Source organism: Acomys russatus, chromosome 4 (genome assembly GCF_903995435.1).
Source record: "Acomys russatus chromosome 4, mAcoRus1.1, whole genome shotgun sequence".
In the NCBI taxonomy this organism is placed as follows: domain Eukaryota; kingdom Metazoa; phylum Chordata; class Mammalia; order Rodentia; family Muridae; genus Acomys; species Acomys russatus.
This window is the reverse complement of record NC_067140.1, coordinates 33,701,732-34,753,301: the sequence shown is the minus strand read 5'-3', so window position 1 is coordinate 34,753,301 and position 1,051,570 is coordinate 33,701,732. Positions and strand designations below refer to the sequence as shown.

At 36.9% G+C, this 1,051,570-nt stretch overlaps 1 long non-coding RNA gene, 1 other non-coding gene and 2 pseudogenes across 2 annotated transcripts; 2 read left to right on the top strand and 2 right to left on the bottom strand.

Annotated features, from left to right (window-relative positions):
- Nucleotides 1–11,987: 11,987 nt before the first annotated feature.
- Nucleotides 11,988–12,119, top strand: LOC127188713 (small nucleolar RNA SNORA17). Its single transcript, XR_007830568.1, has one exon. It is a non-coding gene; the product is annotated as a small nucleolar RNA SNORA17 (small nucleolar RNA).
- Nucleotides 12,120–86,326: 74,207 nt separating this feature from the next.
- LOC127187924 (uncharacterized) lies at nucleotides 86,327–595,948 on the bottom strand. Its single transcript, XR_007830514.1, has 3 exons — nucleotides 594,965–595,948; nucleotides 371,661–371,847; nucleotides 86,327–86,383 (listed from the first exon to the last, which is right to left on the bottom strand). It is a non-coding gene; the product is annotated as an uncharacterized LOC127187924 (long non-coding RNA).
- Nucleotides 595,949–683,180: 87,232 nt separating this feature from the next.
- On the bottom strand, nucleotides 683,181–684,162 carry LOC127188566 (glyceraldehyde-3-phosphate dehydrogenase-like; annotated as a pseudogene).
- Nucleotides 684,163–885,507: 201,345 nt separating this feature from the next.
- LOC127188398 (ubiquitin-conjugating enzyme E2 variant 1-like) lies at nucleotides 885,508–886,096 on the top strand (annotated as a pseudogene).
- The last annotated feature ends 165,474 nt before the right edge of the window (nucleotides 886,097–1,051,570 follow it).

Sequence of the window (1,051,570 nt, the reverse complement as noted above, 5' to 3'; positions counted from 1 at the left end):
GGTATGTTACCACAGTGCAATTGTAGTCTCCAGTAGGATCCCATTCATATAGAGCTTAAAACATGACAATGGAAATCATCCTTCCCAACCATTTTTTCAAACCTTCATGACATTTTATTTACCACAGTTAAAACTGACATTTAAATTTATCTTGTTACTTCATGTTCAGTTGATATCCCTGGAAGAGCTGCTGTTTTCTTTTTGGTAAATATTTTAAAAATTTTTTTATGTCTACATTTATATTATTACTGGAAAAGGAGGGGATCTGGGGAGAAGAGGAGGTCAAAGTGGAGCGAGGGGAAGAGCAGGGTGAGATGTTTTCTTTTTTCTTCTTAATTTTTTAATATATTAAAATTTATTTTACACATTATTATTTTCAAAATTGGGGAGAAACCACACACCAAAATTAGCCAGACTTCCAAGCTATATATCTTAATGAACTTCTATACAGTAAAAGTCGCTGTTTGGAAGGGAATCTATAGAGCTTCATATTGTGTTTTCAATTATCTGTGTCTGATATATTTATGCACTTATCCACCACCCAAAATGAAAATTCTATGACACCATTAGAACTAGAAAAATGGTTAACTTTATATTCTCTTTCATAACTCGTATTTTTGCCCACATTTAGTCTCTCTTCATCCCCAAATATTTTATCTTTTTTTTAAACATACTATACTGCACCCACATGTACATATGTTTGTGCACACACTATCTTATTGGCTAAATTCTGCATAAGAGGAGGACATGATTCTTCTGAGATTCTGGGACCCTGCTTGATATTATACATTCTCAATCCATTCATTTTCCTAGAAATGTTGTGTTTTTATTTTTCTTTTTGTATTTCTTTTTCTATAGAGATAGATAAACATTCGCGCGCGCGCGCATGTGTGTGTGTGTGTGTGTGTGTGTGTACATACATACATACCAGATTTTCTTTTTGAAGGTTTATTTTATGTGTATGAGTGTTTTGCTTACAGGAATGTCTGTGTCCCCTGCAAGTGCTTTGTACCCACAGAGGTCAGAAGACTGCGTGGGATCCCCCTGAAACTAGAGTTGTGTATGGTTGGGAGCCTTCATCTGGTGCTGGGCATTGAATCAAGGTCTTCCACAGGAAGAACAAGGCTCTTAACTTCTGAGCCAGCTCTGTAGCTGTGTATACCAAAGTTTGACCAACCACCCCTGTGTTGATAGACAACTTGGTTGATTCGGGCTCTTTGCTGTATTGAGTAAAACATCAATAAACATGGTGTGTAAATATCTCGATAGTAGTATATAGAGTTCTCTGAATATATGCCCAGGAGTAAAACAGATTGGTCATACGGCAGTTCTATTTTTAATTTTTGAGAAATCTTAAAACTGTTTCTGCAATGGCTATATTTCCAACCCACCAACAGTGAATAAGGGTTTTATTCTTTTCACATCCTATTTGTGGCCAAAACTCTGCCAAGACAGGGTAAGCAAGTCCTCAATACTTCCTGCCTCACAAATTTGTCTGTCAGATATATTGGGCCAGAAGGCTGAAGAAGATGCTCCAACATTATAGAGAATTTTGGGTGACTGTTCAGGCAGCAAACTGTCTCTGTCATCTTCTCATTTGGGAAGCTGCTAACCTGCAGTCCCTGTATATTCAGGTAACTAATTTTATTCCTATGAAGTCTCTGATGGGGTTGGAGAGATGAAATGATCAGTGACTGTAAAACATAAAGACACATGCACAGACATACAACTATTCTTCTGAAGTTTTAGAGAGTATGAATCTTAGATTTGCAAATGAGCAAAACAGCTGTCTCACACAACACATTTAATTATATATACCCATTAATGGCAATATAGCCCCAGCTTTAGCTGCTGCTGTGTCTTTTCTTTGATAAAGACACTGAAGTGGAACCAGAACCTGGATCTGCTCTTCTGAATGTTTTCAGGTCTCCAGATGTACTTGAAACTCTACTTTCACTTGCCACTTGAATCATTCTTACTTATTAGTTGCTGTCATAGAGTTCCAAAGCAAGATAGAGAAATACAACACTTGTATTTTGGTTGCAAAGAGATTCTCAGATGATGTTGGTTAATTGAAACAACTGTTGAAAATGTACTTAGCACTTTTAATTCTTTCTCAATATTTTCAACCCTGATAAAAATGTTTTCTTTCTTCAAATATCTCCTCCTGGGATCTGGCCACTCAGCTCATGAAAAATGTGAATTGATTAAACAACATAAAAATTTAAGGTACTATATCTAAAAAGTATACTTCATTCTAGAAGTAAACAAAAATTATTCACCAATCTAAATGCTTTGTTAAATGAGACACTCAGGCTGTATATACTTTTATCAAAATATGGAGGAGGCTGCCGAGGGAGCAAAGTCTCCCTACTTTGGAGACTTGCCATGGTAGTCTGCACATGCCCAGGAGCAGAACACTTGCCCCTGTGCATACAGCAGCACTTACGGCTACTCATGTTAAAAAGAAGACTTTCTGTTTGGGAAGAAGATGGGCTTTGGTACACTAAGGGGCGTTGGATGGGAGTTGGATAGATATAATTGGTACACATTGTACAAATGTAAGAAACTCACAGAATAAAATTATCTTGTAAAATTAAAAAAAAAAAAAAAAGAAAAAGAAAAATGTGAATTGTCTACCTTATTCATCTAAGCAGTCACCACCTGGAAGCTGCTGTTGTAAACACTCTCAGGGTCATTTACCTCACCGTGTTAGGTAAGAAATATGAATTGCTTTCTGTAGGATGGTTGTTTACTTGGAGGATATTCAATTAGTTCAAAATATCTGTTTCTTTGTGTCTTTAAAAACATAGTTGGAAATATATGGGTGAGAGTACAAAGCACACATACAGTAAAACAGAGAGAGAGAGAGACAGACAGACAGACAGACAGACAGACAGACAGAGACAGTGCCATGCTTATGTATCTAAGTTTCATATTTAGAACTTTTTATTTGAAAATAAATCATTACAATTGCAGATCAGTGCCTCTCACTCATAGAGGAGAGAAGCTGCTTTTTGAAGTTGATGTGAAGGGACCCAGAGAACAACAACTAGACACTGGAGAGTGAGAGACTTTGGAGTGCTCAGTTCTGAATGGGATGTGTTCATCACACCTCTCCTCTTAGGGAGTTATGTGGAATGTGAATCAGAGAGATTGTAATGGCCTGAGGTGGATGAATCCAAGGGAACAGTTTCTTCCAGCACAATAAAAAGGATCCACAAATGAACTCACAAAGATTGACAGAACAGAGGTAGAAAAGCAGACTCAAGCCACATGGAGTGTCAACATTATCTGACTCTCACACGAACTCTGGTGCCCCTTTTCTGACCAGGTGCCCTGGATGGGGAAGCCTGGCGGCACTCAGAGGAAGGATAGCAAGTTACCAAGAAAAAACTCGATATTCTAAGAGCATAGATAGGGGGAGGAGGTCTCCCTCAATCACAGACATAGGGGAGGGGAGAAGGGGGGAAGTGGGAAGGAGGGAAGAATGGGAGGAAACAGGGGAAGGGCTAACAATTGAGATGTAATATGAATAAATTAATAAAATTTTAAAAAATAAAAAATAAATTAAAAAAGGAGAGAATTGGATATGGGATCCTACCCTAACCAAAACACTATCTGCAGTTGGTACCTGCTGATAAAGTAAAATCTGTTTTCTCCAATTAGGGTCACCGGATATTTCCAGGACCACTGGCCAGACACCATGCCCTGTCATAGTTGTCTAACCCAAAAGGAAATCAACAGTATTTTTGGATTTTTTTCATTGTCATTGTGTGTTGGTTTACTTTACTATTATTACTGTTGTTGTCTTATTGCTTCTTTGCCATTCTGTTTTGAATTTCATTTTGTGAGGTTTGTAGGAGTTTCTTTGTGTATGTGTGTATGCATGTTTCTTATTTACTTGTTTTCTTGAAATAGAAAACGAAAAATTATAAAGCTTGGTAGAAAGAGTGTTGGGGAAGAATTGGAGGAGTTGAAAAAAGGGGAAACATGATTAAAATATATTGTATAAATTTTTTTTTCAATAAAAATATTATTTGAAAATCACTTTACAATCTGCTGCATTGAAACTCTGAAAAAGTAACATATCTATGCTGCATATGAGTATTATATAAACATCTCTCTCTCTCTCTCTCTCATACACACACACACACACACACACACACACACACAAACACACATACACATGGGATTTCTAAACATCCTACAAGATGTGGTCGAGGTAGTTGGATGATGGCTGTCTTATAAAAAAAGGCCAAATCTGGGAGCTGTTCAGCCCAAATAACTAGATGTCTCTGCAGTTATTTTGGTGCTAGCATCCTGGAGGATTCCTGGAGAACTGCTGGTCTTAAGTCTGCATTGTAATCACGAAGAAGTTGGATTTACCACTGGCTGCAGCAATAGGATAGATGGTCATTCCACCAAGAGTAAGGGAGAACAAGCAAAAAGCAACATTCCCCTCTTCTGTTTCCTTTTATGTGGCTGTCACCAGAACTCAGGCTCAGATTTAGGGTGGCTCTTCCTATTTTAAATAATCTGATTAAGAAAATTCCTCACAGGTGTGCCCTAGCATTGTGGATCCAGTGAATTTCACATTGAGTCAAGCTGACAAACAAGATTAGTCATCAGCTGACATAGTGAATATTTTAACTGACTTAATTAATACTTATTTGTTTTGCCTTTATGCTTTTTTCTTCACAGCCACCTTGATTTTGTAACTTTAGCATTTCCTCATGTTTTTTGGGTTTTTATATAATTTCTCTTAAACTTCATTTCCTGTTTTACTTAAGACGGAAGAGACCATCTTCCATAAAGATGCTTTACATATTTCAAACTTCACATGATAGTTAAGATATGCCTGGCTGCCTAAGATGAAAAAAGTGGCTAAGTTCCAATAGAAGAGAACTCAGTGCTTTGGATTTTCCTACGATCAATAGTGGGAGACAGGAAGCCTCTTGTTAATAGATCTTCAAACATGTCAAATGCCAAAGCCAGACTCCTGTATTTATGAAGAATAGTGAAAGGAAGGTAATATGCCCACCTCTGAAGCATTTAGAAAACTCAAAATAAGTTCTGAAATGTTTGTTGAAGTAGACATAAATATTCTACAAAATTCTGAAAAAGAAGTATAGGATGCGTCAATTTTCATTGCTAAACTGAGAACCCACATTTCTGTAGAGGGAAAATTTAGTTTTTAAAAAGTAGCTTAGATAGCTATTATCAAAAATATCATTTTTACTTATTGTACAATGCAAATAAAATCATTCAGTAAGTCTTTAGTCTTCAGTATGTAAAGGATATCGAGAGACAGATGCATGACCCTAGAATATTAAATCTTACTATATAAGCCACAGATAAACAATAATGATATAAAGGTATTAGTAAGTAATGATGGCATTCATAAAAATTTGAGTATTTTCCTGGCCAACACAATTCCCTCTCTCATTGTAAATCTTATCCTTATGTCCACAGAGAAGTACAGCTGACAGTGCAATTAATGGAGACCATCACAGAAAATCACAACTGGACAAAATAAAGAGACCAAAAGATCTTGTGGAGTCCAACACCAATAGACATATTTACAGCTCCTGACTGTGTCTGTGACTCAGGGAACATCCTGGAAGAAGGGACAGAAAGATTGTAAAAACCAGAATAACGGGAATTATGTGTGCAATTGTCTTTCAAAGAAATGGCAGAATAAAGAGACTGGAATAATAACAATGTCAATCGACAGGCTCATATGGAAAGGGAAATATTTGCAGGATTCCACTACAAGACAAAGAACTATAAGAAACCGATAATTACTGGGCAGAGGAGAACAATTCCTCTGAAGGACAAGCTCCCTTGTTGTTTATTCGCTGCAGAGTGGTCATCTCTGAAACCATATACACACAAGCAACACACACACACACACACATGTGTTTGTGTACATAAAAATATGTAATAATAATTAAAGAAAAAGAAACTATCAATGAGAATGGGAAGGAACATGTGGTATTCAACAAAATCTAGCTTGGAGGATTTGGAGACAAGAAAAGTAGTGGGAAAGTAATATAATTTTATTTCTATTAAAATAAACAAGAACTAAAAGCAGTTAACTACAATAAAGAATCTATGAGAACAACATACACACACACACACACACACACACACACACACACACACACACACACACCCAAGCATCTTGAAAGAACAGAAACAGAATGGTTCTCAATGAATTCATCTTTCTATTTAACATTCAGAGAATCTCACGAACTCCACCCTTCATCCAATAAAAATTATTTCTATTTCTTCTTTTACTACCATGAGCTTAATTGTATAATTTACTCCAACATGCTCTCCTTTAATTACAATACTGATTTTCCATTCATCTTGAAAAGTCAACATTGAAACACTGAATAAAAAAAAGCACACTGTAGAGTTGTACCTAGTAGGGTTTTTGTAATAAATGAAATAGCTGGGAAGCCAAATAACATAAAATTCACAAAGATCATTCAGTTGAAAAATAGTAAATCTCATTAGAGGTAACACTAATCTATTTAACATCTGGTGATAGATCACTGTTCTCTTTCTCTGAGCTGGTAAATAAATTTTGATTGGTTGCCATTTCTCTTCCTAGTCAAATCAAATTTCTATTCTCTCGAGCTGTAAAAGTTTGACATTAGAAAAAGAAAAGGGTTTATAAAAGAAGTAATTTTCATGTTCCAAGGGCTTATAAATAAAGAGCAGAGAAAGTAAAGGGAGGAAATCAGAAAGTCTATCTTGCTGAGATTTCTTAATGTCTCCTAGTTTTATTTGATTAACATTCCATGCTTTGCAAACCAAATGAACTATTTAGTCTCTTCTTTTTATTTTCCCTATGTCATTCAAATGTTTTCCTTAATTGCTAGACATGGTGGGTAAGGAAAGGTCTTCAAGTGGCATTCCAACTTTCACAGGAACATTGTGATTTCACTTATAGAAAGTGAAGTTAATTGAGTTTGTAAAATATAACATGATAAAGAAATGAACAACACAAATTCTAAATAAATTGCTATTGTACTTATATCACTTTACACATTTAAGTAGTATTACTAATTTAAAAATACATCACTTGAGTCATATAATTATTTTGGATCATTTAGTATTAAGGAGTGGAATATAGCAATTATCACTAATTCAGCATCTGCATAACTCATTGCAAAGGCACATTGTTTATCATTATTTGTTAAATAATTTCTTAGCCTTCATCTTCCACTAAGCTTCACAGACTTCTCTTGTGTCTTCACTAGGCCTTTATTATTTACTGTTAGTATTCTCCCAAATTTATATAATACAGCCACAGACAAAGACATTTGTGTATTGGGGCAGTGGTCCTCACAAAAGCACTATAATTAAGGTCAGTTGAAGTAAAAAATCATGGGCCATAATGTCTTTAGAGAAAAAATAAGCACCACAGTCCCAGCTCATTTTTCTTGTTCCAGGCTGTATAAATGTAAAGGCCATAGAAGGCAGTCGTAGAAGAGTTAGAAAGAAAATCCTTCCAAGAAATTAAATCCATAAGCAGTCTGATTATGAACTGCTCTCCAGAACTCTGAGAAAAAAGTTTCTGCTTAAGTTGCCCAGTGTCTCCCATTTTCTCACTGTAGCCCAAATAGAGTAGTCTGGGAGGTAATAAAAACACTGGAGATAATTAAGTTATGAAAAAAAAATGCTTTTCTTTTTTGGTCTATGTCTAAGCCAACTAAGATTTCTAAACAAGAGCATATGCATAACAAACATGATGCAACATAACAGAAGAAAACTGCTGAGAATGAATTTAGCCTCTAGCAGCCACATTTGAACCTCTCACTGCTGAACAGTGCAGAAGACACCTGCACCTCTTCTCCTTGGCATATGCTTGTTCCAGCTCCCCTTCTCTGGCAACCCACATATGCCGTGGTCAAGAGAGCAGCCAAGTGTCTCTTGTACCTGTTTAGGCTTGCACTATAAATCACTCTGACTTCTGACTCCCTGTGCTTCGCAGTGTGCAGGGTCACTGTGTAATTGAAGTACAATGCTTGTTCATATTACTTCATTGCCAAGCCTTTGGGAAAGCCAAAAACCCTTTGCAAAAATACTCATCTTTGAATACTACAACTCTAACCGGATTAGTTCAGATACCTTGCATCTCAGGTATTCTAATATGGAAGTCGAACACACCAGAATCTGCACGAAATATCTCACAGAGTGAATGCCTTTCACACAGCAGTGAAATTCTTCTGAGATTTAGCTTCAGTGTTATATTGAGGATCAGTTTAAACTTTTTATTTACTTTTGGTCGGACAAGTAAGAAAAATGCATATACATTCACGACTGTCAACATCCTGTTTTGAAATATACATAAATTATGGACAGGCAAAATGAGCTAATTAATTTCATACTATATATTTAGTGTTGTGCACATTTAAAATATTCTACTAGTAATTTTCAACTATAAAATGAATTATTGTTACCTATCCTTAGCAACTCATGCAACAGAACTGTTGAAATTTTCTGCCAAAGGGAAATTGTTTTTTCCTTTTGTGATAATTTCTCCAGCTCCTGTCCAGTGAGAATCAAAATGGTCACTGTATTCCTGTATGGATGGGGTGACAGTGGTCTCTAAGATCTTAAAGATCAGAAGCATTCAGAGATTCATTAGGCATCTGAATTCATGGACCCTATCTAGATTTCCCAATTCCATCCTGCTATGTGGAGCCTGACACCTTGTTGTTGTTGTTGTTTTTTTTTTTTTCTGTTATCTATTCTTTTTTTATTTTAATTTTATTAATTTATTCATACTACATCTCGATTGTTAGCCCTTCCCCTGTTTCCTCCCATTCTTCCCTCCCTCCCACTTCCCCTCTTCTCCCCTCCCCTATGTCTGTGATTGAGGGAGACCTCCTCCCCCTATCTATGCTCTTAGAATATCGAGTCTCTTCTTGGTAACTTGCTATCCTTCCTCTGAGTGCCGCCAGGTCTCCCCATGCCGGGGACATGGCCAAAAAAGGGGCACCAGAGTTTGTGTGAGAGTCAGATCTCACTCTCCACTCAACGGTGGAGAATATCCTGCTTGTCAGCTAGGTCTTGGTAGGGGTTCGAAGCTTACTGCCTATATTCTCCTTGACTGGTTGACACCTTGTTTCAACCATGGCTTTGGCCAATGTGAATCCACAGTGGATGCTGAAAACTACTTAGACAGTGTAGCAACACTAGATGATGCCTTCCTCTTCTTAATCCAAACAAGGATACTTACAGTTAATCTGCATTTTCAAATTGAATGGACACATTTTAGCCTAAAAAACATACCTGTCATGTTGTACATGTGTGTGTGAGAGTCTCTCCATATAAATTCCAAGGAGGCAACACACAATCCGTATGAGGTTAACCTTATCCCACAGAGTTCTCAAATAGAATACAAATAAGAAACAGAGGGGAGTATCAACATTAATCTCTGCTGCCTGTCTACAGATGCAATATGACCAACAACCTCATCCTCCTGCCAACCAAATTTTCAGAGTATTAAAAAATGAACATAAAATTGTGAGTGCAGATAGGTTGCTTTTGTGAGGTTTCCATCTCATTAATGAATAGTGTAACCAGTATTTTAAAAAAGTGGTGTTGAGAGGAGAGCTCTAGTGATATTATTGCCTATCTGGTTAAAAGTCTTTGGGATTTTTGGAAAAGAAAGTGGACAAATTTAGAGTTAAGAGCTAGAGAGCCTCTAAAGGGCATTTAACCTAGATGAATAGACTATTCAGGTAGGAGTTTGAAAAGTGAGAATGCTGACAGAAGTGCGGAGAGTAGAGACCTCACTCGTGAGGTTTCAGAGGAGAACAAGGACTCTATTGTTTGCTAGAGAAATTTATTGCTAGAGCAATAAATGGTAAATTTATGATAAATTCCAGGGGGCAGAAGATCTAACTTCATTGTACCTATGTCTCCTGAACTTGAGTGAAGCTGAATTTAAAAGTAATCAAATCATTTGTTTGGTAGAAGAAATGGTCAATAAGACAGTCTGTAGAGTGTTTTGTAGCTGCTGCTCACTGCTCTGATCCAGGTATATAGCAAGAGCAGCAAGTAGAGCAGATAGGTATGAAAAATGAGCAAATTAGCAAAACAGCAGTGGGCAACATTATGGTTGTGGATAAAGAGGTGTAAATTCATCTGGATTAGTTACAGCAGCACTGTTAGAAAGAAACAGCATTTTCCCCTGTGTTATCATATTTAGGATGATTGCAGCAATTTTATAATTTTATAGAGACTTGGTTCAAGAGACAGCCCATGTCATAGAAGAGACTTTAGACGTTTCAAAACCTTTGAGGTTCTTTTTTCTTTTTTTACATTTTTTTGGAAGAGGTTTATTTTTTTAATTTTTTTATTAATTAAACTTTTTTACTTTTTACATATACATTTATATTATTATACACATATACAATAAACTACCTATAACAAGAAGAACCAAGACACAATCAGGAATTATATAAACATTACATTCTTAGTATTTTAGATATTTGTATTTGACAGCCTTGAATAAAATATCGTTCCTATCTTGGTGCATCTAAATTTCTGAATGTAAATCAATCTCCATCACATCTTGTCATTATCAACTTGAAACCTCTATCTAGACCTAAAAACATCTTAGCTCCTAAATAAATAAGCTTCATTGTAAAACTAAAATGTTGAAATTTGCAGAGGAATACAAAATAAAATTTTGGGTCATGAGAAAAACAAGAGGTTATTTTTAGGGCCAGGTATAGAATGTTCAATATAAAACCATGTGTTGGGGCATATAGCAAAATAGTTCAGCAGATAAGGGTATTTGTCACCAGGTCTGACATCATGAGGTTAATCCCTGTGGTTGTTTGAAGAGAAAACTCTATATTCTGTTGTGTGTTCAAACTCATTTGAATGCTTGGCCAATATCAACTGTCAAGGCTAGGAGGTGTGGCCTGTTGGAGGAGGTGTAGCTTTGTTGGACGAAGTGTGTGATTATGAGGCAGTCTTTGAAATCCCATATGCTCAAACTATATCCAGTGTGGGCACCAGGCTTTACTCCATCATGCCCAGTGTGAGGTGACAGTGTGGGACACAGTCTCTTTCTGCTGACTGTGGATCAAGATGTAGAAACCTTAGGGCCTTCTCTAGCCCCACATCTGCCTGCATGCTGCCATGTCACCATGCCAATAGTGGAAGAAAAAAAAAAAAAAAAAACCCTGAAACTGCAAAGCACTTCCAATTAACTGTCTTCCCTTATAAGAGTTTCCATGGTCATAGTATCTCTTTGCAGCATCAGAAGCTCTAAGACAATACCTTAAGCCTATTTTATACTAGAAATGGAGAACTGGCTCCTACAAACACTTCTATAGCTTATACAAACACATGCAAGCATGCGTGCATGCGCACAAACATACACACACACACACACACACACACACACACACACACACACTAATAATAGGAAGACAAATAATACAATTAAATAAGTATAACAGACTCAAATCAACACTTTAAAAAAAAAGAATTTTTAAAAATGGGTATGAAAAAGTCAGTGTCCCTGTTTATCAGGGAAATGGAAATAAAAATCACACAATAGTGGATATTAATATCATCAAGACTAACTATTTTCAAAAAAAATCTGACAAAAGTTCAAAAGTTCTTGTGGGCACAGGAAAAAAATGCATCTTTACGTAATATTGGTAAAGCTATAAATTTGAATGTTCATTTTGAAAAAATAGTGTACAGTTTCCTCGAAGTTAACAATAAAATTACACAGTGATGCAGGAATCTCACTGGAAAGTGTATATCCAAAGACAACAAAATTGTTTTGTCAAATATATATCCATCTTCTCATGTTTAGTGCAGCTGTCTTCAAAATTCATAATACAAATAATTACTCACCAACTAACCAAAGAATGAATAAGGAAGCCATGCAGCTTTTAAACACAATAGGAAATCTATTTAGCCTTAAAAAAGAAGATATGCCTTACCTGAGAAACATTGCAGATGTAGCGTTTGTGTCATATGTGCACCAGAGAGTGAAAGGGAGGAGGGAGGCTATGTCTATGCTCAGGGTTCTGATCTATGGACAACTGAATGATTAGTAGTCTAACATTCTCTGAAAAAAGTAGAGCTCGAACATGGTTGAGCAAATGTTCTTGTGTGCTGCAAACAGTCCAAGCGTTCCTCAGTAGAAGAATGGATAAAGAAACTGTGGTACATTTGCACTATGAAATACTACTCAGCTATTAAAAACAAGGAATTCCCGAAATTTGTGGACAAATGTATTGAACTAGAAATGATCATAATGAGTGAGTTAACCCAGAAGCAGAAAGAGTCAAATGGTATATACTCACTTATATCTAGACACTAGCCCAAGGGATATGTCGCGTGAAACTCTTCACTCACCAGGAAAGTGGGACAGAGGGGAGGACATCCTACCTCTAGGTAAGGGAAGCATGGGAGAATGGGGAAATAGAAGGATCCAGAAGGTCCTAGAAACCTACAAGAAGAATATTATGATGGGCAGATCTGGGCCCAGGGATCCTGCTTAACCTATGGCACCAGCCAAGGACAATAAATGCAATAAACTTTGAACCCCTACCCAGATCTAGCCATTTTCCATAGTTGAGTGGAGAGTAGGGTCTGACTTTCACATCTGGTGCACCATATCTGACCACGTCTCCTGGATGGGAAGGCCTGGTGGTACTCAGAGGAAGGATAGAAGGCTACCAAGAAGAGACTTGATACCCTTTGAGCATGTACAGGGGGAGGAGGTCCCCCTCAGTCACAGTGATAGTGGAGGAGAGTAAAGGGAAAATGGGAGGGAGGGAGGAATGGGAGGATACAAAGAATAGGATAACAATTGAGATGTAATATGAATAAATTAATAAAATATATTTTGAAAAAATAGAGCCTGAAACAGTAAGGAGGCAGAACTGGAGTCTCAAAGGTAGTAAGGAACAGCCTGATGTGAGTAGACAGTGATGCCACATGAGACCCATGGTGGGGTTGTGGTCTGTGTTGCCACTGAGGTCCATGTGTGGGTCTGTGGCCCTGTAGCAGCAAGGATCATGCAGGAGGACATCTCGGATCTGTGCTGCTGCCCAGGGAAATGTTGATGTCTGGAAGATGTGTAGAAGTGGCCCCACTCTGGGCATCTTGGGAGAGCTGGCCCTTGAGGCCTAAGAGCAGGAGAGCTAACCACACCCCTCACTCCTACACTACTCATTTGGGAGTTTTGGATGAGCTGGCTCCAATGATACAATGAGGGAAAGCTGACCCTATCCTGCTAGGGCATAGACAAGGGAGAAATACTTTTCTTCCCACTCGCCCCTCACCACCTATATCAGACAGAAGATCTCACCATGGGATCATGAGAGCAGGAGAATTGGCCCTGCCCCTCACCAGCTTCAGCACTCATGAGTTTGGGGCCTATACGTCATCTGGGAAGCAGAGTAGAGATGATCCTGGTGGTGGGGGTATCAGTGAGCCAGCCCTGAGGTCCTGAGAGCGGAAGAGCTATACTCACCATTTGTCTGCTTTGTGGTGACATAGAAAAGGAAGAAATGTGCCTCTCACTCCTTGCCACCAGTGCTAGGCAGGCAGAATAGCTGCCTCCAAGGTTATCAGAGCTAGAGAGCTGGTCTGACCTTCACCTGCTAAAACCCTCAGGAGAGCAGGCCCTGCACTTTACATGGGCAGCATAGTAGAGCAGGCCCTGGATGTGAGGTTGCAGCTGAACCAGCTCTGAAAATGTGGGAACAGAAGACGATGTGACAAGTGAGAGATGCCCTCCTTTTCTTCCTTACCCCTTGACATTTATGGGAGGTAGAGAGCTGGCCCTGGGATGGTGAGAGTGGGAGAATTGGCCATGTCCCTCATCAGCTGAAGACTTGGGAGAGTGGATCCTGCACTTCACCTGGGCAGTAGTGTAGAGCTGGTCCTGGCTGCAGGGGTTTCTGATGAATGGCCTAGGGACATGAGGGTGGGAGAGTCTGCAGGTTGACCAATTCAGGCATTACTCAGGTCCAGATCCAGGGCTCTGGATTGTCCCAGTCCAACATCATCCCCATCAATAATCTGCTGGAGGACATGAAGGGCCAGTCCTACAGATCCCAAAACTACAGCATCTCATGACACAGGGCAGCAGGAGGATCTTCAAGAGGAGTCTTAGTTAGGTTCCAGTATTGATAGAGTAGCAGAACCCAGAGGACTGTTCCAGACCAAGGAGTCATTGGAATAAACATTTGCAAGCAAAGAAGTATGCACAAAGTGTATACTGTGGGACACGCTGTGACATACTACAGCTTCCACAATGAATGTTTTTCTCTGTTTAGATGGTTGTTGCAAGTGGGGAGGGTGGGTATGAGGGAATGTTGTGAAATTCAAAGAGAGCCAGTGTAAAGTTACAAAAAAGAAAACATGAATTGATTTGGAGATCAATATGTAAAAGAAAATGAGCCAGGCACAGAGAGATATTACCACCTGACCTATCCCATAATGTAGTTACTTTCTTAAAAGTTAAGAATAATAGTTATATTCTCCACAGTTAAGTGGAGATTGGGGACTGACTTTCATACTAACTCTGGTGCCCCATATTTGGCCATGTCTGCTTGATGGAGAGGCCTGATGGCACTCGGAGGAAGGATAGCAGACCACCAAGAAGAGACTTGATACCCTATCATCATATTCAAGGGGAGGAGGCCCCCCTCAGTCACAGTCATAGGGAAAGAGAATGCGGTAAAAGCTGGAGGGAGGGAGGAATGGGAGGATGCATGGGATGGGATAGCAAATGAGATGTAATATGAATGATTTTATTTTTCAATAAAAAAAGAATAATGATTTTAAGAGGCTCAGGGAGTGGACAGAAGGGAAAGATGGTGGGACTTTCATCAATGGACACTTCACTCTAGTTACATAGGATAAGAATTTGTGGTGTGGAATTCAGTAAAAATACTATGGGTAATGATACTGTAGTGTAAATGTTAAAGAAAAATGGTGGGAGATTTGGAATGTTTTTTATGAAGAAATGATAAATACTTGAGATATTATATGTATACCCACATTTAAACTTTAAAATGTACAGACATATCTAAAAATCACATGGTACAGCATGAATACACATAAATTTTCATGGTTTCTATATTATCAATTTAATTTTAATTTTAAAAAGGCAAAAAAGGAAATCAAATTTTTCTATTATAAATAAAGAGACAAATGCTTGAGGGCACAGATATATTTAATCTGATTTAATACCATTGTATGTGTAGATCTTTTCAAATACATGTTATTGGTAATATGATCAAATTTATATTCATGAATACTATAAGTAAAATGTTTATTAAAAAAACTAACCCTGGCAAAGGCTATACCAGATGTAGGAAGATTGTGCTTTTGGAAATGTGGTTGTCAATATTGTGACATTTATGCCTGTGAACTCTCACACTTTTCTCTAAGCCTAACTAATCTATCCTAGTCATTATCAGTAATCACTGGAATGTTAACTTGACTGGCAAAGGACAAGAGATGAACTCAGCTGGTGCTTTTTCTGTATTTGAAGGTCTGAAGACCAGATATCATCTCTTTGATGTACTCTAAAGTTCCAGAGAGTGGTCCTATTTGATCCTTGAAGGAAATCAAATCTCAATTCAGGACTAGTCCTTTCATATACCTGCTTTGTGGCCTTGGATAAATAACTGCAAACTTTTCTGTGACATCAATTATTTAAAAGGGAATTATTTTAATCATGTGGTTTCATAGTAATTCTTAAACGATTTTAGCAAGTTTCTCTTTGTATTGTATGTTATAGTTTTCTGATTTGTCTTGTTTCAATTTTGTTTTGTTTGTGTTTTGTGTTTTTCATTTTTAGATTATATTAGATCTGTATAGAAGACTGAGAACAGTGGGGCAAGGCATTTAACTTAAAAAGAAGAGGAGGAGGTCTCCCTCAGCCATAGTCATAGGGGAGGGGAGTAAGGGGAATATAGAGGGGAGGGAGGAATGGGAGGATACAAGGGATGGGATAGCAACTGAGATGTAATATGAATAAATTAATTAAATATATTTTAAAAAGAATAAAAAAGAAAAGCACCTCATTTATCTTTATAGAAAATGGATAGATTCAAATATTCACATGAACGTTCAACATCATCATTGATATGATGTTGGCAACATGGACAAAAATCTAAGGGCTGTGTCATTATCAGTTTTAGTTTGGACTCTTCAGACAAAATTAGTGAAGTCACACTCTGGAAACTCTGGAAACTATTCAGGGATGGCAGTTGGAAATCTTTATGAAAAATATGTTTAATGTACTTCTATTATATAGAGTTCAAGGACTCACTATAGGGGTTTTAAATATGATGATGAATTTTGAACAAGAGTTGTCATAAGTGAGAACATCAATGAGAGCAATATACTATGTGCCTTTGTGATGACAACTGAAGGCAGAAGTGAGCAGTTCATTCAAGTACCTTTTCATAAAGTTTGATGCTGCCTCAGTCATGGATCAGGATGAGAACTGTCCTAGGAAATAGTTTCCGGAAATTCAAATCATATTGGTCAACTAGTTTCATTTTTTTTATATCAATTTCTTGATAGAGCCAGTAGAACTGACAATGTAGTTGAAGGTATGTTTAATCTTAATGGCAAAAGAGAGCGTGCATGCTTGGATGCATTTATTGTCCTCAACACCCCCACACACAAAAAAAGTCAAAAATATATCTATGGCAACCTATGATGCTCCATTGATGATTGCTTAAAAGCCTGAGGTGAGAAGAATTCTTAACACTGTGCTTGCATGCAATTACTTAGTGTTGGGATGAACTAGTGATGTCTGATCTGAGTGTGAAAATACAAGAGCTGTTTGTGTGTCAGGATTTTCTATCATTGCTTTTGACACAAACTGAACAATTACCATATTTTCTTGACTACAAAAAATAGAAGCAAAAGGGAAACCTAGTTTAGCTATCTCTTCACTAGGGATTCACTTCTCTTCTGTTATAATCAAGGCACTCCAAATATCAAAGGAAGAAAAGACAAATGAAAGGATCTGTTGGGTTCCCTTGTGAAATGTGAATTGTTTTAAATCATGAACAGCCTAAGGGCCATGAATGAATTAAACAGTGAATATCATTCAAAAACCATGTAGATTTGGTTCATTATATCAGCTTGTACTCTTAACAGTGATCAGAAGAATAAATATTGATTGGAAATATAGAGGAAAGAAAAAAAATGTTAGAACATAGATATGAGTGAGCTGCCATTGTAAAAAAATAATGATAATACATTACAGTTTAAAACACATGAGACAGATAATTGGAATTGAATAAAAGGTAAATGGTAGGTAGCTAAAATAGCCAAAAAGCATAGCCAGAGGGAAGGGCTTTGGGATGTAGTCTAGTAGAGACATATGAGAGAGATACACAAACATGTAAGTACCACCTGTTCAGACCACTTTTTTGTTTATGTTGATATGATTTTAGAGTTACCAATTATGTAGCTCATTTTTGGGAGGGGTTAATTCTCCCTCTGTCATGAGTAATTAGTTGCCTCTCATTTATTTTTCTAGGGGTGGGACCCTGTGAGATTGTTTTCTCTTCTGAGTTAGCTCAGGAAATATTGCAGAAGACAGACTGGAAAGATTGTATTAACCAGAGGATGAGGTATTCTGCTGTGAGACACTGTTTCCTAGAAATGGCCGTCCGAACAATATATGAGTAACACCAAAGAGACAAATTAATGTTGTTCAAAGGAAAAGTTCACCATGAAGATATTACAATTCTCTTTGTTTGTTTGTTTTTGTTTGTTTATTTGTTTTCATTTGTTTTTTATTTGTTTCTGAGACAGGATTTTTCTGTTCAGCCTTGGATGTCTTAGGCTGACTTTATAGACCAGGCTGGCCTCAAACTCACAGTGATCTGCCTGCTGCTGCCTCCCAAGTATAGGAATTAAAGGAATGTGCCACCACGCCAGGTTGACATTACAATTCTTAAAATGTGTACCAAGGTCAAGAGCATCTAAGTTCATAGAAGAAAATATATGACAACTAAAAGTAATCTTATGTTTGTTTGTTTATTTATTTATTTATTGGTTTTTCAAGGCAGTTTCTCTGTGTAGTCTTGGCCATCCTGGACATGCATTATAGACCAGTCTGGCTTCGAACTCACAGAGGTCCGTCTACCTCTACCTCCCTGAATGCTGGGATTACATGTGTGCACCACCATACACAGTTTCACCTTATGTTCTTCATATGATGTCTTCCACTGAACCTAGAGTTCACCATTTCAATGAGACTGGCTGGTCACTCATCATAGGGACCCACCTGTTCTTTCTGCCCCTCACACCTTGCCACATCTGCTTTTACATGGCTCTGGAGACAGGAACCTGCTGAACTGTGTGCCAAGTTTGAAAACCACAAGAATACTTTGTCTTGTTTCTGTTTTGTTATTCGTATGGATTCAAGAAACCTAAGTATTTTGAAATTATTTCTATATTTAGCTTCAGTTTCCTAAGAAAATTTTATCAGTTTGAACACAGTAATAAACTCTGACTCACCGAGATGCACTGGTGTCTTGCAAAATCAAGGTCCTTCCCCTTGGTGTCAATTAATTAAAAATGAGACTAAAATTGAATTCTGCTTCCCTCTCCCTGTGTCTTCTCTCTTCTCTTTGGATGTTGAATGTGTGTGAATATGTGTCTGCCTGAAGGCTGTCTTGTTAATCTGTCCCTGTTTCTGTGTCTCGGTTCATCTGTGTGTGACTGTCTCTAACAAAGGGTTTTTCTCTTTATTGAACAGCATAGAAAGGATCACCTTGTGGAAGGAAGGAGGAATACCTTGAAGAAATCTCTAACAATTTAAAAAGGGATTAAATCACTGACTCCAGATATCCCCAACTGACCCAGATAATGAACAGTACTATAAACATTACTGTTTATCAACCAATATTCACATGTTGTGCTACATTTTTAAGGTGGATATTATTTTATTAGACTGTTTTGTTTCCATCAAATGATTAGTATAACGCAGGCATCTTCTGGATTACGGCTCTGGAAGAGTATATAATTTAAACTGCAGCAATGTATTAGATTAGGTTTAACAACTGATTGGGAAATCCGAGGCAAGAAGTTTCATTGTTACTCTATTCTTTTAAAGGCAGCTTTAAATAATATACTGAGTACGCAGCAGGCTAGCAGTCTTAAGTCCTTAGTGTATATTATTAACTTTGCCTGTGAGGTCTACTCTTATAATGTAAGAGGTTAAGAGGAGAGAGGGCCTGCGGTCCAGATGTAAGGTGAATAAATAAATAAATTAATGGGAACAAGAATGTAAGCTATATTTTAATCATAAGCTTGGCCACAGGGAAGGGCTTTGTGATACAGTCTAGTGGGGATATGCAAGAGTTTCCTGACAGTTTAGAGCTTTAACATATTTTTCCAACCATAGATGTCTCCTGGTAAGAAGGAGGTACTCTCCTATGTGAAAAGTAAAGGAGTGAATGTCTAAAATTAAATTCTCTTTAATCTCAAGTGGAGACCCACTATGGCTTTTTCTCATCATGAAGCTGATCTTGATGAGCAGCTTATTTGATCAACATAGATTGCACTAATGAATAGCCCAACCACAGAGATGAACTTTATATGGTGTCTGTGTATTTCTCTTAGCTGGAAAAACCTCTATGGCTTTATTAGTCTGATAACATTTACAGGTCAGTTTCACAATTGAAGACAAGAGCTGAATTGGCTGAATACAAAGAGATGCATTTAGACAAATATTTAGAATGCCATTTCCCCTGTAGATATACTAGCTAAAGTTAATGTTGTCATTGTAATTTGGGAGTTAATGTTTTTTTAATAGCTGACACTTCCATTTCTCTGTTCAAAGTGATTGTCAGAATGAAGCTCATAATACACAATGTCTGGAAATAAAGTTCATTTTCCATGTCCTCCAACTATATTACGAAAGAAGTATTTCTTTTTTTTTCTTGTGCTCAGATATCAAAAAAAGAGATTAGTACAAAATGAATTATAAAGTATCCAGACTTCCAACAATCACATATCCATTCTGGCAAATATAGTAAATGTGCTTTTATCTCTCCACTGAGATCTTTTTTCTAGAATGAAAAAATGCAATGAAATGTTTCCGTATTAGGTTTACTATTCATCCTTTTTGCTTTCCCTACCCAAAAGGGCACAGCAAAGATCCTAAGACTGTCTAACATGATAACACCTCCTCAATTACCTCAGCATCCACAAGCAGTGGCCTCAGTTATTCAGGCATGCCACACTGAGGATGCAGTCCTGAGGAGGGCCTTTTTTTGCTGTGTGTTTTATGATTCTTCTACATCACACCAGTCTTAGGTAGGTTTTGTGTGCTGAAGATGTTAAATGTTGGACAGATGTATAAGTTTCCTGCAATCTGTGGTTTTTGGCAAAAGGGACAGCTGAGTATGCTTCCTTTTATCTACAGGAAAGTGAGTAACACCCCTATAAGACTAGGGAACATTGCACAATAGGGGGCAGAAAGAATGCAGAAGACCAGGCCAGGGAGAGAGGGAGTCAAAAGACATCTTCTGGACCTGACATAGCCATTGTTCTCATGAACTCTCTTTAGCTGTGATATCTACACAAAACCTCCACAAGATGGTACTGACAAACCTTTCACTGTGGATGGAGAAAATGACAGTGAGACCTTACTTTTCTCACTGTTGGAAGAGAGAGAGAGTCATTTTTCCCAGTGGTATATTAACAGATAAACTATCTTTACTTGGCTAGGCAGAGGGGTAATTACAGTTGAGGAGGCAGAGGCGGGCAGATATGTGTGAGTTTGAGGCCATCCTGCTCTACAAAGGAAGTCCAAGACAGCCAAGACTATAAAGAGAAACCATGTCTCAACCAACCCCCCAAAATAAATAAAAATAAATAAATAAATAGAAAAACTACCCTTACTTCAAAAAATATAATTTTTCCCATACAAAGAAAAAGGCAAGAAACTCTTAATAAGTTCAGTACACTAAACACAAAAAATTAAATGGAAGTAGGTGGAAGACCGACCAGAAAGAAATATTTTAGTGGGAAGATAAGAGTGAGTGACTGAGGTGCTATATAGTTTATATATATATATACAATTTTTAAATCATATATTTTAAAGTTTGGTGAAAAATAAAATGCTTTACTACATCTTAATCTATGGTTTTATTATTGACATACATTGCTTAATACATCCCTATATTTTTATATTTAATTTTCTTTATAGATAATTTTCCACCTTATGCTTTGCTTCAACATGTATTTCATGAGGAAATTAAAATGCAGAAAATGAAGTATTCTTGGCAATAACATTTGAGAAAAAAATTGCTTTTGCTTGTGAGAGTAAACAAAATAAAGCATAAATAGTCCTTAGTAGTAGATATTTCTAATAAAGTCACTTCATCTTAAAACGGTCAGGAAGGTTGATGATCAAGATAACCCTGCCTCCATTTCTCCAGCACAGATAGAGTCCAGAGAACAGCTTCCAAATTAGTTATAGCTGAGACCACCCATTTAGAATTCATTTTGTCCCAAAACATCAGTAAATGAAGCCGGGCATGGTGGCACACGCCTTTAATCCCAGCACTCGGGAGGCAGAGGCAGGCGGATCGCTGTGAGTTCGAGGCCAGCCTGGTCTACAAAGTGAGTCCAGGATGGCCAAGGCTACACAGAAAAACCCTGTCTCGAAAAACAAACAAAACAACAACAACAACAAAAAAATTCAGGGAGTGGTAATTTTCTAGAATGAATACTGACGTTTTAGATCACAGAATAATTTATTATGTTCTCTGTTGTTTTAATGAAATACACTGTTGAGAGTAACCCAAGACAGAAAGGATTTGTTTTGGATCACAGTTCAAGTGTATATTCTATTATGGCAAGAACCTTGAAATTCAAATGAGGATATTATTTTAAGAGGATACAGCACTAATTAATTTGTAACCAGTTTAGGGAAACAACTAAGTCATATTAGGGTCAAGAAAAATATCATACTGTCTTTTTCAGTGTTTTCTTTTCTGCTTGGATGTGCTTATTTAATTGAAATTGAATTAATCTAAAATTAAATAAGATAAAGTGTAAATTTCTCAGGTAAAATAGCTACATTTCAATGTCCCTCTGTGCTTAGCAAATATTTTCTGGCTATCACTTAATGACACATTATCAGTAACAGTAGATACATATGCAAAACATGGTACTGGAGAAGCCAACATACAACAGGCAAATAGGAGAAACGCAGACATAGATTATTATCAGAAATGATATAATTTTGTCTTAGCCCCTCAAGTAATTCAGTTCTTTTTATTAGAATAATTTACATCCAGTAGTTGGGTGGGCCATATATCCTGTCCTGTAATGTGGAAGTGTTTTAAGAGATGAAAATTACAGCCTCATTAGTGACCAACAAAAACTCCTATTCTGAGACGTGGATAATGGTGTCAGGCATGATTCATGGTTTGGATCCATTTCCACTGAAAAGTTATTTTAAACTTTGGGAGTAATAGACCAGATGCCTATGAATTATGAATTTATGTGATCAAGTAGTTTCACTCTTTATAATTTATCAAAAGTGGCTAAGAGACATGGAACAAAAAATTGCGTGACAAAGAGGCCCCTGTCTACACAGCAAATGCAATGCTATCTGCAACAATCTTAGAATCATTCTTGAATTTATTGTATCAAATAGTAGAGACGTGGAGAGTAAAGAACGGGAGGCAAAAGAGACCGCACCTGTACTGTAAGGTGAAACTACTGCGTCAGATGTGCCACTGAGGAGCTAAGAACCTTGTGCTGCTGAAACTTTATTGTCTAAGCTCAGTCCCCTTATCTGAAAATGCCTGAGCCAAAGAGCCCTGGTAAGGAAACATGAAACCAGTGTCTGAAAATCTTGTTGCTTTGCTGATTCTGTGTCTTGCATAGAGCATTAGTAACTGTTGGCCACTTTGCTATTTTATGGCCATTTGGTAAAATTACACTCATGAAGATAATGTAAGTGAATTATGAGAACCATTTACAAAATAAAGTTGAACCCAAATTATAAACGAAATTCTGTGCATCTCCAGAAATATATGTGTATATTTACCTTTTTAATAGTAATTATTATCGTAGATATATACTCCAGGATTTACAATTTAAAAATAAATATAAATAGGAAGATGTGAGATACAGGTAAAGGGAGAGAGAAAAAGAGGAAGGAAAATATTTATATGAAGTTTTAAGCAGAAACAGCTCTAATGTTTTTAGCAGATATATGAACAATTGTGAGATATGCAAATTATAAGATTTTTTTGAGAAATTACCCCAGAAGTTATGGTATATGGTACAGTATGCAAACTTTCAAAGCACTCAAAGCACTGTGATCCATTCAAGAAATTGGACTGAATGACCACAGATAACTTAAAAACCTTTCATCATGTTAAGAACAGGAATGCAGTGTATAAAATTTATACTTGGGTTTCATAGTATATGAAATTCAGATTTTTCTCCCATTACAAAACAAAAACAAAAACCTGCACTAAATATAAGGCTCATGGACCACCTGGAACTAGGAGTAGGAACACACAGAGGAACTAGGAGCTTGGTCAAGAGTTCAGCATGATATTTGAACAAGAGAACAAGTGATATGAAGCTCTGTATGGGGATGACATTGAACTTCCAGCAGGACTTGGAGAGATAAGGCTGTGGTATTCACTGATACAAGCATCCATGTACTGTTCAGGGATGCTACTAAGTAATACTAAAAAAGTTAAATGTCTTTGTACATCATAATATTTAAAGTTATTACTACATTAACCTTAGTATAATAATGAAAAAAAAAAAACCCAAAAACCCAAAAGCATAGGAAGCAGTTTTGAAATACTCTTCTCACCTTGAGTTCATTTTTTCCTTGATTAAAAACATATAAATGTTTAAGAAATCAAGATAGTTCAGTAGGTAAGGCTAATGGTTGCCCAGCAAGGCAATTTGAGTTTGACCCCTGAGAACATACATGGTGGAAGGAGAGATTGACTCTTATAAGTTAATTTCTGACCTCCAGTGGTATGCTCTTGCACAGACATGTCCATACACATAAACACACATACAAATACAGCCACCACATACACAGAGAGAGAAACACAGGCACATACATGTGTGCATACACACCAATAAAAATGTAAAGACTGATATGCCTCAGAAGGTTAGGTTCCTATTTTTAAAAGTAGATTTTACAAAGGCAAGAAGTATTAATGATATATGACCCTTCTAATTGTATGAGGTAGAGTCATTTGTGTAACATAGTATCTTAAATATAGAAATAGTTGAGTTACTTTTCATAACAAGTTCAAATGACATATTGTTGGGTGTTTTCATTTTCAAATAAGCTTTTTTATTAAAAATAAAATCTGAATGTCAGCAATTTCAAAATCTAATGAATTTATATTTACACACACACACACACACACACATATATATAAGTATGGCGAATCAGGTATTAATTCATATATATATGTATGGAGAATCAGGTATTAATTCATATGTGTGTGTGTGTGTGTGTGTGTGTGTGTGTGTTTATGTGAGAAGGTCATGTGCATTTATACATATATATATTCCTAACTGCTAATGCTCTGTGCTTTTCTCAATTAAACATTTTTTATATTTTACATATACATTTATATTATTACCCATATATACTACCTATAGCAAGAAAACCATAACACAATCAGGAATTATATAAATGTTACACTCTTAGTGTTTTGGCTATTTGTATTTGACAGCCTTGAAGAAAACATCTTTATATCTAGGTGTGTCTAAATTCCTGAATGTAAATCAATCTCCATCACATCTTGTCATTTTCAACTAGAAACCTCTATCTAGACCTAAAAACATCATAACCCCTAAGCAACTAAGCATCATTGTAAAACTAAACTACCTGGTCTTTAGCCCCATCAGAGACTTGAGAAGGAATAAACTTGATGACCTGAGTATGCCGTGCATGCAGGTTAGTAGCTTTCTACATGAGATGACAGACTGTTTGCTACCTAAATCATCACCCAAAACTCTCTATAACATTGGGGCATCTTTTCAGCCTTCTGGCCCAATATATTCTGCCTGAAAAAAAAAAAGCAAGCTTGGATGCAGGCAGAGTCAATAGGCAAACTCTACCAAGACCAGGAAAGCAAGTCCTCAATAGTTCCTGCCTCACAAATATGTCTGTCATATTGCTGTTTTTTAAATAATATATGACTACTGTAAATATTAACCTTTATATTATAGCATCAAACCTCAGTAACTGGCTTTCAAGATACATGGCAATGAAATGAAAAGTATGAAACTGCTTCCTTCTCCACGCACTGGAACTATTTCTCAGTGGTATCTCCTGCTGAGAGAATTCTCTGACTGGGAATACAAAGACCTCCCAGGAGACAGGTGAAGGACTTGAGTGTTAACCCAGTGGTTCAGTCACCTAAAATCCAGGCTCATGTCTTCTGAATGTCAAAAGCAGTATAATAGGAGGAAGATTCAAACCTTTGGCGGTTTCATAAAGTACAAACATTCTTCAGGAAGTTAACTAGTGTTCATTAAATAGCAGTTCAGATTCACACCGAGAGGAAAACTTTTAACTTGGCGATGAAACAGAGTTTCTTCTGCAATTGGGTGCATTCCAGTTTTTCTGTCTTTCAGCAGGAAGCATATTAATTTGATAATCATTTGCTGATTTCAGTAGATTCTGAGAGGGAAGCAATGAGGGTTATCACTACAGCACAAGGAAGCAGAAGACATTGTCATGGAGTTTAAATAGAGCACAAAAAGACAAGTAAGGCAAATTGTTTCCTTCAACTTCAGTTCCACTGTCCTCTCTTGAGTAACGCTTTTTGCCCAAGGCTCATCAGCCCAATAACAAAGCACAGACTAACTCACTTCTACAAGTGCTCAGCTTGGCAAGGATGCCATTCAGTGTTTTTTCAAACACTCAGACAGAGACAGCTCCTAAGGTGGACAACTGTCATGACATTTTTCAAAACTCACAGCAGCTAATACAGCTTTAGAAGTTGATGACAAGAAGCTCCCTTATTTCTCTGTGCCAAGACAAACATGTTTAATGGTACAGCGGTATCTTCTCAATTAAGCACACACATATGGCTGCAGCTCGAAAATAATATACGAAAAAATAAATTAAATGCTTACCACTGGAAAATGAGATAAAGAATCTCTGCTGTGAGTGAACTAACAGTATTCATAGATTCTTTTTATTAGCTTCCCATTCTTTCAACTCTTTTATAATCACCATTAATTAATTAATTCACTTTATGCTCTAATCACAGTACCCGCTCCTCTCCTCCCAGTGTCTTCCCTTACAAGCCCCTCCCCCATTCCCTCAGCTCCTTCTCCTCAGAGGACTGGGAAGTCCCCTTGGGAACCAACTCTCTCTGGCACATTAAGTTGCTGCAAGGCTAGGCTCACCCTCTCCCACTGAGGCCTATTAAGGGACCAGGATCCAAAGAGAGGTATGAAAGTCAGAGAGGGCCCCTGTTCCAGTTGTTGGGGGACCCACATGAAGAGCAAGCTGCGCATCTCTGATTTATGTTCACAAGGCCTAGGACATGTCTTTGGTCAAATTTCTATTTTCCTCACATAGCTTTTTTTTTTTCACATATGTATGTAAAACAATTTCAACAGAAAATGCCACACAAAGAAAACAATGAAATACCAGTGTGTAAATCACCATCTGGTGTAAGTAAATTTTGAACCTGAAAAAATAATTAAACAATAACGAAACATTGCTAACAATCTTAAAAGTGGGATTTGGTGATAATAGCACCCAGTGTCTTTCTTAGGTCAAATTAATGAAGCTAAATGACACTAGTAATATGAAAACACCTCTTCAACTTGTGATGAAGGTAGATATTTGTATACATGAAAATAAAGATTGATTTACAGTGTAGTGAAAAGAAAAATTAAGAGACTAACTCACAGACTTAATATAAAACACATCATTGAGGAAATAATCCATATTTTTTCTGAAAAGTAAAAGCAAATCAGTTGAAAGCTAAGTATAGCATCTTATATGTGGATTTGAAAAAGGCTTTTTCTCCAAATATTGGAAGCAATAAAGATATTTTATTCTATTAAGTTACTTGTGCTATAGCAGTAACCAACAAACACAATCATACAAGTCAAACATTACTAATTAATGCTTGCCAAATTGCGTGGTTACATATGGTCTGAGAGTTTTATAGAATGAACTGATCAGTAATAAAGCAGTCCAAAATTTCTACAGCCAAGGATAATTCTGTTTTTAAAAACAGTAATGAAGGAAGAAAGGAAGGAAGGAGGGAATGAGGGAAGGAAGGAAGGGAAGAAGAAAGGATTACCTCGCTCAGGGTAGATCTTTTCTATTTCCATCCATTTGCCTGCAAATTTCAAGATTTCCTTGTTTATATAGCTGGGTAGTATGCCATCATATAAATGTACTACTTTGCTTGAGGGATATCTGGGTTATTTCCCATTTCTGGCTATTATGAATAAAGCTGCTATGAAGATAGTTGAACAAGTCCTTGTTGTGTGGTGGAGCATCTTTTGGGTATATACTGAAGAGTGGTATAACTGGATATAGAGGTAGCCCTATTTCTAATTTTCTGAGAAAGCCTCAGACTTATTTCCAAAGTTGTTGAGACTCAGAAAGACACACATGGTATGTACTCACTTATAAATGGATGTTAGTCATATATTATAGGATAACCAATCTACAATTCACTCCCCAAGAAGCTAAATAACAAGAAGGGCCTACAGGAGGGTGCTTGAATCTCACTCTAAAGCAGAAATAGAATAGAAAGCAGAAGTGGATGAAGAGAGGCAACAGGGTATGAGAGGGAGTGTAGGGAAATAAGGGTTGGGATCCGATGTTGGGAGAGCAAGGGTGAGAGGATAGAGGGCTTGGAGAGGGAAGAAAAACCAAAGGCGGAGGCATCACTGAGACAAGCTGGTGACCTACAACAGGGTAGGCTTCTGAGAGGATTTGGTGGTGACTCTAGTTAAGACTTCTAGTAGTTAGCTGCGATGGTCGTGGAGACTGATAAGGCCACCTGCTAGCTAGATAGTACTTTTAGTGGAGGGAGGAGAACACCAAGCTACTCAGGAAAACTTTGATACAAAATATACCTGCGTACAAGATGTGCAGGGATAAAGTTAGAGCAGAGATTGAGGGAATGTCCAACCAATGTCTGGCCCAACTTAGACCCACCCCATGGGAAAGAGCCAACCCTTGACACTATTAACAATATTCTGCTAAGCTTGAACACAGGAGTCTAGCATAACTGCCCTCGGAGAGGCTCCACCCAGCATAGGATTGAAACAGATGCAGAGACTTATATCTATACATTAGACAGGGCATGGAGAGCCTTGAGAAAGAGTCAGAGAAAGGATTGAAAGAACAGGAGGGGACATGAACTCCACAAGAAGACCAACAGAGTCAACTAACCTGGCCTCAAAGGGGCATACGGAAACTGAAGCACCAAACAAGGACCATGCATGGCCTGGACCTAGAACCTCTCTATATACGTACCCAATGAGCAGTTAAGTCCTCATGTGGGTCTCTTAGAATAAGGGCAACAGGAGCTGACTCTTACATGGACTCTGTTGCCTGTATTTTGGTCACTTCCCTCTCGTGCTACTGCCTTGCTCAGCTCAGGGGAAAAAGATTTGCTCAGTCCTGAAGAAACCTGATGTACCCATGTAAGTTGGGGGGGGGGCTCATCTTTTCTGAGGAGTAGGAAAGAATGGATAGGGGGAAGAGAGGGAAGGTGGGACCAGGGGGATAAGAGGGACGGGTTTATGATTGGGATGTAAAGTGAAAAATTTTTTTAAAAAAGGAAATAATAAAATCATCTTTATCTTTTCTGTTTTTAGTATTTTCTTTAAATAATAATCCAATTGGCTTTCTTTTCTTTTAAGAGAGAATAAGCAATACAGAAAAGAAATGTTTCTTTTTTACAATCCCAAAAGGTCGGGGAAGTGAAAATGTCATATCTACAAAGTTGGATAATAGTGGGTAAAATAGGGAATGTTAATGATGTCTTTGGGTATAGACTTTCATTAAAATCATATACGATTTCAATCATGCTGTTATGAAGAGTCTGTGATCCTACTTATCATCACAAAATGAGTCTGCTGCATATGTTGCTATGATCATCTTCAACATTTGCAGGGAAATCTAGACTAGAAGATAACTATTCATTGCCTTGGTCAATTGGTGTAGCAAAGTGAAAAGGTAGAACGAGCTACGAGGATCGTCAGGATCATCAGCTCTGGAATCAATTTGGTTAGGTTTTGTTATCTCAGCTCTGAAAACCCTACTTCTCCTTGATTCCTGTCTTGAATGAGTCAGAATAATTAAGATAATTATTTCCTGAAACACAGATACAATGACAACCACATAAGGAGTTCATCAATTGCAGCTCCATTCCCTTCCTAACTTCACATTCCATATACCTCCTTACCATGTTCTTTTTTCTTTGCGTCCCATCCCTCACATCACCCCTCTCTATGCTCACATGAAAAAATTCTACTACTAGAATTGTAACTCTGGCTGTGGCTATTGTCTCACAGAATAGACTAGTTTCTTTATCTGTGTAGTATTATCTCCTTTTCTTCCCAGAGCATAAATTTCTGTTTAAAAAAACTTTTGCATTTTTAGCAGTTAGACTGTAAGAATGCTGAACTTGAGGACCCTATAACCTGTTTGAGGATCCACACAATCCTGTGGTGGGTTTGCTATAAGTATAGAATTAAGAACTGCAATCTCAATCACAACATTTTATGGGTACTTAATGTAAGAAACACATTGGTTGGGAGTTGGGGGTTAGAAACTAGAGAATGAAGTCCCTAATATAGTTCTAATTGCCTCTGAAACTTTGCCTAATAAATCTAGCCCTTGCAGAAATTAATTCCCAAATCTGTTTTGTTTTGTTTTGTCTTTCAAGACAGAGTTTCTCTGTGTAGCCTTGGTTGTCCTGGACAGCTGGCCTCGAACTCACAGATTCACCTGCCTCTGCCTCCCTAAATGCTGGAATTACAGGCATAACAGGACTTCAAATCTAGACTTTTAATAATGGTACCTTTGGTGGTTTGAATGGGAGTGGCCTGCATGGGTTCATAGATTTGAATGGGTGGTCATCACCTGGCTGATGATTCAGATATAGAAATATCAGATCAATTGCTGTAGGGCCACCCATACTGCCATTCTGATAATGGATTAAACCTTTAAATTGCAAGCCAGCACCTATTAAATATTCTTCTTTATACGAGTTGCTGTGGTCATGGTATCTCTTCACAGAAAAGAAATCACTGACTAAGACAGAAGTTGGTACTAGGGTATTGCTTGAAAGACCTGACCATGTTTTTGTCTGGCAGACTATGGACAGTTTGGAAATTTGGACTAGGAAAGTGATGGATACTTTAAGTGAAACTTAATGGAATGTCCTAATAGAAGCATGGAAGATAGTGGTACTGAGTGTAATTTAGGTTATGACAACTCAGCTCAAGAAATTTCAGAGGAGAATATTAGTAAGTGGCCAGAGATTGTTCCTGTGATAATATGATGGATAACATGGTTGCTTTTGACCTTAGCCAAAAATTCTGCCTGAGGCAAAATTGAAGAGCTTAAATCAATATCTTTTTTAAATTTTATTAATTTATTCATATTACATCTCAATTGTTATCCTATCACTTGTATCCTCCCATTCCTCCCTCCCACTTTCCCCTACTCTCCTCCCCTATGACTGTGACTGAGAAGGACCTCCTCCCCCTGTATATGCTCATAGGGTATCAAGTCTCTTTTTGGTAGCCTGCTATCATTCCTCTGAGTGCTACCAGGCCTCCCCATCCAGGGGACATGGTCAAATATGGGGCACCAGAGTTCATGTCAAAGTTAGTCCCCACTCTCTACTCAACTGTGGAGAATGTCCTGTCCATTGGCTAGATCTGGGTAGGGGTTCGAAGTTTACTGCATGTATTGTCCTTGCCTGGTGCCATAGTTTGAGCAGGACCCCTGGGCCAAGATCTGCCAATTATAATGTTCTTCTTGTAGATTTCTAGGACCCTCTGGATCCTTCTATTTCCCATTTCTCCCATACTTCTCTCACCTACAGTCTCAATAGGATGTCCTCCCCTTTGTCCCACTTTCCTGGTAAGTGAAGACTTTCATGGGACATGTCCCTTGGGCTAATGTACAGATATAAGTGAGTATGAATACTCCTTCATTGCTGGTGGGAATGCAAACTAGTATAGCCACCTTGGAAATCTATCTGGCACTATCTCAGAAAACTGGGAATAAGGCTTCCTCAAGACCCAGACATTCCACTCCTTGGAATATACCCAGAAGATGCTCCAGCACACAAGGAAATATGATCAAATATGTTCATAGCAGCCTTATTCGTAATAGCCAGAACATGGAAACAGCCTAAATGTCCCTCAGTAGAAAAATGGATAAAGAAAATGTGGTACATTTGCACTGTGGAATACTACTCAGCTATTAAAAGCAAGGAATTTCTGAAATTTGTGGAGAAATGGATTGAACTAGAAATGATCATAATGAGTGAGTTAACCCAGAAGCAGATTAACAGCTTTGGCAGAGGACATATCCAAACAATCTAGCACTTAATGTGTTGTGTAGCTATTGGTGGTGACTTTTATTTAGATCTAAAGTGAAAAGGAGCAATATGAGCAAGGAAAAGTGTAAAATGGAGAGTTGGAGGAGAAAAAGAGCACCGGGAAATGTGATGGAGCTAAATCCAGTGATCAAAGAGGAAAGAAGTTTAAAGAAAAAGCCTGATAATGGAATACTATTCAGCTAGTAAAAACAAGGAATTCCCGAAATTTGTGGATAAATGCATTGAGCTAGAAATGATCATAATGAGTGAGTTAACCCAGAAGCAGAAAGAATCAAATGGTATATACTCACTTATATCTGCATACTAGCCCAAGGGGCATGCCCCACGAAAGCCTTCACTTACCAGGAAACTGGGACAGAGGGGAAGGCATCCTATTGGGACTCTAAATGAGAGACGCATGGGAGAATAGCAAAAGAAAAGGATACAGAGGGTCCTAGAAATCTACAAGTAGAACAATATGATAGGCAGATTTGGGCCCATGGGTCCCGCTCAAACTAAGGCACCAGCCAAGGACAATACAGGTGGTAAACTTTAAACTCCTTCCCAGATCTAGCCAATGGTCAGAACATTCTCCACAGTTGAGTGGAGAGTGTGATATGACTTTCTCACGTACTATGGTGCCTCACATTTGACCATGTCCCCTGGAGGGGGAGACCTGGTGGCACTCAGAGGAAGGACAGCAGGTAGCCAAGAAGAGACTTGATACCCTATGAGAATATATAGGGGGAGGTAATCCCCCTCAGGAACAGTCATAGGGGAGGGGAATAATGGGAAAATGGGGGGGGGAATGGGAGGATACAGGGATGGGATAAACATTGAGATGTAACAAGAATAAATTAATAAAAAAAAAAGATAAAAAAAAAAAAGCCTGATAGTAAGTGGAATAAAAGGAGTGGTGACTTCAAATCAAGACCCCCAACCTGCTAAATTTTCAACTTTTGAAAAGAAAGTAAAGAAAATCTTAGGTCTGGTGATATAGGCCTTTAATCTCAGCAATCAGCAGGTAGAGGCAGGCAGGTGGATCTCTGAGGTTAAAGCCTGCCTGGTCCTCAGTACGAGGTCAAGGACAACCATAGCTTATTCTGTGAAAGAAACTACTAAAAAACAGAAACCTGTGGAAAATGTATTTGAATGAGGGGGACATGCTTCAGCCCCAACAAACAGAACTGGGTAGATTTGGCCACATGCTTGTGAGTCAAGGAGTCAAGTCACGGTGGCCAGGCTTCTATCAGAAGTATCCTTACACGGAGGCCCAGCTATTGTGTGAAACCATGAAAGTGAAACCCAGATTGTGTTGGAAACCCAATATGTTGGCGATGGCAGAACCATGGGATACCTGCCAAGGAAAGCTAGAGACTAGATATAGAGCCAAGCCAAGAGAGGGAAGTGTGTTGCAGTTAACAAGGTTGCAAGGAGTAGTAGATCTGAAGAGATCTTTTATATCAGAGATAGAGACCCAGTGTTTGGAGTTTGGTCAGCTGGTCTTTGTTCTTGCTTTGTTCCAATATTTTCTCCATTTCCTCCATTTTGAATTGTAATGTATGTTCTGTACCACTGTATGTCAAATTCTGTGATCTGCTTTTTTTTTTTTTTTTTTTTTTTTTTTTTTTTTTTTTCATTTTTCTTTTTTTTTTTTTTATTTTTTTTTTATTTTTTATTATTATTATTTTTTTATTATTTTATTCTTGTTACATCTCAATGTTTATCCCATCCCTTGTATCCTCCCATTCCCCCCCCCCATTTTCCCATTATTCCCCTCCCCTATGACTGTTCCTGAGGGGGATTATGTCCCCCTATATATTCTCATAGGGTATCAAGTCTCTTCTTGGCTACTTGCTGTCCTTCCTCTGAGTGCCACCAGGTCTCCCCCTCCAGGGGACATGGTCAAATGTGAGGCACCAGAGTATGTGAGAAAGTCGTATCACACTCTCCACTCAACTGTGGAGAATATTCTGACCATTGGCTAGTATTACATGAGATTATTCTTATGGGATTACCAAGAGTTAGCAAAGAGACTTTGAACTTTGCTTTTTTTCAAACAATGTTGAGGCTGTGATAGACTATGGACTGAATGTATTTCTTAAATTAAAATATAGCTACAATTATATGGAGGCCTTGAAGTAGAATTTGGATGTATTTTTTAACAGAAATGGCTCCCATAGGCTCACAAATTTTAATGGCTGTTCAGTAGGGTGTGGTGTTACTTAGGAATTTCCATAGATACTGTGTTTCTTCACAACAACCGAACATTGATTAAGGTAGTCCTCTGATGATGAGTGCTAAAATGAGAATTAAATATGTGTGGGAGTCTCTGTCTCTTCCCTCCCCCTCTGTGAGTGTGTACATGATGTAGATGTGTACGTACACATTTCAATATGTACACGAGACTCTCGCTCACTCTGTGTGTGTGTGTGGATGTGTGTGTGTGTGTGTGTCTGTGTGTGTGTGTGTGTCTGTGTGTATTAGAAGTCAACCTTGGTTACTTTTCACTACCTTATTTTTCTTTAGACAAATTCTCTCACTAAACTTAACTCTCTATTTCTGCTGTGTTACCTGGCCATTAAGCCCCAGGACTTCTGTCACTCCCTCCCTAGTGGAGTGTTATATGTGCCTACTGCCATATCTAGGTGTTTAGATGGGTGCTAGGGGACTGAACTCAGTTCCTTATGCTTGGACAACAAGCCCTTTATCCACTGAATGAGCTTTTTAACACATTTTTTCATAAGTTAATATTATAAGTATCATGATTACTGTCCTATAGCTTAAAAGCAATGGTCAATATTCTCGTAGTAGCTAAGATGATGGATATTGACCTAGAGTGGTAAAAAGGAGGACTGTTCCATAGCAATAGGATGCATTTAGTGTATAGTTTGCTTTACCCCACTCAAGGTGCTCTATAGCATTGCATTTAGCCAGAGAATTTTTGGTGGCTAAGGTTTATGCAGATCTTTCTTAGAATGAATATAATGGCAAAATGGAAAGGACAATAGCAAGATTTAAATTAGTTCTTAGTCCAAAGCCCTGGGCATATCTGATGTGCGTATTTGAAGGTAAGGTTGAAAGTCAGTCTTTCAGATGTCTACACCTGCCTCTCTCCTCTGTTGCTGGCACCATATCTAGCACGGTCATTAGAAGATGGCTACTTTAACCATTCACAAGGAAACCAGTTTTGAGAAACCCACATGGGCTTCTGTATTGTCTAAGAAAGTTCTGGTTGCTTGTGAAGTGCACATTAGTTTTTCAACTTTTCAAGGATGATACAGCAAGTGCTTCGAAAATTTGGTATAGTTGGTCCATGATAATAGCTCGCTAGGCTCGCCTCATGCTGGGCTAACATTTATTTTTGATTAAAGCCTGATTGTGTACAGAGATGCTCAAGAAGCTCTGAACTGTGGCAAGAGAGGGAATAAAGGTTAGCTCAGCTTAGGCTCAGCCCATGAGAACTCAAGACACACTGTCTATGTGCCCAGGAGAAACTGTGCATAGACATCTCCTTCTGGCTTCATCATACTTCTTAAATTGAGAGAATCACAACAGTTTAAAACAGTGGCTTCTTCTTCATATTAAAACAAAATTTCTAAACCGTAACGTTAAATAAAAGTTGTTAACTGGCTACAGTATTTGCTGTAATAATTTATATAGCTGATGTAGACGAAGTGAGAAACACCGTATTACAAGTCTCAGGACAAGGCTGTACTAAGAAGCAAATGGTAGTGTAGCAACAATCTTTAGAAATTCTGATGTGTAGTCTCAGGAAGTCACAGGCTTGATATTACTACTATTATTAGCATGTCCTTAGGAAGTTGTTTTCTCAGTTTTCAAATCAACTACATGAAAAAGAAAAGTAATAACAATAACATAACTTTGTGAACATGCTGTGTTAATTAATATGTTTCTACCTCTGTAGCTCTGACTACAAATGAGAAGGCTTCATATGAATTCTAATACATAGGACAGTAATGGTGATATGAATAATATTAACATAATAAAAATTCTTGAGAGACTGAGAATGATCAGTAACCTGGCAATTGCTACAAGAAAGAGGTTTCCAGCAACTTTAAGACAAAACAGATTCATAGGGTAATATTTCTTCCTCAAATATAATGAAAAAATAAGTTTAAAATAGATTTAAATTTATTTTTAGAAACTAAATGGGTATTTTAAATGGACATTGCATTTTACCTGCAATTGTGAGATATATCTCTTTCTATGGAGATATTGGCTTAACATCAGTCAGATATACAACACAGACTAGAGAATTAATTTGACTATTTTGGTGAACATTTCCAGTTAATTTTTTTCCTTCCATTTGTTTCTGCCTTGTGTTCATTCCCTAGTGGCCACAGGTATAATGAAGATGCTAACTCTAAAGCTGAATTTTCTGACACTTTTTCATCCGTTGAAGTCTCTTCTAGAACTACAGACATTTAATAAATGTATCCCAGGCTGCATTTTTCTTGTAGTAAGAATCCGGACTGTTGTCATGAGCCATGCCATCATGACCATGGATGGACTTACCTCTAAACCTGTATAGAATCGGGTCCCATCTGGGGTGCCAAAGGAAAAAAAAACAGTATAGAAGCCCCCAATAAATGTTTTCAAAGTACTCTTATTCATGGTGCTTTGTCACAGCAGTAGAATAGTAACTAATAAATTATTACTTTACTTAATAATTAATTCATCCAGGGGACCAATGAGAGCTATTGCCCAAGCCAAATGGCTATTATTAGATATAAGATCAGAAAGTAAGTAAGTAAATATGTGGAGAAAATACACACAGTGTGAACACAAGGTTTTCCAGAGAGACCATTTGATGTCTGTCACAGAGAACAACTTGATAAAAGTTAAATTATTTCTTGTACTTTTCTTTTTCTTTTTCAGGGAACAGATAGATCAGAATTGGGTTTCTTGTTTTCACTGTATAACTACTGTGTGATTTTAAGCCAAAGGCCTATATGTTTCTGAGGTATTTGGTCAGCGTCTCTCCTGATGACAGCACTCATTGGCCCAGTGAAGAAAAGAGTAGTCTCTGGTGAGAGGGCCCAGGATTGCATCCCAGAACTTACCTGTTCAAATGAGCATTAAAAAGCAAAAACAAATCAGACAAACCAAAACAATAAACAAACAAACAAAAACAAGAGATCCCACATTTTCAACTATGAAAAGAATTGAGCTAAGAGATTATTTTCTGGGATTCAAGACACAACATACCTTTCAGAGTTTAAAAACAGCTGTAATCCACAGTTTCTTGATCTGAGGAGTATCCACTCATTCAAAATAAAACAATTGTGGGGCCAGTACTAAAATTGAGAAATAAGGAGCCCACATATGCTTTTCAGGGTGGTTTGACCTTGCCTCACAGTACTTGGAGAGTCGTTGGAAAGTATAAATGTACCTATACTATCTCTGAAGATTCACTCTGGGCTTGCTTAGAGTTACTCCTGGGGAAGGGTGTTCATTTCTAACTTTCTGCACAACAACAGAAGACTGATAACATGACAAGGAATAAACTGCCCCGTTCCTCTCAGAAGAGATTCTGAGAAGATAACTATGGCTTTTAAGAGGGGGTCAGGTTCTTCTTACAGTTACACCGTTCACTAAATATGTATTGAGTAATTTCATTCATTATTTCTATAAAGGTTACTAGTTTATAATCCCCTTCTGACACTACATACTAATGCAGCACAGATTTTTTATTACAGATAAGCAGAATTTAGGTAAATTCGTATTTTAGTTCACAAAATGCAAATAAATAATGAAGAAATATACTTAAAAACTATTGAAAGCAGGAAAATATTTATTCAAAAGATGTATATTTGATTAAAAAAAAAAACCTTTATTTAAGCTATTTTTAAATTTCCTAGTCTAATTAAAGAGAGTAGAAACAACATTCTTTATTTAATTAGCACTTATAATTATGGTCATTTTTGATCTAAAATTCTGAGTCAAGATGCTGAAATAAAAAAAAATATAAAGTAAAATAGATCGACACAAGCACACATGTATACCATGCATGTGGAGACACAAGAGCAATTTTCTAGGGGTCAGTTCTCTCCTCACCATATAAATCCTGGGATCAGACTGAGGTCCCTGTCAGGCTTGGAAACAAGTGCCTTTACCTGCTGAGCCATCTTGCCAGCAGCCCCTCTTTCAGTTACTTTAAATAGCACGATCTGCTATTGGCGGATGCAATTGGCATTGTCTCTTGGGGAATAGTGAAGCATATGTACATGTCATGGACAATCTGTAAAGCACTTATGGTGAGTTTGAGTCAAATATATCTTTGCAAACACAATCTATGTCTAGTTTGTGAAAATGCCTCTCTCACTAGGAAGGAGCATGACGGTTCCTTTATCACTATGGAGGCGTGCTGCCAATCAACCTCTTAGCAGTAGAACTTGTTAAAAATAAAATACAATGAATTAAAATAGCAAGGCCAGCCTTTGCTCCATAAGACTGTCAGAAACAATGACAGAAGCACAAGATTTAAACAAAAGTAGAAAAAATGTACTTGCAAAATTGCTTAAAACTATAGGAATTTTCCTGTGACAAATGTTCCTCTTTGGTTCTTGCTAAGATGCCAAATAAGTCCTATTAGCTCATTAATTCTACGGAAATTTTTATCATTCTCAGTCAGCCAGCTGACCTGAGTTTTAGAATAAAAGTCATATATAAATTGATCAAATTGACAGTTTCTAATTTCAGATGAGTCCCAGAAACTCAGATCTGATTCTACTGCAAGAAACAGATTTCATTCTTTTCAAGGGTAATTCTTGAAGCATTGTAAAACATTTGAAATGCAAGTACTGTGAACTCTGTGGTCTCTTTTAGTGTGTCACTTGGCACCACATCATAAAACCGTGCAATATGAGCTCTTGCATTTTTAAAACAATCTCACATATTTGATCCGTTAACCCATAGCTCAATATTTCATTTACTTTGCCAAAGCCCCTTGAGGGTCTGGAGAAGTCATGTTCTCAGCTGTTCCTCAGCTTCTTGCGTTTCATCTGCCCTTGATTCTGAGGCAAGAATGATGTTATTCATGTAAAGGCTTGTAGGAATCATTTGCATACATTGAACTAGACTGCCTCCTCGGGCTCATGTTTCATTTATGGAAGGAAAGAAGCAGTAAATGGAGTTGTTGCACTGCCATTGCCTGCTGTGAGTTTCACACCATTCATCATAGTGAATATTGACTCTCATGAAGGGTTCTTAATGCCATGACTGTGGATAACCCATAAGACACACCTTTAGAAGTGTAGCATCCATGATGACACTATCATTTTAGTTGCTCTCAATACTATTTTTGTATACTGCCTTGGAAAATCTTATCCTCTGCACTTATGCTCCGTGAGGATACTGTCATGATCACTGGAAAATCATCTTCCAACTGAAAAGGTATTTTGACAAATGCAAAAATGTCAGCCATTAGAAAATTTGAATTTGCAATTTGACAGAAGATAAGGATCTCATAAGTAGCTATAAAACTGTCTCACTTGCTGAGACCTCAATCTGCCAATGCAATTATGTAACCTATTTCTTTTCTTTTTAAAATTTCTGTTATCTTCTTTTTTGGCAGCGGCCATTTTTCTACTACAGTTTCCCAACTCTGCCAGTCCACTTAATTAGCTATATAGATAACCAGGTCACTGTGTTTGGAATATTTTTTAAAGTGTGTCATAGCACATAACAAACAGCAATGATACTGATCCATTTAATTTATAGAAAGAGGGTAGCTCACTTGGACAGAGAGCAGAAAAAATGAATTTGAAAGAACAACCCTTCATAAATATTAGTTGAGCATTAATGTGTGACTAGGCCTGTGAAGTAAACAGGAGAAATTGTTAAGTGTGTCCTTGCAGAGCTCACAGGAACATAAATAAAGAGGCTCATACATAAATGAATGCAAAAAGTAAATAAACCCACAAATAGGGTAGAAGATAAATAGAAGCATACACAAACTCTTTACAATGAGAAAATAAATGTGACACTAGTGATCAGGGGAAGATTGAGAGAATCCTGTGTAAGGTCTTCCAGGAAGTAGCTGGGGTGATAACAGGTAGAGACTGAGAGCGAATGACCTCTTCCTGTAGCAAAATCTAGTTAAACAGTTGGTTTTACAAGTGCTACTTTTTTTCTGAATAAAATCATGAGTGTGATACTATACAAAAAAAAAAAAAAAAAAAAAGACAAGAAAATACAAGGCAGAACATGAGTTCCATAGGAAATATTATAAATTTATTGTATAATTTCTTACCAAAGATGGCTACCCAAATACATTCTATCCAGTATGTTGTTATAATTTGACATTGCATTTCCTCTCATGCATAGTTGAGATCATCTTCTCTTGAATTTGGGCAAGCCAGCAACTCTGACAAAAATGATGTCATATCACTTCTGAAGTAGATTCTAAAAAGCATTGTGCTTTTGTATAGATTTCAGAATATTCACTCTTGGGAGCTATGTATGCTGTAAGAAAGCTAAGGAAAGAGTGTAGGTGTAAATGAGAGCACACCCAGCTGAATTCTAACCAGAGGATGGAAAAGACGCTGACACTACATTTCCTCTACATTACCACTGGAATGCAGCAGCACACCTGGTGCCATGTAAGTACCACCTAGCTGAGCCTGATCAAATACTACAACCATAGTTAGAAATAGGAAAGTAGTTGATATCATCTTTAGCCACTAAATTTAAATGTGAATGATTACCTAACAATATTTAACTGGGTAAGTATTTTTGATGTAGTAGATGATTATTCTCTCTCTCTCTCTCTCTCTCTCTCTCTCTCTCTCTCTGTGTGTGTGTGTGTGTGTGTACGTGTGTGTGTGCATATGTGTTATGGGGAGGACATTGCTGGTGATTTAATCTACAGTTTATGTATGGTAAGCACATGTTCTGCTACCAAGCCATACATCAGCATTATTTGTAAATTTTTTATAACATTACTCCCTTTAGAAACTATATGGCCCCTGTTAATCTGTCCTGAAATAAAATTTAAACTAAAAGAATATATAAAAATATATAAAATATAAAAGATATTACTAAAACTATGGAAATGTTATATTTATAACACATTGTTACTAATATATTAAATATCAGGGATAATTTCAAAAAAGTTAAAAATAATTCATAATTTTTCGGTATTGATAAAAGTCTAATGTGACATGAAAACAAATTTCCTTTATATGGAAAAAGTCATTGGTATTGTCTATAACACTCTTGGTTCATTGCCTACATTTAAAATTGTCAAAAAGGTAAGTTTCACTTAGACATTAGTAGAAATGAAACATATACTCAAATGTTTAATTATGTGTGCAATTTATTTCCAGTTTCCTGGTCAAGGAATTGAATTATGTCACATATTATAAAGTAAAGAAGTTGTATTACCATAATCAGAAAAAAAAAGCTACATCCTTATTAGGGAAGCTTGCATTCATATAATTGCACCCTTTTAGTAGCCTTTAAAAATTATGTCATCAACTTGAGACTCACTCTTCTTACTTACAGCTGTTATTATTATCACTTCTTTTAAAAAAATTTTTACATATACATTTATATTATTGCACATATATACAATAAACTATGTACAGAAAGAAGAACCATGACCCATCAGGAATTATGTAAATGTTACATTCATAGTCCTTTGGCTATTTGTATTTGGCAGCCTTGAAGAAAACATCGTTCCTATCTTGATGCATCTAAAATTCTGAATGTAAGTTAAAATCTATCATATCTCATTATTATCAACTTAAAACATCTATCTAGACCTAGAACATCTTAATCCATAAACAACTAAGCTTAATTGTAAAACTAAACTCTCTTGTCTTCAACCCCATCAACTACTCGAAAAGGAATAAAATTACCATATACAGAATATGGAATATACTTGCCATATGGTACTACCCCTCTTCCAGTGCACACACTGTGCAGCAGACTCAGGCTGCACACTCTATATTTTACCTGGAAAAGTTAAAGTTGAAGTGGGGGGGGTCAACCTATACTTTGGAAAATAAGGAATTATCTGAGTATACAGGGAGTAAAGGTTAGCAGCTTCCCAAATGAGGAGATGACAGAGGCAGTTTGCTTCCTGAACAGTCACCCAAAACTCTTTATAACATTGGAGCATTATCTTCAGCCTTCTGGCCCAATATATCGGACAGACATACTTGTGAGGCAGGAACTATTGAGGACTTTCTTACCCTGTCCTGGCAGAGTTTGGCCTTTGATTCTGCCTGCATCCAAGCTTGCCCATTATCACTTCCTGATCCAAACATTTTAAACAAGTAAGTACTGTCTCTTGTCATATGGTGGAAGAGTCAGCCCCAAGCTCTGTTTTCTCACTTAATATTCACATAGGTCTTAAGAGAATATGTATACACTGTATAATACAAATCTTTTCTACCAAGACCGATCGCTTATTCCATTCTGATTATTTGCTTCCTCCTTTCCTCTGATAAGATGATACTGGGTTTAAAATGAATGTACAATGAGACCAGGAAAATGGAGGCAGAAGCCTTTTAGTTCAAAGCCTTTCCTAATTTGTTTCTGTATTTCAGAGGATTGGTGCAAATCTACTAAAAACCTGTACTAGGAAAAATATTTTATAAAAGCAAATTCAAATTGTACTTCATTTATACTTTATAATTTAATTCACATTTAATATATACAAAGAGCAAAGAAAATAATTTTTGGTTTACATATAATAGAAATCTACTAAGACTTGCTTTAACACACAAGTTTATGTTATATTAGATAAATTTCCTGAAGCATTTTATACTCCCTAGATTCTAGGCTAAACTTCAAGCTAATACAAACATTATAGACTTTATAGCCGGGCGTGGTGGCGCACGCCTTTAATCCCAGCACTCGGGAGGCAGAGGCAGGCGGATCGCTGTGAGTTCGAGGCCAGCCTGGTCTACAAAGTGAGTCCAGGATGGCCAAGGCTAGCAAAAAAAAAAAAAAAAAAAAAAAAAAAAAGACTTTATAAAAAATCTTATTGTGGCGATTGTGTTAGCAATAATTACCGTGTACTTGCTTGTAACACCACTGAGCATGCTAAGTTCTAAATGGCTATTATGTAGATTTTTTTGCCTATGAAAAGTTGATACTGATATCATGTATTCAGAAGTTGTGTATGATAAAATAGTGTCATGAAACTTCTATAGATATTGACAAAGTTACTATAAAAATTTTTAGTTTAAAAATCTCATTAAAATACATAAACATAATTCAAAAAGCATTCTACTTGTTTTCCAATTTTCAGTTCTCTTGCACCACACCTAATAAATCATCTTAAAACAAATATACAAATAAATGAATACATAAATAAAATATAACTCTTATATTTTGTCTTCTCTCTTACTTTTAGAGATCAAATGAAATAATTTCTTGAGTCAACTGCAAATGTACAAATGAACTGTCAAATGGCAAACGGCCAACACACTACTTTTAAAAGTAGAGCTCAGCCTTTACTTAAGCTAAAATATGAACACTAATGTTAAGGAATTGCTAATGTCTTTCCAAGGAAAGCAAATCTGGATTTGACAGAAAGCAAGATACAAGACTTAATTCAAAAGATGCAGATGACAGATAGAGGCAGTTACAACAGGCCATATTAAGTTAGCCACTTCTAATTTTTTTTGCTTTTAAAAAAGGTTTATTTATTTTTATGTGAATTTGTGTTCTGCTTGCGTGTATGTATGTGGGGCCAGATACAATGAAAATGGTGTTACAAACAGTTGTGAGTTGCCATGTGGGTGCCAGGAATTGAACTCAGTTAGGAGACAATTCTCTTAATGGCTGAGCCATCTCTCCAGCCCACAACGTCCAATTTTCAGTGACTGGATATCAAGGATCCTGTGGGTTATATTTAAGACAAACCCAAATGGATTTTGTCTATTTGATTCTGCATCTTGTGAGTTCTGTTGTGATTTTAAAGTCATATTTAAATGCCAAACACAAGTTCTGACAGACCTGCAGCATCTTTCACAATCTCCCCATCCTCTCTAAAATTATGTGGAGGCTAAGAGAAAAAGAATGAGAAATGATTGAAGAGCACTTCTTAAAATACAAGGGGTCCAAGAAAAAATCCCACTATGTTAGAAGTCTGCATCTACTTGGGCAGATGCCATCCAACCACACATTCATTCAGCAAATATTTTAGCCTCTATATTGTACCTGGTATCATGTTAAGTGTTTATTCTCAAAAGCCCCTATCGATTTTTCTTTAAATTGAAATTCTTCAAAAATACTCCTGTACGCAGAATGAACCTGTTTTTTTGCATAGCTGCATGATGTGGTTTGGCTTTGGGTAAGACAAAAGAGACAGACCTCTCCCATTCTCCTTAATGAAAAACTGATGACAGCTAGATAGAGTTTCGCTGTATAAATTAGCAGAGTATGGAAAAAGTTGCAAAAACTGCCTTGTGTAAACATGGAGCCAGTCGCAGTAAGCTTAGTTAAAAAACAAGTACACATAACCAATACTCTTACATTTATTTATCTATATTATATTAATTATTTAGTTATCAAATGAATACAATAATGATTTTACTTCACCTGAATTCCAATCTACCATGAGAGGCTTTATAGGAGAATCCCTATGCTAATTCATTGTTGTCCTAGATTACCTCGGAGTGTGGTGCTACCTAAAGGAATCTTCGTATCTACTTCTTGACCAGATGAAACTAAAGCCAAGTGGGAATTACTTTTCTCAAATTAGTGAAAGTGCAATTTTATTCCTAAATCTTGTTTTAAATGTGACAAATTCATGTGTACAGATCCACCTCTTTCCTGTCTCGACTTCCTTTTTTAATTAGTATTTTCATTTAGCACACAGAGTAAATGTGGTCATTTCTCCATAGAAATATCATTGTCAATTCGTTTGACCACCCATTGCCTTTCTCATCATGCTGCCACCCTTCTCCCATGCAAGTGGCTCCAATTCTTCATACATATGTAATATTCTTGGATAGATAAGAGAACACAAAGCACTTTTTTTCCCTCTTCCCCAGTTTTACTCTCTTGTTCATCCCACTCTCTTAACCATTAGAGAGGTGCGAATCAAATCTGTACGTTGAGATTCCTTCTCACCCTAGTGAGAATGGCTACTATTGAATAAAAAACAAATATTGACCAGTATGCAAGGAGGAAAAGAAACATTATTCATTCCCAGTAGGAATGTCCACTAGTGTAATAAAAAGTGTCCACCAAAACTAGGAATAGAATAATCAAAAAAAAAAAAAAAAAGAATAATCATAGGGCCCTTGTATATCATTCTTGAGTAAATAGCTGAAGAGATCAAAGACAGAGCACATATCATTTCTTTTTTTCCAACTTTTATTTATTCTGTGGTAATATCATACATGACTAAAATGTATTTAGCCCATACTCCACATTCTGTTCCATCTTTAAATCCTCTTTATTTTATAGCACATTGTATCTAATTACTATTGCCTGTATGTTCATGGGTGTAAAGCACCATCCACTATAGCATGGGCCATGCCACTAAAGATAATGAGTCTTCCTCCTCAAGGAGTAGTCAGTGGTCCATACCTCCTTAACTTTGTGTGGTACCCCATGAGCTCCTTCCTTCTCCATGCTTGAATGCCAAGTGGTTTAATCAGGCACAGGTTTGGTGCTGCCAAATATAGCTGCTTTGAGTTTATAAATTCATGGTCCTCTCATGTCTAGAAGTCTATATCACAGTAATCTTGCCTGATCCCTGGCTCTGAGCAGCTTCCCACCAGAATGTTCCCTGAGCTTTGAGGATTGTGGGAGTTGGGGTGATTTATAGAATGGATACCACCCTAACTATTTAGTCTCTACCTTTTGACCAGATAAGCGTCTCAGTATTAGCTACCATCTCTGATAAAGAAGCTTCCCTGATAATGGGTAGGAATTGTGCCAGTCTACAAAAACAAGAATAAATATTCAGAAGTTAGTTTGGTTCTGTGTTGTTTAGGGAAATCCTAATAGCAAAGCCTACCATTGTCCCAGCCATCTGTTCTTACCCAAGTATACAGCAAAGAGCATGATTTCTTTCTGGTGGAGTATGCTTGTTCTAGTTTCCATTCTGTTTATTTGATACACACTCTGGTCAAAAGCTTCTTAGGGGAAGAAATGAAATTTTTGTCTTATACTTCCATTTCAGAGTTTAATATTGGTGAAATTCAAACCAGAAGCCTTAAGCAGAAACTACTGAGAAATTCTGCTTGCTTGCTTGTTTGCGTACTTGCCATGTCCTGCTTAGCTAACTTTCCTTTAGTCTAGAACGGTCTGCCTAGGGATGGTGTCACTTGTAGACTGAATAATAATTAGACTTACAACTCGTAGACTTACAATAATTAATAATCAAGAGTACCCCCATAGACATGTCGATAGGACATTCTACTCAGGGAAATGTCTCAATGGAGAACCTCCTTAAGGTTTGATTCCAGATAATATCAGAGTGACAAATAAAACTAACAATGAAAGGTCTTATGTCCAATTAGAAAGCTGTTGATTATTCCTATAAAACTCAAGCCACTATTGCATCAATGAGAATATGAGTTCAGGCTATGTTTCACTGTCAGTCATAGGAGTTACATCTGTGTAAGACTTTGGGTGGTCTTTCTCCCAAAAAAGATGCAAAACTTATTCCAGCATTGTGAAAGCTAGCCAGCAGGGAGAAAACCTCTACATTATAATCAGTTTGATGTTCTCATGTCCTGTGATCAAAGTCTGTGCTGTCTTGTGCAATATCTTCCACCACTAAATTCTAGTAAGCATTCAGAGCAATGTCTGTAAGCTGTGTTATCTTGGGGAGTCACTGAGAACCCCTGGCTGATACCTTATAACACAGGATAGTTCATATGTAGCTCTGAGGTTCTTCCTTGATAACATAAGCTATTTAGAAACATCTGCAATTTTCTACATTCATTCATATTCAAAATCCTTTTAGTATCAGGAAAACAGTATCTGAAATGAAAAGAAAAGAGCAGGTGGCTGTGTTTTGTGGTTTGCAGTGGTTGTTTCAGTTTGCTGGTAGTTTAAACTAAGATATTTGAGCTACAAATGCTGACATTTTTAGGTGTCATGATTCAAATAACAAAGGTCAGCAGTAGCTTATTATTCAAATTTTATTTTATTGTTTATAGTTCTGTCATTAGAGGTCTTTTAGATGAAGAAATTTCTAAAAATGAAATAGAAATCAATAATTTTGAACAATCCAAATACTATAATAAATTAAAAATGACTGTCAATATTTCAAATACACATAGACCTTTTAGCATTTCTTTTTTTCCTATTCTCTGACCCTCAACATATTAATAAATAGGCACACGTATACAGATTAACTTTCACATGCATTACAGCAAGGCCAGGATATTCCCTCTCTGCTCTAAACACTATATTAAAATTTTAAAATAGAATTCAAGATTCCTTATTGAATCTACTGAATTTTATTCCTGAAGTTATTAAGGCATGCAAGATAGTCAGAATTTTCTTTTAAATAGTATTCATCCAGTGGATATAGAACAGTGGAATTTGAAAAATCACCATCTTCCAAGCTACAGTATAGTTATTGATTCAGTCAACAATATCAATGGGTCCTAAAACTGCTTAAAACAATGAATAAGTAAGGATTTCTCCTCACACCACATTGATGAATTTAACACCACCTATATTATTTTCTGATATGCTAACATTGTTTATTAAACATATTTTTCTATGGAGCATAAAAGCTGACTATATATATATATATATATATATATAATGAAATTCCCAGTGTATGAAGATTACTGAATACATAAATTAGGTATAGAACTTAAATTTATAAGATGATCCATTTAAGTACATAGTAGGATGGGAAAAAATAAACTGGATTTTATCATAAATCACTGATAAAATCAACTGTTGCCCACTGCATAACTCAGTCTATGTTTATGAAATACATGGAAAACATTTTAAAGTTTGGGAATTACTTGGAGAAGAAATTGAAATTGTCTCACAAAGGTGTGTATTAACATACATCTATTTTATAGTTACAAATCATTATACGTGCAAAGATTACCTTATCATTGGCAACATCACAAATTCTCTAGGAATACTAATGATGTTGTGTACATTTTCTCAGCTTTATTATTATTTATGGAGGTCCTACCTAGCATACTGATTGTAAAAAAATTACTTATTGTCATTACCTTCTCATGGTTCAGCTTCATTTTACATTTTAATATAAAATACATGATGATTTGGATGCTATTTGAAGAGGATATATGTAATTTTAGAAAAAAAATACTACTGAACTCTGTGTAATTTTTAAACCACCAGAGATAATGTTTAACATTTACTTTCTGTTATTGCAGTAACTTAAAGGGACGGTGATCTCATTTGTTTTCTATTTCTATGGTAAAAACCATTAGCAAACATAGCTTGAGATAAAAGTTATATTTCATCTTACACTTTCAGGTAACAGTTCATCCTTGAAGGATGTCAGGGCAGAAACTCAAGCAAGGCAGGAATCCTAGTGCAGGAACTGAAACAGCAGCCAAGAAAAAGTGTTACTTACTGCCTTTTACTCCATAGTGTTCTCAGCCTGCTTTCAGTATAACCCAGGACCACAAGCCAGAGATGACACCAGCACCAGTGAGCTATACTTTCAATATCAATCATTATTCATCAAAGGGCCTCACAGTTTTAGCCGCAGTCCAATCTGATGGAGGCATTTTTCTCAGTTGTGATTCCCTCTTCCAGGTTTTCTCAGCTTTTATCAAGATAACAAAAACACTAACCATCACAGATGGGGATCTTGGGAAAAGTCTATGGCTCTGCACCATAACAAATACCTGTATTCTCCTCTCTGAAAATAAATGGCATCATGAGTTATAAGATTTGTGGTTATTGTCTCAGAAAAGTGCATTTGTGAGTTAGATTTTTATATATTATCTATGTTAGATATTATGTTTTTTCTGGATTTCTAGTAAAATTTGTGTTCCTATTAGATAAAAATTGTATTTTTATCTATATAAAATTCACAGTGATATGATAGTATCCAATTTACTGCAGGTTTATATGCTAAATATATTCATGTAATGTGTGTTTTTACTTGCATTTAATATATTATTCAGGAAGAAGGGTGAATTAGTTTAAACCAACATAGAAATGATTATTTTGTGAAAAACCATTCCATATATAAGATCGTATTGTCCCATCAAGAAAACTAAATAGCACATTCAACATATGAGCTCTTTCATAAACATAGTTTGAAGGATGTATTTAACTTATGGTAATAGAATTTTATACTAATTTCTTCAAAATAATATAAAAAATTACTCCTGATTAGCCAAACCTCAAATTTATGACGTACTTACAATAAAACCTTGTATTTAAATATCTGTGTACATTTATGATTTTAAAAAGAAATTTTTGTATAGTGACAATGACGCTAAATCACAAATGAAATATTTAAACCAGAGTTCAGATCTCTTTTATTATGATGATAATGCCCTTAAGGGATCTTTGGTGATACTAGCACAGAAAAATTACCTCATTTAAGGCAATTAGCTATTATTAATAAAAATGAAAATTGTCTGTTACAAAAAGAGTTTTAATTTCCAAGAAGGCAATTTGGCAATACTTTTTAAATTCCTTAAAATTTAGTGCATCATATCAATATGGTGTGTCACTGTATAGACTCATGCTACCAAAATAATTTAAAATGTGTACATAGTAGCATCTTCACTTATTCATTACAGTATATATAAAGCTCAAGAAATAGGAAAGATATGTTTTTGAATATCTTTGTACATTCCACACAGTCCTGAAATTTAGATGTCACCTTTGCTAACGTAAATTTTTCTTATAGAAAAGATGCTCCGGTGTATTGTTTAGTATTAGTAGAATGTTGAAAATCTGCATGATGCTAAGCCTCTGTCTTTTTGAATGTCTTTATAAACACATCAATCTATGTATCCTTTACAGTGTATAGGTACGTATGAGTACAGATAGAAAAATACATGTTGAGGAATAAAATTTTGTGATCTTCCTTGCATATTAAATATATCCTTATGCAAATTAATCAAGAATTTAAAAAGCAAAACACCTTAGTATTATTTGAAAATAAAACATATCTTTATGAAAAATTGGGACTAGGATACTTCAATTGCAGAATACTTGCCTGTAGTGTGAAAGGCCTAGGTTTCTTCCTTAGCAATACAAAACAAATAGATATAAAGAGGAATATACCTACCCGAACCAGAAAGAATATACCATAATCTATAGGATATATATTAATTATTTATGATTATGTTGAATAAATGCAAGCACTTCTACAAAAAATTATCTAGAGGAAACACTTATGTTTTTTCATCTCATTTGTAATTGTGACATAACTACATATTATTTACATTGAAATAAGTTAATCAAAATCCTTTTTTAAAATTTTTTATTAATTTATTCTTGTTACATCTCAATGGTTATCCCATCTCTTGTATTCTCCCATTCTTCCCTCCGTCCCATTTTCCCCTTACTCCCCTCCCCTATGACTGTTCCTGATGGGGATTTCCTCCCCCTGTATATGCTCATAGGGTATCAAGTCTCTTCTTGGTAACCTGCTATCCTTCCTCTGAGTGACACCAGGTCTCCCCCTCCAGGGGACATGTCAAATATGAGGCACCAGAGCACGTGCCTCAATTGTGGAGAATGTTCTGTCCATTGGCTAGATCTAAATCTTTGGATGTTACAATGTTGTTCAGTTGAAAAATAATAGTGATAATAGGATGTCCTCACCTCTATCCCACTTTCCTAGGTGAGAGAAGTATGGGAGAATGGGGAAATAGAAGGATCCAGAGGGTCCTAGGAACCTACAAGAAGAACACTATGACAGGCAGATCTGGGCCCAGGGGTTCTGCTCAAACCATGGTACCGGCCAAGGACAATACGTCCACTGAGAATCAGACCCTTACCCAGATCCAGCCAATGGACAGGACATTCTCCACAGTTAAGTGAAGACCAGGGAATGACTTTCACACCAACTCTGGTGCCCCATATTTGACCACGTCCCCTGTATGGGGAGGCCTGGTGGCACTGAAAGGAAGGATAGCAGACTCCCAGGAAGAGACTTGAGACCCTAGGATCATATTCAGGGGGAGGAGGCCCCTCTCAATCACAGTCATTGGGGAGGGGAATAGGGTGAAAGTGGGAGGGGGGAGGAATGGGATGATACGTGGGATGGAATAACAATTGAGATGTAGTATGAATGAACTAATAAAAACTTATAATGCAAAAAAAGAAAAATTATAGTGATAACATCTAATTTATAGAATAGTGTGAGGTAAATGAGAAGATAAATCCAGCATTTACCTTGGTTCTGGATCATAGTAGTGAATACTGAAATCTCCATCAAACCAGACACTGTGTACACAATTTCTCATTTTAAAACAAAAGGGAAATTCAAATATTTAGTCTCTCATTCTAAAGTTAAAATTATAAGCAATCTCTAGACTGGTACATAGTTTCATCACAGCTTTCATAATTATTCATATTTTAGAGAAGACTCTAAAAATGTTCTGAATTGAGACTTTTGTCATTATGAGATTTAAACTTAGCATGTGGAGTCAACAACTAATTTTTCTTATGGCCTGAAGCAACACTGTAGCACTAGTAAGAACAACAGGGACTCAGTGAGGTCTATGCTTACAGAACCAAGTTAGACATTCAGAATAGTTCTACTCGCAAATCAACTTCTAACTGGTGAAGGAGTGGAAACAACATTTTGCATCTTAACCCCCAAAATAGGTCTAAAGGTAAATATAATATTTCTTTCTTTCTTTCTTTCTTTCTTTCTTTCTTTCTTTCTTTCTTTCTTTGTTTCATTCATTCATTCATTTTTATGCTTAACGCCAATTGTATCTTTTTAAGGGAAAACATAATAGTGCACTGTACACTCAAATCCTGGTAGCGTTCAAAGGAGATAGCAAAAGTCTCACCTTTCAGATGAAGCATATAATGGAAAGAACAGTTTATTAAGAAGGGGGAAAACTAATAACGGAAGTAGGCTAGTGAGCCGAGGAAAGTGCTCCCAAGGTCACCTCAGATCTTAGTCATAGAAACTTGAAACAATCCAATGTCAAAGTTAAATAACTAAATAAGAGAGAAAAGAGTTAATCAAATGTTAATTCCGATTTCTTCTCAGTGTCTTAATCCACTTCATCAATTCAAACCAGAGTGGGAGCAGACTTCAGAGAACTTCAGAATCATCTTAGAAGTTTTGCCAGTGTTCTTTAAAGTGTTATTTCTCAGGATTTATCGAGGTTAATGAATTTTTCAGTCACATATGAAGAGTTTACAATTGGTTTCATATAATCATTTATCTAAGCTTATATAACTTGTCAATAAATTAAGAGCAAGAAATAATTTTGTGGTGGCTAATAATTATGATGTGGAATGGCCTGCTATGTCCTGGGAGCCCTGCCCAAGTGGTCCAGGGTATCTCAGAGCTGGGTATTTTTGGAGTCTGTGAGACCAGGAACCACACTTGTGAAGATGAACAAGCATGTGGGACATCTGCTTCAAACCAAAGCCATTGAACATGCAAATGGAGGTGAGGCAGCAGGCGTGGCAGTCCTGGACAACCCCTACCCTGTGTAAGGGCACATTCTGGACTTCACTTAAGAACCTTCTATTCCCTGTATTTGGCATTCCTCTCCTAAATCTCTTGAGGGGCTGTTCCTACCCCTACATTAGGGGAGTTTGTCTCTTCCATAGTCCTCCAGGGTCTTCAGGGAAGGGAAAATCCTAGGTACCTTCTTATAGTCTTCCATCTGAGGACCAGAAAAACTGTGATTCTAATAGATGCATTCCGGAGGTCCCAGATCTTTGGAGTATTGGAATAGAAGTTGATTTTAGGCAAAGGCTCATAAACGCTACAAAATCATCACTTTCTCACCAGCCTTTCTAGCAAGTTCTAGTGCTTTGACTTGGGATAGCAACAAGTGACAGGAGGAAGCAGGTAGAAAAGCATAGAGTTCCTTGGATCTCTCCTAAATAAAATAACAATGCTGAAAAACAATTATGATATGTATGAATTTTGAAGGAATGATCAAACAGCTTTTTCTGTAATATGTTGTAACACACATAGGAGCACATGTGTCTTTATCTCATTTATCTGTGTGTCTAAAGTTGAAACTTAAGTTGGCCTAATCCTTGTTAATGACTTCAAACTATGCACAGTGAATGTAATGTAATTTACAATTAACCCAAAAATTACAAACATAAACATTTTTGACATATTTACACCCACAAGGCCATTTGCCTTTGGTAGGTACAATCCATTGATTAATTTTGTAAATGCATGAGAAAATAGACTTTTTCTTGATGAATTTCTCTAGCACTAAGCTTCTTTCTATTAAACATCTAATAAGTTGATTTTAACTTTATTTTATACAATTTTAATCCCAAAGTTCAAACATCTTGAGAAAAAGACCACATAATATTTCCATAGTTAGAGAATTATTCATTCAAAATATAACTACTTCTACAATATGGCACAATAGATTACGGATAAATAAACTAGGAGGGAGGGGGAGAGAAAGAGGGAGAGAGAGAAAGAGAGACAGACAGACAGACAGACAGAGACAGAGACAGAGAGACAGAGAGCAGCACAGCTACAAAAGATTTTTATTCTCCTATCTCTGTTTCTGAAGGATATCCTGCTTAAGGACATTTAGTAATCCTATTAGACTATGGGCAGTCTATATACTGGATAAATCTATTACAAGTACATTTTGACCATTTTATATAGATAGTGATATTATATTTTCTTCTTCTGAATGGAGAAATAATTTATAAAATGTTAAAAAGTAACTTGATCATGAGATTTTGTCCGAAACTGTAATGTCTGGCTTAGATCCAGTCATTTCCTGAATCTCAGTTTGCTAGGATTTCCCAACAACAGAATTATTCATAATCCCCTTAGGCTGCTTACCTTGCTGAATATTCAAGAACTTCAGCTAACAGCAGCAACAGCAAAATGTACTTGAATACAATAACTACTTTTGCATTATTTTACAAATGGCTCTTTCTTGAAACGTCAACCCGTCTCTAGTCACAGGCAACTCATACTTTTACGCAGCTCTGTGACCATTTCTGTGTCCTTCTATAGAGATGAGAACTAATCCTCTTGGTTCTTTTTCCTCTATGCTGCATTATACATGCTAATGTACCATATTATGTATATTACTTGACTAGTCTCTAGAAAGGAAATTAGGTACTGTCTCCAAATTGTACACCACCAACTCCTTAATTCTTACCAGTTTTTGTTTTGTTTTGTTTTTGTTTTTTCAAAATAAAACGCCTATGAACCTCAGGAATGATCAGCATGACACGGTAACCCAAAAGGTGCAGTGGTGTCAGGCATACCTCAGTTGTAACTAGCAGTTCTCTGGTTGTCCTCTAATGTACAGTTAGCATCCACTTATATGTGAGTACATACCAGTTGTGTCTTCTGGGTCTGGGTTACCTTGCTCAGAATGATCATTTCATGTTCCGTCTATTTGCTTGCAAATTTCTTGATTGCCTTGTTTTTGATAGTTGAGTTATCAAGAACCTAGACCCATGGGGGCTTACGGAGATGGAAGCATCAACCAAAGGGAATGCATGGGATGGACATAGGTCCCTTACACACATATGTAACCGATGGGCAGTTTGATCTTTATGTATCCCCTAGTAAGCTGAGCAGGTGCTGCCTAAGACATGGAATGGAGTCTGTTGCCTGCTGTTGATCACTGCACCCTAACTGGGCTACCTTGCTTGGCCTCAGTGGATGAGGAGGAGCTCAGTCCTGGTGTGACTTGATGGGCTGGACTGGGTTGGTGAAGGGACTCCCCTTTTTTGAGGACAAGGAAGAGAGTGAGAAGGTGGGACTGGGAAGAGAGAAGGGAGTGGGCTGCTATTGGGATTTTAAATGAATATGTAAATTAAAAACAAATTAATAGGCAAAAAGCCACAACCAATCAAAATGAATAATTGTGCTGCCTGGCCCCAATGCGTACATCTACAAAAGACTTCTGCACATAAGGCTCAGAAAACATTGACAAAGAGGGCAGAATGACTGCCAAGAGCTAGAAGATAAAGGAATTATTGTGAGGTTATTTCCCCCAGTAATATTAGAAGCTACACCCATAAAGTCTCATCAATTTACCATCTAAACATGAGCTAAATAAGCACAATAAAAAATGGATGGAGAACAGTCCACAAGATTTCAATCCTATACCAAAAGACTATAGGCAACTGAGGCAGCTAGGAGCCTCAGGGAAGAGCACACCAACTGGCTTCCCAGTGCCACTTAGTCAGTCCTGAAAACATGAAGACATACATAAAAATAACATTATATGGGCTTAACAGGTGATATTTCAGATGGATATATATATATATTATATAATATATATAATATTATAATATATATATATATATATATATATATGCCATAACAATTAATGACAAGAAGAAGCCATGGGATTAAAGAAGAGCAGGAATATTTATATGAAAGGATTTGGAGGAAGGGAGGAGGGAAGATCATTGTATTTTAATCTTTAAAAAATGAAAAAAAAAAAAAAACCACTACAATGTTTTGTGTATTTACTGATAAGTAGACCCAGGTCCTTGTCCAGGGTCTGCAACTGAGCTACATTCACATCGATTGCAAAGTACATCAAAAAATTTTGCCGGATTCTTCCATTTACTAGCTTTTAAAGTTCATTGTTAATGGTATATGTTTTGTTCTCTCTTAAAATCTCCTAAGCACACAACTGACTTTTTGGTAGATATAGTCAAGAACAGAATGTGAATTGAGGACTAGACCTTTACAAACAGTAAAACTGAAGAATACATACAATAAATTTAAGTACAGGATTAAATAAACTTTAGAAATATATGTGTAAAATATCCAATCTGACCAGATTTGATATTGAAGGGCACACAATTTTAAATTGCTTTTTCATTGTAATGGCTTCAATATAAACTAATATACATGTGTGTGTGTGTGTGTGTGTGTGTGTGTGTGTGTGAAAACCCACTTTTCCTACATTATATAAAGTGTTTGGTGTATTGTAATCAAAGCAATATTAATTTCAGTTTATCATCACAATGATAGTATGATCCAGTAACTGCTAAATCTATCCATCTTACAAATATGAACATTTTCATTCATATGTTCTCAAAAGGTAAAAGATGGTTGTAGAAGTGTCAGGTTTAGTTATTTACAGGGAAAAGATAGTGTGTGTGTGTTGAATTAGAAGTCTTCCATTCAAAAAGTAAACAGAAACATAAATGCATAAAGCACAAACATTTGTACGTGGATTTTTAAACCAGGTTAACAAAAATTATTTTTAATTTTTAGTTTTGTCATATCTATATTTGTCTTTCTAACGAAGATGAAAGTGAAATCCCTACAGACACTAGCTACTTATGGAGACTTATCTGTTGTAATTATTATAACAAATTGTATTTTTTACAATATTATTTCTATATATACTACTTTCTCATAATTAGGTCTGAATAGACTGAAGGTACCCTGTCTTCTCAGACCTACTTGTCATTTCTCAGATTTGTGCCTGAAATTCTCATCATATTTCTCTTAGTGCTTTTTGAAATAGTAAACTGCTTCTTTGGTGCTTCTGACCTTATTAGAAATAAAAAAAGCCATAAAATATTCCAATAAGGTCTTTCCTATCAAAATTTCATAGCTAAGTCCAGCCACCAAGGAGGTTACAATGAGCCTCAGATACACAGTTCATTCCTATGCCGCTTTCATCCAATTCCAACTTGGGAACCCTTTGTGATTCTTTCCCTTCTATTCACTTCACAGCATTGGACCCATCACTAATCGTAATATAGGATTTTGTTTAGAGTTTGATCAGCTTTAAAGTTTGTTCCAGCTCAGCATAGACCATACCCTTAGCTTTATAAGATGACAGGATAAAGGGATTCTTTGCCCTGCACACTCTAGGAATTAATTGATCCAACTATAAATAGCATTCTAAGAAGAAACTATACATTTTCACATTACCTTGAAGTTTGATTTAAGCTCTCTCTCTGTGGTGGGGAAAATTATTTCTTTTTAGTTGTGAATTTTGCCTGTCATTTGTATCAGTGTACCTAAATATGTAAGATCATTAACATTTGATTTTAAATGATTTTAATAAGAATAAAGCAAACTGTATAAAGGTGTGTATCAACAGATAAGTAGAAGTGATTGATATTTAAGTACAGTGCTATTGTTTTAAAACACACTGGATATAAAGAAAGCAGAAGGCTAGAAATTATCACTGTATTTTACTTATTATATATACAAGTAAATACATGGATATCTAGATTATATATACTAGATATAAGTAGAATTAGTCAATAAACCATGAGATAAAATGTCATTTTAAGTTGTGAAGGAAAGAAGAAATAGAATGTTTAAAGTGATGCATTCACCACATACTGTCCCAGGGTATGGTGTTTCCTTAAATGAGGGTGATGTGTGCTTGACATGACATCAGAAGTGACATAAAGACAACTAAATCAAAAGAGATGTTATACAGAGGAGAGAGAATGAATGATCAGAAAATCTATAAATACCGTAGGGAGTTTGTATGGAAGAGAAACCATTATTAACAATCTAGAAGTTGAGAGTATATTTTTAATACTGAGCATTTCTAACACTGATGTTCACATATCTATTATGACAGTAAAATCTGTTGAAATAGTGTGAGATCCAGATGAGAAAATGTATATGCCACTTTATTTTAGAGTTTTGACTTTTCCTATTTCCAAAGAGGTACTTAAATACATTTACACTTGAAATTTATAATAGAAAGACAAGGTAGATTGTGCTCCATTCTGAGAAAGTGATGTCCTGCCTAAAAATCTGGAACAAACATAATTTGTGGGTTTTTATTCCTTTATATGTTAAAATATGGAGAAAGCAAGAACTTAGGAAGTGGTGGTGTTTTTTTGTTTGTTTGTTTGTTTTGTTTTTTTAGAACTCAGAAACACATAAAAATATTAACAGATGTTAATAGAATGAGGGCTGAAAGAAAGTAAGGGATTAAAATTCTATGAACAGGTTAGTAATATAATAAAATAATCAGAAATGAGAGCAAATCAGAACAAAATAAAAATGGTGATTCAGGGATTAAACAGTAAATATCCAAATCTCTCATTAGAAAGAAATAAATTATATACAGTGTATAAAAATGTTCAAACAAAAACATTGCTTCCATATTTATAAAGTAAATATTTTTTCTTTTGCAAAATGAATTAGAATTTTCTACTGTGTTTCAGGTTATATGATATAAATGACATTCAGAAAACCACAATGATTTATAGAACTGAAAATATTATAATATATAATTATATTGTATGTATATGTGTATATGAGTCAATAGACAAAAATCATAAAGCTGTAAATTTAAACCTAAGTTTTCTTAATAGCTCTACCTTTAAATAACTGGCCAGATTAGTAATAGTGCTAAGTCTTTCCAAAGACATATTTTAATGGGTGCACTTTTTTTTTTAATCAAACTTGGCTGACAGGCTACTCTTTGAGATAAGGTGGCATATTTTGCTGTTGAGTTGTATATATGGTCATCAAGAATCTAATAAAATTTTATAAAATTTTCCCTTATTGTTTAATATAAGTTTTATTAATTAATTCATAAACATGTGATGTATACATGTGCACAGAACTTGTTATTTCTATGAAATATATCAAAACTTTTGAACATTCATGGAGTGATATTTTTATTGAATATTTTTATGTGAGATGGGTAAATACTGAAAATTGTGAATATCAATGGACTCTGATATCATACTAAATCATAAAAGTATGTGAATTCAAGCATATCAAAGACAGACAGAGGTGATGGGGAGGAAAAAAAGGAAGGAATGAGGGATAAAGAAAGATGGATGAAATAGAAGAAGGAAGAGAAGGGGAACAGATTAAGGCTAGAAACTGTAGATAGACACTATCTGGTAATGGTTGATGAATGATAGACATCATTGTTACATTACATAGACCTGCCCTGCACTGGAAAAAAAAATGCCAATGTACAATTTTAATGGGTTTCAAGTAGGCATAAATATTTAAACGTGAATTTATTATTTTAGGAGTTTCCTTTGTTATTTGATTTAAAATGTGCAACTGACTTATATGATTCCAATTTCAATGGATATTGTTTAGTAAAAATAATTGTCTCCATGTAGGTGATAAATATCTGAACCACAGGCCTGTTATTGCTAAAAGTAGCTACATCGCACTACTCCAGAATAGCCAGTACATTCCACTCCTTTAAGGACAGTGACGGACAGCAAGGATATTTTTGTAAAAAAAAATTCTGAGGAGGGGTATTATGGTGTTCTTATTAAGAATGTTGAGGTGATTGATTTTAAAAATTTTATGAAGATGTTATTGTGATTATGTTCCTTCTGGAGTTTGAGAAGACTATCTGGGACTGCAAGATGCACAATCAACTTTCTCTTTCATTGGCTTCATTTTGGCTTCACATTTACCAGACTTGCTCTAAGTATGGCCTGCATTGGAGAGAGAGTTGAATTTCTGCCTGACTCATGAAACCTTCATGGGCCTCTTCATAACAACATCGGAAAGCAAAGGAAAACATGTCCCTAGAAGTTATAGCATGGAGATGTAGGACTAACTATTGCTTGAGAAGGAAACTTTGGTCTTGTTTAGTCATGAAATTTTGATCTATTTTTTAAAACAGCTACCATGACTCTAATTCAAGCCCCTTATGATTATCATAGACAAAATTGTTCTCTTCCTAACATAGACTTGTGCTCTTTTTAAAACTGACTTAATGAAGCATATTTCTGAGTAAGAGAGCTATATGTGATAAAGGCAAAAGAAGCCTGTGTGGTGATTGCACACATAGCAGATTTCTAGAGAGGCTCAAGTGATTAATTAGTCAAGTCCTATTCTTAGTCACATGCTACTTAAAATGGAAGCATCATTTAAGAATGGGATCCATTAGTGCATCAAAGACTGACATCTGCTTGTCACAGTACTAATATTTGGTCTAATATTGTTTCTTGACTTTTCCATATCAAAGAGATGCCCTTCATTTTGTAATTAAGAACTAACTTGTATATGTGAGAATGTGTAAAAATGTGTGAATATCCAATATGAGCAAAATATATTTCCATACTTTGGCATCTATTAATACTTTATACCATAATCATTTATGAGGATTATAGGGCTTGGAGTTTAATTTAGTAGTAGAGTGCTTGCTTAACATGAGACACGCTCTAAGTCTGACCCATAATGAGATAAAAGAGGAGGTGAAGAGGAGAGAAGAAGAGAGGGGAAGGATAAAATGTGAGTCATGAATGTTTCTGACACTTAAAAAATCCTGTTTAAAATATCTATATATAACTGTGGGTGGCATGACATTTGAAGGATTTATAGAATTCTCCTAAGAAACCATGTGGGTCTATTGCTATGTGCAGGATAGATTTTGATCTTTCTTTCTTTCTTTCTTTCTTTCTTTCTTTCTTTCTTTCTGTCTGTCTTTCTTTTTTTCCTTCCTCCTTTCTATTTTTGAATATACCGTCTCTAAACAAAACTTATTCTCAAAGAATTGAAATATAATTGACATCTCAAAAACTGTTTAATCTTTGTTCATAGACAAAATCTTTCAGGATACACAAAAATTTGCTAAACTTGGGAAAAATGCACTAATGACAAGACACACTGCCATGATCTTCAATATGTTTAATTGTGATGTGAAATAGACATTAGTGTATATCCTATGACATACTGAAATTACAGAGTAAAGTATAACCATGAGGCCAGAGGGAAATGCAAGTGCATGCATACTATATGTTGACAAAAGTAAACATGTACTCTCATCCTCCTTAGGAAACAGACATTCAAATATCATACTTCTAATCATCCTCGAAAGCCAACCAAAAATGGTCCAAAACACTGAAAGTAAAACTAGTCTATCACTTAATATAGCATGTTCAGAATATTTTGTTAGAGGCAAACTCTTCTTTATAAGTATTCTTTTTTGTTTATTTTTATTTTAATTAATTTATTCAGATTACAACTCAATTGTTACCCTATCATTTGTATCCTCCCATTCCCACCTCCCTCCTGCTTTCACCCTATACCCCTCTCCTAGGTCTAAGACCAAGGGGGACCTCCTCCAGCACTATATGGTCATAGGCTATCAAGTCTTATCTTGGTAGCCTGCTTATTCTTTCTTTGAGTGCCATCAGGCCTCACCACCAAGGGGAGGTGGTCAAATATGGGGCACCAGAGTTAATGTCAGAGTAAGTCCCTGGTCTCCACATAACTGTGGAGAATGTCCTGTCCATGGGTAGATCAGAATAGGTAGAAGTATTCTTGAACTTGAAATTTGACAACCTGATTTTACAAAGTGAGCCTTCTATGTTACTCCTCAGTATAGTAAATATAAATGTAAAGAGAATCTTATGTATTGTGACAATAGGATTGTTTATATAGGTATAAAAACTCACAGGAACCAAAACAAGTCTGAGTTCAAAAATTTGCTGAAGAGATGTGTTTCTTGTAAGCAGCACACTGTTGGGTGCTTTTTACACATCCATTCTGTTAGTCTGTCTCTTTATTGGGGAGTTGAGACCATTTATGTTGAGAGAAATTAATGGCCAGAGACTGTTAGGTACTTTTATTTTGATGTTTCTTGTGGTAGTGTGTTTGTGTGCTTGTCTAATTTTTGTTTTGCTAAGAAGAACTTAGCTTCTGCAGCTTGGTATTTTCCTTCTAGTATGTTCCATAGGGCTGGATTTGTGGATAGGTACAACTTAAACTTGTTTTTGTACTGGAATATCTTTTTTTCTCAATCTATGGTTATTGAAAGTTTTGCTGAGTATAGCAGTCTGGATGGCATCTGTGGTCTCTTAGGGTTTGCAATACATCTGTCCAGATACTTCTGGCTTTGATGGTCTCTGCTGACACTGTCAACAGAGCAAAGCAACAGCAAGCAGACTGGGAAACTATCTTTTCCAACCCTACATCTGACAAAGGACTAATATCCAAAATTAAATGCCATCAAACCTAATTATCCAGTTAAAAAATGAGATAGAGAACTAAAAGGAGAATTCTCAACAGAGGAACACCAAATGATTGTGAAACACTGAAAGAAATGCTCAACATCCTTAGTTATCAGGGAAGTGGAGAACAAAACAACTCTGAGATTCCATATTACACCTGCCAGAATGCCTAAGATCAAAAAATTCAAGTGACAGCACATGCTGGTGAGGCTGTGGAGAAAGATGAACTCTTCTCCATTGCTAGTGGGAGTGCAAACTTGTATAATCACTTTGAAAATCAATTTGGCACTTTCTCAGAAAATTGGGAATAGTGCTACCATGACACCCAGATATACCACTCCTGGGCACATACCCAAAAGATGCTCAACCATACATCTAGGACATTTGCTCAACTATGTTTATATCAGCTTTATTCATAATATCCAGATTCTGGAAGCAACCTACATGTCCCTCAATTGCAGAATGGGTAAAGAATCTGTGGTACATTTACACAACAGAATACATCAAAAACAAGGAAATCTTGAAATTTGCAGGGAAATGGATGGAAGTAGAAAAGATACCGAGTGAGGTAACCCAGATCCAGAAAGACACACAGTACCTACAAACTTATTAAGTGGACATTAGCCCAACATAGATGTCCTCTGAGAGACTCCACCCAGTGAAGAATTGGGACAGATGATGGGACATGCTGTTGGACTCTGGGCAGAGTACTGAGAGTGGTGTGGAAGAATGGGGGCATTGAAAGAACCCAGAAAGTGCAGGAAACCCACAAGGAGACCATAAAGACTAGCAGATCTGGACAAGGATGGGTTGCACAAACTGTTGCATCAACCAAGGACAATGTATACAGAGAATCTAGACCTCCTGTTCAGATACAGCCAATGGACAGCTCATTCTCCACTGTTGTCCAGGGAGTGGGGACTGCCTCTTACGTGAACTCTGGTGTTCCTGATTTGATCACCTCCCCTTGGAGGGGAGATTGCGTTGGCACAGGGATGAAGGCGATATAGGCTAAACAGATGAGAAATGATAGGCTGTGGTAAGACTCTGGGGGAAGCGGAATACCCTCTCAGAAGTCTGGGGAGGGGAACAGGGCATAAAGGGGAAGGAGAGTGGGAACTGGAAGATACAAGCTACGGGATAACAATCAGCATGTGATATGAATAAATTATAATAGATTTAAAAGTTTGCTTCAGAGAGAATACTTCACAGTAGTGAGGATTGCTAAAATAGGCTACCAACTGTTCAATCGATTTCTGTTCTCAGCTCAGGTAGTTATTTGCTTAAATATATTTTTAAATTTGTGTGAGACCCATTGTGAAGATTGTGAGTTCTAAGTTCTAATTGAGTGCAAGGGAAAACATTTCTGACTGTAGGATGTACAATCAATTCTCCTATCTTTGCCTGCATCCTGACATCTAACTGGTCAGACTCACTAGCACTAACCCTGGCCAAGTAACTAAGTTTTCTATAATGGAGTAAGAGACGGAGAGGTGGCTGGCTCATGGAGAACTTGGCATGCTACTTTATGACTGCATCAAAAAAACAAATGAAATAATGTCCCAGAGGTCAAAGTACAAAAGCCTTGCCTAGACTATTTATCCAAAGAGAGATTTTTTATTTAATTATAATATAATTTGCAAAATATAATTTATAATATAATATAACATTTCCAAGGATTAGAACAATAAATAACAAAATACTGCTCTCTCTTTTTAATCTCTGTGCATGCATATACATGCATGTATATATGCATATTGAAATTAATACACACCTATTATATTACCAAATATATATGTAATATTTACATTCAACACATGTGTTGCATGAACATTATATTTATGTTTGTGCTCTCTCTCTATATATGTAAATATGTATATATTATTTGCATAAAGAAAAAAAGCTATGGTATAAAAACCAGTAATGATTGTTTTCATGAAGCTTATAGTCTGCCACACATAACATGGAGACAAATAAAGTTGAAAAGATATATTATGAAAACAGTAGCTAAAGGAAGACACCGATTTATGGTGGAAAATTATCTCTTTTGCCTGATTTTGGGATTCTTGCTTTCAACTGAGTCAATATAACTGGAGGTGCTTAGCCTTATTGCAACTTGATATGCTAGAGTAGGTTGATATCCATGAGAAGCCTGCCTTTTTCAGAAGAGAAATGGAGGTGTCTATGGTGGTGGGCTGCGAGGAGTTGTGAGTGGCAGACAGGATGGACAGGACAGGAAATATGGGAAACTGATCAGGATGTAAAAATGAAAGAAATAAAATGTTTGTATTTATATATAAAATAAAGACAATAAATAAAGCAAAAACAACAACAAAACAACAAAAGGAAAATAACTTCTAAGAACAATTTGACTCTTAATTGAAATAAGTAAGAAATAATACATAAATATTTAGAATAGACTGATGGTAGTAGTGTGTGCGTGTGTGCGTGTGTGCATGTGTGTGTGTGTGTGTGTGTGTGTGTGTGTGTGTGTGTGTGTGCGTGCGCATAGTAGTAGTAGTAGTAACAGAAAGAGAATAATTTGTTACCAGTGTAAGAAATAATCAATTTTAACCTACTCAACTTATTATTTTTCAAGATTTTTGTGAAACCTGAAAAGAATGATGAACATCTTTCCCTAAAACTGCAGCTCCAAATCTTTCTTTCTTTCTTTCTTTCTTTTCTTTCTTTCTTTCTTTCTTTCTTTTCTTTCTTTCTTTCCTTTTGTTCTTTTCTTCTTTCTTTCTTTCTTTCTTTCTTTCTTTCTTTCTTTCTTGCTTAGGGGCAGAGCTACACATAGCTATTCTTCCAACCAATGGGTTGGATATGGAGTAGTAGGTAGAATCCTCTTTTATCTAATCTGCCATAAGAAAGTGGTGCAGAGAAGATGCTGTCAGGATGTTTCTTTTTAAAAAAACAACCTTTTTAAATTCAAGAAAGGAAAATAGGGCAACAACTCTTCAAGAGACTGTCAAAATCATTTAGAAATCAAAGGAAGCTACTGAGGTTTGTATTTTCTTTAATATGTGCAGCTACTCTCTTCCTCTTAGCTTAATAAGGGGTTGCGTATACTTACAATTAAAAATAATTGCCTACAGTAAAACCTGCATTGTTATTATAGAAACACAGGGCAGATCTATTGAAGACAAGACAAAAACATCATCCACTGAACACGCTGGAACTCTGCAGCCTGTAAAACATAATTGTACCTTCCTAAGGTTTTGTTCTTACTCTTAGTCTCCTTTCATATTCCCAGTAAAGTTATACTTATGTCTTGATGGATTTGGAAAGGTGCCATGATTTTCCTTTAAATGTGTTTAAATTAATAAATATCAATGTTGTTCGTTCTGAGTCACTTAGAAGATGAAAGTGTTTTCATTGCCTTAAAAAAAAAAAAACCCAACCTTAAAAAAAAGCTTAAAAAACCTTGTTGTCTATGTTCTTGCTAAGCAATTTCCATTCATTAGGTGAAGATACTTGTGGTGGTAGTTGCAGCTGGCATAGATGGGCTATATGATATCAGATATAGTTTATGCTTTTTATTTCATCAAATACATATCGTCAGCTAAAAGGCACAGCTCCAGAATGAGCAAGGCATTATTTTGTGCTGTCATTATTAAGGTTTAGCTAGTACGTTGGGTGTTCTTTCTGGGGCTTTAGGTGGATGTTTATAAATTTTAAGTTTTTAATAAAACAATGAGAATGAATGTAAGATACGCCAGGCTATGCACTTAAATTTAACAAAACAAAGCAGGTAACTGAACACAAATGTTCACAAACTTCTAAAAGCAAAGGTATTCAGAGGTACAATGTCATGAGCCAAAACTTACATGGCTGAAAATGACTATTCAGTAAACTAGAGCTTTACCCTGGGGGAGAGCATGAATGGTTTTTAGTACCTTGCCTGCCATTCACCACAAGACCTGATCAACTTTATTTGTTGTAAAAGCATCGAAGATGTTTGCAAAACTCAATTATTTATATATTTTTTTAAACATAGAAGGAGAGTGAATGAGTAATAGCCAGATTTTCTGAAGAATTTTCATTTGGAAATAAGTAATAGGTAATAAATTTTGTGGGCATTCTTAAGGAAACAATTAATTCCCATATGAGAATTGCTTGGGGACCTATCAAACTCGCTGGACACTAGTAGCACTTTAAACCCTCAAATGAGTTTGTGGAAGTGCATATAAATGAGATGCTGATTTGGGCTTAATTTATTCATTTTCTAAATAATATGCAAATTTGAGTAAACCTAGATTTTAAAATAAGATTTACAAGCTGTAAACTCTGCAATCTGACAATTTACATGTTAATGTGACAATTCAATTCAGCAAACATTTACTGAACTTCTAGCAAAATACTCTGCAGGGTATTTTGGAAGCATTCTCCATGCCATTTAGGGAGCATGCAATGAGGAGATGAGATAGGCAGAATAAAGAACACTTTGGTCCCTGATATTATATCTGTCTTAACAGTGACATAACATACGGGGCCATAAACATTTCAAAGGTGTCTTTTCTTTGTATAGATTATACATTTAGCATGACATTCCTATAACATCTAATAAATATTCCTAAAGCTTTGTGGGAAGGATCTGAAAACCAAAATCTTATTTTCTGAACTCCTTAAATGAGTACATGTTATGTACTCTGGATTCAGGATCTATTTGTATATCAATCATTTACATAATATTAAATTGCTTCATGCTTTAGGATGTGGTTTTAATTACCAAGCTGGCAAGCTGGAGCTTTATACTACTAACTTTAACTTAAGAGTCTTCAGAAGATAATATATGAAGTCAACATATGAAGATATCCATTCATAGGAAGAACATACAGTACATGAAAGGGTTAGGAAAATCGTGTTCATTACGGTTACTATTGCTATGTTCAAACATGGTGACACAAAATAATAGTCTTGCCTACAGCCTAGTCTTATTGAGGGTTTTCTCAATGTGCCTCTCTCCTCTCTAATGACTCTGGTTTATCTTAAAATGATATAAACACAGCCAGCACAGGAACAGTGAAAAGGGAACATTTACTTAAAACAAACAACATCGCTTACCAGGAAAGTGGGTCAGAGGGGAGGACATCCTATTGGGACTTTAGGTGAGATAAGCATGAGAGAATGGAGAAATAGAAGGATCCAGAGGGTCCTAGAAACCTACAAGAAGAACATTATGACACACGGGTCTGGGTCTAAGGGATCCTGCTCAAACTATGGCACCAGCCAAGCACACTATAGGCAGTAAACTTCAAACCCCTACCCAGACCTAGCCAATGGACAGGACATTCTCTACCACTGAGTGAAGAGTGGGGTCTGACTTTCATGCAAACTCTGGTGTCCCATTTTTGACCACATCTCCTTGATGGGGCGGCCTGGTGGCACTCAGAGGAAGGATATCAAGTTACCAAGAGGAGACTTGATACCCTATGAACATATACAGGGGGATGAGGTTCCCTTCAGTCACAGACATAGGGGAAGGGAGTAGAGGGAAAGCGGGAGGGAGGGAGGAATTGGAGGATACAAGGGATGGGCTAACAATTGAGATGTAATATGAATAAATTAATAAAATATTTTTTAAAAAACATTGAACTAAACCTAGCCGCTAAACAGTATGCAATTCATCCATTTAGGAGGTATAGCGATGAAAATAGTAAATCTAGCGCAGAACTTTTTAAATTAATGATGTGTACAGCCCCGAAAAGCCATTTTGTATGAGTTACTCTTTTGTACATTGTTTCTACTTGTAATAGTGGCAGACGAAGAGAGAACATAGAATCACATCTTCCAACTTGCTTCACACATTTCTTGCAGTCCCCTTATATAGGATTAGTTTACTCAATTCTCAGAACCATATTCTGTACCAAGTTATTCTGTCTCTCTGAAATATATCTGGAATTACCTCAGAAGTTGTGGCTGAGGAATTTTTGCAAGGGACTGTTACTGTCTATACCATATGGAGCCTTGGTGTCCTAAGGAAAGAATTTATTGACAGGCAGGGTGATTGATCCAAAGACCATAGTAGGGGATATACACACACCCAACTTCAAGGACCCTATGGAAAGACATCCACTTGGTCCGATATCAGGAAGCTGTATTTACTTCTCTCAGACTTGCAGTGTACTCAATGTGCTTAACAACACGTATGATTTGTGTATGCATGTGGCAGGCAACACACAAATAACATTTACCAGTGACACAGATTATTCAAGACCTTAAGTGGGGCTCAACCTATATGATAAAAGATTTAACTGGTAGGAATACAGAACTATTAGGGCATGACAAATAAACTTTCAAAAAGGGCCAACTGATGCCAAGGAAGGTCAGTGCTTTGATAACTCATGAAGGTGTGAAAGATGAGTGTGTGCATTACAGAGCATGCCTTTAATTTTAGAACAGCCTTCTCCAACTGTTCCCTACTGATTCGCTTAAGATAAGAAAACAGTTAACTGAGAAGCTCTCATTTTACTACAAAACTTTCTTATCTTATTTTCTCCCTCAAAATTTGACTATAAAACTTGAAAATTAAATGAATTTACAATTCACATACATTAAAAAAATCATGTGTGCATGGGAGCAGTGCAGACACACACAATGGCACACATGTGGACTTCAGAGGACATCCTGTGTGGATTGGTTCCCACCTTCCACCAAGTGGGTTCCAGGCACCCAACTCATGACACCAAACTTTATAAAAACACCCTTGCCCTCCAAGCCATATCACCAGCCCTCAGCTTCCTTCTCAGTCATACAATATTAAAAACAAAGTCACTCCCATTTTATTTTAAACTGTCCTATGAAATCCTATTGGAATATCCATGCAATTCTGTAACCCTTCTGGAAGAAATGAAGATTTTGTAAACCAATTGGTTCTCACAAGATGACTATCAGACTACTGAAAAAATGGACTACAAAGAAATAGAACCTAATGCTAACACAAGGAAATGGGTGCCAGCCAGAGGAGTAATTTGTTTCCAAGAAAGAGATTTCAACGATGTTGTTCTACTGTTAGACCAATTTACAGGGTAATAGAGAAACCCAGATAATGGAGCCACACATTGATTAGGACTGCTTAGATTCAAATGTACTTGGCCTTCTATTTATACTCTTATTTCACTTTCAGGGCCCAAGAGGATACCTCAAGAATTTTGTCCCTCTTCCCACTATGGTCATATTGGAAACATTTCCTTTTTCTGCTTTCCACTTTTAATTTGGCTTTTTACCTTGGCTTATTGAGGGTTGGTGGGCAGACTCAACTTGGAGCACAAAGTTGAAGCAAAAAGTAATATAGTAAGTCTGCCTAGAAAAAGGTTAATATATAAGGGTTTAGTACATATATATATATATATATATATATATATATATATATATATATATATATATAATTTACTGGTAAGGATTTATTATGCTTGTTTTATGAAATCTAGACTGCCTTAGAATTCTCAGAGAGAGAAGCAAATAAATATTCAACATTTATTTTATTTTATTTGTTACTGATGACACATGATAAAATTATCTATGAAAATGTCAGTGGAGCAAAAAATAGGAAGGAAAAATAACCAAGTTTTTTTCTCAAATTATGATTTTATTATGGGAGCATATAATGCAGCAAAATATTGCTTTGATGATATTTGTTAGTATAATCTAACAAAACAAACTTATACTGTGTTAACCAAAAATTCAGAATATATATATATATATATATATATACATATATATATATATGTATATATATATATGATACCTCTAATTAGTATTAAAATGGATAAATTGACTGAAGGTTTTATTAGTGGAATGGTATTTGTGCTATTTAAATAGGAACGTGATATACATATACCAAATATCTATTAAGCGACCTTATAAAATTTCATTAGTCAAGATTCAGTTATGCCATTTTATATAAGGAAAACAAATAGAGCATCACATTTTCCAATAAGAAACCACATAGCACAAGGAGTAATTCATAGACTTGGGAAAATAAAACTGTGCACATTTAATTAGAAAACCACTAACTCAGCATGATACAGGTTTTGAGCTGTTTTCTTCGGGATGTGGTAATGAACTTGTCCAACCCATTTGCTCAAAGCAGAGTATTTGCAAGGATCTAGGTTAAAGAATGAAGAATGTAGGAAAAGAGGCAGAAGGAAGACTAACGGATCTTTGTCAAACACAGTAACGCTGTTAAGTCACAAAGGGCCTCTGCAGCAGACAAACTGGTGTTCTGCTCTGTAATAAAGAACTACACTGACATCCTTTTTAATTTTCCTTGCAGAATTTTTATCCACACAAAACATGTTTTGGACACAGAACAACTTCAGTAAAATATAAACCATTAAAAAGAATTGACAGGTCAAATGTGAGGCACCAGAGTAGGGGGAGACCTGGTGGCACTCAGAGGAAGGACAGCAAGTAGCCAAGAAGAGACTTGATACCCTATGAGAATATATAGGGGGACGTAATCCCCCTCAGGAACAGTCATAGGGGAGGGGAATAATGGGAAAATGGGGGGGGGGGAGGAATGGGAGGATACAAGGGATGGGATAAACATTGAGATGTAACAAGAATAAATTAATAAAAAAAAAAATTTAAAAAAAAAAAAAAAAAAGAATTGACAGTAATAAACTTTAGTATTTTCAAAGGCATCAGTTGTATGTATGGGTGAGAAAATCTACAGGTACTATATAGCCAAATTTATTCTTTAAATTCTAACTCCAATTCTGTAACATACTAATTATGATTCATGACATCCAATATATTTCCTTATATGTTCCATATGTCTTAATTCTTTTAACCTCTGCGTTTCCATTCTGCTGAGGCATGTCATAACTAAATATATAGTTGTATAAAATCTAACTGTGGCCATACACAACACACTTCACTGCTGAGTGAAGAGGCGGTGAGTAGGAGTAGAAAAACAGTGAGCATGAGAATTGATGAATATATTGATTGATATCTTATTGATTCATTTATTTGAATTTTATATATCAACATTAACATATGTGTGTCTTCTGTTAAAATGGAGATTGAACTTTCTCTTTTACATCACAAAATATCTGAGTGACACCTTTAATTCAGTCATCTTTGTCTTCAAAATGTAACTGGAAATGGAATAGAAATTTAAATTTTAACTTTGATACGCTGTTCCTGAGTTGCTTCTTAGGTACGTCTCTCTCAAGGAAGATGTTTTAAAGATCTTCTAGACTGTTTATTGGTGAGCACTTACCTTTAATCAATCGCTATCCAGCTTTTCACAAATAACTGAGGCCGAAACTGATTACAAAACACAATTTTTCTTTTACATTAAATCATGCCAATATCCTGTAATACATGAGCTCCAGTCCTTAGAGAACTTTGGGTCATTAATGGTGAATCCTTTGTCTTTTGATAATTCCAGCCGACTACACAAGGAAGCAGAATGGTTACAGCTTCTCATCTTCCAAATCCTGACCTCCTGTTCCATATGGAAGGGAATTTAATGTTGTTGAGATTAATTTTTCTCACTTTAGAGAAAAGGATTTAAAACACACATTACCTTCCTTAATTTTGGGGGTCAATTAACAAGAGAAAGGAAAAACACAGGTTTCTACATCTCAGCATTGCGAAATATTGTAGGCTCTAATAATATGAGCAAAGTCTTTATGTGGAAGTCATATTCATACAGATGCTCAGTCTTTGCATTAGTCAAAACCACTGTAAAACAAACAAACAAACAAACAACAAAACCAGTGCAGGAGTGACATCGCGCTGACATTGGGTTTATATTTCTTTAGCCAAGCAGTAAGATCTCATGCCTGTTGTGAACTTGTGTGCGTTCATAGAAAGAACTCAGGTGGGCTGAATGTATGAAAACCAGTGGAATCAAATCTCTTTGATAGGTATATTAGGATTTCACTGAAAGGCTTTGTTCTTTACTAAAAATTTTCCACAATCCTATATGTTGTATTTGTTTGGCTTCGAAAAAGTATAATATCTAGCTATTTTCACACACACACACACACACACACACACACACACACACACACACACACACACATGCACGCACATGAACACACATAGGCACATGAGCGCATACATTGAAGCTGTCTCTGATAAACATCCATTTTTTATATTTTATTATAATTTATTCAGATTACATCCAGAATGTTATCCCTTCACTCTTATCTTCCCATTCCCACGTTCTCTCCCTCTTCTGCCCTATTCCCCTTCCCTTGATCTCTGACAGAAGGGGCCCTCCTCCCCCAGCATATGACAACAGCCTATCAGGTCTCATCCAGATAGCCTGCTTCCCCTTCCTCTGTGTATCACAGGTCTCCCTACCAAGTGGAAGTGATCAAAATGAAGGCACCAGAGTTCATGTCAGAGGTAATCCCCGCACCCTGCACAACCATGGAGAATGAGCCATCCATTGGCTAGATCTGAATAGGGAATCTAGGTTTACTGCATGCATTGTCCTTCGTTGGTGCAACAGTTTGTGCAGGTCTTCCTGGATCCAGATATGCTGGCCTTGATGGTCTCCTTGCAGAGCTTCTGAACCCTCTGGGTCCTTTCATTACCCCCATTCTTGAGTATCACTCTTAGCACTCCACCCACAGTCCATTAGTGAGTTTTAGCATCTGTCCCAATCACCCACCAGATGGAGTCTCTCAGAGGACATCTATGTTGGACTAATATCCACTTATAAATGAGTATATAGCCTGCTTATCTTTCTGGATCTGGGTTTCCTCACTCAGGATGATCTTTCCTAGTTCCATCCACTTGCCTGCAAATTTCAAGATTTCCTTGTCTTTAGAGGCTGAGTAGTATTCCACTGAGTAAATGTATCACAGGTTCTTTATTATTCTTCAGTTGAAGGACATCTAGGTTGTTTCCAGATTCGAGCCACTATGAGTAAAACTTCTATGAGCATAGTTGAGCAAATGTCCTTGTTGTATGGTAGAGCATCTTTTGGATATTCCACAGAAGTGGTATGGCTGGCTCTTGTGGTAACACTATTCTCAATTTTCTGAGAAAGTTCCAGATTGATTTCCAAAGTGGTTGTACAAGCCTGTGCTCCCACCAGAAATGGGGCAGTATTCTCCTTTCTTCACATCCTTGTCAGTATATGTTGTCACTTGAGTTTTGATCTTAGCACTCTGCTTGGTGTAAGATGGAAACTCAGAGTCATTTTGATTTGTGTTTCCCTGAGCGTGTGTGTGTGTGTGTGTGTGTGTGTGTGTGTGTTTCTCGGCCATTTGCAGTTCCTTTGTTGAGAATTCGGTTTAGCTATATACTCCATTTTTTAATTTGATAATTTGTTTTGGTTGTGTTTAACTTCCTGAGGTCTTTATGTATTTAGAATATTAGCCCTTAGTAGGATTAGAAATTCATTCTTAAGGATCGAACTATGTATATATTTTCACTCACTAAATCACATATTTGTCCTTTCATTAAATTTGCAATTTGAAGATGTGCTCAGATTTAACAAATTAGCACATCAAATTATGCATAGGAACCTGAGTGTCACAGGAAGAAATTATCTTCCCAAACTGTCAGTCAGCAGCATAGCTATCTGTGTCTACTGCACACTCCTCATTTTACCCTATTTTTTCTCCTCTGATCACTCTACTTTTACTGATAAACTAAGTACAAGAGAAGGAGCTACTTCTCTTTTAAAATCTATTTCCCTAAATACAAATTTAAGCTTGACCATTCCAAGCTATTAAACCATCTGTAGTAGTGAAGTAGAGAAATTACTAACCTTTATCATAATAAAGCATGTAATGTAAAGGTAATAAATAGCTCCATGTACTCATTTCTGATTCACGGCATTAATATCTTCCTTAATATTTAGTAGTGTTGAAGTTAGCAATTAACTCATTAGTCCATAGGAGGAATTTGCTTGTCTCAGGTATCTGTTCTCTTGATGCTGTTACTTTTCAATTCAAGGAGAAGATTTGGGAAATTATTTAAATACTTTTAATGAATAGGTAATATTAGTCAGTGGGAAAATGAGCAATGATAATGACAATTAATAGATATGAATATTTGATGTAAATGGCACACTTCTTAGTGATCATTGGTTTGATTCAAATAACTATCGTCATGCTTATTTGAAACAGATAAGTATAATTATTCCATTTCCTAATTTATATTGACTCTGAGAAGCCTGTACATTGTTAGTTCACTGGGTTCTTCCTGTTTGGGAGAATAATGTGCTCCTAAACTCAAAATGTATAAACAAATTCCTAGAAAATGTAAATACTTTATAGTGTATACATGATCTTAGACCCTCCTAAGGTATGATTACAACTGAGGCCCTTAGGATGGCCAGATAATGTTGGTCTATCCCAGAGGACCAAATTTTAAAGATTCAATCAACAATAGGAGAGAAAATATTACAAATGGAAGAAGCTAAGAATTGAAGCATGGGAGAGTTGACCGTTTACTACTAGTGTTTAATGACAAGTCAAAAAAAGTAACTTAACCCAGAAAGTGGAATGGCAGATATCTAACAAATATGAAAGGAAAACTGACCTCAGTCTCACACTACAAGGAAACTAAATGTTATCAGCACTCAAGGATTTCCAAGGAAAATAATTACACATGACTGAGATTCTCAGAGGCTCTAAAATTTAATGCAGACTTCCCCATTTCAGTCCCGTGAGAGTTCTGTTATGCATACAATACAAGTAGAACAAGACTGGTCCAAAGCTATTAAATTTAAGAAATTTCATGGCAGTGAAGAAAAATTAATATGAAATATATTCTTATCAACTTGAGTCAGTTTTGAGGATAACAGTTAGTATGTTGCAGATTTTAAACTGCCTAACTTTGCTATTTTAAATTTCTTTTATCTTTTGAGATGATAGCATAATTACAACTATTACTCTTCCATTTCCTTACTTAACCCACTCTGTGTACTACTGTATTCAATATGAGCAAAGTCATCTTTTATGTGTTCTGGAGATCAATGTTTCAAACTCACATAGGAATCATTCAATTTAAAATGTGATGGTATTCTTAGTTATTAGTCTCTTTGCAACTATTTTTTCATACTAAGTAAAAAAATAGTCATTCATGATTTAGCACTCAGAAAACCCAGCAATGATTTATTTCCTCTTCCATCTTCTTTCTTCTTCCACTTCCAAAATGTTACATCATTCCAAAGAATATTTTAAAATCTTCAAGTACATGTACAGTAGAATTTTCCGATGATGTGTGGCAATGTCTAATAAGTATGGTTTGCCCAGAAAAAAAATTTTTCATTTCTTTCACCCTATTTCTGGAGAGAAATATTGTTGCTTTAACAACTTATTGCCATTTTTGAATAGTGTAGTGAATGTTTACTCCCCTTGAAGAGATATTATCAACTGAGAATGAAGAAGAAAGTTGTTTCAAGCATAATCGTTAATTTTTTATATTTAATTTATATCATTGTATGTGTGCATTTCTCTCTCTCTCTCTTTGTGTGTGTGTGTGTGTGTGTGTGCATCTGTGTGTGTGTGTGTGTGTGTGTGTGTGTGGGTGGGTGGGTGTGTGTGTATGTTGGGTTGTCTCTATATGGAGGAAAGTGCACTCAAATGTGAGAGAAGGTGTCTTATCCCCTAGACCTATAGTTACAGGTGAATGTGGCCTGGCCAATGTGGGTACAGTGAACTGAAGTCTGGTCCTCTGCAAAAGCTGCAAATACTCTTAACTGTTACAATCAGCTCTCTAGCCTGTGTCAATCTTTCATTTTTTCAGACACTAAATTTTGAATTTTAAAAAAATATATTCTAACCAATCTACTTAGAATGATATCTAAAAAAGAATCATGTCATTGCAATATTTACACTAAGTGACCGTGGGCTTGAATTATAGTAAACATGTCTTATGCGATGGTATCACTATCTCTTATGAGTTGACACACATTCCATAGAACTAAAGAACTTTCCTTTTGAGGGCAATTTATAAAATAGAATGTTAGTTCTCAACTTGTTTCTATTTAGTAGTGCACTGGGGATAATAGGAGATAAGTTTAGAAGGAAATTATCCCATTTATAATTACCTTAAAAGAATAAAGAATTTCATTGCTCCACAGGATTTCAGCACAAATTGAAATACAATATAATTCTCAATGTCCCCAGCAAAACATATTCACAAGGAATGTTGAGAACTAAGATCTATATACCCAGGTTAACAGGTTTGAAAAGATTCAAGTGTTGCAGAATAGGATCTACCAGTGTATGTTACTGCGTATCAATTAATATTTCATTTAGAACACAATGAAGTGTTTCTATTACTGAGATGACAGGATCTAGAATCCTATATTTCAATTGAAAAAGAATAAGCACTAAAAAGAAACAAAATAAATATTTCAAAAACTAAGAAAAATGCCTTAAAAACACTTGTAGAAGGGCTACCAGTCTGTAGGAGCAAATTGAGAAGAAGTCATTTCAGTTTGTGAGGAAAATAGTCTGTCTCATATTTAAAGAAGGGTATTGGATCAGGAAGCATGTTCCAAAATCCATTCTGCTTTACCTGGACATTCTACAAGATGTACTTAGAGAGTAAAAAGACTATGTAAGGGAATATTAAAAATCAATAGCAAAATAACTACATTCATAACAGACAATTGAACTACAAATGGCCAACAAAGTGAGAAAGAAAATGCTTGATATTACTCATTAGCAAAATATAAATAAATGTTATAATGAAACATCTTTTCACAAATGTTACCGGCTACTTTCTAATGTACTAAAGATAACAACTACTGGGAAAAATGTGAAGGAAAAGGACAGTAAGTTATCATTTTATAGTAGAAAATAGTTATGATACATTTGGTAATATGTAGTAAAGTTTCTGTAATTAAACTTATTTAAAATAATTCAAAATGCTAGAAGAAATCATTTAAAAAAACAAATATTTGGTGAGGTATAGTCAACTTGCATTCTTATTCTACAGTAAATACATGTACTTAAATTACATTACTTAAATTACAATAGTAACTCTAGAAATTACTATAGCAGTGGTGAAACACCACGAGGGAAACTTGAGGGAAAATTGATTTATTTAGCTTACATATTATGAGTCACAGTTCACTGAGGGAAGCTAAGTCATGAATTCAAACCGGGAAGGTAACCGGAGGAATGAGCTGATGGAGAAGCTATGAAATCACGTTACTTACTGGTTTGTTCAGCCTGGTTTATTATAAAACTCAGTACTATCAGTCCAAGAATGTCACCACCCACAATAAGAAAATGCCCCATAGACTTATCTGACTATAGCATGATCATATGGAGGCATTTTCTTAACTGAAGTTCCCATTATCAGTGACTTGAGCTGTGCCAAGCTGACAAAACACTAGCTAGGACAGTAAATATTAGAATATCTCATTAATATTTACAAGTTCATCATTTTATGTACTTGTTAAAATGAGTCAGGATGAAAGAAAGAATAGAAATACTTTTACAAAGGTTGTGATGGCTCTTCTTGGTTGTCAGCTTGACTTAATCTAGAATGAACTACAATCCAGAAATGGAGAGAAAAGCTGCTTGGTTTGAAGCAGGTGACTTCATTGCTAGTCTGGATCTTTGAAGGAGGAGGGACACCTTTGGATATGGGCCATACTGAGATACGTGGAGTGTATTTTAAACATGGAAAGATTTTATCCTACTAGATGCAGTGTGAAATGAAGGGTGTTAGAAGATGAAGTATAACAGAAAACTCAGGGTACAGAGTTTGATTTAGATGAATTTATGTTGAACCCCAAGACTGTCATTTTCTAGCTGGATAAGCATAATGGAAATTATTACATCACTGTTACTAGTTCTTCTCTTACCTATAAAGTAAAGGTAGTTTTGCATAAGCATAACTTTCGCTATATATAAATGTTGGATAATATTTGAGGAAAATAATGACTAAAGATGTTAGAAAACAAAATTCGAAATTAATTTTAAATCAAGGTCTATGGTACAATCTTAGTCCACCAACAAAAATATGAAACATACTGATGTTCAATGATACTTCCATAAGTGCAGGATCTTTTGATCATAATTTCCTCTTAAAATAAACAACGAATTCTCAGCAGAGGAATCTCAAGTGGCCAAAAAGCACTTAAAGAAATGCTCAAGCCCCTTAATCATTAGGGAAATTAAATCAAAACGATTCTGAGACTCCGTCTTACCCCTGTCAGAATGGCTAAGATAAAAAAAAGATTAAGTGACAGCACATGCTGGTGAGGATGTGGAGAAAGGGGAACACTCCTTCATTGTTGGTTGGAGTGCAAACTTGTACAACCACATTGGAAATTAATCTGGCACTTTCTGAGAAAACTGGGAATATTGCTACCTCAAAACCCAGCTATACCATTCCTGAGGCACATACCCAAAAAAGGTTCTACCATATATCAAGGACACAAACTCAACTATGTTTATAGCAGCTATACCACTCCTGGGCCATATACCTAAGTAATGCTCTACCATACAAGCACACAGGCTCAACCATTTTCATAACAGCTTTATTCATAGAAGCCAGAATCTGGAAACAACACAGATATCCCTCAACTGAACAATGGATAAACAAATTGTGGTACATTTACACAATGGAATACTACTTAGCTATTAAAAACAAGAAAATCACAATTTTTTTCAGGCAAATGGGTGGTACTAGAAAAGATCGTCATGAGTGAGGTAACTAACCCAAATCCAGAAAGACACACATTGTATGTAGTCACTTATAAACAGATTTTAGCCACATAGTACAGGATAAGCATATATAATCCACAGGCACAAAGAAGATAATAACAAAAAGAATCTAAGGGAGGATGCTTAAATCTCACTCAGAGGAAGAAATCGAGTAGACTGTGGAAGTAGTTGAAGTGAGGGAACCATATAGGAGGAATGTGGGGGAGAAATAAGGACGGAGATCAAACCTGGGGAGAGCAGGAGGATAAAGGGTCAGCAGAGAGAAAAGAAACTGTTGGCAGAGGTATCTCTGAAAAGTTGGAGAGAAACAGTAGACTTCTAAGAGGATATGAAGGTGAAACTAGCTGAGACCCCTAATAGCAAGGGTCATGGAAATTGAAGAAGACACCCCCTAGCTAGACAGGACTCCTAGTAAAGTGGGGGCAGAAATCAACCTACACACAAAAAAATTTATCCTGCCACAAGATGTGCAAGCATAAAGATAGAGCAAGTGGCTCCCCTAGAAAGAGGAGCATGGCCTGTCTCCAACATGGACATGGACTTTGATTGCTTTTTGATCAGCGCCCCCCCCCGACCCCCACCCATTGGCCCGGCTGCCTTGCCAGGCCACAGGAGAAGGAGACGCACTCATTTCTGATAATAGTTGCTATGCTGGGAAGGGTTGCTCCCCTTTCCTGAGGAGTAGGGGAGGAAGAAAGGGAGAAGAGGGATGAAGGTGATACTGGGAGGAGAAGAAGGAGGGAGCTACAATTGGGATATAAAGTGAATAAATAAATTAATTAAAATATTGTTAGCCGTCTCCATGACAGGTAACTAAGCCCTTAAATTCAGCAAAATATACATAGACAGATACACATATAAAACACACTGAGTAGACTCAGTAGCTTGTATTTATATGTGTGTGCCTATTTATATATAATTATGTAACAGTAATAATTTAAAAAGAGGTCATAAATTTGTGAAGAACTTGACGCGACATGAGAAGAGTTGTAGTAGAAAAAGCAAGGGAAATGATATATATACAGTCCTCATTGTAAAATTCTCAAAAAATCAATTAAATGTAGGGGGGAAGTATCAATACCACATGCTAACAAGTATAATAATAATAATAATAATAATAATAATAATAATAATGATGATGATGATGATGATGATGATGATGATAATAATAATAATAATAATAATAATAATAATAATAATAATACCAGAAAGTAAAAATCTAATTTGTTTTCCTTTAATCAACATAAATGCCAAGTAACAGCCAGACTTGACTTTGACTAAATTGCATGTTTGCTTTGGCATTCAGTCCAAATGCCAAGTTCATCACATGCCTCCAGCGGGGAGAGATTGCTATCCAGCAAGCAGGAGTACACATGACAGCAAAAATGCCTTAATCTCTTCCTCTCTGACCTCCATACTGTACATCAGTCAAGCCACCTACCAGGATTCAACCAAGGACAAAAACCGACAGACTTTTAAAAGGCAAAATTAGGATAGTCAATAAATGAATGAATAATTGGGTATTCATTATGAATGAAAGGATAAAGCAAACTGATGGTAGATCAACATTTGTCACCTATCTGCTTTGTAACTATATAGCAATGTATAGAAGCATTCTCCTACAAGCTAGATAAGCAGAGGTGGATTTACGTAGGATGTTAAAGGAATTATGTAAACCTATTATGATTATATTTTACCATGATAGACTGAGTGTACCAACATAGTGATTGTCGTGCACAGAATGATAGCCGTGCCCCCATCCTGACTTGAGTTCTCATGTTTTATATCTGTGCTTGTTTTACTGTAGAGTGTTAGTTAAATAAGCCAGTATACAGTTTACAAAGAAAATCATATAAATCTTAAGGAACATTCTTGTTTTACAAAGAAGTACAATCAGCTGTTAAATTTAAATTGAGATAACACGAGTGTGATGACATCTAAACACATGTTCATGTTCATGTTTGTAGGGATAGCTATACTTATTAAATTCTTAAGGACATTAAGTGTGTTTTCTTATGTCATAAAAATGAGTAGGATACTACATAAAATAAAATTATTCAATAATGAAGTCTCATTTAGAAAAAGGGGAAGTATATATGCTTGCTGGAGGTAAGGAAAGGTGCAGAGCCAACAAGAGGGCATAGTAGATAAAAGCAGTTGCCAAAAGCCTGATTATCTGAGTTCAAGACCTGTGGTCTGTGTGATGAAGTGATAACTTAACGCAGCAAGCTGTCTTTCTACATCCACGTATATACTGGTCCACACACATATATATATTTGCACAGTAAGATAAATAAATTATTGTAATAAAAAGAAGAAATGTATTTATTGATTGTTGGTAAAATGTGTAGTACCATTAAAATAAAAAAACAACTTAAAATGCCAAAAACCCAATCACATCATAGTTGGTGTTGTGAAGCTGGCTTCACACGGAGTATACAATCCGTGTCAATTCTGTAGCTGGTGAATTGGAATGAAGCAAATCCAGCACTTTATTTTAGATTTATTCTTCAGAGGGATGAATTTCCCCCATAACATATTATTAAAGCTTTTTCTAGAGTCACAAATGGATTCAAACCAAAGAGCATATTGATTAAATGTAATGTAATTTCTATTATTACAATAAATAGTATTTTTTTTCCTGCAAGTGTTAAGTAACTAGAGGCATGTGATTGACATATTATAGTTGACTTCAGTGTTACACATGTTACTTGGATTTAGTGGAACTACTCAAGGATAATTTGCTAGTGTGTGTGTCCACATGCATACTCACATATCTATTAAGGTGTGTGACTATGTGTGTGTGCACATATGGGTGTCTGTGTATGAGTGTGTGTACTTGGGCATGTGTGTGTAAATTTGTGTGTGTCTGTGTGTTACTACTAGATTTTCATTTCTAAAAAATATATCTCAGAGGGAAAGAAAAAAAAAGTGTTATTTACTTTTAATGCTGCTTCCTAAGGAATCAATGTAAGTTTCCTTTTATTAAGTAAACTTGTAATATTCCTTCCTTTAAACAATGCACATAGAAGGTTAAAAGAGATATAAACCATATGCATATATTGAATAAGCTTAATGGTGAAGGGAATAGAATAGTTTTCTTTTGTGTTTCACTATGTAAATTTATACTGTTTTGTTGAATTTTCATAGGTAAAACAGAAATGACTTCCATATGTCATGTAAACGGTAAAGTTTATTTTTTTCCTTGAGATCTCACTGCTATGTGTACACACTAACACTCATCGGCACAAAGATACACAGAAATAATCAGACATACACACATATGCACTTTCATACACATTTATACAAATACACACATGTAGACATAAAAATATATATAGAAATAAGCATGTACACATAAATGCATATAAATAGATGCACACATACAAACATATACCTACAAACAAATATACACACATACATATACTAAACCTGCACACGTTCATTTAAGCATATATTCATACATATTTACATATATGCACAAGCACATGTACATATCAGGTCACCAATGTTTAGGGAACTAATCTCAGCAGTTAAAATATTAACAAATAAGACAACATTCCATTTTATATATTATGCAAAAGAATTTCCTGATGAAAACAAAGTAATTTAGCAATGTTATAAAACATGCCACAATTTTAGAATGGAATTTTTTTTGGACAAAATGTGCATTGAAGAATTAATGAGATTTGCTTAATTCACTACCTGGAAGTAGGTGCATTGAAAGATGTCACTGTTAAGGATGCAATTTATAGATTTAATCCTTTTGTAGAATATATGCACTATTGTATAATAATAGCTAAATGCTTCCTCTGTAGCTCACAGTCTTCACAAAGACATTTAAGATGAATTATACAATATAGAAATATTATTTGTGTACTAGATGAAAAATAAGAACTTCAAGGTGATGTGTTATTTTTAATGTTTTTTTTGCTAGGATTATAAAGTAAATAAATAAATTACTGATAAATTATCCCGCTTCCCACTGTAGGCTAATTTCTCCCACAATTCCATTGGAACAGCTAGATTTAAAAGCTTAAAATGCTGTCAGTGGGTGGTTATATAATCTCCTCCAGTGTTAAGTTTAATATCAAGAATCGCCTCTTCCAACACAAACAATAAAAATTGTTCAAAGGCTAATTCTGTAATTTAATAACCAAGCACGTTTCTCATTTGAGTTCTCTACAGATGGAAGATGTCTAATTCAATAGCTTTTAAAAATGGAAAACATCAGCAAATTGGTAAAATAATGAATCTTTTGACTCATTGAAAACCACCACCACTACTACCACCACCACCACCACACACAGTCTTCTTTATGGTAATTGTGGATACGTATCACACTAATTCCCAATATTTGAATGGGTTTATCTTGTGGCCATATTAATCTACTAAATTCAAACACTTTTGAAGAATATGAATTAAATGGTTGAAAATTGAAGTTGCTCTCCTAGAAGATGCATAGTAATACACTGCTGTTCATTTATAGAAACTAAAGAGAAAAGTTTGCCTACTGAAAACCTTTTCAGAATTCAGTTCTCCAGTGTGTTTAGTGACCAATTTATGCATGTAGAGAAAAACAATATATCATCCAATGAACTACTTATTTCATAATGTCCCAAAATTTCTATCAGTTTTAAGAGATAAATTCTTGCTTTTTATTTTAAATTATTACACTTAATTTGATAATCACTACTAGTAATTATAATTTTACAGAATTCTAACCAATATCATGCCAGTTAAAGAACTGTGAAGAGAGGTAATGTATGTGTTCCTAATTTGTGAGGACTAGAAAAATAAGATAATCTGATGAAGAAGTCCTTTTAGAAAAGCTATTTAAACCACTGTGTTTCCATATTAGTTTTCAAATTATTATGAAGATGTTTTTAAATCAGAAACTTAAAATAAAATATTTTACTATTTGGTTTAAGTTACAGGGCTAGGTTGTGTTCCTTGAGTTTGTAAAAGTATGGTCCATGATACTTGCAGAGCAATGACATTTCCTAACCATACTGCTAGGATCCTACCTTTGCTCTTAAGAAATTGTGTCTATACTTTTGGATTTAATTCATCTTTTCAAATGTCAATCTTGGAAAGAGTGACCTATGTGAATGAACATCATTTAAACCAAATATTAGGTATAAAGACAGTTTTCATTCTAAAATTTTGTTGTTGAAAAATGTAAATTAATTCCAGCATAACTTCCTTAACAATTTGTTTATATATAAATGTACAACTAAGGAAAAACTAAATAGTTAATTTTAAAAAATAATTTGGACCCAAAGCCACCAAAGAATCATTATTGACTTGTTTGATATTTTCTAGGAGAAGGCCTTGCAGACATATGAGGTGGAGAAACGTTAATTCATGGTTCTTAGATCATGGTTACAGGTAATCCTTAAACACAGAGTCCCAGCTGAGTTTTAGAATATCAAACCCGGGGCAAATTAACTCAATTCAGGTAAGCAGATACATATGAGTTTGAGAACTAAGAGAATCAAAAACCAAAAACTGATGTTTTTTTTTTAGCCTTAGGTGGGGTTACAAATATAAAATCCAGAGGGTCAGCACAGCTGCTGTGAGCTAGTGTCTTCAAGATATAAAGGCAGTGATGGAGAATGCCTTTAATTCCTTTAATACCACCACTCAGGAGGCAAAGGCAGGAAGATATCTTTTGATAGAACAACCAAGGATTAACACAGAGAAACTCTGTCTTGCAAAGCATGTCCCCCAATATATAACAAGGATGTTGTGTCCCTAAAATCTCAGGAAAAGACGGCCATGGGTTTATGAAACAACCTCTGCATAATGACACCAGCAGATGGTATCCCAATGTAGATGGGAGCTAGATGAAGAGCTACAGATAACCAATGGGTAATTAAAAGAAAAGAATAGATTTTCTTAAGGGAAAATACCCTATATAAGTTTTCTAGTGCCTAGTAGTCAGATATGCATACATACATACATACATGTCTGTGTGTATATATATAGAGAGAGAGAAGGAAAAGAAGAGGAAGGGGAGGAGAAGGAGGAAGAGGAGCAAGAAGAGGGTGAAGGTAAGGAGAAGGAAGAAGAGGAAGAGGAGGAGGAGGAGGAGGAGGAACAAAGAAGACCTATATTGGACTGGCAAAGCAGGAAAGTAGAGAAGCTGTATATAAAGACAGGCCTAACTACCCAGATTCTTGTAGCTCTTTGTAGCAGCATTATTTTATGTATTGCTATTTGCATTTATTAGAAACATAAAGAGTCTACAAGAGAATTTTATTTCCTTCACAATGCTTAATCAATAGCCACTCATTTTAAGTGACTGCAACTAAATTTTTAGACTTCTGTGTCCAGTTGATTGCTTATATTTCTATCTTCACCATATCCTTAGATTCACCATGATTCTGGTGTTTCTTTACTACCTGATGATGCTGACTTACAAGCCGTTTAATTAATTTATTTTATTTACATTGTATTTGACTAAAGTTGCATGTATACACAAGATGTGTATATTCAGAACTCATATTAATAAGTATTGAAAAATATGATATATTATGTGATGAGAGCACATTAAATTAACAAGGATTAAATGTGTGTAAAGTTGTGCACATTATTTGAATTCACAGATAATTATTAGAATAAATATATCACAAGTAATTATACAGTGATATACAGAGTAATACAATTCCTTCAACATAGGACTTTTAACATTTTTGGTTTCATAATTTCAAGATTGCTTACAGTAAGCTATCCCACCAAATTTCCATTTCAGGAACAGACTATTTTATCAAAGATAGTACTGATATGGTTGGAAATCTGCCAAAGGCCCCTTGCATACCTAAAGATAACATTTAAAGTCCTTAATAATTTTTGAAGAGTAAGCTCTTATCCAAGGGTTAGCTAGACTAGCAAAATAACAAAATTAATTGCCCTGACCTCAAAGGACTGTGATGTAGATGAAGTGATTAGGATAAATTATGATAAAAGACTAAAAGAAAATTTGAAATCTTGCTCTATGTTAAATACCACAGGGAAAAAAATTTATGGATGATTACATTGTCAAGTAGAATTTCAGCAGTACTTCAAGGTAAATTTCAACACTAAGGTAGAAAGTAAAAATGAGTTGAAATCCAAAAACCATCAAAATAATAATTGGGATGTTATTTATATATTTATGCACTTATTTATTCATATTAGAATTTTTATGAGGGAAAATGGTCTCACACTGTAGCCTCAGAACTCAGGATGTAACCCACGCTGGCCTTAATTTTGCTGTATTCCTTCTGTTTCAGCTTCTTCAATACCTGGATTACAATTATATGGCAATACCCTGGCTTGTCTCTTTCAATTTACATAATGTGTTAAGTACTTGAAATACACACAAAACAAAGTGAACTTATTCTTTCTCATGAACTTCACTTTATATTGACAAATTATTGTCAACTCTTTAGAGAAATGTAAACACACAAAAGACATTAATAGAAAGATGATGATTATAGTTGATAGATTGATGATAGACAGATAGAGATGATAGATTATAGATAGATAGATAGATAGATAGATAGATAGATAGATAGATAGATAGATAGATGATAGATAGATAGACTCTAGAGGATATTGATGTGAATGAAGTTGCTTTGTTTGTTGAGGCGTGCAAGTTTGTCTATGAGCGACAACTAAATTCCTAGCTGTTAGAGAGATTCTGCTTTCAAATTCTCTTCATAGGAGTGTGCAATCTCACCCAATTCACCAGCAACAAGATGGCCCATGCCCAGTATTCAGCAAATAACCATATTGATTCTCAAAGATCTACCTTTCTAAGGCTTTGTGAAAATCACATGAGACATATTTTTAACTGTGCTCTTAATGTCACACTCACATGAGTTCAGAGTGTCAGCAGAAGCTCCAAGGTGCTCAGCCCCGCTCTTCCTGAGTGAGCATGCAGCCTTGCGATCAAGTGCAGCATTTCTAGGAGAAACATGGGGAACATTAAAACATGGCATTATTTTAAAAGAAGTTAGAAAGCAACTTCAGCAAAATTACTTGAAATTAAAACCTAATTGAGTAAACTAGAGGGATAAATTTATCTCTTTCTCATTCTGAAACGAGGCTCAAGTGTCACTCATAATGCCACTTGTTCTGCTCTTTGGCCTGAATTTTTGGTTTCTCATTTTTTTTCTCATTTGCTATACATCAAACTCTGTCTTCCTCCCACTATCCTTCCCTTCTCCTTCTCATCCTGAATCTGCCTACAAATGTTAATATCAATCTCATATACCTTTCTAAAACATTTTCTTATCTACATATACAGTACAGTGGAAAACAGAAGAGTTATGGCTGGAAATTAAGTAAATGCTGTTCTCATTGTTTGAGTATGAATTTAGTAGTATATAAATTATCTTGTTATTTATATTGTATACAATTAAAATTGTGACAACTAAAATTAGGAAATCTGCCATTTAGTTAATAATGATAGATTTACATATCAGAGATTGGAAAGTCCTTCTCAAATAAAACTTTTTCCTTTGTATGTAGAATAAAATTCTCTCCAGTTTTCTTCTCCCAATTGGCCTTGTTTTGAGTCATCTCAGGTTGTCTTTCCTTTCCTGTTATAGTGAACTGTACAGTACCTCTTATCCTGACCATAGATTTTTTTCTTGTTGGAACTATGCCCTTCTTAAGCTAATACTGGATTAAAGTTCTAAGGAATGTCTATATGGTGCACAAAATATATTTCATCTCAGATCTCATTAGTAGCCATACTATGAGTAGATGGTTTTCTTGATACACTGACCTGAAGCTTTATGAGAACCTTAGAGTTAGAATACACACATGAGCCCCCTGAAAATAGTCTATGTATCAATACCTAATTCTTAAATATCGCATTAGAATTTAGACCCTATTCATTATCTCCAGATAATGAACTGAAAGACTAGGAATTAAGAGAATTACACAGGAAGTGAAAAGTGCAATGAGTATGTGATAAACCATTACCTCCATCTTGGGTTTCAAAGACATATTATAGTAAAAGCAATCTAGATCCGTTCTTATTCATGATAGCATCCACTTCAGAAGGATTGGGGTATGCCCACCAGCAATCTTAGCTATAAATTGTTCTGTACCACCTGTTCCAGGAAATGAAAACCATGCCTTTGCTTCAAAAAGTTTATGTGACCTCCTTATTATAACTAGTTTCTTGTGGACACCTTGCAACTGTTTATTTCCCAAGATGTTGTTATGACTAACTTGAGACATTTCCGTTCTGCTTCTGTATTTGCCTGCCAAATCCTGTATTTGTAAATGCTCTACCCATGATCTATAAAAACCCTTATATTCCCCATGGCTAATGCTGATCTCTTTAACTCTCCCTTATGGAGAGACAGCCATGTACATAAATTAAAAGGCTTTCTATAATTAATTTGGCCTTGATTTGGGTCAATAGACTTTCTATTCTAAATAGTGAGATTAACATATACTATGCTAGATAGCTCTGTATCACAAAAGCAAATGTTAATTCAACATATATATATATATATATATATATATATATATATATATATATAATCTGAAAACAACAAGCATTAAAAAGTCAAACATGTTAGATCTCATAGAAAATTGCCAGAATATTTAGAAGCCTAATAATAACTTCCAAAGAAAGTATCTGAAACCATTATATGACCTTTGCAAAGTCAGTTTCTTTACTATAAATATTAGTTGTAGACCACTAGGTCTCCTCAGTAACTCATTTGTTTGTAATCACTTTGGTGAACTGAGACCTTGAAATGTTGAAGATTAACTGCAGCAATTCATTATAATAAAATACCAATGGCAAGGATCAATATCAACTGAGGATTCTCTGCCAGATGCTACTTAAAAAGGATCACTTCAGATTGTTAGTTGCCATCGAACATTGGCATAAACCAATAAAGAAAAACTAATTTCCTCAGTGTCGACAGTTCGTTTTCCCATGATCCACAACCAGTCTAGGGAGAAGAAAACCTAATCTTTCTGTGGCCATTCTCCATTTGTGTGAGAGCCCCAAAGATTCTAAACTGGTACATTAAAGATGTCTGAAAGAAGAGTGAGGGGATCCTGTAGATATTTCACCCGGCTTGACCACAAATTCAGGATCAATTTAAGAGCATGGTCATCATAGAGATTTGGTTATATACCATCAACCTTAGTTTGAAGATCATATTAGTAGATACCATTTTCTGGACACACACTGTACTTCAGGGTTAATTATTGGAAATAACACTGTATTATTCACGTCCCTGTGTTGCCTAGATTAGTTTGGGAAAGTCACAGGTTAGTTTCAGAAACCAATTTTTTTTAAAGGTAGGTAAACATGGAATTGCTAAAATGTCAAGGGCATAAGACAGATTGGTACTAACAGAAATCACTTCTAAAATGTCTACCTCAAATCCACTGTTACTCTTACTAAGTAGCTCTGATTCTCATGACTGCCCTAGTTTCCTTAAACAGAGGAATTCTTTAAATGTATGCATTTCAACATCTCTGGATTATTAAATACTCCAGTGCAATGAATCTATCTTGCAAAGGCATGCTTTTATTTAACGACCAGGAACTAGCTAAATTATACAACTCTACTGAAATGGAAAGGTTAGGTGGTCATGCAGGACTGTGGCAAATCAACAAATTATCATCAAATATGAAAATTATGTTTGCATACTTGATTACAATTATAGAACAATAAAAAAAGTTCAAAAATGGTAATCTGATGATTGTGTGTGTGCTTTTGTATGTATAAGAATTAGCTAAAAGAATTAGAAAAAAGATCTCATGATACATAAGGTTATGGCATAAAGCTTAATGATGGCATTGCATTGAACATTAATGCCCTTTACAAAAGTGCTAATGATATGAATCAATAATGAGATTCAAATTTAAAAGTAGGTGCTATAATGACACTTCTGAAATTCAAAGATATTCTTTAGTGTTGCTGGTTAGGTAAATAGGGACAGAAATCATCTCCTCAATGCTTGTTATAAATAACTTCCAAAAATCACTTTCAAATCATTACTTCTCTTTCACATAACTAAGATCCTGGCCATGTATCTGTTTGCAATTCACTCTTATGTACTTAATTTGTCCTTCAGAAATGAACTTACTATAATGGATGACTAGCTTAAAAATGAGTAAATGCTTTTATTTTTTCCCTCACTCATCCATTTTCACACATTAATGAATCACTATAATTAGGGCTCTAAATTAGTAGCTGGGGGAAATAAAAAAAAAAAATTAAGACAGTGTATCGCCCTGATATGTTTGAGTTAAATAAACTTAACTCAATGAAAGGGAAAAAGTTGAAATTAATATAAGAAGACAATTTGGTATTTTTCAGACCTCACAGAGTATGCAAGGAAGTAAAGAAAGGCTATAGATACCTCCTTCTGTAAGACTTTTTGGAGTAAATAAATTGAAAAGAAAATGTTTTACTACAGGTATTTATAAATACCTTTCCAATTCAGTTCTTTTCATTCACATACGTTGTCAGCATGTTATCTATTTTAGCAGAGGGAAACTATTATGGAGTTAGAGGCTTGCTTACTTTACTTTTGAATGCCCATTTCAAAGAAATATGCCTGTGCCATGTCCATGAGCATTCAATCAGTTGGTTCCATTCATAAGAACAAAAGCCATAGTATAGGTGAGAAAAATTAGATACTTAGTACAATCTTTCAATACCATTAATTTTTGATATTGTTCATGGTTATTTAGAAAGTCCCTACTCTATATCAAGTATAATTTCATCCTGAATTTACCACAGAATAACTGTTCATTTTACCTCATTGTGCCTCAGTTTTCCCAGCCCTAAAAGTGACAGTGTTTGTATGTAATTTTGGGGGCTGTTGTTGGATACAAGATCAGTGATTCTGACAATAGCCTACAGAAACAGAGTCTACTAGAGTGTATTATTAACTGAAGCTCTAACAGCTTGAAGCAGTTTTTCACTGCTTCTCCACAGAGGAGGAAAAAGTATATAAGGCTGAAAACTTAAGCAAAGGGACACAGTGATAAAATGTTGAGTTTAAAATGCTGCATAAGCCTTCTTTTCCTGTTCCTTATCTACACTGTCAGGCTTTAACCATGTCCTACAAAGCCTCCAGCGAATGTCCTCTAGATGGTCCCTTTGTTAGTTCCACCTACTACCATCCTATACGTTTTCACAATTATTACTTCTGACATGTATCTCTTTCTGTTGCCTTAAAATTTGAGTGACTCTCATTTGCACCTAGAGGTAATACAAGGACTGTTAGCAGAGAATTCTTGTTGTTTTTTTTTTCCACAGGAAACTGGCTTCTTGTAGCATTTTCAGGTCATTCCAAGCTCTGAGCAACTGAATTCCAAGATATTATCTTACAAGTTAAGGTGCATCTGAGTTTAAATCTTGGATGACCCAGTCGCCCGCCGTATATTCACATCCAACTTATTTAACATGTTAATTTTAGGGTGCAAAATAGGAAATGGGTATATATTATTTATGTTATTGTCACTATAATTACAGTAAGAAGAAAATATTAACCTTTATAGTTCAGTAACTTGGGGGACATTTAACGAAGTAAATGCAGAAAGGTGATTAAGAACTGTATTTTTCAAAATTATTTTGTAGTGTGATACCTTTTTTTTTTAATTTTTTTATTAATTTATTCTTGTTACATCTCAATGTTTATCCCATCCCTTGTATCCTCCCATCCCTCCCTCCCCCCCCCATTTTCCCCTTATTCCCTTCCCCTATGACTGTTCCTGAGGGGGATTACCTCCCCCTGTATATTCTCATAGGGTATCAAGTCTCTTCTTGGCTACTTGCTGTCCTTCCTCTGAGTGCCACCAGGTCTCCCCCTCCAGGGGACATGGTCAAATGTGAGGCACCAGAGTACATGAAAACGTCATATCCCACTCTCCACTCAACTGCAGAGAATGTTCTGACCGTTGGCTAGATCTGAGTAGAGGCTTAAAGTTTACGGCCTGTATCCTGCTTAAACTAAGGCACCAGCCAAGGACAATACAGGTGTGATACCTTTATAATGGTACAAAAGAAAACATTTTTAAGCTTAATTTGTTCATTATAATATGACTAGATTTGATCCGACAAAAATAATGATAATAGTCAATCTTGCTATATCTATCCATCTATCTATTTATCTATCTATCCATCTCAAACTGAGCTTATACTTTCATAGTAATAAATAGGAACATTCTAAACCTGGCTCTTTATTTGAAGGATTAAGAATTGTGACTTGATTTTATAGCTCTCCAAGAATATGCTTTCCTTCCAATGCATGGTCTCATATAAGTTTTATGTTAAATATAGGTTAACTGGCAGATTCTTTTGAAATGCTCAAAGTGATTAATCAACGCTGTTTCTTTTAGTGATGAGAGGGATTCAGTGTTATTTCAGGACTTTAAAGTTTGGATAAATTAAGACCATGCGCATGAAAACTCACTTGAACTCAGGAAAATATTTTGGGAAGGGGAAGCTCAACAGCCATGTCTGCAAATACAGGCCTGGAGCCCATGTTCTTAAGCCAGCTCAAAGCTGTCTTTGATAAGACAGGCAGCATTACCTGAAAAGTGATCAGACTGCCTTATTTTGGCCTAAATATATTCATATTCGATAATATTATATTTTATTCTGCATTTATTCAAAGGTTCATAACAAAACCAGATGTTTTTCTTCCACAGGTAACTAATGCCACTGGCTTCACATATACTCTTCTAATCTGTCTGCATATACTCATACATAAATGAAATTGATTAATTTTGTGTTCCATGAAAGAAAATCACCACCAATTTTCTTTCCCAACTTTATATGAATCCTGAACATTCCATCTTGTCAGTACATATACATATGCCCCATTCTTCTAGATGACTTGTATAAAATTTTCGATGAATAAATTCATGAATCAGTTAAGGCTGAGACAATGTAAGCTCCTAGTATCCAATATCCTTCCTGCAACTTGAAATATTAGAGGCAAGATAGAGAATGTAATGGAAATAATGCAGCCTCATTTTTCATAGAAATAAGGTCATTTTGATATATAATAAAATTGGAGAGCAAAGACAAGAAGGTAAACTGTTCATTGATTTTTCCAGAATCGTTGATGGTGAATTGTTTTGTGTTATTTCTACTAAGCTTTCAAATAAAAAGCTACATACAAAAAAGAGCTAGTTTTCCAAAACCCTTTCCCAGGTAAAGAACAGATATTATATAGCCACATTGTCTGAATAAGCCAAACAGTTCAAAATTGAAGTAGTGTGTGTCATGAACTGCATGGTATTGTGCTTGTTAGCTTAGTCTACAAGAAAGTAACATTCCAGAGAGAAAGTAAATCACTAACTTACTTTTCTGATGCAAGAACATAGTGCAGACTTTAGAAGTAGGTCAGGCTTGATAAATAGCAGGACAATAGCACGTGTCTACACAGATAGCATTATCTATGTAAAGTGTGCATAGCATACATCCTTCACCTTTTCTAAAGCTATAAAAAACTTACTGTGTATTTGAAGTTAAATCTTGAAACTTCAGATAATTTAGACATGAGCCTCCTATGATTACGAGAGGTCCTGTCACTTTAAAGGATTTTTCCTTTTTTCCAATATGGTGGGATGGTAATCAGCTTAATGTGTACTGTATTTAGTGATTGTAAGAAGAAGATGTTTGGGCTCTTTATTTTTATATAAAGACTACCTTAGAATAAATTTTGGCTTTCTTATTACTGACTCAATAAGCCTGGCAAAATTATCTCTACACAATACAGTTTTCTGATCTACAAAATCTATATAACAATAAGTAGTTCAATATTTATGTAAGTCTTAAATTATTTCTTATCTGTAAAATATTACTTTATTACATTTTCATTTGTATTATTTAGTGATTGTCTGATTTCTATGAAATCCAAGATATCTTATATGATATACATTGTAAATTTGTTTTTTTTTTTAAAGAATAGTTGGCCAAGCACCCTCTTCTGAGCTTTGTAGAAGGCGTGTTTTCTCACAGTATAAAATTCAGATGCCAGACACTATGAAAAGACAAAACATAAGAATCATAAGGATAGTAAAAAAAGAAGACTCTCAACTGCAAGGCTAGAAAACATTTTCAACAATATCATAGAAGAAAACTTCCCTAACCTAAAGAAAGGAATGTCCATAAATATATAAGAAGCCTTCAGAACTCCAAATAGACTGGAACAGAAAAAAAATTATCTTCCCTTCACAAAATAATCAAAACACTAAATGTACAGAACAAAGAAAGAATATTAAAAGCTGAAAGATAAAAAGACCAAGTCACATAAAAAGACAAACCTATCAGAATTACACCTGACTTCATAACAGAAACTATGAAAGCCAGAAAGGCCTGGACAGATGTCATGCAGACACTAAGATACCACAGATGCCAACCCAGATTACTATACCAAGCAAAACTTTTAACCACCATAGATGGAGAAAACAAGATATTCTATAAATAAAAAACCTAGTTCAAACAGTACCTAACCACAAATCCAGCCTTACAGACAATATTATAAGAAAAATTCCAACCTTACAAAGAGGGTAATTTTACCCTGGAAAACAAAGGAAATAAATAACCCCACATCCACAAAAACAAAAGAAAGGAAGCTCACACATACACTCTACACTACTAACACACAAAAAAAATAGGTACCAATAACCATTGGTCATTAATATCTTTCAACATCAAAGGTCTCAACTCCCCAATGAAGAGACACATACTACCAAAATGGACATAAGAGAACAGGACCAATCATTGTGCTGCATGCAGAAAACCTACCTCATCAATAGAAGACATACATTACTTTATAGTAAAGGGCTGGAAAAATGCATTCCAAGCAAAGGGACAAAAGAAACAACCTGGAGTAGCTATCGCAATACGTAATAAAATAGACTTTCAAACAACACTAATGAAAAGAGATGGAGAAGGGTACTTAATACTCATTAAAGGAAAAATAAACAAAGATGATGTCTCGATCTATACCCAAATGCAGGAGCAACCACATTTGTAAAAGCAACGTTCCTAAAGCTTAAATCACACATTAAACCCCAGACATTAATAGTGGGAGACTTCAGTGACCCACTCTCACTAATAAATAGATCATTGAGGCAGAAATTAAATGGAGAAATTATGAAACTAATAGACGTTGTGAATCAGATGGACCTAACTGACATATACAAAACTTTTCACCCAAACATGAAAGAATTCACCTTCTTCTCAGCACCTCATGGAACCTGCCCCAAAATCTACCAGATACTAGGTCATAAAGCAAAATTCAACAGATACAAAAACGTGGAAATAATCCTTTGCATCTTATCAGACCATCATGGATTAAAGCTGGAACTCAACAAAAACAGAAAGCCTACAAACTCATGGAAACTGAACAACTACTACTCAATGATTTATGTGTAAGAAACAAAATAAAAAATAATAAATTAAAAGCTTCCTAGAATTCAATGAAACTGATGGTACGACATACTAAAACTTATGGGACACAATGAAAGGTGTGCTAAGAGGAGAGTTCATAGCTAAAGAAATTGGAGAGATCCCATACTGGCAACTTAACAACACACCTTAAAGCTCTAGAACAAAATATAAGCAGACTCACCAAAGAAGAGTAGATGGCTGGAAATCATCAAACTCAGGGCTAAAATCAATAAATTATAAACAAAGAGAAGAATTCAAAGAATCAACAAAACCAACATCTGGTTCTTAACAGAAATGTGTATGTAAAAAATTAAGTTAATCCAAAAAAGTTAAGATGCCACTTTATTTTAAAGATTTATTTTTAATATTTATTTATTTATATGTATATGGTGTTTTACCTGCATGCATGTATGTACACATATGCATGGTGCCTGCTGAATCTGGAAGAGGGTGTTAGATTCCCTGGAACTAAGCTCCATGTACTTGTGGGAATCCATCTGGGTTCAGGGAACAGAGCCCTCGTTATCTAGAAGAGCTACTAGTGCTCTGCTAAGGCAAAAGATTTGTTCATATTTCTAATTGTATGTATATATGATCCTATATTTGTCTGTGCATGTATCCAACATATATATTGGTATTTGAAGAGGCCACAAAATGGCATCAATTGCTTTTAATGCACTGGCTTATGTAAAGCATCTTTGAATAATTCCCCCGTCTTTCATCCACCTATGAGTTTCTACCTTTAAATACACTTGTGCATATGCATGCTTACACACGCATAACATACAGAGTCATATACATATTATACACATATGCATGTATACACACATAACACAGACACATATATACACATATACAAACATGTACCTAAACAAAAAGAGACAGAGACAGACTCCCAGACAGACAGACACACAGAGAACACAGACTCACCCGGAGTAAGTTTTTACATTAAACCTTTCTACCAAAGTCAGCCCCTTAAATGAAAGGTCAACAAATCTCTGTCTATACTAGTTCTAAGAAATTCCCAAAGGTAGTAATTAAAGGTCCTTATGGAATAAAATTGCTTGGAGATGTTTCTTCTTTAAAATCTAATGGTTTTTGTTTTACAATGAGATGTAAGATTTACTTTCATGAAATGGCTCATTTACAAAGCTCCCCTGAGAGGACTCTTGTCAAAACCATAACCTTTTATAGAAGTAAGCAAGGAGGCAGGGTGCTAGAGAACAAATTGTTTGGCCCACATATCTCAAAGGCCTCAACACTGCAGTTGTACTATTACAATTTTTCATCCAAGTTATTCCATGTCAGACTTTTAGAAAATAGATGGACAGCAACAAAGCAACAGAGACTGAGTGGTAAAGAGAGAGAGACAGTGGTGTAGGGAGCCTATGTTCTCAACACAGGCTGATATGATTCTTCTAATTGAATAGACATTCCTGTTTCTCTGAACTTCAGAATAAGCCCAATCTGATGGGTTTTCTCACCTAGTAAAAATGCAAACCTTCATGTGATTTGGGAGAGCCTTTTTCCTGATTATATCATCCCACTGAATGCTGCACCTATTTCCAGGACTGTTGCACTAAAACCTGCTACTGAGTCCTGTGCATACTTACCTGTTACCCATTAGACAGGAAAAAAAGCATCCACTAAGCCACAAGAACTTTGTCTTCCTTCTAGGTTTGGAATTGTCATAACAAGCAACGAGAAAGGGCAGCAAGAAAATTGACCAGAAAAAGACGCAAATGCAGCCAGTGTGCTCTATGGGTCCTTTTCCCTTTCAATACCGTTCATTCCTGTTCTGAAAATACAGTCAAAGCTCTCTAATAACCTAAACACACTTTTTGTTTTCTAACTTATTTCTTTGCTACAGGGGAAGACTCTGTGCTAGTTACTTCAGTCTACATTTGTCTTCTAAAAGTTTGTATACCACTATATCGTATCTTAATGGCATTCAGAGGGAGACTCTCCAGATTCACTTAGTACTAGAGGAGATAATGAGACTGGGATTTCTATCAAAATACTACTGGGTTTATCTGACAGAGACTCCAGATTCCACATTAGCTGTCTCTGCTTCTATCTTCTGTGAAGAAAAGGTACAGCAAGACAACCATGACTCTATGCCAGGACTATGTTCTTCAACTTCTTGGTAACTTTTCAACATTAAGTATACTAAGATACTAGTACGTCTATGACTAAACTAACTGAAGGCCTTTAGCAGGACTCAGACATTTACACAAATATAATTACCATTGGTTATGCTAAAGATTAATTGTATATATGAAAAAATATCTCCATCTACACAATATCAAAGCCATAAGGCAGAGAAATACACCATGCATTTGTTTATCTATTTATTTATTTATTTTGCTAATTTTTACTTTTGTTTTAACTGTTTTGTAAGAAAATTTATAATCTTCATAGTACTATCAGTATTAACTATATAAATATGGAAATAAAATTAAATATTTTATCTTGAAAATTCAGGAAACAACTTTGTCATACAAGTTATGACCCAGATGGCATTCATTACAATTAATTTTGTTACATAGTTTCAGAAAATGGATATAGAAAAACTTAGAAAATTAAATTGTGTTTTGTAACTATTGTATTTCAGAATCTCCTGTGTACCTGGTTTGAGGGTGAAACATAAGTATAGTCACAGAGGTCAACATGTGCTTCTTTTATTCCTATAAGTACTAGGGGTGGGGGGGTGTCTCATTCCAGCAGGTCCTAGTCTCACTTTATTGGTGTCGCAAAGATGTAAATGCTATGATATTAGTTTTTTAAATTCAATTTCAGGTTAAATTAAGAATATATAATTTATACACCAAAATTTACACTTCCTACAAGATGTGCATGAATAAAGATAGAACAGAGATTGAGAAAATGTCCAACCAATGTCTGGCCCAACCTATGAGGAGCCAAGCAAGAGGGAGCCTAGCACAGCTGTCCTCTGAGAGGCTTCATCCAGCAGCAAATCAAAACAGACGCTGAATCTCACAGCCATACATTAGGTAGAGTTCAGAGATCCTTGTGGAAGGTGGAAAGGAGATACATAGAAGGACCAGGATGGGACAAGAACTCCATAAGAAGACCAGCAGATTCAAATAGCTTAGAGGGCCTAGCAGAGATTAAAGCACCAACCAAGGCCCATGCATGAACTGGACCTATGCCCCCTATGCAAATGTAGCTAGTGGGCAGCTTAGTATTCATGTGGGTTACCTACAAAGAGGAGCAGAGACTGTTACCGACATGGACTGTGATGTCTGCTTTTCAATCACTGAATACAACTCCTTTCAGGGCTGCCTTGAGCTGCCTGCCTCAGTGGAAAAGGATGCCCTGAGTCCTGATGCCACTTGTTGTTCTGGTGAGGGTTGTTAGGGATCTCCCCTTTTCTGAGGAATAGGGAAGGGAGGGTAGGGGGAAGAGGGAGAGAGGATGGGAGCACAAGGAGAGGAGGAAGGTGCATTTGATCTAACAAGATGTAAAGTGAGCAAATATTTGTAAATGAAAAAAATACTTTACAAAGTGTTCAGCAGACCAGTTCATCTAACAACAGTCACAAGAGTACTGAGAAGTGATTTTTCAAAAAGAATATATAAAGTATAAGAAAATTAAACTAATGGAAATAGTTTAAATAAGTCCACTATACTAAACTCAAAGCCTTGTTGCTCATTAGTCAACAGAATAAATATAATTTTAGCATGTAGCCAGAAGAGCTCTGCAGTTCCCTGACTAGGCTCCATTTGGGATGCCTGGGACTACCATTGCCTTCTCTGCTTTAAATATCATTGATGCCTTCACTGTCTTTTTGGACGACAACAACAACAACAGAACATAGCTTGACCTTAAAAATTGCACCTGGGGGACTCTGGGACCACAGGCCTAACTTAGACCTTCTTATTGCCCAATTTTCAAATACATTGTTATTTAAGTTTCATGGCGGCTGTTAACCCTAAACTCTGAGAAGTTTAGCTGATTCCTTTCGCATTACAAACGTTACATAGAATTTATAGACCAATTGCTAGTAAAGCCATATTACAAAGTGTGTCATCATAAGGCCTTAATTTATGTTACATCATTACTAAATACTAACATGAATTCATGAATTTAAAAATTATTCAGTAGACAATAATTGGACTTGAGATTGAATTTTTGAAAGGAGAGAAATTCACAATACACTATTATGTATTATGAATAATTATGAAGAACTAGAATGAAAAAATAAACAAAATACTTAAAACTTAGTGCCTTGACTAATGAAATAGCTTAGTTGGTACAGGGCTTCATAAGTATGCAAGAATTCTGAATTTGATCCATAGTAATACAAAAACAGGATGTAGTTCACAAATACTTCTAAGCCTAACACTTAAAAGTAAAAGCAGGAAGATCAGAAGTTCACAGGCATTCTAGAACACATGAGACTCAATCTCAAAATAAATAAGTAAATAAATAAACAGTAAAAACTCTCACACATCTCAAGAAACAGTAAACTTTTTAATGTGTTTTTTGAGAATATGAATTAGTATAGAAATAGTATAAAACACTATGGGGGTTTTTCAAATAACTAAAAATTGCTATCCTTTATGATCCAACAATCTCATTTTTGGGAGTATAAATATATCAAAGAAATGTAGCTAGATATCAAATAAATATACATAATGTAATACTCATTATGTTATTCATGACAATCAAGACAAGTTATCAACAGTTTTACATTAACATCAAATGGCTAGATATAATATGGTACACACATACAGTGGAATGTCATTGAGCCAAATAAGACAAAAGGGGATATTCTGACATTAGTAGCAAAATAGATGTACTTTAAGGTTGGTATATTAAGCAATATAAGCCAAGCAAGGGTTTTCATTTATTTGTTCAACTTTAAAATGTCAATCTCATGAGTGAAGTAGCATAAAGATTACCACAGACTATGAAGAGTAAGAGGCAGAAAGGTAAAGCAAAACACAGATGAGGAAGATCATTCAATGTTCTATAGCCACAGTAATGTGATTTGTATGTGTTTTGTGTACACCAAGCATTAGGAAATGATAAATATTTAAGTAGATTGCAATGATAAATAAAACCCCAGATTAGATCATGTATAACAATGTATGCAATCAACCAATTTTATTCTATAAATATACATAATTATATGACCATTTAAATGAACTATAAGAATAAAATTGCATACTTAATTCTTAGGATAAAATATGGGATTTTTTCTTTACAGTTGACTTTCTTTAAAGTATTCTCAATGATGTATTGCTTTCTTAGAGAAAAGACAGAAAAATAAGTAACCCTTGATTTTAGATATGAACTGCTAAATAAATCACTCTCCTCTATTTTTTTTTTGACTTTTTTCTTTTTACTATGATTACAGCCTTAAGTCATGACTTAGAGCCAATATTCTGAAATGATGGACTGACGCTCTGATCCCAGATATTTAAAGAAGTCTCTTATTTATGGAACATAGGAGACAGCCCAGTCAATACACTGCTTGTCTTTCAAGAATATGGCACTGAGTTCAACCCCCAGAATCCATTTGTAAAATTCTAGGCATAGTGGTTCACACTGGAGATAGAGTCAAATCCCTAGATATTGCTAGTCAGCCAAACTAAGCCTACCTGTTGAGTACAAATGAGAGACTCTATTTTAAAAGAAAAATACATGAAGAGTGTATGAGGAACCACAGTAGAGGCTGTCCTTTAGGCTCTTTGTGTACCACAGGTGTGAACATGCACCTGTAGATTCATAAACACTCATACATATACAAGCAAATATGGCCATACATTAACACAAGCTATGACATGTTCCCTGTTTCCAAAGAGCTATATAAAGCACTTTGGCAAGCATACTGCATAAAATGGCTTAATGTATCAATACTATTGTAATTCACCAAAGATTCTCTTTTGTACTGTACATTCCACACATTCATTCACAGTTGCAAGGAAGGTCTCAGGATCTCAGGACAGAATCTCAGGACACTCTATCTTATTTTAACTCTACTTATGGAACGTTGACTAACACTTCTGCTGCGCTATTGACAAACCCACACATTCCTCACACAGAAGACAAAGTGCTTGGTTTAGTAAATCGGTGTTCACAAGAGGACTGTACAGATCTCACGCACATGACCTGAAGGACTCAGTCTTCTCAGAATTAGAGTTTGACGTTATATTAACTGAAGTCTAATGAAGACAACTGGCTCTTTTTTATTTCTAACATATTTCCATACACTTCACTTACAAAGGACTAGCTTTCAGATGAGAAAGCCAGGCCTCTCTCAGCCTCTTGAACAGACAGTAAAAGACTATGAGCTATGTGAGGTAGCATATTAGTGTGGATGCACAAAACAAATGGCAGAAAGCTGATGCCAGTAAAAATTCAGCACATTCAATAGCCTTCTACATTTTTCATTTTATTCCTGGACAATAAAATAGGTTCCTGTACTTATTTGCTGACTAATACTCCATCCAGAGTCTTTTAAGAAAAACATTATTATTATCAGCCAGCATTCTCCCTAGGTGTCTCTGCATTAGAGAGTTAGCATTGCATTTACTGGTGGACTCTCACTGCAAATGAAAATATTAACTCCTGGAAGTCTCTGTGTAATATTAATAATTCTTGACATAACTTAATACAAAATTGGCTAGTATTTACAAAGGAACTTTAGATTAGATGGCCTGCAAATAGAGACAAATTCCTAATGTATATAACAGAGGTAATATTGGCTTTCTAAGTCTGTCTCCTTCAGTTTTATTGTGAAAAGCAAGGAAATTGGAATAACTAGAGATGAGGAAACAATATAATATTATGTCAGAGTCACTTCTATAAAAATCCATATGTTTTTACCTAAAAATAATTCAGTAAAATTTCTGAATTATAGTTTTTCTAGGTTACGACTTCTATTCTCTTATCATAAGCCATTTGAAGCTTTACTCTGGCTCTTCTAGGATTGTAAGCTGCCACACAATTCCTGCACCAGTTCATTCTTTATCTCATGGGTATATTTTTAAAACAATCCTTTCATATTCATAGGAAATTGTGTTATATTACCTGGGGTTGGGAAGAGAAAGATGAGGGAGGAGAATGGCTAGGGTGGGAATCAACCAAATATAAATATGTGTGGGAATTCCACCAGGAAATATGCCACCTTATAAATGAACTAAAAATAAAAAATAAATGGTGGCCTTTTTACGGAGGTAGGAAGAGTTTCATAGAAAAAAAATGGTCTGGCTATCTGCCAAACAACGTGGTATTATATAACATATTTTATTTAATCATTCCTGAAACAGAAAGGGAACTTTAAACAGAAAAGCAATTCTGAGTAAAGATATAAAAATTGGGGGCACATGTAAAACCCACTCCATCCGTGGAGGAAATATGTATCACAGAAGCAAGAGGAACCTCCACATTTTTTATACTATTTACACTCAGGCCATTTTTGCCATAGCTTGAGGCATAAAGCATATGAAACATCATTAGCTAATTTTTGTTGGTGTTTTTGAAGCAATTAGTGGAGGCAGAATTATTTTTTTGAGTGCTGAAATAAAAGTTTTCAGAATTAGAAAGTTCTTTTTTGTATTTCAAGTGAAGGAGGCAGGAAGATATCCCTACAGGGAAAATAGCCCTCTTTATCCTGTACATTTCTGTGGATTTCTGTGCTAGCATCCAAACTCATCCAAATGCATCTTTCAGGAAACTTTAGGTCACCTCTGTTATCGCTGTATCTCTGTATTAGTCTTCTTCTACTCCTTTTTCTTTTATTCTGTATTCATGTGGTTTACAATAATGATCTGCGGTTTTTTATCAGCTTTTTACTCACTTTATTTTTTTTTTTTGAGTTCTGCACCAGAAATTTTTATTAGTATTTCACATACACACATATAGATTAGCTAGATAGTATATACATAGATAGATATGTAGATATATCTCATAAACGAGACATTAAAAATCTTTTGAGAACTTTGTACATGAATTAAATTTATTTATTCAGATTACAACTCAATTGTTATCCCATCAGTTGTATCCTCCCATTCTTCCCTCCCTCCCACTTTCACCCTATTCCCCTCCCCTAGGTCTATGACTGAAGGGGACCTCCTCCCCCACTGTATGGTCATAGGCTATCAAATCTTATCTTGGTAGCCTGCTTATTCTCACTTTAAATCTAGTCTTCCCATCTGAAAAATGATGAATGGGGGTGATATCATACACAATAATCCTTTGAATTCACTAAATTAATTTCTTAATATACTAAAAGAAAAAGTGTTGAAAAAATTACAATGTAAGTTACTAACATAGGGTTTATACTTCTTGTCCTATTTGCAAGGAGGTTGGGCTTATTAGTTCTCTCTCTCTCTCTCTCTCTCTCTCTCTCTCTCTCTCTCTCTCTCTCTCTCTCTCTCTCTCTCTCTTGTTTATTTTTTGGAACAAGGTCTGATATAATCCAGGTGGCCTCGAACAAACAAAATAGTACAGAATGACCCTGAACTCCTGACTCTCCTACTTCCACCTCTAAAGCACTGGAATTACTGGTGTGACTACCAAGTCGGGCCCATGTTAACCATTAAGCAGTCTCCTACTCTAGCAGGATATGTCTTCTGAGATGTTGAATCAAGGTAGATTCCATCCTTCCTTTTGTATGTCATTGGGCATATTTCAGTCTAGATTTCTCAGAGTTTCTATTCTGATAGTTGATAGTGTAAAGGGTTAAGTTTGAAGGACATGAACCACAGAGCAAGGCTGCCTACTGTGTGTCTCTTGTTCCCTGGGGCGGGGGGGGGGGGGGGGGGGGCTGTTGGCCATTAGGCTAAAAAGGCTGTGAGAGTGGGAGCGAGGAGCAGAAGACTAGGCACAGGTCTCAGAATGCCCTGATTTTAACAAAGAATGACCTCTGCAAAACACATCAGGGAGATAGCTCAAATGATATACTGACCTTGGGGACTGGAGGTGGGGCTCCCAGAATAGGTGTACATAATTGGTTGGAACTAGGCATTTCAAGGATGATTTATTTGCGTTTGGCAGCATGCTCCTATCATATGGACAGGAATACAGTACCTAATTATTCTATAGGCACAGGGAAGGGAAAGATAGCTGGGAACTGTGTCAAAGGCCATATATCAAATGTGGTTAGTTGCATCCATGTCTAAAAATGCTCTCCAAACTAGGTTACGCAGAGACTAGGAGCCTCTCCACCTACTTATCTGGACTAGGAGGACTACAGCTTCAAACTGCAAGGTCCTTCTAATAACATTCTCATTTAATAGACTTGTATCGTTTGTGTTCTGCAACACATCTTTAATTCTTTTGTTGAAACTCTAACAATATAGTGATAATATAAGGACCTAAGGTATTTAGGAGTGATTAATTCCAGAGAACGAAGCCATCAGAATTCATATTTGTGCTGATATAAAATACACTTCACAGAAACATCTATCATGTAAAACACACATGGAAAAGATAGGGAACAGATATAAGAATAAGACCAAATCTTCTGCAGATGCACATATTTCTAAGCCTCTTGAACTAGGCTTGAACTAGGCTCCTCAGTCTCCAGACCTGTGAGATATAAATGTGTATGTATCTGTATCTATATCTATCTCTCTATATCTATAACCTCACAGAGTCCATACATGAATGTTTATCAGTTGGCAAAAACCATGCCCCCACAAGAGGCAATTCCTCTTCTAATGAACACTCTCACCAATCTGTTTCCAGTGGAAAAATACCATACACCTTCACATAAATCTATTTCATATCTCACACTTGGAATAAAAAGAAACATTTACATTCATTATATTTAATCTACATAAAAATTAGTAATATTCTAAAGGATGCAAATAACTTTTTAAAGAAACTGTCATTTAAAAATCATCTTCTTATTTTTAATATTACCCAATAAGTATGTGCTTCAAATGAATGTAGGGCCAAATAAAAGGTAACAATTAATGTTTGCTTAACAATGATTTATCCTATTTGCCTGAGGACCTTTATTGTTTTGGTAAAAGAAAAGGCTAAATGGCCATATTTTATCACTCAAAATACAATTCAGATGTATGAACGGCAACAAGAACTACAGAATAAAACAAAATATAATCTCTTCTCTAAAAGAATTTAGCTCTAGATGAGAGAAGCATGGGAGAATAGCAAAGTAGAAGGATCCAGAGGGTCCTAGAGACCTACAAGAAGAACATTATGATAGACAGATTTGGGCTCAGGTGTCCTGTTCAAACTATGGCACCAGCCGAGGACAATACAGGTTGTAAACTTCAAACCCCTACCCAGATCTAGCCAATGGACAGGGCATTCTCCACAGTTGAGTGGAGAGTGGGGTATGACTTTCACATGAACTCTGGTGCCTCATATTTGACCACGTCCCCTGGAGGGGGAGACTTGGTGTCATTCAGAGGAATGATAGCAGACTACCAAGAAGAGACTTGATACCTATGAGCATATATAGGGGGAGAAGCTCCCCCTAAGTCACAGTCATAGGGGAGGAGAGTAAGGGAAAAATAGGAAGGAGGGAGGAATGGGAGGATACAAGGGAGGGGATAACCATTGAGATGTAATATGAATAAATTAATAAAAAAGAAGGAAAAAATAAAAATAAAAGCATTTAGCTAAAATCTTAAACATTGATATGCTAAATTCTTAGTTTTTAGAAGAGTTTGCAGAATTTAGATATAATTTAGAGACATAATACTACAACATGTAAAATCGTAAAGAGAACAAAGATAGTGTTTACAGAAAGAGCCAGTGATTATCCCACTTGCCCTGTGACAGTTTGGATAGTTCATACAGACAGCACAGAGGATTGGATAGCATCATTCCTGACCAGATGTTATCTCCTTTCTCCCTGATAATGTGAGTCAGGTCAAGACTGGCTAACTGTGTGAGTCTGCACCATGCCCTCTGTTTAGTTTTAGTATGGGATTCCTGAGGGTGTGAGTGAGTGGGTCTATAATTATTGTGTCTTCTTCTAGGCTCTCTTTCTGGCATTTTTGTTTTGTACAATTTTAATATGATAGTTTTTGCTTTATCGTATTATGTCTTTTTTTATATTTTGTTATTATCCCTTAGAAGCTCTTTTATTTCATGAGAGACAGAAAGGCAGTTAATCGAAATGGAAAGGGAGATGAGGAGGAACTGAGAGGAGAAACTGTAGTCTAAATATATTAGAGAAAATAATTTATTATCAATAAAAGGAAATAATTAAAATCATTTTAAAAAGAATTAAGTGGACATTTTGAACTGAGCATCAGTATTATCAAAACTTTTTTGAAGTAGTCATAATATATATTCAGAATTGGAACATCTCTGAATATATGCTATGATTTAGATATGCAATATCTTCTCAAGGTCTCACGTAATGAAAACGTAGTGATCAAGTAATGGACCAAATTGTGGGAAGTGACTGTGCCATGCGGGATCTTTTTTCACTCATAGGTTAATTTCTTCTGAGTGATGATAAACTTTATGTCACTATTGCAAAGAGACTGGCTCAAGGATGTAGGTCCCTAGAGACATGTTCTGGGAAGCTTTATTCTACCCTGGTCCCCCGTATGTGATTGTTTTGTTCTATGTGCTTCTTGAGGTTATATGCTTTGTTATTTCATAACCTCTGTTGATGTTCTTCATTGTGTCACAGAAAAAATAATAATGGGTCCAGAAAGCTACACACAAAGAAGTATTTCAAACAGCCAACATTTATCATTTCACTATTAAGTTGTTTCTGTCAGCAATTCAAGGTCTGAATTGTACAGAAAGTGACTTGTTACATTTAATTATAGCCTTAGTAAGGACACACAACTCAGCATAGTGTTTTTGTTTTTAATTATGACTCAGGGAAATACATAATTTAGAGGTGTAACTAGGGCAACAATTTATAAAAATATTCCCAGAAAATTCAATGTATTTCTGAAAGTCCCATGCCTCTGTAACATGGAGACAATTACCCCTAGAACCTGATAACAACTTTTGTCTTAATGCTTATTGTAAAATGCATGTCAAATAAAATGGGCACTGTTAAGAATATATAATCTCTTAAATTGTAATACAATGGATAAAGACAATGCATTGATTTAATGTACATTTTAATTGTGTTTGAGCATATGTATCAGATTTTACAATAAAATTACTTCTCCAATTTTATATCTATTTTTAAAAATTTATAAGATGATTTTACTTTGCTATATCAGTGCCTTGTGCTATTTTTTATTTTTAGATTAATTCCTGAATGAGTCTCTTCACATGATAAGACACAAGGAAGAGCAGTACTCCTGTAAAAATGAGCCTAAGTAAGTGCTAGTCAATCAAACACAGAGTTTGATTTAGGTTGAAACACATCTCAGCAACATTCCAATTAATGTCAACCTAGAGTTTTGCAAGAACAAGTTAATGCACAGCAGCCAATGGCAGGTATGTAAGTATAGCATAAATATCTAGAATTTCATTTTAGTTTTTCGGTGAATTTGTCTGTTTCTATATGTGTGCACATGTGAAACATGATATTTACATGAGAGAGTGACGTGATTCAAAAGTGCTCCAATGAGATAATAGGCAAGTATTATTGCTGTATGAAGTATAATTCAGGGAGGGGTACAGGAAATGGTAAAGAGTATCATTTATTTATTATACAGGGCTAATTTCTTATATAGACAAATAGCAAACCTCAGACTTCAAGAATAAGTAATATTTCTTTTACCATTTTAGAAAAGTTATTGGAAGTTGATAAAAGACTCTTTACTGAATACAGTAAAGTAGAGGAAACAAGAAAATATTAAAACTGTTAATGCTCTATATGTGTGCCACTTTGAATTATTACATATGGTTGCAAAGAGCAGACAATATCACATTCAAGCAGTCATTAACTGAATGTGAGTAAAGTACAAGAAAAAAGGCACATAAAATGTAAGGTGCTATAAGAGTAAGGATAAAGAAGAGAGAGAGAAGATGGAATAAGATGTGTGAGAAGAAAAAAGCCAAGAGTCATGGAAAAGATTTTTTTAACTTTCTGTAGGACTTGTGAGTTTCTCTGTTATAGTATTTTGTTAAATACGGTTTTAAAATTACACTATAAATTGTGGGGTGTTTTTTGTTTGTTTGTTTGTTTATTTTTCAGACACTGTCTCACTGTGTAGCTCAGGCTAACTGTGAATTCCTACCAATGCTCCTGCTTTAGACACCTAAGTGTTGTGGTTATAGATGGGAAGAAACTGACCCTGCTGTGAAGAATGTTTTTAAGTATTTTAAACCCTTATTCTGAATGATTTTAATGTTGATGCATGACTAACCCAAAAAATATTGTAACAATGGCTGCATTATATTTAAGAAATATAGACTTTTATTTACATATGCTTATACAATGATTCTTGCATTTATAGAAATTTCCTAGTTTCTTATATTTTTGAAAATATTCTTCAGCTATAGCAACAATAAATTATGCAAAGTCTAGCAGAAAGTTTCCATGGATATACTTTAATCCTACAGGAGTATTTCTTGGGAGAATCTATTTTATGGACAGCACAATCTGAACTCTACAAAAATGAAAAGATTGACACTATCTCAGATTTTCTGGAAATTAAGCTTCGTAGTTTGCATATCATAGTTTACCTAATTGAGACATATTTAACAAAGGGGAATGCTGAAAATGCTGACCATCCAAATGATAGAATGTTTACATACCCAGTGAGACAAGACAAGTCTTAATTGCCTAAACTTTGTTGAGATAATAAGTGCTTCTCAAGTTACATTTTAAGACTTGCAGTTAATCTTAACCCAAAGGCAGCTCAGACTTTAAAAGAAATTAGACACGTGCTTATAAACCTCAGAGAACACTTCTGGCATCCATGATTCGAGGAGAAGGTATATAACAGTCTTTCCCACTGAGGGAGTTCATAAAGGGGATGAAATTGTATCCATGGCTTTGTTTATTGCTTCCTGTTTCCCCATCTCATTGTCACTGAAGCTGTCAGTGTCTGATGTATATAAGATCTTGTGTCTATTCACATTAAACACTAACACATGGTGTGCTAGGTGAAAGTTTGTTGAATAGGGCCAGCCTTTTCACAAAGCCACCCCACGTACCAAGATGGAAGGGTGGAAAGGTTAAGATGAACAGGAAATTTGGAAAAGGTTCAGCTGTAAAAGTTAGTACAAATCTTCTGATAATAGAGCAGGTATTAAATTCATGAGAGACTGAAATTGAATTGCTGAGACAAGAGCCATTGTGACTAGAATAGCAAATGTCAGATCACGAATCTATTCACATGGCAAGGATCAAAAGATGATTAGTGCAGATGACACTGCCTGAAACACTGGGGTTCTGTTTTCTTTTGAGGAGACGAAGAAAGCTACAAACATTTCTTACATGGTGTTGATGTTCAGTGTTCCAAACTACTTTAAGTTGTAAAGTTTGGGAGGTTAAAGTACAGCAAACTTGTCAATTACAATTCCATAATTTCTACCTATTAGTATCTTTGTTGACTCTTGAAAAATGCATAACTTGTTTTACAGTAACTGACATAAAGATGCTCATGGTTCTGCAAGGTCTCATGTACAGGAATATACCAATATAAGTTCTTTAGAAAGATGAAAGTCTTTCAGAATGATGGTTAGTCCTGGGTTGAAATCTAATGCCAGGACTTGAGAGTTGAACAAAAACATATTGTATCCTAGAAGTTTCTCTCTAGAATATCAAATCCAAAAAACAACTGCAAGGCCTTTCTTTCAAACATTGCTAACTTCATTCATTCATACATGGATCAATTTACTTTAAGAACTATTTTAAGATATCCCCACCAGTGGTTGTATAGTCAATATGGGAAAGGGTTGTTGGACCACAGCTCATGGACCTAATATTAAAATACATTTTGTTTTAGAATCCATATTTACTGTAGAACACCCATATCCAATATTTATAAAATGCTTATTGCCAAATTCAATAACTTTCATAGATACCATCTGACTTCAAAGTCCTAAAAGGTTCATTCTCTGGTCTTCAGGAGGTAGGTGGTGATTCCTAGTGGACTTCACTGCCCCACATGTAAATCAATATCTATGACCACAATCCAAAAAAAGACTCTATTAGGTTTGTAGTTAAAAATACAATAATGAATATATACCTTGTGAGTCCTACTGTTTCTGGGTTAACTCACTCAGTATGATCATTTCTAATTTCCTCCATTTGCTCACAAATTTCTGGATTTCCTTTTTTTTTTTTTTATAGCTGAGCAGTATTCCATAGTGTAAATGTACCACAATTTCTATATCTATTGATCTACTTAGGAACATTTAGGCTGTTTCCACATTTTGGCTATTATTAATAAGGCTGCTAGGAACATGGTTGCACATATGTTCCTGTTGTGTAGTGGAGCATCTTCTGGGTATATTCCAAGGAGTAGAATAGCTGGGTCTTGAGGAAGCCCTATTCCCATTTTTCTGAGATAGCACCAAATAGATTTCCAAAGTGGTTGTGCTAGTTTGCGTTCCCACCAGCAATGAAGGAGTGTTCCTCTCTCTCCACATCCTCGCCAGCATGTGATGTCACTTGAATTTTTGATCTTAGCCATTCTGATGGGTGTAAGATGGAATCTCAGAGTTGTTTTGATTTGCATTTCTTTGATGACTAAGGACGTTGAGCATTTTTTTAAGTGTTTCTCAGCCATTTGATATTCCTCTGTTGAGAATTCTCTGTTTAGTTCTGAATCCCATTTCTCAATTGGGTTATTTTGTTTGGTGGTATTTAATTTCTTGAGTTCTTTATATATTTTGGAAATTAGACCTTTGTCAGATGTAGAGTTGGTGAAGATCTTTTTCCAGTCTGTAGGCTGTCACTTATAATTGGACTCTAGCCCAAAAGGCATGTCCCATGAAAGTCTTCACTTGCCAGGAGATTGGCACAGATGTGAGGACATCCTGCTGGGACTCTTGTTAAAAGATATATAGGATATGGGGAAATAGAAGGATCAAGAGAATCTTAGACTCCTACAAGAAGAACATTGTAGCAGGTGGATCAGGACCCACGAGTGTCTGCTCAAACTATTGCACTAACCAAGGACAATAAAAGTAGTAAACACCAAACCCCTACTCTGATCTAACCAATGGACAGGACATCCTCCACAGTTATGTGGAGAGCAGGGACCAACTCTGGCATGAGCTCGGATGCCTCAAATTTGATGACCTCCCCTTGGTGGGGAGCCCTGGTGGCACTCAAAGAAAGAATAGGCAGACTGCCAGATAAAACTTGTGAGCCTGTGACCATAAAGTGGGGAAGGGGATCCCCCTCGGACATGGACCTAAGGGAGGGTATTAGGGTGGGGGTGGTAGGGTAGGAGGAATTGAAGGATATGAGTGATGGGAGAACAATTGAGTGGTAATATGAATAGATTAATAAAAATGATTACATATTGATCTGAATTTGAGGGGGTATACGATTGACAATAATGTAAACAGAAATCAATTGGAAACAGAAGTCACCTCTAGGAAAGGAGAATGGGTCCATCAGCTCTAAACATTGTTTTTTCTTTAAGGCGTCAAGAAATAATAGAAACAAAAACAAAAGCAAAAACCATAGGTTTGTTTGCACCTTGACTTAATGAAATTGATTTCAGATTCTGAAATGAACTGTTGGTATTTTAAGGAGTTAAGTTTATGGTTTATCATGGCACTAAAGAACTAATACACACTTTGCAAAAAAAAAAAAAAAAAAAAAAAAAGTAATTCTGTCTTCTAGTCTCCTAGTCGCAGAGTCACTGCATGCAGAATAGTAATAGATTGTTATAATCAAATACCATTAACAAGAACTGAAAATTCAAACACAGTAACATCATTAATTACTGTGAAGAAAGTCTTGACTAAATGATTTTCATGAGTAAATTACTTTGTAAAACATAATAGAGAAACCAACCTGACCATATAGGTGAAGGATCTTTAGTGTTGATAGAACTGTATATGGGAATACATAAGGTATTATTATTATTATTATTAAAGGTAGAATGATCTGAATATGATCTTATCTGGTCCAAGAGGAAACAACTTCCATAGCTATGTTTTAAGAAGTGGTTATAGTCAGAATGGCAATTTCATCTTCTTTGATATTAATTAAGTCATCATTTCTGACATAACCTCCAGAAATAGCTTCACAGTCCTTTGAACAATTTGCTTAAGGTAAAGAGCCAGGAAGCAAGAATAATTCCTCACTAACAGAAAAAAAAAACAAAAAACAAAAACAAAAACAAAAACAAAAAAACATCAAATTGAGCTTACTAAGGAAGTTCTGAATGTGAGTTATATGGACTTCAGCAAGGCTCCAAAATATCTGTGATAAATAGTTTAATTCTGAAAAAAATCATAAATGAAAAATGTAAATACCTCAGTCATTTTTATAGATAGGGCTGCATTCTTTGGTATTAATGAAAAGTTAAAATTTCAAGCTTACACACTATTTTTATTGCAAAAAATTAATTGCACAAATATAAAATTCCTTTTGATGCTGGTACAGGTGCAACATTAACCTTAATTTCCTAAAGTAATGCACTGATAACTTCATAATCTCCTCTTTAATTACCATTATGTCTATACGTGTATGCACATGTATATACATATAAAGCATAATGTGTCCATTTAGTATTGCTTTTATGTATATGTGTCTAGAGATGACCACTTGGGATTAGGGAAATTATGCAGGATCTCATTACTGGAGAAAACTGATTCTCCCTGTGTTAGCAGCCATTGAGAAAAGTCACTCCTCCCCATTTTTAAATCTAGGATGGAACATTAAGGAATTTTCCCTGTCTGCATTGGCATATCAACTGGTATTGTCATTATGCCAGTTTTGCTCAGGTAATTTTTTTTTCAGATTTAATAGGTATATTTTTCCTGTCATGTCTAGGGAACACTTTCTAGCAGCAGGTATTCCTAGCTTCTGCCTTTTACAATCTTTCTATTTTCTCTTCTTTGATTTTCCCTAAGCCTTGGGGAAGTCCCTGGGTCTCTGCAGGCTTTCTCAGTCTTCAGTGTCTAGCCACTTGCCTTCCAGTGGCAGAATACACCTGTGCTCTGTGACTCAGACTGATCTGTGGACTACAGAACACCAGTGTCTGGGACTCCCTGCAACTGAAGGGCACTATGGTATGGAGAGCTGGTAGGTTTGACCTCAGATCGACCAAATGGTCTGTGGAAAGTTCCCAGTTCTGACCACAGGTTATCAGCTTGAACCACCAGAAGGTTTTCCTGATCCCCACAGGTGAGGGTTCTCAACCTATAGCCACTCACCTAGGAGCTGCTCTCAATGTCCGGTAAAGGACACTAGAAAGTATCATGAGGCACCAGATACAAATAGATGGCTAAAGGCCAGCTTAAAAAAACAAACAACAAAAGCCAAAATAATATGGCCTCTCCAGAAATTAGTTAGCCCAATACAATCAGACCTGGGAACTCAAACACCAATGAAACACAAGAAAATGACCTCAAATCTTTCCTTATGAAGATAATAATGAAGGAAATGAATAAAATTCATAAAGAAAATACAAGAAGATAAGGCAAATACATTGAGGCCCTTAAAGAGGCTATGGAAGATGCCTATAGAGAGGAAATGAATGACTCACTGGATGAAAATCAGGAAAATTCAAAGAATTGGGTGAAGGAAATCAATAAAATGATCCAAGACCTGAAGATGAAAAGGGGAACAATAACAAAAGCACATATTGAGGAAAGTCTGGAAAGAGAGAACTTAGAGAAGAAAGCAGGAACTGTAGAGTTAAGTACTATCAACAGAATGCAAGAGATACAGGAATGAATCTCAAGTGTAGAAGATACAATAGAAGAATATGATGCAACCATTAAAGAAAATGTTGAATCTAAAAAACTTCTAGAAACAAAACATACAAGAAATCAAGGACACAATAAAAAGACAAAACCTAAGAATAATAGGAATTGAGGAAAGACAAGATGCCCAGCAACAAGGTGCAGAAAATATTTTCAACAAAATTATAGGAGAAAAGTCCCTCAATTTAAAGAAAGATGCCTATAAACATACAAGAGGCTTGCATAACACCAAATAGAGTAGACCAGAAAAGTAAATCATCCCTCCACATAATAATTAAAACACTAAATGTATAGAACAATTAAAAAATACTAAAAGCAGCAAGGAAAAAAGCCAAGTAACATAAAATGCAAACCTATAAGAATCACACCTGACTTTTCAGCAGAGACCATAAAAGCAAGAATGGCCTGGGCAGATGTCTTGCCAACCCTAACAAACTACAGATGGTAATACAGACTACTATAACAAGCAAAACTTTCAATAACTATAGATGGAGAAAACAAGATATTCTATGATAAAACAAATTTAAACAGTACCTAGGCACAAACCCAGCCCTCCAGAAGATACTAGAAGTAAAATTCCAACCCAAGGAGGATATCTATACCAAGGGATGCAAGGAAATAGATAACTTCACTTGGGCAAAAGAAAATTAGACAATCACACATACACACTACTACAACCAACATCAAAATAAAAGAACCTAACAGTCATTGGTCATTAATCTCTCTCAACATAAATGGTCTCAACTCTACAATAAAAAGACACAGACTAACAGAGTAGATGGGTAAACAGGACCCAACATTCTGTTGCACACAAGAAACACATTTCAGCCACAAAGATAGATATTACCTGAGAGTAAAGGATTGGAAAAAGGCCTTCCACACTAATAAACACAAGAAACAAGCTGGATTAGGCATTCTAATATCTAATAATATAGAATTTCAACTAAAATTAATCAAAAGAGATGAGGAAGGATGCTTCATACTCATCAAAGGAAAACTCAACCAAGATGACATCACAATTTTGAATTTCTATGTCCGAAATACATGGGTACCCGCATGTGTAAAAGATATATTACTAAAGATTAAACCACACATTAATAGTCGCAGTCTTCAACACCTGCCTCTCACCAAAGGATAGGTCAACAAAACAGAAGCTAAACTGAGACACAATGAGAATAAATGATGTCATGAATCAAATGGACCTGACATATATCTTATCTACAGAACTTTTCACCCAAACACAAGAGATTATACTTTCTTCTCAGCACTTCACAGAACTTTCTCCTAAATTGACCATATAATAGTCCACAAAGTAAGCCTCAACAGATATAAGAATATTGAAATAATACTTTATATCTTATCAAACCTCCATGGACTAAAGCTGGGCCTCAATAACAACAGAAATAATAAGAAGCCTGCACACACATGGAAAGTGAAAACTTCTCTACACAATAACAACTAGGTCAGGGAAGAAATAAAGAAAGATATTCTAGAGGAATCTCCATCCTGGATTTCAAGCTGTGCTATAGAGCAAAAGTAATAAAAATGGCATGGTACTAGCAGAGAGATAGGCTGGTTGATCAATGGAATCTAATTGAAGACCCCGAAATAAACCCACACAATAATGGACACCTGATTTTTGGAAAAGAAGGCAAAACCATGCAATGGAAAAAAGAGCATCTTCAACAAATAGTGCTGGTCTAACTGGATGTCTACATTTAGAAAAATGAAAATAGATTTATATTCATCACTGTACACAACACTAAAGTCCAAGTGGATTAAAGACCTCAACATGAAACACCTTAAAATGTTAATAGAAAAAGTGGAGATGAGCCTTGAACTCATTGGCACAGGAGACAACTTCATGAATGGAACATCAATGACTCAGGCTCTAAGATCAACAATTAATAAATGGGACCTCATGAAACTGAAAAGCTTCTATGAGGCAAAGGACACTGTCAACAGTGCAAAATGACAGCCTACAGACTAGAAAAGATCTTCACCAACCCTATATCTAACAAAGGGCTTATATCCAAAATATGTAAAGAACTCAAGAAATTAAACACCACCAAAGCAAATTATCCAATTAAAAAATGGAGTAAAGTATACGTCCCAATACCCTACTAGGTGGAGTCTATCAGAGGACTTCTATGTTGAGCTAATATCCACTTATAAATGAGTATATACCATTCATGAAAGGTAGTGAGGGGTGCTGTCAGAAGCTCCAAAAAGACACTATCAAAGCTGGCAGATCTGGACTCAGAGGGCCTACACAAACTGATGCATCAACCAAGGACGTTGCAAGCAGAGGACCTAGACCTCCTGTTCATTGGTAGCTGATAGACAGCTCATTCTTCACCTAGAGAATTGGAGGGGACAGCAGTCACGGGGCACTGCCTCTGACACAAGCTCTGGTGACCTCAATTTGATCACTGCCCCTTGGCAGAGAGGACCTAAGGTAACACAGAGGAAGCAAATGCAGGATATCTAGGTGAGACCTGGTAAACTGTGGTCAGAAGGTGGGAAGGAGGTCCCCACCAGTCAAAGGTCTAAGGGAAGGGAATAGGACAGAAAATGGAGGGAGGGTAGGACCAGAAAAATAAGAGGAAGGGAATTACAATCTACATGTAATGTAAATAAATTATGATTAAAATATCTATAAAAATGGGGTAAAGAGCTAAACAGAGCACTCTCAACAAGGGAACATCAAATGGCAAAGAAACACCAAAAGAAATGCTCAAGGCACTTAGCTATCAAAGAAATACAAATCAAAACAACTCTGAGATTCCATCTTATACGTACAAGAATGGCTAAGATAAAAAGTCCAGTGACAGCACATGCTGGCAAGGATGTACAGAAAGAGGAACACTCCTTCATTACTGGTTGGAGTTTAAACTTATACAACCACTTTGGAAATCAATTTTGTATTTTCTCAGAAAAATTGACCTTAGCGCTATTGCAAGACTCGGCTATATCACTCCTCGGCATATATCCAAAAGATGTTCCACAATACAAGGGCATTTGCTCCATTATGTTCATAGTAGCTTTATTTGTAATAACCAGAATCTGTAAATAACCTAGAGGTCCATTAACTAAGGAATGGATAAAGAAACTGTGGTATATACATAAACAATGGAATACTGCTCAGCTATTAAAAAAAAGGAAATCTTAAAATTTGCAGGCAAATGGATGATGGAACTAGAAACAACCATCCTGAGTGAGGTGACCCAGACCCAGAAAGACATGCATAGTATATACTCACATATAAGTAGATATTAGCCCAAAATATAAGTCCTCTGAGAGACTCCACCCAGCAGAGAATAGGGACTGATACTGGAGCACACAGCTGGACTCTGGGTAGAGTACTGATAGTGGTATGGAAGAGTGAGTGGATAAAAGGACTGAGAGGGTTCAACAGCCCCACTGGAAGACCATAAGGCCAGCGGATCTTGACCCGGGATCCTGCACAAACTGATACACCGACCAAAGGCAATGCAGGCAGAGAACCTTATACCCCATGTTCAGATATAGCAAATGTACATCATCCTCCAAGGCTTCGGGAAGAGCAGGTACTGCCTATGACATGAATTCTGGTATCTATAATTTGAACTCCCCTTAGTGGGGAGGCCCTGCTGGCATACAGAGGAAGAGGAAGCAGGCTATCTGAATAAGACCTGATAGGCTGCAGTCAGATGGTAGGGGAGGAGGATCCATCCCAGTCAGAGGTCTAGCAGAGGGGAATAAGGCATAAGAAGGAAGGAGGGTGGGAATTGGAAGATAAGAGCAAGGAGATGTAAAATGAATAATTTATAATATAAAAGTGAAGATGCCCTCAATGAGTGGTTGGCCAAAGTGTCCAGGAGTTACCATAATATAATACAGTCTCTTGCCATTAGTGTTGGTTGTCCAACAAAACTCAAGACTATTTCTGAAGAGATCACGTTCTCTGTTGCTGGGACATAAATTAATTTTGTACTATCTTGCAAGCTTCCTGCCTGGTTTCTAGCTTTCATAGCCTAGGAAGGTGTTATGCAGATTTCAAGGGGTGGGGTGGGGGAGTCATCAATAATCCTATCCAGGCATGAAGTCTGTTTAGCACAGTAATGATCTGCATGGCATGAGATGTCCATAAGAGCACCAGAAATCACATTTTATGGAGATATGCATTAGCTACTGCTTTCTTGCTAGATTTAAGTTCCACTATAAGTAGGAAGTAAAGTCTTTCTTCTATAAATCTACCTTAAAAGCCATTGCTGCAAAACTCATAAGCCCCAGGGGTAAACTCTCTCAAATATTTTGATAAAAATGTACATACTATCACACCACTCTCTGAATTTGTATCTGAATAGTCATAGACTAATATAGCTCTCAGTCTATAACACAGGAGATTCTTAGTATAGTTGATGGTATATAGTTCATAACTATTTAAAGTTCAGAGAGTGTCTGCAGAATGCTCAGAAATAAGCAAGACATTTATATCATAACTTTTTGTCTATAATGTTCAGAGAATATTTCAGAAGACGGAGAAGAAAGAATTGATAAAAGCCAGAAATCAGGAAATACCAAGGAAAATATTATCTCTTAAGTTTAACATAGCCTCAGCTTTCATGTACTCAAACAAAATGTGGTTTTTGCTTTAGACCTGAACCAGATCAAACTGGTCAACATTTCTGCATGGTAGATTCAGGAGAAGCTGTAGAGTCCTATATCGAGCTGAGTAGCTATTGAGAGTTGACAGCTGTGAGGAAAGGGAAATTTTTTTTCTTTAAAAATGTAGTCACTTGTAAGTTGACCATCCTCTGATGAAGGATCACATCAATGTATATGGGATAGGACAAATTAGACTCAGTGGGATATATATAGATATAGATATAGATATATAGATATACATATATAGAAGTAGAGTTGGAGAAATTCAAATGTGAATCTGAGAGGACTTAGAGAAAGAAGTCACAGGGAAATCAGACCAAATACATTATATACAGGTATAAAGTTTGCTAAGAATGTTATATATATATATATATATATATATATATATATATATATATATATATATATGTGTGTGTGTGTGTGTGTGTGTGTGTGTGTGTGTGTGTGTGTGTGTGTGTGTGTGTATGTATATATATATATATATATATGTGTGTGTGTGTGTGTATACACACACACACACACACACACACACATGTAGGTTTGCATTAAAGAAAGGAAAGAGAACATAGGTGGACCAAGCTTACTGGATTCATGGATAAATGGACAAAGAATGAGTTTTGACCCCTTATTTAGAGTTAGTCAAGGCCCATGGCTACTATTCCCTTATTGCTCTGTTTCTGCCTCAAGTAGTATTTACCAACTCTAGAATGATAACATCCCAATTTTCACATTTGAGTAGTCACAGTTCCCTTCTGCCCTTTTTCTTCTTCACCTTACCCATCCTAGAATAGGTAGTCACGTGACCTTCATATGACCAATAATTTTTTACACAGTGCACTGGAATAGCTAGTGCCTTAGCAATTGATGCTTATTATTAAAAAATTCTATTTAGCCCATCATGGAACAAAACTAAGTGAGGACATTTCTAATAAGCATCTTTGTGTGATACATGGCCTACAGAATTAGACCAAATTTGTTTCAAACTCTTTCTAGGTTTCAGGAACATGACTGTTTCTTGTGTAAGACTATTAGAACAAAACATTCTTGTTTTAAATATTTTTCTCCACTAAGAAATATCCAACAATAATTAAAATGAAAAATACCACAGTACAAGAATATAAGGCTACTGTACTCATGCTGGTTGTTCTCCAAAAGCATACATATAATGGTTCCATTCATTTTAGTTTACTGGTTCTTATTAAATTTGTTTTTTTGCCTTCAGCTAATGTCCCCTTGTTCACCACAAATACAATAGCCTATAGGTGGGTTGTGGTTTTGTGCCTATGCTGTAAGAGACTCTGAGAACTATATTCAGAATCTTTGATCCAAGCCTTATGGAAGCCTAATAAGGAATTAAATCATGGGTGGATGACATTAGATAAATTTGGCTTACCATCTTAGCCTTTCTCTCATCCTGTACATAATTCACTTGTTTTCTTCTGTCTTGTTGTTTTCCATAGTCCTACATTCATTTGTTAACACAAAATCTCATAGCAGAGTCTCTTTCATTATCATCCCATTAATTTAGGATTCTGAGCATGCCTTGTTTGCTGATAATCAAGTAGTGTAGGTAAATTTACTTTTTCAGTTCATTTTTTCTACTTGTAAAATGATGATATGTGATGATAGGAGGAAAGAATGTACTAAACATAGCCTATGGGACTGTGTGATTTAATATTGGTTTGTTGTGGTTTTACACTTAGCAGTCCTACAAACTGTTGTAGTAAATAAAAGGCCAATTAGAGCTTGGGATTCTGTAGTATTATGAAAAGAACAATTGATTAATTGATTTCACTTTTTTTTTTGTAGTGAACTAAATCAGGCTTCCCCACTGTGTCTAGTGTCACTAGTATTGAGATTTGGTTAAAATCTAATAGTATTCAAGATTGCAACATCTGCAGCACTCCTTTGTGACACTTTTCATATACCAATTACTTATATTCTTACTAGATGTCTGTCGTTTTCTTTTAATATGCAGGTCTTCAACTCATGCTGCTCAAGGAGGGTGCTTTGCAATATTCCCCTCCGGTTTTCTACCTCTCATCTGTCTGTCATTTCTCTTTCTGGTTTACCTTGAGCAGGCTCACTGTTACATATTTATGCCCATGGATACTCTATATGCCCTTTGCATTTGTCCTTCACCTCATTGTCTATAGTTCCTTCAGAAAACAAAAAAATCTATCTTTTGTTCTATCTTCCCTCTATATTTCTATATCCCCACGATCACCTCCTTAGATACCAAAGAAGCATTTGACAAAATCCAACACCCATTATTATTTAAAATCTTGGAGAGAGCAGGGATACAAGGCACATATCTCAACATAATAAAGGCAATACACAGCAATCCTATAGCCAAAACAAACAAAAAACCATCCTCTAGAATTTTTCATTCAAGGTTTGATGTCACCTCTGTATCCAGTACCTCTGTTGATAATACAATCTATAGATACAAGCTTGATCAGCATCTGACAATGTTAAAAGTACTTGTCATATATTAATATTGTTGATACTCTATTATTTGTATTTATTTATTGTCTATATAAAGGATGCAACATATAACATAAATGGTTTTTAAGGAAAATAAATCACATTTCTAATTTGACAAAGTTTATAAAGATATGAATGAATTTTTAAAATTAGAGGTAAAGTCATTGTCAGTAATTTAAGATGTTCTACTCTGAATTACCCTCTATTTAGGAAATACTGTCATTCATATTTTATAATTGTTATATTTATTTTCATAAAATTTATATGCATCTTTCTAGTCATATGTGGTGGTATGATTAGGTATGGCTGCTATAGACTTACATGTTTGAAGGCTTGGCCATAGAGAGTGGGACTATTAGCAAGAGTAGCCTTATTGGAGTAAGTGTGGCCTTCTTGGAAGAAGTATGTCACTATAGAGGCAGGTTTTGAGGTCTCCTATGTTCAAGCTATGCCCAGCCTTCACAAAGTCTCCTTGCTGTCTATGAATCAAGATACAGAACTCTCAGCTCCATCTCCAGCATCATCTGCTTGCATGCCTCCCTGCTTTTAGCTATAATGGAAATGGACTAAACCTCTGAACTGTAAGCCAGCCCCAATTAATTAAATGTTTTCTGTTATAAGAGTTGCCATGGATGTTGAGCCTTTCTTTGTTTCTCTGTCATTCTATATTCTCTGTATAAGCTCTGTACCCTATTTTTTAATTGGGATATTTGGTTTGGTGGTATTTAATTTCTTGAGTGCTTTAAATATTTCGGATATAAGCTCTTTGCCAGATGTAGGGTTGGTGAAGGTCTTTCGCAGTCTGTAGGCTGGTATTTTGTTTTGTTGACAGTGTCCATTGCCTTACAGAAGCGTTTCAGTTTTCTGAGGTCCCATTTATTAATTGTTGATCTTAGAGCCTGTGCTTTTGGCATTCTGATCAGGAAGTTGACACATATGCCAATGAGTTCAAGGCTCTTCCCCACTTTTTATTCTGACAGATATTGGGTATATTTAATCCATTTGAACTTAAGTTTTGTGCACAGTAATAAATATGTGTCTATTTTCATTTTTCTACATGTAACCATCCAGTTTAGGTCTGCACCATTTGTTGAAGATGTTATCTTTTTGCCATTGTGTGGATTGGATTCGTTGTAAAAAATCAAATTCCCATAGGTGTGTGAGTTTACTTCTGGGTGTTCTATTCACTTCCAATGGTCAACCAGGCTATTTACATGCCAGTATCATGCTATTTTTATTACTGTTGCTCTATAGGATGGAGATTCCTCCAGAAGATCTTTTATTGCCCAGGATTGTTTCAGCTATTCTGTTTTTGTTTGTTTATTTATTTGCTTTGCGATAGGAAGTTGAAAATTGGTCTTCTAAGGAGCATAAACAATTGTCTTGGAATTTTGATAGGACTTGCATTGAATCTATAAATTACCTTTGGTAAGATGGACATATTTACTATGTTGATTCTCCCAATCTACAAACATGAGAGGTCTTTCCATCTTCTGATATTTTATTCTATTTTTCTTTAAATACTTGAAATTTTTTATATAATTCTTTCATTTGCTTGATTATAATTACACCAAGACACTTTATACCAGCTGTGGCCATTGTGAAAGGTGTAGTTTCCCTAATTTCTTTCTCATCCCATTTATCATTTGTATAGAGCAGAGCTATTGACTTTTTTAGTTGATTTTGTATTCAGCCACTTTTCTGAAGGCCGAATTTTTAGGATCACTTATATATACTATCATGTCATCCACATATAGTGATAGTTGTGATAGTTTAACTTCTTCCTTTCCTATTCGTATCCCCTTGATCTCCTTTAGTTGCCTTATTACTCTAGTTAAAACTTCAAGTACTATATTGAAGAGATAAGGAGACAGTGGACACCCTAGTCTTGTCCTTAATTTCATTGGAATTGATTTATATTTCTCTCTATTTAGTTTAATGTTGGCTACAGCATTGCTGTGTATTGCCTTTATTATGTTGAGGTATGTGCTTTGTATACCTGCTCTCTCCAAGACTTTAAACAAGAATGGGTGTTGGATTTTGTCAAATGCTTCTTTGGTATCTAAGGAGGTGATCATGGGGATATAGAAATATAAAGAGAAGATAAAACAAAAGGTAGATTATTGAATCTACTCCTCAGTTTAAGGCCTTAATTATTACTAATAAGATTATTTTTAATCCAATGGTTTAGAATTTTGTATATTGATGCAAAATAAGGTAATTTTGATACATTGGTATCACATACATTGGTATAGAATTCAAACCTAAGATTATTCTTCACATTATATATATGTATATACATATATATATATATGTATGTATGTGTATATATATATTAGCTGAACAAATAAAGTACTAGTCTAATTTTATTACAAGAATATATATCCTAGGTCTAACAGATAGATATGATTCTATAGATATATAAGGTAAAATTGTTAAATAAGATCTTCAGAAGCCTCAGAGACCTACAGAATATGGCATTTACGAATGTTTATATTATTCTAAAGATACTTTGATAACAAGACAAGTTAACTCCTGGCGATACCTAGCCTACCTCAAAGAAGATGAAGCACATCAATGAACCTCCTTATGAAGCTGGCTTCAAATGTGGCAAACAAGCCAATGGGCAAAATGTCCTTATTTCTGCCACAGACAAAATTCTGCCTAAAAATTAGCAAGCTTGAGTCCAAGCAGAATCTACGGCCAAACTCTGCCAAGAAATAGTAAGCAAGTCCTCAAGAGATCCTCTCTCATAAATATGCCTGTCACATATATTGGGCTAAAAGGCTGAAGATGATGCTCCAACATTACAGAGAGTATTGGGTGATTGTTCAGGCAGTAAACTGTCTGTCAATTTTTCATTTTGGAAGCTTCTAACCTGCACTTCTGGTTCACTCAGGTAATTAAGTTTTATCCTTTTCAAGTTTCTGATGGGGTTGAAGACCAGATAGTTTAGTCTTACAACTAAGCTTAGTTGTTTAGGGGTTAAGATGTTTTTAGGTCTAGATAGATGTTTCTTGTTTTTTGGTTATTTGGGGGGGGTCTTGTTTTATTAATTTATTCAGATTACAACTCAATTGTTATTCCATCACTTGTATTCCCCCATTCCTTTCTCCCTCCCACCCTCACCCTACTCCCCTCTTCTAGGTCCACGACTGAAGGGGATCTCCTCCTACACTTTATGGTCACAGGCTATTAAATCTCACTAGATAGATGTATTAAGTTGATAGAGATGTGATATGATAGATAATTGTTTTTGTTCAGAATTTTAGCCCCAACAAGACAGGAAAGAAGTTTTTTTCTAGTAAATAGCCAAAACACCATGAATGTAACATTTATATAATTCCTGATTGTCTTGTGGTTCTGCCTGCTGTATGTAGTTTTTTATTTGTGTGTAATAATATAAATATATGGTAAAAAGAAACAATAAATAATGGATAAAAGAGTTGCCATAGTTATGGTGTCTCTTCACAACAATAATACTCAAACAAAGACAACATTATATATTTTGTCTCTTCTTTATGATATAGCACAAAATTCTCCAAATTAAAGTATCTTAGCCACTTCAGAGTCCAATAGTCCAAGTAATAAAGTAGTTACAGTACCTCCTAAATGTGATTAAAACAGTGTGGCTTGCTAGCTCTCTTAACCTCATGTGATATTGGAGTTGGGGGTTGATTGAGTATGAGCTTGAGTATGAGTTGTAGTTTCTGCTCTGAAAATCCTAAGGAATTAGCAATTTACTAATTGTTCAATAGTCTTTTAGTTATTGCACGTATAGAAGTGAGATATCAAGTTATTTATGATGACATCAATACATGACAGACTTGTATATGAAAGGTTAAGTGAAAGAAGCAAGTAACCTGAGTTCCACTCTAATGTCAAGACTGAATAAAAGAAATTAGATCTTCTATATTCTTCTGAAACTATCCCACAGATAAACACCTTTACATATTTCTGTTAACCTTGAGCAAACCAAATACCTCTGTGTATGAGTTTAGAGTACATAGCAGAAAGAAACCTGTGTCTTTGTCTCTTCCTCATTTTTTGTCATAACTATCTTACTTTGTGATGGGTGCTTTATGCATGCTCTAACTAGGCATGGCTTTGTAATTTCCTTTGACTTAGATATTAAGAAAAAGAGAACGTGTTTCCAGATTTGAGGCTATGCTTCAAGTATAGTCCTCTTCTTCTGATGCTATAAGATTATGCTTAGTGTGTTGGTGGACAACAGGGGCAAGAGTTATATGCTGGGTTTCGTTTTGTTTTGTTGCTGTTCATACATCTGAGGCAAACCAATATCATCTGATAGTCACTAGACTCCAAACATGCAGGTAACACCATTAAAACCAGAAAAGCCTCCCAACTGATTCCATGTCAATGGATGGCAGTTATTGTAGACCTCTATTGGGTGATTATACATGCATGCATATTGACCAAGAAATAATGGTTTAAGGTTAATTTAATTGAAATCATAATTAATTAGAATACAGAATTCTGCTGATGTTCAGGAACAAACTGTACACAAAAAATCCACAAAAGATAAACAGAGAAAATATTACTGATAGAAAAAGCAGCAGTGATTTGTCTAGAGCTATAAGAATTTTTCTTGAAGAAGTCCTTAGAATGGGAGGACTCAGAAATAGTTTTAGGAGATAATATTGAACAGGAAATAAAGAAATTTATTCAAGTCAGCCAAGGAGTGAAAAATTTTGGTTTACATTTTGGAAGTCTAAGTGTAAATTCTAATTAGAATAAGCAACCAGAAGTTAAGGTAATGGCATATATTGGAGGCGACATCCAGCTAATGGACCCAGAGTAAAAACAAACAAACAAATGAAACCTAGAACTTAAAATTTAAATTTAGAAGAGATGTTGGAAAAGAATTTACTTGCATTAAAATATTTTGCTTTCTTGAAGCAACAAATTATATAGAATTATCTTATCTAACAGTAAAAGAGGCACAATAGAATATGAAATGAACTAAGGACAATGCTGTAGAGATAAATTTGATTTCTTTACAAACACACTATGTTATAGGAATATTGTTTTAATCTTAAATGTGGGATATGGGGCTGCTTCCAATTTTTTTTTACAACAGCAAACTACAATTTGCCTTGTGTTCTGGCAGAGGCATAATTTTGCTTGCTATAGATAGTTTCTGCAAGGGTATGATGCTTGGAATTCTGGGAACACCCGAGAGGGTATATAAATGCTAGAGTCTTGAGAGGGGCAGTAGTAGTGGCTCATGCTGCTGCTTGTGCTTCTGCTTCTGGTGGTAGTGGTGATGGTCATACTTGCTGGCTGCTTTTATTGCAGTTGGTTGCTGTTTTTCAAGCCTGCTCTAAGAAGCTTGAAGGCCCTCATCAGCAGGAAGTGGTCTAATGATATCCATACCCCCTTTCCTTTTTTACCTTTCCTTCTCTCTCCCACAGAATGGTGGGATGTTAGAAGGGTGATAGATAAAGAACTTAATAAAGCAGCCAAAAGTCTAACTACAAGTGGTATCCAAGATTGGGGTAAGCCGAATTAGAAATATGATTACAAATGTTATAGAAGAAAAGACAGGAGAAAATAAATGCATCTCTAGGGGGTGGTATTCAAGCCAGGGTTTCTCTGTGTAATAGCTCTGGCTGACCTGGAACTTGCTCTGTGGACCAGGCTGCTAGCCTCGAACTCACAGAGATCCACCTGCCTCTGTCTCCCAAGTACTGGGATTAAAGGTGTGCACCACCACCACCTGGCTAGAACTAATGTTTTGTTTTAAGGTGTCAGCAAAAGGTTTATTGCAGCTGCTACTACTGGGCTATATCCTGCTTTGCTCACAGAGGGGATTTTCTGTTTCTTTTTTTTTTTTTTCCTTTTCATATATTCTGACTCAAAAAACATGTGGGAGAATAGTGAAGTAATTGGAAAAGTTGCAAGTGGAAATAAAAGAATCTGATAGACATAAAATGGCAGAAATGGGTAAGCCAACGGAGTCACCCTACTCTCGGTTCTGAAGTTTTCTTTTTTATTTCAGCCAGTATCTACATTTTTAATTCCATAGACCTCCTTTATATGTAAGTACAATGTTAATCGTAAATGTGGCATTGCCTCTTCTGAGAATAACTTAGGCAATCATTCTTTCATTACTAATATTTTTTTAATTTTCATGTACTGTACTTTGATCATGGTTTCTTAACCTCCAACTGCTTTGGATACTTCCTACCTCACCATCCACCCAACTCTATACCATTCCTTTATCATCTCTTATTATCTTCTACCTCATTTACAATGCAATTAACCTTTTTAGAGAATATTTTCTGCATTTTCATACTAAACGTAATACATTTTAAAAACCAGTATCTGTTATAGAACTCAGAAACCTTCCTCTTAACTATACCTATATTAGCAGTTTTCTACAAAGTGGTGTGCATTGTCTGAGAATGTGCCATTTCTTTCTTAATAAACTTGAACTCAGGGGCTTATTATGATAATGTGACAGTAATAGTTTTTCAATATACTGTTTAAAAATAATCAGCATGTAAATTACTGTATAAATATAGAAAGTGAAGTAGAATGCTTATCATCAAGACTAAATGATTTAATATTTAATTTTGAAAGTCTGATTTCACATGTCCTCAATATAAAAATGGGACTTGAGTTTAGATCTCTTTTGATAACCATTTAATAAGGATAGACTCAAGATCACCAGAACCAATCTTGTGGTAAAATCAATGAGGAAAAATATGTCCTAAAGTTCATTTAGTTGGATTAAGACTTTAAAGTAAGAATCAAATTTCATTTGCTACTCACATTAATTTGGATTTTATATGTATGTTCTTACCATTATCTCTTTTAATGTGGGTGGGTTGCGATATGCATTTTCTTTGATATAAGGATTTTAGTCAGGTATACACATCTTCCTCTACTGGAAGAAACATAACACATCTTTACATAGAAAGCATGAAGATTTGTGTAGGGACTCCCCTGTTCTCATAAAGAATTAGCTTCCTCAAACTTTAAAGTCTAGAACATGATGCATTTAAATATATTTGTCCAAAAAAAAAAAAATAGAATCCTGTATGTTTAAAATGAACAGGTATCTGTCCTACAGACTTTGTAGCCATCATTCATCCCATAAAGCCATCCATTTAATGATACAATGTTACATTTTATACATGTCTTGTTCAACAATCCGTGCTCATCTTCACAAATTGGAGTGTGCCAGTTTCTGTCATTAAGCAAATTTAAAAATGTTTATTATCTATGTGCATGCTACAGCACATGTGTAAAGATCAGAGAAAAACTTGTGAGAGTCTACAGATTCAATGCAGTCCCCATCAAAATCCCAACATAATTCATCACAGAACACGAAAGGACAATTTTCATCTTCACATAGAAACATAAAAAAACCAAGAGAGCTAAAAAGACAATTTGAATAATAAAAGAACTGCTGGTGGTATCATTTTCTCTGATCTCAAATTATACTACAAACATGTAGTAATAAAAATAGCATGGGATTGGTACAAAAGGACACACTAAAGGAAGAAATTTAAATGAAGACCTAGATGAAGTCCACACACATACAGACAAATGATTTTTCATAAAGAAGACAGAAATAGACACTGAAAAGATACAGCAGCATGATTGTGCTATTTAAACTGGATGGCTGCATAAAAAAGAATCCTAGTAAATACATATTTACCACATTATAAAAACCCAACTCTAAGACCCCAATATAAGAAAGAATACACTGAATATGATAGAAGGGAAAGTGTGGAGTAGCCTTGAATGAATTAGAATAAGAAGACATTCTGAATAGAATGCCAGTAGCACAGGTATTAAGAACACTTAATAAATGGGGCATCATAATACTCTGAAGCTTTTGTATAGTAAATGGTGCCATTATTCAGATGAAGGGGCAGGTTTTGAAAGAAAATTTACCTATTACACATCTGAGAGAGAAATAATATCTAAAATATATGAAGAACTAATAAAAATCCACCAGCTGGACATATAAAATAATTACCTAGTTAAAATTGGATACAAATTTAATAAGAGAATTCTCTAAAGAGAAAACACAAATGATCAAGAATCACTTAAACATAAAACATCCTCCAGATATCAGGGAAATGGAAATCAAACTACTTTGAAAGCTTATCTCACAGTGATATGAATGTCCAACATCACTATTAAATGATATCTTAGGCTGGCAAGGATGTTGGGTAAAGAGAACACTTCTTTGTTGCTGATGGGCCTGCAAACTTGTACAGCCACTCTGGAAATCAGTGTGGTAGTTCTTCAGGAATCTGGGAAGAGATCTACCTCAAGATCTAATCATATCATTCTTGGACATATACCCTAAAGACGCTTTATCCTACTATAGAGACATTTGCTCAGCCATGTATATTGCAGCTTCGTTTAGTATAGTAAACATTGGAAACAGTATAGATTTCTATCAACAGATTAATGAATAAAAAAGCTGTTCAATGGGATTTTACTCAGTCATAAAAAAATGAAATCATGAATTTCATAGTTAAACCAATGGGGCTAGAAAGAAATTACTCAGATTAAGATAACTCAGGCTCAGAAAAATAAATATAACAGATATTTACTTATATGTGGATTTTAGCTGTAAAGTCATTAATAAGAAAGATATAATTCATATAACCACAGACACTAGGCATAGAGTATAGGACTATATGGAGGAAAGGATTTCTCTAGGAAAAGAAATATAATAGTTATGGATGGACAAAGCGAGGTGGGCTTGGAGTTGGAGGATCGAATTGGGAGAAGGAGTGGAGAGGGTGTTGAGAGAGGGAATAAGGTAGAACTAACAGCCATTTGAGAGGCCACATAAAAACTTAATACAGTAAAAGCATTATAAAATATACACCTATAATGTAGATTCTATATGAAGGCTATCATATGGAAATTGCCAAATACAGGTTAGACAGAGCCCAAACTGAATATCTCTTGTCACCAAGTGAAGCTTCCAGTACCAGCAATGGTTTATATCTAATCAAGTTGTTGGTCCAAGAAGCCTCATGGGACACCCCAACAACCCAGGCTATTACTAAGGCTATTTGTTCCTCTCCACAAAATGATAAGGTCCAGTTGCTGAAGCAATAGCTACACAACTCATTAAACACAGGGATGTGTTACTGGTAACTAGTTCGATCTTTTAACCTCACACATTAGGATTCGTGGTACTGGAAAGAACTCTGTATGCTACCAAAAGAAAAAGGCAAACATCAACCTAGCTACAGTCCTTTCAACCTACAGTGATCACCTGCTTGCAAACTGTGCTTTGGCAATAATGGCAAAAATCTGGTGGGAATAAACCAACCAATATCTGATTAGATTTAAGGCCACTCTATGAGATCAAACACATCCTTGACAGTGTTGGTTGTCTAGGAACCTGAGACTAGACTGACCAGGGACCTAGAGGAAAACAAAATATAACTGTTCTGCTAAAGCAGTAGCTCTCAACCTGTGAGTACTCCCCCCAAAAGGGTTGCATATCAGACATTCCGAATATCGTTATAATTCACAACAGTAGAAAAATTACAGTTAAAAAGTAGCAGTGGCAAAATTTTACTATTGGAAGTTACCACACATGAGCTACTGTATTAAAGGCTCACAGTATTAGGAAGGTTAAGAAACACTGTGCTAAAGGGATGTAGAAATACAGCAGTTTTCTGTCCTCAGAGATGAGTGTCTTGCTCAGCCATTGTAAAAGAAGTTGCCTCCTGCAGTAGATGGCAACAAATACAGACTCAGCCAGAAAATGTAAGGAGAGCAAAAGGTTTCGCAACATCCTGTCCTGAATGGGATGTCTATCTCAAATCCCTCCCCTCTGGGCTCAGAGAACTCTGAAGAAGAGGGGTGGGGGTGGAAAGAAGCCAGAATAGATGAAGGACATCGAAGAAACAAGACCTTCTAAAGACACCAGGATTAGTGCACATGTTAACTCGTAGTGATTGTGGCAGCAATCACAGGGCTGCAGAGGTCTGCACCAGATGGAGTCCTAGCACTCAGAGAAATAAACACAAGGTCTCCTCCCTAACTCAGAATATTTTCCAATTAATAACTACTCACAAATGAAAATTAATTTTCTCCAGCGGAGTCGCAACTGGGATACAAGCCACTCTTAAGGGAAGGCTCCATACTCAGCAAAAGAAATTCCAAGGAAGTCATTTAGTTAGCTTTCTGGTTTTTTGTTTAATGTGTTTTTCAGGGCAATCTTTTCCCTGACTTTCTTCATTTTTCATTTTTTGTTGTTGTTTTGTTTTGTTTTGTTTTGTTTTTTCATTTTGGTTTTCATTATGGGTCTAAGTATGTATATTATGGCTGCTGTTTTGTGTTCTTATATGATTTCAATGCTACAAATGTGTGTTTCTGTATCTTTATGTGTTTTGTGTGCTTTTGCTTCTAGTTTTCTCTTTCTATTTTGTTATATTTTGAGGTATTCATTTTGATTTGTCTTATTATTTACATGTTTGCTTCCTTTATAATAAGTAAAAAGGGGTGTGAATCTGAATGGGGTGATCCTACAGGAATTGAGGGAGAGAAAACCATTATCAGAATATGTAGTATGAAAAAAATCTATTTCAATAGAAGAAAAATAGAAATATAAATACAAAATAGAAATTAAGTTGCACCATGCATAATATTATGGATCAATATCCAGAATTGCACACAGTCATAGACACACACAGACAGACAGACAGACACAGACACATACAAACAGAGAAAAACACATTCTCATGTACACAGTTGTACACACAGACATATAGACAGAGAGAGAGAGAGAGAGAGAGAGAGAGAGAGAGAGAGAGAGAGAGAGAGAGAGAGAGAGAGAGAGAGAGAGAGAGAGAGAATATGCAAAGACAGATGAAGAGTAGGGAGTTTCTTTCCTAAGAATAGTTACATAGGTAAAACTGCTGTTAGGATACATGGAGTGATTATTGTTGAATTGAAAAATGATAAAAATATGTCAGGAACATTCAACATGTATTTAATTATTTAATTTTACAAGGGAACTAAGAAAAGGGTAAATTATGTTATTTTATGCCTGAGAAAACATAATGCTGCAGGCCAAATAGTGTCACACAGATGGTGAGTGAAGATCTGTGCTTCAATCTCACATACATTTTATTTAATAATCTACACTATTAACAAGAACCTCTGAATCTTTTTGCCTTCTGTAGAACATTGGTATTGATGGTAACCTCATACACAATCTCACCTCTATTAGAAGTTTCTCACTTTTTCACCTCAGCCTATAGCAAGTATAATAGGCAGATAGAAGTTTCCTTAAGAATATACTGAATTCAGGTCAGAGGCAGTCCCTGCTCTACCCACAACCATGGTGAATGAATTGTCCATTGGCAAGATCGGAACAGGGGATCTAGGTTTACAGCATGCATTTTCCTTGGTTGGTACAGCAGTTTGTGAACTCTGGTGTCCCCAATTTGATCATTTCCCCTCAGTGGGTAGGCCCTGTGGAACACAGAGGAAGAGGAAGCAGGCTATCTGTATGAGACCTGATCAGTTGTGGTCATATGGTGGGGGAGGAGGTCTCCTGTCAGAGGTCTAGGGGAGTAGAATAGTTTGTGAGAGGAAAGGGAGGGAGGAACTGGAAGATACAAGTTGGAGTGGGGAGGGGATATTAATCAGGATGTAATCTGAATAAATTATAGTACAAAATAAAATTTTTAAAAAATGTCTGCAGAAATGGGTCTTTGTTCAAGAACATTTGCTGCTCCTCCAGAGGACCCAAGTTCAGTTGCAAGAACTCATGTCAAGTAGGTCACAATTACAGCTACAGGAGACTCGAAACCCTCTCTTGACTCTTCCTACATCTATTTGTACCACTTCATACCCTGACACAGATGCATAATGCACATAATTAAAACAAAAAAGTCTTCTTAAGATGGGATAAAAGTCATACACATGTACACACAAACTCAGGCAGAGAAATGTACATAGGAACATATACACACGCTTACATTCACATTCAAAAGACACGTTTAATACTGTAATAAATATAAAAGACATGTGACCTTCAACCCCCAATAATGACCCAGATAAATCTAGTATGCTCCACCATGATGAAAAAGATAGATAAAGTAATAGGAAAATTTACAAAAAAAAAAAAAAAATCAATTCTTTAAAGTAGCTACAACATTCCATTAGCCGGAGTGATAATATCAACACAGATAAGTATCAATGATTTTCCTCCTCGGCAATCCTCATTTCAAGACAAGCCCTTCAACCTAGCCAACCTACACCCAAAGCATTAAAGATTAATATCTATAATAGCTTTTGTGAAAAGACAGAATTTGCCCCAGCTTGTCTTTTTCTCCCTCAAGGTCTAAATAGAGGAGAAAATGATATATTCTGCCAATATGCATCCAATAAAATATAAATTCCTCATGACTAAATTTACACTAATATTTACAGATAAATCAAGTGGTGTTTTCTCTTGAGATGTCTAGGGACATCATTGTGACTATCACTCCTAGAACCAGCAGCTAAGAAATGGGAAATACAGATTATGGACAGGCTAATATATTTCGATGAGCAGGGAAGATGGAAACAGTGGCTGGAAAATGTAAAATACTTCATCCAGCCATAAATCACACTCATATTTTACATAACCTAATCCTTCATCTATTCTCCTAAAATATAGCCATTTTGCAAAAGTAAGATCCTAGCAGATGTTGTGATGTATATAAAGTGGAGAAACTTGAATCTGAAGACTTTCTTTTACTCACATGTAAACCAAATGAGAACCATTTCATCCACTTGTTTATCCACTCAGCAAACACTTCTACTCTAATATGATGAGCAATACCAGAGATGTACATATTTTAATGTGCCTTTATGTCACCTGTCATACCAAAATATGGAGATAAGATCTGGGGCTCAAGATTCTGAATTTCTATGAGATTAAGAAACCTCAAGTAATGGGTTAACCGTTGTATAGATCACATTTGACCATGTCCCCTGGAGGGGGAGACCTGGTGGCACTCAGAGGAAGGACAGCAGGTAGCCAAGAAGAGACTTGATACCCTATGAGAATATACAGGGGGAGGTAATCCCCCTCAGGAACAGTCATAGGGGAGGGGAATAATGGGAAAATGGGGGAGGGGAGGAATGGGAGGATACAAGGGATGGGATAAACATTGAGATGTAACAAGAATAAATTAATAAAAAAAAAAGGGAAAAAATATTCATCTGAAATTTCTATATCAATGAAGATGTTATCATTTCTATCTGTATCAGTTCTATCCAACACAGAAGCCATTACCCACTTATCACTATTTGAATAATGTGTAATATGGATGTAGGATATTGAAGAAGTTTTAATGCTTTTGCATTTTAATACTTTAAATTGTAATACATTCAACCGTATTATTTAAGTTTAAATATTGCTGTGATCATGCATAATTTTCGTGGTGGTTTGAATGAAAACAGCCCTCATAGGTTCACAGGAAGTAGCACTATTAGGATGCTTGGCCCTACTAAGAAGTGTGTCACTGGACGTTGAGTTTTCAGGAGCTCACCCTAGGCCCAGTAGCTCATCCTTTCTTCTTGGCTGTCTTCAGGTATGGACTCAACTGCACTCTAGCACCATGTCTGCCAGCCTGCTGCCATGCTTCCTCCTATGGTGACAATGGACATAAACTCTGAACTCTAAGCCAACGTCCAATAAAATTGGACATTGTCAAGGTCATAGTGTATTTTCACATCAAAAGAGTCCCTAACAAAGTCATGTATCTCCTGCATTTGGGAGGTAAAAGCAGGAGGGTTAAGAGTCCAAGTCATCCTAGGCTACATAGCAGGCTTCAAGCTAGCCTAGCCCAAAGAATCTGTTTTAAGAACAAAAGTCAAATTTAAATAATTAGTTGTGGCCTGTGACTCTTCTATTAGCAAATACCTTTCCATAACAATGCACAAAGTTACCACATGGTAGAAAGGACAATGCTTAACTGTGTGATTGTGATTTCATATATTGTATATTGAGGCTTACAATCAGTATGAAAAAAATGACCCTAAAGTCTAAGAGAGAAAGGCATAGGAAAGCACGATCTCAGAGTAGGTGGTATGTGCATGTTTTGTCTGGATTCTCTTTATAAGCCTAAACAGAATAGGATGGAAGTCATATACAAACATACACACATATGCAATTAAAGAAAAGGGTCATTGGAGAGGAGCGTATCATTTTGAATTTTTTCTTTTTTTTTTTCTTTTTTGTTTTTTAATTTTAAGTTTTTTCTTTTTTACATACACATTTATATTGTTACACATATTTACAATAAACTACCTACAGCAAGAGGAACCATGAAACAATCAGGAATTATACAAATGCTAGACTCATAGTATTTTGGCTATTTGTATTTGGCAACCATGAAGAGAGCATCTTTCCTATCTTGGTGTGTCTAAAATTCTGAATGTAAATCAGTATCTATCAAACCTCTTCATTATCAACTTAAAACATCTATCAAGACCTAAAAACATCTTAACTCCTAAACAACTAAGCTTAACTGTAAAACTAAACTAGCTGGTCTTTAATTCCATCAGAGACTTGAGAAGGGATAAAATTAATATCTGAATAGACAGGAAGTACAGGTAAGCAGCTCCACAATGAGAAAATGACAGGGACATTTTGATGCCTGAACAGTCACATAAATCTCTATAATGTTGGAGCATTATCTTCAGCCTTCTGGCCCAATATATCTGATGAACATATTTATGTGGCAGGAACTACTGAGGAACTGCTTACCTTATCCTGGCAGAGTTTTGCTATTGACTCTGCCTGCATCCATGCTTGTCCATTTTTAGTCAGAATATTGTCTATGGTACAAATGAGGACATTTTGCCTAAGGGCTGATTTGCCACATTTGAAGCCATCTCCATAAGGAGGCTCATTGATGATCATAATCTTCTTTGAGGTAGGCTTGATGTTGCCAGGAGTTAACCTGTCTTGTTGTCAAAGAATCTTTAAACTAATAAAAAACATCTTTAAAAGCCATATTCTGTGGACTGATGGATATCTCTCTTTTCTTTTATCTTTCTTTCCTAGATTTGGACATAGGCGTTGAAAATAAAGAAGGGGGAATATAGAAATAATTGAGGTGATAGTACAAAGAGCAGATTATTGAATCTACTCCTCAAATTAATGCCTTAATTGTTACTCATGAGGTTATTTTTAATTAACCAGTGTAGTACTTTGTATATTGATGGAAAATAAGTTTAATGTTGATACATTGGTATAGAGTTTAAATTTAAGATTATTCTTCACACCCAGATATGTATTTCTACACTAATATGAAGTATTGTACCCATACAACTCAACTATAATACAAGGCTTACTCCTAATACTTTGAAAGTTCTATTGCAGACTGCTTAGGATAATTAAGTAATACTAGTTAATTGTTAGTTGGCCAAATCATGATGATGTTGATTGATAGTCTGTTTCTATCACAAGAATATACATCCTAGGTTTAACAGATAAGTAGGATTCCATAGATAGGTAAGGTAAAATTGTTAGATAAGGTTTTCAAAAACTGCAGAGGCCATTTTGAATTTTTTATTGTCAAGGCTTAGATTATCTATACTTTCCTACAAATAATGCAAAGGATGTTGTGTGAGATGTTGTATTGCAGCAACTTTTCATAAATGGCCTATTTAACTACTGAACTATGACAAAAATTGGCAGGGAAACAGAACCAGAAATACTCCTGGGCAAAGCTATAGCATTCCTCTACTGTGACCATATTCAATTGCTATCAATTCTAATGGGATATAGTGAGGGAAAGAACTATATAATCTCCTTGATGCTCGTTAATGGAACCCCAGGTACGTTCTGCTTCTGAAGACAAAGAATCAAACTGAGAAGGATCAGTGTAAGAAGGGTGTGTAGCTTGTTCCTCTCTCTCAAGATTCTTTCCTCCTGGCTTAGTTTGACCTGAAAACAATAAAATCTCATGCCATCCCTATTGTTTTTGGAATTACATTTTTCCTCCATATACACATTTTAGAAAGAATAAACAAGTCATTAAAATATGTGCAGTTCAGAGTCTATAGCTTTTATTTCCTCTAAGTTATTGCTGACTAGACAAAGGTAAATTTATCTTTTTGTTTTTCTTATTTTGCTTCTGATGGCAGAAGAGAATAGCAACTGTATCTGTAGGGAAAATGCTATGATTACCTTTTTTCTTTTTTTCTATTTTAAAAACTTTCTCCTTTTGCAGCTTTACAAATATTCAGAGTTACGATGAGAAATATCAAAGGTCTTGAGCAATATATAAAATCTTGTGTTTCCTTAAATTCTCATTACAATATCTATAAGGAGAATATTATGTTAATTTATCCTACCTGCAGAATAGTCATGTAATATATTCGGAATAGTAATAAAACATTTTAGGTGGCTCACATTGTCTGTGAACTACATACAGAAGCCATTCATTCTGGAATCTAGACCCACTTCCACTGAATCGTTACATCAAACAGAAAGCTACTCAGAAGCTTCTTGCTGCTCATCAATCCATGCTCAAAATGCTGTCTTCTCTTCACATGCATGAACCCAGAACTCTACTATGAATGCTCAGTTCTCTTATCTTTCACTACCTGCCCTATAAATGTATATATTTCTGTTGTTTTCCTAATTAGAGCTTGTATTATTTTCCTCCCAGTGTTCTCCCTCTTTCCCTTCTTTCCTTCTCCATTCTCCCTTCTTACCTCTCTTCTCTTTCAAACTATCTCAAATATCATTTCCTGTCCTTTAGTACTCCTTAAATGTCCTACATTTAGCATTCTCATTGCTTTCACAAATATACTTTGGAAATTTCTTATTTATTTTTAACTTTCTTCTCTAATTAGATTTATAAAATAGGCTTGTAACATAAAAACTTATAGAATTTGTAACTATGAACTTTATAATTTACTCCAAGGCCTATGGCAGAAAAAATAACAAATTGTTTTTATATTATAAGACAACCATGAGTATTTTGTTAGTAATTAATCAACACCTAGATTTCTCCTCTCCATGTATGTTGGTTCACTCATTTTACTATCTTTATACCTACATTTAGTGAGAGATGATCAAGAAAAGCTGTCATTATTCAAAATTGTCCTTGGAAAAGCTGTTGTAGAACCATAAATGCCTTCTTCAGAATAGAATTTGAAAATATTTTTATTTTGCAGCATAAATTAGAATTTTTTCAGTAATAGGGTTTTTCCCCAACTTTATCTGAATAGATTTACTTGGTTTATATGTGCAATCACAGAAAGTCAAGCAAGAGTACAGTAAGAATTTGTGGAGAAAAAGATGCTTGCTGGCTTGCACTCTATGCCTTGTCCAGATTGCTTTCTTATACTGTTCAGGACCATCTGAATAAGCGCAAAATCACACACAGAAAGCTTTGTCCTTCCACATCAAATATCAAACATCTATTAAGAAAATGCCCCATAGATGCCTTCCCACAGAATATTCTGAATGTTTTTCCTTTGCTGAGGTTCTATCTTCCTAGATTATATCTATGTTTGTGTCAAGTTTGCAAAACCTCACAGCACATAAAAATCTTGTAAATTAAAATTTAACAGATTTATTATCAATTGTGAATATCACACATCTTAAAAATATACAAATGTGACAAGTTTTGAACTGTGTATACATCTGTGAAAACATTAATGTTGCATAAATAACCAGCCGACTTGTCAGCCCATGTACTTTTCTCCCAGATGCCTATGACATCTTCTCAGATAGCTTTATGTTCTATCTTTGTGTTACTTCATTTAGCTTGTTCATTACTATTTTCATTCATGATAAACACATAGTAAGTGTAATTTATATGTTAAATGGGAGAGTAACACTAGAAATTACAATGTAATTTCTGTCTTAAAAGGACAAGATGTTCTCATGATCCTGTAAAAATATGCATGCTTGATTTAATACTGAAAAGTAGATGAACTATAAAGGATGTTTAGAGTAATTCTTAAGCATAGGGATTAGATGACATTACCATGTCACTATTAAATATCCTCATCTTGATAACTACACTGTGCATAGGTATCAGGAAATAAAAGAACATGATTAAAATAATGTTCTTTGTAATGATAATAAAATAAGCCATGCCATATATACTTGTATGCCAGTTACCTTAGTTTTTGTTTGTTTGTTTGTTTGTTTTTTCAGAGTGAGGACTGAACCCAGGGCCTTGCGCTTGACCGGCAAATGTTCTACCACTGAGATAAATTCTCAACCCTCCATATGTACTAGTTACAGTTCTTACTATATATATTTGTGTAAATTTACAGTTAGATGATAAAACACTTGTAGTGAAATAAGTAAAACAGATTAATCTGGTTAATGTTTCTAAATGGTTTGATACTTTTTATATGCCTGAAATTATTTCAAAATATAAATCCAGCCAATGTTAACATTGTTCAGAAAAAAAATCCGACACAAAGGATTTTGAACACGAGGATAATGAAAAATACAGTTATGTTTAGTGGTGTGGATGAATAAAAAAATTGGTAAAATATGCCTGCTCATTATTTCTTTTTTTTTTTTGTTTGTTTGTTTTTTCTTTTAGCCTTTTTTTTTTACCACCTAAGACAAAATTTTGATGTAAGAAAAAAGATGGCCTCATAGCCACAAGTTACATATTCTCCAAAAAAAGATCACAACAAAAACATATTCTTCAAAAACAGATGAAAATCATTCCATAAAAGAAAATTATAGCATATTCATAAAGAAAATGCAAGTCATTTGTAGTTTAAAAAACTAAGTAACACAAATTAAGAATACAATTGAAGAACTTATTCTGACTGATTTTGCAGCTTGCTATAAAGCTAACATAAGTAAGGTGGTATACTTTCGATGAAATAATAGGAAGGCAGAGCTATGGAACCAAATAGAGGTATCAGAAAACAAAAATAAAGCTGTGCAGGTCTGCTCATTATTTCAATAGATCACAATCTACAAATAGAGAAATGGAATTAGGATTGCAGAAATGTGATAAAATTATAGAAAAGGGATTGTTTTTATAATTCATTAATCTAAGAAATGTGTACCTCTCCATTTATTGACCTGAAATCAATAAGACAATGACATAAATTCAATTTAGGTAAGTCTTTTTCATTTGTCTTAGGACAAGGATACTTTGTAATACAAAATACTATCTATCTATAAGTGATAACACACACTTAAAATAATATGCATTGCTAAATAAAATAAAATAAAATAGAGCCTGGATGAAAATATACTTTTTAAAAGTCTGTCATAATGCAAATATTACAAAATATACTTGCATAGACATAGATAACATTACCAAATACATATCCAAATGGTACATCACAAATGTCAGAAAGCCTATAGTCTATAGTTATTATGAACAAAACAGTATGGGACTAAGTCAAGACATAAGAAAATGGTGCGATCAAAAGATTTTATAAACACAAGTTGCTGAGGGTATAAATAGCACAGTTTTAACATAAGCAAATTTAATAATGCAAATGTAGTATACACTGAAACAAATAAAATTCTAGTACAGGAAATGAATAAACTAATAGCATAAGTATTATCATAATCAAACATCATATACTATGTGTAATTATATGTTATATAATTCATGTAATTTGGTTTAAGTCTATAACAGTATCACCATGATACATAATAAAATGTTATGTGTTAGGATGTCCCTGTGGAATAGAAAATGTTCAGCTATGTTACAATCTTATGAAATTACCATCCATCATCTTTTTAGCCTGCCACAGACCAACACACTGTACTGTAGTACATGGCTGAGCATATGTGTGTATTTGCAGGCAAATGTCTCCATAAAGTATGTAAAGAATTTGTTGTTTAATCTGAATCATCCTAAACATGAAACACAAGATTGAGTATAATGAGAAAGTTGCCAAGTTATCAAAAATATTCATGATGCAAAGAAAAGACTAATAGCTGCCTTCAGCTGAGTGAGTGATTAAGAATGAGACTGGCTGGCCTGAAAGACTTCTAGTTCTCTGAGGATCCATACAAGTATTTTTGTACGGTGCTCTCACATCTCACGATGTTCTTCTTAATAAAAAAAAATCTTACCATGTTGACACTGTAATATAATAAGTAGATTGGGAAAAGTGCAGCAACCCTGCCCCCAGACCACACATATAATACATGGCAGAAGTGGATTTTCTGTTCCACAGCTGGTGACAAAAACAACTACACTTAACCACGATCATGTACAGAATGAGGTACTCAGCCTCAGGGGCAACCATGACTTTGTAAGACTCTTGCTAGAAACCAAATATTTAAATATTAAACACCTGTGAAGAAGATGTATCACTTTAAATAGGTAAGAGGATTAGAACAGAGTTTATCATTTTACCTAACACAAAATTGTCAAATTGTATTTAATCTTCTATGTTTGGTTTGGAAGCTTATTGAGATTTTTGGTGTACTTTTCCTTTCTGTTTTTGTTGTTTTTTTCATAAATCCTTACTCTTCAATTGGTATCCTGAACTCAGCATTCTGATATCACCTGTGGGATTTCAAATTCAGTCTGACTTCAGAATGATCATATTATTTTTTAAATATATTTTATTGATTTATTCATATTACATCTCAGTTGTTATCCCACCCTTTGTATCCTCCCATTCCTCCCTCCTTCTCATTTTCCCCTTACTCCCCTCCTCTATGACAGTGACTGAGGGGGATCTCTTCCCCCTGTATATGCTCATAGGGTATCAAGTCTCTTCTTGGTAGTCTGCTATCCTTCCTCTGAGTGCCACCAGGCCTCCCCATCCTGAGGACATGGTCAAATATGAGGCACCAGAGTTCCTATGAAAGTCAGACCCCACTCTCCACTCAACTGTGAAGAATATCCTGTCCATTGGGTAGATCTGGGTAGGTGTTCGAAGTTTACTGCATGTATTGTCCTTGGCTGGTGCCATAGTTTAAGCAGGACCCCTGGGCCCAGATCTTCCCCTCATAATGTTCTTCTTGTAAGTTTCTAGGACCCTCTGGATCCTTCTATTTCCCCATTCTCCCATGCTTCTCTTGGGACTCTAGGTGAGAGAAGCATGATCATATTATTTTAATTGGTCATCTGCTGCTGCAAAGGCTCAGGGTGTGTAGGTAGGCAATCAGTGTCTTCTTACACATATTTCTTTTCTTTGTTTCTGTTAAAAACAAATGTAAACTCTTGTGCTGATCTTTGTTCAAAAGCAAATATATATATATATATATATATATTTGGATATATATATATCCAATACCAGCCCTTGAAATGTATGAGTGCTCAAGGACAGCTGAAAAATGGTGCCATGCTGCTCTCTTTTAAATTATGTCCCAGTTAAATTTCCTAAGGAAGAAAATTAAAAGAGTATTTGCTAAGCAATGCCACTTATTCCTGTGGAATTAAAAAAAAATAAATAAAATAGAATAAAACCATCCGAGCTCTTCTTCCTTCCTCTGTGAGGATCAATGCTTAAGAGATTTTACTAACGTAGCTGACCTGCAAATCTTTTGAAACACTGAAGGACAAGATCAAGCCTAGCTGGTTCACTATAGATATATATCGTCACCTGAAACAGTGTCTGACAAGAGTAACACTTTTTTTATTTTTATTTTTTAAATAATTTATTCAGATTACATTCCAATTGTTATCCCTCACTTGTCTCTTCCTGTTCCTACCTCCCTCCCTCTTTCACCTTATTCCCCTCTCTTAGACCTGTTACAGAAGGGGACCTCCTCCCCCCACCATATGATCACAGCCTATCAGGTCTCATCCAGATAGCCTACTTCCCCTCCTCTGAGTATCACCTGACCTCTCTACCAAGGGGAAGTGGTCAAACAGGGGCATGAGAGTTCATGTCAGAGGCAGTCCCCACTCTCCCCACAACTGTGGAGAATGTGCTGTCCATTGGCTAGATTTGAATAGGGGCTCTAGGTTTACCGCATGCATTGTCCTTGGTTGGTACAGTTTAAACAACCAAAACCAATGTCAGCAGTGGTGACTCAAGGCTCTCCAGCAACAAATATGCTGTGTAAGACAGTGCTGTATTTTCATCAATATTTTTAATCACAGCCCTTCCCACGCATCATCACATAGCCAGCTCCACAATGAACTCTGAGTGGGAGTTGGAATGGTGACTTGCAGGGAGAGAGTGCTCTTTGCCACCTGTGCTAATACAGCCAGTTTCTTCAAGTTATTTATATTACCAAGTTGCTATGAAACAAATATAAATGCTGTACTATTTCTTGCTGTCTATACTTAAATTTTTTTCAGGTTGGCTTTGTGAACGGGAGAATTTTACCCTACGTCACTTGCTAAAACTGTATTGTAATTTTTATTGTGCCAGTAATTTTCCAAGTTAAAAATAATGGGAATATCAGATAATTTATTATAATTTTTATTTAATTAATTTATACAGAGTACATCTTAATTGTTATCCCATCCCTTGTATCCTCCCATTGCTCCCTCCCTCCTGCTTTCATCCTATTCCCCTCCCCTATGTCTGTGAATGAGGGGGACTCCCTCCCCAAGTATAAGGTCACAGCCTTTCAAGTTTCATCTTCGTAGCCTGCTTATCCTTTCTCTGAGTGCCACCAGGTCTCCCCACCAAGGGGAAGTGGTCAAATATGGAGCACCAGAGTTTATGTCAGAAGCAATCCCTGCTCTCCACTCAACTGTGGAGAATGTCCTGTCCATTGGCAAAATCTGAGTAGTGGTTCGATATTTACTGCATGTATTGTCCTCGGTTGGTGTCATAGTTTGAGCAGAACCCCTGGGCCCAGATCTGCCCATCATGATGTTCTTCTTGTAGGTTTCTAGAACCCTCTGAATCCTTCTATTTCTCCATTCTCCCCTACTTCTCTCTCCTAGAGTCCCAATAGGACTCACATCTATCCCAATCTCCTAGTAAGTGAAGACTTTCTAGGACATGCCTCTTGGGCTAGTATCCAATTATAAGTGAGTATATACCATGTGAATCTTTCTGCTTCTAGGTTAATTCACTCATTATGATAATTTCTAGTTCCATCCATTTGTCCACAAATTTTTGGATTACCTTGGTTTTTATAGCTGAGTAGTATTCCATAGTGTAAATGTACAATAATTTCTTTATCCATTCTTCGACTGAGGGACACTTAGGCTGTTTCCAGGTTCTGGCTATTATGAATAAGGTCACTATGAACATGGTTGAGCATATGTCATTGTTGTGTGGTGAAGCTAGGCCAAATCATACAGTTTAATTCCTTTCTACAAGTCATGAATACTAGATTTATGTAACTATCAATGAGAAATATGTCAACATAACTTGATTAAAGATGAATGAGATGCATTTTTTTCATATATTCAAGGCTATAGAATGTGATACACTCCATGTTTGACTGCTTTGTAGACAGCAAAATAAGCTTTGGTGCATTGCATAACTCACCCAAGCTCTTGCTATGTGCATGTACTAGACCTAGAATAGCAGCTCAGGTTGCTCAAGCTCAAACTCTTAACCACTAGATCTATGGCATGTGAACTGCCAGATATGGCCTAGACACTTTCAATGACTCTATAACATGTTTTCTTCCTCAAAATACTGAGAAAGTCTTTGGTTTTTTTTTATCATGTTACCCTTCTCAATGATGCTTTAATGTTTTTATGTAAATGTGAAGGTATGTTCCTGGGACTCAAAGCAGTAGTAAGAGTTAAATTACCATTCATAGTATTCCAAGCCCATGCATTAGTACCATAAGAAATTCAGTTTCAGGAAAGATCAGCCTTGGAGACAGTATACAAATTATAATTTTTTCCCTTTTAGTACATATGTTTTTGTGTTTTTATGATGAAATGTGGGGTGTGAAGGAATCGACAATGAAACAAACTATTTTCTTTACTCACAAAGAATTATCTTTATGTGACAAAATGACTGATGTGTAAATTACAGTCTTTTAGATATAGCTGCTTGACAAACATTTCTAAACGAGAAAAATAAATTTGAAAGTTTGTCACGTGAAGGGGGAAATCCCTTACACTATTTGAGGCCAATGATAAAATTTGTTTAAAGTCATCAGGGAAATGCAAGTCAAAATGACTCTGTCAAATGGCTAAGATCAAAAACTCAAGTGACAGCACATGCTGGGGAAGAGGTAGAGAAAGGAGAACATTGCTCCATGGCTGCTAGATGTGGAAACTTGTACAATCACATTGGAAATCAATCTGGCACTTTCTTAGGAAACTGGGAATACCTCTACCTCAAGACTCAGCTAACTACTGCTGGGCATAAATCAAAAGATGCTGCACAAAACAACAAGGATATTTGCTCAACAACGTTCATACAAGCTTTTTTCATAAAAGCCAGAATCTAAGAACAACCTAGATGTCCCTCATCTGAAGAATGGATAAAGAAACTGTTGTACATTTACACAGTGGAGTACTACTCAGACAAGGAAATCAAGAAAATCATGCAATCTGTAGACAAATGCATGGAACTAGAAAAGATCATCCTGAATGAGGTTAACCACACCCACATAGTATATACTTATAAGTGGATTTTGGCCATAGAATATAGGATAAACATATTACAATGCACAGACCGAACAAAGATAAGTAACAAGGAGGAACAAAGGGGGAATGCTTAAATCTCACTCAGAATGGAAAGTAGAATAAACATAGGGTTTTTTTAGAGAGAGAACAAGGAAAGAGAGGGAGCCCAGAGGACCTAAGGCCTGCAGAGAAAAGAGAAATTGTGAGTGGGGGTATCTCTAGGACAAGCTGGAGAACTCAGTAAGAATAGGCCTCTGGGAGGAAATGATAGGGAATCTAGCAGAGTCTCCTAGTAGCAGGGGCCACGAAGACTGAAGAGGCCACCCTCTAACTAGACAGGAATCCTAGTGGAGGGCAGAAGGATAAATGTCCTAGAAGTGACAAGATTTCTACAAGAAAACCAATAGAGCCAACTAACCAGGACCCAGAGAGGCCTATGGAATCTGAAGCACCAACCAAGGACCATGCATGGGCTGAAACTAAGTTCTCTACATACATGTTACAGATGGGCAGTTCAGGCTTCACGTGGGGCCATTAGTGAGGGGAGCAGGAATTATCTCTGACATGGACTCTGTTGTCTGGTTATTTTTACCACTTCTTCCTGGCGGGACTGCCTTGCCAGGCCATAGAGGAAAAGGACGAACTCATTCCTGAGGCTACTTGATGAGCTGGGGTGGGTGGGTGTGGGGGCTCCTCTTTTCCGAGGAATAGGAGAGGGGCAGACAGAAGGGAGGTTGAGACTGGGAGGAGAGGAGGGAGGCAGCTGTAACTGGGATGTAAAGTAAATAAATAAAGTTTTAAAAAAGATGTTTCAAACAAATAGACTTTGAAGAGATGTGTATACAGCAGAATGAAGTTGAAAGCTTTCGAACACTTTGTGAGGGTTGTCATTCCAGGAAGAATGGCACTCGTTAGTAGAACTTTGCAGTGAAAAATGTTGATATTTGTTGATCTGCAGAGCTGATTGTACTAATAAATTACAATTTTTTAATGTATGGAATCACTACAGATTGATACAGCAGCAAAAGATGAGAGTGCGGAGCGGGCCACTACCTTATGTTATAACAATGTGATACGCCCACTGGTACACTTTCAGATTCTGTATTTCAATTAACTTTCAAGAAATGTTCACTTAGTTTTTCACATATGTAAAAATAACTAAAAGGCTATATTGATATTGTGTATCTGAGACTGGTAGAATTATCTATTACCTCAAATAAAATGATGTAGGCAGCCAGATTGAACAAAATCGCAGAAAAATAGTTCTCATATAAAATGACACTCCTCTCCTCACTACATTTTATTAAAATTATATATTTTCATGAATCTATATAATATATAATATAACAGGTTTATTAATGCTATTTTTCCCACTCAAAGTATGGCACCAGCCAAGGACAATACAGGCCATAAACTTCAAACCCCTACTCAGATCTACCCAATGGACAGGACATTCTCCACAGTTGAGTGGAGAGTGGGGGTTGACTTTCACAAGTACTCTGGTGCTTCATATTTGACCAAGTCCTCTGAATGGGGAGACATGGTGGCACTCAGAGGAAGGATAGCAGACTACCAAGAAGAGACTTGATACCCTATGAGCATATACAGGGGAAGGAGGTCCCCCTCAGTCACAGTCATAGGGGAGGGGAGTAAGGGGAAATGGGAGGGAGGGAGGAATGGGAGGATACAAGGGATGGGATAACCATTGAGATGTAATATGAATAAAATAATAATAATTTTTTAAAAATTAACACCAAAAAACTTTTAAATTTTTCTTACTGATTTTTCCAATAAACAATGTCTAAAATAGAAGATTTTAATTTTTAAATTGAATCATATACTTTCTTACCTGTATTCTTTTATTTGCTATTTTGCTAAAAATAGTTTGTTTTTTAAATACAATATATTCAGATTACACTTTCTTTTTTCCCAACTCCTCTCAGTTTCTCTTTCCAAATCTGGATTGACACCCTTTATGCCTCAGGGGAAAAAAAGGTTTTAAGGAATAATAACAAGATTAAAACAAAACAAACAAGTTGGAATAAGACAAACAAATAAACAGAAGAAGAGGAGCCAAAGACAAAACTAAGGAAATATTTATAGATGCAGAGACACCAAATTTCAGGAATACAGGAATCCCATAAAACAAACAAACAAACAAAAACCATCCAAGCCTGTGGTAGTACACACCTTTAATTCCAGCACTCTAGAGGCAGAGGCAGGAGGATCTCTGAGTTCGTGGTCTGCTTGGTCTACAGAGTGAAGTGCAGGACAACCAGGCCTACACAGAGAAATCCTGCCTTGAAAAAGCAAAGCCAAAACAAAACAACTCAGAAATCAAATATATACACAAAGGACATGCAAAGATAAAAAACCAAAGAAAATTTAAAAGACAAAAAAAAAAAAAAAAAACTATAACAACCCAAAAGCCAAATATATGCACAAATGACCTGTAAACATATAAAGCAAAACAAAACAATGACAATAACAAAATGCAGAGACACAATGGTATGAGACATAGGACATGGGGGACAGAGGAGAGGGAGGGAGGGTGGGACCAAGAGTAGAGGAGGGTTATGATCTGGATACAAAGTGAATAAATGAATTAATTAATTTTAAATATTAAATAACAAAGCCCCATTGACATAAACTTAAGTGAAAAGAACAGAAAACAGAAATGAGACCAGAAAATAATGATGGCAGAGTTCTCTCTTATTTGCATATTGGTCATTGGGATTGGAAATTCCTATGTAGTAGCTCACAAGTGACTAGCTCCACAGCTTGAGTGAGATCTAGTAGACATATGACAGGATTAGGGGAATGGAAACAGCTCTGTTGAAGCATATCAAGTATTTGTACACTCATTTATCAGTTCGTGTACTAATTTATGAAATATTTGTGTATGGCATGTCTATCTCAGATTATGCGGCTGGGGAAAATACTGGTTGGGGTAAGTCACTCCTCCTTTCTCTTCGCTGTGCACATATTTTGGATATTTTCTCCATGGTTTTAAGTTGGCTGGATCACAAACAAAACAACAACAACAACAACAACCATACTGTTGTACAAATCCCTGGAGACGAAAAGGCAGGAAAAAATAACTTTATATTTTGTTTCATTGAACTGTGAAAGAACATTAAGAATGCACAGGAAGAACTTAGAGAGCAGAAGTATGACAACACAATAGCCTTAGATGACAAGACAATCTGATGGTGACAGTGCCAGGAAGCCTGTGACCAATACAGAGGATAAAGCACAAAATTATCTCAAGAGTAGGAAGCACTGGCCCCTCAGCATTTATAGAAGCTATTATTGTTCCTTTATTGTAGCTAACAGGATGTGGATAGAGGCTAGAGCATATCACTGTCAAGTTTTGCTCCTTTTTGCTCTGAATACCATTGAAATGCATTGCTTTTTCAAGTTCAGTGGATAGTAGCGTGTTATTCCGTTTTCCTGGAATACCCTCGATTTGCCACTCACATGGCTTTGGAATAGGTTTTGAACTTCAGAATAATGAGATTGTACCAATATCTTAGTGAGGGTCAGCTATCAAATTCCTGAATGCGATACACAGTGTTACTCCTTCCCAAAGAGCGAACTCTCCCCTTCGTGGACTCATCAAGGACAATACATGCAGTAAACTTCGAACCCTACCCAGATCTAGCCAATGAACAAAACATTCTCCACAGTTCAGTGGAGGGGGGGGACTGACTTTCAAATGAAATCTGGTGCCCCATATTTGACCACGTCCCCTTGATGGGGAGGCGTGGTATCACTCAGAGGAAGGATAGCAGGCTACCGAGAAGAGACTTGATACCCTATGAGCATACACAGGGAGAGGAGGTCCCCCTCAGTCACAGCCATAGGGGAGGGGAGTAAAGGGAAATGAGAGGGAGAGAGGAATGAGAGGATACAAGGGATGGGATAACAATTGAGATGTAATATGAATAAACTAATAAAATATATTTTAAAAAGTAACAGTGAAGTGCTGAGAGCAATGGCTGTTTCTCTAGCAACTAAGACAAGGACAGGCTGGAATGGCATAGTTTTACACAAGCAGAGTCAGTGGCTGTGCCCTAGGAATGATGTTGAGAAAACAAGGTTTCCCTCTGCTAGAGATACGTTAATTAATTAGCATTTACAATAGAGTGAGAGTGATCCTCTCTGAATTTGTAGCTTGTAGCTCCCTAATTTAGACTTGGATGCTATTCGTACCCACATTTCAAAACTTTGGCAATATACGGTACAAAGCCTTTGTTTGCTGCCAAAGGTTTATCCAAAATGTGTTTTTCCCACTTCTGCAGCTTTCCAAATCCTTACCCTCCCCACACACACACAGAAAGTAATGATTAAGCTCCACAGAAATTGAATTTCCTGGCCCCTAGTTTCAAAGATCCCTTAGAGTCTAAAGTCTTCAACCTTTCTGAGAATTCTTCCTTACTCTTTGAGAGTTCTGACCCAGCTTTCTTCACAATTCCATAATTCATACTTCCCCAGTAACCTCTAACATTTAAGCCTCTTGTCCGGCTGACTTTCCTCTCTTCTTCCTCTAAGACTCCTAGCATACCAACAGGACTGGAAAGCAGACTCTGTCTTCTTCACTGAAGGTAGCAGCACAAAATGGCCAGGATCTAAATTCAGAGGAGAGACTGAACATCCTGTGATTTGAGAACCAATTGATCCCTTCCTAACATGGCAAAACAATATCTTAGTATAAACCCCCAATAATAGATTACTTTCTTTTCTTCCAGTTGATTGTCCAGGTGGAGTTAGACTAAAGGAAGCCAGCTCAGACTTCCCCATATGTGTTCAGAAAAAAACCCTCCTGAACTATAACTCATGATACAATACTGGGTTTTGGAGACTGTGTCTTAAAGTACAAGTCAGTTCAGAACACGTGTGGCATAGTAAAGTTATAAGTTTAACTATACTGATATTTCAGCCATGGGTGAGCTCCTGTTGATTCTATTATTTCACTGGTTCACTCTCATTTAATATAACTAAATCAGAACTCACAATCCTTTTCAAACTGTTTCTTTCCCACTGTTTCTTATTTCTGGTAAATAATATTATGACTCACTTACCCGTATAAGCAAAGAAACTAAAAATAATCTTTGATTCTCTTTGGTTTCCTTTATCCATGACATTAAGTCCATCAAAAAGCAGGTAATTGTAACCCTCCAAATATATTTCCAACTATATGTCTTTTCACCCCTTGTAATTGGGAAATAATAGTATGTGGGACTTTTTCCTTTTTAAAACTTACAAGTAATAAGCCAGGTGTGGTGGCATATGCCTTTAATCCTAGCATTTGGGAAGCAGAGGCAGGCAGATCTCTGTGAGTTCAAGGCCAGCCTGGTCTACAAAGCGAGTCTAGGACACCCAAGGCTAGAGAAAGAAAAAAAGAAAGAAAGGAAAACTTACAAGTAAATTTATTTCACATATTAGGTAAAAATACATTCTATGTACATTCACACACACACACATGTGTTGAGAGAGAGAGACAAAGAGACAGAGAGGGACAGAGAGCGAAAGAGAGAGAGAGAGAGAGAGAGAGAGAGAGAGAGAGAAAGACAGACAGACAGACAGACAGACAGAGACAGAGATCCTGTTAGCCTAGAACTTGCTATGTAGACCAGGCTGCCCTTGAACTCTAGAAATATGCCTGTCTCTACTTCACAAATACTCATATTTAAGAAATGAGTCACCTGGTCCTACTTTATCAATTCCAGTCTGAGAATTTCTAGGTATGATTGTGTTGTTTGCCAAATTTGAAAACCTCATGCATAAAATAAAAAATTACCCTGAAGAGCTTAGAAGGAGACAACTGAGTATATTATAGCTAAGAATTATAATTTTTGTAGGTATGTAAGGAAGGAAGATAGCACTTAGAATAAAAGTAAGTTGTTAAGGAGAGTCTCAAAACTCTCAAACTAAAAAAGAAAAAAGCTCTGATGCTTCACTGGTCTGGATGGCAAGAGGCTAGCCCTGTAGTTTGGGTCTCTCACAGCCAGTAATCCCCAGCTCCCCTGTACTGTGGGTCAATGTCCCCTAGATAAGGAGGCCTGGTGTCACTCAGAGGAAGGATAGCAGGCTACCAAGAAGAGACTTGATACCCTATGAGCATATGCAGGGGGAAAAGGTCCCCCTGAGTCACAGTCATAGGGGAAGGGAGTAAGGGGAAGATGGGAGGGAGGGAGGAATGGGAGGATACAAGGGATGGGCTAACAATTGAGATGTAATATGAATAAATCAATAAAATATATTTTAATAAAGAAAAGAAAAAGAAAAAGAAAGAAAAAAGCCAGGTATTTAGAAGTAATAATACTTTCTAAATGTGGGTTAGTAACAAGAGGCTAAATCAACAGGTGTGTGATACACTTCCTAAAAGTCAGGAAATGGTGACACAAAGGACAGCTGATATTGTCAATTTCTGGATTTATAGGACACATAGGACAAAGATGGACCAAAGTGAGATGGAAAGCTGGTTATTTGTGGGTTGAGCAGAAAAGACTCAGAATATGTGTAAGCAAAGTTATGCATAGTATGCAGTCAGTGCTAGAATTTTAGTTCTGTAAAGATATCTGTATAAATAGTAGTGTCAGCAATCAGGCACCTCCGTGGCCAGATCTGAAGACTCAGCAACAGCAGGACATATTATCGCTAACCCCCTGAGATGCGGCACATTCTCACTGTTGCCGTGACTACACGTTCTCCCGCTACACATGCTCTACCTCCCCTCATCAATGGACCCGCTCCCCTGCCCCCAGTCTTTCCCTCCACCCTCACACAAAGGTCACCTCTGTATCCCCTCCCTCAATAAACCTCCCATGTATGATCTCGCAGGTATGACTTTATGGCCTCCTCTGCGTAGTTCCCTATGTAGATCTTAGCAAGTAGTGATTGGAGATTTCTAGAATGCTAACGATGCTGGAAGAATTAAAAGTCTAACAGATCAATGAATAAGAGAAAACCCGTAAGAAGGAAATATGAGACTATGAATTGAGGATAAAAATGAAACTCTAAGTCTGTAAGTACACCTTAGAATTAAACAGTGCTTTGAACACCCTGGATTTGAAAACCTTCTGACTAATTTCTTTAAAATAATTCAACAAATGCCTTATAAGTCATATAAATATATAAAAGGTAAATTGCAAAGATAGCAGAGTAATGTTGAGTAAGGCCATTTAGAGAGGTGTTTCAGGATGTAATGTCTTCCCAGGAGTTTAGAATACCATAGAATTCCCAAAGCTAAGGATGCAAAAAGTCCCCCAGTCCAGCTTTTTTTAAATTTTAATATATTTCACTCAGCCTATTGAGATAGTATTATTATAACATATAATTGATGTAAAAATATGAATGACAGAAATATGAATGATATATTCCTTTTTCTTGTTTTAATTATTATTTAGATTTTTCATATTCTTTTCCATTCCTCAACTCTTCCCAGAATCTCTTCCTTTCCAACATACTCAATTTTATATTCTTCCTCTCTCTTAGGTAAAAAGAAAAGGAAAAGAAAAAAGTCACCATTAAATATGAAGTTCTATTTGTGTTGATCATCTACTCCTATGCATGAGGCCAGCCCTGGAGTGTCATTTGTTGTTGATTTGACACCATATTGATACTAACTTTTCATCTCCCAGAATATATATTTTTTATTTTTTATGAGTAGTATTATGGCTAGTGGTATAACTTTTTGCCTGGTTTCTGTCTGGTATGAGCTTGCACAGGTCTTGTGCATGCTGTCGCAGTCTCCACACTTCCTATGTGCACCTGCCCTGCGATGACTGGGAAATGCAGTCTCCTAAAATTGTTCACTATCTCTGTCTCATAACATTTATGGACACTGATCCACATAGGTCCATGAGTCTTGAGCAGGATGGTACAATAAAGACATTCACTTTAGATCTGAGCACTCCAGTCTCCCACTTTCTGTACATTGTCCATTTGTAGGTATCTATGCTCATCAGACACATCATCATAAAGATCACAGAAGGCTCTCTGCTTAGGTCTGAGTGATGGATGGATCTCTGAGTATAGACATCATTTTTATTGCCCTGTTTATTTAGCAAAATGATACTAATAGGTTTTTCAAGTGTCAATGACCTGTCTAGTCTGTTTGTTTGCTTGTTTGTTTATATTGCTTGTTTTGCTTTTTTTTTTTTTTTTTTTTTTTGCCTAATTAACATGTTTAGCTATGACTTCGGTCTCATGAGGTGAGCTTTACATCCAATCAAAAAGTGCTTAGTTTCTCACATATTATCCATGTCACTATTGCAGGAAGGTTGTTATTATAGCTCACAGTGTTCTAATAGGAACTATTGCAGTGTTATATTGAGAGAAGAGCTAATTTCAATTGGTTAAGGAGTGTGAGAAAAGTATTTATTCTAGAAAACTCTTAGTAACAAAAATGTATTTCATAGGTTGTATCTAGAGAAAGAATTATACATATAATGTTGTCTTGTTTTGTTTTCTGATGTAGGCATTAGGAAAGGAATTCGGGAGCTTTGCAAGAGCAATGCTTGTTTTTATCCAGGGAACATATTCAGCTTATATAGCTCCGACTTCTTCCTTATTATTACTTGTGTGCTGATGTTTATATTTTGGCATTTAAAAATTTTACATTCTAATTACAACAGTGCTTCCTCCCTTTCCTTTCTCCAAACACTCCCACATAAATAGCCCCATTCTCCTTCAAAATCATAGTATTCTTTTACATTAATTGCTATTGTATACATATATATGTACATATGTGTATATTTATGTTACATTCATAAATATAACATTTAAATAAATGTTACATATGTGTATATGTACATAAATATATATTCCTACATATAACCTATTTGATCCATATAATGATATTTGTAGGTATATGTTTGTTTGTTTAAAGCTAAGAGTATATCTTCATAGTCACTTTCAAAAAATCTTTACTGAAGCATTCTATATTCTCACTAACTCTAAGCAAGCCTTGACCTCCTTTCAGCTCCTTAGGTACTCTGAGTAAGTATGTCCTTGCTTTGAGAATAATAGTTATGATATATTGTTTATTAAAAGCTTATAATTTAAATTGCTATTTTCATTAATTAATTTACTTAATCTACATCTCCAATGGAGTTGTTCCTCCCTTCTCTTCTCCTAATCCTTCTCTCTCACCACCCTCCTACTTTTCACCTTCCTTTCTCCTCACAGAAGGGGGATCTCCCATGGATATCAACCTGCCTTGGCATATCAAGGACTAGGTGCATCTTCCATTGAGGCTAGACAAGGCTGCCAGTTAGAGGAACAGGATCTAAAGCCAGGCAACAGAGTTAAAGACAGCACCTGTTCTTGATGTTAGGAGTCAGACATGAAGAACAGTCAATACATCTGTTACATATGTGTATGGGCCTAGGTCCATTCCATCCATGCTCTCTGGTTTGTGGCTCAGTCTCTGTGGGCCCTATGGGACCAGGCTAGCTGATTCTATACGTTTTCTTGTAGTGTCATTGACCTCTTCAATCCTTCTTTCCTCTCTTCCATAAGTTTCCCCAAGCTCCTCTTAATGTTTGGTTGTGGGACTCTACATCTATTTCCATCAGCTGCTGGGGGAAGATGCTAGTATGCCATCATGCTAGCCTCCTGTCTGAAAGTATATCAGAGTATCATTAATAGAATCAAGGTGGGCTATTTCTCATGGTATGGTACTCAAGCTGGGCAAGTCATTGGTTGGCCATTCCTTCACTTTCTGTTATTTCTTTATCCCTGAATATCTTATGGACAGGAAAATTTTATTGCATGTATGGAGCAAAACTTCAACTACTCATTGTGAAAATGAAAAAAAGTTGCATCTCAGAAAGAAGAAATCTACATAACATTTGATCACTACATCATGAGAAATTGGTTATTTTATTTATAATTTGAAATTGCAATCATAATGTACAGTACTTTTGTTTAGAATTCTCAACAGTACATTATAATACATAATATAATGGGTTAAATGCTAAAAAAATAAATATGTAATAGATACTTTAGTTAAAAAGAAATTGTGGTTAGTACTATTCTCTCAGTTTTAAACTATTACTTTCAGTGCTTGTTAATAAACTTATCATATTGTAAACTGATCTTAATATAGAACAGTGAAGCCAGAAACTAGATTCAGAAAGTTAGTACTTTTGGAATTATGGTTTTCATGAGAAATAAATTATGAACCTAACATTATTTTAATAAATACTATGAACAAATATTTTTCACATTTAAATTAATATTCAAACTAACTGCCCCACAGTTCTAAAGCTCACTGTGGATTTTTCCTTCCTATAACATGAGATTTTCCTACCTGTAGGCAGGAAAGCCAACTCTATAGCCTTTTCTAGCTCCCTTTACGCCTGTCATCCATGAGCTACTGGCCTAGCCTGGCTTGACTTCTCTGTGAATATATCCAATCTCTAACTAGACATGTAGTAGAGCTCTGCCTGCTTTGTGTAGCAGGGCTTGCTTGACATTTTTGTTCCACTGACTAGTTCCCTGGGTCACAATTCATCACCAGAAGCAGGAAAGGATTTCAGTAACAGAGACAATCAGGGCCATCGTTACAGCAGGCAAGCAGAATGCGCAAAGGGTGGCTTTTCTAATATTCCTGTTGGGTTTCTGGGGTTTTGTCATTTTTCTTAGAAACCCACCTCATGTGATTTGATAAGATACTCAATAGCCCTCCCTTTCCACACAATCTATGTAAGTATTAAATTCTTAAGAGAGACTGCCAATAGAGCATGAAAAATAAATGTGGTGAGTCCAATTCCCCTCTCATCTGGCAGGCACTGCATCAACAAAACCACTCAAGACATTCAGAAATATGTGGAGTTTTCCATGGGAGACTGCAGATCGATGAACACACAGAACTTGTCCTTGTCACCCCTCCTGCGGAGCCTTCTCCTCTCAGCCTGATGACACATCAATAACAGTGTCTGGATCTCTGGTTACTGGTACAGACTATAAATGTCTCCTGGTATTAATAATCAGAACAGGATTTCTCATTTACCTCCTTGACTCCTGGTCTAGCCTCTCATTCCTTGATGCAATTTATTAGTTCCTATGCACAAGGAAATCCACATTAAAAATAAGAACCAAATAAAACAAACACCAGAGACATATACAGTGAGCTCAGTGCAATTCAAAGCATTTCCAAAATTGTGCTTTTAAATTAATGGCAACATTTTGAAAAATTGTTTATAAAATAAATAATCCACTTTTGCCTTACCTTAAATATTAGAGTGAAAAATCATAATTTCAAAACAGAAATGAATGGTTCTTTTCTGGTTTATTCCTCCTCCTTTACAGAACATCATGCCCAACCCCCCAATGGCTGATACAATGAGAACAAATCAAATTTGACAGATTTCCTACTCTTTATTCAGGTGAGGAGTTGTAGTTTTTTCATACACATTCCTGAAATGTGTCATATGACGGATTTTTTGCAAAAGCACACATAATGAGTAATGAGAATTTTATCCTAATGCAGGGAAGTCAAAGGGTTTTCAAACTTCATACTAAAGACACACCGAGTTTTCATAGCTTTGAACTTTGAACTTGGAGCTTGAGACATGAAGATTTGTGTGAGAGAAGACAAGGAACAAGAAAGACTTACAATAGGGGCCCTAAGCATAAGAATATGTAAAGTTCATTACTGTTTAGCAGTTAGCTTTGACAGAGTGAGGCTGAAAACCAGGAAACAATGATAGAGAGAAAAGAAATCTGTGAAAACTCTTGTATACTGTTAACAATCCCTAACTTCTAAGACCAGTGGTCGCTATGTCTGAATTATCATCAGAGTCCCTGAGAAAGAATTTTAAGAATACAGATCCATCTAGAGATTCTAACTAGATTGTAAGGAACAGGATCCATTGATGGATGATTATCAAATTTGATCGTGTCAAGGACAAAACAAACAAACAAAACAAACAAACAAACAAAAATACCCTGAAGAGGATTGGAATCAATCGGATACATTCATGTCATCATAATAATCTTTAAATTTGCAGGAATATAAACGAATATAATATCACTTAGCAAAGAGGTCAGAACATATGAGTAATAGACAAGGTTTACTGATTATGTACAAACTCCAAAATCAGTTTCTCTCTTTCCTCCCCTGCATATTTTTGTGTCTCTCTATCAGTCTGGTGTGTGTGTGTGTGTAAATTTGTATATTTTGGCTTGTTCATTAATTAGTTGCTTTTACTTCACAATGTAAATATTTAATGTAACAAATTTGGTTTTCTAGTTTCTTTGGACATATAGGGCATATGGCAATACTGGGCCAAGATTTAACTTCACAGCAATTGGATGCAGGTCCCTTTAGGCTGCACTTGCATCCTCCATGATATACAGGTCTCACCTGCCACTACTTTTCTTTTCTTTTTGCTTTAGTTTGATCTGTCGTTATCTCTCTAGTTATGCAGGTTATGCCTATAATTTTGATACGTTATTCAGTTTGGAAAGAAAGGTGTAAATCTGATTGTAATTTTAATGCTATCAGTGACAAAGTAAAAATAAATATGTGCTGAAGAACCACTACGTTTCTTTATGGTGTTAATGTATAAATTTTGAGAACAATCAAAATGTACATGATAGTTTAAAGAAATAGAAAAAATAACATTTTTGAAGATATAATACAAAGGTTATGCTGAGGGTTTAATTGCATTTTTATAATTATTTAATCAGTTTAATGGCACTAAAAGGGTCAGAAGAAAAACTCTGTAGGAGCATGCATCTTTATTGATTGATTTATAGCAGTTGGAATTATGCTGAGAACAAAGGGGATGTCCAGGGAAAGTTATAAACAGTTAAATAACAGGCAAAGTACAGTGAGTAAAACTGACATTCCGAGGTGCCAACCAAGATCATACAGGTCTTAAGTGTTTTAACTAGAATTGAGTCACTATATTGGCTTTAAACGTTAGGAGTCTACCTAATATGTACTTCTGCATTTCAGTGAAGCGAGTCCTCAGACATATGTGTCATTTCTTGCCTGAGAGAAGAAGGGAGTCTCTTGCCATATGTCAATTCAAATGGTGCCAAAAATCTTTCTGTACACTGCCTTCCTCTTGCTTTATTCCCTTCACTTAGACAAACATCTTACACTATTTAGATGTGCAAATAACTGTGTTGGTGACAGTGAGTTTAACAGAGACCAGGATACAGTTTCAGACTTTCTGGAGCCTCCTAGGACCATACTTAAAACCACCACTGCAGCATGCCCTTCTCAGCTCGCCTTAAATCTGGTTTAATGTCTTGTCTGACAAGCTACAAAGACTCTACATAATTCCAAATTGCACCCACAATGCAAATATCTGCTGAATTTTAATGCAACCCTTACTTGACCCAAGATATTAATCAAATGAAATTAGATTTGTGGAATGTTTTATCGATGAGATGACTTAGCATAGCTTAGCTTGGCTCCTTTCTGCCGTCAACGTGTATTAGGCAAGGCCCTATTTGAATCTTATCCTGACCTTTCCAACATCACATCTTTGTGCTGATCGATAGTCCCAGCTCATTTCTGATGCTTTGACATTCTTCTGATCATTGGGAATTCATAAAGAGACTATCGATATTTATGATCCTGAAATAAATTGTGTTTTATTAAGTATATGCTTATATGAACAAGAAGAATGGGACAACTACTTAAATATATTAGATTTCTCTTTTCTTCATTATATTGTGTTTTTCCATACTGCAGCAGCTTGCTAGTAATGTTATGAATTTCTCAAAGAACAACAGGAAATCATTTTAATTATTTGTCAAACCACTTTCTTTTGTACATTTGTGAGTTAACATTACTGATGAGTAAATTTGCTGATATTTTCTAATACAATTTTCAATTCAAGTAGAAGACCTTGATCGTCACAGTCCCATGGTGCAGCAAGGAACATGGACATAAATGATGCTTCTCAAACACATAGATGTGACTGGATGGTCAGGCTACCTTGATAACACAGACTAATCTCTTTGGTGTAAGGACTGTTTTAAGATAAGGCTGCCAACGTTCTCCTCAAGTGTTATTCTCAGATTGTGCATCATCTATCTCACTGCATTTGCTGAACAGCAGGTATTAAAATTAGAACAACTCTCAAGGGAAGCCAGGTTCCAAACGAGGCTGTGAGTCTGGCCAGTCACTAGACAGCATCATGGATCCCAGATTCGTGGCTCTTTTCTGCTGCCAACTTGCTCAAGAGCTTCTCATTACACAGTAGACAGTGAGAAAAACTGCAAAACAGCAAATTAAGGCCAGAACTTCAAGTGATATCATTTTATTTATTCAGACTGGAGACCTACTTGTTTGGAATAATAGTGTATCTTTGTATTTTAGGGTATAGGTCAGAAGACATGGTTATTTATGCAGAAAATAAATCTCATAAACATATACTATTTCACTGAGGAGTAAGGAATCTTCTCAATGCTTATGTAAGTACAAAATAGTATGAAGAAATAATCTAGATATGAATAAAGCAAAAAACAATATGCCTTTAGTGATTACTACTTTTAGATTATGCAAAAATTATTAAAAAGCACATTAAAATATTATTTGATATATTACATTATTTTTATAGACTTGAGTAATTCACTTTTGTAAATGATTGTACATATATTATTTTGATACTAAAAAATTGAAAAGTGACAAAAATAAAACAATGTACTACACAAAATATGATCATTTTGTCAACAGAATAATCCAGTTTTTGAGATAGGTGATTTACTCAAATTAGTAAAAATACTCTTACAGCAGTTTGAAAAAATGGCCTAGTTTTACTTCTATTTTCTCCAATAATTTTTAAAGATTGGTATTTCAAATGTAGAGATTACAATTGAATATGATGAAAGAACATAAGTTTAGGTAATAATTAAGGGAAAAATTCATTGGAGGAAGCCAAAAAATTTTAGGAGAAGCTTGTAAGAGATATGATTATATTTTAAGTAGAAGGCTAAACGCTAACAATAGAGTAATTCTATAAAGATAAAGGCAAAAGACATTCATGTTCTGTCTCATTTGAAAACACTATCACAGACACCTTGGGGAATCAAACATTGGGGCAACAAGAAGGTTATTTGAGATCTATTTGAGATTATGTCAACAAACAAAGCTGAGGGACTGGCAAGATAAAGACACATTTTTTTTTTTGTTCCTATCCAGTGCTTCTGATATGCTCCATTAAATGAATAAAAAGAGAGACAAAACAAAACAGGAAACTGTTGATACATTTCAAGGTTTCTTGATAGTTTCAAGGGAATTATGGGGCATCGTGATGACATCTGCTATGCCTCCTGGAATTATTTGCAATGTTATTCATTGTGAAAAGTTTGCAGTACCCTTCACAATCAAAATGTGCTTTCTTCTCCTGCTTACCACGTAGGTCTGCCTGGTTGTAAGGGACATGTTTTATTGAGGTATTTTGTGTATGTTTCCTAATTTGAAAACACCAACGGAAACAGCAAACTCCAAGGCAATGGTGTTGCAAGCTTATTACACACAGAACTGTACTGATGAAATTATTTATTTATTTATTTATTTATTTATTTATTTATTCACTTTACATCAGATTGTAGGCCCTCTCTCTTCTCTTCCCAGTCCCACCTTTCCTCCCTCCTCCCTCATGTTCCCTCCCGTACTCCTCCAATAAAGAGAATTTCCCCCTTACCAACTCACTCCAGCACATCAAGTCCCATCAGCACTTAATGCACCTTCTTCCTCTGTGGCTTGATGAGGCAGACACATCAGGGGAAAGTGATCAAAAAGTTGGCAACAGAGTCCATGTTAGAGACAGTCTCCTTTCCCCTTTATAGGGACCCACATGCTGGCCAACCTAGCTATAGTCTATTTATGAGTAAGGGTCCTATGAAAAGCCCGTGCATGGTACTTGGTTGGTGCTCCATAAGCCCCCCTTGGGCAAAAGTTGGTCCATTCTGTTGGTCTTCTTGTGGAGCCCCTTTCCACTCTGGGTTTTCTATTCTTCCCCTCATTTTTCCACAAGACTCCCTGTCCTCTCCCCAATGTTTAGTTGTGAGTCCTAGTATCTATTTCAATGGGTGGAGCCTCTCAGAGGACAGCTCTGCTAGTTATCTGTCTGTAAGCATAACAGAGTATTGTTAATAGTGTCAGGGGTTGGCTCTTTCCCACATAATGGGTCTCAGATTGCATTAGACATTGGTTGGACATTCCCTCAATCTCTGCTATATCTTTACCCTGCACATCTTGAAGGTTGGGTAAATTTTGGGTAGAACTTTTTGTGAGTGGGTTAGTGCTCTCCCGACTCCCCTAGGAGTCCAATCTAGTTAGATGGTGGTCTTTTTGGTCTCCATGACCCCTCTACTAAAATTTTTCAAATAGAGTCACCCCTATATCCTCCCAAGAACCTGACCTTGTCGGTAGGGCTCCAGCTTGTTTCACAAATGTCCTTTCTTCTCTCTGCAAACCATCTGTCCTCCCACCTCATCTCCCCAATCTGAGCTAGACCTTCATTTCTGTTTGTGATTGTTCTCCAAGTCTGTTCCCTCTCTAAAATGAGGTCATGAGTCAGGAGGACAAGAAGAACTTGTTATAGGTGGGTAGCAGCTAAGAGGTTGTGTGGGAACATCTGTGGTTATAAACTTTTATAGAAATTGCATTGCTCATTTCTATTGTCAATAACCATATGACAAAGTGACACATTAGACCAAGAAATACCCTGGTCAGGAAGACTTCAAATTTAGAATGTCTTCCTTTTAATATCCTCAGGATTTACTCTCAATCTTGAGGATATAAAATAAAAAAGCAAATATAATACGTAGTAGTATCTACTGGATTATCTTGTGTTTTTTTCCAGCTACCACACAAGCTATCTAGCATACTCCTGACAATGTGCATAGCAAGTATCTTTTTTGTGTGTAATGGGATCTCACTATTTATTGTTGGCTAGCCTGGAGCAGGGTATGTGGATCAGGTTGGTCTAGCACTCTTAAAGACCTACCTGACTCTGATTCTTTGTCTAGAGCACTGGAATTAAGACATGCATCATGGTCAGAATATTCTCCACAGTTGAGTGGAGAGTGTGATATGACTTTCTCACGTACTCTGGTGCCTCACATTTGACCATGTCCCCTGGAGGGGGAGACCTGTTGGCACTCAGAGGAAGAACAGTAGGTAGCCAAGAAGAGACTTGATACCCTATGAGAATATACAGGGGGAGGTAATCCCCCTCAGGAACAGTCATAGGGGAGGGGAATAATGGGAAAATGGGAGGGAGGGAAGAATGGGAGGATACAAGGGATGGGATAACCATTGAGATGTAACGAGAATAAATTAATAATAATAATAAAAAAAACATGCATCACTATTCCAAGTTTCAATGTTTTTTAGTTCAGTAAGAATTACCTGAACTTTTTGGCAATCTGTCCTTTATCTTCTGTTCAGTGACCTCACAATAACAATTATATCAAGATTAAGATTCCTATTAAACATAATAGTTTCCTGAAAATGCCTAACGCAATAGAAATGTTTTTATTAGCCTATACAGCAAGACAACAAGCTAAAATCCAAAAAAAAAAAAAATACATATATATCTATATCTTAAAATTTTTGTAAGCAAGACATGGCCTTAGAGAATGGACTTGTTCGGTTCTACTGTACATCACGGAGATGTCTTAGTTAAAACAGGAAAATAAGTGAATTAAAAAATACGGAATTTCACTACTCATTCATATAATTACATGGACTTCCTGCCACATGCATTCAGTGACTCCAATATTTGAATTTGAAGGCCCTGGGGTTGTTTACGACAAGGAACTATATACTTTGTGAAGCCATGTGCTGTTTAACTTTGCCACCCTTAGGATCCTTAGGATGCTAAAATGTGTTTAGATTCCAAGAAAAACACTAAAACAACTTGACCATAATATCATTTTGGTATAAACAATAGGGCATTAAAGGAGAAATCGGAAAATAAAAGGATTAAAATAAGGTTTACTGCGTCGGTTTTAAATGGCGCAGTAAATATTGTAGTATGTTCTAATGTTTTTGTGAATCCTACCAAGCGTCTATGTTTATACTTTTATAACCTCAATGAGAGATATTTTATAACTCATAAATTTATTCTCCAATATATTATTGTAGGTAAGATAGTGATTGTGATCCTCCTCTTAAAAGAGGGCAAGTAAAGCATTTGATTTGGCCACTTCCCCCACGTTACTAAACAGAACTGCAATAGAAAGAGAAGAGTATTACACTAATATGACTGCTTTTCTACCTTCACTGCCAAGCTTGTCATTCTGAATATATGACCAGGAATACAATTTTGTTAAAAAAAAAAAAAAAGTCCTGTTGTCAAAATAACAATACACCACACCAAAGACCAAAGAATATCAACACTAAAAATGTAGAAAGTGTTTCTATTATTTCTAAAACACAGGGGAAATGTTACAGACAAGAGCTCAATGGAAAAAAGCAGAAGAAGTAAGCAGTTTAATTCACAAAAAGAGGAAGATTGATGTAGCTTAAAACCATATGGATAGATGCTCAACCTAATTAGTCTGTAAAATGCAAATTAAATAACAAAAAAAAATGCATCTGTTTTTTAAAAACTATCAAGTTTGCCAAAGATTATAAAAGTTGGCAAGGGTGTAAGGAAACAGACATTTTTATATATTGTTGTTGAGAATGCTTGGCAGTATGCAGCAAAATTTAAATCCACATATGCTTGATTGCAGGAATCTCACTTCTAGGAATATCCCTAGTACTTGGATACCTACATGTACAAAACTAATCATTGCAGATAATCAGATATCCATCAGTGGCATGCAATATCAAGTCATCATTTCATTAAGCACATGAGCCTAATGGAGATGTGGTTACAAAAAGGTTTCCAAATACTTTCTTAAAAACAAAATGAAGAACATGGCTTCACTATAGTCTCCTTTTCTGTGTGTGTATGAAAATAACTCAGTGACTGCTGTGAGACTAGAACTAGCAGCAGTCATAACTTTTTTATGGCTTCCCTCATCATTACCAAATGCTCTTCCCAGAACTTCAGTGAATTCTGGATACTGATAACATTTTTAAACATAATATGAATCATGAGGTAAGGCTATTAGTTATATTACATTTTAACAGTAAATTTAAACCAAAAGGACAAGTTTTAAAAAATTGTAACATAAATATATAAGTAACATAGAAATTATATACTAAAATGACACATAAAAGAAATAAAAAATATTCTGTTTGATACGCAAAAAAATGCTATTTTTCAACATACACATGAACGTTTCTGTTGTATGTAATAATACCTATCATACTTGAAAACTCTGTACATTTGAAAAGTACTGTTAAATACTGAGTTTTAAAATCTGAAATAATAAAGGAAACTAAGGAAAGATTTCTCTTTTAAAAAGGTAGAACAAAATAGTATGTGAATGCTGAAAGAAAGATGCTAAAACAGTGATGCTTTGTCTTAGAAAAACATAATTAGGAACTCTGCACCCGCAGGTGACCCAAAAAACACATTGACGTCCTAGATCTTACACATAAGCAGGGAGACTTAGAAGACAAGAGAAAAATGAGCATGTGGAGACGAGTCAAGTGGACCACGAATTATGCTTAGTTTAGATATCATAAAACTAAGTGAATGCATAACTTTCACATAAAGCACTTAAAAACTCTGGACACCTAACATAAGCCTCAGGATTAGTATCACAGACCAGAGTTGAATGACTGACACCCTTTTTGAGATGGTGATTCGCTTTTAATTCATCTCGATATTGAGTGAATTAGGTCCCTAAAGGATGTGTGGGTGTTCTAATTCCTAAGATCTCAGATACCAACTATTTTTGGATGCAGGAATAAATGTTTTAAAGGCAATCAAAGAAAAACAAGTTCATAAGGGTTACATCTGAACCACACACGCTGCTATGTTCCAAAATTGTAGTGGTTACCCCGAGAAACAACTTCAAAATAAGAAGGGCAACATGAAAGTAGAATTGTCATGTGACTGAAAGGAAGAGATGAAAAATTCAGACAGGGAACTTACTTCATAGGTGTAACAGGCCCTGGCCTTACTCAACCTCCAACTGGCATTTTGAGACAAATTTGCATATTTTAAGTCATGTCCAGTTTGATGTTCTTCTATAGCGACAGGAAGAAATTTATGCAATCCTCTAAAATGATTGGTTTTGCTTGGCACTGCTGTTGCCTTGCAAGCCCAGTAACCTTTTAAATACTTTAACCTTTAGATTACACAAAAGTTATGGTCTCTTTTTGCTCTTACAATATATATTTTCCTCGAATTTAGGTTAGAAAAATCAGTTTGAAATACATTTTAAAATAAGTAATAAAACATACCAGGCATCTAGATACTCAAATAGAAGGGTTTTTTTTTTCTCCCAAAGAAGCAGCCTGGGGATACATTTGTGCAACTGGAGCAGGAACTCAAGGCGGCTTGGCAATGAAGGGTATACCAGAAGGATTAACTTGGTAGCAAACAATGCTTTGCTACAGAAGTTCCAAAAAGAGACCTGACTATTGTTTTTGTAAGGTACCATTTTGGTCTTGTTCCTGTGAAATCTACACTAAGCCTGTGAAGTTGTGTTTGGGGGGAAGAACCAGAAGACAGAGAAGCTGGGACAGGACACGTCACTGTTTATTCTTTCTCTAGAAGGATAATCTCCTTTTTTCTTTGTTCCTCTTGCTGTCAGCATATTGCTAAGGCTGGGACTGCTTCTTATGCAGAGAGGAATAAGTGGTAAAGTCGGTAACAGGTGACTCTTGGGAATGAATGGTGAAAATGTCTAACAAGTCTCAGATGTTCCCACTTTACTTGATGGAGGGTTGAAAACCATTAAAGTGAGAAATTAGTCTTGGCCTCATAGACATACCATGAGACAAAAGGGTCATGGGCATAGTGTCCCAGTCACCTCTTTGGTTGATCACGAATTGAATAAATTACTTGTTCTCTAGGAAAATCTGATCTTTGCCTTCATAAGCTATACACAGAATTATATTTCATAGGTCTCAAACCAGAGGGAGTGCTTGAAGATGATTTGTAATGATAGATACATAGGTAGATAGAAATTAAATAGATATATTAGTATAGGCATATTTATTGGTTCGGCTGTTTTCTTGTCATTATGATTATCACTGACGTTCTACTACAATATTTCTTATGGTGTTATGTACTTACTCACTGGAATGCTAGTTGTTAGATACTCCCAAACTATTGTTTTTATTCTTTTAAACAGCTAAGAACAAAAAAAAAAATGATTAAGGACAAAGCACATATTTTTTTAATTTTATTTTATTAATTTATTCATATTACATCTCAATGGTTATCCTCTCCCTTGTATCCTCCCATTCCTCCCTCCCTCCCATTTTCCCCTTATTCCCCTCCCCTATGACTGTGACTGAGGGGGATTACCTCCCCCTGTATATGCTCATAGGGTATCAAGTCTCATTACTAGCTGTGCTCGTGAGTTTTATGTCAACTTGACACAAGCAAGGGTCATCTAAAAGGAAAGAAACCACTTGAGAATGCCTCCATAAGTAAGCCTATAGGCCTATTTCTTATACAGTGATTTTAAGAAAAGGCCTAACACATTGTGTGTGGGGATATCCCTGATCTGGTAGTCCTGGGTCTGTGAGAAAGCAGACTAAACCAACCCTGAGGAGCAAGCCAGCATCCAGTACTTCTCCATGACATCTGCATCAGCTTCTTCCCCAAAGTCCATGCTCAAGGTGAGTCCCTGGATTTGCTTTCCTCAGCGGACTGTGTTTTAAGATAGAAGCCAAACAACCCTGTTCCAAGATGCTGCTGGTAATGTTATTATATCACAGCAATACTAACAATGAGTTAGACACCCGTTAATATGAATGGCTTACTATTGCATAGCTTGTTGAGTCAGTCGGTCATTAAAATTATTAAGTTGGTTTTGTGGCTTCTTTTTCCTTTGTTTCCTTTATATGTTCTGTTTTGAGCAGTGAAATGCACAGACTATGTTATATTAAGAAAGTGTTCTTAACCTGCTGTCCAATGGTAAGAGTCTTATGGAGTATGATTATATCTACAGTATCAAACAGCAAGTGTGCAGTAAGGGTCTCACTACAATGGAAGAAGCAATGAGGAGGTGAGTTACAGTGTTACAGATCCTAGGTTTCCATATCAGCACCACAATTTGCAAAAGGTGTCACCTTAAAGGGTCATTAATCTCTGAGAGTTTTTGTTTGCACTTCAGAGTAATGCATAATTCACAGGATTAGGTTGAGATCAAGTAAGACAACGCAGGTGAAAATATTTTGCAAGTTCGGACTCATGTTGTTCCTTTGGGAAACAAAATCCCTGTAAGATTGCCCTGTGGAATTCAGCTGAGATAGTAGGCAAACTCTTCAGAATCTAGCCATGAACTGTCAAACACAGCTCAATTTCTGGACTCATTTTCAACATGTAGTTATTCACTGTTTGCAGTAGACTTTCAAGTCACTTTATAATGGTTTTTAATCTATGCTTATTTTCAATATTAATATTTGTATTATTTTATCTCTGACTTAACTCTCCTGGGCTGCAATTTGGTCTGTTAAACTACTATGAATGTCACAAAAAATACTTACTGCTTTCAAAATAATTAACAACTATTATGGTAAGCATTTTTTAATAAAAATAACCTGTGAGAAGTGGGTTTGCTAACTACATAATTGGCATAGTCTTTAAAGTATTAAAATAAGTATGAATTTTATAAATATGTTATCTTAATTTATTCTGGAGGTACTACAACAGCAAAGTATCATCATGTTGACGGTTGTAACACTACAATTATCCATTATTTTTCTGAAAACTGAGAAGTCCAGTATCAAGGTGATGGTATATTCAGGGTCTGGAAGGATTTGATCCTTCCCTGACATCTTCTCACTATGTCCATTTGGTGGACAGTTCAAGATAGCTCTCTGTGTCATCTAGCCACAGTGTGTGTTCTAGCCCTCTCGTAAAGTCCGCATGTTTCTGTGTCATCACATAGGTGATGAGAATGTCAATATATGAAATCGGAAGTGTGAACACAGATTCAGAACAAAACCTACAGATAAGAGGGTTTATAACATTTAAGAAAATGTCTGCTCCTAGCCCCATCTCCCTCTACAGTCTCAGAGGCAGGCAGCCATTGGTGAATAACAGGTGAGAATGCTGCCTCAACTTCTAGCCTACGAGAGCCTGTGCACTGTCTGCCCCAGGTCTTTGAGCTCCATTCTGGTATGGAGCACCGCCCTCAAACACCCAGGTGTGTTCCATCTCCTGGAACCCCACACCTACCTGCAATCACAGAGATCAACAGCAGAGCCTGCCATAGGAGGCATGGTTTGCCCCAGACCATCTGCAGCAGATCTTCCCCAAGTGTGGTCCAGTCTCTATCTCCTGGACACGCTCAACTTCCTGAACCCCACCCTCCATCTGTAGTCCAGGAGGCAAGCAGCCATGGGGAACAACAATCCCAGAGACAGGTAACCATTCAGGAACAACAGTGCTGGAGACCAGCAGCCTTCAGGGAACAGCACCAACCGTCAGGGAACAGGAGAGACAGGCAATCATCACGGTCTAACAGCTCCCCACTCACACCATTTCCTGGATCCCATCTCTACCTGCAATCCCAGAGATCAGCAGGCCTCAGAGACTACCAGTTCTTTGTGTATCTCCTGAGACTTACCAGCACCCAGGAAAACCAGAGGTCTGCTACCACCGGGGACTAGTTGCTCTACCTATAATCCTAGAGGCCTATTACCATCAGGCACCAACAGATTTACTATCACCAGGTTCAACCAGATGGCTAGAAATCAGAGTAGAAACACAAGCAACAAAACCCAGGCCATATGGTACCTCCAGAACCCAACCATCCTACTGCAGTAAGTCCTGGATACCCTAAAACACATGAAGAACAAGAAAATTATCTTAAACCTGAGGTTATGAAGGGGATAGAGGTACTGAAAGACCAAATTAAATCCCTCAAAGAAATACAGGAAATACATTCAAACAGATGAGACAGTCCTAGGGTAGATAAAGTAATTATGAAATCTAAAAGAAGTGCTGGAAGTGTCACTACCCTGGATTTAATTTTTTATTTTTATTTCCATAAAGAGCTATAGTATTAGAAATACCATGGTATTTGTGTGAAACAGACACACTGATCATGATCACTGGATCACAATGAAGACCCAGACAAAAGTCCATACAACTATGGGAACCTGATTTTGACACAGAAATAGCAATTATACACTGGGGGAAAAATCAGCATCTTCAACAAATGGTGGTAATAAAAGTGGATGGCAACCCATAGTATAATGAAAATATACTTATATCTGTAATTCAGCATAAAACACAACTCCAGGTGGTTCAAGGACCTCAACATAAAACTAGATACCGTGAATCTGATAGAAGAGAAAGCAAAGAATGGACTTAAGCTTTTTGGCACAGAAATACTTTCTGAACAGGATACCAATAGCACAAGCAAGGACCAGCAATTAATAAATGCAACGTCATGAATCTTGAAAGCTTCTGTAAGGTAAAGGAAAACATCATTCTAGTAAAGCAGCAGCCTACAGAATGTGAAATGACCTTTACCAGTTATATATGTGATAGACAGTTGCTATCTAAAATACATTTACAAAATTAATTAAAATCGTGAACACCAAAGGGGGGAAAACAAATTAAAAAATGCTTTCCACCTGAACCTAGAGTCATTGCAGGAGTGGATGCTATGACACATGTGAGTCAGTAAATAGCTGAGGGGCCAGAAGCCAGGGGACATTCAGTGTTCTGAACTACCAACATCTGAAAAATGAGAGCCTGGGAGAACTACCAGTCCAGGGCCCTGGACAGGGACCTAGCCTAAGATGACTACGAGTCTAGTGCTGCCCAGGCATACCATGCCCTAGAAAACACCTATCAAGTACCATAAGGCAGGAAGAGAGGGTCATAGCACTCCTGAACACTTCTGAGACCACTGCAGACACTCAGAGCCCGCGGGAACCACTAAGAGGACCAAGTAATTGGTTAAGAAATGGGAGAGAAGGAGAAACTGATGGATATTGGCACAATGAAGAGAGGCAGAATTGGAGACTGGAGTGTAATGAGGAACAGCCTGATGTGAGTAGCCTGTGATGCTAGGGTCCTGGCCTGTGCTGCCATGGGATGTGGCCCTGCAGCAGCATGTGTCTGTTACCAAGAGGTCAGGCAGACATCCCTGGTCTGGGCCGCTGCACAGGGACATGTTTATGTCTGAGGGCTGTGCAGACCTGGCCCCACCCCTCACCTGGGCATTTTAAGAGAGCTGGCCGGGGGGAGGGGCGGTAATAAAAGCAGAAAAGTTGACCTTGCCCCTAGCCCGCTCCAGTACTTGGACTTGGGAGAACACCCCCTACCGCACCCCCAACCCCGTGTATGCGCACATCGCTGGAGTTATGGGTGAATCAACCGGGCCCTGAGAATACATGCACGGGGTAGCCGGCCCTACCACTTATCTCCTGTGTGGTGGCTTGGACAAGGGAAAAAAAACCTCTTTTCCACTTGCCCCTCACCAGGGCAGGAGAACTGGCCCTGGGGTCATGAGAGCAGAAGAGCTGGTCCTGCTCCTCACCAGCTGCAGGAACTGGGAGAACCGACTCTGCCCCTTGCCAGAGAAGCGCAGTAGAGCTGAGGCTAGTGGTGGGGGTGCAAGTGATTTGGCGCCGAGGGTGGGAGCTTGGGAAGATGGCCCCACAACTTATCTGCTGTGCAGCAGCATAGGAAAGGAGAGATGCCCTTCCCCACATATGCTCCTTGACACTTATAGCCGGTCCTAGGGTCATGAAGGAGAGCTGTCCCTCATCGTCACCTGCTGCAGCACTGAGTAAAGCAGGCCCTGCACCTCACCTGGGTAGCCGGGTAGAGCTGGCCCTGGTTGCAGGGGTTTCTGATGAGTGGCCTGAGGGCATGTGAGCAGGTGAGTGGGCAGACTGACCAACTCAGAAAACTCTCAGGACCAGAACCAGGGTTTTAAATTGGCCTACACCAACGGCTACCCCATCAATGAACAGCAGGTATGCATAAAGTGCTGGACTGCAATTCCAGCCCACAGACCCAAAACTACAGGTTTTCCATGACAAGCATAACAACGGGATATCTCAGAAGAGTTCTAATGAGGTTCCAATATTGATCAAGTAGCAGAAGCCAGAGGTGTCATATAAATTAAGGAGTCACTGCCATGGACATTTGTAAGCAAAGAAGTGTGGTATACTGTGGGACACATTGTGACACACTGCAGCTTCCACAAAGAGATCTTTTTGTCTCTGTTGGGCAAGAGGTTGCAAGAGTGAGATTGTCAAAAATTCACAAAGAACCAATCAAAAGTTTTTAAAACAATATTTTAAAGAAAATTCTTCTCAATAGACACAAATGGCTGAGAACAAAAGTAATATTCAATACATTTAGTTAACAAAGAAATGAATATCAAAATTACTTTGAGATTTTTTATCTTACATTAGTAAGAAAACCAAGATCAATAAAACAAATGTCACTTCATGGATCCAGGATGTGGGAAAAGGAAAATACTCACTCCTTCACTAATGACATAAGTATAAATGTGTAAATAGGTGTGGGGGTTCATCAGAAAGTTGACAATTGATTGACCACAAGATCCAGGTATAATATGCTTGGGCATACACCCAAAGTGCTAGATATCCTAGTGTGAAAACACTGCTCATCCATGTCCATTTCTGCCCTACTATAATATTCAGATAGCAGCCTACATGCCCATCATGGTACATTTTTGTTATAAAACTGTTAAGAAAAATCAATAGTGAAATTATTGGGTAAATTGATGGATCAAGAAAAAATAATTACATGTGGGGTAACCCAGTACAAGAAGCACAAATATTGTATATTTTGTATTGTATATGGATGTTAGGTGTTAAGTATTTTAAAAACAAGCTACAATCCCTATATCTACAGAGGTAAGTATAGGGTAAAGGATTGGTGAGGATGGAGGTATCAGATCTCTGTATGTATGAAGAATAGAACATAGAGTTATAGATAGTCAAAGAGAAAACTGGAACAAGCAAATAAAATAAAAGGGAGATGGAAGAAAAAGACTAGGAATGAAATAGGGAGAGCATCATTTGAAAATCCTATGGAAACTTACTACTGTAGAGGCTTCCTAAAATATGTACGTATACATGAAAGAAATCTAACTGGAGTTACCAAACATTGTCCCTACCCCTCCAATACCACCAAGTAACACCTCCATTGCCAGGAATAGGTTGCATCTTGCTGAGTCATTATCCAAACATCTCATGATATTGTCAAGGCTATTGATTGTTCTCTACAGCCTGATGGTAAGGTCCTTTTGCTGAAGACAACTCATAACTGTGCCATCAAACACAAAGAAGTCAAGCTGGACTAACTAGAAGCTTCACTCCTATGAGTATTCATGGTAATGAGCATGCTACCAGAGGACAAAAGTAACCATCAATACCACCTACCTATATATGCTGTAACCTACAAGAGTGAACTGCTCATAAGATGTACTGGTGGAAGAGTGGCGCATCTGTTAGAGTAACCAAACACTCTATGATTGGATTTAAGGTCCACTGCATGAGATGGAACCCATGCTAAAAGGGTCAATAACCTGGGACTAGATTTGTCACATGCCTAAGGGAAAAATCTACTACTATTATTCTGCTAAAGGGACGTAGCATTAAAATGTCCTCTAATGATGAGCTATACTATAACAATCGCTCACTTAACCCAAAACAGAGAAGTTTCTTCTCTCAGCAGATGTGAAGACATAGACCCATAACTGGACCATATGCTGAGAGTGAGACGCTTAGGTGCACTTAGACCTAAATGGGAATTTTTTAAAAATCAAACTCCTCCCCTTAAGACTTAAGGAATCTCTGCAGAAGAGGAAATGAAAAGACTAAGAGCCAGAGGTAATGAATTACTCAAAAGAAATAATGTCTTCCAAACAAAATAGGAAGTGTATACCTATAAACTCATAAAGGCTGTCTCACTATTCACAAGACCTGTACAGATTCAAGTAACACAGGGACACAGCTTGAGATAAAGAGGTTTTTCCAAGGTCACAAACCTAAGCAAGAAGCTAACTGCAATGGTACTTAGCAGAAAAGAGAAAATCAGTTTTCTTCAACAGAGTGACACTGGGTATATCAGGCACACTTCAGGGCAGGCCTTTTGTCCAGAGGTAGTTGGCCAAAATAAAATGAACTCAGTGTAACTCTCCGGGAATTTTTCTTTATTTTCGCAATGTTTGTCCTGTTGGTCTTTTGCTTGTTTGTTTTGGATTTTATTGTGTTTTTATGTGCATTTTTATATTTGCTGATTTTGGGTTTTTGTTTGTCCTTTGCTTGTTTGTTGAATGACAGAAAAAACAAAACAAAACAAAACATAGGTGGGTTAGGAGATAGGAAAGATCTAGAGAAGTTGGGAGAGGGAAAGTTTGATCAAAATATACTACATGACAATTTTTCAACAAAAATTAAGAATGAGTATTAGGAATTGGATTGCTATATATTCAAGCAAAAATGAAAGTTGCTCATATCCAGGCTAGTGATCTCAGAATTCAAAACCAAAAGAGTCTTTCACTCTGCCTTATACAAAAACCACTTCTTTCCAATTAAAAAGAATAAAAATAGTTTTCTCACAACTCATTTCATTATTTATAAATATCGCTATATCCAGGAAGGTCAGATAATATCCAAGGTAACTAAACAAACATCTGGATCAGTGTGTTCTGGGAGCCTGTGCTCTCTCTTACCTGTTACAAGTAGCCTGGATTTCTGTTATTTTTTACCTCATTGAGCTGGTATACTCATTTTCACCCAATGTAAGGTTGTGAAGCCTTTATCTTCACTTCTACCTAAGGCAAAGCCTTTGACTGTATACATGAAAGAGCTAAAAAGCCTTGAAGCAGAAAAATTCTCCTTTTTAACCTACATATTGTTGCTTGAAGAGAGAGGGTGATGTTATCACTATACATCATTGCTCATTAATTGAGAAATAATTATTAAATTCTTTGCCAGGCACAAAGTCAGCATTGACATACAGCAGTAAACAGAACCACCCTTTTATACTTTCTACAAGTTTTGCAAGAAGACAAGCAGCTATAATTTTTGCCACATGTAACTATAATAGGGAACAGCGATGAGAAGTGTTAATCAAGTAAAAAGAATTGTCAGACATTATTAAGAAATCTACAAAGAATAATTTCAATATTCAAATCATTAATACATTTACATAAGTCATTTAAGTTATCCTGACTTGTAGAGTATTATTTAATCACTCATTCGCAATGCTAGATTATACTGGGTTTTTATTATATTAAACTTGAGGGTTAGTCTGTATTTATCATATATCTTCAACATTCCTTTTTTTTTTCATAAGAGGAATGAACCAAAATTATTTTTTCACCTTTTTTTTATTTATTAACTCATTCATATTACATCTCAATTGTTATCCCATCCCTTGTATCCTCCCATTCCTCCCTTCCTCCCACTTTCACCCTAATCCCCTCCCCTATGACTGTGACTGAGGGGGACCTCCTCCCCTGTATATGATCATAGGATACAAAGTCTCTTCTTGCTAGCCTGCTATCCTTCCCCTGAGTGCCACCAGGCCTCCCCATCAAGGGGACATGGTCAAATATGGGGCACCAGAGTTCATGTGAAAGTCAGTCCCCACTCTTCACTCAACTGTGGAGAATGTACTTTCCATTGGCTAGATCTGGGTAGGGGTTTGAAGTTTACTGCATGTATTGTCCTTGATTGGTGCCATAGTTTGAGCAGAACACCTGGGCCTAGATCTGCCCATCAAAATGTTCTCCTTGTAGGTTTCTAGGACTCTCTGGATCCCTCTCCCAATTCTCCCATACTTCTCTCACCTACAGTCCCAATATGATATCTGCACTTCCATCCCACTTTCTTGGTAGGTGAAGACTTTCATGGGACATGCCCCTTGGGCAAGTGTCCAGTTGTAAGTGAGTATATACAATTTGAGTCTTTGTGCTTCTGGGTTAACTCACTCATTATGATCATTTGTAGTTCAATCCATTTGTCCACAAATTTAGAGAATTCCTTGTTTTTAATAGCTGAGTAGTATTCCGTAGTGTAAATGTACCACAGTTTCTTTATCCATTCTTCTACTGAGGGACACTTAGGCTGTGTCCATGTTCTGGCTATTATGAATAAGGCCACAATGAACATGATTGGGCATATGTACTTTTGTGTGCTGGTGCATCTTCTGGGTATATTCCAAGAAGTGGAATAGCTGGGTCTTGAGAAAGCCTTATTTCCAGTTTTCTCAGATAGTGCCAGATAGATTTCCAAAGTGGTTGCATTAGTTTGCATTCCCACCAGCAATGAAGGAGTGTTCCTCTTTCTCCACATCCTCGCCATCATGTGGTGTCACTTGAGGTTTTGATCTTAGCCATTCTGATGGATGTAAGATGGAATCTCAGAGTCATTTTGATTTACATTTCTCTGGTGACTAGACGTTGAGTGTTTCTTTAAGTGTTTCTCAGCCATTCAATATTCCTTTGTTGAGAATTCTCTGTTTAGTTCTGAGCCCCATTTTCAATTAGGTTATTTGGTTTGGTGGTGTTTAATTTCTTGATTTCTTTAAATAGTTTGGATATTAGACCTTTGTCAGATGTAGGGTTGGTGACAATCTTTTCCCAGTCTGTAGGCTGTCACTTTGTTCTGTTGACATTGTCTCTTGCCTTACAGAAGCTTCTCAGCCTCATGAGGTCCCATTTGTTAATTGTTGACCTCAAGGCCTGGGCTGTTGGTGTTCTGTTCAGGAAGTTTTCTCCTGTGCCTATGTATCCAGGCTCTTCCCCACTTTTTCTTCTACCCGAATTAGTGTCTCTAGTTTTATGTTGAGGTCTTAAATCCACTTGGACTTGAGTTTTGTGCATGGTGGCAAATAGAGGTCCAATTGTATTTTTCTACATGTAGACATCCAGTTAGACCAGCACCATTTGCTGAATAAGCTATCCTCTTTCATTGAATAGATTTGGCTTCTTTGTCAAAAATCAAGTGCCCATATGTGTGTGTGGATTCATTTCTCGGTCTTCAATTTGATTCCACTTATCCACCCGCCTATTGCTGTGCCAGTACCATGCTGTCTTAATTACTGTTGTTCTATAGTACAGCATGAGATCAGTTATGGAGATTCCTCCGGATGATCTTTTATTGTATAGGATTGTTTTTGCTATTCTGGGGTTTTTTGTTTGTTTCTTTGTTTGTTTGTTTCTCCATATGAAGTGGAGATTTGATCTTTCAGTGTCTTCCAAATATTATGTAGGTATTTTGATAGAGATTGTGCTGAATCTAAATTGCTTTTGGTAAGATGGCCATTTTTACTATGTTAATTCCTCTGATCAACAAGCAAGGAATCTCCCTCCATCTTCGGATGTCATCTTCAATCTCTTTCTTCAGAGATTTAAACTTTTTTCAAACAAGTTCTTTACTTGCTTGGTTATAGTTAATCCACGATACTTTAAATTGTTGTGGCTATTTTGAAGGGTGTAGTTTTTCTAAACTCTACCCATTGAGTTCAATCTTGTCATTATTATGATTTATCAAAACTTAGCCTTATTTGTAAACCAATGGACAAAACCAGAATTGAATATACATTGTTTATTTCTTCTTCTAAGATTTTAAGCAGAAAAAGAAAGTACAGCTTTTTTTTAATTAAAAAAAACAAAAAACCTTAGAGACCTATTTGACACTTAAATGTTCTACATCACATGAGGAATCTTGACTTTCACAGCTTAGGTTAACCCATGTAACCAGGAAACCATGATTCAGGTACTGGCTATGGATTCCTCCAGCAGGATTATCTATAGACTGCAAGATTTCTGGTTCTGGATTCTGGGGGCACACATAGCCACCTACAGAAGATAACAGATCCTCTTTTCTCTGGCTTAGGACTAACTTTGTTGTACAGAGAGCTCTTCTCCCATCAGTCCAACCAGCATGGCCTCCTGTATCCCACTTCTCTTGCTTAGGCCCACCTATACTGCTCAAGGACTGCATTCTAGAAACTGAAGCAAATCTCATACACCATGCTAACCTACAGTTCCCAGGATTGTTTTTCTAGCAATCTGGTTCACAAAGCTTCCTGCAACAAATAAAAAGCCCCTGTTTGTCTTGCTTAGGCCAACCTATGTTGCTCCAGAATGGCCACTACTAGTCCCTAGGGAAAAACAGATGTCTTAACCCCACTAAGACTTATGCTAATTTTGAACATTGTAAACACCTCCACAGAAATAAGAAAACGAACTTGCATCAAAAGTAAAGAAAAAAGGAGAGAAAACATGAGAGGAAGGAATAAGGAAAGGGAGAGAGAGAGATAAGGAAGGGATAAAGATTGAAAATAAAATATAAACAAAATAATTCAGCAACAAACTGCTCTAGATGTTCAAGTTTGACACAGAAACTGAAACAATATCAACAAGCAATATAATATATCTCCTACACAAATTATTAAACCCATTTAGTGATATCTAATGCAAATGTTTGGAAGAACTTCCAGATAAAATGTTCAAAATAATTATGTTCAAAACACTCAAAGAAGATATAAGCAGACTCCAAGATAACTAATACAAGGAGATAAATAAAATAAAGGAGATAATCCAATATATTAAAATAGAATTCAACAAAGTTATAAAATTGCTGAAGAAAAGCTAAACGGAATAGATATTTGAATGACAACTATTAAGCCAAATAAAAAAGATTAGTGCAAATACTCTGATTACAGAGTCTCAAGGATGTAAGACAAGGCAGGTAAATCACACTACTCAGCAATAGTCAGTAACAAGGTTTTAAAAAATACATGAACACTGCACAAGAAAACCCAGAATCAACTACCCTGGATCCATGGGAGCTCACAGAGACTGAACCATCAACCATGGAGACTACAGAGGGACAGACGTAGGCCCTCCACACACATGTTACAGTATGTAGCTTTATCCTCTTGTGGACGCCTAATAGTGGGAGCAGGGGCTGTTTCCGACTCTGTTGCCTGTGTTTGGAACCCTTTCCTCTTACTGAATGGCCTTGTCTAGCCTTAATAGAAGAGAATGCTCCTAGTCCTACTGCAGCTTAACATGCCAGGGCTAGTTGGTATCTATGGGAGGCCTGCCTTTTTCTGAAGTGAAACAAAAGAGGAGTGAATGGAGGAGAAGTGAAGATAGGAGGTTGGGGAGGACTGGGAGGAGAGGAAGGAGGGGAAACTGTAATTGGGATGAAAATAAAAAATAAATAAATAAGTTAGGTTTTTTAAAAAAGGAAAAAATACATGAACAGAGTATGAGAGAGATCCCAGACATTATGAGTAATCTAACATTTGTAATATGAACATAAAAGAATAATATCATGAAGAAGTCATGAAGAATAATTTCAAAAAACTATATGAGAACATTACCAGACCATCCACATACAAGAGGCTTACAAAAACTAAACAAACATGGCCAGAAGAAGAAAGAAAAAACTATCCACTATGTATTTTATTTGTAACAGTGTGAAAAAATAAGGAAAGAGTATTAAAAACTGTAAGAGAGAAAACTCAAGTTACTTATAAAAGCAGCATAATTTGCATACCTGGCCAGAAGGACCTGAAAGAACGGACTTCCAGTTCCAAAAAACACAACAGTCATCCCAGGGTACTATACCTCTCAAAAATATCTATTAAACATAAAATTGGTGAATTAATTAATTAATTAGTTGAGAGGAAAATAAAAATAAAAATATGCATGATACCACTTTAAAGGAATTTATAATCATTAATCCAGCTCTGCACAGGATGCTGCGAGCAACATTTGGATCTGATGAGAAAGATAAATCCATCTAAGATAGAATTGGGCATCAGTAATAAGCTCCAGAAGAGCTCTAAGAAACCACAAAGCAGTATGACAGATATTAATGCACTTCTTTCAATGATAACTTTTAATATCAATAGTCTCTATTTTACAATTAAGAAGTACAGGTTAGCATAATGGCTTAAAAAAAATGAGATCCTTCAAAAAACATACCTCAATATCAATGACAAACATTGCTTTGAGTAAAAGGCTAATAAAAGTTATTACAAATAAATGTAACTATGAGGTAAGTGACTGCAGCTATTCTAATACCTTAAAATTGACTTCAAATAAAGCTGGTCACAAGATCTAAGGGAGGTTACTTTCAGGGAGAAGTAGTTGTAAATACATAGATGGGAATGCGAAAGCCAGCTCCCTTGACATGGCTGCTTTTTTTTCCCTAGAAGATTCTAGAAAATGGCAGAAAGGCCCAAGGGGTTAACTAAATAATATCACTGTGTGAAACAGGTGCACTCAGAGACCCAAGAAAACACCCCACCGAGAGTCCTTTTAGTGAAACCCAGACCCAGCGCCCTTCTCACTCTAACGTTATAAAGCTATTACTTTTACATTGTCTTTGGCTTGGTTTTCTGTCTTTTCTGGGCATACAATTTGTTATGTGTCCTGGGGTGGGAGCTTAGAGTTCCCCGAGATGAACTTTAACATCTCTAATACAAGTTTGCAGAATATTAGAATTCAAAACATGTACATACCAAGAATCTAGAAATAAATTATTTTACCAATTACCTAAAATGAAAATTAGCGTGAGACAGTACCAATGAAGTGGCTTAATCTAAAATACATAGTGTTCTTTTATATTACTGGAAAAGAGTCATAGACAGAGAGTGAGTAAGGAACATTTGAAGACAAATATTTGGGGCGGAGAGGCAAAGAATGAAGTGCTCAATCTGCAAATCTGGATATTAACACGCCATCAATAAGAGGAGAGATAAAAGGGAGAAGGAACTGCTCACGCACCACAGCCCTACTAATGACGTGTTCTCATCCTCGGCATGCAGAAACGTCCAACAAATTTCTGTTCTGAGCAACCCATAAAATCCTGTGTTGTCAATGAAATTGGAATGTGACTTCCCCACCTATCAGACCATTCTTTCCTTCCTGCAGACTTGTAACTGTTGGGTCTTTTCAAAGAACTGCACGAATACTTCATGGGAGTTTCTCCCTGTTCCAAGAACATTCTTTCTTTGTTTTATGATTAAAATCCCACGCACATCTCCATGTTCAAATGAAATGTCTGGTTTTTGTTTTTGTTTTTGTTTTCTTTAGAGACTTAAGAAACTATGCTTGTTTGCAGGGCTCCTTGAACTTTGCCTTCACAGCATTCCTTTTAAATTAAACACCTCTCGTCTTTATTTACTGCCTGTGCCTCTAAGAAAAATAAACTATGATGACTAGGTAAACTTATATTTCTTCCCTATTGCTTGTTTGTCAGTGTCCGTATGTTTAACCGTGTGTGAGAACGTATGTTTAAGAAATTTTTATTTGGATTCCCTAACTTTTATTTCTGAAAAGAATATCTAGAAGAAACAGAAAAGGTTAACCATTCAAATTCTCGACTCTGACTCTAGAGCAGTTTTAATTCCATCTGTAGCTCTAAGTACACACAAACGAAAACAAACAAAAACATTATACAAACACTGGCAATATTGCTGAGGCTAAATACAATGATTTAAACAAACTCCAAGATAATATAAGCATGGGTTTTAGGTCATTGATAGAGGCAAGCGTTAAAGGGATTTTTTTTTCTATATAAATATCTATATATTCCATGATTCTCAAATGCGTCTTATAACCACTTTACAAGGTGTATTATTTTATGATATGCAACACCCACAGTGAGTCCTTGTAAAGAGGATGGTGATATTACGATACAAAGGCAGAATCAAATGTTCCCACACAGTATCTGCCAGAGCCAATTCTTTAAAGTCCTTGTTTCCTGCCCCCAAAACCAGATTTTGTTCTTAGATGAGTCATGTCAAGCATAAAGAGCCCTTCACCAAAATGTTCTCTGTACTCTTCTCGATGCCAAAGTTTCTATCCTGTATATACAATGAATTAGGAGTCATAACCGCATGAGAAACACAGAGTCTTTGAAACAAAAGTTCTATTTGCTCACTCATAAATGGCTTTTATTGTATCAATACTTTCTATTAGAAATTCTGAAATAAAATCAAATATTTCTTTTTTTATTAATTTATTCTTGTTATTTCATTTTTATGTCTCCGTGGTGCTGCTATAAGGCTCAGTGCACAGCATATGCCTAGATAATCCATGCTGACTTGAATCAATAGTCACCTTATGCTATCTCAGTTCTCCATAGGCATGCTTTCCTCAGCATATAGCTCTTCATTTTAAATTTTACACACTTAGAATTTTATAATGTATGGTGTCCTGGTCTGATAGCAATTTACCCTTATAGATATACATGGATGCAGATAAGTGAAGATACGTAGAAGGAATGATTGAGAGAGAAATTGGTTGATAATACTTTGCCACTATCTTAAGTTTTGATTATTAAGGAAAATAAGCTGTTCTGAGGAAATCTACCAGTGTGCTCGAGTTACTTGTGTTACATGCAGCATGAACAATGATTCTTTCTGTAGAACTTTAGCTGACTGGGCAAATGTGTCCCTTGGGCTGTGATTTTTCCATGTGCTCTTAATCTATCTAATCACTAAGTGGGATGTGGCTGCTGAGGTACTAAGGCCTGCATCTGGTCGTTAGTGATGTGTGACCAGCTAGGCGGAAGAGGGACAGATAAAATTCTGCAAGTTTTCTTTCTGACAGAGATCAAAATGGTTTTAGTTCATGTATATAACCTGTCAATGGTGACACTAAGCCGGTATTTTTCAACCTTCCATATGTGACACATTAATACAGTTCTTCACGTGCTGGCATCAGTTTCGTAGTAGTAAGATGAATGCCACTCTGCAAGAACTTTACAAGCGATGGTATGAATTACATCTAAATCGCTCTTGGTGAAGCAGTCAATGTTTGTACAATAGATGGCTAAGGTATTGGGTGCTTCATTTTAACTTCACATTGATGGCCAGAAACAGAGAGCTGTCCGTTTGCGCTCTGCTTTTCACTGAATAAACATTAATTACTACTGTTCTTGTTTTTTTTTAATGATAATCCAAATACTCAATAAATAGAAGGGAGTGCAAATTTCCCCCTTGTCAAACATGGTATTCCATCATTTCCGTTTCATGTGTCTGGATGCTAAGCGATGAGAACAGTAAGTGCTTCTTATACTTCAGGAGGCATTGGCCTTGGGAAAACATGGTCCTGATAGGCTCCAAAGGGATTATCAAATACTCCCTTTTCTGCCTCTCGGCAATTACCCTGACAAGCAATTAAAATGCTAATTAAAAAACAATCCAAAACTTAGTCGTCAGAAGGTTATGAAACAATGCACTCATATGTCTTATTATACAGTTAAAAAGGTCAGCAAACAAAGTGTTTAGCAAGAAGAATTAAATTATCACAATAATTTACTGTTAAGATTTTATAATAAATGGTGTCAATGGCCATAATTCCTCATGAATAAACATAAGTTTCTATTTATTATTATGAATTCATCTTAAGACACTTATTTTCAAAAATATTATTCAATTGTGGGAAGATTCTAAGCAATTTATTAACTATTGGGTAAAATTTATGTCTTCTAAGCCCAGTGTGTTTAATTGAAATATTGAAAACTCAATTAACATACTGTTGTGGACTGTAGGGTTTTCACATTTGTTATTCTAACATCCTCACATTCAGTTCTAAATCATCGGTCCAATTATGCTCATGAATGTCTTGAAAGTTTTCAGATAACTTAGTTTGATGTCATCTTTTGCAATATTAAGTAGCATGATATTCTTTGTTTACAGTGCATAGAATTTAAATTATTTGATTTAAACCTAAGATAGCTGTCTTCAAATATTTAAAACAAAACTAAGAACCAATGTCTGAAGATAAGCTGTGTGAGGGAAGGGATGTTTTGTTCAGTAGTGGTAAGCTTCCATCCAGATCCAGAAAAAAATGCCATTTGTCTGATAAATTTCCATTAAAAATAAATCTTAAATAATTACTTTTAGAATCAGCAAGATTTGTAATGGAGTGATCATTATTTTCTTAGTATCTTGTGTTTCATACTTGAAATATAAATATTTAAATATTTTCTAAATAACATGGTAATTAACTCCAGCAAATATCAAGTGAATATTTTTATTCTACAAACATTGACAAGCAAACAGTGCCAAGCTGCTTAAAAGTTTTCTTTCACAATAAACTTCTGAAAAGAATTTTGTGTAGTCTTTTTCTTGTTTTATCAGTGAAGAAATTGTCTCTCAAATTCTTTTTGTTCGCTTCCTACTGCCAATGTTTGGGTTTGCCCTCTAGCAATGTCACTACTTCCTCTTCACTTGTCTGTTTTACTTGTGATCCCTTTCTTTTTTTTTCTCTCTCTCTCTCTATAGTGTTAATCTTTCATTTTCAAAGACAAGAATCCAGGTTTTGAGACAAATATACAAAAAATTTGAAAATAGCATAATAAAAACTACTACAGCAGAGTACATATATACATAAATACATCAAAAGAATTAAAATTGAGTAACACTACAACAGGGCAACATTGCCACAACTTGACATCATGGCTAAATCATAAAATGCCCAGTGACAACAATGAGTTAATTCTTTTGGACTTGCTGACCAGTGATAACCCTTTATCTCCCAAATAATACAGGTTATTCCTAATGCTCTTGCTAACACTTCAAACTTTGTAAGACTCTACTACTGAAGACAGCACATACTGTGTCATACAACACAAGTATGGACCTGGAAGTTTCATCAATAGTGGTGAGATTCTATACTACTGAAAGTGCTATGTAAGCTACCAGAGGGTATACCTAGCTATTAACCCTTTGCGTTACAATAATGACAGGCCTGATAAGCCACGCCCACTTGTACAATAGTAGCATGAACATGATAGGAGATACCAGCCGATATCTAATTAGACATGAAATTCATACCTGGCATCATAATCGGGCTAATAATATATGGCTAGACAGGCTATAAGCCATACAGGAAACCCATTACTAATAAGCTTGTAAGTGAATAGAGTATTAACTTCATTCCTAATGATTTATTATTACACCATAGATCAATGCATCTCCCACATCTTATCTGAGACTCTTATTTGCAGTACATGGTTATTAATTGTATGACCAACAACTGGCTAAAGTGTAGAGAATAAAAACCCCTAGAACACTCTGCCCATAAGCATACATATGTATTGGATACCTACTCCCAAGGCTCAAGGAACATGAAAGATAGGTGGAAAGATCATTAAAATCTAGAGGACTACCAGAGAATATATATAATCTGGACACATCAAGATAGCTGCATATGTAAAATCACAGTAGTTGCAGCAGCATGTAAAAAAGCCTAGGCAGGTTGGACCAAATCAAAATAAGGAGAGAGAATCTGGGTTCACAGCCCCACCTGCAGCCATGAAGGAGTAGAGAAGTGGTAGCTTCTGGAAGAGGAAGAGAATATTTTCTCTGAGAATGTAGCCCCTGGTTACATTGACAACACTCCACTGGAAGACCACATATTCAATAATATTTAGGCAATATAAGTTGTCTATTCTTAAATTTTTAATCATTGAATGATTAAAAAGATGAGGAGAATGTTGGAAAGAGTCCGGAGTAGATGTAGGGTGAACATGATCAAAACGCTTTGGATAGAACTGTCAAATAACTCATACAAAAGGACACACACAGAGGGGAGAGTGTGAGAGAGAAAAGTAGAGAATGAGAGACAGAGACTGAGACACAGACAATGATGGAGAGATTACCATACAGTAAGACCAATTCCAAACATCACTATATCATTCAGTCAATCTAAAAAAACACCTTGGCTAGACCAGCTCATTCAATAACCGATATACTATTTGCTAAATAAAGAAAATGTTTTACACATTTATAGAGAGGTGTAAAATTCCCTTGTGTTTGGATTTTTTTTCTTTTTCTATATGTTCACATATATCATATTATCTTTTGAACTGTATCCAGAAACTATTTTTGTATAAACTGATATATTTTGTAGCTTTTATACAAAAATAGATACGGCATAGAACTAAGGTTATGAAAGAAACAGTTATCAGATTCAGGACTGCACAACTATATATACATGTGAATCCATACATACATTTCTGCATTTATGTATATTCATAGAACACCATAAATAAATATTTTTAATATTGGACATTTCCATCCTCTCATGTCTCATGTTTTGCAAAATATGTTTCTAATTGAAATAGAATTACATCACTTTCCCCTTCCTTTCCTCTTTTGAACCCTTCCCATATTCTCCTCACTCTCAAATCCATAACCAAATTCCCTTTTGTTTTTGATTATCATTGTTACATTCCTGGTGTGTGTGTGTGTGTGTGTGTGTGTGTGTGTGTGTGTGTGTTGCATAATTAAGAAATCTTATTTAGGAGATCTAAATCAGATATTACCCAAGGCTGTCAGTCAGTCATACCACAATTTAGTTGACAAACCGACAATGGAGTTAGAGATAAATGTGTGTGTGTGTGTGTGTGTGTGTGTGTGTGTGTGTGTGTGTGTGTGTGTGTATCATCTACTTTTTCAAACAATATAGTTAGTTGAGGCTCTTTCCATCCTAGCTGAGCATAAGCTCACAGTCTCTACAACCACGGTAAGCAGTTTTCATGCTCCTATAGTTTCCATGGCCTTTAAAATATTGGGTTATGATTTAAACAATGTATTAAAACAGTTTAGGCAAAATGTATTGTTCAACTACTGCTGAGTTAAGTACTCTGACTTTAGGCCTTTAACTTATGTGGGTTATAGTTTTAACACCCTTTCTATGGTAACAATGCTTCTAATTGAAAAACAACACAGAAGGTAATTTTGAATGAACCTGCATTTGTTAATTCTGCCAACCAGATGACCTAAGAGGAACACAGAGAACATTGTCTCATTTACCCCTGTAATTAGATTTGCATTGGGAAGACTGTCCCATAGCATCCATTAGTGAACCATGGCAACAAATATTTAGATATCTATTATTTCTAGAACACTGCCAGTACCTGGGAAATGGAAGACAAGGCAGAGCTGGTCACTGTGTTTAAGATGGTTATAAAGTGAGTCAGAATACCACTGCACAAAAGTCATTGTAATATAGTATACTGTAGTACCTTGTAAGTCTTCAGTATGTGTTTGGAGAAGAAAACTGTGAATGAATAAACAATATATGCATGAATAAGGCAATCAAATATCCCTAGATAAATAGTAGAACAAGGATAAAAGTGCTCCTAAAGGTATAAGTATGAGAAGAATGTGAGGAGAGGTGAGAGTTTGCAGGCTAGTGCAAGCTGGAACTACAAGGGAAAGTTCAAAATATGCAATCTGTCATGATGATTTTGCCATACTCAGAATTCTTTTAACATTGTGCTATATAGACTGTAATATATTTATAATTAAATTTGTAAATAAATGTTGAGTATTAATTAAAAATACAGAAAGGTTCAGAAAAAAACACAGAGCTGTGAAGAAAACAATAGGGCATACTTTCTATATATTTTCACTTCATTATTTTCACATGCTGAGCTGTGCAAGGTGTGTAGCTATTTCTCAGGAGATTTAAGTTAAAATATTGAACCTGAGGGAGAAAATGGGAGAGTCATTCACTGCAAGAAGCCTCAAGAGAAAACCACAAGCCTTCTGCAATGTTGTGTTAGATCATGCCCAGGCCCGTATCGTAACCCTAAATGACACCCTGTAGGACCAGCTTTCTCCCAATGTATCAAAGGCATAGGAAGAATTCCAGGGGGGCATTCCCTGACACTGGAGACTTTGCCACAGATCTCTCAAGCAAAATCATAGAACATGCTAAACTGACAATCTTAACTCCTTTCATACCATCAAACACCTCCACAAACCCAGAGATGACATGTATTCAGTAGCTAAACCACTCATCCCTTAAGGAGGCATTTCAAATAGGAGTTTGTTTTCTAGTAACTCATGTGATTATAAGATAAATTTCTTTCATAAATTATGCCTTGAGAATATGTATAAAAAGGTGAATATCAGAGTGTAAGAGAATAAAGTATATTTGTTCATATGGATATGTCTTTAGAGTGCTGTTTGTCATACACGTACATATAGTTACATGCATTTATACACTCTAAAACTCTTATTAAACATTTAAACCAGCATAAAGTGCTTTTTCATTATTAAAAATCTTTTCTAGCTTTGAAAACCCTCTGCCTTTTTGTTGCCTTTCTTTTTTCTCATATAACTTAAATTAGGCCTGCTAGAGAAAACCTAAAAAAAGCATTGATATAAATTACCATAGCAGAACTTTGCCCAAGATATTGCTTATACTGAGCATCATTTTAGATAAATCATGTTACTACTCTCCCTGAGCTTCTTTAAGGGAGAAAGCCTCTCTACCTGGACTGATTATTACAGAAGATTAGTAGCTGTTTGCACAAGGTTAAAAAAAAAAGGTTAAGGTTAAGCAATACTCCAAGTTACTACAAGAGCTATCACCTGGGGCTTTTGATAAAGCAGCCAACACGCTTCCCGTTGGACTGCAGCCTCGCAGACTGAGATTGTATCATTTCACTCCTGTACTGCAAGTGGTACAGAGGATAAATAGCTTCAGAAATACATTCACCTAATATAGTGTCTATCTAACATGACAAGTCGGGCCCTCTGAATATAGTGCTTTACCCTCCACACAGCTTGCCCAATATGAAAGAATTATAGATCCATCTTGATGTATGTGAATCATGCTGGGGATAATGCTCAGAAACAGAACTTAAGCCTAGCATTGCCCAGAGCCCTGGGTTAACACCACATCAGTACTCTGACATGGGTAAATAAACAATACATCAGTGGGAATCTTTGTGAACTCAAGAATGATCCATTGGGTAGTCACTAGGTACATTGAGCATGGCAGGAAAAGTTAAATTAATGAAAATTTGGCATTGAAATATCAAATGGCTTGTAGTATGGACTTCAATTTAGAGAACAAGCACCCCAAGAAGCCAGGATCTAGTAATGGTACTACAAGGTTTGCTTTTCAGGGACTCTGAGGACACTGCTTTGGCTATGGGAGTATAGGACATTCTATATTTGGGCAGAGGTGACACTAGTCAATTGAACTATCATTATAAAGTATGTTTTCTCATAATAATTTATAGTTCTTATAGAAACCAATATGAAGCTTACCAAAAACTTAAAGGTAGAATCACTTCCATACCATCCAGTGATAACTCCGTGTCATACACCTAAAGAACTGAGAGCCAGGCAACCGGATCATTCATGTCCACTGTGGTGCTGTATGCTTCCATGTCTTCTGAAAAAGCTGCCAGGCATGGAGCCAGAAGCACACACTTCCCTGCTGGAAGAGCTCAATGCCGTCAGTGTCTCCAGTTGGAAAAAGTTGGAGCGAGTTGTCTGGAGTTCACTTCTCTCAGGAGTGTCAGGCTCTGGACTGGTAAGGGTAGAGCACAGAATGAGGTCTGTGCCACAAGATTTCTCATCCAGCCGGGTGCAGGAGACAAAGATTTCATGGTGATTCGTTTAGGCAAACATCTGCTTCAGAGGCAGTCGGTGAGGATGAACGCTCCTGAATGGGTTACAGCTGGAATGCAGGTTCTGGAAATGAGCCAAACTACAGTGGCAGCTCAGGGCTCAGAGTTCTCAAGGTTTCAGTGGCATCTGCCTGGCTTGCAGTTATGCCTGGTGGTCCAACAATGACTTCTTTAGGGAGAAGGGCACTCCTTTTTTACCCAGTTCTGCAGCTCAGAATAAATAGCCAGTCTCAGATGATCTTCAGTGTATAGCCGGCGCGCTCGTGCGTGTGTGTTTTATTTCATGTGAAACAGGGACTTATAACTCTTGGGCAGTGTGCTGGGTTTTGAGAATGTATCATTGGCTGGTATTAGGATGCTTGACAATGTTCTAATTCCTGGGGTAAAGACAGCATATGACAAGGTCATGTGACCTCAGGGTTGTGTCAGATGCTCCTGGAGCAGGCACGGAAACAAGGAGAGAGCTTTGTCCTACACTTTAGATTTTCTGGATGAGATTTTAAATCTCAAATTTGAGATTTCAAGAATTTGAGCATGCTCCATCTTTGCAGTTCTGTGCCACTTTCCCTGGAGAAATGGTCCTCAAGCCCCACCATGCTGAATAGTAGCTAAGTATGGAAATTTGCCTAAGTGTCCAACATCAAGTTACTTAAGAAACCCTGACCTATATACAAGATAGAGTATTAGTGAGCTGTAAAGAAGAACAGTCTTTAACATTTATAGGAGAAAAGGTGGCAGTAGAGATTGCCATATTACATGTAATAAGCTAAACTCAGAAGCACAAGTATTGCATGTTTTCTCTTCTATTTAGGAACATAGATATTTTAAGAAAGATCAAAAAGTAAAAATGGAATTATTTCGAGAGAGGCAAGTCCTCAGAGGAGTAACAAGAACAAATTGGGTAAAAGGAACTGAATATGATCAATGTGCTTTGCACATATATGAAAACATCATAATGAAACATATAGCTTTGTGTAATCATTAAAACTATGCCTTGTTAGAAACAGTTGAAGGGGACAAGTTAATTTCAGAAAAAGAAATATCATTTTGTACAAAGTGATTAGGTAGGCTGTCTAATCATTCATTGAGAAGGATTTCAAGGAGACAGCAAGGACATCCACAGTTTTTAAAAATGAAAATATTTGAAATACACAATGGTAACTTTAGGGGGGATCAGTTGTTGTATGCACCTATCAGAATCTAGAAGCTTACATCATACTTAGTACCAAGCTTTTTACTGCAGATTGATTCCAGACTCTGGAGTAGCACAGATCAATTCTGTGCTTAGTCAGGACCCTTCACTGCTGACCTGTAAGGTTGAAGATTCAGCCACCCATCAGAGAATGTAAAGAGGGAAAATCAGCAAGGCTGACTTTCTGGTATATGTAACTCATCCCCATCTAACTGTATGCATGATTCACAATGGACGTGAAAATGTAGCTTCAAAATGAAAAAAAAACCTCACGCGGTATAAGAGAGAAGTGTTTAATTGAAATTAATTATGGGTATTTTGGCAATTGTTTTAATGTGTACTTTATAGTAGATATTGTCATTATATTTGCAATATTAGCTACTTTTCATAGAATTCTTGAGACAATTTCTGATATTCTCCCAAGGTCTGACTAACACAATGCCTCTTTTCAGGGCTCACATAAAAGTGTAAAGATGTCTAATGGTTTTCATTCAATAAATATAATAGATGTCATTAACTATTTAGTATTTGTGTAAAAGTAATTATATGTAGCATTATACTGGTATAAGTTTTAACAGCTTGAATTCAAGATAAGTTAGTTATGCTTAATGCAGTTTTTGCCTATTTTAGGTTAGAATTTATCAAGTTAATTATCTTTTGCTCATCAAAACAAACTATTAATTTATTTACTCACTTGGTCATAATTCACAGGTAAACATTATTTTCCAGAAAAACCTGTCATTTTTTAGAACCCATTGCCTGCAATTGCCACTAAAAATAACCTATTTATTTGATAATGTGGAGTGCTCCTAACATAGTGCACTGCACAGAAGCATTTATTTTTCATATATTTGCTGTTCTCCATCCCCAAGCAAAGCTTTGGTCTTAAAAGTATCTAGTCAACCCAGGGTAAAACGGTGTTGCAACATAAGACGTAGCTTGCTTGCCGTAATACTTAGGTTCATCATAGAGAAAATTGAGGGGGGAAAAGAATCTTGGGGTCATTTCAGAGGTCAGTCACACTGAAATTGGTTCTGAAAAACTCAAAGGGAGGCAGAAGAGAAATGCCGCACCTGATGATGAGATGGCTAGCTATATTAAGCAGAGTCTCAGGGAGATGTGAGCACAGAGCAGAAAGATAACATGATGCAAAAATGATGAGTGAAGAAAAGATATTATAGAGGCAAAAGGCAAAGAAACACAGGCTTATGGACAGGAAAAGGACAGTGGGAGAGTTAGAAGACGTGACTCCTTGTCTCTCAGCATTCACCACTGTCACTGTGCTTCCAGACATGCATTATGCGTGGTGACAGCTCCATCACAGCCCACTAGTGGCCTACTCCTATTAGCACTAGAGATTCCATATGGTGAAAAACACTCTGAGTTTCAGAGGAGTCCAGCAGCTGGTCAGCCTTCATTTGTATTCCCTGTCCAACCTGAAGGAATTTCACTGATAGGCAATGCCCAGGCCAGTCTGGAAGACTGTGAAAAGCTTGTGACACTGTTGGGTCATCCGTGTCATATCATACACATCGAAATCATCAACACCCCACACTAAAGATAAACTGCTATAGCATTAGAAGTAAAAAGTTGTAAGAATTTATTAGAACCTTTCATGAAAATATTGTCAAAAGACAATAGCTGTGAATCTGGAGACTAACATCATGGCAGCTTCTTTGAACATGAGAAAATGTGAATGTTGTGAGTTTTTAAATCCTTGGTTTGTGAAAATGAAGAATATTCAGGCCATAAATATCATGTTAGTATTAAAAATGAAAGATATCAACTGAATAGAATTAATGTAATGGAGTTTCTGGATTTTATTTCTGCTGTCATGATCATTGTTTTATAAAGTTTTTTACTTTTAATGGTTTAACAAGATAATCCAACAGACTTGCATATGCATAGGTGTCTTTGTGTTATTACTTTTGTTTTTGTTTGTTTTTTGTTTTGTTTTTTTCTCTTCAGCCAATCACATATAACGGATGCTATAAAACTTAATCAAGGTCAAAGTTGGTAGTGTCCCAGATTAGTTCCTGGTTTTCACATTAGAAAATAAAAACCAACAACATTGTAAATGAGACCACATTGTTGAAAAATTAGCATCATCTGAACTCTACCTTACGTCTTATTTAATTGGATATACATCTTGTTTTCATTTCCTATCATATGTTTGACAATTATGTTTTTATTACTGTTTTATTTTCTTTTTCTTTCCTTTACTTCTTTCGGGGGGGAGCAGGCTGGCATTTGTTTCACATTTAAGGAAAAAATTACTGTGGTAGAAAATATGTACAAACACCTACACTCTTGCATGTAGATAAAACCTTGACCAATTTTTCAAATAATTGAAATATGATAATTAAAAATAAATGTAAACACATACTACTCACTGTAGTTTAGAAATGAAGTGCTGGGGTTGTAAAGATGACTCAGTGGTTAAGAGCAATTGTGACTTGCAGAGAACCATGCTCTGTTCCCAACATCCATATGGCAACTTAAAATAGTCTGAAAACTCAGCTGCAAGGGGTCTAATGCCTTCTTATGACTTCCAACAGCACTGCATGCCCATGGTGTGTGTATATATATATATGCACAAAACCAAAATATACAAATAAAACAAAACTTTAAAAGAAAAAAAGACATATTAAAGGTGGTGTACTATACTCCAGTATTAGAAGCTAGTTGGACTCATAAGAGGTGGGGCACAGGGCACGCTGTTATGTGAGTGTGACAGGGCCTGTGAAGGGGAAAGTAACATCTGGAACTCTTCCTTCCCTCTTTCTCTCCCTAGCAAAGAGGGAGTAGTTTGCTCTGCCACAGGATGACACCATAAAGAACTGTCAGAGGCTTAAACGCATTGTGTCTGTTTTACCCGAACCTATAAAGCTGATAAGGCTATTGTACTCGAAATTTAACAATTACAAGTTTATGCTATAATAATGCAAAGCTCGTTACTGCATACACTCTCATATATTTTATTCATCTATGAATAAAGAGACTGATGCCAAAATGTCATGTTTCCTTTTTTCTTTTCCTTGCAATACATATGTGACATGGAATCAGAATCAAAAGAAATAAAATAAAACAAAAACGAATATAATCAAATAAAGTAAAATTGTGGGATGGAGTCTTACAGACTTTCAGAAGGTTTATTGCAACACATTTTATTCTATCTATACCCAAAAGCATAAAATATTTTACTATTGATTAGATTGACAAAAATTTGATATTGTTTCAGATATTTGATATTGCATTCTTTAAGATGATCAGACAGAAAAGTGTTTTTTTTTTCCCCAAGGAGGAAAGGGTTTATTTTGCTTGTTCTCTCTCTCTCTCTCCCTTTCTCTCTCTCTTTCTCTCTCCCCTCCCTCCTCTCTTTCCCTATCTCTCTCTCTGTCCTCTCCCCTCTCTTTCTTTTAGACAGGGTTTCTCTGTATAGCTCTAGCTGTCCTGAAACTTGCTCTGTAGACCAGGCTGGCCTTGAACTCATAGAGATCTACCTGTCTCTGCCTCACGAGTGCTGGGATTAAAGGTATACACCACCACTGCCCTGCTCAGTCCTCTTTCCAGACAAGTGTTTGTAAAACACAATAGCAGATAATTTAACCCAGAATATTGAGTGAGATCACATAATACTATTATTATTATTTTAATTACTACATCTCATTAGTTGAGCTTAAAATTCACCACAATTCATTAAATGTACCTTTTGAGCCCATGAAACCACGCCCTGGGAGGAAATTTGTTCAAGCACACAGACACTAGAAAAAGAGGCCATCTTAATATCTAACTGCACTTGAATTCATAATGTTTAATGTTATATGACTGTTCAGATGTGTGAATTCATGTTTGGGGGTTACATGTGAAGGTGTGCACATGCATGAATGTGCAGGTACATATTTGGTATATGTGTACATGTGCATGTGAAGATGTATTATGGAAGCTGGAACTTAAGGTACAATGCTATTCTTCGGAAGCTGTACAAAATATCTCATTCTTAAATAATGTATCATTTAGTTATTTCCTTCATGAATGAAATGTTCTTAGATTATATCCACCTTACAGTTCCTCTTAGATACTCCACCATCATCATTCACCTTCCTACTTCACAGCTCTTTTGTTACTTTGTATAATGGATTGACTTTAATTGTTATTGGTTACGTTTCTACAGATATAGGAAATTTTTTGGTGGAACATGTGAAACCTTCAATGGACTACACTATTTAAGACAATTAAATCATTTTCCTGACATAGTCATCAACAGCCAATGGCATCTCGACTACACTCCATGAGATCCTACCCTGTACATTCTGAAATGTTGGCTGGTTTGATCTTGTACTGGTCTTGTGTGGGCAGGCATAGGTTCTGTGAATTCCTTGTGCAATGGCCCTATCATGTCTGGAAAACATTATCTTGCAGTGTCTTCTCTGACTGAGAGATATCACAATCTTCTGCTCCCTTGCCCACAATGTTCCCTGAACCTTAGGCAGAAGAGATATGAAGTAGATGCCTCATCCAAGGTTAACAACTATGGTCAGTTAAGTCTATTAATTAACTGCTATTGACTACATAAACAGAGGGATGAGAGCTGACCCAATCTATAGGTATAAAGGATAAATCTTTTGAAGGTGGCGTGATACTATGTCCCCCTAGTAAAATGATAGGAATAGAGCCTATGATCTCTCAGGCTCACCATACCAGGCTTGAATTCTCTCCTAGACAGTAGGTCTTCAGCACAATTTGAAAGTTGTTGGTTACTCTCCTGATATTTATCACACTATTGTACTAGTAGATATATCTTAACAGACTATTCACTATTGATTTCCACAAAGTTCTCATGTTGATAAGACACTTGGTGACTTCTCTTGACCAGTAGCCTTCATAGCACCTACTGACCCACGTAAACTTTCCAGGAGTGATGAGGCTGCCAGCTCAGTTCCAGCTTGCTTTTTTTTTCAGGTCCTGTGATCAAAGCATGTGGTATATCAGAAATGGGGTCTTACCATCTAATTTCAGAGGACAACAGTTGAAATGCACTATAATGTTTTGGGATCTCTGAGATTCCCCTTTCATTTCATTTATTTTTGAAGCTATGGTTCCCACTCATTGGAGACAACCATGGAGTATAGTTTTCTACTCCATCTACACAGTTTGGTTCTTTGGCTCTTTGAGACACCTAGTAAATGCTGAATGGAGTCAGTCTCAAAGAACGTGCTAATATTCACCTAGGGTTTTGTTCATGCTTAGTTTTCTTCTCCATTGATAACTTGCATTTTTGCCCTTAACACTAAATTATTGTTTTGCCTTCCCACTGCCAGCCCCATATAAAAGTCTGTCAAAAGCAGATGAGGGATACATAAAAATTCCTGTCTTACATCTCATCTCTAGCTACCAGAAAAGAAAAGATGAAAATTGAACTCTAGCTCTTCACCATCAATAGCCATAACCATACAAGTCACAAAAGAATAACCATACAAGCAAACTTCCTCTACTGTTAGCCTCTTTCCTTAGATGGCACACAGAGCTTCAGTACTAAATCAACCCTGACTGCCTTTCAGAATACCCACAAAAATGCTTTCAAATAGAAAGTGACAAAAGAACACCAGCAGAGTGTGTATACACACACACACACACACACACACACACACACACACACACACACACACACACACACACACGGGCGAGCGCATGCCCACACAAATCTAGAACCAAACCAGCTTTAATTCTATTGAGGGGGAGCAAATCTCAAAGGCTTTTAGTGATCTTCTCTTTATTTTTGTTTAAACCCCTGTAAGCCAGCTAATCCTCTTAATTTCCCTAACCTCATTTACATATTCAATGCTAATTTCCCACCAGGTTCTAAATTCCCTGGGTGAAGTATTTCCTTTGCCTTGTTCTCACTTTATTTGCCTCCTACAATCCATTTAATTTTCGAGAACTCTTTTCTATTGTATATTCCTATGTTTGACATCACTGTGTGCATTATATGAAAAGCAACGGGCTGTTTTATTAGTTGTTGTTGAATTTTGCTATTTTTGTTTGTTTTCCAATGAGAAGGAAACACACACACACATACACACACACACACATACACACACACACACAGAAGAGAGAGATGAAATATTTGTGAAAACACAGACAAATGGATTCTGCAAAGTCCATTCATATAAGCCAGAGGAAGTGTTTATTTTTCCCTATAAACTAGAAGTACTGAGGAACCATGCACACTCCTATATACACTGAGACTATAAAAATGGTTCAATCAAAGATGATTATTTTTATTGCAATGTTTGTGGACTAGGTGCATGTGGTTCCCAGAGTATAGCACTGTAGGATTAGAGAACAGGTCAGAAGTGAGGTCACTGTTACCTTCCTCTCATCTTGTTTCCTTCGGAAGAAAATACAAAGGCTATGTAAGCTTTCCCAAGAGCAGGTCACAGAGTTCTCATTCTGTAAGTTTCCTCACTGTATCTGGAGCAAAGGAGGTACTTCATCTCTTGATCACACAAAGACAAGCTCAGAACAAAGAGAACTTGCAAACCCCCACCACCACCACCACTTGTTTATATTAGACTATGTCTAACATAGTCCATTCTTTTCAGAACTGCTTTCAACTCAGAGAACCCAAGACTAAATATTTACAAGCTCTCTTGAAAATTTAGGTTCTCATTTCTTCATAAAGCTACCTCTATCCGGAAAACTTATACTAAATAAATGAAGATGCCATTCTTTTGTTATATGCCAGTTATGACAGGTGCCTTTGCCAGGAAACTCATGATGGATGATTAGAGAAATTTTAACTAATGTCTCTAACATATGTTGAGAAAAAGATAGAGTAGTATTTAAGACCATGCTGCACATTTTGGACATACTAGTTGCTTTCATACATAGGGTGAATTGTATGTGGACCACTATTACTGTGAAGATTGTACCTGGAAGGCAACCTCTTTCTGAACTGCTATACAGCTATTCTATGCTATATTATAAAATACTATACTATACTATACCATACCAGCATATTAATGGAAAATTAGTAGATGCATTGCTGTCAAATCTCACTCTCTTTCAGACAAAGCTTTGTTCAAGCACTTCTGATCCTCATTTTAATTAGATTTCAAACTTTCAATTTTCATGTTCATTTTTCCTTGGCTAATGCATGATCAAATTCCTTGCTAGCCCATCTCCCAAGTGGTGATCAGCTTGCCCCCGACTACCCTCAACAATGATCCTGTCAAATCAGTCACAATCCCTGCATTTCCCTTCTCCTAATTTATCCCTTCTCTGCTTTTACCACCCAATGCAACCCCTGCCCTGTTCCTAAGCTGTCAATCATCTCTTGTATCTGGATTGATTTCTGTATTGAAGAGAATTCCACATTGCAGTGGTTTCAGATTTTCTTTGACAGTCTCCTGGTGATCCCTAGTGTGGAATGTCTGCAGGATAACCCTCCCTAAAGTCAAAACCAAATACTAATACTAGAGTTCGGAGCAGCTATAGAGAAAACAATTGTGGATGCCACAGGAGGCAGAATGCATTGCATGCCAGGTCAGGTTGGTTAATACAGTAGAATTGAGCTAAGCTTCGGAAAACTCAGAAGAGTGTTGTTTTTTTTTTTTTTTTTTTTTTTTTTTTTTATTGTTTTGATTTGATTTGTTTCCCTATTACTAATGCTTTTTCCATAAACATTTTTATGTGTATTATATTTTTAAAGCCTTTCTTTAATTCAGGGCTGTCAAACATCTTTGCCCTTACCTGTATGCATTTTAGAGAGTTTGGCCTAGGGTTTTGAATGTGCCGTGCTTAGAAAATATTTGTGATATTTAGGGTACCACCAGAACTGTATGAAACATGTTAGAAAAATCAACAGAAAACTCACTGTACAATAAAAAATGGACAACTACTACAGTTTTCCTGGCCGGCCCAGTATTTGTAAATAATTGAAATCATTTTGTCACTACTTAAAATTAAAGACAATGAACATTTTATACTCCTCTTGACATACCAAGAAATAAGAAGCCCTGGGCTTTCTTTCTCACCTGTCATCACTTGATTCAAGCAAAGTGGATGGCTTATGGGCTTTTCAATTTGCTACACAGCTCAGTAGGAACTATTATTTCTCCTCAGGCATCTATGACTCATTTGATGTCTTGGACTCAGTTTCTGCTTGTGTGAATGAGGTTTTGAGATGCCTGGAGGGAGTATTCAAAGGGTCTGGAGCCTCTGTATAGCCATACTTGTGCTGTCCTGAGAAGTTCGCTTATTTCTTGCGTATTCTATATAAAACCACAGGTCTGCTGATACGTGTTTCTTTCTCTGAAATGAAGTTATCAATTTTAATAACATTGATCAACTTGTCAAGTTTGATCTCGGAAATTTTCTTATATGCATAAAGTGCATTCTGATTACCAAAGCACCCTTACACTCTCTAATGCCCTTCCCATCCCTATTGTTAGCCTCAACCCTCCTCACTAGTCCCTTTCCCACATTCATGTTTTGTTTTGGCTTTGGTTATGTTTGATGTTTTTCTTTTTTTTCTTTTCAAAATCCATGAAATACATCTCTGTTTATAACAAATGTGAACATCCAGATTAGGTATGCTTAAAGGGATGAGAGTTAGTGATGACTAAGTGTTCCCTTCCTTTCATTCCCTCCCAAACTGCCCATATACCCATGCATGCTCTCTTTCAAATTCATAGTCTCATTTTTCATTGTTGTTGCATTGTATTTACACACACACACACACACACACACTCCTAAATATAACCTGTTTAACCTGTAAAATGTTATATTTTGTATGTTTCCAAAGATGACTATTTGGCACTAGATGACTAATTAGTGTGCTGTTTGCTGCTGCAGAGGAAGAGCTCTTTTACTCCCAGCCTTCCTCAGGAGCCTACAGTTCTTTGTGTGCAGGTGAGGCCTCATGGGCTCCCCGGCTCACATCCAGTTTGGCTTGTATTTTGCTGTTGGCCTTGTTAAGTCACATTTGCTTGGTTTTTCAGAACATGACTTGGGGACTGTAGAGATGCCTCAAAGGTTAAGAGCTCTTAACTGCTCTTCAAGAGATCCTGAGTTCAATTCCCAGCAACCATATAGTGCCTCACAATCATCTGTAATAGGATTCCAATTACCTCTTCTGGTGTGCATAAAAACAGAACACAAGCAGAAAAACCCCTGTGTGCTCTGTAAAACTGTAGCTTATATCAGCTTTGTTTAAAAAACAAAACAAAACAAAAACCCTGTTAACATAGATATAAGTTTTAATCTCACAAAGAGAATGGCTGTTGAAAAAAAAACTTGTTTTAAAATTCAACAAGACCTGTACAATAAAACAAAACAAAACAAAACAAATAAACAAACAAATAGATGTGCGTCTATGGATTATTTTATAGAACATATTCGTTTTAAGAACTAAAAATCTTCACAGTTGAAACATATTATCTTAAGTCAAGTTTTATTCAATGAAAAACATACATGTTTTATGTATGCTAATGAGATTAGAGAGTAGAGATATTCTAACAGTGGTGGGAAAGGAGACTTAGGAACTGGGACTATCAGAAAGAAAACAAAGCTATCTATCACACTGCATCAACAGTTTCAAATGAATACACTGATATATATTCAGAGAATTTAAAGATGGCTTTAGAGTACTACTATAAGATTGTTTCATAATGAAATAAAATTAAATGTCACTCTAGATTTTATAAGGCATCATTATTTTATTATGCCATATGGAAATCACAAAGTCATAGCAAATAGCACAATTATAATCCCAAATCGAATGCATATGTGCATCCATACACATGCACACAAACTTGTACACTCCCCTATGCGTACACTTCTAAATTCATTTATATACTCATACACTCAAATACTTTCATATTCACACTTCCACATTCACACGCAGCATCTCTGTGTGATAAGAAGCACACCCTCAGACTCGGATACACTTCCACACCCTTACATATAAATATACACATTCACACAGTTATGAGAATGTTTATGGTAAAAAAAAACCATCAGCACACGGTATACTATCACATATGCAGACTACCAACTTTCTATGTGTTTGATTTGTTAGTCTACAATTACATCATGTTGATGAAGAATTGAATAAATCAAAATACAATAAAAAAAATTATAGGGGAGGGGAAAAGGGGAAAATGGGAGGGAGGGAAGAATGGGAGGATACAAGGATGGGATAACCATTAAGATGTAACAAGAATAAATTAATAAAAAAATTTTTTTTTAATTAGCACAGATGAGATGTTTCAGAAGGTGAAGGTACTTGTCACAAAAGCCCAAAGTCCACAGGGCTGTCCTCTTACCTCCAGATGCATTTTGTTGTACAGATCCTCAGCAGAACATAATAAATAAATAAAATTAAAGATAGAAAAATAATAAAGAAAACAGTTTACTTAGATTGCCTAACACAATTGCCCAGATGAAAGAGAATTAGGAGCTATGCTCCCTCCACTGAAGGTGTTGTGACGGGAAGGAAGGTTTATCTCTTTGCTTTGTCTTGAGTTTTGTCTGTTTGATAGAGCATGGGGTCCTTGCTCCAGCATGAAAGCACATCTGCTGTGTCTCTGAAATACCAAGATTCTGAACTGTAGTTATGACATGCTTCTGAACAGCTGCGAAGGCATTTTATGAGCACAGGAAGCAGGTGTGGCACCCCTGGAGCTAGAATTTACTCAAAGGTTCGTTTGTCATATACTCTGGAAATTCAGGGAGACTTCATCTCTGTACCTCTTAAGTCTAACTATGCTCCACCACAAAACAAGACTTTCCCTAATTTACAATTTTAAGTTGTTTCACTTAAAAGTCAGAGCAAAAATGAGCCACATGGAGAGACCATAAGGAGTGTAGGTGGGAAGATTAAAATTGAAACATAATTCACTGTCTAATGCACATTTCCTTGCCACAGTGCTGGTCTCCACCTCCCCAAAGCTCCGTTTTATACCACTTTCTCTCTAATATTTTTCTGTAGCTCACCCACATTATTTTTTCTCTTAGATCTTTAGGGAGCTCTGTAATAAAATACCCAGTTTGCTAATGGGCAATAGAATCTTAGTTGGAGTAGCATGCTGACCCATATTTCCCATTTTAATTTGTATCTCTCACAGACAGACTTGCCTTACTTTAGTTAAATGTTTCAACCCTGGGTAAAGAAATGGATTTAAAAAAAAAAAAGCCATCCAACAATCACAGACACAGGAAGATGAGTAGAAAATGAACAGTTGTCTTTCAGTTCTTCACAAATGGTAAGACATTGTCCTGGTCCTAATAGGCAACACATGGTAATTGTGAACTAGGAGACAATTAGGAAATGAAAGGATGTCCTATCTTATCCCTTTTAGTGCTCCCATAACAGCAGACACTTGATTTTTACTTCTTGACTCTATAATCATAGAAACCTTACAAAATTGTGTACAGTTGATCTTTTTTTTGTGTGTGTGTGTGCGTGTGTAATAAGCACAAGTACTCAGAATATTCAACCTGATGAGGTGGCTGCTTTCTTTCTCCTGTTCCATAAGTGCCTGGAATTGCTTTAGAACAACTCAGCTCAGTCAGGTTGTTCCATAGCATCTGCCAAGAGCATAGGAGGACATACTCAAATCTTCTTAGTTCAATGTTTCTCTGCAGACCAGATCATTATGTATAGGAAGAGGATGAGAAGTCCTCTGCTCATAGGAGGTGCTACGGTTAGTGTAGTTTGTACAGATAGATTTTAAATATTATGTCAAGTCCTCAGACTTACTGGGTGAGAAAGATTTTTTTCCTTCCATAGAGCTTTACAAGTGAACAGTAATATAGTATCTTGCATTTCCATCCTTCGTCTGGATCAGACTAGGTGATTTGGTTGCACTATCTACTAAAGGTTGAGGAAACACTCCCATTCTTAATGTCCTTTGCACTAATGAAGTGACTAAAAATAAAGACAATAATGCTTCTGCATTACTGAGATCACATGGGATTACTGCTTGTTAAGACAGTACCTCTGAGTACATACCACCTTTCTCTCCACCCTCTTCCTACCCCTCCTTACCAGACAGGAGCTTAGAAAGTCCTTCAGACTAACCTAGAATGCACACTGTAATATAAGAAACCTCTTGAATTCACGACTCCTCTGCATCTACCTCCCAAATAGCTGGGATTACAAGCCTATAGCATCAGACAATGTAAAGTATAGTGTGTAAATATTTGTTTATCACTAAGACACGAGTCAAAAATCAGACAGGCATTCAATATGGATTTTTATAAATAAATGAAAATATCGGTGAGTATCATTCTGAGTTAAGAAGAAACAATGTCACTTTAGTTCATTTGTCACTGAAAACAACCACCACTGAGAGGAAAAGGTATTAAATCACCACTCAATTGAGGTATCTTGATCAAGAGGGCAGAGCCAATATTTTCTGTTAACATAGACATTATATGCAGACAATCTTGTTTAGTCACAAGAAAATGCCTGTGTTTTGATAACTATAACTGGGTCTTAACCCTGTGAGTGAGATATTACAAACTGAATCATGATTTCAGTTTGTCCTCGGGAAATTTTGAGATGGCTTTTATGACTACATAGGTAATTTACTTTACATAATTATAAGGTCTGTGCTCATTATCACATCACACAAAGAATTGGAAAACTGAACTATTGCATAGAGGTGGAAGAAACAATACTTTAGTGAGAAAATATTTATCAAATATTTCTTCAATGATGCCAGCGCATGATTTGGCATAGCGGTAAATTTCAGAACATTACATAAGCATAGTCTTTCTGGAATGTCTGTTGTTTGCTTTGACTTGTTTCTTATTTCCATATTTGTAAGTGATAGGTATGTCTTCTCAGTTAGACCTGATCTATGACTTCCTGAGGGTACCAAAGCCCAAACCAATTTGTTAACTGTCAGCAAGGTCAGAGAACTTCAAAAGAAAGTGGTGAGAACTCATAAACAAGCTGTATGAAATACATACATAAAACTGTTACTGGTTCTTGTACTGGCCATAGAACTTGAAAAAGAGATTTAAAAAATATTTATTACTGTCACAAAACGTACTTAGAATGCACTGATATAATAGTCTGAGAGAAAAGAGGCAGATATTTTAGTCACCTATAATTTTCACATTATGTAGCATGGGAATGTGGACACATCATCACAGATTTCTTACAGTATCCTTACCACTGCTTAATCAGAAAATAATACAGTATTTTACTGCCAGCAGTAAGGAATTTACAAGGCTATAGCCCTGCCATTCTTGTTGGTCTTCTGAATAAATAAGGCTGAGCCTCTCTGTGGCTCATTAACATTGACTTTTCTTGAGCTTCAGTTTAAAGGATCCTCTTATACATTTCAAGAACTATTTCCTGAAAATTACTACTCATTTGATATTTTTCCCAGTGGTGCTTAGTTTTTTGGTCAGGACTGTATACTGAAGTCATTTTTTTTCTCACTACTCTTATCATAAGACAAAGGATGATTCCCTTTGTTACTTATGGAGAGAATTTAGCATTTTAAGAGATCTTATATGTTTTACTCTCAACTGCCTTCATTCTGTTGCAGGAGGGAACCAAGACGCCCTGAGTGGTTAAATGAAAAGCCTGTGTCCTGTAATTCAAGTTTGGCAGCACAGACAGTCACCCACCCTTTCCTTTCACTTCCTGTTTTATGTCTCCAAGCTGTTTCATTCCTATGGGAATATTTATAACCTCCTGGCATTTGAAAGCGAGCTAGTGGAAAGATAATGACTTCTCAGCATTTGCTAGTGAACAGGAAGAGTCATCCAGACCATGGAGACAGAAGGATGAGCTGACGCTGGTGCCTTTCATCTGCCACGTCCAAATGTTCCTCTTTTTCTAGGCGCTCCCGCCGACTTCAAGTAGAGATGTGTGCTAGCTCAGAGTTGAGGAGATGAGAGAGGCTAGTGAGAAGTTCACCTTACTCTGGTGGGAACAATCAACACTGTAGTGCTGTGAGGGGCCTGAGAACTCCCCATCCAGCATGGATTAGCTTTCTCTCTGTAACACAAAGAGGGTCCACCTGCTGAAGGTGTTGACTTCCATCTGGAAATATTTTCCTCACTCAGTGGGCAGTGTGCCTTTGAAAGGGTGACTCAAAGAGTGCCCTGTGGGTGTCTTTTACCCCAGAGAGAAATGTAACCTTCCAGATGGTAAATTTCAAATAGACACTGAATCCACGGTACTCATCTCAATTTTTAGCCACTGTTCCTTGGACAGAAGAAATAAAAACAAGATTAAAGAACTGCATGTGACTTTTGTTTTTCCTTCTAAGAACTAAGGACCAGAAAGCTACTCAATCAGATGAATAATCAGCAGGTGCATTGTATCTACTTTGATAGAATGTATATATGGTCTAGCCACGTTTTGTGTTAGCCTCTTTATATGGGGGAGGGGGGCGGAGGGAAACCATCAATAGTTGATTTGTGCTTAAAAGTGCCCAAATCATTAACTCTCAGTAACATTGTTAATGTAAGCTGCATTATTCCATGTGCTGTGTATTGGGATACTTGCTATTCGCTGTGGCTTATCTCCTGGCTTGATAGCCAGGCTGGAGGTAAGCTTCATTGCCTCTGTTTTCAGACAGAAAGAGAGGCTTGGCGAGACTAAGTAACTTAAAATGCAGAGCTAATAACTAGAAGGATCATACATTTATTTCATGACTCTAATTCTTGAGGCCTGGAGTGAGAGTGAAATAGAATACTCCCTGGAGACCTTGTTCTATGTCAACAATTCTACTGATATTGGTGTATGACTTGAGGGGCTGAGAAGAGAGAGGATTAAAGAAATTACTCTTGTTAAATTGGGATGCCAGGAGACAGAGAGATGGCTTAGTGGTTAAGAGCACACTGGCTGCTATTTTAGAGGAACTGGATTCAATTCCCATCCCCTACATCATGGCCAACAACTACTGGTAACTGCAATTACAGACAATCTTATGCCCTATTATGGCCTCAAAGACACCAGATGTGAGTGTAGTTTAAAAAACATACATGCAAGGAAAATACCCATACACATACAAAATAAATAAAAATAATATTTTAGTAAAAGACAACGGCAGTAAGAGACAGAATACCTTAGAGGTTAGAGTATTACTTTTAGGATTTTCTGTTTTATACCAACTCTATACATCTTAGGCTTACTGTTACCTATAATTTTATTTTAAATAAAATTTAAGTTGTGTGCATGTTAAGGCTTACCTTGGTACATTTGTGAATGAAACATTGAATCTGGAGTGAACCTAACCACGCAATTCGCAGCAGTGAGCTGCTGCCCTGTGATGGTAACCACTGCGATCTGTACTGCTTATGAAATGAAGAACATGAAACAGCTTCATCATGGAAAGTAGCTTTCAAAACAAAGTCATTTAGTTATCCCTACTAATGAACTCTAGAAGAAGCATAATCATCTTGCAAGGTGACAATTACTAGCTATAAAGGCAAACAAAATAAACCATTTTAATAAATTGTTTTTATTTGAAAGATACTAAGGAGAGTATAAATCATAGTGATTGTAGATTATGTAGTGTTTCTTTGTATATGATATGAAACAGAAAAATAAATTTAGAGGTAGGATTTTGTGGCTGCTCAGATGGCTCAGCAGGTAAAGGCACTTGTTGCTAACTCTAGTGACCTGAGTTTCAGGCCTGGAACTTACATGGTGAAAGAAAATAACTGACGGGGACTTCCTCCCCCTGTATATGCTCATAGGGTATCAAGTCTCTTCTTAGTAGCCTGCTATCAATCCTCTGAGTGCCACCATGCCTTCCCATCCAGGGGACTTGGTCAAATATGAGGCACCAGAGTTCATGTGAAAGTCAGTCCCCACTCTCCACTCAACAGGAGAATGTCCTGTCCATTGGCTAGATCTGGGTAGGAGTTTGAAGTTTACAGCATGTATTGGGGAGTAAGAGGAAAATGGGAGGGAGGGAGGAATGGGAGGATACAAGAGAGGGGATAACCATTGAGATGTAATATGAATAAATTAAGAAAATTTAAAAAAAAAAGTGCTACAATGAAAAAAAAAAAAAAAAGAAAATAACTGACTCTAGCAGGTCACTTTCTGCCCTCCAGATACACATGGGTTTAGTGTATGCAGGCACATGCATACACACACACACACACACACACACACACACACACACACACTAAATGTATGCAAACAAAAACAATTGAAAAGGATTTTACCAAAAGTAAAAGATTTTTTCTTTAAAGATGCCGTCATGAAAGTGAAGAGGCAATATGGACACTGGGCAAGATCATACTCCAATCAAATAACATTAGTCTTATATTCAGAATATACAAAGACCATTTATAGGCCAACAATAGCAAATGAATAACAGAAGTAAAACTTTAGAGAAAATATGAACATTTGTTTGTCTGAGGAAGGTAGGCATTGCCCAGTGAATGAATCAGTTGTTTAATATAATTCATTATCAGCAAAATTCATATTCACATAATTACACCAATCAATCATCTAACCAACTAGTTATCAATAGGAAGTGTTGGCAAGGAGGCAGAACATTACAATCAGTTTGAAACTGAGGTTTCTAGTTTCACAAAAAGCTGACAACAGAATTGCATATCCAAGAGCAACATCAATGTCTAGTGAGCCTGGCATTATTTAAAACAAATGCTTGCTGATATTTTAATTCTCATTCCAACCCTACACTTTGCCCTCTTCCTCTGTGCCTAACAGTTGTAGAAACTGAAGAGGAAAGACCCTTCCCTTTGGTCCAGTTAAGACAACCAAGCATTCCTTTGCTCGCCTTAATGTGGCAGTAACTGCCCTGTGTCCACCTACCGGCCCTAGTAAGAATCCCATGGGTTTCCTTTTCCATCTCTCTAAAGATGTTTAGACTGCTTATGAGAGAGACTCTTGATGAAATAACTGTGGCACTGTCAGCTTTGAAATGCAAAAGAAATCTTGACTTGGAGCCCATCTGTTTTTAATGGTACATACCTGGATATGAGACAAAGAGAAATGTTTTTGAAACATTCATCGAAGGCAGATGTTCACTCATGAGTGTTTACACATGTATACATGAATGTTCATGTCTCCTTATTTATCACAGCCAAAAACAGTGTGTGTGGTGGGGAGGTGATTATCAACTGATGAACAAAGTGTAATGCAGGTATATGGTAGATGTTGGTCATTGTGCATCGTCATAATAAGCAGTGAATATCTGTCATTCTTTAAACTCTTATACCAAATAGAAGAAACCAAACTAGCTGCGTACTATAATGTACAATTTGTAGGAAACGTCCGGAAGAGTGAAATCCATAAAGACACAAATCAAGTCAATGTTCTCAAGGTACAGAAAGATGCAGGGAAATGACTGCATAACAAATGTGTGGTGTTTGTGGGGACTGGTGAAAGAAATACCTGAGAATTAAAATCTTTCAATTACATACATACAAGTGTGGATTTTATTCTAAATGTAGCACATACGTATGACAAATAATATAGAGTGAGATAAAATAAATTTAAAGATTACCCAAATTTAACATTTTTGAGCAATGTTTTGACAACTTTATGGCTGCTTCAAAAATTGTGGTATTTTTTGTGCCCCAAATTAGGATTCAAGTCCTTGCAATGCTTATCTGGAATGACTATGAGTAAGCTGAATCCTTATCTATTTATACTTTTTAGTGTTCCCATCGAAATGTCCTATATTCCAGGAAAACCAGCCCACTTCCCACATACACTCTTGCTTAAACTCCTTTGTTTAAATTTCACATATGTATATGTATATTCCATTTTCTTTTGCATTTTTCAGATAAAATTATAAATGTTCTGTCCAACACAAAAAATTTTACTTTGAGCTCTGTGCTAAAATGAATTTTGTTCTGATGTCACTCTACAATTTCATGATGAAAGCTTCGGCGGTAAAACCTGCAAACCTTTTTTCTTCTCAATATCTATTTACAAAAAGCAAATATGCTTGTCAAAAGACAAAGAAATGAACAAGTAAATGAATTATAATCGGAGCAAATGAGCAAAATGTGTTGGGAGGTACAAAAATGAAGAATATTGGAAGTAATGTTTTCAGTTTAATTTTCTTTCATTTTTTATTTATTACTTTTAGCCCAGTAAAAATAAATTTTACTTCCTTGTAGTATTTCTTGTAAAATGATTATTGCTCCCAGTGAAAACTAAGAACATGTTGCATGAGCAGTCTAGCTTTCTATCAGCTGGACATAAGCCAGAATCATTTTGGAAGAGAGAACTTCAACTACAAAAGTGCTGCCAGTATGTTGGGCTGTGGAAAAATTTGTAGTGATTTTTCTTGACTGGTGATTGATGTAGGAAGACTCAGACTATTGTGGGTATTGTCAGCCCTGGGCAGGTTTTGTGGGTATAGAAAAAAGTAGGCTGACCAGCTTGAAGAACCAGTCACTACACAATATTCCCATGACCCTGTGTCCATGTTCCTTCTCTGATGCTCAGCATTGGAGTTTAATGTGAAAGTTATAAGAGGAAAAAAGACATTCCTTCCATATGTTGCTTTGGTCATGATGAATCACACTTTTTGATCACACAGAATCCTAGCAATGGAAATCCTAACCAAGCTACTGAATTTTCTAAAATATCTCTAATATCATTATATCTCAGAGACAAATTCAGAACAAGAATTTAAAATAAAAGTTTTACTCCTTCATACTGAATACATTATTATAGCTCCTCCACTGTGCCTGATGTTGTAATAAACACATCGGATCCAGCAGTAAGACCCAGTGGGTTTTGCCTCTGTTAGAGGCAGAGAGAGCTCCTTGGACCGAAGAAACACATACAAAGCATAAGAATAAAAAAGGGCAATGATTGGTGAATTGCAGAAGAAGAAACACAAAGGGATGGATAATTGTGTTCAAGAGAAAACTAATTAGTAATGAGTTTGAAGCTAATGACAAGTTCTAGAATGTGTAGCACTTGTAAGAAGTATAATTTGTACATCAAAAGCTAAGAGATCCATTGTAGTAATAACACACATAGAGTTAACTTAAATTTGAGCAGGTAATTCTACTACTACAAGAGGTCGTTGTCTGCTATTTTGAAAATATGAAATGTCTCCCATAAGGTGTGTTGAATGCTGGATACCCATGCTATGGTGTGGTTTACTGATGGTGTGGACACTTGAGGAGATGTGGCCTAGTTAGAGGAAGTGGCTGCTAAGGATATCTCCTGCAGCTATGTCTTTTCAGGCATCTTTTCATACTCCTTTTCTCTGATTTCCACATGCCTTGATAATGTAGACTGTCCTGCCACACTGTGACACGGACACGATGTCCTGTCTCATCCCTGGCCCAGAATCAAAGAAACAAATGACTGTGGATTATAATATCTGAAACAGTGAGACACAATAAATACTTTTTTCCTAAGGTTGTACATGTTACAAAGATGCAAAAGTGGGTGAGTATTACTCTATGCAAGTAGTAGATTGTGTAGAAACAAAACTGATGGGATGCTGTTACTTGTAAAAGGCCAGGTGAAATGTAAGAAGGAATGATGGCTTGGTCGGTCTGGGAGTGAAACCAAGAAGTAGAGACTTCAGGTACATGCTTAGATGTCATGAGACTTCTGCGTCTGTTATGAAAACAAGCAACTGCTCCCATCTGGGCATTTGTGGAATGTTTACATGATTCTGAGTAGTAGCCCAGAAATCAGGGCTCCAAAGCAAATGATCTAGATGGTGACTTTCAAAGACAGACTATGTACAAATACATTAACAGAATCTTCCAGAAAATAGAAGTTTTAAAATTTCCCTCTATACATAACTATGCCTGGAATGCAGGTGACACCTAAATACCAGTAATAGTGTGACAGAATTATCTCTTCAAAGAAGATGCAACTATTTTAAGTCTTCCCTTGAAAATGTGATACACAAAATTTGGGAAATAATGATACTATCAACTAATTCAGAACTGCAACTCTGAGTAAGTTCAACTTGTCATGAGTCAGTGGAAGGGTCTTTTAGAGGAGTCACACATACTTTTTAAGAAATCCATTATCTATACTATCTACATAAGGCCAATTACCTGAATTTCTCCTGACCTTGCTTTTACCCATCTGGCAAGTGAGAGCAGACCATTTCTTTCGAAGGAGTATTATTAAGAATAGGTGTTGAGATACCACTTCTATGATAATATTACAAAACACTAAAAATCCTTCTCCATGGGAAGATTCTCCCATGTTACCTAAACTGAAGTTGGCAAGCAAGAGGCCCATGTGCTAATGGGCTAAAGGCAACAATGACTGAGCGCAGGAAGATAAGCTTTTATCCTTACATGTGGCAAAAGGCTGAGTTCTGTTTGTAGCTTTTTGTTCATGAAAAAGAATCCTTTCCACACAGCCAAACAACCTCCTTTATGGCTGCCTCTTGAGTCTGTCCTTCTGAGACTCTGAACCACAACCCAAGTGAACCTGGAATCTTACCCAAAGATTTGAGAGAAGATAAGTGCACCTTGCATAAACCTTTACATTTGTTTGATGGTGCTGTTGCGTAGAAGTAGTTAAATAACATATTTTCAGTCCATATATCCAACATTATCTCCAAGGAATATCTCTAGAAATTCTGTACTGGAAGGTATTATGTATGGAAACTGAAATCCTTGTGGGGTTTTTGTTACTGTGACTTCAAGTCATTGTTAAAATGATTTTTAACACACTTATTACCACTTCAAATATATTTTCTCCTTAAATATTAAAAGCTTTGCGATCTTCAATGTCTCAGAAGGATATTTAGTGTGTTTTAGATGAAATGGGTTTAGCACAAGAGTTTCCATTTGTCTTCTGTGACAGCAGAAACTTTAATAATCCCAGTGTAAGGCTGTTAGAGAGCTTAATTGTCATGCCAAGTTATTTGCATTGTTCCCTGCATCCTCCATTAGCATAGCTAGAGCTATTCATTAGTTCCGATCAGAACATTCATCAGGTAAAAATGTGTGATGACAAATGTGTGATCTGAATCCAGTTTTGAATCATAGGTCTGAATCCAAATCTGTCCTATGCAATTTCTGATCCTGTTTTGAGTTTGAACCCATGTGCATACAACAGATCAGTCATTGTCATTACTCATTTCTTCATTCTGACTTTGATTAGAATAGAAAGGAAATGAAATATGTCACATATTTATGAGGTGGATAATATGTCATTTCTCCACAGAGAAAACATTCACTTCTAATTGATAGCCCTCATTGGATAACTCACAAACTTCACAGGCGAAGAACGTTGTTTCCCATCAGAATCCCTTATTATCTTCACATTAGCAAATTCTCATTAAATACAGTTTCTTACTGATTCCTTAGGAAAGAAGTCAAAAGCTTTAGAACCTTTAAATCTCTAGTAACATAAGCAGGAGTTGTTCAAATAAAATGATTTCCCTAAGTTTGATATTAACATAAGTAATCAAGAATGCTGACTCTTACATAACACAGTAAGATCCAAAAACAAAAACCGTGACCTCTTTAGTCTAAGCTTTGCAATGGTCTGTTGTTCCCCTCATAGCAAGCCACCTCCTGCTAAATCATCAGTAACACCTGATCACTGCGCACTGAGTTGCAGGTAGATAGGAACAGATACTTCCTGTTGTGTAGTGCACAGCAGGGTGAATACAGTGATTTCCACTGTGCAACTAAAATATCTGGAAATAAGGAGGAAAATAGTGAACATTTGTCATAGATAAACTGACTGAAACTGTACAATATGTAGCAGCTTCAAGGCATCAGATAACAACATGTTAATGTATATAGTGCACATGCTTTGGGCACTAGTTTGAAAATGAATTTATTTACAAGCCAAATAGTAAGTTCCATGGGAAACTCTTTTCCACTTTTATTTTTTAGAGATCATCAAATATTTTAGAGAAGAACACAAATGACATTTTAAATGAATTCTGCCACAAATTTTTATTTTTACCTAAAGCTCTTAACTACTGAGCTACCTCTCCAGCTCCTCCACAGATTCTCTTTTAAATTTTTCCTTTATTTATAAAGTTATCTAGAGCTCTTTCTTTCTTCCCTCCAAAAACTCTCACAAATGTTCATTTTCTCTTTCAAATTCATACCCTTTTTCCATTGTGTTATACTCACATATACTCATTTATGGGCTCACACATATGCACATGTGCACATAACACACACACACAATTGCTGTGCTCTTCCCTGAGGAAGACAATTTCTCCCACTCTAAGCATCGTTAGTTATATGTAGAGTGGTTATTGTATAGCTAGCTGCCTTTGTGTTGTGTTGTGGCCTCGTGAGGCCCAGTCTATTTCAACATATCTATTGGTGTCTTTCTTCTTCAGCTTATATTTTAGGTAGTCACATTGATGAAAGCTTATGGGTGTGGATTTTGACATAATTAGAAAATATGGTTTCACAACAAACTCCCTGATCATGTAGCTCTTTCAATATTTCTGGCCCCTCATTTGATTGGTTTTGGTTGTCTCAAATAATCTCCATCTATTGGAGAATAAGTATCTTTATAGAGATGAGGATTATAAATATCTGTGGGCATAAAGAGAATTACACATAGTTAAGGATTATTCTGTCTTAGTATAGTGGTAGTTATAGGTTCTCCAAAATCCACAAGCCTTCCACTATCCCCGATCTGTTGCTTAGGTTTTCAGAACCAGGCAAGGATTTTCCTGTTGTTTAAAGGTTCTTAAGTTCAATTAGAAAGCTGTTGATTATGCCCAACCTATGTATAACATTACTATAATTTCCATTTCTTTTTTACGATTTACTTTTACTTTTGTATATTTTTCCATATATCCTTTTGAGTGTGTGCCATGTGTGTGTGGCGAAAAGAGGGAGCCATATCACTAGAACTGTTTTTGCAGTAAATTGTAAACCACCTCATGGAGGTTCTGGGAAATTAACTTAGGTCCTCCAGAAGAACAACAGGAAGTGCCCTTAGCTACTGAGATATATCTACAGATCCTCCACTAACTTTCAAGTATAAAAATGTGATCCTTTATCTTTTATTCTTTTTTTTTTTTTTTTTTTTTTTTTTTGCTTTAATCAAGCCATGTGCTATTCAATAAAATGAGAGCTAGACAAAAAAGCTTCCTTTAGACTGGAGACACATAACACATAGTGACCTGTTATATTCCCTCAGGGTGAAAATAATTGTCATAAAGAAGACATAGAAGAAAACTACAAACAAACAAAAAAAGCCAATCTGAAGAATCAATTTTACTGAATTTATCATGATTCTCTACTTTTATCACCATAAAAGTGACTTGGCTTTTTCATTGACTGGGTTATTTGGGAGATAAAGAGTTGTTTACTGGTTCAAAACTATGACACACTTAAACTTATAACATGCTAGAGAGCAAGGCTCTGCTATAGCCAGGTAGGTGTACTTTTTCCTACAGCATGTTTAGTTAAGAAGGTAGACAGATATTTATTGTACAGAAGGTGTAGCTGGTGGACAGTTCACTTGTCTAGCACATGCACAATCCTTGGTTTAATAGCCAGCTCCAATGTATATTAAATTCGTTCATTTAGTATATAGAATTATAATCATTTCTGCATAATATATATCATAGACTTAAGCATATTATCAAGATCAGTTATCTTCTGCTATTATATTTGAGGGAAACATTCAGATGGAAATTGAATATTTTATTCATTTCTAAAACTAAAGTCAACATGGATAGTCTCAAAAAGAAGGCTACCAATATTCATCAGAAGACTTTCTATGTACCAAAGCAGAGCTGGTGAAAAATTACCCCAGCAAATACCTGGTACCCAGCCTAGGAACTTCACCTTTCCTAAAATTTACTATCACATCCAATGGTGGCAGGAACACTACTATTAATACTCTCCTGAGAGTCAGCCATGGCATTTAATCCCATAATCAGGAGGCAGAGGAAGGAGAATCTCTATGAGACAGAGTCCAGCCAGGTCTACATAGTAAACTCCAAAGCATCAAGATTTATATAACACAACTCTGTCTCAAACAACAACAACAACAGGAACAAAAACAAAACTAAACAGTGAAACAAAAAGACAAAACAAACAAACAAACAAAACCCAAGATAACAAGCAAAATTATTCTATGATGCATTCTTGGATGAGAAATTTGTAGATAAAACTGAAGTGTCAAGAATGAATTCCAAACATTCCAAAAAGAGTATTCCCAATGGCTTTGCTCAGCTTTGATGTCTTAATGATTTCCTATTAGGACACTGTCACTGCTGGCATTCCTCAAATGGCTTTACCCTCTCTTCTTTCCTTCCTACCTTTGCTTCTGTTAACTCTCCTAGTCACCTAACTAATGAATGTCTATTACAGGTGGATTATTTACTCTAATTTCAGCCTTGTAATTTAAATATTATATTACAATGTTATCTTTATCTTCTTTGTAATTTAAATTTGGAGCATTTAAAAAATCTTGAAGATTTTTTGTTTATCTAATTATCTTATTTTTTTATCTTGCAGTCTTCTTGTCCTTTAACTTTTTTTTGTATGCTTCCTTTATTGATCCATGACAAATACAGAAAACATATTATTATTTGTACATATATACTATGTGAAACTATTTTTCTATGCAATCCATCCTTGTTGATCCTTAGTTCTAGATCCTGTTGTTTCTATGTTTTAGTGAATTTTTTAAATACAGCGTATTTTACTTACTCATGCTCCTCTTTAGGCCATTCTGAGTTTGGGGGCATGAATGAACACAAAAAACATGTATATTTAATATCAGTGGATTCTGTAAGCAAGATAACACAATGTCTACCCTTATCAGCTATAGATAAAAAAGCTATTTTATAAATAATATTAACACACTCAGGAAGAAAGTAAAATTAAAATACTTATTAGGTATTAGTACCTATTAATTAAAATTAAAATTCTTATCAATAGTGGTACTCGGTATCAAATTTAATTTCTCTCTTGCAGATCACTACTGAGATTGAATTATGACAATCATGTTTCTTTCATCCTAGGCATTTATTATTATAGTGTGAATCTGGAATGCTGCATTTGTCATTTAGTCACCCAGCCTTTGCCACTGTTTTGTGATATTGTAAAATAAGAAAATTTCTATCAATAGATTTGCACAGATATACTTTTATTCTTCTCCGTTTGCCTATCAAACTTATGCCAATATTATAAACAGCATTAAAAGCAGCATATCACTCTGTGACTCACAATAGTCCTCCAAGGATGAGAATAAATACATAGCCACACCTCAAAAGGGAAAACACCATACAGCTATGAAGAGTGTTTTCCAAAATGTCATGCAACATCTAATCTTTCAGAGTGCCACTGTTTAGAAATGTCACCTTTATGACTATATTTAATTAGGATGATCGTAATGAAATCATAACTATAGTAGGAGTCACTATCTATATGCTATAGAAAGTAAAGTTAAATATACAGGGGACACAGTCTTGTGAGCTAGAGTAATCTGACCACAAACCACAAAACCCTAGAGTTTCTGCATAACAATCTAGAATGAGGAGAAGGAGTCTCTTTCTGCAGAGCCTACTGAGGAAATTCTATTACCTTAATGATGTTTTTATTTTAGAATTTCAGCTTCTAAAATGCTGTTTCAAGAAATTTCTGTTCTACAGATCCAGCTATTTGATTTTGTGACAATGTATAGGATATCCTACAAAGTTAATACACAAAATACAATCATTCATGTATAGATTAGAGAATGAAAAAAATCCTAGGTAAACAACAGCAATATGATGATAAAAATTCCTCTTAGAGTCCTAAATTAAACCGGGCCTGGTGGCACACACCTTTAATCCCAGCACTCGGGAGACAGAGGCAGATGGATCACTGTGGGTTCAAGGCCATCGTGGTCTACGAAGCAAGTCCAGGACAGCCAAGGCTACACAGAAAAACACTGTCTCAAAAAACCAAAAACCAAACAAACAAAAAACAGAAGTCCTAAATTACTACCCAATATTTCTATTTGCTTATCAGAAACCATCCTTTTATGTATTTAAGAAGTGTTATTGCTAGGAATTTTTCTATGTCATAGAGATGTGACTGTAAAGAAGAGACATAAAATCAGTGCTAAGAAGCAAATGCAGAAACAGAGTTGTGATGGGTGAATGACATGGCTCAAATCCTCAGAATGTGAGAAAGGGCCGTGCATGAGAAAGGGGAATTCCATCTTGAAAAGCGAGGTATGAGTGTTCAAACTCCATGATCTAGTAAGTAAAAATGTCCAGTCAGTTCAGAAACCAAACAATCAAAATATAGTAGCAGTGACACTGGAGAGTAAATTTAAAAAGCGTACTATCCACTTGAGTCACAGAATTCTGTAAGGGATGGCTTTAGATATCAAATTTGAAAGCTACAGTAAGGAGCTTGCTTCACATTTTATTTTTGTTGTAGCTCTGTCTGTTTGCTTGTTTTTGTTCTTAGCACTGTTGATGACCATGGAAAGAATTTTGGAAGAATAAGGCATGATCAGAATGTCACTTTGAAGGTGCATTCTAGCTGACAGTGAAGGGATATGCCATTTGATTGGTAGCAAATGTTGAAGATATGAAGCTGTCCTGGACTAATGTGAAGGCTGAGGAGAGTGAGTGTGGTTTAGAAACAAGAACTGGCAGGCCTTAGGATGGGATTGATCATGAGTACTAGTCATGAGTCAGAGCAACAGGAGTTAAAAAAGAGGACACTTATGATATATGTCAAGTTGAGTTTGATTTTACTCTTAAGGCATGTTCTGTGGGGGTAAATTTTTTCCAGTTCTCTGCAGCTCACTTCAACAAATACTTGTATTTCTTAGTCAGGTCTCTCTAGTAACTACCGAACATTTTGTAAATAATTTCTAATGATGTAAAATGACAATGCCACATTTTAGAGTTGAGTACTCTCATTAATGCTTGTTATGTGAGGTTAGCCTCTGCCATTTATTCAAATTCTATTCTTGCTTAGTTCATAATTCCCTTTCCCCACTACAGTCTCTGAATTCCTAAATACCATTTGTTCTGGCATAACATGAGACTGTGAAATTTAAGGTAGAACATTTGTTTTTGTTAAATAAATAATAATATAATGAAACATATTATAGATTCATGTGGTTTTTCTGTGGCATGCTTATATTTTCTGGGATAGCTGAAAAATCCAGCTAGGGAGAGATGTCATGGATTTGAGATATCTGTGGTTCCCTCCTCTTTGTCCACTCAGTCTGACTCTCTGCTGAGACCAGGAAGGGCTCACTGAGAATTCTGTATCTCCATCACTCCACAGGATCTGATGCTACCTTGGCCTATTCTTGGAAGCAGCCACCACCTTCTGAGCAGAACAGAATATTCTACATGTATTGGAGTGTTTGTTGTACAAACAAATGATGTTATTTAACTTAGAGATCATTTTAGGATTACTGTTTCCGTCATTAACTGCAGTGATCACAGACTTAAGTACATTTTGAGTATTATGCCCAACGTCAATTTCCCCCAGTAACTCTGTTGTTTAGGTGAACAATCTTGGAGCAATGGAGGTTTCCATCATCCAGATGGCCACTCAAGACCATCTGTAAATGCAATTCCAGAGGATATAGAGCCCTCTTCTAGCTTCTGCAGACACCAGACATGTAGGAGATATACATACATACATGTAGGCAAAAGTTATATAAATAAAATAAAAATAAATATTTTGAAAAAGAGATTCAAGTGGACTTAAGTCCTATTAATTAATATTTGTATCTATCATTGTGCTAAGATAGTTGAAGGCCAATAATTATGGACCAGGAAATTTGAGAAGAATAAATAGAAACATATTGCTTCTCCTTCCAATGAACAATGCAACTTAAAGCAGGGGTGGTGGTGCATGCCTTTAATCTCAGCACTCAGGCAGGCAGAAGTAAGAGGATCCCTTTGAGTTTGAGGTAGCCTGGTCTATAAAATGAGTCCAGGACAGAGAAACCCTGTCTCAAACAAACAAACAATAAACAAAAACAAAAAGAGAAAGAAAGAAAGAGAATAAAAGAAACAAATACAAGTTAGATCACCACTAATTCCCAAATACATTTTCATCATTTGGATCTTTAGTAAAAAAATGGATTATAAATGCATTATATCACATTAATCTTATAATTCTTGTATCTTCCACCTTTGTGACCATATAAAGGGAATGTAATTAAATATATGATATAAGGATTAAGAATAATTACTAAATAAAACTACTTTTTTCTACTCCAAAATTGTATGCTTATAGTGCATAAGACACATGACATCTCATATAGCTTTACTAAGTAAAATTTTTCTAGGATTGAGCTATATCTTTAAAATAAATTCAAATGTCTCATAGATCTATAAAAATGGCTATTAAAAGTAAGTTGTCAGCAGTTTTTAAAAATTGTTTATTAATTTATTCTTGTTACATCTCAATGGTTAACCCATCCCTTGTATCCTCCCATTCTTCCCTCCCTCCCATTTTCCCCTTATTCCCCTCCCCTATGACTGTTCCTGAGGGGGATTTCCTCCCCCTGTATATGCTCATAGGGTATCTAGTCTCTTCTTGGTAACCTGCTATCCTTCCTCTGAGTGCCACTAGGTCTTTGTGTGCCTTCAATCCAACAAAAAATATTTTCTATAGATGGTAAAAAGAAATTCTAAATGATTAAGAACTAAGGTATACTGAGTAGACACTCCTTTCATTAAGAGCTAACACTATTCCTAATCCCTCAGGCATACACACTGGTAAATTTGTACTTTTATGTGGCTGTTACTCACAGTCCTGAAGAGAAAACAAGGATCTCTTCATTTTCTGAATCCTTTCTTACCTCTAATGAAATCATGTGGCTTATTACTATGATTCATCAATATAGGCAGTATTTACACTTAATATTTTGCAATAAACTGACACTTTCCATTGTTGCCTGTTAGTATTTACTCAGTCTTCTTCAAACCAAGGAAACCCTGCTTCACTGCTAACTCTTCCCTGAAGTAAGCCAGGCATTTCTTTCCAAACCTTACTCTTCTAACCACAGCCCATCAAAGGCTGCAGATATTATAGTCAGTGTTCTGAGCTCAAAAGTCTTGACAAAATAATCAACACTTATAGCAAATTGCCAGAGAGAATGGGGGGAAATAGACCATTTTAAGTCTTTCTGACTTACTGAAATACCAGCCTGGAATTACAGCTGGAGTTCATGGAAAGTCCTTGAAAACTCTGCAATTTAACAGCCACCTCAACGAATGTCCCTCAGCAATGACCTTCATTATAGAGGAGCAGAGTTTCAAGTTCACTCCCCAGCAGGTTAAGCTTATTTCAAGTATGGTTGTCTACGAATTAAACCAACAAACAGAAAGACTTCTAATGGGGTCCAATTTCTGAAATAGGTTTCAATGGTCCTGGAAATCCAAATCTGGTCTTGGAGAGGAGAGCTCGGCTGATTGTCCCTGAAGCTGAACTTCCTCCTCCCTCCCAACATCATCAGTTTTCAATAAGACCATGGAGAAGCTCCTTTGCAGTGGGAGTTTAGACTCAAAAGTCACTTTGCCCCAGGCTGTTCTCTCCTCCTGTCTTCCTGGAGAGAATCAATACCAGCAGTGAAGCTGGGAGTGACAATTGCCATTGGCTCACATAGGTGTCTTAGACATATTTCAACAACTTCAATTTTCAATAAGAAAATATCACTGTGATAAGTTTACCACAGTGCTACTGCCCTAGTAAACTTGACACAATGAAATTTAAACAGCATGCAAGTTGCTATACAATTATAAATCAGTCTTTGCTAAGTCTGTAATAGCCAACTCATCCATCTTCTTTTTTCCTTCCTTCCTTCTTTCCTTCCTTCCTTCTGTCCTTCTTTCCTTTCTTTCCTTCCTTCCATTCTTCCTTCCTTTCTTTTTTCTTTCTTTCTTTCTTTGTTTCTCATCTATATCTATCTATCTATCTATCTATCTATCTATCTATCATCTGCAGGCTTAGGTTTTTTAAAATGTACTTTATTTGGGGTTCTTAAACACTTCTAACCCACTGACCAGAGGAAAGGGAAAAGGAATGTTAATAGGAAAAGAGGTTGTGAGCCTGTTGGGCTAATTCAACTCTGTGTTGTCAAGATACCAGAAATCCAGTCCCATAGCAAACACCAAATCACAACACAAGTCCGTAGAGATAATACAATCTAGCAAAAACAGAACCAACCAGAGAACCCTTTGAAGTTCTCTGGAACATATCTCTCTCCCAAGTGAAGACTAGGGAAGCATTGTACTGTGTAAAAATACAAAAAGTCTCATTCAACTGTATGTGGGGCTCTGTTTATATTCTTCTAAAATATCATGTGCCTGCTCATGTGTCTGCTTTCATCAAAATATCCCATGCTCTTTCACAATAAAATTTTCAGCAAAATATCAGACAATCATAAGATAGTTTCCAGAAAAATATCACATGACACAAATGAGTTTCTAAAGAAACTATAGAAATTCCACTTAAGTCATCTCTCTCTCTCTCTCTCTCTCTCTCTCTCTCTCTCTCTCTCTCTCTCTCTCTCTTTCTCTCTCTCTCTCTCTGTCTCTCTCTCTCTCTCTCTCTCTCTCTCTCTTTCTCTCTCTCTCTGTCTGTCTCTCTACCTATCTTTATTAAAACATCATTGCAAGCTAAATACCTACCTACAAAGGTTTTTCCCATTGTCATAAACCATACCTGATTCTCATACTGTAAAATGACAGGAATGAATATACTGGGAAACATTTTTTTTCTTTTACTCTGTGTTATAATTCTAGAAGTTGTTATCAGTAATGAAGAAAGATACTTTGTTTTTAATAGAAAACTATTAGGAAAAGAAAAACCATATCAATTAGCATCATCAACATATATCTATCTCCAAATTAATTAGCACACTAAAACAACAAATAAAATAATTATATGTCTCAATATCTTATATCTAGGCTCCATTTATCACATTTCTTTTCTTTATTTCAGGAAACATCTTCACAATTATCTCCATGCAATGTCTGTCTTCAGTTACTTTCCATTTTCTCTTTTAAGCATTCTAACCATTTTAAAATAATTTACTATTTGATGTTATAATAAAATTGCGTAATTTCACACATTCCATCTTCCCTCTAGACATTTTCATACACCTCTTCCTGCTCTCTTTCAAACTCATGGTATCATTTATCATCAATTGTTGTTATGGACACACATACGCACACAGACACTCCTAAATACATAGCTAAAAATTGTTCAGTGTGTATAATGTCACATATGCATTTTGTAAATTTATATCTTGGCTGGCTATTGGCATGGTGAAACTTAACTGGTGCGCTCTTATTTAAGGAAAAATGTTTCTCTAGCTCTCAGAATTCTCTTAGTTGCCTCTCTATTTTTGTGTAGGGTTCAGTTGTAATTAGCTTCCCTATGCCCATGTGTGCATGTCTGCTGTAGCTGTGGTTCCTGTTCACGTTTTGGCTCTTCACAACTTTCAGTCCTGTTTCTCCAGGTCATTAGCTTAACTCCATCACCAGATCTTGGTTTAGTGTCTTACAACAGCCTCTGGTTCAGTAATTTATTCTTGTCTGTTTAGAAATTGCATTTTGTTTAGCATAAACGATTGGGTGTGTGTGTGTGCATGCATGTGTGTATGTGTATGTGTGAGTCTGTGTATGTGTCAGTGTGTGTCTCTCTGTATGTGTGTGTATATATATATATATATATATATATATGCATGAATGCATATGAATGCTACAGTACAGATGGGAAGGTCAGAAGACAAATTTTCAAGTTAGTCCTCTCTCTGCTATGTGGCTTCTGAGTGAAACTCAGAACATGATTTGGTGGCAGTTGTCTTCCTCCATTGTACCATGCCACTAACCTATCTTTTTGTTTGTTTTCCTTTCCTCTCTTCAGGAACCATTGCTGTCATTTTTTTCTATATATTTGCTACTCCATGTCAAATCTGAACTTCTTGTCCTCTTTGGAGAAGTCTTTTGTTCCTTGGATTAGTTTGAAGGTTCTATGTGTAGACAAAATTTCATCCACATTTCATGTTTTATAGAATATCTATAGTTTGACAAATCACACACTTTGTTTGTTTCTTGAGACAGAGTCTTCTTTCTATGTAGCACTCACTGGCCAGGGTCTCACTGTGCAAACCAGGCTATCTTTGAACTCTGCTTCCTGAGAACTGATACTAAAGTCACACATGCACTACCATGCTCAGTAAAATCTGACTCTTAATCTCTAACGTAAATGTATTTTCTGAAACTCATCTTACTATATGAATACACTTCTAAAATTCAATTAATCTCCTATAGCTTAGATACTGCTTTGGCGCAACATCTAAAGTTTCATTTGTTAAGTTGGACACCTTGGCTTATGCTGTAATTCCAAAATTTAATAGAGTGTAGCAGGAAGATCAGGAATTCCAAGTTCAGCCTCAGCTATTTAGCAAACTGAAGTCAGCCTAGGCTATATGAGACCCTATCTAAAACAAAATAAAATCAAAAAGTCAGGTGCTAAAACTTAATTCCCATTTTAATATATTAAGAGGTTGGAAACTTAGTTGATTTGTGGTGTTAAGGAGGGAAGAATGGGAGGATACAAGGGATGGGATAACCATTGAGATGTAACAAGAATAAATTAATTAAAAAAAAAAGACTAATAAAAAAAGAAAAGAAATAGGGTCTTGGAGGCTGAAGAGATGGCTCAGCAGTTAAGAGCACTGTCTGTTCTTCCAGAGGTTCTGAGTTCAGTTCCCAGAGAACCCATGGTGGTGCACAACCATCTGTAATGGTATCTGATTACCTCTTCCGATGTGCATGAAAACAGAGCACTCATATAGATAAAAAATTAATTAATTCAAAAAAAAAAAGAAGTAGGTCATTTGGGTTATGTAACTCACCTGAGGGAGCCTGCAAGGATTGAGCCTCAATGATTGGTAAGAAAGAGAAGGGAGATAATGAGATATAAATATGCAAGTGTCTGTTGTATCACACTATGAGATGTACTGAAACCCTTCAACAGTAATTCTGACGGCACAAATATTATGTTGCAGGGAATGGACTCTTGAATTTCTAAAATTCTATGATAAATAAATATGCTAAAATATTATTATTTTTCTGTGTACGTGTGTACTTCCTACAATAGTGCCTATACACCAAATGAATGCAGTACCCAATGAGGACATAAGAAGGAGTCAGATCCTGGGGATTGGGGTGACAGCCAGTTGTCAGCTACTGTGTGCAGGTTTGGAATCAAATTGGAATCTCTGGAAGAGCAGCCAGTGCTGCTAACCACTGAGCCATCTCTCCAGCTCTTAAATACACCTTCTTAGCTGGACAGAGTGTTCTGCACATTCCGGGCTGGTCTTAATCTCTTCGTTCTCCTGCTTCAACCTCCTAAGTGCTTAGATTACAGGTTTCTGCCATCACTCCTAATTTAATTTTTTTTTAAATATAAGATTATCTCACCTATGAAAGGAAGAATATTTATTGTCCTAACATGAAATGAACTGATTTGCAAACTTTTAAGCCAAGCTTTTTATATAGCCAAAATATCTGGAAAAACAACACAAAACACACACCTATTGAAATGTTAGAGTGAAATCCATTAATTTATGTAATTAATCTGGTGCATTTAAATGATAGACTAGCTATAATTAAAAAGTTATCATTGTTTGCTGACTATAGAAAAATAAAAGCTCATTGTTCACCTGCTATATAGAATCACTATTAATAAATTTGTTCTTACATGAAACAAGATAATAGAGCTTAAGCTGTTATTCCTCCGAAAGTTAGAACTCTGCCTCTATACAAAGCTTTAGTGACATTAAGAGGTCATTGTGTTCCCACTATTCACAAATGGGGTTGAAATTCTATCCTATCCCAGATACTGACCTTGTCATAAGCACACCACCATCATCATCACCATCATCATCATCACTATTATTATTACCATCATCAGAACCATCACTACCATACAATGAAAACCTTAGTGAGGGTCAGGGTGACTTTTTAATTCCCAAACTTGTGACTGATATTTCTATTTTTTGTTGTTGTTGTTCTACATTTAAAAGGGAGGAAAAAGTTAGTTTTAAGGTGAATTCCTCTCTATAAACACCATTCTGCAGCAGCTTTAAACAGTACTTTCAAAATACTTCCTATGAGGTATTGCAATTATCACTCCATAGAAGAATAAAAGAAGATGTATATGAAATGACTAGTCACAGGCCACAAAGCTGTTAGGGAATAGACACGTGATGTCACTAGGTGTTCTTTCCTTTGTAAAACCTTACTTTGAATTTTTATTTAAAGAAAAAAAAAAAACCAAAATATGGCTATCTATAATTAAGGGACCGAAACCACTTACTTCACTGGCCTTTGAGCTTGGCTCTCAGACAGAACTTCACATGTAGAGGCACACTTACCTTTTTAGAAATTCTTACTCATTTTATTTTTCTCTTTTATTTTCAGGCCAAATTCTCCTAGAATTTATAATTTAATTGCCTGTCTGGGCAGAAATGGGATACTTTTCATAACCTTGCATTGTTCTGTTCTAACAGTATAATATTTAAAATGTCTATGAGGCAAATATAAGTGAAAATTATTTTAGACACTTTAAAACCAGTGGCGTTTTCAAAAAGAATTTGTGAATGTAGTAATTATCTTCTTAAATGAAAATAATGGTCATAAATAGGCTCTGAGTTTATATAGAGAACCATAAGATAGCTGTATATTACATTTGAGTTACTGTATCCATCAATCACGTTTTCTTAGTGAAAATTGCAATTAAGCCCTAGATGGATTACTAATTCAAAGGTGTCACAAAACCAAACAAGCACATGGCCTTTACGACAATCTTTTGGAATCTCAGATGAACAGATGTCACTCTATACTGTAATTTCATTGGAACAGATAGAATATCAATACAAATATAAAAGATAATAGATAATTATTTATTTTTAAAACTTTACATAGAAACAGAAAAACTGAATAAGAATGACTTTCAAAGATGTAGGAGAGAATCCATACCCTGCAGTCTATAACTCAGACACCCATCCAAATTCTATGGTGGCTTGCTGGCTCCAGTGCATTCTCATATTTTTAATTTTTCATAAGTATGTGTGTATTTGTCCATGAGTATGAATGTGCATATGTAGTGGAGTGCGCATAAAAGCTGGAGGTTCGCATTGGGCATCTTCCAATGCCACAGTCCATCATATTTTTGAGACAGGATATCTAATCATAACTGAGTCATCAAGATCTTCTTAAGACTAGTTGCAGCAGCTCACCTACCTCTCCCATCCCAGACCTACAATTACAGGCACTGCCACTCCTGGCTTCTTTCCTGGTACTGGATATGTGATCACAAATCTTCATGTTTATCCTTCAAGCATGTTACCATCTCAAGCAACTCCTCAGCCCCTCAACTTGTATTTTCATTTGAAGAGTCATTTTTATCAGTTCGGCTTCTTTTCAACTTCACCAAATCTTACAGGACAAGGAATACAACCTTGGGGCCAGATCATTTTATTCTCTAGTTACTGAGACTTTGGATTAAAATAACCAGAGGCAAGGATTTTGAACCATTATATGTCAGTGATTTTTTTCTTATAAAGTGATATCCAATATCCTTGTGCATAAGAAAATAAAGCAAAATTCAAAATGTGAGTTTTATTTGCCCCTTCCCTTCCTAAAACATGTTTGCATACTATAACATGTTGTCTGATAAATTTAAACTATTTTACTATAAACTTACCACAGATGAGAGTAGTTTTAGTCATTATATTCTGTGAAACAACTGTTACTACTACTCAGTATTAATTATACATAAAAGCCAGAGGTTGTTATTTATGGCTTCTCTGGGACAGATGTATTTATACTGTACAGTCAGGATGGCCCACAGGGTTTGGCTTCATCAGTCCTCATTGAATTTAAAAAGCAATCTCCAGATTTATTTCAGGTGGGGGTCTCTGATCTTGAGGGCCACCTTGATTGAACTGATCTCAATGGCTGCTCAATGGTCTCATCTCCTGAAAGGCCACTGGCTTTTGAGCATGGTTAGGTTCTGATTGATGTGTGCACCTTAAATCATCTTCCTGGAAGCCCATGAAGAATGAAATGTCACAAAACGGCATGAGCTCAGATAAATACATCAGTCAAATGAGCTTGAGTGCATGTGGATGCTGACCAGGAGGTCAGCCCATTCTTCTGCCTCACTTCTAAATATGCAATTGGAAAAGCATTATCTCAACATTTGAGACTGGCGTAGAGGTCAGTGGCATTCACATGTTCCTGGCTTGTAGAATATGGCTATGAGAGACAGCAGCAGCCTGCAATATATGCACAAATACACAAGAGACGGAGCACACACATAAACACACATGTGCATGCACACAGAATGTCACTGCAACTTTATAGTCCTCTCTCATTGTTCCCCATTTTGTTACAGAATTTTAAATTAAGTAATTGGTGGATAGTCCTATAGATACGTAATATACCTAGCCTGAGATGTAAGTTAGACGGCTCCAAAGCTTTTGATCCACCATCTGTTAGATCCACCTCTCTCTTCATTGCTTGTGAATCACTTTTCTCCTTGCTTTTAATATTCTGGTAGACTCTCTCCTTGTTTCTGCTTCTCTCTTTGACCTATTTCTGATTTCTCCTCCCTCTTTTTCCCATTAAGTCTTGTCCTTGAACCAGAGGGCTCAAAAATAGCTAGGTTAGATGTTTATTATAGTGATAATGTGTTTGGACAATGATAAAATCCCTTTTCAACAATGAGTGGTTTGGCTACTAAATTACATGTTTTCCTTCTGGAATATGAAATGTCCATACCTCGTGTCTCACAGCAACAAAAAGGATGCCAGTACGAGACAGAAGCCAGGCTATATTGCTGATGTTCCTCTCTAGGTTGTGCAAAATAAAAAGAAAAGAAAGCTATTTCTATGTAAATTCAGAACATGTTAGCTGTTTGGAAGTCCATAAAAATACTAAAGATTTAACAAAATTTGATAGTGAGTTCTAAGTAATCCCAAGACATTTCTATCTTATTCTACTACTAACTTACTTTTCAACCTACATTTGAAAGCATCTTAGGAAGAAAACTATTTTCATGAAAGTCATTAAAGTTATTGAAGTAATTTACCTCTCTTCTCACATGTAGGAAGAGAATTTCGTGTTGAAATAATTGGGATTGGAACCCCACACTGATTTTGTAGATTCAATATGATTAGGACTCTGCCATAAAATGCACACATTCTCTGTCTTTCCTTATTTCAGCAGTATGTCCAGAATTGACCCGTCCATTCACACAGTGCATCTTGGGTCACTGGGTTGCGTTTTTGATCACATTGAATGGCACATTTGTGGAGGAAATACCACATTTTAATCACATTTATGAATAAAGCAAGGTTATGGTATCAACTTAAATTTCTCTTAGTAAATACTATAGTCTACTTTAGAAAAAAAACTAACCTAAGTGTTAGCTAGGACCAGCAGTATGTACTCCTGCCAAGATCTTGAGGGATACATCCTTGTAGAAGCCACATTAAATCAGAAGTGATACATGTGTTCTTCTTACTTGCTTGTTGTTACATGCAGGTTCATGCAAATTTGTTGACTTGTGCTATTGTAAATGGAGAAATATAAGAAACAAAGATGTGCTTCTGCTTGGTGCATCTGTAGTTGGTGCAAAGTAGAGAGGCATTTTGTTCTCCTGTGATTTTGACAATTACAAAAGTAAATCCCTTTAACACATGTCTCTATCATCTTTGAGTAAACCTCTTAAGTATGCAATACAATTTCTCATATGTCAATTTATAGTTGCCAAGTAACATTTCCAAGAGGATATTCAGATATTCAGGCATTTCTGGAAATGACTTTGTAGGTGGCCACAGAAACAACATGATCAAATGATCTTCTATAGAAAGGAATGGATGCAGTCAATAGTGACAAATATGGACGAAACCTCTACTTGTAAAATATGAGATATCCTCTGAGAGATTCCACCCAGCATTGGAACAGGACAGATGCTGAGACTTGCAGCCCTACTGAGAGTGGTCTAGAAGAGTGAAGGGCTGGAAGACCCCAGAGATTTCAAGAGCCCACAAGGAGACCAACAAGGCTGGTAGATCTGGACCAGACCCAGGGGAGGGGGGTCTTTTCCAACTGTTGCACCAACCAAGGACAGTGCATGCAGTGAACTTAGATCCCCTGTTCAGATCTAGCCAATGGACTGCTCATTCTCCAAAGTTGCGGGGTGAGAGGGACTTTCTCTGACATGAACTCTGGTGCCCTCAATTTGATTACTTCCTCTTGGTAAGGAGGCCCTGGGGGCACACAGAGGTAATGGGTGCAGGCTATCAGGATGATACCTGATAGGCTATGGTCAGATGGTAGGGGAGGAGAATCTCCTTAGTCAGAGGTCTAGGGGAAGGAGTAAGGCAGAAGAGGACGGGAGGGTGGGAATGGGAAGATACCAGCAAGGGGAAAACAATCAGGATGTAATCTGAATAAATTTTAATACATTTTAAAATATTTGAAAAAATATGAGCTAAAAACATAGGCAATCCATTTTAAACAGTAAGGAAAATAACTTTGGGGTCAGAGACAAGTAGTATGAAAGTAGGATTTAATTTTGATTACGTGTGCAATCCTGGAAAAGTTACTTAATGCCTGTGAATTGTGGGAATTAAAAATGCATTATATCAGCATTAAAGATCTGAATAGCTAACACATATCTATAAATGCCCATGTGTTTCTACCATTTATACTATTACTTTCATATCTTTTCCATCTAAATTTTCTGCAACCCAAGATAAAATCTCCTTCTAATTCAATTCTAGCTTAATAACAAAACTGATTTATTTTCAGTCTTCTTCCTAATTTAAGAAGTGTGAAAGCCAAATCTCCTAAAAGATTAGCATTACATATGAAAGTTCTTAGGATAGATAAAAGATAATGTTACGATATTAACCATAATCGATTCAGACATTGTTTGCATGTGCAGAACCTCAGAATTTACTTTACTGGGGAGAATGAAGCTTTTCCTATCAGTTTTGAAACAACTGCATTTTTTCACTTGGTTGATTTCATGTTTAAAGAAGTAAACAATAGCCTTCTTCTAGTATTCAGAAAGGAGAATGAGAAATTCCTTCTCAATTTTAAACTCTTCTTGAACATTGTTGTATATTTGGAATAGGAAAAAAATAAGTTCACACAGTCTTCTTTCTTGGAATAAGAATCTTGTCCAAGTGAATTGCTATTTCCCTTTAAAGCACACACACGCACACGCACACACACACATACAAGCAATCACTGTCTTTTTCATACAAAAGTAAAAGCAATTTTGTTTAAAGTGGCAATGGTTGAAGTCAGTCTTCAAAATAGCACAATGTACATTGACTGAGTGCTGCTTTCCATTTATACCTCTCAGAGCCTTGTATATATTTGCTCATAAAATTTTTATCACACTGTTTTGAGACCCGTTTATCATGAGCAGGAAGGTAAGTCCGGCCAGGCTATACAGTGCAAGGTTGCCCAGGGGTTGAATGCTTTTCAGCAAGATTGACTATGGTTTATAGTGTGAGGGAAAAGTACACACAGAGTATTTTTATTTTATCAAAAACAAAAAAATCATGCTTATTTAAGTTGTGTGGATGGTCCAGGATAGTCAAGTTTTAATCTCAGAGTCCACATTTGCAAAGAAAACTGTAGCTGGGCAAGTGCAAGCTTATAATCCTAGTACTGTGGGGGGATACAGAGAAGGGGATACCTGGAGCTCATTGGTACGCCATTGTAGCCTAAAAGGTGAGCTCCAGTGAAAGTATTACTCAAACATAATTTTCAATATACTATGACCAAATTACCGAAGAACTGTAGCCTGAGTATAATATATAGTATATCTCAAATAAATATTAAACAGAATTAATGAAAGCATGCCGTAATGGACCCAGACACCAATGACTATGAAGTTGTTATAACATTTTTGTTTCTATTCTATTATATTTTCTCTTCGAAATGGTTACTATGATTTTGTGTGTGTGTGTGTGTGTGTGTGTGTGTGTGTGTGTTTTTTGGCCACCAATGATACCTAAAAAATACCATCAATGTTAATAATCTCATGGGAAATTAGAAATCATTTCTTTTGTCAGCACAGTGGTATTCAGTAAATTGTTTCTGCTGGAAAATTATACCATATATATATATATATATATATATATATATATATATATATATTAAGGCACAAGTACTGGCAACAAGATTTATTGTAGAAGTCTACTATTTCCATCATTTATGTCATATCTCCATGAAAATTTTCTGAATATGGAGTGAATAACACCAACATCTAATTAGTGTTCAAGAGAAGATTCTGTGTTAAGGTTTGGTATAGTTAGCTCCTTTCTCTAATATTAATTTAATTATCAAGATAATCTCCTGCAAACTCAGAGCAATTTTCCATCTGTGTCCACCCAAGTATCACCTCCTGCACTAAAGCCATGCCCATTTCAATTTTATTAGTGCCATATATCAAACTAGCTAGTATAGGGGCTTTTTAAAGTATCAGTGCTCAATTATTGGACTTTGTAGATAGTTTGGAAAGCATTTTATCTCCATTCATGTCAGTGATCAGAGAAAGTTTCAGGCTTGTTAAAGAGCCACACTCTGATCCACAGGATTCATTTGGAAAGAATAGAGTCCACATTGGCTAGTGGAAAAAAAAGAACATTTATAGATGCTATGACTTATGGAATTATTGGAAAGGCAGAAGTAATTGACCAACATGCTTTAAAAATGGTTTCAAAACTAGAACACAGAATCTGGACTCCACAGAAACTTATGAATTTTTAATAATAAGAAATTGAATCTCAGGAAAGTAATTTCCTAGCTTATCCATCATGTAAACATCAGACTAAGGAGCTGGTCTAAGTCAAAATAAATAAACAATTAAATGATTTGACCTTGATTTCTTCATCCCAAAAATAAAGTGGTGATTTCTGTGTCCTACATCAGATTTTGTTGTGGTTTTAGAAAAAGTTAAAGTTCATTGAATGTAATGTCTGGTGTGATGTGTTAGCATATATGACATACTAGCAGAACTTTTTCCTCATTTCCATAGTAACCTAAGGTATCTACTTACTTATATCAATTTTCTTGTGCATTGTCATCAAGGAAAATAATTTCCTAGATGTTAAAACCATAATTTATATTTAAAGACTATTTCAAAGTAATAGGTTGAGAACAAACACTTTTGTTTGTTTTGAAAGTTTAAATAGTGACTTTGACATATATATATATATATATTTCTCCCAAATTTAAAGTGATGAATTTAATAAACATTAAAGAAGAAATTAAATATAAGGGAGGAAAGACTGGGAACATGGCTTATTATGTAAAGCACTTGCTGCTGAGCCTTACTACTTGAATTTGATCCACAGGAGCATGTGAGGAAATGACCCCTATGAGTTGTACTTTGACCTCCATCAGCATGACTTGTCAAATGTGTACCCATACAGAAAATGATAGAGATAGAGAGAGACATGCAGAGATGAAAGAGAAAGAAATAAAAAAAAAAAAAAAAAAAAAAAAGAAAGAGACAGAAAGAGAAAAGATAACTCTTCTATTTTTCAAAAAATTTTAAAAACTTTTAGTGAATGTCCGTGGTTTACATGTCATGCACCAAAATCCCTTTTCTCCCTACCCCAATGAAATTAAACAAACAGAAAAATTAAAAAGTCTTGTCATAGAGCTGTAATATATCACGCGCTATAGCCATTTGTCCACATATGTTTACTTTCAAATGTTCATTGCTATGAGTCATGGATCTAGCTGGAGGCCTACACTACTGTTACCGGGTCCTCACTGGGACTTGGTTGATATCCCGTTGTTGCTGTGTGTCAAGGAGATTCCCAATCTTTGAATCTGCTAGTCCAGCCCCTTCATGTGTTCCAGTAGGTCACACATGGGGTAGACCCTGGGGTGAGGTTCACTCAGAGGCCTGGATCAGGGCCCACTCCCCTGTCCTCAGGGCAGGGCAGGCCCACCTACTCCCCCTCTCCTCATCACTTTAACCAGGGTACCTCTTATTTCTGTTGTGTGTGAGTACTCCAGGCAAGGTGATCCACAAGCTTCCTGGTTATTATTCTTATACCTACTATTGTTTTTATCATTGCTTTACTTACTAATATTATTTATGCCTTAACTAAGAGATTAGTGACTTGAGATGATTGAACAAGTTACAATGTCATGCTAGACTTCCCTAGACTCTTTATGAGTAGGATGCAGTTAGATTCACATTCAATATAATATCTTTGGAATTAATAGTATTCTACAACATGGATCAATTATCCTTAGTGGGGGTGACAGGGCTCAAAATTATAGCCTGTGCCTTCCTTTTTTGTCTAACACAGCTCACATCTCAGCAACTGCAGCCAATACAAGCACAAGTGCATGGCATAGAGCTCATAGACACTGCCCTTCTTCATGTGTTGATATAAAAGCAAGCCAGAGACTGATAAGAGTGAGTCTAAGCCTTATCTAACCTTATCCAGGGCATAAATTCATGTTCCAATGATGGGTAAAGATAAGAATTCAACTCACCGACTTAAGACAGGCTCTTTATAATTTTATTTTAGAAGGGGCATATGTGGGGAGCCATGCTAAATTCAGCCACGTTAGAAATCCGCATGCTTACGCTGCAGGCTGTGACCTTCGAGTTGTTGATCCTTGCTGAAGAAGGTCTTGTGTTCTAGGCTATCTTTGGATTATTTGCCTTTGAAAGAAATAGGGAAGTCCTTATAGGGAACTACCCAGAGGATTAAGGAAGTTCTTACAGGGAGCTATTTAGGTGATTATATTCTTGCATGAGGGCTAGGGAAAGTGAAATTAGAATAGATCCTGTTGATATTGCTGTATAAAATCTTACTCATCTGCATTAAAGAGATTCTTGATCAGAAATTTCCAGACTTCTCACATCTCTGTCCCCCACTTTCAATCCCCACTCCCTCTTTCAGGTGAACCCTGTGGGCAGGGACATATGGCACCTGAACAGGGACCTAAAAATGAGAAATTTTGACAGATGTTACATGGAGGGACCTCTGTAAAAAGACAAGTGAAAAGACAAGTGAAACGTTTCCCCCAAAGTCCCCCACCTTGCAGAGAAATGGCAAGGTGAGCAGTGTAAACATGGGACAGAGCAATGACAAAGATTTATTCAGGCAGACATTGAAATATAAGACTCAACCATGAGGAATAAGGATAAATAATAAAAATTGGATAAGTTTTTAGATTTTGTCAATGAAGTATGTCCATGGTTTCTTGAGGAAAAGTGGATAATTTAAAAATGTGAGATAGGGTTGGTAAAAAATTACTGAAACACTATATTATGCTTTTAGACCTAAAAGGTGTGTGTTTGTGTATATATATATATTTGACTGCAGTTAAAGATAGTTTAGACCTTAGATATGCCATTTTTATCAAGGTTTTGAAACTGCTTTTTGTCTTGCCTATTACACTTTTTGTTTGCTTTATGATTGTCATTCAAGTTTTATGTCTAGGTATGTATGTAAATTTGTTTAATTGTTTAAATATTGTTTCATTTGTCTATATTTTGAGAGAGGGCCAAGCTTTACTTGCTGTCCAATTTTCTAAGGCAGTGCAACCTAACATGGTATGCACAATACATGAGGTGGTAAGAGTCCTGCCTCCATTCTGCACTGGCCAATAGCTGGCCCGCCCTATGTGGGGCCTGGACTCAGACACAGCAGCCACCCATGGAGACCAAGCACAGAACTGGAGTGTCCATGGGCCAAAACGTTTTACAGAACAAAGATGGCTACAAACATGTGACTGGTCAGAAAAATACAGTCTAATAGAGTTTATGGCCTAAACAAATTTTTCTTGCTTAATTTTTACTTGTAAGAGACTAACAGTTTTCCAAACTGGTCTAGGAAATGGAGTTAATTCCAAACTCCTTAGCTACAAGGTATTTATAATTTTCTTGTTTTTCTGTTTTGTTTTGGTTTTTTGTTTTGTTTTGTTTTTTTTTTGTTTTGTTTTTTTGCTTAATTTTTACTTGAGATATTTCTAAAAATATTTAGATTCTCAAAAAAAAAAAAAAAAAAGGATATAAACAAGCTTTGTCCTTAAAACCAAATATTTACAGCTTGGAGTGTCCAGTTTAAATGAAACTAGCTAAACAAGCCAAGGGCAAAAACGTCCTTGGGCCAGATAATTTTACAGACACTGCTCCTAGCTATCTGTAGGCTTGACTCTTACAAACAGAGATGGCTACAGACACTCAGGGCCCACTCTCCCACCCCCATGTCATCAGGGTAGGGCTGGCTGACCCGCTTCCATGTCATCAGGGCTGTGCCCACTCTCCTGCTCCTGTGTCCTCAGGTTAGGGCTAGTTGTCCCACTTCTGTGTCATCAGGGCAGATGTCCAGCTCCTGTGTCCTCAAAGCAGGGCCAGCTCTCAGATTCCTATGTCCCCAGGGCTGGTTCACCTGCTCCTGCCTCCTAAGGGAAGGGCCAGCTCCTTTGTTCTTGTGTCTTCAGCGTCAGCTCTCCTGCTTCCATGTCCTCAGGGCCAGCTTTCCTGCTCCTGTTCAATTTGCTAGATTGTTGCTGGCATTCAAGGCCTAGGTGGCCTCCTACTCTTGTGGGTACTGGATGTTGCTGGCCGTCAAGCAATTGGCAAGTGGAGGCCCCTCAAAGTCTTCATGGAGTAGCTCACAGAAAACATTGATGTTGGCCCAGCTCAGCTTCTTGTCTCAGGAAACTTGTGGCTCTGTTGATTCATGCCTCTTGAGTCTCTGGTTCCATCAGGTGCTCTATCCACCATGGCCTCCCCCCTCAGTGTTGCCCATAGTATCCACCTCCATCTGCACAATTCAGCTCTCAACACTGAGCATGGCCCCAGCCCATGAAAGTAGGTCCATGAGGCCTGTAGTATTGGTGGTGCAGTCCTTGCTTGGGCTTAACTCAAACAGCACCCCTTCCTCAAACACCATCTCCTTGGCCTGCATTGTGCTGGGCTGCAACCCTAAAATTGGTGGCAGAGGTGGCCCGGGGTCCCAGGGAGCTCACTTGAGTGTGAGCCCATGGTCCTGCGGTGGGAGGGCGTGGATGACAGACAGAATTTCTTTTTTTCTGGGAAACACCAGCACTGTGTTTTGGAGCTTTCAGTCTGGTCCTTTGGTGGCTGTGCAGTCACTGCTGTTCCACAGAGCAATGTGTATGATTGATGCCATCTTGGATGATCTTGGTTTGGGTATTTCTAATACATTGAGCTAAGTGCTTCCTCCCAATCAGGCTGCTATCAGGGGTGAACATTTCTGTGTAGCTCTGGAACATAATCATCATCCTCAGAATGCATTGAGGACCTCATCTTTCAAATCCCCTGCTCCACATCTGCCCACGTGGCCCCTGCACCCTACTCTTCCTTTTCTGACCAGTCAACATTTAGGTCCATCAAAATGTTTGCTTTAAGCCAGGCATTATGGCTCATAGTTTTAACCCAGCACTTGTGGGGTGGAGCAGGTGGCTCTCTGTAAATTTGAGGCCAGCCTGGTCTACACGGTAAGTTTCAGGACAGTGAGAGCTTCATAGTGAGACCCTGTCTCAAAACAATGAACAAAAAATACTTGCTTTAACTATTAAAACAAAAATTTTAAGGCACACACTCTTTGGCCCAGCACCCTCATCCTCAAGAGTTCTGAAGAAATACCCACAGATGCTCTCAAGAACAAAAACAGTGAGTTCCATTGCTGTGTCCTTTAGAAATAATGGAAGAAACCCAAGCATCTTAAAGATAATTGGCTGAATAAATTCCTAAATAACAGACATGTGATAATAGATACACAGGTGAACATATTGATAGAAAATAGATAAAAATAGATGATAGTAGTAGATGATAGGTGATTGATGGAGATATGATAGATAGGTATAAGGAAGAGAAGACAGATAAGGAGTGGTAAGTAGGTAGAAAGATGATAGATATATGGACGACAGATGGGTGTTACATAATAAGTACATAGACCATGGAGAAATACATATATGATGGATGATTGTCTTAGTATGCTTTCTATTGCTGTGATAAACACCATAACTAAAATCTCCTTGGTAAAGAAAGGGTTATTTCACCTCTCAGGTCAGAATCTCATGAGGAGAAGCCAAGGCAAGAACTGAATAGGAGACTGTGGAGAAACTCTGCTTCCCAGCTTGCTTCCTTTGCTTTGCTCTGCTTTCTTTCTTTCTCTTTCTTCTTTTTCTTTTCTCTTTCTCTTTATCGTTCTTTCTTCTTCTTTCTTTCTTTCTTTTCTTTCTTTCTTTCTTTCTTTCTTTCTTGCTTGCTTGCTTGCTTGCTTTCTTTCTTTCTACAGCTTTTAATTTTAAAAGCTATTTACTGGGTTCTATGGGAATTTCCCATCATGCACCCATATCCCACTCATCTTCCCATCCATTGTTATCCATTGTTATCTGCCCTGTGCCCTTGCAACACCTCCAGGAAAGAGGAAAAAAAAAAAAAAAAAAAAAACAAAAACAAACCAACAAAACAAAGAGATCCATCTTTTTGAAGCTATGGTGTGTTACAATGTGTCCCATAGTACATCCTTTTGTCCACACATCTTTACCTCCAAATGTTAATTGCAATGAGTCATTGGTCTAGTTGGAGGTCTCTGGCCTCTGCTACACTATCAATACTGGATCCTCACAGGGAGTTCTCTCAGATATCTTCTTTTTGCTTTGTGTCATGGTCACCTGGCTGCAACACTCCAGAAAGCAGGCCTCCCACCTCACCCGGGCAGCACAATTAAGCAAGTCCTGGTGGTGAAGGAGTGGGTGAGCCAGCTGACAGCATAAGAGCTGGAGAGCTGACCCTGTTGGTGTAGGTACAGATGAGCTTGCAGGCCAAGATCCAGGGCTTTGAATTTGCTCATCCCAACATCTACCCCATCTATGAACTGCTAGAATGCATGAAAGGGCCAGTTCTGCAAATCTAAAGATGATTATTCCTAAAGTAAAATCTTAAAGAGGCTATCAACAAAAGGGGGTTGTTACCATAGTAATGAATGGTTTTTTCAGAGCTTAAATATCAGAAGACAAAAACTTTTTTTTTTTTAATTCACATCTTACAAAACAAAACTTAGGAATGTATTTAAAGGATTTGTGTTATTCTCTAGCTGCGTGTTACAATCTGGCATCTTACACAACCAGCCTCACACACACACACACACATGCATCCTTGAAAGCAGTTGCGTAACCAGCTCACACACATATGCACATGCTGGATACAGAATCCTGAAATTATACTAGAATCTAACACTATCTCAGAAAATGTGTTTTGAATCCACATAGATAGAAATTTATTACATCTCTTACCTAATCAACACAGATTCTATGGATGTTCTTTTTCCTATCATTGTTGAAGAACTTAAAAATGTGTGCTTGCATGTTTATATCCTTATAAGTGATATTTCATAATTATAAATCAAGAAACAAAAAAGTCTTCCCAGTATCCTCTTGATCAGCAGTGTTAAATAAGTAAACAATCAATAAGTAAATCGGCAAGCAGGACAGCTTATAGGTCCCAATTATTATCACAGCAGCAATGGTGTTTTCACAGAATCCATCATTACTCTAGCTACTGACTAGTGACTACAATGCAGATAATTTCTGTCTTGGTCCAAAGAACTCCAGACATTAAGGTAAGATAAAACCGTTAATTCCAGATGATGCAAAGGCAACTTTTCATGGGATAACTACTCAAGCAATCTTTTATTCAAATTAAGAGAACTTATGATTCTAAATATGTGTTGATTTTTAAAAATATTGTTGCAGGTAATTTTGGTTTTGTTTTTACAAAAGAGATTGGTTTAAAGGGAGTAGATCCAGTGTTCCTTTGTGTAAGATGCTGACAATTTATACACTTGTTTAGGTCAGAGACATGTACTCTGTTTCTTGTAAACTGCAAATGGTTCAGCAATTCACTGAATAAATTCATTGTAAATTATGTTCAAATGACAGATATGCTGCCAAAGTTATTAACATAAGTTTTTAGAAACATGAATCACAATCATAATATTATAATATGACCTTGTGTACTTAGAAATCATCACTGGAAAAAGAAGTGCATTCTTTTTATTTTAATTAGCATTTATAATTATAAAACATAATGGGCTTCATAATCACACACACACACACACACACACACACACACACACACATTTTTTAATGATATTCTCCTAAGAAAAACACTATTCTACTCTTTAAAAATAATTGCAAATAATTGTGTAACTGAAAACAAATTTTAGTAATAAAAATGGAGTACTTATGCCCCAAATGAAAAGTTTTTATGAATAAGTCAAAGATTCTAAAATAGGTACTTTTTCTACTGGTTTTTGAAGGCTCAGTATCTGTCTACTGAAAATGATGCTGCAAAAAAATAGGCTTAGGGAAATCTTTATAATTTATCATTAAGGAAACTGATATTAACAGAGAATGAATAACTGAATAAATCTCTCTCTCTCTCTCTCTCTCTCTCTCTCTCTCTGTGTGTGTGTGTGTGTGTGTGTGTGTGTGTGTGTGTGTGTGTGATTGCAGGGATGGGGAAGTAAAAGAGAGAGAGTTAAGAGAGGGAGGGGAGAAGGGAGAGAAGGAGGAAGGAAGGAGAAATCTGGGGAAGTATATACTAAAGTATCCATCTACCCCCTTGTTTATTTTAGAGTAAGAAAATTATAGATCATGTTTGATGTTTTTCTTGTGTGACTGCTTTTCAATTTTCCAATAGTGAAGGTGTACTACTTCTTTATAAAATTAAAGTGTAACTTAACTTATAGCCTCATAAAGATTGACATACTTTTACTGACCATAGTAAGACAACATCATTGAGCTTCTCTGTTGATGCCAATTGCAATGACTTTACCACTGGTATGAAACACTTAATAGTATGGCATTAGCCAACATAATGCAGTGTACAAATTCATAGGGGATGAATTTTCACTGCTTCTGGGGAGCATGATGTGATAATAAGACCTGAGAGAAAACACTGGTCATCATTGAATAATGAGGCCTTGGTAGTACTATGTAAGCTATATAGATTTCTTTGTTGTGTTTTTCTTGTCTTTTCTTAAAAGTTAAATTGAAGAGACCAGAGAGATGGCTCAGAGATTAAGAGCAGTGACTACTCTTCCAGAGGTCCTCTGTTCAATTTCCAGCAACCACATGGTGGCTCACTATCATCTATAATGTGATCTGATGCTCCCTTCTGGCCTGCAGGTGTACGTGCAAATAGAATACTGTATACACAATAAATATAGATCTTTTTTAATAAAAAAGTTAAATTGAAGATGGTGCCTGTGAAAATTTCCTTCAAACTGGATCATGTTTATGGGCAATGCTCAACAGTGTTCATGTTATCTTCAGTGCATGAGAAATGTAATTTAGTGATTTAAAAATAGAGTCTTTTTTTTTTTTTTTCAAAACGGCTTTTTTTCTGTGTAATCTTGGCTTTTCTGGACTCATGTGTAGGCCAAGCTGCCTTCAAACTTAGAGTGATCTGCCTGCCTCTGCCTCCCTGAGTGTGGGATTAAAAGTGTGCACCACCACACCCAACTTGTGAATTTTGCAAAATTTAAGAAGAAATTCTAAATGCTTCATTAGTATCTTACAAGCTTCACTCTCCAATTATTCTTGTTTTGCAGACAGTCCTAGTAAGTACTTAAGTTTCTACAGTGGGAAATATCCCACTTTTTAGTGCAGAAAGGCATAAATGAATGATATACAATACTGTCTAGGAAGACTATCACAACTCCTCTATGAAACTGCAAACAGAGCTACAATAGAAACATCTTCCTGGTGAGGTTATAAACATTACTTCCATCTTCAGTTCATTAAAGTATTTTCCTTTTATCCACAGTGACAGTTTTCTGATCAAGTTCAATCACATATTTATTGTCATCTACTCTATGAAAACCTTCAATATTCTCATAGTTTTGGATGATCATAACTTAATTATAAAAGGTATTTTATTTAACTTTCCATGCCATAAGTGATAGTGAGTGCCCAAAATTCCAGCATTTGAGAGCACGAGACAGGAAGAATGCACATTTGAGGCAGCCAAGGTTACATCTAAGACATTGTCTTTAGAACAAAGGAATAAACATACAGTAACAATTCGTAAGTTCCGAGCATCCCTGGATCTCTGTCCTGTGCTATCTGGGGAGCATGAAGGAATTGTGACGAATATCCTAAGAAGCAGTCTACAAGGTGCAAGCTTTCCGTTCCGTTTCTATTTTTGTATCCCTAGATTGTTCATGGTATCTAGTTCAGTCTAGGCTGGGACACTCAAGCAGCAGCTGGTATCTCAAACAGAAATCAGCAGTCCCACTACCGGTTACAACAGAATCTCAAATAGTCCTGGTAGAGTTAACTCCCATGTCTTGTCCAAACTAATTGTGTCAAGTGGCTATGGTGTGCCCTTTGTTCCTCCAGGTAGAGTCATCCTGGATAGTCTCTTGAGCTACTGAAAAAACATGGCAAGAATACTACCAGATGATGTAAGACTGTTTTCTAATCCACCCACTTGCTTGTTTAGAATAAATCATTCAAGTTCATAAACAATTATATCGAACCATTTGCCTTTGATTCATAACCCAGTCCTATACCCTGCCATTGAGACTCACCACATAATTACTTCACAGCCAGAGCTGTCTTTACTACAGTAGTGGGACAAACATTACTGTCAAAATACTGTGTATGGTAATGCCTTGCAGCACATACTTGCCATAACAAAATAATTGCTAATGATCAGGAAAATTACTTGAAAAATGGTCTTCTAATGATGAATATATAGAAATATAACTGTCAGAATCACTACAGTTTTCTGTACATTGTCTGACATGTGTAAAGTGTACTAATATATGGGAAATACTTCACCCAAGCTAGTAGTATACTTTATGTCAGAATGCACTGCTGTTGGTAGTATAAATGTTATAAAAGATTCACATATCTTTAGAGCTAATGTTGATAATAGTGATTATAATTTATTTATATGTAGGCACTTGTGAAATATGTAATCAGCTTTTCAAAACTACTTTATCCCAATCAGACACCCAGCATCTCTATTCTTCAATCATTTTTCAGCCGTCTTTGGCAGAAATGAGCATGATTAAGAGATTCATTCAAAATTCACAAGTACTAGAGACACATCCAGTACTAAAGAGTGAGCGTTCATCAGCAGCTCATGTCGGAATAGCACTGCTGAGGCTGACTGCTCCTTAGCTCCAGGAGCAGCACCTTGGGAGCTGATTGGAGTCCTTCACAATGCTCTCTCTGCTTTCTGCTTGCTTTAAGATGCGAGGCCTCAGAGGTCACTGGAAGCTCTACCTACTAGGTCTGCCAACTGCTGGAACAATGTCCCAACCATTCTGGACCCTAGTCTCCTGTAACTGTAAGCCTAAATAAACCCTTCATTTTGGAGAAAGGGAGGGAGGAAGGAAAGAAAGGAGGGAAGAAGAAAGGAAGGAAGGAAGGGAGAGAAAGAAGGAGGGAGGGAAGGAGGAATGGAGGGAGGGAGAGAGAGGGAAGATAGAAGGAGGAAGAAGAGAGAGGGAAGGGAAGAAGGGAAGGAAAGGGAGAAGGTAGAAGAACAAAAGAAAGGAAGGAAGGAAGAAAGAAAGAAAGAATGAATGAATGAATGAAGAAAGAAATCACAGATATAGTTGAAGTATACATACATATTGCTGAATCGCCTTGACTCTTAGTAAACATTGACTCTAAAACATTCTTCACAATTCCTCTCTCTTTATCTTCACCTCTCCTCTCTTCCAAATATACAAAGAATGCATCCTGCCTGATCTGTATACCTTATTGCTTATTAATTTTCTTTATCCTCTCTTGAAAACACCATAGCTCTTTGAGCCAAGTGATAGACACCCACAATGCTCTTTGTGGTTCTCTGATGCAACTGTCATCTCTCATAAGAGGCTCATTGATTCCATTCTGGATGTTTCACTATATCCTGGGAGATCTCGCCCCTCCCTACACTAGATGATAATTTGTGTTGGACAATCCTTGTTCAAACAAAAATTAAATTAAATACATGATATCAGATTTCATTGAACCTCTCTTCTTTGAGATTGGAAAATATCCTGTCATTAATAACTAAGTATCAGTGCCACGCTCCTCACAGGCCGATTGCTTCCTTGTCACCGTACAGTTGTTTTCAGTGGAGGCTGGAATGTTCTATCCTGGAATTTCTGGCTTCTTAGCTTTCTGCATCATCCTATGTCCTGCTCTAACATCACAAACCCAGAGTACTTTGTCTCTAATGATAAAATGTCACAAGCTGTTAGGCTTCTGTAATTCCTTAACTTTGTTGTAGAATGAGATACCCTGTGCAAAACAGCCGTGCTTCACATCAGATAAGCTGTGTGTGCTTACAGAAGTTTTGCCAGGACTTATTGACTATTGACATTCTCCCATAGAAGAAGGTGATTTGGTGTGCATGGATAGGGTCACTAATACATAACTTGAGTGCCAGTCCTCCCAGCCATGTATACGCAGTGTTGCCCTGACTGCATGTAGCTTCAGAAGTGCTAGAGGATATTGGCTGGGAATCTTAGCAAAAAGGGCATCCACTTTCTTTAATTAAAAAAAATATATATGTATATGTATAAATGTATGTATGTATGTATCTTTGTCCACTTTATTTTTTTCAATATAAATAATTTATTCAGATTATATCTCAATTATGATCCCTCACTTGTATCTTCCCATTCCCTCCTCCCTCCCTCTTTTACCTTACTCCCTTCCCCTAGGTCTGTGACAGAAGGGGAACTCCTACCCCACCATATGATTCCAGCCTATTAGGTCTCATCATTGCAGCCTGCTTACCCATCCTCTGAGTACCACCAGGCCTCTCCACCAAAGGGAAGTGGTCAAATGGGGGCACCAGACTTCATGTCAGAGTCAGTCACAGCTCTCCACAAAATTGTGGGGAATGTGGGGAATGTGCTGTTCAAAACAAGGAAATTCTGAAATGTGAAGGCGAATGGATGGAACTAGAAATGATCATCCTGAGTGAGATAACCCAAACCCAGAGAGATATGCATGGTATATAGTCACTTATAACTGGACACTAGTCCAACAGGGATGTCCCCAGGTGAGAGAAGTATGGGAGAATGGGAAAATAGAAGGCCTTCCACTTTCTATCATCCATGTTAGGTAAAAGCATTCCAGTGCAACTGCTTAGGGATTCTCCCATGTACCTGTGAGCATGTTCTCTATGTCCAATAGCCTCTTGAATGTTGATAGAATCCTCCTTTGGTTTATCATTGTGATCTTAGTTGATTGGAAGGTGTAAACATCTTTCTGTGGACACCAACTTTTAATATACTTTTTATTTGTTTGTTTCTTTATAAATCCTAAGCTTATTGATCACTATTTAAGTTATGTTATTTATTGTGTTGTCCTAGTTGTCTTCGTTTTTCTCTTTTGCACATTTAATTAAATACTTGATAAAGAACAATTACTCTGCTTCTTTATTTAAAAGTCCATCCCTCTTAACAGGTGTGATGACTAGCCACTGCGGGTGTTCAGTATGTACTCATTGCATTGGCAGGGTTAAAAAACAAGGTTTGAGTCTGGGGAAATGGCTGCACATTTAAGAGCTTTTGTGCTTGCAATGGAACAAAGTTTAGTATCGAATATAAACATAGTGACTCACAAACACTTTTAACTCTAGGGGATCCAGTACCCTCTTCTGGCCTCCATAGGCACCAAATATGCACATAGTACATATAAATGCGTGCAAGCAAATACTCCTACACATAAAATGTAAAATAAAAATAAATACATATTTTAAAACTGGTTGAAAAATTTAGATGTTGTTATAAGTAATTACTTAGATTCTTTCTCTTTTAGAACATAAATATGTCCTCACATTTTCAAAGGAAACTGCAAATCTTTAGTATGTCCTTCTTTTAGTTTATTAGGAAATGTTAGGTTTCCTTTTCATGCCAATTTTGAAGAGAAAAATTGAAGTGTATTTCATTCTTACTCACTGCACTTTATAAAAATGACTTCAGCAATAAGAAAGAAGTGATGAGGGTGCTTCTCTGCAGAGGAAAGGTGACCTTACCTAATGAAAACATTGAGATTCAGGATGCAGAGCTCTCTGTTTAGTTCACTGGCTACTTTTATGGAGACTTTCTTACTCAAAATAATCTTCCAAATAGTATTTTGTCTACAGAGGCATAGCCTTTCCCTGGCTTGTCATACAGAGTAGTCATCAGATTGAAGGACAGGAAGGCATAATAATAACTCGGAATGAATTAATTATTTTATAAGTCAACAGTGATAGGCTTTATAGCAGCAGATACAAATCAATGCATATTAAAAGCCTAGACCTTTTATTTCTAAATCATAAGACCATATATATATATATATATATATATATATATATATATATATATATATATATATATATACACATATTATATGTGTATATGTACACACACACACACACACGTATGGTGCTATGAAAGTCAGATGACCAAACTGTGGTACATATACACTATGGAATACTACTCAGCTATTAAAAACAAGGAATTCCCGAAATGTGTGGATAAATGGATTGAGCTAGAAATGATCATAATGAGTGAGTTAACCCAGAAGCAGAAAGAATCAAATGGCATATACTCACTTATATCTGCATACTAGCCCAAGGGGCATGTCCCACGAAAGCCTTCACTTACCAGGAAACTGGGACAGAGGGGAAGGCATCCTATTGGGACTCTAAATGAGAGACGCATGGGAGAATAGCAAAATAAAAGGATATAGAGGGTTCTAGAAATCTACAAGTAGAACAATATGATAGGCAGATTTGGGTCCAGGGGTCCCGCTCAAACTAAGGCACCAGCCAAGGACAATACAGGAAGTAAACTTTAAACCCCTTCCCAGATCTATCCAATGGTCAGAATATTCTCCACAGTTGAGTGGAGAGTGTGATATGACTTTCTCACGTACTCTGGTGCCTCACATTTGACCATGTCCCCTGGAGGGGGAGGCCTGGTGGCACTCAGAGGAAGGACAGCAGGTAGCCAAGAAGAGACTTGATACCCTATGAGAATATATAGGGGGAGGTAATCCCCCTTAGGAACAGTCATAGGGGAGGGGAATAATGGGAAAATGGGGGGGGGGAATGGGAGGATACAAGGGATGGGATAAACATTGAGATGTAACAAGAATAAATTAATAAAAAAAATCTTTTTGAAAAAAAAAAAAAGAAAGTCAGATGACCATTGTACATGTAGTAGAGTGTATTGGAAGGTAAGAATGGAAATTATTATTCAAAAGGGTCTGCAATGCACAGCTCAAGGAATGTTTTCTAAGTTAAATTAAAAGATTTTTTTTTACTATGAAAAAATAACATAGGAGGTAGGGACAGATTTTTGTTTATAGAATTAGCATTCTTTAGTGTTGTTTAAAGACTGCTTTGGCTGTAGCAGAGGACACATCAGATAAAAGTGCAATGAACTGTATTAGTTTCCAGAATTGTTTTACTCTAACAGCATACAATGTTGTCCTTCCAGGTGTGGACAGTGCTCATGTACAAAAAAAAAAAAAAAAAAGAAAGAAAGAAAGAAAGAAAATGAGAAAGAAATAGAGAAATCAGCTTGTAACAAAGCCCTAAGGTCCTTCCTGATTGTGTTCGTAGCTGGTTTTGTCCCAAAGAAAGTATAAGCATTTGTGTCGCCAGATTAGAAATGCTTCATAAAGGCATAGGAAATTTAGAGAATTTGGAGAGCATTCGTTCATGTGACCTATGGCTTCACCTTACGGCTGGTATTAAATGTATCAAGAAGTATTCAAGACATTGGGAACCAATGAACAAAATGGCACCGCATTGCACAGGGCACAGGGCACACACAGGACAGAAATTATTTTTTTTCACACAATTTGCACATATTTACAGCTGAGTTTTAATATATGATCTCATATTACATGAACACTTTTCTTACTAAGCAATGAGCTTGGCCTCTGGAATGCCTGTGCAACAAACTAGTGCATGACATATACAAATTAAGATGGGTTCTCGGAAATATTGCTGTGGTGTTCTGTGAGTCTCTTGACTGAAGACAGCTATTTGAATATCACTATGGCATAAACAGCTGCCCACTGTACTCCAAGATATGAAGTGTGAGTTGCCCTCCCGAGGCCCTACACAATCAAAATCATCGGCATATAGACTCTGAAATCGCACCTAGAAAAATAGAACAGATCTGGGAATCGTTCATGCCTTCATTTGAAAAGATAACTAAGTTTATTTTCATTGATTCTCTTAAAGTATATTATTTTCTTCAAATAATATGTATACATTTATTATGGGTTAATATAATTACTGTGCCACATTTTTAGCAGTCAACAATACAGATAATTTTACTACCTATTAAAATCGTGGGACTGGAGTAAGCATTCATTTCATAAATAACAGTAAGATGCATATGACCATGATTTATTCAATAGGATCAATGTGGAATCTCAAAATCTAGTGCTTTTTTTTTTCTTTTCCTCTACTCAAACTCTCAGTTCATTCTTGTGTTCATGACACTATATTTTTACTCTTTCCAATATTCCCTTCCTACCCTGAGCAACTGAAGTATTTTGAATGCCTAAAAATTGCCAAGGACAGAAAACTTGCTCAAGACAAAGAATAAGCAAAACTGAATACGTTTTGACACAAGTACACAAGGTCCAAGAAAGATACTGCTGCTGTCTGTCATTCTCTTCCTCTGAACCTGAGTTTAACTATGGAAGGCATGGAGTTAACTATGGCAGTGGTAGCATCAGTGTTCTTTATTTTGTCTTTAAGGGTTCTATAAAAATCAATGTGGCCAACCGGCATGCAATTGGTTTAGTTATTTCTCAGTTATTTCATTGGACAGTGGTCCAGTAGCCCTGTAGTTTCCTCCAAATTTAGGACTATCATAGTCCAGATTTCTTTGATTGCTTTTATAAGTAAAACTAATGTAAAAATAACACCGCATTATTGGCTCTTTTTATTCTGGGAACATGGATTGAGTGTTGGCAAAATTATGAATGTGGATAAGACAGTGAATCCAATTGCTATACCTCTAGTACTATGTAAGTCTTGAAAAACCATTATTTCTTTTTTTTATGTCCCAACAGAGCTTTAATCAGAGTCATGAAAATTCGAGTTTTATATACCTTTCACATATCACAGTATTTTACTCTTCTTCCAATTTTATTTCATTTTAGAAACAAAAGAAAAAAACTATTGCTAATTTGGGGTTCATACAAGACAGTCAGCATCAGCTCTTGGTTTCACACTTGACTTGACACTTAGGATGTTTTCATTCCTGCTGCTCTTCCTTTACCATTCACTTTTCTAAATTGTAAAAACAAACAAAAAGCTGACAACAACAATAAACATTGCTCCCTAGATGGAGAGTAATCTATTTATAGCATCACTCCTACAGAGGTTTTTTTTTTAATCTCATTAAAAATACCTATTGATATGACCCTTCAAGTACTATGGACACATATTCTTTCTAACCCAAACTCTATAGTCTTTCATCAGATTTATCACTTTTAAACCTATTGAAAAATTATAATGAAGATTATGAAATGTTAGGTGCCTACTGAGGACATTTGAGACATAGTTGTATTAAATGCCTTATGGTAAATGGTTTCTGAGATAATCTACCATGTTGTGTTATGTAATTTCTCTCTCTCTAACATGTTTAGGGTACATATAGCACTGCTGTGCAAAGGGTGGCAGCATGTTCACTGTGCTTAACAAACTTTGTGTTCATTTTAAAATTCCCACATAGTCTATGTGAACTAACTGTGTTGGAGTAGAGTTAAGGCATAGGGAACAAAGAATGCTAATGTACCTAAATCCCCATGCTCAAAACATAAAGCTTCAGTAATAAGAAAACATGAAGTATTTTCAAAGATATTGATGAATTGCAAAATATTATTGGAACACTGGAGAAATAAATTCAATATGTGAATATCAGTAGTGAAGGGAGTACACATGCCAAAGGGAAATCAGAAAAAAAAAATATGATGTGGTACTCTAAAATAATGAAATCAAATCTAAGGGAAAAGAACAATATTTTAAGTACACAAATTCTAACTGGATCTGGATTCAAAGTTTTTTTCATAAAAGCCTATGCTTTTATATATATCTTACCTAAATAATAATTTGTATCACTTGCTCAAAAATATTTCCCATATATAAGTTATAATGATTTCTGTTTTACATGTTTTATAATATATAGTAGATAAATCAATGGTAAATATATAAATACATAGATATACATAGATAGCATAAATTGACTTAGAAAACAGCCTTTCCTTTCTATATATAGAAACTGTGGCTCAAGATGGTTAGTCTCTTTTTTTTTCACGCTGTTCATAGATCACGACGTAAAATTAGGTTTCTCATCTCTCAGTCTAGTGCGGTTTCTAATGCAATCTATGAGATAATCATCAAGTTATATGGAATTATTATATTAGTTAGTCATAACCTCATCTTGCATAACATGAACATTATGATTTCAGCAACCATATTTTGAGGTTTTTCAATTTGCCAACTGCTGTAGATACAGGAATGAGTAATGTGAACTTCCCTAGCTGAAGAAGCTCGTACTCATGCACGGATGATAAACACATAAGCAGTGTTTTTCTATTTCTTAAAGCGTAATGCAATCCTCCCTAAATAACAGAAAAAGAATGTAGCAAAGTTAATACCTTTAAAAATGTTGAAGGACCGAGTCTTTCTAGATTAAAAATTAATAGCAAATGAATTTGAAATAGAAAATCTGTATTCACAACGATAGTGATTACTGACAAATAGGAGTTAAAGTTAAGCCTTAATATATTAACATATGTGTTTATTGATTTTAAGGATGGTACCAAAGCTCTGTAGTAGTAAACAGTAGTTATTACTACAAGTGATACTGGTACTATTTACACCAATATTTAAAAATGTGAGTACATTGTAACAAATAACTAAATCCCAAATCACTTAAAAGAAACAAGTCAAGACTGTCTAAATAGAATGCTGTGAGCACAAGTGGTATAAAAATTTTTTCAACCATTTGATTGCCACAAAAATTGGGAGCTTGAATTGGGAAGATGGCTCAGTAGATAAATCGCTTGCTTGGTAAGCAGGAAGACATAAATGTAAAAGCCCAGTATTCCTGTAGAAAATATTTTAACTTTCATAGCCAATTGACATGCTCCAAGATCCAGGTTCAGTGATCTAATGTATCTCAAAAATACACACACACACACACACACACACACACACACACACACACACACTGAAATAGAAGAAAACATGCAATGCTATCCTCTGGCCACCTCACATTCACAGATACATACCTTCACACATTGTGTGAACTAGAAGGAAAAATCATTATTGTCCTTTACAAGCTCAAAGTAAGGGTGATAAAATATAAAGATTGGGATTGAATACATGCACATTTAAATTCGATAGGTGTCTTGCATACAGAACATGTAAAGAAGTCTTATTGTGGAATAGAAATAAGGATCCTGCATTCTGTGATTCTCACTGTGCAAATATATGAATTTACACTTTCTCTGATCACATCAATCTATCTATCTACCTACTCTTTCCTTCCTTCCTTTCTTCCTTTCTTTCAATTTTGAGAATGTCTCTCTGTGTAGTTCTGGCTGTCTTGGAACTCACTACATAGACCAAGGTGGACTCAAACTCATATTATCCAGCCTCTGCCTCCTGAGTGCTGGAAGTAAATGTGTAAGTCACCCTACCAGGCATGAAACTTCATTTCTCTATGGTAAGACAGCTTATAAAATACTTCCCCTAATTTCCTTGTTGAATATCTTAAATTTACAATTCCAAACTCCATTCAAACAAATTTCATGTAGATGTTATAATTTCTTACCTCTAAAATCTCTTATTATATGATATACATGTATAAATTGTATTTACATTATATATGTGTGTGTATATATATATATATATATATCCAAGTATACCATGTGTTTTGTTTAAGTTTTTAACATTCTACCTGATCACTAAACTATAAGCAATGTTCCCCTTGAGCAAATACACACACACACACACACACACACACACACACACACACACAGCCTTTGGCTCTCATTAGAGCTTTATACATTTCACTTTATTTTTAGTGTTAACAAAGCTTTAAAAGTATGCTAAATCCAAGAATTGCAGTAAAAACAATATGTGGCTACTTCATAGTCTGAAAAGCTTTTCTGATATCAAGAAGATATAAACAGAAGTCATGTAGGCACTTGGTGCAGCATCTACAGGGTATGTTTAGCTTTATCTCTGGAACTTGAAATGGGTAACCGGAAAGTTCATGCTGGAGAACTGCCTAATATATTTGCAAGAAAGAAATATAAAGAAACATCAAGCTTCTTATTTCTTATAGAAGCCTATAATTTTATGTTGTGCCACATTCATAGATGTCCTTAGCTACATGCTAAGGTGTGACTATAGGTTGTATGTGCCTCTGGAAAGATTGTACTGAAATTTCATACACACAAAAGTAGCCTCCTATTACAAAGAACTTTCCCCAGGAAGACATTTGTCTCATTTCAAACAATAATAAGATGATTGTTTCGAAGATATGAAATAGGTAAGTAACGCATAACCCATAATAAATCACTAAAGACAGAGTAGGAAATCAGAATTTAAAGAAATTACACAAGAGAGATCCAAGATGGCAGCGAGCAGCATGGACTGTGTTTAGAAGCTCCAGTAAATGATTCAGGGAATTGCAGAGAATGCTGAACCAAGAACACCAAGCTCCCCACCCCACTACAACGGGAGTACTCCACAGTTTGAAAGGACCAAAATACAGAAAACCCATGTACCCTTGCACACTGGAGGAGTGCGGATTTCCTTGGACCAGAGCAGCAGTGGCGTTGGCTGAGGTTTACAGCTGGGAACTCTCTGGCAGAGGTGGTTGGCATGGTACCCAGAGGAAATTGCTGTGAGAGACAGGACTCAGTGCACGATTTGGGCTCTGAGACCCTAGCTGAACTCCGTACATGGTTTGGGCCCCGTGATCTAAGCTCAACTCAATGCACGGCTCGTGCCCTGAGACACAAACTGGACTCGAAGTGTGGTTTGGCCCCTGAAACCTTAGCTGAGCTCAGTGTGCAGTTTGTGCCCAGAGTCCCTAGATGAGCTCAGCATGCGGTTTGGGCCCAGAGAACCTAGCTGGACATGGCGTGCAATTTGGGCCCAGATACTGTAGCCAATCTTGGCGCATGGTCCCAGCGCTGAGACTTTGGCTGGACTCGGCGTGCAGATTGGGCCCAGAGTCCTTAGCTGAGTTCTGTGTGCAGTTTGGGCCCAGACTCTCTAGCTGAGCTTGGTGCGTGGCTTGGGTCCAGAGTCCCTAGCTGAGCTAGGTGTGTGGTTTGGGTCCAGAGTCCCTAGCTAAGCTTGGCACACACTTTGGCCCCTGAGACTCCAGCTGAGCTCGGCGTGTGGTTTGAGCCTAGAGTCTCTGGCTGTACTGGGCAGATGGTGAAGGCCCTGAGACTCTGGCTGAGCTCAGCACGCAGTTTGGGCCCAGAGTCCCTAGCTGAGTTGGCGGCAGTTTGGTCCCAGAGATTCTAGCTGAGTTCGGTGTGCGGTACAGGCCCTGAGACTCTAGCTGAATTCAGTAAGCTCAGTATGTGGTTTGGGCCTGAGACCCTGGTTGGACTCAGCGTTAATTGGACTAAGTGTGTGAATTAGGCCCAGAGACCTGTTTAGGTCCAGAGACACATTTGAATCCAGAGACATGAACGGGACTCAGTGTGTGTATGCAGTTTGGGCCCCGTGACACTAACCTGGATTCTGCGAGTGGACTGGGTCCCGAAATGTTAACGGGAACCACAGATCAGTGGAGCATCAAAGCTCCAGGACTGAGGAAATCTCAGGGAGGCAGGGAGTAGAGTGGCCATTAGAACCCAACTGCCCAACCTACTTTCGTCCCTGGAGAGCTCCAGTGCTACAAGGGGAACCAGAAGGCTCTGCACCCTTTGGGGCTGACTGAACACACATTCAGAGGCCAAGGATAATTACAGGACCCACTGTAGAGGGGAGCTAGGGAATCACTGTGAGAGAGCCAAAATACAGGGCTAGCTTCCTGCCATCCAGACCAGTGAAGCATCAGAGCTTCCAGCCTAAAGAATCATGAGAAAATGGGTGAATCTATCTCCAGACTCCCTTCATCCAACTCTGGAACTACATGTCAAAAATAGAGAGGGCAAGATGACTAAAGGACAGCATAAAATCATATGCAAAAAAAAAAAAAAAAAAAAAAAAAACCAAAAAAAAAAAAAAAAAAAAAAACAAAAACAATATAGCATCTCCAGATCCCAGCTATCCCAAAGAAAACAACCCAGAGAACACAACGGAAATACAAGAAAATGACCTCAAATTCTTAATAATGAGGATGAGAATGGAGGAAACAAATAAAATTTATAATCAAATGCAGGAAGATGCAGCCAAACAGGTGGAAGACAGAAAAGAAGCCTATAGAGATCCACTAGAAAAAATTGAGGAAAATACAAGCAACCAGATGAAAGAAATCAATAAAACTCTTCAAGCTCTGAAGGCCTATAAAGAGGCAATGGAAAAAACTCAGGAATATACAAACAATCAGATGAAAGAAATAAATGGAACAGTTCAAGATATGAATATGAAAATATGGATACAATGTTAAACACGCAGACAGAAGAAAAACGAGAACGTGAGAGCTCAGAGAGGAAGGCGAACAACACAGAGGCGAGCCTTTCTAACAGAATCCAAGAGATGGAGGAACAAATCTCAGGTCTAGATGATACAATTGTAGATCTTGAAGCAACCATTAAAGAAAATGCTAAATCTGGAAAAATCCTGACACAAAACATCCAAGAAATCAAGGACACCATGAAAAGAAGTAATCTGAGGATGATAGGCATTGAAGAAAGAGAAGATGCCAGACTCTAAAGGCCAGAAAATATTCTCAACAAAATCATAGAAGAAAGCTTCCCCAATCTAAAGAAAGAGATGCTGCTAAACATACAGGAGGCCTACAGAACGCCAATTAGAATAGACCAGAAAAGAAAAACATCCTGTCACATAATAATCAAAACAGAAAATATACAAAATAAAGAGAAAATATTAAAAGCTGCAAGAGAAAAGGGTCAAATAATATTTAATGGCAAACCTATCAGAATTACACCTGATTTCCCAGCAGAGACCATAACAGCGAGAAGGGCCTGGAAAGAGATTGTACAAAGCCTAAGACACCACAGATTCCAGGCCACACTACTTTACCCAGCAAAACTATCAATAACCATTGATGGAGAAAACAAAATATTGCATAACAAAAACAAATTCAAACAGTACCTATCCACAAATCCAGCTTTACAGAAGGTAATAGAAAGAAAACTCCACCCCAAAGGGACAAGCTACAACCAAAACTACACAGGAAATAGATAATTACACCATCACAAAAACAAAAACACAAATGCTCTACTGGAACCAACATCAAAATTAAGACTCTTAACAGTCACTGGTCATTAATATCTCTCAACATCAATGGTCTCAATTCTCCAATAAAAAGACAGAGACTAACTGAATGGATGCATAAATAAGATCCAACATTCTTCTGCATTGAAGAAACACATCTCACCCATAAAGATAGACATTACCTATGGGTAAAAGGCTGGAAAAAATATTCCAAGCAAATGGTCACAAGAAGCAAGCAGGCATAGCCATTTTAATATCCAACAAAATAAACTTTCAACCAAAGTAATCAAAAGGGATGAGGAAGGACACTTCATACTCATCAAAGGTAAAGTCAACCAAGATGACATCACAATTCTGAACATCTATGCTCCCAATACAAGGGCACCCACATTTGTAAAAGATCTGCTAAAAAAGCTTAAACCACACATCGATCCTCACACAATAATAGTGGGAGATTTCAACACCCCACTCTCATTGAAACAGAAACTAAGCCGAGAAATATCATCATTAACCAATGCCATGATTCAAATGGATCTAACAGATATCTATACAACCTTTCACGCAAACAAAAAGTAAACCTTCTTCTCTGCACCCCATGGAATCTTCTCCAAAATTGATCACATAGTAGGACACAAAGCAAGCGTCAACAGATACAAGATGATTGAGATAATATCTTGTATATTATCAGATCACCATTGTCTTAGGCTGCACTTCAACAACAGAAATAACAGAAAACCTACACACACATGGCAACTAAACAACTCTCTGCTAAATGACACCTGGGTCAGGGAAGAAATAAAGAAAGAAATTAAGGACTTCCTGAAACTCAATGAAAATGAAAAACAACATATCCAAATTTGTGGGATACATTGAAAGCAGTGGTAAGAGGAAAATTCATAGCACTAAGTGACTTTAAAAGAAATTGGAAACATCCCACATAAGCAACTTAATGACACAGCTGGAAGCCCTAGAAAAAAAAGAAGCAGAAACACCCAAGAGGAGTAGACGTCTGGAAATAATCAAACTCAGGGCTGAAATTAATAATTTAGAAACTAAGAAAACAGTCCAAAGAATCAACAAAACCAAGAGCTTGTTCCTTGAGAAACCAACAAGATAGACAAACTTTTAGCCAAACTAACTAAAAGGCAGAGAGACAGTATTGAAATCAACAAAATCAGAAATGAAAAGAGAGACATAACAACAGACACTGAAGAAATACAAAAAATCATAAGATCCTTCTTTGAAGGCATATATGCCACAAATTTGAAAATCTAACAGAAATGGATGATTTTCTTGATCAATATCACTTGCCAAAATTGAGTGAAGAACAGATAAATAAGGTAAGTAGTCTCACTTCCCCTATAGAAATAGAAGCAACCTTGACAGTCTCCCAAACAAAAAAATGCCCAGGGTCAGATGGTTTCAGTGCAGAATTCTACCAGATCTTCAAGGATGTGCTAATGGTGATACTCTACAAGCTACTCCAAAAGATAGAAATGGATGGAACATTACCAAATTCATTCAATGAGGCTATAGTCACATTGATACCTAAACCTCACAAAGACCCAACAAAGAAAGAGAATTTCAGGCCAATTTCTCTTATGAACACTGATGCAAAAATACTCAATAAAATACTTGCGAAAGGAATACAAGAATATATCAAAGATATCATTTACCATGACCAGGTAGGCTACATTCCAGGCATTCAGGGATGGGTTAATATACAGAAATCCATCGATGCAATCGACCATATAAAAAAACTGAAAATAAAAAACCACATTATCATCTCCTTAGATGCAGAGAAAGCATTTGATAAAATCCAACACCCATTCATGTTTAAAGTTTTGGAGAAATTAGGGATACAAGACACATAACTCAACATAATAAAAGCTATATGCAACAAGCCAATAGCTAAAATCAAATTAAATGGTGAGATACTCAAGAAAATTCCTCTAAAATCGAGAACAAGGCCCACTCTCTCCATATCTCTTCAATATAGTACTGGAAGTTCTAGCCAGAGCAATAAGACAACAAAAGGAGATCAAGGGGATCCAAATGGGAAAGGAGAAAGTCAAATTATCCCTATTTGCAAGTGATATGATAGTGTTTATAAGTGACCCCCAAAATTCCACCAGAGAACTACTACAGCTGATAAACACCTTCAGCAAATTGGCTGGATACAAAATTAACTCAAAAAGTCAGTAGCTTTCCTATATACAAATGACAATCATGCAGAGGAAGATATTAGGAAAACTACATTTTCATGTTAGCCACAAGCAATATAAAATATTTAAGAGTTACTCTAACCAAGCAAGTGAAGGATTTGTTTGAAAAAATTTCAAAACTCTGAAGAAAGAGATTGAAGATGACATGAGAAGATGGAATGATCTTCCTTTCTCGTGGGTTGGGAGAATTAACATAGTAAAAATGACCATCTTACCAAAAGCAATTTACAGATTCAATGCATTCCCTATCAAAATTCCTGCCCAATATTTTAAAGACATTGAAAGTTCAATTCTGAAATTCATATGGAAAACAAACAAACAAACAAACAAAAAACCCAGAATAGCTAAAACAATCTTGTACAATAAAAGATCCTTCAGAGGAATCTCCATACCTGATCTCAAGCTGTACTATAAAACAACAGTAATTAAGACAGCATGGTACTGGCACAGTAATAGGCTGGTGGATAAGTGGAATTGAATCAAAGACCCAGAAATGAATCTACACACATATGGTCACTTGATTTTTGACAAAGAAGCCAAATATATTCAATGGAAAAAGGATAGCATCTTCAACAAATGGTGCTGGTCTAACTGGATGTCTACATGTAAAAAAAAATGCAATTAGACCCATATTTGTTACCATGCACAAAACTCTAGTCGAAGTGGAGCAAAGACCTCAACATAAAACCAGAGACATTAAACTGGTTAGAAGAAAAAGTGGGGAAGAGCCTGGAACACATTGGCATACAAGAGACAACTTTCTGAACAGAATACCAACAGCCCATGTCTTAAGGTCAACAATTAATAAATGGGACCTCATGAGGATGAAAAGCTTCTGTAAGGCAAGAGACACTCTCAACAGAACAAAGCGACAGACTACAGACTGGGAAAAGATCTTCACCAACCCTACATCTGATGAAGGTCTAATATCCAAAACATATAAAGAATTCAAGAAATTAAATACCACCAGACCAAATAACCCAATTGAGAAATGGGGCTTGGAACTAAACAGAATTCTCAACACAGGAATATCAAATGGCTGAGAAACACTTAAAGAAATGCTCAACCTCATTATTCATCAGGGAAATTTAAATCAAAACAACTGTGAGATTCCATCTTACACCCATGAGAATGACTAAGATCAAAAATTCAAGTGACACCACATCCTGGTGAGGATGTGGAGAGATAGGAACACTCCATTGCTGGTGGGAATGCAAACTAGTATAGCCACTTTTGAAATCTATCTGGTGCTACCTCAGAAACCTGGGAATAGGGCTTCCTCAAGATCCAGCTATTCCACTCCTTGGAATATACCCAGAAGATGCTCCAGCACACAACAAGAACATTTACTCAACCATGTTCATAGTAGCCTTATCCATAATAGTCAGAACACGAAAACAGACTAAGTGTCCTTCAGTAGAAGAATGGATAAAGAAACCATGGTAGACTTACACGATGGATTATTACTCAGCTATTAAAAACAAGGAATTCCCAAAATTTGTGGACAAATGGATTGAACTAGAAATGATCATAATGAGTGAGTTAAGCCAGAAGGAGAAAGAGTAAAATGGGATATACTCACTTATATCTGGACACTAGCCCAAGGTATATATCCCATGAAATCTTCACTAACCATGAAAGTGGAATAAAGGGAGACATCCTATTGGGACTATAGGTGAGAGAAGCATGGGAAAATGGGGAAATAGAAGGATCCAGAGGATCCTAGCAACCTACAAGAAGAACATTATGATGGGCAGATCTGGGCTCAGGAGTCCTGCTCAAACTATGGCACCAGCCAAGGACAATACATGCAGTAATTTGAGTGGAGAGTGGGGTCTGACTTTCACATGAACTCTGGTGCCCCATATATGACCACATCACCTGGATGGGAAGGCCTGGTGGCACTCAGAGGAAGGAAAGCAGGCTACCAAGAAGAGACTTCATACCCTATGAGCCTATACACGGGGAGGAGGTCCCCCTTAGTCACAGTCATAGGGGAGGGGAGTAAGGGGAAAATGGGAGGGATTTAGGGAGGAATGGAAGGATACAAGGGATGGGATAACAACTGAGATGTAATATGAATAAATTAATAAAATATATTAAAAAATAGAAAAGAAAGAAATTACACAATAATTAAAATAAGACTAAACTTTATTTTTGAGTTTTATAAAGGTTTAAATTAAATGACTACTTTTTCAAGTTAAAAAATTGACTACTTGAGTATGTTATGTATCATTCCTTTTTTAATTCATCAAGTCAACAAAGATATCTAGCCTAAAGGTTTCATGTTTACATCAAAGAAACTAAGAACTGGAGTAATAAAATTGTATTAAATGCAATAGAACCATCAGTCAACTTCTTGGTATAGAACTTTTCTTCTTCTTCTTCTTCTTCTTCTTCTTCTTCTTCTTCTTCTTCTTCTTCTTCTTCTTCTTCTTTCTTCTTCTTCTTCCTCTTCTTTTTTATTTATGTTTTTCTTTTCTTTTTCTTTTTTTTTCTTTTGTCTATTCTTCTTCTTTTGGTTTTTTAAGACAGGGTTTTTTTTCCTTTTCTTTTTCTCTTTTATATCACTTTTTATTTAATTAATTTATTCAGATTACAACTCAATTGTTATCTTATCACTTGTATCCTCCTATTACTCTCTACCCCGATTTTCACCCTAATCCTGTCCCCTAGTTCTATGACTGATTGGGACCTCGTCTCCCACTATATGGTCATAGGCTGTCAAGTCTTATCTTGGTAGCCTGCTTATTCTTTCTTTGAGTGCCACTAGACCTCCCCACCAAGAAGAGGTGGTCAAATATGGGGCATCAGAGTTCATGTCAGAGTCAGTCCCTGGAGAGAGGGTGTTTCTGTGTAGCCTGTGCTGGACTCACTTTGTAAACCAGGCTGGCCTCAAACTCATACCTGCCCTTGCCTCCCAAGTGCTGGGATTAAAGGTGTGTACCACCACTGCTGGCATAGAACTTTTCTCCTTATTGTAATAAAACACTGTCAATTAAGATATCTTTTCATACCTTGCCGTGTGTGTGTGTGTGTGTGTGTGTGTGTGTGTGTGTGTTGTATAGCAAGCACAATAATTTTACAAATAAAACTTTGCTCACTAATATTGTTAAAGATTGTGACTAGGGGGACCTCTTCCCCCTCTATATAATCATAGGGTATCAAGTCTCTTGTTGATAGCCTGTTATTCTTCCTCTGAGTGCCTCCGGGCCTCCCCATCAAGGTGACATGGTCAAATATGTGGCACCAGAGTATGTTTGAAAGTCAGTCACCACTCTCCACTCAACTGTGGAGAAAGTCCTGTCCATTGCCTAGATCTGGGTAGGGGTTTGATGTTTAGTGCATGTATTGTCCTTAGTTGGTGCCATAGTTTGAGCAGAACACCTGGGCCCAGATCAGCCCATCATAATTTTTTTCTTATAGGTTTCTAGGACCCTTTGGATCCTTCTATTTCCCCATTCTCCCATAATTCTCTCACATAGAGTCCTCACTTCTATCTCAGTTTCCTGGTAAGTGATGAAAGCAGGTGGGAGGGAGGAATGGGAGGAACAAGGGATGGGCTAACAATTGAGATGTGATATGAATAAGTTAATAATAAAAAACAAAAAATAAGATCACATTGATTTTTGTGTATTATTGGGCACAAGCATTGTGCTAATTATTTCATATCCAACTATCTTCGTTGATTATCCTAGTCTCTGAAGAGTTTACTTATAGCAAGGAAAAGATGAGGCATATAGATGTGTTAAAGGTTGTTTAACTTTACCTGAAAAGTTTGAGATAGTGCTTAGGGGTAGATGGCACAGAAGTCCATCCTGTATATGTCATGAATTATGATCCATTAACCTCTACCTGCTGTAGAGAATCTGATACTTATGAGTCTCAGAGACATTAGATTTATGAGTTTATTTTTGTTTCATTTTTCTCATGTCTTCAAAGCAAAACTGAGGGAGTATCCTGAAAACAATATTAGTAAAAATAATGTTGCCACTTAATTTGTAGAGAAAAATGGAATACAGATTCTTCAATTGTCTAATTATATGGATTTTGTATCATATAAACATATACTTTTTTATTTTAGAGACATTTTTCTGTCACCTCTAGCTGTCCTGTAACTCACAATATAGACCAGGATGCCCTCAAACATGGAGATCTACCTGTCTCTCTCTCCCAAGTGCTCAGATTAAAGGCATGTGGGATGTCTGTAGGCTGTCCTGCCATTGGGGTCCATATTGATCATTTTTATCATTTGCAGCCACCTGATGTCAGAATGATGTCCCTTGTCTATGCTGTCACCTGATGCTGTGTTGATGTTCATGGGCCAGACTGCCATATTGGTGTCTGTGGCCTGTGCCCTGGAGGTCATGTTTATGTTCATGGCTTGTGAGCTGCCAAGGGCCATGATGGAGTACAAAAGCTATGCTGCAGCATAGTGCAATATTGCTTTCTGTGGTCTCTACTGACACCACAGCCTACGCTGAGATTCATGGCAATGTTGATGCCAGAGTCCATGTGAATATCCATGGCCCATGCTGTCTCCAGAAACCATGTAGAAGTCCATCATCTGTGCTCCTACTGACTGTGAAGGGTCCCTCAACCAAGAATGGATAAAGAAACATAGTGGAATACTACTCAGCTATTAAAGACAAGGATATCTTGGAATTTGCAGAACAATGGATGGAACTAGAAAAGATCATCCCGAGGGCAGTAAACCAGACACAGAAAGACAGGAATGATATATACTCACTTATAAGTAGATATTAGCACAATATAGGTGCCCCATGAAAAAGTCCACCCAGCAGTGATCAGAACTCACAGCTAGACACTGGACAGAGCTCTGAGTATGGTAGGGAAGAGTGAGGGTATGAAAGGACTCAGAGGCTCAGAAGCCCCAAAAGAAACCATCAAGGCTGGAGGATCAACTAAGGACCATGCATGCAGAGATTCTGCTCAGATCTATCCATTCTTCAGGGCTGTGGAAAGAGCTGGAACTGCCTCTGACATGAAAGCCTTATGTGGAAATGTGCTCTGACATAACTAGGTCTTTTTAAGAAAGTCAAAATCTCACTACACGTTTGTTTTATGGTTCTTTTTCTTTTGATTGGGGGCAGGTCAGAGAGCGGAGGTATAGGGTTTTGGGGAAGGCATACCTGGGAAGACTTAGTAGTGAGTGTGATTGGGTGCATTATATGAAATTCCCAAGTAAGAAAAAGCTATGTTAATATACTATTGTAATATAAAGTTTGACAGAATGAAATAATTTGTCTATAACATTATATATGGATCTTAGTTCATACCAAATAAAATGTTTATCATTGATAGCCTTTAGTAAATGTTTATGTAATTTTAAAACAGAAAAAGGAAACAGAACAAGTAAGCAGAATATACCAAGCTTATTCATCTGAAATCTACTTAAATAACCTATAATTAGATTTGTTGGATAAATAAAGAAAAGTGGTCTTGAAGCCAATGAAGAGTATATACATAATTTAGCCATACATTTTAATATAACACTTGAGAATGAGCCATTTCCTAGTATGTGTCAATGATATGGTTACATATAATCCTTATGAAAGAAAATAAATGCTGATTACTAATGATGTATTGGGATTTCCATTATTTAGCCTTCATTCCCACCTTTAGTCTTTAGCAATAAAACCATCACACCTCCATGCATAGGTATACATGTTCATTTCTTCTTTAGTCAAGTACTAAGCAAATAGTACTATGTCTATAGTCTGAGACTATCCTATATTATAGCACTTTTCCATGCTTTCTTGTATTCTCTGCAGCACTCTATTTATACAATACAATCTTACTGTAATTGGAATTTGGCAAAGCCTACCAATACTCTTTAATCTATGAACCAGATCTTCCCGATCAACTGTGAGTCTGAATTTGTCCCTAAGGATATACTCATTGCTATTCACTCTTCTATATTTGGGTAGAACTTGATAAGATTAATATTTACTCATTAAGAATGACCTAGAGAACAAGTACATCAAAATCCGTTCTTGTCAAACATATTATTCCCACTGATGTGTGTATTTTAAGTAGCTGGAGGTGATAAAATAGCATGTTTATGAAGCCATTAGTATCCTACTAATTGAGAAAGTTTTATGTTTTATTTAAATCACTGATCCTTGACTAATTCTCTTCACTTCAAGTGATTTTGATCCTTTCTCTAAGAAACATATTTTAAATGATGACTTAGATCTTTATCTTGGCTTACATCTATAAAATTTAACACTCTACCCAGAAAGTTCACCTGCTAGGTGTACAGGGATCATAGTGAGTAGGAGTTCCTAAGGGAATGCAGCTCATCCACACTCACCGAGTAAATACAAACTCCAAAAACAAGTGAAGCTGCCAGTGACCATTTCACACAAGAACACGGACTTGAGTTTACCTATCAACTATGTTAACTTTGGCAACACAAATGTTCTTTTTAGCCTGACATAGTATCATACACATATATTCCAATATCAGGCAGACAGGGGCAGAAAGATCAGGGCGCAGGCAGAGTCAACCACCAAATTCAGCCAGACAGGGTAAGCAAGTCCTCAATAGTTCCTGCTTCACAAATATGTCTGTCAGATATATTGGACCAGAAGACTCAAGATGATGCTCCAACATTAGAGAGAATTTTGGGTGACTATTCAGGCAGAAAACTGTCTCTGTCATCTTCTCATTTGGTAATTAATTTTATTCCTTCTCAAGTCTCTGATGAGGTTGAAGACTAGATAGTTTAGTTTTACAATTAAGCTTAGTTGTTTAGGCATACGATGTTTTTAGGTGTAGATAGAATTTTTAAGTTGATAATGATGAGAAATGGTAGATACTGATTTACATTCAGAATTTTAGATTCACCAAGATGGGAAAGTTGTTTTCTTGAACATTGCCAAATACAAATAGCCAAAACACTATTACTGTAACATATATACAGTTCCTGATTGTTTCATGGTTCTTCTTGCTGTAGGTGGTTTACTTTATTTATGTATAATAAAAATGTAAATATAAAAAATATTTTTAAGAATGCAGAAAAATAAAATAAAATAAAAGAGTACAATGTCATACTCCCTGGGTTACATAACTAGGTATTCAGCCTGCTATACATGAGAATAAGGCTCTTGTCAAAGCAAAGTAATTGCCTTCTATTTATTTTAATAATGATAGTGAAAATCAGTTAGTGTTTTCAACTTAGTACCATGTTTCCTAGCTCTTTCTCAACTTCACTGCCTCCTCAACACAGAAGAGTAATGGTACCTTGAGAATTTTTTGTTATGTTTCTTTTTAATATATACATCTATATGATTTCACAGATATAAAATAAACTACATGCAGCAGAAAGAATCATGAGACAATTAGGAATTATATAAATGTTATATTCATAGTTATTTGGCTATTTGTACTTGGCAAATTTGAAGTAAACATCTTTCTTATCTTGTTGGGTCTAAATTTCTTAATGAAGATCAATATCTATCATATCTCTTCTCTATTAACTTAAAACATCTATCTTGATCTAAAAACATCCTAATCCTTAACTTACTAAGCTTAACTGTAAGACTATACTATCTGGTCTTCAACTCCATCAAAGATTTGAGAAGGAATAAAACTAAATTACCTGAATAAACCTAGAGTGCAGTTTAGCAGCTTCCAAAATGAAACAATGACTGAGACAGTTTACTGCCAGAACAGTCACTCAACACTCTCTATAACATTGGAGTGTCATCTTTAGCCTTCTAGCCCAATATATCTGACAGACATATTTGTGAGGCAGTAATTATTGAGGACTTGCTAACCCTGTTTTGGCAGAGTTCGGCCATTGACTCTGCCTGCATCTAAGTTTGCCCATTTGTAGGCAGAATTTTGTCTGTGACAGAATTTTGCCCAGTAGCTGGTTTGCCACATTTGAAGCTGACTCAGCCCCTTTTCATTTTCCTATGAAGAAATTGGGGGGAAAGTGGATTTCTATTTAGAGTAAAAGTAATATCCAATGGATTTTGATTCCTAAAAACCTGTTCTCATGTCCTTACCTTTTCTGTTCTTTTCAATGAATCCCAAACAATCATGAACAGGTAAACTTCTACAATTATGAGTTATAAGACATTATCCTAATAACTACAGTCACTGAGCAAGGTTATAGAAAGACATCAGAGATTTCACACACCAGCAGAAACAAAGCCAGATCGAAAAGTTGGTGAAAATCCACATTGCTTTGGTCCTCCATGCCTCTAGGATTTTGAACTATGCAATCAATCAAATCACCAATCTAAAACTCACAGATCTTTTCTTAACAATATCAATATCAACCTTTTTATATTACCCTATATTTTTCAGATGAAAACACTTGTCTTAAGGGTGTACAGTGGGTTTCAGGACAGCCTGGTCTACAGAGGGGATTCCAGAACAGCCAGAGTTATACAGTGAAATCCTGTCTCAAAAACAAATAAAAACACAAAAACAAAATGAAATATCTTTAATAACCACCAAATTATCAAACATCCTACAGACAAGGGAATTGAAGGCAAGAAAAGAGATTTGACAAATGAAAATAAATTTTAAAAAATGTTCAAGTTTCACCCTTCATAGTTTCTAACTGTTGAAGTTTTCATCCTAGCCCCAAGTCAATACCCTCCTCAATCAATTTTTTAGGACAAGAAAGACAAATTATTTTACTTTTTTAGAGCTGGTTCTTTTTCTTTTCCAATATTGCTTATTCCTTCAACCAAATTTTTTTGAGATAGTCTCTAATTCCTTCTCAACCACAGTAGGATATAACAAAAAATAATAAGAAAAGTACTACTGGGCTTTTAGAGAAAAATTTGGACAGATAGCACAATTAATCTCTCTAAATTTTATTCTAGATTTCCTTTTTTGGTTGCTGCACAATAGGCAGCCATAACTTCTACTGACTGCCACAAAAAGCTTTATTGAATCCTTTTTTTTTAATCTTGTTTTGAAACAGGGTCACCCATATAGACCCAGGTAGGCCTGAACTTGCAGCTATCCTCTTGCCTCTAACTAGCACTGAGATTTCAGACCAGCACTAATATACAGTTTTCATATCTTATTTAAATAGCAAGTGAGGAGTGTGAGTCTCTGTTTTTCTTCCTTACTTAGTTACAACATACTTTAGTACCTCATGTCTTATTACTTAATTTCTCTGATGTTAAGATATCTGACATTTTAATACCAAGTCAATTATATGTTTAGTTCAGGGAAGCCCCACTCTCAAACTATGAAAAAGACATAATTTTTATGAGTCACATAAAATTAAGAGATTGAAGATGTAAATTACTTTTCCAACATTGGAAAGATACTAAAAATGGTGTCACCATTTTAATAGAGACATTACACTTTCTCAGTCATTTGTACTTGCATGGTTGTATGTAATGTGTGATTATTGTGAGAGCTCTGTGAAACACTATTGTCAGATTTTTTTGGTTTCTTTAAAAAAAACACAGAAATGTTATGGCAATATATTTTTGTTTTATGTCCAGATGTGGAATATGGGGGCTGCTTCAGATGGTCCACAGCACCTGACCGTGATTTGCTCCCTGATCTATCAGGGGTGTGATTTTGGCAGTTGGAGATAGCTTCTGCAAATGTATGATATTTGGAATTCTGGGGACTCTTGAGAGCGTATATAAATGTGAACGCTCTGATAGTGGCTGCAGTGGTTGCTGCTTCTCCTGCTGTTGCTGCTAGTTGCTGCTGTTGCTGATTGCTATCGTTGCTGTTTGTTGTGCTTTGTCAACTGGTAGTGTGCAAAGAGAAAAGAAAAAGAATTGAATATCCTAAAGGTGAAAATCACTCTTGGCCCTAGGAACTCGACACCTGTAATCAGCAGGAAGAGGTAGTAACCATATATTTTCTGGGACACAGATAAATCCTGAGTATAGAAACACATTCATCATCATCATCATCATCATCATCCTCCTCATCATCATCATCATCATCATCATCATCATCACACTCATGATTATCATCATCATTATAATGATTGTCATCATCATTGATATTGTCATCTTTTTTGATGTATAAAATCTGGATTGGGACAAACGTTGCTTATCAGGACACTTTTATATGTCTTTTAGTATAATTTTCTCGCTAAAGACTCGACCCACAATACATTCAAGAGAAATAAGAGAATTTATTGTCATCTCACCAGTCCTCAACTACGCTATTTCTGGTAGAAAGCCATGGCTAGTGCAGTTTCCCTAAAAGAAAGTTGACAGATGAGAACAACGTATGTTAGAATAGTAATTCTTTGTTTACCTTACTCATTTGTTTCTGATGACCCTTTAAAAGGAAAGCAGAAGTTCATCAGACAAGGTTAATTTGGTGAATTAACCATTTGGGAAGGAAATGAACTCATGATGCCAACAACCAAAAGTTGTCAATATTTTGACAAAATAATGCGTCAAGATGACAACTGCATCCAGTGAGGTGAGTTACTTACGTCCTGAACCCCATTGTGTGATGGCAGAAAAAATGTTGAATCTTTCTGGACAGTTTCTAACCTAGCATCTCCTGGAGAGCTAGCACTCTGACAGGAGGCAGCATCTTTTTGACAGTATGAAACAGGAAGACTACGAGCTGAAAGAGCTGGGCAATGTTTTTCCCTGGCTGTCAGATGGGCAGGGATATCTGGGCCTACGATAAGAAGGCTACAAGTGTTTAACTTTTTTCTCTGTCAATCTTTGCAGCATCCTATAATTAAATCAGGAGAGTTGGAGTAATGGCTTTGAGCAAACAAAAAAATACATCCAGATATTTGTATCCTTGAAGTTTCACCAACACTCTTCTGGGTCTCTTAGGAATGATAGCCCATTGTCATCTTAGTTTCACCCTGTTCCCACACTATCTGGCTGTATGTATTTTGTTTAATAAGAACATCTAGAAAGTAGTGCATTCTAGGTCTAGGATTATTTTTAATTGAAATAAAAATTAAAGCTAGGACACATCCAAGAATTGGGTGATTTTTATTTCTCATTGAATACTATTATTTCCTCTAAGATATGTGAAAACACAAATACTGCTCTGTGCAACAATGCATGTTTGCACATGTACACATATATATTATTGTTACATATGACAGTAGAATTAGTGTATGTTCAGATAAAGTATATACAGACTTAAATTAAGTATGTAACAACTAAACATTCTGAAATGCCAGCTTCCTTTTTGATTCAGGCATATTCTAATATTAATTTTCCAAACAATATAAAACCAAAATCAAAATTTAAATTAATGATACATATTTTTGGCAACACACAATAAAGGACATCATTTTATTGACAGTATTTCTGTAGACTGTAAATTAATTAATTTAAATTAGTCTTCAACTCATAGTCCAAAAACACAAACAAAAATGTCAATTACATAAGAGCACCAGAGCCACTGCAAAGACCTATAATAAATACGATGATGTTACTTTTGCATTCTCCTCCTGCTGCTGCTGCAGGGGAAGATGACAGCCTAATCATGCCTGCTCAGCACTGGGCTGTGAGTTTACATTACACGGCATGTGTTCTGTCATTACTGCACGGTTTGGGGGGATAATGGTTTTGTCTAAACGGTACCACAGGCAGAGAGCATTCCTGAAAGTCACTCAGCAACTCACAAAGGAGATTTTCTGCATGTTTTAAAATGTGCTAGGGGTTTAAATGTGAAATGATTAGTTGCTAGAGGGCAAAAAGGAGACATAAAAAATCTTGTCCTCTTTAACAATAGCACAACAAATGCTGACATCTATATTCGTGTCTATTTACATAACAATGAACTAATCTATTTTCAGTGAATGAAGAGTGATCAGTGGATGCCCCTAAGACAGAGACAGAGACATTAAAATTCATATAATTGTAGAAAGGCAGGTGGAGAGAATTAACTGTGGTAATAACAATCACATTTTGCCAAACATTAGAAAGAGAGAGCCAAAATTTAAGATCTCCATCAGACTCCTCCATGTAGAGTTTGAGAAATACCAGCCAAAGAAGGAGAGGAAGAATTGTAGGAGCCAGAAAGGTGGAGGACACCAGAAGAAAAGCACCCCTAGAATCAACAAGCAGTGCTTTTTGGTGCTCACAAATACTGAAGTGGCAATTACAGAGCCTACATGGGTCTGCGCTTGGTCCTATGCATATAAGTTATCTTTGTGTTTTTGTGGGGCTCATAACAATGGCAGTGAGATTGTCTCTTACTCTTTTGTCTACTCTTGGGACCCTTTTCCTCCAACTGAGTTTCTCAGCCAGCCTTGATATCAGAGCTTATGCCTAGTTTTATTGTAGTTTATATGCCTCATTTGTTTGATATTCCTGGTAGGAGTGCTCTTTCTTGAAGGGAAATGGAAGAGAAATGGTTCTGAGGAAGAGGGGAGGGAGACTGGGATAGGGACTGGGGTGGGGAACTGAAGGAGTGGAAGGAGGAGAAACTGTGCTTTTGGTGTATTATATTAGACAAGAATTTTTAAAAAGTAAACAAGAGCACATGAAATTGATAAAAGTCGTGGTAGGGTAGATATGGACTTGTAGGAGAGGGATCAGATGGTAAATTAATCAAAACACATCACATGTATATATAAGATTCTTAAACAATAAAAAAATGTTAAAGAAGATTTTTTTTAAATTCACTAAATTCCAAAAGCTATAGTATGTTCACCTTAGAGAACTATCACAATGTGAAGAAAACTAAAATTTACCTAAACAATAAAAGTCATTGGTGATAGCCTTATGTGGAAAAATAGTCCTGAAATGTTAAGGGTGACTGATCTAGACAGAGATGTTGGGGTCTGGTAGGTAGCTAAGACACTATGTTTTTAATTTCTTTATTTTTAATTTGTTCATTTTACATCCTCGTGGTAGCCCCTTCCTTTGTCTTCTCCTAGTACTTCCCTCCATCCCTCATCCCCCTCTCCCTCTCCAAGTCCTCAGAGAGGGGGTCCTTATCATCTGACCCCAGTATATTAAGTTTCATCAAGCCTGCATCCTTTTCTGTAGCCTGGTAAGGCAGCCCCACTAGCTGAAAGTGATCAATGAGTGAACACGGGATTCCATGTCAAAGGTAGCCCCTACTTCTCATATTATGGGATCTAAAAGGAGACTGTGCTGCCTATCTACTATATCTGAACTGGGGGGGTCTAGGTCTTTACCATGCATGGTCCTTAGTTGGTCTATCAGTTTCTGCAGTACCCCGACCATGCATATTTATTGTTTCTCCATTGGTCTTTCTGTGGAGTTCCTAGCCCTTACAGGCCCTTCTATGTCCCAACTCTTCCATAAGACTACCTGTCATCCACCCCAATGTTTGGCTGTGAGTCTGACCATCTGGAGTCTTTCAGAGGATCTCCATGGTACGTTCCAGTCCTTTTCCTTTTCTTCAACTGATTCTGTCATCTATTCCATTTGCCTTTCGGAATGAGACTTAAGTATTCTCCCTATGGTCCTCCTTGTAATTTAGGTCTGTATATTCTTGGGCAGTTATCCTGTATTATGTGGCTAATATCTGCTTATAAGTGAGTATATACCATATGTGCTCAGACACTATTTTTAAAAATGACTACCACTAACATATCTAATTCCTTTACTAAACATGAATATTCACATCATAAAACCTTTCCCTTGGGACAGGAAACTGACTTACTTGAAAAATTATAGAACCACATAAGGATCTCATATTCCTGTCCTTGGATATTCACCTTTGACCAATATCTCCCCCATGCAGAAGGCTGCTGAGGCTCAGTTGCTGCATTTGAGCTGACTGCACACATTTCCTCCCAGCATGGGAAAGAATGCAGAGTTTGACTCTCTTGCCTTATGAGGGCAATTTATTTTGACAGCTTCCTCACCTCCCTCCCACCCCCAAGTTGTCAGCCTTCCAAGATGCTACAGATTGAACTCTAATCATCCAAAAACCCCATAGCCTGAAAATGAAAGCAGAGACTTGGGAACAAGAGTCAAAGACAGCATTGCAGTTATTGTCTTTGTGCTTTCCTAAAAAAGCCAAATGCTCAAAACCAACTTTGTTCTTTATTTAGATTTTTGTCACTGTCCACCCCCTTCTCCATTTGCTACTTTAAATATGTGCCTTTAAGCTCTATATTTTCTATTGTGGGACACAGTTCATTCATTCTCTAACTTGTATAATAAGTTATCCATGCAGTGTTTCTTTTTGCAGTTGTTGAGTAATTCTTCCATCCTCTGTGAAAGCAAGGAAACTTCCCTATTTCCAATTCTCTCTCTCCTCCATGTCCTAAACCTCTCCACCTGTGACATCCCAGGAAAGCAAAAGGCATTGTGCTGCCACTGACCTAGTTTGAAGTTTGTTAAAAAACAAACAAACAGTGTGTAGTGGTGTTATCAAAGGTGTTGCTTATTGCATCACACAGTTCTGTTTGCACAGTCTTCAGAAAGAAATCCATCTCATCTATTTCAACCAATGGACTTCATTCCTGAGAATAGTTTGTGTTTATTTCTTTTTCTGGTTGTTTGTATTTAAGAGGATTGAAAAAGGTATAGCCAATACAAGAGCTGACTACCTTGAGGAAAGTACTAAAGTTAGCAAACATGGTGGAACATTTTATTTGTCCCTTTGGTTCTTCTTTGCTTTCTATTTCATTTTCCATCTTATTTCAAAGAATTTTCTTTATTGTTCTAGTACTACTCCTTTTACTAATATTTATTATTATCATAATTATTATTTAGCTACTTGTTGATTGTACTGATTTATCTTTGAACCAGGTATTTTTCAAGTATTCTTTAAATGTCAAACATAGTTTAGGTTGTACAGCATATCAAATCATTTAAATCTGCCTTTCTAGAGCATCCTCTACACAGAGAGCTACATAGCTACCTTTCTATATAGTTATCTCTGTCCTGTAGAAAAAATAAATAAAACGTAGGGCTTGGGTAACTATCTTAAGCCTCTATTGCAAATGAATGGAGAAGCCACTTTAAGGTAAATTAAAAGGCTTCTGGAAGAAGACACAAAGTACTTCATATTGTATCTGAGCAAGATGTAGTAATGATTTATCATCCCATTGGTTATGTCAATTCATCCCATAAACTTAGTTGACACAAAACATTTGGTGTTCCTTATTGTTTTGTTATTGTAAAAAATGTGTGTGTGTGTGTGTGTGTGTGTGTGTGTGTATGTGTGTGTGTGTGTGTGTGTGTGCATGAACTTGTCTATGTGTGTGTGCAGGTGCCCTCTGAGGCCAGAGAAGGGTATAAATCCCCTAGAGCTGGAATTATAAAGCTTGTGAGCCACTAGGGGGTCGCTGGGAATTGAACTCAGGTCTTTAGGAAGAGCACTAAGTGCTATTAACCACTGAGATATCTCACCAGTCCTCCTTTTAAGTTTTATAATGGTCTAAAGATTCCCCAGATGTCATGCCATTAAAAGCCTATTCTACATTTTCAAGCTAATATGCCAGTATCTACTGTTCCATGTTCAATATCAGCTGTATGGTATGGTGTAGGCCTGTTATTTTAGCAGAGATAGAGGCAAGATATTGAGTTTAAGCACGAGTTTAATGTCAACCTGGGCTGCAAATGAAGACAATGCTAAAAACAAGCAAACAAAAGTTTAAGGAAATTTTTGTTTGCTATAAGTAAGACTCAGCATTGTTCTGGATTATGACTGATATTGTTCCAGATAGCTTTCTTAGTGGACCCCTGATGGAAGGTAAAACCTGATCTCACTCATGCTATACACAAGCATATTTAACAAACTTCAGCTATTGAAAACATGATGGTTTAGTAAATGGATTAAAGATATTACTTTAATTTTTAATGTTGGATTTTGGACTTTGACTATGAAAAAATGACAAGTATCAGATTATACAGAATCACCATCTTCAAACTGGCATTAGTATCCTTTGATACAGGTTTAAAAGATAAAAAAACCTCAGTCTTTGGGACAAACATAGAAAGTGTTTTTTCCTTTATGCAAACAATGAAAATGGATGGAGCTAACTGAAGCAGAAAATGACTTTATTGAAAGGATATAAATAAATTAACAGAAAGAACAGGAGATTGATAGAGTCCAAATCACAAAATCACCAGAAACTAAGGAACTGTCCATTTTGGGTGGATCCTGGCCACTGGGCCTGATGACACTGTCTTCACCTTGAATAATACAGCAATGAGTAGAATAAATGGTGCAATTTATTCTCTGGTTTATACTTTTGAGACTATCACATAATATATAGAACTTATCTAGCAAATATCTGCTCTCAAAGCCTTTATATTTGAAGAAAAGTCCCCAATGAGCTCTATACAATCATAATTTTTAAAGTTGGGAGTGGTGGGAGAAACCTAACTGCCAGAAATAAACAATAAATGTTTACTTAACATGAAAAAAAAAAAAAACACATGACAGTTTTCTTTCCAATTGTTTATCAATCAATCCATACTGTTATCCAGTGAACATTTAATGCATTCCAGACACAGTGGTAAAGTGCTTAGAATTCTGCTGGCCATTTTTGCTCCTCGTTTCCACCCAATTCTATACTGCAGAAGGCAGAACAGTAAATATGGTTTTATATGGACTCCATGGCCTTGGTTGAAAGACGGAAGTAAGGAAACAAACTTAGGTATTTAGTTGTCAGTGTTTCGAAGTTCCCACATCACTGCAGAAAAGTCCAGCACCTGCTGAGAAGCTGTTGGTATTTGATAAGGGGTAGGAGATAGGGAGTTAGTTTGCTTTAAGTGATGTGACCCCTGGTAGGGAAAACACATGCTGGGGGCAGGCCCAAATTTAGAACTAGCTGGAAAACACACATTGAAGTCAACGGGGGAAAGAAAACAAATAAGAAGGTGAGAAAGACAGTACTGAGGGCAAGAATGAAGAGGAGGAAGGTGGAAAGAGTGCTTAGAGAAGGAGCTGCATGACTTTCTCAAAGAATTAATCAAAATAGTGTAATCAAAATAGGTGTAGACAATTTTTTAAAGACATTGAAAGTTCAATTCTGAACTTCATATGGAAAAACAAAAAACCCAGAATAGCTAAAACAATCTTGTACAATAAAAGGTGCTCTGGAGGAATCTCCATACCTGATCTCAAACTGTACTATAAAGCAATAGTAATTAAAACAGCATGGTACTGGCACAGCAACAGGCTGGTTGATCAGTGGAATCGAATCGAAGACCCAGATATGAATCCACACACATATGGTCACTTGATTTTTGACAAAGAAGCCAAATCCATTCAATGGAAAAAGGATAGTATCTTCAACAAATGGTGCTGGTCTAACTGGAGGTCTATGTGTAAAAAAATGAAACTGGACCCATATTTGTCACCTTGCACAAAACTCAAATCCAAGTGGATTAAAGACCTCAACATAAAACCAGAGACACTAAGCCACTTAGAAGAAAAAGTGGGAAAGAGCCTGGAACATATTGGCACAGGAGACAACTTCCTGAACAGAACACCAACGGCCCAGGCCTTAATGTCAACCATTAATAAATGGGACCTCATGAGGCTGAGAAGCTTCTGTAAGGCAGGAGACACTGTCAATAGAACAAAGCGACAGCCTACAGACTGGGAAAAATCTTCACCAACCCTACATCTGACAAAGGTCTAATATCCAAAATATATAAAGAACTCAAGAAATTAAACACCACCAAACCGAATAACCCAATTGAGAAATGGGGCTTGGAACTAAACAGAGAATTCTCAACAGAGGAGTATGAAATGGCTGAGAAACACTTAAAGAAATGCTCAACCTCCTTAGTCATCAGGGAAATGCAAATCAAAACAACTCTGAGATTCCATCTTACACCCATCAGAATGGCTAAGATCAAAAACTCAAGCGACACCACATGCTGGCGAGGATGTGGGGAGAGAGGAACACTCCTTCATTGCTGGTGGGAATGCAAACTAGTACAGCCACTTTGGAAATCTATCTGGTGCTATCTCAGAAAACTGGGAAGAGGGCTCCCTCAAGACCCAGCTATTCCACTCCTTGGAATATACCCAGAAGACGCTCCAGCACACAACAAGAAAATTTGCTCAACCATGTTCATAGCAGCCTTATTCATAATCGCCAGAACATGGAAACAGCCTAAGTGTCCCTCAGTAGAAGAATGGATAAAGAAACTGTGGTACATATACACTATGGAATACTACTCAGCTATTAAAAACAAGAAATTCCCGAAATTTGTGGATAAATGGATTGAGCTAGAAATGATCATAATGAGTGAGTTAACCCAGAAGCAGAAAGAATCAAACGGTATATACTCACTTATATCTGCATACTAGCCCAAGGGGCATGTCCCACAAAAGCCTTCACTTACCAGGAAACTGGGACAGAGGGGAAGGCATCCTATTGGGACTCTAAATGAGAGACGCACGGGAGAACAGCAAAATAAAAGGATCCAGAGGGTCCTAGAAATCTACAAGTAGAACAATATGATAGGCAGATTTGGGCCCAGGGGTCCCGCTCAAACTAAGGCACCAGCCAAGGACAATACAGGAGGTAAACTTTAAACCCCTTCCCAGATCTAGCCAATGGTCAAAATATTCTCCACAGTTGAGTGGAGAGTGTGATACGACTTTCTCACGTACTCTGGTGCCTCACATTTGACCATGTCCCCTGGAGGGGGAGACCTGGTGGCACTCAGAGGAAGGACAGCAAGTAGCCAAGAAGAGACTTGATACCCTATGAGAATATATAGGGGGACGTAATCCCCCTCAGGAACAGTCATAGGGGAGGGGAATAATGGGAAAATGGGGCGGGGGAGGAATGGGAGGATACAAGGGATGGGATAAACATTGAGATGTAACAAGAATAAATTAATTTTAAAAAAAAAGGAAAAAAACAAATAAATAAAGTTTCAGGGAAAAAAAAATGATCACAAGTCCTGAGTACATATTTCTCAAAAGAAGACAAGCAAATGGCTAAAGGTGCATGAAAAACAAATCAAGTTTCAAAACGTGAGGGAGAAGTGAATCAAAACTATGTGTCTCTTTAGTTAAAGGAAATGGGAGGTGTTCGAAGATTAAGGGAAGAGGAAGTTAAATAATAATATTTTATTAAAGTGAAATATTTATAGCAGAGGGCGTGGAGAGGTGGCTCAGCGGTAAAGATTACTTATTGCTCTTGCAAAGGACATGAGTTTGAGTTCTAGCACCTACATGATACTCACAACTATCTATATTCCCAGTTCATTGGATCTGATAATTTTACCTTTTCTGGTCTTCATGAATACTACGTATGGACATGCTGCACAAATGAACATGCAGACAAAAAAAATCACATACACAGAAAATTTTTTAATAAATAAAAGCTAATGAGGAAAAAAGTGTAAAATGAAAGTTAAAAATGAATATTTGGAAGATAGATCTCTACCCTGATTGAAATTATGCAGTCTATACTAGGTGTCTGGCAATGGACAACCTTTATAGGCCCATTAAAATGGGTTAATATGCTTTGAATTGTACTAAATATTCCAGGTGCGAATGGATAAATGCAAAAACAAAAGACTAACAATTTCTATATAGTTTAAATTATTCTTATTCATGCTAGAGACATCACAGTGGATTTTTACTAAATTGAGACAAACATACACCCGACAATATTTCCACATGAGCGGCAGCCTCTGCATGACAACCCTAATTTGTCCTTAAGCTATTGATGCCGGAATCCAACAACTACCCATGGGTTTTTGACAGTTTTACACACATCCTCTTAGCTTTGAAGGCCTTTATCTACACAACTTGAAGAATTCAAGTTCAGATTGATTTTTCTAAAACTGCTGACTTAAATTAGCCTCTTCAAGCTTACAAAGTACTTTAGCATGCTGTTTCACTTTAAATCTATAATATAGAGAGAATGAAGAAATTGGGAAATCAGAGATTTTCTCCTACAACATATTCTTCTCTGATAGAAAACTCTTTCTCCTATACCAATATAAAATTCCATTCTATTACAAGTAGTTTATAGAGGAACATATAAGCAAAATTTCTAAACCTAACAATTACATTAAACTATCTAGGCGGGCCAAGGAATTATCTTTCTTTAACCTTCAACACTTACTAACAAAGCCATTATCTTAACAAGAGTTGTGCCCTTAAGTTCAGAAATGAAATTTGTTAAACTCTTACCAGATCCTCCTGTGTTTTCTTTGTAAGTTTCAAAAGCAACTATTTCCTCTCTACACACACAGACATTTAGTCATTAAAATGAATGATAGTTATTCTGTTTTATCAGTGACTATTTATGAGTTAAATATTTTTGTGTTAAGTATTCAATTAAAACTTGATCTATTCATTAATCTTTTCATTTAGCTGAATATTTTTTGAAATAGAAATAAATACTGGAAAATATCTATTTTGTCTTATCAGTTACTATTTAGGGGGGATCAGAATGCATTTTTGCTTCTATAGATTTTTAATAATAAATACATACAGATAAATGATATGAAATAATAAGCAAAGAAGGACAACAGACTGGCGTCAAAGGGCCCCAAGGCTTTGATGAGGAGGGGTATGGTACATACACATGTAAGAAGACAATATTTTCTGGATATTAGTTCTTGGGTTGATAACGGAGAAGTTGTAGGAGTATATTATGATGGAATATTTGAACCACTTGAATATTTTCACATGATTCTCAATAAAAATGGAAAATACTACTTTACATCCCTACCTAGAATTACTTCAATGAATGTAAAGCTTTACGGTGAGTTGTGGCTAAAACAGAAACTCATAACTGTTTAAAATTCTGAGAGCAACTAAGTGTGAGTGTTCAGCTACAGATAACATTTAGTCAATCTGTGCTTTGTGACCTAAGGCTCTGTGAGCATTAAATAAAGTAGAAGAGAAAGAATGTGAGAGCTAAATGATGGGGGGAGCGCTGTGAAAGAAAAGCAGCAGTGGTTATGCAGGACCCTCACAAGATTGAGTCACTTAAAAATTCCAGCATTGGTTTGGATATACTGGTCTACACTATTAATCTCAGGACTCAGAAAGCAAAGCCAGGGGAATTGTTATAAGTTGAATATCAACAGAATGAATTCCAAGACACCCAGTGCTACACAGTGAGACCCTTACTCAAATGAAATTTTGGCAAGGGGCCACTAGTAGGTTGATCGTGCCTTGATGTATGGCTTCATATTTACAAGCACACAGGTAATATTAATGTAATTCAATGAGTTTTAAAAATACAACATCATGTTGGGAGAGAGGTATGTTGGGTATCTCTGCTTAGAGTTGGAAAGGATATGGTAGTGGATGTGATACATTTTATACATGTGTATAATAGTCAAAGAATAAGAAAAAATATTATAAATGTCAGTGGCCTATTGTGAGCTGTGTATGTAAAAACTCAAAAGTTAAACGGTAAAGCTGTACATCTAAAAGGAAAATTTAAATTAAAATTCATGAGTTGAAATGAATCAAAAATTACTTACACAGTTTAAATTATTCACTTCTTAGACCCTCTTCACCCCAAAAATAGAATGTCAACCTCACTAATGGTTCTGGGTAAAAGCAAAATGAGGAATGACTTTGTAAAACTGAAGCAACAGCTAAGGTAGAAAGTAACAAATATTTTGGATAGTTTATAAGACCTTGGATCAGAAAGACTTTCAAAAGAGAAGCATCCTCTACATCTGAACCTGAAGGTGATCACAAGGTTACAGACATCAAACTGGATGTTGTGATAGGATTAGACTTGTGAAATCTAAAAGTCAACATATTCTCCATGTGGGAGAGGGAGAATCGATAGGGGCCAAGGGCAGTCAATAGCAGATGGCTGTGCTGAGATTCCCAAAGAACCACATGCTCAGACACCTACATCTTGTGTAGTTAGTTCTCTCTACACTGTCTAGATTTCTGAGTGTTAGTGGCCTTTTGCCTAGTGATATTCAACAAAGCAGAAACAAGCAGAAGATTACTTGTTACAGGAGTGCTGACAGTGGCTACTATCAGCAGATTGCTTTCCGTAAAGGCAGCATAATCTTGGGATGGAAAACTGAGGGCAGAGAGCTATGCTAGTCATCTCAGCCAATCAGCCATTCCTATGACCTAGGCTCTCTTACGTCAGGAGAAAAACCTAAATTCAAAATCATGCACCCATTCACTACACTGAAATTTTAACAAAAAAAAAACATTTTTTGCGTGTGTGTCAGTGAGCAATAGATGACTAAGTCACTCAGCAATAGATGACTAAGGGATGTGGTGAACAGAAGATATTACTTTGGGATTCCTCTTATGAACTTAAGACCTGTGAAGTGAAACTAAGCTGTTAACACAAAGAAGGCACAGATTTTAATTATCATTTCATCAGGTTATTTTTACTTAAGTATTTTTTTAGTACTAGACATCACATTATATTAATAATTTCTATTATTCACTTGAGACCATGTTTCAAATTTTTCTTTCACCTGGACAGTTCTTCCTTTTTTAAATGACCAGATATCTGTTTAAAACGTTAGAGTGAGAATGTGGATGTTTATCTTCAAATGCTTAGGCCTAACTCAAGCATTTTTGTTTTCCTCCTTTGCTTACTACTGCATAAGCTCTAAAGGGATTAACTTGCAATTAAAGAATGCATGATGAAGGTACTTAAAATAATTCAATAATTAAGCTCCAGTTTGTTTGTTTGTTTTGGTGTTTTTGTTTGTTTGTTTTTTGGTGTTGATGATTGATAAATCAAATAAATTCAATTTATTATATTCTATCTATTCATGATAGTATATTTCTTCAGTATGCATAAGCAGCTGAAAAGAAAGACTTCATATGCATACTTTATCTTTTTATTATTTATTTTGCATGTAGAGGGTGGATGTATTTGTATGGATGAATGCATGTATGCATCAGGGTATGCATGTGGTAGTCAGAGGACAACTTCTGGCAGTTGCTTCTCTCTTTCTGATCAGTGAATCCCTGGAATAGAGATTGAATACTCAGACTTGGGGGTAAGAGCTCTTACCAACTGAGCCATCTCACAAGCCCTACCATGCATACTATCAGTGGTCCTAATCCTAATTATCAGGCATCAAAGAAAAAAGAAGTGCAACATAGTAACTTGATGTCAAGATACACAAGTCAATGCTATTTTAGTGTCTGGTGCTGCTTCCTCTCACTATGACAATGACATTATCATTATTATTATTATTATTATTATTATTATTATTATTATTATTATTATATTGTATGTCTTGATGTTAAATGAGAAAGCTTCTATCAACTTGGGGCAAAGGCAAAGACATCATACAATACAATCTTATTTTTTTTTATTAATTTATTCTTGTTACATCTCAATGGTTATCCCATGCCTTGTATCCTCCCATTCTTCCCTCCCTCCCATTTTCCCATTATTCCCCTCCCCTATGACTGTTCCTGAGGGGGATTACCTCCCCCTGTATATGCTCATAGGGTATCAAGTCTCTTCTTGATAACCTGCTGTCCTTCCTCTGAGTGCCACCAGGTCTCCCCCTCCAGGGGACATGGTCAAATGTTAGGCACCAGAGTACATGAGAAAGTCATATGCCACTCTCCACTCAACTGTCGAGAATGTTCTGATAACAACATAGAAAATACAAATCACATAAATAAAAAAGCAACATTTGGTTTGGATTTTTTTTGTTTTGTTTTGCTTTGTTTGTTTGTTTGTTGTTGCTGTTATTGTGTTGTTGTTGATTTTCTTCTTTCTTGGCCGTGCTCAGACTTAAACCTCATTTTAGTAAACTTTCATAGTTTTAACACGTTTTTTGAGACCCACGGAAAACTTGAGCTGTGATTTTTGACTCAAACAAAAATTTACACTTTTTCAGTGTATACTGTCAGGGCAAAAGAAGCCCAATATCACAGGGACATAAGAGGAATGTGGCCCCAGATCTTGAGTAGCCTGCCTGCTGTGGTCATTTGTTTGAGTTGTAGTTTTTTGAGTTTGTTTTATTCTGTATCCCCTATTTTATGGTAGAGACCTCCCAGAGAATGAGCAGTTGTTCCTTGGCTAAAACTTCCTCCTTTCCCTCTCCTCCTTGCAGTTACCAAGGTTTATGCTCTCTGGTCCTATTTTCCCCCAAACATTAATTGAATGGTCCTCAAGCCTCCCTTTAAGTCCATTTATAAATTCTTTCTTTAATGAGACTAAGACTTCAAAAACGAACTTCAATTTCCCAGGGATCCAATTCAGCATGCCCCAGATCATCATAGTCCAAGGGCATAACAGTACTCGGTGGATCTTATCATGGTGGCCAGTAAACAGAGTTAGTAAACTTATTTTTGTATGAAATAAAGTTTGTCAGTACAGATGACCTCAACTATTCCCTGGTATGTAAGCTGAAAAGAATTAAAGAGATATTATACCGACAAATACCTTTTATTCTGTAGTTTTAAATATGTGTATTAGCCAAATTGAAATGATTGAACCCAGTTCTGCCATAAATATGCATAAGCGCAATTGTGTAAATTGGAATACCTTAATAACACATTCTGTAAACTAATGACACACAGAAAAAAGCATTTAAAAAATAGTCAAAGTGTGTGTGCTTAGTAGGTGCTCAAGAAAGTTGCCAAAGCAATAGAAATTACTTTTTTTTTAAATGTATGATTTAAAAAAAAAAGAATTAACTTATTTTATTTTGTTCATGTGGTTATTTAGTCTGCTTTTATGTATGTGCATATGTGTACTCTATCCCTAAGAAAACCAGAAGAGACCTTCTGATCCTACTAGAATTGGATTTATGATTGGTTGTGAGCTACAATGTGGTGCTGGAACTGAGGGAGAATGACTAGTGCTCTTCATGGCCGATCATCTTCCCACCCACCTCTCAGATATTATTTCTTATAAAAGACTTTCACTTGACAGACTCAAGTTTCATGGTGTGACAGGTAGAAACACTGACTAATATGATGTAACTTAGAATCCCAACACTGCATATTGCACAGTTGGCTTAACAAAATACACATAATCATGTTATATACTTTCAAATATCCACATTAAATTTTCACCTAGGCCTCCGTCTCCTAAATATCCCAATTATAGATGTGTTTCCACTACTGAGATATAGAATATGTATATTCTACTATTTACTATCTATTTGATTACCTCACTTATTTAACTTAAACTTGCTTTAAATGAGAATATGTCACTACATTGATTAGGAAATTAATATAATTTTTCTGTAAATGAGAAGAACTATAAAATTTATGCAATGCAATTATTTTCAAATTTCTTTGCCTGCCAAATGTTCTGCTTGAATGTAGTTATGTGATAATTGAGAAAGGTTGTGGCCCATTATCTTTTAACATGCGAAATTTTTAGCAAATCAAATAAGGCATATCAGCACCAAACTGTGATTTGTTCTTGAAAATTAAATAAAATAAAATAGAATATATAGCTAAAATGGATTTTCTTCACAATGATGTATCCCTACATTATTATACCATTTAAAACATCTATTGTCAGTACTGAGTGTATAGCACTAATATGTACTTTGCGCTGAGAAATCTTGCCTCATATACAATGTGTCTTCCAACACAATAACATATGTTATTTCTTCTCCTATTATTATTTTATTATACTTTTGTACAAAATATCGATATATAGATATTTATTGATCTATGTATCTCAATCTCTCTATTTTAGAAAACTGTCTGTCCTAGTGCACATCTTTCCAATGCCCTCAGAAATTTATCTTAATCTTAGAGTTAGTGCATAGAGGTGTATTATTGTAATTCATAAATTATATATTATTTAAAGTCAAAATTCAGGTAAGTTTTCCAGTTGTGGCTTTATTTTCTTTTATTCACCATTTTGTTCATCTGTTTCTTCTTATAACACAAGTTTCTGAAAAAACAACTGTTTCTATGTTTAACGTATTCTTAATTCTGAAGGCATATTTCTTACATGTGACCATTCACTGAATTCATTTTGAGATTCTTTCATATGCAATTTTTCAACATCCTGAATGGCCTACATGTTGTAGTAACCTGGTTCACCTAGGTCACAAATGGCATCTCAGTTATCATAGATTATAAGCCCTTTTCTTTCCACTTAACATGCAACTATGACCAACTTTTAGTTACGATCACATGGCTCAGAGTGCATGTGATTGCATCATCTCCAATAACTTCATCTAGGTCTTCTCTGCAAACAAGGTCCAGGTTCCAAGTTCTAAAAGACCAAGCTGCTTTGAGGGCTGAAGTGATAGCTTAGTTTTTTAGGTGATTGCCTTGTAAGCCTGGGAACTGTCTTTTACCTTTGGAATACCCTAACAAGGAGAAAAATTGGACAGTGTGGCATATACCTCTAATATCAGGCTTGGGGAATCAAATCCTTGGAGCTCACTCATTGGCCAACTTAAGACTTGGTGAATCTCAGGCCAGAGTGGATTAGTAGGAAATGTTGTGTGGTTGCTCTTGAGGTACAGTGGCTCTTCCAGGGATGCTTATTTCTGTCCCAGCTTACTGATTGTCTTTTAAATACCTCCCCAAGTTACAAAAAAAATCTTTAAGGAATTTCAATTCTTTCATCATATTCAGTTCTTTTACAAAACCTGATTATAGAATGTTTTGACTTCTCATTTTTTATTATCAATTAATATTATGTTTATTAAAATGATACATACTATTAATAATGGTGACCCAAGATAGCAAATAGTAATCTTTAAATGTGTTACACATCCTAAATCATATTCAGCTATGGATTGATACTTTCTCCAATGTGAGTTAGCTCACAGTAAACTAAGAAATTCCACTAGAAATCATCTGCACAATGAAGACTCACTGCTTTCCATTTGCACATTTACAATTCACTTCCTTATTCACCAGTTATGCCCTAAATTTTACGTGGTCCAACCTTGTTATGGTTTAACATCCTTTTTTAGAAGTTGTTGGAAACAAGAGTCTTTCTTTGGGCTCTTCATTTCTTTGCTTATGTGCTGTTATTATTGCATGTTTGAAAGGCCAAGGATCATTAACATGTACAGTCTCAGGAAAAAGATTATAGCACGGCATAAGTAGTGTAGGGGAGCAGACATGGACACAAGAAACCCAGTGAGGAGCACATGCCCAGCAACTCAGCATATCAGGAGCAACTGAAATGGTACCTTATTCAGCTACTCCAAGGTGGCAAAAGAAGATATGCTGAACTAGCTATTTTTTATTTCAAGTTATAGTTTTGATCTTCATTTCAAAAGGCGTTCTCTCCATTATTGTGGACAGGTATTTTAATTGTATCAATGTTAAGTTGAACTCAAAGTCTATATTTTCCAGTATATTATATATTATACTGTCCGTTGATAACCCTTACCAAAATATATGACTATTTGAAAGTACAATAGCAATAGCATTGTATATGTATGTGTTTGCATGATAATTTATTTCTTTGGATAAAGTTTTTACTTTTTATGATGATTTCGTATCATTGTTTGGAATAAAGGCACTGTTTCTGACTCAACTTGGTATTCTCTGCAGAGCCTAACATGACAAAGACAGAAATGATGGTATTATAATTCTATGTCTACATAAGTTTTTTATAGATGTTGAAGCTCCAGGAAGTAAAGAATAAAATCCCACTTAAATCAAATAATATCAATAGCTGGGAAAGCTTAAATATCAGCTACCTTATCATATAGTTAAACACATTGCCACTAACATTTCTGGAGTTTCTAAAAACATTTGTTCCAAGTCATTAAAAAGGAAGTGTTGATAAAGGGTAAAAAGTATGTTACTATATGTCATAATAAAGGAATACTGTGCAGTCATAAAACATGGAGCTTGGAAGCATATTCTCTTTAATATGAAAAATTGTTATAGTGGCAAGAAGAAACAGGACGCTAACAAATTACAGTTATTGTTTAATCACAACTATTAAAACTTAATGGAAAAATAATAGAAATTAAAATATAAATATGGAACAACTGTGGGTGTTTTATTTCCTTTATTGTTTATCTGATTCAAATTTTCAACTAAGACTGTGCTTTAATTTCATGATTGCAGAGAAATAAAATGTATTCTGATATTTTTAAACAAAGTTGCTCAATTTACATAAATTGAATTAATCTCCCTTTATTAAGTAATTACTCTATTAATCACTGCTGAATAGGACAATGTGATAGAAGCATGGTGCAAATCACTGCACTATTGTTAGTTTCTGGAATAGTAATGAGGATACAGATAATTTATTTTAATGTAAAAGGTGCTTGACTTTCTGCTTCTAATCCAAAGAGCATATCAATTAGAAGAGAGCTAAATGTATGAGCTCAACTCAACAAGACCTGGCTCTATTAGGTCTTTGGGACTTAAAATGTTTTTAGGTATTTACTATTTAACCTATAAGAGATTGGGGGGGGGTAAGGGAGGGAGAGGGAGAGAAAGGGAGAGAGAGAGAGAGACTAAACACATATAAAGGCAATGGCCATTTGTGTTAATCTCTTAAATGTGGCCTGAGACAAATAATGTGAAGGACTCTGGAGATTAAAGCCATCTCAGTGACACTGGACAAATACATCCTAAACTGTAGCTCTGGCATCCACCAAAACACCACTCTTTCAAAGTGCATCGATAACTATGAGGAATGCATAGCCAGAAGGAACAGATTTCACCAGAGGGAGAGAAACAGTTAAGGGGCCAATAAAAGCATCTTCAGTGTTTAGCTATGAATCTCAGCTTCTGTTTTGAAACTTCTGCTAGTTGGAGCCTCTCAGAAAACAACTCTGATAAGCTCCTGTCTGCCAGAATAGCAGATTATCATTTATAGTGTCAGGGGTTGGTTCTCTTCCATGAGGTAGGACTTTGGTTGGGAGAAGCATAGGAAGACTAGTAGAAAAGTGGGCACGAGGATAAAAATACCTAGAGGTATCAAGAGTTCCACAAGAATGCCAACAAGCCCAAAGGGATCTGTGGAGTCTGAAGCACCAACCAACGACCATGCATGGACTGTGCCTAAGTCCTCTACATAGGTGTAGCCAATGGCCAGTTCAGCTTCATGTGGGTCCACTAGTAAGGGGAGCTGTGTCTGTGTCTGGACATGGACTCTGTTGCCTACTTTAAAAAAATTTTTTTTAGTACAACTTATTCACATTATATCCTGATTATTAACCCCTCTGTCTTATCTCCCAGTTCTTGCCCTTCCTCTTCCTCCCTATTCTCCTTTTGTAGATCTCTGGTGGGGGGAGAGACTCCTCCCTCACCATTTGATCACAGTCTATCAGGTTTCACCAGGGTAGCCTGTATCCCCTTGCTCTGTGTGCCCCCAACACCCCAAGGCTGCCCCATCACAGGGCAGTGATCAAATCTCAGGCACTGGAGTTCATGTCAGAGGCAGTCCCCTCTCTCTCCCCTTCCCATAGACATGGAGAATGAGCTATCCACCAGCCACATCTGAAAAGGTGGTCTAGGTACTCTGCATACATTGTCCTTAGTTGATTCATCAGTTTGTATAGGCCCCACAGGTCTAGATCTGCTGGCCTTGGTGGTCTCTCTGTGGAGCTCCTGACCCCTGGGTCCTTCCATCTTCTCTTCTCCTCCTCACTCTTCCATACAACTCTCAGCTCTCCTCCCAAGTTCCTGCTACAAGTCCCAGTACCTGTCCTGGGTACTCCACTGGGTGGAGTTTTCAGAGGACATCTATGTTGAGCTAACATCCATGTATAAGTGAGTATATACCATACGTGTCTTTCTGGGTCTCAGTTACCTCACTCAGGATAATCATTTCTAGTCCTTATAATTGCCTGCAAATTTCAAGATTTTCTTGTTTTTTTGATAGCTGAATAGTATTCCATTGTATAAATGCACCCAGTTTCTTTATCCATTGTTTGGTTGATGGACATCTAGGTTTTTCTTAGATTCTGGTTAAGACAAAAAAATTCAAGTGACAGCACATGCTGGCAAGGACGTGGCGAAAAGAACACTTTTTTGTTGCTGATGGGAGTGCAAACTTGTACAACCACTTTGGAAATCCATCTGGCGCTTTCTCAGAAAACTGGGAATAGTGCTACCTCAAGACCCAGCTATACCACTCCTGGGCATATACCTGAAAGATGCTCCACCAAACAACCAGGACATATGCTCAACCATGTTCATAGCAGCTTTATTCATAAGAGCCAGGATTGTGGCCTATTTTTGATAACTTCCCCCTGGCGGCCTGTCTTGCTAAGCTATGGGGTGGGGGAGGAACTCAGTCCTGTTGGGACTTGATGAGATGGGGTGGGTGGGTTAAGGGTAGCCCCCCTTTTCAGAGGACTAGAGGAGGGGGCAGGGAGAAGGGAAGGTGGGACTTGGAGAAAAGATAAGAGTGAGCTAGGACAAGGATGTAAAGTGAATAAATAAATAAATTTATAAAAAAATATCTTCAGTGTCACTAAAACTTCCTTGATTTCTAATTGTCTATGTCATCTAATTCAATCTAAGGTAGTTTGTCTTAAAAGAAGTACACTCTTCTCACTATTTTTCTACAAGGATGGTGTCAAGACCTCTTAGAAAAACTTACATCCACAGGCAGTACTCAGTCCCATATTCATTGTGTTTTACTAAATCCATCCAAATTGATAATAAATTATGTTTGTAAATCAGGTGACATAAAACATAAACAGCAACATTTGATAACAAATAAAACACTTATACCAATTACCCACAATAGTGGCTATGTGACTGCAATCTCTCCTTTTTGAAATATCACATTACAAAAAGGAAATCACCCTCTTTCTTGTGGTAATGTGAAATGATACAATGACTACATAATGAATTCAGAGAAATGAGATGGGAGTTGTGGGGGAGCAGTTAGTGTCTGCATGAGGACCACTTCAGCTGCTAAAGTTTAACTTTGAACTAAATCATGTAGGCTGCTAGACAACTTAAAGGCACTTTGAGCATGGATGACTCAAGTCCTATGCAGTGCAGAGCGAGGCAGTGTGCACTTTCAATGAACTGTTTTACAGAAATGAATGACATGGAATTTAATACTCATGAAATGCTCATTTCTGGAGCTTTTATATTTAACATTGTAGAACCTCAGTTGACCATAGGTCATTGAACGTGCAAGTAATAAAATATGGATAAGGGGATGATTACATTACATTTCTGGAGGTATTGAAATAGAGTATCAAAAACTAGCTGATTTAAACATAGACTTCTCATAATTTGAGAGGTTAAAATTTAAAGTCAAAGTGATGGTATCCCTTTATGAAGCCTCTGAAGTTCAGATCTTCCCTTATCATATTCCTCATGTAACGTTTTTCTCCCTTCTTTATTCTCTCTTTCCTCCTCCTCTCCTCTGTCTCTTCAATCTGCTCTCTCCCTCTCCTATCCTTCCTTTCCTGCTATGTATTCCAGACTCACATAAAACTCACAAAATTCCTATCTCTATTTTCAGAGAAATTAGCTTCTGGGCACTCTGGTCTCTTCTAATAAAGACACTAGTCCCTGCATTCAATGCCAATTCTCATCCTCAGGAAGAATTTGATGCAAAATAAGAAAATATTCTGAGGAAGTAGGAGTTAAGATTAATATCTTTTCACCAGTTACAATGCAAAAAACCAACAGTTGGATAATGAAAAAAGGCCTGTATGCAAAGAATAAAAGTGAAATTTAAATGCAGAAAATAATAATAACTTTGTTCAATTCTTTTTATTAATGCAGGGATTATTATTGGAGAACTGATAAGTTAAAAATAAAATTATCTCATTTGAAAATCTATGACCTAATGACTCATTTAGAGATACATTGGATAATTTGTCTCAAACACCAATACCAACACACACACATATACATACACACACACACACACGCACATACATACATACACACACATATATACACACACACATACACATACACACACACATACACACACACACACACATATATACACATACACCTGACTCTAATATCATGTCTGCTTCACTGAGACTAACCTGGCTATAAAGATTATATCTCTTTTTTTTATTCTTTTTGGACATTGAAAAACTGGTTTTCTTCTAACATGCTAAAACTCTTTCTGATTTTGAAAATTACTAGTGTATTCTAATTCTTCATAAGGTACCAGTTCCTTTTTCATCTCAGTGTCACGTTAGTATTAGAAAAAGGAAACTAAAATTATAGCTTAAAGAGATGTGGAAGACAGTACAAAGAAAATAGCAGCCAGGCATTTAGGGACAATAGAAACATGATTAAAAAAAAAAAAAAAAAAAAAAAAAAAAGAAAAAAGAAAAAAGAAAAAGAAGCAACTTATTTATCAATTTAATCTGTTTAATGAGTTTAAGTAACACAAGTTGAGATCTCGAGCATTTTTGTTTCACATACATTTTCCGGATCATATTTTCAATCTTATTGCCACTGCAATATTCATCTAGTAGGCTACATGTAGTTGAGTGTCACACATAAAATTAGCAGAGCAACACAATGCTATATAATGATAAGGAATAGATTAGATTATCAAATCTCCTAGGCAGAACTTGTTGTGTGGTAGTCAACTTGACACAAGCTAGAGTGATATGAAAAGAGGGAACTCCAACTGAGAAAATCAGTTGATTTTCTCACCACCAGAGTGGCCCATAGGGCAACCCTGTGGTACATTTTCTTGATTGATGTTGAAGGTGGAAGGATCTATACTACTGTAGGTGGAGCCAAGCCTGGGTATGTGGTACTAGGATGTATAAGACAGCAAACCCAGAAATCCAGGAAAAGCCAGCCACTAAGAATTATTCCAGCATGGCCTCTGTTTCAGTTACTGTCCTGACTTTGCTTGATAAAGGATTGTAACCTGTAAGCTTAAGTAAATTCTTTGCCCCTAAAGTTGCTTTTAGTCATGGCCTTTGTCACAGCAATAGAAACCTAAGACATAATATAATCAACAAAAATGAGTGAGCTTTTCTTTTATCTATTGTTTTTTGCTGTTGTATTAATATGCAATGGTACGGTAGCTAGATTTGGTTTTTAACAAAGAGATATGCATCTGGTTGAGACTCTAAGGCTTAATTTTTGGTAGGATTGAGTGGGAGAAAAGGGTTTGTCACGGGGATGGCAAGTTCAGGCTGTGGTCTTGAAATAAAGAAATTTAATGAAAAAATTATTGCCTTTAGCTGTTCACCCTTGCCTCTTGCTTGGAAGTACATCAACTCTACTGCTGTCGTCATTGCTGCTGTCTTCTGCTGACATATGAAGCCCGATTATCTGGACTTCCACACTTCCTGAAGAATTACAACATACCAGGTATCCTACAAGCTTTCATTACCACACTGTGACTTCTGAGTCACCCAGATTTTTGTGTTAAGCAACTGCCAGGTTCTTAGCTTTTTCTCTAGTACTGACAATCATTATTTGGTTTCTCAGCATGTATTATGTAAGCCAATCTAATAAATCCTCTTTGAAATATTATTCTATCTGTTATGTTCCTCTAAAGAAAACTAATACACTTATATATGTTCAGTGCCTCTTAGAACTCTAGGGATTAAACATTTTTGTGTAAAAGCTTGGAAGCACTGTAGCTAAAAATAACAAGTTTTTCATAAGAAATTAATCCAGTCCTATGTGCCTTTTTGTAGGGTTTACAATTGCTAACATTAAATGAAAGCTAGACAGCCACTACTTGTTGGTATAGACTGTCCATCCAGAGATGAGGTAGTGCTTAAAGGCGCTGACAATGATAGATTGGTAATACATATGAAGTGCCCAACACAATATCAAGCCATATATTGAAAAATAGAAATTTGCCTAAGATAAAAGATATTAAATTGAAACAAGTACATTTCCAGCTTCATATTGAAGTGTTTCGGACAGCAGTCATTCAAACTTGGATGTTTAGAGAAATGACAAGGAATGTAAGGAATTAGGTTTGGGTTCTTTTTCTACATGGATTTTTAGGCTTGGTATACTGTTCTAGCTCTTAGTTTTTAATATCTTCTCTTTCCCTCACTTCCTAACTTACTGGCTGTCAACTTAGTTCAATTTCTAGAGTCACAGATTTTCTACTATCTATTACATTTACCAGTTTCTTGCAAGTAAACATGGGTGGAATTTTATATTTGACATATAGTGGGGAGTGGATAGAATTATTCTCCCTAAATAAGCTTCTGTTGGTGTGACTCACAAATATTGTGTTTTCTGGCTATGAAAAAAGTGTATTCTTAATTGTCAATTGATAAAAGTAATGACCAGGGTAGGGAGGTCTGCGGGAGGGAGGGAGGGAGAGAGAGAGAGAGAGAGAGAGAGAGAGAGAGAGAGAGAGAGAGAGAGAGAGAGAGAGAGAGAGAGAGAGACAGACAGACAGACAGACAGACAGACAGACCTTGGAACCAAAATGTCTGGTTTATATAGTGAATATCTGGGAAAGGGGAAGGCCCTCCCCTAGGTAGAGGGCAGGTCATGCCAGCCATGCCCTGCAGCAGGACCTAACATTCCAACCGTTTGTTGATAATATATGCATAAAGGGTACAGAACTCTAGCCTTTTGACAGCTTCAGGCTTCAGCATGATGGTGACAGGGGGCCAAAAAAGCTGAAAGGTTGGTCTAGTCTGGAACAAGCAGGCTATTGTATTTGTTATCAGGATCTGTGAGACTATCCATGGCAAATATACTTTAGGTCTAGGTGATTCAGTCTGGGAGGTTTAAGCTGGAGCACCTGTGTTCTGGATACAGGACCCTTCCCCTCACCAATGTGACCAGCTGAGGAGGTTGAGGAAGTCTTCATGAATGCCAGAAATGCATAGGCTTCCCTTGGAGGGGTGCGGGTGGGAGGTTGGAGAGAGAGAGTGAGTGTTACTGGACCAAATGGGGGAGGGGAAGGGTGACAACATGTTTTAAAAAACAAAACAAAACAACACCAAAAGCCTGGACAGACGCAGCTTGCGTAAAAAATTCATGTAGAAACTCAGTGGCAATCCTGTCGCCTAGCCTTTGCCAAATCAAGGAATATGAAAATGGAGTCCAAATACAATTATCATATTATTGCTTAAGTTTGGTGAGGTAAATCCATGAGCAGACTTCTCTGGAACTTGAGATTACCTTGAAATAAAGGCCAGACTTTGTTCTGGAGGACTTGCTCTCCTGTGGCCAAGTCTTTTTTTTTTTAAATATTTTATTAATTTATTCATATTACATCTAAATTGTTAGCCCATCCCTTGTATCCTCCCATTCCTCCCTCCCTCTTGCTTTCCCCATACTCCCCTATGTCTGTGACTGAGGGGCCTGTTCATAGCGGCTTTATTCATAATAGCCAGAACATGGAAACAGCCTAAGTGTCCCTCAGTAGAAGATTGGATAAAGAAACTGTGGTACATTTATACTATGGAATACTACTCAGCTATTAAAAATAAAGAATTCCAGAAACTTGTGGAGAAATGGATTGAACTAGAAATTATCAAAATGAGTGAGTTCACCCAGAAGCAGAAAGAGTCAAATAGTATTACTCACTTATATCTGGACACTAGCCCAAGGGGCATGTCCCATGAAAGTCTTCACTTACCAGGAAAGTGGGTCAGAGGGGAGGACATTCTATTGGGACTTAGGTGAGAGAAGCATGGGAGAATGGGGAAATAGAAGGATCCAGAGGGTCCTAGAAACCTACAAGAAGAACATTATGATGGGCAGATCTGGGACCAGGGCTCCTGCTTAAACTATGGCACCAGCCAAGGACAATATGGGCAATAAACTTTGAACCCTTACCCAGATCTAGCCAACTGATAGGACATTCTCCACAGTTGAGTGGAGAGTGGGGACTGACTTTCATACAAACTCTGGTGCCCCATATTTGACCATGTCTCCTGGATGGGGAGGCCTGGTGGCACTAAGAGGAAGGATAGCAGGCTACCAAGAAGAGACTTGATACCCTATGGGAACATATAGGGGGAGTATGACCCCTGTGGCTAAGTCTTAGCAGAGTCATGTCCAGTGGAGTCCTGGACACCCCAAATAGGTACCCAGTGCTTCTTGGCAGCAGCTAGGGTAGAGGATAACTTACTAAGTGCAAAGTTGCCTCACTCAGAGAGGGAGGCGGAAGAAAAGCCACACCCACGTGCCCCTGAGTCACCAGGCTGGGTACTCTGCTTTTCCTGGCTTTAAAGATGGTGGAATCAGAGCAGGCAGAGAATGATGACGTACAGAGAGTGTCCCCAGGAGTCCAGCCATCCAAGCTGGATCGGGCTCAACTCTTCCCACCCCACCCCAAGTCAAGGGCACCAGATGAATGATTAAACAAACAGAACGAGCTGATTGGCGACAAAGCTATAATATATATATGCAGGTTTGTTAGCAGGGGCAGGGGAGGGGGAAGGTAAAGTGAAAACTGGGGATGGGGTAGGAGAAGGGAAAGAGAGAGGGTAGGGAAGGGTGGGGAAAAACAGAGGGAGAGAGAAAGGGAGGGGAGTCGGGGAAGGGGGAGAGAGGGAGAGAGGGAGAGAGAGGGAGAGGGGAAAGGGAGACCCAGGAACCAAAATGTCTGGTTTATATAGTAAGTCTCTGGGAGAAGGGAAGTCCCGCCTCTAAGTAGAAGGCAGGCCATGCTAGCCACACCCTGCAGCAGGACCTAACAACCAAGTCTGTAAAGAGTCTACTATTCAAGCAAGAATTTCTGAGTTTGAGCCACGATCTCACATTATAAAAATGGGAGTGGTGGCTTCCAATGTTAAGAAGACAGATAGGACATTAACTTGGATTCACTGGTCAGTCTCCCTGTCCCAGTGAGAAATCTTGACTCAACAAATAATGTGATGGGTCTTCACAAATGAGAAAAAAGCTTGTTTTCCACTCCAGACAAAAGTTCACATACCTGTACACACACACACACACACACACACACACACACACACACAGACAGACACAAACACACACATTTTAAAACTAAAAATACATAAATAAACAAAATCATACTATGATCATTTGAGCTATTTAAATGTTTTATATTATATAGAGAGCAATTTTACTAAGAAGTATGACACCCACATACTTTCACATGATTTATATGCTTACTAACTGGTTTTGTCCATTTCTCTAGAATGTTTTGAGTTCACTTGGGCTGGAAAACAACTATAGAAGAAGACATATCCACCACCACCAGTGAGGATAATGGGAAGATATTAGTGAAAATGCACTTTGAAAATAAAATTCTCTCCAACCAAAAGGTACATCTTGAGACGAAAATTGATTCATGAAAACATATGGAAGCAACAAGATAAATACAGCAGTGTGTATCTACCAGCTCCTTCATTTGTCATTTTTGTCAGCCTTCAAACATTTTTCCCAATGTGTGAAATACAATTTAGGGGAAAAAATTAAGAATGTGTCACAAGACCAGCTTTAATTTGAAAGATTCATCCATCAGTCTGAGGCCAAAACTCTGACAAATTTGATTTTAGAATTTAGAGTATTTACCACTGATTTGGGTTCCCAGGTAGTAATGACAAGAGACTGCTATCTCATGCCTAAGTTGTTCTTTCCTATCAGGTGCATTGGATTTACCTCTTGGGTGATGTTGTAAGTCTCATAAAGTGGAATAGCTAACTGGATAAAACCACAGCATAATTTTAGAATCTTACAGCATATGCTGGTGATAAAGGCACACCTTCAGAGGACCAGCTATGCCTCTATCTCTAGGGGGGGATGAAATATAGGTGCTGCAGTGTAGTATGTCAGCTGTGATTGTGGATGCTACAGGAAAACACAGAATTACTTAGGACAACAGAGAAGCAAAGGGGGAAGGGACTGTTCAGATATACCCCTTCAATAGAAACCACACTTGGACTGGAATGTGGACTTCCAAAGCTGTGGATAAGGCATGCTACATTATTTGACATAAACATTGAAATAGAGGTTATTTAAACAAGATACGAAGGTGAAAATACTAACTGCATTATGAAAGACAAAATATGTACAAAACAATTCCTAGAAGTCATTTTGAAAAGATGTCTGTGGAGGCAGTTGTACCAGATGTCAGCCGTTAAGACTGTATTTCTCATCTTCTCTAAGAAGATACTCAGAAATCCCACTGGGGACAGATGCATTTCAGTTAAATTCCAGTGGGCTCCAACCACAAGTGTTCTTTATGTATAAAAGTTTACCACTGGAAAAGGTTGTTGTCATTATAAAAAGCACTCTTGGGTGCTGGTGCACTGACTCAAGCTTTTCTTTATTTAAACTTCCTCCTTTAAAAAGAAAGCAAAAGACATATGTAAAGAGAACTCCTACATCTTAAGAATACTTTACTATAACTTATCACTCTACATTTTTACGTTTTTCTTTTATTTTTAAGAAAGAAAACACATACATGCGTCTTCCTTGGGAAAAAAGGAACATATGTTGAAAAGCCACAGCTAAAGAAATTCACTCTTTTTTTGGGTGAATAATACACTGTTCTAAAGTGAGGAGAAAACATTTGCTTAAACATTGTCTTATTAGGCATTTTTCTGTTAAAATCACTTATAATTTGAAATTGCTCACTCTGAAAATTACAACCTACAGCCTACACAGGTTATTTAGCATAGCCCTTATTGGTTGTGCATCCTGGTGTTGGTTAAGACGTCATGATATGGCCCCTGACAGCATCTGGAATCAATTCTCTATTTCAATTAAGAACAACAAATCCTGAGGATCTGGTCACAATCATTTCATAGCAAGGGTCTTAAGTGCAGTGTGAATTTTAACAATTATGTTGTGTTATTCTTTATGATTTCAGACCTGTAGTCTAAATATTGTATTAATTTCCTCAGACACAATAGTATAGACTCTCTTAACTTGAGTTGCAAAGTCTACACAAGCATGTATGAACAAAATGAAAATATATTCATACATTTATAACAATACTATGAAAGAGCCCTTACAAAATAGACAATTTGAAGTTGGGAGAGAAAGACAAAAATGAAAGCATGAGATACTGATGAGAACTTAAAAAAAAAAAAAAAAGAACATACTAAACAAACAAACAAACAAAACCCACCACAAACCTGGGTTTTTGATCAATAGGTTATCCAATCACAAAAAAACCCAAACAAAACAAAACAAACAAACAAACAAACAAACAAAACCCCATTAAATTAGAATGTAGGAATTTAGCCAGCAGATCCTCAAATTAATCCAGGGCGTGCTCCAGGTTCAACAAAGTCTCAAGTTACTACCTTTATTTTTAAGTGGATGCAATCCTTCTTTTGAATGAAATTCAGGTTGGAAACTTTAAGTGTTAAACCATAAATTATCTTCTTTTATGATACTTACTGTAAAGCAGATTGTGCTGTAGCCTTTGCTGCCCTATGATGTATTTGCTAAAGGAGGTACTGATTTACCTTGTTCTAGGGACACATCTGATATCTCATGTAATTCCAAGCACCCATTATAGCGAATGGTCTTCATCTTCCTAATCTTTCTAGTTTTGCCAACAAAGTAAAACTGGGGCCAGTTTAAGATAAAACGCCTTGGATCAGAATGTTCCTAGTGTAATCATAGGCACACATTCTCAACATTTCTGATTTCGCTTCTTCAACTGTAAATGAACAGAGACTCCCTCCCATTTAAGAAGTATCACCAATTATCAAAAAGCTGCATGGAACAGATGCCACTGTTGAAAACTGACTTCAGGCTTGTGACCATCAGAAGCACTGATCATTTGAAATGACCCTAAAATACTACAATACTACCACCCTCTTTTGGTGCAAAGCAGCTGCCTTCCTCATATGACAGCAATAAGATTATAGATGAACCCTCATTTGCCTGTGTCTGAGACACAGGTCTAGACTCCCGTTTTCCACTTGTCATCTCGCTTTCTAGTGACCTCATGGTACCATATGCTTGCTATTTTTAATAGTCTCCTTCACTTAGACTCCTGAACTTCTGAATACCTTCTCCTAGAGTGAGCGCAGAATAGAGAACAGAGAATAGACACATTTTGGTGTGAAAACTCTTCAGTCTTCTTCCTGTTCATATCACCTTCTTTACTTCATCTCATTTGTGGATTCACTTGCTCCATGGGATGTCTTTAATCTTATAACCATTTACTATAAAAGAAAATATCCTTCCTGACTAGTCTATAAAGTTGAACATTTCATGTTCAGAAAGTTTCTTACATTTCAAGGACTCTTCTTCATTCAGTTCTCATATCTTCTCTGCTACAAATTACTATCTCTATTACTACTACTACATATAGCAAAAATGATCATGAAACAATCAGGAATCATGTAGATGTTACAATCCTAATGTTTTGGCTATTTGTATTTGGCAATCTTGAAGAAAATATCTTTCCTATGTTGGTGAGTCTAAAATTCTGGATGTCAATTACTATCTATCATATCTCATCTTTATCAACTTAAAATGTCAATCTAGATCTAAAAACATCTTAACCCATAAACAACTAAGTCTGTAAATAACTCAACTGTAAACAACAAAATTGTAAAACTAAACTACCTGGTCTTCAGCATCATCAGAGACTTGAGAAGGAATAAAATAATTACCCGAGTAAACAGGATACATAGGTTAGCAGCTTCCAAAGTGAAAAAACAAAAACAAACAACAACACAAAGACAGTTTGCTGCCTGAACTGTCACCCAAAATTCTCTACAATATTGGAGCATCATCTTCAGCCTTCTGGCCCAGTATATCAGACATATTTATGAAGCAGGAACTATTGAGGAGTTTAACAGATAGGTATTATTCCATAGATGGATAAGGTACAATAGGTAGATAAGGTCTTCTGAAACCTGAGAGATCTACAGAATATGACATTTAAAGATATTTCTATCGTTTTAAGGATTCTTTGACAATAAGATAGATTAACTCCTGGCAACACTCAGCTTATCTCAAAGAAGATGATGAGCATCAAAGAACCTCCTTATGGAGATGGCTTCAAATATGGGAAACCAGCCACTGGGCAAAATATCCTCATTTCGGCTATGAACAAAGCATTTTAAGTCATGCTTCCTTAAGCCTCAGCTAAAATCTTTCCTCTAAACAACCTATGAGGCTGACAGTACCATCTTTGCAGAACTTAAAGCAAATATGTTCTGTCTTCATTATACCACATAAGCAGCATTGGCTAAAATTTATTTAAGAATAGGAGCTAGCTTCCTTAAAAAGTTAAAGAGGTTCCCCCAGAGTTTATTTTTAATCACTTACTTACATGGCATCAGATTTTCTTGGATTCCACATGATCACATATGCTTTTAGAAAGTTAGCTGAGTCACCTGTCATCATTTTGTTCACTGTCACATCAAATTGTACTTCTTAAATATTAGTTCTCATTTATTAATAGCAATATGTGCCATTCCTAGTATGATATGATTCAAAACAAGACTCACAAAAGATGAGAGCATCTGATAAGCAATTATAGATCACAAATTATTCATTTGGGCACATACAGGAATAATGAGCTGAATTTTTATTACAATGATGAAAGAGTCAATTAGCCTCTCATGTTTTGCAGGTTATTAGTTGGCTTTACCTTCTGTGACATAATATGTATATAATTCTTGCTGTGCTTCAGGAGGATGCAACATCTAATAATGAATCTCTTCCTTCTACTGAATAGGAGGGCTCCAGGATTCCCTCTACCTTCAAGAATCTTTGGATGCAGGGACAGCATGCTCAAATGTTACTACATGGTAGCAGAAGAACAAAGCCCTGTTTTAAAAACTATAATGGAAGCTGGGGAGTGGCTCAGTGTTGAGAGCACTTGCTGCTCACACAGATAATCAGGGCTCTATTCTCCAGCATCTACAATAGCAGCTCTCAACCACCTGGAACTTCAGTTCTATGGAATCCACATTCTTTTGGCTTCCAAAGAAAGGGAATATGTAGTACACCTACATATATTTAGGCAAAGCATTCATACACATAAAGTGAAAAATAATTGCATCACCCCTTTTCTTAAAAAATTAAAAGTAATCAGATACAGACTTGACAAAGTATTTTCCCAGTCTGTAGGCTGTTGGGGAAGCAGGTTATCCAGATGAGCCCTCATAGACTGTGGTCACATGGTGGGGAGGAGGTCCCTTCTGTTAGAGGTCTAGGTGAGGGGAATTGGGTGGAAGAGGGAAGGAGGATGGGAACTAGAAGATACAAGCAAGGGGATAACAATTGTGGTGCAATCTGAATAAATTATAAAAATTATTGTTAAAAATTAAAAGCAAGTAAAGACTAGAATTCTGGACTCTGAGGATTGTGTTTCCCTGGATCAAGGAAGCGACTCACATATCTGAATTTCTTTTTTAAAAAACTATCTGTTTTTTAAGATTGGCTTTATTTTATATGTGTAGTTATTTTACCTGCATGTATGTTCATGTACCACATCTATCCATTGTCCACAGAGGTCAGAAGAGAAAGTTAAGAACCCTGGAACTGGAGTTATAGATTGTTAACCTCCATATACATGTTGAGAATCAAACCTGGGCCTTCTAGAAGAGCCCGCTGAATTCTGAGCCATCTTTCCAGCTTCATCTTTGAATTTTTGACAAGCTCAAAAGAGACACTGCTACCGGCATCTGAGTACATTAGAAACCATGTGGTCACCATGAGCACTGTGGTCATGTTAACTTTCTGCTTGAGACTTTGTTGGCATTGGATCAAAGTTTTCTACTGTCTGGCATAACGATTAAACTGTGTTCTTAAGTTTTAGAAATAGAGATTAGAGCCTAACGACAGAAGGGATGATAGTATTGAATGGACAGTCATGTTAAACTCTAGATTACCTCCAATAGCAGCAAAAAGCTTACAAATTTATATCAATCAATGTGCTCTGTTTTGATATGAAAGAGATACATTAACGTTCAACTTGAACATGGAAACAGCCTAAGTGTCCCTCAGTAGAAGAGTGGATAAAGAAACTGTGGTACATATACACTATGGAATACTACTCAGCTATTAAAAACAAGGAATTCCCGAAATTTGTGGATAAATGGATTGAGCTAGAAATGATCATAATGAGTGAGTTAACCCAGAAGCAGAAAGAATCAAATGGTATATACTCACTTATATCTGCATACTAGCCCAAGGGGCATGTCCCACAAAAGCCTTCACTTACCAGGAAACTGGGACAGAGGGGAAGGCATCCTATTGGGACTCTAAATAAGAGACGCATGGGAGAACAGCAAAATAAAAGAATACAGAGGGTTCTAGAAATCTACAAGTAGAACAATATGATAGGCAGATTTGGGCCCAGGGGTCCCACTCAAACTAAGGCATCAGCCAAGGACAATACAGGAGGTAAACTTTAAACCCCTTCCCAGATCTAGCCAATGGTCAGAATATTCTCCACAGTTGAGTGGAGAGTGTGATATGACTTTCTCACGTACTCTGGTGCCTCACATTTGACCATGTCCCCTGGAGGGGGAGACCTGGTGGCACTCAGAGGAAGGACAGCAAGTAGCCAAGAAGAGACTTGATACCCTATGAGAATATATAGGGGGACGTAATCCCCCTCAGGAACAGTCATAGGGGAGGGGAATAATGGGAAAATGGGGGGGGGGGAATGGGAGGATACAAGGGATGGGATAAACATTGAGATGTAACAAGAATAAATTAATAAAAAAAAATAAAAATTAAAAAAAAAAAGAAAAATTTAAATTGTTTCTGTATAAAAAAAGCACAAACAAATGCTTGTCAAAGTGCCATGCTACCTTGCATGGTAGTGGCTTCTACAAATACATGTAACAACAGGAAGCACTTCCCACTTTACTGGAGAGAAGCAGTGTGCATGTCATTCCTTTCAGAAGCCCAGATATGTGCCCTGATTATTGATAGAATAATAAAGCTATATTCCTTTCATATGAACTACAGGTCTTTTTTTGTTACAGAAAATTTAAGTGTAATCCTTTCTTATGTTACATCTATCTTAAGCATTTTATTTTGGTATCCGAGGGGAGGAGACAATGGACAGCTCCATTACAAAGAAAGAAGATTTTTATTTCTTAGAAAATGTCACTATATCTCTAAAACCAAATAAGAGTAAAATAAATTTATATGACACAGATTTTGGATCAAAAAATGTGATAAAATTCAAGCAAAACTGGAAATAATATAATTCACAATGCCTTTGAAAATCTTGATAACTTTGAGTCTCTTCCCTCCCAGTCCCTTCTCTTGCCTCCTTTTTCCTCTCCTCCACTCTTCTCCCTTCTTTTTCTTTTTCTTTCCTGTTCTCTCCTATCCTTCTGCCTCTAGTCTCCCTCTCCAGCTTCTCCTTTTATGGCCAGGTTAATCCTGACATCCTAACCTAAAGCAGTTATCTGCACTCAGTTTCTAGGATTAGAGGTGTTATACCTCTGCCCCGGCTCCTGGTTATTCAATGTAAATTACAACTTTCCAGAATTAAGAAGACTTGCCTAGAGAGGCCAATAACCCTAATATATGAGAAACAAGGAAATCAAGATTTCAAGGTCAGCCTTAGATGCATAAAAAGGTTCGAGCTGCCCTAGGCTTCCTGAGCCAATTTCAAAATATCAAAAAGTGAAACAAAACATTTTCTTTTCTAAAATCAATGATTAAGAAGTTTAATTCAAGGATCAAAAAATGCTCTTAATTATATTTTTATTAATGTATATGTCATTACAACCTTAAATGTTTATTCATATAAAACATGATTAGATTAATATATCAATATTTAAAATAAGGGGAGAAAGGCTGCTGGTATATTACAGATGAAAACTAATAAAATGGACTTAGGTTAAAAATGCTATTAACTCAACAGCTTCAGTGAAATTTCCTAAGCTGAGGAAGGGAGAAGAGTTTATCAGAAGAATAGGAAATATTTCTTTAAAATATCTCATCCAAAATCAACCCCCAAAATAAAGTATTCAAAATGGTAGGCAGCACTCCTAGCTACAATTGTCTAAAAATGATGAAGTCCTTTATCCATCAGCCATGATGTGGATTCATGTCTAGATTAACAAAACTATGTTCTGTGGGTATGGAGCCAACTGAGCTCAGTAAAAAGTTTCCCAGATATTTCAAAGGTGCAGATGAAGTTGAGAAAAGTGAACTGAAAAGCAAGATAACTCCTGACGCCTCCTCAGTAGTCCATCCTTCTCCATTTACTCTGTCACATCCCTGGTGAAAACCAGTGTCTACACATCATTTAGTGTCATTTAGCACTGTTGAAGGAAATATCAGCTGCCTTTAAAACTATTTTGCATTCAGTAAGCATGCTTTCTGGAGTCTACAAGAATTAGAAAACTGAAAAGAAGCCACTTGCTCAGTGCCACTTATAATAATCCCTATTTCTGAACACCATACTAGCCAGAGACGTCTCAGTACAATCACCTCACCCATTATCCTGCAGAAGCACAAGGGGTGATGTAAATGATGTTGGATGAAGCAAATGAAACCATAAACCAGAGCTGCTCAAGATGGAATGGAATGTTCACTCTGCTCTGCTGTGGCTCCCGGCTGGGAATGGAATGGCTGTAAGCAAGGGTACACGATGATTGCTTTCCAAGGTAGCCTCAAAGCAGCAAATGGCCACTGAAATGGGATATGACAGGACTAAACACTCCAGACACCACTTCAAAGTCCAAGGACACAAGGCATGATAGAAAAGGAAGAACATATTCACAACCTTCTTTTCTCTTAATGGCACAATGTTAAAGTAGCAGGCACATTATTCACACTTCTTTCCCTAAGGTATACAGACACATAATTATGCCTGAATAGAATGGATAGCAAGAGATATAAATGCTTTACTTAGCTCCCATTACTTTTTAGAGTATACAACACTTAACTTGCTGCATGCATAGATTCTGTATATGTAGAATCAATCAACACACAAATTTAAAATAAAATGGAAAAGAAAAATTCCAGAAGACTCAAAAACAGAAACCTTAGAGCTCAGCCTTTCACAGGAGGCCTAGCACCAGAACAAAATGCAGATTAGGAAATCAATATATAAATGCTGAAAAAATAAAATGTTACACAGATGATGCTATGTGCTGTTTAGTTGGACAGGTAATGGTATGAATACAATAAAAATTTACTGATTAAATACAATTCAGTGTACAGTAACTATTTTATAGCATTTATGCTGTACTATTTATCATAAGAGCTTGAAAAGTGATTTGGTGTTTCTTGGAGGATATGCCCATATTATATATGAACAGGATAGCATCTTTAACAAATGGTGTTGGTCTTACTGGATGCCAAATGTAAAAGAATGCAGTTAGACCCATATTTGTCACCATGCACAAAACTAAAATCCAAGTGGATTAAAGACCTCAACATAAAATCAGAGACACTAAATCGGGTAGAAGAAAAAGTGGGGAAGAACCTGGAACACATTGGCACAGGAGAAAACTTCCTGAACAGAACACTAACACCCCAGCCTTAATGTCAACCATTAGTAAATGGGACCTCATGAGGCTGAGAAGCTTCTGGAAGGCCCGAGACACTGTCAACAGAACAAAGTGACAGCCTACAGACTAGGAAAAGATTTTCACCAACGCTACATCTGACAAAGGTCTAATATCCAAAATATATAAAGAATTCAAGAAATTAACCACCACCAAACCAAATAACCCAATTGAGAAATGGGGCTCAGAACTAAACAGAGAATTCTAAACAGGAATATCAAATGGCTGAGAAACACTTAAAGAAATGTTCAACATCCTTAATCATCAGGGAAATGCAAATCAAAACAACTCTGAGATTCCATCTTACACCCATCAGAGGGCTAAGATAAAAAACTAAGTGACACCACATGCTGGCAAGGATGTGGAGAGAGAGAGGAACACTCCTTCATTGCTGGTGGGAATGCAAACTAGTACAACCACGTTGGACATCTTTATTGATTTTATCAGGAAGTCATTGCAATTCTTTTTCAGAGACTTCCATGCGGCAGCATGAATCCCAAATTATGCTGGCTACTTGTTTTGGTAGTATTGCTAGTAAATGCAGTATTACTCAAGTAAAGACAGACCTGTGTAATTACATAACTATCTGTCTGTTGCATGCTAAATGTTCAGAGCAGAGTCATCACCATAGAGACATTATGGTTCATACAGATTAAAATCTTTATTGTCCAGTCTTTTATAGGAAAAAAAAACCCAATCTTTATTCAAATTCAGCTCTCACAACCTGTTTTGTGAGGCTTACAAATTTCACCCTCCAGATTTCACTCTCTTTTAGCCTCTGCTGGCAACCTGCACATATATGGCATATAAATATCCAGATACATACATAAATATAGAATGAATGTTTTTAGTAATGTGTTCAAATATAGGATTAGAGAAATGGCTCACTGGGCACAGTGTACAATGCACATGCCTAGGATCAGAGTTTGAATTCTAGTTTACACATAAAAGTTAAGCATGGAAATGCAAGCTGTAATCACAGCATTGCACAGGTGGAGATGGGCAGAAACTTCTGGCTTTAGGTTACCTAATGAGACCCTACCTCAATGGATAAAAATAAGAAAGGAAAAGCAAGATACCTGAATTCAATCTTTGGCCTCCACATGTAGGTAAAGTGATAAGTGTGCCTATACACACACACACACACACACACATTCATGTTAGAAACCTAGCAAAGATGAGTAAGTTGAACAGTTTCCATTTATACTGATAACTCAGGTGCATAACAGTGAGTGCATGCTTATATCAATAACTAGATCATTCACCATGTAAAAATATCCTAAAAATTTGCCCTTGAAATTGATGTGTGAGTTTCTGCTTTAACGCCGTGTCTACTAATGAACCGTGGCTTCACTGAGCATATATGGAATCCCCTCGAAGTGCAATAAAGGCTCTTAACCACTTCCCCAGCCCACACTCCACATAGCTGAACTTTTAGTTAGTGTTGTCCTATTTTTAGTACACTTGTAATGCAATTAGTTCCATTATCAACCCAAAGAAAAGAACTTTAGCATTCTAAGGGCATACAAAGTATTCAATGCCATTTTTTTCTCTTTATTACTTCAGTTTTTCAGCTGAAAAACGTTTGAATAAATTTTCTATAAAATACAAGTTATCACATTTCCTCTGGTAAAACAAATACAATATATATTAATATTTATGAGGGTATTTTTCTTTCACTTAGAAAATTAAAACTGTGTGCTGTATCATTATTTTCATTAAATCAAAAAGAAAAGGGAAAAGAAAAAGAAAAAGAAAGAAAGAAAGAAAGAAACCCCAAAACTCAACAACCAAAAACTGTTTATAGACCTTGATCCACTGTAATTCTACATGTCCATGACTGCCACAACTGTGGACTGCTGGTCATGACTGCCAGGATTGTGGGTTATTGGTACCAGGATGGCCGCTGTCGTGAGTGTGTTCTTTCCCTTTCACGGCCCTCAACATGGAACTAGTGCTTGCTAAAGATTCCAGTACAACTCCAGTTTCATTTCTGATTAGAAATTTAAGCAAATGAGGTGCAACCAAACGTTTAATTTTGTTTCTACCATATGGTTAAAAGATTCTCATTACTTTTTTTTGTTGGGAAAATTCTAGTCACTGTCCAAGGTCAAATTCATACTGTGTGTCATTTGAGAACATTCTATAAACCTATAGAATGATCAAACAAGCAAGCCTAAATAATTATCTTTCACGAACTATAGAATGTTGAGGGAAACAGGGAAAGATATGTTTTCATATTGTAATTGAAGGTGTTGGAATTTGTTCTTTTTATAATTACATTTTTTAAGATTAGTAACTATATTTTGTATTTTTTCTATGTAGTCAGCATCCAGAAAATAGTGCTCTTATATTAAATATTCATTATATGAATGAATAAAAAATGTCCTTTTTGTTAGTTTTAGCTTGGGCCATTTAACTTTCCTGCATATTAATTTAACCACCACATATAATATTTTGCTATTATCTCTCAAGGTTAGGAGCAACTCAACCCACCCTGTAACCAGGAGCTTTACTGCCCAGTGTGCTTCAATCTCTTCTCAGGGTATAGAGCACATTGTTGTAAGAATAGTCCATTTTTCTTAGTGTAGATGTAGAATTATTTTAGAGCAAAGTGTCTGAGAAACAGAAGTCATCTCCCACCTTTGATCTGTTATATTATTTACTGGAATAAAAGAAGCTATGCTTAAGACATTGCTGCCGTATTTCCTCAGTTTATTCATCCAAAACACATTAATTAGGGATTGCTCTGGTACAAGTCATGTGGAAGGACTTAGAATAACATTCTTTAAAAAATGAATATATGAATGAATGAACAAAATATCCTTCCAAAGCAGAGTAGCAAGGCATATAAGTATATATTCATTCTTTCAAATGATACATTTAAAATTGTGCTCTTTTAAGTATAACATGAAAACAAAAAAGGATAGCCACACATTACATGCCAATCTCACTTATGCCTTGTCAAAACTATATAGCAAGCTGATTTCTCAAGGGAGAAGTGTCTCATTGAGTATAAAACTCCATGAAAAAGCTTCAATGTCTCTTTATAAAAAATTCTGTGACCAGATGAATTTATGAAAAATTATGATTTTATAATTCAAGTGTATTCCTCAAACTGAAGATTGTGTTGTGCTGTCCAAACTCTCCAACACTTCCTTCTGCTTTATAGTTTCAGAATGACATCAATTAACTTAAACATTGCCTAATGACTTACTTGATGAGAATAACCTTGTAATTATAGATATTAATAAGGCAATTAACCCTTTCTGTTTTCCTCCTCAACTTTTAGTTACATGCACATTTTTTAGGAAACTAAAAGAACTTATATCTTAATAATGATTGACACTATAGATTTGTACGATAATGTTAACCCTAACTTCTAAAGCACTCAGATTGTTCAAAGTGCTCTGCATGAACAAATACTCTCTTAAGATTCACAAATGCTTGTAATTGCATAAAAGTTTGTAGGGTATGCAGATGTGTTCATCATGGTCCCACTTACCTTATAAAATCAACAAAATATTCCATTCCTGAGTTATCAACTTATTTCATTCTTGTGATGATAACAAAGAAAAGCATGAAGTACTCAAGGTATGCTTTCTACATCAAGATTGTTTAAATTGATAAATTATAGTGACATAAATTCATAAATTAAATTACCATGTTTTAAAATATGTATGCAGTGGAAGAGATATAGCATGTGTAGTACATCTTTCATTAATTAAATATTCAAACATACTGGCTTCGGGATATTGCAACTTCAAACACAACAAATATTTGGACACTAAAAAGCATTAATTAGGTACATTGCCAAGAAAAGACATACAGATGGCATATCAACACAGGAAATTTTCTCAGTATTGTTTATCATTCAAGAAATTCAAATTGAAATAAAAATTCAACTTAATTTTGAGCATGAGTTATATTTGTTACACCTTAATAGCCAGTTGTACTAATTGAGTTTTGTCAACTTGATACAAGCTAGAGTTACTTGGAAAGAGGAACTTCCATTGAGAAAATTCCCCAGGCATATTTCCTGTAGAAAGGCAGTAGGACATGTTCTTGACTAATGATTGATGTGGGAGAGCCAACACCAGAGTGTCGGCATACCACTCCTGGCCAGGCAAACTTGAATTATATAAGAAAGCAAGACAATAAGCAGCATGTCACCCTGACCCCCTAGGCTTCTGCATCAGTTCTTGATATTAGGTTCCTGCTCTGACATTCCTACATGATAAATTTTGTTTGGAACATGTGAGATGAAATACACTTCCCTCCCCAAGTTGTTTTTGGTCATGGTGTCTTATCACATTAATTAATTAAGATATCAGTAGTGTTCCTAATATTTCCTTCTGAAAAGTTGGGAGCATATTCAAAGACAAAAATAACCCTTACATTTGCAGTGTCCTTGTAATCCTGCATCGTTATCAAGTTACCCCAAAATTATCAATAGCACTCAATCCTGAACTGGCACTGTATTACCAGAATAGCACGCCACTGAAAAGTGACTCAAGATGGTGTTTGAAATCAAACACTGCCCCTTTCTAACGAAATACTTTGGTTGAGACATTCATCATCTTCAAAATGGGAATATGAGCATCTAGCCTGTTGGACTATCATTAGCGAAAGTAGTTGCATACTACAGAACACACTTGGCATATTGCCTGGCATACAATCAGTATACTAGTTCTTCTTCTTATCCCCACATTTACTGGATCACTCACTCTATCATCTTCCTATACATCCCTCCCTGACATGGCTATCTCTGTTTTCCAACCTCTACTGAAGGAATTTGCAGCCAACACTCTGAATTTGCCATGAAAACTTTCATCACTGGACACAACACAACTGATTCAAATGAAACTTTACCCTCTTAAGACAATGAGTGTAATAAGAATAAGAGGTCTCCCATTCCTTTGTTTGTATAACATGTAGATAATTTTTTAGTCTTTAGTCAGTTTAAATTAGTGATAATGTTGAGTGGTTGTGATAAGATCTGCTAAAGACACAGATTGTGTAGAATAAGTATATGTATGTATTTATGTGTATGCATGTCTGTTTGTATGTATATGTACATACACACACACACACACACTGAATTTTTATAGGCTGTGTTCCAGCTAGTTCAACAATGGCTGTCTACCAATGGAAGGCCCAGGAATCCAGTAGTTGCTCAATTCACAGGGCTGGATATCTTAGCTCATCTTCAGTACCAGCCAGAATCTTGAAGAACTACACTCTAATGACACTGAATGAATGGGCTTGTTAGCAAGAGCAAGCAAGCAAAAAGAGAGAACAACTTTCCCTCTTCCATGTCTTTTATATAGGCCACCAGCAGAATGTATGGCCCTGATTAAAGGTGCATTTTCCAACCTCAAAAGATCTGGAATAAAGGTGTATCTTCCCACTACAAAGATTCATACTAAAGGTGTATCTTCCTACTACAAATGGTTTAATTAAAAAACAAGACTGCTTCACAGGTGTGCCCAAGCATGTGGATTTGTGTTAATTCCAGATGTAGCCAAGTCAGAGGTATAGAATGGAAGTAAGTGAGTGCACAGTAAATGATTCTTGCATGTGTATCTAGGGATGATAAAGGGATTCTGATGGAAACCTTGCATGTGTATCTAGGGATGATAAAGGGATTCTGATGGAAGCCAAAAGACACACATTGCCTTCATAAGCATAAGTGTGGTGATAGGAAGAGGTCTTTTAACTTATTCAGCCAAAGCAAATTCCCACAAGAAACTAAAGTTCAATAGTCTTGAGTCCTTGATGAAAGAAGGTCGAGGGGCCTAACATGGAGGATCAACAAACAAGTCATAGGCAGTGAGGGAAGCAGCATGGCCTCTTACAAATTCTTCTGAACAGAGGTCATAGGAAAAGATCCTGTAGCTTACTGTGTCACTCTGACCTCTGCTCAACAGAGAAAGTGCCCATTTTTGTGTTGCTTTTGTATAAGGCTACAATCAATCGATCTTTGAGAAATAAATCCATGTCAAGATTTCCACGTTTCATAACTAGGGAAACATTCTTTCATGAACCACAATCCTTTGGACGTAACCATTGCTTTTACTGACCACTTTCCTTACCAAAGTGTTCTACATTACTCTGGCTATTGCCATCAGGTCTTTCTTCAGATTTCCTCTAAAATGCCATTTTTTCATTAGGCACCAGGTAAAAAAATCAATGGTTGTTTTCTCTCTCATCTCATTCCATTTAGCTCAAGAAACTGCTAGTGCACTTCAAATATTCCCCCTACTGTCTAGATCTAGTTCGTTAAGGTTGAGTTGTACCAGCAAATTTATAGTGTATTATTAAGAAAATATTATTAGAAAATATTGTTACCTTCTGTTTTGATTACAGTGTTTGACCATTTCCCCCCAATTGATAATTTGAGAAATGAAAGCATGTCAAGACTTCTGTGTTTCATAACTGGTGAAATATTCTCCCCAGAAAAACAAGAGATTTTTGCTTTTAATTTAAAGCAAATATCTTCTAGTGTTTCTTTTTATTTTATTTTTGTTACATTTTATTTATATTTCTCTATCACTCTGTGTGTGTGTGTGTGTGTGTGTGTGTGTGTGTGTGTGTGTATTCATGTATGTGTTTGTGTATATATCAGTGTGTGTGTAGACCAGACAACACTAAGGCACAGTATACATGAAGAAGTCTAAAGGCAGTTGGTAGCTGTCACTGTCACAAAGGTTGCTTTATTTTTATTTTACATGTATAAGTGTTTTGTCTGAATGTATGTACGTATACTATGTATATGCCCGTAGTCCACTGAGGCCCAAGGACAATATGGAATCCCCTATAACTGGAATTTCACACAATTACAAGCTGCTTTGAGTGGATGCTGATTGCTTTTCCTGTTTGCTGGATTGCTGGTTCCTGGTTGGAGATATCTTGACAACAAAGATTGGACTTGCCCCAAGGACCTTCTAATTAGCCGGAAGTAATCTAATGCCCCTTTCCCCCATTTATCTTTCTTTCTCTCCTACCTAGTTTTGGGGGTTTGGCATGAGTTGGGGTGGAGACCAGTGGTAGGAAATAAAATAGCCAAAATCCCAGCCACAGTTGACGTCGTTGAGAGATACCTGCTGATCTAGTAAGTTCTTCTTCCTATTAACTCCACAGTAACTCTTCCTGATAAGAGAGAGAGGCTACTTTGTCCCCTCTGAGGAAATCATCAGCTGAATTCCAACTGGTAATGCTTATAGTGGCTTGCAATGTAAAAGGCTGATAAAACATAACAGGTGATTGGATTTTAGATGGAGCCCACATTACTGCAGGTATTTGAGAAGTATCTCGTTTCTTAATTACCACAGTCTGGGAAACAGCTATGGCATGATGTCTGCATGGAAGAAGAAAGGGACAGACTAGTGAGAACTTAGGCTTCGCTTGTGGGTGTTTTACGAAAATAGCCTCACAAGGGACTAAATGAGGAACTCCAGGCTGCATTATGTCTTTGCAGCTGAGTAATGTGACTGAAGGAAGTGAGTCTATTCATAATGTGTTCACAGGACAGTTGTATTTCAATCCTGAACATTCTGACTCTTCAGTCTATATTCTGTACTTTTCTAATCATTGCACGTATTTGGCACAAGAATAACATAGTGCAGCATGTGATAAAAACTTCTGACCCTTTTAACACACTGCAAATAAATTTTTAGATAGATACAGGTAAATAACTTTTACCTTTTAAAAAAAATTATTAATTTATTCAGATTACAACTCAATTGTTATCCATCACTTATATCCTCCCATTCCTCACTAACTCCCACTTTCACCCTATTTCCCACCCCTAGGTCTAAGACTGAGGGGGAGCTCCTCCCCCATTGTATGGTCATAGGCTATCAAGTCTCATCTTGGTAGCTGCTTATACTTTGTTTGAGTGACATCAGGCCTCCTCACCAAGAGGAGGTGGTCAAATATGGGGCACCAGAGTTCATGTAAGAGTCAGTCCCTGCTCTTCACATAACTGTAGAGACTGTCCTGTCCATTGTCTAGATCAAAGTAGGGGTTCGATGTTTACTATTGTATTGTCCTTAGATAGTGCAAGAGCTTGAGCAGAATCCCCTGGGGCCATATCCACCCATCATGATATGATTCTTATAGGTTTCTAGCACCCTCTGGGTTCTTCGATTTCCCTATCTCCTATATTTGTCTTACCTAGAGTCACAGTGCGATGTCCTCACATATATACCAATCTTCTGGTAAGTGAAGACTTTCATGGGACATGCATTTTGAGCTAGTGTCCAATTATAAGTGAGTATATACCATGTGAGTCTGCTTCTGGGTTAACTCACTCAGTATGACCATTTATAGTTCCATCCATTTGTCCACAAATTTCTGGATTTCCTTGTTTTTAATAGCTGAGTAGTATTCCATGGTGTAAATGTACCACAGTTTCTTTATCCATTCTTCAACTGAGGGACATTTGGGCTGTTTGCAGGTTCTGGCTGTTATGAATAAGGTTGCTATGAGCATGGTCGAGCATATGTCCTTGTTGTGCAGAGGAGCATCTTCCAATATATTTCCAAGGAGTGGGATAGCTGGGTCTTGAGGAAGCCCTATTCCAAGTTTTCTGAGATAATGCCAGATAGATTTCCAAAACGGTTGTATAAGTATCATTCCCACCAGCAATGAAGGAGTGTTCCTCTTTCTCCACATCCTCGGAAGCATGTGGTGTCCCTTCAGTTTTTGATCTTAGCCATTCTGATGGGTGTAAGAGGGAATCTCAAATGCAATCAGACCCATATATCTCACCATGCACAAAACTAAAGTCCAAGTGAATTAAAGACCTCAACATAAAACCAGAGACACTAAAGCGGGTAGAAGAAAAAGTGGGGAAGAGCCTGGAACACATTGGCACAGGAGACAACTTCCTGAACAGAACATCAAAGCCCAGGCCTTAAAGGTCAACAATTAATAAATGGGACCTCATGAGGCTGAGAAGCTTCTGGAAGGCAGGAGACACTGTCAGGAAAACAAAGCGACAGCCTACAGACTGGGAAAAGATCTTCACCAACCCTGCATCTGACAAAGGTCTAATATCCAAAACATATAAAGAACTCAAGAAATCAAACATCATCAAACCAAATAACCCAATTGAGAAATGGGGCTCAGAAATAAACAGAGAATTCTAAACAGAGGAATATCAAATGGCTGAGAAACACTGAAAGAAATGCTCAACATCTTTAGTCATCAGAGAAATGCAAATCAAAACATGTGAACATTTTATGGTCTGATTTATTCTAACAGGCTATCTTCAAAAGGAAAAACAAACACTATTATAATTTTGACTTCTATCTCATGATAGCCCAGTTCAAAATGCTTTACATGAATTAATTCATTGCTTTCTCTGTGGGTCCTTGGCATGTAAAGTCTGTATGAGAGACAGATTTCATTGAATCCAAAACATATTCTGTATATCCTTGCCCTTCCTTCTTATGTGTTGATTTGCTTGCACCTTGAAAAGCCCCTGCCAATACATCCCCATGAGTACATTTCTCTGTGACTTCAGATTCATATAGTCATCTACTCTCCCTTGCTCATTGTCTACTGACACTAAGAAAGTACTGTGTGCAATAACTCCCAGCACTACACAGGCCCATATAGATATCTTGTGCTTTGTGTGCCTGTGTGAATGGTACCTAAAAGTACTTACTGAATTCTGATTTCAACTTACAGGAAAGGAGCAGATGTTTGAAGAGATCAGCTGAACACTGCCAAGTCAAAAAGAATAAAGGTAGCAAGTACCAGAATCCAGACTTAAATCTTCTTTTATCAAGTCATATCCCACATCATTCTGTTGCTTTTAAAATTGTTCTCATTTCCCAGTCTATCAAATCCTAATTTCAAACAACATTTTCTCTGAAATCCTTGATAGTCCAACTGCCTATAGGGAAGAAAGAAATTCAGCTCCTAGATCAGTGGGAAGCATTCATAATATCTTCATTCACTGCAGGAAGAAGTACAATTTTATGAAGCAAGTTCTAATCAGAACAGAAAAGAAGCTATTAAAATAATCTATTAAACGTACACATGGCAATTTACCTCCAAGACGCACCCATTTGTGCCACTAAATGTTTTCAAATATGGGAGAAGATCCTTCAAGAAAGATCCATAATTTTATTTTGTAACACCAGTCTAATGAATGACTCATGAATAGATAATTCAGTACAGAATGAGAGTAGTGGCCAGAGCCTAAAGATAACTAGGTAGAGTATGCAGCATTTTAAGAACTCTGACCCTAGATAGAAGTTGGTCTTCTTTCTGGAGGAAAACGTGGTCAATTCTGTTTCCAGTTATCTCACAAAACTAGCTAACCAATATAGTAATATAGAGCCATGTACATGATAGTCTTATATCCAACATCCATTTCATCTCAAAGAAAACTTTGGGTTTTTTTTTTTTTTTTAAACTTTTCCCACATTATTCCTGTGTGTCTCTCTCTCCATCTTTAACTCCCACCAAGAGCCAGGGAACTCAAAGTTCTTATACATTTCTGAGGCCATACTATAAATATATATATAGAATTTGGCCATATGACTTCAAAAAACGTGTAATCCTCCTCCACTCTGTCCTTCCATGTGAACACACTACTCTTTTAAAGTGAGAAACACTGCCATCTTTGTACTCTTTGAGTGCACGAATTGCCTTTTACTCTTGATTTCTCATTCATATCTTTTTCCATAGAAGGCAGCGCATGACTCACTGAATTCAACAAATACACGGAGAATACATTTATAAATTGGGATTGATTGAAAGCCTGAAGCAAAGAACAGAGGGATTCCTTTGCTTAATTGAAAAAGAAATGAAGTAACCTCAAACAAATATTAAAAGATATTGAATCTATATAAGTCTTGGAGTAAACACAGAATGCATCTAGGAAGCAAAGATTTACACAATTTCCCTAAGCCAGGAAGAATTTAATGTTTAACTACATCACTGATATATCACCAAACAAATGGAATATAGGTGTTATGACATTGTTCATGATTTCTTTTCTCTCACTATCAGCATGGTTGCCCAAGTGGTTGGCTGTTAAATCTAGTTTACTGTAGTTTTCTTCTTTGTTCATCATAGTAGATTGAATGGTAGTACCAGATAGTCTTATTTCTAAACACTTGCGATTACAAATGTAACAGAGGATGTAGTTAAATTGATCATGTTGATATGAAAACATTTTGGGTTAGCCACATGGGCCTTGAGTGCTGCTATCACAAGCGCCTGTACAAAAGAGATGAAGGAAGATGGGCACAAAGACAAGGTGTTTACAAAATGGCCATATGCAGATGTTAAAGCAATGGATCTAGAAGTTGAGATACCAAGAGTCATCAAAAGACAGAAAATGTGAGGAATCTGCAGCTGCAGGCATCTCTTTGGATAGCATCACCCTGCAACCATTTTGGCTTGGGATTAATTCTTAAACTTCTGGCATCTAGAATTATGACAAAATATATTCTTGCGGTTTTATGCTACCAAGGATGTGGTAATTATCTACAACAGCTACAAAAATATTATACCCATAGCATGAACTCTTCCTTGTGTTCAAATAAATTTGTTATTGATCAGGCATTTTGTATGAATAAATAACTCATACCCTCCTTTTTTTAGAATAGTTTGTCTCTTTCTTGTACTTCATTTCATTATGATACTTCTCATATGATGCTCGTAATTTGTTTTGAAGTCTGGCATTCCTAAAGAAATAAGACCACTTTGGGTTTATATTTCTTCCCCTAGTACACTATATAATGTCTGGGTGTGAATATGTGCTTAGAAAATATTTGGTGCAGTAAATTAAATTGAATTACAAAGATAAAAGTAAAACCTTTCAAAACGATAAAGGTTTTGTGTGATTTTGCATAAAGTGATTTAAAAATTTATACTTCTTTTCCTTTTGGAAAGTAGTAATTTTAATGCCATCCTGATAAACATTCAAAGTTAAATGGTATGATTGACAATACAAAGCAGATTGTGTTCACCCTAAAATCTGTAGACTCATAAAACTGAATGGTGACATACTTCTAGTTGTTTCATGAGGCATGCGTATGCGATAAAGAGGTGATTCAAAATCAGGAAGGAAAACATATTCTAAAGCATTAGATATAAATTACTTTTTATAATTTTCCCATAGAAAGACAATTGGTTGAGTGACATAGTCGGTATCAAGCTATTAAGACTCTAATCTATAGTTAATATAGACAAAGTGTATGGATCTGTATTTTAGGGTGAGGATGAGGCAGTTCATTTATAAAACACTGGCTACAGTTATTTGATTTGTGTCTATTTTGAATTCTATTAGGAGATCCAATGGGGTTTTTTAATGTAATGACTCAGATGCAAACCCTCAGCTCTGCTGTTTTTCTGAGCTTTGATGTAGGACAGCATACTTTCTAGAAACAGCTCCTATACCTTTGCCAAAAGCAACTTATGCAAAATGTTTGCAGGATTCCTATCAATATGCTTGTAGTATGTACCTCAAAGGGTAAATCCCAGCCCCAAAGTTTCTACTCACTCTGAAGCTATGAGCTACAGCCTTCCATCACTTCCAATGTATTTTGGAGACTGGAGAGAAGGATCTGAGGTTAAGAGCACTTGCTGCTTTCCCAGAGGAACTGAGCTCAGTTTGCAACAACTGAATCAGGTGTCCCATGTTTGTAACTCAGGCTTCAGAGGACCTGAAATTAGGTATGTGTACCTACACACAAACATACAAACTGACACGTAATTAAAAATAATCCTAAAACAAAAGAACATATTTTGCACATGCCCTGTGTTTATGTGATCCGTTTCTCTTAAAATATGTTTATATCCAAGAATATTAATTTAGATAAGTGAAAGTGTTGAGACATTAGAGGAAGCTGATGAGGAAAAAATGGGTGGGCCTCAGTAGATGAGTCTGTAGCTAACTGTGTCAAAATTACAAAGACCTCTCTGTGTTTAGATTCCCAGCACTCAAGAAAATGCTGAGTGTGCAGGGCACATTTGTAACCACAGTGGTAGGAGTTGGAGAAAGGCCAATCCCATGGTTTTAGGAACCAGCAAACCTATCTTAAACTGAGAGACTCGATTTTAGTAAGAAACACTGTCAAAACAAGTGACTGGAGACACTGATGTCAGCTTTGAACTTCCATACCTAAGTGTATGGATAAATACACATGAATTTACCACACACAAGATGCTTAGGGGGAGAAGAGAGGAGAGGAGAGGAGGGGAGAGGAGACGGGAGGCAGAACGGAAAGATGAGGGAGAGGATAGGATAGGAGATTTAAGAAGTTACTTGGATATACTGGGAGAAATGGATTAACCCCCACCCTGCCATGGTGTTCTAATACAGAAAGCAGTCTTGTGTTTTCCCACCTCAAATTACAGGCTCTGGTAGAAGATAAATTATTTTAAAACTGAAAACATAACTAGTTCTTTGGATAAAGCAGACCATCATAAAATGATTTGTGCCCTTCCTACTTTAGACTCTCTTTAATTTTCAAAAGCTCACAGTGGAGATAAAGTAAAGCAGAATATCCAACACTGATTTGATTGGTTACACTGATTTTCAAACTTAAACCATCTCACATCACCTAGGAATCAAACTTCTGGTCATGTCTGTGAGGGATCATCTAGATTTGGTTAATTAAAGTAGAAAGATCCACCTTGAATGATAGTGCCACCATTCCAAGGACTGATACCATGTACTGAATTCAAAGAAGGGAATAAGTGAGGAGATCTCTCTCTCTCTCTCTCTCTCTCTCTCTCTCTCTCTCTCTCTCTCTCTCTCTCTCTCTCTCTCTCTCTCTCTCTCTCTCTCCTCATATGGTTACAATGTTACCAGCTCCCTCAAAACTGCCAGGATGGAATGTAACTGATGCAAGATAATTGCTATCTTCTTTAAATTGCTTTTGTCAGCTATTTTCTCATAACAGGTCACAGCTATAGGTAATATTCTTTCTCTTCAATGTCTTTCTGTGTCTCTCATGGGCTCTTGCTTTTGCTCTGTTTTCTTTCCTTCTTGGTATATCTCTTTCTCTCCCACCTCACTATCTGCTCCTCTCTCTCCTTCCCCCTCTTCTCTTAAATTGAGGCAATGGTTTAAACTTTTTATGGTTTTACCAATTAAAATATGATCATTCTCACTAAACAAATGCTTCCTCCTTGCACACATCCATTTTGGGAATACTGAGCCATAAATCTAGAATCAAACAAACAAAGCCCTCTTCCACAGGATGACTCAAAGACTGAGAAAAGAGAAGTTCTGAGTCAGAGGAAGGGTTTTAGCATTTTGTCGACAGATTTCTGTGCTTTGTTATTCAGCCTTGTGTAGGATTTAATGATCTGAATCAACTCTTTGTAAAAACCCACGGACCCATCTACGCAAAGCAAAAATAAACAGACGTGTTAGAAAAGATCAAAGCAATGGAAGGAACAGTAACATGTGTATTTGTGCAAACATCATTGCAGTCACATGAAGCAAAACCCAATAAGCCGAGTGAGGGGCACAATTACATGGATTGCCCCCAAATTGACTGTAAGCAGCCACCACTAATAAGCTTACATTCAGTCTTTCAAAAATGCTTGCCTAGATACTGAAAAATATCTTAATTATAAGAAGCAGATAGAAATGAATTTATCCCTAATTATCTCACAATGAAAACAAAGTATTAGTAACTCGGTGGACAGTGTTTTCTACAAAGATGTTAAATTTTTTTCCACATGGTAGTGATAAATTTCCCTTTACTTTGTATGACAGACAAAGTATTTACAACTATCCGAAGGCAGGCATTGTTTAAAGCTTTGGAGTTGTTTCAATGAACAAAACAGAGACAATGCCCTGACTTTATTAAGTTGATATGCCTACATTAAATAAATATATTTTTTCATCCAAGATGGAAGAAGCTATGGGAACCAGAAAAGGGTATTATAAGAAAGGGGTTTGAGAGTCAGGGGAGGAGGACACAATATTAACTATGATAATAGTGTTAGAAGAATTGAGATGTGAGAGTTGAGCCTGGGTTTTGCTATGTTGAGGTAATTACAGACTGCAGTCCCTTTGGATACCATGAATTTATGATTTGATGGCAGTCAAAGCAAATTGAAGCTCCTCAATGCAACAATGTTGGATGATGAAACACAGTGTTATATATCTTGGTCGTGATGGCTTAGTGTTGCTAGGAAAAAGAAAAAGGAAGAGTGAGATTTCATCTTTTTGTAAAAAACAGGTTGCTTGCTTCAGGAGGTGAAAAGATTTGAGCTGCCATCTAAGAAGCAGAGAACAGAGTAGCCCACAAACCTGCTTGTGCTTTAATCTTGGACTTCTAAATTTCCAAAACTGTAAAGAGTAACTTTCTTTCGAAAGCAATTCATTCACTCTCAAGTATGGTACCCAGGAAGGAGTAAGATAAGTGGGGGAACTTGATCAGGCAAGAGAAGAGCAGTAGCTTTTAAGAGGAAACTAAGGCATGTAATGGATCATCTAACAGGTCTCATAGACTGGGCTGGAGATTGACTACAGGATTTATAACAAGAAAATTCTAGAGAGGTGAGGTATGCCAAAGCAGTAAGGCTGTTTAGTTCACCTAAAGGCCTTTCTAATAGGTGCAAGAAAGAAGGCCAATAGCAAGTGCGCTGGACTCAGCGTTACTACTGTACCTAATTATTTTTGTTTTTGTTTTGTTGTTGGTTGTTGTGGGTTATTAGTAATGTGTAGCCTATGTATGTATAGAAACATGAATGCATTTTGGGAGTATTTGCTCATGTGTTTACATGTGAGTAGAGGTCTGAGATTGATGCCAAAAAATTCTTCCAAGTTATTATTTGTGTTATGAAGCTTCTGATCAAACCTCATCCAATTCCACTTAGGAGATACACTGTCTACTCTCCTGAAGCTGGAACTGCAGCTGGGCCATGCCACCATATCCACCTGACATTTGGATAGGGGCTTGGATTCCAAGTCTGGTCCTCTTGTTTGAGTTGTTAGTGCTTCAACTAATGAGCTATCTCTGTATCCCCTTAGGCATGCATTTGTGTTCTAAATGTATTTATATTTTTCAAACATAATATTGGCAGAAATAACAAATAATATCGTTGAGTGTCTATGATCTTCAATAAAAAGTCTTTGTATCTTGTAAAACTTTGCTAAGTGACAGCCCCAGAAAATAAAAAAGAACCCCTTACATTGAACAGTCTTCAAAAGAAACTAGCTGATTAGAATTTTAATCATTATGAAAATCTTTTAATGTTGTTGGTCTACAGCCAAAAGCTCTTGAGTTATTAAAACCTAAATAGTTATTATATTTCTCACCTCTTTGTGTGACCTAACATCCTTGTGACTAATAGGTAAATCCTTTTTGGAACATATGAACAGATTCCATCAAGGCAAACGCTAAGTCTGTCATCAAACAGCATCTGAGGGCAGGACTCTCTCTACTTGCATGTAATTTGCCTAATGCACCCAGCAATATATTTGAAAAGTGTTTTGACATATGATTTTCTTTGCTCTGTTATTAGAAAAACATCATGACACTTACATACTGGGACACTGTATTGAGAGCAATCTGAAACTCTGTCCATTGGCTATATTTGATACCAGAATAAACTATCTCTCATCCCCTTTGTGATGGAAGCCACATTTTGTGCCTTGTCAGCTTTCTATGAATGATATACATCTGTGTCACAGGACAGATGAAATCCTGAAATTGGAAAAGAGAAACAAGTCACTGTTTCATATATGAATCTGAGCTTATATCTTTGTTTGCTTGTTTTAATGTGTATACCATAGTCCGCAAATAGAAATGAAAATGTTGATGAGAGTTGCCTGAAGAGGACAAACTGAGCCCAGACAACTAGGTTGAATTCTCAAATATCCTTAAATAAATAGACCATAATACCCTTATCTGAACAATAATAGAACATTGCTTATTTTATATCACATACTATGTTCCTGTTTAAACGCATCTGTTCAATGTATAACCTGTGGGGAGAGTACAGAGCCAAATTCATCTGTTAGACTCTCATTAAACATCAGTTCCACATTTCTGCCTCTGCTCTTTAAGCACTTATTTTTAGCCATGATGTTATGTGTACTATTTTGAAAACATGAATTTTTTTCATGGATTTGGAGAAATTGATGAAGTAATCATTAGATAGGGCCTGCTGAAAAGACACTTCAGAGTAACTCAAGACAAATTCAAGGAAGGTGGGTGACTCTCATGTCCACCATGATGAATGCTGTTGTTCACAGGCAGAGGTGGCCACAGAGAATTTACTGTGCATCTGGTCAAGCAAATGCTGTTAGGTCAACTGAGCTATTCAGCCACATTTTGTCTTCTTTTTATTTGGAAAAAGGTGGCAAGTGCTTACTCTGTTGAAATTCTATGTCCCAATAGATTTTGCTTTGTGTTGATTCAAGTGTCAAATTCCCAATTTGCATTTACTTTAATTTTAGTTTACCTTTCATGCATATAAGATAAATGAACTCGTTTTTCTTGATTCTAATGGTGTGACTTCATCATTTAACTTAGACCAGTAAAGGTGTATAACTTTTAAGGTCAAATGTCTTGTCCAAAAGTCAGAGAAAACATTACTAGCAAGTGTGGATAGCCTCACCAAGAGGCTATTAATCCAGAACAAATCAGGCTCACAGCAACTACGGATCTAAGGATAAATGGAATGATTTTATTTACTTCTAATATTTTATACTATTGAAAAGAAAGTAGGCTAAGAATATGCTAGCCTTCTCTTGTTCCCATTATTCATTAATTTGCTTCCCATATGAAGGATTTTTACACTGGGTATAATAATCATGCACATTCTTCTTACCAAGATATCTGGTTCACCAGCATTCCTCAATGATATAAACATTCCCCCAGCACCACCATTGGCTGTACAGTGAGCTTTGCCAGTGAGAGGCACCTATAAAGTGTCACTATAAATCCCAGATTATGCTTTGTTATAAGAGCTTTCCATCATCACCACGGAAGGTGATGTATTATTCCTCCCAAATGCTTCTCTGTTTCCTCCTCTTGCTGTTTTTTTTTTTTTTAACTTACATAGAATCTAATTAGGAATTATGAGTTTCATTTATTGAAACATCTCAGTGATCTCGATTTTACTAATAATTCAGAGATATTACTCTGTTACAGATCACAGATTTTTCTCTGAGAAAAAGGAAATGGTTTAGTAGATATGAAAAGGGACATTTATTCTCTTCCAAGTACTACACTTAGTGTCTTGGGCAGACTCCCTTATTTTATGCTCTACCTGCAGGTGAGAGAAGCATTATTAACATCGCTACTTTTAGAGAACGTGGGGCTCGGAGAGCTGCAGTTTCTTCTGCTAAGCCATGTAGTGTCTAAATTTTCATCTCCACTGCCCAGACTGCTTGCTATTATTTACCTAGGATCTCCATGGGAACTAAAAGATTCACCAGCATTTTCGACAATATTTAGCTTCACAGGATTCAATTCAAACCTCTGTAGACCACCAGATGTCTTGTAGTTGCTAATAATTTAAACAGAGTTCCCGAAAAGTTTTGATTTGCATCCAGTTCTAACACTGCCACTTTAAATTAATGATATATGGACTTTAAATTTTCATTTATTTGGCTTTAAAAAGTCATAAAAATGGATTTTATCTCATGCAGCAAAATGCAGTATTGCATATAAAGTATTTAATATTGAGCATTGCATAAAAAGGTATTAAAAGTGTTTGGTCCTTCAAACATGATATAGTTATACATATTCCACTGCCGTCCCACTAGTTTCTAGGTAGTGAGCATCACTGTAATAAACAAAGAGCAAAGCAGAGTGGAAATTTTTATTTTAATACAATATCAATGCCTAATTTAATGTAAATTTCTTGGACTCAGAAATAGTCAAAGATTAAAATTGAATGAATTAATATCTATCTGAAAGCACATAGAACTGTAATTGGTAGATAGATATGTAAAAGAAATAGAGGATGTCAGGGCCAGATAAAGAGTTAGAAAGACAATGCTAGTACTGATGTCTGGAATAACTCAGCTAAGGGGAGAGCTACTGGATGAGTAGGGACCCTATCTCAGTAATAAATATACTTTTTGTTTAACTGTTATATAGGCGCTTCTGACAATATGTCACTTTTGTGTGATTTTATATAAATTTCCTTGAGACCACTGTCTGCAACTTTGCCCAGAGTGAATGAAGGATGCTGCATCTTTCTGAAGTGTCACTGCATCCTTTCTAGTTTCCTGGACCCCTATATCTCTCTTTACCAAGGCAGAGAGTACCTCAGAACTGTCCAAATTTAGGAAAGAGGATTTTTATTTTTATATTCTCTTATCCAGAAATTCTTATAGACTACCTTTGCTAGCAATAGTTTTTTTTTTTATACTCCCCCTCTTTCTCCTGGTTAATTTTCTACCCTAGATCTATAACCCACATGAAAAATACTGGGTAAGAGATAAAAGTACAGCCAGGTAGAACTAACTAAATGCAACAATACAAGGACTCATAACTGCCACTGTTTTTCTAGGATCAAGCATAGCTCTGGGGAAGCAATCAATATTTGTCTAACTGAATTGATTGAACCTGGTCCAAATCAAGCCAGGGAGAAAGGCAAGCCAGCATGAGTGTGAGGCTTACTTCTGGTGACCATTTCACAGATATCACAACAATCTATCCATAGGTATTGTGTGACAGATATTTGTAACACTATCTCTGGCTCTCCAGAACACTAAAGATTAGAAGAGTTAAATGTCAGAGCTAAGTTTATTGATAGCTTATTATCAGCTGGGCTTGGATTCAGATGTGAATTCATGCTATTGCAATACTCTTAACTTTCATGACTTCATAGTAACAAAAATAGTAATGTATACTTCCTTTTCATACACATGTAGGTAGACAAATACGTTTGTTTGTATGTGTGTATGCAATATATTTTGTGTCAGAACCAGAACTCTTTAATAACAATATTATTCTCAACACTTACTAGATCAATCAAATATCTAAATGTAAAAGGTTGCTACCACACTTGAACAGAACACAAAGTCTTTCATAGTACAATATTCCAACACAAATATTTTATCTTCCTACTGACTTCTCAGGTGAACTGTAGATGATTATAGTCCTTCCCTGTTGGAGAAGGAATGTGATGATCTCTCTGAGATCCTTGTTTTCAGAGACAGACAGAGAGAGAGAGAGAGAGAGAGAGAGAGAGAGAGAGAGAGAGAGAGAGAGAGAATATGAACTTCTTCCAGTACCAGCAGATCAGCACACACCTTTCATTATCAAATAATAAAAATGATAATTAAAATACTGTACAGATAAGTCACAGCATTCCTTAGTGCAGAACATTGACCCCAAAGCTTCATCCCTACCTACCTGAAATAAATCAAATTGTAAGGAACCATTTCACTTAATCAACTCTACAATTTGAATCAATTTTCTGATACCTAGATCTAATTAACACTAATAATAAAACTAACATGATGATACAGTTTCTTTGGCTGAAATACAAAACAGTGTTGTTTAATTAAACTAAGCAGAAGCTGCCCACTGTCTGTCAGTTTTTCATCTCAATAACCACCAATTAAAAAAACCAAAACATCATGAGCCATACCCTCATCAGTGATGCTCATTGGTGACAGAATTTCACAATGAATAGCAAAGTTGAAATAAACACTAATTAAGTGCTGAGTATTATTTAAGAGGGTATTTTTAGTAATCTGAAGGTAAAAGCAACAAAAGACTATTTCATAGAGTTTGTGTTACTACCAGCTATTTGCACGCTGTTATGAAAGAGTGTCAAGGCATAGGAATGGCTAGAGTGACATCAAAGGACATAGACCTAAGGATTCTATCAGCCTGTGTGGGTTTTTGATAATTTGTGACTCACATGTTTGTGTTTTAGCTCTACCTGACATTTATTGGCCACCTACTTGTCAAAGATTGACATCTTATTTGCATAATCATTAACCAATTTAACATTATAGAACTAACTTATAAAATATTATAAAAAAGTTAAAGCCAGAGGCTTTAATAATTTTGATGACACATCTGATGCCCGTTGAAATACAGAGTGGACCCAAAAAGTACGTTTGCAAAATGCAAGTTCTCCATCAACAAATTAAATTACTTTGTTTCACTCAAAGTCATATCTGCATATTTGCTGTGAACATTCTTGAATTGTTGCAAGGGACAAAAACGTCTCCTCTAAAACAATCTTAGTTACTAATGGCTGTAGGGATACACCAACTCAAGAGACCAATGATAGCTGATGTTAAGATAAGCCCTTGGGATAGCTTCTTATTTGACCCAGATGTAACTGTTTTCAGGTCTTTGGGAGGCTGAAGAAATACTGAGTGGTATTTTCAGTTACTTATTTTCATAACTGACATGACTAAGATTGCTACTTCACTCATTTCATGTAACTGTTGAAGAGACACAAGACAGATATCTGTCCTTTACAATTAATGCCCTATGACAAATGCTCACATGATTATCATCCTCCTCGTGGAGATATTGGGGAACTGTATTACTCCTTTTTTTTCTTTTACAAATTAACATAAAATGCACATCAGGTTCAAATTAACTTTCTTAGTATTATACAGAGTGTTATGTGGAATATCAAATGTTTACAATTAAAATTTTGTTATCAGGTGAGATGTTGTCTGATCATAAAACCATCACTTGGGAGGTAAAGGCAAAGGAGTTCTATAAGTTCAAGGACAGCCTGGTGTCACAGTCAGTTCTAGTCTGGTGTGTGTGTGTGACAGAGAGAGAGAGAGAGAGAGAGAGAGAGAGAGAGAGAGAGAGAGAGAGAGAGAGAGAGAGAGAGAGAGAAGTAGGAGGATGAGGAAGAGAAAAAAAGACAAATTTAAGTTAACTGCTTCCAAAGTTTGTAAACTTTCCTCAAATTATTTCTAATGTCAATTTATAAATATTCTAAGTCCCAAGGTTAAGAGAAAATAAAGCAATCCCATGCATTCCTAATGATCCTTCTTTGAATATTTTGTATAATTTTGAACACAGATGGAAATTAAATAAAATGAAAATGTATCCTACAAGATGGCTAATTACTGGTGTCTAGACCATCTCAGCTATATTTAATGGCTACAGCAGTTTCTTTGAATATTTTCACAGTTTTGTTCAATTAATAGAGGACTAAGAACACTAACCCACTGGGAGGTTGTTCTATGTCCGGGTTACACTCTGCCATCACCAATAAAACCACTACTGGGGCAAAGACAGAGAAATTCTGCAAGTTCAAGGATAGCCTGGTATCATAGTCAGTATTAGTCTACCAAACATAGGTGTGTAGCTACATATTATGCCTTTATATAGGAAGAAAATCAGAAATAAACTATTTAATTGAAATATTTGTTCAGCCAAATTTTTCTTCCTATGATTTGACTTAGTCTTTTGTATATCATAATGAAAAGTCTCTTTGTATGATTTTTTAAAATTAAAGATTGCTTCAATGTGGAACTATAATCACAACTTGTCCAAGAATATGTCTACAAAAAGAACACAGGTAGCAATGAAAATGTATAAAACTTCCTATTTTATGTTACAAAACAAGCAACTGTTTTAATGTTGTCCTTTAATTTTCACTGTATACAAAGAAGAAATGATTGGGTATTTAGTGGAAGATAAATTTCTATGTGGTATCAGAGATCTTGCTGTACATATCCCAAACGGTTTTAATAGGAGGAAATTTGGTTTAAAGTAGGAAGGCTTGCTTTCAAGTGATGTGATTTCTGAAATAAATGTGAAAAAGATGAATATATCACCTGAGGGAACATACCTATCTTGTGAAGTATGACTCTTTAATTAAAAGCGAACATCAGCTTTTTTTGATAATTAATTAATTTACTTCACATGACAGTAAGTCATTCCTCTCCTTCCTCACCTCCAAGTCTCTATCTCTTATCTACCTTACCCTCCCTTTTTTGCCCCCTCCCTTTCTTCTCAGAGAAAGGGAAACTTCCCATGGGTATCAACAAGCCTTGGCATATCAAGTAGGCTTGTGATCATCTTCTTCTATTGAGGCTAGACAAGGCTGTCCAGTTAGGGGGAAAAGATATACAGAGTCGGCGACAGCCCCTGGTCCTTCTGTTAAAGTTCCAAAGCGAGGATCAAGCTTTACATCTGTTATGTATGTGTGGGAGGTCTAGAACCATGCCATGGATGCTCTCTGGTTGGTGGTTCAGGCTCTATGGCCCGCGATGGGTCCAGGTTAGTAGACTTTGTAAGTGTTCTTGTGGTGTCCTTGATGTCTCTGGCTCTTTCAATCCTTTCCCATCCTCTTCCATAAGGTTCCCTGAGCTCCTCCTAATGTTTGACTTTGTATCAAATGTAACCATAGATTACATGTTTTTATTTTTCTCACCTGAAAATAGATCAAACTCCACACAACAAAAATTGTAACTGAAAAACACAGTACTATTTCTCATGAAAATATGTTTGTGGACTTACTTAACAAAAATTGGCTTGTGAGCCAGTCGAGGTGCTTGTGGTCTTGATTGTCACAGGACACAGAAGTACTAAATGCTGAGTGTGCAGTGCATTTTTATTCCTATTTGCTTCCTCATGAAGACCACTGATGTCTCTCATAGGCAGTTACTGAAGAACATAGTCACAGTATCAGCTTCATTATTTAATAAACTACCTCTTGCTACCTAAAATGTATTCAGGCTTCACCATACTAAGAGGAAAAGGTAGGTCATAAGGCAGCAACATGAGTAAAATGTCAGTATCTGCAGTGTCTCTGAGATGAAGCAATTTATTCTGAAATTAACAAATGGATGGGAGACAGGTTTATAGTGTTATGTGTTGTCCTGAAATTTAAGAATAGAAGTTCCATGAAATGCATGTGTGCACACATGTTTCTGTTGCTGGGCCATCCTGTTTCAGATGTTTCCCCATGTTGCTACATCTACCTCAAAGGATTATTTACCTACATACTAGGTAGGTAACAAATAATCTTAATAATCTCCTCCTCAAAGACCCCTCCAATTGTTTATCTATACAAATGGTCATTACCAAAATCAAAAGCATATATACATATATGTCACTTTATTAGGACTAAACAGGTTTTTTCTTCTCTCTCTCTCTCTCTCTCTCTCTCTCTCTCTCTCTCTCTCTCTCTCACTCTCTCTCTCTCTCTCTCACACACACACACACACACACACACACAAACATATCTATCTCTATCTATGTATCTAGCTAATTTATCTCTTCCCTTTCTCTCTCTCTCTCTCTCTCTCTCTCTCTCTCTCTATATATATATATATATATATATATATATATATATATATCAACAATTAAAGAAATGAAGGTCATGAATTTGAGAAAGAGTAAGAGCATGAAAAGAGCATGAATGAGAAGGCTTAGAGGGAGAAAGGGGAAGGGAATAAACAAAGTAGTAAAACGTCACTCTGGAGCAGAGTCTTCTACGTTTCTGAGACAGAGTTAGTATCTCTTTGCACTAAGGTTATAATCTACACTCTGCCTTTGTTCAAAAACTGCATTTTAACTAAGTATGTCACTCTTATATTGATGCAGCCTACACATAGTAATCTATAAACATGAAGCCTTGCCCTATTCAGTCCTAAATTCTATGGTTGTTTCAGTTTATCCATACATAAAGAACAACATGAAATTAAGGAATTCTGAGATGGGGAGAAATAGTCATCCTTAGGGAAGTGCCAACTAATTGGTTATCCATTACTAAAAGATGGACTCTGAGAGCATACTACAAGTAACATTATGCTGAATGAGAAATTTATTAATGAATTTATGAATGCATGTGTATATACATATATGTATATAGCAAAATTAATGAAAATGGAGCTATGAATTTGAAAGAGAAGAAGGAGGAATATGTGGTAGTGTTTGAAGGAAAAAAGGAATCAGCAAAATTATGAAATTATAATTTCAGTAACTAAGATTAAAAAATTCTACTGTTTTCAGATATCTTAGATATTCTAGTATTTTACAAAGGTATTCAGCTGCTCTATTCAAAATACATCCCAATGGCCTCTTATTAATATACCAATGTAGGATACCTGAGTATTGTAAAGTAGCATTACTCCACAGCAGATGACAATTAAATCAAAGTGCCCCTTTGCTGTTTTAATGTTAGACATACAAAACATAACTTTGAATAAACAAGAAAGTGAACTTATTACTTTATAACAGGACCATCATATCTGAACCCATCTGTGGTCTGAACTTATCAAGTTATTCATGAAAAACTAGGTAATATGAATGCACTTATCATTTAAAGGCCTTTCAAAACAATTGAGTGGGAAGAAGTGCTGTCTCTAGTTTAATGTCTAGGCTTTGTTTCTGGATACTCATTCAAATAGTAAGGATAAGATAAAATACAAAAGTGTACAGTTATAGAACTGTAGAACTTTAAGTAGTTTAATATTAAGCTATTAAATTTTTGGTGCTTGCAGTATAAGTACATAATTTATGTTATAAGTGGTCCAGTCTTTAGCGTAGGAAATTGATAAGGAAAACTACTCATGCATTGTTGAGTGCTCATTATTGTGTCATCTTTGTATACTTCTCGGTTTTGATTTCCAAGGTTAGCCCCCATTGCAGTCCCTTCATATACATCATTGCCAGTTAAACAGGGTCTTTCCTGGGGTATGCTTAGTTGATTTTTGTTTGTTTGTTTGTTTGTTTCTGTTTTTGTTTTTGAAATAGGGTTTCTCTGTGTAGTCTTGGCTGTCATGGAACTCATTCTGTAGACCAGGCTGGCCTCGAATTCAGGTATCTGCCAGCCTCTGTCTCCTGAGTGCTGAGATTAAAGGCATGTGCCACCACCATTCAGGCAGGCTTAACTGAACTTTAAACAAACACTCCCAAGTTGATTTTATCTAATGTATAATGATCTTATCTACAAATATAGCTGAAATGATTGTGCCTTTAAATTATGTACAAACCTACTCCTTTTACTTTCCAGAGGTAGGTTTTTCATTGTTGTGTCATTGTAGTTGTTTTTGCTTTTTTACATTGTCTAATAAGTTCAGCCCACAAATGGGTGCAGTTATGATAGTTATGTTGTGATTAGGTTGGTTTCCTAATTATTTAAAGTTATATTTTGTATGTCTACCATAAAAACGGCAAATTCATACATTGATTTAAATTGCCATTTGTTTTAGAGTAATACTACTTTGATAATGCTTGGGTATACAACATTGACAAGTCCATGGTCAGTTAACATAACATGCCACTGAGATGTATTTTTGAATAGAGAGACCTATGACCTCTTTGAAATACTAAAATATCTAAGATATCTGAAAACAGTATGGTTTTAAATGTTAATTCTTTCTTGGGATTATAATTGCATAAATTACCTCTTCCATTTCTTCCCACCAAAACAAATAAACTCTCTGTTTTTAGTTTTGTTTTTACAAATTCATTGCCCTCTTTATCATTAATTTTTGTTTTATATATATATAAATATATATGCGTGTGTGTGTGTGTGTGTGTGTGTGTACTTGGATGTTGGACAGGGAATCATATGCCAAAGTGAATTGTCTCTCTTCATTCTAAAGACTATATTTTAAAATACATTTTTTGTTCTATATTCTATTATATCCATGCAAAAATCCAGAAACATTATATATTTTACAAATCTTTTTCTTCTTTCTTGTGCTTATGTCTTATAAACCAGTCCCCTCAGCTCTACTGCCCAAATGCATTTTGAATCTGCCCATCTTTCTCTATTCCAAAATAGCATGCTACAGCCCTGCTTCCAGTTCTTAATCTTACAATATTTGTAAAACATATGTGTTTCCTGTACTCTGATCCCTTACACCATTGCAACATCTTCCAAACTCCTATCTGTGCATCTGGCATCTGTTGTTGTTGTTAGTGGTGGTGGTTTTTTCTTTTGTTATGGTGTTGTAGTTTTTATTTGTTTGATTTCTTTTTTGTGATCTGTTTCAGATACCAGCATTTTATTTACATATGTAAAGAATTTTTTTTCCAAATAAGGTCACGTTCACTGTTTATACAAGGGGAGAGGATCAGTACTCAATCCACTGAAATGCTATTAATGTTTTGTTTTCTTATTCCACATCATTTTCCTAATCGCAGCCAAAGGTATTTTTATGTCACACCCTTGTTACTATAGCAGGCACTTTTGAGGTCCTATAAGGATAAGTAATTTCTAATCTCAATGGCAATGACAAATAAAGCAGAATTTGCATACAACATGTGGTGTGGATGTAGAAGAGTTCCACAGTGAGTTCTGCATGTCACCAGCCCTCCATGATCCGGATTGGGAGGGCTTTGTGGTGAGAGCCTGGATCACTACAGCACCTCAGGGCGTGAATCGTGGCTTAGAAGGGCTGATTCTCCCTGGACTCTGAAATAGATTTATTCTACTTCCATGTAATTGACTAATGTTATCAATGATCACCATTAACTCAGAAGGTGGACAAATATGTACTAAGAAATTACTACATCTTGAAGAGAAAGGCAGTGTATCTATAAAGGGCCTTGGGAGGTAGGTCAGCTCAAACTGCCATATCAACAAAGGACAGTACATGCAGTAAACATAGAACCCCTATCCAGATGTAGTAAATGGACACCACATTCTCCACAGTTCTGTGGAAAGTAGGGACTGATGCTGACATGAACTCCTGTGCCCCCTATTTGACCTGGAAGGGACATGATAGGCTGTGATCTTATAGTGGGGGACAATGTCCCCTTCTATCACACACCTATGGGAAAGGACTGGGATGAAAGAGAGAGGGAGAGGGAACGGGAAGAAACAAGTGAGAAGATAACAATTAAGATGTAATCTGAATAAATTACTTAAATAAAAATTTCAAAAAGGGTTCTGGGAGCTATAACAGCTGTGTATTGCTGCTGGGGTGAAATGTAAGCATTTCAATGTATTTTGAAAGGGACAAACACCTTCTGAAGATTCTTTGTTTGCTACTTTGTGGTCTTATCTAAAGTCACCAATTTTCACTTCTTCCTTTGAATATACAACCTTCATTATTCCAACTGCTTTTAAACTTAGATACCTTTTTTCCTCTCACTCTAAAGAGTTTCACACTCTGGTTCCAATTATAGTATAAGAATCACTTGTACCCAGAAAGACACCCATGGTTTATACTCATTTATAACTGGATATTTGCCCAACATAGGTGTCCTTGAGAAACTCCACCCAGCCAGGGATCAGATCAGATACAGAGATTAAAAGCCAGACACATGGTCAATAGCCTTGATTTGTACAGAAAAGATGGGAGATGGAAGGACAGGGGTTGTAGGGGTGGCGAGTTGTCAGAAGCTCCCCAAGGAGACTATCAAAATGGGTGGATCTGTACCCAGGGGGATGCACAAACTACTGCACCAACCAAAGTCACTACAAACAGAGAACCTAGGCCCCTTGTTCAGATGTAGCTGATGGACAGCTCATTCTACACATGGAGAAGTGGAGAGGAGAGCAGGTTTGCCTCTGACACAAACTCCGGTGCCTGCAATTTGATTGCTGCCCCTTGGTGGAGAGGCCCTGTGGGAACACAGAGGAAGGGGATGCAGGCTATCTAGATGACACCTGGTAAGATGTGGTCATATGGTGAGGGAGGAGGGACCCCTCTGATCAGAGGTCTTGGGGGGGGCGGATAATTGGGCAGAAGCACGAGGGTCACAGTAACATCAAGATAAGAGCAAGTGGATTACAATCGAGATGTAATGTAAATAAATTATTTAAAAATTGAGTGAATAATGATCATAAGAGCATAACAGGAAGCATGTTTCAGTTGCTTACTAAATTTAGAACTTGAAAAGAAACTAAAAACATAGATATTAGAAGTAATTTTTTTTTAATTTTTATTTTATTAATTTATTCTTGTTACATCTCAATGTTTATCCCATCCCTTGTATTCTCCCATTCCTCCCCCTCCCCCATTTTCCCATTATTCCCCTCCCCTATGACTGTTCCTGAGGGGGATTACGTCCCCCTATATATTCTCATAGGGTATCAAGTCTCTTCTTGGCTACTTGCTGTCCTTCCTCTGAGTGCCACCAGGTCTCCCCCTCCAGGGGACATGGTCAAATGTGAGGCACCAGAGTACGTGAGAAAGTCGTATCACACTCTCCACTCAACTGTGGAGAATATTCTGACCATTGGCTAGATCTGGGAAGGGGTTTAAAGTTTACCTCCTGTATTGTCCTTGGCTGGTGCCTTAGTTTGAGCGGGACCCCTGGGCCCAAATCTGCCTATCATATTGTTCTACTTGTAGATTTCTAGGACCCTCTGGATCCTTTTATTTTGCTGTTCTCCCATGCGTCTCTCATTTAGAGTCCCAATAGGATGCCTTCCCCTCTGTCCCAGTTTCCTGGTAAGTGAAGGCTTTCGTGGGACATGCCCCTTGGGCTAGTATGCAGATATAAGTGAGTATATACCATTTGATTCTTTCTGCTTCTGGGTTAACTCACTCATTATGATCATTTCTAGCTCAATCCATTTATTCACAAATTTCGGGAATTCCTTGTTTTTAATAGCTGAGTAGTATTCCATAGTGTATATGTACCACAGTTTCTTTATCCACTCTTCTACTGAGGGACACTTAGGCTGTTTCCATGTTCTGGCTATTATGAATAAGGCTGCTATGAACATGGTTGAGCAAATTTTCTTGTTGTGTGCTGGAGCATCTTCTGGGGCTGAGAAGCTTCTGTAAGGCAGGAGACACTGTCAAGAGAACAAAGCGACAGCCTACAGACTGGGAAAAAATCTTCACCAACCCTACATCTGACAAAGGTCTAATATCCAAAATATATAAAGAACTCAAGAAATTAAACACCACCAAACCGAATAACCCAATTGAGAAATGGGGCTTGGAACTAAACAGAGAATTCTCAACAGAGGAGTATCAAATGGCTGAGAAACACTTAAAGAAATGCTCAACCTCCTTAGTCATCAGGGAAATGCAAATCAAAACAACTCTGAGATTCCATCTTACACCCATCAGAATGGCTAAGATCAAAAATTCAAGTGACACCACATGCTGGCGAGGATGTGGGGAGAGAGGAACACTCCTTCATTGCTGGTGGGAATGCAAACTAGTACAGCCACTTTGGAAATCTATCTGGTGCTATCTCAGAAAAATGGGAATAGGGCTTCCTCAAGAAGTAATTATTTTTTAAGACACACTTTCTCACTGGTGTGAAGTTCACCAATTTGGCCAGGCTGGCTGTTGAGGAAGCACTGAGATCTTCCTGCTTTTTTCCTCGCAGTACTGGTTTTCATATGCACATCCCATTAGGTCTGGCCTTTTCACATAGCTCCTAGGGAGTGGAACTTAGGTACTCCGGGTTGCAAGACAAGCATTTTACTAATGGGGCCATTTACACAGTGGTTTTTAAAATAATTTAACTAATACAATTCACACTGTAAACACAGTATTAAAAGTTTCCATCCTGCAGAGAATATAACTTTTATTTTACATTTGGTGAACTCTTAAAAACAGAACCACAGCCTGGGGATGGTAGCATAAACGTATAATCTCAACATTCATACAGCTGAGGCAGGAAAATTGGAAACTGAAGACTATCCTGGACAACATAGAAAGACTTTCTCAAACAAACTGCAATACCCAAAACATTAGTGGACAGAAATAAAAGTTGAAATAGTTGTGAAAAGAAAAAAAAAAAAAGAATCACTTGTACAAGCTGGCCATTTGATACTCTTTTTAGCTTGGTACTCCCACCATACGTGCCTCAGTTGAATACATTTTCTTCTGATACACTATTGCTTTGTTAACCTTCCACATCACCTAACTAAAATATAAAGGCATTGTAATAAGACTGTATATGTATTCCTAGATTCTGTTGCACTCTCATTGCATACCCAAATACACATGCAAAGAAGGAGATCAAACATATTTTTCTATTTTAATTAATTCTTTGATAATTCCATGCATAAATAAAAGCATTTATATTTTCCCTCAATTGTTGCCTTTGCCAAATTATTTCCCATATCAAGCTTTAAGTCTTTCTCTTAACTTTATATTTTCTTCCTTCCTGACTCCTCCTCCTCTTTTTCCTTTTTTTAAACTTTAAGCCCCTACCCAGATCTAGCCAATGGTCAGAACATTCTCCACAGTTGAGTGGAGAGTGGGATATGTCTTTCTCACGTACTCTGGTGCCTCACATTTGACCATGTCCCCTGGAGGGGGAGACCTGGTGGCACTCAGAGGAAGGACAGCAGGTTACCAAGAAGAGATTTGATACCCTATGAGCATATACAAGGGGAGATAATCCCCCTCAGGAACAGTCATAGGGGAGGGGAATAATGGGAAAATGGGAGGGAGGGAAGAATGGGAGGATACAAGGGATGGGATAACCATTGAGATGTAACAAGAATAAATTAATTAAAAAATTAAAAAAAATAAATTGATATGTAAAAATAAATAAATAAATAACTCAGTGATTTCAACCAATGCTGCTGTTATTCACATGGCTGTAGGGCATCATCTACTAGGTCATGAACAATAAATATATCAGAAAAGGAAACTGGTTGTTCCTCCCTTTGATGCTATCAACTACCAGTAGTTCCTCAGCTAGAGATGGAGCCTCTTGAGTCTTTTCCATTGGATGCTTGATCTTATATAGTTCTTGTGTTAGTAGTCACAGTGGATGGCAATTGATACAGAGACTCACAACTTATCAAAGTGCAGAGAATGAGTAACTGTGGAATGTTTAGCCCAAAACGGCACATCTGTATCATATACTCATATACACAAGGCTCACAGAACAGTACAGACAAGGGAAGAAGGCTTAGAGTCTGGATAGTGAAGATTAGGGTGGGAGAAAGTCTTCTGGACATGATGGGACCATTGCACTCATAATCACACAAAAAATCCCAAACATTTTTTACTAAATGTCTTATATTTACTCCACAGTAGTTACTATTTTTAACCTGAGCACTTCAATAGATGTATTGATGAGGCAAGTTATGACTTGGGGTCAAGATATAGAGTATACCTGGAACAAAATGGATTTGTCTTGGTCTTCACAAAAAGATATAAAAGAGCACCATGCAGAGATAAATATTTTCACATTTAAATTTTAATTTATTAAAAGTTTGAATTTATTAACCTGGTTCTTTCTCCTATGTTTTGTGATAAATCTGTTAGTGAGTATGAATGTAATATAGAGTATCATATTATTAATCTTTCAGTTGTGGGTCCACTCATTTAGAAAACTTACTGAGTGGCTGTCAAGTGTCAGGCATGGCTTAGACATTAAAGATATAATCATGAATTAAAATTAACTAAATTGCTGCACTTATTCTTAGAGACCATGAAAATAAATCAACACATAAGTAGAGTTCATAGTGTATCTGCTACTAGTACATGCTATGGAGATGAGGTAACAGGATAATTCACATAGCAATTGAGAGCATAGAGAAAATGTGCTCTTGTAAATATGGTATGGTCATCTGTCCAGTGACATATGCAACTGAATTGGGCCTGAGGGAGAGCTATAGAGAATTACAATAGGAAGGTTATTTTATGTGAAGGGAAGAGCATGATGGAGTCCCTGAGCAGTAGGTGTGACTTCCATTTTTTATTTACAGCCAGGCAGGTGGCATATGCAGTTAGTACAATAGTAAAAGAAGAATGAGGAGCCATTTGAGAGGGCTAACCCACCACAAAGTGTCAACAGTAGTTATGGAGGAAGACGTTTGGTTTGTTTGTCCATATTTTGCTTTGAGTAAACAAGGATACTATCACAATAAGCTCTTTGAGAACCAGTTAATGTTGTTTTCACTATTTATAAATCCTTAGCAGTGCAGAAAATTATTCAGAGGAAGCACCTCTGGGGAGAGATGACAATAAAATATATAATTCTAACTGGCCTGCTGAGGACTCTGTACAACCAAAACTGGCATTGCAAAAAGCACAATACATCAATGTATATCTTCTTATCTCTCTGCTTACATGCTTTTCTCTCCATGCCTTCACCACCACATATGTCAGTACTTAAATGAACAATGTTCAGTACCAGGACCTTAGTTTAGTTGAATCAATTCATCAACAATATAAAACTGTTGATTGCCCTGTAATCAGAAGTAGGTTGCCTCTAAAACCCTCAAACTTCAAAGAGAAATTCAAGTTTAAGTACAATAATAGCTTCCATTTATAGAGACACACCTCCCCAAAAGCTTTCTAAATTGCTTTAGCAATTCTATACAGACAATTAGATCATCCACCACAAAACATAGTGACAACAAGTAACTGTTTAATAACAAATAGGAACATAACAAGACATGAATGAAAACACTAATATGCTGCAGACAACCTTGAGGGGTGGGAAAGGAGAGAAATTAAATGCTAGGCATTCCTCTCATTGCTAAAAGGACAGAAATTTCCATCTTTAAACATAAAGGGTTGTTTGATGGTGTATTTAGACCTAATTGCTTTCAGTCCTTCCATTCACTCATGAGCACTTACATTGTTTTTATACATCTGTGCTGAGAATGATGTTTCAGTAAGCATGGTTGTACAGACATCTGTCTGACATACTGATTTCTATTCCTTTGGGATTTTTTTCTAGTTGTGGGTTTCTGGTTCATACAGGGAATAAGTAAATTGTAAGTCTTAAGAGAATCTAAAGGCTGTCATATTAGGTAGAATTAGGTAGGTACAGAAAGACAAATATTGATCACAATTAGCTTTAGAATATGAAAACCTTGATCACTTTGATTTAGAGAGTAGAATGGTGGTTTCTAGAAGTGGGAGGAAAAAAATTTGACACAGCAAGATGAGATGAAATATTAAGCTTTTTAATAAATGCAATGTTTATTAGATAAGGAGAGTAAGTCATTTTTACCATGTGTGCATGCTTAAATATCACACTGGAATTTTTCTGCTCTCTGATGGGGTTTGAAGCTCACTCCATAGAAGGAAGTTTGTAGCTGATACTGTCAACCTGTTCAAACACCCGTGATAGGGAAGTAAGTGGCCTTCTCAGGGAACTTAACTCTGTTTGCTATATTGAGATAAGCTCAAATTGTCTTCTCTCTATAAAAATTTACACCCATAAACAATGATATCTCTTAGCCTTAATCAGAGAAGCTTCTCTTTCTAATAACTATAGTGAATGAAGAGTTTCAAAAATGCACAAGGTGCTGAGAATAAGAAATGATTAAATGCTCATCACTAAAAAAGACATTAGAGCATCTCTCAAAGGCTCAGGAGATACAGCAGAAAAAAGGACAGAAAGGATAGAAGAGCTGGAACATGGAGAACAGAGCTGAGAAAAGTCTGGACAAGGCATAGACCATAAACTCACAGCAGCTGAAGATGCCTACAGCGAGTCTGTGTTAGCACAGGTATTTTAGCAGTCAGGCAAAAAAGGAGGAGTTTCTGAGTAGGCCCTACCACTTACTGTTAAACTGTTTGCTACTGATATAAGTTAGAACGAGGAAAACCGATTGCATTTATTTGTGTTTTCATTGCTGTTCCCACTCAGCCCCAACAGAGAGTCCCAATTCAAACTCAAACCAAAAATAATGTAAAGGGGAAAAGGACAGTTGAAAGGAAAAGGTAAGGGAGTTTGGTAAAGAGAGAGGAGAGGTAGCAGAAGGCCAATATAACTAGTAACCAGTATGTGCTATACAAATGTATGAAACTACCAAAGAACTAACTTAATTAATAAGGGGAAGCAGGCTATCAAGATGAGACCTGATAAGCTGTGATTATATGGTGGGGGAAGTGGTCTCCTTCTGTCAGAAGTCTAGAGGCAGGGAATAGGATGAAAGAGGGAAGGGGAATAACTGGAAGATATAAGTGAGGGGATAACAATTGGGATACAATCTGAATAAATTATTTAAAAATTAAAGATAGTTAAAAATATGTGCAAATATGCCTACCACAGGACCCAGGATTTAGCAAGTACTCAATACATGTCATCAGTAATTAATAAAAATAACCACACTATAGAGCATAAACATTTATTATTATTATTACTATTACTATTATTATTGTTTATCACTATCCTTTGTGAATTGAGATAAAGGAAACTTAACAAAAGTAACCAGAAGTTGTACTGTGATTATTACCATTATATAGTAGCTTGCCTAAAGTCTCTTTCTGTGAAGCATGTGGTGTCACAGTTAGTGCATGGCAATGATTATTCAATACACTGTCCTTGGTGTAAGGCAGCACCAATGACTCTGCAGCAGGATGATAGAAAATACTTAACGTATGTCAATCAGTGAATGGAAACACTTGCTAGAAGTGTCTAACATATTTTTACTGCTTGTTCAGTCCTTTTGTTGTTCATTAAGAATTAATATAAGCCACATATTCTTCTAGAGCTCAGAACAGTTGCAGAATCAAGCCAGTGTTTGTTTTTGTTTTTTTGGAATCTCAGCAGTAAAATATCTAGTTTGGGTTTACCAGAAGAATTGAATAAATTCTCAGTCCATGGTGCCCATGCAGGAACTTCTAAGTCACTTTATTCAAAGCAGAGGTCAAGCCTGCTTTCTCACATGCTATCTGTTTTACTCATACAGGTAGGAACGGAACAGTTTGGTAGAGCTGAGATTAAAAAATGATTTCACAGGGATGGAAGATGGAAAGATAGAAGCAGCAGGGTTCATAAAAATGTGATCATTCAGGAAAGCTGCGACTCAAGGTTCTTTCTTCTTGCACAGCTTCAATCAGGTCTTTGATATCCAGTTCTCTGTGCACAGAAAACGACTTGGGCAGCAAATACAGAGTTCAGAAATAGAGGGAATCTCATAGATTGTAAAATGTAACAGCTACAAAATTGAAAACCAAGGAAGGATAGATCAGGAGACTTGGCCAAATGAAGATATAGATATAAATGTTCTAAGAGCCTGATCAATAAATGCCATTTTTGACAATCATGCTCTTAGAACTTTCTTTTCTTTCCTTTGTTTTCAATGTTAACAATAACAATAGATTTATACTTAATTATTTTCTTCTGCCTCTTACTTTTCCTTGAGTGATAGCTAGTGCACACTATGGCCAGCTCATCTTGCATTGTTTTCACCAGGAACCAGAAGCTTTTTCTTTTACATAATGAGTATAAAATTGTGCTCTGAATTGCTGAGGATGACCTGTAAAGTCTAAACCTTAAGATCTACTCATAGTTTTAAATTTTAATTAAGTTTTAATTTTAGCTTTGTGACATAGATATCGTTCAGACACTGAACTTTCTAAAGAATGGTTCCTGAGTTTCCTGGCATCAACTGTTAGTTAGATATTGAGGAGCTGGAGAGAAGGCTCAATGGTGAAGAGTACCAGCTGCTGTTCCAGAGGGCCCATGTTCAATTCTCAGGCTAAGAATAGTCTCTAACTCCAGTACCAGGGGATCTAAGACTCTCTTCTGGCTTGGTGAACACCTCATGCACATGATATACTAATATATAAGCCAGTAAAACACTCAGACACATAATATAGACAATAATTTGTTAATTAAGAAACCATATATATATGTATGTATATATAAACAGTAAACATGTATAAAATCTTGCTTCATGAAATTCTCTTAAAGTGGTGTTCAAAGAGAGTTGAGTTAAGGAAAAAAGTCTCTCTCTCTCTCTCTCTCTCTCTCTCTCTCTCTCTCTCTCTCTCTCTCATGTATTCTCTTTCTCTCATGTGTGTATGTCTGTATATATGTGCATGCATGCATGTGTGTATGTATATAGATTTATGTGTGTGTGCATGTGTGTATTTATTTGTATGAATATGTTTGTATATATTTGTGTGTATGTATGTATGTTTCTGTGTCTAAGTGCATGTGTATGTGTGAGCATCTGTTTTTGTTCTATTTATTGTGCCATTTGTCCAATGGGCAGAATGGCACCTAATACAGTGGATGCCGTATTGATGATCCAATTAAAGTTACTCAAGGGATAAGTTTGTGTTTTCCATTATTGTATCATATTTTTCCATGTAACTCAGAGAAATCATTCAGATACAAATCAGTTCTCTGATTACTAATGGTCATGATTATTACTAGACAATTTTTGTGGTTTGGTGGCAGAAAATCCCTACGGGAAAAAAAAATAGTGCAAAAGCGTGGAATCATCACCATACATTTTGAGAAGCTATGAGAAGATGAGAATTGATAATGGTTGTTCCTCCTTTGATGTTCTTATGTTTCTCCATAAGGTTTACATAAGAGGGCATGTACTCTTTTAGACAGAATCATAGATCAGTCATCAGGTTTAGATTAAGCATCTATAAGCCTACTGATTATTGATATGCTAATAGCACAGAGAAAAACTATTTCTCCATTCAAATGGCTTTTTGTATTAACAATTTTTTTTTTCTGTTTGGATTAGCAGAATTCCAGGAGAAGACTTAGTATTGTATGGCACTATGCTATGATACTTAGCACTTTCTTTACCTTCCTTATAAATGCATATACAAAAACCTTATCAAAATGGCATCAAAAGCTTTTTTTTCGGCATTCTTTCATAAAAACTGAATTTTGATAAGGGAGTCAGATGCATACTGAAAGAATGATTCCTAATAGAAAACAGATTGCCTTGACTAGAAATGCCAACTGCTCGAACCACTGTCTTTTTAATGATCTGCCTTGAACCACTGCTGGTAGCAGTAAGTCATACTCAGAGAATGAATCCCACTGCAATCTCTCAAAACTGCTATCATTGTGTGAAGTCCCTGACTTCTGTTGCACTCCTTCAGGAAAATATTTTGCTTATTAACATAATGAGTAAAAAGGCCTTTAGGTCATCAGTTTAATGCTGAGGGTGATTCTCTAGATTTAGGCATGTCTTCAAAGTTTAAAGTTAATTAGTAAGAAAACAAAAAAGCCATTTTTCTTTCTTAATAATAAATTGTTTTCTCATACATAACATCCTAGCCAGTTTCCCCTCTCTCTACTCGTCCTAGCCACCAATACCCCTTCCATTTCCTCTTCATAAAAAAAGCAGGCCTCCAAGAGATGACAGCCAAATAGAACAAGACAAGATACAAAAAGACAAGGTGAATCCTAAAACCCACTGCTGGTCTCTGGGTGCCAGGGCTATACTTGAGCAATCTCATCACCTTTGTCCACCTCCAAGGTCATTTTCCTAAAATGAACTAATACATGATGCTATGCAGTTGCGATCAATTGGCTGCTTCGCTCATATTCAAAACCATGCTTGGCTTTACTGGATTTCTACTGACATACTTAATCATATTCATTCTTCCCAATACTTTACAGTAAGAAGACTTGAATTTAGTAGGTCCTATGGGAGAGATTACTTGATAATTTCAGGTGATAAAAACTATCTTATCATGTGTGCTATAGATAAAAGTGAGTCATCATCTATAAGCCTCAGTGCAAGGTCATATTTGATAGAAGGGAAGGGTCTGAGGTGGGCAAAGACCTTCCAGATTCAGGATCCAAGAGAAGGTATTTCTTTAAAGCAGAACTTTTTTATTTGACACAATGTGTCACTTCTTTACTTCCCAAAGCTGCGTGTCCCCACACAAACATGCATTTTCTCAGATTCGGTCTGCTATTATATAAGTTATACTTCCTCATTTACTGGGTTTCTTCTTGGCAAGATTCTTAGTACCATAGGTAGTTAACTTCCATGTCCATTGTCCTATAAATAGATTGCAGACAATTGAAAGGAAGTGGTGGTCAAAGTATTGCATATGCAGATATATTACACAAACCTATAAACAGACATTTATAATTATGAGTGTGGTGTGATAGAGTGGTGCCCACACATAGTAACTGGCACTACCTTTTCATTAAAGTGGAAGGGTCTATTTACTCTATTACACTGCCCACTTGTCCTTTTACCTAAGTGTGAACTCCAAGGCAAAGAATGATAGTTTCAGTGCGTGAGTTGTGAGATTTAAACATCCTTGTTGTATGGAAACAGTTTTGTCTGTTAATGGCCTTGAAAGCCTTATAATTAAGGCAAACTAACAAAGTTAAACACACAATTAGCTTGTCCATTAAGGGTATAAACAAGGTGGAGATTGTAAACATTTGCGAGAAGAACTCAGCCATTAGGAAATCTTCTTGCCTGGAGTTTAATTCATCTTCATTACTGTTGTAATATCACAATAGCAGATGATCAAGATATTTAGTTGGGGGAGGCAAACCAAGGAAGGCAGAGGTAAATGAAAAGCTCTCTGTACAGCATTTGGAATGGTCTGAGAACTGTATGCATGGTTCATTCAGTCTGTGGCAATGCAAATGCTTTGGCTGAATAACTTGAAAATGATGTATGCTTGGCTGAGTACATTTGGAGTTCTAGCAAACACAAAAATACATCAGGAAACCAGAAGCTCGATGACGTGACACTATCTTGGCCATAGTTTATTTTCAAACATGCTGCCTCTGCAAAATGTTAGGTAATGATGATGAAAGCCCTTTCAGAATAATTACAGTCCAATCATTTGGCTCCCAGCCCCTCTTGAATTTCACTGCCACTTATTTGGTTCCTTAGACATTAACATCTCTTGCTACAGTGAAGAAAGCACTGCTGCAGACACTGTTGCATATTCTAATAATGAGAATGTGAATAATGAAGTATCACAGCATTAGCTCCCCTGGCTCATCTGTATTGATAATTGATAGTTGTAATCTTTATTCAGTCTACCCTGGCCTCTTTATCACCAGTTATTTTCTCCTTAAGAGCAAAATATTTTTAGTTTGTGTCTGTAGAAATCTGCCTAATAGTTCCTTACTCATTTCAAGAATATTGGTTTGAACTCAGTCTCACACATTCATTTAATTAGGGTACATAGAGCTAAGACACAGTTTCTGGAGCCTACACTTTGCCTAAAATATTTTTTCGCATTTAGTATATTATTTTCATGGAGTCAATAAGTTTTGTATGGGGGCTCTGCCTTATTTATGTCATTAAGCTTCCCTCTGCCTCTTCACTAGTCTTACATTTAATGTAGGATAGAATAATTCTCAATGTCTCCCAAAGGTGTTCATTCACACCCTGAACTCAACTAGATTCATTTGCTCTTTGGTTTGTTATACACTCATGAATGACAGGGAATAACAAAAATCAGCACTAGCTCCTATCACAACAACCAAGCTTTGTAGTGACTCTGTTAGACTGTGAATGAGACAGACATAGAAAGAGACCATTGCAAAGTTATTAGGTCATGCTGAGCAAAAGGTGATCCCAGAGAGAATCGATCAGAAGATTTATAAATGGTGATCTACAGTCTTAACCTTAAGGACGATCTGAAACTGGAGAGATGCGGAGCTTTGAAATGAACAATACACAAGATGAATCCTAGATATCTTCACTTTCTACTGGAAGCAGGAGAACTCCATTCATGTCCATTTTACTTGCAAAAGCATAAGATATCTTTGAAATATGTACTGCTGCTTTAAAGAGTAACCCTTGTCTGGAACAGAACTCAAGACTTCAAGGATTCTAAGCTGATGCAGAAATTCCTTGCTGCATGCCTTGAAAATTGCATCTCGTTTCCGAGTGACAGGGAAGCATTGACTTGGATAGCATTCTGTTTACTATGTGTACTTGACTCATTAGGGTGTTAGTCTTTGAGAATAGATGTTCCCACTGCATTTCACATAAGTCACTTAAGTTTCTGCTTCAGTGTCAGCATATTAGAGAACTCTTCCATGAGTCTATCCATCTGAACTACCACACACTCCAAACTCTCCAGCAATGTATGTAAATTTATTTTGACACATGCAACATTAGCACGCTGTACATTTTTTATTAGTTCATTATTGTCTCATGCTTATGTAAGTTTCACAAAAGCAGGGAGTTGTTTAATTTATGGATTTGTTACAGCGCTGGAATAATGTACTATGTATCTATACACATATACACATATGCTGTACTATATATGTTCACATTTGTTATTTTATGGATTTGTTACAGCACTGGAATAATGTACTATGTATCTATACACATATACACATATGCTCTACTATATATGTTCACATTTGTTATATTCATGAGTAAGTTTCTTTTATTTAAGCATATTTTATGAAATAATAATCACCAAAGAAAAATTTAAAAGTGTTCCAGTTAACTACAGGAGTTTGCAGATTCCAGTCCTCTTGTTATTACAGATGCTTTGGGTTGCAAATGGCTACTCAATTCATCTCCTTAGACACAAGGGAGCTGAGATTTTATTTAAATAAATATAAACCCCAGAAACACCTTATTTCCTGGTACCCATACCTTCATGTCTCCTCAAGTGTGAATACAGTCTTAGAGTTTCTGTTTATGTGATGAAACACCCTGACCAAAGCAACTTATGGAGCTTATGTTTCCACATCATGGTTCATCATCAAAGGAAGTCAGGACAGGAATGAAAGCAGCAGGAACCTGGAGGCAGGAGCTGATGCAGAGGTCATGGAGGAATGCTCACATAGCTTGCTCAGCCTGCTTTCTTATAGAACCCAGGAACACTAGGCTGGGCATGGCATCAGCCATAATGAATTGGGTCCTAGATCATTAATTCAGAAAATGCCCTACAAGCTTGCCAACAACCCAATCATGGAGGCAGTTCCTCAATTGAGGTTATCTCTTTTCTGATTACTCTAGCTTGTGTCAAGTAGACATAAAACTAGCCAGTTCAAATACAAAGTAAGACTTCCTTCTATACCATAATCCCTACACATGGGATTATAATGTCAATCTTATTAGACTTCCTTATTCTCTGATTTGATGAAAACATATGGCTGTGTTAAAAAAAAATTCTTATGATTAGGAATAGGGAGCCTTCCTCAAACCTACAGCTTGTAAGAAACTAAGCTACTTCGTCATAAAACCCATCAAAATTCACAAGTAAGCCAGGATGTTCTTCCTTCCCAATCAAGCCTGATAGGCTATTTCAGCCTTAAATAAGGGCTTAATTGCAGTCATGTATTGATCTTGAATGAAGCAAGACTATGAAAATCATACTAGATTCCCCTATAAAAACTGTGATATCATAATGCATAGTGTTTCAACATATTGTGTACAGTAACACTGCTATGTGATAATAGACTATTTATTTTGTTGTAGTGGAATGTACTTAGCACAGTAGTTATGGAGGGGAATCAGCTGACCATGAAGTTAACTACGGAGACTCTGCAGCTGGAATATCTACTTTTACAGAGCTTATGAAGTATACAAAGTAGTAAGCTTCATTAAAACACACACACACACACACACACACACACACACATGAAATCTTCATTTGGATTCATATTTTATTTATCTTACTGTAGAGTGGATGAATATGTGCTTCAGAAAAACTTTCTAGTTTTAAGTTGAGGTCTTTAATCCACTTGGACTTGAGTTTTGTGCATGGTGACAAATAAGGGTCTAATTGCATTTTTCTACATGTAGACATCCAGTTAGACCAGCACCATTTGTTGAAGATGCTATCCTTTTTCCATTGAATAGATTTGGCTTCTTTGTCAAAAATCAAGTGAGCAAATGTGTGTGGATTCATCTTTGGGTCTTTGATTCGATTCCATTTATCCACCAGTCTATTGCTTTGCCAGTACCATGCTGTTTTAATTACTGTTGCTCTGTAGTACAGCTTGAGATCAGGTATGGAGATTCCTCCAGAGGATCTTTTGTTGTATAGGATTGTTTTTGCTATTCTGGGTTTTTTATTTCTCCATATGAATTTGAGAATTGATCTTTCAATATCTTCAAAGTATTTAGTAGGTATTTTGATAGGGATTGCGTTGAATCTGTAAATTGCTTTTGGTAAGATGGCCATTTTTACTATGTTGATTCTCCCGATCCACGAACAAGGTAAATCCCTCCATCTTCTCGTGTCATCTTCAATCTCTTTCTTCAGAGGTTTGAAGTTTTTTCGAATAAGTCCTTCACTTGCTTGGTTAGAGTTACTCCTAGATATTTTATATTGTTTGTGGCTATCGTGAAGGAAATAGTTTTCCTAATTTCTTCCTCTGCTTGTTTGTCATTTGTATACAGAAAAGCTACTGACTTTTTGAGTTTATTTTGTATCCTGCCAATTTGCTGAAGGTGTTTATCAGCTGTAGGAGTTCTCTGGTGGAATTTTTGCGGTCACTTATATACACTATCGTATCATCTGCAAATAAGGATAATTTGACTTCTTCCTTTCCCATTTGGATCCCCTTGATCTCCTTTTGCTGTCTTATTGCTCTGGCTAGAACTTCATTCAGTTAGAGGAAAAAGTGGGGAAGAGCCTGTGACACATAAGCACAGGAAACAACTTCCTGAACAGTACACCAACAGCCAAGGCCTTAATGTCGACAATTAATAAATGGGACCTCATGAGGCTGAGAAGCTTCTGGAAGGCAGGAGACACTGTCAAGAGAACAAAGCGACAGCCTACAGAATGGGAAAAGATCTTTCACCAACCCTTCAATCTGACAAAGGTGTTAATATCCAAAATATATAAAGAACTCAAGAAATTAAACACCACAAAACCAAACAACCCAGTTGCGAAATGGGGCTTGGAACTTAACAGAGAATTCTCAACAGAGGAATATCAAATGTCCGAGAAACACTTAAAGAAATGCTCGTCCTCGTTAGTCATCAGAGAAATGCAAATCAAAACGACACTGAGATTCCATCTTACACCCATCAGAATGGCTAAGATCAAAAACTCAAATGATACCACATGTTGGCGAGGATATGGAGAGAGAGGAACACTCCTTCATTGCTAGTGGGAATGCAAACTAGTACAACCACTTTGGAAAGCTATCTGGCGCTTTCTCAGAAAAATGGGAATAGGGCTTCTTCAAGACCCAGCTATTCCACTCCTTGGAATATACCCAGAAAATGCCCTACCACACAACAGGGACATATGCTCAACCATGTTCATAGCTGCTCTATACATAATAGCCAGAACATGGAAACAGCCTAAGTGTCCCTCAGTAGAAGAATGGACTAAGAAACTGTGGTATATTTACACAATGGAATACTACTCAGTTATTAAAAACGAGGAATTTCCGAAATTTGTGGACAAATGGATTGATCTAGAAATTATCATAATGAGTGAGTTCACCCAGAAGCAAAAAGAGACAAACGGTATATACTCACTTATATCAAAACACTAGTCCAAGGGATACATACCATGAAAATCTTTACTTACCAAGAAAGTGGGTCAGAGGAGAGGATATCCGATTGAGACTTTAGGCAAGAGTAGCATGGAAGAAAGAGGAAATAGTAGGACCCACAGGGTCCCGGAAACCTACAAGGAGAACTTTATGACAGGCAGATCTGGATCCTGGGGTCCTCCTCAAACTAAGGCACCAGCCAAGGAGAATATAGGCAGTAAGCTTCGAACCCCTACCAAGACCTAGCTGACAAACATGATACTCTCCACCGTTGAGTGGAGAGTGAGATCTGACTCTCACACGAACTCTGGTGCCCCTTTTCTGATCATGTCCCCCAGATGGGGAGACCTGGTGGCACTCAGAGGAAGGATAGCTAGTCACCAAGAAGAGACTTGATATTCTGAGAGCATATATAGGGGGAGGAGGTCTCCCTCGGTCACGGACATAGGGGAGGGGAGAAGGGGAGAAATGGGAGGGAGGAAAGAATGGGAGGAAACAGGGGAAGGGCTAACAATCGAGATGTAATATGAATAAATTAATAAAAAAAGATGGAAAAAATATCAACAATAAAAAAAAAAAAAGAAAAACTTTCTACTTTATTCTTATGCATTTACTTTTTTTTTTGCTACAGGCCCCTCAATATTCCTTTTCCCAATTTTATCCCTTCAGGTATTAGCATGACAGGCATTTTTTCTTCTCTTTTGGTTAACAAAGCACATCATACTGTGGGAAAGTGCCCTTTGTAAATTGCTCATCACGTTAAATATTATTTAAATGAGCTTCCTCAGGACCTGACTCTTCCTTTCACAAATTCGAACTACACAAAACACAACCAGCAGATAATCACAATTCGGGCTCTGCTAAAAAAGCATTATTAATCAGTATACCTAGATAAAGTCAGTTGATTATACAGAATTATTAACACTGTGAAAATGTCATTTTTCTCCTCAGCTTTCAAACATGGCAGGTTTTAGAGATAGAAAGCACACTGGAAAACACCCAGCATGAATATATGCAGATTTTATTCTGCCTTTGCTTTTTATAAACTTCTTAGGAATGTGTGTTTGAGGGCAGGCAGGCAAAATAAATAAATCACATGAAAGAAACTGATATTGAAGTATGAACTGGGTAATAGGCTGCATACTCCTTTGATATTCCCACAAAGCAGATGCAGAATAACTAAAGGATACCGTCAGAACATGAAGCTTCCTTTAAGTGGAATAGAGAAGAGTCTGAATTTGATAATGGTGTGAGCAAGCATTCAGAAATGTGAAAACAGCACTTTTAAGAGCTTCAGTAGATATCTTGGATTATTGGCACATTAGAATAAAAGAAATATTAAAACACATTTTATGCATTATTAAGGTATGTGTATGTGTGTGTGTAATGTACATGTAAGTTGTGCATGTACCCGGCCATATGTGTAGAGGTCATAGAAAAACACTGTGGTGTTGTCTCCTTCCATATTTGCATAAATGTGGAATTACCTCAGGCCTTCAGGCTTAACCATCAAAGTGCCTATACCTTCTCAGTCTCCAAGATTCATACAATACAAGTACATGACCACATGGCAGAAGATGCAGAAGAGATGTCTTTTCTAAAGATATGCTGCCCACTAAAGATATGTTATAGAGGAAATACAGGAAATTCAAATACCTTACCTAAAGACACTCATAAGTATCAGCTATGTGATGGCAAATATTTGACTCATAATTTAAATAATCACAACTATTTATCAAAGTAAATTCTTTAGCTGTAGATGTGGGATGAAAGAGTAAGACCTCACATCATTGAATAAATTAACTGATTATCAGTATCCATCATGATACTAACCCATCACTTGCCTGTAGGTCTCACTTTGGGCAGATTTACAAGAAAAAAAAAAAAAGGTGGATTTCTACATGAAAACAAAGACAGATAGATGGATTAATGGACAGAAGCAGAGATTGATGGATAAACACACATATACGCTCATGGTATTTTTATGATTTCTCAAGTTTTCCTTTTCAGTTATAAATCATGTTTTATCCGGTTTGGATGTAAAGGGCATTAATGCTTATATATCAAATCATATATTTTTGAAGAAAGAAAACTAAATGTCTGATGAAGAGATTAATTCTTTTTGTAATACCATATATCAAAAAGAAGATATCTTTACACTGTTGAATTATAATTTTGCTTTCAACTTGATATTCCTTCTGTGACTTCCAGGACTCAGCTGTAAGAAGTGGACTCTTGGTCAAAACCAAGGAAAGTCTTACGTGAAGGTCTCACTTTTCAGGGACAGCAACAAGTCACTGTTGCGCCTTCATCAAATCCTAGTGCTGCCATAAAGGAAAGGCTTTTGCTGCTGTCAGTGGAGTCATCTGCAGATGTCTACACACAGCAGCACTCTTCATGGGCACAACATTAAACAACACTATTTTAGAAAATAAGCTCTTTAGGAGATAAAGTTTAGATTCAGATCTTTCTATTTCTAAAAGGCCCTTGAGGGGTTGGATTTTGATACCTTTCCTGACATTTAGTAGGGCAGCCTTATCGTTTTATTGCGTTTTGCAACCTGACTGGCGCTGTGCAAAATTAAAAAAAAAAAAAAAACTGTCAGGAAATAAGAAGAAAGGAAATCTATCCTTGTCCTATGTGTCATTGTGCTCCATTCTTGAGAAAACTTGCAGGTGTTAAATTATTCTCCAGAATGTAGCTGAGCACTGAATAGCACCTGTTTTAAGGAGACCTGAAGGGCCTCCTCAAAGTCTTTCCAGCAAAACTGAAACTGAGATAGAGATTGTTTCATGTAGATGAAGACGGATGCCTTGTTCTGAATCATACACCCTAGGACCTGCTGCGTTCTAACCAGTTGCTCATTGGTTTCTTGATGTCTTTCAAGACACTTCTCCTCGAGGCTTATGCAATGTTCTTTAAGTCAATGGGAACTCTCAGCAGCTTTAGATGCATATTTTCATGTGTAGATGAAAGTCAGCATTGGCATTCTATGTTAATAGGTAAGTAGGGCAAATAAACAGCTCATCACAGTGTCTAATGACCAGGAAGCACTCAGCACCCAGAAACTGACATCAATGGCCATAAAATCCATCCTGCACTACCATCACTTGCCACCATCACATTCATCTTGACCTCAAGACCATACAATATCATATCATCTCATGAAGATAGAAATAAAAACTTTCTATGTATAAAACAGACATATGGCATTTAGGGTACTCCTCATTTTAAAGATTATCATAATTTGGTCATAGGGTTTTGGATGGGAACATCAAAATAGTAACAGGCAATTTTGGGGGAAAAAAACAATTCCACATATTTTTGGGCTAATAAAGTAATAATATTTTTAAGTGTTATTAGCTATTTTCTGAAATTAACCTTCAAATATATGTGCGTTCTACATGTATAAAATTGTTTTATAACTCTTGGCAATAGTATGTAACAACCTATTTTTGTATGTATACACATGCCAGTTACCAAGTCTACAAATATATTTCTGGGTATAATAGCAATTTTTTTCAGGAAATGATAAGTCAGAAAGTATTTAAGTATTTATCATCATTTCTGTTGTTATAATCAAGACATTTCAGGGCTCCGGAAAATGTCAATAAACTAGAGTTGATTATAACATGAAGCAGTTATTTCAAGAAGGTGGCAAAACATGAACTTGAGATTCTAAAGAAAACTTCAAATCCATAAAAAGGAAGAACAACACCCAGGTTCCATGTGTAAGATAACACTTCCAAAAAGAGTGCGCTAAAGAGAAGGTGTACATGAGTATCCTGCAAAGCAAAAGCAATACCTAGGGAAGTTCTGTGAAAAGGAGAATTTCCGTGGGAGCATTTCCCTAAATACATGAGCTGCATGAGTATTGGCTAGAAGCATGCTTTTATTCATATACCAGAGGACTCAGAAATAACTCAGAGACTAACATGGAGCTCAGATGTTACAAGATTATAAAGAGAAAGTTGGTCTCCTGGAAGTAATACATTTACCGAAAAGTTGATATGACTGAGGGAAAAAAAAAAAATCTAGAACTTGGTTGCAGCTCGTGTTTTAGTTATTTCATCTTCAGTAATCCTTTTCTTTTTCTACAAGCAAGATAGTAGTGAGCATGTGTAATGAAGAAAGTAGCTTTAATAAATTCTACATGACAAACAATTGTTGCGTGAATGTGGGTCTTATGCCATTTTATGTCTATAATTATATTACTTTATATTAATTTGTGAATGTGTTTTTAATTCTTTGTGTGTGGGTATACATATATGTATGTGAGTCAACGGCACTCAACAATGTCAGAAGTGTCATATCCCAAGGGAGCCGTATTGTAAGTGATTATGAGCCACCTGATCTTGGTACTTGAACTCAGGTCCTCTGGAACAGCAGTATATGGTCTTACTGTCTGAGCTATCTCTACCTCCCCTATTTTATATTATGGATTTTTACAGTAATATAAAAGATGACTATTTGCCATCTATTCTATAAACGAATGATTTCTTCCTAACAGTGGGGCAAAAGATGGTTGTACCTGGATTTGTACAGTGGTTAAATTTCATCTGCAAAGGCCACAGGTTTTTCCGTAGTCTCCACATGATCAGCTTTTCACAACTCTTGTGCTAACAGTCAGAACATGTGTGTCCTATCCCAGCATTCCCATTGCAATGCCTCAAACCAGGAATGATCTGGACATTTACGTGTTTCTTTCTCAGACTGTAAACATATAGCTTTATCTTCTCTCAGTGTCCAGAACTGCACTCCATACCAGTTCATGGTGATGAATGGACTGAATACAGAACTGGCGATTGTAATCACACACACACACAGAGGTGTACTGTACTAACATGATCAAACAGGCCTGAGAAAGGCTCACAGTAACTAATAGTGTGGGTCATAGTATGATTCCACTTCTAGATTAATTTGCAAGGCAATTAAGTGTACAAACTTCTCATAATGTAAAGGTTGACATGAAGATACAATGTTTGGAAGACTGTGTAGGCTACAATAATGAGTACAGATTTTATCATATACTTTGGGGGGGAGGTTGTTCATCATGCCATTTTGGTTTTGGCCTGTGCTAGAATAATTCACTCAGATTATTTAATATACCTTTACATATTATTTTTTATACACCTTCTTTCCTACACAGGTCCATGCTTTGCCTACAACATTCTAGCTAAGGAAGTCCTCCTAAAAGGAATTGTTCCTGTGATATTCTAAAAAGGTCCAAGTACTGAAGTTTTTTCACTAGTTGTATCTGTTCCATGTAAATGAGGGCACAAAGCTTGTAGTTAGCTCTGTCTTAGAATCCAAATGTTAACTATAAAGTTACTTCTTAATTCATGTTTTCTAGAGAGATTTCACAAAATATAGACTTTCTTTGTCCTTCAGCAAAGTGCCCATTTTAAAGATGAATTAATCAAACCTTTGCTACATACTCAAGATGACAAAGACAGTGCGCCTCCCCCTTCTTGCTCACCTCCATTGTCTATTTGCTTCTTCAAAAGCTTGAGTGAGAAACTGTGGTGTCTCCTGGTATTCTTTGGCCTTCAGTCCTTCCCTAATCTCATTATACTGCATAGACTTATCACCTTTTCATTTTGGTGTCTGCTTTCCCAGTTAGAATATAAGGTTCACAGAAATTAGGCCACTGTCCACCTGATTCCCATGCATTGTTTTCTTTTTAGTAACCTGCTGCCTAAATTAAAGAGTATGTTTATTAACTAGTCTGAGTGCGCTGACAATCAGAAAATGCCTTGGAAGTGAAATAAACACTGTTGCATACAGGGAGTCCTTCCACAATTTACTCTGTATTCTGATCCTAGGATTTTGTGCATACAAAAGTACACCTGAGCAATGGCATTATGTGTTCTCATCTCAGGCAGAGTTTTTCTCTGTAAATTACATGCTTCTCTTGTCCAATTCTTCTCATTGCTTTACTTTTCTTTGGTTAGATTAACTCCAAACTTTCAAAAAGAGCAAAGCAAAACACAGCAAAAGCTTGGACTTGCTATCCACAGCTGTAGTTAAACATCTTTATACGCCTAGAAGCAGAAGTTCACCTATGACTTATTTCTAAAACAGAGGCCACCTGCCTACCTTCGGGCTTCCAGCTCTTTCTGTTGTTTCCGCCTTTATCTAGTTTAGAGGGTAGTAAATTGTCATCCTCTGTGTTTAAAATTTTGCCCTCCTACACCAACTCCATGCAAAACACAGTATATCGGAAGTGAGAACACATTATATGTATTTCATTAACTAGAAAAACTGAGAAAGAACTCACTAGAAACTCATTGGCATGATGAGCACTTACAGCTGTTTCAGAATTTCCTGATAGTGAATTTTATTTCTATTGATAGTTAAACAGCCAAAGCAAAATGAGTTGTGAGCTTGCGTGTAAACTCCAAGTGTTCTATGATGGAGAATAAAGAAGATTATGGGGATACTGACAAAAAGAATTCTCCCCACAAACCTTGACCCCATTAAATCACACCTCTCATTCCCAAATGTCCCTCCTGTGAGGTTCAGGCTGGGATTATAAGGTTAAACGCTTGTAAACACGTGTGAGACAAAAAGGAAAGGTTCCAAAGATTTGACATATGCAGAGTTAAATCTCTATTTAAGGAAGCAGCACCATAGCTGAAACTAACAGAGACTGTGTCTGTTCTCATTTAAGCAAGTCAGTTAGAGCCAACAAGTTCCCAAAACCAGTCCCACCCTGCCACCTAGTGGCGACCGGAGGATTAACCCTTTAGATCCTGATGGACTTATTGAATTCCAAGGCCTTTCTTTCTTTCTTTCTTTCTTTCTTTCTTTCTTTCTTTCTTTCTTTCTTTTTCTTTCTTTCTTTCTTTTCCTTCCTTTACTTTTCTTTCTTTTTTTCTTTCTTTCTCCCTTCCTTCCTTCCTTTATTTTTTTCTCTCTCTCTCTCTCTCTCTCTCTCTCTCTCTCTCTCTCTCTCTCCCTCCCTCCCTCCCTCCCTCCCTCTATCCCTTCTCCTGATGACTGCAGTTGTTTCTGTAGGAGGGAAGGAATTCATTTTTCACAGAAAAAAATCACTTACACAAAGCGATCCATAAAGGAAAGTGCTAACGCTGTAGTTTTGAAGGAGGTGCCCAACCTCATTTCCACAGGCCCCATGTGTAAATATTTTCTTCCTCACCTAACATCTGCCTTTGACAAATTCAATGATCAGAAGCCTTTCCTTTATTCTTCAAATAATAATTTTTCATCTTTAATAAGTGTGATAACCATCTCAGATTTTATATCATACTCTTTGAAAGACTTCAGCACTTGCAAATTTCAAGCAAAAAGTTAATTATTTAAAAGTGCTTATACAAAAAGGAGTCAGGTTGATTTCTTTAGCCTTTGTGTATTAGGTGGGTTTTCTTTTCTTTTTCTATTTTTTCATTATTGCTTAGATTTCTTCCAACATCACAAAAACACACACATAAACACATGCATATAAACATTTTCATATATAAATATATGTATAGACATATACACATATGCATACACATAGATAAATACACAAATATTTATATGCATATACGCACATATGCTCAGGCACAGACATGCACACATAGACATGAACACACACACACACACACACACACACACACACACACACACACACCTGAAAAGTGTGATCACATTTTGGTACTCAGTCCTCCTAGAAGACTTTCCATACAAGTTGTAGCAATTGATTTTTATTTCTTTCCTGGAAACAGTTCTTGTCCAATTTGACACAATAACTCTTTCCTGAGTAATGACTATTTTAATACTTTATCTGTTTCTCCTTTCTTATCTGGTAGTCATCAGAAATAGGTTGATGAAACCATGAAAAGCTTCAAAATCCTCTTTTTAATAATGGAGTAGCATTGTCCAAAAGTGATTATTCTGATATTGGCTCTGATATCTGTCTACCAAAATATTTTTTTTTAAAGTCAGGAATGGTTTGACTTTCCAACTCCAAATTTTCATTCTATAACACTAGTTCCATTCATCAGTTAATTAGGAAATGAATTCAGTTGCCTTCTCGCAAGTTTACCTATGCACTCTAGACAAAGTTGTAGTCTCTGTTTAATTAACCCTACCCTTTCTCCAATTTCACTTTAATAAGGAGCTTCTAAAGTTCCTATTTTATGGAGAAGGCAGCTGAGGTCCAGTGAGTTGTTAATCCTCTAGTGGAGAACCCTGAAGCCACGGTGCTGTGTTTCAGCTTTGGTGACCTTTGCAGGAACATCTCTGAATATTTAGAAAGATGAAATGGCAATTCCAATAATGATCTACTTAACATTAAACTGATTGTCTAGGAAACCCAAGTGCATTTAAATACACACACAGATGTATAAATATGCCCATTCAGACCGCTGATAAGATACTAAAGGAACATTTGTACAGTACACAATCAGTAGAGAGCCGTGCTTTGAAACTATATTCCTTCCCATTTCCTGGGATGTAGCCATCATGGAGAATTTGACTATTTCAAGGAACACTTAAACTCCCTGCACTTTCCATGCTCCATTACTCATTTTTCTTGTTTTCTCGAAGGTAGAATCTACATAGAAATGTGGAACATGACAATAGGTGGTGCATGACTTAGCTTTCATTCTAAAGATGACATATATTTCACTCCTCATTACCAAAAATCTACCATAATATACAACATAAGCCTTATAGATTTTGAAAATCTTACCTCAGGGGCTAAAGGAAAAGCAGTTGCTTTGGTCATAACCTTCACATACTGGGCAAATTTAGATGTATAATTATAAGTTTAAGCATGAAATATTGCTTAGAGGTACACAAAAAGTCCCTTTGAAGATGCTGGCTTTCGATAAGTATCATTAAAAGTTAAAAAAGAAGTCTTTACTTCTGCAATAGAGCATCTGAAGCCAGGTTGCCTCATGACATTATTGGATAGCTTTAGATGCCATATTAAACCTCTCTTGTCTCAGCTTTTCCATCTGTTGAATATGAACACTTAAAGAACTAATGTTTATGATGGCTAATATTTATTAGAAGGGTGCCTATAATAAAGCTAGCCATCAAAGTGTCAGTGTCAATATGGTTGAAGATATATCTGCATGCACAATATTCACAGTTGAAAATGTCTGCCCCTTCAAGAAAGCTTGTGGGAGGATGTCATGTGGAGCAGTCACTGACAGGAAGAAGGTATTTGCTAGGCATGCCATTCTCTCTGTGCATGTGAAACAGCCATGCACAATTTTTAGATCAGGAGGAGGCTTCACATTTCTCTCAAATGATAGGATGACAAAACTAAATAGGTCCGCTTCAGATTGTGTTTTTGAGTGTCCAGCTGGTGGAGGCAGAAAAAGCAATTTCAGTGAGACAAGAGCCTCTGAGAACAGATTTGGAAGAAAGTATGATCTAGGCCTTCTGGAAATAGATATGCTATGATACAGACTGTCAGGAATTAAGATTACCCTCTTATCTATTTTACTGTTGAATGGAAGAAGAAATGATACAATACAGAGGTGTTACTGGCAAATACCAGCCTGGCTATCCAGCTTGCCAGAACAAGTGTTGGTCCAGAGGAGGTAAAAATCTCATGCTTTCAACACTTAACCTGGGGAAACAGGATGACTGTGGCAGAATAAATGTGGTGTCATAGTCCTTACCTATGCCCATCTTCCAGTAGCCTCACATTGACTGAACTGACAAACTCAAAGTTGGCAGTCAGAACCATGACCTGAGAAGACACATCCTTCCTCCTCTGAGCAGGTGACAAGTCTCAGATTCCTAGCTTCAGAAGACTAACGGTGATTTTTTCCTTCCTTCTGGAATCCAGACTACATGTTGAATGGCATTCACTGATTGTCAGTGAAACATGTCTACACAGAGCTTAATCTTCTGTCTCAACTTCTTTTAGTAGTGCAAAAAGGACATTAGGGACATTTTATGTGATAACATCTCCTCTCTTTTTGTCCCAATTTATTTTTTCTGATTATATTCATTGAACACCAACTGTGGGTGACCCATGAGCAAATGTAATATAAACAATTCAGGTAATATCTAGTCCTCTAATTGTCAGAGAAGAGAAAACAAACATAAATAAAGATACTAATGAATATGGTGTTTTTAAAATCTGACAAAGGATGCTAAAGTTATGAGAAACTGTGGATTAACCTGAACAATTGTCTCCTTTAGATGGAATCATAAGAAATGACATTTCTAAAGTGATACACTTGAGGAGAGGCATAAAAGGAGTACCAAATCATTCTGGATTTTAGATAAGTTATTATTGAATGTGAACATATGCAAATGACCCAATCACTTTCAAAGATTCAAAGTGAAAAAAAGGAAGCATGCATATTTGCAGTGCAGTAAACAAAGGAAGAACTTGTAATAAGGAGGGTGATTTTGGTATGGAGATATTGTGTAGGACCAAATAGACTACGTATATAATCGTGACATTCATTTTTAACATTGTAGAAAATCAATGTGCAAGTTATGCAAGGAAGTTTCCTACTTCATTGTGCAGTTTATTCATACTGTTGTGTGGCAAATGAGTTATTAAGTGATAAGACTGGCAACCAAGGGATCATTTGGGAAGTTATTAATGTCTTCAAGGTGAGAGATGCTGTTGACAAATGATTTCATTCAATTTAAGCCAAGTTGAAAAAGGAGATATTATATTTTACTAATTTAAAATACAAAATAACAAAGATGTCAATCATTGCTACCTAAGTTTATATACCTTCTAAGTAATAGCCAGGATCAAAATTCAGACCAATGAAGATCAAAATCGAATCTCATACCCCACTGCTTACTGTTTTTTCAGCTGGTTTGGTGGCAAGACTTCAAGCTTCAAGAATCCTTATCTTGTGTGTGTGTGTGTGTGTGTGTGTGTGTGTGTGTGTGTGTGTGTGATTCTAGTTTTGAATTCAGCAATATTGTTTATTATGTACTAGCAAATCTCATATTCATGACAGATCTATGAAATAGATGCTATTATTATGCTCACATAACAAGAAATGATCTGAGTTCTGGAGAAGTTAAACTCCTGGAGAAATGACAAAGGCAGAACTTTAAACCATTCAGGATAGCTTGAGGCCCTGAGTTTTATCACTTAAGAAGCAGCTTTCATAGCTGACTATTGTTTCTACCCTGAAGAGAGGTACAGTCCACACACTCCAGAGGACAGTTACCAAGCTACCAGTAATCACCATAAACTTCCAAATAAGGATTTATACGAAACACAACAGCTTTTTATGGTGAGTTCATCAAAATACTAAATATTCAGCAGGCACAGCCTCCCACACACTTTGGAGAGGAAAGAACAGATGGAGAGAGGGAGAGAGAGAGAGAGAAAGAAAGAGAGAGAAAGAGAGAGAGAGAAAGAGAGAGAGAGAGAGAGAGAGAGAGAGAGAGAGAGAGAGAGAGAGAGAGAGAATTTATATTTTAACCATTCTTACATCTTCAAATCAACACTTGCACTGGGTGGCTTGTATTTAATACCAATAAAAGAAGACACAGATGAAATTGCCCAGCTGCACTGCCAGGTGTTTCTGACAAAACCATTTCTCAGGCAGCCCCAACTCAAAACACATGTGTAGGCTAGCGTCTGACAAATTGCAGCAAGTCAGGTCTGTAGAGACCTCAAATCAATCACAGGAAGCCCGAAGTTATCAAGAAACAGAGATGATGGAAAAACAAAACCAAACAAATAACAACAACAAAGAAGAGACCTCCTTCAACTCCTCCAGGCCTAGAAGCATCGTAGTCCAACCAGCAACTTCAAGAGCTTTAATTTTTCTCGCAGCTTCCCTGAGATAAGTCTCTCTCTCCCCTGCACCCATTGTGACCTGAACCAGTTTCATCAGAACTACACTGTCCTTTCCATATGCCATTTTGTCTTTCCTAGGACTCTCCATTAGTAAATAGAATTTACCTAATTTCAGCTTTCCAAGGACAGGATTGTGAATCCCTTTGTCACAGCTAGAGTCTTTTAATATCACAAAGAGAAACTATGGGGAAGTAGACAACTTAGACTTTCCAATCTGACTTCTTTAACTTTTTAAACTTTATCTTTAGAAAAGTATTAATAGATTTTTACTTATTCCCAAAACAAAGAAAATTAATGTGATCTCTAGTTTTCTTAGGAATGATATTAACTTAATTAGAATTAAGATCTACCTGTCAGAATCCAGGACTCTATTTATTATTTCATACCCAGAACCAATTTGTGATAATAGTGTTTTATACTGCTAAAATATATAGACTGAAATAAAGTATAATATGAAGTATACGTTCTTGCCTGTACTAACTCTTCTTTTTCTTTCCCCGTAAGGATTAAAAACATTTTATACATGATGGTTGAGCTACTGAATCCTTAAAAAACTTAGACATGTGATTTTTAATCCTACATGAAAATTTATAATCACTCAAGGAGTTTTATAAAAATCAAAGAACCTTGGTTTTGCTGGAAGATTCCAATTTAATTGCAATGTGGTAGGTTTTAGAAAATATTTATTTAGAAAGCCCTCTCTCCTAGTCTTTCTGTGGACTATTATGATGCAAGGGGTAGAAAGTAACTTCTGTTAGGAAACCAACACAATTTTATACAATATCAACTAAGTGGTGAACTTCCTACATAGTCACATGTAGAAGCCACAACCTACAGTGTGACTACATTCAATTCTACGGCCTTTATAAGGAATAGTACAGTCAAACAAGTTAAAAGAGCAGGGCTCTATTCCCATAGGACTCATGTGTTTATGTCATAATTCTTTTTGTCAATATTTTTATTTTTGAGATTATAATTATAACATCTAGCCCTTCCCTTTTCTCCACTTAAACCTTCCCATCAACCTTTTCTTGTTCTTTTTCAAATTCATGGCTATTTTTCCTAATTGTGCTCATTTTGTATAATGCTATTTGCGTATATGTTTTCACGGATGATCATTTGGTATTGGAAAACACAAATAGGCATTCCAAATTGGGACCCACTAGGCCTCAACAGTACACAGAGACATATAGAGAACTAAGAATACTGAGACTGCAAGAAATGGTGCCCCAGGGAAGAGTACACTGATTGGACCAATGTGTTCATATATGAGGAAATGTCGTCAGATTGTGTGAAATAGCTATGTAACACCGAGTGAGCTCTCTATTCCCTGTGTAATCTATGTATCACCTCTGTTCTCATCAGAAGAAAGGGCAGGAAAGAACACAGCAAAGAAGCAGGAGCACCTCACATAAACAGCACTCCTAGTGCCTTGATACTAGAAAGTCAGCCTCCAGGGCTGCTTTCAAGGTAGACTCTTCACAAGCCCTCCAGTCTGATGTGTTTTCCTTAGGCAGTTTAAGGAAGATTTATGAAATCTTGGTTCTGTGAGATAGGGTGTTGCTCTAAGAAATACACATTAACCTGGAGGTCAGCAATGGGGGGAAGTTGGAAGAATTTTGAAGTGTGTACTATTTAAGCACAGAACGTTTTTATGGTCACCCTGTGAGGCTGAGGGACTAGGACCATTTGTGAAAGATGAGGAAATATAGGTTTAAAAGGCAACATTGCCACCTTAATAAACTTATAATGCAGAATGTCTAGGCAGAGAGGGTTACTCTCAATCTTTCAAATCAAGTGAAATTGCCTTGATGGATTTTGAACGTTTTTGGGAATTTTTGTACTTGATATTTTCTGATTCCTGGATTTTAGAATGTAACAATCTAAATTACACTTCTCCAAAACTTGAGTAAGTGAAGCTTTCTTGTTTCTCACAGCTGGGAAGAAAGTTTTCCTCATTACACATCTTTTCCTCTTCATTTGTCTCCAATACAGCTGAAACTGACTATTAGGTTGATCCTAAGATGCACTTAAGACTTTTGAAATCTTCTTCGATAGAGTGAGTGTATCCTCTGTGTTACTAGGCACGAACCTTGGCCACTTTTGGATGATTATGGACAGAGCTGTGTCCTGGAATGCTTGGGTCAAACCTTTAAACCCAAGCATAACTCAACTTGGAGACTGGATTCACAAGTGGTAAAGTTAAATATAAACATAGAAAAAAAAGACTGAGGAGATTTTAGTCACAGAAAAATATTTCTATTAGATAAAAAAAGGACATCAGTTCCACCCTCTTCTTCTTAATCATGTCCCTACCCTTCTCTAGAATATCCAAACCCCTGATATGTGAGATTATACATTTTTAATTCTGTTGTCTGAACCACAATGCCAGGGCCATTTGGTTATAGAAGTTCAAGAATACGTGAGAAAATCATATCCCATTCTCCACTCAACTGTGGAGAATGTGCTGACCATTGGCTAGATCTGGGTAGGGGCTTAAAGTTTACCGCCTGTACTGTCCTTGGCTGGTGCCTTAGTTTGAGCGGGACCCCTGGGCCCAAATCTACCTATCATAATGTTCTACTTGTAGGTTTCTAGGACCCTCTGGATCCTTCTACTTTGCTATTCTCCCATGCTTCTCTCATTTAGAGTCCCAATAGGATGTCCTCCCCTCTGTCCCAGTTTCCTGGTAAGTGAAGGCTTTCGTGGGACATGCCCCTTGGGCTAGTATGCAGATAGAAGTGAGTATATACCATTTGATTCTTTCTGCTTCTGGGTTAACTCACTCATTATGATCATTTCTAGCTCAATCCATTTATCCACAAATTTCGGGAATTATTTGTTTTTAATAGCTGAGTAGTATTCCATAGTGTATATGTACCACAGTTTCTTTATCCATTCTTCTACTGAGGGACACTTAGGCTGTTTCCATGTTCTGGCTATTACGAATAAGGCTGCTATGAACATGGCTGAGCAAATTTTCTTGTGTGCTGGGAGCTTTCTCACGTACTCTGGTGCCTCACATTTGACCATGTCCCCTGGAGGGGAAGACCTGGTGGCACTCAGAGGAAGGACAGCAGGTTGCCAAGAAGAGACTTGATACCCTATGAGCATATACAGGGGGAGGTAAGCCCCCTCAGGAACAGTCATAGGAGAGGGGAATAATGGGAAAATGGGGGGGGAGGGAAGAATGGGAGGATACAAGGGATGGGATAACCATTGAGATGTAACAAGAATAAATTAATAAAAAAAATTTTTAAAAAAGTAAACATGGTGGAGGAAGTCCCCCTCAGGCAGTCATAGGGGATGGGAGTAAGGAGAAAATGGGAGGGAGGGAAAAATGGGATGTTACAAGGGATGGGATAACCATTGAGATGTAACAAGAATAAATTAATAATAGAAAATTAAAAAAATAAATAAAATAAAATCTGTCAACAACAACAACAACAAAAAAAGAAGTTCAAGAAGATAATGTTATTTACTGTGAGCAATGGGTTGGTGAAAATGTCTATTATCTAAGTGTTTAAAATGTGAAGGCCCAAGAATTACTAGTGTTTTAGCTTCTACCCTTTGGCAAACTAGGCTAAGAGCAGAGCAAAAAGTGAACACAGATGAGAGACCTAGAAACTTCATTGTTTTCTCTTGCATATCATTGGAGAACAGAACGTAGCTCTGTGTCAAGGGTATCACATTAAAGAGTGTTTAAAGCTCTCATGAACTGTGCCATTGCAAGTTAAGAAGGGTCTCACGGTCCTTCTACCATATTCTAATGGACCTACAGAGCCCATAGCATCAAGTTACTTCGATCAAATCAACTAATCCTTTTCCTTCTGTTTGTTTGACATCATGTGAGATCAAGCAGTGTTTGACAGGAAGCTGATGTGAACAGGGTAAAGGTTATGCTTTTCTCGCTACAGGGAATACATAGGCTCCTTTTCCACAAGATATTCTTTTTCAAATCACAATCACATTTGGTATTTAGTATTTCCATTGATCTATAACTTCCATGAAAATGAACGTGGATAAAGTAAAATATGGGAAAGACAACTACACTAGAAAACAGATCAAGAGCTTCAGGAGGAGTGATTCACTTTCTATCAAAGACGGAGCTGAAAACCCCCTTAACAACTGGTGCATCTGGCCTCAGGTACTGTATTGTACTGAGTTCTGAAATCTTGTCCCATGAAGAGCTAGGCTTATGACCTGAGACCTTCAGGTTCCTCTTCTGTGAAATGGCAATAAATAAAGTCTACCTCCTATGACTTATGCATAATTAAAGGTGCTAACACTTTTGAACTTTATGAGTTGTAATAGAATGATATAAAACTTCAGGAATGATTTGTGAGAATTCAAATGCTATTAAAATCTTAACTTCACTTTCTATATATTATTACACACACAGGATAAAATTCATTATTATGAGGTATAAAGTAATTGATCTATAAAGTGGTTTGATAGCCCAGTAAGTCCAAAGATAATGTTTATTTTATTTGATGTTATGTAAGGAGAACACAGGCGTTAGTTCTCACTTGGGGCTTTTTCTCATACAAGCCTCTTTCTTTTGTAAGTAACTGTGGGGCTGATAGAACGAAAATTGACATAGAAGGTGTTATCCCACTCATTTTAACGTAGTTTAAGCATCAATCATGAAGCAACAGGTCATGTAACCTTACAACTAAGTGTATTTCTTGAGTCTATTCCTTGAGTCTTTGCTATCACATCTTAGATGTGCCACAGGCAAAAAAAAAAAAAAAATCTGAAGTGATTGTGATACTTGAGTTGCATGGCTACTCAAAGTTATATAACATTAAATTGGAACAGACGCCAGTTAATAGATCTACGCATGGTCTAACAGTGAACTGCATGATAAACGTGAGCTTCAGGGAGCACACTCAGTACACTTCACATCTCTCTTCTCCTTGAATTACTTCCATGATCCCACAGCAGTCTTAATGAAACCGGACATAGACTGAATTACATTCTTTTAAAACTGAAACAATCACAATCAACTTGCATTAAGTTCTTTTCCCAAAGATCTAACAGATGCAACAAAGAATTCCGAAAGCACATTTTGACCTCAGTTTGTTATTCTCGTTTGTTCATTCTGCCGTAAATCTGATTTGAACTCATTAAAATGTTCTTAAGTATACTAAATCTTCCATTAGCAAGAAGACACATGAAGCTTTAGATAGGCTTGTTTTCTTCTTCTACATGCTCAGCATCAGAATTGGTGGCCTAAAGTTCCTTGAATGATCTACTTGCTACACACGAGTAGGTAAAACACTGAAATATGTTTTCAGTGAGAAAAATCAAATCATGTACGTAGTACTCTGGATAAGAAAAATAAGAAGGGCATTTTATTTTATTTTATTTTATTTTCTCACAATTCCTCCTCAGCAGTCTGGATGGGGAGATGAATACATTTTTTTGGTGTATCTTTTTTTGAATTTTTTATTAATTTATTCATATTACATCTCAATGGTTATCCCATCCCTTGTATCCTTCCAATCCTCCATCCCTCCCATTTTCCCCTTATTCCCCTCCCCTATGACTGTGCCTGAGGGGGATTTCCTCCCCCTGTATATGCTCATAGGGTATCAAGTCTCTTCTTGGCAGCCTGCTATCTAAAACGGCATTTTAAAACATAACCATTGCCTCCTCCTTCCTTTATTGATCCCTTCTCCCTTCTGGTGATCTTTTCCATAGTGTGCTTATAGTTGTCAGAGACAACTTACAAGATCCCTCCCTCCCTCCCTCTCTTCCTCCCTTCCTACCCTTTTCAATGTTTTTTCCCCCGACAGTGCTTTCTCTGTGTAGGCTGGAACTCACTCTATAGACAAGGACAGACTGGAACTCAGAGACTTGCCTGCCTCTGCCTCTTAAATGCAGGGTTTATACCCTGCTTGCTTATCTATCTATCTATCTATCTATCTATCTATCTATCTATCTATCTATCTACCTATCTATCTATCTATCTATCTATCTATCTATTTACCTTGCCTGTGGTTTATTCTTGCAAAGAGGTAACATCAATAGTAATCCACATAAGACAAAAACAAAACAAACAAACAAACACACACACACAAAAATCTCCAGTGTCTCCAGTGTCCTCATCATTACTTAATTTCTGAACATATCCAGGTCTCAAAGGATGAGGCATGCATGTATCAGTGACCACAAGAACCTCTTCTTGTTTCTTATTAACAACACTTAACAGTCAATCGTAAAACATTGAAGAATGAACATCTACCTGAACTTAAAAAGATGTAACTATATTACAGTTTACTAATTTGAAAGATACTCTAAAGGTATCACTATATAAACATTGATCAGGTGTGTGTAAGATGAGGAATTTTATCCATAATTTCCTCCTACGTTTACTTTGTCCTCACTTTCTATTGATATTTAAGTGTATATATATATAATAACTTTACTGAGATATAAGTTGACAATAAAATACCAACTTGCCTGAGAGCATAATTTAGCAGTTTTAATGTCATTAGAGACCTGTATTATGATCATCAATCATTGATTTTAGAGCATTTTATCATTTCCATCCCCCTTTCTCAAAGACCTGGAACCATGAGTTCCCTCTCTCTCTCTCTCTCTCTCTCTCTGTCTCCTCTCTCTCCTCTCTCTCTCTCTCTCTCTCTCTCTCTCTCTCTCTCTCTCTCTCTCTCTCTCTCTCTCTCTCTCTCTCTCTCCCCTCTCTCTCCCAGTACAGATGTCATTTTAGTGTGATACTAAAAACTAAGTCAGCCGCCCTCTCTATGCTTCTTATTTCTCCTTTTTTGTCAGTCATATGGATAGTTTCCTTGGATTTGTTTTGTTTTCTTTTAATCACAATCATTTGTTTGTGAGGAGGGCTGATGATGCCTCTTTACCACAGTGCACAGGTAGAAGTGAAAGACAACTTGTAGGATGTGCTTCTTTTCTTCCACCACATGGGTCCCAGGAGTTGAATTCAGGGAGTCAGGCTCAGCAAAAAGCAACTTTACCGTTTGAAAACATCTTGTGAGTCCAGTTAGCTTAGTTCTATGGAATTTCTTATTTTTACCACTTAATGTAAATTTTATTTGATTTCATTATAATGCTCCTAAATAAACTATATTATATTTTGTGACTACCTTCACAAAGGACAATGTTTAAATAGTCAATCTATGTTACAGCATACATAAGGATTTTATTCTATTTTTAATTTCTGAGTTACTTCATTTGTATGAATATTTACCATTTTGCTTATCCATTTGTAAGTGGACATTTGAGTTGTTTTCACCTCTGTGGTACTGTAAATAGCAGTAAAGATTATTGTAAAAATTATTCTATGGGTCTGTGTTCTCAGTTTGAAAGAGTTGTACATACTTAATAGTAAAATCTTTGGGCTGTATGAAAAATATTTTAGACATCACAAATGTCACAATGATTTTAAATTGCCTGTATCATCTCAATATACCACTATGCATGCCCTTAAAACTTAAAACAACATCACTTTATATAACAAAATTACATAATATTATTTTATACTGCAGAAATTGACTACAGGAGATCTTCACTGTTAAAGAGCTGTGCTTTATTACTGCTCATTTGCTAAATCAAGACTTAGTTATTACTATCTTTAATTTCCAAAAGCATTAATTACCTGTAGCTATTATAAATTTCAACAAAATGGTAGGACAGAACGCTATGAATAATTACATGGAATATAGAACACCAAAATTTTAAAGAAAACATAGTAAATGTAGATAAGTAAAATAACCCCTAGTAAATCAGCATTAACTACTCATTTTTATGTCAAGGATATAAAATGACATTGAGATAAACACTGTTGAGGTCAGCAAATATATCAGATTTTAACTTAAAAATAGATTGGAATTAAAGTGTCATTTCAAGACACATTCTTCAAGCAAAAATTAGGTGGGTGGAAGCTCCAATGTATCACACCCAAAGCCATTCCTCCTAACAGCCCAGTGTGGAACCATCCAGCTGTTCTTTTCTGCTTAGTACATTAGCAGCAGTAATGGCAAAGAGGACTTTCTTATTTGCTGACAGTTTTGTTGATGATGCAGAAGGCAAAATAGCATTTCTCTTCTGGGCAATGTTAATTATGGAGTGCTGACAGGAGTTCAAAAATAAATCCAAGTCCTTCAAGTCAATGCCCCACATCAATATAATATGGAAAGCAAAACACATAGACAATTGTGGGGGAAGTGCGTGCTTCCACAGTATTCCTTCAGTAAGTAATAGCATTCATGTTGTGCAGCACGAATATGGTGTCTGTCTAACCAGGACATAATTTAGATGACTCATTTAGCTATCTAAAGAAGAAAGGACATACAGCCTTATCCTCCTTTTTATATACCTGACTAAAGTTCTTACAGTTTGACAAGAGCATTAAGTTGCAGAATAAAATACCATATCATACGTTCTGTCTGCTCATTTATTCCTGCAGCAGTTCTATACTACAGTCATAGTTTCTGAGCACAGACTAGTAGGTAGTTAACATAAAGTTAGTTATGTGAACTGGTAGTTAGGAATGGGATTAGAGCCACATGATGAATGTAATGTAAAACTCCACCTCCCACTCTGTAAGCACTGCTTGCTTCTTGTTAGAAAGTCATTAAAGATGCTAAATAACATATTTGGAACACTACAGTTATCATGTCAGAGTTTAGCAGTTTATCTTAGCCCTATGTTCAAAAATATGGGAAGCAATAAGTATTAATTATTATCTAATTACTGAAGCATAATTTTGATGTCACTATCATTGTCTGTATACTTAAAAATTACATTTACTATATTTATAAATGTGAATACATACACACATGCATATATATATATATAATAGCAATTAAAGGAAAAGCACCTATAGATTTTAAAAGCAGCAAGGGACAAAGGGAAATGGGAAATGATGTAATTATATTAAAATCTCAAAGAAAATTAAAAGTTCCTGTCTACCTCAATTTAAAACAAAGAAACAGACAAAGAGTAATGGAATTTAAGCAATTTGTCCGAAGTCAAACAAAAAATTATTATTATTATTATTATTATTATTATTATTATTATTATTATTATTATTATTATTATTTTGGATTTTCAAGACAGCATTTCTCTTGTAGTCTTGGCTTTCCTGGACTTACTTTGTAGACCAGGCTGGCCTGGAACTCACAGAGATCAGCCTATCTCTGCCTCCTGAGTGCTGGGATTAAGGGCAGTTCACCAATTCCACAAGAAGACTATCAAGGCTGATGAATCTGGACCCAGGGGGCCTGCATGGACTGATATACCAACCAAGGACAGTGCAAACAGAGGACCTGAACTCCCTCCCTATTCAGGTGTAACCAATGGACAGTTCATTGTCCACGTGGTGCAGGGGTTGGGGGGCAGAGCAGAGGACTGTCTCTGAAAAGATCTCTGGGATTTGATTACTCCTCCTCAGCGTAGACGTCCTGTGGGAACACAAAGGAAGGGGAACGGAGACTGTCCAGATGAGACCTGTTGGCTGTGGTTAGATGATGGGGGAGGAGGACCCCACCTGTCAGAGGTCTAGGGGAACAGGAAGATAAGAGCAAGGGGATTACAGTATGGATGTAATGTGAATAAATTTTAATCATTATGAAATAAAATAAAATAACTAACTAAATAAAGATATGTGTATTTACTACCCAAGTTTGGCCTAAAAGAAAGCTGTGCATTTTTAATAATATTAGCTTGAGAAAATACATTAAAGCAAGGTGGTTCATTTTGTCACATATGTGACAAAGAATTTAATCAATCACATGCACTATATGAATATGCATAGGATTTTCTTTGTTGTTTCCTTCTAACATCTAGAATCATCCTAATGACTATAAAGAGAAACAGAATAAATAAGTCTTTGTTATATGCATAGGGTAAGGTAGTAGGTAACTCATCTGAAAATAATGTTAAAATACATTATGTTCCTGGTTAAGTTCATTTAACATACAAAATTTAGTAAACTATTTTTTTCTTTGATGATATAGATGCTTACTCTGTGTCTCTTTCCATGCAAACTTGGGCCCATCCTGCTTCCATAGGTCTAACAAACAACATAGGATATGCATTAGGGATGACTCCCTTCCCTAATAGGGTATGGCTTCTACAAGAACAGAAAACAAACTTTAATTCACTTATTACTCAACTTGTATCTTATACAGAAGAGCTGGCAAGTATTTAGTAAACATCCACTGAAGAATTAATACATTGCAGAGTGAAGTTTTTAACATGATATTCATTTACTTTAAGAGTGCACTAAATGCAATAAGCTTCCTGTTACTTAGTTATCCTGACTCATGGAGAACGGGAGCAAACTTTAACATCTTAGCTACTCTTGGCTACCAGGATGTGCTAAACAAGAAAGAGCCTGAAATTTTGACATTAAAAAATTTAGCCTCTGCACAGCATAATCTTGGCTGTTGTGTCTTTTGAGTCTGGCAATGATCTGACTTAATATAGAGGTTATAATTTGAGATATATTAACTTCCATGTTATATATAAATTGGCTTTATTAAATATGTTACTTAAAATAAGTTTACATTTGATTATCTTATGTGGATAATCTTTTAATTTTTTTTTTAACCTGAGAAGATGTTGGATTTTAAAGGTTTAAGTACAACAATAAATCTTCTGTATTTTTTCACCATTTTATAAGGGCCAAAAGCACTCTCAATTTTTAAAAGTGTGCTTAATAAATTTGGTTCAGTATTCTAGTTCTGTTTTTATTTTGAAACTCAAGTAGCTGATTAAGTTATTAAGTAAGTAGAATTGTTCACTTTCATTTCTATATGAACTTAATGAACATAAATTAAATATTTCCTAAAAGACTGCAAAGCTCCACACTGGGAATGAGAAAAGAGACTGGCTCCATGCAATTCAGTAAGGAAGAAGAGTCCTTTCACCTTTGGCATCTGCACAGTTAGTATTTTCCCATTATCTAAAGCAAGTCAAGGAATGGGTCATCAGGAAGAAAGTCAAATGGAAAAGGGCCAGCAGGAAAGAAAGCACATCAGAGTAAGTTGGCAGAAGCCAAAATAGAAAGGCAGCTTTCAAATGACATTCCGTCAGTTGCTGTGTTGTCTTGAAATGCAGTCCGATGTATATATGTGCTTCTAGATAAAAGTGTAGCTATGCTTAGTTAGGGCTTTGGAACCTGGGATAGCCTAAAAAAATTCCTACCTATTTACCAAGGTTCTTTTTCCCCCTAGAAGAAAGCTAACACTCTGCGGTTAACCCTGTGCTTGCCATGTAAAAATAGGGATTTTTTTTTTTAATTGGGAATGATCAGAGTTGTTTGGCTAATTCTGTTCAACATGCATGCAGACACTAAGCTATCTAGGTTCTCAGAGGGGCAGGTTGATGATGCTCTCTGTCAGCTCCTCTTGCCAAGCACTAGGTTGTCTGAGTTGTTTAAAACATCATGAAAGAATCAAGATGTATTCAGAAATTGAAGGCATATCAAGGAGAGGACTGGAGGGAGGCATCTGCATTTCAGTTTCAATAATACAGTAAAGGCACCTTAAAGAACCCTAAATACATAGTCAGATTCAACCTTGATATCCATTAAGAGACTTCTTTAGAATCAACAAATATTGAAACCCAAATCAAGGTTGATACCATTTCTGACTGGCATACATCTTCTGAGTAATAGGATACTTTATACATTATGAAATAAAAACAACTGTGATAATATTTGATGAGTGATTTCTTTATTCTAGATGCAGTTCTTCATTCTTCATACGCCCAGCTTTAATGTTTTGATAATAAACTTATGAGGTCAGTGCTGTTATTGTTGTCCTCTGACAACAATGAAAACATTGCAGAAGATGAAGTAATTTTTCAAGGTCATCCACCTAGCAAATAAGTGTTCATGCTCTTAAGCTGAATTACTGTCTGCAAAGTAGGTCTATAAAAAAGCATTTCTCTGCTTTTCACCAATTAACCCACTCTTTCTGTCTTTCCCCTCCAGATATATAGGCAACACAGTGGATGCTTTGTAAAAAAAGATCATATTTTTCAAATGATTATGAGTCTGCATAATACATATATACACGTCTGTCTATACATTTAAGAATGTGTATAGCACAAGAGGTCATCACACAATTATAAACAATATTCTTTTGAGAAATACTGCTCTTTTGTACTAAGAACAATAAGATTTGGTGAGGTAACACAAAAGATAATTATTTTTGCCAATTTGCATTTATCTCATTTAAAACATAAACAGTATGCCATAATAACTATAATAATCATCTTGCTATCTTAAGAAAATTAAAAGAATCTAATGAGTTTCACGCTAGAAGAATCATGCCATGTTTTGTGACTACAGTTGCCTTTGAAATAACAGCTATTCTTTGAGTAACAGGCTTATTCTGCCCAGGGATGTAAAAAAATATATCATGTTTATGACACATGACTCTCTTTGACTTGCAAAGATAGTCCTACTGCTAAACTATAAATAACTTCTATTAGTTCAAGACATTTTATATTTATAAAGTATATGAATATATTAATTTCAATTGGGAGGTTTAGAAAGAATCAAATTATATTTGTGGTATTTACAAATAGAGTTCAAGATAACAAACCATACCAACAGCATTGGAGTCCACCTGGCACAGAGATAAGTTCTCAAACATGCTGACATATACAAGAGAAGTCACAAATTGTGAATATCAGCTCATTTCTTTTGGGTCACCCTAGTTTCCTTCTCCGTACTTCTGATTGTCAATCCAGAGAAAAAACTCATTAATCTACCAGTCAACAACACAGTGACTGAGAATTCCTGCAACCAAGTTAAATATTAAATTTTGTTGGAGCATAGAATACTAGAGGAGAGCAATAAAAGGTGAAAGATGAGAGAATGGTCCATGTGCACTGAAAATGGCCAACTGAGAACAAACAATGAAAGTACACATCAGGAAAGCTATTTACCACTGTGATGTTGCTAACATGAGCATACCCCAAGTCATTACAAGTACATATTGCAGCCAAGCGGTGGTGGTGCACACCTTTAATACCAGCACTTGGGAGGAATAGGCAGGTAGATCACTATGAGTTCGAACCCAACCTGGTCTACAAAGCGAGCCAAAGACAGTCAAGGCTACACAGAGAAACCCTGTCTCGAAACAAACAAACAAACAAAAAAGTACATATTTGCAAATATCGTGTGACTGACAGTTCCAGATCACAATACTCCAATGACAGTGAAAGACAAAGTTATTTGTGGGTCTAGAAACGCCAATGGACTTGCCTTCCTGAGAGACAGTTACATCCTGCCCCACAAAGTAAATATAAATTGGTTGTGGAAACTGTCTACAAAGATGAGTATTTAAGTCGGGCATTCTGAAATGTTCATGTGACAAACAAAAGCTCAAGACTATCAGTCTCTGATACCACACCACTAAAAATACACATAGGGACTTGAAGTTCTTATCATATTGAGGAATTAGTTACAAATGTTAAGGCAATCCATTTTTCTATATATCATAAATGGAACTCCAAAATTTGGAACTCAACCCCTGATCTTTCAGAAGGCTAATGATCCTCTCAATGAGATAAGCCCATGGCTTAGTTCTTGGGCTCCTCTTGGCATTATGTTTAGGTGTCCAGTTCAATTAATATTGAGAAAACTGCTCACCTGCTGTTTCTTCCCTGTGGGTTATCCTCTCAAAAACATGCTGGTCCAGGCTGGTCTTTGTACATGCATAGTAAACACTCTTGATTATTCGGCATTAGATGATCTTGGATGAGTTATTAATTCTCTTTGAGCCTCAGTATCCTCTTCATCAAATAGAGATAATGACAGTAAACACTTCATTTGGTTTCTGTGGGGATTAAATGAAATAATCTATGTCAAGTGTTTATCATAGCATCCACACATGCAGGCATTTGAAACTGCTAACTGTTGTTACAATTCAGGATTTAATACCAGGGGATCATTTTAGTACCATAAAAGAGATTTTTTTTTCCTTCCTCAAAGAACACTAAGCCAAACAAATTTATGGCTTGTACAAGAATCACAGAGAGGCATTATCCTACAGGCTACAACTTCATTGTTGATAAGGTGTGCTATATTTGATGATGAAATTATCCTGGTTTTTCAGATCAGAGACCAGAAAATCATAAGAGAGTTAGATTTTGCTAAAGAGGCAGACTCACCCTTATTTTGTTTCTATGCATCTGTTTGCATGATTTAGAAAAGAAAAACAATACAGGGGACTGTAGAAGGAAAATTTTTACACTAATACTGATTCTAATTCTCTATGTATTCATTTATACATGAATCCATAAAATAGTGCCGGTTCAAGAATTCTACATTTCACAAAATGGTACCGTTTGGTACTATTTTGACCATGCCATGGAAAGTGAGATAAGTTACCACCTGCACATGTTCATAGGAAGAGGATTTAAACTTTAGACTACTATAGACATATACCTAGTAGGTTACCTTTCTAAATCATGCCAGAGGAACTGTAATTTTTCAAAGTAACCTCTACAAGCTTCCTGAAGTCCAAATATGACATAGCTAGGACTCCATGTGTCTCACCCAAGTACAGTAGGAGACTTGTACTATGTATGTAGCACATTGAATACTTCTAATACAGTACTTTCTTATTGATACTGGTGTGTGTATCCTCCATGAGTCAATGTGCTGATCACTCAAGATCATGGAAGCAGACTCAAAACAGCTAAATGTGTTAAATACAGTTGGAAGGGTTTATTTATTTATAGAAAATGCATGTGCAATGTTTAGAGAGAATAGCCTCTTGTTTCTACTGGCAAAGCTTTGGCTTTGTTAGAGATTTTTGGTGGAAGTAAATGTCACCATCATTTCTCTGCTCATGGGAAGTGAAGTTTCTCTTAATTAGGGTCTATTAATTATGACGTTTTGCCACTGAGCCTTTTTTGGAATTTTTGAGAATTTCATATATGTACACTATGACATGTGATCATATAGATAACTTATTTCCGCTTCCAACTCTTGCATTCCATAATAATGTATCCTCTTAATTTTATTAAGTTTAATCTTTCTTTAAAAATTTTAAGAACTTTATACATAAGTGCTTCCATTACATTACTCTTATCCCTTCCTCCTTCAATATCTTCCACACCCATGTACTTTTCTAAATTTATATGGTCTTATTTAATTATTGTTGGTACACATAAGCACACACCACATATGTACAACTTATTAAATTCATTAAGCATTGCTTATATGTACATGTGTCCATGGCAGACCAAATGGGAATGGACAATCTGTGAATAATGTAATCCTTAGAGAAAACCGAATCTACCTCTCTTAGCAGCCATCGACTACCTGTGGATACTTAGCCATGAGTATTACCTAATAGAATTTCCTCCATCATTTTACTGTTCTTTATAGGGAACCTTAATATTGATATTTAATGGGCTCATATTGCTTTTTGTGTCCAGGTGACACTATATAGTAGTAGATGCACTGAATTTCTTGTGTATTCTTTCTGCTCTTTCTCTCTCTCCTTGGTTTTTCTCTGAGCCTTAGTTGTAGGAACGTACTGCAGATATATCAGCTGGGTTAGGCAGCCTTTACTGGTCACCTATTCCTGAATTATGGCTAGTTGTGCATACCTGTAAGAGTCTACAGCTTTTGTAAAAGGAAGCTTCATGGAGGAGAATTATGAGTCACACTTATTTGTGAGTATAACAATAAATATTTTGAATACAATTATAAATCACATTAGTTTAGGAAAATGGATGTCTAGTTTGTGTTTCTCATATGAGGATTAGGGTCAACTAGAACAAGGAAAAACTACCAGTGACCACAGAGAGTGACTCTTTCTCCTTAGCAGCTTCAAATGCAATATCTCCTCAGTAAGGGATGTACTTGGAGGCCGTCTCCCATTATTTTCTGGGGTTTGGGCAACATTGATCTTGTGCTCCTGATTCTTGTAAAGGGTGAGGCACATCTTTATCCATGAGGTTTACTGTCTTCATAAGTATGATTCCCACCCTAGAGACTAATTTGAGTATAGTAACTTTGGTCTGGTGTGAAGTAGATTTATAATTTCACCCATGTAGCTTTACTGGATGACAAAGCTGATATTTGAATATTGAAGTAAATCAGCATTTCCTTCTCTATCCAAAACATAGACATAACAATTGATTTAATATCCTCCTCAAACCATAATGGTTCAATTCAGACATCATTTGAATCCAGTTGATCTTGAGATAATTAACTAAATCTAGATGCATCCTCATACTCAGCATTTTATGCCAAAGGATCCATCGCATTGCCTACTGTGAGGATTAATTGGAGTAACTGTGATGAATAAGAGGTAGTCAAAAGTGAGGCATGGTTGATATGACATAAAGCATAGAACAATAAAAATAATAATGTAAAGAGATTAAGGTACAGATATGAAGTCCTCATATCAGAATTTTTACTCTGTTTTTTCAGCTACCTAAGATATCTGAAATACAGTAAAACAATTCATGGAGGATGTCCACAACTTTGAAAGTGTCTTATGACCTGTGCTCATAAAATACCAGTCAACTTGACACCTCTATTTAGAACAGGAGCATGGGGGTTACAGAAAAATATCACCGAAGGGCATTTAATAAATCACAGGAGAAGTCCAACCTCAGCCCATGCCACTCAACATCAGGTGATACTGCTCTCCATGTGTCAGATAAAGTGATTCTCTTGAAGGAGCATACAGAGTTCTAGTACTAGGCATGACTGCTTGAAGTTCTAGCAGTGTTTTAATAATTTTGCGTCTTTGTATTGGAAGAAATGTGTCCAATTGGGACTACAATCTATATGTGCATATTTTTGTAAAGTGAAAATATTGGTTTATTTCCCAAAACCCTTTCCAAGTAACTACTACACATTTTCTTCCTCTGTTGACTTGTCATGGCTCTCTGAAATCTGAAATGTGCTAGTTTGGAGCCCCAAGGAAAGGTTGCCCATACACCGCAAGCCAGAAAACACACACTGTGCTGAAAACCAGGGTTTCCATTAGAAGAAAGGTTTAACATAGCTCTCCAATTCCTCTGTCTAGACTCTTGATAAAGAAAAGGCAGACAATGATATGAGGATATCAAAGCCTATACATTTTTTTTTCCTTTTAAAGGAGAACACTGTTTCATATTTTCCACAGACAAATTTTAAGCTGAGAGGTATAAACTTCAATGTCCTGTCCCCACATGCAGACTCTTATCACAGTCAGTACTGAGAATTCAATTTCCTTCTTCAAATGTCAAAGCAACAAATTTTCTCTTGCATTGGACTAGCTCTATGTTCTTGATTTAACCTCTCTTGTCTTTGCTAGTGCCTTCATCTGTCAGGGTTACATCATTATTTTTGTACTCTCCTTGACCACTTTGCTACCAGCTTATTCTGTTAGAAAATGCTCAGATCCCTTTCACACACACACACACACACACACACACACACACACACACACACACACACACACCATGAACTCATGTGTGTATGCATGTCCCAACATATAGGTACAACCTTCCATTTATCTATAGACACTTCTCTTTTTTCCTCTATATCCCGGCTACACAAAAGAGTTTATTTTTTATGTCTTCCGATTTAAAAAGTCTTTACTGTTTCTAAAAATGAGTGTGTGATGTTTTTCTTTGTCTCCTTAGTTAGACAATATACTGTAGGCATTTTCTTAATTGTCTTTTCCCTCTTCCACGAATACACATCCTTCCCACCTTTCTAGCTAGCGGTCAATGATAGTTTCGCAATTACCTCCTAACATTACACACTGGGAGCCAGGAACCAGTATTCATATGCTGTGTGCGTGCGTGCGTGCGTGCGTGCGTGCGTGTGTGTGTATTTATATGTCATTGAATATGTATATAAGACTTTTTCTGTTACATAAATATTGTGGGTTTATGTCTGTGTCTGTGTAAACACACACACACACACAGATAGAGAGAGGGAGGGAGGGAGGCAGGGAATCTTCTGATTGTTATCCATTCAACTCATTGATTTAGGATCTCTGAATTAAATCCTGAGTTCTCAAATTTGCCTAGTCTGTACAGCCATCTTGCTACAGGGATGCCTCATCTTTATTTTCTAAGTAGTAGAAACTTATCAGGGCTGCTGTACCCTCCTGGCATTTATGTACATCCTGGCAATCTGAATTCTAGTACTCAAGCTTAGGCAGCAGCTGTATTAACCAATAAGTCATTTCCCTAAGCCCCCTATAATCCAGGTGATAAAATCTTTCTCATTTAAAACCTTTCTTCTCCTTCAGTATCATCTTGTGGTCCTTTTTCCCTTCATCTGGCTAGTGTAGATCACATACTTATTTTTTCCAGGATCGATGGTACACACTTTGGAATTTCAATATATCCATCCCCAGAAGGTAGGGTATATTGCTATATTGAGCATATTTTTAAAACTGTGTAAGTAGAGCATAAGAAATAGTATAATCTAAATTACATATTAAGTAAAAGGTATAAGATGCCAAACTTGTTTGGCATATATATATATATATATATATTTTTTTTTTTAACTGGTTGCTATAATTAGATTCTTGTTACTTATACATCTAAATCACAATTACAACCAACAAGACCTCTATAGTGAGAGATTTAACAAATATTTACATTTTGTTCCGTTTGCCTCATCTTCTTTCTCAAAAGAAATATGTCGGAAGGAATTAAAACAGATTTTTTCCTTTCATTGTTTTTATGCCTCAGCTCTTAAAATAAAGCATTTCGCCCCTAGTTGATATCCATATAGCTTACTCATTCATTTACCCAACTGCTATAAATCACCTTCCTTATTTTTATTTTCCTCTTTTTAGTGTAAAAAAATTCATATTTGTTTTTATTTATGTTTGAATTTTCCCTACAATTTTTAAAATAAATACATGTTTATTTGATCCTTGTCTAATATTTTTCCTAAACAAACATGACATTAGAGAATAGTTAAAAAAACACTTCTGATCTCAATGTTCTTCTCCATGTTAATGTATTATGTAAAATTTCTAGTCTATACCCACCAAGAACATAAGAGTATTTCTTATCGACCTGTGCTAATTTTAAGGACCATAAATACATAGTGTTACTCACATGTTTGTGGGAATATCTTCAGCACCCACATCTTTTTCAGATGGAGAGGATAGCATCCTTCTTTCGCTAAAGTCGATTTTCTGCTAAAATGTTTTCTTTCTCTCCCAGAATAAGGACCTCAACTTAATGTTCGTCAGTCTATACACATTTTTTTCCAACTGAATTCACTCTTAAGTAATTTTTGCCTCATAAATAACCCCAAATTGACTATCATTTTCAAGATAACTTTTATTGTTATGTTGTTACTGGGTTCTGTTCCCACAGTGGCTCTAAAACATTTAGAATACCAATGTTCTCACTTTTAATTGTTAAGATCTTCTATAAGTCATTGCTTTCAAGTTGTTTTATTTTGCTTGGGCTCTGGCATTTCATTTCAGTGTTGTTTACATTGTTAGTGGGCGATATGATTCACCTATGTCATTCTGAACACTAATGTTCCCTTTCCCACACCATGGGACTTGCTAATCTCCCCATTTCCATTCCTAAAATGAGTGTTCATATTTTCCATAACATATTAATTCATTTTATATAAAGCTTGGCTGAAAGTCTGCTTAGTTTAAACTTGGGTTTAAAGCTTAAAATACAGATCTAGATCCTACCTTGTATATCTAAGACCACATCCTGTATTCCCAAAATACTCATTGGTCAAATGAATGTTAATAAATAATAACATTCTAGTTACAAACTCTTAGTATTGTACATGTAAACGTTATCTTCACTTGATTCCTCTTACTTGAAATCACACTATAAAGAAATCAGGCTGGGCGGTGGTGGCACACGCCTTTAATCCCAGCACTCGGGAGGCAGAGGCAGGTGGATCTCTGTGAGTTCGAGGCCAGCCTGGTCTACAAAAGGAGTCCAGGACAGCCAAGGCTACACAGAGAAACCCTATCTCAAAACACCAAAAAAAAAAAAAAAAAAAAAAAAAAAAAAAGAAATCAGCACCTTCTCTTTGCTTTAAGAAAAAGATGAGATTGACTATGAATGTTAATAGCATACTAAGAGAACAAATGCCAAGTAAGAGTAAAAGTCAAACAGGAACAGTCAACAATCTTGTGAATTACCTGCCTATTCAAATTTATTTTGTCAGTGTTAATGCTTATTTCAGTGATTACTTCTGTCAATTGTAATACTCTTCACTGGAAAAGCTTATATCTGCACTTCCTCAACTCTGCATATCAGAATATACAATCCTTTGGACTGATGTCAAAATAAGTAATTATGTTGACAATGAACCTTGAAAATAACTATTAAAATGAAATAAATCGAATGCCCTTTCTTCAGACATTTATTTAACAAATGGTTTTAAAATACATAGGAATTACTAGAAAAGATATGTCATATGTTATAATAAACTTGAGGGGGTTTCAGAGCAGCCATTACTCAGATCAGAAAGATCAAAGAAAGTGTCATAGGAAAAACAGCATGGAATTTTTGGACTTTCTAAGGAACTATCAATTCAAAAATAAGATAATTATGTACCTGCATTTGAAAGTGGTAGAATAGAAAATATTATGATGATATGAAACACTCTATTTTCTATATTGTGAAATTAGACCAATGAAACAGAGTTTTGCACTCACATTAAGTCTAAGCATATTTATGTTCAAAATGCATTATGTAAAGATCATTATGTTTGAAAGACAATATATGTTGTTAATTATTTCTGAATCACACGCAAGCAGGAGTGATACAAGCTCTTGTTTAGTTGTCACAGAGCTAAAAGTCTTTCATATATGTACATATATATGCAAACATGAGACACTAAGCATGGGTTTTATTCATTGAAGCTATTTAGATTTGACAATATTGGGGTGTTCACTTAATCTTTTTTGACATATTTATCTAATTCTGATAACAGTTTCAGATACTCTTTGGGTAAAGATCCATGAAAATTTAATTATAAACAAGAATTAATCCAATTACTGATTAATTTATGAGCTCATGTCTTTGAGTTAAATAATAATCAAAAATTCAAAAAGTATGGGTATTCACAATTTGTACCTCTATCTTTCCTTGTAGGAGGATAAGAAGAATACAGATTAACCACTCTATAACACACAGATCTAAAGAAACTAAAAGGAGGACCCTAGGCAGAATGCTTAATTCACATTCAGAATGACAAATAGCATAGTCATCAGAAGATGTCGAAGAGAAAGAGCAGGAAGCGAATCTACCATAGAGGTCCTCTGAAAGACTCCATCCAGCAGGAAATCCAAGTAGATGCTGAGACACACAGCCTATCTCTGGGGTGGGGCACAGTGAGTCTTATGGAAGAGTTGGAGAATAGAGGGACCTGGAGGGGTCAGAAGCTCCACAAGGAGACCAATAGAGCCAACAAACCTGGGCAAAGGAGGGGGTGCTGCCAAGACTGACAGACCAAAGAAGGACCATACATCTGCTCAGATGTAGTCGATAGGCAGCACAGTCTCCTTGTGGGTACCATAATATAGGGAGGAGGGACTACCTCTCACATGGACTCTGGTCTGCATGCGTTAATCATTTCCCCTGACAAAGTGGCTTTGCCAGACCGCAGAGGAAGAGAATACAACCAGTCCAAAAGAAACTTGATAGACTGAGGTGTGATATTAAGGGAGGAGGGCTCTCCTTTCTTCTGAGCACTAGGGGAAAGAAGAAAAATGTATGAGGGAGGGTAGGACAGGAGTTTGTGAGGGAGGGGCCTACAATTAGGATGTATAGTGAGCAAATTTAAAAAAGAAAGAAAGAAAAATGAATAATTAAAAAGAGAATAGCAGAGCAAGGTGTACTTGCCTGGGCAGCATAGTATTACTAGCCCAGGTCTAGGAATATTGGTGAGCCAGCCCTGAAAGCAAAGCAAGAGAGATCAGGCCCCATCACTCTCCTGCTGTGAGCTGGCATGGGTGCTGCAGTGATGTCTCATGTCTACCCCTTTCCATCCAGGAGGGCTGGCCCACCCCATCCCTCTTCCCCATCATCACCTGCAGTAGCCAGGAGAGATTACCCTGGGGTCAGGAGAGCAGGAAAACTAGCCCTGTCCCTTGACTGGCTGTAGGACTTGAGAGAGCAGGCCTTGCACCCAACCTGAGCAATACAGTTGAGCTGGCCCTGTGGGCAAAGGTATGTGTGAGACAGCTATGAAGGTGTGAGAGCATGAGAGCTGCCCCAGACCCTCACAAGCTGCAGCACTTGGGAGAGTAGTCCCTTAACTTTGAGCTAGGTCTTGAGGTGCAGATGTGGATGATCCACCCTGAGTGCTAAAGAGCAAAAGAGCTGACCCTATATCCTGACAGGGGTGTGAATGGGTGGCCTACTTGGAGCAATGCTTCAGAGCTCACTCTAGTTCTGTGAATACAGGAGAGCGGGCAGGTGGACCAGCTCAACTGCCACCCAGGTCCAAATACGGGGCTCTGAATTGGTCCCTCCAAAAATCTGTATTGTCTGTGAATGGTTGGGACATGTGAAAAGTCCAGTCTTGCTGTTCCAAAGCTTCAGGAACTCCATAAGACAGGATAAGCAAGAAGAGTACAGATGAGAATGTAATACTCATGTTGTTACAGAAGCCATAGATCTCGAACCAGACCATTGACTCATTGCAATGAACATTTGCAAGTGAAGATCTGTAGAAAAAGAGATACACTGTGCTGCACACTGTGATATACTGCAGCTTCCATGATGAGATTTCTTCTATGCTTTTTGTTTTGTTTGTTTGCTTGCTTGGTTGTGTGTGTATTTTTTCTTTTTCTTTTTTTTCTTTCTTTCTTTCTTTTTTTTTTTTTTTTTTTTTTGTGTGTGTGTGTGTGTGTGTGTGTGTGGTGGTTACAAGGGCAAAACACAGACATGAGGGTCTTGTAGATGAGAAGGGCTGGGGTATACGATGTGAAATTCACAAAGTATCAATAAAAAGGTTTTTTAAAAAAGGAAGCCAAGGTTTAGGTGCAACACAATCACAGAAAGTTTTGTACTGTGTCTCACCTCTAGTATAGCCTGTGATCGTAGGCTTTTTAGCATCACACATGATAAGCTAATTAAGAATCTGCCTCACATCAGAGGTATTACACTTTTGATCTATCTGTCAAATATGAAAGTTATTTTGTATAGTTAACAGTTTACATTTTAAACATATGTCATTTAATAAATACATTTTATGTATTCATATAATATATGTTTTGAAACATGCATATAATAACAGTTAATCAAAAGATAGAGTATGAATTTGAAAGAGAGCAAGGAAGGTTCTATGGGAGGGTTTGGAGGGGAGAAAGGGAAGAAAAAAATATCATGAAATGATGTTAAAACTTAAAAAAAAGAAGATAAATAGAAATCAACTACATTTATGAACTAGGGAGATGGCTCAGCAGCTAAAGCACTTGCCATCCAAAATATATAAAGAACTCAAGAAATTAAACAATACCAAACCAAATATCCCAATTGAGAAATGGGGTTCAGAACTAAAGAGAGAATTCTCAACAAGGGAATATCGAATGGTTGAGAAACACTTAAAGAAATGCTCAACATCTTTAGTCATCAGAGAAATGCAAATCAAAATGACTCTGAGATTCCATCTTACACCCATTAGAATGGCTAAGATCAAAAATTCAGTTGACAACATATGCTGACGAGGATGTGGAAAAAGAGGAACACTCCTTCATAGCTAGTGAGTATGTAAATTTGTACAACCATTTTGGAAATCTATCTGGCACTTTCTCAGAAAAATGGGGATAGGGCTTCCTCAAGACCCAGCTATCCCACTCCTTGGATTTTACCCAGAAAATGCTCCATCACACAACAAGGACATATGCTCAACCATGTTCATAGCACACTTATTCATAATAGCCAGAACTTGGAAACAGCCTAAATGTCCCTCAGTTGAAAAATAGATAAAGAAACTGTGGTACATTTACACTATGGAATACTACTCAGCTATTAAAAACAAGAAAATCCCAAAACTTGTAGACAAATGGATACAACTACAGGAGGTAAACTTTAAACCCCTTCCCAGATCTAGCCAATGGTCAGAATATTCTCCACAGTTGAGTGGAGAGTGTGATATGACTTTCTCACGTACTATGGTGCCTCACATTTGACCATGTCCCCTGGAGGGGGAGACCTGGTGGCACTCAGAGGAAGGACAGCAGGTAGCCAAGAAGAGACTTGATACCCTATGAGAATATATAGGGGGAGGTAATCCCCCTCAGGAACAGTCATAGGGGAGGGGAATAATGGGAAAATGGGGTGGGGGGGAAGGAATGGGAGGATACAAGGGATGGGATAAACATTGAGATGTAACAAGAATAAATTAATAAAAAAAAAAGGCTAAAAAAAAAAAAAAAAAAAGAAATGATCAAAACGAATTAACCTAGAAGCAAAAGGACTCCCATGGTATATAATCACTTATAATTGGGTACTAGCCCAAAAGGCACATCCCATGAAAGTCTTCACTTACTAGGAGATTGGGATAGAAGAGAAGACATTCTACTGAGACTCTAGGTAAGAGAAATATAGGAGAAGGGGAAATAGAAGGACGCAGAGGGTTTGAGCAACCTACAAGAAGAACATCGTGATGGATGGATAAGGGCCCAGGGGGGATCTGCTCCAACTATCGAAATAACGAAGGACAATACAATATTAAACATCAAACCCCTACTCTGATCTACCCAATAGACAGGACATTCTGTACAGTTATGTGGAGAGCAGGGACTGACTTTGACATGAACTCTGGTGCTCCATATTTGACCACCTCCCCTTGGTGGGGAGGCCTGGTGGCATGCAAAGAAAGAATAAGCAGGCTACCAAGATGAGACTTGATAGCCTGTGACCATATAGTGGGGAGAAGGTCCTCCTCAGTCATAGACCTAGGGGAGGGGAATAGGGTGAAAGCAGAAGGGAGGAAGGAATGGGAGGATATAAGTGATGTGATAACAATTGAGTTGTAATCTGAATAAATTAATAAAAAATTTTTTAAATTAAAAAAAAAAAAACACCACATCAGAACTCACATGAGAATAGCCATGCTCATCATAAAGTATGTAAAGTCAGCTCATTAATATATACTGCTTGGAGTTGTTGCTGTTCATGTTTTTCTACTGTCAAGACAGTAATTGGAGAGGGTAGGTCAACATCATTCAAAAGACCATGAAATAGATACAATTTGCATGTGCATAAAATTGGCAAAACAGAATTATGTCACTGATGGGGAAGATGTAGAACAAACTAAAAAAAAAAAAAAAAATGCCTCCTCTAGAGATTCCATTAGCCTAATTCTAAAATTGGTCTGTTCTCTTTGTTCATTTATTTACTTATTTTACCAATGCCCATTTGCATAGTTATTTTGATCTACACTTTACCCTGGTCATTGGTCACCTCACCCTGCTCACCTGGATGATGCGTTCAACTCTCCTGTTTTACACAGTCACATAAATGATTGCAGATGATCATGCAACAACCACTACTATCTGGAGAATTTATTACAAGATTTGTTAAAAAATGAAAGGGTGAGGGGGGCGGAAAGGATCAAATATATAAACTTCCATGTTTCTCCTTTACCAAGAAACATTGGCCTCATTGGATTCTAAACTGGATCATCCTTGTTAGAAAGATTCATATATTTCGTGTCCTGCATGGTAGCTTATATAAGTTGTGCTTTCCAGTAGTATTTCTTAAATATTCAGAAAACACAATGTACCCATTCATTTATATTTCCTTGAGAGGGAGAGCATGCTTATATGCCCCTTAAGTATAGACATAGATGCATATATAAATAGCCAGCACCTAGAAAGTTGTAGGTGATTAATATATAAAAGGATGTATTTAAAGAGAAATTTCATAACAGAAATAAACTTAATAAGAGCTGGTTAAGAAAAACAAACAAAAAGAAATTCTTGCAGCCTTAGACTGATTTGACATTAAAACAACAGTAATGTTTTGTAAATCTGGATTTACTTTTCCTCATGAGGTAGACACCCTGCACTGCCCCTCCCACAGCCAAAGCTATTAATTAAATAGAAAGTACATATAAATGTCTTTATATGGAGATATACATATATATACACAGATGATACAGTGAAGAATGTGTGCTGGATAATCTGATCCTCTATTTTCTAAGCAAATCATAATGCATCTATAGCCCTACCTACGTAAGCACTGTTCTCTAACTGAAGTTTCCCCTATAACCAATAGCTAGCCGCGACATTTTTTTTTTTTTTATATTTTGTTTTTTTTTTTTTTTTTTTTTTTTATTAATTTATTCTTGTTACATCTCAATGTTTATCCCATCCCTTGTATCCTCCCATTCCCCCCCCCCCATTTTCCCATTATTCCCCTCCCCTATGACTGTTCCTGAGGGGGATTACCTCCCCCTATATATTCTCATAGGGTATCAAGTCTCTTCTTGGCTACCTGCTGTCCTTCCTCTGAGTGCCACCAGGTCTCCCCCTCCAGGGGACATGGTCAAATGTGAGGCACCAGAGTACGTAAGAAAGTCGTATCACACTCTCCACTCAACTGTGGAGAATATTCTGACCATTGGCTAGATCTGGGAAGGGGTTTAAAGTTTACCTCCTGTATTGTCCTTGGCTGGTGCCTTAGTTTGAGCAGGACCTCTGGGCCCAAATCTGCCTATCATATTGTTCTACTTGTAGATTTCTAGGACCCTCTGGATCCTTTTATTTTGCTGTTCTCCCATGCGTCTCTCATCCGGCCTCTGCTAAAGAGTCTTATAAAGGGATAGTAGAGTATCTCTGATTATTTCAATTCCTTCAAATACAAACCGGTGCCTAAAATAGCTACATCTATAAGCATTTGTGACTGGCTCTTTTCCTAAATACATGTTCTGTAAAGACAGAGACCTAATTGGTTTTAGGAAGCGTGTATCTTCAGCTCTTCACTGCCTGATGCACAATAGCTGGGTCACATACAGTTGATAAGTGATGACTGAAGGAATGATCAACAATTGTACGATGGCTCATTTTAAATCCTAAAGTAAAGTTTTTTGAGTGCTTCATTTGGGCCCCAATATTGATAACTTTGTTTTATACACATTTCTGTGATGGTTTAGCTTTCTATGTCTACAACAAACAACAACAAAAAGAATCTAGATTTTAATATAATTAAATAATTATGTTTAATCTTCAATGAACTTTTAAATTTTATATTTTCTTGTGACCTTGAAAAACAGTGTATCTAGAATTATCTATAAAACAGAGGGGCCAATGCCTACTTCACAGATTTCCTTAAAAGATTTATTGAAGTAATGATTTCATGGAAAGTAGCTAAAGAATTTATTCTCACCTGCTATGGCATAATTGTCTAGAAATGCATCTTTCACTGTGGAAAAGAGCAGTTACTTATGCAGGCAAAGGTGTTGATTACCAAAGGACATGAGACTGCAAGGTATATTTAGAAACAAGCATTTCTTTCCATTTGATTTCAGCTTTTTGCCTCATTTACATTATTTCTGAGATAAAATTTGGAGTCTGTGTAAAGGGGTAGGTTATAAATAATAAACCCAGGAGTGAAATTTCTTACAAATCCTTAAAGCTCTATACTTGAAATTTCTTTTTACCTAAACGTAGTTAGTAACATTTTATATCTCTGTAGCTCCTTTAATACCCTTGTAGCCTCTTGTCAAGGAACACAGCACTTAGTGAATCTTCTCTGGTTCTCTGCATTTCCAACGCCTTGGGTCAAACCCTAGGGTTTCTGCACGCTAGGAAAATACACATCACTGCTCCCGCTGAATAACACCACTACTCCCCCATTCACAAATTATTCCCAGATACCTACATATCTCATTCATTAATGGGGCGACTATTCATTTAACACCAACTGGAAGAGTTAGGAATGATATGACTTTAAAGGAAACTTAGCTTAAAGAGAACTTTTTTTTTTTTTTAAAAATCCACTCCAACTCTCTTCCATCCTCCCAGCTTCGCAACATGCATTTGGTTGCTATAATCATCTGAAACACTATATATGCCCTTCAATTTTATATTTGTATCCGTGAGTTCATTGCTCCTGCCCCCTTGTCAGTAAGTCGCCAACAGATGAAATTATAGACAGCAGACAGACATACAGTTCTCCAGACTTTCTAATCCTCCCTGCAATTTGCATCCTTTAAATGTCAACTACCTTACCTCTAGAACATTTACAGGCTGAATCTGGTGAGTGGAGACAAAAACCTCAAATATGGAATCTAGGATGAAGAATGTCAGGGGGAAACAGTAGGAGGTGGCCAGGTCACCATCAAGACAATCTAAACTAGCACTTCCCGGTTCTCCTCTATGAGATCTTTGTTCATTTTCTGTCTATGTCCTTGAATTTCAATTTCTCAAAGTCACATGTGTATGAGCAATAACTAAAAATATACAAAAATCGGTTATGCTTATATAGCACTAATCTATAAACTTCTCAATATCTACCTAAATTGATAAATCTATGATAATATCTATAATATATATAACGGTAATAATAAAATAAGAGACTGGATTTGAAAGGCAGTATGGATCGGGTATGGAAGGGAATGGAAGGAGGAGCGGGGGAACATGGCATGGGTTGGAGAAGGCAAAAGAAGTGGGGAATGATGTAATTATACTTATAATTAAAATTTAAATGGATCAAGAAAATACAAAAAAAAAAGCTTGTGTGATTCTTTCATTCTTTCAAAGTAAATATTCCAGTCTAGATGCATGTTAAAGCTGCGTACTAACAAATTTGAAAATGTTGTAGTGTGATGCCTGCATTGTAGGGATCGTGTTTGATAATTAAAAAGCATCTTTCAAGGATGACGGTGATAAAAATCTAAATTACTTGATCGCGAAGAGAGCCACATCTGTGCACCTTGAGAAAAATGTAGGCTGTTTCTTGAAATAAACAGAGACATATTTTAACCAGCAGCTCAGCATACTATAACAAACATTAAAATAGAAGCCATGGAGAACAGCACCAGAAAGTGAACAGAAAGAAGTTTGGACTATAAATTCTAAGAGCAGGTTCTACCATTTGCTTTCTTGATGCCTCCTCACACTGAGAAAAATGCAACGCTATTGGCTGATGTATACCAACATAATGTCTGTTATTGTAATCTCAGAGCAGTATGAAAGAATTAATGTTGCAGTATGGAATACCAAAATATAAAACAGTAGAATGTCAACTGTGGATTCTAACAATGTTCTGTTGGTTAAGAAGGGAATATTTTTGCCAGGGAAAGGAGTTTTCTATTAAATATGGAAAGCAAGGGAATTCAGAATAGAAAAACTGACAGAGACAGGGCAGCCTTAATTTACATGTCAGCTATAATATCCATTTTATGAGATTATTTACTTGGTAACTCAATGACTTGCCTCAAAGTAGTTACCGTAGCAACCATCACATGACACATGTGTCTCCGAGACACGGATTCTCTTCCTGCAGAAAACCAGAGCTCCATCAACATCTCAGAACACCAGTACCCTGTGGTATAATGCTGGTGGTGTAAAGAAAAGGCATTCACCCTGATTCACAGTATTTTTTTCTCATTAATATTCACATTCTGTGAGAGTGTGAAACGTCTCTTCAATACTTTTACTTCTATTTATCACTTCACTATCTTTTAAAATGTTAATTACTCGAATATTAGATCTCAATTAAACCTGTATGAAATATCCTAAAAATAAAACCTAACTAATCTTCACAAATGTAATTTAAAAAAAAAATAACTTTTTGATGGTCTTTAGACCCTAGTTTAATGTTTACAGGATAGAACCTACCGTACCACTGGTACCCACCTTTTAATATTTTGTTAAAAATGTTAGTTTCTCAGTCCTAAAACACATCAACTAAGTTTGCATATTTGAAATGAGACATGAACATTTACACCTTTAATAAGCTCATTTTGGAACTTAAATTATTGATGCATCCTTATCAGATTCTTATTTTTAAAGAATTTTTAGGCTAATGGATTTTGTCACTTTAACTATTCCTCCTGCCCATTCAGTACATAGAAAAATCACTAGCCTCTGAGATCATAGTTCAACTGTGACTCTATCTCAAAAATAAAACCATATTCTTACCCATAATTAAGATATACTAATTCTCCAATTATCTAATTAGCATGACCTAGGATTTATTTTTAAGCATCCTGTCCTGGGGTCTCTTCTTCATCCTCACAGTTGTTGAATTTAATGTAGCTCTTAATCACAATTAAGCTATTGTGTTATATTAGGCTATGGTTTCTATTGTCTTTATTAGTCTCTTCTGAAAGTAGAAACAGTTGTGTATCTATCCAGGTATCTAAATATGACAATACTTGTTCATGTGGTTGGCATGTGTATAGTCATGATTTAAATTGCACATAAAAATTTTGGAACATTGTTGAGGACTGAAGTACTACATTTTTACAAGACGTATAAATAAGAGTTTCCATTAATAACTCTATTTTATAGATGGGGATTCTCAACTTGTGGTAAGATTACTTCCTCCACATACACCTTAGACACAAGACAAAGGAATAGATGAACACTTAAGGATTACACTGCAATTAGAATCTAAGGGCTAGCCTCTATGAAGAGTGTCTCATTTGCTATCACAATAATAAATCTGGAATAGTGAATTTAACTCCTTTGGATAAGAGTTAAAGCATGCATATAAACAAATTTATATTGACATCCAGCTTCAGCTGGAATAAATATAATCAACATTCACAACTTTTCTCTTTGTTTCTCTTTCTCGACACCTGACTATAGTCAGCACATAAAAGATCCACTGTGCTGAAAACAAGCACTCTCTCTCTCTCTCTCTCTCTCTCTCTCTCTCTCTCTCTCACCCACCCCCCCACAGTTTATTGTAATAATGATGGAGAGAGAGTATTATAAATATCAATATTATCATAATATCATTATGTTTTGGCAATAGGAATATTTGATGGCACGTATTTGAGGAAAAACCTAGGAAACATAACAAGATTACATTAAAAAAAAAACCTCCTTAACAATATATAGTAAAAACAAGCAAATCATAATATTCAACTGTACAATCATAAACACATCTCTTTCTTCTCGCCACATGTCTTTACTGATACAACAGCATTCTTGTTTGCATGATTTTATAGGTGGTTTACTGACATTTCTGTATCTCATCCCCATGTTCTCTATCTTTAGGGCTAAGGCGGCTGTTCAGTTTTCACCTGATGGACAGTATTAGGAAATATCCCTTACTCAAAATTCTGCAAATCATTTTCTCATTGCATTGAACTATTACCAAAATAATATTAATAACAAGTAAGATTAACTCTACTTTATAACGATGTTTATTCCATTTGTAGTTATTGATAATAAATATGAGAGCCATGTAATTGCTTTTCAATTTAGGACAAATGCTCCACACACCATTCTACTCTTATTCTACCTAAAATCTGCCACTGTTTCACAGGTAGACACATAACTCTTTTTTACTTGAAACGACACACAGCATCTTACTGAGGCCTGTTCTGGGTGCATCTTATTTGCAGTATTACATACATACTCCATATTGCTCATTCTAATGAAAATTATCTATTAACTTCGAGCTATGATATTTATAATATTTTAATATATGTGTTTTATATAGAACATTACTTTGTGGTTTTCTTTTACTCCACCAGCATGCAAGTATCATGGGAAGGAATTAATTCTGGTATATTTTACAGCATAAGATGTCTACTCTTAGCCCCTAGAACTGTTAACTTCTACATAATGACCCCTTCATACCAATTGGTTGGATGGATGAAGCATAATATATATGTTACTCTATTCATTCAAAGGTATATTGCTAAGTGCCAGGTAGATTCTCTATGTCTTAGATTATCTAATGATTCCTAAAAAAACCACAGAACCTCTAAGAATTCTTCCTTTCTGGCCAACTTGTTCATGCCACTATGAAAAATTAGACTCTTTTAAGTTAATGAAGGGCGGGTCCTTCTCAAAACAAAAATCAAATGTCGAAGCTTAAACTAAGCATACTTACTCTGGCTTCAAAAGTGTACCCTTAAAATTAATCTTGCATTGGTCCACACAAAAAGGGAAAAGATGGGCAGAACTTTAGCTTTCTGTAGGTCACAAGATTTGCAGGCTATTAGGTTAAATTGTCTCTGGTTGCCTGAAGGATGTCTGAAGGAACTGCAGCCATCCCCAAGCATCAGTGCTCCTAATTCTCAGTGCCATGCTTTGGGGAAATAAAAAGAAATCAGAGAAATGCAAAGAGCTACCAGAGTGATAAAATGCAAAAGTAGACCAGACTGTGTGACAGATCAATTGAACTAGAAACACACTGCCTTAAAAGGCAAATTACTAGGAGGCAGTTCCTTTGTGAAAATTAGAAGAAAAAAATAGGCTATTATATTAATTGTACATTGTAATACTATCTTTAAAAGCAATTTGGTTTTTCCCATGAGAATCTACACTTGGAAAAAAAACTGTATCTCATTTCTTCTAGGGAAACAATATCTGAAGCCAGCATAAGCATTCTGAACTCACTGTTTTGGTTAAGTAGATTCCTAATTGATTCTAGTAGACTTCATGATCTCTCTTTCTTTCTCTCTCTCTCTCTCTCTCTCTCTCTCTCTCTCTCTCTCTCTTTCTCTCTCTCTCTCTCTCTCTCAGAACTCAGGATGTATAATTTTAACATTCTGCTTTCATGAAAGAAAACATAACATATTCACAGATGGTCACAGTGTGATTGTTGTAGGTGAACACATTTATGAAATAGGGAGGTGGAACACAGGAAATATGTAAAGTCTTGATACAACAGAGTAGAATAATTGAGCTTCATTCTGTTTAAGTGGAAACACAGATGCTTAGACAGTTATATTTTAATGCCACTCCCCAAGACCAGCTTCAGGAACGGTGAGGAGGAGAAAGGTGGATCTGGGGTAGGGAGAACTGAGCAGGCGGTGAAGAACTGGCTACAGGAAAGCAACCTTTGCCTGAACAACTTAGCTATAAGAACCAGTTGTTGAAGAGAGGCTGAGGAATGTAGGAAAAAGAAATACACGGAGACTCTGGCAAATCGCGGTACAAACTAAAAGTTTCTGGTTTTGTTTTGTTTTTTTTTTTTTTATGTAAGAATGTATTTGATTATTTTTAATATTTTATTAATTTATTCAGATTACATCTCAATTGTTAGCCCATTCCTTGTATCCTCCCATTCCTCTCCTCCTCCTGCTTTCCCTCTATTCCCCTCCCCTATGTCTGTGACTGAGGGGGACCTCCTCCCCCTGTATATGCTCATAGGGTATCAAGTCTCTTCTTGGTAGCCTGATATCCTTCCTCTGAGTGCCACCAGGCCTCCCCATCCAGGAGACGTGGTCAAAAACTAGGGCACCAGAGTTCATGTGAAAGTCAGACCCCACGCTCTACTCAGTGGTGGAGAATGTCCTGTCCTTTGGCTAGATCTGGGTAGGGGTTCGAAGTTTACTTCCTGTATTGTCCTTGGCTGGTGTCATAGTTTGAGCATGACCCCTGGGCCCAGATCCGCCCATCATAATGTTCTTCTTGTAGGTTTCTAGGATCCTCTGGATCCTTCTATTTCCCCATTCTCCCATGCTTCTCTCACCTAAAGTCCCAATAGGTTGTCGTCCCCTCTGACCCTCTTTCCTGGTAAGAGAAGACTTTCATGGGACATGCCCCTTGGGCTAGTGTCTAGATATAAGTGAGTATATACCATTTGACTCTTTCTGCTTCTGGGTGAACTCACTGATCATGATCATTTCTAGTTCAATCCATTTGTCCAGAAATTTCAGAAATTCCTTGTTTTTAATAGCTGAGCAGTATTCCACAGTGTAAATGTACCACAGATCAAAACAACTCTGAGATTCCACCTTACACCCATCAGAATGATTACAATCAAAAATTCAATCGACACCACATGCTGGTGCATGGATGTGGAGAAAGAGGAACACTCCTTCATTGCTGGTGGGAATGCAAACTGGTACTACCACTTTGGAAATCTATCTGGCACTCTCTCAGAAAAATGGGAATAGGTCTTCCTCAAGACCCAGCTATTTCACTCCTTGGAATATACCCAGAAAACGCTCCACCACACAACAGGGACATATGCTCAACCATGTTCATAGCAGCCTTATTCATAACAGGCAGAACACGGAAACAACCTAAGTGTCCCTCAGTAGAAGATTGGACAAGCGAAAGGTTTCAAAGCCCAGGAGAACTTTTCTTCTAGCTCTCTGGCTCTATCTCTGTCTCGCTTGCTATCTGTCTGGATCCTTGCTCCTTTTTGGCTTACTTGATTGCTGCTTTCTATCTAAGTATATTATTGCTTGCTGTTACCCGTCCTTCTATCTCCATACTTGTCATTTCCCATCTTTCTAGCTTCTTGCTTTTTGTTGTCCGCCTTTTCTAATTTTCTTGCTTACTGTTACCCATCCACCTATCCCCCTTACCATTCCCCATCTACCCATTTCTCTTGCTAACTCTCTCATGTCTGTTACTTGCTGGCCTTCTCATTGGCCCAACCCCAGTATTTTATTGAAATGAAGTTCAATTTTTTTCATTACATATTACATCATGGTTTCTAAAATAATCACTAGGGCAATTAAAAATCAACATAGTAGTAACAAGGAAATACAAAAAGTTCTGTAACCTACAACAAAGCATACAACAAAAATCAATCAATTTTCAGGCAATGGCCAGCATGACCTCATCATTATTTTTTTATACAATATATGGGAAAGTTTAATCATAAATTTTCCTTGCGCTAAAGCCAATGTGTTTACAAGATGGTCATACCAACATAGTTTGAGCTAAATGGTCTCTAAAGAATAAAACTTGACCAATTTCCAATCCCAGAACAACAGGTGTGTTATCCAAGCCTAGGCTAACTGCCAAGGAATCCTCTATTGTAAAATATATGTAAAGCATGGTGTTCCAAGCCCAGCTTCTAACACTCTCAAAGCAATTCTAAGGAAATGTTTCTATAGGTAACAACATCTAGCCAGGTACCTTTATGTCCAGGTCTTAACTTTCCTTCATGCAGTTTCTGCTTCAGTTCTCACAGTCAGAACAACAACAAAACAAAACAAAACAAACAAACAAACAAAACCTCTATCATTATCTCAAGCCTTTGGCCAGATGCCCTCTTTCAATATTCTCTGTAGGAAAATTTTTTCCCTGTACGATTTTGTTTAGGGCTGAGAAATAGAGAAAAAAAAAAAAAAAAAAAAAAAAAAAACAGTTTAAGGAGAAATAGCATATTTCTAAACAACATTACACCTAGACCATGCATAGTATTTAGGGGCAATGGGGATCAGCCTGAGATCTTTGGAACTTTGTCAAGCAAAGCCTCAACAGCTGCTCTGGATGTATAATGATCATGCTGGACAGTTGGTGGTCTCTGGAGTCAGAGGTCTCTGGAACTTAGTCAAGTAAAGCCTCTAAGATTTAACGTCATGTCTGTGACATCTTGAGTTCTAGCATATTTGTTCCATAATGGTAGACAAAGAGGTTTAAAGGAATCATTTCATTTGTGTGAAATTTTATGGATGAGAAATCACAAAATGTGAACCTTTAAACTCTGCCATTCCTTTTTCTTTTTTTTTCTATTACTTTTTTCTTTTTAAAAAAAATAATGGCAGCATCTAAATAACTCATTTTCCTAAGCCATTAGGCTATGTATATGTTTAGATCTAGCACTTTATATTATTGAGTACTATCTCCTTTTAAAGGTGAAGAAATCACCAGAGTATATTTCTTTCCCTAGACGTTTGAGTACTTCAATTTTCTATTCATTATAGATTCCTCCAGGTATCCAAAAACATATTATTTTGAGGAACCTATGATGTTTAAGATTTCAAGTCTTCTCAGAGATCTTCCGTAGAATGACCAAGAGTTTTGAGGCATTAACCCTTTCCAGCAAGTATTGCAATTTTGTGACTTTGTGAGTATTAGGAATACAAAGTCATTTGGTTTGGAGTGTGGCCATGTCAAAAGTTGATGAATATGGGAACATAGAAGGAACTTAGGAAAGGCATGTTACACAGTGACTCTCACCAAGATGATGGGTTCTTGAATATTTAAAATGAAGAAAATATGACAGAATCATAGGCTATGAGGAAATGAAAATTAAAGCTGAAAATTGCAGGGTATCTCAGAGAAATTTTATTGAAATATCTTCTTTAACACAGAAATGAGAAGATGGATACAATAGGTATGATCAATGGTTAGAGTTTTCAGGTAAGCTTTAGAGGCATCATTTTCGAGAGAACTCATATAGGTACAATTACATTTTTATTATTTTCATTTACATGTCCACTTTTATCTGGTCTATGTAGATGAGTCTCTGTAGATTGAAATGCTTCTGTATTATGATTAGCTGTTACAGTCAGTCTCCTATAGATTCGATACCATCTGTGCTAGAAAGAGTTCCCAAAATTTCCACATGCATTCTTCTTTAAGTCTTTATTCTGGAAACAAATTGATGATATTTAATGTGCCTTATCAGTCTATCTGGCTAAGTTCCTAGTAAATGGTATCGTCCAAAATATAGTATGCTCTCCTTAGAGAATCACTCTAGGAAATCACTGACTGGGGATATAGTATTTCTACATTTTATTTCAAGTCACTCCACTCAACATTTTAGGCTGCTACAGTGTGAGTATTGAAATAAGGATGCTACTTTGATATTCCAACTTTGATTCCCATCCCCAGCCATACATAAAATATCAGGAATTGAATTATATTTTTATACATATTAGAGTCATTTTTAGGCCAAGTCTACTTTTTATATCTCTTCCAGTTCTGCTATTTTTATATATTTTGCTTTTTATTTTGGAATTTCCCTTATAAATCATTTACCACTATTTCATAGTAAGTAGCAGGTCATCTGGGCCACATGTTCACAAAAGCTAGATGACATTGAGGCATAGATGACACCTACAACATGCAGAAAAATCTGGATGTCTAAGCAACGTGCGTGTGTGTGTGTGTGTGTGTGTGTGTGTGTGTGTGTGTGTGTGTGTGTGTGTAGTGTGTGGATGTATGCTAGTACAAGTGAATATTTTTCTGGATGTACCTATGAAAGCCCAGTGAGGGTAGGGGAAACCCTGGGTGTCTGTCCTCACTATCCACCTTTCTGAGACAGTTTCTTGGCTAGCACTATGAATGTCAAGTCAGCTGGACTATTGATTTCCAAGAATTTTTCTGACTTCACACCCCATATTTCTATAGGGACACTGGGATTACAGGTGGCAGTCAGCATAGCCAGGTTCATGTGGGTTCTGAAGGTCTGAACTCAGGTTCTCACATTTGCCGAGAAAATGTTTTACCACTGAGCGTGCTCCCCAGTCCCACCATTTATATTTTATGAACTAAAACAACTCAAGAACTTGCTGGTGAAGCACAGACTAAGAACAAAATGATAGATAGAATTGTCATTTGACAACCATAACATAAACAATTCAACTACTAATGTTATAAGTCTTTCAGTGTATCTATATTTTATATCTGTGTATCTGATAAAAAAATTTTTTCCTTAGCCTATCATATTTAACCCTTGGTCCATTATTTTAGATCAAGGGTCATTTGCACCTCCCTCATATCATTTGCCCACACTCAATACTAGAACATAATGTGCTTGTATATCACATGGCACACATTTTATTTAATAACTATTATCTTTTATTAAACAACTTTCTCATTATATGTCTAACTATATGTATGAACAAAAAGTTTTATTTGATTTTTATCATTAGTGATATTGAGTAAGTTCAATGACCAGGACACATAAGGAACAAAATGGATTTCTATATGCTATCAGAAAATAAAAGCATGTTATGTCAAAAATTCTGACCCCCTTCTAGCCTCTGTTAAGTCTGTTTTCAGTCATCAAAGTTGGTATGGACTCTCTTTCCGTTCTGTTAAACTTAATTTTATGTACATATTCCATCTCTATGTGAAATTATACTTTGTTTCATAAGTCAATTATTCTTTAATATTCTGTTAGGCAGGCCCTGACAAAATAACCCTAAAATGAGGCAATAAATAATTTTTTACAATTATTTAGTCATCATCCTCTTCATAACTATTTGCACACTCATTATTGTGTTTAAATTAAAAGAAAATAAAAGCCCAGAACGGACACAGAACTTGGCAAATATTCTAACTCTAAAATTGAAGAACTGAAAATTGGACACCGTTATTACATGTTGCAGATACTTCTTCCTCAGTAATAAGAAGCCCAAATCATAGCTTAATACTTTACTGATAGAATAAGTAATATTACCCTGATCTTCTCAGCTATGTGTGGCCATATGATTGGGCACTAGATATGATTCTATCAAATTGTTTTCACGGCAATGAAAATTGCTCCTTCTTAATATTTTTGAATTTTGTTGCCTTGAAGAATATGATGGCTGGAGTTGCAGCAACCATCTTGAGTCACAAGGATTAGACACACAGCCTAGAGATGATTCAGTAATTTGCTAGAAGATGTCAGAGTTTTTAAAACCTACTACGTCAAGTTGGTTACCAACTAGTTTACTTTGTTGCTTTGAGAATGGGTCTGACTGTGTGTCCCAAGTTAGACATCAACTCATTATGTACCTGTCTTAGATTTCTGAGTGATAAAAGGTGTAAACTACTAAGCCTGACATCTGATGAAGTCTTGACAGGTGCTTTGTCAATGCTCAACTGCTTGCTTTGGCCCAACACACGTTCAATGCACCAGTGTCACTGCAGTATTGTGCAGGAGGTTTAATGTCCCTGTTTAACAAATGGAAATATTAAGCCCCCATAGCCTCAGTAAACACTACTGCCGTATAACTTCAAAGCCACATTCCAGAGAACTCCAGGAGGAAACAGTGTCTCCTATGAATGCATACATTTATCATGGAAAACCAGCTCCCATACAACTAGACACACTCTTTTGTAGTCCAGTCATGAGAAGAGAATCATTATTACTAGACAAAAGGAAAAATAAAACAGCAATGCTGGGTGTCTAGGGACCTTTTATATCTTGCTGGCATGTTAGTGGCAAAATACCTTTCCATTATAAGGAAAGTAGAAAAGGAGGGAGTAAGACTGGGAGGAAGAGTAAGGGAAAGAAGGTGAGAAGAGGAGAGGAAACAATGAAGAGAAGAAAAATAAAAGAGGGACAAAGAAACACATCTGTGAAATACAACATCAAAATGCCAAATGGCTGATGTCCTTAATTACCTGGAAATATATAAATTTGAATGTACACAAGACCAAAAATGACAGCACACTCTGGTTCAAAATTAATGAAGTGGAGTTTCATTTTGTTGGTTGGAAGAAAGTAGCTTTTTAAAAGTTTTGCGAGTGACAGCCATTTCAGACCAAGTCAGAGAAAGTGAGAAAGAGTAGATTGGAGGCAGCTCCAGGGTTGACATGGCCACTGATGCTGAAATAAGAGTGAAGGTTTCCAATACAGTCACAGAGCCAAAGGGCAGAGACAAGGAAGGAGGACAGCGATTTCACCAAGGGCTACACAATGGCTCGGAAGACATTTCATGCTTTGAGCACAAGAGTTTCTTCCTACCTGAACTTGGCCTTTTAGCTTCAACTCTTAGGTAATTGCCTCAGTGCTCTTTATTTTTCTTTCTAGATAATGAAAAGTCCTATTTGTCACTGTACTGTCTGACCAACTTCTGGCTGAAGATACAAGGGTATCATCCCAGGAATAAGTGTGCATCTATAACAAAGCAGGTATGGACCCAGACTTTCAAGGACAGGGATACTGAGTCCCAAGACTTCCTCTCCATTAGCTATAATATTTTGCAGTTTTCACCTTGCACAGGGAGGTCTGGATGTTTACCCATTCTATTTCTGATACTCCCTACATGGATCTCAGTGTAAATATATTTAGAAGAATGTAATGCTGACTCCTCCGTAACCTGGCATCAAGTATAACCTATGCCCTTACTCACTCAGAGACCCTATGTAGGCAATTTATTATACCTACTATAATTTTTTCTTAACATATAAAGTTCAATTAAAGTAATTTTCTACCTGCATTGTTGAGTATATTAGCAAATTCATACAAAGCACATTAAATAGTGCTGACTTCAGTGCCTATACTTTGGTTCTTTGTGTCCTCATCTCCACTTTACTGATTTACACCACCAAACTCAGACAGTATTCTCAACTATGCAATTAAAAAGACTATGATAGATTAAGTGCCCCTTATCTGTAACATTTGGGTCCTGAAGTGTTTTGAGGTTGGAGCTTTTAGAAATTTTTAATGGTTCTTTACTCTTTACCATGTAAGTATCACTGATTTGAATAATACAAAGCCAGTTCTCTGGAATCTTTCAGAGTTCTTGAAACATGTGGGGAGATATAGTAAAAGCAAAAGATCTTAATTGAGCCATAAAGTGTCGACTTCTAATTGTACCATTTTTTTTGGTATCCTTTCATTTCTCAGTCCAGTAGTGATAGTGGTCATCAGACACAGGTTTCAGCATGCTCTCATAAAAATATCACATCCACGAAAATGACACTCCTTAAAGGTTTGAGCTTTAGTCCTATCAAAGCACATTACTAATGTTCTTCCTAGTTTTACCATTGTAGAGTTCATTACAATTGAAGTGCAGTAGACAATTAGCTTCTAGGGGAATGCCTGAATACTCAAAGGGCTTTCTATACAATGGGAAACTATATTAGAGACATCATAGGCACTGAAATATGAAATGATCAATTTCTCATCTCTGCAAAGTGAATCCCTTTGAAAACAGTGGAGACAATTCCTTAACCTTATATTCAATGTTCTTCTCCATTTAAAAAAATCCTTCTTATGTATGTACTCACTTACTAGTGGATATTAGCCATATACAGGCACAGGATAACCATCTTATAATCCACATACCCAAAGACGCTAACAAGGAGGGTCCAAGGGAAGATGTTTGAATCTCCCTCAGAACCGGAAATTAAATAGACATAAGAAGTGGATGAAGTGAAAGACCTGGTTGAGAGAGAGGGATGGATGAGGAAAAGGAGAGAATCAGGTTATGGGGTGAAAGATGGGATGGCTCAAAGAGAGAAAGGAAACCATTGCAGTGCCATTTCTGAGACAAGCTGGAGACACACCAGGTGGTAAGCTACTGGGAATATGTGGGGTGACCCTAGCTGAGACTCTTAGAAGAGTTGGGTGTGAAGACTGAAGTGACCATCTCCTATAGCCAGACAGAAATTCCAGGGAAGGGAGGGAGGTGTCAACACATCCACAAAACCTTCAACCCAAAATTTGCCCTGCCTACAATGTATGCAGGGATAAAAGTATAGCAGAGATTGAGGACTGGGCCAAACAATGACTGGCCCAGACACTACTAATAATACTCTGCTATGCTTGCATTCAGGAGACTAGCGTAGCTGGCCTCTGAGAAGCTCCAACCAGCAGCAGATGAAAACAGATACCAAGACCCACAGTCAAATATTGTGCAGAACACAGGAAGCCTTTTGGAAGAGTAGGGAGAAGAATAGAGGGACCAGGAGGGGAAATCATGTGGGTAGTTAGAGTAAAATAACTCCACAAGAAGATCAAAAAAGTCAACTGAGGACAACAGAGGGTCACAGAGACTGAACCACTGACCAAAATGTATGCATGGAGTGGACCCACCTCCCATACACATATGTAGCTGATGGGCACCTTGGTCTTCATAAGGGTATCCTAGAAGTTGGAGTGGGGGCTGTTTCTGACATAGACCCTGTTGCCTACATTTGGATCACTTTCCCTTAGCTGGGCTGCCTTGTTGGGTCTCAGTGAAAAAGGATGTGCTTAGTCTTCAAGCGCCTTGATGTGCCAGAGTTCATTGGTAGGGGAAGGGGTCCCATTTTCTAAGTCGAAGGGGAGGCAGGAAAAGAAGATGGTGGGGCTGGGAAGAGAGAAGGAAGGGTGCTGTAATAGGGATATAAGGTGAATAAATAAATAAAAATTTAAAAACCCTTCCTATGCCAATAACGAACCTTCTGTCCAATTCCAAACAGGGTTTTCAAGGAAACAGAAAGATGTTTGAAACATCATTTTGAGGGGAATTTTAATAAATTTATTTTCTGTCCTTCTGCTTTTCAGTATGTTCTTAAGAACAAATACAAACTCCAACACTCTCTCTCATTGAAGTCCGATAAAGAGATTAAAATTCCAATAAGGAATAATGCCTTTTACTGCATTTTAGTGCTTTTAAAAAGTGGTTGTAAGGATGCTGTGGCTGTTAGTATTTAAATGGCTGAATTATCTAAATTGCCTCAGAAGTGGTGCTAAAGTTTGAAAAAGCAAGAGTGCATGTGTGAGAAGAAGTGAAAATGCCATCATTATGCTCAATTTCTGTAAAAGAACATTTGTTTGCATTGCAGTCAAAAGCCGTCCACTTTCTAGTAAATCAAAACCCAAAAGAGGCTCATGTGGTGAAGTTATATAGCATGTGCTACCCATGGCCGAGTTGCAGTAAATCCAACTGTGCTGTACAGAAAGTGGCTGTACACAATTATGAGCCCATCTGATTCCAATTTAGTCAACTTGAAGCTCCAAGATAGCCTATTTGCAGGTGGATGCATGTCTAAATAAACTATATGAGACATATTCTTCTGGTTGGCAGAAGGTGCAGTGGACTGTGGATGCCCAACTTAATCTCAAAAGAGGTCTGAAACACATGATACGAGAAGATAGGGTAGATTCAAGCTGGAAGTGTCATAATTAGAAAAACTTCCAACGCAAGAGCTAGGGAAATAGAATAAAACATACAAATGTTTCTAGTGTTTTCACACTGTCATCATTTAATTGATTTTCATAAACCTATGTGGGCTCTCTTGCCTCACTCCCTCACTAATATCTGTGGTATTTCATGTTCCTTCTTAATAAAAGTTCCTGTAAAATTTTTTTTTTAATCTCAGCATGTCACCATGGCCTTTTTACTATTCTCTTGGACCCAGAGGATTTTATCACTGAGTTGACAAACCAAGGACTGTGTCCCTTAGCACACATCCAGGGTCCTGTCTAATGATCTAATTCTTATGCCAACATTATCTTTTCCTCCGTAGCACTCTTAGTTGGAATTTCCCCATTGCTCACATTTGTATTTAGTGGAGCATCACAACATCTACCTATATATTTCTATTCTTTCTTTGTAGGCTGTCTGTCTTCTGTTGCTTCCATTTTGCTGTACAACTTCAAATTTTCCAGTCATTTGCTCATAAAGGAATTTCCTACGACAGTCTCTCTTTCTCCCCTGAACATATTCAATATCAAGAAGTAATACTCTAATAATGATCTTAAAAGAAAAACTTCTAACCCTCCCTCCCTCTTCCACCCTACTCTCCTCCCCCTAGACCTCTGATTGGGGGGCTTCTTCTCCACAATTTTATCACAGTCTATCAGGTCTCATCAGGGTAGCCTGCATCCCCTTCCCCTGTCTGCCCCAAAGGCCACCCCACCAAGGGAAAATGATCAAATCGCAGGCATCAGAATTCATGTCAAAGGCAGTCCCCTCACTCTCTGCTACCCATTAACTAGGAGCTTGAGCTGTCCATCAACTGCATCTGAACAGAGAGTCTAGGTACTCTGTATGCATTGTCCATCAGTTTGTGCAGGGTCCCTGGGTCCAGATCCACCAGCCTTGGTGGTCTCCCTGTGGAGCTCCTGACCCCTCCAGGTCCTTCCACCACCCCCTGTCTTCCATACAACTTTCAACCTTCCTACCAAGGTCTGGCTATCCTTTCCATAAGCTCTGTCCAATCCACTAACAAATATTATTTGTTTGACATTGAAAATATGTTTGGACACTACTCATGGTTTCCTATTACCACTTCTAACTTCATGGTTCAAACTGTCTTCTCTTTCTTTTTGGAATCTTGCAAGAGATTTGTGATCATTCTCTTACTTTTCTCCCAGGATTTATATGACCTGAAGTTATCTAAGTAATGCCTCTAATAAATAAACCAGATTATCTAGGTCATGTATTAAAAAGCAATCTGACTTTCCTAATATAGTTAAGAGTGAAATGTCAGTACCATATGATGCCATAGCATCCTTCTGCATCTTTACTTGCCTTCGCTTCTAAAAGTTTTCCAGATTACCCAGTAAATCCACAGGCTTATCCTTAAACAGCTGTTGTACGTTCTCTCCCCTGGACCTGTGTGTATTTACTATGCCAGTTGTGTTAAATACTTGGTTTTCAGGTTAGTCCATTTGTTTTCATTAGGCTTCTTTTAAAGTATCTCTTCCCAGGGAAAGCTGTCAATTGTCCACAAAAAATAGCATTCCCATCCCCATCAGAAATTATTTTTTATGATGTTTTATTCTTATGACATTTTAATATGAATTTACATATGTAACAAATACTTAGCATGAGTTTCCTTGCATAGGTACATATGAACATCATGTGGAAATTATCATGAGAACAGGTATCTTGAGTTGAAAGAACAGCATCTAGCACAGTAGGTTTTTTGGATTTTATTTTGTTGTTTTTTGTTTGTTTTTTACAATTTCAAGTATTATCTAAATACTTAGTCTAAACAATAGTGAATATGTAAAATACACACACACACACACCTCCTTTAACGGAATGGTTAAGAAAGCTGTAAGAGTAATAAAGTTTGGGGGCCTATTGACTTTTTAACTATGTAAAATCTGCAAGGCAATTTCATCAACATGAAAGGGATCATAGCAGTCCAAAACCAACACTGACCTTTTGACACTAACTCCTGTCACTTTGTAAAGGTCATGTATATATGAAATTAAATTTTCCTTGACATAATAAAAAGTGAGTCCAGGTAAAATCAGTAGGAAATATTGATTTAGACAAATCTGATAGTTCAGGCTTTGTGAGGCAAAAAGATAGACAGCCAAGAAATACTGACTGGTTCCTAATGAGTTGCCAGGTGTTTCTGATATTATTGTTTGTTTTATTTTGTTTATTATTATTATTTTTTTTTACCACAAATAAGTTCCATAAAGTATGAACCTACAGGGCATATGCTGCACATGTCTGGGTGAATGTTCCAAAGTTACTCTGTAACATTTAGCATTAACCCTTCATGTTAATATCTCTTTTAAATTAAATCAGACATGATTTAAAACTCAAGCTAATCTGCTTTCAATTTTATGATCATTCATCACTCTTATACTGTTCATTATTCTTGAGACAGACAAAGCTTAAGTGCATTAAATTTGTTAAACAAAATCAGATTTTATGAGCCAAGTGTCTGTCTTTATAGCAGACCAAATTTTTTCAAACATGCTGCCTTGTTTCATATATTACCATTTAGAACATTTATAGATAATTCTTTGATCTTTTTTAAGAGAATATTATTTAAGTTTTTCAAGTTATTACTCATCTTTCACAAGTCAATCAATCTTTATTTTCTTCTTAGTCAGCCAAAATAAACCGTAACCACAGAAAAAAACTATTTAAAATTCTTAAAACTGTTTAGTGTTTTCCAAAAGCATGCTATTACCTTTGCCCAGAGAGTTAGAAGATTATATATTAGCACTGGACAGGTCATGGTGGAGTCATTCAGCTCTATCAAGGAGGAAGCTTCCTTTCATGAGCTAAACAACTAAGAACAGAAGCAAAATATGCTACAACACAAAACTTTTTCTAAGTCCCCCTACCAATGGCAAACTCCATTTTGTCCTTCACAGTCCTGCCTCTACAACCCATTAAACCATGAATATCCTGCTTATCTTTCTCCCAAGTTCCCATGCTCTGCCTTCCTATGTACATTGCTCTAATATATCTTTGTACAAAGTTGGCTCATTCTCATTGAAACGTGTATTGTTTCTTATTGGTTATCGTTTACTTCTCCTTTTGTATTATTCGAATCCATTTAGCACTCACAGACTAATAAAAGTATTTTTGGAAACAATATCTCCAATAATATATGACCAAATGTGCATGACTGCCTTTTGTAGAGAGCAATTAAGGATTGTGAAACAGCCTGGATTAATTTGGAGCCAAACTACCAAAATTGACTGACAAAAATGAGTATTAATTACCATACCATGCCTCCTTACTACAGCTGAGTTTAATTTTCATAGCTTTAATATTACCAAAATAACTCAAAAATAAATACACCAATGTGGCCTTTTCATATGATGACAAAGGCCAGCATTTGAACATGGTAATTTTGTGCTATACTGTTTATATATATAATAGTTGTCTCCAGAAAAAAATAAAAGAAGACACAGCAAGCATTTTACTTACATAGACGTCATGTGGCAATTGTGATCATTGTCACAGAGATGAAAATGCTTATGTGTGTGTATATATATATATATATATACACACATATATTTTTTATGTTCACATATACCTATATAATATATACATATATAAATATCTACAAACATACACAACATCATGGGCAAAAATAAAATTAAAAGAATTAATTTTTAAATGTTTTGAAGTAAATGCACTAAAGGAAAGAAGACTAGATGGGCATGGTGGCACACACCTTTAATCCCAGCACTCCGGTGGCAGGGGCAGAGGCAGGCGTATCACTGTGAGTTCTAGGCCAGCCTTGTCTACTAAGCGAATCCACGACAGACAAGGCTAACACAGAGGGACCCTGTCTCAAAAAAAAAAAAAAAAAAAAAAAAAAAAAAAAAAAGTAAAAGAAAAGGGAAAAAAGAAAGTAAAAGAAAAGGGAGACTATGAATCCTGACAAAATCTTTTATCTGTTCATGAAAGTAAGGTGATCATTGGTATCTCCTTGGTTCACAATTATGCCCACATTTGACTATCTCATTTAAAAAGCATTCTTTGTATAATTAAACATAAAGTGCAACAAATAATAATTTATTGTACAAGTTATAAGCACAATGTAATGCTATTTGTTCAAAATCAGTCATGATTTTTACTCATATGGCTTTGTCATTTATTTAGTTTTATCATATTTTTTATTTAAAATACAAAATATGCACAAACAAATCAAAGAATTGTCACAAAATGAACACATATTTCTAATTTAGCTAAACTCTTTTAGAAACAGATTATTAGCACAGGCCCACTCTTCAGACAACCAATGCAGCTTTAGTCCCTATCAGTATTGCCTTTATTACCACAATCCTTAGAGACCTCACCTAGTACAACAAACATCCCTGGAGTAGGTCCCAGCAATTGTGGATGTGCGTACTTAGTGTGTGACACCATGATCTTGGCCTCATAGTTCAAAGGTCAATCACTTCAGCTTTTCAATTTCATATGCACAGAATAATAATTGTGTGTTTGTGTGTGTGATTCACCATTTTTAACAACATTTTAAGATTCCTGCCAAATTTTACCCATAGTTGCAATTTATTGTTGCTATACAGTAGACTACATTCACAGATTGTTTTATACTGAATTACTTACACAATCAAGCTACCATAAGCGTTGTTATTGTATAATTTTTGTATTGTGATTTAGAATTTCATTGTTGTAACTACTAGTGACAGTGGGTAGGTATTATACCAGCTCCAAGTCCAGAAGCAACAAGGAACTTTTGGCTCCATACTTGTGGACTTGACCACACTGGCCAGTCTGGTCTTCTAACTTCACCTATACTAAGTAGTGGCTTGCTCATTTTGTACAACGATGTCTTTCTTTTTAACTGAATTTTAATAACACTTATTTAATATATATACAGGCTCTTTTTCCTAGTTTATCTTGAAGCTATTTTTTTTCACTGTATGGCTTGTAGGCCAATCATTTCCTTTATTAGTACTGTTTTTATTTTAATAAATGTGTCAAAACATGAATATATTCTACCTTATCCCTTAAAAGCATGTTTTTTCTTTTACAAAAATTTCTTATAGATACTTAAAATTATTTTTACGATGGATTTTCTGTATCATCTATCTATCTATCTATCTATCTATCTATCTATCTATCTCTCTATCTCTCTATCTATCTTTACAAACATTCCCAATTAACCAAGCACTATATACTGAAACAAAACAAAACAAAACAAAACAAAAATCACACAAAACAAAAAAACAAAAAACCAAACCCATCATATTGATCCATCATGAAACAAGCATCCCATTTTCAGAGGGTTATATTTTTCTAAACTCTAGTCTATCTCTTTGATCTCTACATCTACGCTATGAGACTATTCTAGATAGTTTAAAATATTCTTCCTTTGAAAGTTTTAATGCCAACTGTAGTATGATTTTCCTCTTATTGTTTTAAAAGTAATTGGCTTCTTCTTTGCCTTTGTATTTCTCATAAAGAGTACAGATTATTTTATTAATTTCCAAACACATGTGACTAGAAATCTCCTGAAATAGTAAATGGTATAGCACTGAATATGTAGATCAATTTGGGTTACAATAATATTTGTAAGCCAAATTTCATCCATTGGATAAGTGATCAGCACTTTGGTATCTAACTTCAACAAATACATTTCAGTTCTACTCACCTAAAACTAAATTCATCTTTTATGATTGGGACAATATTTGGAACCATGAAGTGACATAAATTACCTATTTAATTTATGATCTTAGATGGTTACTTATAGACACAATAAAACTTCCATGTCAGAGTTTAGGTAAGAAACTCTCTTTATTCTAAGATGATCACCTTCTGAGGAACTATTAATGAATATCCAGTATGTGGCCATTGCAAACAGGCCCTAATAAAGACAGCACTGACCATTTCCACGCTCAACAGCACAGAATTCACCAGAGGGCATATTCTTTGAGAAACACTTCTTCTCTACCTAACATTGATTTTTATATCTTTCTAGTTTTGCTCTAGGGAGCTGCTGATTTTGGAAGAAGCTATTGTCATCACATATTTCTGTAGGTGTAAGTTACCGTGTCATTTAAATTCTGATCTCCTATCTAAATGTTGTATAAACTCTGCTCCCCACTTGTCCCCCTGATATGACAATAAAGGAGCTTACAACCAATCGATGAGCAAGAGAGAGACTAGGGATGGACTTGCTGCAAGTGAGGGCAGGTGAAGTTAGAATAAGAATTAGGGCATTCAGTCAGATGACCAGCCATGAGAGAGCTCCAAGGAGGAAGGAGCTGGAGCCAAGGAAAGCTACAAAGTACAAGCATCACTAGACTGTTTGCTGGGAATAAGGTAAAATATAGATGGCTAAGAATAGATATAAACTACTCAAGATTGTATTGTAAAGCTTAATTTTAAACAAATATAAGACTCTCAATTATTTGTATTAAGAAATAAACTAAGAGAAATAAATACAGTTTTATAAAAATAACACCAAGAGATTTCCAAATAGATTATACCAAGGAAATGATGCTATCTCAACCACATTCTCCAAAGTGTATTCCAAAGCCCCATGACATTCAAGATTGGGAAGGTGTCAGAAAGCGAAAGAATTTGGATTAAAACTTCATTGTGTTTAACAGAAAAAAAATGCTTATTTTCCTTAGTTTCAATGCAAGAAAAAAATTAACCCATTTCAAACTTGATTGGAAATAGGTTAAGACATTCCTGATCTTACAAATGCTCAACTAATTTTGGCACACAGGCCCCAGTGACCATACACACAGTATTTCAAAGAAGAGGTTATTTGGATACCTGCCACAAGAAGGAAGCAAAACACAATAGATAATCTTTCCTTGTTGGCTGAATTACATTGTTTTAGTGATTTGCCATTGACCTTCAGAAAGCCCTGTGCCCTTTTCATCTAAAATGATACAAACTGCATGGTGCTGAAAAGTAATTTTAGAATACTGTCAACTCATAAAAAGGAACACAGCAGTAACATGGAATTTAAAGAACAAGCTGTGGTGGTATCTTTAACAGAATGGCCCCCCAAGGAAAATGAACAGATCTTGGTCTCTTTATTCCAGGCAATAAATCATGACCTAGTCAAATTAAGGCATATTGAATCATGCTTGCTTTATCAGTAATCCATCAATCTTTCAGTCCTTGTTCATCCTTTTTAGTATTCATATCTATATACCAGGAAGCATGTCACATGTCAGGCAAAATTTGTATTCTAGACAGAAGTGAGTTGGTAAAAAAGAACATTAGGAATGTGATAGCTAAATTTTTCAAATTGGTGTTTATTCACTCCTTCTAACACCCTCGGAAAACTGAGAGGAAATCACAAGGGAATAACTCACTCGTATCTCCTGAAAAATACCTCTCCTTTTGCTAGTCTCATATTAAAGGAAGGATTTGATAGCTTTGCTGAGTCCCAGTGTGCAGCACATTAGGTGCCTGAGTCAGGTGGGAATGTTTCAATTGGCAACACTAAGCCATTCCAAAAAGTCAGCCTGCATTAGCAGATGAATTTACATAGCCAGAACAATTTTGCTTCTCATATAAAGAAGCAAAGCTGAGTGATATTATCAAAGATATCATACTGTAGGCCAATTGTCAGAAAGAAAAAGAATTGTGTCTTTGGATTTCTTCTGGTAAGAAGCAAAGAAAAGGAATTAAATTATAAATCTCTGATGTGATAGTTATACCTTAATGTAAAGTGATTCTAAACTGTAGTATAACCGAAAGCACCTTGAGTTTCAAGAGGCTAGTTCTGAATCTTTGCTTTTTGTTTTTTTTTTTCATCAAAAATATTCTTACCTTCCACAGGAATGAAGAACACCTGCCAATGTGGCTCCATGGTTCAGACACCATGATGAAGAATATAACCAATTACCATGCACAGATCAACCAATCAATCAACCCAATAACCAACTACAATGCACAGACCAATTAACCAATTCAGGGAAATTAATAACGCCACTCAATAGGTTCTACCTCAGGGTAAGTAATACACAATTGTTTACCCTATCCTGAACACTTATCTAAATCAGTAAACAAATCAGTAAAGGTGCATGAGAGGATGAAAGCACTTGCTGCTCAAGCTTCATAACCTCTGTTTTATTCCCCAGACCTGTGGTAGAATGAGAAAACAGGCTATCTAGAGTTGTATTCTGACGTTCAGAAGTTGACTAAATTCATATAGACACACACAACACACACACACACACATACACAAATAATAGATAAAAGTGTAAAATTAAGATTAGAAAATAAAACAAATTCCTTTGTCCCCTTGTACACAATAGACAATTGTGTTACTAACACAGAGCTGACAGCCCTTCCTATGGTATGTGTTGCTTTATATGAAGGAGACTTTGAGAAAGCCTTTTTAGATTTCTCCGAAAAGTTAATACAGTTTAATTCTGCAGATCATAAAATCTTATGTAACAGAAATTCTCTTGATGTAATAAAAAAGGCATAGGAAGGGAATTTCAGCTTCACAATAGAAGATTATAGGTTGTATATCATATAATGAAGTCTTTAATTCAAATTATTCTTCATTATACCAAAAATTCAAGATAATTGAGTTGTTAGTTCCTTAACATTTTTCCTTAATATTTTGATACAGATTTCAGAATATGTGATAGAGAGGAATAGCAGTCTTAAACAGCATTCACTGGCTATCAAACACCCAAGTACTTGTGAGCATTATAGTGTGCAGAACTCACTTTTATATTGACATTGTGACAGACAAAACCATATCATATACTCTCCCTATATTCTCATCTAGTTCAAACAACCACCACCAACAAAAAAATCTCTAGTACATTGCATGATACTATATGGCATAATAATATACCATGCAAATAAGTAAGATACAATAGACTGTAAACACATAAAGATCAACAATTACATGTTGAGGCAATGTTTAGAAAAAAAATGAAGATGGACGCACCACCAGCCTTAGACACAAGCATATCCACAAGAGGAAAGGGAAGGCACACATAGCTTTGTTAATTTAGGAGAGTTAGCTATAGGCACTGTATTTAATTGCGTTACATATGGGAGCTGCAAAGTTGTTCAAAATCTAGGCTAGTATTAACAAAGGGATATGATGTCATTTCTAGTTCCGAAGGGGTTTGTCAGAAAACAGGGAAGAATAATTCAGAGTTTTGGCGGAATTGGGCTCAGATTTGCCCTTCCTTTTTCCTGCTAGTCCATTTCCTGCTAGTGAGACACATACCTGGGAAATCTACAGGAGCACAAGTGAGCTGGGAATAGGACAATGTGTTTGGAAGATTGTAGAAGAATTTGAATTTCTTTTCTTTTTTATTTCAGTTTTATTTCATTTAATTTTTGACATTTAACTATTTTTATTTTTCTATAAATATTTTATATTCTGCATATATATTTATATTATGACACATAAACACAATAAACTACCTACAGCAAGGGAAGAACCATAACACAATCAGGAACTATATAAATGTTACATTCTTAATGTTTTGGCTATCTCTATTTGGCAGCCTTGAAGAAAACATCATTCCTAGCTTGGTGAGTGAGTCTAAAATTCTAAATGTAAATCAACATATATTATATCTCATAATTATCAACTTTTTCCATTCTTAGGTTTGGAGATAGGGGTTGAAAAGAAAGAAGGGAGAATATATAGGGAAGAAATACAGAGGGAAGACAACAAAAACTAGATTAGTGAAGTTACTCCTCAACTTAATGTCTTAATTGTCACTCACAAGGTTATTTTTAATACACTGGAATAGAATTTTGTATATAGATGCAAAATAAGTTTAATTTTACATACAGTGGTATAGAATTCAAATGTAAGATTATTCTTCACTCACATTATACATATTTCTAATCTAGTATGAGGTATTGTACCCATATAACTCAATTATAACACAAGGTTTACTTCCAATACTTTGAAAGTACAATTGCAAGCTGTTTAGGATAAATAAATTATACAATTTCATTGTTAGTTGATCAAATCACGCTCATGTCAATTAGTAGTCTATTTTTATCACAAGAATATACATCTTAAGAGCAACAGATAGATATGATTCTATAGAAAGATAAGGTAAAATAGATAAGGTTTTTAAAAACCTCAGGGACATACAGAATATGTCATTTAAAATGTTTTTTATTATTTTAAAGATTCACTGACATTGTGACAGGTTAACTCATGGCAACACCCAGCTTACCTCAAAGAGGATGGTGAGCATCAAAGAACTTCCTTATGGAGATGGCTTCAAATATGGTAAATGCACTAATTTCTACTACAAACAGAGTTCTGTTTTAAAATGGCAAGTTTGGATGCAGGCAGAGTCTAAGGCCAAACTCTTCCAAGACAGAGTAAGCAAATTCTCAATATTTCCTGCCTCACAAATATGTCAGGCAGATATTTTGGGCCATAAGGCTGAAGAAGATGGTCCAACGTTTAGAGTTTTGAGTGATTATTCAGGTAGCAAACTGTCTGTCATCTTATTTGGAATGCTACTAACCTGCACTCCTGGTATACTCGGGTAATCAATCTTGTTCCTTCTGAAATCTCTGATGGGGTTGAAAACCAGATAGCTTAGTTTTACCATTAAGCTTATTTGTTTAGCAGCTTCTTTTCTTAAACTGTTTCCAAACATGTCTTGCTGCTGTTGCGTCTATGACAAACTGATGTTTTTATTTTTCTCATTAACCTTCACATCATTTCCACTTTCACTCTCTACAGAATTAACGCTGCCTGCTGTCCCCCGGGTGAGATCTCGGAAAAAAATGGGTTTCTTTGGGGGATAGAATGCACAGGTTGAATCATTTGAAGGGCAGGTGTCTGCAATGCTCCACACACCTGTCTTGACGGGCCCAGAGCTGACTCTGGGGCCGTTTCGCTGCAATGGCCTCCCTTGCCTATTTGTCTTAGAGCAGCGCTTATTTCCCCAATGATCCCTCGTTGGCAACAAGGACACAAACCTGGCTTAGTATGATCAACTCTATCTCGAGCTTGTCCAGTCTCCCTTTGAGTACATTCTCTCTTAAGGTGTCCTATCTGGCCACATATGAAACATGTTTTTGGCCGGACTCCCCCAGAAGGTGACCGTCCCTGAACAGCAGAAGCTATTACTTGTCCCATTCTGTGAGTAGGATCTATACTTCGGCAAATTTTCAGATAGTCATTCACATTTTTATATTTATAAAGCCGAGGGGCCTCCTGACAGTACTTATTAGCATTTTCAAAGGCCAATTGTTTAATAATAGGCATGGCTCCTTCCACATCTCCAAAAATCCTTCCTGCCAATTGCATAAGGTGATCATCAAATTCCTGAAAGGGTTCCGAGGGTCCCTGGACCACTTTAGATAGCTGCTCTCCTGCCCCCTTATTAGGCAAGGACTTCCAAGCCCTCCTGGCGCAAGTTGCAATCTGCGCATACACAGCTGGGTCATATTGTAACTCGGCACTAAGTTCAGTATATAAACCCATGCCTGCTAGCATATCCACGTTTCTCTGTGGAACCCCAGCTGCTGCATTACGTGCTGAGGTCTGAATACACTGTTCTTGATAATCACTGAGCCAAAGCAAATAATCACTCCCACTGAGGACTGCTCTACACATTTGTTGCCAATCACTAGGTGTTAAGAATTGTCCTGTATAGGATTCAAAAATGGCAATCGTAAAAGGGGCATGTGGACCATAGGCCATAACTGCCTCCTTAAGCTGTTTTATGTCTTTAAACTGGAGAGCTTCATGCTGTCTCTGCGTTTGCCCCGGGTTAGTTGGGTGAGGCACTTCGACTACTGGAAAGACTACTCCCCGAGGGGGAGCAGAAGGCTTTGCCAAAGATAATTGACTTTGATAATCTGGGTTATACACTGGGGAGGGGGGTACTCTCCTCTACTTTCTTTTCCTTCAATCTTACACTCCTTCAACTTCTTCTTTAGGGCCCGTATCTCAGAGGTTAAAGTTGTCTCTTCCTCCTCAGAATTAGAAGATATATCAGAGGCAATCTCAGACAGGGCCAAAGATTTTACAGATTGCTCCTCCTGCACTTCATTTAGGGCAAGTTCCAAACTTCCTACCTGCTCTCTTATTTTCTTGTCCTAGCTCCTAAGCACATCTCTAACAAGAGAGAGGAACACTGTTGGACCCTTCCTTTCGTAAAATCCTCTGGAGATCAGACTTCACCTGATCCCAATCTTGGATATTTAGCTCTCCCGATACCATAAACCAAGGACTACTCAATTCTATTGTTTTTATAAAATTTTTAACACTCTCATGCTTAATCCCGGTGCCTTAATCACTAGTCCACCAGAACCGTGGACGAACCTGCAGCACCCATTTCCAATAAACCCGTTTCCTACCTCCCTGAGGCGCTGACCAGCTTCCCCAAGCGATCTGTCAGCTTCTTCACTTCCTTCCCTGGTCTCGATGGGACCTCCACTTGTGACGCCGGGGCCACCGCGGTACTGAGTCAGTCGAGGGCTAGGGACTGCGGATTTAACTCATACACACACACTAACACAGCGGGTCCTTCGTGCTAAGAGAGCAGCAGCTGTAGCAGCAGCCACGGCAGCGGTTTATCATTCTCCTCCCCTTCAGAGTTCCAAAGAGCCTTCTTATAGGCAGCAAAACAGGAATCCTCCTCCCAGGTGAAATCCCTCAAGAGGTGATTGCACACAGGAGGACAAGTCTCGAGGAAGGGAGGGGTGCGTTCTCAGAGCAGCAAACATGACTAGCTAACCAAGATAAATACAGACATGGAAGCTGCTAGAAGCAGGACATGAAACAGCAACACAGGTAGGCAGCCCAGTCGGGCCTGGTTCCTACAGCCTAGGCTTCATGTGACATTGATATTTTAACATAGATATTGTCTAGAAACTTGTAAAACAAGAAGAGAACACCTTGGTATATTTTTATAGTTTTAGTTAATATTTTATCCTTTCTTTTTCTTCTTACAGTCATTGACATGATTTAATCTGATAAAATATGTATTTGTGGTTTTTTTTCTACTTTCTTTTTTTTTATTAATTTATTCTTGTTACATCTCAATGGTTATTCCATCCCTTGTATCCTCCCATTCCTCCCCCCCTCCATTTTCCCATTATTCCGCTCCCCTATGACTGTTCCTGAGAGGGATTTCCTCCCCCTGTATATGCTCATAGGGTATCAAGTCTCTTCTTGGCTATTTGTGTGTTTTATAGGAGGCAAGAGTTTAGAAAATGTTCTCTGACTCAAAGTAAAGTAAAATGGAAATTTATAAAAGTCAAGTAATATATCCATGACCAAGTAAGATGGGCACATTGCAAGAGTAGAGAGCAACACTGAAATTTGACTTTGCCTGAAATAGAGTGCCTGGACTGTGACTTCGGCTGCTCGCACAACTGTATTATACTAGGACCAGATATATGCAAAATGCCATTTTGTGCTACCGATAGTGTATAATTATAAGATCATCCATATTTTCTGGGAGTTATGAATAAAGCAACGTACCTCCAGAATTAAAAAAAGCTAGCCCCTTATAGAAAGAAGCGACACTTTCCATAAGGTATCCACAGCAGCATTCTAGAGTTCTCTAAACATCATCAATATACACAGAGCATAATATGTATCATTAAAAGCTGATCGAGTTAGGGAAAGTTAAAAGTTATGTGAAAGAAATATTGAAACTCTGGTAATTTTGTTCCTTTGTTTGTTTGCTTTGTTTTTGAGGCTGGGTTTCTCTGGGTATCCTTGCCTGTCCTGGACTTGCTTTATAGACCAGGTTAGCCTCAAACTCACCAAGTTCCACCTGCCTCTGCTTCCTTCAGTGCTGGGATTACAGATGTGCACTATTGAGCCCAGCTTGATAATTCTTAAGCATATAATTGTAAATTGATTACAAATTTACTGGTCAGAAACTAATTGTGTCACTCCTACATGAAGTACATTTCTAAGCATCCCTTCTCATATTTGTTATGTGTCACTTTATTTTTCTTAATATGTTATTTTATTTTCCCTATACATAGACACCTGACTATGTTGCTTAGCATAGTTGTTCCCTGAGGATGTCAAGATGTTGTTTCATTGTTTTTGCAAACACTTTGCTCTAATAGAGCTTGCATTTCCTATAGAGTTTAGAAATGTGTAATTTATTCTTGTCTCTATGAAATTTTGAAAACTTTTTTTCTATAAACTTGACTCTAAGAAAAATTTGGATTATTTTTTTTTTAAATTTTGAACCTCTGTATATTAGGCTTAACCATTTGGGACAAAGAAAAAGAAAAGCCTTGCTCATCTGTGAATACTCAAGTGATGCAAAAAATTTTAACATAAATCATACTCTATCTCAGGCCATGTTGGGGATCAGCATGTTTAATTTATGAGCCCTAGCCTTTCGTGACATTGGTAGAACATTCTCAGAGATCCAGTTAAACAACCTGGGTTTCACCTAGTTTCTAAATCTTATTGTGTAGACCTGAGTTCCTTATTGGTCCATTCTTCAACTTTGTTGTCTTCCTAACTATACGATGTTATTGTGGTGTAGGGACATGTAATAAAGAAAAGAAATGCAGTTGTCTATTAGAATCGTAGCACAGCTGCTCACATTTACCTTTTCCTATGTCTTAACTATCAGTGTTAATATTTAGTTTTTAGTATAGTTAATTCTATGTACAAGGAAAAGACTAGGCTCTGGTTTTTAATACCATGAGGATTCAAACCTCATAGCCATATAACTTAACTTAGGGTAATCTTCTCAAGCCCATTGTAGCATAGTTTTATCACTTCTTAATGAGGAATAGTGGACACTTTGTAGGGACAAATATCTTTAATAGTATTATTTCGGATCGACATTCATGATGCCTCTTTTGTTTGCTTCGATTGTATGGGATGTAAAATTGCCTTACCTCTTTCTAGACCTCCGCGACAAAGACTAATGAGAAAACACGAAAATTCCAAAGAGTTACAGGAGAGTTAACGGCTTGGAAAATAGAATGTATGAAGGAATTTCAGAAGAACTGTATCATTTGATAATGAACACAAAACTAAAGGAAAATTTGAAGATGATTGTATATATGATTATTACATATAGAGAAATATATATGTACATTGGGTGTGTGTGAATGATACAAATGGAAGAAAAGGGTAGCCCCTTATCAATTTAAGAGTGAGGGTGGCATGGAAAGATGTGAAGGGAGGACACTTAAGAGGAGCTGAGGAAGAAAAGGGAAAGAAACAAAAGAAAGTGATGTAATTATATTTTACTTAATGTGCACAAAAATTTAAAAATTAAAGATAAGCTGGGCATTGCAGCACATGCCTGTAATCCCAACACTCAGGGAGGCAGAGGCAGGTAAATCTCTGTGAGTTTGAAGCCAATCTTACCCACAAAGTGAGTCCAGGACAGCCAAGGCTACAAAGAGAAACCCTGTCTTGAAAAACCAATGGAAAAAAAAAGTGAAGGTCAGGAGATGGATTGGTGATCACCAAATTCCATTCATGAAAATTAGAGACAAATACTAAGACATGTCAGTTATATGATTTCCATTGAATAATGCAAGAGCAACAATAAACAATAATTCTGTTTTTATCCTCTAAAATTCACTGTTAATGCTGTGAGAACAGGAAAAAAGAACAAATGAGTAAGAAAAAAACCATAAAGTATCAAAACCTAATTATATGTAAAGAAAAATGGCAAAGTGGTCTGGAGAGATGGCTCAGCATTTAAGAGTAGGTACTGCTATTGGAGATGAACCAAATTTGATTCCCAGAACCAGCATAAAATAACTCACAACTGCCTGTAACTCTATCTACTTCCGGAGGATCCAGTGTCTCTGTAGGTAGGAAGAATAAATGAAATGAGGTCCCTCTGCCCTTGTAGACATCAGATATAAATTGAGGTAGAATGTCAACATCCTATCTTAAATGAAGTGAGTAGTCATAGCATTCTGAATACAAAAACTATCAAGAGCTTTCTCCCTTTAGCTCTCCGACGGAATGAGCACAGGTTTTATCACTTGGACTGGATAATAGTTGAGAGTGAACTGGTATTCTATTGCCAGTAAAGATGTATTTAGGAATTAGATGGGCTTTGTGATAAGTATGCATATTAACAGCAAAACTGAACTTTGTGAGGCCATAGGTCTATTCTTATATTTCTAATATCCAGGTGAGAAGAGTTGTCTTTCAAATGTTCTGGTGTGCGCAAACAGATTTATCAACACAGGCTTTAATTAGCTAAAGTAACATCATCATAGCTACCTTTCTCAGCATTAAAGTCAATGACCCAAATGCTTCACCTAAGTCGCATCTAAAAACAAAAATAATATAAAGTCCAGTGATGATTTTGCTGCCAACATTAAGATAGAAATTAGTGGGTTAAATGGAGAATTCCATGCCACTAATGTTATGGGAAAAGTTATAGAAGTAGAATAATCTCTCATCCTTTAAGGAAGAGTTCATAAATACAGTAAGAAGTTTTATTTTAAAGGTACAAACTTTAGGATATAAATATGTTTTTAATGTAGATATATATTTTAAATTTTTTAAATAAAAGTGAGATGGTTTATCGTGGGCTAATAATGATAGTGGCAAGTGTATCTAATCTCTGATAAGTGATTTGGTGGAGTCTTTGAAATTTAACCCTAGCCTAGTATGATTAACAAGAAAGGTATATCTGTTGGAAAGGCTTAAAAATAAGTTTTACATTGACACAACTGTGAACATTAATTTAAATATTTCTGTAGTTACCCATTACAACTGCAAACTGATTCATTGCAGAAATTAAGTAATCTGTAGTCTATAATAGTTTATCTACTATTAAACTAAAGAAAATTTGCTGACTGATACCTAGATTATGAACATGTCAAAATAGAAACATGTAAATATGATTTTATAATTACAGGGTGGTAGTTATGTTGAATTTGTTCTAAACATATGTTTTCATGTGATAGACTGAATGGTTTAGGAATACTGGAGTTTCTTGGATTTGAAGTTCTAAAATGTCATAATTGTGTCACCTTCAAATTTATTACAGGCTACTCTATTTGAAGCTGTAAAGATGAGTTTTTGGTATATCCACGGAATGAATAATCTGTGATTCAGGCTTATAAAGGAAATTCTTATAAAAAGAAGACTATTTTGTAGTTTATTTACCAAATGCTGTTTGCTCAGCTGACTATGGCTTGAAAATCACACACTGGCTTTCTTGTACTACATGATACGTAATCATCTGCACATCCATTCACAGGGACAATTAGCAATAATGAGAAAGGAGGGAGATAACAGTCACTCTGGAAATATGGTTATCGAAGTAGCTTCCTGACACATGGGCCTTTCCTTCCAAGCCTGGGAACTTAAGTGCAGTCCTTAGGGGAAATATTGCCTGGCACTATATCAACATCTTTCTTGTTCAATTACTTTCACATCACATTATTATAACATATTGCACTGTCTCTTAGAACCATGGTTCTTAATATGCTTCCTAATAAATTGCCTGATAAATCATCAGCAGCAACAAAAAAACATCACTTAAGAAATCTCCAGCATTTCAGACATTCAAGACTTAACATGTGGCAAATTCATGACTTCATTTCCTTTCCTCCAACGATGGTGTCAACATTAGTTGCATGAGCAAGAAAGTCACAAATTAAGAGTAAGTGAATGTTATCCTTTTGGGAGCACACAACCAACAGATATTGTTATATTAATATTGACTTTTATAAATATCTTAAAATATATTAATAGCTGTACCTTCATCACCATAAATCATATTCAGTTGTTTAACAACTGAGGAGTAACTTTCATATAAGCCCTTTCAAACCCTTCAACAAATGTTCAACAACCCTTAGCCATAACTATTTGAGATTTCATCTCAGTATAGTCAGACTGACTATCACTAAGACAATCAATGAAAATGGTTGCAGACTGGAGATAAAGGAAAAGAGTTATGCTTATACTGTGCAGGCAAGAATGTAAATTAGTGCAGCCACCATAAAATTAATCATGTAGTTCTTCAAACCCCCAAATATTGAGCCCCCCCCATATTTGTTCCAGATATACCACTCCTATGTACACATGGGAAGGAATCTATGCCTGCATACCACAGTCATATTCGTACAGCTATTCACAATACCCAATATATAAAATCTGCCTAAGTGGCAATTAACATATAAGCAGATAAAATGTCTATACACAATATATACATGTATGTATATATGTATTTATGCACACATATATATGAATATATATGTGTCAGCATATACAGGGGGAGGAAATTCCCCTCAGGAATAGTCATAGGGGAAGGGAATAAAAGGAAAATGGGAGGGAGGGAAGAATGAGAGGATACAAGGGATGGGATAACCATTGAGATGTAACAAGAATAAATTAATAAAAAATTTTTAAAAATGAGCCAGATTCAGAAAGATGATTATTTTATGTTTCCCACATGTACAGAGCTTATATTTAAGCATATAGACAGTGTAAGTTTATGAACATATATGGGATGAAAGCAAATGAGCTATTTGAGGCATGCATCAGGACTGGAAGGAGTGAGAAATGAGGCACAGGAATAGACATTTGGTAGTGTAAATATGATTATATTATGATATACATTTATAAAATATAATAACAAAATTATATATTATTAACTAAAGCCTTCATACAAAGTAAATAAAATTAGGTACATGAATCAAACAATATGTATATGCAGAGATGAACTGATAGAAGAAATTCAACTATTTACAAAGTGTAGACTCAAGGTCTTTGGGAAATTATAAAACAGATTTCAACCTAAGAGCATAAGGTGGAATCATTTAGCTCAAATTTTTGATATATAGGCAGGAGTAATACTCTCAGACAGAATGGAAGTTACATATATACATTTGTTTACTGACTCACATTTCTACGTCAAAACTTTAAATAGAAATTTAGTTGTTTCATAGATGTGTGTAATTTGCCTAGATGGTATCTCTCATTATACCAGCAAATGAATGAAACATTGAGAAATTATAAGACATACTGGTTATATTAAACATTAAGTACAGTTTCGGTTTAGAATGTAGATTATATGCTACTCAGCCTTTACGCTTGCCCTTAAGGAGTTTATACAAAAGCAGAAAGAAGAAAGGAACGAATGTTAAAAACTAGTGACAAATTAACATTATGGTAAAACTGCATGGTATTATGTATCAGGCATAAAGCTAAAGGCAACTACAAAAGAGAATTGTGCGTTATCTCATTTAACGTCCCAGAGATGTATGTGATAAAACATTAGCATCCAGGCCTCTGGTCCCTCTTCCAGGTCAGCTTACATCATTAAGTAAGATGGGAAGTGGACTTTGGGAAACTGAGGACCCTGTTTTTCATTTGCAGTGTAGGAACAAGTTACCTACATTGCAGAAACTCCATAATGAAAAGAATGCACAAGATGAATCAAAGCATGATCATCCATTTAAAAAGAATAGACCATTTAAAAAGAATACAGCATCATTTAATGAGTGTTATTTGAAAGATGGGCTATTATACTTTATATAGTCACTGTAATAACACTCTGAACTCAAGGATATTATTCTTCCCACTTTGAAGATGAGAAACTAAAGTTCAAAAGTATATGTATGATAGTAAACCACACAGGCAATATTAAATCTCTCTTTGCCACAGAACACTACACTGGGTTAAACAGAGGCCCCTTGGTGGCTTAAGAAGGAAGTTTAGGGGAGAACATCAACATTAGGAAGTCCTGATCAAATCAAGAATTGTGTTGTCAACTAAAAGTACATTCTTTGTGGAAGTTCACAGAGTGGACCATAAAGCAAGAATCTAGTCAAGTTTAATGTAAATATTTAAAATATAAAAAATATATATTTACATTAAAATATAAAAACTTCTGAGAGATATAAGAGGAGATATGGAAAAAGAGAAGAGACAACCCAAACTTCCCGAAATAGAAACCTTTGTTTTTCTTATCACATAATGAAATCATCCGTGGCATTCTACTTTTAAATAAACACTCAATTTTGAACCAAGCTTCCCTGTCTCACAGAATAGAGCTCACACTTTTCTTCAAAGGTCTCCAAATGCACTAGCATCAATTGAGTTTCTGAAAATAGCATCCCATTTTGTTTCTGAAAGCAGTGAAGCAGCAGGTTCAGGCTGATTCTTAGCTATTTTTAAATTAATTATGCTCTTTAACAGTCATTTGTTTTCAATATAATTCCTGTGGTGTAGTATATAAGATGCAATGCCTGTGAAAACACGTAGTGGTACTTGGTTTATTTGTTTTTCTATTTCACATAATGACTAGGGGGAGAGCTAAAGAAAGGGATGATAAATCTTCATCTTTTTGTGCCGTCACATAAATAGATAGTACTACAGTGCTGAGAGGAAAGATGTTCACTTTCTCTTTCCATATTATCGTGATTTTACCAACATCACTAGTACTAACAAGTTAACTTATCTAGATGAAATATATAGAAATCATGATATTTATCAAGCAAGACTTATATTTTAATTAAAAACAGGTAGCCTATGGTTTTAGATGTCTCACAGATTACAAATTTTTAAGATATAGTACTTTTATAGGTGCACTAAACAAATCTCATCATTTCCTGAAATAAGAATAGTTTATATCTGACTCCCTTTCAGTTTTATGACTGTAGATGAACCCAAACACAGAAAATTTATAGTGTTGATTTGCCCCTATGTTTTATTCTTTAAGAAAGAAATAGAATTTCTTTTGAGGAATAAAAAATGAAAAAATTTGAACTACTATTTACTGTATATAGTCATGAAAAATAAAGACCAGAGAGCAATTGAAATAAGAGAAAAACATATAAAATTAAATAAAAATGAAATATGATTGGGTAATTCTTTTTAAGTATACTACTAGTTTTCCAGTAATTCACTCCTAAAGACAGAGATGAATAAGGAAAAGGTTTGTCCTGATTTTAAAAATCTCTTAATGTAATCTGAAGCTCTTATTTAAGCCACACACAGCAAAATGCAAATAACTGACTTTTTCTGGTGCCAGAGTCAGCGTTCCCATCAGTGGTTTGAAAAAACAAGTCTCCCCTCTCTTGTTTTCTCTGTATTTGAAAATTAATCAATTTAGGCAAGTGCACTAGCAAATGAAGAAGACTGATAGAAAATATGTGCATGTTGTGTTGGTTCAAGGAAATTTTTACCTCTTGGGAAGGAAAGTGGTTACCCTTTCTGCTCAGCAGTGTAAGTGCTGTACAGAGCAATATATGACACAGTCCGGTAAACAATTCACAAAGGCTAATCCATTCAGTACATACTGGGCTGGATGAAAAATTCCATTTGCCCTTGGCTTTCAGTTAGCATTGCCCTTGGTACTTAAAATGATAGCTTTCACTGTTTGTAGACAGTACTCATATACTGAGAAATGTTGATGAGAATAGCCTTGTGCTAAAATGGCCAAGTCAACTGAAACAAATCTACACCTTCTTTTTAAAATATTCATTTATTTATTTTATGTGTCTGAGAGGTTTGCCTACACATATGTACAATACCTATATAACTCGGAAGAGGGTCAGAACCACTGGTATTCGAGTTATAGAAAGTTGTGAGCTGCCATGTGGCTGCTGGAGATCCAGCAAGAATCCTCTGCAGGAACAAGTTAAACCCTGAGCTATCTGAGACCCTCCATAACCTTTTAAAATGACCTTCTATGTGATGCATGTGGATCCAAACAGGAACTTGTTAGTAAGAGTCACTGTAATCACACATGTATAGAACACTTTATTTCTTGTTTTGCCACTCAAAGAGTGTACTAGTATTTAGTTCACAGGAATAATGAAAAGAACACAGATTACTTTCAAGGAAGCTAAACACAACTATTCACAGAGAAAGTACACCCCCATTCTCAAAAAATAAAGAGGAATGCCATTGAGGCTGGCATTTGGGGACTATTGAAAGTAGAATTAGTACAAATAATGAGCCTATCATAGTGCCTGCTGATCAACAAATGATTACACTTTTCTGATGGTTTTATAGACTGTAGCTGGTATTGCTATAAACAAAATGCACCTGAAGTTTCCAAAAAAAAAAAAAAAATCTTCCAAATTAAAAAAAAAAAAAGTCAATTTCTTTCTTTTTCTTGGTGAGCTGTATGACATAACTGAAGATATGTTTTAAAGTGTTTAGAGTCTTGATGCCCCTTTTCTTACTGTGTGTGAGGTAACCCACATCCAGAAAGACACATATCGTATGTACTCACTTATAAGTAGATATTAGTCATATATTACAAAATAACCATACTACAAATCACAAACCCAAAGAAGCTAAGTAACAAGGAGGACCCAAGGGAGGCCCTCCTTGAATCTCACTCATTTGGGAAAATAGAATGGACAGTGGAAGAGAAAGCAGATAAGGAACTGGATAGGAAAGGATGTGCGGAGGGATATGAGCTGGGGGTAGGGTGGGGATCGGATGTTGAGAGAAAGGGAATAAAAAGTTTGAAAGCCTTAAGAGAAACCGAAGATGGTGGCATCACTGAGACAAGCTGAAGACCTGAAACAGACAGGAGCCTAACTTAAAGGTTCTGGAAACCATTATCCCCAGCAACTGATCCAACCAGATGCTGAAACTCACAGCTAAGTATTAGGCAGAGCACATAGAGTCCTGTGGGAGGGTGGGAGAGAAGGTTAGAAGGACACAGAGGGAAAAAAGAATGCTGCAAGAAGCCCAATGGAGTCAACTAAACTAGACCCAGAGGGGTTTACTTAGATGGAAACACTAACTGAAGAGGATGCACGGACTGGACCTACGCATATGTAAGGGATGGGCAGTTTGATCATCATGTAGGTCCTCTAGTAAGTTGAGTGGCTGTTGTCCATGACATGGACTCTGCTGCCAGCTTTCAATCAGTTTGCCCTAATGGGGGTGCCTTGTACAGCCTCAGTGGACAGGAAGAGCTCAGTCCTGATGCCACTTGATATACTAGGGTGGGTTGTTGTTGTTTCTGGGCTCCCCTTTTCTGAGGACAAGGCGGGGTATAAAGGGGAAGAGAGTGAGAAGGAGGAGCTGGACCTCCTGCCCTGTATATAATCATAGGGTATCAAGTCTCTTCTTGGTAGCCTTAATATCTTAACACCTTTTTAAAATTTTGCATTAATTTATTCAGATTACAACTCAATTGTTATCCCATCACTGTATCTTCCCATTCCTTTCTTCATTCTGCTTTCACCCTATTCCCCTCCCCTAGGTCTATGACTGAGGGGTACCTCCTCTCACACTATATGGTCATAGGTTATCAAGTCTCATCTTGGTAGCCTACTTATTCTTTCGTTGTGTGCCACCAGACCTCCCCACCAAAGGAAAGTGGTCAAGTATGGAGCACCAGAGTTCATGTCAAAGTCAGTCCTCACTCTCCACATAACTGTGGAGAATGTCCTGTCCTTTGGGTAGATCAGAATAGGGGCTCGATGTTTACTATTGTATTGTGCTTGGTTAGTGCAATAACTTCAGCAGACACCCCTGGAGGCCGATCCAGCCATCATGATGTTCTTCTTGTGGATTTCTAGGACCCTTTGTGTCCTTCTACTTCCCCATCTCCTATATTTCTCTTACCTAGAGTCTCATTAGTATGTCCTCACATCTATCTCAAACCCCTGGTAAGTTAAGACTTTTGTGGGACATGCCTTTTGGGTTAATGCCCAATTATAAGTGAGTATACACCATGTGAGCCTTTCTGCTTCTGGGTTAGCTCACTCATTATTATCATCTCTTGAATACCAGACTCCAACAACAAATGCCTTCCTCAGTAGGTGCATGCTGACTACTATGCTCCATTAACAAAGATCAAACACTGAGTCTATATTTTTCACTTTTGTGACTTCTTTATTTCTCATTTCATTTATACCTTGCTTACATTACAGCATTACCAGCCAGAATTGGTTTTGAAAAAGCTGAAGTAGAGCAACTTCTTTAATATAACAAACACTTTTCATTACCTGAGAAAATAGTGCAGACAAGAAATAATTATCAATGTACTGTGTGGAGAGTGAACACCTGTGCTTATAGGAAAAGAGGAAGGTTTTTTCATGGGACAATAGTTTGTCTTTGTCATTTGCCAGGGGTGATACAATTTACCTAGTATTGAGTTTCTAATATAAATAACATCATACATGCTACCTTCTATTTATGTCACTTCTGAATATTGCAACTCATGGAGGATAGATATTAATCAATCTGTTTTAAAAGAAGACACAGTGGAGGTTCAGAGAGATCCAGTCAACCACTCACCAAATGTTTAATATTATACAAAGATTTTATTATATCTATATGTATCTATCTATCTATCTTTCTATCCATCTGTCTGTCTGTCTGTATGTCTGTCTGTATGTCTGTCTGTCTGTATGTATGTATGTATACATTGCTCTTCACAGATTAATCCACTTAGTTTTGCCTGAACCAAACCATTCTTTTGTCTTGAATTTACCATAACTGCCAACATAATTTGGCTACAGACTTTTTGATGGACTCAGGGCTTATGTTTAATATTTGGATTGGAAAGCAAACACCTGGTTTGACAGACAGATGCTGAAGACATATAGGAGTCTTAAGTACTCATGCCAGTATTATGAAATATGTTGTCAGTGTAGTGCTGAAAAAAAGCACTGCTTTCTTTCTTTCTTGATTGCTTCTTCAGAAAAAACTGTGGATATCTGTAGCTCCTTCCCTTGGCCTAGGAGATATAGTGCTTGCTAATTGTCTGTCCTCTTTTTATCTAGTGGTCACCCCATTGAAACCACACTACCTTTACCTGATCTGACCAGAGCTGATATTCAGACATGAAACAGGCATTAAACATTGAATAGATGGCTGTTTTACTGTCCCCTAAATTTTAATAAACTGATTATTTCCTGTTCTGGCTATTTATCCTGAACTTCAAGACACTGCCATTCCCTCTGCTTTCTTATGTCCATGGCTTGAATTCACAGGATGGGCATGACTGGGATATAGTCAAGAGAGATGAGCCAATTGGTGAGAAGAAGCAAATAGTCTTTTGAATATAAGGAATGCCTACATTTCTTAGACGCAAATATTTTCTTTTCCAAGATATCTCAGATTTTAAATTGTATGAGATACCCTACCATAGCAACCTACCCTACTAATCTAACTTCCCAGAATGTTTCTTTTGGATTAAAAGAGAGTAAACTTATGATTTACACATTTGTTCAGACCACAATAAGTATAGAAAAAAGAAAAAATTGTTTTGGTTAAACATTAAGTATACTTTCACAGCTATATATATTTTCTGATCTTTAACCTATGATTTTCATATGTACCTATAATTATATCAAAAGAAACATTAAATAAACATTGCATTATTTTGGTAGGACATAGAATATTATTCTTATCAATGCAAGGTACTGAGTGATATGAGTTTTCTAGAACACATATGCATATGATTTACTGATCATAACCATACTATGAATTATGTATTTTCTTCAAGATATGATGTGTTGACATATATTAGATGCATTATTTGTAAGCCAAATTGACCTATTATGTGTGACAATCAGAGGACACATATAATGTGAGACAAAGATCAATTTTTGAATGTTCTGATATGTAGTAAATATTATATAAAGTGATGTGAAAGTGTTTTTTTAACTTTAAAACCTTTTATTTCAGAGCTCTTTTAATATAGTAAGTAAACATTTCTTCTAAAGTATAGTGCACCAGTCATTATAAGATACAGAACACTCTCTCCCAACTCACTGTGAAGAGTGAGCTGTTCCTTGGATATATCTGAAATGAGACCTGATAGGCTGTGGCCAGTTGGTGGTGGAGGAGCATCCCTTCAGAGGTCTAGGGGAGGGGAATAGGGCAGGAGGTCCAGGAAGGATGGGAACAGGAAGAGAAGAGAGAAGGGATAACAATTGGGATGTAATATAGATAAATTATAATATTTTTTCATTTTTACAAATGTATTTATATTATTGCACATATATTATAATAAACTACAGACAGCAAAAAGAACCATGAAATAATCAGGAATTATGTAAATGTTACATTCATAGTGTTTTTACTATTTGTATTTGGCAACTTTGACGATGACATCTTTCCTATTTTGGTGAGTCTAAGATTCTGAATATAAGTCAATATCTATCATATCATATCTCTATCAACTTAAATCTATATAATAAAAATGTAGTTAAAAGCAAAACAAAAAAGATACAGCACAGATTTGATAATACACTTGCAAAAAACCAATCACTTGAAAATGTACAGAAATTGAAGAGGGTGAAGATGGATGATAATTTGAACAAGCCCTGTTTCATTAATGTTAACGCACCACAGACCTAACATTAGGCACTTCACTGCACTGCACCTGGTGTTTACTGTAGTCTCTTAAAGTCCTTCACTGTGTAAATGTACTACAGTTTCTTTATCCATTCTTTGGTTGAGGGACATTTAGGTGTTTTCCTGATTCTGGCTGTTATGAATGAAGCTACTATGAACATGATTGAGCAAATGTCCTTTTTTTATCATGGAACACCTTTAGGGTATATGTTCAGATGTGGTATAGGTGGGTCTTGACGTACCACTCTTCCCAATTTTCTGAGAAAGCACTAGATTGATTTCCAAAATGGTAGAACTCATTGGCACAGGAGACAATTTCACGAATGTAACAATGATAGCTTAGGCTCTATGATCAACAATTAATATATGGAATTTCATGAAACTCAAAAGCTTCTCTAAGGCAATGGACACTGTCAACACAACAAAATGACAGCCTACAGACTGGGAAAATTATCTTCATCATCCCTACATCTTACAAAGGGCTGATATACAAAATATGTAAAGAACTCAAGAAATTAAACACCAACAAACCAAATAATCCAATTTAAAAATGGGGTACAGGGCTAGACAGAGAATTCTCAAGAGAGGAATTACAAATCTGACAAAGGTCTAATATCCAAAATATATAAAAAAAACTCAAGAAATTAAACACCACCAAATCAAATAACCCAATTGAGAATTGAGGCTCAGAATTAAACAGAGAATTCTCAACAGAGGAATTTCAAATGGCTGAGACACAGTTAAAGAAATCTTCAACCTCCTTAGTCATCAGGGAAATGCAAAACAAAACAACTCAGAGATTACATCTTACACCCATCAGAATGGCTAAGATCAAAAATTCAAATGACACCACATGCTGGCGAGGATGTGGAGAGAGAGGAACACTTCTTCATTGCTTGTGGGAATGCAAACTAGTAAAGCCACTTTGGAAATCTATCTGGCACTTTCTCAGAAAACTGAGAATAGAGCTTCCTCAAGACCCAGCTATTCCACTCCTTGGAATATACCCAGAAGATGCTCCAGCACACAAGAACATTTGCTCAACCATGTTCATAGCAGCCTTATTCATAATAGCCAGAACATGGAAACAGTCTAAATGTCCCTCCGTAGAAGAATGGATAAAGAAACTGTGGTACATTTACACAATGGAATATTACTCAGCTATTAAAAGCAAGGAAATCCAGAAATTTGTGGACAAAAGGATTGAAGTACAAATGATCATAATGAGTGAGTTAACCCAGAAGCAGAAAGAGTCACATGGTATATACTCACTTACATTGAGACACTAACCCAAGGGGCATGTCCCATGACATTCTTCACTTACCAGGAAACTGGGTCGGAGGGCAGGACATCATAATGGGACTGTAGAGGAGAGAAGCATGGGAGAATGACAAAGTAGAAGGATCTAGAGGGTCCTAGACACCCACAAGAAGAACATTACTATAGGCAGATTTGGGCCCAGGGATCCTGCCCAAACTATGGCACCAGCCAAGGACAATACGTGCAGTAACCTTCAAACCCCTACCCAGATCTAGCCAATGGACAAGACATTCTCCACAGCAGAGTGGAGAGTAGGGTCTGACTTTCACACGAACTCTGGTACCCCATATTTGACCACGTCCCCTGGATGGGGAGACCTGGTGGCACTCAGAGGAAGGATAGCAGGCTACCAAAAAAAGACTTGATACCCTATGAGCATATACAGGGGGAGGAAGTCCGCCTCAGTCACAGTCATAGGGGAGGGGAATAAGGGGAAAATGAGAGGGAGGGAGGAATGGGAGGATACAAGGGATGGCATAACAATTGAGATTTAATATGAATAAATTAATTAAAGAAAAAAGACAAAATATATTAAGGTGTTTTTAGGTCTAGATAGACATTTAAATTGATAATTACAGTGTGGTTTACAGGTAGCACTAACTTCTGTGCTTCATCCACCTCTTCACAGCTGTCAAAGATGCATTCTATCTCACCTCTTGTAACTAATTTGTCACTGGGTTGGTTCCTAAGGTCTTGTTAGACAACATTTCAACAACTCAAAAGTACCACATATATATCCTCTCATCATTCTTGGGGCCAGAAGTGCAATGAATTGGCAGAGAGTTTCCTTCTCAAGACACATCTGTGCTTTTCACTATTAGATTTTGGTGATACCCTTTATTTGTAGAACTGTCATCCTGACCTCTCTCTATTATGTCTTCCTCCTTTCTTTTATCAATTAGATTTGAGGCTTATCCATGACAAGTACAATTTTACTCTGAGATCTCTAGCTGAATTCCATTTAAAATACCACATTTCTAAATAAGATCATATATATATATATATATATATATATATATATATATATATATATATATATATATATATATTAGAGCCAAGGCCTGTGATTTTAGAGGAGACTATTATTACAGCTACATGTGTATTGTATACTAACCACAAAAAACACATCAGCCTTCTGAATTCTGGTCCTTATACACCCCATTTTTGCAATACCTTACATAAACTATTAAAGTCTCTCTCTCTCTCTCTCTCTCTCTCTCTCTCTCTCTCTCTCTCTCTCTCTCTCTCTCTCTCTCTCTCACACACACACACACACACACACACACACACACACACACACACACACACAATTTCATATTGCCCCCTTGTTCAAACCCAGGGGGCTTTCTATTACAAGCCATACCAAATGGAATGATCTCTGTCATAGCTTCAAATCCACAGACTCAATCTTCATTTTTGTATACCTACTACCCTGCTTTCTCTTACACAAAGTGTAAACAGTGATTGTCCTTTCACTTATCTAACTATTTACCTCCAAAACTCCCCACAGCTAACTCTAAATTTTAATGGATCAGTTCTCACACAGTTTAGTTCATGTGTCCCATCTTTTACAAAGCTGGCCTTGAGCCTACTTTCTAGACTGGGACCCACTCCTAGTAAACATTTAGTCCAGATCTTCATTACATACTTTAAGGATGTAACATGATGTAAACTTATCTTATTTAATATTTGTGAATTTCTTATTTTTCCAAAATAGGATATAAGTGCCATGAAAGCACATATTAGTTTCCTTACAATAATTTCTCCTCTATAGCATGGTAGATCCTCATAAAACGTTAATTTACTAAGTGAAAGAATACTACTCCCCATCATGTAGCAAAAACCAGCGAAGACTTAATGATCAATGTTAAATTTTGACAGCATTTTCTTACACTTTGTAACATTTATTATTGGCTCTAAACCTGATGTACTCTATCATTTATCTTATATCATACACAGTTTAAATAATGTTCTCAGAGTCTTACAAACCAAAATATGGGGCTGGGACTTTAACTCAGTCTAGATGTACTTCTCTCCAGGGAACGAGTCCCTTCACTCTACAGAGCAAAACTATAAAGGAAAGAAATGTTAGCAGGCAGCATCAAAACTAACATAGAAGGCCAGCTGGGGATTAAAACTCTCTCTCTTTATAAATTCTCTGTTGTGTTTCCAAAAGGAAAATTGGTTCTGCTTGCTCCTGTGGTAATTCTGTGGGTTCCTATGGATTTGAGATTGGGAAAATACAAGGATACAGAAGAATCCAGCTAGTGTTTCAACAAGCTGGCTCAAAATAACTGGGGTGGGTGTTCACTTTACACATGGGTAAATTTAATTAGCATTGTGGGTGGCTAAGAAGTGATGTAGACCTCCTCTTGCTGCTACACAAAATTGTCCTGGGCTACGTTTAGACTTTTCTGAGCAGAATTCTGATCTGCCTGAAATTTGCAGTGAAATTTTCAGGTCCCTCAGTCACAGAAATTTTGAACAAACACAGTGAAGAGTAATATATCTGTGAGCAATTGAATAAGGTACTTCATTACCTCTGTAACGTACAGGTAGAAAGCTATCATCTTCTGGAACATTGGATTGCAATATGCTTGCAAAGCCTTTCTAAGCTATGTCATCTAATCACACACACACACACACACACACACACACACACACACACACACACAATCTGAGAGAAAAAGAAAAGAGACAGAGAAAAAGAAATAACAAAAGAAAGAAGGAAGGAAGGAAGGAAGGAAGGAAGGAAGGAAGGAAAGAAAAATGAATAAAGAAATGGGGAGAGAGAGAGAGAGACAGAGAGACAGAGAGACAGAGACAGGGCCACAGAAACAAAGAAGTATATATAGACAGGTACACAGAGAGACATACACTTACTTATATTAAGATGTATAAAAATTAGTATGGTTAAAAGTTAAGTAATATTCTTTAAATTTTTAAATGATTCATTATTTTATGAAAATGAATTATTTCCTGAATTCTGGTATTTCAGGCAAAAAAAAAAAAAAAAATCCCCAAATAACTCTCTAACCATCCCAGCTGATTTTTGTACTTTTACACTATAAGTGATAACATAGGGCATATGTGTTTTCTAAGTCATCACTAAAAAGCCATAAGCAGAAATAAAAATTGTTCAGTTACCAAGGATATCTTCAATCTATATCAAAGGAAGTTAATAAAAAGTACCTATATGCCTAAGTGGTCCTCATTAAGAATATTATACTTGTATTGGGCACTTGCACACACATATATACAAATATAAAGATATACATAAACATGTATACGGAGCACAATAATACAACAACTATTCAGAAAAAACCTTCCATGAATTATCTGCAGATTGAACCATGGATTATCAATCAGATTATGAATACGTAATAAGTACATACATTCATATCAACAAAACTAAATTCTGGATGGTACTTCTCTTGGGTGTGCTTGCTTCTCTTTGACCTAGAGATGTAACTCAAAGCAGGAAATAGAGGCAAGGATAATGAGGTATGCTGCTTGGTAAACCCTCTCCAGCTGGCTTTCAAGATCATGCTTAGCTGCCTTTCTTTTACTGCCCATGACCACTGGTCCAGAAAAGAGCAATGCTCACAATAGGCTAGACCCTCCTTCATCATATTCCAAAGAAGACAATCCTAACAGACATACCAACAGACTAACATGATAGACATATTCAAGTAGTCTCTTTTCAGATGAGTGTAAGCTAAGTCATGCAGACCTTTAGTACCCATTAACACAGGGAATTCAAAGAAGAAAGAGAAGGTGGAGGAGGAGGAGGTGGAGGAGGAGGAGGAGGGAAGAAAGAGGAGAAGAAAGAGGAGGAGGAAGAAGAGGAGGAGGAGGAGAAAGAGGAGGAAGAGAAGGAGGAGCAAGAGGAGAAGGAGCAGGAGGAGGAGGAGAAAGAGGAGAAAGAGGAGTAGGAGGAGGAAGAGGAAGAGGTGCAAGATTTCATGGCCCTAGATTCTGGTGAGGTCTCAGAGGCCTTTGTGGTTCTCTCTGCATCCTCTGTAGGTTTCTATCAGTCAATGGCAATACTTTTTGAGAGGAGTCTGTTGCTCTTTTACTCAGGCTTTTCATTCAAGCTGTGGTGAGGGGAGCCAAGAGAAAGGCTTTGCAGCACTCTGTTCTTTTATATTGTTGCTGTTTATGTGGTTTTTTAAAGGAAGTTTAAAAAAAAAAAAAGATTACAGGCACAGGAAACCGAAACTGACACTGAAAATCAGGTCAGACAGGAGAACAGCTGCTTTGCTTCTACTCCTGTGCTGAACTAGAAGCCCCAGGACTTCTGATGGTTAATTCTAAATCTAGACACTTGGCTTAGTTTACTCTCCAGTTTAGTTCCCCTTTTCTAGCTGCATTTGCTTAGCCTAGTCTGCTTCCCCTGAGACTATATTCTTAATAAATTCCTTGAACCATAATTTTAACTTTAGCTTCTGCTTCCACAGAAGCTTTGTCATTTTCCTTCCAGCCATAGGGCAACTTGGCTCAGTGCTTTGATGACCAGATGGCTGCTTGGACATCAAAACTGGAATAAATATCTTTAATTACTAACATAAAATGAGTGCAATATTCCTGTAGGAAAAGAGTTCCTTGATGTTCAAAATATCGAGTTCACAATAATGTCATTTTTCACTCCTTCTACTCTCATCCAAATAGACTTTCTCTCTCTCTCTCTCTCTCTCTCTCTCTCTCTCTCTCTCTCTCTCTCTCTCTCTCTCTCTTTCTTCCCAGATTTGAATTGGAAAACACTGTCTTCACAGAATTGAAACTTTTGTCCTCAGGCCTCTAAGTGTATTTCTGTGTTTTCTTCTGTTATAATTACTTAGCATGGCTTTCATGTATTAATTTACATTGTGTTTTCTTTTCATTTATTACTAAGTAGCAATAAACTCCAGAAAACCAAGAGATAACTTAAAACAATGTCTTTTGTAGAGTTTCATGTAGAGTATGGACACAGTATTATTCCCTGAATGAATACATACCCAAAAGAAAGACAATTGTTGAAGAAATGGAATATTTCAAATTTCTCATTATGGAAGTCTAATTTCATCAGACATATGAGGCAAAGGTGTATGATACAGGTATTTATCAGGTAAGCCATTAGAGGTTAGACTACAGAGAGAACACACTGATAGAATAAACAGAGAACAGCCATATATTAAATACATATTTTCTACCATAATTGTGTAAATAATAGGGAAAAGACTAAATCGCAACTCTGTGCTCATCATTTGTGTTTATGTCTCTAAGCAAAACTCCTAAATTAATAACATCTACTATGGTTTTCTATCACCGGTCATGCTTAACCACTCTTAAATCTCACACTCACTAATATGCTTTTGATATAGGCATTGAAATACATTATGTGATTTTTTACCCTGTGCTATACTATGCAATTCTTAAATTGTTTCACATTTGCAAGATAATCAAAGTCTAAGATAAAATTATGCATAGGACTGTCCTCACCATGTCCTTGCAGTCCATGATGTCAAGCTGTGATATTACAACAATAAATCTTGACACTTGTCTCCTATAAAATCTATTTTGATCTTGAGCATGGGAAAGATGGAAAGGCAGGAAAATCTAATGCATAATTGTTAGGAAGCTAACTAAGTGGAGAAAACGCAAACTGAAGACATTAAAAATCAATTTAGAAACAAATAACATTTTGTAAGACTTAAGAATTATTCATTAGAGGTCGTAGGTGCAGCCCCATCACCAAGACAACACAAAAAAATGAGACTTGCAGAAAATAATGAACAATTAGCCTAGTAAATTTATTTCTTTTCATTTTATTCCAAAATATCCTCACTTAAATACATATTTTCTCATACACATTTACATACACACAGATATATATGCAGAAAAATACTCATCCTGAGAATAAATCAAGTCACCCCTCATAGTGCTAAAATCCAAAATGCCATGCTGGAGAGCATTAAGGGATTTACTGAAATGGATGTGGACTGCCTCCTTCTCTGAGTCATCAGGTTTTAAATAGAAATGAGATAGTAAATTTCTGCCCGCATCACACTGTGTGTCTTCTCTGATTCACTACTCTCATTCATCTTACTGCTCTCTAATTTGTAAAGATGCAGGCAACGTATAAATATTCATGGCAGCTCTGGAAATAGGCTGCACGGTGTTCAGTCTTCCGCTGGAAATGGGCAGAACGTCAAATAGAGCTGGAGATGAGTTTCAAAACGATACACTTGGCTTGTTACTTAATGAAAAAAAAAAAAAAAAAGGAATGATATGATTATGTCAAAGAACAATTTCACAGCTGAATCCATGAGCAGCTTTTGACCATGTCTTAAGCTGGTGGGCCTCAAACCCATGCACAGCAGAGTCAACCCAGGAGACGACTGGAAATTACAAATATGTATGTTCTGGTGTTTAAAGTTTGTGAGATAAAACTCTAACTACAACTTGGATAATGTTTCCCTTAGATCACGTTTCAACACTAGATGCCCAGATGGTACTATTTAAGAAGGCTGTAGGGCCTTTAGGTAGTGAATCTTCATTGGAGCAAGTGGGTCACTCAGGTCAAACCTTGACATTTCATATCAGGCTCTCATTTCCCGTTCACTCTTCTTCTGGAGTGTGGACTCAGTGTAGATAGCCTAACTCCTGCTCCAGCCGCCATGTCTTTCCTATGCTGACATGGTTTCTCCAGTTCCTTAAACTTTGTGTCTCTGGAACAGTTAGCCAAAGTAAACCCTTGCTTCCCTAAGCTGCCTTACTAAAGCATTTTATCCCAACAAAGGATAGACAACTAAAACTGTGAAGAGCTGCATTCAATTACTGAAAAGTCATATTAAACCAAACAAGCAAACAAACAAAAAAACCCAAAAATACACAAAACAAAACAAAAACAAAGCTTTAGGTTGTTGTTGTCATACTCAGTGCTGAACATACAAGGGTAATAGTCAAACAACATGGTTCAGATATTGAAATGAAAATATAGTTAATATACATTACAAAACAAAGAATGGCTTCATGAGATAATTTATTCTATCTTAGAAAACTTTCAGAAGCCTAATGGGTCTGTGAGTATAAAGATATGGGAGCTCACACAAGAATAGACTTGGACTTGGTTCCAATTATGTATGGGCCTAAGAGAAGGAATCGCATGGAAGATTTAAACGTTGAAATGGCTACCGATTTGGATTTTTTTTAATGTTATGTAAAATAGGTAGTCTACCCCCTGAAAAGGGTTTTAAATGTGCTTTGAAACACGAAAAATTAGTTATTTTGAGGTTTGAGTGAAAGGACTTTTCTATCTGGAAATCTATGGTTAGATAAAAAAGGCCATCCACTCAGATGATATTAATTCAATAATTTATTACTGAGAAACCAGAAGAGGTAGGCGAAAAATCCCATTTGAGTTTAATCCATCCATCCCTTCAGTTAAGTTACAATCAAAACTCTTCTGCTTCATTGTTAATGTTCCTGCAGCCCCAGCTTTGAAAAGGAACAAGCAATTTCTGGGTCAAACCAGTCAGTAGATCCTATTGCCCAGAAACCTGAGTGGAGACAAAGACTGTATTTACTAAGGCAAAATGTATCTTTGAGTTCAAGTTCATAGTGGTATCACTCAGTTTGCACAGGTCACTTGACCTTAGCATCTCCTTAAATTTAGTAGCTGTGGCCAAAACCTTAAGACAATTCATTTAGGGCACATTTTTCAGATTCTCAGAAACATTGAGGCTGAGAAATCAAACTCTGAACATCTGCCTCTAGAGAAGCCAAAGGAACAGACAGCTTGACCCACTACTCTCCATGTGGAGGCAATCATTGCAATTTTGTGTTTTGTTTTACTGGGGTTTCAAGGGAAACATCCAGGGTGATGTTTTAGGCCCCAGCACCAACATCGGGTTACTTGCCCATAGCTACAGCTCAAGGGGATCTGGCACTTTCTGGCCTTCTCACTGACACACTTACACATACCACTCAACACACACACATATATATATATATATATATATATATATATATATATATATATATATATATATATATATATAATTTAAAAGAAGTCTTTAACAATACTAATACCCAAGAAAGTAAATATCTATCCATAAATATCTGGATCCTTGGATATCTCAAACCAGAACCAACAAAGAGGAAAATATTTGGCAGTACCGAAATTTGAAAACACTATGAAATTAACTTTATTTATTTATTTTTTTAATTCTTGTTTTCATCATTTTGCATGTGGGCAGACAGGGCACTCTGCAAAGGCAAATGGATATTTTATAAAACTTCTTAAGTAAAATTCCTTCAGTATTACAAAAAAATAACAGACTAGACAGACCCTCTTAGGTCAACTTAATCTTGACCCTCATATTTTAAAGAATTATCATTGTGTTTTGTTTTCTTTATTTCACATATATGAATTTGGCTATTTTATCAATAGAAACTGGAAAATATTTGGTACATTTTTGGAATATAATTGTTTTTCAGTGAAATTTAATGATAAGAAACTTATTCACGCCCTCTTGTTAGACTAACCTTAGGAATATTATATATATATATATATATATATATATATATATATATATATATATATATATATATATTGTTAAAAAATACTAGAAATTCAGGTTCCTGAATCCTTATCTTGGAATCTTTTATCTTGGTATACGTGAGATGGTCACTAACTAGAAGGGAATGTTTTGGGTTGTGAATAATTTATTCATGACTCTATTAAGGGAACTCCATAGTTTAGTTCAGCATACTTGAGCCACAATAACTTTTTCATTTCTAAATAGTTTATATAGAATTTAAAAGAGTGCTTTTTGCGACACATAAAATTTATACGGAATATAAATTTTAATTTCCAGAAATAAATTTAATTAGAACACAAATGCTCACTCATATACTCACCTAATTCACCTATAGCTAATGTCAACCAATGAGCTACTATTTAGAACTGGAACAGTGATGATACAGTGCTTAAATCACACACATCCTCAAATATCTAATATCAAGTCTTTTATAAAAATTAATTGATGACGTTAGTCTACTGTCAAGGTAAGCAAACACACATTGTAGAAAGAGGTTGGTTTTAAAGGTTGTTTCTGGGATTTACTATCACCTACTGGAAGGAAAAAAAATTTATCATCTCTTTATTTTAATTTTCTCATTGGTAAAATAAAGTTAGGTATATCACCCACCCTTCAGTTTGCTGCAATCTTATATCATCATTTGTAATGGGCCCAGGGAATTACAGGGAACAGAATAACCACCGAGAAAGTGAGCTGTATTTAGTGCAGTTGTACTAACCTAAAACTTGCTCAAATATAAGTTCAAACTCTGGTAAAATTGTGCATATTGTATAAAAACAACTGTTAGTAATAAAACCATACAGAAAAGCTGGCAGGCGATTTGACAAAACATTAACAATGACTGTATTTGATGAGAGGAGTTTTTCTTCATTATTTTTCCCATGCTTCCTATATGTGTTTGAAGAAAGGGGCTGTTCTCATTGTGAAAACAGTTCAATGAAGACGATTTGTAGGTGTTCCATGATGAATGAAGGCATCAAAGACATGAATAGTCTGGGTCCCTTTTTCTGGCCTTCTAAATATTTGTCAGCTCATTATTGTCAAAATTATGTGTATCCTACCAAAATGTGTTAGTGACACTTCTGCTCTACACCTTTCCCTTATGCTGCTGGTCACTGGGAGTCATGAGAAGACAAGCTCAATGAAGGTCATCCTGTTACACACATTGCTAATTATCAGCAACCTTCATAACAACACATTTCGTTAAACACATCAAAAGAGTCATTCCCCATTCCTCTGCTCTGGGTCAGCCCCTACTGTCTTCTTTAGCCTTCTCCATAAAAGGGACATTTTCAGCCTGTGTTATGCTTTATTCATTGTTATAATCATCCACTTAACAAAATCTCTCTCTCTCTCTCTCTCTCTCTCTCTCTCTCTCTCTCTCTCTCTCTGAGAATTATGGGCTACACAGCACCAGCATCACTGTCTGCTGGGCCAGGGGGAGGCCAGAGTGTAGAGTTTGGATGATAGATCTGACTTCTGATCATACCACCAGTCCAAGGAGGGACCCAGGTCCCACATGTGGCTGATGGGTTAGGGGGCAGGCAGCTGAGGACACCATCTCCAAAGCCCAGCCAAATACCTCAGGCCAAGGTACAAGGCACACACAGTCTCTGTCAGACTGAACCAAGGTCCCAGGGCCTTGCAGGCCCAGGCACATGCACATGCACAGAAGCCCAGCCAAATGCCACAAGCTACGGTGCTCATGGTACCCGTACTCTCTAGTGGACTGAACCAAGGCCCCAAAGACCCAGTGACCTTAGACAGGGTCTGCAAAGCCCAGACAAATGCAGGATAATGAGTTGTATGTACACTGTCTTATCCTGAACCTTCGGCTGCAGAGCACCAGCATCAATCTCTCCTGACACACTGGGGAGCCGAGGGTGTGGAGCAAAGTACCCTGTAGTTGAACCCAGGTCACCTTCCTGATTCAAAATAAGGGTTCCTAACTCCCACAGGTAATAGACAGTCCCCAAGAAACTACTCTCAATGGTCAGTAAAAGACCTCAGAAACTACCATCCAGTGTCAGAAAAAGATTAAAGGCCAGGATAAAAACAAAACCAACAAAAGCCAAAATAATATGGCATTTGCAGAACCCAGTTATCTCAAAGAAATCAACCCTGGAAGTTCAAACACAAGTGAAGCACACACAAAAAATGACCTCAAATACTTCATAATGAAGGTCATAATGGAGAAAATGAATAAAATCTGTAAACAAATACAGGAAGATGCTGCAAAATCACTGGAAGAAATTGAGGAAAATGAAAATAATCAGGTGCAAGAAATCAATTAAATGGTTCAAGATATGAAAATGAAGACAGAAACAGTGATAAGAGCACAAATATAGAAAAGCCAGGAAAAAAAGAACTTAGAAAGAAAACAGGAACTGCAGAGGTAAGCATTGCTAACAGAATCCAAGAAATGGAGGAAAGAATCTCATGTATAGAAGATATATTAGAAGAACTTGGTGCAACCATGAAAGAAAACATTGAATCTGAAAATTTCTGACAAAAATCCAAGATATCAAAGACACCATGAAAAGAGGAAACCTAAGTATAATAGAAATTAAGGAAAGGGAAGTCTGGCTCCAAGGCCCAGAAAATATTTTCAACACAATCATAGAAGAAAAAATTCCCCAAATTAAAAAAAAAAAAGATGCATATAAACATACAAGAGGCCTACAGAACACCAAATAGAATACACCAGAATAGAAAATTCTCCTGCTACATAACAATCAATACACAAAATGTACAGAACAAAGAAAATATTAAAAGCAGCAAGGAAAAATGCCAAGAAACATATAGTGGCAAGTCTATCAGAATCACATGTGACTTCTCAACAGAGACCATAAAAGCCAGAAGTGCCAGGGCAGAGGTCTTGCAAACTCAGAGAGACCACAGAGTCATTCCAGACTAATATACCCAGGGAAACTTTCAATAACCATAGATGGAGAAAACAAAATATTCAATGACAAAAAAATTCAAATAGTACCTATCCACAAATGCATCCCTACAGAAGGTCCTAGAAGGAAAACTGCACCCAAAAGGGCTAACTACAATCAGGATTTCACTGGAAATAGATAACTTCACTGTAGCAAATCAAAAACTAGACAAACACACAAATCCTACCACAACCAACATCAAAATCAAGGAACATAACATCCTCTGGTCATTAATCTCTTTCAATACCAGTGGTCTCAACTCTCCAATAAAAAGACACAGACTAACAGAATGAACACATAAACAAGTTACAACATTCTTGTGCATTCAATAAACACAACTCAGCCACAATGACAGACATTACTTCAGAGGAAAAGTCTGTAAAAAGGTCTTCCAAGCAAACAGACACAAGAGGCAAGCTGGTGTAGTCATTCTAATATCTAACAAAATAGACTTTTAGTCAAAATTAATCAAAAGAGATGGGGAAGGAAAATTCACGCAAGATTGCATCACAATTCTGAACATCTATTCCCCCAATACAAGGGCACCCACATTTGTAACAACATTAATAATGCATAAACCACACATTGATAGAAGGAGACTTCAACAACCCCCTTTAACTGAAGGATAGGTCATGGAAACAGAAGCTAAAGCGAGAAATAATGACACTAACTGATGCCATGAATCAAACAGATCTAACAGAAATCTACAGAATTTTTCACCCAAACAGAAATCATTATACCTTCTTCTCAGCACCTCATGGAACCTTCTCAAAAATAGACCATATAGTAGGTCAAAAAGCAAACCTCAACAGATACAAGAAGATTGAGATGATACCTGTATCCTATCAGACCAACATGTCGTAAAGCTGGACTTCAACGACAACAGAACTAACAAAAAGACTACACACACATGGAAACTGAACAACTATCTACTCAATGACAGTGAAGTCAGGGAACAAATAAAGAAAGAAATTAAAGACTTCCTAAATTTCAATGAAAATGAAATACCGAAATTTATAGGACATACTGAAAGCAGTGCTAAGAAGAAAGTTCATAGCACTAAGTGCCTTTATAAAGAAATTGGAAAGACCTCATATAGGCAACTTAATGACACATCTGGAAGCCCTAGGAAGAAAAAGAAGCAGAAACATCCAAGAGGAGTAGATGGCTGGAAATAATCAAACTCAGGGCTGAAATCAGTAAATTAGAGAGAAAGAGAACAATTCAAAGAATCAACAAAACCAAGAGCTGGTTCCTGCTGAGAAAGAAATTAAGGTAACTACACACTTCAGGGTAGGAAAAAATAATATAAAGTATCTAGGTGTAACTCTAACCAAGCAAGTGAAATACTTGTGAGAAAAAAATCATCATGACTCTGAAGCAGGGAATTGAAGATGACATCAGAAGATTAGAAGGTCTCCCTAGTTCATGGATTGGGAGAATTAACATAGTAAAAGTGGCCAACTTACCAAAAACAATTTATAGATTGAATGCAAATCCTATCAAAATACCTACCCAATTTTTTAAAGACCTTGATACACCAGTTCTCAACTTCATATGGAACAACAAAAAACTCAGAATAGCTAAAACAATCCTGTACAATAAAAGATCCTCCGCAGGAATCTCCATCCCTGACCTCAAGATGTGCTATAGAGCAACAGTAATTAAAACACCATGGTCCTAGCATAGTAGTAAGCTGATTGATCAATGCAAGCAATTTGAAGACCCAGAAATAAATTGATATACCTATGGGCACTTGATTTATGATAAAGAAGCCAAATCTATACAATGGAAAAATGATAGCATCTCCAACAAATGTTGCTGGTCTAACTGGATGTCTACATGTAGAAAAATGCAAGTAGATCCATATTTATCATCATGCACAAAACACAAGTCTTAGTGGATTAAAGACCTCAACATAAAAAAAAAAATACACTAAACCTGTTAAAAGAAAGTGGGAAGAGCCTTGAATTCATTGGCACAAGATAAAACTTCCTGAGCAGAACATCAACAGTCCAGGCTCTAAGGTCAACAATTAATAAATGGGACCTCATAAGGCTGAGAAGCTTCTGTAAGTCACAGGACGCTGTCAACAGAACAAAGCAACAGCCTGCAGACTGGAAAAAGATCTTCAACATCAAAGGGCTAATATCTAAAATATATAAAGAAATCAAGAAATTAAACATTGTCAAACCAAATAACCCAATTAAGAAATGAGGTTCAATGTTAAACAGAGGAATATGGAATGTCTGAGAAACACTTAAAATGCTCAATGATTCCACCTTACTCCCATCAGAATGGCCAATATCAAAAGTTCAAGCGACACCACATGCTGGAGAGGATGTGGAGAAAGAGGAACACTCCCTCATTGCTGGTAGGAATGCAGACTAGTTCAGCCACTTTGGAAATCTGTCTGGTGCTATCTCAGAAAACTGGGAATAGGGTTTCCTCAAGACCCAGTTATTCCACTCCTTGGAATATACCCAGAAGATACTCCAGCATACAACAGAGACATATGCTCAACCATGTTCATAGCGACCTTATTCATAATAGCCAGAACATGGAAACAGCCTAAATGTCCCTCAGTAGAAGAATGGATAAAGAAACTGTGGTAAATTTACACTTATGGAATACTATTCAGCTATTAAAAACAAGGAATTTCCAAAATTTGTGGACAAATGGATTGAACTAGAAATGATCATAAAAATAAAAATTGGAAAAAAATAAGTTTCCTATTTTTAGAACAATTGCATTCTTTTTTTTCTTTTTTTTATTAATTTATTCTTGTTACATCTCAATGTTTATCCCATCCCTTGTATCCTCCCATCCCTCCCCCCCCATTTTCCCATTATTCCCCTCCCCTATGACTGTTCCTGAGGGGGATTACCTCCCCCTATATATTCTCATAGGGTATCAAGTCTCTTCTTGGCTACCTGCTGTCCTTCCTCTGAGTGCCACCAGGTCTCCCCCTCCAGGGGACATGGTCAAATGTGAGGCACCATAGTACGTGAGAAAGTCATATCACACTCTCCACTCAACTGTGGAGAATATTCTGACCATTGGCTAGATCTGGGAAGGGGTTTAAAGTTTACCTCCTGTATTGTCCTTGGCTGGTGCCTTAGTTTGAGCGGGACCCCTGGGCCCAAATCTGCCTATCATAATGTTCTTGCATTCTTAAAATAAAGAATGATCAATGACCCATTTTAGTGGAGTATAATCACAATTCTTATCTTGTTTGATATAGCTTTTGATTTGGGATGGTGGGGAATCCTGGATGGCCTCAAACATTGTATAGACAATAATTATCTCTCGTACTTCAGCTGAACTTCCTACTATTTCTCAAATGCTGAAGTTTTAAGCCTACATCTCCACATCCAGGCCATTCCTAATTGTTATCATACTTAAAATGTCACATTGTAGTACTTAAAAAGGAATGTGGTCACCATAAAGTTACTTCATGTGAAGCTTCTGTAAGGCAGGAAACACTGTCAAGAGAACAAAGCGACAGCCTACAGACTGGGAAAAGATCTTCACTAACCGTACATCTGACAAAGGTCTAATATCCAAAATATATAAAGAACTCAAGAATCAAACACCGCTAAACCAATAACACAACTGAGAAATGAGGCTCAGAACTAAACAGAGAATTCTCAACAGAGGAATATTGAATGGCTGAGAAGCACTTAAAGAAATGCTCAATGGAGTCATCAGAGAAATGCAAATCAAAACAACTCTGAGATTCCATCTTACACCCATTAATTTGGCTAAGATAAAAAATTCAAGTGATACTACATGCTGCCAAGTATGTGGAGAAAGAGGAACACTCCATCATTGCTGGTAGGAATGCAAACTTGTACATCCACTTTGGAAATCTATTTGGCACTTCCCAGAAAACTGAGAATAGGGCTTCCTCAAGACCCAGCTATCCCACTCCTTGGAATACACCCAGAAAATGCTCCACCACACAACAAGGACATATGCTCAACCATGTTCATAGCAGCCTTATTCCTAATAGCCAGAACCTGGAAACAGCCTAAATGTCCCTCAATTGAAGAATGGATAAGGAAACTGTGGTACATTTACACTATAGAATACTACCCAGCTATTAAAAACAAGGAAATCCCGAAATTTGTGGACAAACGAAAGGGCTAGAGATGGTCATACTGAATGAGTTAACCCAGACGCAGAAAGACTCACATGATATATACTCATTTATAATTGGGCACTATCCCAGAAAGCATGGCCCATGAAAGTCTTTACTTACCAGGTGATTGGGATAGATGTGAGGACATCCTACTGAGACTCTAGGTAAGAGAAATATAGTAGATGGGGAAATAGAAGGACCCAGAGGGACCTAGAAACCTGCAAGAACATCATGATGGGTGTGGATCAGGGCCCAAAGGGGTGTGCTCACACTATTGTACTAACCAAGGACAATACAATAATAAACATCAAAGCCCTTCTCTGATGTACTCAATGGACAGGACATTCTCCACAGTTATGTGGAGAGCGGGGACTGACTTTGACATGAACTCTGGTGCTCCATATTTGACCACCTCCCCTTGGTGAGGAGGCCTGGTGGCACTGAAAGAAAGAATAAGCAGGCTACAAGGATAAGACTTGATAGCCTATGACCATATAGTGGATGAGGAGGTCCCTCTTGGTCATAGACCTAGGGGAGGGGAAGAGGGTGAAAGCAGAAAGGAGGGAGGAATGGGAGGATACAAGTGATGGGATGGCAATTGAGATGTAATCTGAATAAATTAATAAAAATTTTAAAAATGAAAAAAAAAATAAAGTTACCTCATGTGAAAACAGTCACAGGAGTTTTACAAGAATCAGATAAGAGGGGCTGGAGAGATGGCTCAGGGGTTAAGAACACTGATTGCTTTTCCAGAGATCCTGAGTTCAATTCCCAGCAACCACATGGTGGCTCACAGCTCTCTATAGTGTAATCTGATGCCTTCTTCTGACATGCAGGGTACATGCAGATAGGGCACTATATACATAATAATAAATAAAATCTTTTTTAAGAAACCAGAGAAAAGGCATCCATGGAAGTGAGTGATGTTCAATGTGAAACAGTGTGAGCTCAAAAAATTCATATAAGTAAAGACATGTAATATCAACATTTTATGTCCAAATGCAGTTACCTCAGCAATCACGAGTTAATTTCCTTCTGCTGTTTTACATCTTTCATTTACTCCACTTTACTATTATGAAGCAGATAGCCATTCAAAAGAAAGAGGGAAATGAGAATGCGATTAATGCTGTGTCATAGAAATTAGGAACAGGTTTAGAACCTTAACACTGAAAAAGTAGATGTGCCAGATCATCTGCAGCCCTGATGTCTTCTCTAGAATTGAAAACACAAAGAACACAAGGATAAATGAAGGTTTGTTTGTGAATTTATTAAATACAGAGACCGTTATCTGGAATGCCTGGAGATATCCTTAATTGATATTATGATGAATTTTTATGGTTCCATAAACAATAGCAACAACAAAATGAGAATTAAATTAATAGCAGAGAATAAAACATTCTAATAATCTTCATTAATGCACGCACCATCAGGTCTGGGGGCAGTAGTGAAGCCTATGGATCTTTTTAAATCTCATTATGTAAGTTGATCATTGTTTGCATATCATGTAGAGAGAAGAACAATGAGGAAAATTAAATTGTCACTCCGTGTGTCCTATTTTAGAAAAGATAAAAGCCTTAAGTCTAACCAGAACCCAGGGTTAAGAAAAGCATGAGAATAGACAGATCTCTGGGAGTTTTCTCTTCACAATACAAAATCATCTAGCTTCATGAATATCTAAGTAGAAATTTAGATTTCAACAACTATCTGGAAATTATTTTCTACAACTACTGATAGATAAAATATGCAAATGGATTTTTAGATCTACCATAATCATTTGTAAGATAGCTGATGAAATCATGATTTTGTTTCTTCATTTTTTTCTAACACTTGCCTGATATTTTGAGTTGAATTTTGAATACTACTTTGGTTTTCTTTCTTCTTATTGTTTTATTTGTGGTGCATAAGATGTGTGAGGAGAAGGGGCACACATGCCAGGGCATTTACATGGAGGTCAAAGAACTAACTTCGGGAGTCTGTTTTCTTCTTGTTTCTCAAGAGGCAAGGACAGTCTTGCTTCTGTTGTGTTGACTACTACAGTTGTCTGGACAGCAAGCTTCTGGAATACCCTCCTGTTCCTTCCTATGAGATTACAGATGTGCATGCACTATACCTAGCTTTTTCATGTGGGTTTTAGGCATGGAAGTAAAATTTCTAGGCTTACACAAAAAGGACATTACTTGATGAGCTTTCTCACTGGCATTGTCAAAATTCTTAAAACTTCTATAAGACCACTACTCTAACTCATCACTATATATATAATTGCTACAAATAAGAACACAAAAATTTCTTAAGTTATAAACTTTGTGTTAATCTACTTTTTATTTTCATAATAAGCAAGATTAAGGTCACCTGTCATAGAAGGTGAATTTTATATTGTAACTTGTGAATAATGTTTCTGAGACAAAAATTGTATGTACTCAATATCCCTATGCTGACATACATAATCAGATGTGACTGTGTTTGGAACTAGAGCTTTTGGGGATGCAAGCAAAAGTTGTAATAGAGTAGGGTCTTAATCTAATAGAGCTTATGTCCTTATAACCATGGAGATACCATAAAAGTACCGAGACCGCCATATGTGGACTCAGCTCACACCTCGAAATTGCTATCAGGATGTTCAGAATATAACCACTTCCAGAAAGCAGTGCTGCCAGAATTTTGATATTGAAATTTCTCATTCTAGGTCTTGGAGAAAATGTCTGTTGTTTGAGACATCTAGTGAGTGTATCTTCTGTTTGGGATGCTTGCTGCTTGACAGGACCACAAAATTCAGAGAGTTCAGAAGAAAATTATGGACAATAGGATAAAATGTAGACAGTCAAAATACAGGAGGGTGTAAAAATGGCAGTTAAATATTAGACATGTTGAAAAATAAAAGAATAAACTGTGAACAATTTTATATTCATATATTAACAGGTTTAAATCATATAAGCAAAGGTTTTTTGAGTACTTTGATTTTCATGAAGAAAAATGCTTAAAATGTACAATAGGTACTTTTGCACAGTGCAGACTAATTCACAGTAGTGCAGCCATTATGTATACTCTATAGGTCGATCTCAAAATGCAGTGCCTACAAAGAAGATACAATAGAACACTCCAGAAACTTCAACAAGGTGGTGAGGAAGTTAATCTTTTAAAGGATAAAATGCATGGATAGGAGCTCTGCTAGGAATTTGCCACAAAATCGTGAGGAGTTAGAACTGCTTTTCCACATCACACATAACATGGCTGTGTGCAGTGCCATACACATGCATCTGTGGTGGAGAAGGTGGCTAATCTTTGGGGTAGGAGAGACTGCTTGGTCAGACCATTGATAAATGTTGTCTCCAAAGACATCACATGAAGAACAAAATCCAGTGCTGACCACTGCCCTTAAGGTGCACATGCATGAATATTCGTATGTACATACAGACAAGCATGCACCCACATGATCAACAAGGCACTATAAAATACAATTAAATGAATGGGTGAATTAGCATTGAAATTCGAGCTTCATATACTTTTCTAATTATTAATTTGTCATTTTTTGTGTGTGTGTATATGTACAAATAGGATGGGACATGTTCCTGGAACAGTGTTAAAGGAAGTCAGAGGACAGCTCTACAGAGTTGGCTTCATACTGATTTTTTTTCTTTTATTGTACACCAGGGCTAGAACTTGTGTTCCTTGGTTTACATAGTAAACACCTTAACCTATGGAATCATCTCACTGGCTTGGGATTGTACTGATAATATAATGAAAAGAAATAATTCAGAGACAGATGTAGTAAAAAAAAAAAAAAAAAAAAAAGTGGCACTCTTTATATTACCAGGATACAATATTAAGAAATTTTGAGAGGCAAAGCGGAATAAAGTATACATTGAAAGATATCTAAAAAGATATTAGTGAGTAGACTACATATAAAAATTATGTTCTACTAACACATTAACCTTGGATATATGAAATGTTCACTTATTCTTACTGCAGAACACTGAAGGTCATTGCACTTCTTTTTACATGTAGGCACGTTCAGGAGTGTCCCAACCTCAGTGATATTTCAAAGCCAAAAAGCTTTCAAACTTATGAGACATATTTCATAGACCATAATTTGGTACAATCAGATTGTTTATAGTGGTCTGCAACACGGAATTAAGGAGACATTTCAAAATGTCTACCTCTGTTCTCTCTCATTATATATAACCTCTGAATGAATCTACTTTGCTGTAGATATGCTTATCCCTCAATATCCCAACTCTTAGAATATAGATTGCTTAGCATGTACAAAATCCTACACATAACAAACTGAAAAGGAAACATCTTTCCTATCTTAGTGAATCTAAATTCTGAATGGAAATCAATATCTAACATATCTCACTTCTTTCAACCTAAAACATCTTAACCTCTAAACTGCTAAGCTTAATTGTAAGACTAAACTCTCTGTTCTTCAACTCCATTAGAGACGAGAGAAGGAATAAAACTTAATTACCTAAGTAAACAGGAAGTGCAGGTGAGCAGCTTCGGAAATGAAAAAAGTGACAGACAGTTTGCTCCCTGAACAGTCACACAAAACTCTCTATGCTCTTGGAACATCGTCTCCTGCATTCCGGCCCAATATATCTAACAGGCATATTTGTGAGGCAGGAACTGTTGAGAATTCACTTACCGTATCTTGCAGAGTTTGGCCGTCTACTCTGCCTGCATCCAAGCTTGCCCATTTTTAGGCAGAATTCTGTCTGTGGCAGAAATAAATGACATTTTGCCTAGTCACTGCTTTGCCTCATTTGAAGCCATCTAAATAAGGAGGTTCTTTAACGTTCATCATCTTCTTTGAGATAGACTGAGTGTTGCCAGGGGTTAAATTATCTTGTTGCAAAAGAATCTTTAAAATAATAAAAACATGTTTAAATGCCATATTCTGTAGGTCACTGAGGCTTTTCCAAATACAAATAGCCAAAATACTACGAATCTAACATTTATCTCATTCCTGATTGTTTCATGATTCTTCTTGCTCCAAGTAGTTTATTATATTTACATGTAATAATATAAATGTATATGTAAAAAAGAAATATAATAAAAAATAAACACAAACTGAAAAGAAAAGGATCTTTGGCCTAGGACCTCAAAGCCAGAAGATGCTACACTGCAGCTCATTAATTCAGTATTCCTTGATATCCAGGCAAAATATGGACCAGTTGTATGCTGTAACAAATAATCTTGTGGTTTTAAATAACAAGTGCTGTGGAAATTTCTAGAAAGCTAACACTTTAATGCTTAAAATAGGAAATAGTGTAAACACTCACAGCAACCATCATTCATATAATAAGAATTAAAATTCAAATAAATGTACTTTCTCAAGGCTGGACCATATTCCAGAGAAAAGAGAGCATACTGATAAAATATCAAGACAGGAGAACATTGAGAATGGAATTTAAAACAGCATTTTATAGTATTCAAGATGTGCATGAGAGTCAAGAGATTTATTTGCCACCTAAGGAAAAGAAATGGAATATGAAATATGGCTGACTTCGGAGACTGTAATTGGAAAGATGTATATGTTTTTGTGAAGTAGAAGGATAATAAATCGAGCTGAAACTCAGCAACCACACATAGAAACATATGACCTCCAACTCCTATGACATGCCACTTGCTAGTTTCTCTCTTGTGATATAGCAAGTTCTGAAAGTTTCTGTCCTTTTGGAATTCTATAGAATCTGTGCGCTACAACACATATCTAAACTCCACATCTATCGTTCTTGCATTGTCACAAGCATAAAAGTTTCAGCTGTTTACTGTGTTGATTATTATTTGTTTTACAGGTGTTGGGTATCAACCCCAATTCAAATGTTACTCAAGTGCTTTGCCAATTGCATACACTCTCAGAGAAACATTTTATGTTGAGCTACTACTGATAATAAGAAAGGAAATAATAAGCTGATAAGATTGCTCAGTGGGCCATGTACCTTACTGCCAAAAATCACATCCTGAGTCCAAGCCCTGGAACCAGCATGGTGGGAGGAGAGCACAGAATCCTTCAAGATGTACTGACCTGGACACTTGGGCCGCGTTATACTCTCCCTATGTACACATGCACATGTGTAGACAAAACACAAATACCATGAAAATCTTTTTGAACAATCAAATATCTATAGAAATATGATTTAAAGAAAAAGATTGTTTTTAGTCCACACATATAAAAATATATAAAATTACAGAGGATGGAAAAGTTTCTCCATAGTCTTTTCTAAACTGAATATATTTCTAAACATACATAGAAATGGGGCTTCTAATTAGAATTACAGAATTGCCTCACAAACCACTCTTAAATTTTGATGATTTCTGTAGCAGCAATACAAAAGCAATCAGGGAAGGGGATCCCAATTAATAAAGACTGTGTGGACAAGGCAACAGTTTAAAACCTCACAATAGTGAATATGTGGAGATTCTGTCTCATGGAATTGCTCATCTGGGTCATTATCTCTACAGTAATATAATGGGAATGTTCAGAGTAAATAGACATACACTAGCATTGCAATATAACATGAGGTCCCAATAAAGATGCTTTCAACTTTGAGAGGTCTTGTAGTAGCAGAAGAAAATAGATTTCATAGTGAGCTAAACCTTTGTTGCTGCTCCTGGGAAAGACTTGAGCTTTCCTGTTAATTTGCTAACAGAGTTGACCACCTAGCTTGCCAGGAGAGGAATCGCTCTCTGGCTTACATTGACTAATGGGCATTGTCCATTGTGTAAGAGCTGGATGTCGAGTCAAAGGGGAAGGTCAGACATAATCATGGTCCCACTGAATCTTCTTTCTCTCTGGTACCAAACCTTATTTTTTAATATAAAGGCCGTTTCTACAGCATAGATTCAAGAGTCAGTGAATATGGAGAACAAAAGAGCTACAAATAGCCTATGAGCGTTTTCTAAAGCAGATAGTCTTGTGTTTCAAGGGTTTGAGACATTGTTTCCATAAGATACCTCATTCTATCTTAAGTTTACGTAAACTAGTAACAAAAGAAGATGCAAGAATTGTACAATAATGCTATTTTATATACACTATTTAAATATGTACTATAGCAGATTAAATGTTCAGGAGAGACAAATCAAGTGGTTTTCACATTTAAGTAACCTGGAATGATGACAGTGGACCATTTGTAACCATTTGACTTGAAGCCAGTACAGAATTACATTAATATTTATCCATGGTTGTCATCTCAACTGTGTTTTAAGGTTTCAACAAAGTAAAAAGGTCACCTCTCCACAAACAGGTTTTTCTGTGAAACATTTCCTAGAGAATCATTTTAAAATATTCCTGTGAGTAAAATTTCATCAAATGTTTACAAATTTTATATTTGAAATAAACAAGCATAAGGGGTTCTCAGGGAACATTATAATCAGTAAACTATGAATGAAACTTTATGAGCAAGCATTATAGAAATGAGAAAAACAACATGAATATTCAGCAATGGAAATGTGGCAAATAAATTCTGGGATATATTTAAAGCAAGAAGACAGCATATACAAACTCATAAAGGAATGTTTAGCTCCTTTGAAAATTTTATAAACATATTTCACAGGAAAAAAATAAATGAGAAAATTGAGTTATTACATAATAATACACGACTAAAAGTACAACAAAAGCATATGTTTCTCTTATTTTCATCTATATTTTGTTTCTTTTTTTTTTGTTTTGTTTTGTGTTTGTGGAGCTGGAGATCAAATACAGAGCCTTGGACACAGTAAGTAAGTACCATACTTCCACACATACATTTATGAGAACAATTTAAATAGTTTTAATTAGTTCTATAAGTTTGTTATTGTAATGGAAAAAATAGTCATAGATGGTATGTTACTAATTGAAAATCAGGTTAAACTTTACCACTTTTCATGTCAAATTTTATTTAGATGAATTTTATAAAGCAGTTAATATTAACTTTTAGAATTCTTGTATGGAAAAGTGAGGAGCCGCCTTTCACATTTAGTCATCTAAAACTTAACACCACAGACTTTTTGAATGAGCATTCAGTAATTTGTAATCCTTTAAACTTTATTATTGCCATTTTAAATAAAATCAGAGGTATGTGCAAAGATGTACAAATTTATAAACACTTATTTTTAGCCTCATGAAAGAGCCATAGATGTTATTGGCATCAGTATTGTTTCCTGATGTCTTCAACAAATAGGGATGGAAAACCAAAACTTCCCACTTTCCCCTGACCTTTGTTCATATAAACCCTAAGCTCCTGGGCTTCTGGGTCGACCCCTCTGTCTCCTGCGTGAGATACGTGTCAACCCAGAGCTCTGCCAATAAACTGCCTCATGTGTTTACAGAAAAAAAAAAAAAAAAAGTTACTCCAGTACTAGAAATTATCAAAGTCCATTTAAATATTAAAATTCAGATCATCCTATAAAGCCAGCACAGCATTTTGAGTAAGGGAATGTACCATCCACACCAATATTTTTCAGACTTTGGTCCTGAGTATGTTTCAAAGACAAAAATACCACCTTGGGAAAAGACCAGGGACTCTAATTCAAGAATCCAGGTAACAGAATGTGAGAATGTGAGAGAAAAGGCCTTCACCAGAGAATGACTTGAAAAGTAGGTTTCAGGCTTACTCACTATGGTGTGGTTTTGATTAGACAGTTTAGACCCTGACCCCAACTCTCCACAGTTGCATACCTTTCTTTACAAAATAAGGTTTCCATAGAAAAGTAAATGGCTGAATGCAGAAAAAAATTATCGTAAAAATGTATATCTACATTACTATGTCATAACATATTTTGAAAGAAAGTACATTGCATATGCATTATATAGAAGGTAAAAATAACTACACCACATAACACTTTTTCTTATGGATAGAGTGTGTGTAGATTGTACTTTTCAATGAGAGTTACATTCCAATAAAATTGTTCCTAGAACACCGGAGGATCCATAGGTATTTATGATTCTACAAGTTTCATAATGTATCCCAATAAAATGATTATGTGAAGAAAAGGGGATTAATGAGAACACAGGTAACTAACTCATAAAAAAAAAAAAAGTCCAGAAAGTTAATTTTAAATGTAGCAATGACTTAAAGGAATATATTTCTTAGAAATTCTGAGCAAGCTAAGGTCTTAACATAACAACTCCCTTTATGACACTGAATTTTCTCCGTAATACTGTTCATTATAAAAACAAGCACATTAAACAGATGAGCTTGTTGCTGATAATACGAACATGATTGTAGGCTTGAGTCATGAGCAATTAGTGTTGAGATGCCTATAATCTGTCACTCCACTATTGGTCATTAAAAACAAAAAAAGGCAAGAAATGATTTTGCTTGTTTTATTGTATCTTGTTTTATCCTGCTTGGCTGTCATATCTTGGAGGTCCACTCTTTTCCAGAGAAGAAATGGAGAGGGAGGGGGGAAATTGGGAGGAGCTGAGAGAAATGGAGGGAGGGTAAATGGGGTTGGGCTATACTATATGAGACAAATATCTATTTTCAATAAAAATTTAAATGTTTTATATATATATATATAATGGAAATTTTAATTAAATATTAAAATATAGGGAATTTATATATTTTATTTTATATGGTTTGTTACTAGCAAAAATATAGCTATAAATATCAACAACCATGGAAAACATAAATGATTATCTTCAGTATTTTAGTGTCTTAGACAAATTTCTAGCCATCGTAATGGATCAGATAATGTGAGATGAAATCCATCATACAAGTGTTTCTTTTTATTTGGTCATTTAGAATACTAAATCATGTGAGTTAAAATGAGAAAGGAGCTTAGCTGCAACTATAGCTGTGTTAGATGGTGGGTATTTTACTTTGTATAGTTTTCTTTCAGAAAACTGGCTATTGCACAATATCTATTTTGTAGTTTTTACTTTATCAAAAATAGATAGAGAGGAATATACAAAGCGATTTTCATGTTTATATTTTGAGGGTAAAAAAAGATATATATGCTGACAGAGGCCTAGAGCGCACACTTAACCCAGGGATTCCCTTCACCAAGACTGAAGCTTGTGCTCTCTGCTGAATGATGGGCTATCATATCCTGCTTTCCCTTTTCCAAACTGCCCTTTTACTACACCTACTTACATAATGTTTTACATATTTTCTCCACTAAAGTCCAGTGATTCTCGCAGGAAGAGCTTATGAATGACTGGATTGAGTGATTTAACGCAGACATTTCTTGTCAGGGTTGAATGGTCTTTCCTTATAATCCCTGCTCAAAGAAGCTCCAAGAGAGGTGACACCTGTTCAAAAGTGTCTGATCTGGGGATAGTTATACCTCCAACCCGATCCAACATTTTGAGAGGTATTTCCCAAAGCAAAATTAATCATTAATTCAAATCCAAACCTACTAAAAGATTCTGGAACCCTGTGTTTTAGAACTTGATCTGGAAAACAAGAGAGATCTAAGAGAGCATAGAATTGAATAAATGATCTAAGGTCCCTCTATTTTATAGGGTACAACAAAAATTGGCACTGGATTCCATGTGACCATCAGGCATTTAAGAACCCTGAGAGATAGCTATATTTCTTTCTGCTTTCAAAGAGCTTCTGGGAACTGTTCTTTGATCTAGCTTGCCATACATATATGTGCTAACTCTGGCGCCAAATAATACCATTTATTTATTTGTTTCCTTGTTTATTTACTTTTTATATTTTTTGCAGAAGTATAGTAGAAAAGCAAAAGGAACTTTCTCTTGAGGAAAACTCAGATAAGAAGTTAAAGAAAATAAAACCCTTAGACTCTTATTCATTGTTATTATTTCTCAAAGTCTACTTCAAATTATATATACCCTTTCAATCTAAAAGGCTATGTCCTGGAAATTTACTTAATATGTGTGTGTATATAAAACAGTGAATATAGAAGTCAATAATTTGAAAAAGAATAGGGATGTATGGGAGGACTTGGAAGGAAGAGAGGGTGGAAAAGAAGTAAATAGAACACTTAGGTATGGAATTCTATTGTTTTATGAATTAAAAAATATTTTATCAAGACATAGTAGAGGCTGTATATAATGGTTTTCCGTATGAACTGAAATGACTTTGTCATTGGGTTTTTGTTGTTGTTTGTTTCTTTTAAATTGTGATATGTCACATTCATTGAAATATGCAAAATTACATTTCCCATCCAGGGAAAAATTGCACTTTGTCAGGATAAATACTCTTTTTGATGTTTGGTGGAAATCGATTTTGAAAACTTTTTACTGATGATTTTTGCATCAATACCCATCACATATTTAATTTTCTTTTTCTTTGATGTCTCTTTCTGGCTTAGCTACCAAGGTGATGCTGTCCCCACAAACTGTTTTTGGATCCATTCCTTCTAACTGTGCTTTCTGGAAGACATTAAGGAATATTGATATTTGCCAGGCATGAAAGAAAAAAGTTTGTAAAATGGAATGATTAGAACAAAGGAAACTCAAATTGGTATTGAATAAAATTGTTATATAGTTTAGATTATAATAAGAAAAATATTTCTATAAAAATGGGAAATTATGTTGAAATATTTGTGTAGTATATTAACTAAATTTATTGTGAATGGTAACCTCACAATCTCAGATAAATAGAAAATATTCTCTGCAGTAAAAGTGAACTTTGATGCCATCAATGTGAAAAATAATTACAAGTAAATTATGTAAAGGCCAGTTAGAAATAGAGATCTGTAAAAATATCATGGTTGATATACAGTTTGGTAACTATATTTATTGCCATACAATCTAAGATTTAAAAGTAGATGGTGAATGAATGTAATCTAAAGGCCTGCATGACTAGCTCACCATTAGCTTAGCTTTTTACAAAATGAGTGTCTTCATAGCAGCATTTAATACACACACATACACATATCTTTTTGTTAAATAAAGTAACACAAATTTACCTTATTTTTCCCTTTCCAGCCCTTTCTAGCAAAATCACTTTCTCCCACTTCTCTCTCCACTCATCTTTACCATGTAGTTTACTCATATGTATCCCTATACTCTTTATTGTTGTCTCTGTATCCTAGCAACTAAATTAACCCCAGTCATTCTATAAACTCACTTCCTACCTTCTTCCAGCATATATATATACTTTCTTTCTTTTTTTTTTTTTTAGGAGTTTCTTAGTACTTTATTTTTTTTTTAATTTATTCTTGTTACATCTCAATGGTTATTCCATCCCTTGTATCCTCCCATTCTTCCCTCCCTCCCATTTTCCCCTTATTCCCCTCCCCTATGACTGTTCCTGAGGGGGACTTCCTCCCCCTGTATATGCTCATAGGGTATCAAGTCTCTTCTTGGTAACCTGCTGTCCTCCCTCTGAGTGCCTTTCATTCAGCACAAACCCACCCACACATACACTCACACGCATGCATGTATATAGATGTATATACATCTCATATATAGATGTACATATGTACATACATATATAGAATTTTATAATCTCATATATATATGTATACACAAAATCTCCAAAATATGAGTGAAAATAAGTAACTTGTCATTTTCCTCTTCTATGTCTTGCTAATTTTAGCTAACATAATTCTCTTGAATTCTATCAATTTTCCCTCAAATGACATTTCATGTTTCATAACATCTGAATAAAATTGTACTGTGTATTTAAGCCACCTTTTCTTTACACATTTATTACTTCATTCAGATGTAAGATTGTTTCACATAATGACAATTGTAAAATGTACAACAGTAAATATGGATCTGAAGTATCTCTGTGATATGCTAACAGGCTCTGTTGGCTAGGTAACTCTAAGTGGAATAGTTGTGTCATGTGATAGTGCAGTTTTCAATTTTGGAGGAAGCTCCATAGTAGTTGAACAAATTTACATCCTCTCCAACAATGCATGAGGATGTTTCCTCCCTTGTCATCTTAACCACTATTTGTTATTTGCTTTCTTGATGAATTATTTTTTGTATTTTAATTATCTAGGCCTGGAATAAACCAGACCCACTGCTCTTTGAGAAACACATGCCTCTGCTTAAGTTGCAAGTGCACTCAGCTGAAACTAATAGAAGTTGTCCACCAGAAATATGTTCATGCTGTTCTTAAGGGGCAGGCCTGACAATAGGGATAACTCACACTTGTGGGGATCTTCTGACCTTCTGCCTAACCATTTTTACTCTGTGGTGTTTAACATTATCCTCTTTATCTCTTCAAATTTTGAATCGCATTGTGCTAGAGCTCCATGCCTTGAGTAATAACTCCTAATAAGGAAGAAGTCAAGAAGGGAAGAGAATGTTTCTTCCCAAAGGATTTTATTATAACAGGAGTATTGGTTCTCTTGAAAGACTTTCTTTTTTAATATTTTATTAATTTATTCATATTACATCTCAATTGTTAGTCCATTCCTTGTATCCTCCCATTCCTCCTTCCCTCCCACTTACCCCCTACTCCCCTCCCCTGTCACTGTGACTGAGGCGGACCTCCTCCTCCTGTATATGCTTATAGGGTATCAAGTCTGTTCTTGGTAGCCTGCTATCTTGAAGGACTTTCTTATTTATCACAATGGTCAGAAATAAATCACATGACCATGCTAGAGAGATGAAGCTGGGAAATGCCTTTAAAAAAGAAAAAGTACTGAAAATCACTACTTGTGACCTAAATAAAATTGTTATATTAATAAGAAAGAAACGGGTATGGATATGACATGGAAATATCAGAATTTGCCACACTACAAATAAATTAGGATATTTCTATTCCCTATTCAAATATATAATCAGAATAACAAGACTCAAATAAAGTAGAGACCAACAATCTTGTTTTCTTATGATTTATCATTCTTACTGTCTCAGAACCAAAATACTGCAGTAAACTGAGTTAACGACAACACTATAATTAAAATTGTATAAACAAGATATCAAACCACAAAATTCATTTTTAAAATTTATGATAACATCGTGTTTAGTTTTCACTAAACTTTGTTCATGAACTTTGCAATAATACTGGAGAAATATCACTAATTATTCTTGATTTCTTAAACTATGTGAAATGCCCCAAATGTCATGGAACCTTAGATGTTTTCTATAGTGTGGGGCTATCTAATTATCATGGTGTGTCATTCAGAAAAAGGTTGTCACCTTCTTTGACAGTTTTGCATGTTTATATGCATATATGTATACACAAATAAATAATATATAGAAATAAAACTTGCATATCCTTTATATAAACATATGTAAGAGTAGAATCATCAAGGTGAGGAGGGAGACCATTGTGAAGAATAGAGAAAAATGTTGGTCTGCTTAGAATTTTAAAAGATAAAAAAAATTAGAAAGCATGAAATATCAGGCTGAATAAAAAATAAATCAGTATTTCAAACAGTAAATACTAATTTTTATTAAATTAATGTTATTAAATAGTTATTCAAGTTTTCCAGAAACAATAAACTTTTCATCTTTCTTCTTATAGATACAACAAGAAGTTGTTCATGTGGAGTAGATAATTCTTCATTTATTTAAAAGGCCACCATTTACAGAAGAATGATTGTGTTTTATAAGCTCACAAACACAGCCTAATGACAGCTAAATATAGAAGCTACAGTCCGTTTTAAATTTATACCCATGGTCACATTGACTGGTTTCTCTGGACATGGGATGTTTTTCAAGGGCACAATGCGCAGGACATGGTCATTGGATTAGCCTTAATAGCAAGGTGGTTCAAAGGTATGTTATCAAATAATGGGGCCACAAAAATAATTGGCTAGCACACACAAAAGAAATGACAGTACGAGTTCTGCCATGATGAATTTGAATTCAACATTTAGAACTTGAACAGTCAGTAGCAAAGTCATTTTCTACCACTGTAGGTTTAATTATGTAATTGCAGGTTAGCATTTGTAAGGTACTATTTTTACTGGAGTGCTTCATCAGAAACATGCAACATGAAACTTTAAATGATTCAACATTCCCATGGCTTAACATTTAAATATTCCCTAAAATACTGAGTCGTTTAATGCTCATACTAATTTTCATTTCTTCTATGGACTAGGGCTAATTTCTCTTACTAAGTACTTTGAAAATTAGAACCCTTATTTTTTTTTTCTTCCATGAAGCATAGGTCCCTCTTACAGGGTAATAAAAAAGCTTTATTTTAGTTCAGAGATATTGTATCTTGTCACTGATCTCTGTTAAGAAAATATCCTGTTTAATACATTCAAATATAACCAAGTTTTGCTTAATTGCTTTTGAGTTCTTTGTGTTTTGATTCACTTCTGTTCTCAGTCTACAACTCCTCAATGGCTAGTGGAGAAGAGAGTACTTTCTTATTAACATTTCTTTTTTTTTTAATTAATTTATTCTTGTTACATCTCAATGGTTATCCCAACCCTTGTATCCTCCCATTCTTCCCTCTTTCCCATGCTCCCCTTATTCCCCTCACCTATGACTGTTCCTGAGGGGGACTTCCTCCCCCTTTATATGGTCATAGGGTATCAAGTCTCTTCTTGGTAGCCTGCTATCCTTCCTCTGAGTGCCACCAGGTCTCTCACTCCAGAGGACATGGTCAAATATGAGGCACCAGAGTACATGTGAAAGTCATACCACACTCTCCTCTCAACAGTGGAGAATGTCCTGTCCATTGGCTAGATCTGGGTAGGGATTTGAAGTTTACGGCCTGTATTGTCCTTGGCTGGTGCGGAAATCTATCTGGTGCTATCTCAGAAAACTGGGAATAGGGCTTCCTCAAGACCCAGCTATTCCACTCCTTGGAATATACCCAGAAGATGCTCCAGCACACAACAAGAAAATTTGCCCAACCATATTCATAGCAGCCCTATTCATAATAGCCAGAACATGGAAACAGCCTAAGTGTCCCTTAGAAGAAGAGTGGATAATGAAACTGTGGTACATATACACTATGGAATACTACTCAGCTATTAAAAACAAGGAATTCCCGAAATTTGTGGATACATGGATTGAGCTAGAAATGATCATAATGAGTGAGTTAACCCAGAAGCAGAAAGACTCAAATGGTGTATACTCACTTATATCTGCATACTACTAGCCCAAGGGGCATGTCCCACGAAAGCCTTCACTTATTAACATTTCTATACCTCCCACAACACATGCATCCCTCTCCCACAAAGTCACTAGTGAATGTAAGCTTCGATCAGAATCTGTTAAAAGCCATTAGTCAAGGGCCAATGGTGATTCTATATCTTAAAATTTTCTCTGAATTCTTGGCAACTTATCAGTGGATTTGGATATTCTCCTTTTTAACATGCAGATAAATGATGAAACATGTACATCTCAAGAAGAATTTAATTTCTGAATCAGAAATTGACTGCAGGAGTCGGAGATTTTGCAATATGCTATAGATAAACATGGAAGATTTTAAAAGAAAATGTAAATAATTTGAATTTTACAAACTTGTTTGGGTATTAAAAGAAAACAAGAACAGTTGTTTGTCAATAAACTCTACTTACTGGAGCTATTAGTTTTCCTGGGACATTAAACATGACGGCAGCATGTTAATGCTTCAAATTCTAGCTGGCATCCGCACCTCTGCTCCACATTGAAATGGGTACATACTAAGTTCTGTCTGTCTGGTTACATCCTTCTCAAACCTATTGAATTTTAATTAACCATTGTATACACTGATGTAATAAGTATAAAAGCAAAATGAAACAGTCCCATTTCCATTAAAACTAAGTAAAATATTCTAAGTCTTGTTATTAGTTTTGGTAACAGTAAGTCATTAAGCCCTTTGTTGTCAAATTGATATAAGTTGAAAAACCTTAAAAAGCATAGAGAAAAATCATGTGGTGGGTGGAAATGAATTTTCCATGTAAATTACTTAGCATGTTTCTTTTTAAAATGTTACATATATATGAGAAACTGAAAAAGAGAATTAATTATTTTGAAGTAACCTTTTTGTGAAAGTAACCTGGCTGTGAATACTATAGGACCTATGGAATCTCTGAGACAGAATGCAGTCTATCATATTTGAAAGATAAAGTTGAGTAATTTCTTTAACATTTTTGCTATGATTCTATGTTTTCTGCAGCTTTTTGACTCAATAGACCAAAGCCACTCTAAAGTTTACCAAGTTGGAACTCCTAACTAAAAACAAATAAACAAAAAACAACAAAAAATTTTCCTGAATAACTTGATGGGTAGATGAATTTTTATCCAGAAACATGGTACCTCTGGCAATAGAACACATTCAAATATCCAAAGACCTAGGTCTTTGTGAATCTGGCTGGAATAAAGACATGCCTTTAATCCCAAACAATGATGAATAATTGAGAGGCAGACAAAATGATGAGTCAGAGAAAGATTTGACAGGATGAGTCAGAGATAGGATATTCCTGATAACAAACAGGAAAGAGATATTACTTAAGAGCAATAAAAGGCTGGACCTTGGAGGGAGAGCTGAGAGCTGAGAGTTCTACAGAAGAGTGGGGGGAGGGCTGGAAAGAACTTGTGGAGTCAGGAGCTCCACAGGGAGACCACCAGGGCCAGTGGATCTGGACCCAAGGGGGGCTGCACAAACTGAGGCACCAAACAAGAACAAAGCATGCAGGATATCTGGACCCCTATTTAGACAAAGCAGATGGACAGCTCATGCTCCATGTCTATGAGCAGCAAGGAGAGAGGGAACTATCTCTGACATGAACTCTGGTACCTGCAATTTGATCACTACCCTTTGCCAGCTCAGCTTTGGGGACACATGGAGGAAAGGGATGCAGGCTCTACTGATGGGGCTTGATAGACTGTGACCAAATGGTGAGGGAGGAGACTCCTTGATTGGGGATCTGAGGGGGATGGGGCAGAAGAGGGAGGTATTGTGAAAATGAAGGATAGGGGTGAGGGGATAACAATTGGGATGTATTGTGAATAAATTATAGTTACTTATTTTTTTAAGAGCGGTGCAGGTAGAAGGAGCGAGTAGAATCGAATTTGGTGTAGTTCAGTTCAGTGCAATTGACTTCACGTAATCAGTGTAGTCTGTGCAGTGCAGTTCATGGAAATGAGGGTCATCTTTTCCAAGAACCACAATTCAGTGAGAAGCTGAGAGAAGCCAGTATGAATCAAATACCTTAGAGAGGAGTTCTGACCCAGAACAGCTGAGTTTAAACAGCCAGTCAGAATTCAGAAAGAGCTGGAAATGGTGAGCTTATTCATCAATATGTCTAGAAGGCTGAAAAGTCTATCTAGGCCTAGATTAGTAGGCAGAGGCTGGAAGCTGAAGCCTTCGAGGCCTGGGCTTACTGAATATTAGATTGTATGGCGGCTAGAAGCTTCCAGGCCTCAGGAAATGCTCTGGACTCAGCCCAAGCTCTGTATTCACACATCTTAGACACATCTCTCCTTTCACCTACTAATGAGAGGAATTAAAACAATGCTTACATTGATGTCCCTGAAATAAATGGGCTGGTAGGCTTTAAACATGGAGGAAAATTGCCATGCAAGAACAATAAATAATAATCCCACACCAGTCCACCAATAGTTTTCTTGACATAATTATTTTGAATTTTTAAAATGTATATTATCCACCTTTATGTAGTTTTTGCATGATTGTTTCATGACTAGTGTTTTTAGTGTATATGTGGGTCCACATGTGTATGTGTCTATGTTTGTGTGTGTGGTACATAAACATTAGAGTGGAGGTGTTCATATCCCTAGATAAACCTTTCAAGGATAGAAAAGAGTCATGTGTCATCCTCTTACCACTCTCTGGCTTATTACTATGAGAAATATCCTCTCGCTATACCAGAAGCTCAGCATTTCAGATAGATGTGCTGGACAGACAGTTATCAGGGTCCTCCTCGGTCTGCCACCCTACCTCAATTTCTAGGCTTACAGAACAACACAGAGAGAGTTGAATTTTTTTTAATGAATACCAGTGATTAAGATCCCATTCCCTTCCCTTTTGAGCTATCTCTCTAGCCCAACATTTGGTTTTGTTGAACTATTTGAGACTAGATTAGAACATATTGTCTTGTTGCTATAGCAGCACAGGAAACATTAACCTTGGTCATATGTTGAAGTACAGTAGAAAGATCACAACTGTGGTTAGGAAAAACACAGTCAAACTCAGAATTAAAAGTAGCAATTGTGAAGGTTCAATTCAGAATTTTGATATTACTAAAAATGCTTGCATTCTCAGAGTTAAAGATTAAAAGAAGCACACACACACACACACACACTCATATGATAATGACTATACATTTCTTCATTTGTTGAAGACTATGTCTTTTGTATAGTGTATGTTTGGCATCTTTCTTAAATATTATATGGCTGTACAATTAGAAGATTTGTTATATTCATGATTTCCCAAATTTCTCACATATTAACTTTCTAGTTTTTTTGTTTCTTTTACTTTTCTTTTCTTTCTTTTTAACTTTTTACTTTTTTGTGTTCTTTGATTGTTTGGTTTAGTTACTCATTTTATTTTTGAGTCCAAAAAACGGCATCATTTGTGTGATTAATTCTACTTGGCACTTTTTTTTTTCCTAGAGTTTACTAGTTGAATTATTGGGCTTTTCAATGGCATCTTCATTTTAGCTTGACTTGTCTTCAACATTTCTGTATGTTTATTAACTTTGTTTTTCACATCCTGAATTGGAGTTGCCATTTCTATCTGATATTTGAAGATATTTTGGATTTTATCAGCGTTTATTCTCTTGAAGTTCATTCTCGGTATGCTCATTCAGCTATTTCCTCATGTCTTTCTGAGACTCCTTGAATTACTAGAGCAAGGATACACTTGGTTTTTACTTATTGCTTTTGTTACTTGGTATTGTTTTATTTATTTTCTGGTGTTTATTTAGGTATTTCTCATTGATGAAGGCATGCATACTACTACTCAAGGATTTTGTGGTGATAAACTAATGCTTTCATCTTGTTTCATAATGTACGTATTTTGCAATTAGATTTGTGCGCATGAACTTCTAATTTTAATTTTTGTCTGATATGGGCACAGCCAGGTAGGAGAGAAGACAGCATGTTCAAGTCATACTGGGCCTAAATTTTGCATATAGTTTATATAGAAGATAGACAGGTGGACTCATGGAGCTAAGCTAGTGGCATTGATGTACATTTTGGGTCAAACTTGGAGTTTAGAGGTATATCTAGGGGTTGTGAAGGGTATATGGAGGAGAGGATCAGGCAAATTTACCAAAGCTAGGCCCTAGAATAAGATATGAATGACATGGGTGAGAAGAATCAGTGGATAGATATGGTATGAGAGGGGCCTATATGTTGTGAGTAGGTAGTAGCATCCTGGATGGAACCAGGAGGTGATGGCAGTACAAAAACAGAAGGCTAAACTAGTCCAGGGCTTGGATATATGACTTAAGCTAGATATAGGGGCTGAAAAAGATATAGAAGGGAAACTCAGGAAGGCTCACTTAACTAACTTACTGTGTGTATGTGTGTGTGTGTGTGTGTGTGTGTGTGTATTAAACAACAGTGGGTACAAATGAATTTGAGTGCCAGGGAACATGTACATAGGAGCAGTTCAGAGAGGAAAGAAACTTGGAAAATTATCTAATATTATTTTAATTCAAAAAAGATAGAAGATCACAATATGTTATAAATTATAATAAAATTATAATATCACTAGAAAAACAAAATATGTAAGAAGAATAGAAGGATAGAACATAAACAAATGGAAATTAATATATTCTGGAGAATGAATGTATCACTTAGAAATGAAGATGATCATACCACCAGCCACAGTAAGAGGAGATTGACAGGAGAAAACTCAGGCAGCACAGTTTGAATGATATTTAATAAGTTAATGCCTTCTTAGTGAGGATACAACTTCCCTGGTGTTTTCACTCATATTTCATACAAGAAAGCTTTTAAAAAGTAAATATTTAGACCAATCAAAAACCCTGTGTTTTTAATTTGATAAACATGAAACAGGATAAATTAATACAAGCTTCTGAAAAATTGGCAGCAGAAGAAAGACAAAAACAGCAGAAGTTTCCATTTGTTTTTCAGATCATTCACCTCCTTAGCTAATGTTTAAAGCCAACTTTCCAAATTTTTTTCTTAAAGAACGTTCTTCTTAGTATTAGCCAACAAGGTTATGCAAAGTTATAAGGAACAATCTGTACACTGTTCAGCACAAAATTTCTGGTATTAATATAGAGTTTCTAACATGTTGCATTAAAATGCTATTTATCTTAATAACTAAAATTATTTGCACTTCTTTAAATTTTGTGCCACGGGCAAGAAATTCACATGGTTTTGCCTCAAAGCTATTTCATTGGTGTGGAAATATTTGATTTCATAGTAAAAGCAAATTTTCTTGTATCTAGATTTCCAGAGTTCTTTGTTACTTCATCTTTAATGAGTAGGGACAGTTCTACTTCTTCTATAGTTGCTGCTAGTTCCAAGGAGGAAGAAAGCTAATGCAACTTTGTCTCATCATTATTATTTAGCACTCTCTGAAGCAGATGGCATATTAAAAGCAAGAAGAATGCAGTGGTATTGGAAACTTTACTTAGTTTTATTCTATTTGTTGTCTACTGCTCTTAGAAAAACTTTCATATGAACACGCTCTCTAAATAGTCATTAGGAATGTCAGACTATGAATTTGAAAAAAAAAAAAAAACACAAGGACCATCGCTGTCTGATATGAGATATTCAAGGGAAATAATGACAACCATGGACTAGGTATTCACCACATGTCATGTGAAAATCTGAGTGGAGAGGATTCAGTAATAAGTAGGTCAGACAACGCCCACACTCTCCAAATTTAACAACCAACCTTTAATGAAAATGATAGTGAGGGTTATTTCTTGTTTGAAGAAACCCCACTCTCATGGATTTTTTGATACTTTTCCTTATTAAATATAGAGTGGTTCTGCTCTAGAAAGTTAAGGGGCTGGGATGAGATGACTCTGCAAGTCAAGTGCTTGTTTTACACACTTAGTGATATGAGTCTCATGCTCAGAATCCATACAAAATCAGGAGAGCACAGAAACGTAGAACATAAATTGCATTCTGATATTCACATGTGCACAAGAGAATACCTCACTCACACAAATAGTAAAGTATAAAACAGAAAATGGCTGAAGGTATTAATGTGTGCAGTGGAAACAATTTCAGGAAGTTAATCACATGTGAGGGGAAAGCCTGTAACCCTGGGTAGGTAGACATTTCTCTAGGAAAGGAGGAAAGAACTTTTGTTGAAGGAGAATAAACAATCTTAAGACCTAGAGAGAAACAGCACTTGAAAAAGAGAACACGGTATAGAGTGGTGTATTACATGGCCTGTGAAGTGGGAAAAAAAAGTTTTATACCTGAGATGACTTCTCCCTCTAATCCAATTTTTCTACTATAACTTGTTATTTAATAACCATGGCACGTCAGAGGCTTTATAGAAATGCTTTCTTTTCTTCCGTAGTGGAAGAAGTCAAACTCCAGGACCCTCCCCCTGCCTACCATCTATACTGAATGGAGCAAGTCATTAAAGATAAATTTGAATGGAGGAGCTTTTCATGGGGTTTTCTGTCAAGGCTTCTAAATAGGCAGCCAGTGAAAGGACTCTTACTTACAAACACAGCCTTGTTGCATGTGGGCTGAACAAACAGTCCCCATTGTGGGGGCAGGTGGAAGAGAATATGAATGGACAGTGCAGTTTGCTGCTGAGCAGGATTTCATTACTAACTGACTTTGTGCAGGGCTTCGGTGTCTGGGAGAGAGGACACACTTGCAAAACTCTGATCTTTTCCCAGTGCATCTTAAACATCAGCATCAATAGGAGACACAATCGGAAATCCTTCTGGGTAAAAATGCCCAAAATTTCCTCTATTCCTTCTGTTTAAAATCTACATTTAAGAGCTCAGCTGATACAGCACTCTCAAAGGGATCGAACACTGAAATGAAAATATATATGAAGCCTTTCCTTAAGTAACTTCCAGAGGTCTCAGGGATGCTGGTGACAGGCATTCCTGTATCCCCACTGACTACATAAGGACTCTGGACTTTTCCTGGGAATGTGTGGTCTTTAGGACCTAGACTTTAGTGACGCAAATGTTGAGTGTTCTCTCTTAGTAGATATGCAAGAAGCTTCCCTAAACATTGACCTGGAATAAATAGTTCTGCTGTCATAGGCTCAAATAGCAAAAAGTAAAGATGTCCTCATGTCCCTCCTCCATGAGCAGCAACTTGCAGACTTCCAAGACAAATTTTTTTAAATGTCACAGTTTGCTTTTGAAGACCAAACAAACAAACAAAGAAAACACTCTGAGGGAGTGCATGTTTTTTCCTATGAAGAAAATTGTATATACCTGTTGATAGTTTTTGTTTTGTTCTGATTTCTTTCTGTTGGTTTGCTGTTTTTGCAACACCATGAAAACTGATAGAAAAAAAATAAGGTGCTAGCCAAACAGTTTATGTGTATTTTCTTTTAAGCTGCAAAGTCAATAGCATATTACATGCTTGTGAGGCAAATGTTGTTTCAGGCTCAGCGTATGCTAATGTGTATGTTTAACTGATGAGAGGGTCCATCAGAAAACTATTTATGTTCCTCAAAACAAAACACATCTCAAAGGAATGGAAAGCAGATATAACAAACTTAAGGAAAGACTAAATTTATCTGTGCACCAACAACTTACATTCTTTACTTAAGATGCTTACTTGGGTACATCTTCCAGATCAGCCATAAAACACACTCTGGAAACCCAGCAGGCTATCCAGTGAAATTTTATGCATGGGTTCTTGAGACTCAAGTCGAGTGGAATGTGGCTGAGCATAAGTAACAGCTGGTCCTGGTAGACCTGGTGACCTCACAAAGTGGACATGACCAAAGTGCAATATGAAATTAAGATAGCCTGTTATGATAATAACAGTGTGTGTAACCTGGTGAACCAGAACATGAACCAGTATCCACTGAGGAGCCACACCCACTCACCACAGGTTGCTGCAAGGATCCCTCAAGAAGGCAGGAAAAGGGGAAGAGCAGATGCTCTGAGCTCTCTGGTTGTTTTCCTTGATGCACCTGCAGATGGAAGTCCCTGAATACTTCTAGAAAGACATAGGTTGGTCTTTGGAGGACGGGAATCAGGGAAACAGAAGTTACACATAGAATATTTCTATTGTACATCTGTCAACCATGAGATTAATTAAGACTCATGTGCATGCTGCACCCTCTCTCCCACACTCCTACTGTCAAATCTGAATTGAAGTGTGTGGTATAAGATGACAGGGTTTCTGTGGCAACTTCATAGAATATACAGAAATTATAAATAAAGACCAGAGTGTGAACTCCCTATTGAATGTTTCTCCATTATTTCTGCTCATGTAAAAGTCACAATTCTACTCTGAGCTCCTTTGTGTTTGTCCCATGGTAGCACCTAAAGAAAACACACGCCAGCTGACTCAGCTGTAATCTGCTTTTGACCATTGCTTCATATTCTGTTGCAACCTTGGTTTCTTCTTTCTTCAACAGTGCTTGTATGTATTTATTTCCCACCTGTCCTTAAAGCTTACTGTCCATTCCTTTTGTTCAGTCTCACCCATGTTCTTATTAATAAATTTCCTTTCCCAGGTCTTTCAGTTTGGAAGACTGTAGTATCAGAAAGTCATCTGAATTAAGTCAACATCTTAGGTAAGTAAGAAGAAAGATGGTCTGTCTGCCCTAGCCACTCACCAAGCTCTATTTCTTAACTAAGACCTTGTTTTCGGTGCATACAACCATGTTAACATCCAGTAGCAGATATTTTGAGAATTGTCAACATTAGTTCCCATGTCTGGATCACTAAACATATAAAAGCATAAATGTATTGGATGCTTAGTTATTGTCTTTCTGAAGATAAGTTATATAAGGTTAGAGGGTAGAATTTTCAAGTGAGATTGGCTGGCTTCAGATCTTGACTCCTCAATGTATCTTTTGTAAATTCTCAGTGAAGGCCCTCAAGTTGTGAACAAGTTCTGTGACTCAATCTCTTCAGCTCACCAACAAAGAGATTCTAGCTTATACTTTTCAAAGTTAATATAAGATCAGTTAAGTTAGTCTCCTAAGTGTCAGGAGAACATTTGACTCTCAAGCAAACATATAATGTTAATGATCAGTATTATTACATTCTTTTCCTCGATTAGGTTTAAAGTGAGAATTCCTTACTAAGGTGTTCATAGAAACCAGAGTAAAGTAGGTAGAGGTGGAAGAAAGCCATCATCAGAAAAACAACCAAAATTATGTTTGTGTTTTCATATACTGACATCGATACAAAATATTTTGTTTTAAAATGCAAACTAAAATTTGAAAAATAACTCTGTCTTACCTATGAAGCAATTTTGCACCTGCGTTGTACACCATCCAGTACATTGCTTTTGATATACTTTTTGGTTTTGTAGATAGACTGCATATATATTTAAAATGGCAATGTATCAGGACATTAATCTTAGCAGAGTCCTGTGACCAGGCATTTCATTCACTCTTGTTAAGTGAGCAAGTAAAGGGTTCTAGGAACCAATGCCTTAGAGCCATTTTGAACTTAAAGCTTTCTCCAGTTCAACCTCTCAAATTTCTCAGTAGAGCCAGATAAAACTATGCTAGGGTTTAGGAATGGTTTTGTTTGCTCTATTGCACATATCAGATACAGTGTTTATTTATGTGGTACCAAAACCACAATCCTCCTGCTTCATCTCCAGAAAAGCCATTATCACACTTCTGCCATGTTTGACTGTATTCTAGATCTAGATGATGATTCTGAAATCTCATAAAAAATATGAACCACTAAGGAATCAGTTTTCAGTGCTGAAAAATCTAGAGCTACCAACTTATTCTGTGATTTGTGGTGTTTTTGTTTGTTTGATTATTGCAGCACAAAGAAATACTTACCCATCAATCTTCTCTCTCACTTTAATAAAATGAGTGAGAGTGGAGTAAATAAATAGAAAAAAGGCTAAATACTGTTTTATAATATTCTGCAAGTTAATGTGAGTATTTTCATTACACTAAAATAACTTTATAAAGATTAAAATTTACCTTTCTTTACTGCATTTTTAAATTAGAGTGCAAAATTTACATATATTCTTTTTAAGTATTACTAATAATGCAGGCATCAAGTCATCCCTTTGGTATGGAATAGTTAGATGACCTGTCTAAACCCAGAAAAAATTCTTTGTAAGTGAAGTGGAACAACTTCTACCCTTTATTTTACCCAGTAAAATTACTCATTTATTAAATGATGGAGAACTAAATGAGCAAATGTGGAACATGTAAGATAAGGGTCTAAGAATGGTTTTAAGGAACTATATTAACTTTCTGGTTCTTTGTAAAAAGTCATAGATATCATGTGTGACTCATCTCCTCCATTTTCATGTTTTGTGGCTGTTAATAAAAGAGTTCATTTGGGCTCATTAATATTATTTCATGCCACCAAGATTGCCTCAGAAGGTACAGGAACTAGAAGGAAGTATCTAGTGAGGTAGGAAGGGTTTTATAAATTTACCTGAAGGTTTAACACTGGATGACCATGACTTTCCCTCATGCTATTGACAAAAATAACTTGTTTATTGTCTATTAATGTGAAAATGTTATAATGACAAGTCCTAGGAAATACTTTTTTCCCCTTTATGGACTTTTTATTTTTCCCATCCCCTCTGCCTGCCTACTTTTTCACAGTACACATTCTTTCATCTTGTTCAGTATTCCTCCAACTTTTCAACACCTTATTAGTCACCCTGCTTTAGAACCAGATTCCTTGCATTCTCATAATTTTGCACATATCTTCCTATGAAACAGTATAAAGGTAAAGGGGACTAAACTGATTTTATGGTCTCTGCTGATACAGAAGTTTTATAGCCTTCAGTGCTGTATAAAAGGCCAGTACAGACTAATAGAAACTCAGATTGTTCAGCCACCTTTCTCAGGTCTCAGAGGAGCTGTTTGCACACTCTATAATCTTGAAAAATGTGTGGAGCAGCTTTGCATCCATGTCTTGATGAGATTTTCTGAACTGGATAGTGATCAGATGAATGTCTACTGCCATGCTATTATTTACACTCCATACGTATCAGCTATGTATTTTATAACCAGTCTGGTTTTCTGTCATGTACGAACAATCACAAGAAACCTTTATGACATAGCATCTTCTGTGAAGTTTCGAGCAGAATCAAGACATGTCCTCAAAGGGAAATAAAGGACCCTAGAACCTTCTTTGTCTCTTGTGTCTGGCCATGAGCTGAGCAACTACATCTTCAGGGTAAAGGGACTTGATATCTAGTCCCAGGGGAAAGGTTTAGAAAGCTAGTTCTGGATTTTACATGTGACTAAGAACATTTCAGTCTCTTTTGAAATGTTGGATGTCATGCTCTTTTTCAATATCCAGGTGTGACTGTAGTTAACAGTAATTTTCATCCATAAATATCCAGAAGGGAGAAAACATGGTCAAAGAGACTCTGGCAATGATATATTGTACTAACTGACACAAAATCACCCGATCTTTTTAGTTTTCAGTCATGTAAGCCACAATAATCCACTGTTGTCCAATCTCATCCTGACTGATTGAAATGTTACATTAAAAAAAACACATATTCTGGGTTTTTTGTTTTTCCATATGAAGTTCAGAATTGAACTTTCAATGTCTTTAAAAAATTGTGTAGGTATTTTGATAGGGATTGCACTGAATCTGTAGATGGGTTTTGGTAGGATTGCCATTTTTACTATGTTAATTCTCCCGATCCATGAGCAAGGAAGATCATTCCATCTTCTCAGGTCATCTTCAATCTCTTTCTTCAGAGTTTTGAAATTTTTTTCAAACAAGTCGTTCACTTGCTTAGTTAGAGTAACTCCTAGATATTTTATATTGCTTGTGGCTAATGTGAAGGGTGCGGTTTTCCTAATTTCTTCCTTTGCAAGCTTGTCATTTGTGTATAGGAAGGCTACAGACTTTTTTGAGTTAATTTTGTATCCAGCTAATTTGCTGAAAGTGTTTATCAGCTGTAGGTGTTCTCTGGTGGAATTTTGAGGGTCACTTATGTACACTATCATATCATCTGCAAATAGGGATAATTTGACAAGGACAATACAGGCAGTAAACTTTAAACCCCTACCCAGATCTAGCCAACGGTCAGAACATTCTTCACAGTTGAGTGGAGAGTGGGATATGACTTTCTCATGTACTCTGGTGCCTCACATTTGACCATGTCCTCTGGAGGGGGAGACCTGGTGGCACTCAGAGGAAGGACAGCAGGTTGCCAAGAAGAGACTTGATACCCTATGAGCATATACAGGGGGAGGAAATCCCCCTCAGGAACAGTCATAGGGGAGGGGAATAATGGGAAAATGGTGGAGGGGAGGGAAGGATGGGAGGATACAAGGGATGGGATAAACATTGAGATGTAAGAAGAATAAATTAATAAAAAAATTACAAAAACATATTCATATAATCGCTTCAGTTTTATATTGCATTACTTATATTTTTATTTATCATCAATAAGGATAAAAATAGTTTCTCTTAAGCACTGTGATTCTCATTTCTTAGAACTTCAATGCCATTGGATTGTGAATTATGGATCTTATATACTTATTTATTTTCCCATTGCAGAACTGCTTATAGTTAGAGCTACTGTCTCCTCCTTCTTCGCCTTCTTATCATAATTATACTCTGTTAATCTTCAATGCTGTATCTCGCCATTCATTATGAAAACAATAAAAAACCCCATTTCTATTCAGAAAAGAGGGGAGACCATTACTTTAAATGCTTGAAAGGCAGTGGCCACTATCAGAATTCATCACTACCTTTTTTCTACTCTATTCATTCACTTGAAATCAGATCCCAGAACTTGTACTTGTCAATATGAAATGAAACTACAAGGATGCTTTCAAGAGCACTTGCATGAGACTGAACTGGGTGCACAGTCAGAAATCACTGACTTCTCTTATGTAACCACGTGGAAGTCGTTTCTCTCAGACACTGGAACTCGTTTATTTCAGAACCAGGATCCTTTAAATGAGTTAAAAGATATCTTTTCTCTGTACAGATATTTTGCTCCCTGAATTCAGCTCCAGATCCTCTGGATAACACATGCTAAAGAAGATAGATTTCTATATCATGTCCTGTTCTAACAAAAGTCAGTCTAGAACAGGCCAACTTCGGTTCAATTCTAGTATTCTTGCTTCCAAAATGTTTTACTTACAACAAGTGAAGAATCTGAAGAATTACCTGTCTTTCATCGTAAAACTGTGGAAGGTTAATAGCTATTCTAAATGGCTAGGAGTGTTGTGGAGCCTAGAACAACTGTTAAATCTAAAACACCTATACCTAATGTCAAAGGATCATTGCAGAAATGAAGCCAGAAAGATAGTAAGAGCCAAAAGAAACAGAGAATTTGATTTGAGATTCTGCCTTCTACAAGAATATGTGAAGCTAAAGCCATGAAGTATCACTAATATGACTGCTCAAACAAGGCCTGAACAAGGATGACACAAATCTGTGGGTGTGGACTCAGGAGAGAAGCTTAGGGACCTTCAACCCTAGCCAAAGAACTACAAGCACTTAAGACATGCTAACACCATGACAGCATATAACAGATTGAGAACTTATTCATATTATACCCCTGTTGTCATCGAGTCACTTGTATCTTCCTGTTCACACTCTCCCTTCCGCCCTTTTTACCTCCCCTGGATATATGTCATGGCCTTAAAGCTGTGTGATAGTGACATGACCAGAACTTCTATGATAGGCTACATGATACCAAAAGACTTTGCTTAGAAACAAAGAAAGTTCTGCATGAGAAGAGCAAAATGACTAGTAAATATTATCACAAACCCTGTTTCATGAAGATATACAATGGCCCAAGAGAAATAATTTGAGTTCAAACACTGAAGTTCTATATTTAAAACTTACATGCATAAATTTTGACAAATAAATTCATACTTGTGAATACTGACTTCCATACAATAAATTAGTTATATAACTATGTTTTCCTGTCTTTGAAATAGAAAAGATATTTTTCAAGATTAAGGGATGAAGTTGTGTTGGCATGGCTCATTATAACATAAATTAAATAAAATTCAGTGTAGCAATATTATAATTTACAACTTTGATCTTGAAAGCTGTAGTTCAACAGTTTGGAATTATGACTATAATACTTCATTTTTTTCATTTTAAGTCCATTTAGTACAAGGATCAGTTAAAATAGAAATAGAATATAACTTATGTAACTATTTTTGTCTAGGATTCTAAGTGGAAATTACTTCATCAATAAAACTGTAACTAGCAGTTTTATTTACAATACAATATTGCATAAAATACATAAAATTTAAGATTCACAAGTGACTAATTATAATTTTAAGAATAGCAGACTACATTTGAAAGATGTGAATTTGGTTTCCACAAGGAAAGAAATCTTGTGACAAGTAGTTCAGCATATTTCAGTCAGAAGGTCAAGGTCTTTTCAGCTGGTGAATCACTCTTGATTCAGGAAAAAGTATTTCAATAGAATGGTGATTTCCACTTCTGTCTAATTAGATGTCTTCAGCATTACATGGCCCTTTTCATCAGCTCTTCACACACATTTGGAAAACTAAGTGGTCCAGCTAACACTTATAGTACAGAAAATGGCTCTTTCCAAATCAGCTCAACCTTTACATCTCCTTTTAGTGACTGTACCTTTTTTTTTACATATTCATAACAACTCACAAAATATTAAATGGCTTGAAACAATATTTGCTCATCACCATGCTTTTCTGATGATTTCTCATGATCTATTTGCATATGAGTAACAAGAACAGCTTAGCTAAACTGCGTTAACCTCAGGATTTCCTTCTAGGTGTCAGCTGTCTGTGATTACAAGAGGGACTTGGAGTTTACCCACTTTAAGGAACATGCAGGTTGTTAGTAAATTCTACGTCTCTATGGTCATAAGAATGACATCTCCTTTTCGTGGTCATTATCAATTCTAATCTTTGACAATAATTTTTAAATGTTTTCCACTCCTGATCCATATCGCTCAATATATTTTATGTAATCTAAAGTACATAACTATTAAAATTATGTACACCAAGTCTGGAAAAACAGGTCTGTAGTTAATACCATGTGTTGTTATTCCCGGGGACCTGGGTTCCATTTCCAGTACCCACATGGTGGCTCGGAACAATGTTAACACTATTTCTAGGGGATGAGATGCCCTTCAGGCTTCCATGAGCACCAAGCATACACACCCTCATTGTACGCAGACATACATGAGAATGAAACACCCATATACATAAAATACGTAAAAAAAAAAATTAGGCTACATAAGTCAAACACTTTATGGTGACAAGTTAACAAGGAGTTGATTTTTGGGACAATTTATTTGCAATACATATATTTACTATTTTATAAAAATAAAAATGTTTACATGCTAAATGAGATGCTCATTTAGTTTTTCCAAAAGAATGAAATCTTGGCTGAATGTGTGACATTTCTGGTCATATGGCCTCTTCAAAGTTTCTCAGAATTAGTTGTTATTTTGAGTTTATAAGCATCAATGCGGACAATGTTTTTTCACATGAAAACATTACACAAAATGGTATGAGTGTGTTTAAGATCATTCAGAAATTATTAAAAGTTTTATCTTAACCTGAAGCCAATTTTTTTTTCTTTTTCATGAAACTAAAATGAGTAACTAAAACAGCAATTCTTAAATTGAAATGTCCTAATACAGTCACTCTGAAGACATATTAATTTGATACTTAAAGACTGAAATTGTTAAAATTCATCACCTCCCACAATATAAACATCAGGTTCTGTTAAACGGAAAACTTTATATGAAACAATTTGTCACATGGAATAACTTCAAATCTGATTCAAGGTCATTCAGATTGAAGCCACATCTGTTGGCATTAGGAGGAGGGACATAAGCCCAGGACAAAATGCTCACATCCACTGTTCAGAGCCAAAGCTGCAGTGCAGTCTTGTGATTCCACACAGGCTTACACTGCCAAAACCACCACAAATTCGTTGAACATTTATGCTTTTGGTTTATTTAAGCAGGGCTTTTTGTTTGTTTTTGTTTGTTTTGGGTTTTGGTGTTTGTTTGTTTGTTTGTTTGTTTTTGCTTTTTGAGATAGAGTCTCATTTTGCAACCCTGTCTGACCTGGAACTTGCTATATAGGCCAGGCTGCCCTTGAGCTTACAGAGATCTGCCTGCCTCTTCCTCTACCTCTGCCTCTGATTCTGCCTCCTGAACACTGTGTTTTAGGTGGATGTTACCATCTTGACATTCCATTTGGTTTTGAATCCATTCTTGGTTGTCTAGTATTCAGAAGCCTATTGCTATGGCCAACTGTTTGGCAAACTCCGCATGCTCAACTGTGTGATGCCATCTTGAGTTGTAACACAGTGTCTAAGAAGCTGGAGCCTAAAGCCTGCTTATGCACAGTCTCCTGGTAAGGGATGTCTCAAGGACCAGTTTCTAGTATACAAGCAAGGGTAAGAACTGGGTGTATTGTTGTATTGACCCTTTACCTCTCTCTACAGTAGTCACATTCACTGCCTTTAACATCTCTGAGACTCTAGGTTAAGGTCCACTGATTAATAGCTTTAATCACACCTGCAAATCTTTTCAGTCATGTTACAATCCTACAGTACAATAGGCAGCTGAGGACAAGGTAATAATTGCAAGATTTAGATTTAAAGTGTGATGTCTGGGTAGATTACCTAAAAATATCACAGTACTTAAAATTCAAGTAAGGGCTGAAGAGATGGCTCAGTGCATAAGAGTACTTTGTGCCCTTCCAGAGGTTCTGAGTGCAATTCCTGACAACCACATGGTGGCTCACAACCCTCTATAATGTGATCTTATGCCTTCTTCCAGCATGCAGGTGTACATGCAGATAGAGTACTCATACATACAAAATAAATAAATAAATAAATGTCAAGAGAATGTTATTGTTTAAAAAAAAAAAGAAACTTAGGGGCTTAGGAAGAGGTATTGCAAAAAGTTAAATATTTACTTTGGGAAAATGGAGAATTAAATTTGTATTTTTAGTTGGATGTAGAGTATTTGTATAACCCTGGAGCATGGAGAGAGGAGAATGCACCAGTTACCAAGGACTGGCAAGTCTAGCTAAAACAGGGAGCTCCAGGATCAGTGAGAGAAATGCTGCTTCAAACACTAAGGGAGTTTTTTGTAGATGTATGAACTGGGACTGGTTCCAAACTTTGCAGTTTGATTGGTTGTTGTTTTCTCTAATGGTCTCTGACTACTGTAAAAAGAAGTTTCCTGTTGAGTGGTAAAGACTACACTTATCTGTGAGTACAAAGAAAAATGTTTAGATTGTTGTTAAGGACTATTCTTGTTTAGTAAAATAGTGTTTATAAAAAATAGTTTTTATAGGTTCTTCATATATGCACATAACAACAATGAACAGAAACAAAAAAAAAAAAAAAAAAAAATAAAAACCAAAAGGCCATGGATTTGAAAGAGAGCAAGGATGGGTATATAGGAGGATTTGTAGAGAAGAAAGAGAAGGCTAGACTGGTGTAATCATATTACAATATCAAAAACAAAAAAGAGGAAAAATGAAAAATTCTAAGGGGCAGAACAAGAGATAATGGTACTTCATAGTGGCATATATAGTGGCATATGCACTGCACAGACTTACACATTATATACATAATAAAGGAAATACAATAAAAACTATATATATATATATATATATATATATATATATATATATATATATATATATATATATATATCCTTTTAATACAGGCAGTTCTAGTACCAAAACTAAATGAGTCAGTGTCAGAGGAACTGTAGTAATCTAATTTTCTTAATTAATATGCAGCCTACACCTTCCTTGGACACAGCATAGCAACACAGCCAAGAAGTCTTAATGACTAGTGCTCTGCCAGCCACTCATGGCATTTTGAATTTCATTCATGTATTATCCACAATAAAATCAAGGCAGAAACTCATTATCATCATCAACACTGCCTTGCTTTATACATGAGGAGAGTTAGCTCTGGAAAGCCGATTAACTTGCTCAAGATTATCTGTCTAGGGGCTGGAAAGATTGCTCCCTGGTTAGGAGCACTTTGTTTTTCTTCCAGAGGACTAGGATTTGATTCCCAGCACCAACATGGAGGTTCAGACAACTCCTAAGTGTAAGCCTAGTTTTGGAGAATTGGCAGCAATCATCTGGCCTCCATGGGCACTGCACACATGGAGTGACAAATATACATGCAGGCAAAACATATATACATTAAAACAATAATTAAAATGTTTAATAAAAAAAAACAAATTATAGACCTAGTAAATGAATGAGCCTGCTTGATCATGAATGCTTAAGTGCACACATTTCACCTCCAGGTACAGGCAAAAGTTTCAATGAGTCAGGGCGTGTACAGTTTTCCTTAGTTGGAACTCTGCTGCAATGAAGCCAGGATATCAGAAGATGCTGTATGTTTTCAGTACACCTAATTGGTGAGATAATTATTTACTTTTAGTTTGAATTTTTATTCTGACAAGCACTCCTGATTTGCCTGGTTACCTTCTATAACAGATAGGAAATATGTTTCAATGCCCCCCCTTTCCCCTTTATATGTGCTAGGCTAGGGAGAGTCACGAATGTGGAATGCTGGGGATTGTACCCCAGGTTTCTGCATCATAAATACATGCTTTATAATTTGGAAACATTTCAAATGAATTTCTTTTGTATTCTTTTTGTTAATTTATCAGCTTTATTAACAATAACCCCATACTTGAAATAACAGAATTTCCCTGAATGAACAAACCACACACGGTACATTCATAGACTATAAAGAAATAAATGTGGTGCGATACAATACATGCACGAACAGCACATGCATATTGGCAGGACGCGAAAGGCTACCTATTTCATATTTCCAGTCATATGACATTCTTGAACAAGACACCCTGGAAGGAAAGAAGTCATCAGTGATTGCCAGACCTAGGAACATAGGGGCAGAAACAGTTGGGAAGCCATGGTCACTGCTCAGGATCTTGATGGTGGTGGTGGCTATGCAAATGCATAGTTATCACAACTTTATATATGCTTCCTTAAGAAAGCAGTTGGGGCTAGAAAGATGGCTCAGACCTTAAGAGGACTGGGTGCTCTTTCAAAGGTCCTGAGTTCAATTCCCAGCAACCCCACGGTGGTTCATAACCATCTATAACGAGATCAGGTACCCTCTTTGTTGTTGTTGTTATTAACTATGCCACTTTATTTTATTTTTTTTCAATTATCATACATATCAATGTATTTCAATGTGACATTTTCTTTTTTATTTTTTTAAATAAATTATTCAGATTAAATCCAGTTGTTATCCCTTCACTTGTATCTTCCCATTCCCTCTTCCTTCCCTCTTTTACCCTATTCCCCTCCACTAGACTTGCGACGGAAGGGGAACTCCTCCCCAAACAGAGGATCACAGCCTGTCTGGTCTCATCCTGATAGCCTGCTTCCACTTCCTCTGACTGCCACCAGGCTTCCCCAACAAGAGGAAGAGGTCAAAAAAGTGGCACCACAGTTCATATAATAGGCAGTCTCTGCTCTTCCCACAACTTAGAGAATATGCTTCCATTGGCTGGTTTTGAATCGGTGGTCTAGCTTTACTGCATGCATTGTCCTTGGTTAGTATAGCAGTTTGTGCAGCCCCCCTGGGTCCAGATCTGGCTGCCTTGATTGTCTTCTTGTAGGGTTCCTGGACCCACTGGGTCCTTTTATCTCCCCATTTGTCCATAGCTGTCTCTCTTGGAGTTCAACAACAAGTCTCAGCATCTTACCCTGCTGAGTGAAGACACTCGGAGGACGTCTATGTGGGGCTAATATCCAATTATAAGTGATTATATAGCATTTGTGTCTTTCTGGGTCTGAGTTAATTCACTCAGGATGATCATTTTCAGTTCCATTCATTTGTCTGCAAATTTCAAGCTTTCCTTGCTTTTAATATCTGTGTAGTGTTCCATAGTGTAAATGCACCACAGTTTCTTTATCCATTCTTTGACTGAGGGACATCTAGGTTGTTTCCAGATTTTGGCTATTATGAATAAGGCTGCTATGAACATAGCTGAGCAAAGGTCCTTGCTGTGTGGTGGAGCATTTTTTGGGTATACCCCAAGGAGTGGAATAGTTAGTGTTGAGTCAAATTCACAGGATGTGTAAGTAAAGTCAGTACTGTTCCAAGACTGTTCATCAATTTTAAAACATCATGCATGCTATGCGGAAAATCATTCAGAAGAAATCATTTTACCTTGGGAAAGATATTTTCATTCTCTTTCAGTGAATAAAAGTGAGAGACAAAAATACAAGGTCAAAAAGTAGGCTTTTTAATGCATATTTTCAAACTCTTGTGAATAGATCAGAATACAATCCTGTCCGCTCAAAATTTCTTTATATTCACTCCAACTTTTACCCCAAGTATGTCCAATAATAGTAGGATTTGTTCAGGAATTCTAACTTCTGTGTTTAAGATAATTATGATTAGATCAGCGTTTTCTGGAATTTGTACTCAGTGATGAACAGTGACTGTGTCTCAGACATTATCCCACATGTAACTTATTCTTCTTTAAAACAGAATCAACCATGCTTCACTTAGGAGCTGACCTATGTTATCATCTGCCTCAAAAGTTCAAAATTCTCTGTACCTTTATTAGAAAAGAAAAAGTTTGTTTGGAATGTATATGTGGCATTTTGTATGATAAAAGTGATTGTGAAACAAATATATACCCCATTAATTTTTAAGAAGAGTTGAATAATTTACCTACAATCTTGTAAAGCTTTGTGACTCATCAAAATTTTAAAAAGTTGTAGCCATTCATGGTGACTCACAGTTGTAATCCCAACACTTGGTAGAGTGAGTCATGAGAATTATTGTGAGGCCAGTATGGAATTTTAAAAAAAATGTCAATATTTTTAAAAACTGCACATGAAAAAGGACAATATACCTGATATGACAAATCTTATATGTGAGAGAATAACTGTCTTTTAAAGATTTTCTCCATCTTGTTACACAGCACGGTATAGAGTTTATGTTGCCAGTAAATGTGTGAGAACACCCCCACACACCCCCACACACACACACATACACAAATGACTGAACATGTGAGTTTTCACACTTGCTTATACATATACACATAAATCCCAAATTTCATAAAAAAAAAAAAAGTCTAGTGCTTCCACGTGGCAATGCAGTATAACAGATTTCTATTCTAAAGATTAAGAAGAAGAGCTACCTCCGTCCTTCACAAATTTGCATTCTGACACCTGTAACCTCCTGTATCCATCATAATTAAGAAGAGCCTGGTGAGGAATGCAAAGCTCTTGCCTATCTCACGGTGTTCATGACACCACAGCATCCTTGCAGATTACACTGTCAGTCATAATACACATTTAGGACAAGAAGCCCATTTTCTACAGTGGCCCTGTCAATGAGCAGATCCTGGTAAGTATTTATGAGTTACAGAGGCCAGATGGAAGCTGGAGGTGTAGGAGACTGAGGATTTAATTAGGTCAAATGCAGTAGTACTCATTAAATCCCATTCCCTTTCTTTATGTAATAACATATTCTGGGAGAAGGCAACCGGCCTTCTTCATGGTCTGCGTATCACAATTATTATTTTAATTAAGAAAGGTAAGGGCTAATATCACTAGAATTTTCAATTACATTCTAGCTGATGTCACTGTCTATGAAGCTTGTAGGCGAAGCTTCTGAGTAGCCACAGGCAGTTTCCTAGAGGGAATGCCAGAATCTGGAGAACAAAGAGTGAAAACATGACCTTCTCCCTCTTTTATATATTAGTATCACAGTTTTTGAGCTTTTTCTCTTTCGTTTTGTCAATGGATTCTATTTGTCAGAAACCTAAAACTATACATAAACCTCCCTAATATAGCCAGCCAACTTATGGATAATGCATATGTTTTTATTACTCCAAATTGCTAAATTTAATCAAGGCCCAAGCTGTGTTCTTCATGTAGGAAAGGCATGTGCCCTTTTGCTGTTTTTTTTTTTTTTCCTCCTTTCTTTCACATTTCACTCTCTGTGAGTCTGTTGCCCCTTCCTGTGCATCCATAAGCAGACCAAGTCTTGTTAGTTGGAACCCAGGCTCCTCTGCACAATAATGTGCCTTAGAGCTGCCTAACTGACCTCCTCAGTTCCTCTCCTCTCTGACACCAGGGAGAGCAGTGTCCTCGGGTAACCATGAACATGGTCCCATTCCTTCCAAAGGCAGCAGAGCCTTTTTAATTCCTGACTGAAGAATTCTTACTTTTTGAATGCTAGAGATTGAACCTGGGGCCTTGTACCGGGTAAGATATAGTTGTGGTCTGAGATACATGCCCCGCCCTGCCAGATTTTCTGTAATTTTCCTTCCAATGGAGTGTTTGCTTGAGCTTCACTATTCTGAAAAGTGGTAGAGAAAACAAAACTACAAAGATTACTGAGATCAAAAAAGAAACAAATGAAGCTAAGTGGGAAGAAGCAGAGTATGAAAGAGGACTAGGAGGAAAAGTGAATCATATTGATTATACATAGTTTGAAACCATCAAAGAACAAGTTTTTAAAACTGAAAAATAGTGCAATATGCACTTCATTTTTAAAGAACTTGACATCTAGGCATGCTCTCTCTCTCTCTCTCTCTCTCTCTCTCTCTCTCTCTCTCTCTCTCTCTCTCTCTCTCTCTCACACACACACACACACACACACACACACACACATACACACACACGTGTCTGTGTGTGTGTGTCTGTGTGTGTGTGTGAATACAGTGAATTAATGGTATATTCAACACAAAGCTAAATTTATGTACCCAGGTATCAAGTAAATCCATTTACCAACCACAGCCCTTTACTTTTCTCCTCACCTTTCTGTATCCATTGATCTTGCCAAATGGCTTTACACAGCTTTTAAACCTGGTCAATCACAGTCATTAATGTCACTATCCATGGTGGTCTTATCAACTGTGACTGTCGCTTAAATAAACAACTGCACTTACTGATTGTGGGTATTTCTTGAACAGCTGCAGGCTTTCCTACTGGAGGCATTTCTCAAGGCTCTGTAGAATGACATGAACAGGCACCTTACAAGCTGCTGCCCCAGGTTTTCACATGTATAGAGCAATTCTCACACTAAAAGTGGGGCCTTAGGTTCTTGGCTACTTTTTCATGCTAATCTGAAGCATCTTATGACTTGGATATTTTATCCTAATTTTAGTTTGGGCAAACTGAGTTCCCAACCTGTGATCCAATTTAAGAGCTAAGACATGAACTGAAGTTACTTTTGATCCCAAAAGTGAGTTGAACTGACACCCATATAATAAGACTGAGGAATCACATGTGGTTTGCCCATTATGTAATTAGATAAGATTTCTGTAGTGTTTAAAGGTCATGAGCACATTTACCTTCTGTGTGCTTATAGGAATATTTGTGTATTACTCCCTGGTAGCTTATGAAAGAAAAGAATATGCTAATTCCCCAAAGTATATTTGCTGTTCTTATCTGGCCGCCAATTTCTGTCCTTTCCCCTATTGGCATTCTGTTATTCTGAATAAAATTTGTATCTTCAGCAAAGGTCATCCTCCTGAGCTCCACACCAATGTTTCAGACTGCCAACTACACAGTTATTCATCACACTTCATGTTAAGGAGAATAGTTACTATTTCATTCTTTTGCTGTATATTGTCTCTCATTTACAGCAAATGACAGCCAGTGGCCAAACTGCAAAGTGTAAGTAGGACCCCAAATATCCAATATTTCTATTTTCCTCAGCATTCATATCCAAATAATCCCTCTATTGGAATAGTATTCAAGTATATTCATAGACATATTTCAATCTCAGGAGATCCTGATTGCTCACCTCTTGCAAAATCTTTTACAAATCTGCATAGTTAATATAGGAAATCGACTTGTCTCCAATGTATTTTTATTGTCACCTCAATCTTGCAAAGGGTACAATATCATCTATTATGGCATATTTGAGTGTGTGAGTCTTCTATGTTGTCATTGTGACCCAAACTACTGGTATTTGATATCAGAGATGATATAAATGTTACAATACATAAACATAGTACCTGGGAGAAAATTAAACATTGTTTGCTTACTATGGAATCTGTTTTTGGCTTTGGTAAATAATATGACTTAGCACAGCCACCAAACAGCACTGTTGGAGCTAAAGGTGACATATGTACGTTAGCTTGTGCTTAAGTCTGGGAACAAGTGAAAGTATCTGGTGGTTGGTTTTTTTCTTTAACTTTTCCAGAAAACTTATATCCCGAAATGCATAGTTGGTTAGAAATTACTAACATAATTACAATTTTGAGTACTTAGTTTGATTTTTTTAAATTTTCATACATTACACACTATATTAATTTGACTTGAGGATGTCTAGAGAAAAGTTATAAGACTTTCAAGAAAAGGTTTCTGAGTTTGGATTGGTTGAAATTCATTTCCCTAACTCTTAGTCTAATATAATGAGGCCTCTGGAATTTAGGCTTCATTTACCTGCAGCCTTCTTGACACACACATATAAGCACCTGAATTTTCTACTTAAATATAGATTTTTAATTTTGGTAGCCTTTGTGTCTAAAACGTTGCATTTATGTGTATATATTTAATTTTCCCAATATTTACTCTAGGGAGAAATTATAGATGAGTGCATCTTATATCCTTAGCATTTTCTTAGCATGTTGTAGTATGTAGGTAATTCATCTGTTCAGCATGCACTCTCCTCCCTGCTGACTGTTGGGGTCTTTCTGGTACTAGCTCAGCTATAGAGATAACCAGAATGCAATCTAGGACTATTGGATATTTCTGTCCTGAAATCTGGAGCTGAAAGGAACAAAAAGAGAAAATTTACCTCTTCTGAAGATAATTGGATGTAATCCCTTCCAAACTCATGGTTTGAATAAAATATGTTATTTGGTATTTATTTTTTTAAATTTTATTAATTTATTCATATTACATCTCAATGGTTATCCCCTCCCTTTTATCCTCCCAGTCTTCCCTCCCTCCCATTTTCCCCTTACTCCCCTCCCCTACGACTGTGACTGAGAGGGACTTCCTCCCCCTGTATATGCTCATAGGGTATCAAGTCTTTTTAAAAAGCTAAAAGAAAAAACAGTAAAGCAATATTTACAAATATAATGAGTTATTTTTGTTTAGCAATAGAAGCCAGACTCTCACACATGATAGACAAAGTTGCCCACAGACCTAAATCATCTTAATCCATTGAATGATTTTAAGACTGACCACATGACTGGATGAATTGGAAAAAACAGAGCGAGTATTATTTTTATAAACACAAATGATCTACAAATCCCTATCAATGAATAATCTGCTGTGTACTGACCTTACTAGGTCTATGAGGTCTATTGTTGGTAATTTATTGCATAATAATATTTAAAAGACTAAAATGTGGTCTCATTCTTCATTCATCCTTTTGCATCTTTGCTGTAGGAGGAACACTTTCTTTAGTGGTGAAGTGGCTAGAAGGTGCTCAAGCTCTTGCAAACAACTCCTCATCTGTGTTTCTGTATGCAACTGTAGTGTAAGCCAGTGGAGTCCCCAAAAGCAATAATGAGAGAGTAAAGGGGACAGGGTAGGAACATTCAGTGAGCAATAATAAAGTGGTGATAAGATAACTCAATAGGGAGTGAACATGATAAAAATACATGATATATATCTATATAAAGGTATCATAAACTACATATGCTTATTTAATGTGCAAGAATAAAAATTAAAAATAGAGTTAACTCTAATAAACAAATAAATAAGTAATCTAGCCTTTGCCACTGTTCATGCTGATTCAAACACGACAGACACCATCCTAGAATATTTTATATTTTAGTTTTACTTGACTCAGGACATTCTTCCTAACCGTTTCTCAGCTGAAAAATCAATTGCACACATTTGAACTAATATAGCAATAAATTTAATTTATATTCCAGAATGAGGCATTTGAGCTCATGATCCAAGCTACTGAATCCTTATATTTTACTTTTAATATTGGGGAACAGTAATTTAATCAGTATTCAAATATAAATTAACACAAATTTAATTTTACCCAAACAACTAACTGTACAAATGCTAGAGATATCAATATTAATAGTGTATGTTAAAGTTATTGTCTATTTTATAAGCAATGATCTGAACAAATATCCTGTTGCAGTATCGACAAAATCAGAATCCCCAAATGTTAGGGTTTTATGGTGGCCTTTTCCAGATGTGCTTACCATTTAACATTTTGTCAATCTTCTAGTCATTCTACACTGACATCTCAAGCTATTTCAAGGACATTCTTCCTCCTTCAGTGCTCATTTTTAAATAGAGAGAAATATATATAAAATTAATATCAAGTTGACAAATTTAGCCCTTCATTTTCTATCACCTAGCAGATGTTACATGTTCCGGTACTTGATGTATACAATATTATTCAGTGTTTCTTCCCTTAAGGTTTACTCAGTGATACCCAACTTCAGTGAGTCCTAAGCCCTTTGCTCTGCATTCAATGACATCAGTCCTTTCTGTAGCCGCATAAAATTTATTTTGAAGAGTATATTCGAGTACTTAGTAACAACTATAAAAATCTGTAGTCCAATCATACTGGTCTATCAAAATCCCCAGATATCCGATAGCAGACATATCACGTCTGTTGTTTTTATTGTATTAACTACCAACAAATTAACATAACCATAAATATTAATCAGACCCTCAAATTTACACACATCATCCTGCATATAAAAGTAACACCATTTCACTGTGAGAAGGAAAGGTGTACACTGAAAACCTCAGAATGGTCAACACTGTAGAAGATACAGAACTAGTTGAGGACCAATCTTTATTTCAACCTTTAAAAATTTAGCCAACTTTCAAGTTGAATACTTAATAGTAAATGCATTTGTGAGATTGTAAATACTTAACTACTTTCTCCTGTTTATTTTTAAATGCATATTGAGATTTATTTCTTAAATATTTATATTTATACTAGGTGAATAAATAGTATATCATTAAATATAATTCCTTTTTATAGTATGCTTCCTTCAAAATGTAATATTCATAAGAACAAAAATTCTATGTATAAATGCTTATTTATTGTTTCATATATTCAGTAAGTATCTCATGAGTGCCAGTAAAGGCTCTCAACTTTATCTCCAGCCTCTCTGCTTACAGTATTTTTAAAGTAACAGCAGAATTCTTGTACATTTTTGTTTAGAAAAGAGGATGAAAACATTAAGGAATGGTGCTTCATCAATATTCACTGTTCATCCACAGAATTTTATTTTTCTTCAAACGTACTTAAATATTAGTCAGAAAAGTTCAATCCCTTGAGGGGAGGGATTCTTATCTTCCCTTTTGTATCACTATACAGTGTCTAGTTCACTACAGAATTTCCAATAGAAGAGACAAACTTTTGAGTGTGAGAAAAACATTTAGACCATCTTATTTACAGACTAAACCTCATGATGTCCTTATTACTGAGGAAATGGGGGTTTTGATTTGTTTTAAAAATCCTGCATTGGGTATCAAGTCTCTTCTTGGTAACCTGCTATTCTTCCTCTGAGTGCCACCAGGTCTCCCCCTCCAGGGACATGGTCAAATATGAGGCAGCAGAGATCATGTGAAACTCATACCCCACTCTCCACTCAACAGTGGAGAATGTTTTGTCCATTGGCTAGATCTGGGTAGGGGTTTAAAGTTTACCGCCTGTATTGTCCTTGGCTGGTGCCTTAGTTTGAGTGGGACCCCTGGGCCCAAATCTGCCTATCATAATGTTCTACTTGTAGGTTTCTAGGACTCTCTGGATCTTTTTACTTTGCTATTCTCCCATGCTTCTCTCATCTAGAGTCCCAATAGGATGTCCCAAAGAGGATTTATATGCTAGAATTTGAGGGATGCCATAGATCCACTCTGTGCATGGAATACTACATACACAGTCTATATTCACGCTCCTACCTTAACGATTGGTAGCTAAAGACTTACAGCTGTTCTGAAGTACTCCTAGTCACTTAGTCCATGGGTACAGAAACAAGAGGCTATGAATTAAAGTAGGGAGAGTGCAACACAACTATTCACAGTTACTAAAGCTGAATAGCAGAGTATAAATAACCTCTGTTGGACTCGATGGACTCATCCAGTTTCTCCAGTGGATCCTACAATGCAATATGCATAGCATTGCTATATAGAAGTTAGGGTATAAATAAACATTCCTTGAGGATGCACATGACATTTTTCCTTTATTTATTTCATATGTGCATTTTTCAGTGACATTAATACCAATCATTTTAAGTCTTCTCATGGTGTATCAATTATATAATCATGAAAGCAAAAATAGAATCTTTTACATTAGGTATTTGCATAATGACTGACATTAGTGTTTAGTACTGAACTGTAAACTTAGTATTTTAAATCTTGAAAGCAAAGACCCTGCTTAAAACTTTTATGTCATATTTAGCACTCTTAATTTCTCTAATTGGGTTTCCTGACCATACTTCCGATGTCATTGGTATAATACCATTTTCTGCCAACTTTTCAGTTTATTCTACATAAATTTGAGTTGGATTCTTCACATTGTATACCATTTTCTAAAATGTTATGAAGTTTCAAGAGTATGATGTATTTTCAGTATTTTGTATGTTCTTACTAATGGCAGGGTAATTATATAAGATTTCCTAAGGAAAAAAGTATTATTATTATTAAAATTATTAGCATTTAGGTAAATGTGCTTGCAAAATTGGTGGTTTGTTTTCTTAAGGGAAGATTATTTTAAACTGTCACCAGTTCTTGTTTAATTTCTTTAAACCAAAACAGAAGAGAGTACCAGGCCAAGTTCTCGTTTGTTGTTCTAGTGTAGGACAAAGAAGAAGGCAGAATCACTTCTGTGGGAATTACAGTGAGATGGGCCTTTTCATACTTGTGCTGTCACTGCTTCTTTGGGGCAATAGCGCTCCATGCACAGAAGAATAAGATGAGTAAAGTGGACGTAATTTGTCATTGGAAGGCAGGCAGACCAGTATTCATTTTAAGGAGAACCAACTTCTCTATCACGTTAAGTATTCACAGCTGACAACACAATCCTTCTCTTTAATGTGTTCTGTTTTGGTGCCCAGCCAAACCAGGAAGATGAAAACCCCTCTGGGGCCTGATACAGAATATAATTTGCTCTGCAATTTTAGTGGTAAATATGGTAATAAATTAGAAGGCATAATGAATATGCATGGAAGGACCCAGAATTCTCACTCGAGCTCCAGTATTCCTTTGGACATTTAGGTGATCAGCTTTTAAATTTTTTGTATTATAATTTGGGGAAGGAGGTCATGTGTAGTGCAATGACCTTAAGTTTGCACTTTGTTTATCATTTCTAATTTACATATTCATTCTCTATAGCTCAGTTCACAAATGCTTTTTTAAAGCACCTAGGTAATCCAGAAGGAACCTAGCAGCTGGGCTCAGCTATTTCTATTCATTTGAAGTAGGAAATCCTCGCCATTCTAATCCTGTTTTTCTAATGCAGAGGACCAGATCTGAAGGAGGTAGGAGAAATCTGCACCAACCAGATCCTGTGGGAGTTCAGGCACTATCAAAGCCAGTCTTTTTTTTTTTTTTTTTTTTTTAGGGGTAAAGTGTTTATGTCTACCTTGCTTCTTACACAACACTTCTGTCATTTTATTGACATCAGGATATGGGAAAGCAAAAGAGGAAGGTGGGAAACCACCCAGAATGCCACTATATCAAGCCAGTAGAAGAACATGGAATGTAGCCTGGACTTCTGCAATCTAGGATGAACTTAGTGGCATAATTTTAATTCTTATCAATTTGTATTATATAGCAACTAAAATACCATGAAGACCATAAAGAAAATAATTTATTTTAATACTAAAATTTCAGTTTACATGTATATGTTGACAAATCACAAGTAGGTTAATAAACTTATACAGTTGTCACTCAATATCCATTGGGTTTAGTTCTGTAGAGTGAATAAATGTGGACCAAAGTATTTGAAAAGAAATTGCATATGTAATGAATTTGTACACAAGCTTGTCTTTATTCATTAAGCAACACAGTGTAAAACTGATAAATGTATTTGTGTGGCATTATGAATCATAAATTATCAATAGATATTTTTAGGAATAGTTGAGTGAATATGTGTGTTTTATTTGAAAATATGAAGTTATTTTATGTTAAGAAATTGATCTGCTCAAATCTAAACATCTGAGGAGGAACTTGGAAGAGACCTTTGGCAAATGCTGAGAGCTTGCTGTATAGAGATCACAGCACCTCACCCCTGCTGCCCGTCCTCCTCCACTGTTACCTTGAATTAGAGATATGCCTTCATTATATGTTACTCTCGAACATGGAGACATAGCGATTAACAGGCATCTATGTTCTTGCTTTGTTTTAATGTAAAACAAAGCAAAAGGTCAAAAAGAAAATATCAAAATATAGACGGAAATCCAGTTATCATTTTGAATTTCTTGGGGTGAGCAGCAAATAACAATCCTTAGATGAAGTTTGCACTACTTTCAGAACAGCATTTACCAGCACAGCAGTTAATGTTAACATTATCCTTCCTAACTTTCTTTGTTTTCAAATATATATTTTACCCAGTTGTTGAATATTTATGTTTACCGTTTATCTACATTGCATTAGAAAGTCAATATTTATTAAGTATTTTGATTCAGTGTTGCCATTTGTGGGATGAGAGAAACAGAATAATGCTTCCAGTCCACATGGGAGATTTTAATCGAGACAAAAGATTTACGATAAAGTCATGAAATAATCATGCTCATGATTTTGCCAAAGGCCATCTTGTGAATATAGCACATTTTAGTTGGTTTTGTTTTATTTGATTTGATCAAAGCCACCAGTGAGTACTGCAGAGAAAGAGAAGGTTGCAAATTCACTGAGCAAAGAAAGGAATGCTCCACATTTTATAAGTGATTGGGCAGTGGAGAGACCTATGTATCTGAAAACCGAGACTGGTGAGCTCTGACCAGAAGAGAACCTTGTGATCTAGGGCTCGGTGTAGGATGACGAGCAAGATCATCATAGCTTGACCCAAAGGTATCTGCTGCACATTAGGAAACACTTCACCTTCTCAGATGGTGGAACGCTGAAGAAGGAGAAAAGGAGGCCAACTACAGGTACTTCTAAAGTTAACGTGACTATGATTATCAAAATGCATTGCATAATCAGCTTCTGGATAAGAGTGCATTCTTTCATTTAGGACATTGTTATAAATTGAGATGTCTTTTCCAGGAACTTCAGCTTATAACATGAAAATATAAGATGCATGATAATCCATGTAACATTTACCTAATATTAAGTAATAAGTGAAAGAAATGAGAAATTACAATTTATTTGAGATGTTCAGTTGTGAAATATTGTTACTGGACTGCACCAGTTAGAGTGCTTTGAAACTGAGAATAATCACTTGCCAGAAACCTTTTCCTGAGTGGTCCATATGTAGAAGGTGTTCATTGCTTTGAATTATATCCAAATTGGTTTATTAGGAATGCATTCCCAAATATACTTTGATGTATGGATTACTTATAAAAATGATCCACATTTGTGTTTCCAAATTAATGTTCTGTTTTTTCTGATGAATGATAGCAGTTGTAATCAATGGAGATATCAAAATTGTCCTTCTCAATTAGTACTTATCAGCTGAGCCATGTAAAAGTATTGATTTTAAGACTAGAGTGGTTAATACTGGCAATTTGTTCAGGTTCAGTATGTATTCGGAGCGTTCTTGTGTAGCATAGGCTGGACTTCAGCTCATTATATAGCTAACGAGAACCTTAAATTTTGAATCTTTCCTCCTCTATCTCCTGAGTCCTGAGAAGACAGGTATGTACTAATAAGCAGTATTTGCAGTCCTCGGCCAGAGCCCAGGGCTTTGTGTATGGCAGGCAAGCACTCTATCAAGAGTACTGCATCCTCTGCTTTTCCCTGTCTAGTTCAAGCTGATAAGTAAAACACACTTTGAAAGGACAGGGGCAAAGAACATATCACAAACTTATTTTTATAAAAGCATAATTGTAATGAAGACTTAAATGTATATCCTAATCAACATCTGGAGCTCGGGTACTTACCAACAGTAATATGTTTGCACAAACAGAAGTAATTATTATACAAGTTTGCTTTCTTGTAACAGGATGATAAAAGGAGATTTTCAAATGGTAATGGCGATAAACCCATCATTATCACCCTGGTATTTTGAAAAATTACATTTTTTTCTCAAAATATATTTGAATGTAATAGGATCCAAAATTATGTCGTGCAACTGATTGTGTTAATGCACACATCCCCTGCTCCTCCCTGACTAATTAATAAATGCTTGATTAGTTCCACAATGTGTATTGAGACAAATAGATAGATAAGGTAAAATAGTTAGATAAGGTCTTCAAAAACTTCAGAAACCTACAGAATATGGCATTTAAAGATGTTTCTATTATTTTAAAGATTCTTTGACAATAAGACATGTTAACTCGTGATAACACCCAGCTTACTTCAAATAAGATAATAAGCATCACTGCACCTCTTTATGGAGATGGCTTCAAATATAGCAAGCCAGCCACTGAGAAAAATGTCCTCACTTCTGCCACAGACAGAATTATTCCTATAAAGAGCAAGCTTGGATACAGGCAGAGATGACAACCAAACTCTGCCAAGGCAGGGCAAGCAAGTCCTCAACAGTTCCTGCCTCCCAAATATGTCTGTCAGATACATTGGCCCAGAAGGCTGAAGAAGATGCTCCAACGTTATAGAGAGTTTTCAGTGACTGATCAGGCAGCAAACTGTCTCTGTCATCTTCTCATTTTGGAAGCTGCTAACCTGCACTTCCTGTATACTCAGATAATTAATGTTATTCCTTCTAAAGTCTCTGGCGGGGTTGAAGACCAGATAGTTTAGTTTTCCTATTAAATTTAGCTCTTTAGGGGTTAAGATGTTTTTGGGTCTGGATAGATGTTTTAAGTTGACAGAGATGAGATATGATAGATACTGATTTTCACTCAGAATTTTAGACTAACAAAGATAGGAAAGATGTTTTCTTTAAGGTTGCCAAATACAAACAGCCAAAGTCCCATTATTGTAACACTTATATAATTCCTGATTGTTTCATGGTTCTTCTTGCTGTAGTTAGTTAATTGTATATTTGTGTAACAATGTAAGTGTATGCGTAAAAAAGAAAAATAATAAAAAAGGAAATATTTTTAAAAAGAAATGAGACAAATATGAGCAAGAGGAATTGTGTGAGGGCATTGGTATCAAATGTAGCTTGAAACTTTTTGTGTAAAGTTTGGTTCCAAATTTTCCAATCCATAACTACAGATAGCTGCTACCATCTTTTACTGACAACTACAAAAAGGCGTCTCTTTAGTGGAAGACAAAGTATCAAAAGACATGCTATGCATAACAGTGAATATAAGCAAAGGGAGGACTTTTGGTTTACGGTCCTGAATGCCATCTAGCAAAGTGCCATAGTGTAGGACACAGCTGTTGTTCTGCTAGGTGATACTAGCACTCTCAAATCAGAGGCTCATGTTACATCCATGTTTCAAGTCATACATTACAGTGTTGTAACATAACTTTAACCCTCATTACTCACCCAAGGCTTTATGATGACTGAGTCAGGAGACAATATTGGCTTCTTAATCAGACTCCTAGAGAGTGTCCTGTGGTCTCATTAGTCAAAGACAATCTGCTTTGTATGGGTGCCATGTGCCACAATAGCACATTTGCTGCTGTTTTGTTTTTGACAATTCAGCCCAGTACATGTCAAAGCAAGTCAATTTCCCATGTATGCTTCAGTGATAGTTATGCTGTTAGAATAAAACACTTAATCATGTGACTGCACTCAAGATGAACTATAAGGTCAACATTTCCTCCAACTACATTTTGCAGGTCACTAAACTGAAAAGCTTTATAAGAGTGAGACTGCAGACTGAATATGTAGCAGATTATCTCTGAGAGCTCCCAGAATAACATAACTTGGTACGTTGTTTAAACAGAAATAAAAAGGATGACAAGTGTATTCATGCCCCCATATACATGTTTTTGAGATTGAAGTTGATGATGATAGGAGGACAGATAGATAGATAGATAGATAGATAGATAGATAGATAGATAGAATTAAAGATCTAGAACTTTTACGTTAATCAGTGGGCTCTATCATCTCCCCATTACTACCTAGTCTGTGGCAATTAATTTCACACTTGATATACTTTCCAGAATCCATGGTAGTTAATACCTTTGAGCACTGTCATAGGCTATGTCCTCCCAAGGACTATGAATTTTATATCATATTTTATTTATAATTCCTCTTCTTAAAAATAAATGGCAAAATCCTCATGTTTCATTGTCGAATGTGTCCTCTCTGATCTAGAGTGAATAGAAGGAAAAAAGAGAGGAGGAGAGGGAAGGATGTAAAGAATGAAGGAGTGAGATTGAAAAAAAACCTGAGATAAAACACTTGATTCTGGTATGAAGTGATGACTGGATTAAGCTGTTTCCCATCTATTGCTCAATTTCTTAACTTCTTCACTATAATATTCATTTGGGTACTTTTATTGGCTCACAAGACACTTTTAAGTATTTTACACACAGTAAGAACACTTTAAAAAGCCTAAACGTCTATAAAATAATATCATAAAAGCAACTATCAGAACAAATTCATGACTTCTATGAAACTGTTTAAAAAATTAGTTGGGACACATTATACGGTCACGATGTTAAGCACCTCACTACTTGATCTATTGACACAGAACAGTCTTACACATATGGGCAGTAAGTTGACTGGAGGATGTTGGAAAATCACTTTGAAGTTTATGGGGAAAAAAAAAGAAAGAGCTACCACAATATTGAAATTGAACAAAGTTTTCCAACATCAGGGATCACTATACATCTTCACTATCAAAATAATATGATTATACATAAAAAGACGGAGAAATAGAAAGAGAAGTCTCCAACACACACACACACACACACACACACACACACACACACACACACACACACCACTCATCTTTTTCAAATGAGCAAAGGGAATTTGACAGAGAAAAAGAATAGTCTTTACAAATATTCTGAAAGTGATCATTTCTAGCTCAATCCATTTATCCACAAATTTCGGGAATTCCTTGTTTTTAATAGCTGAGTAGTGAGACTATGAGAAGATTTTAATTGAAATGTAGACCCCAGACACTTCCAAAAGTTAATCCTAATAAATAGTAGATACATATATGTCTACTATTTATTTATACATACATATAACAAATATATATAATTATAATATGTATATAAATATACATATATACATCAAAACTGTAGAAACCTTGGAAGACAATATGGGAAAAATCTAGATGACTGTTGGTTTAGTGTTGCACTTCTAGAGTATGTACCCAAGGTCCTAATTTTTTAAAGAAAGAATTGGAAAGTTGGATGCCATTTAAATCTAAAACTGTGAGATGTAACATTAAGAGAACAAGTAGACAAGCCACAGAAAGGGGTAAAATATTTATAAGAGCTAGAAGAAAATTATGAAAACTGTTGAAGTATAATGCCTAGTTAAGTTTGATGACAGAGTGAAGCAGGTGATTTTTTTATGTGGTTTACAGGACAAAAAGGTGAGAAATGTTAGTTAAGAATTAATATCAAGGTCTACTTGTAAGAGGCTTACAGGAATTTCAAACTAATGTGTCTTTTTTAGCATATTTCTGTTTTATTAAAATAGCATTGAATAGCATCCTCAATGTGAGCACTATTATGATATACAGCAAGAAAAAATATTAGCTTCTTAATTCCAGAATCTACTTTCTCAAAATCTTTGAGAACTGCTTACTTCCCTGATAATGTTTCATATCTGCCTTCTTCGAGTCTACACAATGAACTAGATTTGGTGCAAGTGCCTCATCACTCCCTTGGAACACTGTAAATCCCACTGGCCTGGTTGACCCTTAGCTTCAGAATGTATGCAGAATAAATGAGTTTAGTGTGCCCATCTAAAATTGTGACTGGTCTCTTTTCAGTTCAGGAATTTGCAATTGTAGTTGACCCCTGATTTTATGAGTTTCACAATCTTTGGAAGAAAATAAAATTTTAAAAATCAGGAATATATCTAACTTTATACTGAAATCAGAAATGAAAAGAAGTCACCAGCCTTTAATTGAATATAGATTGAGGAATAAGGTAGAACAAGTCACAAAATAATTTTCTCAAGAAAGAAGTGGTGTTAATGCTGATCCTTAATGGAAAGAAGCAGTTAATTAAATGAATTGCAACAAAGAATATTTTGCCAGGAGACACAGCATATGCAAAGAACATCTAATTGAAAAAAAAAGGAGTTTTGCAAAAAAGGGAATAAACCACATATTGCTGATTAGAAAAGTATCCACAGAGGTTATGAGGAGAACACACAGGACATATGTATATACCTCCTGTGCACTGCTTTAAAAGCTGTTTTGAATTTTATTTTTCATGTGCATAAAAATTCATCATTCATACAGAAGGCTCCATAACTAAGCAAACTCACATAATTATATACTGGTATCCTCCACAAATTTTCAAAATGCTCTGTACTTCCAATATTAATAAGCTCAATTATAGGGATAGAGATATGGCTCCAAGGTCAAGAGGACTTGCTCCTCTTTCAGAGTACCCATCTCGCAGAATATCCAAGCTCAGTTCCCATCACTAGTGTTTGATGATTGACAAACGCCTGTAATTTCAGCTTTATTGCATCTGTAATGTTCCATTTTGGATGCAGTAGGCACCTGCACTCCCACATACAATAACTCATGCACACATACACACATAACTGAAAATAAAAACAAATCCTTAAAAATTAATTACATCATTCAATCATAAAAACAATTCAACCTAGATCAAGAGTCTGTGATGAAACTCTGGTCAAGAATAACTATTTTGTAGGTTTCTAGGACCCTCTGTGTCCTTCTTTTTCCCCATCTCCTATATTTCTCTTACTTATACGCTCAGTAGCATGTTCTCACATCTATCCCAATATCCTGGTAAGTGAAGACTTCATTGGACGTGCCTTTTGGGCTAGTGCCCAATTATAAGTGAGTATATACCATGTGAGTCTTGATGCTTCTGGGTTAACTCACTCATTATGATCATTTATAGTCCCATCCATTTGTCCACAAAATTCAGGATTTTCTTGTAGTATTCCATATTGTAAACGTACCACAGTTTCTTTATCTATTCTTCAACTGATGGGTGTTTAGGCTGTTTCCAGATGGATTGGGGCTCAGGGGTTCTGTTCAAACTATTGCACTGACCAAGGACAATACAATAGTAAACACTGAACCCCTACTCTGATCTACCCAATGGACAGGACATTCTCCACAGTTATGTGGAGAGCAGGGACTGACTCTGACATGAGCTCTGTTGCTCCATATTTGACCACTTCCCCTTGGTGGGGAGACCTGGTGGCACTCAAAGAAAAAATAAGCAGGCTACCAAGATGAGACTTGATAGCCTATGACCATATAGTAGGGGAGGAGGTCTCCCTTGGTCATAGATCTAGGGGAGGGGAATAGGGTGAAAGCGGGAGGGAAGGAGGAATGGGAGGATACAAGTGATGGGATAATAATTGAGTTGTAATCTGAATAAATTAATAAAATTAAAAGAAAAAAGAAAACAAATTTGGCTATGAAACACGCTGATTGCTTTTCCAATTGTCACATGTTCCTCAGGTGGGAGGTATTTAGCTCACAAACACAATGACTTCACTGCAAGACAAGGTTGCTTTGGTTCACTGGTAATTTTGGGGGGAAAGGTATCTGTAAGCCTCACCTTGCCCACTGTTTCTACTTTCATTACTGTTTCAACAGTAAAGTATACTAAAAAATAATTACAGTCTGTTGTATAGACTCCATCTTCAATAGGCACTGCATTGTCCAAAATGTACAGCAATTTCTCTTAATATCTTCTTGAAATATGCATAAGGTTCTGTAGTCTTAATATAAGGTATACTACCACAAATAATATGAACTGTGGCTGGTCACACAACTTAGCCACTCTCCTTTATTTTTCTAAATATTAGCTTTGTAGACAACGTGTAGTTCTAGAAGTTTTATTTATGCAGAGACATGTACACATCCCTTCCCTTTCTCTATCCCTGTCATCTCTTTCCTCTTTTTCCTTTCACCTTTTCCCTTGCCACATCTACCTTCTGCCTTCTCTCCCTACTTTATATTCTAATTTTTCTCCCTGTCTTCTTCCTTTTCACGCCCTCTTCCTTCCCTCCCTTCCCTTTCCACATAACCCCTCACCCTTCTCACATTCCATGACTCCCCTTAACCACTGTCTTCCAACTCTACATTTCTTTGTCCTCTCCCATCACTCTCCCTCCCTTACCTTCGAGCTCCTTGACTATCATTCTCTAAGTCAATTATGGTCAAGTCTATGTAAATTCCTAGGCAAAACATTACATGAATTTCAATATAAAACAATTTAAAGTAATTTAAATTCTATGCCTTAATCCTACTTTATTCTTTGTATCTGTAACTAAATTCACTGACTAAACACATTTTAGAATCATTAGGAAACACAGTGATTCATAAATGCAATTGAACAGACTTAACTTTATTTTAATGTCAACTGATGATTATATATTTCTTTTGTTCTGATATATAGCCAATGTAATTTCATTGTGGGAATTAATATATATATATATGAAAGAGAGAAACATGTATGGAAAGTAGCTTTTTCCACAAACTCATTTATACAAATAATAATTGATAATATTCATGGCATATTACAAAATTCTAGAAAAATCATTAAATTTAACAAGGAAGAAATGAGGGGAGACACATTTGAGGGACAGTGTGGACACATAACAGAGTAGAAGCCCACCCAAGTATTTACATATATGAAGGTCATCTACCTAAGATAGCCAAATAGTGGGGTAGACAGAACCCATTTCAATACTGGAATTGGATTATATCTAGTTGAGTTGTTAGTCAAACATCCTCAAACAATCCAGGATGTTTCCACACTGGGCTCTCCACAGACTGACAGCAGGGTCCCATTGCTGAAGACAAACCTTAACAGCTCACTGAAAATGGAGATGTTGAGCTCACGCCTACACAGTGCCTTCACCACTACATTATAACATGTTTATTACAAGAAGTTATTCTGCATGTTACCAAAAGAGAAACATAAACAGAACTTAGTCAGAAACCTTTTGATCTACAGTGGTGTTAGGGTGTACTGGTTGTACAAAGCTTTTGGGAGTAACTAATCAATATATGATTCAAGGCCCACTCCATGAGATGGAACCCAAAACTGATACTGTTTGGGTGATAAAGAACCAGAGACTAGATCATCCAGGGACCTGGAGTAAAACCAAAGACTTCTGTTATAGAAAATGAATTTAAAAACAGCAATAATGACTTCTAATGCCATTCTGCCATATTCATTAACCATGACCTTGATCAGCAATCATCAGAGGAGCTTTCTCCTGCAGCAGATATGAATAAATGTAGAAGTTCACACACAGACATTATGCAGAAAGTGAAAGACATCCATCAAATACCTCCCCTCTGGCTTCAGGGAACCCTGAAGAAGAGAAGGCAGAATGAATATAAGAGCCAGACAATATGGAGGACACCAAGAAAACTAGACCTTCTAAGCCAACATTATTAGAGCTCATATGAACTCAGAAAAGCTATCACTTTGTACTGTTGACAATGTTCTTTGCCTTACAGAAGATTTTCAGTTTCATTAATGCAAATCAAAAGGACTCTGAGATTCCATTTTACACCTATCAGAATGGCTAAGACCAAAAATTCAAGTGACAGTACATGCTGGGGAGAATGTGGAGAAAGGGGAACACTCATCCATTTCTACTGGGAGTGTAAACTTGTACAGTCAATTTGTAAATCAATCTGGCTCTTTCTCAGAAAACTGGCAATAGTGATACCTCAAGACTCAGCTATAGCACTCCTATGCTCCATCATACAACAAGGACGTTTGCTCAACTAGGTTTATAGCAGCTTTATTACTAATAACCAGAATCTGGAAACAACCTAGATGTCCCTCAACAAAGAATGGATAAATAAACTGAGGTACATTTACACAATTGAATACTACTCAGCTATTAAAAACAAGGAAATCTTGAAATTAGAAAAGATCATCCTAAGTGAGGTAACTCAGACCCGGGAAGACACACATGGTATATACTCATGTACAAGTGGATATTAGCCCAAAATAGATCTCCTCTTAGAGATTCCACCCAGTGGGGGATCTGGACAGATATGAGGAGTCTAAGCTGGATTCTGGGCTGAGTGCTGAGAGTTATAGGGAAGAATTGGGGCATGGAAAGTCCAGGAGGGAGCAGGAGCTACACAGGAAGACCATCAAGGCCTGCTGATCTGGACAGAGGAGGGCCTGCACAAGCTGATGCACAACCAAGGACAATGCACACAGAGAACCAAGACCCAATGTTCAGCTGTAAAGAATGGACGGCTGATTCTCCACATGAAGGGGACTGGCAACTGCTACTGAACCTCTGACATGCACTCTGATGCCCATGATTTGGTCACTGTCCCTTAGCAAGACAATCTAGTAGGAACATAGAATAAAGTGATACAGGTTACCCTTATAAGACCTAATAGGCTGTTGCTTCCCCCCCCGCCATATCAGAGGTCTAGGGGAGGGAAATAGGCAGAAGAGGAAGGGAGGGTGGGAATGGGAAGATAACAGGAGGAGATAACAATCAGGATGTAATTTGAATAAATTATAATAAATAAAATATATATTTTTTTAAAGTCACTTCTCTATTGGAGTTGTAGGGTTACTTCAAGACATATATACATGTACAGGAAAAGAAAAGTATTGGGCAGCCAACAGAACACTAAGTAGATCAATAGCCATATGCCCTAGCTTATGTGTTCTCTTTCTCTGTGTCTCTGTCTGTGTCTCTGTTTCTCTCTCTCTTTCTCCTTCCGTCCCTCCTTCCCTCCCTCCCTGTCTTCCCACGTTCATGGCTAGTCAATGTTATGCAATCGTTAGAATCATGGAAGAAGGATCAATTACCTTAAATGATTCATACAAGTGATATACTAATAGTCTCCAAACCCTACAACAAGTTCAGACAAAGTTAATGTCTTGAAACAACTAAAAATTTTTTTCTTGTCAATTTTAAGGTCCAAGCAGGGTTTGCTCTCAAGGAAGGCTGTGGAGGAGAAAGCTGTCCCTGTTCTGTTTTATTTTTTTCCTAGTTTCAGCAACTACATTCCTAAGATACTTTAGCTCATAGTCCCTTCGTTCATCTTCACATCTACCCTTTTTACCATCTTTTCTGTCTTCCTTTGCTTCCTTCAGCTCCATTCTGCTCTGTCAGATGGTTTTCTTCCCTCCTGCAATAGACTCTCCAAGTCAAGATCACATCTGCAAAATCTCCTTTACTACAGAAGATGTCATTCACAGGTTCTTCTGTCATGGTCGGCAATCCTTGAATAGTCATATTTATTCTACTGCATATAGGGAATTGGATATTCTTCTAGTTCATCTCTAAAACCCATCCACCATGATTCGGCATCTCTGCTTGGTACCCATCTAGATAGAATAGCTTTCCTTCCTGATTGAGTCTCAAGGTATGTACAGTAGATACATTAAGTGTGTACTACTCATGTCATTTATCTAGTTTTTCAAAACAAGTTGTATATACTGAGAGTTCTCAGTAGCAAAATCACTCCATTATAAGTCATGTGCATAGTGGATTAGTGATCAGGGTGCTGTGGATCTTCATATGTCTGGTTTTCAATTCCATTCTATAGATTCTCCTGATTATACTTGTGGCATGAGTTTTCATTCCTAGAATACAAGACAATAGTCCCTTGGCAGTGGTCATAGCATATGAGTTAAAATGAATAAACATTTTATATTACAGCAATTTCTTTACATCTTTTTGATCAAATGCTGTTTCTGTCCAAAATGCTATCAGCTAAATAGACAAAACATATGTGAGATAAAAGATCAGGCTAAATCTATACTCTTTATGTGAAGTTTTTTGATTAGTTTTTCTTGGGAATTATTTTTTTCTAGATCATGGCATGTTTACAATCTCCCATTTCCTTCCTATCTCTCATGTATATTAATAGCAAAAAGGTATTTCCTTGCATTATACAGGTTTCATCTATTACTGACCTATTTGCTAACATTTTGGCAGATAGAAGTTTCAGTTAAAAGTTATAGTGCTAATACTAAGTGACTAAGTAATGTGTTTGCCTTGCAAACTAAGGATCAGATTTAGTTCCCAAAACTCAATGAGAAGACAGGTACTTACACTTTCAGTGCTGGAGAGGCAGATACAGGAAAAGACCATAGCTTGCTGGTCAACCAGTCTGGTCTAGTGGGCAAGCTTCTGACTAGGGATTACTGCTGTCTCCAAAACAAACAAACAACAACAACAAAAAAAAATAGTTGGGCTGGAGCCTACTAAGGTATCTGAAGTTGTTCTGTGGCTTTGCATACATGCACACACACTAAGCACACTACACCACACCCATATGTATATATGCATACATAAATACACATATAAGCATAAAAATTCAGAAAAAAAGTTATAATACTTCAACCTTAGCACTGGAAACAGAAAAAATAAATATAATAGACCTATTTTTAAAGAACTTCCTTCAAAACCAATAAAGAATATTAAGAAGCACGTTTACGAATTTTGCCCTTGAAAACAGCAGTCCACTACTCGCAGATGTCTTCTGGGAAGCAGTAGGATATTACCAGGGGTCGAGTTCGTGTCCTTCTAGCATTTGGTCAGTTTTCACATAAGGCCGTAAGTCAAAGCTTCTCACCCTGCACATAACATGCACTTGTAACTTTCCCTATTACTCACTAGGACAAAAAGAAACTTAAAAACCACCAAGCAAAAACAAGAAGAAAAATGAAACAGAATCCAAGCCATGTGCTTTTTATGTTTTGTTTTTGTTTTTTGTTTTGTGTTGTTTTTTGAGGCAATTAAAAGTCTTTATTTCAGCTGGCTAGTGACAATACATGAGTATTTGGGATCCAAGTGCAGTCTTTCTTAAAATTTTAGTTTATTGTAATTTATTCTGGTTACATCTGATTGTTATCCCTCAGTTGTATATTCCCTTTCCCACCCTCCCTCCCTCTTCTGCCCTATTCCCCTCCCCTAGATCTCTACCAGAAGGGGTCCTCCTCCCCCACTATTTGGCCACAGCCTATCTGTCTCATCCAAATAGTGTGTTTCCTCTGTGTGGCTGCCAGGGCTCCCCACCAAAGGGAAGTGATCTAATGGGGTCATCGGAGTTTCTGTCAGAGGCAGCCCTTACCCCCTCACAACTGTGGAGAATGAGCTATATCTGATCAGCAGTCTAGGTTTACAGTATGTATTGTCCTTGGTTGGTGCAATAGTTTGTGAAAGCCTCCCTGGGTCCAGATCTGCTGCCTTTGATATTCTCCTTGTGGGGCTTTTGTCCTTGGTTGGTGCAATAGTTTGTGAAAGCCTCCCTGGGTCCAGATCTGCTGCCTTTGATGTTCTCCTTGTGGGGCTTTTGAACCCTCTGGGTCTTTCCATCCATCCATTCTGCCATACCACTCTCAGCGCTCCACCCAGAGGCCCAGTAGTGAGTTCCAGCATCTGTCCTGAACTCCCTCTGGAGTCTCTGAAAGGACATCTATGTTGGGCTAATATCCACTTATAAGTGATTATACACCATGCATGTCTTTCTGAGTCTGGGTTACCTCAGTCAGGATGATCATTTCTAGTTCCATCCATTTGCCTGCAAATTTCAAGATTTCCTTGTTTTTAAGAGCTGAGTAGTATTCCATTGTGTAAATGTACCACAGCTTCTTTATGCATTCTTTGGTTGAGGGACATCTAGGTTGTTTCCAGATTCTGGCTATTAGTAATAAAGCTGCTATGAACATAGTTGAGCAAATGTCCTTGTTATGCTATGTCATTTTTAAAAAGAGTGGTTTAAACAAATGCATTCATAAAAGACCATAAGTGTACTGAAGACTGTGACTGATCTTCAAATACACTGAGAGAATTCAGTGAATACATCTTTATGACAGATGTCAGTCACCAGTGGGAGAAATGTTCCAAAGAGAATATACTGCTTGGTTTCCCTTCAGATTGCTCAAAACAAACTACATTCTATTTTCAAGGACTGTTGTTGAATAATGTGTCTGAGTCAAATAAACTTTGATTCCCTCAACATCTCTATGTATAAGAAAAATTCATGCTGAAATAAAACTCAGCAAATTAAAATTTCACTGAGAGTTTCAATCCACATTTTGAACATGGCTCATTCAGATAGTAAGCACCTGCGTACTATGGAGAAAAGTGGGAAATTTCTTTGTTCTACTCAAAAATGCTCATTGCTAAATTTATCATGCAAAAAAGCCTTGTTCTGATGATTGTCTGTGTATATGAGTGTGATCTCTTTCTGCTGAATTAATGTGATGGTTAATATTGATTGCGAGATTGAGAGAATCTGGATGCTCCATGGAGGCCAGCTTCTGGGCATGCCTCTGAGGGTTTAGGTAAGTTTAGGTTAAGTGAAGTGAGACCACCAAACCCAATTGTGCACAGCATCATTCAATGTGCTGGGTTCCTCCACTGTGCACAACTGAGGACTTGTGCTGGTCACTGTCCTTTATTGAATTCTGCTTCCTGATTGTGCAAATAATGTGGCCAGCTGCCAGCATTAGCCCTTCTTGCTTAATTGCCTTTTCTGAGTATTATATCATGGCACCAAAAAAAGTGGGAAGTACTTTTTTTGTACAACAGTTAAATATGAATCAGCATTTCATAAGTACTTTGAATGACCTAGGTCAGAATTTCTGGGACTGAGCTCTGAGCTTGATCCAGGTGCGCTTGATCTGAACACCTCATTTCTAGACTATCAGTGAGAAAGGAATCTGATAGCACCCAAGTCCTATGAACTGTACAGAAAACATTCTCCCTGGAGATATCATGATACTGAAGAAGTTATTATCCAGTGGAGATCTTGAGAAGAATTTTTTGTAAATCCTAATCTAAAGAATCAAAAAAAGACTTTCATGGGACATGCCCTTCAGTGAACTGGGACAGAGGGGAGGACATCCTGTTGGGGCTCTAGGTGAGAGAAGCATGGGAGAATGGAGAAATAAATGGATCCAGAGGGTCCTAGAAAGCTACAAGAAGAACATTATGATGGGCAGATTTGGGCCCAGGGGTCCTGCTCAAACTATGACACCAGCCAAGGACAATACAGGCCATAAACTTCAAACCCCTACCCAGATCTAGCCGATGGACAGGACATTCTCCACAGTTGAGTGGAGAGTGGGCTCTGACTTTCACACGAGCTCTGGCGCCCCATATTTGATCACGTCCCCTGCATGGGGAGGCCTGGTGGCACTCAGAGGAAGGATAGCAGGTTACCAAGAAGAGACTTGGTACCCTATGAGCATATATAGGGGGAGGAGGTCCCCCTCAGTCACAGTCATAAGGGAGGGGAGAAAGGGTAGAATGGGAGGGAGGGAGGAATGGGAGGATACAAGGGATGGGCTAACAATTTAGATGTAATATGAATAAATTAATAAAATATATTTAAAAAATAAAAAAGAATCAGAAAAAAGACTAATTTTGAATTAACAGTGTATAAGTTACTAATCACGAGACAAAGACAATTCCTCAGCTAGGTTTTTGTTTTGTTTTTTGTTTGTTTGTTTGTTTGTTTTAGTTTTTTCAATTGAAAGTGGAACAAAACCAAAGCTTTTGGGGAGGTGCACAATTGAATGAAACAGAATGTTTATTTAATATACAGAATAGCAATCTTTAGCATAAACTAATCTCTCAATGGAGCTGCATGTTTCTGCCTGTTAAGCATTTGTGCTTTCAAAAAAGCTGATAGACTTGGTTGGATGTTCACCATTATGGTGAATTATATGAGAATATATATGTTTATGTGTGGGCATTTTTCTGAGTCTAATTTAAACTACCACAGTAAAGTATTTATCTGTATTGTGCATATGTATGACGGTGCTCTCCCACACCCCTTCTGTGTGTGTGAGTGTGTGTGTGTTATGTGTGTGTGACATCATTCTCTCTTTCCCCACTTATTGGGCTTCCACGGGTTAATGAATATCAATCATCAGACCTGATTGATAAATACTTTCCACATTGAACCACATTCCTGACCATGAGTTATCTATTCATTTTAGTCTCCCATAAACGTGATGCTTTTGTATTAATTAACACTAATTTTAGATGAAGTTTAATATAGAAAGATATCATCTTCACCAACATAGCATAATAATTTAACCTAAAAATTCATCTTGGCATTAGTTCTAGTGGTAAGAGCAATAACATATCCTCAATGTAACAGTACAACTGTAAATTTTATACTTTTAAATGAATTCTTGTTTCTGGATTAATACTTTTCAGTTACCAAACCATGTCATCTATGATAGTAGCTGGTGCATTCTTCACAGTAGTATATAAACTTACTTCATTACAAATTATGCAACATAAGTCATGCCTACTGCCTCTAAGAACACTTAATAGATTCCTACCCTACAAATACCTCGAAGAACATGAATGCATTTATAGTTAAGGCCTCTAAATTATGTTAAAATGCAGTCATTAGAGTTAGCCCTAATTCAGCATGGCAAGGTGCTTCACCAGTAGATAATAGGAACTGAACATGCACAAACTGAGGAGTGTCTGTATGGTCTGTATGGAATAACAGCCATCTATGACTTTAGACTTCTAACCCTGGGCAACATAAAAATACCTCCTTGTGATAAAATAATTTAATTGAGCTTATTGTGTTAGGATAGCCCTAGAAACCAACCATGGTATATTATTAAGTTTTTATTTGAAGAATGGGGGTACCAGAGTGAAAATTTGTGTCTTTAACTCAAAATAAGAGGACTGAGCTTTAACAATAGAATGATAAGCCCACATATCTCTTCTCCCATAACATGACACTTGCCTTTATAGTGAAATGAGATATGAGGAAAATCAGTAATTTCTGAGGTATTTTTCAAAGTGCCAGTTTTGGGGCCTTCATTTAAGAACCACTAAGTTGGAAAAGGTGCATAACTTTACTACATAAATTGTATGTTTTATAAAGTTTTCTGGGATATTCTCACACAGAGAGCCATGTGGTGTCTGAGAATGTTAGCTGTAGAGAGCTAGCCATGGATGAACTTGAAGCACACATACATCAACTCCAATTAATTCCACTTCATACCTCTCTCTCTCTCTCTCTCATCCTCTCTCTCTCTCTCTCTCTCTCTCTCTCTCTCTCTCTCTCTCTCTCTCTCTCTTCTCCTCTTTCTCTCTCTCTCTCTCTCTCTCTCTCTCTCTCTCTCTCTCTCTCTCTCTCTCTCTCTCTCTCTCTCTCTCTCTCTCTCTCTCTCTCTAATTTGTTCACTTTGCATCCCAAATGTCATACTTCTCTTAATTGAGTACTTTGGATTCTTTACGTGTACAATGAACTATTGCTGTAAAAACAGATATGTTAATATATTTGTATGTACAAATTGTATGCTAGAACCCCTTTTTAGACAGTTGTTTGCTGTTAGTTAATTAATTTATTTATTTGTATTTGGTTGCTTGCTTGTTTGTTTGCTTATTTTCTTGTTTGCTTCATTGCTTGCTTGGTTTCACAGGTTTGGGCAAAAAGAATAAGGAGAAGCAGAAGGCAAAGTAGTAGTAGTAGTAATAGTAGTAGTAGTAGAAGAAGAACAAGAACAAGAAGAACAAGAACAAAAACAAGAAGAACAAGAACAAGAAGAACAAGAAGAAGAAGAAGGGGAAAAAGGATAAAAACAAAATTTACTTTCTGGGAATCTGATTGTAGGACCTGCTCTCAATACTTGGCTCCTCATATATGGCTACAGATTCTTGGCAAATTTATCCACAAAGAGCATCTAAAGGCCTGCCAACCATATGCATTCCCTGTTACCCAGGCTACCAGAGTCACATTTGCCTTAATGATTCATGATCTCTATTTCAAAAAGTTATCAGGCCAGGAAGAAGATTATCCAATGAAATCCCAGAAGGATATTCTGATTCCTACCCATCCCACATTTCTGTTCCAAAGCAGTTCTTCTGTCTTAGTGTACAGCCAAAATGTACCAAGTCATTTTACAAAGTGTTTGGAAAATTACTTTCAATGTGATAAGCCAAAGACACATATTGAGTTAGTGTTTCATCTATTTTGGGTAGAAATTTCTCAGGATACTCAGATCCTAGATATCACATACCTAAGCACTAATCACCAGTTTCTTCTTCCTTGTTTTAGAAAGTTGAAAGCCAGAGTCAGCTTGACAACCCTGCACTCCTACAAATTGCCAACCAAACAGAATGAGATTCACCCATCAGTCTTTCTGCCATTCTATCCCAAACAACCAAAGTGCAATCTGTTTGACTTTCACTATTTTCTAAAATACCCTTTCCTTCAGCTATCCTTTGTGCCATCTTGCTCAATGTCAATGAAATTAAGATGGAACATATCTGTGGATGAAAATCACATTAGTCCAGATAGCTAGCCTCTGTCCCAACAAATTATTGATAAAGAATATGGGATAAATGTACAGAATAAATGAATTAAGTGGTGAGTTTCTTTTTATGCCAAAATAGCCAGAGAGTTCAAAACTATGCAGGAAATAATATTTTAGGCAAGAACACCAATTGCTTTATAATGAGATGAACTGTGGTCCTGTGTAGTGTGCAAGCCATCACTCATAACTTTACTCACAAAACATTTGGAAAAAAATTCTTTGGTAGAGCAGAAACAGTCCATTGAAAATTGATACATGGGTCAAAATAGAGGCAGGACAGGAGGATACTCTTAGAGACAAGAGTACTTGCTGTTTTTCAGCTCCAAATCCCTAGTGTTTTTAGCCTGAACAAGTCTTGTTTTGCATTTGCTCTGGTTACAGAAGTATTGTTCTGCATTCCAGATATCTATTTAAGAAATTATAAATAGGCTTGCCAAATTTGAGCTTTAATGTATAGATAGTAGAGAATATTAACAAGTTTTAACTATGCAATTTTAGTACATATTTCCTGTACACTTTTCCCTCCATCTTTGAAGTGAATACCCCTTGCTTCAAATTAGTGACTAGAACTATCAGACCTAGCCAGGCATGGTGGTGTATACTTTTAACACAGCACTCTGGATGGAGAGAGTGAAGAATATTTGTGAGTGCCTGGCCAGACTGGTCTAGATACTGTGAGTTCAAGGACAGCCAGAGTTACATAGTGAGGCTATGTCTCAAATGAAAACCAAACAACAGTCCTCCAACCTTACAAATTTTTGTCATTTTAATTTCAGTAATTAAGTTGTTCATCAATTATATGATGAGTAAAATTTTCTAACACCCAAAAACAATGAATAACAATCCTCTTTCTCTCATCAATTTTCATTAATATTAAGAGTCAAACTCTTTTTAAATGTTAATTTTTGTGCAAATTTAGTATAAACCCCAAACACAGAAAGCAGATGCAGAAAAGAACAAATTGGAAGTAGAAGCAGTTACACAGGGTAAGATTTTTGGAAAGACCAGAGTTCATTTAGGAGGTTTAGAAAAACAGGATTTAATCTCCATGATGAGCTGCAGACCTAAGTCAGGATAGGCTTCTGGGAGGACACGCAGCATACTTTACCAGAGGCTCCTAGTAGCAAGGGCTATAGAGACTGAAGAGGACACCCTTTAACTAGAAAACTCTCCTAGAGAAGAAGGGAAACACCAACTCACCCACAAAACTTCTACTCAAAATGTACCCTGCCTACAAGATGTGAAGGGATAAAGATAGACCAGATACAGCAGAGATTAAAAGAATAAAAGAATGTCCAACCAATGCCTGGCCCAACCCAAGACCCAACCTATGGGAGAGAGTCAACCCCTGAGACTATTAACTATACTCTGCTATGTTTGCAGATAGGGGCCTAACAGAGTTGTCCCCTGAGAGGTTCTACCCATGAGTGCTTCAAAACAGATGCTGAGACTCACAGCAAAACTTGGGTGATGTGTAGGGATTGTGCAAATGTGCGCGGGGAAGGAATAAAGGACTTGGAAGCAACAGGAGCTCCACAAGAAGACCAACACCACCAACTAATCGAGGTCCAGAAGGGCTTGCTGAGACTGTAGCATCGCCAAAAGACCATGCATAATCTAGACCTAGAGCTACTACAAACATGTAGCCAATGAGCCACTCAGGGTTCCTATGTGTCCTCTAGTAAAAGGAGAATGGGATTTCTCTGACATGGAGTCTGTTTTCGGCTTTTTGATCACTTCTCCCTGGTGGGACTGTCCTGCCAGGCTACAAGGAAAGAGGACATGCTCAGTCCTGGTGCAACCGGATGAGCTGGGGTGATGGGAAAGGGAGGCTCCCTTTCCTGAGAAATAGGGGAGAGAGAGAAGGAGGGGAGGGGTGGGACTGGAGGTGAGGAGGGATAGGTTTTTGACCAGGATGTAAAGTAAATAAATAAATGAATAATAATAACAATAACAATAATAATAAAAATAATAAAAACAATAATGAAGAAAGACAGAGGTGAGAAACAGAGGAGAATGTGAGCAAGAGCTAAGAGGACTGGTAAAGAATCCATGTGTAATAATATAAATGTATATGTAAAAAATTTTAATTAATTAAAAAAAAAATCCATGTTGATTCTGTGGGCACATAATGCTGAGCAGGTTGGAATGGTAGTCCAAAACAGAAGCTACAGTATGACTAAGCACAGTGGCATAAATGTAAGGGAAGCCAAGAGTTCATCCTAGTGACCATGTGGACACAGTGAAGTGCTCAAAGGAGGAAACTGATAGAACTCCATGTGGGTTCTCAATGGTCCATTTGGCAAATAATATACAAGGTAGATTTGCAAGATAAAAGGGACTAGAAGTAAACAAAGTAATTAACCAGTTTTATACCATCAGGCTAGTGCTAATGAAGACTTCGATTTTCAGCAGAGATATAAACATACAAAAGTCATATATTAAATCACTCAACAAACAGTTTGATTTCTGTTGTCAAAGAAAGGTATTTCTGAACACAAACCACTAAATAGGGCAGTCATTTTCATGGATATATTGTATACTTTAAGATATATATAGAGAGAGCACACATTTTCAAACTCCTTTCAGAATCACATCCAGTTTTATTTTTAAGTAAGACTGCCTGGGTAACTCCACATCATTTAAGTTATAATGAATAAGAATAAATTTTATTTGGACAAGGTGCCTGCTGTTCTCTTTCTCTGTAAATTTAATTAACTAGAAAAAGAGATTGTCATTTTTACTGATTTACTAAAATATTTTGTGTTTTCCTCCTCCTGAAACACCTCTTATGGGAAGATAATTTTCTTCCTTGCTAAAATACAATGCAAATGAATTTTAAAATGAAAATAAAATTGTTTCACAGAATGATCTATTATTTCTCTGAAGGTTCTCAGCTACCTTGATAGATTAAATGTGCCTCACCTGTCAGCGCTGTCTCATCTCAAGCCCTGACATCTGGGCAGAGATCATGTCATACTAACAGTTACTCTTGGGAGACAATGCTGATAAAATGTCCGAAGCAATTTATTACATCTGATTCAGCAGCTGTGCTATTTTGGAAGCTCCCTTCTAGACTCATGGAAAGATGGATTAAGGGACAACATAAAACTTTACAAAAATCTTCAACTTTTACTGTTTTGTTATCATTTATATTAGGAAGCTAGATTTTAATGTTATACAGGAAAAAATTCTAGTTTCACATTTCTTGAAAATTGGCTGTGGGTAAGGCAAACTTGCAAGTTATAAGTCCATAGTTTTTGTTGTTTTTTTTTTTTAATTTAAATGTGGAAATCCAGATTTTGTGTCAGTTGCAGGGCATTTTTCTTTGAAAAAAATGATTTTAAAAATATAAATAAAAATTTTTTTCAAATAGTCCTTCACTTGCTTGGTTAGAGTTACTCCTAGATATTTTATATTGCTTGTGGCTAATGTGAAGGGTGTATTTTCCTAATTTCTTCCTCTGCATGATTGTCATTTGTATATAGGAAAGCTACTGACTTTTTTGAGTTAATTCTGTATCCAGCCAATTTGCTGAAGGTGTTTATCAGCTGTAGAAGTTCTCTGGTGGAATTTTGGGGGTCACTTATGTGCACTATCATCATCTGCAAATAGGGATAATTTGACTTCTTCCTTTCCCATTTGGATCCTCTTGATCTCCTTTTGATGTCTTATTGTTCTAGCTAGAACTTCAAGAATTATTTTGAAGAGATATGGAGAAAGTGGGCAGCCTTGTCTGGTCCCCGATTTTAGAGGGATTTCCTTGAGTATCTCTCCATTTAATTTGATTTTGGCTATTGGCTTGCTGTATATAGCCTTTATTATGTTTAGGTATGTGCTTTGTATTCCCGATCTCTCTAGAACTTTAAACATGACTAGTACAACCACTTAGGAATTCTATCTGGTGCTTTCTCAGAAAAGTAGGAATAGGGCTTCCTCAAGACCTAGCTATTCCACTCCATGGAATATACCCAGAAAATGCTCCACCGCACAACAGGGACATATGCTCAACCATGTTCATAGCTGCCTTATTCATAATAGCCAGAAGGTAGAAACAGCCCAAGTGTCCCTCAGTAGAAGAATGGATAAAGAAACTGTGGTACATTTACATTATGGAATACTACTCAGCTATTAAAAAAAAAAAAAAAAAAGGAATTCCCAAAATTTGTGAACAAATGGATGGAACTAGAAATTATCATAATGAATGAGTTCACCCAGAAGCAAAAAGAGTAAAATGGTATATACTCACTTATATAGAGACACTAGCCCAAGGGGCATGTCCCATGAAAGTCTTCACTTATCAGGAAAGTGGGTCAGAGGGGAGGACATCCTATTGGAACTTTAGCTGAGAGAAGCATGGGAGAATGGGGAAATAAAAGGATCCAGAGGGTCCTAGAAACCTACAAGAACATTAGGCACGTGGATCTGGTCCAGGGGTCTTGCTCAAACTATGGCACCAGCCAAGGACAATACAGTCAGTAAACTTCGAACCCCTGCCCAGATCTAGCTGATGGACAGGACATTCTACACCGTTGAGTGGAGAGTGGTATATGACTTTCTCAGGTACTCTGGTGCCCCATTTTTGACCATGTCCCCTTGATGGGGAGGCCTGGCGGTACTCAGAGGAAGGATAGCAGGTTATCAAGAAGAGACTTGATACCCTATGAACATATACAGGGGGAGGAGGTCCCCTTCAGTCACAGACATAGGGGAGGGGAGTAGGGGGAAATCGAGAGGGAGGGAGAAATGGGAGGATACAAGGGATGCACTAACCATTGAGATGTAATATGAATAAATTAATAATATATTAAAAAATACAAATAAAGAGAGAGACAACACAATGGGAATCAGAGAGACTGGAAACTGCAGAAAGAGTTATCTTTTAGCATGGTGGGTTATTAGAAATAATTCTTCTTCCAAGAAAATTTTCTAAATTAACTGAATACAAATAAACAAAAACATTCTTATGGAAGAAGACAATGAGGTCCCATCAATTTTTTGCCCAAGCTTTAAAAAAAAATATTACCAGGTAAGCCAAGACATCCTTACATATATTCACAAAGTTCCACACCACCCAGAGTAATTTCCCAAAACATACAGATAGACATTAGCAAGAGGCTGTCCTTGGCAAAGGCAAATAGTATTTGATGTGACTAAAAAAAGGAGCCACCACACAAGACTGACTGAAATGAAGAATCATGTTTATTGAGTTCTCATGATGCATGGTGAATACTGTTATCTAAATTGATTCACTAAATTCTAATAGAATAATTATTTGACAAATGAAAAAAAACCTAGATTGGTAAGATTCTGTAACATATTCTTGCTGCATGTCACTCCATTGTTCCCCCTTATTCAGCTGTCTTCATCCAGCAGATCTCTAAAGAAATATATATATGTGAGGCCTGCGGAATGAGCAAGGGCAAGCAGACATTTTGCTATTACCTAAACTGTACACTGCTAGACGTTCAAGTCTAAGAATAACTGTGGTCCTTATCCATTGCTAAACTGGACCCCATTTCTGATACAAAGTATAATGGAACACCCAGTCCTAGTACAAATTTGAGTTATAAAGCAATAGGCAGAAGTAAAAATGAATATACACACATAAACACACACACAGAGTATGTTTATAACAGGGACCAAGAAAGATAAAATTGTCAGATTATATATTTACAAATAATATATTATAACAAAAACATAGGATTATTCAAGTGCCTCATTCCCTAAAACCTGTTATTTAATTATCTATATCATTATGTAATTTATTATACAATTCAATCAGTAAAAATTTTATCTATTTAGTACAAATACTGTATTCTTATTTAAAGTCTCTAATACAGCTTCATTTTTATTAATTAAAGATGATGCGATCTCATCTTTTCATTAGAGGTTCTTAAATTCTACTATTGCCTTTTCCTCATAAAATCATCCTGGGGGAAGTTTGACTATATGGTAATAGACAATGAGAGGGAGTAAAGTCTACCTGGGTTGTCATAAGATCTTGTTACTTAGATTGAAACCACAAACGCATCCATAGTTCCATGGTTACCAGCATCCTCAGCTCTTTAGCAACATAGAGAGTCTTCTTTATTATTATCTTAAAATCTCTGAGTTGGTTATTTAAACCAAGTATTCGTTTTTTAGGATTTTTTAATTTTCATTTTTATTTTATGTATGTGAGTGTGTTTGGATGTGTGAGTGCAGTGTTAGTGGCAGTCAGAAGAGGGAGTTGGATCTGCAGATTTAGGAGTTAAAGGTTGTTATGAGCATCCCAAAGCAGCCTCTGGGAATGGAACCCAGCTCTTCTGCAAAAACAGTTTGCAGTCTTAAAAGCAAACACATTGTTCCAGGCCCATGTCTTATTGTGTATGCTACACACAACATACCCACAACTTTTCAAAATACATATGCTCATTTCATATCACTGAATGAGATATTTTTATAAACTGGTTAAAATAGCCAGAAAAATCAAAGAGTCTAACATATAGAATTTTAAAGTACTTCCTAATTTGTATATGGATTGATGAAATAGGAAAAGTAAGGATTGCTGGATTATTATATTACTTAAACAAAAGCTTTGTGTTTTTGCAAAGCTGTTTCCACATCACTCTATCACAGAACTATCTGAATATCTCCTGACAACGTGATAACCTTTGACATAAACACAACGATGTGAATCTTCAAGATTATTTCCCCGCATGGAGTTTCAAAGAATAGAAATAAACAAATACAAGCACTCGAAGTATTTTTTAAAAATTGCACCACAGTTTGAGTATTTACAACCTACATCAATTATTCTACAAGGTTTGTAAATCAGGTTCCAAGTTCAAGTAAAAGAAGAGTTTCAATTAAAGAGGGGATGTGGTCATGTGTTCCTATGAAGTCTGCAAAGACTTTTAAGAGATTTTGGTGGATATAATTGTGTAACAACCTGTGAAAGCTTTATATGCCATTATGACGTGCTCAAGTGCAATGTGACTTTTTTTCATACCATATTCAAAGCTATTTTAGATGCTATGGAGAGATAAGAGCAAAGTGTTAGCATTAATTTTTTTTTTTTTGATAAAATTTTCTTTTTACAGAAGAAATTTACTCTCCATAGAAAGTAAATAAAATGTCACCTCTATACCTGAGTCAATGGCCAGGGGAATCATACTACAAGCACCTAGTAAATACTTCCTTTTTTGGCCACAAGGGACTGAGCAAGAATATGTCAGTTTGCCACTTTATCAGCCTTGCTTTACTGCACTAGTTGGGACTTTCTTTGTAAAAAAAAAGACAAAGGACAGTCTGAGAAGATGGGTAGCCTTACTAATGGCCCAAATGTTTACAAATGATGCTGAAAGGTCAACGTAATTAGATGCCATGTTCATCTCAATGTTTCAAATACAGACACTCTCTAAGTAATAACTAGACCAAAAACAATTGGTCTTTGGACAATCATTATTTTATTCTCAATAAAAGTAAGACCGTCATAATTTTTATAATAATTAAGCATTGGAGATAATTAAAATGAGTACTAGTAAAGAAACAATCTCCATATATACATCTATATACATATATAAACATAAGGAGTCCTATTACTCACACTTCATTGCTTTTATGAAGAACTATTATCAACTGAAATGTTCAAAATGTGAAAGAAATATATATTATATATAGGTTGCTATATAATTATTACATAGATAATAGATTGATATATGATACATACAAACAAATATACACTGATATACACACATAGAGATAGGTAGATAGATGATGGATAGATAGAGAGAGAGATAGAGAGATATACAGATAATAAAGTGCAAGTCAGCTCCTGCTAATGTGATTTAAAATTTTGTATTATACTAAAAATGACTTGTTTTTCTATGGGATAGATAGATAGGTAGATTGACTACCCATTACTGGTAGTCATGAATATAAATGGACAACCAGAAGCAATTATATGTCAATAGAAAAGAACTATAGAAGAAAGAGATATTCAGTTAATAACAAATGAAGTGTATTAAAGTAATATTCCAACCTCACTGAACTCTCAACTGATATCTTGATAGTGTCTTGGTTCTAGGGCTATAGATGTGGGACATACTCCTATGGTATATTCAACCATTCTGGGCAACAGGTGCATGCATTGCTCAGTGAAATAACATGTTATAGCAATCACAGCAAATGTGCATAGAATGTTATGTTTATGTCTAATTAACTTCTTATTAAGCTCATGTTCTTATTTCCCCTCAGTCTCTTAAGAGACATTTATCGATAATTTTCATGTCCCAGGTACTAGGCAAAATTTGACAGTTATTCTGAAAACAAGATATGAAGTGTCCTTCTTCAAAGATCGAACATGTTATCCCCTCAAATACAATCTCAATAGCAGATACAAATGTGCACCTGTGTTTTGATTATGTAGTAAACACAGTGGGCAAAAAGGAAAACATCCATCATATGTTTCTGTTCCTACAATCAGTGCAAAGACCAGGACAACCATCAATCAGCACTTATGTTTCTGAAGTTGAGAAAAGAAGATAAAAAGGAGAAGTAGCTAAATACGTTCAGTCTATTACTTTTTGATGTCAGGGTACAGAAGTATTCAAGAAGCCTCGGCCAATATAAGTTATGTCAGGCAAAATTTTTCCACTTACAGTGGAATACTTAGGAAGCATTTTTAAATATATACTTTTTCTTTTTCTTGATTTTTTTAAAATTCTTTTATTTTTTTATTTTATTTTTTTTATTAATTTATTCTTGTTACATTTCAATGTTTATCCCATCCCTTGTATCCTCCCATTCCTCCCTCCCCGCCCCCCGATTTTCCCTTATTCCCCTCCCCTATGACTGTTCCTGAGGGGGATTACCTCCCCCTGTATATTCTCATAGGGTATCAAGTCTCTTCTTGGCTACCAGCTGTCCTTCCTCTGAGTGCCACCAGGTCTCCAGGGGACATGGTCAAATGTGAGGCACCAGAGTACGTGAGAAAGTCATATCCCACTCTCCACTCAAGTATTTTTCTTTGTTGTTTTTCTGGTTCGGTGTGTGTGTGTGTGTGTGTGTGTGTGTGTGTGTGTGTGTGTGTGTGTCTGTCTGTCTGTCTGTCTGTCTGTCTGTCTCTGTCTCTGTCTCTGTCTGTCTGTATGTGTGTGTTTGGTTTTGAAACAGGGTCTCACTACAGAGCCCTGGCTGCCTTAGAAATAATTATTTAGGCCAGGCTCACCCTGAACTCACAGAGACCACTTGCCTCAGTGTCTTAACTGCTGGAATTAACTGCAGGTGACACTACACCCTGGCCAAATGGACATTTTTTTTTTTTTAAATAGGAGGATAAGGGCCACCCAGAAATCCCTGCAATTCATTACCCATTTTATATATATTACTTCCTGCTGTAGCCCACTGAGAACCCAGAGCCTGTTATTGTCAAAGGGAATTGGCTCTAGTGCCACCTCATCAATTTATTTTAATATAAATCCCTTGTTTTATCTGAATTGAGAGCACCCTACCAACAGGCCAGCAAAACTGGTCTACCAAGAGTTGCTCTCGTGAACTATACACTAGTCCTTTCCTATTAAATTTAAGCTGGGTTAATATGGAGGCTCCTTGTTAGTGTTTAATTGCACATTAGTGCTTCAGAAAAGAAGCAGCAAGGAGGGAGCACACAATTGCCTAACAGGAGACTCTGTTGGATCTGCAAAAGTGTACTTAATTACAAGTGAGGCAATTTATATTAAAATGAGAGTGAGGAAGCAATAAAAGGAAAAGCAGTAAGCAAAGAGGTAGGGTCAGGGCAAAGGTCTAGAAGACTTTAATCAAAGAAAGGCAGAAACAACATTTTACAGAGAGATAATAGACATGGGAATGAAGAAGACAAGGCAACCATAGACATAAGATGTCATGGGAAAGGAAAAGTTTTGCAATGCAAATTGTTTCATTTCCATTTCCCATTTCTTTCCTTTAGCTCTGAATTCCAAAAGTCCACTGGTACTGAAAATAGCTCTATTGCACAAAGTATTGCATTAATTTTATGATTTCTGCGAGCCTCCCTTTTAGAAAACCAGTTCTAAAAGCAGCAGTTATTTTTACAAGTGGAAAGATGAATTTAGAAACTTATTCATGTCTTAGAACTACAAATGCAATTTGTGGGGCCAACTCTGGTAAAAGTTCACAGGATATTCAGAGTAGCTAAGGACTTACTCTTATTTTAAAAACGAGGTTTTAAAGAAAGTTTAGATACAAACAGTTTAAACATGAATTAAATATTACTTTGGTTTTATAACCAAATTATATTAAATGCAATTTAAACTTTAAATAATTGCTGAAAAGATAAGTTCTTTTACTGAGCTATAATCATTACTGCCCTAAGAGCTAACTATCCTTGATAACTAAGGACAATAATTAATAGCTTAAACTTTAAAATAAACACCTGGATATTCTTTTTAAGCTGAAAAATAAGTGTCATGTCTAAGATCATTACCTCTGTAACCGAAGATTTCTAACTCAAAAAAGTAAGATTAGATTCTTTGTTTTCATTTGTTTCCTTTTATGTTATCTTTGCCTCATCCTCTCTTATGGAGATTATCATCACTACATTCACTTTTGTACACTACTCCATCTTGCACGCAGGAGTTACTGGCACACAGTGACTCACACTAACGAGACACATTCACACCACACTCCCTATACCAACAGAGCCCCCGTACTTAAGAGTATTCAGCCAGGGCAAGAAAAAAGGAAAGAATTACTACCCAATTGTAGCTTCCCTCCTTTGGATTAGTAGCTCCCAAGTAACTTGTCACTTGTAGCCTGGTTAAATATAGCTTGCATATGGTTCAAAACATCTGTGCTTTTACATTCATGCATAAATTATTTTGTACAGTGGAGTTATTGCAGAAAGCACTCTCCTATCACTATGGTTACCAGTCCTTCCTGTAGAGCCTTCTATTAGCATCTTCTGTGAGTACAATAACAGAATGAGTGGCAGGGAGAAAAAAAATCCCAGGGATATAAATTTGCAAGCCAACAAGATGATACTGCGTAGTACTGATAATAAGCAGAAAATTAGTATTATCTTAGATTTAATATCTTGGCTTCTTAGGGAAAAAAGTTCACTACATCAGATGAGCAGTCGATATAAAAACTAGACAATAAAGTAACCTTGGATAAAATTGTCCCACTATTAGGGAGTTGAGGAAATTTTTGAAAAACTTTAAACTTCCATAAAGTCTTGATTCACAGAGTTTTGCCTATTGCTAAGACTGGTAAAATGTGTGGTCACTGTCTTTTGGATTTTCTTGCTGTGATTTCTGTCTCTGTGCCTCTAGTCATGTTAAAAAATAAAATAAAAAGGGCAAAATAAATGATGTGCCTAACTATGAACAGTGCATTGAAATTAAACCAGATGCATATTATCCTAATTATACTCAGTATGAAATTTCACACTCTCCTCAGTCTTCTTGTCTAAAACCAGCTGGGTTTCACTCCTTCCAGCAGAGAGGTGCAAGGTAAACCCAGGAACTATATCACCACACACACACACACACACACACGCACGCACGCACGCACGCACGCATGCACGCACGCACACGCGCTCACATCACTATTCCTAAATGATATTCAGCTCAAAACATAACATATACACATTGATAAATTTTAAGAAAGTAACCTGAATGTCAGGGTAAAAGACGGAAGTTCTAGATAAGGAGCCATATATTTGAGGCAGACAAACAGAAAATAAAATACATTCATTTAAAACTGGACTTTTATAAACATAAGTAGTTTTACCCTACCTAAAACTTTATTATAACACAGGACATACTTTGCACTGCAGACGACAGGAAAATATTGCATCTTAGCAATAGAGTGAGAGAAAACATTTTCAGTATATCTTATCAATTGCTTGAGAGAGATGAACCTTTTTTAGGGTGTATTTTTAGTGTATTTATTGATTAGTTACAGAGAAAATGGCATCTCTTCTGTGATATTTGTTACTCCTTCTTGTACTATAAAGAAGATAATATACAGATAGAAACTTATCTCCAGTTAGATATTTAGTTTTGTGTAAAATTAGATAAAGAATTTGAAGGAATGACATCTACAAACAAACCTAGGCTTATCCAACTTGTTCCCCTAAAACTGGTGTCTTAAAATTTGTGGAAATATTATAAGAAACATCTTGAAGTATAAAAATCAGTTGTTGATGAAAAAAGAGGACAAAAAATGTGTGTGTGTGTGTAATTAAAAGCAATTATAAGTAAAATTATGACATTGATACTGGATTTTATTTCATAAGAATCTAGTAAACCCACACAGTCTGAGCTTCAGATTTAAAATTTCAGAAGATACAGATATAGTTAAGTAAAATAAAAAAAACCTGTGATACATAGTGGTGTGGACTCTAAATAATGAGATCTAAAATATTTGGCCATGATGATACATGTCATGGTTGAAGTTGCTAGAGCAAATACATTAAAAGCCTTCTCTTTTTGATATATCATATAACATAAATATTGTATTTCTTCATACTCGGTCTGTATGCAATGAATAGTTGCTGTGATAATCACTCTTAGAATGGTACATGAAATAAATACTTATATGGAGTCATGTAACAACTATTGAAAGTCAACTCAAAATAAAACAGTTGAAAAAACAACAGAAAGATAGAGAAAAGAAAATTCGTATCAATGCAGAAACAAATGTTTTGATAAAATGCATAAATCCAAACGTTTTTAAAATGAGAGAAATATATATTGACTCCATGACATAGATAAAGAACAAAGTGAAGGAAAAATCATATCTCTTTTTTATTATTTACAAGGAATTTTTTAAAACACATAAAAACGTATGTTTCCTGTAAGAATATGTTAAGTAAATATTAACAAATGAAAGCTTGAAAAAATGGTTGTAGGGAAAAGGAAGTGGGCACACCTCTATGGTTGTGGTTTTGTCCCCACCCAGGATCTTGTTTTGGATTTATTCATTGCAGCTTTCAATCATTTTTGCTGTTAATCTTCGAATATATTCTGTAAATGAAAGACCTATAAACATCATATTTTAAAAATTGAATCCATAATCTAGACACCAGAAAACTGTTCTCTGTTTTGTTAAAGATTGTGTGACATGCTACGAGGACTACTTAAGATTCTGCTCATACAGGTTATTTCTATTTCTCTATCTCTCTCTTCTCACTAAAAGATACTCTTTCCTCAGAATAGATCACTTTTATTTAAGCATAACATTAGTAGTCCTAACTGTGCTTTAAGTATATCCATATCTTACTTTTTTATTCATTCAGTTAAGGCAAGAGAGAGTGCCTTTCTCACTTGACTAAGTTCATGCTCCATGTAGGTTTCCAGGACCCTGTGGGTCCTACTATTTCCCCTTTCTTCCATGCTACTCTTGCCTAAAGTCTCAATCGGATGTCCTCTCCTCTGACCCACTTTCTTGGTAAGTAAAGATTTTCATGGTACGTATCCCTTGGACTAGTGTTTTGATATAAGTGAGTATATACCATTTGTCTCTTTTTGCTTCTGGGTGAACTCACTCATTATGATAATTTCTAGATCAATCCATTTGTCCACAAATTTCGGGAATTCCTCGTTTTTAATAGCTGAGTAGTATTCCATCGTGTAAATATATCACAGTTTCTTAGTCCATTCTTCTACAGATCTGGACCCTGGGGTCCTCCTCAAACTAAGGCACCAGCCAAGGAGAATATAGGCTGTAAGCCTCGAACCCCTACCAAGACCTAACCGACTAACAGGATATTCTCCACCATTGAGTGGAGAGTGAGACCTGACTCTCACACGAACTCTGGTGCCCCTTTTCTGACATTGTCCCCCGGATGGGGAGACGCGGTGGCCCTCAGAGGAAGGATAGCAAGTTACCAAGAAGAGACTTGATATTCTAAGAGCATATATAGGGGGAGGAGGTCTCCCTCAATTACAGACATAGTGGAGGGGAGAAGGGGAGAAATGGGAGGGAGGGAAGAATGGGAGGAAACAGGGGAAGGGCTAACAATCGAGATGTAATATGAATAAATTAATAAAATTTTAAAAAAAAGTTCATGCTCCATACAATGATAGAACATACACATAAACTTAATGATAGAACAATTGGGAAGAGGGCATGTTGATATAAGGTAGAAAACATGTAAACAGTGACCCATTCACACTCTTTCAGAACTGTTAATGTTAAAACAGGTTAAGAATTTGCTATTGCTCAATAAACAAATTTTATCATTTGCAGGGCAAAGTATGTGTATGCTACAAATACTAAGTATTCAGGAGCTGTTATAATTTGATGAACTCCTTCATTTTTGGTTGACAGAGAAATCCATAACTTTATACATGCAATTCTATCACTTGCCTATCAATATTATTAAATAATATATGTGAATCTAAGAAGTAACTGTATATAGCCATAATTAGGCACACAGATATATTTCAAAGCAAAAGAATTATTAAAATTTAAAAGGAGTCATTGTATAATTAGGCATAAGGATATAATTCAAAATTTGTAATAATTTCATTATATAATATATAAATTCAAATAATTTGTGAGTAGAAACTATAAAGTTCATTAATGAGTCAGATAGTCTCTCCATATTTTCAATAAACTGATCAGAAAGATAACAGCCATTCAGGCTGTCTAACCTGTTACAAATAACTTGTGTCATATGCTGCACCTGATAAAACCAAGAAAATACAAGTTTTTAAAGCACATGTTTACATGTATAGTTCTTGGTGATGCTTAGAAAAGCAAGTGTTTAGAAACATGTATGATACAGTCTACAGAGTTTGCCAGTCACAGTTATGACAATTTAAAATAACTAGAGAAATGTTTGTACGTATTGGATATAAACAGTTATTAGAAGTTGAAATCATGTTACCTAAAAAATGATTGTATCTAACTATATACTACCCTAATCACTGTTGACCAAATGTCACAGATGTTTTCCTGGTTGAAATTATTCTCATAGTTTGCTGAAGAGTTTTCCAGCCACAATTTACCCTCAAAATTATAATCAGACATAACTGTGGCTGGTGGCTGAAGCCTCTTTTATGTCTCAAATAAGTAAGTGTATTGTAGTGAAGTTAGCAACTGTTCTTCAGGGAAGAGGCATGCCAGAATGATCTCAGTAGATTACTTTTTCTATCACAGTGCACAATTTGACACATCTGTTCCATCCCCCAAATCCTGTTTGCCTTGATACTTTTCTAAAAAGCTGATTGTTCTATAACCCAATGGGAAAATACATCAAATTTTCTCTGAAAGGCATCAAAAGATATCAAGTTAAGTGAGTAGAGAGTGAATTGAAAGATTTATCTTCACAGAATTGTGTAAGACATCCTATATACAGTACCTTAGGAATGTTTTCCTCTGAATACATATAGAATACTATATATATATATATATATATATATATATATATATATATATTCATACACACACACACATATATATACATATATATACACATTCAATCCCTATGTTAGTTCAGTTATTCCTACATTCCTGAACTTTGCCAGACACTGGAATGATAAGAGTAATAGTCAGAGAATAGAAGGTAGACAAGGAGTTTTGATAGCATTGGAGGAGGCTGCGATAGTTCTGCAGTGATTCTCTATAAAGACATGTTGATGTCAAAGGGGATATTATTATCTATATATTGTCAAATGGGACCAAGTAACTTAAAACAAGTAAATATTTATATAGTATATATTACTACGTATAAAACCACTTAAAATAAGTGCTTTCGAGTTCTTCAAAGTGCTCCCTGGGCATGGTTGCAGGAAACAAAATACAGCAAGTACTATCTAAGAACTATGACATAGAATGCACTGGAATGGAAGGCTGAAGCACACCTATTCTGGTAAGAAGGAGGCAACAGCTGTCATTATGTTTGAACTATGATTTGAAGGAGATCGAACAGTCATATCAATAGGAAAGACAGAGGAATTGTAAGACATTGCAGTAACTCACCAGTGGACAACAAAACAAGAAACAAATGGTAATCTATTATATAAAGATCTGAAACCAGGGGTGTTCATTTAAAATAAGATTCTCACACACACACACACACACACACACACACACACACACACACACACCAGAAAACGTAAAGTTATGTAGTTCCTTAATTAAATAAATGGCTGTTAGTTATTTTAAATATTAAAAGAGTCAATTTAGTAAGTAAATTATTTTAAGAGTCAGTTTGGAAAGATTAGGTTTTATTAATGAATAGTTAAAATAGTATATTAGAATTAAAACAAACAAACAAAAGCCATAATCAGAAAGTATAGATAAAAGTTGACTGAGACACTGGATTCTCTTTTGTAGAGTAAGGATGAGATCCAATAAACATTACCATAAATTTAATGAGAAAATTGGTGTAGTCTATATTCACATAGACTCAGTGAACAATGAGCTAACTCTTCATGTAGAAGTTGGTGCTTTAAAAACATGCTGATTTCTATATAAATTCTCTGGAATATTGCCATGTGGTATTCTTAGAAGTCTAATTCACCTATAAAAAATAACTTAATAATTATAAAATTATAAAATGAAATTCTCAAAGTTTATTTTTTATTTTTATTATTTATTTATTTATTTTTTGTTTTTCAAGACAGGGTCTCTCTGTGTTAGTATTGGCTGTCCTGGACTCGCTTTATAGACCAGGCTGGCTTCGAACTCACAGCAATCTGCTTGCCTCTGCCTCCCCAGTGCTGGGATTAAAGGCATGCACCACCATACCCGGCAAAAAATTCTCAAACTTTATGAGTGGAATCTCAGTTTTAACCCCTATGCACAGATGCTGACTTCAAGTATCATCATTGGTATCACGGCTGCCCATAATATGAACAACGTTCAGCAGATAACACACAAGGTAAGGAAGTTCTGAGGAGATATACTACACAGGCTTCTGTGGTTGAAAGAGGTAGAACAGAGACCACAGAAGATTACTGTACTTGATTGGAGCAAGGGTCCACAAGACACTTAAAAGATGCAAATGCGCCAAAGATAAAAGTCCCAACTGTGCAAGTTTGACAATGCCCAGCCTAATCCAGGATGAAAGCTTGGGTGTGAAGAAGTAATTAGAGAAAGGTCTAGAAAAGAGGTGCTTCTCCCTCATCAGTAATTGCTTGCAACAAAGTAACATCTGGGCCATCTGCTAGACTCTGAAAAGACAGGCAGCTTGACAAACACATATTCAGACTGCTAATTGGAGGTCAGGCTCTTCACACTTCCACAATTAGCAATGGACAATATTGTGAGTATCTTTCATTGTGCTAACCTTGGACATGAATATTTTATTCATTCCCATCATACCCTTAAATTAACATGCTTAAGAAACCGTAATACACTATATTATGGTAATGAGGGAAACTTCTCCGAGCAAGGGATTGTACTAATGACACACAGTGAAAACTATGAACCAAGATAATGAGAACATTTTATCTCCTCTTTTTGTCCTGTTTTGAATATATCTATCTAGAACTTGTCTTTGAAAAAGGACTAATATGTAATGGAACTGTGTAAGAATATTCTGAAAGTTATTTTGTTTACAAGGGACTCGTGGGATACAGAACCAGAATCCTGTGCTTTAAGATGACTTGGCTTGACCTCATTTCCTGCATATGCATTATTACTAACCTCTTTTAAATAGCAAAACAAAGAGCAGAGGATTGAAAGGGATGGACCTTTAAATTTTTTTATTATAGTTTATTTACATTACATCTCAACTGTAATGCCTTCACTTAAGAGGGACAAATATGTCTAAACTTCTGAATGACTGTCTCAGAGATGCGAAAATGTTCCTAGAGCACAAATGTGAGAAGAGAGGCAATGACTTCAATCATAACCATTTGGGGAGGACCTATTTTCCCTGCATGATCTGGCAGGCATGTACCTAGAACCACTTGAATGAAAGCATCTTTCTGGACCACACTGCTTCAGGAACACGACTTGAAAGAAGATTCCTTAATTTCTTTCTCTTCTACATCTTTCAGCTTTCTACTACTTTACCCTAAGCTCATCCTACATTTCTTCATTTGGCTGGCTCTTACTATGTCTTCAAGTGTCAAATTAACTGTTGTTGAATCACCTCTACTTCAAAGCCAGAAGACTGAGTCTCTTGTCTAGAATCCTAATGCTTACATTCTCCCTCTTCATAATATTCATACACAGAAAACTGGATTTCATGATGGACAGCATATAATTTTTTAATGTACAACATTTCTCTGTCCTAAGCTCCCTGGGTATTATTCATTCAGATTTAATAGTCATAAAAAAGGTAGCAATCATCAATAAACAATTAGGCCAATTGATTTGATGTAACTCTAATTATAGTTGTTGAGCAAATGGTATGTACTAACTATGGCCTGGGGAAATTGAGGCAAGATGATGTGTAAGTATAACCTAACATGATGGAGGCAAAAATGAGGCCCAAGTTTGAGAATCACCATAATAAATGATGATGTAAAAACTATCTCTCTTCTAATGCTATGGTCATTGGTTCACTCTAACTATATGAGTCTTCCAAATTAAAAACATTGTTTTTTCTTCAAGTTCTTCTAATATTGTAGAAAAGGTAACTAAATATATATATATACCATCAAGTGCCTGCAGAAATTTCATATATACTAAAATAAGATTTTGTATTGAAGTTTCTCACAAATAGTATGTTGGTATTTTTGATAGATATCTCATTTTATTTCATTAAACTATCATCATGATCCTCAGATGTAAGAATAATTTTTGGTTATAAGAAACTTCTAGAAAATATCTAACTCAGGAGGTACGATAAAAGAATAAACTAAATTACACAATAGCTTCAATATGAAGTGATGGGTGTTAGATAACTAAAGAAACAATATAAAAATGTTATCAGAAAATCATTTGAGAGGGGAAAATGTAATAAGTGAATATGGGCAAAATGTTCATTACAGAACTCTTAATAAGACAATTTCATATCTGTTCCTATTTATCTTAGAAAGTTATCTGAGTGGAACTTTGCTCATGCCCATTTCTCTTATATTGCATATACCATGTAATGAATTTTCCTGTCAAGGTGTTTGCCCACTTTACATCTCAGATATCAATCAGCATCATCTGGCCCTAGGCAAGTGCTCAGCCTGAACTCAGTTGCTACAGCTAACCTTCCACTGGGCTTCATGTAATTTGGCATGTCGATGATATCCTTTGCAGAGCATTGCCATTGGGATAGCAGTCAAACAATTACCTGCAAGCTGTCTTCAGTACTCAATGTATTGAAGACCTGTGCTGGAATGACTTACTTAGCCCCTTCCTACCCAGAGGATATGAAGCCTAGAACTTCAGAGTCTGGCTTCATTTGGATTTAGTTTATTGCAAAAATAATTACCCAACCAAAAAATAAAAAATAAAAAAACATACTGAATTGTGATGAGATTAAAATCCAATGGATGATATTAAAACAAGGTCATAGAATAAAACACAGGGTATATGTCCATGTAATGATAATGCTGGGATATAAAGGACGAGGCAGGAAGTATTCTTCCCTGGTGGATTCCAAGGGCACAGAATCCTGCTGACACTTTGATTTCAAAAAGCAAGGGCTCAAAATTGCAAAATAGTAAATCTGTATTGTCTTGCAGAACCCGATTTGTGAAAATTTGTGGCAGACATGGGAAATTCTTTGAGGCTTCTATCACAGATGTCCTCTGGCATAGATCAATATGACAATACACCTATGTTGTTTTGCTGCTCTTCTAACAAAAACAGAAACTCTGACAGAATTTTCAACAGTGAAGAAAACACATGTTGATGTTATGAAAAGCAGTAAATTCTTAGTGCACATAAGCACTTTAACTTTAATACCTACCAACTTATAAAGAGGAACCACAATAGCTCAAAAAAAATTTTTGTAAATAAATTTCTGTTATTCAAACTTCTTTAATTCCACATCAATGCTACTCATAAATTTATGGAAACCAATGTGAGAAGGGGTAAAGTATGTCCCTTTAGATGCTCAATGGATTCATGATAACAGAGAGGTCTCCTAGTGGTCAGGAATAAAGACATGGCTTATATTTTACTAAGATGTGCTTTGAAAATATGTGCTTACATGAGGCTCCCAAAGCTAGGTGAAGGGGTAGAGTAATCCACGTGTCTCAATACAGAAGAAGGTAAGTATTGGAGTGCTAGAAGAAGAAAGTGCGCTCTCTCTCTCTCTCTCTCTCTCTCTCTCTCCTCTCTCTCTCTCGCTCTCTCTCTCTCTCTCTCTCTCCTCTCTCTCTCTCTCTCTCTCTCAGTTTCTTTCCAAAAATAAACTACTACTGGTGGTTTCTTGACAATCTTTATTATCCTACCTCTGACAGTGCTAAATTTGAAAGGATAAAAGTGTTCCAATAGAGCTTAAGCATAAATTCCATATACCTTATGGGTTGTTACACTTTGCAGTCAGAGGCAATAAACTTGAAGAAAAAATATTGAGGACTTGCCAAACCTTATGTAAATAACTCTGCTACATTTACACATTATGCTACCACAGAGTAGCCAGCCATATTATTTATATTTGAGAAATGTCACCTCACAAATTTGCCAGGAGTGGGACATGTTTTCAGTAGCAGTAATGCTTCTACCATATGCAACTGAATCACATAATGCCCCTTGCTTACAATATGTTTGCATCTTACTAATGAACCCAGACTTTATTAGTTAGGGTTTAATTAACTGTATCATATTGTTAAGGTAATAATTGAAAGGATAAAGAGCAGTCATAACTCCTTCACTTCCCCCATACCTTATCATCAAGCATATCAAAGAATGTCATAGACATCTGTAGAGCCAGAACATTGAGGTTAAGGTAAACTAGGTACAAAGTTTCCAAAGTTCACTTTCTATTCAGGCCTGAAACTCTTTTTTCCCATTTACATATTTTTTATTGAAAAATAAAATAATTCATATTACATCTCATTTTCTATCCCATCCCATGCATCCTCCCATTCCTCCCTCCCTCCCACTTTCACCCCATTCCCCTTCTCTATGACTGTGACTGATGCGGATCTCCTCCCCCTGAATATGATGCTAGGGTATCTAGTCTCTTCTTGCTCATCTGCTATCTTTCCTCTGAGTGCCATCTAGCCTTCCCATCAAGGGGACATGGGTAAATATGGGGCACCAGAGTTCGTGTGAAAATCAGTCCCCAGTCTCCACTTAACTGTGGAGAGAATGTTCTTTCCCTTGGATAGATCTGGGTAGGGGTATGATGATGACTGCACATATTGTCCTTGGTTGGTGCCTTAGATCGGGCAGAACCCATGGGCCCAGATCCACCCATCATGGTGTTCTTCTTGTAAGTTTCTAGGACTCTCTGGATCCATCTATTTCCCTGTCTCCTCTATTTTTCTCACCTAGAGTCCCAATAGGATGTCCCCAACTCCATCTCACTTTGCTGGTAAGTGAAGACTTTCATGAGACCTGCCCCTGAAACTCTTATTCATGTTCGAAGAGCACATTTCCAGGCACAATCTCTAATATGGGTGTTTCTCTATTGTCATGATTGCATTGAGCAACTATGGGGATGTACTTTGGCAACATTTTGGCTCCTCAGAAGGTCCTTTTTTTATCTATAAAATGGGGATCATAATAGTGTGGAGAGGAATTTTAATCTAGCAATGTGGCTCCTCTGATCACAACTTAAACCTTTTTGGCCTGTGTGATCTAGCTGGAATAAGACATGTCCTTAGTACAAACTTTTAATCCCAAACAGTGAAGGTAAAATTAGTTGGTAGAAGGGAGCATCTATGATTGAAAATGATGTCTAATTGAGGCACAGACAAAATGATGAATCATAGAAAGATTTGGCAGAATAGAATATGGCCAACTGTCACAAGAACAGAAAGAGGCAATTGAACAGAGAACAATAAAGAGGTAGAGAAGAGGCAGCTTTAAAGGGATAGTTTACAGAGACAGGTTGAAGAAAGAACAAGATAGACATAAATAAAGACAGAATGACCCAAAAAATAAGAAAAACCCATAAAATTAAAACATATTGTTAGAGTTAGTTTGAGGCCAAGCAAAGCAATTCAGTCAGAATCTGAAAGAAGTGAGATTAAAGCAGTCATCTTAAAGAGGAATTTGAGCCAGAACAGCTGGGTTGATCCAACCAACCCAAGTTCAGAATGAGAAAGAAAGAGTGAATTTATTCAACACTAAATCTCAAAGACTGAAAACCTTCTAGGCCAAGATTAGATTGTATGGAGGCTAGAAGTTTCCAGGACTAAGTTTAGGTCAGCACACAGAGGGAAGAACTCTCCGCAGAAGACAATTACATCTGGTGAATAAAGTTATTTTTACAGTAGTGTTGGGTGAGTGGAGAGTACATTAAATCTTCTATCTTCATGTTTCCATTGTAGTAAACATGCAGACCATCTTCAGAAAAGTGTTTAACAGAAAGGAATTTGGGGGCTTTTGTTTAGTGGGGCTCTCAGTGATACTATGGATTTTCTTTCTTTCTTTCTTTCTTTCTTTCTTTCTTTTCTTTCTTTCTTTCTTTCTTTCTTTCTTTCTTTCTTTCTTTCTTTCATGTTTCTTTCTTTCTCTTTTAGTTATAGACTGGCAACACCTACACAGAAACTTATAGCTTACAATAATGTTTTAAAATGGAGCATGGTAAACTTCTATTAGGAAGTTTATGCTCATGTCCTACTGGAAACAAGAGAAGGGTAGTAAAGCAGAGATGAGTTGTGATCTATTAGCAAATTATTTTGTACATGATGATCTCTTTGGAGTTCCTTATCTTCATTTCTGCCAAGAAGAGAGGGCATCTGTTCTCCAGGGAAGACAGAAGGCACTGTGAAAACATTGGTTATCTCAGGGTCCAGCAGACAAAATCCTGTTAAGAGTTGCATTATCTTGATGAAACAGTGATAGAATACTCATAACAAGGGTAAATAACCAGAGTTAAAATAAAATAATGTCAGAAATAATAATAACTGATATCTTTGTACCAGCATGAACAAATAGAAGACAAGAGAATAACTGTGCACTCTTCAGCATAGAAACACCCTTGAAGCAGGTGTTTCAGATCTGTCCAAGCACATTGAGAAACATGACCTAAAATGTTGATTTTAAAATGTCATATGACTTCATTCAAAAGTGAATAATGAGTTCCACAGGCATCTGGGTTACATGAGAATTAAAATGCCAGCAAAGTGATTAAACAGCAGCTGGGGCAATGCGGACTATATTGGACCATCACTATAATTTAGTCTCATTTAATGAACCTAACTAAATAATCAAATAATAACACACAAAAAATTATTGGTGCCTTAAATTATACAAATTAATACTGGATTGCTTCCATATCTAAAGTATCTATCCCATGAATAGGCTACTTGCCCAAGTCCTGTAGGTTAAACCAGACAAAATCCCTGCCTGGGTGTGAGACGGGTCTATGAAGTCCCACTCCTAGATGAGAGGCTGTTGGGAAGTGATGGCTACTCATGGAGGAAAAGTCAATTTTCCTCAGGGATGGGAACTCTAGCAGAGTTCTACAGTGGTGATTGTGCACCGCTCCTCCATACACCATAGACACTAGATGGACTCAAAAGATTAAAACAGGACTACATGAGTTAGATGAGAATAATTATTAGGGGAGCTGTAAAAATTAGACGTAGAGAATGAGATTATGGGGGGATGAACTAAATACATTGTATCTGTGCATAATATTCTCAAACAATAAGTTCAAAAGAGATTATTACCAGGAAACTGTGACAGAGGGGAGGACATCCTATTGGGACTGTAAAGGAGAGAAGCATGGGAGAATAGCAAAGTAGAAGGATCCAGAGGGTCCTAGAAACCTACAAGTAGAACATTATGATAGGTAGATTTGGGCCCAGGGGTCCCGCTCAAACTAAGGCACCAGCCAAGGACGATACAGGCGGTAAACTTTAAACCCCTACCCAGATCTAGCCAATGGTCAGAATATTCTCCACAGTTGAGTGGAGAGTGGGGTATGACTTTCTCACATACTCTGGTGCCTCACATTTGACAGTGTCCCCTGGAGGGGGAGACCTGGTGGCACTCAGAGGAAGGACAGCAGGTTACCAAGAAGAGACTTGATACCCTATGAGCATATACAGGGGGAGATAATCCCCCTCAGGAATAGTCATAGAGGAGGGGAATAATGGGAAAATGGGAGGGAGGGAAGAATGGGAGGATACAAGGGATGGGATAAACATTAAGATGTAACAAGAATAAATTAATTTCAAAAATTATAAAAAAAAGATTATTAATAATTTTGGTGTTACATAAAAACTTAGATTGCAATTAAAGTCTAGATTCTCTGATCCTATGATTTCTTCTTCCATAAAAATGCAATGTCTTTATGTTACTTTGTTTTAATCTGTCTTTCTCTGCCAAATCCACCCATATTTCTTGGTTTATACCCTCCAGCATTGACATCTGCTAATACTATTCTGCTAAATATTTTTTGAAAATACAAAAGGAATTATTAATGTTTCTTACTTTTCATAAATAGTGTACATCTTAGGTTGTAGTTTAAGTAAGCTTATAGAAGCATAGTGAGAAAATCAGATCATAGATTACTAGAAAAGTAATGGAAAAGAGAGACGTAAAGAGCTAAAATATCTCAAAAAGAAAGTTACAGGACCATTAATGGAATACAATATGGTCTTATTTCCATCTTACATATTATATAAATAGACTGGATTGAAATTAGAATAAATTACTGTATCTTACTGAATTCCTGTATGGTGGATAAAATGCAGAATGCCATTTTAAGGTTAGGTGATAAGTATATGTCTCACGTGTATTTCAAGTTCCCTTTTGTGTTTTCTTAAGGTTGGTGTTTTTGCTTCTAATTTTTGCAGTGTAATATGGCATGTGTTTCTCAAATATCTTATTACAGTACCTCATTTGGGCTAATCACTAACAATAATGGTTAATATAAATATTTATTGTATAGAAAATTTTAAGCATTCCATGTACATTAAGGTATTGAATATTCTTACTAAAATATAAATATACAAATGAATTTCTTTTTTTTTAAAAAAAAAAAAAGAGAGAGTAAGCCAATGAGTAGGATCAAAAGTCACACAGTAAGATCAGAGCAAGGCCATGTTTGTTCATCTTAGAGCTCAGAACCAATTGCCATGCTAAGCTCCTTGGAAGCATACATATGAGATAACAAAGATAAATAAATAATAAAACATATCTACTCCCTTAGGCTTATTTTTTAAATATTATTTGGTTTTGTGTTTTAAAGCCCTTGGAAAACTAAGGCATACTGTTAAGAACTTTAGGAATGATTTCACCTTAGTTAACTGCAGAAAGGCAGTGATATGTTTGAGGTAGAAATGCAAGAGATAACTGAAAATTATCCTTACATACATTTAATATTGTCAGTTTGGTCATTCACTCTTAGCACTTTCACCTTTCCCTTTCCTCCCCTTAATTTACTCAAGGTCAATTTTCCCTTTGTGGCTTGGATACATCTTCAATATGGGTGGTTAATTTATGCAATGGAGGACCTTGTGGTTACTAGCTGCAATTACAAAATACTAAATGACAACCATGAATTCCATCCTCAAATAGCACTGAGTTTAGTTAAGGACACTTGCCCCAAGACCCCAAGGTAGCCAAGCCATACCATATACACAATATGCATCTTCACTTTCTTTTTTTTTCCTTTTTTAAAATTATAATTTATTCAGAGATTACATCCTGATTGTTATTCCCTCACTTGTATCTTCTAGTTGCCACCTCCCACCTTCTTTCACCCTATTTTCCTTCCCTAAACCTCTGACAGGAAGGGACCTCCTCCCCCACCATATGACTACGTCCTATCAGGTCTCATCTGGATAGCCTGCCTTGCCTCTTCTGTGTGCTGCTGGGCCTCCTCACCAAGGGGAAATATTCAAATTGGGGGCACCAAAGTTCACGTCAGAGGCAGTCCCTGCTTACCCCACATCCATGGAGAATGAGCTGTCCATTGGCTAGATCTGAACAGGGAATCTAGGTTTACTGCATGCATGGTCCTTGGTTGACATAATATTTTGCACAGCACCCCCCCCGGTCCAAATGCACCAGCCTTAATCGTCTCCTAGGCCTGAGAACATGTGACAAGAGATTCATGTGTAAGTACATGGCTAAAGTAGAAATATCCTAATGTGTACTCTCTTCTCTGTATGTTCTCTGTGACCTGAACCCATGCTCCATCTGAAGATGAGATGATTTCTATGCCTTCTACACTTAATGTACTAACGTGTTCTAAGACTAGCTATCTGAGGATGTATATCAACATATCATTGCTGCCTTAGCTGATAACTTACTTATTAGTAAAATCCAAACACAAATATCCAGCCATTTTTACAAGAATTGTTACATGCTAAACCTATACCATATAGCATTTGTTATATAGCTTCTATATATTGCATTACTAGCATATAAATTGCTACATATATTTTTATAACTATTATTTGTGTTTTAAGACATTGAAACTAAGATATATTAATAACTTGCTAATAAGTATGCTAAGCATGATGGTAATTAGTTTTACGATGTTAATAACAATAGCAATCCACAGGCCATTGTGCTAAACACTTCCCAATGTACATTGGTTAGGTTTTACATGCAAGTTTGAGACAGTCTCATAAAAGTTCTCACTGGATTCTCTCAAAGAAAAATTTGCAACAAATATTGACTACAGTCAAACTTATTCCAATTGGCCAAGAACCCATTAAGAAAATGTCTATATTAAACCCATACTCCTGTAAAACAAAGTCTGCAATGAATAAACTGTAATAGTCTAGAAGAAAATAAGCAAAGTTATCTGAAATTTGGAAAACAAGTAGCTCCCCAGCAGTTAAATATTCTAATGCCACTGATTTGAGCCTTTTTATTCACAAAACAAAACAACTACATCAGTAAGTGTTAATATCCTTGAAACTCAGCTGATGGCTTGATGACATTGACCCAAGAAACTTTATAGTTCTACAGCTAGGAAGATGGCTCACATGTTAAGAGTACGTGTTGCTCTTCAAGAAGACATGAGTTTAGTTCCTAGTACAAGCACTCTGTAACTCAACCATCTGTAACTACAACTCCAGGTTAAATGATAAAGCCTTTCTGACCTCCATGAACACTTGCATGCATGTGGAGCACATACACACATGCAGGCATACACATAAAATAAACATATAAAAAGCAATAAATCTAAAAAAAGGAAATATAAGCTTTGTAATTCACACATTGCCTTGCTTTTATCTCTTATTTTCATAAAACTTTCCTGGATACATCTTGAACATATCAAAAATGGAAAATGTCAATTCTCTTAGTGTTATGTTTATTTTGGAAGAATGGCTGATGCAGAGGAGTGGATTCCAAGGCTAAGAATTACAAGAAGAACATACTCTACGTGGGCGGGCACATCACAACCGGGGCATGAAATTACAGTACAAAGGATCAAAGAGAAAAATTGCCTTTGGAGTGACAGGCTTTCCTTCACAGAAAGAAAAAACAAATAATTTATGCTTTGGAAGAATTGTACGGCTCATATTTTAGCCTGCAGAATTCCTCAGAATTGCTATAACTGGGCCTCTTGTGGGGATGAGCTATTAATCCTTTGCATGCCCAGCCATTAATATTGTTTATTGGGCCACAAGAAGAGGACATAAACCTTGAATGCCAGCTTTTCACACTATGGATTTTTTTCCTTAAAATTTCAATAGTATCTGCCAATTTGATATGGCACTTTAAGAAGATTAGAAAGGCAGATGTCTGATTTTTTGATGACTAATTTTTTTTTACATCAACTGAAAATTTGTTATTTGTTGCAAAGGTCACAGAATTACCATATTCCTGTTTAATGGTGCTGAGTTGGGTTGCTGAAAGTAAAAATGAAAAAATTATAATGAAAATTTAAAAATTAGATTTAGAAAATTCTGGAATACGAATGGACCACTGAGAATTACAAGCTAACAAACATAATATCCTAGTGAAGATCAATGAAGAAGAATTCATTTGTCCTCACTATTATATTTTAAGAACAGCTGATGCAAGAATGTTTCAAACCCTATGAATAGGAATAAAACAATATTGTGGGTCCAATACTTAGAGCAGCTATGTGCATTATGGACAATTTAATGTGGTTTACTGAACATTGCTTTTAGTAAGAATAAACTATGGCTGATGACTACAGCATATTTAATATGCTAACCTTAATTCATAACATTTAATACACATTCCTCAACAGGCTGTGCCATGCCATAACTAGGCATCTATTTTCCTCTCACCTGCTTTTTCCTCCTCACTGATAAATCTGTAGTAATTAAATCCATTCATACGATTGTGTTATAAGGAATGTTTTTAAAGAATGTTTTTCTGTCATTCTATGACTATTTTCCATGTTAAAGGCTGGAAATATGGGATATCCTTATGAGGATAAGGATCAAGAGAAAAATGCTTCAGGAAAATTGAAATGTAGTCATGTTAGAAGTTTCAGGCCAATACTGGTTTCAGAAGTCATCCTAGAAAGAGGTTAATGTCAGAAAATGAATTACCATGGTGAGAGATACGCATGTAATAAGACAAATATTGAAATGTAACAAATGTGGAATGATTCTAAGAGAAACACATCAAGTTTTACTGTATCCATTAATAGGAAGAAATGAAACACTGTGGTTTTGGAAGACAGTACCTAACAGTAAAAATGGAAGTGTTGTATAAGGCCGTATTGTTCGATAAAGTATCAGGTTATGCAATGCACCTTTCCATTCTTAATAAAACAAAGATTAAGCACCATTAAGCATTTGCTTCTTATCCACACTGGTGACCTGTTAAGCATTGGGTAGCCGTGTCTGGTCTGGGTTATTGTAGAGTACATTAAAGACAATAATCCCTGTTGCATGATAGTCTGTAGACAAGCAAAATTAAGACTTCTTCTACAATTTATTCAGTGACATATCTTCTATCTTCTTCTCTCTGATATTAGGTGTATAAGAAGGACTTAAGCAAAGTCCTGGATTGTCATGGTATGAAGTAATCTCTAGTTTCATTGAGAAGATTGGCCGACTAAACCGACATTAGCAGAATTATAGCACAATCACTGATCACACAAGTGTTAGATGTTCAGATTCCACATTCAAATAAAAAATAACTAACATGTGACTGGTAAATCCAACTGTATTGAACTAGATGCTAGCTATGGAATTGCAAATAAATTGTCTGACATGCCAATTCATTCATTCACTTCTTTACACTTTTTTTCTACTTCATTAATTTTCTTTGAGTGTTTAATAGATGAGATTTAAAGAGTTAGGAATAATCAGAGTTATATATTATTTTTCCGTGTGTGTCTGTGTGTATGTGCCTGTGTATGTGTGTGTTCACATACATGTGACTTCCTTGGTAGGCCAAAAACGGACATTATATCCTCTGGAAATGGACTTAAAGATTGTTTGAGTTACACAATATGGTTCTGGGAACTAAACTTGGTATACTACAAGAGCAGCATATAATCTTTACCACTTAGCCATCTCTCTAGTACCAAAATGTGAACTTTTTGATCCATCTCATTTTTCCTGAAAGAATGGATTGATTGTTCTTGGTTAAGCTGATAGCACCGTAAGAAACTTTGTCATTGTGCTTAGAGCTACCATATTTATTCATGAATCAACCAAAATTAAATAGATATTATCAAATATTTGCTACATATTAAGCACCACACTAAAAGCTTATTTATAAAAAATAATGAACATTGTTCAAAATGTATTTTGTGGAATAGATTAAGAAACAAAAAGGTTCCAATACAATGTGACTGAGATATGGAATATAAGATCTATATAATAAAATGGAAAGAATCTAAAAATAACATTCAAAGGGGATAATTCCTCTTATTAGTATCCAAGGAATGACTCATTTAACTCACTAGCTATCTTCAAACAAAAATAAAAACCCTTGAACACTATTTAAATCCATGCTCAACTATAATCCATCAAATGACAATCAGTTCCACACAAACAAATGAGACACCTCTAGGAAAGAATGACAGAATAATCTGTCAACTGCATGTTAAGGATTTTTACTTTCATGCTTGAACAGAATCCACCTGAATTGATTAAATGCATTCCTTTTGGTGTATTTGTGTGCAGTGGGTTTAAGTAAAAGGACTGTATTAAGTGCTTTAAGAGCACACACACACACACATACATGCAGTGTGTGCCACATGTCACTAATGAACTTTTATTTAATAAATTATATTTGTTCTTAAAGGTTACAGCTGTCAATGTGATTTAAGAAATACAAGGTGAGAATGCATATTCTTATTCTTCAATAATCTTGGGGTGAAAATGCTAGTAGGATGTAGATACTTTAGAAAGAAGAGAATGAGCACCAAAAAAAAAAAAGGAAATAAAAATACCATAAAAAATAATGTTTGGAAGGAAAGCCAGGATGTGGCTTGTGTTTCATGAGGCATATACTCCAAAGCTTGCACTGAGTGCCATCTTTGGCCATTACCTATTATGGCTATGCAACAACACTGTAAGAATTATCAAGCCACTTTCAAATATGAAGAACATAGATTAAAAGAGATAAAGTAAGAAAGCTACTTGAGACCACAAAATTAAAACATATTAAAATCACTGACAGAAATACATTTTGATTCTAGCCTCCAACAGTGACATCTGAACATTTACTTAAGCTTGATTGTTGAGTCTTTCAGGATAGAAATGTTTGAAGCATTGCAGGGTCAAATTATTCTGCAAATCAACTGAACAGATTGGAACTATCCCCAGGTCATAAGTTAACTTTGGGCTCTACCTCAGGTTTTTAAATTTCTGAGACCCTATCTAAAGCTAACCACAGGAGGTAAAGGAAGTGACAATAAGAACAGCCCCAGAGTTCAAACGCATATATGGAAATTGTTTGTTCTATAAACACTCAAAACATATAGTTTCAAACAGAAGACAAAGGATCATCTATGGATTTTAGGAGTTTCGCTGTGACAACAAAAGTCTCAGAGTAGTTTCCTACAAAATAGTGTAAATGTTGTTAACCATTCAAGCTGTTGTGCCAGGCATTGACAGACAACTGATTAAGAACAGGCAACTTAAGATATTACCCCAAACTTGGCTTTTTGCTGAGAGTGATTCTGCCAAGGCCATATTATTGTCTTTCTATAATATGAAATAATAGTATATTTTACCATGTTTCATTTTTGTCTTCTTCCTTGATCATACTCCTTCGAGCACACTGTCACTGTCATTCATTGTTGGTTCCATTTTCACCCTCTTCTTTATTAGTTTACTTCAAAATAAATTGATATTTTCAAGAGAAATGGGGATCACTGATGACACTTAGTGAGTTTTACTTATTTAATTTTTGCAAGAGCAAGAGTCACACATACACACATGAATGTTTTTGTCCCCAGGTGCACATGTATACATGGGCACACCCACGCTCTCCTCTATCCACCACCACCTGCCACACAAATATGAGGCAATAACTTCATCAAGATTAGAAGCTATGGTAGGACTGAAAGTGATAAATGAAACACAATTGAGAAATAAATTTCCAGAGGTGTCAGAAGGTGTGTTTTGGTGACACCAACAGGCGAATGGTCCTTAATTTTAATACTTGACATCTTGAAAGGTGAAAGGACCCATCCCATCATCACCTTGGCTCCTGACTGATTGATGCAACCTTTCTCTATCGTGGCATCCTTTCAACTTTGTACATCTTTTTATGAGATTCCTATATTTCCCCTAAGAAAAAAGTTCATGCCTATTAATTGCACTAGATGGAGTAGAGATCTATAAAGGTCAGGCTTACTTTCTAATAAGCTGTCACCTAAATCTAGTCTCTTTCAGATGTGACTAATTATTTTATGAGTGTATATGGCCTTAGTTCCTCTAGCATTGTTCTAGACATCTTGTGAGTAATTTCTGATAACCTATGGGATGTGGATAGCAAGACCATGGGACATTCTGCTGCAAGATACATGTACATATATTTCTTCCCATGAAGGATTTGAGACTTGTTGAGAACTCATACCACCACAGTAAGAACAGTGTAGCTTTATATAGTGATGATGACAGGTTTTGTCTCAGTCTGCACCCTGTCTGTAGACTGCCTTTAAAATAAAAATGATACATTTGTTCAGTGTGATGTGGTTATGGATTTCAGAAGTTTCAGAACACCAATTAATAACAAAGTCATCGTAGCAGTACGTATGTTAATAAATAGCCAATATTTAAAAAATCAAATACAAAACGGAAAAACAATTTATTATCTGGAACATTTGAAATACATTCTTACTGCCATGAGTAAATTTTGATATTTTGATAACAGAAAAGGGAAAAAGTGAAAAGAAGAAAAGAAAAAAGAAAGGAAGGAAGAGAGATAAAGTTATTTCATTTTTTTTAGAATGGTTATAAAATGTGCCACAATGACAGTGTGTGATATTTGACTTTCAGGAATTACAGTATCTCCAGTAATAATAATGAACCTAGGAAAATCACTAATTTAAATAGAAAAAATAAATTTTAGGGTTCTAAATTTGATAAAAATTGTTCCATAAATGCGGCATATTATCAAAATAATGCAAGAAAACATAGAAAAATGAATGCTTCCAATGGATTTCTTCTTTTGAACTTTATTCAGATAGCCTGTTCTCTACATTTTTGTGGGAAAGCAAATCAAAGGAAAAGAATAAAAAAGTTTAAACTGCAAAAATACTACCTGTGCTAGTCTGTTTAAGATGGACAATTAAAAAAAATTAGTAAACAAAGCAAAAGCACAAAAGCTATTCAAATAGTTGATGGAAAAATGGAGAAGATGCTTAGAGATGTAGCAGTTTATCCTCTATTAATGGGAAGTCTAGCCTGCAGAGAGACTATGTTTCTTCATTACATGCTCTGACTTTGATAGATTCTTAAATCATAGTCTGAGACAGGAACAAGCAAAAGGTAGAATCTATCCCTTATGATAAAAGGAAATCAATTATTTTACAGTAGCAATGGGTAAAAAGAGGGAAGGATGATGATCTTCACAGTAATGTATTGTGGTTTATGTTACTTTAACACCTTCTATACTTCCACCTTTGCAAATGTCTGAGGACAGAAGAAAGGGGCAAGGGAGATGCTCTTTAGAAGTTCCAGGCATTGGTAAGGCCCTGAGTTCAGATCCCCAGTTTCCTCTTGAAAAGTGAACTCTAGCAATATGCACATTCATAATCCTGTGTGCATGGACATAGAGACTGGAGGATCATAGGCCTTGTTAGCCAACCAGTTCAACTTAATCAATGAAATTCAGGCCTATGAGAGCCTCTATCTCCAATAATGAAGTGGAGAGTTATTGGAAAAGATATCCAAGTCAGGCCTCCACATGTACAAGCACACACTTATTACCTGTGTACCTACATATATGAACAGTTGTATAAACCCACACACACAGAGAAAGATACACAGAAAGAGAAGGGGAGAGAGAGAGAGAGACAGAGACAGAGACAGACAGAGAGACAGAGACACAGATACACACACAGAGAGAGAAGAAAGAATGAATATGAGCCTTGATCCTAATCTGTGTGAGTTTATGTTCTTGTTTTTAAAAAGATGGAAATATAAAAGGAAATCGAAGCATGCGTGTACTAATTGGTTAGGTTTTTTGTTTATTTAGTAATAAATAAAATATATTTATGGCTATGTGTATGCAATAAATGCACATGCCACAGCCTGCTATGAAGGTCATAGGACAACTCTCTGTAGCCAGTTCTCCTGACCTCTTGTGGGCTCTGGAGATCACTCTGGTTGTCGAACTTATGGAATAAGTCCCTTTACCTGCTAAGCCATCTCACCTGACTTCTAATTGCTCTTTTAATGATATACTGACCTCATTTATAGAAAAACACTCCCTGAGCACAGGAAAATGAATCTTCATTTTGGCAGTTTTATACCAATTTGATGTCAAAGAGTTGGAAGAAGTCCAATACTGAAGTATTGCTCAGTTGTTTTAGGGCATCTTCGCAGTTACGCATACATTCAAGATATAAACAGCAAAGGAATGATACACGCAGTTAAGAGAAGCAGAGAGTATCTGTAATTGATAAAGAATGCTAAGGGCACATAGCACAATGTCTTTGCTGGAAAGGGGATCATGAATTACATCTTGAGTCATTTCATTTATGTCTTTTCTGTCTTGGCTTATTCTGCAAGTAAATGAAGCATTTACTTTGAGTTCTAGTCCTCAAGCATTGCTTGAGTTTACATCCGGTGCTAGCTACTACAAAAGTGCTATAAAGGACCAAAGTAGATAGAAATGCCTGTTCCTGTGGAGGTTACTGTGTGTTGAATTCTGTGTCTTTCCCATTAATTAACATAGAACTCATCTCTTAGTAATCTTCCTTCAATTAGACTCTGTTGATAAACCAGTCTGTTTCTGTGCCAATACCACGCAGTGTTTATTATCCTTGCTCTGTACTGCAGCTAGAAGTCAGGGATGGAGATACATCCAAAGATTTTTTTATTGTAAGGATATTTTTAGCTATTCTGAGTTTTTTGCTTTTCTGTATAAAGTTGAGAATTGTTCTTTCAAGCTCTGAAAGAATTGTGTTGTTTTCTGAGGATTAATGGAGGGGGATGGAGGAGAGGGGTGGTGAGACTGGGAGGTAAAGAAAGATGGGGCTACCACCACGATGTAAAGGGAATAGATAAGTAAATAAGTAAATAAATAAATAAATAAATAGAATTGGTTGTTATGTTGATTGAAATTGTATTGAATCTATTGATTGATTTTGATAAGATGACCATTTTACTATGTTAATCCTACCAATCCATGAGTATGAAAGATCTTTCCATCTTCTTATATCTTCTTCAATTTTGTTTTTCAGAGACTTAAAGTTCTTATCATACAAGTCTTTCACTTGCTTCATTAAAGTTACTCCAAGATACTTTATACATTTGTGGCTATTGTTAAGGCTTAGGAGTATTGATATGAACTCTTAGGATGTAAAGCAGGCTACCAAGAAGAGACTTGATGCCCTATGAGCATATGCAGGGGAAGGAGGTTCCCCTCAGTCACAGTCATAGGGGAGGGGAGTAAGGGGAAAATGGGAGGGAGGGAGGAATGGGAAGATACGAGGGATGAGATAACAATTGAGATGTAATATGAATAAATTAATAAAATATATTTTAAAAAAGAAAATCTTGCAGAATTCCGCACTGCAACAATCTTGCCCTGTCCTTTTATTGCTTGAGAGACTCTTGATGACAGCTTCTATTCTCTTAGGTGCTACAGGACTGTGTAAATTGTTTACCTGATCTTGATTTAACTTTGGTAAGTGAAGTCTATCAAGAAAATCATCCATTTTCTTTAGATTTTGCAATTTTCTGGAATACAGACTTTTGAAGTATCATCTAATGGTTCCTCAGGTTTCCTCAGTGTCTATTGTTATGTCCTCCCTTTCATTTCTGGGGATGTGGGAGGTGCCTCTAACAGAGGTCATGGACACCAATGAGGCCACCCTCTAAGTAGACATGACTCATAGTGGAGAGACGGGAACTCCAAGCCACCCACAAACCTTTGACACAAAGTTTACCCTGCCTTAAAGATGTGCAGGGACAAAGAGAGCAGAGATTAAGGGGCCAATTCCTGGCCAACCTGAGACTCATACCAAGGAATATAACCAACCTCTGAAACTATTAATGACACTCTGCTATGCTTGCAGACTGGATCTTAGCGTAGTTGTCCTCTGAGAGGTTTCACTCAGCCATGCATCAATATAGATACTGAGACTCACAGCCAAACGTTGGGCAAAGCCCAGGGAACCTTGTCAAAGACTACGGAAAGGATAGAAAGACACAGAGGGAACAAGAACCCCAAATGAAGACCAGCAGAGTCAACTAACTAGGGCAGCTTGATATTCACATTGGTCTCCTAGTAACAGGAGCAGAGCTGGTATCTGACAAGGACTCAGTTGCATACTTTTTTATCACATCCCCTTGGCAGCTTTTCCTTCCCAGGCCACTGAGGAAGAGGATTCATTCAGTCCTGGTATGACCTGATATGCTAGGATGGGTTGGTGGGAGAGTCTCCCCTTTTCTGAGGGGTAGGGGAGGGGGGACAGAGCAAGAGGGAAGGAGAGTGAGTCTAAGAGAAGAGGAAGGTAGGGGCTATGATTAAAATGTAAAGTGAATAAATTTTTAAAAAAAGAAACCTTCCTTCAAAGTGCAGGAATGCTACCATCTCAGATCATGTGTGTTTACTAGAACTGATCATACCATCTTCCATTAAATTTCCAAAGTACCCTTCTCCCAACCTACCCCCACACATATATGTGCATACATATTAAACTACAGAATACAGTTTCAATACTATATACCAAAATTGTTATACATTGATTTAAAGGCATGTGATCCAACATCTTTGGTCTTTATGATAAAACACAAAGTTCTTGAGTAAAAGAAAGCATCATTTTTATTAAGCTACACTCAGTTGTGAGTTATTGCTAACTCAAATGATAATGTTTTTTTCTAGTATGCAAAAAATAGATTGCAGAAAAGAATATAGATTCTGAAGAGAAAAAAGAAAGAAATTCCACAGGTACAGATGGTAACTGTTGCTTTATACACCCAGGTTTCCTAACATGCGTTAAGTAGACTAGTGAGCAATTATGAAGGGTGGTGTGTGTGTGTGTGTGTGTGTGTGTGTGTGTGTGTGTGTGTGCATGTCAGTGTGTGCATGCTTGTGTGTGCTGTCTTCTGTGTATGGAAGTGGGTAAGAGTGGAAAGTTGAAAAGGTTTTGACTCTACTAGTCTAGAAGGAAACTTCTGTTTATTCTCACTCCAGTATTTAGTGAGTTGCAAATAAACAGGAAAACAGAAGATCACAGGACTCTCCCAATCTAACAAGGCACTCTGATTTCATATTGCTCACAGAAAGGTAAATCCAGGTCTGCTTTTCAAATAGCCTTTTCTAAATTACAATTTCCTCGATTCTGAGAAAATGCAGGGTATATATTACTCTTATGCGAGACTTCTTTATAAAGCTACAGTTAGGCTAGCACCAAAACTATCCTTGCAGTGTTTCGGTAACGCCCTGTTTCAAACATGTTGTTTTCTTGACAAGGGTAACAATTCAGATTTAAGACTGGCAAAGGTGACATCACTACAAGCTGGCCAAGCAGTGACATGTGACAAGACCTGAGGCTTCTGAGTAAGTTCATTTTCATGGCCATAATCATATTTCTTGAGTCAAGGTGAAGATGACCTCTGGCCAGCCTTGATAGGGATCTGCCAATGAGGCAAGAACACCAGAACCACTAGTACACACTCTGCCTCTACAAGGCAGGCATGGCACTCATCTTGGTACTTCTCAGTTCATTCCTTCAGCTGATATTATTGGCGGCGAAACATACTTAATTTTCAGAGTCAAGAGCGAAGAACTTCAGTGAGGTTGCTGAATTTGCATAGGATCTGAAAAGTAATAATTTTTTAAAGCAATAACAGAATTAGAATTAGAGCCCACCTCTGTGTAAGGCTAGATTCCAAAGTGTTTCTATTATACATCATAATAAGAGTTATAATAATGGCTAGGACTGCTTCAGAACAGGGAGGTAAAATTTAACTAAGTTAAAAGCGTGGGAACTTGCTGGGTACTAGTCATTCAGCAATGCCGCTACCAAGCCTGTTATGTTAGAGTTCACTAACCAACTTCTTGACTATCTAGAGGCCATCCTAGCACTCCACTTTGACCATAGATAAATGTTTTATAGGAATGTTTTCTAGACATCTGCTTGGTTGCAACTACTAAGCCTGACTGCAGTTACTTTTATAACAGGATATCAGCACGCACTACCAGAAAACCAACTGAGGTGAGTTACCTAAGGATCGTGGTCCCTAACCCTCTCATTAGGAGGACACAGGCAATGTATCATATTATAACTTTTAAAAATGATGGCTGTATTACAATGTAACCAGTCAAGAGTTTTATAGTCAAATTATACCATTTGTTTATCATAACAACTCTAAGAGAAGAATACTTTGGTTAGATGAAGAAACTGAGTCTCTCAATGATTAAATACATAACTGGGAAGTAAATAAATAAAATTTCAACCACCAAACAATTTGCATTAATATCCCTCTTCTATTTACCCAGATAAACTGCAATCACTGGCGATTTCAAGATAATAATGGCAATACAGCATAGAGCATGCCATAAGGCAAGCACTCCACTGGCAGCCTGGAGACTGCCATTCAATATCAGGGCCTTAAAGTGAGAACTTCAGGGTTGCCTGTGTCAGGATGACACTCTGGTCCTTTCTTCAGGCTGGAGACTTCTGCCTGATCTTTCCTCTGTACTTGATTACTTCTATGAGAACTTGAAGGACCATCTCTTAGCATTGAGGAATTAACACAGCTTTTCTAATTAATGAAACTTTGGGTCATTACATTTTTCTTTACAGTCAGTGAAAATTTTCAGCTATCAACTAAATTGTCAAACAGTTGTAGAAACTAAACCTGATCAAGTAACTCATTCAACTCTTAAGAACAGCTCTAAGGAAAGAAAGTAACCTAGGATAAATGATAAATAAACGAAGTCTACATATTCAGTGCTTACTTGACTAAAGGCCAAATATATTGCATGCATTCTTTTATGCAGTTTTTATAGCATATTCTTATTTAATCACTAATTTGACATTAACAATTTAAATAACCATTTTGCACTGGGCAAATCAGAATCTTTGAAATACTACATTTATTCTCCATGATTCAAAAGCTATGTGGCAGCAGGTCTGTCAAATGCCTTTTAACTGTTGGACTTTACTGGGGCTCAAATAGAAAGCCAAAGTTGACAACCAAAAGAAAACCATCATTAAAGCAATGCAGAATTACTTCACTTTCCTGGTGTTCTATACAATTAAGACGTTTCAGCATCATTATAAGATATACATCAATATGAAGTCATTTTGACACTTATAATATTGACCCATTGTGAAACCAAAAAAGGAAATCATCTGCACATGGTAACAAGCCATGCTGCTCCTTTTATATGACTTTCAATATGATTCAGTGTGTTTTAATCTTCTATCACCTTAATTACTGAACTAGAAACAGTGTGCTGTTCAAGAAAACAGCTTAAACAATGCAATCAGAAGATATACTCAAGAGTGCATTTTCTCTAACAAGATGTTTTATAATTTGAAAATTAAAATGTTTTCCAGGGGCTATATTTTGGCTCCAGATCCTATCACATCCACTGCATCTTACATACAATGGCTATTAATTCCCCATGTATCTGTCTGGTTCTTATACACAGGGGCAAGGGGAAATACTGACCCAGTGTGTGGTCAACCTCTGGCTCTGCATGTGTGGAAGGAAGCTTGTACTCACTCTGATAGCAGGTTAGACACATGTGGAGCCTTCAAGATTTCGTCATGTTTTCCTTATAGGTAAATGAATAGAAAAAGCATGTGTGATGTGTGTGTGTGTATGTGTGTTTATAATTATCATTGTGAAATATAGGTCCATATATATAATTCTGGCATTAACCTCAGAGAAACCTGAATTAACAAAGTTGTAGCAGCAGCATCATTAAGCCAGATAACTTTTCCACTCACCTATATTCAGCCTCTAGGATCTCCTAGACTGGTGTATGACTTTATTATTAATATAAACTGTGTGTTTGTTACTAACATAGGTATAAAGCCAAACACTTTAGTGACTTAAAAATATAATTTATTTCTTGAAATCTTAAATTAATGTAGAAACATTTTATTGGAAATATTATTGGGTAAATTCCATTTTACAGATCTGCCTTAAACTTCTATGGTGTCACAGAATTCAACAAACAGTAACTGGTAATGGAAGGATGGGAAGTTTGGGTAATGTTGCTGGATTTCTCAGGATAAATACTGAGATTACAATTTCTGGGAGGCCACTGATGACTTAGAGCCTCACGGAAATCCTTGCAATATGATCATAGTATGTTTACAAAGAAGCTTGATTTGGGGCCCTGTAGGTAGACACGTCTAGATTCCAATTTTGGCTCATTCACATTCTCACTGAGCAAAGTCTCAATGTGATTTAGTCAAACGTACATCTTTCTGCCTTGCTACATTCTCACCTATATAAGGAGTCAGAGATTTTACTAAACTCTGAAGGCATATACAAATAATACCTTCCTCACTGTTTAGAAACAGACAGTTCACAATACTTGATAATTATTAATAACTATAGAACAATTGTGTGACTTACCCCATTACAAAGTTTAAAGTAACTTGATTGCATTTGAGGAAAAGAAATAAGAATCTTCCTAGCTGTGTAAGCCATAGGTGCTCTCTTTTAATTTAAGAACAAGACATAAGCCCAAGACAATAGATTGCTTTTCACAATCTGACAGCAAGGTTCCATTGCCGAAGACAACACCACATAACTCATTGACTATTGAAAGGAAAGCTGGTACCTACATAAAGCCCATGTTCAAGTGTCTATGACACAGAAGTATGTTCTGCAGTCCACCAAAAGATAAATGTAAAAACCAACATAATCACAAATTCTTTGATCAATAATATGCTAGCAAATGGTGGCACAAACCTAATTAACTATTGTCTTATAGAACTTAAGGCCTAATCCATGGCATAGAACCCATATCCAGCACTGCTTGGGTGACCAAGATTGGGGTATAAATAGCCTAGTAAGCTAGCATAAAAGGAAATACTACTGTTCCTTAAAAATATAATAATGTAATGACTCATAAGTCAGTGTCTTATTCAGCCATCATCAGAAAGGCCTCTTTCGGCAGCAGATAAGAACAAACACAGAGACCCACAGCAAAACATTACATAAAAAAAATAAAGACCATGAAACACACAGTTCTAAATGAGATGTTTCCATCACCCCCTCCCCAGAATGGTTCCTCACAGAAGAGTAAGCAGAGTTGGGGAGACAGAGAGGATGGAAGGACATCAGGAGAACTAGGTCCTCTAAAACAAACCAGCAAAGCTCATATGAAACAGCAATTACAAGGCTTAAACAGGTCTACACGAGGTCCTCAGCATATATACTCTAACTTTCAGTTTATTGTTTTTACAGAACTCCTGAATGTGTAAAATGAATGGGTCTTTTAGTCCTGCACCTTCTCTTGGGTTCTTTTAATTTTCTGTTGGCTTGGCTTAGCTAAGCTCAGTATGGTGGGTTTGGTTTAATGTTATTATATTGTGCTATTGTTTGTTGTTGTCTCCTAAAACCACATTCTTTTCTTTGTTTTTAATTTTTTATTATTAATTTATTCTTGTTACATCTCAATGGTTATCCCATCCTTTGTGTCCACCCATTTTTTTCTCCCTCCCCTTTTCCCCTTATTTCCCTCCCCTATGACTGTTCCTGAGGGGGATTACCTCCCCCTGTATATGCTCATAGGGTATCAAGTCTCTTCTCGGTAACCTGCTGTCCTTCCTCTGAGTGCCACCAGGTCTCCCCCTCCAGGGGACACGGTCAAATGTGAGGCACCAGAGTACCTGAGAAAGTCATACCACATTCTCCATTTAACTGTGGAGAATGTTCTGACCATTGGCTAGATCTGGGTGGGGGTTCAAAGTTTATCGCCTGTATTGTCCTTGGCTGGTGCCTTAGTTTGAGCGGGACCCCTGGACCCAAATCTGCCTATCATAATGTTCTACTTGTAGGTTTCTAGGACCCTCTGGATCCTTCTACTTTGCCATTCTCCCATGCTTCTCTTTTCTAATAAAAGACAGAAAGGGAGTAGGTCTCAGTGGGAGAAGAAATGTGGAAGAATTGAGAGGAGTACAGGTAGGGAAAATGTATTTCTATTATTTTTAGGAGAAAAGAATCTATGTTTAATAAAAGGTGAAAAAGAGTGAGGCATGTATGCATACTGAATAATTTAGCAACAAAGGACACCACATGGCTTGAACTAGATGTGTTCCTTCTTCTAGCAACATTCTTGGCAGCCTACCTCACCTGCATATACCATGCCCCTACATTCCTTCCCTTAAAATAAATCTAGTAACCAGTTGACAACTTGGGAACCTACCTGCATCATGCTGCTCAGTTGCCTAGTTTAAATATTGAACATAAGTTACTCCTCTTGACAGTGCTCTGATAAAAATAATTTCTATTTGATCATGTCCTTGAACATCTCCTGGAATGAAGAGAAATAAAATGACATGGCCTGAACTGGTTTAAGGTTTTATTTGCATTAAGACAAACTTCTTTCTCTGAGTGAAACTTAGAAAAATAATCCTGCTTATAGTTTTCTGCATACGCATAGATGGAGAAGCAAATGATTAAAATAAGATGCAACATAGGGAAAATGTGTGTGGTGAGAAAGGGGTTGTAAAATCCAAACCTGGGAGGATCCAAGATGGCGGCGAGCAGTGTGGACCGCATTTGGAGGCTCCAGTGAACAATTCAGAGAATTGCACAGATTTCTGAGCCAGGAACACCGAGGTCCGAACATCACGGCAGCGGGAGTGCTCCACGGTTCGGAGGGACCAGGGTGCGGAGGACCTGCGTGCCCCTGCACACGGGAGGAGCGTGGTTTTTCTCTGATCGGAGCGGCAGTGGTAGAGGCGGCAGCACCAGCAGCACCAGCAGCGGCGGCTGAGGTTTGCAGCTCATAGCCTTCCGGTGGAGGCGATTGGTGTGGTGGCTGGTGGGAGTTGCTGCGGGAGAGGGGACTCGGGGCAGGATTTGGGTCGCGTGGAGCCTTTGGACCCAGATTGGACTCAGCGGACAGTTCGGCCCCAGAGTCCCGGGTATTGGCCCGGCCCAGCAAACAATTCTGCCTGAGGCACTAACTCAGCGTGGCCATAGCTCCCCTGCTGTGGCGCAGGCTTAGTTGAGCACGCTGCTCCACACTAGGCACTACCTCAGCTCAGCGGCAGCTCCCCTGCGGTGACACAGTCAGGCCGGAGCACTTGGTTTCACCACAGGTGCTAACTCAGAGCAGCCGCAGTTCTCCTGCTGTGGCGCAGGCTTGGTGACGTGCTCGGTTCCATCCTAGGCACCACCTCAGCTCAGCGGCAGCTCCCCTGCAGGGACACAGTGCGGGCGGAGCACTTGTTCCACCACAGGCGCTAACTCAGAGCAGCCGCAGTTCTCCTGCTGTGGCGCAGGCTTGGTGACGTGCTCGGTTCCATCCTAGGCACCACCTCAGCTCAGCGGCAGCTCCCCTGCGGGGACACAGTGCGGGCGGAGCACTTGTCCCACCACTGGCGCTAACTCAGAGCAGCCGCAGTTCTCCTGCTGTGGCGCAGGCTTGGTGACGTGCTCGGTTCCATCCTAGGCACCACCTCAGCTCAGCAGCAGCTCCCCTGCGGGGACACAGTGCGGGCGGAGCACTTGTTCCACCACTGGCGCTAACTCAGAGCAGCCAAAGTTCTCCTGCTGTGGCACAGGCTTGGTGACGTGCTCGGTTCCATCCTAGGCACCACCTCAGCTCAGCGGCAGCTCCCCTGCGGGGACACAGTGCGGGCGGAGCACTTGTTCCACCACTGGCGCTAACTCAGAGCAGCCGCAGTTCTCCTGCTGTGGCACAGGCTGGACAGAGCTCTCGGTTCCACCAGCTCTAAGACTCTGGTTGGACACAGTGTACAGTTTGAATCCAGAATTCCTGGCTGAGATTGGTGGTCAGTTCGGGCCCTGAGTCAATAACTGACCACAGCACGCACTTTGGGCCAAAAGGCCCTAGTGGAGCTTGGTGCGTAGTCCCAGCCCAAAAATTCTGGCTGGGCCCTGTGTGCATTTTGGGCCCAAAATCCCTAGCTGAGCTTGGCAGACGGTTCTGGCCCTGAGAATCTAGCTGAGTTCTGCCCGTGGTTCGGTCCCAGTGCTCCTGGCTGGACTTGGCAGGGAACACAGAAGGCTGTGGATACCTTGGCCTGACCCAACGCTCATTCAGAGACCCAGAACAATTGCAGGATCCACAGCAGAGAGGGACTGAGGATCACTGGCTGTGAGAGACCAGAACAACAGGGCTAACATCCTAACATCCACACCAGTGAAGCTTTGAGCTCGCAGCCTAGGGAAATCGTAAGAAAACAAGTGAATCTATCATCAGACACCCTCCATTCAACTCTGGAAGCTACCCAACAAAAACAAAGACGGCAAGATGTCTAAAGGACAACGAAAAAGCATACGCAAAAAACCCCAAAACAACATGGCGTCTCCAGTTTCCAGCTATCCCAAAGAAAACCACCCAGAGAACTCAAATACAACGGAAATACAAGAAAATGACCTCAAATCCTTAGTAATGAGGATGATAATGGAGGAAACAATAAAATTCGTAATCAAATGCAGGAAGACGCAGACAAACAGGTGAGAGACATAAAAGAAGCACATAGAGTGGAACTGGAAAAATTGCAGGAAAATGCAAACAACCAGATGAAAGAAATAACTAAAACGGTTCAAGCTCTGAAGACCTATAAAGAGGCAATGGAAGAAACTCAGGAATATACAAAAAATCAGATGAAAGAAATAAAAAAATCAGTTCAAGATCTGAAAATGAAAATGGATTCAATGATAAACACACAGACAGAAGAAAAACGAGAACGTGAGACCTCAGAGAAGAAGGCGAGCAACACAGAGGTGAGCTTTTCTAACAGAATCCAAGAGATGGAAGAACGAATCTCAGGGCTAGAAGATACAATCACAGATATTGAATCAACCATTAAAGAAAATGCCAAATCTGGAAAACTCCTGACACAAAACATCCAAGAAATTAAGGACACCATGAAAGAAGAAATTTGCGGATAATAGGCATTGAAGAAAGAGAAGACATCAGACTCCAGGGCCCAAACTATTCTCAACAAAATCATAGAAGAAAATTTCCCCAATCTAAAGAAAGAGATGCCTATAAACATACAAGAGGCCTACAGAACACCAAATAGAATTGACCAGAAAAGAAAAACTGCCCGCCACATAATATCAAAACACGAAACATGCAGAACAAAGAAAAATATTAAAAGCTGCAAGGGAAAAGGGCCAAATAACATTTAATGGTAAACCTATCAGAATTACACCTGACTTCTCAGCAGAGACCATAAAAGCCAGAAGGGCCTGGACAGAGATCCTGCAAACCCTAAGAGAACACAGATGCCAGGCCAGACTACTTTACCCGAAAATTATCAATAACCATTGATGGAGAAAACAAAATATTCCATGACAAAAACAAATTCAAACAGTACCTATCCACAAATCCAGCTTTACAGAAGGTACTAGAAGGAAAACTCCATCCCAAAGGGTCAAGCTACAACCAAAACTACCCAGGAAATAGATAACTATCCCATGGCAAAAACACAACTACACAAACGCTCGACTGGAAACAACATCAAAATTAAGACTCTTAACAGTCACTGGTCATTAATATCTCTCAACATCAATGGCCTCAATTCTCCAATAAAAAGACACAGACTAACCGAATGGGTACATAAACAAGACCCAACATTCTTCTGCATCCAAGAAACACATCTCACCCATAATGAAAGGCATTACCTCAGGGTAAAAGGTTGGAAAAAATATTCCAAGCAAATGGTCACAAGAAGCAAGCAGGGGTAGCCATTTTAGTATCGAACAAAATAGACTTTCAACCAAAATTAATCAAAAGGGATGAGGAAGGACACTTCATACTCATCAAAGGTAAAGTCAACCAAGATGACATCACAATTCTGAACATCTATGCTCCCAATACAAGGGCACCCACATATGTAAAAGATCTCCTAAAAAAGCTTAAACCACACATCGATCCCCACACAATAATAGTGGGAGACTTCAACACCCCACTCTCACTGAAGGATAAGTCATTGAAACAGAAACTAAGCCGAGAAATAACATCATTAACCAATGCCATGGGTCAAATGGATCTAACAGATATCTATAGAACCTTTCACCCAAACAAGAGAAGAATACACCTTCTTCTCTGCACCCCATGGAACCTTCTCCAAAATTGATCACATCGTAGGTCACAAAGCAAGCCTCAACAGATACAAGAGGATTGAAATAATACCTTGTATCCTATCAGATCACCATGCTCTTAGGCTGCAATTCAACAACAACAGAAATAACAAAAAGCCTACACGTTTGTGGAAACTAAACAACTCTCTGCTAAATGACACCTGGGTCAGGGAAGAAATAAAGAAAGAAATCAAGGAGTTTCTGAAATTCAATGAAAATGAAGAAACAACATACCCAAATTTGTGGGATACATTGAAAGCAGTGCTAAGAGGAAAATTCATAGCACTAAGTGCCTTTAAAAAGAAATTGGAAACATCGCACATAAGCATCTTAACAACACAACTGGAAGCCCTAGAAAAAAAGAAGCAGAAACACCCAAGAGGAGTAGACGCCTGGAAATTATCAAACTCAGGGCTGAAATTAACAAATTAGAAACTAAGAAAACAGTCCAAAGAATCAACAAAACCAAAAGCTGGTTCTTTGAGAAAATCAACAAGATAGACAGACCATTAGCCAAACTAACTAAAAGGCAGAGAGACAGTATTGAAATGAACAAAATCAGAAATGAAAAGGGAGACATAACAACAGACACTGAAGAAATTCAAAGAATCATAAGATCCTACTTTGAAGGCATATATGCCACAAAATTTGAAAATCTAAGGGAAATGGACGATTTTCTTGATCAAGTTCACTTGCCAAAGTTGAGTGAAGAACAGATAAACAAGTTAAATAGTCCCATTTCCCCTACAGAAATAGAAGCAATCATCGATGGTCTCCCAACCAAAAAAAGCCCAGGGCCAGATGGTTTCAGTGCAGAATTCTACCAGACCTTTAAGGGCAAGCTAATACCGATACTCTTCAAGCTACTCCAAAAGATAGAAATGGATGGAAAATTACCAAATTCATTCTATGAGGCCATAGTCTCATTGATACCTAAACCTCACAAAGACTCAACAAAGAAAGAGAATTTCAGACCAATTTCTCTTATGAACATAGATGCAAAAATACTAAATAAAATACTTGCAAAACGAATACAGGAGCACATCAAAGATATCATTCATCATGACCAAGTAGGCTTCATTCCAGGCATGCAGGGATGGTTTAATATACGGAAATCCATCAATGTAATCCATCATATAAACAAACTGAAAATAAAAAACCACATGATTATCTCCTTGGATGCAGAGAAAGCATTTGATAAAATTCAACACCCATTCATGTTTAAAGTTTTAGAGAGATCGGGGATACAAGGCACTTTCCTCAACATAATAAAGGCTATATACAGCAAGCCAATAGCCAAAATCAAAGTAAATGGTGAGATACTCAAGGAAATTCCTCTCAAATCGGGAACAAGGCAAGGCTGCCCACTCTCTCCATATCTCTTCAATATAGTACTCGAAGTTCTAGCCAGAGCAATAAGACAACAAAAGGAGATCAAGGGTATCCAAATGGGAAAGGAGGAAGTCAAATTATCCCTCTTTGCAGATGATATGATAGTGTACATAAGTGACCCTCAAAACTCCACCAGAGAACTCCTAAAGCTGATAAACACCTTCAGCAAATTGGCTGGATACAAAATTAACTCAAAAAAGTCTGTAGCCTTCCTATACACAAATGACAAGCTTACAGAGGAAGAAATTAGGAAAACCACACCCTTCACATTAGCCACAAGCAATATAAAATATCTAGGAGTTACCCTAACTAAGCAAGTGAAGGACTTGTATGAAAAAAATTTCAAAACTCTGAAGAAAGAGATTGAAGATGACCTGAGAAGATGGCGTGATCTTCCTTGCTCATGGATCGGGAGAATTAACATAGTAAAAATGGCCATCCTACCAAAAGCAATCTACAGATTCAATGCAATCCCTATCAAATAACTACACAATTTTTTAAAGACATTGAAAGTTCAATTCTGAACTTCATATGGAAAAACAAAAAACCCAGAATAGCTAAAACAATCTTGTACAATAAAAGATGCTCCGGAGGAATCTCCATACCTGATCTCAAACTGTACTATAAAGCAATAGTACTTAAAACAGCATGGTACTGGCACAGCAACAGGCTGGTTGATCAGTGGAATCGAATCGAAGACCCAGATATGAATCCACACACATATGGTCACTTGATTTTTGACAAAGAAGCCAAATCCATTCAATGGAAAAAGGATAGCATCTTCAACAAATGGTGCTGGTCTAACTGGAGGTCTATGTGTAAAAAAATGAAACTGGACCCATATTTGTCACCTTGCACAAAACTCAAATCCAAGTGGATTAAAGACCTCAACATAAAACCAGAGACACTAAGCCACTTAGAAGAAAAAGTGGAAAAGAGCCTGGAACATATTGGCACAGGAGACAACTTCCTGAACAGAACACCAACGGCCCAGGCCTTAATGTCAACCATTAATAAATGGGACCTCATGAGGCTGAGAAGCTTCTGTAAGGCAGGAGACACTGTCAAGAGAACAAAGCGACAGCCTACAGACTGGGAAAAAATCTTCACCAACCCTACATCTGACAAAGGTCTAATATCCAAAATATATAAAGAACTCAAGAAATTAAACACCACCAAACCGAATAACCCAATTGAGAAATGGGGCTCAGAACTAAACAGAGAATTCTCAACAGAGGAGTATCAAATGGCTGAGAAACACTTAAAGAAATGCTCAACCTCCTTAGTCATCAGGGAAATGCAAATCAAAACAACTCTGAGATTCCATCTTACACCCATCAGAATGGCTAAGATCAAAAATTCAAGCGACACCACATGCTGGCGAGGATGTGGGGAGAGAGGAACACTCCTTCATTGCTGGTGGGAATGCAAACTAGTACAGCCACTTTGGAAATCTATCTGGTGCTATCTCAGAAAAATGGGAATAGGGCTTCCTCAAGACCCAGCTATTCCACTCCTTGGAATATACCCAGAAGATGCTCCAGCACACAACAAGAAAATTTGCTCAACCATGTTCATAGCAGCCTTATTCATAATAGCCAGAACATGGAAACAGCCTAAGTGTCCCTCAGTAGAAGAGTGGATAAAGAAACTGTGGTACATTTACACTATGGAATACTACTCAGCTATTAAAAACAAGGAATTCCCGAAATTTGTGGATAAATGGATTGAGCTAGAAATGATCATAATGAGTGAGTTAACCCAGAAGCAGAAAGAATCAAATGGTATATACTCACTTATATCTGCATACTAGCCCAAGGGGCATGTCCCACAAAAGCCTTCACTTACCAGGAAACTGGGACAGAGGGGAAGGCATCCTATTGGGACTCTAAATGAGAGACGCATGGGAGAACAGCAAAATAAAAGGATCCAGAGGGTCCTAGAAATCTACAAGTAGAGCAATATGATAGGCAGATTTGGGCCCAGGGGTCCCGCTCAAACTAAGGCACCAGCCAAGGACAATACAGGAGGTAAACTTTAAACCCCTTCCCAGATCTAGCCAATGGTCAGAATATTCTCCACAGTTGAGTGGAGAGTGTGATACGACTTTCTCACATACTCTGGTGCCTCACATTTGACCATGTCCCCTGGAGGGGGAGACCTGGTGGCACTCAGAGGAAGGACAGCAAGTAGCCAAGAAGAGACTTGATACCCTATGAGAATATATAGGGGGACGTAATCCCCCTCAGGAACAGTCATAGGGGAGGGGAATAATGGGAAAATGGGGGGGGGAGGAATGGGAGGATACAAGGGATGGGATAAACATTGAGATGTAACAAGAATAAATTAATAAAAAAAATAAAATAAAAAAATAAAATAAAATTCAAAAAAAAAAAAAAAATCCAAACCTGTCAGTAAAAAAAAAGAACTAACTCTGCTATGCCTCTTAGCAACCAAACTCCTCTCTCTTGAAGTCCACATATAGAAACTCCAAACAATAAGAGTCCCTTGCGATCTCTTTCTTTTTCCTTTTCTCCTCCTCGCTTTCCCGTTTTCCCTCCCTCTCCTTTTCCTCTTTCTCTCCCCATCTCTCTCCATCTCCTTTCCTCTCTTAGTTGGCCCATTGATGACATTCAATACATTTCTCATCTTGACAGTTAACGTCTTTGTTAATTTGTAGTCTGTGTGAGCCTATATTTCAAACTATGAATAAGATACTAAAAACCTGGAAACACTCTTTTCATATAAAAGCAGTGGTATGACAAGGGAGGGAAATCCAGTTTTATTTTATATGTGAAGAAAAAAGTCCAGGATTACAAGAAAGAAAACAGCTCCCTAGGAAATTACATCATCACAAATTTCTAAGCAGTGCAGAAATCTGCCTAAGCCTCTTTCTCACTACTTCTCATAGAAAAAACAGAGCTAAAAGTGGAGAGTAGATGTTTTCTTTTCTTTTTCCTAGTCTTTTGCAGGTACCAAGAAGCCTTAGTCTTTAAAAAGTTCCATAGAAGAATAATATACTGGCTGTGGTAACCTCTGTAAAGGACTCAACACTTCAAAACATTAATTTTGGGCAAAATAATTTTTCCTTAATTCTGGAATGATACTGGGAACATAAAGTTACCTGATTAACTGAAGAAAATATTATATGTCATGAGTCTCCAAGATTTTCTCCTATTTAAATATTATAAGCTAAAAATGAGAAAGGACAGAGAGAGAGAGACAGAGAGAGACAGAGACAGAGACAGAGAAAGACAGAGAGAGAGGAGAGAGGAGACAGAAGAGAGAAGAGAGATAAACAGAGAGAGATGTTGATGAGAGAAAGAAGAAGGAGGAGGAGGAGGAAAGAAGATGACCTCCCCTCTGTCTCACTTACCTGGTAAGTGAAGATTTTCATGGGACATGCCGCTTGGGCTACTGTTCAGATACAAGTTAGTATATACCATTTGACTCTTTCTGCTTCTGCATGAACTCACTCATTATGATTATTTCTAGTTTAATCCATTTGTCCACAAATTTTGGGAATTCCTTGTTTTTAATAGCTGAGTATTATTCCATAGTGTAAATATACCACAGTTTCTTTATCCATTCTTCTACTGAGGTATACTTAGGCTGTTTCCATGTTCTGGCTATTATGAAAAAGGCCACTATGAACATGGTTGAGCATATGTCCCTGTTGTGTGGTGGAGCATTTTCTGGGTATAAGGATCTGGGTATAAGAACATTTTGATGGGAGGATCTGGGTTCTGGGGTCCTGCTCAAACTATGGCACCAGCCAAGGACAATAAGTTCAGTAAACTTCAAACCCCTACCCAAATCTAGCCAATGGACAGGACATTCTCCACTGTTCAGTGGAGAGTGGGGACTGACTGAACGAACTCCGGTGTCCCATATTTGACCACGTCCCCTGGAAGGGGAGGCCTGGTGTCACACAGAGGAATGGTAGCAGGCTACCAACAAGAAACTTGACACCCTATGAGCATATACAGGCAAAGGCGATCCCCCTCAGTCACAGTCATAGGGGACAGGAGTAGGGGAAAAACAGGAGGGAGGGAGGAATGGGAGGATACAAGGGATGGGATAACAATTGAGATGTAATATGAATAAATTAATAAAATATTAAAAATAAAAATGAAAAAAGAAGGAAAGAAGAAAGGGAGGGAGGGAGGAAGGTAGAAGAAGTCTCTGACAATTGATTATTAGGTCGCTTCAAGAAAGGAAACTGAAGAAACTAGTAAATGCTGCTGAGATAACTAAAATAATAGCAAGCAACACTAATATTGCACCTTTCTTCTTCAAAGCACTTTCCAAACATGAAGTAATTAGACCAACTACAACTTGAAAAAGTAGCCTATTTAGACACAGTCTTCTTTCCACAAAAAGTGCGTCTGCTGGGAATGATTCTCTAGCCTTGATTTCAATGCAGAGGCTGTTCACAGCAGAACAGGTTGCCCACAAATAATCAGCAATACTTAATGCAGAAAGAACTGAGGCTTGAAGCATTTAAGGAATTTAAATCAAAAGTCAACTTCTCGCATGCTGATTCTTTTCTCTGCTATGCCTTTCATAAGCCCTATGTAGGCAAATACATTCTGTGAGTGTCAGACAGTTATAGATGGATGATATCACCTAAAGCAAAGATGATTAGTCCCATGAATGAATAAATGAGCAATGATCTCTAGTTTTTCTCTCCATAGCAACCTGATTTGCAAAGAAGAGGCCCAGAATGACTGAGCAAAGAATGTGTTGAATTATAAAGTGTTATAAGTTAGAAGAATGAGGATTTATGTCCTTATTGAAATTTAAGCACTAATTCACAGTGATCTTGGGAAAATGATTCAATCTATTTATGGTTTGAACCTATTAAGTGTGAACTCAGCTGTTTGGATTAGAACCATAGTTTTCTAAGTACATTGTGATGGTACAGGGTCTCCCTGAAGAGTGTGAGCAAAAGCTTTGAGTCTCCCTTCTGGCTCAGGAGATCAGCAACAATTTAATTCATTTTAGATGTTGGATTTTTTTTTATGAGATCTTATAATAGTCCTTCAGAGTGATCTCTAACTTCTCTTGCAGTTCTGATTTTCTGTGACTTTTTGAGTGTTTACAAACTCATAATGTATGTTTCAGTAAACACTTATAGAGCCTGGCATGGTGGCCCATGCCTTTAATGCCAGCACTAGAGAGGCAGAGCCAGGCAGATCACTGTGAGTTCGAGGCCAGCCTGGTCTACAAAGTAAGCCTAGGACAGCCAAGGCTACACAGTGAAACCCTGCCTTGAAAAACCAAATAAATAAATAAATAATATAAACACTTATAGCATATTCAGTTAAAATTCTAATTTTGTAGGAGGAAGCTAAAGAATGTGTCCTCAAGGTCCCTTAGTGCTTGTGAGGCAAAGGTGAGGAAAGACATTTGTCTGAATTGTCTTGCCTGAAATGCAGTAACTATGGCCAGAGACCCTCTCGCCCCAACCAGGCCTCTTTGTCCTCCATTGCACATTCCTTGCATGACTCTTGGCCTTTAATTCTCATCATCTAAGCCGTGTGGTCTAGAATGCAGAGCAAATAGGAGGATACACTACATTCCCAGTCTTACCGTTTGAATTTTATTTATATATTTGTTGAGAATGTCATACATGCATTTTGAGCATATATACCTAGGTTCTCACCTCAGACTTCTCCTAGGCACATCATAAATATTCATATCATTTTCCTTTTTTTTTTTTCCTTTTCTTCTTAGAAAAAAACCCATATAACCCACTGAGTCTAATCAGAACTGCCTGTATATACATGAGTATAAAGCTATCCATTGGATCCTGGACAATACACAGTAGACCATACCCCACAAAGAACCTTAAGTAATGGTGTTAGGTTGCACTATTTCTTTGGCCATGAGGGGCCATACCTCTCTAAAAGCCTTAGGTGATTCTGTTGATTCTGTTGTTTGAATGATTCTTTTGGTTTCTCCCCACCCCCCCCCCTCTCGTTGTGAGACAGGGATTCTCTGTGTAGCCTTGGCTATCCTAGACCTGCTTTGTAGACCAGGCTGGCCTCAAACTCACAGAGATTTGTCAGTCTCTGACTCTCAAGTGTTGGGATTACAAGTTTGCACCACAACACCCAACTTTATGTGTTATTTCTTAGGTTCTCTAATGTCGTGGAGAAGAAGAAATTAAACAAAAAATTAGAGCAAATAACTATTCTTGCCCTATCTTTTTGAAGCCACACTATTTGCTTGTAAAATTTCAATGACTCTCTAAAAAGAATGTGTCTCATTGGCTCTTGTTTAGAAAACTATGATTATTGATTCCTATTAATGGCTACCTAACTATATTACAGCCAGCGCTGTTGTGATAGTTAACATTCCATTTCTTTAGAAACAAGGCACATCCTGGTGGTATTTAAGATGTTTCAGCCTCTGATGTTTTTCATTTTGTGAGGCACAACAGTGGAGTAATGAGCCAGACTTAAGAGGTTCCCAGGAGTACTGCTTTTCCCAACAAAAATAAAGGACTTGTAATTCCAGATGGAAAGCATTTGGTATTTCCTTAGAGGATAGCAATAGTGAATTAAAATAGGAATAGATCATTATAGCTGAGTAAAAATCTAGTAATTCATTAATAGGCCAGTCTGCATGATAATTAAAATAACATGACTATTGGAGAAATTGTGGTGGAATGCTATCAATACTATTGTGTGTTGTTATAACTCTAATAACAAACAGAATATAATCACAATTCCTAATTTGCAAGTATAGAATATAAGGCAGAGACATTGAATTATGTTTCAGGTTTCTAAGGAATGTCCCAATATTGGCTTGTGAAAAGAAATCTAATTGTTGGCTGTAAGAACTTCAGAGTGAATAATGCAGTAGTGCAGTCTGAGATGAAATCCCTTCTGTGGTAAATAGAAAAGACCTTCTCTTGTACAAGCCTAGATCTAGGAACAGAGGAGGACCTAAATGTTCTATGTTCATAGGTTCTACACTTGGGATGATGGAAGTATCTTGAAGGAACAAATTTTCTTACTGAAATCCGTTATGTGAGAGCTTGGCATAGCTCTCAGCTTATTTTCACTGTTGTGACTGGCAATCATGCAAATCTACAAATCAGCAAATGAGCACAGTCTCTCAGGACCAGAATTTGAAATTAATAAGCCAACTCCGAAACATTTCAGCTTCTATCAAATGGAAAATCCTGTTTGCGTTTTACCAGCATTCAGATCCCTTAATCCCAAATTATCTAACTGTACTAACAAACAACAGTGGGCATGTTAGCCTTCAATATAAATGTTCTATATGCATGAAATAAGTGCCCTAAATACCCACTTTCTGAACATTGCGTGTGTTAATATTCCCTAAGCATCTTTCTCTTTCTGTCTCTATATCCATTTTCAACAAGTTCCATATATATTTCCTGGACCACATGTCTTTCAACCTATGAGAAAATTACATGCCTAGTCCAAATGTTCATTTCTACTTAGTCTTATATGCATTTCTCTCAGAATCTAACCTTAAAAATCTAATATTGAGTTCAGGAGATGGTTTGGTAGTACAATGCTTGTTATGAAAGGATGAGGACTTGAGTTCAGATCCATAGTAACCATATAAAAAGCCAGCATGGCATGTGCCTCTAGTGCTACTGCTGGGAAGGAGGAAATGGGATCCTTACAGCACAGTTGCACACACATGAATACATGCGTGTCTATAAACCACTCCACCCAGAAAATTGGTGCTGCTACATGAGAGAACAAGTATTTCTAAGAATTATTAGATTCTGACATTGCGTATATAAAGTCCGATGCTTGCTCCTAGTAAACAGGCACCAAATTCTTCAGGAATTTGGATAACATTTATCTTTCTGCCATGCATTACACCAGGCAATAGCATTTTAAAACACACTATGTGTATATATAGATACACACACATGGAGTCCAAGAGTTCTGTACATTACCCAGTAATATTAAACGGAAGGCATAGAATTAACTCCCCTACAACAAAGACATAAGAAGAGATAATAGATACAAGATAGGATACATATCCCATAGCAAAAGAAGTTATATAAATATTATTATAAATGTACAGAGGCATATCGTAACTGATTAAGATGTATCTCGAACTCTGAAATGAAAGAAATATGTGTCTGAGGATTGAGAGATAAAAGAGCCTGCTTCTTTCGTTAATACTTTGTAAATCTAAGTACATTATTTCCTAGTGCTCAGTTTCTCATATGTTAAGTGGAAATAATAAATTCTACCTTATAGGGTGATTGGAAAGACTAAGTCATATGGCATATATTAAAGATATAATACAAAGTCTAAAAGTAAAATAGTGAAATAGTTTACAAGTAAAAGACTACATAAAGTTTAAGCGTTATATCTTTAAATGGAGGTAGAGAATTCTTAATATATATATATTCATTTTACAAATCTTTAGTAAAATTTTAAGTTATATTTAAGCACTTAATATGCCCAGTATGATTTACACATACTTCAAAAGAAACAATATGAGTCAGTCCTGGCTTTAAGGCAAGGGAAAAATTCTAATGAGGAAATATATTTATACTATATGTGTGGTATGTATGTGTATGAATCTATGTATGTATGTATATATATATATATATATATATATATATATATATATATATATATATATATATAGAGAGAGAGAGAGAGAGAGAGGGGTGTATAATTATTTTTAAAGATAGAGTCTCACTCCATAGCTCAAGCTGGCTTCAATCTCACAGTAATTCCTAATGCTAGAATTATAAGTATATACTTCCTCAGTCCTTTCACATTCATGAAAGAAGCTTGTTCACCTTTGGAGACTCTAACATGTGCCACTGCTTAACTCAACAAGAAAAATAGAAACCACAAAAGGCATTCTGTTGCAACAATGAATTTGAGGGGTAACAGTATGCGCCACAGGGAAACTTCTGTTCCTTTCCAGGAACATCCCACTTCATGTGTTGTGCAGCGCAGTTCTGAAAGTCTGAAGAGGAGCTGTTGATAGCTTTGGAGGAGGCATTCAGGGATAAGAGAACCTTGAAGTAATAATGAGGTAACTTTTCTTGAAACCTTCCAAGCACTCTACAGGAGTCCTTTTTTGAAAATCTACATTGCTCCAAAGTGATTTGGGGGCCACATAACTGTTTCCCAGACACTATGCTACAAATAGAGACACAACAAGGCCCTGAGGTGGTTCAAAAGAAGGCTTGAGAGGAAGTAATAGATCTTGCCTCTCTGAGTGCCACTGTATTGTAGTTATGTAATTCCATGATTGTTTCTTCACACCTAATGTGAGCCTTTAAAGAAGACTGTCATTTTTGCCTTTCTACGAACAGTACTTTACAAAGGCTCCACTGAAAATTGATTTCAAAAACATTTTTCAATAAATGAATGAATAAATGTAGATTTAGAAAAACATTTATTCTAACATATTTGATATTCTAAAAAAAACAAGTGGAGAATACTTCTTAGTTTGGTTGGTGTTTCTTGTTTATCAAAAATCCACCTTTTCCAAATTCAGACTCCTGTATGATTTCTTGATTCTACTGCCTTTAAGCTTTTCAGTCAGTTTTTATCTTCCTCCATTTCCAAGTCCAAAAGCATCTGAAGGAGTTGATAGTATACCTGCCTAAGTGTGAGGTCGTGCTGAGAATTAACCAAGATAGTCCTATACCCATAATATTGCATACCCTATATGACATTAAAGATTTGTTAGCAAAATTTAGCCTATTGCTATGTTTCCATAGATAAATAAATTGTTCCACAAAAAATTGCACAATACACTATGTAAGCATAGGACACTTAGATACTGAGGTGCAGCAGCAAGCAGTGAGGTTATCAAATAAATATTTTAGAGGCCAAGGCCTACTACGATGTTTGGTGATACTCATATCATGTCTTCATGTCAGTGTCCTGATGTATAAGTAAAGTTACAAATATTCTCTTCCCCATAGGATCAAAATTGTGAGATGAGTGCTGATACAAAAAAACTTATATAATATAGCAGTTCATAGAAAACTCAGTCCAAATGCTTGTCACTATAATTTGTTATATAATTACCAGCTATCATGACATGACATACACAATTCATTCCTCAGTTTTGTTCTCTATACACAGAGTTATGTCTGCAGCCCTTTCTGCTTGTCCCTTCAAAAGACATGACTGACTTCTACCTGCCCTCGCAGCTGTTGCTAACTTTGCTGCCAAGATATTGGAGTGTGTTACAGAGACACTAATTCAACAGGAAGACAGAAGATGCATGGTTACTAGCTTGGGGGTATTTTGCCGAATTCTTCTAATAATATTTTTTCATTAAACCTGCCTGGAGTAATTATGGCTCTTAACAATTGTCTTAGCTCAGTAGCAAATGCTGAGTGACTCCTGCAAACAGTTTTATCAAACTGACATTCTAACAAATGTCCCTTGCTAAATGTCAAGTGAGATTTCTGGAGGGGAACGTAAAATGCCTCTTCTCGTCTTCTGCATCCCAAGTTTATGTAGATCAAGAAGACACCGCATAGCTGCTGTTGTTTTAGCAAATCAGACATCTGCAATAATCCACCAAGAATCCTTAATCAGCCGAAGCTCCATTCTTAACGCTGGGGAGAATTAATTATGAATGTGGAATCAGCATCACTGTCGATCCAGGAAGCTGAACTGACTTGCAGTGACGCTGTCCTCCTGCAGTTTTAATTAAGCAGAAAGGAGTTTGGGGCTGTAGGACAGGAGCAGAGTGAGACTGATAACTGGCCCATTTGCCCCTCATGTCTCTTGCTGCATTTTGCTCATGAAAGAAGCATTACAAATCCTGTGCCCTCACAAGGATTCTGAAGAATACATAATGATACTGAAAGTGGCTGAAGTCAATGAAAGGGAACTGCCATCATGAGAAAGTTGAATATGTTCTTCCTTAGAGTTAGGTGATGAGAGAAGAAAGTACAAGGTTGGTAGAGGATGTCTTGGTTACTTGCTCTGTTGCCTGTACACTGATGCTTCTACTTTGACAGGACATTGGCTGTATTCCAAATTACCTTGGTCACTGTCTTCTAAAGGGTCTAAAGATCTGCTAGACCAGCACTGTAATCATTACTGACCCAAACTATCTTTAGTAATTATTTCCTATTTACAGATATCAGTGTAGAAAAGGTCCTGTGATGCAGTGGTTATCTATGACCCTTTAGGGTAGTCTGCTCTGACCTCATGTAATAAAAGCTTCCTTGTTTTCAAAGTAATACTTATACGAAGAACTTTTTGCAAAGCTTGTTCTCCAGATTACTACAACTATCTTGAGGTCACATGTTTTAGGTTGATTGTCAAAATCCTGAAAATGATATGGCAAAGAGAATCTTTGATGGTGTTCTTGGGTGGCTAATTCGCTGACTAGTAGATCCACTCCCTCCTGAACATCTGATCACACAACATAATTTCCCCTTTTAATGAATTTGCTGCTAATCACAGCTAAACTATTTTATTAAAAATTCACAATATTCTGTGACATTAATATACATTTTCGACAGCATTCCAGGAAGGAATTTCCCACTTTTGCAAGTGAAAAAAAAAAGTGTTCAAATAAAATAAACTATTCACCACTGGTGTCCCATCTGATAGGTAACATAGCTGGAATGGAAACATACTGGCAATGATGATTAAGATCAGTGCTATCTATACTTTACTATCTTGCTAGTTTCAACAATGCTATACTGACTTCAGTAGAAGTTTGAATAACGTTCTTTGATGCTATACTTTGTATTAAATGAAAGATGTGCAAAAATAACATTGTTCTCTTCACAGCTCAATTCTCTCACTAAGAGAGAGTTGTAAGGAGCACAGTGGTATAGAAAAGTAGTATCAGAATGGTAGTGTGGAAAACATATATCTTTTTGTACTTGGAATGCAGGATACAAATACCAAATGATGGGAAATCAAGTAATAATGACTAGGATGGATTTTTAGCAAAAAAAAATTTTTTTCAAAATATCCTGTAAGATTAGTGGAGGAATTATGATAGGTAAAAGGGACAGTTTCAATGTCCACAGGGAAATAGCTGTGGTGTTGGTAGAAAACAGAGGCTGGGGACAATCAGCTGTTGTGTCAGACTAGGAAAAGGGACCAGGTACTAAAAGTGCTTGCGTTTGATGTCATAAAACTTTAATTTTTCTCAGTTTTTAAAACTTGTTTCTATTCCTTTTACATAAAACAACATCAGTGTCTGAAGGTTTTAAATGACATAAAGTTGATAGGTTGTATCTATAAAGAAGACTTTAAAAAGCTGATTCTTGTGAATGATGAGGTGTCACATAAAGGTTTAATTATAAAATGACAAAAACTAATGATGTCTGAGAGATATTGCTCTGAAAACATTATGAAGGACAGATTGACAGAAAAAGAAAAATAACAGAGGAAGTTGAGAGGAGTGAAGGAGAAATAGATGCCTGGAACTTAATCACCTTGCAAACTGCAGATGCTAACTCAACACTGAGCAGGAAGATACAACTGAACAAGAACTACTCTCCGGAAAGGGAGAAGACAGGCAGCAATGTGGTGACTTTTATTCACATCATTAAGCCACTGCAACATATGTTATGAAAGTCAGAAAGAACTCACTATCCCCATTTGAATGTGTGAAGAACAAAGTTTACACCATTAGCTGTAATACTTTTGGTTGATATTTTTGTCCTGAAAAGAATGTACTTCATGTAATACATGACAGGAAGGCATAATAATTTTAAAAATGCAATTAAAGTAAGAGTAATCAGTACAGTACTGAGAGACTGGGCTTGAGAGTCAGCACAGGGCTCATAATGACTCAGTCTATAGCTTGTTTGGAAAAACAGCCATGCACTAAGCAGTTTAGAAATGAAACAAAAACTAATGGAGTGATTGAAAAATGAATTTTGCTTTTGGGGGTGTTTAGTTTACATTGTTAAGGGATATACAGGTGTTTTATGTTGATTTTTTTTCTTTCTTCGCCCTACATCTCTGAAGGAAGATGACAAGCTACTTTTAAAATGCTCTTTAAACAGATCACTTCTGGGTTCATGGTACTCCACAAATGTTCAGATAATCCTGGAAGGTGTCGGAAATTGAACAAAATAAATAAAATTGATACGTTTATACATGTGTGGATGGGAAAATGATATTATTTAACCCATAAGTAATATAAATCTTATTTTTAGAATGCTATGGTATAGTATAGGAAAAATCAAGATACCTTGTCTGTAATGGGCTATCTCAGGTCATGGGAGTGAACTATTCAGTCAGTCTGCTCTAAGGAGAGATTAGTTTGAAAATCATTGCTCATGAGTCATCAAGATTCCTTTTATAAGACAGCAAAGTACATCTCATTAGTCTTCCAAATGACATATACCTATGTCCTTTCTAGAAAGGCAGAGTTAAGTAGATGAACCTGGAGGATGAGAAATTCCCACACAGCTGCAAAGGTTCCAGGGATGGAAGACCAAAATAACATCTAATTTCTAGCTATAGATCTGGCCTGGCTTGGGTCTTTTTTGCTTCATGTTTTTGGTAAGAGACCATTACAGACAAATGTAGGAATGAATCCACCTTCTGGGCTTAGCTTGTTCCTAATGGGCTTAGAGCTGAGTAAGGCATGGTTTGATGGTTTGGTGTTTACACTATTGTAAGCATTTCAAAGCAAAAGTGCTGTAGTTGGCAAGTCCTTCTAACAATTTTGAAAATGAAAATCTAACAAGAAAGGCCCACAGACATGTGATGCTTCAAACAGCTCCTACTGAATCACACTCTGATGAAGTAACCGCAAATTAATCAAAAGTAAATCACCCTTAAGTAAGAAAATACTTAGTATTGCCAAACTGTTTAACAAATTGCTAATTATTTAATTCAAAATGTAGCATGATGAAAAAATGATACTCCTCCTCCAGTTTTATAAAAGAGAATTGAACTATAAAACGAGGTGATATGTTCACACAAAGAAGATCCTCTAGAGAGAACATGATGTAAGAAGCCAGGCATGGGGAAAGGGTAGGGGAAAAGATCTCATTTGGGTAGAGAGGCCAATCTCCCACCTATTTAGGGCCTTTGGAGTGTGAAAGGGCTATTTAAGCTTCTGAATTGAAATGTGGTGTGTTGACGTTCAGAGGGAAGATATACACAGGCTCATGGCTCATCTAGTCCCAAGGGAATGAATGGCACTGCTTAGAAAAGTTGAGGGCTCATTAGAAAGTAGTAGATTGTCACTGACAGAAGTAGGCCAAGGGTGAACATGGCATGTTAGGCTTTATAGCTCTATAAGTCAGACATACTTCCTGGTCTGTCTCTGCTTCTTAAATGTGCATATATTCTGGCTGTGGGGCCCAAACAAAAGCAGTCTTGCACCAAGCCTCTGTCTTGCCCCCAGAGTGAACTCCAGCCCCATTCCCCCATGTTCCCCACATTCTCGAAAAGCCCACAAAAGTATGCCTGGTAACATCTTCCTTACACCTGGGGGCCAACTTACAAGGTGAAAAACCCACAATGTTACAGTAGATTAAAAAAATTAGATAAGATTCCCCTTGTGGCTTGGCCCAAAGCCCCTACCATATCATGCCCTATCAGCATTAAGGCCAACTTCCCTACAACCCCCTCACCCAATCATGTAGCATCAAGGCTTGGAAAGTTCCGCTTGCAGTTTTTGCCTTTATAAACCCTGGACCCCAAGGAGACAGCGCCAATACTTTCATCCAGTTACCGGGGAACTGTCGGTCCAAGCTCCAGAGCTTGTTCAGTAAAAGACTGTGTGTGAATTGCATCCAGGTGGTCTCTGTTGGTCTTCAGGAGACTCACAACTTGGGCATAACATGACCAGATGCCCTTGTTTGCCTTCCACCATGATGAGCAATATCTTTATGAAGTTCAAGCCTTTGCTTTCTTCTTTTCAGATATTTGTATACAACAAAAAGAAAAGCAGTCAAGAGTCCATCCTAGAAAATCTGCCTAAGGCATTGTATGTTAGCTGAGTAGCTTCATAATTTGGAAAACTAGAGCTGCATTTTGGGAGACGTTACAGAACAAGGAACATATTTAGAATTGTCCTTTATAGACAGTCACAGGAATCTTGCCCTGAAGACAGCATTAGGTAGAATATAGTCAAAACATCCTGCAGGCTTTTTTCCAGATGTCTGCTCCTTCACAATGCTGACTTCCTTCCTAATCCTGTTTCTCAGCTTATGTCATACAGTTTAGATTCTGATGGTTCATGTCCTTTGAGGACTTGTTGGGCTCTCTCTATGAGTTAGCATACTTGTTCAAACTGGATCTGTAAGTACTACGTCTACATTGTCTCAGTGTTGGCACTGTTTCACCTAGATTTTCTTCTGTCAGTTTAATGTTGTGCTGAAGCATCACTATGCAAATGGCCCTAAAAGTAGTCTTATATTATAGGGCTACAGCAGTGAACTGACAGCAATGTATAACCCAATGTGCTTCCTTGGATGCTTTGGAAGCACATACTGATTTTTTATATGCATTTTAACTAGACTAGAGGTATTTTCCTCTAGAAATAAGGAGGTGCAGTGCCCATTGTCCTTTTTCCTGATCCATGATTTTTATATCATCTCTATATTTCAGTAATCTCTCAATGAGAAACAAATTGTACTGAGGCTTACTGGGCTTAAAACAATAACTTCCCAAAGTCCTCTTGGTCCAGATTCATCTTGCCTGTCTTCCTTGCCTCTTTCCTCATGGTCCCAGAACATTTAACTTCAGTATCAATTTTCTATAATCTTTGCAACCTGTGACCTTAAGCCCCAAATCCTCCTTTAATAAAAGTTTGGGTCTTAGAGTTAGGAATGGAGCCTAACTCAAAACATTTGTGAGACCTTGCATTTGAGCCAGAGAAAAGCAAACAGACCAAACTAAACAACAATGAAACCATTAGTCAAAGCAATAACCTTAATTCTAGTGCAATTGTTTGTTCAAAACAAACAAATACCTTAATATTCAAGAAGAGAGCCACATTACTCTTTAACTGTATAAACAGAACAGGCATAGAAAGGCAAAAGACTGATGGTAGGTGGCTTTGGAGATTCTCCGGTGTACATGCATTTGTCTTTTATAATAATTGGAAATTGGAAATTACATTTTCAATTTTGGTACTTTTACTTGTTAGTTTATTTGTTTTAATTTATTTATTTTTAGTATTTGTTTTATGCCTCACATACCATTAGAGTATAGGAATACAATGATGAATCAAAGATTCATATTTTTTCCATGAGAACTAGACTCCATCATTCATAATCAATAAATAGGTTGATAGATGAACAGGGACATAATAACACAGTGATATGCTTTTCAAGGAATTCACATAGCAAATTATGTACTGTTGATTAGAAAGTTGAGTTAGCTTATCTAAAGAAGAGATATTTCATCTAAAATCCAAGTGACCAGAGGGTGATAGGTAGTGTGAAGCCCCAAGACAATGACACATCTGGCACGACTTGCAAAGAACAGGCACCCTAATAACATGGAATCCAAAAGCATACAGTGGAGAAGAGATACTGAGGTAGAAAGAAGAGTAACCAAGATTTGATTACAGAGGTATTTGTAGGAAATGTCAGGTCTGGTCTAGTCATTACTTTTTTTTTTTTTTTTTTTTAACAAAATCACATACACGGGCAAAGAAAATTTAAAGTGAGATGTTTCCTATTGATAGGTAAAGTCTGACCTTCCAGCACACTTGTAGAATTATTCTTTATTACCAATAAAAGAAATATCTAGTGAGAATCAGAAATGTTGTTCTTGGTAGTGGTGATAGTGATGGTGGTGATGATGGTGATGGTGGTGGTAATGATGGTGGTAGTAATGATGGTAGTTTTGGTGATGATGATGATGATAATGGTAGTGGTGGTGAGGATGATGATGATAGTCATATTGATAGTAATGGTGATTTTGATGTGATGATGGTGGTGGTGATAGGGATGATTATGGTTGGTACTGATGATGATGGTGATTGTGATGATGGCTGTGATAATGGTGTTACTGCTGGTAGTGCTGCTACTATTAGAAGTAAAATTACCTTGTAATTCCATGAATATTCAAAAGAAGGTTTGAGTTCCATTTTGTAAATGTTCAACTATTAGTAGTTTTGTCACATTGTTATACAATAAAATTCTTTCAACAAAATAAAGATCATACTGGAGGTAGTGAAATGGTATATTTTTCCTTTTTTTCTCTCCTCTCCCTGTCATAACTACTAAATTTCCTATTGTATATCAAATATAGTCCTAAAAATCAAAACATAGATTATAATATACTTGCTTGAAGCTTAATGAATTAGAGACTCCTCAAGGTCCATAAAGTTGTAATTTATGCAACAATGAGTACCACGGAGAAGAAAGTAAATGATGCACACAAATGCATGCTTCCTAATGGGAAACCACTGATTTTCAGTGTATCCTTTACTTTTTTAAGCCATGAATGCCTTTCATGAAATTGTGTGGTCTTGATCACCGTGGTCCAAAAGAAAGAAAAAAGTATGTGCAGATGGGAAATTGAACAAAGAAGTAGGCCTCTGGAACAAATTTTGTGAAGGTGCCTGGCATTGTTATAGCTTAAGTCAAGCCTAGAAACCTGACCCTCTGCTTTGTAGGAATAATGACTATGTGACTGATAAGTCATCTTGTAGCCCAAGTTCAGGGCATCACTGTGGTTCTTGACTAAAGTAAGAAGAGTATAGGGACAGTAGTGAGTAAGCAGAAAGTTTTAAGAAGACTTTTAACAGAGGTATGGAGAGGAAATGTGTGTGTGCATATATACATACATAATACATACATATATATATGTCAACTATAAAAATAAAATTGTATAATGTAAAGGAAAACAGATGCAATTGCAAAATATATTAAGTGAATACTTCAGACTTGGAAAGATGTACCTTATATGTTTTCTCTCATTGGTGGATTTTAAATTTTATAAAATATATGCATTTTTGTTTGTACATATAACATGAAGGTAGGAAGCAGTGTTGTAGGCAATGAATGAAATTAATAGAAAAGAGGGTTTAGGTACAGGAGGACGAGACAGCATTAGGAGAGCTGATAATGCCCTTATAAGTTCTTGTACTATGTGTAATAGTTAGATAGGAATGATAAGAAATAAAATACAGCAACAACAAAGTTCTCTTGATTTACTTGATGTTCAAAAGGCAACAGACCTAGGAAATCAAAAGGCTGCTAAGAGTTTCAATGGAGAAAAAGAGGCTTAAAATGATGGCTGCTGTTATTCTGGCTAAATTGGCCAATGATCATGTTTAGAAAATAAGCAGATAAAGGGAATCAATCACACCAATTAAAGCAACCCCAGAACCATTCAAGACTTTCCTAGGAAGCCAATGATCCAGGGAATGCAGAGCTAAACTGGGTTTAAGTCTGATTTTGAGGTACTAACAAGTTTTTTAGCCTTTCTGTGCCTCAGATCCCAGAAACAGTAATAAGGTTGGCTTTGAAGAGTACATGATTTATTTATTGCAAAGGTCAAAGAACAGCAGCTACTATATAAAAGCCACTTAATAATGTGAGCTATTGTCTTAAAGAGACAGTGCATTATAATTTACGACTCATAGTAAGATTACTAATTGTTAGTTATTATCAGCCATTTTTATACCATTCAGAATTGAAAATGCCAGGCCTCTCTGTTTCTTCTTTGATATGCGGAAATAACATTGGCTAGTAAACTATTGTAGGTATTTTGGTCACTTTTAAGTGGCTAAAAAGTATATTTTCAACAGCTGTGTGCCAATTCCTAACAACTATTGTTCTTGGCCCCAGGAAATGACTGAACTCAGGAATTCAAAGGAGATCAGTGTGATTTACTGAACTACTGACCAAATACACTGGGAGTGACTGTTAAAAATCACAACAAACAGGCACTGTTTTATCCTCTAACCCCATGTGAGTCTGCAACTATTTGAGATGGTCAGGAATACAACTCACTTTTGTTATGATATTCTTTGTAGAAAAGGATGTATTCATAAATAACTAGACAAAAAAATATAATTATGACTTAACTTCTAAATATTTTCAGATAGCTTGAGCACACCACTATTCTATAAATTGTGATTTTTCTTTTGAGTATAAATCATTAAAATCATGTATTCAGTATTTCCTGTCAACTTATTTTTACATGACTATTTCAGTCTGTGGAATTCCTATAAGGTAAACCTAGTGAAAAAGACTGATGGACCCTGTCAGAGTTTAAAGGTCTATTCTCCTCCTTCTCTCAGCTGATCTGAAACTGAATTGTCAGGCACATCAAAATTGCTTAATAATATTAAAAGCAAACTTAATTACTTAAAAAATTTAAAGATGTCCTTTATAAAAATTCTAAATATGTAACCATATTAATGTAGTTGTATGTTAATAACAGTTTATGTTAACCACTAAATTTAAATTCTTTACTCTGCAGAGTGTCCTACTCATTTGCTAAAACGCCAGCCAAAGCATTTACTGAGAAGCTGGGATGTGGGCTACTTCTTAAGCACGAGGTTAGAAACAAATGGACAATTTTCAATAGAAAATTCTTGTTATTTCATGATATAAAGTTGAAAGGGAGAATATAAGAAAATAAATAAAAGAGGAATGAAAAGGAAGGAGGGAACACTGAAGTATGATATGTCTATAAGCCAAGGTATAATGAGGAGAGATCAATTCTACCCACAGTTACCTTGCTTTATTTTGAAAACTAAACATCACCTCAAAATTCTCATGCATGTATATTTATGTGATAGTCTAATGATTATTTTTGTTTTCTGTGTATGTCTATATAGATATGTATATGCATGTCCACTTGCACATACATGGAACTTCCACACCCATGAATTCTCTTGGGGACAGATGGACCTAATTGTTTATATTTAGTTACACTGTCACATAGATACAGTCAAGCAGCGTGTCTAGAACCACTACCTTAGTTTATTATAGAGCAGGCTATTGTAGTGATAGCAGGTATCTGGAGTTTGAGGATTGTTCCAAGGTTCACCTTCACTGATGTAGTACACCATGTGTCTGATTTGGCCCAGCATGTAATCACAGAGACATCTAGTGGTCAGCTTCAGGAGTACATCACAGGAAAATGAATACAGAAGTGGAGTCTTTTCCACAGAGGCACCCATCCGTGAAACTGGTACCCAGTGATAAAAGATGGGTTGAGATGGTCCATTATGCTGAATTAGTGGGGCTCTTCTGTTCAGGAGAATGGAAAATTTTGGAATGGAAAAAGAAGATATGGGTAAATAATAACTTAAGATAAAATGTTATCTGAGGTGCTTACCAGTATCGTGAGGGCTCCTCACAAAAAATTTTCTCATTTCATAAATGATAATACTAATCATAGAAACTTTAGTATGTGGTTTTCTTTGTACATCAAATACCAGCTTCTTAAAAAGGAAGCACAATGTATTGCTTTACAATATCTCTTAGTTTGTTCTTCTATTGCTGTGATGAACTTCATTGACCAAAAACAGCTTATGGAGGGAAGAGTTGATCTCAGGTTGCTGTGGCCTCAGCTAAGGGAGTCAGGATAGGAACTCAGGGGAGGAACCTTGAGTCAGGAGCTGCAGCAGCAGCAGCAGCCATAAAGGAGTGCTGGGGTCCAAGGCCCACATCAACCATTAATCAAGAGAATACCCCACAGACTTGACTGCTAGCTAGTCTTATAGAAGCATGTTCTCAGTGAAGATTTTCTCTTCCAGCTGGGGTCAGTGGTGCTTGCCTGTAATACTAACACTTGGGGAGGCAGAGGCAGGAGGACCTCTGAGTTCAAGGCCAGCCTGGGCTACATGAACCAACACTGTCTCAAAAAAAAAAAAAAAAAAAAAAGTTCCCTCTTTCAGTAAATATATAGATTCCTAGATTTCTCTTCAATTGACAAAAATAAAAAATAAAAATATCAGGACACCCATTGTCACTGTGGTAGGAGTCTGATCAAAAAATGTCTGGAAGTCAACCAGAGCAGAACTTGATAGTCTGTCATGGACTATTTAAAGCAGTATTTTTTTTAAACCAGGCATGGTAATAGACACCTACACTCCCAGATATTCTGGAAAGTCAATCGCAGAGAGGTAAATAGCTGGGTCCCAAGAGTTATATATCATTCAGGAAACATAGAAATCCACAATTTTCTTTTAAGAAAAGAAACAGAATGTCAAGATAACAGGGAGTTACATTATCATCGAGCTGTAGCAACATCAGACATGACCTGGTTTTTAATTAATAAAATCGTACTGTAATATCAAAGTTCCAGTAAAACATGTGGTTTAGGAGTGATTCTACAATTTTTAAAGTAGTTTGAGAAGAAGACAAATAAAGATAAAAACAACTAAAAAGTGAGGGAAATACACAGTGAAGAGACACACCTGTGCTCATCCTGTCTCCACACAAACATGCGCATAACAGACACTCTCCTCTCTAATCCCCTGTAAGATTCTATCCCAATGGCCAATGTTCTTGATGAGGCAAAATTAAATCATTTTGTTTCATTACAATCTAAATCCAAAATAATGAAAGAAAGTTCAGTACCAATACATTTTAGTCTCTGTGATAGAAGAAGGTTAAATAATAACCCTGCTCTCCACATGCTATACTCCAAAACACCTTAGTATTCAGGATACCAACCAACTCCTGAAACCTGGAAATCCTATAAGAAAGAATTTGGAGCTATCAGTTGTTCCATAAGATATTATGTAACAGACAGAAAGAGTCTACAAATAGCCACATTATGTTTTCAATCCTCCATACTTCAACAAATATCCTGAATTCAACAAATAATGCCACAATGTCTCAACTGAAGAAAATAAGGTGTTTAGAGAATAATAAACCATAGAAAGAAATGTTATTGAAATTGGTGGGTTTTGAAAATTATGCCTGAGATTATTTAAAATTCAGCTAATATAATTAATTATGAAAGTTATACTTAGATATAACTTGATAATCTAAAATACAAGTTTTAGGAGGAAAATTCCTACCCTAAAGTGTGGATAACTTTCCTTTTTTCTCAATAATTTCAGTCAAATCCTGCAGCTCTTGATTTCTCTGCAATTTTCATTATAGGTTTAGATTAAATGCAGTGATTCTGAAAGAAGAAAAGTAACATGGATTCTAAATCTGGCTTCCATATTTGTTAGTTTTTTGAAAGTCGTTCTTTCTAACCCATAATTCTACATGTCTAGATTCTCAGTTAAAAGCAGATCAGTTCCATGTATTGCCCTTGTAATTGAATGTATAGAATAACTGGCCAATGGATGGATAGCCTATAGTAGAGCTTTGTGGCGTCCACCGTGGTTACTCAATACCAACCCATGGCCCTACAACTGTCCATGGACTCATCCTACAAATGTGCATTCCCAAGCCTCCCCTATGATCCTAGACTTCTCAGTGGGGACATGGAGATACACAAAATATTGTTAACCCTCTTACATGCAGCCTGTGGAATTTCTACTGCTGTTGGAAGTAGAGGAACTACACAAAGGCATGGAAGTCTGTTTGACAGACTTCTCAGAGGATTTTATTTGAAAAAAAAAAATGAATAAGTTTAAAAATCGTAGTTTCTGTAAGGCAGGAGACACTGTCAAGAGAACAAAGCGATAGCCTACAGACTGGGAAAAGATCTTCACCAACCCTACATCTGACAAAGGTCTAATATCCAAAATATATAAAGAACTCAAGAAATTAAACACCACCAAACCAAATAACCCAACTAAGAAATGGGGCTTGGAAATAAACAGAGAATTCTCAACAGAGGAATATCAAATGGCTGAGAAACACTTAAAGAAATGCTCAACCTCCTTAGTCACCAGGGAAATGCAAATCAAAACAACTTTGAGATTCCATCTTACACCCATCAGAATGGCTAAGATCAAAAATTCAAGCGACACCACATGCTGGCGAGGATGTGGGGAGAGAGGCACACTCCTCCATTGCTGGTGGGAATGCAAACTAGTACAGCCACTTTGGAAATCTATCTGGTGCTATCTCAGAAAAATGGGAATAGGGCTTCCTCAAGACCCAGCTATTCCACTCCTTGGAATATACCCAGAAGATGCTCCAGCACACAACAAGAAAATTTGCTCAACCATGTTCATAGCAGCCTTATTCATAATAGCCAGAACATGGAAACAGCCTAAGTGTCCCTCAGTAGAAGAATGGATAAAGAAACTATGGTACATATACACTATGGAATACTACTCAGCTATTAAAACAAGGAATTCCCGAAATTTGTGGATAAATGGATTGAGCTAGAAATGATCATAATGAGTGAGTTAACCCAGAAGCAGAAAGACTCAAATGGCATATACTCACTTTTATCTGTATACTAGCCCAAGGGGAATGTCCCACGAAAGCCTTCACTTACCAGGAAACTGGGACAGAGGGGAGGACATCCTATCAGGACTCTAGATGAGAGAAGCATGGGAGAATAGCAAAGTAGAAGGATCCAGAGGGTCCTAGAAACCTACAAGTAGAACATCATGATAGGCAGTTTTAGGCCCAGGGGTCCCGCTCAAACTAAGGCACCAGCCAAGGACAATACAGGCAGTAAACTTTAAACCCCTACCCAGATTTAGCCAATGGTCAGAACAGTCTCCACAGTTGAGTGGAGAGTGGGATATGACTTTCTCACGTACTCTGGTGCCTCACATTTGACCATGTCCCCTGGAGGGGGAGACCTGGTGGCACTCAGAGGAAGGACAGCAGATTACCAAGAAGAGACTTGATACCCTATGAGCATATACAGGGGGAGGAAATCCCACTCAGGAACAGTCATAGAGGATGGAAATAAGGGGAAAATGGGAGGGAGGGAAGAATGGGAGGATACAAGGGATGGGATAACCATTGAGATGTAACAAGAAAAAATTAATAAAAAAATTCTTCTTCACTGTCTCCTACATTTATGTAGGGCAGTGTCTGACTTTAAGTGTGATGAAATATTGTTAAGTCTTTAGTCCAATTGTCGGTCTTTCCTCAACCTCATCATTTGACTACAAAACAGGATGCACTGAGCTGTTTAATCCTCTAATTATATATTGTACAGGGAATGACCATGAATTGTATAAATATAGAAATTCATTATTATTCTGATGTGCCTTAAGGCATTCCTGCCATCTGTGCCCTGGTAGCTCCCATGGTATAGAGATTGGAAAGATCATTCAACCTGAGGAAGTTAGACTTCCTGCTTGTGAAGTACACAAGGGAATTTCTGCAGTCCCTGTGAAAGAGAGAATGTAGGGCAGCCTGTAGACTGCAGATCTGCTCAGCTGCAGCTCAGTGAGCAGCTGGTAATGCAGCATTCATACCATGCTGGCTCATCTAAGAATACTCTTTCTATTCTTGCCTGCTCTTTGTTTTGTTTTGTTTTGTTTTGAGGCTTAGGTTCTAGAGAAAGAAGCAATATCTGAATGCACTTCCTGCATTTTGTAAACTACCGAAATCTCTCAGCCAACCACAGCAAAGTCCTCTAGAAAAGTAGACAACATCTGAAAGACTGAAAATTAAAAGTCCACAAGGTTTAAGTTTCTGGATGTTCACTTAGACTCAGCTATTGATGCTGCCCCTTAGTACAATTTCAATCAATAAAAGTGATGGAAAGGCTATAGGACTAAAAATGTTTTTACCTAAGAAGACATTGTTGCATACGATGTGTTGTACTTGCAAGGCAACATGTATATTGGAACAATATAACCCTGTTCCCATAGTCATATATTGTGGAAATGTGAGTGCTGTTATCATGAACAAATGGTCACATGTTCCATTAATCAAGAGAATGAGTTGACATTTAATAGCATAATAAGTGGTTACTTTCCCATGTGAATTAATGATTTGGCAGTGGTAAACACTAAAGCATTCAGACGCATGCTTTATGTGCCATTTTGAAGATAAGTAAGTACTCTAAAGGTTATATTCTTCTGGGATTGTGTCATAAAGTGACATCAAGTCTTTATACACTCACATTTGAGTCACATGAGTATTACCTAGTAACCATGTTTCTATCCACAGTACAATTGTGATATAACTTATTATTTCTACTTGTCTTTCATGGGAAACTATTAGTTTGCTAAATGTTTACAGATGTTCCATAAAAACAATGTCCTATAATTGATTGAATTTGGAAAACATGAATTGGATCAAATTAAACATGGATGTTTACTACAAAACCTCTCAAATTCTTTAAATACCATTCCTTGCATATGTTTTAAAAGAAAAAAATAGTATGAGGCATTTTACAGACCTACGAAAACCCAAAACCAGATTATTCCTTGCATATATGGTAGTGTTTGAATTTGGAAGTATATTAGATGCTTTTTCATGGAAATTATGTAAGATATACGTACATCCTTTTAAAGAAGCCAAGAGTGGCAGGACCATATTATGTATCCCTTTTATTACAATTAATTTAGGCTCTCTCTATTTCCTATTGTTTTGATAGCATTCAGGACAAAATGGAATTTATTGCTAAACCAAAAAGAATCAAAGAAGAAATTTCTTGTTAACAATGTAAGAGGCCCCACAAATTTTATTTTAAACCCTCCCTAATCCATGCCAGATCCTGGTATCTACCTTTGAAAAATAGATAAAAATAAAAACAAACAACAACAACAAAAAACCCTGAAGTAATGGTACCTGTTTTTAAGCAGCCCCACTACTGGTAACATATATATTCCTGTCATTTTAGTTCTTATGCAACTGATCTCAATTTAAAGATGTCAGAATATCTTCACAAAAAGGTACACCCATCCATGGTAAAGCTTGGGTAAAGAAATTCAACTTGTCAAAGTCCCGTAGCAGCAATAACATCTCAGAACTTGGTTTAAAAAAGCAGAAAATCTTTTACAGAAATGAGTCACCAGCTTTCACTGCCTGACGTACAGAAATCTTATATATGGCCATAATCATCATAGAGAGCCTATTTTATAATGCTAGCTTCTGCTTCTGAAGCTGAGCCAGTGGAACGCAGACTATAAAATTCCACTTCTTCAAATCATTTTTCCATGAACATCACAGCTCAGCTCCAAATGACCTCTACCAGTGTTTCCCATAAGTGGAGTAGAAAACTCTGCTCATAGTTTAAGACTTTCAAGAACTGGTGTCTTTGAAATGGAGTTTCAATGCCCAACATGTATGGGGGGAGGGTTGATCTAATGATTAATACCTTTCCTGGGATGACTTTATATTTCATAACCCAATGAATTTAATAAATGCCTGAATCTGAAGATATGTGAACAGATAAAAGTAAGAGTGTATCTGAAAACCTTGCCAGGTAATCTCTTCCTTGTGAGCCCACATATTCAATCATTTGTTGTCATTCCACTGGAGTAGGGTTTCTAAACATGCTTTCTAGCTGACAGAAACACTAGTTTAGTCTTCTGTTCAAGTCATTGAAACTTAGACTGACCGTACCTGACAACAAGCTCTTTACCTCCTAACCCTTATTTCAGCATCCTGACTGGACTCACCTCAAGTGCAATCAAAGGTTAAGGTTTATGGAAAAGATAAGGCTCAAGTTAATTAGTAATATGGTTTAAGCCCTCTAAACTTATACTGTCATTTATTGTTTAGAAGATCATCTTGTAATCTTTTCTTTCTAGCTTCTCACAGACATACAGTCATAACATGCATGCACCCACAGTTCAGAACTGTCTGTAGGGATTCACTGGGGAAAAGGGGACCAAATAAACCTCCACAATTTATACCTTCACAGTCTGCATGCTTTTTGTCGGTTCTCTTGCCCATGCCCCTTTGAAGCTATACTGTCTCTTCATTTCTATGGAAAATATTTCATAATCATTTTCCCTTGAGTCTGACACTGTCTTCATTCAATCACGATATTTTTAGGGAAAAAAGTGCATTGATTTTATATGTGACTGTGATAGAGATCATGTTGGATCTGGGAATGAAAGACTGTGGTTTATTGAGATCGTCTTACAGAAGTTCACAGTCTTTTGAGGCATAGAACTAGGTGAATAAAGGAAAAAAAAAAGAACAGACTTCTTACAAATAACATGCCTATTATGTGGTGCTTACATAATACTAAGGCTCAGTTTCTTGTTTGGTCTTCAGACCAACATAACTTATTGGGATACTTAAAACACATACATTGTAAATCTATTACATAGAAAGGAGTGACTAAATACTGAAGGGACATAATCTTTGTTCTTTTAGATCTTCCATTATGAAGATGTAGATAGAACAATATAAGGCCATTAGCACACATACAAAGGGATTTTCAAATGGAATACAACAAAGCATTGCGCTAGAAGACAACCCAGATATAATATGCCTGCCAAGAAGACTGCAGTTCCAGAAAGATCATTTGCTTTCACATTAAGAAATTGGATATATAGGATCAAAGTAAAATGCAAAGGCATTTTGAAATCATGGAGCAAAAAGGAAAAATGGTGTTGCATTCATCAACCAACTAAAGTTTGATAGCAATAAGAAAGGAAGAAAAGTAAGTAGAATGAATAAAATATCTTTAAATTACAAAGAATTCCTAGACATAATTGTGAAGGCATGATTTTGACCTAACATATAAAATGCATGTGACCCTATGTATGAGATGCTAAAACCACCTTAGTGATAAGATATGCATCTTCTCAAATCCTGCTCCAAGAATGTATTAATACTCAAAGTGTGATACATAATTATCTGAAACACATATTGTCCCTTGATTTTCCCCTTTTCTGCTCTCTGTCTGCCTCCCCTGTCACTCTTTGTGTGTGTGTGTGTGTGTGTGTGTGTGTGTGTGTGTGTGTGTGTGTGTGTGTTTAGCTAAGTATACAAGGTAAAAATGGGAAAAAAGAATAATGCTTCCTTCTGGGTGGTAGCATATGCTGTTAATCTCAGTACTCAAGAAGCAGAATCATGTGGATCTCTTTAAGTTAAAGGCCTCCCTGGTCTTCAGAGTGGGTTCCAGAACAGACAAGGCTATACAGAGAAATCCTGTCTGGAAAAAAAAAACAAAAACCAAATATATAAAAACCACCCCCAAGCAACAAACCAGTCCTTCCTGAGAATATGTACAGAACAATTGCTGAGATCCCCGAAACTGACAAGATCCCAAATGGCAGCACTTCTTTATGTACTTGTGATGCTAGAAAAACTCTAGCAGCGTATAATAAAGCCTGAGTCTACATCGCACTGCATGTGTGTACATGAATACTCAGGCATGTGTACATCTTTGCGTGTACATGACTCCTTTAGGTTTATTTCAAAGTTTTTCTTCACTTTATGTCAGCAGGCTTGCTTAATAATCTTTTTCTCTATGTTGCTCCTCCATTAATTGGGCAAATGTGGTGATTTGTATTGGGTCTTCTGCTCATTAGTGTAATTTACCCAGGTTCTATTGTACCTCACCAGGCACACAAACAAGGCTGTTGCACACATCTGTTTCTGCAGCTCTCTTTCATAATCATCCATAATATTTGTGCTTTAAAACTGAGAAATGATTGCTCCTTAATCAGCTGTTTCTTTTATTGGACTATACAACCGTATGTGATGTAGTCCATAAATAATTTAGGATAAAAACACAACAAAATTGTTATTTGCATAGAACTTTAAAGTGTATACAGCTTTTAAAGCTATATCTAAGTGTGTGTGCATGCCTGAGTGCACATGCACATGTGTGTGTGCGTGCACACACACACAGAGACACACAGACACACACACTTCCTTAAGAAGGAAGATATTAAATAGTTTAAATGACCTAAAAAAGAACATTTTAAGTATATTTCCAACATCAGGTATTTAATGTATCCAGATGTGTGCTCCAAAATTTTTGACATTCATTTAACCTCATTATTTTTCAATTTTTAAAAATATCTACTTCAGATTTTTCTATAAGTAATATATTTTGGAAATTAATATGAAGCTGTAGACAAATGAGAAACAGAGAATACATGTGAGTTGTTGTGATTGTGACTTGGCCAATAAAACACTGTTCCTTCTGAAGGATGTTTACATCTACTGACAGCAATCTGAGACAGTTGTCAAATGCTTGACACGGGTCTGCAGACTAGGAAGATTTGTAAATCTTCAAGCCAAATCAGAATCATATGCCCACTGAAAAAGCTGAGAGATCAGCCTTAGGGGCTGTAGCCAACCAAATTGGTGCTGCAGTGTGAAGCTCTAGACTGCTTAAAACCAGGAGTGCACACATCAGAAAGTAGAACTGATGAAGACTGGGAAAGATACAGTGATACTTCCATATGCATAAGTGCACCTGATGCTAATGTTGGAAAGCTGAAGGGGAGCAGAATGCTGAAGTATTGGAAATCCTGGTAGTCAGAAGAAAAGGGGTCTTCTGAGTAAATGTGGCAAATGAGAGGTGCTCTTGATTGGAGGTATGGGTTCTTCTGATTCTGGATGATCAAATTACAGACCATTAAAAAGGGTGATTGGAATATGGAATGGAAAATCTTCCTGAAAGCAATCCCGAGCACAAACATGGGAAGAAATTAACTCTTTACTCTTCCTGTTTGTAAAAGTCAGAATCGATATGTTGGCTAGCACAGCACTGACTGAAGATTATATCTAATTAAGAAATTATTTGTTGGTAGAAAAAAACCTCTTTCACTTCTTCAAGTAGGTGATATGGTACTATTGGAACTAGAATACTCTGTTTTCAAAGAGCCTTTCTTCTGTTTTCCCTAGATGTTGACCTTGAATCCAGACCCTAACTTGAAATCTAGATCACTCTATAAAGAAACATAGCACATCTGTAATTTGCCCATTGTTTAATTGTCATGCCTCCAGCCTGAGAGAAAAAGAAACTATTTCCTTGAAGCAGAGAAAGTACCTCTCAGCTCTCTCAAAATACAAGCCAAATTGTCATGCTAAAGACTGAACGGATAGGGGCTAGCCTTCTTTCAGATCTTCAGGCTTTAATAAAGTGTTGTTCCATTCTAAGATCCGGGTGGTTAAGTATACTTTCCTCAAGAACATAACATCAGATGATGGTTAACAGACTATCAGTTCAAAGTACTGGAACTCTTTCCAGAAACAAAAGTACTTAATCAAATTATAAACAGGAAGATAAGATAAAGAAACCAGTTGAGTGTTTGTGTATATCTTGATTTCCAACTTCCCAGTCTGCAAGAATAAAAGAGGTAGAGGAAGTTTTGAAATATTGTTTCATGTAGAAAAAATTCTAGCAACACAGGAAAATTTATCCAAAAGGGTATTGGTAAATTTATAAGAGAAACAGAGAGAAAAATAGATAATAGTGTCAAGCTTTGTTTCAGGCCAAGTAAAGCCTCAAATTAGAAGAGTTCAGCACCTGGTCTGTGTAGCCAGATGCAGTAACACAGTTGTCTGCGCAGTTTGTAATTTTCTACTTCTTTAGTCAAATCTCAAGTAGGGTGAATCTCAGTTTCCATGTCAGCATCTCCAGAATAAAGATGTCCCTCTTTGCGTGATTGTGGAGCTCTTAGTGTATCTGCACTACCATAACTTTGAAACAGATTCACTGTGTGTATCTTGAGCTCCTCTCTCTCCCTCCCTCTCCCCCTCCCCACTCTCTCTCTCTCCTCTCTTTCCTCTCTCTCTCTCTCTCTCTCTCTCTCTCTCTCTCTCCTCTCTCTCTCTCTCTCTCTCTCTCTCTCTCTCTCTCTCTCTCTCTCTTTCCCTCCCTCCCTCCTACCATCCCACCCTCCTTCTTTCCCTCAGGATCTCAAACCATTTCTTTCTTTTTGATCACTATTGAACTGTTAATTTAATATGCACCTCAAACTGTCCTTCTGTGCTTAAATGTCTCCAACTATGAATGCCTCCGCTTTGCTTCTGCTAAACTCTGAGCTACTTTGATTAAAATATTATCTTCTCCTTTATCAATGTAATGACAACAGTAAAGGCTATATATTTTATGATGAATGCATATTGCTTGCATCTTGTCTTCTACAGGATAACAATATTATACATAGCATAAAACCACATATATATGTTCAAGAAACAAATACAAAGTAGACCAGACTAAGAAAATGATCAAAGGTTAGACTCGTCTCATTCAGAATATTCATTGAAAATTTTGATTTAGTTACATAAAATTATCTCAACTGAGATTTGTGACATAGTTATGAAATTCAGATTTAGGAACTTGATTTGCTTATTCATTATTTTTAAATACATGGTTATCCATTAAATGAATGTCAGGGGAACAGAACATATGAGATAAGTAGAACAGAGTTACTTTTTTCAGAATCTTGTGGGAGTAGGATGATTGAATGTAGGTATGCTGACAATGATGAAAGAAAGAAAATTCAGACTTGGAGTCACAAATTGAGGAAGGGGTGGCAAGGAGGAACAAGATAATGAAAAGAATTATGGAATTAGTAGCAATCAGAAGAAAATGTGAAGATCCCCTCTGTTCCAATGCTGGATACACGTCCTTTCAGAAACGTTCTGGTAGCCAGTTACTTGCAGACATTTTAGTCCTATTCTCATGTGTTCTCTTTGACACTAGGATCAAAATAGATTTACTAATATGATGCTTAACACTTCTCAATAGCTCAGATTCCTTGGTAGATGAAAGATCCAAACTAAACCATGCACACATGGTTTCCCTTTAAATATGGAAGCACTGGATTCTGACATCCTCTAAACCTGTATTTCAGATTGCTTATGGTCATGACATGTGACATCTTCATCAGGCAAAAATCAGAAAATTCATTTGCTTGCTACAAGGTTTCTAGCAAAAGATTTTCCTTTATTAGAACAATTATTCAAAATATTTTTCACTTATAGTTTTACTATTATTCAAACATTTTATTGATATGTGTAGAAAGCCTTTTTTAAATTAAGCATGTCTTTATATTGATTATCTAATAGATTCCTCGTATGTATGGTCACAGTCTTGATTTTAGTAATTATTGACAAATGTGCTCCGAAAATTATGTGTCTAGTCCATCCTTGCTTCCATGACCTGAAACGATAGATAGATAGATAGATAGACAGATAGATGAGTCTTATGTAAAGGACTGAAACTTGTTGTCACTGGGTAGGTTACTACCAAGCATTAAAAAGCTAAGTTGTTTCACACATATGCATACTTGCATACATAGAAAAGTATAGCTAAAACAATGACATAGAAATGTAATCAAATATTTTCATTATGTTCAAAATCTACATTTATTCATTCAAGAGAGATTCAAAAATTTTCAATTCTTTTTTTTAACATAGTAAGTCAAAGGAAGATCGCTATGTCTTCTTTTTAACTAAAAAATTTCTCCAGATGAGAAAATGGCTCAGTTGGTAGGAGAAGTACTTGCTTTGCAACATAGGAGGTTCTGAACTCACTCTAAAAATCCCATTGAAAAGTTATCGGGCATGGTGGTGCACACTTGTGACTCCACTGCTGCAGAATCTGAGGCTTGCTAGCCACCAAATTGGCTAGTCTACATGGTGAGCTCCAGGCCAGTGAAAGGCTCTGACTAAGGAAAAGATTAGGTGCTTCTGAAGAATGAGACACAGGCTGTTGTATCCTCTGCAAGAGCTCAGACATGTATGTTTATGCACCAGTACACACAGGAGCACACAAACATATACATACATGCAGATGTTTCTAAATGTGATTTTTCCCTTCCTCCTTTTTATAGCCAAACTGAGAATTGTCTTCTAAAAAAATCACTTTTTTTCATATCTTTTGTACCTGTATGTTAAACAGACAAAAACCATCCAGTGTTTTGTTCATTTATGTAATATAATGGTTTTAATACCTTCAAAGTACCAAAACAGCTTTGTGAGCTAAAATTCTAAAATATTGTAATTCCTATTATGGTGATTATAAGTAAATAAGGGTCATTAGTATCATAATGAAATTGCATTTAACGAGCATGACTCTCATCCCAATCTTTCTCTATCCGCAGTGCTTCCTAAGAATGGCATTTCTTTAGTAATTTTACAGCAATTCTGTAAGACATTGTACTTAAGGACAGATATAAAAGTAACCTACCCAAAGTTACATGACTAAAAGGTGGGTACACAATAGTGCTACTGCCCATAAAGTATGTTCTTCCAATGCATCCACATTTTTTTTATTAATTTATTCTTGTTACATCTCAATGTTTATCCCATCCCTTGTATCCTCCCATTCCTCCCCCCCCCCTATTTTCCCATTATTCCCCTCCCCTATGACTGTTCCTGAGGGGGATTACCTCCCCCTGTATATTCTCATAGGGTATCAAGTCTCTTCTTGGCTACCAGCTGTCCTTCCTCTGAGTGCCACCAGGTCTCCCCCTCCAGGGGACATGGTCAAATGTGAGGCACCAGAGTACGTGAGAAAGTCATATCACACTCTCCACTCAACTGTTCATAGCATCCACATTTTAAACAGAAGTATAATACCCCATCTGATGCCAACCATTCCAAGAATTCATGGACAATCATAAAAGAATCAGACACCTGCCTCAGGCTCTAGACTCTTCTAGGTACCATAAAAATATCACACTAATAATGTACTATATCACGTATTAATGGTCCCTAAAGAAAGTATTCTCAGGCCTCTCAGAAACAAGAAGGATATCATTTACACACACACACACACACACACACACACACACACACATGCTGTGATGTAGAAGAACAGACATAAACTTTGAAATGCGCTAATTCTGGCATCAACTTCTAATCTCTTTTTGTTTCATTTACAAGAGAAAAATAGTTCCCTCACTACCACACTAATTTTTTAGAATCTTTATTTTGTATGTATGAATGTTTTGCTACATCTATGTTTGTATACCACATGCATGCCTACTGCCAGAAGAGGTCAGAAAAGGGCATCAGATCATTTGGAATTGGGATTACCAAAGATTGTGAGCTACTACATAGGTGTTGGAAACCATATCCTGGTCCTCTGAAAGAGCAGCAAGTACTATGAACTTCTGGTCCAGTTTTCTAACCCCTAAACTCATTAAAATTTTACGAGAAGACATACATAATCTTATCTGTATGGCGTGCAGAATACAGCCTTTCTTTATTTGTAGTAATTATAACTTATTGCATTAGCTTGTCAATATAATCTATAGCATATTACGGAGAGAATTCCCTTACTTTAGTTGAGAGTTCCATCCCCAGGTTGTGAAACTTGAGACTATAGATGTAAGTATAAGTATTTGTGCTACTATGACTCACTGACATCCTTTCTACCTTTTTTTGCTGCCCTAGGCCTGGATTTTATAAAAAGAATTTAAAATTCTGGGAGTTTGGATTTGGTCTTTCTTCCTTGCAAGTCATGAAGCAGAGTCCATCCATTCACTATCAGATAGCAAGAGTCCACATTCTGAAGGGCAAAGCCCAGCTCTCTTCATGTACAGGCAAAGGCTGACTAGGCAGAACAGAAATACCTGGGTCAAGTGGTACCAGCCGTGCAGAGTTAGCAAAGCAGAATTGGCCTCATCTCTGACAGCTCAGCTAGCTACATTAATAGGAACAAGGCTTTTTACATCTTTAGCAATATGTTCTTGAACTAAATAAGGGTCATACACAATGACATAGCTCCATGTGGGCCAGATGCTGGAAGAAGAGTCTTAATTCTGTTTAACTATCAAGTCAAAATTCGAAGAAGCAGTCCTGCAGACTGCAGCATGCCATATCCAAATGCTGGAATTACAGCAAAGAGAAATGAAGAGAGACCTAGCACACTTTTCAGAGCAGGGACTACAGTACTAGTTCTTGCCAGATAGCTAAGTAATAAATAGATACTTTCATTTTCTGTGAACAAAAAGAGACACTAGATAAAAAGCCGTGTTCACACCACTTGCTGATATTTGAATTGTTTCTGCAACCACAAATGGATGGATGTACATGATTCTACTTACATTCAGTATCGTTTTGCAATTGTGAGCGTAAGTACAACAGCATCTGGAAAGGGCTTAGTCTTCTCTGAGATGGTCTGATAAAGCCCTCAAGCTAACTTATAAAACATAGCTTCAGCTCTCCAGTTTTACCTAACTTTCAAGTTATGCTTTTCACTTTAGCTCTCTGGATAAGGATAAAAATATTTTGATTTAGGTTGGTCTTTTTCTTCATTAAACTAGATTAAGAAGGGTTTTAAAAATCTATATGAGATACCAATATAGACCTAATTTTATAAGAAAAGGTTTTACTAACTGTATTTTATACATCTTTTATTCACCCAGAATTTTTTTACTACTGCTTGCTTCTGTTTTATAGAATAGAAAACTGAGGCTCTGAGAAATGATCTATCTAGTCTGCTCAACTACAAAGCTAACACTGTTATTATTGTCTCCATCTCTTTGTTTTAATCCTGGTCTGTCTAATAAATGCAATTCAGTGTGATAATGCTTGTTCTCATTATGCCTTGTCTGTTATTATAGATAAATACAGTTTCCAAATGTTCTTAAAATTCTAGTGAATACTTCTATTATGGACTAGAGGTTTTGGAGCTTACAAACTCACTAACAGCCTGTATATCCTTGCCAATAAAGTTAGAATGTCCAAATATCTTCCTTTGCCTATTTTGCTTCCTCCTTTCCTTCCTTCTTAACCTTTTCCCATCTTCTTTCCTTCCTTCCTTCCCCCCTTCCTTTCTTCCTCCCTCTCTCCATTTATTTTTCAGTCATTTCTGGAAACCCAGGACCAATGATCATTATTTTTCATGAATCTAGTGTTATGGCTCATTTTTAGCCTGACCAATCATTTAAAATTTATATGTGCATAAATGCACATGTACATAAAGCATACACATAAACATGCACATGCTTCAGTCCCAAGTGCAGCACAGATAACTGAGTAGGTTTATTTACCTGTTTGCAAACTTCAAACTTCTATCCAATTCACATAGCAGTAAATAACTTTTTATTTTGCCATCAGGGAGTTCCAAGGAAAATTTTTTAAGTCGTAAGGAACAACAGCAAGGACATACAAAGCATCTGCTAACTGTATAATATTTACTTCATTCCAAGACCCAAAACTTTGTATTCCTTTCTCTAGATTAATGCTCTAATTCTGTTCCCACCACCACTGTTAGCACTGGCCTAAGACAGTGTGCAGCTCTAAGCTGTAGTGATGACTCAGCAATCAGAGCTTCAGGCTCAGGATGCTTGTCTTCATTGCCAGGGCCAGAGAGCCAAGAGCTCTTTCTCTTGTTAAACTTACTAGATAATCTTCTGGGCTTCCTTTAAAGGATCTCAGTAGTTGACTTTCCAGCTGTCACCTCTGTCTGTTGGAGAGGAAGGGAACTATCCATGTGTTAAGTGTCTTGGGTCTTCAAAGCACAGGAACACACTGGAGAGTGTTGGGTCTGGTTGGCTAAGTTGAGCAAAGAGCCAGAGAAAGGCCTGCTCACTGACTGGAACTAAACTGAGGAGGAAATGGAGGATCCCTTATTCTCCCCCAATAAATTCAAAGCAGTCCTTTATCAATTCATTCCTTAAAAATAACCTTCCATCTATTTCTTTAAAGAACATCAGTGTCTTCTTTGGCTACACTGACATGGAAACTCCCTACTGAAATGGAAATTCCCACCTGTCCCTTTTTTGGCCCCTCCCTTTTTTTGTTTGCTTGTTTTGTATTCACTAAGTAAGAAAACTAAGCCTGTTAAACCTCAAAAATAATCTCTACCAAAAAACAAGGTTTAAGAAAGTTCTTCATGAACCCTAGAGTCATGGACCTACCTGAGCTGAACAGAGTGATGCGAAATTGCAGCTGTGTAACCAGCATCTGGAGCCCTCAAGATGCAAAGGATTTGCTTTAGACATTGTATGTGCTGGAGTCAGCACATTCTGGGTTGGCTGGTACTCCACTGCTATTATTAACCTAAAATAACTGATAATGAAAGTGTTACTACTGCTAGAGGATTGACTCATTACAATTATTAAATCTCAAATACATAACAAATAAAATAATGTTCTTTTGTTTTTAGATAGTGTTGGGAATTAATCTATGCAATTAATTTCCCAACACCACCAATCTAAATACGTATTCACAGTGCAAAGGAATGTGAATGGGGGCAGTTAAAGTAAGATAATCTCAAAAAAAAAAAAAAAAAAAAAAAGAGGAAGCAGGAGTCTGCCAAGTTCCAGAATTCCAGAATGGCATTTAAGATGGGTCTCTTTATTCTGAGTCATTCTAATATCAACTGGATGGCCTAAAACATTGCCTCTAGGACTCGTTATCAGACTCTCTGGCTGAGTGAGCAGTTGAGAGGAAAGGAATAATTCCTATCCTGACTGTGTCTGGGAGGCCTCTGGTGGCCTGCTGGGACCTGCTGGCATCTGGAGCTTCCCTGTCCTTCTCTTCTTAAACTTTGTGCTTCTTATTTATGTATCCATGCCTGCTTCTGTGTTTCATGATCCTTAGCTCATTCTCTCTTATAAAAAGAAAGAAAGAAAAGAAAAGAAAAAGAAATTTTGTTTATGACTACTATTATGTGACAGGCACTTTAAAAAAAAGAAAGAAAAACAAAGAAAGAAAAGAAAATGCTCCTTTCTTGATCATGAACCTGTAACTGAAATGTAAGAAAAGGTATGCTAGTTAAAAATAATCAGCAAGAAATCATATCATGACTTGTGTGTTAAAGTTTTCCCAGTGTGTCCATCAGGTTACTGTGTGGAGTGCCAGTCACAGGGTCAGCTGGGGCCAGGGACCATCTCTGAACAGCTGCAGTTAAGAGCCTCTACCATTCCTGTGCAACAATCATTAGATATTGTCATCTTTACATTTTATTTGTTTGCTTTTTTGGTAGTTTCCCTTTTAGGAAAGAAGAAGGAATATCAGTGTTTTGAGTACAGGGTCTGACAGCTTCAAACTTGGATGTACTTATAAATCTTTGACCAGATCAGTCATCTCTGAATAGATCTTCTATGCTGCAATTAGCATCTTCCAGCTAAATATAGTCATCAGTAGTTGGAAAGGATCACCAAGGTGTGCCCTCCTCTACCTAGTTAGCATACTTGTCGTCTCTACAAGGAAAGTGATCACAACAGCCCTTAGAGTTGGCTAACAGCCCATGAAACATCACCACTCCAATTCAGATACACTCCCATAGATATTCACCAAGAAAGACTAACCTTTTACCTCTTTCACTTGGAGAGTTCAGCATTTTGGAAATCTATTTAAAGCTTAATTTTCTTACTTGGTAGAAGCTGGGTGCCAGTTCAGATATAAATATTTTTGCAAATACAGAGATGCAGATACTGACAATGCAAAGCAATATTTTTCTTTCGTGAGCTCCAAAAAAGTAGAATCATTTTGCATTTCAGTTTGAAGGAAGAGAAAGGCAACACTTTAAGGCCCAGGTAACCAACCACCAGGGAACACTGAGGAGACCGAGTTCAGCAAGACATTGACTGAAGTCACATGAATTCTGACGTTGCTTGCTTTTACAGCCAAGAATTCACAATTAAGCGCAATTTTCAACCACAGTTCCTTCTCTAGGGACTGCATGGGGTAAAAAGATGTTCCAAAACGACAAGATACTACTAGTCGTAATGAGGGGACACTTCATTCAAAAGGGTTAAAAGGATTAAGGAAGAAAGTCGGGCCAAAAGTGAGGCTTGAAACAAAACAATTCCCACTTTGTTCTCATGTGCTCCTATTAAGAGCTGTGTAAGCACAGACATCCCTAGAGCAGATATAACTGTTCTTGAAAAAAAAAATTCTGTCGGGGATCTACTTTTAAGTTATCATAAAAGTCTGAATTACACCCCACAGCCATCCCCTGCCAGTCTCAAAGTAGAATGAGTTTTGCTGTGCCCCAGCATTGGTGCCAGCAGCTAACCAGAACAACCCCCCATCCCCGTTTAGAGATTCGTTTCAAAAGAGGCTGGTATTTATCTATTTATCACAGATTTGCTGATTTAATACGTTCAGAATTCATTATGGAAACAGTAAGAAGAAGGGTATAAAATGTTAAAGGAGTTGGGGGGGGGTCACACAAATGGAAATAATGTCTTTGGCATGAGAATAACCCCAAATGCCACACACTGGTTCCTCTCTGCATTACAATCTGGAAGTGCGCGCTTCTGAACTGTATATGGATTTCTGAAAACAACCCAGAAAACATAAACACTGTAAGAAAACAAGCTACTTTAGGCAAGTAATCCTGTGACTTACCTTCTCAGTGGATCCTCAAAGTTCACCCAGGAAAAATTTAAATCCTCTAGCTGGTCACACACCACTCTAATTCCTTTCCTCTTCCCTCTCTCTCTCTCTTTCTCTGTTTGTCACACCAGAGAAAAATAATCAACTTTCAAAGGTTCCATTTATCTGATCCTCCAGCAACAGCAAGTACGTGTCCAAGAGACTCGGCCAAAAAGTAAGCCAAAAACTCATCAAAGGCGAGAGGAGCAGGGGGAGTCGGGCAGAGAAGGGGCGGTGAGAGGTGGCGGTTGGCGGTGGCGGGGCTACAGAGTGTGAGCCCCAGTGCCTGGAGATTATTTTCACGCTGTTGAGACCTCGTCTTGTACGTTATACCTGCTTTGGTTGTCACACAAGCCCCCACACACAGGACGGACATTCACACAATCTCTTCCACGAGAAAGCAGGCACCCACACGCAGGGACACATACAGACACATAAGCACTCACAGAAGCCTGTGTAATGAAAACTGTCAGTAGTAACCTCCAAGAGGTGCTGTGAGCTGCAGATGGTATGGCTTGCGGTTACCTTTCCAGGTCTGTGGAGAATCAAAAGAACATCCAAAATCAGGGGGGTGGGGAGTGGGAACTAGATTCCGGATTCCTCTCCCCAGGCAGATGTATCAAGCCAGGAGCGAGTCAATCAGCAGAGGTGTCTGCTTGCACGGTGCCTCGGAGTATGGCAAGGTTATTAATCTTGATGCGCTGCATACCCCCACCCCCAGCACTCAGCAGCCTGCATTGAGATGATTGCCAGAGCCGTGTCTGTCCCTGCTCTACTGCATTTTGCTCAGCGCTCTGATGCTGCAAGTGAGACACAGTGGAGGCAAGAATACTAATAAGGTGGTTAGCTACAGTTTCTTCAAGGCAGTCGGCACGCAGTACAGTAAATGTGGACTTCCCAGGGCTCCGTGTGTGTGCCTGTGTGTCTGCAGGTAGGGCAGCGAATCCATCTCCCGCCAGCAGGAGAGATGGCTGGCATTCTGTGGAGAGGACTATATCATCAGAATCGTCACTGTCCTGCATCCATTGTCTCTGACAGTATTTTGCTTGGGATGAAGAAGTGGGTGTTAATGGTTTAGAAGCCTAGAGCTGGTATTTGAAAGAGGTGGAGAAAAAAAAAATGTCCAGGGAGACAAATTAGCTTTATAAATAGGCTCCAAGGAGACCACGGCAGATTTTTAACATGCTGCTGCTCTAGCTGTTAAATGGAAACACAAAGCAATTTCAAAAACCAGCTTTTGCCTATAAATCTTAGAGCTGGCAACAAGTATCTGAATTTGACTGATGGGACAGTGCATAAATGGATTTCTGGGGATATAAAGTTTCCTCTTGTCTTCTTCTTCCTATCTTGCATCCAATGTGTGCTAAAATTCAAAGTTCATTCACTTAAAATGTGGATTTAAAAACGACCCTGAACACTTATGTTACTGTTGTTGTTATTAAGTTGTAGAGAACATTTGAGTTGTCCAGTGACATCAAAGGGATTAACTGACAGCCACCATAATACAGCCTATCACTTTCAGAAGCAAAACATGAAAGATGTATCTCCAATATTGTTAAGCTTATGTACAATACTTACGGACTCCCATTTTCTTTTTTCCAAGTTGATACACACATTACAGTACTACTTCTTTTTGTCATGCATACTCCCTGAATTCCATCAGTTCAACTAAACTGCAATAAACCAATTCTCTGGAAAATAATTGGACAATTGGAGAAAGTGTAAGAGTAAAATAGAGTTTTGTAGTACTGGATATGACCAGCAGATGTCACAAAAGAGGAGGCAGGCAAAAGAATGTCACCCAGAACGGCAAACATTTAATTTGACTAAGTAAACACTGGTTTTAATGAAAGTGAATGACATTAATTTGTAATATTAAAATTTTATAAAATTTAAAAGAAGAAAAGTTCCCAAAGAAGAACCTGACATGTATCGTTTTCCAAGTATTTCCCTCAAGTCACCATTCTGTGTGTTTGATTATCTGCCACTAATATTACGGAAAATCCTACACCACTGTCTAAGATTGGATTTTTGTCTCTGATGACTTTTTTACTTTATGTAATACAGATTCAATATTACTTCAAAACATACAGTAAATATGTGCTGAAGACATGCAACAGATCATGGGATGAAACAAAGTAGATGGTTTAAGATTAATAAATAAAATGTGTAATATTTTAATTTCAAAGCAATAATCCTGTATAATCTTGATCATGGTCACAAACATCAGCCTGAAAGAATTATTATTATTACTGTCTACTATGTCATTGTTTACTATCACTGAGCTATGCATTATTAAGAAGCCCATAATCATAACATACAAAGCATTTTGACTAATTGTTTTCCATGTGAGCTATCTGTTTTTTAAGGTTTATTTTGTGCTGAGCATTGAACCAAGTATCCTCTTTATGTTAAACTTACAACCTGCAAATAAGCTACAACTTCACTTCCTCCACATATTATGTGACAGCTTTTTAAGAAATCTAAATATCACTTTAGCCTTTATTTAGCTAAATGTGACTAATTAAATCCTACCGCCTCACAGCACAAATTGGTCCATAGAACATGGTGGTGTTGAAAGATTAGGCTTTAGAATTGACATAGCCTTGGGTTCACACTTCACGGTTACCTTCTTTAAGATAATCTCCACTAAAGCATTTGCCTCTGTATCATGTTATTTGGTGATGAGGCAGAGGCCAGTTTGACATCATTTCTTTTCTTCCATTTAAAAGGAGAACATTTATATCTAAATAAAGTTATATAAAGACTGGAAATAAATCAATGTTTATTGTATGCTTGATATATTGATTAGCATAGCTTCTCATATGTAAGTGTTGATATGGTTAATGAACAAGGTAGATACTAATTCTTCCTATATTAGTTCTGCCTCTAAGTAGGTCATCAGCTGTTCTCAGTCAATTAGTCAATCTTTTTGGTACTGAATGATGTGTTTTAAAATGTATTTGTATACATGTATTTGCAACATATTATTTTTTCTTACTGCAGGAGTCTTAGCTTTACCCTCATCAGTGGGATTCCAAGGAAGAAACATAAAGGAGATGATTTCTGTTTTCTTTATGATGATACAGTTAACTATAAAGCCATCTACCATCCAAGATGGGGATCCTTTCCAGGACCAAACTGTCCAGTGACACCTTGACTGTGAACTTAACTGTCCTCCAAAACAGAAACAAATCTATTTATGCTGTATATATTGCCCATAGTGCTTTCTATAGTGCTTTCACACAGGAGACTGCTTGAGCTATGACCCAGGTGAAAAAATGCCACAAGGAATAAGTGTAGTTAAAAAATGATCAATTCCAAGACAGAACACACCAATTATCACTACAACTGAGATATCAATTTAACAGCCTAAACACTGAACTTCTTGGCTACTAATCATTGATGAATTATTATCTATCTTGTAATTTGGCAAGAAAAAACAAAACGAAGATGGTGGCCACAGAGCGCCAATTATATCTGACATCCTGCCTCGATAACACAAATACTAGATAAAAAGTTCAGGTCATATAATTTGGATGTTTGTTGTCCTTCACTTGAGCATGCCACTATAGGTTGGACAACGTGTATAATACAACTAAGCAAAACTTTTACCAACCAGGTTGATTTTTAAGGATTATCTTTTATTCCATTCTTAGTTTTATAATGGTTCCCTAGCCATAAGGTGAAATACATGTAATAATAGAAAGAGACTTTCAAAGGAGATGGCCCTACCAAGGGGGTATTTGTTCCATCTATCTACTAGAACAGGCATCTCTTTTAGATGTCTATCTTAGTACACTTCAATTTTAAAAGATGTGCAAATGCTCTGTGACTTTTTCAACAGTATATTTGAATTAAGGACACTCTTGCACCCTTAGATTCTTGTTATCCTAAAATTCTTAATTTCCACAGGAAAAGTAATTGATCTAGGGTGGACAGTAGATTTAGGAGTTACTTTAACATATTTTATTTGGGGAAATTAATAACTTATTATAAAGGGATCCCATTTCAATTAATATAATGTTCTCAGAATTCTCACATGAGAATTCCAACTTCAAATTTTCTTTAAACTCATGCTGTCTTGCTTGTGCTTGCTCCCTGTGTCATGTGATAAGCAATAAGGACAGAAGAATGCAAATGAGGTTTGGTATTAGTCTTCTGTGGCTGGTTGTAAAATTATTTTTCATGCACTCCAATCACTCTGTGTTGGTTTCCTAGTCTGATTGGCCACCTACCCCAATGGGTAGAGCAAGAGACTCATAGTTTATTGAACGCTTGCATTGCATTAGTTCACCTCTTGCAGTTTTATTCACAACTTAAGTGTAGCTTATATCTTTTATTTAAAGTGTTTTAGCAAGTTTCTGAGCATTCAACACTATCAGATGTTTCAAATTATTTAACCTGGTTATTTATATCACAAATCACAAGCTTAGGAAATTGTAGCATAAATACTGAAATTTGTATCGTATCCATTCTTCCCATGCCTCAGGCCTGAATTCTTATGATGAATTCTGCTCATAAATAAAAAAAAAACTTATTTAGTTCTTCTTCAAATAGCATTTGTAGTTCATTATTTTATGTGTAATATAGATGTTATAATATTCATTTTAAAGAACCATTTTTTATAATTTATTTGTTTCCTAGAGAGAGTTAACACATCTCCCCAAACTGCAAGCAGTAGATGAATCTTGGTGTTACTGTCGAAAATTTAACACACAACTCAATTTTAGGATATAGTACATCTTGTTTCACATTTACTCCTTTGAACATGAGCTTCTCAGTAGAGTCACGGTAGTCAAAATACATGATGAGCTAGCTGTGGTAAAGAGAAATTAATACTTCCTTATTCATACATTAATTTATAACCATTATATTTACTCCATTAATGCCTACCTGATGCTGTCCCTAATATTAAGTACTTGCATTCTCTTTGTAAGTCTATCTGGAGATTAATCAGTTTTGCTGTTCTCCTTGGAGATGTCTCTGTGTTTGATTTCATTGTTTAATTTTAAATTTAATTTTCTTTTCTTTTTTTTAAGAGATGATAGCTTTATGTAGCTCAGGCTGATCTGAACTTGTCATGTAGTAGAAGGTAGTATGGAGACCAGGAGCCTCCTGAGTGATGAAATGATACCTGCATGCTACCAGGCACGTTTGTTAACTCATCTGTTTAACTTCCATTTTCCTTGCTATAACTGCTAGTTCATAATTATTTTACAAACTTGATCAGTCAATTTTTTTCATATTTATATTTTGGTCTTACAGATGTTGTTGGTCTATGTGTTTATGATTTTCATCAAAACTGTAATCATTTTAGAGAATTAGTAAGTTTATATTATTTTTCTATTGGTCTTCTTTTCTGACCCTAATTTCTATGTATATCATATGCCTGTCCACCCCACTGAAGATCAGCTCTTTTTTCCTGATCCTTTTTCATCTATATTTCATTTTTATGGAATTTTCAATTTATGAATCTTCAAGTTTGTTACTCTTTTCTTCTTAAGAGTCAAATGTAATTTCAACTCTGCCTATTTTTCTTTAAAATCTCAGATATTATGACATTGAGACTCTGTATTGCATCTATAGCAATATATTTTGGATCTTGTCACTTGATTCTTGCTTTCCTTTAATGTATTTTGTTTTTATATCATTTCTTAGAAGCATGATATTCAGTCGTTTTATATACATACATATGTATGTATGTATGTTGTGTCTATCTATCTATGTATGTTTATCTTTGTTTTGCTTACTCAGTCTTTCATCTGTCAGGGGCCATGTAGGAGGAACAGCAAAATAGAACTCATGGAATGTTGCTCACCATGTAGCACAACCATAATTGGTAATCTTACAAGTTCCAACTTAGGAGGCAGAGACCAGAGATCTATGTGTCCTGAGGACCTTTTTCTACTATGGAGCATCACTCTGCTTGTTACCCTTGTGGACATCACATCCTTCATAATATATGAGTTATACAAAAACTCTAATGGAGCCTCTAACCCCTCACTGGGCAATATCGTTGGCACTCACAATAATAATGCTTGATCTTTTTCAGGAGTTGCTGCTGGAGCAGATTAAAGATTCAACCACGACCTTTGAAAAGAATTTAGAGATGTATGTTATTAGAAATTATCACTACCATTAGAAAGAATTTGGAAAGATAGATTGTTTAGCAAAAATAGGTAAAGATGTTTTTATCAGTGGTTCTAATGTATAGAATCTTAGGTAACAATTTGAAGTCCAGAAAACTACACTCATAAGACTTGAGCTAGGGACTTTTTGATGTTGGAGAGTAAAACAACAAAATAGCAATTAGTACCAGCTGTGGTGACTTGCTCATTGAAACTGGGTTTTAAGGTGATTAATTTATTGTTCTTGTTTTTGCCTTTAGTTTTCTGATAGGGTTTAATAAAAATTGTTAATGAGTAGATGTGTAACTTGAGAATTTAAAATAAAAATGGCTGAATAGTTTTTATCTAAAAGTTTACACTTCTGCTTGGGTTTGGTGGCCCGTACTTTTAATATCAGCATTCAAGGAGGCAGAAGCAGGTGTATCTGTGAAGTTTAGAGAAGCCAGGTCTATAAAACAAGACCTGGACAGCCAAGGCTACATGGGGAAACCCTATCATAGAAAAAGAAGTTTAGGTTTGTGATTCTTTTAAGATTCTTATAAGATTGTCTTATAACATAAGTACTTTAATATTTGTAACCAAAAATTGCAGTCTGCAGGTAAAGGAAAGCTGCTTGCTCATACTTTGTCAATATACAACAAGTTGCTTAGTTACAAATGTACATGGATTCTTGGGAATAATTTGTTTTTCAAGATGGAAGAATGAATCACAGGTCTAGAAGATACAATCACAGATCTTGAAGCAACCATTAAAGAGAATGCCAAATCTGGAAAACTCCTTACACAAAACATCCAAGAAACTAAGGACAACATGAAAAGACAAAATCTGAGGATAATAGGCATTGAAGAAAGAGAAGATATCAGACTCCAAGACCCAGAAACTATTCTCAACAAAATCAGAGAAGAAAATTTCCCCAGTCTAAAGAAGGAGATGCCTATAAACATACAAGAGGCCTACAGAACACCAAATAGAATTGACCAGAAAAGAAAAACTGCCCGTCACATAATAATCAAAACACAAAACATACAGAACAAAGAAAAAAATATTAAAAGCTGCAAGGGAAAAGAGCCAAATAACATTTAATGCCAAACCTATCAAAATTACACCCGACTTCTCAGCAGAGACCATAAAAGCCAGAAGGGCCTGGACAGAGATCCTGCAAACCCTAAGAGACCACAGATGCCAGGCCAGACTACTGTACCCAGCAAAACTATCAATAACCATTGAAGGAGAAAACAAAATATTCCATGACAAAAACAAATTCAAACAGTACCTATCCACAAATCCAGCTTTACAGAAGGTACTAGAAGGAAAACTCCATCCCAAATGGTCAAGCTACAACCAAAACTACTCAGGAAATAGATAACTATACCATGGCAAAAACACAACTACACAAACGCTCGACAGGAAACAACATCAAAATTAAGACTCTTGACAGTCACTGGTCATTAATATCTCTCAACATCAATGGTCTCAATTCTCCAATAAAAAGACACAGACTAACTGAATGGGTGCATAAACAAGATCCAACATGTTTCTGCATTCAAGAAACACATCTCACCCATAAAAATAGGCATTACTTCAGGGTAAAAGGTTGGAAAAAATATTCCAAGCAAATGGTCACAAGGAAGCAAGCAGGCGTAGCCATTTTAATATCGAACAAAATAGACTTTCAACCAAAATTAATCAAAAGGGATGAGGAAGGACACTTCATACTCATCAAAGGTAAAGTCAACCAAGATGACATCACAATTCTGATCATCTATGCTCCCAATACAAGAGTACTCACATTTGTAAAAGATCTCCTAAAAAAGCTTAAACCACACATCGATCCCCACACAATAATAGTGGGGGACTTCAACACCCCACTCTCACTGAAGGATAAGTCATTGGAACAAAAACTAAGCCAAGAAATAACATCATTAATCAATGCCATGGGTCAAATGGATCTAACAGATAGCTATAGAACCTTTCATCCACACAAGAAAGAATATATCTCCTTCTCTGCACCCCATGGAACCTTCTCCAAACTTGATCACATCGTAGGTCACAAAGCAAGCCTAAATAGATACAAGAGGATTGAAAAAATACCTTGTATCCTATCAGATCACCATGCTCTTCGGCTGCAATTCAACAACAACAGAAATAACAAAAAGCCTACACGTACATGGAAACTAAAGAACTCTCTGCTAAATGACACCTGGGTCACGGAAGAAATAAAGTAAGAAATCAAGGAGTTTCTGAAATTCAATGAAAATGGAGGAACAGCATACCCAAATTTGTGGGATACATGGAAAGCAGTGCTAAGAGGAAAATTCATAGCACTAAGTGCCTTTAATAAGAAATTGGAAACATCGCACATAAGCATCTTAATGACACAACTAGAAACCTTAGAAAAAAAGAAGCATAAACACCCAAGAGGAGTAGATGTCTGGAAACAATCAAATTCAGGGCTGAAATTAACAAATTAGAAACTAAGAAAACAGTCCAAAGAATCAACAAAACCAAAAGCTGGTTCTTTGAGAAAATCAACAAGATAGACAGACCGTTAGCCAAACTAACTAAAAGGCAGAGAGACAGTCTTGAAATCAACAAAATCAGAAATGAAAAGGGACACATAACAACAGACCCTGAAGAAATACAAAGAATCATAAGATCCTACTTTGAAGGCATATATGCAACAAAATTTGAAAATCTAAGGGAAATGGACGATTTTCTTGATCAATTTCACTTGCCAAAGTTGAATGAAGAACACATAAACAAGCTAAATAGTCCCATTTCCCCTACAGAAATAGAAGCAATCATTGATAGTCTCCCAACCAAAAAAGCCCAGGGCCAGATGGTTTCAGTGCAGAATTCTACCAGACCTTTAAGGGCGAGCTAATACCGATACTCTTCAAGCTACTCCAAAAGATAGAAATAGATGGAACATTACCAAATTCATTCTAGGAGGCCATAGTCTCATTGATACCTAAACCTCACCAAGACTTAACAAAGAGAATTTCAGACCAATTTCTCTTATGAACATCAATGCAAAAATACTAAATAAAATACATGCAAAACGAATACAAGAACATATTAAAGATATCATTCATCATGACCAAGTAGGCTTCATTCTGGGCATGAAGGGATGGTTTAATATATGGAAATCCATCAATATAATCCACCATATAAACAAATTGGAAAAAAAAACACATGATCATCTCTTTAGATACAGAGAAAGCATTTGATAAAATCCAACACCTATTCATGTTTAAAATTTTAGAGAGATCGGGGATACAAGGCACTTTCCTCAACATAATACAGGCTATATACAGCAAGCCAATAGCCAAAATCAAAGTAAATGGTGAGATACTCAAGGAAATTCTTCTAAAATCGGGAACAAGGCAAGGCTGCCCACTCTCTCCATATCTCTTCAATATAGTACTGGAAGTTCTAGCCAGAGCAATAAGACAACAAAAGGAGATCAAAGGTATCGAAATGGTAGAGGAGGAAGTCAAATTATCCCTATTTGCAGATGAAATGATAGTGTATATAAGTGACCCTCAAAATTCCACCAGAGAACTTCTACAGCTGATAAACACCTTCAGCAAATTGGCTGGATACAAAATTAACTCAAAAAAGTCAGTAGCGTTCCCATATACAAATGACAATCATGCAGAGGAAGAAATTAGGAAAACTACACCCTTCACATTAGCCACAAGCAATATAAAGTATCTAGGAGTTACTCTAACGAAGCAAGTGAAGGACTTGTTTGAAAAAAATTTCAAAACTCTGAAGAAAGAGATTGGAGATGACATGAGAAGATGGAATGATCTTCCTTGCTCATGGATCGGGAGAATTAACATAGTAAAAATGGCCATCCTACCAAAAGCTATCTATAGATTCAATGTAATCCCTATCAAAATACGTACACAATTTATTAAAGACATTGAAATTTCAATTCTGAACTTCATATGGAAAAATAAAAAACCCAGAATAGCTAATAAAAACCTGTACTATAAAGCAATAGTAATTAAAACAGCATGGTACTGGCACAGCAACAGGCTGGTTGACCAGTGGAATCGAATCGAATACCCAGATATGAATCCACACACATATGGTCACTTGATTTTTGACAAAGAGCCACATCATTCAATGGAAAAGGGATAGCATCTTCAACAAATGGTGCTGGTCTAACTGGAGGTCTATGTGTAAAAAAATGCAACTGGAGCCATATTTGTCACCTTGTACAAAACTCAAATCCAAGTAGATTAAAGACCTCAACATAAAACCAGAGACACTAAGTCACTTAAAATAAAAAGTGGGGAAGAGCCTGGAACATATTGGCACAGGAGACAACTATCTGAACAGAACACCAACGGCCCAGGCCTTAATGTCAATAATTAATAAATGGGACCTCATGAGGCTGAGAAGCTTCTGTAAGGCAGGAGACCCTGTCAAGAGAACAAAGCGACAGCCTACAGACTGGGAAAAGATCTCCACCAACCCTACATCTGACACAGGTCTAATATCCAAAATATATAAAGAACTCAAGAAATTAAACACCACCAAACCAAATAACCCAGTTGAGAAATGGGGCTCAGAACTAAACAGAGAATTCTCAACAGAGGAATATCAAATGGCTGAGAAACACTTAAAGAAATGCTCAACCTCCTTAGTCACCAGGGAAATGCAAATCAAAACAACTCTGAGATTCCATCTTACACCCATCAGAATGGCTAAGATCAAAAATCCACGTGACACCACATGCTGGCAAGGATGTGGGGAGAGAGGCACACTCCTCCATTGCTGGTGGGAATGCAAACTAGTACAGCCACTTTGGAAATCTATCTGGTGCTATCTCAGAAAAATGGGAATAGGGCTTCCTCAAGACCCAGCTATTCCACTCCTTGGAATATACCCAGAAGATGCTCCAGCACACAACAAGAAAATTTGCTCAACTATGTTCATAGCAGCCTTATTCATAATAGCCAGAACATGGAAACAGCCTAAGTGTCCCTCAGTAGAAGAATGGATAGAGAAACTGTGGTACATATACACTATTGAATACTACTCATCTATTAAAAACAAGGAATTCCTGAAATTTGTGGATAAATGGATTAAGCTAGAAATGATCATAAAGAATGAGTTAACCCAGAAGCAGAAAGACTCAAATGGTATATACCCACTTATATCTGTATACTCGCTCAAGGGGCATGTCCCATGAAAGCCTTCACTTACCAGGAAATTGGGACAGAGGGGAGGACATCCTATTGGGACTCTAGATGAAAGAAGCATGGCAGAATAGCAAAGTAGAAGGATCCAGAGGGTCCTAGAAACCTACAAGTAGAGCATTATGATAGGCAGTTTTAGGCCCAGGGGTCCCGCTCAAACTAAGGCACCAGCCAAGGACAATACAGGCAGTAAACTTTAAACCCCTACCCAGATCTAGCCATGGTCAGAACACTCTCCACAGTTGAGTGGAGAGTGGGATATGACTTTCTCACGTACTCTGGTGCCTCATATTTAACCATGTACCCTGGAGGGGGAGACCTGGTGGCACTCAGAGGAAGGACAGCAGGTTACCAAGAAGAGACTTGATACCCTATGAGCATATACATGAGGTGGTAATCCCCTTTAGGAACAGTCATAGGAGAGGGGAATAATGGGAAAATTGGAAGGAGGGAAGAATGGGAGGATACAAGGGATGGGATAACCATTGAGATGTAAGAACAATAAATTAATAAAAAAAATTAAAAAATAATTTAATATAAAAATTGTTTTTCATATTTGTTCTTCACTCATAATACATAAAACATTTGATCATATAGGGGTATTGGGAAACATGTTTTTATTATATATACTCATTGTAATCATTAACTTAATGAAAAATAGAATGTAACTACATTGTGGGTTTTGTACTGCTGAAAAAATTTTGCTAGGATATATATAAGCTATGGGAGAAAAAGTAACGTTTATTGGAGCTTTGATCTGTCCATTCAATGTGTAAATGTGTGTGTGGTGTATGTTGTGTGGGGGAGTGTGTGTGTCTTTTTTCTTCTTCTTCCCTCTTCTCTAGATGCTATATGCTTTCAGTAGCAGCCCGCACTAGGAGCTACCCAACTCTGGCCTTTCAAATCACAATCAGTTCTGGCCTATGTTCACCATCATCAGTGGAAACCCCCATTTGTAAAAATCCAGTCCAACATGAAAAATGAAGCCTTTTGCCCTCAGAGAAAGTCTGCTTGGTGACCAGCAAGCTATCTATCTATGCCTCTCCTCAGTTCCCCCTGTAATGTTGAAGTGGGTCTTCAACATTCAACTCTATTATTTCTAGACTAGCTTCAATTTATTTATGGTTCCCACTCACAGTGGGTGATAAACTACTATTTTCATGCTCCCTGGCAATGGTTATTCTTTTACAGAAAAAATGTAATCTTTCCTATTGAACTGTCATTATTAAAGATTATTCTTAATGTGCTTGGTGAACTACTTATTAAGAAGCAGTTTGAAGATTTCATTTTTGAGATTGTTAAGAAAATGAAATGAACCTAAGATTCTTTTTCTCCACCTTGGAAGTCATGTCTCTGTTCACATTCTACTGTATATACCAATTATTTTAATGTTTTATCAACTCTGTTGGAGAGACATAAAACATCCTTGTCCCCATGCAAACTATTTAAATTAACCAACTTGATCTGCTACATGATTCCCTCTCTAGTAAATTATTTCCCCCTCATCCAATCAAGTAACCAGGACTATGTGATGATTTCCTCTGTATTTTAAATGGATTAACTTCATCAAAATCCAAGCTCTATTGTGTCAACACAGGGAGACTGCTGGCCACAGTGAGAGTCTGTTCTCCCTACCTCCCTACTGGGTGGCAAAGAAACTCTCCAAGTGGTATACTGAGATAAACACACAACCTGTCTCATCGTTGCCTGAAACTCTCAGTGATTATTGTCGAAGGCTAAGTGTTGTCCAATGACTCTGTTCTGTCAAATATTTCAGCTAGGATATTCTTGTTGTTTAAATAATGAGAGCAAATCTGTATCCTATTGTTCTGGTTTGGTTAAATATGGAAGTCCTAAATTACAAATTAAATCAGTGTGAAGAGATCCAAGATGGTGGTGAGCAGCATGGACTATATTTAGAAGCTCCAGTAAACGAGTCAGGGGATTGCATGGAATTCCTAACCAGGAACATCAAGCTCCCCGTCTCACTACAGCGGGAGTACTCCACAGTTTGAAAGGACAAAAATACAGAAAACCTGCATACCCCTGCGGAAGGAGCGTGGATGTTCTTGGACCAGAGCGGCAGTGGCAGCGGCAGTGGCAGCAGCTGCAGTGGCTGAGGTTTGCAGCTGGGAACCCTCCTGCAGAGGCGACTGACATGGTGACCAGTGGGAATTGCTTCAGGAGAGGGGACTCACTGCAAGATTTGGGCCCCACGACCTTAACTGAACCTGGTGAGTGGATTGGGCCCTGTGACCCAAACTCAACTCGGTGCCAACTCGGCACACGGCTCGTGTCCTAAGACTCAAACTGGACTCAGCAGACTGTTCAGCCCCTGAGACCCTAGCTGAGCTTGGCAGGCAGTTTGGGTACAGAAACTGTAGCTGAGCTTGGCACGCGCTTTGGGTCCGGAGTCCCTAGCTGAGCTTGGTTTGCAGTCCCAACCCTGAAGCTCTGGCTAGACTCTGCATGCAAGCAGTTTGGGCCAAGAGTCCCTGGCTGAACTTGGCGGTGAGACTCTAACTGAGCTTGGTGCACGGTTTGGGCCCAGAGACCCTGGCTGAACTTGGTGGGCGGTTTGGGCCCAGAGTCCCCAGCATCCCTAGCTGAGTTTGGTAGATGGTCCTGGCCATGAGACCTAGCTGAGCTCGGCACATGGTTTGGGCCCAGTGTCCCTACCTTGGTTTGATGGGTGGTTTGGGCCCAGAGACTCTAGCTGAGCTTGGCACGTGGTCCTGGCACTGAGACTCTGGCTGGACTCAGCTCAGGGTTGGGGCCCAGCGTCCCTGGCTGAACTTGGGGAGATGTTTGGGCCCAGAGCACCTAGCTGAGCTTGGCACGCAGTCCTGGCCCTGAGTTTCTGGCTGGACTTGGTGAACGCAGTGTGTGGTTTGGGCCCATGATCCTGGTTACACTCAGCACTTACTGTACTAATTGCATGGATTAGGCCCCAAGACCTGCTTGGGTCCAGAGATGCAAACTGGACTAAGTGTGTGAGCGGTTGTGCCCCGAGACACTCACCTGTACTCTGCAAGCCGTCTGGGTCCCAAAACGCTAACAAGAACCACAGACCAATGGTACATCAGAACTCCAGGACTAAAGAAATCTTGTGGAGACAGGGAGTAGAGTGGCAATCAAACCCCTTCTGCCTGACCTGCTTCAGTCCCTGCAGAGCTATGGTGCCACAGAGGGACCCAGAAGGCTGTGGACACTTTGACCTGACACAGGACACATTCTAAGACCTAGGACGAATACAGGGGAGCTGGGAATCACTGGCTGTGAGATACCCAAACTACAGGGCCTTCCAGGCCAGTGAAGCATCAGAGCTTCCGGCCTAGGGAAATCAGAAGAAAACGGGTGAAGCTATCCTCAGACTACCTCCACCCAACTCTGGAAGCTACTTGCTAAAAACAGAGAAGGCAAGATGATTGAAGGACAGTGTAAAATCGTATGCAAAAAAAGTACCAAAACAATATGGTGTCTCCAGATCCCAGCTATCCCAAAGAAAACAATCCAGTGAACTCAAACACAATGGAAACACAAGAAAATGACCTCAAATCCTTAGTAATGAGGGTGATAATGGAGGAAACAACTAAAATTCGTAATCAAATGCAGAAAGACTCAACAATCAAAGAAAATGCTAAATCTGGAAAAATCCTGACACAAAACGTCCAAGAAATCAAGGACACCATGAAAAGAAGAAATCTGAGGATAATAGGCATTGAAGAAAGAGAAGATGCCAGACTCCAAGGCCCAGAAAATATTCTCAACAAAAATCATAGAAGAAAACTTCCCCAATCTAAAGAAATAGATGCCTATAAACATCCAAGAGGCCTACAGAGCACCAAATAGGATAGACCAGAAAAGAAAAACTTCCCATCAGATAACAATCAAAACACAAAATATACAGAACAACAACAACAACAACAACAACAACAAAACCAAAATATTAAAAGCTGCAAGGGAAAAGGGACAAATAACATTTAATGGCAAACCTATCAGAATTACTCCTGACTTCTCAGCAGAGACCATAAAAGCCAGAAGGGCCTGGACAGAGATCCTGTAAACCCTAAGAGACCACAGATGCCAGGCCAGACTACTGTACTCAGCAAAACTATCAATAACCGTTGATGGAGAACAAAATATTCCATGACAAAAACAAATTCAAACAGTACCTATCCACAAATCCAGCTTTACAAAAGGTACTAGGAAAAAAAACTCCACCCCAAAGGGACAAGCTACAACCAAAACTACACAGGAAATAGATAACTACACCATCGCAAAAACAAGCACACAAATGCTCTACTGGAACCAACATCAAAATTAAGACTCTTAACAGTCACTGGTCATTAATATCTCTCAACATCAATGGTCTCAATTCGCCAATAAAAAGACACAGACTCATTGAATGGGTGCATAAACAAGATCCAACATGTTTCTGCATTCAAGAAACACATCTCACCCATAAAGATAGACATTACCTCAGGGTAAAAGGTTGGAAAAAATATTCCAAGCAAATGGTCACAAGAAGCAAGCAGGTGTATCCATTTTAATATCGAACAAAATAGACTTTCAACAAAATTTAATCAAAAGTGATGCAGAAGGACACTTCATACTCATCAAAGGTAAAGTCAACCAAGATGACATCACAATTCTGAACATCTATGCTCCCAATACAAGGGCACTCACATTTGTAAAAGATCTATTAATGAAGCTTAAACCACACATCGATCGCCACACAATAATAATGGGAGACTACAACACCCCACTCTCACTGAAGGATAGGTCATTGAAACAGAAACTTAGCCAAGAAATAACATCATTAACCAATGCCATGAATCAAATGGATCTAAGAGATATCTATAGAACCTTTCACCCAAACAAAAAGGAATATACCTTCTTCTCTGCACCACATGGAACCTTCTCCAAAATTGATCACATAGTAGGTCACAAAGCAAGCCTGAATAGATATAAGAGGATTGAAATAATACCTTGTATATTATCAGATTATCATAGTCTTAGGCTGCACTTCAACAACAACAGAAATACATAAATCCTACACATACATGGAAACTAAACAACTCTCTACTTAATGACACCTGGGTCAGGGAAGAAATAAAGAAAGCAATTAAGGACTTACTGAAATTCAATGAAAATGAAGGAACAACATACTTCAGATTTGTGGGATACATGGAATGCAGTGCTTAGAGAAAAATGCATAGCACTAGGTGCCTTTAAAAGAAAATTGGAAACATCGCACATAAGCATCTTAACAACATATCTGGAAGACCTGGAAAAAAAAAGAAACAGAAACACCCAAGAGCAGTAGACATCTGGAAATGATCAAACTCAGGTCTGAAATTAATAATTTAGAAACAAAGAATACAGTCCAAAGAATCAAGAAAACCACGAGCTGTTTTTTTTGTTTTTTGTTTTTTGTTTTTTTGAGAAAATCAGCAAGATAGACAAGCCGTTAGCCAAACTAACTAAAAGGCAGAGAGACAGTATCCAAATCAGCAAAATTAGAAATGAAAAAGCAGACATAGCAACAGACACTGAAGAAATACAAAGAATCATAAGATCCTACTTCAGATGCCACAACATTTGAAAATCTAAGAAAAATGGATGGTTTTCTTGATCAATTCCACTTGCCAAAATTGAGTGAAGAACAGATAAACAGAAATAGAAGGAATCATTGATAGTCACCCAACCAAAAAAAGCCCAGGGCCAAATGGTTCCAGTGCAGAATTTTACCACACCTTCAAGGATGTGCTAATACTGATACTCTTCAAGCTAATCTAAAAGATAGAAATCGATGGAACATTACCAAGTTCATTCTAGGAGGCCATAGTCACATTGATACCTAAACCTCACAAAGACCCAACAAAGAAAGAATTTCAGAGCAATTTCTCTTATGAACATTGATGCAAAAATACTCAATAAAATACTTGCAAAATGAATACAAGAACACATCAAATATATCATTCATCATGACCAGGTAGGCTTCTTCTAGGCATGCAGGGATGGTTTAATATACAGAAATCCATCAATGTAATCCAGCATATAAACAAACTGAAAAAAAAACCACACATGATCATCTCCTAAGTTGCAGAGAAAGCATTTGATAAAATCCAACACCCATTCATGTTTAAAGTTTTAGAGAGATCGGGGATACAAGGCACATACCTCAACATAATAAAGGCTGTATAGAGCAAGTCAATAGCAGAAATCAAATTAAATGGTGAGATACTCAAGGAAATTCTTCTAAAATCAGGAACAAGGCAAGGTTCCCCACTTTCTCCATATCTCTTCAATAAAGTACTGGAAGTTCTAGCCAGAGCAATAAGACAACAAAAGGAGATCAAGGATATCCAAATGGGAGAGGAGGAAGTAAAATTATCCCTATTTGCAGATGATATGATAATGTACATAAGTGATCCCCAAAATTCGACCAGATAATTACTACAACTGATAAACACCTTCAGCAAATTGGCTGGATACAAAATTAACTAAAAAAAGTCAGTAGCCTTCCTATATACAAATGACAATCATGCAGAGGAAGAAATTAGAAAAACTACAACCTTCACATTAGCCAAAAGCAATATAAAATATCTAGGAGTTACTCTAACAAAGCAAGTGAAGGACTTGTTTGAAAAAAATTTCAAAACTCGGAAGAGAGAGATTTAAGACGACATGAGAAAATGGAACGATCTCCCTTGCTCCTGGATTGGGAGAATTAACATCGTAAAAATGGCCATCTTACGAAAAGCAATTAGCACATTCAATTCAATCCCTATCACCTACAGAATTTTTTAAAGACATTGAAAGTTCAATTATGAACTTCATATGGAAAAACAAAAAACCCAGAATAGCTAAACCAATCTTATACAATAAAAGATCCTCCGGAGGAATCTCCATACCTGATCTCAAGCTGTACTATAAACAACTGTAATTAAAACAGCATGGTACTGGCACAGCAACAGGCTGGTTGATCAGTGGAATCGAATCGAAGACCCAGATATGAATCCACACACATATGGTCACTTGATTTTTGACAAAGAAGCCAAATTCATTCAATGGAAAAAGGATAGCATCTTCAACAAATGGTGCTGGTCTAACTGGTTGTCTACATGTAAAAAAGTGCAATTGGATCCATATCTGTCACCACGCACAAAACTCAAGTTCAAGTGGTTCAAAGACCTCAACATAAAACCAGAGACACTAAGTCAGGTAGAAGAAAAAGTGGGGAAAAGCCTGGAACACATTGACACAGGAGACAACTTCCTGAACAGAACACCGACAGCCTAGGACCTGAGGTCAACAATTAATAAATGGGACCTCATGAGGCTGAGAAGCTTCTGTAAGGCAGGAGACACTGTCAAGAAAACAAAGCAACAGCCTACAGACTGAGAAAAGATCTCCACCAACCCTACATCTGACAAAGGTCTAATATCCAAAATATATAAAGAACTCAAGAAATTTAACACCACAAAATCAAATAACCCAATTGAGAAATGGAGCTCAGAACTAAACAGAGAATTCTCAATAGAGGAGTATCAAATGGCTGAGAAACACTTAAAGAAATGCTCAACCTCCTTAGTCATCAGGGAAATGCAAATCACAACAACACAGAGATTCCATCTTAAACACATCAGAATGGCTAAGATCAAAAATTCAAGTGACACCACATGCTGGCCAGAATGTGGAGAGAGAGGAACACTCTTTCATTGCTGGTGGGAATGCAAACTAGTACAGCCACTTTAGAAATCTATCTGTTGCTATCTCAGAAAACTGGGAATAAGGCCTCCTCAAGATCCTTGGAATATACCCAGAAGATTCTCCAGCACATAACAATATCATTTGCTCAACCATGTTCATAGCAGCCTTATTCATAATAGCCAGAACATGGAAAGAGCCTAAGTGCCCCTCAGTAGAAGAATAGATAAAGAAACTGTGGTACATTTACACTATGGAATACTACTCAGCTTTTAAAAACAAGGAATTCCCAAAATTTGTGGACAAATGGATTGAACTAGATCATAATGAGTGAGTTCACCCAGAAGCAGAAAGAGGCAAACGGTGTAAACTCACTTATATCTGGACAGTAGTCCAAGGGTCATGTCTCATGAAAGTCTTCACTTACCAGGAGATTGGGATAGATGTGAGGACATCCTATTGGGACTCTAGGTGAAAGAAGCATGGGAGAATGGGGAAATAGAAGGATCCAGAGGGTCCTAGAAGACTACAAGAAGAACATTATGACAGGCAGATATGAGCAAAGGGGTCCATTTCAAACTATGGCACCAGGCAAGGATAATTCATCCAGTAAACTTTGAACCCCTATCCAGATCTAGCCAATGGACAGGATATGCTTCACAGTTGAGTGGAGACAGGGGACTGACTTTCACATGAACTCTGGTGCCCCGTATTTGACTTCGATTCCTGGATGTGGAGGCCTGGTGGCACTCAGAGGAAGGATAGCAGGATACCAAGAAGAAACTTATACCCTATGAGCATATACAGGGGGAGGAGGTCCCCCTCATTCACAGTCATAGGAGAAGGGTGTAAAGGGAAAATGAGAGGAAGGAAAGAATGGGAGGATACAAGGGATGGGATAACAATTGAGATGTAATATAAATAAATTAATAAAATATATTTTAAAAACTAATTAAATCAGTGTGTGTGTGTTTGTGTGTGTGTGTGTGTGTGTGTGTGTGTGTGTGTGTGTGAGAGAGAGAGAGAGAGAGAGAGAGAGAGAGAGAGAGAGAGAGAGAGAGAGAGAGAGAGAGGAGAGAGATCGCTACACTAGTGAATTTTTTTTCTTTTCTGTGAGAAAATTCCTGACAAAAGTAATTTAAAGAGAGAAGGTTTATTTTAGCTTATAATTGAAAGGATTAGTCCATCATAGTGTGGAAGACGTGAAATCAGGATCATGAGATAGCTAGTACACAGTGTCTGCAGTAAGAAAAGATAGATTCAAGGCACTGTTCAACTCTACTCTTTTCATTCAGCCTGGAAATCCAGTGCCATTTGGAGTTAGTCTCCCATCTTCAGTTCACTCTCTAGTAACCTTTTCACAGATGTCCCCAGAGGTATGTGGCATAGCTGATTATAAAATCCAGTTAAACCTACAATAAAATTAACTATCGCAATGACCTATTTTATATTAGTCATTCTTTTAGCTGGCCTGAATCAGAGTCACCACATCTCTACAACTTAGGAGTCTGTGCTGATGAGATCATATATAGTCAGTAAACTTGCACACAAACATACATAGACACTTTAGATAGTTTAAGAGTTGTGACCAAATTAGAGACTATAATATTCTCAGTAAGCTAGATTACTTTAAATCAAGTGATCACCTCCCCCTGTGTCATGTGGACAAATAATTATTATTTTTAACACATTTTTATTGAAAGATAAAATAATTCATATTACATCTCATATTCTATCCCATCCCATACATCCTCCCATTCCTCCCTCCCTCCCACTTTCACCCCAATCCAACTTTCCTATGACTGTGAGCAAGGGGGACCTCCTCCCCCTGAATATGGTGCTAGAGTATCAAGTCTCTTCTTGGTAGTCTGCTATCCTTCCTCCGAGTGCCGTTGGGCCTCCCCAACGAAGGGACATGGCCAAATATGGGGCACCAGCGATCCTGTGAAAGTCAGTCCCCAGTCTCCACTTAACTGTGGAGAATGTTCTGTCCCTTGGTTAGATCTGGGTAGGGGTTTGATGATGGTTGCATGTTTTGTCCTTGGTTGGTGCCTTTGATCAAGCAGAACCCCTGGGCTCAGATCCACCCATCATAATGTTCCTCTTGTAGGTTTCTAGGACCCTCTGGATCCACTTACTTCCCTATCCCTTATATTTTTCTCACCTAGAGTCTCAATAGGATGTTCTCACCTCTATCCCACTTTCCTGGTAGGTGCAGATTTTGATGGGACATGCCCCTTGGGCTAGTGTCCAGTTATAAGTGAGTATATACCATTTGAGTCTTTCTGCTTCTGGGTTAGCTCACTCATTATGATCATTTCTAGTTCAATCCATTTGTCCACAAATTTCAGGAATTCCTTATTTTTAAAGCTGAGTAGTATTCCATAGTGTATATGTACCACAGTTTCTTTATCCATTCTTCTACTGATGGACACTTAGGCTGTTTCCATGTTCTGGCTATTATGAATAAGGCTACTATGAACATGGTTGAACAAATTTTCTTGTTGTGTGCTGGAGCATCTTCTGGGTATATTCCAAGGAGTGGAATAGCTGGGTCTTGAGGAAGCCCTATTCCCAGTTTTCTAAGGTAGCACCAGATAGATTTCCAAAGTGGCTGTACTAGTTTGCATTCCCACCAGCAATGAAGGAGTGTTCCTCTCTCTCCACATTCTCACCAGCATGTGTTGTCACGTGAATGTTTGATTTTAGCCATTCTGATGGGTGTTAGATGGAATCTCAAAGTTGTTTTGATTTGCATTTCTCTGATGACTAGAGATGTTGAACATTTCTTTAAGTGTTTCTCAGCCATTTGATATTCCTCTGTTGAGAATTCTCTGTTTAGTTCCAAGCCCCATTTCTCAATTGGGTTATTTGGTTTGGTGGCGTTTAATTTCTTGAGTTCTTTATAAAGTTTGGATATTAGACCTTTGTCAGATGCAGGGTTGGTGAAGATTATTTCCCAGTCTGTAGGCGGTCGTTTTGTTCTTTTGACAGTGTCTCCTGCCTTACAGAAGCTTCTCAGCCTCATGAGGTCCCATTTATTAATTGTTGACCTTAAGGCCTGGGCTGTTGGTGTTCTGTTCAGGAAGTTGTCTCCAGTGCCAATGTGTTCCAGGCTCTTCCCCACTTTTTCTTCTAACTGATTTAGTGTCTCTGGTTTTATATTGAGGTCTTTAATCCATTTGGACTTGAGCTTTGTGCATGGTGACAAGTATGGGTCCAATTGCATTTTTCTACATGTGGAAATCCAGTTAGACCAGCACCATTTGTTGAAGATGCTATCCTTTTTCCATTGAATAGATTTGGCTTCTTTGGTGGATGAATAATTAAATGATTATTTAACTATAGAAAGCTCTGAGGATTGTTCACTCCCTGCAAAATGAGGAACAAAGATAAAATATCAGTCTGTAATAGCAATAAAAATATTCATGATAGTTTATCTGTCTTTATATACATTTCTTCCTCTATTGTGTGATACAGACAGTAATTGAAAAGTTACTAATTCATTTTTTGTTGGGCATGTATATACTAGAAAAAATTTCCCCAGTAATGTTCCTGTCTTAACATGATGCTAGAATAGTGAGGAAGAGTTAGAACCTCAAACAGGATAAAACAGATTCTGATATGATATTTTTTAAAAGTCCAGCCAATTAACCAAAAAAGTCACACAATGTGTTATTGACTCTTCTTAGAAGAGCTCAGTTCACTGTGATCACTTAGGACCTCAGGTCCACCCAGCCATAAGTAGGACAACCTAGTTCATAACAGCCTTCAAGTAACAAAGAAATTAATTGTCATTAAAAGTATCCATTATGTTGCCCCCATTTAAGTTCACTACTGTGGCCCACCAGATTACTGCTTATGGAAATGATAGGGATTTTTTTTGCTTTGAGATTGTATTTATTATATAAAACAGAGAAACTAAACCAATAGAATCTCAACAATATGATAACCAAACAAGACCTGCACAATGACAACACCAGTTGATATGCGTTTGTGTTGTTGCTCCTTGGAATTATAATCAACAACTGCCTTTCTTCATTCTTTTCATTTTTTCTTAATTTATTATTTTATTTTGTGTTTTAATTCATTATAAATAAATACAATTTTCTGGCTTCTGATTACTTATTTGGTTTTACTCTTGCATGACTATCTACGTTGATAGCAATGGCAAATTTTATAAAGTCATCTTAATATGCTATTTTTTAGATGTAGTCCTTCTTTTTTTTCTTTCTTTTATTTATTTTTTATCAATTTATTCATATTACATCTCGATTGTTAGCCCTTCCCCTGTTTTCTCCCATTCTACCCTCCCTCCCACTTCCTCCCTTCTCCCCTCCCCTATGTCTGTGATTGAGGGAGACCTATTCCACCTATATATGCTCTTAGAATATCGAGTCTCTTCTTGGTAACTTGCTATCCTTCCTCTGACCACGTCCCCTGGATGGGGAGGCTCTGGTGGCACTCAGAGGAAGAATAGGGATTTTTTAAAGGCAGCATCTTACCTTAGGAAAAGTCCCAGCAGCATTGAATGGAACTTGCTATATTAAAATGTGATGTCTGTTTTCAAGAGGCAAACTTTGCAAGAAGGCAATGTTAAATGAAGTGTTTCAAGATGCTGTCATAAACTTCTATGGGAAAAATAAATCACATAAGAACAGATATGTTTGTTCTGAGCATACTTCCTCATTGTTAAGTAAACAAAACAAAACAACAAAAAACTGTTTTGTTTCTTTGTCTTTTGTCCTCGTTGTGTCCCCCACAACTTGGGTCAAAGAGTCCTTCACATTTGCTTCTCTCTTAGAACTTTAAAAAAAAGAAAGGAAGAAAAGTGCTCAGGCCAGAAACCTAACTATGGTGACAGAGAAGCTTGTGTTTGCAAGCAGTGTCTCTCTTCAGCTTTTAATCTTGAAAGTATGTTGGAAGATGGTGGTATTTCACTTGGGAAATCCTCTTTCCACCTACCTTCCTTGTTTCATTTGGGACCTTGAGTCTTGTTTTAAACCAATTTTTTTAAGGGATAATAGATATAGGTTTCCCGTTGTTGCTGTTTCTTTCCACTGGATCTTTGTCAGTGGTATCTTCTTATCATAAGAAAGTGGTACATAAAGCATACAACCTGTTTTAATATAGAGTGTAAGCCAATAAGTAAGTAATGACGAAGGTCATGAGACAGCTCCAATCTTGTAACTATGTTTGTCCAGGGAAAGGGAGGGTTGGCATCAATGATTAGTAATTTTAAATAGACTATTCTTTTTTTTTTTTTTTTGGTGATTTTCCTAAACTTGCTAATGTCTCTATGTTAAAGCTAGCATAAATTGATACCATGATGGGTAAAGAAAGTGAACAAGTTCATCACCTTTGTTACTATAATGATTTCAGTGTACTACTATGGGAAATGTTAATTGAAACTTAAAGTACAATTTTCCCTCTTGTCTTGATAATCTGAGAGCTTTGTCTCATTGGCCAGTTGAAATATTGCCTCTAATAACTTAATGTTGGAATTTAGGAAATCTATAAGGACACCTCTACCTGAAGATGACGAGTTGTGCAAACATTCACACATAGATGCACTCTTACACTGCCTATATATGACGTATCCATTCTCCTAGCAAATAGTCATAATCACAAGAGCAGTATGAATCATATTAGTAATACTTACTCAATTGACCTCCTTCAAAAGCCACTTTTAGAAGAATAGATGTATTGATTTCTCTGCACCTTTCATCTTCAACAATGAGTTCTATATGGAAAGAAGGGATGAGAATGTAGCAATATGTATTTGCTGTCTTTTTTTAAAAAAAGATTTATTTATTATGTATACAGTATGCGTCAAATCACATCATAGATGGTTGTGAGCCACCATGTGGTTGCTGGGAATTGAACTCAGGACCTCTGGAAGAGCAGCCAGTGCTCTTAACCACTGAGCCATCTCTCCAGCCCCTTGCTGTCTTTTTTATGCAGAAAATTAGGTAGCTATTCTCAACTTTTCCTGAAAGTTCTAAGTCCCAAACTTCTAAAACACCAAAAAAAAAAAAAAAAGTATAAAACTCTTTTCTTCCAATGTTACTTTTTGATGCTACAAATACCATATTCCCATTTATTTAATTGCTGCAAAGGTAGCTTTTTTGTTACTGAAATGTGATAAGCTCTTCATAGAACAGCAATTACTTTGACTTTTCTCCAACACAGAAGATTAGGAGAATTTGACACATCACTGTTTCTGCTTGACATTTCAGACTGAGAAGAAATCAGTTAACATATCTCAAGTTCGAATATGTGATTTCCAAAAAGTTTTGATATAGATTTTTAGAAAATCTGAGCAAAGATCTACTTCCTGTGCCTACAGATATAGGTAACCAAGATTCTGTTTGTTAGAAATAATAAAATGTAACTTATATTTTATAATAAAATAATACCTTGCAAAATCATTTTCTAGCTTCTTGAAAGTATGAGAATAAGTCAATTAGTTCATTATATTAATATGATTATTGTACTAGAAGTCAAGACACTAAGACTGAGTGTCATGAGGTATTAAGGAAATTTCTCTTTCATTTTCTTACCAAAAGCTAAATGCTTAAAATAAACTACTTCTAAAACAGTCCTACACTACAGATCAGACATAGTGAGTTATTAAAATCCTTATAAATACTATCATAAACACTCCCATGTACCATTATAAATATTCCTATTAATATTATGACAAAGGATAAACTGAAAATTATAATCTTCTCTTGGAATCCATGGAGGATTCATTCCAGATGCCCTGTGGATAACAAAATCTGCAGAAACTCATGTTCCTCACATAAATAGCATAGCATTTGCATATAACAGATACACATCTTCTCATCTTTTTTTACTTTATATCATAAGATCATCTATAGTCTATTTACAATATCAAATACTGAGGACATCCTATATCAGGAATTTTCATACTGTAACTTTAAAAATAGGGACAAGGAGGAAAGGCTTGAAAACATTCACTACAGTTTTAGTCTTTCCTAAATATATTTAAATTGTGGGATTATCTCTAGACTGCTCCTAATACCCAATGCAAATTCAAATGTTTGTGTAAACCTTTTTCATTCTATACTTCTTGGAGAACAATGGCAGATGAAATGGTCTGTTCATTCTCACTAAAGATGTAGACATGTTTCCTAAGTATTTTTGCGCAACCAAATGGATGGGAAAGACAACTACAAAAGACCTCTTTTCACATTGAAGGAGGTTATAAAAACAATCCCCAAATACCTCTTAATCAATAAGAAATCAAAGAAGCTACCCAGTTGCTAACAATGTATAACCAAGATAAGAACCAAGATTTAACCACACGGTATCAAGAATATATAGAAAAACCTATTCTGTCAAATGCCTTTTCCCAATTAATGTGACGATTGTAGAGAGTAAACTCAAGATTTTAATAGTTTGTTTTTCCCTATGCTTTGTTTTTCAGATTGTAGCTTCATTTTTTCTCTGGCTGCTGTTCATAAGGTTTGTTTATGTCAGGATCTTGTAACAACAACATCAAGATATTATATCTGACTAACTTTCTCTGTCAGGGCACGCTCCTGTGTAGAGTGTTTTTAATATAAAGTCTAAAGCTGCATTCCAAACTACAAGTCATTGGATTCTGTATGTTAGAAATTCTGACAAATCTTCCATTTTCTCTGAGTATTCTTCGACTCTATGTAGATCATATCAACAAGAATTAGTTATTTCCCTACTTAAAAAGAAAGCTTCCCATTTAAATTTTCTTATTAGAATTTGTTGGATATCAACTGTACCCTCAGGAGCTGTACATAATGATACACTCAGAATGAATGATTCCATTTGCTAAATCAAGAGGGAAGCAATTATACCAACTAATTATTGATATAAAGACAGATAATTAAATTTCCAAATTGGTCACTGCTTCCCAATTTTGATCAATAGCAAAACAAGATCATTTATATTGTTATCTTGTGGCATAATTAATCCACATTCCTACGTGATTAAATTGTTTTTCTTGGAGTACACAAACAAGGAGATAAAGCTGCTTTGTGTGGTTTGTCTTTCTATCCTGAGGGGACAGAAGGAATATATATATATATAAATATAAATATATATCTGTATATATATGTGTTTGTACATATATACACATATACATACATACACACACACACACACACACACACACACACACACACACACATATATATATATATCGGCATCTGAATCTATTGGGGCTTCACCTGGATTCAAAAGACAGATATATATATAGATATAGATCTAGAGATAGAGATAGAGATATATGCTAAAAAGTGGGTAATGTTATTTTGATTTTTCTTTATTTATTTTTCTTCTTTTTTTTCATTTCTCAGATATGTACTAAGGTCTCATCTGTGAGAAAATCATTGTAAAACAAGCAGAAAATATATTTTCTTTGTGAAAATTAAAGTTAGTGCATATTGTATCAGTGTTGACTGATACGATGGACTCTGAATGTTGTGTGGCTTTGTGAGACTTGAAAAGTTTGCCTCCTCTTTCCACATTTCAGTTTCAATGACCAATGTAAATTTGGTCAAGATTTTTCCACTTTATAATCTGCAGTCATCATTACAGGATATAAGGATTATAACAGAATTTACCTAAAAGTGGATCCTCAAACTAATCAGATTGATAATTACTCATCACAAGTCAACATCTTGTTAACTTGATTTATAAGTATATCATTCTAATATAAAACAATGTGCCCTGGCCATTAAACACTCATGATTGTATCATAATAAAAATACATTTAGTACATCTATAATAGATCCCATACTCCTTAACAGTATCAACACTGTTCAAAACCTAAAAGTCTCTAATGAGAGTCAAGGCAATCTTTTATCCATGAGCCCATATAAAGTCATAAAACCAGTTTTATATTTCCAACGTACAATGGACAAAGATAACACACCTATTCCAAAAAGAAAGAATGTGAGTGTAACAAGAAAAATTTTGTGCCAAATTAGGACTGAAATCAAATAAGGTAAATAGCACACACTTCAGCTCTGTGTCAGCATCTGAACTCTTGGGGGCTTCACCTAGATTCCAACAAGCTTTAGTAGCACCAATCCCTCAGATATGCCTCCTTAACTATAGAGAGCTACTCTCTTAGGCTAGCTCTACCCCACGTTGGAAGCTTTCACTACTGGACAATGCCACGGTCCCAGCATCTCCAAAATATGGAGGTCTCTGTTATACATTTTAGGCTACACTTTCACACACTCACACAATATTTCCTTAAACGTCCTTACAAATTTAATCCTTCAAAAATATTGCCTGACTTCAGGAGCTTTTTAGAACATTCATGTACACTTTTGTAGCTCCATTACAATCCTGAAAAACCCACGTGCATGATGAGACTAAGGTTACCTGCAAGTTCAAGGTATACTCCAGCCCCATTGTAGTTGTAGTGGTTTCTGTGAATTGTGTTCACTGAAGCAAGGGAAACACTCTAAGCTATTTTGTTCCCTGGGGATTCACTTGAGTACCTCTCTCTATGTTCTGACTCCCTCCTTTTAATGACTTTGCATTTTCACAATTTACAGCCATCAGTGAATAGGATTGTGCCCTCCAGGAAGCTTTCCAATTGTCTGAATACAGAGAATAAGTTTTCTCTCTAATGGAGCTAATCTTTTTAGGTATTATAGCGGCTTTTCCCTTTCATCTTCTTTCTTTCCAACTCTAAACTCAGATTTCTTTCTTTCCAAGCTTCCTATTTCTCTTACCTTTCTTGTATGTTATGGAGGTCTAAGAACCATAAGAAGTAGCCATGTCACAACCTGGATGGCAACCATGCTTAAAATATACTATGATGAACTATTTGTTACATTACATTTGAACTCAAACTTTCAGGACATAAGTAGACTACAGTAAGCGGAGGTGCCAGAAATAATGTGAATGGGGCTCTCAGTACCAAATAGAGTACCTAGATTCTCTGACCCCTCATGATATGGACCTTCACTGTCTGCATTTCTATAGACATTCTGGGTTTTTTAGCTTCCAGAAGAGTGTCCACTTTAAATTCTGCTTAGGACATTGTCGAGTTTCTCTACCCTCTAACTCCAATCTCTTCCACATATCTCTTGCCAGCAAGTTCTCAAGTCCTAAGAACCACCTACTTAGTTTTATCACCACAAGAGCGACAATGAACCAAATTTTCTATATTACTTCTTTTCATTTTAGTGGCACAATGTATGACACAAGCAATGTAAGAAAAGGAAGGCTTGCTTTGACAGTATACCATGGAGGAAAAGGAGTGGCAAAAAATGCCTCTAGCTATGGCTGTGGAGGCAGGAGGCAGCTGATCCCACCCAGTTCACAGTTGGAAGGGAGAAGAAAATGAATACTAGAACTTACCTCATTTCTTTCCTCCCTTCTTTCCTTCTTTGCTCCCTTCCTTCTTTCCTTCCTTTTTCCTTCCTTCTCTCCCTCCCTTTCTTCCTTTCTGTCTTTTTTCCTCCTTTATGTATTGTGAGGCCCTGTTGGAATGAATCTCCAGCCCATTGTGGGCTTCCCTCCTCTCTTGAACTTTTCTGGAAATACTTTTTCAAACTTGTCAAAAATTGTGTCTCCTAGGTGACCCTATATTCCATCAAGGTGAACTACAAAGATTATGAATATTTTCTTTTTATATATTTTGAGCTCAAACATATTAAGAATTCATTTAAAAAGAGAGTAATTTTTGTACAGGGCAGTATATTTTTTGTTTGGTGGATGTTTATGTTATAAATGATTTCCAGAATTGAAACTATAAGAATGTTATGTTTATTTGTGTATAAGATATTTCAAAAATAGACATCTTTTATTATTCTGAATATGTAATATACGTTTGACCTATAGGTATCTCTAAGTAGATTTAAAAAACCTTTTCATAAGAGGAGCACTGTAGAGCTGGCACATACATAAGTAAATATTTATAAACGTTCAGAATATAAGAAAAAATAATTTTCATTTCAATTAAGAAAGAAGTATTAATATTTAAACTAAGAGATATTTTAAGGGTTCTCTTTCCAATACTTTAGGTAAAATAGAACTTGAAGAAACAAAACCAGGTGAATAATTTGGGCTTGATATAAAGAATTTTACTTCCTCTGAAACACAATAGTTATCAGTGTTATAAAAACACACATTTTAACTACTTTGTTGTTTCAAAACTTGAAAGCTTACCACTCAGATAAGTGAGGATTATTGTTCTTAATATGAAATCATTTATTATCACTCAGCCAAGTTGATCCATTAGTCTAACAAACATTATTTCAATGGCAATTATATTTCCTATTATATAGCTTGAAGATAATTTCCAAGACCTTAAGCTAATTTTAAACTTGACTGTTACTAAGTTGAACTGATTAAGAAAATATTCATTAGGTAACTGGGTAATATGTAAGTAACACAGAATATTGAAACAACACTTAAGAAGCTTAATTTGAAGTTGATATACAGTTTACCTTCTCTATGGATATTGATATGATAATCATATGTAATATGTATATCTATTAATGTATATGTTAAACTTTGCCACCTTGAAAAAATTTACTGTGAGATATGCTGCTGTTAATGAATAATGATTATGTAGATTTACATCAAGTTAAAATGACTACTCCAAAAGGAGAAAGGAGAACTTCAGCAAAACATCTGAATTAATATAGAAAGTTACAGAAGGGACATGAAAATAAAATTTTAACCATTTGGATAAACATTTGCTGAAATTTAGCTATAAACTTATAAAATTTCTCCTTTAAAATTTTTCTACTTTATCAGATTCTTGTACCCTTCTATGCCTATATCTTGCTAAATAATTCCTTCCGTTTTAAAATTATTTTATATTTATTTTGGGCATTTCCCCATGAAGCATACTTTTTTTTTTTTTTAATAGAACACCTCCTTCAGTGAAGAAATGGAGCAGCAAAAGACACAAAATGCAGAGTGTGCAAAGGACCGAGATCTAGGCAGGAGAACAAATGATTTGTGGATGTGCCTCTGCACAAACGCAGAGGCTCCAAAGAGATGGAAGTTGGAAACAAAATAGCACAGGATAGTGTTGACAGTCCAAAGGATAATATAAATAAATTCTAAAAGAAACATGGCCCTCGATTCACCTTCCTCCTAATCTGCTGTTCAGTTACCACCTCACCACTGTGTCAAACTTCATGGAAACACAACTTACTCTTGATGATTCCTGAAAGAGTACAAAGTGCTAACTAAGAGATCTGTGTTTAAAACTCATTTAACATGTTGCAAAGTAGATTTGACCAAAGCATAATTATGGAATCTCATGACACTTTAAAACTGAATTCTCTACATCACAAGCTAAGGACTTGGGTACCATATGGAGCCAAAAGGAAAAAAATTGGTAATGCAGCTACTCTCTATGAAATAACAGAATGTGTACCTGTGCATGCATGGATGTGCATAATAGACATCAGGAGTGTGCCAGTGCCTTGGATGTCAGGAGAGAGGGTGGGACCCTGAGATGTGCAGCAGGCATTCTTAGTTGTGGAACCCTCTCAAGCTCCAGGTTTTCTGTTTGTTTGGTTGGTTGGTTTCTTGTTTTGCTTTTTAAACTAATTTTGAAATAATTTTCTTTTTTCTGTGAGTTTTCAAAGCACCTTTTCTCAAAAGTAACTATATTTAAATATACATCCCATATATGTGGATTCCACTGTGGCCTGATCTTTGGTTCACAACAACCAAATGTGTGGTTATTATACTGCTGTAATAATTTTGAATTCAATTATCAGCCACCTGACACTATTATTGCTCATTTCACAACTGTTCAGTTACTCTTGCTCTTTTACTCCACCAGGCAGTTTTAAAATCAGATTTGTTCTATGAATGAATGTTACTATAATTTCTTGGGAATGATACTCCATCAGAAGGTCCGTTTAGGAAGAAGTCATCTCATGTTTTTGTAGCACTGAATTGTCAGACTGTTTGTTTGTACTTTTCATTAAACTATCGTCTATTTGCTGGTGATTCATTCTATTAGGGTACTTTTGTGATTGCTTCAGATGTTACCATGTTTATTATTATACTCTCAGACTTTATGAAAACCTATCATTTGAACATGTAAAATATCATAGTCACTTGGATTCTTTTGCTCTTTCTCCACAGCATGATCACACACATGCACAAACCTGCCACAAGACAGTGTGTTTTCAGTATCCTCTGGGCATCAGCCACAGGGCTGTGTGATTGATGAAAACATTTACATGAAGTCTGTCCTCCAAGCTTCAGTGGAAGGCAAAAACAAAATCCTGGAAGTTGTCCTCTGACCTCTATCTATGTACACACACAAAAAAAAAAAAGTAAAAAAATTAAATATTATGTTTATAGAATTCAAGGGAGGAACAAATGATCTTTGAGTTAAACAAATATTTATTATTATTACTTACTGTTACTTCATTTCTAAACCTCCAAGTTTATCATCAGACTCATTTTCCACTGGCCATGGTAATTTTTTTTACTAACATTTTCTTTGAAGTACATTTACTGGTGGCAAATAGTTAGTTCTCCCTCATCTGAGAACATTTCTATTTCATCTTCAGTCCTGAAGGTTATTTTCAATGTTCACTTAAGTTGCAGTTGGCAAGGTTTTTCTTTCAGCTATTTAAATCTATTGTTCTGCTGTCTTATGACCTAGATTGCTCTGTAAAAAATAGAAAACAACTTGAGAGTTTTGCTTCCATACAGAATGCCTCTGTTTTCTCCTGCTGCTTTTATTTATTTATTTTTTTAATCTTTGGTTTTTATTCTGTTTCGGCACTGTGTTTCTGTATGGTTTTCATTTTTTAACTTCTCTTGGAGGGAGGCAAGTCTCACAGGCATTTGTCTGTAATGTGGCTTCCACATATGTCCTAGGTATTCAGTGATGGTTTCTTCATATACTTTTCCTGCACCCATTATTTTGTATAGCACTGTCATGTATATAAAGCAGTGTGTGTCACAGGCACATTACACAGGTGTAATGCTTTTAATCCTAGAGTTTTCATATTCTTATTTTTATGATTTCTCTTTTTTGCTGAAATCTACCATTTGTTTTGGTTGTGTGTACAGTTAAGTCAGAGAACATAGTTGTCATAACTGAATACATTTGTTGTCTGGTTTGTCAGTCCAATGTCTGGTTCACCTTATACATGACATCTGATGCTAGTTTTGTCAATGTCTTGTTTTCCTTGTGCTTTGTACATTAAATTAAATTTTATTATGTTATATTTATGAAAACTTAAGTTGGATTGAGTACATACTAGGCCTTATTAAAGTCCTCAGCAGAGTATTTCCTCTTGTTTATGCCAAAAGATCAACAGAGCTTGGTTCAAGCTATTAGCCTTATCAAGGCCCTGAAGCTGATCTGCACAATATGAGCATTGGTTTCAAACCTTTCTCGGAGTACTTTGTGTCTGTCTTGCACATGATGGTTCAAAGTAAGTCCAAGATCTGAGCAAGTTTATATTGCAATGTCATTCCCCAGATATCTTCTCTCTGATATCTGCCCTCATCCTTCAGGTTTGCAAGATTCTTTTTGTCAAGAATTTGAGAAAATCAAGCAAGTAAAAATGAAAAACTAAAAGCAAAAATCCAACCAACCAAAATCAAGCATACAAACAAAATAAAACAACAACAAAAACTGAGTTGTGTTAGTCTCTATGCTCCATTACTGTTACAGATAAGATGTTGCTCACACACACACATACACACACACACACACACACACACACACAAATACAGTATGAAACTAGTTTCTTCTCATACATGAATAGAAAGGGAAGCTAGTTTCTTTTCACAATTCTTCCCTCTTCTCAGTCTGTATATTTTTTTATTAATTTTTAGTAAGTTAATCTTTTTTGTTTGTTTTCTTTTATTGGTCTATAATTATTGGTAGGGAGAGATGACTATGTTAAGCATATAACTACCTTAGTAGCACCTCTCCTTTTTATCTCTACACATTTGATTTTAGTTTTGCTCAAGCAACAGCTGACTTTACAGTTAAAAAAAACATAAAGACTCCTGAAGAGGCACTGTGGAGAACAATATGACAAAATTATAGTGACACTGCTCACATGTCAACCAGAGAGTTTTGCATTTATATGCCGGTGGTGACACAAACCTACAGTTGTATTTTCACTCAAGTCCCTCAGTGTAAATGGCAATCTTCAAAAATTGTTTTATTAATAATTTCCCCCTTCTTCTTTCTCCTTCTTTCCTTCTTCCTTTTCTTCTTTCCCTCCCTTACTTCCTTCCCTCCTTCCCTTTCTTTCTTTCTTTCTTTCTCTCTTTCTTTCTCTCTTTCTTTCTTTCTTTCTTTCTTTCTTTCTTTCTTTCTTTCTTTCTTTCATTCTTCCTGCTTTTGTCTCCCATTTAAAAGCAATTCCAAAATAGAAATGAAACTATTTCAGGTTTGCTTCTATATTCTAGTCATGGCACCAATCTTATTTCCCCAGAAGGCGTTTCTATTACTGAAAATGGCATTCAGACACTGACGACCACACATTCCCTTATTATACATTGCATAGCATGAGAAAAAGAAAAAGACCAATAAAATGTCTGGTCTTCACTTTTTGTAAGCCAGCAGCCTTTGGGGCAGATTCACTTTATGCTACAGGCACATACCTGCTGGAAAAATCAGCAATTGTGTAACTGGCTCCTTGGTATCCAGATGTAAAATACCAGGGCTCCACACATTAGCATAAAAGCACAGAGAATCCACCTTTCCTCTTCACTTCTCTGGCTCTGCAGAATAACCTCTGCTGTCCTTGGTAAATGACCTCAACATCAAACTTTTCTTCTGTTGCTTAGACTGGGATTTTCCCAAATGACTGATACATAAATGTGTACCAGGCATATGCATCAATAAAATCTCTTGAGGATTCATGGGGGAAGTAAGGTTGGCCAGAAGAAGCTGAAGAGCTATGTGATTTTAACTTTGTGACCACAATCTCTCGGTACTTTACAGCTAAAACAGACTTTTAGAATGATCTTGGAGCCTAGCATAAATGCAAGGCAGTTAATCCAGCAATTCTGGAGGTGAGGGCAGAATGGTACAAATTGGAGTCACCATTGCCATATAATAAAATCAGAACCAGTGAGTATATACCATTTAACTCTTTCTGCTTCAGGGTTAACTCACTCATTATGATCATTTCTAGTTCAACCCATTTGTCCACAAATTTCTGGAATTCCTTGTTTTTAATAGCTGATTAGTATTCCATAGTGTATATGTACCACAGTTTCTTTATCCATTCTTCTACTGAGGGACACTTAGGGTGTTTCCATGTTCTGGCTATTATGAATAAGGCTGCTATGAACATGGTTGAGCAAATTTTCTTGTTGTGTGCTGGAGCATCTTCTGAGTATATTCCAAGGAGTGGAATAGCTGGGTCTAGCGGACAATACAGGCCGTAAACTTCAAACCCCGACCCAGATCTAGCCAATGGACAGGACATTCTCCACAGTTGAGTGGAGAGTGGGGTCTGACTTTCACATGTACTCCAGTGTCTCATATTTGACCACATCTCCTGAATGGGGAGGCCTGGTGGCAGTCAGAGGAAGGATAGCAGGCTACCAAGAAGAGACTTGATACCCTATGAGCATATACAGGGGGAGGAAGTCTCCCTCAGTCACAGCCATAGGAGAGGGGAGTAAGGGAAAAATGGGAGGGAGGGAGGAATGGGAGGATACAAGGGAGGGGATAACCATTGAGATGTAATATGAATTAATAAAATAAAATGTACAAAATGAAAAAATCAGAACCAGTCTGAAATATATGAGTGATACCTTGCTCCAAGAAAAAAAAAAAAAAAAAAAAAAAAAAAAAAAAAAAAAAAAACAGAAAACAAATATAAAAACAGCCCTTTCAGACCTGTGACAAGAGGTAGAGCTTTTGTCTTGTCTTTACAACCAGTAAGTACACTGCATGTGGCTAGCAGTGTTGGATGTTAGTTTCTCTTGAGTCGAGGCATGACTTTCAGGAGGGAGCTTCTCTCAGGTGATACAGGAGGTAAGGAAAAGGTCACTATGTTTGGGGGAAAAAACTTGGAAGATTCTCCAGGGCCTCTTTCTAAGAGTATAAAAAGGTAAACAAGTGCAAGATGAATAGACTGGCCAGGCAGTTGAAGAGAAGACATTCTTGGACTGTGGAGATGCTTACAAGTTGTGCAGAAAGCTCCAGGGCTGAAGCTTTAGAGTTATCACCAGTGTTAGGATGGCCACTTCTGTGGTGGATCTGCTTTGGAGCCATCCTAGTTCTTTGTAAAGTAACCTCTCACTCATAGTTCTATTAGTAACTGTAATAAAAATCTCATTGCTTCTCTTTTGTGCAGTTGTTACTCTGGAGGAGGAATGATGGTGTGGAAGTGCAGAAGAAGGATGGGAAGGATGAAGAGCAAGGAAAAGAGGTAATAGTCCACCATTGCTTTCCAGAATGTCCAAAAATGACCTAAAGACCTCATATCAAGATCCACCTCCTAATAGTTGTACAATCACTTAATAGTGTCATACTGGCCACATAGAATATCGGTAAACATTTGTTCAAATGAAGCTATAGCAAATATTGCTTGTCCATCATAATATGCTCCTTAACACACTCTACTTAGATGCTGGGTTGAGATACACGCAAACACACACACACATGCGCACGCGCGCGTATACACACGTGCACGCATGCATGCCCCCATGCATGTACATGCGTGTGTGTGCATGCCTGTGTGTGTGTGTTTACTGAACTGTCTTATACAAAGGTTCTTAATAAATATGTGCTGTTTCCCTGGTTTTGTGATGTAGAAGACTTTGTACTGGTAATAGTAGCAAAGATGTTTCCTTTTGATATCTTCTAGGAAACTAGGGTGAAGGGGTTAACAGTATAACAGTGTGATGAGACCTAGATAAGAAAATTCCCCTCCTTATCTCTCCCTGTGACTCTGCTGCTATCATTGTATACAGTTTCCCCCTAAAAAATACTGATCGCTTTCAACTCCAGCTCAGCAAGCAGGCCGACCTGCAGGTATCTTGTTTTCTTCCCCTGTTTTTGTTTGTGTACTTAGTTGTTATCTGTTTCTATCCCCTGCAAGTTGGTGTACGTGAAACCAAGCTTGTATAGTCCATGAATGGGGGAGAGGGAGACTGCATGTTCGGACAAGACCTCTTAAATAGAGAGAGTTTAAAATAGAAAATGTAATTTTAACACATGCAGATATCTGCATGCTGAGAAGACAATCCCATTGTGTTTTTCATACATTAAAGAAAAAAAGAGTAAGAAAAACAGCAAGCAAGAGAGGGAGTGAGGAAAATAAAATTAGGACATTAGAATGAACACAGCCAGGCCATTGGCAAAGCTGCCAAAGATACCCCAGCCAGCGTGCAGCGGAGGCACAAAGGGTCTGTGCCTCTGATCAGCATGGATCATGCAGACTTCTAAAAGTGTTTTAAAGAGGAATGAGTAATGTGACAATTTCTCTTTCATATGTGAATCAATACAATCTGACACATAACACATAGGTGAAAATTTGGGCAGCATTTTTATTTCTGTGCAGTAAATGCTTTAAAAAAATCATCTTCAAGTAAATGATGTTTTTTACTGGAAAGAGATTGAGACTGAGAAGTGGATTAAAAGAGAGAGATAAGGATGGAGGAGTAAAAGCAAACACACACGCGCACACACACACACACACGGAGAGGAGAGGAGAGAGAGAGAGAGAGAGAGAGAGAGAGAGAGAGAGAGAGAAGATTACAATACAAAAATTCACAGTTGTTCATACTCTCCTTTTATGTAAGAGCAGAAATGGCTGTTGCTGTTTTTCTCTACTTCTTGACTCATTTCCAGTATGCTTCTATTGCCACAATTATCACAACAATAGTACTTTCTGTATAGTGAAAAGATTTCCCAATCCAGCTATTTTAAGAAAGTCTGATTTCTTACTAACAGAAGTGAATATGGTTCTGTGGTTGGCTCTGATGAGGGAGTGATAATATTTAAGAGTAAAGAAAACATAGACAATGCTGCTTTACCTACAAACAGTTTCATTGTTGCTGATCCACCTGTCTACTTGGATCCATCAATCCATTGACAGGAATGTCACATGTGGGGATATTTATTGTGGCTGTTTGCCCTAAATGCATCTCCTTTATCCTCGAAGAGTGTCCACATGTCTCTGTGCTGAGCTGAGCTTCTCCCTATCTCAGGCCCAAAGCTAATGCTGATTTTGACCACATTTGTAACATGGCTAAATGATTTAGCTCTTTAAGAACCCATTTTTCTCATAAGCATAAGTTATGGAATACCATCCAATATTTGGCTTCTTTTGAGAAACATTTTGAGACCTGGAGCCCTCTTCCCCTGAAATAACTACTCTCTCAAATGGATGCAGGATGCTGATGCCCATCTTACTCTTAGCAATATAAAGGGAGCAGAAAGAACGTGCCTCTGGGTCAAATTGAGAGGAGAACAGAGATGAAGATAAACCACGTGGTGTGACACCGACTGAATCCCCTGGGTCCACTCAAGCACACCTGCAGAACATTCTATCGCCATGTTGCTCAGTTGTGTGAGCTAAGCATGCCTATTTTTTCATGTTCAGGAGAATCAAGATTTCTGAGCAAAGCCTGAAGAAATCAAACAAGGTTTGCCCAACTGGCACATTTACTCATTTTTCCTTCAGAAGTGTTTGTCTAGGAAAGTGGTCGATTCGACAGAATTTCTGGCTTCTCTCTATGGATTCATTATATCCTCCATGGGGGAAGATGGTTCCAGAATGAGATGGGCTATGTGATCCCTTCCTTTTAAAAAATGAATGATCTATATTTATTTAGTCAGACCAGCCACGGTGGCAATGTCTGTTCCTCATCTGTATCAGGGGATAGCAGCACCCTTGACTTTACAAATGATCATAACTCAGGAATGCTGAAGCGCTCTGAGCAGTGCCTGTTAAACATTCTGTGCGTGGTGGCTGTAATTATTATCTTTGCAGTAGTACTCAGACATTCTATCAGACATATAAGCCTAAATAATTTTCATCTGCAGAATAATCAGTTTCCTGAAACAGGGATATTAAAACCCCCTTTTGGGCCTAAATTTGCAAGTGGAGTTAAGATCAGAAAGTAATGATAATTCTCTGGTGATTGTTGATGACATGCTAGAATTCTGAGTCTCAGGAAAGGGGAGGAGATTATGATGCAGGTTCAGAGAAAGTGGGCATGATAAAAGTAGAATCGTGATGCTTACCCCCAGGATCCGTTATTTTTTAAACCCAGTCTCAGCAATTATAAGACTTCCTTTTTTGTCTAAACTACATACAATGAAACTAAAATAATTAAATAAAGTGCACAAATTCATATTTATCCTGTGAGACACACTATTCCATATATTTTGTTTCTCCATGTTCTACAAAAGACAGCACTCAGGAATCTACAAACCTAGATATTGTGTGGCATGTCAATTGTGTATGCTTTGAGATATTTTGAGACTCTAATTCAAACTGTAAAGCAGAGTGCTTTCTCTTAGTTCTCAGCACTCAGGGCAACTGCTTCTGCAAAATGTTACAATTATATAATAAGCTACAATGTACATAATTAGTGAAGAAGCTTTTACACTCTACCCTATGTATCCCAGATTGTGACTCTAAAACCTGTAATTTTCCCATTTTATGTTTCATTAATTCAGGGAAAGACAGATTGTGGGGAAAGAAGGCCGAGTGTATTCTGACACAAATCTAATTGACATGTATTATTATTTGGAGATATAAAAATAAGCTAAATTATTTAAAATGATTTCCCTTGGCAGCTGATTTTAGCTGGCAACTTTCATTTGTGCAGCCAACAGACTCTATGACCCTGAGAACATTAAGTGACTTTGCTAACTTCAGTAGGAGTTTTGAGACCTTATGGGGCTATCAAACTGTAATATTTCACCCAGGCCTCCATATGAAATGATGCCTAAATGTTGTCTAAAATACACCTGGTTGTATAGCATATAAAACCCAAACGATCTTAAACAAAAACAATAAAATCAGGATCAGCAGGTGCTCATTAGCAATCTACATTCAGTCTGAAGACGAAGGACAAAATCTTACCAGATGGAATTGGATCAGGTTAGAAGGTGTATGTCAGATTAATAAATGCTTATAATTCAGAAATTTTCATATTTTAAAAGACACTCACAACCCCTTTCTGTTTTCAGAAAATGGATTTTTGCCTTAATTTTATCTTCAAAAGGAGTGTAATGAATGAATAATGAGTCTCAGAAATTGTTCCTGAGCTATGAGCTGAGCATCCCTTTGGCAGTCAACATGCACACATGAGGGATGCAGTGTCACGTAAAGACAACAGCTTGACAGCCTAGAGAAACCATAGAAATGCAGCATCCATAACTTAAAACAATCTCCTTAAGCTCATGTTAAAATTATGAATGAATCTAGATGTGGTACGAAATGCAGACTCAGAAGATCACAAGATTTGAAGCTGTTTCAAATGCAGATTAAATATCAACTTCCGTTCTAAATGAATGGTTTTCAGAAACTCATTCCTCATCTGTAATATAGAAATGACAATATCAAGTTCTGTATTTACTGTGAGGAAAAGGGGTAGCATGTTTAAATGGATAAAAAAAGTAATGGATGCTTTTACTTTTGTTCTTTGTTATCCATTTCAGATACTTTATACAAAGAAAGGATGGTCTTGCAGTTTACTGAAACCATGTAAAAGAAATAACAGATACTGGAGGTAATTGCCAAGAGTGTACCCTTGATCTCTTTCTCTTTTTTATGAATCTAGTTTACAATCCACTCTAGTCCCAAGAATCACCATTTTTGAGCTGCCCTTCCAGGTGTACCTGAAGAACTATTACCAGTCCCCGGCCTTATGTTCACTGGCAATGTCATGTGTGGACACAGAAACTTTCCACCTCTTTCAGTGAGTTTCCAACTATAACCCAATTACCATGGAGCAGAAGATGGGCTTCCGAACATCACAAGAGTGGCTTATGGTCCTACATTGAGATAGTGTCCCAACAGAAGAGAGCAAACACCGTTAACTGAAAAATACAGTGGAAACTTTGTGTCAATTCGAAATTTTCTCATGAAACATTCATGACAGACATAGAACACATAAAATATTTATATAACGTCTGACCTGTAGCAAGGATTCAATAATAACCCATAATTCATTTAAAGATGACACACATAAATTTAAACCTCAGCTATGCCATCATTGAATGAACATTTCGTGAGGCACTGATCATAACTTAATTACTAGCAAGATCTTGGAAACAGTGAGATAGATCTGTGACAAAATCTGTTCTTTCTTTTTTTAGCTCAACAAACTTTGACCTTTATGAAAGATTTCTCAGTTTAGGCTATGGCCATTTTGTTATTTTTTAAGACAAATGATATGATCTTCCTATAAGCTCTTATATAAATTAGTGCTGTATTTTCATGGAGATAAGTATTGTGGTGCACAATCCTCTGGTGTGGATCTTTCTGTAAAGATATCCCAAACAACTTTTCAGAGGTGATGTTAGCTTTGTGCATCCCATTCCACAACTGTGTAGAGAAACAAGGGTGGAAACAGCTATTCTAGTTGTCAGACAGAAAAAAAATTGGTTGACTAATGGAGAATTATTTCCTCTTCCTAACAGAGATGTTCATGATAAACTGTATGGGAATTGGAAATTCTCATATTGAAAGTGTGAGTTATGTGTTAACTACAGAGTATAAAACAAAATGCCCATGTCTTCCGTCCAGGTGCCACTCACAAAACACAAGTATTCAAGATGAAGCACAAAAATCCACAAGCTTATAAGCAGAGTAAATACTAATTTCGTGTTCGGTGTTCCAATCGTCAACACATAAAACTGTCTTTTCAGTATTCTTTTCTCAGTTTCTTATAAAACAGAGAGAGTTTACACTGTGTGTGTGTGTGTGTGTGTGTGTGTGTGTGTGTAGTGTGTATTCTAGTACATGTGTGTATGCATATGTGAAAACTGGAGTTGATCTTTGTACATTGCTCCTTGGGTGCTATCCATTCTGATTTTCTGAGACAGGATCTTCACTGACCTAGAACTCAGCAAGTAGGCTAGTCCGCTTAGGATCCATATTTCTGGACCTCCCCAGTGCTGGCATTCCAATAACTTCATCTAGTTTTTTTTTTTCAAGTGGGTTTTTAGGATCGAGTTCAGGCCTTCATGCATTTAAGGTCATCACTGTAATGACTGAGCTAACTCAGAAGATCTAAGTTTTAAAATTCTGCAATAGTTTTAAAGCCAAATCAGATACTGCAGATACTGGCTCCAGTATAGAACTCATGATGTCAAGCTCAGATGTCTCCTTTGGCATGTTGTGTAAATTAAGATACATATATTGAGAAGAACTTAGAAAACACACACAAAAAAATAAAGTTTAAAGTACACTAACTTTTACCTATTCTTCTTTCTTGAATCTAATGCACTACAGGTTTCATTCTTCAAAGTCTTTATTACTTGTCTTCATGAATATATACTATGGTTTGAATAATTGATGCTCCTGTGTTTGGGGTGTTTGAATATATTGATTTAATCAGGAGAGTATAGAGAAAATGGCTGTTTCCACTGGTACTCGTCCTCCTTTCTTCATCTTACCTGTGATTGTGTTCATCTCTGTACCATGACACAGAATCAAAAACACGTTGTGATCACTGATGTTCTTTGAAAGTCAGAAAATTATCTACTTGATCCAGTCTCCAGCAGTAACAAGCACTGTATGAGCAGAGAAGTGAATGACACAAGGAAAGAACTCCATGTGGACCATGTTTCTCAGCACCTCCAGAGGCACAGAGTCTTCAGGAACCTCAATGGATACATGTAGTTTTCATGGCAGGAATCCCTTTCAGAGTCTAAAGAAAACCTTCCATGCATTTGCTTAAGACGAAGAGCAATGCCAATACTAAGACACAGTAAAAGTTGGTTTTTTTCATGGCTGCCTGTCATTATACTGTAATTATCAGAATGTTCAACAGATAGTGTGAAACAATATTCATTATTAAATTTACTGTATAAACTTGTAAACATATTTCTGTGCTTTGTAACAGAAAATTCTAAGTGACCTAGTTACTTTCTTTTCACAATAGACTTTTATTAAAAATTCCACTCAGGGTCCAATGAAATATGCCATTATATAAACAAATAAACATGTCTTTAAATTCATTATTTAAATTTTAAATGTTTCTAATGACATAACCTTCCTGGAATCTACTTTGGTAAAATGTTAATTAAACATTTAATATCTTATTCCAGATCTTTTGGCAATTATATCAGCTGCATCCTTGACAATTGCTTTTTTCTCCTGGATTTATACCATATTTGTTAGGAGCTAGCTTTTACTGCTCATATTTATACCTTAATCTACTATTCTAATTGTATCATATACATTAATCGTAATCATACCTGTGCACAAATCCACAAAATTGTTTGATGTACACTATGTTGTTGCATTGTGTCATTTTGCTAAATTCTTCAGTGTTTGAGAAGGAAGATGTCCCCATGGTTCTTTTTGTTCAGGTCACTCTGATAATTACATGGGCCAATTCTTGAGACTGAAAATGTATTTTAGTGGCTAAGTAAATTTCTTGTCATAATATCATTTGGATATTTTATAGTGGCATATATCCTAGAAATAGATTAGTAGTAACCTATGGCAGTCTGTTTGGGAAACAACGGGCTGGATTGTGACTCTGCAGCTTTGTATGTACTTGCATTACGTGTACTGAGATACAGATGGCAAAGCAACAACTGACATGCAAAATATTTTGCTGCTTTTTATGGTTATTTTTTCTTTGCGCTTTCTTCATGCCTACTGGGCTTCCCCATCAAAGTTCCTTTCATGCCATTTGACTCCTCCTTCCCAACTGCAGGAAACACAAAGATGTGTCAGGTCTTCTCTTAGCGGGTGGACCTGTGCTGACAGTGAACACGTCTGGTCTCAGCAAGCTGTCTTCGGTTGCTTTGAATTCATCAACACAAACTCCTGTTTTGTTGCTGTATGCTAATAGGAGAGCTTTGCCATACTCTGACATCTCTGGCTGGGTGTGAGATTGTTCAGGTAGCTTCAAACATTGCTCAGTCAAAGGTGAGCTGAACTGATGCTCCATCTGTACTGTATCTGAAATCAAAGAGGAGTGCACTCATTTGTCAGCAATCTGAATCATCCTACTTAAAAATTACGCCCACCCATTGGTTTAATCCCTAACAACTCTTCAAAAATATGTGCTTTTTGTTGTTGTTGTTGTTCTTTAAAGGTTGGTTGAAAGCAGTTAAAATCCAATATAGTAGGTAATGCAAGTGGAATGCCTAGCCCTAGGTTTTTACAATAATACAAAGTTACTTACGTGTAGGTTCTATTTTAAACACACAGTTAGTTCATAATTTCAGACATGTTAATGATCTCAAATAACAGTCTTTTAAAGCATGTATAGTTCCTATTTCAAATATCTACTTAATAATTATGATTTTCAGAATTGGCACTCCCAAGAAAGGGATCAAAATAAAATCTCAAACATTTTTGGAAATTTCTGTATTCAAACCTGTTTGTATTCACTTGTATCTGTCCCGTTTAGAGCCTGAGATATGACAAATTTTAAGGCCCTTTAAATAAAATGAAAACAATATAGTATGTAATTAACACATACACTTGAATTTCTTACAGAAGCCAGAAGAGGGCAGAAGTTGCTGTCTATAAAAGCATATTTGCATAAAAATATTTCTTTGAGTTGAAATGCAAAGAAATCATATTTCAGACAAAGAGATGAAGGAGTGTGGTATGTGTGTGTATGTGTGTGTATGTGTGCACCCATGTGCGTGCATGCATGCTAGCATTTTATTATTCCTTGATTGCTTACTTTTGGTGCAGGGAATCAAATTCAAAACCTCACAGATACCGAGAAAACATTTCTCCACCCAAATTCAACTCCAGCTGCTGTTCTAATTTTAATGGTTCCCATCTCAGTGTGAATGGCGACCATTGCATGAAGTCTATATTCAGACTGTTTTCTCTGAACCTCACAATGTATTAAAAACAAGTCATAAACAGTGAATAACCACAGAGGGAGGACCAGAGTTCTACAACCAGGCCTCTTATCTAGGTGCTCACAAACACCTGTAGCTAAGGCTTATGGGGAACTAATTCCTTTAAACTCTATGGGTTTCTGGACTCATATGTGCATACCCCCAGCCCATGCACATATATAAAAATAATAAAAATAAATTTTTAAAAAGCTCTATCCAGGTGAGTCTCTTGTTGGACCATTTTATATATGATCAAGCCAAAATGCAAGAGGTTAAATCACAGAAAATGTTTTTTTTTTTAATTCAAGAGGTTAAGTCACAGAAAATGTTCTTTTTAAGGTGGATGTAAATTGCAGCTTCAACTTTAGCAGCTGAATTTCCCAGTCCATACACATGTCTATGTGGTCTTTCTTGCCTCCTTGTAATGGATTATCAGTCTGATGCTGCAAGGTAAAATGACTTAGTATTTTAGGGCCATAGGCATAATTCAATAAAAATGTGTTTTTCTGCCTGGCATGAAAATTTTTTTATTAATTGTGTTAAAAACAAACCGCACAATGTAACAGAGGAGTCCCCTGTGAGGAACCTGATGTGCAGTTTTTTTGTTTTTTTTTTTGTTTTTGTTTTTGTTTTTGTTTTTGTTTTGTTTTGTTTTGTTTTTTTATCATGAAGGTGAGTACTATGCAAAAACCAGACTTTTTATTGTATTTTAACGTAACAATAACTTCAGGGTTCAATGCAATAATGACTTTGCACAATTATCTTCTTTGACATAAAAACATTGTATAGGGTGAGAAAGTCTCTGTGGGACTATACGTCTGAGAAAGCCACAGTTGTGTTCATGCTTGCATAGCAGTGCTGCAGCCAGGCAGGACCTCGATTTTTGGAAGATGTAAAGCTGCCATCTGAGCCACAGCTGCCTTGTTTTTCAGACTCTGCAGCACATCCCTTAGTTCCATGAAGACATGGCTTGGAGTGCCCACTTGGGTGGTACTGGCTTCAAAAGACCTGGCACTGGAGGCAACAGGCTTTTCTGCAGCACTGGCCTTTTGACAGGTACAGCAGGGGAAATGTACCTTTGGGGTTGACCAATCCTGGTGCTGAGAGCAGGCCAACTTCCCTCCTGTCTCCTACAAGAAAGCTTGTTCACAACGGCGGGGCGACCCTAGCCTGAAATGAGGCAGGAATGATGCTTGCTGCTGGTTCCAGAGTCTCGCAGCCTGGCAGCTGCTCTTTCCTGATTGCCAGGTAGTCCATGAACAGGCCCAGCTCGTCACTGTACAGATGCTTCCCCGCACTTAACAGGAAAAGAAGGTGACAAATGCTAGATGGAACAGCGTAACTGGTCAGGTGCTCGCGGACCAGGAAGTCATCCACCAGCTCAGTAGCCCTCTGAGAAATTGCAGCACTTTGTTCAGTTAAGAATCTCCTCAGTTCTTTAGCCACTAGCACCAGGGCATCCTCCAGGGGCATATTCCTATGTATTTTGATGGGCTCATGAAGCATGATCACAGTGCAGGAGGAACACTGCACATTAGACTGCTCCACGAGAATACAGAAGGGGGAACCATCATCTTTAACATCCTGCAATACACGAGTGATATCCGATTCCGAGGCAATGTGAATTGTTTCCACTACAAGACCTTGATTTCGCAAGCGGCGGCCTATGGCTGTAGTATAATCCTTCTGGTTTTTGTCCACAAAGACAATAACGCAATCCAAAGGTTTCTCTTGATCCCATCCTTTCTGAAGCACTCGGTAGAAGTGCCGGAAAAGCTCCTCTCTCTGAGTGTCTCTGCCACTGGCAAGATCTAGGTGAAAGTACTGGCATTGCTCATGGTTATCTTCATTCCTTTTTGAACAACCAACCATATGCCCCGATAATGCTTCAGTATTGCTTAGCCTGTCTTCACACTCCTTTAAGTAGCCCTCGTGGGGAGAATGAGAAGTTGGCAGAAAAGGTTTAGACGGCTTACTTTTAGCTACTGAAGGTCTTCTATGTCCTAAATGGTGCCTGATCAAAGAAGACATCTTAAGTCCTTCTGGTATCCGTTCCATGGGACAGGTCCCTAGGTGTCTCTGGCCTGCACGCTGGTCCAGCCTTTCGCTGATCCTCTTCCTGATCCACGTGCTCGGTTCTAACCTGCTGCCTCCTCTGGTCCTCCTTGCCTGTCCTGATGTGCAGTTTTTATGGAGAGTGCTTTCCCTTTCCTGGCTCCTTTATAGGTCTGGGCTTGTGTGCTGCAGCTCCTATGCTAAACTGCAGTACAATGTGTCCTGGTTTTACATGCTTCCTTGAATCACAATGACTCCCCATTACTGCCAGTTTGTCTCGACCCAATGTCATTCATGATGTAGAAATAAGACTGATTCTAATGAAGCTGGAAGACAGTAAGATCTAGGGGAGTTTCTTGATGTGGCTGGTTCAGTCTGTGAAGAGAGAGAAGCTGTCCCTGATGGAATAAGACACACAGCACACAACAGCCATATAGGCAGCTTAGTCTTTATGTGGTTCCCCTAGTAAGGGGAGCAGTGGTTGTCCCTGCCATGGAATCTGTTGCTTGCTCTTTGATCACTTCCCCAGCAGGGTGCCTTACCAGCTAACAGAGAAAGAGGACACAGGCTGTCCTGATGAGACTTGGAAGGCTGTGGTCAGTTGATGAGGAAGAAGGGCTCCCCCTCTCTGAGGACTGGGGAAGGAGCCTGGGGGAAAAGGGAGGGAGGGTGAAACTGGGAGGAGATGAGAGAGGAGGCTATGGTTGGGAAGTAAAGTGAATAAAATTTTAAAAATAAATTTGAAAAAATGATGACTTTTCTCAAGGCTCCTGTGTGGGATCCAATGGTGCGAACCATTTATCTACCATCAAGTGCTTGCAACTCGATTCTGGCTATAACAGGTTAAAAATTAAAAGCCAATGTTGTTTATAAAAACTTGCCAATTTAGGCTTTTTGACTGTATATTGTGTCTTAAGCACACCTGCTTGTTGTTGGTCAATACATGAGAATCCCAGGAAAACACAGACGACTGAACAGCCTTTGTGTTAGGCACTGTTGTGTTACGTTTCCTGAAGGGACACACAAAAATACCCCTTTATTACAGATTGAGAAAGGTTTCACAAGGCAAATAAGCCATTTCATTTCTGTATACCTGGTGAGCCTGTGAGTTTACTGGGGTTCCTTATGCCTGAGTGATGTCAGGCAGTCCACTGAAGCAAAGGTGACAGACAGACCCACTAATGCATCGGTGATGTTCATTGCACAATGTGCAGAATGCTATATTAGAGAGGAGCCTCTTCCTTCCTCCATGGAAATTGTTTATGACTTAAGTCACTTCTAGGAGCACTGTAACCATGAGGTGATGTTTCAATCTGCAGGAAACAGCTACACAGCAGACACAAGGCAATAACTTGCTAAGTGATGGATAAAGCAACCAGGATATTCCTAAAGAGAAAGTCAACAGTGAAGCAAGAGAGAACTGAAGAATGAAAGAAAAAAGTATAAAGAGAGAGGAGTGAAACACAAGCGTCAATCTTCCTAAATTATAAAAACAGAATCACATAAATTGGAATGTGAGCCTATGTGCCTCAGTTTCTTCATCTCTAAAGCGAGAATTGGACTGCACCTGCCATCCAAAATCCCTAGAAGTGTTCTGTGGGAAAATGCACACACACACACACATTATATGAGAGAACCTACACTAACTCCTGGCACACAGCAAGCAGTTGATGAATGGTAGTGATTATTATGATTATTAGCTTCTAGTTTCTATAACCTTTAATAATAGTCCAAACTCTGTGGAAATCTATTTCTCCTTACACTACAAAAGAAAAACCAAGTCATTTTGCTGAACTGTAAATGCACCAAATTAAATGCCCAGGCATGTGAATTAGCATAAGCAATATCTCTCCACGAAATTGGCACTCAATATCTCTCAGCACATAATCTTTACCATCAAATGAATGAGCTACCTAAAATAAGCACATTAGTTAGCTACAAGAGACAAGCAACGTTAATATCTACAGCGAGCTACAAATTACCCAACAACTACAACACGTGTTTTCAGAGGAAAAGTAGCAGAGCAAAGAAAATCAGACCTTGGCAGTGTAAGTCTGAAGCTGCAAGGAGCTTCTATTGAATAACCAGAAAACCTTTGCCCTGTAGCCTGAGAAAGGAGATAGAGAATGAAGAGATAGGTTTTTCCTTCTTCTTGGCCATGAATATTGATAAAACAACACGTTGAAGTTTATTTCATAAGTCAACGCATCTAGCTTATTTTATAACTGTCAGGGTTTTCAGCTATTCTAACAATCTTAATAAACATCTAAAATATATTAATACTTTTAGTACCAAAAAAATTTTTCTCCCATACTGAGAACCATTGCTTATCTACCTCTTTAGGAAACATGCTAAACTTTGTTATTATATAAATTTGAAGTAAGCAAAAATTTCCTTAGTTGTCATTGTTTTTTTAAATAGTTTCTTCACTTTGTACATGTAAAAATGGTTAAATGATCTACACAAGGTACAGATTCAGGGTTGTAGGAAAATTTGACTTAGAACATATGTTTTCCATAACTTTTCAGGTCCATTAGTCTTTTTTTCATTTTATCACCTATCTGCTCTGTTCACAGGATGATGGCTTAGTGCATCTTGATTTCTTTCCATTTGGAAAAAAATAGTTGTGGTCATATACTTCTGTACCAGTCAGCGTCTGTTTTTTGCCTCCTACTCATTAGTCCAAATACTCTTCCTCAGTTCTTATCTCATTATGATCCACCGTCCCCATAAATTATTCTATAAACAGTCATGATTATTTCATATAATATTCAAGACCCTACATGTTCCATCTCCTGATGACATTTTCCCTATGACACTTCGCTATGACCATTCCCTGGCCTCCAGTCACCCGCTATTAGAAGACGTTTGCCCATAGTTAAACCTCTTGCTCTGACGGCTCTTCCCCTGCCATGTGTTTCTTTCTGCCTGCATTCCTCTGACCCTTTCAGCTCAGGTTCTCACCTCCAAGGTCACCAAGTCTCTGTTGCCTCATGCTTTGGCTTGGACTAAGTCTCTCTTATGTGCCTTCCAACACATTCTATGCAGCACCATCACATCTGAATGAGAATGCTCTCTCTCTATTCTTCCCCATTCCAGATTGTTAGCTCCTTGAAGGCAGAAACTGACTTATTCATCATTATAAGCCCAGTGCCCCAAATAAAACCTAACATACTGTAAGTTCAATAGCTGTTTTTAATTGAATTCCTGCATTCTGACTCTAAGGTCTAAGATATTTTGGTATTTCAGCTTACCCCCCTAACATTTAATTATCCACTATTTGCTTTGCATGGATTAGTCACAGCTCACCAATTATATGATAAGCAACTGAAGGGCAGATATTGCTTTATTCCTTATCTCCTCTAGGGCAAAGCTAATAATATGCCGTTTTCTATTGTTAAGAGAGTTTAGAAAAAATAAAAGTATGTTTAATACTAGAACTATTTTCTTAGTATAGATTCTAGATTCTCAAGAACACATACTGAAATTTCCTATATACATACATACATACATACATACATACATACATACATACATATACATACACACATATGTGTATATGAGCGCAAGTACACAAACACACATATATACCACACATGAGGGAGGAGTCTTTAATTTGAGGCGATTTTTGTATTGGTGTACACTCTTATTTACAACAAGTTTTTTGTTATTGTGTCTTGTGTATTGTGTCTTATTTAATAGGTGGTTGTGTTTTTCTAACTGCAAGTCATGGTCCATTAGTGAAGAGTAACATAGATTTATTGAGTCACAATCTATATTGACACAATTGAGGAAACTAATTCACTTCATCACATGCAGTAAAGCTGAATATGGTTCTGGAATGATTAATCTGTTAGTACACAGTGATCCATAACACCTGCTTCCAAGTATGAGGCACACTCAGAAAAAAATTTGAAACAGCTGGGAACCAACATCGTATCCCCCACTAGCTCAGAGCTAACAGACATAATTCTTTCTTCCACTCCTCTGTGCTCCTTTTTCTTTTGAACATCAATTACTAGATTTGCCTTCTTAACTTACACAATCTGTTTGCTCAGCCCACATCTGTGGTGATTAGGGACAATCAGTCAGTATATGTGTATGTACAATGACCCAGAATTCAGGACCAAAATCCCCTAAACATTATGTCTGGAGATAGACAGTCTTTAAAAACAATTGGACATCTCTTACCCCTATGTTTAATCCTTTAGTCTTCAACACCAAGCATTCTCCTCAATTGGTACACATGTTTTGGAGGGGATAAACTTGAGTGAATCAAGCCCTAAAAAAAGGCCTTCACATACTTCCCAGTTATTTTGATTGACATCTGATGACAGAAAGGACATAACATTGCCTTCTTATTAACAATGATCTGAGAAGCTCCAATATAAACTAAGTAGCCCAGCTGAAAACTGGAACAGCAAAAGCAGTTTCCTCAATCACTGGAAAACTCTGAGGCACCAGCTTGTGTTTACTCCTGCCTCCTGCTCTCTGCCTCCTGCCTAAGGGAAAAAAAAATCTTTTTGTAACAGGACTCCTTATAAAGTGAAGTGGAAGAAATTCCAATTCTGGGGCCTCATACCAATTATCTTATGACTATTTTAAAACATTGTCAGAATAATTATGCAGAAGAAAAAAAACTGTTGAGCACATTTCAGTCCATTTGGTTGCTTGCAGGGCAGTCAGAAGTAAATACACACAGATGGAGGTCGTGCTGGATAGAGGTCAACAGACTCTGCTTTACCAAAGATGATCAAGGCTTATAAAAACAGGTTGCCTTGAGGTTTTGAGGACTAAGTTGATGACACAAAGAATAACTAGACAGTTACTAAAAGGTTGTGAAGCTATGGCACAAAAGTACCCCAGAAGGGAATGATTTCTCATCTCTCCCTATTGTTGTTCTAATCCTAACTGCCTGCTGGGTTTTCAGTCTCCTGATGAAGCTTTCTCTCTTAGTTACTTTTCTATTATTATGTAGAGAAATTATGACCAGGGTAACTGGGAGAAAAGAGTTTCTTGTGGACTTGGTTACAGTTTCAAAGAATGAATACCTGGTCACCATGGCAGGGGTACATGGTAGTAACCAGGCAGGCATGGCCCTGAACAGTAGATGAGCCACAACCATGGGGGGAGAGAGAAGAGTTAACTGGGAATAGCATGGGGACTTGAAATGTTAAAGCCTGCACTAGTGACATATTTTCTCCAACTAAGACATAGCTCCTAATCCTTCCCAAACAACTCCACCCACTGGGAACTAAACATTCAAATGTATAACCTATAGTGCCTGTTCTTATTCAAACTGCAACAGTTGAAATTGAAACTTTATATACCAATGGTGTGGAGATAATAACTTTTCATCTTGTTCATGTAGTGTCATATAAAGTGAGAGATGTGTTCTTTCTATGAAATCAATCATTTAACTCTCACAGAATTCTCACAATTATAAATACTACTATATAAGCCATTTGACAATGAAATTAAATCTGGCCCAGAGAATTGAACAGTTCTCCACATTTGAAAGCTATGAAATCAAGATCATTCTAAGCGAAAATTAATCAAATGCTGTGTTAGTGCACATGTTGGCATGTGTGAATTACATAGTAATGTATAAATCTGTTACTGTACCTGTGACTAGAATTGACTCTTTGCTTTCTACTAAATTCTCACTTAAGTTTCTTTATCACACACAAGAACAGGTAGAAATTAACTAAGTTATTTATTTATTTGTTATTTACTTATTTACTGTTTTCCTGAGACAAAGTCTCATTTTGTAATCCTGGCTGTCCTGTAACTCACTATGGTTATAGAAGGGGCTGGTATGGAATTCACGGAGATTTGACTGACTCTGACTCCTGAGTGCTGGGATTAAAGATGTGGACCACTATGCCTGCCTTAGAAATTTTAATTAGATTTCATTTCTAAAAGTAAAAACATGAATGTGTTTATTATACCTTTTAAAAGAATTTTAATATGATAAAACAGAAGTCTGAGTCAAGCAGTGGGTCTCATGTAGTTACGCAGACCACAAGTCTAAAAAGATGCTTTTGATTATAAACTAGGTTTGAACAAGGTACTTAGAGACATCAGCTAGCATAAATATTTGGTTTTTGTATTCATCTGTTTGCTTTGTTATAAAATAATTTCAAATTTACAGGAGTTTAATATTCAAACAGTCATGTGTCATTCCTGGATGATGAGTCTGAAGTCAGCTGCCTGGGCTTGGGTTCAAGTTTGCTTTCCCTGTTTTTTATTCTGAGGCCAGCCCAGGAAGAACAGAAGCCACTGCCTTCTCCTGGTCAAAGCAAGACAGGAAGCCAAGCCACAGAAGGCCATTTAAAAGCCATCAGTCCTATTTGTTCATGTTCAGTGCCCAGACAAACCTATTTGGAGAAGTTCTTGGTCAGAAAGTCGGGAATCCGATGTCACACACAGGTGCTAAGCACTGCTGTTGGGTGGCTGCTTTTTGAAGAAGCAAATCAGCACTGATCTAAGGAGGTGTTCTGAGAAAGAATTGGCTTTTTAATTGAGATCCCAGATGGGCCTCAAGTACTGAACATATCCAATTGATTGATTTTGATTTAGTGTCCTGATCAAAATATGGCTGAGAATGGGGTCAAAGAGTGAGCAATAGTAGCCTTGAAAGTGGAAGTCCAATTCAATCAGGACATTCAGTCCACTTCCCTTTATTAAAGCTGAAGAAAGGAGAAGCTTTTATATTAACATACAGAATGTGGTTGAAGGAAGGAGTGCCTGCTGTTTCATTCTTTGACTTTATGTCCATTCAGTCAAACAGTGGTGGACCTACTAAACATAGCTGTACTAGACACAGCAGCAGATGAAGAAGTTATGGATACAATAGTTTAGGTCTGTAGTATCCTCCAAAGGCCCATTCACTGAAGGCTTGATATTGAACCTGTAGTGCTTTGGGAAGTAGTAGAAAGCTTAGTAGGTAAAGCCCAGCGAGAAAGTAAACCACTGGGAAGGATACCCTTGATGGAGTTATTATGATACCAATGTGTTCTTGTTTGTATTCCCTCTTGTGGTTGCCATGAACTGAGCAATTTTCTCTGGCAAACTATCTCCCCATGATGTGTTGTTAACTGTCCAGCGTCACAAAACCAATAGTACTAATCAACCATGGAGTGAAAACCGAAATCATGAGCCCAAAACAAGCTTTTCCTTTTATAAATTGTTCTTTCAGTTATTTCTTCCAATGATCACATGTGAACATCAAAATGATTTAAGAAACAGAATATTAAAGAAGCAGCCTAGTGTCTGACCATTTGACACAGAAGCTACCTAGAGTTTCCAAAGTATGGGGCTTACCCTGACTACATTTCCCTCCCGGTTCCACTCAGAATGGTGACTTTTAAACCAGAAAACTATGACAAGTGGTTTAGGAAACCACTTTAAGAATCAGGGTGAGGAAAAAGACGGAGCGATTACTATATACTTTACTGATGCCAATGAGTTGAGTAAGGAATGCCCACTGTAACATAATGTAAACAAAACAAAACAAAACCAGCAGGGGAAGAAATTGAAAGAGCTGGTAACTGTGTACCATCCACATGTAGGCAAGGTGAGGTAGCAAGCAAACTTTAATCAGAGAAGGGTAGATTGGTTAGGATTGAATAAAAGGTACAGGCAAACTGCCATTAAGTAACTGCATTTTCTCTCCCTTCCTTGTACACTAGAAAAGTAAACACAGTGAATAAGCAAAGCTATAAAATACAGGAAAAGAAGATGGCTTGCATAGTCTTTCCCCCATTCCAAACCCCAGACAAGAGCCACAGGTCTTTCCTTCCCTCTTTCTTTCTTTCTTTCTTTCTTCTTTCTTTCATTCTTTCTTTCTCACATGTAGGTTTGGGAATAATTGCTCAATCTGAGGGGTTATTATGTTTTCTAACTTTTAAAGTTTTTCTGTACTGCTAGACTAGAATACCAGAGACTGGATATTTTATAAGCTATAAAGGTTTATTTGCCTCATGGTTTTAGAAATGAAAAGCCCAAGGGCATGGTCCTGTCACCTGATAAATGCTTATCTGCAAAAGAATGAGACACACAAATAAAAATCTTCAGGGAGAGACAGAATGGAGAGGAACTTACTTTTCCAGATACACACTCCTGTGACAACTCTTTGTGCCTACACTTGCCAGTCACCCTCTCTCAGGCCCCACATACATTAGGGATTCATCCTTTCACTCATCAAAATTTCATATTCCATTAATTGGATTTTTGCTGTTGTTGTTACAGTGATAAACATGATGGTCAAAAGCAACTTGGAGAAGAAAAGGATTATTTGACTTTTTAGGTGATATTTAGTCTATAATAGAGGGAGGCCAAGGGAGGAGATATCTAGTCCATCATGGAGGAAGGCATCAGACTGAAGCACAAACCACCTGATAACTAGCCTATTCCTTAGGTCACTTTCAGATAGCCTGTTCTCAAGGTCACTTTCAGCATTAGGTTCACCTTTTCTTTTTAAATGCAACCCAGGACCTCCTGCACAAATATGGTACCACCCACGGTGGACAGGGCTCTCCTAAAATTGATATTCAAGAGAATTCCCTGAACACAGAAGCACAGGTCAATCTGATGGAGGCAAATGCTCAGTTGAGGTTCTCTCTTTGCAGCCAAGACTAGACAGCACAGGTGCCAGGAAACTACAGCTGTTACTTTTGTATCAGTCTCATTAACAATTGATACATCAGACTGCACCCTCTTTCATACACCATTTCCAAATAAGATAGATAAATAATTTTTAGTCTTTGAGAACTCACAATTTAAACAAATGCAAAATCCAACCAAAACAAAACAAAACACACCCTCTGGTGTCTAAATAGGAAATACTAAGGAAGCTCTTCTTACCAGAACATAAAACACACAGCTTTGAGGGGGTGTTCTATACAACCTGCCTCTTCCTTTCTAAGTCAATCTTGTGTATTTTCATTCAGATCTAAGTCTGTGTAGTTTAAGGATTAATTCCGTCAAAAGATGGAATATACCCTTTTCATTTGTGTGATAATTCTATTGACGTGGCTGACATCTTACAGATCTTAAAACCATTTGTAACCATCATTTCACTCTTTAACTTGGGTCGCTCAATTTTCACCTTTTCTTGCTTTTGATGTGGTCCCCATGTCCAGCTTTGAACCCATGCCTTCAAATGGTTCACCTGGGACTCTTAGAAACATTTTTTCCTCTGTGTGATGTATGCTCTCTTCTTGGCTGATAGACTTTTTCCTTCATATACTTCTTTTGTTACCTAATGATAATTAACATTTCTATCCTGTTCCTATTCCTGCCCAACCTTGGTCTTTATTCCTTTCTTTTCAATCACATCCTTCAAACTAACTTCGAATACCAGTTTTCTGCATCCATGCCCATTTTGTCTACTTACTAAACTCACTCTAAAGAAATATGTCTCTTTTTTTTCATGTAAATATAAAACAGTCAACTTTGGTGTCTTTCTTTATTTTTTATTTTTGTTAAATATTTTTAATTTTTTTATATATACATTTACATTATTACACATCTATACAATAAGGCCTTTCTATATTTTATGTCTAATTCTGGTATCTGAGTCAAGTTTATATTTCTCCCCTACTAACCTAGGCTTTCCTTGATACCCTGAGTTAATCCAATTATTTAAGACCATTCCAACTATGGGCTTTCTGAACTTCATTATTGTCTTTTGAGTAATAAACATAAATTTGATAAGTCAAACTGGAAATAACTACAACCTGTCAAGGACTCACACTCCAAATGGTACTTAAAATTATGTAATTCATTCTTTGGAGCCACATTGAATCTATTTGCTGGAGGTATAAAGCTCAGTCAATGACAAAGGCTTTGCCTCCCACTCGGAGCTCCTGTGTACTTCCCTCCACGGGTTCCAAATGTTGAAATAAGAAGCAGGGCATCCTCAATGTCCATTTTCTTTAAGACCACAGCCTCTTTTGCACACAGTCTAAAGATTATTCAACTGATTAAAAATCAAAGTCTTGCCTACTCTACTATGTATTTTATTTCATCAGGATAATATTACACACAAATTATTATTTTTTCCAAACCTCCCATGTTTCTTTTTATCTCTTTTTCCATCTGTACAGTCTGGGACCAACTGATGATGTATTTTTCTAAATTCTCCTCACTCCATGCAGGCCTTGATGAAAGAGAGAACAGAGTAATTGGACAATACGGTGTAGTTAATTTCTATCAGTCCAAAGACAGTTAATGGGACCACAATGCACCAAAGGGAGTGAGCATTTTTTGTTGTTAGAAAATGGGTCAAATTTGTTTTCCGTTCTGAGTCTGCATTGTGTAGGTTGTAGCTATTTTGTTACTGAATTCTGTTCAGAAAGTACCTCTCCTTTCTGTTGCAATAGAACAGAAATGTCTGCATTTTTTTTTTTTGAAAAGAGATGAACCTCTCAGCCTGGATATATAACACAATGGGCATCTCAATTGTGGCTGTCCCAATTTGCAGCCTCCATCCCTTCCTGGGCACTCTGTAGGCCTGGTCTTTAATAACGACCTTCACACATGAGAGCTGTTATTGTACGACAAATACACCTCTGAACAGAGCTGAACAAGTGGGAATCACATTGGATTGTAGAAGGTCTTGGAAGCCTAGACATTAGGAAGACTTCTCAAACAGCAATACTGAGTTAGCCATGGCTGAAGGATATGACAATACATTATCAGCCACGCTATTTTTCAGAAGTCCCTTTAGAGAGCATTGCCAGATCCAAATGTGCAACACTGAATATGGAAAGACTCTGGACAGGGTTTGGCCAATGCCCTGTTCCCTAATCCTGACAGACATCACTGTTGATCTTGAAATCTCTACTCAGCACAGATATTACCATAGTACTACTATCAATGCCATTCCACATTTGATGTTCTCCATCGATTAACATAGGCATGTGAAATGAAATGCTTTGCTACCAATATGCCAAGCCAGCAAATAGTAGTCTGAAGTTTCAAGTGTAGATACTGGAATTCTGTATTTCATTGCCAAATGTGATTTTTATTTGGGAATCCTTATTATACCCTTAGCATAACATATTCCAAGAAAACTGGATTGTCAATAATAAAGTTTCTGAAGTTAGTAAGATAAATAAATACATCTCTACTCTTATCCTCGCATAATTACACCTTAATAAAATAAAAATTAAAGCATGTAAATATTTAAAGGAAAAGTAAGCAATCAAATCAGATTGAAAAAAAGAAAACACTACAAAAGCCATAAAATAGTTTACCTGCTATCTTTTTAAATCGTTACTAGCAAGGACAGAAAGTGCTTAATGATTGATTGCGCATTCACATGCATGCATAAATCAAAACAGCTTTCCAGATTCAGTCCTCATTTCCTCTAGATGGACCATGGTCTCTTGTCTCTGCTGTCTGTCTTATAAATGCTCTTTTTTAGCTGAAGATCTGCCTTGGAAGTGCGCTTCGGGGATAGAATTCTTGTATTCAGGTTTGCATAAGCAGGGCTTTTACCTAGTGAGTAATCTCCTCAGCCTGTAAAGTCCTTTTTCTAAAAAGAGTTTTGTATGAGAATGCAAGGCACCCCCAAGGTGAGATGTGATTTAAGCAGGCCTCTAGCAACATTGACTCTTACAATCACAAAGGGGCATAAACTGAAGACATCCAGCAGTCCTCAAAGAAGATAATGAGCATCAAAGGACATCCTTATGGAGTCGGCTTCAAATGTGGCAATCCAGCCACTGGACAAAATGTCCTCATTCCTGCCACAAACAGAATTATGCCTAAAAATGGGCAGCTTAGATGCAGGCAGAGTCAATGGCCAAACTCTGCCCCGACAGGATAAACAAGTCCTCAACAGTTCCTGCCTTGCAAATAAGTCTGGAAGAGATATTAGACTAGAAGTCCAAAGATGAGGCTCCAACATTATAGAGTGTGTTGGGTGGGATGACTATTCAGGCAGGCAGTAAACTGTCTCAGTCATTTTGTTCATTTTGGAAGTTGCTATCCTGCACTACCAGTTCAATCTGGCATTTAAGTCTTATTCCTTCTCCAGTCACTGAGGGGCATTGAAGACCAGATAGTTTAGTTTTACAATCAAGTTTATGGTTGTGGAATAAGATCTTTTTAGATCATGGTAAAAGAGTTAAGTTAATAGAGATGAGATAGGATAGATGTTGAAGGTCATTCAGAAATTTAGACCCAACAAGGCAGGAAAGATGTTCACTTCAAGTGTGACAAACACAAATAGCCAGATCACCATGAATATAACATTTATATAACTCATGATTGTCACATGGTTCTTCCTGACATATGTAGTTTGTTTTATGCATGTGTAATAAAAAACTGAAGACATCCTGATTTGTATGAAGAACATTGTCCTCCTGATATTGGAATAATATGCTCTATGACTTAGAACTTCTATTTTCTTCCAAAGAAACCAGACACACAACAAGATTCATTTTGTCAACTCACAAGCTCACTTTCTTCCATAACAAGTCCTTATGAATATAATATGATAAGAATTAGGAGTTAAGTTAAATAACTTAAAAGATAGATTTTTCCATTAAAAAAATGAGAATGTAATACAATCCCATTTCCCCTTTCCTTTTCCTCAATCCAAACCCTCCTGTGTACTACTCTCCACACTCCTTCAAATCCATGGCCTCTTTTTTTTTTTTATTAATTCTCAAGAAGAAAATGTAGTATGCATACACAAAGGAGCTTTCTTGTAGCCTTGAATGACAAAGTACAGTCCCCAGAAGAAAACTATTCAACATTTTTCCCTTTCCTCTTCTACAACTATCCCACATTGTAAACATATGGTGGGCTTTTACTCTTTTACAGATATGTCTTTTCAGATTTCCCCTTGAAATAAAGGACTGAACTATCTTACCTTACTAATTCAAAGTGGGATGTGATAAAAATTTAAAGTTTTCTTCTGCTTGAGCTGTGTGGACCAAGGAGCCACAAAGGCAGATCCAAGCCTATAGACTAATTGACGTATATCTTTCAAGATGAAATGGAAATAGTAAAAGGAGTCAAATAGAAATACTCTGAGTTGTAGTGATGGAATAGTCTAGACATACAGACAGAAAGACTACCCACATTAGACATATTTAATTTTGTCACTATGTTCTTTTTCGTTTTGTCCTATATTTTAGCTTCTGTTATATAAATGTATACTCACATACATACACAACCTTATACATCTCAACTGACAGTATCATATACTGTGACTCACATAGGCTGGTTTTGCATCCAGGTTCAGGCATTTATTTGTGTGTGTGCTTGGGCCAAGTTAATTAAAGTTTATGTATCATTCTTTGAAGTCTTTTATGTCACCTCCATTCTACAGTCTTATAAAGATGTTTAAGGGATTGTCTGACTGTGAGTGGTGATTTAACAAGGTTACCTCTCCTGCTCTATTATAAAAATAAATATATACAATAAAATAGTTGGGCAATTTCATTTGCAGTTAATTTCCTTTAGAAATGAAGGAGTCACCAAGACAATGAATGCAGACCAAACCTCAGCATTGCTCCAAATGACAGCCACTGGAAGTTAAGAGGATGCAGGCAGTCCTGAAGAGACTCGATAGTCTGGGATCAGTTGGTAAGGAAGGAGGATTCCTCCTTCCTGAGGAGTAAGAGACAGGAATGGGGGGAGAGAAAGGGTGGTGAAACCACCAGGAGAAGATGAAGAAGGGGTCTACAATAGGGATGTAAAGTGAATAAAATAACAAAAATGAATAATAATAATAAAAGATCAACTGTCCAAAATAAGGTCCCTTAAAATCCTTCAGGTGGAACTTTAGGGGACATCAGGAATTTAGAAGAAAAACTGAGTTCAAATCTCAGCTATTCCTTTTCCTAGATATATAACATTGGCGAAGTTGCTTTACCATCTGAGTCAACTTTCTGTTTTGAAAGATAAATGTACCTTATGCTTCTGATATTAGCGTTTGTTCTGATGATTAAACAATTACTGATGGAAAATCTTTAGGTGACCATCTGACATGAAATGAATAGCATATGAATGTTGCCTGCCAATAATATTTCTATAGACTGTGCTTACCTGGTACACAAAAATTCATAATTAAAGGAATATACATCCCTTTCTATAGGATAGAATTTACCAATGATGAATGTATTTCAGAAGTAGATTCTGAGGTGTTGTAGGTTGTTCTGTGTACTTTTACAGTTCCTCTGGGTAAGAGTGACTCTATTCAAAAGAACAACATTATTGTATGTTCTAATTGTCATGCGTGTATGTGTGTGTGTGTGTGTGTGTGTGTGTGTGTGTGTGTGTGTGTGTGTATTGCATGAAAAAGATTTGACAACTGGACCTGGGATAGAAACACTCATCTCAGCATTACTTGCATTGTTTATTTATAGGGATGTAGATGGGGATTTGTTTCTCCTTGACAACAACACAGTCTCAATCTTCCTATTCTCCTACTTACACTTCACTCAATTACAGATAACACATTTTTGTGGTAGCCTGACACATGAAAACATTTCTTTCTGATGAAATATTTAAAGTTATGATGGTCAGACCTACATGCAGAGAGTGGAAGGCTGAATCAGTGGGAAATCATAACAAGATATAGTCCCTCAGAGGCTATACATCCTGAAAAAGTGACAGAGACATTTATAAAACTGCTTGAAGATGATAAATCATACTGAGAACTCAACAAATAGCTGTATATTATATATTTAAGTATGTATAATCACATATACACAGTGATAACTCACAGCATTATAGAACAAAAAACATGAAGTTTAAGTGGCCTGCCAGCAAACTGTCACTGGGTGAGGACACTTGATTGCATATTGGAAGGAATGAGCAGACTATGGCAAGCTACTTTCTGTCTGAATTTCATGTAAACTCTATGATATGTGTGTGCCTAGGCGCGCGCGCACACACACACACACACACACACACACACACACACACACAAATGTAATAAAATGAATTAGTTTTCATGTGAAGCTTTAAGTATACTTTATTGAAGAAGAAAGGAAAACAGAGACTGACCATTGGTCAGTCAGACAATCATAAAATAAACTGAAGGAAACTGGGGTTTAAGATATTAGGTGATACACAATGGCAGCCAGTACCCCTGTGACAGTGTGTTTTCCATCCCCCAAGTATTAGGCCAGACTGCCTACTAAATTTCCTAATTGCTCCTAGGAGGCAGATTGCAGCATTATCCCATTTTATGGATAAGGAGTCTGTAAAATACAGGTTTAGGAATTTGCCCAAGGCCAGGGCAAATTTGTTTCGGAGTTTCTCATAGGTTTTAAGCAGTTATGTGCCATACCAGAGAGGTGAGATTAGAGACCCTTAAAGTTATGAACTTAGCTAAATCTCTTAATTCAATTTTAGGCTCAGCTCTTTCAAATGAAAAATGTTTTGTGTGTTTTAATTATATCTCCAAGGGACTGCTTCACCACTGAGAACTGAATAGGCAAATGATTGATGGACCACTTCTAAAACTACAGCCACTTTGCCCACGGTAAATTCAGTTCTTAATTCCAACTTAAACCTCGTCCCTTCCCTCATACTTAAAACCTAGGCCATCAAAAATCTACTTATATATTTCATATCTATTAACTCATAATTGTTGTGCCCCCCCCATACCTTCAGTTGCTTGTACTATCAATACATTTGTCTGAACTAGGGCATGTGTTATATGCTTTATGGCATAGAAAGATGATAGTGACAATAAGAAGAATGATTCATTCATTGGTGTAGCAGCAGAAATTTATTTATGTGCCCGATGCTCCCTGGACATTGTGTATTCAACAGCGCCCAGATCAAAACACATGGATGTCTCTATCTGCTTGGGTAGGATGGGCAAGAAACATGATAACAAAATGAAATATACAGCACATGACATAGTAAATGGATTTAGGAGGGACAGTGAACAAATCAGGATACTCATATGTGTATATAATGGTAATGGGGTTAGAATTTAGGGCCTAAATTCTATGCAAGTGCTCTGCCACCAAGTTGTATTCTCATTCAGACTGTCAATACTTTAGACAAGCCAACCACAGGCAACTTGAGGAAGCTAGTATGTGAGTAAAGACCGAAAGCAAATGAGTAGCTAATTTGTCCTGTGAACTTTAAAGGCAAAACAATTGTGTGAAGCCAGTGCTAGTTCTTTATTTAAGTTAAGAAAGCTGAATATATTTCTGTGCAAGGTTTCTGGTGTTTCAAGCAATGATAGACAACTCCAACTCAGTTTGAATCGCAGATGAATGTCCCTGAAACACTGGGATTGATCACTTTTGAACATTATTTGTCTGAAATTCAAACAAAACCAGAAGTCCATTCTTGGTGCATCAGGTCACTTGTGAAGTTGGTTGTGGATCTGTTTTTTTAAATATATTTTATTAATTTATTCATATTACATCTCAATTGTTATCTGGTCCCTTGTATTCTCTCATTCCTTCCTCCCTCCCATTTTCCCCTTACTCCTCTCCCCTATGATTGTGTGTGGGGGGATCTCTACCCCCTGTATATGCTCATAGGGTATCAAGTCTCTTCTTGGTAGCCTGCTATCCTTCCTCTGAGTGCTACCAGGCCTCCCCATCCAGGGGATGTGGTCAAATATGGGACACCAGAGTTTCTGTGAAAGTCAGTCCCCACTCTCCTTAAAGAAACGCTCAACCTCTTTAGTCATCAGGGAAATGCAAATCAAAACAACTTGAGATTCCATCTTACACCCATCAGAATGGCTAAGATAAAAAATTCAAGGGACATCACATGCTTGCAAGGATGTGGAGAGAGAGGAACACTCCTTCATTGCTGGTGGGAATGCAAACTAGCACACCACTTTGGAAATCTATCTAGTGCTTTCTCAGAAACCTGGGAATAAGGCTTCCTCAAGACCCAGCTATTCCACTCTTTGGAATATACCCAGAAGATGCTCCACCACACACAAAGAACATTTGCTCTATCATGTTCATAGCAGCCTTATTCATAATAGCAAGAACATGGAAACAGCCTAAGTGTCCCTCAGTATTCATAATAGCCAGAACATGGAAACAGCCTAAGTGTCCCTCAGTAGAAGAATGGATAAAGAAACTGTGGTATATATACACTATGGAATACTACTCAGCTATTAAAAACAAGGAATTCCAGAAATTTGTGGACAAATGGATTGAACTAGAAATGATCGTAATGAGTGAGTTAACCCAGAAGCAGAAAGAGTCAAATGGTATATACTCATTTATATCTGGACACTAGCCCAATGGCATGTCCCGTGAAAGTCTTCACTTACCAGGAAAGTGGGACAGAGAATAGGGCATTCTATTGGGACTCTAGATGAGAGAAGCATGGGAGAATGGGGAACTAGAAGAATCCAGAGTGTTCTAGAAACCTACAAGAACATTATGATGGGTGAATCTGGGCCCAGGAGTCCTGATCAAAGTATGACACCAGCCAAGGATAATACGTGCAGTAAACTTCGAACCCCTACCTAGATCTATCTAATAGAGCGGACCTATTTTTTATTCGAGTTGCTATATTGATGTTGTCTTAAGACTTTACAGCTTAAAACTGTGAAGACAGAAAACTCATAGGAATAAAATTTACAAAGGAGCAGATGTACACTGCAGAGTCCAGAAAGTACAGCTACTGTTCATTGTGGGTGACTGGGAAGGAAACAGAAGGACTGTGTCCTGGAGTGACTTACTAGAGAAGACAGAATCTGTCTGCTTACAACATTTTAAATTATCTGAGAGAGAAAACAGGAAACTGGATTCAGAATGATATCCAAATGTCTATGCAACAGTTTCCACAGGATTCTGGGCTTCCCATTTTGGATGAAGTTGTAATGAGAAAACTTTCCTGAGTAATTAGAAAGGGAAAGGCTTAGCCTTGCCTGTCTGTATACACAGGTCATTTCCTGAGTGACAGAGTTAATAGGGAGACTGACATTTCCTTTGGGGTTAACAAGAGAACTTAGAAACAGACTCATGGACAATCTTATTGAATTTGTAAGAAAAACATCAGTGCAATAGTCATGCAGTCTTGGTGGTCGCTGGGAAGAGGGTGGAAGAGAAGAGGAAGAAAGCAAGCTATGACTTTTGAGTTAGGGTTCAGGAACATTGGCATGCCCAGCAATGGAAGTGGGTGTACCACTGCCTGGTGGAAAGGGCAGGGTGTCAGAGAACGGGAAAAAAATCCCAGAAGGTCAGGGTAAGCACACTTAGGTGGGGAAAACATATTTAAGTTTTGAAAGAAGAATTAGAAATAAACAGAAGGAGAACTTCAGCTTTTTGAATGCTAAATAAATAAATAAGGAACACAACTGGCCCCCTAACAGTAGTATTACTAGAGAAATAGGAGGTAAGGTCTATGGCTAAACACAAGGGAGGATCTATGCTTAATGGCCTCATGGGCTACTAATCACTGCCTTGCTACCTCACATTCCCCTTCAAGAGTTGATATCCTAAAATCATTTAGGAGCTGGGCTAAAATTTAGATATAATAGATTAATCCATTTTTACACAGAAATCCACATATCCAGTTTCAAAGCTGTTCACCAGAAATGACTAGTGTCAGGATTGGAGCTTCCGTTATACCTTTATATATGTCTTCCAAAGGGGACACATGTTTATGTAGGAGAGGAGAAAGAAACCAGAGCCCTCTTCTGGCAGTCTTTGCTTCCTGCAAGGACAAAACCAACTGCTTTCCTGGTATCAGGCCAAAATCACTTGATGGATGCCTTTATCCGTAGGCTGAGTAGTTTTCATCTCCTGTTCTCATCACTGGCACTGTAGTCTGTTGATCTGAGGGAGGGAAGGAATTCTTTCCTTTTTTTCCTACCACACAAAAAGGATCTGGAATTATTCTAGCCTTGGGGGCTAGTAAATGGTTGAATCACTTAAAAAAAGCCAAAGGTAGTCTCAGGAATGTTGAGAAAGAGAGAGAGAGAGAGAGAGAGAGAGAGAGAGAGAGAGAGAGAGAGAGAGAGAGAGAGAGAGAGAGAGAGAGGGAGAGAGAGAGAGAATATCAACCTATGATCCATATTAAAGATGTCCTATAAACCAGGTATCCTTCTACCTCAGTATTCATAATCACTCCCCAAGGTAGGTAGCATTATCCACATTACAACTAAATAAGCAAAGCAAAGGCAAAGAGTTAGCTTAAAAGTTTAAATTTAATAACTAAAATTAGAACTCGGTAAAAAAAGAAAAGATAGTCGACTTGCTAAAGATCCAGTGCTAATTATAGAACACTGTTTTATAAGAGATTATAATTCTATTTCTATCATTTCTTAATTCATATGAACTCCTTTTCCATCATAATTGGTACTTTATTTTGTGCCTCATTTGCACAGTTGCCACTTTTTAAGCCATTACTTTCCTGAATTTCCCATAGCTTATTTCAGCTTTAAACTGATAAACATAAAAGTTACTGCTATCTTATTTCAAAACTTGGCTGAACTCAGCTTGGCTGGCTTTGCTGGGGAAGGACGTTTCATGTGTTTACAATTAATAACAACGGAAAAAATGATGTGAAGGCTTCTTTGTTCACATTGGCACCTGGCTGGGTGGCAGGAAGAGCAGATTCTCCTCAGGCATCTCTGCTCACCTAACCTCTTGCTATGGATAGAGCAAGCATCCTTCCTACATGGCCATCCTACAGAAGCCAGGTAAATTCTGTGAATGAAGGTTTGGAATGCCATGGAGCCTGGTTTCCAAGAGCAGGATATATCTATTCTCCACCAAAGAAACCAATGAATGTGATTATGCAATTATCTAATTCAGCAATAGAGAAGTCAGTTCACATCACCTCAGGCTAAAGGCAGAGCATTTAATCATATAAATCAAGAATCACTGTTTAGTTTCCCTCTCAAAAAAGATACTCTGCAAACCTTCAACATTTTTTAAAATTATAAAACAATATGCTATATGATGTTTAAAATGTTCCCACAAGTGAAATTTAAGAAAACAACAAAACAAATAAGGAGCAAAAATCTGTCCAGAGACCTCAGAACCAAAAGCAGATCCTTGCTGGACATTAGAGCTAGTAAGGGTTCTATTGCTGGTGATAAAACATTATGTCCAAAAACAGCTTGAGGAAGAAATGGTTTATTTGGTTTACATGTTTTGATCTCATTGAGAGAAGTCAGTGCAGGAGCTTAGAGACAGGAACCAAAGCAGAGACCACAGAGGAAGACTGCTGCTTGCTCCCCATGGCTTGCTCAGCCTGATTTTTTTTTTTTTTTTTTTTTTTTTTTTTTTTTTTTTTGTAGAACTCAGGACCACTGATTGGGTGTAGCACAATGCAGTGGTCCGTACTCTCCCACATCAATTATTAGTAAAAAAAAAAAAAAAAAAAAAAAAAAAGTGCTGTAGGCTTGCCAGCAGGCCAATCTGATGGAAGCATTTTCTCAGTTGAGGTTCCTTCTTCCCAGATGACTACAGCCTCTTCTGACAAAACACTAGTTAGTACAGAATTCTCATTTTTGATATTCCACGATAACTGTTATGTGAACATAAAAACTGAGACAAATTTCAGATTTTTTTCTAAAAGAAGAAATTAGCTCACCGAATGTTGGAAACGTTTCAGCTACCACTTTACAATTTGTGAGAGCTTCCATATAAACAAGGATCTCATGGAGGGCCGTCAACGCCCACCCCACCCCCCTGTTGTCTTTCACAATAGTGGGGGTTTTTGCAGAAACAAACATATGAAAACATAGTCATCATGTGTTCCCACTTCCAATTTTACCTGCTTTAAGAATTGGTTTCATAGTTGGTCATGGTGGCACACACCTTTCATCGCAGCACTCAGGAAGAAGAAGCAGGCAGATCACTGTGGGTTCAAGGCCATCCTGGTGTACAAAGAATCGGTTTCATTATACTTGTAGAACCTGAGAAGAAATATAAGGCACTCTCCATATTCCATGGTTTCTTTTGTTATGAACTGAGTGAATAATAAAAGCCCTGAGAGAATACCTCACGCCCGGAGATTGTTGGGAGTCCCTTGAGAACGTGCCATGTAGAGACATACACACTGGCATGTAGATAGTCACCATCGCATTGTTACCTAGACATTGGGAGTAAATGAGATGTCATGTGTGCAGACATTTTGAAAGAAATTTGAACTGGACCTCTAGTCTGTGTTCATGGTTTAATGACAGACTTTTGAGATGAAAATTCTGTTTTAAATCTTAGATTTAGAATAATGACAGAATCAGAAGTAATTAGGGTAGATTGGTGGCCACATCACAATAGCTATTCTGTGTTGATTTCCTTTCTGTGGTGATTTGAATGAGTTTTCCCTCGTAAGTCTTAGGGTGCTTGACTACTTGGTTCCCAGTTGCTGACACTGTTTGCAGAGGTTTAGGAGGTACGGCATTGCTGGAGATTTCAAAAGCCATGTGCTGTGCCCAGTGCACTCTTTGTTCTTTTGTTTACTGTTCAAGGTATGAGTTCTCAGCTGTTCCTATACCATGTCTCCTCAGTCATCACAGACCCTAACCCTCTGGAGCTGTAAACATCCCCCAAAATTCCATCTTTCTCTTAGTTGCTTTGGTCATGGTGTTTTATCGCAGAAAAGCAAAGCAGCTGAGACACTTTGCTATGCAGTAATACCCTAGCCTTCATTAACTTCATTAACATACTCTCTGTTTTGTTTGTTTTATGTAACAAGTCATAGTCTCCTTTAAAATATACTTAGCAAAACCTGATGTTATACAATGACGCCTGCACATGGCTTCTTTTTAAAGGATCGTAGGACAGAAACACCAGTCTTTTAGGAGTACCACTGCCCTCACTGAGGCACAGTTCCATGTTACCCCTTAATGTGAATCAAGCAAAATGGAAATTTAATTCAGAGGTGTGACATGGTCTTTCCATCTTTTTCAAAGAGGAACGAATAAGCAACACTTGAAGTAGAGTTAAACAATAGCGAGGAACATTCGTTGTTTTCAGCACGGACATTTTGCAATTCATATTACATTTGTAAAACTCTCACTGAAGTACTAAATTAAAAAGGAGCTTTAATTTCCCAAGTGCTTCATTTCTGGGAACACCTTTCTTCCTGTGAGTTGTACTACTACTCCCTTGACACTTAATAGAGCTTGATTCATGTTACAAGTTTGAGGAATGCCAAACAGACTATAGCCAGAATATAAGAAACCCCAAGTATGTAGATTCACTTATAGGTTAGTACCTAGCACAGATAAGAAATCAAATGGGTGGAATTTCCATTGGACATAAAATTTGACATGCAAGCACATGAAAATTTTGCTTAGAACAGTACTCAGGTCATGAAGTGAAAAAGTACTTCATAAAAAAATGTACATTTTCCACAAGAAAAGTGAAGGATACACTTCTTTTTTTCTCCTTTGTTCTTTGTAGACAATGATTATCAATAAATCATCATTTCCAAACCATAGAACATAAATACAAATGAATCCTTATAAAGTTCTAATTTCATTTGTAATTCTTTCACATATCAGTGTGATCAATCCTCAATGGGATCTTCAATTTTGTTTTTAAAAATCTTTGTAATGTTTATCTTTATTTTAAGCTGGTACCAAAATGAGAAGTAAAAGGTGTACTGGCAGGAAGAGGAAGTGAAAGGCAGAGAAAGAGTGAAAACACATGTAGGATAAATCTTGTTTTGTTATTTATTTCATTTGAAACTCTACCAAGTTTCTCTACTAAGTTTGGTCTATTATCCATTAGTGTTTTGGCTAATGACTATGAAATACTTTCCTTTATTTCTGTCTAGCCCTAATGATATCAATTTTAAAGAATGAAAAAAAAATCTTAATTTGCCAGGGCCATATCATGTTCTTTGTAGTATGGCAATCCATGTAAAAGAAATAGAACTCACATCTGGAATAAAAGTGTTTTGGTTTTACATTAAAAGTATTTTACCTTTAAGAGTGCTCAAGCGGTCAGAGACAGGAAGGCAAATCTCACCTCCATCTACACACATACCAGGAATCTTTTTCTGATATGAACCAGAACTTGAAAACTGAGAAAAATGTTGTTTTTAATAAGACACATATACCACACAAAGGCAATTCCTTTTTCCTGTGCAAACCATATGCTTACCCATTAAATTCAGGTAAAATGTTGATGCAACATGATGAGAAGTGTGTTCAAATCCCAGGTGTCTTAGAAATGCCATCTAGTGATAAGAAAGAACAGAGCCACCATTTACTGCTGTCTAAAGCAAGGAGGAGAAGCAAAATGAAAATACCTACTATTTACAAAGATCTTCATAATTGCCAAAATTTATTGAGCAGATATTATATACAGAGAACTGTGCTAAGTCCTAATTTTATTTACCATAAGCATACAGATGAGAGATGTGTACTGCATGCAAAATCCTACAATTAAAAAACAGCAATAGATGGTCTCAAGTTCATTTCTTTTGCACACCAAAGATTTTGTTTCCTCTCTAGAGATCTGTGAATTGTTAAAAACCACTTTATCCAGGCATTCATATCACTCATTAATTCTCGAGAAATTTGAGATATATAGTAAGGAAAGTTACTATTTTGGTCACTGCATAACTCAGGAAGCAGACAAAGAATAAATTATCTACATCAGTATACTTTTTAAAATAAGGGATAAATGATTTAGAGATCAAGCTCTATGAAGTGCGAGAAGAGGAGTCAGGAATAGGGAGTGTGTGGAAGGCGTAGCAAGTAGGTGTCACTTTCACATGGATGGTTTGTGGTAAACCTTATGTCAAGGTGATATTTAAGGACACATTTGGGAAAAAAGAGAATCTTTTATAGGTGAAAAACACCAAGGAAGAATGCTTCTAAGAATGAGAACGCTAATGAATTTATAATCAAACAGGAGATAGTATCTTCTATGTAAGGACAATACCAAAAGGCAGGTTTGCATAGAGGAAAGGCCTTAGTAAAGTTTCACTGAGTGTCAAAGATACCTTGAAAGATCTATTTCAGCTTTCTTTTCTATAAGATGAGAGCCACAAAATATTTGGGGGGGGGCAAAATATCAAAGACAGTAACTTTGTGATTGTGTATTAAGCCACTCTAGCTACTATTAAGCAGCTACTAGTAAGATCCAAATGTAGGGACTTGTAGTGGTGAAGCCACCATCTAATCCCATCAGTAAGGATGCAGAAGCAGAAAGATTTCTGTAACTTTGAGATGAATATCATCTACCCAATGAGATACAGAGACACATAGGAAAGCCATATTTCAATCAGACAAAAGCAAATAAAAGTTAGAATGTAGAAGATCAAAGTAGAAATAAGAGACTCATAAGGCCCATGCATAATAATAAAAGTGACAGCATTCTTGATAAACAATGAAGGCCGACTAAACAAAGTCTGCTTAAATTAGATATAGAAATTGAGAGAAAAATGGTAAAAAATCACAAAGCAAGATTTTTGCTCTCAGATATTAGAATAGAAAGATTTTTATAACTCTCTCAGTGGAGTCTGATACAGACTGTACTTTCTCTTTTATTGGAGTCAGTCTGACATGGACAGAATTCAGAAAAAAGTTCAGAAGGTGGTCATGCTACTTTATAAAAGTCTTCTGTGCATTTCACTATTGTCAAGTAGGTTCTTCTGTTTATTTGCCAGTGGCCTGGGATCATTGGCATGTTTTTAAGATACAACTCTGGTAGAGTGCCACATACCATGACAGCTGAGATACATACAGTTGGGGAAAATGATATGTCTAAAGACTGATCTGTGGGATGGGAAACTGTATGAAATAAAACAAAAGGGATGTGGAATTGCAAATATAGGAAGAAAATACCATTCCCAAAGCCAAGTGGCTAAAGTGTGTCAAAGGTAATATATTGACCCAATGGGATAAGTATAACTTGCAGTCTTTATGTAGGACCAAGACTCCATGGGCCTTTCCTCATGCAGTTTCATTTTCATGTTCATTGTTATCCTCCTTCTTTGGCTCATGATTGGGTGGTGGTGGTGGCAAGACTCTATGGATGTGGCTTCTGATGGTACCAAGAGACATAATCTCATAGCAAAGCCATTGATCCTCTAGCTCTTACATCTTTATGGCCCTTCTTCTGAAATATCCTGAGCTGTAGTTGTTGGAGTGTTTTCTAGATGGAGCCACTTGGGCTAGGCTCTGCAAGCCTCCATATTGATTGGTTGTGGCTTGCCATAGTCTTGGGTTATCCCTGAAAATAACATGGTATGATCACAATAGTATATGTTTATACAAAAAGTATATGTTTATAGAAATACATATATGCATTCAATAACAGTTGGTGAAAAAGCGACCATGAATTTGAAGGAGATTGTGGAGGGGTATATGAGTTAGTTTGGAAGAATGAAAGGGAAGAGTAGAATGTTTTAAATAAATTCAATCTTAAAAACAAATAATAAAAATGATTCACCAGTAGTCAGATATATTATGAGGAATGAGAGGGTTCTACTGGTTTTAGCACTGTAATTATTTTGATAAGACAGTGATTGCTGAAGGTAATAGAGGCTTATGACAGTAACTTTAAGAAGTAAAGGGAGGTTTTTCTAAAATGGCGGTGCCTACCATATGTTGTACCTGATCTACTGAATGGAGACCGGAGATCTGACTGAGAGCCACAGATTGCAAGAACCGGAGAACACTAGGTGAGTAGGATCCCACACAATGCAGACCACAGGTGGATTTGACCCCAGGTCAACCAACAGCTCACAGAGGTCCTGAATACACTCCCCACACTCTGGAACGGAACCCACCTTCAGACTGCAGCTGGCCTCTATAGCCCAAACATAGTGTTAGTGTATAGGACGATGGAACACAGGAGGTCCTAGCCTGGGGAAGTCTCAGGGAAATGGGTGAATCTGTCCTCAGACACCTCCACCCACCCCATGCCAGTCTACAGAGAGCCCCAGGGGCTGCTGGGAACCCCAGTTGTCTGTGAACACATTGCCAAGCCATAGCAGCACATGGTCTGAATGGGACCAGATCTGAGCCAGGCGGACAGCCTCGGTGGACCTAGCCTGAAAAATTGGGCAAATAGGACCCGGCCAGACCCCATGGCCCGACAGGGTCTCCCATGCTATTGGGAGAAGCTGGACAGACCTGAGTGGTCTGAACACTGGTATCAACAATGGCCACAACTTAGTGGGTCTGGACCAGGCAGGAACCTGACTGTGGTGCTGCAGGAAAAGCCATGCTGTGAATACGTTGCCCAGGCACAGCGAGTGCAGTCTGAATGGGACCAGACCTGAGCCAGGCTGCTAGCCATGGCAGGCCAATCCTGCAAAATCGGACACAGAAAGCCTGTCGTGGCTACTCTACATGTCCTAGCAGGGTCTCGAATGCTCTTGGGAGACACTGGACAGCTCTACCTAGTTGGATCAGAAAATTAAACAGCAGCACCAATACAATTGGTCTGAATTGCCTCAGTAGCGTGAACGGGACAGGCAGAAGCCTGCCTCTGCTGAACAGTCGGGAGCGAAAGCTGTAGAGCAAAGTCTCTTGGAGCAGAAACCAGATCACCTGCCTGTTCCAGGGAAGAACTCCCTGATCCCCACAGACAAGGGAACATAACCAATAATCACTCACCAACTATCCACTCTCAAAGACGAGTGAAAGACACCAGAGGCTACCACCCAACATCAGAGACAGCAAGATGACTAAAGGATGGTGTAAGAATGCAAACAACAAAAACCAGAATAATCCAGAATCTCCAGATCCCAGCTATCCCAAAGAAAGCAACCATGAGAACTCAAACATATCAAAATATAAGAAAATGATCTCAAACCCTTAGTAATGAAGATGATAATGGAAGAAACAAATAAAATCCATAAACAAATGCAGGAAGATGCAACCAAACAGGTTGAAGACATAAAAGAGGCCTATAGAGGAGCACTGGAAGAAATTCAGGAAAATACAAACAAAGAGATGAATAAAAGCAATAAAACAGTTCAAGATCTAAAGATGAAAATCCAATCAATGGTAAAGGCACAGTAGGAAGAAAAACTTAAACGAGAGACCTTAGAGAAGAAAGCAAGCAGCACAGAAGTGAGTTTCTCTAACAGAATCCAAGAAATGGAGGAATGAATCTCAGGACTAGAAGATACAATCATAGAACCCAAAGAAACCATCAAGTAAAATGCTAAATCTGAAAATTTCCTGACACAAACATCCAAGAAACCAAGGACACCAAGAAAAGAAGAAACCTGAGAATAATAGGCATTGAAGAAAGAAAAGATGCCTGACTTCAAGGCCCAGAAGATATCTTCAACAAAATTATGGAAGAAAATTTTCCTAATTTAAAGAAGGAGATGCATGTAAACATACAATAGGCTGACAGAACACCAAATAAATTATACCAGAAAAGAAAATCTTCCTGGCACATAATAATCAAAACATAAAATATACAGAACAAAGAAAAAATATAAAAAATGGCAAGAGAAAAAAGCCAAGTAGCATACAGTTGCAAGCCTATCAGAATTATACCAGACTTCTCAGTAGAGACCATAAAAGCCAGAGGGTCTGGACAAAGGTCCTGCAAGCCCTAAGAGACCATGGATGCCAGGCTAAACTACTATACCCAGCAAAACTATCAATAACCATTAGTGGAGAAAGCAAGATACTCCATGACAAAAACAAATTCAAACAGTACCTATCCACAAATCCAGCCTTAGAGAAGTTACTAAAATGAAACCTCTAAACAAAGGGACAAGGTACAACCAAAATTATAAGGAAAATAAATAACTACACCATCGCAAAAACATAACCACACAAACACTCTACTGAAACCAACATAAAAAACAAGAGACTTAACTGTCACTGGTCATTAATATCCCTCAACATCAATTGTCTCAATTCTGCAATAAAAAGGCACAGACTAACTGAATGGATGCATAAACAAGACCCAACATTCTTCTGCATTCAAGAGATGCATCTCAGCCACAAGGATAGACACTACTTCAGACTAAAAGGCTCAAAAAAGGTATTCCAAGCAAACAGACACAAGAAGCAAGCTAGTGCCTTTGTAATGAAATTGGAACTATTCCATAAAAGTTTCTAAATGACACATCTGAAAGGTCTAGAAAAAAAAGAAGCAGAAACACCCAAGAGGAGTAGACATCTGGAAATAATCAAACTCAGGACTGAAATCAATAAATTGGAAACAAAGAGAACAATTCATAGAATCAAGAAAAACAGGAGCTGGTTCTTTGAGGAAATCAACAAGATTAACCAACCATTAGCCAAAATAACTAAAGGACAGAGAGACATTTTCCAAATTAACACAATCAGAAATGAAAAGGGAGACATAACAACAGACAGTGAAGAAACACAAAGAATCGTAAGATCCTACTTTAGAGGGCATATATGCCACAAAATTAGAAAATCTAAGCGAAGTGGACAATTTTCTTGATCGATTCCACTCTCCAAAATTGAATCAAGATCAGATAAACAAATTAAATAGTCATATTTCTCCTACAGAAATAGAAGGAGCCCAATGCCAGATGGTTTCAGCACAGAATTATACCAGACCTTCAAAGAACAGCTAATACTGATACTCTTCAAGTTACTCTAAGAGATAGAAATGGATGGAACATTACCAAATTCATTCTATGAGGCCACAGTCATGTTGAGACCTAAACCTCACAAAGACCCAGCAAAGAAAGAGAATTTCAGACCAAATTCTCTTATGAACATTGATGCAAAAATACTCAATAAAATACTTGCAAGCTCAATACAAGAATGCACCAAATATATCATTCACCATGACCAGGTAGGTTTCATTCCAGGCATGCAAGGATGGTTTAATATATAGAAATCCATCAATGTAATCCACCATATAAACAAACTGAAAATAAAAAACCACATGATCTTCTCCTTAGATGCAGAGAAACCATTTGACAAAATCCAGCACCTATTCATGTTTAAAGTTGGGAGAGAGCAGGGACACAAGGCACAAAACTAAACTTTTTTTTTTAATTTTTGATTAATTTATTCTTGTTACATCTCAATGTTTATCCCATCCCTTGTATTCTTCCATTCTTTCCTCCCTCGCATTTTCCCCTTATTCCCCTCTCTTATGACTGTTCCTGAGGGGGATTTCCTCCCCCTGTATATGCTCATAGGGTATCAAGTCTCTTCTTAGTAATCTGCTGTCCTTCTTCTGAGTGCCACCAGGTCTCTCCCTCCAGGGGACATGGTCAAATGTGAGGCACCAGAGTACGTGAGAAAGTCATACCCCACTCTCCACTCAACTGTGGAGAATGTTCTGTCCATTGGCTAGATCTGGGTAGGGGTTTAAAGTTTACCGCCTGTATTGTCCTTGGCTGGTGCCTTAGTTTGAGCGGGACCCCTGGGCCCAAATTTGCCTATCATAATGTTCTACTTGTAGGTTTTTAGGACCCTCTGGATCCTTCTACTTTGCCATTCTCCCATGCTTCTCTCATCTAGAGTCCCAATAGGATGTCCTCCCCTCTGTCCCAGTTTCCTGGTAAGTGAAGGCTTTCATGGGACATGCCCCTTGAGCTAGTATGTAGATATAAGTGAGTATATGCCATTTGATTCTTTCTGCTTCTGGGTTAACTCACTCATTATGATCCTTCCTAACTCAATCCATTTATCCACAAATTTCAGGAATTCCTTGTTTTTAATTGCTGAATAGTATTTCATAGTGTATATGTACCACAGTTTCTTTATCCATTCTTCTACTGAGGGACACTTAGGCTGTTTCCATGTTCTGGGTATTATGAATAAGGCTGCTATGAACATGGTTGAGCAAAGTTTCTTCTTGTGTGCTGGAGCATCTTCTGGGTATATTCCAAAGAGTGGAATAGCTGGGTCTTGAGGAAGCCTTATTCCCATTTTTCTGAGATAGCACCAGATAGATTTCCGAAGTGGCTGTACTAGTTTGCATTCCCACCAGCAATGAAGGAGTGTTCCCCTCTCTCCACATCCTCACCACAAAACTAAATGTAAAAGGCTATATACAGAAAGCTGATAGCCAATATCAAATTAAATGGGGAGATACTCAAAGAGATTCCTCTAAAATCAGGGGCCAGGCAAGGCTGCCCTTTTTCTCCATATATCTTCAAGATAGTTCTTGAAGCTCTAGCCAGAGGAATAAGACAAGAAATGGAGGCCAAGGGGATCCAAATTGGAAAGGAGAAAGTCAAATTATCCCTATTTGCAGATGATACATATTGTACATAGGTGACCTCCAAAATTCCACCACAGAACTCCTACAGCTAATAAACACCTTCAGCAAAATGGCTGGATACAAAATTAACTCAAAAAGCTTAGTAGCCTTCCTATATACAAATGGCAGTCATGCAGATGAAGAAATTAGGAAGGCTATACACTTCACAATAGCCACAAGTAATATAAAATATCTAGAAGTAACTCTAACCAAGCAGGTAAAGGACATGTTTGAAAAAAAAAACTTCAAATCTCTAAAAAAAGAGATTGAAGATGACATTAGATGATGGAAAGATCCCCCTTGTTCTTGTGTTGGGAGAATTAAATTATTAAAAATGGCCATCTTACCAAAAGTAATTACAAATTCAGTGCAATGTAAAGATCAATTCTCGACTTCATATAGAAAAACAAAAAAAAACAGAATAGCTAAAAACAATGCTATATCATAAAAGATCTTCTGGAGGAATCACCATACCTGATCTCAAGCTGTACTATAGAGCAATAGTAATTAAAGCAGCATGGTACTGGTACAGCAATAGGATGGTTGATCAATGGGATTAAATCAAAGACCCAGAAATAAACCCACATACGTATGGTCACTTGATGATTGACAAGGACACCAAATCTATTCAATGGAAAAAGGATAGCATCTTTAACAAATGGTGCTGGTCTAACTGGATATCTATGTGTAAAAAATGCAATTATATCCATATTTGTCGCCATGCACAAAATCAAATCCAAGTGGATTAAGAACCTCAACACAAAACCGGAGACACTAAATCAGTCAGAAGAAAAAGATAGGAAGAACCTGGAACAGATAGGCCCAGGAGACAACTTCCTGAACAGAACACCAACAGCCCAGACCTTAAGGTCAACAATTAATAAATGGGACCTCATGAGGCTGAGAAGCTTCTGTAAATCAGGAGTCATTGTTAACAGAACAAAGCGACAGCCTACAAATTGGAAAAAGATTTTCACCAATCCTACATCTGACAAAGGTCTAATATCCAAAATATATAAAGAGCTCAAGAAATTAAACACCACTACCAAATAACCCAATTGAGAAATGGGGCTCAGAACTTAACAGAGAATTCTCAACAGAGGAATATCAAATGGCTGAGAAACACTTAAAGAAATGCTCAACATCTTTAGTCATCAGAGAAATGCAAATCAAAACAACACTGAGATTCCATCTTACACCTATCAGGATGGCTAAGATAAAAAAACTCAAGTTACAGCACATGCTGGTGAGGATGTGGAGAAAGAGGAACACTCCTTCATTCCTGGTGGAAATGCAAACTTGTACAACCACTTTGGAAATCAATCTGGTGCTTTCTCAGAAAACTGGGAATAGGGCTCCCTCAAGACCCAGCTATTCCACTCTTTGGAATATACCCAGAAGATGCTTCATCACACAACAAGGACATATGCTCAACCATATTCATAGCAGCCTTATTCATAATAGCCAGAACCTGGAAACAGCCTAAATCCCTTAGTTGAACAATGGATAAGTAAACTGTGGTACATTTACGCCATGGAATCCTACTCAGCTATTTAAAAAAAAAATGAAATCCCAAAATTTGTGGACAAATGGATGGGACTAGAAATGATCATACTAAGTGCGTTAACCCAGAAGCAGTAAGATTCACATGGTATATACTCACTTATAATTGGGCAGTACCCTAAAAGGCATGTCTCATGAAAGTCTTCACTTTCCTGGAGATGGGATAAATGTGAGGACTTCCTATTGTGACTCTAGGTGAGAGAAGCATGGGAGAATGGGGAAATAGAAGCATCCAGAGGGTCTGAGAAACCAAGGGTTTGCTCAAACTACTGCACCAACCAAGGACAATACAAGCAGTAAACAAATTACTCAGATCTAGCCAATGGACAGGACATTCTCAACAGGTGTGTGGAGAGTAGGGACTAACATGAACATGAACTCTGGTGCCGCACATTTGACCATTTCTTCTTAGTGGGGAGGCCTGGTGGCACTCAGAAAAGGATATGCAGGCTTCCAAGATGAGACTTGATAAATAGCCTATGACGATATAGTGGGAGAGGAGGTCCGCCTCTGTCATAGAACTAGGGGAGGGGAATAGCATGAAATGGGAGAGAGGGAGGAATGGGAGGATAGAAGTAATGAGGTAACAATTGAGTTATAATCTGAATAAATTAATTAAATTATAAAAAAAGAAGAAAAAGAGAAACCTGAGGCAGATAGAATAGACAAAGTTTTAACATTCTAATTTACAACAGGAAGTAGAAAATGGCATAAGATGCTAATACTTTGTCAGAAGTGAAAAATTATAGCATGTTTGATTATTAAAATGATGCCAAGGCAGAGGTAAAAAAATCACACACAGAGAAAAAAGTCAATGTTCTCTTTAATATTTTCTGAGTAGTCAAGAAGAGGCATAGGACTCAGTGTAGAACTATAGATAGAAAGACTGACTTGGAAAGAGGTATGGGCAACAGTATCCATATAGTAGCATATTTGAGTGAAACTTTTTCTGTGTTTGCATCAGTGATGCTGGTAAATACAGAAACATGATCATTCAGAAGGTTGAGACACAATATAGAGAAAACACACATAATGTAGTATGATTGGCCTCCTCTGGGACTGACATTATTTTACTTGTAGTCATTAATATACACACAACCAATTCTGTCATAAAGCTTTGTTTCACTATAGAGTATAGATTCCAGGTCAATGAAAATCATAATTTCTAAGTGTGTGTTTTGTGAAGGAAAGTTCACAAATGAGACAGCAAGAAGAGAAATTTATTTGAGTGACAGAGGAAAGGATTATGACTAACCACTGTCTTTAAGCTGAGTAAGAAAAAAAGGAGGATTTCCAGGGTTTATAAAACCACAGAATGAAGTCAGCAGACTGGAGAAATGTAAATCCAAGGGGGATCTGATGATAATCAAATACACAACAATAGGTAACTCACTTGAGGGTGAAATTAAAGGGAGGGTGAAGCTGACTTAGGTGGTCACATAAGGATGTTGTTAAACCCAGATAATGAGATCATAAGTCAAGAAACTGAGGTTATGAAGATTTTCGAGGAATGTTTTTATATGCTTTGAAACTGTCAAAAGTTAAGCAACAGCTAAGAGAACGTAACATTGAAGGAACTGCAATTGTTCATCTATCAAAAGTAATAGCTCAGAGTTTGGTAAACATAAAGAGTAGTGAAGAGTGGTAGAGACATGATGCAATAAGAAGACATTAGATTAGATATCTACCAGGATTTTAAAGGAAAATATGGGAAAGGGGAATATGGCTATCTGATTTCCTGGATCATGGTTTGAAAGATGTAAGTAGGAAAATAACCACCCATTAGCAGATTATAGGGGCAATCAGGGCACTGCTCAGTTTCCTGTGCAAGGATAAGACAGGACATACTCAAAGGACAGAGAGAAGATACAGAAAAGTTTGCTGATGATAGATTATGGACTGTAGAAATCATTTTGAAGGGTTTTAGGTTTTTAGAATTTACAGGCTAATAGAGAATGGAAGAATCTTGTAGAGTTTGGGCATAAGTGAGATAAAGAATGAGAGTGAGGTATTCATTTGTTATTGTAAAACTGCAGAATTATTCTTGTGTCCTCATAGAGTGGAGTTGTAATAAGTGTCGCATATTTATAATGCTTAAGTGAACTATGCTATGTAATTGAAAGAACTATGTACTTTTTTTATACACATTTCCAAGTTCTGACAAATCTCAGATTGGGAGTTATTGAATCCTCATTTTATTACATTTTGAATAAAAAGACAGAGGAGTTTTTAAATTATGGAAATACTTTTTCTAAAAGTAAGAGGGTAACTCCTGGGTGTCTATATAAGGATAGTATGAAAGTACATGTGTGTTTGTTGGATGGTTGTGTGCACATGCTACATTTGTAAGTAGATTCAGTGAAAACAATGAAGTAGACGACACATTCCTAAAATGTGACTATTATATTTCTGATGAGATTGAGAGTGTTTGTCATGGAGTGTAGACATGTCTATTGTGTATCTGACAGGCTAAGGCCTTGAGTGACAGAAAGGACCTTCTCTTTCCGAGACTAAACTGAAGGCCATCATAGTAAGAGTTTCTTTCCCTTCATATCAATGAAGTTATATTGATACACCCATCTTAACACATAGATTTCATTTAATTCAACATCAAGGTTTTTGTAAAGAACATCAAAGAATTTCCTTTCCATTTCCCATTCATTCCACTTTTTTCTGATACATAATATTTTTGAATATTCTTTCCTTCTGCTGTTGCTTCACCTTAGCTATTATTAGAATATCCTGGTCATTCTCTAATCTGATTTTCCCTGAAGGCAACCTCAATAAGTAGATTTGATTTCTTATTTTAGGTTTAGGCAACAGTCCTACGCTTTTTGGAAGCTTGTGATAATAAGGTGATGTGTCTAGAACTTGAGACCTATACATGACTGTATGATAAAGGTTGCTATTACACCTCACAGAATCAGCACAATAAACAAAGCACTCCTATTGAAGCTCTAGGACATGCCTATTTTAGCCTCATCTTATGATAAGAGTAGATATCAATGATTGACTTTTTCTTTTTTGTATTTTATTTATTTTATTTTTTTTGTTTTGTTTTTTTAATTTAAATTTATTATTATTATTTTATTCTTGTTACATCTCAATGGTTATCCCATCCCTTGTGTCCTCTCATTCTTCCCTCCCTCCCCTTTTTCCCTTATTCCCCTCCCTTATAACTGTTCCTAAGGGGGATTACCTCCCCCTGTATATGCTCATAGGGTATCAAGTCTCTTCTTGGTAACCTGCTGTCCTTCTTCTGAGTGCCACCAGGTCTCCCCCTCCAGGGGACATGGTCAAATGTGAGGCACCAGAGTATGTGAGAAAGTCATATCCCACTCTCCACTCAACTGTGGAGACTGTTCTGACCATTGGCTAGATCTGGGTAGGGGTTTAAAGTTTACCGCCTGTATTGTCCTTGGCTGGTGCCTTAGTTTGAGTGGGACCCCTGGGCCCAAAGCATCCTATCATAATGTTTTACTTGTAGGTTTCTAGGACCTTCTGGATCCTTCTACTTTGCCATTCTCCCATGCTTCTTTCATCTAGAGTCCCAATAGGATGTCCTCCCCTCTGTCCCAGTTACCTGGTAAGTGAAGGCTTTTGTGGGATATGCCCCTTGAGCTAGTATGCAAATATAAGTGAGTATATCTCGTTTGATTCTTTCTGCTTCTGGGTTAACTCACTCATTATGATCCTTCCTAACTCAATCCATTTGTTCACAAATTTCAGGAATTCCTTGTTTTTAATAGCTGAGTAGTATTCCATAGTGTATATGTACCACAGTTTCTTTATCCATTCTTCTACTGAGGGACACTTAGGCTGCTTCCATGATCTGGCTATTATGAATAAGGCTGCTATGAGCATGGTTGAGCAAATTTTCTTGTTGTGTGCTGAAGCATCTTCTGGGTATATTCCAAGGAGTGGAATAGCTGAGTCTTGAGGAAGCCCTATTCCCATTTTTCTGAGATAGCACCAGATAGATTTCCAAAGTGGTTGTACTAGTTTGCATTCCCACCAGCAATGAAGAAGTGTTCCTCTCTCCCCACATCCTCACCAGCATGTGGTGTCGCTTGAGTTTTTGATCTTAGCCATTCTGATGGGTGACTTTTTCCTAGGTTGCTCAAAGGCTTAGGTTCAAACCTCAGTACCGTAAGCTAAACAAAGCAAAAGTCCCAGACTTTCTAATGTTTGAAACAGCAGACTGTGAGAAAGTAGTGTGTAATTCATAAAAGCTCATGGGAAATGAATCTTTCGCTTTGAGCTGGAATATGTCATATATACAGGTGAGCCAATTTCTACCCACTCACCACGACTGAAGCTATTCTTGTCCTCTCTGTTTCCTCATTGCCACTCATCCAGGTTAGCAGGGATCCTGGAGCTATGCCCAAGATGGCTTTCTAGGAAACCTGTTACATAGAAGAAGCCATGTTAGCATGTGTCTGGATCTGTCTGAAGGTCATGAAGCAGAATAAAATTCTAAACTCAGCAAATCTGATGAGTTAAAAAGAATAAGGAAGTTAGAAGAAGAAAATGAAATAGGATTATAAATATGTTTTTATGAAATGTAAACCTGTTTAGGAAAATAAACTTACGCCAACTGCTCGCATGGCATGTAACTCCTGAAGGAGAATTGCCATAAATGGAAAAAAAAAAAAAAAAACCACTAAGTCCTTCTGATGACTGAGAAGAAATGCAAAGATTGTCTTCTTACCCATAGGAAAGAAACAAAATGATCTTTCCTCATCATTTGCAATAATGTGAAAACAAAGTTAAGTGATTTTTCCTTTCAACATTAACATCCCTGTGAAATAAATACATATGGTCTTTTTTCTTTTTTCTCTCTTTTTTCTCCTTCTCCTTCTCCTCCTCCTCTTCCTCCTCCTGTTCATCCTCTTCCTCCTCCTCCTCCTTTATCTTCTTCTGCTTCTTCTTTAGTGTTTTGAGACAGAGTTTCTCTGCATTATCCTGGCTGTCCTGGACTCACTTTGTCATCCATGCTGGCATCAAACTCACAGAGATCCTCCTGCCTTTGCCTCCAGACTGCTGGTGTTAAAGGCATGTGCCACCATGTCCAGCTCACATATGAAGTTGGTGATTTATCTTGGTGTTGGAGTGCTTGTCTAGCAAATGCAAGACCCAAGGCCCTGGGATCGGTCCTCAGCTCTGAGAAAAAGGAAAAAGAAAAAAGAAAGAAACACTTGAACATACTGTATTTCATAGCACAGTCAGAATGTGGAATGGTTGTATAGAGACTACTCAGTTTGGGGCTAAATTTTGCATGGAGGTTTTACTCATTGTTGCATTGTTTACTCATTGCTGCATTGGTTCTTTCTTCTGTTGCCAATAACACAGTGCCACAGACATAGGAATGTACAAAGAGAGAGGTTTATTTTGGTTCCTGCATCTGGAAGCCCAACTCTGTGGGGAAGCATCTGGAGATATCCTTCCTTCTGGTTGAGTACCAAGGTCTGAAAGTGCATTGCAAGGTAAGAGGCAGGAAGTGTGTGCACATGTGCATATGTGTGTGTGTGTGTGTGTGCATATGTGTGTGTATGTGTATGTGTGTGTGTTATTATTTCTTCTTTCTCTCTCTGTGGTAGTTTCAAAGAGAAACTATGGGCTCATTGGTTTGAAAACGTGGTTTCTAGCTGGTGGTTCTGTTTGAAAAAGTTATGTATGAAACACTGGCAGGCATGTCTTAGCTGGAGGAAGCATGTCACTGGGGTGGGCTTTGAAGGTTTCTAGCATTGTCCCTTTTCTAGTAATCTCTGATTTGTGTCTATGGTTAAGATTCTGATCAAATTGCTTCCTGCTACAGTCCCCCTGTTGCCACGCCTGCACATTAATACAGACTCTAAAACTATGTGCCAAAATAACTTCTTCCTTTCTTACCTTTTGTTGTTGTTGTTCTTGGTATTTCATTACAACAATAGAAAAGTAATAAATGTACACTCTCTCTTACTCTAATCTGCTATGTTCTAACTATGGAAGCGTCAACCCGAGACGATATTATATTACGTAGTCACCCCTAAAGACTATACCTCCAAACACCATGCTCAGATTCAGTTTCCATCCAGTAAATAGAAACCACCTTTCCTAGAAAGAAGTGGTAAGGTTAGAAACTCATTGCTTGGATCAGTAACTAGTAGGGAGTGTTTAAGACCTGCTTCAGATTCCCAATTATCATGGATAGTAATGAATCCTATATCCTCATTTAGAAATTGAAAGATGATTCATGAGAGAAAAAGCTTCTGAACTGCTCATATTAAGAACAGTAGTTTAAGTGCTAGAGAGATGGCTCAACAGTTAAGAGCACTGGCTGCTCTTCAAGATGTCCTAAGTTTAATTGCCAGTAACCACATCTTATAGTCATCTATAATGGGAGCCAACGTCCTCTTCTGGCATACAGAGAGAACATTAATATACATAAATGCATATATTTTTGTAAAGAAATATACCACTATACAACTATCTTTGCTTATAAACTCAAGACTGCTTGTTTCTTTTTAGATATGGCTGAATTACTAAATGTTAAATAAATCAGATCATTTGCTTTGGATACATTTTCTGTCCCACATCCTCAACCCTCAGTGAATTTTCCCTTTCTCTTGGATCCCACAGTACTTGCATTTTATTCTTGTGTGTGTGTGTGTGTGTGTGTGTGTGTGTATGTGTGTGTGTGTGTGTGATTCCACTCTGTCCTGTGTTAATTATTTATATCTTTCTCATTAGGGTACTCCATGTTGACTGATCTTTTCTGATTAGCTCATCTTATACCTTAATCTATGCTTCACTGTATTGTTTGTGCTAAACAGTAAAAATCACTGCATTAGGCTGAGTGTTCTAAGTGCCTTCCTTCAATGATATTCTTTGATTTTCACAGTGACTTAGAGATAAGCATGATTGTGGGTCATTCCAATTTCACAGATGAGGAAGTCAAGGCTTTAAGTCAATTGCCCAATCTACAAAGCTAGACAGTTGTGGAGTCTTCCCTCAAAATAAGGAGCTGCTCCCAGAAGACAAGTTCATAACCACTATGCTAGTGATTCAGCATGACCACTTCAAAGGTAACCATCTTTCTCTTTTTCTGTCAAACTGCAATTGTGATGGAGCCGATAAAGTGACAGCATACAACTTGACGACACTACAGAGAGTGTGGCTTTGAAAGCATAATGCATCAGCGAGGTATTTAAATTAACCTGTCATGTTTCCTCCTACAGGAGCTAAGGATCTGAGTCATCTTTTAAAAGAAGCAGCGTGGTGCTGCTGGTGAACAGCCTCATGCAGAACTCATTTGGATGGCAGTTTCCAAACTGAATATGCATCACAACACAAATCAAGGTGTATACAGTGTGCACTGGGAGACAGATGATGTCAAACATCTGCTGAAATACACATTCACACGTTATAACAAGCCAAGGTTATAAACTATCACGGGCACTGACACTCTAATTATCTTGATAGTGGGAGCCCGTGGGTCTCACATGGCTGCTTATGTAGCAAAAAAAGTCCAAGATGATGACAAAACATTTTCTACACAAAAATGTGTGGGATGCATAAAGAACATAGTGCCCCACAGACAAGGGCTAAAAATCTATGTGTGCAAGCATGTATGCATGAATGTGTGTGCTTATGTGTCATGTGAGTGTGTGTGTTTGTGTGTGTGTGTGTTCACGTATGTGCCACTATGAATATACATCTTGTCTGTGGAAGTCAGAGTACAACCTTGGGTGTCACTCCTCAGGAGCCATCTACCTTGCCTTTTGAGACAAGGCCTCTTACTCACATAGTACATTAGTCTGGCTTGTCAGTGAGCCCCCAAAATTCTTCTACTTATGTAGCTGTATTACAAATGTGTGCCACCAGACCTGTCTTTGTAACATGGGCTTTAGGGATGAAATATAGGTCCTCATGTTTTTAAGATCATAACCTCCCTGATTGAACTATCTCCTTAACTCTAGAAAGCAATAATTTCTTTGTTAATTTATTTACTTATCCACTTTGCATGCTGGTTGCAGCCCTCTTCCTCTTTTCCTCCCATTCATGCCCACCCATGTTCTTCCTCCATCCCCCCTCTTCTATTCCTCAGAAAAGGAATAGACCTCTCCTACTCCAGCTTGTCAAGGTATGTCAGGGAAGTGACCAAAGAGCAGGCAACACTGTCCATTTTAGAGATAGACCCTGTTTCCCTTACTAGGGGTCCCAGATGAAGCCAAAGCTGCCCGTCTGCTACATCTGTGCAGGTGACCTAGATTCAATCCATGCATGGTCCTTTGTTGGTATTTCAGTCTCCAAAAGCCCATCTGGACTCAGGTTAGTTGATTCTATTGGTTTTCTTGTGACGCTTTTATCACCTCTAGGTCCTTTTATCCTTCTCCCCACATTTCTGTAAGACTCCCTATATTTCACCCAATGTTTGGCTGTGAGTCTCAGCATCTCTTTTGAACCACTGCTGGGTGGAATTTCTCAGAGGACAGCTCTGCTAGACACATGTCTGCAGGCATAGCAGAGTATCCTTAATAATGTGTAGAGTTGGGTCTCTCCCATGGGGAGTGTCTCAGGTTGGGCCAGGCATTGGTTGGACATTCCCTCAATCTCTGCTCTATCTTTATTCTTGCATATCTTGAAGGCAGGGTAAATTTTGGGTCAAATTTTTGGTTGGTGGGCTGGTGTTCCCCTTCCTCCACTATAAATCCTGTCTAGTTAGAGGGTGTTTTCTTCAGTTTCCATGGACCCTGCTACTAGAAATCTTAGCTAAGGTCCCCCTCATATCCTTGTAGAACCTTATGCTTACTTAGGTCTCCAGCTTGTCACTGAGATGCCCCTGCCCACAGTTTCTTTTTCTATGTAAGCAATCTGCCTTCCCCCTCCCCCAGGTCTCATCTCCACCCTTATTTCTCTGTTCTACCTTTTCTGCCTTGATACCTCTCTTCAACTATACCTGTTCTATATTCTATTTCACCTTCTGAGTGACATTTAAGTATCCTCCCTTGTGACTTCCTTGTTACTTAGCCTCTTTGAGTCTGTGAATTGTTCTGTGCTTATCCTGTACTATATGGTTAATATCTGCTTATAAGTGAGTACATACCATATGTGTCTTTCTGGGTCTGGTTTACCTCATTCAGAATAATATGTTCTTTCTTTTTTTTTCAGGTGTACTGTTATTCTGGGCTCTAAGATTGAAATTGTGCAGGGAGATGCCAGTATTAGGGTCTGAGTTAGAACAGGGACTCCTCAGCAGCCGAGGGCCTCACTCTTGCTCTCGTGTCCTTGCTGGGGTGGGTGGTCCAGGGATTCTTACTCCTTGGAGGCCATGTAGGCCATGAGGTCCACCACCCTGTTGATGTAGCCAAATTCATTGTCATACCAGGAAATGAGTTTTACAATGTTGTCATTGAGGGCAATGCCATCCCCAGCATCAAAGATGGAAGAGTGGGAGTCACTGTTAAAGTTTCAGGTGACAACCTTGTCCTCAGTGTAGCCTAGGATGCCCTTCAGGGGGCCCTCAGATGCTTGCTTTACCACGTTTTTGATGTCATTGTACTTGAAGAGTTTCTCCAGTCTGCATGTCAGCTCCATGATGGACACGTTGGAGGTAGCAACACAGAAGGCAGTGAGCTTCCTGTTCAGCTCTGGGATGATCTTGGCCACAGCTTGGCAGCACCAGTGGATGCAGGGATGATATTCTGGGCAGCCTGATGGCCATCACACCACAGCTTTCCAAAGGGGCCATCCACAGTCTTCTTGGTGGCAGTGATGGGATGTAGTATGGTCATGAGTCCTTTCATGATGCCAAAGTTGTCATGGATGACCTTGGCCAGGGGGCTAAGCAGGTAGTGGTGCAGAAAGCATTATTCACAATTTTGAGTGAGTTGTCATACTTCTCGTGGTTCATACCCATCACAAACATGGGGGCATCAGCAGAAGAGGCAGAGATGATGACCCTTTTGGCTCCACCCTTCAGGTGGGCCCCGGCCTTCTCCATGGTGGTAAAGACACCAGTAGATCCCATCACCAGCATCAGCCTACTTGATGTTAGCAGGATCTCACTCCTGGAAGATGGTGATGGGTTTCCCATAGATAGCAAACTTCCCATTCTCAGCCTTGACCGTGCCGCAGAACTTTCCATGGGTAGAGTCATACTGGAACATGTGGACATGTAGTGGAGGTCAATGAAGGGGTCATTGATGGCAACAATCTCCACTTTGCCAGATAAGAAGCAAATCCTGGTAACCAGGCACCCAATACAGCCAAATCCATTTACTCTGACTTCCACCATCATCTCAAGGGACGAGGCTGGCATTGCATAAGATATGGCTGTCTCTGGAAGAGGAAGGAGCAGAGAAGCCAGAATGGTATTTTCTAGTTCAATTCATTTGCCTACACATTTAATGATTTCCTTGTTTTTGATAGTTGAGTAGTATTCCATTCCATGTGTAAATAAATGTACCACATTTAAAAAATATCCATTCTTCAGTTGAGAGACATTTGGGTTGTTTCAAGTTTTTGGCTAGTAAGAAAAAAGTGCTCTAAGCATAGTTGAACAAATGTCCTTGTTGTATGGTGGAGCGTCTTTTGGGTATATGTCCAGGAGAGGCATAGGTGGGTATTGAGGTAAAACTATTCTCAATTTTCTGAGAAAGTACCCAATTGATTTCCAAAGTGGTTGTATAGGTTTGCACTCTCACCACCATTGAAGGAGTGTTCTCCTTTCTCTACATCCTTGCCAGCATGTGCTGTCACTTATGTTCTTTTATCTTAGCTATTCTGAAAGGTGTAAGATGAAATACCAGAGTTGTGTTGATTTGCATTTCTCTGATGACTAAGGACCTTGAACATTTCTTTAAGTTTTTCTAGGCCATTTGATATTCTTCTGTTGAGACTTCTCTGTTTAGCTTGTGTCCCATTTTTAAATTAGCAGTCCTACATCCAATAAAGGGCTACATCCAAATATATAAACAATTCGAAAAATTAAATCCAACAAACAAAAGCAGTAATGTTTTGACTTTTAGAAACCTATACTGTAACAAATGGTTCCATGTTATCTGCCCCTACACACACTCACACACACACACACACACACACACACACACACACACACACACACACACACACATGCTCATTAACTTACAAGGAGGTGATAAACTAATAAAACAGCTGCAACAGCTGCAAACTGAGCATATTATAAGTCAGAAATCAGTTAATACACATAACATATGGAACATTATTCCTCAGTGGCCCAGCACAGTGTAAAGCATCTATTCTGTGATCACATGACTGACTGAGGGCTGTGACTGAAGTCACTGCCCAGAAGCTCAAGAGAGAATCCCACCATCACTAGTCTGAAAAATGTTCAAAATTCAAAGTATAGCATATAGGTTTCTTGCCATCAAGAAATTATAAGGGGAACAATGAAAGTCAATAATGCTGACTGTTTTTGTGTGCATATCTGTGAAAATGACCACCATCTTGCTAAAGATGAAGTGGGATGAAGCAGAAGAAGATGAAGTCTCCAGGTCTGTCTGACTTATTACTTGCTGAGGCTCTACCCCACTCAAGACCTGAATCATAGCCTTCATGAAAGCTTTTCATACATCCATACGCTCACTAGAAAGTACTTACATAATAAGTGTCAACCATTGTTCTAGGAACTAGTTATCAACTGACATGCAGTAGCCACTTTGCAACCTCCTGACCATGGACTAAACAAAGACTAAACAGAGTTCAGGAGGGCAATATACAAAATAATTAGGCAAAGTCAGTCGCATACCATTTTCATCTTTTGTTTTTTTCCTCAAAATCTTCTCATGCCAGAACTTCTGACTTTTGCTTACCTAACCATATTTGTTTCCCTACAGGTTATTATGAAACAGACATGGCTTTCCCACATAAGAAATTTCCTCCTTACAAAAGACAGCCTTTTCCCCTTTCTTGGTTTTCCTGGTGTAGTGTGATAGTGTGTACATGCTCTCATAAATGTACATACACACATATAGAGGTCAGGAGTTAAGGTCAAGTGTCTTTATTGGTCATTTTCCATCTTTTTTTGCTTTTACATTTATTTAATTACTTAATGTATATATTGACACATATGCCATAGCACATGGAAGAGAGAGGAAAACTTATAGGAATTGGTTTTATTCTTCTACTATGTGGGTCCCAAGGATGGAAGTTTTTGACAAGTACCTTTACCAGATGGACCATTTTGCCAGCACTCCACCTTTTTTCAGACATGATGTCTCATGGAACATGAAATTCCTCAATATGACCAAGCGCATAGCTCCAAGAATCTTCTTGCCTGTGCCTCTGCCTCCTCAATGGTGGGATTATGGATTCATGCCAGTACTCTTAAATTTTTACATGGATGCCTGGAACTGAATTCAGGCCCTCACACTTTTACAAAAAGCATTTTACACAGTGTATTACCTCTCCATCTGCCTACAGTCCTCTTCAATTATATTAAAAGTCCATATGCTATATATGTATAACTACAAAAATCTCCAAAACTATATATGTGACTTGCTGGTTCAGTTGGAGTTATTAAAAAAACATTACCTTAAATAAAGAATTTGTAATTAAAGTTATGGAATAAGATTTTTTATTTGTGTTGAGAAAGAGAAACATTTTACCCCCAAGGATTAATAGCATATTTTGCTGATGCTTCATCAAAAGACATCAACCATGGAGGATGCCCCCTTTAGTAGCCTCTTCAATTCTGGGATGATTTCTACTTCTAGAGGACCAGGATGATGGTTGAACAAGTAAAAGTACCTGTTGTGGCACCCTGATGACTTGAGTTTGACTCCTGGAGCTGATATTGGAAGGAGAGAATACTATATCTGAAAACATTTACACAAGATAGATCAGGAGTCCTGCATACAAAACATAAAATTTAAAATTTCAAGTCAGTAAGCAAATTGGCACTTAGTGGCTGCAGTTAATTTCCAGTATCGCTTGGATTTGTAGTCCTTTGCATCCAGTGACAATCACCTCCAGTCACACATGCACACACTCACACATTCACACACAAGAATGAATAAGAAGGTAGATGAGGATATTAGAAACATTCATACATGTTTGCATACAGTGAGAGAGAAAGGGGGCTCTGGTGAGGAAGCAGGTATGAAGTACAAATCAAATGAGCTCAGTTACTGGAACAGGAAAAGGGAAGGAGCAGTCTCAGCCCTTATCATCGTCTACTGGACAGTGCAGACACACAGATTGCTCTCGTACTTCTAGCTCATAGCTTTGACAAAACACACATTCGATGTTTTAAGCCTCTCACATTTGTAATTTGTTGCAGAAGACACACACAACTACTCATTCAAATGATGAATTACCTACATAAAGATGAAGCAACATCATTCAAAACCCATTTGTACTTTGCATTTCTGCAAACCTTTATAAATATTATCTGAATTAAAAGCACCCCTTAGTCCAATTAGCAGTAGATGTTACAACGTAAATAGGTTTAACAGAATCCAAGAGCAAAGGAGTTGGTAATTATGTAGTCAGGGAGATGGTAGGAGGTAGCTAAAAACCATAATCTTTTCTCCATTTCCCCAAAACATATAGAGCCTGTAGAGAGGAGGTTTTCCTTGGGCACCTACTAATCAGATCCAGTCAGTGTTCTAAAAAATTGTAGACTTATCAGTTTGGTGTCAAAAACACATTGAAAAGATATGGGAAATGCCAGCACTTCAAACACGTTCGTCTGTTCACTCTTTTTTTTTTTTTTTTTTTTTTTTGGTTTTTCGAGACAGGGTTTCTCTGTGTAGCCTTGCCCATCCTGGACTCACTTTGTAGACCATGCTGGCCTCGAACTCACAGTGATCCACGTGCCTCTGCCTCCCGAGTGCTGGGATTAAAGGCGTGCGCCACCATGCCCGGCTCTCTATCCACTCTTTTAACAAATGTTACTGAGTCTCACACTATGTAAAAGACATATTTTAGCACAGAAATCCAAAGTTCTTGCCTTCATAAAGCATTAGGCTTCCTTGTGTGGGAAAGGTACAGTATGTCCAAGTTCAGAACTACATATGCTAATATAGCAGGAAGTAGTACAGAAAGTTAACACTGGATATGGACCAGAGAATGTTTGCTATGAATGGAAGAGGAAGTATGATGACCAGAAAGACATTTGAGCTAAGACTTGAATATTTAGAAAAATAATCTAACCACATGTTGAGCACATGATATAATATCTAGGCAATTAGGGCAACAAATGTATAATCTGAAAATCAACATCAAGAGAAGAATTGGTTAAATCTGATTATTGGAGGTGATCCAGGCACAGGAAGAGAGTGGTGGCATGGAAGCAGAGTGCCCAGATAGACAAATGAATCTTTGTGATGGCTTAGAATCTGGAGATGGAATAAACGTACAGTTGCGGTTTTTATTCCTCCCGGCTCTGTTTCCACAGTGGTCCCTAACTCATTCCAGAATGCCTCAGACAGTGAGTGCTTCTGTATAGACCTCTAAGTAAGTTTACTGTTGTCACTGGGGCAAAAGACTTTCTGTGAATACAAGTGGAAATTAACGGCTGCCAGTAAGTGCCTCTTGGCTGACCTACTTGAAATTTTAAATTTCATGTTTTGTGTGCAAAACCCCAATCTATATATTGTATAGGAATTCTCATGTATGTTTGACTTTCCCATTACCAGTATTTTCATTTGTTAGAATGGAGGAAGCATTTGTACTTTTGATACGTGGTGTCACATCTTGGTCCAGATTCAAACAAAAAGTACTTGGGCACAGAGAAATCCTGGAGAGAGAGAGAGAGAGAGAGAGAGAGAGAGAGAGAGAGAGAGAGAGAGAGAGAGAGACAGACAGACACAGAAGAAGAAAAAGAAGAAGAAAAAGGAGGAAAGAAAGGAAGGAAGGAAGGAAGAAAAGAATGACCTGACAGTTACTAAGAGTGCAAAGCTGGCATTCAAAGTTAGAATATACACTGTTGGAAAAATGAGTTAGTATTGGAATATGTAAAGCAGTAGTATAGGAATCAAATGTCTAGAGTTGGATTTGTCCCTAATTGTAAGGATCACATAATTAAATCAACTTCCATTGATTCTGTGTTTTTGCTTCTCTAAAGGGAAAATAATGGACAAATGCCTTCAATGTTCTTTCAGCAGCTAACGGTCTACAAAAATATTATGCATCCTGCATAGACTCTGGGCTGACTTCTTTCTTTTTTACTATTCTCATCCTATATCACACCTGTGCTGTTTTCCCTATTTTTATTACAAGTGACTATTACTTTTTGAATGGCTTCTTTGAAATGAATAAAGTCAATTTAAATCACAAGGTTAGCATCTTTAAATTTTTTTCCCTAGAGTAAATTGAATGCGTGATTTTTATGCACCAGACACATTTCCCTTCTCCTATTTAGAGAGCCTTTTTCTGTTTTGTGGTTTCTTGAGTATTTCAAAAACATATTCATTCAAAGTGAGGCTGTCTGGCTTGTCTCGTATTTCCAAGAATATACAGTTATTCTGGAAGGCTTTGATTTCATTTGTGGGGATTTCCAGATCTCTTCAGCAAAACTCAATAATGCCTTTTCCTTGGAGAATATTTAGAGTACAGATATAAAGACCAATGTGTTTCATAAAGATTCATTGCTTTCAAATTATTTCCCATTTGGGAACAATAGCATAAGTCTCATAGGTAAATATTCCATCTTGTAGTATACTTTTACTCTTCCTATACATGTGACAACTGATTTATTGTCATGAATTTTATATTAAGGTGTGATGGCAGAATTCTGAACCTAGACAAAGAAAGCATGTGACTTTATTTTATCATCTACTTAATTAGTTATTTTGGATAGATGGTTGATATTTTAAAACATTGGTTTAAATGTTCAATTATTTTTCTGTTGGAGAGAAAAAAATGAGTGAACTGGTGAATTGGTCTCAAGTGGCTTTTTAGTTCGTATCCCAATATAGACATTATACCAAATCCTGTTGAAGCCTTATAACACTATATAACTAATCTCTTTCCAAGGATGAAGAACCCAAAGTTTACAAAATAGGTGTGTTTGTGGTCACATAACTAGTGATGGGTAGCACAGATATTGGACAGTTAAATTCATATATTAATAATTTATTGTTATAAACAGATATTGATTTCTATTCTCACAGAGAGGGAGCAACATATGAACACACAAGAAAGTTCCTTAGCTACTATTATGCCCTACTTAGACTAAGGGATGGGAATGGCAAAGCTAAAAATCTTGATGGTGTAGATGGTATTAACTTCACATAAACATTAAAGGGGGAAACACAACTTACAGAATCTGGCAGTATCTTCAGTTTATAGCAATATCTGCTGCCCCCATGTGGTGCTCTGTGTGACAATCCTCTCTTCAGAGCTCATTTTTCCCTCAGTCAAGACTGTGCCAATGTCAATGTCTGCCTCTTTTGTTCTGAAATCATGTAATTTCTCACAAGCATTATACAGACCAAAATTTATAAGTGTATAAGTTGTGCATGATGCACAGAACAATTAAGGCTGGATTTCTGCTCTTTGTATGAGCTGGAAAAAAAGACCTCTGTAAATCTTCATTCATGGCATATGAAGAATGACATCTAATAGTAATTCATAGGGGTTCTGTAGTCAACAAGAAGCATTGTCTTTGCCTAGACATTCACATTTCAACTAGTCTCAGAGCTAGTCCCATATGGTGAGATTAGCAATATAAGTTACCTGTTTGTTCTGCAGTTTAAATTCTTCACATCCTAATTGAAGTCCTCTCCCTCATTCCCTCTTAATCCTCCCTCACACCTTCATCCCCTTTCTCGCTCCTTTAGTACCCAGACAGGGGAGCCCACTTCCCCTAATATCTGATCTCAGCCTATCAAGTCTCATCTGTATTAGCTGTAACCTCTTCCTCTGTAGCCTGACACGGCTGTCTTGCCAGGGCGAAGTGACCTAAGTTTGGTGGCCAGAGTGCATGGCTGAAGTAGTCCCTATTCTCCACACATGGGATCCACAAAGAGCATGTGCTACTACATCTGAGCAGTGGGTCTAGGTCCATATCATACATTGTCCTTGGTTGATGTTTCTGACTTTGTTTTGTAGTGTAGTTAACCTGTATTATGTGGCTAATGTCCGATTATGAGTGAGTTTATACCATGCATGTCTTTCTGGGTCTGGGCTACCTCACCCAGAATGATTTCCTCCTCACTCAGAATGATTTCCTCCAGTACCATCCATTTGCCTGAAAATTGCAAGATTTCTTTACCTGACAGGATGCAGGACATTGACATCATGTTTGCAAAAAGGAGTTGAAAAGAAATAAGGGGGAATATAGAAATATATAGGGAGGATAGAACAAAAAGTAGATTAGTGAATCTACCCCACAACTTAATGCCTCAATTGTCACTCAAAAGGTATTTTTAATTCACTGGTATAGAATTTTGCATATAGATGCAAAATAAGTTTAATACTACATACAGTGGTATGCAATTCAAATGTAAGGTTATTCTTCACAAACATATTATATATATATATATATATATATATATATATATATTTCTACTCAAATATGAGGTAGTGTACCCATATAACTCAATTATAATACAAGGTTTACTTCCAATGCTTTGAAAGTGCTACATCAAGCTGTTTAGGAGAAATAAATTATACAAATTAAATGTTAGTAGATTAAATGATGGTCATGTCAATTGCTAGCCTACTCTTATGACAAGAATATACATTTTAGATGCAGCAGATATTTATGACTCTATAGAAAGATAAGGAATGATAAATAGACAAAGTCTTCAAAAACTCCAGAGACATGCAGAATATGACATTTAAAATTTTTTTATTACTTTAATGATTCATTGATAATGAGACAGGTTAACTCCTGGCAACACCCAGCCTACCTCAAAGAGGATGATGAACATCAAAGAACCTCCTCATATAGATGGTTTCAAATGTGGCAAACTAGCCACTGGGAAAAAGGTCCTCATTTCGACCACAGACTGAAAAAAAAGGCAAGTGTGTATATAGGCAGAGTCGAAGACCAAACTCTGCCAAGACAGGGTAAGCAAGTCCTCAATAGTTTCTGCCTCACAAATATGTCTGTCATATATTTTGGGCCAGAAAGCTGAAGAGGGTGCTCCAACATTATAGAGAGTTTTGTGTGACTATTCAGGTATAAAACTGTCTCAGTCATCTTTTCATTTGGAAAGCTACTAACCTGTATTCCTAGCATACTCAGGTAATGAAATTTATTCTTTCTCAAATCTCTGATGGAGTTGAAGACCAGGTAGCTTAGTTTTATAATGAAGCATAGTTGTTTAGTTGTTAAGATGTTTTTAGGTCTAGAAAAGTGTTTTAAGTTGATAACGACAATATGTGATGGAGATTGATTTACGTTCAGAAATTTAGACAGACCAAAATAGGAAAGATGTCTTTTTCAAGGATGTCAAACACAAATAGCTAAAACACTCAGAATGTAACATTTATATAATTCCTGACTGTGGTTCTTCTTTCTATAGGTAGTTTATTGTATATAAATGTAATAATATAAATGTATATGTAAAATAGAATAGAATAGAATTGAATTGAATAAAGTATGCTGCAGATGGCCTATAGAGAGAAGAGAAACCAAACCATCCATAGTGGCATTTCTGTGACAAGCTGGAGAAATATGACAGGGCAGGCTTCTGGGAGGATGTGGGATGACTCTAGCTGGGTCTCCTAGTAGCATGGATCATGGAGAATGAAGAGGAAACCCTCTAACTAGACAGGACTCCTAGTAAGGAGTCAGGAACCAACCCTCCCACAAATACTTTGACTCAAAATTTACCCTGCCTAAAAGATGTACAAGGAAAAAGATACAGCAGAGACTGAGGAAATGTCCATTCAATGCCTTGCCCAACTTGAGCCCTATCCCATGGGAAAAAGCCAAACCCCAACACTATTAAGGCTACTCTTCTATGCTTACAGACAGGAGCTTAACATAGCTGTCCTCTGAGGGGTCCTTCCCAGAAGCAGTTCAAAACAGATGCTGAGATTGACAGCCAAACATTGGGTGAAGCATAAGGAGACTTGTGGAAATTGTTAGGGTCAGGGAAGAAGAGAAGGACTTGGAGTTGACAGGAGCACCACAAGAAAACCAACAGTGCCAACTAACCAAGGTCCAGAGGTGCTTGTGAAGACTGAAGCACCAACAAAAGACAATGCATGGACTGAACCTAGGCCCCCTACTTATGCGCAGCTCTGGCTGCATGTGGGATCCCTAGTAAGGCCAACATGAACTCTCTCTGACATGGACTCTGTTGTCTGCTTTTTGATCACTTTGGCCCTGGCAAGGCTGCCTTTTCAGGCCACATGGCAGGAGCATGTGTTCAGTCCTGAGGCAACCTGATGAGCTGGGGTGGCTGGTAGATGGGACTCCTCTTTTCCAAGGAGAAGGGAAGGGGGGATTGGGCATGAGGTTGAGAGGGTAGGACCAGGAGGAAAGGAAGGAGGAGCCTACAATCAGAATGTAAAGTGAATAAATAAATAAATAAATAATAACAACAAAAAACACTTTTGTCTTAGGACTTGGCTCTGTAGTTCTGAATGTTTGTTCCAGAAGGAAAGTAGATAGTGAGAAATAAGTATGCTAAGAAGGGCTAGAAGCCTAATTATGTTTTAACATGTATATCTGGTTATGTTAGTTAACTACTTAAAATAATCAAAATGGAGAAGGTATTGAAAAGGCATTCTGAAAAAAATCCCAGGAATAATGGAGAAAATTCAAACGGAAACCTGAAGACACTCCATAACAAGATAACAACACCAGAAGTTACCAACTCCATTCTCAACTTCTTCCAGTCACCATTCTTTCCTGGAAAGACAATACAGGAGTGATCCAATGATGGAGACAATTCCATTTCTTGAAACACTTGAATGGAGAAATTACCTACATGCCCCAAGAAGCCAGCAGGAGAGCTGATGACCATTGCCAACAGACTGACTGACTTCCAATGTTCTCAAATAATGTTAAAACAATTTCAACAAAGACAACATACAATTTAGGCAATAAAATCCTCCACATGTAGAAAACTACTCTCTTTAGATGTTAATCATCAGTGTTGGCAGACAAAGATCCCACCCAACCACAAAGTCATGAGGACACGCAACAAAAAAAAATATTTTAAATGTATTCTCTCTTGACATCTGTATCATAGCCTCCCCTCTCTGTCTCCTCCAGGTCCCACCTTTAGTCCCTTGTCCCCCATGCCCCTACCTGACTCCTCTGAGAGGGGGAGTCCTCCTCCCCTGCCAACAAATTCCAGTGTATGAAGTCTCATCAGGACTGCCTTCAGTCTATCCCTCTGTGGCCTAGTAAAACATCCCACCATAGGTAAATAATCAAAGAGCATACAACAGCACCTTTGTCAGAGATGGCACCTTCCTGAAGTTTGCCTGTGAGACTCAGTACCTGCCTAGATCCCCTGCTGTGTAGAGTGTTTCAGGCAACATCTATGGTAGGCTCTCATCCTCTTCCCTCTAGTTGTATTAGCAGAATGTTTGTCATAATGATATAGGTTTCTATCAAAGTCTGTCTAAAGTAAACAAGAGAAGCTATTGATTACCAATAAGCTGGTTGGTGGATTTTATTAGTGAGGTAATTTAAAAGCTAGGCATCTAATGTAGGCATTGAATGTTCTTAAATTCTCAGCAAGTATATACAAATATTTGAGTGAATATTTACATATGACTTATTATTTTTTGTTAGTGTCCATAGAATTTATTAGACTCAGCAACTAAGTCTATACTATAATTCATTTTCTCAAATGTAGTTTTTTATGGATAGCATAAAATATTCTATTAAAGGCAACCACTGCTTTCAACATATACAGAGTCACATGTTCTCATTCAGGAAATAAATACACATTGTCTGATCTTATATAGAATATAAAAAAGCTGTTGTTGCATATGCAATTGGGTAATTGATATCACAGAACTGCCTCCACTTGTAACAAAAAGAAATATCCAACAAAATGTGAAGATGATCTACCTGAACACTAGGAAAATGAAAGAAATTGAATAATAAATATATAATGAAAAAAGAAAATGATTTAAAAAAAGGGGGGGGGAGTAAGACCCCAGAGGGTTAATGCTGATAGACAGAGAAAGTTAGAGTTTTTACAGATATTACATAGTTGAGTGACATATCTAATATAACTAGGAGGGCCCAACATATGCAGAATTAATTAGAAAAAAAGAATAGAGAAATAGGAGTTTGTGATCTGTGAAGATTTGGGGTGCCACAGAATACAAATGGCTCTTGGTGTTCAATCCTAGAAAGAAAAAGCTTAAATGGAAGATTTTCATTCTTATCCAGGCTTAAATCTGGTTTCAATTCCACACCATCCATGTGTACATTAACATGGGCAATCAATCACCCTGTCTTCCTGTAGGGATGAGTAAATCTATTCTGCACAATACTTTTATATGTTAATTAATCATTATATAATGCCATTAGATTGAATAAGTTATCCTTGAAGAATAAATATAAGTTCATGTTTTATAACTCAAACACAAAATAAAATAAAAACTTCAGAGTATCACAGAGCTCAGAGAATTCATCTAATACACAATTCCAGAAGGAATTGTAGGAAAATGGTTCAAAAGCACAAGAATAAATTAATTAAAAAAAAAGAGTTAAAAATTGTCTCAAGTGTTCAAAAGGGAATATGTAATTAACATCAATATACCCAGTTAACAACCAATTTATCAGCCCATAATAAAGTAACTATATAGCAAACAGAAAAAAACATATTATGCATACTGTTTCCTTCAGTAATAAAAACAAACTTGTTAGAAATAAAAAAAAAAAGAAAAGGTAATAGACCAGAATTTTTCAAAACTTCAGATGTAAATTAATATTCAAATTAAGAATCTAGTAAACACCAAAGGGAATTAAAATGAAAGGATCAAATAAAAACCAAACAAAACATAATTGTAGGCACTGTTTTGTTTTGTTTTGTTTACTGAAACTCAAACAGTATATTCTCATCATGGTTTCTTCTCCTCTATCTTCTCCCATATACTCTCCACCTTACCACACTCTAAGTCTATGCATTCTTACTGTCTTTAGAAAACAAACACAAAATCAGAAAATAAAATACACAACCAAAGGAGCAGTGAGATTTTTAAAAATACCCAAGCAAAACAATGTGAGACAAAACAAAAACAAACAAACAAAACCTACTTTGTATTGGACATATGCTGCTAGGCATGAGGCCTACTCTTAAGTGTGGTTTATGTACCAAGAGAGATTCAACTGGAGAAAATTGATGATTTTTTCAACCTTGCTACTTGTTGTCAGTTGGAGATAGCTTTTTGGTTAGAGATGTCCACTTCCACCTCTCAGCACTGGACCTCCCATTTGTCTTGAACTTGTGCAGCCTCTGTACATGCCACCATAGTCCCTCTAAGTTTACTTGTGAGTCATTCCTACTTTGCCTGGATGACAGTTTCCTTGTGGGCATTCATTCCCTCTGGCTCTAATTATCTTTCCACCTCCTTTTCTACATAGTTCCCTGAGCCCTGCAGGGAGAGGTTTGAAAAGGACATCCCCCTGAGAAATGAATGTTTCAAAGTCTTTCACTCTCTGATCATTGTCCAGTTTTAGTCTCCTTTTCACTTCCTGTTTATTACAAGAGGAAGCTTCTCTGATGATGGCCATGTGGACACTGATCTATTATTTTGGCAGAATGTCATTAGGAGTCATTTCTCTTGCTGTTCCTTTAACTAAAAAACAGCATTTGTTTTTTCCTTGATTGATGTTTTGGCTAGTCCCAGGTTCTTGGCTACACTCTCGGTGTTAAGAATGGCTTCCATCTCAGAGTGGGCCTTAAATCCAGTCAAATAAGTGTTGGTTGCTTCCACTATGTTTGTGCCATTGTTATACCAGTATATCATGCAAGTGGGTAACCACTGTAGACTACAGGGTTTGTAGCTAGGCTGGCATTTATCTTTGTACTCAGCATGCAGAGTAACAGCCAGTAGCATAAACTTTAGTCAGTAATGGTAAAGGCTCCACTTAGACAATAGATCAAGTTGTCTATACTCATTGGGATATGTAAGTATTGTATTCATCAAGTCAGCTTTACCATTAGTTTGTGAAGAACAACTAAAAGCATTGAAAATAACCTGAATTGTTTGTAGTTTATATTGTACCCCTTTGGCCAAAAACTAAATTAGATATAATCCATTCCTGGCACGGGAAGATTCATCCATTGTTGCAAGAGGTCAGATTGAAGCATTGTCTTCCTCATAATTTGGTGCCTCAAACTTAAATTTCTTTAATATATCTAAAAAAGCTTCTTCCACAGTATTAGGTTTCCATACATCCTTCAAATGGCCCTTCGTGTTAGTTGTCCCTCCCTCTAGCCCCTGCCCTGCACCCTTCTTTGCTCCCCTTCCCATTTCCCACACTCTAAGTCCATGTCTTCTTCCTCTCTTTAGGAGCCAAACACAAAATCAGAATATAAAATACACAACCAAAGGACCAGTGTGATTTTAAAACCTGCCCAAGCAAAATGATATTAGACAAAACGAAAACAAAAACAAACAAACAAAACCCACTTTGTATTGACCATATGCTGCTAGGCATGAGGCCTACTCTTAAGTGTGGTTTATATACCAAGTGAGATTCAACTGGAGAAATTTGATTGTTTTTCCATTTTATTCTCAGTCTATCCATGTATCTATAATCTATTTCCCCTTCTGTGAGTATTTGGGTTATAGTATGCGTACTGAAGGTTTACATAAAAAAAAAAAAAAACACCATATTTAGGGTTTTTTTGTGTGTGGGAGGGTTCTGAGCTACTTTACTAAGGATATTTATTTTTCCTAGCACCATCCATTTATCTAAGAACTTAATGATTCCATTTTTTAAGTTGAATACTATTCCATTGTTCAAATGTACCACGTTTTCATTATCTATTCATCTGTTGATGGAATTCTAGTCTGTTTCTAACTTCTGACAATTATGAATAGAGCAGTAATGAGCACAGATGAGGAAGTGTCTCGGTAGTAGGATGTAGAGTCATTTGCATATATACTCAAGACTGTTATAACTGGATCTTAAGTTAGACCTAATCCCAATGAACCACTACACTGCTTTCCATAATGATTGTCCAATGTTACACTCCTACAGCAATAGACACCTGTTCCTCTTTCCCCACTTCCTCAATACCATGAAGATAGTCATTTGTTTTACTAATATGAGCCATTCTGTCTGGTAAAAAATGAAATCTCAAAGTTGTTTTGGTTTGCATTTTACTGATGGTTAAGGCTATTGAACATTTCTTTAATTGTTATTAAGCCATTCATGTTTAATCTTTAAAGAAATATCTAGTTCTGTACATTTTATTTGGGGTATTTGTTTTGATGTCCTAGTTTTCATTTTTCAAGTTTAGATATTAATATTGCATCAGATATGTAATTGGTAAAGACATTTTTCTATTCTGTATCCTTTTTTTTTTTTAAATTGTGGTGTCCTTTGCCATACAGAGTCTTTTCAGTTTGTGAGATCAATATTATTAATTTTTGCTCTTAGTGTCTGTACAATCGGCTCCTGTTCAGAAAGTATTTTTTTTTCTGAGCCAGTGAGTTCAAGACTATGCTTAATTGTATTTTCTATGAGATTCAGTGCATCTGGAATTATGTTGAGGTCTTTGACCCATTTGGAGGTGAGTTTTGTGCAGGATGACAACTTAGAATCTTTTGCATTCTTCTACATGCAGCTTTTCAATTCGACCACCACAATTTGTTGAAATACCCTCTCTTTTTACAGTGTGTATTTTTGGTTTGATGTGCTTTTTTGGATAAAAATAGGTGTGTGGACTTATGTATGGGTCTTCAATGTGTCTTTTTTTTTTTTATAAAGAAGCACATTGTAACAAGACTATGTAAAACAGAAGGCAAAGACTACATCATAAAAGCCTCACTTCTTCATAGATCCAGTAGTAGCCTAAGAAAATAGGAGAAAACATCACTCTTATTTATTAAATTATATGAATAAAGATCAATAGTACTTTGCTGAAAGAAAAAATCTAGCTATAAAGACTATACATTTTTTACTCCATTCATATGTTATGAAACAAGATGGCTGAATAGAATGGCAAAAAGCTATTGGTTAGTAGGTGCAAGTAAGTAGGGGAAGGAAAAGAAAATCAATAACAGAGAAAAATTTTAGGACTGTGTTGGAATCTCATAACATGAATATTATGGTGAGTATATAATCATTGACACCAATCAAAATATATTTCATACTTTCTTATGATTGATTATTTTTCTTTATGTAATTTAGTTCAATAAATCTCATTAATGTTTAGCTAAAATTAAAGTCAGAATGCCAATAACATAAACACTGGGATGGTAATACATGAAATTAAAGATTAAAATTCTAGTGTCAAAAAGTGGTAAGTGTAACTATTTGTAATAGTTTATAAATCAAGGTAAATAAAATTTATGGTATAAAATCTGTGATTAACCATGTAATTTATAAAAACTATATTTCATATTTAAATGTAATAGTAGAATTTGTACTCTAAAAGATTACAAGAGTAGTAAAACAAAGAATATAAAAACACACTAAGGCAAAAGTTACATATCCATCAGTCAGAGAGCAGCAAAGTACATCTCATGACCATCACGCACTATTGCTTTGCCAATAGCAACTAAATTAAAAATAAATCTTCCTAATTCTCCAATTGAAATGCTAAAATTGTCAAAGTCAATAAATATAAATGGAAGACTGTGTAGTATTTATGATAATACTCTTAAACTATAAGGATATGTGTAGGTCAGATTTAATGAGTGATACACTGCTCATCATCTAACCAATGTGGAAATGTTAAACCTTCTGTAAAAATTTACATTGTTATAGATTTTAAAGGAACTAATAAAATGACTACCATTTAAAGAGGACATTACTCATTGTCTAAATATTTTGATATTTAAGCATAGAAATCATTTGAGACAATGTTCATGTTAAAAAATAAAATGTAGTTTTATGAAAAGCAGGGAAAAAATCTGATGAATCAAATTCCATCATTTATAGCAAATGTCCAGTATCATCAAGAGAAAGATAGGGCAATGTGACTAGAGGTTCAGATATGTGCAATCTAAAATATAATAAGACTTTAGACCTGGTGGCACTCAGAGGAAGGACAGCAGGTAGCCAAGAAGAGACTTGATACCCTATGAGAATATACAGGGGGAGGTAATCCCCCCCAGGAACAGTCATAGGGGAGGGGAATAATGGGAAAATGGGGGAGGGGAATGGGAGGATACAAGGGATGGGATAAACATTGAGATGTAACAAGAATAAATTAATAATAAAAAAAAAGACTTTAGAGCATTAATTAAGATTTACTAAATAATCAATAACAAGTTGAAGGAAACTATCAAGCTTTTATAGATTGGTAAAAATGAGTAGGAAAAAATCTTTAAAATTGCTGTTTATGATAAATAGTTGGAATTGTCAAATATTTAAATATAACTAATAAAAAGAATATAATAGCTTCATATTAAATGGTATTATATGGGGAAATACAAGGATCCAGAGGGTCCTCAAAACCTACAAGAAGAACATTATGATGGGCAGATCTGGGCCCAGAGATCCTGCTCAAACTATGGCACCAGCCAAGGAAAATACATGCAGTAAACTTTGAACTCCTACCCAAATCTAGCCAGTGGACAGGACATTCTCCACAGTGAGTGGAGAGTGGGGTCTGACTTTCACATGAACTCTGGTGCCCCATATTTCACCATGTCCTCTGGAGGGGGAGACCTGGTGGCTCTCAGAGGAAGGATAGCAGGCTACCAAGAAGAGACTTGATACCCTATGAGCATATACACGGGGAGGAGGTCCCCATCCATCACAGTCATAGGGGAGTGCAGTAAGGGGAAAATGAGAGTGAGGGAGAAATGGGAGGATACAAGGGATGGGATAATAATTGAGATGTCATATGAATAAATTAATAAAATATATTTAAAATGGTATGATAAATAGAGATACTAAAATAACTTACACCATATAATAAACCATATTTTAGGTTGTAATATTGTAAGCATATCAGGTTATTAAAATAATTTTATAGATTTAGTGCTAATATATTTAAGACACCACTGGTTATGTGGTAGGGGAAACTTTCAGGACATTGATACAAAGACTGTGTCATTTATATAGAAGATCTACAGCCGGAAGGCAATTATGTAAAAGATTAAAGTTATGAGGCTTACGTGCTATGTAATAAGACCTTTATGTCAGCATTTGTGTGCACAACATGATGATGGTTTATGAAAAAACTTAAATTTTGGAATAGGAACAGAATTTAAAATTAGACACACGTTCTGCCATTTCTTTTAGTTTTCCTGTCAATTAATATTATGCAAAAGATAAGTAATAATTTTACTGTGTCAACTGCCTGTCCATACGAAAAAAATGTATCTAGCCTCATCTCACAACATAAAATATGATAAATCCCATTGAGACTACAGACTAAAATATGAAAGTTATAAGTTAAAAATATTAAATGTCACAATTAGAAAATTATCTTCACAAATTTTACATAGGTAGATTTCTAAAATGAGGTATAAAAAGCATTGGTTAATAAGGCATAACAACAGAACAACAGTCTACCTCAAAACAAAGGAATCTACTAATAGATGTGAAATATAATGGACAAAATGTCATAAAATGGCAGCACCGTCTCCTATCCTTCATTTCTAAAGTGACTTTTAATGTCTTCTCATTAATACCAAAATATATTTTCTGAAACCACTTATGGGTACTGTGGTCTTAGAAATTTAGTTGGCTAATTAAATGTTATCAAAATTGACAGCATGTCAGTTTTGATACTAGACTTAAGGAACATTATATACTTCTTTTTTCAGCACTATTTCTATCTGGTCCTGGGAAGAATATGGTCGTCTTTATTTAAGTCATCTAAGATTACTCATTACAACAAGTAAAGCTGAAGCCAAGATACACCCAGAAAGTAAACAGGTAAAACCCTGTGCAAATATTTGAACCTCAGGTTGTCTCATAAACATATAAATAAGAAGAAATAATTGTTGTTAAGTCACTTATTTTCGTAGTACTTTGTTGTACTTTGTTTGTATAATTCTGTCCATATTTAGCTTATATAGAAACATATACCTAATAGAAACAGTCTGACTTTGAACATGGGTTTAGGCTTGAGTCTACAAGGGAGTTACATAATGAGCTTAGAAAATTCCTATGGGAAAATGTTATAGAAACCAGGATAAATACTTACTCATATCGTACAGTGGCCACTCTGTCAGTGACTTGTCTATGACTACTTGATGTTAGTTTACCAGAGGGACTTGTGGTCTTATTAAAGGAGGATTTTCAGCAGGACATAAAAATGCAAAGTAAATTCTGTGACTTATAGTTAGATTCCTCAAGAAACGGGCATATTCAGAAATCAAGCATTTGCTTATAAAAACAAAGATCGGAGTTGATAGACCTTAGAGACTATAGACTCCAGGGTTTCTGGAACTTGTTGAAACTGAAAAATAAACTTTTTGTTATCACAAAATAAAAGTTTAAAAATATATTTACAACCTAATGACAATGTAAAGTATATAGCATCTGCTGACAAACAGTATAGGGACATGAACCCTGAGAAAGTCCTGACCATTATATCATCAATTAAGAGCTCCAGAAAAGGCAGCCACCTATAGATTCTCTCCACTAATAATTTAGAGTTGCTTGAAAGGCCCAAGGTAAGTCTAAAGTAAAAGGTGTGTTCTCATGATACCTCTGTGCATATACTAGTTTCATATGGAGTCTATATCCAGAAATGTATGTCTAATGAGTCTTTAGGATTTGTAAGTAACAAAAATAGTTTTGATTGCCTATTTATTACTGTTTCAAATAGGGTTTTTTGGTGTAACTGTTCTGACCCCGTGTGTGATATGTGTACATTACACTTGTCAGTCATCTCCCAAGCTGGAAGAAAATATCAACCTACTGCAGAGCATAGAATTCAAGTCTGTAAGCTTAATGTCAGTATCAAATAAAACTTAGCAAGTATCATGGGGAGCAAATACATTTTGTGTATGGAAAGAATATAAATAATTACCAAGACAACAACTTAGCTGTTCCTATCATTCCTAGTGTTTCTGTGTATGTGTATTATGTGCTTTTGTTGTTTGTTCTACTGAAGATGCAGTATTTATAGATGCTTGTACTTGATATAATTAATTTCACAATGATATACAAATAACCGTGACAGTATTTCTGTTCTTATCCAATGCTAGCATATAGAGTGTATGTGGCCAATAACTTCCTCTGGCCAATAAAGGCATCCACATATTTCACACACACACACACACACACACACACACACACACACACACACACGCACACGCACACGCACACGCGCACACACACTCAGGCACACTAAAAAAATTAAAATTCAGCATTTTGGCCTTTTCTTTACATAAAGCTTTTGTAAACTTTATGTGGCATAAAGTTATTATGGTGAAATGATTAAACGAAGACATTCTATTTTCTTCCATATGCAAACTTTCTCTTTTGTTGCAAAAAATGCACTATTACATTGTATTTTTAAAAATTAATTATAAAGGCAACATGTTCATTAGGAGATAAAGCTAAGAAAATTAAAATGTACATAGGTTATATGACTTGAGATTTGAAAATAAGTAGATGTATAGAATTAATGTGATATAAGGAAGTGAAAGAAACATGTTTGAAAATAAGGGCTGTGTTAGGAAAGATGGAAGCTTTCTGAATATAGCTTAGATTAACTAATTTTGAGGCGGCTTGTTATGATTTCATCCTTTAGTAACAGAGAGCCTAAACTACATCAGCTATATATTACAAGTTAGTTGTTTTGTTTTTGTTTATTTTGTTTTTAGAGACAGGGTCTCACTACATAGCCATGGATAGCCAATTCACTAGGTATACTGGGTTGGCCTTGACATCATTGAAATCTGCCTGCCTCTGCCCCTTGTGGGCTGGAGTTAAAGTCTTGTGCCAGACACCTACCAATAGTACACATTTTATGTGTATGCTAACAAACAATGTGAAGAGGTAAGTATATAACATTTCTTAATTAACTTGGAATTTATATATTTTCAAACATACAAATAAGTAGGTTTCTAGGTAGATGTAGGGGAAGATGAGACAAAGTCTACATATCCCAGGCTATTACAATTGTATGTATGTAGCTATGGCTGGCTTGAACTCCTGATGCTTCTATCTTCACCTTCCTAGTGGGTCTGCAGACATGGACCATCACACCCAGCTTCCAAGCAGCTTTTATACCTGATTTAGAACTTTGCTTTAGAATGCTACCTCAGTCTCTCTGTACTAACTGCTCAATCGAGGCACCAGAGCCATACAAATTAGTTAGAACAATTAGTGTAGATTTTTAAGACTGAAATTATAAAAAAACTAAATTTTATTGACTTATTTTTTAAATTTTTTGTTTTCTGAGACATGGTTTCTCTGTGTAGCTTTGGTTGTCCTGGACTCACTTTGTAGAACAGATTGTCCTCGAACTCGTAGATCTGCCTCTGCCTTCCTCAGTGCTTTGATTACAGACATGTGCCACAATACCCAGCTTAAATATTGTTATTTCATTAATACTCACAAGAACTCAACATCAGGCAACTGTCTATCTCCACTTCTTCATAAGCATAAAAATTAACAATAGTTGCTAAAGAATTAAAACAAGAATTCATTACCTCCTTATTCATGCAAAATCAATAAGAACTTTTGAGGGGGGGACACTGTCAGATGTTTGACACAGAAGCATACTTGCCCTTACACCACTGTTTCTGGTTTGCTGTTGCTACAGTGTTATGAGAAGAAGATGGAGATGTCTTGAAATGAGACTTGGGATTGCCCCAAGGAACCTGATGATTCTAACCTCAAGAAAGTAGTTTTAAAAAACTACACCCCTTCACTCCACTAAACTTTTTCTCTCCTACTAATGATTGAAGTGTTGCAAGGGATTGGGGTAGAAAGGGGAGAAAGATATAAAGAAACATAAATTAAAATAAATAGTTTTTAAAGTACACCAACAAATAGGTCTTGGTCAAGAAAAATTTGTGACTACAATCCATGATGACCTGACTCCAGCTCTATTCCATTTATGAACATTTGAGACAGTTTATCTTTTAAGATAGCAGACTGTAGCTTATCTGCTCAACTAATCATTAATTTGGTATGTTTACTTCAGAACCCACATAAAGAAAGCTGAGTACATTGGCCCATCTCAGTGCTTAAGGCAGACTGGGAAGATTTATGAAATTCTCTGGCCAGTCCAGCTGGTCTACCTGGTGAGTTGGAGGTCAATGAACCCTCCTATCAACAGCAGCAGCAGCAGCAGATGACTGTATCAAGGACTACACCCAAGTTTTTTCCACATGCTCAATCAGAGGCACACAGGAACAGCTGTACACACATGTACAATTATACACAGGAACACAAACATGTAGACATAAAACTTAAGTTTAATTTTTTTGATATTTCACTTATATAATGCTTATTATGTGTGAAAATTTGTGGAAAGACTAGAATCATCTTTTTATTTTCCTTATGGTGAGAGATAAGTCAGTCAATTACATTGACTACATTAACATTTTCTATATATGTTTTTCTAGAGAATTGGAGTATGTTCATAGCTGACTTGAAAATTCAGAAAAGCATAGAATTCAAAGCATAAAGCACCTATCTGACACAATGAAACTCTGTTTTGTTTCTTTAGCAGAAGTTGTAATTCAAGGATGGCATATTTTATCTGTGTCAGACCCCTCCTCATTATCCGCATCATGTTTTGTTGAATTCTTTGGTATTATTATATTTTAAAACATAGTCACCAAAAGTGAAACACTTTCAGACTTCTGTATTACAAGATCAAAACTAGTTTTTGTTATTAAAAAAAAAAACAAAAGTTTTATAAATAACTTCCTCTCTTATGTGTGACTACACTAATTTTTTGATAGGAACTTATTTGGAGGGGTTGGTATGACAGTATTTAGAGAAAATATTACCGTTTTAGCTTATAAATACCCATCAAAATGCAAACAAATGTCATGTGTGGTTATGTGGAAGAAGTGATGTATATATTCAGTCAAGGTAATGTCTAGTTAATTAGGAACTCTCTTAATAAAACTAGACCTGACTGAATAAATAAAATTTCTGCCAAGGGACTTATAATTTACCAAGAATAAAAAAGTATGAGGGTTCAAATATGTTTTCTGGTATTAATATAATTTTTACCATCTTAAAAAAACAAAGTAACATGTCACATTTAGTTCTTTAAAGATAAGAAATCCAATAAATAAAGATGACATAAAAATGGGAGTTTAGTGTGTGTGGTGTTAAAATCCTATGTAGGAGACTGGAAGATCATCAAGCTCCAGCCTCCAATGAATATGAAACCCAGAAGAATGGTATCAAAAGTCTCAGAGGCATAAGACACAAAGATTTCATCCCACAATAAAGACTAGAGGTTGGGTAGGCAGAAATCATATTCTTTGAGATGCAGTAGTATTCACCCACCTTGAGGTAAGGAAGCCAAGATCTGATGACTGCTTGAGTCTGGCTGTTTGAGATGATCCCAGATATCACAATGATATCCCCTCTAAAAATAGTATCCTGAAGTCAAGTACTCAAATTCAGTATTACTTTGGTGCAAACCTTAAGAGATAAATTTCTGAACAACAATAGTTTCGTCCATGTTCCTTATACAAGAGTATCCTAGTGAAGAATGAACTCAGAGTAAAAGTAAAGTCTTTTTAAAGTGGCCTTTCACTTTCCTTCATGGAAGAAAAGGCACTTCACCACATACTAACTTAAAAATTTCCAAGGGAACAGCTTATCTAAGATGCCATTTGAACAACACATGTAGAAGATGTTGGTGCAGTTTCCAGCAGTACAATGGAGTCCTAAAAAATGGTTTTTCTCTAAGCAAACTCTGCACTCTTGTATTACCGACATCAATGATGTGCTAAAACCATTGTTGTGCACTGAGTAGTGTATTTCAAAAAATGTACCTGAAATTAACCTTCAAAATGAATTCAGTGAAACATGGGTCTATTGCATTAAGTGAAATTTTATTTGAGTAGACACTAGCCATTCTGTGTCTCTTCACATTCTCCAAGAAAGGCCATATAAACATGATCAGGACATGGCAATCTGTGAGTCTGAAAGACATACCATATACCCTCACCACAAACTGAACCAACTGTGCCATGACTATGAAAAATACCTTCCTAATGCTGAATCTCCACTGACTTTGACTTTCCTGTTATGGACTTCTGAGCAGACAAAAACTTTCCTTTGTTCCCAGAGAGCCATACCAGAAAAGGGTGATTATGTGATTTTATTCACTTTTATGACTGGGAGAAGGAATGATCGCATAAATAAAATCTAAGCAAAACAAAAACAAAATCAAAACAACAAGAAAGAACAAAACAAAACAAAAAACTTGTAAACTACAAAAATAATATCATAAGGGAAAGAATACACAATACTAGTGTAAAATATTTCTTGCCATGACAATTATTCATCTTGTTAAAAAGATAAAAAGTAATCATTGGTTTGCCAAACAAGAGGGAACAGAAATTTTTCTAAGTCGACATCTAATGAAGGATTAGAAAAAAATAACCCAAAAGCTCAGTATTGTCCTTGAGCCTATTAGTAAAATGAGGTTACTCCTCAATTAATCTCAAATTTAAAGAAAGATAGTTATCAGCCAAAAACTGTCTAGCTCTACTCCTTAAAAGATATCCTTTTCTTACTATTGTCTCTAACCACAATCGCCGTGGAAACTGAATTTGCAACAATAGGTTTTGGGAGAAGAGTCTTCAATATTTATAAACTATTTTTAGCACACCATTGACAGCAGCAAATATAGAAGAATAAAAACAGATAATGAGTTGGGAAAATAAGATGTTTTAAGAAATAACAGTCAAGAGGTCCAGAGTTCTATAAGAATAATAAAGAGTTCGATAAGAATAATAAAGAATATCAAGTCCCAACTTTGAGATTTGGGAGAATGTCAAATTCTAACTACTAGACCCTTGGATGTAACTAAAATTTAATTTTAAGATCTTTTCCTAAATAATCACAAACTACAAACAGGAAACCCTCTGTGTGTGTGTGTGAGTGTGTATGTGTGTGTGTGTGTCCATTTCTTTTTTTTTCTGCTTCTCTCTCTCTCTCTCTCTCTCTCTCTCTCTCTCTCTCTCGCTCTCTCTCTCGCTCTCTCTCTCTTACTTTCTCTCTCCTCCACACACCGACACACACACACACACACACACACACACACACACACACACAGAATTTATTTAGGAAAAAAGATAAATAGGATAAAGCTTATTAAAGGGGAAGATTCTTGTCATCAAATAACAGTGGAAGAACTTACAGTCTATATACAACAATAAACCTTGACCAACCCAATTATGTATACATTTTAACAGCTATAACAAAAAGCTAAGAATATAACTCAAGGTCTGGAGAGATGGCTTAGAGGTTAAGAGCACTGACTGCTCTTCCAGAGGTCCTGAGTTCAATTCCCAGCAACCACGTGGTGGCTCACAACCATCTATAATGTGATATGATGCCCTCTTCTGGCCTGCATGTGAACATGCAGGCAGAGCACTGTATACATAACACATAAATAAATCTTTAAAAAAAAAAAAAAAAGAATATTACTCAAAACCATAGATGGACATTCTAACATTAAAACTACAAACTAAAACTTCCACTCCAAACAAAAAGTAAATATTGCTGAAAACATACCAAAGTAATTATCCATAACAAGATAGCAAAATATAAAAATAAAAAAACAAAAAATAAAACCCCAAAATAAACAAACAAAACCCTAAAGATTTCAACAAAATATTAAATTTCCCCACAAACCATGGTGAACTCCTCTCTAGCTCAGGAAACACCTAGAGAGAAGCAAGATGAATGTATGAGAAAAAAAGAAAGGGTTTAAAGTTGTGGGATGCTGTCACTAATTATAATGTGGCTATTGCACTATGAACTCATAACAGTGATTACCTCCCAAAGCCTGGCAAGAGTGGGCCTGTCCACATATTTTTCAAGGATGTTACAGGGGCTTGCCAGGCCTCCCATCTCCCTGGGGTACTGCTATTGGCACAATAAGTTATATAGTCAATCATCGATTCCACTGATCAACCAGCCTGTTGCTGTGCCAGTACCATGCTGTTTTAATTACTATTGCTTTATAGTACAGTTTGAGATCAGGTATGGAGATTCCTCCGGAGCACCTTTTATTGTACAAGATTGTTTTTTGTTTTCCATATGAAGTTCAGAATTGAACTTTCAATGTCTTTAAAAAATTGTGTTGGTATTTTGATAGGAATTGCATTGAATCTGTAGATTGCTTTTGGTAGGATGGCCATTTTTACTATGTTAATTTTCCCGATCCATGAGCAAGGAAGATCATTCCATCTTCTCATGTCATCTTCAATCTCTTTCTTCAGTGTTTTGAAATTTTTTTCAAACAAGTCCTTCACTTGCTTCATTAGAGTAACTCCTAGATATTTTATATTGCTTGTGGTTAATGTGAAGGGTGTGGTTTTCCTAATTTCTTCCTCTGCAAGCTTCTCATTTGTGTATAGGAAGGCTACAGACATTTTTGAGTTAATTTTGTATCCAGCCAATTTGCTGAAGGTGTTCTCCTTGTGGGTTCCTGGGATCCTCTGGATCCTTCAACTTTGCCGTTCTCCCATGCTTCTCTCATCTGGAGTCCCAGTAGGATGTCCTCCCCTTTTGAAACCCTTTGAGCATATACAGGGGGAGGAAGTCCCCCTCAGTCCCAGTCATAGGGGAGGGGAATAAGGGGAAAATGGGAGGGAGGGAGGAATGGGAGGATACAAGGGAAGGGATAACCATTGAGATGTAATATGAATAAATTAATAAAAAAATTTTAAAAATCATCGAATAGCCACTTCTTTTTTATTTCATATATACATACCTGATTTTACATGTTTTTAAACTCTCAGAACCACCAATGAGAAAACATGAGATATCTATCATTTTTAGACTTAATGAATTCACTTTTTATTTATTCTACATTTGTACATCTTTGGAGAACAAGGTGTTTGTTTCTTTGTTCCATTTATTGCTTGAGTTGCTTACTTTCATGTTATTTAGAATCTTAAATTATTTGTTTGTTTCAGATATTAATCTGCCAGATAAGTAACTGACCAAGATTGCCTCCTGTTTTTCAGGTACTCTCTTCATCCATTGTTTCCCTTGTCACAGGATCACATCTGGCCATTCTTGGCATTATGTCCTGAGCAACTAGAGTTTTGGCCAGAAGTTCAGTGCTTAAGCCTGCATGTGACTAGTCCACCAACATCGTTTCTTGAACAACTTAAGTTTTTGGTCTTACATTAAAGTTATTTTGGAAAAGCGTGAGCAGAATGAATTTGGTTTCGTTATTTTCCATGTGGATATTGCTTTTCCAGCATTATTTTTAAAAGAATCTGCCTTTTCTCCAGAGTGTGTTGTTGCCATTATTTTCCAGGTGTTTAAAGCTGCATGGCTTCTTATCTGTCTTTTGTTCTTCCTGTCTGTTTCTGTGACAGCATTCTGCTGTTTGGGTTATCTTGCCTTTTAGTGTAACTTGGAACTTGGTATGCTGATAATTTTAGCATTACTTCATCTCCTGATGGTTTCTTTCACCATTTGGGACCTTTGGTTCTTCCGTTTGAATTTTAAGATTGTTTTCTCGATTTCTGTGAAGAATGGTAGTGGACTTTTTAATAGTGATTTCAGTCAGACAGTCATATGATTTCTTTCATTAATTCATGTATGTGATATATGATTTCTGTGTGTTCTGGTTGGTTTTGTCATTGTCATACAAATGTAGAAGAAGATCTCTCAACTGTGGAATTGTTTCCACTAAACTGTTTTGTAGGTAAGTGTGTAGAGGCATTTTCTTGACTGGTAGTTGATGTTGGGAAGTCCTGCCCACTTCAGATGGTTTCATCCCTTTACGGGTGGTTCTGGTTTGTAAATGGAAAGTAATCTGAGTAAGTCAATCAACAGTATGGTCTCTCCATGGTTTCTTCATCAGTTTGTGCCTCCAGGTTCCTACCTTGAACTCCTGCTCTGATTTCTGTAGTGATGAATTCTGAGAGGGTAGTTTGGTAATGAAATTAACCTTTTTATTCACAAAAATTGTTGCAGTCATGCTATTTATCACAGCAATAGAAACCTAACTAAGACAGCATATGTTGAAGCAAAACTGCATTTATGTAATGAAGTCAAATTGATCATTACTAATGCCATTTTTGATGCTATTCTTGACTTTTGTTCCCAAATATTTCATTGACTATATTCATGCCTGTGTTCATCATGATGCTTGGTTATAAATTTCTATTCTGTATATATCTTTATCTAATTTTTATCAGGGTAATATCAGTTTCATGAAGTGAGTTAAATAGTATCCTTTCCTTTGCTATTTTATGCAATAGTTTGTGGAACTTTGGTATCAGTTCTTCATTAATAGCCTGATATATCCAGCAGAAATCAATGCAAGATAAGTTTTTTTGAGATTAATATAATTATAACATTTCTTTCTTCCCCTTCTTTGTTTACCAAACCCTTTCATGTAACCATTCTTGCTCTCTATAAAATTTTCTCCTTATTCATCAATTGTTATTTCATTCATATATGTATATGTACATATAATTTCTTAAATATGACCTGCCCAATCTGTATAATGTTACTTGTATGTATATTGTCTTGACTGAACATTTGGCTAGGCAATTGATGTGCTCCTCCTTAGGAGATTATTTCCCAAGCTCTTCACTTCTCTTTGTTGTCTAAAGTTCTTTGTTAGCTTTGTTAGCTTTGTGAGTTTTTCTCCATATACTTTGGCATGTATATTGTTGTCCTTGGGCAGTTTATGTTCAGGCAGCCATGTTGGTGAGTGTAGCTTCTGACACTACTCAGAAACACAATCTCACAGCGAACTCTCCAATCTTCTAGCTTTTGGGTATATGCCCAGGAATGGTAAAACTGGCTCTTGTAGATTTCTAGGACCCTCTGTATCCTTTTATTTTGCTGTTCTCCCATGCATCTCTCATTTAGAGTCCCAATAGGATGTCTTCCCCTCTGTCCCAGTTTCCTGGTAAGTGAAGGCTTTTGTGGGACATGCCCCTTGGGCTAGTATGCAGATATAAGTGAGTATATACCATTTGATTCACACACTTGCACAGCCACTTTGGAAAACAATCTGGTGGTTTCTCAGAAATTTTGGACTAGATCTAATCAAGAGCCAGTTTTTTTTTTTTTACATTTTTTTTATTAATTTATTCTTGTTACATCTCAATGTTTATCCCATCCCTTGTATCCTCCCACTCCTCCCTCCCTTCCTCTTTCACCCTATTCCCCTCCCCTAGGTCTATGACCGAGGGGGACCTCCTCCCCCACTATATGGTCATAGGCTATCAAGTCTCATCTTGGTAGCCTGCTTATTCTTTCTTTGAGTGCCATCAAGCCTCCCCACCAAGGGGAAGTGATCAAATATGGAGCACCACAGCTCATGTCAAAGTTAGTCCCTGCTCTCAACATAACTGTGAAGAATGTCCTGTCCACTGGGTAGATCAGAGTAGGGGTTCAATGTTTGCTATTGTATTGTCCTAGATATGATCATAATGAGTGAGTTAACCCAGAAGCAGAAAGATTCACATGGTATATACTCACTTATAATTGGGCACTAGCCCAAAAAGCACATCCCATGAAAGTCTTCACTTAGCAGAAGACTGGGATACATGTGAGGACATTCTACTGAGACTCTAGGTAAGAGAAATGTAGGAGATGGGGAATAGAAGGACACAGAGGGCCCTAGAAACCTACAAGAAGAACATCATGGATTGGGGCCCAGGGGGTTCTGTTCAAATTATAGTACTAACCAAGGACAAAGTATGCCCCTAGTCAGATAAAAGGGCAGCCAACTCTACATCCAACAAAGGGTTGATCCAAAAATATTTAAAGAGCTCAAGAGAAATTTTAGTTATTATATAAATTTAACCCATATTTATGGAATATGATAGTTATAACACCTGCCTTTGTATGATATATTCTTATTAGATTACCATTCTTTTTTTTTTTTATTAATTTATTCTTGTTACATCTCAATGTTTATCCCATCCCTTGTATCCTCCCATTCCTCCCCCGCCCCCCCCATTTTCCCATTATTCCCCTCCCCTATGACTGTTCCTGAGGGGGATTATGTCCCCCTATATATTCTCATAGGGTATCAAGTCTCTTCTTGGCTACCTGCTGTACCATTCATGGCATGTTATTAACTTCAAACAGTTATTATTTTGTGAGTTGCAGCATTCAAAATTCTCTCAAATTTCTATTTTCAAATATTAAATTAATTGTTGCTAGGTATAATTACCTTATTAGGATCAATGTTTTTAGGTCATTAGCAAGAATAAATATAAGTACACTAAAAAAAAAACTCACAAGGATCTTTTGAAAATGGAGGTTCTGCAGGTCTAGTGTGAAGCTGATACTCAGGATTGTATCAATGTTCCTGGTGATACTGGTTCACAAGTCATACCCTAAGCCCAATAGGCATTCAGGTACTCATGAGGTAGAGAAAGAAAAGCAGCAATTAAAAACTGAGAAAGACCAACAGCCTAGGCCTTAAAGTCAACAATTAATAAATGGGACCACATGAGACTGAGAAGCTTCTGTAAGGCAGAAGACACAGTCAACAGAACAAAGTGACGTACTACAGACTGGAAAAAGATCTTCACCAACCCTACATCTGACAAAGGCCTAATATTCTGAAGGAGAGATAAACTTGTTTTTTAGGATCCCAAGTGTGGGATTGGAATGGTCTTGTGAGAGAACAGGTGAGGTTAATCCACTAGAAGACCGACCACCTCATGTGGGAGTTTGATTGTTGCCAACTGAAGAGATCCCGTGAACAGACTCTGAGAGAAGATATATAAATGAGCCCAAAACTGGAGGCAAGGCTTTTTGGAGACTTCGGATAGTGTTGGCTATTCATTGCTGGACTTCGAGACTCTCCTAGAGAGAACCACTCGAGGGAAGGCTCCACCTCCTGGTGAGGTTCTGGGTTCTGGTTACTCTAGGTTCCAGCAGAGAAAATCCTGCAGATTGTGCCAGGAGAATCGTCCGTCGGAACTGATATCCTTACAGTTTTGTTATTCTGTCCATTAATCCTCATTTCCTATTGTTTTGGTTAGTCAGGTTATAAATGACGTATTCTCGGTCACTAAGTTGTTAATAAAGTACATTGGTTAAGAAAATTGAGCATACAATATCGAGAATATATAAAGAGAACAAGAAGGGGGAATCCAAGATGGCGGCAAGCAGTGTGGACCGTGTTTGGAGGCTCCAGTGAACAATTCAGAGAATTGTACAGATTTCTGAGCCAGGAACTCTGAGGTCCCCACACCACAGCAGCGGGAGTGCTCCACGGTTCGGAAGGACCAGGGTGCGGAGGACCTGTGTGCCCCTGCACACGGGAGGAGCGTGGATTTTCCTGGATTGGAGCGGCAGTGGCAGAGCCAGCAGCAGCACCAGTGGCACCAGCGGCATCAGCAGCAGTGGCTGAGGTTTGCAGCTCATAGCCTTCCGGTGGAGGCATTTGGTGTGGTGGCTGGTGGGAGTTGCTGCGGGAGAGGGGAATTCCTGGTTGAGATTGGCAGACAGTTCAGGCCCTGAGTCAATAACTGACCAGAGCATGCACTTTGGGCCAAAAGTTCCTAGCTGAGCTTGGTGCATAGTCCCAGCCCAAAAATTCTGGCTGCACCCTGTGTGCATTTTTGGGCCCAGAATCCCTACCTGAGCTTGGCAGACGGTTCAGGCCCTGAGAATCTAGCTGAGTCCAGCCCGTGATTCGGGCCCAGTGTTCCTGGATGAAATTGGAAGAGGACACAGAAGGCTGTAGATACCTTGGCCTGACCCAACGCTCATTCAGAGACTCAGAACAATTGCAGGACCCACAGCACAGGGGAGCTGAAGATCACTGGCTGTGAGAGTCCAAAACAACAGGGCTAACCTCCTAACATCCACACCAGTGAAGCATTAGAGCTCCCAGCATAGGGAAATCTTGAGAAAACAAGTGAATCTATCATCAGACTCCCTCCATCCAACTCTAGAAGCTACCCAACAAAAACAAAGACGGCAAGATGTCTAAAGGACAGCGAAAAAGCATACGCAAAAAAACCAAAACAACATGGCGTCTCTAGTTTCCAGCTATCCCAAAGAAAACAACCCAGAGAAATCAAATACAATGGAAATACAAGAAAATGACCTCTAATCCTTGGTAATGAGTATGGTAATGGAGGAAACAAATAAAATTTGTAATCAAACGCAGGAAGACACAGACAAACAGGTGAGAGACATAAAAGAAGCACATAGAGTGGAACTGGAAAAATTGCAGGAAAATGCAAACAACCAGATGAAAGAAATAAACAAAACGGTTCAAGTTGTGAAGACCTATAGGGAGGCAATGGAAGAAACTCAGGAATATACAAACAATCAGATGAAAGAAATCAAAAAGTCAGTTCAATATCTGAAAATGAAAATGGATTCATGATAAATACACAGACAGAAGAAAAATGAGAACATGAGACCTCAGAGAAGAAGGCAAGCAACACAGAGGTGAGCTTTTCTAACAGAATCCAAGAGATGGAAGAACAAATTTCAGGTCTAGAAGATACAATCACAGATCTTGAAGCAACCATTAAAGAAAATGCCAAATCTGGAAAACTCCTGACACAAAACATCCAAGAGATTAAGGACACCATGAAAAGAAGAAATTTGAGGATAATAGGCATTGAAGAAAGATACGATATCAGACTCCAAGGCCGAGAAACTATTCTCAACAAAATCATAGAAGAAAATTTCCTCAATCTAAAGAAAGAGATGCCTATAAACATACAAGAGGCCTACAGAACACCAAATAGAATTGACCAGAAAAGAAAAACTCCCCGTCACATAATAATCAAAACACAAAACATGCAGAACAAAGAAAAAATATTAAAAGCTGCAAGGGGAAAGGACCAAATAACATTTAATGGCAAACCTATCAGAATAACACCCGACTTCTCAGCAGAGACCATAAAAACTGGAAGGGCCTGAACAGAGATCCTACAAACCCTAAGAGACCACAGATGCCAGGCCAGACTACTTTACCCAGCAAAACTATCAATAACCATTGATGGAGAAAACAAAATATTCATTGACAAAAACAAATTCAAACAGTACCTATCCACAAATCCAGCTTTACAGAAGGTATTAGAAGGAAAACTCCATCCCAAAGGGTCAAGCTACAACCAAAACTACTCAGGAAATAGATAACTATACCATGGCAAAAACACAACTACACAAACGCTTGACAGGAAACAACATCAAAATTAAGACTCTTAACAGTCACTGGCCATTAATATCTCTCAACATCAATGGTCTCAATTCTCCAATAAAAAGACACAGACTAACAGAATGGGTGCATAAACAAGATCCAACAAGCTTCTGTATTCAAGAAACACATCTCACCCATAAAAATAAGCATTACCTCAGGGTAAAAGGTTGGAAAAAAATATTCCAAGCAAATGGTCACAAGAAGCAAGCAGGCATAGCCATTTTAGTATCGAACAAAATAGACTTTCAACCAAAATTAATCAAAAGGGATGAGGAAGGACACTTCATACTCATCAAAGTTAAAGTCAACCAAGATGACATCACAATTCTGAACATCTATGCTCCCAATACAAGGGCACCCACATTTGTAAAAGATCTGCTAAAAAAGCTTAAACCACACATCGATCCCCACACAATAATAGTGGGAGACTTCAACACCCCACTCTCACTGAAGGATAAGTCATTGAACAGAAACAAAGCCGAGAAATAACATCATTATCCAGTGCCATGGGTCACATGGAATTAACAGATATGTATAGAACCTTTCACCCAAACAAGAAAGAATATACCTTCTTCTCTGCACCCCATGGAACCTTCTCCAAAATTGATCACATCGTAGGTCACAAAGCAAGCCTCAATAGATACAAGAGGATTGAAATAATACCTTGTATCCTATCAGATCACCATGCTCTTAGGTTGCAATTCAAAAACAACAGAAATAACAAAAAGCCTACACGTACATGGAAACTAAACAACTCTCCGCTAAATGACACCTGGGTCAGGGAAGAAATAAAGAAGGAAATGAAGGAGTTTCTGAAATTCAATGAAAATGAAGGAACAACATATCCAAATTTGTGGGATACATGGAAAGCAGTGCTAAGAGGAAAATTCATAGCACTAAGTGTCTTTAAAAAGAAATTGGAAACATCGCACATAAGCATCTTAACGACACAACTGGAAGCCCTAGGAAAAAAAGAAGCAGAAACACCCAAGAGGAGTAGACGTCTGGAAACAATCAAACTCAGGACTGAAATTAACAAATTAGAAACTAAGAAAACAGTCCAAAGAATCAACAAAACCAAGACATGGTTCTTTGAGAAAATCAACAAGATAGACAGACCGTTAGTCAAACTAACTAATAGGCAGAGAGACAGTATTGAAATCAACAAAATCAGAAATGAAAAGGGAGACATAACAACAAACACTGAAGAAATACAAAGAATCATAAGATCCTACTTTAAAGGCATATACGCCACAGAATTTGAAAATCTAAGGGAAATGGATGATTTTCTTGATCAATTTCACTTGCCAAAGTTGAGTGAAGAACAGATAGATAAACAAGCCAAATAGTCCCATTTCCCCTACAGAAATAGAAGCAATTATTGATAGTTTCCCAACGAAAAAAAAAAAAAAAAAAGCCCAGGGCCAGATGGTTTCAGTGGAGAATTCTACCAGACCTTCAAGGGCGAGCTAACACTGATACTATTCAAGCTACTCCAAAAGATAGAACTGGATGGAAAATTACCAAATTCATTCTATGAGGCCATAGTCTTATTGATACCTAAACCTCACAAAGACTCAACAAAGAAAGAGAATTTCAGACCAATTTCTCTTATGAACATCGATGCAAAAATACTAAATAAAATACTTGCAAAACGAATACAAGGACACATCAAAGATATCATTCATCATGACCAAGTAGGCTTCATTCCAGGCATGCAGGGATGGTTTAATATATGGAAATCCATCAATGTAATCCACCATATAAACAAACTGAAAATAAAAAAACCACATGATCATCTCTTTGGATGCAGAGAAAGCATTTGATAAAATCCAACACCCATTCATGTTTAAAGTTTTAGAAAGATCGGGGATACAAGGCACTTCCCTCAACATAATAAAGGCTATATACAGCAAGCCAATAGCCAAAATCAAAGTAAATGGTGAGATACTTAAGGAAATTCCTCTAAAATCGGGAACAAGGCAAGGCTGCCCACTCACTCCATATCTCTTCAATATAGTACTCGAAGTTCTAGCCAGAGCAATAGGACAACAAAAGTAAATCAAGGGTATCCAAATGGGAAAGGAGGAAGTCAAATTATCCCTATTTGCAGATGATATGATAGTGAACATAAGTGATCCTCGAAATTCCACCAGAGAACTCCTAAAGCTGCTAAACACCTTCAGCAAATTGGCTGGATACAAAATTAACTCAAAAAAGTCTGTAGCCTTTCTATACACAAATGACAAGCTTGCAGAGGAAGAAATTAGGAAAACCACACCCTTCACATTAGCCACAAGCAATATAAAATATCTAGGAGTTACTCTAACGAAGCAAATGAAGGACTTGTTTTTAAAAAATTTCAAAACTCTGAAGAAAGAGATTGAAGATGACCTGAGAAGATGGAATGATCTTCCTTGCTCATGGATCAGGAGAAATAACATAGTAAAAATGGCCATCCTACCAAAAGCTATCTACAGATTCAATGCAATCCCTATCAAATTACCTACACAACTTTTTAAAGACATTGAAAATCCAATTCTGAACTTCATATGGAAAAACAAAAAACCCAGAATAGCTAAAACAATCTTGTACAATAAAAGGTGCTCCGGAGGAATCTCCATATCTGATCTCAAACTGTACTATAAAGCAATAGTAATTAAAACAGCATGGTACTGGCACAGCAACAGGCTGGTTGATCAGGGGAATTGAATCGAAGACCCAGATATGAATCTACACACATATGGTCACTTGATTTTTGACAAAGAAGCCAAATCCATTGAATGGAAAAAGGATAGAATCTTCAACAAATGGTGCTGGTCTAACTGGAGGTCTGTGTGTAAAAAAATGCAACTGGATCCATATTTGTCACCTTGCACAAAACTCAAATCCAAGTGGATTAAAGACCTCAACATAAAAACAGAGACACTAAGTCACTTAGAGGAAAAAGTGGGGAAGAGCCTGGAACATATTGGCACAGGAGACAACTTCCTGAACAGAACACCAACAGCCCAAGCCTTAATGTCGACATTTAATAAATGGGACCTCATGAGCTGAGAAGCTTCTGTAAGGCTGGAGACACTGTCAAGAGAACAAAGCGACAGCCTATAGACTGGGAAAAGATCTTCACCAATCCTACATCTGACAAAGGTCTAATATTCAAAATATATAAAGAACTCAAGAAATTAAACACCACCAAACCGAATAACCCAATTGAGAAATGGGGCTTGGAACTAAACAGAGAATTCTCAACAGAGAAATATCAAATGGCTGAGAAACACTTAAAGAAATGCTCAACCTCCTTAGTCATCTGGGAAATGCAAATCAAAACAACTCTGAGATTCGATCTTACACCAATCAGAATGGCTAAGATAAAAAATTCAAGTGACACCACATGCTGGCAAGGATGTGGGGAGAGAGGAACACTTCTTCATTGCTGGTGGGAATGCAAACAAGTACAGCCACTTTGGAAATCTATTTGGTGCTATTTCAAAAAAATTGGAATAGGGCTTCCTCAATACCCAGCTGTTCCACTCCTTGGAATATACCCAGAAGATGCTCCAGCACACAACAAGAAAATTTGCTCAACCATGTTCATAGCAGCCTTATTCATAATAGCCAGAACATGGAAACAGCCTAAGTGTCCATCAGTAGAAGAATGGATAAAGAAACTGTGGTACATATACATATGGAATACTACTCAGCTATTAAAAACAAGGAATTCCCGAAATTTGTGGATAAATGGATTGAGCTAGAAATGATCATAATTAGTGAGTTAACCCAGAAGCAGAAAGACTTAAATGGTATATACTCACTTATATCTGCATACTAGCCCAAGGGGCATGTCCCACGAAAGCCTTCACTTACCAGGAAACTGGGACAGAGGGGAGGACATCCTATTGGGACTCTAGATGAGAGAAGCATGGGAGAATAGCAAAGTAGAAGGATCCAGAGGGTCCTAGAAACCTACAAGTAGAACATTATGATAGGTAGATTTGGGCCCAGGGGTCCCACTCAAACTAAGGCACCAGCCAAGGACAATACAGGCGGTAAAATTTAAACCCCTACCCAGATCTAGCCAATGGTCAGAACAGTCTCCACACTTGAGTGGAGAGTGGGATATGACTTTCTCACGTACTCTGGTGCCTCATATTTGACCATGTCCCCTGGAGGAGGAGACCTGGTGGGACTCAGAGGAAGGACAGCAGGTTACCGAGAAGAGACTTGATACCCTATGAGCATATACAGGGGGAGGTAATCCCCCTCAGGAACAGTCATAGGGGAGGGGAATAGGGAGAAAAGGGGAGGGAGGGAAGAATGGGAGGACACAAGGGATGGGATAGCCATTGAGATGTAACAAAAATAAATTAATAAAAAAAAAATCTAAAAAAAATTTTAAAGAAAATGTTACCTGACAGTCTGGAGGGCTGATTCCAAAATCAAAGACTTTCAGTGACAAACTATCTGTGTGTTTTTCTACCATTTGATGGTTCTAGTCACTGTGGCAGTATGTGCCTTTCAGCTCCATCCTTCCAATACCTGCCTCAATCATAATCTCAGTCTTTTCCACTCTATCTTGTTTCTTCAAATCTCTCACTTCTTACGGATGCTAATCATGGATTTAATGTCTTTTCTAATCTAGTATGAACTCACTTTTTAAAATGTTAATAGCAAACGTTCAATTGTAAACAATTTCATAGTGATAGGGCCAATAGTTAATAGGGCACCAAGTCAACTTAAGGGGCATGCTTAAGGCACAAATTAAAAAGTAAGGGACAGGGTTTAGTCCCTATGGTTAAGAGGGTTTTGAGGTAAGAAGGGAGTCTTAAGATGCAGTTTATCTTTTTGGGTTTTTTTTATATACTTTGGATATTAGACCTTTGTCAGATATAGGGTTGGTGAAGATCTTTTCCCAGTCTGTAGGCTGTCATTTTGTTCTGTTGACAGTGTCTCCTGCCTTACAGAAGCTTTTCAGGCTTCTGTGGTCCCATTCATTAATTGTTGACCTTAAGGCCTGGGCAGTTGGTGTTCTGTTCAGGAAGTTGTCTCCTATGCCAATGTGTTCCAGACTCTTCCCCATTTTTTCTTCTAATGAATTTAGTGTCTCTGGTTTTATGTTCATGTCTTTATCCACTTGGACTTGAGTTTTGTGCATGGTGACAAATATGGGTCCAATTGCATTTTTCTACATTAGACCTCCAGTTAGACCAGCACCATTTGTTGAATATATAAAAAACTCAAGAAATTAAACACCACCAAACCAAATAACCCAATTGAGAAATAGGGCTCAGAACAAAACAGAATTCTCAACAGAGGAATATCAAATAGCTGAGAAACCCTTAAAGAACTGTTCAGCATCTTTAGTCATCAGCAAAATGCAAATCAAAACAACTCTGAGATTCCATCTTATACCCATTAGAATGGCTAAAATAAAAAATTCAAATGACACCACATGCTGGCAAGGATATAGAGAAAGAGGAACACTCCTTCATCGCTGGTGGGAATGCAAACTTGTAAAACCACTTTGGAAATCTATCTGGTGCTTTCTCAGAAAACTGGGAATAGGGCTTCCTCAAGACCCAGCTAATCCACTCTTTGGAATATACCCAGAAAACACTCTACCACACAAGGAAATATGCTCAGCCATGTTCCTAGCAGCCTTATTCATAATAGACAGAACCTGGAAACAGCCTAAATGTCCTTCAGTTGAAGAATAGATAAAGAAACTGTGGTACATTTATAGTATAGAATACTACTGAGCTATTAAAACCAAAGAAATGTGGAAATTTGTGGACAAAAGGAAGGGACTGGAAATGATCATAATGAGTGAGTTAACCTAGAAGCAGAAAACTCACATGGTATATACTCACTTATAATTGGGCACTAGCCCAAAAGGCCCATCCCACAAAAGTCCTTACTTACCAGGAGATTGGAATAGATGCGGGGACATCCTACTGAGACTGTAAGTAAGAGAAATATAAGAGATGAGAAAATAGAAGGAGCCAGAGGGTCCTAGAAACCTACAAGAAGAACATCATAATGGGTGGATCAGGGCCCAGGGGAGTCTGCTCAAACTAGTGCACTAACCAAGGATAATACAATAGTAAACATAAAATCTCTACTCTGATCTACCCAATGGACAGGACATTCTCCACAGTTATGTGGAGAGTGGAGACTGACTCTGACATGAACTCTGGTGCTCCATATTTGACCACATCCCCTTGGTGGGGTGGTGGGGTGGCACTCAGGAAAGAATAAACATGCTATCAAGATGAGATTTGATAGCCTATGACCATATAGTGGGGGAGGAGGTCCCCTTGGTCATAGACCTAGGGGAGGGGAATAAGGTGGAAAGCAGGAGGGATGGAGTAATGGGAGGAAACAAATGATGTTATATCAATTGAGTTGTAATCTGAATAAATTAATAAAAAAAAAAGATGCAGTTTACCCTCCTCTGTTTCACATGAGACTTAAACTCTTTGTGACCATTGATCCCTCTTCAACTAACATCCTACTTGAAATCATTTCCATGTGAAAGGGACACCTGTTCTTCCACTCTCTGCCTCATGAAGATAAACACACACTTTTAAAAAAATCCACATTGTTAGAGAAACTAATTGTACTGCAGGATGCAGGGAATTCTGCAGTGGGCTCTTTGCAATAGTGAGGCTATTTCAGTTTCCTGGAGAGGCTCTGCACGGAGAGAAGAGCTGCATGTGCTCATTAAGATAAGTGCCACATTTAATTACAGACTCAGAAATACCAGTTCCAGTACATTCTGTGTTGGAGCAAATCATAGTTCCCATACCTTCTAATACCAACATAGATCTGAAATCAGAGTCAAGATACAGCCATTTGGATGAAAATTCTTCCAAGTTCTCCATTTTACTTAATCTCTGTCTTTGTTTCTTGTATGAGATTAATATTGGTAATAGCCAAGAAAGAAAAACCGGGGAATTGCAGCATTTCTATTTGTCAATATGTATTTACGGAGCAGGAGATAAGTGCCAATTCTCTCATCCTGGTTGACTGGGACACAGCACTTCAACACACAAGGAACAAATAAAATATACTTTTAGGAGTCAGTTTTTGGGCAAGATGGTAGACACTGGCCTAATTTCACTCTTCTGCATTTGAATATCCAGTTTTCCCAAAAACTAAAGAAAAATAAGTTACAAATATGTGAGTGAGGGAGTATAGGAGGAATTCAAAGGAGAAAAAAGGCAGGGGAAAACTATGTATTTATATTTTAATTTCTGAAAATATTTACAAAACAACCTAATAGAGAATACTAAAAGAAAAAGCAAAATATACAGAAAAGACCATATGTTGGTCTGCAGCTCTGTGATGCTTGCTGTATACTGAAATCTCTTGTCACCTTTTATATTTAGAATGTTGTTCTTTGTAGAAAAGTTAAAATTTTACTTGGTTCAAAGACATATACTTATGAAAATATTGTATACTAAAGAAATCTATTCCTTGCATATGTTAAGTTTAAAGTATTTCTGTTATAGCCAAAATTAAATGTCTACTGAAATCAAGGTCTTTTCCTAATATTTTATATCAAGATCCAGTGAATTGTGCTCTTTCACTCATTTAGCTTAACAAAAATTTCTTCTAGTTTTTCAACTTCAACCATTTAAAGCGTCACAGGTGGACAATTTGAATAGGTATGGACTGATTTCTATGTACTCTGTGATTTCTGTAGAGGAATTTTAATCCAGCAAACATGACTGTTCTGGCAAAGGATCACATCCAAAGAACTTTTAGGTCTGTGTGATCCTGTTGGAATCCCTTAGGATACACCTGTAAACCCAAACAATGACATCTAACTGAGGAGCAGACAAAGTCATGAATCAGAGAAAGCGTGACAGAATGAGCCAGAGATAGGATATGCCCAACTCTCAGGATGACAAAAAAGAGAAGCTACTTAAGAGCAGTGCAGAGAGAGAGATGAGAGTTGAATTTTGTAATAGTTGAATGCAGTCGAGCTCAGTTCAGTTTGTGCAGTTCAGTTCAGTTTTATTCAGTCATTCTAGTTCAGTTCATGGAGTTCAGTGGCAGTGTATCTAAGCAGAGCAATTCAGTGAGAAGTTGAAAGAAGCCATTTTGAACCAGCTACATTTAAGAGGAGTTTTAGGCAGAACAACTGAGTTGAAGCAACCAGCATGAGTTTTGAAAGAGCTGGAAATGGTGAGCTTATTCAACATTAAGTATTCGAGGCTGAAAACATTCTAGGCCTAGGTTAGCAAATGGAGGCTGAAAGCTGTAGCTTTTAAAGCTCAGGTTTACAGATTAGATTGTACAGAGGTTAGAAGCTTCCAGGCCTAGGCCTAGGGAAAAACAGAACAGAGAAGAAACACTCTGGCATCAGGCCAAGCCATGTATTCATAAAGCTTGGATACGGCTTTCATCTCATCCTTTCATGTGAGGAGATAAAAGCAATATTTACAGACTTCATCTGCTTGAAAAAAAAAAAAAAAGAAGCATATCAAATGCAAAGTGATACTTCAGATTTCTTTTGCATTATAGTATTTCAATATTATTCCAGCACCTCAGTTTCATTTTTAATTCTTCGTGTGCATGTTTGATATTTGTAGTGCCTATTCTTGTGTGTCAGTGCAGGGATAGACATCTGTTGCAATATACATATAAAGTGAAAGGAAAACCTCAGCTATCAGGCCTCACCTTTTACTTAGTTTGAGATAGCATCTCATTGCTGTTTGCAGATGCATGCTGCAAGACAGGTGGCCTTCTAAGCTATAAGGATTCTCTGACCTCTGCCTACTGGTCCCCTCCCTGTAGATGACTTGGATTATAGCTATGCACAACTACACTGATTTCCCGTATGTCCAAGGGATATGAAACGAGATATTCAAATTGCATAGCAATCATCTTACCCACCAAAGCATCTTTCAAGCCCAGAACTTCTATTTTCTCACATAGAAAATAGATCTATAAAGTCAAATAAACATGTCTGTTAGTATCCAGGATTCTGTTTTGGAGGAATGTCTTGAATGGATGTAACAACTGTCAGTAAAGCACTGCTTAGCCGGTAAGCTGGGCAGAAGGACACGAAGTGGAAGGTGGGACTTCCTGGAGAGGGAGCGGAGCGAAGATGGACAGGGGAGAAGGGAAAGAGGGTTTACAGTTGAGGAGGATGGGGTCATGGGGGAGGAATGGCCCAAGAATCACCATAGTGGCAAGTTCGTGGGGTCTATGTATGATATGAGCTTTAGAGTAGTTTGTTTATGTTAGTTTAGGGGTAGATTTGTATCAGTTTAGATTCTTCCCAGCATAGTGCTGGCAGCCTTAAGGTACACTTCAGACTCTGTGTCATTTATTAGCCATCTTAGGCTGAACCAATACATTTTACTGTAACAGTCTGTACTATAAGAGAAGAAAACAGAGTAGGTGTGTATTAAGGATATTAAAAACAGTTAAAAGTGGTCCTTTTCAGTTGCCAAGAATATATTTTTAATTGAATGCATTCATTTAATTGGTGCAGCAAATCTAAATCTATAAATTTAAATGTTGACCCCTATAGCTTAGACATCTGTGCTTTCTGCACAATTTATATTGGAATTTAAGCTTTATTGTGATAGTACTGAGGTAGAGTTGTTACAAAGTGATTACTTAATGTGAATGAAAGTCCAATGAAAGAGATTATCTACTTCATAAAATAGGTGAACGGAATTGGATAAGCTCTTTTTCTTTTTCTTCTGTGTTCCTCCTATTAACATAGGCAGACCTCAGGTTTAACTTTATTGGAGGACATAGCTACAGGGTACCATCTTGAAAATAGACAGTAACATTTACCATCAAATAGCTACAGTTTTGACATTAGATTTTTCTCATGGTTATAAGAAACAAACTTATATTCTTTATAGATTATCCAGTCTTAAACAATTTTAAAAGATATTCTAAAATTATTTCTTTGCATATTGAATTTATAAATACAAAATACTCCTTTCCCTTTCCTCTGTCTAAACCTTCTCATATACTTCTCCCTGCTCCTTTTCAAGTTCATTATCTTGAGGTTGGAAAGATGACTCAGAGGTTAAGAGCACTGAATCCTCTTCCAGAAGTTCTGAGTTCAATTCCCAGCAACCACATGTTGGTTCATGAACATCTATAATGTGATCTGATGTCCACTTCTGGCATGTAAGTGTACATGCACACAGATCACTGTATAAATAATAAATAAATAAATATGAAAGATAATTCATGATCTATTATTAAATTACTTATTACAGTAATATATGAATATACATATTCAACCCACTCAGTCTTATAACAACACACCACACACACAGAGAGAGAGAGAGAGACAGAGAGAGAGAGAGAGAGAGAGAGAGAGAGAGAGAGAGAGAGAGAGAGAGAGAGAGAGAGAGAGAGAGAGAGACCACTAGCCTACACTATTTTGACATACAAACTCAAAAGAAGGATTCTCATGAAGGTTTGGGAGGTTTTAGTAGGCGGTCTTTGGCTCTTAGATTAAGCATTATTGGCTTAGATAAGAATTTTTTCATTAAAATAGCTCTCTCTCTCTCTCTCTCTCTCTGTCTCTCTTCTCTCTCTCTCTCTCTCTCTCTCTCTCTCTCTCTCTCTCTCTCTCTCTCTCTCTCCCCCCCCCCCCCGTATGTGTGTGTGTCTTTCTTTAGGTCCTGATTTGGAGGCCATGCTCGTGAGGCTTTATGTGTTTAGCTTCTGGGAGACACAATATTACAGTAAACTCCCTAATCCTCTGGCTTTTACAATCTTTCCACCTCTTCTTCTGCAGTGTTGCCTGAGCCTAATTGCAAGAGTTGTATTGTCAATGTATCATCTGGAACCAGGCTCCACAACTTGGCATTTTGATTGGTTGAGGTTTCCTGCAAAGATAAGTTTCCTTGATGAGGGGTGAAGACTACACTTATAGTGGGTATGAGTATAAATATGTAAAATATAGTTAGGAATTATGGTGGCTAAGAAAAGTGATAGTTTTAGGTTCTCTTCAAAATCTATACACAGTGAAGCATTATCAGATCAGATGCTGATAACATCCTATAGAAGTCCTCTGGGAAGCCCAGCTGAGGCAGTCCTTTGGATTTCGCAGTAGAGGGAGTCTCTGGGAGGACAGAGCTTCCAAATAAAATAACAAGAAGCAGCAGATAGAGCCAACATCATCTGACAGGGCACTCACAATATCCAGCCTAAACTAAATAGAAAAATTAGGGCAATCATCTGGAGAAGCCAGTTAAGCTTTTTCCTCCAATATGGGCCTTCCACAGCTGAGCTTCCAGCTTCTCCTTGCCACTGTAGGTTCTTTTAGGTCACAATAGAAACAATAAAAAAAAAATCTACTGGAAACAATTCACCTTCTAACTGGTCAGGTAAGGAAAGGGTGTTTTACTCTTAGGCTTTTGGGGGAAATAGAAGCTTAGTGTACATTTTGAGACAATAGGGTTGAATGTGAATTGGAGTAGAAGGCCAGCCCTACTTTCAAAGCCTTTTTTCTCCAGGGCCTCTAACAGAACAAGACCAATTACCAATACAGTGCATGTTATACTTGGCATAGATAAAACCATATTATAGGTCAGTCTGACCCATATGCCCTTTGTAACAACTGCAGCCTTAGAAACACAGCTTGATAGCCAGACACAATGGTGCATTCCTGTAATCCCAGCACTCAGGATGGCAAAGGTAGGCAGATCTCTCTGAGTTTGAGGCCAGCCTGGTCCACAAAGCAAGTCTCTGACATCTAGGGCTACACAGAAAAACCCTGTCTGGAAAAACCTCTGCCCACCTCCCACCAAATAAACTCAACTGATGACCAGGAAATCATGGCTGTGGACCCAGACCTGGAACTATATGTAATGTCAGTGCCCAGTTTTGTGTCTTTTCATATGTAATCCTGTGCCAGTCTCATTTTTTTTTTAATCTCTGCTCCCATTCCTCTGAACCATCTCCCCATATCTTCGCTAGTCAAGCATAGGCTGGCCTGTCTACAACCATGGCCATGGCCTGGCCATCCATCTCCAGGGAGGCCAGAGCCTAATGCTGAAATAGTTGTTGCTCCTACATTTCTGCTCATACATACTTTTAACTTTCAGGCTACCTTCCTGGGTCATAGCCTTCTGAGATAGGAGGGACAGTAGAGATTTCACAAAGCACAATGCTTTTCTAGATAGTTCTTTTGCATTCAGGAAAGCTCTAAAGAAATAGTTCAGGTCCTACCACCTTCTCTTTACCTTAATTTATGGCCCAAATATAGCTTTTCAAGAAATGTTATTCAGGTACCCATAATAAAGAAGTTTCTCTTTAAAAATAGTATATGTTTGTAGAGTCCAGTTTGGAGCGATCTCGGCCATTCTTACTAACCTTAATAATCTATAAATTTTAACTGTAATGATCAAAATTTTCTTTAGTGGCTACTAAGACATTTTAATTTCATGAGCTCATCAGCTTTGGTTTATGATTACTTTGTAATGTATGAATAACTAATTTTGCTAAGGAAGAATATGTGCCACGGAGGAAAATGAAGAGTAAACTGTGCCTTTTTTATGTGCTTGCTGATCCTTCAGTTGCAGAAGTTCTTCTAAATCTAAGACTCCAAATAACTCAGCCCACTTCTTATTCTCTATGGTGGTTGATGGGGATTGATGGAGGTGATATGGAAATCAAAGAGAGCTAACAGACTGGCTTCTGCAGAGCAGATTGTCCTTTATTCAGATAATGAAGGACAAATGTTTCTCCTAATGGATGGATACCATGTGTGCATAGCACAGAGGTCTTCATGTGTTTTGTTTGGTTTTGTTTTTTGTTTGTTTAAGGGTTTTGGCAGAAAATGGGACTTTGGGGACAGGAGATTTCATCTGCAGGTCAGTTCCCTGTAGTCACAAAGTGGTAGATACCAGCAGAGGCTGGTACGTTGATCGATAGTCTGTCAGAGGTGTCATGGATCCTAAAAGCCCACAGGTGTGATCAAGTCAACTTTCCTGTCAGCAATTTTCTCGAATTACCTGAGGTTATTTAACCTGAAGTAATTAAACATTTAGTTGTGACTGAAAGTTATAATATTTAAAAGTTCTTGATTAATAGTTGCATTTATAAATAGTACTATTAATATAGGTTAGACAATTATTTTTTAAAAGTATATAACTGAATTATTTTCTCTATTATTTTAATCCAAATCTTTTTAAAAACTTGAAAATGTGTGTCTTGTCACCAAAAAAAGAAAAATAAAAAAGACCTGTGTTTCCACATTGCATCATTCAGGGACCTATAAGTTGGAGTTGAATAGTAATAGGCAACGGAAAGAGCTGTTCTTTTCTGTTCTGTGGAAAGCTCCCTCTGGACCTGAAGAGCAGCCGCTGGGATCCACAGAGTCAATGTGTGTGGCGGCTCCTAACAGCAGTGCAGCTTATACTTGGTTTCTTTTGCTTTTAATGAGAGGAAACTCCTTTCCAATTTGAACACAATTCTCCAGGGATCGCGCCCCCCCCCCCCCCGCCCCTGCAAGGCAGTGACAGACAGACCTCGCTCCAATTACAAAGAAGAAGCCAGTACCCAGCGAAATATCTGAGGGCTTGCAAGGTTAGATTGACATTGAAATGTAGATTGGTCCTTGGCCTCTTTTGCTCTAGGAAAAAAAAAAAAAAACCTTCAGACAGCCATTGGGGAATACAGGAGTTGTTGGGAAGAGTGCATTCTTTCCTTCATAATTTCTCATCTGCAATACCAGTACCAGCATAATAAGGCAGGCCACAGCAAATTCGCACACACATTCTTTTCTAAGCTCGGAATTGGTATTTTTCATACATACTTTTGAACTGAACTCAAAAAATAGTGTAGAAAAAATGTGTATCCATATCATTGTGTAGTATGCCTAGTTGATAAAATGAACTTTCTGACATACACACTAATTGTCAAATAAATTAAGAATAGTTTAGTATGGGGGAATGCTTGTTCTTGGAAAAGACTTATACAATCTGAGGTCAGTCCTAAACACATACACATTGAAGCAACACTAAATGGGCATGGCAGGTTGTATGTGAAGCAGTAGTAAGGAAGAGATCAATAATTTGAGAAGAAGGGGAAGGGGGTATGGGAGGAATTGGGATGGGAGATAAAGGAATGGAGCTGATATAAATACAGTTCTCGTTTGCATATAATTCTCAAATACAATAAAAATAAAATGTAAAAACCGATAAAATGAAATGTGTGGTGCTAGAATACATTAAAGGAGCTAAAGTATTGGTCATTGTGGATGAGAAAAGAGGTTTGACGACATACCCAAAGGTATTTCAAAATATGGAATAGTTTAAGGCTTTGGAAATTGTACTGAAGTAACTTGTACAATGGCTATCTTGAAATTAGAAAATATAAAGATGAATTTTAAATATCGTATTACTAAAAGCCAGTTTGTGGTAGGAGTGTGTGTGTGTGTGTGTTGAACAGCTGAGGTATTATCAAGAAAATGACACAAAATTAGAGGACTTCATCTGAGAACCAAAGTTCCATTTACTATAACTATATTTGGAAAGTGAGGCCATGAGATCCTCAAAGCAGACCAGACCAGAGATCTCTTATAAATGAATGGTTTGATTGTTTGGTTGTTTGTTAATTTTCTCAAATACATACCCTTAGGAATAACATTATATGGTATGGTTCTTAACATATTTTGTAGGCACATGCATTTGCAAACTTATGTTCCTGTAACATATCCAGCCTCCATGACCTTCCAGACTCCGTTCAAACCTGTTTATCCTTCCCAGGAAGCCTAATAGTATTACTTCTCCTCCCCAGTCCCTCATCTCCCACCCTGCTTACACATAAGAAAACCATGTCAACAAAGGTAAAACCCATCATGCGGTAGGCCTATTTAAAACCATATTTCCCTTTGAGTTTCAGCCTCTAATTCTGTGAATTGCTGAATAATAGGATTGAATGTAGGTGAAGAGTCAATATAAGGGCATATGGTAAGTATTTTATAATAATTGACTTAATACAGGTTCTTAACATTAAAAAGTAACTATAGACTATCTTCAAATACCATTAAGGAATAAACCAAATTGTTATAAACAGACATCTGTAATAGCATGGGCTTTTAAGGAATTTTTTTCTTGCATGTAATAAGGACATCAGAGGGCCAGACCCAGGCATTGTAGAGCTCACAAACAGTAAGAGATGCAGGGTCCTCACCCTCCTCTGCTCCCTTAAGGGATGCTGACCATGTAGACACAGGTGCTTGATAAAATATCTAGCCAGAAAGTTCTGATACCAGACTCTTAGGAAGGAAGGGGGAAATCATGAGTGTGATAGTTCCTATGTTCCATTATTATTATTTCAAAAGATCGGCGCTGAATACCACGTCTTACTAGTGAAAATTTTATTGAAGACCACTAGGTGTGACGCTAGCAATTAAGAAAGGTTACCTAGTTATTTTACTGTTAATGTACAGTTACTGCCTCCAAAGCTTAAAGAAACCAACTTCAAAGCAAGTTGCTAATCTCTGAGATCACTGTGAATATTGTTCAAAATGTACAGATTACCTTTAAAATGCAAAGCCTAATTATCACCCATGAGTTGATTATATACACCTTTCAAAATTAAAACATTTTAATACCTGGGGAATGCAAAGAAATTGCTATACATTTCTTCAGATCTCATATATTACATGACATATTTATATTTATCAAGTATGTTGGGGGAGAGTTTCAAAAATGAGTTGGCTGTAATCCCAATACGCCATGGAAAGCACTAGAAGAGAAACCAGGGCATTCAGTATTATCCAGTGTAACTCTCAGAAATTATTTTACGTTGGCTGCTGAAATGGTTCAGCAGGTAGATGGCCTTGTGACACAAGCATGCCTGATAACTGGAATTCTACTCCCAGAAGCCATGTGAGGAGAAAATGGATCCACTTCACAAAGTTGCCTTCAGATTTCTGCACGTGCAAAACTGCACGTGTACACATGTCTGTACACACATTAGTAAAGACTACTGCCAAAAGCCACCCTGTTAAGAAAGCACATTAGGCATGTGTGCTGTCTAGGAGGTGATCTGATATTTGCAAGGTCTTGTACCACAATGCGAGCCCAAACTGCTTCCAGGCTCTGACATGCTGCCAGGAGCCATTGGTTTGGTGAAGTCCAGTAGGCATGAAAGATCTCTGGAGGTGATCTGGTATTTGCAAGAATTGCTTCCAATCTCTGACTACCCTGTCAATTAGCACTGCTGTATCTCTCTAAAATCTGGCATTAGAGCCTGGCATGGTGACACATGCCTTTAATCCCAGCACACAGGGAGGTAGAGGCAGGTGGATCACTGTGAGTCTAAGGACAGCTTGGTCCTCAAAGCGAGTCCAGGACAGTCAAGATTACACAGAGAAACCTTGTCTTGAAAAATCAAAAGCAAATACATCTGGCATTGATGTGAACTGTTATTTTCTGGGTAGTGACGAGCTCTGATTGAGCAAACTTCCTACAGGATCTTGGTGAAATGTACTGTTTGATATTCAGATGAATTAATCCCTGATTATGGAATTCCCGAATTGATTCAAATAGTTGTAAAAGTTAAAATTAGTTTAGGGCTGCAATAAATACCTTTGTGGACCTCCAGCTGCCTCACTAAGGATAGCCTAATAGTGGATTTGTGGCTTCAGATAAGCCTCCATTGCAGACGGCACCACTAATCCTCGTATTTCACCATAAATATAGGCAGGTTTTTTTAAACTTCTCATGAACCTAAGTGGAATGAAGCTACCTATAGATCTCTGAATTTACTCAATTTCTTAGAATGAAAGACAGATAAAATTATTGTCCTGAGCTCATAATGAACTAAGAGAAAGCTGTATAGTGAGGTCCGTCCTACAAGTTGTATACTCTTGTAAGTTTCAGACTCTATTATCCTTAGACCCTGTCAACCTTTATCATTCTGAACTCATTATGAACTTACGTAATGGATACATGGATAAGAAATGTTTAGATTTAAAACAGGTAACCTTTTATATTTAGAATTCATCTGTTTTTGTGATTAATTGTACTCTTTTGACTATGAGATAATTCCCTTTTCTCAGAAGTACGGCCATCTACAATAAATAATGCTGAAAATTGGGAAGCTTAACTTCAGTTGAAGTTAATATGCCTGACTTCATCCACCTCTTGAACCTTTTCCCTTGAATGTAGGTGCTGAAAATTGGGAAGCTTGTCTTTAGTTGAAGTTGAGATACCTAATTCCATCCACATTTTCTCTTGAATGTATCTGTGAGTGGTTTATTTTCTTTCTCTTACTTCTTATTTCTTTCTAGATTTGCAAATAAGTTAGCAGACTCAGGGCCATCAGCCTTCTACAGCTAATAAGCCTAAGTTTAGACCAACTTATTGGAGATCTCTGCAAAGAGGCCTATATACAGATCAAAGAGACTCTTTTTACGACCCCTATGCAGTTTCTAGCCAGAAGCCGCTTTTACAGCCTCAGCCATAGGAGACTTGTGGTCAGTTTAAGTTCTGCTCAGCCGCAGTACAGCCAGTCCCTAGAGAAGAAACCTTGGGCTCTTTTTCCCTTGCTCTCCTTTCTTTTTCAATCCTGATGCCTGAGCCATCAGCTCTGGCCACCCAAGAGATAAAGCAAACTGGAAGGGCATTCGCATCCAGCACGAGAGACCCTACCCTGGACCTCTTTAGAGCCACAGCTGGGTATTTACAGAACAAATAAAAGAGAATAAAAACAGAATAAAAAGAAGTTGTTTTGTGCCATATGCTATCAGGTTCCTGTGAGTATTGTAATAAGGAAACACAAACTCTGTGGATTAAATCAGGAGAAAGGAAGCTGATCATGAAAAAGCATGTCCAATGTGGAAGGCAGAGACAGAAACAAGAGGACCACAAAGGCAGTTTCAGTTAGAACAAGATCTCGTGCCAAAGAACAGAACACAAAACAAAAGGTACCCCCAAATAAGAGGAGCCACACACCGAGAGCTTAGATTCTGAGATCAAATATCCAAAATTCATTCAAATCTAGGCAGTCTTCTTATTTTCCTAAAACATCTAGATGTTATGTATATGAAATTTCAAAGTGATTTGTATAGTGATTATCATTTAGCATATTAACCTCAAATGGCTAAAGCAAAGATGAGCTGGATAAATTGAATTCGTAATCACTGCATGCCAAGTTGCAGTCATATTCAAGTAATTCACTTCTATAGAAACATCCCAGCTCTGCATTATAAACCCAGGCACATGGTGACAAGGAGATGATGGCATCCCGCATCTTTCAGGACCCTGCAGGTTTCCTGACTCCTGCATTCTGCATAACAAGGCCATTTCTTGCCAAAGGAATGTTTTTATTATCCAATTTTGCATGCTGACTTGTTTGTAAGTACCATCTTGTTAGATGTTTGCCTAAGAGTTTTCTTTTTACATCTGTGGTTTGATATTAAAATGTGTTGCATGAATCAGCCTGGGTGTTGTTAAAGTCACTTTGAGGAGCTTTTAAAATGCTTTATACATTTTTTTTTTTTGGATAAAGCATTGTTATTGTCAAAGCCTTCGGGCCTGAATAAAGCCCAGTCCTTGAATACGCCTTCTCTTCATAGTCAACTAAATTTTGCTAATGATATATATTTTCTTTGCCGATTAGTCAGCCTGAATTTTGGTAGCACACATTGTCTCCACACTCTTGGAATCAAACATCTTGACTCCTTGGCAAGAATACTTACTGGTGTTCTCATGTCCTTTCAAATAGGAGGGTAAGGCAAACAAAACAAATCAAGACACTTGAAACATGCATTATTGCCTTCCTTCACACTTGTACTGAGTAGTATAGAAGTGAAAAGTATTCCACTTTGCCATCCACCAACAGTATTTTGTTGAATGATTATTCCGACCTCAGCTTTGTTCTAGTTTCAAAGACATCATTCAGGTTGTCACCTCTGTAGACCTGGACTCCTGAGAAAAGAATGAGAATTTCTTTAGTGGATCCTGTACACCCCAGGGGCCTGTGTATCTACCCTTGCTCACTCCCACTGCACACCAGCATGCCTATCACACTGCTAATACTGTAGCTCAGAATGACTGTACTTATAAATCCTTGGATTTCTACCCACAGACTAAATGCACAGTATAAGCCCCACTAACAATCCTAGCCTAAAGGTGCTCTGCCAAGTCATACCTTTCATACATTTCCAGTTCTTTGCAGTTCAAGTGGAAAGCATGGGCATATTTTAAAGTAGACACAAACTTAATATCTGTTTTGACCCTTGTTAAGGACTAAAGGATTATTCATATATCTGAAGGACTGTGAAAGCTGGGGTAGTGTTAGAAGAGCATATGACAAGGGAATACACAAATTCCAGATGTTTGCCTCAGGCTTTCCTGCTTCTTTGCCTTTCAAGGTTCTGGGAGAACACAAAACATAAGGAACTTCAGCAAGTAAATCCTATTTCACAAGTTGTTCTTCAAGCCCTACAGATCAATGACAATCTCTGGAGAGTCAGATTAGGCTAAATGAATGAGCCTTGAGACTAAGTCCAAATCACACTCCAGACACACATCACAAGATAGCTGCAGCAGACAGAAGCAAAAATCCATTTTTAAGATTTAATTTTAAATTATGTATATGTATATATGTCAATATGTTTGTATATGTATGTTGATGCCTTTGGAGCCAGAAGAGATTATTAGATCCTCTGGAGCTTGAGTTAGTTGTAAACCCTTTGATGTGTGCACAGGAAACCAAACATAGGTTCCCAAGAAGAACAGCAAGCCCTTAACCTCCCTGCCATGTCTCCAGCTCTGGAAATCCACTGTCATATGCTGATGCTTTTTGTAGCCCAGTGACCCCTGTCTTTACATAAACATAGTACAATTGTCATTTTGCAATGTATTTGTAAAAATGGTGCTTCTGTGGAAGACAAGCATAAATGATGGCTATATACCTAGCTTTCTCTCAAAAAAGCACCTACAGACCTGTTAAAACCTACCCAGGACCCAAACCTACAGCAAGCTGCTTGCCTGCTTCAAACAATGCGAATAAGGTATTCCACTTAGCTGCTCCTTGATCAGCCATGTTTCTATTCAAACACACTCTCAGATATAGTTTGGGAACCCAGGGCAATAAGCCGATATGCCCTAGACTGGTTTTGGTGCATGCTCAATAAGTGAATACTCAGGGAGAATACTATAATTTTATGCTCATGCATAATTGGGCATTCATATGATTAAAATCTGGTGCACTGTGGGAAAGGACATGAGCAATGAGCTAAGACATACTTAATCTAGGGCTGTCAGTTACAATCGAAAATCATCCTATATGCCTAGTAACCAAACTCTCCTTTTTCCAGATTCCCAAATAATAGTCCATGCCCTTAAGTATTTCCCCTCATCTGCCTTGCTGTCAATCTTGATGTATGCTTTTTTCTAATCTGTACTATTGGTTCAATTTGAATAATGTTATGTCACTGCTATTTCAGATCTGTAGGAGATTTTACTTCATCTTCGAATAAGAGACCAGAACCTAGAAACTCACAGTCTAGACTTCAACCACTAGTCACTTTTTTTCTCTGTGAGAGAGGACGAGGGCATGTGAGGGAGGTTGTGAAAATATACATTTGTTATATATGTGTAGCACTATTAAGTTCCTAAGTTATGTTTTACAAACATACATAGAAAGGACAGGACTTGGCACAGAGCACACAAAATCCAAGTTCTCAATACAAAGGAGATTTATTTGCTGCGGAGGGACAAAGGGCAGGAAATAATATACAGAATCAGGAGATACAGAATGAAGGTGAAGGAAAAAGGAACAAAGAACAAGGTGCGGGAAAGGGGGACATTTGCCCTGAGGGAAAGAGGACTGCCTCTGGAGAGAAAGAAAGCTGACATGGCCTGTAAGCAAATAGAAGTTTAAAAGGGGAGAGGGGGGACCCCTGGCTAGGATGACTTGGTTTGTTTGGATTGGGCATGTTAATTGGGACAACCAAAAATGTGCTTTGATTGCTGGATCTCAACACTTTGATAGTTGGACCTTGGTGGTCAGCCTCAGGAGGAGAAGGTGGACAAATAAGGGAGCAGAATGTGGTGGCTAGCTTTAGAATTGTAACGTAAAGCTTTAATAAGGAAGAGGGAATGGGAGAGGGTAAAATCAGCTAGAGCCATGTTTGTTGTGCTTTGCCTTACTAGTCCTTCTTATATATGCATATATGTGTATAGATGCACTCACACGTGGTATATACTATGTTACATAAATGAACATTGGTATTACGATAGCTACACATCCATATTTTATCAAATAGCCCACTCCCAGACAAGTAAATTTAGTAAAATTAAGTCAGTATATAATTGTTTTCAAAATATTGAGTGTAGAAACCTAAAACTTACAGGTCATTTATCAGAAAACACATGGATGTTTAAAAAAAAATGTGTTTCGGGGGCTGGAGAGATGGCTCAGCAGTTTAGAGCCTACTCTTCCGAGGTTCTGAGTTCAATTTCCAGCAACCACATGTTGGTTCATCACCATCCATAATGGTACCCGAAGCCTTCTTCCAACATACAGGTGTACATGCAAATAGAGCACCCATACATAAAACATATAAATAATTCTCTTTTTTTTTTTTGTTTTTGTTTTGTTTTGTTTTGTTTTGTTTTATGAGGTCTCTCTGTGTAGCATTGGCTGTCCTGGACTTACTATATAGACCATGCTGGCCTTGAACTCACAGCTATCCACCTGCTTCTGCCTCCCAAGTGCTAGGATTAAAGGCATGTGCCACCACCACCCGGCACATATAAATAATTCTTAAGAAAATGTGTTTCTTTGGTATATATACAGAGAATTGCAAGATTGGCATTACTATGTTGGCTAAAAGATGTTGGCACACTTCAGGACAACTTCCTGTATTTGAACATTTTTGAAATGTCCTTTATTTTCAGCTTAAACTGTATGCTGCACACTGTGCATGCTCAAAGGCATTTGTGTATGCCATATTAACGTCTCAAGCATGTATCTCATGACCTTGAGATAAGCATGCCCTCGAATATAATTTGTCATCCTTCCCTCTTAAATTTTGATCTAAAATTGAAGGTTTTCCACAATGTACTCCTTAACCGAGCACGATCAGAAATGTATTCATTGCCAAAAATGTTTTCCTAAGTAAACATGATACCTCCAAGAAAATCTTTATTTTTATTGTTTGTGTATGGAGGGCATTACTTTGCAACTAACTCTCACACAGTCCTTTTTTTCCCCTAAAGTTAATATACATCTTTTTTTTTTTTTTTTTTTTTTTTTATTCTTTTTGTTTCTTGCCTGTGCTCATTTTGGCTTTGCACTTACGAAGACAGGAACTCTAAGAGTTCAGCTACACCTGTGATAGCAGGAATGTGCTGAGGCAACAGTAATACAAATGAAGGAAGCACTGACTGCATGGGAAACGCAGAAGACCAGTCTCACAGGGCTTCATTGAGAAGGTACTATTGCAAAGAGCACGTCGAATTAAAAAAGAAGCTGGAGAGAGAAATGTTTTTGTTATGGGAACTAAAATGACCAAAAACTAAGAAGGCTGATTTATTTGTATAGAGCCTATGGCAGATGGCTGTCTCCATTAATGTAGGAGTAAGGCAATCAGAAGCCAAGCTCAAGACTGTCTCTAGCAACTCCACCAGAGGATATGATATGTCTTCACTGCGTTTTGATCGCTACAACCCATTTTTTTTTTTCAGGAAAAAGATGATATTTTCTGCCTTAACTAACAACTTGCATTGTGTAAGGAGAATATTCTTCAATGAATTTAGTGATGGATGATCCCCAGCAGGTGTGTCCTGTGAGCAGCCAGCACCTGCAGCTAGCCATCCTGTAAAGGAACCATGTTGAGAAGCTAATTGCTGGGGAGTGAGGAGTGGCCAAGAGGCCCTAAGGCATGAAATAGAGGCATGCTTAGATTCTCTGGGACCATGAGGTTAGCTCATCATTCATGCAGTTTAGCACGCCAGAATTTGTGTAGCACAGTTTGGAAGTACAAACATTGAACACTGGGGGAACTACACAAGCAAACTAGATTAAGACAGCAGTGTTCATTGCAATTCAGAACAACTGTAAAGTCACCCCTGAACATTTCACAATGTGTACCTTCAGCAAACACAAGATTAAAACAAACTCCTTGCTTAGCACCAGTGTTAAAATGGTAACACAGGAAGTTCTGTGTGTGTGTGTGTGTGTGTGTGTGTGTGTGTGTGTTTAGCAGACTATGCAGTAGCAAACATGTTATTTGAAGTCTTATAAAGGTGTTGATCTAATGGCATATAACATTGCAGTAGGTATATTTGCAGTGTCGAATATCTTTAGTTGTAGCTTTAAAGTTGTAACTTTTGAAGAACTAAGAACCAAGCCTAGTATCTTATATATGATATGCCAGAGTTCTTCTGCAAAGTCTTACCCAAAGACTGGGATTTTAGAAAATGACTCACCCAGCTCAGGCTAGCCTCAGACTTCCTATATAGATGAGGGTGACCTTAAAGTTCTGATCCTACTGCCTTTATCTTGGGAGTACTGAGGTTTCAGGTTTACATCATCATGCTTGGCTTCATGCATTATAGAGGACAGAACAGGAGAGCTTCATGCAAGCTTGGCAAGCATTTTATCAACTGAGCTGCAGACCCACTGCCCTTTAATATAATTTTATTTGAGGTTTTCAACATAAAACCATGCTGGAGCATAAGGAAAAGATGCTTACCCCTTTCGTACCTTGTTTACATGTTTTTATTTACACTATGCAGCTTCCAATAAATTGTTGCAAATATGAGCTAAAGGTACCCACTTCTATTCCTCTCCCTTTTAATAAAAGTAGTTGTTTACCAAATGCCATTTCTAAAATTATTACATATAACAAGTTCTTAGTGATGTCTTCAGATGTTTCTAAATGTTTGTCTCTATAAATAATGCTGTAATAAGTAACTTACATAAGAAGTCAAGAATTAATTTTAGAAGTCTAGTTATAGGATTAGAAGCTATGCATGCTGGGAGTGGAGAGATGGCTCAGCACTTAAAAACCACATTCTTCTCTTTCAGAAGACTCCAGTTCAGTTCCCAGCTCTCATATCAGGTGGCTCACAGTGGCCAGTACCTCCAGTTCCAAGATATCTGATGCCACATCTGGCCTCCACAAGCACCTGCACTCACACGCACACATCCATATAGGCACACACATCTGACTAACTTAAGCATAAAATAGAGTTTTAAAATATGTACACTTAATGCTTTGGTAAAAATTGCCAGATAACCTCCAGTTCTTTCTTTTCTTTCCCCTCTTTTACAAATTTAGTCTCCTAGTAGTGTTGAGTGTCTCTGTTTTAAGACTTTACTTTTCCAATTCCAGTAAGGAAAAATAGTGAAGGGTCCATTGTTTTAAACAGCCAGAAGTAAGAGGATACTTTCATCATGCTCCCAATAAAAATGAGAGCATTCAAATCCAGTGATAGAAGTGCGTCAAGATTCTTCTTGTAGTAGGATAGATAATCTAAAATAAAAATAAAGTAAGTAGGTCCCAACAGAACAGAATTCCAACACTAATTCTGGCATGAAAAAAAAAAAAAAAAAAAAAAAAAAAGCCAAGCATTTTGTTCTGATAGTGGTTAACTTTGCTGAGTGTAAATCTTAGGTTGACAAAAGTAGTTTCATATAGCCAAAAAGCTCTTGTGTGTGTGTGTGTGTGTGTGTGTGTGTGTGTGTGTGTGTGTGTGTACATACGTGTTGCATATGCCATGCAAATATATTTGTGAGTATGCTTGCTAGATGTCAATGTTAGCAATTTTCTATTACTCTATTCTTCACTCTAATTTTGAGAAGGCATCCTGCTGAAGATGGCTTCCTAGCCTGAGGAACCCCAGCACCCATCTATCTCCACTTCTAACACAGTGGCAACATAAAAGCATAATCATACCTGATGCTTTGCTTGGGTGCTGGGGATCACAACTCAGGCCTTTATAATTGTGCAACACACTCTCTAGTAAATGAGCAATCTCTCAGGCCCACATTTTTGTCTTTTACTTGTTTTTTTAAATTTTTTTTTATTTTATCCAGAGAGTCAAAATATTGACATGTGAAACTGAATGTGTAACTTCTGTCTTTGGCCATCTATCAATGGTAGACCAGAAGCTCTTCCTGGATTTGAGGCCCATTTATTAAGATCTAAATAACAAGTAGGTAGGAAAAAGTCACAGTGAAACAATTAAGAGCAATTATCACATTATTGAGTTTTGAGAGGCGTTTCAGTTTCGGGTAATTGATTTCAAACCAGCTGTGAATCAAATAGATGCGGCTGTGACCTGCTAAACACAGACAGTGCTTCCAACATTCTAGCTCCCACAGTCCTAAACACTGCTCTAGAAATTGCCAAGCAGGAGAGCAGTACACTGAACAAAGATTATTTTCATGTCTTTTTCTTCTGGTTTGTTGGTTAAGGTAAATATTAATCACCTAAAGAGTTGGCTAAACTGGGGAGGCTAGGTCAGTAATGCTGGGAAGAGTCAGTATTCTGTTCTTTCACCTTAAGTGCTGTGAGAAGCTGAAACTGGTTTCCTTGACTTTCCTTACCACAGCAAAAGAATGGAAAAGAGAAATATGATTCACATTGGTAAGATTGTTTATCCACTCCACCAGACTACTGGAAACATCTCTGCTGCATTTATATCTTCTCCAAGTTCAGTGTTCATCAATGCTATTTTCATAAAAAGACAGAAAAGCCAGTATATTGACATCTCTCCCTATTATCAGGAAAACATAAAGAGAACATCCTCAGTATTTTTCCTACACACAAAGTACTTTCTAGCAATCATTGTGGTGTTTTGCAGCTTCTGAAACAGTTTCATAGGTTGAATGGTGATTTAACCAGCAGAAAGTCATTGTCCTACAGTGGGGGAAGTTGAAAGTACCAAAATGAGATAGTGAGAGCTCAAGTTCCCTTAGGGAGAGCTGCCTTGTCTTTGTGCCTCTACAGATCATCTTTCTTTGGTATTCATCCATGTTCAGAACCTAGGCATGGGCTCTGATGACAATTGTAAAGGACCCACTTTCCAATGAGGTCAAAGTTTGAATGACAGGGCTTAGAGTTCCACACATGAACTTTTATGTGAATACAGGTCAATGTAGAGTAGCAACTATGCTCTAAATATTTAATTTTGCCTAATTTTCCACCTCTAAAATGGATAAATTCTTCTTCTGAAATAATGTACCACTGTTAGTTAGCATAAGACAGGGACAGAAAAACAGGCACTGGTCCCCAGGTCCTGACTACAAGGGAAGGGTTAATTATTTAAAGTTCATGTTTAAATTTTCTTATTTAATATCTGTGCAAATAATCAAATAGATGTAAATATACAAAGGAATGAGCAGGAAATAAATTTGCCTTGACTCTTTATTAAGTCTTTGTATAACTTTCCAATTGTTTAATTGCATAATTCATAAACACAATACAATATAGGACTTTTTCTATGAGGTAACATGTGAGTTGAATTATGCCATTCCAGAGGTTTCATTAATGTCTCAGTTTTGTTTATTAAACTCCATCATAGTGATAAAAATGTCATTCAGGTCATAAGCATGTCAGAGGGTCTGGTTTGAATCTGGCCATTGGAAAAATCTTACTGAAAGATAAAGCAAGAGTTAAAATGTGATTCTCTGTCATGATTGCCGTCAAGCTTCCTATTTCATGATGTTGCAAATGCTCCCCCCAAAATCAGGTTAAGTGAACCAGGATATGAGAGCCAGAATATGAATGTTGGGAGACATTTATAATGTACTTTCCTGTACCACCTACTCCTAATAATGACATGGAGATCTTTTGTTAATTATTAAAGATTGTTCTTAGCTTACACTTATTTCCAACTAGCTCTTATCTTAAATTAACCCCTTTATATATATCCATGTTCTGCTACATGGCTTGTTACCTTTCTTCAGTCTCTCAGTCCCAGCAATGCCCCGGCCCGCCGGGGTTCAACTAACGCTCGGGAGAATTTTCCTGTTGGAGACAGAACACTAGACACGAAGAAGGGGGCAAGTCTGCATTCTGATCAAACCCCGTTTATTGAAAATTTTCACTGAGTCTATATAGGCACAGAGGCATGGGTATTTGCATAAGCAAGGGTTGCTATGGATACCTAACTCTAGAATACTCCAGCAGGTAGGTGTCTACCTTCACAGCTGCTAATTGCAGGAGAGAAATTCTAGGAAAGTCATGAAGGATCTGGTTAGTCAGGAAAAAGCTCCCGGAACTGCTGCTCACAGGCAGCTGGCCTTTAATCTGATCTTATCAGTAGTCCCACTGGAAAAGGAGTAGCTCGGGGGTCTAGAATGACCAGCCTCCACAATAAACCACAACAGGTGTCTAACTGCCGACCCATGACAAGGTCAGCTAATTTCTGGTGAATGGAGACTTCTGGAGAAATAGGAACCGAGGTTCTGACAAGATGGCTGAACATTGGCCATGTAGCCCATCCTCAACACAGCAACTGTTTCTTTCTCAAAAAAAAAAAAAAAAAAAAAAAAAATGGCCTGTGCCTGATTCTCTCCCAGCATTTCTATCTCTGCTGGAAGTCCTCCTTATCTTTCTTGTCTTTGCAATAGGTCATTCAGCTATGTATTACATCAGTTAGAAGATGTTTGAGGGAGCGCTTACAAAATATGATGCAGACAAAATATAACAGTACCAAAGTCTGCCCTGTAATCAGATCTGCTGGTACATAAATCAGCATTTGATTAATACAAAGAAAATTTTGGCACAGTGTATAAAAATGTCACACCAATATATCCCCCTGTTTGTCCAATAAAAGATCCTACCTATAACATCTAAGAACTACATGCTATCTAGAAAAAATTACATTCACAATGTCCAGTCCATTTGTATTCAGCAATCTTGGAGAAACTATCCATTATTTATCCTATGTTGGTGCATACAAAGGACAGTTTTTTGTATGGTGGATAGATTTGCCATATCTGAAGCAAATTCCTTATAAAAGTTCTTCGATGTCCATCATCTTCTTTGAAGTAGGATGTGTATGCTGCCAGGAGCATACATATCTCACTGTCAAACAAATCCATTTATTATTAAAGTATCTTTAAATGCTATAGTCTATGTATCTCTGAAGTGTTTGAATATCATCTAACTATCTCAGTATATTTGAATAGACAAATGATGTTTGTTTCTAACTATTTACTATCTGATTATCTTATTAACTTTGAAAATTTCCATAAATAACTAAACTAGTACCTAAAAAGACCACAGGTTTGATTGACTGACTACTAACTTGCATTTGTAAATATCCTAAAGAGTTTGTAATAATAGCTTTCAAAAGGACTAGAACTTTATATTGCATTTTTAAATTAGTTGCCTAGGTTCAAAAACTTAGTCAAGAGTTGAAACAAATAAAAAGTATGTTGTCACAAGAAAAATTTAAATTTGTATCAATATAAAAAAATCTATACCAATGTAAAATATTTGGTTTGCTGATGCCTTTTAGTTTAAAAGTAGATCCAATAACCTACCCTTTTATTTTTTTATTTCTATATCCCCCTTTTTTTTCATCCCTACTCCTTCTAGGTCTTCACCCAGCACTAGCTAGGAGAGAAAGGATAGAGGAAAGAAAAAAGAGAGGAGGAAATCCCTGAATTAAACCTTTTTTACTTTATCTCTGCCTTGACAAAAACCATTAACAACTTGTAACCACCCCCCCTTAAATGACAACAAACATCTATCATCCACAGAACAACCAAAACCACTCACCTCACCTCTTGGGAATGGGGCATCCTTCCTTTAAAATTGTGTTCTGCTATTTGTGGCCTACATCCTATTTTGAAGACCCTAAGAAAAGTGGGTTATTGGCCAAGTTTTGGGAGAGAAGGCTGTATCATTTGTTGTCCAGTCTCTGGATGATGAGACAGTGTAGGGTTAATTGGAATCTTGGATGGAACAGTCTGTGAAGGTGGACCATCTTAGTTAGCCATTTTGATGTTTTTCTGGATGCAGATTTTTGAGTAAACAGCTATTGAGGTGGTCTGTGACACTGGATACTAGTCTTGTATTCATTGGTGTCTGCTTCTTTTGTTCTGAAAACACATGAACATTTAAAGGTAATATATATATTTCAGAATTAACACATGTATGGAATGTGAGGTGTGCACAACTCAGCTAAAGAAGATTCTCTGTTCTTTGTTGGAACAGGAAATGCATCAAACATTATAAGTCCATTTAGACTTAATAAACATATATGTTTCAGCCAGTCTCAGAGCTCAGAGGGATCAGTATATATATCATCTATTGTGTTGTCCTATTTGGTTTCTTCCTTCATGTCTACAGGCATGATTTTCATGATGTCTCCTCTGGTCAAGTTTAATACTTATGAATTTTGAAGGAATATATGGATTTTTTCCCCATGGAAGCAAAGGCATAGTCTCTCCACATTTCCTTTCTTCCATTCTGAAGTTAAGCCGTATGATCTAATTCATCAGTCCTTTCTGAAATCAAGTGTTTTTCTGCACCTGTTCTATTTCATTGACATTAAAAAACAAAAACTAAAGTTCAGTAGTGGTGAGGTCTGACCTATGACCTCCATGCACCAGTTCCCAGGGCCCAGCTCTGTTGCAATTCCAGAGGTGTCAGCCATCAGTAAATACCAGCAGTTGTAAGTTCTGACTTGTGACCTATGTAAGTGATTTCCTGGGTCCCAGCTCTGCCTACAGTGCCAGAGGCAGCAGCCATTGGGGACTACCATCATCAGTGAGGTCTGCCCTGTGACCACTGTGAATGATTTCCTGGCTCACAGCTCTCCCTGCAGTTCCAGATGTGGTTGCCATTGGGGACTACCAGAAGCAGTGATGTCTGTCTCTTGACCTCTTTGTGCCAGTTCCTGGGGCACAGATCTGCCTGCAGTTCCAGAGATGGCAGCCATTAGGCAATACCAGCAGCAGGAAGGGTCTATTCAGTTTCCTCCATGTGCCATTTTCCAGGTCTTAGCTCTGCCTGCAATCCTCAAAGCAACAGTAATCATGGACTATCAGAGGCATCAGTCATCAGGCACTACAAGAAACAATCCTGCCAACACCAGGGACAACCAGACACTATAGGAAGGTATAAGAACACACTAACAAAACCCAGCGAAATATAGCACAACCAGAACCCGCATCCTCCTCTAACAAGCCCATGATATGTTAACACAGCTGAATCACAGGAAAATGACCTTAAATCTAATCTTATGAAGATGATAGAGGCATTTAAGCAGGAAGGGAATAAATCCCCCAAAGAAATACAGGAATATACAATCAAACAGATGAAGGAAATGAATAAATCCCTTAAAGAAATACAAGCAAAAAGGTGAAGAAAATAAATAAAACTATTCAAGTCATGAAAAGGAAAATAAAAGCAAGAAAAGAAACAGAAACTGATATAATCTTGGAGAAACTACAGATATAAGCATCACCGACAAACTACAAGAGATGTTTGAGACAATCTTGGGTATAGAAGATATAATAGAAGAAATCCATATATCAATCAAAGAAAATACTAAACCTAAAAAGTTTATAACACAAAACATCCAGAAAATTTGGGACACCACAAAAAGACCAAACTTAAGATTAATAAGAATAGAAGAAGAAAAAGATTCCCAGCTCCAAGGCCCAGAATATATTGTCAACAAAATCATAGGAGAAAATTGCCCTCCCCTAAAGAAAATTATGCCTATAAATGTACAAGAAGCATACAGAACATCTAATAGATTAGATCATAAAAGAAAATATTCCTGCTACATAATTAAAGCACAATGTACATAACAAAGAAAGAATACTAAAAGGGCCAAGTAATATATAAAGGTAGACTTATCAGAATTACAAAAGACTTCACAACACAGATTTTAAAAGCCATAAGGACCTAAGAGACCACAGATGTCAGCCCAGACTACTACACCCAACACAACCTTCAGTTACCACAGATGGAGAAAACAAGATATTCCATGACAAAACCAAATTTAAACAATATATTTCCATAAACCCAGGCCTACAGAGGATACTAGAAAGAAAACTTCAACACAAAGAGGGTCACTACACCCAAGAAAACCCAGGATACACATAATTTCACATCAGCAAAACCGAAAGAAGGGAAGCACACACACTCGCACTACTATAACCACATCTAAACGGCAGAAATGAAATGGCAAGATGGAGGCACCTAACACTTACATTGTTTGATCAGCAGGATAACAGTGACTATTCAGCAGCCCAAGGACCAATCTGAGAACCATAAAACACCAGTACTGGTGACCCACAGGTGAGAGGGTTCCAAATTGTATGGAGTACAGTTGGGTCTAGCCTCTGGCCACCCAGCAAAACCACAAAGTCCCAGGTCCCCACAGAAATGGATGTGCAGCCTCCAAAGGCTAGATCCTCCACACTCCTAGCCGGCGGGCAGCTCTTGAACTTCGTGGGACACAGAGCTAGCTGGAGATTGCAAAAATACCAGTGTCTGTGGGTTCTTTCATAAAGCAGACACCACAGCCTGGATCATGAGTGGATGTGACCTCAGGTCACGTTGAAAAGCCACAGAAAGCTCCTTGGTGGGTGTGCATACCACACATCAGGCTGTCAGGTAGCTCTTGAACTCCCTAGAATACAGAGTAAGCCAGGGCCTGCAAAAACTCAGCCTTTGTGGCTTCTGGCACCTACCAGACACCATAGCTGGGAACACTAGTGTATCTGACCTTAGGTCATCCAGCAAATTCACTGTAAGTTCCAAGGTACACCCAAGCACAGGGCACACACTCCAATCGGAGACATCACAATGGGAAGAGATCAGCATAAGAACACAAGCCGCAATTCCTAGGACCATTTGATACCAGAAACCAGTAGTGTCTCCACAACAAGCCCTGGAGATGCTATCATAGCCAATGCACAATAGAAGGATTTCAAATCTGAGGTTATGGAAATGATAGAAGCCTTAAAAGAGGAAATTAAACCCCACAAACTGGAACAGAAATACACAATGAAAGAGATGAAAGAATTGAGCAAATCATTTTAAGAAGCTACAATCAAACAGGAGAAGGAAATGAATAAAAGGTTTTAAATGGACATAGAATACATGAAGAAAACACAATCTGAGATAATCCTGGAAATGGAAATTCTAGAGAAGAGGACAGGATCTACAGACATAAACATTACCAAGACATGGAAAAAAGAATATCAGGGACAGAAGATATGACTGAAGAAATGGATACAGCAGCCAAAGAAAATGTTAAATCTAAAAAACTCCTGACACAGAATATCCAATAAATCTGAGACACTATTAAATGATCAAACCTAAGAATCATTGGGATAGAAGAAAAAGAATCCCAACCACAAGGCCCTGAAAATATTTTCAACAAAAACATGGAAGAAAACATCCCTAACCTAAAGCAAGAAATGCCCAAAAATATACAAGAAGCCTACATAACTCCAAATAGATTGGAGCAGAAAAGAAAATCCACCTGCCTCATCTGAGTCAAAAGGTCTATATTCCCTGTCCCTTCAAACCTTTCTTTCTTACCTAGCATTGGTGAGTTAGAAAGGAGATAGAGGCATTAAGGAACCCCAAATAAACCCAAATAGGTTTTTAAATCTCCAAAAGTGGGGAAGAGCCTTGAATTCATTGGCACAGGAGACAACTTTCTGAACAGAATGCCAATAGCTCAGGCATTAAGATAAAAAATTAACAAATAGAACCTCACAAAACTTAAAAGCTTCTGTAGGCCATGGGATACTGTGATAAGAACAAAACAGCAGCCTATCTTTACCAATCCTACATCAGACAAAGGGCTAATTACAAAATATATAACGACCTCAAGAAATTAAACACTAACAAACAAAATAATCCAATTAAAAGTGGGGCACAGAGCTAAACAGAAAATTGTCAACCAAGGAATCTCAAATGGTTGAAAATCACTTCAGAAAGTGCTCAATATTCTTAGTCATTAGGGAAATGCAAATAAAAATGACTCAGATTCTAATGGACACCTGTTAGAATGGCTAAGAGCAAAAACTCAAGTGAAAGCACATGCTGACGAGAATGTGGAGCAAGCAGAACACTGCTCCATTGCTGGTGGGAATGCAAACTTGTACAACCACTTTAGAAATCAATCTGGTGCTTTCTCAGAAAATTGGAAATCTTTCTATCTCAAACCCAACTATAGCATTCCTGAGCATATACCCAAAATATGTTCCATCATACCACAAGGACACTTGCTCAACTATGTTCATTAAAGCTATATTCCTAATAGCCAGAAACTGGAAACATCCCAGATGTCCCTCAACCAAACAATGGATAAAGAAAATGTGGTGAATTTGCACAATGGAATATTACTGAGCTGTTAAAAACAAAGAAATTATGCAATTTTCAGGCAAGTGGATGGAACTAGAAAATATCTTCCTGAGTAAGGTAATCCAGACCCAAAAAGATATTGGACCCTGCTTTAAGGTCAAAGTCTGGCTTTACCAGAAAGGCCCTGAGCTCTGTGCTAAAATGATGGACTCCCTTCTTCAGCTGGGTTCTCTCCTCTCTGTGTAATCTGGGGGAAACCCCAGATCCTGTAAGGAATGTCACATACCTCCTTGGGAGACTACAGACCCACATTTTTCCCTATAAGAACTCATTCAATGTGCACCTGGAGACTCCGAGAAATATGTTCTATAACATCTCCAATGAGATATCTTGGTACCTTAGCTTTCTACCAATGACCTTTTCCATTACCTCCAACTGTACCTAGAGTTCTTCCCCAAGGATTGTGCTCGACATGTAAGTGAAGTATTCCTAACACTCCAAAATCCATCCCACTGCCCAAGGTTTATAATGTTCCTCTTTCACAAATTAAGTTCTCTCTCTCTCTCTCTCTCTCTCACTCCATTCCTCCATCATTATTGTCTGAGACTTGTAATTTCTTCTGGCAAAAGAAGGGCTCTCCTTCTCTCAGAAGAATTTGTCACTGTCTCTGAGAGCCACTGGCCACCATGGAGCAGTAGCCAGACCTGCATTCTGGCTGTGAACCAACCAGTCATGCATTAGTATGGTGGCTTAACCGAAGGACTGTAACACTGTGGAATCTCTGCCCAATTTGGAACTCCTGAGCTTCCTCAATTCACTGGCATATCAGTGCTGATTGCTGCTGCCATTGCCTCTCTGTTTCAGAGATCTGAGCCTCCATTACCACCTGTTCCTGAAGCAGCCACAGATTCGTCCAAGTCAAGCCAGGCCCTCGTTTCTTCATAGCTTGGGTTTTAGAGCCACTGAAGGATACTTAAATCTCACTAAGAAGGAGGAATAGAATAGACACCAGATGTGGATGAAATGTGGGAATTGGATCGGAGAGGGTGTGGGGAGGGACACGATGGTGGGGATCAGATGTGGGGAGAGCAGGGGTGAAAGATAAGATTGCTGTGAAATAGAAGGGAAACAGAGAGGGGCATCTCTGGGACAAGCTGGAGACTGACAACAGGATAGGATCCTGAGAGGATATGGGATCACCCTAGCTGAGACTTCTAGTGGTGGAGGACATGGAGATTAAAGAGGCCACCTCATAGATAGGCAGGATTTCCAGTGGGGAGAGGAGGCCACCGCCCACCCACATCTAATCTACCTACAAGAAATGCAGGGATAAAGATGGAGGAGAGATTGAGCAAATGGCCAACCAATGACTAACCCAGCCTGAGACCTACTCCATAGGAGAGAGCCATCCCCTGACACGACTAATGATGTTCTTCTCTGCTTGAAGACAGGAGCCTAGCATAACTGTCTTCTAAGAAGCTCCATCCAGCGCTGAATTGATGAGACCCACAACCAAACATTAGGTAGAGCTCAGGGAGTCTTGTGGAAGAATGAGGGTAAGAATAGAAGGGCCTGCAGTGGACAAAAACTCCACAAGAAGACTAAGAGAGTCATCTAACCTAGGCCTAAGGGGATTTACAGTGATTGAAACACCATGCAAAGAGCAGGCATGGACTAAAGCTAGGCCCCTGACACATACGTCTGCTTTAACATAGATAACTTGCTCCCAGCTGTGCTGTGCTGCATGTTTAGATTGGATCCCTCTAAAGATTCTTTATTCTGATTTAAAGTATCCTCTGAGCTCTATTATATGGCCATTGGTGGAGTTTCGTCAGTCTTCAGTCTTTTCTTTGTCTAAGTCTTCTTTGCTCTAATCTTTCTTAAAGAGGATATATAAAATTGCAATCTCTACCAAAAATATAATTGTTGCTGATAATCAAAGCAAAATTATACAGGATTCCAAGTGCCCTCTCTCAATGTATTTTCCATTTTTTGACACAGAAATTATTTTCTTTTAAATCTCTCTAACTTTCTCCTTCCTTCAGGGACTTCACCTTTTATGTACATTTACAAAGCATTTTAACTTATTTCTGTTTCTCTCCTGCCTTTGGAGAATTGACTTTTTATAATGAAACTCAGTATGTCTTTTTATGACTATGTTTACTTTCTTTAGCATCTATGTAGCTTTCAAAAACATCTTTATCTATTTCTCTTTTTCTCTTCTTTGGAAACTATACTTTTATGTGCACTTACTCTTTTCTTTTTACTACTTTCTAATTTAACATCTTTTTCTGCATTTAATTTTCTCTAAACTTTTCCCCATCTTTTATGACTTACTCTTTTTATATTACCTCTATTTAAGGACTTGACTTTATTATTTTAACCTGTATTTTCTTTGTGTATCTGTGCCATTTCTTTTCTCTTTTACTGCTTTGAAATTTAACACATTACCCTTTTAGTGTTTTTAGTCTGGGCTTAGATTTCTTCGGTGTGCTATCGCCCTTGGTGCTCCTTCTGTGGCTGTTCAGCTTGAAACCGTTAGTAGCAGCGGTCCCCACCCTCTCATGTTGGTCCTACCCTCTGCCCATCTCTGGCAGCAGCAATGCACCCTGATGCACTTCTGCATTGTACAGGCTCCTTCTGCGTGTCAGCTAGCACACTGCGTTGTTTGCTGGCCACACCTCAGCCTTTCTACTGACAGGGAAGAGGCAGTTTCATTGGTTGGCTTAGTCTAGCAAACTACCCTGGCAGGCTTTGGGAATGGAGCAGCTGTTTGCCCTTCCACGAGTGAGGAGCCTCATGCAGGCACCAGCTAGGACCCATGCTCACCCAGCCCAGTTCTGGCAAGTTTCTGGCTTGTAGGGCCAAAACCTGAGGTTCTGTTATATCAAGTCTTCAGCTGTTTATTGCAGGCTGACCTCTGCTGCTCCACTTGACCCAACCCAGGGCAACATGTGGCTACTAGGGAAGCTTCACCTGCACACAGCTTCTGCAGCTTCCATACCTAGCTTTGTGGTACGGCTCAGTTGTCTGGAATTTTGGCCTAATGTCTGAATCTAGTGGTATAAGTTTGGATTTATATGCCCTCACATTGGAACCAATTATAAATGTTGGGGGCATTTATCGCGGAACTTTCTTGGACGACTAGCTCTGAATAATGACAAGGAAATCTTTTATTAGTTATTAAAGACTGGCCTTAGCTTAGACTACCCCCTACCATAATCAATATTTTATGATGCAGCTTGTTGCCTTTCCTCAATCTCTCAGTCCCAGCACATATTTCTTTCTTCATGCCCTGCTGGCAAACCTTCCCTTGCCTGATTCTTTCCCAGCATTCCTATCTCAACTTGATGTCCTGCCTATCTTTCCTGACTTTGCTATATAGGCCATTCAACTTTTTATTAAATCAGTCAGAAGGTGTTGGAAGGAGTGTTTACAAAATATGATGCAGCCAAAGAATAACAGTATCAAAGTCTGGCTTATAATCCAATCTTTGCTGGTACAGAAGTCAGCATTTGAATAATGCAAAACAATCTTTACACAATGCACAAAATGTTCACCCTAACACCAGAAGAAACTAGGCTCTAGTCAACTTTGAATTTCAGATAAACACTGAATGCATTCTAAGTATAATTCTGTCCAATGAAATATTTGGGTTTGATTTATATACACGATAAATAAGCCATTCATTGTGTCTGACACCCATACTTAAATAGGTATCCTTTATTTTGTTTTCTAAATGTGGAAACCTTTCCAGGAAGAAAACTTTTTGCTATGTCACTGATTTTGCAAGTTTTTTTTCCAGCACCCTTATTGTCCAATCATATAACTAAATCCATAGATTACAAGTACAGTGTCCAACTTCAGCATCACAAAGCAAGGCAGTGCAATGCAGACTCCATGCCGAATCTGTACATTGATAAACTAATGATTGCTTTCACCTCTCACTTACCTGCTAGGAGAATATTAACATACTTTACTGTTAAAGACTGATTTCCTCTGTCCATTGCCAAATGAAATATTACCTCTCCAGGATCCACTTATTGTTGGGTTTGGCCAAGAAGCATTCAAAAGGTAATAACATATCAGACAATGCAATTCATGTATCATGGACAAAAGGCTTGTGAGCTACTATAAATTGCTATTGGCCACTGTTGCCTAGAAAATGTGCCTGAATCTTAGCTTAGATTCCAACATGAGAAAAACCCATGAAGCTGAGATTCAGCAGGTTGCTGAAACTGCTGGAAGTGTTCAGAAAAACATTTCTTGAGAAGGGCCAGGTAAATGTCTTTGGCTCTGCAGGAGTCAAGTTGTCTGTGGGAGGCACCAGACTTCCTCACAGCATTCAGAAGGGAAATATACATTATGAAAGAAAAATGACTGTGACTGTGTTCTAATCAAATTTTATTTTCCTTTTTTGGGGGGAAGGGGTTTCAAAACAGGATCTCACTGTGCTAGAGCTCAAAGCCTCGAATTCACAGAGATCTGCCTGCCTGTGCCTCCTAAGTGCTATGATTGAAAGCAAACATCACTATTCCTGGCTTCACATTCTATTTCTAAAACAAGACATGGGCCGATTTTGCCCAGAGGTCACTGCCTTAGTGTCCCTACTATACTCTCACCACTTTAATTAAGCGCGTACACACACACACACACACACACACACACACACACACACACACACACACACACCATCCACAGAGGATTATTTAAAACATAAAATAAGTCATATGATTACTTAGAATAATAAACTCAGTCTCTTTCCAACTTATTTAGAATAGAGCGTGTGCTACATCATGGGCCACTGAGATTCTGGTGCTTGCTCGTCTCTAAACAGTATTGAATGTTACTGCTGAACCTATCGATCTAATCTTTGTCCTGTGTGTCAGATGTTGATGATCCCTGGCTGCATACACAGAAGTGTAACATGTCAGCAAATTCTTTATTGCACTCCAATGTGCAATGTGTGTGGAACTTTCCTATTTATGCTAAGACAGTGTGAACAAAAATGATCTTTGTGGGTCAAAGCACTGAGAGGGAAAGGAATTCCTATGTATACTTGGCAAGCATAGTTGTTTGGTTATTTTTCTTTCTCCCTCTTTCTGAAGCGTAGTTTGTGTCAGCAAGCACGATATTACCAATCACCATCCTTAGAGCACATCTGCTAATGTGATCTACCACCTTTTATGTTCCATGGGCCCCCTGTTCTTTTTCCTTTCTGGATTTTCACTCTAAAAGAGTACCATGTCTCTCTGGTATAAGGCCTGCATATGATAATAAGACTGGGCATCCATCATGCCACTGGTGCTCTCTTACCCACATTACCCTGGCTCTTATTTTTGATTTGAGCTTGGAAGCTTGCTCCCAGGCTGGGGTATTTGTTTTCTGTTCTTTATGGGTTGACGTCTTTCAAATACTAGGTCTTGTAGGTCATTCATGTTCAAACTCAAATTTTATTGCCTCAGATAGTCCTTCCTTGATGTTAAGGCTAAAATTCATCTTGCCACTTTATGTTATATTATAAGATTTAATTATTTTCAAAGTTCTTACAATACTCTGAAAAATTTTAATCCCCATATTTTGTATTGCTATGTTGATTCTCCCCCACCCCATCTACTCCTGCTTCTTAAAGTTCCAATAGCCTTTGAAGTCCATGGGAAAAATGCACTGTGCTAATTGATGTGCCTTGCATCTGAGAAAACACCTGTGTCATCTCAGAAAAGACATATTGTGTGATGACTAAATATGAATCCAAACTCAAGGAGGAGTTAGGATGTGATCTGAAATTTTACTTAACTAAAAATCATTATAAAAGTTAAAAGATGGAATAGGGAGAGAGGCTCAGTCAGGAAAAGACTTTACTAGCTGTTGCAAGCATCTGACACAGATTCCCAGAGTCCACCTAAAAAAAGAAAAGAATGAAAAGGAAATCCGGCATTGGTGGCACATGATTGTGATCCCAGCATTGAGTTGACAGAGGCAGGTGGAGTTGATCTCCAGGACTGGCCAGACATACTAGATAACTTGATACATTCTAAGCCAATGATACACCCATTCACAAAACAAACAGCATAACCCAAACAAATAAGCAAAGAGAAACAACACCCAAGATTGACTTTTGCTCTGTAATACACAGACACACACACAGACACACACACACATCTTTCCATACACCCAGTCACATATGAAGACACACACACACATCTCCATATACCCAGTCACATATGAAGACACACACACACATGAATGTGCACACACATATGAATGTGCACATACACACATGAACACAAACATGCATGCACACACAGAGGAACATACATGTGAACATAAAATACATGTGAATGAACATACCCAGTCACTCACATATATACACATGAAGACAACATATATGAACACAGATGACACAAGCATACCTACATGAACATACATATGCATGTGATCACACACTTAAATGTATACACATGGACACATGTGCACATTCACATGTGCACAGACACTGATACACAGAAAGCATGCACACATGAACCAGGAAATTAGATTTCTCTTTGAAATGGGTATTGATAGACTTATTTCTACATTAAGACCATAAAAATAGAAAAAAAAAACTCTTTGGAACTTTAAAAGATATGCAGAGTATTGCTTTCATTCCTTTAAAAAATAAATTGGGAAAATCAACTGAAGCACCCAACTTCCCAGTAAGACACTAGTCAACTCTGACATCACATTTGTGAGTAGATGAGTAGAGGAGATAAGGGAAGCTGCTCAAAGCGTGATGTGTCAAGTCTTTCTGAATTGACTCAACACATCCTGTGCCTGAAGTTATCAGACCTTAGTGTTTGACCACGAAGGCTCATGAACCACACGTACCATGAAGGTGATGTATAACACGTACTGAAGTTTTCAATTCTAACAAAATTAAAATCCAAGAAAATACATCTTTGCAAGTTTCTTTATTTGAGGATAGTTTATATTCTAGCTCTGCAGAATTGACAGATGATGCCCTGATTCAGTGATAGGTCTTTATTTACCTTACTTTGGTATTAGTATTAATATATAAAGGCCCCTCCTCACTCATAATAAGATCCAGTCTAAGTATTATGGTTGATACATAGAACTCACACACTGGATGCTTCTAAAAGCAGAAACTTTATGCAAGTGTGGATTTTATGCACAATTGCTACCACCTATAATGGTCTTCTGCAATGGAAGAAACATCATGAATCCAGTAATTTAGTTTTCACTTAATAGTTCTTATTACATTTATTTGTGTGTGTGTTTGTGTGTGTGTGTGTGTGTGTGTGTGTGTGTGTGTGTGTGTGTGTGTGTAAGCCAGGGGACAACGTGAGTGCATTGGTTCTCTCCTTGTACCACGTGGATCCCACAGATTGAACTCAGATTGTCCATCACAGAAGCAAGTGCACTTTCCATCCTCCAACCCACTGGTTTTTAAAATTGATTTAAAACTGTCTAATTAATTGTTTAAATACATCTATTATTGCTATGGAAATAAAGCCAGGATGCAGGAGACAATAGACTTAGTTTGCAGTAAGGGTGTTTTTGTTGTAGAAAGAAGGCTGCATTCCCAGAAGACAGAAGGGAAATAAGTTCTCTCAAGTTCTTCTGTAAGGAACTAACCCCCTCCCCTACACACAGTGAAGATGAGTTCTTATGACTAGTCAGATCCCCAAACATCCACCTCTTCAGTCCACCACATGGGGAGTTTGGTTTTGAAATTAAAATTTTGCAGAGATACAATCTTCCAAACTGTCGAGACCATAAGTGACATTTGGGAACTCCCATCAGAACTCCATCAAGAATCATCTTTCTGCATCAAGATGTGATTTTTAACTCCTTTCTAAAACCACAAATCTTTCCCTACAGACACAAACAACATATGCCCATTTGTGCACCAAAAACTAAGCTTCTGTATTGCAGCAGATGCTGACTTTTTATGTTCTGTGAAATTAAAAACCTTCTTTATCTGGTACTGTGGCTTGAGTACATGCATTGTCACACAGAAACTGCTTGCAATTAAAAACCAGGGCTTTGAAATGAAGTGTGTTCAGTGCATAAATCCACTGGAGAAGTTCTGAACTCCACACTTAGGAGAAGCATTTTTTTATTTCTGTCCCTTTACTTTTTATAACATTTTATGAATAAAAAGTAACAAAACACCTTTAGAATATGCAGGTAGCGTCCAAACCCTGCAATGAAAAGAGTGTTCAGGTCCCACAAAGAGAGGAGAGGTGATTTCTGAGCTCAGACTTTTCACTTCTGGGAGCATTGAGGGCAGAGGAATCTAAGAATAGGAAATGAAGAAAGCTCATCTTTTCCTGATATTTGGCCTTCATCTGAATATGAAATTTAAAAGACCTAGAAGGACAGAAATGAATCATTTATAAAGCTCTTTTAAAAACTCCAACTCTTCTTGCGACGGGAAAAGTATTTACTGTAAACCAAAGCTCTTGATGGAACATGGATGGCTGGGCTATGGTGACCCAGCACAGCATGTGCTAAAAGCCAAAGCCTGGAACTGGCTCACACCAAAAATAGAAATAAACACTCCTGGAGAATGTGGCAACCACTCTGAGGGTGCCACACCCTCTCACTCTAAGAAATTTACATTAACTCTTGAATCTTCACTTTAATTCTTTCTTGAGTTTCTGGAGGCCCCTTAAATGCTGTCGAGTCCTTCTTTTCTTTTCTCTTTTTAAAAATTTTATTTTAACTCTGTGTCACTGTGGCAAGTTGATGGGTTATGCTACTCACTGAGATCAGTAAAGGAGTTTAACCAATTCCTAAATAATAAATCAACTTTTTGTGCCCTTTGTAATCTCAATGTTGCACATTGCAACTCAGGGCCATTACACTACATTTATCTTTAATGAATAATAAATGGTACACTGGTATTGACTGAACAAGCGATTAAATATTCCATCAGTAGCAGAATGCAGAAATATTTTAATTATTAATAAGCCACAAGCGTGGCTTGTCAGGTACAATCATCTCTTGTTGGGTACAACTTATTTTCCTTTTTATTATCATAGACAAGTGAAATCAAATGTCAGTTCAATCTACTTTTGCACATTTCCAATTCTCTGAAGATTTCTAGCCTTCCTTCTCTGTGAATATAAAGGGTAACAGGCTTGGGAAAGAATTGTAAACATAAGGGATGTATAGTATATGTAAACAACTAAAGAAAAGCAATTGGAAAGATAGCAAATTGCAATAATTCCTTACATCGAATTCAAAGGATGCCTGTAATAATGCAGTTGTGAACTGATACGGTACACACATGTGAAAATGCTCTCAGGGAGATGGTTCAGTGGGTACATGGCTTGCTGCTAAAGATCTGAGTTTAAATCCCCAGAACACACACAAAGGATGATTACAGTAGAGCACTTCTGTATGCCTAGTGCCCCTAACCTGAGATAAAAGATGAAGTCAGAGGAATTCCCAGAGTTTCACAGGGCAGCTAGCTTGTTATAAAACAGTAAACAATAAAGAACCCTGTATCAAAAGGGAAGTCTTCCTCTGACCTCCACGAATGTACCTGAACTCTCCTACAAAAGTATACACATGCTTGCACACATACATCATACAAATATACCTTTGTTTCTGTCTGATGTATGCTGATGTCTGTACATATATTTGTCCAACATTTAGATGATAAATTTCTTATATGTAAGAAGGAATTGACCCACTGTAAAAGAGAAGGGAGGAACAGAGCAATGGAAGGAGAGTGGTAGGAAGGAAGGCCAGAGAGAGGAGGAGGGAGAGAGAGAGAGAGAGAGAGAGAGAGAGAGAGAGAGAGAGAGAGAGAGAGAGAGAGAGAGAGAGAGAGAGAAGAGAAGAGAAGAGAGAGAGAGAGAAGAGAGAGAGAGAGAGAGAGAGAGAGAGAGAGAGAGAGAGAGAGAGAGAGAGAGAGAGAATATGGTGATAAGCAGCATAAATGTGAAAGAAGAAAATATGAAAATAAAACATGGAAGAAATAAAAGTCACCCAACGGATGTGCTTAGAATGTATAGACCCCCAAAAATTTATTTTGAAATTTAATCACTATTGTAGTTGATAAGACATAAAACTTAAAAAGTATCATATCTCTCTTGAATGTACTTATGACGTGAAACAGGATAAAGGAAGGAGCTTAGGCTCCCTTAACACTTGAAAATCTATAGGAGACATGCAGTGCTAATTCATAGCATCAAGACACTGAAAGCATTGTCTCATAGTCTTGGTGGGTGTGTGTGTGCTTAGAAGACATGAAGCCTTTCTGCTCTTATCTAGAACATCTCAACCTTTTAGAAAATTGATTTCATTAATTTTTCTTCCTTCCTTATTTCCTTAATTAATTTTACTTGAAATTGACACATAAACCTACAATTTATGGGTGTAATTATATGTATTGAAACACCCATAGCTTAATTAATGACCCAATTAGTGTAGAGTACATTATCACCTAAAATTTTTATTATCTTTTGAGTTACTAAAAGATGAAAAGTTCTTTTTTGTTTTGTTTTGTATTCTTAGATTTATTTACTTTCTGCTGGCATGTATACCTCCAGGCCAGAAATGGGCACTAGATCTCATTATAGATGGTTGAGAGCTGCCATGTGTTTGCTGGGAATTGAACTCAGGACCTTTGGAAGAGCAGACAGTGCTCTTAACTACTTATCTTTCTCTCCAGACCCCAAAGTTCTTTTTAAAAATCTATCTTGCAGTATCCACCATTGACTACAGAGACCCTACTGTGCAGCAGAATGGCAGAACTTATTCTTCATATTTTCCTGTTATTTTAAATAAGCTAACCAGTCTGTCCTCATTTCTCTCCACTTCTCGGTGTCTAGTCTTCCTTCTCCTGCTCCTCTCCTTCCTCCTCCTGCTCCTCCTTCTCAAACTTGTCTTGTGTCTTATTGATGGTGTGATGCTCAGGCTTTGGTAGCTACTTCTGCAGAGAATATATCAGCACTCCCCTATATAGCTACATCTAAATGTACCAGCTACTTCAATGAGTGTTTAACTGAGTAGTCCTAAAAATTGTATGACAATGGACTCCCTGATGGCTCTCAACAACTAGGTGGTCATAGCATGCCTCAGTGTGTATGTTCTTGCTATCTCATCCACTCATGTATAGGAATGGGATGGAAATAGAGGTTAAAAAAAAATCCATGGGCATATATAGCAAGAATTTTGAATCTGCATAGTATAGAGATACCTGTGCATCTAAGTTTATTGAAGCACTGCTTACAAAAGCCAAATTATAGAATCAGCCTAATTCCTATAAACAGACAAGACCATCATATATATACATACATACATACATACATACATACATACATACATATTTCCACAAGGAAAGAAGATTTATTATCTGCACAAAAATTGTTACAACACAAGTCACATTAAAACAAATAGACAAAGGCATGTCTACATGCTTTCTATCATTTTTGTTGATCTCTACTTTCTACAAAATTATGTAGGTCCATAGAACATAGAAGAAGTACGACTTCCTATATGAAATGAATGGAAATAACAGGAGGCAGATAGAGAGAGGAGGACGGGCTGGTACACAAAGTATACAGTAAACTTAAAAGAAAATGCCTTTATTAAGACACCCGTTACAATGCAGATAGGCTAATAAAATTTACAAGCACCACAACAATAATTAGTAACAACAACAACAACAACAACAACAACAACAACAATAATAATAATAATAATAATAAATAATAATAATAATAATTATGGCAGGTTATGGATGCTTACCATAAATGGATGCTGATGCACTTACTGTCAAATGTTTTCTGGTCTGAACTATCAAGATAAAGTTTTGAAAATAACATATGTAAGTAATTTTTCCTTTTAGTTTATGGAGTATTTAACATGGCATTCTCTAGGCTTATCCATGCTGTTGTAAATGATATAGTTGTCATTTTTTTAAAGTTTTAATTTTGTTTTATATATACAAAATTTTGATTTGCCAGCATGTATGTGTGTTTATTACATGTATGCCTTGTGCCTATGGATGTCAGTAGAGGCCATTTGATCTTCTGAACTTATTGGGCCAGAGGGCTGAAGATGATGTTCCAGCATTATAGAGAGATTTGGGTGACTGCTTAGGTAGCAAACTGTCTCTGACATTTTCTCATTTAGAAAACTCCTAATCTGCACTCCTGATATACTCAATTTTCTTCCTTTTCAAGTCCCTGACGGGGTTGAAGACCAGGTAGCTTAGTTTTACAATCAAGTTTAGTTGTTTAGGAGTTAAGATGTTTTTTAAGTCTAGATAGATGTTTTAGGTTGATAATGATGAGATATGATAGATATTGATTTAAATTCAGAATTTTAGATGCACTGAGACAGGAAAGATGTTTTCTTCAAGGCTGTCAAATAAAAATATCAAAAATACTAAGAATGTAACATTTATATAATTCCTGATTGTGTTATGGTTCTTCTTCCTATAGGTAGTTTCTTATATATATCTGTATAATATAAATGTATATGTAAAAAAACTAAAAAATTAACAAAAAACTGAAAAAAATATTACACTAGTTTATACTTGTTTATACTTCAATCAACATCCTGAAAATTTTTGACTGTAAAAAATAAGTATCTAGTACTTACTGCATATTAATTAGAATAATGCAGATTAACTATAATGTCAAACAAACAGAATATAATGACAGTAATTTTCTATCATATCTACCATACAAAAAGAACAGGGAAGGGACCAGTTGTGTTTGTTTATTTTACACATATACATTGAGTTCTATAGAATGAAAAGTTTTAATATGAGACCCTATTATGGGACATTTATGAACTACAAAGATGAAAAATCATATTAATAGGTATATTTTCAATGTTTAAAAGGGTTTCTGGAAGAAAATACGTAAAGATACCATATAAAATATGGAATGTATCACCAAATGACATCACTTTATTAGATTTATATTTGTGACCCTGATTTTTTGAATTAAGCTGATAAATATGCTTATCGCCCATCAGGCAATCTCAACGTAATGAATTACGGGAGCCATACTACTATAAGAATTAATCCATATTTTATATAAATGATATAATGTCTACACAAACACATGTCATTTATTTGTCATCACATGCTTTACCTAAGAAACATTAAGGCATGACTTAAAGTACACAGATTGCTCTGTAGTATAAAAAAAGGGGGTCTAGAGCCTGATTTTTTATTTTATTTATTCTTTGACAATATAACATATGCATACAAAATAAATGAGGTCCTATATGCTTGTTAAAAATCATCTTGAAGTGTCTGGACAGATGGATCAGTGATTAATAGCAATGAATGCCCTTGCAGAGGACCCAGGTTTAGTTCCCAGCATCCATAACAGGTTGCTCACCATCTCCTGGAACTCTAGATTTGATCAAGTTAGAAGATTGAAAGGAAAGTCAGGTCCCTAATTAAGTCTTTAACTTTGGTTATTTCTTTGGGCAACCACCATGAATAGCATTGATAACGTGCTAGGTATGATGGCAACGGAGGAGCCTGATAGGAGTATGCTAATTTGAGGTGATACAAGTGAGATTTGTATATCTCTCTGGTTCTGTCTTTCACACGGCTGTGGAAGGGCAGAGAACAGAAAAAGGTAGACATGAAAACAACATCTGGGTTTGCAGTGGCCTTTCCATTCCCTCAAAAGTTTCACTACCACCATAAAATTCACTTATTTGTCATGACATGGCTAAGGTGTACATCCACTTCTATTAGTTGTGAGAGTTAGAGAGCTACATATCTCTCTTCCTAAGCTAAGAGAAACATTTATATGAAGGGACAGGAACATAGATGTGTCTGAACTAGGACTGAAGTATTTTTGGTAGCTATAGGTTACACACACACACACACACACACACACACACACACACACACACACACACACACACCATACCACATAGCCACAGCAATGCGTTTTCCAAGTTATATGTAGGTTTGATTTTCATTAGCCAAGAAAACAAATCAGTGGAAGCATGGGTACTATAAAAGAGAAAGTCCACGAGGAGATTACCTCAGAGAAACATTCTTTGTTCCTCAAAATCTGAAAGTCTCCATAAGTCTGCCAATGACACTCTGAAGGAAGTCCAGGACAATTGCCAAATGTGAAGAATGCTTAAGATAGCCTTCTGACTTTATCCTTTCCTTGAAATTTTATAGAAAATAAACAGTGATAAGTGGCAGTGATTTATCCCTTAGCTGGGTGATAATGTGTTTGTGTATAATGAACATGCACGCATGCGAACATCTGTATACATGTACAGTGTTGCATGAGCCCATGTCTACAGGCAGAGGCCAGAGAAGGTAATCTGATGTCATAGTGTATCACACTATTTCACTCCTTCCTTGCAACCTCAACATTAAGTGTCTCACTGAACCTAACACTTTTCTTTCTTTCTTTCTTTTTTTTTTTTTTTTTTTTTTTTTGGCTAGGCTGGCTGGGCAGAGAACTCTGATTAAATGCAGATTTTTGATAGGTCTGAGTTATACACCCACCACCCACCCCCACATATACATGTCACAAACGTATGCACACATGCATACACACTTGCGTGTGCGCATGCACACGCACACACACACACACACACACACACACACACACACAACTGTTCCAACACTGAGGGTGTCCAGGTGTAGAAATATATACCCAGATTTTATGGTGGGACTAAAAATTTGAACTCAGGTCTCAGTGTTCTTATCTCTCATCTTCCATATCTGCTTATTTATCAGGTGATTTTTCCAAAAAATAGAGAACACTATTATTTACTCAAGTAAGGTTGTACAATGGAAAAGAAAATCATCAAATAATTATAATAATACATGGGACATAATTTTATCATTAATATTTATATTATAATTATAACAAAATATAAGTATTTATAGAGAGGGCATGTTTTACCAATATTGAAGTCTCTTGTTTCTTAACCCAAAATCATATGCTTGTTCTGGTATCTTCTGATCTGGAGTGATGGAAAGAGCCAATCCATTGGATTTGAAGGAGGATATTTGTGCTAATGTCTTATTTACTCATGCAACTCCATTCCAAAGCAAGACTGTTTAATGTTCTCACTGAGTATGACTCATATATCCCCGTCTGTCTCAACTGTATACCCAATGCAAATGTACTTGATAATGTCTACTCTTTTGTATTTCTCTCTTTAAATCAAAGTCTGTTCTAAGTAAGTGTTACATTTTTGTGTGTAGAGAACCCATGTCTGTATCTCTAATGTCTGAGGTATCATCAACATCGTTTCAATATTAGTTGGGAGACTTTTTTTAAATGAAGAATATGTGACACACATCACCTCACCCTGGAGTTGAAAGTGGAGAATTGTAACTTTAAGGCCATCCTGAGCTACATATTAAGATTAACACACACACACACACACACACATGGGCACACGTGCACGCGCAAATATATCAAGACAGAATGAATGACTAGACATAAGAAGACAGAAGACTAGAATGTACAAAGAAGGTTCTCAAGTTTTACAATTTTATACAAAAGTGTCCTGAGTTGAATCACAATTACACATCTTTCTAAAGTGGCTTTCAATAAGGTAATATATGAGGTTAAATCATTCTGTCCATTAACCTGGGGTTACAGTAGAGTCAATTTTATAGGGTTATAGTGAGTATTAAATACAAAAATCCATTTAGACACTCTGTAGTAGGCTTAATGGTGACTAGACTTCAGTAATTTTTTATTTATTCTTGTGACTAATAGATATCTGAGTATATTATATTGAAATATGTGACAAAACAGAAAAACTGTCATCCTGTCCCTCAAGAGTACAGAATAATCATACACTTGAATGTATTATTTTTAGAATATATTGAGACGTGCAGTACCATAATTATTCACCCCAGATTGTTGACCTTTATATTATTTAAGAATTTTTTTAAGAAAATAGAACCAATACTGTTTTTCTGTCACAATATTTATTATTTCTCATATATATGCATGCAGACATATCATGTATATATGTCTTTGGGCATGTTGATGTTATGGTGCACGTATGATAGAGTACAACTTACAGGCAATGGTTTTCTGTTTCCATTATGTAGGTTTCATGGACTGAACGCAAGTTGTCATGTTTGAGGAAAGTTACTTTACCCATTATGCCGTATTATCCCATCAGCCCCTGATATAATCTGCATAGTTTCTTGTGTGAATTGAAAGTTTGGAGAGTTGTGCTGTAAAGCAACAATATGAGTTCAAGTCTCTAGCAACAACTTAAGAGAAAACAATATTTAACATGTCTTGCTGTTGTTGTGGGATAGAGACAGGAGTATGGTGGGAACTTGCTGGTTGCCATGTTTCTCTAGTTTCAGTGAAAGAACCTGTCTCTGAGAATTAAAAAGACACGTGATGTCCTCCATCCTCTGGACAAGTACAGTGGATACCTGCAAATGAAGAAAGTATGACAAAAAAAAAAAAAAAAAAAAAAAAAAAAAAAAAAGGAAAGGAGAAAGGAAGAACAGAAGGAAAAAAGGAAGGAAGAAGAGAGGAAGGGAGCAAAGGAAGAAGCGTGGGGTAAGAGAGAGAAGGAAAACAAAAAAGGCTGAAAGGCAATGGACACCATTAAGTTAACCAGAGACAACCAAAAGAATCAAGGAATATCCCAACAAATATGAAAGTGAAAAGAGGTGAAGTTCTGAGAAAATGGGAGAAACAAAGGGACAGAAGAGCACAGTGTTTGGAAACAATAGTTTCTGCTGAGATGAAGCATTTGCTGACAAGAAGGAAAATGAAGTAAAAAGCCAATCCTCTTTGACCTCTTTCTGCCTTTCAGTGTATTAGTTAGCACTCCCCAGCCTGAGAAAGATCATGATTTCAGCATCCCAGAGAATCAGAGCCTCAAAGCAACTGCACCCTTCCAGACTCAACATCTTGCGGATCCTCCTTCCACAGTACTGAATCATGTAGCTTAAATCTTTATGGGTTATTCCAATGATAACTTATATATTAGACATTACAATTAAAAGAACTTTCACAAAATTTTCTATATTGCTTATAACAATTCTTCAGTGGGGGTATTGTTCTCTGTATACATGTCAGGAATACACAAATGGAATGGGTGTCTCTAAAATTCAATGTACTAATAGGGGTGGTGAGGATTTTCAGTAGTAAATACTTTCCTAATAGGCGGAGACCCTAGATTCGATCCCACCACTGTAAAAATGCAAAGCAAACCAAAACCTCATAAACAAATCACCTGCAGACCTTGTGAATAATTGAATTCTGATTCAGTGGGTCTGAAGCCGGAACTGAGAATTTTCATTTGTAATATCCTCCAGTTACACCATGGTTTCCAGCCCAGAGACTGTAATCTGATGTAACATGTATTAAGAGAAGCATCCACACTCACTTCACGGTAATATGTAACATTTGTCCGCCACAGCAAATTACCATTCAGTTGATTTGTTTAGAGCAGCTTTAACATTTCATTAAAATGATAATGCTATTTTATCTTTCTAGACTGTGTTTTATATTCATTAGATGTATTATTGGGCATTAAAATATGACCAGAATATTTTTCTTACCTATTAGAGGCTTATGAATTTACATATGTACATATATGAATTCATGTTCCTGTATAAATATAATCCTTAGGCATTTCCTTCCTAGAAAATAGGAATGAATCAATGCTCATTGTCAAGTAAGCCTGCAACTTGTGAATGTCAACATGTTTTCTCCTAATAGTCCCTGTAGTTTAGATTTTTAGATTTGACCTGTGCTTAGAGAGCAGAAAGTTATGTCATTAAAATGCAGTTATGGTCTCAAAACAACCATTCTCCTATTTGTTCTGAACTGCTCTTTAGTGCCTCAATTGCTGACTTTACCTACAAAGACACATTTTGCTCCTGCAAGCATTGCAAATTCGGAAGAGCAATGGGCTGCTCACACCAAATTCCATTCTGCATTCGAATTGTCAGCACAGTTCTGATGGCTGAATCTTCACTACTTGACCAAAGACACTTCATTGGACAGTTTTGCTGTGAAGCTGGGAGCTGTGTGGCTTGGAAGGAGTAATTTGGGGACTGCCAGCTCAGCTCATTAAGGGTGAATGGATGCTTCCCACTCCACGAAGAGGGAGTCAATGTCATCATTTTTATTTGGACCTCTAAAGCTATAAAATGCATTTAAAAGCACATTTTAAAAAGCCATCAGTCACAATCGTTTTTTTCACAATTTAGTGTAAATAATTTTGAACATTCTTTTTATGCACCATTAATTTAACTGTCACCATTCTAAGGAAATTAGATAATGGGTTCATACTCCATCTCATGGTTCAAGATTGATATAACATTATTTATATTAAAGAGTTATGTTCATTGTGTAGCTTAGCATAATAAACAGAACAAATCATTGATTTTAATTTCAGTACAGCAGGTTTATTCAATCTTTAATTTTTAAATTATTAATCAATTCAAGGGCTACCAAGAAAGTGCCAGAATACTTTTCTGAACATTTGTGTAAACCCCCAAATATATTTTACAATAAAACCCACTTATAGATCAGCTATTGTTTCTAGCCTAGGGAGAAGGTGCCTAGAGATAGGGTGCAATGAAGTTGCATTATTCTCCTAATTTTAATCTGGAACAACTTTATTACATATTAGTCAAGAAGCTTTGTAACTCCATGTCTTTCAGATGCATTCTGAAGCATCATTAAATTTTCTTTTATCTCTACCCAGAATGTCTTTCTCTGGTACATATATATTCCTTATCATTACATAGTTTTAATGAGATTTGAACATTCTATCCATGTTTGATTGTGTCTATGTGAATATTTGCACACATGTGTTCAAGTACACAGGTCTGAGTACATAAGAGGGCCAGAACGAGGTACCAGATTCCTTGTGCTGAGTTACACATATGTTCAAAATGTCCACCTTGCTAAGTGGATGCTGAGAACCAAATGCTGTTTCTCATTTGTGCAGCCAGACTCAGCATTTGAACCATCGTTCTAGCTGTCAATGATTTAAAAAAAAATAACTGGTTAATTTTGACATAATTTCATAGCGAAGGAAGGTGTCTGACATTACAGGGCACTATCATTGATTTCTCCAAATGTCAACAACTTATAGAAATCTAACACAATTTTATTTTATTTTATTTTTTGCCACTTTCTTATTTTATTTGTTTTATTTTTATTTTTTTATTAATTTATTCTTGTTACATCTCAATGGTTATCCCATCCCTTGTATCCTCCCAATCTTCCCTCCCTCCTATTTTCCCCTTATTCCCCTCCCCATGACTGCTCCTGAGGGGGATTTCCTCCCCCTGTATAGGCTCATAGGGTATCAAGTCTCTTCTTGGTAACCTGCTATCCTTCCTCTGAGTGCAACCAGGTCTTCCCCTCCAGGGAACATGGTCAAATATGAAGCACCAGAGTTCGTATGAAAGTCATACCCCACTCTCCACTCAACTGTGGAGAATCTTCTGTCCATTGGCTAGATCTGGGTAGGGGTTTAAAATTTGGAGCTAACACAATTTTAAAACCAAAATATTGGCATGGAAAGAGTCATGATAAAGAACACTTAGATTACTGCAAGAGTGTTTCATGGTACTGTTGGCAGCTACAGCCCCTTGATTCCTCTTTTGCCTCTCAAAACCTCTCAGCCTCTTATGTGCTCTCCATTTTTGTAATGCCATTTCAAACAAGGGATGGCATTTTAAGTGCAGGTTGTTTTTATCTTTTTGGATAGGCCCATTTCTTCCAGAGTAATTCTCTGGAGATAAGCAGGTCTGTACAAGTTACTATGTGTTTATGCAAGTGTCCTTTTATTACTGACAGGTAATGCTGTGTGTTTCATGAATATCAGCTACCTAGAGGCTTCTGGGTTGCTTCCAGTTTGTAGCAATTTTTCATGAAGCTGCTATGAACATTTGCGTATGGACAATTTCCTCTGAAATGTGGTTGGTAAATATATGACCTGTAAATGGCTAATTATTAAAGAACTGGTAAGTCATTCTACAAAGTACATCCATCATTTTTTATGCCTACCAATACTAGGTGAAAGGCCACTTTATATCTACTCTAGAATTGTCTGTGGCAATATTTTTTAATGTTTAAACTTCAAAATGTTTTACATTTTAATATTATTCTTATATGAATAAATCTTATGTGTGTGAATAGATAGGTGATAGATAATAAATGATAGATACATATATATATATATATATAATATAGATAGATAGATAGATAGATAGATAGATAGATAGATAGATGATAGCACTTTTAACTCCAAGTGTCATGAAGGCTAGTGATCTTGTGCTCTCTTGTTTTCTGGTGAATTGATAAGAGTCCAGACATTATCAACATTTTTTCTGGGTTGTTTGATAATTTTTCTTTTTTAGTTTTCACAGTTCTTCATATTTTCTCTATGTTAAACTGAGAACTACAATATTTATCATTGGGTATAAGGATAAATATTTAGAGCATAATGGTTATGAATTACGCTTGTTTAATAAAGTGATCATTGTATTTTCTGTTTTAATATCCATGATTTCATTGACTTTGGGTAGTTGGGGAGGTTTCCAGTACCCGGCATAGATTCCTTATCATTAAGAAAGCATCAAGCCAATTAGGAAGATGTTGGTAACTGCCAAGATATGTGTGTACTCAGCAAGTTTTCTATATAGATAGTAAGCCAAGAAACAAACTAGAACTTCCTCTCATAATCATGTTTAGCTCTATCTAGTATTTTCAAATTATTCTCTTTAAAATAAGTAAGGATACACTATTTTCCTCTTTCTTAAGTTTCTGGTAAAGAATATTGGAGGGAAATTATGCATTTTATAAGTCAGTGATGTGTTAGTATTGGCTTCTTTCAGTTTTATGGAACGCTCCCAAAAGTAATTCTCATCAAAGTATGCAGAATATGTAATGGTTACTTTCCCCACTGCTGTGGCCTAATTCCTATGAAGTGACTTAGGGGAAGCAGAGTTTAATCTGGGTAACTGTTCAAAGGAGTTTAGCATGTCATAGTGAGGAAGGCCTGGCTGTGGGAACAGCTTGTTCTTTGGTGCTGACTAGCAAGAAGAAAGAGGCCATTTAGTTTGGGATCTTAGCACAAAGGTTGGTATCACTTTTATGTAAAATGAGTCTTTTCTCCCTAGGCAAAACTCCTGGAATCAGCATCATTAATATGCCTAAATCTTTGTCTCACTAGTTACTTAATTAATTAATTTATTTGATTAATTTATTTTTGGAGGAATATGTGCATGCCAAGGTATATATGTGGAGATCATGTAACAACTTTTGAGATTTTTGTTTTGTTCTTCTATCATGGGATTTCCTTGTATTGAACTCAGGTCCTTATGCTTGCTATTAATTGCTTTTACTAGCGGAGACATCTTGTTGGCTTAAATGTCTTTATATCTCTAAGGTGTTTTTTTCTAATTCAGTCAAGTTGATAATCCAAAGTAGTGACTATAGTAGATTTATGAAAGTATTTGTTCACCTGCTGTATATTATCACTAGCTACAGTGACAAGTTGTAAAATAAATCTCGTTAACTTATTCCTTCTATTAATTTTAGTTATTTATCCTGTGATGGTATAGTGTATTCTTGAATAATTCTAAGATAATTGATGATATATATTCTCAACACAAAATACCAACTACATGATGTGCTGTATTTTTAATTAGCTAGATCAGCTTCAAAACACTATATTGTACAGGAAAAATACATAGAGTTTTGCTGATAATTTAAAAGTAAAAAACAATAATGATTTCTTGAATATATAACTGAAGCTTTAAAATTGACAAAACAGAATAAATATCAACATATTGAATGGCTGAATTTATCTGTAGCATATATTCCATGAAATTAAAACATCTCTTTGATTTGCCTCTTCAGAAATATCTTTCTTTCTTTGTTTGTCAACATTTATGAATTGCCAGTGTTTGATTATATAAATATAATATTTTTTAGCACAAACCCTTTACCTGAACCATTTAGGAAGACGAATCTTCTTAAGTCTGAGTGACCTGTGTGAATTTTTGTTTAAAATTCCATGAAAAGGGTTATTGCAGTTTCTAACAGCTTATGAGACAATGAGAAATAGTAGAGGTCATTGTTTCATATGGAGTACCAGAAACTGGCCCTAAAACACTCTGTTAGATGCCAATCAGGACAGACAGTTCATTTCCTGGTTATATCAATGACTTAACTGATAATTTTTAATTAATGTATTTATTCAGTTTACATCCTGGTCATAGCCACATCACTCTTTACCTCCCAGTCCCATCCTCTCTCCCCCTCCTCAATTCCCTCTCCCCTATCTATTCCTCAAAAAAGAGGAGTACTCCTTGCTATCCACCCCAGCTCATCCAGTGGTATTAGAACTGAACTTGTCCTCTCCTCTGTGGTCTGGCAAGTCAGTCTTGCCAGGAGGAAGTCATCAAAAGACTGACAATTACAAATGAGGTGCAGAGCTAAGCAGAGAATTCTCAAAAGAGGAATATTGAATGGCCAAGAAACAATTAAAGAAATACTCAATGTTGCTAGTCATCAGGGAAATGCAAATCAAAACAACTCTGAGATTCCATCTTACACCTATAAGAATGGCTAGAATCAACATTTCAAGTGACAGCACATGCTGGCAAGGATGTAGAGAAAGAGGAACACTCCTCCATTGCTGGTGGGAGTGCAAACTTGTACAACCACTTTGAAAATCAATTTGGTGCTTTCTCAGAAAATTGAGAATAGTGCTACCTCAAGACCCAGCTATACCGCTCCTGGGCGTGTACCTGAAAGGTGCTCCACCACACAACAAAGACATTTGCTCAATTATGTTCTTGCAACTTTATTTATAATAGCTAGAATGTGGAAACAACCTAGATGTACCTCAATCAAAGAATGGATAAAGAAAGTATGGTACATTTACACAATGGAATACTATTCAGCTATAAAAACAAGGAAGTCTTGAATTTTTCAGGCCAATGGATAGAACCAGACACAATCATCCTGAATGATGTAAGTCAGACCCAGAAAGAAACCCATGGTATATATTCTCTTATAAGTGGATAATAGCCCAACATAGATGTCCTCTGACTCCACCCAGTGGGGGATCAGGACAGATACTGGGCAGAGTGCTGAAAATTACAGGGAAGAATGGGGTGGATGGAAGGTCCAGGAGGGAGCAGGAGGTCCACAGGTTAGGCCTACAGAAACTCATGTACCAGACAAGGACAACGCATGCAGAGAACTAAGTCCCCCTGTTCATATGTAACCAATGGACTGCCAATTCTCCACATGGGGAGATGGGGGACTGATGCTGCACCTCTGACAAACAGTGCCCAGTGACAATGATTTGGTCATTGCCCCTTGGCAAGGCAGCCTAAAGGGCACACAGAAGAAGGGGATGATATCCTGATGAGACCTAATAGGCTGTCACTAGATAGTTAGGATAGGAGCACATCCCCCCAGGCCATCAGAGGTCTATGATAAGTGAATAGGCAGAAGAGGGATGGAGAGTCAGTTGGAATGGAAAGATAAGAGGGAAGGATTAACAATTGGGATGTAGTATAAAATACTATAATAATATAAAACATGCATTTTTAAAAAAAAGTTGGTGAAAAAGTCAATGTTAGGGACAGCCCCCTACTCCCATTTATTATCACAAAACTCAATCATCGTTCATAACCTTTTTTATATTTTATGTTGGGTCTAAAATTTCCACCTAAAGCTACAAAATCCAAATTTATACCTGCAAGAATCTTCTAGGACAGTTGCTTTAAACATCATATATCGTCATATAAATATCACCTTGATAAATTTATATTTAAATTACTTTAGTATTTGTGTGGTGTTTTGCTAAGTATATCTGAGACTGTAACAGGTGAAAGTTGCTACAAGAGAAAAATATTTCTTTTTTATATGCAGCTCCAAGTAGAGACAGTAAATGACAAAATGTTGGAGACAGGAGAGTGGAAAATTCTTCTGAAATCATGTGTCACAAAAATGGAAACAGATTCTGGACCCTGACAAAATCTACACAAAGCCATTCTATTCTGTGCGATTGAGGTGAGGCTTTTGTATTTGATATGTGCTCTGGAGTTATATTTTAGAAGCATATCTTAAACTCATAGGATGGGTGATACATAAAAATTTTGGTATCACCATAACGGTAATAAAATAGCTATCCTAAGTTTTTCCATGAAGCTGGTGCATATGAGTTATATGTGATAAAATGAAGATGATATTATTTGAAATTTTGGTATATATCATACAAGAAACAGGAATAAGGGAGTCGGGATTTTGTGTTTATAGTCACAGACTTATAAAATAATTAGTAATGGTTGCTATCCTATCAGTCACTATGGACCTACATGTATTATATAATAAAAGGTACAATGTTACAGCAAACTTCTATTGTGCAAAAAAGTGACACATTGATTATCTTCCCCAGTGACTCATAACTGCCTGTTGTAAGTATTGACTAGTGGTTAATAGACCTTAGATACCATTAAAAAGGACTCTTGTCTAATTGACTTCTTTATCTAAGAAAGTTGTGCCTTTTTGTAAAGAGAACCATAAGTTTCCTGGGTAGGTGTAAAGCACATGCACTGTGTACACATCATTTGATACTGCAGCTTATATTAAGTCAGAAACAACTGAGGCTATGGATTGTTCTGAGTGGTCTCTCAGGCTTTGGCAGAGCGTGGGTCTTCCAGCGCCTGGAGATCAGAGCTGTGCTTTACTCCAAGCAGAATAGTTACCATTCTACTGAACATGACACAGAGATTTGGAGCTCATAAAAAGCATGGTCATACGTACAAGAAGAAAAATGTGTGCATTGCGAGGAAACATCTCGCCCTTTAGTCCCCAGGGTTGGCTTTTTCTATGTCTTCTTTGTTTTGGGATAAAATTACCAACATTATTCGGTTATTAATCCCAGTGACCAATAAACCTAATGTCATCTGATCCCTTAAAGGATTCTACTGGACACTAGGAAAATTATTAGTTTTTTTTTCTGTAAAAGGGAAGCATGTGCTTGAAGACTATACCATAGCTCAGCTTCTATATATAAAATGAACAAATGACAAATAACTGGCACATCCTATGCCTTCTCAACTTACCTGTGTTTTTTCACACACTGTGGTTCTCTCTACTCTAACAATGGGCATTGATGATACAAAGAAGAAACAAAACCAAAAACAAAAACAAATCCAAAACACTTAGAATTTCTTTGTAAGTTAATAAACAAGTAAAAAGTTTGTGTTTATTTTTTTCTAGCTGTTACTTTTCTATCATAAGTCAATTTTCCATCATAGGATGTGCAGTCTTATTTATTAATATTGAGAGGCTCTTTTATTGGATGTGTTTCTCAAGGTTCAAATGTTGGATGTTTGGTCCTTGCTGTGGGTAGGTGGTAAAACTTTTGATTGACAGGGCTTTCTGGGGGACCCTGTAGTACATACAGAGTGTGGGACTCCTTGAAGGGCACGTGGCCCAGAACCCACCCTTGTCTTTTGCTTCTTTGCGCTATAAAGTGAAAAGTTTACCCAAGTAGATATTCTTGTCATGATGCACATTCATCAGAAGCCAAAAGCCCCATGCCCACCATAAATCCTAGAACATACGTCAAACTATGAAGTTTTCATAAACAAAATGATCTTTGGTGTTGAATTACAGTGGTGCAGAGCTGATTACTACAACCTCAAAATAATCAGTCTTATTGTGGCTATGTAAGCAACCAGTATTTAAAGTAGAAATCACTTTTGCACGACTGCTCATTGAAGGAAGTATCACAGGAAGACCACCAATCATACTGTGCCTTCACTATACGCATTCTAGTCATAGTGTTTCAAAAGAAAAGACACATATCCTTACTTTCTTAGTTAAGATCACTGTTGTTATGATAAAAATCATAACGTAAGGAGGGAACGGTTTATTTCACCGATAGTTCCCTGTAACAGTTTATCAAGTGTAGTGAGTGCAGAAATTCAAGCTGGGCAGGAACCTGAAGGCAGGAGCTGATGCAGCAGTCATGGAATATTACTGCTCACGGGCTTGCTCCACGTGTCTTGCTAAGCCTGCTTTCTTCTAGAGCACAAGACCACCAGTCCGGTGTTGGAATCACCCACAATGAGGTGCACCGCTATCACTAATCAAGAAAATGTCCTATACCAGAATATTATGGAAGCATTTTCTCAATTGAGTTCTCTACTTTCAGATGGCTCTAGCTGTGTCACGGTGATGTCAAACTAGCCAGCACACTTAACTAAGGGATAGCTCATCTACAGACTAAAACAGGAGAATGGAAGTCTTCAAAGCAAAACGAAATATAACAAAAATATGTGAATCATCAACATAAACGTGATATAATAGTGTATTCTTACCATAGCAAGAATCATTTTTTAAGGGAATTTATAGCACATTGGTCTCACAGTGCATGTTCAATGAAATTGTATGCAGATTTCTTTTGGAAACTTGGCACTCTAATCCAACAGAAGTGAAACAACAGAGTTTCTTGTCCATGACCAAACACCAGGCCACTGCAATTGCTTAGTTTCTGCTACTTGTGGGAGAATCTTATGTGAACGTACAAGAGATTTCATTCAAATCTAGAACTAAGTCTCATCCTCAAAGTTCTAAGTCACAATGTAGTTATCTATTCCAGGAAGATATCTAGCAGAAGAGTCCACAATTCCTCACTCCAATGAAATTCTTGCGATAATATCAACAATTGCAAGCAGCAAGTAGAGCCTCACCACCAAAGTCTGACCATACAGGCTACTGATACTCTCAGGCAATATTAAAAACTCGACCGAGCTTCTATCAATATTATGCAATGTTTACTTCCCAGTTCCTCTTCTCTAAACAGGGCTTTACATTAGATTTCAGCTACACATGATATAGAAGGACTTAAATATCAAGAGAAAATGACTTATAAATACTTCTATTTTAGTTCAGTTTATATTGCTTCGGTAAACCAACTTTGGGGGAAAAAAATATTTCAAGTTACTTGTTCTTATAATAGTCCATCAAAAACAGAAGTCAGTACATAAACTCCAGGTGGAAACCTGGAGGCAGGAACTGAGCAGAGGCCTGGAGAATTGGTGCTTACTGGCTTGAACATTATTGATTGTTCAGCCTGTATTCTTATACAACTTAGGACCACCTGACCTGGGATGGAACTGCACCCAGTAGGCTGTGCCATGCCATGCCAAGCATTAATCAAGAAATCCCAAAATATTCTACTGAATTACCTGTGGATAATCTTACAGAAGAGCATTCTTAACTGATGTCCCCTTCCCAGATAGATGCTCCCCAGCCTGTGTCAAGTTGACATAAGCACTGGCCATAAAATTTCTGAACTAAACAGAACATGCTATTATGTAAATCTACATGAGAGAAACATGGAGTTGGTCAATAGGTCCATCTCTCTGATTAACTCTTAAGGGTATTCTTTTTGTGGTCAGTGACTACTTTAAAGTCTATCTTAAAATAAAACAGGAAAAGGAAAGAAATTAACTTTAACCTTATTTGCATAATAATTGTAAAATCTAAGGAATTTCAGAAAATCTACAAACTAAACATTCTGAATGTTTGTGTGCTGAAAGAATAAGCCGTTTTATTCCTACACATTAAAAGCATGAGTTTTAGTGCCTTGTTTTGCTGGGGTTTTTTTATTATAAAAGTGATACATGCTCAGTGTGGATGTTTAGAAAATACAGAAGAGCAAAGATTGGGAAAAAAAAGCGATAACACCGCATAACCTCAGCTATCATATACTAGCATTTGGTCTGTCTCTTTAATTTATGTGTGTTTTGTACATTATGATCATATTATTCATATTCTATATTCTATTTAACATTAAACATTTTCATTATGTTTTAAGCATTGCATAAGTTATTAAAATATAAGAACAGTATTTGTGCATCACTAAGCTAATATCAAATTGTATTAACATTGTAAGATATGGGACAAATTCTCTGTCCTATGAAATAAATTGATAATTAAAACATCAGTAGATGATTTACATGTTAAGCAGCACAGAATACAAGTATAAAATGTATGAAACAATTACTGGTTACATTTTTTTATTGACACAATAGCATGGGTAGAAAACACCTGCCATTCACAAATTTCTGACAAAGAAAGTTTCTTTTATCACTGCCTTTCAGTAGTCCTACATGAATTTGAAATGTTAAAATGTAATATTTTAAATAATTTATTTTACTCTGATGAGTCTCAGTAAAATGACTGAAAAGTCAAGAACCTTCAGAAGTAATAGAGCAGTTTTATTTGTGAAAGGGTGCCCATTTCAGGGCTAGACTTTATGTGATCTATTTTTATCAGGGTATTCCAAGCATTCAGCAATTTGCTCAACTGTGTGGTTGATTTCTTCACATAGAACAGTCAGGGCGTAGTGGCGCACACCTTTAATCCCAGCACTTGGGAGGCAGAGGCAGGAGGATCTTTGTGAGTTCAGGGACAGCCTGGTCTACAAAGTGAGTCCAGGACAGCCAAGGGTACACAGAAAAACCCCGTCTAAAAAAAAAAAAAAAAAAAAAAAAAAAAAAAAAAAAAAAATCAGAATGGCTCAAAGCAGAAACAGTCATTCTCAATCATTTTTATTTAGTAACAAGATGTTTTCAGACTCTACTTCAACATAAAGATCTATGCTCTTTCAAAAAGTGAAAACCTGCCAGATTTCTCCTCCACAAACTCTCACATCTACTTTTCCATGGCTTGTCCATTTGTTCCAGATAAGAAAATCTTCCTTTTATCTGTTTTCTTATGAGGCCTCCCAGAGGCTATGATATTCATGTGAAGGTAACAGTTTGCAATATAAATAGCCAAATTCAAACGGAATAAAATAAAATTGAAAACACTGTAACTAGATGTAATGGGCAGAGATTAGAGATTGCATGAGGAGCTTCTAGCCAGGCGGCCAGTATACAAAGTCCAAAGAAAGCACTGTTATTTTGTGACAGGTTTGCTCCCATTCTGTAGGCTGCTGCTTTGTCTGAAAGATGGTGTCTTTTGCCATGCAGAAGCTTCTCAGTTTCATCAGGCCCCATTTATCAAAGCACAGTGCTGTCCGTGTCCTGTTAGAAAGTCTTTTCCTGTAACAAGGATTCAAGACTATTTTCCACTTTTCCTTCTGTCAGATTCAATGCATCTTACCTTACATTGAGGTTTTTGATCTGTTTGATATTGAGTTTTGTGCTGGGTGATAAGTATAGATTTATTTGAATACTTCTAAACAGAGACATTGGTTTAAAACCAATACTATTTGTTGAAGATCTTGTCTTTTTTTTTTTTCCCAGCATGTACTTATGGCTTCTTTGTAAAAGCTCACATGTCCATAGGTGTATGAATTATTTTTGGGTCTTTATTTGTATCACATTGATCAACATGTCTATTTTATGCCAATACAATGATGAGTGTTCTTTGTTATTGTTGTTGTGTTTTGATTTTAAAATTAATTTAAAATTATTCACTTGAGGCTGGGTGTGGTGATGCACGCCTTTAATCTAAGCACTCCAGAGGCAGAGGCAGGCAGATTACTGTGAGTTCGAGGCCAGCCTGGTCTACAAAGCAAGTCCAGGACAGCCAAGGCTACACAGAGAAACCCTATCTACAAAAACAAAAACAGAAGCAAAAATAAAAAAGTTTATTCACTTGACATCCCAATCATAGTCCCCCCCCCCCCTTCCTGGTCTCACCCTCCCTCGCTCATCCTGGTATCCTCCTCCCCTACCCGTCAGAAAAGGGGAGTCCCTGCAGGTCAAGCACATCAGGACTAAGCACATCCTCTCTACTCCAGTGGCCTGGCAATGGAGCCCAGCAAGAGAGAAGTGATTGAAAAGTATGCAAGAAAAAAATGTTTTAATCATTATAGCTCCATAGTACAACTTGAGATAAGGGATAGTGATAAAGTGATACCTCTAGCAGTTCTTTTATAATTCAGGATTATTTGGGCTATCTAATTCAGCTTAAGTCCTGGCCACACCCAGCCTGCTTCTAAGGAGAAGATGAGCATCAGTAAACCTCTTTATGGAGATGGCTTCAATCACGGCAAGCCAACTACTGAGAAAAGTGTCCTCATTTTGACCACAGACAGACTGCCTAAAAATGGGCAAGCTTGGATACAGGCAGAGTCGACAGCCTTTCCTTCACAAATATGTTTGTTAGATATAGTGGGCCAGAAGACTGAAGATGATGCTCTAATGTTTCTGTTTTTGTTTTTTGATGTTTCCTTAATTTTAATTTCATTAATTTATTCCGATTACAACTCAATTGCTATCCCATCACTTGTATCCTCCCATTTCTCCCTCCCTTCCGCTTTCACCCTATTCCCCTACCCTAGGTCTAAGATCGAGGGGGACCTCCTCCCCAACTATATGGTAATAGGCTATCAAGTCTCCCATGTAGTCTGCTTATTCTTTCTTTGAGTGTCATCAGACCTCCCCACCAAGGGGAGGTGATCAAATATGGAGCACCAGAGTTCATGTCAGAGTCAGTCCCTACTCTCCACATAACTGTGGAGAATGTCCTGTCCATTGGGTAGATCAGAGTAGGGGTTCAATGTTTACTACTTCAATGTTATAGAGATTTTTTGGATGACTGTTCAGGCAGCAAACTGTTTCTGTCATTTTTTTTTTTCACTTTGGAAGCTGCTAAACTGCACTTCCTGTTTAGTCAGGCAATTACTTTTATTCATTCTCAAGTCTCTGATGGAATTGAAGACCAAATATTTTAGTTTTACAATTAAGCTTAGTTGTTTAGGAGTCAATATATTTTTAGGTCTAAATAGATGTTTTAATTGATAAAGATGAAATATGATATATATTGATTTTCATTCAGGATTTTTGACTCACAAAGATAGGAAAAATGTTTTCGTCAAGGTTGTCAAATACAAATAGCAAAAACACTATGAAAATAACATTAATATAATTTCTGACTGTTTCATGGTTCTTCTTGCTGTATGTAGATTATTTTATAAATATGTAATAATATAAATGTATATCTAAAAATTTAAAAGTATTTTTAAAAAGATGAAAATTGTCCTTTCAAAATATGAGAAGAATCATTTTGGGATTTTGATGAGTGTTGCATTAAATCTGCAGATTTCTTTGGTTAGAATGCCAATTTTTACTATATTTATCCTACCAATCCATGATCATGGAAGATTCTGATTCTTTATCTTATCTTATTTTCCTTTATTATTATTCCTTAGATGGCTGTTTATTTTCCAAGAGACAGAAAGTGTGTTGGTCTGGATGAGAGAGGACTTTAGAAGGATCAGAATGAGCAAAGGGACAGGCACTGCAATTAGATTACATTGCATTAAAAAAATATATTTTCAATAAAAGAAAAATAACTTACTAGTTTATCACAGGATCAATTAGTTATGCATTAATTAAACATATAAATTGCATTATGTATTATGTTCTATACTTTATTTGGCTTCTTTTTATGTATTTTTGTTGGTCAAATGTTTGTTATAAATGCCATTTTTTAGATTTTTAGGGAGAATACTTTCATGTGGAGCTAGGAAAATGTATCATATAGAAAAATGTGAAGTGTACTATGTTGATGAGGTTGCAGGCCTTAAGTTATAACTGCTCATGATGAAAAACTTTCAAAATCGTGGGAGGGACAGTAATTAATGAAAAGCCCATGGAGAAAGCCACTCTGTGGAGGGACAGTCTGGCCAACACAATGTGTGAGCAGTGTACTGCAAATGTGTAAGCCAGCCTATAAGAGTAGATTCTTTAGGGTGATGACTCTGTCATCACATACAGCTTTCAAATTTAAGCCCAGGTTCATTTTACAGCCTGGGAATCCTGACATTTAAAGATATAGTAGACATTTATCACAATTGTCACTTGCCATTAATTTACACTCCCTGTGTGCATCTGTTCAAAAAATAATTAGAATTTTATGCTGCAGTAAATATGCTTGTTCATCCATTAGTGCAAAGCAAAAGATTAATTGTGTTACAATGGGAATCAGGACTACAACACTTCAAGCCACAATGATAACAGTGACAGCTGGACTGCCCACAGTACTTTGCTCTGATAAACTTCAAAAACAAGCATAGATGGGAAAATAATTAAGCCACTGACAAGTCAGGACCAGCCTTATTTCCTCTCTTCCTACAGTCAGGGTACACTCAACAAAGGAAGACATTCTCAGTCCAAATTAGAAGGGTTTATCCCATGTCTTGAAATGCCCTAGTTTAACATTAATAACAAGCTGGATTTTGACAGATCTCACTTTTAATTAACTCATGACATTTATTTTCTGCAAGCAAATACATAGTATAGAGTTTACCTGATTCCACCTTTTCAACCAATATCTTCAGATAATGCAATAGGATGGGCTGGGGCTGAGATTTCGTGAGAGGTGAAATAGTTCAGGGCTCAGTTTGAGTTTAATATTCCACTGTACCAATCTAAAATTCTTTTTTTTAACTAATAAGAGACCATCATTTTGATTTTCCCTGGGGCTTCAACTCCTTAGTCTTTCTGGTAAATGTAGCAGTAATAAACATATCTTACTCTTTTAATCTATGTTTCTCTTTTGATCATTTTGCATGTATGTGTATTAACATATACATTCATTTTATAAATCTCTCTACGTAGGAATGCACTATACATTATTTAGCACCAATGGGTATTAGCACTGTTTTGAAGCACACAAAAGAGTTTGTGTAACTCAAGAACACATTTGGGTGAGAATAATTGCAATGAACTAGCACATAGGAAGAACCAGGCTTGCCATCAAGAGTGAAAAGATGGACATGAGTATAGAATTACCTTCACCTTTGCTGCCAAAGCAAGAACTGACAGTTCCACACAAAGTAAGTAAGCCAAAGTATATTTGTGATTAATCATCTTGATGAACCATTTCAGATTATTTTATTTATTATTAATGTATGTTTATTTGGTGGTGATGTGAGCCAAAGATTGCAGGTAGAGATCAGAAAGCAACTTTGTGAAATCAGTTCTCTCCTTCCACCTTTACTAGGCTTCAGAAATTGAACTCAGGACTCTAGGCTGCATGCTGCTGTATCTACTGAGTAATACCTTTGGTTCTGATAAGCCATTCATCCTGGAACCTGGCTGCTTCCTTTGGAGTGCACTGACTTCCTAAACATCTGGCCCATTGCGAAACTGGCTCGTACAGTAATGCTTGCAAGGCATTACTCAGCTAGAACAGGACTAGAGCTTATCCTTAAGCCCAATTTCTTGATTTCATTTTCCAAAGGCCATTTGATTTGATAAATACTATTAATTAAAACTTTTTAAAGTTTCCCATTAGGTCTCAAAAATTATGTACCCCACCCTACCAGTAAGTATGCATAAGATGATATTTTACTCTCTCTCTCTGTATATATATATATATATATATATATATATATATATATATATATTTGTATCTATCTCATTGTCTCAGTTTCTTTTCCTATTTTTCCTTTTTTAACATTTTATTAATTTATTCACATTACATCTCAATGGTTATCCCATCCCTTGTATCCTCCTATTCCTCCCTCTCTCCCATTTTCCCCTTAACCCCCCTCCCCTGACTGTGACTGAGGGGGACTTCCTCCCCCTGTATTGATCATAGGTTATCAAGTCTCTTCTTGGTTTTGACATATATGTGTATATCTATGTACATATGTAAGTACAGATTCACCTATATTTATCAAACTAGCAGTGTAGATAGAGAGGTGTCAGATGTGTGTCAGTGACCACATTCGTACACACATGAGCTTTAGATCTTATTTTCTAAAAGCCTTTGCTACTTATTTATATTCAGAGCTACTCTGGATTCTGGTGGGCAAGGATCCCTTGATTCCCCAGAACTTCTGGTCTATGTGGAAAACATTCTCTTAAATTAAAAAAAAAAAAAAAGGAATGGAGAGAGAGAGAGAGAGAGAGAGAGAGAGAGAGAGAGAGAGAGAGAGAGAGAGAGAAAGACTTGACTCAAGTTAGAACAATAAAGGCTATGCTATTGGATGGAGGGTGATACTCTTAAATAGGTCAGGTAACAGAGCAGAAAGGCAGCTTGCTTAAGGCGAAAGGAAATGCAAATTAACTCTTGGAGACTGGGGTATGTTTTAGCTCTGGCAGCAGCTGCTGAATAATTAGGGCCCAAAGGCCTTCATAAAGGTTGTAAGTCTTGTTACTGTGGCTAACCAAAGCTGCCTGAGTAATTTCCTTCTTGCTATTGCAATTATGGGGTTTTAACTCACTATGTAGCTGACTTTGTGGCATGTATATATTCGGTTTATCAGGCAAAATTAGCTTCTAAGACTCCTCATTGGGTAGCTTCACAACAATGATCATAAATCCTCACTAAAGAAAAGCAGGTCCCCTAAGTGCAGTAGTGGTGGGGTTGGTAGTGACAAGAGAGGTGAGAGGAAGTAGGCGCAGATGGATAAACAATGCTTCCACAAACATGGCTCATGACGCCGCAATTCTGTAATTCTCTGTAATCAGAAAGAATAAAGTGTAATAGCATGTGTCATATGTTTTATATGGATTACCATTACAGTCTGTCATTTTCCTAGAGTTTGCTACTTTTTGATAATTTCCCCATGTATTTTTCCCATAAGTAACCCTTATACTGCAAATGGCTTGGGATATCATTTTTATTGAAAATATTTTTTCATGCAGTATATTCTGATTACAGTTTCACCTCCCTCATCAACTCCCAGATCCTCTCCATCTCTCCACTCATCCAATTCCACCCCTTCTTCACCTTTCTCTTAGAAAACAAACAGGCCAATAAAAAAATGAAGAAGCCAGAAGATAACAATCAAAATCAAACAAACAAGCAAAGAATGAAAAAAAAGAAAGAAAGAAAGAGAGAGAGAGAAAGAATGAAAGAAAGAAAACGAGCAAGTGAGCATGCGAGACACACACACACACACATAAATACACACTTAAAAAGCCATAAAAATACAAAACTGGAAATGATAATAGATAAACAAAAAGAAGTAAGGTAAACAATATCCAAACAGCACTGTCATACAAAACCTCTCCTAAAATACGATTGAGAAAATAATTTTTAATGTGCTTAGTTTTAAGTTTTTAAATTCATTCTTTTTTTGAGATAAGATCTCATTATATAATCAAAGATGGACTTAAATTTACAATCCTCCTGCCTTAGACTCTCAAATGTTGGAATTACAACTATGATCTATCATTTTTAAATTACCAGTATTATTAGTAGGCCAGACTAGCAATCATTTAAGACACTGACACTGTTATATTTTAAAATAGCCTTAGTTAACCTGTGCCAGGGCAGACATTAATCCTCTAAACTACTTCTCATAGTGGGGCAGGTATAGGATCCCTGCCCCAATCCCATGCCATCTGCTTCTAACAACTTCTATCAAGTTACCTCCCATCCAAAACCCCAAATACTTGCTAATGTTCTTCATCTGGGTCAAATCTCCATCCATGTTTCTCCTCCAGCTAGCCCCTGGTGGCTTTCCTCTCTTCTCCTCAGGGTCTCTCTCTCTTTCTCCTCATGGTGGTCTTTCTTCTTCTTCCTAGGATTCCTCTCTCTCCTCTTTCTGAAACCTTATCCACACCTCTAGCTCCTCTGTCCTGCCAAAGTGGGATGGCTTTTTATTAATTAGCATCAAACTACACCATCCCATCCCCCAACAATGATCTGCCATAGCAGTTCAAATTCTTTTACTTTTTCTTCTACATCATGAATTGTTTTTTCCTCTTTCATGCCTTGTCTTTGACAGAGGATGGTGCTACTATGAAACAAAGGAATAAAAAATGAATGCAAAGAAGTGAGGTACCTTATGATCCAATGTCTTACTTCTATAAAAATATGATGACTTTATTTAAACTATAATTTAGTTTCTTTTATAATGGGAAGACATAGTCATACCCTATATTTACTTAGTCAACATAAACTAGAAGAATTTATGATAACAACCTTACATATACCTATCATTTAGTTTTCTTGTAATTTTTATGTATTTTGCTTTATATCCACCTACCTACATACACGTTCATTTTATTCTAATGTGTAAAGGAAAGCAGATACAATGCCAGAAATGAAAGGTTTCAGTTCATGTATTCATATTGATTTTAAAGTATTTGAAAGTAATATACACTTGGTATGATTTCTAAATATCACTTCCATGTAATATATAGAAAAATAGCTACTTAACATAATTTTAATGTGTACAAAGAAAGTAGTCTACCTACAACTCAGCTGAGCATATGATGCATGTAGGAATTTGTACAGGTTTGGAACTTATATCATAAAGATAATAAATGAAAAATATTGTTTATACAGACTTTAAGTTGCCTTTCAAAGACACTGGATCCAAAACATCTTTATTATATAAAACAAAAATAAATTTATTTTTTATAAATATTACTATGAAATATATATATTTATATTTAAAGGAGCATAGAATTAATCCATGCATTTACAATCTCTCCTAATAAACTAAGTACCTTCTTAATGTATTTTTTGTCAGTGTTCATTCAAGAGTCCCTTATATATTATTTTTTCTTCAGTTGAAGAGGATAAAGACAGTTTATTCTGACTAATAAGTTGTCTTGGTTTTAGAAATGACCCAAGATTATGGGGAATTGAATTTAGGCAGGGTCTGATGATCATCTGCAATAATGCCATATAATGCAAGTAATGAGATGGAGTCAGTGCCTGTACCAAGTTTAATTTTAAGCTTACACATTTTCTTCATTGTAAACTCATATGAAAGGTTATGAACAATCTTTAATGTAAATTCCTCTTATAAATGTGCATTTAAAAAGTTAAAAATTACCTTAAATCTGAAAAGATGTAAACACCATGAGAATTCAGATTTAAGATATGTTTCTTGGCGCCAGCCCTCTTGAGCACTTCCATTACCCAAAATGATATTGATTACTAAGTGCCTCTTCTGCAGAATTTCAAAACCCAACCATTGTGATAACTCCATACAAATTCTATATGACAACGAATCATGCTTTTGCTACAGAAAACTCAAATCAGTATGTCATAAGGTCAAAGATAGAGGCATTAAGAGAGTGATCCTGTGTTATAGTAAACACTGTCTGACACATATAGCAGATACTCAGGAATGTGTTTCTTCCCAATTTCTATTTTGTTGGCTTAATGTAAAGTGTTTGTAACAAAGTTGTACATTATGTCACTTTAGAGACATTGTCTTTGCTTATGTGACTGTTTGCAATATAGTCTGTCTGTTTCTAGTTGCCCTGACCCCAACTTCAATCTATCTCACAGATACTAAATGCCATAAAACTTAGTTGTTTTATAAGCAAAATCATTCTCATCAATATCTTCTCTAAACAAGAACATGTACAACAATCAGGTGAAAATCTAACATATAATGTAGTGTCCATGGACCATAATAAATTCAGAGTATCACAGATTCTCTCTCTCCATTGTCAGTATCTTCTCATGAGTAATGGTTAGTGAGAAGCTTTGGTCATGTCATAATGTGTGTCTCCTACTCGTTGGCTCCAATTTTCACACTAGAAATTGACTTCCCTCTTGTCTAGGGTTTGAGTGCAGAATTGCTATCTTGCTAGAAATAAACAGAATATTAATTATAAATGAACCGCAAACATGTTCCCATATATAAACAAGTTTCCTTTGAGAGTACCCACCTCCCACATGGGTGCTATTCTATTCCTTAGTGAGATATAAAGCCATACAATGGATAGCACTTTATAAAAAATCCATGACCATATTCTTCAGAGCACATCAGCACTGGGCTACAGGGTACACCTTTTGTATTAGATCAAGATAAAATTAGAAAATAATCACATTACTGTTATTTAAAGGTAGTGTTGACTCTGCTTAAGTTCTTTTGACCTTAACCGTCAAGTTCAGGTGTGTCTTCTTACATCTATATGATTAAATGATGGATTAGCCTATTTCCTCCACTCTTGTGAAACTCTAAGAAGATTAAAAAGTCAACACAAAATATTACAGAAGTGTTCAAACATTAGTAATAAACAAACATGATTCTCCTTATCTATTAATTAACTTCAGAAAGTTATATAATTTATTTGAAAATCATATAACATCCATTCTATTATAGAGATAACAATAGCATGTACATATGAATATATCAAAAGTTCAAACACAGCAGGCATCAAGATAGGAGCTCTGTTACAACAATAAACAGTTGTCATGAGAAGTATGCAAGATTTTAAGCATAGTAGTTAGTACAAATAATATTGCTTACTATTAACTATTATTACTGTACAAACGAAATTTCAAGTACAATATAAGACCATACAACTTGACTCTCCAAATGTGGGTATATATCTAAGATAATATTCAAGTTTTACATAAATATTTTGATCTAAAATAAGACAAACGAAAAATATGGTCAGCCTTTAGGCATCTGTCTTCTGTTTTTCGTTTTCAAAGCTACAACATAAAACAAATTAATTTCTATGAAGATGAATTACCTTCTGGGTTTTAAAAAACCTTTTCTGGTGACTATATCCAATACTGATTTCTTACTTTGTTCACTGCCTGTGGTGCTAATTGTCGAGAATATGTTAGCACAAAGAATTTATCTCTTTATCATAGTTTGTCCCCGGTCTCATATGCATGCTGCCTTATTAACACATCTGTTAAATCTCTTGAAATCAGGGACTATGCTTTTCAGTTTTCTCCAGATCTCCCAAAACACACAGTTAGCATATTTTGGAAACATTCTGACACATTAAGCCTTGATTCCACTACATGTCACATATGCTTCATATAACTAGCAAAGTCTCAGCTGAATTATGATTATGTTCTTGATAATATAACTTTAGAATAGCAACATTACTTTAGTCATGTCCTGATACTTCAGAATTAATTATTATTAGATGTTTGCTTAAAATTCCAGTTAACTATGCTTTTCTTAAACAGTAAATAGTCTTTGACTTCTCACTATCTGGGGGTTATTAAGTTTATGGTGAATTTTAGAGCTTGGTTTTGTTTCATAACATGAGATTCTATAAGATTATGACATCATTTGTGTAATGTTAGACTAGCATTTTAGAAATTAAGACAGAGGGAACTTTAGTAGCCATTGTTTCCCCCATTGGATTTATTTTATTATTGATTGATTGATTGATTGGTTGGTTGGTTGGTTAATATCCCTCCTCTTCTCCCAGACACAGCCTCTGTTCCTCTTCTTCCTGTCTGTTGTAACATAGAAATATGATGCCACACAACAGATCTGGTACTCAGAGGTTTATTGTGAAGGCATGGAAAGAGACAGAGATAAAGGGATAGGGAGACCCAGAGAGGGAGAGAAACTAAGGAAGTGACAGAGTGCCAGAGAGAGAAAGAGAACAGTAAGAGCATGTGGGATAGCTGGCCGATCGTTTATTCTGTGCCGTTGGCAGCAGCAGCAGATACAGCAGTGGCAGGTGATGGTATCAGGTTGCTATGCAATCTAGAAGCAGGATATTGGGATTGGCTTGTGAAATACTATTCCTCCTTTTTCCTATAATTAAAGAAAATGAGGTTCTAGGAAGGAGTGGCGAGGCAGGAATGAGGGTGTTGTGCTCAGAAAAAGTCTGCTTCTCATTCAATATGAGTTAAAGTTCATAAGTATAGGTTCATTGGAAGCAGCTTTTGGCTGCCATGAGAGAGAGAGTGAGAGAGAGAGAGAGAGCAAGAGAGAGAGAGAGAGAGAGAGAGAGAGAGAGAGAGAGAGAGAGAGAGAGAGAGAGAGAGAGTGAGGAGAGCAGAGAGAGGAGAGAGAGGAGAGAGAGAGAGGAGAGAGAGAGAGAGAGGAGGAGAGAGGAGAGAGAGAGACAGAGACAGAGACAGAGACAGAGACAGAGACAGAGAGACAGAGAGACAGAGAGACAGGGAGAGACAGAGACACAGAGACAGAGAACCAAGATGCTTGGATTATACAGTGAAGGGGAAGCCCCTGCCCTGGAAAGTTCTAGGTAGAAAGTGGGTTATGCCAGCCATTCTGTGCAACAAATAGGGACCAAGGAATGCTGGACAAACCCGGAACTGTTCATCCTAATTCTGAGGCACATCATTCCAGACTTTTGTTGGTAATAAATGGATAAGAAGTAAAGAAATCAATCATCTTTGGCTACTTCCTGCTGACATTGGAGCAGCAAATGGGGGAACCAAAAGGCTGAGTCGTTGGCCAAGTCCAGGAAGAGCAGGCTGGTGTATTTGCTGTCCAAGATCTGAAAATTTTTCAGGGTAGGCGGGAAAATGCAGGTCCAGCTGGCACAATCTGTGATGTTAAACTGGAGCACCTGTGACTAGCTGCTTTGGCGCTGTCTTCGATGTAGGAAACCTGGCACGACGCTGGAACATATATATGGGCAAAGTTAAGTATATTGGGGCAGGGAATCTTTTTTACTTTTTGAAAGTTTTGAAATCTTTGAATGCATTGTTTTGGTAGTTGGGGGTATGGGCGGATCCCAAAACTAGGGAAAGAGGAAGAAATCCCACCCTCAGAGATCAGCAGTAGGTGGGAAACTTAGGCTGATGATTGGCAGTACTTATTTGGAGGCTTTCTGACCTGAGAGGTGGATTGAGGTAGATTCCCTGTAGCTTATAAGAATTCCCTTAAGTTTACAAAGAAAATAGTTTTAAGCATGTTAACATCACCATTATTTATACTCCGCAGTGAAATACACATTGTAGAAAAAGTCAGTAGACCACACACACTTTTGTCTTAACAGCAAAACACTCTTAAGGCGAGCTCAGGGAAGGCAGAAGACTTCCATGAAGTACAAGTGGCAAAAATCTGTTCTCTAGCTGTCAAGCTACCATTAGCTTATCCATCAATTTCATCAGAGATCTGAGAGGGATAAATTGTAACCTAAATGAATCTATGTATCAAGTAAAATGACAGAGACAACTAGTTAGTCCATTACCTAAGCAGTTATTCCAGACTCCTGTGGTTTTCATGCCAATGTGGGTAGACACAGTATGACTATCAGGCACAGAAGACAAGAGGCTTTTCCTGTGGAAGAAGAATACAAAAGAGACTGACATCACCTTGTTATCAAGAACATGAGACAATGACTCTTGGGGTCCGGTTTGTCTACAGTTCAGGATGATTCCCTAGCAGTGGGTGAAGCAATGGGGGCAGTCTTTCCCAGTGGTTAGAGTACCATAATCTAGGGTTGACGTCAACTGTTGTTTTGCCCAAATCTTCTTGGAGACCTCTGGAAGAGCAGCCAATGCTCTTCACCTCTGAGCCTTTTCTCCAGCTCCATGCACCCCATTTTAATAGGATTATTTGATTGAGTGGTGTTCAATTTCTTGAGTTCTTTATATATTTTGGATAATATCCCTTTGTCAGATGTAAGGTTGATGAAGATATTTTCCCAATCTGAAGGCTGCAATTTTGTTCTATTGACAGTGTCCTTGGCCTTATAGAACATTTTCAGTTCATGAAGTCCCATTTGTTAATTGTTGAACTTAGAGCCTGAGCTGTTGTTATGTTCTGTTCAGGAAGTCATCTCCTGTGCCAGAGGGTTTAAGGCTCTTCTCTACATTCTCTTCTATTGGATTTAATGTATCTGGTTTTGATCCCCTATGACTTGAATTTTGTGCAGGGTAATAAATATGGATCTATCTGTATTTTTCTACATGCAATGATCCAGTTATACCAGCATCATTGGTCAGGAAAAATAAAGGAATTAAAGACTTTCTCAAATACAATGAAAATGATGGCACACCATACTCAAACTTGTAGGACACAATGAAAGCACTGTTAAGAGGAAAGTTCATAGCAGTATGTGCCTTTGTAAAGAAATTGGAGAAAGCACATGCTAACAATTTAAGTGTACATATAAAATCCCTCAAACAAAAAGAATCAAACAAAATAAAGAGGAGTAGATGGCACAAAATTATCAAACTAAAATCAATAACTTAGAAAGAAAGAGAATAATACAAAGAATTAACAAAGCTAAAAGTGGTTCTTTGAGAAAGTCAACAAGCTAGACAAACCTTTAGCCAAACTAACCAAAAGGCATAATGATAATGTTGAAACTAACAAAATTATAAATGAAAATGGGCACATAAGAACAGGCCAGTTTTGTTATAGACACCTAAAAAGGATACCATGCCATGGAAAATTCTGTGATGGTTCTTCTTCCCTCACACCCCACCTCAAGACAAAGAGTCTATGATCCAAGTACTTGTGACTTTCAACCATAGGTAAAATATATGGTGCCCCTAAGGAACCTGCTCAAACAGGCTGACATCTACTTTGAATTTCTTCATGATGCTCTTCAGAGAATTCGAAATGCCAAGGATAGAATATGTCACAAGTATGTAAAGCAATAAGCTCAACAGGTAGCTGAAGAATGACTGTATTTTTTGAGTTTGACCTTATATATACATGTGTCAGTACATATGAAAGTAAAATACCTGGAGGTGTAGGATGCATACAAGAGAGGAAAGATAAGAAAGTTCACTGGCTTTCTTGTAGTAACACAGAGACCTAATGGTTTGCTATGATTATCTCTTTTTAAATAAATTTTAATTATTTTTTACATATACATTTATATTGTCACACATAATTACATTAAACTATGTACAGCAAGAACCATGACACAATCAGGAATTATACACCTGCTACCTTGTTAGTGTTTTAGCTATTTGCATTTGGCAGCCTTGAAGAATTCTTATTCAAAGCTAGTCTCCCAGGTCACTTTCAATGGCACTTTTGTCTAGGTGAAACAATGGACTCTTCTTTAAATCATTGGTGGGATGATTCCAGTCTATAAAATATAAAAACTTTGATATGAATTTCTCAGCGTTGTTACCCCTCTGGTGTTATGGAAACTCTGTAGAAAGTACATGTGTAGGTAAAGAGTTTCATGCAGAGTAGTTCATTTTCAAAAGTGTTACAAGCATGGATTGTCATTTAGCGGTAGGTGGTGGACTTATAAAACACTGTAGGTTTGATTCCGAGAAGGTAAGATTGTTTTTTACATGGAAGAGCAGAACAGCCCAACAACGTGACAGCTGTAGAACTATTATTCTCTATCACACTGCCAGGGATGCACAGCTTTCTTCCATCAGTCTATTACTCATGATCAGTTACGGATTTGAACACCTTTGAAAGTTTTACAGCTTCATCCTCCTAGGTCAAAGAAGGTGTTATCAAAGCTGGTCACATGACATCTGGGTTGTCAACAATAGGAAGAGTTTAAACTCACATACTACTCTATGAAGTCCTAGACATGAAACCTCCCACTTTATCTCATCTCTTACATGTTCTGTCACCTCCAAATACTGTCACAAAGCATTGAACAAGTCTTAAGTGCTTCTGGGAACATATCCAAACTATACTGGATATTCACATCTCAGGATCAGTAACTGCATTACAAAATCTACACTAATCTGGTTTTTTTTTCCCTACCAAGCATCATACTCTCGTTCTAAGAGTTAGCTCCACTAAAACTTGTATTATATATAAAATACATAATCCCTCTTAAGAAGATGACTTTCCAGAGTTTATGTTACTTTAGCAAATAACACATAAGATGTTATTACAAACAAATAACCTTGGAAACATAAATACCAAGTACCTTTAAACTTTTCATGAAAAGATTGTTTCCTTTTGCTGACATTTCTGCACAAACACATTAACTCCAGTAGAAATGTACTGAATTGGCCCTTGATAGCTATAAAAATATAGCAATAATTTGAAAACAGATTGCTGAATAAACACTCTATATTTACTCTTAGTTGTATTATGACAAATTTTAGAAAGAACATAGATACAACTCACATTTGAAAGTTCTGAAGAGCCTCTAATCAAAGAAATGAAGATTTGTACAAATCAGGCAGGCAAGGGATTGGCAAACATACCTTTTTTCTTTCTTTTGCTTTTAAATTTTTCTACATTTATTGTGGGGTGGGCCACACATGCACAGGAATTGGTTTTAACTTTCTTGTATGACTCAAGTCATTAGATAGGTTGGATGCAAGAACCTTTGCCTACTAAAGGTTGGTAGATACTGACTTGGTCTCCTTATACCCCATCCCTTTTTGAGACAGATCTCAATGTGTTTCTCTGACTGACCTGGAACATAGCAGATGAGGCTGGCCACTTGCTATCTGTGCTATTCTTAGATCAGATGGCATCGATGTACCAATTTCTTTTTTAAATTTATAACAGCTGTTTTTTTGTAGAATAAAAATTATGCAATTGTATAGATAATTCAAAGTCAAACAGAAATATTCTAAAGGCATGCCACAGTGTGAGCTTCCTAATCAAATATATCTCCCTTGAGGAAGATTTCCCTCTGATAATCACTGCCAAGCATTCCTTTTCCCCAAGGACAGATCTACTCAGTACATCAAAATACATGAATAGCAAAAGGCTAATGATTCCATGTTCAAATTGTGTATACAAAGCTACTCAGAAATCTAAAGAGTAATGTATTTTTAATTTACAAGAACACGATCATCTAAAATAAAGTGATGAGACAGAAAACTGAAAACTTAATTTCCATTTCAGAAAATACGCAATATAAAATCAATACTGTGTTAAAGTATATTCATACTGATGTCGTAGAACAATAAGCCAATTAAAAGGATTAGTGCATGATGTGGCCCTAGTTTCCTTTCTCTGTCTGCAGTGGATTAACCTTTAAGTAAATACAGAATTATATTTACATACTGTCCCAGGCAATACCAAACATGGGCAGGATAACATAAATGCTTTAATTTGAAGCAGAAGGAAAAAATGAGGAATGGGAAAATTAGCAGGAAAATTTGATGAATCCAAATGTTATGAAAATACTTCCTTAGCACTTAGTAATGCTGTCACATTTGGTGTTAATTACCGCAAATGAAAGTTTATGAGAAAACTATTACCAGGCTTAACAGATGCTTCACTCTCTTTCTAGACCATGAAGTAGTGAGGGCAATACAATTATTTCTTGCATAATTCTGTGTCCCAACAGCTAAATTTAATCTAACTAGTGTTTATCATGTGGCTAGTATATACAAAGCACAGGGCTGGGAATAAATAAAAGACAGAAGGATGCCAATAAGCTACTAGCCTTCTAGATGTTGCATGATGTTTTTGAATTTTTCCTTGGCCAATGTACCTCATGATAAATCAACTTGTTGATGATAAATAACCTCTAAATATTTAGAAATTCTGCTATTCATATAACTAATCAGTGATAAAATTTTTTCATATCCTTCATGTCTTTTCTAAGAGAAATTCTTTGGCATAGGAAACCACTGGCAAGAGAGAAACAAACAATTTGTTCATAATAGTGGTGGCCAAGTCTTCTGGTTGCAAATAAGAACATCTTGGTGGCCCAAAGGCAGAAGATTAAACTTCTCACTTTCTTGATTTCTTGCTTCTTCAGTAAGCACAGTATAGACCAACTTACCCTGGTAGTCATGGTCATTGGGTTTTTACTGGACATAGAGGTGTTCTCTTTCTTTCTAAGGAGGCTTGCCAAGGTAATTTAAGCAAAGTGAAGACAAATCACCCTTCCTTAAGCCCCCCAGCTATACATGTACCTCCAGGGTGTTCTCATTATTCTTAGTCCTTGCCCCTTAATGAATGACTCTCTTGTGTCTGTTTTTCTAACTTTCCAGATTTAATTAGAAGCCTCAAAATCTGAAAATATAACTTCTCTTTCACTTGTGCATTCATAAGATGCTACTGCATTACCAATGAAGCTCAGCGGACAGATAGAGTCTTGCAAGCCATGTCCAGGTGAAAAGAAGCAGGAAAAAATTTTCACAGCATGACCTAGAAAAAAATATGTGCTAAGTACAAGTATATATTTAAGGGCCTTGAGAATTTTGGACTAATGAGAAAGGACATAGCTCTAAGAGAGTTAAATCAGAAATTTCAATGAATGAGATGTGAGACTTAAGCCACTCTTACCAGAGACAGACAGAATAATTGGCCACTTGACATGCATGTTTCAAGTAATCAAACAATATTCTTGCCATCTAAATAATGATTAAGACCTGGACAGAAATGGTCATGAATCCCTCAAAAATTATGTGTTTAAATAGCTTTTCAGGTATGCTCCCACAATATATTCAGGCAGTATTTAAAAGCAGCAGCTCAAGGAAGGCCATGTGCCGCAAGTCCCTCATTCAATCAATGACTACCTCATATGACAAGCTCAGTATATCCTATTCAGGGGATGGGGGGTGGAAGCCTTCCCAGGAGAAAAAAAATGCAAACCTTTTAATGTATTTTCACTTGATATATTTTGATCATATTCTTTCCCTTCACCCAGCTTCTCCCAGATCCTTTAAGATTCCCTGTGTAACACTGCTATGGAGGCCAAAGTTTAGCCTCTCTGGATGACCTCTCAGCTTGGTATATGACTTTCTTTCTCACTGGAGATTTCTTTCCTCTTTGCCTGATCTGGGGAACTCTTCATGCCCTGCAGAGTGTCTCACAGGGAAGATTACAGACCTGACTTTTCCTGATAGGAAACCTGTTCACCAGGCACCTGGGGATTTCTGAAGGTACCTCCCTATGCTAATAAGATGTTTTGGTTTCTTGGATTCCAACTAATGACCTTTACCTGTATCTGGAGATTCTACCCCACCCATAGGATAACTCAGTACTGATTTTCCATCCTGTGATAGAGCTGTTTTGTTACATGTGGATTGAGTAGCCCTGAAATCTCTAGCCCCAGCAAATCAAACACATTTCCCCTGAAACCTTCTCTAATGCCCAAGGTTTCTAATGTCCCCAATTCATGAAAATAAAGACTTACTCTCTCTCTCTCTCTCTCTCTCTCTCTCTCTCTCTCTCTCTCTCTCTCTCTCTCTCTCTCTCTCTCTCTCTCTCTCTCTCTCCACTCTTCTACCCTGATTATCTAAGCCTCATTATTTATTCTAGGGAAGAATCTCTGCTGGATACCTGAGGCTGGGCTTCCAGTAAGGCAGTGACTGTGGACGTGCCTTGGCAGATGCTGAGGCCTGCTCCATAGCTGCAAGCTCTGTGTTGGCCACTACTGAAGCCCCTACCGGACCTGTGTCTCATTAAACCTGTCTTCTCGCTGGTTTCAAATGTCTGCATGCATCCTCTGCCTTACTTAGCATGGAAGTGTAACAAAGGGTGGAAACACTTTTGGTATCTCACAGGCTTTGGGAACTCCTGAGTTTTCATTGCTATCTAGTACCAGAAATCTCATTTTAAAAGAGCTAACTATAACACCCATTGGCAAACTTATTTCCACATGTCCTGGTGAGACCAGGAGCCTCACCTAGTGCACAGGCCTCTCCTTGAGCGCTCTAAGCAGCTCCTGAGAGAAAAATGGAATCTGGGATCTCCAGCACTTGGGTCGGCCCACCTGCTGAAAAACCCAGATTACCACCTCCCTAGCTGCCTGTTTTCTCTGTCTAAAAAAGAAAGAAAATCAAAACACGCAAACCAAACCTCCAGCAATACAAAAGTACCAAAATATACACATGCCCACGTGCACCCGTGCGAGTACACACACATACACACACACTGAAGACATGAAATCCACTTGATGCTGGATAACCATATCTGGCCATAGGCCATGCTGTAGCATGTGACACTCTTTAGAGAAAATAGGCTTTTCCTTTCCCAGGAGGCATCTATTTTAAATGACTACTTAGTTATGGGTGAGATTTTGTGTCCACTTCCTCTTCTCAATGCTGAGATTTTTTTAATTTGAAACTGTGCAGGTTTTATATATGTTGGCACAATCTCTGTGAATTCATGTGCCTGTTCTGCTATGGCTATAAGGCGTTGCTTCCTTGGAGTCATTCTCTACCTCTGGCACTTAAAATCTTGCCACTTCTCTTCCCCATAGGCTCCCTAATCCTTAATGGAATTTGACAAAGACATCCCATTTAGGAATGAGTGTTTCAAAGTCTTACTCTTTGCACATTGTCCAGTTATAGGTCTCTGTGTTAGTTATCATCTGCTGCAAGAAGAGACTTTTCTGATGAAGATTGAAAGATGCACTGCTCTCTGGGTATAGCAGAACATCATTAGGAGCCATTTTACTGCCTATGCCCTTTTAGCAGAATAATATTGTAAATTTTCCTCTAGGGCCTTGAGCTACCTTTTCTCAAATTCTTGGCAAGTGTAGCAGTGTCAGGTGTAGAGGCTCATGGAGTGGGACTGAAATTCAGTAGAACAATGGTTGGCTCTGCTTGTAATATTAGTGTCACTATTGTAAAAAGCATATTAGAGAAATGTGAGTTGGAACTACTTTGAGATTCCAGTTTATTCCAATCAGAGTGTCCAAGGTCAATACAAAATTTGTAGTGAGGATCCAGGGAAAGTGGCACACTTATTCATGTTGTGGGAATGTAAACTGGTGTAGTACTGCGGGTATTGGTATGGAGATTCCTCAGGAAGCTGAAAATTGAGCAACCACGATCTCCAGATATATAACTTTTAAACATACGCCAATCTTATTAAGGAGTTATTTGCTCATCCTTGTTCATTGCTGCCCTGTTCTTACCAGCCAGAAACTGGAAATATCTCAGATGTCCATCAAATAATGAAAACAGGGCTCTTTTACACAGTTACTGCAAATGGCTAAAGCTATAAAAAAAAAATCACTGTGAGTGAGGTAACCCAGACTCAAAAATACAAATATTTTACCTAGTCTCTTGCATGGAGATACTAGCTTTTAAGCTTTTGCTACCTGTGTTTCAATGTAAATAACCCCAGAGGTTAGTACGCAGATAGGGACTGTGGGATGAGGCAGTCTCTCAAGGAATGGGAAATAGAAAATAGTGGTATGAAAAGATAAATGTCAAACTAGAATAAGAAAGTTAAATGGAAAGGAGGTTGGAGGGGCAGAATAAAGAAAAATATATAAGAAGAGTTGACTCACAGTAGAGGCCTTTTAAAGGCCATATAAAAACTTTATGTAAATAATTACTGTAAAATAATTTAAATGAAGTTGCCATATAATTGTGGAGACAATGCTTCAACTAGATATATTTTTCATCAACCCAATCTTCTAATGCCAGGTATGGGTTATATCCTGTTGAGCAGTGGATCAAAGGGGCCTCAATGAACCCTCACAAACATTCCAGGCTATCAATTAGCCTTCATAACTTGATAATAAGGCCATATGGCTGAAGATACGACTTATATTATTGAACATAGAGAAACTGAGCTATTACCCATCTAGAAGCTTCATCCCTACAGACTAGGACTCATGGCATGCTACTAGAGGAGAGAAGTAATCAATACCACGCAGCTACAAACCCAATGGCCTACAACAACAAAACTTTTTCTTTCGTTCTTTTTTTTTTTCTTTCTACCTTTGTGAGAGAACTCTAAAATTCCACTGGCCAATCAGCAAGCAGCTTTTTTTCTTCCTGTTTTCTGTAAATTACCCAGCCAACTTGGAAAACAGATCTTTAGCAATCACCAGCCCGACGGCCATGGAACAAAATCTTTCTGCCAGTACCTGGTGCCATTGTATTAACTCTTTTGCACATTAAATTGAGTGCTCCAACTGAATGGTGTGAGCCCATATCTAATTTTATCTTCAGAAAAGAGGAGTTCTTCAATCAGTGACTGAGCATTAATTGCTGGCTTATGGCTAAAATCTTTATTGTCAACTTGATATGATTTAGAAACACCCTGGAACCAAATTTGTGATTCTATGTTTGATAAACTTTCTAGATGAAGCTAGTGACATGGGTGGCACCATTATATGGACTAGTGTCCCAGCTTGAGTAGGAGGAAGAGAGCTTCATTCAGTATCATCTGCTTCCTGACTGTAGACACAATATAACTTGCCAATATTTTCCCTGCCATGATAGACTGTATCTTTGGAACTATAAGTAAAAATAAGTTCATCTTTTATTACTTGGCATGTACAAGGGATCTTCTTTCAATTAAAAAATTACATTATATATATATATATATATATATATATATATATATATATATATATATATATATTCCAGATACCTTGTGTACCATATGCATGATTGGTGCTTGCTGAGGACAGATTGATATCATATCTCCTGGTACTAGGGTAATTGAGAGTTAAAATTTGCCATGTAGGTGTTGAGAATCATACTCAGGTCTTCTGAAAGAGCAGAAAGTCCTCTTATCATCTAAGTCATCTCTCCAGACCCTGTTATTCAGGTGTATTTGTCACAAAAATAAAACTAGTAACTAATACAAGGCATTTTAATAATTTTTGGATAAACAGACTTCAGATGTGCCAAGACCTTCAATGAGTCTTGTTAATCAGAATAGACAGACATAAATACAGGAAGTTCCAATCAAATTTAATATATTCATCAAAGACATAAACATGAATGTAGGAGAATTGGATTACTAAATTATCATGTTTGGGCTCAGAAAGGGATATTACTCAAATACAGCTCATCAGTTCTTCTAAGCATTTTAACATAAACTTAATTCCTCTTATTTTCATTAAGTCCAAACGGCAAAAGGGAACTTACTGCTTTCTATCTTCACCCTGGAATCTGTGATCTACCTTCAAGACTGACCAGTGCATGGGAAGACTCTCATAGAAAACAGTGATGCTTTGACTTCTTCAACTGCAATAAGAGATTGTGTTAAGAGCTCACCCTTTTCCACACTAATCCTCTACAAGCTCTCGAAATTGTCCATAGTCTCCATTCTTTCCCTACTCAATAGGAAGGAGAAAATGGGGCTGAACACTTTCAAACAATACTAAATATGTTGGCAGTCACACTCTTGTTTCTGTTTTTGTTTTTTGTTTTGTTTTGTTTTAGAGACAGGGTTTCTCTATGTAGCCTTGGCTGTCCTGAACTCACTTTGTAGACTAGGCTGTCCTCGAACTCACAGCGATCCACCTACCTCTGCCTCCCAAGTGTTGGGATGAAAGTCATGTGCCACCACACCTGGAGGCAGTCATACTCTTATGATTTCCTCTTTTGCCAGTTAGGAGATATGCTTACCTTTTCTTCTCTTTGTCTTCTCCATTTATTCCATGTGATCTTGAGAAGGTAGAGGGCGAGGTTTCCTCACCATACAGCCAACACCTGAAGAGATAGTATAATAAGGAGAGAGATGAGGAATCAGAGAAGTCAAATTCCTGGCCCAAAGTAACTAGAAGAAACTCAATACAAGATCTGTTTGTCTTTCAAGTCTCATACTTTCTACCACTTGGAGAGAATCTTAAAGGTATTAAATTTCTATCACAGATGTTTGCAAGCATCCAATTTTCCCTTTATTTTCCTATGAAATTATTTTATCTGGCTCTAGTTCATGGACAGCCTCCTCTCTCTGGCATTCCATGTTTTTTTTCCTTCGTTTGTTTTGATTTCTTTTGTTTTTTTTTTTTTTCTCCTGCTTTCTCTCAGAGTCAGCTTGACTTGTTTCTATTTTGTCCATTTGTTAGTTTTGCCCTAATCTGTTGGCTCCTGTTTCCCATGTCATCTTTTTAAGCCACTGTCTTTACCCACTATCACTTTCTGAGCTCTGATCAATCTGTGAGGCTCAGCAGGGGACACTGCTTATCTGAGCATTCCATAAGAAAGTAGAAACTTGCACTTGAATACTCAAATCCAGCCCTCTGCATGCTTCACTTGGCTCATTACCCTTTTTTTAAGAAAGTTTTTTCTTCCAAGTTTCCCACTAGGTGATTATGAAAAGAATTAAGTGATGTGGATTTCTTAATCAATTTCATGCTGAGAGGATCAGCAAGTTATAACTGAAAGAGAGTTTTAAGGAAATTAATACCCCATCTACTTTGAACCCTTGTCTGTATCCACCAGGAAGGCCTGGATTCTCAGTGCTGTTGGAAATCAAAACACTGCACAACACAACAAAACAAGTCAAAACACACACACACACACACACACACACACACACACACACACTCACACACACACACACACACAAAACCAAGAGATAAGCAAAAGCATTAGTCCTTAGCAATAAGATGCCTTTTTAGGTTATCATTAGCATTGACTGTGTAGAGAATATCAAAAACATCTCCAAACAGTCTGAAAATCTGTGGCTTCATTCATTCAGAGTGTTCTACTATATTCCAAGTGTTCAATATTTAAAAATTCTCCTTCTCATTTCTGTATTTTCTCTGTATTATGTTGTGAAAAGTATTAGTGATGAGAAACCTCTCTTAAGGATAGCCAGCTGATGAGAATTAGAATAAAGCTTTGAAAATGTCTGTATATGAATTTGGCTTGTTGCCCCAGCCATGCTATTCCTCCAAGGTGAGTCAAGGACAAGACTGATCAGACGTTTAGTGGTAAATACTACTCTTAACATTTAGAGGACACAATTTGTCCCACTCCTGCTGTAGTCCCAGATTATATCTTGTCTATGGACCAGAACTTTGAGAAGTTCCTGAAGGGATAGAAGAACGTTATGGGAAAGGATGGGCTCAGAAGATAATACGGACCTCCTTTCACAGCTCAGTTCTCTCCTTGATGACTCATAAGAATTTAGACAAGTCAAATAACTGAATCTCAGCTTACTGAACAGGGAAATATATTTATAGTTGTGTACTTCATAGGATGTGTAAGAAAGAAAATGAATTTTTACTTTCTCCCATCCAGTTAATGTTCTAATTTTAGGTTTTCTTATGAAAAATATTATTTCCTCATTCATCAACTTTTCTTTATGAATTTGAGAAGTTTTACAATGAACTCAGCACAACCAATAAAAAACAATTTAACAGGCATTTCCTGTCTGACACAGTGCCCATTACGTCTAACTATCCAAATGTCCTGTTGAAGTAGTTTGTAAACAAACTCACAGAAGTCTATATGTTCACACTGTATTACCATACAGCAGTCTATGAGTCCCATGACCGTTTTAAAATATTGATGCTCTATGCTGTGTATGCAACTCTTTTCAAAAGCATACTAGATTGGTATAATATAGAATCTGAGTTTCTTTGATTTGCATTTATCTGATGACTTTGAGTATTTCTTCAAGTGTTTCTTGGCCATTCCTTATTCCTCTGATGAGAATTCTCTTTTTAGCTATGAACCCCATATTTTAATTGGACTATTTGGTTTGGTGGTGTTTAATTTCTTGGTGTCTTTATATATTTTGGACATTAGCTCTTTGTCAGATGTAGGGTTGATGATTTCCCAGACTGTAGATTGCTGTTTTGTTCTGTTGACAGTGTCCTTTGCCTTGCAGAAGCTTTTCAGTTTCATGAGGTCCCATTTATTAATTGTTGATCTTAGAAGCTGAGCTATTGGTGTTCTGTCCAGCAAGTTATCTCCTCTGCCAATGAGTTCAAGACTCCTTTCCCCTTTTACTTATAACAGATTTTCTGTGTCTGGTTTTATGTTAAGGTCTTTAATCCACCTGGACTTTAGTTTTGTTTGGAGTGATAAATATGGATCTAATTAAATGTTTTGACATGTAGACATTCAGTTAGACCAGCACCATTTGTTGAAGATGCTATGTGGAATATTCCTCCACTGCTGGTGGGAGTGCAAACTTGTACAACCACTTTGGAAATCAATCTGGTGTTTTCTCAGAAAGCTGAGCATAGTGTTACCTCAAGACCCAGATATACCACTCCTGGGCATATACCCTAAAGATACTTTACCATATACAAGGACATTTGCCCAACTATGTTCAAAGCAGCCTTATTTATAATAATCAGAATCTAGAAACAATGTAGATGTCCCTCACACAAAGAATGGATAAAGAAACCTTTATTTCTTACATGACTTTCCCCTGGGTGCCTCTTAGAAGGACACTTGTAATTTTCTTTAATAGCGCTCTTCTCAGTAATCTAGGATTGTGGCATCTTAACAACCATAACTACATCTTTACAGATATTTTTTCCTTTGAAAAATGAGGCAACATTCATAGGTAGGAATTAGAATATAGATGTATGAAGGAGAGAAACCTGTTCTTGAGGATCCCAAGTGTGGGATCGAACGGTCTAATAAGAGGACAGGTGATGTTAATTCACTAGAAGAGCAACCACCTCCTGCAGGAGCTTAATGGGTACCGGATGAAAAAGATCCTGTGAACAGACTCCGGGAGGAGATATATAAATGAGCCCAGAACTGGCAGTGGGGCAGATTGGAGACTTGGGATAAATTTGGCTGTTCATCGCTGCCCTTCAAGACTCTCCTAGAGAAATCCACTTGAGGGAAGGCTTCAGAGCTCCAGCTCCTGCTGAGTCTCTGGGGTCTGGTTACCCCAGGTTCCAGTGAAAGAAATCCTGCAGCTTTGATCGGAGAATCGTTCCTCGGGACTGATATCCTTAAGGTTTTTTTGTTGTGTCAATTAATCTTCATTTCCTACTGTTTTGGTTAATCTGGTTATAATTGATGTAGGCTCAGTCAATAAGTTGTTAATAAAATATTTTGGTTAAGAAAATTGAGTCTACAGATGTACCTGATAATGATCTGTCATTAACCCTATATAACAGCTGATGGTGTAAGTGGAAGTTTACTGAAGTTTTTCTATGTAGAACACATTGTTTATTAAAAGGTAAGATTAAAGAACTGTATCAGCAAGATGGAAATGTACACGTTATTAAAGCTCAGTATTACCTACAGCAATGACTACAACACTTATACTGCAAAAGAGCTTTTTTTGTTTTGTTTTGTTTTTTAAACCTTGGAGACCCGTTTCATTGTTGACATTGCTTAAAACTAATCTGCACATGGTGATAATAAAAACAGTTTTCTCTCTGGTTAAATTGTTGTTAAACCATGTGTTTCTTTACTACCATCATCTATGATTGACCAGCTCCTTCTCCTCCCTGCCCATGATATGATACAACAATCCAGCTTCCATGATCCAGGCAATGCACACAGAGCTATTTCCTCAAATGTAGTCCTATCACTGTTCTTGTATTTGTTCTTGAATTTCATTTTTCTCTACTGTCCTATTGTGCAAGGCAGAAAACAACAAGTAAATGGAGACAGGTAACATGCATACACCTTGAGACTTTTGCTATATGCCAAAATCACCATTCATTAGGAGCCAGTATGCTTCTGACCATATGGTCCAGAAAGATGCCTTCCTGCTTCATGTCCCACATCCCTTCCCTGAGGTGCAACACACTTTGGGAATGCGGACAAAGAAATTAAGAGTTTTTTTCTACAGCCTTTTGTGGAGCTAGTTACAATATTTTCCCAATAAAGGATGCAGAGTGTCCCCTTAAGGCTCATTTAATTTCCAAGTGTCTCAATCCACAAGAAATTTAAGACAATTTTCCCTTATGCCTTAAAATTCAGAATCTAGGCTCAGGGCCAATACTTAAATCTATGGCAATCCCTAGGAAAGAGGTCAGGAGGTTAATATGTGTAGGTATCAGTGCTGAGTCCTAATCCTCACACCAAAGACGCTAAGGTTCATTATGTTTCCTCAAACAGAAGTTCAGTTGCCTTTCCCCAGTCTGCCTGTTTCACCCTGCAATGTGGGACTTTTTCTATTCAAAATTATCAGTTCAAAGGAGATAGTTCTAAACAGGCAAGCTCCTTTCTATCTAATTCCTAACTGGCCATTTTTTTTTTTTTAGAAGAAACAACTATAGATTTTAGCAGGTGAGTTATTAAAGCTTCTCATTTGGTTATGTTTCATTATTGATTCACCTCAAAGTAAACCTGATAATGTCTAAGTGAGAATCGTGCTGACGTTAAGTTTCAGTCTGTCTTTCACAGTCTCATTTATGTCTTATATTTGTCCTACGTTTGCTGCTTACTTGAATCTTACCCTGAATGATATCATAAAACTCCTCTTATTGCCTCAGATGTTGTGTTTTATAAATGTATTTCTACCAGCTTGCATTCTAATTTAGAATGGCTGAAATTCTGCTTTGTTGGAGAATGAAAAATCAATTTACTAAATGACCACATGTTACAGTAAAAATTTCAAAGCACATCTTTATGAAGAGAGCAAGATACATGTATTCACGTGTTCACAACGGGGACAGAAAAGTATAGGTAGAGACCAACAATGATGACCAGCAATTTTTCGAGTGAACATCACTTATAACTCTTCAGATTCCAAAATAGACAGAAAAATGATCTGAAAATTAATACATATTATTTAGCTACATTTTTCAACAAGAAAGAAAGAAGGAAAGAAAAAAAAAAAGAATATGATTGCCTGTTAAGTCAGTTGTCAATATACAGTGCATTAACTCTTTGAGTTCCAAGCAGTACAGGGAGGTAAGTATCCATGACATTTTCCAGATGAGGGTCGTATGAGGTCAGTATCCATTGCACTCTGTTGCCCATATATTAATCTCGTCTCTATAGGTTCATAATCTTTATGAGAGTATGGGCAGTGTCTCTTGCATATTTATGTTTGATGTATTAACATATTATCAGTGCTTTATAAAGAAGCTCAGCTACATAATAGGTGCTTAATAACTACTTGAATAAATGAAGCGATTAATAACTTTGGTATTAATGAATGACAACACCGAAATGTAAGTTTCCATCATGGATGGAAAAACTCACCGTAATTATTCTATGGCTTTCTTGTTCATGTGATTTCAGCAAAGTGCTTCATTTCTGCAAGGTGGTTCTCTAGGTGGTATTGGCAAAAGCCAAGAAAATATATACCTCATCTGTTCTCTGTGACATTGACAGTCCTTTAATTATGACATTTATTTTCACCAATCACAGAAATCCTGCCATTAATCATGCAGCAGTCCTGGTGCTCACCTGCTGTATCTATCGTTTGTCATCATTATTCATTTATTCGGCTGATTTGGGTCATGCTATTGAAACCCTGGGAGCCTTAAAAGAGAGCTGTTTCAGCAATGATGCATATGCTGATGTCCCCCCTGGCACCTGCAAATGCAATAACTCTGCTAACAGATGCCTTATAAATGTGACAGCATAAAACACATATATGATTAGTTAAATATTCCATCAGATGACTGCAGTGGTTAATAGGGCACTCCCATAATCTGAGGTCAAACTGTGCAAGAGCTTCATAAATTCTGTCTCATTGATTGATTCACATTAAACATCCTTGCATCTAATTGCACCTCAGCTTGCATACTTGTACAATGCCATGAGTGCCCTGTTCATGTTTCTGTCTTTTCAGAGTATGGGATTCATACAACTTATAGTCTATCTCTTTAGACTCTGTGACTCTGACTCTGTTCCCATAGCTCCTGTAAGTATTTCCACTTTGAAGGGTCTGTTATAGGTTTTACTGCACTTTTGTGTTTGATACTTAGGCTTCTCATGAAACCTTGGAGGAAATCTTCATAACTCCATAATGCTTATATTTGGTTCCTCTGCAAAACCAGTTTTATGTGGATGCTTCCTAAGCTGGCTACACTGTGTAAGTGCTGTCTGGACTCAAGGCTACTGTTATTGAACACTGGCAGAGAAAGTATAAAATCTGGAGGAAGCTTTGGGAATTGAGCCAGAAAAACAGATAATTTTTTTCTGTATATGTGAGTGGACCTGTGAAGGGAAAGGCAGCATTGAAGATGCTCTCCTATAGCCGTGCACACGTGATTGACTCAAAATGACAATGTTGCAAGTGTGGTCTGCAACTCACGGCAATTTTTGTTTTGTCGCAGACCCTCAGTCTTCTCCGTGTTATTATATTCTATCATGATAGATCAAAAAACATCTGGAAGGTAAATTCTTCTCATAAGAAAAGTCAAGGGAACTACCCAGAAGGTCTTTACACAAGCTGTATTATCCTTGTGCTTCTTACTCATTGACCAAGATTGTTTCTTGCAGTAGTCACATGGGGACATTGAAAAAAATAGTCTCACCTAGTATGTAGAAAGTGATGAAAGAGTAGTGCTTAACAAAATCTATTTATATTTGCTATATTACACAATGATTTATAGTTCTAAGAATAAAGGAGGGAAACTGAGAAAACTGTGAGAGAAGATCCTTGATTGAGGACTAGAAGGACAGAGCCCAGTCATACTGTTGGGTTTTCATTACTAGACTTTTTGTTTTCCATCACCCCAAGACACTAGTGATAGTCTATCATATGATCTTTACCCTGTATTACAGACTTGTGTGTTACAAGGCATAGGTAATAACTTTTCTGCCATTATGACAAAATACCAGACACAGCTGTAAAAAAATGAAAGGTTTATCTAATCTCACATACCCAGAGGTTTCAATTTATCACATATGACTGATTTTAGACCACTGTGCGATGAGATAAAGCAAGGCGGTACTAGAAGCACATGGTAAAGGAAGCAAGGAAGCAGAGAGGAAGGATTTAGAGAACAGTGATATCCTTTTTAGGCACATGAAGCTGGTAGAGAAACAACCAGCTTCCTCCAAGTAGTCTCTACCTCCTAACATTTAGGCCACTTCTAAAACAGCACCACAACCTGGGACCATCCTTTCAGCACATTCACCCGTGAGGGCCACATCATATTCAAAGCATAATAGTTTGGCTCTCCCACTGTCTGCTGTGTAGGTTATATGAATACCTCTATTATTAAAAAGTGGAATGCAGAGATATATTTAACTCAGAGCAGATATATGATGCCGCAAGTTCCAACAGGCCTTGGTTAAAAAATTACATTAGACTTTCTCACGTACTCTGGTGCCTCACATTTGACCATGTCCCCTGGAGGGGGAGACCTGGTGGCACTCAGAAGAAGGACAGCAGGTTACCGAGAAGAGACTTGATACCCTATGAGCATATACAGGTGGAGGTAATCCCCCTCAGGAACAGTCACAGGGGAGGGGAATAAGGGGAAAAGGGGAGGGAGCGAAGAATGGGAGGACACAAGGGATGGGATAACCACTGAGATGTAACAAGAATAAATTAATAATAAAAAATTTTAAAAAATTACATTAGCCACTAGACCATTTTATAATAGAGCTCCATATATTAGACAGATATCTCCTTGATAAAGTCCAGTGAAACTGAAAAGATAAATTTGTCCATCCCTCCAAATTTAAAGGAAGTTTAAAGGACATATATTTGCTATTAGAGATAGGGTCCACCAATATAAATGGAAAACGTATGTCTCTGAAGTGAATGAATTAGGATTAGAAATCAGACCAGTACCAAGGAAGAGATAGCAAGGCTAAGATTCAATGTTCTTGTCCTAGAAAGGATCCTTAGAATCTCCTGCATTGCCTACTGTGAGTAATTATTTCTTCATAGGAATACTATGTAAATATTTCTTGCTTATTTTCCTTCTCACATTTATACAAGAAAGATACTGTTTAAATGATTTAGTTCTGCTATAGGAAATCTAGGATTGACAGAGCCTTTGAACTGTCTATACTGCAAATGCAATACTAAGCTAATACATGCATACTTTCCCCAAATGTGGAGTCCTTACACATTTTGGCACAGGGAACTGAAATTACTTTGGCTTCAGCATTGATCATTACTGTAAGTAAGAGAACAGAGGAAGTACAATAGAGAGTCTATCATTCTGGAGTCTGTTTCATATATGAAGGGATAAATCACTTCTAACTGTAATGTGGAAGCAGGGCAGAGATAATCTTCAAAATGGCAATACCTTGAGTTGCTTCACTGGGAAATATGGTCAGAAAGGTTTTGCTCAAAGTTTTAGTCATACAGTAAACACAGCCAAAGTAGGCAGACACATTCATCCACCTGCCACTCTTTGCTTAGAATGAAAATGTAGGAGGCCCATGTCTCCAGAACAACAAAAATCAGCCTTCCTTAGAGAAGTACACTCTAACCCTTTGGTTCTTATTCATATCCTCTTTACTCTGCATTCCATTGAGAAGTCTTCTTGGCAGAAACAAAAATAAAAACTGAAAACCCCAAAAAACCAACCAAACAAAAAACAGTAATTAAATTATGTGATTGGGGTCCTGGATTGACTTATATCTCCTATAAGATATAGGGAGGTGTGAAATTGACAGGATTTGGAAATCCATTCTTTGTTAAGTGTGATCTGGTTAAAATGGGGTCAAATTTTTTTTAGGGTAGATCCTAGTTTATATCAAATAGTTTACACTAGACAACAGACATGTGGAGAAGAGACACATATATGAAGAAGCAGAGAGATGTAGCTACAGGGCTCATGGTCCTGGGAAGATGGAGGCAGAAATCCTATTTGTGCCGCCACACATTGTAGAATCCCCAAGAACTTTGAAAGCTAGGGGTGATGATGAGGATTCCTTCCTTGCAGGCTACAGAGAAGGCATTGGGGACACATTAGTTTGTGCCAAGTTACTAGGGATGTTCCCATAAATGAACATAAGTGATTAGTTGTTGCTGTCAACTACCGTTTGTAGAAGGAAGCTACACTTAACCAATTAGAACTTCGGTGATGGTAGGGATTGGGGACAGGTACTTAGCCAAATTAGTTTGGGATGCTTCAGGCTCCAAATAACTATATATTACCCACTTCATGTGACTGTTGAAGAAAATAACCCACTAACTTCCCAGCCATCTAAAAGCTATAATGTCATCATAATAGCCTCTGAGCCTGTAGTAGAGGTTTCTCTGCATGCTGCAAAATCCTATGGGAGGAGCTACTAGTGTATTTAAAGTTTCTTCACTTTGGGCTTTCTTGTTTCTGTTACCATAACAGCATCATGAAAGTGTTAACATATTGGAACATGGAATATGGGAAGCAAATCTAAGTTCCCAGGCATTAGTCACTCATATTTGACTCCAGAATAAACTACCTCTTCTTTCTTTTGGTTTGGGAGCTGCATTTTTTTCATATTGACACGTCAGATAAAGAAGCTGGGAAATGCCACAGAATTTCTGACACTGAATATAAATGACTGTCTTTTAGGACCTGAAATTTCTTCCTGGCCTCTGGCAGTGGGCACTGCCTGATGAAAAAAAGGACTTGACAAATCATGTTTCAAATTCCAGTACAATTATTTTTACTGGCTGAACTATCCCAGGAAAGTGATTTCACTGGAATGCACTTGCTTTCTCTTTCAGGAAAAAAAAAGACATAAAATAGCTATGAGCACAAGATATTTTTCCTTATTTGTTTCAGGAGTAAAGGCAATAGAATATATAAAACTTTTCACCTTTTAAAACATCAATAAATGTATCTCCCCTCTCTCCTTCTTTTTTCTCCTCATGCATGCACTTTCTCAGCAACCAGATATCCCATAATCTCCCATGAGGTTCACCTGATAATAGCTTTACATTTTATATATCCCAAGATAGCTGTAATTTAACAGACAGCTCTTAAAGACAGAAAAGCCCATGAGGCTAAAGCAATGAATTCTAATAGAAACTTGAGATTTTTTGATAGGAGGCAGACTGACTGGCTATACACTGAGTTGAGAACTTTGCAGAAGGCATAGAGATGAACTTAAAAGGCTCATGCCCTGCTTCCTGTGATCACCATCCCTGTTCAGTAATTTCTCTTTAAATAGACTTATGACTATCCTTTATACTGTGTGGTTTCATTTCACACATTGGCGAAATGTTTCTTCATTTACTCAGACACTCAGTCAATTCCATAGATGCATGTTTCACATGTCATAAGGCAACTCATAGAGAACAACCAACTTGCCACGTTGCTGTTTCCTTCAAGGAGACACAGCAGTACAAAACAGAAGGTATTTTTAAAGTAGATAATTACTATTACTTAACATTTTTTACATATAGGATTGATATTTTTGTCATATGCTTATAAATTTGAAACTTTTTCTTAAAGTAATAACTTAATTTCATGACCATCTTTATTTCTTACATTTCTTTTCATTTGTTTTCTCATTTTTCTAATCATTTTCTTTGACATTTTTTCTATCTTTCCTTCTTATATGTTCACTAAATAATCGGGGAACATGTCAGTAGTGCCATTATGTATAAGTATGTACATGTGCATATATATTCTACCAACCTAAAATATTTGCATTATACTTATGCCTCCATCTAACCACAGGAAGACACAATCTTATTATTCTGTATATATGTATAAATATTCCATACTTGTGCTGTACTTTTTATATATGACTTGCTAGTTTTCTATTGCTATAAAGAGATATAATAACTAGGAAAATTTATAAGAGAAAGAGTTTATGAAGTTTAAAATTTAAGAGACCAAAGCTTTGACCACCATTGTGGGCACATGGCAGCAAGGATCCATGGCTATGGTGCAGTAGCTTTGAGCTTACATTGTGGTCAATAAATGAGAAACTGACATAAAGATAACTGTGAATAGTGTGGGCTTCTCAACTTCAAAATCCACCCCCAGAAACACACCTCCTCCAAAAAGGCCAGCCATGCATTCAACTTTTTCCCAAGTAATTATACCAACTGTAAAATAAGTACTCAAACACATAAACGCACGGGACTAGTCTCATTTAAATCACCATCTCCTACTCACCGGTTCCAGGATGGTATCAATATTATGATGCAATATACATTAAACCCAACTTCAGAACAAAAGACGTTTCTCCAGCCTGACCTGGAGAAGGCTTAGCCAATTCCCATGAGTCTGAGGCATTGATCATTGTGAATAATACACATTTACTCAGGACTTCATCTGCTCTCTACACCTTAGATTATGGATTCCAGGATATCAGTACCAGGCATAATATTTTCTCCCATTAAGTGCACTTAAATTCAAGGTATAATTGGATAAGTTGTGTTAGCTCTGATGGAGTGACATTAACTACTCAACAATCTGGAAACTCACTCCATTTATTATGTACAGTGTGAAAAAGAAGCAACAGTTAGTCTCTATAGGAGATTTTGTTTTGTGCAAATAAACACAGTTTCTATGAATTCATGATTACCAAAAGAATGGAACCAAAAGAAAGGAAATACACCCATATGCTTATGCACAAAGACACACTCATATGTGTGCATGCGTGTGCATACACACACACACACACACATACACACACACAGAGTCATCACCACCAACATCAAAGTAACAGGAATTAATAATTACTGGTCATTTATATCTCTCAATATTAATGTAATCAATGCCCTAAAAAAAAAACCACAAATTAACAAAATAGATGCAAAACCAAACTGGTTTCATACAAGAAACACACTTCAACATCAAATATAGAGAATGCCAACATAAAGGTTGGAGAAAGACTTTCCAAGTAAATGGATCCAAGAAGCAAAATGGTGTAGCCATCTAATATTGATACTATCTAACAAAATTAATCAAAAGAAATATGGAAGGATATTTCATACTCATCAAAGTAAAAATCCACCAAGGTGATGTTTCAGTTCTGAACATCTATACCCCATCTATGCAAGGACACACATTTGTAAAGAAATATTACTAAAGCTTCAATTACACAGGAAACTCCACACATTAATAGTGGGAGACTTCAACATCCCACTCTCAGCAATGTACATGTTATCCAGACAGAAACTAAACAGAGAAATATTGAAACTAACCGACATTATGAATCAAATGGACTCAAACCACTAAACCCAGGGCCAGATGGTTTTAGGCAGGTCTTAAAGGAGGATGACTAGATCTTCCTGGGAAGGGGAAATCAAATGGATATTACATACTGACTGGGAGACAAGAACAGGAGGGATCTAGTAGGGAGAGAATAAAGGGAGAGAATACTGAGAGAGGGACAGCTGGAACTCCAGGGCAATTTGGGGCAAGGTAGAAACCTAGGACAAAGGAAACTCCCAGTAACCTATTAGGGTGACCTTAACTAAGATTTATAGTAATGGGGGGTACAAGCCTAAACCAGCTATCTCTTATAACCAGACAAGACTTCCAGTGAAGTGTTTGTTACACAAACCCAGACGCAAAACCTTTGGCTTATAATTTATCCTGCCAGCATGATATGCTATGGTAAAGTTTGTACCAGAAAAAAAGAAAAGAGGCAGCCAGACGGCCCAGAGACCTAGGATAAAACCAAACAAACTGGTTAAAAAATGTCAATGAGATGATGCCTAATGATATTCTGCTATACTCATAGATAGGTGCCTAACCCAATTATCATCAGAGAAGCTTCATCCTGTGACTGATGGAAGGAAGCATATACAGAGGGCCACAACCAACCAAGGGTTCCGGGCATTCTGTTGAAAAGGATAAGAGGAGAATTGTAGGAGCCAGAGGGGTCAAGGACATCACAAGAAAACCCACACAATCAACAAACCTGGACTCATAGGGGCTCACTGAGACTGAACTGACAATCAAGGAGCCTGCATAGGTCTAGCCTAGGTACTCTGTATATATATATTATAGTTTTATAGCTTGGTGTTTTCTGCAACTCCTAATACAGTTGCAGGAAATGTTTCTGACTCTTTTGTCTGCTTTTAGGACACTTGTCCTCCTACTGAGTTGACTTGTCCAATCTTAGTATGAGGGAACTTAACAAATCTTATTGAAATTTGATATGTGATGTTCGGTTATATCCCTGGGAGGCCTACCCTTTTCTGAAGGGAAAAGGAGGAAGAATGAATGAGAATTGAAGAAATAGGCTTGGTGATGGAGGAAGTAGGGGTAATGGAGGGAAGTCTGCAGTATGGATGCAATGTATGAAAGAATAGATAGATGATATATAGATAGACAGACTGATATACAGATATTTTAATATGTTTACATAAAAAACAAGAATTAAATACCAAAGAAACATCTGAACATACAATATAAAAATCATCTTCAATTTTTATTAAAGTTGAATAATATTTTGATTTTATAATTGCCAATGCTGAGACTACTGCCTCACCAATTTATGCACTATGAAATCTAAGAAGTGTTGTAGGGCCATTTACAAATTGTTGAAACTTCTGCCTTAATAACATGCCAAAATTAAAAATTCAGTTTAAAAGGAAACTCAGTCTGCCAAACAAAACAACATTTTTTCATATAAAGTTTTAATACAAAGATACATTGATTTAATACAAAGATACAAAGATAAAGATTTAATACAAAGATACATTAATACTACAGAACAATGATAAAACAATATTAAAATATTTTCCTCCAAAATTAAAACACTTTGCACCTAGAAGGGTAAAAATTTTTATATAGAGAGCAAAGGTTTGTTTGTTTTTTGTTTGAAGTTTAACACCAATTTTATTAGAGTTTTAAAGGAAAACTATAAGGCAGATAAAATGTAAATTTCAATGGCTTCGCAGAGGTGAATAATGAAAAAAAGGAGTTTATAAAAAGCATGCCTTTTGAGTAATTCTGACATGGAAGTCTGCCAGGTAGGAGGAAAGAAAAGGAAGGAGGGAGGGAGGGATGGAGAGACAGAGAGAGAGAGAGAGAGAGAGAGAGAGAGAGAGAGAGAGAGAGAGAGAGAGAGATTCAATAGGACTGCATGGCAGAATCAAAGATGCCATAGAGTCCCACAGGCAAATTCATTCACTTCACAATTAATATTTAGTTGTTATTTACGCAGAAATCTTTACCACTTTTATGGGATGGAAGTTGTAGAAAATAAAAGTACATTATCTCATTAAAAGCATGATTATTCCTCCTATTTTTTTAGCTACTATAGTCTGAAATCTATGAGACCCTTTTCAGGTACCATTGGTTGGCTTTCTATGCAATGACTGAAGTCACACACAGTGCAAAGTACATATGCTAGGTGTTCAGAATCAAAGATGCCATAGAGTCCCACAGGCAAATTCATTCACTTAACAATTAATTTTTAGTAGTTATTACTCAGATATCTTTACCACTAACAAAAATTTTGGAACCACCACATTCAGTTATATGTCCAAGCAAGGGGTTGTGTGTCACATTTTAAGAAGTTAAGATCTGGATTAAAATAAGCAGAAAGACAGTCCACTGGCATGGCTTTTACCCATTACTTAGGAGTTGTCTTTATCTATGTTAGATAGGGATTTATTTGACGTTTAAGCTAAGAGATCATTCTGTGAAGCTATAACAATAGAGGGACCAATGATGAGGAAACTGTATTTGAGAAGGTTTCCTTTCTTTTTTTATTTAATTAATTTATTCAGATTACATCTCAATTGTTTTCCCTTCGCTTATACCGTTCCTCCCTCCCTCCCTCCTATGTTCACCCTATTTCCCTTCTATGTCCCTTCAGTCTATGACTGAAGGGGACCCTCTTCCCCCACTATATGGTCATAGGCTATCAATCAAGTCTCATCTTTGTAGCCTGCTTGTCTTTTCTCTGAGTGCCACCAGCCCATCTATCACAACTTGGTTATCTTAATATTTTATGTACTCTTACATAGAATACTTTATAGGAAAGTTGTAAAGAATCTTGAATGTTAAGTAGAATGCCTATTTGCTAATTAAGGAATAAGATCTCCTTTCAATCAATAGAAACATCTTAGAAATATGAAAATATACTATAGTGCGTTGACTTTGCTTAGTCATAGGTGTGTTGTGAACAGTTAACTACTAATTGGTGCATTTTCCATCTAGTTTACTCATAAAAAGGTTTTATATATTGAAAATAATTATGCTTGACTGTTGGAAATGTACTGGTACCAGAAAGTAAGCAGAGTGGCAGTCTAGTAATTATCCATTTATTGGGTCATTTGTAATAAAAATGTTGCAGAATCTTAGGTCAAGAAAAAGCTACACATAGAGTACTGTAGCCAGACGCAGTGGGATCTTTGGCCAGCAGTTTCTGCACTGATTTGAATATTTTTAGCTTGTAAAGCTTAGGTCCTGCCTTAGGACCTGGTAAGTGACCAACTCTCAGGTTTCAGAACTTTGTCTGGGTGGTTTTAGTGTGTGCTTAATAAAAACAAAACAAACAAAACCCCAAAAACTCTACTTAGCAGCTGAAAAGACATATTTTCCCAATTAAAATAGCAAAGCTATTAGCACCCGAGAGGTGGTAGATACAATAGTTGGGTTACATACTTTTTAACAAAGTAAAGACAGCATTTATAGTTACCGTAGAAGCTTATTCTCAGTCTTACATGAGTCAACGTGATGATCTCTTGGTCCCACTAAGTATCATGTAAACACCCACCCCATTCTTCCCTCATAGTCCCAGTCTCAGCTCTGCTGTGGCTCTTTTAGAGACTCCAAATTACTGTTGTTTGGACAATGGAAGGCTAATGTTCATTGTCAAACAATAGGATATTGAATTTCCTTCAGAAATTTAGACTCAACAAGATAGGAAAGATGTTTACTTCAAGTTTGACTAATACAAATAGCCAAATCAATGTGAATGTAACATTTATATAACTCATGATTGTCACATGGTTCTCCCTGCTGTATGTAGTTTGGTTTATTAGTGCATAATAAAATAAATGTATATGTTAAATAAAAGAACCATTATTGATCTTTTCTAGTTCTATCCATTTGTCTGCAAATTTCAAAATACTTTTGTTTTTAATAGCTGAATAGTATTCCATTTTGTAAATGTACCACAGTTTTTTTTTTTTGTTTGTTTGTTTTGTTTTTATACATTCTTTGGTTGAGAGACATCTGTGTTGTTTCCAGCTTCTGGCTATTACAAATAAAGTTGATATGAACATATTTGAGGAAGTGTCTTTGCGGTATTGTGGAACACATCTTGGATCTATGACCAGAATTAGTATAGCTGGGTCATGAAGTAGAGCTATTTCTAATAGTCTGAGAATTTGCCAGATGGATTTCCAAAGTAGTTGTACAAGTTTGCACTCTCACCAGTAATGGAGGAGTGTTCCCCTTTTTCTACATCCTCACCAGCATGTGCTGTCACTTAAGGTTTTGATCTTAGCCATTTTGATAAGTGTAAGATGGAATCCCATAGTCACTTTGATTTGTACTTAACTGATCACTAAGGAGGGTGAGTGAGGTAACCCAAACCCCAAAACACTATAAGGTATGTATTCACTTATATGTGGATTTTAGCCATATAGCACAGGATAAGCATGTTACAATTAATATGGAGTACAAGGAGACTTTCATAGAGTGGTGGTGGTGATGAGGATAGAAAGGAAAGACCACAAGAAGACCAACAGAGCCAACAAACCAAAGCCCAGAGGTGCTTATGGAGATTGAAGCACCAACCAAGGACCATGCATGGAGTGGACCTAGGCCCCATACATAGATGTAGCAAATGGGCAGCCCAGGCCTTATGTAGGTCCCCTAGTAAGAGGAGGGGACTCTGTTTCTAACACCGACTCTGTTCCCAGATTTTCAGTCACTTCCCTCTGGCAGTCTAGGGCTGCCTTGATAGGCCATAGGGGAAGAGGACGTGCTCGTTCTGATGTTATTCTATGTGTTTGCGTAGGTTGGTGAGGAATGTTCCCCTTTACTGAGGAGTGGGGGGCAGACAGGAAAAGAGACAAGGAGGGTGGAACTGGGAGGAAAGAAAGAAGGGTGCTATGAAAGGGAGGTAAAGAGAATAAATAAATAAATGAATAAATAAAGAAACAGGAACAAAATTATTATATCTGTTTTTTAATTAAAATAGTTTTTTCATACAAAAAATTACCATGGAAATACACGTTAAGGTGTGTGTGTGTGTGTGTGTGTGTGTGTGTGTGTGTGTGTGTGTGTATGTGTGTGTGTTTAATAGAAAAACATAACTAAAGAAGAAAACGCTACTCTGTATGTGTGTTACACCATTCCTTGGCTTGGGGCTCTGAGACTGAATAAAAAGAAGGAAAGCTGGGCACCAGCAGCATTTGTCTTCCTGCTTACTAACTGTAAAGGCAAGCGAAAGAATTGTGACAGTCCCCTGCTTTTTCTCCCACTATTCATGGCTTTCTCTCCAAGATAAACTACACACTTTTTCAAGACATGAGCTGCAATAAGCATCTCCTTTTCTAAAATTTATTTATTTATTATTCACTTTACATCCTTCTTCTCCTCCTGGTCCCACCATCCTTCATTCTTGCTCCTCCCCCACCCCCACTATTCCTCAGAAAAAGGGAGTCCCCCACTACCCACCCACCAGAGCTCATCAAGTCACATCAGGACTGGACATATCCTCTTCCCCTGTGGCCTCGTGAGGTAGCCCTGCCAGGGTAAATGATCACAAAACAGACAACCAAGTCCACCTCAGAGACATCCTTGGTCCCCTTACTAGGGGACCCACATGAAGCCTGAGAGGCTCATGTGTTGCATCTGTGAAGGAGGCCTAAGTCCATTTTATTCACAGTCCTTGCCTGGTGCTTCTGTCTCTGCAAGACCCTACGGGCTCTGTTTAGTTGGCTTTGTTAGGCTTCCTGTAAATCTCTTGTCACTTTTAGGTCCTTCTGTCCATCCCCCAACTTTTCCACAAGACTCCTTATGCTTCAGCCAATGTTTGGCTATGAGTCTTCACATCTTTTAGAATCTACTGCTGGGTATAGCCTCTCATAGGACAACTATGCTAGGCTCCTGTCTGCAAGCCTAGTGGAGTATTGTTAATAGTGCCAGGAGCTGGCACACTCCCATGGGGTGTGTCTCAGGTTGGGCCAGGTATTGGTTAGACATTCCCTCAATCTCTGTTCTAGCTTTATCTTTGCACGTTTTGTAGGTAGGATGAATTTAGGATTGAAGTTTTTGAGTGTGGGATTCTGCTGGGTAAGGTGCAAGTCTGACTTCTCTGGATAGGTGTTTTATGCTCTGCCATCAAGAATGGATTCTCTTTTCAGGCAGGGTTTTCACTGCACCTAATCTCGTAACCCCTGATCTTGTAATGGGAGTCACATAGTCCTAAAAGAAAATATAGGTCTGACCCTTTCCTGATAAAGAACTTTAACAAGCCCAAGGAACCTTTGAAAGTACCTCACCCTGTGCTGAGATCCTAGCCTCCAACAAATGGCCCTTAATTATATATGTGATAATTAAGTACTGTACCTTTTTTTTCTGTAATAAAGGCTCCAGTTACTGAGGCACTGTACCATTCTATGTAGATTTAGTATCCTGGCACCCTTATTCCTACCAAATCAGACATAGTCACCCTCACGACCTCCTCCACTGCCCATGGCTTATAAATCCCTGATTCACAAGAAAGGTTTGACTTTTTCTCACTCTACCATGATCATCTGAGACTACGTTTATTCTATGGAGGGAGGGAGTCTAAGGAGAGGAAATCTGCTGCTGTATGCCCAGTGATCAGGTAGTAATGGCGGAACTGCCTTTGCAGCCACTGGGACCCGTTTAATCCTTGCCTATTTCTCAGTGCTCACTCCAGTGAAGCACCTATCCAACCTGAGTCTCACCCTATCTGCCAGCAGGTTTCAGAGATTCGCCCACAGCCCCTGCCACACCTGGCACAGTAGACAAATTGAAGAGCTGTGACCCTTAGATCTTGTGGAGTACGCAAGTCCCCACTTCCCAGCTAGATCTGCAGTCTCATTCTGAAAAAAGCTAACTGTGACACCAGTGTGTGAACTCACTTCCCACCTCCCCTGGAGAGGCTGGTAACCTGGGTTTGTACCCAAGCCACAAGCCTTATTCTTAAAGCCTTCTAGCTGTCGCTTTACAAGGGACTAGATCTCTGATCTTGAGGTCCATTCGTTTCAGTCTGGAGGCAAGCAGTACCTGGCCTGGACTGGCCTGTTTGCCTAGGGATGCAGACCTTCCAGTCATGTATCCCAGACCTGCTGCAGTGAGATCCTGGTCAACATTTGTGGATGGATTGGTGTTCCTCTCCCTCCACTAGGTGCTTGTCTAAGTGCTTGTCTTGATGGCCAAACTCTGCCAAGACAGGGTAAGCAAGTCCTCAATAGTTCCTGCCTCACAAACATGTCTGTCAGATATATTGGTCCAGAGGCTGAAGAAGATGCTCCAACATTATAGAGAGTTTTGGGTGACTAATCAGGTAGCAAACTGTGTCTGTCATCTTCTAATTTGGAAAGCTACTAACCTGCACTCCTGGCGTACTCAGATAATCAAGTTTATTCCTTCTCAAGTCTCTGTTGGGGCTGAAGATGAGGAAGCTTAGTTTTACAACGAAGCTTAGTTCTTTAGGGGTTAAGATGTTTTTAGATCTAGTTAGATATTTTAAGTTGATAATGACAAGATGTGATGAAAATTGATGTACATTCAGAAATTTAGACACTCCAAGATAGAAAAGATGTTTTCTTCAAGGCTGTCAAATACAAATAGCCAAAACGCTATGAATATAACATTTATAAAATTCCTGATTGTGTCATGTTTCTTCTTGCTTTACCTAGTTTATTGTATGTATATATGTATGTATGTATGTATGTATGTATGTATATGTAGTAATATAAATGTACATGTAAAAAACAAAAAAAATATTTAATTAAAAAAAAACAACAACAACCACAAAAAAGATCTAGCAATACCACTCCTGGGTATAAACCCAAAATATTCTCCACCATACAACAAGGACATTTTCTCAATTATGTTCATAGGAGCTTTATTTGCTACAGCCATAATCTGGAAGCAACCTAGAGTGCTTCATTAAAATAATAGATAAAGAAATTATGGTATATTTACACAGTGAAATGCTACTCAGCTGTTAAAAACAGGGATCTCATGAAATTTGCAGACAAATAGGACTAGAAAAGATCATTCTGAGGGAGGTAACCCAGACCTAGCAAGACACACATGATATGTAGTTACTTATTAGTAGATTTTAGCCACATAGTAAAAGATAAACACACCACAATTTGCAGACGTAAAGAAGGTAAGTAACAAAGAGGATGATTAAATCTCACTCAGAAGGGGAAATAGAATAGACAGAGTTAGTGGTTGGAAAGAAGCAACAAGATAGGAGAAAGAAGGCAAAGAGAAATGAGGGCTGAGATTACCCCTGGGGAGAGAGTTGGTGGGAGCTCAGAGGGCCTGCAGAGAGAAGAGAAACTACAGAGAGAGAGGCAACTACATAATGTTTCCTTTCTTAAGTTGTTTCTCTGAGGCATTTTGTCACAGCATTCAGATAAGTAACTAACATAGATTCCTTGGCAACTTTCAGTACTAAGACTATAAAGGCAAATGGTCATTATTTTTCTTAGGATCTGAAGTAAGTCGTCAATAAATACATGCCTTTCCGTCCTTAATTTAGAAGAAAACATCCCTTTGGCCATACGGTGCTGAAAGTGTCCATTGCATCAGATGTACTCATACCTCAAGCCCTGAGACATGTGTTTTCAGAGTGAGTTACAAGTCGCCTCAGGCAGCAACTATTGCTTTTTAAGCAGCTTGATAATAAATCACCTCACTTTTACATATTGCTTGCAGTTCACCTAGGTGTATAGAGACTTCTATCAAATGCTTACCAGAACTTTCAAAATTCATTCCCCAGGCAAAAATCCTTATCTTCGTTCAGTGTAATATTTTGAAGGATCTGAGTCATTAGCAGTGACTGACTATCGACACGGGCAGCTGAGGCGCGTAATCAATAGCAGTCGCTCATTTGGCTTATGTTGTCCTTTTACAGCAGTAGGTGGTAGGGCCTCTTGACCTACTCTTTTCATTCATTCATGCTTTTATTAATAAGCCTCTCACCAGCCACCAACACTCTGAAAAATTGCATCTCTGAAGGAGTAACTTTGCCCTTTGACTTTCCTAAAATCAATCAAAATGAAGCTGAAGCCACAGAAAGCACAGCTGGAATGGAGATACAGGATTGAGGGGGCTCCCCTGGATTGATCTGACAGCTGACGGATGGAAACACAGACATCAGGAAAACTCTCTGCTCAAGGTGCTTGCTCTGATGCTACTTGGCTTAGAGAAGAATACAGGAACAGCTAATTGTTATTGCTCCCTGACTTCATTGCTTTTACCCAGAAGCAAAAGTTATTGGAACAAGAAATAGTAATTTAGGTTCCCAGAAGGAGCACCTGAAATTCTATATAGTTTATACAACTCGGAGTCCAGGAAAGCAACTGCCAAGAATGAGTACATTTGCCAAGTGGCTTCCTCTGCATGGACCTCAGCTTATTCATTACTAAGATACTGCATTACCCAGCCATGCGGATTGCCTCTTGGGCTCCCCTCTACCTCTGCTTTTCCATAATTACTTCACTCTAGGAGCCACTTCTCTCATGGAAGATGTAATTAATAGGATGAAATTTGTACAGGAGGCCTCTGGGTAATGCCTACTGCGTTCTCCCATGAATTGCACTCAGATGATCATATCTGCCTACTGTAGTGAACAAAATACATTCAGAGTTTAAAGGCTAAGAACTCATCATGGCATGTGGCAGCTCTTTCAGTTAGAGGACTGTCCTCCTTTGATCATGACCTAGAATCTCTAAATGCTAAGTCCTCTTTCATAGCTTTTAGAAAAATATTTTTGAAGGACAGCAAGGAGGGTAGGCTGGTGTACATGGGAGTGTTTGGAGAGAGGAAATAAAAGGAAGAAATGGTTTCAATATCAAAAATTAAACTAGAAAGATTTTTTATTTATAAATGTAGTATGTATTACTCTTATCCATTTAAAACCATTCTTGATAGAAGATGTATCTATGGGATGATTGAGATTCATGATGAGAGATATAATTATTACTGATAGATCTCTAGAGATATAAACAGAAGGACTAATATATTTATGCCTATACATTTATGGTATTGAGTTAAATTGCACAGGCAATTATTGTATGTCATTTTCAAGACATTTCCTTCTCTGCGTACGTTTTTTGAGACTATCTATGTTGTAAAGGAGTCTACTTATTTTCTTTCCATTTATGCCAAATTCCAAACTATATAGATGGATGACATCCCATTTTCATACTTCTAGTAGTTAGCATTATATTAAGTTGTAGTTCTTTGTCACTATTAGCAAAGTTATTACAAATATAGACATATAATGTAACTCTTACAAAATATACAGGCTAATAAGTAAAGATGGCTAATGCTGCACATACCTCAGCAATTATATTAAGCATTTCAGATTGCTCTCCAAAATGTTATCATTACTTTATGTTTCCACTTTCTTCCCAATTTCACATTACTTGCTACTATCAAATGCTTTACACATAACTGGTTGGTGTAAAATATTGCTATTTGTGTGTTTTCTTATTATGTTTGTCCCTTATTCTCAGATTCTAGACAAATTTTGACAATTTTTCATATGTTCAATGAGTGCTACAGTTTGAAGCTTTGTGTCCATATTAAAGTTATGTGTAATCTTAACTTTTAATGTAGCACCTCATAAGAAGCTAGGCTTCCAGGCACTGATTATGAATTACTCTCCTAGAGAAGGAACTATCTCTTTGTGCCTTTTCATCCATCTCAACATGGGTGGACACAGAATTATTCTTTCCTGCTATAAGGAAAATCCACGGAAAGTTGCTGTTGATTGGACACTATTTTTGATGATAACCTTGACCTTACTAAGAATGGACTATTCAGAATTCTTATAGTCTTATTCAAAGTATGTAATTATGTTTTGTAATAATATTTACTGTTTGTATATATAGTTATAGTTTAACAATATATGACAAGGTCATTAAATTGAACCAAGTGAATCCCTTTGAATTAGAGAGTTGATATTTCATTTTCTTAATTATCCATATTTCCAAAGATAATTTTATCATATTTAAACAAACACTTCTTTTTACAATTCAATAAGCTAAAGTTTTAAGTCTTCATGCCAAAAGTTGGGTCAAATATTAGAAGTCCCTACTGTGGTCATGACTCAAATCAGAAATGTGAAATTTTCAAATATATGATAAGATATTGCAAGGTGTTTTCCCCTTGTTTTAACAAAATAACAATGGAAAAATAAAATTTCACATTGAATGTAACAAAAATAAGCTTTTCTTCAACTCTCAGTTTGGAAGGCTTCTGAACATCACGTGAACACGGTAAAAGTTTGAAAGGGGTAGACTGATATCCAGAGGCACTCTAATCATGGTGTTAAATACATTGATGTAGAAAATTTGATTGTTTTAGTGAACCAAGATAATTGTTTCCTAATGTGTTCTGTGTCTTAAAGCCATGTTAATGCATTTTAAAGTCCACAATATGAACTTCGGACAGAAAAATGCATTTAATCTAGAGAGGTGTACTTGAAGATAAACATTTTTAAAAGTAGAAGTAATTGCATAATTTCCTTCTATTCCTTTCCTCCCTTCAAACCTCCCATAAAAGTTAGAACAGCGTATTTGGTACTCTGGGTTTATAGTAGTTGGTGGTTATGAGCTACCCATTTGGGTGCTGAGAAATAAACTCTGTTCCATTAAAAGAGCAGCAAATGCTCTTTAGCTTCTGAGCCATCTCTCTATCCCCAAATGATTGTTTTAGAAAAGAAAATTACTGTATCCCACTCAACATCTAAGCATAATGCTTCTTCCAATTCTGAAGCCTACATAATCTCTAGTTATTACATATATTAATTCATGCTTTGATGTAGAGTATTTTTTATGAATGAGCACAATCTGAAATTCATATTAATAATGTTTATTAACACAGATTAATATATTCCACAAATTGGCCATGGTATATTTACTAATATACTAAATGGTTGTATTCATGGTAATTAAAACTTAATATATTGAAATCAATTAATTATAGTGAGGGCTGTGATTTTCTTGCTTCTATATAATTTCCATTCATTTACTAGGAAAATATGGCAATCATCCATGGATACATTCATTTGCTATGGCTGCTGTAACAAATTATCACAGACATAGTGGTTTAAAGCATCATAAACTTATTATCTTATAGTTCTGGAGGTCATGCTATCTAAATGGGTCTACCTTTGCTTACATTAAGGCATTAGTGGAGAAGTGCTCTTCCTTTGACACACTGGACAATCTATTTACCCCTCTTGAGCAGTTTTAGACATCACTCATCTTTTTTTGGATCATTTCCCATTTTTTCCCAGGCTTGTCAACCAAACTCTGGTCAAGTATTAATAGTTCATTGTTCTGGCTCTGTCTTCAACTTTTCTTTTACTGTTTGTAAGAACTCTTGTGATTTCAACAGACAAATCCATACAATTCAAGACAATCCCTTTGTTTTCAATGAGCTGTTTTATCAATCCTAATCTCATATGCAATGTTGATTCCCATTGTCAAAAAATTTAAAACTTGTAAATACTAGAGAATAAGTTATAGAGGAATTTCAGACTCATTATTAATCATATTGTAGTAGGACAGTGCAGGACCATATAATTTTAGCCAACCTAAAGTCATGATAAACCTTCCTACAGAAATTTCACAAGGCTGAATCACCACAAACACATTAAGCATCATATAACTCGACACTGCAAGAATAAAGGTTGCATTTACAAAATGTAATATTTTAAAGTCATCTGTCTTACTTCACTTTCTCTCATTTTCTTTATATCTTTTAATAGAGCTGTTTGTTAAGAGAGTATATTGTGCTAGATCATGAGTAGAAGCTAAGAACAAAATGACCAGGGTAGAAAATTTCCCATGATTAAACAACCCAATGCATACCGACATAAATGGGAAAATACATAATTACACTTTGTAGATGATCAAAAACCAAAGTTATAAACAGAGGACATGAATTTGGTAGAGGGAAAATTGGTGAAGAACAGAGGGTAATTGGAGAGGTTATGAGGTATAAGTGATTTAATTTCATTGTATACATGTATAAAATTCTCAAGAATGAGGAAAATTATAATAAAACTTTTGTAAGAAAATAATTCTCCTCCTGTGTCTATTGCTGTTTGTTTCTATTATCCTTGTCTGTTAATTATTTAGTTTTCCCCTAATTAATAATTGTGACTATGTTTTTAACTGCATTCTTTACTTGTTACAGTTAATAAAAGTACTTTTATCACATCATTTGCAAAGTGGATTATTTGAGATTAACATAAAATACAACTGCAGATAACTAGACACTATTAAGGCTTATTTATAAAAAAAAAAAGAAATTGAATGGCTTTCAAGCATTAGACTACCTTACCTTTCTGGAAGTACAATAGGTAAGAATTAAGCAACTTTTCTGTAGTTGTATATCCAGTGTTTTGAACATATTCAATGAAGCAGCCTAGATGCCATCGACTAATAAAGAATAATAAAATCATATGATAATCAGGTAAATGAATTGGAAAATACTATATTGAAAAAGGTAAAAATCTGCCTGTTTCTTCTTATTTGTAGATCCTAGTCCTGAATCTTTAGATGTGAGTATATACTTGTAGTAAGAGCAGAGGTTAGAAAATTAGAGTTCATGGAAGGAGGGTGGGAAGAAAACCCTAGCAAGGGGTACAGTAGGATACAGGTGCTATAAAGGGGAAAATAGGAAGACACTTAACTAGGGAAGAGAAAATTATGGTGATACAAAGAGAGGGAGAAAGAAGACATCACACCAAATATATCTGAGAAAGCCTTAGGGAAACATTATTTTGTAATGTCATTTTTAAAGATGTGTGTAGTGGATGTAAACATGCAACCTTTGTCCATCGGAAGAGGAACTGCCTTCTGTGGGACATGGTCTTTGCTGCCAACTGATAAATATCCTAGTGTGAACTCTGAGAGGATATGCATGTGTGTGTGTGTGTGTGTGTGTGTGTGTGTGTGTGTGTGTGTGTGTATACATACATATATATATATGCCCAAAACAAGAGGTGGGGCTTTTTGGTCTTGGTTGTTCATTAGCCCACTTCAAGATGCTTCCAGAGAGAACTGCTCCAGCAAATACTTCAAGGCTCTGGGTTCTGGCTGCTGCTCCAGGTTTAAGCAGCTGCAGTTGCAGTCACCATCACTGAATTGCCGGTTTGCTGTTCAACTGGTCTGTTGGAATTGTTGGAATCCTGCCAACTATGCCAGTGGAATTACTCCAAGGGACAGACCCTACAAAGGTCTACTTTTCCTGTTACCATTAACCTGTTTTCTCTGTTTAGGGTACGTGGGTTAGAAGCATTAAAGAATCTAAGCATTAAAGAATCCCAAATAAAGTACGTTTGAAAAAGTTCGAAGCCCACAGGTGTGTGTGTGTGTGTGTGTGTGTGTGTGTGTGAGAGAGAGAGAGAGAGAGAGAGAGAGAGAGAGAGAGAGAGAGAGAGAGAGAGAGAGAGAGAGAGAGAAAGAGAGAGAGAGGGATATTTATAAAAAGTTATAGCACATAGAGGAAAAATGCTCTCCTCAGGCAAGGCAAAGAAACCAACAGAACTGACTTGCAAGCCTCTTCCTGGAGGGCTATCTCTCAAAAATAAGAAATGCTGCCAGTCTGCTCAGGTGAAAAGCCTATGATCAACAATGTCCAGTCCTTCAGGATATGTAAAATGCTATAAGAAGGAAATATTGTTTGGAACTTTCGCCTTGGCCATAACCAACAACTTTCTGATTGGACTTAATATCATCTCAGTAGAAGAAAACTGATGCTTGGTACCAGAAACCTAGTCAACTACCCAGATCGTAGAACCGAGAGGAGAAACTACTACTGACACGTTTCTAAAGCTAGTACAATTTCTAACTGCACTCTAGGTACTTATCCTTATCCTCAGTGTATAAGATGGACTTCTTGGCACTCATCCAAAAGCAAACAAACAAGGAACAAAAATCTTCTGTGTGCAACAGATGGAGATCATTATGGAAAACCTCAACCAGTGAAGTTCCAGAAGATAATTCTCTGTGATGTGTCCAACCCCAAATGATACACCTACAGAACAACCTGTACACCTAAGGCTTAGGGAACACCGCAGAAGAGGGGTAGAAAAATTGTAAGGTGTATACATCTAATATACGCATGTCCTCATTGATATATGTTACAATTAAAGATATCAAACCCACAAATGACACACTTAAAATAATCCAGTTTAAAAAATTTTTTACTAGTTTTTATATTATGCAACTACGTCATTTTTCCTTTGCCTCCCTCCAAACCTTCCCATATGCTTGTCTTTTCTCTCTTTCAAATTTTATTTATTGTTGCTATGTATATATTTATATGTGTATATTTATAAATTCCTAATAAAACCTTCTCAGTCTGTTTAATGTTACTTCCGGATATGTTTGGGGTATGGGTATTTGGTTTTGATAATTTATTGTAGCAATGAGCACTATTTCTCTCACTTTCAGTATTCTTAGCTGCTTTTATTTTCTTGTGTAGAGTTGGCGCCCACTTTGACATGTCTCTTGTTGTCCTATTGAATTCATGCTTGATAGACATATTCGTGAGCATTTTGGAGTGTAACTTCTGACATTACTAAGGGACCGAGTCTCATGGCAAACTCTCTGATCCTTTGGTTCTTATATTCTTTCTTCCTTTCTTCCACAGTGAACCTGAGCCTATGTGTAGGGATTGTTTTGTAGATATATCATATGGGATGTGTCTCCACAACTCTGAGTTTTGATTGGTTGTGGTTTTCTTTAGTGATCTTCATCTGTTGCAAAGAGAAAGTTCCTTGAAGAGGGCTAACGATTACACTTATCTGAGGGTTCAAAGACAATTACTTAGAGTGTGGTTAGGTTATGCTGCTTTAGTAAAGTGGTAGCTGCAGGTTCTGCTCTAAGATCTATGCCTTCTCTTTCAGGTAAGTTCAGGCTTAGAGGGCTCTTGGCCCTGTGTCTGAAATGCACGGTGTCTTCAACAATAGGGACTTATTTTCCACCTTTCAGGGGCCTCTAAGGGAAATAGCAATAGTCTGTAATGTTTATAGAGTCTATTGGACATTCCTGACCTACAACTCAATAGAAGGCTTCTCATGGCTCTGGGTGTTTTTATTTGTTGTTGGTTTTTGTTTTTGTTTTTGTTTTTGTTGTTGCTTGTTTGTCTGTTTTTTATTCACTTTACATCTAATAGCTCCTCACTGCTCCCCTCCTGGTCCCGGGTCAGACCCTCCCTCCCTCTTCCCCCATAGCCTTCCTCCCTTACCCCTCAGAAAAGAGAAGTCCTTCCTCCCATCTACCCTTTCCAGCACAGGAAGTTGAATCAGGACTGAGTGCAGCCTCAACCACTGTGGCCTGGCATGGCAGCTTCCTAAGGGAGAAGTGATAGAAAAGCAAGCAAGCAAGTCCTTGTCAGAGACAGCCCCTGCTCCTCTTACTTGGGGAACCACATGAAGACCAAGTGACCTATCAGGAACAGATTGAAACAAATTCTGAGACTCACAGCAAAATATTGGACAAAGCACAGAGAGGCTTTTAAAAGAGTGGGAGGAAGGATAGAAGGGCCCAAACAGGAGATCCACAAGAAGAACAACAGAGCCAACAATACTGGGCCTAGGGGGCTTAAGGACAACAACCAAGGACTATGTATGGACTGGACCTAGGCATGCTGTGAATATGGTCTTGGAGCATTTACAGATAGTCTTTAGCTCTTGGAAGACGCATTCATGTCCATCAGATTAGAAATTTTTATTTAAACTATATGTGTGTTCTAATTCAAAGACAGCTCCAGTTTATTTCTTAAACCCCTACCCAGATCTAGCCAATGGACAGAACAGTCTCCACAGTTGAGTGGAGAGTGGGGTATGACTTTCACACATACTTTGGTGCCTCATATTTGACTATGTCCCCTGGATAGGGAGGCCTGGTGGCACTCAGAGGAAGGATAGCAGGTTACCAAGAAGAGACTTGATACCCTATGAGCATATAAAGGGGGAGGAAGTCCCCCTTAGTCACAGTCATAGGGGAGGGGAGTAAGGGGAAAACAGGAGGGAGGGAAGAATGGGGGGATACAAGGGATGGGATAACTATTGAGAAGTAACAAGAATAAATTAATAAAAACATTATTTTGAAAAAAATAAAATAATGTAAAGTTTTATACATTTTTTTTCTCATTGCCACAAAATATCTGCAACTTAGATGGGCACATAAAAATCATAAAACTATTTTTTAATTGGATAGTCAGTATAAGTAAGGACAATAGTTTAGAAAGATAAATTTAGGTAGTAGATATCATTGAATAATGAAGAAACATTACTGCTTCTAATATCTGTAGAAATCATTTGGAAAGGAATCACTGCCATTATTGGGAAGGATACTAGGATGCTCTGTAAGTTATCTAGCAGAATTATAATCTCTTGGGAAAAAGCAAGAGTGTGTGTGTCTATGTATCTCTGTGTCCTTAAATAGTTTGATAAAACTACTGACATATTTCTGCAGTATTTACCTTTTGCTGGTAATTTAATTCAACTCTATATCTACTACTTATTAGTAACTGAAATACTGCATGACTATAAGGAAATAAGATCCAACTGAAAATAACAACTGGCTTATTTTATAGTCAAGTTAATCAAGTAATTTTGAGTACTTATTTCTCTAGTTTTTATAGTGTTGCTCATAGGTGGCCTTTGATATTTTGGAGGAAGGATGGAAACACACTTTTCTGTACATATTTTGAAGTTCTCAGGTTAACACTGCTTCTTTCAAATCAGAGAACTCTAGAATCAACTGCTTGAGGTCTAGAAATTGGCATAGCTCTAGTTATTTTTTGTATATCATAGATAGCAATAAAAAGTTTTCACTCTTCATTTTTTTCTGTAATTTCCCCATTCCTCCTTTCTCCTTTCTTCATACTTGTCTTTTTCTGTCCTCTATTCCTTCTCCCTCTTTCATACCCAACTCTCTTATTTAAATCAAACAATACCACTATTGATATATCTACTCTTAAAAACATGATTACCTATTATTATCAGTCTAAGTCAAAGCTAGACTTTTTTCACTCTATTTCATTGTTGGTTCAGTATTGTCATTTTTTTCTTTGTTGTTTTGGAATCATCTTTTCCCCAAAATGCTATAGATATAAGTAACAAACAGCATCTCTGTCCTTCATCCCCATCCATTAGAGCATAGGCAAGAGCAAGTATCCCCACCATGATAACATCTCATGAACAACTATAATTCTTAAATATTAATAAATGAAATATCTTCAATTCTTCGTTTTGCTGAAAGTGTAGTTCCACACTTGAAACACAACCCTAAGCATACTATCAAACAGGCTAAAGAGAATTTATATTTTTAAACATATCCCTGGGTGTTTGGATGGACATTAATGTTTGATGAGATACTCCAGGCATTCCTTGTGAAGCAAGTTCAAGTAGTAAGTTTATAAAATAACAGATTTTAGACGGTTGAGTCATTTCTATCACTTCTACTGTCTTTAGCTCTATATTCTGTTTCTTTGCTCTGGTTAAAAAAAAAAAAAAACAGGTTGGCTCATCTTCACTGGGCTTTGTATAGCTTATCAGGGATTAAGAAATTGCCTTGAATCTCAACATGAAAACCAAGAAAGCCAACTAACCTGGGCCAAGTGGAGCTTGAAGAAACTGAAACACCAACCAAGGACCATGTATGGACTGGACCTAGGCCCGTACATATCTGTAGCTGATGGGAAGCTTGGTCTTCATATAGGTCCCCTAGTATTGGAAGTAGGTGCGGTCTCTGACAAGGACTTTTTTGCATGCTTTATCATCACTTTTCTCTGGTGGGACTGCCTTGCCAGGCCACTATGGCAGAGGATGTGCTCAGCCCTGATGAGGCTTGATGTGCTGGGATAGGTAGGTGAGGTGCTTCTCTTCTCTGAGGGGTGGGTTATATGGGATGAGGGAGGGACAGTGGGACTGGGAGGAGAGGAGGAAGGAGTCTACTATTGGGATTTAAAGTGAACAAATAAATAAATTAATTAAAAAAGAAATTGCCTCCATAAATATTAGAAGTCCAACACTGATGTTGTTACAACACTCTATACCACTTTATTCCCTTGTTCAGATTCTAGCCCCACCAAGGTATTGCTCTGAACGCCACACACTAAGTCATACATATTTGCTGGGTTTGATGTTTCTCTTAGCAGGTGCAGATAGGTGGAGACTGAAGCTAGGGTTAAAGGGCAACAGTTTGCACCAAGAAGGGATAAGTACCATAGCCACTCTGTGTACAGTAAGGGACTATGTTGGCTCTTCCCTATAAGGGTCTGGGGTTTGTATAAGGTTGATCTGATTCCTGAAAATCAAAAGGCTAAGTGTAGTTCTAAAGAGTAGTCTGCAGAATAGTTGAATTTTCCGTGGTTGTCTTTATGTGGTTCAATAGACAGATGTCAAAGGGTGGAGAATGTTCTTTCTTAATCACGTGACACAAATAACAAGTGTGATATCAAGGGGGAAGTTATTTTTAAGCTAACAGCAAGATGTTTGGTCCTTTCAGTAGATTTTATTCCCAGAGCCAAGGTCACCCTCTTTAGCATTGCTTATATTGAGACTTGTTTTTTTTCTTGAATCATTGAAGGATAATGAACATTAATTTTTCGACTTTTATCACTATTTAAAAAAAATTTTAAAGACAGTTATATCTCTATCTCCAGGCATTAAGCCTTATATTGAATCTTGTTTTTTTTATAAGACATTAAGTTCTGTAGATTATTATGATGTTCTTGGGGGCTCGGTCATTGGTCATCCATCATTTAGTTATATATGGAATGTATCATATACTAGAATAAATTACATAGTTAATTTGATTAATAGTTCATGTTATCCAATGAGAATATATAAAAGATTATATAAGATTATATATATATATATATATATATATATATATATAGAGAGAGAGAGAGAGAGAGAGAGAGAGAGAGAGAGAGAGAGAGAGAGAGTAGGTGAGAAGATAACCTTCTATGTTATTGCTTAGGCACAGTTTAACTTTTTCTCTTTGAATCAGCTTCTGTCATTGTCCTGGAACTTGCCAAGTGTACAAGGATGTTTGTCCAGAAAGCACATGGTATTTCTGTCCTCACCTCCTTAGCACTGGGATTACAAATTTGTAAACTTATGACAAGTTTTTTACATGGTTATGAAGATTTGTATTTGGGTCCTTGGGCATGCAAAGCATACACAGAACTATGTCAGTTCCCAAGGGATAAATTTTACATGATTCATTAGTTATGACAATTTTCCTTTTTACTGTTCTTTTCCCTGTCCCTCCCTTCTGCATTACACACTGCCTAGCTTAGAGTGGGATAAAGAAGAAAAAAAGTGATCCTAGATAATAGTTGCAGATTTCCAATCTAGCATCAAGGGGGAAAAACCCATGTAGAACGCCATTTGCAGAGATTATCTAAAATCAGCTTCTGAGACAGAGTAGAATCTGCTTACACAGTTGGAGTTTTTGGGCAGAGGTCTCCGGGGTGTCTAGAGACGCCTCCCTCTGGGGGTACGCATGTATACTTACACTGATATTCCAATTCTTCATTTTGTTCTACAGATGATTCTATACTTTTGTTTCATCATCAATCTAGAAAGTATTTCTTTTCCTAAATATCTTTGCTTGAGCACATAGCTCCAGAGCATAAAATACATAACTTGCATGGTTATCTGCATAAACATTTCATGATAAAATTTGCCACTGAGAAAATGAGATGTTTTGTAGCCTGAGAACATTATCTCTTGTATGAGCTTGTGATCCCATTGCAGAGGAAGTCACAACTTTTCTTATGCCTTTGTGATCTCCAATATTCTTTTTGGTTGACATTAAGTACTATGTGCAGCTCTGCGTTATTAAGGTCACTAAGAAAATAAACAAGGATCACCAAAAATGATAGAATATTTGTTAAAACATAACTGTGTACAAAAATAATGGCACATTCTCATATACCCAAGGTAGGTAATGTATTACCACCACAAAATCCAGGGTTTTCAAAAAAAAAAAAAAATTGGCAAGACTTGAACCCTATACATGAGCATTTACAATATATTCCAGGCATTGCAGGGTGATAAAATTCAGTCACTAAAATTTCTACTAGAGAACCATGAGACCTTGAGTTTTTATCTGCAGCACCATGTAAAAGCCTGTTGTAGTGATGTGTATCTATAATCATAGCATTAGAGAGTCAAAGACAGGTGAAACCATACAATTCACTCATTAGTCAGTCTAGCAAACCATTGAGTTCATGTTTCAGTGAGACAACTTGTCTGAGAAAATAAGATTTAGAGGTATTTGAGGAAAAAAAGCTGACATTGAACTCTAGTATTCACATATGCATATGCACATGTGCACATGCACCAAAAAAACATATGTACAATCACCCACATATAAATACATACACATGCATATACATGCACACACAAACACACACACAAACACACACACACACACACACACACACACACACACACACACACACACACACACAAATCACTGTAAAAGAAGTAAAATTATGTCTAAGACTGTCCGAGCTCCACTTATTAGGGGAGCCACAAGAAGATTGAGCTGCTCCTATGCTTTGCCTAATGCCTGCTTTTTGATCAATTCCCCCCTGGTGGTACTGCCTCAGCAGGCTACAGAGGAGGAGGACATGTTCAGTTCTGATGTGATTTGATGAGCTGGGATGAATGGGTAATGGGAGGCCTCCCCTTTTTGAGGAATAGGGAATGGGGGGTGAGGGAAGAAGGAGGGATGGTGGGGCAGGGAGGAGAGCAGGGAGTGGCCTACAATCTGGAGGTAAGTGAATAAATACATTAATAAATTAATTCATTTAATTAAAAAGATAAAAAAAGAAACAAAATAGTAAATATATTAGTATATAGAAGCAGAAACATAAATAATATGTTACATGGTAAGAAATAAAACAAGTACATTCAAGTAGAAAAAACAAATATTTACAAATTTTGAACAAAAAAGCACTTTGTACCTCAGTAATGCAAAGGGGCTGAACGAAACTCAAGGTACATAGCAAAAAAAAGGCAAATGGTAAAACTGAAAAGCTGATCTATAATTGGATAATGAAAGGCTTGAGGCAGCTTCCTAAATTGTGTGACATTATTTTAAGCTTAAGTGTGCTAAGACTGTCAGGTTTTCACAGACATTGCTGGTGCCTACATGAAAAATAAGAAACATTTTAACTGGCTTACTCCAAGACAAAAACTTACTTAAGAGCACAAAACACATACTCAAAGGGAGACATAACTCAAAGTGGAGGGTCTCAAGATGGAAAACACTGGTCTAGAAAAATGTGTTACATATTATTACTGGAGTCCTTTAGTCTCTTCAATGATCTAAACTCTGGAGATCTCATTAAAGCAAAACCTTGTCCCTTCAGTTTGCATTCCACAATCCCTGTGATCTTTCATTGATGATTAACACTTATATAATGCTTATAAGAAAATAAAATTATTTCTGGGACTGGTGAGACTAAGAGCACTGGCTGCTCTCCTAGAGGACACAGGTTTGATTACCAGCACCCACATGGTAGCTTACAATTGCCGAGAACCCCAGTTCTAGGTGATCCAATGCCCTTTTCTGGCTTCCTCAGGTGCTCATTAAAAAAATGAAAGCAAAAACACTTAAATACATAAAAAGTAAAAGTAAAGAACAATATTTCCTCAATGAATCTCAACGTTACCCAAATACTTACCATCAAGATTTCCCCTGCTTTCTGCAATTCAAACATTTGTTTTTATTGGCCACCATGGCTGGACAGCCATTCATTATGAGTTCTTTTCACAGCAGCTCGATGTGTCTTGGATGTCTTTCTCTCTTGACAGCCTTTTGCTTCCTTATTCTGTTTAAAAATTCCTCACCCTATGAGATGATTCCTTGGACACCTCATCAGTGTCCCTAGTTTATGAAAATGCCAGTCAATCTGTGTAATGCATATGAGCCCCCTACTAATAACGTGTGCTCAATAAATGGTATTTGACATTTAAATAGATGATGACTTCTTTTTCTTCTGGTAGACAACAATCTCCATGATGGCACAACCTTTATTTGCCTTTGATCAGTAGTTGATAATCAACACTGAACATAGTTCCTCTTATATGGTCGATAAGAATAAGTACTCCCAACATTATGCCTGAATTCATTTTTTAGAAGTCAAGATTACACATTTCACCTCCCCCTTTATACTGTAGAGAAATTCAGCCTCTAGGAAAGGCTTAAATGCCCTTTGTAATCAACAATTCGCCTGTTCCAAAATTTTAAAGATATGAAAATAAGTTTCTGTAAATATCATAACTTGCGAATGAGTTAATTATTTTTGTTTAGATTGTGGTGATTCTGTAATTGTAGATTAATTGGTTCCATCTGCTCTATGATTTTCCAATTAACAGGTAATAGCTTTTGAAAGTTAGTTCACATATGACATGTGTAGGAATGTATTTAAGATGGTAATTTTTACTCTAATGCTTTCTTATTTTATATATTTTCCTTTCAAATCCTAAGGCCAGTGTTACTCTTTCATTATAGTTGAGATCTTTTGGGGAAAAATCTTGAACAGGCTCATAAACTACTATCATTATTATTAGTATTTTAAATTCATTTACATTGACTGAAGTTTCTACCACTGATTAATGACAGTGATTACTAAGGTCAGCGGTGGTTGTTTTATTCTTTAATTAAAACATTGACTATTTATTTGATGAAGATGTCCTGAGCTGCGTTTTGATGTCAATGGAGGACCCCAATGGCAGGTACCTGTTGTAAATGAGTGGTTAACACAGACGGAAGGGGTAGGGCATTATACATTTTCTCAGCATAAATATTAATGTCTTTACCTCCTGCTGAAAAACTGAGCTTGAAAGTCATATTATTAAATTGTACATTTTATGGAACATTTCATTTCATGTTTTGGAACATTTGTCTTTCAAAATTGTTGTGATATATATAAAAAAAAAAAGGTGATCATTTATTTGTTAAAGGTTTGTCTTGTAATAGCAAGGACCTGAGTTTGGTTCTCTGTAAGTGTGTGAAAACAATCAAGATCTCTGGAGCTGCCAAGCATGGTGGTACCCACATTTAGTCCCAGAACTCAGAGAGGCAGAGTCAGGTGGATCTCTGTGAACTCGACGACAACATGGTCTACAAAGTGAGTTGAGTCCAGGACAGCCAATGCTACACTGAGAAACCCAATCTAAAACAAACCAAACCACAACAAAATAAAACAACAATAACAACAAAACAAAACAAAAACCAAATTAATTAATTCATACGTAGATTAAAAAAAAAAAAATCTCTGCAACAAGCAGACCAGCTGGCCCAGCCTAATCTGAAAGCAAGTCCAGGACAGCCAAAGCTACACAGAGAAATCCTGTCTCAAAAAAAAAAAAAAAAATCAATCAATCAATTAATCAATCTCTGGAGCATGCAGACCAGCTGGCCTGGCCTAATCTCAAAGCCTAAAACCAATGAGGTCCACTGTCTTACAAAATAAGGAACAGAACACCGTGTCTGATAATCAACACCTAAGGTTGACTACCGGCTTCTATTTGCACTCATGTAAAATATGCACACATACCTACATAAACATGGACCCAAACATATCCATGTGTATATATATATATATATATATATATATATATATATATATATATACATATATATATGCACATACACATCAAAATTAAATGCCTTTCTTTCCCTGTCTGTCTATGTGTCTGTGTGTTTCGTATCACAACTGAACAGCATCAAAATTTCTGGATTGCAGGGCATCTTCTGGAGTCGTTTAGACTACCACAGAGAAATGAGCTAATAACTTCCTGTTAGAACAGGTTTCCTTTGGTGCCTGAGAATACTTGAATGGCTTCAGCCTAGCAGCTGGAGGCAAGGGTAGTGAATCATATGGTCAGATGTTAGAAGTTTCAGACTGCCTTACTTTGGATATCTTCTGAAGGAAAGGGAAAAGGGTTAACTACTGAGTTGACTACCAATGAGAAGGGTGTAATCCACCATGCTTATATAATGAAACTTCCACACAAACTACACCAGAAATGGCTCTGTGAGAAACACAGAAATGCTTTAAACGCACCACAGCTAGAGAAACCTCAAGAAAAAAACCCACATCCTAGTGTGACGTTCTGAAATATTAGCTGTGAGTAAAATGGAGAGACCTTTGCTTTTAAATGCATATAGTACTATTATCTAAGTTAGACAATTTTTAGAACCATTAATGTATCAACCTCTTAAATAGACAAATAAAAATCTACTAGCCCAAACTTGTAATTGTACTGTTTTCTTTAAAGAAAAACAATGAACTATAAATACAAAATCTATACTTTTTAAATAGTACTGATTTATTCATATATACATTTGTTAAAATACTTTTAAAATGTATGAGTACTTTCAGAATTTCAGACATGTTTTTATCATATTAACTTCCCTCTCCAAACTCTCTGAATTTGTCCACTTCCCTTCCCACTCAACATTATGTCTTTCCCCCACCCCCATTGAAGCCAATTTGTGCTACACAAATATTCTTTGGTATCTTCTCTCTATTAGAGTATGACAGAACTATATGTTTAAAAAGAGATGACTTTTTTTCTCCCAGAACCTAAAAATTGCCAATGATCCCTGAGCTGGACTTGGAGCTGCTTGCCTTACTCCCCTCTCTATGCTGAGATTTGAGCTTAATGTCTTGTGAACAGTCATAACAGTTGAGCATTTGTTTGCATAGCTTCCTTGTTATGTCCACAACTCACTGTTTCCTTGTAGCCACCAACCACTTCTGCTCTAATGCTCTTTCTAACCTCTTTTCCACAATGATCCTCTAAGCTTTGGAGGAAAGAGTGTGGAGTAGATTTTCCGGTTAAGGCTGAACATTGTGTGATCTCCTATTTTCTGACCTTTAGCTAGTTGTTTATTTTCAATGATGACCACTATCTAATATAAAACAGAATAGTCTCTGATGAGAGTTGTATTTAACTAAAGGTCTATAACTTTCTCTTCCTTTCTTACAAAACATTGTGCCCTTTTCCTCCCACATCAAATAATTTGCACTGACCACGTATTACTGGCTCTGTGTCTTTCCACTGAAGTAGTAAAGCATAACTCGTAGAAAGATATTCACATAGAATGTCAATTAGGTTAGATTATTAATAAACTGCTCTAGACACAATATTTTCAACTAAGGATGAGTTTATTGAGATACAGTCTCATCATATATTGAAAAACATATGTATGTATAGGAGAAGTAACATTCTAAATTTGATATTAGATTTTTAAGGAGAAAGTCAAGAAATTCCACAAAAATTGAACAAATATAATAACAATTTCAAAACATGTAATTGTCAAATTTCTCATTACCAATAATCAATAGGGGGAACTACATGCATATATAGTCCCTTTCTCTCTCTCTCTCTCTCTCTCTCTCTCTCTCTCTCTCTCTCTCTCTCTCTCTCTCACACACACACACACACACACACACACACACACACACACACCATGGAGGAAGCCATATATCTTCATAGATACTTTTCTTACCAAAACAAAAGGACCGTGGAGACCTCTATGTTTTTAAAAACAAAATAAATTTTATAAAATAACTTTCTAAGGTGAAAATGAGTGATGGACAAATGCTATAAATGAAGAATAAGAATGAGAACATGATACATTAGAAGGAGATGAAAACATTTATCATGAAACATTTCACCTCATGGTATAATTCAGTTGTTAGCATTATATAAAAGCCTTTGCTACACTGAAGTCCACATTTATGAGAGAGAAAAAAGAGAGAAACAGAGAGAGAGAGACTCTCAATATCTTATAATAAGCTTTCATGCATTTGAGAAAATATCTGACCTGTTGTTAAATTGTGTGCCAACATCAAGGACACAGCATATACGGTCTCATTTTCTCTCGTTTATAAGGTCCAGGTATGGAACATCCACAGGCTGATTTCCTTCAGGCCACAAAAACTAGAATGATGTATATTATAAGCCCCGTTATTAATTCTATTCAGAGGCTAAACAATGGCCAAACTCCTAAGCCCATTAGAGTTGAGTGATTAAGACTAAGGAGAAAATCTTATCCCAGAAGAAACCTTTCCAAGGTAATCATCAGTATTTTGTGAGAAAGAACCCTAAATCATTGGTCTGTGATCATAGATAGTAGATGACGAAGGAAGCCATGGAGCTTATCCCTAGAATATTTTTTCTAGATTAAAAAACAATTGTACATCTATGGCCATACTATCCTGAACACACCCAATCTCGTCTAAAAACATGTACAATTTTGGGTCAAATCTAAGTCTGATTAGTCTAAGTTAAACATGGTCACCAATCTTAACAACTATTCCAGCATCCAATCTTCCAGTAAACCATTGTGACATTATGATTTTTAGATCAATATTTATGCCATGGCTGCTTATATCACCTCATGTTGAGAGGATTAGATCTCCTGGAAGTTGCAACAAAAATTAATAATATTCTATCAGGATTTTGTTCTTGCAGCCCTTTACTCCTTGTGTACTCTGTCAGATGAATTTGGAAGAGACAAAATGTAGTATAGAAACCAAGAATTTACTACAGAATACCATGAGTAAGAGTGAACCAAGTGTGGCGGCATACGCCTTTAATCCCAGCACTTGGGAGCCAGAGGTAGGCATATCACTATGAGTTCAAGGCCAGCCTGGTCTACAAAGTGAGTCTAGAACAACCCAATGCTACATAGAGAAACCCTGTCTTGAAAAACAAAACAAAACAAAACAAAAAAACAAACAGGAAAAAAAGTTTGGGGATGCTGGAGGATACACTCTCATTATGTCCTCCATGAAAACTCTTTAGTTCTAAAAGGTATTGTGATATATATATATATATATATATATATATATATATATATATATATATATATATATATATCAGCTCCTGATATTATTGTATGCTTAATTTTGTCTACTTTATGCTGTGCTCTTGGTGGCTCTGAAATTGGATATCAGGTCAAGATTCTCAAGTCATTCTGTATATATATTCTAAATAAAAATTATCTTAAAAAGTTGATATTGTATGAATCATTTTAATAGCATTTCAAATTATATTAATTAGGATGGCATATTGCTGCAAAAGAAAACATGCAGATGGACCAGTGGCACAGGGTAAAGAAATCAGAAGCATCATTCATTTGTGAACATTTGGATTAGACAAAGAATAAATGGTGGAGTCATAGAAGTGGTGATGACATCTTAATGAATGTTACTTGTCTATTGGACATTCTTGTTGTAAAAAAGAACAAAACAAGGGTGGAAGTCCTATTTCCTCTGGTTTAGCCATTTTAAAGAGCTTGGAAAAGGAGGTGATTCCCTTTTTTCCCAGCTTCTAGATCCTACCTGGTGAGAAATGTCACAGATCTGGTCTGGTTCTCCTTTGATAAAACCAAACCAAACAAAACAAACCAAAAACAAAAGAACAAAACTTCAAAGACACCTGGGGAATACCAAGGCTGTGTTCCAGAGATAGGCTCTGAAGATGTTCACTATAAACAGAAGCCATATCCTGAGAACTCCCCTTCTTTTTTACAATCCATAACTTAAAAACCCAGCGAAGTCGCTTTTTGAGCCTTTTGGCACCTTCTGGCTGCTCTGCTGGGCCTGGGCCTTCTCTCTTGAGCTTTAGGTCCCCTGCCTTCTTCCAACTCCCTGCCTTTTGTTCTCTTTATTCTTTTGGCATTTGACTCCCTGCTCCACAGAGTGCGTGAGGCTTAGACTGCACATTAAAGTTTAGTTCCTTGCTTTTTGGCTGCCTCATTGTGGCTCATGATTCTGGCTGCTTTTGTACTTCCCAAGCTATGGCTTCCCTCCCTTCTTGAGAGACGCAGCAGGGGCACTTTCCCCCAGAGAGGAGGGAGAATGTGGAGTGCTCAGGGATTCAGCTGCAGTCTAGCCAGGACTGGCTGCTTAAGGCATGCTGACCCACAGCCCTGTCCATCAGAGTTTCCAGGTCCTCAGAAGCCTCACGCCCAGTCCGGAGCACCACCTCCATCAGCGGAGAAGCAAGGACAACAAACTTGAACCTGCCTCCTTCTATATTTTGAAATGTGAGGTAGTTGTGTTATAAACATCTATGCATATACCACTAGGTCTACCCTCTAAGCAAAGGAAATCAATCCATAGAAACAGACGCTGAAGCGATGGAGATTATACATGTTAGAATTGTAAAGGACAGGTTGTAAGTTGGAATGGAAATCACACCAAGCTTAAAAGGCTTATTAGGGAGTACATAGACAATTTCTGGAGACACATGAGAGGTGAAAGAGAATAAGAAGAGTTCCCTTTATAAGCTAGACAGCGCATACGCAGAAAGTACATATGCATGCTTGCATGCGCAGAGGATGTACACTTGGTTTAGGTGGCCTGAGTCCTGCTGGCTGGTGGTGACACGTTTCCAAGGACATGTTTCTGGAGTGGCTTTGGTGTTGCCTGTTTTTCCCACCGACATCCAGGCCTTTAGGGGTGGCTGTATGGCTGCGTGATTACTAACAATGCAGTTAAGATATTAATGTTGAACAGGTTATTATAAATACATTGCCTGTGTTCAAAAAGAAAAACACAAGATGAAATGAAGACTAAAGAAATACAAGATGTAAACGAGGACTTACATTAAAATTTAAAATAAGCCTGAGAGCCGATGATACAATGGAAGAGGTTAGAGGTAGAATGGAAGCTTCTGAGGGAAAGATTAATGTCTTAGTTAGAGTTATTACTCCTGGGATGAGCTATCATGACACAAAAGAGAGTTGGAGAAGAAAGGATTTATTTGGGCATACATTTCCACATTATAGCCAATCGTTAAAGTCAGCCAGGACAGAAACACAAACAGGTGCAGGAAACTGGAGGGAGGACCTGATGCATCGGCCATAGAAAAGTGTTGCTTACTGCTTTACTCTCTATGGCTTGCTCAGCCTGCTTTCATATAGAACCCATAACTGTCAACCAGCCTAAGGGTGCCCCACCAACAATGGGCTGGGCTTTCTCCCATCAATCACTAAGAAAATGCCCTGCAGTCTGATTTTATGAAGTCATTTTCTTAATTGCTGCTCTCTCCTTTCAGATGACTTTAGCTTGTGTCAAGTTGACATAAAACGATCCAACACAATGAAGAAATATTTTCATGGTCTTTGAGGAGGGAAAACTTTCTGGGAGAGAAAGGAAGGAAGAATCAGGTGATCCATATGCCCTTGTTATAATATAGAATAGTGAGACTGGCGAGAGTAAAGAGCATCACCAACACAGGGTATCCTAACACACAAGATACATGGCTTCCCTCACATGATTAGCTTATGGTGTTCTAGTGAGTGAGTAATTGACAGAACTAGGCTTCAGACCTACTTCTTTCCAACTTCAAAGCCATCTTATCTTCAAAGGAAAAGTCTTATTCCTTTTGAAAATGTAAAACAGAAAAGACAGAGAGGTAATTAAATTTGACTTTCAGAGACTTGAAGTAGAAGCTACAGATTTGGATTCCGGTACTATTTTAGGGTGAGGACTTCGCTCTTACTCCCTTCATCCCTTACATCACAATTCAGCTAAGCAACTGAAGTCCCATGGCAAGGGAGAATTTGGCCATTCTAAAGCTCTAAGTGCTTTCACATTGCTACCTGGAGTCACCGTAACTATTCTAGCCAAATCAAGAATTTAGGTAGTTAATCAGTGTGTTGTGTCCAGGTATGTCCAACCCGTAGTTGTATGTATGTGCTTTTGTATACAAAAGAGGCTGGGGACAATCTCTGTTGTTTTTGCTGAGATGATTATGACATTTGGTTCATTCCTTCCTCCCTGCCTTTCTCCATTCCTTCATTCTTTCCTTCCTTCTCTCTGCCTCCTCCTCTGCCTTCTTCCCCCTCCTCCTATCTGAGTCAATATCACTTCCTTAATTCCCCAAATAGGTGAAACTGGCTAGGCAGGGAACTCCTGGAACCTGTCTCCATCTTTTCAGCATTGTAGTTACAACGGCATACCACCACTTGAAATATGGGGATTGAATGTGGGTCCTCATGTTTGTAATGCAATCTTTTTACCAACTGAGCTATCTTCCTGGCCCAGTTCTTTTAACAGCATCATATTACACGTTATCATGTCATGCTTGAGAATATCTTATGGAATTACTACATAAATTAATAATAACAAGAGCTTTCATAATGTTTTGAATGTATTTAGCATTTGTTGTCGGTCCTCATTCTTAGCTACCTTTGGCTATGTTAGTTAGGCCTGTTGGAATCAATTCTCATGATATATATTTGGATATATATGTTTATATCCAGTTGTATTGTAATAAGTTATTCTTTCAGATGTTGTAAGTAGCCTTTTCCAGGGATCTTCGCCAATGACTATTCCAAATGAAAAAAGATCCTGACTCTGACTCTGTAGTTGAAAAGAATAGAATGAGCCAATGAAGATTTCTAATGAGGAAGCTATTGAGAAACTCTTCTTTGAATAGGACCATAGGTCACTGTTTTTCAGCACTGTTTGTAGACAACAGTTCATTAATTTTAAAATAATTATGTCCTTTAAATTTTCATGACTCAAGATTATATAGCTTTCCAATCTTTTTATTTTAAGATATTATAACTCCTGTAAAATTTAAGAAACAATTTGGGAAATTTATTTCCTGATTCATTCCAAAGGTAAAATTATGTTCAGTATAACAACAAGAGTGCATTGATACAATTTCCTGATCTTACTTAACTGTCTCTATGGTTATACATTCTATGTGTATTTATTAATATGCAAATTTCTTATGTGTCTAGGTTCATGCTTTCATCACCACAATAACTGTAAAGAAAGGTATATCACTGGAAATGTTTTTTATTTTATCATTTACTAATTTTTTCTGTCTCTGGAGAGTTCTCTTTAATTGTGCCTAAACTCAGACAACTTCTATCTGTATAATTTCATCCTTTTTGGACTAATATGCAAATAGAGCCATCTAGTAGAAAACCTTTGAGATTGACTCTTTTCCCTGAGCACAGTTTCCTGGAGACTTGTCCAAGAGGATGAAGGAAATCAATCATTTTTTCCTTTTCATTATCAAGTGGTATTTCATGACATTGGTTCACTTGTGTGTTTAACTATTAGCCTGCTGAACAGCACCTGGCTTATTTCCACTTTGGGGCTCTTATGCATCAAGCTCCTATGAACATTTATGTATAGGTTTTAATGTGAACATAAATTTTCACTTCTCTGGGATAAATGCCCAAGTGCATAATTGCTATATCATATGCCAATTATATGTTTAGTTTTATAAGAAACTAGCCAACTGTTTTCTAGGGAAGTATATAGCTTCTAGATTAATTGAAATAGAATTTTATGTGTTGATTGTGATGTAGTTCTTTCTCTGATTAATTCATACACACATTCACTTAATAAATATTTCTTGATTGCCTACTATGGTTATCACTGACAAAGAACTGTGGCCCTCTCAGAGAAACCAGGGTGCCTACAAGAGTCTCAGACCATTTAATGTGTCTGTAGAGTATGTTGAAATTAGTCAAGTCACCTGGAAGACATTATCTAATCTGCTCAGCTGCCTTCAGGTCATACTGTGAGTTTCAGGTTGTAATGTCTGTCACTCTGCTCATGTGGCTTTTGTTAATTCAGCTATTGTTCAGTCATTCCTGATCCTGTCAGCAACCCCTCACTAATATTCCTGTAAGTCACCAAAAGAAAACTCAGGCCTCACCATGGTGAACTTTGGTACCGAGCCTTACTTAATTTATGCCAGTTACCTATTTGGGGTGAGTAGAGAGTTGTTCACATCTCCATATAAGTACTGTCAGCCAATGGAAATCAAAGCACTGACTAGTCTGTAGAAGTATGGGAGAAGAAACATAGCTAGAGACAGACATTTTGCAGAAAGGGGAAAATCGTGAAAAGGAGCTGAAGGGGCAGATATGTCTCTGAACACAAACTGCCTTTCGATGTTAAAGAAGTTGAGTTTGCCATCTATTTTAATTTTTTTTTTCATTTTCTACTCCTCAACTTAATGCCTTAATTGTTACTCACAAGGTTATTTTCAATTCGCTGGTATAGAATTTAGTATGTTGCTGCAAAATACGTTTAATTTTGATACATTGGTATAGAATTTAGTTTAAGGTAATTCAATATATATATATATACTCTAAAATGTGGTGTTGTACACAAACAACTCAAGTAGAATACAAGTATTACTTCTAATACTTTGAAAGTGCTATTGCAGGCTTCTTAGGATAAGTAACAATACAAGCTAATTGTTAGTTGACCAAATCATGGTCATGTTAACTACTAGTCTATTTTTAATCACAAGAATATATATCCTGGGTTTAAGAGATAGATATGATTCTATAGATATATAAGGTAAAATTGTTAGATAAGGTCTTCAAAAACTCAGAGACCTACTGAATATGACATTTAAAGATTTTTTTTATTATTATTTTACAGATTCTTTGACAATAACACAGGCTAACTCCTGGCAACACTCAGCCTACCTCAAAGAAGATGAAAAGTATCAGTGAACCTCCTTATGAACATGGCTTCAAACGTGTAAAACCAGCCACTGGACAAAATGTCTTCCTATCAGCCACAGACAGAATTCTGCCTAAAACTTGGATGCAGACAGTATCTAGGGCCAAACTCTTCCAAGGCACGGTGACCAAGTAAGTCCTCATTAGTTCCTGCCTCACATATATGTCTGTCAGATACATTGGGCCAGAGGGCTCAAGATGGTGCTCCACCATAATAGAGAGTTTTGGGCAACTGTTCAGGCAGAAAACTGTCTCTGTCATTTTCTTATTTTGAAAGCTGCTAACCTGAATGTCCTGTCTACTCAGATAATTAATTTTATTCCTTTTCAAGTCTCTGATGGGGTTGAAGACCAGATAGTTTAGTTTTACAATTAAGTTTAGTTGTTTAGGGGTTAAGATATTTTTAGTTCTAGATACATGTTTTATCTTGATAAAGATGAGATATGATAGATATTGATTACATTCAGAATTTTAGACACACCAAGATAGGAAAGATGTTTTCTTCAAGGTTGCCGAAGACAAATATCCAAAACATTATGAATGTAACATTTACATAATTCCTGATTGTTTCTTGGTTCCTCTTGTTGTAGGCAGTTTCTTGTATATATGTGTAATAATATAAATGTATATGCAGAAAACAAAAAATAATTAAAAAAGAAAAGAAAAAAAGAAAAAAAATCCACACAATATATTTTGATCATATTTTCTCCTTCATGAATTCCCACCAGATCCTCTCCTCCTGTCTACCCATCCAACTTCATGTTCTTTTTCAGTCTCACATTCAACTCCCCCCAAAACACAAACAAACAAAAAAGAAAATCAAAAGAAGCTAACAACAAAAACCCAAATATGAAAAAAATCCAAACAAAACATATATAAATTCCATTTTAAAAACATGGAGTTATTTTGCATTAGCCAGCCACTCTTGAACAATGGGCTTGCTCTGGAATGTGGCTGATATACCCAGTGACACTCCAATGGAGAAAATGTAATGTTTTATTCTTATTTAAAATCCTAAAAGATAAGTACATAAGTTTCCTTCCCATGCATACTACCTTCTCTTTCAAATTTGTGGCCTCTTTATTTTTAATTTTTTAAAATTTCCTAAATACATAAACATAGCCTTGTCTGTCTGTGTAATATTATTCATGTGCAGCCAATCTCAGGCTGGCTCCGTAGTGTTAGATAACTGGTTGGTGTGCTCTTACTTCAGGGAGCCACTTCTCACACACTCAACATCTCCCAATTGCCTGTAGTTCTTTATTTAAGGTTGAGGCCCTGCAAACATCTGATTCAAAATTAGCATGTTCAATGGTGCCTGTGTTGTTTAGGTCTTATTTAGGCAGTCATGTTCCTAAACAAGCATAATTTCTAAATACATTCTGTTTATTCTTAAAATAACAAGAGAAGTATACTTCTCAACCCTCATCAAAAACCAAAACCAAAACCAACCAAAGAAACAAAAACTTCTCTTTGAAATATAAGGAAACAATTACACCACGACTCCAGATGCCAAGAATAGGCAATCATGTGGTGCTTAGTCCCTGCATTAAAATAGTTGATTAATAGTCTTAATCTGTGTTGCCATTGAAGAAAAATAGAAAAAATTTCTCAATATTGCACCTCCTCTCTACATAGCTAAAAATTTTAAGGTGTTTATTAAGCACAGAAATACTAAAGAGACAAGGTTATGACCTTATAAGGAAAACTATTCCTCAAATAAATGAACACACACATGCACACACACACACATGCACAGTGTGAGAGAGGTGAATTTCTTAGTGGCTTAATATCCTTTGCATTTTTTCTTCAAACATACAGACCAACTGCTAATAACACAGCTGTGATTATTATGATCAATGTTAATTTACCCTAAACCAAGCTTGATTATTGTTGTTTATCTAAAAACAACACATGCAAAGGAGCTCCCTGTTTGAAAACATCCCTATGGTCTTGGCAGAATATGAATTAAGAACAGATTTCAAGATAAACACAAGCATTCTCCTGTCCTAGTTCAAATCTGATCCACAGTAAAGCTAAGGAAAGCGAAAAGGCTTCAGGATTTAGTTTGAAAGGAGATACAATTCAAAATGTTTCCACTTCCTCTTTGTACTTATCACCACAGACACCAGAATTCATTGAGTCAGTGATAAAGTTCTTTTTTGTGATAATCTTTTTACTCATATGTATGTATATGTGTGTGTGTGTATATATATATATATATTTCAATTATTTCCACCAAGTTTTAAATAGTAGCAAACACAGTGTTAATACATAAATCTAGTAAATCACAAAATATAACTTGCATTAGAACAAATTTACAAATGTTGATTGGGCCTACACTATCAATTTAAAAGTACTTATAGATACCATACCTAGGAAATATTCTTAAAATCTGAAAAAGTTTTATGGAATATAGATACTAGCTACGAGAATTTACAGTATCTGCCAAAAAGACTGTAAAACAAGTCATAAAATGACTAAAACATGAGCTAACTCATGGATAATTACCTTACATGTTAATAGATTAAAATCTCCAATGAAAAGACAGAGACAGTAATCTACTTCTATGGAAATCAAGTGTGGACTGTTGAAAGTTTTTCCTGAGGATATTTCTCACATCTTTTCTCAAGTATACTAATTTGCTTTAGTGTTAAAGAGAGACATGATCACATTTTTTTCATTTCATGTATTTATTTATTTGCTTTACATCCTGTTCATAGCCTCATTCTTTCTTTTTGTTCAAGCTCCACTCTCCCTCCCTCTTTTCCATCCTTCCACCTTTATTCCTTATAAGTGGGAACTCTACCGATTTTCCCATCTATCTCAGCTCATCAAATCACATAAAGACTGATTATGCTCTTCTCCCCTGTAGCCTGGCAAAGCAGTCCAATGGGTGAAAAAAGAAGGCAACAGAGTCCATGTTAGAGACAGGCCATGCTCCCCTTACTAGAGGACCCATGTGAAGCCTGAGCTGTTCATGAGCTATATCTGTGGAAGGTGCCAAGGTCCAGTTTGTACATGGTCTTTAGTTGGCGCTTCAGTCTCAGCAAACCGCTCTGGGTCCTGCTTAAATGGCTCTGTTGGTCTTCTTGTGGAGCTCCTATCACCTTTAGGTAATTTTCTCCTTGTCCCCAATTTCCCACAAGGCTCTCCACACATAGCCCAGTGTTTGGCTGTGAGTCTCAGCATCTGTTTCAAAGGGCTGCTGAGCGGAGTCGCTCAGCGGACAACTCTGCTAGGCTTCTGTCTACAAGCATAGTAGAGTGTCATTAATAGTGCCAGGGGTTGGCTCTTTCCCATGGGGGTGGGCCTAGGGTTGGGTCAGGCATTGATTGGACATTCCCTCAATCTCTGCTTTATCTTTATACCTTCACATCGTATAGGCAGGGTACTTTATAGATCAAAGATTTGTAGGTATATTGGTGTTCTCCTCCCTCTACGAGGAGTCTTGTCTATTTAGAGGGTGTCCTCTTCCATTACTATGACCCCTGCTACTAGATGTCTCCACTCATATTCTCCCAAGAGATTATCATGACTTGGGTCTCCAGCTTGTCACATATATGCTCTCACCTACAGTTTCTGTTTTCTCTGCAGGCCTCCTGTTCCCAGCTCCTGCTTCCCAACATCTGATCTACACCCTCCTATCTCTGTTTGCTCCTTCTGCTATCTTGTTCCTTCTCTTAAACATTGCCTCTGTCTTTTCTATTTCTCCTTGTGAACGAAATTTGATTATTCTTCATTCATTGGATACTTATCTTCTCCTTGTTACTTATCTTCTTTGGGCCTCTGCATTGTTGTATGTCTACCATGTACTATAAGGCTAAAATCTACTTATAAGTGATTACATGCCATGTGTATATTTCTGGGTCTGGGTTACTTCACTCAGGATGATCTTTTCTATTTTCTTCCATATGCCTGCAAATTTCATGATTTCTTTGCTTTTAGTAGTGAGTTGTATTCAATTGTGTTATTGGACCATAGTTTCTTTATGCATTCTTTGGTTGAGGGACATATGGGTTGTTTCCAGATTCTGGCTATTACACGTAAAGCTCCTCTGAATATAGTAAGCAAGTGTCCTTTGTATGGTAGAGCTTCTTTTGAGTATATAACCAGGAGTGGTATATCTGGTTCTTGAGGTAGAGCTATTCCCAATTTTCTGAAAAGTGCCAGATTGATATCCAAAGGAGTTATACAAGTTTGTACCCCCACTACCAGTAGAGGAGGGTTCCCCTTTCTCCACATTTTTGCTATCATGTGTTGTTGCTTGAGATTGTTATCTTAGACAATCTGATGGGTGTTAGATGGAATCTCAAAATCCTTGAGATTTACATTTCCATGATGACTAAAGACGTTAAGCATTTCTTTAAGTGATTCTCAGCCATTTGAGATTCCACTCTTGAGAATTCTCTATTAGGTCTATACCTCATTTTTGAATTGGATATGTCATTTGTTGGTGTTTAATGTTTTGAGTTCTTTATAATTTTGGATATTAGCCTTTTGTCAGATGTAGGATTGGTGAAGATCTTTTCCCAGTCTGTATTCTATCTTTTCCTTTTATTGACATTGTCCTTTGCTTTACAGATACTTTTCAGTTTCAAGAGGTCCCATTTTATTAATTGTTGATCTTAGAGCCCAAGCTGTTGGTGCTCTGTTCAGGAAGTTGTCTCTTTCGCCAATAAATTCAAGATAGATTACCACTTTCTCTTCTGCTGCATTTAGTTTATCTGGTTTTATATCTTTGGTCCACTTGGACTTCAGTTTTGTTAGGGAAGATAAATATGGATATATTTGCATTTTTCTACATGTAGACATCCAGTTAGACTAGCACCATTTGTTGAATATGCTGTCTTTTTTCCATTGTACAGTTTTTGGCTCCTTTGTCAAAAAGCAAGTGTCCATAGTTGTATGTGTTTATTTCTGGGTCTTTGAATAGATTTCATTGATCACCATTCTATTTATGACAGTATCTTCCAGTTTTTAGTACTATATTCTGTACTAGAGCTTGAAATCAGGAATGGAGATAACTCCAGAAGTTCTTTTATTGTTTAGGATTGTTTTAGCTATTCTTAGTTTGTTGTTTTTCCACATAAAGTTTAGAATTGTTCTTTCAAGGTATTAAAGAATTTTGTTGGTATTTTGATGGGAATTGCATTGAATGTGTAGATAGCTTTGGGGAAGATGGGTATTTTACTATGTTAATTCTACAGACCCAAGAACATGGTATATCTTTCTATCTGAGACTTGAAGTTCTTGTCATACAAGTCTTTCACTTGCTTGCTTAGAGTTACACCAAGATACTTTATTTCTGGCTATTGTAAAGGGTAGAATTTCTCTAGTGTCTTTCTCAGCTTATTTATTGTTCATATACAGTAAGGCTAATGGTTGTTTTTCCGTTATTATTAATCAATCTTGTATCCAGCCACTTTACTCAAGGTGTTTTTTCTGCTGGAAGAATTCTCTGTTGGAATTTGTGGGATTACTTAGGCATACTATCATATCATCTGCAAATATCAATATTTGACTTCTTCCTTTCCAATTTCTATATCGTTGAGTTCCTTTATTTATCTTATTGCTTTACCTAGAACTTCAAGTACTATATTGAAGATATATGGAAAGAGTGGGTAGCCTTGTCTTATCTCTGATTTTAGTGGAATTGCTTTGAGTTTCCAGTTGATTTGATCGTGGATATTGGCTTGCCATATATACCCTTTATTATGTTTAGGTATGGGCCTTGCATTCTTGATCTCTCCAAGACTTTTATCATGAAGGAGTGATGGATTTTGTCAAAGGTTGTTGTAGCATCTAATGAGATGATTGTGTGATTTTTTTTCTTTCAATTTGTTTATATGGTGGATAACATTGATGGATTTCCACATGTTGAACCATCCCTCAATCCCTAAGAGGGAGCCTATTTGATCATGATGGATGATGAATTTGATATGTCACATAAGTTTGAGTATTTTGTGCCTTCATTCTCATTGAATTCTAGAAAGTCTTTAATTTCTTTCTTTATTTTATCTCTGATCAAGTGGTGATTGAGTAGGGATTTGTCCAGTTTCCAGGAGTTTGTAGGCTTTCTGTTGTTTCTAGTGGTCCCTCTCTGAGGGATCCCAGACTCCTGAAAGACCCAAGTTTGCTTGACTAGTCCAACTCCATGACAGGCTTCAGTTTTTCAATCTTCTTTACTACGTAAAGTTTTTAATAATTTCTGGAAAAAAACACAGGTTATGGACAGCTCATAGGCAGCTAATCATCTTATAGTACAAAATGACAAAATGCCATGTTTTTATTAATTAATGGCCTTGGTAAAGAACACAGCTGGATGCCTCCAATCAAATTAAAGGCCATTCCCGAGTAAGAGCCAAGATCTCAGTGACTCAAAAATTCTCCAGTAACCAAACAAGCAGCCAATCCTAAGTGCCTTCATATACTCTGGCTCTCTTCTGACCAATCAGTTAAAGTTTGTCAGAAATCCCTCTGACTATCTATAAATTGTGCCTGTGTGCTCATTTTAGGGTCATCGTCTAGAGAGGAGAGCTGATGCCAGCATACTGGAATAAAAACCCTCTTTGCTTTTGCATACTGCCTTGAGGTCTTTCTTTTGTAGATTTCCCAAACCCTAACATCTCTGAAAAGCCCCCCACCCAAAGGCAGTGGAGTGTTTGAGGGGACTTTTTTTTTCCCCAACTGATCAGTTAACTTTTGGATGCATGCTGTGTCCTGTTTTGCATTTGTTTCTCTATGTCTGAAAAGCCTCCAAGAATGCAGGAAAAGGGGATGAAAGGGACTTAGAGCATGTGAGGATAGTCCATCCAGGAAAGCCAGAGGACACTCTGAGCTCCTGGAGAGAGTCATCTAATTCTTGGCAAGGTTTGGGACAATCAGATGCTCTGAACTCCCAAGAAGGAGCCACTCAACTCTTATCAGGTTTTGGGAGAGTCAGATAGTTCTTATCTCGTTCTTAAACAGGCATCAGGTCTCCCCCCCCCCCCCCCCAGTGCACATGGACTGTGACCCACTGAAGCCGAGTTCTGTTTTTGCTTTCATTTTCTTTGGAACACGATTTGGTGTCAGCTAGTGTGTGTGTGTGTGTGTGTGTGTGTGTGTGTGTGTGTGTGTGTGTGTGTGTGCGTGCACGCGCACGCGCGCTCACGTGCGTGTGTATACATCTTGCTTGTGGTCTTATTGCTTTGCTTCTTAGAGTTAAAGTGCTTAATGATGGGTCAAACTACATCTAACCCCTCTCCGGTTCCTGAAATTTGTTTGGCTGTATATTGTTGAAATCTCAACACTGTGTCGTTTTGTCTTGCTTATCTGACTCTTGGTCTGTTTATGATCGTCATGTCAAATTTTGTTTCCAAGTCTGTAATATTACTGTGTGTAAATTTGTTTGTTTTATATTCTGAAAAAAAAAAAAAAGCCAAACTTCATCTGCTGGCTGATAATTCTAACTCATTTCAGAAAAAGAAGCAAGAAAAACTGATAAACTAGCTCTGTCATTGGAGCCAGGCTGGGAGTCTCCTGCCTAGATCAAATTGCAACAAACCCAGGGATGGCTGAAATCATATTGATGTTCTCTGAGCTCCAACAAGCCCAGAAGCCACGAAATGGTGACTGGAGTGTCACTACACACACAACAGGGAAGAGCAGTGGTAGCTAATGTGGTGCGTCTTTCCAGACGCTTGGTGATAAGCAGTGACGAGATGAAGCCACCAGTAAGGTCCTTTTCAGTCCTAGTCACTCCTTTCTGATGGGCTCCACATAACTTTCACTATGGGGTCTATGCATTTTGAACAGGAGTTTGTGTGTAGAAACATCCTGGGCAGGATACCAAACTCAGATAGCCCTACGTTCTCTATTATCTTCTACAAGTTCTGCCTTTAGCATTTAACATTTAGGTGTGAGATCCATTAGAGGTATTCTATAAAAAATAAAACTAATGAAAACTGTAATATGCTAACCAGACAAACAACAAAATGCTCCTTCCTTGAAACTACAGCTAAAAAAGTAGAATTTTTTTGTCTGTTTTACTACATGTTTGTTTCTGACTGGTTTTAAATGTATACATTTGCCGTGTTCTGTATATCTTGCTTATACATTATTGGTTACTAGGTATGGATAAAAATCTGGAACATCTGTAACAAAAAGTTAACTTCAGCTCATAATTTAAAGTTAAAAGCCATTCTGAACAACAAATGGCGTAAACCAAGTAAAGGAACAGGTCTCCCACTTCAAATTGGAATAAGATTTTTTTTTATATAATTTTATCCTGTCTTAAAACTCAGGCTTAAAAAATAAGATTTAAACTATGTTTGGTTAATAAAGTATTAGAGCTGCATCTCTATGTGTTCATATACAATAACTTTTCTTATTGACAGCCAAACTTTTTAACATGAAAAGTATACACTTTGTATTGATTTTAGAAACAATACATTGTTAACACTGTTAAGGTTTGGTTTTATCTTATAAAAATTATGGTTATGCTCTATGACCTCACTCTTTAGAAAAGTACTTTGTTTTGATATTACAAAAACAGTTTTTTAATGTTCTAATCAGATATTTTATGGTTATTGTATTAATTTCTCCTGAAAAGAAAACAAAACAAAACAAAATAAAAACTTTTGTTCAGGTAAATCAACCTTCTCATGTTTTATTACCTATAAATTTGACCCAGCCCTGGTTTTGTAACCCAGGCACTTAGGCATTAAATATAGTGTTTTTAAGGTGACCTCGGCAGAGGTTAAGTTCCACCTCCATAGGCATTAAAACAATTCTGAGTTAGCCATAAATATACAATCTTTATGTTAACAAATTACAGCTATTAGTTCAACTCAATTAGAGTCTACCTCAGCTTCCAAGGTTGCACATAGATTCTAACAACCTGTTTCCTTTGTCTCAGGACAACTTTTGGTCTATTACCATCAAACTGGGAATAAACCTGAAAATTGTGCTTATTTTTATTCTTGTCATTCCAGTTACCAGCTGAAGACTGAAAATGCCCTATGCACCAAAATCTTTAGACTCTCTGTCTTAAAAGTTAGCTCACATAGGGCCACTATGATGTCATAAATATTAACTACCTCAACTTTGGCCTACAATTTTTCTTGGGCCTAGTGACAATTTGCACTCCATTAAAAGTTAATATACACTTTCTAGGACATGACGATCTTCCCAGGCTGGATTGGATGTTTTCTTTCTGTCTAGTGCCCTTGAAACCACAAAAGCTACCAGCCTGAGAACAGGCTGTAATGCTTTGGCAAAATATGCCTTTAACACTACAAGACTGATAAAAAAAATTGGGTTAAAGGATTGATAAAAAAACATAATTATAAAAAAAAAAATAACTATTCTGTCATGGTTCATCAATGATGACTAAATTTATGACCAAGAAAAGGCTAAAACACATATCCAGAGACAAAAATATCATCTGATCTATGTTTTAGAACAACACACATTTGTCCCTGCCAACTGAATTCTATATAAATGAAAATAAAACACTCTGACTGTCAGTCAGTCATGATGTAAGACACCTACTGAGGGAAAAAAGTCACTAGCTCATAAGTTCTATTCAGACTAACAAAGACAGCTTTAAAGACATATATATTTAACCTCCTTGTTTTTACTAGCAATATTAAAAAATAACCTTTTTTTAATAAACTGGGACACACAGGGAACTGTTGTATTCTATAGTGATATGCCATGTGGAGGTCTGGAAAGTTCACAGTCTTTGAATGTAGGGATATTGATGCCAAAGGGGCTTCAGTCTTCAGTTATCATTTATTATGGATTGTTAAAAGATAATTGAGATATCTAGATTGTCAGTTGCCTTATAAATGATTGTATTTTTTAAAATACCCATGATTGTGCTTATCATCATGATTGATTGGCAAGATGTACATTATTTGGCTTCCTATATTTGTTTCCAAAATTAAACAAAAACAAATAAATAATTTATTACATAATGTTAAAGATAACCGAGAGGTACAAGTTAAAAGTCAACTGTCAGTTAAGAAAATGTTTTTTTTTTTCAAATATTGCTTTGTTTCCAAGGTGGAATAGATAGTTTTAGGTTGTTCAAATTTTTATATATTGATATAAAATTAAGATCATATTTTGATTGTAGCATAGTATGTATCAATTCTTTTTGAGGTGTTGTATTTATGTAATTCTTAAAAATGTTATGTACAGTCCTAGCCCTCTTAAAAGCTACTATCACAAACTGTTTAAAATTTAAAAATACAGACTGATGGTCAGTCAAACTGATGGTTTTGTTAGGTAATAGTTCAGTTAATCATGAGTGTTTTCTAAATTAATCAGTCACTCTGTTTTATGTTTGTAAGACAAATAGCTAAAGACAGACAAATATTGAGCTCAGATATGTTGGCTCTCAAGCTTGCCATCGATCTGCTAAATATGGTATTAAGTATATTTAATCTTATTATGACAGAGGCTTCCCAAATCCTAGCAGTAACTTCCCAAGGTCTCTGAGAAGATTTAGGTACAAAAGATGACTTTAACAACGGTTTGTGGTATTCTAACCATTGGGCATGACTGCTCCAATGTATTGCCCAATGGGCTCCAATGGGCCCAGCTTGTCATGTGGACAAAATGGACATCCAGAGAATTATTTAAATACAAAAAAAAATATTGTCTCACATTGTTAAAAAATGAGGTGAGGTCAGTCTTTCTCATGTCCTTGCTCCACAGAAACAGCCTCTCATCTTTTATATCTGATGGCCAGACTGCCTCTGCTTACCGTGCCTTGATAAGCACAGGAACCTGTGCGAGACAACTGTCTAGATGGTAGACTGACATGTCATTTCTGTCACTTTACTTGATAAATAAATTCATCTAGATTATCCTTCTCAGGTCTCTGATCACACTGATAGCTAAGCTAATTGTATCCTGACAGCTAGAGGACAATTAAATCTACTGTTAGTTCATTAGTCAATTCAGTAGCTAGTTAAAACTACTGGGGACTAAGTCTCTTATTTAAAAGACAAACAGATTTGCCTTGTTTGCAGGCTTCATATTAAAAGATAAAGAAATTTCAACTATTCCTTCATTTAAAAACCTGCTCCCAGTAATCAACTGCCTGTGTCTCCTCATAAATAACTAGATTTAAAAAAAAAACCATACAGTTTATATAATGTATGAAGATACAAAATTTTAAGTTATGAAGATCTAAGAAAATCTCTGAGGATCTAAATCCGTGTTTTAAGGTTGATAAATACAAGTTTAAGGGTCTAAAATTATATGTAAAGGTTGGTAAATGTAAGTTAAGTCTAAGGGGTCTAAAAAGATATTTTAAAATATATAAGATTTTAATATTAATCAATAAAGTTCAGATAAGCTGATGAAACACAACTACTTATTATTCAGTCACAAATTCTAGATTTTAATTTCCTTTGGTTGTCTTCTGAATATAGACTTGTGTTTCTCATTACTGGGTCACAAAGACATGAGTCTATTGCTGCTGTCTTTTAGACATCTGTTAACTGCTTTTACTAAAATATAGATATCAATACAAGGGTAATAATATACTTCCTTTTATAAACTAAAATTTATATAAGCTTCAATGAATCAAAAAGACATAAGAACTGGATCCAACTGCCCCAGATCAAATGAACTGCACATGAGTATACACACATATTTCTGAAAATGGGAATTTTTCCTGGACCTAGGATTTTTTACCTTCTCCGATTACTAGGAAATTTTCCTTCTGTCCCATGTCTATATTTGTCTCAGCATACTTTCACTTGGCTGACAGACTTAATCCAGAGAGTCTTACTGCAATCTTCTGAACTCCAGACTTCCTAAAAACTGATATTAACCAGATCAGCCAGTGTGATTGCTCCTTGTCTTCCAACTAAATAAACTAATTAGATGCATCTGATAAATTCCCCCTTTGCCCACCCTTTAACTAGCACTTCAACCCTCCTCAGACCCTGATAACAATGTCCTAATTTAGCTAGAAGAAGTTACATAAGAGACTATGTCATCCATTATCCCACCTAACAGGCTAAAATGTTTTGTCAAAAGGGCTCTCTGGAGTAAAAGACAAATGGACCCTTAGATCTGTTCCTCTAGGTTAGATCAACTCTGATGTATCCACTAGGGAAACTGAATCAAGGATTTGATTGCAGTACCACTTCCGAGGAGGGAATGAAGGAACCCTCCCCTAGAGACTCCAAAGACCCCAAAGACCCAAGATTTTTTGAGTAGTCCAACTCCATGACAGGCTTCAGTTTTTCACTCTACCTAACTAGGCCAAGTATTTAATAATTCCTGGTAAAAACACAAGTTATAGACAGTTCATGGGCAGATAATCAGCTTACAGTACAAAATGACAAGATGCCATGCTTTTATTACTTCATGAACATGGTAAAGAACATAGCTGGCCCTGTCCAATAAAATTAAAGGGCATCTCTTGAGTAAGAGCCAAAACCTCAGTGATTCAAAAAGTCTTTATAAACAAACATGCAGGCAATCCTAAATCCCTTCTTAAACTCTGACTGATCAATCAATTAAAGTTTGTCACAAAACCCTCTTACTGTCTATAAATTGAGCCTACATGCTCATTTTGGGGTCACACTCTAGAAGAGAGAGGTGATCCCAGCATGCTGGAATAAAAAAAGGTCTTTGCTTTTGCATACTGCCTTGAGGTCTTTCTTCTGCAGATTACCTGGACTCTAACAGTTTCTGTTGTTTTTTAGACCCAACTTTAATCCTGATGATCTGATAAAATACAAGGGCTTATTTAGGATTGCTTTGTGACTCAATGTATGGTCAATTTTAAAGACGGTTTCATGAGGTACTAAGAACAAGGTATCTGGAGATATCTGTTAGGACCATTTGATTCATGATATTTGTTAGTTTCATTATTTATCTATTTAGTTTCTGTCTCGATGATCTGTCCATTGGCAAGAGCAAGATATTGAAGTCTCACACTATTGATGTGTGGGATTTGATGTGTGACTCAAGCTTTAGTAATGTTTCTTTTTAAAATATATTTTATTAATTTATTCATATTACATCTCAATTGTTATCCCATCCCTTGTATCCTCCCATTCCTCCCTCCCTCCCATTTTCCCTTTACTCCCCTCCCCTATGACTGTGACTGAAGAGTATCCTCTCCCCCTGTGTATGCTCATAGGGTATCAAGTCTTCTCTACTTAGCTATTAAAAACAAGGAATTCCCAAAATTTGTGGACAAATGGATTGAATTAGAAATGTTCATAGTGAGTGAGTTAACCCAGAAGCAGAAAGAGTCAAATGGTATATACTCACTTATATCTGGACACTAGCCCAAGGGGCATGACCCATGAAGGTCTTCACTTACCAGGAAAGTGGGTCAGAGGGTAGGACATCCTATTGAGACTTTAGGTAAGAGAAGCATGAAATAATGGGGAAATAGAAGAATCCAGAGGGTCCTAGAAACCTACAAGAAGAACATTATGATGGGTGGATCTGGGCCTTTTTCTATTCCTAATATTCTTAGATTTGGTCTTTTCATAGTGTCCCAGGTTTCATGGATGTTTTATGCCAGGAACTTTTTAGATTTAACATTTTATTTGACTGATGTACTGAATTCTTTAGTTGTATCTTCTATACCTGAGATTCTCTCTTCCATCTCTTATATTCTGTTGGTGATGCATGTGTCTGTAGTCCCTGTTCTCTTCCCTAGGTTTTCTGTACTCAAGGTAGCTTTACTCAAGGTTTCTTTATTGCTTCTATTTCCATTTTTATGTCTTGAACAGTTTTATTCATTCCCTTCTCCTGTATTACTTTACAAGATTTGTTCAATTCCTTCACCTGTTTGTTTGTATTTTTCTGTATTTCTTTGAGAGATTTATTTTCCTACTTTTAGACCTCTTTCATTTTCATAATCTCAGATTTAAGATAATTGTCTTATGCTTCATGTGTGATAGTATCTCCAGGCCTTGCTGTTGTAAGGCAGCTGATTTCGGGCGATGTCATATATCACTGGTTTTTGTTGCTTGTGTTCTTATTCTGACCTCTAGCAATCTGGTTGTCACTGGTGTTAGCAGGCCTTTGTGTAACTCTATTGGCCTTGTCCCAGGTGGTTCAGGCATATCAGGAGTAAGCAGTGGATAGGACTCTGAACTGAATGTTTCTTGGGTCTGACATAGACCTCCTCCAGATGGAGGATTATGGGAGTTGGGTCTGAATACAGGTCACCTCTGCTAGCTCTGACCACTTTGGTCTGGCTGTGTCCCAGGTGGGTCAGGCAGATCCCAAGTGGGTACTGGTATTATATATTGATCTGTATAGCCACTTGCAAGCCAAGCAGAACTGCACTCCTGGCACTCGGATTTAGCTGGGATCTGCCATCTTGGACCAGGGACACTGTATATTCATATTGTCCAGCTGGTCTCAAACTTTAACTGGGGGACAGGAAAACAGTGGTTTGGTTTTGGGATTCTGTCCCAAGTATAGGCAGTACCCTTGGGGAAGCAGGGGGAATCTGAGGTCTGGGTTCTGGAGCAGAGTACCCCTGGAACTGGGAACCTGTGCTGGTATAGGCACAAAGAGCCAGGTATCATGAATCCAGGACCTTGTGGGAACTCTGGACCAAGGAGACATCAGCAGAATATGCTGTTATATGGAACTGTGCATCTCCATCACCCAGAATGTCTCCTCTCATCTGGAAACACTAGCTTTGATGTTATGAAGTCAGCCAGTAGGCTTTTCATGGAAATCACAGTCTCTAATATTCTGCCACTCAAATATGGTATGCCCTGGCTGCCACCATTTTGGAAGGCCATGATCACATTTTTAAACAAGTAGAAATATTTATATTTTCCAAATGGAGTTAATATTTGCTGGAGCACTATGCTTGCTGAGTTGAATTATCATGTCACAAAACCTGAGCTATCATAAGCAGAATAGATGGGGGGGGGGAGTTCCTTTGATCAAAGGGTATGAAAAACCAATAAGTAGTTCCTGGAAAGGATAAAGGAATTACCACAATAACTAGTTTATTACTGGAGTGGAAGGAGTCTATTTTTTCCACAACCAATTTTTCTCTAAGTGGAATATTCTTTTCAGTTCATACCATCTCTTTGGTATAAAACATCTCAAAAATTAGGAGAATGCTAGTCTATAACCATCATGTCTTCAGTCCTTCACAGATGAAGGCACTAGTCAATGGGCACTGCCCATCACACTTCTCTAAAGTCACAAGTGGGATTGATGGATATGGACAGCCTCAGGGAGACAATTACAGAGTACCAGATCTCCGAGGCCCAGACATTCAGAGGTAAAAGCTGACTACCGAAAGTGCAAAGAGAACACAGATATGCTTGTGTGAGGTACCAGGATGAAAATTATTGCAGTGTGTGTTAACTTAAGAGCTCAAATGATATGAGGGAGTAAGGCAGTCTACTGTCTTGTTATACATAAAATTAACGAAGTTCAGCTTAATAAGCACTCCTTAAAGTGACTGTCAAGTTTAGCTTCTATTAGGTTCCCTATACTCTTCATACATTTTTATAAAAAAAATTTCCTGAAATTTCATAGAAATTAGACGTTTTTAGGAGGAAAGGCCTAAGTTGAATAGAAAGTAACTTTATTTTGCAGTAAACATTTTTACTTTTACTTATGGAGTTCCTATTTCTTTTCATTTTCCTTTCAAAGCTTTTTCTTCTAAATATCAATGAATACTATATGGTGGTAACATTAATTAAGATAAGCCAAGTCACATCTAGTTGGAGCACTTAGGATTTTTTTATGCAATATATTTTATTCATGCCTTTTCCATTTCCCAACTTCTCCTGGATCTCTCCTCTCTCTGTCTCTCTCTGTCTCTCTCTGTCCCTCTGGCTCTCTCTGTCTCTGTCTCTCTCTGTCTCTGTCTCTCTCTCTCTGTCTCTGTCTCTCTCTCTCTGTAACATGCACATACACAGAAAGGAAAAATTAATCTAGACATAACTCACATGAGAAATGCAATATATTTACAAAGTAAAACCATATATATTATTGGAAATAATGACTATAATAAATAATATCTAATGCTTTTGGGCAGCAATAATATCATCTTTCATAAAAACATGCTATTTTAGACATTTAGCACCCAGAGAATTATGTAGAAACGCTCACCCAATATCCACCTTTCATAGCCCTTCCTCCTACACTCCCTGCTTTGTTTCTTTCTAATTCGACTGCCTTTGGTAAGGTTCATTTGAAAGAATAAAGTTAAAGATTGTTTTAATAACCCTTAGAGCTATAAAAATGTTAGTTATGGAAATAGTAAACATATATTATATCGAAACAAAATTAAATGCATAAAGCTGTTAATTAAATTGAGAAAAAAGTATTAAAAATCTAAATGTGTTTTATATATGATAAAAATAATTGCAACATATTATGTGAAGAAATATAGCTATATTCAATTTTATTATATATCACTATATAGTTGTTTGTATAATAATTCATAAATATATATACATACATGTTCAAGAAGCTCAAGGTTAAGGGTGTATATGAAAGAAGTGACAGTTTATAAACTTATATTCAATAACAATGATTACTCTTCAAATTATTTAGTTGGAGGCTTAATTTTTATAATATTCATGATTATTATGGATTATTAAACAAGTTATTTTAATTGGATAATACAATAAAATCTATTAGTATCTCCATAAGAAAAAGGAAACCCAGACTGAAATATTATCTGAAGCTTTATCTGTATGTAAATGCGTACATATGTCAGAATATGTGGACAAGTGTTTCTGTGTGTGTGTAGGATGATTTTGTTTGTATAGGTGAATGTGTGAAAATATGTATGCATGTATGTTTGAAAATGTTTGTGGGTGTGTGTCTGCATGTGTGGGAATGTGTGTGCGTGGTTTTTTGTGTATGTGTGTGTGTGTGTGTAAGAGAGAGAGAGAGAAGAGAGAGTGAGAGGCGAGAGAGTGAGAGTGTGTGTGTGTATGTGTGTGTGTGTGTGTGTGTGAGAGAGAGAGAGAGAGAGAAAGAAAGAGAGAGAGAGAGAGAGAGAGAGAAAGAAAGAGAGAGAGAGAGAGAGAGAGAGAGAGAGAGAGAGAGAAGTTGATACTAATCTTCTCTATCCTCTTGAAAGGCTCTAGTTTTGATACAAGGTTTGAATGGTGTTGAGAAAGACTCCTGCTTTATCTGTCATATCCTTTCCTATAATGTCAGTGGAATGCGGCTTAGATACTTTGAAGATAATTTTTTAACAACACAAATGTCTGAAAACAAGAAAAATTTCATATTAATTGAAAAATTATACACTTTTAATATCATTTGAATTATATTTCCTATTATATCTTCTAAAATATATGTATCTGAAAGGCTGAAGAACTAACCACTCAGATCCAGAATTTGCCTTTTTAAATTTTTATTTTTAATTTTTTCTTACATCTTGATTGTAGCTCCTTCCCTTATCTCTTCCCAGTGCCCCCTCTTTCTTTCATCCCCTTCCCTGTCTTATCATCCTCAGAGAGGGTGAGCCCTCCTCCTCTATCATCTGACCTCAACCTATGAAGTCTCATCTGGACTGCCTGCATCCACTTTCTCTGTGGCCTGGCCTGGCTGCTCGACCAGGGGGAAGCGATCAATGAGTAGACACTGGAGTCCATGTCAAAGGTAGCCCCTACTGCCCATATTAGGAGACCCACAAGGATACTGTGCTGCCTATTGACTAGAGCTGAGCAGATGGTCTAGGTCCTTACCATTCATGGTTTTTGGTGAGTTCCTCAGTCTTTGCAGGTCCCACCCCTGGGCCCAGAATTTTGGCTTCATTGGTCTCCTTGTGGAGCTCCTGACCCCTCTAGTTTCTTATATTCCCTGACTCTTTGAAAAGACTCCCAGCACTCCACCTCAGAGTTTGGCCGTGAGTCTCAGCATCTGCTTTGATTCCCGGTGATGTGAGGTCTTTCAGAGGACCTCTATTGTAGGTTCCCATCCTGTTCCTTCTGTTCAACTGCTTTCAGTGTCTGTTCTATTTGCCCTTCTAAATGAGAACTAAGCATCCTCCATAGGGCCCTCATTGCTATGTAGGTTCTTTAGGTCTGTGGATTGTTGTGTGGTTATCCTGTGTTAAGTAGCTAATATCCACTTATAGGTGAGTACACACCATGTGTGTCTTTCTGGGTCTGGGTTACCTCACCCAGGACAATCTTTTCTAGATCTACCCATTGCCTTCAAATTCCAAGATTTTCTTGTTTTTAATAGCTAAGTAGTTGTGGTTGACATGACAGTGTATAGTGATGAAAGAGATTAGATTTATTGCACATGCTCATAATTACTACTTTACATATTGTGAAAGGGAACAGATTCTAGAGTTTTGGTAATTCACCTGAAGTCACATCTCAGGTGTATCACTGAAACATTTGTAGTCTTTGGAGGTACATTTCATGGGAACCCAAGATAGCAAGAATGCATGCTCATAAGATACTCTCTCATAGACACATAGAGCACACTATTTTCTATACTGAAAAGAGGCTTTGGTACATACATTAAAATCAGCAACCAAGAACTTCCTGTTTTGAAGTTTTCCAATAAAATGTGATCTGTGATACTTGCACAAAGCTACTGATTGTGATGTATGCTTTTGCAGTGTATGAAATGTTTAGGTAAAAGACTCAGGTGTATAGAATATTGATTTTTTAAGGCCACATTTTAAACAAAAACTATAGTGCTACAAAGAAACCACCATAAACCTTTTGTACATAGATAATTTGAGCCTTGAATTGACTGTACATTCCTGGGTTACTCCCTTCATGTATGTGTGTGTGTGTGTGTGTGTGTGTGTGTGTGTGTGTGTGTGTGTGTTAAACTCTTTAGAAAATAAGGACTGTAGATGCCAGAAAACATTTCCTAAGTTCGGACCAGTGAAATCTGAATCCCTCCTGTCCTGAAAAATTCCCAGATCTTCCTATCCTGAGCAATCTCTGGGTACAATTGCTTTCAGTCCTATAACTGGCATAAAGTTACAAAATAAGGCTTGGCAGTTGGGATTGATAGGAAATGACTTGATTCTTGTCCTTGTCCCATTCATCCCATTTTTAGCAACAGAAAGGGAGCTCAGAGGAGCATTTCCTGTACTCAGCATTCCTGTGTGCCCTGCCTCAACATATAGAATTTGCTTCCACAGCTGACATTTCTAAATCACGAGGAGTATTCCTTTATTTCTTGTTTAAAATCTCCCTTCAGCTTCAACATCAGACAAGGATTAAATTTGGCTTAGATTCTGGAATTGATCTGTTTTCAAAGTAAGTGAAAATAGCATTTTTGTCACTATTGATAAGCCATTTAGATGTAAAAATCAATCTTTCTCCATCTCTCCCTTCAAGATATAGATGTTTCAAGAGTTAGTGGATACTTTAAATGGAAGAGTAAGTGATAATTTTATAACAAGGTTCATTTTGGTTCCTCATTATTTCCCATTAATGTTTATTAACATTAAATACACTCAACATGAATATTAAATACTTAATAAGCATTTACCATTTAGGTAGTTGTTAAGATGTGTTTGTAAAAATCCCTATTATATTCATTAAATAATTTCTTGTTGTTAAAGAAATAGTTTTAGAAACCTGAGAGTAGTCATAGTGCAATCAGTACTGGAAATTACTCTTCTAAATCAGTCGTTCTTAGAATTTCCTGGATGCCCAATGACAAGCCCTAAGTGCAGGGTTTCTGACTGAGCAGGCTGGCAAGGCACGTCAGAGTCCACATTTTCAGCATGTTTCTAGCTGCAACTAATGTTGCTGTTGAGGGATCTTCAGAAAACAATTCTTCTAAACCAATGTGATCAAGGTACTATAGACAGATGAACAAGTCATGTCATCACAGTAATGTTATTTAGTATGTATTTTTGTCTTGTTTTTCGAAGAGATAAAGGGAAGGTGCAGATGAGGAAAGAACATTCTGACAGCCACCTTGTAAGGACTCTAGTAGTGCATTCATGGTCTAGAACCAAATACTTCAGTTTTAGTAACTTATGAAGAATTAAAACTCATTTTGTATACCTCCAGAGACTCAGAAATGCAAAGTAAAAACCCAACTTCATGCAACAATGTAGAATGGCTGAGAGAGGCATTCAAGTTTCTATAGTGGGTGTCCAAAATATTCTTGATTCTAAGGTGACTGATTCTGAGAAAAGACAAGAATATTCTGAAGTAGAGAGCTATGTGGAGATATTTATGATAAACAAAATTCTTTGTTGAGCAAAACACTACTTAGAGGGCAAGTGGGGACAAACACTGGACATGTAGGTGTAGCAACATGGTATTCTCAATGACAAGTCTAATTTCAGTGAAGATGTGGGTTTTAATATTGAACATAATTTTGAGACATTTTACCATAATAGAGAGCCCAGAAGTGAGTAGGTACTTAAAGATGCTTCATGGAATATTTAGTTGGCTTTGCTTTTTTGTTTTTGTTTGTTTTTGTGGTAGAACATAGTATTTCATATTTCCATTACAAATAGATGTACTTCAGTAGAAATGGATAAAGTGATGATGAAAAAAAAAAAAGAGAATATTGATTGCAGATGTTAACTTCTATGCAGTCATTAACTTTGTCCTTAGGTAGAAATATACCGTTCATTAAATTTTAATGGTAAGGATGATGCATACTTTGTTACAAAGGGAAATTTTTCATTGCTTTTGTAGTGGACAGTGTAGATAGTTTGGTTAAGCTTATTGATTTTGCTTTTGGAGAAATTACAGAATAAGTTGACTAATGTGAGTACCAAGAAATACTAGGTTCTCCTTTGCAGACTGAGGCTATAAATGCAAAGTCTGGGTGGCAAGGTTATATCTGTTTACATCTGGTTATTAATCATAATAGAAAATGGATAGCTGTGGATTTGGATTTCAACAGACTTGCATGGAAAAATGAGAGGTACAGAGAGAGTTAGAATGTAGGCACTGATTTGTATGTGAGAAATGGATATTCAGGACAAGTGTAGAATTATAAACCCAGTGATTAGAGAGTTAAGAATTTGATAGGGTCTGTGGTAAATAAAAATAGTAGTGAGATCAGTAAATTGCATTAAAGATGGTATTAAAATTTTCCAAGATCTGGGGCCAGAGCAAATTAGTTGCGATATTCACTATAAGTTGTATGTTTGACATCAAAGATTCAAGGTGATACACCTGTAAAGCAATGGTCTACTACATAGTCATAGTCTAAATTGCTAAGGTGGCTTAAAAACTAATAAAATCTGAGTTGAGGCAATCAAAGAAAGGAGTTATCAAATTTCTAAGAAAGTGTTCTGTTTCATATCCAAGCCAATTTTTCAGCCACAACAATATCAAGGTATGCATTACCTCAGTGACTACACGGCAAAAAAAGATGTCCTCATTTGTTCCATACTCTCCTTCAAATCTCTGTTTAGTCAAATCACACATCATCTCCATGGAGGATATATATTTGGAAGGCCTTGGCATTCAGAATACATGAGTACCCAAGAAGTACAAGGGCATTTTCTATTTATTTGTCTTCAAGTCGCTAGCTGAGATAATGTCTAATAAGTCACAAGGACTCAGTGGTATTTTTTGAAAGAAAAGATACAGCACAGAAAACCCATTCGGTGCAAGGAAGGCTACAGATTAGGCACTGCTTTTTCATTTTTTTCTTCTTTTTATTTTAACCCCACCTTGCCATTTCTTAAAATAGACATTCCAAATTTACCAAGTGACAACTGGGTTGGATAATAGAAAGAGGAGAAAAAACTCTTATTATCAGTCAATGAATTCATACAAAAAAGAATGTGAACTAACCAGAGCGGGGCAATGGCTCTCTATTGGCTTCTGGTTCCCCAGGGAAATGAGCATGGTAAGAGGGGAGTGCTCCCACTTACAGTTAAGGTCGACACTATATTTAGCCATGGCCATGCTTAGAGTTTAATATACCTTGAAAGGACTTATCTTAAGCTATTTTGAGACTGTTTCCTACTCTGGTATAAGCTGTTGCATTTAGGAGAGAATTGATTTTCTATTCCAGTAAGCTTTGTCCTTAAACATGCCCAGGAACTTTCCATATCAGAACTTCACATAGACACACAAGGAATCTTAAACTTCAATATTTTTCATGTTGGAGGCACTTTTCAAATATTAGCTAAATTGTCCTAGACAGAATGTACTGTGGTTTAAAAAAAGGACTTATCTGTAGCTGAGGACTAGACCATAAAGTAAAGAAACAATGTAATACAAAATGCCAACAAGGCCACAGAGGGAAGAGCCTGCCATCAAAGCATAAATAAATAATACCCATGGTTACACTACATATCATCAAAAAGTAAAGATGCTGTTAGTTGAAGGCCATTGTTTAGCATTCTTTCAATACCTTAAAAATAATTCTACTTGAAGAAACAGCACAAGGACAATATGGATAATTTATGATGGCTAATTTGACCATAAAAGATATATATCTCAAAGAGGCATGGATTTATAAAAGCGAGAGTGTGGGCAACGGTTACTAATTTACACTCTTTCCCCTTCCTTGAACAGCCAAAGGGAAATAACATATCTGGTCATGGTACGTCTTCTCATTTCATTAGACAGCATCTTCCGTAGACTTATCCATTCTCTTTTCTGGTTCCTCATTGTGAGACTATCAGGGATAAGCTAAAAATTCCTAGAGAAATATATTTGGCTGTTTCTACAAGGTGTCAAGAAGTTGCCATCAGATTCATTGTGTCTGTCTACCCACTTCTTTTCCTCTTCTTTCTCCTTTTGGATAATGGCCATAACTTTTTGATACCTAGGTCTTTTTTTTTCTGTGCGAAACCTCCTTCCTCACTATGTGGTTAGCTGCCATGCTAGATAATCTCCATGGTAACTCACATAGCACAACTCTCCCTTTTGTGCTTCATCCCTTCATTCTCCTAGCCAGGACAGATGCTGAGAGTTACATGTTCCCTTTTCTTCCTGATGCATTTTCCTTCTAAACTCTAGTAAAATTATCTTTGAGTCTCAAAAATAACATTTTACGTTGTCCTAATGTTTGCATAGACATTATATAGGTGGGGGATAAGAGGATTAATTTGAGCTAAATCTCATCTCAACAGTAAGAGAAGCTCTGAGACACAGAGAATACATAGTTTTATCTAGCTTATATTTTTGATACATTTATCTAGTTTATACTTTCAAATTTATCACTATGTCAAAAGTCTCTCACACTTTGAGGAGAAAAGAAGAACTTTGAATTAATGTGACCACATAAGACTAATAAAAAATGAACTGGAGAGTTCAAGTGGGCAGACTGGATAGGTGACGAGTGCCAGAACCAGAATTCTGTGTTGTGCCTTAGACTCAGTTCGCCATGGTATTTTAAAAATACCAGATGAAAAAAAAATCACTTCCTCATTTTTAAACGTGATTTGATTATAAATTTCTTTCTGTATACTTTCCTAAGATATATTTGGTATTCTATTTTCCTGAGATATACAGCTTCACCTTCAGCTAAAAATTAAGTAAGTTCAAGGTGTATGTACTCCCTCTATGAGACTATAGCAACAGCAGAATTGTAGTTCCTGGCTGAATAAACTCATATCCCTGCAATATACTGAGTCTCAAAGCCCCTAGGAATTAAGCTGAGCCTCTTCATCAACATAGCCTCACAACCTCTTCTCTGAGCTTTGCATTCATGGGCCAGATAGAAGTTATTAAGAGTGAGAAAAAAATCCTCTAATTTAAAACACAAATATCTGTGACAGTAGCAGAAGCATGTAACAAAGAACTGGCCAGGGAAATTGGTTTTTGAATAATAGTTCCTATTGCATTTCTCTTCACAAGGGATAGATAACATATCTCTCTGTTAAAATTATACTGAGAGCCCCAAATTTTGAACGTTGCTGTAAATTAGTAGTGTCCCATGAAGAAGTGGTTTTCCTCTACCCACTCATTTCAGGAAGCAGATAGAAACTAAAAAACAGACAGCCAACCAGACCTCCAAGACATACCTCCTTCTCATACCCAGCACCACAGAAGCATATCTGAATCAAGTTTCCAATTTCCAGTTTTTAAATAAAAGTCGTAATTTTCAACAATCCCTATAGGGTCAAAACATTATAAATGTTGAGCTACTGATCTATGTATTGTATTATATAGCTACAAACATGTAGAATGTATGTTTTGCAAGTAGTTTCAACAGTATTTGCCTAACAGTAACTTATTGTATTTTGAGAGGCTTCAGGGCTGATCACACAATGAGCATGTAATAAAGACAGAGGTCCCCACTGTCTATAGAGCAAGATAGATACTATCCAATCACATGAAGTTGATATAGTAGACATTACCATTCCAAGAGGGGCAAAAATATCCTAGGCATATGCAAGTCTAAATTGAGGGTAGTGCATTGTAGATGCTGGCAGTGAATGGTTCAACTGAAGGGAGAAGTATGGATGGATGTAGATATTGACCAAACTTGTCTGAGATCCAAAGTTCTACTTATGTTTCTATTAGGAATGGTAGGTACCCACTCAAGTTATTCGAAGGAATGGAGCTGAAGTTGAGGGATAGAAATTACTTGAGACTTTTTGCCTGATCTTGTTTTGTTTTGATTTAGGCCCGGGGGGTGGGGAGGGGGAAGGAAAGATATTTGTTATTTATTGAGTAAAAGGCACTTGTGATCTTCAAGGTCAAGATGACAGGAATATGTCCAAAGAGCTGGTGGGCAGATGGGGACTGGAAAACATATTTAGGAATGTTAAAACATAGTAGAAGTGGTGATATATCGATTGGATTTTGTAGCAAGGGTGGCTACTGTCATGTGCTTCTGCAGTTTCTGGATTATTCAGACTTACATAAGGTAAAAAGATGCCTGGATTATTCAGATTTACATAAGGAAAAAAGTTACCCAGAGGGAGCTATGATAAAACACTAAAGGAGCCAAGTGTTTTTTGGGGAGTGAGAAACTGTCCTAGTTTCCTTTTATAGGTGAGAGTATGAATGCCCTTTAAGACCACCAACAGATATAGAGTAGGAATTGAAACTAGGAATACAGATTAACACTATAGAGATATATTTAACCCATGTGTATTCACTTTGTAGTGAATGAAGTTTTTGCTCAGAAGCTATTACTCAAATACGGAATATCATCTGGCTAACTGACATGCTCCCATTTTCCAACACAAGAGAGAGAGCAAGTTTGAGGATATCAGTTGAAAATTTTGGTTTGGGGTGGACGAGATAGTTCAGTGGATACAGACAATTGCTGTCAAGCATGAAAAATGGCAGGTCAGTTGCACATGACTGAAGGTGAGAACTGACTCCTGCAAGTTGTTCTCTGACATCCATACATATGCTACAACACATGCATGCACAAACACACAAAATATAAATAAAATGAAGATTTTAAATATTAAAATTTTTGTAAACTGAGACCTAAGTATCTACTGATATTCACATCGAAACAGTCAGAGAGATGACCAGAAACCTAAACATGGTAATACATATACTGATTCCTATGGATATTGTAACAAATTACTACAGAAACTGCTAATTTAAAACCAGGGCTTTAAAAGGGTTGGCTCGGTCAGAAGGCTCTGTGCCAGAAGGTTCCCCCTGCCCCCTAGTTTCTTGTGATTGACATTCTTTGGTTTATAGGCACATTATTCAGTCTTCATATTGCTTCTTCCTGTGTCTTCTTGCCCTCTTTTATTCCTGGGAGGACATGAGTCACTGGGTTTGGAGCCACTCTAAATCGAAGATGATTTCATCTTTAGATGCTTAGTTTAATTGCATTTGCAGGACCTGTACTTCCAAACAAGTTCACATTCAGAGGTGGTCATAGCTTTCTAGGACACAGAATACAGCCTACTATAATACTGTCCTCATAGGTTGGGAGACAGGGCATGCACTGGGTACAGCTACAAAGGCAGTAATGTAGATATTACAGCAGCAGGATGACAAATGGGAGCATGAGAGAAAAGCAACTTTCAAGAAGAGAGAAGCAAAGGGGGTCATAGAGGTCACATGGCACAAAACAAAAGGAACACGATAGCCTAGAAAGTGAAGATGAGTCACGGAACAAGACAGAGAAGAGTCTGTCAATATTTCATCAGAAGATTTCAGTTTAATGATATCCATACCTCTGTATTAAGTATTGATCATACTCTCTAAATTCCCAAAGTGCATCAGGAGATGTTAATTTATTCAGAATCCTAAGTCATAAGTGTTATAAAAAGAAGTAGACTCACATATGCCCCTCTGTGCAGTACAATACAAAGAAGAACACTTGCATGTTGGGCCAACCCCTCCAAGTCATGTGACTTACAAATATTTTCTAAATTCTATTGAGACTTAATTTTTACATCAGAAGACAATGTATTAAAAGATACATATGTTACCAAAGATGGGTTTATGGGAGAATGCTAATTATTAATTAAAGAGTACATTAAAGATTTTTTTTAATTTTTTTATTTTAATGATATAATAAATTATTAATTAATAATGCAATTATTAGTTCTTTGAAAATATCCTGTAATTTTACAGGGATCATTTTCACTAGCCCACTTTCTGCCAATGTCTCCAAGGTCCATACCTCACCATATCACTTCTTTCCATCCTCCAAACACTTCTTTTGCTTCTTCAGCAACAATCTACCTTAACTAGCCACCTGAATCATCTTCTGCTACCTTCAGAGAGAACCTTGTATTGTTTAAACAGAGAAAAACTAATGGCATTCAATTGCTAATACTTCAACTGACTTTAAAATCTGCACCTAAGCAAATCTTTGCCCATTGATTTTGTATTAGATGAAGAAATTATTCATCTGCAACCTCAGGAAACCAATTCAAACATAATCAGAAACAGTTGTATTGGCTTATGTTTGAATGTATGAGATTGGGATTAGTTCTGCACTTCCCTACCATAGCCCTTGCTTGCTTCTGTTTTGCCACTGGCCTCCTTCTGGGGGGAATTCAGTGCACGGTTTATATCTGCACAGTATTTTCCCTATTTTTTTAAATTTTATTCTCAAATAGAGCCTTTAATCTAGCTCTAGCCAAAGGATCACTAATTAACAGTTAGGTAAATTAAGCTGACATTGAAGAAATTACAGGTTTCTCATCCGGTAGTCAGAACACCATGGAGGAGAAGTCAAGTCCGTGCTACAGCTTTAAATGACGCTGTGAGTTCTAGATAATCCACAGCCTACTTCTGACAAACTGGAGAGACGATGTCTATAGTTTTCCTTATTTGTTGAAACAGGTTTCACAGATGGCCAAGTACGCAAACGCAGGGCACAGCTCTCTTTTCCTCACTTCTTTTCTCCCCTTTCTACTTCATTCATAATGTTTATTAATCTGAAATTGCTTCTAAAAATGAATGCTATTTCTACATTATGCATTATCATCTGTAATTTATCCACCTTATGGTCACAATCTCAATCTATTTTCACAGGCACATCAATACTGAAGTATTTCTAAATAAGTTCTGATATGCCAGTATTCTTATTTCTGCAGATTAGATTTCACAAATGAAGGTCGTTGGAAATGTTATTTGGACCAATTCAAGGCCCTATATATAGCTTTAATACTCAGTCTTGCTGAAGTTATGAAACTTCTCAATAAATTGTTATATTTTTCAAACTCCAAAGAAGTTTGTTTCCACAGATAAAAGAAAACCTCTGCTTATGCAGGGTAATGGGATGCTTAGGATGTTTTAACAGAAGTTTCAAACTGGTCCTTTTCCAGCCAAGGAACATTAGCTCCCCTCTTTCTGATGTTCTGCTTCATATTCACTCCCATTTCTCATTTTGTAAAAACTGAAGAAGATAAAGGTTCGTGATTCTTTGAAAAATTAGCATCGTTCTCAGAACACATTGACTTTTAAAGAAACAATGGCGGCACTTTCCTGCTCTACAGGGGATGACCTTCCAGTCTTCCCACAGGAAGAGCCTGCACTTTCCCATGCAACTCTCAGAGAACAGGAATTTCACTATCACTCCCTGATACTTACCGTTTCCCCGTCTTTTGAATGCCTTATTTTACTCCCATAGTGTTTATGACTCCACTCATTTCAAACAATTCATGTGCCTTTTCCCTGTTCACCCTTTCAAAAGAGTCATGTGGAACATATACCTTATAAGTCCCAATTTACATATGTAGAAAATAACAAAGTTATTTTTTGTTCAGGTTCTGTGTCTATAAATTATGGAGCCTGAACTTTATCCAGGCCTGCGCTGTACCCTTGATTGCTGAGATTTGTAGTTTGGAACAATGTGGACAGCCATTGAGTACCTGAACTTGGCATTAGTATGGTATTTTCTATAGAGTCGGGCATCAGAGACCTCTACATTTCATCTTGCAATAAATTAGTGTTGAGATGGATATTTTCAGAGTGATAATTTTTCAAGTCCAAATATCTAATAGTTGGTTCAATAAATAGTCACTGGCCCTAGTGTTACCATATACCAAGCTTTATATCAGTCTCAACTGACAGGAACAAAATGACCTTGTTTATACTTCTGAGCAGAAATGACAGACATTCAAACTCTGGAGAATCATCAAAGTGTTAGTAGTTGCCAAACAAACACTGCCCTAGAATGAAGTTAAGTAGCTTTGTTTCCTTTCTAGTGTTTTGTCTGGAATTACGTGGGTCTCTTTACCCTGCTCTTGGATTCAGATAAAGGACTTCCTTATGCTCAGCAAAACTACAACTCACCTGGGTTCTGTTCTCAGCATTTGTTTCCAGTCTCACAGTTTCTCTTGATATATATGCTTCAAGTACAATGCCCTGTGCTACTCATTTGAGTTGGGAGGTATTTCCTGTTTCTTATGCAATCTAGTCTTAAGAAAACACCATACAAAGACAGTGTAATAACACTGCTAACTCACCCATACCCTTTGTATGACTCACGTGTCATTATGCCCCCCAACATCATGTGAATAATATCCAATCACTACTTAGGAGTCACACTACTCTCCAATGATAGTGGGAGCTGTAGAAACAAGAAGACATTCAGCCTGCTCAAAGTTGATGTCTCTAATGTTTCCAAAAATACTAAATATTCAATAAGTAGATAATTTTGTTACATTCACTTGACAGAAATTAGACACTTTTTAAAATCCTCCCATCATAAATATAAATAACCACACCCAAATCTTATCTAATGCCCACAGCTCCTCCTAGTAATGGATTAATATACATTAGCTTCTGCAAAAGGACATGGGAAAAAACAGGTAACATCCAGCATCAAACGTATAATCGAATATGAGTGCATCAAAACATGTTATTAATTGAATGATAAAAGGTGGAGAAACATCCCTGGTTTTATTTAGTCATCTGGATTAAACTGTTGTGTTCATTGTCTATCATTATAACCAAGTACCTGCAAAAACTATCTTGTAAAACAGGTGTTGATTTTGATGCACAGATTTTGAGGTCCCAGTCCATAATCTCTGATATCAATCATTGTGGATACATAGTGAGGAGTTGCAAGTTTGAGGAAGCACTTGGTAGAGAAAACCATTTAGCTCATGTCTAAGGAACAAAGGAAGGTAAGGAAAATACTGGGTCCCACATTTTCCATTGATGGAATGACTTCAGTCACCCAAATACTTCTCCATAGGTTTTACAGCCCTATTCTCCCACGCCAGCCTATTACCCCAGACACCAAATCTTTATAACCTTTGAGAGACATTAAATGTCTTACTGCATCCTTTGTTGTGTTCTGAAAATTACTTCACATTTCAAGATCTCTTTCTTTAATGAACATGACAGTTGATGCTGTGTTCTTACAAGAGTTTGTAAGCTTTTTTAAAATAGTTAACTATAAAATAAAACATGTCTTCATTGTCATCCTATAGTAAGATTTTAAAAAGAAATACCTCACCCAAAGCTCATGGAAACTCTTCCAGCTGTTTTTATTTGTCACACTAAAGATAATAACTAAACTTCAGATAGAAAACAGGGTAATATTAGTAACTCTTCTAAGTCTCAAGGTTGTGGGAGATAGAATTTAACTAATTCTAATATGTTTAACCTCTGCACATCCTGAGTACAAAGATGATCATATTTAGTTTTTCCATAGATTAAATATATAGGTCATTCAGTAAATGAATTTTATTCTCCAAATTGCATTTCATGTAGAAACACAAATATGTGCTATTAAAGAAAAATATTAAGAACACTATATTTAAAATCAGTTTTCCATGTCTTCCTGCCTAGCATAATTTAGCAGATCAAAGAGAAGAATACCAAAAATCAGATTTAAAAGAACTACTATGTTTCTTGTGCATTCTTATGTGGTGAAAAAATGAAGTGATTATGAACTTTTAAAAATGAAATAATAACAACAGTGTTTATACATTTTTCTGGACATGACATCTTCGAGATACACATTAAGATTCCAATAAATATGAACAAAAGTTTTATATTTTGAAAATGACCAGATAATGCAAAGCAGTCCACTTATTCTGATGACATCATTAGTCTTTAGGTCTTGGGTATTATGTCTGAAGACCACCCTCAGCATAACCACATACTAATCCATAATTTTTATGTGACCTCTATTATTCTAAATTCTCCTTCATTCATTGTTTTCATATTAACATAAGATGAAACAAACAACTGTGAAAACATAAGTCAAAGCAAGTTTCAGTGATATCTGTGGACACAATTCCCTGCAACAAAAAGGGAAGACTACGTTCTCTCTTGATACAGTGTAATAATACTACAGGTGGGTCACTCAAAAGTGGACCATATAATAAGTAAATATCATCATTTGTTTTTTATTTAAAGTATCGTATCTGCTTCACTGAATATACCTGTAATAGTTAAATATTATGCACTCGTAGGTAGAATGAGACAAGGGCATAGAAAAATATCCCAGATAAAACCTCCACAACACACCTTTATATGTGATACATTTTATCAAGGGATCTCTTCAGCAGTGTCTCCAGCAGAATGTTCTTCATCTTATCTCCTTCTCAGTCAGGTTGTAGCACCATCACTATAGTGCGAGATACACATATTCTCATCACCTGTCCTGTGCATTTTCTACAATAGACATAGCAACACTGTGTCATTTTAATCATTTCTTTTCAGTTTATTTATAAATGTTTTAATCTTTTATTCATAATGTGCTAACTGTACCCTTCTTGTTAGTTCATCAAATATCACAGAACACAACACATGTTCCTTTATGACTAATTATTTTTGCATTATTTCAACAATTTCTTAGAGATAGTGAAATTATCACATTTCTCTTCCCATGACACTTAAATACTTTAACTCAAATCAGAATTGAAGATCAAAAGCCTTCCACATTCAGTCATAATCTGATGACACCTTGGATACTGCTAGCTTTATTAAAATAATTCTGTCTATGTTGAGACTCTTCATACCAGAAGGGTATATTTTTACCTTACTTTTATTCTGGAAATCAACAGCATTGAGGGTGATTAGGAAGTTTTGGAGGAGGGGAGAGACTAGATGGAGCGAAGTGGGTGGGATTAAAAAGAAAAATATTAATATATCAAAATAACATTTCAAAATCACTAATATGAATATTATTTGGAATCATCAGTGGGCATCTTATAGGTGGCCAGTGAATGCAGGAGGCACATCAATAATTCCATAATAATGTACTAGCCAGTAAGAAATGGTGAATATACACATTCTACTGGAGTAGTCATCACCAAGGTCCTCATAGTGGGGCAGACTGAAAGTAAATGAATATAGGCATTTAGGCTGTTCTGAGAAATTCTCAGATTAACTTAAAGACAATTGACTCTAATATATTTGAAAGCTTATGTTTGATAGTTCTTTCCTCTGTGTTTTTAACCCAATTAATTTCTATTTTATGAACTTTCGTTTTGAGAAAGAATTGGATGAAACTGGTCCTTACTACAGGTAAAAGAGGAGCACTACTAAAAATATTGAGAATTTCCTCAACTGGAAATACTTGTTGAATCATCTACTTGCTGAATCATTAAGTATAAGAGTATATGCTTTTTTTGGAGGACTTCTTTCATGTCATTCACCCATGACATTTTCCAAGTTTCTATAATTTTTCTTTTATAACCTATATATGTCAAGACGCAAACCAAAGTTCAATCCACATTTATGACTAGTCATTCCAATATTTTCACCTCTGTGAATTAATTTATCATTGCTAATCTGAAGTGTAGGTTTTAGTTTGCTTTGGTTAGAAATATAGACTCTCAGAGTTTCTAAAGGAAAATTATATTTATGTCAGACACCAGGCAATGTGTATGCTGTAGGTGCATAGTTCACATTGAGAAGTGCCAAATGTAGTGGGCTTCACAGGATCCTAAGAGTGACACCCACCATAGACATTATTGTCACACACTGCACTTTATTAGCTGGGGGCTTTAGCTAATAGAGAAAACTGCTAACATCACCTAAGTCCCCAACTTCAACTCATTTTGATTCTGTCTTTTCAGCATCATTTTGGTGCTTCAAAACTCTTTGAAGGGAGCAAGAGGAAACCTTAGTGGCTGCCTAGAATTCAGATCAGAAAGCATTCATATATAAATCACCATGAAATATTTCAATTTAACAGGAACATGTTCAACCACCTACATTAACCTCTACCTCAGATACATGGAAATTCTACTCAAAACATCTTCCTCATCAGTTTTTGTATTATTTGGCAAAAAGGATAAATGGTGGTTTAAAAGGCATGCACTGAACACCTTTTTGAAGAATTAATAATCTCATTATTCAATATCAAATATTCTTGAAGGAAATAATATTTCCCTCAAAAAGGACTGTAAGGTTGTAATCGATTTGCCTATTTATTCTGTTAAATATCAGCTTCCTGAACTTACTTGAAAACATCAGTTCAATTCAAACCATTTATTTCTCTATATAAACTCATCCTTGAAAATTTTTCGTTTGTAAAAGATCTTCACCAACCCTACATCTGACAATGCTCTAATATCCAAAATATATAAAGAACTCAAGAAATTAAACACCACCAAACCAAATAACCCAATTAAGAAATGGGGCTTGGAACTAAACAGAGAATTCTCAACAGAGGAATATCAAATGGCTGAGAAACACTTAAAGAAATGCTCAACCTCCTTAGTCATCAGGGAAATGCAAATCAAAACAACTCTGAGATTCCATCTTACACCCATCAGAATGGCTAAGATCAAATATTCAGGCGATACCACATGCTGGCAAGGATGTGGAGAACACTCCTTCATTGCTCCTGGGAATGCAACCTAGTTCAGCCACTTTGCAAATCTATCTGGTGCTATCTCAGAAAACTGGGAATAGCACTTCCTCAAGACCCAGCTATTCCACTCCTTGGAATATACCCAGAAGATGCTCCAGCACACAACAAGAAAATTTGCTCAACCATGTTCATAGCAGCCTTATTCATAATAGCCAGATCATAGAAACAGCCTAAGTGTCCCTCAGTAGAAGAATGGATAAAGAAACTGTGGTACATATACACTATGGAATACTACTCAGCTATTAAAAACAAGGAATTCCCGAAATTTGTGGACAAATGGATTGAGCTAGAAATGATCATAATGAGTGAGTTAACCCAGAAGCAGAAAGAATCAAATGGTATATACTCACTTATATCTGCATAGTAGCCCAAGGGGCATGTCCCATGAAAGCTTTCACTTACCAGGAAACTGGGACAGAGGGGAAGGCATCCTATTGGGACTCTAAATGAGAGAAGCATGGGAGAATAGCAAAGTAGAAGGATCCAGAGGGTCCTAGAAACCTACAAGTAGAACATTATGATAGGCAGATTTGGGTCCAGGGGTCCCGCTCAAAATAAGGCACCTGCCAATTACAATACAGGCGATAAACTTTAAACCCCTACCCAGATCTAGCCGATGGACATAACATTATCCACAGTTGAGTGGAGAGTGGGGTATGACTTTCACACGGACTCTGGTGCTTCATATTTGACCATGTCCCCTGGAGGGGGAGACCTGGTGGCACTCAGAGGAAGGGTAGCAGGTTACCAAGAAGAGACTTGATACCCTATGAGCATATACAGGGGGAGGAAATCCCCCTCAGGAACAGTCATAGGGGAGGAGAATAAAGGTAAAATGGTAGGGAGGGAAGAATGGGAGGATACAAGGGATGGGGATAACTATTGAGATGTAACAAGAATAAATTAATAAAAAATTAAAAAAAAAAAGACCTTTGAAGACAAAATTAAAAAAAAACAAAAGAAAATGTTTCCCTTGTAACTTTCCAAATCTAGACAGTCCACAAAAGACAGACTATATACCTATGGTAACCTCTACAGAAAATAATATTGCATAAAATTTCTAGCTCTGCCACCTACCTACATACCACTGAACAATACATCTAACCTAGGTGAGCTACTGTAACTCCATGAATATTAAACTTACAGGTAGAAAAGTTTTGAATGATAGAAAAATGTCAATGACACAGATATTAGGTAAATTATACTTAAAATTACTGTAGGATAGTGATATATTTGTGCATCACTATATATATATATATATATATATATATATATATATATATATATATATATATATATATATAGCTACAGTTTTTGACTCCATGAAATCATTGCCTTTAAATCACCTTTGGCCTGCATAGTTCTTGGCATGATTGTAGAATATAGATGGGATAAGTAAAGTAATGAATGATTTAATACATTAATTGACCAAAGAAATTAGGCATGAGTTAACTGAAATTCACTGGTAGGATATAATGTACTCGGCATTATTTTTTAGTTCTAGAGGAAATCTATCTTGATATATACTGTTGTTACCTTTCTAATATCTGGCTACAAAGGCGTTTTAGTTCCAGCTTAACTACCAGTGTCTCTCATTCTCAGAAGCCTTTTTAAAAAACTTATCCAGCCATTTTATCTTCCCTCTTCATCAAAATCTACACAGTCCACTTCCAAAATAATAATTCTACCATTACCTAAGCATTATGTTTCATGTACCCCTTGAGGCAGGTGCACTGCGACATTCTTGAGAATAATCTGAAAGGCTAACAGTTTTTTTTGTGGGGAAGTAGGCTTGGTATTATTAAGTGTCTCTTCTGTCTAAGGAAATATCAATACTCTCTTGAGACTAAAATATCCTAACACCATTGCAGACCAATTCTCAACATTTGTTGGAACCATTGGCTCACATGTTCACAAAAATCATGATGAGGAATATCAGAATGAATGTCAGCATTTCCACAGACTGGCTGTTTGAATTTAAGAAGCTCAAATATTATTAACTAGCATGGAATATAAACAAAAATTAATAGATATAAATCTTGAAGATGAGGTGTTAGGAGAGATACTGGAAAGGATAAGGAAAACTTTTTTTTTTTTTTTTTTTGTCAAACTTCTTAGCAACAAACTGGTAATATGAAGAAAACAGGCAGCAGAGATGAAAAGATGGAAGCCTGACAACAAATGGAGGAAGAACTAACAGTCTAGAACAAAGCAATGCCTTGTGCACTTTGCTTTTAAGCACTTAGCTAAATACCTATGCTGGGAAATTATGTTTGACGTAATTCAGTTACTCACTAATATTTTTCATTTTTTTATGTTTGTCAGGCTAAAACTGGATGGAATTTTCCTTTGTGTTCTGAATGGCTGGTCCTTTCTAAACCCTTTCTACTTCCATGTCTACCCTCTTTTTATGCTTGAGCTAATTTTCAGGAATTACTTTAACTGACATGATCTCACATTATTATTTTCCTTGACTACAATTATGTAATAATTAATTGAGAGAACTGCCTTATTATCCTTGGGATAATGCAAAAATCACAAACTATTGTAAAGGTCTATCTAGTGAGCATGTTTTGTCTTCATTGGAACTAGAAGGATATTATCATAGTACAAAAGCAGCTCGTGCAAGATGATGGGTACCGTTCATTGTCACCTTCACTCCGTTTGGCATCAACTAGAACTGGAGGCACAACTTTGAGCATATCTGTAAGAATAATTTCCAAATCAGCTTAGCTAGCTGAGTACTTAATACCTTTCCTCGGTGTAGGAGGTACTATCCAGTGGGCTGAAGTTCTCAACCGATGAAAATGAGAAGAATGAGTAAGTCACTTGAGCATCCTTTATTTGTTTGTTTCCTTAGTGAGCATGCAAAGTGACCAGCTGTTTCATATTCCTTTCAGTGCACTTCCCTGTGGTGATGAACTGCACTCTTCTGAACCACACCAAGTTTGTTTTGGTCAGGTATCTGGTCACAGCCAGGAAAAAGAGAAACAAAATAGACGATGTATAAATGAATGAACATGTCTATGTCACAATAAAGTCCTATTTATAAAACCAGGAAGCCGGATTTGGCCCAGTGCCATGGTTTACCAGCTCTCTGGTATGTTCTACACATACAAGCAACTTTATGATCTGTAATTTGCCTCTTTTTGAAACGGATGTTCTCCCCTACTTATGTCTCCAGGGATTGACTAATTACCTTTATATTACTACTCTCATCTGGAGTGCTAGATAAATTTTAAACCATGATTTCTGTTGCTATAGTCCCACGTTTGGTCCCATTTATTAGTGTTCTGATGGCAGTTACAATTCAATGCTTTAAAATCTTTGTTCTGTGGACTCTTCAAAGCATGCCTTGTGGTTGTCACTATCAGGCCAATTTTAACAGATTTTTAAAAATTGCATAGGAAAACTTAATAACTCAATCGAGCCTGTCAATAAAATACTGATTTTTTCCGGTGGTTTCTTTCTGATAAATACCCGTGTCCACAGGTCCCACAAAAACAAATTGAACCACATATGTATAAGAATATTTGCAAAGAGCATTACCCCTTTTGCTTGACAGTGTGGTGAAATGACTGAAACAACTTAAAGAAGGAAGATTTATTTGGATTCATGACTTAAAATGGTACACACTGGAAAACCAGAGAAGCCATGCTGGATGTAAGATATTTTGTCTCTCCATCAGGATCTAGGCAACTACAGTAGCTGAGAGTTGCTATGAACCTCAAGGCCCAATGTCTAGTCGGCCACTCTCCTCCAGCCAGGCTCCCAAAAATTCTACAAGTTCCCCAAATAGTTCACCAGTGGAGGACCAAATGTCCAAACCGTGGACACTATGGAGGACATTTGGTATCCAAACTAAACATTCAAAGAGCTTTATGTTTGTGTGTAACTTTAAGCCATTGTATCTAAATAGAGGTGATCAATGGCACTATTAGTATCACCCTAGTCAACATTGAACAGGGAGGGTTCTATGGAGGGTTGTAAACATAAAAGCTATAAGAATAAAAAAACATTGAAGAAATGAACCTGTCCTTCAATTCAGATTTTATAATAATCTACTCACACTAAAAGAAGATTAAAAAACATGAAGATGGATGTAATTAGACTTTCTCCTCAAATTACTTGATATACAAAGTACAATGGTGGCTCACACAGGCATTTTAGGTTTGTTATAGTGTGAAAAAAAGAATAACCAAATCTCAGCCTTCCATTTGCTACAACTAAATGTCTGCTACAGAATTAAAACTAAGAAGTGGTAACTCTGTAGACCCATGAAATAAATAAGCACAAGGAAATGAACTATAGAATTATAATTTAAACTGAAAGCTGACAAGGCTTTAAATTTTCTATTTAATTATTTTTCTCCTAGCTTATTTCTGAAAGTGGATTGCAGTACTGAATGCCATAGCATCATAGACACTTGGGTCATATTTAAAATATATATATTATACATTCAGGCTAGAAACACAGGCAATTAATTTTTATGTTCCCTTCTGTCCTCCAACTCCAATTTCCATGTTTTATCTCTTGCTTTGTAGCAGACTGCCAGATTCTGCCTTCCCCCAGCACTTTCCCATTCCCAGAGACTATGCATATCATCATGGCATTAGGGCTGAGACAGTCCTTAATGTGGAATGTCTCAGCATCCCTCTTCTATCCTATCATCATTCCATTGTGTTATCTCCCAATATCCAGAAACATGATCTATATGGGAACCAGAATGGCTATACCTGGAAGAGTCTTAGAAACACTCCCTACAAGTAACTCAAGGCACAACATTCTCCAAATATACAAAAAGGATAACAGAAACCAATAAATGGAAGGCCCACACAAAAAAGACAAGGCCAGATACAAACATGTTGCATTATAATCAACTCAAACTGAAATGCCTAGAAAACCAGCATAAAAACAGTCAGTAACAGTAAGAACAATAAGTATCCATTAGAGCTGAGAACCCTACTACATTAGGTCTGAGAAATGCAATATAGCTAGAGCAGAAGATAAAGACTACAAAATAGCTATAATGATGTGTACAAAAACTTTAAAAGATTTGAATAAATTCATTAATGAAATTCATGAATATACAAACACATAGTGGAATTAAATAATGAACACTCTTCAAGACATGAAAGTAAAAATAGAATAACCAAAACAAACCCAAACTGAGATAAAACTATAAATGTATATTTAAATAAATTGAAAAGGAACTTTAGAGGAAAGCCTCACCAACAGAATTCAAGAAATGGTAGAGACAACGTCAGACATTGAAGACAAGAAAGAAGCAAAAGATACCTCAGTCAAAGAAAATATTAAATCTCAAGACAAAAAACCCAGGCACAAAGCATCCAGGAAATCAGATATCTATGACTAATTGTAATAGAAAAAGGAAATAAAGACAGATCAGAGTCACAGAAAATGTTTTCAACAAAATCATAGAAGAAAATTTCATAACCTAAAGAAAGCAGTACCTATCAATGTACAAGAAGCATACAGAACATCAAATAGATGGGGCCAGGAAAAACATTTTTCCCTAGGCACATAATAACGACACCACTAAATGTGTGTGTGTGTATATATATATATATATAAAGAAATTATATTCTGAAAAATTAATTTTCAAACCTGTACTAGATTATAATTGCTAGGAGAGCTGAAATAAAAATATATGATTTTGAACGTGAAGAAGGGGCCAGCCTTTGAGTTACAGCAACGTAAAATGACAGCCACCACAGGCTCGGGATTAAAAGTCCCTTGAAATTTCCAACTGTTGAAAGAGCTGGAAGAAGGCCAGAAAGAAGTAGGCCACACAACAGTTAGCTGGAGTCTAGAGGACAATGAAGACATGACGCTTACAAGATGGACAAAGATGATAACTGGGCTCCAAGAACAAATTTTTGAAGACCGTACATACAGCCTTAAAATAGAATGTGGACCTATATATCCAGAAGCAGCCCCATCTGTTAGACTTGTGACAAAAGTCAATATGAGCAGAGTGTGTATTTCAAATAGAGTGGTGGACTCAAGAGCCACAGCAGTGCTGTCGAAGTGGCAGAATCCCCACAGCACCAAAGTCATCCTGCAGGAACTTCAACACTTGGTGATGTCAAGAGAACATGAAGCCACCACATCCACCAGAAAGACAGTGTTAGAGCAACTATTCACCAGGGCCCTTCTCCATCCATCTAAGTATTTTCCACAGTAGTGAATTTTCTAGATACATCTGTAGACCTCAAAGTACTGGAGAGGAAGCTCTACTCAGACGTTATCCTGAGACATGTTCTGATACTAATTTCTTATCTGTCTGAAATACCTAAGTTGTGCTGCGTAACATCTTCTGTTGAGTGTAACTGCTGTCTGTTTGAACTTCTGGGATTAAGAACGTGTGTTGAAATCAGTTTCCTCTTGGATCGGTGGGTACAGCTAACACAACTGTGAACAGATCCATCACACAGTCACCTGCTGCTGGCACATGGCCTGGGTCGGCCTTTGCCTACCCCATCTTCCACCACAGCTGTGTGGTGGCCCTTAGAATAGATAGGAAGGCTGCAGGTGGCCGGTGTGGGATTACTGCTGAGCTTGGGGCATTTTGGCTGCACCCCTGTTTTCTTAGCTCTTAAGTGATGCCCCATCCAAGCCATTGTCCCCACTCCTCTACTCCCACTCTTGGCCAAAGTTAGATTATAATCCTCCCCTCACTCTGAAATTGGCTGTGGGTGAGGAATTCAGTGCTTTCTGTCTCCTCACCTTTATCAAGAGGTGCTGCTTGCCCCCTCCTCAACTCCCTTATTCCCCATTACAACCCAACACTTGCTGTGGCCAAAAGCCAGCAGATGAGATTGGAAGAACCTGGCCTCCCTCATTTAGCTCTGGATCACCCTTGTTCACTTGCCACTAGCCTGGGAAGGGAGGGTCGTGTCCTTGGCCCTGCCACCATCATCAGCCCATGAGCTGTGAGCTCAGGTCTCAAGTTGAACAGAAAATCACAAGAGACTCAGACAGGCCAACCCTCAGGGTCCTTGGTGGTTCTGCCTAGAGAAAGGCCATGGGGAGAATTCTGAGTGCACATAGTTTCCCCATAATCACTTTGCTTTTGCATATGGAGGAGGTATGAACAGGGTTGTCATATCACCCTAGCCTGGCCACCCATTGGGTCTGATGTGCAGGCTGACAACTGGAGCTCAAGGTGATGACCCTGCAGACACAGGTTTCAGTGTTGCTCCTCAGACCTTTGCCAGGAATCTGTAGGAGCTCTGTGTCATGTCACTGTGTTTGCAGACCGGAGGGCTTGACCTCCTGCCTCATTGCCACAATCCCCATCTGTTCAGGACCACTAAATGTTGAAATGCGGATGCATACCTAAATAAAGGCAATTCATTGTATTCATATATATATATATATGTTATATGTAATCATATAAATATGATTTTATATATATTATATATAATCACATATATGCATAAACACAAGCATATAACTTGAAGAAATAGGGAACACAACCTGTGTAAATGAGCAGACAGTGCATCCTCTCAGCTATATGGCTATTTGACAGATGCAGATTTAGCATGGCATAGGCTTACACAACTGAACTGGCATTGGAACTACCATCCAGAATAAAGAACATATTTTATCTTCAAATATTAATAAAAAACAAAAACCGAAAAACAATATGCATGCCTTCTACACAGGATTGTAATAGCAAGAAGGACCCACACCACAATGCGCAGGATACAGTCAAATATACTCATCGGGCAAAGACGCAAGAATTGGCTGTCTGGGGCTAATTAAAGAATGCTAACTGCAAGGTAATCTAGAAATGGTAACTGACATAAGTTTAAATCAATAAACAGTTTTTGTAATTATGCTTAACAGGATAGAAGGAAATTTCATTAAAAACACTCTCTGAAAAATTATATACGAATACTGAATTTACATGCTTTCCACTTTTCCCTGTTCCTCCCTCTCCTCCTCCCATGCCTTCCCTGCCTACCCACAAACTAAATTCAAGACTTTTTCTAAAGTATTGTTATGTACATGTATACATATGTATACGTATATATATGTATGTATTGAATTAGTTCAGGAAAATGGCAGTTGTAAGTTCTTCTATGCACCAGTTCTCAACCTGGGGGGTCAGTACCATCAGAAAACACATATTTCCAGTGGTCTTAAGAACTGAGGCCATGCTCAGTAGCAAAATTACAGTTATGTGATAGCAACAAAAATAAATTTGCTAGGCACATTAGAAGCCATCTCCATAAGGAGGTTCTCTGACGCTCATCATCCTCTTTAAGTTAGGCTGGGTGTTGCCAGGAGTTAACCTATCTCATTGTCAGGGAATCTTTAAAATAACAAAAACATTTTAAAATACCATATTCTGCATGTTCCTGAGGTTTTTAAATACCGTATCTTTCTATAGAATCATATCTGTTTTCTGCACCTAAGATGTAAATACAAGTCATTGGGAAAAATGTCCTCATTTCTACCACAGACAGAATTCTGCCTATAAATGGGCAAGCTTAGATACAGGCAGACTTGTCTGCCAAATTCTGCCAAGACAGGGCAACCATGTCCTCAATACTTCCTGCCTCACAAATAATTATGTCAGATATATTGAGTCAGAAGGCTGAAGAAGATGTTCCAACACTATAGAGAGTTTTGGGTGACTACTCAGGTAGAAAACTGTCTCTGTCATCTTCTCATTTAGAAAGCTACTAACCTGCACTCCCGCATTCTCAGGTAATCAAGTTTATTCCTTCTCAAGTCTCTGATGGAGTTGAAGACCAGGTACCTTAGTTTTACAATGAAGCTTAGTTGTTTAGGGGTTAAGATGCTTTTAGGTCTAGATAGATGTTTTAAGTTGATAATGACAAGATGTGATGGAGATTGATCTATATTCAGCATTTTAGATGCAACAAGATGGGAAAGATGTTTTCTTCAACACTGACAAATACAAATAGCCAAAACATTAAGAATGTAACATTTATATAATTCCTGATTGTGCCATGGTTACTCTTGTTATAGTTAGCTTATTGTATTTATGTGTAATAATATAAATGTATATGTAAAAAATAAAAAATGCTTAATTAATAAAAAATGAAAAAATACTTTGCAGTTGGTGGTTCCTAACACCATTGGATATAGGTGATTTGGGGTGTTTATGACCCCCCAGGTTGAGAACCACAGTCTGTAGGGTCTGTGTCCTCTCCAACCTTGAGAAGTTGCCTGGGTTTAATAGTATCAAGCATGAATTCCTTCCCATTGAACAGTACCTAATTTAAATTAAATAGCTTTTGTTTACCCCAAAGTAGCATGGCAGTGTTGCTGGGGACATTATGTCATGCCAGTCATCATTATGGTTTTATAATTTGGTAGCACTCTTGATTACTTGTTTTCCTTTTGCACGTTTTCATAGTACCCTCTGATAATATGAGAACATTGCAGTACATACATTTACTCATCTGCAAAACTGTTTCTACAAGTCTAAATGTTGATTATTTCAACTTCAGCATGGTAGTCTTGTAACTGATTCATTCTAAATGGTTGCTTAGCTTCTACCTTTACCTTCCCAAATGTCATTTTCTTGTTAAAGTGGTGTAGTGATAAGAGCTATCACTGGAGCCTCTACTTTTAAGAAAGATTCCTGTCTCAAAATATCACAGGAATCTTAACAGATGTTGAGAAACTAAATTTGGAATTATGAGACTCTAGCTATGGTTTTTCATTCCCATCCTGTGTTCTAGAAACCATGTTAGAGGCAAGAAAAAGATGAAGATGGTGGCCCCACTCTGAGATTGTGAATTAAAACGGATACTTCCCTGCCAGCCCTTTTTCTCATCCCACCTCATCTGGCTGAAATCCGGCTCCTTGTTCTTGTTTGAGTTTCTTCTGTTGCTTTTTTCCTGAGTTACCTTTCTAGTGCCAGGTGGGAACAATAGATGGTCACTGCGGGAATGAAACATACAGGGAGCTTTGCTAATGCTAATGGTATTCTGCAGCGAGGCAGAGGCCTCTATAAACACAAGGACAGATGTAGCATTAGCTGAGAAAATCCAACAGAAGTGCTTGGCTTTTCTCTTGAATCTGCAGTTTCTTCCCAGGGTGTGAAATTTTATCATATGATAAAGCAAGAAACATTGGTTTCCTACAGCAGTGGCTTTTACAGAAGTAATTATGATATTAAGTCAGACCTGAGATAAATTCCACAGTGAGTCCAATGGAAGTAAGTCCTGATTTCAATTGTATTAATCTTGTAGACCTTTAATTTAAACACTGACATTATGTCAAAAACTGTATGCAAAGAAAAAATCCATTCATACTCAGTTTATGTTCATAAGGACAGGGAAATAGTATCCATTTGCTTGTAAATATTGTAAATAGTAATTCACCATCTACTTTGTACTGAGAAAATAATTATTTTCCATCTTATTTATTTACTGGAGGGTCTGTGAGTATTGTAACTAAACCCCGTACACCTCTCTAAATTGTAACAAAAATTTCCATTAAGATCTATTTTTCAAGAGAAAAAATGCCAAATATTTAGGTATCGGTAAACTCTTTTGCTAAAACTAGTGAAACCTATGCAAGGTGGCTGTGCAGGAGAATGGCATATATGATGCTTCATGACATAATATCTGCTGATACCTGCTGGCTGTTAGGTATTGTTATCGTTTAGGAATGTATAGTAATGTGTACTGAAATATGATGTAAAGTGTTGCATTTATTGTTTGAAATCAAATTTGTGCAGAAACAGAACAGTTAAATCAGAAGAATAAACACAGTACTATGCGTTTTTAGCAGTTGGTACTCAGCAACAATTTGTTTAAATTGGTCTCATTAGAGACTTTTAGTATCTCTAGCATACAATAACATAACAACTGTAAGCAGATACCTAAGTTCTCCTCTTTTTAAAAATATATTAACAATTATCTATTAGAATTTGTTATGACAGAAATCTAACTAGAAGCAACACTTTGCTCATTAAATAAGAGCTTTTAGCTAGAGATGCTGTAGCCTGACCAATAGTTTCCTTCAAGTTGTTTTTAGTGAGATGTTTGAAATTTTGAGGAAATGGTTGTAGGATCCAGCCTTTGAGAAAACAGATGCATTTCTTCTCAAATGGTGGTAATAGTAAAAACCATAGATTAGTATCTGGCATCACTGACAATAGCTACAGCTTGAGTTTTTGATTTTTATTGTCCCTTCCTATTGTCATATCTTCTCTTAGCTCTATCTCTCCTTAAGGCACCCCCCCTTTTCTACTGTATATCTTTGCCCCAAACTGACATATTGATGGATGTTTAAGAAGAGCCTTGTATGAAAACTGTGCCTGAAAACAAAATATATAAATTAAAATTACACAAAGTTGTGTCACTTAGCTCCACAACAAATGTTAAAGCAAGAGATTTTCTATCACTTATGTTATTAGTTAAACTTGAAATGTGATGTTTTTTTTAAACTTCAGCTTGCAACCCATTATTGAGTCAAGAATTTTGCATGAACGGAACGATACAGAAGAGGAGAAAAGAGGAAGAATGTTACAATAAAGAAAAGAAAGGAGACATACATTTTCTTTGCATTCACCATTTAACACTAAAGGTGTCAAGAAACATAAAAATAAAAACTTTGTAAGGCTCTATTGCATTTGGAATTGAACTGCTTGTTTTCTCCATGAATTAATGATATGTAAACAGAATGGATAATTCAAAAATTTTAGCAAGTGAAGGACAGAAAAATGTAGATGTGAATTTTAAAATGTTTTGATAAAAGAAAATAATATCATATTGGCTTCACTCATCCATTACTCTTGAAAGATATTCCATCATACAACTCCCTACTTCTCTTCTTTCTTTCCTCCTCCTCCTTGTCCTCCTCCTCATTATCATCCCTTCTTCTTCTTCTTCTTCTTCTTCTTCTTCTTCTTCTTCTTCTTCTTCTTTTCTCTCTCTCTCTCTCTATCTCTCATTCCCTCTCTCTATTCCTCCCTTCCTTCAATACATTTGTGTTTCCTAGTCACTCTGTCTCTTTTTGTTTGTTTGTTTGTGTTTAGTTTGTTCAATTTACAGCCCAAATTTAGCCCCCTTGTGGCCTCCGAGTTCAACCTTTCTTCCCTCCACCCCATTGTCTCTCCCCTAGTCTTCAAAAAGGGAGACACCTCCTCCTCTATCATCTGACACCAACCTATTAAATCTCATCTGGACTACCTGCATCCTCTTCCTCTGTAGCCTGCCAAGGCTGTCCTGCCAGGGGGTGGTGATCAAAGCATGGGGGCCAGAGTTCATGTCAGAAGGAGTCACTACTCCCCATATTATGGGATCCACAAGGAGACTTCTGCCTATTTACCACATCTGAGCAGTGTCTAGGTCCTCAACATGTATGGTCCTTGCTTATTGTATCAGTTCTCTGCAACACACCCCTCCTCCACCGAGATTTGTTGGCGCCAATGGTCTCCTTACACAGCTCCTGTCCCCTCCAGGTCCTTCAATCCCTCGACTCCTCCAATAAGACTCCATGCACTCCACCCCAATGTTTGGCTATTAGTCTCTGCATCTGTTTCAATCCCCTCCTGGGTGGAATCTTTCAGAGGGACTCTGGAGTAGGCTCCCATTCTGTTACTCCTCTTCAACTACTTCTGGTGTGTCTATGTATTTGCTTTTCTGAATGAGAATTAAACATTCTCCCTAGGACCATCGTTGTTATTTAGCTACTTTAGGCCTATGCATTGTAGTGTGGTTATCTTCTATTATATAGCTATTATCTGCTTAAAAGAAAGAATATACCATGTGTGCCTTTCTGAGAATGCATTACCTAACTCAGGATTATTTTTTTCTAGTTCCATGCATTTGTTAGAAAATTTCAAGATCTCCTTGTTTTTAATAGCTGAGTATTATTCCATTGTGTGCTCCTTTCTCCGGGAGGCTAGGCTGAGAATCTGGCTACAGAGTTTTCTTCAGCCTTCTGGAGGCTAGCTAAAGAATGCGCCATACTGAGAACCAGCATGAAGGAGGCCTTCTGGGAAGGGGGGAAGCACCTCGAAGCTGAGCTCAGCCTGGTTGAGACAAGAGAAATCTGGGTCCATTCTAGAGGGGAAGGGAGCCTCTGGCTTGCAAAAGGCCAGGCTACACTTTATTAAAATAAAGACAAAAGAGTCACACAACTAGATTTTAATTCACTAAGCTTAAAAAGGAAAAAAGGCAGAAGGCTATGGAGAAAAGATGGAGGATGCACTGTTCAACCTTCCAGCTACTGGGTTTTTAAACTAAGCTTACTTGAATAGTAGGAGACACTCCCAGGACACTTCTTGTGGCTTGTCTCCAGGTTATCTTTGATATGTTTTTCTTCAAAAAGCGGGCTTTTGACACCTTTCCTGTGGGGTTCAATGTGTGACTTAACATTTAATAATATTTCTTTTTTGAATGTGGGTGTTCCTGCATTTGGAGCATAGATGTTCAGGATTGAGATGTCATCTTGGTATATTTTTCCTTTGATTAGTATGAAGTATACTTCCCCATCTTTTTTGCTTAGTTTTGGTTGAAAGTCTATTTTATTAGATAATAGATTGGCTATTCCAGCTTGCTTCTTGGATCTGTTTGGGATACAGTTTCCCATCCCTTTACTCTAAGGTAATGTCTACCTTTATTGCTGAGGTGTGTTTCTTGTATGCAGCATAATGATGAGTCCTGTTTTTGCATTCATTCTATTTACCTGTGTCTTTATATTGTGATTGAGGCCATTGACATTGAGAGATACTAATAAATGTGGTTGTTTCTTCCTGTGCTTTTTTAGTGTAGTTGGTGGAAGATGGAGAGAGACTGGGATGGAGGTGGGGGTGGGGGAAGTTTTCTTTCTTTTGGTTTTGTGGATATAGGGTTATTTATTTCCTATGTATACATGGATGTAGTTACCCTCCTTCTATTGGGGTTTTCCTTTTAGTATCTTAAGTAGGGCTGTATTTGTGGATAAGTGCTGTTTAAATTTGGCTTTGTACTGGACTATCTTGTTTTTTCCATCTATGTTGATTGAAAGTTTTGCTGGATATAGTAATCTGGGTTGGCATATGTGGTCTCTTAGTGTCTGCATGGCATCCGTCCAGGCCTTTCTGGCTTTCATAGTCTCTGTTGAGAAGTCAGACGTAATTCTGATAGGTTTGCCTTTATATGTGACTTGGCCTTTTCCGCTTGCAGCTTTTAGTATTCTTTTTTTGTTCTGTACATTTAGTGTTTTGATTATTATGTGGTGGGAGGATTTACTTTTCAGGTTCAATTGATTTGGAGTTCTATATGCTTCTTGTATGTTTATGAACAGTTCTTTCTTTAGTTTGGGGAAGTTTTCTTCTATGATTTTGTTGAAAATATTTTCTGGGATGTGGAGCTTGGAGTCTTTTTCTTCTTCTACTCCTATTATTCTTAGATTTGGTCTTTTTATAGTGTCCCAGATTTCTTGTGAGTCTTGTTTCAGGAACATTTTGGTGTTTAACACATTTTTCAACTGATGTATCAATAACTTCAACCATATCATCTGCATTTGAGATTCTCTCTTCCATTTCTTGAATTATGTTGGTGTTGTTTGTATCTGTAATTTCTGTTTTCTTCCCTAGGGTTTCCATCACTAGGATTGCTTCAGATTGTGTTTTCTTTGTTGCTTCTAACACACTTTTTATGTCTTAAATAGTGCTATTTATTTCTTTCATTTCTTTCTTCCATTTGATTGCTGTTTCCATTAATTCTTTATAGGATTTATTCAATTATTTCATTGGTTTAAATGTTTTTTTCTTGTATTTTTGAGAGAATTATTTTCTTCCTTCAAGTCTTCTACCATTTTCATCACCTCAGATTTAAAATCTTCTTCCTAAGTGTCATAGTTGAAAGTATCTCCAGGGCTTGCTGTGGTGTCACATGGCTCTGAGTTTTGTTGCTTGTGTTCTTGCGCTGGCTTCTAGCCATCTAGTTGTATCTGGTGTTGGCAAGCCTTGGGATTCCTCCAATGCTGTCACTATTTGTGTTCCATGTGGGCCAGGAAAGCCAAGAGGGAGATGAGGAGAGCTCCAACCTGAAGGCTATTTGCTTGGGCTCCCCAAAGGCTTCCTCAAGATGGTAGAGAATGGTTGTTAGAGCCTCCACTCATCTCAGGTCTTCTGGATTCACTGTCTGTATCTCAGTTTTGCCAAGCAGGTGAGGAGCAGGCTGAGAAAGCTCCAAGCCAAGAGCTGCTCTTGTGCTCTTCAGGCCTCCTTGGTATGGTGGATAATGTGGCTCTGGACTCACCTCTTTTGGTTTGCTATCTGTGACCCAGATGGGCCAAGCTGTAACCAGTGAGCAAAGAGAGCAAGATCCAAGGCCAAAACTGCTCAGGTGTACCACAGTCTTTCTCAGGATGGCAGCTAATATGGATTGTGGCCAGAGCCCAACTCAGATCTGTTTCCACTCTCTGTCTCTTATACTCATTGTCCTTGTTCAAAACTGGGATATTTTAAGTTTTAAAGGTGACATTCTGGACTTTATGTCAGAGATTTAAATATGCAGTCTCCATTCTGGAATGCTGAAAACCTATATCTTAGGAAAAGACCTGAGCCTTAACTCCAGCCATAAGCAGCTCAGCAAGTTATAATGAGCTGCTCCTGTGGAAGGACAGGTGACCTAGTGCAAGAATTAGAGACTTTGCATAACATCTGACTAGTTTTTCTCTGCCAAATCTTTCCTCTAAGACATTAGGTTGAGGTTCATTCATACTGTTATAAATAATTAAGTAGTCTTTTGTGTCTAAACAAAAGAGGAAGGAACGTTAAAGTACCAACTCCTAATCCTGAGGGCCAGACATAATGTGAAAAGGTTATCCTGGAGTTATTAAATCAACTACACCATGAAGGTAATTTCATACTTCTTGACCTTGGAGAGAGAGGTGAGAAACAGAGAGGAATAAAGAGAGAGAGAAAATATAAAGAATATTTGAGATTATAGCATAGGAGCAGAATATGATGAGGTTAAACTCACCACAGATGTATGGCAACTAGCCCAGAATGTATGTAAAACAGATAAATTGGACAATGCATAATCTAACTAGAATTGATTGTCTCAATCAAAATCACTTCATCTTGTTCTTCTTGACAGTTTTATATTCTTTGTGTCCTATGCTCCTCACCTTTCTTTTCTTATAATGTTGGAAGCATACTTTTCTTTAAGAAAAATGAAGAGTACCTTTTAACTTCACTTTGAGCTTCTTATTTCAAAAAAATTCCAAAGAGGAACCCAATAGATATGCTAAATATATCCCACTATAGTGAACAAAATAAGAGGATGCCACTGAATTCAACTGAGTAATACTTTTTCCAGACAAATCATCAATAATGCAACATTTCTCCAAAAGAAAAATGAGACTACACTCATATCCTAGTGTAATAGAGACTTTGAGTACATTTCCACTTTAATTTTTCTTTCTTAAAACATTATCACGATTCTATCTACATCAATCTATGCAGAGCGGGACTAGAGAGTTTGTTTAGCATTTCAGGGCACTTGTTGCTTTTCCTAAAGCCTGGGCTTGGTTCACACTACCCACATAGTGATTTACAACTATCTGAAACTCCAGTTCCAGAGAACCTGATGCCATCTGCTGGTCCTCCATTGACATGCAAGTGGTCTGATACATGCAAACAGGCAAAATACTCACATATGAAAAAAATTTAAAAACTAATAAATACCATATTTTAATGGACAGATTTTAGGTGGAAGCACAGGTCTGAAGATGATAAAAAACAAATTGTTATAAACTGTTCACTCTAAATGTGCCATAGGAAATACTGTCTCATAAAGATGTGTGAGTCATTGCAGAGAAGTGGGAGACACTATCAATTGCCTAGTGAGGCACCACAATACTGTGTCATCACCATAACAGGAACAAAATTGAGAGATGCATGAACTACATAATATTATGCAGTAATACATTGCAAATGAAAATCAAACAAAATTCACCATCATCAGAGACTTTAATTCCAAGATATACAATTAAATTTCTTCACATAATGAAAAAGAAATAATAGAATATTAAAAATTAAAATGTTAATATATATAAACATTATCCCAAAATTATTATATTCTCCCTAATGTAAAAAAGGAATAATATGTGATTATGTTTGATTTTTAAGTAAATATGACTGCCAGCAAATATACTAAAAGGGATAAAATTAAATGATAATCAAACAATGAAGTCAAACTCAAGAAAAAGAGATATAAATATAAAGTACATATTAATTGATAAAATACATAGTAATTGTACCAGCTATAATAGTGTTATAGTTGAATTAAATAATTTTCTGTACAAATACGATGTAATGAATTGCTTTAAATACAAACATTTCTTTTTAAATTAATAATATATAAACTAGACAAATCTTATATATGGCAGGAAAAAAATGAGTCAGAAAATTTCCACTCTTAGTGAATTAAACAATATAGTAAATAGGAAAAATTAGTAATATGAAACAGACAAAAAAAAAAAAAAGAATGGCTATTGAGACTACCTGTACACATTGAGAACCACACATTCTCTGTATAGCATGGAGAAAGAAAAGTTTGTGGGGAAAGTTTTTATATATATGCTCATAAAACATCTTGCAGTCATTTCAAATATTAGAATTATAAACATCGGAAGAAAAATGTGAAGCCAAAATTAATATTCTGGTTTTCCTTAAGAGAAAACACTGACAGTATCTGCTGTTGGGAGGGTAACAGTGTAGAGGATGCAGACCAGTATTGTATCTCCTGGCCTTTATACGAAAGAGGAAAGCTCTTGAATCAGATATGAATTTGGCATTTTAAATCAAATAAAATTATGCTAAATATCAAATATAGAAAGTGCTGGGGGATGTGTAATGGTTTACCATAGAGTCAGCTAACTTAACTCCATGAGGAAAATGGACCCGTAGGTGAGACACTGGCCATGCAAGCATTAGTACCTCATTTAGATATGCAAGACCTATCTGAGGCTACACATGATAAAACTCATCTGCAATCCCAGGAGTCCTATTGGGAGATGGAAGACAGAAGCTGGAGATTCTCAAAGGCCCATTTGCCTGCTACATATAGGGTCAAAGAACAAAAGACCTTGTCTCTAGTGGAGCTGAAAACCAACTCAGGAATTTGTTCTCTGATCACCATATGTATAACCACCTGACACAGGTTACAGAAAGGTTACAAAAACTTGTTTGACACCACTGAGCAGACGCTTTATCTATATTACACATGCTCATATGTAATAAGGTGACTAGAAAAAGTGACTAGTATTAAATACCAAGGATTGCTGTCTTTGTCAAAGTCCATTAATATTTGGTATCTTCTATGTATCTCCCTTGTATTACAAATATCTCCATATACATTTTAAAAACAGGATAAAGTGCCGTAAAATGATAAACAGTAATGAGAATATATAAAATTCTTAGATAAGATTATGAGATTCCATATTACAAACATCAGAATGACTAAGAAAAAAAAAATCTCAAATGACAGTATATGCTGGCAAGGGTTGAGAGCCAGGAGAACACTCTCCCATTGCTGGTGGGAGTGAAAGCTTTCACAACCACTTTAGAAATCATCTGGTGCTTGCTTGGAAAATTGGCAATAGATCTACCTCAGGACCTAGCTGCATCACTCCTGAGCATATACCCAAAATATGGTCCACCACACCAAAAGGATACTTGTTCAATCATGTTCATAGCAGAATCATTCATACTGGCCAGAAATTGGAAGCAACCTAGATGGTTCTCAACCAAACAATGGGTAAAGAAGCTGTGTTACATTTACACAATGGAATATTGCTCAGCTATTAAAAACAAGAAAATCTTGAAACTTGTAAGCAAATGGAAGGAAATAGAAACTATCGTCCTGAGGTAAGCCACATCCAGAAAGACATACATAGTATGTTTTCACTCATAAGTGGATATTAGCTATATAGTACAGAATAATAATGTGACAATCCACAGACTCAAAGAAACCAAGTAACAAGGAAGGCCCAAAAGAGGATATTTTAATCTCACTCAGAAGGAGAAATAGAATAGGAACTGGAAGTGGATGAAAAGAGGGAACTATAAGAAGATGGTATGGGCAGAAGAACAAGGATGGGGATCAGATGTGGGTAGAGCAGCAGTGGGAATCTAGAGGACTAGGAGAAAGAAGGTAAACTGAGACAGGGGAAAGCATCTCTGAGACAAGCTGGAGACTTGCAACTGGGTAGTCTCCTAGGAGGATATAGAGGCAAATCTAGATGAGACTCCTAGCTCTGGAAAACATCAATACTGAAGAGGCCACTTCCTAGCTAGGCAGGACTTTCAGTGGAGGATGGGAGAAACTGACCCACCCACAAAGCCTTCAACCAAAATTTACCTTGCCTGCAAGATGTGCCAACCAATGATTGACACAATTAATGATAGGAGACACTATTAATGATAGGAAAGAGCCAATCCCTGACACTATTAATGATACTCTCTTATGCTTGCAGAGAGGAGCCTAGTTAAATGTCCTCTGAGAGCATCCTCCAGCGGTGGACCAGAACAGATGCTGAGGTCCACATCTGACCACTGGGCAGAGCCCAGAGGGTCTTATAGAAGAGTAATGGGAAGGGTAGAAGGACCTGGAAGGAAGAAGATTAACAGAATCAACTAACCTAGGCCCAACAGACACACACACACACACACACACACACACACACACACACACATTTGATGAGCGGCTTGATCGTCATGTGGATCACCTAGGAAGTGGAGCAAGGTCTGTCTCTGATATGGACTCTGTGTCGGCTTTTAGATCATTTTCCTCTAGCTGAGCTGCATTGTCTGGCCTCAGTGAAATAGGATGCACTTAGTCATAACGCAACTTGATGTGCAATGGTGTGTTTATTCAGGGTGAGAGGGCTCCCATTTTCTGAGGAGAAGGGAAGGAGAGAAATAGAGTAGGAGGGTGGGACTGGATGCAGAGAAGGGAGGGGGCTGAAATTGGGATGTAAAATGAATAAATAAACAAATTTAATAAAAATAAAAACACACATGCGCAACGTATCTCTTCATTACATTCACTTAAAATATATTACTAAGAAGTGTGACTTTGCATAAAAAAGACTTTAAAGGGTAACTAATGTGTCATAACTAATATAGTTATAACTAGCCTGTCAACCATGCCAATCACCCAACATAAATGAACTTTCAACAGCCACAGTGTAGTGATACTACCAATGTGAGATGAGGAAGAGAAACCAACTCACGCAAGTCACTAGTGCACGTAAGACAACAGGACTCTTGTGGAAGTCAAGTGGATGAACACAATTTTCTGTTGAACTCCACATAATTTTTCTAGAAAATGACTATGTATACTTTTCACAAAACTTATATTCAAGGTTTTGTTGACATGGATGTTATGTGTTTTGGGTTTACAAATCACGGATTTTAAAAGCAGAAAGCAAAAGCTATGAGCTATGTGGCCTTGGTCTGTTTATTTTAAACAAGTGGTTTTATTCACCGTCTAAGTCCCATGGAAACAAAGCTTTTACAATGTCTTAATTTTGAGTAAATTAAATGACAAGGGCTTTTTGGAGCACTCCTTTAATCCCATGCTCAGGAGGCAGAGGCAGGTAGATCTCTGTGTGTTTGAGACCAGCCTGGTCTAAAGTGAGTCCAGGACAGTAAAGCCACACAGAGAAACTCTGTCTCAAGAAAAAATTGAGAAAATTCCAGTGAGCTGAAAGGTAGAAATACATAGCGACAGAGTTAGTAGATCAGAGAGTGGCTTCAAAGCCATGCTTTTTATAGAAAAAAAAAAAAAAAAAAGAATGCTATCATTTCTGTAAGCTACTTGGTATGCAAAATAAGGAATGTCATAATACCATTATCCAAAGTTATTGTGAGAATAAGTGAGCTTCTACATGATAGGGTGTAGAATGTGTGCCATATGGTAGTGTATCTAGAAGTGTCAAGTCATCTAATGTTCATTCTATACATGATATGGCTAGAAGAGAAAATAAGTTACATAACTAATCTACCATTTCAAAAGAGCTTACCAACCCTTTGGAGGCTGATGTAAGAAAATTGCTATGCGTTTGAGGCAAGCCTGAGCTAAAAAGCTTGTTTCAGGCCAGATTAGGGTATAAAGCAAGACTATGTCCAAAAAAAAAAAAAAATTAAAAAAGAACAAATATGTATGTAAAGTATTATTATACTTAAGCCCAGGAATGATAGAGCCGTAGTTCCTATTCTTATCTTTTATGCAATGCATACTAAGTATTATTTTTATTGCTTTTTAAGATTTCTTTTCATTTTGTGTGGGGGCATATGTTTGTTTATGCATGTACGTGCATATGGCTGTGATGACAAGCAGAAGATGTCACATCCCTTGGAGCTGCAGATACAGGCATTTGTGAGTTGACTGGCATGAGTTTGAGATAAGGTTTCTCTGTGTAGCCTTGGCTGTACTGCACTAGTTTTGTAGACCAGGTGGGCCTTGAGCTCAGAGATCTGCCGACCTCTGCCTAACCAAGTGCTGGGATTACAGGTGTTCACCATGGCGCCTGGCTATCCCTCTAATTTGTTTTTAAATCAGCTATACCATGAAGGATGATCTCAAACTCTGTTTCAGGACATAAAAAAAAAGAAAGAGAAAGAAAGAAAGAAAGAAAGAAAGAAAGAAAGAAAGAAAGAAAGAGAGAAAGAAAGAAAAAGGAAGGAAGGAAGGATGAAAGAAAGAACATGGTTATACTTATTTCTCATATACATGTACATATATATACATATAATTCATACATATATGATCATTTTATTTAAGTTTTTGATCCATGAAGTAGTCAGTATGGTTTAAGATTGTAGAAGAAGTTAAGCCTATGGAGAACAATGATTTTGGATTCTAGTCTGTCTAGCCTCAAAGGCTCTGCTTCTATTGCACAACATTGTTCTCCAGATCTCACAAGTGCTTGGGTGGTTCTTTGTCATTCTCCAAGATGGTTACCCTTCCTGCAATTTGTGTTTGTCATAAGCACCACACAGCAGACATTCCATTGTCATGGCTTTTCTGTGTAAGGTCGAGTCTCTGAGAGTCAATATGGGTGCCATGTGCTTCTCTGCCCTTCCCTGTACTAATGAACACTGTCCCCAAAGTGTAACATGCTCATGGGTCCATAGTGAGAGCCATAAAAGTAGTCCTCATCGTTCAAACATTTTGATACTGCTAAAGGATTTCTCTCCTAAGAAAAGACAGCCCTACCATCTTTTCTAATTGGGCTGCAGGTCTGTGTCACTCTGGGACCCACCATCCGGTATCTCAATATTTCTACTGTAGCTCCTCTAAAGTCATGTTATCAGTGTTCCATTTCTACACACAGATTTTCTCTTTGCTTGGAAATTTGATATTGTATTTGCTTCCAGTCTCTTTTACTATTTCCCAATTGTGGGGTTAATTTTCTAGTGACTTAAGGTAATGTACATGTTCTCTTCTTTCCATGGTATAAGCCTGAGGAATGGATTCCTTATTCAGTTGTATTAAATAAAGAAAAATAAATGTACAAATTTAAGCAGAAACATTCTGGAACCCTCTAATTCTCCTGGAGATGTACCTGTTGGTGTGGGCTGTAGTGGTCTACCTGAAAATGAAATCAACATGGCCAATGCATCATTGAGCTACGACTTAACTACTATTACCTTGACCTTGTGGTTTCAGTTTTGTTAGCCAGTATTTATCACTGGCTAACTGGCAACACTGCTTTATTTCTCATTTAGTTCTGTTAGTTGTATTTGTATATAGAAATGAAAAATTATGTCCATTATCTTCACTTCATGGAAATATTACCTAATTAAGCAATGCTAAACTCCTAATGGTTGTCATGGAACAGTGAATTAAACTTGGATAAACAGTACAATCTCTTTTACAAAAGAGAAAACATGTTTATTGACTTTCATCATACTTCCTAGGTTCTACAGCAGATGTTTAATCAATTTTCATGTACTTTTTATAGTAATATAACAATGTGTAGCTTCAGGGTAGACTTCTCCCATATCAGGGCTTGTGACATTAGGGTCAAGCTGCAAAGCCCTAGTGTTCCTTTTACTGTGTTTCAAAATCCAATGAAAGCATTAGCTTTATGATAATTCCAATTTGAGTGTATAACATTGCACCGCTATCCTGTTGTTCAATGATAATTTATAATATAATGACACATAGAGGGGATGAACATCTAGCTCTTGGCAGCTAATATGAAACTGAAATGATATGCAGGATATTGTATTTAAATCTGTATTTTACTACAGAAAGTTGAATATTCTCAGTAGTCTCAATATAATGTGTAGACAGATAGAGATGATAGAGGGAGAAGATAGATAAAGAGAAAAAGATAACAGGCACAAAGATAGAGCTGATAAAGACAGAAATGACATAGATGGAGGTAGATGTTTACTTACATGAGGATGTTTCTAGTCCTTCAAATACTTAAAAAGGTGAGATATGTTCACAAGATTCAGACTTCATGCATTCATATCATTGCCCAGGACCCTTTTCTGTATCAATACAAACCTTCTGTATAACATCATCATAATCTATGAAAAGATTCCAATTATAATATCATATACCTCCTAATGTCTGTAATAACAAAATGAATGGACAGAAGGAAAAGATTTAAAACAGAGTTAGTCCTAAAGAACTTTTTAGTTGTGATGAGTATAATTCATCTTTACAACCAGAGTAAAAGAAAATAGTTGGATATGATTTAAAGAGTAGTTCAAGACAGAAAAGATTTTTGTCATGCTCCAAATAGGTCTCTATTTAATCAGTAGTCTGATTTCTGTTAGTTGGTATCCTAGTGTCTTGAAACACACACTTGGTGAGTAAGCAAGATGAAAAATCCGTTATTGGCCAGGACAGAAGGGCAGTGTCAGGAGTGAGAAAGGGAGCACAGCTGGGTGTTTGCTCTGACGAGACACATTTGTTTGCCGCAGAAGGCATTTGACTGTAGGCTCATATTTTAAGCTCCATTCTATATATTTATTTAATAGACTAGCAGATTGTAGCACAGATTCACCTTTGGTACTTTTTTCCTCATGTAATGAGTTTTCTAAACTATATTATAAAACCATCGACTATAAGTGCTTCTTTCCTTTCAAGTGGAGATTTCACAATAAATGGGAGCTTTTGATATAAATGTTATCATCATACATAAGAAAGAATAAAGCATAATTTCTTTGTTTTCTCTTGAGGATGGAAAAGCAATAAATTAAAAGTGGCTTGCCTTAGGAACACATCAATCAACAATATTGCCAGGCCACCTGAATTTAAAGCCCTTTCTGATGCTGCAATCTTGATTCATTTATTTAACCTTTCTAAACATATTTTCAACCAGAAAGTGGGAATTGTAAGAGTCTTGGTTTAGACAATTCTTTGAAACTTTAAAAGAGTTAATAAGGTTCATAGAGCATCATATCCACTCATCACTTCTGCTATTATTCTCTTATCACCCATTGGTTTATGAGAGAATGAGTCATGTCAAATTATTTCCTATGAGAATGCCTATAACCAATTTTATGAATATGAGTGAGAAAAGGCCATTTCTACAAAACAGAATGGTGAACAAGTGAATGCCTTCCACTTGGCTTCTTAATAAAGACATATTTATCCACAGAGATAGCTAGCCAGCCATTCTTCTCTGAACTCCATGGAACATATACAGTGGTCACAACAGCCACATCTTTAAACAACTGATAAAATAATGTTTGCATATACAATTGTGAAAGTAGTTTTGCTTTCTTGTGGGCCAACATGTCTGTCATCTCATGTTATTGACTTTAAAGTCAGCTCGTCTACTGGGAACACTGGGTTTTGGGGGACGAATTCATAATAGACAGAATGATTACATGGCTGATTTTCTGAAAAACTATACAACTATGCTGGGCCTCTACATTTAAAGCATGTGTCAGGTACAATTTGGGAAAAACGAAGGGGGAAGTAACTTGCCTTAATTCCTCTTTGTATGAGCTCCTCCAGGACTTCCTATAGTTTGTCTCGTAGGACATGGCATTGGAATTTTTGAATTAGTTTAGAGGACAGGTACTTTGCTTAGTGAAAGTAATAACTAAATTATGCATGTGTCAGGCGCCTGGAACACACTTGCCCTTCGTGTTTTTTGCCTGTAGAAATACATAAATGAGACTTATTTGGTACCTCCATAGAATACATGCTTTCAATTTCATTTAATCCTTTAAGTCTATGGGAAGAGTAACACTTTGATGTTATTTAAAATGGTATTTATATAGCACTAGTTATTTAATAACTTTTGAAATTGTGGACACACATTAGTTGAGCAAATGTATGTTTCAAAAAGGTGTGTTCTGTCATGTTGGAAGGCAACATTTCACGGTCATTTCTTTTGCCATATTACAAAGTTTTACTTTGCTATGAACTTGTTCCATAAATCATCCTTTCTAGAGTATAAGTCCTCAGACACCGAAAAATGGATGTGACTGTTTTTCTCCCATTATCAATTTTTTAGCACATTGACTTAATTTCAAGAGACAAACTTGTAAAGGTTTCGATAAATCCCTAAGTTGATACTGGAATTTTGACTCTGATCCTGGGTTATCCTACCCAGATAGTAGGGTCTTATTACTTCTTCAGTGTCAAGTAAAGTAACCATAGTTTACCTAGATCTTCAGGAACAATCTACATTTTAATTATTCTATTTTGTTATTATATAATTGTCAGAAAAGAGTCTCAATTTGTGTTTTGAAAGCCCCAATTAACTTTTGAGAGTTAGGAGATATCTACCTGAACCAAGTGTGATTCTCTTGAAAGAATTTTACTGACTCCACATTGAGTTAGTCTTAATTTCCAGGTCAGATTTTGGCTCTGAAAACCTCTCTGTCTAGAAGGGAAGATTTATGAATAGCTTAACATTGCAACTGAGCAACTATTAGATTGTCATGTTTTATTTAACCTCTTCATGAACAGTATATTCTATAACTTACTTCCCACCACATCCTATTGCTAAATCAACAGAGCTGGAAAAGTCAGTGAGATGAGAGTTAGGTTCCATCATTTGTTCTAAAGAAGGACATGAATGTTAGCGATGAAGAGACTCCAGGGTACCATCTTTTCAACGATCTTCTACAGGCAGATCCCAAATTATCATAGATAATAGTGTGTAGCATATCAATGTCATATAAACTGACTGCCATTGTTGCAGCCTCCAATAGATGTTTGCAATGTTATTGCTGCCTAAAAAGCATTCACCAAAAGAAAAAGAGGAAATAATGTGTACTTTTCTTTATACTGATTTTCAGGGCTGCCTTTTTAGGGAAGTTTATGCAGGTCATTTCTTGGCTGGATTCAGAAGCCACTATAAAATGATGTAGTTCAAGGTTGTAGTTTTTCTGCATACTCGTGCCTGTGTAATCTGTAATGCCCACACCTATTCATTCACATGCCCCATTTCAAGAAGAAGCTGGTGCATCACTAGTCTCTATTTTGAGCTGGATAGTACAGGTACATGCTCATTTTTCTTTTATTGTTTTTATCTTATAGCTAGAACATGAAACATACAACATAGGCTCATATATTGGCACCTTGGTTTCTAGCTGGTGGGTTATAGGAAGTAATCAGATCCTATGGTCTTAGAGCTGATTAAAAGATCAATCCTTTGATGGATTCCTGATATGATAGAATTTCTAGGAAGTGGTCCAACGTAGAGATGGACCCTAGTTGGAAGAAGTATGGAGGTGTACCTTTGAGGACTCTTCCTTGTCCTGACACTTTTATGCATTCCTTTTCTGTGTTGCCTATCAACAATGAGATAAACAGCATCTCTGACATAAACCTTTCAACATGAAGTTCAGCCTCCCACTGAGATCTAAGTCACAAGGACCAAAGACTATGAATGCAAACTTCAGAAGCCATGAGTCAAAATGAAAAGTTTTCCTCAGTTAATTTTTTTTGCATGAGGTAATTTATCTTTAGTGATACCAGAGTAGTTCCCCTTTACAAAAAGTGGGCTGTAATATCCAATGTCCAAGCAACTTTCAAGACCCTGCTCATGAAAGAATGGACACTATCATCCTGATCAAAAAGTCATCCAAGAGCACAGTTGTGAAAAGAAATTCTTTCCCTCGATGGGAAGTATTCCAGAACTAAGTGTGAAACAGTATCCTTAGGAGGATGGAAGGATGTTGCAGCTCATTTTGAAAACACTCAACTTTAGATTGTTGAAATTCAAATATAGGCTGCTTTACAGATTTTGGAGGATTTTGTATAGTAGTGGACTCAGTGTTGCTTCTGAAACTACTTCTCAGTGTTTTTTGAAGTAGAATTTTTTAGAGGTGAAGAAGGAAAACGGATTTTCATCTAATGTTTTGTTATTATTTAAGTCTTGTTGGTTGAAGGCCAATACAGGTTTGAAAGGATGTTGATAGCTTACAGTCATGTAAAAGACAAGAGGACTAGGCTTTAAAGTACACAGAAGTAGAATCAGCCAGTCTATGACACACAAAGCACAATTAGTCGTTGAAAGATTTCATCTTATATATAATTAGCTAAGCCAAAACCAGCAACATTTTGTCCTTTCATCCCAGCTTAGTGTCCAGATGACAGCAATTAGACTTAACAGAACTTTCATCATATATTGATCATTATGAAGGTGATGGACAGAAAAGTAAATATATCTCTTATGAAAGATGTTAAATAGAAATTGTCCTATTTCTCAAATGATGTTCAGTGTCTCGTGGGGAGAATAAAGTTTATGCTAGCAGCTGACAGTAGCAAAGGTCAACTCACTTTACCTCATGAAGTTTGCCAATCCTGAGATAGAGACAGACATCTAACAAGAAAATGCCAAAGTTTTAGAAACAGTTCTTTAAATCATTGAAAATCCAGTGATACAGCAATTTCAGATGTCAGAGAGGAGTCTTCACTTTTTTTCTGGCTCAGTGATGGAGACCGTAAGTCTTAGTCACAGGGTTGTGCCTAGACTGAGCAGAAAACCTGATGACCTTTGCTTTAGTGTCAGCCATCTGGATCATGTTCCACCTGGTGGCATGTTTGTCACTCAGCCAAGAGACAAGGGAAACATTGCACAGTATTGCTGCATTAAGGAATTGTCTCTTGGAGGCTAGCATCCCCATGCTGGTGTTAACTGCCCTCTCAGCAAACCCTGCAGGGATGGGAGTCATAACTCTGCCTCCAGCTGTGGATGTCTGTTGAGCATGGTGGTTTGGAATCTGATGACTCAAGCCACCATCCCAGGTAGCAGCTGGTTGTCTTTGGATTTCTCTCTTCTCCTAATGTTCCATTAACCTCTCACAGCTGGCCTCCCTGTGCAAGATCAGCAGTTCAACTAAACTTCCCCTGATCTCTCCCCTCCTTCAGGAGGATCATCATTAATACATTCTCCCTCTGCTCCTTGCTGCCTCTCAGCCTACCAGTGCTCTCTATTAGTACATGCTGTGCCAGAGGCAATTCACTCTGCTATCTGCTCAGCACCAGCTTTGTTGGGCTTAAGCACAGTTCAACCCTAAGGCAATGTGTGTCCGCGCCTATTAGACACTAGGTTGGAAGCAATTGTAGGATATCAACTTACATAGGAACAGGTTGTGGTGCATTTCTTGCTTGCATACTTCTTGATGCCCCTCTCACATCTGTAGTTCAAATTAAGAATAATAATAACCACAGTAGCAATAGTTATGCAGAAACAATAATGTGATAACATAATAAAAGCAATGGTCAATTTTATATACATAGGCTATTAACTGGGCCAAATGCTTCAGGTTCCTATTAACTTCCTACAACCTCCCTGTGAGTTACATAATACTGGTGAGGCTGAATCAGGTCAATGAAAGTTTAATGACATTGCCAAAGCAATCCAGCCAGTAAGAAAAAGGTTCACTTCGCAATTCCTCTGAACCTTGATAATTTAACCATTATAATAATAATAAAACAGCCAGAACCTTTTTTGCTTGGAATATTGCCTTTATTGACATATCAAAATTAATATATAATTCAGTTTTGAAATTATTAAGAGATTAATATAAATTAATTAGATATTTATGTATATAATGCATTAAATTTGTATGAATTTAAAAATAAACTGTGAAAAAAAAATCTATGTACGATCCATTAAAAAACCAAGTCACTCTCTTTCGCTTTCATGGGAATGGGGAAATTTATGAAGAATTTAAATAAGGAGTGAGGCTGCACACGTGTGTTCTTAAGACATGGCTGAAGTTTGAAATTTTTATCTATTTGTATTTGTGTGTCTCTAAGTGTGTGTGTATGTGTATATATATATATATATGTGTGTGTGTGTGTGTGTGTGTGTGTGTATAAATGTATGAGTCTGTGTGTGTATGTGTGTGTTTGTCTGTATGTACACTACATGTGTGCAAGAGACTGGGGAGCCAAAAGAGCCTATCAGATGCTCTGGAATTGAAGTCCAGAATTGATGAGCTGCCTGATGCAAGTACTGGGAATAGAAGTCAAGTCTTCTGCGACAGCAGTGTGTGGCTTAGCAGCCACTGAGGATTTTTCTAGTCCCGTAAGACTGGACATTGTCCCAGTGTTGCAGAAGAGTGTATTTATGTTTAAGGCAAATGGTTTCAGCCAAACTCTGTTTAAAACCCTTTTTACTACTTGGTTATTCGTGTTATTTCTACTGTTATCTGAGATTAGAGGAGTGCTCCTGGCTCTTTTCTCCCAGGTAATTTATTTTCACTTTCCAGAGTTCAGTTAGTAGTATCCAATTCTGTAAACTTGACAAATGCTGGTCAGTACAAGCAGGATTCCCCCATATTGATGGCTTCTCTACCTCTTTCTTAGTCTGCTCTCTAGACACGAAAGTATCAGGGAAATGCAAATCAAAACCACTCTGATATTCCATCTTACATGTACAATAATGGCTAAGATAAAAAATTCAGGTGACCGCACATGCTGGTGAGGATGTGGAGAAAGTGGAACACTCCTCCATTGCTAGTGGGAGTTCCAACTTATACAACAACTTGAAATCAATCTGGTGCTTTCTCAGGAAATTGAGAACAGTGCTACCTCAAGACCTAGCTATAGCACCAGTAGGCATATACTCGAAAGATTTTCTAACATACAACAAGGACACTAGCTCAACTGTGTTCATAGAGGCATATATTCAGAATAGCCGGAAACTGGAGACAACCCAGATGCCCTTTATCTGAAGAATGGATAAAGAAACTGTGATACATCTATGCAATGGAATACTACTTAGCTATTAAAAACAAGGACATCATGAAATTTTAAGGCAAATAGATGGAGCTGGAAAAGACCATCCTGAGTGAGGTAACCCAGCCGCGGAATGACACACATGGTATATACTTGATTAAAAGTGGATATTAGCCATATAATACAGGATAACCATATTACAAGCCAAATAACTAAAGAAGTTAAAGAAGAAGGAGGAGTCTTGGAAGGATGTTTAATTCTCATTCAGAAAGGCAGATAGAATAGACAATGGAAGTGATGAAGAGAGGGAACAGGACTGGAGCCCACCACATATTTCCTCAGAAAGACTCCACTCAGCAGAAGATAGAGGCAGATGCTTAGACTCATAGCTAAGCTTTGGGTGGACTCCAGGGAATATTATGGAAGACTGAGGAAATGGGTGGACTGGGAGGACCAATAGAGCCAACAACTCTTGGCCCAGGGGTGTCTGCAGAGACTGATGCACCAAACAAGGACCATGTATGGAGAGGACACATGCCCCCTGCTCAGATGTAGCCTGTTGCCAGCTCATCCTCCATATGCGTCCCCTAGTAAGGGGAGCAGGGACTGTCTCTGCCATGGACTTTGTTGCCTGCTCTTTAATCACTTCTGCCTATTGGCGTAAAATACCAGGCCACATAGAAAGAGGATGCAGTCAGTCCTGGTCAGATTTCATAGGCTGGGGTCAGTTGGTGAGGGAGGAGTGCTCCCTGTCTCAGAGGACTAGGGGTGGAGGATAGGATGGAGAGCAAGGGATTGGTGGGATCCAGAGGAGATGAAGGAGGGGACTGCCATTGGTATGTCCTGTGAATAATTTTAATATATAAATTAAAAAGAAACAGGAGAGAAAGGAACAGAGAGACTAAAAGAGGACAGCGAGAAAGAAAAAAAAAAAAAAAAAAAAAAAAAAAAAAAAAAAAAAAAAAAAGAAGAAGCCAGAATCTGCATGTAGAAGAAACAAAATTTGCAAAATAAAAATGGAGCTGTCAAAAAGAGAAAATGAAACAGGAATTGTGAAAAGGGGGGAAGGAACAGTAAAATAAGGTAAAAAAAACAAACAAACAAAAAAAACCAACTGCTATTATGATACTAGAAGGTGCCATGCAAGCTTCCAGGGGAGGGAAACAACCAACAGCCCCACCCAGCTGTGATACTTGAGTCACATCAATGGCCCGCATAGTAACATAAAACTGAGGGAGTAGTGGTGACACACATACCTTGGTGTCAGCTCTCTGACTGGACTTAAGGCCTGTTCAAGAAGAGGGAAATCATGACTGGTAGTGGAAATCTAACCAACTGCCCTCAGGTAATCAGTCTTAGATTTTAGAGGAGGATCTACAACTCCCATTTTACTAGCCTAGTATAATCCCTAACTATATTCTAAAAATATGTGATTATAACCATAGCAAAGTATAGTCATTGCCCCTCATTCAGCAAAATTCTCTTCGCAACAAATGGAGACCATTACAGAAAATCATAACCAAACAATATGAAGAGTTGTGGACCCAGTTTCAATGAAAACTTCTATACTATAACTGCTGCATCTAAAGCTCAGGCATCACTATGGAAAATGGAGTCGAAAGATATGTGTGTATGTGTGTGTGTGTACATGTATGCATGTGCTCGTTCATGGAGGAGTTTAGAGGCAAGCAATAAAAAGAGAAATGATAAAATTATGGAGCAAAAATTTTAATATTAATTTAATAATCTGAAGAAAGATTAAAGCAAAGAGAATATCAAAGAAGACAAGGCAGAAGACGTGAAGGAATGATTAAGTATAGAAATAATGGAAGAAGAGGAAAATGAAGGAGGCAGAGTGAGGGAAAACTTTACAGATTATGAATTTAAAAAATGTAAGAAAACAGTGATTTGTGAATCAGAGAAAAGCAGATTTAAATGTTTCTAACAGGAAACCAGTTAAAATAATAATTTCCCAAATGATCTGAATATTTTACTATAAAACATTGACTTGCTTGCCTACCACAATGCAAAAAGGAGGTTTCTTCCTTCCAGGTTCTGAGTTCTATAAAGAGAGTCTGTGCCAGCTCACAGTGAGGTCCTTCCTTGACTGTATCTCCCAAGCCTGATTTGCTCCCCTCCTATGGGCATTCCCAGTGTCCCCTGAGCATTCACATGCCTAGTGGTTTCTTGCATACAAGGTATGTGGGAAACATTGGTTGAGAAAGATGGAAAGCAAAAGACGGCTAAGAATTCTCCACAGAATTCACAATGTGTTTCAGGGGACTCAGAACAGGTAAAAATGTATGTTACCTAAGCAAAGTAGAAAAAAGAACTCAAAGGCAAATTTACTATTCTCAATTTTGGCAGAAAGCACGAGGTTGATTTCCAAAGTGGTTGCATAATTTGCACTCCCCCTCGCTATGGAGGAGTGTTCCCCTTTCTCCACATCTTCCCCAGCACATGTTGTCACTAGAATTTTTTATCTTAGCCATTCTGATAGGTATAAGATGGAATCTCAGAGTCGTTTTGATTTTAATTTCCCTGATGACTAAGGACCTTGAGCATTTAAGTGCTTCTTGGCCATTTGACATTCCTCTGTTGAGAATTCTGTGTAACACTGTATCGCATTTTAAAAAATTATATTATTTGTTTTTGTTTGTTTGTTTGTTTGTTCATTTGCTTGGGTTCTTTGTATATTTTGGATATTAGCCCTTTTTCAGATATAGGGTAGGTGAAGATTTTTTCCAGTCTGTAGGCTGTCACATTGTTGGAAGTATCTTTTGTCTTACAGAAGCTTTTCAGTTCCATGAAGTCTCATGTATTAATTATTGATCTTAGAGCTTGAGCTCTTAGTGTTCTGTTCAGTAAGTTGTCTCCTGTGCCATTTCCTTCTAACACATTTACTGTGTCTGATCTTATGATGAGATCTTCAATCCACTTGGACTTTGGTTTTGCGCAGGGTGATGAATATGGATCTATTTGTATTTTTACATGTAGACATACAGTTAGACCAGCACCATTTGTTGAAGATGCTATCTTTTTTCCATTCTTTAGTTTTGGCTTCTTTGTCAAATATCAAGTGTCCAGAGGTGTGAGGATTTATTTCTGATTATTCAATTCAATTGCATTCATCAGCCAGCCTATTCTAATGCTGGTATCATGGTGTTTCTATTACTGTTGCTCTATGGTACAACTTGAGATCAGGGACGGATATTCCTCCAAATCTTTTATTGAACAAGATTGTTTTTAGCTCTTCTAGGTGTTTTGTTTTTCCATATGAAGTTGAGAATTGATCTTTTAAGGTCTGAAAAAAATTGTGTAGTTATTTTGATAAGGATGCATTGACTCTATATATTGCTTTTGGTAAGATGACCATTTTTACTGTGTTGATTCTCCTGCTCCACAATCATGGGAGATCTTCCAATCTTCTGATATCTTCTTCAACTTCTTTCTTCAGAGACTTGACTTTTTTTTTTTTCATATAAGACTTTCACTTGCTTGGTTAGAGATACTTCAAGATACTTTATGAGTTTTTGTGTCTATTGTGAATAGTATATTTTCCCTAACTTCTTTCTCGGCCCATTTGTCATTTTTATGCAGGAGGGGACCTGACTCTTTTGAGTTGATTTTGATTCCAGACACTCTGGTGTAGAAGTTCCTTGATAGAATTTTTGGGGTCACTGTTGTATACTATTATATCATTTGTGACTAGTGATACTTCGACTTTTTCCTCTCCAATTTTTATCCCCTTCGTCTTCTTTAGTTGTCTTATTGCAAGACCCAGCCATACCACTCCTATGCATATGCCCGAAAGATGCTCTACCATACAAGGACATTTGCTCAACTATGTTCATACCAGCTTTATTTGTAAAAGCCAAAATATAGAAACAACCTAGATGTCCCTCAACTGAAGAATGGATAAACTGTGGTACATTTACACAATGGAACACTATTCAGCTATTAAAAACAAGGAAATCTGGAAATTTATAGGCAAATGAATGGAACTAGAAATAATCATCCTGAGTGAGGTAACCCAGACCCAGAAAGACAGGCATAATATATATTCACTTATAAGTGGATATTATCCCAAAATAGATCTCTTCTGCGATACTCCCCATAGTTGGTGATAGGGGATAGATCATGGGACTTGAAGCTGGACTCTGGGTGAATGCTGAGAGTTTAAGGGAAGAGTGGGGTGGTGGCAGGTCCAGGACAGAGCAGGAGCTCCACAGGTAAACCATCAAGGCCTGCAGATCTGGACACGGGAGGACTACACAAACTGAAGCACCAACCTAGGACAATGTATGCAGAGAACCAAGTCCTCCTATTCTGATGTAGCTGATGAACAGCTGATTTTCCACATGGGAGGGGGACTGGTGGTGAACCTCTGACCTACAGTATGGTGCACATAATTTGATCTCGGCCGCTTGATAAGATGGCCTTGCCAAAAACACAGGGGAATAGGATGCAGACTCTCCTGATGAAACCTAATAGGCTGTGGCCAGGCAGTGTGTAGAAGAGGTACCTCATCAGGGATCTAGGAGATGGAAAAAGGGCAGAAGAGGAAGGGAGGTTGAGAAGGGGAAGATAAGAGTGAAGGGATAACAATCGAGATGTAATGTGAATAAATTATAATAAATAAAATATACATTAAAAATTACTGTCAAATCTTGCAGTAAAATAACCATCTAATTAAAATAGCTTTAATTTAACAATAACAACAACAACAGCAACAACAACAAATTTGTTCAGGTAAGATAAATCTCCATGATGGGCATGGCATTTCAACTGAGGAATGTCATTCTCATTGTTTTATAAGTTCTTGGACCTTTTGTTCTGTCTGAAGATCATTACAGACAACTCAGTCATTGTGAACTTATTCAACTGGTTTCCTTTTCAGTGATGCCACTTTAAGCATTTTATTTTACTTTATGTTAGGAGAACAACAACAAAAATGTTGTGCATAGCCTCAGATAAAAGTATAAGACACAAATTTCTGCTCATGGAACCTAGCTCTATCACCATCTAGTGGCACCACTTTAGGGTCCATTTCATTCCCCTATTTTTCACAGAAACATAGGATAAATGTGACAGCATTCTACAGAGTCCACAAGTGGGTTTTGTCGTGTCCCATCTGGACTGCAAAGGAGCTAAAGGGATCTAACTTTCCCTTCAGCTGTGTTTCAGCCGAAGCAATCATGATGATTTATTTTCCCATGTTATGTTTAGGTAAGCCTCAATTTGAGAAGGTTCTACTAAATACATTAACAAAACATATCAATACCTTTATAAAATATCGATACCAATTGTAAAATTGTTTCATTAAAATTGTTTTACATATACATTTATATTATTACACATGTACAATAAACTAATGACAGCAAGAAGAACCATGAAACAATCAGGAATTATATACATGTTACATTCATAGTGTTTTGGCTCTTTATATTTGGCAGACTTGAACAAAACATCTATTTGCATAATACTGTTATAATAGGAATGTTATGGCATGGCCATGTGATGAGATGGAATTACCATCATTATAAAATCATTTTCAAGTCTAAAATTCATTCAAATTCTAGAAACAATCGAAACGGATAAGAATTCCCTAATAATAACCTAAATCCCTAGTAGCATTTTCTTTGACTTCAACCAGACAGAATGATGCAATAGGTGAATGTTAAAATTGATTATGAGACCCTATAGGCACACTTGCACATGTGCTTCCTAGGGTTTGATTGCTTTTACAACTATTTCAGCTTCTCAAAACTCCAGAGGGAGCTCCTCTTCACCTTCTGAGAAGAACTCAAAGGTGTAGCTTGACGAGCGTTCCTTGTGGGAAGTTATGCTTTCCTTTCCTGGTTCTTGTCAAAATGTTAGAATGCAGACAGAGTCTCTCCCCTTTTATATGCATTTACCGCAGTCTGTGCAGGAGATATCTATCATGGAGGTTGGAAGAGACGGAAAATATTTTTCTTTTAAAATTCCTTTTATGATTCCTCCAGGCTACAAAAGAAAGTCAAAATGGTTCTCTAGGTTGGTAATTTCAAATGATCAAGCAGGGCAGGAGGAACGGTTGGGTCAAAGGGCAAAATAGCTTCTGAGGGTCCTTCTAGTCCCACAGGCTTCTGATCAGTCGGCCAAGGAATTAGGAAGAGGTGAAAGGTCTTGAAGGCAAGAAATAACAGCACGTGCAGGAGTGTCTTATTCAGCAGATAGTGCTGGTCTGATTTTAAAGTTGTCCCTAGGTAGATTTAGTTCTGTGATGTGAAGGACAAAGGGTTGTGTTGTTTGCTACAGGATTTATAGCCACAGCATTTGACATCAGCCTTTAATTCTCTGTTCCAGAGTGTAGTGGTATTGGTCTGGGATTCCCAGAATGCCTGTGATCTTCCAACTTAGAGATTGAGCCCTTCATTCACAAGCCGAGAAATCGATTTTTAAGTGGACTGCTCTTATCAAGACAATTGTACAATGTATTAGGGTTCAAAATAATGCACAACATTAATTTTCCTCTTTGTAAAAGAAAACAAAATTATGACAAATTTAAATTATTTTGAATTTTGCATTTATCTTTGGCTGACTGGAGACATATTATTATTTGTTGAATATAGCTTCTTTTCTGTATTTTGCATAACAAAATTTATATCATTAATTCTAAACTTCCAAAAATCTTAGCACACTAACTAGTAATAACAAAAGTTAAACTATTCATGGCTTTAGAGAGATGGTTCAGTGGGTAAGAGTGTCTTCTGTTCTTTCAAAGCATCTGTATTCTTCTCTAAGCATCCATATCCAGTTGCTCACGACTGCCTCTAAGTCCACCTCTAGGGGTTCCAACCCCTAGGTGCACTCTCAGTAGATACACACAAACTCATGGCATATGCTCTCATAGATATAAGCAAAAGTAAAAATAAAACTTCGTCATTGTAGTCCATGGAAGCTTATGTCAAAGTATGTATATATATTTTCAGAAGGTGTCATTTATTTAAATTGTTATTCAAAGCTCATTTTGATTGTGTGTGTGTGTGTGTGTGTGTGTGTGTGTGTGTGTGTGTGTGTATACACATTCCACTGGAATGCAGCTCCATGGATGATTTGAATGCCCAATTAATATGTTACATGATGGAAACCAATGCATGTATTTGATCATAGGATCCATTAACTCATTAAACACACATTTATTATGTTATTATCTTGTGAGAGAACTAGTCTGGAAATAAATAATAACAAAGGAAACAGTAGGCAATGTTCATAGGTTTACTTTCCCATAGTTATGATATGACTAGAGATGTATTTTAATGACTAGCAATCAACCTTTCTTGACAGGGCATTTCATGGTGAAAATAAAATTCAGGAAGGGGCTCTGAGGAAATAACATTCAACACGGAAATGAAAGAAGAAAGGGAGACACTGAAACACAATGGGAAGGAAGGAGGAGCTTTGAGTAGGACTTAGAGGTGATAATGTGCTTTGTTTTTGTCTGGGCATGGTGGTATATACTTGTAATCTCAGAATTTGAGAGTCTGAGGCAGGAGATCTGGAGTTCAAGCCCAGGTTGAGCTCCATAGAGACAATTTAAGCTTTTTAGAAATTGTTCTTTCTGTTTCAAAATCTTATGAAGATTTTCTCATTCATGTGTTTCCAGTGTTGGAAGCTTCTACATTGAAGCTGACATAAAATTTCAAATACAATTGGTTGCTGCTGTTGTTGCTGCTGTTGTTGTTGCTGTTGTCTTATCAATGGCAGAACATGTTCTAATCCCTGACAGTAATTTAAAATTCCTCTGAATGTGCTATGTAGAGAAAAGATGTACATATTCAGACAAAATAATTCAATAAAAAATTTGCTTAAGTAAGGACTGATTCTTCTCTATAAAATGATTTTTACATTCTTGAAACAAATCCAATAAACTGACACAGTTTTTCTCAGCCAATGAGAAATTAGTCCTGGGTAGAGCACATGAAAGTAAATGACTCTTCTTGAGGAAAGCTACACACAGGATTGAGTAAGCTTGTATATAAACATTATTCATATATTTCACTTAAAATTGGCAGAAAATTGCTCTGGAGTGGACAAATTATAAAGGGAATAATTAGGCCAGTGCATTATTAAAACATCAAAAATAGATTTTGCACCCTACTTTTAAAGTATCAGATATTTATTACAAATAAATAGTCACATGCAGAGTTATACATTATGACAAACAATATATAATACTCTTGGGAAACAGTTTTCACTTTAGTTAAAATTGCACTCAGAGATACATAGATACTTAAACTATCAACTAAGATAAACATTAAGTTGCTGAGTCATTTTGAGGTAGAGGCTACCTCAAACTTTAATGATACTGGAATATTTTATAAATGAGATAACACTTTAACTTTTAACTTGCTAAATGGACACATAATTTGGATAGATTTACATAGCAACAATATAATACATATGAATTGGCTTAAGTAAATTTTTAAATTAAAATTTAATATGTGAAGATCAGGGTTTATCTCAGTGATATGTTATATGCTTTATATTCACAGGGCTCTGTATTTGATCCTCCACATCACAAATAAATAAAATGAAAAGATATATGAGATGCATTTAAAGGACTTAGAAAAGTGATTTGACATTTGGTAATTTATAACGATAAGCATCTTAAGTGTCTAGCTAAGGATTGTGTACTTTTATCAATCGTGAATCTGAAAGCTATTCAAATTTTCTGAATAGGAACAAAAAGGATAATTTTTTTAAAAAAATCTGGCCAAATTATAGAAGATAAGTAGTAAAGAAAAATATGAGGTTGGAACAAGTAAAAGTAGTTTTCAGAATAGTTACTGTAAACCAAAGGACTTCCCCATATTCTGATGTGCATTTATGTTAAGTGTCTTTATTATGCCAATATTAATTAAGCTTTTTTAGGAAAACCTTAACCTCATCCCATCCAGCCGTGAGAAATACAATGATCTCTCTCTCTGTAGCCAATGTCATGGCAAGAACACAGAAGAGCTTAGACTCTGCAAACACTTTGACCAAATGTCTGCTTCCTGGGAAACTAACTACTGTTTACAACAGTTCATCAGTCTTTTACTCTATAAAGTCAATTTAATAAATAGCTCAATTATTGTAGGTTTATCTTTAATATCCATTTGTACCTATTTATAAGTCAATATATCTGTGTATTCCTATAGAATAATATATATTATATAGACAGAATAATTTATAAAAAGTCTGTGTGTATATAAACAGACTGTATATTATTCTGTATGTATACAGAACAACATCCATAGTAGATGATAACTATATTTATGTATTGTTATTTGTTGTCAAAAACCTAATATATCCATGAAATCTATAACTATCTTCAATAGCTGTTATAAGCTGAATAGATAATGTGTTGAGTGATTATTAATACTTAATATTTAATTATTATATTAGTGAAATCAGAGGTTACCCCTTAACCAGCTTTATACTTAAATAACCACACAGATAAAGCAGGATCTATTTAGTTAGCCTATAGCACAATGCTGCACAATAATTACTCCAATCTAAGCCTCCATGCTAGTATAGTTTTTTTCCATTCAGATTTCCCACTCAATTCGGTTGAGTGCAGTTAAGTTCCTGGAGTTCAGAAATAGTTTTTCCAAGCAGAGCAATTCAGTGAGAATCAGAGAAAATACAGTTTTAATCAGTCAGCATGGAGAGGAGTGTTGAGCCAAAACAGCTGAGTTGGACGAGCCAAGTAGAATCCAGAAAAAAATAGAGAGGTTGAGTTTATCCAACAGTAAGTTTCAGAGGCAGAAAACATTCCATGCCATGTTGTAAGATGAAGCCTTCAAAGTCAGGGCTTGAAGATTAGGTATTATGGCATCTAGAAGCTACCAGGCCTACACCTAGAGATAGATAGAAATGCTCTGAGTTCAGCCCAAATCATATATTTGTAAAGCTTGGGTACAACTTTAATCTTATACCTTGATCTGAAAAAATAAAAACATTTACATAATATTGTGAAAATGGCTATGAAACTAAAAGAGGTCTAAAAATATCTATGCAATTCTCATGAAATGTTCTACAGTATTTTCTACAGAACTTGAAAAACTAATTAAAACTCTTATGGAAACACACACACACAAACACACACATACACAAAATTCTCCTAATACTCAAAGTAATCTACACAGAAAGAGCAATACTGGGGGTATTACAATACCTAACCTCAAATTATATTATACAACTCTAAGGACAAACACACAAAGGAATTAGCACAAAAAGACAACTAGAAATAAGCACGAACAATTATATCATCAAAGCTTTTGACAAATATATGGAAAACATATAGAAAAAGGACTTCATTTTATGTAAATGATGTTCTGAAAATTGTATATCTGCATAGATACAGAAGAATAAAATTAGATGTAATATGAATAAATTAATAAAATATACTTAAAAATTAGATCTATATATCTTACCTTAAAATAATCTATTTAAAATAGATTCAATATTTTAATATACAATTTGAAACACTAAACTTGAAAGAGGAAGTTAAAAAAAAAAACTTAAAAATAGGCAATGATTTTCTGTAAGAGGACTCAACATAGAAAATAACTTAGGATCCTACATATTTGTATGTCATTACTGGAAGTCAAAATCGTATGGGTAGTAGAGCTGATGTGACAACCTATAGAATGACAGCAAACCTTTGTCAATTAAGTTTCAGATATATAACTAAAATGGGGAGACCTGGTGGCACTCAGAGGAAGGATAGCAGGCTACCAAGAAGAGACTTGATACCCTATATAAAGGGGGAGGAAGTCCCCTTCAGGCACAGTCATAGGGGAGGGGAGTAAGGGGAAAATGGAAGGGAGGGAAGAATGGGAGGATACAAGGGATGGGATAACCATTGAGATGTAACAAGAATAAATTAATAAATTAAAAAAATGTATATAAAACTGTGAAAATTAAACACCAAAAAATTATCTTCTAATCAATCAACAGGCTAATGAACTAGAAGAACAGTTCTCAAAAGAAGAAATATAGTAAAAAATATTTAAAGCATTCTTCTTTAGCGATTAAGAAAAGGCAAACGTGAACTGCGTTGAGATTCTGTAGCATCCTACTGAGATTCCATTTCAACTATCTTGAAGGATACAATGGATAACTTCAAGAAAACAAATGATCACAAACACTGATGAGGATTGGAATGAAGGATGTTATTTAGGTGATACCATTATACATTTGTGAAGCAACTATGGAAGTCAGTATAAAGATTTCTCAAAAAAAAAATAATGAACATATTCAATAAACAATCCAGCTATTCAATTCATGGGTATCTTATTTGTATTTGGGGGTATAGGTCATGAAACCAGAAGTGGTATCACAAGGAGGGAGACTTCTTAAGGGGAAAAGATCAAAAGGGGAAAATATAGCAGTAAAATCATGTGACATGGAAACAGAACAGGGGTTAGGGTTACTGGGGAGAGGAAGAGGACACAAAAGAGAAAACAAACAAAAAACAGAAGGGAAGAATGGGAGAAAAGGGCCAAGAACATCAAACTGTGTGTAGAAATGCCAAAAGAATGAAGTCTATCATTGTAAAGTAGTCAAAATTATTTGGCACATAATAATGTCAGAGCTAATTATTGGTTTTAATTTACATGTATTATTTATATTATCTGTAGGCCCAGCTAGCGATCAATTAAGACACAGACACTTGTTATATTTTAAAATAGCCTTAGTTAACCTGGAGCAGGGCAGATATTAATCCTCTAAACTACCTCCCATAGTGGGGCAGGCATGGGATCCCTGCCTCAATCCCATGCCATCTGTTTCCAATAACTTTTATCAATCTACCTCCTATCCATAATCCCAAATACTTGCTAATGTTCTTCACCTGGGCTAGATTCTCCATCCTCCCCACCAGCCTTTTGCTTTTCCTTCAGCTAACCCATGGCAGCCTTTCTCTCTTCACTTTAGGTCTCTCTCCTTTTTCCTCATTGTGGTCTCTCTTTTTTCTTCCCAGGATCCCTCTCTCCCTAAGGTCCACCTATCGTCTTTTCCCTGCCCAGGTGGGATGGCTTTTAATTAAACAAAAGGTTCACAGAAACAGCAAGTAGTAATTAGCATCAAAATATATCAGACCATCCTCCAACAGCCAATCTTCATTTCCAACTTGATTGAACTTGGAATCACCACAAAAAAAAAAAAAATTTTTTTTTTTCATTTCTAAGTGTGTCCTTGAGGATGTTTCCAAAAGGTCTAACTAGGAACATGGGGGTTGAGATGACCTAAGACTTTCTCTCACATCCTGATAGATGGAGAAGGAACATACAACCAGGAACCTATTTGGCAAGACCAGTAATAGCACGGATCCAGGGCCTTAGAGTTAGGGACTGGGACCCTATGGCTTTTGGTCCTGAGAACTCAACTCTTTCCACCACATTGTGCTACGGGTACCACTTTCAAAGCTACTGTGTGCTCAGTCTGTAATGTTCTTGAGATACCCCACATTCCTCTTGTGCAGCATTGCTTGCTTAGCATCTTTCCAACTTTTTCCCATGGTAGGAGTGTTTCTGCTTACTTCATCTCATTTTTTTTTTTTTTTAGAAACACCCTATAAGATGCTATACTTCTTAACAAGCTTGTGTGAGATATCAGTTTGTGAAAGACTGCCTAGTTCCTAACTTTATTTTTTTAACCTTCTCTGTCTTCTATCCTCTTTATTTTCTCATCTCCTGGCTATCTCTCACTTAAGACCCTGCCACTGAAAACAGGCAAACTGGTTCATGTCAGGCAAGGATGTCTGGCCCTAGTGTAGGAAATAGCATCCAAGAACTGTGGTCTTAGACTTAACAAGAAAGTAAAAGGAAGCTAAAGATGTGTTTTACTTTCTCCAGCTGCTCGGTATGCATGCAATGGAGTCCGCTGCCTCGTGCTGCTATCCTCCTGGCTTTCTCACTATGGGCAGCATCTCCAAATGTGAGCTAATGTAAACTCTCTTGCCTTAAATTCCTTTTGTCAGGTACACTGTTTTGACAACAGGGAAAATAAGTAATACAGAGAATTAATAATAATTCTGGACTAGATTATAAATGTGCATCTTGCTTTACCTGGTGGTGGTGTAATTTAATTCATTTCATGAAAGAAATCAAAGTGTTTATTAGATATTTAACAGCTTACACACAAGCCCCACTTTAAAAATATTTGATCTGTCTATAATCACTCTCTCTCTAACTTATTTACTGTATGTGTGTGTGTGTGTGTGTGTGTGTGTGTGTGTGTGTGTGAGAGAGAGAGAGAGACAGACAGAGAGAGAGAGAGAGAGAGAGAGAGAGAGAGAGATTGTGAGAGAGCAAGCAGGATTGTCTAGAAATTTTAAAATGTTTTATCTATCCCAATATGCTTTAGGAGGCTATAAGATGGCTCAGTGGGTAAAAAGGCTTAGACTACTAGTCTGTTGTTTTAATTCCTGGAACCCACAGTGGAAGACAGAGATTAACCCTACCAACTTGTTTTCTAACATCCATATGTGTGCTGCAGTATGCTGGCTATACACTTATACAGGAATCACATACATGTGCATGTGTACACATGCATACACTAATAACAATAAGAACAACAATAATAATAGTAATAGTAAATAAGACAAAAGTGAACAGTTAAGGATATTTTAGGTGCTTGAAAATGCTTCAAAATTGTCATATGAAGCAAAACTCTTTAAGACTTTATTTAAACACTTTCCCCAACAATATTAACACTCCTGTGTTCTTCCTAACTGTCCTTTATCTCATCTCATTTCTGACCACCAATTGCTCTGCTGTGTTACATATACATTTATGGCTTTCAGAACTGTCACATTTCTCTCTAATAGCTTTCTATTGATTGAACTCTGATCTCCAGGGGCAGAGTGGAAGAGACGAAAGAGAGAAAGGAAAAGCTTGAGATGAGAGGTGGTAAGTCATAAGTAATATTGACTGAGAAGGAACAGAAAGATTTTTCTTTGCCTTCTGAAATTGACTCAAATTTACTTTTGTCATTCAGCAGGAAATAGATTACAAATTCAGAGTTTTCTCGTGAGATTGCCACCTTTTTCTTCTTTGTGCTTTTCAAGGAAACAGAAAAGGTGGGTGGGCCCATGAAACTGAAACTGTGTTCTTTAGTGGGAAGACCAGTCTGAAAAGGAAGCTCCTTCAGGGAACTCTCCAGAGCCAGAAGATGAGGCTTAATGAAGTGGAGTGAAATTCATCTTGGAGCACTGAGAAATACTGGAGAGGAATGGCTGTCTGAATACACCACTCTGGAACGTGAGCTACCCCAGAGTGTGTGATCTCAGGTGAAAGAAGTAAAACCCAGGGGAGGGTTAGAGGGAAAAATATAAACACTGGTAGCAAAATGTCTGGGTCAGCAGAAACTTGAATAGGATGCATTTTAGTTGGCAGGAAATCAGATCTAAAATGGACAGCAGCAGTCTCAGTTATTTCTGCACTCTCCTCACTTTCCTGAAATACATTTTTATTTATGGAAAAGATAGGATTGAGGCATGTCACCATAATTTGGAGGAAGAAATACATCTGAAAGCAACACACCAGCAGTAAGCAGACTGTAGCATCCTTCCTGACAACCATGGTCTTTTCATGGAATCTCAGTCACCACTATCTTTGATAATGTATTCATCACAAAACGGTATTGGTTCCGAGTCAGAATCAAGCAATGTGGGTGTTTTACGATATGGCATTGATGAGAAATTACTCAAAGTTGTCTCTTTTTAAATGTAGGAGTGAATGATTCATTATTTTTCTTAACAAGCAGATGTCAAAACAATATTGAGCACAAGACTGAAGTAAATACTAATAAGAGTGTGGACATGATAACTTTTCAGTTAGGTGACCAAATTCTAATCCCAGAAAAACACAAATTAATATGCAACATACTATGGTGTAACCTTACCCAAAGCCTTTATCTGTTATACCTGATCTATACCCCTATAGACTATAAAATAAAGATTGTAAGTTTGCTCCGTTGGGAGGCATTTAAAACTTTAGAATAGATTTTCTGAAAATACACTAGATAACAACAGTTTGCTTTTAAATTCAAGAGGTGATCTGAAGAAGGTGAGAACAACGCTATCATATCCATTCTGGTTAAAAGCATAAAAATGCACAATGCTCTTTAGGTCTTTATCTTTTTTTTTTTTTTTTGCTTTTTTGAGACAGTGTTTCTCTGTGTTGTCTTGGAATTCCTGGACTAACTTTGTAGACCAGGCTGGGCTAGAACTCACAATGATCTGCCTGCCTCTGCCTCCCGAGTGCTGGGATAAGTCTTTATTTATAGTGGAAGACTCATAAGCTTTTCTCCCTTCCATGTGAGCATGCCCACTGGTTTTGTCTTTCTCCAGCCCATGTTTAGGCAGGCATACTGGGGAGGACTCCTGAGACAGACGTAGCTTCTGATATTTCTAGTTGACACATTCTCATCACCAGGTTCTTGTTTCTCTGACTGTTACAGCCACTGCTATCCTCTTCCACAACGATGCCTGAGCCTCAGGTATAGGAGTCCTGTCACAGCTTTATCAGTTGTGTCAAGTCTCTGTTTTCACCAGTTGTTTTCTGTAATGGTCTCCACCTGTTGCAAAGGGACGTTAACTTTATGAGGAGTGATGACTACACTTGTTTATGTATATGAGGATAAATATTTTTTATAGATGTTTATAATACATTAGAGATCATGCTGTTTTACAAGCACACTGTGGTATTTGCATGTCATACCCATCAGTCCCCAAATCACACATTATTTAACTCAAACACACAAGCATGGAACAAAATGTGGAACATCACAAAAACATTAAAACAAACAGAAGAAACACATAATTTGTGCACATATACATATGCGTGCAGAGATGCAAGCGTGTAAATACATACACCCTCACACAGACACACAAATCCGTGCACACATAATCAAATATACAGACACGTGCACACACACACACACACACATGTCATCTTACCTTCAGCAAATGTAAACTTTTCATTTTCTTCACAAAGCATCAAATCTCATTAGATCCTTTATGCCTTCTAACGGCTTTCTAACGTCCATCCCAATATCCTCCACCATTACTTCAATGGAGGTTCATCTTGGTAAACAACAAAGGACCGTATGATAGCTGTGGCAGATAGCACATTTGTTTGTTCAATTTGCATGCATTTGCCTTATGGCTTTTAAATCGACTGCTGAGTGGCTTTTTTTTTTTTTTTTTTTTTTTTTTTTTAATTCCTTTCCATTGCATTGCCATCAAGTTTCTCTACTTAACCTTATATTTTCCAGCTAAAGTACCATCAGGCTCCTTGGGGGAAAGCAACTTTTTATTGTTGTTATTGTTGCTGTGAAACATTGTGTTCAGTGTCACTCTTGCTAAGAATCACCCAGAACAGTGAAGTCATATTAGAAGTTGATGTGCGGATAGTCAAAACTGTAATAGAGAATAAGAATGACTCCATTTCTAAGAATCAATTCTCAGTCTCCATGTGACCAGAGGACCCATTACATATCTCCATAGGGTTCACATCCAACAGAGTGTAAGGAATGAGGGTACATAAACCCATGGAGGGACTTAAGCCAGTGACCTGCTGAAAATGGCTTAAGAAGTAGCAATCTGAAAGGCATGAACTGGGACCTTCTCTTTTGCTATGTCTGTTTGTATGCAGATCGTGTTAATCATGTGTTTGCATGTGTTATAGGAAGGGAGAGAGATACTCCTCACAGAGACTTACAGCCTATTTGCCCACTTAATTATAAACATTTGTTTGTTTGGGTTTCTCTCTACTAAATAAACCTTACACATCCTATGCATCTCTGTTTCGATGGGCACTTCTTGTTTGTTTGTTTCTTCAACTGTTTGTGTTGACACTGTTTCGTTTCTCTCCAGGTAGGTTTTACTTGGCTTATATCACCACAAGCTATGCGCTATGCTTTAGTCACACACCATCTGGCAGAAGTGTTTTTTTCCCTACGGCTCAGTATTTCATAGCAAACATACTCTAATTGAATTATGAGAATACACTGAAGCCATACATGCCAATGGGCTCCTCGTGTTCTTTACCTATCGTGTCCTATGATGCACAATGGGCTTAGCATTGCTCACTTTATTCAAATTGAAATTTAAAAGGTAGCCCTTACCTTCAGTGAACTATATGTTTGCTATTCAGAAGGAACCTTAATTTAAAGGAAACTAATTGTAGTTATAATTTGTGAGTAAATATGAAATTAGAATAAATTTCAAAGAGCAAAAGATTAGTTAAGATATTCACAATTGTCAAAACTGTACAGATAATTCTAGATAAGATTTTAAAAGAGTATCTCTTCCTACCTACCGTAGGTGATATTCATACTCTGTATCTACACAAGCCAATTGTGGGTCTGTGTGTGTGTGTGCGCGCGCACGTGTGCGCGCACAAGCACGTATGTCTGTATGCATATATATATATACACACACACACACCCTATCTTTAAACAACTCTGTGAGATAGTATTTTGTCAGCACATAAGTTTACATTTTTTAAAAGTAAACATTTCAGCATTGCTTATAATGAAAGTTCATTTCCTATTCATGTTGTGTCTTAGATGTTTGTAACATATGCAAATCCACTGCAAGTCACAGGCTTAGTGTAAGGTTATTAATATCCTATTGATAGCATTACAAATTACAAACTGAATTGTATAAATAAACAAATTTATTACTGACATTGCCCGGGTTTATTAAACTCTAATGCAGTAGAGGTTAAATATTTCATTTATTCCATTGTGTTCTGAGATGGGAATTACGTCACATAGTCCATGTTAGTTTAATATGGCTTAGTGATGCCAGAAGTTTTTGGGCCTGACAAGGCCAGGAATACTCTCATTAGCTTCCATTCTTTACTTCACAATGCTTAGGTAAACTACTTCCTCTCTTCAATTTAAACACACACTCTCCTTTATAAGCACACTTTTTGTGATTCACTCCTTCTTCAAGTTCTTGAACTTGAACCCATGCTTCTATCCTTACTTTGCACGATGGACTGTACTCCATAAGATTTGGTTCAATTAAGTTTAAGTCTTCTGGCTTAGGCAATGTTTCTAAACAAAAGCGTTGATTTGTACCACCATGTCTTATCACAAAAGAGAATTCACCAAATGGAAGGGGGCATCAAAGTCTAATAAATGCACCTTTAATATAGTAAAAATGCACCACAACTTTCTACCATCTCCTGCCCCATTATCTGCCACATTTCCTTCACTCTCAAATAACAGTGAAGCCATAGTCAGCATCTACAGGTGAAAATGGCTGTAAGCATCAGGATTTACGGTAAATGCAGGGCTGGGAAGGTGACAAGTACAAAAAGATTTGTGGATTGCAGGGGGATACATCCCAGAGTGCACCTGTCTGCAGGCACGCACTCTGCCTGCCATTAAGTCTGGAAGGAATGAGCATGAAGAAGAACGGAATACAGACAACTTTTCATTTCTTCTGAAACAGATTCAATACAATTTACCACTTCAAAAAGAAATGTAAGTGTAAGAGTATATTCAAAATATGTCAAATAGCTAAACAGGGTAGATTTCCACTTTATCTTTGTAATAAAGAGATGTTCTCTTAAACATTGGAAAGATAAGGAAAAGAGGTCATGGATGATAGAGAGGACAAGGAGAGGAGCAGGCACTGCGCACTGCTGAGTTATGCTTCCTCTCTTACTCTGTAGGAGAGACCTAAGTCCCTTTAGCTTCAGCTCAGAGCACACTGCAGTTCCTCAGTGATTTCTGCATCTTCAGATCAATGATTCTCTGATTAAGTAATCATTCCATTGAATATTTCATTGGAACCTCAGTTGCTTTACCCATTTGTCTTGTCTAGATTCAGTTACAGCTGCTATCCTTCTTTTATGCATAGTTTCATGGAACTTTTCAATCTGTCTTGAATTTTTCTCCTGTAAAATTGACAGTTTTTTTTTTTTGAGAAATTCTCAGAATATTACTGATGGTAAGGACAGAAATTGTCATTATTATCCTTCTCATCATGGAAGTCAAAATCATTTCCATTAGAGTTAGTGGTTTTCAGGAAAAGAAATTTCAGATGTGCCAGTGGTGATATTTTCCTACCTCTTGCCAACCTGATCTGTGATTCAGCACTCTGTCACTGAATTAAATAATTTAGTTCCTATGTATACACCAACTGAGTGAACTATTACTGGGTCGCTGAGCAGGAAAAATAATCCAGGTGAGTGAAGAATGACACTCAGTTCAGTGATGTAGGCAACCAGTGCTGGGCCAAGACTTCTTGGACTGACATCAACTTTTTTTTTTTTTTTTTTTGCCATATTTAAGCATAGTACAATTTTGGAAAAAATGTTTTCAGATAACGTTAATTCATCGCCATAGGTAAAAAAAAAGCTTAGGAAATGGTTACATCAAATGCTTTACAAAGTACACATGGTTCCTTCTGTAAGAAGGGTTCTTGTTGGCCTAGAAACAATTATTAACATACAGGTCTAGGAGAGTTCTAGGAGAGTGAATGAGCTAAACTTAATCCCTATAGAAGACAGAATTTGGCCTGTACCTAAAAAAACATAAAGTCTCTTAGGTAAAGTACAAATGACTTCTCTTACAAGGATGAATTTTATGGTCTAGAAGTAATGCCCAAGGTTTGAGGGGGAAAGGGTCTAGGATAAGTAAAACATAAAATTTGGGAGATATGGGTGCAGCCTGGTTCATTGACAGCAGAGGATTACCAGGCTGTGAACTACATTCATTCCCAGAATTCTAGGCGAAGGACAGATTAAACATCTTTCCTTTGAAGGATGCCTATGAGTTTAACTTTCCTGGCCTTTTCAGTGCTTATTTGAGTGTACAAGCACTTTCTACCCTCTAAAGAGTCCTCTTAGAGAACGCTCTTTAAAAGGAAAACAAACAAAGGTTAAACAAACACAATGAACTTAGTTTCTTACTTATATTTTTCTATTCAGGCTTTTAAAATAATGCTCTTTAAAAGGATTGAGAAATTTCAAAAAACTATTTAGTAAGCACAACAAGTAATCATTAGACTATTTAGCTCAAGTTTGGCATATTGTCCTTAAGAACAAAGTTTATTCACTAGTATACAAGGATATAGCCACAGTTAAGCCAATGTCTATAACCACAACCTCATGATGAGTACATAAAATATAGTACTGGATTAGACTCTTGAGTATGTGGTAAATGACTGTGACTTCCAGAAGAAATAGTTTGTTCTTTCTTGAAAGGCTGTTTGACAAAACTTGAGAAGCTCTTTGGCAGGTACCATGGAGGTTTCAGAAAGAGGGAGAGAGAGAGAGAGAGAGAGAGAGAGAGAGAGAGAGAGAGAGAGAGAGAGAGAGACAGAGACAGAGACAGAGACAGAGACAGAGACAGAGAGACAGACAGAGACAGAGACAGAGACAGAGACAGAGAGAGACAGAGAGCATAAAGGCCAGAAGCCAGCACCAAATATCTGTTATGACTGATGGACAATGAACTCTTGTCCTGTGACACAGTAGTAGGTATTTTTAAACTCTGAGTCATCTTTGATCTGTTTCCATTCACTGTAGTTCTTGATTTGGGAAAAGAAATTAGATTTATGTTAATGATGTAGCTAACATACTTGAATCTTGTATGCTACCTTTGTAAATGTGGACAATGGAATCTTGTTAGCTTATTTCACATGAACTATAGCATGTGGATTATTCTCATACTCATCTACTTTCACATATTGTATTTCAGAGGATTCTTTTCATAGTCAGTGGGCTTTCATATATTGGGTTCCAATGTGGTACACTGAAGTCTAAAGAGGTCAGAGTAGTGGAATTGTACAATATATAAATGGCAAATGAGCAAGGCTGTTGACAGGTGTCAGGACTTCAAAAGTCTGGGGCTGTGGTCAGTATCTTAGAATGAACAAGATTGAAAAACACTTCTGTACATAGCCATCTCTAACAGGAATAGGACTGGAACAGATTCCCTACAGGAGTGCTTGGAACTTGATTCTCTCCAGTGTAAGTATACTGAACATTTCACCATACAACTTGCTTCAGAAGATCTTCTGAGGCCTGATTAATGCTTTTTATATGCACACTGCATTTTTGGAGACCAGGAAAAGCTGACATTTTTGTTACAGTTACTACTTAAATTTGTTGAGACTAGTTGGGAAGGGTAAAATATCTGAGACAGCCTCTTAAAGTCAAAAATGGGTGCCCTGATACAAACTAGGGAAGAACAGAGAGAGTGTTTTCTGCATGAATTTTCAATACCTTAAAGGAAATCGACAAGGACAACAGTAAACCAACAGGAACTCTTTCCTTTAAGAACAAAACAAAACAAAACAAAACAAAAAAACACTGAAAAGGAAAACACACTTGAAGGTTAAGAATAGAGAGAATACATGGGAAAGAAAATCAGAAATTCCATCAGTGTTTATGTTGTATAACTCTTTCATGGTAGACAGGCTGCAGGAGTAGTACCAAAGTACATTTCAGAGTGGATATATCTTATAGCTAAATTTAAGTTTTTCTTCCTGAAATGTGCTGGATTTCATCTGTGGAAAATTGGCAACCATGTTGAACTCATCAGCAGCTACTGCTGATTTCCAATGTCAATGTAGTCAGAATGTGCCATGTATGTCAACACCCTAGATATTTTTTTCACAGGCATCACAATAACTGATACTCACTATTGGCTGTTTCTTGTGACTGGAATACATTGGAAGATAGTAACACTTCCCTTGGGAATTTGGAATTATGTTTAGTATGGCATCTCCTCTGATGATTAAATTGACTTTTCAAATCTTCAATAACCACCCAATATATTCTCATTAGTCAGAAAGAACTACAGATGAAAGTCCAATAGATTGTGTTTGGCTTGCTCATTTGCTACATAGCTCTATGAGTTATACAACACAATCTCTTAAGGGAAATCTTGTAATATAAATAATATAGATCATGTTTCCCAGAACTGGGTCCTAAGGAAGCCATGGACATCCCCCCGCCCCCCGCCTCGCACAGGGACAAAAGGTGGATCAATTCCCACTGCCTAACTTCTTTAAAACATTTTAGCCAGAGCCTCCCCACATAGCCAAAACTGGTATATAACTCATTATGTACACCAGGCTGGCCTTGCACTCTGTCTTGTCTCTGCCTGTTAAGTAATGGGATTACCATTCAGGCTTACCTGTCACCCACTAAGAGGAAAGCCCTACTCCTTGTTACCAGTGTATGGAATGTTTCCCCTCCTAATTCTTCTATCCTATTACAGAGGCCAAGCTAGTTGAGTACAAACTGGTACCATGCTTCTCTCTGCCTGATGGTGAACTCACCGTAGATACACTTCTGGCTTCTTTTCTTCTCTGGTCCATTTCAGTTGTATTCTTACTGGGCCCTCAACAACCAAGGAGATTCTTTTAAAGAGCAATCTAGCCACATGACCCACCTGCTCGAAGTCTTTTAAATACCACTTCATAATTGTATCCAAACCCGAGATCTCTGCTATGTATCTCAAGCTCCTACCAACCTTAGCTACATACTCTTGGTTGCTCCTCTGATCTCCCATTTTCTTCACTCATTATGATTGAACTGGCCTTTTGCCATGAAATAAATTAATAGCCCATCCATTGAAAGAATAAAATATTTCAGTGGGTTGGGTGCATGATAATAAAGAGAAAATAGCCTTAAAAACACCATATTGGTTTTCTTTCATTTTGGTTGGTTTAGTGAGAACATATATACCACGATCTAGTAAGAATAATGTTTATTCAGTTGACAATCAAACCATGTAATCTGTGATGAGTTTTAAACTAACTGGAATAAGTTTTAAACTAACTATCAGCAATCAGGACTCAATGCCTATTTTAAAATGGGAGCCTTCTACAGAAATGAACCTACTAACACCATCTATTGGTCTAAATTACATACCTAGAACAAAGAACAACACACAAAACCATCTTTTAATTTCCTATCAATTTTGAACAACTGTAACAAAGAAACAAACAGAACCTTTGGTAGGGCATATTTTGCTTGCTGTTATTTTGTCATCTAGCGGCCAAATGTGCAAGTGCAAGCTTTCTAAGCAGGATCCTGTGCCTGTCTTTTCTACATTATGAACTGTACATTTAACTCTGCAAGACCCTGTCCAATGCACTGTACTAACGAGTAAGCACATAGTTAACATTATGGCTGCTGGCACACTCTTCATCAAATCAGTAGAGCACCCACCATTTTCTAAAACTGTATTGTGCCCAGGCTCTGTAGGAGACACGATTCATATAATGTAGGTAATGCCATTATGCCAAGGCATATCGTTCCTGTCTTATAAATGGGGCAAAAACTGGAGAAAAGTTGGCTCAAAAATAGATTAATTGATGTGAAAAGTGTCCACAGCTCCATTCATCCTTTCCTACCAATTAAATTGTATCTTATTAAATTGTAGGTATAGGATAAGAATAAAACTTCTTAATAAAAATATGAACTAGTCACTACTGTTCGGTGTCAAATGGTTTCAACTTCCCAGACCAACAATACTCTGATCCGAATAGTTGCTGATTCAAAAGAGGTTAGAGTGATTCCTGGTGTGGTCATGAGTGCTTCTCAGTGTATGTTAGAATTGCATCTTGACTAAACCCACTATGAACTGAGAATATGTCAAAATGCATTGCGTATACATGGCCTACTATTATAGCATAGCAACCAAACACAATGAAGACTGGAGCATCAGCAGTAATTGTTGTCATCATGTGGTTTGCTGTAGCTCACTGCTTCCTCATAGCACCGGAAGGAGTATCAAACCACGTATTAACAGCCTGGAAAAGACCAACATTTAAAGCTCCTAGAAGCAAAATGTAAGGTGCCCATCCTTGTGATAATAGATTAACCAGACACTATCTAAATGGGGGCAGGGGAGTTCTATTCATAAAACTAAGATCTATTTTATAAATGGAAATAATTTCATCAAAACTCAATTTGGTGCCAGGAACATCCAATATCAATTAACTAACTTAGCAGGGTCTGATTATTCATTTCCAAAAGGCCTTCCAATATGTTTTCTTCTTACATGTAGCCAATAGTAAAACAGAGTATATTACATTGCTAACAGGAACTATCCTTTCTGCTCATTGATACTATTTCTCCATCATTACAAGGACTTTTATGCATACCTCTTCAGACATCTATTAATTTGGATAATATAATTCTGGCTGTGAGAATACGTCCTGACTTTAGGCCCATTGATTGAATTGGGTTTGAAAACAACACAATAGAGTGGGAGGGGAGAGGGAGGAGAGAAGAAATTGGAGGTTGGCAATTTGTTACAAGTGCTTCATTCTGAATACTGCCCTTACGAGGTGCACAATCACCTTTCTAGTCCTTCTTGGTTTGATGAAGCAAAGTGTGTTCATAGAACTATGTCTATACTTTTAATCAATACTCTTCAGACACTTACTTCTGGCCCAAAAGGCAGTCAGGAAAAGGTAAAAGCAAGGAAACAGGGTGTCTTGGATCTCCCTATTGGATTTCCAGATTGCTTTGTGTGCCTGGATATTTTGTTGAACAAATAACCTCTTCCATCAAAATGACAGGTCTTTTTGCTTAACTTGTTTTCATAATATATGTTTCATCACCTACATTTATTTTTATTAAACAAGGTGTGGTGAGGAAACAGAAAAGGTTTTATATAGTTATTGGCACTTCTATTTTCAGCAGCTATTTTATTTTTAATTCACATTTTATGTCATGTTAGAATAATATGTAGCAGGTTATTAATGCCAGTCTTGTAATAAGATTATTTTCCATGGTCATAAAGTCTCATAAGAATTCACAGACAGGTTATACTACTTGAGCCCCACAAGCATTTGATATCACCTGACTTATAAATTACTGTGTCCCTTCAGCTGATGATTGATTTCTAGACATAAATAACAAGGAAAATGCCACAGTAATAATTCATCCATTCTTTGTGGTCATGACTTGTGTTTCAGAAATGTTGTTTATCTTGTTTGGACTCTGACTAGAGTAATAATTTATCTCCCTCACCTTCCCCCCAACCAAAAAAATCCCCCACAAAACAAACTAACTCCTTTTGCATCTACCTCTTATGGGAAGCAATGGCAAAAGCCACATGATCCATGGATCAGGCAAAAGAGACATCAAACAAATGCTTGTTGCTTGCTTGTAATCTAAGTGCTGGGAAGGTACTGTGGATCCCTGGGCCTGGGACTCATTGACTAGTTACCCTAACGTACATGGCAAGTTCTAGGATGGTGAGAAACGCAGCCTCATCAATCAAAGTGGATGACACTTAGATAGCCAAGGCACACACTTGCAAATATGCATGAACATGTGTGCACACACGGGCACATGCACACACACACACATGCACACACACACACACACACACACACACACACACACACACACACACACACACGCGCGCGCGCGCACACACTGGAATCATGTGTTTCTACAGCTAAAATAAAAGTTCTGTAAATCTGTAATTTCATTTTTGAGCTAAGTTTGCTGAGGATAAAATTATGGAAAGAAAATAGAAACTGAAAAAAAAAAAAACCTGTGCCTACCCTCCTTTTCTATTATGCATTCTGATCATATGACTTTCCTGTCTTTCTACTTTTCTTTACGTACTAGTATCTGGAAAATGTAGACTGAGTCAATGCTCTCCTTCTACCATGTGGGTCAGTAGAATCCAAGTGAGAGCAGCAGGCTTGGTAGTGAGAGTCTTACCTTGTGAGCCATCTCATTACCCCTGGAAAATATTTTGTTTGTACACCCAACCGAATGGTTCTTTGACTGTATTGTGTTGCATTCTTTCGAGACTCCATGCCCTTGCTCATATTTTTCCCACCAAATCTGATTTTTTTCCAACCTCTATGAATACACTAAGCAATTCCTATTCTAAAGTCATTGGATATATTTATTTTTATACCAATGCCTTTATAAACTACTTGAGTCTATGCACAAGTCTTCATTAGCACCTTGCTTATGGGACATAGAAAAGTCTTTGTTACCTTAGACCCTTTTAATAAACACAACTGGTATCCTACCTGAGATGCCCTGCACAGATGCACATAAAAGAAAGTGTACTAAACTAAAACTATAATAATAACAATGCCTAGTGTTGCAGAAAAGCAGGAGGCCTGGAGGCAAACATCAGGGCCCAAAATTCCCCTGCTGCATTTACCAGCTTCTGATCCAGACGAACCTTTGCATCTCAATTGCCTTATGTATAAATGTCCTACTTTTTCTCTTCTTTTTCTCTTTGCAGCACTCACAGCTTTAAAATTTATGACTGTAATGCATACCTGCTGTTAAATTATTCAACATCAAATAAGTCAGAGGGTCACACTATCAAAGCCAGAGGTTCCAAAACATGCTGTGATAGCTTTGCAGACTCGCTAGATAGAAGAGTTAACCTACTATATCTGTTCAATGGATTGATAGGACATAGTCATTACTGAGTACCTCCTAGATGGCAGGCACTATGCTAGTTTCATACATTGCATTCTACATTCCTACCCACAACAGACAAACATTTTACATGGCAGGATACTTCATTTCACATGCTTTACTCATGAGGAAGCTGATATGCAGGTATATTAAAGAAATTAGTGCACACATAGCCTGAGTACTAACCCTTTTCCACACGATGAAAGTTTTTATTTTCTTTCTACTAAATGGAAGTTCCTACTCATGTGTAAGTTCGATTTCTTTCAATTAACGTTTATATTTGAAGTTAGAGTTTTCCTTGAACTTGTGGCTCTCACAGAAACGACATTTTAGTTAATTCCACAAATGCCTCATTTGTAGGGCCCAAATGGCTAATGTACCGACAATGTACTGCACGTAATCTATCTGCGTATTATACAGCTGCTCTGCTCCTGGCTGTGACGGTATTTCCAGTCCTATGAATGGTTGAACCATCATTACTATTTTTCCAGGTACCACACTTCCTAAAAGACTAGAGTCTGGAATTAATGGTGTAGATTGTGGCCCCGGAATGCAGCATGCCTAGAGACAAAAAAAAAAGTCTTCACGTACAATCCTGGGCTCTATCATTCAGTGTCCCAAACAAGTGGTTTTAGTTGTGGCATCCACGGAAGTAGCCCTGGATTCTTCTGCTGAATGTCTGTCCTCAGTAAATAGTTACTGAGCTGCTCATCATAGTATAGACCTATGTCCTGCATTCGTTATTGTTTTATCTGTTGTGAATTTTTCCCTTTTCATTTTCATTTGCATAATTTCTAACATGTTCTAGATAAGTGTAGCTTAGAATGTGGACCAATACAAAATGTTAAACTTGTTTAAACCTTGTAAGTTTTTAAGTTATTTCTCCTTTTTTGGCAATTATATTGCATTGTTGTCATTGTAAACTCAGTTGGTGACAATGTTACGTTGGAAGTTCAAAATGTTGTCTTGAAAGACAAACCATTTACAGTGTTTATTGATCCTTTTCTTGTATTTTTTTTAATTTTAAACAATTTTTTATTAATTTATTCTTGTTACATCTCAATGTTTATCCCATCCCTTGTATCCTCCCATTCCTCCCCCCCGCTATTTTCCCATTATTCCCCTCCCCTATGACTGTTCCTGAGGGGGATTACCTCCCCCTGTATATGCTCATAGGGTAATTGATCCTTTTCTTGTATTTTTCCTTTTTAAATATTTTATCAGTGAAAATTCCTAATTCTGGTTCAATCAATTAAACAAAATGCTTTCCATCTATAATTCGTTTTTCTGTTATTAGTATCACTTTCAAACTAGTACATCATAAACATGATTATAATGTTCTCATTTTAAAAGATAATATAGAATTTTAGATCATATTTCATAGGTCAAATACTCATTTCTTTGAGTTGTGTGTTTTTAATTCTGGCTTATCTTCTGGCAATAGATTTCACACACATGTTTATAGAGATGCACATTAATCAGTGTGCTTAGTTTGATGGTATTGTTATGGTTTTGTCTCTTTTGATTTGTGTTTTAACCCAAATTGTGTATTAACCCAAATTTTCCATCTGGCAAGCTGCCTTATGTGCAACTTTCTCTTTGGGGTTATGTTTCCCTACGCTCTTTGTCTATGAACTTACTAACTTTTGCTTCAGAGTGCTGAGTCTCCTCTTTATTTACACCATGACTTTGGGAACATCACACCCTATTTTCAAAGAATTTTCCCATGTACAAAATTGCCTTATTAATTTGTTGACTGTCACATCACAGACATAGATGTTAGCTTTCTGTCACCAATAATGTCTATTGTTAAAGTTTGAGTAATTTATAAAGAATGATATTTGCTTCAGTTAAGAGTTCTGCTCAAACTATGGCACCAGCCAAGGACAATAAGGGCAGTAAACTTCGAACCCCTACCCAGATCTAGCCAATGGAAAGGATGTTCTTCACAATTGAGTGCTGAGTGGGGTATGACTTTCACATGAACTATGGTGCCCCATATTTGACCATATCCCCTGGATGGGGAGGCCTGGTGGCACTCAGAGGAAGGATAGCAGGCTACCAAGAAGAGACGTGATACCCTATGAGCATATACAGTGTGAGGAGGTCCCCCTCAGTCACAGTCATAGGGGAGGGGAGTAGGGGGAAAGTGGAAGGGAGGGAGGAATGGGAGGACATAAGGGATGGGATAACAATTGAGATGTAATATGAATAAATTAATAAAATATATTAAAAAAAAGAGTTCTAGTGCAAGTTCTGGGACTACATCTGGTGATGTACTTCTGAAAAATTAAGTCACCAAAAGATGCAAGGTATGACATTGGGAAGACTCTAAGCCTGTATGTTTATCTCTCCTGGTCTGAATATCTCCTTTTACGTAGTCACATTCCTGCAGTCATGAGATGTCCATTTTGATAACCTCATCTATTCCTAAATGCTCCGCTTCTAAACACCAGTGTTGGATTAAGTTTCTACCACATCTTCTATCTTCAATAGGGATTAACTTGAGCATGAATATCAAGACATAAACAAAATTTTTAAAAAAACTAGCCAATTTTCAGTGGTACATGAAATAATGATGGTGTGTCTGTATATTGAGTTGGTGGCCTTCTTATCCTTATTAAGGCCTCTGTTGAGCTGCATCCTTGGAATTATTCAGGTCAGTAACTGTTCTTCTGTAGATAATTGCCTTAAAAGGACCAATTCATCTTTAATTATAAAGTCAATGCTTGAGGTTTCCCCATTAAGAATAGAGTTGCTACAAGATTTCAGTAAATTGCATCTACAGGAGTTTGCTAACCCTCTACAAATGTGTATTACCCAAAGACGAGGAGGCATTCTGTGAACCGTGTCATTCATGTTATACTGTCACTGTATTAACACAAAAAGGTGGGCTTACACATAATCAAATAGGCTATCAAATGCTGTCTATCACTACTTGACACAAGCAAAGGCTATCACAAATATAAGATGTGTGAGGCTGCCACTAGCCTAATATACCATGCTGTTTCATTGTAATGTTTTTGTAACAAGTAGAAAGAGCTGATGCTTAAATACAGTAAATATATACATCAATAATATCATTACTTATATTATCCATATGGAATAAATATTAGAGTGCATTCTACATTCAATTTAATTATGCAGTGAGTTACACAGGGATTAATGTTTTTATGGCTGTGATGGAATGATGAAGGGCATTTTTGCATTGACATTGAAAATTTATCGGATTCATATCATATGCATGATTCATCCTTATGGGGAATATGTATGATTGTACTCCCAAGGCACAGAACAACTTATTTAAAACTGGAAATAAACCCAGGCCTGCTCTCTGTTCCTGTAACATCAGTACTTGAAAGTCCGAGGAAAAAAAAAAGATTCTTTGTTGTACATTCAAAGTATCATTGGATTATATATGGATAACTTGAATTAAAAAAATAAAAATAATAAATAAAAAGAACCAAGTGATCATTTTCTTCAAACATTTCTTACACTATTAGAAAATTAAATTATGATTTTCTCTTTTTCTTTCATCTGTAAACTAGTGAAATCAAACTGAATGATTGCTCATTGAGCAAAAAATAAAATCTTTACCCTTACCTTAACTATAATTTGATCACATTTGTTGTAGTGTACCATCTTTATTAGTTGAAATTCCATCTGGCTTTTTTTATGTCCATGTTAATAACGTTCATGGAATTTTAATTTAGTTTTTTTTTTATCTGATCTTGTAATGAAGTTTTTCTTAACCTTATTAAATAAGACAGTTTCAAGTCATTTCTAATGTATCAAACACTTGGAATAAAATAATCATATTTGAAAGTACCCAGTCATGTTTGACTTTTCCCTGTAGAAAGTATCTTATATTGGGAACTTCTCTTTGTTAACACTGTTATTTAACATTGTGTCCTTCAATTTCACTTATATTTTAGAGTGCTCCTAATACTTCATAGATTTTTCCTTTAACTGTACTCATACATTGTGAGTAATGGTATTATAATGTGTGCCAAAGACGATGGGAATTTTTTGGACCCTGTCTAAATTACCTTTTCTTTTGTGCTCAAGTATTCTCATGGCTGGCATTCATTCAAGATCAGTGAAAACCTAAAATATCTCCCTTCTGTCATTATTTACTCTCCAAGGCTGGATCCCATAGATCTATGCCCTCTGTGGAAGTGACTTGTTCCCTTGTGTTTACATAGTGTGTTCCAAGAACCGTTATGCAACAAGTCCTTTGAAATACAATACCTCAAAAGGTATGCATTGAACTGTTGTACTTAAAAATAATTTAGACAAAGCCTGGGTATTAAAATCTCTTTTAATGTTTTGAAGCAATGGTTCATCCTCAGATATGTTTCTATTACGAATTTCATGTCAATCTTGTTTCACTCCTATGTATGTGATATGTTCTCCCTCCGAGCAAAATGAATTATTTTTATCTCGATATGTAAACATTTTTCTAAGAAATATCTTAAAATACTGCTTGTGGTCTTTGTTGCTGTTATTGTTCTTTTTTCTATAAAACATAACTTTCACTTTACCCATTTCCTTTCAATTGTATTTAGACGTTATACATGCAACTACACGAGTGCTTACATATATCTACACAAAGATGCATTTAAGCATTCTTATATGAACATATGTACATGAATCTGTTTTGTCTTGGAAACTCATATCATCTGGCAATTTGACATTAGCTTTTTTTTTTTTTTTATAAGTTTCTATCCCCTAAAAAGCTATCTATTGGAGAATTTTTCACTTGAAATGTTAAGCTCACTAATCCATCCTTCTTTTGAAGCTTACTGCTCTTCATCTTTTGTTTTCCACTTCAATACTATACTTATGTATAGTTTTCCAATTAGTTGTTTATTATCAATAGACTATTTTTAGAGATTTGCTTTCACAGAATGACTGATGGGGAAAGTAGGCATAATTTATATATCTCCTGTCTCTACTCTTTGTATAATCCTAAACTACAAGAAGCATAATTGTCACAGTCAATAATATACATTTTTATAACTCAGAGTCCATGTTTTACATTAGGATATACACTGGATTTTTTACTTTCATGCATATAGGCAAACTTAAAATGGTAATATATATTTATATATTACCTTGCACAAAAGTTAACTGAAAATGTTCCAAAGACCTCAGTTCAAAGTCTGAAACACGAAACTGCCAGCAGAAAACATAGGGAGTATCCTACCAAATATAGAAGTATAAAAGGACTTTCTGAGGATTCCATTTTCCCAGAAAGAAGGGACCAACAATGGAAAAAGTAGGACTTCATTAATCTAAAATATTATGTATAGCCAAGTCATTTTCAATAACAACTTGATGCTTTAATGATAATACTCATTGAGTCTTATACCATATTACTTTTAATCTCTCCTATCCTCTGTATCACAGTTCTTACTAATTTCACTAATCCATAAATATATATCTCTGTATATCACACATATCTTATCTCACTTAATAATTTGTGCTATTACTATTTTGATTAAATTAAATGTATTTATTTACTTTACATTCCAATCATAACAAACTCTCTCCTCCCCTCCAAGTCCCACCCTCTCTCTCTCTTCATCCTACCACCTACTTTGCAGAAAAGGGGAACCCTTACCCTACCAACCCATCCCACCACATCAAGTCACATCAGGACTGAACAAATCCTCTTCCAATAAGACTAGGCAAGGTAGCCCCAGCAGGAGGTCATAATCAAAAGGAAACTCACAGATACCTTGTCAGACACAGCCCTTTCTCCCATTACTATGGGACCCACACGAAGACTAAAGTGCCCATTGGCTACATAATTGTAGAGGGTCATTACTAGGGGACCCACATGAAGACTAAGCTGTCCATTGGCTACATATGTGTAGGGGACCTAAGTCCAGTCCATGTGTGATTCTGTGTTGGTACTTCATCTCCATGAGCACCCCTGGGAGGCCTAGGTTATTTGACTCTTTTGGTCTTCTTGTGGACTTCTTGTTCTCTCCGAGTTGTTGTATAGTTACTCTCACTCTTCCACGAGGCTCCGTGGGCTCCTCCTAATCTTTGGCTGTGATTCTCAGCATCTGTTTCCATCCTTTGCTAGATGGAGCCTCTCAGAGGACAGCTATGCTAGGCTTCCATCTGTAAGCATAGCAGAGTACCAGTAATAGCATCAGGGATTGGCTCTCTTCCATGGGGTAAGACTCAGGTTGTACCAGGAATTGGTTGGACATTCCCTCTATTTCTATCTCTGTACACATCTTGTAGGTAGAATAAATTTTGGGTGAAAGTTTTTGTGGGTAGGTTGGTGCTGCCCTCCCTCAACTAAAAGTTCTGTCTGTTTAGAGGGTGGCAAATTTAGTCTGAATGACCCCCACTACTAAGAGTATTATCTAGATTCACCCCTATATCCTCCCAGAAGCTTACTCTGTTATAGGTCTCTAGCTTGTTTCAGAGATGCCCTCACTTTTAGTTTCTCTTCTCTCTTCAGAGCCCTCTGGTCTCCTGCTACTCTCCTTACCTCCGATCCCTATCCTCATTTCACTCTCCATTCCTTCTCATACCCCTTTTCCCTCTCTTTATCCACTTCTGATATCTATTCTATTTTCCCTTCTGAATAATAATTAAGTGTCCTCCCTTGAGCCCTCCTTGATACTCAACTGCATCGGGTTTATGAATTGTAGCATAGTTATCCTGTAATTTATGGGTCTGGGTTACCTCACTCAGGATATTTTCTAGTAAAATCTATATGCCTGCAAATTTCATGATTTCCTTGTTTTGAACAGATGATTAGTATTCCATTTTGTAAATACACCACATTTTCTATATCCATTTTTCAACTGAGGGGGATCTTGGTTGTTTCCAATTTCTGGCTATTACAAATAAAGCTCCTATGAACATAGTTGTGAAAATGTCCTCAGGTTATGGTGCAGCATGTTTTGGGTATTTGCCTAGAAGTGGTATTGTGGGTCTTGAGGTAGAGCTGTTCCCAATTTTCTGAGAAACTGTCAGATTGATTCCTAAAGTGGTTGTACAAATTTGCACTCCCACCAGAAATGGAAGAGTATTCCTATTGTCCATATCTTCTCACCAGCATGTGTGGTCATTTGAGTTTTTGATCTTAGACATTCTGACAGGTGTAACATAAAAATTTAGAGTTGTTTTGATTTGCAATTCTCAATGATTAAGGATGTTGACCATTACTCTAAATGTTTCTTGCCTTGCTGAGAATCCTTTGTTGAGAATTCTGTTTAGCCCTGTACCCATTTTTTTTAAATTGGCTTATTAGATTTGATCATATTTAGTTCTTTATATATTTTGAACTCTTTATGTATTTTGGATATTAGTCTTTTGTTTGATATAGGGTTGGTAAAGATCTTTTACCAGTCTATGGAATGCCATTTTGTCCTATTTACTGTGTGTTTTGTCTTACAGAAGCTTTTTAGTTTTATGAGGTCCCATTTATTAATTGTTGATCTTAGAGCCTATTCTGTTGGTGTTCTGTGCTGGTAGGTGTCTCCTATGCCAGTGAGGTCAAGACTCTTCCATACTTTCTCTTCTAAGAGATTTAGTGTTTCTGGTATTATGTTGAAGTCTTTGATCCCCTTCGACTTGAGTTTTGTGTAAGGTGATGAATATGAATCTATTTGGATGTTTCTGCATGTGGACATCCAGTTCAGCTAGCACCATTTGTTGAAGATTCTTTCTTTTTATTTTATTTTTTTCATTGTATGATTTTGGCTTGTTTGTCAAATTTGTGACCCTAGATGTATGGGTTTATTGCTGGGTCTGCTATTTGATTCCATAGATCAACTAGTCTGTTTTTATGACAACACCACATAGTTTTTATTACTATTTCTTTATAGTACAGCTTGAAATCAGGAATGAAGATACCTCAAAAAAATTTTTTTACTATATAAGATTATTTTAGCTATTCTGGGTTTTTTTGTTTTTCCATATAAAGTTAAGGAATTATTCTTTCAAGATCTTTAAAGAATTGTGTTTGTATTTTGATGGAAATTACATTGACATGAAGATTGCTTTTGGTAAAATGGCCCTTTTTACTTTGCTAATCCTACCAATCCATGAGTATGGGAGATCTTTCCATCTTGTGATTTTTCTTCAGTGTGTTTCTTCAGAGACTTGAAGTTCTTGTCATATGGTTCTTTCATTTGATTACTTAGAGTTACACCAAGATACTTTATTTTATTTGTGGCTATTGTGAGGGGTATTGTTTACATAATTTCTTTCTAAGCCTATTTGCTATTTGCAAAAGAATTTTTTTTAAGTTAATTTTGTAACTTTTGTAATAGTTAAAATACTGAAGATGTTTATCAGTTGTAAGAGTTTTCTGGTAGAATTTTTTGTGTCACCTATGTATACTATCATATCATCTATGAATAATGATACTTTAACTTCTTCCTTTTCAATTTATATTTCCTTGATCTCCCTTAGCTATATTATTGCTGTAGCCAGGACTTCAAGTAATATATTGAAGAGATACAGAGAGAGTGGTAATCCTTTTCTTGTACCCAATTTTATCACAATTTCTGTTTAAGCTTCTCTCCATTTAATTTAATGTTGGCTATAGGATGGCTGTATATTGCTTTTAATATGTTTAGGTATGTGCCTTGTATCCCTGATTTCTCCAAGTCTTTAAAGATGAAGGGGTGTTGGATTTTATCAAATGCTTTTTCAGCATCTAATGATATGATCATGTGGTTTTTTCTTTTCGATTGGTTATATGGTGGATTACATTGATGGATTTTTGTATATTGGACCACCATTGTATGCCTTTTATGAAGTCTACTTGATCATGCTGAATGATATTTTTGATGTGTTCTTGGACTCTGTAAGTATTTTACGGACTATTTTTGTATCAAGGTTTATGTGGGAAAATGGTCTTAAACTATCTTTTTTGTTGCTGGTTCTTTGTGTTATTTAGATATCAGGGTGTCTGCAGCCTCACAGAATGAATTTGGTAATGTTCCTTCTGTTTCTATCTCCTGGAAAAATTTGAGGGCTATTGGTATTGCCTCTTTTTTGAGTGTCTGGTATACTTCTGTGTTGAAGCCATTGGGCCCTGAACTGTTTTTTTTTTTGTTTTTTTTTTTTTTTTGGTAGGGAAACTATTAATGACTGCATCTATTTCCTTAGGGGTTATAGGACTATTTCACTTGGTGCCTGATCTTGAGTAAACTTTGGTAAGTGGAATCTATCAAGACAATGTCCATTTCACTTAGATATTCAAATTTTGTGGAGTACAGGCTTTTGAAGTAAAATCTAATGATTCTTTGGATTTCCTCAGAGTCAGTTATGTTCCCCCTTTCATTTCTGATTTGGTTGATATGCATACTGTCTCTCTACCTTTTAGTTAATTTGCCTAAGGGTTTGTTTATCTTGTTGATTTTTTCTAAAGAACGAGTTCTTGTTTCACTGATTCTTTGTATTGTTAGATTTGTGTCTAATTTCTTGTTTTCAGGTGTGAATTTTATTATTTCCAGTTGTCTACTTTTCTTAGGTGACTTTTTTTTTCTAGAACTTTTAGGTGTGCTGTTAAGTTGCTAGTATGAGATCTTTCCAATTTCTTTATGAAAGCACTTGGTACTATGAACTTCCATCTTAGAATTTCTTTCATCGTGCCCCATTTGTTTGGGTATGTCATAACTTCATTTTCATTGAATTTTAGAAAGTCTTTTATTTCTTTCTTTATTTCTTCTCAGTTTCCATGATTGTGTAGGTTTTTTTGTTATTTCTCTTGTTAAAGTCAATGGTGCTCTGACAAAAGGCAAGGGGTTATTTCAACTTTCTCTTATCTGTTGAAGCTTGTTTTGTGACCAATCAATGATACAGTCAGTTTCATAGAAGGTTCCGTGAGGTGCTGAGAAGAAAGTATATTGTTTTGGATATACTTTGGGTGGCATGTTAGGTAGCTATCTGTTAGGTCCATTTGTCTCATGAAATCTGTTAGTTACATTATTTCTCTGTTTATTTTATGTCTCTATGACTTGTCTTTTGGTGAAAGTGGGATATTGAAGACTTCCACTATTAATGTGTAAGGATTAATGTGTGATTTAAGCTTTAATGATGTTTCTTTTATGAATGTATGTGACATTTTATTTTAAGCAGAGATATTCAGAACAGAGATTCTTCCTGTTGGATTTTTCCTTTCATGAGTATGAAGTGTCCTTCCTCATATCTTTTGATTGAATTTGGTTGAAAATCTATTTTTAGAAGTGAAAGTGGTGGCACATGCCTTTAATCCTAGCACTCAGAGGTAGGCAGAGGTAGCTGGATCTCTGTGAGTTCAAGGCCAGCCTGGTCTACAAAGAGAGTTCCAGGACAGCTAGGGCTATTATTACACAGAGAACTCTGTCTCAAAAACAACAAAAAGTCTATTTTTATTAGATATTAAATGGCTACTCCAGCTTGCATCTTTGCTCCATTTGCTTGGAAAACCTTTTTCCAGACCTTTACTCTGAGATAAAGGTTATCTTGAATGCAGCATAAAGATTGGTCCTGTTTCCACATCCATTCTCTTAGCCTGTGTCTTTCTATTGGGAAGTTGAGTCCATTGATTTTGGTAGGTATTAATGACCAATGATTATTGGCTCCTTTTATTTTGATATTGGTGGTGTTAGTGTGTTGGAGTGCTTGTCTTCTTTTTGCTTTGTTTCAATGAAGTTGTTTATATCCTGTGCTTTCTTGAATGCACTTAGCCTTCTTTTGAAAATTTTCTTCGTATTTTATGTACAGCTGGGTTTGTGCTTAGATGTTGTTTAAGTTTGGTTTGTCATGTAAAATCTTGTTTTATTCTATTTATGGTAATTGAAAGTTTTGCTGGGTATAGTAGTTTGGGCTGACATCTGTGGTTTCTTAGTGTCTGCTTGACATATGCCCAGACCCTTTTGGGTTTTAGAGTTTTTGAAGAGAAGTCAGGTACAATTCTGATAGCTTTGCCTTTATATTTGGCTTGGCCTTTCTCTCTTGTCACTTTTAATATTCTTTCTTTGTTCTGTATATTTAGTGTTTTGATTATGATTATGATTATGTGACTGGAAGAATTTATTTTCTGGTCTAATCTATTTGGTCTTCTGCAAGTCTCTTGTATGCTTAAAGGCATTTCTTTCTTTTAGTCAGGGGAAGTTTTCTTCTATGATTTCATTGACAATATTTTCTTGTCTTTGGAGCCAGGAGTCTTCTCTTTCTTCTATCCCTATTATTCTTATATTTTTGTCTTTTCTTCATGTCCTTGATTTCTTGGATGTTTTCTCTCAAGAACTCTTTCAGATTTTTAAATTTTCTTTGACAGATGTATCCATTGTTCAGTTGTATCATCTACACCTGAGATTCTGTCCTTTATCTCTTCTATTCTGTTAGTGCTGCTTATCTCTATAGTTCTTTCTTTTTCTTTTTCCTAAATTTTCCCTCTCTAGGATTTTCTAAATTTATGTTTTCTTTATTGTTTCTATTTCCATTTTCAGGTCTTGAACTGTTTTGTTTATTTCTTTACATCTTTGATTGATTTGTCCTGTATTTCTTCAAGGTATTTATTTGTTTCCTTTTTTAAAAGTCTCTATAATCTCCATAAGCATAGATTTAGGTCATTTTCTTGTGTTTTGGCTACATTAGGATATACAGAGCTTGCTGTAGTAGATAGGTGGGTTATAATGGTGCCATTTTGTCCTGGCTTTTGTTGATTGTGTTCTTACACAAGCTTTAGTCATCTCATTGTCCCTGGTGTTGGCTGATTGTTCCTAGTGCCCTCTTGTCTTATTGGGCATACAGCAGAAGCCCTGAGCCAGAGTCTGGTAGCCCTTCTTGAATTTGAGGATAGGGATGTGGGTGAGTGTCAGATATCAGAAAATAGCCCTCAGCTCTCCTTTGCTGGTTGTGTCTCAGTAGGACCTAAAAACAGGGGGTTAGTGTTGGGGTGTCTATCCTTTTTGATTCTGAGGTCCAGAAGATTTCCCCAAGAAGGCTAGTAGAGCCATGGGCTGGAAGCTGGAATCATGTGTACCTGGTAGCTGGGATCCCTCTTACTGGTGAAGCTGTGCTTCTTCCGCAATCACCTTGCAAGCTGGGCACTGCCATCTTGGAGCAAGACCCTATCTATACTGTTGTGAGAGGTCTTCTCAGGGAGGGAGGGAGGTAAAACTGTGAATCATAGGCTAGGTCCATGTCCCTGGAACATGGAGGCAGTCCTCTGGTAATGTTAAGATTTTTCTCTCTTATATTTCACTGTGAGAATGGAGCTGAACTCTTAGAGACAGCAACTGTCCAAAGTAGGGGTAATCTATGATTGGAACCCTCTGGAGTTCTTAACTCTTAGATGATTTGTGTTACGCTTCCAGCAGTTGTCTAGTGGCAGTTTGTTCTATGAGATATCTACTGTTTTTGATTGACATTTCTTTTTATTAATCATTGATTCATCAGGGATGTACTGTGACTTCACTTTTTCAAAGGTAAGAATTATTTATTCTTCAGTTTCTCCAGCTTTAGTACTCACAGTTAGAATAACTACACAGCTCCTTATATGACAAACCATAAACTTAGTGTCCACATCTATGCTTCCATTTTTACCAGCTCTAAAGCAGTGGTTATAGCAACTTTCCTAATGCAACAATCCTTTTATACAGTTACTCATATTGTGACGGCTTTCTACCATAAAATTATTTGTTGCTACTTGATAACTGTAATTTGTTTCTGTTATGAATTATAACATAAATATTTGACACGTAGTATGCCTGATATGTAACCCCAAAGGAGTCTTGATGCACATGTTGATAACCAGTGCTCTAAAGAAATACTTATATATTATTAAACAGAATCTATAGTTTACTGACATTCTCTTAGATTTAACCTACAGTCCTTTTATCTGTTTTAGTCCAATATACCACATTATATTTACTCATCATTGCTACTTTGAGACACATTGAGTGTGACAACTACTATATTTTTTATTACTAATTTTACAATTGCTTTACTTTATTTCATCAGCATCATCTTATGCCACTATAATTATTTTATATGATAAAATTATCAATTTCCGTTTTACATTTTATGTGATAAATATTATTTTTTTAATGTTGTATTTCCCAAGCATCTGTTTATTTTGAATAATAGCACCTCTCTCCTCAGATATGTCAGAAAGAAATCTGTCTGATAGTGAGTATAAGTCGGACCCAAATGTCGTAGCAGACCCCAACAGTCTGTGTTATTCCTGCAAGGCAAGAGAGGATGCCTCAGAACTGCTGTCACCTTTCCCCTTTGCTGATTTCCGATTACAGAACATCCTATGATTGTATATTCTTCTTTAAACCTGTTGAACACCATAGCATGAGGAGAAGCAATTCTCTTTGAATTATAATACACTGTAACTGAGCTTCGGAGGGAAGGAAGAGACATGCATATTAGGTAGAGTGATATAGCTCATATTTCTTAAAATATGGGTTGTTGGGCTTCAGTATTTTCTAACACTGGTAGTGTGAGCAAAGTCTGCTGAATTTGAGCCCAGGAAGTACCAAAGGATATGAGAGTGTTGACCAAAGCCTGTAAAATCTTGACCTACGAACCATCAGAGAAACTAAGCTTTCTGACAAGTCAGAGAAAGAAGCTAAGTATGATAAATCATACACTACCTCATGTCACCATTCCCATCTCCCTTCCACAATATGGAAGGATATTTTAAAAATAATTTTGTAAATATAAAGTTTGTGTTTGTAGTAAGTAAAATAATTCACAGGCAGTTTGTTTTATGCAACTAGAGAGTAGAAAAATGATGAATTACAAAAGACTCTGTCTAGAGCATTGACAAAACAATCACTACAGAGTGGTTAGCTTTCCATTCTACTACACAAGAAGAATATTATGTAGAAATCCAGAAGCATGGTTCCATATTTAAATGTATTTCCATTTATTTGTACATTTATTAATATGTTATTATTTGACAAATCTGAGTTATAATTTTTAAATGTTTTATTATTACTATAATTTATTCACAGAACATCCCAATTGTAACCCCCTCACTCTGCTCTTCCTGTTCCCACCCTCCCTCCCTTTTCCATTTTATTTTCCTCCTCATGACCTATGACAAGTGGGTTCCTTCTCCCTCAACTCTGACCACAGCCTATGAGGTCTCATCTGAATAGTCTGCAACTCCATTCTCTGTGTTCCAACAGGATCTCTCCTCTAAGGAGCAGAGATAAAATTGAGGGCACTAGAGTTCTTGTCAGAGGGAGTCCCCTGCTCCGAGTCTCACCATATGGAGAATGAGCTGTCCATTGGCTACACCTAATCACCAGGTCTAGGTACTTTCCTTGCCATGTCCTTTGTTGATGCACCAGTTTGTGCAAGCCTCCCTGGTCCAGGTTCACCAGCCTTGATAATCTCTTTGTGGAGCTCCTAACAATCTTGCCCCTTTTGCCCTCTCCTCATCTTTCCATCTCCCAACTCTTGCATACAATTCACAGTTGTTTGTCTTCATTTAGAGTCTAGCTGCATGTCCCAGTATCTGTCTTGATCCCCCAATGGATGGAATCTCTCATAGGACATATATGTTGGGCTAATAGACACTTATAAATGAATATATACCATTCATGTCTTTGTGGGTCTGGGTTAGCTCACTCAGGATGATCATTTCTAGTTCCATCCATTTGCCTGCAAATTTCAAGATTTCCTTGTTTTTGATAGTTGAATAGTATTCCATTGTGTAAATGTACCAGAGTTCCTTTGTCCATTCTTTGATTGAGGGATATCTAACTAAGTTGTCTCCAGATTATGGATATTACAAATAAAGCTGCTATGAGTGTATGATCAAATGTCCTTTTTGTGTCATGGATCATCTTTGGATATATGCCCAGGAGTGGAATAGCTGGGTCTTGAGGTATCACTATCCCAAATTTTGTGAGAAAGCTCTAGACTGAGTTCCAAAGTGGTTGTACAAGTCTGCACTCACACCAGCAATTGGGGAGTGTTCCCCTTTCTCCAATCCTTGGCAACATGTGCTGTCACTTGAGTTTTTAATCTGAGTTTTTACACACATTTGCATACATGTAAGATGAAATCTCAGAGTCGTTTTGATTTCATTTCCCTGATGACTAGGTATGTTGAGCATTTCTTTAAGTGTTTTTCAGTCATTTGATATTCCTTTGTTAAGAATTCTCTGTTTAGCTTTGTACCCCATTTTTAATTGGGTTATTTGTTTTAGTGATGTTTAATTTCTTGAGTTCTTTATATATTTTGGGTATTAGCCCTTTGTCAGATGTAGGGTTGATGAAGATCTTTTCCTAGTCTGTAGGCTGTTGTTGTATTCTTTTGACAGTATCATTTGCCTTACAGAAGCTTTTTAATTTCATGAGGTCCCATTTATTAATTGTTTATCTGAGAGCCTGAGCTGTTGGTGTTCTGTTCAGGAAATAATCTCCTGTGTCAGTGAGTTGAAGGCTCTTCCACACTTTTTCTAACAGATTGGGTGGGCCTGGTTTTATGTTGAGACCTTTCATTTCTTTTGATTTGAGTATTGTGTAGGGTCATAAGTATGGGTCTATTTGCATTTTACTACACATAAATATCCAGTTAGACCTGCACCATTTGTTGATGATGCTATCTTTTTTCCATTGTATAGCTTTGGCTTCTTTGTCAAAACTCAAGTGTGCATAGGAATGTAGGTTTATTTCTGGGTCTTTGAGTCAATTTTGCACATCAACCAGCCTAATTCTATGCCATACCATGCTGTTTTTATTACTGCTGCTCTATAGTACAAATTAAGATCCAGGATAGAGAATCCTTCGGAAGATCTTTTTATTGTACATGATTGTTTTAGCTATTCTAGCTTTTTTGTTTTTCCATATGAAGTTGAGAATTGATCTTTCAATGTCTTTAACAAATTGTGTAGGTACTTTGATAGGAATTACATTGAATCTGTAGATTGCTTTTGGTAAGATGACCATTTTTACTATGTTTATCTTCTTGATCCATGAGCATGGGAAATCTTTCCATCTTCTGATATCTACTTCAATTTCTTTTTTTTTTTTTAATGACTTGAAGTTTGTTTTCATACAAGTCTTCCACTTTCTTGGTTAGAGCTACACCAAGATACTTTATATTATTATTGCTATTGAAAAGGGTGTGGTTTCCCTAATATCTTTTTTAGCCCATTTGTCATTTATATATAGAAGGGCTATTGATGCTTTGAGTTGATTTTTGTATCCAGCCACTTTCCTGAAGGTGTTTATCAGCTGCAGCAGTTCCTTCGTAGAATTTTTTGAGGTCATTGATGTATACTGTCATATGATCCATGAATAGTGATAATTTGACTTTTTCCTTTCCAATGTGTATCCTCTTATTCTCCTTTAGGTGTCTTATTGTACTAGCTCGTACTTCAAGTACTATAATGAAGAGTTACACAGAGAGTGGACAGCCTTGTCTAGTCTCTTGTTTCAGTGGAATTGATGTCTCTGGTGTTAGCTAGCTTGGTGGTCTCTGATGGGCACAGTTTGGGAGGGGGTAGAGATAGACAGTAGAGATTCAGTCCCATGCCCTGCTAACTTCTGCTGAGATCACTGTCTCTTTGGCTCCCTGTTTATGACCCAGAGAGTTCAGGCATCTCTGTTGGCTCCCTGTTTGTGAACCAGGTAAGCTGAGGAGCAGGTGGAAGGATATCACTACAGAGAGCTGCTTTAGTGGGCCAGCTTGCATCTAGGGGTCAGAGGGCACTTTGTGACCCTGGCACTTTAGCAGTCCACCACTCTCTGCGCCCCAGAGGTCAGAAATTGCATTACTGTCAGGAGTGTTCACTCCAGTTCCTCGTGCATGTTCACACCTAACCAGACCGGGGGAATTTCTCTGGGTTGGCCTAGGGACCTAACGTCAGATATGCTTTTTTATAGGCTGTTCAGTCTTCAGTGGGCCAACAGCTTCAGACACTGGAGTTTCAGCTGCCCACAGCTCTCTCTGTTCCCTGGAGGTCAGAAATTGCACTCCCTCCAGGCATATTCTGCCAGTCCTTGCAGATGTGTTTGCACTTTAAATCACTTCTATTTTCATGTTAGTTTTTAGTAGAACTATTTCCAGAAGAGCTATGCTTCTTCATGTTCCTTTTTTAGAACTGTGGGCTCTTTCTAACATCTTGGGACAATGTAGCACAGTGAACCTAGTAATGCTGTTAAAATGCAGAGAATGATTGAAGAATTGAATATGTGATGTAAATTGTATACATTTTTCCAAAATAATATATTTTGTTGACTATTTGGGAATTTCACATAATGCAGCATGATCATCCTCACTTCCCATTCCTCCCAGGACCACCTTCCTACTCTTGTGCTCCCTCCACCAAAGTGAGAAAAAAATATACACAAAGTACCATTTGCCCATGTATTCACTGAATCCATTTAAGGTAACTGAGTGCTTTCCCATACCCTTGCCAGAAGCCATCAACTGGGAAGAGCTACACTTCAGCATCTTTATCACAATGTTTAAGGACTATTTTCAGTGGCTTCTTGTATAAAGTGTTTCTGCTTTTTCGAGGGGAAGGAGTTGTTGCAGAAACCTTCAATAGCTCTCATTCTCAACTATGAATCTGTAGTCATTGATACCACTGCAGCAAAAACTTCCCTGCCCATAGCAGCCAGCAGCAGTATGGATCATGAAATTTCACGTGATTTCACAAGGCTTCATGGACCATGATCATCCACACAGACAGATATCAACATGACCACAGCCAGGATCATGGATATCAATATGGTCACCAGTGGCAGCATAAGGCACACACCTCATCATTGCCTATAACAGCAGTACAGACATAGGGCATCAACATGGCCCCAGACCACAGCATAGGTTACAGACATCAAGAATGACTCTGGTGGCAGCAGAAAGCACAGATATCAACATGATCCCCTTTGGCAGCCCTGATCACACACATGATCTTGGGTAAAACTGGTGGTCATTAAGAATCAGGGTGCAAAAAAAAAAAAAAAAAAAAAAAAAAAAAAGAGAGTTAGAGTGCATAACATTTATATATGCGTGTGTGTGTGTGTGTGTGTGTGTGTGTGTGTGTGTTACAGGTTATGTATACATATATATGCATAAATCTTTAAAAAGTAAATATTAAAGAGTTTTAAAAAATATGTTCAAAAATGAGGAATGAATTAAGGATTCAGAAGTTAGAGCCAGTTTTTTTCTGGAGGAATGTACTTTCTAAACAAGCAAGAAGTTTAACCTGCAAGGAGGCAAACACTTACAAAATGGGTCTGCACAGGTGTTTATCCTCTAGAGGATTATAAGGTATTGATTGCAGGCACAAGATAACAAAATGAAATCTTTCCTAATGGTGGGACCCCAGGATTATATACTTGAAATGTTTCTCACAAGCTTATCAGGCAGCAAGAAAATTCAAAGTGATTTGTACTAGAATCAGACAAATAATTTTGAGGGTGTACACTTCATGCAGCAGAGAGGAAAAGCCAATAAAAGCAATTACCAAGCAGTTGAGTTGCTCATTAGATGATCAACATGAGCAAGTAACATGGTCTTGGATCAATCACCCAGTTCTCCTGGAAGAGCAGGAAGCTTGATGCAGGAAGTAGGCAACTCTGCTGCATCAGAACTGTGCTTTACAGACCAGCCTCTGAAAGGGACTATCAGCTTCTGTGGCATATACAATTGTTGATCCCGAGCCTGGTAAAATACTCTCACTAGTCAATCTAAGGGTAAAGAGAAGGAAGGGAAGAGCAAGGGAAAAGTAGCATCAATACTAATGACCTTTAGACTGGGAAAGCATAGGCTTATAGTCTCTCCAGCACCTGAGTCAAAAGAGCAAGAAATGAGTCTGGAGCTAATTAAAACATAAAAGCAAGGTAGGGCTATTTGAATTAAAGAAAGGGGCCCAGTGAAAATGGGCAAGAGACATGGAGAGGTAGCAGAGGAGTGACAATGTGTGGAATAACAATAATAAATAGTTACTTATTCTTGGGAATTAGTAAGCACAGTAACAAGCCAAAAAATAGCTAATAGGGATCCATTTTTCTTTCTTTTTTTTTAGAGTTTATTCTATTTTTTGGTATATACTTTTATATTATTACATATAAGTAGAAAAATTACATACAGCAAGAAAAACCACAAAACAATCAGGTAGCATATGAATGTTACATTCATGTTGTTTTGGCTAATTGCATTTGGCAACCTTGTAGAAAACATCTTTCCTATCCTGGTGAGTCTAAAATTCTGAATGAGAATCAGGTATCTGTCAGTTATTCAGGATGAATGCTTGTCATAGTCTGTTAAAGTATCCTCAAACAGACATTTCCAAAATGCAACCATTTCTACTGAAAATACATATACTCACTGTTTACTAGACACATTGCTGAGCTTCAGATAATTGACACTGACAGATATCACTCATTCTCACATTGTCTGTGGTAGAGGTGGGCACAAGAGGGGTAGAGTGCTCAAAGACAAGGCATGTCAAAAATGTGTAATTTGTGAAAGACAGAATATTTTTTAAAATTTTTAAAATTAATTTATTCTTGTTACATCTCAATGGTTATCCCATCCCCTGTATCCTCCCATTCTTCCCTCCCTCCCATTTTCCCCTTATTCCCCTCCCCTATGACTGTTCCTGAGGGGGATTACCTCCCCCTGTATGTGCTCGTAGGGTATCAAATCTCTTCTTGGAAACCTGCTGTCCTTCCTCTGAGTGCCACCAGGATAGTTTCTTCTTCATTGTGATCTCTGATCTATTAAATACGTCCTTCCATGGCCAAAGGAAATTAAGAACAAATGTGTGGGATCAGCTGACTTTTAATAGGGATTGGATTGGTCAAGTTAATAATGTTAAAGTGGAAAATATGCAAATCATCACTGTCAAAGCAGACGATATGCTAAAAGTAACAGCACATGGAAGTACCTTCCTAGGTATGAAGGTTTATAAGATGTGGGAAATGGATATTAGCCAAGGAAACCTGGCTGCCTCTACAAACTAGATTAAATAAATGAAGTCTCTCAGTATTTATTTTATTTTAGCTATATTTATTTTATTTTAGCTATATTATATTTATTTTAGCTATACAGAATTCATGATAATATTTTGACTACTAGAACTATTTAAACCAACACTCATATGGTAATTTGGATATGAGAGCATTTCTATAGAATTTATAATATGAAAAAAGTTTTGTTTTTGTAACCAAATGAATTGCTTTAACCAGGTTTGTATTATTTGGCATGAGACACATTTGTGTAGACTAGAATAACATGAGCATGAGACTCAGCTTTCCAGATCTCCGAGATGCTTATAGCTGCACTTCCGTATGGTACCCTGCTAATATATGGAATACTGAGTACCTAGTAAGAAGGCAAGGAAAATTGGTTCTGGTATGTCAGCAGACGAGGAGTATGCTCATAATAAATAATGAATAAATCTCATAAATAAGCAAAATAATGAATCACTTCAGATGTTCATACTCTTGAGCACTTAAAAATAAGTGAACTGGAGGTTCATTTTGAGAATTCCTCATTCCTTATCCAAATGCCCAATTAAATATCAGAGTTTAAATTTGACATGTAAAAACTGTAAAGAGGGGGAGGGGAGTGGATGGATGGAGGAATGGAGGGAGGTTATTTTCCTAAGAGACAATTGAATTGAGTGTTCCCATGCAATGATTTCTCTTGCTCTGGATTCTTGTGCCATAAGCACACATTTCAATATTATTAGCGATTTTCAAACATCATGCTCTTGCAGCTTGATTTAAGAGCCACCGATTATTTGTAGGTGAGTTTGTGCCAAAGCATCTGCAGATCCCTGTGAGCCCCAGGACTGCTAACAAACCCTAGTCCCCTTCTATGTGGGCCTCTTCATGTTGATAGTGTGTATTCACAAATATGTTTGCATGAAGTGGTGAAAATTTGGAGTCTAGTTTACTACTTGAAACAAACATAATATTCATGCACCCATTGTCTCTATCCAGCATCGTTTTTTAAAAATTTCTATTTTCTTCCTATCTGTATAAGAAGCAGGCGTGCATTCTTTTCCCACCTGAGCTTGCTTATATGCTGCTGAGGTTCCTTTTAACGTCCATGGATCCCATTCCTCATTGTCCTCTTGCCTGAGTTTATATTCTGACATGATAAGTCTCACTAGTATAAGCTTTAGGATGGTGGGAAGAGATAAATATAGACTGAAAATAGAATTTTTTGCAATAACTCTGGAAAACTGGCAAATCATGCATATCAAAATTCATTTGCAAGGAGGATACAAGACTCTCTTGTTACCTCAGTTCACAGGATATGTCATCCTTGGGGTATAAGCAGAATTAGTTCCCACAGCTGGAGTATTTTTTTTCCATCTGAGAACACAGATGACTATGTGCATATGTACTTTGCAGCAGATCATGTTATGGCTGGATGGATAGCACAGCCATAACCTATGCAAACATAGCAACTGATATGGAATAAAGGAGGTATCTGTGCATGTTACACCTGTCTACACATACTAAGAACCTCCAACTTCCCATGTCAAACCTCATTTGGATCATCTTAATGGTTTTACTAGTCTGGCGAGGGAGGTTTCTGTGGGGGAGGGGTAGAGAGTAAACCTAAAGCTTAGTTTTTGTCAGTTCCATAAATCCACGCAATGTTTATGAATCATATTCACCCCCCATTACCTTCCATGATCTGCTTTAATGCTTGCTGATTCACTTCATCCCAACTAGTTACTCCCATACTCTTATGTCTATATGTCTTTTTCTTATTTTGTGGGCAATTCTTGTATAGATAGCCAGAGATGTGTTCTTATGATTTCAATGGTCATTTCATATCCAGAAGACATGACTTCATGGCCCTCATCCTTATGCCCTGGCCCTTTCATGTTCCTTATCTCCTCTTTTCAAAAGTTTAATAGGTTTTGGAAGGGTTGATGTCCCATGTAGGTCTCTGTTCACTCAGTGCTTATTCATAGCACTTTAATCATTGATGAGTTTCTGAATTAACTGTCACCCACTGTATAAGAAAGATTTTTTTGATCCAGGCTGGATGTAGTACTAGCCTATGATCATAAACGTAAATATTTAGAAAGCAGGTGTACCACGTGTCCGCTTTACAAAACATGACATAAAGAACCTTAAAATTATTTCCTAAAATAATTTCAAGTTTGACACACAGTCTTTAGGTGGGCATCCTTCTCTCTTGGATACAAATTCATGTTTAAACATTAGTGAGATGAATGGAGAGATAGCTTGACTTTAAGTGTGCTAACAGAGGACCTGAGTCCCACATCTGGTGGCTCATAACCACATCTTAAGCTCCAAGGTTTCCCACACCCTCTTTTAGCCTTGTGGCTACTTGCACCCATGCATATACCAGCACACAAACATAAAAACAGAGGATCAAAATATATTTACGAGATTTGCTGACAATGAAGTCTTTGTGCCAACCCCTTCCACTTAATATCAGTAAAATTGTAGTCATGGATAAAATGTACATGGTTTTATTGGCATTCACTATTATTTCACAAAACACGGAAAGCCACATTTTAAATATCTACTCAAGATTCCACCAAATTAATTTCTGTTGTTTAATGACATTTCCTCTTGACAGGGTTAGATTAAAGTACAACATTACAATGTTACGAACAAATTCACACAGATGAGGGAAACTGGTAAGAAAAAGGGACCAGATGTAAAAATGGCATACATTCTAACCCTCTTCTTGGAAGTTACTTTGAGGTCTATAAAATTGCATGCCATTAAGAAGTTTTCTCTTTCTTTTTTTTTAAATACTTAGCAGGCCGTGGGGGTGCACGCCTTTAATCCCAGCACTCGGGAAGCAGAGGCGGGTAGATCGCCGTGAATTCGAGGCCAGCCTGGTCTACAAAGTGAGTACAGGACAAAGAAACCCTGTCTCAAAAAAAAAAAAAAAAACAAAATAAAAACAAACAAACAAACAAACAAACAACAACAAGAACAAATACTTGCAATTTCTGACCATGGCCATGGCTCAAAGATGCCAAATGACATATATTTCTTCTCCATGAATCCCCATTTGTTCCAGTAGTACATGTGTAAAGACGATCAGAGAGATCTGAGATCACGTTCCAGGGCATGCTCCTTAGTGAGCTGTGAGTCCTTGCTCACAGTATAACCTCTTACATTTCTTGGGAAATAAATTTTATTCTAGCACGTAATGTCTTTAATAATCCAAGGCCAGCCACGTTGTTTTACAGCAACCTTCTCTGCATATACACAGCATTTTTTCCTAGTCCCACATTTTGCCTGTGTTTCTTTGGATGTGGTTCTGTACTTCATCAGACTGATCATATGCAATATACTTCAGAGATCTCCAACATCATTTTCCTCTTTATCACATGCAGTCAGGTCTTCTATTAGACAGGAAGCACTGCATCCATCTATCACACCATTGCAGTTTTCTCATCTGACTCATCCTATGTCCATACATAAAATATAGTTCCATTTTCAGTAGCTCTATGTATGGCTATAGGATAGAGAAGATGACAGAAATGCAACAGTGCACTGTTTAACATAATGTCATTCCTAAAAGAGCAGCACCTTACAAATAAGGTGTTCGTGTGTGTGTGTGTGTGTGTGTGTGTGTGTGTGTGTGTGAGTGTGTATTTGTACAAATACAAATAAATGAATGACACTGAGCCCACACTTAAATCTTTATTTTACTTTAAGGTTTGAATTACTTTTGAGCACCCCCCCCCCGTTGGCACCTCTACCATTTTTATCTTACAGTTAGGACAAACAATCTTATCAGAGAGAGGATAGGGTGCATACAACTATAGGACACACTGTGTGCAACATCAAAACAAGACAGAGATGCATACATAACTCGTGTGCATGATTTGTCAGATGAAGTCCAGAGAATGAAATGTCATCTAGAACTCATTTATACCATTCTGAGTATCGCTGTAAAAATACATTCCTTGGAAGAAGGCAGCCCTCATGAGCATTCAGTTCAGTAGTCCAGGACTACTGTTTATTTTCAGTGTGAGCTGCAAGATTTTGCCTTAGGTCAAAACTAAATTGGATACTTATCAAGAAAGAGCTAACATCGATGAGTAAGATTTTTGGATTTTTCAAAACAGGATTTCTCTGTGGAGTCTTGGCTGTCAGGGAATGCTCTCACTACATCAGGCTAGTCTTGAACTCAGAGATCCACTTCTGCCTTCTGAATGTTGAGATTAAAGATGTCTACCACTACATGTGGTTTAAGTATTTATTATTATGATTACAACAGAAATAAGTGATTAATTAGATGACTGTGTTACATTTAATTGGCTTGCTTCTGTATTAAATAGAGTTATAAAGGAAAAATTATAATCATGTTTTCATCGAGTAAGGTAAATGTTTACTTCATTCATATGAGTTTCACTTTCAGGTAAATATGATCATTGTTAAAGTAAGGACTTAGAGTGTGGCATGCAGGATGGCTGCTGTGGAAGTGAGCTAAGAAAAAGGAGATAGTCTGTAAGATTCTTCTTTGCTAGATTCTCCTCCGCATCTTTAAGGGAAACTTCAGTCTGCAAAAGGGACATATCTACGCTTCTCATGCTGGTCTTTGTGACTGCTGATTGTCAGTAAGTAATATAGTATTTACTTTTAATTATTTTAATTAAAAGAATTGGTTTGTCCAATAAAGAAACAGCAAAATGATCTGGCTGTTTGAGGGCCAGTGACAGTGACACCCGTCCTTCCTTTCATATGAACTTGGTAAGGATAGCAGGCTACCAAGAAGAGACTTGATACCCTATGAGCATATAAAGGGGGAGGAAGTCCCCCTCAGGCACAGTCATAGGGGAGGGGAGTAAGGGGAAAAAGGGAGGGAGGGAGGATTGGGAGGATACAAGGGATGGGATAACCATTGAGATGTAATATGAATAAATTAATTAAAAAGACAAAAAAATGACTCCTTCCACACTGAAGAGTCAAGTACTAATGTGGCTGTTGTTACATGGTTTTTTTTTGTTTTTTGTTTTTTTTGTCTAGATGAGACTAATGTTTATGATCAATCTACTTAAGATAATGGAGATTGTCTAGACAATTGTTAAGTGACTTAAACCCACTGAAAGATCATTGTAGCAGGAGGGAGGCTTTTGTGGACAATGAGAAACTCCACCTGTGGGAAGACCCTGCAGCCTGTGCTTGAGGTTCTTTGCCTTTCTGGAAGGTGAGTTGTACGTGTTTTGAACTTGCCTATCCCACTTCCCAAATCCATTTCTCATAGAGCACACCTGCACAGGAATCTCTTGCCTGTTCCGTCTCTCTGACTGGCATGGGCCAATGTTCCAGACAACCACAGAAGTGGGCAAGACTCAAGCACAGAGTATGGTACAGAAACAAAGAGAGCTGAGAAGAATAAATCTCCTTAGAGAAGTGGCAAAGGGCAAATATTCCTGTACAAACAAAACAAATCAAAATAAGCAACTGTATCCTGAAGCTGTCAGTTTTAGGGTTTAATTCCCATCTTATGCTATTCCCAGAAGATCCTGGGTCTCTTCATTGTATTAAATTGGATATGCTTTTTATAATTAAAATGATAGGAGTAATTAAAAAATACCTAGTATAATTTGAGGAAAAGGAAAATCTATGTATTTGAGACATTTTCTCTGATTAATTAAACAAAAATAAATATCTACCATGTGTAAAATACAGTGTTATAAATGTGCCAAAGACAAAGGTGAGTTTCTCACATAGAGCCACTTTTATAGGACTCTCTCTCTAGTAATGGGAATGTCTTACCTTCTTAGTGGCAACATGGTGGTACACGGAACAAGCAAATTCCGTAACTGGTACAACAAGAGGGCAGAGGTGACTGAGTAGAAGAAGGAATTCCATTCTAATATTTATTGGCCAAAGGCAATGATGCGAAAGGACTGCATGTGCCTATATAAGGTCAACAAACTTAACAGAATTAAATTACGTCAGTATAAACAAGTACTTTCACAATGAGATAGAAGGTTGGAATTTAATTTAGTATAATGTACATTTACAGCCTCATACTCCTTTTTCCCCCACCTCTCACTTCAGCCCACTGCCTAAGAGGCCGACATATCAAAGCTTCCCCTGCATCTCCAATGAACAGAAGCCTAATGGTGACTCCTGGGCCATTATACACACAGGTCACTCACACAGAAGCCCTGAAAGAGATAGACCTAGGGAAGGGCTCTTTTTCAATAACTTTTCAAAAAAAAGGTCTTACTATATGGCCTAGGCTGGCCTCAAGTTCAGTGTAAAGTCTTGGCTTGCCTTGAACGTATGATCCTTTTTTTTTTTTTTTTTTTTTTTTTTTTTTTTAGCTTCACAAGGGCTCTACTATCACACATTCACCATTAAGCTTGATGGGGAACAGTCTCTTGGGGTAGGGAAGTAAGGGAAGATTGGAGTGTGCTTGGGTAAATATTTCTTTTTGGTAATCAACTCCTTTCTTAAAGAAGTACATGGTGGAATTTCCTGAACTTCATACACAAATCAAAGACCTAACATTCTAAATATGAGGGGTAAAATATTGGGGAAATAGTTTTAAATCTTCTAGCCACTAGTAAATACATTATCTATTTTCTGGAGAACTAAAACCTATAAAAATTTTCTTATTTCAGCTTTGCCACTATTTAGTAACCTTTTGCAGAGTTCAAGGTGACAGTTAAAATGCATAACATCTATTTAAATCATGTTGACATTGAGGCGATGAGTGATATGTGATGTATTATTTAATATTACATAGATGTGACCATCCTAATAAAAACAACTTAAATGAAAGAAGATTTGCTTGGGCAAAATTTCAGAAGACTCAGCATGTTTATTTAGCTCAATAGAATTGGACATACTATCGTGGTGGCAGGAGGATATTGAACAGAAAAGTTGCTCATACCATGATGGAAAGGACACACAGAAAATGTACAAGGACAGCATACTTTTAAGGACCCATGCTTAATGACATACTTCTAGTGAATTTCAATCTCAGCACCCACAAAAGAGTGTTACAGATGGAGACCAAATGCTGAGCACTGTGATTTTGGGAGCGGCACCATGTTAAGACCCTTAAATCCAGAGATGGGTCCTTAAGAATAAGGAAGAGAAACTGCACAGTAAGATATGTGCCTTTTTGAGGTGGAGAGGGTAATTTCTAAAAGCAAAAAAATACAGTCCTGTGGAAGGGTTTGAATTATGGAACCACACTGGTCTTAATCTTTATGTCCTATATTCCTAAAAGCAAAGGAAGAAGAAAGGGAAAATGGAAGGGCAGGGGACAAAGAGGGAGAAGGAAGAGGAATGTTCGCTTTCATCTTTTCCCTCCATAATGGTGTTTGGCAGATACCTTTGAAAGATAGCTTTGTGTATTCAATTACATTTTGCACTGGGAAGATGATTAAGCCATTGTTGGGGCAGAGAAAATTGTGACCATCCATTTATGTGTGCAACCCAGGAGCACTGTTTTGTTTCCAGAATAGTTTTTATTTAACATTTATAGATACACTCAGAACAAGGAAGAATAAAGCATAATAAGTGGCAGCTTCCTCTATGCTCCTGGGTGGCCACAAAGAGGTTGATGTCCATTAACTGCTCTACAGATGTTTCAGGCTAAGGCAGAGCCTTCCTGCTGTGTGGCAGAGTGGACTTAAGAATTTGGAATCTTTTATCTGTCCCCAGTGCCTGGTGTGTACACATGAACAGTGTGCACACACATCAAAGTATGTCTTCTCCCAGAATTGAGAACTGGTGATAGACGCAGAGTTGAGAAATTTAAAAACTAACATTCAAGTTAATGTTGCTCATTTATACATAGAAAATATTGAGACAAATTATTTAGACTGCTCTTCAGTCTCTAGTCAGAAATAAGAAATGAACTCTCTCTCTCTCTCTCTCTCTCTCTCTCTCTCTCTCTCTCTCTCTCTCTCTCTCTCTCTCTTTCTCTCTCAAATATATACCCAAACTCTGGGCAGCACAGACAATTTACATTCTTATGAAAAAAATCTTGTTTTCATGAGGCATAGTAGATTTTAAAACAAGAAGTGGAATGTGTTTACAAATACTAAAGAAAAATGCTGTTTAAAAAATAACTTTATTAAAGTTTAATCAGTTTCAATAAAGACTTCAGAAGTTTAATATACATATAAGATATTACAGATCTATTTATGTATTGTATGTATAATGTACACATATCAGTGCTACTATAGCCAGAATCAAGATAATAGACACACCTGTCACCTTTGAAAGTTTCCTTGTGTCTTTGTGTGCCTTTTATAAAATGATTTGTGAGAGGAACCCTTCACATAAAACCCATTTGTTTAATTTTAATTTGTAAAGCCAAATATTGCTAACTGTAGGCAATGTGTTGCAAAGCAAAATGTACACTTTTCATTGTGTGTAACTGAAACTTTATATTCTTTAGAAAAATAACTTCCAGTTGGGGGTTGGTCTACTGCTATATATTTTAATGTGAATTACTGGTGCCCGAGATCTGGTACCTACTCAGGGGAGCACATTCTTACACATACCTGTATGTGTTGTGTAAACTTGACTCCACCTAATTTAAGATTGATTGGTGATGAAGCCTGGGATTTGGCAGAGGAGAGTGGGGTGGAGCCTTGAGATTGTGAGGATGGAGATGGAGGGACTCCAGAAAAGAAGGTGCAGGAGACCTGGAGAATGGACAGATTCCAGAGCAGATAATAATGTGAGTGCCTGGGACCTTGGATGGGAGGAAAATAAAGTGATAGTGGGATAACAACTTAGTTATTACGCTTGCTTCTGTGCTTAATTTAGAATGAATCATAGTCTCAATGTGTGGTTATTTTTGGAGGTTATTGATTAATGAATAAATAAAGCTTTACTAAATATATGACTAAATATTGATTATTGATATTCATCAACAAATTTCCCACCCCAGGTTTTAAGGAACCACTCTTCCCTCTGCTTCTAGGAGATACTACATAGATATGTAGGTAATGTGCATGCAATGTAGAAGATTGCATACAAATGGAATCACTCCCATATGTCTTCTAAGCTGCAGCCGTCTTCAACTTTCCCTCTCACTTTTGCCTCAGACTATAAGGAGGAGGACAGGGTCTAACTGAGTAGTCTTTATTTTCTTCACTCTTCTCATGGAGTCTTATTTTATTTTATAATCTGTGGTACTATAGTTTAAGGAGCATCTGTCCTTAGAATAAAACATATTAGGTACCCACTTTTGAAGAATCAAGTGCTCAAAAACATGAACTATTAACATTGATGTATGATTAATTAAGGCATTCTATTCATCTTTTATTTATTTAAAATAGTTTTTCTAGACCAATACAGGCTACCAAGAATGTCTGAATTTAAGTACTTTTTCAAACCTGACATAATTACACTATTCCTTAACACTCATTTAACAGGGGTATGGCATTATAGGATGCAGTCACGTAAGTTATAGGAACCTTGTTAAAGATGCCTGGAAATTCAATGGTTCCTGTTTTGCCTATTAATGGAAAAATTGATCTTCGATCATAATGCACAAAAGCTTTTCCTAATGATAGGCCACCAAGACTAGTTGGTTATGGAGTTGGGAAGAGTTCTTTGTTATCAAGATAAAGTCTAATTGAAACCTTTAGTTATGCTTGAATTGCTGCTCTCAAGCATTCTTTTAGCTATAGGCTCCTGAGTAGTTGTGACAACAGTGCTGTGCTACTGACAAAATCATATGGGTAAAGAGCCTCAGAGTCTAATTGATATAATCTCTTTTTTCTACTATTTATAGTTTTTCCCATTCTGATTATCAGATAGCCGTTGCTACACAGAAGAATGTTCTACAGAGTTAAAAATTAAAAACTCAAAAAAGTTTCCAATGCCTAAATATTATCTGATTTTAAAATAATGATTCCTTTTATATGCTTATTTTCCAAGAATATTATGAGCTATTTGTTCTTGCCAATGATACTAATCAGCTCTGTCTTCTTACATCTTTGATTTCCTTTTATAATTTTTCTTTTCGTGTAGCTCATTTTACAGAATTGTAGGATCTCCAGTGTGGTATACATTTCTACTGTCTTATTTACAGCACCTGGGAATTTATAATTCCTTATCGCCTATGTAGTTAACACTGATTAACCAATCAAGAAGAGAGAGCACAAGTTCTTATAAGAGTCAGAATTCTTTTATTCTCCCTGTCTTTATGGCTATTGTCCTCACATGGGCTAGAGACCAAGTTTGAAATGAACCTGTGTAGTTTAAAGCTACTGAGAGATATACGGTCACCATCAAATAGACCAGCCACTGCAAAATGAATCACTGTTTCTCCACGTAGAGTTACCTTCAAATGCATGGAAAGAAGACAGGAAGGAGAATGGGGGAAACACAGAGGAGAATGAAGAACAGGAGAGAATTGAAACTCTATTACCAGTTTCAGAAGGGTTAAATTCTTTTCACAGTGAAGTTTAGGTACTAGAATAATACCACAGTAGAGAGCGTGAAGCTTGGGGGTCAAATAATAATGGACGATTTCAAATTCTAGATCTGCCACTACAAGGTAATATGTGCTGGCTCAACCTCCATGACGCTTGAGGTTCAAACTTTTCATCTGTGAAGGATAATATCAATACTTACTATGCTTAGAAACTGAGAAAATGATTGCATTGTCTATCAGTGTTAAACACAGTATGTAGTCACCAAGTGTTCATTCCCTTAATCTTCTGCTGCTGGTGACATCAACACAGTAAGATGGTGTCTAGCTAAAGCAAACCCATAGTGGCAAAAGAATAAAGCAAGATAAAAATGTTTCCCTTTATGAAATGATGACATACATGAGCTCTGTCATTTATCTCAGGCCTATAATCCTTGCTATCATTAGACAAAGGAGACTTTCAAAGAATGTAGGTATTGAATTATTGAAATAACTCAATAAGGCAGCTCTCTCTCATAGACTTTAGACTCACATGTTCGGCCTCTAACAAAATGTATATGTGTGTGTGTGTGTGTGTGTGTGTGTGTGTGTGTGTGTGTGTGTGTGTGTGTGTGCATATGTGTGTGTATGTGTGTATGTGTGCGTGCCTTTCTTCATAAGTTCACTGGTTCAACTCAAATTTGTTCCCTTTATGCAATTTCAAAGTCAATCCCTCCATGCAGAAGCAAGTTTCCATGGTGCAGATACAGTAGAAAGGCAAGGTGTATCATTCTGTATGACTCTAACATTCTTTAAAACTTCAATATTTTCTTATGCAAGCGTCAGTGTTACATTTTATTGCTATTTTATAAGGTTTTAAAATGAAGCAAAATAATCGTAGAGGGTTGGAGGTAAAATTTAGTTATAACCCCCCCCCCTTTTTTTTTTTTGAAGCTGAGACTTTCCCAGACCCAGTGACCTACATAGAAATATTGAAAGAAGAACATTACTCTGAAATATAAATATTGAATTACCCCCTCATTAAGACTTCCACCTTATTATAATACTTCATACTCTTGGGCTGAAAGGCTGTCCTAGGAGATTACAGAAAGCCTCTGCTGTGAGCCTCCAGGTTCCATTCCACACAAATGGTCAGTCTTTACTATTTGGTGGACAACATGCTGTTCCATGCTCTTCCTTTTCTTACACATTCCTAAGGTCAGAATAAGAAAGCATCTGGGAAGTTTTACCCAAATGCTTTCTTTGATGAAAACATCATCTTGCTGTGTATGAGATCTCTTTCTGAGTTGTGAGGAACAATATACTTAGATCTACAGGTAACACCATAAAGCTGATAATTATCTCATCACCACACAGGAAAAAAAAAACCTTTGAACCCTGTTAATGTTCATTAAGTAATCTCTTCCTCTCTCTGTCTTTCTATTTCTCTGTCTCTCTCTGTCTCTCTTTCTCCTCTCCTTCCCTCCATTTCTCAACCTCCTCTCTCTCTCTCTCTCTCTCTCTCTCTCTCTCTCTCTCTCTCTCTCTCTCTCTCTCTCTCTCTCTCTCTCTCTGTGTGTGTGTGTGTGTAGAAGAGAGGCATAGAGGCATATATGGATACAGAGAATTAAAACACTAAAACAGAGCAAATCAAGCCACTGAGACCAGGGTGCTATCTGAAGATCGTAAGTTTTAAATACTTACGCTAACACTGCATGCTGTGTCTTAGTATGGAAAAATATTAATAATTTCAAATAACATCAACTGTATTACATCTTTAATTTTATAGCAGTTTTTAAAACGTACGTTTATATATGTAATTATTGTGACTATGTGACTATAGGAATACCTTAGAATCCGTAAAACACATGCTTCATGTATGTTTATCTTTCTTTATCCCCACTATTTTACTCCAAGTACATCCTAGAGACTGGCAAATCAGTACATATGATGTGTAATAAATACTTTTGTGATGAGTAAAATGTAAGTTTTTTGTAGAGTAGTGAGTGTGATTATTTACATTTTGGAGTAAGAAAGAAAATGCTAAAGAACAATTTGACCTATTTTCCTCAAAATCATTGCACCGAGACTTCTCTCACAATTTTTGGACTCTGAATATTGGCTTACTAAATACAATTGATGTACATGAGTACTGTTCAGTGCTTTCTTTCTTTGTGACTTTTCCCAGGAAGTAATAACTCAAATAAACTTATTTTCTTTCTTTTATTTCTCTAGAAAAGCAAACAACGTAAAATATGTATCCGGAACACATTTGAAGACTTCATTTTCATGGTTTATTTTACCAATTTTAATCCACGAGATAAAAATGTACAAGTGGCCTGCTATGCACTCTTTCAAATTGAGTAAGTTATCACTTTCATTTTCCATGTGATAATAAGCAAGCAAGCAAACAAGCAAAACAAAAACAAAAACCTAAAAGTCACACAAGCATCAACAACTGCTCTTGCTCCCAGGTCTACGGCCATCACAGATTAGGAGGTATAAAGATTCTGTTAACAGCTGAAGACAGATATACTTAACTTTTGCATATGTGAGATACTATCTCAAATGGAGGAAGAGTTATAATGAATGGGAAAATTGTTTCACTCCTGAGGAATCATTGAAGTTCAGGAGAGAAGCCTAACAACATCAGTTGTGACATGTCTGCTCAGACACCACCTCGACAGTCAAATGTGCAAGTGTAGCATCAGGAGGGTGGGACAGAGGAGGGAGGGAGGCAAGGTACTATGTTCTCCTGAAGATAATCTGATTTGTCCTTCTCATCTCTTCTTGCTCATAGCCTCCCAAGTACTGGACATAAAATTTAAGTGTGAAGTGAATTTTAATCCTTTTTTAAAGTTAAAAGCAAACCACCCTTTAGGCATTCCACTTTGACTTTCATTGGTATATTAGGCAATCTCACTGAGTGGCACCAAAGATAGGTAACTTCACATATTTCAGTACTACAGTCAGCACAAGTGTGCAATTGAAGATACTATTGTCCTACACTGAAATAATGAGGCAAGACAAAAATTGCTAGCCTGGGCCAAATGGCAAACATTTTCTTTAAAAACTTATGACCTTATAAGCTTAGGCAAGGCACTGAGCCTTTGATTCCTTTTCCATGAAACCCAGTGTATAAAATCATCCATTCTGTTGACTTGTGAAAAGTAAATGGTACTTGAAAGTACTTGGCACAATCTTCTGAGGGTGATGGCACACTTTTCAGCTCTCTATACAAGTGCTATTTGTGATTATTATTTCCCAGATAGTAGGATTCATATTCTAACATATACATATGTAAGAGATAGCTTTTTCATTTCTTTCCCTTTTTAACTTGGATGCAGTTAATTTTACATGATTGGTCCAAATTTTGATTTCTCTAAAGTCATTGAGGTAGTTGATGGAGCTTTCGATCTGATCCCAGGTCACTGGTACCCACTTGTCTCCCTGACATACATCACTGCAGTTATTTGTCTCTTGAGTATACTTGCTACAATGTCAGGGTCTCCCCTACATGAATTACAGTATTTTCTCTAGTGTCTAAAGTTTTTGTTTTGTGTTGCTGTAAAACAATTATCAAGACTGTGCAACATATAAAGAAAAAATAATTATTTCTTCATAGTTCTAACTCTCCATAACAAGACAAAGGGTATCACGTGCTGAGGAAACACCAGGTTGAAACTGTTCTTTCAAAAGCTACTGATCTAAACCTCATCAGCCCTTATAAATTTCCCATATAAATTCCAATGCCAAAATGCTGGAATTAAGTTTACAACACACAAAAATTTGGGGGGGGGGGAGTAAATGACAATCTTTGTGCTTCATCAAGTCATTTTGTGCCTAGGTCTCACTGTTACCCACCATCATATCTTGTAAGGTAGTGACCTTCCTCTGCTTTCTTCGTCTTCACTGGGTCACTTCAATGTGCAATGTCACAAAACAAAATCAAAGAAGGAAAAGACAGATTGCTTGTTCTCAGTGTGGGGAGGCTGAGGGCTACTGGAATAATGCCAGAAGGTTGAAGCCACTAACCTAACACCAGCTTGTACTAAAGACCCTGTTACATCAGCATTGAACACCAGTTCCTGCCCCATGTCCATGTCCCGCTTACGGTAGCCAGGCCTGTAGAAGTATCCAGGGTTGAACCTCCATTGACCCTTCCTTTGTAACTCAGGGCAATTTTGGTCCCACAAGCACAAATCTTTACACTGGTTATAAAATGCAATCAGAGAAGAAAGATTTGGAATATAGATAAAATACCTTAGACAGGTATGAGAAAAAGGAAGTGACTGACCCAGGTCCAGGAACATTGAAAATGCAACTTACACCTTCTGGCCAGAGCTACACCTTGGCACTCATGGATGGTGTTGAAACCTTTGCCTAGATCCCTACAGACCACTTGAGTATTGACACTAACCCCTTTAAAAAGAAACAAAACAAAACAAAACAAAAATGAAAACAGTTATGCAATAATCAGTTAAAAGCTATTTAGAGAAGTCATTGTTTTGTTTTTGTTTTGTTTTGTTTTGTTCTCTGAATTTTCTAGGAGGCTGACATCTGGGACTTTGAGGAATGCCCCCACAGAGCTGTAAGGCCTCCAGTAAAATATTTTTTCTGACTTTGGCATCTCCTTTTCTTTTCTATCATGGGAAATACCTTATCACATTAAAAAAGCATCAGATTCGGGAAATATGGGTTCTTCTTGTTTGGGGAGGAAGTCCTAAAGATAGTGCCAGGCATGACTCCTTTTTCGTGAGGAGGGAAGATGGTGACCCCTAGTGCTAGGGGAACAGAGATTTTAAAGGCAAAAACTGCAGGCAGGATTTCCAAGCCATTTCTAAGTCTAGCTGTTACATGATGGGTTAAGGGTTACAGGAAAGTTGCCCTTTAAGCTGATTGGCTGGGGGATCAAGACTAAGGGAGGGGACCAGGGCCAGACCTCAGGATTGAATTTTTCATTTGTTTTGGTCACTGTTACCTGTAGACATGATTGGTTGGCCCCAAGTGCAAACTCCTAGAGACAGTTGCTAGCTGTATATTTGTGGCTTTCACTGGAAACTCCAGTGGGGAGCTCAGGCGCTAAGGCCCTGAACGCAACATGGCGTCAATTTGGTCTCTACATTTCCATGTTATTGAATCTAGGCTAGTAGAATAAAACATACAGGTGACTGGTGAGAAGGTAGGATATTACTCTTGTTTATAACAGGGGAAAGGCAAGGGGAACATCCAATAAAAGAAAAATAAGCATACATTGCTATCGCAAAAGACTGTGCTACTGTCATGTAATCATTGATCTCCTTCTCATCATCACTGGCATCCTTAGTTATTATTATTGACATGACCATTGGACTTCCTGTGAACACATCCTCAGCATTCTCAGTTCAGAGCAGACACACCTTTATATATATAATACTGCTTTGTTGCTCACGTGCCTGCTCAGGCTACAGTCTGCTACTTATCACTGAGTAGCCTTTGGGTATCTAAGTTTTACTTGTTTCTGCAACTCTACAATTAGAATACAAATTATTAGGTCCCAGTTTTGAAATGGAGAACAAACTGCTGTGCAAAACATATGATACCATTCTGGCAGTTATTTTAAAACATTGGGCAGATTTTATGAGAGAATTTTCCCTTAAGTCCTCTGATTCTTTGGTACTCCCTCTGCAGGGAGGTTCTGGCTCAGGAAGGTATAACTTCTTATTGTACTGAGTTATTGTGCCTAGCCTTTAAAGCTCTTTGCCTTATTTAACACAATCTGCATCCTGCTTGCAACTTTGGATAGTAGATGCCAGAAATTAATTATAAGAATAGAATATGCATTGGCAACAGAAGCCCCTTCAGAACGGCTATTTGTTGGACAGTGTTGGGGAAGTTAAGACAATAAGCCAAGTGACCACTTCTTCCCCTTTAGCTTAGAGTACTTGTCTTTCATTTATGAAGCCACTGGCTTCAATTAGACCTCTGTACAACAAGCTGTCTATCCCTATCAAGAAACCTCAGGGCTACATGTCAAAGCTGTCTCTTCCTTGTCACTTCAATGTCGTTCTGAAAACCTGTGAACTGGATTTCAAAAGTTGAACTAGTGTATATTGTGTAACACTGTTTTCCTCTACTTCTCCCCTGTTGCCTTTCCAGAGGCTTCTGCTATTGTCATCAGGCTCTAAGGGCGCTCAGCGTTGCCAGGTTGAAGAGTCCTCCAGGAGTCGTGAGCCCTGACAGTAACCTACTGTTGATGGCTGTGACAGCAGATTGATCAGAGCAAGAAGCCAGAGGCCATGGCTGTTTGGAGGGTTCATGTGAGACCAATAAATATTAAAAGGAGACTACTAATTCTAAAGAGCAAGTAATGTCTTTCTTGTGTGGTAGTTTGAGATATGAAGAGACTGGACTTATTCACACTCCACTCAAACAGCTGTACTTAATTTTCTCCACCACTCACTATTGTTTATTTGATTTCCCAAGTTAGTTCAAAGAGTATCCTTTGTGGAACATCTCAGGAAACTGTATCTGAATGTAAATAGAGGAAGGAGTCTTTATGCAGTGATAATCTTGACTCTCTTTATTTTAAACAATGCATGATATCCAGGCTCTATTCTTCTGGTTATTATCAAAAACAAATTATTTGAATAGCTCAAAACAGATTAGATGCAGGCATAGTATTACATCATGCTGTTGGACATTGTTTCACTGGATAGTTCATGTTTCAGGTCAAAGAAACTGATCCATCTTTTTCTCCAGTTAAGTAAACTGCTATCAGTGAGGAAGATGCAGCAAGAACTGTGCTGGGGGTAGCCCCATACCGGATCACATTGGACACTACTGTAACTAAATTTCACCTGAAACTATTCTTCTACAAAAGGACCAAGCATGAATTCAGTGATTTCAGAAAAGTACATGATTTGTGGCTTTCTGATAGTTCTTTTGTAAAGAGTTAGCTGAGAGTTACTATGAGAATTGAATTATAATAAATCAGATACTATGTTCCAAGGTTTGAATGAATTCTCTTACTGTTGAGTCTGTGTTTGTATCTTCATTTACAGAGATTTACAGTAGGCTCACTATAAAGGCCCACCATTGTTTTTAGCTTTCAATGGTGGATTTTTACCATGTGATTTTCCAGAATATAAAGTAGGATTCACTTGCATACTTTAAAAATAAGGTGTATGGAAAACTGCTTGGGACTCCCACATACATACACTGCTTTATCTATAAATTAAATACATGAATTTTTTTCAGCATATTAATTAGGAGACCAGAATTTCTTTTTCTTTTCTTTCTTTAAACCCCAACTAAAATGAGTTTGTTCAAATGCCTTTCCTTAACTTGCAGAGTATGTATGATTCTCTTGTTATCTTGTATGTTCTTTCTTAATATTCCATACTTATAGATGGTCTCTGTCCTTCTGTGTTCAGAGTTGACTTGGAAGTGCATTGGAAATGGTCCTGTGTAGAAAGTGTTTCCCAGGGTGTCTGTACAATGCAATAGCATCTGTAAAATCATATGAGACTTTCCTCTGAGAAAGTGTTCCTGCATTCTTCTCATGTCATTTAAAAATGCAGGGAGCTCTCCAAGACAAATGAAAGTAAGGAAGGCATCATGGTCTGAGTATTGTCTCTGATCCTAAATTTGTATATATGCTTTCTGTTTGGACTAGCATGCATCCAAGACCAGGTCAATTGGCCCCTCTCTGCCCTGAATCTCTCAGACAAATTGTTCTGCTTTCTTTTTGTAACAGAATACTGGCCAAAAGCACGTTGAAGGAGAAAAGGGCCAACTCAACTTCCACTTAAACATCATAATCTAGCATAGCAAGAAGGCAGGGGAGCGACTTCGGACAGGAACCTGGAGCAGGAAATGAACCTGTGGCCATAAAGGAATCCTTATTAATGTTTTTCTCTCCATGGTTGGCTCAGCCTGATTTTTATTCAACACAATACCACCTTTCCAGGAATGCCATTGCTTACAATGGCCTGGGCCCGGCTATATGACTTAAGAAAATGCCTCCCAGACCAATCTTGTGGAATTTATTCTTCAACTGAAGTTCTCTCTTGCTAGGTGATGCTAGTTCGTGTCAAGCTAGGTTCAATTAACCAGCATACAGACTTACTATTGTCTATTTGATGTTGTTACAGTGCTTTAATCTCCACTTGAAGGTTGACCCAGAAGGCTAGAAAAGTCAGGACCCTTTCTCAATTGGAACAAATACAGGGATCAGTTGCTTTTACTGTACATCTTTTCAAGATGCAATACTTTTCCTGTCCATAAACAACTTTTTGGGAAACAGCTAATGGGATATTGGTGTTGATTTTGAATTTGAGCTAATGAGGAGGGAACTAGAAATATTTAACTTTCTCATTAAGTTAACTCTTGATGTATCTGCTAGCACGGATGATGATCTGATCTCAGGAACTCCAAGAGACCTCTACATTACTGCTCTCAGTTTGTTTGTCTTAGGGGGTTCATTTGGAAAAAGTCTTTCCTAGAAGAGGAAAATAATGAGAAAACTAGAGTAGAGTAGCAGTGCATATACTCCAGGTCCTCTCTATAAACTGACTTCCTTGAATGAAGGCACAAAGGTAGGAAGAGGAAGTAAACAGTGGAAAGAGGCAGATTAGTCCACCTTTTGGGTAAGCAGAGTCCCTGTTGTGAGTAAAATATTACTCTATGACATACATTTCAATCAGTATTTCAAATATGCCACCATGCTGGGAGATAGGAATGCATGCTCTATCTTTGAACAAAGAAGTCATTATAGTAACCATGGCTACCAGGTTTGAGCACATTTGAGGATGCTGCTGTCTTAACTTCCCACATATCATTATCTAATTTACTTCATACAGCAAGTGGTGAGACAGCCACCAAAACTTTACAAAGCAAGGAAATATAAAGTTGAAACATTTATCCAATCCACTCTGCCAATAATAGTAGAGCTGGAGTTTGAACTCAGTGAGCCATACTTGAGTAACAACCTTAAAGAGGTTATAAACTAAGAACAAAATACTCCTTCTTCGTATAGATTCATGGTCCAGGGTCCTTGTACAGTTAATTATACTCTTATAAATGCTATTTCTGATGTCTGTCACATTCTGTGTTGCTTGCTGTTCATTGATTCACTATTTTGTTCACAATACTAGTTGATGTATAAATGAAAGAATATCAAGGTTAGACAAAGAAATGAAACAGTTGTTATTGCAACCTGGGGCTGTAAACACATTGTCAACATCATTCATACCTGGGTCAGTCCAGTCATTTTGCCATCTTGCAGCATCTTACCCAGGCAGTGGGGTTGCCTTGTTCACGTCCATGACACACATTTACTCATGATTTCATCTGTTCCACATTCGTGTTCACAATACTAGATTATGTTATTCATGAAAACATACTAGGGTGAGACAAAGAAGTGAAACAATTGTCATTGTTATGATTAAGAGAAAAATTTGCCTCTGATTCCAATCTAAAAAAAAAAAATTTTAAGTCTGTATGTGTCTTACAACCCTCTGTATCCTTAGTGATATACATTTTCTCTTGTTTTCCTGATCAAAAGCAATAGTTGAAAGCCAGAGGAGAGGATTGTGCTAGCCCTCTATTTCTTCTGTGTTCAATAAAACCACCTTCAGCTTAAGTTTAGTCTTTTCTTTGTTTCCTTTTCTTTTCTTTTGAGACAGGGTTTCTCTGTGTAGCCTTGGCTGTTCTGGACTTGCTTTGTAGACCAGGCTGGTCTCCTGAGTGCTGGATTACAGGCATCTGCTGTTGACTTGCATGCCCTTGTACCAGAACAGAATGAGGCCACTTCATCAACAGGAGGACATGTTGAGGGCCCTTACATTTTATCAATGACAGCTGTCCTCATTCTTGCTTTTCTCAGGGATAATCCCCCCATACAAAAGAAACAGGAAAAAGAATTGCCTACTTAATGATGCTTAATTAACCCTTTTAATCCCAAAACCTTTGCTTAGACAGACAGATCTGATTAAGATTATTCCTATTGAACAAAAGCAAGCTGCCATTTTGAAATATTTACAGTAATCACCTGCCATAAAAAGATGCCACTCTCCTAGACATTAGTGACCGTAGAAATTAATGACCATTATTTACATTGGGGGTTTAAGTTTTCCCAAAATAGTTGGAAAATGCTTCAACTCAAATCATAAGGGTTGGCTGAAGGGTGACTGCATTTCTACATAAAATGGCAAATTCTGTTTGTGTGTGTGTGTGTGTGTGTGTGTGTGTGTGTGTGTTTACTTGAGGTTAAAACTATGCTAAATTAATTGAAATCAAGTGAGATACCAGCCATCCAAATTACCCTACAGTTCTGTGAGTAAAATCCAATGTGATTGATCAATTAAATACTAGTGAAGACTGGTGTAATTTCTGTGTCTTTTCCCCCACAAACTTTTCAAGGACACTAAGTAATATACACTGATTTCTAATTGAAATGTTATTTAGTTGATCATGCAGGTAAAACAGGTTAATAATTAGGTGGTGGCTGAATAATTGCCTACCAATTGGCATTTTAGATTACTGTTATAATTATTTTGGACTTCCTCACCAAAACACAGATTGTCCTTGATAATTACTTATGGATTCACTGAGCATTATTAAGAGGAGTCTTGTTAAGGGCTGAAAACTAATGGTAATTATAGCCTTAAAATAAAATGATATTAAAGACGCACATTGTTCCCCAATATTTAGTGTTGGCTCTCTTTGATGTATTGCCTAAGCCTGCTCTTTGTGTAGGCTATAGGAAATTGGAGAGCACATCAGCTACTGAGCTATTTATATTCCAATTGTTCTTTCAAAAACAAAGAAAGCCAGAAAGAAAAGTGGTAAAGAGTAATAATAGAGGGGAAAAAAGAGGAGTAGGGGCAAGATAGTAAATATTGGCTGACAGCAGGGCATCACTGAAAAGGCAGAAGGAAGAATTGCTAAGAATTAATTTATTTTTATTTTAATTTTTTATTAATTTTTATTAATTTATTCTTGTTACATCTCGGTGGTTATCCCATCCCTTGTGTCCTCCCATTCTTCCCTCCCTCCCCTTTTCCCCTTATTCCTCTCCCCTATGACTGATACACTATGGAATACTACTCAGCTATTAAAAACAAGGAATTCCCGAAATTTGTGGACAAATGGATTGAGCTAGAAATGATCATAAAGAGCGAGTTAACCCAGAAGCAGAAAGACTCAAATCGTATATACTCACTTATATCTGCATACTAGCCCAAGGGGCATGTCCCACGAAAGCCTTCACTTACCAGGAAACTGCGACAGAGGGAAGGACATCCTATTGGGACTCTAGATGAGAGAAGCATGGGAGTATAGTAAAGTAGAAGGATCCAGAGGGTCCTAGAAACCTACGAGTAAGAATTAATTTAAAGCAAAGCATCTGGTATGCTATGCCCCTTCTCAAAAAAAGAAATCCATATCCTGATCTCTGCATGGTGTCCATCTTATTTTTATCAGTCAAAAGGACATTTTGGAAGTTATTATTATAGGGACCTGACTTGAGCTGATTACCCTGGAGCATGTGTGGGCCTACATTCCATTGCCTGCATCTTTATGAGAAGGAAAGAAACAGAGGTGGAACAAGAACAGTCATAACCCTGGGAGGCTCAGAACCTTAACTTCTGCTTAGTATTTCTTACTTTAGCTTTGTGGCTTGGAACTCTTAAAGGGATGAATGCTGGCTATGGAAAGCCAGGAAACGGGCTGAAATTTATTACATTAACTACAAGAAACACAAAGGGATTTTAAGGCACTCATAATTTTAATTCATTACCTATGTGTGCTACGTACTGCTGTGAACATGGTGGAGGGTGAGAAAGGTAGGGAGAGAGAGAGGAAAAATACATAGAGAGAGGACAAAATGGGGAAAGAGAGGCACACAAAGAGAAACTCAAAGAGACCCACCAGAATTAAGCAGATATATAAATACAAAAGCAAAATTCATTCTTTTCAGCAGGTACAGGTGCCAAGAAATATATAAATGCGGGAAGCCAAAATCCCAGGATAGGGAGAAGCAGATTGCTATCGATGGAAACAGGCAAAGATGGGCCAGGTATGTGTGCATTTGCGATTATTTTTTGGAAATCACAGCCACGTTATGTTCTCAAAATCACCTGTGAGGATAATACCATTTGTCTTTTTCTTTGTTTTCTTTCTTTCGTTTTTTAGATAAAAAAAACTTGGAGTACAGTGTTAAAGATTGCAGTCTACAGTAGTAGATGTGAAAGGAGCACCATTGATGCAAACCTGGCCTGGATCTGCAGTCAAGAAGCTGTGTGACATACTACTGGAAAGAAGAACTTTATAAAATAGATTAAGATGATGTCACCAAAAGTTCTTACAAATACCCCAATTAAGAAAAAAATAACTCTCAGTTTAGACAATCTGTCTCAGAATTTTTAACAGCAAAGCCTACACCTTGCCCGAGTAAATAAGGGTCCTTTTTGAGTCCTGTCACTCCAAAGATTCACCTCTGTCCTTCTCAGTTTGACTGAGCTTTTGCCAGAGAATTCTTCTGACACCTGATTGTAATTATAATATGCAGGAATGTAGCAGGCAAGTTAGAGACATAGAGACAGCAAGGAGAAACGCATTCTCTTGCTGAAGGCCTGAGGAATCCTAATTTGGTAGCTAGGACCTTTGGCTTGATTGCGCTGTGGCACAAGAGAGGCATGCCGAGCTGTCCTGTCAGTTTGCAGACACCAGGGAATGCCTGGCTGCGAGGCACGGACCTGCCCAACTTACAGGGAACCAGCAGGCAACACTCACACTGTGATTGTTAATGGCAGAGACTGGCTGGCTGGAGATTCCCTGGGGAAACCTCTCAGCCTGTCAGAACTCATTGGCTTTCACTGTGACAACTGGACACTCGGAAGGAGCTGAGCAAAAGAAGGGTGCCGATAACAAGGCCACCTTGAGAAGTCCTATTCTCTGAACACTGGAGGATTATTAGGAAAGTCGATGGCGTGGCTCACATGGCCAGCATTTGCTCACTAGAAGGTAATGAGCTTTGTTGCCCCAGAGGAAGTGTGCACACCAAAAAGAGTCCTGCCTGAATATGGCAAGGGCTTTTGAAAATACGACTTTTACCATAGCCTGGGTCGCTGTAAAGAACATCAACAAAAGCAATGACAAAACAGTAGTGGGCCTCGTTCTGTGGGGATGTCCACCAAGCTCTGCTCGAACAGCTTAGGCTCAAGAGGTAATTTCATCCTCTCCACAGTCCTCTGCAGTAGATTTCCTCATTATCTCACTTGTCCACTTCAGGTAGTGAGAATGTAGCACACAGCTGGCTTGAAAGTGTTATTAACTTCAAAAGGATTAAGTGAGGGATGAAACCAAGGAGTGCCTAATTACCTCCACCGAGAAACAGGTCTCCTCAGAGAAAGATCATAAGTACCAAGGATCCCTTCTTCAACTGGAAACTGGGTTCCACCCCGTGTTAGCTGGATCGCTTTAAGAAAACTAATACTCTTAAAGTTTAATTTTCTTGTCTTTAAAATGGAGATAATACCTTCTGAATTTAGATAGACCGTAAAATAACTTGGAAAGTATTTATTTATTTTCGATGAATGATACATTTTCCACAAAAAGAAAAAAAAAATTAGAGTGTTTAAACTGAGGTGCTTAGGCCTCAAATCTTCAAGTAAGGACAAATTTCTCTGCCTCAGTTTGCTCTTTATGGAATGGGTCCACTACTAACTTGTAGCACAGAGGTTTTTAAGAATAGAAATGCTGAGCCTTTTTTAAATATTAGCTATCCCTTGTGAGGTCATCCCATAAGGCTCACAATGGGATAAAACATGTTGGCTAAGAATTGATGAGCACATGAAGATAACAGTAAGCACACATGGAGCTGTCAGTTGCTCATGTTGACTTGTGATTACGGAAGCATTCACAATTCCAGATACACTGTTTACTGCAGATAATACTTCCCAGTCATTCATTTATTTTTGCTCAAGGAAGTGTATAATCTATTAAAAACTTTAAAAAAATTTACCATTTCCTTCGAGGCCTTTGTCAACTAGAAGTAACTAGGGAGGTGATATTTGTCCAAATTTTAGAGGACTTATCAATCACCTCAGTGGATAGAAAAGGGGGAGGCAATACCTAGGTCACATTATAAATAATCACTGAACCAGATCTTCTCTTGACATAAACTGTGAAGGAACAGGACAAATCATGACTAGAGAACAGGATGGAAGGGAAATGTGTCTTTTATAAAGGATCATTACCCTGAGTGGAAGCTCATTTAAGGTGTTTGAGAAGAGGTTGTTGTGGATATTTAGAAGCAGGAAAACATCACCTTTTCCTAACCTGAGTTTAATCTAAGCTAGGTCGTCTTGATATTCAACTGAAGAAAGACATCTACCGCTTGTCTACTGTAACCTGCTGGGTTGATAATCCCCAGATGCAGCTTTTTAAAAAATCAATGATCACACATAATGGTCTTTGGTGCTCCAACCTCTTCTTCAAACCAGCTAAGGGGCTGAGTGCCTGTGATGTGGCTAAAGTTAGAAACAGCTCATTATTGGAAGAGATCATGTTGAGATGTCTTGGTGGCTGGCTTTTTATAACACTTGCTCAAGGGGATCCTCTTCTGGGCTTGCTAAAATTGTACAGAATGCTTGATCCCATCAATCGCAATCAAGAACTAATTAAGCAGAAGCTACACAGATCTGGGAAAGAAAGGGTGTCTTTTATAAAACCTGCACGTCTGATGTACGTGAGATACAGCTGGTGACTTTCATAACACAATCACTAAAAAAGATATGAACTATATAGTGGCATAACTAAAAGAAGGTATGTATGCTCTATTGGTTCAGATGTAATTTAACCACCACAAAACTTCAGTAATATATATTTTTCCACTTCCCCTTCTTACATTCACACATTCGTTTTATGGTAGAAAACACTGGAAAGAGAAAGAGCTGACAAAAATTCACACAGCCATGAATGGTGGAATACTCAGAATCAAAGTCTCACTGTGACTGTAATATATAATATTTTCTTTACTCTTAGGAATCACTGCATTTGAGAATTATAGCCTTAACACACACACACACACACACACACACACACAGTTGGACACAGGGTCAAAGTGTTTAAATGACTTCCATGAAGTTCCAAAAAATTGCTGGAAAAAGCAGATTGTGTGCCGAAGGTATTGTCATTTTCTAAGGATATATTTATGGTGTGCAGGATTTGGATCCCTCCGCCTTACTGAGATTCTTGCAAACTTTAGGAATCATGTCAGACTCAAATATTTCCCTATTCATGGGAACTACAGAGACAACCTCTAAACTGGTGAAGACATGGCATTTCTGTCACATTCACTTAGAGTTATTTTTGAAACAAACAAACAAACAAACAACAATACACCTAGGAGACTGTCAAGGAGGGAGAGGGTGACTGAGAAAGTAACAATATAGGAGGACTAATTTGAAGATATTAACTAAATCCTCATCCTGGGGAACACATGACAGTAAAGCTGAAAAAAGAAATATGGATCATCTCAAAGAAAGATTAACCCCATTCTTCATCTCTCTTCATTTTTAGGGACCAATGGAGCAAGAAGGTTTCAGAGAGATGAATTTGAGCTTATTATAAGGAAAATTCTAATAGGACCTGCTATTGGTGCCTCAAGAGACTGAAAAGAAGTAATGGGGAGAAACCACTGAATGCAAGTAGAGGAATTGGCCTCTAATGAACACAGCTGCAGGCTGGTCATTTATTCTCTTAGCCTTGGTTTACTTCTTATTTTGGAAAAGTGCTGTTGGAAAGACATTTAAGGGAGTTACTTCCTGCTCTCAAATCTTCATTTAAATTATAATAATTGAGACAGTTTTTCAAAGGGTAAGTTACTATACAATGGGAATATTATAGAAAATTCCCAATCATCAAAGGTAGGTGGAATTAAATCAGTTTAGGTTTTTTAACTCTAAGGTCTTAACAATATTTTAATGACATTAACTAAGGCATAATAGACTGTTTCAGATTCATTATGTAATCCTGAGGGAAATTTAGTTGACTGTTTTAAGGATATAGACAAATTTAAAAAAAGAGAGCGAAGCAAAGAGGGATTTTGCACTCTCTGCATAGATTCTGCAGATGCAATTTCACTACTGCATGTTAGCACTCCCATTCTTTACTCAACACGAATGAAGGTAACTTGGTGCCATAAGTTAGATAACCTGGAAAGCACACATATAAGTAATAATTACAGGTGTTCAGACATGCTCTAGTGAGATGATAAAAACCTTAATGAATACAGGCAGGGCAACAAACGCAAGCCGGCATCAATCCCTGGACTTCACCACCAGGAATTCTGCAGGTATCTCATTCATGACTTTCATTTGCACTGATTCTACATATTCTTCACTTATGAAGATGTTAAGTACATTTTCAGGATGAGAAAACATATGTTTAATGTTTAAAAATATAAAAATGATTATATCATAATCAGTGAGTATACATTCTCCATGGCTCTTGATTAAATCTTACAATGAAGAGATACAGTATTTCATTTCATCATTTATAAACCACAAAATTAAAAAAAAAACAAATATATTGGGGTAGATACACAAGTTAATTAATATATTACTTAACTTACTTTTTTGTGCTATAAATATTTAGAATACTATGTCTTAGAATTTTTCAACTAATCAAGATTTTGTCCTTGAGTATAAATGACATGCTTTTCAGGGGATTTTTTTTTTCTTTTTTTCCCACATGTTGCCTTGTTTTATTACAACAATAGAAGGACAACTAGTAGAATGTTTCTCACAGCAACAGAAAACAAACTAGAATTCTGGCTTTGTTGGTGTTCCGTTAAACAGTGTATTCATGAAAAAATCCCCATAGCTACTAGCCAGCCTATGGTTGTTCTCTATTGTTGTTGTTTTTCTTTTTTTCTCTTTTTAAAAAATTAACTTATTCAGATTACATATCAATTGTGATCCCCTCACTTGTATCTTCTTTTTCCTGCCTCCCTCCCTCTTTCACCCTCTTCTCTTCCCCTAGGTCTATGACAGAAGAGGACCTCTTCCCCTACCATATGGTCACAGCCTATCAAGTCTCATCCTGGTAGCCTGCTTATCCTTTCTCTGAGTGCCACCAGGCCTCCCTACCAAGGGGAAGTGGTTCAAATATGGGGCACCAGAGTTCATGTGAGAGTCAGCCTAAGCTCTCCACACAACTGTGGAGAATGACCTGTCCATTGGCTAGATCTGAAAAGAAGTTCAATGTTTACTGCATGTATTGTCCTTTGTTGGTACAGTAGTTTGAGCAGAACCCCCTGGATCTAGATCTGCCCATCATGATGTTCTTCTTCTAGCTTTCTAGGACCCTCTGGATCCTTGTATTTCCCCATTTTCCTATATTCTCTCAGCTAGATTCCCAGTAGGAAGTCCGTGCATCTATCCCAATCTCCTGGTAAGTAAAAACATTTATGGGACATCCCTTTTGGGCTAGTGTCCAATTGTAAGTATATACAATGTGAGTCTTTCTGAGTCTGAGTTAAATCATTCAGTATGGTCATTTCCAGTTCCATCTACTTACCCAGAAATTTTAGGATTTCCTTGTTTTTAATAGCTGAGTAGTATTCCATAGTGTAATTGTACCACAGTTTCTTTATCCATTTTTCAACTGAGGGACATTTAGGTTGTTTCCAGGTTCTGGCTATTAGGAATAAGGCTGCTCTGAACATGGTTGAGTATATGTCCTTGTTGTGTGGTTGGAACAACTTTTGAATGTATTCCAAGGAGTGGAATAGCTGAATCTTGAGGTAGCTTTATTTCCATACTTTTAGAAAGCACCAGATTGATTTCCAAAATAGTTGTACAAGATTTCACTCCCACCAGCAATGAAGGAGTGTTCCCCTTTCTCCACATCCTCTCCAGCATGTGCTGTCACTTGAGTTTTTGGTCTTAGCCATTCTGATGGGTATAAGATGGAATCTCAAAGTTGTTTTGATTTGCATTTCACTGGTGACTAAGGGCATTGAGCATTTCTTTAAATGTTTCTGGGTCATTCAGTATTCCTCTGTTGAGAATTCTTTGTTTAATTCTGAGTGGCATTTCTTAATTGGGTTATTTGGTTTGATACTGTTTAATTTCTTGATCTCTTTATATATTTTGGATATTAGACCTTTGTCAAATGTAGGGTTATGCCTTACAGAAGCTTCTCAGACTCATGAGCTTCCAGGGGATCTTCTAAAAGCTTTCTTTTACATCATCAGTTCTGGTTCCCAGACCTTTGTTAGGCCATTCAATTCTTGATTTCCAGAAATATAACATTTTATATTGTAGATAGAAGTGAGATCTTGTGGTGTTTGAATGGCTGCTACCCTTATCTATTTCATGTATCTAGTGTCCTCCAGGTTCACTTATTTATGTTGTTATTAGTCACAGATACTACTATAGTTTTGGTACCATCCAAGCTGCATGCTATAGCATCAAGAAATGGCTCCAGAAAGCTTTCATTTTCCTCTAATCTTATTTTTAAGTAGACAATTTTATCCTGACAGATTAATTTATATGTCTTAATAATACCAGTAATCAATGGGTCTGACTTGAGAATTCTAATTGTATTTTATTGAGAAACTGATGGAATTTTTGAAATGGTATCTACCAGTTAAATTGTTATTATGTATGTTTTTTCACTTACTCATTAATTGCCAAAATGTTTTAGAACAAATACCACTTATTAACACTATTCTCATTACTGTTAGTTACTGCATTGCTTACTTTCCTGATTATTCATAGCAAATAGATGTCCCAAAGTGGCCTTTGATGAAATATAAGTAAGGAAATAAACAAATTAAAAGACATACTCTCCATTGAGGAAAACTTTCTTTTCTCAGAAGATATCAATCACATGTGGCTTCTTAGTTAAGGGTGGAACCCTGTATCTACTTCACTTTTTTAGTGTTGGGATTTTGTCTAACTTGGACCTGTGTGGGTCTTGTGTGTGTGGTCACAGTCTATTCATTCATATGTGCATCATATTGTAGTTGTTGGAAGACACTTTTTTGGAGTTATGAATAATGTTTTGCTCTGAAAATATTGTTAAATAATAAAGTTTTTAAGAAAAGATATATTCAATAAAAAGATTAGAAACAGATACCTTAGAAAAACATTATTGCTATTAATATCTAAGTCACAATGTAAAATCAATAACTATAAAATCTATATATGGTTAACTGAACATCACCCCCAAAGTACTTAATATACAGACTAATTCATTCAACACACACACACACACACACACACACACACACACACACACACACAAATATTTTACATTGATCCTATCAATAGGGATGAAGTACTTTCTTAAGGCAGTCATAAAGATTCTCATAGAGCTGTAGATGTCAGACAGAATGTGTGATGTCAAGCAAGAATGGGCATGTCTGTCATAGCAAGCTGATGAGGGTTGGACATCTGCCACTGCCAATAATAATGAGCTCTGAAGGTCTCAAAGGTCATATTTCCTGGAGGAGAAACATCACTTGAGAGATAAATGTGTTTTATGACAAAATTAATACTGGCAAGTTATCATAAATCCAGGAATATATTCCAGGAGACAAGGAACCAAAGGATCATTGGAGCAGAATAAACCCAGCAAAATAGAAAATAGACTATAGTCAAGTCTAGTTGTGAATACAAACATCTTTGTAGCTGGAAAAAAAAAAAAAAAGGATTTAAGTGTTCTATGTTAACTGCTGCAATGGAATTTAAAAAACATTGTTCACTTTACATCCTGATTGTAGTCCCTCCATCATCAGTTCCTGATCCTTCCCTCCCTCTCTCATTCCCCTTCCCCTCCTCCCCTAGTCATCAGAAAGTGGATCCTTCATTTTCTCACATCTGACCTCAGCCTATCAAACTCATCTGAACTGTCTGTATCTTCTTCCTCTTTCCACAAGGGGAAAGTAATCAATGTGTGTGGGACAGAGTCCATGTCAGAAGTAGTCCCTACTCCTCATATTATGGGATGCACAAGGAGGCTGTGCTGCCTATCTACTACATCTGAGCAGATGGTCTAGGTCCTCACCATGCATGGTCCTTGGTTGGCGCATCAGTCTCTGAAACACCCCCCTCCTATGCCTGGATTTGTAGACTCTATTAGTCTCCTTGTGGAGCTCTTGACCCCTCCAGGTTCTTCTATTCCCTCACTTTTCTGTAAGACTCCCTGTGCCCCACCCTGAAATTTGGCAGTGTGTCTCAGTGTCTGCTTGGATCCCCTGCAGGCTAGAGACTTTCTCCCTTTCTGTTCCCTCTCTTCAACTGCTCCAGTGTCTATTCTGTTTGTCCTTCTGAATGAGAATTTAGCATTCTCCCCATAGTCCTTCTTGTTACTAAGTTTCTTTAGGTCTGTGTGTGGTAGTGTGGTTATCCTGTATTATTCGGCTAATATACCCTTATAAGTGAGTGTATACCATGTGTGTCTTTCTGGGCCTGTGCTACCTCAGTCAGGATGGTCCTTTCTAGTTCAATTTGCCTTCAAATTTCAAGATTTTCTTATTTTTAATAGATGAATAGTATTCCATTGTGTAAATATACCATAGTTTCTTTATTCATTCTTCAGCTGAGAGGTACATCTAGGTTGTTTCCAGATTCTGTATCATATTAAGGCATAATAGAAAGATCCAGAAAGAGTGTGAAATCAGAATGAAAAGTGTTGGATAAATTTAAAGATGATTCTCTGTTATGAGTAGTGTTAACATTACTATACTACTTGAGAACCTGATGTATGAAAGGAAGTATGAAAAATGTGGATTTTTTTATATTGTTTCCAAACGTGTTTTCCATCTATGGTTAGAAGATTTGAAGAAAGGTTTGTCTGTGTTGAAACACACAAAAATATCCAATTATATGATTAGTTAAATTGTAAATATTATCATTCAAATGTATACTTAATTAAGTATAATTTTAACTAATTTAGATTAATAACTTAGATAGGAACAGGTATGTTCTGGGACCTGGCTTCATCATTCACACTTGATTTACTTTATATTTATTTACTTATTTATGGTTCTACAAGATAGGATTTTACTGTGTAGCCCTGGCTGTCCTGGAATTCTCTCTGTAGACAAAGCTGGCCTCAAACTCACAGATATTTGCCTGATTCTGATGCCTGAGTGCTGTAATTAATGGTTTGTACCATTACTGCCCACCCCAAATGATTTATTTTTATGTTTTTAAAATGTATTGCCTCTGAAAATAAAGATGACCTGTAGAAGCTGCCCTGAAGCCAGGTGGTGGGAATAATCCCCTAGATCCTGACTACAGGACAGTATCCCTTCGTGAGACAACTGTATCTGCCTTAGCACAGGAGGCTTGTGGGCAGATTACCCTTTTTAGTCCATCCTAAGACACCAGTTGTGCTTGCTTTGAGAATTTGTGATGCACTTCTCTCCAATACAGGGTTAGTGATGCTCTAGAAACCAGAGATCCATGGCAAATTTAGGTTTAGGTGCCACTGAGTGAGCAGTAATGCAGAAATCTGAGAGAATAGTCTGTGTAGAATCTTTGTTAGGTTAAACACAGCAAATTAGGATATCAAGATTGGAACAAATACCAGGCATAGTCATGAAACATAGAGCAGCAAAATATTTTAGGAACCATGACATCATTGAAGGACAAAGGAAAATGCCAGAAAAAAATCATTATCTATATGCACAAAATTTAAGACATTAAAAATGGCTGTTTTTATAAAGCTAAATGAATTTCAGGGAAAGGGAAATTGTAAAGTGCCTTATGAGAAAAAAATAGATTAAAACAATCCAAAATGTCAAGCAGAAATTCTAGAGCTGAAGATTTTACTAAACAAAAGAAGATGTATCAGAAATGAATAGGAAATTAAAAGAGCCTAGTACAGTTGCATATGCCTCTAATTTCTATGCTTTGGAGGCTCATGAGTTTGAGCCAGTCTGAGGTATAGAGCAAGATCCCACCTCAGAAACCAGAGCTACACAGCCACTCCTCCTCAACACACAAGTGAGCTTGAAAGCAGGATATCTGAAAATATACAGTCAAATGAGGAAAAAATGTGAGAAATAAAGAAGTATAGAAACTAAATAGGGACCAGCATAAGAAATTAAATATTCTAATTTTTGACTTTATGATCAAAGATGACTTGCTATTATTTGAAACTCACTTGCTATAATCAGTGTTTGTAACCACTCTATTAACTACAAGCTAAAAAATTATACAATAGATACACACACACACACACACACACACACACACACACACTGAGATGGTAGCCAAAAATCCACTGCTATACACATTGATTTGACCTCAAAGGAAGAGGGAGGAAAAGTAACAAAAAGAAACAAAAGATTAGAAACTAAGTAACAGAATGTAATAGGAAGATCTTACCTGCAAGTAATTGTATTAAATGTAAATGAACTAACTTGTCCAAATTAAAGACAGAGTGGTTAAAAAAGCAAAAAGACAGAGTAGGAGTGTTTAAAGGCTTTTCTTCCTTGGTACCCCAAAGGTACAATTTGAATCATTCAAGTATTATGTACGATTTGTGTGGTATCCTTACCAAAAGGGAATCACAATAAACTACTGAAAGGCAAGCAAGGACTATACTGATTGTTTATATTGTTTGGGGAATCATTTGGACAAGGGTTCTTCAATAGGAGATTTCTCTTGTCTGGTACTGGGGATTTTCTAGTCTATGGTTCTTGTGGAAAGCATTATCAATTGACTTCCTATAGTGTGTGTGTGTGTGTGTGTGTGTGTGTGTGTGTGTGTGTGTGTGTGTGGTCCCTCATCCTCCTGTACTGCCTTCCCTCCCCATTATTCTACTTCTCTCACTTAAATTATCCTATATCACGCTATTCTCCTCCCACGTCCTCAACCTCATGGTCCCTTTATACTTTGCTGGTTTCTGTGGTTACTTTATGTTTTATACTCACATCTGAGGATTTGGAACTAGGAACTGCAGAAAAGAAAGAACATTTAGAGTTTATCTTTCTGGGTCTTGGTTGCCTCACTCAGTATAATCTTTTATAGGCACAATAATTTACCAGAAAATTTCATTCTCTTTTACAACTGATTAGTGTTTCATTGTGTTTATACATATCAAATTTGTATTATTTATTATTTGTTGGAGGACATTTACTTTGTCTCAATTTCCTGCCTGTTGTGAGTATAGTAGCAATGAAAATGGCTGTGTCTGTGGATGAAGAAGTCAAATCCCATGTGTATACAACAGGGAATGGTGTAGCTGGATCATATGGTAGATTTATTTTCAGTGTTTGAGGATTCTCCATAATGATTCCCAGAGCAATTGTACCAATTTGCATTACAACCAAAGATAAATGAGAGTTCCTCTTTCTTTACAGCCTTGCCAGTGTTTGTTGTCAGTTGTTTTGTTGATCATGGTTATTCTAACTAGGATGACATAAAACATCAAAGTTTATTTAACTGTATATTCCTAATTGCTAAGGGTATTGAAAACTTTTAAAGGTATCGCTTAGCCATTTATATTTATTCCACTGAAAATAATCTTTGACCTTAATGGTACACATATTTAAGAGGTAACAAAAGGCTTTCTATCTGGACTTAAGGCTCATGAAAAGATAGCCAGACCTGCTGCTAGAAGCCTATTCATATGTCCAGGGTTAGTAGGGTCACGTATCTCAGAAAAGAATTTACTACTTAGCTTTGCTAGACCTTCATCATTAATTACTAGCTATATTCTAAGTCTTATCTGCATGATTACAGAGAAGTATAGCTACCACCCCTCATCAATTAAGTTCTCTTTGGAACAAATAGAGACAATAATGGAAAACCACACCTGGATAATAATTGCAAAGCTCATGCCATTGTGGGGAGCCCAGCTACATCACAGTATCTTTAACTGAAGAAATATTATGGTAAAGGAAGGTGTGAAAAGATTTTAAGAGTCAAACTACAAGGAAGTTTGATGTGAAACAGTCTTAGCTATAATCTGTTACATTAACAAGACAAGAATAATGGCAATATCAATCATTGTGTTGGTGTGTAAGAAAGATTTCATGGGAGGCCCCCCCAAACAAAGACCTACAAATAACTATTGACTTTTGGAAAATTAGACTCTGCTAGGGAGGATGCCTCTTATTGGTTGTTCAATGCATAGTGATCAGGCTTGAATTTATAAACACAAACAAATTAACTCATAAGGATATATATGAAAGTTATAATATAATATATAACATGTTATATATGATATATAATACAGTATAGTATATAACATGTTATATATGATATATAATATATGTGGAATTAGTGGACAAACATACATATGTACACATTTATATATCAAGAATTGTAAATCAGAAGAGGCTGTAAACATGAGGAAGAGGGACATGAGGCGATTTTGAGGGGAGCATAGCTCGGACGGGCTGTAAAAAGAAAGGAAGAAGTAATATAATTATATTTTGGTTAAAAATCAGTTAAAGAGGACAATTTCAAGATAGCAGCTATGAAGACACACAGTGTCTGAACTGCAGAGGAGACTGCATATAATACCAGGAGCCACAGACCATGGGAGAAGGGGATCATTAGGTGAGAGATCCACACAGTGTGGACCACAGGAAGGTCTGACCTCTGGTCATCCAGTGGCCCACAGAGGACAGCAGCCTAGTCCCCAGAGTCTGGAATGGACCCTGTTTGAGAGCTGTGAGCTGCGAGGTGTGAACTGTGGCCTTGATTGGCAACATAAACTGTGTATATGGGACTGAAATCATCCCAGCAGTGAATCATCAGAGCTCCTGGCCTAGGGAAATCTTGGGGAAAAGGGTGGATCTGTCCCCAGACACTACCCACTTGCCTCGTGCCAGTCCACTGAAAGCCCAGGTGCCACATGGGGCCCAGACAGCTGTGGACACATTGTCCAGCCACAGTGGTGCTTTCTGAGTGTGACCAGGCAGAAGCCTAGCTGCTGGCCCCAGAGGACTGTCCTGGTAAAATAAGTCACAATGGATGTAGCCTAGCCAAGCTCCATGGCCTAGCACGGACTCATGAAAGTTCAGAAATCTAGCTAACCAACAGCTATCAGAAGGTAGTAGCTGCTCTTTCCTTGGCAGGCAGAACCTAGGCCCCACTACCTGGTTGGAGCAGGCAGAAACCTAAACAACTACTAGAAGCCTGCAGGGGTTCAGGCACTCTAGGGTGATCTGACCCTACAACCCAAAGCTCTAAGACCTGAGGATGAGGTATTCAAAGCCCAGCCAAAGACAGGATAACTTGCTCTACATACACTACATCAAACCAATACTGGAGCTGCAAAGCACCAGCACCTATCTCAGCTGACCCAGCGAGGAGCTCAGGGTATGGAGCAAAGTCTCCAGGAGCCAAAACGAGGTCACCCGCCTGTCCCAGGGAAAAGTTCCCCGATCACCACAAGTAAAAGCCCTCGACCTATGACCACTAAAGGACACCAGAAGCTACCTCCCATCATCAGAGACAACAAGATGACTAAGACCAGTGTGAAAACATAAACAAAAACTGAAACAATGTGGCATCTCCAGATTTCAGCTATCCCAAAGAAAGCAACTCACAGAACTCAAACACAATTGAAATACAAGAAAATGACCTCAAATCCATAGTAATGAATATGATAATGGAAGAAACGAATAAAATTCATAAACACATGCAGGAAGACACAGCCAAGCAGGTGAAAGACATAAAAGAGGCCTATAGAAAGGCACTGGAAGAAATTCAGGAAACTACAAACAATCAGATTAAAGAAATCAATAAAACAGTTCAAGATCTTAAGATGAAAATTGAAACAGTGATAAAAGTACAGATAGAAGCAAAATGGGAACAAGAGAGCTTAGGGAAGAAAGCAAGCAACACAGAGGTGAGCTTCTCTAACAGAATCCAAGAGATGGAAGAACAAATCTCAGGACTAGAAGATACAATCACAGATTTGAAGCAACCATCAAAGAAAACGCTAAATCTGAAAACTTTCTGACCCAAAACATCCAAGAAATCAAAGACACCATAAAATGATGAAACCTGAGAATAATAGGCACTGAGGAAAGAGAAGACACCTTCCACCAAGGCTCAGAAAATATTTTCAACAAAATCATAGAAGAAAATTTCCCCAATTTAAAGAAGGAGATGATTATAAACATACAAGAGGCCTACAGAACACCAAAGTGTATAGACCAGAAAAGAAAAACTTCTTGCCACATATTAATCAAAACACAAAATATACAGAACAAACAAAAATACTAAGAACGGCAAGGGAAAAGGTCTAAGTAATACATAATGGCACACCTGTCAGGATTACATCTGACTTCTCATCAGAATACATAAAAGCCAGAAGGGCCTGGACAGATGTCCTGCAAATCCTAAGAGACCACAGATGCCAGACCAGACTACTATACCCAGCGAAACTATCAATAACCATTGATGGAGAAAACAAGATATTCCATGACAAAAGCAAATTCAAACAGTAACTACGCACAAATCCGGCATTACAGAAGTTACTAGAAGGAAAACTCCACCCCAAAGGGACAATCTGCAACCAAAACTACATGGGAAATAAATAACTACACCGTCGCAAAAACACAACCACATAAACTCTCTACTGCAACCAACATCAAAATCAAGGGACTTAACAGTCACTGGTCATTAATATCTCTCAACATCAATAGCCTCAGTTTTACAATAAGAAGACCCAGACTAACTGAATGGATGCATAAACAAGATCCAACATTCTTCTGCATTCAAGAAACACATCTCAGCCACAAGTTTAGACATTACCTCAGGGTAAAAGCCTGGAAAAGGGTATTCCAAGCAAACAGAGACAAGAAGCAAGCTGGTGTAGCCATTTTATTCTCTAATAAAATAGACTTTCAACCAAAACTAATCAAAAGGGATGAGGAAGGATACTTCATACTCATCAAAGGTTAAAAAACAAAAACAAAAACAAAAACAAGATGACATCAAAATTCTGAGCATCTATGCTTCAAATACAAAGGCACACACATTTGTAAAAGAACTATTAACAAACCTTAAACCATACATCAATGCCAACATATTAATAACATGCCACTCTCACCAATGGTCATCAAAACAGAAACTAAACCAAGAAATAGCAACATGAACTAACATCATGAATCAAATGGATCTAACAGATATATACAGAAACTTTTCACTCAAACACAAAGGATTATAACTATTATCTAATAGATCTACAGATTGAATGTAATCTCTGTCAACATGTTATTGAAATCATTCACAGAAATACTAATACTCCTAAAATTGATATGAAACCACACACACATACAAACATACATACACACACACGCACACACACACACACATTTTCTAAAATACATGAAGCCAAAACCACACACCAGTAGGCATTTTATTATTATGGAAATTCAAAATGCATTAAAGAGCAGTAGCAATAACAGCTAAATGCAGAAGACCTAAAAGCAGATATACAAATTAATGGAGAGCCTGAGCAAAACCACCTATATACAGCAAATAGACTTTCAGACAGGTGTTAAAGCATATACATGTGGAAAGACAACTTCTTCCTGTCCTGGGAGAATCAGATACTGAGAAAAGGCAAAAGATCGTGACATGGGAAGAGATGGGGTCACTTACTTTAGGCCATGATGTTGGGTACACCACAAGAGGGTGAGGGCTAGGGAGGTTTCTCTGTGAGTAAAGTGCTTGCTGCAGAAGTACTTGGAACAGCAGTGAGTGGATTTGGCAATCCATCTGTAACTCCAGTCATGGAAGAAAAAGGCAGGAGATTCCCAGAGAAATCTGGTTATTGAATTCACTCATATTGGTGAGATCTGGATTTGGCTGAGAGACCCTGCATCAAGAATAAAGTGGAAGAAAGATCAAGAAAGAGTTTTAACAGCAATCTTGGAACATGTGCATATGTGCACTCACACACATGTACACTCAATTGAACATACACACATGCACACGGCACGCACAAATTAAAAGTAGAATATGCAGTAAAAATATTACATTTGATGATAATAGACATGTCAGGTATATTAATGTAGTTACTGTCATAGCACTTGTGATGTCTAAATTTTGGCTTTGGAATCTGTATTTCAATAATCATTAAAGCTTCCAGTTATGGCATTAGTATACTTGATATATTTATTTTACCTCTTCAGTAACCATGCATTCCAATAGTTACTAATACCCTGTGATTTGTGCTGGGCTTATTAGCTAGAATAATGAAAACAAGAACCTGGTGTTTTGTAATTAAACATGTCAATGGCTCCTTTTTGTATTTAGGTTAACCCTTAGATGCCTTACCTGGTCCATAAACCCTGCATGTTCAAGCCCAATGATTTTTATTTCCCTGTACATTTAAAATTCTTTATCATAGATATTTAGTACTTTCAGCATATTGGATATGCCCTATTTAACAAGAGAATCTCCTGGAATTGACAAGATGACTCAGTACTTAAACACTTTTGACACCTACATGTGAAGGGACCTGACTTTGGATCCCCAGAAATCATGAAAAACTTAACATTTATAATGAACATGGTGCCTATGACCAGATGGGACATAGAGACAGATGAGACTCTGGAAACTCTCAGCCCAGTTAAGATGTATACATACAGTGGAAAATAAGGAACCCTGTATTTAATAGGGTAAAAAGTAACGACTGAGTGTGGCACCCACGCCACCGCGGTACCGAGTCGAGGGTGAGAGACTGCGGATTTAATTCATGCACACACACTCGCACACACACACACACAATAACACAGCGGGCCCTTCGTGCTAAGAGAGCAGCAGCCGCAGCAGCGTTTTTTTATTCTCTTCCCCCAGAGTTCCAAAGAGCCTTCTTATAGGCAGCAAAACAGGAATCCTCCTCCCAGGTGAAATCCCTCAAGAGGTGATTGCACACAGGAGGACAAGTCTTGAGGAGGGGAGGAGTGCATTCTCAGAGCAGTAAACATGACTAGCTAACCAAGATAAACACAGACATGGAAGCTGCTAGAAACAGGACATGAAACAGCAACACAGGCAGGCAGCCCAGTCGGGCCTGGTTCCTACAACTGAGATGCAAAGTTTTCTTCTGCCATCAAAACATATGGTAGGTTACATATATGCACATATTCATGTACCCACCACAAACACGCATATTACATATATACATACACACATATATGTATATTTATGGGAGAGAGAGAAAGTGGGGATGGAGAGAGGGAGAGAGAAAGTGTGTCAAGAGACTTTGCCATTCATTTGCAATACTCTCATTCACTTTTGGGTTATTGTTATTGTTGTTGTTGTTTTGTTTTGTTTTTTGTCAGCTAGCTCTTCCTATCCTTCTGAATGTCAGCTCAATTACACTTCTAAAGTGCCTTCTATGACTCATTGAATTAGACAGATTCAATGTTATAAATTTTCTTGAAACCAACAGAAAATTATAGATCTGGTATGTTAGTGGGTTAAGGTTGAAATTGAGAAAGAAACATCACATTCTACTAGGATTTGAATTATGGAATGGGACGTCTTCCTCCCCAAAGTCTTTTTAACTCTAAAACCCATCAATGAAAGCACTTTTACTGGATTTCTGTAGGTCTTTCGCAGGAAGGGAATAGAGCCCCCAAAGAAGCACTGTGACTCCTGAATCTCCTCTAATTGCAAATACCACTTGTAATCCATACTTGCTTTACCTTGTCATCAATACTATATCTCACAGTGATAATTCCATTGGAGGCTGCAGAAGTTTTCATACTACTATTCCTGTGCCTAACATAATTCAGTTAGTTTCAAAAATTCTAGCTGCTTGAAAGCATCTTGAAGTAGTCAATTAGTCATAGGTTGGGGCTTGAAAAATATATAATTGTACTTAATATATATTGAATTATATTAAATATATGGCATGTACTGAAATATATACCAAACATATATATTCTACAAATTTGCTGTCCTACAATACTAAAGATGCAAGTTTACTGGTTACATTTTCCATTTTCCTGCAAAATGAGGAAAATTCCCATTATTATTACCTATTAGCAGCAAACATGTTATTTATATTATCATTAAGATATTGTCTGCTGTTCTTAGAATGATTGAAAATTACCTGACACACAGCATATATTCAATAAGTATAGTTACCGTGAAAACTTCACAGAGAGAAGAAAAGATAATATTTTGTTTCCATTTGTGAGTACCCAAAGTGACAGTTGGGAGGATCAATAAAAGTCACTTCCTTAGGTCTTGAAGGATAATTGAATTAAAACACTTCTGTCTCCATCTGTGATTCTATTAATAGATGCCAGGCCCTTTAATCAATGTGTTTCTGGCAGGCCTCCCTGTGCAGGCACAAGCCTGTTAAAAACAGACACGTACATTTGTAAGAGTCAAAGGTTGTCACAGCTGGGGCACTAAAGGAAATAACTGAACTGAACCTAATGATTGCTACTTTGAAAGTAGAACACAGCCCACTGAGTGCCATAGTAGTTCTGTTTGAAAAATGACTAATGGAATTTCCTATATGTTTTAATTTTCTATTTCTCAAAGAGACATCATTATTCCATGTCTACCGTATAATACTTTGGATCATTATTCCAAAAAGGCCACAATTTTCTCCTATGAACACCTAAAATTAGGAAAGTCCAATACAAACATTAATTTTTAGAAAGTTTTCTTTGCATTAAAAAACACTGGGTTTCATTGCCCACTCTCATCCAAATCTGTAAACACTCTTTTATCTTGATGAATCTTACATTGATTCAAGTTGCATTATTACCTTTTTATTTTACAACTACCAACCTGTTTTCCCAATTCCACTCACCTCACTTCATTTCATTTTATTATGGAAAATGTGTTATGAGTCATTCAGTAGGAACCATGAGACAACTTTTGTATTTGCTGTTTGCTTGTTTTGTGTGGTTTTAAAAAGAAAACAGGAGGACCAAAAAGGATAAAGGAAAGAAGAAAGGTAGAGAACAATGGAGGGGAGGCAGTGGTAAAGAGGAACATTTACTTCATGCAAATGAAAGATAAACTCCATTTGCATTATCTAAAGGCACACACACACACACACACACACACACACACACACACACACACACACACATTTCATACTGTTTTTGCTATAAAGCCTTCTTTGATTACCTGTTATACTATCCCAGAGCTTTAGCTGATATATATTACACCCTGAAGCCTTTGTGGCTCTGTCTGAGACTCTGAATGAATACAAAGCAAACACATAGTTTTATTAATAACTTTATAAAATTTGATAAGACTAACCTCCAAGCCCACAATGTTTGCCTTACTACCATCCTATCTTTATTTTTCCACAGCTCATTTCTCAGCTTAAACCTTAAGACTATACTGAAACAAAGACACCAGAGCTGAAACCCTGAGAAAAATGATTATGCCATCCCAACTCTAAATAACAATGAAGACACAGAACATGCATATCATACCCTATACTCCAAAGACTCTGGGACCATTGTAGAAGACAGACAAAAATAGTGTAAAAGCCAGGAGCAGGGGATTTCTAAAAGAAAATAGTGTCTTGTGGACAAAGAAGAGTAGCTACACGTATGAACTCACAGTGTGCAAATGTCTTTTCATAGCCCATACCAAACCAAACCCCAGGATGGAGATTAGAGTTCTACACAGAGCGCTACTGTTAGCCAAGGAGCTACTGGCAATTGTTAGCTGCTGGAGAGAAAGAGATTTCTCTAAGACTGTAGTTCCTGATCATATTCTGCACACCCAAGAACATGTGGGCAGCACAAATAGAACTTACTTGAGAAAATAAAACAGCAAATGGTTGACTGGGAAGGTAAAAGAGGCTATCTGGAAAGAATTGGAGGAGGAGGTAAATATGATCAAAGCACATGATGCAAAATTCTCAAAGAACTAATAAAATACATTAAATTATTTAATCAAAAATAATTAAATTCAATTATTTAAATAATTTCAAAAATTAATAGCATAGAAGGAAAACACCTGTCTTTTTTTAATCAGCATATATCAGCCACTGCTGACAACCTTTTCTTCCATCCACTAGTATTCCTTATTCATAATGTGCTCGTAGAATGAACAATAAAAAGCTTGTAAGTAGATACTTAGAGATTACAGAGGATGAACTTGCAGGGGGTGATTAAGAATAAGAATCCAATCCAAAGAATGAAGGCTGCAGTCAATGAATAGTATTGTATATTGGAAACACCTTAAAAGAGGATGTAGATAGGCTATTTGCTTATTTATTTTATTATGTATATATATGTCAAAATAGTGTCTACTTCATTGTGTGTGTGTGTGTGTGTGTGTGTGTGTGTGTGTGTGTGTCTGTAATGGCACTTTGAATGATAATAACCCTGTAAGTGCCTATGTTCTAGTAGTTTGTCACCAATTAGTTAAACTGTTTGGGAAAGCTTAGGAGGTGATGCACTGTTGGGGGACATGTGCCAATGGGAGCCAACTCTGAAGTTTCAAATGATTCAGACCATTTCAATGCCCTCTTTCCGTCTTCCTTAGAGATGAAAATATGTGCTCTCAAGAGTTTTAAATCCATGTTTTTTCCCCCTCTGCAATTATATACTCTGAAAACATAAGCCTAATTAATTGATTTCTTTTATTAGTTTGCCTAGTCATGATGTTTTTTCTAAAGCAATAGAAATTTAACACACACACACACACACATACACACACACACACATATGCAAGATGGAGCTAGCATATGATCTAGTTATACCACTTTTAATTATTTGCCCAAAACTCTCCAAGTCAATACATAGGAGAATAGTGACTCATCAGTATTTACAATAACCAAGTTGTAGAAACAACCTAGTGTCTCACAAGAGAGAAATGTATGATAAAACTGTAATAATTAGACAAAATATCTTTTTTAACCCATGAATAAAAACAAAGTTATGTCATGGGTGAGAAAATTAATGCAACAAGAGGTACTCATAATTAAGTACATTAAGCCAGTCCTCAAAAAAGCCAGTCATATTTTATTTCATTGTAGTTGATAGATTTTATATAAATATGTAAGATCATATATGTTTATATGACATGAAGGTGAAACTAAGGAATGATTGCAACCAGGGGAAGGGTGGAAAAGAGGAGCATAGAGGGCATGGGTGGACAAATGTCAACATAGCAGGTGTGTGCAAAACTGTTCATATTACACAGTCCCAAAAGCAATTAATAACATACATAAATCCAAAAATCTTTAAAACGAGAACTGTATGTGATTTTCAGAAGAGATTAGGAAGGAAAGCAAACAAAATACATTCAATAAACATTGATGTATGTGTTTATACAAAATAATCTAGAGAATTTAAATGTTATAATTCAGTCAAGGTATTTAATTACATAGATTTTTCTAATGGTGAGTAATATTTATGTATGTGCAGACACGAGAATCTGATATATATATGTGTGTGTGTGTGTGTGTGTGTGAATAGATAATCCAATTTATGGAAATGGGTATGGATACTAGGATGGCATCTTTTTATTTAGGAAACAAATATGCATGACTTGCTTGTAATGAGTATATGAAACCATTAGAACAAATTGTTCATGATTGTTGTTACTCCTAAAGAAATGAGAGAGAAAGAGTTGTAGGGATCTTTAAAAGAAATGTTTTGAATCTCCTTTTTTAAAATGAGTGTGTTTTCAATATTTAAGAATAATATATTTTCCCATTTTACTTGTTTTGTATATTTATATATTCATTTTTTAGTATTTCATTAATTTATTCATATTACATCTCAATTGTTATCCCATTCCTTGTATCCTCCCATTCCTCCCTCCCTCCCACTTTCCCCCACTCCCCTCTCCTATGACTGTTTTAAATATATCGAAATAGATATATGAATATATTATCCCTGTCTACTTATTTTTGTATGTATTTTTAGAAAAAAATTAGGCAGTATCATATATTCTGGAACTGTCCTGAAATTTACTTTATAATTCAGTTTGTTTTTAAATTCTCAATCCTGTTTCCTCAAACTGCTGTAGATCTACTTTTTCCTAACTTTCCATTTTCCCGCTGCACTGTATATTGTCTTTCTTTTTCAGGACCTGAATTTCTTGTTTGTTTTGGTTGTCTCCTTTGTTTATACGATGATTTCTTTTTTCTTACACGTTTTTTAATTTTTACATATATGCTTGTATTATTACTCAAAAATGTAATAATCTAACTACAGCAAGTATAACCATGAAAAAATCAGGAATTATATAAATGTTACATTCACAATGTTTTGGCTATTGCTATTTGTATTTGACAGCCTTGAAGAAAATCTCTTTCTTTGTGCATCAAAATTCTGAATGTAAATCAATATCTATCACATATGATCATTATCAACTTAAAATGTCTATCTAGACCTAATAACATCTTAACCCCTTCAACCACCTTCAGAGACTTGAAAAGGATTACAATTAATTACCTGAGCATACAGGGAGTGCAGTTTTTCAGCTTCCAAATGATAAGATGACAGAGAGAGTTAGCTACCTGAGCAGTCAACCAAAACTCTATAACACTGGAGTATTATCTTCAGCCTTCCGGCCCAATACATCTGAGAGGAATATTTGTGGGGCAGGAACTGTTGAGAACTTGCTTACTCTTTCTTGGCAGGGTTTGGCCATTGACTCTGCCTGTATCCAAGCTTACCCTTTTTTTAATGCAGAATTCTGTCTGTGGTAGAATGAGGACATTTTATCCAGTGGCTTGTTTGCCACATTTTCATGAGGAGGTCCTTTGATTCTCATCATCCTCTTTGAGGTAGTTTGGGTGTTGCCAGGAGTTCTCCTGTCTTATTGTCGAAGAATCTTTAAAATGATAAAAGCATTTTAAATGTTATATTCTGCGTGTCTCTGAGATTTTTAGGACCTTATCTAACTATCCTACCTTGTCATTCTATAGAATCATATCTATCTGCTGCACCTACGATGTATATTCTTGTGATAAAAATAGACTAGTAATTGAGTTGATCATGATTTGATCAACTAAGAATTAACTTGTATAACTTATTTATCCTAAACAGCCTGCAATAGCACTTTCAAATTATTAGAAATAAACCTTGTATTATAATTGAGTTAGATGGTTACAATACCTCATACCAGAGTAGAAATATATATAAAATGAGTGTGAAGAATAATCTTACATTTGATTTCTATAATAAACTTATTTTGCACTTATATAGAAATTTCTATATCAGTGAATTAAAGATAACCTTGGCATTAAGTTGAGGATTAGCTTCACGAAGCCACTTTTTGTTCTATCTTCCCTACATGTCTCTATATTCCCCCTTCTTTCTTTTCAACCCATACCCCCAAAGATAAGAATGGATGATAAAGGGGAAAATAGATCTCCCTGAGTTCAAGCTTGTTTTCTCTCTAAATAATACCAATAATAACTTGTAATCAATTCACATTGTAAATAACCCTTTATACCACAAGAAAGCAACCAAAAGCCTACCAGACCCCCTTAAAGGAAATGGGGCATAGTTCTCTTAAGGTTTCTTCTGGTTGATTTGGGACAGGTAATACTTTTTTAGGGGCAAAAATACAATCGTGGAAATGGTTAAACAAGCTAGGAATTGCACTTGTGGTCTAGTTTCTAAATGTTGAGAAATTCAAGGCTTAATTAGAGTCCTGTGTGACCACCATATGCCATGACACAAAATCTAGTTTTGTTGTAACATCACAATTTTTATTACCTCTAACCACAGGTCATCCATGCCTCTGAATTCACAATTACTAGTTTTTTCAGTCTGGCTTAGTTAATTTAGGGGAAAAAACCAATCAGTTGTCTAGAATCAGTTGACTATTTAATTTCTACTGTAGAAGACGCTGAAATATCTTATATCATAAGAAACCAAGACTGTCTTTTGAGCAGAATCCAGTCTTTGACTGACCACAGGCATACCATGGGCAAATGTCTTTCTCTATAAACAATTATGTGGTAAGTATAATAAACAAAAGATAAAATGTTAAGTGAAAATGAAGACATTAGGTTGCCTCTACAAATGGCAGAAGTTATATAAAACTAATTATTATTCTTTTATGGGTGTTATTTAATCATTGTCATTGTTATGATGATATGAGGAACTCTTGAAATTCAGAATTATGATTAATTCTTTTATAAATGAGGATTGCTTCCTTATCCACCAGTGTTTACTAAGCATCACCTTTGTTCCCAACAAAGCCATAGTGCTGGGAAAATTATCACATATAAAAATAGATAAGTACTCCCTCTAATGGTGGCTTATCTCATAATGTGAGGAGTCCTAGAACAGGCAGCATACATAATTGAGGTGTGCAATGTTGTAATTCATGAATCCTAAAATGTTATCAGTGCACCAATGGCAGCCATGGTTTAATATGTACTGCTAAGCATTTTTTATTTATTCTAGTGGTATGTACAAATGTTACCTATCACAACCTTTGTGTCTGAAATCTGATAATGCATGGTGCCCTCTGTGGTAGTCAATACAAAGGGATACATCGAAGATTTGTGAGACATCAGTAGAAAAAGCATTTCTCACAGGGATTTATAACTCTGAGGTTGAATTGCAAACAGAAGTCTGCTTGACCAGAGGTATTTGCTGCTTTCAGGGTCCTTCAATATATATACATATAGTTGTCCTGGATGTCTCAAATTATTCTAAGTGGTATTATTACAAAGGAAATGAAAAGAATTCTTTCAAATGTTCCGATTTTTATTATTACATATTTTGGAGGGAGATCTATCCATCAAGAAATCTTGATACTAGATACGGATTTGGAGTAAATATTGCCATATAATACAGTTTAATTTTCTGGTGCAATTTTCATTTTGTTGATTTTTTAAAAAATTAATCTATTCAGATTACAACTAAATTGTTATCCCATCACCTGTATCCTCCCATTCCTCCATCCCTCCCATTATGTTAGTTTTTTGAGAATTCTGACTATATTCCTCTCTCAACATCCTCAAATCCTTGTCTCCTTGCTACCTGCCCAACTTTGTGACTTCTGTTTTTTACCTATAGAATATTGTGTGCAAAATATGTGATGTCTTTGGCAATAGTATCTTAACTTCAAGTTCTGGGAGGCAATCAATAGCAGCCAATATTAGGGCTCTTTTATTATTATAATTTATTCAGATTACATCCCAATTGTTTTCCCCTACCTAGTATCTTCCAGTTCACATTCTCCCTCCCTCTTCCGCATTATTCCTCCTCCCTAGACCTCTGACAAAAGGGGACTTCCTACCCCCCACCATAGGACCACAGCCTATCAGATATCACCAGGACAGGCTCCTTCCCCTTCTTTCATGTGCCTCTGAGCCTCCCCACCAAAAGGAAGTGATCAAATTGTTGCCACTAGAGTTCAGGTTAGAGGCAGTCCCTGTTCTCACCATGACTGTGGAGAATGAGCTGTCCATTGATGAGGTCTGAACAGACATCTAGGTTTACTTCATGCATTGTCCTTGGTTGGTACAATAGTTTGTGTGGAGCCCCATTGGCCCAGAACCACCTTACTTTTGAAGTGTCTTTGAGTCCCTTGATCAATAGTTCATGGGAGGTTTCTCATGCCTAACATTGTGATTTTGTTAGACTTTGGCTATTGAGGGGATGGTTATTGTTACTCCAAATGGTATAATGTCATTAAATTTATATAAAATAATATGTCCTCATATGGCTTTTTCAAACACTCTAGTGTTATTTCTTTCTGTTTCCTTTTCTCTCCCTCTGCACCGCTCTCATTTCCTCCTTTGCAGTTAAAGTTCCTTCCCCTTTATTCCATTTCCTCATTCATAGCACCTGTGTAATACTATCAGCCTCTGCTCCCTAACAGTCTATGTTAACTTTGCTGAATTCTGTTGTTACTATAGACCCTATACACCTATCTAAAGATTTGGAGCTAAGATCTTAAACAGGAGAGAAGGTGGCATTAATCTTTTGGGTCTGAGTTACCTTACTCAGTATTAGTATTTTCCTTAGCCACACTCCAGCTTATTTTGTAGAGTTAGAAATTTTCTGCTCCTAGGGTTTTCTTTGGCTAGCTTGACTGGCAACCAAGCACCAGGGACATACCTAACTTCATATTACAGTTTGGGTTATGGAGGAAGACAGCCATGTATAGCTCTTTTTCAGGACATAGGTATCTTAACTCAGGTACTCATGCTTGGACAGTAGCACTTTACTTACTTAGCCCTCTCTCCAGTCCTGTGAGCCTATTTTCTTAATTGTTAGTAATAGACAAAACTGTCTGCTCATGTGGATACCCAGTGAATATTTAAATTGTTCAGTAGGAAGGAGCTCATACTAATAAAACAATCTTTAACAAAGATATATTATTGAAGGTAGAAATCTGTGGCAGGCAGAATAATGGCCTCTGGAAGATGAATATTTCCTAATCTCTGGTACTTGCCAGTGCATCATAATACATGGCCAAATGAATATGACCACTAATTACACAGGCTATCTGAACTATTTACATGGAATCAATATAATTGAGACTATCCTTGAAAGTAGAATAAGGCAAAGGAAGATAAATCAGAAAGATAGTAACATGAAAAGTACAAGTCTGATGCTGGCTTTGGAGATGGTGTGGCCTTGAAACAAAGAATCCAATAAACCTCCAGATTCCAGAAAGGACATCAAATTGATTGCCTACCACAATCTTGAAAAGGAACACAACCCTGATACCTATACTCTAACTTGTGAAGAACTATTTGTCATTCCTGGCCCCTGCAAGGCTCCTTATTCACTAGGTTTGTAGCACTTTGTTACATCTGTAATTTGGAACTAATTCAAAAATTCCAGGTAGCCTGTATTCCTCCATCTGCTTTGCTTCTGGTGATTTTTTGTTGTTGTTGTTCATTTTGTTTTTCTCATTATCTTTATTTTTTCTTTTTTACATTTACATTTATATTATTACACATACATACAATAAACTACCTACAGCAAGAAGAACCACAAAAAAATCAGGAATTATGTAAATGTTATATTCATAGTGCTTTGGCTATTTGTATTTGGTAACTTTGAAGAGAACATCTTCCCTATCTCGGTGCATCTAAAATTCTGTATGTAAATCAACATCTATCTGGTGATTTTTTATCTTCCAGGACTTTGTAGCCAGAGTGCATCTCAGCTTTCTCATGTGGGAAGCAGAAATCTTAATATTAAGTAGAGAGCAGAGAAACTAAAAGGGCCAAAATGTATCTTAATGATTTGAAGACATAATATGCATTTCCCATGAACACATCCTCAGAGGACACCAATTTTGTAAACATGTAGAATGCTTAATAAAGTGAAGAATGGTTCATGTTGACAGGGAGGGTTGATCCAAGGGAAAAGGGATAATGTACTATTAGTGGGAAAGCACGGAAGGCTACTTCTGACAGTGACAGAATTCTTCCAATTAACCTAGCATTTTCTCACATTTGCCTTTAAAAATCATCTTGCTACTTCCAAAACTTCTGGACATGTATGGGTGTAGACAATGCACATAATTATTTAGAATTTCAAAGAAATATAATTTAAAAGAATCACTAAAGTTATCTCTCCTCTTCTCTACAACTCAAATCATCAAAAATAGATGTCCTTGGCATGATAACATACTGAAGTCATTTTGAAAGAAAATTAGAATTTCCATTCCTAGTTTTCCTTTCTCCACAGCAAGGTTGCAAGCAGATGGGAATATCAATTTAGTTACTTGACATTTAGAGGCATAAATGACTTAAGAGCTTTATGATCTACTCTCATTGAAGCATATTTGATAACATCTGCCCAACATCTTACACTCACATCAGAGCCAACTAGGATTTAACAAGAGGAGAATGGCCAGCACCCTAGGGTTCCAACCTTGGCCCTGGTGGTAACATAAGCATCAGCTTGGATCTAATCATAAATAAAGCTTATTATTTGGGTGTAATCAAGTTTTAATTTTAACCCTGAGTAATTACTAATTCTAAGAAATTAGCAATGGATGTGTAATCATTTTCCCCTTTCAGGGAGAAAGTGATACTACGCATGGGAAAAATTTCATTCATAGGTGTAAAAAAAATTGAAAGCTTATCTTAATTAATATTGTATTTGAAATCTGGGTGTGATGACTCCAACCTGTAATCCTAAGCAACCTATAGCAGGAGATCATGAGTTGGAGGTAAGCGCAGGCTATGAAGTTAACAAAGGCAAGCAAGCAAGCAAGCAAACAAACAAACTAGCAAAAAAGTAGCATGATAAATAGTATAAAATATTATATAATTAGTGTTGTAATTAATGCAAATGTCTATCTCATTATTTTTGCTATCATGTATTGACAACTTTATGAGAAATTCTAATTTTTCTCTTACACAATAAATTATGGTACTTTCTTTATATTGTTATGTTAAGACTTACCAGTCTCAAGCCAAGAACACAAAATAGGTAGTCTAATCCTTCTCCATTTTATCATTATTTCAAAGGGAAGAAGGTACATGTAATGCTTAAGACATTTATGAGGACTTATAGTATAACCTATAACAGAAAAAAGACGTAACATAATTAATGGCATTTATAAAAAAAATCACTAGCAATCAACCTGGACCCAGAATTCACAAAGAGTGAGACACAAATCTCTCTTGTTCTCTTATATGAAGATATGGGTGAATGAAAAATTTATCGCTTCCTCATTGGATAGTCTTTGGGATTATATGGGAATCCATACAATTTCTGTTTCCCAAAAATCTATACAATGGTCAGGACTCCAGAAACATTTTCTGAACAGACTAATTTACTTGATAATGTGTTTTTATTCCTTTGATATGGTTTATCAAATTAAAGTGTGTTTTTAACATGTATACTCCCTTTGAGATATTATTTACAAAATCCATCTATCATATGAACTGCAATACAACATAGGATTTGGAAGAGTCTACCTTGAATTTCTATCTTTTGGCATAATTTAAGATCCCTCAGTAAGTCTTTTATTCAGAAGTCAGAACACTTCATGGGTGATAATAAATTCACTTGGGAAACAATTTTAAATCACACATAACTTACTAAAATATATTTTTTTATAAAATGAACTTTATTTTCTATTTCCATTATCTAAAGTATTTGTATGAATAATGAAATTATATAAAGACTATTCACACAAATATGTACATATACAGGTTATTTGTACATAGAAGACATGTGCATATATGTTATATGTGATAACATGTTATATTTTTACCACATATTATAGTTAAGATTGACATGTGTGATTGCTAATTTTGTGTATCAATTAACTTGGATAAGAGATCCTTAGATAACTTGTCAAATGTCATTTCTGGGTGATTGTTTTTCTGGTAAGATCACATTTGAGTCAGTGTACTGAGTAAAGAAAATTCATACATCAACTTGTGTGTAGACCACCCAGTGTGAGGGGCTGCCTGGAACTCATGCAACAAAGGAAAATTATCTTTTCTCCATCTTTGCCTTACTACATCGGTTTTCTCATCTTTTGACACTGATGTTCCTAGTTCTCAGGTCATTGATTGGCATTGGATATATACCACATTGCTTTGGAAAAATCTGACTAATACAATAGGATATTAAGGGAAAATATTTTATTCCAGAAAGAAAAATAATTTGACATGCAAACTACATAAAAAAGGATGTTATGCTCTCCTAATATGAACACAGATTTAATTATTATGTATAAATTTAAAAATTATATGTTTAATAGTGAATTTCTTTTCAACTGTTTCTGTAATGCAAATTCTATAAGACCACAGATTAAATACATTTACTATCATATTTATTACTTCACAGCCAATAGCTCATAAAGAAGTAATTATAAAATATAAAAATGAGAAACTAAATGAAAAATCTCAAAATTTAGTTGAACTAATCTTACCTGCTATGATGTACAAGCATTAAAAAATAAAGCAAAATTAGAGCACTAAGCCAGTAGAAAGAAAGTCTTGACTGTTGCAAGTAAACCAGCTTTGCCATATTTCTCATGGAGTAAAGACTTAGGACCAAAATATACACAGCTTTTTCTTTCTACTTTAAACAGATCTCTACTTAACAGATACAGACTTAAAATATTTTTTTTTAATTTTCAAAAGATGGCTACAATGAGGATTTCATGATGTTCATTTGATGTTATATTCTCTACCATATCTTCCCATAAAATTTTCACATGAGCTACTTTTAACATCTGTAAGAAACAAGACTAGATCTGTGTTATTCAGATGCTATTGCTATAGTGGAATGTCTGATTGCAACTAATTGTAAAAATGGGGCTTTATTAAGTCTTTACTTGGGTCAAACTCCAACATCAGATGGTCTCACAGGTGTGCCCTTTGGTGAAGGCAGTAGATGGTAAAAGATATTGGTGTAAGCTCATGCAGGAGTGAGAGGACAAATCTCAAACAAAAATCAAGTGGAGACATGAGACTCCAAAATCTGCTTTTTAAAAAAGCACGGAGGATGAGACAAGTGCTGTGTCTTGCTGCTGGACCCTGAGTGGAGTACTAAGAATGGTATGGAAGAATGAGGGCAAGGAACGACCCAGAGGGTTCAGTAGCGCCACAAGGAGACCCTCAAGGTCTGAAGATCTGGACGGGGGAGAGGGATGCTGTACAAACTGTTGTACAAACCAAGAACAATGCACGCAGCAAAACTAGACCCTCCTGTTCATAGCTGTGGAGGAATGTTTTGAGTGGATGGAACAACTGTCAATAAGCGCTGTTTAGCTAATCACCTGTGCAGAAGGATAGGAAGTGGAAGGCGGGACTTCCTAGAGAATTCCTGGAGAATTGACAGTTGACTGGGAGAGAGGAGGGTTGACAGTTGAGGGGAGAAGGAGGAAGAAGCCTCCGAGAATCAGATTGGCAAGTGCTTTGGATATATGTATGTCATGAGGTTTAGAATAGTTTATTTTAGTTTACGATTAGTATCAGTTTAGATTCTGCCCAGGGTAGTGCTTGCAGATTTGAAGTACATTTCTGTCTCTGTGTCAGTTATCAGCTTCCTAGGCCAAACAGATAAATTTATTGTAACATATAGCTAATGGACAGCTCATTCTCCATGGTTGCATGGAGAGTGGGGACTACCTCTGACATGAACTCTCCTTGGTACTGAGGCCCAGTGGGGCACACAGAGGAAGGGAAAGCAGGCTATCTGGTTGAGATCTGCTAGGCTGCTGTCCTATGGTGATGGAGAAGATCCCCTTCTGTCAGAGGTCTAGGGGAGAGGAATAGGGTAGAAGAGAGAAGGAGTGTGGGAATTGGAAGATATGAGCGAAAGGATAATAACCAGGATGTAATCTGAATAAATTATAATAAATTAAAAATTTTTGAAAGTATTGCTAATGATTCTAGGATTTGCCAGTCAGTTCTTCTCCAAAATTGCACAAAATTCAAAGAGCTTCAAATGTGGACGAATTTCTTAATAACAATAGAACTTTGTAGAGGGTGCACTGAACCCAAACACAAAATGTAACTGTTGTGATAAACCATCAATCATGGTGCATCATTCATCCATAGTTGTAATATTATAAGATTGTCCAAACGTGGATAATTAGTTTCTTTTATCTGAAAACTAACAGTAGTGATCAAAAATAAAAACCATTTGTAGAGGATTTGTAGCAAGAATGGCAGTCAAAGTCTCTGAAATGTGGATACCATAAATTCTCTAATTTTCCAGCTTTCCTTCACATTCATCTTCATAGTATTTTGGAATTTGTTTTCTGGCTGTGTTACACGTAGCTTTAAATAGAGTAAAGAAATTGTAAAGTTTACAAATAGCCTTGCAGCTTTTTTGGAGGGCTCAAGGGAGGGTTCTAATATCCCCACATCTGGATTTCTATGCCACTTACTGATCCTATGATACTCAGCAAGTTTTTGGCCTATTGAGCTCAAGATATCCTATGAAGATAAAGGAATTATGGAGCTACAGCTAGAGTAAGAATTAAAGTACTTAAAATCATTTGACCTTAGATATCAGAGTTTATATTTGACAGAGCTGGATGAGAAAATTCCAAGTGAAAATGTGACTATCAAGTCAACTATATCAGATGATAGTTTATTATCAAATGTTTATTAAATATTCAGTACAAAATGGTAGGCTAAAATGAATATAAAACGTAAACACTTTTTTTCCATAATGATATTGTAACCCAGAGAGATCTAAAGCTAAAAATGCCATTTTTCTAAGAGTTTCTTCCAGGGGCATTTGTAAGAAGTTTTAACCAAGCACCGTGATTTCTGTGATTTTAAGGCATACCTAAAAAGAATTCTAACCTGTGATCTATCAGATAATTCTCTGCAGTTAATGAGCTCATGTTTCTTTGTCTATTTACCATTTCCGTCTTCGATGCTGTTTTTTATTGGCGATACAGCTTATAAACAATTGCTAAACTAGGAAATACCAAACAAAAGGAAAATGTTTTTAATTGCTCATGCATTAAAATTAAAATGTGACATAAGAGATGCCACTAATTCCACGTCCCTTTTCATTCTCTTTATTCTTTTATTCAAGTCTAGAATTAGTGCAGATTTAACCCACTTCCATTGAATGTCCAAGTAGATAGAAGTGCAAGTCAAATCTGCATTCATTGATGAAGTTCTGTGTTCAGCATTCTATGCCTATCTCTGTTGAAATTCTTTCCTCTTCAAATAATTAAAGTACATGATGACATACTTGTGGTCTTCTTCATTTTTATCATATCCAGAATATGACCTTATAAGGAAGAAAGAACACTCTTCTGCCACTTCCAATATACAAATAGATGATAGATATTAGAGAGATAGATGATAGATAGATAGATAGATAGATAGATAGATAGATAGATAGATAGATAAAACTATATACTGTATGTGCCATGTTAGCATTTCCTGAGAGGCACTGATGCTTCTCTAGAGGAGGTGGGCACAGGTATATGTATAGACCTAGCTATGGGCCAACTTGTCTCAGCTTTCTCACTTATTAAATGCTACTTTACAGCAGGACTAAAGATGAATGATTGAGAATTGTTAAGCTTGAACATCTGGGGACAACAAACAGTACAAATATATACTACATTGTTTTGTTTTTTATATAAATAATGTTGACTGAGAGAGTGGTATTGAGTCAGCAAGGCATGCAAGGTGGTATTGATTTTCAAAGCAAGCATTTAGCTGATGCATCAACCTTAAATCTAAACATAATCCTATAATGGGGAAAAACCTGATCTCTGTCTTCTAGTCAAGTTTCTTCAACACAGGCATATCTGGAGCAAGACGACATTGACCCATGAATTTTGGAGGTTGCTCAAGTTCAAAATTCAATAAGGGAAAGCTGCAGTTCACAATAAGACCTTCCAATCATAAATACTTACTTGGGAAATGTCAGAGCCATATAATAAATTTTATATTTGAGATACAAGAGAAATAGGAAAAGATATGAGATAATTTAAATAGTGATTGTTTGGAGACTACTGATATTGACTCTAAACTTTGAATTGTTGCTTGTCTTTTTTTAAAGACTCTTTTTAATTTTAATTTATTATAATTTATGCAGATTATATCCCCGTTTGGTATGCCCTTGTTTGTATCTTCCCATTCCTATGATCCCACCTTCTTCCACTCTATTACCCTCCCTTAGACCTATGACAGAAACGGACTTCCTCCTCCACCATAGGGCACAGCCTATCAAATATCATTTGAATAGCCTGCTTCCCATTCCTCTGTGTGCCCATCAGGCCTTCCCACTAAGGGGAAGTGACCAAATTGGGGCACCAGAATTTATGACAGAAGCAGTCCCAGCTCTTCCCACAGTGGTGGATAATGAGCTATCCATTGGTTATATCTGAACAGGTGGTCTAATTTAGCTGCATGCATTGTCCTTGGTTGGTGCAACAGTTTGTGCAGGCACCCCCTAGGCCCAGATCCAAAAGCTTTGATGGTCTCCTTGTGGGTATCCTGAATCCTCTGGGTCCTTTTATACTCCCATTCTTCCATGCCACTCTCAGAGCTCCACCCTGAGTCCAGCAGCAAGACCTAGCATCTTTCAAGATCCACTTCTGGGTGGAGTCTTTCAGAGAACATCTATGTTAGGCTAATATTCACTTATTAGTAATTATATACCATGCATGTCTTTCTGGGTTTGGGTTACCTTACTCAAGATTTTCATTTCTAGTTCCATCCTTTTGCCTACAGATCTCAAGGTCTCCTTGAGTAGTATTCCATTGTATAAATGTATCACAGTTTCTTTATTCAGTCTTCAGTTGAGAGATGTCTGGGTTGAAGATTCTGCTTCTTATGAATAAAGTTGAACAAAACTATTGTATGGTGGAGAATCTTTCAGGTATATGCCAGGAGTGGTATGGCTGAGTTTTGCAGTAGTTCTATTCCCAATTTTCTGAGAAAGCACCACATTGATTTCAAAAGTTGTTGTACAAATTGGCATACCCACCAGCAATACAGGAGTGTTCTCCTTTCTCCACATCCTTGCCAGCATCTGCTGTCACTTGAACTTTTGATCTTAGCCATTCTGGTACATGTAAGATGGAATCCCAGAGTGGTTTTGATTTGCATTTCCCTGATAACTAAGGACAATGATATTGACATCTTTTAACCTGTTTCATCACTTGTAAAAATGAACTTTTCAAAAGGTTTTAGTATTATTGCAAGGTTTAAGTGAGTGTGTAAATTAATCACTTTTATGTTAGATTGGAATAAGCATCATGGTCTTTCATCCTGATGTTTAAATGTGTTAGATACTGTTGACTCTACAATAATTAATCTCCATAGATTAAAAGGGAAAGGGTAGGTTAAATTAAGACCTTTTAGATTCCATGAGTTCAAATGAAGAAAATATATATACTTACTTTTTAATCTAGAAACCTACAGTGTCTTTTTGAACCTACCCACCAATTACAAAGTTATAGAAAACATAGTGAAATTACATTAACTATTCCAGGATGACGTTTTTCATATACTTTCTACATGTCTTTTTATCATCTATGGCTTCCAAATATGGCATTTATTGAATTAACAATTTAGAGGTAGAATGTACTATATGAAGTCACAAAGAAAATGCACTGGAAAGCCCACATAACATGATCATAAGGAGTAAATCTGACTGTACAAGGAGGAAAGCAGTTGGTGAGGAGATAACTTAGGTAGCAAAGCACTTGCCACACAGGCAAGACGATGCAAATTTGACCTCCAAAGGATAAAATTCAGACACAGTGGTCCATGATTATAATCCCAGTGCTTGGAGTGCAGAGGCAGTGGATCTCTGTGGCTCTCTGTTTTTCTTTTTTAATGATAATCTTGCATTTTAAAATATATTTTATTAATTTATTCATATTACATCTCAATTGTTATCCTATCCCTTGCTTCCTCCCTCCCTCCCATTTTCCCTGTACTCCCCTCCCCTATGACTATGACTGAGGAGGTCCTCCTTCCCCTTTATAGTCACATGAAAGTCTTAACTTAGGAAAGTGGGACAGAGGGGAAGACTTCCTATTGGGGCTCTAAGTGAGAAAAGCAAGGGAGAACAGGGAAATAGAAGACACCAGAGGGTCCTACAAGAAGAAGATTATGACAGGTGGACCTCGGCCCAGGGGTCCTGTTCAAACTATGGCACTAGCCAAGGACAATATGTGCAGTAGACTTTCGAACCCCTACCCAGCTCTAGCCAATGGACAAGACATTCTTCACAGTTGAATGGAGAGTGGGGCTCTCTGTCTTGCAAGTCTAAACCATTTGGCAAGTTCCCGGCCAGTTAAAGACCCTTTATCACAAAGCCAGGTGATCAGCATTAAGGAATAGTAAACAGAGGTGACCTCTGACAATTTCCATTCATATAAGAAAAGCAAATGGCTCTAGAATGAGCCCAGGACAGAAGTGATGGCCTCAAGCTTAGTTGTGTCACAGCACAAACAATTACAGTTGGAACATGCTTATGACAGAAGAAAGAGAGAGCAATATTTCTGGACCACATGGTAGAGGTGCTTCAGATATCTTCTGAGACACCACCCCAGGGGTACAGTGGATGCTATTGTAAGTTCAGGGAAAATCAATAGAGGATTTGTACTGTGGAGATTTGTTGTCTGATGGCTCTAAGAGTGATAACAGCCAGCATTCTAGAGAAAAGGGATTAATAGTTTCTTGTCCAACTTGGTATGACTAGAACTCTGTATTTGTGAACTTGTTTGTGCAAACTCTTTCAAGAGTATTATAACCCGGTGTGGTGGCACACGCCTTTAATCCCAACACTCAGGAGGCAGAGGCAGCTAGATCAATGTGAGTTCGAGGCCAGCCTGGTCTACAAAGTGAGTCTAGGACAGCCAAGGCTACACAGAGAAACCTCTCGAAAAACCAAAACAACAACAACAACAACAAAAAGAGTACTATGAGGTCAGTCATGGTGAGAATACACACTTAGTGAGGAAGTAGTTACTCTTTTGGGTAAAACATTATATCCAAAATACATTTGTAGAGAGAGTGATTAAAATGTGTGACCCTACTCATTATTTATGATCCCTTGGCATGATACCTAGAATAATACTTTTGCATTTTAAAGCATTTTGCTAACACCTCTATTTATCTCTAATAGAAGACAAATTATTTTTACATATATTTTTAATTTCTAACTCTTATTACAGTATCTAACATGATATAATTTTTGTAAAAGATGACTAAATTGGTGCATCATAAAGACTAATATGTACCTTGTGCTGATTTTCAGTTGAGAACAGTCATTTATATATTTATCTTTCTCTTATTGTTACAAATTTAAATTTTTTTATTTATTGTTTTATTTATTATTTATTATATAGACAGTGTTCTAACTGCATGTTACTCCTTCAGGCCAGAAAAGGGCACCAGACCTTTTATTTTTAAGATTTATTTATTTATTATGTATACAACATTCTGCCTGCATGTGGATCTGGCCGTTAGAAGAGGGCACCAGATCCCATTATAGATGGTTGTGAACCACCATGTGGATGCTGGGAATTGAACTCAGGACCTTCAGGAGAGCAGCCAGTGCTCTTAACCTCTGAGCCATCTTTCCAGACCATGGCACCAGATCTTATTATGGATGGTTATGAGACACCATGTACTCTCTGGGAATTGAACTCAGGACCTTTGGAAGAGGTCCTGCTTTTAACCTCTGATCCATATCTCTAGCCCCTATTGTTGGAATCTTAAAATCATATATTTATTATTAGTGGTCTTTATGTGTGTATTTGTGTGTGTGAGAGAGAGAGAGACAGACAATGTGTGTGTGTGTGTGTGTGTGTGTGTGTGTGTGAGAGAGAGAGAGAGAGAGAGAGAGAGAGAGAGAGAGAGAGAGAGAGAGAGAGAGAGAGATATGCATGTGAATGTGGGTACATACAGGCCATAGCACACATGGCAAAATCATAGGGCAACTCTTTCAGCAGTTGGTTCTTTTCCTCAAGCATGTGTCCTGGCCATTGCAATCAGGTCACCTGCCTAGTGCTACAAGCTTTGGAGTGGCTAAACTGTCTCTCCTACTTTTTGCCAATTTTGATGATGACATGACTGTGACTCACAGAAGAGACAAACATTTAAATCTCACAATCAAACTTTACAAAGGGAAGCATGAACAATGAATCATATATCTCTAATACTCTATTTTACATTTGTCATGAATCTGCTGCTAATGCTGAACTGTCAGGCTGTACACAAGGATTAATTTCCTATCTATTTCACCTTCTGCATGAGTAATAGCTAGAAGTCTGGCAAAGTACAAGGCTCTTCAGTTATATAAAGACAACTGTGTGAAACAAGGTCCTGGATACATTTTACATGTGAGGAATGTATATTTTTTTCAAATTTAACATGTTATGACAATGATCCTTTAAAATTAGTAAAGTATGGTAGGAATCAAATTACTGCATTATGACAGATTTCCTGCTGTGCACATCATTTATCCATTTCTAAGATTATTGAGATTTGTGAAAAGATTGTTCAATTTTTGGCAACTAGCCTTCATTTACCAGGAAACTGGGACAGAGGAGAGGACATCCTATTGGGACTCTAAATGAGAGACGCATGAAAGAATAGCAAAATAAAAGGATACAGAGGGTCCTAGAAACCTACAAGTAGAACATTATGATAGGCAGATTTGGGCCCAGGGATCCCACTCAAACTAAGGCACCAGCCAAGGACAATACAGGCGGTAAACTTTAAACCCCTACCCAGATCTAGCCAATGGTCAGAACAGTCTCCACACTTGAGTGGAGAGTGGGATATGACTTTCTCACGTACTATGGTGCCTCACATTTGACCATGTTCCCTGGAGGGGGAGACCTGGTGGCACTCAGAGGAAGGACAGCAGGTAGCCAAGAAGAGACTTGATACCCTATGAGCATATACAGGGGAAGGTAATCCCCCTCAGGAACAGTCAAAGGGGAGGGGAATAAGGGGAAAATGGGGGGGGGGAGGGAGGAATGGGAGGATACAAGGGATGGGATTACCATTGAGATGTAACAAGAATAAATTAATAATAATAAAAAAAGAACCTCATTACATGTCAATGGCCTGACTATTTATTCTATCCTGTCAAAAGAATATACATTTCTCCCTACCCATTGGTGACCAATTTCCATTTGGAGAGATAAGGTTAGCTCCTCTCACTGTCCATTTATACCATGCCTTTAAATAAACCTTACAAAGTGCCATGCCGAACTCACTCTTACTTTGCAATTAAAACACTGGGAAATCAGACTCATTATGGAATGAACATTTAAGCATCTTATTAACTACTGAGAGTCTCTGGAGACAGGACCATCACTCCATCCAACCCCCTCTTCTTTATTGGTCGCTCTTGGGGTCTCATTATCTCATCTGGTATTTCAAACTCAAGCAAATGTGCTAACACCAGGGACATTACTCATTGCTACCTAATTTTAAAACAGAATCAAAAAGAATGTGCCAGTGTTAGCATGTTCTGGGGTCCTAAAGCAAAAACCGTTGCACAAAGTGTTGTCATTTTCAGAGAGACCTTTCAAAACGAAGAGGGAAAAGGGGGCTGACTTAAGAACTTCTTGCAGTGTGCTATTAATACTGCTATCCGTGTTTGAAGAGGAGAATGATATTTCCAATATCAATAATATTTTGTTCTTGGATGAAAATTGTCAACCACTCTAGGAGGAGGTTCATAGGCATTATTTAACACACAGAGAGAATGCAGTTTTTGTGGTTTTCTAGGCACTGTGGGTTTTATCAGTTTTACTTTATTTTAGTTCTTGACTATTTTATTTTCCTTTCAAACCCATCACCTTCACTTTCCCCTTTCCCAATGCCATCTTTATAACATATTTTAATGATTTTATCAAATTTAGTCCTTACTAGAAGTAATGGTTAACACTCCTTTTTTCAATGTAAGGTGTATTAATAGAAGGAATCTAAAATATACTTTACCAAATATTTGAAAAATTGAATTCAAAATATGCTAATCAGTAAAGGGTTTTAATCATTGAAACCCAGTGACTTATATGATGAGGAATTATTTCACCTTGGGTCAACCTTGAAGTTTTCTTTCTATATGTACTAGATCCTACTGCCATGTTCTATGTGCCAATAAATGAAAAAAAAAATAGTTGTCCAAATAATACTACAGAAATAGATTAACGTTCTGTTTATGTTAAAGACTACTATTTATAACAATTGACATGTAATATGAATAAATTAATAAAATATATTAAAAAAATAAAGACTACTATTTTAACCAGAAGAAGGCATTAAATAACTTTTTCCCCAAATTTTAATATTGTGAAAAATAAAATAAAATAATAAATCTGTGATTTTCCTCTTTGCCCACTGAAGTCATTAGTTGTTCTGGCTAACAGGACAAATTTATCGAGAAAGACTACTTATAAAGAGGCATGCCTAACTCTGCTTGTCAACTTGCAGAAAAGACTCTGATCTGAAATGAAAACAATAATCAGGTGATTCCACTATTGAATTCTGTGGAAGCCTTTGCTTTGCATTGAATACCCCTTTGTTCTGATGAAATATGAAGGTGACAAAGTGACTGTTTTCCCTGGGAAGTGGCTGGAAGAGTGTTGGGGTGGAAGGAACAGAGTGAGTGCTGAGAAGGCTGCACCTTCATCACAGATACTGCTAAGCTGTTTTTGTGCGTGTGAATGTACTGAGTTGTAGAGACACAGCTGACAAGAAGAATGATGTCTTTTCATGAGCTTGTGTTCTTTATTGCTCACATTAGCTCTTGCAGGAGAAAAAAAAATTACAAGTGAATTCAAAAGGATAAATCTTCAACAAGAATAAATCTTTCTTGACATACAGTACGATCCTGTCTTCTTGCAGAAAAGAAGGCAAATGGGAGAGAGCACACCTCAGCACCATCAGTGCAGCACATGGCAGGGAGCAAAGGGAGGGCTATAATCACAAGGCTTTCATCTGTCCTCCCTAAAATGACTCTTTCTTTTAGTTCCAAGACATGACTGCAATTCTGAAAGATGATGGCTAACAACAAGATCACTGAACTAATATCTCTTTGTATCTAAGATGTTAATTCTATCTCAGAGCTCAGCCAAACACATTAAGGGAAAATATGTAGTGTCCTGTTTCTAGTATTTTTGTTGAAAAAAATAAATAATGTTCAAGGACACACACACACACACACACACACACACACACACACAGAATTTAACATGGTAGTATATCAGAAATATTCAGCCTGCTTTCCCAAAATATTTGTTTAACTATGCATTGTTTGTCCTTCTTAAAGATAGAAAGAACAAAAATTAAAATCTAGAGTTTACATAAAAAATAAGAGCATAAAGAAAGAAGTTTGGAAATTTTTTTCATAAAAGCAAAAATAAGTGAAGGTAGATTTAGAAGCACAATTTTAACTACACATGCAATATTACCACCCCTGCCCCTTGTGTAGAATAGCCTAGATGGCAAAAAAGGACCCTAAAAGGAATGTGACTTACCACCTTCCCCAATTCTATTCTTTAGTTTTGGCATGAGGATATCTCTAAAATAAACCTCTATTGTCTGTCTGTCTATCTATCTATCTATCTATCTATCTATCTATCTATCTGTCATCTATCTACCTGTCTGTCCTATCAATCTATATATCATACATTATTTACATATCTTTCTATCTGTACATTCATGTATACATGTATATAGACACATACAGTTATTTACGGAATGTTCTGCCACTATGACTTCTGCTCTAGCTGCCACACCTTTCAAACTGTCACAAAATAAGTCTCTTTAACTGCAAGCCATAATAAATCCTTCCTTACTTAAATTGCTTCTGGACAGTGCTTAATGATAGCAGCGGGAAGATAATACATTTGAATACACTTGACAATTTGCATTGTTGTACAAACAGTTCTTTTTCTAAGTTCTGTATCTTTTCTTATTTTGTATGTATATTATTACCTCTAATATTTCTATGTTGGCTAATAACTAACTGACAGCAAATTCAGAGGGCTAATGCCTGTGGTGGTTTGGATAGGTATGGCCCTCACTGACTCATGTGGTTTAATGCCTGGCACTATTAGGCACTAATAGTGGCACTATTAGGACGTATAGCCTTGTTGAAGAAGGTGTAGCCTTGTTTAAGGAAGTAAGTCACTGTGGTACCCATTGTGGTACACAGTCTCCGTCTACTATCTTCGGATCAAGATGTGTAAGTATTGGCTCCTCCAGCACCAAGGCTGCCTGCACACTTCCAGGCCTCTTGCTATAATGGTAATGGACTAAACATCTGAAGCTGTAATCCACCTCCTTAAGTGTTTTCTTTCATGAGAATTGCCTTGGTCCTGGTGTCTTTTCACAGCAATAAAACCTCACCAAAACAATGGCACATACTTTTAGGATTATGCTTTTCATTCATTTATTAATTTTTTTATTTGAAAGTTGAAACACAGCTGAGTTATCTGCATAGTCTCATAAGTTCTAATCAGTGTCAGGTAAGTATTATGTTTTTTATAGGCTCATGTTTAGAGGATTTTTTTTCCTCCCTTTTCCTGATTGGCTTTCAAATTCCATCTTCATGGAATTTGGGACTAATTGCCTAGGTTCTAACTGAGTGCTTGCTAGAGGTGCTATTTCACTATAAAAGGATGCCCAGGTTTCCTGCTGCATGCTCTACCTCAGCAATGATCCTTAATTTATCAAGACAACCAGAAGGATCTCTAGATACTGGGTGGCAAGATGTCTTTCCATGGGGGCACAGTTCACTTTGTTTTCATGCTTTAATGTTCAGAGACAACTCTCAGTCTTCCTCCTCACCAAATGGAGATAACCCAAGAGTGTGAATAACAGGGAACAGGAAACTTAAGAGATATTTTATATAACTTACACTTTAAAGTTAATTGCACTGACTCTGAACATATCAAACATTTGTTCAAATGTTTTTACCTTTTCTTTTTCTTATCAGAAGCCATCTGGTCCAAAGATCCTTTCTTGGGACTTTCTTAATAACCAATATGAATAGACAATTTATATAAGGCTTCAGGGATGTGCCCTTCAGTTGATTTTTTTGCCTTATAATTGTGGTTTAATTAGTTATTCTGTTTCAAATCATTTAAAATTTTACTGATATGAAGGTGTTCTGTTGATAATATTTGCTTGGAAACCTGCAAACTATGTATTGAGCCTTCTCAGTAGTATGTCGAGTATATCTATGACCCACTAAAGTATAATTAATGAAGGACATCATATTGTCTTCCAACTTATATCAGAAAATATTCCTGTTGCATACTTTGCCTTTTAAAGAGTCTTAGAGAGAATGGAAGGAAATACAAATTATTTTTTTAATAATCACTCACAGTTCCTTTACTGTTCAAGATCTAGTCCTGATTCCAGTGTCGTATACAGTCAATGCTGTGTTTTCAACATTACCTACCCCATATCTACAAACTCCCATTTATTCACCTCGTAAAACTTGCCCTTGACCTCCAATTCTTAGGGGATCAGCATAGGGGAATAAAAACTCTCTGTTCAATCTTCATATTATAATAGTCAGCTGAAGGTCAGCATCCAAACTGATTCTCTTCAACTCTCATCTGTGTTGCATATCAGGAGAATGTTATGTTCCATATCATACCTGCTTCCTCGGCAAGATTTTATTATAAAGGAAAATCTTTGAAATATATCTGAGCAATCACTGTCTTATAGATGAAAAATGTTGTGGTAAACAGTTTGGATTTCATAGGCTTTTGATGCTATAGTAGATCTTACAATCTGTTAATATGCCTGCATACTAAGAAAGAGGCCAACCAGGAAACTAGAAAGGTGATCAGGCTTGAGTGGCAGAAAGACATACAACTTAGCTGTTCAGCATTCATTTTCATTACAGTAGGAAAATAAATATATGTTGTTATATGTGTACTGTATGTGTTTATATATGTATACATGAATGTACAGATAGAAAGATATGTAGATAACATATGATATATAGATTGATAGGTTAGATAGTAAGGTAGATAGGTGATAGATAGATAGATAGATAGATAGATAGATAGATAGATAGATAGATAGACGATAACTGGGAAAACGAGAGTAACCAGTAAATGGAACAGAACTTTTTAAACCAGAGGCCCATCATCTAGGGAACAAGTATTCAAACACATGTTTGTATGGGCAGCATGTCACATTCAGAGTATACCTGTTGTTATTTGTTTTTTTTGTTTTTTTTTTTTTTTGATTTTTTTTATTAATTTATTCTTGTTACATCTCAATGGTTATCCCATCCCTTGTATCCTCCCATTCGCCCCCCCCCCCCGTTTTCCCATTATTCCCCTCCCCTATGACTGTTCCTGAGGGGGATTACCTCCCCCTATATATTCTCATAGGGTATCAAGTCTCTTCTTGGCTACCTGCTGTCCTTCCTCTGAGTGCCACCACGTCTCCCCCTCCAGGGGACATGGTCAAATGTGAGGCACCATATTACGTGAGAAAGTCATATCGCACTCTCCACTCAACTGTGGAGAATATTCTGACCATTGGCTAGATCTGGGAAGGGGTTTAAAGTTTACCGCCTGTATTGTCCTTGGCTGGTGCCTTAGTTTGAGCGGGACCCCTGGGCCCAAATCTGCCTATCATATTGTTCTACTTGTAGATTTCTAGGACCCTCTGGATCCTTTTGTACATATACACTATGGAATACTACTCAGCTATTAAAAACAAGAAATTCCCGAAATTTGTGGATAAATGGATTGAGCTAGAAATGATCATAATGAGTGAGTTAACCCAGAAGCAGAAAGAATCAAATGGTATATACTCACTTATATCTGCATACTAGCCCAAGGGGCATGTCCCACGAAAGCCTTCACTTACCAGGAAACTGGGACAGAGGGGAGGGCATCCTATTGGGACTCTAAATGAGAGACGCATGCGAGAATACCTGTTGTTATTTGAATAGGACTTACAGATTAGTGCACTCAACATATCACATTGGATGGGGAGAATCCCAGGAAACTCCACCCTGAATCCCTAGAACACTTGATTAATTATTAGCACTTTATTGTTGCTGGGGAAAGGGTTGTCTCTTTTGGTAGAGTGGCCCCTAATAACTTGCCCTTCCTCTGGTAAATAACTTTCCACTCACATGTGTACAAGCAACTCTACTGAAATGCAGTTCATTCAGAGTAGTAAGACATAAAAGTATTAAAGAAGGTAAGTGGTAAGAAGGGCTTAAGTGGGAGAATGATGTTGGTGAGGAAATGGCATGGGGCTGAAAGGAAGTACAATTCATTAGGCAGGACATTGTCAAAGAATAGAAAAAAGTCATCAATAAGATAATGGAATGAGCCAGGCACAGTGGAGCATGCTTGTAATACCAGCACTCAAACAGGGAGGCAGAGGCCTGTGTATCTTTGTGAATTTGAGGCCAACCTGATCTACAGAGAGAATCCAGGACAGCCAAGGCTACACAGAGAAATAAAATAAAATAAAAAGTAAAATGAAATGAAATGATATTAGCATTTATTATTGTGAGAAAGAAGTAACACATTATTATTTGAAGAGTTGTAAATCATAGAATAAATTGTTAAAAGCAGCCAGGATACTATGCATTAAGTGTGCAATTACTATAAACAACCGAGGTAGATGAGACAATTGAATGTCAAAATAGGCACAAATGAGGAAAGATGTTTGTCATATAAAAGAAAATAAATTCTTCCTAAGCTTTGTTGATTTTCCTGACCTAAATACAATCTATACAATTATAGACAGACCAATATGGGAAGATGTAATAAAACTTCTTTAAAAAATATCTCAGAGTCTGTTTTGATCTGCTGCTGGGTGGAGATGCTCAGAGGACTGTTATGATAGGCTCCTCTCTGTAAGCATAGTAGTTTCAGGGATTGAGTCTCAAGTTGGGCCAGTCATTAGATGGCCGTTCCCTCAATCTCTGCTCCATCTTTAACCATGCATATGTTTTAGGCAGGGTAAATCTTGGACTCGTGTCTACTTCCCTCCACTGGAAAAATCTGCCAGGCTAGGAAGTGGCCACCTCCAGCTCCATGTTCCCCCATTGCTAGGAATCCCAGCTACAGTCCCTCCTCCCCCATATCCTCCCTAGAGCTAACCATAGGCAGGTCTCTATCTTGTCTCGGAGATGAGCCTCCATCTTTTTCCCTCCTCTCTTCCATCTCTCTTACCACCCACTCTTGCTTTCCCCACACCTGATCTTCACTTTTCTCCCCTCCTAATACCCACTCCCACCCAATTCCCTCTTTTCATCCATTTCCAAAGTCTATTCTATTTCTCACAGCTGAACCTTAGGCAGAGCTCAGGGAGTCTGTAGAAGAGTGGGAGGAAGGATAGAGGGACCGAGAGGGGACACAAACTCGACAAGAAGACCAAAACAATCAACTAGTCTAAGCCCATAGGACCTTACAGAGACTGAAGCACTAAGAACCATGAATATGTAGCCAATGGGCAGCTCTAGCTTTGTGTGGGTCCCCTACCAAATGGAATTGGAGCTGTCTCTGACAGAACTCTGTTGCTTGCATGTGGATTATTTTCCCCTAGCTGCCTTGTCTGGCCTCAGTGGAAGAGGATGCTCTTAACTCTGATGCAACTTGATGTGCTGGGGTGGTTTGTGGGTGCTCCCTTTTTCTGAGGAGTGGAAAAATGGAAGAGGGTGTGAGTGTGGAACAAGAAAGAGATAAGGGAAGGGGCTGAGATTGGGAAGTAAAGTAAATAGATAGATAGGTAGGTAGATAGATAGACAGATAGATAGACAGATAGATACATAGATGATAAATTTATAGAAATCTCATTAGAATAAGATCCAAAGGCAGTCAAGAAAAGAGGGGAAGTTGGGTTGATGGGTGTATCTGAAAGGAACTGGGAAGAGTGGTTGTTACAATCAAGATGTAAAGTGGATAAATAAATACATTAATGGAGAAAAAAAATCTCAGAGATGGAGATGCAGCTACCAGGAAACAGTTGCATAGCATGCCCTCATGAGCTCCTGTGTTTGAATCCTAGAAATGATGGAACACCCTGCCCCCACACACACACACCCGCCCCCACACACACACAAACCCTGATCAAAATCATATTTATGCAGCCATTTAACCAACCAAGTAAGGCATTTTAATCTTAAAGTAATATTCACCAATGGCGAAAAGAGCATGTTGATAAAGTCTTGATTATACATTGATGCAAGTGTTAACTATTTTTTGTTGTTTTGTTTTGTTTTTGTTTTTTGAGATAGGGTCTCTCTGTATCCTTGACTGTCCTAGACTTGCTTTGTAGACCAGGCTGGCCTTGAATTCACAGCAATCTACTTGCCTCTGCCTCTGAAGTGCTAGTTTTAAAGGCATGTGCCACCACCGCCGGCAAGTGTTAACTTTTATATGATGCTTTCTTCACCTTTTAGCCCAATATAAAGTAATAAACAGAGCCATGTTCATCCATCCTCAAAATGTAGCATGGTGCATGACAAGGTAGTAGATATGGGTCCACTATGCTACATTCTTTACCATTATAATGGCTTATAGTTTTTCAGAGTAAATTTTCATATTCAAAGACTGAATTTATAAATCTTATATCATCCTTCAGCGTGACAATTCCCTTGTGGCAAGGAATACTGTGGAAATCACTAGAGTTGTATACAGAAGTTTTGTATATTTCCATTGCTGAATGTGTTATTTATATGAGAAAAAATTATAACTTTAAGGTGACGCATAACTTCTAGGAGACTAAACGTTAATGAACCTGGAATTACTATACTTGCAATGAATTTATGATCACATGGGTTAATATGTTATTCTGCTTCCTTATACACTATACTGTACTTGTTAAAAATTCACAGTAAACATGCATACATTTATTTTATTTCCAATCAAGAAATAACTTGGTAAGTAATATATAGTCATTTTAGGTATTAGAATATTTTAGTTTTAAATTATATTTTGCTTTTAAAATACTTGTTAAACAAGTAAAAACGAAGCTAAAGAAAAATATAATTATTTGTTAAAGATTTCATAAAATTTGTTTGATCCTTAAAGAATTTACATTATGTTTTAAATATGTTATTAATAATTAACATAATTAGATAACAATATATAGAACCAGATGGTTGTATTTGCATTTAGAAGGTTGCACTGTCAGAATGATGGGGAAAATGCCCAGTCCATCTAAATGTTGGAGTTTTAAAACAAAACAAAACAACAACTAAACCCCCTAAAAAAACAAAAAAAAAAATTAAAGGTTTTGGTCTTTACATTCTTATTGAATTTTATCTAATTCTAATGAAACAGCTGGTAATATAGGAAAGTTGCTGTGATAGAAGAATCATTGGAAAAAATTCTGCAAAGTGCTGATACTTTTAACTTAAAGCAATTGTTTATTTCCATTTTTATTTATATCTTAATAATAATTTCATATTCTAGTTTTAATATATTTGAGATGCTTGCAGTTTTTTATTTGAAAACTGGACCATTTTATTTTGTCACTTATGTGTCCTCCGTTCTTATACCAAGAGAGTTCTCTGTCTCTGTCTCTGTCTCTGTCTCTGTCTCTGTCTCTCTCTCTCTCTCTCTCTCTCTCTCTCTCTCTCTCTCTCTCTCTCTCTCTCTCTCTCTCTCTCTCTCTCTCTCTCTCTCTCTCTCTCCTCTCTCTCTCTCTTTCTTTCTCTGAGTGTGTGTGTGTGTGTGTGCATGTGTGTGTCTGTGTAGATGTGGATATTTGTTATGTATATAGGTATTTGTGCACATATATAATATATTTGCACATATATATATGAAGACTAGGGGACAACACTGATGTTGTTTCTTAGACACCCTCAATCTCTTTTTTTATTATTTAATTAATTTTTTCAGATTACAACTCAATTGTTTTCCCATCTCTTGTATCCTCCTGTTCCTCCCTCACTCCTCTTTCACCCTATTCCCCTCCCCTAGGTCTAAAACCGTGGGGGAACTCCTTCCCCACTATATGGTCATAGACTATCAAGTCTCATCTTAGTAGTCTGCTTATTCTTTCTTTGAGTGCCACCAAGCCTCCCCACCAAGGGGAGGTGGTCAAATATGGGGCACTAGAGTTCATGTCAGAGTCACTCCCTGCTCTCCACATAACTGTGGAGAATGTCCTATTCATTGGGTAGATCAGAGTAGGGGTTACTCTGTTTACTACTTGTATTGTCCTTGGTTAGTGCAATAGTTTGAGCAGACTCCCTGGGCCCCAATCCACCCATCATGATTTTCTTCTTGTAGGTTTCTAGGACTCTCTGTGTCATTCTATTTCCCAATCTCCTACATTTTTCTTACCTAGAGTCCCAGTAGGATGTCCTCACATCTATCCCAATCTCCTGGTAAGTGAAGACTTTTGTGGAACATGCCTTTTGGGCTAGTATCCAGATATAAATGAGTATATACAATGTGTGTCCTTCTGCTGCTGGATTAACTCACTCAGTATGATCATTTCTAGATCCATACATTTGTCCACACATTTTGGGATTTCCTTGTTGTTAATAGGTGAGTAGTATTCCATAGTGTAAATGTACCACAGTTTCTTTATCAATTCTTCAACTGAGGCACATTTAGGCTATTTCCAAGTTCTGGCTATTATGAATAAGGCTGCTATGAACATGGTTGAGCATATGCCCTTGTTATGTGGTGTGGCATTTTCTGGATATATTCCAAGGAGTAGAATAGCTGGGTCTTGAGGAAACCCTATTCCCAGTATTCTGAGAAAGTGCCATATTGATTTCCAAAGTGGTTGTATAAGTTTGCATTCCCACCAGCAATGAAGGAGTGTTCCTTTTTCTTTACATGCTCACCAGTATGTGGTGTTACTTGAATTTTTGATCTTAGCCATTCTAATGGGTGTAAGATGGAATCTCAGAGTCATTTTGATTTGCATTTCTCTGATGACTTAAGGCACTGGGAATTTCTTTAAGTGTTTCTTAGCCATTTGATATTCCTCTTTTGAGAATTCTGTTCAGTTCTGAGGCCCATTTCTCAATTATGTTATTTGGTTTGGTGGTGTTTAATTTCTTGAACTCTTTATATATTTTGGATATTAAACCTTTGTCTGATGTAGGGTTGGTGAAGATCTTTTCTCAGTCTGTAGGCTGTTGCTTTGTTCTGTTGACAGTGTCTCCTGCCCTGCAGAAGCTTCTCAACCTCAGAGGTCCCATTTATTAATTGTTGACCTTAAGGCCTGTGCTGTTGGTGTTCAGTTCAGGAAGTTGTCTCTTGTGCCAATGTGTTCCAGGCTCTTCCCCAATTTTTCTTCTAATCTATTTAGTGTCTCTGGATTTATGTTGAGGTCTTTAGTCCACTTGGATTTAAGTTTTGTGCATGGTGACAAATATGGGTCTAATTCCTTTTCTCTACATGTAGACATCCAGTTAGACCAACACCATTTGTTGAAGATACTATCCTTTTTTCATTGAATATATTTGACTTCTTTGTCAAAAATCAAGTGAGCAAATGTGTGCAGACTCATTTCTGGGTCTTTGATTCAACTCCATTGATCAACCAGCCTATTGCTGTGCCTGTACCATACTGTTTTAATTAGTGTTGTTCTATAGTGCAGCGTGATATTGGGAATGGAGATTCCTCCAAAGGATCTTGTGTTGTATAGGATTGTCTTAGCTTTTCTCAATTTTTTGTTTCTCCATGTGAAGTTGAGAATTGGTCTTTCTTTTTTTTTTTTTTATTAATTTATTCTTGTTACATCTCAATGGTTATCCCATCCCTTGTATCCTCCCATTCCTTCCCCCTCCCCATTTTCCCATTATTCCCCTCCCCTATGACTGTTCCTGAGGGGGATTACGTCCCCCTATATATTCTCATAGGGTATCAAGTCTCTTCTTGGCTACTTGCTGTCCTTCCTCTGAGTGCCACCAGGTCTCCCCCTCCAGGGGACATGGTCAAATGTGAGGCACCAGAGTACGTGAGAAAGTCGTATCATATTGGCACAGGAGACAACTTCCTGAATGGAACACCAACGGCCCAGGCCTTAATGTCAACCATTAATAAATGGGACCTCATGAGGCTGAGAAGCTTCTGTAAGGCAGGAGACACTGTCAAGAGAACAAAGCGACAGCCTACAGACTGGGAAAAACTCTTCACCAACCCTACATCTGACAAAGGTCTAATATCCAAAATATATAAAGAACTCAAGAAATTAAACACCACCAAACCAAATAACCCAATTGAGAAATGGGGCTTGGAACTAAACAGAGAATTCTCAACAGAGGAGTATCAAATGGCTGAGAAACACTTAAAGAAATGCTCAACCTCCTTAGTCATCAGGGAAATGCAAATCAAAACAACTCTGAGATTCCATCTTACACCCATCAGAATGGCTAAGTTCAAAAACTCAAGTGACACCACATGCTGGCGAGGATGTGGGGAGAGAGGAACACTCCTTCATTGCTGGTGGGAATGCAAACTAGTACAGCCACTTTGGAAATCTATCTGGTGCTATCTCAGAAAAATGGGAATAGGGCTTCCTCAAGACCCAGCTATCCCACTCCAGAGAATTGGTCTTTCAATATCTTTAAAAAATTGTACAAGTATCTTGATAGGGATTGCGTTGAATCTGTAAAGTGCTTTTGGTAAGATGCCCATTTTTACTATGTTAATTCTCCCGATCCACGAACAAGGGAGATCCATCCCTCCATATCTGATGTCATTTTCAATCTCTTTCTTCAGAGATTTAAAGTTTGTTTCAAACAAGTCCTTCCCTTCCTTGGTTAAAATTATTACTAGATATGTTATATTGCTTGTGGCTATTGTGAAGGGTGTAGCATTCCAAATTTCTTCCTTGGAATAATTGCCATTTGTATATAGGAAGGCTACTGAATTTTTTAGTTAATTTTGTATCCAGCCAATTTGCTGAAGGTGTTTATCAGCTGTAGGAGTTCTCTGGTGGAATTTTGGGGATCATTTATATACACTATCATATCATCTGCAAATGGGGATAATTTGACTTTCTCCTTTCCCCTTTGGATCCCCTTGATCTCTTTTTATTATCTTATTGCTCTGGCAAGAACTTCAAGAACTATATTGAAGAGATATGGGGAAAGTTGGCAGCCTTGTCTGGTCCCTGACTTCAGAGGAATTTCCTTGGGTATCTCTCCATTTAACTTGACGTTGTCTATTGTCTTGTTGTATATAGCCTTTATTATTTTTAGGTACATGCCTTGTATTCCTGATCTCTCTAAAACTTTAAACATGAATGGGTGTTGGACTTTGTCAAGTGCTTTCTGCACCTAAGGATATGTTCATGTGTTTTTTTTCTTTCAGTTTGTTTATATGGTAGATTACATTGGTGGGTTTCCATACACTTAACCATCCCTGCGTGCCTGGCATGAAGAAGCCTACCTGGTCATGGTGAATGATATCTTTGATATGTTCTTCTAATCATTTTGTGAGTATTTTATTGAGTATTTTGTTTTTGGTGTCAATGTTCACAAGAGAAATTGGTCTGAAATTCTCTCTCTCTCTCTCATTTTTTTTAAGTATTTGTGGGGTTTAGGTATTAATGTGACTGTGGCCTCATAGAATAAATTTGGTAATGTTCTATCCATTTCTATCTTTTAGAGTAGCTTGAAGAGTATTGATATTAACTCTTCTTTGAAGGTCTGGTAGTATTCTGCGCTGAAACCATCTGGCCCTGGCTTTTTTTTTCCCCCCTTTGGTTGGAAAATTATCCATTATTGCTTTTATTTCTGTAGGGGAAATATGGATATTTAGTTTGTTTATCTGATTTTGATTCAATTTTGGCAAGTGAAATTAATCAATAAAATTGTCCATTTCCCTTAGATTTTCAAATTTTGTGGCATATATGCCTTTGAAGTAGGATCTTATGAATCTTTGTATTTCTTCAGTGTCTGTAGTTATGTCTCTCTTTTTGTTTCTGATTTTGTTGATTTGGATACTGTCTCTTTACCTTTTAGTTAGTTTGGCTAATCATTTGTCTATCTTGTTGATTTTCTCAAAGAACCAGCTCCTGGTTTTGTTGATTCTTGAATTGTTCTCTTTGTTTCTAATTTATTGATTTCAGCCCTGAGTTTGATTATTTCCAGAAGTCCTCTCCACTTTGGTGTTTCTGCTTTTTTTTTTTTCCTAGTCTTCCAGATGTGTCATTATGTTGCTTATGTGGGATGTTTCCAATTTCTACATAAAGGCCTTTAGTGCTACGAAATTTCCTCTTAGCACGGCTTTCAATGTGTTCCCAAAATTTGGTATGTTGTTCCTCCATTTTCATTGAATTTCAGGAAGTATGTAATTTCTTTATTTATTTCTTCCATGACCCAGGTGTCATTAAGTAAATAATTGTTTAATTTCCATGTGTGTACAGGCTTTTTTATTTCTGTTTTTGTTGAAGTACAGCCTTAGACTATGGTGATCTTATAGGATACAAGGTATTATTTCAATCTTCTTATATCTGTTGAGGTTCGCTTTGTGACCTATGTGATCAACTTTGGAGTAGGTTCGATGGGGTGCTGAGAAGAAGGTATAATCCTTTGTATTTGGATGAAAAATTCTGTAAATATCTGTTAGATCCATTTGATTCATGACATTGGTTAATGATGTTATTTCTCGGCTTAGTTTCTGTTTCAATGACCTACCCTTCAGTGAAAGTAGGGTGTTGAAGTCTCCCACTATTAACATGTGGGGATTGATGTGTGGTTTAAACTTTGTTAATAGTTCATTTACAAATGTTGGTGCCTTTGTATTTGGAGCATAGATGTTCAGAATTGTGATGTCATTTTGCTTGATTTTTTCTTTGATTATTATGAAGTGTCCTCCCTCATTCATTTTGATTAATTGTGGTTAAAAGCCTATTTTATTAGATATTAAATGGCTATACCATCATGCTTCTTATGACTGATTGGAACATTTTATCCAGCCTTTTACCTTGAGGTAATGTCTGTCATTCTGAGTGAAATGTGTTCCTTGAATGCAGAAGAATGTTGGATCTTTTTTATGCATCCATTCAATTAGTCTGTCTCTTTATTGGAGAATTGAGACCATTGATGTTGAGGGATATTAATGACAAGTGACAGTTAAGTCCCTTAATCTTGGATGTTGGTTACAGTAGACAATTTGCATGGTTGCATTTTGGTGATGGTGTAGTTATTTATTTCCTGTGTAGTTTTGGTTTTCACTTGTCCCTTTGGGGTGGAGTTTTCCTTCTAGTAATTTCTGTAAAGCCAGATTTGTGGTTACGTACTGTTTGATTTTTTTTTTTTTGTCATGGAATATTTTGTTTACTCCATCAATGGTTACTGATAGTTTTGCTGGGTATTGTAGTCTGGCCTGGGATCTGCAGTTTCTTAGGGTGTGCAGGATCTCTGTACAGGCCTTTCTGCGTTTTATGGTCTCTGCTGAGAAGTCGGGTATAATTCTGATATGTTTGCCATTGTATGTTACTTTGCCTTTTTCTCTTGCTGCTTATAATATGTTTTTTGTTTTGTATATTTTGTGTTTTATCATTATCTGGCAGGAAGATTTTCTTTTCTGGTCTATTCTATTTGGTGTTCTGTAGGACTCTTGTATGTTTATAAACATCCCTTTTAAATTGGGGAAATTTTCTTCTATGATTTTGTTAAAGATATTTTCTGGGTCTTGGTGTCGGGCAGCTTCTCTTTCTTCAATGCCTATTATTCTCAGGTTTTGTCTTTTCATAGTGTCCTTGATTTCTTGGATGTTTTGTGTCAGGAGTTTTTCAGATTTACCATTTTTGTTGATGGTTGTTTCAAGTTCTACAATTGTATCTTCAAGTCCCAATATTCTTTCCTCCATTTCTTGGATTCTGTTAGAGAAGCTCACCACTATGTTGCTTCCTTTCTTCTCTAAGACCTCTCAATCCCATTTTTCTTCTGTCTGTATCTTTATCACTGTTTCCATTTTCATCTTCAGATCTTGAACTATTTTCTTGATTTCATTCCTCTGGTTGTTTGTATTTTCCTGAATATTTTCCAGTGCCTCTCTATGTCAGGAGCCATAGGACCTTGCCTGACCTGCCCCAGTGGCTGAGAGGCCCTGCTGGCTGAAAGCCACAGCTGTCTGCATACTTGAGATAATTATTCTGCCTGGCTACCACAAAGATCCATCCTGACCTTGAGAAAGAGAACATTCGGTGTATCGAGACTTCTGTATAGTCACCCCACTCCACACCTGCTGTCCTTGGGCCTGGCCCAGAAGATTTTGTAACTTTCCACTGCATTCCTTCTCACCCCCGCCCTTTCAGAAGCTTATTATAAATTTGGATACCCCCTTATAATAAATGGCCCTCGATAAGCAAGTTTTTCCTGGGCCTATGCCTCTGTTCTCGTCCATTCTTTATTCACAGGTCGTGACCCTCCTCGCCACTCCAAGAATAACTGAACCCGCGGGTCGGGACATCTCTATAGGCCTCTTTTATGTCTTCCACCTGTTTGGCTGCATCTTCCTGCATTTGATTACAGATATTATTTGGTTCCTTCATTATCATCTTCATTACTAAGGACTTGAGGCCATTTTCTTGTATTTTGATTGTGTTTGAGTTCTCAAGGTTGCTTTCTTTGGCATAGCAGTGATCTGGAGATTCTGAGTTGTTTTGGTTTTTGTTGTTTGCATTCTTAAGCTGTTCTTTAGTCATCTTGCTATCTCTGATGTTGGGTGGTAGCTTCTGGTGTCCTTTACTGGTTATTGAGAGTGGGTCGTTGGTGAGTGATTATAGGTCACTTGTCTTTGCCTGTGGGGGTATCAGGGAGTTCTTCCCTGGAACCGCCAGGTGATCTGGTTTCTGCTGCAGGTGACTTTGCTCTACACTTTAAGTTCCTGGCTCGGTCAACAGAGGTAGGCTTCTGCCTGATCCCTTTCATGCTACTGAGGAGATTCATATCAGCTGTGTTGGGGGCTGCTGTTTAATTTTCTGATCTGACCCCTTGGGGCAGTCCAGCTTCTCTCAAGTGTGTGGGAGACCGTGCCAGTCCATGGGGACTGGCCAGGCCAGGTTTTACTTGGCCAGTTGTCCAGGCACAGACCACTGTGGCCCACAGTCAAGTTCCTGCCCAGAACAGTCTAGATATTGGACCAGTCTAGATTGCACACCTTTGGCAGTTCAGTCCCATCAAGTTGTGGCCATATTCCAGGCCCCCCAGGGCAGTGTAGCTTCTCCCACAAGCGTGGGAGTCCATGTTGGGCCATGGGTACTGTTTAGCTGGGCTTTAGCTGCCCAATTGTCCAGCTCTGGAATGCTGTGGCCTGCAGTCAGGTTCCTGCCTGGACCAGACTAGATAGTGGACCACTCTAAATTGTGCATCTTTGGCAAGTCAGTCCCACTGAGCTATGGCAGCAATTCAGACTCCCTTCCAGACCCTCAGGGAATCCAGCTTCTCCAATGAGCTTGGGAGTCCCTGCCAAGGCATGGGAACTACCCTGGCCGAGTTCTATTAGCCCAATTTTGCAGATTCAGTCCACTGAGGCAGGCTTTCCGGCTCCGGTCTGGACCCACCTGGACCATGCACACTGTCTCTGGGCACCATGTCCACCATCACATGGGCTTCCCAGTCATCTTGGGGGTCTCCTTGGACTGGCATGGGGCAGGTGGGGATATCCAAGGATAGATTCACCTGTTTTCTTGAGACTTCCCCAGGTCAGGAGCTCCAGTGTTCCACTGTCCCACCACTGTGCCTGGGCTATAGAGGCCATCTGCAGTCACAGGTGGTCTCCATTCCAAAGGCTGGGGAGTGAGTTCAGGACCTCCTTGGGCTGTTTTTGACCTGGGGCCAGGCCCACCTGTGGTCTGCATTTTACAGGACCCACTCACCTAGCATTCTGCAATTTTTTCAGTCTGTGGTTCTCAGTCCAGTCCCTGGTCTCTGTGCTGCAGATCAGATACAGTGCATGATAGGTGCCGCCATCTTGGAACTCCTCAACTTTTTCTTGTTTGTTGTGAGAGCAAGATCTCTCTCTGGCCTGTAGCTCATCCTAAGTTTAAGCCAGACAGCTTAGGTCCTGGGATTTGTTTATCTCAGTTGTCCAGTACTGAGACTCAGTGCAGGTCACCATAACACCATAACAGGATTTCTTTTATATATATATATATATATATATATATATATATATATATATATATATATATATATATATCATTACACATATATACAGATATACAGTAAACTACATATAGCATGAAGAACCATGAAACAATCAGGAATTATATAAATGTTACATTCATAGTGTTTTGGCTATTTGTATTTGGCAACCTTGAAGAAAACCTCTCCCTATCTTGGTGAGTCTAAAATTCTGAATGTAAATCAATATCTATCATACCTCATCTCTGTCAACTTGGTTTTAGTCTAGATAGATGTTTTAAGTTTATAACAGAATTTCTCAAGTGACTTCCATGGAAGTGTTGTAGATCCTTCTTTGTTTAATAACTGAGCTATCACACAACTCCAGCCCCTTTTCTGGATCCAATACATCCCAAGTTGGTATTGAATACACTTTATAGAGCTGAGGATGACCTTGGATTTCTACCTTCCTACCTGCATCTCTAAGTGCTAGTATAATAGGCAGTATCAGGTACAGTGAATACAGTTCTAGGGACTCATGCATGCTAGACAATACTATACTGAGTTATGTCTTTGGTTTTCACTTGTTCTATTTTATTAAGACAAGGTTTCTCTCCCTCCATCCCTTCTCCTTCCCTCACCCCTCCCTCCATACCCCCTTTCTGCCTCTCTTTAACTCTCTTCTTCTCTTTCTCTTCTTCCCCTTTTCTATCTGATTGCATGGAAACTTCAATATGTATCAGAGGATAGCATTAACTCATAGATACTATCTCACCACAGCTCATCCTACTTAGTCCTAGATTTAAAGATACAAGCTACCATACATGCTCTATTACTATTTTTAAACAATTCATTTTGCAAATATGTGGCTTGTCTGGCCTCATCTCCCATTTGGAACCTAGGTATACCATAGTTATTTTTTAAAATTCTGTTTGTTTGTGGCGTTAATATTTGAGGATGTGGGTATACAGGAAAGAGTGTGTTGATACAGGTGTGTAAGTATGTGGGTACGCATCTGAAGGGGTACGGCTATGCCCATGGATAGTATGTATGTAGAGTCCTGAAGTTAACTTTTGGAAGTCTGTTCTCTCTTTCCAATTAGTGGAATGTGAGGTTCAAATCCAGATGGCCAATCAACTGAGACATCTTCATAGCTTTCAAAAGTTAGACTTTTGGTGCTATTTCAATAGAAGCTAACTTTGCCATTTAAACTGGCTCAATTTTCCTGGAGGTCCCAATTTTCATGCCTAGTGAGATTCTCTAGAGACATGCACCTTGTATATTTTTTGCTTTTTCTGTCCAAGTCTGGCTCAGTCACAAGGAGTCTTACATGACTCAATTTAGTTTTCTAACCCAGTACCTTTCCTTGATTAGTTCTATTTAAAACTTCATATAAAAAGGACTAAACTCTCATCTTTTGTTCAATTATTTCTTTTTCATTTTTTCTTTTAATTGTAGATTGGGGGTAAACTGTCATATGAGGCAATTCCACCTGCCCAGATGAGCAAAGAAACTTACTGCCTGGACTGAAAATTGGGAGGACCAGAAAACAGATTCTAGAAAAGCTTGTTTTCACACTCTTCAGATTCTACACTATGTAGCTTCTGCATGTATATTTTATGCCTAAAGATATATATTGTTTAATAATTGATAGAACCATGCATAGTTGCTACAAGGCAATGTGATGTTCTCATTTGATCTACTTTGGGAGAATCATTTTCTACCCAGGAATTTACTGCAATGGTAAATATTTAATAGCATTAGCAGTATCAGAGTCTATTTTTCTTTGAAGAGTACTTAATTATGTCCATTTCCCCATGATGAGATGCTAAAGTAAAGTATCATTTGAATTTGGGACAACTAGGGGAATGTTGTAGATGTTTCATATGCCTCCCCCAATGAAATGCCAGTGTGTGCATATAATGAGGCAACTGAGAAGAATCTCAACATACTCCATAGGACAACACTAACAAATGACCATTGAAGTGACACCTTCACTGTGCCTACTACCTACCATACTCAATGAATTAAGGATTTGCTGAGTTAAACATGAACATTATTGATATAAGATTCAAAATTTCTATTTTCCCATCACTTCCTACATAATTTGTTTTTGGTAAATTTTTGGGCATTTCATGCAGGCAGAGGATGGTTCTCAACCTCAGTGTCATCTCAGAAATGTAATCCATCTTAGGTTATTGTTGATGTTGTTGTTTTGTTTGGTTTGGTTTCATCTGAAGTTTGAACAATTGCCTTGGTTTGAGGGCCAATTAGCTCTAGAAGACCTTCCTATTTCTGCCTCCCTGACATTGAGATTACAAGGGCACATCACTATACTGACTGGTTTGTTGGCTGGTTGGTCGCTTTGGTTGTTCTAGACAGAGTTTTGATAGGCTCTCTATGGAACAGAGCTCTGGTGTTCTGGACTCACTTTGCAGACCAGGGTAGCTTAGACCTCACAGAGATACATGTGCCTCTGCCTCCCAAGTGATAGGATTAAAAGCATTTATCACTGCCCAGCCAGACTTTTGACATCATATATTCTGGGGATTGAATCAAGTCCTCACACTTGACTCACAAACATTTTACTGGTTGAGCTAACACTCACTCAGCATCCCTACCCTTTATTTTGGTCTGGATGTCAAATAGAATCTTATGTAGATATTTTGCAATTTTGACGTAAAAGGAGGAATTTTATGCATACCAGCTCAGATTTTCTTTTTACGAGAAAAGTTCTGATGATGTACAAAAGATAATCCTGTCACTCTTTCCTGTGAACAAAAGACCATGCTATGTTCTAGATATTATTTTTCCTATATTATCTCTGTAACATTCTAAGACAGGACCATGAATGGTAGAAAAACTGAAAGAATAAGCAACCAAGTACCCCATGGCATTATTCTTAGCATACTTGGGTCCTTATGAAATAGTTATTTTATACTGTCCACATGTGGTAACCCAAGGTTAGTTCACACTTGGTGTTTAGCCAGGCAACAGGAAGAAACTTTAAGTTTAGGCAATCCCAGAACATGTGGCTTCACCAGGAAGAGCAAGCCATGGCATGGCCCTCTGGGATGGTGGTAGATTTGATTCAAGCATCTGTTAACAGTTTTAATTTTATTTTTTAATATACATTTTTATCAGAATAATAATATTAAAATGTACTTCGAGGTTAATTTTTTTTCTTCTCTCAAATTGACACAGGCTATAGCTATCCAGGAGAGGAGCTTCAATTGTCCACCACCAGATTGCCTGTAGGCAGGTCTCTAGGGCTTTTTTAAAATTAATGATTTATGTGAGAGGGTCTAAGTCAGTGGGGGCAGAGCCCAGCTTAGCCATGTGGCCATAGATGTTATAAAAAAGCATACCAAGTTCATCAAGCCAGTAATCAATGTTGTTTGATGGCCCTTGTTCTGTTCCTGTCTTAAGTTCTTGCCCTAACTTCCCTTCATGATGGACTGTCTGCTATAAAATTAAATGAACCCCTTTCTCCTAAATTTTCCTTTAGTTATGATATTTTATGAGAGCAATAGAAATCAAGCTGAGATATCATTCACTAAGCTTCTTTGGGAAATTTTTATTCATTGAATTGGTGTCAATATTAATTTTAGAAGTAAAATAATAAAACTATGAACTCCTTTTATTACAGAATACCAAGCAGGTTTTATACTGGAAAATAATAATTTGACACAAGATTTACACAAACAATAGTGGACTTTTACCTGTATATTTTAATAAAAAGTACTTTAAAATTTTAGAAGAGAATGAGGTAATATCAAACTTGGCAGTGCAGATTTTAGTGTTAATGTGATTTTTTTAGGCTAAGGAGCAAACACTTTTAACATGAAGAAATATCAAAAATCAGCTTCAGATTATCCAGATGCTGTGTGGAGAACTTTACATAAAATGTGGGGTTTGCATTGTATATCTATTGAGCTTCATTCTTTTCCAAATAAGTTTTATTTAACTTTTAAAATTTTTTTTTTGAGGATTCTGTAGAATTCTGACACCTTAGCCTCACAGAAGATAGTGAAAAAGTAGGCAAAATCATTGTTTTAGCCAGAGGCCCAGATGCCTCCATCTTCTATGCATGAAATCTTCATTCATAAAATCTCAACAATATGATTACATAAAGAAAACCCACAAAATAAGCACATCCATTAGCATGCCAACATAGACAGCTATTATGTCACATGTCAAATTTACTTATTTATGTTGTGTCAGAGACTTCTTCTGGAGATACAGAACACACATTTACACAAATCCCCAAAAGGAATTCATGAAAGAAACAAGTAAAGTTATACCAAAATCCAAATTGGTGAACCAATGAGTTTTTATTGGGGTAACTTATACGAGTATGGGTGAACGGTTACCTATGGGGGCAGAGGTGATTCAAATACAGTAGTATAACCAAAAAGCTTTCATCAACACAGGTGATAACTCACAAACCTAGAACCTTTGAGCTCCCTTTACAATCTGCAGGCGGCTCAACGGTTCTCCTGGACATTGCTGCAGGTAGCTGGGTTGGTCAGTCTCTTCACACAGTTGTTTTGTTTTTATAAGCTTGAAGAGAATCCTTCACAAATCTTGCAAGTTTCAGCTCTCACAGACATGAAGTTTGTTTATTTATGTCTCTCATGCGCCTCCTCAATGAGGAAGAAATTGTTGCACAATAATTTCTAGGAAGATAAATCGTAGTAATCACATCAGAATTCACTTAACTTTTAAGTTATTGGAATTCAGTTACTGGAATACATAGACCCATACAAGCCCACACAGCCACACACTCATCACATGTGACTACAACATATTCACTTTATATGCCCATGAATAGTGATGCATCCATCAATTAATAGAATTTAAATGACCTGGGTACTTACTTCTATCCCAGGATGAGTATGAAATTACAGATACAAATCTGACTTCTCTGAGATGGGAAAAGTACTGGCAACTGAAGCTAAATACTAGTGTTAGCTTATATACTACATGATTAAAAAATGTAGGATATACATGAAATTGTGTGTGTGTGTGTGTGTGTGTGTGTGTGTGTGTGTAATTTCTTATGCAAAGAGGAACATACACATAAACTCAAAGTGTCCATAAAATGGTATGTGCATTTCTGCCAGTGATTACTCCTGAGTTAAGTGATTAAGCTACTTAAATTATACTTTAAATTTACTTTAGTCACAACAACAACAACAGCAACAGCAACAACAACAAACCCTGATCTCTTGAGTCAAAAACTCACTGGCCCCTGGTCAGTAACTGTCAATTCTCTCATATTGTGTTTTATCATTCTTCTTCGTCTGATTCTTCAATGTTCATTGCATCAGCACTACTTAAAAACAAAAAGCAATGCCATGAGAAGCACTCTGTAAAATGAGGATAGTAAGGAAAGGTATAGGACATTTGATTAAGTTCACAGCACATGCCTTTCTGTTTTGATTTAATTCAAATCAGTTTCTTTGGCCCCACACTATTATTAGCCTCCTATATTTGCTCAGGCTCTTCTTGAGGTGGTCATGATTTTCATCAATCATATACTGAAAAATCTTCTGAATGGTCTCTGGTTCATTTAATGTTATATTTAATTGTCAAGTAGGAATTTGCTTACATTTATACTATATGGCATGATGTTTAATTATATGCACTTAAAACAAAGGAACCATGTCAACTTCACTAAAATTCTATGAACTCTTGACACATTCTAAATTACTTTGAATTTATTTTTAAATACTCAATACATTCTGATTTACTTTAGTCATCATCTTAATGTGAAAAATTAAAAACCTATTTATATTTTCTACATGAAAATGTATACTGTATACACTTGGATCCATGATCCTCCTCCCTCCCCCTTCCTTCCTCTCTCCCCCTCTCTCTCTCTTTATTTATTTATTTGTTGTATTCATTGTTTGTGTGCATGTGTGTTTTCCCTGGATGTATATCTGTGTACCATATACATGCCTGATGCCCACAGAAGCCAGAATACGGCATCATCTCTCCTGGAAGTGGAGTTTCATGAGTTTGGAAGCTGCCATGTCAATATTGGGGGTTGCTTCTGGGTCCTCTGGTAGAGGAGTCCATACTCTTAATTGTTTAGTCACCTCTCCAGCCCCTCTTCAGTCTCTTGACCATTCCTCACTTCTGTGCACATCTACTGAATTCTCCCTCATTGAATTCATTGTCATTTTCCTGCTGTTAGATTAAGCTGTGTTATTCAGTTTTTTAATTGCTATTGCAATATATCTCACAGAAACAACTAAAAAAAAAAAAAAAAAAAAAAGGAAGCTTTATTCTACCTTAAATTTTCAGAAGATAGAATCTAAAGACTTGGCACCATAATCATGACCATTGCAAAGAACAATGTCATGGCTGTGAGAGCATATGACAAAAATGTTCATTCATCCCTTGACAGATGGAAAACAGAGGAAGCATTAAAGCAAGGTGCCAGGGTAGAACATGCATCCTAAAGTCATGTATGGTTTAGAAAAGTGTTTCATAGTCTATTAGCTGAGTATACTTAAAGAATTTCACTTTCAGGGTAGCAAAAGAAGGCCAGTGCAACATTTCCTTTCAGGAAAGGTATTCTGCCACTAAGACATTACTTTACTCTTTATTTCATCTATGCATAAGGCTTTAAGTACTTCCAAGAAATTTAAATTTGGATGCTTCACTTGAAAGATAAACACCTCCAGTAGCATCTATGTTTAAAAGGAGTCCTTCGTCTGAATTGTGGTCTCTCTTGGGTAAAATATTGAGTTACTCAATCACTACCCAAACATCTCTACCGAGAAGGTGTCCCCTGCTGGTCTCCTCAGCATGTGCTGGATCATGCTGTTTCTCATCCCGAACATCCGCAAATCTTCCCCTGTGCTCTGCACTCCCAGTGATGCTTCACTAATGGTTCTGCTTCACAAGTTCAGGTACCATAGAAAACGTTGCCTCACAGCCATCAAGGTATAGCCCCTGCTGAATAACCTGGCCTGCCCAGTGCACCTCCTCCCTTTCCTCCTATTTTTCAGGCCACCATCCTTCACTAGGAGTTTGTCAGTGTTCCCTTTCCCCTTTTACACCCCAACATTGTCACCAAAAATGTCTTCATAAAACAGAAGTGTTCACATTCCTGCCAACTGAAAATCACTTGGTAGCTAAGTAATTTCAAGTTAAGTAGACTACAATTTCTTTTAAATTTACTACACCACAAATTAAAAATGAAAAGGGTAAATGTTCTCAGAGTATGTGGTTATTTATAAATCAGTTCCTTCACTGTTACGTATAATGTGTGTTAGTCACACATAAAGATATAAATAAATTACATAATATATAATTATAGATAGAGCCTTTGTTTTTAGATTTATTTAGTATCCAGGTGGATTGTTTTGAACACCTTAGAAACCTGTCATGTTGATCTTGGAGTTCATGGCTTAGTGGATTAAACTCATTTCTTCCTTTGCAATACCATTGCACCTAACTTTTCTTTCTTTAAAGGCAGTCTTAATTGTTACTTAGAATTTACACATGACCGAGAAAGGCTACAGGCCACATTAGCTTTGAGTTTACAATTACAGTTAGAGGATATACACTATATTATATAAATGTTATATATACATATATAATGGGATTAGAATACTTAAATTTTTTGTGTATATACATATATATTCATGCATATGCATATGTATATATGATATATTTATTAATGATATGTAATCCATTTTGCCAACATATATATACATACATATACATATGTTCATATCTGCCACCATGCCCAGCTTGTAACAAAATAACTAACAAAAACAAGGCATGAATATGGGAGGGAGAGGAAGAATATGAGAGGAATTGGAATGTAAAAGAAGGTGCTTAGATGTGGAGATGCAGTGCTCACATATAAAGTTTTCAAAAATTTAAAATTTGAAGAATGTTTCCAGCATTATTTCAGATTAACTACTTAAAATTATCATAGCTATCAATGAATGAAATATGTTTGTGAGATACTAAGGAATCTGGAACCAGAAATATTTTGAACTCAGTCAATTCACCTAACCACGTACTTAAAAAATAATAAAATGAAAATTCTTTGTAACTCAGCTTGATGGTGTGAATTCTGATTTCTCCCAAAGTGTTACATTTTCATTTTTTATGCCCTTAAGTTGCTATAAAATATATGCTGACACGAATTATTGCTGATATCATTTCAATGGTTTAAATCTCTTGAGTTAGGGATTCTGAAGGACTGGAAAGTGCATTCTCGTGAGTTTCTTTGTTACATTTCTTGTATCTATGTGCTTACTGTTTAAGTGTTTCTATAGATGATAAATAAGCTCTTTCCAACCCCATTTCAGTTGTGGCTCCGTGAAAAGCACACAGTAGCTTTACAATTTGTGAACTGATGTGACTGTAGCAACTCAAAATGTCCTGAGGCAACTTAGAAAAGGATGTCAAGAAATAGGTAAGAGTTCACTATTCTGCATCTTAAAAAATAGCTATAAGAAGGAAAAGTATGTTCATTAAACACTAAAAGGAAATATAGCTGGGAAAATGTCATTAATATGGTACTGCTTTAAAAAACTTGTTCGTATTTTTTTTGTATCTTTCCCCTTCTCTATCCCAACTCACTCACCACTCTCTCTCTCTATTTCTCTCTCTACCTCCCTTCCTCCCTCCAGTGTGTGTGTGTGTGTGTGTGTGTGTGTGTGTGTCTGTGTGTGTGTGTGTGTAATAATGCATGCATGGAAGTCAGTTCTTTATTTCTACAATGAAGGTTCCTATAGTCAAACTCAGATCATTGACAGGTTTGGTGGCAAGAATCTCTACCCACTGAGAAAACTCATTAGCCAATATGAAATTAATTTTTTATTGTGTGAAACTAAGCCCAAATGAGCTCATATCTGAGCTATTGTAATCTTTCTTCCCCTTCATGAAAAATATCTACTTCTTCCTTTGCTGAATTTCTTCAGTGAACAGGCCATTATGATTAGCATTCATCCTGGGACCTAAGGACGTGCTGCCATTTCATCTTCGTTTCATCCTTAGCATATGTCACTGAGTTCCTCAGAATTTCATCCCAGACTATGCTGGGGACCTTGGTTGGTTTCCTCAGACATTTTGAATGAGTTGGCATTACTAACACTAATAGCAGTTAGCTCTGGCAGGGCTTTTCCCACCCAAAGTCTATACAATCATGCCCTAATTCTTGCAGCCAATAGCAAACTTTGTTCTTCAGAACTTTACCAGAAGGCTTGGCATTTGTTAAACCTTGACATTGTTTTTGTGACCTTGAAAGGTGTTTGATACAGATGAGATAAAAGATGTAGGCAAAGACCAAAGAGGAGATTCGGGCTACAAAATAAAAAAGGATGGGTGGAACACAAGCAATAAAGTAATGTGCTTCATGGAGGTGTCCATAGATAACCAAAGCTACAAAACTGAGCATACCTGGCACCAAGTTACAAGACTTTCAGAGGTAAAATTTGTGTAGATTTAAACAAATGAAGACCCAGATAATATGTAGGGTAGAGATTCTCTGTGCATGTTCAAGATGTAAAAAGGCACAATGCAGAAGGTAGCACTTGATACAGGTTTTAAAGGATGGGTACAATTTCAGTAAATGGACGTGAAGACCAAGAAGTTGTTTTTCAACAAAGTTGTATATTAGCTGTTTGGATGGGGGTATAAAAGTGTTTGGGGCTATTACACAGACTAGGTAAGACTTCAAAAGATCAGTTTGTCTGAACTGCACTAGCCTTTGCATACCAGCCAGCATAAGTAGGGCAGCATGCACTGACGAATGGCAGGAATCCTTGAGTGTGTTTTAGCACAGGGGTAACAGGATCAGATTTGCAGCATTGCTGACAGCACTTTGCTAAAAGCAGAGTTTTACAGTGTTGAGAAATGTTGAGGTTTCATGTTAATACAAAATTCTCTTTCTGAAGGACTGTGAAGAAATTCCTACTGAGGTGTAGTACAAATGTATTGCACTGTGCCCCAGAGTCAGGAAGAAGGCCATTAAGGGGTTTCATTCAAGACCCTCTGTCTATAATGAGTGAGATGGTATGTTAGCTCTGTCTGGAAGCTTTTTGGATGACTGATGGTGCTGAGGCATCTAATTTAAACTTACTCGGTTTTATCTGGCCTGAGGGAGTTGCTGAAATATTTTAACCGACAAGGTGGGGATTAACTATTAAAGAGTGATAGAAAAATCAGTCAGGTGTCTTTGCTGAGAAGCAGCCAGGGCATCAAGCAGGTGAAGAGAAAAGCACCAGCAAAGACTCCTGAGATGCATTACTTAAGGCTTCTGTCTTTCTTTTGTCCTAACCAGGAAGGCTAAGTCTGTCCCATCTGGGGGTTCTGAACAAGTCACTACCGAGGTCAATGAACAGGACATTGTGCTTTGACAACTGTGATCTCAAGTCTCTTCCCAGTAACCCTTTCTTAAGTTGGTGGCACTGAGTACTGGAAATGAAAGTCTTGCTAAGGCCTTTTCAGGGCTTTTGAGAAATGTCTGGACATCCATTATCTGCCCACCACCAGCTTGATTGATGCCAATTTCTTCTCCAACATCTTCCAGCATCTATCTGCCCCTTGTCTTTTACTGGATCTGCTTTTCTGACTAAGAGACTTAGTAAGTATAATTCTCCTTCTTCATTCTAGCCTGCTTTCTCTAGGAACAAAACCTAGCTTCCAGCACAGGCCTTGTTCTTACTAGAGAGGTTTTTATGTGGTGAGCAATGCAGATATGTGTGCAAGCCCTCTGGTCAAATGGGAGTCACTGCAACAGCAGACCTTCTGTGTGCATTTACTGATGTTAATGGTTTTGCTGGTACAAGTTTGCCAGCATAAGGAGAAAGTGCTGGCTTAAAAAGAAGAAACCGGACAGAATATGATGCCATCCATGGCTCACCTGAGGAACATAAGCAAACTATAAGGAAAAGAAAAACAAACCCTTGGCTTTTTCAATAATTAGCACGATCTCCATAAAAAGCTGCAGAGAATGTTGAGGTGTTTCTTCACCAGAAAGTGATGTAAATATCAGACATTGTGAACTTTGGGTAACTGTTGGTAACAATGGTCACAGCAAAAAATGTGACAGTCACTGGCAAAAGAGACCTATGCAATAATAATACTAGAGATAACTAAAACCACAGACAAACATGAAAGAGTCTCTTTGGTGATTGTGGTGAAATTGTGTAGGTCATGGGGACAATGGCAGCATGCTTTGATTTAGTTGAGAGACTGTATCATCTTTAGCATTGGGATGGCCTATACTATGTGGGTACATTAAACAGCTATGGGGTACCACCTCTCTCAGTTTTCTTATATTTTTCTAGCTATCATAATTTCAACCTCCCCCCAGTTGAATCTCTGCTGAATATAGGTAACAGAAGTACAAAATTATCTAGTTATATCCTTACTCAAAACTCTTTTCTTATTCAAATCCATATATATGTATGTGTATGCATGTATGTATATATGTTTATGTGAGTATGTGTAACTGTATTACATTTATATATGTATACACATATACCAAATCCATATATATAATGCATATATGTATATATATATATATTCATAAGTTTATGCAAGAAGCTCAAGTCCTTGTTCAGCTCCTCCAACAGTCTTTAGAAATGATAACTTACAAAATCTGTGATAATCCGCTAATTTGTTTGAATGCTATAGACAGTTCTATGTAAAATGAAGTGGAAATCAGCATCACAGCATTGTGAATATTTGAACTGTAAGTCGACGGAGACTCAGCCTCAGTGCTAGTCTGTAGAGTTCCTTATTTTCTAAATTGAGGAGTTTTAATATACACATTGACAGTGCACTGAATATAACTAATATCATGTCATGTGCAACTACTAGAAGTTTTGATACTAGATGGTTTGATTTCCTCCTCCTCACTGCTAGAGGGAAGCCTATGTGTCTGACCTGTGACTCATGAGATTCAGATAGATTTACTAGGCACATAGACTCAGAACCCAGAACATGATGAGCTGCGTACCATAGGATGACACACCGGGAATTTTAATAGAAGAACATATTGGTGATTTTAAGGCTACAGGAGACAGACCTTCCATCCCAGTGGAGGATGGGATTAGCTTGTTTGAGGATAGAAGGTAGGAGACCCTCTGTTGGCATAAATTGGTACCACACTCAGGCTCTATGGCATAAAAAAGAGAGAGTTGTTTGAATGCTGGATTGTATCTACAATTTCAGATGTCAAGGCAATTTATAATACTGAATTTTCAGGCCGGGTACTAAACAGCTAGCTTATTGAATGCTCGCTCTGTGTTATGCGGTGGAAACAATGCTTAAAGCATGTTTCTCATTTTACTTCTAAGTCATATTCTTACACACATTCTTCTTAGTAGGAAAAAATTGAAAGGCCTCATCTTTAACGTACATATAGATGTGGCTTGGCTTTCCACAGGAAGGAAGGTGGCTATAATCCGGTCTTTCTCATGAAGTACCATGTTCTTTTACTATATATTATGATACAAGACTGCTTTAGGTTTCTGTAATATAAATTTAATCACAGAATCTTTTAATTTTAGAGCTGGTTTCTTTGAACATATCTAAATACTCTAAATAAACTAAAATCATAACCATTTTAATATAGGAAGACACAGAAGCAAAACTGACTGAGCCAAAATTGAACTCTCAGTAAGTACACAAGAGTATTTTTAAAGTCCCATGGAGCTCAGAAACATGAACACTGAACAGTTTACAGCTATGGTTTGAAAGTGTCCCAATGATGTTCATTCAATTTAATCCCCAAATGTATATGTTAATAAACCTCAGGGGGAGGGCTCTTGCAGATGCTATTAGAATTAGAGGAGGTAATTGACTTAGACACCCACAATGGCATCTGTAGCTGTACAATATGAGTAGATACCCAAGTTTCATCATCATTCTGCCTCACTATGACATCAGAATACTTTCACTGGAAGCCAAGCATATACTGGCTATACTTTGGATTTCTCAGCTTCTGGACCTGAAATAATTTATGTGCTTTATAAAATGCCGGTCTCTGGTATTCAATTTAAGCTACAGAAAATAGAACTAAGCAGAAGTCACTTTGACAATATGACAATGCCTTGAGCCATCAAGGACATGCTTTAAAAATAACTGGTTTATCTTATAATAATGCACATTTAGTTGGCCTCACCAAGTAGTACATATAATTGCTGGGGTATTAATAAGAGTAGAAAAATGTATACTTTATTTTTGCTTAAAATTCTGTAAGAAAGCGTAATTCCCAACTATTCATGATATTACTTGAGGTTGTTTTGAGAGTTCTCATGCATTCTAGTTTGTCAGAATGGTTCATGGAACACTCACATGTTCTCTATCGTAAATAGTCTCTGCTCCTAGGTTCAGCATCACTCCTTCTGTCAGCTACCTCAGTATCACCTTACTGAGCATCTCTGGCTTCTGTTGTCTTCATGAGCAAAGTATAGGAGACCCTGTAGTAGAACAACAGCATTTTTTCCTGCCATGTGCTGTGTGACAATAAGTGAAGAAACTTCTTCTCCAGGTTCACTTATGAAGAATGATTCTAAGGCAGTTGTGACTAAGTGGTTGCTGTGCTTGTTCTACCTTCTAGAAAGATTAAATGCTGCTTTCACTTTCCCCTTTATATTAAAAAACTGAAACAGAACAAATCCCTCGCAAGCATTTACTAGTGGTGTAAGATTTGCTAACTCTTTACTTTATTCATTTTGTTTTAATTCTATAATTCTATTCCCCTTCTTCTCCTATCTCCACCTCCTACCATATCCCCTATGCCCTTTCAAATCCGTGACCTTTTCTTCTTTAATATTATCATCACTGTATATATTACTATATTATCATATATCATGTAGTGTATAATATATGTATTCTATGTTATTACATAATCATTTAGTCATATAAATTATGTATATGAAACCACTGAATCCATTTAATATTGTTTATATGCGAATATGAGTTTAGAGTTTACCACTTGGGACTGGGGAACCTTTCAGGGGAATTGTCCTTGGAGATAACTGATTCTTTCACAGGAGTCATGGATTTCTACTTTTAAGATGGACAGCTCATTTTCCACAATTGTGGGGAAAGAAGGGACTGCTTCTGACCCGAACTCAGATGCCCCAATTTGATCACTTTCCCATGTTGGGGAGGCCCAGGGACATACAGAGGAAGGGGAAGCAGGCTATCCAGATGAGACATAATAGGCTGTGGTCATATGGTAGGGGAGAAGGTCCCTTCTGTCACAGGTCTACAGGAGGGGAAAGGGTGAAAGATGGAGGGAGCAAAAGGGGAATGGAAAATTACAAGTGAGAGGATAACAATTAGGATGTAATCTGAATAAATTGTAACAAAAATTATACTTTAAAAAAGTACACCCATAATGCATACTTTCTACTTGAAAAATGAAAATGGAAAAAGCAGGAGTTCTAGCTTCTGCAATCTAATATAGGGTCTGCAAGGAAAAATACCCATGTACATTACATTAGTAAAATCCACTTTTGAGCACATAGTGCTAGAATATCACACATCCATGGAGTAATTATGCCAACCAAGATTTTTTTTAGTCCCATTACTCTCTAAATTTTTTTGTTTCTTTATTAGCAAAATTTAGCCAACTTTTTGCATTTGCCAACTGCTAATATGTATCTTGTCCATATATTTTTGTCTTCTTGAAAATGTCATAGAATTGTGCAATACTGTTTTTAAAAAAGCAAAATACATTTTCATTATGGTGATGGTGAACACAACAACTATTTGTTTGGGATGTTTTCAATTTATGCATACTTATGAATAACATCAATATCCACACACATATCCACACACAAACACACACACACATATCTACATACATTCACATTCATTCATAAAAGCTAATATAAAGTCGTGTGTCAGAAAACAGACTCCCACTCCCTGCTCAATAACCTCCTAATTCCTTCACCTGAATCAGCAGCAGCAACAGCAGGGGTAGCATTTTCACAAAAACTTAAGTAGGTTTAAATATTTACATATTTAAATTCAATTATTTTTTTCCCAGCTTGACACTCACAGGGAGGGCCCATTAACTTTGGAGTATCAGTTACTAATAATATGGTTAAGATGGACGTGATTTGTGTGCAAGCCCTGGTCACTTTTGCCACTTTTTTTTCCTATTGAACACATAAATACATTCACTTTATAAGTGACAAGTTATTGCTACAAAATACCAATGATCTTGATATATGAATATTTGAAATGGTTGTCACTGGGACTGACCTAACATAAGTAGGGCACCAACTGGTTTAGGTTATGAAAAACTACTACTTAAGAGTTCAAAATGGACATAAAGGACAGTGCCCTTCCTTTTACCTAAGAAACATTCTCACTGAAGCAGTCGTACATCGTTGCTGACAATAACACAAGCTTAGAAAAAGGACACAGATACATTTGAGTTCATGCTGCTTTTGGACTCAGCTTGTGACTTCTCTGTCAAATGGGAATAACGTTGAAATTAGCATACTTGTTCAATTGAAACAGATTCAAGTGGGACCACATAATACCCTGCAAATACTAAAGTTGTTTTCAAGTTATAATTAAATTAAATGAGATATTTTATTAGTTGCTTTTAGAGTTTATTTGTACTTGGGGTGATATAAACAGGAATGATCCATTGAATAAGGCTTAGTGAAATACAGCAATTGCAGTTTTTGCTTTGTCTAATGGAAGCTATCTTTTTAAACTTCTCCTTCATTTGGAAGCACGCAAAGTGGGCATGAAATTACATGGTTATCTACTGTGGCAGAAACAGCTAGATTCCTACATAAGGAACACTCTTACATTTCCAGTGTGTACAGTAACTGCACTATTAACTGCCACATAAAAGACATCTTTATTTTAAGAATTAATTGTGAATCATAAATCCTACAGACTACCTGGTAAATCAAATATATTCTGTCACATTTTATACTGTAAAATATATTCTAACATCATGGAACATGAGATCTTACTTATAATTCATGGATTAATCACCACTCCATGCTAAAAAAAAAAAAAAACCAGCATGTGAAAGTGAAGACAGAGGGACTTGAACTCCTTAGCCCAATCAGAGCTAGCCTTTTAGCTTGGCTTCTTCCTAATCTACCAGAGTGTTGTCTTGTACTATGAGTGGCATTCTGACTGACCATGAAAGCTTCACTCAAATATCTCACAGTCTTTGTCACCATCAACTCATAAAAATCCAGACAGAGATCGTACCATCATCCCTTAAAA